At 43.1% G+C, this 1115327-nt stretch overlaps 104 protein-coding genes and 3 non-coding genes across 231 annotated transcripts in view; 52 read left to right on the top strand and 55 right to left on the bottom strand.

Moving 5' to 3' along the window:
• plekha7a (pleckstrin homology domain containing, family A member 7a) overlaps positions 1-16320 on the bottom strand; it is a 100272-nt gene extending 83952 nt beyond the window's left edge. For 3 of the 5 annotated variants that reach the window (XM_058076554.1, XM_058076555.1, XM_058076558.1), the window contains exons 1-3: positions 16156-16320; positions 15975-16051; positions 15807-15864 (exon numbers count right to left, since the gene is read on the bottom strand). In XM_058076554.1, coding sequence (XP_057932537.1) covers positions 15807-15864; positions 15975-16051; positions 16156-16238 — 218 coding nt within the window. In that variant the 5' untranslated portion in view covers positions 16239-16320. Of the gene's footprint in view, positions 1-3552; positions 7651-15144; positions 15215-15806; positions 15865-15974; positions 16052-16155 lie in introns of those variants that run through there. The other 2 variants (XM_058076563.1, XM_058076559.1) reach the window with 2 other exon arrangements.
• Positions 16321-25540: 9220 nt separating this feature from the next.
• ppp1r15b (protein phosphatase 1, regulatory subunit 15B) lies at positions 25541-28814 on the bottom strand. The gene is made up of 3 exons (XM_058075464.1): positions 28377-28814; positions 26616-27646; positions 25541-26072 (listed from the first exon to the last, which is right to left on the bottom strand). The coding sequence occupies exons 1-3, from the start codon at positions 28546-28548 to the stop codon at positions 25854-25856; spliced, it is 1422 nt and encodes a 473-aa protein (XP_057931447.1). The 5' UTR covers positions 28549-28814; the 3' UTR covers positions 25541-25853.
• A 1087-nt stretch (positions 28815-29901) lies between these two features.
• Positions 29902-32901, bottom strand: rps13 (ribosomal protein S13). The gene is made up of 6 exons (XM_058075469.1): positions 32792-32901; positions 32302-32350; positions 32152-32230; positions 30491-30660; positions 30311-30411; positions 29902-29973 (listed from the first exon to the last, which is right to left on the bottom strand). The coding sequence occupies exons 1-6, from the start codon at positions 32812-32814 to the stop codon at positions 29940-29942; spliced, it is 456 nt and encodes a 151-aa protein (XP_057931452.1). The 5' UTR covers positions 32815-32901; the 3' UTR covers positions 29902-29939.
• LOC131131745 (small nucleolar RNA SNORA19) lies at positions 30070-30200 on the bottom strand. The gene has a single exon (XR_009130249.1). It is a non-coding gene; the product is annotated as a small nucleolar RNA SNORA19 (small nucleolar RNA).
• Positions 32902-33785: 884 nt separating the features above from the next.
• On the bottom strand, positions 33786-67572 carry pik3c2a (phosphatidylinositol-4-phosphate 3-kinase, catalytic subunit type 2 alpha). The gene is made up of 33 exons (XM_058075559.1): positions 67407-67572; positions 62692-63916; positions 54060-54157; positions 53260-53420; positions 51326-51446; positions 51151-51262; positions 50927-51006; positions 50785-50848; positions 50110-50256; positions 49996-50029; positions 49000-49228; positions 46840-46962; positions 46594-46761; positions 46362-46479; positions 45385-45527; positions 44367-44558; positions 44204-44297; positions 44015-44109; positions 43031-43211; positions 42819-42923; positions 41953-42045; positions 41686-41815; positions 41467-41603; positions 40575-40744; positions 40351-40507; positions 38876-38985; positions 38343-38550; positions 38136-38260; positions 37304-37421; positions 37131-37212; positions 36909-37015; positions 36682-36807; positions 33786-35407 (listed from the first exon to the last, which is right to left on the bottom strand). The coding sequence occupies exons 2-33, from the start codon at positions 63844-63846 to the stop codon at positions 35225-35227; spliced, it is 5166 nt and encodes a 1721-aa protein (XP_057931542.1). The 5' UTR covers positions 63847-63916; positions 67407-67572; the 3' UTR covers positions 33786-35224.
• Positions 67573-68409: 837 nt separating this feature from the next.
• LOC131131502 (nucleobindin-2-like) lies at positions 68410-76808 on the top strand. The gene is made up of 13 exons (XM_058076253.1): positions 68410-68563; positions 68774-68925; positions 69715-69822; positions 69888-70020; positions 70954-71057; positions 71119-71304; positions 73575-73665; positions 73806-73864; positions 73947-74039; positions 75498-75587; positions 75671-75841; positions 75911-75956; positions 76097-76808. Exons 2-13 carry the CDS (start codon positions 68782-68784, stop codon positions 76099-76101), a joined length of 1230 nt encoding a protein of 409 aa, XP_057932236.1. The 5' UTR covers positions 68410-68563; positions 68774-68781; the 3' UTR covers positions 76102-76808.
• On the bottom strand, positions 76530-81505 carry LOC131131503 (uncharacterized). The gene is made up of 7 exons (XM_058076255.1): positions 81219-81505; positions 81025-81149; positions 80834-80900; positions 79826-79982; positions 79521-79663; positions 78520-78630; positions 76530-77057 (listed from the first exon to the last, which is right to left on the bottom strand). Exons 1-7 carry the CDS (start codon positions 81369-81371, stop codon positions 76878-76880), a joined length of 936 nt encoding a protein of 311 aa, XP_057932238.1. The 5' UTR covers positions 81372-81505; the 3' UTR covers positions 76530-76877.
• Positions 81506-82235: 730 nt separating this feature from the next.
• Positions 82236-88470, bottom strand: LOC131131235 (uncharacterized). The gene is made up of 7 exons (XM_058075732.1): positions 88174-88470; positions 87477-87601; positions 87151-87217; positions 86801-86957; positions 86585-86727; positions 86293-86403; positions 82236-86095 (listed from the first exon to the last, which is right to left on the bottom strand). The coding sequence occupies exons 1-7, from the start codon at positions 88324-88326 to the stop codon at positions 85916-85918; spliced, it is 936 nt and encodes a 311-aa protein (XP_057931715.1). The 5' UTR covers positions 88327-88470; the 3' UTR covers positions 82236-85915.
• Positions 87920-94168, top strand: LOC131131233 (patatin-like phospholipase domain-containing protein 2). Of its 2 annotated transcripts, none has more exons than XM_058075729.1 (9): positions 87920-89089; positions 90391-90623; positions 90825-90890; positions 91273-91482; positions 92963-93023; positions 93095-93241; positions 93311-93440; positions 93590-93694; positions 93754-94168. In XM_058075729.1, exons 1-9 carry the CDS (start codon positions 88879-88881, stop codon positions 93923-93925), a joined length of 1335 nt encoding a protein of 444 aa, XP_057931712.1. In that variant the 5' UTR covers positions 87920-88878; the 3' UTR covers positions 93926-94168. The 2 variants fall into 2 exon arrangements, with proteins under 2 accessions (XP_057931712.1, XP_057931713.1); XM_058075730.1 differs by lacking the exon at positions 87920-89089 and adding an exon at positions 90111-90311.
• A 1631-nt stretch (positions 94169-95799) lies between these two features.
• Positions 95800-100727, top strand: LOC131131234 (patatin-like phospholipase domain-containing protein 2). The gene is made up of 9 exons (XM_058075731.1): positions 95800-96093; positions 96530-96762; positions 96890-96955; positions 97478-97687; positions 97759-97819; positions 97888-98004; positions 98138-98264; positions 98476-98525; positions 99792-100727. The coding sequence occupies exons 1-8, from the start codon at positions 95898-95900 to the stop codon at positions 98519-98521; spliced, it is 1056 nt and encodes a 351-aa protein (XP_057931714.1). The 5' UTR covers positions 95800-95897; the 3' UTR covers positions 98522-98525; positions 99792-100727.
• LOC131131232 (G/T mismatch-specific thymine DNA glycosylase-like) lies at positions 98630-104157 on the bottom strand. 4 transcript variants are annotated; one of them, XM_058075724.1, is made up of 11 exons: positions 104023-104157; positions 103244-103311; positions 102869-103029; positions 102334-102662; positions 102189-102258; positions 101366-101501; positions 101204-101286; positions 101028-101122; positions 100351-100522; positions 100137-100283; positions 98630-99954 (listed from the first exon to the last, which is right to left on the bottom strand). In XM_058075724.1, the coding sequence occupies exons 2-11, from the start codon at positions 103300-103302 to the stop codon at positions 99827-99829; spliced, it is 1380 nt and encodes a 459-aa protein (XP_057931707.1). In that variant the 5' UTR covers positions 103303-103311; positions 104023-104157; the 3' UTR covers positions 98630-99826. The 4 variants fall into 4 exon arrangements, with proteins under 4 accessions (XP_057931707.1, XP_057931709.1, XP_057931710.1 ...); XM_058075726.1 differs by having other exon boundaries at positions 98630-99951; XM_058075727.1 differs by lacking the exon at positions 103244-103311 and having other exon boundaries at positions 104023-104146.
• A 485-nt stretch (positions 104158-104642) lies between these two features.
• Positions 104643-108204, bottom strand: tdg.2 (thymine DNA glycosylase, tandem duplicate 2). 2 transcript variants are annotated; one of them, XM_058075318.1, is made up of 9 exons: positions 108069-108204; positions 106953-107329; positions 106677-106879; positions 106073-106142; positions 105759-105894; positions 105561-105643; positions 105401-105495; positions 105148-105322; positions 104643-105040 (listed from the first exon to the last, which is right to left on the bottom strand). In XM_058075318.1, the coding sequence occupies exons 1-9, from the start codon at positions 108134-108136 to the stop codon at positions 104967-104969; spliced, it is 1281 nt and encodes a 426-aa protein (XP_057931301.1). In that variant the 5' UTR covers positions 108137-108204; the 3' UTR covers positions 104643-104966. The 2 variants fall into 2 exon arrangements, with proteins under 2 accessions (XP_057931301.1, XP_057931300.1); XM_058075317.1 differs by lacking the exon at positions 108069-108204 and adding an exon at positions 107801-108062.
• LOC131131037 (ubiquinol-cytochrome-c reductase complex assembly factor 6) lies at positions 107791-109688 on the top strand. Of its 2 annotated transcripts, none has more exons than XM_058075320.1 (3): positions 107791-108053; positions 108916-109067; positions 109204-109688. In XM_058075320.1, the coding sequence occupies exons 2-3, from the start codon at positions 108960-108962 to the stop codon at positions 109321-109323; spliced, it is 228 nt and encodes a 75-aa protein (XP_057931303.1). In that variant the 5' UTR covers positions 107791-108053; positions 108916-108959; the 3' UTR covers positions 109324-109688. The 2 variants fall into 2 exon arrangements, with proteins under 2 accessions (XP_057931303.1, XP_057931302.1); XM_058075319.1 differs by lacking the exon at positions 107791-108053 and adding an exon at positions 108516-108730.
• Positions 109689-110148: 460 nt separating this feature from the next.
• Positions 110149-112150, top strand: si:dkey-42p14.3 (EF-hand calcium-binding domain-containing protein 10). Its single transcript, XM_058075989.1, has 4 exons — positions 110149-110366; positions 111521-111691; positions 111754-111844; positions 111926-112150. The coding sequence occupies exons 1-4, from the start codon at positions 110264-110266 to the stop codon at positions 111969-111971; spliced, it is 411 nt and encodes a 136-aa protein (XP_057931972.1). The 5' UTR covers positions 110149-110263; the 3' UTR covers positions 111972-112150.
• Positions 112151-112443: 293 nt separating this feature from the next.
• On the top strand, positions 112444-122710 carry samm50 (SAMM50 sorting and assembly machinery component). Its single transcript, XM_058075308.1, has 15 exons — positions 112444-112606; positions 114323-114433; positions 114502-114603; positions 114686-114773; positions 115495-115601; positions 115710-115840; positions 115913-116000; positions 116074-116202; positions 118219-118290; positions 118370-118456; positions 118528-118598; positions 120121-120188; positions 120278-120424; positions 120652-120793; positions 122557-122710. Exons 1-15 carry the CDS (start codon positions 112586-112588, stop codon positions 122600-122602), a joined length of 1410 nt encoding a protein of 469 aa, XP_057931291.1. The 5' UTR covers positions 112444-112585; the 3' UTR covers positions 122603-122710.
• Positions 122711-123177: 467 nt separating this feature from the next.
• On the top strand, positions 123178-129990 carry api5 (apoptosis inhibitor 5). Its single transcript, XM_058075393.1, has 14 exons — positions 123178-123499; positions 123961-124122; positions 124508-124601; positions 124686-124751; positions 124870-125021; positions 125371-125577; positions 125854-125958; positions 126266-126355; positions 126448-126629; positions 127850-127943; positions 128032-128088; positions 128299-128378; positions 128452-128594; positions 129431-129990. The coding sequence occupies exons 1-14, from the start codon at positions 123428-123430 to the stop codon at positions 129508-129510; spliced, it is 1584 nt and encodes a 527-aa protein (XP_057931376.1). The 5' UTR covers positions 123178-123427; the 3' UTR covers positions 129511-129990.
• A 45738-nt stretch (positions 129991-175728) lies between these two features.
• Positions 175729-194336, top strand: hsd17b12a (hydroxysteroid (17-beta) dehydrogenase 12a). The gene is made up of 11 exons (XM_058076243.1): positions 175729-176058; positions 186616-186662; positions 187695-187770; positions 188170-188277; positions 188912-188976; positions 189055-189099; positions 189377-189411; positions 191031-191112; positions 191189-191254; positions 191819-191968; positions 193433-194336. The coding sequence occupies exons 1-11, from the start codon at positions 175881-175883 to the stop codon at positions 193571-193573; spliced, it is 993 nt and encodes a 330-aa protein (XP_057932226.1). The 5' UTR covers positions 175729-175880; the 3' UTR covers positions 193574-194336.
• A 555-nt stretch (positions 194337-194891) lies between these two features.
• On the top strand, positions 194892-220233 carry alkbh3 (alkB homolog 3, alpha-ketoglutarate dependent dioxygenase). Of its 4 annotated transcripts, none has more exons than XM_058075639.1 (11): positions 195309-195415; positions 195637-195717; positions 195867-195976; positions 196056-196090; positions 196170-196217; positions 197381-197484; positions 201234-201322; positions 202705-202914; positions 203208-203306; positions 204649-204789; positions 220086-220233. In XM_058075639.1, the coding sequence occupies exons 2-10, from the start codon at positions 195642-195644 to the stop codon at positions 204772-204774; spliced, it is 897 nt and encodes a 298-aa protein (XP_057931622.1). In that variant the 5' UTR covers positions 195309-195415; positions 195637-195641; the 3' UTR covers positions 204775-204789; positions 220086-220233. The 4 variants fall into 4 exon arrangements, with proteins under 4 accessions (XP_057931621.1, XP_057931622.1, XP_057931623.1 ...); XM_058075640.1 differs by lacking the exon at positions 220086-220233 and adding an exon at positions 204880-210055; XM_058075638.1 differs by lacking the exons at positions 195309-195415; positions 220086-220233 and adding an exon at positions 194892-195030 and having other exon boundaries at positions 204649-210054.
• A 67-nt stretch (positions 220234-220300) lies between these two features.
• c6h11orf96 (chromosome 6 C11orf96 homolog) lies at positions 220301-221375 on the top strand. Its single transcript, XM_058075641.1, has one exon. The coding sequence runs from the start codon at positions 220466-220468 to the stop codon at positions 220844-220846; it is 381 nt and encodes a 126-aa protein (XP_057931624.1). The 5' UTR covers positions 220301-220465; the 3' UTR covers positions 220847-221375.
• Positions 221376-225487: 4112 nt separating this feature from the next.
• Positions 225488-238951, top strand: ticrr (TopBP1-interacting, checkpoint, and replication regulator). Of its 3 annotated transcripts, none has more exons than XM_058075222.1 (21): positions 225488-226647; positions 228367-228604; positions 229268-229500; positions 229578-229818; positions 230989-231127; positions 231291-231415; positions 231516-231719; positions 231990-232135; positions 232593-232693; positions 232781-232874; positions 232985-233067; positions 233218-233448; positions 233585-233672; positions 233765-233837; positions 233967-234098; positions 234958-235048; positions 235144-235199; positions 235299-235576; positions 235706-237686; positions 237794-237922; positions 238560-238951. In XM_058075222.1, the coding sequence occupies exons 1-21, from the start codon at positions 225988-225990 to the stop codon at positions 238673-238675; spliced, it is 5439 nt and encodes a 1812-aa protein (XP_057931205.1). In that variant the 5' UTR covers positions 225488-225987; the 3' UTR covers positions 238676-238951. The 3 variants fall into 3 exon arrangements, with proteins under 3 accessions (XP_057931205.1, XP_057931204.1, XP_057931206.1); XM_058075221.1 differs by having other exon boundaries at positions 237791-237922; XM_058075223.1 differs by having other exon boundaries at positions 225490-226647; positions 233591-233672; positions 237791-237922.
• Positions 238952-242018: 3067 nt separating this feature from the next.
• On the top strand, positions 242019-250199 carry LOC131130987 (creatine kinase U-type, mitochondrial-like). Its single transcript, XM_058075225.1, has 9 exons — positions 242019-242284; positions 243496-243694; positions 244086-244181; positions 244286-244507; positions 246023-246108; positions 246605-246728; positions 249145-249279; positions 249360-249485; positions 249560-250199. The coding sequence occupies exons 1-9, from the start codon at positions 242139-242141 to the stop codon at positions 249671-249673; spliced, it is 1248 nt and encodes a 415-aa protein (XP_057931208.1). The 5' UTR covers positions 242019-242138; the 3' UTR covers positions 249674-250199.
• Positions 250200-253135: 2936 nt separating this feature from the next.
• pdia3 (protein disulfide isomerase family A, member 3) lies at positions 253136-257831 on the top strand. The gene is made up of 13 exons (XM_058075224.1): positions 253136-253447; positions 254190-254268; positions 254342-254459; positions 254541-254648; positions 255581-255710; positions 255797-255913; positions 256006-256131; positions 256204-256386; positions 256484-256592; positions 256674-256802; positions 256888-256967; positions 257128-257185; positions 257267-257831. Exons 1-13 carry the CDS (start codon positions 253305-253307, stop codon positions 257381-257383), a joined length of 1497 nt encoding a protein of 498 aa, XP_057931207.1. The 5' UTR covers positions 253136-253304; the 3' UTR covers positions 257384-257831.
• Positions 257832-260666: 2835 nt separating this feature from the next.
• ppib (peptidylprolyl isomerase B (cyclophilin B)) lies at positions 260667-263587 on the top strand. Its single transcript, XM_058075087.1, has 5 exons — positions 260667-260899; positions 261575-261688; positions 261833-261926; positions 262009-262193; positions 262357-263587. The coding sequence occupies exons 1-5, from the start codon at positions 260765-260767 to the stop codon at positions 262477-262479; spliced, it is 651 nt and encodes a 216-aa protein (XP_057931070.1). The 5' UTR covers positions 260667-260764; the 3' UTR covers positions 262480-263587.
• A 6718-nt stretch (positions 263588-270305) lies between these two features.
• On the top strand, positions 270306-284681 carry LOC131131388 (ornithine decarboxylase antizyme 2-like). The gene is given in 6 exon segments (XM_058076071.1): positions 270306-270508; positions 279873-279939; positions 279941-280021; positions 282206-282378; positions 282859-282944; positions 283684-284681. Coding segments are annotated over 6 exon segments (558 nt in total). The 5' UTR covers positions 270306-270488; the 3' UTR covers positions 283815-284681.
• On the bottom strand, positions 284511-286040 carry mblac1 (metallo-beta-lactamase domain containing 1). The gene is made up of 2 exons (XM_058076070.1): positions 285488-286040; positions 284511-285164 (listed from the first exon to the last, which is right to left on the bottom strand). The coding sequence occupies exons 1-2, from the start codon at positions 285893-285895 to the stop codon at positions 284925-284927; spliced, it is 648 nt and encodes a 215-aa protein (XP_057932053.1). The 5' UTR covers positions 285896-286040; the 3' UTR covers positions 284511-284924.
• A 10573-nt stretch (positions 286041-296613) lies between these two features.
• LOC131130787 (unconventional myosin-IXa-like) lies at positions 296614-384507 on the top strand. 6 transcript variants are annotated; one of them, XM_058074770.1, is made up of 43 exons: positions 296614-296873; positions 320600-321571; positions 344338-344432; positions 344557-344619; positions 344849-344948; positions 346766-346819; positions 347879-347976; positions 350042-350168; positions 354411-354500; positions 358964-359080; positions 359278-359412; positions 360139-360260; positions 360338-360479; positions 362826-363021; positions 363092-363211; positions 366135-366210; positions 366404-366535; positions 367710-367749; positions 367838-367960; positions 368052-368132; positions 368234-368344; positions 369170-369292; positions 369367-369516; positions 369817-370118; positions 370187-371290; positions 371378-371462; positions 372488-372585; positions 373176-373276; positions 374382-374602; positions 374795-374911; positions 375014-375202; positions 375351-375398; positions 375473-375584; positions 376396-376457; positions 376538-376730; positions 377612-377740; positions 377805-377910; positions 378003-378134; positions 378563-378686; positions 381281-381301; positions 381496-381698; positions 381798-381940; positions 383040-384507. In XM_058074770.1, exons 2-43 carry the CDS (start codon positions 320669-320671, stop codon positions 383405-383407), a joined length of 7056 nt encoding a protein of 2351 aa, XP_057930753.1. In that variant the 5' UTR covers positions 296614-296873; positions 320600-320668; the 3' UTR covers positions 383408-384507. The 6 variants fall into 6 exon arrangements, with proteins under 6 accessions (XP_057930753.1, XP_057930752.1, XP_057930756.1 ...); XM_058074769.1 differs by having other exon boundaries at positions 373173-373276; XM_058074773.1 differs by lacking the exon at positions 346766-346819 and having other exon boundaries at positions 373173-373276.
• Positions 384508-391091: 6584 nt separating this feature from the next.
• On the top strand, positions 391092-395229 carry LOC131131668 (DNA polymerase III subunit epsilon-like). Its single transcript, XM_058076570.1, has 3 exons — positions 391092-391538; positions 392080-392125; positions 394299-395229. Exons 2-3 carry the CDS (start codon positions 392080-392082, stop codon positions 394817-394819), a joined length of 567 nt encoding a protein of 188 aa, XP_057932553.1. The 5' UTR covers positions 391092-391538; the 3' UTR covers positions 394820-395229.
• A 159-nt stretch (positions 395230-395388) lies between these two features.
• On the top strand, positions 395389-396626 carry LOC131131667 (uncharacterized). Its single transcript, XM_058076569.1, has 2 exons — positions 395389-395687; positions 395801-396626. Exons 1-2 carry the CDS (start codon positions 395615-395617, stop codon positions 396457-396459), a joined length of 732 nt encoding a protein of 243 aa, XP_057932552.1. The 5' UTR covers positions 395389-395614; the 3' UTR covers positions 396460-396626.
• A 7790-nt stretch (positions 396627-404416) lies between these two features.
• Positions 404417-407493, top strand: LOC131131605 (uncharacterized). Of its 2 annotated transcripts, XM_058076451.1 has the most exons (4): positions 404417-404629; positions 405146-405229; positions 406143-406188; positions 406549-407493. In XM_058076451.1, the coding sequence occupies exons 3-4, from the start codon at positions 406143-406145 to the stop codon at positions 407070-407072; spliced, it is 570 nt and encodes a 189-aa protein (XP_057932434.1). In that variant the 5' UTR covers positions 404417-404629; positions 405146-405229; the 3' UTR covers positions 407073-407493. The 2 variants fall into 2 exon arrangements, with proteins under 2 accessions (XP_057932434.1, XP_057932433.1); XM_058076450.1 differs by lacking the exons at positions 404417-404629; positions 405146-405229 and adding an exon at positions 405246-406005.
• Positions 407494-408944: 1451 nt separating this feature from the next.
• On the bottom strand, positions 408945-416115 carry mpi (mannose phosphate isomerase). 3 transcript variants are annotated; one of them, XM_058076448.1, is made up of 9 exons: positions 416003-416115; positions 415492-415520; positions 414766-414893; positions 414048-414248; positions 413557-413698; positions 412558-412737; positions 412337-412369; positions 410788-410996; positions 408945-410449 (listed from the first exon to the last, which is right to left on the bottom strand). In XM_058076448.1, exons 2-9 carry the CDS (start codon positions 415505-415507, stop codon positions 410231-410233), a joined length of 1128 nt encoding a protein of 375 aa, XP_057932431.1. In that variant the 5' UTR covers positions 415508-415520; positions 416003-416115; the 3' UTR covers positions 408945-410230. The 3 variants fall into 3 exon arrangements, with proteins under 3 accessions (XP_057932431.1, XP_057932430.1, XP_057932432.1); XM_058076447.1 differs by having other exon boundaries at positions 412196-412369; positions 416003-416111; XM_058076449.1 differs by lacking the exon at positions 408945-410449 and having other exon boundaries at positions 410975-410996; positions 412150-412369; positions 416003-416111.
• Positions 416116-416451: 336 nt separating this feature from the next.
• scamp2 (secretory carrier membrane protein 2) lies at positions 416452-428531 on the top strand. Its single transcript, XM_058074983.1, has 9 exons — positions 416452-416614; positions 418985-419056; positions 419188-419274; positions 420295-420403; positions 422229-422357; positions 424170-424329; positions 424441-424542; positions 426394-426511; positions 427428-428531. The coding sequence occupies exons 1-9, from the start codon at positions 416558-416560 to the stop codon at positions 427575-427577; spliced, it is 984 nt and encodes a 327-aa protein (XP_057930966.1). The 5' UTR covers positions 416452-416557; the 3' UTR covers positions 427578-428531.
• A 2891-nt stretch (positions 428532-431422) lies between these two features.
• map1ab (microtubule-associated protein 1Ab) lies at positions 431423-472384 on the top strand. Its single transcript, XM_058074982.1, has 7 exons — positions 431423-431722; positions 436666-436767; positions 454960-455042; positions 456717-456854; positions 457106-466814; positions 466999-467231; positions 468041-472384. Exons 1-7 carry the CDS (start codon positions 431458-431460, stop codon positions 468194-468196), a joined length of 10686 nt encoding a protein of 3561 aa, XP_057930965.1. The 5' UTR covers positions 431423-431457; the 3' UTR covers positions 468197-472384.
• Positions 472385-475349: 2965 nt separating this feature from the next.
• On the bottom strand, positions 475350-479110 carry dus2 (dihydrouridine synthase 2). Its single transcript, XM_058075543.1, has 16 exons — positions 478977-479110; positions 478358-478493; positions 478236-478281; positions 478043-478134; positions 477939-477982; positions 477794-477854; positions 477675-477722; positions 477536-477601; positions 477398-477468; positions 477229-477315; positions 476979-477147; positions 476790-476911; positions 476559-476699; positions 476400-476487; positions 476259-476332; positions 475350-476175 (listed from the first exon to the last, which is right to left on the bottom strand). Exons 2-16 carry the CDS (start codon positions 478472-478474, stop codon positions 475917-475919), a joined length of 1485 nt encoding a protein of 494 aa, XP_057931526.1. The 5' UTR covers positions 478475-478493; positions 478977-479110; the 3' UTR covers positions 475350-475916.
• Positions 479111-479223: 113 nt separating this feature from the next.
• On the bottom strand, positions 479224-486853 carry slc7a10b (solute carrier family 7 member 10b). Of its 2 annotated transcripts, XM_058075285.1 has the most exons (11): positions 486690-486853; positions 484456-484660; positions 483284-483435; positions 482610-482735; positions 482381-482534; positions 481968-482091; positions 481796-481899; positions 481637-481733; positions 480149-480298; positions 479908-480085; positions 479224-479842 (listed from the first exon to the last, which is right to left on the bottom strand). In XM_058075285.1, exons 1-11 carry the CDS (start codon positions 486796-486798, stop codon positions 479718-479720), a joined length of 1524 nt encoding a protein of 507 aa, XP_057931268.1. In that variant the 5' UTR covers positions 486799-486853; the 3' UTR covers positions 479224-479717. The 2 variants fall into 2 exon arrangements, with proteins under 2 accessions (XP_057931268.1, XP_057931267.1); XM_058075284.1 differs by having other exon boundaries at positions 482381-482735.
• A 486-nt stretch (positions 486854-487339) lies between these two features.
• On the top strand, positions 487340-490265 carry faap24 (FA core complex associated protein 24). Its single transcript, XM_058075288.1, has 4 exons — positions 487340-487617; positions 488176-488318; positions 488391-488546; positions 489263-490265. The coding sequence occupies exons 1-4, from the start codon at positions 487497-487499 to the stop codon at positions 489512-489514; spliced, it is 672 nt and encodes a 223-aa protein (XP_057931271.1). The 5' UTR covers positions 487340-487496; the 3' UTR covers positions 489515-490265.
• Positions 490266-490372: 107 nt separating this feature from the next.
• tdrd12 (tudor domain containing 12) lies at positions 490373-509454 on the top strand. 4 transcript variants are annotated; one of them, XM_058075276.1, is made up of 35 exons: positions 490373-490474; positions 490712-490757; positions 491231-491395; positions 491470-491606; positions 491768-491884; positions 491965-492020; positions 492089-492174; positions 492889-493149; positions 493221-493300; positions 493375-493440; positions 493518-493569; positions 493645-493727; positions 495641-495697; positions 495821-495875; positions 496004-496132; positions 496272-496457; positions 496626-496779; positions 496855-496982; positions 497210-497401; positions 497511-497639; positions 497719-497836; positions 497955-498055; positions 498118-498335; positions 498465-498546; positions 498713-498894; positions 498972-499179; positions 500176-500268; positions 500360-500532; positions 500607-500750; positions 500835-500899; positions 502048-502120; positions 502204-502317; positions 503623-503776; positions 503856-503916; positions 505133-509454. In XM_058075276.1, exons 2-35 carry the CDS (start codon positions 490734-490736, stop codon positions 505204-505206), a joined length of 4017 nt encoding a protein of 1338 aa, XP_057931259.1. In that variant the 5' UTR covers positions 490373-490474; positions 490712-490733; the 3' UTR covers positions 505207-509454. The 4 variants fall into 4 exon arrangements, with proteins under 4 accessions (XP_057931259.1, XP_057931261.1, XP_057931260.1 ...); XM_058075275.1 differs by having other exon boundaries at positions 490374-490474; positions 497916-498055; XM_058075278.1 differs by lacking the exon at positions 497511-497639 and having other exon boundaries at positions 497797-497836.
• Positions 509455-509814: 360 nt separating this feature from the next.
• Positions 509815-516192, top strand: nfatc3b (nuclear factor of activated T cells 3b). 4 transcript variants are annotated; one of them, XM_058075281.1, is made up of 11 exons: positions 509846-509956; positions 510079-510483; positions 511403-511997; positions 512077-512475; positions 512547-512709; positions 513937-514133; positions 514220-514392; positions 514463-514603; positions 514675-514730; positions 514819-515320; positions 515832-516192. In XM_058075281.1, exons 2-11 carry the CDS (start codon positions 510411-510413, stop codon positions 515966-515968), a joined length of 2436 nt encoding a protein of 811 aa, XP_057931264.1. In that variant the 5' UTR covers positions 509846-509956; positions 510079-510410; the 3' UTR covers positions 515969-516192. The 4 variants fall into 4 exon arrangements, with proteins under 4 accessions (XP_057931265.1, XP_057931264.1, XP_057931266.1 ...); XM_058075283.1 differs by lacking the exon at positions 509846-509956 and having other exon boundaries at positions 510036-510483; positions 514819-514983; positions 515077-515320; XM_058075282.1 differs by lacking the exon at positions 510079-510483 and having other exon boundaries at positions 509815-509956.
• Positions 516058-517560, bottom strand: pdcd2l (programmed cell death 2-like). Of its 2 annotated transcripts, none has more exons than XM_058075286.1 (2): positions 517013-517560; positions 516058-516836 (listed from the first exon to the last, which is right to left on the bottom strand). In XM_058075286.1, the coding sequence occupies exons 1-2, from the start codon at positions 517473-517475 to the stop codon at positions 516238-516240; spliced, it is 1062 nt and encodes a 353-aa protein (XP_057931269.1). In that variant the 5' UTR covers positions 517476-517560; the 3' UTR covers positions 516058-516237. The 2 variants fall into 2 exon arrangements, with proteins under 2 accessions (XP_057931269.1, XP_057931270.1); XM_058075287.1 differs by having other exon boundaries at positions 516058-516779.
• Positions 517561-518040: 480 nt separating this feature from the next.
• On the bottom strand, positions 518041-519787 carry immp2l (inner mitochondrial membrane peptidase subunit 2). Its single transcript, XM_058075289.1, has 6 exons — positions 519645-519787; positions 519110-519250; positions 518941-519044; positions 518784-518849; positions 518618-518720; positions 518041-518545 (listed from the first exon to the last, which is right to left on the bottom strand). Exons 1-6 carry the CDS (start codon positions 519648-519650, stop codon positions 518420-518422), a joined length of 546 nt encoding a protein of 181 aa, XP_057931272.1. The 5' UTR covers positions 519651-519787; the 3' UTR covers positions 518041-518419.
• A 118-nt stretch (positions 519788-519905) lies between these two features.
• On the top strand, positions 519906-526023 carry znf277 (zinc finger protein 277). 2 transcript variants are annotated; one of them, XM_058075654.1, is made up of 12 exons: positions 519906-519995; positions 520272-520500; positions 520574-520662; positions 521874-521956; positions 522029-522120; positions 522181-522291; positions 522366-522498; positions 522623-522690; positions 524024-524120; positions 524204-524246; positions 524320-524494; positions 524613-526023. In XM_058075654.1, the coding sequence occupies exons 1-12, from the start codon at positions 519968-519970 to the stop codon at positions 524746-524748; spliced, it is 1284 nt and encodes a 427-aa protein (XP_057931637.1). In that variant the 5' UTR covers positions 519906-519967; the 3' UTR covers positions 524749-526023. The 2 variants fall into 2 exon arrangements, with proteins under 2 accessions (XP_057931637.1, XP_057931636.1); XM_058075653.1 differs by having other exon boundaries at positions 524559-526018.
• LOC131131188 (uncharacterized) lies at positions 524720-534036 on the bottom strand. Its single transcript, XM_058075652.1, has 15 exons — positions 533895-534036; positions 531728-531846; positions 531545-531664; positions 531363-531482; positions 531237-531299; positions 531061-531174; positions 530022-530135; positions 529716-529882; positions 528948-529608; positions 528741-528883; positions 528527-528587; positions 528218-528426; positions 527101-527287; positions 526937-527032; positions 524720-526857 (listed from the first exon to the last, which is right to left on the bottom strand). Exons 1-15 carry the CDS (start codon positions 533935-533937, stop codon positions 526696-526698), a joined length of 2379 nt encoding a protein of 792 aa, XP_057931635.1. The 5' UTR covers positions 533938-534036; the 3' UTR covers positions 524720-526695.
• Positions 534037-534170: 134 nt separating this feature from the next.
• spg11 (SPG11 vesicle trafficking associated, spatacsin) lies at positions 534171-548049 on the bottom strand. 3 transcript variants are annotated; one of them, XM_058075651.1, is made up of 40 exons: positions 547685-548049; positions 547242-547429; positions 546949-547170; positions 546682-546874; positions 546465-546602; positions 545572-545957; positions 545351-545496; positions 545181-545274; positions 544951-545106; positions 544719-544879; positions 544458-544634; positions 544295-544366; positions 544086-544213; positions 543831-544009; positions 543568-543763; positions 543288-543491; positions 543104-543210; positions 542887-543032; positions 542640-542804; positions 542506-542572; positions 542273-542435; positions 541982-542190; positions 541812-541920; positions 541575-541734; positions 540349-540579; positions 540073-540273; positions 539881-539988; positions 539650-539815; positions 539362-539576; positions 538536-539262; positions 538306-538451; positions 537323-537530; positions 537101-537235; positions 536899-537032; positions 535769-535888; positions 535514-535682; positions 535362-535438; positions 535132-535287; positions 534912-535063; positions 534171-534844 (listed from the first exon to the last, which is right to left on the bottom strand). In XM_058075651.1, the coding sequence occupies exons 1-40, from the start codon at positions 547879-547881 to the stop codon at positions 534673-534675; spliced, it is 7080 nt and encodes a 2359-aa protein (XP_057931634.1). In that variant the 5' UTR covers positions 547882-548049; the 3' UTR covers positions 534171-534672. The 3 variants fall into 3 exon arrangements, with proteins under 3 accessions (XP_057931634.1, XP_057931631.1, XP_057931633.1); XM_058075648.1 differs by having other exon boundaries at positions 538536-539271; positions 547685-548048; XM_058075650.1 differs by having other exon boundaries at positions 537326-537530; positions 538536-539271; positions 547685-548048.
• A 230-nt stretch (positions 548050-548279) lies between these two features.
• On the top strand, positions 548280-549803 carry ciao2a (cytosolic iron-sulfur assembly component 2A). Its single transcript, XM_058075655.1, has 5 exons — positions 548280-548493; positions 548787-548951; positions 549044-549093; positions 549164-549209; positions 549400-549803. Exons 1-5 carry the CDS (start codon positions 548466-548468, stop codon positions 549498-549500), a joined length of 390 nt encoding a protein of 129 aa, XP_057931638.1. The 5' UTR covers positions 548280-548465; the 3' UTR covers positions 549501-549803.
• A 7157-nt stretch (positions 549804-556960) lies between these two features.
• On the top strand, positions 556961-558542 carry rxfp3.3b (relaxin family peptide receptor 3.3b). The gene has a single exon (XM_058075718.1). The coding sequence runs from the start codon at positions 557035-557037 to the stop codon at positions 558301-558303; it is 1269 nt and encodes a 422-aa protein (XP_057931701.1). The 5' UTR covers positions 556961-557034; the 3' UTR covers positions 558304-558542.
• Positions 558543-560089: 1547 nt separating this feature from the next.
• Positions 560090-564709, top strand: fem1b (fem-1 homolog b). Its single transcript, XM_058075361.1, has 2 exons — positions 560090-560837; positions 562427-564709. The coding sequence occupies exons 1-2, from the start codon at positions 560590-560592 to the stop codon at positions 564060-564062; spliced, it is 1884 nt and encodes a 627-aa protein (XP_057931344.1). The 5' UTR covers positions 560090-560589; the 3' UTR covers positions 564063-564709.
• On the bottom strand, positions 564193-576976 carry itga11b (integrin, alpha 11b). 5 transcript variants are annotated; one of them, XM_058075357.1, is made up of 30 exons: positions 576844-576976; positions 576317-576428; positions 574548-574657; positions 574375-574466; positions 574183-574297; positions 573984-574111; positions 573762-573910; positions 572168-572312; positions 571923-572088; positions 571784-571854; positions 571048-571192; positions 570823-570971; positions 570594-570737; positions 568605-568805; positions 568405-568535; positions 568153-568316; positions 567884-568023; positions 567710-567820; positions 567492-567577; positions 567213-567417; positions 567036-567134; positions 566879-566955; positions 566600-566683; positions 566440-566518; positions 566257-566370; positions 566119-566199; positions 565939-566049; positions 565762-565857; positions 565555-565671; positions 564193-565474 (listed from the first exon to the last, which is right to left on the bottom strand). In XM_058075357.1, the coding sequence occupies exons 1-30, from the start codon at positions 576947-576949 to the stop codon at positions 565388-565390; spliced, it is 3615 nt and encodes a 1204-aa protein (XP_057931340.1). In that variant the 5' UTR covers positions 576950-576976; the 3' UTR covers positions 564193-565387. The 5 variants fall into 5 exon arrangements, with proteins under 5 accessions (XP_057931340.1, XP_057931341.1, XP_057931343.1 ...); XM_058075358.1 differs by having other exon boundaries at positions 574375-574462; XM_058075360.1 differs by having other exon boundaries at positions 573984-574038; positions 574375-574462.
• A 2756-nt stretch (positions 576977-579732) lies between these two features.
• si:ch211-284k5.2 (uncharacterized protein CFAP97D2) lies at positions 579733-584322 on the bottom strand. 8 transcript variants are annotated; one of them, XM_058075369.1, is made up of 6 exons: positions 583681-584322; positions 581429-581542; positions 581267-581347; positions 580550-580668; positions 580268-580444; positions 579733-580202 (listed from the first exon to the last, which is right to left on the bottom strand). In XM_058075369.1, exons 2-6 carry the CDS (start codon positions 581525-581527, stop codon positions 580187-580189), a joined length of 492 nt encoding a protein of 163 aa, XP_057931352.1. In that variant the 5' UTR covers positions 581528-581542; positions 583681-584322; the 3' UTR covers positions 579733-580186. The 8 variants fall into 8 exon arrangements, with proteins under 8 accessions (XP_057931352.1, XP_057931351.1, XP_057931348.1 ...); XM_058075368.1 differs by having other exon boundaries at positions 581429-581536; positions 583681-584320; XM_058075365.1 differs by having other exon boundaries at positions 581429-581625; positions 583681-584319.
• Positions 581979-589955, top strand: znf609a (zinc finger protein 609a). 2 transcript variants are annotated; one of them, XM_058075354.1, is made up of 9 exons: positions 581979-582347; positions 584445-585291; positions 585532-585757; positions 585846-585933; positions 586022-588095; positions 588174-588549; positions 588623-588928; positions 589013-589091; positions 589174-589955. In XM_058075354.1, the coding sequence occupies exons 2-8, from the start codon at positions 584572-584574 to the stop codon at positions 589084-589086; spliced, it is 3864 nt and encodes a 1287-aa protein (XP_057931337.1). In that variant the 5' UTR covers positions 581979-582347; positions 584445-584571; the 3' UTR covers positions 589087-589091; positions 589174-589955. The 2 variants fall into 2 exon arrangements, with proteins under 2 accessions (XP_057931337.1, XP_057931338.1); XM_058075355.1 differs by lacking the exon at positions 581979-582347 and adding an exon at positions 583340-583951.
• A 639-nt stretch (positions 589956-590594) lies between these two features.
• On the top strand, positions 590595-598656 carry LOC131131590 (GRAM domain-containing protein 2A). 4 transcript variants are annotated; one of them, XM_058076426.1, is made up of 12 exons: positions 590598-590719; positions 591115-591211; positions 591641-591698; positions 591766-591838; positions 591935-592038; positions 592109-592207; positions 592397-592468; positions 594574-594633; positions 594792-594927; positions 594998-595070; positions 595137-595220; positions 595304-598656. In XM_058076426.1, the coding sequence occupies exons 1-12, from the start codon at positions 590686-590688 to the stop codon at positions 595344-595346; spliced, it is 933 nt and encodes a 310-aa protein (XP_057932409.1). In that variant the 5' UTR covers positions 590598-590685; the 3' UTR covers positions 595347-598656. The 4 variants fall into 4 exon arrangements, with proteins under 4 accessions (XP_057932406.1, XP_057932409.1, XP_057932405.1 ...); XM_058076423.1 differs by having other exon boundaries at positions 590595-590679; positions 595137-598656; XM_058076422.1 differs by having other exon boundaries at positions 595137-598656.
• On the bottom strand, positions 596960-600715 carry LOC131131591 (proline-rich protein 5-like). 7 transcript variants are annotated; one of them, XM_058076430.1, is made up of 9 exons: positions 600503-600714; positions 600016-600176; positions 599601-599681; positions 599431-599479; positions 599304-599358; positions 599149-599243; positions 598947-599084; positions 598753-598867; positions 596964-597538 (listed from the first exon to the last, which is right to left on the bottom strand). In XM_058076430.1, exons 2-9 carry the CDS (start codon positions 600132-600134, stop codon positions 597243-597245), a joined length of 948 nt encoding a protein of 315 aa, XP_057932413.1. In that variant the 5' UTR covers positions 600135-600176; positions 600503-600714; the 3' UTR covers positions 596964-597242. The 7 variants fall into 7 exon arrangements, with proteins under 7 accessions (XP_057932412.1, XP_057932410.1, XP_057932411.1 ...); XM_058076429.1 differs by having other exon boundaries at positions 596960-597538; positions 599149-599358; positions 600016-600149; positions 600503-600715; XM_058076427.1 differs by having other exon boundaries at positions 596961-597538; positions 599149-599358; positions 600503-600715.
• A 355-nt stretch (positions 600716-601070) lies between these two features.
• Positions 601071-609764, bottom strand: glsl (glutaminase like). Of its 5 annotated transcripts, none has more exons than XM_058075873.1 (22): positions 609552-609764; positions 607379-607495; positions 607128-607228; positions 606859-606905; positions 605893-606013; positions 605700-605832; positions 605565-605631; positions 605393-605505; positions 603691-603820; positions 603548-603609; positions 603313-603476; positions 603182-603240; positions 603063-603107; positions 602942-603000; positions 602795-602861; positions 602651-602701; positions 602310-602486; positions 601968-602099; positions 601810-601902; positions 601675-601736; positions 601471-601611; positions 601153-601352 (listed from the first exon to the last, which is right to left on the bottom strand). In XM_058075873.1, the coding sequence occupies exons 1-22, from the start codon at positions 609569-609571 to the stop codon at positions 601274-601276; spliced, it is 2040 nt and encodes a 679-aa protein (XP_057931856.1). In that variant the 5' UTR covers positions 609572-609764; the 3' UTR covers positions 601153-601273. The 5 variants fall into 5 exon arrangements, with proteins under 5 accessions (XP_057931853.1, XP_057931854.1, XP_057931855.1 ...); XM_058075874.1 differs by having other exon boundaries at positions 605917-606013; XM_058075870.1 differs by having other exon boundaries at positions 601071-601352; positions 601810-602099.
• c6h15orf40 (chromosome 6 C15orf40 homolog) lies at positions 609137-610269 on the top strand. The gene is made up of 4 exons (XM_058075876.1): positions 609137-609399; positions 609592-609715; positions 609781-609908; positions 609984-610269. The coding sequence occupies exons 1-4, from the start codon at positions 609316-609318 to the stop codon at positions 610071-610073; spliced, it is 426 nt and encodes a 141-aa protein (XP_057931859.1). The 5' UTR covers positions 609137-609315; the 3' UTR covers positions 610074-610269.
• A 575-nt stretch (positions 610270-610844) lies between these two features.
• zgc:114188 (40S ribosomal protein S17-like) lies at positions 610845-613972 on the bottom strand. 2 transcript variants are annotated; one of them, XM_058075877.1, is made up of 5 exons: positions 613808-613972; positions 613103-613254; positions 612784-612889; positions 611131-611196; positions 610845-611021 (listed from the first exon to the last, which is right to left on the bottom strand). In XM_058075877.1, the coding sequence occupies exons 1-5, from the start codon at positions 613808-613810 to the stop codon at positions 610926-610928; spliced, it is 423 nt and encodes a 140-aa protein (XP_057931860.1). In that variant the 5' UTR covers positions 613811-613972; the 3' UTR covers positions 610845-610925. The 2 variants fall into 2 exon arrangements, with proteins under 2 accessions (XP_057931860.1, XP_057931862.1); XM_058075879.1 differs by having other exon boundaries at positions 610845-610956; positions 613808-613971.
• LOC131131750 (small nucleolar RNA SNORA71) lies at positions 611486-611613 on the bottom strand. The gene has a single exon (XR_009130254.1). It is a non-coding gene; the product is annotated as a small nucleolar RNA SNORA71 (small nucleolar RNA).
• On the bottom strand, positions 612943-613070 carry LOC131131738 (small nucleolar RNA SNORA71). Its single transcript, XR_009130242.1, has one exon. It is a non-coding gene; the product is annotated as a small nucleolar RNA SNORA71 (small nucleolar RNA).
• A 169-nt stretch (positions 613973-614141) lies between the features above and the next one.
• commd9 (COMM domain containing 9) lies at positions 614142-616506 on the top strand. The gene is made up of 6 exons (XM_058075875.1): positions 614142-614252; positions 614710-614826; positions 615043-615182; positions 615258-615292; positions 615356-615459; positions 615534-616506. Exons 1-6 carry the CDS (start codon positions 614199-614201, stop codon positions 615669-615671), a joined length of 588 nt encoding a protein of 195 aa, XP_057931858.1. The 5' UTR covers positions 614142-614198; the 3' UTR covers positions 615672-616506.
• Positions 615002-624350, bottom strand: LOC131131284 (L-fucose kinase). Of its 4 annotated transcripts, none has more exons than XM_058075868.1 (24): positions 624221-624350; positions 623994-624109; positions 623660-623811; positions 623532-623582; positions 622680-622805; positions 622525-622597; positions 622315-622412; positions 622156-622236; positions 621942-622061; positions 621709-621880; positions 621530-621636; positions 621365-621466; positions 621107-621280; positions 619323-619396; positions 618874-619229; positions 618579-618813; positions 618330-618496; positions 617994-618221; positions 617766-617909; positions 617581-617700; positions 617332-617519; positions 617139-617238; positions 616087-616310; positions 615002-616009 (listed from the first exon to the last, which is right to left on the bottom strand). In XM_058075868.1, exons 2-24 carry the CDS (start codon positions 624073-624075, stop codon positions 615938-615940), a joined length of 3246 nt encoding a protein of 1081 aa, XP_057931851.1. In that variant the 5' UTR covers positions 624076-624109; positions 624221-624350; the 3' UTR covers positions 615002-615937. The 4 variants fall into 4 exon arrangements, with proteins under 4 accessions (XP_057931851.1, XP_057931850.1, XP_057931852.1 ...); XM_058075867.1 differs by having other exon boundaries at positions 624227-624350; XM_058075869.1 differs by having other exon boundaries at positions 623994-624112; positions 624221-624338.
• A 393-nt stretch (positions 624351-624743) lies between these two features.
• On the bottom strand, positions 624744-626272 carry pclaf (PCNA clamp associated factor). Its single transcript, XM_058076484.1, has 4 exons — positions 626086-626272; positions 625442-625534; positions 625174-625360; positions 624744-624939 (listed from the first exon to the last, which is right to left on the bottom strand). The coding sequence occupies exons 1-4, from the start codon at positions 626129-626131 to the stop codon at positions 624897-624899; spliced, it is 369 nt and encodes a 122-aa protein (XP_057932467.1). The 5' UTR covers positions 626132-626272; the 3' UTR covers positions 624744-624896.
• Positions 626273-626772: 500 nt separating this feature from the next.
• On the top strand, positions 626773-630865 carry nedd1 (NEDD1 gamma-tubulin ring complex targeting factor). Of its 3 annotated transcripts, none has more exons than XM_058076481.1 (16): positions 626773-627023; positions 627525-627669; positions 628055-628149; positions 628216-628332; positions 628404-628544; positions 628607-628836; positions 628920-629121; positions 629196-629316; positions 629371-629508; positions 629572-629622; positions 629685-629765; positions 629843-629970; positions 630037-630220; positions 630288-630417; positions 630483-630549; positions 630612-630865. In XM_058076481.1, exons 2-16 carry the CDS (start codon positions 627534-627536, stop codon positions 630714-630716), a joined length of 1926 nt encoding a protein of 641 aa, XP_057932464.1. In that variant the 5' UTR covers positions 626773-627023; positions 627525-627533; the 3' UTR covers positions 630717-630865. The 3 variants fall into 3 exon arrangements, with proteins under 3 accessions (XP_057932464.1, XP_057932463.1, XP_057932465.1); XM_058076480.1 differs by having other exon boundaries at positions 626777-627023; positions 629831-629970; XM_058076482.1 differs by having other exon boundaries at positions 626782-627023; positions 629386-629508; positions 629831-629970.
• Positions 630866-630962: 97 nt separating this feature from the next.
• si:ch211-59o9.10 (uncharacterized protein LOC561841 homolog) lies at positions 630963-633231 on the bottom strand. The gene is made up of 11 exons (XM_058076483.1): positions 633096-633231; positions 632733-632866; positions 632561-632618; positions 632153-632498; positions 631988-632082; positions 631854-631910; positions 631705-631783; positions 631546-631634; positions 631369-631481; positions 631204-631303; positions 630963-631130 (listed from the first exon to the last, which is right to left on the bottom strand). Exons 2-11 carry the CDS (start codon positions 632846-632848, stop codon positions 631059-631061), a joined length of 1125 nt encoding a protein of 374 aa, XP_057932466.1. The 5' UTR covers positions 632849-632866; positions 633096-633231; the 3' UTR covers positions 630963-631058.
• Positions 633232-633784: 553 nt separating this feature from the next.
• Positions 633785-637238, bottom strand: sycp3 (synaptonemal complex protein 3). The gene is made up of 8 exons (XM_058076522.1): positions 636871-637238; positions 636716-636803; positions 636616-636650; positions 636267-636384; positions 636088-636187; positions 635912-636010; positions 635722-635826; positions 633785-634154 (listed from the first exon to the last, which is right to left on the bottom strand). Exons 1-8 carry the CDS (start codon positions 636989-636991, stop codon positions 634101-634103), a joined length of 720 nt encoding a protein of 239 aa, XP_057932505.1. The 5' UTR covers positions 636992-637238; the 3' UTR covers positions 633785-634100.
• A 138-nt stretch (positions 637239-637376) lies between these two features.
• actr6 (actin related protein 6) lies at positions 637377-641609 on the bottom strand. The gene is made up of 11 exons (XM_058075295.1): positions 641394-641609; positions 640986-641103; positions 640839-640907; positions 640649-640772; positions 640439-640574; positions 640316-640372; positions 640109-640207; positions 639859-639937; positions 638060-638231; positions 637792-637930; positions 637377-637721 (listed from the first exon to the last, which is right to left on the bottom strand). The coding sequence occupies exons 1-11, from the start codon at positions 641459-641461 to the stop codon at positions 637592-637594; spliced, it is 1191 nt and encodes a 396-aa protein (XP_057931278.1). The 5' UTR covers positions 641462-641609; the 3' UTR covers positions 637377-637591.
• Positions 641610-642051: 442 nt separating this feature from the next.
• Positions 642052-645103, bottom strand: zgc:101783 (uncharacterized protein LOC447883 homolog; the record flags this gene model as incomplete). The annotated part of the gene is made up of 10 exons (XM_058076136.1): positions 642052-642398; positions 642509-642632; positions 642806-642890; positions 642962-643012; positions 643078-643136; positions 643273-643381; positions 643461-643489; positions 644769-644852; positions 644946-644995; positions 645092-645103. Coding segments are annotated over 10 exons (693 nt in total), but the record flags the coding sequence as incomplete, so codon positions are not given.
• A 230-nt stretch (positions 645104-645333) lies between these two features.
• LOC131131588 (uncharacterized) lies at positions 645334-650813 on the bottom strand. 2 transcript variants are annotated; one of them, XM_058076419.1, is made up of 13 exons: positions 650369-650813; positions 650240-650302; positions 650033-650158; positions 649314-649605; positions 649153-649246; positions 648931-649018; positions 648545-648851; positions 648380-648473; positions 648236-648323; positions 647837-648149; positions 647666-647759; positions 647472-647559; positions 645334-646140 (listed from the first exon to the last, which is right to left on the bottom strand). In XM_058076419.1, the coding sequence occupies exons 4-13, from the start codon at positions 649534-649536 to the stop codon at positions 645616-645618; spliced, it is 1914 nt and encodes a 637-aa protein (XP_057932402.1). In that variant the 5' UTR covers positions 649537-649605; positions 650033-650158; positions 650240-650302; positions 650369-650813; the 3' UTR covers positions 645334-645615. The 2 variants fall into 2 exon arrangements, with proteins under 2 accessions (XP_057932402.1, XP_057932401.1); XM_058076418.1 differs by having other exon boundaries at positions 645335-646140; positions 650033-650120; positions 650209-650302.
• Positions 650814-650929: 116 nt separating this feature from the next.
• Positions 650930-653038, bottom strand: LOC131131589 (uncharacterized). Of its 2 annotated transcripts, none has more exons than XM_058076420.1 (4): positions 652654-652734; positions 652362-652455; positions 652204-652291; positions 650930-651823 (listed from the first exon to the last, which is right to left on the bottom strand). In XM_058076420.1, exons 1-4 carry the CDS (start codon positions 652682-652684, stop codon positions 650981-650983), a joined length of 1056 nt encoding a protein of 351 aa, XP_057932403.1. In that variant the 5' UTR covers positions 652685-652734; the 3' UTR covers positions 650930-650980. The 2 variants fall into 2 exon arrangements, with proteins under 2 accessions (XP_057932403.1, XP_057932404.1); XM_058076421.1 differs by lacking the exon at positions 652654-652734 and adding an exon at positions 652747-653038 and having other exon boundaries at positions 650932-651823.
• Positions 653039-653587: 549 nt separating this feature from the next.
• kcnj11l (potassium inwardly rectifying channel subfamily J member 11, like) lies at positions 653588-658633 on the top strand. Its single transcript, XM_058075485.1, has 6 exons — positions 653588-653720; positions 653983-654142; positions 654215-654454; positions 655770-656039; positions 656131-656338; positions 656420-658633. Exons 2-6 carry the CDS (start codon positions 653984-653986, stop codon positions 656830-656832), a joined length of 1290 nt encoding a protein of 429 aa, XP_057931468.1. The 5' UTR covers positions 653588-653720; position 653983; the 3' UTR covers positions 656833-658633.
• On the bottom strand, positions 656889-657515 carry cd59 (CD59 molecule (CD59 blood group)). The gene is made up of 3 exons (XM_058075489.1): positions 657365-657515; positions 657202-657303; positions 656889-657125 (listed from the first exon to the last, which is right to left on the bottom strand). The coding sequence occupies exons 1-3, from the start codon at positions 657429-657431 to the stop codon at positions 656926-656928; spliced, it is 369 nt and encodes a 122-aa protein (XP_057931472.1). The 5' UTR covers positions 657432-657515; the 3' UTR covers positions 656889-656925.
• A 200-nt stretch (positions 658634-658833) lies between the features above and the next one.
• snx20 (sorting nexin 20) lies at positions 658834-660154 on the top strand. The gene is made up of 3 exons (XM_058075486.1): positions 658834-658981; positions 659059-659201; positions 659287-660154. The coding sequence occupies exons 1-3, from the start codon at positions 658966-658968 to the stop codon at positions 659935-659937; spliced, it is 810 nt and encodes a 269-aa protein (XP_057931469.1). The 5' UTR covers positions 658834-658965; the 3' UTR covers positions 659938-660154.
• A 74-nt stretch (positions 660155-660228) lies between these two features.
• On the top strand, positions 660229-662270 carry mphosph6 (M-phase phosphoprotein 6). Its single transcript, XM_058075488.1, has 5 exons — positions 660229-660424; positions 660541-660653; positions 660733-660823; positions 661778-661884; positions 661959-662270. The coding sequence occupies exons 1-5, from the start codon at positions 660377-660379 to the stop codon at positions 662098-662100; spliced, it is 501 nt and encodes a 166-aa protein (XP_057931471.1). The 5' UTR covers positions 660229-660376; the 3' UTR covers positions 662101-662270.
• Positions 662271-662347: 77 nt separating this feature from the next.
• gpia (glucose-6-phosphate isomerase a) lies at positions 662348-668079 on the bottom strand. Its single transcript, XM_058075484.1, has 18 exons — positions 667735-668079; positions 667003-667093; positions 666712-666780; positions 666516-666635; positions 665828-665911; positions 665611-665757; positions 665472-665543; positions 665354-665398; positions 665225-665278; positions 665094-665154; positions 664991-665034; positions 664768-664920; positions 663977-664106; positions 663814-663890; positions 662987-663115; positions 662846-662921; positions 662705-662771; positions 662348-662617 (listed from the first exon to the last, which is right to left on the bottom strand). The coding sequence occupies exons 1-18, from the start codon at positions 667851-667853 to the stop codon at positions 662494-662496; spliced, it is 1662 nt and encodes a 553-aa protein (XP_057931467.1). The 5' UTR covers positions 667854-668079; the 3' UTR covers positions 662348-662493.
• Positions 668080-668231: 152 nt separating this feature from the next.
• Positions 668232-671913, bottom strand: lsm14aa (LSM14A mRNA processing body assembly factor a). Of its 2 annotated transcripts, none has more exons than XM_058076214.1 (9): positions 671629-671913; positions 670734-670897; positions 670487-670646; positions 670217-670420; positions 669973-670143; positions 669731-669893; positions 669604-669642; positions 669281-669518; positions 668232-669193 (listed from the first exon to the last, which is right to left on the bottom strand). In XM_058076214.1, exons 1-9 carry the CDS (start codon positions 671747-671749, stop codon positions 669173-669175), a joined length of 1281 nt encoding a protein of 426 aa, XP_057932197.1. In that variant the 5' UTR covers positions 671750-671913; the 3' UTR covers positions 668232-669172. The 2 variants fall into 2 exon arrangements, with proteins under 2 accessions (XP_057932197.1, XP_057932196.1); XM_058076213.1 differs by having other exon boundaries at positions 668232-669196; positions 671629-671912.
• A 74-nt stretch (positions 671914-671987) lies between these two features.
• Positions 671988-677437, top strand: LOC131131473 (transcription initiation factor TFIID subunit 4-like). Its single transcript, XM_058076212.1, has 15 exons — positions 671988-673418; positions 673620-673786; positions 673858-673965; positions 674041-674220; positions 674324-674446; positions 674526-674615; positions 674726-674911; positions 675009-675084; positions 675167-675272; positions 675459-675628; positions 675706-675836; positions 675920-676045; positions 676121-676177; positions 676296-676418; positions 676514-677437. Exons 1-15 carry the CDS (start codon positions 672374-672376, stop codon positions 676658-676660), a joined length of 2835 nt encoding a protein of 944 aa, XP_057932195.1. The 5' UTR covers positions 671988-672373; the 3' UTR covers positions 676661-677437.
• Positions 677438-677583: 146 nt separating this feature from the next.
• nup160 (nucleoporin 160) lies at positions 677584-688919 on the top strand. Its single transcript, XM_058076223.1, has 34 exons — positions 677584-677697; positions 677963-678071; positions 678151-678361; positions 678465-678687; positions 678754-678950; positions 679063-679299; positions 679847-679944; positions 682175-682259; positions 682346-682414; positions 682480-682563; positions 682647-682817; positions 682892-682991; positions 683056-683221; positions 683293-683423; positions 683536-683696; positions 683766-683902; positions 684747-684817; positions 684881-685043; positions 685135-685204; positions 685272-685370; positions 685459-685578; positions 685685-685780; positions 685902-685996; positions 686070-686166; positions 686248-686353; positions 686417-686577; positions 686649-686709; positions 686780-686890; positions 686967-687090; positions 687154-687255; positions 687333-687474; positions 688411-688536; positions 688597-688692; positions 688756-688919. Exons 1-34 carry the CDS (start codon positions 677607-677609, stop codon positions 688837-688839), a joined length of 4194 nt encoding a protein of 1397 aa, XP_057932206.1. The 5' UTR covers positions 677584-677606; the 3' UTR covers positions 688840-688919.
• Positions 688920-689276: 357 nt separating this feature from the next.
• Positions 689277-696940, bottom strand: frs2a (fibroblast growth factor receptor substrate 2a). 2 transcript variants are annotated; one of them, XM_058076225.1, is made up of 7 exons: positions 696559-696940; positions 693788-693896; positions 693621-693711; positions 691382-691568; positions 690787-690921; positions 690550-690713; positions 689277-690472 (listed from the first exon to the last, which is right to left on the bottom strand). In XM_058076225.1, the coding sequence occupies exons 3-7, from the start codon at positions 693684-693686 to the stop codon at positions 689483-689485; spliced, it is 1542 nt and encodes a 513-aa protein (XP_057932208.1). In that variant the 5' UTR covers positions 693687-693711; positions 693788-693896; positions 696559-696940; the 3' UTR covers positions 689277-689482. The 2 variants fall into 2 exon arrangements, with proteins under 2 accessions (XP_057932208.1, XP_057932207.1); XM_058076224.1 differs by having other exon boundaries at positions 693806-693896.
• A 65-nt stretch (positions 696941-697005) lies between these two features.
• LOC131131163 (receptor-type tyrosine-protein phosphatase beta-like) lies at positions 697006-712083 on the bottom strand. 2 transcript variants are annotated; one of them, XM_058075599.1, is made up of 31 exons: positions 711983-712083; positions 709131-710924; positions 708072-708347; positions 707743-708006; positions 707402-707677; positions 707046-707312; positions 706702-706968; positions 706361-706624; positions 705993-706256; positions 705626-705889; positions 705296-705559; positions 704950-705219; positions 703232-703495; positions 702880-703146; positions 702527-702817; positions 702184-702462; positions 701965-702114; positions 701616-701871; positions 701409-701503; positions 701224-701329; positions 701087-701164; positions 700390-700410; positions 700234-700315; positions 700063-700153; positions 699423-699499; positions 699217-699351; positions 698191-698313; positions 697945-698108; positions 697696-697831; positions 697508-697615; positions 697006-697426 (listed from the first exon to the last, which is right to left on the bottom strand). In XM_058075599.1, exons 1-31 carry the CDS (start codon positions 712032-712034, stop codon positions 697388-697390), a joined length of 7284 nt encoding a protein of 2427 aa, XP_057931582.1. In that variant the 5' UTR covers positions 712035-712083; the 3' UTR covers positions 697006-697387. The 2 variants fall into 2 exon arrangements, with proteins under 2 accessions (XP_057931582.1, XP_057931583.1); XM_058075600.1 differs by having other exon boundaries at positions 709131-710890; positions 711983-712069.
• Positions 712084-714153: 2070 nt separating this feature from the next.
• LOC131131164 (zinc finger C3H1 domain-containing protein-like) lies at positions 714154-727585 on the bottom strand. 3 transcript variants are annotated; one of them, XM_058075601.1, is made up of 35 exons: positions 726801-727585; positions 726093-726485; positions 725844-726001; positions 725388-725742; positions 725137-725312; positions 724031-724214; positions 723861-723901; positions 723605-723784; positions 723373-723531; positions 723161-723298; positions 722968-723086; positions 722809-722907; positions 722548-722722; positions 722353-722481; positions 721614-722234; positions 721434-721537; positions 721223-721354; positions 721031-721152; positions 720843-720944; positions 720650-720772; positions 720378-720558; positions 720125-720311; positions 719858-720046; positions 719555-719792; positions 719366-719471; positions 719107-719305; positions 718923-719017; positions 717447-717554; positions 717264-717368; positions 717036-717189; positions 715766-715866; positions 715590-715691; positions 715470-715509; positions 715082-715144; positions 714154-714925 (listed from the first exon to the last, which is right to left on the bottom strand). In XM_058075601.1, exons 1-35 carry the CDS (start codon positions 727261-727263, stop codon positions 714788-714790), a joined length of 5979 nt encoding a protein of 1992 aa, XP_057931584.1. In that variant the 5' UTR covers positions 727264-727585; the 3' UTR covers positions 714154-714787. The 3 variants fall into 3 exon arrangements, with proteins under 3 accessions (XP_057931584.1, XP_057931586.1, XP_057931585.1); XM_058075603.1 differs by having other exon boundaries at positions 714157-714925; positions 724091-724214; XM_058075602.1 differs by having other exon boundaries at positions 714158-714925; positions 723373-723528.
• A 2092-nt stretch (positions 727586-729677) lies between these two features.
• LOC131131157 (zinc finger protein 568-like) lies at positions 729678-733369 on the bottom strand. Its single transcript, XM_058075592.1, has 2 exons — positions 732504-733369; positions 729678-730833 (listed from the first exon to the last, which is right to left on the bottom strand). The coding sequence occupies exons 1-2, from the start codon at positions 732694-732696 to the stop codon at positions 729818-729820; spliced, it is 1209 nt and encodes a 402-aa protein (XP_057931575.1). The 5' UTR covers positions 732697-733369; the 3' UTR covers positions 729678-729817.
• A 350-nt stretch (positions 733370-733719) lies between these two features.
• LOC131131220 (zinc finger protein 664-like) lies at positions 733720-737337 on the bottom strand. The gene is made up of 2 exons (XM_058075708.1): positions 736568-737337; positions 733720-734821 (listed from the first exon to the last, which is right to left on the bottom strand). Exons 1-2 carry the CDS (start codon positions 736761-736763, stop codon positions 733914-733916), a joined length of 1104 nt encoding a protein of 367 aa, XP_057931691.1. The 5' UTR covers positions 736764-737337; the 3' UTR covers positions 733720-733913.
• Positions 737338-737396: 59 nt separating this feature from the next.
• Positions 737397-745062, top strand: tbc1d15 (TBC1 domain family, member 15). Of its 2 annotated transcripts, none has more exons than XM_058075705.1 (17): positions 737397-737515; positions 738740-738841; positions 738991-739065; positions 739787-739934; positions 739989-740196; positions 741934-742036; positions 742127-742321; positions 742390-742518; positions 742587-742690; positions 742778-742872; positions 742985-743101; positions 743188-743288; positions 743361-743460; positions 743541-743638; positions 743711-743827; positions 743916-744002; positions 744601-745062. In XM_058075705.1, exons 1-17 carry the CDS (start codon positions 737492-737494, stop codon positions 744790-744792), a joined length of 1995 nt encoding a protein of 664 aa, XP_057931688.1. In that variant the 5' UTR covers positions 737397-737491; the 3' UTR covers positions 744793-745062. The 2 variants fall into 2 exon arrangements, with proteins under 2 accessions (XP_057931688.1, XP_057931689.1); XM_058075706.1 differs by lacking the exon at positions 737397-737515 and adding an exon at positions 737580-738572.
• A 1215-nt stretch (positions 745063-746277) lies between these two features.
• tph2 (tryptophan hydroxylase 2 (tryptophan 5-monooxygenase)) lies at positions 746278-755358 on the top strand. Its single transcript, XM_058075707.1, has 11 exons — positions 746278-746799; positions 746892-747008; positions 747094-747277; positions 748182-748282; positions 748375-748442; positions 748516-748712; positions 749029-749164; positions 749263-749389; positions 749460-749555; positions 752602-752735; positions 754789-755358. Exons 1-11 carry the CDS (start codon positions 746638-746640, stop codon positions 754961-754963), a joined length of 1497 nt encoding a protein of 498 aa, XP_057931690.1. The 5' UTR covers positions 746278-746637; the 3' UTR covers positions 754964-755358.
• Positions 755359-755836: 478 nt separating this feature from the next.
• rpgrip1l (RPGRIP1 like) lies at positions 755837-765574 on the top strand. Its single transcript, XM_058075373.1, has 25 exons — positions 755837-755982; positions 756255-756338; positions 756406-756535; positions 756622-756932; positions 757124-757223; positions 759525-759617; positions 759709-759814; positions 760836-760982; positions 761054-761127; positions 761198-761337; positions 761419-761525; positions 761589-761639; positions 761715-761882; positions 761976-762093; positions 762185-762610; positions 762684-762808; positions 762898-763264; positions 763340-763572; positions 763647-763742; positions 763842-764040; positions 764141-764238; positions 764311-764497; positions 764565-764649; positions 764724-764860; positions 765056-765574. Exons 2-25 carry the CDS (start codon positions 756263-756265, stop codon positions 765175-765177), a joined length of 3696 nt encoding a protein of 1231 aa, XP_057931356.1. The 5' UTR covers positions 755837-755982; positions 756255-756262; the 3' UTR covers positions 765178-765574.
• An 81-nt stretch (positions 765575-765655) lies between these two features.
• nox5 (NADPH oxidase, EF-hand calcium binding domain 5) lies at positions 765656-771223 on the top strand. 10 transcript variants are annotated; one of them, XM_058075420.1, is made up of 16 exons: positions 765656-766564; positions 766638-766788; positions 766858-767068; positions 767146-767383; positions 767460-767613; positions 767686-767858; positions 767940-768122; positions 768204-768336; positions 768429-768568; positions 768638-768826; positions 768898-768942; positions 769010-769134; positions 769208-769292; positions 769362-769461; positions 769531-769697; positions 769791-771223. In XM_058075420.1, exons 1-16 carry the CDS (start codon positions 766445-766447, stop codon positions 769920-769922), a joined length of 2346 nt encoding a protein of 781 aa, XP_057931403.1. In that variant the 5' UTR covers positions 765656-766444; the 3' UTR covers positions 769923-771223. The 10 variants fall into 10 exon arrangements, with proteins under 10 accessions (XP_057931403.1, XP_057931399.1, XP_057931397.1 ...); XM_058075416.1 differs by having other exon boundaries at positions 768429-768826; XM_058075414.1 differs by having other exon boundaries at positions 767686-768122.
• A 1656-nt stretch (positions 771224-772879) lies between these two features.
• Positions 772880-784007, top strand: ambra1b (autophagy/beclin-1 regulator 1b). Its single transcript, XM_058076257.1, has 19 exons — positions 772880-773137; positions 774266-774514; positions 774582-774640; positions 775957-776140; positions 776277-776449; positions 776632-776698; positions 776768-778272; positions 778349-778429; positions 778497-778682; positions 778770-778850; positions 779141-779241; positions 779320-779430; positions 779815-780003; positions 780076-780230; positions 780351-780490; positions 780881-780985; positions 782111-782292; positions 782375-782467; positions 782544-784007. Exons 2-19 carry the CDS (start codon positions 774383-774385, stop codon positions 783008-783010), a joined length of 4011 nt encoding a protein of 1336 aa, XP_057932240.1. The 5' UTR covers positions 772880-773137; positions 774266-774382; the 3' UTR covers positions 783011-784007.
• Positions 784008-786841: 2834 nt separating this feature from the next.
• LOC131131426 (muscarinic acetylcholine receptor M4-like) lies at positions 786842-788071 on the top strand. The gene has a single exon (XM_058076135.1). It carries the CDS (start codon positions 786842-786844, stop codon positions 788069-788071), a length of 1230 nt encoding a protein of 409 aa, XP_057932118.1.
• Positions 788072-790233: 2162 nt separating this feature from the next.
• On the bottom strand, positions 790234-806266 carry LOC131131498 (diacylglycerol kinase zeta-like). Of its 4 annotated transcripts, none has more exons than XM_058076248.1 (27): positions 802537-803907; positions 800158-800224; positions 799987-800082; positions 799051-799128; positions 798927-798983; positions 798781-798849; positions 798630-798701; positions 796863-796979; positions 796723-796794; positions 796534-796635; positions 796372-796454; positions 796231-796291; positions 794545-794658; positions 794341-794475; positions 794196-794274; positions 794060-794115; positions 793167-793229; positions 793031-793104; positions 792847-792958; positions 791845-792044; positions 791660-791760; positions 791488-791579; positions 791365-791419; positions 791258-791298; positions 790998-791187; positions 790882-790925; positions 790271-790773 (listed from the first exon to the last, which is right to left on the bottom strand). In XM_058076248.1, exons 1-27 carry the CDS (start codon positions 802632-802634, stop codon positions 790753-790755), a joined length of 2349 nt encoding a protein of 782 aa, XP_057932231.1. In that variant the 5' UTR covers positions 802635-803907; the 3' UTR covers positions 790271-790752. The 4 variants fall into 4 exon arrangements, with proteins under 4 accessions (XP_057932227.1, XP_057932228.1, XP_057932231.1 ...); XM_058076247.1 differs by having other exon boundaries at positions 791660-791766; positions 802537-803906; XM_058076244.1 differs by having other exon boundaries at positions 790234-790773; positions 796534-796794; positions 802537-803910.
• Positions 806267-810424: 4158 nt separating this feature from the next.
• Positions 810425-831016, top strand: phf21ab (PHD finger protein 21Ab). Of its 9 annotated transcripts, XR_009130083.1 has the most exons (20): positions 810425-810892; positions 814001-814045; positions 816926-816977; positions 817156-817245; positions 817711-817743; positions 817851-817916; positions 818146-818298; positions 819122-819355; positions 819775-819858; positions 823141-823485; positions 823561-823674; positions 823751-823802; positions 823920-823999; positions 824115-824175; positions 826949-827154; positions 827371-827526; positions 827699-827774; positions 827844-827947; positions 828117-829523; positions 829585-831016. XR_009130083.1 is itself a non-coding variant. In XM_058074664.1 (19 exons), exons 3-19 carry the CDS (start codon positions 816936-816938, stop codon positions 828771-828773), a joined length of 2553 nt encoding a protein of 850 aa, XP_057930647.1. In that variant the 5' UTR covers positions 810425-810892; positions 814001-814045; positions 816926-816935; the 3' UTR covers positions 828774-831016. The 9 variants fall into 9 exon arrangements, 8 of the variants coding, with proteins under 8 accessions (XP_057930647.1, XP_057930650.1, XP_057930654.1 ...); XM_058074664.1 differs by having other exon boundaries at positions 828117-831016; XM_058074667.1 differs by having other exon boundaries at positions 810426-810892; positions 823144-823485; positions 828117-831016.
• Positions 830650-864062, bottom strand: ppip5k1b (diphosphoinositol pentakisphosphate kinase 1b). Of its 11 annotated transcripts, XM_058074655.1 has the most exons (31): positions 863917-864062; positions 857044-857475; positions 856612-856807; positions 855977-856003; positions 855770-855860; positions 854856-854941; positions 854613-854767; positions 853740-853841; positions 853502-853663; positions 853273-853394; positions 852676-852777; positions 850448-850534; positions 850270-850345; positions 849361-849470; positions 846208-846293; positions 845386-845511; positions 842112-842233; positions 841851-842033; positions 841629-841770; positions 840170-840393; positions 839735-839862; positions 839540-839654; positions 839266-839373; positions 838667-838783; positions 838375-838515; positions 838142-838250; positions 836776-836928; positions 834468-834530; positions 832989-833126; positions 832801-832914; positions 830650-832697 (listed from the first exon to the last, which is right to left on the bottom strand). In XM_058074655.1, exons 2-31 carry the CDS (start codon positions 857212-857214, stop codon positions 832606-832608), a joined length of 3648 nt encoding a protein of 1215 aa, XP_057930638.1. In that variant the 5' UTR covers positions 857215-857475; positions 863917-864062; the 3' UTR covers positions 830650-832605. The 11 variants fall into 11 exon arrangements, 8 of the variants coding, with proteins under 8 accessions (XP_057930638.1, XP_057930641.1, XP_057930642.1 ...); XM_058074658.1 differs by lacking the exon at positions 834468-834530; XM_058074659.1 differs by lacking the exon at positions 836776-836928.
• Positions 864063-864385: 323 nt separating this feature from the next.
• acanb (aggrecan b) lies at positions 864386-883518 on the top strand. 2 transcript variants are annotated; one of them, XM_058076454.1, is made up of 19 exons: positions 864386-864477; positions 869971-870026; positions 874886-874964; positions 875090-875473; positions 875579-875753; positions 876240-876367; positions 876457-876750; positions 876849-877043; positions 877127-877301; positions 877377-877504; positions 877588-877881; positions 877965-878072; positions 878164-878271; positions 878384-879649; positions 879732-879890; positions 880052-880134; positions 880226-880370; positions 880513-880695; positions 880875-883518. In XM_058076454.1, the coding sequence occupies exons 3-19, from the start codon at positions 874892-874894 to the stop codon at positions 880964-880966; spliced, it is 3990 nt and encodes a 1329-aa protein (XP_057932437.1). In that variant the 5' UTR covers positions 864386-864477; positions 869971-870026; positions 874886-874891; the 3' UTR covers positions 880967-883518. The 2 variants fall into 2 exon arrangements, with proteins under 2 accessions (XP_057932437.1, XP_057932436.1); XM_058076453.1 differs by lacking the exon at positions 864386-864477 and adding an exon at positions 864739-864776.
• A 686-nt stretch (positions 883519-884204) lies between these two features.
• Positions 884205-888551, bottom strand: hapln3 (hyaluronan and proteoglycan link protein 3). 2 transcript variants are annotated; one of them, XM_058075558.1, is made up of 5 exons: positions 887980-888424; positions 887389-887528; positions 886319-886738; positions 885560-885862; positions 884205-885288 (listed from the first exon to the last, which is right to left on the bottom strand). In XM_058075558.1, exons 2-5 carry the CDS (start codon positions 887522-887524, stop codon positions 885011-885013), a joined length of 1137 nt encoding a protein of 378 aa, XP_057931541.1. In that variant the 5' UTR covers positions 887525-887528; positions 887980-888424; the 3' UTR covers positions 884205-885010. The 2 variants fall into 2 exon arrangements, with proteins under 2 accessions (XP_057931541.1, XP_057931540.1); XM_058075557.1 differs by lacking the exon at positions 887980-888424 and adding an exon at positions 888431-888551 and having other exon boundaries at positions 884206-885288.
• Positions 888552-894494: 5943 nt separating this feature from the next.
• mfge8b (milk fat globule EGF and factor V/VIII domain containing b) lies at positions 894495-918136 on the bottom strand. 4 transcript variants are annotated; one of them, XM_058075553.1, is made up of 11 exons: positions 917962-918136; positions 906500-906622; positions 906200-906331; positions 904648-904680; positions 899744-899857; positions 899417-899598; positions 899167-899322; positions 897799-897943; positions 896827-897029; positions 896596-896751; positions 894495-895967 (listed from the first exon to the last, which is right to left on the bottom strand). In XM_058075553.1, exons 1-11 carry the CDS (start codon positions 918032-918034, stop codon positions 895824-895826), a joined length of 1461 nt encoding a protein of 486 aa, XP_057931536.1. In that variant the 5' UTR covers positions 918035-918136; the 3' UTR covers positions 894495-895823. The 4 variants fall into 4 exon arrangements, with proteins under 4 accessions (XP_057931536.1, XP_057931537.1, XP_057931538.1 ...); XM_058075554.1 differs by having other exon boundaries at positions 896827-897011; positions 917962-918135; XM_058075555.1 differs by lacking the exon at positions 904648-904680.
• A 4036-nt stretch (positions 918137-922172) lies between these two features.
• LOC131131483 (monoacylglycerol lipase ABHD2-like) lies at positions 922173-930473 on the top strand. Of its 2 annotated transcripts, XM_058076226.1 has the most exons (10): positions 922173-922466; positions 922866-923085; positions 924464-924639; positions 924728-924895; positions 926172-926355; positions 926431-926523; positions 927135-927236; positions 928213-928282; positions 928355-928439; positions 929826-930473. In XM_058076226.1, exons 2-10 carry the CDS (start codon positions 922874-922876, stop codon positions 930098-930100), a joined length of 1365 nt encoding a protein of 454 aa, XP_057932209.1. In that variant the 5' UTR covers positions 922173-922466; positions 922866-922873; the 3' UTR covers positions 930101-930473. The 2 variants fall into 2 exon arrangements, with proteins under 2 accessions (XP_057932209.1, XP_057932210.1); XM_058076227.1 differs by lacking the exon at positions 927135-927236.
• An 884-nt stretch (positions 930474-931357) lies between these two features.
• LOC131131485 (retinaldehyde-binding protein 1-like) lies at positions 931358-936902 on the bottom strand. 2 transcript variants are annotated; one of them, XM_058076228.1, is made up of 8 exons: positions 936793-936902; positions 935661-935705; positions 933927-934055; positions 933646-933850; positions 933029-933207; positions 932802-932960; positions 932073-932183; positions 931358-932004 (listed from the first exon to the last, which is right to left on the bottom strand). In XM_058076228.1, exons 2-8 carry the CDS (start codon positions 935670-935672, stop codon positions 931876-931878), a joined length of 924 nt encoding a protein of 307 aa, XP_057932211.1. In that variant the 5' UTR covers positions 935673-935705; positions 936793-936902; the 3' UTR covers positions 931358-931875. The 2 variants fall into 2 exon arrangements, with proteins under 2 accessions (XP_057932211.1, XP_057932212.1); XM_058076229.1 differs by lacking the exon at positions 936793-936902 and adding an exon at positions 935774-936179.
• Positions 936903-939352: 2450 nt separating this feature from the next.
• Positions 939353-943696, bottom strand: LOC131131584 (apoptosis-enhancing nuclease-like). Its single transcript, XM_058076413.1, has 4 exons — positions 943563-943696; positions 942167-942745; positions 941895-942095; positions 939353-939780 (listed from the first exon to the last, which is right to left on the bottom strand). Exons 2-4 carry the CDS (start codon positions 942710-942712, stop codon positions 939556-939558), a joined length of 972 nt encoding a protein of 323 aa, XP_057932396.1. The 5' UTR covers positions 942713-942745; positions 943563-943696; the 3' UTR covers positions 939353-939555.
• Positions 943697-943875: 179 nt separating this feature from the next.
• Positions 943876-951679, bottom strand: adpgk (ADP-dependent glucokinase). 2 transcript variants are annotated; one of them, XM_058076411.1, is made up of 8 exons: positions 951491-951679; positions 949052-949275; positions 948562-948787; positions 948419-948481; positions 948081-948201; positions 947794-947990; positions 947632-947730; positions 943876-946016 (listed from the first exon to the last, which is right to left on the bottom strand). In XM_058076411.1, exons 2-8 carry the CDS (start codon positions 949267-949269, stop codon positions 945453-945455), a joined length of 1488 nt encoding a protein of 495 aa, XP_057932394.1. In that variant the 5' UTR covers positions 949270-949275; positions 951491-951679; the 3' UTR covers positions 943876-945452. The 2 variants fall into 2 exon arrangements, with proteins under 2 accessions (XP_057932394.1, XP_057932395.1); XM_058076412.1 differs by having other exon boundaries at positions 943876-946013.
• Positions 951680-952539: 860 nt separating this feature from the next.
• On the bottom strand, positions 952540-958045 carry snx22 (sorting nexin 22). Of its 2 annotated transcripts, none has more exons than XM_058076574.1 (7): positions 957759-958045; positions 954984-955067; positions 954796-954895; positions 954534-954628; positions 954381-954413; positions 953083-953150; positions 952540-953015 (listed from the first exon to the last, which is right to left on the bottom strand). In XM_058076574.1, exons 2-7 carry the CDS (start codon positions 955040-955042, stop codon positions 952894-952896), a joined length of 477 nt encoding a protein of 158 aa, XP_057932557.1. In that variant the 5' UTR covers positions 955043-955067; positions 957759-958045; the 3' UTR covers positions 952540-952893. The 2 variants fall into 2 exon arrangements, with proteins under 2 accessions (XP_057932557.1, XP_057932556.1); XM_058076573.1 differs by having other exon boundaries at positions 954796-954900; positions 957759-958039.
• Positions 958046-959189: 1144 nt separating this feature from the next.
• dnai4 (dynein axonemal intermediate chain 4) lies at positions 959190-971744 on the bottom strand. Its single transcript, XM_058076572.1, has 17 exons — positions 971595-971744; positions 971339-971501; positions 969285-969442; positions 969082-969185; positions 968843-969002; positions 968463-968602; positions 968222-968380; positions 967096-967278; positions 966781-967022; positions 966584-966664; positions 966330-966484; positions 966089-966249; positions 964457-964578; positions 964281-964379; positions 963988-964214; positions 960605-960758; positions 959190-960454 (listed from the first exon to the last, which is right to left on the bottom strand). The coding sequence occupies exons 1-17, from the start codon at positions 971621-971623 to the stop codon at positions 960410-960412; spliced, it is 2382 nt and encodes a 793-aa protein (XP_057932555.1). The 5' UTR covers positions 971624-971744; the 3' UTR covers positions 959190-960409.
• Positions 971745-972959: 1215 nt separating this feature from the next.
• Positions 972960-991397, top strand: LOC131130800 (AP-3 complex subunit beta-2). Of its 11 annotated transcripts, none has more exons than XM_058074805.1 (29): positions 972960-973199; positions 978403-978478; positions 978757-978831; positions 979020-979115; positions 979179-979339; positions 979457-979523; positions 979667-979849; positions 979924-980115; positions 980414-980511; positions 980587-980641; positions 980722-980793; positions 981608-981670; positions 981734-981866; positions 981963-982072; positions 982135-982311; positions 983037-983223; positions 983301-983431; positions 985063-985101; positions 985694-985808; positions 985993-986158; positions 986228-986381; positions 986448-986526; positions 986658-986767; positions 986960-987188; positions 987260-987344; positions 988525-988622; positions 988770-988790; positions 989226-989364; positions 990577-991396. In XM_058074805.1, the coding sequence occupies exons 1-29, from the start codon at positions 973087-973089 to the stop codon at positions 990725-990727; spliced, it is 3375 nt and encodes a 1124-aa protein (XP_057930788.1). In that variant the 5' UTR covers positions 972960-973086; the 3' UTR covers positions 990728-991396. The 11 variants fall into 11 exon arrangements, with proteins under 11 accessions (XP_057930788.1, XP_057930790.1, XP_057930789.1 ...); XM_058074801.1 differs by lacking the exon at positions 972960-973199 and adding an exon at positions 973256-975835 and having other exon boundaries at positions 983301-983419; positions 990577-991397; XM_058074800.1 differs by lacking the exon at positions 972960-973199 and adding an exon at positions 973256-975835 and having other exon boundaries at positions 990577-991397.
• On the bottom strand, positions 991296-1000050 carry sv2 (synaptic vesicle glycoprotein 2). The gene is made up of 13 exons (XM_058074814.1): positions 998714-1000050; positions 998028-998114; positions 997786-997947; positions 997545-997707; positions 997332-997453; positions 997101-997264; positions 994622-994702; positions 994446-994538; positions 994278-994366; positions 994083-994210; positions 992708-992803; positions 992457-992616; positions 991296-992328 (listed from the first exon to the last, which is right to left on the bottom strand). The coding sequence occupies exons 1-13, from the start codon at positions 998796-998798 to the stop codon at positions 992145-992147; spliced, it is 1614 nt and encodes a 537-aa protein (XP_057930797.1). The 5' UTR covers positions 998799-1000050; the 3' UTR covers positions 991296-992144.
• On the top strand, positions 998740-1006724 carry snx1a (sorting nexin 1a). The gene is made up of 15 exons (XM_058074813.1): positions 998740-999386; positions 1000906-1001764; positions 1001901-1002046; positions 1002324-1002390; positions 1003411-1003454; positions 1003538-1003679; positions 1003750-1003828; positions 1003897-1003972; positions 1005256-1005369; positions 1005467-1005560; positions 1005640-1005845; positions 1005926-1006069; positions 1006135-1006215; positions 1006290-1006361; positions 1006626-1006724. Exons 1-15 carry the CDS (start codon positions 999258-999260, stop codon positions 1006674-1006676), a joined length of 2304 nt encoding a protein of 767 aa, XP_057930796.1. The 5' UTR covers positions 998740-999257; the 3' UTR covers positions 1006677-1006724.
• Positions 1006725-1007870: 1146 nt separating this feature from the next.
• Positions 1007871-1019278, bottom strand: ireb2 (iron-responsive element binding protein 2). 2 transcript variants are annotated; one of them, XR_009130088.1, is made up of 23 exons: positions 1019205-1019278; positions 1017944-1018030; positions 1017709-1017874; positions 1017492-1017629; positions 1017001-1017231; positions 1016855-1016924; positions 1016595-1016778; positions 1013943-1014082; positions 1013698-1013869; positions 1013521-1013621; positions 1013330-1013446; positions 1013093-1013252; positions 1011975-1012110; positions 1010743-1010827; positions 1010515-1010671; positions 1010320-1010444; positions 1010147-1010251; positions 1009870-1010012; positions 1009624-1009771; positions 1009410-1009532; positions 1009151-1009336; positions 1008804-1009070; positions 1007871-1008731 (listed from the first exon to the last, which is right to left on the bottom strand). XR_009130088.1 is itself a non-coding variant. In XM_058074812.1 (22 exons), exons 1-22 carry the CDS (start codon positions 1019227-1019229, stop codon positions 1008960-1008962), a joined length of 2910 nt encoding a protein of 969 aa, XP_057930795.1. In that variant the 5' UTR covers positions 1019230-1019278; the 3' UTR covers positions 1007874-1008959. The 2 variants fall into 2 exon arrangements, 1 of the variants encoding a protein (XP_057930795.1); XM_058074812.1 differs by having other exon boundaries at positions 1007874-1009070.
• A 650-nt stretch (positions 1019279-1019928) lies between these two features.
• slc25a44a (solute carrier family 25 member 44a) lies at positions 1019929-1023008 on the top strand. Its single transcript, XM_058076441.1, has 4 exons — positions 1019929-1020114; positions 1020553-1021272; positions 1021340-1021467; positions 1022054-1023008. Exons 2-4 carry the CDS (start codon positions 1020639-1020641, stop codon positions 1022243-1022245), a joined length of 954 nt encoding a protein of 317 aa, XP_057932424.1. The 5' UTR covers positions 1019929-1020114; positions 1020553-1020638; the 3' UTR covers positions 1022246-1023008.
• A 357-nt stretch (positions 1023009-1023365) lies between these two features.
• On the bottom strand, positions 1023366-1027815 carry skic8 (SKI8 subunit of superkiller complex). Of its 2 annotated transcripts, XM_058076442.1 has the most exons (11): positions 1027550-1027815; positions 1027176-1027233; positions 1027045-1027072; positions 1026054-1026159; positions 1025539-1025711; positions 1024911-1025059; positions 1024751-1024844; positions 1024589-1024682; positions 1024410-1024502; positions 1023704-1023782; positions 1023366-1023526 (listed from the first exon to the last, which is right to left on the bottom strand). In XM_058076442.1, the coding sequence occupies exons 2-11, from the start codon at positions 1027185-1027187 to the stop codon at positions 1023437-1023439; spliced, it is 918 nt and encodes a 305-aa protein (XP_057932425.1). In that variant the 5' UTR covers positions 1027188-1027233; positions 1027550-1027815; the 3' UTR covers positions 1023366-1023436. The 2 variants fall into 2 exon arrangements, with proteins under 2 accessions (XP_057932425.1, XP_057932426.1); XM_058076443.1 differs by lacking the exons at positions 1027176-1027233; positions 1027550-1027815 and having other exon boundaries at positions 1025539-1025776.
• Positions 1027816-1029404: 1589 nt separating this feature from the next.
• crabp1a (cellular retinoic acid binding protein 1a) lies at positions 1029405-1038823 on the top strand. The gene is made up of 4 exons (XM_058076576.1): positions 1029405-1029588; positions 1033305-1033483; positions 1035537-1035650; positions 1038589-1038823. The coding sequence occupies exons 1-4, from the start codon at positions 1029519-1029521 to the stop codon at positions 1038637-1038639; spliced, it is 414 nt and encodes a 137-aa protein (XP_057932559.1). The 5' UTR covers positions 1029405-1029518; the 3' UTR covers positions 1038640-1038823.
• Positions 1038824-1041612: 2789 nt separating this feature from the next.
• Positions 1041613-1057795, bottom strand: sin3aa (SIN3 transcription regulator family member Aa). Its single transcript, XM_058076094.1, has 21 exons — positions 1057296-1057795; positions 1056032-1056242; positions 1054600-1054794; positions 1054350-1054456; positions 1053333-1053657; positions 1052810-1053058; positions 1052573-1052725; positions 1050363-1050518; positions 1050188-1050277; positions 1049990-1050108; positions 1049694-1049904; positions 1049493-1049609; positions 1049177-1049415; positions 1048903-1049086; positions 1047609-1048176; positions 1046394-1046563; positions 1046133-1046306; positions 1045964-1046056; positions 1044553-1044647; positions 1043313-1043505; positions 1041613-1043233 (listed from the first exon to the last, which is right to left on the bottom strand). The coding sequence occupies exons 1-21, from the start codon at positions 1057322-1057324 to the stop codon at positions 1043003-1043005; spliced, it is 3909 nt and encodes a 1302-aa protein (XP_057932077.1). The 5' UTR covers positions 1057325-1057795; the 3' UTR covers positions 1041613-1043002.
• A 3672-nt stretch (positions 1057796-1061467) lies between these two features.
• Positions 1061468-1082421, bottom strand: ptpn9a (protein tyrosine phosphatase non-receptor type 9a). Its single transcript, XM_058075890.1, has 13 exons — positions 1081979-1082421; positions 1071782-1071925; positions 1070524-1070613; positions 1068080-1068204; positions 1067910-1068015; positions 1067720-1067830; positions 1067329-1067645; positions 1067158-1067245; positions 1066398-1066467; positions 1064887-1064965; positions 1064645-1064795; positions 1064364-1064571; positions 1061468-1063548 (listed from the first exon to the last, which is right to left on the bottom strand). Exons 1-13 carry the CDS (start codon positions 1082009-1082011, stop codon positions 1063358-1063360), a joined length of 1713 nt encoding a protein of 570 aa, XP_057931873.1. The 5' UTR covers positions 1082012-1082421; the 3' UTR covers positions 1061468-1063357.
• Positions 1082422-1084669: 2248 nt separating this feature from the next.
• On the bottom strand, positions 1084670-1089112 carry snupn (snurportin 1). The gene is made up of 9 exons (XM_058075548.1): positions 1088642-1089112; positions 1087703-1087867; positions 1087406-1087604; positions 1087134-1087238; positions 1086915-1087011; positions 1086573-1086670; positions 1086353-1086430; positions 1085347-1085427; positions 1084670-1085246 (listed from the first exon to the last, which is right to left on the bottom strand). Exons 2-9 carry the CDS (start codon positions 1087858-1087860, stop codon positions 1084926-1084928), a joined length of 1137 nt encoding a protein of 378 aa, XP_057931531.1. The 5' UTR covers positions 1087861-1087867; positions 1088642-1089112; the 3' UTR covers positions 1084670-1084925.
• On the top strand, positions 1089091-1111046 carry snx33 (sorting nexin 33). Its single transcript, XM_058075547.1, has 2 exons — positions 1089091-1091471; positions 1106040-1111046. The coding sequence occupies exons 1-2, from the start codon at positions 1090049-1090051 to the stop codon at positions 1106291-1106293; spliced, it is 1677 nt and encodes a 558-aa protein (XP_057931530.1). The 5' UTR covers positions 1089091-1090048; the 3' UTR covers positions 1106294-1111046.
• Positions 1111047-1115327: the final 4281 nt, after the last annotated feature.

Here is a 1115327-nt window from a genome sequence, read left to right as displayed (position 1 = left end):
TAAACAAGCAGGGTTGTGCGCTGTGGCGAACTTTGACACAAAGTGAATGAAAGACCATCATCGTGAGGTGAAGGAACGTTGTGTTGGGAAACATATGCTTGGCGGACCGTTCTCACTATAAACACTAAACCACCTCTGACTAAATTAAACAGGTTGAAATGGCAATAAACAAGATGAGACGCATGTTTATTCTTGTACCCAACTCGAGACATTCTCAACACACAGGGAACACACGACCAGCCTTCAAACTGAAAGTCCTGTTTGCCATCTAACTATGTAAACATGAGTGTCATTAAAAACATACTGCATATAGTTGGAATTTCATGGGTGACTACATCTTAATCACAAGCAGAGGAATTGGAGTTTGTTGAAGATTTAGTAGTAGCAACGTGTGCAGGGGCTGACATCCCATTAGAAAAGTTAGCCAGTTTGTTACCAATAAATACAATTTCATAATAAGGCTTGTAGCTTATTATACAAGACAGGCGAATTTAACCTTTTTTGAGCCACGGCACATTTTTTACATTGGAAAAATCTTGTGGCACACCACTAACCAAAAATGTTACAAAATGTCACCACGGCCTCACACGTGCATCAATAAGTCTATCGGAGGAACAAGGTAGGTGTTGCCACACGGACCAATATTACATTGCTCTGCCAGTCTTTATACCACAGACACTCGACAGTAGCCACGTTTACATGACGAGTTTTCTCTTTCCAAATGACCTTTCGGGAAACAATGGTATCCATCGAAAGGAATATTCCAATCTCTTGTCTCCATGCACCGTGAAAATCAAACAGAATAGTCAATAGGGCATGTGCAGTAAAACGTAAACATCAACATCACGGCTTATCACGGATACCGGCTTCCGCAAAGTTTTTCTTTCACTCGTTGGAATAACTGTCCGGTCTTGAAATTCAGTTCAAATCAAAAGCAAACTTTGCTTAGTTCAGTGCTGATTGCTCAACTCCATTTTTAAAACTGAAGAATGTCTGGATCTGCGTGTTACATCATATCTGAGCATGCGCTGAAAGAACGCACCCGGGATAAATTTAAACAGGAAAAGATCGAACTAAACTCGGGACATGTTTTATATAGATATATATTTTCCTTTTTAATAATTGTTTTTGGTCTTGTGAATAAAGTATAGAAGTGTGTAGATCAGGGGTGGGCAAACTACGGCCCGGGGGCCACATCCGGCCCGCCAAGTGTTTGAATATGGCCCGCCTGTTCTTTCCAAAATATTTCATTGAAACTCAACGTACAACCTGGCATCATGGCTTGAGCCAACCTTTTGATGGTCGAAGTAGCTGTTTTATCAATTTCGTTATTTGATGTGGTCTGATGTTTACAAAATGCTCCTGAAAAAGGGACACAAGCACATAATAATAATAATAAAAATAGTAATAATCCATTAATTTTCTACCACTTATCCTCACGAGGGTCGCAGGGGGTGCTGGAGCCTATCCCAGCTGTCTTGGGGCGAGAGGCGGGGTACACCCTGGACTGGTCGTAATAATAATAATAATAATAATAATAATAATACATTCATTTTCTACCGCTTATCCTCACGAGGGTCGCGGGGGTGCTGGAGCCTATGCCAGTTGTCTTGGGGCGAGAGGCGGGGTACACCCTGGACTGGTCGTAATAATAATAAATTTATAATGCACTTTACATCAAATAAATTATCTCAAAGTGCACATATAGCAGACTGCATGACACTTTTATGTGTAAAATATATGTGTACAAATGGACTGTCACGTGTAAAATACTATATATTCGCCCCCTCCCCCTCGTCAATTTTATTAAATCAATGCGGCCCGCGAGTCAAAAAGTTTGCCCACCCCTGGTGTAGATTCTGTTTCACAGATGGCGGTAATACACACGAAAGCTGCTTGCCAACCGCCAATAAACAACAGAAGAAGAAAAACACCACAAAGAAGAACGCACCCTGACAAATTTCCGTTTGAGCGGGTACAAGATACCTGAATTGGATTGGGGAAAGGAATATTCCATCCCTGTTCAATTCTTTCCGTTTGAGCAAATATACCAAATGCAATTGGAATATTTGGGTCCATATATTCATGGCTATTGATATAACATTTGCAAATGATGATTAATCAATGTTAACTATGAAAAGTGATATTGGATAATTCCTCACGGCACACCTGACGGTTTCTCAAGGTACACAAGTGTGCCGCGGCACAGTGGTTGAAAATCACTGTGCTAACTATCTCAAACTCAAAGTCAGTCCTCACAGCATGTTTGTTTCAAAGAGGAAATGCTGTCTCTGCCCTCTGGCCTTAACTTCCATGCAACATTGCTTCCAAAAACAAAACCACAAAGTGGATGAGCCAAATGTCAACATGTTTTTGATACAACAACTGCATCCCATTTGTCATGTGGATCTGCTGTGCTGCACTGAGGAGGCAATAGGAGTGATTGTGTTTGATGAGTGTGCTATCAGTATGATAGTCTGTGTGTATTTCAGTCCGGCTCTTAATGTAAAACAGGTGTGATTCAAATGGATGCAAACAGGTGCTTGGAATTTTAAATTCATTCTGCAGGCGTGTGTTTTGATATCCATTTTTAACATTCCATCTGGACCACATTTTTAAAAGGTTGCACAATGAGAGTGGAGAGACTTGAGTGGTAGCTATTTTTCATTCCTTTCATCACATCAGAAAAAAAAAAGTCCCCGGTCTAATTTCCTGAACCACAACAACAAAATTATTGATTATCTCACTTCGTCTCATGCTTGAAACAGGTTCATCTTTTGCATATTTGAATACATGCTGTACTACCTACTTTCTGGTGGTTATGCAGACACGTTCCAGGCACAGGCAACAAGTACAGATAATGGCTCCTTCTTGCTGCTTCCCACTGGTGACACCGTCACCTTTCTATCCAACCAGACCCATTGAAACTTATATTTCAGATCGGCATATCACTTTGGCTTTCTCTCGAGTCTTGATAACATTTGGCATTTTGATTGATACAAAACCACATACACGAGTATCGCTGCAGTACTCCACACATGCAGACACCTATCGTGTAGCGCAGGAAGCTGTTTTAAGAAGGGGAATACGAATTGGTTGTCATTGGGCAAATGCTGATACAGGGGCCAATCATAACACATGAACAATCAGTTATACGCCAAATACAAATGTCTTACGAGAAAGTATGTTATTCAAAATGGATGCCTACAGTTATGTGAATTGTAAATATAATGCGAGTCAGTCCGGTCGGCCAAAAATAGTACCAGACCCTACCCTCCTAAAAATTTTTCTACGGATTTCCAACAATATAAAAAAAGTAAATTTTGAATGAAAAAAGCATAATTCCGCCAAAAAACGGAAGGCTCTCATCCCTGATGCGTGTGCCTTACCAGTGACGTACCTCTGTTGTTGACCATATCATTTGAACACATACAAACAGCAATTACATAAAATGCGTTACATAAAATGCCCACTCAAAATAATTTCCCACCCATCGCTTTGGCATCCCTATGTGCCACTCGAGACTCACTCATACAGCAGGAAGGAGCATACCTCAAGTCACAGAGTTGATGGTCAAGGTTTGTCATAATCTCAGTCGCCCTGGGCAAGACAAGGTGTTCGACAGGAACAGACTGGACCCTGGCCTCCTGGTCTCTGCTACAGCAGCTCCCCATCCTCGACACCACGACTTTGCTATATTCCTAATTATTTAACTTGGCAAAACCTCAGTCCTAACCCTCCTAACGCTTGGTGACATTGCTTCCCAACCCAAAGCCACTGTGAATGTTTTGTTGGTCCATTCCTGGCAACCTCGCCCATGTCTTTACGCTGACAGAAGGGCAATTGTCTAAGACAAGCAGACTGACTTTGAGCGGCAACAATGTTTCAACAAACATGTTGTTTCTCCCTCGCACCGTGTGCATCAGCATCCCTCAATCTGACCATTGTGTCTGCCCTCCTTTGCTCCGGCTTGGACACAGATGGGCACCCCCGCAATTTCCAATCCCAGCAGCCACACAGAGCAGGACCTGATGTTTTGGCTTGCATGAGGCTCCAAAATGGTAACCTTGTTTCACTTGGCCGTTTCTGGACTTTGATGTTGTCTGCCCAGTTTGGTGCCATTGTGCTTTGAGTTCTATTCTGTTCAAACATGTCCCCAAAGTTAGCCACAAATAGCAGTAGACAGGGCCACGTCATGTGCTTTCAATGATTAGTGCAAACCAGACAACATATACAAATTTATCATACTCAATAAGCAATTTGACTCTTCACTGCTCTCCATTGTGTTCCATTTTCCTGGTTTAAGTTTCAAGTTCAGTCTGTACAGTACAGATAAATAGATAGTACAGATAAATCAGTTTCTCAATAATATCTCAAAATCGGGGGGGCAGGAGCAAAAACATTTTTATCCAGTGGGATGACAAATATAATTGAGAACCACTGTCTTAGAAGAATAGAATAGAATAGACTATTAGCTCATGCTCATAGACTAGATGGGATAGTTCTAGTCTAAGGGTATCGAGCAGGGCTGTCCAAACATTTTCTACTGAGGGCCACATACTGAACACCTTGATATCTCGTTGATATGCTATGAAGTTATATTTCACATTATGAATTTTTAATAGCTTTAAGTGTATCGTACTCTATGCTACTAAAATCACATTATTTTTAGTTTTTTCTTGTAAAATTACGACTTTTCTTGTTACATTTTTCTATTAGTAATTTGACTTTCATCTCTTAAAATTACAGCTCTTTTTTCTATTTCTTCTGTTGTTGTTTTTTATTGACTGTCAACAACAAAAAAATGTTTGAACTCCAAATGCATGCAGTACATATTCTATTAAAATTATTTTCAGGCTTTTGAGGGCCACAAAAAAGATGTAGCGGACACCTGTGTACTTCCTAAATGACATTCTTGGGCTAAAATGAACTGATCACGTAAAACCATTGTCATAAGAATTCAAGACAATCTTGGTTGTTGTTATCTGAAAAGATAGCATAACGCTACGAGGCAAAATAGCAGACATACTGTAGTTTTTTTTTTTCAGATAAGCAGACACAGATGTTGCCAGTATGCCATGCACACATATCTGTTGACATTTGACTTGAGCATGAAAGAGAAGTCTCTCGATGGATAGAAGTGCAGCAGTGACATTTATTTCCAGCCAAATGTGGCACAAAGGTCAGACATTCTCTAAGACTTCATGCGATTCATGAGCTTCTGCAAAGCCTAATGACGACCGCTCATCGCCACGCTTCCCAATGCAAGCAAGCGATAGAAGAAGGAGGACTAGTATTTTATTCCATGTTCCCCACATCCATGTTTGACAGTCAGATTGATTTTCACAATTTCTCTACCGCAAACGCAAGTGATAGTAACTAGATAAACAAAATAAATAGATAGCGGTGCCTCATTTTGGTGCTAAATATAGTCAAAAATGAGGTAGTTACCAACAAGTCAATGTGATGGTGAAATACTCACAAAATACTCACAGAAATGAGCGAAAGTAAGGTTATAAAACCTCAAAAGATGGAAACTCAACCACCTGCAATAAGTCATTAAAAGTGATATTGTGCAAGTAACATAATGTAATAAATAATTTTGCTCCACGCAACTCTTGCATGTAGGATTAAGTAGCAAACACTGATGTAAAAACAGTGTAACATCGCCACAATTGTGTATGAATTATCAATTTCTGCTTGAATTGTGTGGAATGTATGCAGTTAAATTACTGTTAAGTGTTGTGATTTCACATTTCCTGTGTTCTGTGTTAGAATTATGACAATTTTTTTGGAGCATCTCGCTTTCAGATATCTAAACAATGCATACAATTACACAGAATCCACTGGTCTTCCCTGGGTCAAATCCAACTTGTAATAGATGCCATCAAGGGGCAGCTTCACTTACTCGTGTTCTGGGCCCGTCCTGCCCTGTCCCCATTTCGGAACTCTGTGTTCTTTCCCTTGCAGCCATTACCTGAGTTCAAATCAGTTCCTCCTGTCCTGTGCAGGAATACAGCATACTTATTTTCCCCACTGTATTAGAACACAATTCAAAGCACTCATGGTGCTTTGAAGAGCCACAAGTCCTTCTTTCGGATGTGAGCTGAATTCAGATCCTCTGTGAGATTCTGACGATTGATTCTGTAGCCCGCGGGTGAGGTTAAATATGCAGGACAATATATTTGCAGGTAAACTTCAAAAGACACACACGGTGGGTATTGAAACACCTAAAAGAGTTGTCTTCATCGCGAGAAAAAGAAGCCTCTAAAAATAACATCCCCGTTATAGAGGATTGTTACTTCATTTCTCACTAATTAGCCTCGTTAAAACTGAAACCCAGAGCTCAGAACCCTGGAAAAGTAGACACCTTGGAGGTTTGACAGCTTGAAAAAGACTTGAGAGACTTCTCTCAGTCCAAAATGTCCATAAGGCATATTTTATGCGTGAATATCTGGATACTGCAATTCATTTCTTAGTAACCACAACGTATCTTTGTCTTTATTAGGTGTGAAACAAAAACAAACAAAATGCAGCACAATTTAACCAACGTACGCAGAGTAAGATGAACACAATAATAATTGCATCATCGGGTTAAATATGACAATAGCTTGCCATATTGATATTTTATCACACCAAGTGTCTACCCTAACTAATAACAGTAGTGAAAAAAACTGACTGAGTCTATTCTCTAGTATTTCACATTAATGAACTTTGGAATCTCAACATGGACAAATGAACACTGCAAAATACAAGTGAAATATAAAATCTTTCATTGGGATGTGGGTGTTAAAGAGGTGTTCAAAGACCTCTCCTTTCTAAGCTCAAGTTTACCAAGTGGCGAAATACATTAGAAGAGACCTTTTCAGTCGAGACAGTCTCTTTTATCTTGGTTCGTTCTGCATTATGAGCTGATGAAAAGTAATATTTCAAACACTACACCTCGCACACATACCCATGCGCACGCACACACACACACACACACACACACACTTGTCAATAAATCATTCGTCAGTGATGCTGCTGTGAGCTTTCAGCATGAAAACAGTGAGTCAGCCATAAACTGTGACTCATCGCTCATTGACTTTGCATGACGCTTTAACTCATATACTGTAAGTCTTAATAGGGTTACATATTATCAGAACAATGCCTTTTTATTTTTAACATAATGTTTTGACAGTCTGGGTCATTTATGTTGTTCAATAATATACAGAAAATGATAACTATGTAATACATACATGCCGCTCTGCTCCCCAACTCTGGAACTCATTGCCACCAGACCTCCGTAACTCTGCCACCCTTCCCATTTTCAAATCTCAACTCAAAACCCATCTGTTCAAACTTGCCTATTCCCTCTAACAGTTTCACATGGTCCCCCCTATCCCGATTTCTTGTATGCTTTTATTTATTGTTTGTTGTCTTTTATCTTGTATTTTATATTGGTGTTCTTATCTTCTGTACAGCGACCTTGGGTGTCCTGAAAGGCGCTTTTAAATAAAATGTATTATTATTATTATTATTACTACATTTAACAATATGACATAACATTTGCAACAATTGTCTTAATTATCACAATAAAACCAGCAGCAACACAGAAAAACAAATTCAAAAAGATTTTAAGTACAAGGCATCTGCACAAATTGTGTACAAATAAATAAGTAATAAAAAATCAAGGAACAGGTGGGATTCTAGTCACGGTGGAGCCTCGGTTCCCAAAGTGCAGTACGTGTACACGCAGGGGTACATCAGCTGTCATAGGGAGTACATGAATGGTAGTGATGTTACAAGAGGTGCCGGGGCTTCATAGGCTTGATTCATTAGGGGGAGGGGGCGGAATTGATGACGTTGGAGTCGGGAAATGGTTCAGATTTTACCGCGATGTTTGCCTGTCACTTAGCAATATAAACCCCTCAGGCTTATACATTAAAATGTGGGGTTATGTGGTGATAGTCAGTCAGTTGAGCGTGTGGATAGTGTTTGTCGATGGTTTGGAGGGTTTGGTTAGTACGGTTACGTTAGTTTGGAGCTCAGAGAGAGAAGAAATGGAGCCAGCTAGAAAGAGCAACATTTCTCCTGTGTGGGAACATTTTGACTTGATTAGTCCGAATAAATAAGCCAAATCCAACACTATTAAAGAGATGGGATGTTTGCATTTCAAAACCTGTATTTTCACTGTTTCTCAATGTTATTGAAAGGTGAAGTGCTTATTGTTATTGTTTCGAGGAGTTGGGGTACAATAACAACACCTCATCCATGTTAAGGCATTACCGTGCCTTTCATGAACATAAAGATGAAACTTGACCTTCACCCATCCATGGTAAGGTTAATATGACTACATTATAATATTAATATATAAGAGTATTACTAACAATTTTTTTTTAACTTGTGTTCATTGTGCAAATGAAAGATCACATGTTTTTATCATCCACAAGAAAACAAGAGTTGGATGAGGCCCTTGTTGATATGGTTGTCAAAGATACACAACCCTAAAGCATAGTGGAGATGTATCAAAAAAGGATAGTGGATATGTATCAAAAAAAGGATTCGCCTCAAACCAAAAATTGTTGAGAAAAAAAATGATTATTGAATAAAAATCAATTAAATCTCTCATGTTCTGTCCAAGTTACACAAGCATACATCTTCATACATCTTCCTAGTTACACAAGCACCTTTACTGAGACCATGCCAGGTGACGAAGCTAGCCATATCACGATACCGGAAGTATAGGGTGCCAACATCAGAGTGGAATAAAAGATATGCAGGTACATATCATCAGTGTCAAACTTTATCCTACAGTCACCATGCAAAATACACACACATCTGACATGGAAATATTATAAAATTAATGAAATAATGAATTCTGTTCAATATTTAAAGTTAATCAACGTTAAAAAGCATATGTTTTTTTATTATGCATGAGTGGGGGTATATGGTTACTGGTCAAATGTCTGAAGAGGTACGCCACTGTAAAAAGTCCGTGAATCACTGCGCTACAGAATGCCAGGAGACAGAAGGCTTTTCGCCAAGCCACATTTACATAATCCACGCTGCTTGCCTGTTGTAATTCCAGTAACAATTTACATTTATTTATTAATTTCACTTCACCTTGATGCAAGTTCTGAAGCTGTCCAAGATAGTTAGTGCTTCTGCAGACAGGCAAGCTGTTGCATCTCACAGCACAGAACTATGGTGCATTCAAAGATGCCCAAAGAAGTTGAAAATCGCAGTGCTTGGCAAAAGAAAATTAGTGAAGGATGTAAATTGTGGACTTTCTAGGACTGCAAAAATAATAACTTTGGGGCCAAAAATCCCTGATTGTTGAATTGCAAATGTGCAAGGATCCAAGGTATTTCTACTATTTCCAACATATTACTATATTCTATATAACTTCTATTAAGTTATAGAGGCATATTAAGCTATAGAGGCATTACAAAGACATTTCATCGTTTATCTTGCTCTCTGCTAAAATCTATTAATGATCTACATTGTTCATCCTGCTTAGAAAAGAGGTGGGCGGTTAGTTATTAATTTACTCCCACAGCTCAAAGTCTGCAGGACAAGTCAGAGGCCAAAGTGTGTGAAATTAAACTTCAACGCCAATTGAAAAGTGAAATACAGCAAATCCATACGTAAAACGTAACACGTTTGGCCAGTGTGACCTGTGACTGTTTTTTTGTTTTGTTTTTTTGATTCACCCGCAGCATATTCCGAAAATGGAAACCAAAAAAACTTTAAAAATTGAAGTAGTAATTTTACAAGTATAAAGACAAATTTATACAAATTTGTACACTGTGGTAATTTCACAAAAATGAAAAAAAAATACCAACGTATAAGCTACACCCAAAGCTACAAATACATTGCATAAGTTTTAAGTAAAACTTGTGGCATTGCTGGATACACACTATTTCTGCTTGAGTTATCGCTGTGGAGTCATTTGAGTCATCATAGTGTGTCCCTGCAGAAGCAGGTATGCGTAAACAAACGTGATCGCTGCAAAAATTCCAATATGTCCCCTCTTTTATATGTTACTATCCCTTTTTGTTTTCATTCAACATAGTAGGCTTTGCAATCTTGGCAAAATGTGTGCTCATTTGCAGCAGTGGCCACGCATGTCGCACGTGAAAGTGCCTCCTACACTATACAAGTGCTACATCGTGTCTGCGTGCGCCTAAATCCGCACCATACAGATCCCAAAATTTTGCCCATGTTTTTGCAGGGAGAGGGCATGCACTTGTAAGTACGGTGGTTTGGGGCCTCCGATTTAGCAAGCTTGAGCTACACCAGAATAAGTCAGAAGCAACTATGCCTTGCTTAAGGAAGTGCTCTTTATAGACAGCTACGTATCAGCTCAATTATACTGCACACAGGAACAGGAGGTCACCAACCCAAACACCCACGTGTTGCCAACATTTAGCAAGTAATCAGATATTATTTTTCAAAAAGGTGATTATATCTAGCAGATAGTTCCAGTCTTCTTGGACACTTTGGAGATTGACATGAAAGTGGTTCCATCTGAAAGTATGTAAAATCTAGAGCTCTATGATTTCCGCGGAATCCCAGAATTGCCCAATAATGGAATCTCTTGGAAACTGACATAATGTGAATCAAATGCTGCATCGTCAGGAGAAGGAACGTTCGTGTGGGGAAATATTTACTCGCCAGACAGCTCAATCGTGGCGGAATATCATTGCAAACACGAAACCGCCTCCGCCCAAACTAAACATGTTGAAATGGTCCCAATGAGTCCCCGCTTTGTGTTTTACCGCTTTAATGTAAGGAGCGTTTTACAATGCCCAATGTCAATGTCAGCTAACTGTAGAAACAAAATAAATGTTGGAATTTCATGGCAACAACATCTTCCTTAATCACAAGCACAGGTATGTATTACAGTAATACACACAGAGGCTGACATCCAATTAGAAAAGTTATCCAGGTTATCCATTTCTCAATTATTGGGCAAAATTGATCATTGATATAATACATCAATAAATGTAAACAATTAATGGTCATTTTATTTGCGAACCCATAAAGCACACACGTTATGTTCATTCATTCATTCATTCATTTTCTAACGCTTTTTCTCACGAGGGTCGCGGGGGTGCTGGAGCCTATCCCAGCTGTCTTTGGGCGAGAGGTTGGGTACACCCTGGACTGGTCACAGGGCACATATAGACAAACAACCATTCACACTCACATTCACCGACATTCAATTTGGAGTCACCAATTAACCTAGCATGTTTTTGGAATGTGGGAGGAAACCGGAGTACCCGGAGAAAACCCACGCATACACGGGGAGAACATGGAAACTCCACACAGAGATGGCAGAGGGTGGAATTGAACCCTGGTCTCCTAGCTGTGAGGTCTGTGCGCTAACCACTCGACCACCGTGCTGCCCCACGTTATGTTGGTCTAAAAAAAAAAAAAAAAAAAAGTGGAAAATGTAAAAATTTAATTCAATTCTAAAAAAATGAAAGGGAAAAAAATATATTTTTTTTAAATTAAAATGGAATTTGGGAAAACATAAAACGGATATCATAGGACCCTAAAAATCCCATAGATGCTAACATCTCTGTCAATGCTATGTCGACTACAGATGTATAATGTAGGTGGACCACCCTGGCTTTTGTACTTCTGTATTATATTTCTGCATATAAAACTAAATTAACTCAAGGGGGGGCACTGCAGTTACAGTTGACAATGTTTGTACAACAACACTAAAATGATCAGATAACAGTGTTTCACATGCACTTTCAGCACATTCTAGTGGCTTGACTACCTTCTGACCATGTCTTTGTCGCTGGCTGATGCATGTCTCATGCAGGAAGTAATAGTGCGTGGAGGGAGGTGATGAAGGCTGCTGGGACAGAAGCCCCTTTCACTCAGAGTATGATCGTGTTTCTTTCTGCCCGCTCTATCCCCTCAGTGACGCCGGTCATGCAGACCATCCAGCGGGAAGTTCATCCCTCCTCCTGCTGGAGCCAACACCCCTGCTGAGAGCGGGTGTGTGACAGTGGGCAATTGGCAGAGAGACCAACATACGTCACATACAGAATGTATGTGTGTATGCGTGCATGTGTGTGTAATAGAGCAGGAGTCTAAGACAAACATCCTCTATGCACCTGAACAATAACAGAGGGGGCTGTGTGAGAGGGAGTGGGGGTACACATGCATGGGGGGGGGGGGGGGGGGGGCAAGTCTAGGCAAAGAAAACATTACTAGGGGACAAGCATACCAGCAAATAGCCAGAGGCTAACAAACACCGTGTGTGCACACCTGCCAACCTAAAAAACATTTTTGTCAAAGCATCTTCCTGCAGGAAAATGTGAGCCAATTGACCTGTGACCTGTGCTGGATTCATGCAGTAGCTGTAGCACTCTTCACCACCCCCGGAAAACAGCGCCCTCAAAACACCTATTTAGATTACTATTGTTAAAAAATATTACAATTTAAAGCAGAGAAAATAAATCTGCAAATATGCGGGGGCGTGATTCAATTTTAATAAATTGAATATTTTCATAGTTAGAGCACAGAAAATCTGTTTATGACAATCTAAATACAGTTTTTACCATTTTTAGATCCACATGAAATAACATCCCCATAGTTACCACTTTCATGCATTCATTCATTTTCTACCGCTTATCCTCACGAGGGTTGCGGGTGTGCTGGAGCCTATCCCAGCTGCCTTCGGGCGAGAGGCGGGGTACACCCTGGACTGGTCGCCAGCCAATCACAGGGCACATATAGACAAACAACCATTCACACTCACATTCATACCTATGGACAATTTGGAGTCGCCAATTAACCTAGCATGTTTTTGGAATGTGGGAGGAAACCGGAGTACCTGGAGACATGAAAGCATGAGAACATGCAAACTCCATACAGAGATGGCCGAGGGTGGAATCGAACTCGGTTCTCCTAGATGTGTGGCCTGCACGCCAACCACTCATCTATCGCACATCCACATTAATACTTGTATTACTCAAAATAAAGACATAAATAAGGTAAGGCTCAGACATTAAAATTGACAGCATACTTCCTGGTGGCTATTGTCTCGTCAATGTAATGTTACTGAACAGTGAAGACCACTACTGTACTACCACTGGTTGTAGAAAGTCACACACTTGAATCTCTTTGTTAACCAGCAGAGGACACATGTAGGGAAGATTCACAGGCAATTTTAGCTAGCTAGCTGTGTTGTGTAATTGTGATTGTGTGCATGTTCAAGAAGAATTAAGCCATTACCATTAAAAGGTGCACACAAGTCACAGATACTGTATTACACTTCATATCGTGTCTTTCAACGCATTTTATTTTATTTTTATGCTTGTAAATGCTTAATTTCGGCCATGAATACCATACATACAACTGGCTTAGATGTGCATTTTTTTACTAATAGATCATATTCAGTAGCGTTGGACATCATTTTAATTTTAAAGGGGACCAATTGTGCTTTTTCCACTTTTACAACCTATAAATGTAGTTAGAATGTTGCATTCTCATGTTAAACGATGCCAAAGTTTCAGATAATGACGTTTACGCATTTGGAAGTGAGCCCTGAAAGATGTTTGGGATGGCCTCCCCCAAGCGCTACTTCCCCTTCCCTTCGCCAAGCTCTCCTTCTCTGTTTACTTCTGTTTTACTTCTGCTCAGGCAGAAGTTATTGTACTTGGTCATTCCCAGCATCTGTCAACTGCATTATTACACGGGACTGTTTTTGTGAACATGAACGTGAAATATCCACCAAATTGTTGCTGGAGTCAGAACCAGCGTGCTCTCGCTGGGAAATATGTATTAATTTTGGACATGAAATTCATTATTTTAGATGAAATGTCTGAACTTCTCTTTAAATGATATCAATCTTTTTATCAACGTAACTATGAATTTCTTGCAGGGCTATTTTCAACCAATATATAAATATCAAACCATTCAACTTACAAATATACAAACGTTATGAAGTTTCTTTTTACAGGAGAGCACTTTCACAAAATATACTTTGTTTGATGACTTAATGTTGCTGTAAGTCCTAAGTCACAGCCGGTTTGTGAATAAAAACAAAAAAACAATCAGCACCTAACGTTCACAACTGTGTGCCTGAACGCCTCACAGCACACGGAGACTGGAGCAGAAAGGATGCATGCATGAAGTTGTTCATTGCTCTGTGTGCATCATATTAACAAATAACTTCATTAAGAGCTTTATCTTGAATATTTCATTTGTATCGGTGAAAAATTGTTACTGTGAGTGGGAACATTGTGAGCATGAATGGTTGTTTCCCTATATGTGCCCTGCCATTGGCTAGTTGAACCCCACCTCTCGCCCAACATCAGCTGGGATCGGCTCAAGCATACCGACCGCAACCGTAAGCCACAAAATCATCAGATTTTTCTCAGAATCATGTATCGCTATACAAATGCCAAAAACCTCACAAAATGACGTTGGAAATAGAAGGCATTGGACAGAATGATGTACGAATGTGCATGAAATCACAAAGACTGTCAATAGCAACCTTAAATCCATTTAGTGGGTGCGTTGGAAGCATTTTGCTTGGACAGAACAAACTAGAAACAAAGCAGCATTTGAATATTGACACAATGCCTGCCAGGGAAAGACTTGTAGGCAAGCAAACATGGCTGCCATCACTACAACTGTGCTTGATGCTAAATGTTTGCATCATTTTATCATGGAGCTACATCTGCTGTTTTCAGGGAAATAGCCAACATGCTATCCTTACTTGGACTTGCTGACACTAATTACCAACTGTAGAAGTACATTCAAACAAATAGGTTTCTGTGCAAGTAGAATGATCGTCAGTTTAAGTCTTATTTACATTTTGGCAAATTAATCCAAACCCAAATCACAAGCTTAGCCGGGGGCGGGAGTGCAGTCTTAGATTAGACTAATTCCTTGTTTTACTGGATTAGCTAGGAACTACTAAAAGAAAAGTCATGATACTTATGATACTTTATAAATTTGTAACCAAAAGCTAAGAAGTCAACTCTGTGAGCAAACACAACTTATTAGTTTCTTAGCTTCCTTTGTTGCAAACAAACAACGGCAATTAAAGAGAGATGGTTATTGCAGCTGGAACTACTCCACGTGTTACAAAATTCGCCATGGTGGTCTCTGGACGATTGGTATACTCACAGGCTGTGGCCAATTATGCAAATTGGATGTAATTTCACAAATTCTGTAAATCGGTGCTGGGAGTAGCAGCCTGAAAACAACAACGGTGTTAGTGGCAATTAAATGAATGACTAATTCTAATGTTCGGTACAGACAGTGAAATGTGAGGTGAGGTTATTGTCACGTCCCGAAAGAGTCTGACGCTCTTTTGCAACTTTATTCTGGCCTTAACACATCAACAGCAGTGCTCAGTTCAAACATCTCCAACTTGCACATCAACTGTCTTCTCCACACCCATACAACACTTCCTCATTTACCACCAATCACAGGACGAGGTGCTTTCATGACATCGGAATACAGAAGAGCGACACAAAACACAAGCAGTTCCATATATTTTTCAAAACACGCCGATTATTTCTCCTTGCAACTAACTATATTTATCAAGGAGTGATTCCATTACCTTTATGGTAAAGTAAATAGTAGCTTTAACTAATTACTTCTTTATTAGCTTGCCCAACACTGTTTTTAGGACAGCCAATAGCTAGAAAAAACGTGCATAAAAAAACAGGCGGGGTGGCTAAGAGGGGGTCAGGTGAGCTGTGTCCTAATTAGCATCGCTCCTGGATGAGCGGCCGCCATGATGAAGCTAACTTTCAACTTTAGCAAACCTGTTGATGACTTACTTGATGAAGTAGCTTGCCCCTTCGTTCGTAAATCCTTCCTCCCAACCCCGCGGTAGGTCTGCAAAGAAAAGCAAAAGGAAACTTGAAAGTTTTGCCCTCTCGCCGTTCCGAGTCGAGCCGGACCAAACCGGGCCGGGCCGAGCCGAGCAATCTCACAAACTAGCTTACCTGAGCGGATCATGTGTCCTGAGTTGACCGGCTCGGAGGAGCGAGGATGCAGCCAGGAGGTATCCCGGGTCTGGTCGCTGTTGTCCGGTCACACAGGAGGGGGAGGAAGTCGTGGAGGAGGAGACAAACACCTGTTACACCAGCTCCGGGGAGCCCGCCAAAAGCAGCGACAAACACTCACTTGATGAAGAATACCCGTCCGTCGCTGCACACACCGTACGACCAGTGTTCCGGTAGGGAGTCCCGGCCCAGAGGCGCCGCCATGATCCGTTCCGGTGTCCTCCTGTCCTACTTCATCTCGACACACTGGCGCTGCTTTCACGGACGCCGCCGAGAGGCGGACATCTGACGACTGATGACTCACGGCTAACAAGTGACGTTTCTTCCACAGGTTTTTAATTATAGTGTTATTTTAGCTAAAGAAATGACAAACCAGGGAAACAAATCATTTGCACACAACACTTAAGTAATTATTGAATAAAATACAGTAATAACATATTTTAACTACCCTACATTTATAGGTTTTTATGAACTGATGTATATGTTTAAAATGCTGTGCTCTTGTTGTACATTATCTAAATGTTCTTATTTAATGTTTGCTGATAACTTTTAGCACATCACCTGTTGGGGTGCGGGTGGGGGGGCTTGACCCTCGACCAATCACAATACAGTACACATGGTCGGTTGAGGAGGGGAAGAATGCAGATTTTCCATGTACACAACTTAAGATTTATGGATTATTGTATTAAAATATTATTGGGCCCCTTCAATAAAAAAAGTAGTTGCATAGTACGTCATACATAAAACCACACTTGGAGGCTGTTCCTTGGCAACACAATGCAGAGAATGTTACAGCATCTGAGAAGAGTCAACACAAGTGTAAAATCCACTAGTCAACAACAACAAATGTCAGTTATTTAATGCAAATATGTAATAGTGTATGTTGTGTATGTATAATATATATCACTGAACGTACTCTGCGTGGAAGTAAAGTTAAAGTACGTCCGCACACAGCAAACATGTCATTGCTGCTTCTCTCCAGTCCCTCATTAAGACAAACACAGCTTACACACACACATACGTGAGGTGCATTTGCAGTCACTCGTCAGGAACGCTGAGCTCACTGGAATCTCATTTTCCAGCAAGTGTCCGTGTCTCCGGGAGGCATGTGTTGGCGTGCTCGTGCCATGTTTACGTGCCGTCCTGTCCTGTCCCCCGTCCTCACTTGGAAAAACACAAAACATACCTTAGCTGTTTGCTTTGTTTGAAGTACTAATCATGTCCTCATGACTAACTTCACGTTTCAGGCTCTCCAGAAGTGAGCATAGTTTTGGTCTGACAAATGAATAATGAAAAACAAGGTTTTCTTGTCTGTGATGATGTGTGAGCACTTGAATAAAATAACTCAAAGTTTGTCCACTTCACAGTATGAGAGTCAAGGCTAAGCGGGTCTCCACAAAGTGGGAAAAAGACAAATTCTACTTGTGGAACATGGAGCAGGATTCCGGAGATGAATTTCAGCCCCCCCCCCACTGCACTCACCGGAGGCCTCTTTGTGCTCATAACCAGCCAGGGGGCATAAGTGCAGTAATACGTCAAGGAAACATGTACAATGTTTAAATAAAGGAGTGTGAAGAATGACAAGGTTGTTATTTAAGTACAGTTGGGATCACACACAGTCTCCTGATATCATCCACACAATATGCGACATTATCATTGTCACACACTATCACACTATACAACATTCTCACTATCACACCATAACATGGGTGTCCATTTTTTTCCACCAAGGCCATCTTTTCCTACAGGGAACCTGAAAGAAGCAGGGCCAGCATACATCTTGTGCTGGAAGACACAGCCATCCCAGTGTTGTCGATGCTTCTATGGTGCTGTTGTTGACCAAAGTAACATAAGCTCCTGGGCTGAATCAAAGCGCCTACAAAATAAGTTTCGGTAATCGTTTAACTCATCAAAATACAGCAAGATACTGTAAGTATTACACATTATCATCGATGTACTTGTTAATGCATGGATCACTGCATGTAACTATAAAATGTTTCTATAGAGGCCTTAGTAGGCCATATACTGTCATCTTATTTTCAGTCAGCTGGGATTGGCGGCGGCACGGCAGACTAGTGGTTAGTGTGCAGACCTCACAGCTAGGAGACCAGGGTTCAATTCCACCCTCGGCCATCTCTGTGTGGAGTGTGCATGTTCTCCCCGTGCATTTGCTGATTTTTTTTTAAACTTGGCCCTAATACTTCATCATATTAAGTATTTAGGGCCGCGGTGGACGAGTGGTTAGCATGTAGTCAGGAGATTGGGAAGACCTGAGTTCAAATCTTAACTTGGGCATCGCTCTGTGGAGTTTGTATGTTCTCCCCGTGCATGCGTTGGTTTCCTCCCACATTCCAAAAACATGCTAGGTTAATTGGCGACTCCAAATTGTCCATAGGTATGAATGTGAGTGTGAATGGTTGTTTGTCTATATGTGCCCTGTGATTGGCTGACCAGTTCGCCCAAAGTCAGCTGGGATAGGCTCCAGTATACCCACGACCCTAGTGAAGATAAGAGGCACAGAAAATGGATGCATTAAATATTTCAATATGTCTCACACTTTGCAGCATGCAAATGTGGTGCGTTCAAGGTCCATGAACAAAGTGCAATATCTCAACATTTGGCAAAAAAAAAGACATAACATGTAAACATGTAAAAAAAAAACTGTCACAAATGCTAAATCACGACTATGCAGGCGTCCACGAGTGCCCTGTGATTGGCTGGCGACCAGTCCAGGGTGTACCCCGCCTCTCGCCTGAAGACAGTTGGGATAGGCTCCAGCACCCCGGCGACCCTCGTGAGGAAAAGCGGTAGAAAATGAATGAATGAATGAGCTGGGATAGGCTCCAGCATACCCACAACCCTAGTGAGAATAAGCTGTATAGAAGATAGATGGTTGGATGTTTTGGTGTCATATAGACCAATAAAAACTATAATCACTATACCATCATGGCTATGTCACAATATCATTTCCCAATATTACTGTAGTAGCACAAGTTCCTCCAGGATGGTGTTGTGCAGACTCCAGCTGTTGTGCAATCAGACATGTTGATATAAGATGGAACAACTTCAAGCAAAAGTCAATAAATCAAAGCTCAATAATGCTCTCAGTGTTGAACACAACAGGCATCCAGGAGGCTGCGGGGTGCGTGTCCATTGAGTTGTCCTTTTTTGGCAGAGCAGCACAACGACGGAGTGAAGAAGAAGCAAAAAACATCTCCCAACATTGTGTCTTATGCTAATGAGGGCTAAATAATGCATGGCTCTGCTCCATCATTCTGCATCTCACTGCTCAAGCCTGAGGCCTCACTTAGCCTTCCTTCATCCCTCCATTTAAACACACTGACTGTAACCTTTATGGTAAAGCTACAAATACATTCTAATAAGAGCTCTACAACCTTTGTTTAGGAATTTAGTTCATGCACTGCTGCATTATTTCTAATACTGTGACCAGAAATATTCAAAACACCACTGTATACCACAGTAACAAACACATTGTTCAATGATGTGTGTACAGGGACAGGGTATTTATAAATAAGTACACGTGCATTGATATATCTCTTAAATGGTTGTACATGTTGAGCCTCAAACTATTCTAAACATTTTTTCACCGTCACTTTATAATTGACATCATATGCTTCATTTTGAAATGCATTAAAAGCAATAATGGCAGACTGAACGTTTTTGTTTCTTTGGCGCCCTCGAGCGGTTGCTAGCAGAAGCATCAACTTGTTGTACTGCTTATTATACAGCAGGGGTGTCCAAACTTTTTCCATCGAGGGTCACATACTAAAAAAATGAAAGGATGCATGGTCCATTTGGACATTTAGTAAACCTTTTGACCTTTTTATACATTTGCACTGTTTTTTTTAATTTTCCAAATATCTCAACTTTCTTCATAAACAACAACAACACTGTTTTTATTGTAATATGATGATTTATTATCATAACATTATAACTCTAGAACTTTATTTTTATAAATAAACATATTTTCTTTAATATTTCAAATCTATGTTACTAAAATTACATTATTTTTACATTATTTATTTACATTATTACATTATGCAACACATTCTTTAACAGGGAAATGATCAGGTGCTCGTAAATTTTCACAACAACTTTGTCTTACAATACAATGGTTTAGTCACATGATACAACTGATTCTCAGAACAACTGTTAGTTTCGTAATACAATAGCAAAAAGCTTTAAATTTCTTTCACAATTCCCTCCTGTTTATTAAAATTAACATAATAAAACATCATCTTTAAATCATCAAACTGCAAAGCAAGTATTCTGGGGAGGTGTGGGTGAAAAACTACCTAAAACCCTGGGGGAGAAAAGGATAGAAACCCTGCGACAACTATCACTTTATTCCCATAATATTTTGACTTTATTCTTCTAACAATATAACTTCTTACACAATCAAATTTTCCCCCCAAAATGACAGCTTTTGTTTGTTTTTCAAATTACAACTTGAAAAAAATAACATGACGTCCTTATTTAACATCTAAACTTCACGCTACTAAAAATATGTTATTTTTCCTCACAATATTACATTACTCTCAAAAAATTGTGACTTTCTTGTCACATTACACTGTTTTTCTTCTAAAAATATGACACTATTGTTGTAAAATTACGGCTGTTTTTTCGGTTTTCCTGTTAAACTAAATAGTTAGAAAAGTGCCGGGGGCCAATAAAAATACAACCAAGGGGGCTGCTCTTTGGACACCCTTGGAGGTCAATTTCACTGTGTCTGGGGAATATGATTATGATATGCTGTGATATATGAATCAGTGTTAAATTAATTAATCTTTGGCACAATATACAGCACAGGTTAACAATATAATTTAACTGAATCAACAACAAATATAAACAATATCCCCACCATCATAATGTACACAAATACGCACACGCACTTTAATCCCAATTTGCACATCAAATCCAAGTTTTTCATTGTCAAACTGGATGAATAACAGGGCAGTTCACTTGTTGACCACAAGAGGGCAGTACAGTAACGGCCGTGTTCCATTATTTTTTCTACGTGATTTCGATCGGTGTCTTCAGACCCAAAACAGACATTTACTAAATAAATGAAATACATAAGAACTCCAGTGTACACTCGCAAACCACAACATTAGGTACATGAAGGTTCCAATAGCATTACAAAAGATGTTTCATTTGAATGTTGGGTCCAAAATTGGCGGAAGAGTACAATAATGAACATATTGTATTCTTAAATGGATAGCTCTGACACCAATGTGCCCCAATTTTTCCGTATTTTGGACCTTTTAAGCAAACATTTCACAGAGAAAGATTAAAAAGGAACACTACGCCTAACTTTTCCAAACCCCAAAACACGGAAGATTCAAAATGTAGCCTTACCTTTTGATAGGGGCATGACAGGCTGGGGCGGAGTGTGTGACGAAGCTAGCTCCTAGCCGGCTAGGTTAGCTAGTCGGTGTGATGTGACAAGGTGTCAATATTACTGTCGTTTGTTTTGCGTAACAATGTTAATAATAATAACAACATTGTTGCTATAGATTGGTTAATATGCATGTCACATTATAAATAGAGCAGTGCTGGCGCTTTTTTCGAGGCTTCAGAAGGTTTTATACGCAGGAAGTGTTTCCCTTCACGTGCAGTAATGAGCTGTCTCGTTTGTCTGTTTTTATAAATGTAGGCCCAAAAAAGGTGTACGTTTAGGAGACAAATAAGTTATTAATTTATTAGAATAAAATTGCAATTTGCGTCTCAGACAAGGCTTTATTTATAACGTTGTGCAGAAATAGATTAGCGTATCCAGCCCTTCTCACTTCCGCCTTCCTCTCCCCGCCCCTCCACATGTCCAAGGTCAAAGGTCACACATCCCTTTTCATGGTTGTCTCAGGCAATGCCTGTTAGATAAAGCTTGCAGCTTTTCTCTCGTAATTGTCAGACTTCATTATAGTGTATATTATATATTCTACTATAAATGCCACTTTCTTAGGCAGACCTTGAACACAACTAAAGAATCCATGTGTTCCATCCTCTTACGTCATCATTCATGAGCCAGTAGCTATGCAAAATCTTAAAATGTCAGAGTTTTTTTTTTAACTTGGCCCTAATACTTCATCATATTAAGTATTTAGGGCCGCGGTGGACGAGTGGTTAGCATGTAGTCAGGAGATTGGGAAGACCTGAGTTCAAATCTTAACCGGTTTCCTCCCACATTCCAAAAACATGCTAGTTGGCGACTCCAAATTGTCCATAGGTATGAATGTGAGTGTGAATGGTTGTTTGTCTATATGTGCCCTGTGATTGGCTGACCAGTTCGCCCAAAGTCAGCTGGGATAGGCTCCAGCATACCTACGACCCTAGTGAGGATAAGAGGCACAGAAAATGGATGCATTAAATATTTCAATATGTCTCACACTTTGCAGCATGCAAGTGTGGTGCGTTCAATGTCCATGAACAAAGTGCAATATCTCAAAATTTGGCAAAAAAGACATAACATGTAAACATGTAAAAAAAATTGTGCTACTTTACGGGGTCACAAATGCTAAATCCCGACTATGCAAGCATCCATGAGTGATGGCTAATGTTGTTCGCCCGAGTGGCATCAATATTTTTAAATAAAAGAGTGAGAATAAGCGGTATAGAAAATGGATGGATGGAGTTTTTACTGTATTATAGTTGAAGATGAAGTGTACATGGACGGGGTGCTTTTATGTGTCTAAAAGCTGTCCATTATGGGGTTTATTTTTTTACTTTACTTTATTATTATTTACCATTGATCCTGTGCGTCTTTGTGTGAGTCTGCATAAAGAGCTGCAGGCAGGTTGCATCATCAGCTAATTGCCACCCTGGAGATGTTGGCCGCCTGTGGCAGACGGAGCAGAGCATCCACATGTGAGAGCAATGCTGCTGCTGCTGCTCCTGCAATCATCTGCAATAATTTCCACGCTGGCAGACACGCCCTCACACCTTGCCTAGCGACCGGCACACTAACGAGGAAGCGTGCTGGAAGACCACAATACGAGATGATCTTTGTGTGTTTACCTGCATGGAGACTTCATAATACAGCTAAGGCAAGGGTGTCCAAAGTACGGCTCTGGGGCCGGTTTGCTGTATGTGCCTTGTTTTTTTTTTCATTGTAGAAATTTAATTATTATTATTATTATTATTTAGAAATTTAATTAAACAACAACAAAAATGGAAAAAAATGAAAAAAAGTAAAGAGAAAAAGCTAAAAGTTTTGACTTGAGAATTTTCCAAAATGAATATATAAACATGGGCGGCACGGCGATCGAGTGGTTAGCATGCAGACCTCACAGCTAGGAGACCAAGGTTCAATTCAACCCTCGGCCATCTCTGTGTGGAGTTTGCATGTTCCCTATATATATGTGTATATATGTGTGTATACGTATGTGTGTATATATATGCAGGCGTCCACGAGTGCCCTGTGATTGGCTGGCGACCAGTCCAGGGTGTACCCCGCCTCTCGCCGGAAGACAGCTGGGATAGGCTCCAGCACCCCCCGCGACCCTTGTGAGAAAAAGCGGTAGAAAATGAATGAATGAATGAATGAATATATAAACATATTAATTTTTCTGTTTGCAATGCAGCCCTCGCTGGAAAAACTACAGCATCTCATTAGAAGGGGTGGGCTGACTGATCCAATTCTAAATTGTATTGATACCAAGGGCGCTATCAGGATCAGGTGGATACTATAGACTGATTTTATTAATTATTTATTAATTTTATTTTTCAGTTCCCCTCTACAGTCATAAAAAAAATATTAGACCACTTTATTTCTTCAGTTTCATGTTCATTTTAATGCCTGGTACAACTAGAGGTACCTTTGAGTGGATACTTATTACAATGACAACAAAAATAGCTCATAACAGTTGAATTGTTTGGCAGTCCAATGTTATAGTTATTCATGGAAGAACATTAAACATTAAGATAACCATGGAAGTTGCTAGATATCAGCTCTTAAATTAAACTCTTGAGATATTTTTGTTGTTATCACTATATCTGTCCAAACAAATCAACCAGGCATTAAAATGGATCAATAAAATGAAGGTGGTCTAATCATTTTTAATCATTAATTGGTGACTCCAAATTGTCCATAGGTATGAATGTGAGCGTGAATGGTTGTTTGTCTATATGTGCCCTGTGATTGGCTGGTAACCAGTACTTTCACTTGCTGTCAGCTTTTATGAATTAATATAAACAAGCTGTGTGTGTTTGGACCACCAAGAGCTCAATTATTCATCACGGCATGTGGGCGTGGCCTCAGCTGTCTCCTGCAAATTGATTTCATCCCTCAGGGAGGTCATTTCATCATTCTGTGTTTTCAACTTACCACAGCCTTACAGCAGCCAGACCCATAGTCTTCTGGGAAATGTGTGTGTGTGTGTGTGTGTGTGTGTGTGTCACACACTAATAGGCATCAAGACTTGTTGATGGGGCTGTTCACTCATTACACCATGAATACCGGGAGATGAAGACTTGCATCTTCAAAGAAAGGCTGGTTGCAACATACAGTATTTATACATTATAAACTATGATATTTATACAAAACTAAATCCCAAATGTTGATTTTTTTTTTTATTAGACAATGGTTTCAGTCAGTGCTAAAATGCGTCTAAAGGTGTTTGGGCTGTATTGTGAAAATAGAAAAGGCATCAAGAAGAATATGTTAATAATAAACATAAATTAATTGCACCAGACCTAAAAGGAAAACTGCTCTTTTGGAATTTTGACCATCATCCACAACCAAGTGAAACACAAACACATCTTTCCCTTTTCTGTGCGTTCTAAGGAACAAAACAAGTTAGTATGAACTAGCTAACAATGCACCTCATTGGGACCCACTGTTTGGACTGCGAAGCCCTCTATAAACATATCTATAAAGTTTTATACATTTAGTGTATAAAAATGCTGTGCTCACACATTAACAAGTAATTGCCATATGTTGATGATTCCAAACATTACCGAAAACATTTTTTCCTCCATTTAGCCCATAAGTCTGCAATAGTGCTGTCAGCAGCAACAGCAGCATAGAAACATTCGACGGCAATTACTATGTTGGCTCTCCAAGAGATGGCTGTGTCTTCCAGCACAAGACGTGTGCTGCCTTCCTCAAGTGAAAAATGCTGACATCAAACCAGTATCTTGATATAGTATCTTTGTAGTGAAATTGAGAGCTAGGTATCCGCTCCTCGGTATGTGAATGCTGCTGAGACAAGCGGCTAGCGAGGTGTCGTGTTAGTACACCAGAAAATTGTTTTTTCGTGTTAGCTGCTACAATACCAATTTTGTTGTAGGTGGGTTAATATGGAAGTCTGTTATGTAAATGCAACACTCTTGGCGTTTCTTTTAGGGTTTTTCTTCAGGCTTTAGCACCTCCTGTGACATACTTTGTTAGCTAGCTCATACTAACTAATTTTCTCCTGCTAGAATACACAGAAAAGAGAAATAAATATGTGTTAAAGGATTGTAGATGATGACAAAATTCCAAATAATTGCATTTTTCCTTGAAGAAGTTCTTAAAAAAACACTAAAGCTCTTCTTTTCTTTGTGATCTAGCTGAGCAGCTACATTCATCGCCTAAAAACACAACATAAAATACAAGTAGGTCCAAAAGTAAGGCAAATAACAACATTGCATGTAAAACATTGAGGTGAAAACAAAGTGTCAGTCAGTGCAGCAGTCATGTGACAAAGAAAAAAAAAACATTTGTGGTACAAAGTCGCACTTCATCAAATCATCGTTGCATTGCAACCAATCAAACAATCACACGCCCGCCTCCATCCAAACAGGAAGTGACACTGTTCATCATTGTGAGGCGCTGGAGGCGGCGTCCACGTACGCGCGTAGTCTGTCCCTGTGGGCGGGGTTAAAGCAGTGCCCGATGGTGCGCTCTGTTTCGTCGATGCGTCTGCGGAAGCGCTCACGATCCCGCGCCATTTCCTCCCATGGTCCTTTGCGGGACGCCTGCATGGCAAACGCCCATGTGCGCATCACGTGCACCTCCACCACCGGGGAGAAATCCAACTGAAAAACACACAACGAAACAAACATGAACAACACCGAAGACAGCACTAACACTTTATGCAGGGGTGTCCAACGTGCGGCCCGGGAGACAATTACACAATTATGCAATTACACAAAAAGGGAGGGGGGGGATACCAAAAAGGTGTCATTGTTTACTACATTAAAAACATCGACATTCTTCCACATGTAGCCCTCACTGGACAAAATAGTCACTAAAGGCAACACACTCAACAATGTGTCTGCATTGTAAAGTCATGTGACCGTTGTTTGAAGACATTTAACCAATTTCCGCTGGTCTAATTAACACCTCGTTTCTAATAAAGCATGAAGAGGTTGGAGCAGACAAAATAAACGCCTTACCCCCAAATAAAACACTCAGTACTCTCTGCCGTTGAGTGCATGTATGATGAAATGTGATGTAAAGTGTTGTTTTTTTTTGTCTTGGTGTGAAGCAGAAGTGCAAACCACTCATCCACTGTGCTGCACAGTTGTAAAAATGGACGCTGAGGTCAAAAGTGTTGACGAGCACATGTGTGTGTATACCTTTTTCTGTGTGTTGTTGTGCTTCTCTGGAGTTGAGGGATGTTTGTGGGTGTGTCGTTTCCAAGGCACCCGCACGATGCCATCATGCTGCCTGACACGCCACTGAAACTTTCTGTGGTTACGCGCCATGATGGGTATGGCGCCCGGAGCCTGTTTGCTTTTTGCAGGTTTGGGTTTGTTTAGAGGGGCCTGAAAGTTCAAAGGGTGGTACGGGTCGTCTTTCCGGTTGAGGGCCTTCACAGGCTCTTCTTCATCTTCAGATGAGGAGACGAGGCAGCTTTCGCCTTCCTCGCTGTCTGGCTTGAAAGCGGGTGAGGTGGCGGACACTGAGACTGGCGGCGGCGGGGCTTTACTGATGGTGCATGCTGTGAAGCACATGGGATTGTACGGGTCATCGGGACTGGCAAAGAACTCCAGCAGCCTCTCGCTCTCCTCCAGGTCGCCGCCCGACACGTCAGAACTTGACCAGCTGGACCAGCTGCTGTCACTGTCAGAGCGGCTGACCCACATCTTCAGGCCTGACATCTCCTCCGCGGTTTTGCCTCTAGACGCGTCATCTCCCGGCTCGTTCAGGCTTTTTGTCACGTTTGAGGACAGGCATGTGGAGACGAACACGGGATTGTAGGGGTCCTTACACGTGGACAAAGACTCCCACGGCTCATCGCTCTCTTTGCTGTCCATAATGTCGTCGTCACCGCTCTCGTTTTCCGACGTGTCCTGTTGGAAGATGCTCTCCTTGGGAAAAGCACCCGTGAAGAACTTGTCCTCGTTGGAAGCCGTGCTGCCGGACACAAAGATGTTCCAGTCACTGCGGAAGCCCACATAGACGCCCTCGTCGGGCGCCAGGCCACAGCAGAGGTCATCCGTGGCCAGGCTGGATAGAAGCGTTTCGGCCGTGGTCTTGCCGTCTTCGTCGCCGTCGCCATCAAACAGCGAGGAGAAGAGGAAAGACTCGGCAGGGCTGTGCTGGATGTGCTGACCCATCTGGTCTGTTATTCGGAGATGGACCTCAAACCGAAACATCTGGAAGACTGGAAGGGAAACGGGATATAAAAACTGTAAAATAACTTTTGTATCACATAAATAGACATATCTTCATTTAAAAATAATCCATTCCAAGTTAATCATTACAACCAAATACAACATTATATTACATTATTATCTTATAGTTACTATATACTATACGATATCTTAAAGTTACACTGTATATGCTATAGTTTATCATATCAATAGTTTGTGAAATTGTACATTGTATCTATATGCCGCAAAGGCACCACAGCCAGCATAAGGCGTGAGTAATATGTCATGTGATGGTGTTACGACAGTCTATTTTAGCAGTAAATATGGCTGTTGAACAGTAACACGTGCGTAAATAATCTATTTTAAAAGTAAGACTAAAAGCGGTTAGTATGTTACCACAAATATTATATTTTAACAGTCATTGTGTTGTTACAATAGCAGTTAGCGTATTGATTTTGTGTGCAGACGAAGTACTCGTGTCTCCTAGCTACGGTAAACGCAATACAACGCAAGTCAACGGTCACCGGGAGATTTAAAACATAAGAAAAATAATTAACTTTTATAAGGATGTGGATTGACAGTTGACATTTAATATAATTATATCATTTTTTCAATTGAGTTACCAAGCAGTGAAGTGAAATGAATACAATAAACGCAATCGCTTTCTCTGAATACCCTGAACGCAGCACAAAGGTGAACGGTAAGGAGCGATGAAAGAGTGGAACTTTAGTGAGGTTTTACCTGACAGGAAAGAGCAATAGATGACATGAACCAGCAGCCATAGCTGTTCCCACAACACGGTCAACAACTGCTTGGTCCAAGGCAGAATCGCCATACCCCTGCAGCCGAAGCTCTCCAGAGTAGTGGTGATCGTCGTCGTCGTTGTCCTCGGTTGAGTGGCTAGCGTAGCCATTTTCCTCGCTGGTGTGACGATAAGAACGATTATGACATCAACAACTCTTATCACGTATTCTGGTATTCTTCGTCGAAGACCCACAGGCTTCGCGTCAAAGACTGATGAATGTCACTGAACTGCCGCTTCATTTTCTGGCAAATGTGTGCCATTTTCCCCTAAGTTTTCTATCAGGCTTGCTCCATGTTGTCGTTGTTGATTTCTTGTCTTGTTCTACGAGAATGACTCTTTGTCGTGACACCAACTACCCTTGTAGACAGGATGACGCAACGGTACATTTTGATTGGTTCCGAGAGTCTGTGTAGACCGCCCATTGGCCTTGTGTCATCGTGACGCAGGGAAAGTTGACGTAAATTCCCGAAGTAGCCCGAAAATCCCCGAGCATTAGAAACACAAATAGAAACCGTTAAGGATAACACAAACATTACGATGTAATAAGTACATTTTAAAAAGTAAACTAAAGTGCCGTTTCAATTCAGCTAAGTCACGTGCTGCATTTGATAAATGCTGTTAAAATTAGTGAAATGCATTCTATACCATGTTTTGTTTTTTTAAGAGAACAAATCAGTTTTGACCCTTGCAACTAGCAAACACATTAATCATAAATCACTTTTGTGTTAACATTTGGAATTTGCTTTTGTAGTTCAAAGATGTAAATCCCTATTACATCTAAATATCTAAAAGAATGCCACAATAGTTGTGTACATAACTTGAATACTACTATGTCAAATAGCTAGTGTTCATTTGACACACAATTAATGTATGACCAACTGGCATTTGACAAACACCTCAGACAATGCAGCTGAAGTAGAGTCAAAAGGTTTCAGCAATGGGCACCTTTTCCAATTCATCATGAAATCAGTTTAAGACATTGAAGTGTATAAAACCACCTCATACAAAACATTTTTTTCTAAAGTAGCACAAACACTTCAAAGACTTTTTTCCTAAATAATTACCCAATAAAAGTGGGATAACTTTTGCAATAGAGAAGGAATCTTACCACAGAATTAGCTCATCCCTAGTCAGAATAATAAAGATGAATGTTGCATCTCAGTATGTAGCTTGAAACGCCATGGGGGAAGAAGTAGTAAATGAGGGTAACTTAATGTCAGCTGACTGATGTCTATGACTTCTACAGTGATGCTAACGCAATCAACCCAAATTACCTTAGTGATCGACAGGTAGGTCGTGATCAATGTAATGGGCACCCGTTTTAGATGCTGTAACTGAAAAAGGAAAATCCCTTTTTAAATGAAAAAAAGAAACACTTCTACAAACCTGATGTTGCGTAAAACTACACAAATATAGATCAATACAAAGAAAGAATTTTAACAAAGTAAAATACAAGAAAACTTCCAATTGAATCTTTCATTTATTTGAAAAAAAGAAGTTTATGCCACCAGAGCAGAAGCTGTAGAGGATTCGCTGTGAATGGAAAGAGAAAATCATTAGAGCAGAAAGAGGGAATAGTATGGGAAACAGAAAGTTAAAAACTGTTGCACTGAAGCAATGAAATGTAAATTCTGTGTGAAGGGGACTGGCAGAGGCAGCACCAACGAGCCATTCTGCTAATTTACCTCCAATGTTGTTGTTGCACAACAGAAATATCACAACTCTCGGGAAGAGGGAGAGCAGGACAATGAATTGTGCCATTTGTAAAAAGTAATAATACAGTACAACTCTATGTTAAGACAATACATTCATCCTTAGATGCAAAGCGGAAGATATTTAGAGTTAGATTATACTATGAGTCTATACGTACTACTTCCAGTTGGGGGCCAGAACTCTCTTGGTCTTGTAGTAACGGGCCAGCCTGTGAATTCTGCTTTCGATGAGAATCAGACGGAACTTAGCATCCTTGTCCTACATGTGGAGAAGCACACGGTTTGAACTCCAGCCTGCTCTTCCAAAGAGAAATAAACTCAAATGGTGGACACTGCACCTTTCTGTTTCTCTCCAGATGCTTCCTGACAGCCACAGCCTTCTTGATGAGGTGATACAGGTCCTCAGGCAGGTCAGGGGCCAGGCCCTTGGACTTGAGGATCCTAAGGATCTTGTTGCCAGTGACAAAACGGACCTGGGCGACACCGTGCGAGTCCCTCAGAATGACACCTGCACAATGTGAGACACATGATTAGCAACAATGCAAAATGGACATGTCCTGACATCACTGCTTGAATGCTAGCAAAATTTCAACTCTTTCAACTCTTCATGTATCAAAATATAAGTGGCATTGCACATTTAAATGTCTCAGGAAACAATGGGCTTTGAAGTCATGCACAGAAAACATTAAAACTTCAGCTAAGGGGTGATGACAAGAATGTGAAATGTGAACCATGGAACGGAAATGTTAATTTCAACCCATGTAGTTTGCACTCACTGTGCAGTTTAATATGGTTTGTCATGTTTAATCGAAAATATTGAAAAGAACAGTAAGTAATATGTACAATTGTGGCCACTGCTAGGCATCAGTAATGTTACATTGATGAGACATTACTTGCATTAAATTAGCCATCAAATCTAATAAGCTTAAAATTTAAAAAATGGAGGCCAGCTGGTTAGCTCGGTAGATTGCTACAGTTTTGTTAAACCAGCAGCAGCCTCATCACTTCAGGGATCCCGTAGCCACCGTACAAGCAGTACAGAATACTCGATTAATCCCTTTGGGATGTGTAGCACTGTGTAAAGTAAAATAGAAGAACGTATAAGATAAATATAAAAACTCAAAAAGAGACAACATAGACAATATACATACTATTATATATAGCATACATACTATTATATATATTTTATTATTATTATGTCAACAAAGCTAGCAGTATCGTTGCAGTGTATGCAAGTATGGCAGATTATTAGACTCACTGTCCTGTACGTCAATCAAGTTTATAATGAAAACATATTATTCTTTTTACACTTTTCTGACCTACAAATGTATTCTCTTGTTTAAACACTTTTCTGACCTACAAATGTATTCTCTTGTTTAAACAATGCCAAAGTGTCATAAAATGAGACTTGCGCATTTGGAAGTGAGCCATGAAAGAAGTTTTGGATGCTCAGCATGCTGGGTTTTACAGTTTTTTTTTCCTAAACAGTGTGCTATTAATGTCAACAGGATCTGGACTGCCTTCCAGCTGGTCCTGATCCAGTCCAGCTTGCCACAAAGTGCCACTCACACCGACTCCTTGCTGCGGAAACCGTGCTCACGGGAGCAGATATTCACACGATAACTACCCTTATATAGAGGAAGTTCTTGTAAACTACATCTATACTTGCCTGCACAGTGTCTTTTATGTAAACTTAAAGGACACCGATCTGAACTTAAAAAAAACAGTAGTCCAATCTCAAATCAAAGCAACAAAATGATGATTCAATTTTTTTTGCAGAATTGTGTATCCCTAATATACACTATAAGCATCCATTTTCACATTTTCAATGTGGAACTCTCAACCAGGATAGGCTCCAGCATATCCACGACCCTTTGAGGATAAGCAGCATAGGATGAATGGATGTGGGGAGTCATCTCCCAAGCACTCAGTCACGTCCATAGCATGAGTGCTGTACATGTCATTACATACGTATGCACAGCCACATAGTTTGACTTACCAATCTGAGAAGGGGTCAGACCCTTTTTAGCCAGCTTGAAAATCTGCTCTTTGACGTCATCGGATGTCAGCTTCAGCCACTGGATGAGGAAAATAACAGTTTTAACTATATGACATGCGCATAGGTGCATAGTGAATGCTGCCTACTCACAGTTGGGACACTGCGCCTGTATGGCAGAGCAGACTGGGACAAGCCCTTTCTGTTGGGAGGAAGTAAACACATAGTTGTCAAAGCAAATACAAAATAAATGTGTAATAACATCGTGGATGGCTGCTGGCGGCGGCCATTTATAGTTGCTGTGCAAGTCCAGGTTAGCCTCAAAGTGACATTTAGCACATTTTGGTTTAATGCCACGACCAAATAAGACTGTGTATAGGCTACATTTGTGCTGTCTATTTACTATATATTAGTTATACTTTTAAAATGGAGCAGGGACGCAGTGTCGGCTAATGCTAGCTAACACGAGGCTAATAGAGTGGACACAGCGTCTTTTTTTCCACGGTTTTTGGGCTTCTTGGACGACGTTTAAAGGTTCGCCTCGGCCAGTTTCTACTCGTAAGCAGTTAAGAATGTCCACACTGGCGTTAGACCCAAGCTGCGTACAAAAGAGCGACTGTAAAAGCTAAAAAATCACGCTTACCCGGGAGCGTGCATGCGACCCATGATGGCGGTAGAGGAAGAGAGGCCGCACACACGAAACAAGATGGTGCTTTGCGCTTGCGCCGGAAGTGACGCAATTTGAGAGGCACGCGTTTGACGCGAGCGCGTGCCGTTTTATTCATGCTAATTTCTACAGCGCTGTTAACCATTTTGTCATTTATATTTTAAGTGAAGTATTATTGTATACAATTATGTGTAAATCAAAAATAAAATGAGGCACCACGGCTCAGTCTACAATCAATTACTTACGTCACACGGTACACATAAACGCTTGACTTCCTGAGTTTTGAAAGTGTTGCACTGTGCCAAGTCGATTACTTTGTTATGATTTTAATACTTCATTGCCTGGCAACCAGTTCGGGGTGTACCCCGCCTCTCGCCCAAAGGCAGCTGGGATAGGCTCCAGCATGCCCGCGACTCTCGTGAGGATAAGCGGCATAGAAAACGGATGGATTCCAATAAAGAGTGGTGTGTTAAGTGCAACATCCGGGTACTGGTAAGTGCACTGCATTCTGTCGTATTTCTCAGCAAAAATATGCTTCAGTGTGAACGCACTTAAAAGGTTCCAAGTGCGGAAGTGCGCCAATTTTACCACGATTAGCTTCACAGTTGACATTCTTTCTGCCCGTCATTATTCTGTAATAATCCTCTAAGAACATTGTACTCGTATGTAATCAGTATTTACTGATATTTATACAATTCATAATTAGTGGGACATATGGTATAGTTAAGATCAATGAACGTTGGTGCTATTATTACCCAACTAAACCATTGTTGTGGCATTACAGTAGATTAAAGCACATCATTATCCATTTTTTTTAAAAGTCAATAACGCCAACTATAGAAAACTCTATAAAATATTAATACATGTTATCTGTACAATATAAGATATAGAATAGGAACACATTTAATGTCATTCCCGTGTAATTTTTCACAATCGATTGATGCTATGTGCAGAAAAAGCAAAGGAGACACATGTTTGAAAAACATTTAATTTGCTTCAGGAAAGAGGGATTACAGTACACACACTGATCCGTTGGAGTTACTGGTCACCAATTAAGAATAAATAACTGGCCGTGTTAATACAAACTCACACACAAAAAAGTGGAGCAAGGTATATTAATATCAACGTGAGTGTCACTTTTGCATAAAACATCATTGTCTTGTAGATGTGCGAAGAACACACTTTATTAACAACTCTACTTTGAGTTAGCGACGAGGAGAGAAGTTCTTCTTGTTCCCTTTTTGTGTGTGAAAGTGTTTTGTTTTTTTTTTTAGCTAAAAATGCTCATCTGTGACACCCAGAAAGTTCATAGTGAAGCAGAAGGCACTTTAAGCCAGTGCTCTTCCTTTGCTGGAAAAGATGTGACTTCATTAGCAGAATGGGCCGACTATTGCGGTGATAATCCCCTTCCCCAGTGTGCTGTTGGGCTCTTTAATACCTGGTAGTGTGCACGTAGTTACATAATAGGAACTTTACAGAATATATATATATATATTTCTTTTGTGACATGAATAAAAATATATTTAGCAATAAGGCCAAGTTAAAAGAGATGAAACCCTTTTCTTATTCACCTGGAATTTGGAAAAACCTTGTTGCCTTTCCACCAAAGTTACCCAGGTAAAAAAAACAAAAACCCTCAGATCCCAATCATGCCCTGTAAAGTACCTAGTAGAGGGGTGGGTCTTTTCAGAATCCGAGGCACTTTTGAGTGGCCTGATTTCCAAATAGTCCAGAACTTTGAGGTTGCAAACCACACAGATGACCAGGAAGTATTTTACCCGGTAAATAAGCTCCTGGAAAAGTGGAGGTGGAGGTGAGTAAGGCGGCAAGGTTTTGCCGCACAAATAATCACCACATTTGGCACATTTATGAGGGAATCCTTTAGTTGATGATTGGAATCCAATATGTCCTACAATGACCTACAAGTGACTGCGGTAAAAGCAGCAAACTGAAAATAAACAAGGAAAATGTAAAAACCCAAAAAAAAAATGTAACCACCATTTGTTCTAGTTCTTAAAAAATAAACATGTCTAATCTATCTCTCTATATATTTATTTACTGTATATTTACTCTTGTGTAGGTGAGCAGTTTTGGTCCTCTAATATCAAAATGTACAAAATATTACAGCTTCTTTGTTAAGCTTCAGGAGAAGAGCAGCGATTGTTTGTCACAGAAACAATCTGCATGAGTGAGAGAAGAGCCTGTTCCTGCATGAGTGAGAGAAGAGCCTGTTCCCACTCTTTTTTTTCATGACTTCAGGTCACCGTCGTATCTAAAATCTTCTGATCAGCACATTGATTAGTCAAAAACGATCAGTTGGCTGGGTCTTAATGAAAGGTCTCTCTCCAAGTAGGCCTGCGTGTTTCGCCCTTAAAGTTTGGCGCCTTGACCGCATCAAATAAGGCAGGTTTAGAAGTACGGCACGGTGGTCAGCTTGTACCACTTGACTGTCTCCTTGCCGAGGTCAAAGTCTTTGAGGCGGAGCGTGATGCCGCCCAGGAAGTAGTTTTCACGCAGGGACTCTGCGCTGAGCACACTGAGCTGCAGCTCGCGAAGGCCCAGCGTCTCCTTGCTGTAGCCGCTGTACACCAGCTGAGGAGCAAGAAGAGGGGTTGCATTAACATAACTAACACAAGTCATTAGCAAAATTTGTAACATGCTTTCTAATAACTTACAATGGCGAGTCTGGCTTCTATTTTGACTCTAGAGCCACATTTGAGCATATTTATGCTGTTTGTAATGTCAATACTACTACTATATTCATTGTTATACATGGAACACATATCACATGATATCACAACACAGCCCATCTACCCGTGTATAAACAAAACATGGTATGAGGCAGGGGTCTCAAACACGTGGCCCGCAGGACACTAGTTTGAGGCCCCCGCCTTGATATGAAAGTTTAATGTTAGTGCGGCCCGCGCAAGTTTGATATGGATGCTGTATGGTATCATGTACCCAGAAAAAATTATTACGTTTGATAAATGTTCATGTTAAAGGTTAAATAACTGTTAATAGTTATCCTCTCTATCTGTGTGGAAGTCGTAAATTTTTGGCTTTTTAAGTTTAAAGGAAATAACTTGGAGGCTACCATTTAGGTCGCTAGCTCTCTAGTTTGCGAGTTAGCATGTGTCTCAAGACCCTGCAGTTGCGCAATATGTTATATTTATACATTTATAAGTATAAATGTAACTATAGTCGTGTTTTGTCATGTCTACAGGGCTCTAATAATGCTTTGTTCATTTTAATCTGAAAAAAATAATTTGTCTACCTACCAACTATATGTGGTTTCTTAATTTTTAATTATTTATTTATTACTGATTGATTGATTTTCTTTATTCTTGATCTTATTTGTGTAGAAAAATAAAAAGTAAGATATTTGAGAACAGTGGAATGTTTTATCAGAGCTTTTCTTGTAGAAAATCAGAACCAAAGCAAAGTTTATTCATTTTTCTATTTTTAATAGATGTGTTTTTTTGTTTTTTTTTTGGAAAACCTGATGCGGCCCAGCCTCGCCCAGACCCTAGCTCCAGTGGCCCCCAGGTAAATTGAGTTTGAGACCCCTGGTATAAGGGCTAATACTTTACAGACAATTTGGTTGTCTATTCATAGTTCCTCATTAGCTTGTTATTTTTTCTAGTCAGCACAGATGTTCTATTGCATTCTTTGGGAGTGGGCTCCTACCTCAGTAGTGGTGTGAGGTGCTGCATCTATGCCTTCATGTTAGCTGCTACAATAACAATGCCGCTAGCTTGTTTTATATACAGGTCAGTTATGTATATACAACATTGTTGCCGTTTTTGTTTTTTTTTAATAGATCTTTATAGTCGAAATGCGTGTAGCTCTGAGTGAAGTGCTCTCACCATCTCGTTGAAAGTAGGGTTCCTGGTCTTCCTGGAGATCTTGGTCTTCCGCTTGGAGGACTTGTGTGGATCAGGGAGCAGGTACGTTTTCACGTACGGGTTGGGATCAGTTCCTTCTTCAGATACCTGAAACAGAATGTGGTGAAGTAGTGGGGGACAGAAGGGAAGGGGACGTGTGCGAGAATGACACGGCAGTGGTGTGTGTGTGTGTGTGTGTGTGTGTGTACCAGGTCTCTGATGTGCATGACCATGATGAAGAGCGTGCTGTTCCTGTACGAGATGGACAGTTTGACCTCGCCTTCCACACGGCCTGATGTGGGACTCAGTGGGGGCTCTGCAACAGCCCAAAACCTTCTTTGTTATCTTGGGATTTAGTACATAAAACAGAACCAACAACCCCAACACCCAACTGCCAACTGAGGACCATGCAGCGTAGAACATGTGCTTACCAGGAGCTTTAGAGGCTGCTTCCAAGCCTTCTGTTTTGTCATCCCGTGCCACTGGATGAAAGAAGGTGTAGATCAGGTCACACTGAAAGAGAACAGCAGTAGAGGATGACAAATAAATAGACAACAGTTGATCTCATTTACTGATACTGGTGTGTGTGTGTGTGTGTGTGTACCTGAGTGACCTCAGAAGAGCTCCTCATCAGGTTGTGGATATAGTTGCTCAGCTCCAGCTTCCTCTTCACGGCCACCTCCTTGATGTGGGTGCGACCCAGCACCATTTTATTTGGGAAACTGAAGACAAATCAACCAAAACTGTTCACATGACGTTAGTGTGTTAAGTTGGAAGTACAAGTATTATTTTTTGCATTGCCGTGAAATGAAACTCAAATCTACAGGGTTCCCCTAAAGGCCTCTTTTAAAGGGGACCTATTATGTTGTTTACACTTTTCAGTTAGAATGTTGTATTCCCTTGTTAAACGATACCAATTATTGAATTTATTATACCACCCTCGGCCATCTCTGTGTGGAGTTTGCATGTTCTCCCCGTGCATGCGTGGGTTTTCTCCGGGTACTACGGTTTCCTCCCACATTCCAAAAACATGCTAGGTTAATTGGCCACTCCAAATTGTCCATAGGTATGAATGTGAGTGTGAATGGTTGTTTGTCTATATGTGCCCTGTGATTGGCTGGCGACCAGTCCAGAGTGTACCCCGCCTCTCGCCCGAAGACAGCTGGGATAGGCTCCAGCACCCCCGCGACCCTCGTGAGGAAAAGCGGTAGAAAAATGAATGAATGAATTATAGATTTTAAGTGAAACCTTATTTTTTGGTGTATTGTCCAGACTTTTAGGGACACCCTGTAGTCATCAAATAAATGTCAGAGTGGTACTGCATCAAAAACAGATGGCTTTTGTGTTTATTTCTATAAATGTGGGATGCGGGTTGGAGCTTCACTCGGCACTCCAGCTGAATGTCACGTGAAAGCGGGAGGGTTGCTGAGGACTACCTGGGCAGCTTCCATAGGGGGAACAGGATAGTCAGTTTGTTGTGAAGCTCCTGAAACTCATCAAAAGTGCGGAAGACAAACTGGGGCTCATTCTGGCCGTCCCTGAGCAGCCTCACCACGTATGTCTACGCACAGGGAACAACCAAGTTGACACTTGCAATCTAACAAGTACATTGTTTCACAAGCAAACCCAAAGCGGATACTCACATAGTGCTTGTCGGGGCTGTATCTCTTCTGAAAGGAGAAGATGGATGCATGGACGATGCGACCCTCCTGCTTCATGGTGTACGTCTTGGGCGAGAAGGACAGGATGGGCTCATCGTTGGCTGGCAGACCTGAGAAGCGAAGCTGAGCCAGGTTGTGGATGAAGAAGTTGAACTTGGTAGCCACGCTGCCCAGACTGGACTCGATAAGCCTGCAGAAATAGACAGGAAATGATGCAGGGTTGATTGTGTCACAAAACAAAAACCATACATGCTGTTTTCTGTTAGACTTAAGACAACCGCCATCCTGTCAACAATTTTGCCTCCGCATTAACAGACGTTAACAGACATTGTGACAGCAGCTGTTTTCTAAGGATTTGTCTCCACCTGGTGGATGTTTGATTTATAACAGCAGAGCACAAAATGTTTTATGTTGAGACATGAGGGAGGGAACATCACTGAGCTTGTTGATTGCTCTTTGAGTAAAACCTGACGGGATTAAAACAAAAGTGTTTTTGTGGGTATGGGGTGACATACCTGGTGAAGAAGATGGTGGCCTCCGCGTCAGAGTTGTGGGGCTGCAGAGCGTCATAAACATACTTCAGATCCTGTGAACCTGTCAGCTCTGGAAGGCCCGATGACATCATCTGGCACACACGGATAACACGGGAAGAAACGAAGGCATGGTCTTTGAAGTTGCCAAAATATTTTCAGAAAAATCATGCATTTATGTACCATTTTGTACAGTGACAATTATTACATTATAATTACTGACTCCTATTACTGTAGTGTGTCGTTGCATTACGAAGCAATCACTTCTATTTTATTTTATTTTATTATTGGTCGATGATGAAGTAGTCACGCATCGCCACATTGACAAAGGTATTCAATTTTGTTCCTTTTCCTTTCATTGTCACTTCTGATTGTAGTACATCAAAAAGGGAGAGTGTATAGTGAAATTAGACATAAAATGTAAAATGCTCAGAGACTGTGGAAATTGGATATAATGACTGCCTAGCAGGCTAGCTGCTTGAATGGTTGAGAGCATCATGATGGAGAACCGGGACCTATTATGAAATGGACAGTGATAACTGAACAGCATAATCGTCTCATTATGAAGATTGAAGGAATTGGTCTTTTTTTTTTAATTGCTCTTTCATTTACAGTAATTATTGTATGTAATCTTTTTATTGCATTTTTATTGTCTTTCATGTGTTCTGGGTATAGGGAGAGTTCATTTAGTCAATTAGGCGCAAGTGCAGAGTTACTATGCGTCTTACTATACTGGTATCACCATCATAGGAACAAAATTCCTATCTCCTCATAAGTAAAGCTGCAGCAGTCCCATTCTACAGTGTGTTCTAGAAATACTTTTTCCAGGGCTACTTACTGGAGGGGTGTTGATTTATTACTTAGGCTGAACGAGGATAGAAGAAGAGGTACTAAAAATGTAACAGTAACCCATGAGAAGTGCTAAAAATGCCAAGTCAGTAGAACAGAAAGTAGAACTTTTTGTGCAAGCATCAAGGGTATACAGTCATGAAAAAAATTATTAGACCAGCCTTGTTATTTCAGTTTACTGCATGGTACAACTAAAGGTATATTTGTTTGTACATAAAAAAATAGCCCGTAAGAGTGTAATTTCAGATACTTTATCTAGCCATTTTCATGGTTTCTTGATAATAACCAAAATCAGTTCTAACATCAATAGCTATGGCATTGTACTGCAAAAACATTGCTTTTAGGCATTCCACGTTGTTGTGTTCATTGTATTCTTCAGATAACAGACTGGTAGTGGTACCAGCCATTAAAATTAAGAAATTGAAGAAACAACACTGGTCTAATTATTTTTTCCATGACTGTACATAGACCCACAGCATTAGGTACACCATCACAATCTAATGCGATAGACAAACAATCAACACTGTCAGAGTGGTATTCATTTAACAATGTGGTGCGGCTGTGGCCAGTAAGAGTATTGTTCCTATGTGTGTGTGTGTGTGTGTAGTCACCAATGACAGGAGGTTGAGGAACAGCCCAGAGTGTTTGCGGATAAGGTTGTACGCCTGGCAGCACAAGTCGACAAACAGCTGGAAGCGACTGGTAGGACGCTCACCGCCGTTAATGACGTACGCCATGTCGGAGGTCAGCACAAACGGCGCCCGGTCCCTTGACAGCAGCAAAAGGTGTCAATACCGTGAATTAAGCGATCTTTTGAAGCGTTTTTGATTCTCACCTTTTGAAGCTGCCAAACATCTGGGCGTGTCCCAGGAACTTGCCAAAGTCGATATGGAACATGTGTCCCGTGGAGCGCAGCATGATGTTGTCGTTGTGACGGTCGCAGATACCCAGCACGTAGGTCGCCACGCAGCAGCCCGCACACGAATAGATGAAGTTCTCGGAAGCCTGCAGAAAGGAAGGGAGGATACAACATTAGGCACAACACAGGGCTTGATAATCTACAATAACAGGTCGAAAAACGATTAGTAAATTGTTGCATCCAGATGGGAACCAATCAGTGAAAACGATGTAATACACAAGCATACCTACAGTACATGTGGCGCTATGAACAAACATGCGGTTGGAAACACGTAACACGGCAAACCATAGAAGAAGAAAATACACATGCTCATAAGTCAGTCATCTTCCGCTTTTCAAGACTTATGAGAAGTCGACTGGAGTGAGTCATGTCCATAGAAATATTCTTATATTCTGTTGGTTTGTTGTCCAAGCACGGCCCTGGTCATGTGATGGTTATGAGTCGGTGAAGTCATAATTTTCCTATTACCTGTATGCACGGCAACAACAGGCCGGCCTTCTCAGATTTTCCCAACCTGGAAGCCATTTTCAAAAAATGCCGTTTCAGGTGCACACTTTTGAACGTGAAAGTAAACAGGCAATGAAGCATGACACCACCTTCCCAATAAGCGTGTCAAGCCATCAGAACATTTGGTTGCAGCGGGAAATGGGGTGCGTAAGCCCATAGTGCAATCAAGTGGCCAACTGATGCAAAGACGCACTTCATGGCTTTAAAATCCTGACACTTGAAGTTTCAGACAGCTTTCTTAAATTCTCTCTTGATGGAATACAATTTGGAATACAATAAGACAAAATGAAAGTGTACGCACCTTCTCGTACTCATCCTCAGCAGGGTTGTACTTTCGGAGCCATTCAGCCAGCGGTTTGTCTTTGAAGGAGCCAGTGACACCGTACTCCACCTGGATCTTCCTCAGAGTGTCTGAGGACGGCACCAGCTCCACCATGCCTGTGGCAACACCAAACAAGGCTTTCAGTCAAACATACTGCAAGGACCTTTCCTTGTCTCCAAATGCGGAAGTGTTCGCTACCTTTGTCCTTGCCCGTGGAGATGCATTTGAAGTTGACAATGCGAAGGTCCAGCCCCTCTTGTAGCCAAATGCGATCCATGATGCGGATCATCTGCAGAGCCAACATGTCCTGTCTCAGATCTTCTCCCACCTGATATGGTTTCGGTCAAACAAGGAGGCAAATTACATTAGGTATTCAACTTTAGGCCACCACGAGAAGAAATAATGATAAATAAGAGTAAGCATTACGAGCCATTTCAACAGTTTCAAAAATATGTGTGTGTGTACCTTGAACATAACATTGATCTCCTCTCCCAGTGGGTCAGCATTGACCAGCGTCAGTTTGAGAGGGACAGCGTTGGAGTTGAAGAAGGAGCAAGCCTGCCCACACAAACACAATCTTACTTCGTCTAAACCGCACTTTGATATTCTTTAGCTTTTGCTGACTTAACGTCATGCTTGCAATGTAGGTCAAACTATGCTACGTATTTAGGGCGATGGCTGACAAAGCAAATGGTTGAATGGTAACGGTTTAATTTATTTGAACACGCATACAAGTTACATTGAAATACATCACATATTAAAATTAACAGTTCCACATGTCCAAAAGGAGTAAGAAGAAGCAAAGCTTATTTAATCCTATCCCCATCTGTTGTATATCAATTGCAATAAAATATTTTGTTGAGTTCCTGTATTCCAAATATACTCTCTCCTAGTTGAATACATACAAAATTGATGAGATTATGTAGAACAGGGGTCTCAAACACGCGGCCTGCGGGCCACATTTGACACTAGTTTGAGGCCCCCGCCTTGATATGAAAGTTTAATGTTAGTGCGGCCCGCGCAAGTTTGATATGGATGCTGTATGGTATCATGTACCCAGAAAAAATTATTACGTTTGATTAATGTTCATGTTAAAGGTTAAATAACTGTTAATAGTTATCCTCCCTATCCGTGTGGAAGTGGTAAGTTTTTGGCTATTTAAGTTTAAATTGAGTTTGAGACCCCTGATGTAGAATGTAGAAAAAGTAGTAGTAGATCAAATAATAGTCAAGTTCCAAATTCAGTCAAAATGTCCCCCATGCAGGAGTTTGGAGTCTGCTCTAAATACGGCAAAAGCTAATCTTTACTGTGCATGTATGTGCGTGTTTTACCTTGATGTTCAGCTCTTTGGCCACTAAACTGGGGAAGAGGGGCAGACGACAACTATTCTTCTGGAAAAAGTTCTGAACACTTTCAAGGCCCTCCTGAAGAGCCACCTGAACACACACATTTATAAATATGCACAATCACATTACAAACTCAAAGTGTTCAAAGGCAACAGTACGTTGAAATACAGAGCTAACACCAGCCGACACACACTGACCTGTCTTGTGGACCCTCCAGCCTGTCTCACCCTTTCGGCCACAGCCCCGAGCAGTGTGACCAGCTGCGTTTGTTTCTCTAGCTCGGCCCTCAGTTTACCACCGCACAGACACAGCAGGGCACCCAGCACGCGCTCGTAACGGCGGCCTGACACGGCATCCTGTACGGCGTCTTTGAGCAGCCTGCAAACATTGCGCATACACATGAACTGAAACACGACTGAAGTGAAGTGCCAAACCACTAGGTACACAGCAAAGCTGAATAACATCGTTTGGAATTAATACAAGGGCGTAACATTACGCCATAATAATTATTACATAGGTCGGTTTTATTATTAGAGCCCCATAGACATGAAATAGCACCCCTATAGTCACCATTACACTCCCTATTTAATGTTTACAACGGATACTATTATGCTGCAGCTAGCCACTAGCTAGCAAGACAGCCAAACCCGTTAGCTTATCTTACCACTTCCACACAGAAATGGAGGGGGCTGGCTGGCGACTGGTAATGGATGGACGTCTCATCCATATAACATTACTGCTACCTCGTGGACAGAATACTACATACCATTTTGATTTTAATATGTTTTGACTAATAACAGACCACAAAACAGCGATAAATTATTAATTTCCTCACAATCGCAATATAGTTAGGGAGCAATAATTGAACCGCGATATTGTCAAGGGCGACTCTATAGCATACAACTAAGAATGCGCGGAGGCCCACTTTGATACATTATGTGCATTAAAGATGGTAAAACTAGTAGTAGTATCCGTATATGCGTGTAGAATATTCAATTCATTTGCACCTACTAGCTAGCAAATAGACATAATTATTTTTGCCATATTTTCTGTAGCTATACAATCAAGCATACTGTGTGTACCCGTGTTTTCATCTGTAGTTTTAATCTGTATTGTACGTATGTAGATGAGCTACATTTTTGATGTGTGAATGACAACAACAGGAATTTGTAGCTGCTCACCAGTAGAGGTAGTGGGCGATGTTGATGTTGCCGAGTGCTCGGGAGAGCAGGAGCAAGACCAGGGCGCTCTTGAGGTGACACTCAAACTTTAAAGCCTGTGAGGTCATGACAACAATGCAGCTAACGAGATGTAGAACTAGTAGTTGTGTTTGTATGTTGCTTGGTTTGCATGCCAGTCAGCAGCTGTACCTGCACCAACTGTGGCAGGTAGTCAGCCAGTTCATCATCGCTGCTATTCTCAATCCAGCTGACGGCCACCCGCCTCACCTCAGTATCTGCAAACCTGCACACACCCACACGTGAAGAACCAAACATAGTGTACCACACACATATGCAGGAATGAAGGCCATACTTGGAGTCAAGCAGCTCCAGCGCGGTTACAGTGGGCAACGGAGGCCAGTGGTGTAGCAGGGCGTGGATGTGAGCCATGCTGGCCCAGTCCCAGCTGGGCGCACTGGCCAGCACCTTAGGGAGGCTGCTGGGGTGATCCCTTCGACAGTGAAGGTGATGGTCCCAGAGGAGCTGGTGGTCTGCCCGCTTAAGCCTACAGAGGAAGGTGCATTAAATACATTTTTGAATCAATCTGGTTTCTGCACACATTTGGAAGAATCTCCAGGCTTGAGAAGTGAAGTTCCCTTGAATAACGAGGGATCAAGATTAAAATGATGGGTGTTCCAACAAATTCCACCAATACTAAATAACCAAAGAATATGGGGGCCATTTTGACATTTTCAATTTTCTAAAAAGGCTAATTCAATGTCGATATGGTAATAAGTTTTACACCAAACAGGCTGCATGTCATGTTAATATTATCAGGATACTGTATAACAACTGCGATATTGATATTTTGCCCGAACCCTAGTCAAAAAATGTGATACGTTTCATCTTTTAGTTTATCATCTGGTATGTGCCAATCACAAACCCAGTACAATAGTTTCACTTTCTTTTTCTTCTTTAGTGTCCTTTTTAGAGACATGATGTTGTACTTGTTCTCACTGTTTCTTTTAAAGTTGGCAGCTGACCTCCCTGTATAAATAATGTGCTTCTCTCCAGGGATCAGGCGAGCACCGAAACACAAAGGGGGCACACAAAAGCGTCTCCAAAAGCCTTGTGCCCACACAGGCCGAGACACGAATGGGAAAGGACAGGACGCGGGCGGTGAGGGCGCGATAAGAGACCGCTCTGTGCTCGAGTGCCAGTGGAGTGTCATGGTTTTTGGCAACAGGGAGGAGACTTGGCTGGCAGCACGGAGCTGGGCCTGGATAAGCTAATCAATACAAAACACATACTGTATGTGTGCATGACAGGTATACGCTGTCCAGGCTTTATGCTACAGTATATATTTTTTTGTGAACCAGTATTTCCTTTACCCAAAATTGGATGCACGGCTGCAGATTTTCTCCAGTTTGCGTCTTAGGTCTGGGTCCAGCTCCTCAAGTGTGTTTGGCTCTGGGCTGGGAGCTTCCTGAGGTCCCACATACAAAACATCAAGTGTCGACTCAGGAAAATCCACCTGTTGATGACGTGCAACAAACAAGCTGAATTCCAGCATGAGCCAGTTTATGCTCTATGCAAAAGCAGAAATGTGGGTTTCCCTTAAAAACAGCATTTGACAAGATTTTGTTAAACTACATTTAGTATAGTTCAGACATTTTTTTATGCAGTGGTGCCTCGTTTATCCCAGTTAATTGGTTCCAGACCCGACCATGATAAGTTAATCTCAGAGTGAGATTCCTTAATTAATTGATTGAATAGTTTCATAGTAAGAGCATGGAAAAACCGTTCCGTTTATGACTTAGTAAATACATGATTAGAGCTCTGCAGACATGACATAACACCCCTACAGTCACCTTTACACTCCCATACTCACATTGCACAACACTAAAGTGCATGCTACGGGATCAGTGCATGGGCGTAAGAGACAGCATATAGCAAGTTTACTAGTTAGCCTTCAATTTATTTATTCTAAACTTGAAGTGCTTAAAAGAAGAGTGGGAAAGCAGCACAAAGAAAGAAGCCAAACATTTACCACTTCCACATGGAATGGGAGGAGAACTTTTTTCACTCTGTCATGTCGGACATGCCATAGTTGACTCCAAGCAGTGTTAAGGTAACGTAATCTGAGCCAATGTCTCATCAATGTAACTTTACTGATGCTTAGCGAAGGACTAAAAATAGGCCATAGTCCACCATGAAACAGCAATCATTTTTAATTAATTAATAAAAAAAAGTTATTGAAAATGTTTACACTGGCTTTGAAATATTCTTGGTTGCTACGGATCACTAATGTACTGGCAGTCTAGAGCAGCTAGACAAAAAGCTAGCATCACTATAACGATTGTACTACCTGTAGCACAATTCTCTCTGCAGGCATCTTCTTGCGGCTGCCAGTGGAGCCAGCAGCAGTGGCAGCACCTTGAGCAGAAGTCCACAAACACAACAGCCTGGTGCCCCTGGCGAGAACCCTGTGAAGAACAGCCAGCAGAGAAAAGTTGTTTTTAAAACACAAGTTGTAGCCACAGTGTGGACTTGAAATGGGACACCAGCCTGAATTGTCATTCATGGCGTGTCTTCCTTACCGTCTGAAGTCAAAGAGTGGCATAGACACTTTTCCCAGCATCTCTGGGGCCTTTCTCTGTTTGTTGGAGTCTGGAGAGCTTCCAGCATTCTGGTTGAGCACGGCGTACAGAGTCAGGCTCAGGATGGACTCCAATGGGAGAACGGCCACTGCGATGGGGAAGTTGATGCTGGGTCAAAGTGACAAAAAGTGTGTCATTGAAAGGAACGTGGTGCAAAAAAAAGCAAGTGGATGGACTCATACTCACAGCTCATCCCATTTGATGTGGTAGAAGTAGCTCTTATATGTGCCCACTCTTTTGGACTGGACCGGCTTGAAGAGGTTCTTGCCATTGTGGGTGAGGGAACACACCAGGAAGTATTTCTCGTAACTGTGACAAAAACATCAAACCGTTAAAAAACTTCCCCAACTATAGCCACACATGCTTTCCAGCAGTGATTAAACTAAGTGATAGCATTGACGCCTACATGTTGGCATTAATAGACCTGAACATCCACATAATGACTTCTTCTATTCCTCTTAGACCTTCATGTTCACCCACACACACACACACACACACACACACACACACACCCCCCCCAAGAAGTAGTCTAATTTTAACGTGTGTGTGGGTGCAGGAGCTTTCAAGCCGTTCAATTCTTTCAGGGCAACCTTGTTCTCACAATGATGCTTCCTTCACTCTACTGCTGGATGCTGAGCAGCATCCTCTTACACACAACCATGCTGCAAGTTTTTCTATGGACAACAAGTCTAAAAAAAATACATTCAACAGAAAGTACAGCATACATCTTCTTGTGTGTATCTAAAATAGGGCAACATACACTCAGCTTTATTAGCCACACACAATCTAAGAGCACAAATACAGGCAGTCCTCAAGTTACGTTTCCAGGTTACAATGCACTCCTATAAATGATTAATACTGCACCAAAAAAAGCATATGTCGTCAAGTGTCGCTACACTGAAAAAAGAATGTCACTAATACAGTTTGTTACAATTTAGCCGTTCATTATGTCTCTCAAATGTAAGGCAGACTATGCTGATGTCAGTGTGTCAAAGAAAAGAAAAGTGAAAAGTTCTAAAATGCCAACCAACATTGTTTAAATGCCTGTTGAAGCTTCTCAAATGCCGTGACCATCATGAAGATAGTCTTTTTGAAGGTGCGAAATGACCCCATCTCCTATGCAATGCCCCTTCCAGAATGGAAGACAACCACAGGGATAAAAGTAAGGGATTGTTCTGTTTTTGTATATACAGTATCATTTGATGACTATATTACTATATGACTGTATGTCCTTCATGTGTTCTCTGAGAGTGACTTACGCTGCCACAATTACATTTGTAACTACCTGTTCAACCTCGCTCATAAATTTATTTTAAAAAGGGACTGTCTGTGAATGTAGCTTGTTGTTACATCTCACAATAGATGGTGGTATGCACTGGTAACTCGGATTCTTACCTACGCAACTAGTCTGTCAAAGAGTTAAAAAAAATAAGTATGCGGGATTAGTATTAGTATATACAACTATTTGCAAAAAATAATAGAGTGTAGAAATAGAGTGCAATTGTGTTACCACGTGGGCATTAGAGAGAAAGTATTTAACAACAACATACAGTTTATAAATATGTCCACTTCGAACAAAAAGACAACGTTCAGGTCCTACATTGAGAACTAACATTCTGTTACAAACCCAGTCTGTGAAAATTGGAGCTCGGTGCCATCTGTGTTGGCAGCTCCATCACTGGCCGGGGCCTTCCCTGCGGCCGCACCACATGATTGACATACGAGCCTCGCCTTAGCCAAACACAGTGCCACCTCAACAAGCAAGTATCACAACAACAATGTCTACACAGCCGGGCATGGGAAACACAGCGACAATGTTTGCTGTTGGCTTAAAATAAGAGTCAGCACTGGAGTACAGAAGCCGGTTATTAGGAAGAAAATTGCTACAGAGGACGGAACTGCAAAATCCATCCAGAGTGGGACAATTAGGGTTCAGCCTTTCCAAAGGTCTGATCTACCTACTGATCGCCATTCTGGTCACAGAAACAATTTCTGTGCTTTTATGGACTTCTGTATGTAAAGATTGTGGTTACGGTTGCATGGCAAGCGTTGGGAATGAAAAATTTGGCTCTATGTGTGCATGCACTCAAGATAAAGCCAGGTTGAAACTGGACACCGGCATGGAAAAACAAGCCATGGGGAGCAACACTGGAGCTGTTTGTTAATCAGAAGAAAACCAGACTGTCTGCTTTGACAGTTGAGAGCAGATGTCCTCACTTGCCATCAGCCAACAAACTATTTACCTCCACGCATAATGAACTTATACATAAAATACATGAGGATTGGTAGTGCATGGATTTTTTCTGCTCAATTGAATCCATACAGCACAAGTAGATATGCACTTACCTGCTGACCCAATTGGCTGGGATGCCGTGCAGGGCGAAGAGGGTGAACTGAAGATGGTCTGTGGTTCCGGAAGCTTCTTTGCTGCTACGCCGCTCAGCTGTTTTGCCGTTAAGCAAGGGCGAGGTAAAGGAAGTAGAGGGGGCACAGAAGGAGCGCAGGTAGAGCTTGGCCAAGTCATAGACGGCCTGAGTTAGCAGCGCCATGCTCTCATCCACGGGACTGCCGTGACCTGTGGGGACAAGGTAATGGAAGGTCAAAAATGAATGGGGGTGCAGATGCATTTATGGATAGAATTGAGTTCCTGTGAGTGGCGAAACCACTTCTAAAATTCTAAAAAGCTCTAAAATGCCTGTTTTTGATATTGTAAACCTTTAAATTCCATTTTAACCATCAACTCCTGTCAAAGCATCTTTTCTATCTATCTATTCAACTTAACGTTACGACACCTAATTATTTCCAATTTACTATAAAGGGAAAAATTCTCAACACGAGGGGGAAGGAATGCTGAACATAAATAGGTGGGAATCTACCGTACTTCTTGCTGGAACATGCATTGAACAACTGAATCTGGGAAACATGCAAAGGGAATCTGCTTGCTCCTGTTGGTCTTCACCATAAAGAGCTACAATAAAATATTACTGTATTTACTGTCTCTACCATGTGTGAAGGCACAAAAGGTGAGACGTATTGTTTTGTGCAAAAACGTCATACCTAATTTCCACTAAAAGCTGTAGAAGGTTGTCATACAGTATATGCCAAGAAAGAACCCAGCTAAATGCAAATAAAAGGGTTGTTTCTTTTTGTCATTTATTTTACCGTGGAATGTTTTTCGAGTCATATTTGAAATGTTCTGAACCAAAGAATCCAGTCATCCTCAACACAAACACCATGCTTGTTTTCACTTTGAACTTGGCAGAGGTCTGAGCTCAACTGAGTGTCCCTCTAGTTGTTACGGCAAAAACTACATTCATACATTAATCTGAGTGTGGTGGTTACCATTTGACGTCTGTCCAGATGATGGGGATCCCATCTATGAGGAAAGAAAAATTACATTTTAGGAGCCTATATATCAATAAATGAACCTGTTTAAAGTGTGCATTTAAAGCCAACCTTGGGCGAACGTGTCCTTGGTAAGTTGACAGAATGTCGCAACCTTTTGATGGCCTCAGTGACAGCCGGAGTCTCCACTTCATCCAGAGCGCAGCAGAAGTTCTTCACTGTCTGTACCACCCGGTCCACAGTTTTGTACTGGGTACTCTGATGCCATAGATACACATTTGTTGTTTTGGGGTGGGGATTTGCAGTTGTTCACATGCACATGGATATATACCTAATGCTGTGGTTCTATGTACAATCATGGAAAAAATGATTAGACCAGCCCCGTTTCTTAAATTTCTTAATGCCGGGTACCACTACAACTATGGCACCTGGAGAATACAATGAACACGACGTGGAATGCACATGTACATTCACTGTACATGCTTTTTGCATGTACGACATCACAGGGTTGAAGAAGGTGGCATAGTTTGCAGCTGTGCTTTTCACTCCTTCTACAATATGATGAAAATTGTATTCAAATCAGTTCCAAAACAAAAACCTTGTGTTCAGATGTGGTGACATGTGTGACTTCTTACTCTTGTCATTAAATTGACTATCAAAATAAGCCCACTGGCCACAAAAAAACAGAAACTGCAAACTGCCAACATTCATTTTTGTGCAACTTCTCAAATATTAAAAACATTTTCCATTCTTCAGTTCCCCAACTTGCAGAGAGAACACATGTACCTCATTTTGGAGGCAGATGCTGACTTGGTTGTGATAGCCTTCCAAGTAGTCAGTCAGGCCTTGTCTGGAGATGGAGGCAAAGACAGAGGTGAGTATAATATTCTGTTGTATTCTAAACCTTGTCAGTGTTGGGCCTTCTTACCTGGTGGCAGTCTCCTTAAACGGACGCTCCACGTAGCTAAGGTGCTTCTCCAAATTTATGGTGCTGTTGTCGTCATCCAGCTGAGGGAGGCAAAAAAACAGAAAAGATTAACAGCCAAGCATGTTAAAAACAGACACGAGCATGATCAGGTTTGCAAAGGAGGATGAATAGGGAGGTGGGGAGAGGTTAAAGAGGATATCTTGGAGGAAATGGAAATGGCTTACAGTGCGAGCCAAGTCTTGTCTCATGGTGGAATGAGAGAGAAGCTGTAACGTGATCTCATTCTCCCACTTTCTGCAGTTCTGGACGTACTCGTGGCTGCCCAGGCTGTGTTTACTGCAACAAGTAAATATATAAATATATAAGATATTAACTTTTACCCCCCCAAAAAAAACTTACTTCTGTAGCACTTCCTCCCGACCGCAGACTTTGAGCAGGTAGCTGGAGAAGTCCACCTGGTTGAGGTCATCGTGGACCCAGCAGAGAGTCTGACTGATAAGGAGTTCCACTGGAGAGTTCACTGGATAGGGAAAGAACAGTGAATGACGGCACAAAGATGAAAAGGGTGCTTTTTTTTTTATTGTGCTGTAAAGCACAATATTGGTGCTTACAGTGCAGGAGTGGAACAGTATCACCAAGCATAGTCATATTTTTCAGTTAGAGTTCACCAAAATGAGTTCCCTCATTTAAAGTGTGTGACTGTATTGTGTGAAATCTCTAATGATTTTTAAATTCAGTTTTAATGTATAGAGCCGCACGGTGGCCTCGTAGTTAGCTTGTTGGCCAAGCAGTCAGAACATCTGGAAGATCTGGGTTTGAATCTCCATTAAGCATCTTTGTATGGAGTTTACATGTTCTCCGCATGCATGGGTATTCTCCCGCGACTCCGTGGTAATGCTAATACCTTCCTTATATGGCTCATAGTTCCCCTTTAACATTCAACAGGTCCCAAAAATGTGATGGATATTTGGCTTTCAGGTAAAATTTCATGATGAACCGAAAGTGAATGCATGTAATTGATGTGAACTCTAAACTTCTGAATGCAAATTTCCAACAGTTCAGTGTTTCAGTACTTTCTGTCCAGTCTCTGTATCTCCCCTGCAACGTGCTGATGACACACTGACACTCAAACCTCAGTCACCACTTCTAAGAACATCCTGTTTGAGGCTTCACAATGGTGAGGTACTCTCAATTTTGTTAGGTGTCATGATGTCAAAATGTAAGTGGCATAATTCTTTAAAAATAGTAAGAGCATACATTGTGAGGGTGTGAATAGACACTCCAACCTGCTAATCGTCATGCTGCTTTGAATGGCTCATATTTCAAATCAAACCTGTTCTCGGTTCAGGCATACTACAGCAGCGTGTTGTTGAAGGGAATTAGTGGAGTGGCAGGGATAGGCCATCAGGGTGGTTGGCACAAAAGGAAGCTTATTTTTGTTCTTTCGCTGCCGTGAAAGCAGCTGCTACTGTACCAGCTAATCACTGGCAAATGGATGCAATGATAAGATACAGTATGTCTCCTCCCAATAAGGCACTGCGGTTGAAGCTGACAAGTGTGTTAGTGGCGAGACGTTTAAAGAGACACCCTGGGATCCAGTAATAACAGCCCTCCGCCCACCAGAGGAATGGTGGTTATTTCTTTTTCACTACCCCACTTGGGTAAGGTTGGACACTGTTTTTATGCCTTGTGAATGTAAAGTACTGGATCCACCATGCATGGTAACTGTTCAATACAAGGGACCAAAGAGCAATAAAAATGCTATTTTGTTCCGCCGTAGAAGGTGAACTAAGGTGGAAAGGAAGTTAGGAAAGCGGGGAAGGAAGGAAGCTTCTTCATGCAGAGTCAGTGCACAGTGGATCAAGTCAGCCAGATGTAAGATGTGACAGCGCTGAGGCCCATGACTGGAAACACATTCGGCGTCAGCAGATTTGACAATATGATACACACACCCAGAAAACACACACAGGAGAATTTACAAGGTATTAGTGACAAAAGGCCAAGGAGTGAGTGAGTGTGAAGGGTCAGTAACTATCAGCTCTCAAGGGAAGGAAACTGATATTGTTAGAAGTCCTTGAGCTGAGGAGGAAACATGGCTCCTCGCCACTACGGGGGCATTTGTGCACAAGAGGAACTTCCCCAGTAAAAATGAAGTGGGCAGTGGGTGAAGAGTTTGGTTGCTGCAATAGTCGTTTCCTCCTTTAGCAATTTCTTATCTGGAAGTAGTCGCTCTTAAATGCAGAAAGACTTTTAAAAATTACAGACAAAATATCTTCTTTATGGGCTTCTTGTGTTTGCTGTATTATATTCTTTCTTCCGAGGAAGTTTCTTACCGTCACAGGTGAAGGTTACAGGCTGCTGAGAGTCAGAGATTTCAATGGACACCTTCACGGAGCAGCTGGTGTCCCCTCCAGGATCCCTCTGGGGGATGACAGGACTGAGGATGTAGCCAGGGTTGGTGGCCATGTCGCCATGAGGAAATTTGGAACGCAGGCTGAAAAAAAAAAAAAAAGTCACACGGCAGTCAGGATGCCATTCATGTTTTATTGCCAACTGTAGATAATACAGTAGCTACCCACTAGTCGCTTTTATACGTTCCAAGACCCTGACAGAGTGGCAAAAAACACAAATCACGGACGTACCCTAAAATGCCTATTTTTTTATACGATAAGTAGGCATGTCCAACAATATTGGCTGACTGATATTTTCGGCTTATACTGGCATAAAATATAGAGATAACTATAGTACACCATCTAACTACTACTGTGCGAATTATTTGTCTATATGTGCACTGCGATGTGTACCCTGCCTCTTTCTCAAAGTCAACTGGGATTGGCTCCAGCATAGACCCTCAGCCATGTTGAGGACAAGCAGCATAAAAAATGGATGGATGAATGGAATTATTCCAGAGTTTCATACATTGTTTGCTCTTGTATAGATGTTTGTGACACATAGAAATGTGCACTAATCAGCATATTTGGATTTGATTCTTATTTGTGAATTTATTAAGACTACCCTGACTTACTTGTTGATAGTAAGAGGACATGTTATTTTAGTGAACTATTGTTTGTCAATAAAAACCCCTGAATTACTGTATTATCTGAGGGCCTGTGAGGCTAAAGGCCTATGTTACCTTGCTACATCTTTGCAGAAGGCAACCACTTCCAGGTTCTGAGCATCTTCTTCTTCCAGGGCGGCATTCCTGACCAGGCCTTTTCCTTTCCCCTTGTCCTACCAAAGCCAAACACACACAAACACACACGGTGAATAATTACTAAACACAGAAGTAATGTTCTCCAAACATGAAAACCCCAGATGAGAATAAGCACTTCAGCCAAACAAGTGCTTGTCAACCTTTTAATCATAACAATTGTATCTTCATTTCATTAGCAGGAAACAAAAAGGCCCCCAGGCACACAGGAAGAGTTAAACACATCTAGGAAGTGTGTGAAAAAGTCACACACACACACCACTTGGATAAGAGACCTGTTACCAGGAACTCACTGTAACACTTTGTGCTTTTTAGGGGACTGTCTGATTTGAGGAATGCGCTTCCCGTAGCACAGGAAATGCAGAACGAAGAGGCTACACCCCTTGTGCGCCCAGCTTCTGAGCACTCTGCAAAAGTGCTCAGTCACGGCATTGGGAGTATGTGACTCTGACATCACTCCCAGCAAGGGGAGGGGGATGTGGAAGAAGAAGAGGGAGGAAAGAGAGAGGTCTGGTGAAATGTTTGGAATGTCGATGTAATAGTCCTTTCCTCCCATCAGAGACGTGAGAGCGTTTGAACACAAACCTCTTGTTGGACCCACAATGTCACAATGAAACAGAACTATGACAACAAATAGGCTTCCTGAAACAGCTGAATGTCAGGTCACACAGTTCATCGTGGCCATTGATTGGTATGCACGTCTCAGGAAAAGATTCAATTGCAGTGTTTCCAACTAGTACAGTATTTTTGTTTAATTTTGGAAATGCTAATTAGTATCACATAGTATTATATTGTGCATTTATTTTTCCCATTTGTTCCCACTTTAAATGTTATTTATGCAACGTGCCACTTAATTAAAAAAAACAAGCCATGAGTGGCAAAAGTTTAGCATGTGAAGCCTACAAGGGCGCCTCAACGCAGGAGTAATGCAAATGGCTTTCCAGCAAGGTATGACCTCATTCACAACAATGACGGCATAGAAGGCGAGCTATTAGGCTATTCAGCACTACTCATCACAAAGAGAGAACCAGTAGTCCAAGCAATGGTCACCTGAGACATATACACTCACTAAATAAAGCTGCAGAATTGTGAATGCACAATACTGCAGCTTAAATGCATAGTTTTACTAACTGTTTATAAACTACATTTGTAGACAGCATTGGGAAACAAACACATGGCATCAGAATACTTGTTGTCTCACCTAATTGTTAAATGGTAACAAGGTTAGTCCTGCAGATGGCAGTAAGGCACATAAACTAAATGGCAAATGCTGGTGCTGGTTGGTCGCTATCCTACTTGGCCTCAATGCAAGTGGAATCTAACAGCATGAAGTGGGAAAAAAATCTAAATCATCCGTAATACAGCAGACCCTGTAAGGTTGAACGCAATCTGTTCATAACTGTTCAACACACACAGAACACAGTTTTAATGATGAATGCGTTATTCATCATTCAAAGGTGAATCCCACTGCAGATGCTCTGTCGCTTTTCTCACTTTTTGCATTGTTGCTAAGTTATTTGAGAAATCTCCACGCCACAAGGGGTCGTGAGCTGACCTGACGTAACACCAGGAGACAGCAGGAATCTCAAACTCAGCATGTTTCTCCTGGGTGAGGGGGGCGGAGTTTGACACCAAACCACCTGCGTCTCTCAGCGAGGGAGGCCGACAGATGACGGGCATGCTTTCTGTCAGCCTTTGTAATGCTGATGAGGCTCAAAGTCGACAATTTTCACTATTTTATAAGATTAGTCCATCCATTAGTTTAAGATGGGGGGGGGGGCTTAAGTGAATATTATCATTGCACAAAACACACACACACACACACAAACACAATACAGTGAGACAGGCCTATCATTGTTTGGAGGTCATGTGATTCCCATGTTGACTAAATCCTTCTCTCCGTTTCATCAGTGTGATGTTCCACAGGAGCAAACTGAAGACAACAATGATGAAGAATAAGCAAGTCCTACTGATTCAAAATTCTATTCATAGTAACACTGCACATTGTTAAAATGAGAAGGATTGTGGTTTGACACAGTACTAGACCAAAGTCAGCAGAGTCTTTGCAAACACACCAATCGACTGTGCTTGTGGCGAGCTCTGCAGCCCGCTCATATCAGAGGAAGCAGTGATGCCGACAACAAATCAAATTCCTCTTTCGATTGGGAAGTGACTCCAATCATTTCCTGCAATACACATGTTGTGACTCAGTTGGAGCCCTTCCGTACTTACACACATGTTTTTTGAGTGAATTAGTGCAATCACAATTAGAAGTAGGGCAAAATGTAGTAATTGTGACGCATGAACACTCACGTGTTTTCCTGAGGCCTGCGTCACATGTGATCACTTTATACCTGTAAGTGCACGTGAATTTTGAAACATCAAATTTATTTGCATGGAATGAACTGAATTTCAAAACATTTCAGCAAAATGAAATGACATTTTAAGCTTTGTCTTTTGGTGAAATTAATTTCAAAACGTGCATTTTGCTGACATTTTTTTATTAAATAAAAAAACTATGAATTCAGTGTATTAGTGATGCTCCGATCAATCCGTCACCGATCAGCATCGGCCAATTTCCATGAAAAATCACATGATCAGCATATGCCGATATTTCAACAGCCATCACAAACGCTTGTACTACCGCAGCCTGCAGCAATCGTGTCATGGGATCGTCCTGCTCACACTTTCGTTTGTCTGCTGTGACCTGACAACACACGCCACAAAAACTCCTGCGGGATAGACCGTTAAAAATCTTTTTTTTTTTTTAAATACAGCATTTGAACACACTTGACAGACTATGGTGAGTAGTTGAAGGTATTGGCCGATTTCACTCATGGATGCTCGCCATTGGAATCTGTAACATAAAACCCTGATTGGAGCGTCCCTAGTGTCCATAAGAAGCTTTGGTAATAAAGAAAGAAATTAACTTTCATCTAAAAGAACCCCTGTGATTGGTGAGCAACCAGTCCAGAGTGTACCCGACCTCTCACTCAAAGTCAGCTGGGATAGGCTCCAGCATACCAACAACACTGGTGCATTCAGGAGTACACAGTGTATACTTATAGAAGTGTCTTCCAAAACGGTTTGTAGATTTCCTGACAATGACCGTGATATCTTTTAGGAGTCTGGTTTGCTGTTCATCTGTCACAATTCCTTCCTGTTCTCTGCTGGTAAACAAGGTCAAAGGTCAGGATAATCATAGTTTTCTCACTCAGGTGACTGACTGGAATCTGTACCACATGGACTAACTACACAACTTGGTCTGCTAAGTGCACTGCAGCACACTAAAGGTGCAATTAGAGCATCAAATAAAACATCAGAAGAGTCAGACATGCCTTTGTGCGGGATTCAGATAGTGTGCTACTGACTTGTGTCAAGGTGCACAACACTCACTGAAGCACGAAGCACAAATTGCACTCTGCCCAAGCAGATAAAATTCAGCTTGCAAGGAGGAGAGAAAGGCAGGCACAGGCTTGTTCAGTTTGCCAAAGCAAAATGCTTCACTGTGTTTGTGGTATCTTGTTGACTAGCTTCATTGGTTCCACAGCTTTTTTACATAACTGGGATGATGATGATGTTGAAAAATGATCACATGTCACAGGTCACATATTCACTGACGTTCAATGGTTGTGTTTTTCATTGCTTGGACACATTTCCCATCCAGCAGGGACCACTTTACAGGGCTGTAAACTTACTAAGCAGACAAGTCAATGACAAATAATCTTAAAAAGGTCATTTTAAGATGAAATGGGTGTAATGCATGTCTACTGTAATCCCTTGCTTATTGTGGTTAACTGGTTCCAGACCCGACCGTGACCAGTGAATTTCCACAAAGTCTTTATTTATAAAGTAGTAGTTAAGCATTAAAAACCTGTTTCCGACCTTCGTTTAACATTACAGAGCCCTCTCGCTTTACGCTCGTATTACCCAAACAGCAGACGTTCATTCATTTTATATGACGCTCAAGCCTCACTCGGGTCAGAGGTTATGCTGGATCCTATCCTGGTTGACTTCAGGCGAGAGGGACGCTAGTCAATCAGAGGGCACATATAGGGAACATTCACACTCACATTCATACCTACGGACAATTTGGAGTGGCCTATTAACCTAACATGCATGTTTTTCAATGTGTTGGAAGAAGCAGAGCACCCGGAGAAAACATGCAAATCAAAAGGAGATTTGAACGCAGATCCCCTGACTGTGTGGCCAACATGCTAACCACTTGTAGTCATTGTAGGCCTTGGGGCTATTCGGTTCACTCAAAGACAATTTTACATTACTTTTAAAACAATTATAATAACATTGTAATAATTTTGGGCTGGACAAACAAACTTCCTGATATAACTGAGTCACAAATAAATCAGGTAGATTTTGAAATGTTTTATGCTTTTAACCGTTAAACTTTTCTCCCACAAATTGGCTGCTACGAGTTATCATTGATGTGTAGTTATGTAAAGACACATGTAAAATACATTGCAGATTGCAGTAGATTATCTTTATTTATGCTTACGCTAAAACAGGGGTCTCAAACACGCGGCCCGCAGGCCAAATGTGGCCCGAAGGACACTAGTTTGAGGACCCCGCCTTGATATGAAAGTTTAATGTTAGTGCGGCCCGCGCAAGTTTGATATGGATGCTGTATGGTATCATGTACCCAGAAAAAAATATTACGTTTGATTAATGTTCATGTTAAAGGTTAAATAACTTTTAATAGTTATCCTCCCTATCTGTGTGGAAGTGGTAAGTTTTTGGCTATTGAAGTTTAAAGGAAATAATTTGAAGGCTACTGTTTAGGTCGCTAGCTCTTATTTTGTGCAGAAAAATAAAAATTAAGATATTTGAGAACAGTGGAATGTTTTATCAGAGCTTTTATTGTAGAAAATCGGAACCAAAGCACTGAAAAAGTTTGTATATTTTTCTGTTTTTAATAAATGCGTTGTTTTTTTTTGGAAAACCTGATGCGGCCCAGCCTTGCCCAGACCCTAGCTCCACTGGCCCCCAGGTAAATTGAGTTTGAGACCCTTGCGCTAAAACATCTACAATTGCCATGATGCATAGAATGCCTTACCACAAAGTCGGTCCAAAGTAGACTATCATCACGTTCTGACAAAAGTTATATGTAGTGATGATGTTTTCATCTGTCAAGTCTTAAATAAGTTTGATCAAATGTAGAATTTGAAAAAAAAAAGTCTCGTCAACACTGGGATGATAATTCTTTTTATTATTATTAATTAAACTAATCACACAGCCAATTAAAATGAACGCAATAATTTTGCCTGTTTCAATATATTGCCACATGCATACGTGTCTGTTTTCCTCGTCTCTCACCTCCAAACAGACAGGAAGAGAGATCACTCTATGCATCAGTTTTAGCACCTTGGTGCAGGAACGGGGTGAGTGTCTCTGACTCGGGGCGGGGCTGCTAGTATACACACACACAGTGCAGAAGAGTGCGTTGGAGTAGAAATTAAATTAGTAGCTTGAAATAAATGATCTTTTTCTGTATTTCCTTGAAAAGTAATATTAAAATCTAATTTTATGTCATTGCCCTGTCAAGCACTTCGTGTGTGGCTCTAATCCTACCTCATGTACATGTAAGTGTATTACCATTCACAGTAACAATGCCATAGTTCACAGTCTGACAGACTTTTGGCTGCCCTCAACCCGCGAGACAGATTGCCTCTAAATGACATAGTCATTTTTTAATCATGCAAGATCTAGATCTCCTGACACGCCTATAAACGAGCCATTTAAGACTTGTGCTTGCTTGCAATAAACATGTTTCCTTGAGGAGCGGGGTGGCGGTTGGATGTCGGGTCTTTAGAGTTAGAGTTGTAGCTTGGCATGGGTTAAGGCCACAAGAGTAGCCTTTGTTTTTATTAGGGATTCTTTTTAGGGATTATTGTGAACATTAAAGTGGCATTACTGACACCTAGTGACCAATGTACAATACTACATATCATTCATAGCGTCTTTGAACGTGTCTCCTGAATGCCTTGTATTTGTATTTTAGTTCACTTCGCCGTTTCGGCTAATATGCTTAATTTATGCAAAAATATGTGGGGCTGCAGTTATCAAATATTTTAGTGATCGACTAGTCTACTAATCGATTCGATTAATTCCGATTAATCAGAAAAAACATATTTTTGCTTGGTGAAAGAAATAATTCACAAGAAACATTTCAATAAGCAATGAACGACCAATTGGTAAATTATTTAGACAATAAAGCCTTTTATTTCTTAAATTAACATTGTGCATACTGCAACTGGTGGTTATTTTTTAGGGCTATACACAGTATACTGTACATACACAATTTGATAGTCCTTGACGGAGTCTAAGTAGTGTGAATGAAGCAAAAATTAAGTTGAAATAAAATGGGATATTACAAATGTTTCGGAAACGGGGTAAGTAGAACAAAATATAACAAACAGTCAGTAAAAAAAAAAAAGATTTAACAAACAGGACCACACGGTGCTCAAGTGGTTAACGCACAGGCCACACAGTCAAGAGATGGGGAAGACCTGGGTTCAACCTGGGTTCTCTGTGTGCCGTTTGCATGGTCTCCCTGTGCGTGGCGTGGGTTTTCTCTGTGTACTCCAGTTTCATGCATGCTAGGTTAATTGGCGACTCCAAATTGTCCATAGGGATGAATGTGAGTGTGAATGGTTGTTTGTCTATTTGTGCTCTGTGATTGGCTGGCGACTAGTCCAGGGTGTACCCCGAAAACAGCTGGGATAGGCTCCAGCATAACCCTGCAACCCCAGTGATGTGGCACAGGCAACAACTCTGATTATGGGACAATGTATTTTATTAGTATTAGTTAAACAGCATTTAAAAGTCTTTAAATTCATTTTTGAAATGTATTTTGAGCTTTACCACCCCCAAAAGATGCCATACACACTCAAACGTGACATTTACATTGCTTCAGTCCAATGTATCAAAGAGTTAGTCGGCATGGACATTCCAGATTATGGTTGCATGGTGACCGTCTTAAATATTTCTCATTCAATGCCCATGAAGTATTTGCTTAGCGACTAAATCCCAACGATCTAGGTTGAGATAATACAATCTACGGCTCGTTCAAACATGTTTGTGAGCACTTTTGAAAAAGAGTGTGGTACAGTGCGGTCAAATTAACTTTCTGATAAGAAACACACAGCATGGGCCAATAGTTGACTCTTGAAATGACCAATGGGGCTGGAATCATCTTGTGCAAATCTTACAACACTCCGTTAACGCACTAAAAATAGTACAGCACTTAAAAGCAGTCATGGCGCTCAAATACTGAAGAGCATTCTGCAGACAAAGATGCAACCACAAAATAACTCCCATTGCCAGACAAATGGCATATGGCAATTTCATCTTAAGGGAGGGAGAATTTGCTGCCACTCGCCTACAGTCCCGTCCTGAGGGAGTGTTCTAAATATTCCTCACCAGACATCAGTTCCATTGTGCATTTCAGAGACGCTTCAGAGGGAATTGCGGGACGCAGCAGTCAGCATCAAACCACAAAAACAAAAAATTGGGAAATAAGTTAAGAGGATGTGAAGTTACAGATGTGACTGTTGGTGGTTGTAGAGCGTGACCAGTACTGGTTCTTCCCAGTGGCCAGCAGGATGTTCCGTAACTTACGCGGTAATATGCTCATCTATGCATCTTGCTATCATCTATCATATATCATCTATGCAACCAAAACTTTAAATTATTGCTATTTATTCTAAATTATTTACATTATTTGTACAAATTACTGTTTACACTGTACATTGTTGTTCATATTTGATGTAATCTATTTATTCTCCACATTATTATTTATTATGTATTATTTATTATTACACGGGAGCCAGGCAACGACATTTCGTTGGCAATTTCACTGCTGTGATATTGTGCAATGACAATAAAGAAAGTCTATGTCTAGCTGTTACAGGGGGTGGAGCCTATAGCAACTGTGTTTTCCCACTGCACAGTTGTGACTGTTTACCTCTACAAAATGAAAATGGAGCCTACTCAGTCAGCACTCCGTAAAAGAAACACTGTTCCTTCACAAGCAGGCGTAGGGCAGCAAGGCAATAGAGCGCTGCAGCCAAGTGGAGACTGTGGAGTATAATACTGCAGCGTCCATCACTAAACGTCTTTGATCACTGTTCTATACGTGTTTCCCACTGCACAGTTTTGACTGTTTTCCTTTACAAAATGGCTAAACTATGCATTGAACACCAAAGTCAGAAGGACTCATGCTGACAAACAAAAATGGAAACGGAGCCAACTCAGCCAGCACTCCATAACAGAAACATTGTTCCTTCACAAGCAGGCGTAGGGCAGCAAGGCAATAGAGCGCTGCAGCCGAGTGGAGACTGTGGAGTATAACACCGCAGCGTCCATCACTAATCATCTTTGATCACACATCCTTAAAAGCTACAATGAATGAAGTGGCAACAGCAAATCTTATGCACCAATAACAGAGCAGTAAGCCGACCAGGTACTATACATATATAGTACCTCATAGTACCTGCTTTTAGTCATGGAAGAATCAGGTGAGGAAATGTGTGCCTACCTGACAGTTTGGTTTGTGCTGCGAGGAGCTTCCTGGGATGTTGAGGGAGTGACTCCTCGTGACCGCGGCGCCCGTCGACGCCCTCCTCTGCTGCGAACGGCCCGAGCCAGTTGCCTTTCCCTCAAGCGGGGGGCTGCAGCTACTTTTGCCTTCAGTCTCCAGCACTGCGTCCCAGGGATCCCCCGCAGGAGGCCCCCGTGCGACAGGCACTTCGCTCCCCGCAGATGCACTCACTTCTTCGCTCTCGGCTTTTCGCTTTGTGAGCGGGTCCAGATCGAGCCAGTCGAAGCGGCTGATGCAAGTGGATTCCTTCACTGCTGGCTGATGAGCTGCCGGGTCAGGTGCCAGAGATGGAGAGCATGCCGGGGCGGAATCTGTGTCAGTGCTGGCCGATTTGCCATTCTTCAAGTATTCCGAGGTGCTGGCAATCTTATCAAAGAGTTTGGCCATCTCGGGATCCACGGTGGGCGGCGGGGGGAACACCATGGCGGTGGTGGCGGCAGCAGGCTGGATGGGAGTGAAGGCCAAGAATGATGGCTGCTGAGCTGGCAGTGCCATGTACGGTGAAATGGCTGGAGTGTAGCCATTCTGAAAAGTGCCTGGCTTGGGGAACGGCGCGGAGGGGAACAGCGGAGCGGGCTGATGGGTGGGAGTGGACACGCTGGAGCTTGTCGGGGTGGACAGAATAGGTGTCCACTGGGTGCTCTGGAAAGGAGAGGAGCTACAGGAATGGCCGCCGGGATAGGAGGCACTGAGGTTGAAGTTCAGCAGCGAAGATGGCCGTGATACGGTGCTGTTGGCTCCAAAGTTCTCATCCAGGAGAAGCTTCTCCAGCTCCTCATTGGTCAGCTTGTCTACGTCTATATTCCTGAACTTGTTGGGCTCTGGCTGCTTTTTGGTCTCAGGAAAGACAATGAGGTCCTTTTCTGGTCTGGCGGTGAAGGGTGAGGGATGAGGAGCAGCAGTAGTCGTAGTAGTAACGCTTCTGGACTTTAACAACTTTGATTTGGGGGAGGATGAAAGAGTGTGTCTCTTCTCCCGCTGCAGCTTTGCTAACGCCTCCTCCTCCATGCGGAGGGCTTCCTCTTTACCCACGGCCCCCTTTGGCTGGGGGACGTCCAGCTTAAAGCCATTACCACTTGATATCTGGGCCATTCTGTCAACTGGGAGGTGCCATGAGCGTGACGGCTTTTACATCAGGACAGCAGAGTAAAGCCTCACACACCTGGAAGGAGGAGAGGCGCCTTTGGATAAATGGATGGAAATGTCAGGATGAAACACGAGAGCAGACATTACACCAGGGGTCTCAAACACGCGGGCCAAATGTGGCCCGCATGACACTAGTTTGAGGCCCCCGCCTTGATATGAAAGTTTAATGTTAGTGCGGCCCGCGCAAGTTTGATATGGATGCTGTATGGTATCATGTACCCAGAAAAAATTATTACGTTTGATTAATGTTCATGTTAAAGGTTAAATAACTGTTAATAGTTATCCTCCCTATCCGTGTGGAAGTGGTAAGTTTTTGGCTATTTAAGTTTAAAGGAAATAACTTGAAGGCTACCGTTTAGGTCGCTAGCTCTCTAGTTTGCGAGTTAGCATGTGTCTCAAGACCCTGCGGTTGCGCAATATGTTGAAAATAAAAAAAGTATAAATGTGACTCTAGTCATGTTTTGTCATGTCTACAGGGCTCTAATAATGCTTTGTTCATTTTAATCTGAAAAAAATAATTTGTCTACCCACCAACTATATGTGGTTTCTTAAGTTTTTATTATTTGCCGTTTTATTATTATTATTATTATAATATTTATTTATTACTGATTGATTTTCTTTATTCTTGATTTGTTTATTTATTTTTCATCTTATTTTGTGTAGAAAAACAAAAAGTGAGATATTTGAGAACAGTGGAATGTTTTATCAGAGCTGTTATTGTAGAAAACTGGAACCAAAGCAAAGTTTTTTAAATTTTTTTGTTTTTAAAAAATGTGGGGTTTTTTTTGGAAAACCTGATGCGGCCCAGTCTCACCCAGATCCGAGCTCCAGTGGCCCCCAAGTAAATTGATTCAACCTAATGATATAACACTTCTGCATCATGTTGAAGAAGAATAAAACATTATAAACTTATACCCAAGTCTGAAAAGTTGGAAACGTTTAAGAGTTATGCCCATTAAACTCTTCATGGACTCTTTAGGAGGTTCTGATCTTGGGTCCAGACATGTGTCAAGCGAGACCGTAGCGGTGCTAAAAAGAACACTTGTCAAAGCAAGCATTCATGAAGGCATCACAGGGTTGAGCGAGTTCCTTCTCTCACCACTCCTGAGCTCCCCCTTGCCCCCCCCCTCCCATTGTGGTGGAGGAGGCTGGCTGGGGCTGGATCTGGCCTCATTGTGCAGCTGAAGAATTTGGCCTACTAAGCAACCTGAGGGGTCTCTCTCGCTCTTCCTCTGGCGAGCGACATGGCCCAAGATTGTGTTATCAGCTGTGCTAACACTGGAGGGCGGCGACAGCCTGGCTGCACTCACTAAAACACCACAAAGACATCCAGAAAACACTTGCAGAAAGTACACAGTCATCATCTTTACGCACCTAAAAAGATACTTCAAACTAGGGATGCACGGATCCACATTATTTCACGACAAATACAAATAAATTCAACCTCTTCAGTGCCAGCCATTTTAGACTAGTTTGACTGATTTTTACAATCATCAAAGTCTCTGCGTCCTTAATATTTCCTCTATGGACCTCTAGGACGTCCTTGCCCAATGAGAATATTTCCACGGATAGACCAATGTGTTCAACTTTAGATGTTCCTCAGTACAGAGTATTTTCAGATAATATACAAAAAAGATGGTCATGTCACTGACTAAATATCACACTTACAAAGCATCTGCCATCTTCTTCCTGCCCTGATGTGGCAAGTCAAACCCTAAGTAAGCATGTGCATTAGTTATGTCTGTTAATGATAGCTATTTGGCAAATTAGCTACTAACACCTCCATTGGATGTCCACTCTGTCGACCTCCTCGAAGAGGGTTATCAACCACTGTTTCTCCTCACAAGACTGGAGATGTCCTTCAACGAGGCAATTTGTGTACATGGTCAAGATAAAAGAAGTCCAAGTGGGACATTTGTCCTTCAACTAGACTACACTAGTATGAAAAAGTTGGAAGGAGGATCTACTAAATATTGATGTTATTTTTCTGTTGGGGTGCCCAAATTTAGGCACCTGCATGCTTTTTTTTTAAAGTAATTATTGCACACTTTCTGTAAATACTATAAACTTCATTTCACTTCTCATTTATCACTGTGTTTGTCTGCTATCGGATATATTTAACTGAAATTGTTGACCCCAACAACTAATTATTTATCATAAAAATCTTGATAATGACCAGGGGTGCCCAAACTTTTTCATACCACTGTATATACATGTGTGTGTGCTCAAAATAATAACACAGGTTGTGACATCCAAGTGATGTATTCAAACTGAGAAGAATAGAATGTACTGTACATCTATTCAGACATAACACACTACTCTAGTCAGGTGGGAAAATATTCCCTCTAATAATAGACTGCTTTACATTTTCTTGGGGATTTACTTTTTTTCAGCGTTTTAGCCCAAAAAATTTGTGGATTGAGAAAGGGTTAAGCCGTGAAAACAACATTGGTGGTGCTGAGGGCTGTTCTATATTCAGGAAAAATGCAGAGATCACCATAACCATAACGGGAATCTTGGAATTGGGAGGTCGCTCGCTTCCTTTCCTCAATGAATCGTCAACCACACAAAGTTGTTGTTTTTTTTCAACTTTACTGGCTTTAGTCATCATGAAAACTGCCAAAGTTAGCTCTCTGCTGGGTCGAAGTACACGACGATGTCTTTAAATGGAAAATATGTAACTGGGACATCTTTATAGACTGTTTTTTTCATCTCTGTGCCAAAGTATACAACTTTCAAAGAGCTTTGTGTGCTGAAGTGAATTTAAATGTAACATTAGATAGCACCCGTTTGTTGTTCTCTCGACTTCAACTCAAGTCTACAGCAGGACTGACTATCTCTAAATGGTGTTTACATATTTGCTGACTTATTTTTCACTGAGCTCCCGCAACAACAGTAGTGGCAAATAAGTCACAATTTAAGACACATGTCAGGCACTGAACACTTCAAAGTCAAAGCAAGCTAGCATGGCTGTCACTAGTATTTAATTCATCTTATGTGTAGCTTCACCGGGCTCAGATTCAAAGCTGGCTTTTTTTCGTTGACTTTTGCACGAATTCCACTCAGCTAGCTTGATGCTAAAGTAACATTAGCACTACTTTCTCAGCTAAGACAGCCTCCTAACCCGGCCGGCCAGCTGTACACATGTCAACACTGTGATTGGACTTGACGTCCAAGCGGGTTTAACTTATAAAAACTTTACTTGGCGGCTAAGTTAGCCGCTAAAGTGGAAGGATATAAGGTTCACAGAGAAAGCCTTTCGTACGCAGTTCAAGGTACGATTGGTTGGGTTTAGCTAAACATGGGCAGCGTTATGACGGCTCTGTGCTTGTTGGAAGTTGGGTTTAATGGTTTAAAAGTAGAATGTTTATCCAAGAAGCAACAACACGGAAGATAAGCAGGTTTTGTCAGACTGGAAGGTTTCAACGCGGAGCTTTTTTGGAAGCAACGACTCGGTCAAAGTTTCACACGCAGACATTTACGAAGAAAAGGTTACTTCTTTTTACCTTTTATCGCGGCGGTGAACCGTTTTTGTGCCGCAGCTGCATTTTTTTCCATCCACTTGCACCGTAGACGTCAGTTCCTGTAGTTTGTGTGCTGGTCTGCTCGGCTGATGAGGACTTTTTGGTCCCACTCGTCGGAGCCTCGCCGCGCCATGGCCAGCGACGCCCTCTGGCGGACAACAGTAAAAATGAACGCGTGACGTCATGATGACGTGTTTCAACCGACTTTCGCATTTCAGTCACACAGTTATGCAATAATATGGAAAATCGTAAGTTATGGTTATTATTTTCTATATTTTTTAAAGTCAGATTAGCCTTGTTTGAATTGTTCTTATTGTTTTGTTTGCTTTTTGTAATATATTTTGTAATCTCTTTTCACTGTTTTATGTGATTTTTTTTAACCATAGCCTGGATTCATGTATTGTAAATTATGTAAATTGATGGTCTTGTAATTTGTCAAATGTGTTGCATTCAAAGTGCCTGGCTGCACAGCCAGCAGGCAGCCAGGGAACTAGCGGCGCCCTCTGCTGGACAACTGTCGAAATGAAGGCTGACGTCGAGGAACATCATTGATATTACTTCCGTATTGTCAGTCTCGCCGTTACAATCAAAGACTAAGTTACAATAACGCCGCTGCTTAGAAAGTACGCAAACAAAACAAAGCAGCCACCTTATTATATAAAGATGTAATTTAGCACAGACGTATTTGTAACTACATATTTTTCACAGACACGTAACACACTTTCTTGTATCTCTTACATCATCACCATATAATCGTCATGCCAACTGAAGGTATCAAAATAGATTAAAGTTAATAAGACATGTATGTAAATGTAGTTGTGTGTAAAATGTAAAAGTGTCTTGATAGTCGTAAAGCGACTCCGCCTACTAGATTGTTGACTGAGCGCCACGTACTGGCTCTTTTTAAGCAGCTAGCGGGCATCCTGATTGACAGTGGAACAGCCCAATCTGCGGTCAACGCGACGTCCATGCCAAGACTGCATCCAATGGTGTTATAGTAGGCGGGGCGTAACCATAGTGACTGCTGCTAGCAAGGGGAGGCCACTAGCGGCTTGTATCGGAGGTAGCAGGTGTCAGCAGTAAACAAACTGGCAGCAGCTAGCAAGAAGGTCTCAGAACAATCAAAAGTGAGGCTCCAAGTAAGTGTCGGTTGTTATTCTGAACGTTCTTTTAGAGAAAATGTGCTTTGTCGTCACAAATGTCATGTTTTATGATTCTACGACGCTTGTTTTGTTGCTTAAACCTGTCGTCATTGGCAAACAGATGGAACATGTGTTAATACAGGTCAGCATTTTTACAAGTACTAACATGATATTTGTGCATTTATTGTTAACTACCTATCTGAATAGCAAACTAGATGGTGATGGTGAGAGGTAGAGCGCTGACCCATGGCACTCTGGTTCTGCTCAGTCTGTGGCTGTGCATACACTCAGTGCCCATCAATGTGGACAAGAGCAAAGAGAAGGTCCAACAGGAAGAGGTCGAGGCCCCAGAAGGCTTTGTGAGTCACAAACCTACCCGTGCAATCCAAAACTGATTCCTTTATGGCCTTAAAATACTGCGTCCGTGATGTAAAAAACTGTCTGTCAATCAATTTTCTCAATTTAAATGAAAAGTAGACTGAGGTTGTGATTTTTGGAGGACACCTCACTGGAGTCAACAGTGCTGTAGGTCCACTTTCATCTTACTTAAAAACCTTGACAACTAAATCAGTATAGATATTGTACCTCCCTTTACTTTGGCCTTGACCAGTCTTCCATTTGTAGACTTAAACTGGTCCAAAAATGCAGCTGCCCGGCTGCTCACATGGGGAAAAAACATGATGAACACATTAGCCCCCTGCTTGCTTCACTCTACTGGCTGCCTGTTGTTTTTGCGATTCATTTGAAGATTTTTTTCTTGTTTATAAATGCCCACTCTTACTAAACAGATTTGCTGACTTTGCATACTCCTACTAGAGCATTGAGGTTTTGCAGCCGGTCTGTCCTACATTGTCCCAGCAGGAATTAGCTCCCTTTGCAAATTAAAACTGCTCATTCTGTGGAGTGTTTTAAATCAGCACTAAAGATGCACACTGGCTTTCAAGAAAAGCTAATTTAGACATTTTTATCTATTCATTTTATTTATATCTATGTTGTTTTTTTTTTAAAGAATGATGATGTGTTATCTCAGCTGTTTACGCACTAGCTCGCCATACTGAGACCGCCTTACTGTGTCCGCTGTTCTTAAAACAACTTTGAAAAAGTGTCAATGGGAGATCAAAATCGTGACGCTTTGATTCATGTCTTAGAACTCAGGGCTGCATTATGACCGCTACCTCAGGGAGGTCATCGAGTACCTGGAGAAAGACCCTCACTTCAGGGAAAAGTTAAAAAACACCAACATGGATGATATCAAGGTCAGTCTAAAATGTGCACACACAAAAAAAAACCTTCTGTTGACTCACACACTGTACTGAACCAGCACGGCAAACTATCCAAAGAGCTGGACTTTGTCCACCACAGCCTGCGCACCAAACTGGACGAGCTGAAGAGGAAAGAGATGACCAGGCTGCGGATGCTCATTAAAGCCAAACACGACATGGCGGCAGGAGATGGTAAATATACACAACATCACGCCAAAGTGATTGTTGCACAAGACAAGATGTGGTAATGAGCCGCACACAGTGTTGAAATACAGGATGTGGCTCATAAGTACAAACTTACATTAAGACGATTAAAGGAAGACGTTACAATTACATGTTTCACATAAAAATAACGCTTACACTTGGCCTCTCCCAGCTGTATCACTTCGTCCCAAGTCAAGACAGGAAGAAAACGCTCCAAAAGTTTCCAGTTTCCCTGAAGTCTGGACATATAATACACATACATTCATTCATTTTCTACCGCGTGCTGGAGCCTATCCTAGCTGTAAAAAGGAGACAACAAAATGATTTATGTGGTTATTCTGTGTGGGAAGTAATTGATTATTAGACAAATTCATTCATTCATTTTCTACCGCTTATCCTCACAAGGGTCGCGGGGGGTGCTGCAGCCTATCCCAGCTCTCTTTGGGCGAGAGGCGGGGTACACCCTGGACTGGTCGCCAGCCAATCACAGGGCACATATAGACAAACAACCATTCACACTCAAATTCATACCTATGGACAATTTGGAGTCGCCGATTAACCTAGCATGTTTTTGGAATGTGGGAGGAAACCGGAGTACCCGGAGAAAACCCACGCATGCACGGGGAGAACATGCAAACTCCACACAGAGATGGCCGAGGTCTCCTAGCTGTGAGGTCTGCGCGCTAACCACTAGACCGCCGTGCCGCCCTATTAGACAAATAATATTTCTAATACTTCAGTATCTAAAATACACTAACAGGTGGTTTAAGAGATCTTTGCAAGCCCTATATTGACTATATTTACATAGGTGGCCTATGGTGGAAACAACACACCCGTGCTCGAGGCATCATTTTGGTTGACTGCTCATTCGATTATACAAGTGTGCCTAATGTTGTGGATAATGTACGATTGGCCTTGCAGGCTGGAAAGTGGATCACCAGGCCGTGTTGAAACAGTTTGAGCACCTCAACCACGACAACCCGCACTCGTTTGAGCCCGAGGACTTGAACCGCCTCATCCAATCGGTACCGTGCATGAGATAATGAGAGTATGAGACCAACTCTTTGACGTGCTGCTTCGTTGCAGGCTACAAAGGACCTGGAGAACTTTGACAAGGAGCGCCACGATGAGTTCAAGCGCTACGAGATGATGAAGGAGCATGAGAGGAGGGAGAAGCTGAAGATGATGAATGAGGAGGAGCGGAAGAAGGAAGAGCAGCATTTCAACGATATGAAGAAGAAACACGCCGATCACGTCAAAGTCAACCATCCTGTGAGTCACAAATAAAATAGATAATACTGTAATTTCATGTATTTTCATACATATTAATGTAATTGGGGCAGCACGGCGGTCGAGTGGTTAGCGCGCAGACCTCACAGCTAGGAGACCAGGGTTCAATTCCACCCTCGGCCATCTCTGTGTGGAGTTTGCATGTTCTCCCCGTGCATGCGTGGGTTTTCTCCAGGTACTCCGGTTTCCTCCCACATTCCAAAAACATGCTAGGTTAATTGGTGTCTCCAAATTGTCCATAGGTATGAATGTGAGTGTGAATGGTTGTTTGTCTATATGTGCCCTGTGATTGGCTGGCGACCAGTCCAGGGTGTACCCCGCCTCTCGCCCGAAGACAGCTGGGATAGGCTCCAGCACCCCCTGCGACCCTCGTGAGAAAAAAGTGGTAATGAATGAGTGAATGAATGTAATTGATATTTATTGTAAGGTTTATCTGTGTTTATATATGTATTACATTTATAGATAGTTAAGTCAGAATTATGTAGCTAATACATTATTTCATGAATTTTTTTTGTTTTAATTATTCAATCAAGCTTTGAATTTAAGCCTATATGACATCGCTATGTACTGTACATACAAACTCATGATGAAGTACAGTATATGTAGATGTACAGTGAAGAAAATAAGTATTTGAACACCCTGCTATTTTGCTATTTCTCCCACTTAGAAATCATGGAGGGGTCTGAAATTTTCATCGTAGGTGCATGTCCACTGTGAGAGAGATAAACTAAAAAGAAAAATCCAGAAATCACAATGCATGATTTTTTAACAATTTATTTGTGTGATACAGCTGCAAATAAGTATTTGAACACCTGTGTATCATCTAGAATTCTGACCCTGAAAGACCTGTTAGTCTGCCCATTAGAAGTCCACCTGCACTCCATGTATCATCCTGAATCAGATGCACCTGTTTGAGGTCGTTAGCTGCATAAAGACACCTGTCCACCCCATACAATCAGTAAGACTTTAACTTGTAACATGGCGAAGACCAAAGAGCTGTCCAAAGACACCAGAGACAAAATTGTACACCTCCACAAGGCTGGAAAGGGCTACGGAGCAATTACCAAGCAGCTTGGTGAAAAAAGGTCCACTGTTGGAGCTATCATTAGAAAATGGAAGAAGCTAAACATGACGGTCAATCTCAATCGGAGTGGAGCCCCATGCAAGATATCACCTCGTGGGGTCTCAATGATTCTAAGAAAGGTGAGGAATCAGCCCAGAACTACACGACAGGACTTGGTCAATGACCTGAAAAGAGCTGGGACCACCGTTTCCAAGGTTACTGTAGGTAATACACTAAGACGTCATGATGTGAAATCATGCATGGCACGAAAGGTTCCCCTGCTTAAACCAGCACATGTCAAGGCCCGTCTTAAGTTTGCATATGACCATTTGGATGATACAGAGGAGTCATGGGAGAAAGTTTTATGGTCAGATGAGACCAAAATAGAACTTTTTGGTCATAATTCCAATAAGCGTGTTTGGAGGAAGAAGAATGAAGAGTACAATCCGAAGAACACCATCCCTACTGTGAAGCATGGGGGTGGTAGCATCATGCTTTGGGGGTGTTTTTCTGCACATGGGACAGGACGAGTGCACTGCATTAAAGAGAGGATGACTGGGGCCGTGTATTGTGAGATTTTGGGGAACAACCTCCTTCCCTCTGTCAGAGCATTGAAGATGGGTCGTGGCTGGGTCTTCCAACACGACAACGACCCGAAGCACACAGCCAGGAAAACCAAGGAGTGGCTCCGTAAGAAGCATATCAAGGTTCTAGCATGGCCCAGCCAGTCTCCAGACCTGAACCCAATCGAAAATCTTTGGAGGGAGCTCAAACTCCGTGTTTCTCAGCGACAGCCCAGAAACCTGACTGATCTAGAGAAGATCTGTGTGGAGGAGTGGGCCAAGATCCCTCCTGCAGTGTGTGCAAACCTGGTGAAAAACTACAGGAAACGTTTGACCTCTGTAATAGCAAACAAAGGCTACTGTACCAAATATTAACATTCATTTTCTCAGGTGTTCAAATACTTATTTGCAGCTGTATCACACAAATAAATTGTTAAAAAAATCATGCATTGTGATTTCTGGATTTTTCTTTTTAGTTTATCTCTCTCACAGTGGACATGCACCTACGATGAAAATTTCAGACCCCTCCATGATTTCTAAGTGGGAGAAATAGCAAAATAGCAGGGTGTTCAAATACTTATTTTCTTCACTGTATGTACTTTATGTGTGTGGTTGTGTGAATGCAGGGAAGTGAGGACCAGCTGAAGGAGGTGTGGCAGGAGGCTGATGGTTTGGACCCGGATGACTTCAACCCAAAGACCTTCTTCAAAATGCACGGTAGCCTCAGAGGCAGTATTTGTCGACTGTTTGTAGATCACGTGACCGCCTTTTACCGCACATTTACCATGCAAACATGTTGTTGTTCTGGGAGGAAAACATACATAGATGTTTATATTTCCATTGCTGTCACTGCACAGACAGCAATGGGGATGGTTTCTTTGACGAGAACGAGCTGGAAGCCCTCTTCGCTAAAGAGGTGATCCTCTTTTACGTTTAACCATCTTGATTGGCTTTTAAAGCATTATCTTCATTTGTGTGTGTGTGTGTGTGTCTTCAAGCTGGAGAAGGTCTACAACCCGGACAATGAAGAAGACGACATGGTGGAGATGGAGGAGGAGAGACTGCGGATGAGAGAGCATGTGATGAACGAGGTAGAAACGCAGACATTTTTGTTGTAATTCTACAAGTTTACACATTTAAACTAGGGGTGGGCAATTTAACAAAATTGTCTGGGGGGCCAGAATATATATTTAACACACACACTATTTTATGCTTATAAATCTAACAGTCCGCGTTGATTTATTTGTCTAATTTTATGTGTAAAAGTGTCATACCATGAGCTGAATGTTCTCATGTCCCTTTTTCAGGAGCACTTTAAACATCAGACCACAGCAAACTACAAAATATATTTTTTTGAAATGCTTAGAAAGCAACAGGCAGGCCGGATTCAAACACTTGGTGGGCCGCATGTGGCCCCCGGGCTGTAGTTTGCCCACCCCTGATTTAAACCAAACCAGGACATTCATACGAACAATTTTCTACATTCCAAAAATTCTTACTCTCTGCACATTTTGGTGGCAAACTGTTTCCCAGGTATATTAGTACGTGTGTGAGGCATTGACTTCCATTTCTTTCAAAGTACATTTACTTCTATTCCCTTACAGCGCAGCCTTGCCACATCCAATATGGAGGCGACATTGACGTGCTTACACTAAGCACTCGATGTGGGCGGGCTCTACGTATATGGTTTTTACAACCATATACAAGCATGCGTTGCTGTACTGTTGTAAATGACTAATAATGTTTAGAGCTCACATCATGGTTGGTTATTCTACATTATGCGTTTGTAGTGTCTTGTCTGTTGTTGTCTACATTAAGGATCGACTGATACATCGGCCGGCCGATATATCGGGCCGATATTTGCGTTTTTCCTTGTATCGGTATTGGCCGATACGCGCGTGGGTTCACCGATGTATTTTTCCACCGCATGATTTACAGTCAGGCATCCGCCGGTGCAGCCTTGTGTTGCCCGCCCCGGGGGGGGCAGTCATCACATTGATGCTAGATAAATTTAAACTACGACAGAAATGTTTTGCACATGGTTGAATATTTATTCCTTTTAAAGTTGATAATGCCGTTTAAATGTGTGTTTAAGAAAGCTGAATCCTACTTTGTTCAGTGTTTACATTTCAATAAATATTTGTTTAAACATGAGACCTGTAATATTTGTTATCATGGTCATTTTTTCATGTAAATTGAGGGATCAAAAGCAGTATCTGCCACAAATATCGGCCCAAACAAAATCGTCCATCGGCTGAGGGTGATGGAAAAAAATCGGTATCGGCATCGGCCCCAAAAAAAAACATATCGCTTGATCCCTAGTCTACATATTACATTGCTGTGTGATGTTTTAGCACTTTCTATAAGACACAGACTTAGAATGGTATGTGGAATATTAACGCCCCTGGTGATTTCTCTGACGTTGGCACCTTTTATTATGAGCTTTGTTGTGACTCTGCTTGCTAAGTAAAGAGTTCCCTCTGTCCCAGTACTTGTGTATGTAATGTATATATACAGTATGAGAACAATGAAGAGTCCATTGTATACAGGTGGACACCAACAAAGACAGACTGGTATCACTGAGTGAGTTCCTGGCAGCCACAAATAAACAAGAGTTCCAAGAAAAGGAAGAGTGGGAGGTATGAGACACTTCTTTTTGAAAGTCAATCAGAAGTGTCATCGCATTTGTGATGTTGGATCAAACCTTCTCATGGATGGCCAGACGTTGGACCAAAACCCCTTATTCACCGAGGAGGAGCTGGCAGCATACGAGCAACAGCTGGTCAAAGAGGAGAAGATCATCATCGACAAAGCAGCCGACCTGCAGAAGCAGAGGGAGGAGCTCCAAAAGAAGCAGGAAGAACTCGACACTCAGAAGCACCAACTTCAACAGGTACTTAAAAGTCTCATCGTCATTCAGCTCATGTCTGAGGAGCTTCATTCGGCTTCTCTTTCTTTCAAGGCCGTGGACGATCTGCAGAGGAGGAAAGTCCAGGTTGAGGACAAAGGTCAGCATTACATCGCTCTGACAACTTTGTTACATAAAGTCATTTAGATTTTTGGAAAGAAGTGTACCACTTTTGAATGAGATGACAATGCCTGAGGTCAAGTGTCATACATTTCAACTATTCTTTTATGGTTTTTGTAGCATAAACCTGGATGAGGATCATCCAGCAACAAGACCCACCTGTGCCTGGACTGTCTCAACGGGCCTTAATAGCAGGGAGTGTGCATGTGTTTCTTACCTGCAACGTTATGTCCTCTCAATGTGTTTGAATCCCCACTGGATGAATATAGATGGGCCAAAATAAGCCTATATGGCAGGGGTGTCCACAATGCAGCCCGAGGGCAAATATCAGTGCTCTATCATTAGAAAATGTTCTATACATAAAAAAAATATGGGGAATAATTATTGAAATTTAATAGCCTGGCTTTTCTGGACCTACACTGGAGTGGTTTTAGTGCGTTTAATACAAAATACAATCTTAAGATTTGTATGCAGCCCTCAGTGGAAGGGGATTAAATCTGTTTTCTGTCTACTGCTGTCCGCACACTCAGAGGAATTTATTTGAGTCAGAGTATTTATTTTGTCAGGTTTATTTACTGTAAAAGTTCATTTGCATATGCCAAACTATACATCTTTTAATTCAGCTTCCATCTGGCTTTGGTCAGGCGTTTACGTTTCCCTAAAGTGGAATTAAAAATATTTCTACCGCTGTTGTCATGACAACCACATCACTCTTTATGTACTTTATTAACAATATTTGCGATGAGTGTGTATTTCTGATGTCTAAACTTGAATGTTGGCTTCCTGTCATACATTCCACCACATGATGTGAATAAAGTGAGTGAGCCTGCAAGTTGTAAGACGTGTGTTTGAATCATCTCCAAAATCATCACTTGGCAGTCCAATTTGAGAAGCGTTATCACTAATCGTCCGTGTAGATGTAGTTTAAACGCTCAGCCAGGTAGGCGCTAAGCTTCACTGGGGGGTACTTGTCCGATCCGTCAGTGCAGGTGATGACCGTCTCGTCATCAGGCATGACGAAGAAAGCCAGAGCCTGTCGTGTAGTGGAGTCACCAACAGGGGGCAGCAAGACTCTGTGGCGCTGATGGACATATTGAACAGCCAATGAGAAGCCTTGACTTTGTCAACTGTGTACTTAGTCTTATGAATGTAATGTATATGTGTGTTCACACTGAGAAGCACGGCAAAATGCAGTATACTGCACACACTGATTTTGTACTCAAAACACTGTACGGTATTGGACACTTAACCCTAAACCAGGGGTCTCAAACTCAATTTACTTCAGTAATAAATCAGTAATAAATAAATAAATACAATAATAATAATAAAACGGCAAATAATAAAAACTTAAGAAACCACATATAGTTGGTGGGTAGACAAATTATTTTTTTCAGATTAAAATTAACAAAGCATTATTAGAGCCCTGTAGACATGACAAAACACGACTATAGTCACATTTATACTCTTTTTATTTACAACATATTGCGCAACTGCAGGGTCTTGAGACACATGCTAACTCGCAAACTAGAGAGCTAGCGACCTAAATAGTAGCCTTCAAGTTATTTCCTTTAAACTTAAATAGCCAAAAACTTACCACTTCCACACAGATAGGGAGGATAACTATTAACAGTTATTTAACCTTTAACATGAACATTAATCAAACGTAATAATTTTTTCTGGGTACATTATACCATACAGCATCCATATCAAACTTGCGCGGGCCGCACTAACATTAAACTTTCATATCAAGGCAGGGGCCTCAAACTGTGTGTTTGAGACCCCTGCCCTAAACGGTCAGAATCTTGGCTACACTGAAAAAGGGGGGGTACTAAATTGAAATAATGGCTGCTGAGGAGCATCTTGTGAGTCGGGTAGAAAGTATGAAAAAATGCACAGTAAGATGTATTATTTGGAACTGATCATTGAACTAAAAGAAAAAAGCAAGAAAAATCAGGAAAACAGAAATAGAAAAATGAAGAAAACAAGAAGACAAAAGAATAAAAGGGGGAACATTAAAAAATGTGGTGTTTTCGTAGTTCGAACAAAGTAAACCTTCCTGTTTTGTACAGTGCTTCCTGTGGTTGCTAGTGTAGAATATTGACCAGTGTAGAATATTACGTATCACAATATCTTTGCGGCGGTCGAGTGGTTTGCGTGCAGATCTCACAGCTAGGAGACCAGGGTTCAATTCCACCCTGGCCATCTCTCTGTGGAGTTTGCATGTTCTCCCTGTGCATGCGTGGGTTTTCTCCGGGTACTCCGGTTTCCTCCCACATTCCAAAAAACATGCTAGGTTAATTGGCCACTCCAAATTGTCCATAGGTATGAATGTGAGTGTGAATAGTTGTTTGTCTATATGTACCCCGCCTCTCACCCAAAGACAGCTAGGATAGGCTCCAGCACCCCCGCGACACTCGTGAGGAAAAAGCTTTGCATACATGTTCTTTTTTTGCTTAAAAACAGATTGTAGAATTTTCTTCAATATGTATACTTCCATACTCCGTGTGCATGAAAAATAGGGACGTATTGCAGTTTTTGCTCACCACAGAGATAAATTTGTCACTGGTCCAACGTTGCATCATATCTGCAATGTTGACTAGAATGGCCCCGGGGATGCAGGGAGCAGAGATGAACTCACCAGAACGGTCAAGCACCTGAAATATCACAAATAAACACCACCATGAGAATATAGAAAAGAAATTATGTCCCAGCCACAGCAGTAAGACACCAGGGTTGGCATACATGTTCTCCCTTGGTAATCGTTTTTATAATACACATTTTTCAGTCCAACTTTCTGGATCTTCCAGAATCTGCACCTATTCCAACAGTATTTCCTTGGATTTTCAAAACGGTCCGTTTTAATTTATTCCACCCACTGCGCGCCTCCGAGCACACTCACTCCACTGTGATTGGTCACAGTCCCATGTACTTCCAGACTACTGCTGAACCCCATTTTGTAATTTTGTGGGTACAGGAGTTGATAAAATATGAATAAAGCCTTTGAAGAGTTAACTGAAAAGTGGTTAGGAGATGTTGGTAGCTCAAGAGCTAAGGGCTGGAGACCTCTGACTTACCATGTACGAACTCGGAGTGGTAACGTAGAGCCACGTTTACTGAGTCTGTGCGACATTAATGCACCTTTCCTGGCGAGAGAGGGCAGCTTCTCCTGGCCAACATTGTAGTTCTCTCTCCTTCATTCGTTTGGTGGATATTTCACGTTCATGTTCACAAAAACAGTCCCATGTGAAATGCCATTGACACATGAAAATATTTTTCTCTTGCTTGGTCTTCCTCTACGCCTCCTACCCAGCAGCTCTAAACGCAGCATCCTTCTACCAATATATTCACTATCTCTCCTCTGGACATGTCCCAAACATCTCAGTCTGGCCTCTCTGACTTTATCTCCAAGGCCTCTGACATGTAATGTCCCTTTGAAGTACTCGTTCCTGATCCTATCCATCCTGGTCACTCCCAATGAGAACCTCAGTAGCATCCTCATCTCTGCTACAGGCTACACTGTAGTTAAAAAAAAAAGTTTCCTTACCTGCAGACCTTCAGAGCTCTGGAACAACAAGGTGATGCTTCCATAATCAGAATGCTCTCCACATCTCAGCTGACCCTCCTTGGCCAGCTCTCTGTTGACCGGAGGGTAGTAAAGAGAACGCAGAGTTGTTTTGTTGTCATCAGCTGCAAGAGAAACCGACAAGTTTTCAGCCAACATGACCTCCAGACTCCAGGATCCCTCTCTCTTTTCCACCACAGCTCCCTCTGCTGGATGTGATGTGTCACTGCCATGATTGGCAGCAACACAAAACAAACAGACATGGCGACCTCAGGACCAGCACATACTTCCAATCAGGCGGTGAGTGCTCAGGAACACGTCTGGGTCCAGATCCAAACTGTGGGCCATCACCTTCAAAATGCGCAGGCTCAACTCTTTGCAGCGGTCAAAAAAAGCCATCTGGGTCTCCTGGAATCCCGCCACAATCTCAGGTGAAGGCCATTTCTACAAAAGAGACTCAAACTGGAACAATTCTGGAAAAATTGGGGCTGACTTTGGAAGGCCAAAGTTTGACAGTGATGGGATTAATGAGTAACATTTCATGGGTGGTTGTCTGTCTTTTAGTGGTGATGTTACAAAGCACCAAGTATCAGCAGTAATCAGCATGTGTCAGTATAAATAACAATATTTACTTTGACAACATTCAGTATTCTTACTATGCCAGGATGTTAAAAAGTACCACACATCAGTAGTAATAAGCATACTTAGTATATCAAGATTTTAAAAATTACAGTGTATCAGTAAGCATTAATAAGTATACTTACCTTGTTGGGATGTTAAAAAGTGCATTGTATTGGTAGTGATAAGTCTACTTAGTATATCAGGGAGTTATAAAGTACCACGTATGAGTATGGATTAGTATACTTACTTAGTCAGGATGTTTAAAAGAACCGTGTATCTATAAGTATTAAGTCAGAGGTGTGGAACAATTTTGATTGGACATTGGACATCTTATTGACTCTGATGACTGGAGAATACTCAAGATTTTCAGTGAATGTGTTGAGTAGTATGTGTCCCCGTTCAAAGCAATCAGCTAATCCCGCGTGTTTGAGACCCCTGAGCTAACGTGTTCCCAGCCAGACAACACATTTTCCCAGAGAATGGGCCTGACTGAATGCATCTATTCACATCCGATTAGCTTAAACAAACGAGTAACAAACTTTTTAAAAAATCACATTTATCAACACTAAGCATACATTTTGAAAAATTTTAATCCAACTTGACTGAGACTTAATTAATTAATAACGAGACTTACAAAACAAACTTTGTACCACCTATGTTAAAAGTATACTTACTATGTCAGGATGTAGTGAAGTCATGTTGAACGACTCTTTTAGATCTCCTGGTGTTTCTGGATTCACCCTGAAAAATGTAAATAAATACATAAAAACATAAAATCAACATCAACTATATCCAAAGTAAAATAGTAAATAATAATAATAATTTGGCATTTCCTGAAGGTATTGTATGCAATCGTGACTTCAACCTTTCAGTCTCTATGGGTAACCAGCCATGGATGGGACTGATAGGGAATGTTTTTCTGGTGAAGGCCTTTTTGAAGTTGTCCGGCTGTAGGAAGAACCGCCTGGAAGCGCCCATGACACGATCCACCTGGTTGGACAGAACTTCTTTTGTACACTTTTGCAACTTTACAATGTCAACTTGTATTCTTAGTCTGACCTCCGCCTGAGTGATGCCTGTGTTGTCCAGGAAGACGAAGCCCACTTCGGTAAAAGCTGCCCTTATGTCGCTGCTCAGCTGGTATAAATCTGCAGGAGAAATGTCCTCTACGTTGATGCTGAAAGCGCTGAAGTCCACCACTGGGATGCTCATTGTGTCAAATGAAGAAAAAAAGAACTAAAACAATAAACTGTGACGGAGTAGCAGGCTTAAAGAGTACTGTAAAGACCACTTTTAAAAAGACACTTTGGGGGATGAATCTGTCATTTGAGTCACTTCGCAGGAGTTTGGCAGTCACGTGACCACTCCTGACCAATCCGAGATGCGTCACTGTGACGTCAACAAAATCAGCTGGCCCCACCTTTTGGGTATCAGACGTGCTGACGTTTTAACGCTAGCTTGTGAACTTCGACATGGATTTACAAGATTATTGAATGGCTGATAAACATTGTGAATTATGCCTGTATCTTTTTTGTATGTCTTTTTTCAGTTAGCTTTGTTTTAGCATCAGGACGCTGAGTAAATATACTCGAGTGTGCAGATCGATCCAAATATCTATAATATGGGCGGTATCGGATTGATAGCGTGATAACATTTTTGTCAGTTATTTTCTGTTTTTCCACAAATATGTTCATATATTGTGTTCTTCATATTGTTGATTTTGTAAATTTTTTTTTAATTTGGCAAATATTGGTGATTATAAACCATAATGAACAAAGCAGATGCTAGCTACTGACACCTGGAGGACTCAAGTCGAACAGCATATTGCACGTGAGCAGTCAAACCGCTAACGTTTTCCCGCTGAAGCCTGTCTTCTTATTCTATAGTCAAAAATAACAATACTGTAATAATGCATTGGAGTTATGTTAAATGGAATCATGCTATTGTGTATTTTTCATGTCAATCAATATTAACTCTTGAGAGGGTTTTTGTGTGCACAATAATCAATAACATCAGTTGTGTAATATTGAGTGTATCCTAGGGGTATACAGTAAAAGTAGCTCAGCAAACCAGGGCTCTGTGCTCAAGATATGCCTTTATTCGTCCCTCAGTGGGGAAATTTGTATTGCACAGCAGCAAGAGTACAGAGTCAGTTAAGCAGCAAACAAACACTTACTTCGTCAAGTCCATTCTTCCTTGGGCTCGGTGTGTGTTTGACATCATGTTATCCTACCTCCTATTAACACTTGTGCATATCAAAGATAAATAAATTGGAGCAACTGTATTTTTTCATCTTTGAAATATCCCCATATTGATGTCATAAAATGCTGTACCTCGTGGAGACCACTAGGTGGCAGTGTTGACGTATCTGGTAATGGTAATGGTTTTATTTCATTTGAACATGCATCAGATTACAATTGAGTGCATCACATAATCAGTTCACAGTTCCACATGTCCAAAAGGAGTAGGAAGAAGCAAAGCTTATTAAATCCTACCCCTCCATCTGGTACTTACAATCAGTTTGTTTACTTCCTGCTTTTCTAATATAATATAATTTATATATTTTTTGTTAATTATTTTTTGTTTTTTTTGTCACATACCGAAGTACGATGTGATATGAGCATCCAATGCCATAATGGGTACCATAGTAAGTGTCAATATAGTGATATATATAGCACATCATGACTGGTTCAAGACTCTTCATCCTTGTATTTAGCAAACTGCTTATATTGTTTCTTGAATTGACTCATCGTTGTTTATTGTTTGAGGTCCTTACTCAATCCATTCCATAGTTTGATTCCACATAGTGAAATGCTATGGCTTTTTAACGTAGTCCTAGCATATAAGTGTTTCAAATGTAGTTCTTCCCTGAGATCATATTTCTCCTCTCTTGCAGAGATGACATTTTTAGGTAATTGGTTATTTTTAGCCTTGTGCATTATTTTAGCTGTTTGAAGATTAACTATATCAGCAAGTTTAAGTATTTGTGATTTTAGAAATAAGGAGTTAGTATGTTCTCTGTAGACGGCAATTGCAGCAACTTTTTCTGTGACAAATTTTTGATGCAGTTGATTGAGGCCTCGGAGTCCTTATTCCTTCAGAAAATATTGTCATATTAGGAAGACTAACGGGCTGAGTCCCAGTTAATATTTAATATTGCCGATATGCTCAGCTTAAAAAGTGAAGAAATGTAACCGAGCAGGTTACGATTGCCTCTCATGGTGAAGAAGCGGAGTGGGAACAAAAGCACTGAAGGAATGCAAGCTACCTCAACACACCCACTTCCGGCCTTCAAAATAACAGCACATCCTTTGGGGGGTACAAAAAACTCTTCCCCTCACCAGAGACTTTCTATTATGCCTTGACAGTTTTGGACTCCACCAATACATTGACTTCCCGACACATACCAAAGGACATACATTGGATCTACTCTGCTGCTCTGGCCTCACCCCCTCCAACTGCACCGCCGACGAACTTCCAATAACGGACCACTTCCTCCTCTCATTCAGCACTACACTCTGCCTCTCTTCAATCAAACCTCCACGTCTCATCTCCTTCAGGAACCTAAAGGACATTAATGTTGATACTCTCTGCTCCGAAATTTCCTGTATCCCAATCCCGGATTTTCCTTCCAACCCTGATGTTCTCACAGCTCTTTACAACACTGGCTTAAACAACACCCTCAACTCTATTGCCCCACTGAAAACTCGGACTGTTTCTTTTTCATCATCTGCACCTTGGTACACCCCTGAACTCCGGACAATTAAATCTAAAGGACGACAACTGGAACGGCTCTACAAAAAAACTGGACTCACAATACACAAAAACATTACAATATCCACATTCTCCAGTACAAAGACGCCATTGCACACCGTAAATCTGCTTATTACTCTGGTCTCATCACATCCAACAAAGGAAATACCAAATCACTTTTCTCATTACTCAACAAGATCCTCCAGCCTCCCCACTCTTGAACCCCCACTTTTACTCAATTGACACCTGTAACTCACTGATGGTATTCTTCAATGACAAAATTAACTCCATTCATCAGCACCTCTGCTCACAACCGCCTCCTCTCCCCACACCCGAACCCTTTCTCTAGAGTAAGCCTTTTTCCTCCTTTCAACTCCCCAATGCCTCTGAAATATCTGACCTCATCCACAAATCCAAGCCCTCCACATGCCAGCTGGACCCCATCCCCACAATCCTGGTCAAATCCTGCCTCTCCTCTCTGCTTCCTCTCATTTCTGCCATTGTCCACTCTTCACTGTCTACTGATATTGTCCCCCCAGCCTTCAAAACTGCTGCTGTCACCCCAATCCTGAAAAAACCTGGTTCAGATCCCAACAACTTCAATAACCTCCGCCCTATCTCCAACTTACCTTTCATTTCCAAAATTATTGAAAAAATAGTCTCCTCCAAACTTCACGCACATCCCACCCCTAACAATCTGAATGAACCCTTCCAGTCCGGCTTCCGTCCCCGTCACAGCACCGAAACTGCACTCATCAAAATCACAAACGATCTCCTCACTGCAGCTGACACCGGTTCACTTTCTATTCTCATCCTCCTCGACCTGAGTGCGGCCTTTGACACCATCTCACACCCCATCCTCCTCAGTAGACTCTCCTCAATGGGCATCACCCACACCCCCCTCCACTGGTTCCATTCCTATCTCACAGACCGCACTCAGTTCATACAGCTTAAGTCTTTCTCCTCCAACCCCTCCCCAGTCACCTCAGGTGTGCCCCAGGGCTCTGTCCTGGGGCCCCTTCTTTTCATAACCTACCTTCTCCCCCTCGGCCATATCTTCCGTAAATTTAACATTCACTTCCAGTGCTTCGCGGATGACACCCAGCTCTACCTTTCCTCCAAACCTAACTCTACACTCCCCCTCACTACACTCTCCCCTCAGGTCAAGAGTCTGGGTGTCATCCTCGACAGCACACTATCTTTCCAATCCCACATCAATACGTCACCAGGTCAGCTTACTTCCGTCTGCGCTCCATTAATCGTCTACGCCCCTCCCTCACCCCCCACACCACCGCCATCCTCGTCCATAGCCTTGTCACTTCCCGCATCGACTACTGTAACGCTCTCCTCTTCGGCCTCCCTCAAAAATCCCTCCATAAACTACAACTGGTTCAGAACTCTGCTGCCCGGATCATCACCAGAACCCCCTCATCCCACCACATAACCCCCATCCTGCAGCAACTCCACTGGCTCCCCGTGACTCAAAGAATCACCAACAAAATCCTTCTGTTCACCTACAAGTCTATCCATAACCTTGCCCCCCCTTACCTCATCCACATTCTCAAGCCATCCCGTTCCCTCAGATCTTCCACGTCCCTCCATCTCACTTTTCCCTCTGCACGTCTTAGCACTATGGGGAGCAGAGCGGCTGAAAGCTCTGCTCTGGAACTCTTTGCCACCAGACCTCCGTAACTCTGCCACCCTTCCCATCTTCAAATCCAAACTCAAAACTCATCTGTTCAAACGTGCCTATTCTCTTTAACTGCTTCACATGGTCCCCCCTCCCCCTATTTATTGTATGTTCTTATTTATTGTATGTTGTCTTTTATCTTGGTGTTTTTTATCTACTGTACAACGACCTTGGGTGTCCTGAAAGGCGCTTTTAAATAAAATGTATTATTATTATTATTATTATTATTATATACCCCAAGGTGAGGATGGGGGCTGGCTGTGGGTAGTGTGATGGGTAAGGTGGTGGTGGTGTGGGTGTGGGGGGGGGGTGTTCAGGCCTGGCCATAGGAGTCATTAAACCGCTCTGTGAGGTAGGTACCCCCTTGGACTGGGGGGTACTTGTTGGAGCCGTCGATGCAAGTGATGACGGCCTCGTCGTCTGGCTGGACAAAGAAAGCCAGAGACTGCCGTGTGCTAGAGTCGCCAGCAGGGGGCAGCAAAACTCTGTGGAGCTGATGGACAAATTGAACAGTGAATGAGGAATCTAGAGTTCTCTGCTAATATTGCCACGGTCCCCATTAACAGACTTTGTTTACATATTTTCAACTAAAGTAGGCATTTTGTGTTGTGCCCACATGTGTTTTGAGGCCACCAAGTCATTTTTGTAACAACATACACACATAAATATAGAAAAAAGCAGTGTGCTCACCACAGAGACAAAGCGGTCACTAGTCCAGCGCTGCATCAGGTCAGCGATGTTCACGAGAACCGCCCCGGGGACACAAGGGGCACAGATAAACTCGCCGGAACGTTGACGCACCTGAAGGTTGATGGTGCACATTAAAGATTTTCTCATTGGTGATCAGTGTTATTTGTCAAGTTTTTTATACACTTAAGAATGGCTTTCGGATTATACCATAGAACACATTATTTCAACTTCTGTTATTATGCTAACATAGTTTAAGGTCTGTGAGTGCATGTTTTCAGAGAGGTTTCCTTACCTGCAGACCTTCAGAGCTCTGGAACAACAAGGTGATGCTTCCATAATCAGAATGCTCTCCACATCTCAGCTGACCATCCTTGGCCAGCTCTCTGTTGACCGGAGGGTAGTACAGCGAACGGAGGGTTGTGCCGTTTTCATCAGCTACAATGAGACACATGCGATGTTTCAAGACTGCAGTTAACTTAAATTCCTGATAGAAAAGACCCACACATACTTCCAATGAGGCGGTGAGCACTCAGGAACACGTCAGGGTCTAGATCCAAACTGTGGGCCATCACCTTCAAAATGCGTAGGCTCAGCTCTTTGCAATGTTGAAAAAAAGCCATCTGGCTCTCCTGGAATCCCACCACAATCTCAGGTGAGGGCCACTTCTAAAAAACAGATAATCAAATTGGACATTTCTAGAACATTTGGCCTGATGGAGTTTTAAAAAAATGACATTGTGATCAATGAGGAACATTTTATTGAGTGGCTTTATTAGTGAAGTTGATGCATACAAAAGAAGCGTGTACTTTCAGCCAAAATAGATACAACATATAGTAGGGGTCTGTCTGTGGGACTTACTATATCAGGATGTAGTGAAGACATGTTAAATGCCTCTTTCAAGTCTCCTGGCTTTTGTGGATTCAATCTGAAACACAGGAGCAAGCTTATTGATCAATTAGGAGCACATTAATTATTGTCGATATGTAAAAAAAATAGTGTTAATTAAATATCAGAATGGACAAATGGTAGGATTAAATAAGCTGTCCTTCTTCGTACTCCTTTTCAGATTGTTGAATGGTGAAAATGTAGAAGTGATGTTCCTCAATGTAGACTAAATTAGTAAACATACAAAAAATAAATTACACCAAAGTTATTGGCTCAAGGAAAAAGGGGGGATAAATCACCTTTCAGTTTCCAGAGCTACCCATCCGTGGTTAGCACAGTTTGGGAAGGTTTTCCTACTCAATGGGCGCTTCATGTGGTCTGGCTGCAGGAAGAACCTCCTGGAAGCGTCCATGACAGCATCCACCTGCACAGATATCTTACTTCTATAACTACAACCTCAGAAAAAGGCATGCAGGTTTACATTTTCAATGTCACGCGTCAATAATTAGCAGTGGTCGCGCCAGAAAATATTCGTTGGAATGGCCAAGGTGAGACCGCTACTCACGTATCAGTTAATATCAATTAGTATTAGATAGTATCGATCAGTTAATACCTCTGAAATACACTATCTAGATGGCCAGTTGGCTACTTATAATTAGCGGACCTCAATGTGCCCATGCAAGAAACAATTAAGCCTTTTTTAACTTTCACAGCCACCGTAGTTCTCATTCGGTCGCCAACGCGGAAGTACATTATACATACATAAACATGTTTGTTTGTTTGTTTGTAGGTATTATGCTTCACGTTATAGCCAACTTTTCATACACAATGCTGACATTTACATGACATTAAGTGCGTTTTACTTCATGTAAACGTCAGCCAGAGAAGAAAATTATACCGACTGAACTTTAACAGCTGGACTAGAGAAAGAGGAGTGGCTTTAACTTTCCACCATTATTTCTGCGACATTGTTCTTTATCTTTATGTGAGTCTCACCTCCGCCTGAGTAATGCCAGTGTTTTCCAGGAAGACGAAGCCTACATCGGTAAAGGCTGTCCTTATGTCTCTGCTGAGGTGGCTCAAGTCTGCGCGGGAAATATCCTCAACTGTGAGGCTGCACGCGCTGAAGTCCACCACCGGAATGCTCATATTTTCGTTAAAAAAAAAACCTTTGTATTTGATCCCTGGACTGGAATTAGACTCGTATATTGTCCGAGTCTAACCGAATGCACTCGACGCGGAACTGGTTCGGCCAAGGGTCATATTGGTGGTTGGGTTCAACAGTCACATGACCGCTCTTGACTAATCAGTGGAGGTGGACTATTGATGTAAACATTGATATTATCATCATTACCAAGGATACTGTCAGTATCGAATCGATACTATTATCGATACTTTTATTTCATTCTTAATTTATTGTATTTGTATATGGTTAATTGTTTGAAAATATTTTTGTGTTTATTCTGATTATAATCACGATCAGAGGCAAAACCGCTCCAGTATAAAAAGTATTAGTATTGGCAATACCGAACCTGAATTTGATTGGTATCAAATCCATACCATAATATGCAGTATCGCCCACCCCTGCCAAACAGAGGAGCACCAGTGTGACGTCATCGTTATCCGCTCACCTTTGGATGCCAACACTCACACAGGTGATACGTGTAGCTCATGTTGCATGTTATATGCATGTAGTCTGACATGCATGAAGACAAGGCAAGGATGTTCAGCTTGAAGCAAAAGGAGTGGAGCATCTCGTTCGCAGGCTGTGGTTTTATGGGCATTTATTACGTGGGCGCCAGCAGTTGTCTTCGTCGTCGGTTCCCGGCTCTCATCCACAATGCTTCGAAAATTTACGGAGCCTCTGCAGGGGCCTTGATGGCTGCTGTCCTCACCACAGGAGTCCCTCTGGGTGAGACGGATTCAACTTCTAAACTCACTCCACCTGATCTCTGTCACTTCCACATTCATGAAGTTGTCAACATGGATAAAAATATACAAAATATAGTATCTACTGTGTGTATATAGATACAGTGTTCAGTGCCTGACAAAGGTCTTGTTGTTTATCTGGGTAATTGGAACAATAAATAATATCTGCACTTTTAGGTGCTCTTTTGGATTCGGGAATAGCTTATGCTTCATTCATTCATTCATTTTCTACCGCTTTTTCCTCACGAGGGTAGCGGGGGGTGCTGGAGCCTATCCCAGCTCTCTTTGGGTGAGAGGCGGGGTACACCCTGGACTGGTGGCCAGCCAATCACAGGGCACATATAGACAAACAACCATTCACACTCACATTCATACCTATGGACAATTTGGAGTCGCCAATTAACCTAGCATGTTTTTGGAATGTGGGAGGAAACTGTAGAAAACCCACGCGTGCACGGGGAGAACATGCAAACTCCACACAGAGATGTCCGAGGGTGGAATTGAACTCTGGTCTCCTAGCTGTGAGGCCTGTGCGCTAACCACTGAAAATACAAATATAATATAAATGAATGATTTAATGTAATTTATGATATATATGTATGTGTTATATTTGTATTTATTTTCATTACAAATGATCTTAAGGAGCGGCACGGCTGTCTAGTGGTTAGCGCGCAGACCTCACAGCTAGGAGACCAGGGTTCAATTCCACCCTCGGCCATCTCTGTGTGGAGTTTGCATGTTCTCCCCGTGCGTTTTCTCCGGTTTCCTCCCACATTCCAAAAACATGCTAGGTTAATTGGCGACTCCAAATTGTCCATAGGTATGAATGTGAGTGTGAATGGTTGTTTGTCTATATGTGCCCTGTGATTGGCTGGCGACCAGTCCAGGGTGTACCCCGCCTCTCGCCCGAAAACAGCTGGGATAGGCTCCAGCACCCCCGCAACCCTCGTGAGGAAAAAGCAGTAGAAAATGAATGAATGAATGATCTTAAGTCGAGCTTCAAAATGCAAAAAGAAGAAATGGAAGTGAGACCAAAGAAATGGAGGGAGTTGAGAGAGCAATTTATTGCAAATAAGCATTAAAGTGAAATAGGCTGTCTGTCAAAAGTTTAAAACCACAGCCTTAAAGAGCCAAAATCTTGGCAAAAATGTGTCATTTTCTTGCGCAGACTCATGGCCATGACCAGGGGTCTCGGTCTCAAAAAGGTTGGTGCCAACTGCTAGTGTGCAGTACTCTATATACTGTACTGTAGTGTGTAATGTGCTTTGTTTTTACTTCCTGTAGAGAAATGTTGTGCTGATCTGATGTTCATGGCAAAAGAGGCCAGGAAGCACAAGCTTGGTCCTCTGCATCCATCTTACAACCTGCTGCAGCTGGTCAAAGACTCCCTGCAGGCCGGCCTGCCTCAAGACGCTCACCTACGGGCTTCTGGGAAACTTTGCATCTCGCTGACACGAGTGCGAGATGGTAAGAATGTTCTGGTGTCTGACTTTGACAGTCGAGATGAGCTCATTCAGGTGAGAGGCTTTGCCGCCAACCAGTGCTTGTGTTGTCAAAGTGTACCTAATGCATATTATGTAAGGAGCTAGAAATGGTACGAATGGATTTTGTGTCATTTCCTGTCTTAATAGGAAGAACAGTGTATTTTTCCTAAGAACATCACGCCACCCGTTTTGATTCATAGCGTTACTTCATTTCACAATCTGACTCCTTCATAGGCGCTTCTATGCAGCTGCTTTGTTCCATTCTACTGTGGAGTCATTCCTCCCACTTTCCGTGGAGTGGTGAGTGTTCAGGACACTCCTGGCTCTTTTATTTGCATGCAGCACTCCAGAATTCAAGTCAAGAGTAGAAGAAATATATATATTTTTTAACCTACATGTGTCTGAATGGCTCAATTTGCACGCTTTTGTGCGATCCAAATGCTCTGTTGAGTGGTTGCAATTCAGCATTAAAAGGAGACAACACGTGAGTAAATATTGTAATCATCATTTATAGCACTACACTGTCAAATTCGGCACACTCAAAGAAGTGTACTGACAAAGGTATTCCATTAAAGACACACTGTCATTGTATACTTGTCATTCGCACACACCCGCATTATTTCTCATGGCCTGCAGGTGAGAGTAAGCAATAGATTGACTCAAATCCATTTGCATTATGCAGCATTATGTGGACGGCGCAGCCAGCGACAACCTCCCCCGCTGCCACTACAGGAACACCATCACCGTATCCGCATACGCCGGCGAGAGCGACATCTGCCCACGGGGGAGCACGCTCAACTTCCACGAGGTGCGCTTCAACAACGTCAGCATCCAGGTCACCTCCGAGAACGTGTACAGGGTCACCAGCACCTTCTTCCCGCCAGAGCCAGAGGTGAGAACCTAAACCTAAAGCATACAGCATACATACGTATTTATTGCTTACAGACAAATGTAAGAATGCAAGAGTCATATTTTTCACTTTTGTTTATTTCACGCACTAATATTTTTAGCGAATAAAAGTTTCGTGGACCGCTAATGGCCCCCTCGAGCTGGACTTTGGATACCCCTATTCAAAATGGGTTTAGATGATCGCAGCACTCTGTATTTGAATGCAATTTGAATTGTTGTATATATGTAAAACCATAATTGTCTTAACATTTTTGGCTTTCTGGAACGGATTCATTGGATTTACATCATTTCTTATTGGAAAAATTGATTCGGTTAGCATCTGAGTCAGATCTTCTGGAAGGGATAAATGACGCTACCAAGGTTCAAAATGGCAACAATAGTTGATGCAACATTCATTCATTCATTTTCTACCGCTTTTCCTCGCGAGGGTCGCGGGGGGGGCTGGAGCCTATCCCAGCTGTCCTCAGGCGAGAGGCGGGGTACACACTGGACTGTTGGCCAGCCAATCACAGGGCACATATAGACAAACAACCATTCACACTCACATTCATACCTATGGACAATTTGGAGTCAACAATTAACCTAGCATGTTTTTGGAATGTGGGAGGAAACCGGAGTACCCGGAGAAAACCCACGCATGCACGAGGAGAACATGCAAACTCCACACAGAGATGACCGAGGGTGGAATCGAACCCTGGTCTCCTAGCTGTGAGGTCTGCGCGCTAACCAGTCCACCACCGTGCCACCCCAGTTGATGCAACAAATTCAGCAAAATTTAAATGGAACATTTTTCATGTCCGATGTATTTTTGCGTTAAAGTTTTTGAGAGTCAATTGCTGATGACATCATCAATCGGTGACAAAGCTGACTTGCAGTTCCTGTTTTCATAGCTAGCTAATTGGATGCTAACAAGGACGTTTTTCATTAAAAATACACAAGAACACAGTTGGATGTATTAATAACACAACGACATTGACGCCATGTTGAATGCTAACCAGAAAATGGACCCAAACCAATACAAAATTTTAAAAAGTACACTCAGAAAATAAATGTTTAGCCTCAACAAAAAAAATCAATGCAACAATTTCCATTAGTCTTTCTTAGTTATGACAACTTAATTTGAAAATTGCTTTGAACCAACAAACAATAAGTCATGGCAACTTGAATTTTGTTTTAAGCTAACCACCAATAAAATTTTAGTGTATATGACATGCTAAAGTTCATGTAATAGCCAACATTATTATTTGAACATAACTTAAAAAATAAAGTTATAAACTTAGAAAATTTATCTAAATCAATTAATTACATTTTTTACATTGCATTTATGTATTAAATCAAGTGGTGTCAACAGATACTCTGAATTACTTTTTAGAGTGTATAAATATTTCAGTATTACTTCTTGGAAGACAGATGGTCTACTCATTTAAACATACTGTACATAAGTACATGTACATGTCTTGAAGGTGATGGCTGAGATCTGCCACAATGGCTGCATGGACGCTCTCCGCTTCCTACAAGACAACAGTAAGGGCAAAATGATCTTTAGTAGGATGGAAATCTGTTTTTTCGCATCTCCATTGTCACCCTCTGCACAGATCTGATCAACTGTGAATCCCCCGAAAGGAGTCTGGAGCCTCTTACACCTCCATCGTCACCCGTGGAAGGTCTGGAGACCCGTGAGGACCAGGACTGGTGGCAGAACCCTGACTTCATCGAGAACCTTCCTCTGAATCTTAGGAAAGGTAACAGGTACACTTTGATAGATTCCCCACGGGCCAGACTCGGTAAATATAAACATGTTGTCCCGTCAGTGTTGTGTGCCGCCTGCAGGGAAAGACACCCTGCTGGTGGGCTGCTGTCTCACGTGTCTGACAAGGTGACCTCCATCCTGTGGCTCCCCAGCACCAAGTCACTAGAACCCGCCTTCTCGCTGGCCCAAAGGTGGGACGATGTCCAAATCTCCAAAAACAATCTTGAGTCGAGATAGCGTGATCATTATGTGATTACGTAGTCGTACAAGCCGACTTTGTGTGTGCTTTCATAACGCCCCCGAAGGTTGGACTATACTGATCCAAATACCGATGTTGCAGACTTCTGCACTGGCTGCCTGACGTGCGCAAAGATGTGAGTTGGTTCTCCAGCCTGGCGGGAGGCTTCTACAAGAGAGCATGGCTGACGGATGATGAGGATGAAAGGTATGAAAGACAACGTGATGAAGGTGGCTTCAGTGTTTTAACACTCTGCGATGTCACAGCGCACCGCCGCTCATGCGCAGATGCTCCAGCCTGCCAGCGGGTCTCAACTTGTTCCACATCCCGGATGACGGCAAGACCACGCCCACGTGTGGCCTCTCAACCAGTGACACGGACCACATGCCCCTCACGCCCCCACCGACTCCTACCTCAGGAAGTGAGATGACATTATGATATTTGAAAGGAAGTTAATTCATGGATTCACTCATGAGAATAAATCAAAGTTAAACCATCAGTGGACGTTTTATTAGGTACACCAGCTAATGAGACAAAACGATAATCATGTTGACTTTTGATTGACACTTTAACACAGGGGTCTCAAACTCAATTCACCTGGGGGCCACTGGAGCTAGGGTCTGGGCGAGGCTGGGCCGCGTCAGTTTTTCCAAAAAAAAAAAAAAAAACGCATTTATTAAAAACAGAAAAATGAATAAACTTTGCTTTGGTTCCAATTTTCTACAATAAAAGCTCTGATAAAACATTCCACTGTTCTCAAATATCTTAATTTTTATTTTTCTACACAAAATAAGATGAAAAATAAATAAACAAATCAAGAATAAAGAAAATCAATCAATCAGGAATAAATAAATATAATAATAAAACAGCAAATAATAAAAACTTAAGAAACCACATATAGTTGGTGGGTAGACAAATTATTTTTTTCAGATTAAAATGAACAAAGCATTATTAGAGCCCTGTAGACATGACAAAACACGACTATAGTCACATTTATACTCTTTTTATTTACAACATATTGCGCAACTGCAGGGTCTTGAGACACATGCTAACTCGCAAACTAGAGAGCTAGTGACCTAAATGGTAGCCTCCAAGTTATTTCCTTTAACTTAAAAAGCCAAAAACTTACCACTTCCACACGGATAGGGTGGATAACTATTAACAGTTATTTAACCTTTAACATGAACATTAATCATTAAACGTAAACATGATACCATACAGCATCCATATCAAACTTGCGCGGGCCGCACTAACATTAAACTTTCATATCAAGGCGGGGGCCTCAAACTAGTGTCCTGCGGGCCACATTTGACCCGCGGGCCATGTGTTTGAGACCCCTGCTTTAACAGTTTTACTCAATAGGAAACATCCCGGAGTGGTTGTCAGGTGACAGTGGAAGAGGAAGAGGATTTTTTTCAGGCAGTGTGAACCCGACCCAACCTCTCACCCCCTCCCACCTGCAGTGGGTTGTAAGATAAACATGTTATGAAAGTGTCGTAAGGCAACTCTACCCTTTTAAACTTATAGCCCTCCACTAGTGCAGAGGAAAGGTCAACAATAATGAAAGAAAATGATATGGTACTGGAAAATAAAATCTTGTACTTATATTTTATTTTCTTCCATTTTTATTCATTCATTCATTCATTTTCTACCAGTTATCCTCACAAGGGTTGCGGGGGTGCTGGAGCCTATCCCAGCTGTCTTTGGGTGAGAGGACTGGACTGGACTGGTGGCCAGCCAATCACAGGGCACATATAGACAAACAACCATTCACACTCACATTCATACCTATGGACAATATGCAGTCTCCAATTAACCTAGCATGTTTTCTGAGAAAACCCACGCAGACCTCACAGCTAGGAGACCAGGGTTCAATTCCACTCTCGGCCATCTCTGTGTGGAGTTTGCATGTTCTCCCCGTGCATGCGTGGGTTTTCTCCGGGTACTCCGGTTTCCTCCCACATTCCAAAAACATGCTAGGTTAATTGGTGACTCCAAATCTCAATCCAAGTGGTCGAGACAGATGTCCGCCCCACAGACCTGGGTTCTGTACGATGTTTGCCTCCGTTGCAAAATGCTTGCTTATGTGGGGCTTCAGTTAGTTGTCTTTTTTTTATTTATGAGTGTGACCTTCATGTGTAAAGTGCCACGAGATTACTGTTGTGCTTTGGTGCTACATAAATAGATTGAATGGAATGAAATCTAAATCATAACATAAACAAAAAAAACACAGCATGTCAGTGGAAGTCCAGTGAAGGGTTAAACGAGATGAGTGTGTTATGAAAATAGTGGTAGTAAACTGACCTTGTAGGTTGCGCAACACCACACGGCGGCCTCAAAAGAGAACAGCAGATGTTAACCAAAGCCTGCGGAGAAGATCAGCCGTCATCATTGGTGCTTCTTCTTCTTGATGGCTCGTGAGAGCAGACGGGATGAAGAGTGGAACATCTCTTTGGCCGGCTGCGGCTTCAGGAGCGTCTACTACCTGGGAGCGTTGACTTGCATCCTGGAGCGAGCGCCCCATCTCGTTCACGGTGCTTCCAGAATCTGCGGTGCGTCGTCGGGATGCCTCGTGGCCGCGGCGCTGACCGTCGGGCTTCCCGTTGGTGAGGAGTGACCTTTAACCTCACTCAATAATAACTGTTGATTGTCAGGATGTTGTTATGAATGGAACATCTTTCATTTATTGTATGTGCTGTTGTGTCCTCTGTGGGAAAATAGGACAGTTTGAAATGTTCACTGCTGAGTTCATAACAAGGAAGACATTCCAGTGTGAGGTTCAAGTCCAAAGGAAGCGATATGGACCATGTCCTATTTCATAACACAAAGACATCAACAACACACCAGGGAAGGCAGTTTGTGTTGAAATGACATCTGAATGCGGAAATGCTGCATGGAAAGTTTGAAAAAAGGCGTAAATTCTTCAAAATGGAGAAAATTGTGATGTTAGAATTTTTATAATATCAAAAATAGATAACCTGAGTTGAATATTTTGATGTGTGAATGGCTTGATAAACTGTAAAACTCTCCATCCGTCCTCAGAACACTTGTGTGTGGACGTGTTGAGCGTGGCCAAGGAGGCCAGAAGACACCGTTTGAGCGTCTTCCACCCGACCTTCAGCCTCCTGCGGACACTGCGACACTCCCTGAGTGAGAAGCTTCCAGAAGACGCTCATCTGCGGGCCTCAGGGAGGCTCTGCGTGTCCCTCACCAGAATATCCGACGGGAAGAACGTCCTGGTGTCTCAGTTTGACAGCAGGGACGAGCTCATCCAGGTCCACTTCGCTCTCTCACTCCTTATGTTGCCACCTCTGACGTCCCTGTTTCTTAATGTCCATCTTTGTGTTCATCCTTGGCGCCATGCTTGTGTTGGATCCATCCTTGTGTGCTTCATGTTTGCAGGTGCTGATGTGCAGCTGCTTCTTCCCCATTTACTGTGGCTTCATCCCGCCTTCATATCGTGGAGAGGTGAGCTTACAGAGACATGGACATCCTGGAAAAAAATATACAAAATATAGTATATACTTTGTGTATATAGATACAGTATTCAGTGCCTGACAATGGTCTTGTTGTTTATCTAGGTAATAGGAACAATAAATAATACCTGATAATAGATAATACCTCTTTTGGATTCGGGAATAGCTTATGCTTCATTCATTCATTTTCTACCGCTTTTTCCTCACGAGGGTCGCAGGGTACACCCTGGACTGGTCGCCAGCCAATCACAGGGCACATATAGACAAACAACCATTCACACTCACATTGATACCTAAGTACAATTTGGAGTCGCCAATTAACCTAGCATGTTTTTGGAATGTGGGAGGAAACCGGAGTTAGCTTATGCTTTCATTCATTGAGTTTTATCATTTAATTGGGACAAAAGTCTTGACTCAGGCATTATATTATATATCATATATATGTATAATGTGTATGTAGGTGGTGGTGTTTAAGGAGACTTGAATTGTGACCTTTTATTGATGTGTGTGTCAGCTGTTCATGGATGGTGCCTTGAGTAACAACATGCCGCTGTTCGAGCAGCCTAACACCATCACCATGGCCCCCTTCTCCAGCGAGAGCGACATCTGCCCCAGAGACGCCGCCTTCACATTCGTGTCCGTGCACTATGCTAACCTCAGCATCCATGTGACCATGGACAACGTGCACCGCGTCTGCACATCCTTCCTTCCCCCTGCACTCGAGGTGGGTGTAGTTCTGGTATCATGGAGTCTTTCAGCTGTAGACAACCAACATAAACAAATGTCTACGGACAGGAGTTGGCTGACATCTGTCGCAGTGGCTATGTGGATGCTCTTCATTTCCTGAGACAAGAAGGTCATGAGCCTCATCAGCACTGACGACTTCCTTAAACAGTACTTGTCAACATTGTCTTTGTGTTCCAGGTCTGCCTGAAACATCTTCCTCACAGGCCAAGATGGACAGTCCAAAGACAGCTGATGGAAATCTCCAGGGGCTGGAGCAGAAACACAGAGAGAACCTTCCACTTAGCTTCAAAAGAGGTCTCACTTTATCTAACCAATAGTACATAAAACAAACAAATAGTTCTCTGGACTAGAAAGGGTTAAAACACATTATTTTAAATCCAATAAAATCAGTTGTCTAATTCAAATGTTTTCTTCTGTGTATTGGCAGTGCTGTGTGCAGCGTGCAGGGACACAGGTCACATCAGTGCTGGTAGAGCCCATCCACTCAGAACTTGGTTCTGCCTGCTGACTCCACTCATGTTGACTGCAGAGTTGATCTCCTTCTTCTTAAAGAGGTAATGACAAATATTGGCTTGATGATTTGTGCTGTTGTAACATTGTAACAGATGAAATACCAGGCTGTAGTCCAGGTATTTCATCTATCTATACACTAAAATACATTAAATACCGGGAAAGATTTCTGGTATTTAGTGATTGTTGCTAATAAAATCAATTATTTTCATATACATATGAAAAGAATCCACTAACTTGCGGTGTCATTGACAGCCTGCTGGTGACCACCACCAACCTCATTGCACAGTGGCGACCATGACAAGGTATGTGCATACCTTCATGTTGGTGTTTTTTTTTTGTTTTTTTTTTATAAAAACACACCCACGTGAGTGAAACCAGCTGAAAAATAATACAAACCACCATCATGTAGAAAAAGCACCATCAGGACATTTTAATAGACAAACTTCAAATTCCTTGTGTGTCATTTTCAAGGACATAAAAAAAAATTCTAAAATTGCTAAAAGAGTAAACTATATTTCATGACAAAAGGCTGCTGAGGTAATTCACGGTGGAATCCGTGATAGCGACACCAGGATAGTGATAGTCATAGTGGATGCACATTTTAAAAAGACCAGTCACATCAGGATTTAGTCCGTGTAACAGCATAGCTTCTTAAAAGTGCTCACTTTTAAGAAGCTCCACTCCTCGACACTCTTACTGCATCCATGTGCAGTATTTCTGTCAGTGGGAGATCACCGGTAGGATGAGGCCATTGAAAACAGCTTGTAATCAATGTCTCCCCCAGGAGACGTCACAAGTAGACACACGCCCAAATCTTGTAGAAAGTATTTCCAGACGAATAGCGGCTGTTTAAGCTGCACTTCCTGTAGGTCTCAAATGGTTTGTCCATGCAGTCGAGAGCTAAGGGTTTTAATTTGCACACTTCCGTACTTACACTTTACCACCTTAACTATACCGTGTACACTGCATACTTGGTTCCTATGTGCACCAATTTTGACAGTGTAGTACTGTGTAAATTAGAATACCTCCATCGGTACCCTTCCATAAGTATACCGTTTACACTGTGTACTTAGTTCCCAAGTGCGCCGTCCCACATAAGGACATGACCACTGCGATATTTATCCAATTGCAACCACTCAAGTCCCTCCCCTTCCAGTGGCTATGATGGAGGGTGGTTCGGGTCCATCGCTGCACACTCACCATCCAGGTACTGGGCAGAGCATTGCATTTTGCCGTACTTCTCAGCGTGAATCCACTTGTGTAATCAAAATGGTAGGTGTACGTACGGAAGAGTGTGAATTCAAACAATGATGAAAGGGAAGGTAGCCGTTTCAAGTAACGCGCTGCCCCCAACTGAATTAGTTTTCCTTTTCATCAGCAAATGAACAGTTTAAAAAGACAGTCAAAAAGTCATTGTCCCTGATTTGAGGTCGGTAAAAACGATGGCCGTGAAGATCATCGCACAAGAACAAAACAAAAATCTAAAATGAGTGCAGAAAGAAGATTCTGCAAAACACCTACAAAAGTCTAAGAGTGGAGCATGTCCGCTAATGATTATTATTTTCAAGATGGCAGGAGGACATCGTGGCCTCACGTCTCCTTCTCATGAGCCATCGCCTCCCGCTCCTCCGCTGACACCTGACCCATCTGCGAACGATTGCGACATCCATTGCCTATCTGGAAGTTGGCCTTCTGAACTTTGCGATGTGCTTGCCTCCTGTGCTCGCTCTGCTGGGTAGGGTCAGACGGGGACACACAAATGTGAGGTTACAATATAACCGCATCCTTACTTCTGCCAAGGATGATTCAGGTCAAAGTTAGAGTATCGTTTCTGTGTTTTTACTGCATTTAAATGGCTCAAACAAGATGTCAGATTGACGTGTGTGTGTATGTGTGTGTGTGTGTGTGCTTACCTGAGTTTTCACTTGGTGAGAAGGAACAGTGTCCGTTGGCCTGACTCTGGCCTCCTTCAGCTCCTGGCTCCACGTATGCTCCACCATATGCGTCCTCGTAGCCTGGATCGTACTGCTCCTCCTTGATGGCGAGCCTCTTGGCATCCTCTGTGGACACACACAGAAGTGTCAAGTAAACACAGCATCTCACCAGCATCATCATCATCATTCATACCTTTGGCCAGCTTCAAGTCAAAGGAGTAGTTGACCTCCTCGATCTCTCTGGGCCTGAGTGCGCCCCGTAGCTCATCTCTGAGCTCCCTCAGCTTGATGTAAAAGTGTACTTTGTCCTGAGCGCGAGGGAACTGAGCACAGCGAGCGCTGGATGAGGGCATCAGGTACAGAGCCTGCGAGCAATGGACAAGACATTTCAGGACTGCTTTCTTGACTTTACATTGAAATTTACAGGATTTTGCTGACTTTTGATTGATGCCGACACACAATGTCCCATTTCATTTGTCTTTAATGTACAATGATGTACTCCTTATTTGAATATTAATTGGTGTTTAACACCACCATAAATGTACTTTGAATTGAAATAAAATAACATGTTTTAAAGTAATGAAAGTGACATTATTGCATGACCGATTAGCATTTTGCTATTATGACAAAACACATCACAGTTTCCTTATCAATTTTAAGGCTAAAAGGCAGACTGCGGTACCTTCTAAGCTTGTTAGATATGAACTGACTGAAGGAATAAGAGTTGAATCTGTTGTACGCCTTAAAAATTATCGTCAACTGCAAAATAATGACACGCCATTTTGGAGAAGCCTTATCTGGTGAAAAGAGGAATATTGTGCACGTAATTGCAGTGAGTATCAAACTGATGGCTGAAAGACGTTTACTCACCACTTCACAGTCAGGGATCTTGTGTGGCTGCAAACCAAAGTCAAGTTTCTTTGGTTTTTTACCAAATAGTTCTCGACAAAACATTTCATATATGCCTGTTAGGAGGGAGGGGAAAAAAACCATGACATCTCAATGGAATGGAATGGTTTCTACAGCCATAGGTTAGCAATGCTTACATTTGCCATTGAAAACGGCAATGAGAGGTTTGTAGTTCTTTAGCTTCTCCACAAGAATTTTGCCTCCTTCACGCAGCTCTTTGCTGTAATGACAAATAAACATCTTGTCAACCAACATACTGTATAATAACATTTTCAATAAAACAAACAAGTAAGGACTACCTTGAGAGGTCTTTGCTCCCTGGCGTCGCCCTGGCAACCATGTTGGTGAAGCCCATTTTGTACTTGCCCGGCAAAGTGGTGTCATGCATGTGGTTGAGCTGCTCTTCTGTAAACCCGGACAGGAAGAGACACTTCCCTAAAAAAATAAGAGCAGGCAGTTGATCTTTTTGGCTAACAAAAGGAGCCTAAACATGCAAGTCTTCATTAGGGTCAACACCAAATCACACAAAATAATGAAAAAAACTTTGGCTATCAACTAAAACTAAATTGGCACATAAATAATTATGGGCGCAACGATTCCTCGAATAATTTGAGTACCTCGATTACAAAATTCCTTGAGGAATCGCTTATGTCAAATCGTCAAATCACCCACGCTGAGAACAAAGAAGGAAGTGAATGCTGTGGGAAGATTAAAGTGGTAAGAGAACGAGACAAGGCAATGAAAGAGAAGGAAAACAATATGTAAAAGACAGACAGAAAATGCGGCTAACCATATGTAATAATGTATCCGTTGTAATGCTGCACTTACAGTACATACCAAAATAACACATCTTATATGTTCTATCATCTCCTCCCCAATGGAGTGGAGGATCCGCGACAAGGTTAAATTAACCTAGCACAAATCGGTCAATTTAAGCTGAATGTACTTTACTAACATAACCTTAGCCATGTGGAGGGCCAGCTATCTCAGTGTGTGGCACGATGGTAACGTGACTTCATACTGCAATAACAGTGTTGTGACGGAAAATAAAAACAATTTACAGTAGCTGGCTAATCAATAGTGCGTGTTTCGGGCAGACCAACACCATCCTACAAAACTTACAAAAATGATTTCCAGGACCAGGAAACCAGCGTCCAATGTAAGCTGCCATCAACCCTGGATTGATGCCAATCTGTAAGGAAGTAAATGGACAATGTTATGTGCTGCTGGTCACCACTTTTAAAACACGTCAACACGAACTGCTTACGATGACATAGTCCAGATTGGGCTCCAACAGGTCGGGGAGGGTTTTTTTCATGACTTCCTCCTCAGACATTCCTTTGAAACGGTCCACTTTCCGCTTCACCTTCTTGAAGCTCTCATCAATCTTCTCCTGCTTTCCGTCAGACTGACCCTCAACGTTCTTCTTGGGCTTCGGGCCTGGTTTGGCCTTGGGAGCATTTGGGTCCTTTGGGGGCTTTGGTGCCTTAGGGGGCTTTGGTGCCTTAGGGGGCTTTGGTGCCTTTGGGACTTTTGGTGGTTTAGGTGCGCCTGGTTCCTTGGCCTGAGCTTGTCTGCCTCTCTTTTTGGCCGGGGCTGCAACAAAAATGTTATACAGTATGAACAAATTGGTTATAATGATCTTTTTGAATATATACTAAGCAGCAACATATTGGTATTTCTTTAAATGCAGAAGTACAGAAATAATTCAATAACATTCATTTCGGAAGTGAACTGAAGTGAGTTGTTGAACTTGGTGGAAATGCGCCTTTCGACAGATTACACTGTGAGGATAAAATTACGTTTGGTTAGGTTAGCAGGCTCTGGCTGCTCCATCATGGGTTGAGGGTTAACCATGGGAGGTGCAGATGTTGCTCCGTTCTGTGTCTCTGGGTAGTGAGACTGATGGTTGAAGGCGGAGTACTGGGCTTGGAGAGCTTGGAACTGCTGAGTAGACTGAATCCTGAGGCATGGCAAAAAAAAAATTGGAGGAGGGGGTATTGACACATTAGGCAACACATTTCCTGGTATTTATAATTGAACAAATCTTACAGTGCCAGTGAAACAAGGTTAAATCTCAAACTTAAATCTAAAAAAAAAAAAAATCACAAAAAATGTACATGGTGCACATGCTTTCAATGTTCATCACACTTGAAGGGTTGCATACATACACTCACCACTGCTGGAGATACTCCGAGGACCCGACAGGCAAGGAACCATTCAGCCTATCGTCCATCTTTTGGGCCTTTAATTTTGTTCAATAAATCAACATGCATTTTGACACATTCAGATTAATGGCAATGTAGGTGTGAAACAGAACTACGGTGGCCACCAGGGGCTTGCAGCATTTCTCTCATGCAGTTGTTTTTGGAGCTTGTGTATGGATTTTTGCAGCATTTTTTGATTGTGACTCGTGTATGTGACCCAACATTTTTAAGTTGTAGAATTTTCCAGTCGCATTTGTGTTATGGTGTTTTTGGTTTTAGACCTTGCTGCGCTTTTGCTCCTGCGGCCACCGCACTGAACGCAAAAAAAGCTAAAAAAAAAAAAAATTAACCAAGAACAAAAATAAGAAATGACAAGTTACGACAATGGTGAAACAATAAAACAAAATGTAAAGTTACTGCACATACCCTGATTTATAAACACACACTTCTTAAAAGTTAAACACACAATACTTCTATAATGGCTAACCTAACAATGTTGATCCACAATGTAAAGCTGGCGCTGTGGTGAACAACTGAATACAATATTCTACTTTCGAACCACGTAGGTTTACTAGTCGTCGATATAAACTGCATTTATTAGAAAAACTCTATAGAAGAGACACAACTATGGCTAATATTAGCCAACAGCTAGCTTGCTACTACAACTAAGCTAGCACGGATGAATGATTTCGCGTCTACAATAGAATTTAAAGGAAAAGCAGTCGAGTGGTAACATGTGGAATACATACCTACGCGGTGTGTTTTTACAGATTCTTCAACGGGGAAGATGTTATTTTCCCATATATACTGCTCTTTTACTCAGAACATTTAAAGAGCTACAGCGGCAACAAAGACGTGACAGCGCAGTCCCAGTCAACTTTGACACGAGGCGATTCCAAGTCTACGATTCAGAGTTCCATATAAAGGCACCGTGAAAACATAATTAACGACACAATATTGTTCGTTTTAAACAATTGTATGGTCCTAGTTAAATGATTTTGTCAGTATAACTTTGTCTGCTTATGTACCTTACATCGGGTGTATTTAGCATAATACAGTACAAATACAAAAAGATGCACCCCTATTTTAATATTGGTTTGAGCTTTTAGGGTTTTAAACACCTCGGCGAATTTCTATTGGCTGAAGGAGTATGACGTATAAAGTATGCGCCCAAGCCCTGTGATGAATTGGAAAATCGTGGTTTGCAAATATTTTCAAACAGTGAAGCGAATATTTAAAATGATGTGATAATTTGAACCTCAACCGTTTAAATGTTATCTGTCGTTCACATAGTTCCTTAAAGAAGCATCACAATACATTCTACACCAACGAAAAAAAACAGAAAATATATTTCCATTACGAACGATTTAATAGTTCTGTAAACAGATTAGAAATTGTAGAGTAGAATTACTTGTTTACACAGATGATCATACATAATTTCCATTATTTCAAAATACAGTAAAAAAATAAGTAACCAAATAAATGATACCAAATGCAATAAATAGGGAAAAATATTACACCTAGTAAAGTACATGCACGTGTGGGAGAAAAATCCAACAGTCGTGTGCAGTAAGTCCTTAGTGCACTACACTAAAGTCCCACAGTAAACCGTTTTATGATTCCTTTCTAGCTGCAAAGGTGGTGGCAAAACATGCTGACTTCAGGTGGAGAAGTTGCCACTTTGCCTCACATTCTAATGCACTCCACTACAGCTTTCATACTCGGGGTCCATCTGCTCCTCCTTGATGGCAATCCTCTTTGCATCTTCTGCAGAACAAACACAGTATCAAGGAATTCTGCATCCCAGAAATTCAAAAATCCCAATGAAATGGCCTTGAGTGTTTAGCTAAGAAGGTTCCGTAGGGCTTGTTTACCTTTAGCCTGCTGCAGGTCGAAGGAGTATTTGGTCTCCACCACATCTCGTCTGGTTGCTGCACCTCCCTTCATCTGGTCTCGCAGCTCCTTCAGCTTGATGTAGAAGTGCACCTTATCCTGTGCACGTGGGAACTGGGCACAGCGCGGGCTTGAGGACGGCATCAGGTAGCAAACCTAGGCAGGAAAGCATGGCAGAGTGATGGATTTCTACTATAGAAGAGTATTTCCGTGTGTATTTGATGTGTAAAATACCGTTTCAGTGTCTGGGATTTTGTAGGGCTGCAGACCAAACTCCAGATTCTTTGCCTTCACACCAAAGATTTCCTTGCAGAAGATTTCATAAATACCTAATCAAATACAATGGGAAATCTTTACTGACACACAGAGACAAATTGATCATCACTTGGTATACCTTTCCCATTAAAAGCGGCTATCCGTGGCTTATATCTTTGGAGCTTTTCAAGGAGCTGTCGGCCTCCTTCACGGATCTCCTTGCTGTGATGAGAAACGGATAAACCAAATAAACTTTTAATTGTTGACTGAACCACTTGTTCATTCAGGGCAAACACATCTTTGAAACTTGTCTCTGAAAGGGGATTGTCTATGTCACCTGGAGAGGTCCTTGCTGCCGGGTGTGGTCCTTTCCACCATGTTGGTAAATCCTATCCCGTATTTTTCTGGCAGGCTCTCATCGTGCATGTAGTTCAGCTGCTGCTCGGTGAAACCAGACAGAAACAGACATTTCCCTGCAGACAAATACATAGGAGACATTCATTCCTCATATAAATCATTTTAGAAATTTCCACAGCTTTTCCACGGAAATATGTATTTATTTACTAAAACGTATGTACTGTTTAGTTTAGTTATTAATCGCAGATTAAAGCAAATAATGAAGAATATTTCAGTCATTCCATTTTAACGTACAGAAATGGTTTCCAGGGTTCGGGTAGTGGTGTCCTTTGTAGGCCGACAGCAGTCCCGGATTGATTCCAATCTGAGGAGAAATATGAGGAGGTTACCATGGAAACATATCTAGAGAAAAACACATGCCGTGTCTCAATCGGCACACTTCAGTACATACACTATGTAAGTGCATTAGTGCGTTCACACTGAGAAGTATGGCAAAGTACCCGGATGTTACTCCAAACACCTTCAGTAGTGTGCGGTGATCGACCATAACAACTCCCAAATTATTTATCGTGACTATGTAGTGGAAGGAAAGTGATTAACTGGAATGGTTGCAGTTCACCAATAAAAAGGAGAGAAGAAAAAGTGGGTTAATATTGTGGTCATAGTTTACAGTATGGATTTGGGACAACTGTCAAAATGTGCACGCTCGGAAAATAAGTGCACAGTATACACTTATTATAAGTACACTTATTTAAGTGTCAGTATGGAAGTGTGTTAATTGAAACACAGCCACTGTGTAGACATATTGGATTTGAGACACAGACGAGCTCGTGGCAACACGGATGCATGACTCGTGCCCGCCTTCAAATTGTGACGTGATTTCTTCTTTACAACTCACGATCAAAATGTCAAGATTGCAGGTAATAACGTCAGGCAGCGTTTTGGCCATAACCTCAGCCACTGACATGCCGTTGAAGCGGTTGAGAATCCTTTTGGCCTTCTTCGCCTGCTCCCGCTCGTTGTCCTCTTCCTCCTTCACCCCTCCTCCGTCGCTCTGATTCTTGGGCGGACGGCCTCGCTTCTTCTTTACTGGTGTAACCACTGCCGCGGAGGGAAAATGTGATATTAGAACATACAGTAAACACTTTAGTACTCTTTCTTTTTCCTCATTTACCTTGAGGTGGAGCTGTGGCTGGAGTTTGTTGATAAACGCTTTGCTCCTGATGTTGTATCGTGCCTTGATAGTGAGGCTGATGTTGTTGCATTGCGTGTTCAAATGGAGGTTGTTGTTGTAGTGTGTGTTGTTGTGGAGGATTCTGTGGGTATGCAGGAGGCGGCGGAGGCTGATGCTGCTGCTGCTCTGTCGCGCTATGCAAATAGGCCGATTCCTGGTCGTGGTCTGTGAAGTAGTTGTGGTAAAACTGCTCCTGGCAAAGTGGAGTCTCCCTGTGGACGGAGAGCTCAGCCATCACAGGCTCGTCTCTCAGACCTTCACTGTAGTGGTAGGACATCACTTGCTGCACCTCAGGGTACTGCTGGCTAGACTGGTACCTGGAAGTGAGAGGGAGAGCCGAGTATGAAGACTTGAAGTGTTACCGCATAAGTGTGTATTCTTTATCTGGTGTGCATGAAGATGAATATAAAATAAATGACAAAAGAGTCGTGCTGTGGTTTGGTTTTGAGAGCAATGTGGGGGTCCCATTTTGCATTAATCACAGGACACTAGAACCCTCTATTGATTTAAATGCCACTTTGGTGGGATGAATAAACCTACAATATGTGGCACTGAAATGATCAAAACAATGGTGATGTTTTGACTATTTGCAGTCATGATACAACTGGTAACATGCCTTTTACTGCTGCAGCAAGTTGAAGTGCAATAATAAGTGCAGGTAGACTGTGTGGTGTAGTGAGATGTCCAACATGCACGATATGATCTTTGTGGTGAGATTAAAAATAGTGACAATGAAAATCAGGTGATGAAGTCCATCGGAGCGGTCACTTCCTGCAGCAACAAATCACCACTGCTGAAAATAATCCGTTGGTACCGTCAGTGGTGTAAACTCTTTGTCTTCCATATTAACTGGTGGCTTACTTAAGAAAAACATCAAGATTCATTTGGTCTTCACGTTAATTGTTAGAGGTGATGCCTCTTAGCAGCTAACACGGGCACAAAAACCATCGAAGGGCAATGGCAGTCTATTTTCAAAGTTGCGGCCTAGCAGACGATTTTAAACAAGAAAACATCTGGTAGCATCAAACGTCTGGACGTGAGGTGAATTTGACATACCTGTCATACATTTTACGGCTTCCAATTTTGAGATGGGGGCAGGGAAACGCGTCCAAAACAAAGACCATTTAAACTTTGCAAACTCTTTATTTACCGCCATCTAGTGCTTGGGAGGTGCCATGCAGGGGCGACACGCGATACAATAATGCAAGACAAAAACGGGCATAATACGCAAATTGATAAACACGAGTACCCTTTAAACATTTATATGTATCCAACAAGTTAAATTAAAAAACACATTTATTTTTGTCTGTTGTGCATATATTTTGTGAAAGCCCCACCGCCAGACGGCGACAAGCTTAAAAATTGCGCAGCCATCCATATTTATTTTATCCGTGGAAGAACATAGTGCCCAAAGATCGTTTATTTATAAGCGTACCACTCGATAGAAAAACATTCAAATTATGTAAATCATATCTCTTCAAACGATAATATATAGTATATGTGTGCATATATAGAACTATCATGCGACTGAATAATATACTTCAGTAATCTTATAATAATCCCAAATAACTATACGTTCAGGTACAGTTTAGAGTTTTCATAAAATAGCAACTAGTTGGTGTTCTGTCAAGTGAATCTTTACAGTAGGTGACCTGCGCTTGTCAGAAAATGACTTTCAAAATGCATTTTTTAAAACATACACTACTCAAATAAGTAAGGTAGGTATTTATTCTGGGGTTAGGTTCGTGTTATTGTGTGCTGTTCTGTTAATAGTGCTGTGTCTGATAACATATTAGCTTCGAGGTTACATCAGGGATAAAAACAGCTAGCGCTGAAGCTAGCATGTGGAGAGGTGTCGCGTTGAAAACAAGCAACCTCTGAATGTAATGTTTGTCTTTTCAAGTTTGTGGTGTTCCAGGCTGAAGCGCATCCCACCGAGTTGTGAACATGCCTGCCGGGGTATCATGGACTCGCTACCTGCGGATGTATGGAGCCAGTATCCTGGCAATGTTTGCTGGTGCACAGGTGGTCCACCAATACTACTTACCTGATCTGGTGAGAAGTCATTCAAAATGATATCATACAAGACTCACCGTAATTCACTTAATTTTACCTTCTCTAAACGGTATGTGTAAATACAATGATTACTTTAAGATGTATTCTGAGAGCATGTTTTTAACCCATCCATCAGAGTATACCAGAGATCCCACCAAAGCCCGGGGAGCTTCAGACTGAATTGCTTGGCTTCAAAGTCAGAGAAGACATCACCACAGCCATTAAACAGCAACAAGAGAACCAACAGAAGCACTGATATGGAGGCACATTGAAACAATGGACACTTCTTAAACATGACTAAGTTGTAGCTGGGACTTGTCATTGGCTGCAAGGAAGACATCTTGGTGCCTCAAAATAAATGTAAAATGTTTGGGCTGTCTGAGTACATTCAGGTAATGTCAGTGAACTACAGTACTTATCAGTGTGCCAGTTGAGACACAGCACAAGTGTTTATTTTTCTCATGCATGAGTGCAATATACAGTATATTACCATTTTCACTACAGCCTACCATTCATTTCTTTAAAATGAAGCAATATGACACAGCCCATCACAGTAAAGCCACTAAATTAATATATATGTGTTCAAAGATGTAGAGAATAAATAAAATTGCTATTTCAGTAGTCTGTTTCAAATGTCCTTGTTTAATAAAGACAATGTTGTGAATGCCAGGAGTGTCCACAGTACAGCCAGGGGGATTTTGTGACCTGTGACTCATTGCACAAATAAAACTTAACAAAAATAAGACCACACATGGGGGAAAGGCCATACAGGTGTAATTTAACGAGAAAAAAAATGAAATGTTGACTCTAATTACACCTTATGGCATTTGAGCAAAATTGATTGCACTTGTTTCCAACCAGCAGAGGCGCTGTGGAGTCAGTACCACAAAGTACAATACTGTATCAGTCAACTAGAAGAACATGCAGTTATTTTTCCTTAAACTAAAAAAAGTAGTTCATCCCCAAAATAGACTATAATAATGTACAGTGATTAACTTTTAGAGCATGTGATTTCATACAGTGTATTTTCGGATGAAAAGTGTAAAGATACTCTTTGATTGTGGTATTTATGTACAAAAAGATTGGTATTCTGTGGAACACAATAATACGACGCTACAAAGACTTGTGACCAAAGCTGTAAAGTCTTTGTTGGCGTCACCTAGCAACCAACAAAACGCCAAGGAGACGACGACAAAATGGCGACGGACAGAGAGAAGGAAGCCGCTGTTTATCTGGAAAAACACAAAATCTTCGACCTTATGAAAAACTTGACCAGCATGCTCTTCTTTTACAGACCCGGTGAGGCTTTTGTCTATGAAAAACGGCGTTATGGCTCGTTGAGCCAGCAAATTTATTTGCTAACGTTAATTTTCGGAAGAAAAGTAGAAAGTGGTTAAATGGCTTCATCTACAGGTGAAAGAGAGTACTGCAGCTATGAGTCCAGCAGAGGGCACCCTCTCCCAAGTCAATTCACTCAACATTTTCCAGCACGAGGAGATACTTTGTCAAGACGTGGGCTGTGTTCAATAAGTACAGTGTGCTGTACTATGTACACTGCACACTTTGTCCCAGAGGGTGCAGATTTTGGCTGTGTAGTTCTATCCCACGTATAGGCAAGCTAGCGATGATTTGCGGTCCATTGCTGCGCACACACCATTTAAGTGCGAACTGATGCACTTATGCATTCAAAATGCCACTGTAAGTATTTATGCCTGTTTTGTAAGTACAAATAGTATCTGTAGTAACTCAGATTTGCACATTTGAAATAAGCCTTAGTTTGTATGCTAACAAAAATAACAAAGCAAACAGCATTTGTCAAGTTTTCCCACGTAAAAAGATGAGGGAGGTCAGTAATTTTCATCATAGGTACACTTGTTATGTGAGAGACGAAATGTGAACATTTTTTTTTCTATAATGGTGCAGAAAAAAATATTTGGTCACCAACAAAAGTTAATTTAAATACTTTCTAATGTTTGCACACACAGCTAGTATTCTGGCGCATTCTTCCATGGTGATCCTCTCTAGATTTGTGATGTTTTGGGGCTGTCACTGGGCAACACAGACTTTAAACGAGTTCTAGAGACTGGCTAAGCCACTCCAGGATTCTGAGACTTGGATTGAGAGAGACAGAATTCTTGCTTGTTTATGCAAACTCTTACAATGCAGATTTCCTGTTTTTTCACATTCTGTCTCTCACATTGAAGTGTACCAGATGAAAATGACAGACCTCTCTTATCATTTTAAAAACTCATTTTTAAAAACTTTATCATTTTTAAAAACTTGGGAAAACTTGCACAATTTGTGGCTGCCAAGTACAATACAATTTTTTGCCCTGCTGTCAGTATTCTGATTATGTCAAATGTGAATAAATGCACACAAATGCTGTACTTAAGAGGTACTTTTCATGTAATATAAGTATAGAACCCAAATGTATTCTTTTTTTTGTCATTTAGAGGATCCCAAAGAGTTTCTTATTGAGAAACTGCAACAGCTGAAAGAATCCCGAGATGGTGGTTGTGGTGCAAAAGCGCCAAGTCTTCTTAGCCATGCTAATCTGGACGCAGCCTTCGGGATTGTGGACCCAGCTAATGAAAAATATGTCACTTTTGCACAATACAAGCAGGGTGAGTCCACTCACAATGCTACTGTATACTAATATACTCAGTAACGTGTATTTCCTGCACAGCTCTGATCTCATTGGGCATGAAAGACATCAATGAGTGCCCTGAAGGGGTAAATGAAGACAAAATATCCTATGATACTTTCATAGAAGAAGGGTAAGAGAACTTGTCAGCTACCTTGTTTGTTCAAATTCAACACTTTCAACCATACACGTTTTCATCACCTTATTGTTACAGGATGCAGAGCCTGGAGAGATGCTCAGCCACATATGCACAACGTTAAACTGTAATGCTGCGTGCACAATGAAATGTTTATATGCACATGGATGTTGGCAAAGTAGGCCTTTTGACTTGTGCTGTGCTTTTTAAAATATACAGATTTGTATTAATATACAATAGATACAATAGAATAAAACATTAAAACATGTCTGATTTGGAGGAAATGATGTAAACAAGTGTTTTCTGTGCATATTTAAAATAAAATTCAAATTTATTGAAAAAAGCTGTGATTTTTACTTACGCATTTACTTATTTTATCGTTAATACCAATGTATCTTATTATTTTCATGTATAGTTTTATATATGTTTGTTCTTATATCTTATTTACTGTGTGTCAGTGGGCATAAAGTATAAAATGTATGTACTGTAAGACTTTATTGTTATTTCCAGTGTTTTAGTTTGATATTATTTACTGTATACAACATTAACCATTGTTACTTTATTTTGATTTGCTGGCCTAGCAGTGGGCGTGGTCAAGTACCGGAAGTGACATGGCGGCCTCCTTGTGTGGCTCTCTGTCGCCTGTCTCTGCTTCGTCTTAGCTGTTCTTTTCTCTCTTTTTTTTGCCTCTCAAATTTTCTGTGTCGTTCACCGGGTCGGCGTCCTGTGGAGCTCAGCATGGGCACCGTCCACGCCAGGGTAAGACAAAACAAACTTGTCCGTTTGCAGTTTGACCTCTCGGCGTGTTGAGCTGCTAAGGAGAGGCCCTGTCTGACAGTCCACCCTTCAACGAGACTAAACACACCCTGCAGTTGCTACCTTTTAATATTAGGCATTTCATAATTAACTATTGGCTCCGCTGTTCAGTTTAGATTTTTGCCTCTCAGTGCCAGAAGGCTCGCCGTTTGTTTAACTATATGTCTAACTATAATTTGATGTCTTACTGGTGTCCCCATCACTGTTATTGTGCCCATATTTTACAATGTCGCTTAAAGAAATAGCATGAACATGACTTTTTTTTGCCATAGATAGTAAAAAGTGAGTTACAACAATAAATTAGTAATATATTACATGTACAAGAGATGAGAATTATTACATATTTTTTCAACCAAAAATATATATAAGAACACCACCACCATCTAACACAGGGGTGCTCCCAACTCTCCAGCCTGCAATGTATTTTAAAAAGACCATTTCCCAAAGTTTTACCTCCTATCATAAACACAGAAAACCTCCATAATATGTTTTTACTGACTGTTTCTTATATGTTGTTCCAGATACACCTTATCCTAAACATTTCGAATATAGCATTTTATTTCAACTACATCTTTGTTTGCCTGCTTCATTCACACCAGTTAGACTTTCTTGTGCAGTCATAAATTGCATATAGTATAAGTATATAGTATAGCACGGCAGAGGAGTGGTTAGTGCGCAGGCCACACAGCTAGGAGACCCAAGTTCAATTCCACCCATGGCCATCTCTGTGTGGAGTTTGCATGTTCTCCCCGTGCATGCATGGGTTTTCTCCGGGTACTCCGGTTTCCTCCCACATTCCAAAAACATGCTAGGTTAATTGGCGACTCCAAATTGTCCATAGGTATGAATGTGAGTGTGAATAAGATAAGATAAGATATGCCTTTATTCGTCCCTCAGTGGGGAAATTTGCATTGCACAGCAGCAAGAGTACAGAATCAGTTAAGCAGTACAAAAATACACAACATAGAAAAATAAACAATATAAACAACCCAAGTATTAACAAAATCAGCAGTTTTTCCCAGAGTTATATACAATACAGTATGTTGATAATATGAAATGAGATGAGATATATGACCAGTCTATACACTGAGATCTTGCTAGTGAGTTAATATGAGGCATTATGGAAATGCTTCACATGGAACTTAGTATATTGCATTTCGAGCCCTTAATATTGCACATGGAGGTTGATCAGATATTGCACAGAATGGTTGTTTGTCTATATGTGCCCTGTGATTGGCTGGCGACCAGTCCAGGGTGTACCCCGCCTCTTGCCCGAAGACAGCTGGGATAGGCTCCAGCACGCCCGCGACACTTGTGAGGATAAGCGGTAGAAAATGAATGAACACTTGATTATCATTCAACCAATTGGTCCTTCATTACTTAGTGAAATGTTTTATTTTTTCTTGTGAATTTGTTATTTCTCTTGAACCAAGCTAGAATTTGTTCTTTCCAATTACTCAATTAAACAGAAATACATTTGAAAGACATTTCAATACATTTTGTAATATCATTTGACAGCTGTAGTTTATTATTGTGCTAATAGATTGCCGTGGTGTTTCTACTATTTGAACCCTGTTTGACCAAATAAGGTCACCAAAGTAACGTTAAGGCTCCTAAGTAATAAGAGAAAAATGTAACAAACTGTAACTGATTCTGCAGAGCCTGGACCCTTTGCCCATGCATGGGCCTGAGCTGGGTGTTCATCCCGACGACATAGAGCCTCCAGAGATGGAGCAGGAGCCCAAGCAGGAAATTCTGGAAAACAAGGATGTAAGATCCAAGTTGTGCCTCACGACACAACACACTGCACAACCATGAATACTCTTCTGTGTCTGAAGGTGGTGGTCCAGCGAGTGCACATAGATGGGCTCGGGAGGACCAAGGAGGACCTGCTGTCCTATGAGATCGCTGATGTGTTCCGTGCCAGGAATCTAATTGATGTATGTTCACGTGCTCAAGATTTGCATACCCTCCTGTGTAAATTCCTCACTAACTCAAAAGTGTCTCACTGTGTTGTTTCAGGTGATGAAAAGGTCGCACGACGCCAGGCAGAAGCTGCTGCGTCTGGGAATATTCAGGAAAGTGGAGGTTGTTATCGACACCTCCAGAGGTACATAACCACAATAGACAACACTCTAGAAGCTCTTGTCCCTTTCAGGTCTTCTTTAGTGTGTACCCGTCATGGATGTCTGTTTGATTCCTCTTTCCTTTTCTGACCCCATTTGCCTGAGCAATCAAGCTATGACTCTTTTGCTTGAGTCAGATTCTATCTTCTATCTGAGAGGGGAATCTGAAGTGTGATTAGCTTAATGACAAAAAAACAGGCCCATTGCCAATAATGTTCATGTGACATCGACTAGCACTCCTGATTCTAAAGGCCCTTGTCAGAATAATTATTATCATGGCAACGCAAAAAATTTAATTGAACAAATAAATCAAACATACTGCAAATGCATTGTAGCCAAGAGACATGCTACTACATGAAAATAATTGATGGGATAAAGTTAATGGAACTGTTGTGGCCTCCTTTACCTTTACCGCTGAGCGGGTTGACATGGGTGCTCCGTCTTGATGATGCGCTTGAACACAGACTTGGCGTGATGCAGGTTTATTGTGATGCTGAGTCCAGGGTGTACCCTGCCTCTGGCCCGAAGACAGCTGGGATAGGCTCCAGCACCCCCGCGACCCTTGTGAGGATAAGCGGTTGAAAATGAATGAATGAATGAATGAGTGATGATGCAAGGGACAACTCTATAGGAATGGCTGAAATAAATTGCATGTAATAGACAGGTTATAAATTACGCCTTTATCTTCCTATTTATGCTCTGAAGGAGAGGATGCTCTTCCCAATGGTCTGGACGTGACCTTTGAAGTGGTGGAGCTAAGGCGGATGACGGGCAGTTACAACACAATGGTTGGCAACAATGAAGGAAGCATGGTGAGTTTTCTTTTAGGACTACTACCCGCTTATGTCAACTTAAATCGGTTTCACTCTATTACATTAGGCTGCTCCGTAAGGCTGGATGATGTCTCGTTGATTTTTTAGGTCCTTGGCATGAAGTTGCCCAATGTGTTTGGCCGTGCTGAGAAGCTGACCTTTCAGTTTTCCTACGGCACCAAAGAGACTTCCTACGGTCTGTCCTTCTTCAAACCTCAGCCAGGGAACTTTGAACGCAAGTAAGGTTTGGAGCAGAGGAGATGAATGTTTTTTTTTCTGCTGCAAGTCATTACTATGTTTTTACTGTCCAGCATCTCCCTCAACGCATACAAAGTAACTGGTCAGTTTCCATGGAGTTCACTGAGAGAGACGGATCGGGGTGTGTCTGCCGAGCTGAATGTAAGTAATTGAACACCTTATTTTGAAGGCTGAACTGAATGCATTAAGTTGCATGTCTGTACTCTGTCCGTAGTTTCCAGTGTGGAAGACCAACCAGACACTGAAGTGGGAAGGAGTGTGGAGAGATTTGGGGTGTCTGGCTCGCACCGCCTCTTTTGCTGTCCGGGAAGAGAGTGGGCATTCCCTCAAATCATCACTTGCGGTATTTGGTTTAAATCATGAAACTATTAACCAGTTAGGGTATTCACCATGTTTTGACCACCTGGTCTACAAGCACCGTACGACATCTTTTAGGGCAGGGGTCTCAAACTCAATTTACTTGGGGGTCACTGGAGCTAGGGTCTGGGCGAGAGTGGGCCGCAGCAGGTTTTCCAAAAAAAAAACAAAAAAAACGCATTTATTAAAAACAGAAAAATGAATAAACTTTGCTTTGGTTTCGATTTTCTACAAGAAAAGCTCTGATAAAACATTCCACTGTTCTCAAATATCTTAATTTTAATTTTTCTGCACAAAATAAGATGAAAAATAAATAAACACATCAAGAATAAAGAAAATAAATCAATCAATCAGTAATAAATAAATATAATAATAATAAAACTGCAAATAATAAAAACTTAAGAAACCACATATAGTTGGTGGGTAGACAAATTATTTTTTTCAGATTAAAATTAACAAAGCATTATTAGAGCCCTGTAGACATGACAAAACACGACTATAGTCACATTTATACTCTTTTTATTTACAACATATTGTGCAACTGCAGGGTCTTGAGACACATGCTAACTCGCAAACAAGAGAGCTATCGACCTAAACGGTAGCAACGGTAGCCTTCAAGTTATTTCCTTTAAACTTAAATAGCCAAAAACTTACCACTTCCACACAGATAGGGAGGATAACTATTAACAGTTATTTAACCTTTAACATGAACATTAATCAAACGTAATCATTTTTTCTGGGTACATGATACCATACAGCATCCATATCAAACTTGCGCGGGCCGCACTAACATTAAACTTTCATATCAAGGCGGGGGCCTCAAACTAGTGTCCTGCGGGCCACGTGTTTGAGACCCCTGTTTTAGGGAGAAACATGTGATTTTCCTTCTTGCGAACCAGAACATGGTGAAGCTCCAAAATGTGATGCTTTGAAGCCATGTACCCCCTACTCCTCTTTATCTTAATTAACTTTAAATATTGAATTTCCATTGTAATTCTGGGGCAAAATGTGTATTTTAAAGAGTAATCTAGCCTGTTACTATTTCAAAACTAGTAATCTGATTTAAGTGATTTATCCTCAGTCACTCTGCATAACGGTAGTCAGGATGGCTGTATTCAGTTGGCCGTTTATTTTCAAAAACAACATAAGACACTTATTGTCCTGCCGGCAGACCTAGCTACCCATGTAAACACACAGCAGTACTTCCTTAGAACTCTTGTTCTACTCCCTTTTCCTTCAAACGCCCGCTCCAACCCAGAGGCCTTGCAGTATCCACACACGAAACAGCAGCTTGGACAACACTCCCAACACTACATTATTTTTCAGCAAATAGAAAGCCAACTTTCAACTTTAAAAACATTGATGTTGCACCTATAAAAATAGTTATGCTTTTAATATAACTACTTTAAAAAAAAGACCGGTTGTAGTTCTGTGGGTAAAGGACGTTGCAGGCAGCCGCTGTTAAGCAACTGAAAAAGTAACTAGTAATGTAACTTTATTTTCAAAATAAAGTAATCTGTAAAGTAAGTTACTTTTTAATTTCGTAATCAGTAGTCAGTGGTCGGATTACTTTTTCTTATAGTAACTGTGACATCACTGACATATAACTAACTGCTGCACCGTGTGGGAATTGTAACACCAATATAAATGGAGTCTTCAAGATTAATCACTTTTAATGCATAAAATAATCATCAAATATGCTTATTTGTTCATGGGATGCACACGGAGCAATGAGCAACTTAATGCTCTGTCTCCTTTCTGTTCCTTTCTTGCGCAATTCAGGCACACTCGTAATTGTGAGTGTTAGGTGCTAATTGTTTTTCATTGTTATTCATGTACCCCCATGACAATTGGCATACACCTGGGGGGATGCGAACCCCACTTTGGGAGCCTAAGCTATCATATATCTTTACTGGCAATCAGGTTAACGAAGGTGATGACTCTATGACCTCTTGTGGCCAGTAAAAAGCTGACGCCACTCGAATTGTCGCCCTCTTCCCAGCACGCCATGGTCATCGACACCAGAAACTCCTCAATTCTGCCCAGGAGAGGCGGCCTGCTGAAGCTGCATCAGGTTGCTACGACAAACAAAGACTCAGACAGTAATCCAGCGAGTACACGCAACCCAACTTGTGGTTTTGTGTTGTGTTCAGGAGCTAGCTGGGTACACTGGTGGGGATGCCAGCTTCCTGAAGGAGGACTTTGAGATCCAGCTGAACAAAACTCTCTTCTGGGACTCGGTGAGATCCTATCAATTTGAAGTGAATGCCCTCCATATTTGTGTTTTAAGCTTGTTGGCTCGTCTGCTTAGGTTCTGTCTGCCTCCTTGTGGGGCGGTCTGCTCCTGCCTATTGGTGACAAGCCCACAAGCATAGCGGACAGGTAACTCCTCATTTTAAGACAGCCATATCCAAAATGGCATCCAAATAATATCCCTGACTTTTTGTGAGTCGTGTGTCCGGTGGAACCTTGGTTAACATCATTCATTCATTCCAGAAGGTCTGACTTTAACTGAAAGGGACACTAACTGAATTAATTTGTCTCATAAGAAACAATGTAAATCCAATTCATCCATTCCAGAATTTTTTTTTTAACACAAAACACGTTTTTATAATTTTATAATTATAGTTTAACATGGAGAAAACAATTAGAATTGTGTGCAAATGGCTGGATAAATAAATTCACATTTCCAGCAGTTCTGCAAAAAAAAGTCATAATAAATTTAAAGGGGACATATTGTGCTTTTTCCACTTTTCTGACATATACAGTAAATGTTGTTACAATATTGTATTCTCAACAACAATGCAAAAGCGTCAGATAATGAGGTTTGCGGATTTAGAAGTTTTGGATAGCTTTGCTTGCTCGGTTTTACAGGGTTTTTTCTTACACTGAGTTCTACTGACCTCAATGCGATCGGGACTTCCTTACAGTATTTGGGCTGCAGATTGCCTGCACTTAGTCAACGCAGACCTACGTATCCGGAAAACCTTGGGAGCATGTGGGAATTTGATGAATCACAGGGGAGAGGGCATACCTAGAGGAGGGCCGGGGGTAGTGTAAATTAAAACCTGTTTGGGTTGGAAACAGGAAGTCCATGGTAACACAGCAGAAAGACGTGCAGAATCTGCAAGATCTAGAAAGCTTTTATGTGCGGGTTATTGTGTGTAGCTGCGTTATAGGAGTCAACAACTCAATACAAAGTGCTGAAAATGAGCATAATAGATCCCCTTTAAACACTTAATCAAAGAAAATAGAATAAGAAAACATGAATAAATAGTGTACAAAACAGGTTTTTATCACTACCCCTCTGTTGTGTTGAAAAGCCACAAGGCGTGTGGGAGAAATGAATATTTAAGGTTACTTTTACCTTCATTGAAGACATGATTCTTGACAATTGTCCCCAAAGACAAAAAGTGGCAGTGAGATCAACCACCTTCCTGTTTTGACATGAGTGGTTTCTTGAATTCAGTAGTGTTTCTCACCTCAATACTGTAACCCAAAACACAGCCAAACAAAGTGCCAGCATTTTCATAAAGAAGGTGAGAAACACTATTAAATATGAGAAATAACTCATGACAAAACAAGAACATGGTATCCTTGTGCTGCCTTGCTGCTACATTGAGTGTTTGGCAACAGTAGTCTTCAGTGAAGGTAAAAGTAACCTTTCCTCATTCGTTCACAGACATCCCTCTCAGTACCGGACATTTTTCAAGGGACATAAATAGGCTCCAGCACCCCCTCGCGACCCTCATGAGGATAAGCAGCAGAAAATGAATGAATGAATGAATGAATAAATTCCACCGTCACCCAACTAGCAGTCAAGGCTAAACCAACTCATATCGGTTGTGATTTTTTCTTTTCCAAATTTTTTCATTTTTAACCCAACATGTTATAATCCCTCCAGGTTCTACCTAGGCGGCCCCACCAGTATTCGTGGTTTCAGCATGTACAGCATGGGCCCACAAAGTGAAGGTGAGATGTCACCTTGCACTGAACGCTTTGATAGTTTTTATTTTGCTGTATTCGTAACATGTAGTGCGCTGGTTTTTCTGGTACGGCAGGTGATTACCTCGGAGGAGAAGCTTACTGGGCGGGAGGCCTTCACCTCTACACCCCTCTACCTTTCCGGCCTGGCAGAGGGGGCTTTGGTGACCTCTTCCGAACACACTTCTTTCTCAATGCCGGAAACCTTTGTAACCTCAACTATGGTGAGTAGCCGAGTGGAACCTCCAAAGTTTGATGTCCCGAAGGTTGGACATGTCGTCATTTGAACAAAATGTATTCAAAAGGTTGACTCAAGAACAAATTATTTTATTTCCATTATTTCTTATGGAAATAGTTTGTTTGGTCTTCCTCTACATGTGTATCACGATTAATGGCCTTATTGTTTTCTTTGGGAAGCAATAATAAGTAGCTTTATCTTTCTAATACCCAGGGGAGGGTCCGCAAGCACATTTGAAGAAACTGGCAGAGTGCATTCGCTGGTCATATGGACTTGGCATTGTGCTGCGTTTGGGGAACATTGCCAGACTGGAGCTGAATTACTGCATTCCCATGGGAGTCCAGAGTGGAGACAGGTAAAAGACATGCAAAAAGACGGCATGGGCTGGTTGTCGGTTTCAAGGTATACCACTGTATGAAAAAAGTCACGGTTTCAAAACTGTTAAAATACCAGTCATAACGTCTTATGGTATGAGAGAAAATGGAGGTTGAGTGCTGCCACTATGTGAAAATACTTTGTCTTTGTTATTCCTCACAGTTGGAACTAGGCTCCGATGCGTTGAAACCACAGGCATGAGCTGTGTTGCCAAAGTCAGCAAACGGAATAGCAGGCAGTGGCATTAGCTGACTCGGCATCTAGCAGTGCCAGTGTGGCGAGACATGTGCCCTCGTAGAATTTTGTATGCTGTAGCTTAAGTATTTAGTTTGTATTTCACATGGCTTTGCAGCTATTGAATTAATATATAAGCAAATAACACTAATTAAGTAAATTTTTGACATGAATATTGTAGTGGAAAGAAACACATATTGACACTACATGTTGCACCTTAGAGCACATAGTAAATGACAAAATACACTAATATAGCATTAGTAATTGAAAATGTGAAAGATTCCTTCACAGGGATGTACATTAAGAAGATGTACCCTAACCCCCATACCCATTCTTCTGGCATGGTTTGTCGTACCTATGCTAGATAACTTCCTGACTGTGAGGTCAACCACTTGGTGGGTACCTCCTGATGTCCCCTGTCCCGTGAAGGGGGAGCTTTTATCAAAGAGTGACCCCCTCCGAAACTGTCCCTAACCCCAGGTTACAGATAGCCTCCTGCAGCAGGATGTGCTCGGATACAAAAGTTGAAGTTCTACAAAAGGCCATAAAGTAATTCACACATTGTGTAACCTATGTTATACCTGTGAAATGTAACTTTTTCCATCACACTATTCATTCATTCATTTTCTACTGCTTTTTCCTCACGAGGGTCGTGGGGGCTGCTGGAGCCTATCCCAGCTGTCTTTGGGCGAGAGGCAGGGCACATATAGACAAACAACCATTCACACTCACATTCATACCTATGGACAATTTGGAGTCACCAATTAACCTAGCATGTTTTTGGAATGTGGGAATTTTAGGAAACCGGAGTACCCGGAGAAAACCCACGCATGCACGGGGAGAACATGCAAACTCCACACAGAGATGGCCAGGGGTGCCCTGCGCGGTAACCACTCGTCCGCCGTGCAGCCCTATTAATAACTTGCTACCCAAAAATGTTAATACTAATAGCTAATGTGTTATTAGCTAATACTAATAATAAAACAAAGCTGACATGCAGGCTCTTTCTTCTGCTGAGCAGAATGAAAAATGACAAAAAATAAAACATTCAAGCTATTCCGATGTCCACCTGGCATGTTTTTGGAATGTGGGAGGAAACCGGAGTACCCGGAGAAAACCCACGCATGCACATGCAAACTCCACACAGAGATGGCCAAGGGTGGAATTGAACCCTGGTGTCCTAGCTGTGAGGTCTGCTCGCTAACCACTAGACCGCCGTGCCGCCCTCCATCACACTAATTTATAAATAATTCAGTTACTTTTTAAAATGTATTTTCTATTCAAATTTCACTGTGTTCTACTGCATAATGTAATCTGTTCAACGGAAACAAAATTATCTTCTTTTCAATAAAATATTTCAAATGAAGACATTTTACAGCTGTAATTATATTACAGTGAAACCATGGTAACCATCAGAATCTCATACCAGCCCATGCCTGAAGTCCCCTACTGGTAGACAGATGTGTTTTTATGTAATTGTTCATTTGGTTTGTTCTGAACACCTTTCAGGATATGCGATGGGGTCCAGTTTGGAGCAGGAATCCGGTTCCTCTGAAGCCACAGTAGCCCCACAGCACCACATGTAGTAGTTGTTGAAAGGGACGATTGCTTGTAGTGGATGTTTGTTGCAACTTATCACATCAATAAACGTGTTTGCACTGAAGTGCTGTGGTGTGGATTTCCCCCCCCCAAAACCCGCTTTGCTGAGCTCGATGCCTAAGAGCTGCAAAGTGACCACAAGGTGGAGACAAATGAATACCCATGGAAATGATTAAGTGTTCAAGGACTCCTGGCAAATCAGCAAAGTTGTGACCTAAAGAAAATAAGACTTTTTGTGCTGAAGCCGTATGTACTAGTTTGGCAAATATTTCTAACTTCCTCAAGTAATGCTTTCTTTCACTAATGACGAATTACATTAATAGAGCTGCGTTTGCAAATATGTGTATTGGAAAAACTGTGATTGTTTCGCATTTTTAATTACAAAATATTTCGTGCAGTTGAGCTAAATGGAATGAGAAAATGCTTTATGTTGTGTGTAGTTGGTACACTGCACTGCACTTTCGCGCATTTTTTGAGTCACGTGTGATGCAATCCAGCCGGCGGTTGGCTAAAACATACGCATGCCTTCTCTTCACTTCCGTAGCAATTTAGCTCTCGAAGCGGGGAACATTGCAAGGACTGCAGTCAGAGGAAGGCAGCGCATTATTCTCATGTTCCTCGAAATTGAACATTTTCCCATTTTCACAGTGCTAAGTTCTTGATGATGTGGTGTTAGTTGGTGCTGCGACCCCGCTTACACACCGAATCTATTGAGTATACCGGGGATTTGTTTCGCGTTTGAATTGGTTTTATCTGAGCGGAAAGCACCCGACCCACGCCGATGGCGGTCACTATAGAGGATCTCTATCGAAACTACGGCATCCTTGCCGATGCCAAGGACGATGTCAGTCAGGTAATGTATAGACTAGCCTGGAATTTCCCAACTATTCTAATCGTTGTATTTAACGCTCAGCTGTCGCGCAACATTTTCATTTTATGACTACTGTTGTCGGCGACTAAGTTACATAAGGTTGTTGTGTATGTGCGCTAAGCTAGCAGTTAGCTTAGCGAGGGCTAATGTTAACATCACAGCCCAGTCCAAGCTACTACCAGGCGGGATTTGCCCCGTTCAAAAGACTGTAATAATAGCAATCAAATGTGGTAATCACTTTATGATTAAACTATGTACTCATCGATAACTATGAAAATGCCAAACATACTCGTTAATATTACCACGTTAATATCGGCAATTCTTATGCTCTGCATTTCACCATTTAGTTGTTTGGAAATTCGATTTCACAAAAAATATGCTGTCGAAGTTACAACAATTTTGCTTCTTGACGTGCAGAGCCTTAACTTGTATTATTTCTGCAGCATAAAGATGCCTACCAAGTCATCCTGGATGGTGTGAAAGGTGGTCCCAAGGAGAAGCGCTTGGCAGCTCAATTCATCCCCAAATTCTTCAGCAGTTTCCCAGAGTTGGCGGATGCAGCCATCAACGCCCAGCTGGATCTTTGCGAAGATGATGACGTTTCTGTAAGTGTAGCAAATAATCACTTATTTGTGAAATGCATTATCTGTACACAAAGAATGGTAAAAGTCAGTTGGGAGTGAAGAGTATCTGGGGGGGCGCAGCATCTACAGCAATGCGGTTGCTGTTCCGGACCATCGTGCTGAAGAGAAAGCTGAGCCAGACGGCAAAGCTCTCGATTTACAGGTTGATCTAGGATCCTACCCTCACCTATGGTTCACAAGCTTTGCATGGTCACCGAAAGGGCAAGCATGCCTCCTTGGTGAGATATTACGGGCATGCCAAAGCAAGAGGAGGCCGTGGGGTAGACAAGCGAGACCCAGATAAGCGGGAGAAAATGTATGGATGGAATGCAAAAAGGTCAACTCTGGTTTATTGTCTTTGGTCCAGATTCGGCGGCAGGCCATTAAGGAGTTGCCACGCTTTGCAACCGGTGACAACATCCTAAAGGTTGCAGATATTCTCACACAGCTCCTCCAGACAGGTACTGCATGTTCATAATCACGCTCACACCCGTTTTTATAAATGAAATGTATTTAAAAGTGTAACCTCTGCATTGGTCTCCCAGATGACACGGCTGAATTCAACCAAGTGAATGTATCACTGATTTCTATCTTTAAGATTGATGCAAAAGGTGCGTATATGTTTATGTTCATGTTTTCCATCCAATGTATTGTCTGTAGCTTTGCGGTAATACCACAAACGAAATAGTGGTACTCGGTCAACTTGTAACAATGCCTTCTGTACCGCAGGGACCCTCGGGGGCCTCTTCTCACAGATCCTGCAGGGTGAAGACATAGTGCGCGAGAGGGCCATCAAGTTTCTGTCCACCAAACTGAAGACATTACCAGAGGACGTCATGACAAAAGAGGTGGAAGAGTACGTCTTTGCTGAAACAAAGAAGGTCGGTGGTGGTGTGTTTCTAACAGTGCTTTTCATCTCAACATTAATATAACGGCTATCCAGACTTCCCACATTCATTAATATGTATTGACTGTGGAACTAGTGGAAGCTTTGGGAACGAAAAGGCCAGCCCTGATTGTTCACTTATTAGAATTGCTGAACTCTGAACCCCAAGATGAGTTGAATCATTGGGTGTTTTTCGGCCTTGCAACACTAGACACCCTCATCAAAGGGCAGTCGACTACAGGTTGATCAAACCAAATCATATGAAAATTGTGGTTTGACTCTAGTTGGAAGTGTGAGTGGATTTTGTGTACTGAGGGTTTTTTTGACGTGTACGTCTTCCTTAGGTTCTTGAGGATGTGACTGGAGAAGAGTTTGTGCTGCTGATGCGTTTGGTATCGGGCCTTCGTGTGCTGCAGACGGTGAGCGGGCGTCAGCAGCTAGTGGAGCTTGTGGTGGAGCAGGCCTTCCTGGAGCAGGCGCTCAACCCAACTGACCCCGACACGGTGGACCGCCTGCTGCAGTGCACGCGCCAGGCACTGCCCCTCTTCTCTGTGAGTACAACACACTAGCGTTAGTCATTGTCAAGCCACTGAACCACTGCTTTTTGTCTTAATGATGTCAAAGATTTGTATACTTGTAGAAGGTATTTTGTCAATTTATTTTTGAAATGGTGTCTGTTTTATTGCATGATGATATTGAATCTGAAATTATCAATTTCTCCATCAGGGAGAGTAGCTTTTAGTTGTCTATTGGAACACTTCAGGTCTGGTAGGATATGTTGTGGTCAGTATTAGCTGTAATAAATGTGATTATTATTTTTCCTTCAGAAAAATGTCCATTCCACACGTTTTGTTACCTACTTTTGTGAGTACGTCCTGCCCAACCTCAGCATGCTGACGAGTCCTGTGGCCGAGCTGGACATCCAACTCGAGGTCAGGTTTGACTTTCACTTGGCATTTTAGCATTAGCGGTGACCGTCAATATATACTGTATAATGAGAAAATGACTTAAAAGTAGAGGATCTTCTGATATTCCACACCAGAGATTTGGTGTCCTGTTTGCACATCAATTCCTACTAGCTTGTTTTAGCATCACAGTGACGTGAAATCTCACAACATTGGCATTAAACAAAGAAGCTGCCCATCAGCCGTCTCATCATGATGTTGTTAGCTGCTCATTAGTGTCCACCTTGTTCCAGCACGCTACTCTTAACATTGTTAGTGTTGTATGCTTTTGCAGGTCCTCAAGCTGATGGCAGAGATGAGTCCTTTCTGTGGCGACATGGAGAAGCTGGAGGCCAACCTCAATATGCTTTTCACTAAGCTTCTGGTGAGCAAAAACACTTGGTCTTGCGCGATGCCAGTAATTAAACATTAAACAGCTACCGATGGACATAAGGCCTGTTTTTTCATGTTTTTTAGGAGTACATGCCTCTGCCGCCAGAAGAGGTGGAGAATGGTGAAAACTCTGCAAGCGAGGAGCCAAAGCTGCAGTTCAGCTATGTTGAATGTCTCCTGTTTAGTTTCCACCAGCTGGGCAAGAAGTTGCCGGACTTCCTCATTGACAAAGTGGACGCCGAGCGTCTCAAAGACTTCAAGATCAGGTAAGGCACTCATGCTCAGTTGGCAATGCACATTGGTTGCACACTGTGTGCTTGAGTGTGTGGTTGGCTTGTCCCTATGTTTACCTTACGTGCACAAATTAGTGTCAAATACATGTGCTAAAAGGAAAATTGCGCATTTTTTGGAATTTTGCCCATCATCCACAATCCATGTGAGACGTGAACACATATGTCTTTCTCTTTTCTGTGCGTTTTAAAGATAAGAAAACAGATAAAAGCTCAGTAGTGAATGTAATGGAATACAACAATGCCGTCTTTTAAAACACGCCCAACAAGGTTTTATATACAGTACATGCTGTGACCATGTAGTAACAGGTACTTTCATGAAGTATTTTGTGTATTTTGGCCTTTACTTACATTATTATTATTTATTTAAATTATGTGGGCAATTTACTGTTCACGCTGCACTTTACATTATGTTGTTCATATTTGGTGTCTATTCTATCTATTTATTCTCCACATTATTATTATTATTATTTATTATTACTTATCTTCTTTTGTGTCTGTTATTATATGGGAGCCAGGCAACGACATTTCGTTGGCAATTTCACTACTGTGTTTTTGTGCAATGACAATAAAGGGAGTCTATCTATTGTAAGCATTACGGCAGCTTCCTTTCTAGGTGCATTGATTTCACATAGCAACGTTGTAGAAATGAACGCCAACACTTGCCGTGATATTTTCCAAACTCAGAAATAACACAGCAGTAATAATGTAGTACAATTATTGTCACAATGTTTTTAATAACAATGTAGCGATAACAGGGTTAATATTAATATACATGCCACATATGTAACCATTGTTGCCGCTTTTTGGAGACTTTTTCAGACTACTTCATAGGAGGAATAAGTGCCTCATATGTACGCGTGGTCATGAGCTGGCTCCTCTTTATCTGTTTTTATATCTTTAAAACACAGGGAGAAGAGAACACATGTTAATGTCTCACATAAGATTTGTGGATGATGGGCAATGATAAATGTAAACAATCCGAGTTGATGACTGCATGCTGTGGCGGATATATAAGATGAATCTAACTCTGTTATCGTGAGAAGGAAGATTCGTGGATGGAAGTATTTTACACTGCAGACTGCAAATTCATGGGAAAGAATCATAGCTTAGATGTTAATTGGGTTCACGCACGATATGATTGGCTGAGTCTGAGTGTGCCTTTTAAACCTGACGTTGTTTTTATCTTCCATTAGGTTACAGTATTTCGCCAGAGGCCTGCAGGTTTACATCAGACAGCTGCGAGTGGCTCTGCAGGGCAAGACGGGAGACGCACTCAAGACGGACGAGGTGGACACACGACTCTTTCTATAAATGTCAAAACATGAGCTAAGATGTGTAGCATACTCGGTGCTGACAAGGATTTTATTTTCAACAGAACAAGATCAAGGTGGTGGCCCTGAAGATCACAAACAACATCAACGTCCTCATCAAGGTTGGTCACAGTCATCTCAAGCTCAGAGCTAAACCCTCCTTACCGTCTAATTTACTAACTGTGGCCACCAGTTCAGCCCATAAACTATTTTAGTTTAAATTGCTGCTTAATTACATCCATCTAGTGAGACCAGTACTATAGTCAATAATCCAACAGTTGGACCACACTGGACGGTGCCGTCTATAATGCTTGCTGTGAATTCTATCGCAGGATCTATTTCACAACCCTCCATCGTTCAAGAGCGCCATCACTCTATCCTGGAAGCCCGTCCAGAAGAGCGAGGCGGCAGCGTAAGTTAGAGACACGACTGATTATCTAGTGGCCCCACTGAAGCACCTGATCCTCATTCATACTTCTCTGCAGCCCCAAGCGTCCAGCAAGCGACGACGCGAGTTCGGGGGCAAACGTGAAGAAACACATCGCTCCGCAGCCTCGACGGGACGCTCGGCAAATCTACAACCCCCCAAGCGGCAAATACAGTGCCTCCCTCGGAAACTTTAACTACGGTCAGCATTTAATCGCAGTTGTATACATGTACACACACACATTTTAAGTTTACATTCAGGCTTTACTCTAAATAAACAAATAATCTACAGCAAACATGACATTTTCATAACTGTGCATACACCACTTCTTCAATCTTGGCTAGAATTTGACAAACACTTTTTACATGCTTCCTACTACAGAAGGTCACAGTTAACTAATGTGTATCACTAATTTTGTATTACCGTATTTGATGTCCTTCATTTGTTCTGTGTACAGTATGAGTGACTACATTTACCGCAATTCCCAGTAAGCCGCACCCAGTGAATTTAAAGAGACGCGCATATAGGCCGTCCCTGTCTGTTAGCCGCACGTGTCCATGCCGGATATTTAGTACACAGAAGGTTCTTTTAAAACTTTGGATTAAATCAACGGTTTTTCCAAACTGTGTGTGTAACACACTACCACAAGTCATTCCTCATCGTCTTCATCCTCCTCCTGGGAACTAAAACCACTAAAGTTGTCGTCTTCAACGTCAGAATTGACCAGCTTCATACATCAATCACTCTGACTTTCATCCCATTGGCAAATTAGACCTTTAGCTTGAGCTGCCCTCATCAGTCCAGCCTTTTGAGACCCACTGGTGATAGTGGATTTTTTGACACACTGTAAACTTTGCATTCCTACCTCCTGTCCGGTGTTCCCAGCGTCACTCGTTGGCTCTTATGATGAAACGTGATGTGCTTTTTTCCATCAGAGTGCAACATCTGCCATGGTCCAAACAGAGGCTTTAGTAATTTTGGGGAAAAAATGTGCAACCCCCCCCATGCTAACAATGCTAACTTTACTGTGACTGCAGAGCAGCGTGGTGGATTCAGAGGAGGACGGGGGCGGGGCTTCGGCACCAGAGGCAACAGAAGCCGAGGGCGGATCTACTGAGGCGGGCGTTCGGGCCAGGGATGCTTATCGCTCACCATAACGGACCACTTTGCCACCACTTCTCTCTCTCTTTTTTTTTTTTTTAAGAGTTAGTTTTTATATTATTCACACTCACATCCTCCTTTTTTTTTCTTGAACAAAGCGTCCTCTCACTCTATGATGAACTTCCCAAACTCCTCTAAGCCAAGGCCGTAGCTCCAGTCCCCCCTGTTTTTATCACTGATGTGTGTCTCTGTGGAGCAAAAGACTTGCTGACTTGTGACAAAGTTTTTGCTCTCTTGGTTGTTTTGAGAAAAGAAAAAAAAAACATTATTTTGGTTTGCAATGTTTGTTTGAAGGCATTTCTTTTGACCTTCTTTTAATTTAATCCTGCTTTTGTTTTTTTTCTATTAGTGCTTTAGGTGAATTGGCAGACGATGATGACTTTGTATGAACCGTTGGATTTTTTTATCATAAACTTGTATGGAAGTATGAACAGTTGTCATGGTCCTGGAGCTTCTCACTCAAGCGCGCGCACACACACACACACACACACTAGCTAAAATAGTCAATACTGCTTTCATTTTACCACAGTCTTCTGCATATATACAACAAACACGGCTACTTTCAAGTACAGGCACTGGCGCTCAATTATTGAATGGGCTAAAAATAGAGGGGTCCATGATTAGAACAGTGTGTGTACTTTGTCTTCACACTAATAATGTTTCATTCTGCAACTACTATACAAATTAATTAAAACTTGACTTAAGCCTGTTCAGATACATTTTATATTTATCTGCTATTTGGTTGATTTTAGTCGCTAGATGTATGTTTCCAAAAGATTCAAGCATAGAAGTAGGTTTAAAAACAAATGTCTGCATTCATATACCCGCTTTTGTTGTACTGTTTTTCCTTTACAGTAGTTCTATCAGTAGTAAAATAGTCACTTATACAGTAATGGACAATCCCATTGAATTCTGTGTATTTTACAAATGTTTCCCAAAGCAAAGAAAAGACATTGTAGACATTTTCTCTTTTTATTTTCAAGTCAACAACAATAATTATTTTAAATTGAAGCTTAGAGTCGCAGCGGACTCTCCCCTCTACGGGGCGCCCTAGAGACAAGGCACTTCTATTTTTATCTTCGTTGAATCGTTTAAAGCTTTCTGTGTGTTCTCTCTGTCCCCCCCACCCCACCCCCCACACACATTTTCTGCATTCATCGTTCAGCAAACAAAGACAACATTGCGGGTAAGTAACAAAGTGTATTATCCCAAATAGAGACACCTATTAGGGTACACGTCCACCATCTAATTAGAACCATCTCTATGTGGAGTTTACATGTTCTCTCCGGGTTCTCCGGTTTCCTCCCACATTCCATAACATGCATGTTAGGTACTTGGTGACTCCAAATTTTCCATAGGTATAGACAATGGCTGGCGACCAGTCCCAAAAACAGCTGGGATAGGCTCCAGCATACCCCGTGACCCTACTGAGGCTAAGCAGTATAGAAAATGGATGAATGTTGCCCTGTGTTACTTTCACGGAATGTGTTGAACTTATCAATTTCTACCAGCAGGGGGCGATAAGCGACCGTAGAAAAGGCCTTTGGTGATTGATCGTGACCAGGTATTTCCCAAAGCAGCCGCGCACACGCACACGCACACTGCAGAGCTGAAAATAATCAGGCGGTGGAGGAGGCGTGGGTGGCAAAAGGAAGCAAACGCCAATGAGCCACTGTGGAGTGAGTCTGTGCGGGCTTGAAGGTAAATCAATAAAAAGTAGCACCCCCCCACCACCCCACACCCACAGGAGGCCACGAAAGGACACATGCACTCTCCAAAATGCAACAAAGTGTTGTCATTGAAGTAGTAGTTGTGTTATAACGTGAGAGCGTCTGCTTTAACTTAAGACCACGACGATGCGTTCGCGGCAAGCAGCTTGTTGGAAAACAAACTTACTTCAGTCGCGGTAAAATGGATGACACTGCGCATGTTCAGAGTGGATGTTTTAGCGATGCTCCCAAATCGGGTTGCTACCTTAGCAAACCACGTTTGCTACTCTCGTGAGGATAAGCAGTAGAAAATGAATGAATGGAAGGATGAAAAAGTATAATTGTAAATGTAAACAATACATTGTAGGCACTGACCACCTCCTGTTAACACGTGACGTGGATCATGAGCTCATTTCCATCTCTTATGACGGATTGTATGAATGAATGAGTGAGTGTTTGCATGAATGACTGAGTCTTATGAATGAATGCGTTTATTGTGGGAATAGGCGAGTGATTACTAATGATTGAATGAACGAGTGAATCATCTTATTCAGGAGTGCTTAATCTTATGAATGAGTGAGTGGATCGTATGAATGGGCAATAATCGTATGAAAGTGATCTTATGAATGAGTGGATTGTATGAAGGAGTGATTGAATGCCTGCAATATGAATGAGTGAGTTAGTGGTGGTGTGTTAAGACAAATGAATACATGTTGATGTGATCTTTCTTCTCTTAAATTAAAGCTTCAGGACCTCAGACTGAACCACCACAGAACCCACCTAAGACAGGTAAGCAGCTCAGTCTCTTATGTCAATGTGAGAAGTTAGCTCAAGCGCTTCAATTCCCGCCATCTTTCACATTGCACTCAAATGTTTATAAGGGGCCACTCAGGTCACACGTTACCATAGCAACCACTCAAAGCATCCTGAAGTCAAGCATAAGCAACCAAAAATATGAAACTGCGGCATCTGCTTATAACTTCAAGGATTCAGATTGATTGTCGACGCTCGTCTGTTAGAAGCTTGTTGTCAGTTAAAAAAGGAATAAACTGCGTCAGCAATGTTTTTTTTTTTTGGCATTGATGAGAGCGGGAGTGATATTTTTACTTCTCACTAAATAGTCAATCAAGCCTTAGCTCCTTTCTTCACCTCGTCATGCTGTAAACTCAAGGCTGTAACAATGGAGCTCTCATTGGTGCTGAACCACCCAAAAGGAACTGTCTCTGGTACTGAAATTACACTAGTTACCTTAGTATCATTGCTGACTTTTAACAATATATTTGTTCATGATCATTTTTTCCCCAATATTTCCATCCTCATCTCTGTGTGGAGTTTGCATGTTCTCCCCGTGCATGCGTGGGTTTTCTCCCGGTACTCCGATTTCCTCCCACATTCCAAAAACAACATGCTAGGTTAATTGGCCACTCCAAATTGTCCGTAGGTATGAATGTGAGTGTGAATGGTTGTTTGTCTATATGTGCCCTGTGATTGGCTGGCGACCAGTCCAGGGTGTACCCTGCCTCTCGCCCGAAGACAGCTGGGATAGGCTCCAGCCCCCCCTGTAACCCTCGTGAGGATAAGCGGTAGAAAATGAATGAATGATTTCCATCCTCTGACGTATCACTACATACTGTCACCACAATATTAGGAACACTGCCCGTGAGCACTATTATCTTAGCAAAGACGGTGTACCTAATGAAGAGTTGTGGTGTGTGAGTGCGCACGTACGTATAAATATGCATAAGCATCCATGCATCCGCCCCCTCATCTCAATGCTGGGAATAGTAACAGCACTGCCAGGCTGCGCTAAATATAGCAGCCAGTGAGTGTTAACATGTCAACTTCAGCAGGAGTGCAGACGAGCGGCTGCTGCACGTGTGTGACCACGCGCACACAGCATGGCTATAAATACTAGCTGCTGTGCATCATCTGCTCGCCAAAACACACACTATATGATTCAAAGGGGCCATGCATGCGATACCCACTGTCAAAAAAATGACTTCATATTTGTAGTTAATGCAGAGCATACATTATATCAGACGATTCGATGTCATTCAGGGTGAAGTGCGCCTCATCATTTTCTGATCCTGATAGCCATCTGCAGTCTTCCAGTGATGAAGGACAGCCTTTGAAAGCAAGCTTTTCTCTAAATTGTTGGATGAAGGATCTTGGCAAGGTGGTGGTGGGGGGGGGTCTATTTTTATCACAGCTGCCTTTCAGAAATAGAACAACAGCTTAAAAAAACATCTTTTCCATTGAAGATGCCTGTGCAACAAAGCTTATTTGATTGAAGGAGACTTTAGACATGCTCCTAATAGATAACCCCCTCCCAAAGTGTTACGTAACGGAGCATGTGAAAGTCAGAAGGGAGGGCAGGAGAAAGACTGGGGGAGGTGGGTATCTTTTTTTTTTTTTTTTTGGATAGATCTCCCAAAACTCCTACAGGGAACACTGTGTACTCTCATGATGATGTCCACTCACTTGCTTAGGCCACACCCCCTCCTTCTCTCTCTCTCTCTCTCTCTCTCTCTCTCTCTCTCACTCTGACACACACACAGGGCAATTCCAGCGTATTTTGAAAAATGAAGAATTAGAAGGCAGAGTAGCAGATGGCTCCACACATTCACTCTTTGCGTTCATTCATTCCCACTTTCTGCTTCAAAAAGTGCTGTGTATGAATGAATGAGCGAGCGGAGTAAAGGGTATGGATGAGTGAGTTGATTGTATGAATGAATGATTTTATCAATGATTGAGTGAATAAGCGAGTACATGATATGAATTGGTGACTGCATTTATATGAATGATAGTGGATGGAGTGAGTGAGAGATGATATGTATAGGAGTGAGTGGATTGTGTGAATGGGTGAGCATGGAAGTGATGAATAAAGGGAGGCTTCTTTCCTTCTCAATGGGGCTTTTTTCTCCGCTGCCCTTTAGCTCTCCTGGGGAGGGAAGTAGTGTTGCCAAACCAGCACACACACATTAGGGGAGGTGGGCAGAGGGGGGAGGGGGCACACATGTGACAAAGATGCTCGGTTGTGTGCAGCAGCAGAGCTCCCAAGCAAGCATGCTGGCTGTGTGTCTATAAATAGCTCTGCTTCCATTGACATCATTTGGGCAGGAGATGGAAAAATAAATGGGGGGCGGGGGGTTAATCTGGGCTACAAATTCTAACAAAAACCTTCCATCCAAGACCTCCTTGCATGATTGAAAATATTTTAATAGACGATAATGTTTACATTAGCTACATATCATATACACAATTTCTGACATTGTTAGTATTAAAAAAGCCATACACTGGAACCTGCGTTAGCGCCAGCCCCATGTTTTATTTTAGCTAACATCAAAAATTTACATTGCAGTTTTGTCTCGGTTTGTGTGCATTTTACAGTCAGCGTACAATTTGACGCGTTGTTACACTGTATGAGTCCAACTTAATGTTTCTTTTAAATCACAAAACATCATTCCTGTTGCCTCATGAAACAAAATGCTAAGTGGGAGTTATGGCGCCTGTCTATGATGTCATCAGTGGTTGACTCTAAAAAATTTTTTCATCGATTTAAATAATATTTTTAATAAAAAATATTAATATATTATTAATATTAATACATATTAAAATAGTTTTATTTTATTAAAATAAAAATCTAATTTTATTTTAAAAATATTAATAAAATAAAAATATATTTTTAGACCTATAAAACAATTCTAAGCGTACGTAAATGATGAATGAAAGGGATAGAGACGGATAAGACGGGGAAGCCGTGCCGGAGCCCAATGCCGCGACAAGAGGAGGAGATACAGACCAGTTCTCCCGTCCATCATCATGGGGAACGTAAGATCTCTCCCCAATAAGATGGACGAACTAGCGGCGCTGACCCGGCATCAGAGGCAGTTCCGGGAGTGTAGCGTCATGTTGTTTACGGAAACGTGGCTGGATACACGGACCCCAGACACGATCGCTACACTACACGGATTCACACTACTGCGGGCGGACAGGACAAAGGAGAGCGGTAAGAGGAAAGGAGGCGGGCTGGCAGTGTTTGTGAATGATAGATGGTGTAACTCTGGGCACATCACTATTAAAGAGCAACTCTGCTGCAAAGACATTGAACTGTTAGCCGTTAGCATGAGACCGTACTATCTGCCGCGGGAATTCTCGCACGTTATCGCGATAGCGGCGTACATTCCCCCCTCTGCTAACGCCGACGCGGCCTGTGACGTCATCCACTCTGCCGTGGGCCGGCTACAGACACAACATCCGCAGGCTCTCCTTCTTCTCTCAGGTGATTTCAACCACGCTTCTCCATCCTCCACCCTGCCCACCTTCACCCAGTATGTCACCTGCTGCACTAGAGACAATAAAACACTGGACTTGTGTTATGCCAACACCAAGGAGGCATACAATTCAACAGCACTCCCTCCCCTGGGAAGATCAGACCACAACCTGGTACATCTCCAGCCTGTGTACAAACCTCTGGTACGCAGGCTGCCAGCTGTGTCCCGCACAGTGAAGAGATGGTCTGATGAAGCCGACGAGGCTCTGAAGGACTGTTTCAACACAACAGTGTGGGAGGAACTCTGCCATCCTCATGGGGACGATATAGACAGTCTCACTGACTGCATCACAGACTACATAAACTTCTGTGTGGAAAACACTGTACCCACCAGGACTGTACGGTGTTTCTCCAACAACAAACCGTGGATTAATCCGGACATAAAGGCTCTCCTAAAGGAGAAGAAGAGGGTCTTTAAGTCAGGAAATAGGGAAGAGCTGAAGGCTGTGCAGAAGGAGCTGAGGAGGAAAATCAGGGAGGGGAAGGACTGCTACAGGAAAAAGATGGAGGAACAGCTGCAGCAGAACAACGTCAGAGGAGTCTGGAGAGGCCTGAAAACCATCTCTGGCCACAAGGGGCCCGACTCCCAGGCTGCTGGGGACCAGGTAAAGGCTAACGATCTGAATCTATTTTTCAACAGGTTTGATCAACCATCTGCCCATCCCCCGGCCCAGCACCTCCTGCCGAAACTTCTGCCGAAACTCCCCCCATCGACACCTCGAGTGGACAGCCCTACCCCCACCTCCCCCTCCTGCACACAGCCATCCCCCACCACTTCTCACCTAATCAGCTCAACCTCCTCACTAACCTCCCCCCGCACACAGCCCCACTGCTCCAACCTGACCCTCACAACATCCCAGGTGAGAAACCAGCTCCGGAAAACCAAGGCGAGGAAGGCGGCGGGACCAGACGGCATCAGCTCCAGGCTCCTGAAGTCCTGCGCGGACGAGCTGTGCGGGATTGTTGAGCACATCTTCAACCTGAGCCTGAAGCTGGGGAGGGTGCCACAGCTGTGGAAGACATCCTGCGTGGTTCCTGTCCCCAAGACGCCGCACCCCAAGGACCTCAGCAGCTACAGGCCGGTGGCACTTACATCACACCTGATGAAGACCTTGGAGCGACTGATCCTTGACCATCTCCGCCCCCTGGTGGGTCCTTCGATGGACCCGCTCCAGTTCGCCTATCAACCTGGCACTGGGGTGGACGACGCTGTCATCTTCCTCCAGCACAGAGCGCTCTCTCACCTGGAGAAACCTGGGAGCACGGTGAGAATCATGTTCTTTGATTTTTCCAGTGCGTTCAACACCATCCAGCCAGCACTTCTGAGGGACAAGCTGGAGAACACAGGGGTGGACCTGCACCTCACATCGTGGATACTGGATTACCTCACCAACCGTCCACAGTATGTGAGGACACGGGACTGTGTGTCCGACACAGTTGTCTGCAGTACGGGGGCTCCGCAGGGAACGGTCCTGGCTCCGTTCCTTTTCACCCTCTACACAGCAGACTTCTCCTACAACACACCAACCTGCCACCTGCAGAAGTTCTCTGACGACTCTGCAATTGTTGGCCTCATCACAGATGGGGACGACTTGGAGTACAGAGGACTGACACAGGACTTTGTGGACTGGTGCCAGCGGAACTGCCTCCAGATCAACACGGGGAAAACCAGAGAGCTGGTGGTGGATTTCCGCAGGCGCATCCACTCTCCTCCAACACCAGTGAACATTCAGGGAATGGACATTGAGATGGTGACATCTTACAAGTACCTGGGTGTTCATCTCAACAATAGACTGGACTGGACTCATCACACAGAAGCACTTTACAGGAAGGGCATGAGCAGACTCTATCTGCTCAGGAGACTGAGGTCTTTTGGAGTGCAAGGGGCACTCCTCAAGACGTTCTATGACTCTGTTGTGGCTTCAGCCATTTTCCAGGGAGTGGTCTGCTGGGGCAGCAGCATTTCGGCTGCGGATAGGAAGAGACTGGATAAGATCATCAGGAAGGCCAGCTCTGCACTGGGTTGCCCCCTTGACCCAGTGGAGGTGGTGGGAGAGAGGAGGATGTTGGCTAAGCTATCATCCATGTTGGAGAACGACTCCCACCCCCTGCAGGACACCTTGACAGCACTTGAAAGCTCCTTCAGCGATAGACTGCTTCACCCCAAGTGTGTGAAGGAGCGATATCGCAGGTCTTTTCTTCCTGCAGCTGTCAGGCTGTACAACCAGCACTGCTCCCAATAGACTTCTACACTGCTATGTACATCTGTGTAATACTTTGCTTTTTACATTCAGTATAGTTACTCCAGACCCCATTCACTGTGCAATATCTGATCAACCTCCATGTGCAATATTAAGGCTCTAAATGCAACATATTAAGTTCTATGTGAAGTATTTCCATAATGCCTCATATTAACTCACTAGCAAGATCTCAGTGTATAGACTGGTCATATATATCATCTCGTCTCATATTATCTACATACTGTATTGTATATAACTCTGGGAAAAACTGTTGATTTTTGTTAATACTTGAGTCGTTATATTGTTTATTTTTCTATACTGTGTATTTTGTACTGCTTAACTGATTCTGTACTCTTGCTGCTGTGCAATACAAATTTCCCCACTGAGGGACGAATAAAGGCATATCTTAATCTTAATCTTAATAAATAAACATCTGAGCTTACTTTGACTTCATTGAAGGTCTGACTGTTCCCAAAGACACATTGTGACAGCGGAATCAACCGCCACCACTTACCTGTTTTTGATCATAAATCATTATAAATAACATCTTCAATGAAGGAAAAAGTAGCCACAAATGTTCATTTCTCCTTTTCATCCATCATTTCTATGTATTTAGATGCATTTTCTACATGTCAAACGTACAATAATTGAGAACATATCTCTAGCTATTAGGCTAATTGCTAATATGCTCTGTGATGGCGATATATGCAGTGTGAATGGTTGTTTGTCTATATGTGCCCTGTGATTGGCTGGCGACCAGTCCAGGGTGTACCCCGCCTCTCGCCCGAAGACAGCTGGGATAGGCTCCAGCACCCCCCGCGACCCTCGTGAGGAAAAAGCGGTAGAAAATGAATGAATGAATGAATGAATGGCGATATATGCAAGCTGTAGGCATGCACACTGTCAATCAAAGGTGCTGTCATTCATTACATTGTATACCTCATAAAGTGGGTGTATGATTCCAACCTTAAAGACGCTTCTCCAGAATCCCTCATCTGCTCTCAAGTTGTAAACATCAGATGCGAACGCCCACTCTTTCCCTGAAAGATACAGCCTACGAGTGTGAGTGGGAAGTCACCACCATGATGGGAGGGGACAATCAAATTAAAAGGGCGTGTGTGTGTACATAACAGACACACACACACACAAGCAGGAAGTGTCACAAAATGCTTGGGTAAACTTAATATCATTTTATTGACATGCTTGAAGGACAAGTAATCATAGGCCGCCGAGTGGGAGTCATGTGATCTCATGGAGTTAGCAACATTTCCGCTCAAAAACAGGTGTGGGTGGGAGGCGGGAAGGGTTAGCACGCACTTTTTTTCCATGACCCTAAAGTCTTAGTCACACCCAGCACCTCACTGCGTCGTCAGCCTTGGCAGCCACGCCTGAATGCAGCGTGACTTCCTCCACTGACGTCTTCTGTCGCACACGCCTTCCTCCACCATCTTCTCCTCCATCTTGTACTTTATAACATTACCTCTGCCATGCACAGACATTCTAGTTTTGGAAATATTCCTTTTCATAACAACCAGTTATGGAATGGCTTGAGGTGCTGTATTGTTGTATATCGATGATTAGCATTCTTAGCATTGTTAGCACCGTGAATCTTTACTACTTGTTTGCCCATTATGCCTTTACACTGTAGTACTTAGTGTATCTCACTTCAGTATCACTGTGATATCATAACACTGTGACATGATAGCATTTTTGACAGTGCTGAATGATTTCAGAACCATGGACAGCTCTCTAGTACATACTGTAATGGACAGAATAAGAATGTCTTTCCCTCTTTTACGTCACGCTAAGTGATAAAAGTAAAAGAGTGGAAGCTTGATTTTCAGCCTGGCTTACTTCCTGATGTCTCCCTCTTAAAACACTCCCTCTGCAACCTCTTCAAGTAGGAACCTTTTCATTCAAATCCTATTGTAACAGACACTGCTTTGCTATGACTTCTTTCTTGAATTCAAATGGGTTTCTTTTTCATTCTAGTTGTGGCACAAGCAAAGTGCTTTGGCATCATGGTGGCTTATTTTGCATCCAAGCACACACAACAGTGAAGCTAATCACGTCAACGTTCCATCACTCCATGCTCCTTGGAACAGACTTTGCAGCAAGTTCCTCACAAACTTACCCAAGCCAAAAGTCTTTCCCTCTTCCTTCTTCGCCATGAAATAATTTGGTTAGGGAAAGTGTTGTCGTCGGTGGCACAAAATCAATGAAAGTGCCATAAATGGCTGTAAACAGACAGCACGGCATGTGACGTTGTGTTTTGTGAGCGTCACATTCTGGATGCAGTGTATTCACAAGTCACATTTCTTTGATAATGTGGAAAAAATGATTAAACCACCCTTGTTTCTTCAGTTTATTGGTCTATTTTAATGCCCGGTACAACTAAAGGTACTAATTGACCAATAAAGTGAAGAAACAAGGGTGGTCTAATCATAAAAAGTTTGATTTTAACACAAAATCCCAATTGGGCAACATACTCCGCAGTGTGAATGTAGTAACAAATGCTTTGTTTAGGCCAGGGGTCTCAAACACGTGGTCCGCCTTGATATGAAAGTTTAATGTTAGTGCGGCCCGCGCAAGTTTGATATGGATGCTGTATGGTATCATGTACCCAGAAAAAATTATTACGTTTGATTAATGTTCATGTTAAAGGTTAAATAACTGTTAATAGTTATCCTCCCTATCCGTGTGGAAGTGGTAAGTTTTTGGCTATTTAAGTTTAAAGGAAATAACTTGAAGGCTACCGTTTAGGTCGCTAGCGCTCTAGTTTGCGAGTTAGCATGTGTCTCAAGACCCTGCAGTTGCGCAATATGTTGTCAATAAAAAAGTATAAATGTGACTATAGTCGTGTTTTGTCATGTCTACAGGGCTCTAATAGTGCTTTGTTCATTTTAATCTGAAAAAATAATTTGTCTACCCACCAACTATATGTGGTTTCTTAAGTTTTTATTATTTACCGTTTTATTATTATTATTATTATATTTATTTATTTATTACTGATTGATTGATTTTCTTTATTCCTGATTTGTTTATTTATTTTTCATCTTATTTTGTGTAGAAAAATAAAAAGTAAGACATTTGAGAACAGTGGAATGTTTTATCAGATCTTTTATTGTAGAAAATTGGAACCAAAGCGAAGTTTTTTAAATGTTTTTGTTTTTAATAAATGCGTTTTGTTTTTTTTTGGAAAACCTGATGCGGCCCAGTCTCACCCAGACCCTAGCTCCAGTGGCCCCCAAGTAAATTGAGTTTGAGGCAGTGATGGCCATACAAAAACCAAAACATATTGTTGAAAATCATTTTTATTGAAAACAGAGTCTGACAGGCGGCATGGCGGTCGAGTGGTTAGCACGCAGACCTCACAGCGAGGAGACCAGGGTTCAATTCCACCCTCGGCCATCTCTGTGTGGAGTTTGCATGTTCTCCGGGTACTTCGGTTTCCTCCACATTCCAAAAACATGCTAGGTTAATTGGTGACTCCAAATTGTCCATAGGTATGAATGTGAGTGTGAATGGTTGTTTGTCTATATGTGCCCTGTGATTGGCTGGCAACCAGTCCAGGGTGTACCCCGTGGTAGAAAATGAATGAATGAATGAATGACAAAAAAAATTAGTTTCCACTGTACTAGGAATACGGACCAATTTTCCTCTCTGTGTAATCTTAATAATAAATTGTATTTATAAGCGCATGTTCTTCTACGCTTACAGTATGTCATCTGCTTCTCTTGGCCTTGGGGTGCAAAGGTTAAATGGGGAAATGGTTCTTGAATGAAGGCTGGAGGATATTTTTAGATCTAGCAGGGAGAGCAAAGGAGGCGAGAGACATCATGGAGACAAGACATTTGGACTGTGACCTCTTGGACCTGATTACTAGACCATTGCAGCGCCTTGTTTGCTTTGTTTGGCTGAAGATGATGTCATTCTTTTCTCTTCTTTTCCTGGGATGGAGTGTGGAGTGTATATATGGGGCACTCACCCCTTAACAGCCTAACCCTCAACACCCCCCTCCCCCCGACCCCCACTTTCGAATTAACGTGATACTATTTTTGAAATCAGTGTTTCTAAGGGATACCTAATGACGCAGTGACGTCAATGCAGGTCAATAACACTGCTGGAGACACACGAACACACACACACACACACACCACAGTGAGGTGAGTTGTGGCCCCCCCTTGTTCTGATTTGCTCTTTCCATCAGCGGCATCACATTTGTAACCCCCCCCCCCCCCCCCCAACCTCTCCAAGCTTTTGGAGGAGCTGTCTCCCTCAGTCTTGAATGGTGACACCAGCCAAGAGAGGACGTACGATTCCACGGCGGACTGACCTGCTTTCAGCTTCCACATGACCCCCCCCCCTCCCACCCCGAGCTCCCTCCTTTCCCCTCACCCAAAACAAAGAGTTTGAATCAGAGAACGAAACTAAAAATCAAAGGTAAGTGATTCAGTTTGTAGTGTGGAAAGTTTGACCATGCTTATTTTCAGGAGGGGTCGGGGGACATTTTGGGGGACTGGAACCCCTCCTCCCCCACCATCTTCCACTTACATCCGGGCTTTTTGACATTAAACTTGATAGGTGGCTGCTGTGCTGAGTGTATGTACACGCATGTATTCCACCAGCAAGCCAGACGCCAATCAGAGAGGTTGTGGGAGGGGGGCGGGGGGTCTTTCGGAGTTTGCATGCCCGGATTCTTGCAGAGCTTCCAAAAAAGAGAGCTCGCGTGGGTCTGCAGTGATGCGTGGGAGTGTTGTTCACATGCCGGGGATCCTCCGCCGCTCAGCAACAAGCAGCAGGCAGGAAGACTCAGGACAGGTTAGGAAAACAACATCCTCCATTTGTCTTCTTTCTGTGTCTCTCTTGGCTCCTGGTGGACAACGTGCTTTACACATTTGGCAACCTTAGCTTTAATTTCTTCGTTTCTTATTTCAAAGACGTCATGTGTCAGAACAGAAGATGTGGGTGAGAAAGTCAAAAGAACGGAGTCAACATTAGAATACATTTTATAGACATTTTATATTTCTCACAATATTAACATCTCATTGGCTTTTCGTCTTTTCAAACAAGGAAGAACACATTTAAAACAAGTTCTAAGTTGGTGAAGTTAAGTTGACATTATTTCTTCTTTTGACGGACGGGGATGTGCTTGTGTCGCCTTTGTCGACACCATATGGCCAACTTGGAGTACTGCACCCTTTCCCCTCTTGGGCTGCAAGTCCCATTGATAACTGCGAGTGTCTTGTCTTTGATTGAGGAGGTTTTTTCCGAATTGGAGGGAAGGATGCTTGCTGTGTTTGACGAGTGTGCACGTGACTGCGTGTCCGAGATGACGTCACAGATTTGCCCCTTTGTCTCATTTTTTTTGTTGAGGGTGTGCATAAAGGGCACTGGCATTTCTTTTTGGTGCTATATTGCCACCCTTTATGCTGTTGTGCAGCGTCTTGGTGTGTGTGCGTGTGTGTGTGGACGTCGACAGTTGGCCCACAGGCAGGGCTAAAAATAGCACACACCGATGCGACGGGCGCAGCCCTTTTGCTCCCCCTTTCTCGGAACCACTGTTGCCGGGTCACTACGCCCCCCCCCCCCCCACTCCACTGCTCTTAAAGTGTCTCCACACCAGCACACTTTCAGAGTCGTGGACCACTTCGGCATTAAAAAAAAAAGACTAATTGGAATATTGGACATATTGAGACAACCAACCCGATAAACTGGCTTTAAGATGATGAAGATGATTAACATTTCACCCCCCCCCCAACCCCCCCACCACTCGTTTTCCTTTCTGCGCGAGGGGCAGCGGCATCTTTCCAGGGCGGGAAAAGTGAGAGAATCTGAACGTGACGTCAATGCCTAGTAACTGACGCAGACCCGCCACACACACAAAAAAAATGTTTTTTATTTATTTATTTTTCTGTTTTTTGGCTGCTTATTGCTCGTCAGCAAAGCATCGATAATGACAGCATTTGGTCGACTATGTGAGAGATTTCTTTTTTTAATGTCATTGCAACAACAATTCGTGTGCAGCAGAAGGTGGGAGCATCGTGACAGGTAATGTGCCTTCATCAGCATTTTGGATGTTTGCGGACATTTGCTGTTTGTTGTTTGCTGGACATTGGAGACACTTAGAGGAGACCAACATGACAACAACGACGCTCTTTTGCGGGACAGGCAACATGCACACGATCGTGACTTTTTTCCCCCTTCTAAAAATAGCCTGCCACCGTTTTGATGGTCCACAAATAGAAATGGGGGAGGGGGGTACATATACACTATATGTGTATTAAAATGGCGCGGGGGGGGGGGGGGGATAGGGGGGATTCCGGGGAGAACCTGCACACACACACACACTCGAGCATCATCACGTTTCCTTAAGCCTAACTAAACTAAATTCTGCCTTTTTCGTCTCTTTTATTTCTAGGAGGTGGACGTGAACGCATCACGGTGAGTGACATGTTGCATGTTCGCTCGTTTCCTTCGTGCAGGCTTCCTGCAGGGATGGAATCACCCTCTCCTTTTCTCTGCAAGAACTCCCCTTTGTCTGCTGGCGCTGCTGAGTCGCTTTTTTATTTGTTTGTTTGTTTGTGTGCGTGCGTGTGCGTGTGTGTGTGTGTGTATGTGAACGGGGGGGATTCCTTCCTTGCTGAAGGATGCTTTCCTCCTCCTGGAAGAGCAAGGAGGAACGAGGGGAACGGAGACCAGACCAGGAGCTGTCCACCACTAGTGGTTCTGAAAGTACACCAGGAAGTGGCGCTAGTGGACTTGTTTTCATGCTAGGTTTTTCCCGCCTGAATAGTTGGAACAGAAAGAGAGATGGAGGGCATAAGATCAAGACGACCAACTCTTCAATTGAAGACTCCCCTCCCCCCTTTCATCGATCTTGACATAGTCTCGTCCATGCAGTCGGCGGTGCCGAATCAGGTCCAATCTTCAGCTTCAGAACCCGGACGCCAGTGCCGAACTTAAGTTCTGGTCTCGGTGACGGAAACCTTGCGCGCAGGTGACCAGCTGAGGGCGCTAGAGATGGTGCTGAATGTTTGCTCCTTTTGCCAATGGAGTTCAGAATGAATCAATGAGTGAGTGAATGACGTGTGCAGCATCGAGACGTCCAAAAAACAAAAAGAAAAAAAAAACATAACAACCCACGATTGTCCATTCATAATCTTGTGACCCAAGTGCCCCCCCCCCACCAAATAAACACCCTTTGTCTATTTTTGCATGCATCCACATCCACGCTCTTTGTTTTGTTGCCAAAGTCAGTCTTCATCATGCAAAGCCGAGTGGATGGGAGGGGGAGCGGAGTGTGTGTGGGGGGGGGGGGGGGTCGTGACGTGGGTAGTGCGCGTGCTGGCTGCGTCAGGAGAGGCAGTCACTGTGCAGCCCAGACGGCAGGGGGAGAATCGTGACTGACTGGCTGGCTTGCAAATGACAAGAAGACCCCCCTCCCCCCATCATCATCATCATCTTCTTCATCATCATAGCCAGTAGAGGCAACTGGGGGGTGGTTTTGCCTCCCCTCCCCTCCAAAAAAAGCTTAAGGTTTTTTAAAAGCAGGTAAGTTGTTATTTTCAACTCCTTTTTTTGGCCAAATATGTCCCAAATTGTTGTTTAAAATGCCCCCCAAGTGAACTCGATGGAAGAGTTTCTGCATTGTTTTGATGCTCATGAACTCTTCATGTTTTGAATGGCGTGTCCCCCTCCCTCTTCCACCATCAACTCCTAAATTCCACGCAAAAAGCATATAAAATGCCAATCAAGCTCCAGCAAGTAGCCTGATCCCTTCATCCTTGCTATAGATGACAAAATGGTTAGCCCTCATTTCTCTTTTTTTCCCTTTTTTTTTCAAAAAGGGGGGTCCCTATGTGAGCGAAACTCTGATTGGTCGATGACGAGCTCAGCCCTGCACCAATCAGACGCCTCCCTGCTCTCTATTTATTGCCAGCAGTCTACAGCCTGGCTCCCTCCTCACACGGAGCTCTGGAGCGGCTGCAGCTCCTCACGGCCAGCAGACCCCCCCCTCTCCCCTCCCCACACAAGCCAGCAAGCAACAAGAGGGAGGATGGGGATGCTGGGGAAAGGAAGGAAGGAAAGGGAAGGCAGGGATGCATGCATTTATGCACCGTGCATGGAGTAATGGGTGATGGAACACACGGTGCACAGACTGCAGTGCCTGCATGGAGATGAGTAAAGACAGGACCATGGACAGCTCCGAACTGCAGCCTCCACTACTAGCATCACATTATTGCTGCTATTTGCCCACATCCAGCCGTCTGTGTGTGCATGCGTGTGCTTGCGTGTGTGTGTGTGTGTGTATGCGTGTGGAGTTCCAGTCATCCGAGGCAGAAAGGAAGATCCACGGACCAGAAGAAGTCCTCGTGTGTCAGGAGAAGCAGTGGTGGATGCAAAGAATGTCCTTCACGAATCTTTTTGCGGTCTGGGCTTGCTGTTGTGAACTGTTCATCTGGGAAGCCCTTACCCCAAAAAGCATTCGCGGGGGGCACAGTCGCCGCCGCCACCACGACACATCGACAATCGGATCCACTCGTGGAATTTCCGCGTGCGCTTGCCTTGTATCCCCCCCCCCCCCACCACCCATACTTTGCTGCTTTTCTCTTCTTCATTTATTCCTCTGCTTTCCTCCTTTTGGCTGCTCTTTATACTTTTTTTTTTATCACGTTTGTGTTTTTACTTATTTTGGGTTTACCACACACACACACACACTTTTTCTTTGATACAAAATGTTTTACTCCAACTCTTGCATGCTTGGTACTGCAGGAAAATGTACTTTTTATTTGTTTTGTTGATGTTTTTTTTATTGCAAAAAAACCTTGTGCACAAACTTTGAAACACACACGCATGCACAAGCCCCCTACGCTCCCCCCTCCCCCAGTAGACCTTCCACCAATCAAGTTGGAATAGAAGTTGAGGTTAGAACGTCCCTAAAAGGGTGTAAGCAAAGCGACACCTAACCCCCCACCCCTTCAGAAGGAGAGGGGGGCTCCACCATGCATAATGTGTGTGTGTATATTTTGTCTGTACAAGTTAAATCACTTCGAACATCAACCACACACACACACACACACACACACACACACACACTCCCATTCAGTCCTAAACACAAAAGAAGCAAAGACAAAAATGATTGAATAAAGATAATTAGTACATTTGCAAATAAACAACCGTTATAAAGTAAACTGAAATATGATCAAATGAATAGAAATGATAAAAAATAAAAAATACTACATTCAAATCCAAATTATGAAATTATAACATACAAATATCAAACTCTTTCATACAAATAATTACTGGACAAAGATAATGATTGAATAAAAATAATGATGAAATAGGCCATAATTACTGAATACAAATAATAAACAGGTTTCATGAAATGGAAAAATAACTCTTAAGCAACAATTGACTCAATGAGCTGCTTTGTCAACAATGTGCAGCGTCACATGACCACACAGCTGGAAAATAGTTCGATGACGTCAGCATGAAGAAAGATTCAGTCGCACGTTACAACATAAACGAAGAAGGCAACGTGCACCCGTTGACCTATGACACACACACACACACACACGTGTGTGTGTTGAGATGGTTTTGGCGAGCATCTGTCATTTAGTTTATGCTAAATCGCCCGCAGTGATCTATCAGTGACGTCAATGAAAAACAGAGGGTACCCCATCACATACACACACACTGTATAGAGAACTCACTGTGTGTGTTCTGTGTCTTGCAGGTTACAGAAGAAGGACCAGGATCAGGATCAGGAAATTCACCGTGGAACCCCCTGAGAGAGGTAATTGCACAACCTGGGAAAGGTTTGATTAGGGTAACGTGTGTGTGTGTGTGTGTGTGTGTGCATGCATAACTCCTTCTCATGTCATGCCGTGTGTATTGACAGATAGCTTGTGTCCGTCAGTCAGTGATGAATCTATAAAGTTTGAAGTTGTTATTGACAAGGACTAAAAATAAAATAAACATAAAATGTATATCAATTTTTTTTATAAGGAGAGACTCCCTCCCACACACTCCATCCCTAAAAATTCGACGTCATCAAGTCCAAAACACGCATCACTGCTCCCACCTTAAATAAAAGCCATTTAGTATTAGCAATTATTTATACTTATTCCTATTCATGATTTATTGCTCTTTTTAGACGCTAATTGTCATGTTGGACAGCTGCTTCACACAAAATGGACGCTGGAGAGAAGAAGTGTGTGTGTGTGTGTGTGTGTGTGTGTAATATACTAAATATAAATATCCCATCATACCACGTCATATCTTTTTAAGCATCCTAAAGAAATCATAAATATTCATGTGATGAATAAAATAGTTTATTTACTGACATTACACATAATGCTTGTCTTCAAAGAGTTTATTCATGGACATGAATTCTTTCTTACTTGACTTGCTATTTGTATACGCTCCTGTGGTGTTTCATTTATTTTTGTCTTACTGTAAAGAAGTACGAGTCTCAAGTGACGTCATGAGGTTCATTCAGCCCCCCCAGTCACTGTCACTGGATCTTAATTAATGAATTGTTCATTTAGTGTCCATATATCAAAAATCCAAGACAGCACTTGTTGAAAAAGTGAAATGTTAAATGTTAAACTATGTGTCAAATAGTGCACATTTATGGTGTGTGTATGTTCATAAGAATAAAATAACACTATAAATTAAGAGTAGTAAAAAATAAAAACCTCCCATGTATGTATTATTGATGCTTGTTCATATTGTGCAATCATAGCATAAACGTGCACTTCTTCTGCTTCTATTTATACACATGCACACCTTTATCATTTATACACATAGCACACAAATGTATGCCTAAAACATGGAAATACATAACACTTAAGTGTTATTTTAACACCTAAGTACAGCTATTAGGGTTGGTGATACTGCACATTTTAGTATTGATCTGATACCAAGTAATACAGGATACTGCTTTATGATTATAATCAAAATAAAACTGGACAAACCAGTTTTTTAAATTTTCGAGCAATTTATCCATCCATCCATTTTCAATGCCGCCTGTCCTCACTAGGGTTGAGTCTGTATGCTGGAGCCTATCCCAGCTGTCTTCGGGCAAGAGGCGGCGTACACCCTGGACTTGTCACCAGCCAATCACAGGGCACATATAGACAAACAACCATTCACACTCACATTCATACCTATGGACAATTTAGAGTCACCAATTAACCTAGCATGTTTTTGGAATGTGGGAGGAATTAACTTCATATAAAAACACAACAATATCAGACAATTGAACACAATATATATAAAAAAGTATTTGCTTGTAATAGATACAATTATTTCAGGTGCAAAATAAATACATAAATACATAAAAGTAAAGATATTATAATATTAATCTCGCATCAGAGACACCATCTTGTGTGTGCTACAAACATGGCTGACATGCTGTGCTGCTGACATGCTAGTTTCAACAACTCTGCTTGTTTTTGTTACAAATTGTTCTTCAAGGAAGAATTCAGTCACATATGAGCAAAATGAATTTGCACGTGTGTGTATGTGTGTGTGTGCTCCAGTGCTGGATTGCCCAAATGTTGTGTAGAATGTGGAGATGGCAGCTTGTTCATATCAAAATTTAGTGAGAAAATGCGACAAAAGCTGGAACCTGAATAAGCTACATTTGTGCATGTGATGTCGTCTTTGGCCCAATGGTCATATTCATGTTGTGTGTGTGTGTGTGTTTGTTGTCATTTTAGGTTACTTTACTTCCTATATCTGTATTTTCTCATTTTTCTACTCCAGTGGAACCCTGGTTAGCGGCAGTCTGTTAGCAGAAAAAGTGTTTTTATAAATGTATAGAGTATAAGACGTATGTATATGTATGTAAATGTGTATGTACAAGAGAGACTAATAGTTTAACATGTAGCAAACAATGCCAAATGCATATAAATAAAAGGAAAAAAAAACTTTTAAGGTTTTTTTTACTTTTGGTTGTTGACATGAGTGTTCCCAGAGACAGGATGTGGCAGCTAAGCACCCCACAGACCACCACTTTACAGTTTTGCCATGAGTTATTTCATGAATTGAATTGTGTTCCTCACCTCAATAACCCAGCAATTGAGCCAAAGAAAGTTTCCACCGTCAACATTTTGATAAAGAAAGAACTGAATTAACTCATGGCAGAACAGCAATATGATGTCCGTGTTGTGTCTCACTACCACATTGAGTCTTCGGGAACACTCCATCAAGAATCACTTCTTCACTGAAGGTAAGAGTAACATTAAATCTGGATGTATCCATTTCATTCAGCATTTAAATTATTTTATACCTGTAAAACCCTTTTTGAGCAGTAGCAAGCTAACATTTAACTGAAATGTACATAAACCAAGGCAACATTTTGGCATAAATTATCCATGTTAACTGAAAAACAAACTCACCAGGACGGATGCTAACTGAGGTTCCACTGTGTATTAGTACTATTATTATCATCTAGTTATGTTTCATCTATCAGTTTATATAATTGAGCAATCTATCCAGCGGATCTTTGCATCATTTTCATTCGTACATGTTCAACACAGGATGTGAACAAAAACAGAGTATGGGTCGGATTCAATAAGCTCTGCTTCTTCCTACTGCTTTCAGACACAGTATACACGAGATACTGTTTCATTCTGTTTTTCGCCAAACTTTTGTCCAATATTACACTTGATAAACGGCTCTATTTGCTCTCTACTGTATCGTTTTGCAAAATGGAGTGCCCAAACAAATCACTCTACGTGTTGCTGACTCAAACAGCATGCCTTTTTTATTCAGTGTGACTGCTAAATAACACACCATGGGGCCAAACAAAGTTGCTAGTGTGAGCAATTTGATAAAGAAGGTGACAAATAGAATTGAATTCCATCTTGCCAGGCAGGATGTATGGAAGAGGAAGTCCCATCCATTCATTCATCATTTATAATTATAATTATTAAGGTTTCCTCCCACATTCCAAAAACATGCTAGGTTAATTGTTGACTCCAAATTGTCCATAGGTATGAATGTGAGTGTGAATGGTTGTTTGTCTATATGTGCCCTGTGATTGGCTGGCCACCAGTCCAGGGTGTACTCCGCCTCTCACCCGAAGACAGCTGGGATAGGCTCCAGCATGCCCGCGACCCTGATGAGGATAAGCGGTATACAGAAAATGGATGGATGTTTTCTGCATGTGAAACATCATTATTCTCTATAAAATGTGTCTAGAATGTATTTCTATGGCTTTTTTTTATTATAAAAGTTTTTTTTAATTTAAAAATTATATATATATATATTTAAATTTGTGTATTTGTGTAAATCACCAAATCATGTCCTAACAAAGCTACCTGAAAATCCTGTACCCGTCAAAGATGAACCCATAGCGTAGACACGATCATATCAATACAAAACATCTGTCACGAGTACATGGAAATCATTTTTCATTTTTTTACTGCAGTTTCAGCAAAATTTCACACTAGCTGGTGTTTGAAGCTTTTTTTTTTAAACAGGACAAAGTTGTTGGACATTGGTGTCCAAAGCACAGCCCCAAGGGCCATTTTTGGCACACAGCTTTATTATGTATTGAATTCATCTTTATTGGGCCTCGGCATATTCAGAAAAATGTATTCATTCATTGTTAATATTAATAACACTCATTTGCTTTGTTGCTGACAACACACGACTTACATTGCTTATAAAACCGCTTATTGACCCTCATCGGATTGCTTTTAACATCTCTCATGTGCAAAATATGATCAAAGTGGCCTCCATCACGTCCTGCGTTTTTGACAAATGTTTGACACCCCTGTTATATGAAATTAGACACCTCATTTGTTGATGATATCTTTGATGATATCTTTGAAAAGTCAAATTGACTGCAATGAAAAAGTACAATTCTATTGATTCATGACACACAGAAACACTTTAAGAATGGATTTCCTCATAGCTTATATGGCTAATTCAATGAAATAAACACCCAAGTTCAATATCTCATAAAATGTGGAAAAATGTCCACTAGTTAATTTTTCTAAAGTAGTTAGTATATCTATAAATAAATGGTGGATATGATAATTCATTCTCACTATGTAATTTACATGTTGACACTTAAAATAAGTCATTTAAATGGTGTTCACTTCCTGTGTTGAATTGTCACCATTTTCTGATTAAAAATAATAGAATAGAGAACGTGTATACAGTGAAAGGATGTTGAGAAAATAAAACCATAAGAAAGTAATATTTTTTAAAAAACAAAAAGAACTGTGTACTAGCTTGTGCAAAGAAAAAAAGAAAAAGAAAAGAAAAAGCTTCAATAAAGATGCTAAAATACAGCTAAAAATGAAAATGCAATCATGAGAGTAAATAAAATAAGAATACTTTAGAGTAAAAGTAAGTGAACATCATATAAGATGTTAAAGATATGTGAATAAATACATATGTAGATAATATAAATGGTGGCTATGGAAAAAAAATTAAGGTAAGGTACTGAACAACAAAAAATATCAATGAGCAAATGGGAGTAGAAATAAATACAAAATTAACAAAAATGAACAACCATATGTGCAGTAGCTGGTGCAGTGACAAATGTCACAAAAAAATGTCACCAAAAAATGTCATAAAAAGAGCAATAATATAGGAATTGCTAATAATAGCGCTAAACAGAAAATAAACAAGTCAAGACAAAGCAACATGGTATCAGTGAGCTTGCGCCACCCCCCCCGCCCCCCCCAAAAAAAACAACAGTCTCCCAACATGGCTGACCTGAAAATATTGACCACAAAACAGCAATCATTTTTACCAATCATTATTAATACTAAATCCACCCTTTCTCAACTAAACAAAAAAATACATCAGCCTTCTACTTACAGTATGACATACTGTATACTTTTTCAGCCAATGCTACTAAATAGTGGTGAAAACGGGCTGCGAGAGTATGTAGGACAACGGAATCATCAGACAGTGTGTGTTACTTCCCTCCCTTTCATTGCTAAAACATCGGACTTCACGTATGGAAAGACGCTAACAATGCAAAGAACATTTCCAGCATCACTCATGTGCAGCATGCTAACTTTCATGCTTTCAAATGTTGGATTTTATGACAAGGATACACTCTTTTACTTTTAATAGTACATTTATATGGCTTTTAAACATATATACACATGTTTGCATATACATTTAATACATTTAAATTGTGTCTTTAGTGACAGCATGAATGCATTTGTATACTTGTGCATGCAAAGCTTATATTTGTTTTTGGTTCCTGTGCTACTGTAGGAAACAGGCTTGACGTGTGTGTGTGTGTGTGTGTGTGTGCACGTTACCTTAGAGCAGGGATGTCTAAAGCTTTTTCACAGAGGGGCTTCATACTGAAAAATCTAAGCAATTGGGCGCCATTTTGATATTTCATTTGCTATTAATGACAAAGCATATTGTTGGTATTATTAGTATTAATATGAACCCTTTTTGCTTCTTTCTTGCTTGATTATATTTTTAGAATGTGCCGTGGGCCAATAAAAAAGCCAGTCGCAACAGGTTTTGCTTCGGGTATGAGCATAAAAATAAAAATCCCGTTTCATATCAGTCTTTTATGCTGATAATGATATCAGTTGGTGAGTGACAACATCCTCCACACAGCAACAGGCTTGCTAGCTCCGTATGGCCACAGTGTAGGATTATTTTCCAGATTATTTTTCAAATGTGCAATTTGCAATGAAAATATTGGTTATGGGCAGTGCAGTGCTACTCAATTATTTTTTTGTCATTAAATACTTCTAATCTAATGTTTCATTCATGTGTGATGTGCTGAATGAGGCCAGATTATAATTTGACTAATTGTATTAATCCAGTGTTTCAATTCTGTTTTGCACCTTCTTAAACAGAAGTTTGTGCAACATAAAAATGAGCAGCTTTAAAAATGGTATCATTACCAGCATTATTTCATTGGATTCTTATTTGTGAACTTTGAAGAAGTCTAACCTGTTTCACTTCTTGACAGTAGTCATGATTAGTCAATGTGTTTAAAATCCATATGGCGCTTTCTCTTTAACTTGTATTCCATATTGCAGTATTTGTAAACAGTGTTTATGGGTGTAATGCATCCATTGGCATCACATTAAAAGGGGTTGATTATGTGATATTAGTTTGCTAATGAAGTGCTGGACAATATTGGTAAGAAAGTAAATATTAAGCATGTCTGGTTTTTGCTTAGAACAGGGGTGTCCAAACACGTTTGCATTTGGTGGACATCGGAATAGCTTGAATGTTTTATTTTTTGTCATTTTTCATTCTGCTCAGCAGAAGAAAGAGCCTGCATGTCAGCTTTGTTTTATTATTAGTATTAGCTAATAACACATTAGCTATTAGTATTAACATTTTTGGGTAGCAAGTTATTAATAGGGCTGCACGGTGGACGAGTGGTTACCGCGCAGGGCACCCTTGGCCATCTCTGTGTGGAGTTTGCATGTTCTCTCCGTGCATGCGTGGGTTTTCTCCGGGTACTCGGGTTTCCTCCCACATTCCAAAAACATGCTAGGTTAATTGGCGACTCCAAATTGTCCATAGGTATGAATGTGAGTGTGAATGGTTGTTTGTCTATATGTGCCCTGTGATTGGCTGGTGACCAGTCCAGGGTGTACCGCCCCTCTCGCCCAAAGACAGCTGGGATAGGCTCCAGCACTGCCAGCACTGCCCTTGTAAGGATAAGCGGTAGAAAATGAATGAATGAAATTATTCATGTGTTATCATGTTATTAATGGCTTGATGTATAATTGTAGCTGTTTGAAAATTTGTCAGATCAGCAAATTTTAATAATTTAAAAATAAAGGGTTTGTATGTTCTCTAAAAGCAACATTATGGATCAGCAGCTAAACGGTTAGCAAGTGAAAGACATGGAAATACCAGAGATCAATAGAGCGTATGAAGTGATCTTTGGTCCAGAGCAAATTTACCTTAATTCAATATTAAGGTATTTCTTTATTTTTATGCAGGATTCCCAGCTCATATTTTAATCTATTTTGACCCCTAGAAATGCATTTACCCTGTTAATGTCCACTCCATCTATTTGTATTAGTGCATAAGCAGCCTTTCTGCTATTAGCATTATTTACTTATGTTCAGGGTGGGTTTCTATCAAGCCATCTTTTTAGTGTGGTCAATTCAAACATTTTTATTTATTATTAGCGCTTGTGTGCTTTCTAGAGAACAAAAAGCAGTAGTATCATTTGTATTTGCATCATTTGCACTAGATTTAAGTCTTTTGTGACTTTACAGATTACATTAATGTAACAGTTATGGTCCCGGTATTGACTCATGGGGTACGCCACACGATATGTTTCCGCTCACAGACGTATATTATTTGAGCTTCATATTTTGCTTTCTGGGGCGGCACGGCGGTCGAGTGGTTAGTGCGCAGACCTCACAGCTACGAGACCAGGGTTCAATTCCACCCTCAGCCATCTCTGTATGGAGTTTGCATGTTCTCCCCGTGCATGCTTGGGTTTTCTCCGGGTACTCCGGTTTCCTCCCACATTCCAAAAACATGCTAGGTTAATTGGCGACTCCAAATTGTCCATAGGTATGAATGTGAGTGTGAATGGTTGTTTGTCTATATCAGGGGTCAGCAACCTACGGCTCCAGAGCCGCATGTGGCTCTTCAGCCTCTTTGTTGTGGCTCCCTTTGCAATGCTCAAATATTTGTTTTAACACCCAAATGAGGAAAATATGCATCTTTGTAATTACTTTTGAAAAAAATGGGACTTTCTGTGAGACCGTATACTAGCAAGAGTACTTGATCAACTCCGCTTTTTCTCCTCTGAACTACTTTGATACCCCAAAATTCCCTCCAAATCTGGCAGTCAATCAAAATCTTGGGAGACTCGCAATTTGCTCTGGATGTGAGCATGTTGCTACACATTTCTTGCACGGGGAGAACATGCAAACTCCACACAGAGATAGCCGAGGGTGGGATTGAACTCGGGTCTCCTAGCTGTGAGGTCTGCGCGCTAATCACTCGACCGCTATGCAGCCCCTATATTCTGCTGTTAAATTATGTTTTGCGGCTCCATTCTATTTTTCTTCAGTGAGCGAGGGGGTAAAATGGCTCTTTTGATAGTAAAGGTTGCCGACCCCTGGTCTATATATTGATAATTTCAGTTAGTACCATGGAAATTGAAATGCTACCTCTGTATCCGTATTGGCTGGTCTCGTATATAAATTTGTCTAACCTGTTGTTGAATAGCTTTTCAATGATTTTTGAAAATTGTGGTAATAAAGAAACTGGTCAGTAGTTTGTGGATTGATGTTTGTCTCTATTTTTTAACGTCATTCATAGTTTTTTTTAAACAAAAAAGAGATCTGCCTTCCTAGTACCGTTCTTGATGACACTGTTAAGGATGCCCCGTGTTGCTCTAATGTTGTTTTTATTCTTGTCTCGTGATTGACATCATCCACATCATTTTCAATGTACACACTCTCGTTCAGATTTTTCTTAAAAGCGTTGGTTCAATTTAGTAATACTTTTTTGCTTTTTTTTGCTTTACATATTTCAATGGTTATTCATTCTAAAATGTTATCATTAGCAAATAACATGTTCTTTACCACTTTGTAGTTCAGGTGTTTGTCCACATACACACCCACTCCTCCTCCACGTCTGCTCCTGTTGATGCAGTTCATTTCATAATCTTCCAACGAAAAAAAAAATGCCCTTGTCGGCATCAATCCACATTTCTGAGATTGCGATTACTGTGAAGGGTTCCTTGAATTGACTCAAATATTGTCTGATGTTGTTATAATTAGCGTACATGCTTCTGCTTTTTATGTGGATAAATGACAACTTATTGCCCGATATTAAGGTTATTATTGTATTGAATAATAGCTTGTTGTCTTGTAGATAGGATCTCTAATAGTTTTCCAGGTCCTTGATGTCTTTGACACCAAGCACATTGGCCTCTGGTCCTCCATTTAACTTGATATAAATGTATCAGTTGGCACCCCAAGTGCCTTGGATCTGTCCCTGCTTCCTCAAGTTGCATGCTTTTTGGGGCAATGTCAGTGTTGTGTTTTGTCAGATGCTCATTCATGTAGACATTAGTTCCTTTCAGCCTCTTTCCCTGTTTCAGCAGTGTTGTTGAACTTAACAACGATGATGGGTGTGGTGGTGTTTCTGTCATACAGTGGGATGGAAGTATGAATGGAGAAAGTTAGCGACTTGTTGTCGCTTCAACGAAGCGACATTCATTTCACTTGGTTCTTTCCTGGCATTTAATCCGGAGCCCCATTAAGATCACATCATCCATTTCCATCCATTGTGTTCAGTTGCTCAGTCATTTTAGATTCAGTGGTATGGAAAACATTTGTTTTTTGCATGTTGGTCACACTTAAATGTATCAGATCAGCAATGACAACACAACTGAACACAAAATACATTTTTTAATGACATTTTTTATTATTAAGAGAGAAAAACAATTCCAAACTGACACGGCCCTGTGTGAAAAAGCGATTGCCTCCCTTTTAAAACATAACTTAACTTAGATTAACTGAGATCTATCAGTGTAGGAAAGGTTATAAAGCCATTTCTAAAGCTTTGGGACTCCAGCAAACCACAGTGAGAGTCATTATCCACAAATGACAAAAACATGGAACAGTGGTGAACCCTCCTGTGAGTGGCTGACCAACCGAAATTACCCCAAGAGCGCAGCAACAACTCATTGGAGAGGTCACAAAAGACCCCACAACAACATCCAAAGATCTGCAGGCCTCACTTGCCTCCTTTAAGGTCAGTGTTCATGACTCCAACATAAGACACTGGACATGCATGACAAGAGTTCTAAGACAAAAACCACTGATGAACAAAAATAACATTAAGGCTGGTCTCAATGTTGCAACAAAACATATGGATGATCCCCAAGACCTTTGGGTCTGATTTGACAACATTTTTTGGAAGGTGTGTGTCCCATTACGTCTGGCCGAGAAGTAACGCTGCATTTCAGAAAAAGAAAATGATACCACCTGTCAAATATGGTGGTGGTAGTGTGATGGTCAGGGTCTGGAAGACTTGCTATGATAAATGGAAGCGTCAATTATGCTGTCTAACAAAAAATCCTGAAGTCTGTTGTAAAAGGAACTTGGCTTCACACCAGCAAGTCCACCTCTGAATGGCTGAAGAAAAACTAAACCAGGGGTCTCAAACTCAATTTACCTGGGGGCCACTGGAGCTAGGGTCTGGGTGAAAAAACGCATTTATTAAAAACAGAAAAATTAATAAACTTTGCTTTGGTTCCAATTTTCTACAAGAAAAGCTCTGATAAAACATTCCACTGTTCTCAAATATCTTAATTTTTATTTTTCTACACAAAATAAGATGAAAAATAAATAAACAAATCAAGAATAAAGAAAATCAATCAGTAATAAATAAATATAATAATAATAAAACGGCAAATAATAAAAACTTAAGAAACCACATATAGTTGGTGGGGAGACATTATTTTTTTCCAGATTAAAATGAACAAAGCATTATTAGAGCCCTGTAGACATGACAAAACACGACTATAGTCACATTTATACTCTTTTTATTTACAACGTATTGCGCAACTGCAGGATCTCGAGACACATGCTAACTCACAAACTAGAGAGCTAGCGACCTAAACGGTAGCCTTCAAGTTATTTCCTTTAAACTTAAATAGCCAAAAACTTACCACTTCCACACAGATAGGGAGGATAACTATTAACAGTTATTTAACCTTTAACATGAACATTAATCAAACGTAATAATTTTTTCTGGGTACATGATACCATACAGCATCCATATCAAACTTGCGCGGGCCGCACTAACATTAAACTTTCATATCAAGGCGGGGGCCTCAAACTAGTGTCCTGCGGGCCACATTTGACCCATGGGCCGCGTGTTTGAGACCCCTGAACTAAACGAAAACTTTGGAGTGGCTTAGTCAAAGTCCTGACCTGAATCCTACTGAGATGTTGGGGCATGACCATAAAAAGGCGCTTCCAATGTGGCCGAATGATAACAATTTAGCAAAGATTCATTCACAGTGCTGGAAGAGACTCATTGCAAGCTATCACAAACACTTGATTGCAATTGTTGCTCAACCAACCAGTTATTAGGTTTAGGGGGCAATCACTTTTTCACACAGGGCCATATTGTTTTGAATTTGTTGTCCCTTAATAATAAAAAGCTTCATTTAAAAACTGCATTTTATGTTCAGCTGTGTTGTCATTGACTCATATTTTAATTTGTTTGATGATCTGAAACACATATGACAAACAAAACAATAAGAATTCAGGAAGGAGACAAATACTTTTTCACACCACTTTATTCATCTCCAAAAGAAATTCACATTTCCAGCAGCTCTGCAAAAATGTCATAACAAACATAATAATTTTGCTTCATTATCTTTTTTGAGAGTGCCACTCAAGGCAGCATTATTATCCTGTAATACCTTGATTTCGTTGTGCTGCTCTGTTTTTCTTCCTCGGGTGTTTAACCTCTTCTTTGAATGTATTGTTTCAAGTTTTTCAGCCCCTTGTTGTACTTTTGCCGTATTGAATTCAATATTTTTCAAGATGTCTTGTTGTAGCATATTTATTTGCACGACCAATAGACTCTTCAAGACGTTAAATGCTGAGGGGCAATACAGCTGGGATGGCGTTGATATCTTCCTGCAGCTCTGTTGGTGGTGGTGTTCTTTCCAGGGGTGGCTTTTACGGGGTATCTGGACCCGAGGTCAACGCGCCTGGATCAATTTCCTTTGCATTGTTGCTAAGGAGATACCGTGGGTCAGTTAGCCAGTTAGTTTGCCAACGGCTGTCGGTTCTTATCATTTCTTTATTTCTAAAAGTTCGTACCTCTGGACTACTTAAACGTCCTTTCCTGCCAACAGGAAGTAATTGCATGGTTATGATATGTTACACATTCAATAATAGCTAACGTTAGTTGCTAAACCTTACCAAATTGCTATCATTAGCTGACAACAAATAACTAGTGTGCGTGTGACATTTACTGTATACCTTGGTGACCTCTATAGGCTGCATGCTGGCCCTTTAAAACTTGGTAATGGTAATGGTTTTATTTCATTTGAACATGCATCAAATTACAATTGAATGCATCACATAATCAGTTCCCAGTTCCACATGTCCAAAAGGAGTAGGAAGAAGCAAAGCTTATTAAATCCTACCCCTCCATCTGGTACTTTTCCAATCAGTAACTGTTACATTTGTTCACTTCCTGCTTTCCATAATACATTATTATTATTTTTTTTTAATAATGCACCTGGGCGGCATGGCGGTTGAGTGGTTAGCGCGCAGACATCACAGCTAAGAGACTAGGGTTCAATTCCACCCTCGGCCATCTCTGTGTGGAGTTTGCATGTTCTCACCGTGCATGCGTGGGTTTTCTCCAGGTACTCCGGTTTCCTCCCACATTCCAAAAACATGCTAGGTTAATTGGTGACTCCAAATTGTCCATAGGTATGAATGTGTGAATGTGTGAATGGTTGTCTATATGTGCCCTGTGATTGGCTGGCGACCAGTCCAGGGTGTACCCCGCCTCTCGCCCAAAGACAGCTGGGATAGGCTCCAACACCCCCGCGTCCCTCGTGAGGAAAAAGCGGTAGAAAATGAATGAATGAATGAATAATGCACCTCGTACCGAAGTACAAGGTGATATGAGCATCCAATGCCATAATGTGTACCATAGTAAGTGTCAATATAGTGATATATATAGCACATCATGACTGGTTCAAGACTCTTCATCCTTGTATTTAGCAAACATCAACTGCTTGTATTGTTTCTTGAATTGGCTCAATGTTGTGCATTGAGGCATTGTACTTTGCCTCATGTTTTTATGATGGCCACAATTTGACACCGACAGATCCTTTATTTGAATATGTTGACCCCCCGAAGAGCGTTGGTACATTTACTGTGCAGAAATCAAGTCAAACACCAACATGTGGATTTATTGCTTAATGTACAGGCTGCACGCCGGACAACTGGTTAGCATGCAGGCCACACAGCTAGGAGACCCGAGTTCGATTCCACCCTTGGCCATCTTTGTGTGGAGTTTGCATGTTCTCTCCGTGCATGCGTGGGTTTTCTTCGGGTACTCCGGTTTCCTCCCACATTCCAAAAACATGCTAGGTTAATTGGTGACTCCAAATTGTCCATAGGTATGAATGTGAGTGTGAATGGTGGTTTGTCTATATGTGAATGCCAGAGAATGCCAGCTGTCTTCAGGCGAGAGGAGGGGTACACCATGGACTGGTCGCCAATCACAGGGCACATATAAATGACGACACAATGTAAGACTTGGGCCACACACTGAAAATCTAAATTTATTAAAAAGACAAAGCTTTCTGTTATTATTTCTTATTTCGGCTTCTTCAGTCTACAGTTTCCCTTTTTGATGGGTTTTTGGTTTAATTGTATTTCTATATTGTGCAGCGGGCCGCAAATGATCCCCAGGCCACACTTTGGACACGTTTGCTGTCAGGTATTGGTCTTTTATTCTGAAGACTAAACAGGACACACAAGGATTCCATTAAAGAGTGAAACTAAAGTTTGTTTTAGAAGATCAGCGAGCAGGCTGGTCTGACCAGCTTTAATCCCATTTATCATGTATAATGGGTCTGTTTTGGGGTGTGACCCGGCACACCTTCACCTCTTCAAACCGCTTTAGACTGCTAGGACGCATACTAGTATGTACTATATGGACTAGCGCTTTACTGTGGGCTACAGTACTGCATCAAAGGTCCAACATGTTTAAAAAAAACCTTGGTTAGTGTCATTAATCCATTCCAGGAGGTCTGGTTCTATCCTAAATGTATTCTAACCAGGTACATTTTCCCCATAAAAATCATATAAATCAAATTATACACTTATAAATAGTTCTACAATCATATTTTACATGCAGAAAACACTTAAGCATGTAAATGGTGAATGAAATGGATAAATGAAGGCTAAAGTTGAACATGTGAGACAAAAGACTATATGGCAGTGAGATCAAATTTGTGTTGTGGAATTGTTGAGAGTATTATTTTATTAATTATTTCTTCAATTCAATAGTGTTTCTCACCTCGAGTCTCTGCTTTCTTTTGAGCAGGGCTGCAAAATAAACCAAAATGGAGCCAAAGAAAGTTGCAAAAGATAACACACGAAAGGGGTGTCCAAGTTGGTGACACTGCTATGCTATGTCCTAAACCTTCATGTATCGTTTTCATTCATCATTTCTATGTATTTTTATGAATGTAAAACTCATTTTAAAACGATAAAAATTATTTTTTTCAACATTGTGATCAGATGAATCAGTTTTTAAATGAATTCACAATTTGCAACTATGCCTGAATTACGTCCATTGCTGTATTTAATCAATATATATCTGTATGTATTAAGTGAATATGTCAATCAAGCTAAAAGATACCTTGCAAGTTGAAAAATCCACTTATAATTATTGCAGAACATTTGAATCACACTTTAAACCGTGTTATTATGAGCGATGAGCGGTTGCGTTCACACACATCACGTAATTTAAAATAATGTACTTGTTTTCTCTGTATTTTCCAGCATTCTTAAATGTTTTGTACATCCGAATTAAGAGTTATGAAGTGAGTGATAAGAATATGCACTTTTGTATTTTCTTTCTCTTCCTGTTTATTGAAAAACATGCACACACATTATAAAGACGTTTCTGTGATGTTCATAGTGTCCCTGAATGTATCTCGCGTTCTTGTAATGAGAATGAGGAAGTGTGTTTCCCAGGATGAACGGACGGGATGGGTGTGTGAGTTGGATGTACACACAATATAATGGTGTTGGAACTGTACTGCTGTTGATGTGATGACGATATTGTGTTGAAGATATAAAACAGTGTTGACAGTTAACGTGTAATTTTTCACAGCCTTAGTTTTTTGTTAACATTTTTTGAGACTTGTAACTGTGTTTCCTGTTGGCTACTAACAAGGACGTTTTGTGATGAAAAAAAAAATACATTATGAACACAGTTGCACAAACTGTGGTGTATTAATGAGAGCACCATATTGTACGCCAACTAAAAAAACGTTCAAAGTGAGGCGTAGATACAAGTTGACAAAGAAGTGAAACAGTATGATACTTTGCTAGCAAGCGATTCGGTGCATGGTTGTCTTACCGCTTTCAGTGTGACGTAACTTCCTGGTTGAGGCCGATTCCTCTTGCTGCTACAAAGCCAATGTAAAGGATGAGTTTTCATGCTGACGTCATGCATCATGCTGGCCTACACTTAGACTTACATATTGGAGTTTACTAATAATAGTTTTTCAACCAAGACTGGTATCATCAGAGCTTTTGTATCAGTATCACACATGTAATATATGTATATGTAATGAGTTCATTTAGCCATAAAAAGTATGATTGAAGGCTTGGCAGACACAAAAACACAACTTTAATCATCACATGACCACTGCTGTTTGTATTGAATTGTTTTATTTGTCATGCAGGAGTCAGTGAGAATAATGTGGGGGGCGCACGGTGGGGGGGCGAATGAAGAAGTGCGAGCTCTTTGTGGTTTTTATTAATCTACAAATTTGTCTTTGTTTCTTTGTTTGGTTGCACTTGACCTCTTTTGACGAGGCTGCATGAGGCCTTGATGACTAGAAAGAAGTGGTCTGAGTGTGTGTGTGTGTGTGTGTAGAAGAAATGTATCGTCACTCCTGGTCGTCACTTACAGCGTGTAATTCGTTGCGCTCCTTCCTTGAGCCCTTATTTATTTTTAGCCTTGCGAGATTGTCATACACCCAAGCTGGAGGCACACGGAGGATGTACATTTTGGTCTTTCTGATTCTTTGTCCCATAGGACATATTTCCATTGTGTGGTACTGTCATCACTTTGTAGGATTTAGTAGGAAATGGCATGAAAATAATGTAAAAAAAAACATGCATATATATATATGCAAAATATATATATTGTTTGCTCAAATATGTCACTTTTTAATTTACTGATTAAATTGTTTGGATAGAATCCTAAGTCTTTTGTCGTTTGGCCACTCTGGTGGAGGTCTGCACTTAAAAATAATTTTATGTAGTATTTTCTTTCACACACTAGAAGCTAAGACAGGTGGAAGAGGGGAAGGAAGAAAGGGGGCTTTGGCAGAGGTTTGGCTGGTTTCATGGCGCCTCGTTCTTTGTTCTCACTCTAGTTTCTGTCTCAAACCGGATCGGTCCGTGTCTGTCAGGGGGAAAGCGGGTGGAGGGCCATCGTGCTGGAGTGAAACCCACCTGATGACACCTTCTTTGTGACATCCTCCTTTCTGTGTCTTCTCACTGCCGTCCTCTCGCATATGTATATATCTTTAGATTTATATAGTATTTTATTCAGAAAAACTCACTTTTGTTCCCCACTGGGTTCCAATATTTTATCATTTTCGTCTTTTTTTTTTTTACCTCACCCAAACGCAGTTCAAATGGAATTTTCATAAATTGACGGAAATGGCATATGGAAGAATTTAATACATTTTTGGGGGTGATCTGGATCCGGGATTTTTTTAAAGGATTCTTTAACATTGCAAGATAGACCATTTTCGGCATTTGTGCATACAACTCCACAAAAAATGGTCGACTGAGCCAAAACATGTAGGGTTGTTATTTTGATGTCAATCATAATATGGGGTGTTTCTCTAGTTTCTTTATGTTCTGCCGATTTGCACTATTTTCCTTATTTTTGCTTGGGTTTTTTGTTTTGTTTTGTTTTACTTCTACAATAGCCAACAATAACAAATTTGGACACACACAAGCTCTAACTTTAACTAATCTTTTGAAAATAATATGACATAATATGAATGAATAAACATCTATTTTCTTTATTATAAAAAGTACAAAAAATATATAGTATAGTATACATATAAATATGGACCTAAAATTGGACCCTAACATAAATATGTTATATAAGTATAAATATTTTTGTAAGATAAAATAAAGTCACTTTTCCATCATTATTGCAAATTTTAAAAATATGATATTATTGACTTTAACCTTTTGGAGTTTAGGGTATAGCACGGTTTTAAATACGTACGTTTGTGTTTACCTTTAGCGTGTAATGTGTCCCAATTTATATTCAAAAATAAATGTTTTCATCCACTTCAAGAACGCTGACTATAACGTCATTGCTATGCCAGGCTTGTGTTTGGAATTTCAAAGCCAAGATGGCAGCAGTTGGATATGGGATGACTGTGTTGGCTTACCCTGGGCCTTTCTCCCTCTGCAACCAAACGGCCTTTGAATAATTGGAAGGTGATGTTGTGTTTCATTGCCTGGTTACTTGCGCTTCCAACACTGAAACATACACAATGACAAAATCATGGTGATTATTGATCACAAATCCGGTTTTACTTGACTGATTTGCACCTTATAAAAACTTGTATACAGTGTGAAGTCTGCATTCAGAATGGAATACCAACTACTCAAACATGTAGTATTAGCAAAACCTCCTCTGGAAATAAGATAAACCTGAGAATAAGATAATGGTGGCATAAACATATAAAAACAATTAAACACAACAAACTGAATGTTGCTGTTTTTGAGTTTTGACGGCAGAGCACTTTTTGCCTTATATAACCTGTTTTGAAAGCCTTTCATAAGCATAAAAAAGGGGTCGAATGAGTTGTTCAAAAAAAAAAAAGCAAAACAATCCAAGCCAGGAGAGTCAAATGACGACATGCTGTATCATCATAATCATGTGAATGGTCATGCTTGATGTCAAACATCTTTACATTGTCCATAGTATGAGTGTGAAGGCTTGGTTGTCTATAGATGCCCTGTGATTGGCTACCAACCAGTCCAGAGTGTAAGCCGCCTCTTGCCTGAAGTCCGCCGGGATAGGCTCCAGCTCAGGCATGACCCTAATGAGGACAAGCAGTATAGAAAATGAATGAATAATAGCTACATAAAGAGAGTGATGATGATTAAATGATAAATAAAGGAGTAAGGAACTGACAGAAACATTGTATCATTTTCAAAAAGAGTATGAAATAGCAGACTAGCCGCAAGTCCATGAATGCATCAAGTGAGATTGTGAGGGGAAAGCCGTTCACAGATGGAGAATACATGAAAGAATATACAGCATCTTTTCTCTGAATTAAAAAAATAAATAAATGAGAAATTATTAGGAAAATGAAAGAAATGTCACTCTCTGCAAAGACAGTCAAGGACAGGACCAATAGAACAACCAACATCGACAGCAGTCATATGCAGATACTGTATATGAACTCTGATGGGCTTTTTCATGTTAAAGTTTGCTACGTTTTCTTTTAATTGTACACAAATACGAAAAGAAGTATTCACAGTAAATCATTTCTAAGTAGGCACTCTGCACTTTAGTGATTTAATTGAATTATGTTGTCGAGTGGTTAGCGCCCAGACCTCACAGCTAGGAGACCAGGGTTCAATTCCACCCTCGGCCATCTCTGTGTGGAGTTTGCTTGTTCTCCCCGTGCATGGGTGGGTTTTCTCCGGGTACTCCGGTTTCCTCCCACATTCCAAAAACACTCTAAATTGTCCATAGGTATGAATGTGAGTGTGAATGGTTGTTTGTCTATATGTGCCCTGTGATTGGCTGGCAACCATTGCGAGGTGTACCCCGCCTCTCGCCCGAAGACAGCTAGGACCTCTCGACCCTCGTGAGGAAAAAGCGGTAGAAAATGAATGAATGAATTTTATAACAGGTGCAATTGGGAAAAAATGACAACTTGTAAAAGTTTATAAGCTGTGTCATGTCTTGCGGCTCCACACCATTTTTCCTGACTGGAAGAACCTGATGCTAATGTTTGCCGACCTCTGCAAAGTGAATGTGGTCTCACTATTTGGCAAGTGCTGACAAACCACTGACTCAGAAACATGTCCGCTATTGATAAAAACCCTCATTCGGCGCCATTGGGGGGATAAAAAAAAAAACAATATGCAAGCATTTGACAAGGTGTTGCTTTGAAAAGCGTCCCTCCACCATGCACTAAGATGTCCATGCATTGCCTACTACTGGCCTGGCATGCATGCTACAATAGATTGTATGACATTGTTGCATTTTTGAGCTTGTAAATGTTATATAGGACAGGGGTCTCAAACTCAATTTACCTGGGGGCCACTGGAGCTAGGGTCTGGGTGAGACTGGGCCGCATCAGGTTTTCAAAAAAAAAAAAAACGCATTTATTAAAAACAGAAAAATGAATAAACTTTGCTTTGGTTCCGATTTTCTACAAGAAAAGCTCTGATAAAACATTCCACTATATCTTAATTTTTATTTTTCTACACAAAATAAGATGAAAAATAAATAAACAAATCAAGAATAAAGAAAATCAATCAATCAGTAGTAAATAAATAAATAAATAAATATGATAATAATAAAATGGCAAATAATAAAAACTTAAGAAACCACATATATTTGGTGGGTAGACAAATTATTTTTTCAGATTAAAATGAACAAAGCATTATTAGAGCCCTGTAGACATGACAAAACACGACTATAGTCACATTTATACTTTTTTTTATTTACAACATATTGCGCAACTGCAGAATCTTGAGACACATGCTAACTAGAGAGCTAGCGACCTAAACGGTAGCCTTCAAGTTATTTCCTTTAAACTTAAATAGCCAAAAACTTACCACTTCCACACAGATAGGGAGGATTACAGTTATTTAACCTTTAACATGAACATTAATCAAACGTAATAATTTTTTCTGAGTACATGATACCATACAGCATCCATATCAAAGTTGCGCGGGCCGCACTAACATTAAACTTTCATATCAAGGCGGGGGCCTCAAACTAGTGTCCTGCGGGCCACATTTGGCCCGCGGGCCGCGTGTTTGAGACCCCTGTTCTATAGGATATAATTATGATGATAATTCATCATTATTTCTTCATGAAAATATCACATGCTTCTCTCGGACCACCTGCCTTCTTTCGTATGTCTCGTGGCTACAGCTAAACGTCCTAACGTTAATGGACCACTTTTTGAATGGTGGCCCGAACTGCACTTAGACACTTGAACTGTGTGCAGCTAAGTGCACCTCAGTACTTTGAGTGGGGGGAGGAGGGGTGCACGGCTTGTAAACAAAGTCTGTCACATGACCATGAATCTTTTTTTGGGGCGTAGGTGGGCGGAGGGTGGAAGTTTCACCTGATTGGGTAGTTTTGTTCCTGTTGCATGCAAAGTGTTGACCATTTCATGACGCCTGTCCTATAACGACACACAAAAGATGACGAAGAAGTAGACCGAAGGCTGGCAGCGAGAGTCTGACGGCAAGCGCAGGATGGCCATGTTGTTGTGCCGAGCCTCATGCAGGCTGAGTTGTGTGATGAATGAATGATGATTCATGGATTGCATCAACACTTCACTTGCCACGTGTGTGTTCCTCATGTGGCTGGCCTCCCCACAAAAATGTCCCACACACATCCCAAGTAAGCATCCCTTCATGTCAGGCAAGCCTCAGCAGGGAAAATGGCTGCTCGGGTAGAAAGAAAATGTGTCACATTTTATTGACATGTCATGGAATGCGGCACGTGGTGTCACAGGAAAAGTCATTTGATAAGGAAAAATGTCTTTGTAGCATTTTCTTTACATTTAATCATAACAAAAAAATGCTCCAATAAACAATGTCAGCTGGGGTAGGCTCGAGCACCCCTCTAACTGGCATGTTTGACACACAGTAAAAAGGCTGGTCTGTAATGTGACGTGTGTTGATCTCTACAGTACGATATAATATGGCAAATACAACGTTACTGTACTTAAATCATACTAACGCATTTGATAAATAGGTGTGTGTGACCATGTGACCGTGCGTGTACAGTCGGTTGCGGAGTGTGTGCGTGTGTGTTATTTCATGGCGTCTTTTTGAAGCATTAACAGTTATATAGTAGATAAATGCACATGTTGTCTGTGTGTCACAAAGTGAAGTCAAATTAAATGCACACACACACACACACACACACACTCAGTCAGACTGCTGATGTGCCTGTGTAAAGGCACAAACGGTGGATAAAAATAATGTATTTAAACCTGTCACTTCATTTCAAAGACTTTTATGTTTAACATGTTATTAACAAATACATTGAATGCATGGAGAAATCATCACACCACTCAAATGTGTGTGTGTGGTTGTGTGTTGAAAAAATATCATATTTAGCCCTCTAACTTTATCTCCGGATGGCTCATTTGTGTTAAATTATGGTTTTAATTTACTCATTTTACTCATTTATTCCTGTGTGTGAATCTAAAAATAGCAATGAGGAAATATACTTCGAGCAAAGTTCTTTCAAGAACTCGGACAAAATGACATATTCCATTTTTATGACATAAACAACATAGTTGGTCATTTGATGTGTTAGCCGTCAAAACATGACATACAGATGTAATTGTCTTTGATTTTATCAGGCTTCTTTTTGCCCACATTTCATGTAAAGCTTGAATTTTTTTTTTGCACTTTTGTACAATGTTGCTGTTATGTTGTTTTACCATGACGGTTACACAAAACTTTTTACATGGTGTTTGACATGGTTTCTTTGTGTGTGTTGTATCTTGCAGGCTGAACCGAACGTTGTGGCGCACCCCAACACACACACACACACACACACACACACACAGAGGTGAGTCAGTGTTTTATTATAGATGGATACTGTAGATCCTGAGGGACATTGGATGTTCCAGCTAAGTCAATTAGGAAACATAAAATAATAAAAAGTATTAAAAAGCAATATATAGCCTGATGATGATACACTGTAATATTCAAAGCTAGTATGACCATGATAAATAAGGCGTATGGACAAATTTGTTTTATTCATTTGTGTGCAAAATGGTGGCAATGCACATCTTTATGAAAGAGAATTAAGGATATGACTCGAAAGATTCAGTTGCTGTGATGCTACTCAACTCACAAGATAAATGCAGACACACTCACACACACACACACGCTCAAATTTGATACCGGACATAGAAATGTCGCTTATTCATATTCACTCCTTTTATTCATTTCACATTATTTGACTCATTATTATAAGAGTGGAATAAAGACAATGTATTATATTTTAAATAAGATATTTATAATCTGTCATTTTAAAATGCTTTTTAATTAAAAAAAAATAACATTTAGATTATTATTACTGACATGCTGTCTCTCTTTGTGTGTGTGGGGGGGGGCAGAGGCATAGATGTGACAACCTGATTCATAAAGGCAGTGTGAAGGTAAGCTATGCTACTATTATTATGATTATTATTATTATTGTTATGACAACTATGAGCAGATATTGTCAAACACAAGCGGGTCCATTTTTGTGTGTTTAGCAAAGTGGTAAAAGGATCTTGAGAAAAGGTGTAAAGTTGTTCACGATGCTGCTGCTGATGAAGCAGTTGTGTGTCGCTGTCCGCTCCGGTGGTGCTGAAATGAGTTGGGAATATATTTTTGAGCATTTTGAAAAGGCACAGGCACATCTTGTGTTAAAGTGACGAGCAGAGAAGAAAGTTGCTGCACCCTGCACAATGACACTTTTAACTTTACATTCTTAACAGTGAATTAGTTTAGTTTTGTTTTTTTTTTCATTGTTCCAGCAATGACAACACTTTCCTAGTCCTTCTTGCTCGAGAAGATAAGATCATTTTGCTTTTGTGGAAAAATGTGCATGTTGCTGTGGCAAAAGAGTAAATAAAAAACTGGGGTCTAATGAGAATAATAATAATAATATCATGAGTCTTTCTATTTTATTGTATATTTTATACATGCATAGTGTGTGTGTGTGTGTGTTTACCTAATGCTTATATATGTGTGTGTGTGTGCGTGTGTGTGTGTGTGTGCAATATGTTTGCCTAAAGCTTAGGTGTATATTCAGGTGGTCCTCGAGTTATGAACGAGTTCAGTTCCTATAGACTGTGAGGTGAAGTTGAGTGTTAGTGTAAGTCGGAACTTCTAAATAGCTAAATATCACCTTGTACTTCGGTGCGAGGTACATTATTAAAAAAAAAAACTTAAACTGTATTATGGAAAGCAGGATGTGAACAAATGTAACAGTTACTGTAAAAGTACCAGATGGAGGGGTAGGATTTAATAAGCTTTGCTTCTTCCTACTCCTTTTGGACATGTGGAACTGTGAACTGATTATGTGATGCATTCAATTGTAATCTGATGCATGTTCAAATGAAATAAAACCATTACCATTACCATAAATCGACTCCTATGTCACTCCCACTGCACACAGAACACACGAAGGACACATAAATACAATACAAATACAGTCAAAGCTGAAATACAAGAATGAAATGAAACCGTAGTAAAAATCGAAAACCTCTGTACTTCTATCTTTGTGGCTGTCAAGCAAAGCTATAGTCTCATTGTAACAGCGCATAGAATCCATGACCCCTTTAGCATTGAATAATGTATCCTTAATGATAGCCGAGCAGTTGCGACCAAAAGAGTGGCCAATATTGTTGGGAGTGTCTCCTTTCTCTGTAGTTTTTTATAGTGTTCATTTTCACTTTCATGGTGATGTCTTTCAGTCTCTTTGCCACACTTGCCACTTGGCAGATGTAATGAAATGTAAAAAAGTTCACTCATAAGCCACCTTATTCCTCCTCTGCGTGGTTGTACCGGCACACACAGTATTCTGTTGCCCAGCATGAGGCACACACTGCATTCAGTTTTTAGGAATTAATGGGAGCACTTTTGTGACCAAAACAACATATTACAGTGGACGAGTGGTTGGCACGCAGGCCTCACAGCTAGGAGACCGGGTTCGATTCCCCCCTTGGGCATCTCTGTGTGGAGTTTGCATGTTCTCCCCGTGCATGCGTGGGTTTTCTCCGGATACTCCGGTTTCTTCCCACATTCCAAAAACATGCTAGGTTAATTGGCGACTCCAAATTGTCCATAGTTATGAATGTGAGTGTGAATGGTTGTTTGTGTCTATTTGTGTCCTGTGATTGGCTGGCGACCAGTCCAGGGTGCCTCTTGCTCGAAGACAGCTGGAATAGGCTCCAGCATGCCTGCAACCCTTGTGAGGATAAGCGGTAGAAAATAAATGAATTAATGAATAACAACATATTACCTGTACTGGATTTGCTAGTGCATATACAGTACGTGTATATGTAGATATCACCCCTGGCCATCAGACTGCTGAATGCCAAATAAGCCCCTCTACCTGCCCACACGCACACACAAAACTTTAAATTATTATTATTTATTTTTAATTATTTGTAGAAATTACTGTTTACACTGTACATTGTTCATATTTGATGTCATCTATTTAAGTGTGATGGGGGAAAAGGAGACAAAAAGGGATTTTTCCTGCACTTTTCCAGCATTAAAATGCAACCTTCTATCCTCTTTTCAGATGGCAAGAATGAATGAAGGCGGACTCTCCGTGTCAGCTGTGGATAAAATGTCTTTTTTTAAGCTTGATTTACAAGTGTGGTGTTTTCATAACATGGAAGGAAAATGTTATTTGGAAACGGAATTTTCAAGTGGAGTGTAGATGCTGTGTTCAAAGTATGGAACCAAAATGTATTTTTTATTTTTACTTGACTTACAAGTGTAATGTATCCAGTTTCAAATGTGGAACTACAGTGTATTTTAAAACTTGACTTGCAAGTGTAATGTATCGGCTGTGTTGAAATTGTGGCTCTAAAATTAAGTTTTCAAAACTTAATTTAGAAATGTGTTCAGAGTGTGGACCTAAAATGCTTTTTTTTAAAACTTGATTGACAAGTGTAGTGTATCCACTTTGTTCAGAGTATGGAACTAAAATATTTTAAAATGTGATTGACAAGTGTGGCTGCACGGTGGTTCGTGTGCAGACCTCACAGCTAGGAGACCGGAGTTCGATTCCACCCTCGGCCATCTCTGTGTGAAGTTTGCATGTTCTCCCCCCGTGCATGCGTGAATTTTCTCCGGGTATTCCGGTTTCCTCCCACATTCCAAAAACATGCTAGGTTAATTGGTGACTCCAAATTGTCCATAGGTATGAATGTGAGTGTGAATGGTTGTTTGTCTATATGTGCCCTGTGATTGGCTGGCCACCAGTCCAGGGTGTACCCCGCCTCTCGTCCGAAGACAGCTGGGATAGGCTCCAGCACCCCGGTGACCCTCATGAGGCTAAGCAGTGTGTAGCATATGTGGGAAGTACTCTACATGTTGGTATGAATTTGATACTAAATAAATACAGGCCCCGAATTGATGCTGATACAGACACATTTTACTTGTTATTTTTCTATTATTTTGTGTTAACAAACGTATTTGTGAACAATGTAACAATTATATAAATACAACATGAAATCAACAAAATCACACATTTATTTCCTCAGTCCCTCGTCCTTGGTATCGACAAATTGATATTTGGATCGATTCGCTCAATGCCGAAAGATTGCCCCACTTGTGACAAAGATTGCGAGCAGTTCCGTGTCCACGCTGGTCGTGCACGAACATTTGCATACTCAGACAGTGATGCAAACTATGAGACTGTCATCACTTTGCTTCACACATTCTCCGTATGGACGCATTTTAGGTTAAGCTGCACGAGTGTGTGTGTGTAAGAGTGTTAGAGAGTGTGTGTGTGTGTGTGTGTTGTTTTAGGAGGAACAAGCGTGCATTAACGCAATGCAAGTCTTTGTAAGAATGTACAAATGGTGAAATAAAATCATGTCAACGAACGCGTGTCTTTGTTGTTTATGACAAAGTTACCACACTGAGAAGTGATGATGATGATGATGATGATGATGATGATGGGAGCATGGGAGGGATGCCTCGCGAGAGTGTGTCGAGTCGCCATGTTGTCTGGGAGTTGTAGTTCTTAAAACAACGAGCGGAAACTGACGTACTGCATCCGTTTATTAGTTATCAGTATGGACTACATCTGTTATTATTGTTATTTTATACATTGTAAGATTCATATATAGATACCCATTTAGTATAATATGTATATTTATTATAAGGTTAGCAATGTATCACAATATGATGATATAATTAAATTCAGCAGAGTCTTGTTTAAAAAGCTACAAACCTTAACCCATATAATGAAATTAAATGTAACCTTACCTATGGCACTGTGTAGCGTGTCCAAAGCAAGCCAATCTATTCCAGTTGTTGAGGACAGTTTCTTAGATTAGAAGTTTCTTTCATTAGATCGACTGCCAGTAGTTATAGACATATACAAACGCCCCATGGAGAGCTGACATGGTCCCAGCAATGCATTAGTCTGATTATCTTTAGTAAACTGTTTGCAGGTTTTCTTGTGCATCATCTGCAGAAGAGGCTTCCTTCTAAATGATTGACAGTCATGATGCAGAGTACAACGTATGGCCTGAGCACTGGCAGGCTGGCAGGCTGGCTGACAGGCTGGCAGGCTGACCCCACCACCCCATAACCTTTGCAGCAATGCTGGTAGCCCTCATACTGTACTTACAAAGTACAAACTTCCTTGGTGGACCGCTGCAAAGCCTGTTTTGAGTGGAAGATGTATGGGCCCATGCTGCTTATACAGTCATGGAAAAATGAGACCGGCCTTGTTTCTTCAATTTCTTGTTCATTTGAATGGCTGGTACTACTACTAGTATGTTACCTGAAGAATACAATGACAACAACCACATGGAATGCCTAAAAGTGCTGTTTTTGCAGTACAATGCCATAGCTATTGATGTAACAATTACAATGATTTGGGTTATCAAGAAGGTTTTTTATGCCGCTTATCCTCGCTAGGGTCACGGTTATGCTGGCGCCTATCCCAGCTGTCCCTGGACTGGTTGCCAGACATGAAGATAACTCCACACACAGATGCCCAAGCATAGATCGGAACCCAGATCGGAATCGGAATCCTACATGCTAACCACTCAGCTGTTGTCATCATTCATTCACCAGGGTTGTGGGGTGCTGGAGCCTATCCCAGCTGTCTTTGGGCGGGAGGCGGGGTACACCCTGGACTGGTGGCCAGCCAATCACAGGACACATATAGACAAACAACCATTCACACTCACATTCATACCTATGGACAATTCGGAGTCGCCAATTAAAAACCGGAAACCGGATTTCTCGAAGAAAACAGAGATGGCCGAGCGTGGAATCGAACTCTGGTCTAATAGATATGCGGCCTGCGCAATTCGCCGTGAAGCCCTCTTGTCATCATTACATTTGTAAAACCAATGTACCTTCAGCTGTGCCAGTGATTAAAGGGAAAAATATTTTTACATTTATAGTTGTGTGTATTATTTTAAGGGTGCAGCAAATTTACATGTTATCCAAGCTGTACACGGACGACTTTACATTGTGTGACTTAAGTGTCATTTATCATCAAAATACATAATTACAAATATTTGCTGAAATGTGAGGGGTGTACTCACATTTGCGACATACTGTAGATACTGAGAGATCTAGTCATTGACACATAGAGTGATGACACATTAAATGATTTCGTGTATCTATTGTCATCAATTGTACACCGTGTATCATGTGTTGTACAGTGTTGTACATACTGTTTCTTTCCAGACAGGATAGCTGAAATAACTAAGTAACTAACTAAGTGACTCATTTCTGAGGTGACAAGGTGGCGTCTTTGCTGAGTGACGTGACTTCAGTCAATCAGCCGGCACTCTGAGTGACTCAGGTGGGTTTCGTAACCCTCACTGAAACCGACTAACCTGTTCCTGCGTCAGCCAATGGCCTGCTCCGGATGAGAGGTGGCCCAATCGCGACGCTCCCGGCCTCTATTGGACCCGCCCTTCTCCGCGCACGAGCGCCTGTTAAGCGAGGAAAGCGACCCGCTCTTGATTGACTTACAAAAGAACCAAAAAGCAGCGTGAACCGCGCTTGAGAGGCGGCATGCTCAGCCAATGGACGAAGACGCGGCGCGGCCAAGCGAGGGCCGGTGGGCGGGGCATCGTCAAATCAGGCTCTGCAAGTGTTGGGAGGGGGGGAAGGTGGAGGAGTGTGATGCTACAACCTCCTTATAAAGCGACTCTCTCACGTCGTGGCTTGGAAATTACAGCACGTTGCCGAAAATTGACGTCCTTTGACGCACACACGCACTCTCACACAGACTCAGCACCGCAGCCATGACGTGGACCGACCTAGAGGACATGCTCCACTGGGCCGAGGTGCCTCTCTTTTGGGTAGGGACCTTCACGGTGGCCGCTCTACTACTGTGGCTCCTTTACCGGCTGCTCTCCGGCTTCAGGATCTGGGTGCTGGGCAACGGCCAGCTGCTCTCCCCCAAGCTGGGCAAGTGGGCAGGTGAGTCCTACACACAGATACACAGAGCAGTTAGGCCAGGTGCACCCTCATGTTCTCAAACTTGGGAGGTTGTGAAGATGATTGTTGGTTTGCTGTTGTTTCGTAACGCAGGTAAATTCGCTCATTCGGTGCAATTGTGTATTTTTTGACCCACATTGGGTTCTAATTTGCGCAGGCTATAGCGCACTTTTGATCCCTACGAAGTCCTCATGTTGGTCGACAGTCACATGCTGCTTTAAAAACGTGACCTACATTTGGATGTTAGGGTTTTTTTTAACTCTTTGACAAAATAAATCAAATTTTAATGCGCTACTTTTTGCAGTTTAAAGATGTTGGTGTTTCTGAGTGCCAGGGTTTGACCCACTTCTTCATGGGAGAAAATTGTGCGCAGTTTGACTCCACCATCCTCTTTATTGTATTAGTCTTTGAGGAAAAGCAAGCGACGCCATGCTACTTATGTTATCTTTTGAAAAATCCGTCCATCATTTCATTGCAGAGTTTGCATGAATGAGCTGAATGACGAATGCGCATTTTTAATGTCCCTGATGTTGCGCACATCGATGAGTCATGCACTTGCTCATCGCTTCGTCATCCATTGGCCTTATTGGGACACCGCACACATACTTATTCTTTCTCCTACTACACTTGAACTCATCATCGTCATTAAGTTTCTCATTATTGGACTACATTACTGAACTTTTTAGATTTATTTATCAAATGATATTTAATCCCCTCGGTTGTTTTCAGTATTTACTTGTCATCGGTTGGCCATGCAGGAAAGGTCACATGTTTAAGTATAGAACCCCACAATGGCGATAGAGTGCAAAATATATGCTTTAAAAACAAATATAAATATCAGTTATTATAATTAGGTCAACATAACAGTAAAACCTCTACATTCTACAGTATCAGATATAAAATACCGTCCACCATTCAAAGAAACACTTAAGTGATTAGTCAGCCTTTTACTAAACTCTGTTGTGATCTAATTTCACTTCACTTATGATGCCCAATGTGATCACTTTGCCTAGTATTGACCTGTGGACCAGAAAGAGAATTGGCTCCAGTTATAAATGAATTCACAATGGGAACAAATACAAACTGGCTTGTTGGTCCACTCTAAATGTGTGTTCACTTACAGTGCCTCTTCAGATGAGCTCAAAATGAGCACAAATGGCATTCACACTGTAATTTCATGAAACAGGATCCCTTTTACTGATCCCCTTAAGGCCTAAATGGAATACAGTGTGAACAGCAGCAATTCCCACCACTTGTGATGTCAAATGCTCATAAAAAATGTTGGATTCACTTTGCCTCGCATAGACTTTTGGACATGTGAACAAATATAAACAGCCTTTTCTGTCAGTTTGTTCCCTTTTAACCGAAAAAAATGGATGCTTTTTGCGTTCACATTATTCTATGTGAAACAGGACCCTGTTCTTTTTTCTGATCCACTTAATTAATAAGGCCTATTCTATTTGCAATACAGTGTGTATGGCAACAATTGACACCACTTAGGATGTCCAATGTGAATACCAAGCGCATTGGATTCACCTTCTTTTTCATTGACATGTGGACCAGAAAGGCAATTGGATCCAGTTACACATTAATTTACATGTGAACAAATTGAAATGTTATTCAGCATTTTATTCCCTTTTCAAAGTTTTGCAAATGGCCAAAACAGGCTTTTTTTTGCATTCTCATTATTTCATGTGAAAAGGGGTTCGCTTATTTTTGTGATCCACTTCAAATTGGAATTCAGTATGTACAGTGGAAATTCACACCGCTTTGTGGTTCACATTGTGTAAAAGAATACGCTGACTAATCACATTGAGTTGATTTGCATGTCTGAATGTGGGAAAATACCAGAACAGGATGGAATTTAGTTCATGTCACAATGTGAACAGCCCAATAGGTTAAAGTTTTTTAACCTAAGTTTTTGTCAGGCTTGTACGCCACTCCTTGAAACCGGTTTGGAGTCACCGGCTAAACCATAGCCGTTGAGACCCAGACAAGAAGCACGTCAAAGGCGGGGAAGTGTGATGCGCTGCAACGGGCTTTCTGGTCTCGGTTGGTCGGACCTGACACGCCGGTTTGTCCTGTCCAAATACTGACTGGTGTGACTTGTCACAGAGGTCAAGTGAAGCCCCTGCCCGCACCTTCTTTCACCACTACTTCCTGTTGATGAATTGTTAAGGCTTTTTCTTTCTAAGGTGTTGCACAACGGGCCGAAAAAAACAGAAAACCAAACCTAACTGGCCTCCACACTGTGTACTGTAGTGGGAATGTGGCTTTCAAACCGCATTCTCTGCATTGATGCCGGCAGACATTCTTAACGTGAAACACAGACCTGTCGCCGGTAACCTGCATCACTTACACAATTGCCTTCTGTCATTAGTAGCTGTTGAGTGCAAACGTCAGCAGCCTTTGAAGGCAACACACGCAAGTCAAACTGGTTTGTCAGCACGTCTTCTGTGCTTTTGTGTTCAAATGTGCTCAGTAAGACCTTTTGTAAGTGTTTGTTTCCGGTTAGTGAATCACTACACTTTGTTTACTGCCGTCAGTGAATCGCTACACTTGTTTGCTGCAGCTGAGCATTGAGCAGCAGGGATTTTCCCTCAACGTTCTCTTGTTGAGTACAGGCGACTCCTAGTGGTAGGACCGAGATACTGCATTAAGAGGCAAAGAGGCTTCCCCCAGCTGCGCGCGCACACACTCTTTCTCTAGCTCTCTCTCTCTCGCGCGCGCTTCCCCAGTGTGTGTCTATGTCTCTCTATCGCTGTCTGCACACATACTCCTGTTTTGTTGAAAAGCCGTATGTAACATTCTTGTAGATATTTACTTAATGTATTATAGTAACAGTAGATTAACCTTTAGTTATTATATTAATAGCAACTTAACTGTATGGATATTTATTTTAATCATAGTAATATTAATTTAAATACAGTAGTACAATAATGACTCAATGTTCAACATCATACATGTTATGTAAGGCTGTAATGTCTCTTCTTCTTCTGCTGTGTGTGTGTGTGTGTGTGTGTGTAAATGTCCATCATAGTAAATTAGACCAAAGGGGGGGGTTTCTGACAGGGGTGCAGGCCCCTCCTTCTCTTAAGTTTGGGCTCTATTGAGAAAACAGCAGCGTTACGTAAGACAGATGGAGCCATTCATCACTTGGAGGATGCCTGAGTAAATATTTAGTCTCTTGTTTGTCATAAGACGAGCTCTGCTTGTTCTTCATTTCTATTCTAGCATCAGGCTGCACTCTTTCACATGAGAGAAAGTCTGAATGAATGCACAAATGAATGAATGAATTTGTGTGTGTGTGTGTGTGTGGAGAGTGAGCGAGAACACCACTGTTCATGTGAGGAACACGCTCAGCGACACGTGCCAGCGCCGGGAATGCTGGGTAGAAGAAAAAAATCCGCTGCTGTATCTTCTTTCAACACGCACACCCGCCCACACACACACGCACACACACACACACACACACGCCCCTACATTATTGTGGTCTGTCTTCTTCATCTTCCTCACATTCTTTTACTCTTCTTGGTCATTTCCTCGGTCTAGTGGTTAGCGGGCAGACCTCACAGCTAGGAGACCAGGGTTCAATTCCACCCTCGGCCACCCTCGGAGTTTGCATGTTCTCCCCGTGCATGCGTGGGTTTTCTCTGGGTACTCCAGTTTCCTCCCACATTCCAAAAACATGCTAGGTTAATTGGCGACTCCAAATTGTCCATAGGTATGAATGTGAGTGTGAATGGTTGTTTGTCTCTATGTGCCCTGTGATTGGCTGGCGACCAGTCCAGGGTGTACCCCGCCTCTCGCCCAAAGACAGCTGGGATAGGCTCCAGCACCCCCCGCGACCCTCGTGAAGAAAAGCGGTAGAAAATGAATTAATTAGACTTTATCGATTTACTTAACTAGGCCCCTATGATTTGACAGACTCACGAAATTGGTAAAAATCAGAATTTACTGTTTAACGTGGAATCTCGTGGAAATTGACAAAATATTGACAAATGTAAATGAGTTGAAATGGCTTTAAACACCTGCTGAAGTTGGCGGAATTTCCTCTTACAGAGCGTGAATGGAAGCTAGCGGGGTTAGCTTAGTTTAGCACGTGCCTGTGGTTGTGTGTGTGTGTGTGTGTGTGTGTGTGTGTTTATGTGACTTGGGCTCTGTTGGTTTTAATGTGCAACCATGCTAAAAGAATATCTGCAAATGTCGTTCCAAGTATATCTGTGAATGTCCGACATCTCTACAGGTGGTATCAAAAACCTCCCATGTGTGAATTATGCTGGTATCAAAATCCGATACTGATATTTCGATTGGATTAGCCCCGGTGCTACAAGTTAGTTTGGCTAACTTTCCAGAACAGTAGTTGACTGCAGCAATGAGCTCGCTTTTGTCCTTGGTGTTGTCTACGTTGTCACCAGGTTACTGTAATTATCTCCTGACATGAACACATAATTTATGATCATTTGATCACTGCTTGTGCAACACTTGAGTTGTTGGCATTGTACCTCCATTTGTTATAGAAAGGAATCACAATAGAATAGAATCGCAATTTGACCAGAGTCAAATTCCTAGTGTGATAACTAACACGCATGGCCAATAAAGCTGATTCTGATTCCACGACGTAGCCAAGATGATGATTAATGACAGTGGCAAGTATCCATTACTGCAAATTCACCATTTTGAGCGTTTGGAGTACAACATTCGGGTACTGAAAGTGTACTGCATTTTGTCATACTGGCTGTAAATGCACTTATGCACTCAAAGTATTGAGACACAGCATTCATGGTGAAGTGAACGCGTTCTCCAACTTTCCTGAAGAATCATCAGCTCGTCTTCATGTGAGTGTAGTTGGAAAAGTAACTTTATTTGCTTTTAAAACAAGGCTGTGTGGGATGTGAGCGTGAGCTATTTTTTGCTGCATATCCAAATATAGACACCGATCTATGTATGGAAGCTCTGAAGTACAAGTTCTTGCTTCTTTGCAGCAGCCCCCCCCCCCCCCCCCCCACATACACACTTTCCTCCCCCATCAAGCTTTATTTTTGTCGACTTTTACATCACCCATGTGACTTTCTCTCTTGCTATTTAAAGTGTGTGTGTGGTTTTTTTTCTTCTGCCCCCCCCCTTCCCCCAAAATGTGGGAGTGTCTGCTCGGTGATAGGCGAGTTCGGGGTGCGACAGATTACATAAGAGTACATAAGAGTGGGGCATACAAGGACTGCAGTCTCTCCTCACTGAGAATCTTAATGGAGGATTTGGTGCGCTGTCTCTTTAAAAGTTGGATTTTTTTCCACAGCAAGAACACACCCATCTTTTCACTATGATATGGGGGGGGGGGTCATGTTTTTTAAATAAAAATAAAAACTGCTAGTGTTGCTTCTCAGCATGTATCGACTGAGGACGTTGCAGCCTGGTTGTCGTGGTGATGATGCTGATGATGATGATGCTGATGGGGGGGGGTCTTGTTGGTATTCAGGTGCTGCAGCAGGCAAGCATGCAAGGAGGCGAGGGGGGGGGTTGTGTCGGCTCCCAGACAAGGCAGTACAGGCTCGCTGCTATTTTTACTCCTCCTGCTGCTTTTTTTAGCGCGTGGCTGTAGTGAATGGGTGGGGTGGTGGTTTGGGGGTCTTGGGGGAGGGGGGGGGGGGTCGGGGGCACAAAAGACTGGGAGATATCAGTACCTCCGGACGTGATGTATGTCACCAAAACAGGGATACGTTTGCGGTGCGTACTGTTGCTGAATGACAGCCCCTTTTATTAGGCACACCTGCAGCATCTAACATTCCAAAGATGATTGACACTTTCAGAGAGACGTGCATATTTCTTCGAGTTGTTGTTTGCATGTAATCAAAGCGCTCCATTAAAAAAAAAAAAAAAACATTTTACTGCCCTTTAGCTGTGGTTTGGTTTATTTGTTATGGGCATGCATAACAAGTTACACGAAGGAACATCATGTGGTTACATTTGAAAATGTCCTAAAAGGAGTAGGAAGAAGACAAATGTTTAATCCTACCCTTGTCTCCATATGTATAATATACACTAAAAATAAGAAAATATATGAAAAATGTTGACAGAAATGCACAATTTCTAAAGAAATGTTAGCTATACAATAGTTGATGACATTATTCTTGTTGGGCGTTGGATTGCGCAGGTGTACTTAATGTTGTGGCTCAATATGAACGGATGCTTTCATGGTTGTCGGTATACGTGCACATGTGGTGCTCATGTGTAGCGCTGTGCTGGCAGCTTGCACACACACGCACACACATACACACACACACATACAGGGTTTATTGAAAGAATGGTGCTATTATGTAACGACTGGGAGGAGAGTTGTCATTCATAAGTACAGCAGGAGGATATGGAGATGAGTATGAAAGGGAGGGGAGGTTTGTGGGTGGACACCATCTTGCCTGGGAGCTGGGGAGGGAGCGGGGGGGGGGGGGGGCTTGGTAGCTGAATGCAAAGTGGAAAATCACCATTAAAAACAATAGTTCTTTTACTTACTGTGCATAATTTTGAATAATGGACTTTTCGTTTTAGGAGGTTAGTCTCGTCACCTTAAGACAGGGGTGTGGAAAGTCCAGCCTGGGGGTCTATACACAGATTGCAGCTTTTTTTATTGGCTGGCGGCTTATTCCAAAGAGAAAATGAATTATGGGGTAGAACATTAGGGCATTAAGACCACAATAAACATACAAAGATCATAAGATGATTGCGGTCTTGAATGTTATAAGGAGCCAGACATTATTCAATATGAGACATGGGGGTGGCAATAAATTGATACCTGAATTGTCTTGATGGTCTGTTACAGTTGTTACTAGCTGAGCAATGTGCCAATGACATGTTTTCAATGCATCGTTTCTGCATACTGCTCACCATCATGGTGGCCAAACCTGCACACAGAAATTGTACTCAAAGTCAACATAGTGGGAAAACTCAACCGTAATCATGGAAAAGTTACCTATGGCTTGCAGTTCATGCAAGGCACGGTTTTATTGGCAGCTCCTCCACAAAATAGGAAAAAGTTGTGTGCAACAGTGTAATGTGTCGAAGCAGAAACAGCGGTTAGGCTGAAGTAATGTTCTGCACCACAGAGCCGTTGAGGTTGAGTGACCAAGGGTGGCCATGGCCACCCCATAGCTCCGACCACTAGTCATCACCCCACTTCTGCTCCAACACTCATCACTGGTCCCCCTCATTGGTAGTGTGACAAAATCTACTCAAGAAAAAGCAAAGCACCAAGAGAGACTAAATTTGAATGCCTGTAGCAAGGTGAAGAAGGGACATGCTGGTTTTGCATGTCGTAAATATATCCTTCATCACCCCCCCCCCCCCCCCCAACTCTCACATACTTGTCATGCATTCATGCACGTGCTCTCAGGTTTGATGCTGCATACAACATGCTAGCTCACATGTGCAGGTGAAAGGTGAGGAAAAGATGCGCAATGCATATGGTGCATTAATTTAGATATCTGCTGATACCGATCCAATTCTGATAACAGACAGCTGTTAGCTTTCATATGGAGCCACGCCACAAGAATAAGATAAGATAAGATATGCCTTTATTCGTCCCTCAGTGGGGAAGCAGCAAGAGTACAGAATCAGTTAAGCATTACAAAATACACAATGTAGAAAAATAGACAATATAAACAACCCAAGTATTAACAAAATACCCAGAGTTATATACAAATACAGTATGCAGATAATATGAAACGAGATGAGATATATGACCAGTCTGTACACCGAGATCTTAGCTAGTGAGTTAATGTGAGGCATTATAGAAATACTTCACATAGAACTTAATACAGGGGTCTCAAACTCAATTTACCTGGGGGGCACTGGAGCTAGGGTCTGGGCAAGGCTGGGCTGCATCAGGTCCCCCCCCCCCCCCCCCAAAAAAAAAAACAAATTTATTAAAAACAGAAAAATATACAAACTTTTTCAGTGCTTTGGTTCCGATTTTCTACTGTTCCACTGTTTTCACTGCTTTCAAATATCTTAATTTTAATTTTTCTGCACAAAATAAGATGAAAAATAAACAAATCAAGAATAAAGAAAATCAATATTAAATAAATAAATATAATAATAATAATCATAAAACGGCAAATAATAAAAACTTAAGAAACCACATATAGTTGGTGGGGAGACAAATTATTTTTTTCAGATTAAAATGAACAAAGCATTATTAGAGCCCTGTAGACATGACAAAACACGACTATAGTCACATTTATACTCTTTTTATTTACAACATATTGCGCAACTGCAGGGTCTTGAGACACATGCTAACTCGCAAACTAGAGAGCTAGCGACCTAAACGGTAGCCTCCAAGTTATTTCCTTTGAACTTAAATAGCCAAAAACTTACCACTTCCACACGGATAGGGAGGATAACTATTAACAGTTATTTAACCTTTAACATGAACATTAATCAAACGTAATAATTTTTTCTGGGTACATGATACCATACAGCATCCATATCAAAGTTGCGCGGGCCGCACTAACATTAAACTTTCATATCAAGGCGGGGGCCTCAAACTAGTGTCCTGCGGGCCACGTGTTTGAGACCCCTGACTTAATATATTGCATTTAGAACAATGTAACAATGCATTTAGAGAATGTAACAAAAGTTGGGGCTGCAACTAATTTTGTCAGTTTTGATTTAATTGCGTAGTCGGCTAGGCGGTAGACTGACCAAATACAATAGGACTGCTTGTGGTTTGGTCTGCTGATGAATATGTAGTTATTTTAAAGCGTAAATATAATAGAGCTATTTCATTGTTGCAGCTGTAGTAATCATAATACATTTTGTCACATATAACACTCAGCTTTGTCCTCTAGAACCTTTTAGATTTTTGGCTACATGTTCTTTTTGTCCTGTGTAGCTTTCTTTGCCAATTGACTGGGTCAAAATGTGTCATCTTGTGTGCTTTTACTGTGCTTGCACTGCGTAACCACCTGACCCAAAGTATTAGATATGGCCATCATGAAAATATGCAACCTCAACTCCATATGTTGTTCTCTCACTTAGCATGATCTTTGTTGGATCGTGTCCCTCATAGTCTCCCCTCCAGCACGTTATTCCTCCACCTGTGTGAAGAATTGTACCGTCCTCGCCCATTGAGGCTTTTCTGTGTGGGAACCTTTCATTCTTAACATCACGGGGAGGTTTAAAAATAAATTCTACTTCTCCTTTTTCACTTTTTGACTTTGTGCTCCTTTCCTCTCCTCCATCCTTCTCCTCTTCCGTCCTTCCATCCCTATTCTGTTTCTCCTTCACACGCTCGTTCTCCTGCTTCGCTCCAGTTCTATTTTTAGCCACCCCAGGATCCCTCCCAACTCCACTTCTCCTCCCGCATGTTCGTCATCAGCCCCTCCCTCCCTCATCTTGTCTCCTCTCCTTGTGTCCTCTGCTTCTATTCATCGTTCATCAAGCCACCGACATTATATCGTGTTGGTTGGATTGCACGTATATATTTGCGCCATGCAGTATTCTCTTTGAGGAGCAACCCTGTAAGCTTGGCTTGATTTTAGCATTAGGGGCAGTGCCCCGCCAGATGATGACGCAGACGCAATAAAATACGAATTCATGTCACAGATGTGCGATGCTACATGTTTGTAGTAAATGTATTTACCATGCAAAGATGAAAATATTTCAACTTACACTTGTGTACCACAAAGAACATACAATAATAGACACGTTGTCCTGTTATTCAATGGGATTCAACCTTTGACTGGTACAGCATATTCACCCACAGTCATAGAAACATGTATTGGCTGAATTATTAGCATTTTTTGCTATATTCTGGAATAGTCAAATGACTCTCACGTGACCACCATGTTTCCTGTAAGGACTTCATGAGTTTAAGCCAAGCACAAAGTTTAGGACATTTCAAGTGTTCTGGCTTCTTATTGCTTTAAATGCGATGCCAGCTTCCCTGGCCAGAACTGCCATAAATCCTCTCGCCCCAACAATTCTGCCCCGCAACAAGCACCTAGTCGAGTTGGTCCTGCCCTATTGCTCCACCTCCCCTTTCAAATCCTGTCAGGGTTCATTTTGAGTCCACGCCGGGTATCGTTGACTTTACGAGAGCGAAGTGATCATCCTCCATCTCACCTCTTTTGTTCCCACTAAGCTTTGAAAAGCTCCACCCGTCCAATGTGATGATGCCAGTGCGTCTTATGTACACCATCTGGATGGTGTCATGGGGAACCTCGATCAGTGTTCCCATGGTCAGTCCTGTTTCTGGGTGTGGCCTCACACGTGGGACCTGCCGTGTGGGCTGGGTTTGACCTTTTTTTTTTTTACCTTTTTTGGGCAGCAGTAACAACCGATGGAAGTAGTCAAACCTGTGATACAAAAGTGTATCAAGCGTGTCATCTTTGCTCGATTGCAACACTAACAAACGTGGGAGCTGCAACAACCTGTCGGCCATCTTGCCGTGGCAGGGTTATGCAGAGTTTATAGCTCCAGAAGTGCATTAAAAAAGAAAAAGAAAAAGAAACACCTTGGCTGACCTTTTCCTCTTCTCCTCTCCAGTTGTGACGGGAGCCACTGATGGGATCGGGAAATCCTACGCAGAGGAGGTGAGTCTCTTGGAAGCATCTTTTTATAGTATAATATGATGTTTTCTTCTTGCAAAGAGAGCATGTGAGTCATGCATACAAAACTCAGCAGGGGAGAGAGGCACTCGTATAGGTGGAATAATGAGTCAGAAATTCACGTGTACTCGGTCTTATTCTTGCAACGCCGTATTTACAACCCGCTTAGTTTCCTCCCCGGGACTCCTACAAAGTCAAAGATATGTCATGGTTTGTCCCGAAACACCTTAAATGTGTGCAGCAGTGGACTTGATACCTTCCTAAATGCTACATGAGTAGTAGCACAACTTTCCGCCTTTTCTGGAGTCCAATTAGTTGTCCATTCAATTACTTCTTAAGCCCACAACTAAACTTTAGTTGGGTTTTTTTAAATTAAAATCATCGTTATATATTATTTTCATTATATTGTATTATACTGTAGGGCGGCACGGCGGTCGAGTGGTTAGCGCGCAGACCTCACAGCTAGGAAACCAGGGTTCAATTCCACCCTCGGCCATCTCTGTGTGGAGTTTGCATGTTCTCCCCGTGCATGCGTGGGTTTTCTCCGGGTACTCAGGTTTCCTCCCACATTCCAAAAACATGCTAGGTTAATTGGCGACTCCAAATTGTCCATAGGTATGAATGTGAGTGTGAATGGTTGTTTGTCTATATGTGCCCTGTGATTGGCTGGCGACCAGTCCAGGGTGTACCCCGCCTCTCGCCCAAAGGCAGGAAGACAGCTGGGACAGCTGGAACAATAATATTTAGTGTTTTAATATGTTAATACTATATGATTATGTTATCATTGTACTGTACATTATTAAATTTATTTTTAGTTATTTTATTCAATTATATTTTAAATATAAACACATTTTATGTACTTTCATAGTGATATTGATTTTTTTATTACTAATAAAATTTAATATTAAATCAGAAATTTTATTTAAAAAATATATTTTTGTATTAAAATTCATATTTATTTATTTATTCAATTTTAATGAGTGACAAGTGGCACTAATGTGATGGTTATACTTCCAGCTTGCTCATCGAGGGTTTGCTATAGCGTTGATCAGCCGCTCCCAGGACAAGCTTGACGACGTGGCCAGGTCACTTGGTAAGTGTGGTGGGTGGGGGGGCTGGGGACAACTACAAAAGAAATACAATTAGAGCAAAGCAACACAACCAGGAGTACCTGCTGTCCTCAAATGTCGTCTACCTGGCAACCCCGATTTATGTCTCCAATCTGGCAGCCACATCCTTGTTAATCACACTTCTTTTTGTTACCTTCTAATAATTAATGTCACACCATCAACTCATCCCCCCAACACGCACCTAAAAGCAGTCCTCCAGCTAATTTGTTGGTATGCAGCGCCCTCTACAGTTTAATTCTGAATTTGCAGTTAAATTTCAAACTCAGGGGTTGTTTTTATGGCGCTTGACTTGTTTCTTTTGTTACACATTACTCGATTCCACATGAAATACATTCTTTTTTTGGTCTTCTTTGTCCTCACAGAGAAGCACTTTGGAGTGGAGACCAAAACCATCGCGGTCGACTTTGGAAAGACCGACATCTATGCCACCATTGAGGCGGCCCTGGCAGGTCTGGAGATTGGTGTCTTGGGTAAGAATTGATTTCGAAACTTTGATGTTGGTTTGTGCGAGACCCACAAATGACATGTTGTGTGGATCCAAAGAAAATGTGGCGAGAATTTCGCAATTTTTGCATCACAGTTGATGGATTTTTTTGTGTGTTAATGTTCCAGTTGAATAAAATATTGACAACATGCATTTTTTGTGTCCTGGCTTTTGAGACAACTTGTACAGTAAGAGCAAATAATATGCAAGACGAGCAGATCAATGCTTTAGGTTTTTGTATAGATTTTTTTATTTGGTTTTGTTTGTTTTAATTTAATTTAATTTTTATTTTTTTATTTTATTTTTTGTTTTATTTTTAAGTAATATTATTAATTAAAAATTTCACTTTTCTTCTATTTCCATTGTGCCCCAATTTTTGATTAATTTTATTTCTACAACGTGCACCCCTGCTGTAGACCTTTCAAGATCTAAAAAAAAGTTAGTTTTTTCACATGCACTTCTTCTATTTTAAGGATCCCTGTGCATCTTTTTGCTCTCCTGGTTGCAAGGTGTGGCTGAATAGCCTCTGTCTTGTTTGCTTTTGCTGCCATCTTGTGGACATGTAATTTACTTGTAGCGCTTCTTAATAATAATGTTCATTTATTTCTTCTTGATTTCAGTCAACAACGTTGGAGTATCCTATCCCTACCCTGAGTACTACCTCCATATTCCAGATCTGGAAAATGTGAGTGTCACTACTTTCGTTTTTTTAGTTTTTTTTTTGTTTTTTTTTTTAAATGATTTTTTTGGTGGTGTGTTTCAGTTCATCACAAATATGATCAACGTCAACATGACATCGGTGTGCCAGGTAAGATGTTCACGGAGTGGCACGCAAACTTTGCAATCAATAAGGCGATGAAGGTAGCCCCTGCCGCTGCGCTACCTGCAGTGTCTCACTGGTTCCCAAAGCAACAGTGGACAACACCAACGCTGTCTGCACCCGCCACCCACGCAACGCTCCCTGCTTTGCCTCTCTGCCTCCTTCACTTTCCTACTTTTCATCATAACGCCTCTCCACCATTGCTGACTTTCAGTTGTGTGTTTGCGTCATGATGTTTAAGTGAGCTTTTTGTGCTTTCCATCAGATGACCCGGCTGGTGCTGCCCAGAATGGCTGAGAGGTGAGTTTGAGGGATTTTGTTTTCGTTTTTTTTGCCATCATGGATCAGATTATTGCAGTAAATAACTTAAATATGCGAGGGATGATGGAAACCCTCAGTGAGTCTTCCCCGCCATGGCAGCCTCCTCTCCTCCTGCTTTTTGTTCACAAACGCTGACAAGCTTTCAATTCACACAAAGTGCTCCCCCCTTCCCCCAACCCGATTGGCCCAGCCGCTCCCATGTGACCGCTGTCGGCCAATGGTGGGTCAGGCACATTTTGGAGCCGTGTGAGGCCGGAGCGTCTCTTGACTAAATCACTCCAGCAACAGGCTGCCATGGCAACGCACTCGCTGTTCTCTGTGTGCGTTATTTGTGTGTGTGTGTGTGTGTGTGTGTGTGTGTGTGTGTGTGTGTGTGTGTGTGTGTCTAGATGCAGGGTTCCCACACACAACTGTTGATGGGATTTGAACCAAAAATAGATCACACCTGAAACTGCATCCTGAGTATAAATTATTTACATTAATCATGATAATAAAACATTTTATTTACAATGCACTTTATATTAAACCAAATTAAAATGTGCTTCATAAAAGAGAATTTAAGGACCTTAATTTCTCTGAGTGCAAATGACAATTAAAAATGCACCACCAGGACAAATGCTTTGATGATATTCCTATTTTCAATGGTTGCTTTAGCAGCTTTTGTATTCCAATACATTTAATTTATTACACTATAATAATAATAATACACTTCTTGATGTCATTGTTTTCTTAGTAAAAATGACGTCAGCTTAAAAAAACATATATTTATTTATATTTACAATAACAATATTATTATACAAATTATAAATACTTACAAAATACATACAAATTATAAATACATACAAAATATGTATTTGTAAATACAGATTATTATATATTTTATATATAATGCCACCTTACATTTTTTGTGCACCAAAATGTTAACTATTTGAAATTTAATTGTCAAATGAAATACTTATTCATTAAATCAATTATTTATCCAATTAATTAAATCATGAATTCAAATTAACCCCGCCTCTTGCTCCAAGGTCAGCTGGGATAGGCTCCAGCATACTCCCATGATCCTAATGAGGATAAGCAACACAGGACGACAAATGTTATGATACCATTATTCTTTTCTTTTGCGCAGACTTCACAGCTAGGAGACCATGGTTCAATTGCACCCTTGGCCATCTCTGTGTGGAGTTTGCATGTTCTCCCCGTGCATGCGTGGGTTTTCTCCGGGTACTCCGGTTTCCTCCCACATTCCAAAAACATGCTAGGTTAATTGGTGACTCCAAATTGTCCATAGGTATGAATGTGAGTGTGAATGGTTGTTTGTCTATATGTGCCCTGTGATTGGCTGGCCACCAGTCCAGGGTGTACCCCGCCTCTCGCCCGAAGAGAGCTGGGATAGGCTCCAGCACCCCCGCGACCCTCGTAAGGATAAGCGGTAGAAAATGAATGAATGAATTCTTTTCTTTTCATTGTTCTCATCCAGTAGACACAGTCATGTGTTATTATTCATTATAAATCTCACCGTGATGTGTTTTTTTTGTATTTCTTTTCTTTTTTGTTATGACTAATCATCTCCCTAAATCCACTTCATGCTGTTTCAGATCCAAAGGTGTGATCTTGAACATCTCCTCAGCCAGTGGCATGTATCCCGTCCCTCTGCTCACTGTTTACTCCGCCACGAAGGTACGTGTCTCCAGGAACATGATTGTGTTGTTGTTCTTCTTCTACGGTTCTTTTATGTCTCCTTTTTTTCCACCAGGCCTTTGTGGATTTCTTCTCCCGCGGCCTCCAGGAGGAGTATAGGCGTCAGGGCATCATCATCCAGGTGAGTCTTTGCGTCAGTTGGTTGCTTGATGGCAGTGTTGGCTTTCCTTTTTTTGTTTTTGTTATTTATTTATTTATTTATTTTTTTACACCAATAGGAAGATAATGTCATATTTCATTGCCTGTTTATTTTCCACATTCGTTCTGCACCCAATGTTCCTACAAATGAGTACGTTACATGAAGACTCCATTACAAAATAATGGTGAATATTACTGATGTAAAGCTGGTTGTATTCGACCTGTATTCTTAATGTGAGTTGGGACGGAGAGTCTGTGTGTATGGGATAACCTGCAGATATGAGGTCATGGACTCCTGAGAGTTAATTTAAAAAAAATAAATATTTTTTTCCACACCCCTGTCATAAGTGATGCATCATATAGTGATGATGCACAATGTTAAGACATTAGTTCAGTTGTAATGATGACTTTCGTTGCTTTTACGCCACCTGGTGGTAGGCAAGAATACAACACTTTCACCTATCCTACAGAAATGATACTTAATGAGAATTAAATGAGCTGCAAGATGACGCCGACTTCCTTGCTGTTGCCCCCCCCCCCTCCACAGAGCGTGCTGCCCTTCTTTGTGGTCACTAAGATGACACGTATCAGGAAGCCCACCCTGGACAAGCCCACACCGGAGCGTTACGTGGCCGCCGAGCTCAACACTGTGGGCCTGCAGAGTCAGACTAACGGATACTTCCCTCACGCCGTCATGGTAAGACCTGTACACTGCCAAACGCTGGCATCAAACAGTAGTAACATCCAACCACTGTGCCGTACTGGAAATTATTGACTTCACTCAGTTGTTCGGAAAATGATCATTCATTTATTACAAATAACTAGGAGGTGTCACAAGATTAAAATGCGGCTCTAGGATCTAAATACATTAATCACACTGAATTTTTTTCCAGGCCTCAATAAATTTCCATGTGCATGTCTGTTTTCTTAACTCCCGCCTCCAAACTGGCAGGAAGTGGGTTCACAACAACAGCGTACACACAGGGTGCAGAAGAGTGTAGCTTTGTCAGGAACAATGCAAGGTAACATAGTTGAAATTGAAATAGTAGATGGCAATGTATTCTCAAATATATTTTATATTTTTTCATATACATTTCTTAAAAGTGATTTTGGCTCTGCTTATTCTTGTAGACCCAATTTCGTGTATCATGTCACCCCTATTAGCCCCTAATAACACGTTCATTCATTGATGCCTGCAATGTACATGCATTTTAAGATGTTTCTCGTATGCACAGTAAGGAAACGAGGAAATGATATCCCACAATGAATGCCAGTAAGCACGGCGATCGAGTGGTTAGCGCGCAGACCTCACAGCTAGGAGACCAGGGTTCAATTCCACCCTCGGCCATCTCTGTGTGGAGTTTGCATGTTCTCCCCGTGCATGCGTGGGTTTTCTCCGGGTACTCCGGTTTCCTCCCAGATTCCAAAAACATGCTAGGTTAATTGGCGACTCCAAATTGTCCATAGGTATGAATGTGAGTGTGAATGGTTGTCTATATGTGCCCTGTGATTGGCTGGCCACCAGTCCAGAGTGTTCCTCCCCGCCTGGTAATACAAGAAATAACATGAAAGATTTAAACTGGATAATACAAATTATTTGAAGCAGTACAGTAGATCCCTGCTATTGCAACAGTGGAAAAAAGTACTTGTAGTCTATATTTAACACTCTAATAACGCTTGGATTACCTCCCGCTACCTTGACGTTGACCTTCTCCAATTTTGGATCAGCATTTGCAATAAAAGTGACTATTATTTAGATTCAGCGACAGAGCCCTATCTGTCTGTTCAATTGCCATTGTTCACTGGTGACGATGGAATCCATAAAGGTATTTTAAATTCTAAAATGTAAAGTTACTTACTACTAATGAATGATGATGAAAGATGATTGATAGAACAGATAGAATGTGAGTCCGCAGCCCAGCCATTAGCCTGGTCATCAACTTGTGTTCACCTCGCTGAACAAGTTTTGAGTCTGAATTTTAAGAAAGCTGACTGTTGAAGCATGTGCTACTATACATGTAAGCTGTGCATTTTATACTTTATTATCATGTATTTACATTTTATGAGATATGTGTTCTTCATTGGAAAAATGCAAATGGGTGCTTTCCCCCTCCTCCACTAATGAAATTAATTAACGTCCTCCTTTTCATCATGGTGTTAGGGGTGGGTGACCACCAGGCTGGTGCCGATCAGCATCGTCATCTTCCTGGGTGCCAGAATGAACCGCCTCCAACGTACGGGATACCTGCACAGGAGGAAGCTGCGGGAGCAGAGGAACGGAGCCAGTTTGAAATTGGAATAAGAATATTGTGACCTAATGCAGTGTTTAAGGAAGCGAGTGAGGTGTGCTTGTGTGTGAGAACTGACCTGTGTGTGTGTGTGTGTGTGTGAGAGACGTGTGTTCAAAATGGAAACCTTTCGATTGGAAATGAAGCAGAGGACGGTGAGGGCTGAAGTTTGCTGCTCCTGCCAAAGGACCTGTTACTTGACACTGATGGTGGATATTAGTACAACCAAAAAGACAAAAAATAGAGTGGTTTAACCCTGCTGTTGTAAGCAGTGAAATGGTGGTGGGTTTTTATAAATATATATATATAGATAAGTATATGTAAAATTATTTATTTTATATTTGTATAAACACACAAGACACACCCTTACCTTTTAAGACTAGTCCTGTTTACACAACAATGAGCTTTATTTAGCTGCATCGGTCAAGACACAATTTCTGTAACAATGCTGCTGCAAGTATAAAGATTATGCAAGGTGAACAAGAGTGCCTTTTTGCAGAGATTGATGCTGGAATGGTCACACGGTTGCCTTTTTTGTTATTACACTTCACTTCAAGGTTCAAGTTATATACAATGTGTGAATATTGGCGTCAAAGTAATGGTGCCACTGATTGTCATGTTAATGATTGGCACATTCAAGTTCAACGTATGAAATGTACTGACCAGTGCCTTAAGTGTCAGCAGTCTTTTTCTTTTTTAAAATGTGTTATGCACTGTTGACTTAACATTCCAGGTTTTTTGCTATTGTTTGTTAATAAAAAAAAAATAAACCATCAACTATGTGGGTGTTTCATTCACTGACTAGTGTTTATATGGCAAATACTGGTTATTTTATTTTCAGGTAAAAGTAGAAACTATGTTGCCATTGGTGAACTTTGATCTAATCTTAAAAGAGATCTGAATGATTTTGCATTTAACGTGTTGCTCAAGATGGAACCTGCATCACACACAGGGCAAAGATTTTAGCCAAATAAAATTTATATCTTTATTTTTTTATTGTTTTTTTAATTATTATTTTTTGTAATTAAAATTTATATCTATATTATATCTATCTAATCATATTGGTATTGATAATATTCTGTACGGATACTACCCTTAATGTTAATAACAGATGTTTTGGATCGATTTGCCCAACGTGACCAAGTTTTGACCAACATTTTAGTTCACCTGGAATGACCACATCCTATATAGTGTCCCGTTGATTGAGATCGACTTGATGACTGCAGATGTCCATGAAAAGTTTCCACATTTGTTTTAGAACAGGTTTTGAATTGTTTTCTAAATTCTGTACACGTAAAGCCGGAACCGATCTATCCGGAACGCAACCGCATGACAGTTTTGGGTGGTGTTTATTTTGGTGTAACACAAGTTTGTGGCTGTGTGTCCCCACGTTCTGGAACCAAACTTACCTCATTCATTCATTTTCTACCACTTTTCCTCATTGAAGCAATATGTTTTATCGTGCAGACAGGTAAGTGATTTTAACATTTGTGTGACCATTTTATTACATTTGTTAAATGACGCGTCCGTTAACCAAGCTTAGTCATCGCCTAGCTAATAGTATTCGGTACTAGCTAGCAATGGTGTTAGCTAGCAATGGCCATAAACATGTCCATGTAGATAGCAAGATGACTGCAGATGTCCATGAAAAGTTTTCACATTTGTTTTAGAACCTGGTTCGAATTGTTTTCTAAATTCTGTAGACGTACAGCCGGAACCGATTTATCCGGATCTCAACCGCATGACAGTTTCGGGTGGTGTTTATTTTGGTGTAACACAAGATTGTGGGTGTGTGTCCCCACGTTCTGGAACCAAACTTACCTCCTTTGAAGCAATATGTTTTATCGTGTTGACAGGTAAGTGATTTTAACATTTGTGTGACCATTTTATTACGTTTGTTAAATGACGCGTCCGTTAACCAAGCTTAGTCATCGCCTAGCTAATAGTATTCGGTACTAGCTAGCAATGGTGTTAGCTAGCAATGGCCATAAACATGTCCATGTCGATAGCAACTTAACTCTTACTTCACTCCATGTGGGTGGAATTCTCAACCTTCTCAAAACCTCTACTCTTGCAGACGTGATGTCAGATAAACGTCAGCGTGCCAGAGTCCAGGGCTCCTGGGCCAAACCACTGCCCAAACAACCAAGATCAGCAGGTCACTGAAGGGTTTTAGATTTTGTCAATGCTGAATGTCAAAAATACTCCTCACCATGTTATCTCCTTCCTCAGTGCATCCAGCTGATCCAAATACGTCATTCACACTCTTTAACTACAATAATTAAAATAATGATCTTTGTAATGCAGGTGTTGTTCCGAAACCAGAGAGTTCCAAAGGTGCCATTCCGGCTCCTGCTTCTTGGGGAATTCGTCCGCAGACAACATCTGGAAATTTTGAGTTTCACCAGCCCAGTAAGGTAGTTGTTTACTATGAAACAGAAAACAACATTAGTCCTAACTTGGCATTGACAAGGAATTGCCTGTTGTTCTTCACAGCCAAATAGAGAAGTTCCACCTGAGAAAGTTATCGAGTAAGTATGTGATTGGACTGATCTCATCACTATCGTATGATACTGCTCTCACATTGAATATCATTTGTACTTCACACAGCCAGGCAGGAGATTATGAGATCAGCCATGGACCATCGGGAGTCTCCAGGTTAGTAGAAATGAAATTTTACTCAGGAAATGTTATTTTATTCAGATGTTCACAAACATATATAATGTATAATTAATAATAATTGTTTGTTTCTTTATTTCGTCTTTTTCCTGATTACGTAGTCGCCACAGCGGATAATTTTGATCCACATATTGATTATTGGCTTAAACCCATTATATTCCGGATGCCCTTCCTGACGAATACCGATGGTGCTTACTAGTGGAGATTTGAACCTGAGGCGTCTGCTCCAAAGTCCAGAACGGGGCGGGCTCAATAATTAATAACGATTAAATAAATAAATAATGAAATAATAATTAATATATACAGTATATAAATGTAATTGGAAGAATATCATATATTTTGACGAGATGTTGAACACAAAGGGAGAAAGCACTGCACTCCTACCTACGTATATCACACCTACGTTATCATTCTTTTATTTCATACACGGTAAGTCAGGGGTCTCCAGATAGTAGCTTGTGAGCTACCACTGGCTCCTAAGCACTTTTCAAGTAGCTCTCCAAAGGCTTTATTCATTTATTATCAACTGCTATATCAACAAAATTTGAAACTGGGTGGAATAAATCAAAACAGACCATTTTGGCTGGAAGCAGCAAATCCAAGGAATAGCTGGAATAGGTGCAAATTCTGGAAGATCTAGAAAGCTTTCTGTGTGGGGTATTGTGTGTAGCAGTTCTATAGGAGTCCACAACAAAAGGGTGAAAAACTAGCAGAATAGGGCCCCTTGAACTATACAACAGAAATACGTAATTGTGTTTTGTGGCCTCTAGATGGCAGTGTACACATATTGATAGTAGTTTGTGTAGGCCAAAACTGTCCAAGCATTTCACCCAGGGCCATTTGAGTTGACATTCATCACCTTTGTTTTACTTTGTTTTGCTTTTCAGGTATGCTGACACATTCTAATGTAATTATTTCCTGTAACATCTAAAGATCCTACCATGGCCGTGACCAATTTAAGCACAAATTTAAAGAAAGAAAACCATCTTTCATCTCGGCTTTGTGGTATAAATGTCAAAGCAAATAGGTTCTAATTTTTGTGACAGGAGGCAGTGTTTAATTTTGTGTTGAGAATATGTGTATAAATGATTCCCAGTTACAGTATATGTGTGTGCATGTGTGTTGTCTGTCCGTGCGTCCAGACTGCGACTACTGCCAGGTTTTCTTCCCGCCCAGGAGGCAGACTGGATGTTCAGTAAGCTGCTGGCAGAGCTTCCCTGGTCCCAGAAGACCAACATCAGACAAGGTGGGTGCTCAGGCCTCAGGAGTCGAGTCAAGGATTTGTTTTCAAGCGCGCGTTGCACACATGCACACACTGTACACTGGGCAGCCAATGAGTTCAGTCAAGAGAGTATATGTACTGATCTCTTTATTAATAGTTTAACCCTGTCATGTGACTGGATAAGGTGAACAAGAATATCAGAAAACTGCTAATTTTTTTGCAAAAAGTCATAGGGCTCTAAATGTGGCGCAGCCCATGCAGTGGTAATTTGGTCCAGTACATCACTGTGCGCAGCCAATTTGGTAGACTGGAATGCGGTGGCATGGCTGTGGCACCGCACCAGGGAAGGTGTGCACATTTTCAGCTTGGCACAGTGACAAGTTCGCAACAAAACAGCTTGCCAAAGGTGCCCTGAAAGCTCGCCAGCTCTGACCTGGTCTATACTTGCCGCAGGCCAAAGTGCACACTGTACAGTGGTAAATTGGCTGACGGGTGCATAGTGTAAACAAGTCACCAAAACATGTCGCGCACATTTCAGTGGAAAATACAATGACAGCAATGTAAACATCTGAACCAATGTGTACATTTTTGTATTAATTGTCCCATCACATCTGATGTCACATCAAATGGGAACATAATGGGAACTCAAACATAAATCAACATTTTAGAAGTGGAATTGCCACCAGAAAAAAAACACAAGACAGATCCACTCATCGCTCATCTCCGTGATTCTGTTTCTTCACATGCCAGATTGCCCCTCAGTAAACATCCAATCACAAATGAGGAGGAGATACTGCAAATATACCATCAAAGGTTGTCCTATTTGGTGATGTAGAGCAGGAATGTTGGAGAAAATAAGCAAGATACCTGGATTAGCCTGATGCTGTGTTTAATGTAAATGTAAGGAACAGATAACGTGTCCCACAAGGTGGTTTATATGGGGAATGATGCGCAAGGTGGCTTCTGATGCGCGGTCCAGTCCGGTGCATTTAAAGCAGGGGTCTCAAACTCAATTTGCTTGGGGGCCACTGGAGCTCGGGTCTGGGTGAGACTGGGCCGCATCAGGTTTTCCAAAAAAAAAAAAAAAAACGCATTTATTAAAAACAGAAAAATGAATAAACTTAGCTTTGGTTTCGATTTTCTACAAGAAAAGCTCTGATAAAACATTCCACTGTTCTCAAATATCTTAATTTTTATTTTTCTACACAAAATAAGATGAAAAATAAATAAACAAATCAAGAATAAAGAAAATCAATCAATCAGTAATAAATAAATATAATAATAATAATAAAACGGCAAATAATAAAAACTTAAGAAACCACATATAGTTGGTGGGTAGACAAATTATTTTTTTCAGATTAAAATGAACAAAGCATTATTAGAGCCCTGTAGACATGACAAAACACGACTATAGTCACATTTATACTCTTTTTATTTACAACATATTGCGCAACTGCAGGGTCTTGAGACACATGCTAACTCGCAAACTAGAGAGCAAGCGACCTAAACGGTAGCCTTCAAGTTATTTCCTTTAAACTTAAAAAAGCCAAAAACTTACCACTTCCACACGGATAGGGAGGATAACTATTAACAGTTATTTAACCTTTAACATGAACATTAATCAAACGTAATAATTTTTTCTGGGTACATGATACCATACAGCATCCATATCAAACTTGCGCGGGCCGCACTAACATTAAACTTTCATATCAAGGCGGGGGCCTCAAACTAGTGTCCTGCGGGCCACATTTGGCCCGCGGGCCGCATATTTGAGACCCCTGATTTAAAGGCAATGAGAGGCGTTCATTTGATTGATTAACCATCTCACGCCTTCTCTCCTCCCTCTTTGCTACTTGTGCTGGTGGGAGGGATGGAGGCGTGGGTGCGCCACGCCTGGTCTACGAAAGTAGAGCCCAAAATGACATTAAAGACATTAAAGCAGGGCTAAGAATTCAGAAAAATTGAAGTGGACATACCTTTGCGTTGGCTCCTTTGTGTCATGTGATTCAGTGTTTTCTTTTTCTTATATACCGTGCCTGGTAGCTTGTGGTGCACAGATTCCAGAATCATCTATGACTAAAACAATACAAAAGAAAGAACATTTAAATTGCATGCAAAACATATATCATCAACCAATCTTTTCTCCCAGTTGACTTAGTCAGCAACTGCATGCTTTAGTGTTTTATACCTGGATTATATGAAGTTTCATGGCTCTGATGTAAAAATGACCAATATCACATAATATAATATCTCTTTTCGTTAAGACACTTTGTTTTTTTTTCCCCTTTCATAGTTTTTAGTGGAAAAACACACTGTAATAAAGTTGACTTGTCAAAATGGCTTGCACTTTCCAGATTGCATAATGATGTGACTTTGTAATAAAAGAGGAAGTGAAGAGTTAAACATTGAACATTTCTTGTCCTTCGTCCTGCTCTAGCTCTTAGAGCCTCTCCAGCAGGCTGACTCACATTTTCCATCACAGCTCTAAATTGGAGTCCCGATTTTTTGTTTGTCTATTCCTTTCTGATAAGTGTGTTTTTATGGAAAGACTGGTGGCTTTTGCCCGCTGATAAATGGCCTCACATGTTTTTAAGTATTACCTCAAGAGGTCTGGAGTAGTAAAAAAACAGGACGGCTAACTGGAAGAGTTTGTTTGTGTTACTTCATGTTCTTATACATGTGGGCCGGCCAAAGTACACCAGGGATGGATACCGTCTTCCTGGAAGACATGTCAGTGGTGGGAGACATAGTGATTCTCTTCCTAAAATGGACACAAACTGTCTGAATTAGCTTGTTGGCATTGAGTGGCTTCTACATTCAGATGTGGATATAATTATTCAGGTCCTTCTGTGAAAGAAAAAGTACCAAAAAAATGACAGAAGTTATGCAGAGGATGTATGTATCCCTCTATTATTTTAGATTGCAAATGCTAACTGGACATGATGTAACTATTTTGACTGACATATTAGCAGTACTCGGGTTATGTACACAACTATTGAGAAATTATGTGTAATTATCTTTATTTCCATATTGAATATAATTATGATATCAACTGCTTTTGATTACCCGTGGACCTTGACAATGTGAAATACTAATAATGAATATTTAAAATAGCATTTCATAGTTTATTGGTTAGATTTAGTTATGTAGTTATGTTTTATAGAAAGAGGTAGATCATTGTGTGCTGAAAAAGTGCATGTACACCTGTTATACATTTATAACGTACATACATACTCATACTTACAATTATAAATATAGTAAATATATGTTTTCCAGATTTATAGTAGAAGGTGATCTTTCAGATTTGGTCATCAATAGTAAGAGCACCCCCGCCATACACAGATTCCAGACAGGGAATCCTTTAATTATCTTTACTATGTGTGTTAGGGTGGATTATTTGTTCATGAAAACACACTGAACAACTCTGCTTCCGTCTCCTTCCTTCCTCCTTTTAGCACGTTGTGTGGTAATGAGGCATTCAAGCGCACTTCTGAGGATAGGACGGTTGCAAAAAAAGTTGCAAGTACCAGAAAGTTTTGGTCAGAAACACAATTAAAAGAAAGAAAGAACTCATTGCAAGTATGACGTAGCATCTGTTACAATAGGATTGTACCAGTAAGGTTCCTATTTTCCTGGGTTTTTCCTTTCTTTGTCATAGGGGTACCAACAATTTCCACTAGATGCGTTAATGCTCACTGGATAGCGGTACAGTCCTATTGTTGTTGTATTGTGTCCTGCTCCCCCTGCAGTGTTTAATCATGCCTTTTTATCAGGTGAAGCCTACATGGAACCAAGGCTGACGTGTTGGTTTGGAGAGCTGCCATACACGTACGCTCGCTCCACCATGGCTGCCAACACAAAGGTATGACATTGTAAACAAGTAAACAAGACATTTGGCTCTTGCTGTGTTGTTCCGATGTTTAACCGCAGTGTTGCACACACTGAGCCGGGATTATCCAAAGTGTATCCCAAGGGCCATTTGTTTTTTTATGGCCCATCATATGTCATTGAAAATTAGCGTATTTCCATACTATGAATCATACTTTGTTCATAGTTTGACTGGTCCTGCAACTTTCATGCATTCATTCATTTTCTACGGCCTATCTTCACAAGGTTTGCGGGGGTGCTGGAGCCTATCCCAGCTGTCTTCGGGTGAGAGGCGGGGTACAACGTGGTCACCAGTCAATCACATGGCACATATAGACAAACAACCATTCACACTCACATTCATACCTATGGACAATTTGGAGTCGCCAATTAACCTAGCATGTTTTTGGAATGTTGGAGGAAACCGGAGTATCCGGAGAAAACCCACACATGCACGGGGAGAACATGCAAACTCCACACAGAGATGCCCAAGGGTGGAATCGAACGGGGTCTGAGGCCCATGTGAGGCCTTCGCGCTAACCACTCGTACATCGTGCAGCCCTGGTCCTGCAATTTATACATCAAAAATGTAAATTGAAATTTCCTCTTGTAGGGCAAATACATGGATATCTTAAAATATCATCTTAAAATATAGACAGTACAGTCATCCCTTGCCACATCGCGGTTCAAATTTCACAGCTTCACTTCATTTCATATCGTTTTTCAGAAATATATTAAATCCTAAATCATGCTGTTTCATGGCTTATTGTGCCCTATTAGCATAAAAGCATGCATATTTAAGCATGTCTTTTGCAGAAATGAAGCATTTTCAGGCATAAAAATTGCTAAATGAAGTAAAATACACATTAAGGCATTAAGAAGACGCAATCAAAGACGTTGTGATGTTATGTAATATTCTACACTGGGGTGTCAGTTGATGTAGCATGCAAGTGTCAGATTTAATCGCCGGAACACCAGGCTTTTATTGCAGGTCTGAAGGAGCTCACAAAAGGCACAATAACAAAACAAAAAACAGACTGTGTATATATAGACATATATTTATACTGTTATTCTGTATATTTTGTATTTTTCATTCTTTTTTAATAGATGTGTCTGCACCTACTATACCAAAACAAATTCCTAGTATGTGTTTGATCATACCTGGCAATAAACCTTTTCTGATTCTGATTCTGAAACCTTTTCTGATTCTGATAAAAATACATTACATTGGATTGGTATTATGTACAAAATGTATTGCAGAGCCCCCTTGCATCCTGCAATTTTTCTTTTCTTTACACAGCCCTTTGTGTAAAACACCCCTGCTCCAAGCAGACACATTAGGTACACAAGTTTATCATGCACTCTCCTTCCCCCTAGTGGCATCCATTGCTGTTAACCCTTTGTGAAGCCATCGCCAAGATAAGCGGCCACCACTTCAACTCACTGCTGTGCAACTTGTATCGTGACGGCCACGACAGCATCGGCTGGCACAGCGACAATGAGGCTTCGCTGGGTGCCAAGCCCACCATCGCCTCTCTGAGTCTGGGTGACACCAGAGTGTTCAGCCTCCGCAAGCAGCCGCCTCCGGTCAGACCCGCATCCGTTCCGTTTGTTTGACACCACCTCTTACTCTTACGCTTGCTGCACTTTGTTGACCATGTGAAGTTTGTTTTATTGTTTCCATTTGGTTCATAGTCAACTCCTGCCTCCTTTTTTATGCTGCTTTCCAAAGCTTAGGTACCATTTGTGGTGTTCACAATATGTCTTCACTCATCTCTCTAGTATCTTTTATTTTAAATTGGGCTTGTTTGTACGAATTTGCCGAAATGCCACCTCTGATGATCGTCCCAAAATAGCCTGTCCTGTTTGTCATGTTACAGGAAGAGAATGGTGACTACACCTATGTGGAGCGGATTAGGGTTCCTCTGGATCACGGCACACTGCTCTTGATGGAAGGAGCCACGCAGGATGATTGGCAGGTAGGCTCCACCCACCACACTGATGCAGTGTAGTAACTGACGCAGTAGAGTTCATGCCTCCACCGAGGCAAACAATTCTAAACAAGACTTGTTGTTGAAAATGTCTTAAAGGCCACATCAAGGATTGTTTTTCTTCTTGCGAGCGCCTGACCTGATTCTTCTGCTGGTCGTGCAGGACCACACACATGCAACAATGGCAGCCATGCTGTCTGAGCCACTGGGATTTACAGCACTGCTTGTCTTTAATATTAAAACAAGTGAGGAGGGAATAAAGAGGGTTGCACTTTGAGGGAGTCTAAATGAGAGAAAAGGAGAAGGTCACAGGTGTTTTATGGTGTACCTCCCTCCGCGTCCCAAGAAAAGTTTCATCTGTCCTTTAAGGGTCTCACCAAGAGGGAGAAGGTTCACACGGCCCATGAATTTCTACCTCACAAAGACACCTGCATCGCACGTTGACGTTTATTAGTTCCCGCTCAATATTTAACTCAGCCTGATGGGACTTCATTTGTTCCATCTTGTACGCCGCTTTGCTCTCTCTCTCTCCTCCTTCTGGACAAATGTTTTGGGACATAACTCTTAACTCAGGAACCCAGACCTAGAACGAGGGGTCCGATGATGGGGATATACCACAGGCCACAAAGAACACATCGAAGACCATTCATTCATTCATTCATTTTCTACCGCTTTTTCCTCACGAGGGTCGCGGTGGGTGCTGGAGCCTATCCCAGCTGTCTTCGGGCGAGAGGCGGGGTACACCCTGGACTGGTCGCCAGCCAATCACAGGGCACATATAGACAAACAACCATTCACACTCACATCATCGAAGACCAGTCATTCATTCATTTTCTACCGATTTTTCCTCACAAGGGTCGCGGGGGTGCTGGAGCCTATCCCAGCTGTCTTCAGGCGAGAGGCGGGGTACACCCTGGACTGGTCATCGAATACCATAATACTATTAATTCATGTTAAAGATGTGTGTATGAATGCTTTCTCTCAGGTAATATCCTGCCCCAATACTTTTGGGTATACAGTGTTGCTAAAGGCTGTGAGTGCATGAAGTTTGTGAACAAATGCAATCCAATCCTGGCAGTAACTGCATTTAATCGTCCGTTTAACCCCACGGCTTCTACTAGTGACAGCTATTAGCATGGAGCATTATCTTCTTTTACTTGCATAGACAGACAAGCTAATATGGCTACAATTGCCCCCAGTGGTTCGGAGGCACACAGCATCTGTCCAATAATGGAATTTATAAAATGGGACTTCACTACCTATCTATTCTACCTGTCCATTGTATCTAACTATTTTGGCACTTTGTATGTAAACGTACTGTGTGTCTCAGCATCAGGTGGCTAAAGAGTACCATGACCGAGGCCCTCGCATCAACTTGACCTTCAGAAGTATCCACCCTGAGCCAGAGGGCCAACGGCCGGGCACCAAGCTGCAATTCACCTCAAAGCTGCAATGAACTGCCAACCTTGAGGTAAACCTTATGATGACAGACGACAGATTTACTTTGCTCTGTTTCCTCACTGAACTGTGAACACAACACTGGCTGTTTTATAAACAACAGATGGCTGAAGACAAAGTTTTGGAGGTGGAATGCAGGTGTCATTTTGTGCCACGCGTTTACCTAAAACAATTTTGCTAATATTTGATAAGTCTTGAGTTTGTGTAAAAGTTCTACATGGTTAACAAAGTGGTAATGATATAAAATAGCAACTGTGTGTTGTGTTTGCACAATAGAGTTGCATTTGTTCCCGAAGAGCTGAGGTGTTAAGGAACCATTGTTGTAACTGTACACTAAGAAATGTGATAGCAATTGTTGTTTGATTGTAGAAGCCCTGTTTTCACCAAGCAATAAAGTTTGGTACATACTGTAAGCATTTTAGACCCGAGTTCAATTCCACCCTCGGCCATCTCTGTGTGGAGTTTGCATGTTCTCCCCATGCATGCGTGGGTTTTCTCCGGGTACTCCGGTTTCCTCCCACATTCCAAAAACATGCTAGGTTGGCTGAATTCTACAAATATTAAATTCCTCCACAGCGTTGTAAGAACTCATTGCACGTTATTGCAAACACTTGATTGTAGTTGTTGTTGGTTTGGATTTTTTTCATCCCTTAATATTTCAAAAATCTTTGCACTTAAAAAAAACATTTTGTGTTCAGTTGTATCTCTGTGTGGAGTTTGCAAGTTCTCCCCGTGCATGCGTGGGTTTTCTCCGGGTACTCCGGTTCCCTCCCACATTCCGAAAACATGCTAGGTTAATTGGTGACTCCAAATTGTCCATAGGTATGAATGTGAGTGTGAATGGTTGTTTGTCTATATGTGCCCTGTGATTGGCTGGCAACCAGTCCAGGGTGTACCCCGCCTCTTGCCTGAAGACATCTGGGATAGGCTCCAGCACCCCCGCGACCTTTTTGGAGTCGCCAATTAATCTAGCATGTTTTTGGAATGTGGGAAGAAACCAGAGTACCCGGAGAAAACCCACGCACAGGGAGAACATGCAAACACGAAAAGGTATACATCACCATATATTTTTTTGGAATATACGTATGTAGTAATTTAGAATAGACCCATATTACAGATTGATACAGAGATTACATAGGAAATCCAAACACAGGATTTCCATTGAGGTTACCTGACTTGAAAATAAGACTCTCCAGGGATATTTTGTGCAGCAGGTTGACTTTTTTTTGTGAAGTTTGAGGATTGTCAAGGTAATGAGTTAATGAGGAGGTGCACCAGCCTCTCTACAGTAATTGTTGCCACGCTTTTTGTCAGTGGAGGTAAAAGTGAAAAACCCTGCAGTTCCTCTAATGGCTCCTTCATGTCGGGGTCACCAGTGGTTGGGACATTTTGTGCTGAAAAAGAACACAACACAACCAATGAGTGTGAAATATTGAACACAGACAGAACCTTCTTGTTTTTAAGGCCAGTTCTTATACCTGCTTACATTAGGCTTCTGTTGTGATCCACAATAGCAGCTTCAAGAATCACTTATTGGAACTGAGGCCAAGTCATCAAGCAATGTCAGCTGCTCAAAACAGTGTACTGATTTTATTCTAGTAGGCATTTTTGTGATGCAAATATCTGATGCTTTTGAATGCATATTGTTTTCAGAAGCCAAACTCTTTACTTAACTGTCTCCAGCAACTTGCTGGAACTACTTTCCTCAGCACTGTAATCCAACCAGAACTTGGCTCAGGACTCAAAGTAGGGAGTGAGTCGCTGTTGACCGACTTCATTGCTTATGGGGGTGTCATGCAAGTTCATATCAAAAAATCCAACCAATCCTTTTAAAGCTTAACAAAGTGTTAACAAATCCCCCAGACAGTCAGGAAGTTTCCCCACAGACAAATAAATAGGTCGTCTTCCTTGGTGGAGGTAATAGACTCCCAGTATCAGCAGTACTTTACTGGAAAGAACCTGCTTCTGTTTTGGGCAAAGCAGCTCAGAGTGAAGCAAACAAGCTTCCCAGCCGCGAAGCACATCCCTCCATAAGCCATCAGCTGCTGCATGAGCTGGAAAAGCTTCCATTTACCGGAGTTCCTCCTGGCTCCCTCCAGGGCCAAATTAGTGTTTAATCCAGCCATGTTGCTGCCTGGAGGTGTCTCACTGAGCTGGGGCCAACCGTGGGAGTGCAGTTGTTACATAATGTTATCATTAGGTAGGAAGATTCAATACATTTGTTGAACTTTAATTGGGGAGTCATTGGTTAGGATAATGAGACGATCATGTAGAATACTATATCTCTTTTATGGGAGTTCCATGTAAACAGGCTGATATAATAGGTTGTAAACAAACCACATGCATGCACACAAACATAGTACAGACAGTAAATGTGTCTGAGTTATGTGCTGCGTGAAATCACGCTGTGATTTGCTGGGAAGTTGCTCTGAGAACGAGCTGACCGATTGGACTGGCCCAAACCCCAAACACCACCCCCGTCCCTTTTCATTCCCTATTTCTCCTCCTCCTGTTCTTGCCCCTCTGTGTCCCATCATCATCATCATCATCTTTTCTCCTCTTCTGTGCAGCTTGTTGGCCAAGTATACCGTGTAAACTGTGTACTTAGTTCCTGAGTGCACCAATTTTGACAGTGTGGTACTGTCCCAAATCTATTCCCGTTGTAGCGCATTTACCACAAATAACAATTGCTCTATACTATATACCAGGGGTCTCAAACTCAATTTATTTGGGGGCCACTGGAGCTCGGGTCTGGGTGAGACTGGGCCGCATCAGGTTTAAAAAAAAAAAAAAAAAAAAAAAAAAAAAAAAAAAAAAAAAAAAAAAAAAAAAAAAAAAAAACGCATTTATTAAAAACAATTTTTTTTTTTAAAACGTCGCTTTGGTTCCAATTTTATACAAGAAAAGCTCTGATAAAACATTCCACAGTTCTCAAATATCTTACTTTTTATTTTTCTACACAAAATAAGATGAAAAATAAATAAACAAATCAAGAATAAAGAAAATCAATCAATCAGTAATAAATAAATAAATATAATAATAATAATAATAAAACAGCAAATAATAAAAACTTAGGAAACCACATATAGTTGGTGAGTAGACAAATTATTTTTTTCAGATTAAAATTAACAAAGCATTATTAGAGCCCTGTAGACATGACAAAACACGACTATAGTCACATTTATACTCTTTTTATTTACAACATATTGCGCAACTGCACACATGCTAACTCGCAAACTAGAGAGCTAGCGACCTAAACGGTAGCCTTCAAGTTATTTCCTTTAAACTTAAATAGCCAAAAACTTACCACTTCCACACGGATAGGGAGGATAACTATTAACAGTTATTTAACCTTTAACATGAACATTAATCAAACGTAATAATTTTTTCTGGGTACATGATACCATACAGCATCCATATCAAACTTGCACGGGCCGCACTAACATTAAACTTTCATATCAAGACGGGGGCCTCAAACTAGTGTCCTGCGGGCCACATTTGGCCCACGGGCCGCGTGTTTGAGACCCCTGCTATATACCTTCATCTTCTCTCCTTTTAATAGTGAATTGCAACCACTCAAGGGAGCATTATCACCAATATATGGATCGGCCCATAGAATATTTTTCCCATTCTCCCTTGTACCACAATTAAACATGAATATTTTATTATATATTTAGCCAAGATGGCAACTATTGAGTGTGGTAAATATCCAGCACCGTTCTGAATGCAACATGACACAACCTAAACACACTTATGCCATCAAATAAGCACAGAAGTGTAGTAATTGAAACACAGCACCAGGGGTATCCTGGGCAGCTAAGATAGCCATCAGCTAAGCCAGGCATGTCCTCAATGCTTTGTTATGCTACAGTGCTGGCGCAAATGACGCTGGCTCGCTTCTCTGGCAGAGCTTGACGAGCACCTCCAAAAAAATTCAAACCTTGTCTACCTTGACAAACATCATATCCTCGGTTTTTGGTGCAACATTTACAATAAAAGTGGTGTGTTTTGCCACGGAATTGCTAGTCACTAACAAAGCTGACAAAGCAAAATATAGTAATGCCTTGTTTATTGCCCTGAATGGGTTCAGACCCGACCATGGCAAGTTTGTTTCCACAAGGGTTCCCGATCTATATATGCAATATTTTCATAGTTGCACCATAGAAAACATGTTTAAATATTGTTTGTAATATTATTAGAGCTATTACTAGACCTCTAGACATGAAATAACAACTTTACACTCATATTACCCAATATAGTAGACATAACAAGTGAAAGTAAGGCATTTTAGGCATAAATAAGACGTGTCAACATTGGGAGAGTTTCTTGTCCGTTTTATTTTGGGTTTCTGTACATTGTCTCATCAATGTAATGTTACTGACACCCATTCAATGTCTTTGAATGCGTCTTCTGAATGCCTTATATTTTTATTCATTTATTTATTTTTTGCTAAATATGCATATTTGTGACTAATCATAGGCCATATTAAGATATTTTGGAAAAACTGATGGTGAGGGATTATTGTAGTGTAATATCTAATAAAATATCTCATTGTGAATTAGTTTTATTAGTTTAGTATTAGTTTTCACTGCTGTTTCCCAGATTGTCAGGTCTTTGATGAAGATGAACGGGAAATGTTTTTTTTGCGGTGAGCTCAATGCAATGTAACTTCTGAATAACCTCAACCAATTTGTGTTTAAAAGCAGCATCACCCTGCATTGAATGTGTAAGTGTATTTTAAGGGTGCCCCTTTCTAATTTTGGAATAACGGACAAGATGACCTCAGTCAGTGTTTGTGACATCCACCCCCTGCCTGCCTTGGGAAAGCCAGCTGCCACTCATGTCATGTAACACGCCTTAAGGCATGTTGAGGACATTTAGCAGGGAAAGACTGGGTTGGATTTGTTACTCTTAAGAGTCAAGTCAACAAGCACAGCCTTCCTGCCTGTGCACACCTTGATATATTTTACAATTAAATTCAACTTAACACAGTGGAAAAATCAACATATGAAATACAGTAGTGTGCCTCCCTTATTTGCCCCCCTTCCTGATTTCTTGTTTGCATGTTTGTTGCACTGAAATGTTTCAAATGATCAAACAAATTTAAATATTAGTCAATGACAACACAACTGAACATTCATTCATTTTCTACCGCTTATCCTCACAAGGGTCGTGGGGGTGCTGGAGCCTATCCCAGCTGTCTTCGGGCGAGAGGCGGGGTACACCCTGGACTGGTGGCCAGCCAATCACAGGGCACATATAGACAAACAACCATTCACACTCACATTCATACCTGGACAATGGACAATTTGGAGTCGCCAATTAACCTAGCATGTTTTTGGAATGTTGGAGGAAACCGGAGTACCCGGAGAAAACCCACGCATGCACGGGGAGAACATGCAAACTCCACACAGAGATGGCCGAGGGTGGAATTGAACTCTGGTCCCCCTAGCTGTGAGGTCTGCGCAACATCATAGCAACAGTAAAATATGGTGGTGGTAGTGTGATGGTCTGAGGCTGTTTTGCTGCCTCAGGACCTGACAGACTTGCTGTGATAAATGGAACAATGAACACGAAAAAATCCATCCATCTGTTTGTGACCTCAATGTTACGTCGCGGGGTGAGTCTTGGTTCCGGACACGGAGACAGGAGTCAGGTAAGTGCGTCTCAAGGCTTTTATTCGGCCCAAAAGGAAGAAACAAAAAGCGATGGTGTCGGGAAAGAGCACCATGGAAACAAACACAAGATAGGCTGGCTGAAGGCGAGCGCTGCTGAACGCAAAACAACAGGTGTAACTAGGAAGAGCAGCGGCATGGGTATCGTAGCGTAGGTAGCACAATAATCCGGCGTTGGCCAGCTGTCTGCAGTCCGCTTAAGTGCCAGTGGGGTGATTGGCTTCAGGTGCGTTCAGCAGCTCCGCCTCCAGCCAGGAAACGAGGGTCTGAGGAGACAAAAAAGACAGGGAGGAGACTGGGGAACAGGGCAAGGGCCCCAGGATATGACAGTACCCCCCCCTTAAGGACGGGCGCCACCTGGCGGCCTACCTGGCTTCTCGGGGAAACGACGGTAAAAGTTAGCAAGCAAGTCCGGGTCAAGAATGAGCGCCCGAGAGACCCATGAACGGTCCTCGGGGCGGTACCCCTCCCAGTCGACCAGGTACTGGAAACCCCTGCCCCTTCTTCTCACGTCCAAAATGGCCTTGACCGAGAATGCGGGGTGGCCGTCGATAAGCCTGGGAGGAGGAGGAGGCACATCTGGAGGGCTGAGGTCGCTGACTCTGACGGGTTTGAGGAGGGAGACGTGAAACGTGGGGTGGATCCCCAGGGAGTCCGGGAGGCTAAGCAACACCGAGGTGGGGCTGATGACCCGTTCCACGGGATAAGGGCCAATGAACCTAGGCTGGAGCTTCTTGGAACTGGTGTGGAGGGGCAGGTCACGAGTGGACAACCAAACCCTCTGTCCCGGCTTGTACTCCGGAGCTGCCACACGGTGGCGGTTGGCCAGGCGCTGGTTGCGTTCCGCTGTGCGTGCCAGGGCCATCCGGGTGTTGCGCCAAGCCAGGCGGGCGCGGCGCAGGTGGGCGGACACCGAGGGGACAGCTGACTCTGCCTCTAGAGAAGGGAAGGCTGGGGGCTGGTAGCCATATGCCCCATGGAACGGAGAGAGACCTGTGGCGGAGCTGACCAGGGAGTTGCGGGCATACTCAATCCAGGGTAAGTTGATGGCCCATGAGGCAGGCTGCTGGTGGCATACGCAGCGGATGGCCGCCTCCAGGTCCTGGTTCGCTCTCTCGGACTGGCCATTTGTCTGAGGATGGTAGCCCGAGGACAGGCTGGCGGTCGCCCCCAACGCCTTGCAGAAAGCCTTCCATACAGCAGAGGAAAATTTTGGTCCCCTGTCGGAGACGACGTCGACAGGGATGCCGTGAAGCCGGAAAACGTGGGTGACCAGTAGCTGGGCGGTCTCCAGGGCTGAGGGGAGCTTGGGGAGGGCGACGAAGTGGGCCATCTTGGAGAAACGGTCCACAATGGTGAGGATGACCGTGTTCCCATTGGATGGGGGAAGGCCGGTGACAAAGTCTAAAGCCACGTGGGACCACGGCCGGGATGGGATGGGGAGGGGGCAAAGGAGGCCTGCCGGGGCCTGATGGGAGGACTTATTGCGGGCACAAGTTGAGCAAGCGGCCACAAACTCTGTGACGTCCGAGCGCAGGGAAGGCCACCAGAACCTCTGCGACAGGAGAAAGGTGGTGCGCGAAACTCCGGGATGGCACGCGAGCTTGGACTCATGCGCCCAGCGAAGAACCTCTGGGCGAAGGTCAGGGGCAACAAACAGGCGTCCAGCTGGGCAGCCCCCCGGAGGGGAAGAGTCCTTCAGGGCGTCCATCACCCGTTTCTCCACGTCCCACTGAAGGCCCCCAAGGATGCGGGACAGAGGGAGGATGGTCTCCTGAGGAGGTGTGTGCAAGGGCGGAGAGTACATCCGTGACAGGGCATCGGGCTTGCCATTCCGAGAACCGGGGCGGAAGGTCAGAGTGAAGTCAAATCTGGTGAGAAATAGGGCCCAGCGTGCCTGCCGTGGGTTAAGTCTGTGGGCGGAGCGGAGGTAAGCCAAGTTCTTGTGATCAGTGAGAACGACAAAGGGGACCGCCGAACCCTCCAGCCAGTGCCTCCACTCCTGTAGGGCCAAGACGACGGCCAGTAATTCCCTGTTGCCAATATCGTAGTTGCGTTCCGCCGGGGTCAGACGGCGAGAGAAGAAGGCACAGGGGTGCAGCTTCTGATCGGCGGTGGAGCGCTGGGAGAGGACCGCCCCCACGCCAGTGTCGGACGCGTCCACCTCGACAAAGAATTGAGAGAGAGGGTCAGGGTGGACAAGAACAGGAGCAGAGGTGAAGCACGACTTGAGACATTCAAAGGCAGAATTAGCGTCAGGGGACCACACAAAAGGAATCTTAGAGGATGTGAGCCTGTTCAAAGGTTCTGCGACCCGACTGAAATTCTGAATGAAGCGGCGGTAGAAATTAGCAAAGCCCAGAAACCTTTGAAGGTCCTTTCTTGATGTAGGAGAGGGCCAATCGACCACAGCCTGGATCTTGGCTGGGTCGGCTCGGAGTTGCCCCTTCTCCACCACAAATCCCAGAAAAGACACAGACGAAGCATGAAAAGTGCATTTCTCGGCCTTAACGAAAAGCTTGTTGTCGAGGAGCCTACGTAAGACCAGCCTCACTTGCTGGATATGCTCCTCGAGCGTGGCAGAAAAAATCAAGATGTCATCCAGATAGACAAAGACAAACCGACCCAGCATATCTCGAAGAACATCGTTAATGAGGCCCTGAAAGACGGCCGGAGCATTGGTGAGTCCAAACGGCATTACTAGGTATTCGAAGTGGCCTATGGGGGTGTTAAACGCAGTTTTCCACTCGTCCCCCTCACGGATGCGGACAAGGTGGTAAGCGTTGCGGAGGTCGAGCTTGGTGAAAAACTTCGCTGAGTAAAGGGAGGTAAACGCAGAGTCCAGCAAGGGAAGTGGGTATTTGTTCTTGACCGTGATATTATTGAGGGCGCGGAAATCCACACATGGGCGGAGTGACTTGTCCTTCTTCTCTACGAAGAAGAAGCCGGCAGCTAGAGGAGAGGAGGAGGGGCGAATGAGACCCGACGCGAGAGAGGAAGAAATATACTCTTCAAGTGCCTCTCTCTCCGGCTTAGACACATTATACAGGCGTGAGGTGGGGAGTGTGGCACCGGGGTGAAGATCTATACTGCAGTCGTACGGACGGTGAGGGGGGAGTGACATGGCCCTGCTCTTGCTGAACACGTCACGGAGATCGTGGTAGGCGGAGGGGACCGAGGAGAGATCGATGGGTTCGGGAGTAGCGGCGCGAGTGGTCGGCAGACGGGGACACGCCCCCCTAAGGCAATGTGTGTGGCAGAAAATGCTCCAGTTAGCTATGGCTGGCTTCGCCCAGTCAATGTGAGGGTTGTGTCTGTTTAGCCAATTAAGCCCTAAAACCACCGGAGCGGAGCGCGAGGGGATGACGAAAAAAGATAAATTTTCAACGTGGTTGCCAGATAGGCGGAGCACAAGAGAGCGGGTCTGATGAGTGACCTTAGCAAGGTGGCGCCCGTCCAATGAGCGTACAATCTTGGGCGTAGATAGCGGCACCACAGGGATAGACGAGCTAACCACAAATGCTTCGTCGAGGAAGCAGTCGTCCGAGCCAGAGTCGATAAAAGTCTTGATATCTACGCTGATATCAGACCAGGAAAGTGTACCTGGCAGCTGCAATCGGCTGACAGCAGACGTGGTCGAGACAGGAGGCGCGGCCAGAGAGATCACCGACGAACCAGGAGAGGGCGCGCCTGTAGCTTGTGAGCGTTGGCTGTCTGGGCGGAGTGGACAGCGAGAGATGTTGTGGTCGGGTTGTCCGCAGTAGATGCAGAGACGAAGCCGAAGGCGACGCCTCCTCTCGGCCGGCGTGAGGCGATGTCCGCCGAGCTGCATCGGTTCCTCCGGAGCCAGCGTAGGTGTTGTCCCCATGGAGGCGGACGGCCTGTCGTTGAGGTGCCGCTCATCGGGGAATCTCCGAACGACGGTCGGCGCGGCGCGACGGAGGAGCCGGTCCTGCTCGCGGAAGTTCAAGCGCTTTTCGATGCGGACGGCCAAGGCGATCAACTCGTCCAGGTCGCTCGGCGTCTCCAGAGGGATCATGTGGTCTCGGATTCGTTCCGCGAGCCCGTCGGAGAACACATCCAGGAGGGCTGAGGGGTTCCAGTCGCTCATGGCTGCGAGCGCGCGGAACTCGATCGCGTAGTCCGAGACGCTGAGCCTGTCTTGGCGAAGCCTCAGGAGGGTCCGCGCTGCCTCGCGGCCGGGGAGATTACGCTGGAACACCTGCTCCAAGGCCTTGGCAAACGAGGAGAATGAGGAGCAGATGGCCGAGCGCCGGCTCCATTCCGCTGTGGCCCAGGCGCCCGCCTTGCCCGTGAGGTGGGAGGTGGCAAAGGCAACTCGAGCGCGTTCCGTGGGGAAGGCGGCTGCTTGAAGCTCGAAGTGCAGCTCGCACTGTGTCAGGAAGGTGCGCACGTCACCTGAGTCCCCGGAGAATCGCTCCGGTTTCGAGAGCTGGGGGCAAACGGCGGCCGGGCTGGGCCCCATGGGCAGAGGGGAAGGGTCCGGAGGGACGTCCGCCACCGGAGGTGTGGCGAGAGCCGGGAGGACCTGCAGAGCTGAGAGCACCGTGTTGAGCTGAGCTTCGAGGGCGGCCATGCGTGCATCTTGCTGCTCGGCCAAGTTCTGCACGCTGGCACCGAGAGCGCCGAATAGTTCCTCTTGCTTGGAGAGGCGCATGGCTTGGAGACGGAGGGACTTTTTGACCGGGTCCGTGTCGCCGGGATCCATTCTTATGGCCGGATTATTCTGTTACGTCGCGGGGTGAGTCTTGGTTCCGGACACGGAGACAGGAGTCAGGTAAGTGCGTCTCAAGGCTTTTATTCGGCCCAAAAGGAAGAAACAAAAAGCGATGGTGTCGGGAAAGAGCACCATGGAAACAAACACAAGATAGGCTGGCTGAAGGCGAGCGCTGCTGAACGCAAAACAACAGGTGTAACTAGGAAGAGCAGCGGCATGGGTATCGTAGCGTAGGTAGCACAATAATCCGGCGTTGGCCAGCTGTCTGCAGTCCGCTTAAGTGCCAGTGGGGTGATTGGCTTCAGGTGCGTTCAGCAGCTCCGCCTCCAGCCAGGAAACGAGGGTCTGAGGAGACAAAAAAGACAGGGAGGAGACTGGGGAACAGGGCAAGGGCCCCAGGATATGACACTCAAGTTGAAACCAAAGTTGGTTCTGCAGACAATGATCCAAAACAGCAAGTCCACCTCTGAATGGCTGAAGAAAACCAAAATGAAGACTTTGGAGTGGTCAAAGCCCTGACCTGAATCCTATTGAGATGTTGTGGCATGACCTTAAAAAGACACTTCATGCTGGAAAAACCTCCAATGTGGCTGAATTCTGCAAAGATTAGTGGGCCAAAATCCCTCCACAGCATTGTAAGAACTCATTGCACGTTATCACAAACACTTCTATATAGTTGTTGTTGGTTTGGATTTTTTTTCATCCCTTAATAATATTTCAAAAATCTTTGAGCTTAAAAAAAAGCATTTTGTGTTCAGTTGTATCTCTGTGTGGAGTTTGCATGTTCTCCCCCCCTCCCATGCGTGGGTTTTCTCCGGCTACTCCGGTTTCCTCCCACATTCCAAAAACATGCTAGGTTAATTGGCGACTCCAAATTGTCCATAGGTATGAATGTGAGTGTGAATGGTTGTTTGTCTATATGTGCCCTGTGATTGGCTGGCGACCAGTCCAGGATGTGACAACTGGGATAGGCTCCAGCACCCCCGCGACCCTCGTGAGGAAAAAGCGGTAGAAAATGAATGAATGAATGAATGAATGATGTTCTTTTTCCAAAAGTTACTTTTATGCCAGATGCAGTAGGACACACAACTTCCAAAAAGTTAAACTTTTGTCTTGTCAGACCACAAGGTATTGTGTAAACGTTATGCTGGACCACTGTGTGTGTAAGTGTCTGTTGATGTTTGCAATACGGATAGTCCAGGAGACGCAGCTGTTTATCAGTCTGCAAGTGCGGGACTTGATCAACCTGAAGCGTCTTCCAGAGAGCAAGAGTTCAAACACTGAGTGTGCGGGGTCTGTGGGGTCTCCTGTGGGGTCTCCTGTGGGCTTTATTCTCCTGAGGCAGCAGGATGTGGACAGGTGTTCCAGGGTGGGCTAGAGGGCAGCCGATGATTTTCCGGACAGTTTTTATAACCCTGTGCACTGCGTTCTTGCCCTCTGCTATGAGTTAATTACAAAAACTTTTAACTTTAACTGCATTTTGTGTTAGTTGTGTTGTCATTGACGAATATTTACATTTATATGATGATCTGCAATTTTTAAGTGCGACACAAATGCAAAAAAATAAATAAATCAGGAAGGGGGTAAACACTTTTTCACACCGCTGTATATGCTTACCTAATGACTAATCATTGTCTGCACAGTGTGCAAGCACAATAATGTGTGTCAATCAAAAGTGACCATTATTGTCATAGTAAAGATATCTCATGAAATTGGTCTAATTGGTTCATGACAAGCATCAACAAGAGTTTTTTTTAACTTTTTGGCTGCCTTGCACAAACAGTGCATACTTCCCACTCTCCAAGTTTATAAATAACTTTTGTGTCCCTGCGGTGTCATACAGGTCTCAAGGGGGGTCTATTTGTTTACACCAGACGGGGGCAAACACCCTGCAATGACCAACCACAGAAATGATCCGAGACCAAAAACCAAAAACACACAATCATCATAAAACAAATGCAATGGGGAAATGCTGTAAATGGAAAAAAATGGGATCACAAGCGCTGCAGGATCAAAAACAAATGTTCATAAGCAATCAAATGAAGGTTTTGCTGGTCATATGTCATCATGGTAATATGTTAATGGTGTCAAATGCATACCTGTATGCATGATATGAGACTTCCCAATCCGAGTCTTCTCCGCCCTTGTCCTGACATTTGGGTTACCGTGGTGACAGAGGCATCCCTGCAGGAAGAAATGAGGCCTGTAGTGTGTTCTTCACCTCCATAGAAGCTTTGGCCAACACGGTCAAACCTTTACCGTCATGTTTGTCACAAGGCTGAAGAGAAGGTGATTTTTCAAAATGCCACATTCTCTTTGTGGATTTGCTTACCTTGTTTATCTTATTATGGTATTAATGTGGTAGTTTGTTAGTAAATTGAATGTCTTCCTGCACTGAAATTGACATTCTACACCAGAATGTCCAAAGTGCGGCCCATGGGCCATTTTCTGGCCGCAGCTCAATTTTTTTTTATTGACTCTCACTTGGCTCTACATTTTTAAAGACGTTAATTATAATTAAGATTAATGACCAATATTACCTATATCAACAGATATTACACAAATTATTTGCTTGGTCACCTAAACAGCAGATCCCCTCACATTTGCGATTTCCGACAAATTCACTGATTTTTGGTTAAACAAATGTACGTTAGGGCTGTTGATCAATTAAAATATTTAATTATGATAATCACATTTTGTCCATTGTTAACTTTGTATTAATCACATTTAATCACAGACAGAAATATGTTTTTATCTATAGTAAGCTAGGGAAATATTTTCAACACTTCAGTGAAACATACATACACTATAGCGATTATAGTATTGCATAAAACTATGGCAGGAGTAACATCAAATGAAAAGCACTAAATGAATACAGAACCATCATCCCGCTTGGTGGACTTTGTTCATCTGAGCAGTTGTGTACCACAATGATGCATATTAGCAGTCAATAGAGTAATCACATCTTACCTTTATGCATTCCCACATATTATCAGCATTTCGGAGCAAATATGAGGTGAAAAAAATACATCCATACATCCAAAATACATCCATCTGTGCATGGGACAACGGTGGATGGTGCGTTCAAGGACCGTCAAGCTAAGTAGGACTAATCAGTGCATTAAACATTCAAAAACTGGAGGAATTCTACCAAATAGTTATAGTATTGTAATGAAATACTATTTACTGTAATATAATTATCAATATCTATGTATTTAATGAGCTCGCAGACCTCACAGTTAGGAGACAAGGGTTCAATTCCACCCTCGGCCATCTCTGTGTGGAGTTTGCATGTTCTCCCCGTGCATGCGTGGGTTTTCTCCGGGTACTCCGGTTTCCTCCCACATTCCAAAAACATGCTAGGTTAATTGGTGACTCCAAATTGTCCATAGGTATGAATGTGAGTGTGAATGGTTGTTTGTCTATATGTGCCCTGTGATTGGCTGGCGACCAGTCCAGGGTGTACCCCGCCTCTCGCCCAAAGACAGCTGAGATAGGCTCCAGCACCCCCATGAGGAAAAGCGGTAGAAAATGAATGAATGAATGAATGTATTTAATGTGTTTTAAAAGAGCAATTAAATTGGATTGTTTTATGACTAGATAAAATGTGTTTTTGGTATTTTCATTTCCACATTTCATGAAGGAACGGTGCATTCTGGCAAATTGAATGATAATCGTTTCTGAACGTTCCTAAACGAGGCAGACACTGTAATCAGAACAACATGTTTGTGTCAGTGGAAGAGGTCTCACTCGCCCACATTTTGTATTTGCGGAACTTTTGTGGGCAGGTTTAAGAGCTAATATCCTCATAAAGAAAAATAGTAATAAAAATATGCCTTCTGACTATATATATTTTTTTAATAATGGCCCATATTTCTCTAAATTGGCCATCGGTATTAATGTGACTATGAATGGTTGTTTGTCTAAATGTGCCCCAGCACATCCCCGCGGCCCTAGTGAGGATAAGCGCCACAGAGAATGGATGGATGGGCCCATATTTCCAAAATGTATATCCCTTTATATAAAATGTACGTAGTTATCGTTGTAGTTGCACATCAAATCATTTACCACAAAGAAATTTCCCCTAGCTCGTTTGATGCTAATGTTAGCACAGCACTCGACTTCAGCATCAGTCATAAAATTGACAGACCATAAATGGCCGCTTGTAACTAAAATTTTAGCTCGCAGTTCAATCCAAAAATCAACGGAGAGACGTCTCGCATCCAAAAAAAACACTTGTTAGTTGGGACGCTCTTATACCACTGAATGTGACAATAAAAACAATACCTGTACTTTTCCATGTAATCCGTCATAAGTCAAACACAATGACATTAGATACAAATAACGTTGGTCTCACTACAAGAGCCATCTGCCTGGACTCTAACTTAACCAAACTAAATACTCTTTTCTTTCTCCATTTTCTGCTCAATAGAGCAGAAAATTTTGGTCTTGCAGAAAAATGACAGCCTTTAAAAGAAACTTCCATTAATGCATCATTAACGCTTAACATTGACAGCCCATATCTGTTGTATACCTTAAACAAAATTGTTATGAAAGGTCACATGACTGGGAAGCTGCTGTGACGTCAGATTTTCTTAAAATAGATGGAGGTGATATTAAAGTGTGCATCAATATGACTTACAGCTCAATGAGTGTGTGAGTGTGATGGCTATAGCCATCTTGTCATTCCGAAGGACGCCATTGCCGATGATGTCATCAGCTCAGATCAACTGAGTAACTCTGTGTGTGTGTGTGTGTGTGTGTGTGTGTGTGTGTGTGTGTGTGTGTGTGTGTGTGTGTGTGTGTGTGTGTGTGTGTGTGCGTGCATGCATGTGTGACACTGGTTGTCATTTTATTTCTGACACAAACTTTGTTGGGGGTTTTTTTCCTTCCTAGAAATCTGTCAAAGACGCCACATCCTGCTTGTACTTGATACCTATGTGTATATTTTGAGGGGGGTGACTGAATCCTATCGAGGCGGAACCACGACTGAGAAGGAAGAAGGGTGGTATTGGGTGGGATGGTGCAGAGGACATATATGGAGTGCGAGAGAGGAAGTAGGCGGGGTGACTTGTTATAAAAGACAGCGCTGGAGCTGAGGGCTGCATGATTTCAACAGTCGTCTGCACGGTTCTAACCAGAAGCATTAGACTCATTTGAGAGACCTTCTGTGTGCTGGACTTGACAGTTTTCTGCTGGATTGCCTGCCTGCTTTTTTTTTTTTGAGTGTCAAGCGCACTTAAGAAAGTTTGTCCCAAGTTGAGTCTTTTCAACCAATGGCTGCTGTGCGTCACATGATCATGGAGTCGTCCGGCTTCCATGTCCTTCCAGCCCACCTGATGGCCTCTGCCATGGAGGAGTTTCCCCAGCAGCTGCCCGTGCCCAAGTGCCCATCCAGGGGCAAGAGCCGCGTCCGCCGACCCCGCGAGGCCCGCTTCAAGACCCAACCGGTCACATTTGCCGAGATCGCTGAGGTGGAGGAGGAGGGCTCCTCGCCACTGGAGGAGGAGCGGGCCCGTCGCTCCTTCTTGCAGTCCTTGGAGAACCTAAGGAGGAGCACTCAGACCCTCCACTGCTCATCAGCTGCCCACCACCACTGCGCCCCGTCCCCCACACAGGCCAGCCTGGACTCCAGTGACTCCGACTCCACCCAGTGAGGGGGTCCGGTGACTTTCTTGAGGCAAACACCGACTAACATATGAACATGCAGTACATAGCTCGGACATGCATCAGTACTGCTGCGTAGACATGAGAAGTGTCTTAGCAACACGCTTTCCTAAATGTATTCCTACTCTAGAGGCCAATTTAAAAGTGGATGTTGTTGCCTTTTAAAGGCATTTTTGTATGGATCCAGATCTTTGATACATGGAATGCTGGTCGCCACTCCACTAAAGTTGTAAATAGCACCGTGCAGTGGCCTGGCAGTCACTCATGACAAAGCTCTGAGAAGAGTTCACGCTCTTGTTTTGTGACTTTAAATGTCTGAAGAAAGAATTCCTTTCTAAAAAAATATTTATTCTTTTGCTTTGTAACTAAATGGAATGTAGATTTTTATCATGCTCTTGACTCGTCGTCTCGGCTGTCACAGAAATTGTAGCATTTATACTGTACTTCATGTTAAATTGTTCAACTTTATATTCATTGCAATGTTTGTCATACGTATGTGAATAAATATTTTCAAATATTTTTACTTGTTTACGAGTCTTGCATTGGAGATGCTCAATCTGTCTATCGGCATTAGAGGAAATGAGGAAACAGATATGTTTGGATTTGTGTGAGCGGATGTGTGACGTGTATGTAAACATTCACTTGCTGACCTATAGGCCTCTCCCAAGGTTGCTGACGTACTCTCCTTATTTCAGCTATTGTTGTTCTCCGTAAAGTTCGACAAGTCTCACCACTCACTGTGTAAGGGATTTTTCGGGTGGCTTGCTTTTGGCCTGGTGTACTTCAAATAAAGCCAGTATCAACTTTCGCCAGTATCCAGGTTTCCCCAAGCCAACCCTCAAACTGTGGTTTTTATTAGCTGTACACTACAATCATCAAAATAGTTAAGAAATACATACAAAATAAAAAAATAACATAAACCTTTTGTTTTTGCTCCCATTTATCATGAGCTGAACTCAAAAGTATAAATGGTAATGGTTTTATTTCATTTTGAACATGCATCAGATTACAATTGAGTGCATCCCATAATCAGTTCCCAGTTCCACATGTCCAAAAGGAGTAGGAAGAAGCAAAGCTTATTAAATTCTACCCCTCCATCTAGTACTTTTACAATCAGTAACTGTTACATTTGTTCACTTCCTGCTTTCCATAATACAGTTTAAGTTTTTTTTTTTGTTTTTTGTTTTTAATAATGCACCTCGTACCGAAGTACGAGGTGATAGCATCCAATGCCATAATGGGTACCATAGTAAGTGTCAATATAATGATATATATAGCACATCATGACTGGTTCAAGACTCTTCATCCTTGTATTTAGCAAACATCAACTGCTTGTATTGTTTCTTGAATTCGCTCATCGTTGTGCATTGTTTGAGTTCCTTACTTATATGCAAGGACTACGGTAAAAAGCCATAGCATTTCAGTATGTGGAATCAAACTATGGAATGGATTGAGTAAGGACCTCAAACAATGCACAACGATGAGCCAATTCAAGAAACAATACAAGCAGTTGATGTTTGCTAAATACAAGGATGAAGAGTCTTGAACCAGTCATGATGTGCTATATACGTATATCACTACAGTAAACCTCGGATATATCGGATTCAATTGTTCCCACTGGTTTTGTCCGATATAAGCGAAATCCGTTATATGCGTATACCAGAAAATGTCCGTTTTACGCATATATCGGATTTATATCCGGTATATGCGTATTTTATCCGTTATAAAAAGGCACTTCCTTGACTATGTTTCCAATGTACCTGGACGCGCAGGCAACGCTGCAAACGCTGCAAATGACGTTGTATAGCGGCCTGTCACGATTCGGCGAATCGGAGCGCCACGATGCGCCCATCCGATATATGCGATGGAAATTTAATGGAAATGCATTGGAACGGCACTGGAGATTTTGTCCGAAATAGGCGAAATCCGTTATAAAAAATCTGATATATGCAATTAATTTTTATTGGAAATGCATTACAGAAAAATCTGTTCTTTTTTATCTGTCCGTTGTGAGCGAATTTCCGATATATCCGAGTCCGATATATCTGAGGTTTACTGTTTATTGACACTTACTATGGTACCCATTATGTCATTGGTGCTCATATCACCTCGTACTTCAGTATGGAACAAAAAATTACAAAAAAAAAAAAAAAGCCTTAAACCGTATTATGGAAAGCAGGAAATGAACAAATGTAACGGTTACTGATTGTAAAAGTACCAGATGGAGGGGTAGGATTTAATAAGCTTTGCTTCTTCCTACTCCTTTTGGACATGTGGAACTGTGAACTGATTATGTGATGCACTCAATTGTAATCTGATGTATGTTCAAATGAAATAAAACCATTACCATTACCATTACTCCACTTGTGTGCCCTAGGTTGGCCACAATAAAAGGCTACTCAAACAGGTGCAGTATAACTGTATTGCTGGTTTAGGTGGTTGAAAACCAGAGCATCCCCAACATGCTCGGTGTGGTTGACATGTCAAGTGAGAAAGCTGTCAATGCATTAGCTTGGATGTTTTCAGCTTCCAAGAATTGTGCACAGATCCTGACAACATGGGACCATACATTATCATGCTACAACATGAGATGATGGATGAGTTTGTGGATGAACGGCTCAACAGTGGGCTTCGGGATCTTGTCACGATACATCTTCACATTCAAAGTGCCATTAATAAAATGCACCTGTGTTTGTTGTCCATAATATATGCCTGTTCATACCATAACCCCACCGCCATCATCGGGTAATCCATCCACAACACAGGGTATGTCAGCCATTCATATTTTCATATTTAGGATGCTTTAGATCGTCATATACTGTATTTGAGGCAAATGGTGGTCACACCAGATACTGAGTGGTTTTCCAATCCCCCTCCAATATAGTTTATCTGCATATTTTGGACTGGCCTTTTATTTTGGCCAGCCTAAGACACACCTGTGTGGTCTCGGTGAGATTAATTATGGATGCTCACTAAACCAGATTTTTGAACAGTATTTGAGAGAGATTGGCCTTTTGTCTACATAGAAAAGGTTTTACATCTTTGACTTCAGCTTAGGAAAAATGGGAGCAAAAGAGCGTGTGGACACCCTTATCATACACTAAACAAACCATTTCCTATTTTGGATGTCAGAGGCCTCAATATTACCAAATGTAAAAACAGGAAGGAAGCAACGGTTAGTTACACATTTTAGAGATGTGCACTATTGAATGAGAGGTTATTATCTTTGGTGCATAATCATAACACACTTAATGTCATCTAACAACTGCATATGCAATTCTCTCTAATATAAAGAATAATGATGGCTTTGAAGGAGCTGCTTATTGATTCCACTCACAGAAGGAAGAACAAAAAGGTAACACTCTAACACCCTAATTGCATTTTAATGACAGACTCATTGACACTATAGAGGCCTATTTGTCGGATGTGCGTACAAAAACAATACAAATATAGGCTGACAAAATGGTGTGCATGGATGAAAATTTCCAAACTTCAAATGCAGTGACCATCTTTGACTGGTGAACTTTGAACCCCGTTAATAAGACTTTTTTGTTTGCTGCATTTAAAGCATCGCTGACCTACATCTTGTTGGCATGTTTTAATGCAAGGTGAGAGTCGGTTAAGTGAGACAACCATTTGAGACGCTCCCTCCGCATCCTTCTTCTCTCGCCTCATCATCCCCCTCTGGTGCTGAAGAAACAAAGTGACGAGGGATTCAAAACAAGGTGACCCACTTGCACCCACTCACCATTTCTTGTGTGGCTTATATTTTAGGCCAGAGATGTGATCGAGTGATCACCAAAAACACATGCAAAAGAATAAACTTAAAAATTCTGCAAACCCCATCAACTACATGAGAGACCCAAGCTTACGTAAAAAATGTAAGTTAGCCATGCCGCCAGGTGGACCACACTTTATGGAATTCATTCATTCATTTCATTCATTTTCTACCGCTTATCCTCACGAGGGTTGCGGGGGGTGCTGGAGCCTATCCCAGCTGTCTTCGGGCGAGAGGCGGGGTACACCCTGAACTGGTCGCCAGCCGATCACAGGGCACATATAGACAAACAACCATTCACACTCACATTTATACCTATGGACAATTTGGAGTCATCAATTAACCTAGCATGTTTTTGGAATGTGGGAGGAAACCGGAGTACCCGGAGAAAACCCACGCATGCACAGGGAGAACATGCAAACTCCACACAGAGATGGCCGAGGGTGGAATTGGACCCTGGTCTCTTAGCTGTGAGGTCCGCGCTAACCACTAGACCGCCGTGCCACCCCTACTTTATGGAATTAATATTTAATTTTTTTTCTTTGTGAAACACTTGGCAGTAAAGATCACTATACTGATACAATAACACTGTAAAGAATGGTCTAAAGGAAAACAATCCTACTGTGGTGTATCATTTATTTACTTACTTTCCCATTTTTTATTTTTTTTATTTTTTTTACTCTATTATACGTTTTTCATATTTTATCATGCAAATGTTGACAGATATTTCTTATAACATATTTTAACTTGCAGCATTGCTTTCGTGCAGTTATTGCTTTTCGTTTGTTTTTTAAAGTACTTGTGCAAGTGTTGCATAACTTATATTTAAAAGTTAAATAGGGGCGGTGCCTGTTGCCGTCGCCTTATGTTGTCGTTTGGTACGCCACATGTGACCGATGGCACATTAAGCCAATAGTGTTTGGGTTAGTGACAGTTCGGCTAATCGCTGTATAGCAACTGCACTTCACTGGACCAATGAGATTGTTATGAATTGAGTTGGCCAATCACGACAAAGGGGGTGGAATTTCGTTCAAGGAGCGCGAACGGTTCAGAATGTCTTGACGATGAGAAAATGGCGACCGCTTAGCAACTTAACAAAATGTTATGCTACATTTTGAGACGTTTTCATGGATGTAGTTATTTCATACGTATCGCGTTGTGTGTCAGACCGATACTGGAGTAAAATGTATCGCTACACGAGTCGCAGTAGCTTCTTCTGAGCCAACTTCGTGCTCGCTTGGTAGCTATATTGAAGTTGCTGTTGCTAATGGTGTTTGCTGAATGACGCATATTTTCGAACGTACATTGAATTGACATTTAGTGGACGGCAATAGGGAGGAACTGCTTGACAATATGGCTTTACAAAACCTCGTGTTTGTCGTCGATGTGGATTACAGAACCCGACTGGACGCCAGAAAACATCTATTGAAACGTGGAATTTTACAGATGTTACTTCACTACGGCTACAGGTATGGGTTTGATAAAGTACGCTGGGGATATAAATTCTTCCAGACGAAGACTGGACGAAGCGCCAGCCTCTTAACGAGGGGGTCTGACTTTAAGGAGCTTCGCTACAAAACATTCGATGACTTCGACGTAGAGTTTGATGCCAGGTTTGACGGCAAAGACAATGACTTCATCCCCCAACAGAAGCAGCCATGCAATCAGTCTGCTTCAGTGCAGACTGCACTCAAAGAAATCTTGCTGGACTTCCAATGGGACCGACCAGACATCACTTCTCCTACGAAGCTGTCCTTGAGGCCCAGAAAGGCGAGCCTATCTGGCAAGCCTTCTCATTCGCAGGAGGACGACCTTTCAAACCACGGGAGAAATGTAGTGTTTATTGTATCAGAGTGTCCACGAAGCTGGATTCAACTGGTTGACTATCTCTCTGCGGGAAACCTTGACATTCATTCAGACTTGTCCGAGAACATTCTATCCAAAGCTGTCCAGGACATGCTAGCCCAGAGGCAGGTCGTGCTGCAGTGGCTTGACAGCACTCCTCATGTTCAGGTAAGTTTTGCTGATATGAAAATATCCAGCCATCAATTTTCATATTGTGTTTGTTCTTGATTGAGCTGACTTTGGGAGAGAGGTTGTCTACAACCTGGAATGCACGCCAACCAATCACAACCATTCACACTTATGGACAATTTAGAGCAGGGGCCTCAAACTCAATTTACCTGGGGGCCACTGGAGCTAGGGTTTGGGTGAGGCTGGGCCGCATCATTCGTTCATTTTCTACTGCTTATCATCACGAGGGTTGCGGGGGTGCTGGAGCCTATGCCAGCTGTCTTCGGGCGGAAGGCGGGGTACACCCTGGACTGGTCGCCAGCCAATCACAGGGCACATATAGACAAACAACCATTCACACTCACATTCATACCTATGGACAATTTGGAGTCACCAATTAACCTAGCATGTTTTGGGGATGTGGGAGGAAACCGGAGTACCCGGAGAAAACCCACGCACACACGGGGAGAACATGCAAACTCCACACAGAGATGGCCGAGGGTGGGATTGAACTCAGGTCTCCTAGCTGTGTGGTCTGTGCACTAACCACTCAACTGCCGTACAGCCTGGGCCGCATCAGGTTTAAAAAAAAAACCCCGCATAAAAACAAACAAAAAAATTGTCTTCAATGCTTGTGCTTCTGCTATACCCTACACTTTTTCAGTGTTTTGGTTCTGTTTTTCCACAAGAAAAGCTCTGATATAACATTCCACTGTTCTCAAATATCTTAACATTTATTTTTCTACACAAAATAAGATGAAAAAACAAACAATTTAAGCTGTCATTTCTGGATACATGATACCTATACAGCATCCATATCAAACTCGTGCAGGCTGCGCTAACATTAAACTTTCATATCAAGGCGAGGGCCTCAAACTAGCGTCCTGTGGGGTGCATTTGGCCCACGGGCCGCGAGTTTGAGACCCCTGATTTAGAGTCTCCAATTAGGGATGCTGGAGAAAGCCGGGGCACCAAGAGAAAGCAAATGTGCACACTGGGAGAACACAAACACCACACATATGTCTAAACACATCGAACCCTCGATCTAGCTCTGAGGCCAAAATAACCACTCGTCCATCGTGTGGCCTGTTGTGCAAAAGTATGTCACCATAATTAATTTTAAAGACTTCTTGAAAGACCATAACACCTGACAGACATCCAGATCAAGTAAAGTTTAAGAGCTCCCCAATGTAAAATTGAAGGATTGAAGGATTGCACAAGAATCGTGAGCTAGAGTCATCCTAACATGCAATCTATCTGCTTTATAAATGATAGTTTTTATCTTTTCTTTCTTTATCTTTTAATTCATGAGCTGCATCAGAAAAAAAAAATCTTTTTGGTTATCCGCAATTGCCCTGGTTCTACCCACTGGCAGCCGACATCACCGGAGAGGCTCGCCGGCTGTCATTCATCAGCTCTCGATCGCAATAATTAATTGATTTTTGTTTTAACTTCTCTTTGTGACAACCATGAATGTACAGTCAATGTAGTGAGAGTTTTTGAGTTGGATTATTGTTGATCTTTTTTTGTCATTTCTGTTATCAAAAGCAGTAATAATGGTGTGCAACCTGTTTATTGTACATTTTCCCCGATGTAATTTTTTTGTTCATTTTGTATGGCTTATTCAACAAATGTATTTCATTATAGGTACACTCACTTGTCAATGAAATCAACTTTTTACTCAGTTCCTGATGGACATCTGTATTTGCCAAATTACAGAACATGCAACGTGAGGACCAGCTAGGCTTTGACAAAATCTCTCAGGTCCTGGCACAGGTTGGTGGCAAAGTGATCCCGTTGGTGGCACTGTTGAGCCCGTCCTCTGCTCAGAAGACAGACGCCGGCATTGGGATTGAGAGCTTCCCGTTCCGGTCCAGTCTAGGATACTTGCTGTGCTCTGAACACCAGCACTGCCTTGCTTTTCCTGCCACGGGGGGCATTCTCTGGCTCAACCAAGGTTGTTGTTTATATCATATGTACTCCATATAATGTTTGAATAACATACTGCAATCAATTTTTACAAAACAAAATACAAACTAGACTTGCACAACATCGAGTGCATAAACATTCCTAGCACCGAAATGTACGCCCACCACTGAATATCTTTAAATTTCCATTAAGGTCCATATAGTACTTACCGACTAGTAAAAAAAAAAAAAAGTCCTGAATTATCGATACTTTTATCCAAGTGATCACCTAATTAGTATTTTTAATCATCTCATTAATAAATAGCAACAAAAACATAATGTAACCATAGTTGGTTGTTTTTTTTTATAGAAAGACATTACCACCTGACCTTTCCTTTGGTGGTACTATAGATACATAGATAGATAGTTGCAGTACCGGGTGGTTATGTAATCCACCCGTTGCCATATCCGTCTGTCCATCCGTTTCCTATGCCGCTTATCGTCATTATGGTCGCGGGGGTGTGCTGGAACAGCAGCGGAACACCCTTTATTGGTTGCCAGCCAATCACAGGGCATGTAGAGTATATTCACATTCGCATTCATACCTATGGACAATTTTGAGTCACAAATTGTCATACACAAACTAAAGAAGATGCAGGATCTCCATGGTGGTATCACAATCATTCACCTGTGTCTATACCCCTCTTTCTCAGGTGGTGTTGCACAGAGCTGTGCTATTACTTTAGAGCCAGTGTCCTGCAGTCAGTGCCCTCTCCCTCAGGGTGTGGAAGTATGTCTGAAGAGTATGCTGCAGGGCTGGGATGCCTCTTCACTGTCACACACCAACACAGAGTCGTGGCTGCTTCAGTGCCCCAGCACAAGTGAGCCAGGAGCTGCTGCTTTCCTTCATATCCTGACGGAGATGTTTGCTCATTCTCTCTCCATGGTGAGAAATCTAAATAGAACTGTGTATAACTTGATGTCAGCTTTTATTGTCCAATTTTAAATTATCTTATCCCCCAGGTTGCTGAGGTGAGCGTTAGTGGCCTGTTGTCCTCGGCTGTCCTCGCTCCGTTGTCCCAATTTTCAGCTCTGCTCACCATCATCCAGCCTGTGATCACTCAGCCCCATCAGCCCATCAACACCCCTGAGCCTATATCCTCCACCACCACAGCAGCAATCTCTGCTGACCTTCCAGAAGTAGTGAGCAGTGTCTTAGGTGTCGTATATGACATGATGGAGCAGGATGGTGACAGTGCTGATGGTAAGGTCAAAGGAAAACCGCACCCTTTTTGGTATTTTGCCCATCATTCACAATTCCTTATGTGAGACATGAACACACATGTCTTTCTGTTTTCTGTGCATTCTAAAGATATAAAAACAGCTAAAAAAAAAAGAGGCAGCTAAGAATGTTAACTGTTCAGCCTCCAAAGCCTACAATTAAAACACCCAACTTCACTTAACTGTCAATGTTTTGTTATACATGCTGTGACCATGTAGTAACAAGCACATTCATGATAACATGTAATTCCTACAGTGTTTGGCTGTACTATAAGCATTAACAGAAAAACATAGAAACCAACACTACACCTACCGTTAACTTACTTTGACAGCTAACTAAAAAACAGAAACACAGCAGCAGTGGCATCAGCTCAAAAATGTACGTTTGGTAGTGGCCTGAGGCATTGTGAGCGTGTGTATGGTGAAGCTAGTCACCAGCTGGCTAGTAGCTTGCCGTTGTGGTGTGGCAAGGTGTCGCAATGCCAGTAAAGTAGCAGCTCTGTGTAACAGTGTTAGTAATAACCTAAATGTAGGTTTTTGCAGAAGCCATTTGGGCAGAATGGTGATGGTTTAATTTATTTTGAACATGTATACACCACATAATACAATTCACAGTTTTACATGTCCAAAAGGAGTCTTCTTTCTCTTTCGGCTTTTCCCTTCAGGGGTCGACACAGCAAATCAATTGCCTCCATCCAACCCTGTCTTCTGCATCTGTCTCATGTCCAAAAAGGAGTAGAAGCAGAAGTAGAAGAAAAGCCTATTTAATCCTACCCCCTATCCATTTTGCATCAATTGCAATACATTTATTCCCCCCCTGTATTCTAAATGTACTCTTTGCTAGTTTAAAATACATAGGAAAATAAGGCAATATAACAATGTTGTAATATAGTTGTCAAGATTCTTAAATTATATAACAGTCATGACAAATATTAATAAATATATAAGAGTTGAATAGTTGCTCCATTACGTGCATTTTTTTTAGTTGTCTCATTTCAGCCTTTTTATCATTTAGAACACACAAAAAAGACAGACGTGTGTTGTCTCACACAAGGATTGTGGATGATGGACAAAATTTCAAATTATTCTATATCTGCGCATATGTTAGTTACTGTTGTATTACTGTTTATATTTTTTTATGTGTCCTGTTTAGATCATCCAAATGATTATATTGTTCCCGAGTGGGCCCAGCAGGAGCTCAGTCATTGCCCACTGACAGCGGGATTGTTGGAGACATGGTTTCCTCATTCAGATCACTCCGGAGTCACTTCCCATTTGATGGAGTCATTGAGGTTATTTGATTTATTCATTTACTTATTATTATTATTATTATTATTATTATTATTGCATGGTTTTAAATGTCAGGATTTGTTTGCCAATGATACTTACACTCTCAGTGTGGTACATACAGTTAAGTATTGATCCTGATGCTGTACTACTTACATTCATTGGCAGGTTGCTCCATGCAGTACCTGACCAAAGAGAAGAAGACGAGTATCTCTCCCATAAAGAGCTGATCAATGACCTTGCAGAGCTGTATCAGACATCAAAGGCTTCTGACAACAAGAGGAGCAAGAAACGTAAGAAAGCTAATTGAACCAAAAAAAGAGAATCCGTTCAAGTATAAAACACAGAGCAGACACCAAATTTCAACCATTACATTTGTCATTTTCCCCGCAGGAGGCCCCCAGCGTACTCCTGTGAAGCAGAAGATGAAGACCATGAGTCGCTCCTTGCAGATGCTGAATGTGGCTCGGCTCAACTTAAAGGCCCAGAAGAGCCAGGCTGACGCAGAACCAGTGGGGTCAGAGGGCAAAGGGGCTGAGAGACAGACCAAGAAACTCTCCAACAACAAAACAAGAGCTGGAGGAGCCAACGTCATAGGTTAATATCCGTGTCACTCTGCAAACAGAGAAGACAATTTCCTATTCATTGTGTGTCCAAAGATGCAGACTGAAGATATTCTTTTTTTGGAAAAAAAATACATATGTATATACCGTATGCATATGAAGTGTCTGGATTCGAGTTTAATTCTGTGTTGGATATTATTACAGTTAAAAGAAAATATATCATCTACATTTCGTATTGGACACCTCACCTCATTGTGGATCACCAGCTAACTGGAGTAATCAAAGTATTTTCTTCCTGTCTCAGCCTTCACTAGTGAAGCCGAGTTGCTGTCTCATCTGAAATCCACTTATGAGAAGACCATTGCAGAACAAGACTCTTCTCTCCTCACTGGTGTTCAGCAGCTTCTGACTGCTGTGAAAACATTCCTCGTGGAAGGACCTGAGCTTCAGGTGAAACGTCTGTCCAGCTATTGCACACATTTAAAGGGGGCCTATAATGCTTTTTCCACTTTTCTGTCCTATAAATGTAGTTAGAATTTTGTATTCTTGTGTTAATCCGATGCCAAATTTTCAGATAATGAGTTTTGCGTATTTGGAAGTGAACCCTGAAAGAATTTTGGGATGGCTCTGAACATTTTCGTGAGAAGCACGAAATGCAGCTGGAATAGGTGCAGATTCGGGAAGATCTAGAAAACTTTCTGCACTGGTTATTGTGTGTAGCTGCTCAATGGGAGTCCACAACTCAATACAAAGGGCCAAAAAATGAGCATAATAGGTCACCTTTAACAATGGATGTGAACAGCATTTTGCTTGGTTGGTCGATAATGAGTGATTAAAGTAAAAAAAATAAAATAATTAAATGAAGCACATTGCTACTTGCATGTGTAAAATTCAGTTTCCCTCACAGGTCAAGACCCTTCAGTTTTCCCAGCAGCACCTTCTTAAGACCAGCAGATCTATCAGGCAGTCGTATGGCTCAGCAGCAAATTTGGAGAGCAAAGTCAGAGAGTGAGTGGCTGCTTAATCCTTATAACTCCCCCAGGATGTGTTAATAGGCTAGCTCTTACATATGGTAATGCGCATTGTGACCACTAGGTGCCAGCTCCAGGCATGGCTCAGGTTGGAGTTGTGCAGACATTTCTCCTCTGAACAGGCTGATTGTCTGGATGCTGAACAGATTGCTGAAGAGGTAGGATGCTCTCTATTATGTATAATATGTACTGTAGCTGCTATTTCATGATTATTAATGCATTTAATTGTTTTGTTTTATTTTTCTATTTAAACCATTGTGGTGTTAAGGTGGCTGAAATGATGAGAATTATATCCCTGACAAAAGACCCCGTGACTCTCACAAGGTTCCTTCAAGATGACGTCCTCCCAGTGTAAGTGTTCCAGTGCAAGGGTCATGTCATGACATGGAGCATTTTAGTCATTTAGCATTAAACCTCACAGCTGTTTTTCTTTAAAAAGACAAATGTTTATCAAGCAGTGCTTTTTCTGTTGTAATTATTTTAACAAAAGTCTCATGGCAGGTTTCTGACAACCATCCCAAGAGTTCTGGCAGACATTTACCACAGTCTGGGCACGCAACTCCCCGAGGCCTTGGTGGCCGTTCTTCCTACAGACTTCTTCAGTGACGAGTCAGTAGCCAAGGACAGTGTTTCTCCTTCAGCATCCTTGGCCTCTCTATCCACACACAGCCTGGCTTCGAACAGTAGCGATCGTCTGCAAGACCTGCGAAATCGCTCAGCTAAAAAACAGAGGTGAGAGGGGCAGGTGCTGCCTTTGTTATATGTTTTTTTTTCTTATGTTAGAATAAACTTATTCAGCAGGTGTTGAATAAGGTGACTTCTCTCTCAGATGAGTGCAGAATTTTAAGCATACATTTTTTTTTTTGAGGAGCAGAATGCTGACCCGTCATCGCAGTATGACTGAATCATCACAGAGTTTACGCCAAATAGAGATGCCCAAAAAGACGACACGAAGTGTAAGTGTAAGATAACTGCTACATGGCTGTTGAGTTACCAAACGTTCACATTTCTAATCGCCAGTGTTACCTTATTTATTTTGTTTGAGCAGTCTAAATCAAAAGCCTGTACTGCTCCGGAAAAAACAGTGGCAGTACCACAACCTCAGAAACAAGAAACACACGGTACAGTATATCCTCTTTGATGTGGGGTAGGAGTCAGTTTTACATTACTATACTGCAACTGTGAGAAACGTACACAAAAGTAAAGAAGGTACATTCCTCAGTAGAGACTTTGGTGTGATTTGTTGTCAGAAGTTACCAAGGTGAGAAGAAACTTGTTCAACCAAGAGATGCTTTCTCCATCCAAGAAGGCCAAACTCCCAAGGAGCCAATCTTTGTCTACTGTGGAAGGACTGAAGCGCAAACGATGTAATGGGTCTGAAGGTAAAATCTGGACCACGGAGCAATTCCTGCACTTTTTATACGCATTTATTTGTACTACATTTAAGTAAGGATGTCCTGATCAGCATTTTTGGCCTCCGATCCTGATGTGATTCTTTTGGCCACAGGTCCGATCAGATTTTGTGTCCCTATCTGATACTTTGACAATGTGTTTTTCAATTATGGAATTAATAATGTTTTTAACAAGTAACTAAAGCGTAAACACAATTACACGTTTTTATAAAACCAATTTCAGAAAAATTTAGAGTGTTTCTAGTAGGGATCGACCGATATGTTTTTTTTTGGGGCCGATACTGATTTTTTCCCTCAATTTATATGGAAAAAAGGTCTCAAGTTGAAACAAATATTTACTGACATGTAAACACTGAACACAGTAGGATTCAGCTCTCTTAAACACACATTTAAACAGCATTATCACTTTACAAAGGAGTAAATATTCAACAATGTGCAAAACATTTCTGTCATAGTTTAAGTTTTATCTAGCATCTACCCCCCTCCCCCCCTGCCTCCACACACAAACACATCACACTGACACAATTTTGTAAGATATATAAAACATTTTTCTCATCATTAAAGTTTGTGTTGTGTAGATATAGATAGATATACATATATATCTGTGTATATATGTATATGTACACACATCGGTGAACCCACACGTGTATCGGCCGATACCAATTCAAGTAAATAACGCAAATATCGGCCCGATCCTTAGTTTCTAGTATTTTTGTAAATACCATGACTAAAACTCTTACAGAGGAGGTTAGCTTACGGTCAGTTTTAAAAACAAAAAATCGGTCTGATACCAACATTTGTAGTCTAACTGTTTATTCTTCCTTTTCAGAGGGGCACAGACTCATAACAAAGAAAGTGTGTGAAACACCCCACCATAAGCAAGGATCCAACAGGCTCCTTTATCGACAAAAAATGGGACGGTAAGTAGCAGATTCTGACAGATTTTGTTCTTTGTGAGCGACGTGCGAAATTTTACTTGTACATTGTAATATATTGTTGCGTTCTGTATATAAAGAAGGTCTGTGCCAAGTGAGGAGTGCATTGTAGAAGAATCACCAGTAAAACCAGCAGGTCAGCAATTGCTTTTACCTTTTCAGTGGCACATATCAGACCAAATATGAACATTTATTATAATAATTATTATTATTTATAATTTTATGTTTGTGACAGAGGTCAGAAGGAGCCCGAGGATAAAGAAGTTTGCTAGGAGACACTCCAACACCTTTTATTCAAGTTCCCAGCCTCGTTCCCGCAACCTGGAGAGGGCGCTCTCTGCTTCCCAGCTTACACTCAGCGAAGGAAAAATTCAAAATGTTAATGTGAAAAAAGTACAGTCACCCATGAGGCTTCTTTTTGGGGCAGCTGAGTCTCCCTGTCGTCCTTCTACCTCTGCGGCAGCAACCAGGACCACCAGGTCTCGGCTCTCCACAGACTCCAGTGTTTTTGAGGTAAGTACAACATCAGACATTGTATCAAGCAAAAAGGGTCCTAGATTAAGTGCTTTCTTCATAAAAGCTATGGATAATAACATTTACACACTAAAATAACGGTGTACACTGATATCTTACCCTGTGTAGAGTCCAGACAAGACACCGGAAAAGAGATGTGAAAAATCCACAAGAGGCCTTTGTCTGAGCACAACCCCCAGAACTCCTCGCACACCTTCTTCCCGGGTGTGTGGTCTCTCTGTCAAGAGTCCTACTGGTCATCCTGATGTGGCTCTGAGAGGCAGTTGTTTCAGATCTCCTGCTAAAAAGACTTTTGTAGTAGAGACAACCTTGAAGCAAAGTCCTTTAAGGAGTCCACTAAAGGGCATTCTCAGAACTCCTGTCAAGACTTCGGAATGTGCCTCTCCCACTGGATTCCATCTATATTCCAAGACTCCAAAAAAGAGTGTTACTTGGTCTCCATCACCAAGAAAATGTGTTGTGCCAGAGGATGTGACATTCAAGATGCCTGAGTCTCCTCGCATGGTGTGTCCTGGTTCACCAAGATTGGTGAGGACACCTAACAAGTTCTACAGCCCTATAAAAAGCCACAGCAAAATAAAGGGGACCCTCAAGACCCCTGAGAAGACCTGTCAGGTAAGCTTACTCAGGATTTCACCGTATTCAAGAAGGGCCGATTTGCTACAGGACAACCCTCAATCCTCTGAAAAAGTAAACACTCAGCTGGAGGCGGTGCCTTTACAAGTGTTTCCAGAAGAAGAACACAGTCTCTTTCCTACAGCCAACACTAGAAGTCAAACCAAGATACTGAGCCCTACTCACCACATGGCTACTCGCTCTGGGCGAACACCAGGTAAAAGTCCAAGCACTGCATCCCAGTCTAAGCAAACAATGACAGCATTAGTAGCCAATTCAACCATGTCTCCAGGAAAGTCCCTGATAGTTGCTGAAACCACCAGTAATAAACCCCAGCCAAGTGACAGTATTACCTTAGCACTGGATACGGACTCTCCATCTACATCTACCGCAATTCTGGAATGCAACTTGCAGTCAGAAGAGAAAAGGGCTGAAAGTTTGCAAATGTCTCAATGTGAGACAAGTTCTCAGTCTGATTCACAAGTCAACACCACCAGTGACGACAGTATTGACATTGTGGATGCGTTAGTTGTAAAGACGCAGTTTAGCGGAGGCCTCAAAATGAAAATCAGCTTTTCCCGCAAACCGTCAAAGTCCAGTGAAGATTTTGCATCAGAAATGCCTTCCTCCAACCCGCACGTACATGGTACACCTGGTCGCAGCTATGGCTTCAGACAGACTCCCGACCGCCAGCAGCGGGAAGCGGCTGCTCGTTTGGGCTACTCGAATGAATTCCAAAGGTTTTCAACTCCCAGAGGGCTATCTAGGCAGCGGCAACAAAAAGGCACAGGTACACCAAAATCTACTTCCTATCAAGTAGAAATGGAAATGCAAACCTCTGGGCTTCCCAAACTTAAATTGAAATGCGACTCTACGAATGCAAGCAATTTGGTCACTGATGACGGACTTCGACTGGGAGCTCAGAGCCCTTCCGTCAGCATTAAACCTTCACCAATGGAGAGCCCATTGGCATTGTTCCCCAAACACAGAGATCCTGGTTGTGTTTCACCATCCTTCTGTACTCACATCACGCCTGCCAAAAGCACACCCAGAAAAGGTGGAGTGGTTCAGACCTACATATGCCAGTCCTACACCCCAACACACCATCCTGCGGGAACCACGTCACCAATTGCAGTTGCAGATGTTTTCCCCATGTCCCCATCCCCTCAGAGTGTCGGAAAGATGACGCCGGACAACCTGAACAGTTGGCCCCGGCGGAAGAGAGCCCACATCAGAGGGGTTGGAGGCAAAGAGCGTTGCCAGAAGGGTGAGCCACTGCTTGAGGAGATGCTGGAGGAAGCTGAGCTTGGCGTGAGCCGGTTGTCAGACATGGACGATACTGATGAGCCCAGCCACAAAGCTCCTCCAAAACACGCATCTCCTCGGTCTCCTGTGGGAGACTGCATGGCAGCTGATCCTATAAGGCCTGAAGAAGAAATTATGTGGACAGCTGGAAGTGGAGACGCCAAGTCCAGTAAGCTACACGTTTGCATATTTTTGGACAGTTCATTAGAGTGATTAACTATTTTCTTTCACAATCCATTGCAATGTAATGACGGCTGGTTGTTTACATTCCAGCAGCAGCGACCCCTCCCCATTCAAAGGTGAGAAAGCCAGTGACAGCGAGTGGGATTTTTGCCCTCACTCAGTCTCCACTGCTCTTCAAGGGCAAACCAGGATCCTCAAGCAAGAGAACACCTCGCCATCAAGGTACAGTTGGTAAAGTCCCGTGGGACTGTTAGGAGGGAGAGGAGCAAACCATGTCGCTGTAGCATAATGAAGCCTCTACTGTGCATTTCTGCCAACAGAGCAAAGTCTCCTTATAACTTAAAACAATTAGTAAATTGATGGGATTTTTTTGCAGTGCGCGTCACACTGCGGAGGAGCAGTCATCACATCGACGCTAGATAAAACTTAAACTACGACAGAAATGTTTTGCACATGGTTGAATAGTTACTCCTTTTAAAGTTGATAATGCCGTTTAAATGTGTGTTTAAGAAAGCTGAATCCTACTGTGTTCAATGTTTACATTTCAATATTTGTTTAAACTTGAGACCTGGAATATTTGTTATCATGGTCATTTTTTCATATAAATTGAGGGAGCAAAAGCAGTATTGGACACAAATATCGGCCAAAGCAAAATCGGCCATCGGCTAAGGGTGGTGGGAAAAAAAACGGTATCGGCATCGGCCCGAAAAAACCATATAGATCGATCCCTAATTTATAGGTCAGAAAAATGGAAAAAGCATAATAGGTCCCCTTTTTAAATGGCGTTCAACTTAATGTGTTGTCACTTTTTGACGTCAACTTGACTCTAACCCACAACTTTATACGCTGACCGTTGCAGACGAAGTGGCAGCCGAGAGGAGTGTGGAAGTCGAAGTGGCACACTCTACCTTCAACCAGCCTATAACACTCTCCTGCACAGGGCAACGTTACAGCAGGAAAAGACTGATTCACTGAGGCCCAACAGAGCACCAGAGGTGAAACATCTTTGTTAATTTGGATGCTTTGGGTTAAATTACGTTTCAAAAATGTTTTTATTGAATTTGTTTTCCTAAAGCTAAAAATGTTCTCATTTCTAATTAATTTCTCTCATTGAATCTGTCAGTTCTGAGCCTAAGTGTTTGAAATGTGTTTATTTATTAGTTGTTTTTTCAAATCACAAAAAGCAATTTTAAGTCAAAGGGAAAGGTTTTATTTGAATGTAAATAATTTGCAGAGTATTTTGTAAATAAATAGTTTTCAACTTTTTTTTCTATTTTTTTTCTTCTTTGATAAACATGTCTTATTTTGACAATCCCATCATTTACTTCGACTAAGACTGCGCGTCATTGGTTGCCATGCAACGATGACCTGAGTGAGTAAATCAGAGCAGTAGAAATTAGCTCAGACCACTGACATGCAATTTAGATACATTTCATAGAGTACAGTAGGATTACTTTTGCCGTTACTTTATATGTCCACAGTGTACATACGCGGATGAAGACATTATGACCGCACCACTGCAATGTGAGAACACATACACAACAACGAACCGGCGACTGCACACAGTGGTCTGACGTGAGAGAAACTAACACATAGCGATTGTGAGGTCTGTTTTTTGTCGAGGAGGCATTTTTGTGATGCAACTGCATTACTTTTTAGAAAGCATATTGTTTTGAGGATCCAAACTCTTTACTTAAGTGGCCCCACCAACCAACTGGAACTACATTCGTTATTGAAATTCAACCAGAACTCTGCTCACGGGATGAAGTAAGTTTACCGTTGATGCACTACACTGCTGATGGAGATGTCATACAACTTCATGTCAAAAATGTCAAAAAATATGAACTCTCCCTTTTAAGGTGAGTGAGTCTTCATGACTATACTTAAGACACTGGGCAAAAAACGGCTTGCATGGTAGAGTATCAAGACGGGAACCACTGCTGAACAGAACATTAAGGCTCATCTCAATTTTGCCAGAAAACATCTTGGTCTGACGAGACCAAATATTAACTTGTTGGAAGGTGTGTGTGTGTCCCATAACTTCTTGCATAAAAGTAACGCCACTTGTCAGAAAAAAAAACATACCCACAGTAAAATATGGTGGTGGTAGTGTCATGGTGTGGGACTGTTTTGCTGCTTCTGGACCTGGAAGACTTGCTGTGATAAATGGAACCCCCGAAGGACAATGTCAGCAATCTGTTTCAAACGGGTACTGCAGCTAGACAATGATCAAAAATCTCTGAAAGGCTGAAGAAAAACAAAATGAGGACTTTTGAGTGGGCTAGTCAAAGTTCTGATCTGAATCCTATTGGAATGCTGTGACATGACCTTAAAAAGGCGCTTCATGCTGGAAAACCTTCCAATGTGGCTCAAGTAAAACAATTATGAGTGGACCAAGATTCAAGATTCAAAGCACTGCAAGAGACTCATTGCAAGTTACTGCAAAGGGTGGCCTTACCAGTTATTAGGTTTAGGGGGTAATTTTTTCACACAGGGCTATGTAGGTTTGATTTCTTTTCTGCCTTAATAATAGATTTAATTTGGAAAAAATGCATTTTTTTGTTCAGCATTGACTATTTAAATTTGTTCGATCTGAAATTTAAGTGTGACATATATGAAAACAGGCAATGTTCATATTTCTCATGAACTGATTTTATTTCACACAGTATAAATGGGAATAATTCATGTTTATGGTTCAGCATTAACATTTTCAACTAGGTCAATTCAGTTAATTTAAATGTTTGAGGTGAAAAGTGAGAATGAAAGACTTGTAAAAGAAAACTGCCAAAATTGTTCACAAATTATGTAATTTCCTAGTGGGATGCTCTGCAAATGAAATCCACGACAAATTATAGCGTTGTTTCAGGCAATGAAATTAGTATTAATTACAATTAGTCAATGCAGACCTTATGTATCCAGAAGTCCTCTGGAGCATTTGGGAGTGACCAATTACAGCGGAGTGTGCGTACCTACAGGCCCGGGGCAGGAGAAAATTAAACAGACCATTTGGATTGGAAGCAGGAAGTCATGGAAATACTATAGAAATTGTAATAAAATTGACTCTTGAAGGCTCAGGCTGGCAAAGTGACACAGGGTGTGCCATCTTACACCTATCATGTCGTATACATATGTATATTCTATACATTTTATGCATTATCATGTACAATATATAACAAAATCAGCCTTTATTGGCCAAGTATGCTGAGACAACCAAGAAAAATTAAAGAGCAACGTGCATTTATATGTAATTACAAATTGTTGCTTGGTGTGAATAAGAAGTGTTTTTTGTGTGTGTGTGGGGGGGGGATCTTGTTTTTGGCATGAATGGGCAGGTTCTCTCACAAATAAACTTTTTGGGCGGATAAATGTGCAAATATACCTAATATACAACATAGCATTTTAAAATCTTGCCACTAATTATGGATTTTACAACACTTTACAGCACAAATATGTATCTATCCAATAGTACCACTGCTAATATTTCATGCTCATGTTGTAATCACTTTCACTGCAGAAATGTTGACCTTTGATCAGTCATTAATTGCTGGATAAGCAGCTCACGTACAGTGAATGTAAAGGAGTGGCCTGGCAATAGAGCGCAGATCCTCACATGTTTATTAAACACGGTTCTTATGGAAGTTTCCAAGATTGTTAGACCTGTTCTGTTTTCTGAAAGTTTATTAATACTTTTCAAGATGCGGAAATATGCAAGTGTAGAAAATGGATCGATAATAAAAGGTGGTCAACTCTTGTCGAAATAATAAGATGGTTGCAGATGGTCACTGCATTGTGAAGGAAGGTTACCTGCAGTGTTTTCTTTTTGTCCATAGGTGTCCATACATCGAATCAGCTATATGCTGCATTGCGATAGAGAAGTTTTAACAGTGCTAATTTCCTATACTAGCTTCGTGTTGCTGTTGGTGAAGGTAACTTGTATTTTTGGAATTATCTTTTTCTTAACATTGCCGTGTGAATCCTAGCCGTCGTGAAGACGTCGAAGCACACAATTGTGTAACCGTCACCACTGATGCCCTTCAGGATTCACACCACGTACTTCCATTGTCAAGCACCCCCATCCTCGGAAAAGCACTTCCTGTACTGAGAACGTACGACAATAAAAGCTTTTTTTAAACTACTTAAAGGAGAGTTTGCGTTGGTACTAACATTCACTTTGTATATTATATTTTTTTTTTTAAAAAAAGCAAAAACTGAGTTCATCTTTGTCATATTGTGTTGCCAAATTTATGTTGTATTTAGAATGTGTTCTTATTGTGAAGCACAACATCCTGTGATGCCGTGTGCTTCCTCGTTAATTTGACTACGCTGTCGTTCCATTAGAGGTTTCTCATCAGCACCATCTAGCTCATCCACCTGCCGCTCTCTCGCCTCCTTCGTTTTCTTCGGATTTTTAAATAACACTTAGAGACATTTTTCCAACATGGCCAGTAGCTTCTCGAAAATCCTCTCTTCTAAACGCCACATCGGGATTCTGTCGGTGGTCGGAGGCTCGCTAACGGCTGGCTTTCTACTGCACCGGCAGCACGTCAGCGCCGGAGCCCCGGGGCGCAGGCTGTACCCCGCCAGGTAAGTCCTTTAAGGTTCCACAAAACTGTACATATTGAACAAATCTTTGTTGTTTTACAATGTTTGTTTAAAAAAACAAAAAAACAAGACCGCATAGGGTCCTAAGAAGTCTGCTCACGTGCAGGTATGCATGAAAAGGCGCTAATATGGCTGAATGCGACCCAGCTTAGCTCTGTTTAACATGTGTTTGTCTCTAAAAGATTAGCATTTACTTACTGAATTCTACCTTCAAATCATTCATTTTTTTATATATTAATTCTGCAATTTTGTTTGTCCTTGGAGGACATACAGCACCAGAAATGAAAGGTACTGTTATGTCTTCGGTCTTAGGACGCTATAAAGATATCATTCACAATCTGAGGATTTTCTGTATGTTTATATGAATAAGTGGCATGGGGGTGTATTGATTTATGCATATGTGTCCCGAGGCACGCCTGCATGCATTACAAAGCCGCACGTATGAAGAGATTAGGCAAACATTATCTCTCAGCCAGATATTAGCAATACACAAACGTAGACTCCCATTGCGTTCATCATCACCACTAACTCCAAAGATAGTAACTAAAGCAGAAACTTCACTCTGCTCTTTTTTTTGTGTGTTTTGGATTGTTATTGATATTATTTGATAACACATTGCAGTGGAAACCACTTTGTACAGTTTTGAATGTCCCCTTCCTTCAAGGAAATGTTGGACACAAAAGAGTCATATACCTTGAATTAGCCTTTGAACATAGTGCTGGTTTTTATGTCAGCTAATCTTCAATCTTGCTTATCTTGGCAAGGAGGGTAACAAGTGGACTGCTTGGGCACGTCCCTCATTGAACAGCAAACTGTACCTTATACAGCAATACTGATATTAAATGCAAATGTATTTTCAGCAGTGTCCACCTCCTTCTGTTCCTTGTGGTTAAGCTATATGAAATGGATGGACTCATCGGCCCACCTTATCCTGACAATGGACAGGCAGCAGAGCTCCATAAGCCTCTCATTCAAAGCTGCTGCACTACATTCCATAAAGCCTCATTATTAATCGCCTATTTACTGAACTGCAGAGAGTACCTGGTCTTTATTATAAGTGTTTTTATTTGACCTATGCACAATATGAGATGATGCAGAAAGTGACCTTCTACCACTAACAGCCTCACCAATAGAACATTGTCAAAGATCAATGCGCAAAGCGTTATCTGCTTCCTTTTCGTTTGTTTGCTCAGCGCCGAGTACCCTGACCTGCGCAAACACAACAACTGCATGGCAAGCCACCTGACGCCCGCCGTCTATGCCAAGCTGTGCGATAAGGCCACTCCCAGTGGATACACCCTGGACCAGGCCATCCAGACGGGGGTGGACAACCCCGGGCACCCATTCATCAAGACTGTCGGCATGGTAGCGGGAGATGAGGAGTCCTACGAGGTCTGATGTTATTATAAGTGGGAATAACTTGTGCCAGGTTATATAGGGTTGTGGTTTGGCACGTATACTAAGGTTTTTAATGGTCTGGCTGTGGATAAATCTAGATAAAGGTACAGGTTTATGGATTTAATTTCACATTTTAACATTACAATCCAGTTAAATCGGGGCCAAATGAGTGCCAAATGCCGTGGTGTGGCATTAAGCAGCCATCGTTGCATGCCTTATTGCCACCTTTATAGGCCTGGAGTGGAACAGTATCACTCAACGTGTTTTTTGATAACACATTTGACGCAGCAATACGCTTCTTTTGCATTTTTACACTTAGCACTTGACTTGAGGGTTGGTTAGGTTCAATCCCTGCACACATTTCAGGCATGCTAATGCCTTGCAGGTGTTTGCAGACCTGCTCGATCCAATCATCAAAGAGAGGCACAACGGCTACGATCCCCATACCATGAAGCACCCCACTGATCTGGATGCCAGCAAGGTACCGTCAATCATTCACTCTGCCAACCGGATCTACTGTAAAAAACACTTCACAGGATTAATGCAGGAAAATGAAGTCATGTTCCCGCCTCGCCTTGGTTTCAGATCCACTCGGGCCACTTTGATGAGCGCTACGTGCTGTCATCTAGAGTGAGGACAGGCCGCAGCATCCGGGGACTGAGCCTACCCCCAGCATGCACCCGGGCAGAACGTCGGGAGGTGGAGCGTGTGGTGGTGGATGCCCTCGCCGGTCTTAAGGGTGATCTGGCAGGGAGGTACTACAGTCTGACCCAGATGACGGACCGGGAGCAGCAGCAACTCATTGATGTGAGCAAGAACAAATTCATGAGAATTATAACTACTGCATATTTGTGTAAAGTGATAACGATTATGGTACTGGTCTTTGAACATACAAGTGACACTGGAATACATCACATAGTACAATTCACAGTTCCACAGTAGGAAGAAGCAAAGCTTAGTTAATCTAACCCCCTTGCTGTTTCACATCAATTACAATACATTTGTTCACTTCCTGTATTCCAAATGTACTCTTTGCCAATTTTAAAATACATAGATAATGTAGTACAACAATGTAGTACAAAGGGAGTCAAGGTTTCTAACAACTATAAATATATATTAGTCATAAGAAAAAAAATTACAAGATATATAATAATAATAACTGTGGAAAAGGTTAATAGTTGACAGAAACATAATTGGATGATGAGTGAGTACAGACAAAGTATTCGCTAAGAAATGGAGTTAGTAGTAAACTCAAAAAAGAGTTAGTAGTAAGTATAGCTATAGTATGCTCTGGCATCTCTGTGTGAAGTGGGTGGGTTTTCTCCGGATACTCCGGTTTCCTCCCACATTCCAAAAACATGCTAGGTTAATAGACAACTTCAAATTGTCCATAGGTATGAATGTGAGTATGAATGGTTGTTTGTCTGTATGTGCCCTGTGATTGGCTGGCGACCAGTCCAGGGTGTACCCCGCCTCTCGCCCGAAGACAGCTGGGATAGGCTCCAGCATGCCCACGACCCTTGTGAGGATAATCGGTAGAAAATTGATAAATGAATGGAATAAAGGGTTTGTATGTTCTCTATAAGCGCTATTATGAATACTAACTGATCTTTTTTGTAGTACATTGTACTTGTACTTTTATAGGTATTTATGCATATCGCCACAACAAGTTAGATATGGTAAGACAAGAAAACAATAGAAAGTATGGAGTGATTTTTCTTCCAAAACAAATTTTGCTTTATTCAGTATTGCTTATTTCTTGCCACATTATGTTGTTTATTTATCTATCCATCCATCGATCATCCATTTTCTATGCCGCTTATCCTCACTAGGGTCGCGGGTATGCTGGAGCCTATCCCAGCTGCGAGAGGCGGGGTACACCCTGTATTTATTGTGGGATTGTCAGCTCAAATTATAATTTATTACGACTACCAGAAATATATTTTTGTTCACCATGTCCACCCCATCAATTTCCAGTTCCAGTTCCAGGAACTGCTAACATGTGAGCCTATGTGATCTTATTTATGTTTAATATGTTTCATTTCCTCTGATTATATTGACTATATAAGGTAATTTAAATGTAAAGGTGGTTATATGGGTGTTATATACTATATGGATGTCTAGAAGGCATAACACATATTCAGAAGATTATAAGTAGGTTTTCTATACCATAACCATAACTTATCCATTTATTAATATTGAATCCTACTTCACGGGAGTCCAATCAAACCAATTAGCCAACAACTGCATAACGCGTCCTATTTCTAGCCACAGTGTGGACACTGACATGAAAATATGACAATAACCACGTCTTCCCATCAGGACCACTTCCTGTTTGACAAGCCCGTCTCCCCCCTGCTGACGTGTGCAGGAATGGCGCGTGACTGGCCCGATGCCCGTGGAATTTGGTAAGTGGTCAGATTTATTTTTGATTAGCCGGCATTTTGCAGCACAAATCCAAAAGTGAGAATAAACGTGTACTAATAGTGGTGCTTTTGGACTGGTTGTCATGAAGTAGCTGCGTTCCTATTGCTGTGGCCACGGTATCATTCTGTTCATCACATCCAATAGGAAGGTTGATGTTTGTATTTTCTACTACGACACAGTTGCAACAGTCGTCCTTTTCTTTGTTGCTGATCTGGGCTATTGGAGGTGTTTTGGCGGACAAAGCTCCTTCAGTATTGAGTTTCAGCTCATATCCATGAATAGCTCCATGCAGTGGGACATCCAGCCCTAAACCCTCGCCAACCACCTCAGTCCCTCTCTCTATTTCTCTTGTGTACTCCAATGAAGAGTCAGCTTTGAAGTTGAAAAACGTTAACATGCAACAGTGCTGTGCAAAAACTGTCTTAATATGACATTGTGCTCCAGTACTTATCGCTCCATCTCTTTCCTCTCTTCAAGGCACAACAATGAGAAGACGTTCCTCATTTGGATCAATGAGGAGGATCACACCAGGGTCATCTCCATGGAGAAGGGCGGCAACATGAAGAGAGTATTTGAGAGGTTCTGCAGAGGCCTCAAAGAGGTCAGATTCTCCTTGTTATTGAGGGGGTTACCTTCCAAGACCCCTAGCTAATGGTGAAAAACTATCAATAATAGATGCTGCCCTGGTTGTACAAGGACCAAATGGCGCGTAGTAGCACGTCACCTAGCCTGTACTCCCAGAGCAACCCCCACAGGACACCACGAGTCCACAAAGCACATCTAGACCGGTTCGGCAAACCCCCATATACCCTCCAGCACCCTTGCAAGGGTGTAGAGCTGGTCCAATGTTCCGCAAGCAGGACAAAAAACACATTGCACCTCCTGTAGCTGGGGATCAGCTAACAGTCGTACTCTTCTTTCCAGCACCCTGGAATAGACTTTCTCAGGGAGGCTGAGGAGTGTGATCCCTGTGTGGTTGGAACACACCCTCCGGTCACCCTTCTTGAAAATGGGGACCAACACCCCAGTCTGCCAATACAGAGCTACAATTTCCGACTTCCACGCAATGTTGAAGAGATGTGTCAGCCAAGACAGTCCCTCAACATCCAGAGTCTGAGGAACAGTGTGGACCGGGCACTGGTTCCCCTTAGGCCGAGCTAAAGTTGTGTAAAGTTGTGGCCTCACCGAATTCCCACACCCAAGTTTTTGCCTGGGCCACCGCCATAGCTATGTGCTGCTTGGCCTGCCTGTACCTGTCAGCTTAATAATATTAATATTATTAATTCATTCATTTTCTACCGCTTTTTCCTCACGAGGGTCGCAGGGGTGCTGGAGCCTATCCCAGCTGTCTTCGGGCGAGAGGCGGGGTACACTCTGGACTGGTGGCCAGCCAATCACAGGGCACATATAGACAAACAACCATTCACACTCACATTCATACCTATGGACAATTTGGAGTCGACAATTAACCTAGCATGTTTTTGGAATGTGGGAGGAAACCGGAGTACCCGGAGAAAACCCACGCATGCACGGGGAGAACATGCAAACTCCACACAGAGATTGCCGAGGGTGGAATTGAACCCTGGTCTCCTAGCTGTGAGGTCTGCGCGCTAATCACTAGACTGCCGTGCCGCCCAAGATTAATATTATGAATAATATTCATTCATTCATTCATTTTCTACCGCTTTTTCCTCACGAGGGTCGCGGGGGGTGCTGGAGCCTATCCCAGCTGTCTTCGGGCGTAAGGCGGGGTACACCCTGGACTGGTCGCCAGCCAATCACAGGGCACATATAGACAAACAACCATTCACACTCACATTCATACCTATGGACAATTTGGAGTCGCCAATTAACCTAGCATGTTTTTGGAATGTGGGAGGAAACCGGAGTACCCGGAGAAAACCCACGCATGCACGGGGAGAACATGCAAACTCCACACAGAGATGCCCGAGGGTGGATGAATAATATTATTTATATTAATATTATTATTAATATTATTATTATTAATATGTGTTCATGTTTCACATAAAGATTGTGATTGATGGGCAAAATAAAAAAAGTGCAGTTCCTTGTTTTTTTAAACCAATTACAGTTTAAAGCAGAGAACAAAATTGTCAAATATGCAGGGATTCAATGTAGAACAGCAAATCGGCAGGGATCCACTGCACACTCATTAGTATTACTGTTATGTGGGACATAGACTAAATCAAACTGGAAGTCAGGAATAGACAGAGAGGGGGCGGGACACTCTAGCAGGCCAGCCATTTGTTACTACTCATGGTAGACATACTGTGCACTGTATCAACAAAAGTCTTGGGACACCTACAGGAAGTGTATAGTGTGCGGTCGAACGGATTCCATCCTTGTTGGAGTGTGTCCATTTGTGATGCAGAGGATACTGACGCTAGACCCGTTCTTCCACAACAAAGTCCTCCACACATGTCTTTATGGACCTTGCTTTTTGCACCGGGAACAGAAACGTGTCTTTTGTAGCCACATAATTTGGAAGCATACATTTGTCCAAAATGTCAACTGAAGATTGAGGGACAACTAAAGACTCTCATTGAATCATGCATTGATAAAGAGCTGTGTCTCAATGCTTTTCATATAGTGTATTGCCTATGTTTAAGAACTGTCCATCCCTCCATTTTCTATGCCGCTTATCCTCACGAGGTTAGCGTGTGTTTAAGAACTGTGAGACGCAAAATATATAGGCTTTACCGAGAGTCCAGTATTTGCATTTTATTAACCATTCGCTGGGGGCTGGGAATGAAACTGCTGCTGTACTTTGCTGTATAGATTGAATCACCCTAAAAACTGAAATAAATTCCTTGATTATTACTTGCATTATCTGAAGAAATGGAGGCACACAATCTCACACACAAGACATCCATGCAAGCACAGTTTTGTTGTTCACTAGGTCCAACTCTCCCATTATAGAGAAAGCAGAAAATGTCTGCACACCAGCATACATAACATGGATGTGCGGACTTGTTACTGATTGTTTCTCCCTTCAGGTGGAGCACCTGATCCAGGAACGAGGCTGGGAGTTCATGTGGAACGAGAGACTGGGCTACATCCTCACCTGCCCCTCCAACCTGGGCACTGGGCTCCGGGCAGGGGTCCATGTCAAGCTTCCCCTGCTGAGCAAGGTAACACTTCTTTTTCACTCTGACAGGAGGAGAAAGTGGGAAGAGTTAAGGGTATGTTGGTGTTATCATCAACCCTCCAGGATCCTCGCTTCAGCAAGATCCTGGACAACCTGCGTCTGCAGAAGAGAGGCACAGGCGGCGTGGACACCGCTGCTGTGGGCGGAACATTTGACATCTCTAACCTGGACCGCCTGGGACAGTCAGAGGTAGGAAAGAGAGATGACAAATGGGCTACTGCATCTCAGCTGCTGCTGAAGCTCACAGATGTTCTACTTCACAGGTGCAGTTGGTGCAGACGGTGGTGGATGGCGTCAACTACCTGGTGGAGTGTGAAAAGAGACTGGAGAAAGGCCAGGACATCAAGGTGCCCCCGCCCATCAAGCAGTTTAAGTAGATCTTGACACCATCACCTGCTCCCGCCACCGCCACCTCCTGGGCACACACCCATGCAACACCCCCAACCTGTGCCCATAGATATGGTAATTATCTATGTCGATGTTTCATTTATTATCTATACTATATCCTCCCTCAACACCATTTAAGCAACTTCTTCAATTCCCTGACACTCTGGAGTCCCGGAAGCCTTCAGTGGGATTTTAATGGAATCATTTGGAGAAACAAGCAGTACAGTAGAAAGCAGCCAACAAATATGGCCACTCCTGTGTCCAAACAGCTCCATATTGTTCCGCTGAACCCAACTTCATGGTTTGACTCTGGCTCCGCCCCTTCCCACTGCATGTCCTGTACTGAGCCCCGCCCACTCCCTCTGTGTTAAGTCGTGACATAGTTCTTGTGCTACTCGCCACTGTAATGTAGGCACTCAGTTGGGGGGTAAAAGCAATATCATAGCAGCTCATCATTGAATGTCTTTTTATTAAAGATAGCATCTATTTAACAGAAACAAGATGTTGTTCTTCTTCTGTCCATAACTTGATCAACCTGTGTTGACCTGTCAAAGTACTGTGGCTCATTTGGTGCATTGTATTTACATTTTGAAATTACATTGTGATACATTCACAGGTACGACATACTGTAATGCAGTACACGGACAGTACACGGACAGTATTTGAATGTTACACTCACTACACTACTTTGCGGATTGAGTCTGGAACCACTTAACCACAATGAACGAGGGATTACTGTATTCCATAAGAACTAGCACACAGGAACTATGTGGTTGGAAAAAAAAAGCTTGTTATGTGTTGCCCACATTGTAATATGCATCATCACCTACTGCTGGACTGGAGAGGAACAGTATTCCACTGCATCTCTGCATTTTTCAATGTAGACAGCAGACGACTTCTTCTCCTTCAGACGGCAGCCACTTTATAGAGTTCATTATCACCCCCTACAGCACTGGATGGGAACATTGTGGAAGGTTAAAAGTGTTTGCTGATTCAATGAAATGCAATATTAGACAAGGAGGGACAAATAACTCATCGTCTTGTCAGTTTATTTATGGTCTGCGCTGAACCGAGAGCTCTTGTGTCCACAATGACTTGTTGTCTCCACTTATGTGCTGGACAACATTTGTCCAGCACTATTGTCTGGATGTTTACAACAAAGCGTCCAGTGTTTCTGATAATGTGAAGTGTTGGTGTTTGGAGGATTTGCATCTGAGTGTGACATCAGCATCACGCTGCAGTCGTCTCTCCTCCTTCTTGTTCCATATAAGACTGAGGAGCAAGCGTGTTGCTGTGGCAACCACTTTGGAGAGGCCCAGATGGGGGAGGAAAGAGCCTTGATGTGCTGCAGAAAAGAGAGATTATTTGCACGGCGACAAAGAGGCATCTATTGAGCAAAATTCTCAAGGTCACACTTAGTGGGTAAATAAAAACTGCTGTGATTTTACAGCAAGTTCCTAATATTATTATTATTATTATAGTATTACTATTTAAAGTAGAGGGTCACACCATTGTGGTCTAGTGGAAACTACAAGCACAATAATAAACATCTGTGTAAAAGCAAATTTGTGTACTGGATACGTGTGTCCAGTGAATTGATGAATGGATGTTAATACCTAATAATTGTCTAATAACCAGCACTTAATGATGATTGGTGTATTAACCTCTTGAAAGTCGAAGCAAAGTACATTCGTACTTGTGCTGTGAGAGATCTCCCCCTGCTGGCTAGGTGCTTACTTGCAGGTCAGTCATGGGCACCCCTGCAGATCCATTAGATGGATGATGATGAAGAGCAGTTATTTTCAACCACTGTGCCGTGGCAGACTAGTGTACCGTGAGAAATGATTCAATATCACATTTTTATTAACATTTATTAATCATTTCCTGCTAATCTTATGCCATTGTCGAGTGTCCGTTGTGTAAAGACTGGCAGAGCAATGTAATATTCGTCCGGGTGGCAACATCTAGCCGATTGCCTCGTTCCTCCAATAGACTTAGACGTGAGAGGTCGTGGTGACATTTTGTAACAGTTTTGGTTAGTGGTGTGCGGCAAAATTTCTCCAATGTAAAAAACGTGCCATGGCTAAAAAAAAAAGGTTGAAAAACACTGATGTAGAGGACAGTGGAAACACGCGCTAGTCTGAACAACAGAGTACATTTGCAACATACATGTACTGAAATACAGGACATGTTTGTCACTGTATTTTCATTCATGTCTAAAATGTAGCACTTACTGCCATTTACTAAGCCTGTTATGAATGATTTAACTTTACACTGTACTCATATAGTAATAAGGAGTAAATCAATTGTAAATCAACATCCTCCATATACAGGAATATATTCCAGAGTCTTTGCAATTAATAGGGAAGATAAAAAGTAGCTTTAGCACAATATTTACAGGTAACTAAAAACATCATTTTGTTTGCCAAATTGTCATCTGATCTGATATATTGTTTTTATTGTGCATTTGATGTATGTGCTTATGTGAGCCCATGCATTGGCTCCCAGGCTGCTTTAATTCTAACAAACGTGATGTACAGTAGATCAGGGGTGGCCACATGTTTCCCAAGCTGCCGACTGAAAAATCAAAGCATGCGGGGTTCCGCCAGAAATATAGTATTTTGTGTTAGCTGCTACAATAACAATATCGCTTAGCTTGGTTAATAGTAGCTTGGTTAATATACGGGTCAGTTATGGAAATGGAACACTGTTGGCGTTTAAGTTATTTGTCAAAATAGCTGTTTGCCAATGATGTTATCATTGTTAGATACCTCATAGTATTAACTCATTTTCTCGTGTTATAATTCACCGAAAAGGGAAAGAAATATGTGTTCATGTTTCACATAAGGACCAGACCAGGGTGTACCCCACCTCTCGCCCAAAGACAGCTGTGAAGGACTCCAGCATACCTGCGACTCCAGTGAGGATGAGCGGCATAGAAAATTGATGGATGGAAGGTTTCACATAAGGATTGTGATTGATGGGCAAAATTCCCAAAACAGTGCAGTTCCCCGTTAAATGGTCTTTCACTTGTACAGTATAGCGCTTTCCCACCTCCAAGGCATTCAAAGTGCTTTGACACTGTTGCACATTTACCTACTGATGATGCAGCATCAGGAGCAACTGGGGCTTCATTCAAGCAGTGAACAGTACACCTGCCAAGCATTTTGACTTTATAAAGTAACATTTACATTTTTTTGGTTTGTTTCTTCTTATACCGAATTGTCGGCACACAGAGCCATGTATTTAATTACAAAGGTCAAATTTGCCATTTAGTGATGACATCGGATTTAAATGCCTTCAAGTGCATCATAATGACTTCGGCGTGCGGATTTAGTTGCGTTCTGATTGGCTGACAAAAGACGAACTCTAGTGTCCTGCGCTCTGATTGGCTGACTGGTAGAGATTGACGCTCACGGATGACCAATGGCAGGCTGCCACACTGCGGTAAGGAGCGGCAAAGGCGGTCGGTTCTAGCATCTCTTCCGCCTGCTCAGTCTTTTTCTTTCGATCCTCAGCGGCTTTCACTTCACCTCCGCCGAGGAACACCAAGTGCAAGACACCGGTCGCTTTCTCCACGGCGTTGTTTGCCCGCTACATCGGAGGACCTTGTTGCCAGCGATGAGTGCGATGCTGAGGCTGCTCTTCCTGGCCGTGCTCGCCGGCGTCGCCCGAGCTAGCGACGTGCTCGATTACACGGACGACGACTTCGAAAGCAAAATTGGCGATCATGACCTCGCCCTCGTCGAGTTTTTTGCGCCGTGGTGAGTTGTTATTCTCGTAATTAAAATACTAAGCAGCGTACTTTTAACCTGCTCCTCTTATTTTAAAGTCGCATACTGTCACATTGCAGTTATGTAGCTAGACCTGTTAGCTTGCTACTAGCTAGCACGACTACTAGATCTAATATTTTCTTTACAGATTAATACTCCCTGTAGATTAGGGCGAAAGGTGGTACATTTATACTAATAGTGTTCAGACGTCCGTCAAATTCCGCTTAATTTTGCACGCATTTAACTGCTCGTTTGAACACTGATTTCATTGAAACTTACCTGCGAACGAGGAAGTTGGGGGCGTGCCCATTCGCTGTTACAATGTCATTGGACGGGGAAGTTTGGGTGTCCACCTCTGATTGGCTGACGCGAAATGTTGGGTGTTTTATGTATCTATACTTTAATATGTCGTAAGTCAAACAAAAGGCGTTTCAAAAGCGCAACACTTCAGGAGCGCGCTTTAAAAAAACCTAAAAACTTACTTACTGTACTGGTCAGCGGATAAAAAAAAAAACAGGGTGTGCGCACATGTCATTTTTGGTCAGATAAATGAGAGACTGCACCAAAACATCTGATATGTCACAAAGGCAATGCATTGTAACACCAAACGGAGAATTGATTGGAAATCATCAATAAATATAAGCCCACAAGCTGTGCATTCACGCCTTATAGATGTCCAAATAAACCTACACTTGAGTTTATTTGTTCTTCTAAAGTATCCAGTCCTTCTTAGGTGTGGTCATTGTAAACGTCTGGCTCCAGAGTATGAGGCAGCAGCCACACGCCTAAAGGGCGTCGTCTCGCTGGTCAAGGTACTTGATGGGACACTTGCATGTTTAGCTCTTCTTGCTGCTCAGACCGTAAACGTTCTTCATCCCTTCCCAGGTTGACTGCACAGCCAACAGCAACACCTGCAGCAAATATGGAGTCAGCGGCTACCCCACCCTGAAGATATTCAGGGATGGAGAAGTCTCTGGTCCCTACGAGGGACCCAGAACTGCAGGTATGTGTTGTTTTTTAGCTTTTGAAATCAATTAATTTGAGTATGTTGGGGTTGATTGTAACTTACTGCTCTCTCTTGTAGATGGCATTGTAAGTTTTCTGAAGAAGCAGGCTGGCCCCGCCTCTGTGGAGATTAAGACCGAAGCAGAATTTGAGAAGTTTATTGCAGACAAAGATGCAAGTGTTGTCGGTGAGTGTACTTACTGCAGTGAAATGCGATCATTTTAAAGAATTAACTTCAAATTTTATTTCTCTTTCTGCTGCACAAACTGTGCTCGTAATTCGGTGCATAACAGGCAGTAGAAAAATTTGACATTTTAATCATTATTACTTAATAATGACAGTAATATTAAGTCTTTGGTTTGAAGCCAGCAGAAAATGTTCCCTTCACAGCAGAGGTGTCAGGCCTCACACAGGAAAATGAAAGTGCTGGGAATCACTTTGATGGTCATCTTTTCATTAATTTAAAACCCCAAAATCAACTCAAAAGTAGTTCAAGACACGTGAAACGGATAACAGTGCTGTGTGTGTTACAGCATTTACATGCACGGATGAAGACCACTGCGACTCTTCTCAGTGGTTTTCATCTGTGCATGTAAACACTGGAATGCATACATATCACTTTTTTTATAACAGACAAGTCTCTTAAACGCAATAGTAAACATGGCCGTCTCGCTATAGTAAGCGGCAACTACTGCTATACCTATGGAGCTTAATATCCAAAGTGAAAGTAACTTCACCATGGTCCACCAGACACATCTGCGCAGTGGTGTTGCGTTTTCTTCATGTGGGTGGCAACCAGCTTGAGACGCATTACTGCACCTACAAAGTTGCTATGTAGCCCTTTTGAGAAACATCAAATGGATCGGCCTGATCTAGTGGCGGAAGCCGATTTGATATCTTCAAAAATACAATAGACCGACTGCCACTCTCAAAGATCAGATCACGACATCCCTGCTTAAGAGAACACTGCCGATGGGAATGCCAACTATATGTAAAAAAAATCTAAATTATGCCGCTTAAGTAGAAAGATGTGTTTAATATTTTTCCATTACAAAAGGCTGAACGTGACTAGGTCTTGCTCCATCTTCCACTTCCTGATAAATTGCCTTTTCTTGACAGGGTTCTTTGCTGATGACAAGAACGCCGCAAACGGAGAGTTCCAGAAGGCCGCCAGCGCTTTGCGGGAGAACTACCGCTTTGCCCACACCTTCTCCGAGGCGCTCCTCAAGAGCCATGGCATCGATGAAGAGTGAGTGAGGCATTCTTGCCGCTCTTGAAGGTCTCAACACAACCTTCACTTACCTGTTCTTTTTTTTGTTTTTTTTAATCTGACAGGGGTGTCATCCTATTCCGGCCCCCAAGACTCAGCAACAAGTTTGAAGAGAGCACAGTCAAATTCAGCGAGGAGAAATTCACTAGCAACAAAATCAAGAGATTCATTCAGGACAACATGTACGTGTTTGTTCATTATGTAGAGCTTGTCCTGCCCCAGTACCTTTTGTGGGAACATTTTGAAGGCTTTTTTTACTCCTGTCTCCGCTCAGCTTTGGAATTTGCCCGCACATGACAGATGACAACAAAGACCAGTTCAGGGGGAAAGACCTGTTGGTGGCTTATTACGACGTTGACTATGACAAAAACCCCAAAGGCTCCAACTATTGGAGGAATAGGTACCAGAAATACTGGATCTTTCATGGCATCAAAGCAGACCCGCTTTGAGTCTCACGTACCTTCCTTCACAGGGTGATGAAGGTGGCCAAGAGCTTCCTGGACCAGGGCAAGCAGCTCAGCTTCGCCGTGGCCAACAAGCTTTCCTTCAGCCATGACCTGTCAGAGTTTGGCATGGAGAACACAGGAGGAGAGCTCCCCCTGGTGGCTGTCCGCACCACTAAAGGAGACAAATACGTCATGGCTGAGGAGTTCTCGTATGTTTGTTCATGCTTTTAAGGTCAAACCTGGCATGGGCCAAGTTAGACTGAGGAAATTTGTGGAATGTTTAACTCTTTCTATTTCTCAAAACAGTCGTGATGGAAAAGCTCTTGAGAGTTTCCTGCAGGGCTTCTTTGACGGCAAGTTGAAGCGGTACCTCAAGTCAGAGCCCATCCCGGAGGACAACAGCGGACCCGTCAAGGTGAGATCAATACAGACGCACGTTGATGATAAAAGCGCTGCATAGATGTAACCATCAATCCCTGCCTGCTCTCCTCTTCAGGTTTTGGTGGCAGAGAACTTTGACACCATCGTCAACGATGACAGCAAAGATGTGCTCATTGAGTTCTATGCTCCCTGGTGCGGACACTGCAAGAGTCTGGAGCCCAAATACAAGGAGCTTGGAGAAAAGGTGAGCCCATACTTGCATAGACAATCTATGTAAAGAGAATCTAAGCAAATGTTGACTGTTCTGCATGGTTTTTAACTGTCAAAAGCTCGCCAACGATCCTAACGTGGTCATTGCAAAGATGGACGCCACAGCCAATGACGTGCCGGCACCTTATGAAGTCTCTGGGTGAGTCAGAACTGCACCGCCTCTGGGCATTGGCTAAATGTGATTAACCAGAACTTTACTGACGACTGACCCATGTATTATTAATACAAAATATATTTTTAATATGCATTTGTTTTGCACTTGATTGTCTAACCTCAATGTCAACCTTTCCTCCACTCAGATTCCCAACAATCTACTTTTCGCCAGCCGGCCATAAGATGAAACCAAAGAAGTATGAAGTAAGTATTGCAGAGACCATGTGACTGCGCGCTCATGACCGCTCACGAGCCTGAGCCTGTTGTTGTCTCTCTGCCTTCCAGGGAGGTCGTGAGGTGAGCGACTTCATCTCCTACCTGAAGAGGGAGGCAACCAACCCCTTGGAGATGCAGGAGGAGGCGAAGAAGAAGAAGAAGAAAGCTGACAAGATTGACCTATAAAGAATCTTCACATGGGATCACGGCATCCCTGCCATGACTGGAGGAAGATGGTTTTGGGTAATCCACACGGAGATAAAAGAACTAATTCTATTCCACTGTCTTAGTGAACTACAGAATGCTCTGAAGCCAAGTTGAAAGTCGATTGGGCCCTCTGCTGCTTTGGGAATACCTTTTTGAAGAAGCAGGAGAGCGGCTGCAGGGCCTGACTGTACAAAACATTTTTTTAAGTGAGGAGGGAACAGAGTTTTTCCAAAATTTGAGATTATTTTTTTTTTCCATTCTGTCTACAACACACCTCTGGCCGATGCACTTGGAAGTCAGTCGACGTCTCTCACCAGTCTGTTTTAGTTGTCACATCGGGAGGGGGGGTTAATGGTGAACTGCTTTTTTCTTTTGTCTGTTTTTGTACATTTGGAAGGATTGTGAAATAAAAAGGCCCACAACTAAACTCTCAACTTTTTAAATGTCACATAGCTAGCTGGAAAGCTTCATTTGTTTGGAATGTTGCCCATCATCCACAACCCCTATGTGAAACATGAGCACACATTTCCCTTTTCGGTGTGTTGAAAGGTGGTTAGCATGAGGGAGGTAACAATGCAAGTCATGCAGAGCCATTTTGACTATAAAGCCCTCTAAAAAACCAACATGTAGTAACGGGTACATTGTGATAATATGCACTTAAGAGGATTTTGATCATTACCGGAACTTATTCCTTGTTGGCATTGATTTCACATCTGATTGTGGGATGTGTGTAGAATTTTTGAGGAAAAAAATTAATCATTTTGGAATGAGGCTTTGACAAAAGAAATGGGTGCGGGTGGTGAATACTTTTATGGATGCTCTAGAAGGAGGACATTGCTCCAAGAGATACATCACAACGAATGATTATTGTCCTTAGTCCAGGGCCCCGTTTCACAAAGCAGGTTTAGTGAAAACTCGGAGTATGTTAACCCTGAAATGAGGGAAACTCTGAGTTTTCCGTTTCAAAAAGGGAGGTAAGTCAAACCAGAGACAGAGGAGTAACTCCAGCCTGTTTCACAGAGAGAGGTAACTTAACCTCGGTGTCAGTTACTATGGCAACAGACTCTGTGAACATAACCTGGTCGGGACCAGGTTTTCTTCAATGAACCTCGAGTTTCTTTCTGTCTCCGGTGTGATTCATTCATTGTCGCGCGTGTTTAAAGCCAGTTTGGTCGTTTTTCATAATCACCATCACCAACAGCAGTAAAATAAACAGAAAGACAAAAAAAATTCATTTGGTCTTCTTTGTTTCCTACAAATAAGAAAAAAAATGGTTTCTTACTTTTTAATTGTTACAATCATCAACACAATTCACCTATGACCATGCACCCACCTCTAACTTGTGTTTTAATAATTCAATTTCCAGATCCGTTTTAGTTATCTGGCGGTCCAGCAGCACCATTTCTTTTTCTGTTTTTTGTACTGTTTTTAATAAACGCACTTTGTAGATTTCTTTTAGTGGTAGCTGGGAACACATAAGGATGACATTATACAGTTGCACATGAATTCCACTGGCTGAGTAGAAGTTAGATGTTGCTTTTCATATGTCTGATTTAACTGTATACAGGCGAGGACATGTATGTGTGTGAAAACAATATTATGTTGGAGATAATGCACACTGAAACAGCCGCTGAATGATATTTAGTGGTAAACATGATTAAAAAGAGGCACCCTGACTGTTATGCTGAGGGCTTACCTGTTTGAACAATGTTTTTATATTTCATCTTCAACTGCTTCCACGTTCTTTTTTCGCCGGTGGGATTACATCTAAGTGACATAAATTGTAGCTGTAACACCATTCTACTTGTTTGCATCTGTAGCCTAATATTATTGTGATTGCATAAATGTATATAATAAATGTAAACTTACGCATTGACTCGAGCATTAACTCTCCCACGCCGACTCGCGTTCTTTCGCTGCTGCAGCCGTGTTGCTTTTCTTTTTAAAAACGCTTTCAATGTTGCTTTTCTTTTTAAAAACGCTTTCAAATTCGCCGTATGACCGCATTAATATATCCAGTTCCAGAGGACTGAAATATGACGATCTTTTCTTATCACTCGTTACCATGGTGAATCGAGGGAACGGGGCTCCATTGATCAGGGCTTTTTAAAGTCGTGGTGCACGCGCTTAACTCAGAGTGAACAAACTCTGTGTTGATTGAACCAATTGAAATCACCTGTTCTGAAACCCGTAAGTCAGAGTTTCCTGTCTCAGAGTAGATCAACTCAGAGTTCAGGGTTAGACTCCAGAGTTGGTTGAACCTGCTTCGTGAAACGGGGCCCAGATTGGTTGGTGTCCATTTTGTAAAGGTTTGGGTTTTTTAGGGCTTTATCTTCACAATAGGTGTGTTCCGTTGCATGCATTTTTATCAAGAACCCACATGCTAATTGTTTTTCCTCTTTAGAATGTGCAGAAAGGGGAAAGACATGTGGGCATGTTTCACATTAGGATTCTGAATGATGGACAAAATTCCTCCCCAAAAGGATCGTTTTCCTTTTTAAGTTGTGTGCAACTGATCAAATCACATGCAATCAGAACTGCCTAGTTGGCTGAAGTATGGAAAACAATATAATATATACACATGTATATAATGTAATACAAAAATATAATAATCATATGATTTTATCTTATTGCAACAATAGGGTTTTATTCTTTGAAAACATCATGTGAAATTGCTGAAAGGACAAACTACAATGCAGCCTTTAAATCGAAGAGCTTGTTGCCGGTCTATAACAGGCCCTGAGTTGCCTATGTTGTCCTCTACTTGTGCAGTGGTGCAAAAAATACATCCATGGGGTGACAGTAATGTACATCAACAGTTTGTTTGAAACAAAAAGATGCATAAAATTATCAAGTTCATTATTGTGACTACTTTTGCAGTGGAAACATGTCGGAGCCAAAAAAAAAAACCCACAATGACAACTACAGTAACTTACAAAACAGTAAATTGAAACCCACAACCCAACTTTGTAAACTAAAACGAAAATGATTTTCTTTTTACAAAAACATGGTTATAGACAAATAGGACTTGTTAAATAAAAATTTGAAAAATAAATAAATGAACGTCCTTCAATTGCCCACTGAGAAAACTTCCAATGGCCAATTCACGCCTACATTTGAACGAAGGCCTAACAAAGAATGTCACACAAAAAAGTCTTTACGCGTCTGTATCTGATTGGCTCAGAAAAATCAACCAATCAAAGGGCTACGAGTCGCTGCATCATGACGTCATATCCTCGTGGACTTCACCCACAGCGGCAGGCAGACAAACTCCTCCCCGGAAGTAGCACACGGTTCCCCCATCCCCTATAAAGGTACCAACGCTGGCGTGTTGTCTCCTGGCCGCTCGTCTTTTCGTTGATGGTTAGACTCTGCGAGAGGAGGATGAAGTTCCTTGTAGCAGCCACGGTCATCGTGGGTTCCGTGATTTTCCTTGCCTTCCCCAGCGGCTCGTCCGCGGATGAGAAGAAGAAAGGCCCCAAAGTAACCGCTAAGGTGCGTTAGCCCGCTAGCTGACTCGACCTGATCTTACTGAGTACAGCTAATGCTAATGGAGCAGTAGCTTTTAAAAGCCACGTCACACCAACGATAGCTAGCCAGAAGATGCTAAATGTATGTACATCTAAGAATCATAACATCACTTGACTATTTAGCCAATATAAAAGATTTGCACACCAGTCAGACAGTTCTCATAAAGAGAAACATTTTACTGTACAAGGTTACTTTTCTTGCTAGTTAGCCGGACCTAGCAGTCACAGGGTTAGCCATTGTTTTGGCTTCCTGAATGAGTACTATTTCCGAATGGCTGTTGGGAATTTGGAAACAAATCCTCTTGGAGATGACTAGGTTCCACCGCAAAGCAGTTTGTCCAACGGAAATGAATACATCGCTCATTGCTGCTAAGATGGTATTTGTATACATACATTTTTATAAATAACGTCATGGAGAGAAACTCAACATATCCTAACTTTGTCTAATCGATATTACAATGGAGTAATGCATTAAATCTACATATATGACATGGTAGCGTGCCCTCTAGTGGTCCTTATGAGTAATATGACTGGATGCTTTGTGTGTTGATCTTTCAGTGAGTATATTACATTTTTATGATCCTAGTAAAGAAAAAAAGTACATGTTAATGACCTGATGTTGGCGCCTCCTTGCCAACAGGTCTACTTTGACATGAGGATCGGGGGCGAGGACATTGGAAGGATTGTCATTGGGGTGTTCGGAAAGACCGTTCCCAAAACGGTGGAGAACTTCGTCACCTTGGCAACCGGAGAGGTGAGAAATGTTTCCTTCTTTCATTTGACATAAAGTTGTTTCTAGATGGATGTGTAAATGTTGAAGCTCCTGTGTTCATATGCTGCACATTCTTGAAAAGCTAACATTTTAATGGTCAATAACGTGTTTTGTTTGCGCTCCCAGAAAGGATTTGGCTACAAAGGCAGCAAGTTCCATCGTGTCATCAAGCAGTTTATGATCCAGGGAGGAGACTTCACCAAAGGAGACGGAACTGGAGGTTTTTATAAATCCGTAATTGTGCTCATTGGTTGCAGGCACGCATGCTAATTCCCTGCGTGTGCGTGTGTGTGTGTGTGAAGGCAAGAGCATCTACGGCGACCGCTTTCCTGACGAGAACTTCAAGCTGAAGCATTACGGCCCCGGTTGGCTCAGCATGGCCAATGCTGGTAAAGACACCAATGGCTCACAGTTCTTCATCACCACGGTGCAGACCTCCTGGCTGGACGGCAGGCACGTGGTTTTTGGCAAAGTGCTGGAGGGAATGGTGAGTCTGAAAATGTCATCGATGTCGCCTCGCCTGTTCTGATATTGAATTTTTGATTTTAACAAATATGGAAGTGCAAATAGAAGTAGGCATTTACTTCCTTCAACATGGTATCCTGTGTTGTAAAGGATACAAATGCTAACATGCTCCTGCTGTGGTTTAGGATGTGGTGAAGAAGATTGAAGAAAACAAGACCGATGGACGCGACAAGCCTCTTCAAGACGTCGTCATCCACGACTGCGGCAAGATTGATGTGGACGAACCATTTGCCGTGCCCAAAGAGTAATCTGGACTGGTAACATGGGACTGCTTTTGGGGGGGTAAGGGAAGTGAACCACCATGTTTTGTGTCATTCTGTCCTGGAGACGATGCTTTGGATCAAATTGAACACACACACCATCAAGCATTCCGAGGTCATTGGTTTTTGTAAAGAAGTAATAAAGCTTCCAGGTTTTTCTTAAATCCTTGAGGTTATTTTATTTGGGAAATAGTTGTCCTCGTAACATTTTCCTTTTTTTTTTTTTTAAATCTTATTCTGCTACAACTAATGGGGACTTGGCGACCCAAGTATTGTAACAAAAAGTAGCATTACACAATTGGGGATGAATGTTAAAAGTAATGCCTAGTTTATCGTGGTTAATAGGTTCCGGACCTTCTTTAGAAATTGAACACACACACCATCAAACATTCCAAGGTCATTGTTTTTTGTAAAGAAGTAATAAAGCTTCCAGGTTTTTCTTAAATCCTTGGTTATTTTATTATGGAAATAGCTGTCCTTGTAACATTTTCCATTTTTTTTATCGCATTCTGCTACAACTAATGGGGACTTGGCGACCCAAGTATTGTAACAAAAAGTATCATTACACAATTGGGAATGAATGTTAATAGGTTCCGGACCTTGTTTAGAAATTGAACATTTTTGTAGTTGGAGCAAATATACATTTTATTTTTTTTTTTAGCATAATTAGAGCCCCCAAGACATGAAATAAAACTCCCGATATGCACTTGTATTACCCAATATAGTAGACATAATAGAAAATAAACACACTCGTTTTAGGCATACTGCCTAAATAAACTGCCATAAATGTAACATTATGGACTCCGAGTGACCATGCACTTGAATTGCTTTAACCATCAGAGAGCACATCAGTGACCATGAACACAGGAGCTGCTGTTAGCCACTGTGCTCCCATCACGGCTAACCAAAGATTCTGCTAACGCTCAGCTAAAGTCAACACTAGCTGATGTAATGTCACTTCCCAGGCTTCTCTCCTTTTAAGGCCCACACAAGTCGATTTTCCACTCACGAGACACACATGAGTCTGGGTCTTAATTTATGTCTTACATGGCTTGATGCTTTGTTTACTATAGTGGGTAATAAATGTTTACATCCACCATTCTAATTCATTGAGACAAAAGCCACCGCAGGAAGTGGAAAAAAACACAGGAATTTAACATGTGAGTCTGTTACCTCATGTCATATTTTCTCTAGTGTATGTAAGCTTGATGATAAACAGGGAACATTAAATGACAAAACGATGTAGTACGTCAGGGTCAACGGCAGATGGCGGCATTACACCGCACACTTGTGATGTCACTAAAGTTTAAACATGTTTGTCGGTTTTACATGACACTGAAGCGCGTTGTTGTTGTCTTGCAAGTGAACATGATGTGTTGATTTGCAACACGCTTTCCTCTTATTGTCTGTTCTTCTTGGTTCTGGAAATAGGAGAATTTTCAAACATGATTTCAAATTGTTTTGCGGGGAGGAGGGGTATATAAACATGACTGTATAACTACCAACTTAACTAGTAACTGTAACAAATTTTATAAGCAGGAAAAAGGTGGCTGAAATTACATATTATAAAAACTACACAAAAAAAAAACTGTTTAGGCCCCAATGACTAGGTTTGCATTGGCCCCCCAAATGACTCAATACGCCCCTGCCTGGAAGGTGGCTTTACTTTGACTGAGATATTGCAGTTCATGAATACCATAATCACTCTATATCATAATGACTCTATCATAATCACTAAATTTAAATAAAACTTAGTTATACACTCACAATGCTAAGTGTATGCCGTACAGTCTTAACTGTTCATGTTGGTCTTCTATGGACGTGCTGCAGTTCTTATGCTGCTGATAAGGATGGACAAAGACATTGTGACAAGAAAACAGAAACAGAGGGCAGCAGCGTGGGAAAGGTCACCGTGGGAACTGGGCCTTTTTTTTTCGGCTTAAGGCTCGGCCACAACAAACGTGTCACATCCACGTCTCCATTGTTCTCGTGCTTCCCCTCTGCTTTCTTTTCCGTTCTACCCGCGCACTTTGTCACGTTGTTCCCTACGAGAACACAGCACGAGTTCCCACGCTCTTGTTGAGGTCTTCATTCGTCATCATAGCCCTTGTACATGGGAATTATGATGTCTCCACTTGTGTGAAGGTCAAAGGCAAGGTTAGGATTTTCCATTCAAGGGTTGGTATTGAAGGTCAAGACTTCCGCTGTTAGAGTCGAAATACTTTTTTTCCATGTCATTTTTGGTTTTTGCTCTACTTCCCATTCAGGAAGCAACCGTTCCCTGTCCACCAATCAAGACACCACACCATGTCTAGCACCGCCCCTTTTGGTGTCACACAACAGTGACTGCTACCAGAAAGCATGTCTCTCTTATTTGGAAGCCTTTTGACCATCACTTTTGTACCAAAGTGAAAACAGCCGGTTAGCAGGATAATTCAAAAGTATGTTATGTTCCCTTTAGAAAAAGTGCATACAATTGTAATTTTTGTTTGAATTTTTGCTAAAAACAGCTAGCATGTGGGCACTAATAATGCACATAACGGTACACACCTATTTCGACTATTAAGCCCTAAAAAAAACATCAACAATGTTGTATTTACATAACTGACCAGCATATAAACCAAACTCCAACGACATTGTTATTGTAGCAGCGACCGCGAAGAACTATTTTTCTGGTGTAGTGAAGCCACTACCAACAGGTAGCTGGCCCACTCTAAAACAATATGATAGAACACCAATCTGACTGGGAAACAAAACAAACAATGCATCTAAATTATTGAAATATTGAACTATTGATTAAATATTAGAGAAATATTCATTAATTCATTCATTTTCTATCGCTTTTTCCTCAGCAGGGTCGCAGGGGGTGCTGGAGCCTATCCCGCAGGGTACACCCTGGACTGGTCACCAGCCAATCACTGGGCACATATAGACAAACAACCATTCACACTCACATTCATACCTATGGACAATTTGGAGTCGCCAATTAACCTAGCATGTTTTTGGAATGTGGGAGGAAACCGGAGTACCCGGAGAGTGGAGGGTGGAATTGAACCCTGGTCTCTTAGCTATGAGATCTACCACTCGACCACTGTGCCGCCCTATTATAGAAATATTAAATCTATAATTAGGGATGGACAATAATGTCGGGCCATCAATAATATCGGGCCAAGGATAGTATCGGCCCGATATGAGCTTAAAAATATTTTCAGATTTTTTCCTGATAATGAAAATCTATATTTAAAAAATGCTGCATAGATGAACATTTTAATGTTCTCATGGCTCGGATGACATCAACAACTTGTGAAGCACTGATTTGAAGGTCTTGATGTTCTTGCCACATATAGTCCATTTTTCTTTGATAGTGAATTTACGTTTCCTGTGATAATACAGAGTACCGAATCTCCACTTCCTTTCTTTTCATCGTACAATGTCATAGCTGTTGATGTAAGAACTGAAGTGATTTGGGTTATTATTAAGACAGGCGGGGCGGCACGGCGGTCGAGTGGTTAGCGTGCAGACTGCACAGCTAGGAAACCAGGGTTCAATTCCAACCTCGGCCATCTCTGTGTGGAGTTTGCATGTTCTCCCCGTGCATGCGTGGGTTTTCTCCGGGTACCCCGGTTTCCTCCCACATTCCAAAAACATGCTAGGTTAATTGGTGACTCCAAATTGTATGAATGTGAGTGTGAATGGTTGTTTGTCTATATGTGCCCTGTGATTGGCTGGCGACCAGTCCAGGGTGTACCCCGCCTCTCGCCCGAAGACAGCTGGGATAGGCTCCAGCACCCCCTGCAACCCTCGTGAGGAAAAGCGGTAGAAAATGAATGAATGAATTAAGACAGGAATGGTACTGAACATTGAAACATTGAAAGACCCCCCATCTCTCACCTCCCCTGATAGTTCACCACAACCCTCCCGAGGGAACCACCCCACTATTTGAAAACCACTGTCTTAATATGATGACTAATTCTTTGCCACGTCTTGACTATTTAGCAGTCGCCTTTAGGCTCACCTCACTTACATCACTCAGCAACACTTGTTCTTCAAGAGAAAGCATTAAAAGGATAACATGTACTTAATGAGTCCAACCACAGGGGAGGACAGAAGCTAATTGGAGTCACTTCCTGCAGAAACCTCATTTATAGAAAACATAAAAAGTCACCTATGCGCACAAGGCTTCCTTTATTTATTCCTATCCAATATTACAGATTCCGCTATTTATTGGACCATGACATACTTGTTAAAAGTAGAAATGGGACATTTGTGGTGACGTAACAAGGTGTTGGGCAGGAGGACAAGGTCAACTACTTTTAGAAACACTGCTTGCCTCTTAAATGTGCACCGCACAGATTAGCTGCTAGATTATTTCTATTTCCATTTCCTTCTGGGAAACTTGCTTTTAAATCATAGGAGGCCTTTAGCACTAAAATGCTAGGGAATATACCACACTGCAAATGGAACACATAGAAGACTTTTATGATGTGTGTGTGTGTGTGTGTGTGTGTGAAGTTTATAGCCCAAGAACACAATATTTTTTGTGCCTTGAAATATCATAATCATCAAAAATGTCCTGTAGTGAGAGGGATGGCTTTTGGAAAATGGCTCATCTACACGCCACCGTACTCGATGCCGACTCGCTCCTCTCCAAACCGTCTTGCTTGCTTGAGGTTGACATTTTCCTGTGATTTCGAATCAACATTTACAGTAGCTGTTAGAATAGCCTCATTTTCACTGCGATTGTTTTTCTTGCTACAAAGGAAGCTAAATGCATAATAAATGCCTTATACATTTATTAAACACATTTTATTAAGAAAGATGATCAATAAATTAAACAAAATGGGAGTCACCATCTCGCTTTTGGCCTGGTCGTCACGCTTGAGCCTCCACCTCTCTTGTTAAAGAGGCAAACAGTGTTACTTTTTTGGTTCATTTTTTTACAATATAATAATAATAATAATAATAAAAATAATAATAATAATAATTAATAAATACATTCATTTTCTACCGCTTAACCTTACAAGGATCGCAGGGGTGCTGGAGCCTATCCCAGCTGTCTTCAGAGGCGGGGTGCACCCTGGACTGGTGGCCAGCCAATCACAGGGCACATATAGACAAACAACCATTCACACTCACATTCATACCTATGGACAATTTGGAGTCACCAATTAACATGAACATGCAAACTCCACACAGAGATGGCCAAGGGTATCGAACCTCCGGTCTCCGAGCTGTGAGGCCTGTGCACTAACCACTTGACCACCGTTCAGCCATAATCATGATGTTAAAAAGATATTTTCATATTTGAAATGGATGATCTGGCTGTGAATATTTAATCATCAAGAGGATAGCAGCATTCCATGATGCTCACTCAACTTGTGTGCGTATGTGTGTGTGTGTATGTGTGTGTGTGTAGATGTGCACACAAGAGTGGGTCAGTGGTGTCGGTCTCAACACGAAGACGACAGCTTGAAACACAAGAGAGAAGCTTTTGTGGTTGTTTGTCTCGTGAGCAGGGGCACTTTGCCCCGCCCAGGTCACATGAGCTCAGGTGACCTTCATATCATATCGTCTTCATGCGTATGCGCTTTCACACGGCTGACATTTAAGCCAGCTAGAAGTGGCAGCAACAGAATTGCCCATATACGTTTTCCTGGTCACGTTTGTGAGAGCTTGCAGGCTGTTTTTACGTTGTTGTTTGTTGGAGAACAAAAATACAAGCAGCCGCACACTTCCAGTATAGTACATACAACAGTATAATACATACTACAGTATAGTATGGCCCCCCGAGTCTGACTTTGAAATCGTCATTTTATTTTTTACAATTGAATCTCTACCCTGAATCACAAAGTGCAAGATGAGCAAAAAAAATCCAGTACCATTTTCTGGTCGCTGTGGGGCTCTTCCTCCTCTGCCCCGAATACCGAGTTGCCACAGTTGGTGGTGCTTTGAAGCACAAGGAAACAGCAGTAATCTGCAGCATTTGTGATGTAATCCATTAGAAATTAGGGCACTGGAGCAACTTTGTATTACAAATAATGAGGACAAACATTTGAGCTGTCAGTGGGACTCAATTACATGGTAATGGTAATGGTTTTATTTCATTTCAACATGCATCAGATTACAATTGAATGCATCACATAATCAGTTCACAGTTCCACATGTCCAAAAGGAGTAGGAAGCAGCAAAGCTTATTAAATCCTACCCCTCCATCTGGTACTTTTACAATCAGTAACTGTTACATTTGTTCACTTCCTGCTTTCCATAATACAGTTTAAGGGTTTTTTTTATTTTATTTTTTTAATAATGCACCTCGTACCGAAGTACAAGGTGATATGAGCATCCAATGCCATAATGGATACCATAGTAAGTGTCAATATAGTGATATATATAGCACATCATGACTGGTTCAAGACTCTTCATCCTTGTATTTAGCAAACATCAACTGCTTGTATTGTTTCTTGAATTGGCTCATCGTTGTGCATTGTTTGAGGTCCTTACTCAATCCATTCCATAGTTTGATTCCACATACTGAAATGCTATGGCTAGCATAACGTAGTCCTAGCATAGAAGTGTTTCAAATGTACTTCTTCCCTGAGATCATATTTCTCCTCTCTTGTAGAGAAGTATTAGCCTAATGCATTATTTTAGCTGTTTGAAAATTAACTATATCAGCAAGTTGAAGTATTTGTGATTTTAGAAATAAGGAGTTAGTATGTTCTCTCTAGGCGGCATTATGAATTATCCTTACTGACCTTTTTTGCAGTACATTTAGCGAGTGAAGATTGCTTTTGTAGTTATTAGCCCATATTAATGAAAGAACCCACATAGAACCCACATAGAAATGAAAGAAAACATTGGACTGTTGCAACATTTTGAGAACTACAGGTGTTCTTTTTGGCAACAAAATTGAGCACATACTTTCATAAGACTAGATATGTTGCCGCAATGTTGCTAAGTCTGCTGTCATTTTATGCAATTTATATTCCAGAGCGTCTAATAGTCTGAAAAAGACTATCTATCCTATCATTTTGACTCTCTCTTGTTGACATGACTCTGACCTGAGCTGGTCCACCACAATGCTTTAGATGTGCCATCATGCCCCCAGCAGGGTGCCATGAATACAGTAATGTGCCAGCATCAGGTAGTCGTGACACTATCTTGTTACTAGCTGTGTAATCTGCTTGGCACCATGACTCTTTTCCATTCCATCTTACGTAACAGGGGTCTATGTTCCAGTTCCCTTGTGCTCTCACTTGGGGGTAATATTTCATATTGTGGCTCATCAAATGTCATCTCAAGGGAGGTGATAGGCGGGGGTGGCCAAAGTGCAGGCCGGGGGCCATATGCAGCCTTGTTGTAAAAATATAATTTAACAGGAAACACAAAAAAACAATTAGGTTGAAAAAATGAGACAAAAGTCAAAATATTGAGAAAAAAGTGTTGGGAAATTGGGGAAAAATCTAGCATAGAGTTAAAATATAAATTAAAAATATGTTATTTGAAATATTATGATATTATAGTAATTATTATGAGACACAAAACAAAATAAGGTTGTCATTTTTGGAACATTTTGTTGGGGAAGAAGTTATAATTTTATGGGAATAAGCTAAAAATATTATGTCATAATAATACGAGAATAAAATATACAAAAAATATTTTAGAAGAAAGTTGAAATATTTGGGAAATTCAAAAAACTTCAACAAAAATGAAAAAAAGACCGAGGTTCATACTGAGTGAATGGGGAGGGGGAGGACTGCCCACAATGCACCGCGGCGGCTCCGAGCCTATAAATAGTGCGGTTTGTTGTTGGGTTCAGCAGAAAAGCAGCTGCAGCAAAGCGATGATACGCTGTAACTAACAGCTTGTTAAAAACACAAGAGAAACTACAGACTCTGCTTCGAGGGTCAAGCTCGATTCACCGGATGGTGAACTTTTCTGAGCCCATTTTTTGTTAAAAATAATAAACATTTTGAAAGGACGTGAAAAGGCTTGTCATGTTGAACACAGAGGAAAGGTAAGCGTTATGTTTTCATGCTAACTTCAGCATTCTTTGGCTAATCACCGCTCACTTTTACTAGTAAAAAGTTACTTTTACATGTCACTTGTCATGTCGCCAAATACGCAACAAGAATGATGTCTTTTGAAAAAGTAACGCAGTCAAAAATGTTGAATCTTTGCAAACATTTGGACACAGTACTTCCGGTTTATGTCTCTTTCACTCCTGTGTTTAAACCATCATCCTATCTGGCAACTTTGAAAGAGAACAGACTATCGTTGGTTATATGTTTTTTTTTCTACAGCAGATATAGTTTCATCATGATAGTTAGACATTCCCTTTCGATTTGGTATTGAATTAATATGCAAATTTAAATCATAACCATCATGAATGGACAAAGAAGTGATGCTCAAAATCAAGCCAATCAATGTGAAGGATGCCAACATAAGACTGGAATAAAACATATGTAGCATGGTACTTATTTATTTATCAGTGCTCATGTCCAACGTTTTCGTTTTAAATTAAACATGCAAAATACAAAATTTTGAACCGGAATTACAATACAAATATTACAATATTCTGAGAGATGTCTAATGTTTACTTATCTATTTATCAGGGCTAACGTGAAACCTTATCAAAATGTGACCATGCAAAATACACATTTTTGGCACGGAATCAATGCAAAATTAATTATGTTTAATATATCAAGTTAAGATGAAAAGGTGCATAGCTTTAGGTTAAATGTCTGAAGGTATATGGGACTGTAAAAAGTTTGGAACCACTCCCTTTTAATTCTGCAGCAGTTATGTCATTATCACATTTTTAATTGGCAGCATTTTGTAGTTTTGTGGTGTTTGTCTGGGTTTTTCCTCCCTGTTGGCCAAAGTTGAGCAACAACACTAATTATCATGAATTTATTTACTCATGGAAACTGTGTGTTGTTGTGCTTGAAAAGCTGCTCTGCATGAACTCAGTAATATTAAACATAGTGTTGCTATTATGGGTGAATTTTATTTGTAAACACATGTCTAATGTTTGGCCTGCGAGTGTGTTTACAGGAGGTCTTTGGATTACAACTGGGTCGTGACAAAAAGTCGGAATTAACACTTAAGTCACTGTACACAGAATACATGGACTTATAACGTACAGTCATTTAAAAAGTAAATACTAAATTACAGGAAAGCGCAATAAAACAAAGTTTCAAGTTATCACAGTATTTTATAAGAGCGGATCCTTGAATATGTTCAAGGATACAATCCTTATGCTTTGATTACCGCTTTCTGAGCATTTTTACTATATCGGCGTTCACTTCCATGGTGGTGGCTTTCCTTTTCTTTGATGCATGGCCTTCAGGGAGACTTGATGAAGGGCGGGAGGTTGGCAAGGCAGAGCGAGGGCGGTGATATCCTTCCTCAGTGTGGCTACGCACGACCATGCATTTTTCCTCATTCTCATTCTTTAATGAGTCTCTTGTAACCACAAAATGTTGTAAACCAAGGTTTGCGTGTATTGTGGTAGCAGCAGTGTGAGCAACATTGCATTAGTTTGTATTGATATTGTGAGGCATGGTGATGGTTATTCTGTGTCAGTGTGGTTACATCATGGCTCCCTGATATCAGCACTGATAGTGTTAAATGTTCTTTCTGAGCATAGTGAGTAACCTATTTTATTCATCTCCAAGAGAAATTGACCTTAAAAGGAGAAAAAAACATCTAATGTAGTATAATGCAGCATGGTAAAGATGTACACTTCCAGAGATGTGAGAGGCTTGTTTTAGCCCTCTGTTGCTTTGTCATGACATTCGATGGTTATATTGGCTGTAAGAGTGTTGCAGTGGCCATGTCAGCAAAAAGGCATCAGCTGGCCTACATCTGGCCCGCTTACATAACCACTTCTACATATGCATGTGAACAATACCAGAGACTTTATTATCTAATCTCCTTGACTGTAACCAAAGCACTCCCTTGCTGTGGCTTCTGGAAGGTTCCGGCTCTGAGTGGCAGCAAGATTTTCCGTCACACAAGCCAAACGTCTAAATGCGTGCCAGTGTTCATCAACTCTTGTGAGGCCTCATTTTGGCTCCAGGCAAACGATTATCTACGAGGCGCAAACACGCTTGAACATATCACACTGTCTGTTGGCTTGAAATGCTGCTTTTAGCTGAACGTCAGCACGCCAAAATGCTTGCACTGTTGATTGGCGAGTTTCCCCAGAGGACGGACAGTTTATCCTTTGTCTCATGACGTATGCTGACGTTTTGCTCAACCCGTGCATGTTGTCTGGTCAAATTCTGTTTAATGCTACTTCTTTTTCCTGAAAACTTTGACACTACTTCTACTACTGCTGCTACTATTACTACTACTAAATAGCCAACTGTAATCTGATTGCTTCTCACATGCGTTTGTAGTTTGCAGTGGATTGGGCAGCATATTTGACTGTATAGCAATAGCTCCTCCACATGACGCAGGTACATTAAAACCTCTTTTACCGCCTGAGCTCATGTCCGTGCAGGCACACAGGAGCGGCATGCTGAAAAATCAACTGATAGCTGTGTCGCAAGTCGCATACGTGCATACTTTACACTTTACAATGTATGGCATTTGCCAAATGCATCGTTTGCATAATTGGCCATGATGCATGTGCAGTCCCATAATAATGTGTTTATGAGGAGTGTAGGTATTGGGTGGTTAGACGTTGGTGTGTGCGGAATTATCGACCACTCTGGGATGCAACACAGTCAGCAGGTGGATTCATCAACTTTAGTGGTGGACTTTGAAGTGTACATGCTAGGGAGTGTGCATTAATCAGTTAAATCAATTCAAAATAGGGACTGATTTTCAGTGCTTAGTACTAAACACTTATTCTTTTGTGTTGGCTGCTTTACATTCAGGCAAGCTTAGCATGGCTTCTCTGTCTTAAATTAACAAGTCCTTGTCCTTGTTTATTGACATTGATGCACCTCGGGTTTGAATCTCCACTAGTAAGCATCATCGCTATTCGTCAGGAAGGTCACACGCAATGTAAAGGGCTCAAGCCAACAATCAGTATGCGGATCAAAAAAAATCCGCTGTGGTGACTCCGTAATCAGGAAAAAGCTGAAAGAAAGAAACAAACCTTGCAAGCAATGTAGGTTGCCATCTTTGAAGACCTTTATACCGTCTTTTTCGTCGTTCACTCCCACTGTGCAGCCTCTCCACCGCCATATTTCCGCAATGATATCCCATTGATTGGACGCCGCGAAGGGATGCTAACAGCTTCTAATAGCTGCTCCCGAGTGTCAACAATGGCGCAAGCGGCAAGGTACAAACGTAATAAGATGAACATCTATAGCTGCACACTTGCTTAAACACATTAAGGAAGTAATAAATAAAGGACTATTAAACGCTAAAAATGCTGCAGGAGACACAGAGCTATCGTAACCAGCTTGCACTCCATGGCGCCATCTTGAAACATGAGACCTCCGCATCAAATCCAGTCTATATCGAGATGAACGATAAGCTTGTTTTTGATATCGTGCTTAACAGATATATTGATATACCGATCAGCCCTAGGATAGCATGACCAAGTCCGGGTGTGTCCAGTAAATCTGTGGCACTCACAATGAAATAGTGGTGGACCCCCACTAATAAATAAACTAATGAATGTACGGTAAACATTGTCGAGGCTCCATCTTGTGCTGTCATTTCCCACTGGTGACAAGCCTGATAATAAACGGCCATGTTAATTTGGGCGCGGCTATCATGTGCCTGAAGATGTGCTTTCACAAGCTTGTCTGCTGTCCTGTTGTGTCTTCTACTTTTGAGGCTTGTTTACTCGCACTGTTGGCTCATGATGATCCAGTGTGTGCGGTCTGCGCTCGCATAACAGCATTAATTTTCAGCATGTTTCTTCCTGAAAGACTACTGCAAATGTCTGTTATGTCATTCTTGGCAAAACTTGGCCCAATGGTAAAAAGTCAACGTTTGAACTGGTGTTGTTGTTTTGTCGCAGTCGTGGTTTGGTGTCAAGGTTCAGGACCACTTGTTTTCACGCATTTGTCTCTCGGGTTTCGTGGCACGTGACCTTTTCATGTTTCTGTCGTGAAATCCACCCTGCCAAACTGCCAGGGGTTGGTGTTGGAGTTTTTTGGCTGCAGCAATATAACATTCACTCATCAATCATTGTAATCGTAATCCTGGGCACAATCCTACATGCTTAGAAAGCCCAATCTGATGATCTGTTGATCAAAGTGTATATGATCCCTTGTTTATCACGGCTAATTTGTTCCAGTTTCTACTGTCATGAGTGAATTTCTGCATAGTACAATTCCTTATTTATAAACTGAATATTTTCACGATACCGATTATTAGTTGTTAAAGAGGCCCATAACCGAATTAGAATTTGAATAAAAAACTTAAATAGAAAGCGTAAATGTTTTCATAATAAATAAAGTAACATTTATATATAACTTATCTTTCTTCAAACACAACCAAAGTACAGGAAGTAAACAAGCTCAGCAGCAACTCTTGTAAATTGAAATAAAAACTGATGTAATAGCTCCCTGAATGTTTTCATCCTTCATCTTAGTGTACTTTCCTGCAACAAAATAACCTCAATTTAATTACTTACTCGCTCTCCCAATCACACACAGTCACAGACTCTTTCCACATTGATATTACCAACAATATTGTTTCAAGTGATTGTTTACACCGTTCTTAACGTTACGTTGTTGTAGTAGTCGTGAGCTGTCGAGTTTTTCATGTGACTTTAACACAGAGACACTATTCTCCACATGACATACATTCGTCCCATTGCTTCTCTCCAATACAACAAGTGTACAGAGTTTTTAGTCGGCGGGTCCGATGATTGGTCGAGCAGTACTATAAATCTGTCGCCTCGGGGAGATGATTGGTGGGCGGACAGGAAGTGACGTTGGGGGTTCAGAGTTAAGTGTTAGCTTTTTACTTTTTATGAGGTATTATTGTGACATAATTCTAACCTCCAACTAGAAAAGCACTCTGAGGGAGCAGACCTTTTTATCTACATATTTAGATTCCTTGACCATACAAACATAACATTAGCAAATTAATTGATAATGATACCAGTATTAGTTCAGTAGTTTTTTTTTTTTTTTTTTTTTTTTTTACAAAAATCGCATTTTTCATAATGGCTGTTTTCGTCTGTATCTAGCGCCATAGCTTTTGAAGATGCAACAAATCAGTTTCCACACTCCAGTGTCTTGGCTATATATAATTTAGGTATATATAATTTAGTTTGTTGTTTACAGCTTCATTTGTTGTTGTTCTATGATAAATTCCAAACGTCCCCTATTTTTTTCATCTTCTGGATCATGGTAACCTGGTCAGGATCAGTCTTTGATATTTTGTATAACCTGTTGGAAGTTTGTCCAAATTAGTCTTACTGGTTTTTGTGGAGTTATATGGACATCCTGAAAAATGTTGAAGAATGATCTATTTAAGGAGTTTATGTTCATTTTAAGAAGCTGCTTTCAACCCAAGTTGTAGATTAGATTTTTGTTCAACGTTCTTCAGCTGTTCGAATTCTTTCTGGTCTTCTTAGAGTATCAGAAGTGGTCCTTCCTGTTTAGATCTGTGTGTGTGTCTCTTGGCTGTCTTCCAAACTCCATGTTTTAAACAATCCATCCGATTCACTTCTTGTCTGACGCCAGGAAGGACTGCGTTCCCTGTCATATTCACGCTTGACCTTTGTCCTCCCAGCTGAAATGGACCATTGGAGCGCCAACCTCACACAATCTTCATAAAACTAAACCTTGCATGTGTACTAACCTATATTCTGTTTTTAGTATGACCCGGTCACCTTTTCTGTTTGGGGTTGGGGGTGTACTGGCAGCATGGCGCGGGGCGGGTCTAAATGTCAAAGGACGAGAGTGTTGCCTTTCAAAACAAGCTGGCACGTCTGTCCGGTTCAGGCTCTTGCGAGGAAAAATGAGAAGTACAGTAGCTCTTGGTCTGTTGGCGAGCGTCTTTATCGCTTCCTCCATCTGTGTCCTGCCCGTCTCTCCTCAACGCCCTTATCTGATTTGTTGGCTTCTTTCAACATTCATCACACTGCGTGTCGTTTGTTTCTATTTTTTTGTGTACATCACGAGAGAAACATCAGAGTGCAAATGGAATGCTGGTATTCACTTTTGAAGTTTTTTGTCGGTAGGGAGGTGTACACACCTCAGTAGAATGTTTCCACCTCCATATTTGACAGTAGAGATGGTGTTGTTGGACTCGGATTCACTAATTCTCTCTTGAGTTGATGCCAAAGAATAAACCTTTTTAGTCCCATGTAACCACATCACATTCTCCCTGGGTCATTTAGTCAAACTTCAGACTGGTCTGTACATGTCTTCTTGACTGCACTGCAGGATCTCAAAGTGTGTTACTAATGCCGGTGGCCCTCACCTTTTTAAATAACCATCCTTGCACACTGGGTAAAGCTCTGAAGTTGAACACGGTCGATTCTGAAACTCATGATGGTAAGTTGTGGAGTTGATCCCGATTCACACTCAAGTGTCTGATAATATGAAGACACTGTTTTTGAACCAAGTCAATTAACACCAGGATTACGCTTTAAAGACTGTATTCCAAGGAGTGTCTTATCAATTAAAAAGGAACTACTTTGTGTCAACACAAACAGTGATGCTAGCTAGTCCTGCTCCAAGCACTGGAGAACTTTTTTAGTTGTACCAAAACTTCCAATTTTGTTTGCTTTTCAGTTTGACCGCAGCACGTTTGGGTGACAAATGAGTGTAGAAGAAATCATTTGCACCGCCTCTAAAATAAAAAACAAACAAACAAAATGTGTTTTATACCGGGTACATGCTGACAGAACTGAGGATGCCCAAACTTTTTCCAGTGAGGGGCGCATTCAGTAACATTTAAGAATGCAGGGGCCACTCTGATGTACACTGATGTAATCCAATGGAAGTCCATATGCTAAGTCTGGGGTGGGCGACTATCTGGCCCCCCCAGTAGCTTCCAAAGTATTTCATTTAAACTTTTAAGATGGCAACAAGTCCTCCATCAATCTGAGATAAGCTTTTGATGGTTTAAGTGGTTAAGTTTTTCACATGCGGCGATCCAGACAGCTACCTCACCCATGGTGCCAAAAAAAAAACACAAGTTGACAAATAGTCAAAAACAAACTTAATCTACCCACTGCAATAAAAAAAGGACAGACTCTTTAAGAGTCAATGTTTTATCACTCATAGTTCATACTGTATATCACACATCCTTCATTCATGTACGTTATATTACATGTCATCAGTAAAAAAAACTGTAAAATTCAGTTTTGTTATTAGATATGGTCTGATGTTGTGCTACTAAAAAAAGACACAAACACATACAGATTATATGACACTAAAACACATAAACACATAAAATAAGACATAATTCCGGGTGGACTGCTGCCCACTCCTGTTCTGAGCTGTTAAATATATTGAAATAAAAACAGTGGAACCTGCTTATGTCGACAGCCCTGTCATAGTTGACCATGTCATCAAGTCCTGGTGAACTTGTTGTTATTAAAAAGTGCCCGTTTAAGCCGATGTCAACATATGTAGTAGACCGCTTTCAGCGACATAAAAGTGGTCATTCCTATGGAAAATGTGTTAGTTGATGTTTGTGTTGTATTAACTTCATCACTATCACTAAGTAGCGGGTTACAATGTACATACACACAGTGACTTCCTGTTCAGTGCAAAATAAGCTTTGAAATAAAAGCATTTCAATATTAACCTGGATTCTACCATAGCTACTAACAAAACTATTTGTTTTTTCTTTTGATAGTTGACCAGAAGAGAGATAAGCACATGTATGAAAGTGTTGTCATTGTACTCGTGACATACAAGGAAATTAGCACAGCAGCTGTGTTAGATCACAGCACAAAATATCACATGAAACACAAGAATACAATTTTATTCATTTTCTACCGCTTATCCTCACTAGGGTTGCTGGAACCTATCCCAGCTGTCATCGGGCAAGAGGCGGGGTACACCGTGGACTGGTGGCCAGCCAATCACAGGGCACATATAGACAAACAACCATTCACACTCACATTCATACCTATGGACAATTTGGAGTCGCCAATTAACCTAGCATGTTTTTGGAATGTGGGAGGAAACCGGAGTACCCGGCGAAAACACACACGGGAGAATTTCAAACACCTCACAGTCCAGGTGGAATCAAACTCAGGTCTCCTAGCTGTGTGGCCTGCGAGCTAACCACTTGTCCACCGTGAAGCCGAATCCAAATATGTACAAATGGAGGAAAACAATGTAAACGAACTGCTGCAGGTTAAAATATTTCGAATGCCTCTGAACAAATTCACAAGTCAATTTGCGAGCAATGTTTGGTTATATCGTAGACCGTTTATGTCAGTCCGACAGGCGTCGACATAAACGGGCTCCACTGTCGTGTGACAACATTTCAACTTGTGTGGTCCTAATCCTCTGGTTATGTTTTGGTGTGGGCCACAACAAATACTTTTTGGCCCCCGAGCTGCACGTTGGACACGCCAGCTTCTAAAAGTAGTGAAAACACAGGCCATAGTTGCCTCTCTCTTTTGCATGGCAGAGGAAACACGTTGACACTCCTATGTTTTCCACCGCTGGCACTCCTGGCTTGTATCTCAGCAGCGCACGTCGTCAGGGGTGACCTGCCAGGTCATCCGGGACAAGCAAATGTTCATGCGGTGCTGATGATCCAGACATGCCAATATTCCAGAGCAAACAAGTCTGTCAACCAGCTGTTGGATGGCTTATATTTCAGCGGCTTGTTCACCCGCCAGGCCAACTCAGACTCAATGACAGCGTGTAAGACTGCGCCACACGCCGCCGCCATCCTGTGTCGCTAACGCGACTGCAATTCAAGACGTGTGCTCCCAAAAGCCTGGCGGGCTATTTGCAGAGGTGTTAGCCCATCATGTGCTTGCTTGGGATGCTTCATGTCTGACATGTCAGGAGCTTCCTCAAGATAGCCACCAACCACAGATGTGATGTTTGATGCTACTCAACTTGACGTACAGAAATCTGCAAGAATTTATGTCAAGCAAAGCCTAACTGGCCTGACCAGACCAGAGTTTCGGGTTCAGTACAAATTGGGATTGGTTTTGCTTTGTGTAGAAAATGAACAGAAGGTTTATTTTTAACTTTACATGAAGAATGCAAGTCATGAGTTGACTGACGAGTCAGTCTGGATTGACATGCTGAAAGATCAAAGATGATAAATGGCATGTTTGCCCATGACATGACACCGGTCTATCTCTGATTTGTTCAGATTCAGAAACAATGTTTCCAGTTTCAGCCTTGTAACAATGCTATTTATTTAGTTGAGACTCAACCATGTCTCCTTGTGGTCTGTCCTTGTCTCTGCAGTTCATGGCTGGCGGGGTCACGGTTGCCCAGCTCCATCCCTCAGCCTCCAGGGCCTCTGTGGTGCTCCTGATGCCCCTCACCCACAGCTGAAGATCCCGGGTGGGCGAGGGACGGTCAGGGATCACTCTCTCGGCGTGCTGCTACACAAGGTGACTCGTCAATTTTTTAAATATGATTCAGTTCACCCCGAGTCAAGTTTGCTGCTCAGCTTTATCGAATGATTAGGTGTAATGATTCGATGTAATGACAATTCAGTTCACGAGTCGTGCTTGGCGGTACAATTCAAGGGTTCATTTAGAACAGGGGTCTCAAACACGCGGCCCGGGGGCCAAATGTGGCCCGCAGGACACTAGTTTGAGGCCCCCGCCTTGAAAGTTTAATGTTAGTGCGGCCCGCGCAAGTTTGATATGTATGCTGTATGGTATCATGTACCCAGAAAAAATTATTACGTTTGATTAATGTTCATGTTAAAGGTTAAATAACTGTTAATAGTTATCCTCCCTATCCGTGTGGAAGTGGTAAGTTTTTGGCTTTTTAAGTTTAAAGGAAATAACTTTGAGGCTACCGTTTAGGTCGCTAGCTCTCTAGTTTGCGAGTTAGCATGTGTCTCAAGACCCTGCAGTTGCACAATATGTTGTAAATACAAAGAGTATAAATGTGACTATAGTCGTGTTTTGTCATGTCTACACGGCTCTAATAATGCTTTGTTCATTTTAATCTGAAAAAAATAATTTGTCTACCCACCAACTATATGTGGTTTCTTAAGTTTTTATTATTTGCCGTTTTATTATTATATTTATTTATTTATTACTGATTGATTGATTTTCTTTATTCTTGATTTGTTTATTTACTTTCCATCTTATTTTGTGTAGAAAAATAAAAAGTAAGAAAATTGGAACCAAAGCGAAGTTTTAAAAAATTTTTTTTTTTGAAAACCTGATACGGCCCAGTCTCACCCAGACCCGAGCTCCAGTGGCCCCCAAGTAAATTGAGTTTGAGACCCCTGCTTTAGAATATTTGTTGAGGAGTGATCATTTTAGAGGCTTAGTTTAAGAAGGAAGTGCAGTGTTCTCAAGGGATTTTGTGTATCTCCATCCATCCATTTTTCCGAATAAAACCTTTTATTGTGCTGAAAATATTTAACATTTACTTTTCAACTCTTTCCTGAATTTTAACTGATTAATAATCCAAACGGCAAATCACAAAAAAAGTTCATAATTCAATCAGATTTAGGTTGATGATACGTCAAACTTAATTCTTATGAGTATCTGTATGGATATCGGCGATACTGGCCCTGTTTTTACTTGGTACGATCGATCGTAGGATCGATACCAAATCTAGCAGTATCGCACACCACCACCTTTTGCCGCTGAGTGGGTCGGGATAGGTACGCCATCTTGATGACATGCTTAACAGAGACACTGAATAGGATACTACCTTGGTGTGGTGGGTTTATGATACGTTTTGATAATGATGTTATCAATGCAAAAGAAAAATACATAAGAAATGCAAGTGTAAATTTGTGACGGTCAGCCGCTCTTCTCCTTCCTGCCCTGGCACACACGTAGGCGTATGGATAAGTCATCTATGTAGTGAAAGAATTGTTCCACCTCGAATAATAATGTTATAATACAGCAGGGGATTGTGTCTAAACTAACGCTTGTGGAGCGATGGAGTGATACTGCGGACATGTGACTGTCCCCGGGGATTAGCGTTAGTGGGATCAGACAGATAAGCAAGTCATTGTTCTCCTTGTGAAGCTTTGCAGCTTCATCAGATGTGAAATAGGAAAGTCACTTGAAGAAAACGCCGTCAGGTTGAAGGAGGACAAACGCGGCAATTTGTTGAGCTGTAAAGCCCCTTTAGTCACGCGAGAACGTTTTGTCAAAATAACAGGAAATGAGTTGCTTTGTTTGTTCGTAACCCAACATTCATCATGATACAAAAGACTCCAAGCTTACTTTGCACTGAGCAGGAAGTCTATTTGTACACATTTTTCACTTGCACTAGAAATGTATCTTTTCACAAAAATCCTTTTTTTCTTCCAGTTTTTGTTGCGAACTAATATTTTGGTGAAACCTGTGTTCTGCTGATGAGAAAAGTTAGAAACTTTTTTTAGATGAGTCCATTCTTTCTTTTGGTATATTTCATGTCTATATAATATATAAGAACACAATATTCTCTGTGTCAAAATCATCAAAAATGGCCGGTACCGAGAGGGTATCTTCCAACCCGGAGCCAGTCTCCCAATGGCAGCCTGTCTCGCTGTCACTGCCCAGTCAGTAGACTCAAAGCTCTGCGGTGACTCACCTGACTAAGTCTGTTTCCATCAGGATGAGAAGTTGACCGTGACACAGACCACGGAGGTGAACGGGAACCCCACACTCCTCCACTTCCACTACCAGCTGAGCGAGCGCCGCTCGGCCTTCTGGAACAGCGCTTTGTCTGAGGACAGCCTTTTCCTGGAGATTCCTGCTGGACCGCTGGTGGAGGGAAGCAAAGAGGGGTAAATGTTGGCTTCTCAACTCCAATATTGCTGCATGATGAAGCGACAATAGCCAGGCTGGGAAAAGAAAGGCTGATGATTATTTGTAAGACGGGCATTACTTTTTTTTTTCTGAAAGCAAGTAGGGCGGAAACAGCCATTTTTGTAACCGATTAATGGGTCGATTATTATTATTTTCATCTAAGCTCTAATTGAATGAATGAAGAACCTTTGTTCTTACTGCTGGTCAGGTTTAATTGTCCCCTCGGGAAAATTCAAAAATTAAACATGAAACAAATGGAGGGGGATTAGGACCACATTGAAAAGAGAACGGGTTGAACAAGATAGCACACAAAGGAATGTTGAAATGCATTTTTACAGCTTAGCATATCTTGGAAAGTGGCCTCCAGTCTTGTATGTATGTACAGTAAGTCTAGAAGATCTATAACAAAAGTGTTATGAGCACATCCCCGCCCACTGACACCCCCGGTCCTCTTGTAGGCTCACTGCCCTGCTGGAATTTGCAGAGGAGCAGCTGAAGGTCAACTTAGTCTTCCTGTGGTTCCTCAAAGGCCGAGAGGATCGACGTAAGTGCGCTTTCTTTCTCAACCTCTGTAGCTGTCATGTAAGTGTATAAAGAAGTTAACCACGGTTAATTAATTCATTCACTCACTTTCTACCGCTTATCCTCACGATGGTCGCTGGAGCCTATCCCAACTCTCTTCGGGCGAGAGGCGGGGTACATCCTGGACTGGTCGCCAGCCAATCACAGGGCACATATAGACAAACAACCATTCACACTCACATTCATACCTATGGACAATTTGGAGTCACCAATTAACCTAGCATGTTTTTGGAATGTGGGAGGAAACGGGAGTACCCGGAGAAAACCCACGCATGCACGGGGAGAACATGCAAACTCCACACAGAGATGGCCAAGGGTGGAATTGAACACCACGGTTAATATTATTGTTAAAATATTTTAATGATGAACGAAAGGGATGTAGTGCATTCATTTTTTAACCGTAGCTAGCATGGAAGTGTAAAACGTTCACCACTTGTTAAAACATTACAAACATTAAAGCTTTTAGCTGTATTTAAGTTTAAAAATAAGTTGCTGCTATTGCTACTAACAGTAACACAACAGTACCCACCAACTAGCTAGATAGCGCGACACACGAATCGTCCAACAGAAATGTTCCCAAACCATATGATGTGGATGGATGGATTCTGTTGCTCACCACTTGTTGGGGGCAGCATCAGTTTTGCCCCACTAGCTTGCTGGAATCACACACCCAGCACTTACTGTTTGTTTACCTCCACCAGAGTCCATCATCAAGACGTTCCACTACATGGGCTTTGAGATGGTGAAACCGGGCGACCCCTCGGTACCAGCCCGGCCCGACTTGGCCTTCATGGTTTACTCTCTGGACAACAGCAGCTCGGACGAGGAGTGACCCCGAAACCTCGCCCTGCCGACCTCTTCTTGCTTTGGGTAGTGCCCCTACTCCCCCCGGATGAGACTGTGGGACAATAACTTGGACAATATCTTGACGACCTTTGCAAGGCGACCATGTCTTCCCTTTATCAATAAAATGTTACCATGTCCATTTTAAAAGATAAACTTTATGTTGTCCATTCCAGCACATGTCTCTCAGAAGTCATGGATCAGCTCGGTCCAGTCCACTAAACCAAAGCCTCTGAATCACAAAACGACAACAAAATGACAAACTTTTGTCATTCCTGCACTGTAACGAGGCTTCTTGTGCCTAACCAGGAGAGTTGTTACTCTTCAGTCTTATGGAGGAATGTGTGGTGTGTGTGTTTGTGTGTCCAGAAAGACCACATCAGGGTATGACCATATATGCAACTTGATGAAACATGCAGGAGGTGTCCTGCAGATGTGTAATTGAACACTTTGATCACAACGCCAAAGAACCCAGTGTACCCCTGCTTGTCGGTGGTGTTGGAGCCCCATCTTCATCCAAAATGTCCACTGCTATTTTTAGCTCCATGTTTGCTTGGGGGGGTGTTCTTAGTTTCGACATGTCTTCCAGGTGTGATTGAGCCTTCACTACACAGTAGAAGCTTATAATATTGTTTAGTGTACAGTATATTTGTCTTTTTTGTGACAGGTGAGGTATTTATTGTGTTAGCCACCGGTTGAGGACAATCCACGCTTGTACACTGTGGACATGTGCCTCCCTCTGGGCAGGGGAAAATAATTATCACAGAAATAAAAATAAAAACATGGAAAAACTGAAGTTGTTGTCTACAGTAAAGACTACTAGCTGAGCACACAAAAATAAAGAGTATGACAATTTTTTGAATGTATTTTTTTGTACATGTGGAAGAAGTCATAACAATGAGCGACTCTAAAATTGGTAATTTAGGGAGACAAAGTCCTAATACAGGAAAAAGATTTTAAAACTTGTAACTCAAGTTTTAATATTGCAGGAAAAAAATAGTCACATAGTTGTAATATGCAATTTTACAAAGTTTACATACCATATTTCCTCAAATAACTTCCTATGTAAACAGGGTGTCAATAAATAATATAAAAACTATTAATTCCTAAGGACTTTAAATGGGACGCCATGTCCTGGTATGATGACATCAGCTGTTCGCAGCGCCCTCTGGCGGCTCACTTCCTGCATTTCGGTGTTGACACTCAACTCCCGCCAACTGTCCTCGTCAAAGCAGCTGTCAAATAGGTCCCCCGCAACAAGCACCGTACCCACTGACGTCCCTGTCACCTGCACACTCACGTCCTGCCCCGTGTGGCCGGGAGTGGGAACTACACATACCTGAAACGACACAAGCAACATTGGGACATTACCTAAATACGCTAACTTGAGTTGTAAAATCGCAAGAAACGATGCAGAATACGCAAATAAAGTCGTAAGATTTGGAGATAAAACAATGATTAGTTGAATTAATGACAAGTCAGTGATGATGATGATTTAGATTATAGTCTAACAAATTAGCAATGCCATTACTAAAATAAATGCTGCCTTTTGTAAATACAGTTAATAAGTCATACTAGAAAAGCACTTGGTAAAAGTAGAGTGAGTGTGTATGGACGCAAACCACAATTATTTACACAGTAGAAGAAGAAAATGGCTCTTACGTGCTCGTCCACGATGTGCGCGCCGCCCTGCGCTAACATGTTGGGTGTATAAATGTCCCCTTGGCTCATGTCATGTCCAACTATCATAGGCGACGACGGGAAAAGACTCAAGTTGCCCACGTGGTCTGAGTGTCCATGAGTCCCCACCACCAAGCGGATGTCTCCTGGCTCCAAACCCCGTTCTTTAAGCGCCTTGATGAGGAAGTCTCTGTCCCATGGCCCCCCTGTGTCCACCAGGATGTTGTTACCGTTGTGTCCCGTTATTAATGTAATGCTTCCGTCTGCTTTAAATGTCCCGTCCTGTTGGGGGTGACAGTAACCTACTTTGAGGACAGACACCGAGTATGGACAACCTGGAAAGTCCAGTTCAGATAGAGGACTTAGTTGGAATGGACCGCTTGAAGCCATTTGGACATCTTAGCCGTTTCCAAATTCAGAGTTTACAGCCTCCGAAGGACCAGCAACTAGCGGTGTGGGCCTATGGCTGGAGCCTTAGCGTTGCCCACACTTCCGGGTTATGTCATGTGACCTCGTGTTTACGCTGACGTGTATGGGGAAGCCGACCCGGACCGACAAAGAGGAAAAGAAGAACGTAAATTATAGTATAGAGGCAAAGTTATTATTTTTTGTCTTTTAATTTTTACAGGCGACATGTCATGTGACCTCGTGTTTACGCTGACGTGATATTGACCGCTTGAAGCCATTTGGACATCTTAGCCGTTTCCAAATTCAGAGTTTACAGCCTCTGAAGGACCAGCAACTAGCGTTGTGGGCCTATGGCTGGAGCCTTAGCGTTGCCCACACGTCTGGGTTATGTCATGTGACCTCGTGTTTACGCTGACGTCGTATGGGGAAGCCGACCCGGACCGACAAAGAGAGAAAAAAAGAACGTAAAATATAGTATAGAGGCAAAGTTATTATTTTTTTGTCTTTTAATTTTTACAGGCGACAGACGAGGGGCTCTGAATTGGGAGAAAGCTATTTAAAAAAATAGTAATTTTAACAGCTACTTTTTATTGTATGCTAACCGGCCATTAAGTACATTTGGACAATCCGATTGAATGGGACAAGATAACGCAGAATGTATATTATATGGTATTACCGTTAGATTGGGGTTACCTAATGTAATGTCCTGAGCCTCAATCTTTTTCTGTGTTTTCCAGCCATCAGGTCTTCGGTTGGTGCTACACTAATCCCTACGTGTGCGAGGCGAGGGGTCGCCGTCCTCCTCTGCCCTTAATCCCATGAAGACTTTTTACATAAAGAGGCCAAAATGTGCAAACGTTAGCAGCTCAAAACTAAGTAGTTTTTTCCATTAGTCACCATCTCCGTTTATAAAGATAAATGCACGAACAGAGACACATGGATGGACACTTTGGAATGGCCCACACACTTTGTCAATAACATGGAGTGTTTAAGTGTCTCTAAACTTTTGATGACTACTGTACGTTATTTATGTTCTTAGTCACTAGGGTCACTGAGTTATGCTGGAGCCTATCCAGCATAACTCAGTGACCCTAGTGAATGAAAGTTGTTAAATATTTTTTTTTCATGAATCAGCAATAAGAAATGATCAATTGTATAGAAAATGTAATTATGATTTACTGTCGTCATAAATCATGATGTTTTTTTCTATAGATTCTCAAATGATCGACCAGTCAATGTCGGCCAATTTCCTTAACAAAAATCAATCTCGTATATCTATCTAAATGAGCTGAAATAAAACAGCAAAATGTGATGTTGTAACCGTGTTACACAATCTGTGCAGGATGCATCAACACCAGCTGCTTCACTGTGGAGCTGCCACACATAGCTCTAATCTAATCTTTTAATGCTGCTTTAAAGTACAAAAAGTCTGACATTTTGGTGCCCTGTGTATTCTGATATAGGAGCAGTTGTTCTTCAAAATAGTACAGTAGAAACACATTGTGGAAACGACAACAACAACAAATGGAAACATCCTGAATCACAGCAGTCATACTAAAACTGTTCAGACAGACAACTATTGAGCAGCGGCTCCCTCTAGTGGCACATTCTTGAATGGCACCTTGGGCTGTGTGTTAAGAACTGTATGTACACTATCGCACTGTGTTGCTAAGTTCATTAATCTCGACAGCATAGTTCGGTCTCAAATCTGTTGCTGTTGTCAAGAGGTGTTAATGTTCTCAGTAACAGGGTCGTATTGGTGTTGGATCGATACATCCGTGTGGTTTGTGTTTCCATTGCACCTCAAAGATAAAAGTTGATGAAGTATGAGGAGTGGTATGTATTCAAAATTATACCATGTAAATAAACATACAGTATGTTGTAATGTGGTGTCCGAAGGCCAAAACAATTCAGGAGGCAGACTTGCAGTTCGCCCAGTCTAGGCACATTTAGTATTTAGCTTGGCAGAGAAACTTATGGAAAACACTAAAAATACAAAAAAAATTGGAAAAAAATGATTTGACTTCCCAAAACAACAAGAAGAAAAAAAGCTATTCGCTCACATCACTGAAACTGCATAAAACTCCATAAAACATTAACCCATACACATATTTCCCTACCCGAACCCAAGATTAAATACCCATCCAACCTTACAACCCCCCATCCCCACTACATGGTATGGTCTGATGATGTCACTAATGACATCACCAAACCTATCAAACCCAGAGACTCATGGCGGCTCCTCCCCAAACATTCCTGCAGATGACTCCCCTGGTAAGTATCCACAGGTAAGACCAACTCTATACGCCTGTTCGAATCCCAATTTAGCCTGGATTAACGCAGCGCTATTATCAATGACATAACTCCACAAACAATGACATCCTGAATACAACAACACAAGGGACAAGTGATGAGTTCTAACTCATTCACTTTGTCACACAGTACAAAATTAGATCACATTTATATTTGAAAAAAGTGCAAGTAAGTAAAAAAAAAAAACAGCAAGATGATTGGACCTTGAGTATTGCCCCACAAATGTTCCTGGGCTTCTGGGAACGGATCCTCGTCAATTCACAGAACTTTCCCAAAATGCCAGAGAAAGGTTTTGTCTGTGTGATTTCGGTGGAAATGCAGTAGGATTTTTCAACATCTCAGGGAATTGGAGAAGTTACTGAAATGGTTCCTGCGGTGGAAAACCCTACGAAAGCCATCAAAACATGAGCTTTCATGTTTCTCATACATTCATCTATTTGTGGCAACCTGCTACAAATCCATTTGGATTCCTACGAATACAATTTGACACTACCTGTTCACCCTAGCTTATAAATACATTATAATTAATGTAGCTAGTCATTCAACTACTGACAAATCAGAAACTTTTTCTGGTCTTATCGGACACCTTTGGAAAGTAACATAACAACCTGTATTGCATTTTGTTTATAAATATGTATAAATGACAATTGGATTACTAATATAGTAATCCCCCTGCACTGGATATGTGCTGTATATGATAGATTATTCACATCTTGTTGATGATGGAGCACTCATTCTGTTTTTAGATTTTTAAAAGGCCTTTGACTCTGTGGAACATGAGTTCATATACAGTGAAGAAAATAAGTATTTGAACACCCTGCTATTTTGCTATTTCTCCCACTTAGAAATCATGGAGGGGTCTGAAATTTTCATCGTAGGTGCATGTCCACTGTGAGAGAGATAAACTAAAAAGAAAAATCCAGAAATCACAATGCATGATTTTTTAACAATTTATTTGTGTGATACAGCTGCAAATAAGTATTTGAACACCTGTGTATCATCTAGAATTCTGACCCTGAAAGACCTGTTAGTCTGCCCATTAGAAGTCCACCTGCACTCCATGTATCATCCTGAATCAGATGCACCTGTTTGAGGTCGTTAGCTGCATAAAGACACCTGTCCACCCCATACAATCAGTAAGACTTTAACTTGTAACATGGCGAAGACCAAAGAGCTGTCCAAAGACACCAGAGACAAAATTGTACACCTCCACAAGGCTGGAAAGGGCTACGGAGCAATTACCAAGCAGCTTGGTGAAAAAAGGTCCACTGTTGGAGCTATCATTAGAAAATGGAAGAAGCTAAACATGACGGTCAATCTCAATCGGAGTGGAGCCCCATGCAAGATATCACCTCGTGGGGTCTCAATGATTCTAAGAAAGGTGAGGAATCAGCCCAGAACTACACGACAGGACTTGGTCAATGACCTGAAAAGAGCTGGGACCACCGTTTCCAAGGTTACTGTAGGTAATACACTAAGACGTCATGATGTGAAATCATGCATGGCACGAAAGGTTCCCCTGCTTAAACCAGCACATGTCAAGGCCCGTCTTAAGTTTGCATATGACCATTTGGATGATACAGAGGAGTCATGGGAGAAAGTTTTATGGTCAGATGAGACCAAAATAGAACTTTTTGGTCATAATTCCAATAAGCGTGTTTGGAGGAAGAAGAATGAAGAGTACAATCCGAAGAACACCATCCCTACTGTGAAGCATGGGGGTGGTAGCATCATGCTTTGGGGGTGTTTTTCTGCACATGGGACAGGACGAGTGCACTGCATTAAAGAGAGGATGACTGGGGCCGTGTATTGTGAGATTTTGGGGAACAACCTCCTTCCCTCTGTCAGAGCATTGAAGATGGGTCGTGGCTGGGTCTTCCAACACGACAACGACCCGAAGCACACAGCCAGGAAAACCAAGGAGTGGCTCCGTAAGAAGCATATCAAGGTTCTAGCATGGCCCAGCCAGTCTCCAGACCTGAACCCAATCGAAAATCTTTGGAGGGAGCTCAAACTCCGTGTTTCTCAGCGACAGCCCAGAAACCTGACTGATCTAGAGAAGATCTGTGTGGAGGAGTGGGCCAAGATCCCTCCTGCAGTGTGTGCAAACCTGGTGAAAAACTACAGGAAACGTTTGACCTCTGTAATAGCAAACAAAGGCTACTGTACCAAATATTAACATTCATTTTCTCAGGTGTTCAAATACTTATTTGCAGCTGTATCACACAAATAAATTGTTAAAAAATCATGCATTGTGATTTCTGGATTTTTCTTTTTAGTTTATCTCTCTCACAGTGGACATGCACCTACGATGAAAATTTCAGACCCCTCCATGATTTCTAAGTGGGAGAAATAGCAAAATAGCAGGGTGTTCAAATACTTATTTTCTTCACTGTATACAGCTCTGGGCCACCTGGGCTTTGGAGGTGGCTTTAAAAAAAAATGGTCCAGACTATATATAAAGGTATTAATAGTAGCGTTGCTTTATCTGAAGGTTCCTCCCAAAGATTTGTACTTGATAGAGGTATAAGACAAGGTTGCCCAATTTCTCCTTTTTTGTTTTTAATTGCAGCTGAGATGTTGAACCTACACATTGTAAACTGTATTCACGTGCAAGGAATCAGTATTGTAGAGCACTCATTAGTAATTAGTCAACTAGCAGATGATACGTGTATATTTCTAAGAAATGATTAGCAGATCCCATCAGCCTTGGAGGGTTTGGAGGCTTTTTCCAAGGCTTCTGGTTTAGTCATCAATAGAAAGAAATGTGAAATTCTTTTCATTCATGAGACAGACAAGCAATCGGTCTGCGGAATTACTGTTAAAAACTCTCTTCAGTACCTTGGGGTTGCAATCCATGGATCTACATGTGAGCAGCTAACTGAGAACTTCTCTCCAAAAGTGGAAAAGGCTAAATCTATATTCAACTGTTAACTCCAAGGCTGATGGGATTTCTAGAATGGTTTATCCTGCCCTATCACTATATGTTGACAGAAAAACATCCTCCGCCATCAACACTACATTATTCAAATTCTTATGGAGAAATAAAACAGTATATTAAGAGGAACACAATAGAAATTATTCTGAAGGAGGATTCAATGCCATTGACTTTGAAACTCTCAACCATATGTTCAAAATCAAATGGGTCAAAAAATGTCTGATGTGTGACAAAAGTCCTTGGTTTGTTTTTCCCAACCTTTTGTTTGAAAAATGTGGTGGCCTCAAGTTCCTGCTGACTTGTAACTTTAAATGTTCCAAGTTAAGTTATCCCTAAGTTTTCACAAGCAAGCACTGGATTCATGGAAATTGGCCTTCAAACACAACTTCTCTCCTCACAAATGGATGATGTGGAATAACCAATACATTTTGCACAGAAACAAGTCCATGTTCCACAAACAATGCCTGGAAAGAAACATCATTTTTTTTCTCTGATTTCTTTGATAGAAATGGAACATCATAAAACAATAACATGTTTGTTCAAAAACATAATATCGACATGGATCCTGTTGATTATGAACGAGTGATTAAGGGAATCTCAGCCCAGCTTTTGCAACTGTTTGAATCATCTCTCCGGAGTGGGCTGGTGGAAGGAGTTTCTCCAGGTTTGATGATTGGTGGAAGGAGCATTCTTGACAGTAAATGTGATAACAAACGCACAAGGAACACACTTAGTTTAGATAGAGGTTGCCCTCCTACAGCTCTTGTATTTTGGAGGAACTCCTTCCCTCACATCCCCTTTGAAAAGATATGGAATGAACACAATCAGTTTTTTTATTCCAAACAAAGTGAAAGAACTTCACATTAAAACAATCCACAATTTTTACCCTTGCAACTCACGTTGAGCCAAATTCATGGAGGGGGTCTTGTCACAATGCTCATTTTGCAAAATAGAAGAGGAATCAATAAGGCACTTGTTCTACGAATGTCCCATTTCTCAAACATTTTGGACCGAAGTTTCTTTTTTACTTTTTATGTATTTTAATACACTCATTGACATCAACATGGAAATGGTCTTGTTTGTACAATGCAACCTTTGTAAAGATCTGCAGAATGCTGTGAAATGTCTTTGTTTATTAGAAAAATTCAATTTTCACAAATCCAGAGTCATGTTATGCAAGCCAAATATTAATAATAATAATACATTTTATTTCAAAAAAAATTCAAAAAAAAAAAACCCAAGGTCGCTGTACAGAAGATAAGAAACACCAATATAAAATACAAGATAAAAGAGAACATACAATAAATAAGAACATACAATAAATAGGGGGAGGGGGGACCATGTGAAGCAGTTAAAGACAATAGGCACGTTTGAACAGATGAGTTTTGAGTTTAGATTTGAAGATGGGAAGGGTGGCAGAGTTATGGAGGTCTGGTGGCAATGAGTTCCAGAGCTGGGGAGCAGAGCGGCTGAAAGCTCTGCTCCCCATAGTGCTAAGACGTGCAGAGGGAACAGTGAGATGGAGGGACGTGGAAGATCTGAGGGAACGGGATGGCTTGAGAATGTGGATGAGGTCAGATAGGTAAGGGGGGGCAAGGTTATGGATAGACTTGTAGGTGAACAGAAGGATTTTGTTGGTGATTCTTTGAGTCACGGGGAGCCAGTGGAGTTGCTGCAGGATGGGGGTGATGTGGTGGAATGAGGGTTCTGGTGATGATCCGGGCAGCAGAGTTCTGAACCAGTTGTAGTTTATGGAGGGATTTTTTAGGGAGGCCGAAGAGGAGAGCGTTACAGTAGTCGATGCGGGAAGTGACAGGGCTATAGACGTGGATGGCGGTGGTGTGGGGAGTGAGGGAGGGGCGTAGACGATTAATAGAGCGCAGATGGAAGTAAGCTGACCTGGTGACGTAATTAATTCACCGGTTTTCTTCTGAACTGAAAATATTATATGAATCACTGAAGCTGATATTCAAAAACAGAAAAGCAGTGAAAACCTTTCAAATATTGGAGAACGTTTTAAAAACAATTCATATGAAGAACAGGCTTAAGTGACATGTTTTCTATTGTTTTTATTTTGTTGTTCTTATTTTCAAGTAATATCCCTCGCACATTCCCTTCTTTGTTATTTATTTTTTCATTTATGTTGATATTGTTCTGTAGAATTGTACTTTCATGTTGCTGTAATTCTGTAATTGAAGATTGTAATAAAATATATATTTAAAAAAAAGAGTGGTTTTGTCTCCTGCTGTAATACGTCAATGTTGCCGCCATATTGGATGTGTCAAGGAGGCGCTGTAAGTGAATAAAAGTTAATGTACTCACGTTCTGACTGTTTCCCAAGTATATTAGGGCGTGTGTACTTAAACTTTTAATCAGCTGATGAACAGCCTATTTCAGTCCACTGCTCATTCCATTTTTTTGGCTCACTCCCATTCCTCGCTCGACACGAGAGCGAGTTTGTAGTATTGTAATACATGTTCTTACCACACGGGGTCAGCATTGTCTTACCTACAGTATGTGGTGATGAAGACAGGCTGCTTAATTGGATGTAACTGACATTTGAAGAGAACTATAGCAGTCCATTCATTCATTTTCTACCACTTATCCTCGCTGGAGCCTATCCCAGCTGTCTTCGGGCGAGAGGCGGGGTACACCCTGGACTGGTCGCCAGCCAATCACAGGGCACATATGGGATGGAATGTGGGAGGAAACCGGAGTACACGCAAACTCCACAGGGTGGAATCGAACTCGCAGACCATATCGTAGAAACTTTTTTAGGAAACTAATACGTTAATTGAAACAATTTGCATAAAAATGAATTGACCAAATGTCTGTCATTGTGCTAATATCTTAAATATGAAATATTGCTTCAATATTAAACAAACTTGTTGACAGCTGATGAAGAAAAAGGTCCCCTTTGTGCTTTTTTCTTCGTGATTATGTGGCTCACTTTTCAATCCACCTAGAGCATTCTTATGCACCTCTTCTCCTGTGTAGTCTCCTATGCACACAGTCACTGTATTCTGTGGCATGGCCTTGACCCCACCCCTTCACCCCTTCACCCCCCACCACTGCATGACACCCAGCCTTTCTAGACCGACGGGAGGATTTCCTTTTCAAAATGTCTGGCTGGTAAATATGTCACCATGCAAGCTGGAAAGTGATCCTGTGAAAAACAGGTGAGGTTTGTGTGTGTGTGTGTGTGTGTGCCAATCAAAGATATGCATTCTGACAAGAAATGTCATCTAAATGAGAGCAGCAAAGCAACAATATGTAACAGTTGCAGATCAAGACAATACAGGTGGACCAGCCAGGACACTTCGTTACTCTTTGTTTATTTTACTGATAACATTTAGTTGTCGCAGTTATGTGCAGTATTTGTTTTTTTAAGCATATCCTGTTTTATAAGACCAGGGGTGTCGAAAGTGCAGCCCGGGAGCCATTTGCGGCAAAAATGTGGGGGAAAACCCACAGAAAAAATGGTCAAAAGAAAATGTTGCGTTGATACTAATAATACATAATAAGACATACAGTGAAGAAAATAAGTATTTGAACACCCTGCTATTTTGCTATTTCTCCCACTTAGAAATCATGGAGGGGTCTGAAATTTTCATCGTAGGTGCATGTCCACTGTGAGAGAGATAAACTAAAAAGAAAAATCCAGAAATCACAATGCATGATTTTTTAACAATTTATTTGTGTGATACAGCTGCAAATAAGTATTTGAACACCTGAGAAAATGAATGTTAATATTTGGTACAGTAGCCTTTGTTTGCTATTACAGAGGTCAAACGTTTCCTGTAGTTTTTCACCAGGTTTGCACACACTGCAGGAGGGATCTTGGCCCACTCCTCCACACAGATCTTCTCTAGATCAGTCAGGTTTCTGGGCTGTCGCTGAGAAACACGGAGTTTGAGCTCCCTCCAAAGATTTTCGATTGGGTTCAGGTCTGGAGACTGGCTGGGCCATGCTAGAACCTTGATATGCTTCTTACGGAGCCACTCCTTGGTTTTCCTGGCTGTGTGCTTCGGGTCGTTGTCGTGTTGGAAGACCCAGCCACGACCCATCTTCAATGCTCTGACAGAGGGAAGGAGGTTGTTCCCCAAAATCTCACAATACACGGCCCCAGTCATCCTCTCTTTAATGCAGTGCACTCGTCCTGTCCCATGTGCAGAAAAACACCCCCAAAGCATGATGCTACCACCCCCATGCTTCACAGTAGGGATGGTGTTCTTCGGATTGTACTCTTCATTCTTCTTCCTCCAAACACGCTTATTGGAATTATGACCAAAAAGTTCTATTTTGGTCTCATCTGACCATAAAACTTTCTCCCATGACTCCTCTGTATCATCCAAATGGTCATATGCAAACTTAAGACGGGCCTTGACATGTGCTGGTTTAAGCAGGGGAACCTTTCGTGCCATGCATGATTTCACATCATGACGTCTTAGTGTATTACCTACAGTAACCTTGGAAACGGTGGTCCCAGCTCTTTTCAGGTCATTGACCAAGTCCTGTCGTGTAGTTCTGGGCTGATTCCTCACCTTTCTTAGAATCATTGAGACCCCACGAGGTGATATCTTGCATGGGGCTCCACTCCGATTGAGATTGACCGTCATGTTTAGCTTCTTCCATTTTCTAATGATAGCTCCAACAGTGGACCTTTTTTCACCAAGCTGCTTGGTAATTGCTCCGTAGCCCTTTCCAGCCTTGTGGAGGTGTACAATTTTGTCTCTGGTGTCTTTGGACAGCTCTTTGGTCTTCGCCATGTTACAAGTTAAAGTCTTACTGATTGTATGGGGTGGACAGGTGTCTTTATGCAGCTAACGACCTCAAACAGGTGCATCTGATTCAGGATGATACATGGAGTGCAGGTGGACTTCTAATGGGCAGACTAACAGGTCTTTCAGGGTCAGAATTCTAGATGATACACAGGTGTTCAAATACTTATTTGCAGCTGTATCACACAAATAAATTGTTAAAAAATCATGCATTGTGATTTCTGGATTTTTCTTTTTAGTTTATCTCTCTCACAGTGGACATGCACCTACGATGAAAATTTCAGACCCCTCCATGATTTCTAAGTGGGAGAAATAGCAAAATAGCAGGGTGTTCAAATACTTATTTTCTTCACTGTATATCCGTCTTAAAAATATATAAAATATCTATAGATAATCTACATAGCTACAGCTTTAGGCAAGCCACCATGTTGGCCCCGCCTACAAGATGTCATCAAGTCACTTTCATGTTTCTTACAGTATTTATTGCATTCGTTGTCATTATGAATTATTAATTGTTCTGTTGATAATGTGCCAGTCTGAGTAGTAATGAATGCATCAGTTATTATTAGTTATTGTGGTACATTTGTACCCCTCCGCCCCTCCCACTTTTTTCCCACTGCATCCCATCCTGCTTGGCGTGGACGCGCAGCGCGGGCACGCAAGAGGAAGCTGCTCCGCGGCGTAGAGAGGAGGCCGACGTGACGTGACGTGATACGAAACGACGTGACGTGACGACAGGACTGCAGACAGAAGCGGTCTCCCCCCCCAGGAGAGGGAACGCTACACACACATGATCGGGACGTTGGGGCGGTTGATTGTGGATCTCGTGTCCGGACGCGCGACGCTGGTCTCGGACTGACTTGTTGGCTCTGGCCGCTCTTCCTCGTCGGAGGGCAGCCGCGGACTGGAGGCGGCTCGGTTGGAGAAGGTAAGACGACTTCGTGTTCTTTTCGGACGTGACGACGCCACACTACACGCTGTCATGAAGGTCAGCCTGATGTTGTCCTTCACAATCCTGTGTAAGAACCAATGACATGGAATGGTCTAGATAGCTGCCAGCAGCCTTGCAGGCACCCTGAGGCTCCAGAAGGAACCCCCCCACCCCAACCCCCCGCCTCCCTGTCGTATGAATGTCACTCTGTTCTCTTACATAACGCCTAAATGTGCCTTTGCAGATGTTAGTGAGCATTGTGTAGTCGTGTTCTTTTTATGGATGCTTGATGCTCATTGCTAGTGATGCTAGTGATGCTGCACTCTATGATGGCTCAGAGCAGTGTGAGTCAACAGTTATAGTATCATGGAAAAAAAGACATGTTTCATTGTGAGGGTTAGCTCTCCAATAGTAAGTTAGCTTTCCTGTACTGACGGACATGGGTCAAAATGTATCGGGTATTTATTGTGAGTCGTTTTCTTGAGGAGCACTAGGCCTTTCTGCTTCATGATGGTTGTAGTGTTCCTTTTTGTACGGTGGCCGACAGGGGCTAACGCGCAGCAATGTCAAGTCAAGTCAAAGGGAAAGTCAATTCATGAATGCGATTGTTCCTCGCTAGCCAGGGAGAGTTCACTCTACCGACTGGCTGGCGAGGCTCACTGAGGGACGGGAAGGAGAGGAGGAAGTGTGGAAAATGGCAGTGTTTGTTTATGATGCAGCATATTAAGTAAAAAAAAAATGTAGTCATTTGGAAATTAGATGCGAGTGAGCGATGCAAGTGTGAATCGAGATTGTGACTTTTTAAAAATTTGAACACTTGTTTGTTAACCTTGTCATCTGTAGAGCAGGGGTCTCAAACACGTGGCCCGCAGGACACTAGTTTGAGCCCCCCGCCTTGATATGAAAGTTTAATGTTAGTGCAGCTCGCGCAAGTTTGATATGGATGCTGTATGGTATCATGTACCCAGAAAAAATTATTACGTTTGATTAATGTTCATGTTAAAGGTTAAATAACTGTTAATAGTTATCCTCCCTATCCGTGTGGAAGTGGTAAGTTTTTGGCTATTTAAGTTTAAAGGAAATAACTTGAAGGCTACCGTTTAGGTCGCTAGCTCTCTAGTTTGCGAGTTAGCATGTGTCTCAAGACCCTGCAGTTGCGCAATATGTTGTAAATAAACAAAGTATAAATGTGACTATAGTCGTGTTTTGTCATGTCTACAGGGCTCTAATAATGCTTTGTTCATTTTAATCTGAAAAAAATAATTTGTCTACCCACCAACTATATATTATTATTTGCCGTTTTATTATTATTATTATATTTATTTATTACTGATTGATTGATTTTCTTTATTCTTGATTTGTTTATTTATTTTTCATCTTATTTTGGGTAGAAAAATAAAAATTAAGATATTTGAGAACAGTGGACTGTTTTATCAGAGCTTTTCTTGTAGAAAATTGGAACCAAAGCGAAGTTTTAAAAAAAAAATTGTTTTTAATAAATGTGTTTTTTTTTTTTTTTTTTGAAAACCTGATGCGGCCCAGTCTCACCCAGACCCGAGCTCCAGTGGCCTCCAAGTAAATTGAGTTTGAGACCCTTGCTGTAGAGCTTTCATGCCTCTGAGTAGTTGGCCAATGTTGACAAGTTCAAACAGGCCCGGCGTGGTCCCGTCCAGACGGACCCCAGTCAGCACTCAGGTCATTTAGCCAACAGATGAGATGAGATGTCCCGAAGGGTTGAGGGGGGAGAGCCTCCTCCTCCTTCAACCTCCTTCCCTTCTTCCTCCTGTCCCAGCCTGTGGCCTTTTGCGGCAAAAACACATCACTTTCTAAACACCTTTTGCTGCTTTGCTCAGCAGTCGGGTTTGACCCTAAAGGACAATGATAAACGTGGGTGTACTTTAGTAACAGCATGTCAGGTGATCAAGAACCCCTCATTTATTTGCTACTGAGCAATACATTTAGTTAAGTCATCTGCAAAAGCTGATTTGTTCTCAGTGGGCAACCATGACTATTTAGCTTGTTAGCTTCCATTGACGCAAGTGAACAATGGCAATTAAAGAGAAATGGAGAATGTTATTGGAGCGGGAAATAATCAATGTGTTGCTCCAGGTATTGTATTGGAACTATACATTCAAAATGGAAAATAAGTTGTTGGAAAAGTTAGCTCAGAGCCGACCAATAGCGGCCTAGATTTTTTTTTAGAGGTGTACGTCAAAGGACGAAGGAAGGTTTGGATGGGGAAAGAGCGAGCTGGTGTAGCGTACGCTGTTGCCTCGTACAGCAGCATAATCCAGGTGTAATTCATTCAATGCCAAATACGTATTAATATGTTTTATTAACCCGAACGCTCGATCCCAAAGACGTCTTTTATGTTTTTTGCGCGAGAGGCAAAAAGAGGCGATTATGCAAAGGTTTGGCTAGTTTTCTCATAGGCAAGTCCTACTGTCTGTGAGACATTAGCAGCATTTCATACATACAGTATATTTAAAGCTAAATATTTGTTTTTATTTGTTATTGGTATCAACATTGCAGTGTTTTTTTAGTTACGTCATGCCTTTTTGCTTTGTATTTTATTTCTGCAATGAGCCACATTTTGCCTCACGTTGGACACCCATGTAGGCAATCGCAGGGTGTTGCCAGGTGACGAAGGAGTGTATCTGAGCTCTGTCGCTGTTTCAGGGGTTGGGTTGCATTGTGGTGGGGTTTTTGCTGCTTTCAGAACCGCATTGCTTTGAATGGTGGCATGGAGGTGCTGTTCAACCTGCGTGGCAGATACTTTCCCCTGGTTGACCTCTTTTATTGAACTAAACAATACATTAAGGGTGCAGACAAGTCCAAACATGCGTGTTTTGAGCTGATGGTGGTCAAGTGGAGAATTACTACAGCTTCTGCTGGGACATTTAGACGTCGACAGCTGTTCAACTCGAACTCGCTGACACTGATAATGGGATCACCAAGGTAGATTGGTTAATAGTGTGGGTCAAACACTTCCACTTCCATATTACTGTATTATCATTCATAGTAGCGATGCCATTGTTCAGTCTGATTAGCTTCTTGATTCTTGCTTCCTGATTCCTCCTCTTGTTCACGAGTGAGGATAAGGTCGGAGCTTGAGGTCGATAGGCAGATCGGTGCAACGTCTGCAAAAATTGCCGTCGAACAGCAGAATAGAAGTGAGAGTTCAAGTGTGAGAAGACATGAATATTTCACATGTGTTCTTATGTAAGGATGAAAGAGCATCGCTCTGATGGCTCCAGCTGCTAATTTGCCGTGAAAGCAACTCCTGTCGACACATGACGGGACGTCAGAGCGTGTTTGATACACGCTAAAGGACGTGGAAATGGGAATGATGGTGGTGTTGAATAATTCACGTCGGCTTAATGACACATTGTCGACATTTGCCACGTCTGTAACAGTGTGTTACCGTTACCGTTGCGTCATTAGTCATTCGATTGTGAGTGCTGCCATCCCGATGCAGGTGAACACAGCCTCCTCTGAGATGTAGCTGAATATTTAGAGAACAACGCTACATCTCGACTCCACTCAGAAAAGTAGGCTGCCATCTTGTCCATGACCTTCTGGTCTTCTTGTGCTCCTTGTCGTTGTAAGCACCCTTTCACTGTACATATGCTCACAATTGAAACACTGTACAGCAGGGGTCTCAAACTCAATTTACGCATCAGGTTTTCCCCAAACACCCCCCCCCCCCCCCCCAAAAAAAAAAACGCATTTATTAAAAACAAAAACATTTAAAAAACTTTGCTTTGGTTCCAATTTTCTACAAGAAAAGCTCTGATAAAACATTCCACTGTTCTCAAATATCTTACTTTTTATTTTTCTACACAAAATAAGATGAAAAATAAATAAACAAATCAAGAATAAAGAAAATCAATCAGTAATAAATAAATATAATAATAATAATAAAACTTAAGAAACCATATATAGTTGGTGGGTAGACAAATTATTTTTTTCAGATTAAAATGAACAAAGCATTATTAGAGCCCTGTAGACATGACAAAACACGACTATAGTCACATTTATACTCTTTTTATTTACAACATATTGCGCAACTGCAGGGTCTTGAGACACATGCTAACTCGCAAACTAGAGAGCTAGCGACCTAAACGGTAGCCTTCAAGTTATTTTCTTTAAACCTAAATAGCCAAAAACTTACCACTTCCACACAGATTTTTTCTGGGTACATGATACCATACAGCAGGGGTGCTCATTAAGTCGATCGCGATCTACCGGTCGATCGCGGAGGTGGTACTGGTCGATCGCTGGTCGATCGCGGCGTGACATTAAAAAAATATCATCCTCACATCAATGCCGTCATTTGATTGATATACAGGGTAGCCATTCAGATGACAACTGAATGTTGCCCTTCGGGCGACCAATCAAATCAAACAACGTCTCTAAGTGCAGCAGAACTTACGATGTCAGCCTATCATCCATCCCCGTTACTTGATTGACATACAGGACAACCAGTCAGATGACAACTGAATTTTGACCTTTAGGTCACCGCTCATGCGTAAACAGCGATGCAAAGTGCTAAGCTAGTCGGCGAATTGCGTTAGATTTTAAGCCCTCGCTAAAGTTTATGGTCACTAAAATGAGTGAAGGAGCTGGACCAAGTAAAAAGGCAAAAACATATCACTTCCATACGGAATGGGAGGTGGACTTTTTTTCCACAATGTCTTTTTCGAAGTGCGTTTGCCTCATATGCCATTCTACCATCGCAGTACCAAAGAAGGGAAATGGGGAGTAATGTGGAGGTAATTACAAAAAATGTTAATAGTTAATTATGTGTGTTTTGCAATATTGGCTCATTTGGTTATGTAAGGTACATCAACATACATTGTACGTACAAATAATCCTCAATACATTTGAAAATAAATAGATGTTTTGCATTTTTGTAGTGGGTAGATCATTTTGACTCGGTCATTTTAAAAGTAGCTCGCATGCTGAAAAAGTGTGAGCACCCCTGCCATACAGCATCCATCATATGGATGCTGTATGGTAACTTGCGTGGGCCGCACTAACCTTAAACTTTCATATCAAGGCGGGGGCCTCAAACTAGTGTCCTGCGGGCCACATTTGGCCCACGGGCTGCGTGTTTGAGACCCCTGCTGTACAGTATATACTGCGTATACTATGCTAAATGCACAACATTTTCATTGCACCATGTGGCAAATATTTGTGTATCTTTGCTTGGTCAAATTTGTGCCTCTTCTGAAGGCATTTGTCATTATTTGAGGGGCCTTTAACTATTTATAATTTCTTATTGGAATGAAGTCTAAGACGACTTTTATTGATATATTTCTATATTGGTCGTATCAAACAAACAGATGCTCACTCAGCAAGTCTTTTTTTGGTCCGTATATCTAAAAAAAAATACTTCTGACATACGATTCTGTTGTTGTTTGTCTTTCAACTTAATTTTTGCCAGTGCCTTACAACAGGCTTAAGGATATGATGTGGTCTTTTACACATTTGAAAAGTACATTACATTTAGAAAGTAATGTGAGACTTTTACTTTGGTGTCTTTATTTTAGTGTGTAAGATTAATGTCTACATCAACAAATGTTAACTGTAGAAGCATACTGTATCAAATTGAATCATATGGCTGGAATCATTCTGTTACTAAAGGGGGCCTATTATGCTCATTTTTTGGCACTTTGTATTGAGTTGTGGACTCCTATAGAGCAGCTACACACAATAACCATCTGTAGTTCTGGATCGGTCTGTTTTTAATCAGTTCCACCCACGGCCCGCCTCCAGGCACGCCCACTCTGCTGTGTTTTGTCACACGCCCAAGTGCTCAAGAGGACTTCCGGATAGCTGCCGAACCCAACTTTGTAGGAGTTGATAATAAACAGCGATTTATCTTTTTTAAATGTCCGCTTTTAACATACAGCTAAAATGTGTTGGATCCTGAATCTGATCCGAAAACAGAGACTGGACAGATCCCTCAGATCTTCTCAACGAGTAGCGTGTGTTGCTATGGGTCCTTCTCCTGTCTAAAAGTACTCACAGGTGGCGCCGTTTTGTTTGTGACATTAACAAAAATGACAAAACAACGTAACTGTATAAAGTTAGAAAAAATGATTTTGTTTTCATGGTTGGTGCAAGAGTTTAAAAAGTAGTAAAAAAAATGTAGGATTGTAGTTTAAAGGTTAAACTCGTCCTTGTCTTTGTCTACAACTTTGATGAAGACCCCAGAAGAGCCCACCTGAGAACAACCTGACCAAACGCTGGAGGCTTGTTGGTGTAAGACAAAACCAGGATGAGGTCAATGCCTCGCATAGCATAGCAGCCCTGATATATGAATCTATTTATAGAGTGGGGGGGGGGGGATCTTCAATAACGTCTGTCATTGTCCCCACAGACCACAAAGATCCTGCAGTCCGGTGATCAGGTTTCCATTGTCAACTTTGACGTTAGAAAACCTTGAAGCGCTTGCTCTCGCACTTTCTGATAACAAAAGCCGACCTCTCTCAAACCATCTTACATTATATTTAGTGCACTTATATTTGCAATAAGTCATTTTTTACAGAATAAAAGTTGTATACGTTTTTTTGTGCTACTGAGCTGGATGGAGCGAGTTTTCCTTTTGAGCAGAAGTGGAGGAAAAAAAGGAGTACATTTGGCTACAGGACATTTTGGAGTAGTTATTGTGGCTTCTGACAGTGGTGCAACTTTTAACACAATTTTTGCAGTTTCTCCACCATGGAATCATATTATTCAAATACAGACCTGATCAAAATCATAAGACCTGTTGAAAAATTGCTACAATATGCATTTTGCACATTTGGACCTTAATGAGGTTTTAAGTAGAGCTACAATATGCAAAAGCAAGAAGGGGGAGTGTGACAAAAACATTTGGAACTTGAAATTGTTGTGTTTCACCTGATCAAAAGTTCAAGACCACACGCTATAAAAGCTGCTCAAAATTCTCATTTTTCCCTTACTGGTGTCGACTTTGCCAGTGAGCATCAAACATGGGACATTGAAAAGAGGATGAAAAAAATGTAACCTTGACGATCCAGATGGCTTCCAACGTTACTGGCATGACAAGGAGATCCACCTGAGATGTTTTCTACCCGGCACAGTGGAGGAGGGTTCCATCATGATCTGGGGTGCTTTTTCATTCAGTGGAACACTGGAGCTTCATGGGGTTCAGGGTCGTCAAACAACGGATGGTTACATGCAGATGTTGCAGCAGGCATCCTTCATGATTCACTCTAAACACATGTTTAGAATAAGCAACAACTTACCACTTCCACATTGAATGGGAGGAGAACCATGGCTAACGACTTGCAGTGTGAAGGTCATCTAACGTAATGTCATGTCTCAATCATTACTAACATTATTGACGTCTAGTGACTGGAATACTACAGCGTCAGGCAAAATGATCAAACACATTTGTAGGTTAAATAAAAGGCAAATAAAGTAAAGAAACAAAAAAGTGTTTTTATTTTCGAAAAGTACATATAATGCCATTCTGTTTCATTAAGTTTTAAAAATTAAATCAGTTCTGGCGGTGCGAGGTCGGCCGGTTGATTTCTGTTTCAATGCAGATAACAAGATGGCGTTTGGAGCTGCTATGGGATCATGTCTACCAAAATTAAAGTGCAAACGGAACACTCGTTGTGTTGCAGTTACAGATTCTTTTGTTTTGATAAACCTTTCCACAATAAAAGCGTGATGCTCACCAGTCCAATTCATGGCAGCAACTGAAAAAGAAACCAAAAACAATGGCCTTATAAATCCATATTATATGGAAAAAAATTGCATTATATGGACTTTTTGAAAATAAAAACACTTTTTTTGTTTCATTATTTTATTTGCCTTTTATTTAATCTACAAATGTGTCACATCATTTTGCCTGACCCTGTACATATGACTAGTCTTTCAATAGTTTTTGACTTATAATAAGCCATAGTTTACCACCAAACAACCATAATTATGATGCCAAAAAAACAATGTAGCAAGGGATGACTGTATATGCTAAGCTATCTGAGCAAAACATCTTAGCCTTATATTAAATAGGTAACAAAGTAAATTAGCATAATAGCTAATAACATATCTAATTAATAATGAATTCATTACATTCGTTAGGACGGATAAAAAAATGACAAGTTGACTGGTGAATTGTTACTTTCTGGATGACGCTAAGGAAGTTAGCATTCACTTGGATTGTACGTATGTGTTTCTGCTTATATGCTGCCCCCTATTGGTGTGTTGCTTGCAAATTATGTTTTAACGCTATAATTATAATTGATTTGCTTAGTTTACCACACAGACTTAATATGGATCAATATTGGGTAGTATTGTGTATTTGGATCATGTTAGGAAAGTAAAAAAAGTACTACTCTTGTCAGTCTATTTAGTGAGAAGTCTGTGTATGTATATGTAGATCCAGTGTGTTTGTGGTGTGAGAAAATTGTGTTGCAGATGCTGATTAGAGTGAGTGTGTCCAGAGACAATCAGAAGCTTTGTAGTGCCTCAGGCAGCTGCAGTCCCGTGATAGACATCTCAGTGTCTACTGACACTCTTTGACTAATCACATTCATTGTAAATAATGTGCAACTAATGAAGCTTCATTCACAAACACTGCCATGCTGCTTTCTACCCTATACACATCCTATAGGGGTGTCACGAGATAAGAAAAGTACAATGAAAAAAACATGAAACATACAGTATATGACAGGGGTCTCAAACTCAATTTACTTTGGGGCCACTGGAGCTAGGGTCTGGGCGAGGCTGGGCCGCATCAAGTTTTCCAAAAAAAAAAACGCATTTATTAAAAACAAAAAAATAAACTAACTTTTTCAGTGCTTTGGTTCCGATTTTCTACAAGAAAAGCTCTGATAAAACATTCCACTGTTCTCAAATATCTTAATTTTTATTTTTCTACACAAAATAAGATGAAAAATAAATGAACAAATCAAGAATAAAGAAAATCAATCAATCAGTAATAAGTAAATATAATAATAATAATAATTATTTTTACTTTTATATTTACTATTTCTTTTAATAATAATACACATGTTGGCTCATCCACACCTGCTTAACCTACTGATGCTAAATCCACAAACAATAAAACCTTAAGAAACCATATATAGTTGGTGGGTAGACAAATTATTTTTTTCAGATTAAAATTAACAGTATTAACAGTTATTTAACCTTTAACATGAACATTAATCAAATGTAATAATTTTTTCTGGGTACATGATACCATACAGCATCCATATCAAACTTGCGCGGGCCGCACTAACATTAAACTTTCATATCCAGTCGGGGGCCTACACTAGCGTCCCGCGGGCCGCGTGTTTGAGACCCCTGGTATATGACAATATATATTACAGTCTACTAATTTAATTTCTACTATGTTACACTCTTCTGCATTTTGTGTGTATGCCACCGGCCCCACCTCCACCCACCGAGACGAAGACACTGTGTGACTGACGAAAAAGCTCACTCCATTCATGCCGTTGTTCAAAGGATCCTCTTTCTGCCTGTTTGGAGGCGAGAAACAAGGAAAACAGCCTGTGCACATGGCAATATATTGAGGCTGGCTAAATATCATCATCATATTCATTTGTATTGTGATGAAATCATTAATTTATTATCGTCCCACGCCTAGTCCCCACGAGACTTGAAGTCTTATCATGTTTTGATTTTGCAAGATTTAGACGCGGCCCTGCATCCTACTTTACATTCATTGTTGCTTTCATGCACAATACCACACATTTTGGTGTTGATACTACACCAAGTAAATACAGGGCCATTATTGCCGATACAAATCATAGAATTATTTTATGATTTTTGCTTGAATGTGTTGATTATAGTCAGAATAAAACAGGACAAATATTGTATAATGTAGAGGTCTACACCGCTGTGCTTTTCTTTGGCCGCCCCGCCCCACAGCCGTGGCACGACAGCCACAGCCGTCCACAGCCGTGGTGAGATTTGAGCGGCCAGCCGTCAGCCGGCCGAGCAAGCGCAAAAATTAAATTACCTCTTTTCAGCTCAAGATAGTATAAATTGTGTGAAAAAGATGATATAAGGAAGGATTATGGACAATATAGGTGACCTGTCAAGAAACCAATGAGGCTATCAATATTGTTTTATATTAGTTTTCCATAGCCGTGGCCACAGCCGTGGCCATGTTCTTGAGATTTCTTCGCCCCGCCCCGTTAGCCGAGGAGTCCGGCCAGCCGCTCCGTGTAGACCTCTAGTATAATGTATCAACATAGCATATTTATCAACATATTACTGCCAACTTATTTGTTAACAAATGGTAAGCAAATGTACCACTAACAACAAATAATACCATTATTGTCCTTTATTACAGACAATTGTTTGAGTAAAATACATCAGTAGGGCAAAATATGTTAACAAAAGCCAAAACTACTTTTAAATCTTGTGGTTTTGTCTTGTCATGCTCCTGTGTCTAAAATCGTATTCCATGACTTTGTAACAATATAACGATATACAGTGTATTTGAACAACACAACAAAAACACAGAGACACGTAGACACTCGATTCCGAGAATCAGGGTGCACCGTATCAGGGGAAAATGTTAGGGCAAGGTCTGAAAAATTGTTAACTACTGTAAAAATAAAAAAAATCTAATTAAATGTCAATGTTAGCTTAGTAACATAACAAGTAACGATGGAATATAGAAAATAGTAGTGGTGGCTAAAGAAGAATCCCCTCTTTGTTTCTTACTCTGTACGTGACCAGAGAAGCCATCCACATGATCCCCCTCGTCCACATGACCTTCAGTATGAGCACGAATGTAGCAGTCCTTCCGGACTCGTCTTTGATCGGCGTCTGGGCTCCGGGATGACCTAAGGGCTGATTGCGCTGCAGTAAACGATACGGAGTTAGCATTGTTAGTAGCAGATTGATGGAGCTGTGGCTCACTTTGACACACAGACTGGATACCAGTGGCAAGTCTTGCAGTCAGCAAAGTCTTTGCCACATCTTGTTGATCTTATCTATCTTATCACTCACACGGTCATGCCGTCCTGATGGCTGAAGCTGGGAAGCTTTCTCTTCGTGGACGTGGTCGGATGGTGAAGCTGCATAAGCAAGGCTTCTCGCAGCATTCTACATTTTTTTGAAAAATCCTGAGAATTATGTAACAAAAAACTTAGGTAGACCCACAAAAATGACACCTGCACTGAGCCGGAGGATCCGATTGGCTGTTCATCAAGACACAGGGTGGTCCTCGACCCAAATAAAGGCCCTTACTGGTACCAACGGCAGCGCAATAACCATCAGATGTTATCTGCGAGAAAAGCGTTTCAAAAACAAAAATGCCCGGAGCATCAAACATGGGACAATGAAAGGTGGAAAAAAGTTGTATTCTCTTATGAGAAAAATCTAACCTTGATGGTCCAGATGGCTTCCAACGTTACTGGCATGACAAGGAGATCCACCTGTGATGTTTTCTACCCGGCACAGTGGAATGGGTTCCATCATGATCTGGGGTGCTTTTTCATTCAGTGGAACACCGGAGCTTCAGGTGGAGCTTCAAACGGTGAACGGTTATGTGCAGATCTTGCAGCGGACATCCCTCATGACTGATGTCCCTCGTCTGTGTGGTGACAGCTGGGTTTTTCAACAGGACAACGCTTTAGGGCCATCCCACATGTTCCCCTGATTTAAATCCCATAGAGAACATTTGGGGATGGATGGCAAGGGAGGTTTCTAAAAATGGCCATCAGTTCCAGACAGTTAATGCTCTTTGTGAAGACATCTTCATCCCTTGGAGCAATGTTCCCAACAGCCTCCTGGAATATCGTATCAAGCAAACCCAAATTGGCGACTCCAAATTGTCCATAGGTATGAATGTGAGTGTGAATGGTTGTTTGTCTATATGTGCCCTGTGATTGGCTGGCAACCAGTCCAGGGTGTACCCTGCCTCTAGCCCGAAGACAGCTGGGATAGGCTCCAGCACCCCCGCGACCCTCGTAAGGAAAAAGCAGTAGAAAATGAATGAAAAAAGTGCTTTTTGTCATAATCTCCCTTCTTTTTTTGCATATTGTAGCTCTACTTAAAACCTCATTAAGATCCAAATGTGCAAAAGGTTTATTTTTCTGCTGGTCTTAATATTTTGATCAGGTCCCTTTTTGGCTTTTTAATTTTCAAGCTTTTACAAATTACATTATATATTTGTATCTATTATAATATTGAATTATTTATTTATTTATGTATTGACCTGCGTTTGGCTGGCAACCAGTCCAGGCTGTACCCCACCTTGCGCTCAAAGTTAGCTGCAAAAGGCCCCAGCATACCCCCACGAACCTAATGAAGACCTGTGGTAATAAAAATGAATTGATGAATGGATTAAAATGTATTTTATTCATATTTTATAGATTTTATTACTTTACTGTAATTTTAATTAAACATAAAAAAATAGCAGCACACGGCATAAGCAGAACCAGTGTAAGCGGTATCTGGGTTCTTTCACTATCAGTCCAATGTCGTATTAGCATGTTCCTCTAATTATGCATGGGTGCCTCCAAAGAGGAAGGGCGGTACTGTTTGCTGCTTATCATCCATTTTCTATGCTGCTTATTCTCACTAGGGTAATAGGTATGATGGAGCCTATCCCAGCTGACTTCTGGTGAGAGGTGGGGTACACCGTGGACTGATGTTGCATTTTTATTATCTCACGGCTTAAATTTCTTGATCAGTTTTGGTTTTGTTCTTCTTTTTGGGCGGCCATTACTGGAATGATCCATGAAACAACGGCACACTCATATTGAGCTGCCTAGGTGGAGATGAGCACTGCCACTAACTAGCATGAAACGTGCATGCGATGGCCATTAATAACGTTCTTGTCTAGCTTGTCTGTTAATTAAGTGCTTCCTCAGGCGGCACGAGCTGCACATAATCATAAACGCTTGGGCTCTCTCTGTTGCGTTTGCCCAAGATGGAGCGCGCTGATTGGCCGGCCACAATGAAGGCATGAGTGCCATTGGCTCCTGGTGTGAGATCAGCCATAATGGTGTTTGCTGTTGCCATAGCGCTGAAAAGTCTCATTGGAAAAACTGCGCGTGTGTGGTCAAGGTGAGCACAATGGAGTTGAGTTAATTAATTTAAATTAATGCAGAACAGCAGGTTACACACACACACACACACACACACACACACACACACACACACACACACACACACACACACACACACACACACACACACACACACGTATGTCCATGTTTATGATTACTCCAATTATAATCCAAACTCATCATACTGTACATACAGTGTATTGTGACAGCAGGTACACAGTGTAATCTGTGTTGATTGCATCATAACGATCATTTAATAATCAGCGTGTGCGCTAACCTGCATCAAAATGGAAGCCTTTGCCTGAATTCTCATGTTTGTGTCCCACATTTGGACAAACGGCGGCATTTGAAGCAGCTTGGAAGTGTGATTGACTGTCAGTTGATGAAAGGGAATAGAAAGAAGAAGAGGCGGGATAGGGAGGAGGGAGGAAGGAAAGAAGGAGGACAGGGAGGAGGGAGGAAGGAAAAAAGGAGGAGGATGGAGAGGAGGGAGGAAGGAGAGCAGCAGCTGCTTCTGGAGGGAAAACAATCACACACGCTGGCCACTAAGTGGATTTGGTGGCTGGAAGAAGGAGGGGGGAGGGGATGCGGCATCTGTACGACGACTCTCCATTGCCATCATACACTCTGTGTGTGTGTGTGTGTGGGATGAAATTTTAATGATGCGTTTGAGGACAATGGGGTGTTCCACATGTGGAGTTTTCAGTATTGAAAATCAAAATAGGGTATTGTTTTATTTTATTTTAAAATTGTGCTGCAGCTCATCTCTTTGTTTATCTGTGCTTATTTGTGCTGAAAAGCTTTTATTCTGTTTGCCTTTGTGACTGCTGTATGCTCATATGCTCTACAGGGGCTGGAATCCAGTATTCTGATGAAAATTCTTTCAATGAATTGACTAATCGAATAAAACTAATTTTAGCTTGTTTAAAAAGCATTTAGAGACAATAAGATATTGTTCTTAATAATGGACCATCAATTGCTTTCATTTCACAGTTTTATTTCCTAAATTCATATTTTACATGGCTGCTTGGCTGCTTTCTTAGGACTAGCGAAATGTCCCGATCTACATTTGTTGGCTTCCGATTCGATTTTTTTTGTAGTCTTGCCAGTCTGATACGATTCGGTATCAACCAAAGTATTGATGAAATGACTTTTTTTGGTCCAGCCAATGTGGCAGCTAGTATTACTGATTTAAATGCCCTTACATGCTAAACAGATTTGTTATGTGGATTTTTATTTGGACCGGAGCAGGAGGGGATAGAAAAGAAAACATAGAGGGCAGTGTGGGGACAATATAATCTTATTGGTGACATCACCTTGACAGCAATAAAACCAAAAGCATAATAACATCTTGGATAAGAGTTATGTTGGGAAGTACTTATGTACTGTGAGTGTGTATACTGTATGTATGCGTGTACAGGTATCTCTGTAGGTGTGTATGCGTGCAAACACCACCCCACACACCTAGGCCGAGCCCCCACCATGGAATGCTCCCACACTTTCACCTGCTGTTGTGAATTTTCCACCTACTAGCAACATTGTCCTACAAGTGTAAAAAGAAGTGAGAGGTTAGCGTTGCAATGCAAAACTCCATAGAGTGATGTTCCTCACGCTCCCTACACCAGAACTTAGTTCATGTTGTTTGGTGGGTTTGTGCATTTTGTTCCAGGTGGCGCTGTGCGTGCGCCATGAGACGATTTAGCACATGCACCGTAAGGACCCTCGTGGACGAGCACACATGCTTGAAATGAATGACTTATTGATGAAGAGGCTGCACATTATTCATGCTAGCGTGTTGTTACATTACATTTGAGCAGTGACACGTTGAAGAGATGGATACGTGTTCCCGACATGATGATCTATCTACACACAGCTTGAAGTTGATGATGGTTACGATGGTGTGTGTGCATGCGTGCGCCTGCATTGTGTGTATGTGTGGGTCTTTCGAAACGTGTTTGCCCTGAGGCTCATTGTTGTACGAGATGCGCTTAATGGATGCATTCTTGGAACTAAATGGAGTGTACCTAACTCATGTCATTGATACTCTTTCTCTCTCTATTCCTCTTTCACACACACACACACACACACACACACACACACACACATACAGGGCACGGTGGGCGTCATGTTTAAATACATAGTGATCATGTCATAGAGCTGTTGGTGCTTTAGCTGGGAGGTGCATGTCGTCATGAAAGACATTGATGGTGTGTGACATCTTCCCAGTAGGGAAGCACGGTTGTGGAACCTGACACCAATGTCTTAAAAAAAAAAAAACAAAAACAATTTTACTCAACCCAAAACATGAATAGGATTTACGATGCTCATGTGTGCTGATGCTCATCAGTACAGCAATTGCCATAGGGGACCAGAAGCGGGTCTAGGACCGGGTCTGTTGCCATGGCAACCTGCAGGGTACTGGTTGGGCCAGATGTCTGCTTTGAGGAATTAAAAATAGTAATAAAACATGACTATTTTCAGCAGTGTGACAACTTCCTGGTGGCTCTTGAGGCTTTTGAAGATAGGAACCTCGAGTGACATCATTAGACCTGCCATCATGGACCTACTATGTAGAGTCACAGCAATTTGCACGAGGGTGGAGTGAAACACTTTCAGCCAATTAGAGAGCTGCATGTTCATTACCGCATTCTCCTGCTCTTCCTAGCAAGCACTTTGGCTGTTTAGTTCAGTCAGTCGGTGCCTTGAAGCATGCTGGGTAACCGAGCTTTCATGTGTCTGCTTGTTGTCATCACTGCTGTACAATTTCCATTCCTACGGCAGCATTATGAACTTCTCAGTCAGCTATATTGTACAGTACGCAGAACACGTGAGCAAAAAATAGAGTAAAGTGAGTAAAATACAAACCACTACACTACTTAGTTATCACTTTCCATGTCATAGGTGCAGATAGATGGATAGATAGACTTTCTTTAATGTCATTGCACAATATCACAGCAGTGAAATTTCCAACGAAATGTCGTTGCCTGGCTCCCATATAATAATAAACAATAATGTGGAGAATAAATAGATGACATCAAACATGAACAATGTACAGCGTAAACAGTAATTTGTACAAATAATTTAAATAATTTAGAATAAATAATAATAATTTAAAGTTTTGTGTGTGCGTGTGGGCAGGTAGAGGGGCTTATTTGGCGTTCTGTCCGATGGCCAGGGCGAAGTAGCTGTCTCTAAACTTGGTTGTTCTACAGCGGATGCTGCATAGCCTTCAACATGTTCAATATCGCCCACTAGGGTGTATGTGGATGGAGGGGAGGGGGTGCTCAGAAAATGTTCAAAATGTTGCGTGCCTGCATTATGAGTAATTGTATTGATTTATTTATTATTGTCCATCATCCACCCATCCCACTGAGTGTGACCACTTGAGGTTAGGTCAAAGTTAGTCTGCTGGTTCCGCTTACGCTGGGCCTGAAGTGAAGAAGGCAAAGAGGAAGTGTATGATGACCCACGCAGGAAGCGATGCAGGATGGGGTGACCTCTGAGATGGAAGTGAAAGCAATGACAGTGTTTCTTTCCGGTATCCACATGTGTAGGGGTTCATCACGGCAGAAGGAAAGGACCTTGACTCTTTGAACGTATCCAAAGAACTGCAACAACATGACTTCATGCTGTCGTTACAACAAGCTCAGCAGTTTCACACAAGAGCGGTGTTTTTTCCTGGAACTCGACAGGCCCTCTGAAGCCTTGAGGCTTTATGATTATGCAAACCTTCTTAATTTTGTCTGTCCATCTTCTATCTTTCCTCTCCTGGACCGTGTTGGACTGCTGCCTGGACAACAATCCTGCTAAACACAGACCTTGCAGATTCTTCTGGTCTGTCAGTGAATGTTTTGGACGCACCAAACTAATCTCATGTTTCCAAGTTGTGCTGTAAAACACGTCATAATTGAAAGTGCCAAGACGTTGCAGTGGCCGTTTGATGGAAGTCAGCGGTTTTGCTAAGTGGCCTGAGCTGGGAAGTCCCAGACCTCCAGCAGATTGGGATCTTTTCCCGCCTTGTGTCTTGAGTCGTCACTCTGCTGCTTTCATGTTAAATCTGACTCTAGTCTGTTTGCTCTGCTAGCATGGTTTGTTTTGGTGTGTTGGGTGTGAATGCAGTCCAGGACTAAACGATGGGTGTCAGTCCCCTGTCAGCGGATTCTAGTCTGGTGGCCGCACCAGCCCACCAAAACCAAATCCAGGCAATCGATGCACAGCAAGACCCAACAGAAAGCTGAGGGAAAATCATCCATTGTAGTTCCATTGCTGTTCCAGCCGCCGGAAGCATTGAAATCCCTGTTGTAGGCCCACATTAGCTACGTTTGATACAGCTCCGGTTCCAGCCGGAGCCGGTTCCGTACAGCGGAAATAATCCGTTTGGGGTCAATCTTTTTTTTTTTCAGACACCACAGACGCCGGGGATTTCAACATTGCACACAAAGAACAAACAACAATATAAAGTCATTAAATGCTATTTAATAACAATAAACATGGAAAAATACAGTTATGTACTTACTCATTGTATGAAGTCAAAACACACCAATCCTGGAAATCTATGACACCATGGCTGTGCAGGCAAATACGGCTATTGTTTACCAGAACTTCTCAATACAAAGCTTGTTATTGTGTATTAGTGTATTTTTCGGTTTCCGGTTAGCATACAATATTGACATGTTTTTTTGTCATGTTATTAACTCATTTCATACCAAAGACGTATTTATACTTTTCTTAAATTTTTTTTTTGCGACAAGCAAAAAGAGGTGATGGCGCAACGTCACACAACTAGATGTCACTTTTTTACAGCAGCCAGGTGGCAGAAGTGCATTTGATAAGCGCACAAAACACACTCGACAGCAAGGAGGAAGTGGAAAAGCATGGAGGAAAGAGTGTGGAGGAGTTTAGCAAGCAGAAGGTTACGCAGTGTAGGAAAAATTTAAAGCATATGCACGCGCACATGCAAAAAAAGGTATATCAATGTAAAACCATCCTTTTTTTGTGTGTGTGTAGTTGTTTACATACAAAAGCCAAAAATTGTGTCAAAGTGAAAGTTATGCTTCAAATGTTTCTTTTTACGAAAATATGTTTTTCTCCCTCTTTTTGTTGGGAACTGATATTTTCCTGAAACTTACCTATGTCTGCTGATTACGAAAGAAGGGAAAAAGGTAGAAACAGTGATGAAAGATGAGAGTCAAATCTTTCTTTTGGTAGGTTCCCTGTTTATTTAGCCATGGAACACAATATTGTGGGGGTTGTCTTTGGAAAATGGCTGGAATTAAATGATTTAATAGACTGCGTCACTCCAACTGCTTTTACTGTTTTTATCACAAACCGTCCCTGCTGTTAGCATGGAACCGGGAACCGGAACTTATTGTCCGCCAGCTCTGTCGCCTGTTTGACATCATCGGTGGTTGAGTGTGTAGTTCTTTGCTAACTAACACGAGTCTCTGCTTTTCTTATCGATCTTATTGCTCATGGCTGCAAAATAAGTCAAAATGAAAAAATGAAGCCAAAGACAGTTGCAAGTGCCACATTGTTGTCCCAAACCAGAGTACCAGACTACAAGTGTGAACACACCCTGAGATTTTTATGACTCATTATGACCCACGATCATTTTCCCAGTGTGCCACACCCTGCTTGACACCACTTCCCAAGATATTTTTATGTTTGTGTCGTCACGGCAAGGAGTCCAAATGTAGACCTCACGTGTGGCAACAGCGAGGTCATCCAAATATTTACCTGCAGCTGTTCCCTTATCTAACTAATTAGAAACTTGGAACCCATCAAAATGTTTAATGCTTCATAATCCAAACTTTGAAAAAAACCCGAAATACGGAGTGAAAGAAAAGTCGGGGAAGCCAGTATCACATGATGTTGATGTTTACGTTTACTGCGCATGACCCATTGACTATTCAGTTTGATTATAGCAGTGCATGTACACCAGAGATTGGAATATTCATTTCCATGTATACCATTTTTTTGTCATTCAGAAGTCATTCGGAAAGATTCCATTCGGAAAGACGAATAAATCCTCAAATAAACGTGGCTAGAGTCACCCTTGAGGACAGTGCTAACACAAAAAGAAACAAATGTGCTTACTAGTGATGCAATAATACGTGTATCTGTATCGAACCGTGTGATACAGGGGTCATGGTTCGTTACGCATGTGTATCGAACAATATGCAACACAGCTGCACACTTCCGGTCGCCGTCTTGTCATTCCTCCTCCTGTACATTAGGGTTGGGCGATATTTTTTATGTACCGGTATACCGGTATAGATGCTTCCAATGATAAGAAAAGGACTTATACCAGTAGAAATGATAAAGGGTAAACAATATATATAAGATGAATGGAATGCCGTCATCGTGAGGAGAAGGGACGTTGGTAAGTGGAAGTAAATTATTATACGTAAACACTGAACAATTCCCTCCCGACCTACACAGGTTTCGGCAGTAGTCCAATCACTGCGGAATGGGCATGCTCAGAGGCGGGCCGTGGGTGGAATAAAGTAAAACACACCATTTTGAAAATCCAAGGTCCACTGGAATAGGTGCAGATTCTGGAAGCTCTGGAAATCTCTCTGTGTGGGTTAACGTGTGTAGCTGCTCTATGGGAGTCCACAACTCAATACAAAGGGCTGAAAAATTGGCATAATAGGTCCCCTTTAACAACAGAAAAATATTATACAATGTTAATATGTAAAAGAAAAACATACCAAATGGAAAATATAATACAATCATATCAGTAAATAAATGATACAGTATGTATCCATGTTCAGTAGCCACAAGTGAGTATGGCTTTTAAAGGACCAGTGCCTCAAATAGATTTAAATCAAGCAATAACCATGGAAACAGATGCTCCCTGGGTGGCTGATTGCAGCAGGGTGCGGCTCTTAAATCAATAGCTTGACGGTGATGTCATTGCACAATATTTGTAACACAAGTGCACAAGTAGATTGCACAAGTATATTTGCACAGTGTGTGTTACAGAATGGCTTTGGTCCACCGGCCATAAGAGCTTTTTAATCCATCTTGCAGAATGTTTTTTACGTTTTTTAAAAACCTTGAAAACATTGAGGCCATTGCCATTGCAAAGCTAAATTGCTGTAAATCTTCTACTTATCCTGACTATGGTCGCGGGTATGCTGGAGCCTATCCCAGCTGACCTTGGGCGCGTTGAGAAGGTGGTCTGGGAAGTAAGGAAAGACATTCACATACTCTTAATATTCAATGTTACGTAGTTCATAGTTGATATTTTAAATTCCAAATCTCAAAAGATAAACTGTCCTGCTCTTTTTGATTCTAGTTTACATAATCAGCCTGGGGTAGGGGTCAACGGTCAAGTCTCCAAAGGCAACTGTCTATTGTTTTTATTTTCTGGTCATTCTGTGGATTTTAGGATGTGACTTTTAACTCATGTAACCCCCCCTTCACCCTCCCCTGGACCCCAACAATCTGCCATTACTGGAAGTAGGGATTTATCCTGATCAATTTATAATCCGTAATATCCTTTTTTTCATAACAGTCGTCTGTACGTTGAGTGTTTGATCTTTTATAACACTTTTATTATCAGCATTAAAGTTAAAAGCGCTTTTATTTTGCAGCGTCTATGCAAGGCTGGTGCATGTTCAGACTTGCAAGGCTGACCTTTAACCTTATGGAACAACTTGTTGATGCTCTGTGATCAACTTCCATTTTTTTTCTTCGGGTTGGTATGAAGTGCGAGTTGTTGCAGTTCTCAGTAGCTCTCTGTTTTATTGTGGACTTGGGCTCTCGTCGGGCACAGTTGACTTCTTTGTTTGTGACACACACGTGGCTGTCTGTTTCCACTCAGCAACACTGGGATGGATGCTGGGCGCTCCCAGGAAGTATCCTCAAAAGATGCATTTTAAGGATGCAACCTCACGGAATACTGCAGCGAGCGTGCCAGATAGGGCGATACTGCTTTTTTATTCTATGCCCTACGCTATGACTGTAAGGGGGCCTTAGAGCAAAGCATTGTTTTCCTGAGTATTTTCATTTCTGATCTATTTTCAGTCTTAAGAATGATGTTATATTGGATAACTTGTCTATTTGTGCTTTTTAGCTTTAAAAATAGTCTGTCCTTTCACAGAAAGGTGGTATTCAGCCTAAGGTGGTATTAATTGATAAAATCACAATAATGAAGCATAAAATGTACAGCATCATAATACAGCATAAACGTATGTAACAATGTGGCTGGGACCTGAGTGACTGTGACAGTGGCGACACTAAGCAGGCGACATTCAGATCTACGTTATGGTTTTGCAGATTTACTTAGTCACTGCATCAAATAGATCGGTGTGTGGATGCAAAACAACTCTCTCCAGTCAAACTCAGACAAAACTGGCCCACAGAAACAATGACAAAGTGTTATCAGTCACCTTGAGTCACCGAAAACCTCATCATCGAGTTATTAGGGGCAGGGGTAATAATGGACTCGGATCTGACCTTTAACAGCCACATTAAATCAGTAATATCATCAGCTTTTTACCACTTAAAAACATTGCCAAAATCAAGGGAATAGTGTCTAAACCAGATTTAAGGAGACTGATTCATGCCTTTGTCTCCAGCAGGCTAGACTACTGTCATAGACTTCTCACTGGGCTCACTAAACGAGCTGTAAAACAGCTGCAGTCCATTCAGAATGCTGCTGCTCGAGTCCTGACTAGAACCAGAAAAATGAGTCCAGTACTCAGGTCCCTGCACTGACTTCCTGTCGTTCAGAGAACAGACTTTAAAAGAGCTCTGCCCTGCCATTGGCTGGCAACCAGTCCAGGATGTACCCCGCCTCTTGCCCGAAGGCAGCTGGGATAGGCTCCAGCATACCCCCATCCTCCTACTCAATATGCAGTTTGACTTTTAAATACGCTCGTATGCTTCGCAGCTCTCCATTTTGTTGCATTTTCCTGGTTTCAGTTTCAAGTTCAGCCTGTACAGTACTGATAAAAAATAGATATGATCAGTTTCTCTATAGTTTTTAAAATCGTAGTGGCATATCTGTCCCCTGGGAGCCCCTGGGATGCCGTAGCCTGACAACCAGGTCGGAACTCAGATTGCATCTGTGGTTGTGGAGAATACGTACATATACTGTACATTTTGCAGTTTAAAATGTCTTTAATAAGTGTGTGTGAGTCATATATGTCTTGTCAGAATTATTAGTAGTGTAGTTTAGACTGGTCATGCTGAGCTTTGTTTTTGACTGACTGATTTGATGAGTGGCAGTTTGCTGTTGATGTTGATAGACAGGAGAGTGGAGTGATTTTGTTACTTGTTGTCTCCGCAGGCATGATTGTTTTATTTTTTTTTTGTGCATTGAAAAGAAAGTGGCAAAGAGGAATTCCTCTTTGCCACTTTCTTTTCAATTCAATTCAATTTCAAAAAACAGGAAGTCCAAATGTGAAAGGAGAAATTATTGTATGTCAACTTTGTTTTGTTTTTTTTTATTTAGTTTTGAGAGTCAGCTATATACCTTTACAATCCATGTGTTTTTTCATTTGCTTTCAAATCAAAGTAAAAACAACCCTGTACATTTTCCATCACGGCCTGTACAGGATGACTGGGATCACTAGTCAAATCCTTGTGACGTCATCCTCAAACTTTCAGTTGTAGTCAATGGATGAATGCTATTGACTTTGAAAGGATGTTCTAACCAGCATGACTCGGACAGCTGAGGTCATAGGTCAGATCAGTTTTATCTTTCTGTTTCACACTTACTGTGTGTACTTACACTTCATTTGTGTGTAAGCACAGTGAAATTCAGTGAACTTCAGTACCAGGATGTTGCACGGTCTAAATGATGAGTGTGCACTGCCGTACATTTACCACTCTCAGAAGTGTCCTGCGTGGCTAGGTCATGCAATGGGAGGGACTAACATGAAATAATAGTCACTGTAGCGGTGAAGGTTTGGGAACAGAAGAAGATGTGGGTAAATATTGCGTTCATCATTTCCTGTAATTGCACAATAACAGTAATGGCTTTGGGACAGCACTTTGCTGGCCTAATAACTAAGTACACAGTGTACCACCCTTAATAGTCATCATCATGACTACATAGCTGAAGAGAACGGACTGACTTGAAATTATTGGGGGCTAGTAGTGAAAGGAAGAAGAATATTTGAGTAAATATTGCAGTCGTCATTTTTGGTAAGTGCGTAATGATGCTCACAGGGCCAGCACGGCACTGTGTGCACTTAGGAGCTAAGTACATAGTGTACATGGTATACATATTGAAGTGTACTGACAGGCTGATTCCATTTGAGACACAGCCAGTATGTGATTGAGTGTGAGTGTACAAGTTTTTGTGAGCCGGTGTGTGTGAGAGTGATACCTGGTTGCTCTGGACAGGAAGTAGTGAATTAGTCCTTTATTTCACTCACGACAGCCATTTTTGAACAGAAGATGGCAGCTGTTAACATACATATTTGTATATATCGTATTATATACTGCAATATATACGGTATCTAAAATACATCAAGCTGTATGCTTGAGCTGTACATCCCAACAGAAAGGCTATTGAGTGTCATGTGACAAATGACACCGCCATTACCTGTTATTACCATTACCTTTTCCACCTCCAAGGCCCTCAAAGCGCTTTGTCTCTTCCTTCTCTACCAGGTTGGGATGTCCTGAGTTCCTACCGGTGGGCCCAGAGAGCGGCGTACTGATGGGACCGGCTGTGCCACCATGAGCTTACAAGATGGCAGCTGCAGTTACGCCAGCAGCGCCAACATGGCCGCCGCCAGCGGCAGCATGCGGCGGCGCCTGGAGGACCAGGAGTTCTCCCTGCGCGTCTACCCGGGCTCCCTGGCGGAGGGCACCATCTACTGCCCTGTCAGTGCCCGCAAGAACACCACAGCGGCTGAGGCCATCGAAAGCCTCATTGAGCGGTTACACCTGGAGCGGACCAAGTGCTACGTGCTCGCCGAGGTCAAGGAGTTTGGCGGCGAGGAGTGGATTCTTAATCCTAGTGACTGCCCCGTACAGCGCATGATGCTGTGGCCCAGGAGCGCCTTGGAGAACCGTGGTGGCCTGGGAAGCGGCGACGATTACCGCTTCCTGCTGCGAGAGAAGAACCTAGACGGATCTATCCACTATGGCGGCAGCCTTCAGATGTGGCTGAGGGTGACTGAGGAGCGTCGCCGCATGGTGGAACGGGGTTTCCTCCCACAACCTGCAGGGAGCGACCCCCCTGCCGATCTATGCGCTCTCCCAGAACTCACGGAGCGCGCCCTTTTGGAGAGCCTGCGTGCACGTTTCCGCCAAGAGAAGATCTACACGTACATCGGGAGTATTCTCATCGTGGTCAACCCCTTCCAGTTCCTTCCCATATACAACCCCAAGTACGTCAAACTGTATGACAACCATGCGCTGGGCAAGCTGGAGCCGCACATCTACGCTGTGGCCGACGTGGCCTATCACGCCATGCTACAGCGCCGCAAGAACCAGTGCATCGTTATCTCGGGCGAGAGCGGATCTGGGAAAACACAGAGCACCAACTTCCTCATTCATCATCTAACCGCCCTCAGCCAGAAGGGCTTTGCCAGCGGGGTGGAGCAAATCATCCTGGGGGCGGGGCCTGTGCTGGAGGTAAGGAGCTGCTTTTTTGGATGTGTTGCAACGCTAACAAAGCAAATCCCATCTCTGTAAAAAAAACTTTGTAGACGGTCTGGTGCAAGCATACATTACATTTTGGTGAGAATCTGATATTGTGTATAGTTCTTAGCTGTGATTCAGGTATTGGGCTACAGGGGGCAGTGGCATTTGCCTGCTAATTAGAGCCAGTCCAACAAAGAATAAGAGTTGGCGAGCCGCTTTAGCTGCATTGCAGTGTGGAGTGCTATTTTTTTTTTTTAGAGATTTGTGCACCGTTATCCTACGCCATTGACATTCCACCAACGTTAAAATATTTTATACTCTTATATAACAGAACTGATGCTAATTCAGATAATAAAGATAACATATCCTTCTGAAAAATATTTATTTTGAAGCTTATTTTGCTCTGAACAAGAAGTCACTCTAAGTTATAATGCTGTATAATTAGACAGTAGTTTCTACCTGGTTAAATAAAGGTTAAATCAAGTAGTTTTGTTGTGGCTTGGCGATGATGAATTTAACAATACTACAACACATGTTGACATTAACCTAAGTTAGTTTTCATATTAAGGCCCCATTTGGTTTTCAATTTCGATGTTGACATAGAGGGCGACCATGTATGGTAACGTCAACTTAAGTGGGCACTTTTTAATAATAATAACAACATACACAGTGGACCGGGACTTGATGATTTGCTCAACATAGACGGGTTGACAACATAATTGGGATGACTTAAGTGCATTCAACTGTATAGAAATCGACTGACTCACTGATGGATTTGTGGTGGACTTGCATGACTTTTTTTTGTAGTTAGAATGGGTTCGGCCCCCACTCAGTGACATGAAGTTTGTTTGTCTACCGTGTATCTATTCTGTAGTTGACTATTGCCTGAAGTCAGCTGGTATAGACTCCAGCCTCCTGAACAAGATTGTAGACCAGAGGTCTCAAACTCAATTTATCTTTCTTGTACTTTCTACAAGAAAGCTCTGATAAAACATTCCACTGTTCCACTCAAATATCTTACTTTTTATTTTTCTACACAAAATAAGATGACAAATAAATAAACAAATCAAGAATAAAGAAAATCAATCAATCAGTAATAAATAAATATAATAATAATAATAATAAAACGGCAAATAATAAAAACTTAAGAAACCACATATAGTTGGTGAGTAGACAAATTATTTTTTTCAGATTAAAATGAACAAAGCATTATTAGAGCCCTGTAGACATGACAAAACACGACTATAGTCACATTTATACTCTTTTTATTTACAACATATTGCGCAACTGCAGGGTCTTGAGACACATGCTAACTCGCAAACTAGAGAGCTAGCGACCTAAACGGTAGCCTTCAAGTTATTTCCTTTAAACTTAAATAGCAAAAAACTTACCACTTCCGCACGGATAGCGAGGATAACTATTAAAAGTTATTTAACCTTTAACATGAACATTAATCAAACATAATAATTTTTTCTGGGTACATGATACCATACAGCATCCATATCAAACTTACGCGGGCCGCACTAACATTAAACTTTCATATCAAGGCGGGGGCCTCAAACTAGTGTCCTGCGGGACACATTTGGCCTGCGGGCCGCATGTTTGACCCCTGTTGTAGACGGTCATGGTGACAGGCATGCTTTACTTACTGTAACTGACAGCATGTACGGGGGAGAAATTGATCTAGAAATTGAGAAAACGCCTTCAACTAGCCTTTCACAGGACTGTACCTCAGGAAAAATGTCCATCAGCTCAATTGTTCTGTTTGTGATTTCCGATGCATTCCTTCAGAGTCCTAGAAAACATCCTAAAATGTCACCGGGAATGAAGTCTCTGCTTCCTTCACTCTATTTTTCTCAATTTAGCCAGGAATTCCCTGCACCGCTCCAGTGTGGTGCAGCTGCCTCCCGATCACTTCCACTTCATATGTTCTAAATTAGACGGGGAAGCGTCAAAAGCCTGATGAAATTCGAAGAGAAGTCAGCAGGTTATTTCTTTGCCCTCGGAATGTCAGCTCACGAGATGAGGCATGAAACGGATTACAAATGGGCGACCTATGTTTAGCACATATGACTTTCACATAGACATCCTATGGCCCAGAAAGCCATTTTTCCACTGTTTCCAATTTCTGCATTGATGGAAACATCTCAGGGAATGCTGCTTAATCCTCCCTGGATTATGAATCAATGATGGATTATGGATTAGGGAATTTCATTGGGATTTCCATGTTTTTGGGGGGGGGGGGGGGGGGGCAGTGGAGTCGTTGACTTCTCGACGTCATTGCCTATAAACTGCTTAAAGTTATATTTATGTCATTTGCATTCGGATAGACGTGACCCAGTGAACTCTTTCTTTTTCCACTATGGCGGCCATGTTGTGTAGCATGCGGCTTTCCATCAGGACGTGTGGGGAGGGATTGTCATGCAGTCAAGTCGGCATGCAGCTGTGCAGTTGGGTCACTCTGTGGTACGCTTCATCATCTGGAAAACATAAATTCCCTTTTGGAATGGCTTCAAGCGCGCGTGTATTGTGCTCATGAATGCATGTACAAGTTGATGCTAATAGTATTTGGATGTAGTGCATGTGCTAGAAACGAGTGTGGGGCTTATGATCGGACACAGCATCTTTAGCTCTTTTAAAATGTGACCAACTGATGCAAGTCAATAAATTAAAATATCTTTGTATTTTTGACACTGTAAGCCAGGAGTCTCAAACTTTTCCAGCCATTCCATTGTCCTCACACACTTATTAAATTTTAAATTGTAAAATGAATACAACGATGATTGATTAGAGAACAGATTGAATCCTTTAGCCTGGTCATCAGGCTCCCGTGATACTTGTTGCATATGACCAACCTACGTGTTTGAAACTCTGCTTCACATTCACAATATGGGACACTGGTGACTGGACGTCTGCCAGAGCGTGGGAATGCCGCAGGCGAGGACAGAGTTGATAATAACAGATAGCGGAACATGAGTCTGAGAGGAAGTTGATGCCACTGGCTGCTGGCTGTTGTGCTGTGTTTGAGGGCGAGACTGCGGTCCGTGTAATCACTCGCCGATCAAGCAGCTGTCTGAGCGAGTGGTAAAAAAAACAGGTGCACACTTGAAAAATCTCGACTTGAAGCAAGCAGAGGGCAGTGAAGGCCCATACCACTGGATGCCTCAGGACATGAGGCATCCTGAGGCATCAGGTGTTTGCGCCGGTCCTCTCCTATTACCGTAATAACGTGCCCTGAGAACAAATTAGATATAGACAGTCAAAGGTCAGTGTCATTGTAGGGTCAAAGTCTGCGTGTGAGCTGCTAATGCTTTTTTTCTGCCTGATTCTATTCAGTCTTAATGGCGCATTGAGGGATTTTACTTTTGCACAAATGTCCATAAGGACTTAGGATCAGGGAAAAAAACTTTGGCCCTCTAAGTTCACTGCGAGTTCAACAGACAAGGTCAAGTACCGGACACACGAACAGGAGTCAAAGCTCAGTCCTGTAATAATAGCATCCAAGTTAGCAGACATCTTTATACACGCTGCAATGAAGGTTTCGTTTCAGCTGAATCTTTTATTAAATGAAATAGATTGGGGCGGTCAGGAGGGATTTATCTTTTTTAACTACTTAATGTACAATTGGCAAATACCTTCATTTCCTTGTTAGCTTGCAAGTGTTCCCCGAATCTGCTGACTAAAAACCAGGCAAGGGAGTCAAAATTTAAAGTTGAGGTATTTATGCTGTGTTCAAACATCACCACATTATTAAACAACATGTAAAAGCTTCAACAATTAATTGATTATACAATAAATTGACAACTATTTTTGTAATGGATTAATCATGTCTGGGCTTCATAGTGGGCAAGTGGTTAACATGTTGGCCAAACAGTCAGGGGATCAGGAAGACCTGGTTTTGATTCTCCACTTGGCCATCTCTGTGTGGAGTTTGCATGTTCTCCCCGTGCATGCGTGGGTTTTCTCCGGGTACTCCGGTTTCCTCCCACATTCCAAAAACATGCTAGGTTAATTGATGACTCCAAATTGTCCATAGGTATGAATGTGAGTGTGAATGGTTGTTTGTCTATATGTGCCCTGTGATTGGCTGGCCACCAGTCCATTGTGTGCCACGCCGCTTGCTCGAAGACAGCTGGGATAGGCTCCAGGACGCCTGCGGCGAATTTCTGCAAAGAGGCGGATATTAAAAACATGTTGTTTTTTTCATCCGATTAATTGATTAAAAAAAGGACAGATTAGTCTGTTATTAATATAATCACCAGTTGCAACCCTAATTAAGTTCAGGAAAAATAATAGCAAATAAAACTTTGCACGAGTAATTTGGCCTCATAACTGCAGCCTAGCTTCCTGCTGTGCAGCTGTTTTTTGTTAGAATCATTAACACAAAAGATTGTTAATGGATTTCTACAGTTCGTGTACTTTGTCAGTATTATCGATGTCACAGAAATTGTGTGCATTTAGTCGTTCCACGCTACGTCACGGTTTACAGTGTACAGTGTACATCACTGTTGGAACATTGCTCCCTCACTTGACTATGACCCATAATTAGTAAATAAATATAATATATAAATAATATATAATTATAATAATATAAATATTGAAAAACAAGTTATGTGTAGTATTCTTCTCGCTATATTAATAATGACACAACACATTGATCTGACATGACATACATTACCATGACACTGCATGTCCGACATGAGTTCTCCTCCCTTTTCGTGTGGAAGTGGTATTTTTTGCCTTCATACTTTGTCCTTCTTCCTCTAATAATAGTAAAAAAATGCTCAAACTACAAAAATATTCCAAGTATTAATATTGAATATATTATAGTTGCATATCATTACATATCATGTATAATACAGTGTTTGAAATTGAAGTTGAATCCTACTTCATAGAATTCAGCTATCGCAGTCTGGTTTGGAACCAATTAACCACAATAAACAATGACTATGGAATTTCCATTTCACCTCTAAATATACTGTACATAATATCTAAGATCCTTAAACATCTCTGAAGGTCAGGAGAACATGTCATATACAGTAAAAGTAAATAGTATGTTTGTGTACACTTTTTGAACCCTAAAAAAGTGTCAGACCAGGAATTGATTGTCTTCCATGATTTCATGACCAATGGTTGTTTGTCTATATGTGCCCTGCGACTGGTTGGCAACCAGTGTGCCCCGCCTGTCGCCCCCCAAAAACAGCTGCTACGGTCTTGAGCATACCCCCACAACCATAGTGATGACAAGCGGTCTAGAAAATGGATGGATGGATTTCAGGATGTCAGTCAGCATGCGTTCTGCCATTGCGCTGTAACTGGTATTTCTGCTTAAGTCCTGACTTGTTGCAGTTGTTTGACGGTAGTGTCACTTATTTTTACCGTTTGATACGGTCAAAAGTACAATTGAAAGTAGGTATTTTGAGCTCATTTGCATTTTTTTAAACAATGTTTTAATGTTTGCAGTCAACTCGCGTACATTGTGCAGCGTGAACCTTTGCTGTCAATCTCAACAGTTTGCTGAGCCTTGTTCTAATTGATGGGAATCCTTAACAGAAGTCAAGGGGCCGAGCATTATCACGTTGCATGGTGATATCACCTAACAATGTGCAGCGCTTCTTTGATTTCTTGTCAAATAAAAGTCTTTGGTAATGGAGTACAGATGGACAATAACTGCGTTGGTGGGTAATCTGAGATCACAGAGACAGTGGAGATATGTTGATGATGGCGCTGTCGGGAAGACAGCTGGGAAGCCTGATGGGAAGGACTTGGCTTTTGTGGCTATTTGTGCTCATCTGGTCTTTGCACTGCAGTCAGCTGATCAACCACATAGACATTCAGACTCATACGTCTTACATTTCCATTTTGGGTTTGTTACTTTAACCGAAAAACCCACTGACCCTGAAAATCAACTGAAATGATACAAAATAGTTTTGGTGGTGCTCAATCTCAACTCAATATCTTGTAGTTTCAGGATTTTGAAAGGAAGATAAGAATCGCCCAGAGGGTCACAGTTTTAGTTCTAGTTGTAGTGTTAAACACCCTCAAATGGACAGAGAATAGGATACGTTAATAGGGCCTATGAAACTCCTCCCCCCAAATTCTATTTTTTTTTAAATAGTTTTTTCTGTTTTAATATTTCAAATTAAAATTTTAAGATTAATTATATAATTTTATGGGCTGCATGAGAAAGTTATCCGTCCACATGGAGGACGAGTGGTTAGCACGTAGGCCACACAGCTAGGAGACCCGAGTTTGATTCCACTCTCGGCAGTTTGCATGTTCTCCCCGTGCATGCGTGGGTTTTCTCCGGGTACTCCGGTTTCCTCCCACATTCCAAAAACATGCTAGGTTAATTGGCGACTCCAAATTGTCCATAGGTATGAATGTGAGTGTGAATGGTTGTTTGTCTATATGTGCCCTGTGATTGGCTGCCGACCAGTCCAGGCTGTACACCACCTCTTGCCTGAAGACAGCTGGGATAGGCTCCAGCAACCCCTGCGACCCTTGTGAGGAAAAGCGGTAGAAAATGAGACAATGCTAACCCCAGCTAGCTTCCTTTCACGCTCTGTAAGAGGAGATTGCGCCAACTCTCTGCGATGTTTATTGCCATTTCAACCTGTGTCAGTCGGGACAGGGCTGTTTGGTATTTGTATCTGTCAAGATTGAGCCATCCGCTGGGGAAATTCCCCCCCACATTCCCTTCCTCCTCCTCACATTATGTCAATTTCTGCGAGATTCCGTGTTAAACAGTAAATTCCATTTTATCGGCCAATTCACTGAACACAGAAATCATAGGGCCCTATGTTAATATGTTTTATACTTCTGTAAGGACGTTCAGTAAGACAACATGGACTTTTACTTCTTGAAGACATCATTGGTGATTGGCTGGTGACCAGTCCAGGGTGTACCCCACCTCTCGCCCAGAGTCAGCTGGAATAGGCTCCAGCATACCCCCAGGCGATCCTAGTGAGGATAAGTGGAATATAAAATGGATTCTTTTGTTGGAGTAGTCTAAGGGCAAATCCCAGTTGTACCCCTTAGCCGTTCCCCTTTGTCTGACCGCTACTCCTTCCCCTTAAAACAAGGCAAAGGGGTGAAAACAAGCTACTAACAAACTAAACCATGAGGTTAGTCCCAATTTTTCCTGAGTATGTTTGAAACTTTAGTCCTGAGAAATGTGACAGGAGTCCAAAGTGTTTATGATTTAAATTCCATTTAAATCATAAAGCAGGAAGTCGTCTGCTAACTAAAAACCTGAGGTCAGTTTATGAACGTAATAATAAAAAGATCTTTTTAAAGTGAAAATGTTATGGCGCAAAAACAGCCACCGTTGACCCAAAGCAAACATGCTATCCTGGCTTTGAGCTGAATGATATGGATGATATGATATGTGATGATATGTGCTATTGTTTTAGGCCTGTTCCTTTGCTAAAGCACAATGAGGTAACTTAAGGAGGAGCAGGTACGGCAAGTCATCTTAATTGTGTGGCTTCGCTCCAGAGTTTAGACGGGTCCAGATTACAGCCTTCGTTTGCTGCCCCCCTTCTCCCCCTCCACCAGATGGTTCCCATCCAGATGTCCTCAGCACACTAAAGCAGGCCCTGAGGGATGCGACCTGTCTCCTGTGGCTGATGGATGGTTCCAGGTAGTGCCTTGGCCCCCTTGCCGTTTTAAAGACTTGTATCTTTAGTGTGTTAGGACTGAAAGGTTATCCCATTTTCTTTTATATACATACTGGGGACGTGTAGAGTAACTCTCCACATGTATGTAAACAGGTTCCAAAATATTACACAGCATGGGGTACTTGAAAGGAAATGAAAGGTATACAAAACTGTGGTGAGACCAGCCATGTTGTTTGGTCTAGAGACAGTGCCACTGAGAAAAAGACAGAAAGCAGAACTGGAGGTAGCACAGATGAGGATGCTTAGGTTCTCATTGGGAGTGACCAGGATGGATAGGATCAGGAACGAGTACATCAGAGGGACATTACATGTTAGAGGCCTTGGAGATAAAGTCAGAGAGGCCAGACTGAGATGGTTGGGACATGTCCAGAGGAGAGATAGTGAATATATTGGTAGAAGGATGCTGCCAGGTAGGAGGCGTGGAGGAAGACCAAAGAGGAGGTTTATGGATGTAGTGAAGGAGGACACGAGGGTAGTTGGTGTGAGAGAGACAGATGTAGACGACAGGGTTGGATGGAGGAGGTTGATTTGCTGTGGGGACCCCTGAAGGGGAAAGCCCAAAAAGAAAGAAAGAAGAAGAAGATGGGGTACTTGAGTCATTTAATATAGAAGTTGTGGTAGGTCTGTAGAGTCAATTTGGTGAGTAGCGAGTCAATTTGAAAATTGTAGCAAATGGTAATGTAATTGTTTCCATACAGTTACATCTTCACATAAGAAAAGTCAATTTTGTTTGTTTTAATACAGTAGAAGAACAATGTATGGACTATATAAAAGGTATCCTTTTATATAGTCCATACAGGGCAGGGCGCACCCACCTTAATATAATGGCAGTGGAAACCCTGGATTTTCATCATATAACCCTTTTGGCTAATGTCTAGTCCAAAAAGATTGGTTCTTTCGAGTTAAGAATACAGCACCCTTTATTTGATGGCCCTATGTGTTGAATAGCTGCGATGATGACAACCCAACGACTTCCTGTTAGCGCGTCCATGACGGTAATCCATGTCCTCTGGCAGCCAGCATTCTTCCATGATCTCCCAAACATCTGTTTGCTGGATTATCTTCCTTGCATTCTGTCCTACTCGGGAGCATTCCTGCTTTCCATTTTCAGGGAACTGAGAACAGTTTGCAGTTTTGTTGCCCTGTCCACAGAACTACAAATCAAATCCCAAATTTTAATTAATTTTTTTGTTTCGTCCCTCTTGACAACACAGTGACGTTATAAGATGATTGTGTATAGTTGACGTTATTAAATGATGGTACATGAGTTTGTGACAAATGTTTTGTTCATTCATTCATTCATTTTCTACCGCTTTTTCCTCACAAGCTGTCTTCGGGCGATAGGCGGGGTACACCCTGGACTGGTCGCCAGCCAATCATAGGGCACATATAGACAAACAACCATTCACACTCACATTCATACCTATGGACAATTTGGAGTCGCCAATTAACCTAGCATGTTTTTGGAATGTGGGAGGAAACCGTAGTACCTGGAGAAAACCCACGCATGCACGGGGAGAACATGCAAACTCCACACAGAGATGGCCGAGGGTGGAATTGAACCCTGGTCTCCTAGCTGTGAGGTCTGCGCGCTAACCAGTCGACTGCCGTGCCGCCCATGATCATGATTATTATTGATTATCATAACTTCCTCAGAAGGGCAGTTGATGGGAGACTTTTCAAAATAGAAATAAAGAGACTGAAAATAATCCACATTTAAAAAAAATACATTACAAAAAATATTACATCACACATGTAATAGATACATAAGTCAAAAGAGAAGCTAATTAATTCATGCAAGAATTATTAATCCTGTGTGGAGGGTCACTGAGGTACGGGGTCAGTGGAAAAGTTGGTTGTCACGTTAATGTCAATGGTGCATGAGTCCTTGAGTGAGTTTGTAATTGTGCATGAGTTGAGTTTGTAATTCATCAATATTTTACTTTTATATATCACCTAATATAATGTATTTATATTTTTTTGCCTTTTGGTGTGAATGGCGATTGCAATTTTTGTTTCCTCCAATTGTTTTTTCTGTGCAGCCCTACTGAATATAATCTGAATTAATGTAATACATTTAGCAATTTTGTGAAATGCTATGCAAGCAGTAAAGATAGCAAGCACTAGACTCATTGATGGAGGCATGAAAGTGATCCACGTGTGGTCCTGGTGTGATGCTTGTGCTGGTGGTGATGCTACACAGCCTCACTGAGCAGATGAAAGCGTTCTTCTTCACCCTCCCCACTACATCACCTCAGCCTTTGGGGAAGCGAGAAGGGGGAGGGTGCAAAAACGACGTAAGGACATAATCCTTAATGGAGAGAGAGAGAGAGAGAGAGAGAGAGAGAGAGAGTCATTTTCACAAACCCGCTGGCCCACTTTTGTGGGGGTTAGTGAGATGGATACAGAACTGCTATGAGAAGTGACGCCGCGCCGCAGGAACACTTCCTCCACAATAAAAGCCTGAAAGTCTTTTAGGTTACCTTGTAAACAAACGTGTTTGTTCCCTCAGAGTTCCTTTTATGGTCACTTCCTTGTAAAGGCCGATCAAAGCTATGCCAATTTCTGTCATGGAGCATACAGACCTGATCAAAATCTTCAGACCAGTTAAAAAATGCTAGATTATGTATTTGGCACATTTGTACCTTCATGAGTTTTTAAGTAGAGCTACAATATGCAGAAGCAAGAAGGGGGAGTGAGTCAAAAAACATTTGGAACTTGTAATTAAAAAAAAAACACATGAAATTGGTTGGACCACGGGCTATGAAAGCCAAAATCTGCTAAAAATTAAAAATTTCTGTCAGGCATTCACACGGTTATGCCCTCCTGATGGCTAAAGCTAAGAAGCTTTCTCCTCTTGAACATGGTCAGATCGTCGAGCTGCATAAGAAAAGCCTCTTGCAGCGTGTCATTGCTGCTTGGGTTCGACTCATTAAGACAGCCATTCTACATTTTTGGAAAGATCTTGAGCATTTCGGAACAACAAAGTCAAGTAGTAGACCCAAAAAAATGACACCTGAGCCGAGCTGTAGGATCCGATTGGCTGTCCGTCAAGATACGGAGCGGTCCTCGACCCAAATGAATGCCCCTACTGGTGTCGACTGCAGTGCAATAACCATTGGACGGCATCGCGAGAAAAGGGTTTCAAAAACGAATTCAAAGACCTTGTGTCATTCAACGCCACAAAACTACCCATTAAGACTTTGCCAGGGAAGCATCAAACATGGGACATTGAAAGGTGGGAAAAAGTTTTATTCTCTGATGAGAAAAATCTAACCTTGACAGTCCAGATAGCTTCCAACGTCATGCCAGTATCCTATTTCGGTTTAATTGTTGTTTTCAATAAATGATTCCCTTCCTGCTTATGTATATTGTAGCTCTTCTTAAAACATCATTAATATCCAAATGTGCAAAAGGTCAATTCTAGCTCTTTTTCAACTGGTCTTAAGAGCATTTGTCCTGGGTGAACCCTACTCGTTGCACTGTGAATTTTAAGTGTGTGTGTGTGCGTGTGGGTGCATGTGTGTGTGTCCCGCATCAGGAGATGGATGGCATACTTCCAGTATTTGGCATGGCTGCACTGTATGTCTCTGCTGCAACGAGTGAAGTCATCCACATGTAAAAATAGATCATTGTTGTTATTTTTTGGTCCAAAGAGGAAAGTGAGATAAAACAATGGCGAGACAGGGCATCGTAAAAATGTCAAGAAGACATCATCTTGCGGAAATGTCCCCAGGGGCCACAAAGGAGGAAATAGTGGATGTATGCCGCACCTGTTTCAATGTTGCTGTGATATGAAACGACTTATATTGCCAAGCCACAGTGATTCACCTTCATTTTACCCTATGGTGAGATAGTATTATGTTCATGCAACCATGGAACCATAATTCTACAAGTCCTTCTATTTTTGGCTCCCGACCAGCGTTCGCTGAGTTATGAACCTATGCTGATTCTCCAAGCAAACCACACTAAGCTATGTATTTTGGACACAGATGGTCAAATTGGAAAGTGGACTCGTTGGCCAAAATGTCAGCATGCCCACCCCATTTACATGAGCAATTCTTGAGCTGTATTTTGGAGAACATGCGTCTTTCATGACTGTGTGATAGAGTCGCTTACAGTATGTCGACATCGGTCAGCCAATCCAAAGGGTGTGAAGATAAGCTCTGTTCCACTGTATATCTTCTTCTTTCTCTTTGGGCTTTCCCCTTCAGGGGTCCCCACAGCAAATCAATCTCCTCCATCCAACCTGTCTTCTACATCTGTCTCTCTTACACCAACTACCCTCATCATGTCCTCCTTCACTATAAACCTCCTCTTTGGTCTTCCTCTACGCCTCCTACCTGGCAGCATCCTTCTACCAATATATTCACTATCTCTCCTCTGGACATGTCCCAACCATCTCAGTCTGGCCTCTAAGACTTTATCTCCAAGGCCTCTAACATGTAATGACCCTCTGATGTACTCGTTCCTGATCCTATCCATCCTGGTCACTCCCAATGAGAACCTCAGCATCCTCATCTGTGGTACCTCCAGTTCTGCTTCCTGTCTTTTTCTCAGTGGCACTGTCTCTAGACCAAACAACATGGCTGGTCTCACCACAGTTTTGTATACCTTTCATTTCCTTTCAAGTACCCCATGCTGTGTAATATTTTGGAACCTGTTTACATACATGTGGAGAGTTACTCTACACGTCCCCAGTATGTATATAAAAGAAAATGGGATAACCTTTCAGTCCTAACACACTAAAGATACAAGTCTTTAAAACGATAAGGGGGCCAAGGCACTACCTGGAACCATCCATCCGCCACAGGAGACAGTGTCCCTCTGATGTACTCCTTCCTGATCCTATCCATCCTGGTCACTCCCAATGAGAATCTCAGCATCCTCATCCCTGCTACCTTCAGTTCTGATACCTGTCTTTTCCTCAGTGGCACTGTCTGTAGGAAGCAAGTTCCACTGTATGTAAAAATCTAAATCTTTGGAGACATACCTATTGGGATGACTTTTGTGTGGAAGAAGTCGAACAGTGATTAGTGGTCAGGTCCAACATTAATTGCCTCTGACCTCGCAGAGTCTTCCCAGAATAGTAAAAGCTGTTCTAACTTTAAAGACGCCCCAGCTTCTTCACTTTTTACTATGCCTGAAGGTGGAATGTGTCCCAATATTTTGTGCAACACATGCAGCATTACATTCCCTGCCCAACACCCACACACAGTCAGGCAAATCCCTAAATGGATCATCTGTCCCTGCAGTGTGTACACTTGTACACGGCGTCATGTAAGAGTTGAGCTGTCAAGGGATTAGCACTTTATCGCACTCGGCCGTGGGATTTTCCCACATCGCCTCGCGTGATGTCTTACATTTGCTGTCAGTATGCTGCGTACACCTTTATATACCTTCACATCCCTCATCGGCAATGTCCCCCGTGCTGCCGTTTCTCTCTCTCGCTTCACACTCCACCCCCCTCTTCCGGCACCGCCCCCTCGCCCTGAGTCGTACAGAAGTTGACGTTTTCAGTGGAGAAGACTTTTATTGCGAGTTGAGTTGAGTCCTTCCAGAGACCAATGAGATCCAGATGTGCTCCAACATGGTGACAGCAACCATTTATGGAGAGAGAGAGAGCGAGAGAGAGGCTGTGTGTGTGTGTGTGTGTGAGAGATGTATGTCAGCGAGTGGATATACAGAAGAAGTAGGCTGAAAATGATGCTAAACATCTTACTGCCGTTTAACTGTTGATGATGTCTTATCCGTTAGGCGAGGGGTGGGCAAACTTTTTGACTCGCGGGCCGCATTAGTTTAACAAAATTGACGAGGGGCCAGACTATTGTGTTTTTTACACGTAACTGTCCGCAAACTAGAGAGCTAGCGACCTAAACGGTAGCCTTCAAGTTATTTCCTTTAAACTTAAATAGCCAAAAACTTAAAAAGCCACTTCCACACGGATAGGGAGGATAATTATTAACAGTTATTTAACCTTTAACATGAACATTAATCAAACGTAATAATTTTTTCTGGGTACATGATACCATACAGCATCCATATCAAACATTAAACTTTCATATCAAGGCGGGGGCTCAAACTAGTGTCCTGCGGGCCATATTTGGCCCACGGGCCGCGTGTTTGAGACCCCTGTTATAACATGTCATTTATTTACAGCATTAAGCATTACCAGAGCTTATTTCCTGGGCACATTGATTTCACAGAGCCCATAGCAGCTTCTATTTTGTCGACGTCTGTCAACGGCTACAGACGGCATAGAGGCAGTGTTTGCTAATCATGGCGGACCGCTGCCAACTACTTTTGCTTTTACTCCCCCCAGGCAGAGAATAGTGTTGCTGGGTGCTCGGCAGATCTAGCTATGGTGCAACACAAAGCCGTTCTTGTAACGGTATTATGTAGCACTAGCGCTAAAAGTTTAATGGAAAAAATAATAACATACAAACAGTCACTTACAATGTCCGCTCTCACTGGGATGTCGACTGATGGGATGGTTGTATCCTTCATCACAAGACATGTGTTCCATTCAGGTAAAAAATATGCTCAGAGCTAACGAGGATCTAGCTGAGTCTACCTAGTTGTTAGCGTGTAGAATCTCAACCTCTCGGTTTTTTTTTACCACAATCTTCTATGATACACATGCAGGGTTTGTTGTATAAACTCAAAGGCAATGCAGCAGCAGCTCCAGTGGCTAGCCTTATCTCTTGGTAGAGGCCAGATGCGCTGTGTCACTATGCCAGAAAAGTAGTTCCTCTGTGTTAGCCCCTACAATACGAACATTGCTATAGCTTGATTAATATGTAGTTCATGTGTTGTTGTGTTGTTGGCTTTGCCGCTTGCACCGGTGGGAGGGAAGAGGGCGTGGGTGCGCCAAGCTACGCTGGACTGCGCCGCTCACAAAAATTGGAAAGTGCTGTGGCCACACCCCATTGGCGCGCTGTATTTCTACGAAATTAGATGTTGTTATGCTACTAATTTACTGTTCTGAACAATGTAAACAGTAGGGTTTGGCATCGAGCATCGATGGGAACCGGGACTAACATTTCAATTCTCCAATAGAGATCAATAGAACTTTAAAATTTCCATTCCTAGTTTCGATGCCCGACTGGAAGAAATAACAAACACCAACAAATAAGCCAGTGAGCACCTACAAAGAAGAAGTGGCTCAAAAGTTTTGCTTAACTTTGGCTCAATGCAACATTTGCACCCATGCATCCATTTTCTATACCACTTATCCTCACTAGGCTCGCGGGCATGCTGGAGCCTATCCCAGCTGTCTTCGGGCGAGAGGCGAGGTACACCCTGGACTGGTGGCCAGCCAATCACAGGGCACATACAGACAAACAACCATTCACACTCACATTCATACCTATGGACAATTTGGAGTCACCAATTAACCTAGCATGTTTTTGGAATGTGGGAGGAAACCGAAGAAAACCTGTGCATGGGTTTTCCCCATGTATGGGGAGAACATGTAAACTCTACACAGAGATGCCTGAGCAGGGAATTGAACCGCGGTAATGCAGTTATTGGATGTTTTTTTGAAGGCTTTATAGGCAATTTCTAAGTGATTCTGCATCACGTACAGTACATTGTTAGTGGAAAAACTGCTAGCACGATATAGCTATGTAGAACTCACACAAAAATGGAAAGATGTGGGTTCTTGTCTCACAATGGCATGGTGTATGATGGGGGGAGGAAATAACATGTAGTTTTCTTTTTGAAGACCTAGCTATGTGCCCTGGGAAGAGAAAAGGACCTTTCCCAAAGTGATTCCCACAAAGCTGGAAGTGTTTAATTGTCATTGATTGGGGCAATGTGTTTTTGATCGTGTATTGTGGCCTGCAGCTCGTAAACGGTAGACAGAGTGCATGGAAAAAGATATGCTAGCTGTACTCGGTGTTCAGCCAGTAAATGAGGTCAATGGCACACTCACTTTTCATGGGGAAAATAAAGGAGTGGTCTTTCATAAACATGAAGGAAGTGCACATTTTATGAAATGGTTACATTCAGGCCACATCCAAGTACTTTATGACATTATTTCTTTGTTGTGTTGTTCAAATCTACATTCCAAAGCAGGGGTGTCCAAACTTTTTCCACCGGGAGCCACATACTGAAAAATGATGAAAAGCCTCTTACATTTTTCTATACCAAACCACATAAATTTGCAGATTTTTTTTTATTTTAGTGCTATTGATGACAATGTGTTTTATTTAAGATAAGATAAGATAAGATATGCCTTTATTTGTCCCTCAGTGGGGAAATTTGCATTGCACAGCAGCAAGAGTACAGAATCAGTTTAGCAGTACAAAATACACAATATAGAAAAATAAACAATATAAACAACCCAAGTATTAACAAAATCAACAGTTTTTCCCAAAGTTATATACAATACATTATGTTGATAATATGAAACGAGATGAGATATATGACTTAGTATATTGCATTTAGAGCCCTTAATATTGCACATGTAGGTTGATCAGATATTGCACAGTGAATGGGGTCTGGAATAACTATACTGACTATAAAACCTTTTTATTTTACGTAACACCTTTTTGCATGTTTTAACTTTTTGATTTTTGTAACAAATATTGAAACTTTCCTCTCATACATTTTTGTCATAATTTGACTTTATTTTACATTTACTTTTTTACATGTTTTAGTCTTTAGCCTTTCAACTCTATGCTATTTTCTTTAATATTATGGCTTTATCCCCCTAATGTTTAGTTTTTATTCTTGTTAAACTACTAATATGTTCTTATTTTTACACACTTTGGAAAGTGCAAACGCAATCTGTTACCGATCTTAATTCTTTAATTTTTGTTGTTTAGCTGATTTGTGGGGGGAGAGGTACAGTAAAAAGCATTGCAGTTCTATTTGTTACAAAGCTCGTAGAAGGCCTTGTTTTCAATATGTGGGTCACTTACTCTGTGTTGGTTGTTTTTGTAATGTACACAAGTACCAAGGAGCTGTTTTTACCCCCCGCTTTGCTTTTATTGTTTTATTTTAAAAAATTGTTTTAGCGCTCCATGACACAGCGCTAACAAAGCTAAACTAACAGTGGCCTACTTGGCAGTCTTCCACCTGTGTTTCCAAATGTAGGTCATCTTAAGGTTTATGATAGCTGGTGGCAAAATACTGCTGCTATACTGCAGAGGAAACAAGCATGAATGTTTTGGCATTTGTGCTGATTTTACCCCTGCTAACAGGAAGATCCTGACATGCTAATTAACAGACTAGCTCCCATTTTGCTCCTCTCCTCCGCTTTCCGCTTAACAAGCTCAATCGTGTTCGGAAATAGCTACATGGCTTGTTTCCTCAGCGGCGGAGGGAAGAGATCAGGCTTCATTTTTTTAAGTAGCGGGAGAGGACCTGCTAATGTATTATGACGGCGTGGAAGAACCTGGGGGTGTGAGGCATGCATTAGCATGGTGTTATTTTAGGCTGACGTGCACAGCCCGCAGGGGCAACACATTTGCTTGGACATGGAATCAGACGTGCAGTATGTGCAGCTACGTGTTGCATCTCTGACTTGACCCGTTTAGCACAAATGAGCTATTATCGCCTCCATATGGCACCATGGGCTATGCCAGGGGTGGGCAATTAATTTTTATCAGGGGCCGCATGAGAAGCCTGAATTGTGTCAGAGGGCCACCAACTTTCTTTCATTGTAAAATACTTAAATTAAATATTTTGAATAGCTCTAAGTTCCCCGCGATGTCCTCAATCCGCCTCGTTACAGTGCGTCGGGAGAGTGAAACGTTCTCAAATGCGCCTTTTTTCTCTGGGCACATCAGCGCAGCAGAGTCCAATAAACACTCCTTAATAAACTCTCCGTCGGAAAACGCCTTACTTTTTCTGCCGATTTTGTGAGAAATGACATAACTTGTCCTGACGGCTGCATCTCTGGGAGTGTGAAGTTTAGTGAAAAATCCTTGTTGGGTTTGTAGTTTTGCAAGCAATGCATCAGACTCCCTTGCACGCTCTTCACCAGACAGATTTCTGTATTTATCTTCATGCTTGGTGGTGTAGTGGCGATTCAAATTATATTCTTTAAACACAGCAACCTGTGTACCACAGACTAAGCACACTGCTTTGCCTTTACTTTCTGTAAAGAAATATTTGGAAGTCCATGTTTTGTTGAAAATACGGCATTCGTTATCAACTTTTCTTTTCTTGGGGTGTGCCGACATCTTGGGGATAACCTCGCGAACAGCATCACCTTCACTCACACACGTGTATACGCGAGTGAAGGTGCTACGTCTACGACGTGCATACGTAGCGACGTAACGCTTTTCAAAATAAAATTTCAAAATAAAAGTTAAAAAAAAAGTTTAATTTATGGTGTTTATGATTGGCCTCACGCGGGCCGGACAGGGACGTACAAAGGGCCGGATGTGGCCCGCGGGCCTTAATTTGCCCAGGTCTGGGCTATGCAAAACATTTAAAGCCACACAAATACAGAAGCCGTTTGTGTTGACGCCCCAGGGACTGGATCACTGACATCAACGCAAGCGGTAGTTGCTATGGGTTTCTTCTGCATATTTTTATTTGAATTCTTTAGTTTTTTTGTAGAGACTGGAGTATTGTTTATGGTTTTGAGCTGTGATTCAGGGGATGGGCTATAGGGGGTAGTGGCATTTGCCTGGTATTTAGAGCCAGTCAAAGATAGAAGAAGAGCCCCTCAGTAAACACTCCTAGTATGCAAATAAGCCAGCATGCAATGCAGCGATTTATATAAAAATCCGAGTGTGTGTGTGGGGGGGGACTTAAATCGTTAATAACTCAAAAACGAAAGCAGCACAAACATCCATTTTACTTGCACAAAACGAGCACAAAAAATGCTTCGGAACCACTTTGGTTCAATTCACATTTGGACCGACTTAAGCTATCCCCACTGTCTTTACACTTTAATTTTCCATGTGTGATAGCAGTGATAGCAGGGAAGTAAACAATAATGAATCGATAATACAAATATAAAACATTAGATTATGTGCAACTGGTTGGGCATCGAGCATTCGATTTCCTCTAAACTGGTAGAATCAGACATCAAACAATAAATTACATCTGCCAATGTAACCGAGGGTTTGAGCCGAGGGATGATGTGGTTTGGACCGGAGCCACGACTGCAAGCAGATTCATGGTCAACCCATACAACATGCTTTTGCCTTCAAAATAAGAGTGCTGTACACCAAATCCTGTTTACTTGCAAAGGTGGCATAAAAATAGCTTCACCAACACTGATTATCCTTATGCTAATATTGTAGCCTGTGTAATTTTCATAGACAAACTTATTAAATGTTGCTTGTTTGACATTCTGCACCCAGGGTAGTGCATGTGCATGAAAACGTCTTTTCCTGAGCTTTCAAGAGTAAACATCTGTAGTGACAATTTACGCCTTTGGGAATAAACTTCAGAACATTTATATCGATGAAAAATCACTCCACACTCTTTATTGTTCTCTGGTTCTACCATATCTTACTTATTGTGTGGAGATTTGGGCTAATAACTATAAAAGCATTCTTCACTCGCGAAATGTACTGCAGAAAAGATCAGTGAGGATAATCCATAAAGCCGCGAACATACAAATTCTTTATTTCTAAAATCACAAATATTGAAACTTGCTGATATAGTTCATTTTCAAACAGCTAAAATAATGCATAAAGCTAACAATAACCAATTACCTAAAAATGTCATCCAATACTTCTCTACAAGAGAGGAGAAATATGATCTTAGGGATGTACTAAATTTGAAACTGCGAGGTCAACGTTAAAAAGCCATAGCATTTCAGTATGTGGAATCAAACTATGGAACGGGTTGAGAAACTCACACTGGACATAGAAGTAACATTGGCAACTACTGGTCTGGCATGCATACTACAATATCACAATATTGTAAACATTTTCCAAACCACTTAACAAAAGAATGTTTTTTTCCTTCTCTCACCTCAAGTACACACACACACACACATTGTTTTATTTCTCTCACCTCAAGTACACACACAAACACACACACGTACACACATGGTAATCCATGTGTGTTTTCCTATGCTGTGGTCACAGCAGGCGCTGACCACAAAGTAGCGTTCACCACTAAATCACCCAGATTTTGTGGGCCTGCTCATTAATCTCATGTTCATAGAAAGCACACACACACACACACACACAGAAGGGACACCATCCGCTGCCAGATGCTGGTCCATCAAATAGAAATAATCTGTTGCAGTGTGAAACAGTGGCCACCAAAAAAGCTTTAAGTATAGTAGTAGTATAGTAGTAGACACTGTCACATAGTCTTGCTGCTTTGAATGTGACAGAACTTCATGTTGATATTCTTCTTCTCATCTTCCTTTCTTAACACTCTTTGTTGTGCGTCAATCTTCTCGCTTCCAGATAGAAAGATCACTACTTTATTAATCGCCAAGATCTTCCAGACTCGACTTTGTAATGAGACCAGCCATGTTGTTTGAGACAGTACCACTGAGGAAAAGACAGGAAGCAGAGGCTTCTGGAGGTAGCAGAGATGAAGATGCTGAGGTTCTCATTGGGAGTGACCAGGATGGATAGGATCAGGAAGGAGTACATCAGAGGGACATTACATGATAGAGGCCTTGGAGATAAAGTCAGGGAGGCCAGACTGAGATGGTTGGGACATGTCCAGAGGAGAGATAGTGAATATATTGGTAGAAGGATGCTGCCAGGTAGGCGTAGAGGAAGACCAAAGAGGAGGTTTATGGATGTAGTGAAGGAGGACATGAAGGTAGTTGTGAGAGACACAGATGCAGAAGACACGGTTGGATGGAGATTGATTTGCTGTGGCGACAAGAAGAAGATCTTCTCAACTTTGTGAAGAAGTTGTCCAAGAAGCCGTAAAATTGCATTCCAGTGTATTGCGCAATCTGTACTACAGCGAAACCCACTTAAGTGTGCTCCACTGATGTTGCCAACCGGGTCTATGTGGATCAACTCATCAAGTCCCGGTCCACAGTGTTATTATTAGTGTCAGCTTAAGTGCACATGATGAAGCACTTTTGTCGACATCAAATTTCAAGCCAAAGCTCACTAAAAAGGTGTTTGTATATGTCATGTGTTGTACAATTGTTTATGTCGTCATTATTGCAGTGTACCACAACATAACTACTGTGTAGTTACACAGCATTAAAATATTGTTCAGTGCAAAATAAGCTTTAAAATACAGTTCTTACCTGGGTTCTATTTTATCTTATTTTAATTTTATGGTTTTAGATCATTAGCCTGAAGTGGAAGCTTGTGCATCCTGTCCTTTGGACATTTGTGAAGGGGAAGGTGGAAGTGAAGGGGAAAAATAGGCATGAGTGGTGGATATGCTAAAAAATAAGAGTAGAAGCTAAGTGTGTCTTTGACAGAACCCGAGGAGAGGGATAGAACTTTTATGATATTCCCTTTTGTGATATAATCATCCTTTATTGATTGCATGAATAATCCTCTTAATCGTGTGCTCACCTCCATTTCTCACTTCATATGATTTCACTTCCTACTCTCTGTTGTCGTTCTCCTCACTCTGGCTCTCGTCATCTCCTCCATCCTGTCATCTTTCATCTCATCTCACCCCCGACCTCACTCTTTATGTTCATCTCCTTTTCTTCATATCTTCGTTTCTTCTTTCATCCCCTTTGCCGTAAGCAGACACGGTGGGGCCCAACATGTCCCTAATGAGAACCTGAATGTTTCCTGTAATGATGGATGTGTAGCTGTGTGTGTGTGTGTGTGTGTGTGTGTGTGTGTGTGTGTGTGTGTGTGTGTGTGTGTGTGTGTGTGTGTGTGTGTGTGTGTGTGAATAGTGGCTGTGGTGTGTTAGGAATTTGTCAGTGTGGTGCATGGTGGCATGTGGGCCCCCCTGGTGAGCCTCCATGCAACATGCAAACTCTGCAGAGATGCCCAAGTGAGGTTCGAACCAGGCCTTCCCGATCTCCTGACTGTGTGGCCTACATGCTACCACATGCCACCGTGCGGCCCCTTACTATAATTACTGTATTGTTATTTTATCATGACATTATTTATTAGTGTTGAGATTGATGTAATATTGGGTGTCTTGAGTTTGTATTTTGGCATCTGTCTTTAATAATGTGACAATAAAATAGCACGTTTCTCGTTTTCTTCTGGTCCTCCGACTTGATCCCATACCCCGAAAAAACATGCATGTTAGTTTAATTGGACACCCTAGAACAGGGGTCTCAAACTCAATTTACTTGGGGGTCACTGGAGCTAGCGTCTGGGCGAGACTGGGCCCCATCATGTTTTCCAAAAAAAAACCCTAAAGAAAACGCGTTTATTAAAAACAGAAAAATTAATAAACTTTGCTTTGGTTTTGATTTTCTACAAGAAAAGCTCTGATAAAACATTCCACTGTTCTGAAATGTCTTAATTTTTATTTTTCTGGACAAAATAAGATGAAAAATAAATAAACAAATCAAGAATAAAGAAAATCAATCAATCAGTAATAAATAAATATAATAATAATAATAAGACGGCAAATAATAAAAACTTAAGAAACCACATATAGTTGGTGGGTAGACAAATTTTTTTTTCAGATTAAAATGAACAAAGCATTATTAGAGCCCTGTAGACATGACAAAACACGACTATAGTCACATTTATACTTTTTTTATTTACAACATATTGCGCAACTGCAGGGCCTTGAGACCCATGCTAACTCGCAAACTAGAGAGCTAGCGACCTAAACGGTAGCCTTCAAGTTATTTCCTTTAAACTTAAATAGCCAAAAACTTACCACTTCCACATGGATAGGGAGGTTAACTATTAAGTTATTTAACCTTTAACATGAACATTAATCAAACGTAATAATTTTTTCTGGGTACATGATACCATACAGCATCCATATCAAACTTGTGCGGGCCGCACTAACATTAAACTTTCATATCAAGGCGGGGGCCTCAAACCAGCCACGTGTTTGAGACCCCTGCCCTAGAAATTTGATGGATGACGATTCTGGGCTTCTGATTTCAACCTCAGAAAGCTGTTTCTGCTGCCAATCATCATTAACCTGACGGTGGCGCTCTCTCTGTTCTCTCCTCAGGCTTTTGGGAACGCCAAGACAGCCCACAACAACAACTCCAGTCGCTTTGGCAAGTTCATTCAGGTCAACTACCAAGCCAGTGGCACTGTCAGAGGGTGAGACACACGTACACATAACACTCGATGTGACAAATCATTCATTACTAATAAAGGTACTAAGAATACATGATTGATAGTTAGCTATACACACAATTGATTGTTGGCTTTTATGTGGTTTCAGGGCCTATGTGGAGAAGTACCTGTTGGAGAAATCCCGGTTGGTCTACCAGGAGCACAATGAAAGGTGATAGCTCCAATGCTAAGTGTATTTTTCTCACTTTATTCACACTCAAATCAACCGGTGGGACAAACCACAAACCACGTGTCATCACTTTCTAGCCAGTAATGGACCATCTTCTTTCAAATAGACAAGCTGTGACTGGTTATTGAAACTGTAACTGCATTTAACTGACTTCGTTGTAGTGACTATTTGACATGCGGGGTTAACTGGTTGGTTGGTTGTGCACTCATAGGAACTACCACGTCTTCTACTACCTGCTAGCTGGAGCCAGCGAGGAGGAAAGGACATCCTTCCACATGCTCAAACCTGAGGAATACCACTACCTCAACCAGGTGAGTGCACGCACACACACACACACAGTACCTATAAAAACACAAGAAGGAAGTGAGATGCAAGTGAAGCCTTTATTTCTTATTCCTATGTTCCTTGCTTCCTTACCTCCTTGCGTTGTAGTTGACTTGTAATTAAGTGGAACCTATTTAAGGTGTTGCCACTTATATTGCCAAACCGTCTCAGTTGAAAATATTACTAAAAAGTGCCTGCTTCAGTCAACATACATAGCCAAACTATAGAAAATGATTTTGTATATGTCGAAGTATGTGGTATTATTGTCAACTAGCGTCCTCATTATCACAGTCACAACTTAACTACTGTCCAGTTACACAGCATTAACACATGCACATACTGACTTTTTGTTCAGTGCAAAATAAGCCGGTCTAAGGGGCATTCAAATAACTGTATTTCTACTGTATCTACTGTCACAGTCACACAACTGGAGTAATCTTTGGTGTCCATTGCACCAGCTGAAACCTTTCAACCCCTCACTGGCGCATGTGTGTATCTGTTTACGTGTGTGCGTTAAATTCCATCTTAGCATGGACACACTCTGGGAGAGTAGAAGAAACACAAACGTCTGTTTATCTTTTTGGGCTTCCACCAAAAAAATAAAAATAAAAAAATCAATTTTGTTTCCTCCGTGAATGCCCACAACAAACCCCTCCTTCCTCCCAGCTGCCCCTGTTGCTAGACACCTCTGTTTCCATGGCAACAGTAGGACTAGAGTTAATCTGGCAGTGCCTTGCGTGCCGAGACCACTGGCAGTCGTGCGTCTGTGTGTATGTTTGTCTCGTGTACACACACAAATACACAAACAGTTCATCCATATTTATTTTTTTTCCTCCAGATTTCCCCTCTGTTGTATCCTAAATAACTGTTAACTGTTAATATATTTTTGTGCTGTGGAAATAAAATTGTCTGCAAGTGTCGGAACCTCTAAAGTTGACGTTGGACGTCCTCTGCAAACCTCCTGAGCCGTTTGCTTTTTCTTTGGATTTTTTTGTGTGCCACTTCTTCCAAAAGGATTAGTGTCCACAAGGGGTAAGAGAAGAATATTGACAGGAAGTTACATCACATGGAAAGTAGCAAACTTAAGCCAGCAACATCTTGTTCAGTGCAAAGTAAGCTTAAAAATCATAGCATGGCAGTATTAACCTGAATTCTACTTTTTAGTTTATTTTCTTTTCTTTCTTTTTAGGATCTTTTTAGTTCCATAGCATTAAAACATGTCCACAGTGACTTCCTGTTCAGTGCAAAATATATGTTTCCCATGTTAACCACCAAATGAAAGTTTTGCCTATGTGTGAAAGCTTGCACTCAAGACATACTGTACAGGGACATTGGTGCAGCAGCTCTGTTAGTATAAAACATATGAAAGACTCCAAACAATAATATGCACAAATAGGTTCAAAAATTGTGTCTTCTCCAATATGTCCCTGACTAAAGTCACATGTTTCAGTTATGTTAACAACCCCTTATGCAGCCTTATAGGGTCTGTATTAAAACTGCTTCACTTCTCTTTACACTAGTATGACACCTAATTATGCTAAAATGTGACTTTGTACAGATAATAAAGGATTTATGATGGCAACAGTTTGACCCTGGAACAGATTTCTATTTCCATGATTTCCTATGGGAAATATTGTTTTCGAAATCCAAACACAAAAGGTTGACCTGCGTCCCTGAACAGACTGTGTTCAGCTTTAGAGGTTCCACTGTATTTATGTTAGATGAATGTCCAACGTCGAGGTCACATGATGGCTTCCATTAATGGGTGGGTCGAAGCCACTAACACACTGTGCCTCACTTGCAGATGACAAAGAAATCACACAAACGCCACTGGGACAATTACTATGAGAGCGAGCTGGTCAGTATCACGTTTGTGTGCACGTGGGTGTATGTGCGCACCGTGATGTTTGTTTCCGACTAAAGATGGATGGAGGGTTAGGCTTAGTGCGACCGAGCTCTGCACACTGCTGTTTCACAAGCGCTTAAAGGGATGTCTTATTGTCTCCTGACAATATACTACATTGTATTTGTTTGGTTTTTTAAATAAATGCTTTGTTTTATTCAACCTGGAACACACACAAATTAGCAAAAGCATTGAGAATCCCTTTAAAGTGATATTTGGCTTTGAAATAATGTGATGTCAGGTGACGGCTGGAAAACACTATCTTCAAGGGGAAAGTTTAGTTCTAGTATTAATAATGATGTAAGAGTCCCTTTTATTCGTATGCCGTGTTTTTCAAGTCAAGAGTAAAAGCAAGCAATAGTGATTTAAATCATTTTTATGTCTTTATAAAGATGATAATAAAGATAATGAAGGAAAGATCCCCTTTGTCGTGTTGATAAGCTGTAATGTACGCAATGTGCTCAGTGAGTGCATTATCATTAGGTTTGGGTGTCATGTAAATGTAAATCATGTAAACTACCCGAATCGGGATCTATATATTTTTTTTTTTTAAAAAGGAAAACACTTTTGTAGATTTGTGGATTGATACGCAACCCAAATGATCATTCTCAGCTCAAACTTGAATGCTACCATTTTGCTAACAGCAAACCTCTCCTTGAATGTGTGTTCTCCAGTGCTGAAAGTGCCGCCATTTTTTTATTCATGGTTGGTCACTGGGACTTTAAACTCCTTGTAACTTATGTTTTTTCTGAGCCAATCAGAGCCCAGAAAATCAGCAGTCATCTTGGTCATGCTTTGTCAGAGATGATGTCACCGTCTTTCCACACCCACAGTCTACCAATCTTTGACATTGGTCGTCCTAACAACAAACAAACCTTTGGTGTCCAAAAAAAGAGCATATATACATAAGATGTTGGTTTTATTTATTAAAGATCCCAAAGACCAAGCTTGTAGTTGCATGTGGACAAGGTCGTGTGCTTTTTCTTCAAATTAAATGGTGTGCTTGACCAGCAGGACTGCTTCAGAGTGGAGGGCGAGGACCTGAAACACGACTTTGAGCGTCTGCAACTCGCCATGGAGATGGTCGGCTTCCTTCCTGCCACGCGCAAACAGTAAGTGTAGCATGGGGATGAAATAGTACTTTTGAACCACAATATTATTGTGTGCTGCAGTGATTGTGCAGCTATTTATCCTAAAAAGCATTCTTGTGGTAGCTTTTTACCAGCTCGGCATATGTGGTTTGCTGCTATGGTGACTGTATGGAGGATGGAAACAATCAATCACTGCTCGTCTTCACACTCCCATCTCTAGCTCTCTAGTCTTTAGTCAACGTGTATGACATTCAGTTTTCATGAAAACATTCCAGTTAAGCCATGCTTATTCTTTTCCTGCAAATAAAACATACAAAAAATCAACAGGCAAGGTTTAGTTTTCACTGTCTCTTTCATAGAGACAGTGAAATACCATCTCTATCCTTGATGATAGTTGTAGATGATAGTTGTGGCCCGATTTCACTTCCCAACTGATACATATTTTGTAACCTTAAATATCAACTGATACTGTTATCTATCTGATATCAGCATGAATCATACACACTTTTATTATGTATTTTGTAGTGTGGAATGTTGGAAAAAGCTTGGTCAAGAGATTGCTTAAAAAGACAACAATGGGCAGTAACAGTAGGTGTGAGAAAAACGCACCCATTTACTTCTTTATGCATCTGGGATAAAGTTTTATTTGGAGTGTCCCAAACTCTTATCTGGCCATAGCTGGATAGATCAAATCAAATCAACTTTATTTGTATAGCACTTTTCCCGCAAAGACATGCAACACAAAGTGCTTTACAGAATTAAAAACAATTACCACAATTAAAAGGAAAAACAAATAGTAAGAAAGCCCCTCCCTCCCACCCTCCATACTAGACACACACACACACACACACAATCACAATCACACACAGTAGGGAGACATGGCATGGCACTGAGGATCAAGGAAACGCCACCTTTGGGGCCGTCCACACTGGGAGGAGCCGCAGGCCGTGCCATCAGGGGACCAGCACCCGGGCCCCCCGACTCCGATAGACGGGCGGACCCCCACATTAAAGGGAGGAACCCCCAGCTGGCCGGGTCGAAGGGACCCAAGGATGGCACCCCCTCAGCAGACCCGACACATCCCCCAGTGTGGAGGACCCCCCCTGAGGAAATACTGGAGTTAAAAGCTAAAAACTAAAAGCATAAAATAGGGCTAAAACGATAAAAACAGTTTAAAAATATTATTTAAAAGCCTGATTAAAAAGGTGTGTCTTTAATCTTTTTTTTTATATATATATATATATCAACAGTCTCCGCAGTCCTGAGGCTCTCCGGCAGGCTGTTCCACAGGTGGGGGCCATAGTGGCTAAATGCTGCCTCAGCATGGGTTTTGGTCCTGGGTTTTGGTATTGTTAAAAGGCCAGTGCCGGAGGACCGCAGGGTCCGCGGGGGTTGATATGGTAAAAGCAGATCAGATAAATAAGAAGGTGCAAGGCCGTTAAGACATTTAAAAACCAGTAAGAGAATCTTAAAATCGATCCTGAAGCGGACGGGGAGCCAATGTAGCGACTTTAAAACTGGTGTAATGTGCTCCCGCCCTCTGGTCCTCGTCAGCACACGTGCGGCTGAGTTCTGGAATAATTGGAGATTTAAAATATTTTTTTTTGGGCGGGAGATGTGCTGAGGCGGAGTCTGGAATGGACGGTTTGTCACCGGCCCAATATCAATATCAATAGCAGTTTGGGACACCCCTAGTTGCTGCATTTGAGTGGCTTAGACCAGCCATGCTGCCTGTGTTGATTGGCGGTTTTTCAACTTTTTGTGTTCAAATGTCTAATTTCACTTTCCTTTTCTTTGATGCAATACCCACAGAAGAGTCAGCTCCATATAGCTACACATTTCAAGTAGGTGGCGGGAATGGTTTGCCTGCTGCCAAACTGCCAAAAAACAGCAAAAATAATTGGACATACTCTAATACTTAAGTTAGTGCTTTTGTCTGCATAAAATTTCACATCATAATTATGATGAATATACGGTTTAATTACTTATTAAAGTCATCATTATCTTTGGAGGTTTTCATTTAATGGGATTTGAATTCTGTTAAACCAAACATCCCTAACATAAGTATGTGTTTCCTCCCGGTCAGGATTTTCAGTTTGTTGTCGGCCATTCTCCACCTGGGCAACATCCGCTACAAGAAGAAGACATACAGAGATGACTCCATCGACATCTGCAACCCAGAAGTCCTTCCCATCGTCTCGGAGCTGCTGGAGGTGAGCATGTTTGAATTTTTTTCCCTTTCCCTCCCAAAAACAGCACACACAGTTGCAGCTTTTAGTCTTTTCAAGGTCATTTCCTTCCCAAAAAACAGCACATACTGTACAGTGAGTGACATTTCTGAGTGCAGCATGCGGCGCCGCCTCCATGCTGAGCTAAATGCTGAATACTTTGAAGGATAATAAAAATGAAAAACTGGAGCGGGACGTTACCACAGGGCTTGTTTATTCTTCCTAAATACTCTCTTTGCTTTTGGCTGATTTTTTCCTCCAGCAAACTTATTCCATGACTTACCCACCAGAGAAGCCTCGTCATTATCTCAAGCAATCTTTACATTTTTGGAGAAAGCAGGCTGTGACCGTGGATGTGAAAAGGTGCTTCATGCTAATGTCATTTATTTTTACTCCTGGGCTTCTTTTTTGGCTTTTTTTAAGTCACCCACCTGATGGCATAGCTCAACACATAGGAAGCATTAACTGTTTAAACTTTAACTTTAAATGTCTTCAAATAGGGCTGCATGGCGGATGAGTGGTTAGCGTGCAGGCCACACAGCTAAGAGACACAAGTTCGATTCCACCCGTTCGATTCTGTGCTGAGTTTGCATGTTCTCTCCCTGTGCATGCGTGGGTTTTCTCCGGGTACTCCGGTTTCCTCCCACATTCCAAAAACATGCTAGGTTAATTGGCCACTCCAAATTGTCCATAGGTATGAATGTGAGTGTGAATGGTTGTTTGCCCTGGGATTGGCTGGCCACCAGCCCAGGGTGTACCCTGACTCCCACCTGCCCGGATAGGCTCCCGGATGCCCGCGACCCTCGTGAGGATAAGCGGTAGAAAATGAATGAATGAATAGTGCATTCTACAGTCCAAACTTTTTCCAGAAAAATCAGAGGATTTTGATATATTTTTGTAAAAAGGATCAAAGGAAAAAATATATATGTGTATATATGTAGTAGTAGTAGTAAGCCCTTTATTCTTGTCACTTATACAGGAGTACAAGCGAAATTGTGCAATCATCCGTCCATACATATACAACATACTATGCAGTGAGACAAGGGGTGACAGGACGGGACGATTGGGCGATGAAGGGGGGGAAGAAGGGGGGGGGGACAACACTAGGAGAGGGGAGGGGAAAAACAACTCCAAACTAGACTCTTAATGAAGGAGTACAGTGTGGGACTGTTAAAAAAAACCTCGGCATACAGGTAAAAGACATTGTTCACACACATAGACACAAGACCAGCGCCACAAAGGGAAAATAGCCAATACGAGCAGCGGCCAGCCCGGCTACCTGCAGCCACTTACGATATATTTGGGTCTTTTTTATTTTGTCGCTAAATCTGCCAACTTTCCCAAAGGCAACGAGCAACAAATCTAAGGCAAATCTTTGGGCATCACTTTAAAAAGTGAAAGAATATATTGTTCTGCAGTTACTGCGAAGAGGTCCGCCCCGGCCCAAAGTAGTCACAAGCGGTCAGCTGTCGTGGGCACACTGAGGGCATAGTGGGAATCCAAAGTGCAAATGAAAAAACATAAATGTTTCTTAATCTTCATGAAATTACTACTCATTACACTCAGACCTCATTTGGACTCGGTCACTTACCTGTCAGTGTCTCAGAATGTGTGGTGGAAGAACATTGTGTGATAAGTTACAATTGTCCTAACAACAAGATAAAGCGTGGAGGCGAGTCTCTGGCTGAGATAAAATGTATTTTATTTTGATGAAATTATGTCCAATTTTAAACCAAGAATCAAGTATGTTAGTTGTAAACATAATTAAGGTGTTTTTACTCACTCCTAAGCGGTTATGCTATGTTTTTCTACACAAGATTCGGTCACGGCTGCATTGCACGCAAGTGAGCTAAATAAAAATTGCCTCCAATTTATTTGTTTGAAACTTAATAAAGGGGAAGAAAGACAAAATAAAAAGCCAAAAACGTCCAAACAGAATAGGAGAATTTCTTTTTGCTCATTTTCGGACATGCCATAACTGTAATGTCATTTCTCAGCAATGTTTTATCTCATTATTGATGCCTAGTGCCCAGAATACCAAATATAACTAGTCTTTCAATATTTTTTGACTAATAATAGCCACGAAATGGTGCTAATTAATTAATTCATAAAAAAAAAAAAACGAGCCAATCAATGTAGAGAGGGACGACTGTGCAAAAGTAGTTCAGGGAAAGGCACACAGCTTGAGAAGAAAAGACCCATACACACACAACACACAATCACACAATCACACAATCACACATGCACACGCTTGTCGAGATGAGTGTTGCCTCATGTCCTGGTCAATTGACTGTCTGAAGTGTTCCCTAGACTTCTGTCAACAATCCAGCGGGGATGTTTTGACTGTTGAGGCGCCCCAGTTCCCGCTTGACTTGTTCTTAGCATGTAAGCCAATACAACACTATTACAGTGCACAATACTGGTTTATTATCTTTCCTCGTGATTTACTCAACTGCAGAGAGTAAGAGGCGTGACTTTGTTATGGTAGTGGTAATGGTTTAGTTTATTTCAAACATGCATATAAGGTTACATTCACATGCCTGGCCGATGTGTAGTAGTAGAGTTAATAATGAAGTAAGAAGTAGGGATGGTCTGATGTTTACCCACAGATACAACACTATTTTCGGATATGAAATTTGTGAATAAGCAGGGTCGAAACTCCAGAATCAAGACTAGGTGGGGATCTAGTGTATGTTGACTCACTAGCCAGTTCATTAGTTACACCTTCAGAGTCGAATACAGGTGTGTAGAGGTTTGTTTTTGCACAGAGGGCCACATACTTTAAAAATGAAAGGATACTGGGGTCACGTTTGTATTCTTTAAAAACCAACACATGTAAATGTTTTTTTTATATTCTTACACATATTTAAGCTTTCGTGCTGCACGGTGGACGAGTGGTTAGGATGCTTGGAGACCCGAGTTCAATTCCACCCTCGGCCATCTCTGTGTGGAGTTTGCATGTTCTCCCTGTGCATGTGTGGCTTTTCTCCGGGTACTCCGGTTTCCTCCCACAGTCCAAAAACATGCTAGGTTAATTGGCCACTCCAAATTGTCCATAGGTATGAATGTGAGTGTGAATGGTTGTTTGCCTATATGTGCCCTGTGATTGGCTGGCGACCAGTCCAGGATGTACCCCGCCTCTCGCCCGAAGTCAGCTGGGATAGGCTCCAGCACCCCCGCGACCCTCGTGAGGATAAGCAGTAGGAAATGAATATTTAAGCTTTATTTTTCATAATATCATGACTTTGTTCAAATAATAATATAACTTTTTCCCAACTTCATTTTCCATAAAATGTCTTTTTTGTTTTGTTTCTTTCTTATATTATGACTTTTTTTTTTCCTTTTTCAACATAAATGTTTCTTCTATTAATATTATGACTTTACTTCAAATTTTTTTTTTTCTTGTAACATTAGTGCTTTAGTTACTGCTTTTTTGGACACCTATGATCTAATGCAAACTGTTGTTACCAATATTAGAATGCTTACTATGTTTTGTATTATTTCCGTATGTCATACACATCTTATTTGGAGTTACCACTCAGAAAAAGTGTTTCTTTAGCAAATATTCAATACTGGAACAAACTTGTTTATGATGGGATTAGGCTGTGATCATAGCTGAAAGCTCTGTGCTACCAAGCAACTAATGCATGCAAATATCCACCAATCAACGCCATCCAGAATGGGCTTTGCTCCTTGTACAGGGCTTAGCGCACAGTGTGAAGTCTGATTATGCCACACATACGCACACACAGATGTTTCTCCACCCCCTCTGTTTGTGTTCAATCAGGATGCAACTGGCCAAAAAGGACCCATGTTTTTACATCAAACATAAACATCCTTACATTTTGCACATGACATGACACAAATTATTCACACAAACGTGAGCTCAGCAGCTGTTGTGCCCGCTCACGTAATCCCTGTTTATAGAGGAGATGTGTTACATCTGCTTTTCCCGCTGCGGCCCTGTCATCAACGGTTGGTGCGGGGCCAGGTTAAGGCTCCGCGAGCGTGCACATGGAAATCTGTGGTTACGTCTGGGAAGACAGGAATACGGAAAGCAGGAAACAGTTTACTTGTGAGCGCCAGGTCTATGAGGATCATGTTGTGTGTATAACAGAACAGTTTAACTTTTCATAACCTCATGAAAGTGTTTGCTTTCTTTCTTGAACTCTATGTAGGAGAGCATTGTCTATTTGTCACATTTCTGCATCTTGTCCCCTTTTCCAGGTGAAAGAGGAGATGCTGCTAGAAGCTCTGACCACCAGGAAGACGGTGACAGTCGGCGAGAGGCTCATTGTGCCCTACAAACTTGCAGAGGTGATCATGTCACATGTGACTCCTGCTTTCACTTTTTGAGCTCTTAAGTTAGCCAAGCTGTTTGTCTGTCAACTAGCAAGTACTGTATACAGTATATAGCAGGGGTTACAGTATGAGATCCACCCACGACATACTGTGGCCTATTGTGACAATAGTGATGTATTTTCATGTCGACAGGGCTCAAATAATGGTCCGAAATTATTCACTTTATTAATATTAAATCATATTTTGCAGAAATTCACTTATCGCGGTCGGGTCAGGAATTAACAGCAGTTAATGATGGATGACTGTACTGAGCTAGGAAGCCTGTTGCGGTGTGGCACAGAACATCACCACTCGTGGGCCGATATCATAATTGGCAGAAAAATATACTTATATAAACAACTTTTTATGTGCCAATATTTAACATCCCTAATAATGGAATGGAATGGCCTTTATTGTCATTATACAAGATGTACAACGAGATTGGAGAGCTTCTCCTTTCAGTGCAGTAGTCAAGTAAAAAAAAAGTATATAAAAGTAGAGTAAAAAAAGACAATTTAACAAGATATCCAAAATATACACATAGTATTGCACAGGAGCATATGCAGGAGCAGACATATTGCAGATATATTAATTTTAGTGCAATGGTCAATGGGTCATAGTGCAAATAATGACTGGTGTATACAGATGAGTAAAGTCACATATTAGTGTATTGTATTGGGTTGTTAAATAAAATAAATATAAGCTAGCCTTTAGCCTGCTCATTAATTCATTTTATTTTCGTGTAAATCCAAATAAAGTGTGTGGTAATGTATATTCTTCATTCAATACAAATGCTTAACGCCTTATGTTATTCTTCCGAACCAGGAAGTAGCTTGCTAACTAAAAAAAAATAAATACGATGCTCCACCATCTTTGTTTGTTCAACTTGTGAAACTGGAAACTACATGGGAAACTACATTTAAACCTGCAAAGCTTCTCTAGTGTGCCACTAATGATGATAAATCCTGCATACATTTAATGCAATGTATCCATGTAGAATACATGAATAGATTCCTAATCCTCATCTTAATCTTACAGACTGCAGGACAAACCTCTAAGGAGGCCAATCAGAGCCTGTTGTTTTGTCTCTCAGTACATCATCATAGTTAGTATTTCTACGCTTCCTCAAACTTGTCTGGGGAGTTTTCATTGTCCTTCTGTCCCGGCCCACATGTGCAAACCTTTTTTTTTTTTTAAACTTCCCGTGCAACTTCCTGTTTCCTGTCGTGCCAAGTGGCCATAAACTGTCCATGCAAGCGCTGCAGGAGTGAGACGTCTGTCACAATCCCCTCTCCGATGAAGACTGCCGGTCAATAGCATGATTTCATTTACACGGCCATCAATGTCTTCAATTAGTGGATGCCATTTCATTTGCGTCCCACCTTCAGGGCGGAAGGAAATGCTAAACACACACACACACACACAGTATGCTTTCCCCTGCACCACCCACAGACACATCTGATGTGTGCACTAACAATAGTTGCTCACATACTGACCCCACCGCCCCCGCCTCATCCCTGCAGTCATGTGCTGTTGTCTGAGGAATGTGCAGCCTCCACTGGAATATACAGTACCAGGGCCAAGAACCAGACCTTGCAGGGTCCGGCTGTTTGTCTCACTCTTGCCCCTCACACATCATTTCCTCTCGGCTGCGCACCTAATCTTAATCCTAAAATAGTCAACCCTGGTGCGCTACATGGGCTATTTCCTACAAGAAGCAGATATATGAGGTTTTGCAGAGAGTCATGATCAGGTCCAGTACAAGAACTACTAATACATCCTGCCTTTACAAAGACGACAGTTTTATTAGCTTTAAAGCATCCGGTAAATAAAACTTTTATTTGAAATCATTACAAAAAATGCCCTGCACACAGTAGCTTGTTTGCTGCTGCCATCAGTCCATAACACAGCACTGCATTACCTTGGCTTTCCTGTTTAGTGGATAATTATTTGCCAGTTTGTCAGTCTGGTTGTTTCTATTGTCCAAAGTACCCAGTTATCACAGGTAACTGGCGGGAGGAATATGTCTATGTTGTGCATCCGTGTATATGCTCATGCATGAACAAGTACACGTGAGTAAATTGGCATTGTCCTAACTATGAACATCACCACAAAGTTGGGCAATCTTGCAAAAGATGTTAATTGATTGTTAACTGAGAAAAATCTATGTTTGTTTTTTTTAAATGTCTGTAGACAAAGTGGCAACAGTACTTAGTTTCCATTTCAATAACCGTTTATGTCAGTCAGCACGGCGGGGAGTGGTTAGTGTGCAGGCCACGCAGCTAGGAGACCCAGGTTCGATTCCACCCTCGGGCATCTCTGTGCGGAGTTTGCATGTTCTCCCTGTGCATGCGTGGGTTTTCTCCGGGTACTCTGGGTACTTAACATGCTAGGTTAATTGTCGGCTCCAAATTGTCCATAGGTATGAATGTGAGTGTGAATGGTTGTTTGTCTATATGTGCCCTGTGATTGGCTGGTGTACCCCACCTCTCGCCCGAAGACAGCTGGGATAGGCTCCAGCACCCTCGTGAGGATAAAAGGTAGAAAATGTAATATAATATAATATAATATAATATAATATAATATAATAATATTCATTCATTCATTTTCTACCGCTTTTCCTCACGAGGGTCGCGGGGGTGCTGGAGCCTATCCCAGCTGTCTTTGGGCGAGAGGCGGGGTACACCCTGGACTGGTGGCCAGCCAATCACAGGGCACATATAGACAAACAACCATTCACACTCACATACATACCTATGGACAATTTGGAGTGGCCAATTAACTTGTATTTGGATTGTGGGAGGAAACCCGGAGAAAACCCACGCATGCAAACTCCACACAGAGATGGCCGAGGGTGGAATTGAACCCTGGTCTCCTAGCTGTGAGGTCTGCGCACTAACCAATGCATAGCATAATATAATCTAATATAATCAAATACAATATAATATAATATAATATCTAATCTAAAATCTAATATAATATAATATAATATATCAAAAGGTTCCTAATGAAGCGGATGGTCAGTATTTGTGACACCAGGCAGCATTTGGAAACTAGCGAAAGATAAGAAGTAAGAAAAACTTGTTGTACTGTTGTGTCAGCAGTACAGCTGCTGCTTCACAGTAGTTGATTCTTATTTTGTTGGCATGTATGTGACTTGACATGAGTTCTCATGGGGCGCAGTCAACACAACTGCGGCGCTGTTGGGCCAGAAACATCTGCACTGGCACGCCAACTGTGTCCGTGGACGATCCCCATTTAAATACCTTTTCTTTTCCCACAACGGCATTTGTGAGAGAGAATGTAGCTTCAGCCTCTCATAAAAACAACCAGCATTTGTATTTGTGTGTTGCTCGGTTGAATTGTTCTGCTTGCCAAGGAGCTTAGGTGTTTATTATCATCTGTTTGGTTGTTTGCTAGCTGGACTAGGGGAAAAAAAGAAACATTTAGGGGTTGGTACAACCTATATTATATATGGCCAGACATTTAAGATTTAGTAATTGGTAGTGGTTTATGACAAATTTCACACATGCATACAAGATTACACTGAAGTATGTTAGTAATGTGCTTGTAGCTAACTTTGTGGTCAAACATGTATAAAGCAAACAAAGCACACACGTGTTGTCTAAGGTTTACACATCAATTTTGAGTCCCATGAGTCTCCTTTTTCAACCACAACTCATCAGGATTCTTCTTCTGAATTATTCACCACCCTTTTGCATAAGTTGTCCACGGCTGTAGCATCACAGGCTAAGCAGCTAAAAATAGCCAGAATCAATAATGCAGGAGACGTCTTCTTGAAATGCATCTTTTCGCTGGCAGACCAAGGCCTCAGCAGCCTCGGTCATCACTACCCGGCAAACACCAGAATTGATCAAATCAAACTTTAATCACACTTTTATAGAGGGTTCCAGGCTGCGTCTAAATGCTAAATGCATTTTGCAACAATATTAACATATAATTTCCGATATAATGCCATCCTTCCATCATTTTGCTTCTTTAAAGGGGACCTATTGTGCTCATTTTCCGTCCCTTTGTATTGAGTTGTGGACTCCTATAGAGCAGCTACACACCAGTATAAAAAAGCGTTCTAGTTCTTCCAGTATCTGCACCTATTCAGCTGTATTTCTTTGGATTTTGTTGTTCTTGTGAAAATGGTCTGTTTTAATGTATTCCACCCACCGACCGCCTCCAGGCACGCCCACTCCCGAGCACGTAGTAAGATTTCCGGTTTGTGCTGCCAACTTCATAAGAGTTGAGATGATAATAAACGAAAATGGAAACTTTTCAGTGCAGCTTCACAACAAACAAAAAAGTTCTTACTCACGTAAGACTGTAGCGGGTGCATGTTAAGACTCCATTACAAATAGCAGGATTGATTCATTAGTATTGTTATTTTGTGTGGGCCAAAATATAAGCTATTTTTTTTGTGTGTGTAGGCAGGCACGGTGAGGGACTCCATGGCCAAATCATTGTATAGCGCCCTCTTTGACTGGATTGTGTTCAGAACCAATCACGCTCTGCTCAATAACAAGGACCTGGAGGACAACTCAAAGGTAAGTGTGTGTGTGTGTTGTGTGTGTTTTAGTTTTTGCACACAAGTCTCTCACAATATAATAAATATCCTTGTTCAATTAGAATGAGTATTTAATTTGTATCCAAGCAGTTTCATTTTTTTTTTCTTTTTTTGACATCCCTACATTGTAAAGTTTTGTCGGTGAGACAGCTAACAATGATTGGGTTTTCTTGCCAGGTCCTTTCCATCGGCGTGTTGGACATCTTTGGCTTTGAGGATTACGAAAACAACAGCTTTGAACAGTTCTGCATCAACTTTGCCAATGAGCGACTGCAGCATTACTTCAACCAGCACATCTTCAAACTGGAGCAGGTGCGCACTCGCTGTTATTCTTGGACCTTTTTTCACTTTTTGGCCAATGCACGTCACCTTGGGATGGCCATTTTACTTTGGTGTCAGCTGTGTTTTGTCCCTGATAAGTTGCGGCGACGCTGCACGCCGGCCAATGGCTACAGGCCAAACGAGAAGGAAAAGGTAGTGAACGGGTATTAATCGGAGTATGGTGCAAGGCTATTATTTTCTCTTCCATTTCTCTAGTGTGTGTGTTAACCTGAAGTAGCCAAAGCTAAGAACACTCACAGAGAGCAGATCTCAGCTGTAAGAAGGAGCACCCTGTGTGTGTGTGTGTGTGTGTGTGTTTGTATAGTGTGTTTTGGCCACTCTCGCAAAGTAAGTCAACATACAAGAGCCACGCCTTTGACAAAATTAACACTTCTAACATGTTCTCCTGACTCAGTGTAGGAAAGAAACAACATTAGGTTAGATTTCATCCGCTAGCACCTTTGGTTTATTGTGACGTGTAAGAGGAGGCGTGTAACAGCGACTATCATAAGATATTGGTGGGAAATGTTCTCTTGCAAACATTAAATTGTGGTATTGGTTGTGTTGTATCAAACATGCTTAACAATGTATATTAATGACCCATTTACACAGATTGCTTATTTACTGAGTATTATCATGTTTGAAAGGAGTAGGAAGAGCCTCCCTTACTTGTTTTTGCTTTGTTGACATATTGCAATGATGTCTTTGTTGGTGCAGGAGGAATACAGAGCAGAGGGCATCACGTGGCACACCATTGACTACATCGACAACAGCGGCTGCATCAATCTCATCAGCAAAAAACCCACTGCACTCTTCCACCTCCTGGACGAGGAGTGCAAGTATGACACCTGCTGGCTGCTTTGTTTTTGTGCCAGGTCACCAGTGGTGTTGTTTTTCACTGTGACTTTGTGTGCAGCTTCCCTCAGGCCTCCAATCAGACCTTGCTGGACAAGTTCAAGCGTCAGCATGAGGGAAACACCTACATCGAGTTCCCGGCCGTCATGGAACCCGCCTTCATCATCAGACACTACGCTGGGAAAGTCAAATATGGCGTCAAGGTGAGGCGTGTCAATGAATTTGTACTTGGATATTTATATTTTTATGTTATTTTTACGTTATTTTGTTGCAGTGGAACATAGGCAAGTTTCAGAAAAATATCAGTTGCCAGCCAGAAAAGGGACAAAATAAGCTTTTTGTGAAAAGATGCATTTCAAGCATAACTTGAAAACTGGCAACATGCTGCCAAACTGGCAAGCGCCATGATCCCACTCAGTGCACTCTTAGGTTTCTGACGAGTATTCATTCATTTTGTACTGCTTTTTCCTCACGAGGGTCGCGGGGGTGCTGGAGCCTATCCTAGCTGTCTTTGGGTGAGAGGCGGGGTACACACTGGACTGGTCGCCAGCCAATCACAGGGCACATATAGACAAACAACCATTCACACTCACATTCATACCTATGGACAATTTGGAGTCACCAATTAACCTAGCATGTTTTTGGAATGTGGGAGGAAACCGGAGTACCCGGAGAAAACCCACACAGAGATGGCCGAGGGTGGAATTGAACACTGGTCTCCTAGCTGTGAGGTCTGCACGCTAACCACTCGACCACCATGCCGCCCATAACTTTCACATTGACACAAATATATTTCACTTTTTATGACAGCTCAAATATCTAAACATCTTTACCATAATATAAACAACCCAAAAAGTCTTTTTAAACATCAAAATAACATTTTTTTTTCAAATATTTACAATTTTCTTTTTTTTCCATGTGATACACAATATGATGGGCTTCCTCTTCATGTCATGTATGTTTCTCCTTCCTCTCATGATGCCCTTCTACCACCGAGTGGCGGTTTTTATGCATTAAAATTGCTCTCCAGCTAATCCATTGGTAAGGAGTTGCATCATCACCTCCTTTAGCCTCTTGCATGAAAAAAATGTAAAAGATGTATGAATACCTTGTTGGGATTGGGTGTTGGGTTTCGCAAAAACCTATAACTACGTCTTTGGTATTGAATGAATTAATAATTTATGGGAATATGCCCATAATAAATGGTATTCATGAGAAGCAATTACTTTATTTTGTATGTACTTAGGTGGTTTTACTTAATATTGTGTGGTGGACATTTTTAGGGGCACAGTTAGCTTATAGACATAATCTATGTCCTAACATATCGATATAATTATAAGATATAATATATATCTATATCAGTATATATCACATATGAGCAGTTTTGTATAAGTATATTAAGTATATTGTCCCTTTTTTTCCATTTCTCCGAAGCCTTTGTAAAGCTCTGGTGGTGCAGTCGACCTACTTTTTCAGCCCCTCCGCTCAATCTAATTCTCCCCCCTCGCCTCCCAGCTGCGCTCTGATAAGAAGCACATGTGCTGGAATGGCTGGACCGTTTTGTGGCGGGACTCCATGTTATTCATCTGTAGCAGTTGGTTATCCTGTGTGCTGGAGAGGTGTTGGTATGACTCACAAGATGCGAGAAGAAACTTAGAGGGTTTTGTGCTTTACTTAACACCCTGGAGACACATAAGAGATGAAGCGTCAACAGCCAAGTATACATGGACCCGAATAGTCCGCTTGCATTTAGTTTATTTGCTCAAACGGAAAGAATTTAACTTTTGTATACACCTCGAAAGATAACTGCCAATCCAAGTGAATATATAATCCGATTCAGGGGTGGAATATTCCGTTCCCCAAACTGATTGAGGTATCATGTACACACTCAAATGGAAAGTTGTCAGGGTTCTTCTTCTGTTGTCTATTGGCAGTTGGTAAGCAGCTCTTGGTGTGCATTACCGCCACCTTCTGAACAGGAGTGTGGAACAGAAGCTAAACACTTCTATAATCTATTCATAAGTCCATCCATCCATTTTCTGTTCCGCTAATCCTATCATGGACATGCTGGAGCCTATCCCGGCCGTCTTCGGGCGAGAGGCGGGGTACACCCTGGACTGGTCGCCAGCCAATCACAGGGCACATACAGACAAACAACCATTCACACTCACATTCATACCTATGGACAATTTGGAGTCACCAATTAGCCTAGCATGTTTTTGGAATGTGGGAGGAAACCGGAGTAGCCGGAGAAAACCCATGCCTGCACGGGAAGAACATGCAAACTCCACACAGATATGCCCCAGCGGGGAATCGAACCCCGGTCTCTGTGCAGTAGCTGTGTGGCCTATCGCTGGTTGAGGAGACCTTATGTATAAAAATTATTTCTGAGTAGCTAATGACACCAAGTACTCTAATATAATTGATAATACATTTTATTGATGCTTGTTGAAGTGTTTCTTCCATTTAATTTTTTAATTTTTCCAGCATTAATTTTGTGTATCATGCTGCTTTGGCCTGACAAAATCCTGGTTCTTTCTTGGGTTCAGGACTTCCGGGAGAAAAACACGGACCACATGCGTCCTGATGTGGTGGCTTTGCTGAAGAGCAGCAAGAACGCCTTTATCTGCGGCCTGATGGGAATCGACCCTGTGGCAACATTCCGCTGGGCTGTGTTGCGCGCCTACTTCAGGGCCCTGGTGGCTTTCAGGGAGGCTGGTCGCAGACACACACACAAGAAGACGGGTAAGTCGACATATTCTCTCCAAACAGTTGAGCGTGATGGTATAGTGAAGATGCTGGTGGTGGTTGTTAGGGAACGATGCTGCCATCCCCTGTGCCGTTGTGAAAACCGTCGACAGCTTCAGTTTCCTTCATCACCCAGTTCACCAGAGGAGCCTTGAAATCCTTCAGAGGTGCAAAGATGAGAAATACAGTAAGTTGGTCCACAATGTATAAAGACTATGGTGACACACTATTAGATTATTACACAGTTTGATTTGATTGAAAAGAATACTTTTGTACAGCTCCTTACTCCTTGCGTTTTTTTCAAATACTGCCCATGTGTAAAAGTGAGATCTCTTTAGTGGTTTTTGGAAGCCAGAGCCTAGTTAATGGGCTTTATAATGGGATGAAAGTCTGAGGTGTGCTCAAGTGAAAAAGTAACAATCCACTCCAACAAATCAATTCCAGCTCTGAGGCGGATGAGCTGACATGGTTTTATTACAGCGGCAGACGTAAGAAATAGAACCTCAGGCATGTGGGTCGTTCCGCGCACACAATTTCCTTTGTGACTGATCGGAAAAAATCAATGGAATTTTCTTCTGTGTAGACTAGCGGGAGCCTGCAGATACGGTATTATCATGATTCTTTATTTGTCACAAGGGTAGGTATCTTTTAACAACCTTGTCGTTCCACATTTGCAATGTGGGAGTAAAAAGAAAAATACGTGTTTGTATGGAAAATGCTAGTTAGTCTAAATCCGCCCGATGATTGGCAACCAGTCCAGGGTGCACCCTGCCTCTCGCACGAAGACGGCTTGTATATCGGCATACCTGTGACCCTGGAGAGGACAAACTTCAGAAAATAGATGGATGAATGAAGTGTGAGTGAGTGTGTCGACTTTTCTTTGACATTTTGGAGAAAACCTCTCATGATTCCTGTTATGATTCCTGTTATGATGTAGGGCTTTGGTTCCCAAAGTGTGCTCTGCGTACACCCAGGGGTATGCAAATTGTCATTGACTACATTGGTGTCTGAAAGGCTAACACTCAAAAGTTACGCAGTGCCCTTGAACGCCTCATCATATGAACAGCGCCCACACAGTGCAGAAGAAAGGAGACAGACAAGAAGTTTGTAGTGTGTTCTCTGAAAAATATAAGTGTGTTCAAATCTAACAATTCTGAAATAATTACATTAATAAAATAAAAATACTATATTTTAAAAATATACAAAATTATCTCTAAAATTCTAGTTAATAATTCAGTTAGATGTTTTATTGTGTGCTTAATGTGGTTTGTTTAATTGCGCTAGAGTAGGGTTTACATGACTTCGGTCAAATGTCTGAGGGGTGCAGGACTATGAAAAGTATAGGAACTAGTTATTTTAGCCTATATTTTAGCCTATTTTAGGCCCCCTAAATAATTTGATACTTTTATTGATTTTTTTTTTTTTACAAAAAATCTCTGACAAATTTTATGTAATAGGGCAAAAGCAAGCTAATACTAGCCTACTACTACTAGTAGTAGTACTTCTACTACTAGTAGTAGTAGTAGTAGTAATAATCAGAAGAAGAATAATGATGATAGTAATAATAATGGGCTAATTAATAATATAATAATGATTATTATATAATTGATCACTGTTCACTGGACAGAATGGTTGCACAGCTTGAGCAGCGGTTTTGCAGTGTAGATTGTGTGTACTTGTGGGAATTTAAAGGTGGCCTAAAACAATTGAGTATCTCTACTAAATCTGTCCAAAAGTGGGAATGTTCGTTATTTGTTTTTTTGAATTTTCATTATTTTTTGGGATTTTTTTAATGTCTACTACATTCATTCATATCCTGTGCATCTCCAGGGGGCTAAGCCCCCCCCCCGTCCTCAGAACCTAGTGACGCCCCTGATAGGAACCACTGATGTAGGGCAAACATAAAACAAAAAATCTTGATTTCGATTCTGCGGTGGCCAACAGGGTCAAACATGCAGCAACTTCCTAACACAGGAATGATCCATGGGAAAAACACATGAACGCCATAAAACCAATCTTCTCTCTCTTTCGGCCTTTCCCTTCAGAGGTTGCCACATCAAATCAATTGTCTCCATCCACACCATAAAACCAATGCAATGCTGCATCCCCGTGCGGGCATTTGTTTTCTTCAAGTACTCCGGTTTCCTCCCACATTCCAAAAACATGCTAGGTTAATTGGCGACTCCAAATTGTCCATAGGTATGAATGTGAGTGTGAACGGTTGTTTGTCTGTATGTGCCCTGTGATTGGCTGGCGACCAGTCCAGGGCGTACCCCACCTCTCCCCCGAAGACACCTGGGATAGGCGTACCCACGACCCTACCGAGGATAAGCGGTATAGAAAATAACTGGATGAATGGATAAAAATGCTGCAATCACATAAACGGTGTAGGTTGAAAAACAAATGCTCAGAAAATGTTTTCCAAATGCCAAAAACACACATACAAAAGATGCATGAAGAGAAACTCTGGAAGTTCACAGAACAAAATGCAAGTTCGCCAGCTATCGGAGGGCCAGACCTGAGAGATAGCCATCTTGACAGACTTAAGATGTACTATTTTAAGTATTTAACAAAGACAAATATGACTTTTCATTTCCATTTCTTCTGGGCATTGCACTGTTGTCTGTCTTTAAGATGCACTCACATAGAGGCCGCAGGTGAGAATTGGCACCCATGTTTCAGTCAGTCTACCCCAGAGTCGCTGTTGCCACAGATGTAGATTACCACCACCAGTGTGTGACTGAGGAGTGAATGGATAATGGCTTGACTTCACTGTGATGTGTTTTGGGTACCTGTGAAAAGGCATTATCCATCCAGCCATTCTTTTTCTATACCGCTTATTCTCACGATGGTCGCGGGGGTATGCTGGAACCTATCCCAGCTGACTTTGTGCGAGAGGCGGGGTACACCCCGGACTGGTCGAAAAGGCACTATATAAAATCAATTATTGTTGTTGTTATTGCTATTATTACTCATCAGGAAAAAGCAGCAAGATGAAAGTAGAAGCATGTGAAAGTAGCCAAGTGGCCAAATGCGATTAAGCGTAAAACTGATATAATTTACAGTACTATAGAATCTCTAATATTATTTCCTTGTTCCTTTCCATGCAGGCATCACCAGGAAGAATCCCCGCACTCCCTTGTCAGATCTTCACGGCGCCAACACCTTGAATGAGAAAGCCAGCTGGTGCGTCCCCAAAAGTCTAAACATAAATAATTTCCCTTTCTAAGAAGCAACAATCTCTTGTATAATAAATCGCAAAGTAGTTAGTTGCAGGTGTGCAAAAAAAATCCCATTGGCCATTTAGCATTCCCTTCCATCAGCAAATAAAAAGCTTGAATTGGACATTGAGAGCAGACGTAATGTTCCTTCTCTGCAGGGATGGCTTCAACGGTCGCAGTCCGAGATCGGGTCGCCTGCCCTCAGCAGCAAGTCCCACCTTGGGAGAGGACGGCATCTTTGTCAACTCGTCCAACAGCAAACTTCTGGAGCGAGCTCAGGGCATTTTACTGTGAGTCACCTGGAGAACAGCACCACCACTTTTTATGCATTTTAAAAATACACATACTATCGCATTGTTCTTGTATTCTTTTATTTGTCTACAATGTTAATCTACATAATATCAAACTTTTTATGATTCTTATATGTCACGTGAAAGTGACACCATACACCAAAGGTTTTAGTGCATCTGTAGTGAATAAAGGCCAAACATTATTTTGTTATTAAGTTGTTATGAAAATTTAATCAACTCTGTCACATATTATCCCATTAAGGGTTAAAAAAAAAAATTGGAATGTGGTCCTGCATATGGAGACAATTTCAACTGAAAATGGAAAAGTTGTGTTGAAATGATTGTATCAAGTAGGGCTGCACAGAAAGTAAACAAACATTGCAATCTTGATTCACACTAACTTGTGATATCATTTCTGAATATCCATGATTTCAAAATGGGTTTTACATAACAAGCTTCATTACAAACAAACAAAGTCATGCTTCGGCCGCACTCTCCCGATCCTCCAGTAAGCCTCGCCAGCTAAGGCGAATTGGCTGTCATTCATCAGCTTGTGGTAGATTCATGTAATTACTTTTTTTTACTTTCTATTGGGCATGATTGTATTGTGGAGTAAGTGGAGTAGTATTTTCAGGCTTTTTATTCATTAGAAATACGTTATCAAGTGGCCCTTCAGGACCTCCCATGAAGAACATCAAAAAGGCCATTGGAAGCTTTTTTAATGCAGAACAAGTCAACAAGTAGTGTAATAATAGCAGGTTAATTGGAAACCCTAAATTGTCCATAGCTATGATTGGGAATGTGAATGGTTGTCTCTTTATATGTGCCCTGCAATTGGCTGGCAACCAGTCTAGCCTGAAGTCGGCTACGCTGGAGCCTATACCACGAAAAGTTGTGTGCTGCAGTGAAATAAATCCAAGCCTAAACGGCCCGCACCACAGAGCCACATTTGTCAAAATTGTGGTCCAGTTGTGGGGGTGGCTGGAGAGTTACCAAGGGTGGCCACGGCCACTCCTGGCCACCCCGTACCGCCATCGCTTTTTGCAGGCACTCATAAAAATGCTTCAACCCTAGAATATGATCTGCATTAAAATATAATTCTGATTATAATATACTTAATTTGGAAAAGTTGCATTGGGTATCTGGTAAGAAAATGATGATTCATATCTTTTAGGAGAAACAAAAACTGCAAGCTGAAGCCCACCCTGCCCAAGGTAGGATGACATCAGCACGATCCTGTCTTTAAAGATGACGCTGTGCAAATTATATTAAACCGTTTTCTTTTTTTTTTATTATTGGTAGCACTTGTTAGATGTGAAGTCTCTGCGCCACCTGAGCAGCGTGACGCTCCACGACCGCATCACAAAATCGCTGCTTCACCTGCACAAGAAGAAGAAACCGCCCAGCATCAGTGCACAGTTTCAGGTCAATGAGTGGATCTTTGGGGCCCCCTGCTGGAAGCCTCTGGCAATTTATTTTAATACACTAAACATTTCCACTGTGTGTGCATGTGCAGGCTTCTCTCAATAAACTAATGGAGACTCTCAATCAATCGGAGCCGTACTTTGTTAAGTGCATTCGCTCCAATGCTGAGAAGGTAAAAACTCTTATTTGCTGCGACCTCATTTTTATTCTTGACTTTTATACTTTCTGTAGCAATTAAACAAAAAAAATGCTTTATGTCTCTGTTTTTGTCAGCTGCCGTTACGTTTTAATGACAGCTTGGTACTCAGACAGCTTCGCTACACAGGCATGCTGGAAACTGTCCGTATCAGACAATCAGGATACAGCATCAAGTACACCTTTCAGGTAAGTTCTGCCTGGGTCTTTGCTCATGACCACTCCTAAGACTTACTTGGTTTTGTTTGGTTATGACTTGTTTTGTTTGCACGGCGGTCAAGTGGTTAGCGTGCAGACCTCACAGCTAGGAGACCAGGGTTCAATTCCACCTTCGGTCATCTCTGTGTGGAGTTTGCATGTTCGCCCTGTGCATGCGTTTTCCTCCCACATTCCAAAAACATGCTAGGTTAATTGGCGATTTCAAATTGTCCATAGGTATGAATGTGAGTGTGAATGGTTGTTTGTCTATATGTGCCCTGTGATTGGCTGGCGACCAGTCCAGGGTGTACCCCGCCTCTATCCCAAAGACAGCTGGGATAGGCTCCAGTGACCCTCGTGAGGAAAAAGCGGTAGAAAATGAATGAATGAATGTATGGGTTTTTGATAGGTAGGATGATAAACTTGAGTTTAATGTTATAGAAATGTCAAAAACTGCCATTTATACTTTGGGTGAGTTCACACTTGTCATTTTTGATCCGGTTAAAATTATGTTTCGTCTGTTTGTTCTGCAAGTATGATTGTTTGGTCCATCGAACACAGGACACGCTCAAGACAGCTTCAACGTGCCTTCACACCAAATAATTTTTTTTAAAGACACTTTGTGGTCGCTTTAGTGTGGTTCATGTAGCGTTCACACTAGTTCACACTTTTGTCAGTGAAATCAAATAATGCTTTGAGTTTGGCATTGTGCATACTTGTAGTCCATACCAGAATGCCAGACGACAAGCGTGAACGCACCCTTATCTCAAACAATAATTCAACATCTTATCAGATACCATTTCTGCTTCTTTCCAGGATTTTGTTCGCCACTTTCATGTGCTGCTGCCACGAGGCACCAGTTCCACCAAATCAGGCATCAGGGAGTTCTTCAGGCAGATCCACCTCCTGCCCGCTGGGTACCAAGTAGGCAACACAACGGTATGCAGCCTCTGCTAACTCCTTATTGTGTCGTTTTCTATTCTATCTATTCAACCTTCTATCAACTGGTCCAGGTGTTCCTGCGGGAGGCGGAGCGTCAGCGTCTTCAGACCCTCCTCCACCAGGAAGTGCTGCGACGTATTGTCACGTTGCAGCGCCGCTTCAGGGCGGTTTTGGAGAGGAAGCACTTTGTCAGATTGAGAGTGGCTGCTTGCGTCATCCAGGTGAGCATTTGATAAGAAAATGATGTATGTTGGCAGAAGAAGAAAATATATTAAGGATAAATGAATACATAAATATATACAGGAGTAAACATTTTGACAGAAATGCACAATTCCTAAATAAATGGTGGATATAGATTGAGCAGTTATGAAGGAAAGAAAAGGAAGCCAAGGGTGTTTAAAATACTCTAACCCTAAATGAGCAAGATGGGGCCTTCCTAGGTCTTCAAAACGCCAGAGACACAAGCCACATATTCTGGTGATTTCGGTACTTTTGGTTCATTCTTGTTTCCTGTTCCGCAGCGATGGTGGCGCCGCTGCCTTCTCAGGCAGTCCGCTATAGACCTGAGGTTGGAGGAGCAAGCGGTCGTATGTCTACAGGCGGCCTGGAGGTGCTGCAGGCAGCGCCGGAGGTTCTTGCGGTGCAGGCATTCGGCGGTTGTGATTCAGCGGAGCTGGAGGATTTGCTGCCATCGAAAGACCATGGCCGTCATCACGGTCCAGGCGGCATGGAGGGGATTCATGGCGAGGAGACGCTACTGTGCGGTACACAGGACTGTGACGCAGCTGCAGGTGGTGGCAAGGGGATACCTGGCCCGGCTCAGGTACGGAGAGCGAAGATGGTATGATGTCAAGTGGAAGTTAAGTGCGTAATCATCTCTCTCATATTTAGGTTCCACGAACTGAAGCAGCAGCTTCAAGCCTCCATCATTCATGACCTCACCACATCGGAACAGGAAAGAGAGCAGAACCTCTCAGGACCTGCTGAATGTTCTGCTGTGGTTGGGGTCGATGTTGCCAAGGATGTTGACTCTGATTCAAGTTGGTGTGTCGATGAAGCAAGTCTCAAGACCCGATCCAAGAGAGAAAGCAGGCGGATGAGAGAACTGGAGCAGGCTCAGTTCAGCTTGGAACTTCTCAAAGTCCGCGCCACCAGCGTAGGAACGCCTCCTCAAGAAGAGGCGAGATCAGACAGCAATGACTGTTCTGTAGAGGACCATCACAGACCTTCCCCTCTTGAGTGTCTTACTACTCATGACAGCTTTAGGCAGCTGACTGTTGAGAATATGGAGACAGGGGGTTCTGGAAGCGTTGTACTTGAGGAACGTTCCTCGATGCTCGATAGTCAAGAGCCAGTGAGAGATTCAAACCATAACGAAAAGCCCATGGTGGAGTCACCTCACAGGACAGAAGCTCCAAGAGCAACTTTTTACATCGCTTCTGATCGAAGTCCAGTTCGAGAAGCAAAATTTGAAAGCTCCAGTAAATCTTACAAGGAGAGAAGGGAGTCTGCATCTAGAAGACCTGTTGTGGTCTTGATCAGTATGCAAAAAGAGAGCCCTGTAGAAGAAGGAGTACCCCAAACTCCAGAAAGCGGTTCTCAACTTGGGGGTACACCACTAATTTCAGGTTTGGATGTAGACTCTGCGGTTGAACCACCTCAGTCTTCAAGGACTACACCGTCCAAGAGGGGCAGCTTTGAAGAAGGGAAGTCTTCAACCCCTCGTGAAGCAAGTCCAGAAATACCTGGTCTATGCTCTAAAGAGGTGGACATTAACATCATTCTGGAGACAAATCCCAGTCTCGCTCCAGTTCTCCCAAGTCAACAAGAAAGGAATGCAGGAGCATGTGGGCAGGGGGGTCCGAGCCCAGTCCTGGACACCAAACCACCCAAAGCCCAAAAGAAGAGTTCGGCTCAGACTGTCATCGTAAACATGACAGAGAAACCAACAACCACCATGTTCTCACCACCCAGACGCAAGCTGCCCTTTTCCAAGTAAGTCGAAACCACCAGGACTAAACCCGGTCTTATTTTATGAAGGTTAACACACAATAGAAGGTTTTAATTAAGCGTTTCCTCCAGGTCAGACAAGGATTTGGTCAACCAGGAAAGATCCTTGTCCATGTTCAGAGATGATTCCCAGTCTGCTGGATCCAGAACCAGAGAGGTAAATCTCTTTCACTCAAGAAACGCAACAGCGCCAGAGCTGACTTTGGTTCTTTCACACAGAACCCAGCAAAGCTAGAGTCTTAGCCGTGTCTGTACACTTTCAAACAGCAACCTCCTGCAGTCAGATCATTAGAGGTGTGGCAATGTCAGCGCCATTGTTTGACTGAATGGAATATTTTCATTGGCTAGTTCACTGTCTGTTTGAACTGACTTGAACTTATCAAATAAGGTTCCAGTGCTAAGAAGATGAGCTTAGGCTTGCAGCAGTTCTCTGGATCCGCATTTAGAGTTGAGGTCTTATGTTCCTGTGGTTGCTCGGCAGCAGGTGGGCCGCCCGGGCCCCAAAAAGAAAGCGCGCATGTCCCGGACGCGCTCCGACTTCCTCACGCGCTGTAACTCTGAGGGAGCAACCCAGTCAGACGACGACGACCACGATGAATACTACATCCCCGCCCATTCCCGCACGCTGCCCCCCTGCCTGTCCCCCTCACGCGCCCACACCCCAGAGGTGGACTATCACAGTGACTCAGAGACGGTAAATGGCCGCAGGTCCTGCTGTGGTCCTGAGCCGTTTTCCACCACTTCTGCCAACTTCTCAGTCATGTCGCTGGAAGTGGAGCCTTTTTAATTTTAACTCCACTATCCTCACTCCTACTCCACCAACACTCTGCTTGTAAACGGACTCTAACCACGGTGAGGGTGCGGTGAATTGCTGCACATTTTCTCTGCGCACCCTCAGGAAACATATTTAACACGATGCGTTTGCTGACGTTTTGCTCCTGCATGCTGGAATGGTCCAAGTTTGAAACTAACCACACTTTAAAGCAGGAGCTTCACTTCCTGTATTCCTTCTTTGTGACTAATTCAACATCCAATACAAAGACTGCAGCATGACAAGAGACTATTCAATCTGTTCTTATTTGAATGTTTTAACTACAGTTGTCAGAGGCATGTTAGAAGAAGAACGCCGTCAACCAACAGTTTATCGATTATGGACTATAACTGTTCTTCTTGTCTCATCAGGATTCCCACAAAGATCAAAAGAAGATCCATAAAACATTGTCATCAGGAGACCTAGGCAAAGTGGAAGTTCTTAGGAAAACCTCCAGTCAGGATGGAAGGTGTGCAAGTTATATTCCAAATACAGTGAACACTGAAAACTATCGATATTCTGTAATGCAATACTACAGTAAACCTCGGATATATCGGAAATTCGCTCACAACGGACAGATAAAAAAAGAACCGATTTTTCTGTGATGCATTTCCAATAAAAATTCATTGCATATATCGGATTTTTTATAACGGATTTCGCCTATTTGGGACAAAATCTCCATTCCTGTTCCAATGCATTTCCATTAAATTTCCCTCGCATATATCGGATGGCCGCATCGTGGCGCTCCGATTTGCAGCGTTTGCGTTGCCTGCGCGTCCAGGTACATTGGAAACATAGTCAAGGAAGTGCCTTTTTATAACGGATAAAATCCGATTTACGCATATACCGGATATAAATCCGATATATGCGTAAAACGGACATTTTCCGGTATACGCATATAACAGATTTCGCTTATATCGGACAAAACCAGTGGGAACAATTGAATCCGATATATCCGAGGTTTACTGTAATAATTCACTGCAACTTGGAGAGGCATTTAGCTGTTGTTTAGATTACTTTTCTGTCACGTAAATCTTATTTTATTTTGATCTTCAGCAGGATGAGAGGGAAGATGCGATTCTGGAGTAAAACAAAACACAGCGAGAAAAAAGTCTTCCTGGAGAAGCCGACCAGCAGTAGCGAGGCCACAGAGACACATGGTGAGAGATGTCCTACTTATGTTATGTTCTGCATATGTTTTTAAGTTTTGCTGTGATGACCACATTACATGTTTTTTGCGGGACTACCAGTGTTTAATACAGGGGTCTCAAACACGCGGCCCTCGGGCCAAATGTGACACTAGTTTGAGGCCCCCGCCTTGATATGAAAGTTTAATATTAGTGCGGCCCGCGCAAGTTTGATACGGATGCTGTATGGTATCATGTACCCAGAAAAAAATATTACGTTTGATTAATGTTCATGTTAAAGGTTAAATAACTGTTAATAGTTATCCTCCCTATCCGTGTGGAAGTGGTAAGTTTTTGGTTTTTTTAAGTTTAAAGGAAATAACTTGGAGGCTACCGTTTAGGTCGCTAGCTCTCTAGTTTGCGAGTTAGCATGTGTCTCAAGACCCTGCAGTTGCGCAATATGTTGTAAATAAAAAAAGTATAAATGTGACTATAGTCGTGTTTTGTCATGTCTACAGGGCTCTAATAATGCTTTGTTCATTTTAATCTTAAAAAAAATATTTGTCTACCCACCAACTATATGTGGTTTCTTAAGTTTTTATTATTTGCTGTTTTATTATTATTATTATTATTACATTTATTTATTACTGATTGATTGATTTTCTTTATTCTTGATTTGTTTATTTATTTTTCATCTTATTTTGTGTAGAAAAATCAAAATTAAGATATTTGAGAACAGTGGAATGTTTTATCAGAGCTTTTATTGTAGAAAATCGAGAGAGAAAAGAGAGAGAGAGAAAAGTGGAAATTGCATAAAAGGTCCCTTTACGTTCTCCCTGGGTTCTGCTTATGTTCTTATTGTGTTGTTATTTGCTATGTTCTTTTTATGTTGTGCTTATACTCTTGTGTTCTTTTTGTATTGTGCTTGTGTTTTGCATATGTTCTGCTTCACAAGCTGCATCAAGACCACGGGACACCCTGCTGATATTTTAAATTAGGCCTTTGTGATTTATGTCGCTGGATTAGAGAACAGAATTTCTGTTGTCAACCAAACTTCCTGCCCCCAAAAGGCCACAAAATGTTACTTGATTTGCATGATTGCCACTATTGAATGTATTTCTCTGTTTCTGTGCGTCAGAGGGCCAGTCTCCACCTCACAGTCCAGATCCAGAGGCCATTCCGCAGGGGGGTGTGCGTGACAGTAAGGAGAACAAGGAACCGTCTCCCAAGATGAAACGACGGCGCAGTGTGAAGATCAGCAGCATCGCTCTGGAACCCGCTCAGTGGCAGAACGATGCACTGCATATCCTCACGTCCGCCCACGACTATCGCACCATGAATGACTTCCTTTTGAAGAAGGTCACAATGATATGTTTGTAAAATCATTACCATTAATGTTCTTGTCATTTGCAGCTGGACAACTGCTTTATACTATCTAATATTGTAATATTTTTGAATGTATATTAAAACTTTACTTCTTTGAATTAGTCATTATTTTAAGCATGGACCTTTCTGTGAAGCTGTTGACCGGAAACCTACTACTCCCTGCAGATCGCTGACCTGGAGAGTGAAAACGGTAAGAAGGACACCATGGTGGACGTGGTCTTCAAGAAAGCGCTCAAGGAGTTCAGGATCAACATCTTCAACTCCTACTCCACCGCTCTAGCTGTGAGTCCTCCATTTGTTCAGCTGTCTAGCCCAGACATGTAACAAGACCACGGTGATGTCGTCTTGAAAAAAAAAAACACTCATCTCGTTCAAACCATCCAGATGGACGACGGGAAGAGTATTCGTTACAAGGACCTCTATGCTCTGTTTGAGCACATCCTGGAAAAGACGATGCGACTGGAGCAGCGTGACTGGAGTGAGTCACCCGTGAAGGTGTGGGTGAACACCTTCAAAGTCTTCCTGGATGAGTTCATGACCGAGTACAAGCCCATGGAGGGAACCATCGGCAGGGTAAGAAGCTCAACAGCTGAATGAACTAATGTATCATATAATAGTGTCGTTATTCATTTGTACTGTACACTTGTTCCAGAGATGCTATTATTACCCACTAGCCTTTCCGATGTGGTTTTACTTATTACTGAAGTCTGTTTTTTTCCAGGCTGCCAAGAGAGAGCGAAAAAAGTCTCGCAAGAAGGAAACTGACATTGTAAGATAAGACAACTGGAATTATTGTAACTCATTTCAGGTGTAATTTGATTCCCTCTGTGCTGCCCCCTGCAGGTGGAGGAGCATCATGGGCACATATTCAAGTCGACCCAGTATAGCATCCCGACCTACTGCGAGTACTGCTCCTCCCTCATCTGGATGATGGACCGGGCTTGTGTCTGCAAATGTGAGTGCCAAAGCTGAGATTTAAATTATACTTGGACCTCTAAAGTCAAACACCGCTGAGGGATGCAGGTCCACCTCCACTTTTTAGATTTAGACTCCTTTTTCACTTGGAAATATCCGCTTCATTGTGAAACATTTACTCTCAGAAAAGCTTTATTGCTGTACAGGTAATGTTTTCATACATGTTTAATAATAATGCCAATACAATCAAATAAAGCTAGGATACAGGTGTAACGTAACAGGAAGTGGAGAGAGTGTCAATGCTAACATTCATTCATTCATTTTCTACCGCTTTTTCCTCACAAGTGTCGCGGGGGTGCTGGAGCCTATCCCAGCTGTGTTTGGGCGAGAGGCGGGGTACACCCTGGACTGGTGGCCAGCCAATCACAGGGCACATATAGACAAACAACCATTCACACTCACATTCATACCTATGGACAATTTGGAATTGCCAATTAACCTAGCATGTTTTTGGAATGTGCAAACTCCACACAGAGATGGCCGAGGGTGGATTTGAACCCTGGTCTCCTAGCTGTGAGGTCTGCGCGCTAACCACTCGACCGCCGTGCTTATTGTCACTTTAGTTGTATTGTGTTGAGCTACGCTACCGTTACAGACTTCCACTTCCTGTTCTGTGGTTATCAGCACACTTTTTCCAATTTGTCACAACTGGTCCACACTTGAAGACATTCCCAGAAAAACACATCAAGGCAAAGAAAAAGCAAAACACTTCACATCCTTCTCTCACAATGTTTCATGTGATCTTGGGCTTTACAGTTGCCACCTCTCACTATAATGTGTGTATGTTGTAGTGTGCCGGTACGCCTGCCACAGGAAGTGCTGCTCCAAGATGGCCACCAACTGTAGTAAAAAGGTACATGCCTGTGTGACAACACCACAATTAGCCGTGCAACTTTTGCAGGCCGTAACGCTTTTGTTGTGTTTCTCAACAAGTATGATCCAGAGCTGTCGCCTCGTCAGTTCGGCGTGGAGCTTTCGAGGCTGACTAGCGAAGAGCGTGCCGTGCCCCAATTAGTGGAGAAGCTCATCAACTACATCGAGATGCACGGCCTCTACACGGAGGGCATCTACAGGAAGTCGGGCTCCACCAATAAGATCAAAGAACTTCGTCAGGGGCTAGACACAGGTGAGCCACAAACCAGTCATCAATTTTTCATTAGGTTGTGTCAAACAAAACAACGATTTGGGATTTGTGAAGAGCCATGCAGCACAGCCACAGAAATGAGCGATGAGTGGAGCTGGCTTGTGCTTTTCTGGCTGAGGTTTCACTTCTAATTCACTGATTCTGGGAGGCCAAGCCATTTATTTAATGTAGAGCCGGTCTTGGTTGGCGTCATACTTTCAGGTAGAGTTCCCATTATGCGTGACGTCTTTGATCTGACATCAGATGTGATGGGACAATTAATACAAAAATGTACATGCTGGTTCAGACGCTTACATTAAATTGAGGTTGCTGTGATTATTTATTTCATTGAAATGTGCCTGACACTCTGAAAAACCTGCCTGGGAGGTTTTGGTGACGTGTCTGCACTGTGCGCCCATCTGCCAATTTACCACTGCGCAGGGTGCGCTTCACCTGGCCAAGAATAGACCAGGTTGGAGCTGCCGATCTTTCAGAGCATCTTTGCTGCACTGTTTTGTCGAAAAATTTTCACTGCGCCAAGCTGAAAATGTGGACACCTCCCCCGGGTGCACCACTACACGCATCTCGGCGCAGCTCAAATTACCAAACTGGCTGCACATAGTGGTCCGCTGGACAAAATTACCACTGTGTGGGGTGCGCCACGCTCCACCACCCAGCACCACTTTGCGCTGCGCTATGAAATTAGAGCCCCAAGAGTGCAACAACTGCATCGGGAGATTTTTTTTTCTACAGCCCTAGCACCAATTAAACCTATTAAACTAAACCTTGCTTTAGTTTGTACAAAGAAATACAAATAAAGTTTTCATGTCAAACAGGATGCGTTTGGGTCATGAATTGACTTTAATAACTTTGTTGTCTTTCAGATGTGGGCAGTGTGAACTTGGACGATTACAACATCCATGTCATCGCCAGTGTGCTCAAGCAGTGGCTCCGTGACCTGCCCAGCCCACTTATGACCTTTGAACTCTACAAAGAGTTCCTCAGAGCCATGGGTAAGTCAGTCACATGAATGCTTTGTTGTTCGTGAATTACATTTTTTTTTCATTTTGTTTCCAGGTCAAGCGGACAAGCGAGAGGTGATTCGAGGAGTGTATTCGGTCATCGACCAGCTGAGCCGCACGCACCTCAGCACGTTGGAGCGCCTCATCTTCCACCTGGTCAGGTGAGTCATCACCAACTTCAATTGACACCATGGTGGTTATTTGTGGTATAATGGATGCTTTCATTTACGGTGCTCGTATATTTTTGTCTCAGGATTGCACTGCAGGAAGAGACCAACAGAATGTCAGCCAATGCCCTCGCCATCGTCTTCGCTCCCTGTGTCCTTCGCTGCCCTGACACCATCGACCCCATGCAGAGTGTCCAAGACATCAGCAAGACGACGGCGTACGTCTTACCACTATTAAATCCAGCACTTTAAGAAAACTACAGATGGTCTATGTTTGGTTTCTAGGGGTGACAAAGTGACAACCTCTGCAAGTAAACTGTACTACAAAATATATAGTAATATTAGTTGTAAAAGTCAAAAGAGTAGCCATTTGTTTATCATTGAAAATTCCAGGGAAGAAAATCAAGTGTCATTCCATGCAGGCCTCACTCTGCACACGGCACACTATAACTTGGAGGTAAAAAGTAATTCCGGGGCAAAATAAACATATTTCACAAATTTCATCTGCAGATAGATTTATTACATACCTGAAGCTCCAATCCATGAGTTTTAAAGGCGTAAAGTTCCACTTAACTGTACCCGATGTGGTCCAACATGATAGAATAAAATAAAATGTCTGTGTGTTCATCAACATTGCCTTCCTCAGGTGCGTGGAGTTGATCATCAACGAGCAGATGAGCAAGTACAAAGCTCGACTTAAGGACATCAACAGTCTGGAGTTTGCAGAGAGCAAAGCTAAGAGTCGATTGACACACATCAGGAGGTCCATGGTAAGACTACCATCCCACCACAGAGGGCAGATGTCTTCTTTCTTGTCATTGACATTTTTCAGCTTCATCAAGCAGCTGGCACGGTGTTGCATTCATGCCAGGACCTCATTCTCCTTGACATTGTTCTTCATGCGCAGTACAGTCAATTTCACACGATAAAACTTGCAGTCCAACCTACACTGAGACATGAGATGCTTGTCTTGAACAGCTAATGAAGTCCAATCAGAAGCTGTAGTGATTCCACCCTCGGCCATCTCTGTGTGGAGTTTGCATGTTCTCCCCATGCATACGTCGGTTTTCTCCGGGTACTCCGGTTTCTTCCCACATTCCAAAAACATGCTAGGTTAATTGGCCACTCCAAATTGTCCATAGGTAAGAATGTGCCTATACGTGCCCTGTGATTGGCTGGTGACCAGTCCAGGGTGTACCCCGCCTCTCACCCGAAGACAGCTGGGATAGGCTCCAGCACCCCCGCAGGATAAGCGGTAGAAAATGAATGAATGAAAACACATTCGCTGCTAAGGCTTCAAAACAGGATAGTCGCATCTAATTCACAACTTCCTGAATCTACATACATATCATACATGTAAATCATTTGTAGTGTATAAATAAAAGTCATCTACATACATAAAGGTCCTCCACATGCAGCTGGATGGAACAAAAAAAGTCGAATTCTTGACAGATTTGAATGAAGTGGCAGGAAGTGGGAAAGCAGTCGGTGGATTTGTAATGTGAGCGCTCTCATTCTTGTACTTTTACACTGGCTCATGCCATCAAATGTTCTGTTGTACTTTAAAAGTATTAGCCCCCAAATGCTGGTGCAATGCTGTGTGTACTTCAATCAAGGATTTAAGAAAGCACATCAGTCCATAAAGTCAGCCAGCTTCTTCATCCTCAGTCCAGCTACAGTCTTACTTTTCCCAAACGATTCCCTAACCCAAACTTATCCTTCCCCCCACCCCCAACCCCTCCTTTCAGAAACCTGTACTAATTGCTGTTAGGTTTATGAGCATAACCCGCACTGCCATCCCGGTAGGTATGCCCCCCACCCACCACCACCTGTCGTCACCCTCAACTATCATCAGTGCTGTCCTGTCCTGCCACTCCATTCACTCGTATTGTTTGTCCCGTCCTGTTTGTACCTTTATGAACTTTTTGTTACAGTGGCCGACACACACAAAAAAACGTGTAGATGCTCCAAACACAGAAATGATCAAAACCACACACCATAAATAAAAAGCACTTCATTACCGGTACCTAAATTGGCAGCGGCTGTTCCCTCGTGCCCATTTTGTTGTCTAATAGTTATTTATTAGTTTGTTAGTAATTCGTGAATAGTTCTCCCACTATAAGGAGTAAACATACAATTCGGAAATCTACACATTGTTATGTGGGGACTTGGGCCTGCTGACCTCAAATGAAAATATAGTCAGGCGTTGGAAGGAATACTTCAAGGCACTTCTCAATCTCACTGACATACCTTTTGTAGAGGAAGCAGAGTAGGGGTGGGTTTTTTTCAGTCTCACTGGCCACAGTAAATTTTCAGGGTAACGTCTGAAGTCTCTGCAGCATAGGAATTGTGTAACGTGGTGTAAACAATAAATCGGAGTGTAAATGTGACTATAGGGGTGCTATGTTGAGAGGGCTCTAATAATGTTAAAAGATGCATTTAGAAAATTCTAAACAGGTTGTCTATATTTGAAGTATGAAAATATTTTATTTATTAACATTCAATCCGGGCGGCACGGCGGTCAAGTGGTTAGCACGCAGACCTCACAGCTAGGACACCAGGGTCCAATTCCACCCTCAGCCATCTCTGTGTGGAGTTTGCATGTTCTCCCTGTGCATGCGTGGGTTTTCTCCGGGTACTCCGGTTTCCTCCCACATTCCAAAAACATGCTAGGTTAATTGGCGACTCCAAATTGTCCATAGGTATGAATGTGAGTGTGAATGGTTGTTTGTCTATATGTGCCCTGTGATTGGCCGGCGACCAGTCCAGGGTGTACCCCGCCTCTCGCCCGAAGACAGCTGGGATAGGCTCCTGCATCCCGTTGTGAGGGAACATTCAATCCAATATCATGGAAATTTGCTTGCTCCCCCTTTGCATACATAGCACTTCAGTCATTGCAAACTAAATCTTCACAATCCAAAGACAATCCGATATCTGATTTTTATGCCAATATTGGTCAACAATGTTATCAGAAATGATACAAATTTGTTCTGTTCTGATCTGGCACTTCCCTGTTTCGTTTGTTTGATAGTGTTAATGTGTTTTTGGTTGTGGATCATTTGTGTTTGGAGCTTTTGGACATTCCTTTGTGCGCTTGTCCTAGTGGTCCACTGTACTTTTTAGTGTGTAGTGATCGCGACAACCTCCCAGTACACACATGGATAAAGCCCTCAACTAACTTTTATTATCAGGTAGCTCACTAGCTCACTAAATCCGATGAGACATTCCCAATTTTAACATTAGCTCTCAGGGCTCTCAGTGACTGTTTTCATCAATGTTTTTTAGTGTTTAGCAAGAATCAGACTTTATAGCAACTCTGACCACGCTGATGCATTTTTCTTCCCGCTAACTTGCTAACATGCAGCCTGGCTCCGCCAGACTGAAGGTAACGCTGTTCTGCAACTGTGTGAGTGTCTTCCTAACCTCCTTCGTAGTGAAGTGTTGTTCCGTGGTGGTTAGCACGTGTGTGCATTCTAAACATCTCTGTACTCCCATCAAGATCTGCTAGCAAAACCTCCAGCAAGCAATTTATCCCTCACACAGCCGCTTTTATTTTATTTGTGTGCTGTCGACTTGCAGGGCAAAAGCCGGGTTCGCCAAAGCGGCATCCACACGCAATCTCCGCCACTGAGCCCAAGGGCGCCCCCCGTGCCCGATGCAGAGATTACAGATGCAGGAGGCGAGGATTCCGCTGAGGCAGGACCGAGCGAGCAGCAGCAGCTTGCCATGCAGCAAGAGGAACGGATCCTCGCAGAACAGATCGAGAGCTTGCAAAAAGAAAAGTACGACAGACATCTTTTGGAAGTTTATTATCTCTGACGGACTGTTCGCTACGTGGAAGGATGGTGGTTGTTTAGTTGAACGTTGTGGTCTTTTCGCAGGGAGGAGCTCACTTATGAGATGTTGATCTTGGAGCCGCGCATGTCAGATGACGACAATCCTGAATCTGAAGCCTCCATCGGCACGGCGGACAGCTCAGAGAACATCACCATGGAAACAGAGGGCGCCACCTCAGAGCCTTCTGGTGAGATAGTTATAGGTTATCACATGGTTTGTCTGGTATCAGGCCAGGTATCATGCCCCCAACGGTCTCGGGCTGATATTGGCACGCGGAGGCATGATACTAATTATCACATACTATTTAATCATGAGCTTATTATCACGTACTATTTAATCAAAAGACCATTTTGTTTCCAGAAAATTTTCAGTTTATTACATGTATTATATCTAAACAGTGTAAACTGTGTGTTCACGCTTGTGCGCTGTTCTCTGATTGGTTGTTTCACGGGCACGATACCAGAGCAGCGCACTCTGAGTGGACAGCTACGGGGGCTGATACTGGACATGGTTAAACTCTATATTTTATCAGTATCACTGCCCTGGGCTTTGACACAGTATCATTTCGGCCTTTTCCCGTATCATTCATGGGCGGTTTCTAGGGTACAGGGCCAATTAATACTGTAGTATGTGATAATTTGTATTTATCACATATGAGCAATAACTTGATATTTGATACGCCACTGCTGGCTCCGACATCCACCCATGCCAAAATTCTTGCCCTTTTTTTCTTAATCTCCTACGTCGAATCATTTGGTTAAAAAATAGTGATTCCTGTTGCACAAACACACACTGCAGCAATCTTTACTTCCATAAACATACAGAAATGGAATGTGACGTCGTGCTGTTGCACATGCACGTCACTTCCTGGACACTTTGCATTCACATTAACAAGTCAAAACTCTAAATTCTGCATCATACCCTGCAGTGTGGTTGTCGCCTGTGTGTGTTTGCACCTCCCACGGTGAGTTCTAGTATATCTTAGCCTTTCCTGTATCTTTGTGGTACTTTGCATGTTTGTGTATCCTTTCACTTTCTGAGCTTTAGTAAACATATCAATCCAGCCTAACGCCATGTGCTGCACCGCGGAATAATCATTTGAAGTTTACTTTGCACTGAACAGGAAGTCAGTGTGTGCACGTTTTATTGCAACCAGACAGTAGTCACGCTGCTGTTGACATCACAGTAGATCACATTTGAATATGCAAATAGCAAAACCACATGAATAATGCATTTTGATTCAGTATATCCTGTAACGTTCTAAATTCTGTTTTACTCATCCACAGAGTTCGGCACGTCTCGCTCTAGAAAGTCGGAGGCAAAGAGCAGACGAGCTCTTCGCCGTCAGGCCGACTCCCAGGACTCCACAGACTCCGCTTCCACTGTGTCGTCCTCCTATCAGCCCTCGTCCAGCGCCTCGCTGTCCCCTCACTACCGCTTCCGCTCCTCCTCATCAGGACCGCTGTTCGCCTCCTACGGCCTGGGTGCAGCAGGAGAGTCTGAGACCGAGCAGAAGGCCTGCAAGAGTCGCCTCCGACTCAGACTGAGCCGTAGCTCACCACGAGAGCCCTCAGGCGGCCACCGGAAGGAGCCGGAGTTTGGCTCGGCGCCCCAGCAGCTGGTTCTGTACGGCAGCAACGAGTTTATGGTGTGATGCGGGGACGCCGCTGTCGTGAGGAAGCTGGACATCACCGGGCTGGGAGGAGGGCACGTCCTCGGGGTTTGGTTGAGGCTGGTCACAGGGTCGCAGGCACCCCCTCCTCCACGCAAGCACTGAGCCAGCGCGTTGCTTGACCCTCCCTCCCCGAAAGACAAAGAAAGAGGTGACGTGTAGTGGGCCGTCTTTCCTCTTCAGCTTCTGGGTGGGCTCATGAAAAAATGTAGCCATAACGTCTCCACTGGTCTGCAACCAGCGCTAAGCTATGCTAAGCTAAGCTAAGCTTGTCCGCTTGTCACGTTTACACACCAGCCAAGATGCTGCATGCTCATCCATGACACTTTCTTGTCCAGACATGGTGATGGTGATGATTATTATTATTATTATTATGTTCCAGAGGAATATCATGTACATAGAAAGTCTGTGTGTGTATGAGGGATGGTTGTGCCTTCCCTCTTTCCGAAGTGTGTCAAAGTCAGGTTTCACTTTTCTTTCCTTTCCTTTCCTTTACTACCTCTCCTGTTTTTTGTTTTGTTTCCTCGTCCCTCCTCCTCTCCTGTTTTTCTTTTCCTTTTCCCTCCTCCTTCCAGAGAAAAATTGACACGTCCTCTCGTGCACTCTGGAATAACCATGGGGGGAGTAAAAAGCATTTTGGCTTGATTGATCAGTGTTATGACATCAGGACTTGAATTTTTATATTTGCGTTTTTGCTGTAAAGTATGTGTTTGGTGTATTATTGATGTTGGACAACACGGTATATGTGTGCAAGTTCCGTTCTTCTATGTTTGACTGCGTGAATGAAGTATCAGCTCACATACACACACACACACACACACACACACTCTTCCAGTGCGGTCCAATGACAAGGTGTCATGATGTCGTGTTTACACACAAAAAGATGTGAAATAAAGCAATCCAGATGTGAAGTGTAGGCTTTAATCTTTAATTTAAGACAATAAAATATTTATAAGGGATGTCCAAACTTTTTCCAAGAATCAAATGAATACGGGGAGGGTTTTTTAAATATTTTTTTTTTTAGTTGGAAAAAGGAAATTAAAAAAAGCTATATATTTAAAGAAAAAAGTTTACGTTATTATTATCACTACCGTCATTTCAGCTTTTTCTCTTTACATTGTGCCTTTTTGGTCTATTTTTGCAGATTTGTTTTGTTTATTTACGCAACTGAAGTAAAAATTTTAGATTAGGCTCAGAAGTACTTTTGTCTTCATGAGCCGATGCTTGTGTTTCTTTCACATCTGATGAATTTCCATCATAAAGCTGGAAGTCTTCACATCTCGATTGTGTTATTTCAAATCCACCCATTTGCTGCCTAAGGACAGAATCGTCTTTTTCCTCTCCTTTGATCATTTAAGTTACACTAAAAGCTTCTGGGTCAAAGTTCAAAGCATACATCTTGTCCAAAATGATGTTTTTCTTCTTATTTGAGCAGACCATGCAAACTCTTTGTAGCATGTAAACAGAACCAAAATACGTGAAATCACGTCCCATCCAAATAGCTTTTTTGTCCCGGTGTGTCCTGGTAATCCGTATGGAATCAGTCGAAAACCCAACAATGTCTTTCTTCGTCTTTTGCCGCCATTATATGAGCTGAACGGACAACAACGTGCAACTGATATTCACATTGTGCAAAGGAGAAAGACAAAAAAAAAGTGAATGTCACTGGAAGGCATGCTCTGCTTTCTCCTTTTGTTTCATTTTTTTTTACACAGTGTATGTATGGAAGTACTACTTTATTTATGGACATGTATACTGCAGTTTATGGCTTATGAAGGATACATTATCCTGTGTACGGCTCATGACCTTGTATGATGAATCATGGCGATGGTGAGGCAAGAAAAGAAAGAAAGAAAATACAAATTTAAAAAAATTAAAATGTGTCTCTCATCTGTGCCACACAGTTGTGTTTAAGGTGCAATTTGTCTTGATAAAAACATGATTGGGGACATTCATCATGGTTGTTTGGATACATTCGCTGCCTGGAACGCCTCCACGGTCTCCCTGTACATCTCCGAATGTACTTAGATCACACCGTTACCTACAAATCCTCTTAATTCTGCCAAATCCACCTATGAAGCCAACATTTTCCACCGTGACGGAAATAATACAAGAACCTTACTCTCCAAACTACTGAATCCTCAACCTCACATTTTTCATCCCTATCACAATGTCAACAATATCTTCATTTTTTGCATCATAAGGTAATTTGAATACTTGTGCACTCCTCCACTCCACTTAGCTCCCACAGCTATTGTGTCAACAGATGATTGACCTGATCCGGTCCTCCAAGTCATCCACTTAGACACCAATTAGACCCCTTGCCAACCGCCTTAGTTAAGGAGTGTTTACCAACACTCTCCCCTCTTATCACCCAAATTGTTCACACCTTGTCTACCGGCCTCAGTCACTCCAAAAGAAACCCGGTCTTGATCTGCATGTTCTAAATAACTATCGACCAATACCAAACCTTCCGTTTATCTCCAAGCAACTAGAGCAAATTGTCCATATATATGAATGTGAGTGTGAATGGTTGTTTGTCTATATGTGCCCTGTGGTTGGCTGGCCACCAGTCCAGGGTGTACCCCGCCTCTTGCCCGAAGACAGCTGGGATAAACTCCGGTATACCTGCGACCCTAGTGAGATGTTAGATACTATGTTAGATACTACTAAGTATTAAAAGTTACCATTAATGTACTTGTTGATGTGTGATCACGCCATGTACAGTATATCAAAGAATAAACCTTGTTAGAGGTTAGCATTGTCAGCTAGCTCATATTAAACTATTTTTTTTCATTATAATGCACAGAAAAAGGAAATAAATACAGTACATCTATAAAACATTACAATATCATGAAAGTATGTTAATTTCCATGTGCTCCATATTTGTTTGGGCCTCCTTTTGGCACAGGCAATCTTCCTGCGGCACTGCTCAGGTGTAATGGAAGGCCAGGTTGCTTTGATAGCAGCCTTCAGGTAATCTATCAGTGTATTTTTTTAGCCACGGCACGTTTTTTACATTGGAAAAATGTTGCGGCACACAACGAACCAAAAATGTTACAAAATGTCACCACGACCTCTCACGTGCATCACAAAGTCTATTGGAGGAACATGGCAATCAGGTACGTGTTGCCACACGGACGAATATTAACATTGCTCTGCCACCACGGACACTCGACAATGACGTAATATTTCCAGAAAATGATTAATAAATGTAAATTCTTTAAAAAGTGATATTGGATAATTCCTTACGGCAGGTGAGTTGCTGGCCAATGTATTTGTGTTTGTTTGTTTTTTAATTGAAAACCGGTGTAGTGGGGTGTTTTCACAGCATATGCTAGTCAGTCAAAATACGTTTTATGTAAGCGTCATTGGATTGTATCAGTGTACCTAATGTTTTGTTCGGGGTCGTGGCTAAAATGCATATACGCCAACGGCAGTATATGATTTCATTTCCCATCGGTCACCGCGACAAAGACAAATAAAGTGAATATCGTAAAAAAGTCCAGTTGAAAGAGGAAAACAGGCGTGTAACTGGATGTGTCGCCAAACATTCTGACACCAAAGTTGATTTGTCAGCAGGTGGAGTGTTGGCTTATCAAAGTTAGGATTTGCTAGCGTCACTGCAAAGACGGTGAGTACACGTTACGTCTACGTAATATATATATTACGTCATTAGCATTATCATGTAGGACAGCAACACCTTTTAGTGGCTCAACCAAGCCAGCATTTGTGCTGGAAAATGAATTTACTTTGTCATATTATTTCACTTCCGCTGAAAAGTAAAACTATCCCACCCAGTGTATTTTATAAAAGATGAGCTGCGAATTATTATGGAGCGTTAAGGAGTTCCCAAAAGCTTACGACTGCTAAAAGCAACACTGTCGCCACCAATACAGTGAGAAATGATTATTGTAAATCAAATATCCTACCAGTCTTTTCATTTGTCAACGCTCAACATTGTATAACTTTGACATTTTAACAGTTAGCCACACATTAGAGGTAGAACTTTTGTTTTTGATGTAATAGTTTCATGAAAACTGCTGTATTCGTTGTGACCACTAGATGGCAGTGTTTTGCGTCTGATATGTTTTGTGGCGACTTCATTTATTGTAATAAAAATAATAATGCAGTTTAATGCAGTTGATTGATCCATTAGAGTGTTTATTCCTTTTTTTATTTTATTTTATTTTTTCACGCCACGTCCCCTCGGGAACCTTGGAGAATCTAAAATAGTGACGCCATATCCAAATTAGTTCAACAGTGAAACAGTGGCACTTTTCAGATGAAAGGCTGGACATAAGCCGGTCCCTTCTTAGCCTAAGTTACCATGGTGATACATCTCTTTTAAAAGACAGCTACCTTCGCTGAACACACAAGTCCGGCTTTTCACTCAACACAGCTCACTAGCCAGAAACTGGCTGTGCAGAATACCTCCTTTGTCTCCTAACACAGTGTTTTTAATTTGGGGTTTTTATTTTGTTGTGCTGTCGTGTTTGTGCAGATGTCTGTTTTTTATTGTATTTGAGCCAGCGCCTTTGATTTTTATTTGTACTTTTTCGTTTTGAGTTTGTGCAAATGTTTTGTCATTTGTGTGTGTAAATGTCATCTTTCAAAAGGTTATTTGTGCATGTTCAAGTGTCTTGTTAGTGTATTTTTGTGTTTATTACTAATTTTGTATTTGTGTAAATGTCTTCTTCCAGAGTTGTTTGTATTATTTCTGTTTCTTACTGTGTTTTTTTTGTGTATTTCAATGTGTGTGTTTGTGCAGATGTCTTACACTATGGTTTTCTTTGATTTGGAGACAACTGGATTGGGTAAGAGAATTTGGTGTATCATCATAATATATCCCCCCCCCCCTCCCTTTTTTGCCTTGTATTTAATATATAAATTGGAAAAAATGTAGATGTGTATATATACATATACATGCAATTAATGCAATTATACATATACATAATTGCATTAAATGACATCATTTAATTTGGAAATTGAAAACGTTTTAACACATTTTTGCTGATGCATGATAACATGCAGTATTTTGCAGTATCTTGCCGTGTTTTGATGATTTAAAATACTACCGAAACTTCTTTCCTACGGCGCATTGATATTAACCAACTAACACGACACCTCGCTGATTGGATACGTACCTTTCAACTTTGCTACAAAGACTCAACAAGATGCTCGTTTGGCGTCATCATTTTTTACCTGAGGACTGGAGCACACGTCTTGTGCTGGAAGACACAGCCATCCCAAGGAGAGCGGCCATCTTAAGTGTCGTCGCTGCTGTTGTTGTTGACAGAACTAGCATAAGTATGTGTATCAATGCGCAGAGAAAAGAAGTTTGGGTATTACATGTTATCATCAGCATCTACGTCAAACCATGCAACGTTGTTAGAGGTTATATTTTACATTGTGTTTGTTTTATACACAACACATATTGGAAATAAATAGCACCCGACAAAAAGCAACGCCGGCATCTCTACGAAAGCACGCAACTTAAGGAAACAAGGGGAAATTCAAGGCAATTGGAGCGCCAACTTCAAAATCGACCTCAAGTTAAATGAATGTCAAAGACATGAACTGGACAAATGTTACAGATGACATCATCGCGACTGAAATGAAAGCCACAACTCACACAGACTTGATGCAGGCGTAGGATTAAATAAGATTTGCTTCTTCCTACTCCTTTTCAGGTACAACAACTTGTGCTATTGTACCCATGTGATGTTCCTTCATGTAACTTGACAAGTAATAAACCATGACAAAACAACACAACGTGATACAATCAGATGATAGTGAAGCTAACAGGCGTGTCTTTTGTCTACCGGCAGACACCCAAGCGTGTGACATCATCCAGGTATCAGCCGTCTGTGGCCAGAGGGTCTTCAACGCCTACACCATACCCCGCTGCGACATCACTGAGGCGGCCAGCAAGATCACAGGGTTCGCCATGGTGGACGGCGCTCTCTTCCACCGTGGGCATGTTATGCCCACTGTACCACTCGGCAACGCTCTCGCCTCTTTAATCCACTTCCTGCGTTCTTTCTGTGGGCCCGTGTACCTGGCGGCCCACAACACTGACCGCTTTGACACCCCCGTGCTCATCAGGGTGCTGCGGGAGTTCTCCCTCCTGGAGGAGTTCCAGAGGGTGGTCTCCGGTTTTGTGGACACCTTGTTGCTGAGTAAGAAACTCTTCCCAGACATCGACAGCTACTCCCTCAAGAACTTGGTGCACTTCTTCCTGAAGAGGAACTTCGATGCCCACAACGCCCAGGAAGACGCCATCATGCTGCAGGATCTCTTTAACAAATGGCAGCCTGACAGGAACGCCGTGTGGTGTTCCATGATATAGAGAAAAGATTTTTTCCCCATTTATTGCACTATAGAAGGGTATTTTTAACAATGTCAAATGATAAACATTTTAATCAGATTAATCTGTTTTCATATGAATTGATTAATCACAATTTCCTACTGTCTGTAATATATGGCAATTTTTAACTGTATTTTATTAACAACATTGTATATATTTGTATGAATTAACAGCTCCAAAGGACCCGAACGTCTCTTTAATGGCAGTAGAGCATTTGAATCACACTTGTGTCAAGTGTCTAATTATGAGCAATGAAGGGTTGCAGTCCAAGAAGCCGTAAGTTGAATTCACGCTTTGAGTGGCTTTTCTGGGATTTCCAAGCATACATAAATGCTGATAAGAATACTCTTGTATTACTTTTTTGTTTATTTATATCACACACATAATAAAGATGATGTCATGATAGTTGGAGGTCGGCGTGTCCATGAATGCATCTCGAGAATAAAGAAATAATAGTCCCCCCCAGAATGGTATGGAGACATGGTTTGAGTTGGAGAGAAGTTCAGTGTGACTGTGGAGACCATACTGTGCCTATATACTATACAGTAGCCAAGATGCACAAGATTAATTACGACAAAATAACAGTGAAACCGCTGTTAAGGTGTTATTTTGACAGCCTTGGTAATTTAATAATAGATGGAGCTATTTCGGTAGCAATTCCAAAAACATACTAGGTTAATTGGCGACTCCAAATTGTCCATAGGTATGAATATGAGTGTGAATGGTTCTTTCATCAGCTGCTTCCAACATCAAAATACTCCACTCCATCACGACACATGAGCTATCTAGCAGAACATTTTTTTAAATCTCCACATTTGTTTGTAATTCCATATTTATTTTTCTCGCTTGAAAATGAATGTTTTTTTTTACCATTTGCATAATGCTTATTTGTCGCCCTCTTCTGGCGAAACACTATACTAGCACAGCAATTCTTGTATGATTGGACCCACCCCTTGCTTTTCTATGTGTCCAAATAAGCCTTCACATTTCTTTCTGCGCCTCCAGGTTTTCCTTTCATTTACTCGCCTCCTCCCGTTTTTTTGTCTTCTTTCATTTTCCCTCCTTCCAAGAAAAATATCCAAGTCCTTGCACTCTGTGCACTCTGGACTAACAATGGGAGGACAAAAAATGTTACCACATGATCAGTGTTACGACATCAAGACATTCATTTTATATTGTTGTTGATGCTGTAATGTGTGTATTATTTTGTATGTGTGTATGTTAGCTGGCACGGTATATGTGTGCAGGTTCCTTTTTTCATGCTAATCACACTTGGGTCGATCCTGTACTGAGTATGCCTTTATTATCGATGATATCGATATTTGAATAGACCCCTTCTTCCGCTCATAGTATGAGTAAATGCTGTTTCTTCGTGTTATTTTATAATAAATCGGTGTAATATGTTGTGTTTATTAGATAAGTGAAGGTTACGTAAACGTCAGCCGTTGTTGCCGGTGTACCCTAATGCTAGCCGTGTCCAGGGTGGTGGCTAAAATGCAGCTGCGACACAGCAGCGAATGACTTCATTTCCCATCGGTCACCGCGACAAAGCGAAACGAACCACCGAATAACGGAGAAGAGTCCTGTGGAAAGAGAAAACAACAGGCGAGTGCGGATGTGTAGCCAAACATTCGGAAACATTCTGTTCCACATAAGTGAAAGTAGACTTATGAGCAGGGCGACTGTTGGCGTATAAAAGTTCGGACTTCACGTCGACTTCAGTGTCAGTGCAAAGACTTGACGGTGAGTACACACTTTAATTTACTTTTATCTATTGTAGATTTTTTGTCATTTATTGTCTTCATACACGGTGTGTTTTTTTATTCACATTTGTCTCGTTTTATTATTGTGTGTTTGTGTAGATGTCTTTCAGGGATTTTTATTTGGGTGTTGGATACGTGTATTTTTAAAAAATTATTATTTATGTGTTTGCTAAAATGTCCTCTCGCACTGTGTTATTTTTTAAACAAGTTATTGTTTATTTGTGTTTTTTAGTGTTTATTGGAGTTTGTGAAGTTTGTTTAATTACTTTTTTTAATTTGCGCATTTTTCAAAATAATTTCAGCTTTGTGTACATATGTCATGTTGCAGATGCTTTGTTTTAAATTAGTTTTTTCATTATTTTTTATTATATATTTTTATTAATTGTGTTTTATTAGTGTTATTTTTGAATGTATTTATTTTATTTGTTTTTTTTTATTTTTTATAATTTGTGAGTGCGATATTTACTAAATGATTTGTGTGTTTGTGCAAATATATTTTGACTGATGCTGTGTTTGTGCAGATGTCTTACACGGTGGTTTTCTTTGATCTGGAGACAACTGGATTGGGTAAGAAGCTTAAAATCATCATTCTATTCAATACACATTAGTAAATTAAATATACACATTAGAAAACATAAATATATATATTCAACATAAATGTATATGAAAATGATTACAATTTTTTTTTGCATTGAGTTTAATAGTTCTGTTTTAATTTAGTTAAATTGTCATGGCTCAAAATATGTAAATGTTTTTAAAATGAGTAATATTCCATTTGTATAAATAATTCTAATTGAACATGAATTATTGTTTATAATATTATATTATTTTGAATGTCTTCTTTAAACGAACTCATGAATTATGATTGTAGTGATGGAATAATTGGAAACTACCTTATTTGTACCTAAGTAACCTTTCTCTAGTTGTTGCGTTTACTTTAACCATCTGCATGAAACGTTAACGTCTTCCCACTGAGGTCACATTAAGGGAAATAACAAAATGGCAGGGTTTTTTTTATTTCCTGTCTGTCAAAGTGTGGCTAATAACACACATTCTAGTTGTTGCTGAAGGTTGATATGGAATTGGACAAATTGTGTTTTGTATTGTTTTGCTGTTTTGTTCATGTTTTTTTTTCACCAGTCCACTCTAGCGGGGATGCACAAATGTGTTTGTTCCACTTTCATTTCCTGTCAGGAGTCAAAAAGTCCAGAGTGGCATCTATCCAAGTGTGAGCCAGTCACATGACATCCGGAATATTAGCCAATCCCATTTAGTCAGGACCAATCAGACAGCAGCACAATCAGATGAAACTCCATACTAGGTATAAAACCATGATGGCTACTGTTATGTCATGTTATGTTATATCAGTTGGTTTTGTTGAATTGGCCACTAAAATGAATGAAATATCTACAAAGTCATCATTGTACTCTAGAAACTATAAAATAGAGCCATTATACGGACATCTAGGTCATATTCCTTTTTTATTAACTGATTGTGATCTTAAATTGTATTTGTATATGAATTAGTCTTTATCCATGGAAGGTTCTCATACTTGTTGTAAAAGTCTGATCACCTTCTGGTGAGCTTGGATATATAATCCTCCATCCACCCTGCATTGGAATTGCTGCTCTCCAGCTGGTGCTGCTGTAAAAAAAAAAAAAGAGCCTTCCCACCCCCTTCAGGATGAGGCTTGTGCTGCAGTGCCACCGCATGATATTTCTGTGCATTTTATTGTCTGATTTTGAAAAATAATATTAGTCTGGAGTTAATGACACAATCTACACAATCTGTAAACAGCCATGGTATCGAATAAATGATTCTTCAGCATTGTATTATTGGCAACATGCTGGCAAACTGGCAGGCACCATGATCCTACTCAGTGCACTCTTAGGTTTCTGATGAGTATTCATTCATTCATTCATTTTCTACCGCTTATCCTCACGAGGGTTGCGGGGGGTGCTGGAGCCTAGGCGAGAGGCGGGGTACACCCTGGACTGGTCGCCAGCCAATCACAGGGCACATATAGACAAACAACCATTCACACTCACATTCATACCTATGGACAATTTGGAGTCGCCAATTAACCTAGCATGTTTTTGGAATGTGGGAGGAAACAGGAGTACCCGGACAGGGAGCACGGGGAGAACATGCAAACTCCACACAGAGATGGCCGAGGGTGGAATTAAACCCTGGTCTCCTAGCTGTGAGGTCTGCGCGCTAACCACGGCCGTGCAGCCTCTGACAAGTATTTGATCAGGAAATTCACATGTTCATGAACATGAACATTCACATGTTCTCATATATCTTTCCATAATAGGTTTTGTATGTTTATCTTACATCACGCATTCTTTTCACTGTTGACCTTTTGTGCTGGTGACAAAGTGGCTGCACGTGGTGTTCAACCCTGTTGTTGTTTAGACTTCTGCTTTGAAACAACCTTGATGTGCTCGCCAATGTTTTGGTTTGGACTTCATAGAAGCTCAGTCAGTGAGCTTTGTCTTTGCCTGCAGCTTGTGTGATCGCCGTAAATACAATAATTCATCAACAAAATGAAATAACATGTCATTTTTTGCCACTTCCTGTTGATGAAAGGATGTTCACTACTACAAATTCAAGTCAACTGAATTAAAGAGAGTTAAAGAGAAAAGCTGAAAACAACCTTCTGTATCAATGTAGTCTTTTTGAATTGTGTTTCAAGTCATAAATGAAGCTAACAGGCGTGTTTTTGGCCTCCCGCTAGACACCCAGGTGTGTGACATCATCCAGATATCAGCCGTTTGTGGCGAGAGAGACTTCAACGCCTACACCGTTCCCCGCCGCGCCATCACCAAGGAGGCCAGCAGGATCACAGGGTTTTCCGTGGTGGATGGCGCTCTGTTCCTCCGTGGGGAATTCGTGCGCACCGTCCCACTCCGCAACGCTCTCACCTCTCTTATCGACTTTCTGCGCTCCTTCTCTGGGACTGTGTACCTGGCGGCCCACAACGCTGATCGCTTTGATGCCCCTGTGATCAACAGGGTGCTGCGGGAGTTCTCCCTTCTGGAGGAGTTCCAGAAGGTGGTCTCCAATTTTCTGGACACCTTCCTGCTGAGCAAGAGGCTCTTCCCGAGATTTTACAGCTACTCCCAGAAGTACCTGGTGGAGCGCTTCCTGGAGAAGACCTACAACGCCCACAATGCCCTGGAAGATGCCAAAATGCTGCAGGAGCTCTTTCACAAATGGCAGCCAGGCAGGAATGCGGTGTGGAAGTCCTTGATATAGACAAAAAGACAGGAAGCCATATCGCTGACCTGTGAAACATTTTAATCACTTCTATTATCAGATTTATTGCAGTATGGAAAGTCACTTTCATATCCATCATGGTATTTTAATAACCACTTCTAACACCTTTTCTACTCATATGTTTTGTTACCTCCACCAAGGAGCCAATGTTTTTAATCGAGAGTGCTGCTGTGGTAGAGAAGCCACTACATTTTGGTGCAGACTTGGGTAATAAAAAAGAAAAACAAACAAACTTGTGTCTGTGACCTAATGTGATGCTGAAATTCTAAAAATATATATATATGTACACCTCAACTTTGCTAAAATAATTGTCAATTTTTTTAACATATGTACACAAATAATATCATGCAGTCATTATCACAACAAACTTTCTTTCTACCAGCAGTCCAATTGTGATTCATTTAAAATTGTCATTTTAAAAATATATATTTTCATTAAAATGTAATAATTTTTAGTCTATGAGCGTCTGTCTTTTGTATTTTAGCAATCAAAATATGCAAGGACGGTAAGTTTATAAGTTGCTGTGTGAACTTCATTCGGCTACCGCTAGAGGGCGAACCATTTGTAGTTAAGTTCAACACCCACGAAGAAGAACCTTTTCCGGTGTTTTAAATGGTGGCGGCAGTTTGTTTTTGTTAGATTTTAATGCTGTTATGCTCTCAACTACTACCAAGTACAAGGTGCGTTTCTCGAATTGGCTTTTACTTTCTTGTTTATTCGACGTACAAGTTTTAAACGTTTAGGTTTAAGGCTTGGGGACGAGTATAAAGCGAGATGCAAACGTCGGAAGCAGAGGACCTGTCTCAGTTGGCGTTGGTTTTCTTCGACTTGGAGACAAATGGACTCAGTAAGTTTTATATTTACTTTTGTTGTTAATGTTAAATATATTTGAACCGCACAACAACAAAAAGAAACAAGAGAACTGGTTACACCTGCTAAGTTGTGTGTGTTTGTCACCAGGCCAGAGATGCGAGATGGTCCAGTTGGCTGCGGTGAGCGGCGTTCGCTGTCTGAACCTGTACACCGTCCCCCGCTGTCCAATGGAGCCAGGCGCCGCAAGGGTGACGGGCTTCAGGGTGCGCCGACAGAAACTCTACCTCCACCGACGGCCCGTCCTCACCAAGACCTTGCGGGAGGTGCTGGTGTCCTTCATCACATTCCTCCAAGCGCTCGGACGCCCTCTCCTGGTGGGACACAACATCCGCCGCTTCGACTGCCGCCCGCTGGCCCGAGCGCTCGATGAGACGGGCCTCAGAGCTTCGTTCGAGTCGTCCATCTCGGGATGTGTGGACACCCTGCCGCTGGCCCGGGAGGTGCTGAAGGAGTGTGGCCTGCGGAGCTTCAAACAGGAGCACCTGGTCAGGGAGATCCTGGGCATGGACTACAAGGCCCATGATGCTTTGGAGGACGTTCGGGCCTTACAGAGGCTCTACCATGTGCTCCATCCCTCACCTGAGGTGGTCAGCCGCCATTTATTCAGTCTGAGTGTCACACAGGAGACCACCCCAGAGGTGGCCACCGCTCACAAAGGGTCCGGTCTACTGCCTGGACAGCGCCTCCTGTGGCAGCATGTGAAACAGCCAGTGGAGGACAGAGTTGTGGCACAAGACACACCTTAATATTTGAATTATTTACATTTTTTTAAAACCGTTTTGTCTCTAGCTTGCTCACTGTCCACCACATGTTTTTATTTCAACTTCTGAACTCTCATATTCAGAAGTACCTACATTGTTCAATTAACTTTTTATTACCAAATAAATATTTAAAGGCTTTACTATTGAACGCATTATGCACTTTTGTTATTAGCAGATTCTAAGCTTGGTGGTACCATCAAATAGATGAAAAGGGACCTTTTGATTTAATATATAAATACCTACATGACAAAAGACAAGCTGTATTTCATACTTTACTAAGACTAAATGACAACTTCTCTTATGGAACACATTACTCTCAATAAACCCTTTATGAAGTCGCATTACCATCGTAACAAACTGACACACATTCAACAGTAGTCATAATTAAAGGGAAATCCTACAGAGCAACTACACATGACAACCCACACAGAAAGCTTTCTAGATCTTCCAGAATCAGCACCTATTCCAGCTGAATTTCCTTGAATTTCCAAAACGGTCTGTTTAAATTTATTCCACCCACACCCTCGCCTCTGGGCACACCCACTCCGCTGTGATTGGTCATACTCAGCTTGTACAGCTGATAGCTTGTACCCAGGAAAGACCATATAAGGAACCTGTGATGTCACAGGGAGCCTTCTTACGTCATACCCGTCATACTCAGCTTGTACAGCTGATAGCTTGTACCCAGGAAAGACCATATAAAGAACCTATGATGTCACAGGAAGCCTTCTTTTAGCTCACTTCCAAATACGCAAACCTCATTATCTGAAACGTTCTCATCGTTTAACAATACAACATTTTAACTACATTTATAGGTCAGAAAAGTCTACTTTAAGAAAAAGTTATCCGTCCACATGGAGGGCAAGTGGTTAGCACACAGGCCTCACAGCTAGGAGACCCGAGTTCAATTCCACCCTCGGCCATCTCTGTGTGGAGTTTGCATGTTCTCCCCGTGCATGCATGGGTTTTCCCCGGGTACTCCGGTTTCCTCCCACATTCCAAAAACATGCTAGGTTAATTGGCGACTCCAAATTGTCCATAGGTATGAATGTGAGTGTGAATGGTTGTTTGTCTATATGTGCCCTGTGATTCGCTGGCGACCAGTCCAGGGTGTACCCCACCTCTCGCCCGAAGACAGCTGGGATAGGCTCCAGCACCCCCCGTGACCCTCGTGAGGATAAGCAATTGAAAATGAATGAATACATATCCATCCACACAGTTAAAGTTATGTTACTAACGTACATTAACATTAATTTCACTGGTTTTTGCTACTTTAAGTTGACCTTGTCATGGATCTTCCACTCCATCCGGGAGTAGATGATGCTACTCAAAGCATGTGTTGTTGCATTGCGCAATAAGTGCCGCGTTACAACCGATACACCTCATGGTGTTCAACTCCCTAAAAACAGTGACATCCCCTCTGCTCCTGGTTCCTCTGGAAAATGTCTGCCCTCTTCCTATTATGAATCGTCCTTATACTCCCATACCCCTCAGGTCAAGGGAAGGGGAGTTTTCGATATCTCAACGAGTCCTCTTTGCTTCTCCAGGTAGAACATCCTGACTCGGTTGACTGTGATGTATTGCGCTCGTAAAGGTCATGTTATCACTGCAATCTTGTTTATTTGAAATAGACAGACGTAAGGGAGACTTGCATTCTTTACCTTTTGGGTTCTGTATAACAATATTCAAATAAAAACAGTCAAGAGGACATAATAGTACATGTTGGCTCTTGGAAAAATATATACATGTTTACATATGTTATACATGCTTCCAATTATTCAACATCGTGAGGGAATATAGTCGATGTGAAGAATAGTATCCCTTGCAAAACACTGATATTCATCTGTATTGTAAGAAAATGAAACAGGAAGTTGCAGCGACTCACTGAGAAAGGAAGTTTAGCAAAAAGACAAAACCCACCATATACGAAGGAGCTGTAGGCTGTTTTTTTTTTATTTTCACAATTTTTACACAAGCAGCATTTTATTATTTTATTATTTACTGAGAAGAGTTCACTTGAGGGCGGGATGAGGTAATTCAACGTGAGGTGGAGAGATGACGTTAGAGAAGCAACGTGAGCGCCCACGATTGGATGAAGCAGGTTTTGAGACACTCCCCTGGGTCCAAACAGCATAATAGAAAACTTTTGACTGTCAAGGCCTTCTGGACTTACACAACGACATTGTCTGCTGAGCAGAAAAGAAAAGAACTTTCTTTCTGTCAGAAGAGCGTAGACTATATATTTGTTACAACCTCAAACGGCGTAAACGAACAGGAAGGAAAGGAATCCAAATGAACTGAAGTTTGCCATTGATGCAGTTTTCACTCTGATCTGAGGTGCAACTTTAAAGGACATTCAGAGGGGGTTGTTGACCAGCGTGCAATCACGATCATCCTTCCTGGATTAGGATCATCAGTTTTTACGTGGAACTGCTTTAAATCTCCAGCATATTTATCGGGGTAAGATTACGACACTTGCATTATGCATTCATTCACTTTCTACCACTTATCCTCATGAGGGTCACGTGGGGTGTTGGAGCCTATCCCAGCTGTCTTTACACTCTGGACTGGTCGCCAGCCAATCACAGGGCACATATAGACAAACAACCATTCACACTCACATTCATACCTATGGACAATTTGGAGTCACCAATTAACCTAGCATGTTTTTGATTGGCTGGCGACCAGTCCAGGGTGTACCCCGCCTCTCGCCCGAAGACAGCTGGGTAGGCTCCAGCACCCCCCGTGACCCTCGTGAAGATAAGTGGTAGAAAAGGAATGAATGAATGAAAGTTACATTTGAAACAATAAAGTTTTAACATGTGTTAATGTTGCTACAAATGGAAGTGGAGCCACCAAAGTATGTTTCGTTGTATACTGTGTGCAAGGACAATAAACATCCATATATCTATCTATACCAGGGGTCGGGAACCTTTTTGGCTAAGAGAGCCATGAAGGCCAGATATTTTAAAATGTGTATCTGTGAGAGCCATATACATTTTGAATGCAATAAAATGTGTGCATTTTTATGTAAGACCAACAGTTTTAGATATAATGGACTCTAATTATGTAGACCAGGCACACGACCCCACGCCAATGGGGTGTGGCCAGCATACTTTCGTGAGCAGCGCAGTGTCTAATAATAAATCAAATACTTGCTGCCATTAATGCAACTTCTGCTGCTGCATGGTTTTGAACCGTATTCAGTACACGTATTTCATTCTTTTGGCCATCTTCACCAGAAGGCTTGGTTCTGCAGCTTTAGCTATTTGACTAAAGGAGGAAAGTTTATATTTACATGTTGACATCTCAATGACCGAGGTAGACTACCGCATTACCCAGTAATAATCGAGTTTTGGTGTTTGACCTGGAAAATATCATCAAGAAAGATGGATATGGTCGGCCGTATTGCAGTAGAAAATAGATGGACGGATTAAAATGCATAAGAAAGTTTTGATTTTGAATATTATTTTTAACAGTCATTTCTGTGATGTTTACTTTAAAATGTTAGCAAAAATGCATTTTTATTGTGGTAAGAAATGCTTGAGAGCCAGATACAGTCATCAAAAGAGCCCTACCTGGCTCCCGAGCCATAGGTTCCCTACCTCTGATCTATACAAACAGAACAATGAAAAAACAGAAGTCTTAGCCTTCAGTCCAGTCAATAATAAATAAATAGAAATAGTGCAAAGCCCCTTAAATAATGACATATGTTCCAAGTAAATGGAACTATTTGTCACATGGTTGCAATGAAAAGGCTGTGTCCCATACTCGAAATGTGATATTAATAATGATAGTGTAATCATAGTGTCAACATTTCAGACTGAACATAGGGTTTTCAACATTCCAGTTAGGTAACAAACATTTGGAAGTAAACAAGCTACAAAGCTAACTATGTAGCATTCTCACCTCTGTTGGTATGGCTGCTCATTTGGGTGTGCAGATGTCTTCTTACAGTGTGTTATTTTTTGTATTATTGTTTTTTTTTTCATATGCTTTTTTAAATTTGTGTGTTTGTGCAGCTGCCTCCTTACAGTTTTTCCTTTTGTAAAAATCCTTTGTGTTCTGAAACTGTTTTTTGGTTGTGTGTGTTTGTGCAGATGTCTTACCCGGTGGTTTTCTTTGATCTGGAGACAACTGGACTAAGTATGAGATTTTTGTCATCATAATCTCCTAAATATTTCTAACTATATATTTTAAATGTTTTACTACATATTTAAGCATCAGATAATGATGTTTGCACATTTGGAAGTGAGCCCTGAAAGAAGTTTGGCATGGCTGTGCAGGCTCGGTTTTACAGAGTTTTTTTTCTACCGACGTCAATGCGATCGGGACTTCCTTATATGGGCTGCAGATTGCCTGCACTCACTAAACGTGGACCTGTACGTATCCGGAAGTACTCAGGAATCCTGTTGGGAAACATAAAACGCTTACAGCTTTCATGGAAGTGCAAGTCAGTTTTCTGAGTGAAGAGTGTTTAACCATGCATGTTGTTATGTTGATGGCTAAACTTACCGGATACAGGAAGCGCTGCGCCGAGTTTGCCCAAGTGTTGCCGTAAGGACTGGAAGGTGGACGTTTTTGCTGTTGATATTTCTTTTTTAATTTTTTTTATTTAAACATTTTTTATTTTATTATTTTTTATTTAAAGTATACATATATATATATGTATATATATATGGTTAGCGCGCAGACCTCACAGCTAGGAGTATGAATGGGGTATGAATGTGAGTGTGAATGGTTGTTTGTCTATATGTGCCCTGTGATTGGCTGGACACCAGTCCAGGGTGTACCCTGCCTCTCGCCCGAAGACAGCTGGGATAGGCTCCAGCACCCCCGCGACCCTCGTGAGGAAAAGCGGTAGAAAATGAATGAATGAATGAATGAATATAGTACAGCAAATGCAGGGTTGTGGGTCTTCAGAAAGGAAAAAAGTATAAATAAAAGTATATTAATAATCATAAACCCACCCTCGGCCATCTCTGTGTGGAGTTTGCATGTTCTCCCCGTGCATGCGTGGGTTCTCTCCGGGTACTCCGGTTTCCTCCCACATTCCAAAAACATGCTAGGTTAATTGGCGACTCCAAATTGTCCATAGGTATGAATGTGAGTGTGAATGGTTGTTTGTCTATATGTGCCCTGTGATTGGCTGGCGACCAGTCCAGGGTCCAGTCCTCTCGCCCGAAGACAGCTGGGATAGGCTCCAGCACACCCGCAACCCTTGTGAGGATACGCGGTAGAAAATGAATGAATATTGTCAAACAATCAGAAAAGCACACACCCCACAGTGCATTGCATGTCTGGAGGACAACCTTGATGTGCTTACTGATGTTTTGGTGAGCTTTGTCTTTGCCTGCAGCATGTGTTGATCGTCTTAACACAGTGCTTCTCAATATAGTGGGGCGCGCCCCCTGGGGAATAGTTGGGGGGGAAGGTACAGGAGGCTTTCATTGGGGAAATTGAGGAAATGTTTGGGGAGTAGATGGGACCAAGATGTAGCCACAGGTGATGCTAACATCTACACATGTGATGAAGTATTAAAACAAGGACATCATGACCTGGCTTAGATAATCCTTCTAGTCACAACACACACACACACAAACACACTGTTTATCATAACACTGGGCCATAATCAGTATGGTTTTTATGACATTGACATACATAAATACATTGTGTAAACCTTGTCATCACCTCACTGCCTGTGTCTCTGAGCTGTTCAATCAAAAGTAACAAAGCTAAACAGGCATGTGTTTGAACTCCCCACAGTCGAACAACATCATTATCCAGACATCATCCAGATATCAGCCGTCTGTGGCGAGAGGGTCTTCAACGCCTACACTGTCCCCCGTTGCCGAATCACTCGGGTGGCCAGCAGCATCACTGGATTTACCGTGATAAACGGCACCCTGTTTTGCCACGGGCAGTTTGTGCAAACCGCCCCACTCGTCACTGTTCTCAACTCATTCATCAACTTCCTGTATTCCCTCCCTGGGCCCGTGTACCTGGCGGCCCACAATGCCTGTGGCTTGGACGCTCCTGTGCTAATCAGGGCGCTGCAGGAATTCAACCTCTTGGGGAAGTTCCGGGGGGTGGTCGACAGGTTTCTGGACACCCTGCTGCTGAGTAAGAGGCTCTTCTCACAACTTCAGAGCCACTCACTGAAGTTCTTGGTGTCCCGCTTCCTGCGTAAGACCTACAATTCCCACAATGCCCTGGAAGACGCCACTGTATTGCAGGAGCTGTTTTACAAGTGGCAGCCGGGAAGGAAAGCCGTGCGGAAGTCCTTGATATAAAGAAAAGACGGGAAGCCATTCAGCCTAAATGTGAAAAAATGTCTTTATTACTTCTATGATGACATTTATAAGTAATTTTCATATTCATCAGAAAATATTTCTTGGTGTACAATTGATTCATATCAAATTGTAATTTTGAAAATACATTTGCATTAAAATGTATTGAGGTTATGCTATGAGCACATGTGTTTTGTATCGTAGCAGGCAAACACACAAAAACTTGATGCTCATGTCAGAAGAATGAACTTCACTTATGGCCAAGAGGGGAATCGAACCCCGGTCTCCTAGCTGGGTGCCCTGTACGCTAACCACTCGTCCAGCAGCCCGGAAAGAGTACATAAAATCGTGAAAATCGCTTAGCCAAACAGTGCAGCGAAAAAGTCATGACAATCATATCAGCTCAGTGATCAAAGCTAGCTTCCCCTGTCCACACGGGAATGTTCCCGGGATTCATTTTTGGTGGGTTGAAAAAAAGCATAGGTGCTAAGGTGAAGCCATATCTATGCCCATAACAATCAACTTGAAAGCGTCTTATATATGCTCATTTCCTCACGGCCTGTGCTTGCTTCACTCCACTGCGCTGCCTGTTGTTTTTAGGATGCATGCAAGATTTTGAAATGCCTGAGTGGGCTAGCCTCCATCATATTTAACTGTTTTGCTGACTTTGCACACTCCTACTTAGAGCGCTGAGGTCTTGAAACCAGTCTCTCTTATATATGGTCCCATGACTCGACTAAACATAAGCCAGATGGAGCCTTTGCAGAAACTGTCACTTTGCAAATGAAAACTGCTCCATCTGTGGGGTGTTTTAAATCAGCACACACCTTGATGCATTGGCTTTTAACGCAGAAATTCAGATATTTGTGTTTATTTTATTGTATCAAATGTGCTGCACACAGGGCTCACAGCTAGGAGACCCGAGTTCAATTCCACTCTCGGACATCTCTGTGTGGAATTTGCATGTTCGCCCCGTCCCGCCCCTCCCACATTCCAAAAACATGCTAGATTAATTGGTGACTCCAAATTGTCCATAGGTATGAATGTGAGTGTGAATGGTTGTTTGTCTATATACGCAAACCTCATTATTTGAAACGTTCGCATCGTTTAACAATACAACATTCTAACTACATTTATAGGTCGGAAAAGTTCCACCCTCGGCCATCTCTGTGTGATGGTTGCATGTTTTCCCCGGGTACTCCGGTTTCCTCCCACATTCCAAAAACATGCTAGGTTATTTGGCGACTCCAAATTGTCCATAGGTATGAATGTGAGTGTGAATGGTTGTTTGTCTATATGTGCCCTGTGATTGGCTGGCCACCAGTCCAGGGTGTACCCCACCTCTCGCCCCAAACACAGCTGGGATAGGCTCCAGCACCCCCGCGACCCTTGTGAGGATAAGTGGTAGAAAATGAATGAATGAATGAACGCATCAAATGTTTTATTTGTTCTGAAGGAATAAAGGGGCTTTTATCCTTTGTTACAATAATGAATAACTATTCATATTCATACTATTCATAATCATACTATTCATATTCATATACTTGTTTAGCCGTTATCTAAACTTAAAAGGCAGTTACACCCACACATAGTGCTTTGCGTGATTTGCAGCATCTTAATACACCCACACATACGACTCGCCATGGCAAAAAAGGATCAAAGGAGCACACAAGCAGCAAATCTCTAGACACCTAGGGTGAAGGACACGCCACAGATAGGCCGGCACCACCAGGCACCACCAGCTCCGGGCTCTCCTCACCTTACTGACCCTTCGCGGATTGGTCCACATCTGCCTGCCATGGAAGGGTGCTGGAAGGTCTTCACCAATTGGCCGCCAGTGTGATGGGAAAATTTATATTTCACAGGTATAACATAGGTTACACATTGTGTGAATTATATTATTGAATTTTTATTATTTTAAATCATCTTACATGTTTATTACTGTGGCTATTTTATTTACATTTGTTTATCTTTATGTACAGCACGTTTTAACAAATAGACCATGACCTTACATCTCGCATTTTTGTGCTGTGCTGTGTTAAATACAGTAGCACAGAAAGAAGCAGCCATTTTCATTCATGACGTCGCGTTAGTTAGCATAAACACCATAACCATGTAGCATTTCACTAAGCATTGCTAAGACTAATGAAGCCGTTCCATGATGGTTAAGAGGAACGGCGGCTGACTCAGGAAGGTGTCCTTGACTTAGAAGCCCAGGCTTTCTGAGAAGTGTGCAATTCAGGGACTTTCGATCGTACCGTTGTACCTAATGTTGTGTCCAGTACGGTGGCAAAATGCGCCACAGTGGAAAAAAGACTTCATTTCCCATCAGCAACCGCGACATGGCAAAACTTACCGACTGACACTTTCATCTTCCACAGAAACGAAAGTTTTTGACTTGAGAGCAACTTTGGTGTTGGCTTCTAAGAGTTCGGACTTCAGCGTGTCAGTGCAAATACTTCACGGTGAGTAAACACCTTTACGCGTTTCACTTTTACTTATAAATACAGATATTGGTCATTTAATGTCTGACAGCAACGCTTTATATTGTCTTCGAGTTTTTGTAAGCAGTGTGCGTTCGTCGGGGTGATTTCTAGCTTTGTGGGGGCAATTTTTTGTTTGTCAATCTACGATGACAATTTGTCCCTAACCTTTATCAGGGGTTCAAAACTCAAAACATACTTTAGGTTGTGGGCCTAACTGTACATTACAACCCCACCCCCTATTATTTATCCTAAACTTTTTAACACGTCTGTAAATACAAGCGTCACGTTTGAATACAACTTCTAAATGAAATATTTATAAATAAATGACTCAACATCAACTGGTTAGCTACCTGTTTGAGACCACTGTGATAGCATCACTGTACAACTTGACATCATCAATTGACTAATCATTTTATGGGCTATTGTTCATTTTCCCGATAGTTTAGAAACAAAAGTGAAAGTCAAGACGAGATGTGTCGCATATTTGGTCACACAAGTGCCAGCAAGGCACTCATATAGTATTCATATAGTATTACTTACAGAGGCCCTATTATACTCATTTTCACACTTCTGTACCCCTATAGAGTAGCTACACATGATACATTAGAACTCTTTCTAGAGCTTCCAGGCTTTGCACCTCTTCCTGCAGATGCATTGTTTCCTTGGGTTTCCTGCCTTTCATACCTGCCTACTCTGCTGTGATTGGTCACATGCAGTCTGCTTGCTGTATGCACACTCTACGTCTTGTTGCCGGGGCAAGTGTTATTTTTGTGTTTGTGGTTTTTTAATTTGTGTGTTTATGCAGATGTCTGTGTAGTGTTTTTTTTTTTTTTTTTTTACATTTTGTGTGTTTTTGTCAAGATGTTCTGACACTGATGTTCTGTTTGTGCAGATGTCTTACACGGTGGTTTTCTTTGATCTGGTGACAACCGGGCTGAGTATGAGAATTTTTGTCATAATATCCTTATAAGCTTTTTCTTTTTTTCCTTTGGTGACTTAAAATCATCATTCTATTTCATACATTTCTGTAAACATTTTCAACCGTCTGACTATGCAAACAGGATTGGCTAATATTTGAGATGTCATGTGACTGGCTCGCACTTGAATGAAAATCCATGTGGAATATCTAATTTCTAACAGGAAATGAAAGTTAATTGGATCTTAACCTAAATTCCTCAACCTTGTCTGTTCTGATTAGTGTTTGTCCCACCTAATCATTGAACATGAACTGATGAGGCCTGCTCGGACAACTTGAATACAATAAGATGATACAAGAAGTGTTTTTGGACTTCCCACAGACACCCGTGGGTGTGACATCATCCAGATAGGAGCCATCAATGGTGACCACACCTTCAATGCCTACACTGTCCCCCGTTGCAATATCAGCAAGAAGGCCAGAAAGGTTCACGGGTTTTCGGTGTATGATGACGCTCTGTACCAACACAGGTTCTTTAAGCCCACCTTCGATCTCTACTACGCTCTCGACTCTTTCATCAACTTCCTGGGCTGCTTCCAAGGGCCTGTGTACCTGGCTGCCCACAACGCCGATCGCTTTGACGTCCCCGTGCTCATCAGGGCGCTGGAGGAGTTTTCCCTCCTGGATAATTTCTGGGGGGTGGTGGACAATATTTTGGACACCTTATGGCTGAGTGAGATGCTCTACCCAAAAGGCTCTATCGACAGTGACTCCCAAGAGCACTTGGTGAAGTACTACCTGAACCAGACATACAACGCCCTGGAAGATGCCAGGATGCTACAGGAGCTCTTTGACTATTGGCAGCCAAACCCACATTGCGTTCAGAATTCCTTGATATTCCAGTAGAGAATTTTAATGACTTCTTTTAGTTATTCCACTGTGGAAAATAATTTTCATTCATTCATTCATTCATTCATTTTCTACCGCTTTTTCCTCACAAGGGTTGCGGGGTGTGCTGGAGCCTATCCCAGCTGTCTTCGGGCGAGAGGCGGGGTACACCCTGGACTGGTTGCCAGCCAATCACAGGGCACATATAGACAAACAACCATTCACACTCACATTCATACCTATGGGCAATTTTCTATGAATAAAGATCATGGCCTTATTTTGTAACCACTTCCTTTGTCGGTCCCTAATTTAATGATCCCTATTTAGTTCAGGTGCGTGCTCTTTCTGTCGTGGCTTCATTGTGAATTGTCGTTGGTTTGGTTCGTTTGGTGGGTTTTGTATCCTGCTGCTGCCATTCGCAATAAAAGATTCATTTTTATCCACATGTTTGGTCCTGCTCTCTGCATCCTGGGGTCACATCGCAAAGCCACCAAGACCGCTCATGACAATGACCATACAATGACATAATGAGTATAGTAACTGTCAATATAGTGATTTATAAATTATTTGATTTTAAGTTTTAAAATGTCTTAAATGTTTTAAAATGTTGCTAGAAATGGAAGTGAAGACACCAAACTTTGTTTTGTTGTATACTGTGTGCAATGACAAACCACATTACATCTATATACGTAAAATATAACAATGAAAAAACACACATCTTGACCTTTAGACCAATCAATAATGCACAATAAATAGTACATCCATCCATTTTCTATACCGCGTATCCTCAGGATGGTCGCGGGCATGCTGGAGCCTATCCCAGCTGACTTGGCGTGAGAGGCAGGGTACACACTGGACTGGTCGCCAGCCAATCACAGGACACATATAGACAAACAACCATTCACACTCACATTCATACCTATGGACAAAGCTCTTTAAATAATGACACATCTCTTCAAAGCATGACGGAAGCGACGACGTCTGCCATGGAAGAACTGAGCAGTAAGAAAAAAAGCGGTCACTCACTAATTTTGAGGTACCTAATGACCTAATAAAATGACTAATAAAAAGTTTATGTTAAGTGCAGAAGCACTGAATAACATAATTGTTAGGTTAATTGGCGACTCCATGAATGTGAGTGTGAATGGTTGTCTATGGTGGTCTATGTTTCCTGTGATTGGCTGGTGACCAGTCCAGGGTGTACCCTGACAAGTGGTATAGAAAATGAATGAATGAATGTAATAATTACATCACCAAAATTACAACAAAATAAAAGATGGAGATATTTTATTTTGTTTTAAGTTTTAGATCCCACTCTGTAAAACAGGGCAAGATCCACCCCAGCAGTATCACTACCACGCCCACCACACCTCTGCAGACAGCGATCTAAACCTGTCTCCTAAAATGGAGATGGGCGATACTGCACGATTTGGTATCCGAAAGCAAGTAAATGCACAGTCAATATCGCCATTTTGTAAAGATCATTGAACGATGTTTTAATTTTTGCATTGGATTTTTAAAAATCAACAAACATATTTGTGAATGCAATCAGACAATGTAAATATCAACACAATAAAATTACTGTATTTCCTTTTATGACTTACAGTTGTAAACTAAAACATCATTAAATTCCTCGCATTTTGTGCCCCAAACCCTTTCTTGTCTAACATTTGCCCTGAATGTGTATACAATATATAGATACAGTCAAACCTGTTTTCATACACAATAAGTTGTAAAAAAATAAAACAAAAAATGTAATTTTGTACATTTAAAAATGTGCAAAAACATAATGAATGTATACTTTGAAATTATACTTTTTTATTTAATTTTAGGAAAACTAATATAGGAAAAAAGTTCCAGTGTGACAGACAAAATAAGATGTACAGGTAGCAAAGTTACAGCACAAATCTTTTATTACACCGCAGTTTGTCCATGTTCTCTGCGTTTCCATGCTACAGCATTCCCAAAATGCTAAAAAACGTGCTTTTGTGGGAGGAATACAGTAGGAAGTACAGACATGAGTGTCAACAACAACACTGGTAAAACAAAGCATCAACTTGTCTCTGTGTGCCTTTGAAAGACGCAAGACACAAGTTAGGGTATCAGACATGATTGGAGGAAAAGCGAAAAACGGTAAAAATACGTCTGACACCTTGCAGTAACTTTCAGCGACAACCCATAAACGCTACAGTATTAGTTGAAGGGGAGACATCACTGCGTTCAGATTGGTGACAATATGCAACACAATAACACAATATTCGATACGTCATAGCATTTGCTTGGAACAAAGTGCACTTCTTGGCCATAGTTAACATGACAAATTATTCAGTAATTGAATAATTATTATCATAATGGTGAGGGGTGCAGTGGTCATCCCTGGTATGTATACATACGCCATGTTTTCAGGAGATGGTACAAAGGAGAAAACATACAAAATGTAGCTTCAAATACTGTAAATTCCTTTTTTTCATCATTTTGTCGGCATTTCTTGTTTGCTTGTTAGTCATGCTTTGTTGTACAGTAGTCTCCACCACTTCACTGCAGCATGCTGGCAACGGGCAGTACCACGCCACAGTCATTCTGCGTACATTTAAACATGCCACGGGCATCCCCTCAGCTCCACAACATCCAATTGTTGATGCTCAACTGGAAACACGTGCAGCTTATATAATTTCGTCACGCCACATAAACGTAAACGCTTTCTGCACCGGTGCAAATATGCTTCAGCATTCGTCATCAGTGTATATTTCCACATTTTCACAGTTTAAAATGTGTTTGCATTATTCCATTATTCACTGCATTCATAAGGAAAAGTGAAGCTTCATATTAAGAAATTAAAAACATACAAATTAATCGATTATCACTGTTTAACTTGTAAAAATGTTGAGGTGCAGAAGACTCTTGTGCTTTTAACCACACTGTGTTGAAGGATGGTGAGGACATCAACTCACCAGCAGGTGCTTCAAGTGGAATCCTAGATCATGTGATCATCAGTTCCAAGTGGAATCATTTGCTAATTTTAATCACTTAAACAAAAAGGTCGCCAATGACTGGGACCGCCGCTCAGCTGAAGGTAGCGTGGGCCCCAGATGTTGGTCCTGTCTGATGAGTTTAAAAGTTCACACCCTCAAAAATACATGGGGACCATCACACTTCATCACACACATGACTCACACCTACAGGAGGCAGCAGGCCCTGAACATGGTCACACCCGCGTGGGAGCTCACATGCAGAAGCACACTCTCGTTGGCGGACACAAACAAGACGGTGCCCCGCCGCAGGCTGACATCAGCAAGCGCGCCCGCCGATGTGGCAGTGGCGTCTCCTTCGATGACCAGGAGGATGCTGGCACTGTCGACCGGCGCCACAGTGTACTGCTTCACAGAGGCCGGGACCTGGGGGGGGGGGGGGGACCATTGCGTTATCTCAGGGTTGTTTGCATCGTCTGGATTTCAACAAACTGGCAAAGCAACAATGGTGGACGTCAGGTCAACATCTGAAGCAGGGGTGTTGACAAAAAATACATTTTCTTGACTGTAGGCCCAGGTCCGTATAGGACGGCATGTGGGTCCAGACTGGAACCGCAGTCTGCCAGTGAGTTTAGCCCACAAGTTTTGCTTGTAAGTTGTTGTGCTGCCACAACAGAACGGTACCCGTCATAGTAGCATAGAACCCTGAACTGCCAACATTGGGAAGGATCTGCAAAGACTAACCTTGTCAGCTGGTCTCTCACCTGTATCCTCATGACAGTGAAGTCTGGCACAGGGGGGTCATAGATGGTGACGCATGGGTCCGAGCCTTCCTGGACTGACGGGAAAATTTTGGCAGCAGAAGGGGCCGGGATGTAGCTGAGCATCTCACACAGTGTGTTGACGTCGATGTATTTCGGGGTCAGGCCAGCCCTCACCGTGTTGTCGGAGCACGCCATACACTCGATGCAATCTGACATCAAACAGTTCAACTTGCATTTATGACTCAACACTGAATCCAAATGTTTACTACAATTGTACAGTATTAGCGTTACCGGGAGTCCAAGTTCCTTGCTACAGTGCATGCGAAAAGTATTCACAGCACTTTTTCCACATTGTATGTTGGTCTCACTCATTTGACACAACACCTTACAATGACAACAAAGTTATTTTTTTTAAATGTCTGGAAAAAAAAACAAAACAGAAATCACATGTACTGTCCATATGTATTCACAACTTTCCACTGTTTCCACTGCTCTTCTTTGAGATGTTTCTATGTCATTTTCAGTCACAAATTGCGTTATATGTAAACATAATGCAAACAGTGCACAAACTAGTTTTCATGCTTTTTCGGCGTGCCATAAATAAATGACACACATTGCCACAGCCAAGTGTAAACACTGCTATCGTCAGACAGGTGACCAAGTAGTTTATGGTCAGTGATGGCGCTTCAACATCCCTCTTCCTTCGTGAGTGACTCAGCCAGAACTGGCTGTGCAAATACTTCCCATCCAATCTGATGGAGCTTAAGGTACTGCAAAGGGGAATGGGTGAAACTGCCCAAAGTGAAGTACGCCAAGCATGTGGTATCATATTAAAAAATACTTCAGCAAAGTATTACTGAGTAAAGGCCGTGAATACCTATGTACTTGTGATTTATTTCTTTTTTTTAATAAATTTCCAAACATTTCAAAAAAACATTTTTCATGTTGGCAATATGGGGTGTTGCATGTAGAATTCCAGGGAAACAATAATTATTGATTCAATTTTGGAATAAGGCTGTCACATAAATCTGTTTTTAATGTCTAACTTTTTATACCTGACTGCTGTGACCCGCTTTTACTCATGTTTTAACTGTGTATTAACAAATGAATGTAGTATTTTAATGTATCATTTACGGTGTTTACTTGATTTTATTCAACTCCATTCTTCTGTAAAGTGTCTTTGAGTATTTTGAAAAGCGCTATACAAATAAAATGTATTATTATTATTATATTGTTATTATAAAATGTGGAAAAAGTGAAGCACTGTGAATACAATGCACAGACCAATAACATATTGGGACATCTGGTCATCTGACAGACAGGAAAACCGTTCCATTTCCAATTCAGACTAACTTAATTTACCAGATAGAAGGCCTGAAGTCATTCAGTCCAGCGTAACGTGACTGACCTCCGTACAGGTAAGCGTGAGGCTCACTGGCTCCAAGGAACATGGCTTGGTTTGGTTCCAATACCACATGATTGAGGAAGTAGATGGAGAAGCAGCCAATGTCTCCAGGATATTGGGAATGGAGGCGGAGCAGCAGCTCACCATTGCTGCTGGATGTATCCTTGGCTGCTGCGCCTAAACAGACGCACAAGAAGAAATTACATTTTAACAAGTAGTCGTACCTTCAATGCTCTCCTGGTTGCTGCCAATTTGAATTAATTGCACTTACCAAACACAATCACAATTATAGCAGGAATGACCATTTATGGTTGGTCTTAAATGCTGTTTAAAGCTTTTTAAATGTCATAAGTGACTGTACTCACCGTCTTCAGTGACTCTCTTCACCAGCATGTTCAGCTGATCCACAAACACTTTCTTCTCACAGTTCATCATCCTGGTGAAGCACTTCTTCAAGGCCTGCCTGGTTCGGACTGCATCTCCCAGGCTGCACCGCAGCTCCTCGGCAGCCTCGTTGCCCACCAGAGCGTGGAACTCTGGGACAGCTGATGTATGAGTTTGTAGGTTGTATTATACATAAATACCTTGGTTTTAATGTTTCCTTCAGTTCATTGTGGGTATATATTGTAAAACATAAAAATGTTTACAGATTTATGATTTTTCAAATGAAACAAGTATATATACATAGCATAAAAATTAAAGGATGTGGGAGGCATTTTCATCAATTTTGCACATTAAAGAAGCTAAACCTCATATTATTGGAAACCTCATATTACAAATATAAAACATAAGGTGGCCAGAAATATTTCAATATTGAATAAAGCAAAATTTGTTCTCAATCAGAAATCACTTATTGTGAGGAAATATGGGCTAATAACTATAAAAGCAATCTTCACTTGCTAAATGTACTGCAAAAAAGGTCAGTAAGGATAATTCATAATGCCGCGTACAGAGTGTACAAATGCTCCTGGTTATTTAATCCAATAATAAAACAAATGTAACAGTTACTGATTGTAAAAGTACCAGATGGCGGTAGGAATTAATAAGCTTTGCTTCTTCCTACTCCTTTTGGACATGTGGAACTGTGAACTGATTATGTGATGCACTCAATTGTAATCTGATGCATGTTCAAATGAAATAAAACCATTACCATTACCAAACCAATGCCTGGACTGCACAGATTTTGGCAGCTTTTAGGCACCCTCCCTGGGCTCGTGGAGGTGCATTGCAGCGCTAAATGTACACTACCTGCCCCTCACAAGGTGTACTTTGTGGGATACACACCTAGTTTTTATCATTTCATGATTCCGCTTCACCGAAAAACCTGTCTGAGACCTCATTAAAAGTTGCCCTAAGAGACTTACATTTGAGGAATCCAAGGATCTCCTCCACTGGCCTGAAGCCACAGAGGCCCTGGAAATGGGTAAGAGCGATGGCCATTTCTGGCTTGTGGTTATCGTCTGGGTAGTGCTCCGGAAACTGAGTGTGGAGACGAGCCGCTAACTCCTAAATAGAACACACAGTGCCACAGAAAGAAACATATATTCATAAACATTTCATTTGGCATTGCAAAGATGACGGCGAGACATGGGCCGTTATGAGATTTTGATAACCTTGAACAAAAATATCACAATATGACGGTTTCATGGTGTTATAAAAACTTTCAAATATCTTTATTGAAAAGAAAAAATGTCAAGTCAAAACTATTTGAAACCATATGATATAAAACAATGACTGTGGAACATCTATCATCCATCCAATAAGACCAATATGAAGCTGGTGAGCACCTTCAAAGTGGAAGCGGCCCAATCCTAGCTGCGTGTGTGTCGTGTGTGTGGTGTGTGTGTGTACTCACTCTATTTGGATGAGCCTGTATGGACAAAGCTGTGTTGACTGAGAGAACTTTGAAGAGGAACGGCAGCTGACCCTGGAAGGTGTCCTTGACTTTGGAGCCCAGGCATGCTGGGAAGTGTGCGATCCACTGACCCAGCGTGGTCTGTGCTATCCTGTTGTCTTTAATCTGGGAGTCTCCCTTTGGGTGGGCACCCATCCACAGCTGTTGGGGGAGGGAGGGACATTTGCATTTGACTCGTTCTCTTTAAAATCAATCACCTCTGATTGGAGTTTGTGGCATCGGTCAAGGAAGCAGTTCCTCCTGCTTGACAAAGTTTGACAATTATTCTGTACATGCTATGCTTATTAGAAATTATTACCGGCTTTATTACTTCTTGAGAAGAAATTCCAGAGTAATATGTGGTAACCTACTGCATTCACTTTTGCAAAAACACTGCAGCATAGGTCAAGATATGCTCAGCTGTTTAAATATTGCAGTAAATCCTATAGTTGGTATTGACCAGGGTGACATTCATGTTGTGCTGCGTGGAAGTGTCACCACGGTGGTAAACTGAACGGATGACCTTCGAGACAAACACGGCTGGGTTCCCAAGTGCCAAATAAAGACCATCCATAAATAAAACCACCCAGGCTAAAACTAGCAACACCTCATTTTATGCAGTGTTGTTTTATCTGCTTGTGCTTATAAAGGTAGCCATGAGCAACATTATTCCATGTACCTCTGCGTAAGGTTTGCCTTCCTCGATGATAGCCAGCGGGTCTCCACCAACCACCAGTTTGGCCACCTCGCTGTCCAGCCCCACCTTTCCCCACGCGTAATTCTGCACAGCACAGGTCAGGGGAAACACTGCATGGGAGTCAAAGGCAGTAACAAGTGTTATGTTATACACAAAAACGAAATAGGAGCCAGATACTGTATGTGCAAGAATGGTGAAGTAACCCACAATATAATACTATCGCGAGAGTTTCTGCTGAATAACAATAGTGTCTCAGTGCAACACAAAAGCTACTATGCACTATATCAGCGTGAACAAGAAGAACGAAAAAGCCATGAATGATAATATTATATACGCCAGTGTAGTGTATGAGAGCGTGCATGATTTTGGGTACCATTGCTGCAGTGACAGGTAACATTACACTTTTCCCCCAACAAAAATAGCCGTTATTTGGTGTCCTTGTGGCAGAAGAGCGCCTGATGCGGGGGGGCTGCGGTCATTGGATGAATCGCTGACAGAACACTAAAGATAAAGCCTCATTGCCAGGTCCACCTGACAAGTTAGCTAGCATGCATGCAAAGCTAACTTCGCTCTTGTTAAACGTGTCTGATCATTAAATAACAATGACACAGAGAGTGTTTTTGTTCATTAAATCTAAACGGCCAAACAACGAAACCTCAGCAGATTGAAAGGTATATAAATGAGTTGCACAGGAGAAAATCGCCTCACCTCTTACTTCCTCCATGACGGTGACGTAGCTGGAAGTCAGATGGTGACGTCACGAATATTGTTAAAGAGGAAAGGCTACGGTGGCCGACAGGGCACATGTACGGCCAAAACAGAAAAGATGCACACAAAAAGAACCACAACCACTATACACGTATATGCAAAGGGGAAATGCTTTAAACCTCTGCAGTCACATGAACTCAGCAGAATCACAAATGCTAAAAACACTGCATAAGAGAATGACTGTGATCATGCGATCACAGACCAAAATCTACAAATCTATTTAAAAGAAAAGTGAAATGCAGTGAAGCACTTATTATAATACAGGTAATTCATTTACCCTAGAGGGCTCATGACACTAAAACATACGTTGATCTTATTATTTCTGCCATTGAAAGGTACAATTTCTGTTCTATTTTTTTTAGGCTTTGCATCACTCCTGCATTGTACATCCTGTATCTGAGGTTCGATCAAATTTCCTGCCCTTCTCCCCAGCACTCTGGAATAGACTTACTGAGGAGTATGATCCCTCTATAGTTGGAACTAGGGATGTCCCGATCCACATGTTGTGTCTTCCTATCCAATCCAATTAGATTTATAGTCTTGCAATCCGATCCAGTACCAACCTTTTTCAAAGCATTATAATAATGCAACCAAAGTATTGCTGAATTTACTTTTTTATTACACAGTATGACCGACAATGTATTTTTTTTAACAAAGCTTTGTGAGTCAGGTCGCTCATCCAATAAAAGTCCATCTAATAAAAATATGTACCCTACGTCTAAAAAAAATATGTACCCTGCCTCTCGTTCTATAGAAAATGGATGGAAATTACGGAAACTACAGTAAATGTATCAAATGTTTTTTTTTAATGTATCAAATGTACTTTTCGGGTTACACGCATCCTGGATTTGTGCGTGGCGCGGTGACGTCATTGCCTGTCTGACTACGCCTGCGCAGGAAACTTCACTCGAGGAAGTGAGTTGAAGAGGAAACTTCAGCGGTGGAGAGGAGTTCGATGTTTATTCCTCGCTCACAAAGGATTAAATAACCAGGAGCATTTTTAAACATGTCGCATTTTGATGACAACCCATTTGCCGAGCCCGCTGGTGTCAACCCTTTCAACGTAAGTTCTTTATTTTGTGCTAAAGTGAGGCTAAACAGACGAGCTTGGTGGCCGTCATTCGTGAGACGGTAGCCACTAGCCAGCACGTCAGGAAACTTGTTGGGTGGATGGTGGTAGGCAGTGCGTAGGATACAAACTTCTCTCCTATTGGATGAAATACTCAGAACTGACAGAACTGCAACCAATCGGATGTCTTGAATCGGAAAGCGGGTGGAGTATCATCTGGCCTAAGTTGCAGGGAAGTTAAACTGTAGCAAAAGAGGAATGTGTGGCAAACCCTTTTAACCGCCTTGCTATATACTAAGTTTAGAAACATTTATTTATTTATTAATGCATGCATGCATGCATTCATTTATGTATTTATTTTTTCCCCAAATGAATTTGCGTTGTTTTAGGCATGAAACATGGCAACCCTCAAATGTTGTACTGATCCTTGTACCTGACGGATGGTCACTGGGTTATTGTGCATTTAGGGATTAGTACAGTAAAGATACAGTATACAACAGTAAACGGGGATACAGTAAAGAAGAGTGTGTTTGAATGTAGTTTTCAGTGCACATGAAGCCAACAACATCACAGTGTCTTGTATTGACCCTGTCATGTTTGTGTCTGGGTGTTTTGGATTATTACATAGTAAAACACACATCAACAGTCTAAGGGAAAATAAAATCTTCCACGGTGATTTGTGCAGCAATGCAGTTAACTGTACTTTGTCACAGATCAGAGCTCTGCATGTCTGTTTGATTCTTGGGTGGGGAGATTATGTTAAATAAATAACCTGTCAGCAGCTGGTATATGGTTCCTGGCCTCTTACTTCCTGTCCGGCAAGCAGGAATCTCATTTGTTGGACTAAACACTTGCATGATTGTATGAGCACATAAGCATCAATAACTACGCTGATAATATTCTATATCCTGTGCTGTTGATTTGTACTGTGGTCGCTAACATCCTGTTACTTGTTTTCTTCCTTCTCTGTGGTGTCAGCAAAAAACATACATTGAAGGCAGGAGAAGATTTTTTTGTAGTCTCGCACAAATCTTTTGGCTTGGGAAAGGCTTGAACAATGGAGTGGCTTTCTGTGTTTCTTTGTGGTTGGGAACACCTGGGAATAATACAGTGCAACATCTTAGGCTGGACTTTCTGCTCAGCAGCAATGATTGATTGACCTCTAATTTGATTGGATCTAAATAAAACAAAAATACATAGAAAATAATGTAATTAGTGATGAATTAAATTATAAGGCTTGCGGTTTGTTACAACTCAGTAAAATGAACACATCTTGTAGCTTCATTTGCATTTTTATTAAAATGCCAGAGTCAAATGACTTGGCTGTAACTGTTGATTGTAGTGCATAATGGCTATGTCCCAAAGTGCAATGCACTCTCATCGAGCTCCATCTCAATAACGAGTTTTATGAAAACAAGCCTCGCTTAAGTCTTCGGAAAGACAGCCATGCCAATGGAAGTGTTCATCCTGTTCAAGCTTAGACAGGAACCTTACCTGGTGACCGAAGTAATACTGTCTGAGGCATGGTTTTGAGAGATACAATCAATCATGGACATGCAGGCATATCTGTGTTAAAATCACACTTACAGCTGTATTTTCTTCCATGATAAGTCCATCGTTAAAAGATCCAGTACATCAATGCGTAAAAAAGGAGCATAATAGGCCCCCTTTAATTTATGACCCCCAACTTAGCACCCTCTACTGATCATACCAAGTAATGTACATAAAAGCACGGACAAAAACATAATTTTGACTCTCAACAGGAAGCATAACAGGAACAAGTGGGACTGCTCAGATTTCCCAGTGAGTCCGGCAGGGAATGTTTACAGGTGTGTCTCGAGCTGATAAGTGGCAATCAGTCCAGTCACCTGTTTGGTCACATTACCAGAGCTCAGGGGCCTTTAGTACTACACACAGGGTTGCATTATAGCTGGCAGGGTGCGGATGTCATAATCTAATGTGCATTATTAATTAGCCATGACAAAATTAATTGGTGGCATGCCGCATCAAATAAATGATTTTATGGGACACAGTGAGTGAAATATGAAGAAAATCCACTTCCACTTTCATGGGAGGAGTGAGATTTGGAGTGACCTTTTCTGGTTATTCCATACCAAACCCACCTAAACTTTGTGCACTATGAATAGACAAGGGTTCCCAAAAATGTAGCATATAACTGTCCAAAGAGTCTAAGATGAAGAATTCCGATTCAGGGAGAATTAAGGACTCCACAGTTGATGCCTTTGTTGATTAATTAATTTGTTGATTAACATTCAGGTCTTCAAAATGTTGCAGCCTAATCTGTTTAGTGGGATTTGTTGAGATAAGTTGAATAATATAGTAAATGCTTTGATTTGATTCCAGGACCCAGCTGTCACCCAGGTGACAAACTCCAGCATAGAACCAATTGATCAGTACAACCCTTTCCCTGCCACAGTAAGACCACTGCCTCCTCTTCTTCTATTATATCCCCATCTCTTCATTCTGCTTTAAAGAATTAGTGTGCTTTGCTATTCGCCTTGTATTTCTTTAACTTTGTCATTTGTCACTGTCTTTGTTTTTTGGAGACCCTGGCAAGTCAGACCACTCCAGCCTCCACCCAGCCCTACCAGCCGGCAGTGTTGCAGCCTTCTTCTTCAGAGCTCAGTCCACAGGTGAGCCACACAATGTACATCAACACATTTTGTTTCGTATGCTCGTCAAACCTTTGTAACTCATCAAATACAGCTGTCCCTGTTGCAACCCAGAGGAACAGAACATGCATAAAGAGGACACAAGGGGCTTGAAAAGCAAGTCGCCATATTTTATTGATGAATAATCTAAGAAAAAATCCCTCCTGTGCCCAAATAAAAAGTCCTGATGCCCCGGCCCAAACAAACAAAAGGCCGGCAAGATGATCAGGTCAACCCTATACAATGACTGTCATCCTACTATAACTAATTCCCTAAACAAAACCAAAACTGAAAACAAGTCAGCCGGTCACACCAGGACAAACCATTCCGTTCCATTGTCTTCCACTTATTTGGGTCCGGGTCGCGGGGGCAGCAGCCTCAGTAGGGAAGCCCAGACTTCTCGGTACTCTGCTACCTCCTCCTGCTCCACTGGGAGGACACCGGAAACAGGCTCCACTGCTCCAGTTGTAAAGGACCGAACCACCAATCCCGTACTCACAGGGCACCCCCACAGGACGCCGTGAGGGACACTGTTGAATGCCTTTTTCAAGTGCACAAAGCACATGTAGACCAGTTGGGACCCTCCAGCACCCTCCCAAGGGTGTACAGCTGGTCCAGTCTTTTGCGACTGGGACTAAAATCACATTCTCTCCAGCACCCTGAGAGGCTGAGGAGTGTGATCCCCCATAGTTGGAACACACCCTCCCACTAGAACACACCCAATAGAAAAACACAAAACCCACCCTCAACGGTATTGAGGACAATGCTGCCATTTTCTTGTGTACACAATAAATTGGCCATTGTGTAGTGCGTATGCTGTTTTTATAAGGTGCCAAAGATCTGCAGTATGTTAAATGTGAAGAGGTCTCACTGTTGCAAGTCACATGCAATACGTCAGTGACTTTGCTCAAGAGATGTTCCTACCTTCATCTGCAAACTTAAATGGAGCTTGAATTTTCCAATAAAACCTTTTTCTACCTCCTTCCTTCCTCCTTTTTCCAGGCGGCTGCCACTGCAGCACAGACCAACCTGCTGAGGCAGCAGGAGGAGCTGGAGAGAAAAGCTGCTGAGCTGGACCGCAGAGAGCAGGCACTCCAGAATCGAGGCTCAGGTTCAGAGAGACAAGCACAGCCCACTCTTGTCTTCCCCTCTGCACCACCCACACTCTCAACATAATTCATCATTACAGTATTTACTTTAAATAACAGTTGAGTAGGGCTAGGCGATATGGACCAAAACTCGTATCCCGATATATTTGAATATCAATATACGATACATAGCCCAATATTTTTTTTCCACAAAGTGAGTATATGCGTGCAAAGTTTTATTAAATGGAAAAAATCGTATAGAACAATAACCGCTGAAATAAAATACTATATTATCTTTAAATAAATATAAAAAAGTTCAATCTAATTTTCAATCTTCAGTGCAATCATGCTGCACTGAGGGAGAGAGGGAGTACTTGTTTTAATGGTAAACAAAACACAGATTTTATATTTACAATGTTTCACAACACTGCCTACTAGTGGCCAACATAAGTAACAGAGTGGGGGCGAGAAGGGGAAGGAGTGATTAATGACACGTGGAAAAGTATTATGATTACAAACATGAAAAACACATACCTGAAGGACAAAAGAATGAAAATAAAGTTCTTTTCTCTCCACTTCTGCATCCTACACAGACGGAACATAAATTACACAATGTAACAAAAACCACGACGGGCCTAGTGTAACGCAAATCCCGCCAGAAGTGTAAATGAAAAGAAGCCCCTTTAACTAAAACCAACGATCAAAATAACATAAAACCACTTGAAATGACAAATATATCGACATAAAAACAATACACACAACACAGATGACCAAATCTTAAACTAAACAACACATTTTGTCCGCAGCTCTTTAACTGAACTTACCCTCATCATTGCCAACCACGCTGTGTGGCAAAGAGAGGGAGTGCCACCAGATCTGGGGGCAACTACGGAAGCCCGGGAGGAGCAGAAGTGAAAGGATAAAATAAAGCACAAACAAGGAAAGCGATGAAAATAGAGTCAACAAGATAAGAAAAATAAATAACTCATTGAGATAAAATTCACACAATTACTAAATAATAATAAATTCACACATTTAGAAAATAAATGATAGAGTGCATTTTTAACTCAGCAAGCTATAAACCAGGGGTCTCAAACTCAATTTACCTGGGGGCCACTGGAGCTAGGGTCTGGGCAAGGCTGGGCCGCATCAGGTTTTCCAAAAAAAAAAAAAAACGCATTTATTAAAAACAGAAAAATATACAAACTTTTTCTGTGCTTTGGTTCCGATTTTCCAACTAGAGAGCTAGCGACCTAAACAGTAGCCTTCAAGTTATTTCCTTTAAACTTAAATAGCCAAAAACTTACCACTTCCACACGGATAGGGAGGATAACTATTAACAGTTATTTAACCTTTAACATGAACATTAATCAAACGTAATAATTTTTTCTGGGTACATGATACCATACAGCATCCATATCAAACTTGCGCGGGCCGCACTAACATTAAACTTTCATATCAAGGCGGGGGCCTCAAACTAGTGGGCCCGCGGGCTGCGTGTTTGAGACCCCTGCTATAAACGTAACAAGATCCATAGCTACACATTTGCTGAAGGGGTTGGTATGGCACAAAAAACAACAAGAAAGTAATAAATAAAGCACAATAAACACTAAAAACGCTGCCGATACAGAGCTGCCGTAACTAGCTTACACTTGAAACATGAGACCTCCGCATCAAATCCAGTCTATATCGATATGAACGATATGCTTGTTTTTCATATCACGCTTGAAAGAAATATTGCCCAGCCCTATAGTCGAGTAAACAAAGAAAAAAATACATACACAACTGCCTCCATATAGAGTGCATTTTGCTTTTATTGTAACTTTACTTTTGTTCTCGCCTTGTCAGGGAAAGAAAACAACTGGCCTCCGCTTCCGAAAAGTTTTCCCATTAAGCCGTGTTTTTATCAAGACTTCTCAGAGGAAATCCCGACTGAGTACCAGAGAGTGTGCAAGATGATGTACTACCTTTGGATGTGTGAGTGCTCTCACATAATGAATAATATTAAACAACATTAGGTGTGGTAAAAGAAAAGTGTTCTTCAATGTTACATCTAGGATTGACACAGTCGGAAATGGACAACAGTAAATGTACTGTACGTTTGTTAAAGGGGCCCTAAGTTTAAGACTTAATATGTACAATACAGCCCAAAAGTTTGGTCACACACAACACAACTGATTAATTAACCCATTAAAAAGGCAGTATAAATATAAAATTACTTACACCGATATAAATGATAAATGGACACAAGCCGAGTTGATGACTGTGCACCATTGCGCACTGTATCGACACGTCGGCGCCTCACATATGCCACAGCATGTAGGGCCCTATGATTTCCACATCAACAGAATTGCAGAATTGGCTAATATTTATTTCTTGTTCAACTGACACACATACATTATTTTTACAATGAATTTTATGAAGCTCATGGTGAGAACAGCAAGGGTTTACAGTGCTAATATGACATAAAATACAAATCTAAAATACTGTATAAGACATATTTAGAGTTATTTCACACTTTTTTCTGAAATACATTATTCGACATGTTTTCATTCATAGTTTTGAGACTTTAGATTGCAAATAGACATGAAAATAAAGAAAAGGCTGTGAATGAGAAGTGTCCAAACTTTTGGCCTGTACTGTATATGTTTGAAATGTACTCTTGTTCTGCATGATACGGAAGTGCCATATCGTGAAGTTGGTGTGTTTTTAAACTTTCCCCGTTTTAATTTTATACCACTACTAAACTGAACTGAATGGCCGCGGCAACCACTGCTCATTACTGTTGGTAGCTTTGTCTTGAAAATGGCAGCCCAAAAGTTTTGGGCTGCTCAAAAGTTGAATTGTGTATCTAGACTGGAGTACACCAGAAATGGAAAGCAGTATTTCCCACAGTACTGAAGTCTATCGGTGGCATTAGCTGTATTACATAATAGCCCATGATGCAAATACGGGTGTTGGTTAAATTCCCTTGCAGTGTTCGATGCACATGCATGTGCCTTTATAGCACATGTACAGAGGATTTTAAAACATTGCTGATGTTGCCTGGACTCCATGTGCCCTAACTTAAAAGATGAGTGGTGGTGTGTGCCTATGACCTGTGTTTAAGAAGCATTTACGATGGCATTTACTACACAGACCGTTCCATTATAATATGCTTGTGAGTGAGGGTGAACAAGTAGTTCCAAATTGAATAAATATATATATTTTTGATTTTATAGATATATATATATTTTCATTTATTTGTGGCATTTCAAGGGCGGCACAGCAGTCGTGTGGTTAGCCCCGTGCATGTGTGGGTTTTCTCCGGGTACTCCGGTTTCCTCCCACATTCCAAAAACATGCTAGGTTAATTGGCGACTCCAAATTGTTCATAGGTATGAATGTGAGTGTGAATGGTTGTTTGTCTATATGTGCCCTGTGATTGACTTGCGACCAGTCCAGGGTGTACCCCGCCTCTTGCCCAAAGACAACTGGGATAGGCTCCAGCACCCCCGCGACCCTCGTGAGGAAAAGCAGTAGAAAATGATTGAATGACTGTTGCATTTCAACTTTATTAGTGGTAACTGACCTACTCCTATGTTCCAATAACATGCATGTCAGGTTAATTGGAGACTCTAAATTGTCCATAGGTATGCATATGAATGTGAATGGTTGTTTGTCTACATGTGCCCTGCAACCAGTCTGGAGTGTAGCCCACCTCTCGCAGATGTGCAGAACGCAGATTTACCCTGTACAGACCTGCAGATTCATGGAATATGTTATTGACTCCTGCTTGACCCCCTGCAGTCAACTGTGTGGCGCTGTTCCTCAACATGCTGGCTTGTCTAGCCATGTTCATCGCGGCTCTTTCTAACGGCACGGATTTTGGCCTCTCCATCCTCTGGCTCATCCTCTTCGCTCCCTGCTCCTTCCTCTGCTGGTACCGGCCCGTCTACAAGGCCTTCAAGTGAGTTTGTGGGGAGTAGGAATCATTTTTGTGTCATCGTAATTATGTCTGTGTACTGTGTTGGCATGCACTCAAAGATTGTGACACATTCTTGTTTTCTTCTCTGTTTAGGACTGACAGCTCCTTCAGCTTCTTCTTCTTCTTCTTTGTCTTTTTCTGCCAAGTGGTTATCTTCATCATCCAGGCTGTGGGAATCCCCAAGTGGGGAAACAGGTGAGTCTTAAAACTAATGTGTTCATTTTTAAGCCAAACAAGAAACTTTTAGTTTGACTGGAAAGCCCGGTTTATACTTCTGTGATACTTCTCCCACTTCTCCTCCAAACGCTTGAAGTGCACCGCCAACAAAATTTAACCTCACGTCAGGATAATCAAGGTGGCCATCAAGGTGGTGATTGGTCAGCATTTAGTACATTATTTCCTGTGTGTGTGTGTATACTACTCGTTCAGTGGGCATACAGACCACTTTCACGAACGCCTTCTCTAAATTTGGATCAACAAGGCTCTCCCGTTCGAAGAACATTAACAAGCTAAATACTCAATCAGTGCCATGGTGTCACATTGAGTTGACTCACTGGAAAACACTGATCATAGCATTTGGTGGAGAATTGCACGGCATGCTCTCAACCCTGACACAGAACTTCAAAACCAAAAGTTTTAAGGTGCAGTGACTACACAGAAGTGTAAAACAGGCTCAAATGACTAGGAGCTTTCTAGTTATTGTTTTTATTATTTCTGCATTCATTTATCTTTGTCATTTTCCTCTCTGTTTGAAAGAAATACTAAACCAATGCACCTGGCCAACTTTGTTACTGGGCCATAGGTGGAGCACATGAGTCCAAAGTCCAAAGGTCTATTTTCCAAGATGAAAATGACTTCAGGCTATGGGGGTTTGATAGTTAGTTAGTCCTTCTGTAGTCTGGAGAATAAGTATTTGATCCCAGGCTGAAGTTTACCACCTTACAAATATATGAACAGTCTACTACCATGGGCAACACCAAAAAGCTGAGTGAGGAAGGGACCAACCGAGAATTAGAGGGGAGGAGCAGTCTAATGATGTCAAAGTAACCCTCAAGAAAAGCATTAAGCCACCTTCACCCATGGATTCATTTTGTTTGTGCCTCTTGCATGAAGTATTTGTGAACGTAGCACAACCTATTCCCAAACAATGAGGGCGGTGTGCATCAAAGCGTGTCACTTTCTGACCCTGCACTTGGCAGTGTGTCAAAGCTTGTCTAGTCCTTGCATTTCCCAAGTCGCCAGCAAACAATACTGTTACAAGAGGCCACAAAAAAATAGCAGTCACAGGGAGAGCAAGGCCAGCAATGCATATGCGTGCTGGAACAATGCATGTCGTAATGTGCGTATTAGTTCATACGCTGAATGCAAATAGTACTTGACTTTGGTGCAAATTAGTGCATAAATAATGTACACCACAACACATTGTGGGACAATGCAAAGGCAAAATTGGTGTCAAGGTGGCTTTAGTAATACACTTTGTTGTAGATTGAGATCTCGGGCCTTCTAGCAATCAATAACTAAATGACTCAGACAAATCTTGGGAGAATGTGATGTGGTCACATGAGACCACATTTAAGCTCTGAGGTATGAAGTGGACTGGACCTGTTTGGAGGCAGTGAAATGGTGAATATGAAGCCAACAACACCATCTTGACTGCAAAACATATGGGTATTGGGTATGTTTCTCTGACCAAAATCCCTCCTGAGAGTTGTGCAACCCTGGTGACCAACTCCAAGTTTGCCCACAAGTGTTTATCCACAAGTACTATGTTATGTGTTGCTTTGGGATGAAATACTTACTTCCCTCAATCTTAATTAATGTATAACCTTTATTGAAACTTACAAGAATAAAATATAGGCTGTTTATTTTGAGCAGAGCAGGCTCAAGTAATCACTACACTCGAGTCTGTGATTATATGCTGTCACTTTTCATGGAACACTTCAGCATTGATTATTTTGCTAGCATCTATCCCCTTGACATGATTAGAAAAAACATATTTACTGACTATTTTCTAAACCTCAAATGTCAACCATGTTTTGACCACAGTGGTTGGATCGCCGCCTTCTCAGTCATCAGCAGCAACAAGGCAGTGGGTGCCATCATGATTATTGTGGCCATCCTCTTCACCTTCTGTGCTGTGATATCTGTCATCCTCCTCAAGATGGTAAGACTGCAAGAAGACATTTCACACCAATATTCTAAATATTCCACTTCGAAAAACATATTCATACATCAATCGGAACTTGGGAGTCAGTATTAGTACTCAATGATTCCAATCTGTGTTTATGTGGTATGAAACGTTAATTTTGTTAAAACCTCAACATTTTTTATCCATCCATCCATATTCTATGCTAGGGCCTATCCTCACTAGGGCTGCAGGGTATGCTAGGGCCTATCCCAGCTGACTTCGGGCGAGAGGTGGGGTACACCCTGGACTGTTCGCCAGCCAATCACAGGGCACATATAGACAAACAACCATTCACACTGACATTCATGCCTATGGACAATTTGGAGTCGCCAATTAACCTAGCATGTGGGAGGAAACCGGAGTACCTGGAGAAAACACACGCATGCACGAGGAGAACAAGCAAACTACACATAGTGATGCCCGAGCGGGGAATCGAACCCGAATCTCCTATGTAATTTAGATTTTGATTGTTGTTGGTCCCTGCCAACTTGAGCTTGTTCAGGCTTGGCTATATACGGTGAGTCACGAGAGTGACAGGTTATCAGCCCGATATTGTGCACGATGATGCATATGATTCTAAGTCTTTCCTGTAATTACACAGGCAAGCAGTGGGGTGAAGTAGACATGGCATTGGAGGCAGCGACACAGGAGATGGAAGTATATTATAGCAGTCGCCTGACGACCAGGCTAAATGCTGATTGTGACTCAGGTTCTGCTCTATGGGTGCGTCCATTATTCGTGGGGTTTTGCCGTTGAAAGTAAACCCTGTGTATTACAGGGGTCTACTGCAGACTTTGCTGAGACAGGCAAGAAAGTCTGAAAGGTCGATTCATCTTGAATGTAGTACAAGGAAGCTGACAGAGCTTTTAGCTAATGTTGTGTTCTTGTGCAGGTTCACAGCATGTACCGCCGGACTGGGGCTAGCTTCCAGAAAGCCCAGCAGGAGTTCTCCCAGGGCATCTTCACCAACAAAACATTCCAAACTGCAGCTGCCGGTGCAGCATCCTCCGCGGCCCAGGGAGCCTTCCAGGGAAACAACTAGGCGTTTCCTTGCTAAGCTAATAGAACAGGGCAAGGTCTGCAAATCATCAGGTGAGGGTTGATTAAGTGAGAAACATATAGAAGTCAGGAGATATTCTGACTTCAGTTAGAAATCCAACCTTATAATATGTCGACCTTGAGCAAGATGGGGCTGCACTCATAGACCTCAATCCCTCCGCCTGCACCCCCACCATTATTTTGAAGTGAAAACCACACTAGGTGCATTGTGGGTGGAGCATGTGAGAGACGTTGACTGATGATTTCACTTCGTCTTGGCTTTGTATATTTTGTGTGCACTTTTTGGCGATGCTATCTTCAGTGTAACGAACTGAGTACATCCATGCAACCACATGCAACTATGCATGTGTGTGGCGTGTTTTTTTTTCCTTTTTCTTCGTGTCATTGATTGGCCATTTGAAAAGTCTTCATTGCTTCACATATTTCATGTCTAATGGAGAAGAACTACTGCGTACTTTAGAAATTCTAATACTGTCATTTCAAGTTGGCCTTGCCTTATGAGTTGTACAAAACAGTAAACGTCATATTTAAATAATAAATATCCCTCAAACTCGGCAAAAACATGAAATGTTAATGCTTAAACACACTGCATCAATTTCAAATCGCTTGCTACCATATGAGGTTGTTGGCTTAAAATCATGACAAAGAAAACTTTCAATATTAGTTGTGGAAACTCAGTTTGATGTACCTTTTGCATTTTTACTCTCCATTTACAATTCAAAAATAACACTTTGTCTATGGATGTATATTTTCTATTCGGTTTCTCACTGAATAAATGGTTAATATGAGATGTATCACATTACAAAATTGCTCCAGCTTCCAGAATGTTTTGCCTTAATTTTTACTGCTTCAAAGAACAGACATCAGTGCCTTTGTTGTTAAAGATGTACAGTAGCGTCTTATAATAAAATGCTTGCCTTTCAATACTCGATGGAGCTTTGCTTTTCCTCCATTTCAACTTCTCTCATTCGTAATAGAATTGGCAAACACTGCAAATGATAGTCCAGTACCAAGTCCATATAGGGCTGCTATTGTGATACAAATACAGTGATACTTTTTTACTTGATATTATTCCTGATTTGAAGGATTTAGTGATTTTGCCTTGAATTTGTTTTCGTGAAATAATCAGAATAAAATACAGGACAACAATTTTGTGTAAAAAAAATATATATATATATCATATTTCCGATAAATTTAAAGGGGACCTCTTTTTCCACTTTTCTGACTCATAAATGTTAGTAGAATGTAGTTTCAGATAATGAGGTTTGAGGGAAAGCTAACTTGCCTAAATCGGGAAACGTTAGCAGAAGTGGTTGGAGTTGCAGATTCCAGCCCCAAAAGAGAAAAATATGGGCCTGTGAACATGGGCAAAATTGGACTATACGAAGCTGGACTATACAAAGTTTGATGCCTTTCCAATGTTACTTGGTCATGTTGTAGAGTCAGAAGAGCAAACTGTAAGTAACAATTAATCAGTGTCCTAAATGTTTATTTTGTGCAAGTAAGCGGTTGTCTGTGTGGCATTATAGAGTGCGCATAATGGAAAATGGATAATACAATCATCCCGTTTATTATATTCATATTCAGCAAAATAAAATCAGTTGTGCAAAATAAGTAAAGAAAAGTAAACTGCTATCAGTCAATGAAATCCAAGCCCTCCAATGTGTCAAACAGTATAACAGTATGCCAGTACAGCGGTGCCTTAGTTAATGTCATTATTCAGTTCCAGAAGGCCTGATTCAAACCAAAACGGACTCTAACCAAATCAAATATTCCCATAGAAATTAATGTAAATCCAATGAATCCATTCCAGACACCCAAAAATGTTCACACAAAGCACATTCTATTCTATAGACAATAAGTCTTGTTTTACATGCAGAAAATGATGCAAAAATAATTACAAATGACAAATGAATGGAAACTGAACATTCAACATGACTTTGTTATGTTGTGTATCTCTCTGGCAGCAGAAAACTCAGATATAAACAAACGCTGTTGCTCTATAAGGGTGCCTGCGGCCCACAATGCCTTGCATTGCACGAGATGGCAGCGTAAACAAACCGAACGCTAAACTTCACCGAAGTGGGTGAACGCAAACCAAAGGAACATTTTAGAAAATATTTTGGACAGTTAATCAAGGTATCATTGTATAACAGTGTCACAAAATGAAACACATTTTGTTACATATTGTTACATGTAACAAAAAAACACATTTGCGTGTGCTAATCATGCTAGTGTTGATCCGATACTGATTTTCAACAGGTAGATATACAATACAGGTTAATGATGTACCTCTGAACATTTAATGGTTCTGCCTGTCAGTATAGAGGACTATGCTGCCATTTTCGAACCAAAATGTGATCGTTTGTTGCATCAAATCTGATGACCTTTCATTACCCACTAATGTTCAGCAGCACAGTGGTTAGAATCACCACAATAGAGGATAGGTGGAACAATGCACAGAAATGAATAGAAAGGCCACTATTTGCGGAAATATGATAATATAATCTTATTTTACGCCGGCACGGCGGTCTGGTGGTTAGTGCGCAGACCTCACAGCTAGGAGACCAGGGTTCGGTCCCCGCCCTCGGCCATCTCGGTGTGGAGTTTGCATGTTCTCCCCGTGCATGCGTGGGTTTTCTCCGGGTACTCCGGTTTCCTCCCACATTCCAAAAACATGCTAGGTTAATTGGCCACTCCAAATTGTCCATAGGTATGAATGCGAGTGTGAATGGTTGTTTGTCTATATGTGCCCTGTGATTGGCTGGCGACCAGTCCAGGGTGTACCCCGCCTCTCGCCCGAAGACAGCTGGGATAGGCTCTAGCACTCCCCGCGACCCTCGTGAGGAAAAAGCGGTAGAAAATGAATGAATGAATGAATCTTATTTTACCTTGACACACTCATTTTACTAATTGTTTAGTTGCCCTTGCACCAGCAGATGTCACATGATGACTTTAATTATGCAGGAGCTTGGTGTGAACATTATGTAGTTACATGGGTTGTCCAGCAGATGACAGCATCGCTTAGAAGGCATCAATGAGGTGACTCAGCCCATCTGCATGTATGTTGCATATTGGAGAAAAACATACGAGTCACATTGCACTGACTAACTGCCAAATGTGATGGAGGGATGAGGCTATAAATCATAATTCCACAGTGACGTCCTCGCTTTTCCTTAGTCACTACGCCGTCGTGGTTAAGTTTTGCGTTGGGAATGAGCTCGTGCTTTGCAATTTCTCACCTAAACACTAGGAGGCAGTGTTGGCCAGTAAGTCAACTAAGTGAGCAACCGAGACACACCTCGACTATTTAGGTAGCTGTTAGCTTGCTAACTCACTCGTGAACAAAAGCTGGACTGTTATTGGGGCAAGGACTAAGATTTTTATTTCAAACGTTGATCTGAACTCTAAGGATAAGGCGATCATGTAGGTCTGCATTACCCAACCAATCACAACAACAAAAACCCAACATCCTTAAAACTGCTTTGTCAGCACCCTTAGCCTGCCACTGCTAACCCAGCCCACTCCACCGCCTCCACGATAGTGTGGGCGATACTGCAATTATTGGTATCGAGTCAATACCATATCAATATCAAGTGAATACAGGGCCAGTATTGCTGATACGGATACCGTTTTTTACGTGACATTTCAAACGAATATTGGCTCTCATTCAAATCGTTTTGGCCAATATTTGAAAAATTAAACCTAAGAGAACTGACAAAAATCAATCTCATTGCAACATTATCGATACGATACCGTCCATACCCTTGGTATCAGTACTATCGATATTTGAATCGACCCACCTCCTCTCCAGCCTCCGCCCTGTCCGCCATCACCCGCCTTCACACGGTGCGCTTGTTGTCATGGCGATGGAGTCATCCCCGGGACGTGTTGCCATGGAGATGCCGGTGAGAGGTGCGCTCCCGGTGGTGGAGGAGGATGAGGGCTCGTGCTTCCCGCCACTTCCCGGGTTCGAGGAGCGGCTACGGTACAGAGCTGGTGGCGGCGGATGGAGACGGCGACGACGCGGGGTGCCGTTCAACCGAGCCGGCTATTACATGCTGGTTGTGATCGGCGAGATCGGTACCGAGTACCAGCTGGATGCCGTCAGAGCTCACATAGAGTCCGGTGAGTGCAGTCCGTTGTTCGGTGTTGAAAGTGGAGTGTTTGGTAATTGTTTTGACGTCATCACTAACAGTGCAGCATTGCACCATTGGACCCACGCAGTATGATAGCAATATAATGAAGTTGTGCTAAGACGACAACTAAAGTAAAAATGTGGTTATAAAATGTACGTTTGATTTGGGACACCTGCAAAATATGCAAGTGCAGGAGATGAATCACATATTCACTAAGCTAATAATGCTCACTTTATTTAACAATATGTTTAATAAGTCAAATCTACAGCTGCACTGCAGCATACTGTGGTGGTGCTTCTCATATTTTGGGGAAATGATTGAGCAATATATTTGAGATCTTCTGAAACCTTGAAAGCTGAACACAGTTCCTTCTGGAATGCTGGTCAACCTGTAATGTTCATTTAGAGAGTTTTTCCCTTATTAAAATTATTATTTGAACTGAGCTCTATTGAGGTGCACTCACATCTGGTCAAAGTCATATTCATATGCAGTGTATGCTTTATATTTTTACCAAAGATTTTGGTGAAATTTCTACTAGTGCAACATGAGGGGATTACAGTACACAAATAGTACGTATATATATATTTGGTTTGCAGGTGAAATTTAATTTAACGAAAACACCTTTAAATTAATTTGACCTTATGAATGCACATTGCCAACACTACTTTTTGCAACACTACTTTTGAACTTTATGTTCTCCAAAAAAAAAAAGCTCAATGGCAAAATTCACAATTGTCTGGACCATTAATGGATCAATAAATGTCTTTGTCATGCTGTTTCTTGACAGCATGCATCTTAGCTTTATGTTCAAATTTCACCCAATAGTTGAATATCTCTAACTTTTTGTTGTGTATATGCAATGGATCTGAAAAGTATTCACAACCTAAATATATTTTTTCCTCGTAAATCTGGGCACAACAACGTTATTTTTTAAACTTTAGACAATAACATTTGAAACATTAAGAAATCACATGCAAAAAAGTAAGGCTGCACGGCGACCAAGTGGTTAGCATGTTGGCCACAGTCAAGAAATCTGGAAGATCTGAGTTTGAACCTCCGCTGGATATTTGTTATTTTATATTTCGTTCTTCTACCACTTACCTGAGGTTGGTTGGCAGCAACCTAAGCAGGGAACCCAGACTTCCTTCTCCCCAGCAACGTCGTTCAGCTACTCCCGGTGGATCCCAAGGCATTCCCAGGCCTATTGAGCAACATTGGGCTGTAATAATTGTGCGGAAGGTGCACAAGGTGCCGCACCACACACAGCACCACTGTGCGCAGGCAATTTGAAAACTTGGTAGATTGGGCTGCGCCGAGATGAACATAGCGGCGCACAAGGGGACGTACCCACTTGCAGTGCTTTGTGCAGTGACAATTTTGTGACAAAACAGCGTGCCAAAGGTGCGCTGAAAGCTCGCCAGCTCCAACCTGGTGTATTATTGGCGCAGGCGAAGTGCACCCTGTGCAGTGGTAAACTCAGAAAAAGCACAAGACTGATCCACTCATCGCTTATTTCTGTGGCTGTGCTGGATGCTTTTTCATAGCCCAGATCGCCCCTCCCCTCGGTAACTATCCAAACACAAATGAGCCAACACGGAGCGTGGACTTCGTGGAAACAGAGCAAGTGACCCATTAGACAACTAATAATTAACAACAAATAAAAACAATGATTAATATATAAGTTGGTTGTTAAAATCTAGTTGTAGTATATATTTTTTACTGTACATTTTTTTCAAGGGCAGATGAGGAGGAGATACTGCGAATATACAATCAAAGGTTCTCCTATTTGGCGATGTAGAGCAGGAATGTTGGGGGAAAACAAACAAGATGCCTGGATTAGCCTGATGCTGTGTTTCATGTCACTGTTAGGAACAGATTAGATATGTCCCGCGAGGTGGTGTACGTGGTGACACACATTGTGGTGTACATTTAAAGGCAATAACAGGCTTTCATTTGATTGGCTCAAGGCTTCTCCTGCTCCCTCTTTGCTACTTGCGTCGGTGGCAGGGATGGGGGCGTGGGTGCGCTGTGCCTGACTGCACTGCTCACAAAAATTGCACAGTGCGTTGGCCACACCCTGGGCCACGCCTGCGCCTGGTCTATGAAATTAGAGCCCTGCAAAGTGTCCTGGGTGTTCCCGGAGGCTTCCTGCCAGTGGGGCGTGCCCTTAACACCTCCCCAGGGAGGGGTCCTGGAGGTATCTCGACCAGATACCCGAGCAGCTTCATCTGGATCATCTCAATCCCGAGAAACTCATTTCGGAGTCATGTCCATAGATGAGAGTAGGAATGTAGATCGACCGGTAAATTGAGAGCTTTGCCTTTCAGCTCAGTACCCTCTGCACCACAACAGACCGATTCAGAGTCCGCATTACTGCAGATGCCGCACCAATCCGCCTGTCGAGCTTGCGTTAAAAAAAAAAATGTCATTATGGGATGTGGTGTGTTGAATTTTGAGGAGTAAAAGGAATTGATTCCATTTTGGAATAAGACTGTAACAATACAAAGTGACACACTGTGAATACTTTCCCAATATATCATGTACACTGTACAGAATACACATATACAGTATACAGGCAGGATGGACGTGTTTATGATGGAGTCCAAATGAGGAATTTTCCTTGTGGTTTCTGTGTGTGTTTTTCTGTAGCGTCTGTATACACAAGTGTAAACAGAATACTACATAGTAACCCAACACTTCAAAGTGCACTGCGAAGAAGAGCCATAAGAGACCAGATCAGTCACGCTTTTGCACGTCAGCATAGCACCATAGCAACTGCATCTGTCACCTTTAACCTGCTCAGTTTCTGGCTGCCAGTGACCCAAAGGCTCTCCCGCTCGTTGGTACAGCAGTCGCTCAGCTCATTAGAGCTTTCGGTCTGTGATCTGCGTGGGTGGACCTGTCCCGACTCTCATTATGTGTTAAGTGCAGCGCAGTCGTCATCACTGCAGCACTGTTTGCACCCAAAGCTGCTTTATTAGTCAGACACGTCACTGAAACAGTTATTGAGTTTATTGACAATATTAATATTGCAAATGCTAAAATGTTAATCAAATGAATTTAACCCTCCTCTTGTGTTAGGGTCGGCACCAACCCGTTTTACATTTTAATGCATAAAAAGAATCACATAACATTTGTTTATTGCATCAAGGCTTTTTGACTTTGTCAGGAAACTCTATTTCAACAAAATAAAAACAAAAAAATATTTTTTACTACATTTTAAAATGGTCTGGTTGAAATTATGACCACTGTATTGTTAGGTTTCGACCCAGTTATAATAATATGACTATAAAGCAATATTTTGAGCTACAACTGAAATCATAAGTGTACAATTAGCCAACACAATGACAACCAGATCCTCTTCTCATCATGTAAGCTTCAGGGGATTCTCATTTTTACTGGTTTTCCAGTATACCAGCAGAAAAACAAGGTCCAGACATGTGAGGTGAATTCACTCATTTGATTGGCTGATTTCACATTTACAATTTGGATCATGGAAATAATGGCAAGAACTACAGTGAACCAAGATCTGGACCTGTTCTGCTTTTTTTATTTCAGTTTATACTAAAGTTCTGTTGCTGAAAACAATAACTTTTTCTACCTTTTCTTGACATTAATATATATGAGTAAAAATTGACCCGAACACCATAGATGTTTCTTTAGTGATTAATACTAAAATGAGAAAATAAATAAAACTAATCGATTTAAGACATATGTTCTATAGCTCTCAGTAATAGCCAGGTAGCAAAAGAACCTTCAATGTATTAATATGATTCTTTTGAGGTTCATTTTAACATTTTTGGAAATTGAAATCGACGGGTATAGTGACAAAAAAAGGCCTACATGCCCACACCAAAAGTATTAAAACCAACATTTTCATGGATGAGGAAGCCTAAGAAGGTAACCAAAACATGAGAAGCAAATTTGATGGTAACTTATTGTTTTTAGTGTATTTTATAGCTGATTTAATACATGGGTCAAAACCGACCCGCTAACATAAGAGATGATACCGGAAAGCTAACACAAGAGGAAGGTTAAGAAAGATAGTTATAAATGGAGTGTGAATGGTTGTTTGTCTAGATGTGCCCTGTGATTGGCTGGCGACCAGTCCAGGGTGTACCTTGCCTCTCGCTTGAAGACAGCTGGGATAGGCTAATAGTAATAAATAATATTTAATGAGAATATTCGGGTGTACAGGGAATGATGGGCGCACCCATAAGAAGCCCTAAAAATGCCTATTATTGACTATTATTACTCTAAACCTTATAATATACCTTTCAGAGTCATTGTAAGACATTTTAAATTCACTCTCTCACATTAAGAAACAATTACAGGCATACTGTATCCACAACAATATGACTTGTCAAGGCGTCTTCCTGCTGGAAAATGGTGAGTGAATTGACGTGTTAGAGAGCAGCCTCAGCTGCACATAGCATCATGAAACCACTTCCTGTTTAAGTTACAATTAAAAAACTAATAATAATTTAAAGCAGTCAAAAGATCTATAAATAGGCGGGAATTCACTGTATTCCACTTTTTATCCTGGTCATGTGATGGTTCCAGCATTGAGAAGGGGCCAGCAGTGACTCAGCACTTGTGGGAACAGACTGTGCTCAACTGTGATTTTTACAAAACAAAAGCTCACAGTAAAAGAAGGCTTCAAACATAATCTCACTTCCTGCTCTCACTTGAAGGAATGAAAGTGTAGAAGACAAGAAAAACTTTATACGAACCCAGACATTGGCAAACCACGGCTCGTTTTTAATCCAGCCTGCCAAGGGTAATCTTAATTTAACTGTGGCCGGTAATCAGTAGCACCGCAGCCAATTCATTGAACCCAATGTGGCCCGTGAGTCCAAATATTTGCCTACCCTTGTACTAATGTGATGACACAGCAGGAATCAAATATTCTTCTTTCCTGTTCCCGTCTAGGAATCCGATCTTGGGATGTGGACTTCAACTGCTGCGACCTTGAGCAGCAACTGCAGTTGTTTATAACGCGCCACTCCGCCCATTTCTCCTCGGACGTCAAAGGTCAGTGCAGAGTGGTGCTCTTTGTTTTCCGGTGAATCTTTGTACCATGAGCAGACATGGGTCACATGTTACTCTGTACTGTTAGATATTTTTCAATAATGAATCCGTCAGTGAATAACCATTTCACACTGTGGCAGTATTCCGGTCAATCTGCAATCTGATCAAATAAACCATTGAAGACTTTTCCCTTTAAGAGCTAATGAGAGCAAGTATTGATTACTAACAATTCAATGGCGGCTGGGCATAAATAGACCAGAAAGAGGATCGCATTGCACAAACATTGCCATTGTGGGAAAGTCTGTGCTCTCCAGCAGGTGGATTTGGGCTGAGAGGGAAGAGGAGGAGGGTTCATCAGTTTACCTTTAATCTTGTTCAAAGGCCGTATTGATTGAAGTTCTTCTCTAAGGAAAACACTTCACTGATGCCTCCACAACAATTCTCAACTCTCACTAGTCATAATGATTTAGAAGTGAAATAAACACTAGCGCGCAGGCCTCACAGCTAGTAGACCCCAATTCCACCCTCGGCCATCTCTGTGTGGAGTTTGCATCTTCTCTCCCTTGCATGTGTGGGTTCTCTCCGGGTAGTTTATTAATTTATATTCATATTTCATAAAACGTTCAAATTTAACAGGGTAAAATACTTTTTTAAGATGTAATATTAGAAAAAACAAACAGTGGCAGTTTTGGAAAAATTAAGTTGGGTAAAATTGTAACATGATAATAAAGTCAAAATATTATGACAATTATCCAATATTACAGGAAAAATATACTGGGACAAAGTTAAAATATTTGATTAAAAAAAAAAGAGTAAATAAAAAAGTGTAATATCCAGAGAAAAAGTTGATAATAATAATAATATGCTTTGTCACCAATAACACAAAAATGAGATGTAAACTGTTTTTTTTTTCTTCAAATATACAAAGGGTGGCACGGTGGTGTAGTGGTTAGCGCGCAGACCTCACAGCTAGGTTCAATTCCACCCTCGGCTCAATTCCACCCACATCTCTGTGCGAAGTTTGCATGTTCTCCCGGTGCATGCGTGGGTTTTCTCCGGGTACTCCGGTTTCCTCCCACATTCCAAAAACATGCTAGGTTAATTAGCGACTCCAAATTGTCCATAGGTATGAATGTGAGTGTGAATGGTTGTTTGTCTATATGTGCCCTGTGATTGGCTGGCCACCAGTCCAGGGTGTACCCTGCCTCTTGCCACAGCTGGGATAGGCTCCAGCACACCAGAGACCCTTGTGAGGATAAGCGGTAGAAAATGAATGAATGAAACAATGTTGTAAATTCACGACCATTTATAGTAAGGCATCCGGACTCAGAGACAAACGTTTTAAAAATGGAGCCGTACATAACTACAAACGTCAACTTTAACAATTATACCCTCTCTGTACAAAATAATTTGATCATTTTTATGACAGCAAAGCATGCTGGGAAGTGCATAATGAGCCCTTCCACATCTGCAAACTCTTCCGGTTACACTTGTCAGGGATTGGGATGTTTTTATATTGATATAACGGGGATGTCCCGAGCGGGGTTTTTTTGCCTCAGACTCATTTGAGTACTGGCCGATACTGAGTCCCGATCTGATACTTTTATGATACATTAAAAAAATTAAGAACAAAGAAACACATTCAAGATGCCCTTATTTTTTTATTTTATTCGCATTATTTTAACATTTAACACTTTAACGGAGCATTGTATGGTAGCTTGAAAAATCAAGTAATTAAATACATTATTTGGAGTTTGACACCCCTGATTTAGAGTCTTCAATTACCCTAGAATAGCATGCATATTTTTCATAAAAGCCCTCGTACCTGGAGACACATACAAACTCCACACAGATATGTTCCAACAGCGATCATTACTCATAATTTATTTATTGTTTACTTTATACTCACTGAAAATACTTACTTATGTAAGTACTCACTGAAAAGATACCAAATATTGGACCTTTATAGTTTAAATGTAATTTAACATTTAGATTAGCACAATACTCATAGCATTAGTCACTATAAGAGAAAACGAATGTTGTTCTTTCTAATGCTAATTAACTTGTCAACTTTTATCAAGCTGGGAAAAGTCGAGAAAGTTGCCAGTCTACCTTAAAGTTTATCTTTAAAAGAATATAGTATATGCAACTAGAAGTCTTAGAACAGGCGGCATTAAATTACGTTTCCCCTTCCTGGAATATACGCTTATCAGGATTTAAAGAGGAAAAGTACTTCTGCGCTTCATTGCTGATATATTTTTTTTACATCTTTGCTTGCTTATAAAGGAACATTTTTACTGCGGAAATGTGAACAATGGATGGTTTTACTCTTACCTAATGTCGCTTATCTTTACTTTGCCTAATGCTGCATTAACACCATTCCTCCCAGCTTTGGGACTTTGCTTGTGACCTTTTAGACTGAAAAGTTTTTTGCAAGGTTGGACTGGAGGACGGCACTCCATTGATACTTCATGGAGATAAATCTGATTTCATCCGCTCTGATTAAGCGGACTGAGGTCGTCATGAGTTCATTTCCCTTTTCCCGTTTCAACAAAACTCTCATTCAAAACTATTGGGACATATTGTCTCGCCACCTCCAGCATTGGTGTGCCAACCTTTTTCCAGCAAGCGTTCTAATTCTTTTCACTGCTTTAAATTGTAAATAATAAATTTTTTAATTGTATCTTATAGAACCGTGGTTCTCAGCTGGTGTGGCTGTGGGACCCAGTACTACCCCTTCATGACAAGCAGCAACCCAAAATGGCCATCACTACACACAGAGTCAAATTACAGGCAGAGGCTAATTAAAAAAAAACATTTAGAAATGTTACTGGTTTATGCTAAAATCCAAAAATAAATCATAACCTGCCTGAGCCTTTAAGTGGTCTCAAAAAGAGTTTGCACGATATTCCGATTTATTGACATGCACAAGTAAGAACTGCTCACAAACTAACGACTTTGAACTGCAAATCGGTTCTCATCTTTCACTTCAAAGAGTCGTTCAGAAGACACAGATTCATTCATGAACGTCACATCAATACGAGGCAAAGCCCCAAGACCACCCACTAACCCACTAGTTGAGAATCACTGACTTATAAAGTGGTATGACTTAAAATAGAGAGCAGTTTGATGGCACTATCTACAGGGGGAAAGTGTACTCACTCAGACATACACAGTATGACCATTTAGGAACAATAATGAATGGGAAAAAGCATTTGTGGCAGCATCTTTCTCTCAGAGCATACGACAGTACTGTGGTGCGTTCAAGGACCGCTGGGGATAAATGCTTGGTGAAACAATACAAGATAAATATGCAGAAACTATAGGCTTTCTAACTATATTATTTCTAGAGATGCTCTGATCAGGGTTCTATGCTGCCGATACTGATACCAATACTGATAATGATACCGATACCAATACCGATACTGATCTTGAGCACATAGCTTAAGTATAAATTTTATGAATTTTAAACCATAAAATCACTTTCATTCATATAGTCTGATCAATTCAAGGATTTTTTTCGGTTATTTATGATTGTCACGTACATACGGTTGAGTGTCCATTATTGGCTACAATAATTGCCGTTTGACTGATGATCACATTGTGAGCCTTAAAAACTCACCGTACTCGGTCAAGTGTTTGTTTTTCAAATATTGTATAAAGTTAAAGGTTTTTAAAGTGCTACCCCAGCGAGATATTTTTTGTGGCCTGTTTTGCAGGGTGCAAAATTCATATCACTGTGAATCCCACATGGCAGACGTGATTGTTTTGGGTTTGGCACGCCTGAGCAGTGTGAAGGAAAGGAAAATGGGCAGAAGGCGCTCGCTATAGGCAACATTCTGCAATAGTGCGAGCCACAGGTGATCGAGTGGCTTTAGCAATCGCCGTTGAAAGGCATTTATCGGCATATGCTGAGCACATGTTTTTTCACAGGAATGGTCTGATTTTGATCGGTGGCCAATCGATCGGAGCATCCCTAATTATTTACCTATAAATAATAGTCATTCATTCATTCATTTTCTACCGCTTATCCTCACAAGGGTCACGTGGGGTGCTGGAGCCTATCCCAGCTGTCTTCGGGCGAGAGGCGGGGTACACCCTGGACTGGTGGCCAGCCAATCACAGGGCACATATAGACAAACAACCATTCACACTCACATTCATACCTATGGACAATTTGGAGTGGCCAATTAACCTAGCATGTTTTTGGAATGTGGGAGGAAACCGGAGTACCCGGAGAAAACCCACGCATGCACGGGGAGAACATGCAAACTCCACACAGAGATGGCCGAGGGTGGAATTTAACTCGGGTCTCCGAGCTGTGAGGCCTGCACGCTAACCACTCATCCACCGTGCAGCCTCATATTATCATTGATCACTCTGAGTTGATCTAGAGTGTGCAATCCAAGATGACTGGAAGTATTATCCATCTAAATCTCTAATCATACAAGATTCAATGGACTGTACCAAAGAGTAACATCCATCCGTTTGCTAGGCGTAATATCTCAATAACCAAGACAGTGTAAGTGAAATGTAGGTGAAAAAACAAAAACTTGGGCATTCGGAAACTGATGTGCATCAGATCGCTGACTTATTTTTTGTGGTAACTTCAAAAGAAAGTAGTTTGTGCTATTTGCAGGGTGAAAAGGAGCACTGATATGAATCAAGCAGAAGGTTAATTCACTAAACATTTTCCAGCAGGAAGATGTTTTGGCAACACGTTGTTGTGTACCTGCATGTCTTTTAAGTACACTAATGTATAATACTGTATTCTGTAGGGCTGTAATTGTTTTTGAATTTATAAAACTTTATTTCAAATGTGTTATATACAAATTTTAGAGGCTTAGAGGTGAGGTTCTAAATTATTTTCTCCCAATAGGTGGGAGTATATTTATTAAGATGAAGAGCACCTGTATGATGCTTTGTCATTGTGATAATATGTGGCTCATGCAGCAGTAAAGCAAGACTCATCATTTGAATTATGCTGTGTAACACTTTGTCCTGACCTCCACTGGTGTGTAACACAGCAGGTCTTTTGTGTCACCTTGTCGCAGCACAATCTGGAAGCGGTGTAGTTGTGTGTGCATGTATGTGTGTGTCCCTGCCCTCTGAGACGCTGTTGGAAAAGGCTTCACCACTCCCTGGGGATTTAGTAAGGCATTAAATCTCACCAAGGTTGCAGAGATTCATTTTAACCTTCTAAACAGACGCACTGCAATCACTCTGGGGTGTTTCCTACCACACACACAGGGGTGACGACACACGGACACGGCAGTGTACACATATGAGAAGTGTCAACCACTAGTGGTATGATGCCTCGAGATTGGCTGTCCAGTTTGATGGCCGCGAGAGCACCTATGTGTGTGTGCGTGCCTTTTACGCTGAGTCGATTTCTTTTGATTTCACCTCTTTGTATGTTGTCTTGTCTCTTGCTTTCGAGTCAAACACCCAAATTGCTGGATCCGTGGTTGTTTACTTCCAAAGTTACCTTTGTTTGTGTGCAGTGGTAGAATTAATAAGCTGATGTATTTTTACATGTTGACAATTAACCTCTATGGGCAAAAATATCGTAACACATGACTGGTCCATCAACAGGAAGTGAAAGGTGAGTGTTTGCAGCTAGAACAGCTTCCTTTGTTCTGGTAATTGTTGTCATTGTAGTCAAGACATACAGTGAAATTAGCGCAGCAGCTCCGTTAGATAAGAGTATCAAATATTGTAATGTCAGCGGAATGAGGATGAGGTGGAATGACTGTGCACAAATCAGCCTTTTATTGGTGTCTGCAAAACGGCAGTACCTTACAGCAAGACACGTCTGAAGTGTGGAGTGGCTCTAATTAGCAGTGACCCCTGAACCACGGCTCAGAATCATAAACAATACTCTGGTTGTTTCAATATCATATGAAAATAGCTTTGACCCCAACACTTTTTCCAGAGATTATTCTTCAACTCGGCACCCGGTGGAATGGAGAGCTGCGCCATGTACACCTTAAAATCACAGCATGGAATAATTCTGTCTCTCAGGAGCAAATTGACCGTATATTTAGCTTGCCACAATTTGTGGGGGCCTCCCTTCAAAGCGGCTGATTGTGTCATGTATTATTGAGACACTTGATGAATTATGCAAAGCACTATTATTGATCCCAAGATTTGCCTTCGGTGCAGAATGGTGTAGAGAGACAAGAGTGAAGGAGAGGGAAGGAACCGTGAAGGCTGCGATTGGTCAGCTTCTAGTACAGTGGAATCTTTGTTAGCTCATGAAGTAGTTCCAGCAGGTCCGGCACTAAACAAAACGAATGTAAACTGAAAATTTTATCCTGTAAGAAATAATGTAAATCGGGCGGCACGGCGGTCTAGTGGTTAGTGCACAGACCTCACAGCTAGGAGACCAGGTTCAATTCCACCTTCAGCCATCTCTGTGTGGAGTTTGCATGTTCTCCCCGTGCATGCGTGGGTTTTCTCCGGGTACTCCGGTTTCCTCCCACATTCCAAAAACATGCTAGGTTAATTGGCAACTCCAAATTGTCCATAGGTATGAATGTGAGTGAATGGTTGTTTGTCTATATGTGCCCTGTGATTGGCTGGCGATCAGTCCAGGGTGTACCCCGCCTCTCGCCCGAAGACAGCTGGGATAGGCTCCAGCACCCCCAGCAACCCTTGTGAGGAAAAAGCGGTAGAAAATGAATGAATGAATGAAATAATGTAAATCCAATTCATCCATTCCAGAAAGCCAAACATGTTAGTCGTTTTACTATTTTAGACATGCAGAAAACTATTTTAAATGCAAATCAGTACATGTAAATGATGAATGAATTTCATTTACATTTACCTTATTTACCTACATGATTTTTGACATGATTGTTCCCAAAGACAAGATGTGGAAGAGAGATCAACCACTACCATCTTCCTGTTTTGTCATGAGTTATTTCTTGAATTCAATAGTTTTTTTCACGAGGGTTGCGGGTATCCCAGCTGTCTTCGGGCGAGAGGCGGGGTACACCCTGGACTGGTCGCCAGCCAATCATCCTATCACCCCATCAAATCAACCTATGGGCAATTTGGAGTCGCCAATTAACCTAGCATGTTTTTGAAATCTGGGAGGAAACCGGAGTACCCGGAGAAAACCCACGCATGCACGGGGAAAACATGCAAACTCCACACAGAGATGGCCGACACCGAAATAGTCGGACACCGTGCAGCCGCAACATCTTCAATGAAGGTAAAAGTAACCTTAAATGTTCTTTTATCCCTTTAGTTCTATAATTCATATGCATTTATAATTGTTTTTTACATGTGAAACTATAACATTATAACATAACATAACGCCGATGACAGACGGATGACATAACATAGCTGACTTCTGGTTGCGGTGCCGTTTTGTAGTAACAAGGAAAGATATTTTATGCAAAAACGCACAGTGGAACTCATTAATGATGTGACAAAACGCACGCAATACTGTACGCTAACTGGAAAATGAACACAAACAAAGGTAAAATTGTGGCATTAATGTTCAACGTTAACCGAAAAACATGCTAAGCAGGGTAGACACTAACCGAGCTTCCGCTGTACATTATGTCATTCGGGAGCGTACAGCCCACCTTTGCGGACCCAGTCTTCTCTGATTTTCGATCAACATTTGCAATAAAAGTTATTGTTTATATTAAAACAGTGACTATTTCCAGCTCCAATGACACTCTCATTCATTCTTTAAATGCCATTGTTCACTCCCGACGAATAGAACAACAAGGTAATAAGAAAACCCTGCCCCTTAGCCCCTATAGGAGATAACCTGGTGTTTGTTCATGACAGGTACAACAAGAGGAATAGTGTCTGCCAGCTCAGCCACACTACACTGAAAAAGAACATCACATAGTCGTTACATTTTTACACATAATTATGTCTGTGCGGCAAGGAAAAGGAAAGCCATTCAATGAATACAAAAAGCTCACAGAAAGGAGAAACACCCACCAATATTGGCCAATCTTTTGCTCCCACTTGACTGTTATGACATTGAAGAGAAAAATGATCAAATGCTAATGAATGCTAAAGCGGTCATGGATTCTGTGCGCTGTTAGGAGATTTGGAAGGAGAAGAGGCTATCCATCCGGACTATTTTAAGAATGTAGAAAGTCCTGCAAGGAGTGTTTATTTTTTGTTACTATTGCATTTAATTCCTGTATTTCATTTTTTTTAATTACTGAATTTCACATGTCCTTTGTGTGAGTGACTTGGGAGTTCATTTAGGTGGAATTTAGGCATACATTCTACTTGTGACGCCTCTATAACACAAATCATAGCGATAAGTAGTATCCTGACTGATTTCAGGTGCCGTGAAATTTGTTCTTGCCAGTAAACATTAATGCAGTCCATTGTTGTAATTGACCGGTTATGAGCTGAGAAGAAAAGGTTAATTGAGTCTTATTAAATGGTCATTACACTCACAGAATAAGTTGGCAGTTGATGTATATCATGGGTCGCCTGGCCTGCAGGGTGAATGATATTTGATTGAAGTTTCCCATAGAAAATGGAAAAAAACAGACCTCGTAACGTCCATTTCAGGGCCCTCCACTTACTTATGTGTCGTTAATAAGCAAAGCATGCTTGCAAACTGTAAATACGGAGTCAGGCGCCCTCTTGCGGAGACATCTTGCAATTACAAGTACAACTCTGAATTCACCGGAAAAAGCCAACCATGTTTGAGTTGGAAATCGCTGCCCCTTGTGACATCATCACAGGTGACTTGACGAGAATTGCGAGATGTGCGGTATGGAACGCGCTCCCCCCCACTTCCGCTTCCGCAACAAATGAGCCCCCCCCTCACCCTCCCGCACGCTGCACTGCGCGTGCACGCGGCTGTCTGGAGACGGCCGTTGCCGCATCCTGGCGCACTCCGCACCGCCACTGAGCCGCATATGCCAAGTCTCCTCCTCCGTCTGCACACACACACAAACACACACACACACACACACACACACACTCTTCCTCTTCTAGTCGCTCAACTCTCCCGCAAAGTGTGACATCATCCGCAAAGGTACGTGTCAAGTGTTTCTGCTTCTGATTGTTGCGTCACATTTTTATGTGCTGTGCTGCGGCTGGTTGTTGTTTTTTTTTGTCTGTCCATTGCACAAATATGAGGCTTCCCTGCAAATTGCCTGCTCCTCCCTTGAGTTTATGTGAACATTCTTTGATTTTAGTGTACAGTGGCTTCCTCTGGTCATGTGACAGGATCACGTCAGTTAAATGTAGTTGACATAAGAGGAGGCATGCAAGGTTCAGTGCAGGCTTGATCCAAACTAACTGGATTAATGCATCTGATTGGACATGTCCCGACTCTCTTTGGTTTGTATGTGAAATGTCCTGCAACGAAAAGGACATTTCACATATGACGTAGGTAGATTCTGGATGTGAACCCAGTGACCCTAGCATCAGGCGGGATAATCACTGCTAGAATTGTCTACCGGCTGGCTGTGTCATCGCCATAGTTACCAGTGGACATTTTGGAGTCAGTCAGTCCCATCAGTAGGTGGAATGCTTGACCACGCAGATTGTGGATGGAGTGATTCTGATGATTCATTCATGCCTTCTATGATGACACCACCGCAGTCAAACCACTTCCATTGCTGGATGAGTGTGTGTGTGTGTGTGTGTGTGTTTACATGTGTTCATTTGCATAGAAAAACGCCATTTATAATGACTCAGCAAATCTGTTTTGTGGTCAGATATGCATATGTTTGATTATTTGATTAATGTAAGGTCAACATTTGCACACACACATGTGGATCTCTCCAATGACTCAGCAAAGTATGTGTGTGTGTGTGTGTGTGTGGTGGTAGGAGAGAAGGAAATTATGGACAGGAAGTATGTGAAGTATTGGCATTTTGGGGGGGGTTAAATGTTATGTAGTTATTATTTAATGCTGATATAAAACAAAGAGAAGCCTATACAATAAAAGCACTGCACGCTAACTACATCCATGCATATGTCGTCTCGACAGTGTCTCAGGCAAGTAGCGTCCAACAACATCAAATTAAAAGCACAAAACAAATACAGACATTTGTGGAGAGAATATGATAACATGATAGCTGAATATGATAGCTGTTCGATGCGTGCGTGACAGGCAGTGCGCTAGCATGAATTAACGTAACAATGAACAAAATACAAACACTCAACACACACATAATAAAGTCACCAAAGCTCAGCAAAGCATGCAGTCAAATTGCATATAGTGTATATATAGCCGTAAAAATAACCACCAGTTATACGATGAACAATTTCCATTTAAGAATGGACGAGCAAAAATTTTTTTTTTGCTCGTTTTTCCGATTGCTCAATTAATCGACAAAATTTGAAGTGGAATACTCGGTGACTAAAATATTCTATCGCTGCAGCCCTACTGCAGATGAATCACAAACAAGTTAATTCACTCAACATTTTCCAGCAGGAAGATGGTTTGAAAAGACATGATGTGTAAATGCGTTTTGTATGCCTCTTCTTGGTGTGGAAAACTGAATTTAAAACATGTTTGAGAGGCATATTGTAGGGTTTATTCATCTATCCATATTCTATACCATTTTCTTCACGAGGGTCGCGGATATGCTGGAGCCTATCCCAGCTGTCTTCAGGCGAGAAGCGGGGTACAACCTGGACTGGTCGCCAGCCAATCACAGGGCACATATATATACAAACAACCATTCACACTCACATTCATACCTATGTGGCATACCTGAGTTTTAACCACTCGGTCACCGTGCACCCATTCTAGTCTTTAGATGATCAAAAATGGTCATTTTTAAGGCTTCTTGGCATTTATTTAGCATTTTTCTAGCATAGGTCTTAGAAGTACACACATATTTGTTTCCCAGTTGTCATTATCTCCCCATTGCAGGTGTTAGTGGGAGCAGACTTCCACAAGCAAACTTTCTTTTTGATGGCAACTTCCACCAGCAGCATCACTTTCTACAATGGAGGAGAGTGGGGGTGGGAGGGAGGGGGTGACAATTTGCATATACCTGCACAGTTCAGATAAGACGTAATGTTGAAATGTCACACTGTGTGACGGCCTTACGCTGGAGTGTACATAAACACACAAGCCTCACTGCTGTTTGTTGGAAGTTTATTTACAAAATGGCTGCGGTTGAAATAGCAGCAAGTTAAAAGTGCTTCTTTTGGCAGCCCAGTCATTGGCATACAACATTCCTGTCCTGGTTTTCCTCCTTTGGCGGGGGGTGGGATTATACTAATGGCATGAGCATTGTCAAAATGACCTTCATTCAGGGAAGTTAGCTAACAGTTAATTGTTAGAAATTGTTATTAAAATATTAAAAGAGCCTGTCTTAAAAACATGGATCTCTAGCATGTTTATTTTTTACATTGTCAATAAAAAAAATAATGTTTAGTTAAAAGTCTAAACACAATTTCAATAAAAAATATTTCTTAAATACAATAAAAATAAATACTATAAATATTATAATAGGATGAGCCAAGACAAAACACAAATGTTGCCTCATTTGCATCAAGATATGATTAAACAGAATTGGTGACAACCTAGTGGTTCACTTCTTGGGAATTATTTTTACGATGTGTGACATATTAGTGTGTTAAAAAGTCAGATGTGTATGTGTGTTTGACCTTAATGGGACAAAAAAAACAACTTGTCCTTGCCTTTCGGCAAACTGCATAGTGAATGCTGCAGAATATAACATGATCATATGTGAAAAGGATATACATAGGATATATATACGTATATATATACGTATGTCCAGTGAAAGGGAATAGCAACAACAATGGATGTGGTGGTCTGGTACAATGCAGTCCCGGAGTGCGACATCTACAATGTTATCATAATGAAAGACAATCCGCCATGCACCCTTCCACCCCTGCTGAGATGAGACTCCCTTGTTTTCTGCAGGATTTTCAACATAGCATCATGTAACTCGTAGGCCAAACGTTAGTGGCTCTGAGCCTGGGCCTGCAAGGCGATATCATTATGCAGCTTTTTTCAGAGCAGTATGGCTAGACCACAAAGCAAGAAGGCGAGAGCCTACGCAAGTGAGAGACCGATACATGGATATGCAGCAGATGGGTAACAGCGTATGGAGGCAATATCCGTTTTGATTCATTGACAAGCTGGTCCCACTGGGGCAACACTTGGACGCCGCAACACGAGGGGAGGGAGAGGAAACAGGAAGTTGTTTGCAGAGTGATGCTGCCAGCTAGGGAAGTTGTATGTGCATCGTTGGAATGAAATGTTGTTTTTCCGTTGGCAGGCAGAATGAAAACACATCTTTTTGCCGGGCTTTGCTCACAAGTTTTGGGTCAGTGCTGTTCGTGGTCATTCATTGATTATTACGAAATCTATAACCGAGGCTGTTGTTCACAACCACCTTTAGGTTCAGTGGCAACAAAATGACGTGTTGCTGTTGCAGTGCAATTAGAGCTGCGCTCTAAATAAAGGGATTGAGGATAATCCGAGTCCTTTGTCCTCTTTTCACTTTGTCTCAATTGACTCCATGTTGACTCCCATCGAAGCAGTTTGTTTTTAGTAGGACCATGGAGGGTTATAGGTGTTAGGGGGTTTAGGGAAGCTCTACTGTGTAGTAATATGATGCTAGGGGAACCATTGGTATGGGAATATTATGTGTATTTACTTACTGTGTGTACATAGAATGACAAAAAAATTAAATACATGTACATGGAATGAGTGTTTGAACAGCAGTAGCGCAAAAAAATGATGGGACATCACACCAGACTTATTTGGCACACCCTACTGCTACCCAAATTTTAACAAAGTAGTAAAAGTTGTATAGCGCAGCTGCAACCATGCTTGGATCCAGACCCCGAGATGGTTGGTTCAATTCCTGATTTGATCTCAAACTACCGTTTTACTCCTACTTTCACTTTAATTCTACATTTTAGCGTATACTTTCACTATATGCATTACATTAACGCCCAGTTTGGACTCTTAGGAAAACAATCAGACTGCACTTCCGGAATAACAAACAAAAAACAGACTGTGTACATATATTTATACTGTATATTCTGTATATTTTGTATTTTTCATTCTTTTTTAATAGATGTGTCTGCACCTACTCACCAAAACAAATTCCTAGTATGTGTTTGATTATACCTGGCAATAAAACCTTTTCTTATTCTGATTCCCACAGTGTTTCAGTCCAGTTTCCGCTTCCGAATATGTGTAGGGCATTAAGATACGATTTTTTGTACATACTGAATTTGGGCCGAAATCAAAGCCAAATATGTGTGCAACGTTTTATTAAAATGTAAAGAATCTTTGATAAAAATAGCCTGATGGTAACTGATGGTAGCACTCATGGTAGTCTCTGCAGCTGGGTTAGCGCCATTGACGTTCCCCATGATGATAGATGGTAAACATGGTTGATACTGTCTTTCTATAGCAACCTTTATATCGTCTTTTTCGCAGTTCACTCCTGCTATGCAGCCTCTCCACCTCGATATCTCCGCGGAGATATCTGATTATTCACCGTAGCAAAGGGGTGCGCAAAGCTAACAGTGCTCCTGAGTGTCAACAATGACGCAAGCGACAAGCTACAAACATAACAAGATGAACATCCATAGCTGCACACTTGCTTAAGGGGTCGGTATGGCACAAAAACTATAATATTATATTTATAAAATATCGGTCTTTCGCCCAACCCTACTCCTGTGTTTCGTTAAAAATTTTGATTTTTGCACCTTTTCAAAGCGTTTCACGTTAGTTTTTCAGAATTCACACGCAATGTCTGCTGACATTGCATCATCTAGTTATTAAGTAATTTATCTGCACTCTCCATTTTATTAATTTTTTTTGGTTTTACCGAATGTTTCATGGAATTTTATGGAATTATTTTTATGGAATGATTTTCAGAAGTGATTTTAGTATTCTTTTCTGTAAAGCACTTTGAATTATCTTGTGTACAATTTGTGCTCTACAAATAAACTTGCCTTGCCTTGTACAGTAGTAAACACTGCGTCTAATAATCCTGCATCCGTGTGTGTAAGTGAGAGTGGCTCATTCTGCAGACTGGCCCATCAGTTTGTTGTCTTTTGCAGCACTTTGAAAAGAGTCAATCCCTGAGGGCCTCTCACCTCAGGGAGCTCCAAACAAGTTGCCTACTAATCGCTCTGTAGCCAATTTGACAGCCTACCATGTCTCCATGGATTTTTTAAAATTTCTTTTCAGCTGTCCCCCACTATGGCGGAACAGGACTTTTTCTTCTGTTTTTCCAACCTTGACATATTGAATGAATCATTGTGAGAGGGAAGGTCAGGATGACTGCTCTTTTAATAAATGCACGTGTCCGACCCCCTCTTCCTGTCTGGACTGTGTCACTGTGATGAATGAGAGGTCGCCAGTGTGTTGCTGACATCCACCATATGAAAATGTGCCACCCCCTCAGAAAATATGCAGACGTTCAGTACTCCTTCTTATCAAGATATACCACTACAGTTTAGCATGCGAGATTGCTTATGTACACCTCCAATACCTAGGGCCTGTTCAAGGAAAATTTTGTCTGAAATACAAACAAATGCAAAAGAAAATGCTCCAATTGCAAAAAACACTTATGCAAATGTCCAAAACACATACATGAGAGGAATGCTGCGTGTTCGCGGGACAATACAGAAGTTAGTCAGGATACCAGGGGCCCAAGACTTGATGGATATCTGTCTTTAAAGACCAGAAGCATGGGGGAATGAAAAGGTACTTTTTTCCATAGGTGTGTCACAATTTTGATGACTTTGGACTGCTGCCAAATACAGACCTGATCAAAATCTTGAAGTTGAAGTTCTGTGTGGAGTATGTGGCATAGAAAATGGATGAATGGACTTTTTCAATGTGCTTTTTGTCACCCCCCCCCCCCCCCCCTTGCTTTTGCATAATGTAGCTCTACTTAAAATCTCATTAAGATCCAAATGTGCAAAAGGTCAAGTCTAGCAATCTTTCAACTGGTCTTAAGATTTTGATCAGGTCATGTATGACTGCAGCAAAACGAGTGTGTTGTCGTCAATACACATTTTGTGTATTTGTGCTGCTGGGAAACCGTGTGGGGAATGTTTGCCTGAAAGAGTTGCAATCACACATTGTGATGCGGATGTTTTGGCAGCTTGTACACTGTGTGTGTGTGCGTGTGTGCGCATTCAGCTCCTCCTTCAGGACTTTTTAGGAGCTAAATGATGTCATAGTTGGCATGTTGTGCACCCCTCACACTTGGCCAACATCCTGCTGCTGGCCGGAGTGACAATGGCGGCCTTTTCTCGCGCATGATTCTTTTACAAACTTTCAGGGGTAATTGTGTTCACGATCAAAGAAATAACTTTTTTTTCTAAATATTATATTGCTTTGTGCTCATTGACAACCATTAGTTTGGAAGGCTTCAGGTTCCCTTTTAATTTTCCAGCCCACTTACGCATTACTTTCTCTCCTTTGTGTGTGCTCAGAAAATCTAGGGAATCAATGAGCTCACATCAATGAAATGAGATTAAGACCAAGCTAATAATGTTTGCCTCCATTAAGATGACGCGTTTATAAAGGTGAGCTTCATTACCTTGCCGCCTAATTAACTAACTTCAGTTCAGTTGATTTAAACACAATCCCTGATTGATGGATGGATGGATGACAAAATCAAAACAATGATCAATGTTTGTTTTATATACATGCTGTGACCATGCACACACCATTAGGTATATTCATTATAACATGCAATACTTCATCATTTTTAACATTACCAGAACTTCTTTCCATGCCACTTCCATCAACAACAGCAGCGTGTCGAGTGTTTCTGCAAACCCTGCAGGGATGCAAATTTCAAAATAGTCCATACAGATTAATGTCCTACATTGAATTGTTTTAGAGTGAGCCCACTACATCTTGGTAGTGGCGTGGGGCGGTGCGTCACTACACCGGAAATATTGTTCTTTGTGTTAGCTGCTAGAACAACAAGGTTACTGTATGTTACGGTTGGTTTATATACAGGTCAGTTATGTAAATAGTAAAAAGTAAAACGTTTTTTGAAGGGTTTTTTTAAGAGCTTTATAGTGGATATAGGTGTGTCCCATTATGTGCATTGATTAGCTCACACATGTTATTTGTCTATATGTGCCTTGGCGACCACTCCAGGGTGTACCCCGCCTCTGGTTCGAAGATAGCTGGGATAGGCTCCAGCACGCCTGCGACCCTCATGAGGATAAGCGGTAGAAAATGAATGAATGAATGAATGTTAGCTGTTTTTCTCATACATGCACAAAAGAAAAAGACATGTGGTCTTGTTTCGCTTAAGGAAAATTCCACGAAACTGCAGTTTTCCTTTAGTCTCCACTACAAAATGCATGAAAGTATGGAATGTTTTGACATTTTTCACCTGTTGTCTTCCCATTCTGCCCCCGTCATGGTCATCTAAATGTGGAACACGCTATCTGGAACAGAGCAATGTTAGTCTCCTTGAACCAGAGCGCTCTCATTTAGGGAGTTCACGTGTGGATATTTATAAGAAGCAGGTCAGCTGTGGAATAAAGAGCAGAAACAGTGAGTTCTTCCTGGTGGCCGCATTGACAGTGGGAGGTAGTGATGGGAACTGCTTTTTTTGGCTTCCTAAAAAGAGCTGACTCTTTCGGCTCCCAAATGACTCCTCAGATTTGAGGAGTCATTATAAAATAAATCATCAACTGATTTATTGCCAATGTTGGCTTTAAACACATTTCTAATGTAAAAATATAATATATGTGCTCAACATGCAACAGTTTACCAAAGACTTTACCAAAGACCTATTTAAAAAGAGCTGGAATTTACATTTTGCACTGTTCTAAGGAGGTTCTAAGTAAAGTTTCAAAATGCAAAAGGAACAAACTCGAACTTTTTGGGTGAGCAATTTATTGTGTATGTGAAATATCCATCAAATCCATCCAAATGCTATCCATCAAATGTTTACAACCCTGAGTCTTGTTACTGGCATGACAAGGAAATCCCACCTGAGATGTTTTCCACATGGCACAATGGCGGGGGCGCCAAACAGCAGCATGTAGAGATGTTTCAGGGGGCCTTCAGTTTTCACTCGAAAACTGAAGGCCGTGTTCGGTGTGGTAATGATGGCATTTTCAATAGAACAACACTGCAGTTCCAAATGCCCGCCTGACAAGGACTTCTTCCATAGGAACAACCTCACCCTTTAGGACCATCCTGTGTGTTCCCTTGATCTAAATCCAATTGAGAACATTTGGGGATGGATGGCAAAGGACGTTTACAAAAAAATGAACATTTTTGAATTTTGCCCATCATTCAAGATATTTATATGAAACATGATAAAGATGTTTGTCTATATGTGCCCTGTGATTGGCTGGCGACCAGTCCAGGGTGTACCCCGCCTTACGCCCGAAGACAGCTGGGATAGGCTCCAGCACCCCCCGCGACCCTCATGAGGAAAAGTGGTAGAAAATGAATGAATGATAAAGATGTTTGTCTATATGTGCCCTGTGATTGGCTGGCGACCAGTCCAGGGTGTACCCCGCCTCTCGCCCGAAGACAGCTGGGATAGGCTCCAGCACCACTGCGACCCTTGTGAGGAAAAGCGGTAGAAAATGAATGAATTAATGAATGATGATGATATAAACATGTAAAAATGTTGGGGGGGGTTTCAACAGTGGTACATTAAAGCGCCATTTAGAGGCAATAAAACAAATGAGCTCATAAAAGGGCAAGTGCTGATGAATACGATGGTGCTCCTAATTTTAGAGACCTCTCTAATAATAGGAACTCCATCTGTGCTGACACAAAGATGATTTGGAAGCTTGTCATCACCTCTGTGTGGAATGAGGGAATTTTGGACTTGTGTACTCACCTTTTTTTGTAGATGTACAGTACATGGAACGAATGTTGATGCTTACCTTAAGTTATCGTTGGGCAGGAGTTGATGATGTTAGGAAGATCATGGTTGAGATATTTAGGTTTCAATACCCAACAGACTCCAGTGACCTATTTCCAACTTCTATTTGTGCGTTGCTGCAAGATGAAGTGGGTTGCTTGTCTCTAGTTAGTGATTGGCCTGAATAAAGAAACACAAAGCCGCAGGTTTGAGGTTCGGATGACATTATGTGGTCCGAAAATGCTGAGCGATTCCTCGAGCAGCCTGGAGTCAGATGTGATGATGTTTTTTTATGTTTAAATGTTTTTTTTTGTGTGTGTAGGACAAAGGACTCTTTACTACAGAAGTGATGTGCTAGAGACGGTGGTGCTTGTCAACCCTTCACAAGACACCGTCACATCAGAGGTAAGCGTCATTCAGTCACAGAATCAGGACATTCATTCATTTTCTACCACTTAACGAGGGTCGTTGGGGTGCTGGAGCCTATACCAGCTGTCTTCGGGCGAGAGGTGGGGTACACCCTGGACTGGTGCCCAGCCAATCACAGGGCACATATAGACAAACAACCATTCACACTCACATTCATACCTATGGACAATTTGGAGTCGCCAATTAACCTAGCATGTTTTTGGAATGTGGGAGGAAACCGGAGTACCTGGAGAAAACCCACGCATGCACGGGGAGAATATGCAAACTCCACACAGAGATGACCAAGGGTGGAATTGAACCCTGGTCTCCTAGCTGTGAGGTCTGCGCTCAAACCACTCTGTCACCGTGCACCCATTCTAGTCTTCAGATTATCAAAAATACATGCAAACTCCATACAGAGATGGCTGAAAGTGGAATGGAACTGGGGTCTCCTAGCTGTGGGGCCTGCGCACTAACCACTCAGAACAAAAATAATTCATTTAATCAAAAGTTCAAAAAAATCTTTCTGTTTACTAAATATCTCATGTTACGACGTAGAAATCTGGGGTTTATCGACCCATATATGTACATTCATTCATTCATTCATTTTTTACCGCTTTTTCCTCACGAGGGTCGCAGGGGTTGCTGGAGCCTATCCCAGCTGTCTTGGGGCGAGAGGCGGGGTACACCCTGGACTGGTCGCCAGCCAATCACAGGGCACATATAGACAAACAACCATTCACACTCACATTCATATATATGGACAATTTGGAGTACATGCAAACTCCACACAGAGATGGCCGAAAGTGGAATTGAACTGGGGTCTCCTAGCTGTGGGGCCTGCGCACTAACCACTCAGAACAAAAATGATTCATTTAATCAAAAGTTCGAAAAAATCTTTCTGTTTACTAAATATCTCATGTTACGATGTAGAAATCTGGGGTTTATCGACCCATATATGTACAAATCTTTAAATTTAGTAGGCGCAGCTTATATATTGGCACGATCTACAGTCTGGAAATTACTGTAAATAACGACCTATTTTGTTTTGATGACGTTATGACGTCTGTGTTGAGTGCAAGTGTTGGATGGCTGCCACCATCTCCCCAACCAGGTGGATGTAAGTAGTCTCAGGGAGTCTAAATTTGAATATTGAAATTTGAAACTTTGAAATTTGAGTACCAAATACCTATGTGAGTTAATAGCTCACTGACTATATATGCAATATGCAGGAAATCATTTTCTAAATCATGTCAATTTTGAGGGCGGCACAGCGGTTGAGTGATTACAGCTAGGAGACCAGGGTTCAATTCCACCCTCGGCCATCTCTGTGTGGAGTTTGCATGTTCTCCCCGTGCATGCGTGGGTTTTCTCCGGGTACTCCGGTTTCCTCCCACATTCCAAAAACATGCTAGGTTAATTGGTGACTCCAAATTGTCCATAGGTATGAATGTGAGTGTGAATGGTTGTTTGTCTATATGTGATTGGCTGGTGACCAGTCCAAGGTGTACCCCGCCTCTCGCCCGAATACAGCTGGGATAGGCTCCAGCACCCCCCACGACCCTCGTGAGGAAAAAGCGGTAGAAAATGAAATGATGACTGAATTTTGACACAATGGACGTGCATTCGCCTGAATGGTGCTCTGTCTGTGTGTGTTTGTGTGTCTCTCAGATCCAATATCTCATCACTGATTCGGCGGGACACAAGCTTCTGATCTTGAGTGGTCATAGCTCGGATCACGGTGGCCTTCTTCTTCAAACAGGGGTGTTCACCTACAAGACCTTTGCGAGTATTATTGCTGATCCTGGGGTGAGTCACATCTTTCCTGTCCCACTGTTCCACACATTAATGTGATGGATCCATGCATCCTAAAACCAACCCATGAGCTGCTTTAAGTAAGAGAATTGTGACCAGTATAGTGCTTATTGGAAGTCCTTATAGACGTAATCAACACCAAAACCCGACATGGTTCTGTTGCTTCATGGTCTGCCTGAGAGTCAACATGCTTTTTGTATGGCTGCTTATGGAAGCTTACAGTTCTTGGTTTGTTCTTGGTGCAGGTCAGTGAACTACTTGGCCCATCAATCCCCAAGCAGCAGGCTACACTTACTGTGTCCTGCCAGGGGGAGGTGGGCTGGAGCTCCTTGGGACAGCAGCAGCAGATCCTGCGAGAGTTCCTCCATTACAAACTAAACCCTGAGATTGTCGTCCCCAAGATGGAGGGGGTCACTGAGTTCACGGAGTACATCTCTGCAACGGTTGATGTTCCTTCACCTTTCGACCTACTGGAGCCACCAACATCGGGCGGCTTCCTGAAACTGTCCAAACCATGCTGCTACATCTTTCCCGGCGGACGTGGAGACTCTGCGCTCTTTGCCGTAAACGGCTTCAACATCTTAGTGGACGGAGGCTCCGAGCGGAAATCCTGCTTCTGGAAGCTCGTCCGTCACCTGGACCGCATCGACTCCATTTTGCTCACACACATTGGTGCCGACAATCTCCCAGGGATCAACGGTATCCTGCAGAGGAAGATAGCGGAACAGGACGAGGAGAAATCTCAAGGTTCTACCAACTATGGTGCTTGGATCAAGAACCTGATCTCACCAGAACTCGGAGTGGTGTTTTTCAACGTACCAGAGAAGTTACGCATGCCCGAATCCAACCTTAAAGTGAAACGAAGCATCGAAGAGGCCTCTTTGACGTTGCAGTATCTTAACAAACTGGGACTGAAGCCAGAGCCTCTCTTTCGAGTCGTCAGCAACACCATTGAACCCATTACCCTGTTCCACAAGATGGGAGTGGGCAGGCTGGATATGTACGTTCTCAACCCTGTCAAGGAAAGCAAAGAGATGCAGTTCCTCATGCAAAGGTGGGCTGGCAACAGCAAGGCCAAAACTGGAATTGTGTTGCCAAGTGGAAAAGAAGGAGAAATATCTGTGCCCTACCTGACATCCGTTACTGCCTTAGTTGTCTGGCTTCCGGCAAACCCGACAGAAAAGATTGTCAGAGTTCTCTTTCCAGGAAACGCACCCCAAAACAAGATCCTGGAAGGCCTGGAAAGGTTAAAGCACCTTGACTTTTTGCGTTATCCTGTAGCTACACAAAAAGACATTGCTTCAGGAGCTCCTCCATCCATTGTAAAACAGAGCAAGTTAAAACAAAGGACCGACAGCAAAGAGAGCCTTAAATCTTCCCCAAAGACCACCGCAAAGTTCAATAAGGAAAAACCAGAAGGACAAGATGATGTGGTCGTCGGTACAGAGACAAAGAGTCTACCGGTGAAAGAAAGCGTATCTGTGAAAAAAGATCCCAAAAAGCCTATCAAAACCATCAAATCTAAAACGGACATGCCAGAGAAGAAGAAACTTCTGAAAGAAAAATCCTTGAAAAAACACTCCAAGGAAAGGGTGTCAAAGATGGATGAGAAAAAAGACAAGGAGAAAAAGGAGATCAAGAAAATAAAGAAAGATGAGTCTTCCAAAAAAGACGAAAAGAAAGATGGGAGGTCCAAAGAGGACAAAAAGAAAGAGACATCAAAACCTGAACTGAGAAAAATAGCAAAGCCTGACCTCAAACCTCTCACGCCAGAAGTCCGAAAGACATTACACAAAGCTAAAGTGTCAAGTAAAACAAAGACTGTAAAAACAAAAGCAGTGAAGGCTGAAGCATCTGAACCAAAGCCAGAGGAACCAAAGACTGAAGGAAAAGAAAACAGAACCGAAAGCATTCAACTGGAGCCAGAATGTAACACAGGCACATTTCTTCCCTCTGCACCTGAAGATCTCACAGAGGACTTTGACCTGACCAAAACTGAAGCTGTAGCTGATCTCGGTGATGGCGTGACTTTGCAGAAGCCTGCTCAAAGCCTTACCCAAGAGGAGCCAGAGGCACCAGACACTGAACGCCTAACGGTAGAGTCTCCTGATGAGGATCTACCGGTTCCACTGAAGGATGGTGGAGATGCCAAATATGATGATAGCAAAGACACAGAAGAGACAGAACAGTTTGAAGATGAGGGAGCTGCATCCCAGGATGAGGAGGATGACGAAGAAGAGGCCGCAACTGCCGAGGCAAAGAGTGAGGAAGAGGAGGATATGGGTATTGGAGAAGAAGAAGATGAATTCCAAATGAAGGAGCACGATGGTATGGACTTAAAAGATGAAACTGAAGAAGTAGAGAAAAGAGTACCGCTCTCAGCAAAAGAGGAGGAAGAGGACGAAGAGCCAGTAGAAAAGGCTGAACTGGAGGAGGTGGAAGATCTTGACGTGATAGCAGATGAAGAGCTCAGCAGCGAAGGCGTGGCAGAAGAGCCAGTGGTCGGTGAGAGCCAAATGGACACCTTGACCACAGCCAAACATGAAGAAGAGGAGGAAGAAGATGGCTACCTTTCACACATGGGAGGGGAAACAGCTCCCATAACCACAGTTGCTCAGGGGGTCGTAGAGCCCATCTCCTATATCCAAGACGAGACCATTCCAGGCTACTCTGAGACAGAACAAACCATTTCTGATGAGGAAATTCACGAGGAAGCCGAGGAGAAGATACCACACCTTCAGTATGACGTCTGCATGTATGACGTCTCGGTTCCGGAGCAAACTGGCTCATTTGTAAACATTCCGGGCGTGAGGGAGATGCAAGCTACAGCCATGACTGGGAAAGCTTCCATCCCGGGTGTGCAGGAGCAACTATCAATGTTCACCAACATCTTCACTGCCCCTCTCGCGGAAGAAGAGCATGTGTCCTCTGCAACGTCCATCACAGAGTATGACAAACTGTCCTCGCTCCCCACTTCTATTGCCGAAGACCAGTCCGTTGCATCCACCGTCGCACCTGAAGAACCGCTCAAAATCAGATCGACTGATGCCACCCGAGAGAAAGAGCTTCTCTCATCTGGAACGCTTTCACCGTCGTCTCTTGAAGAGAAGTCCCCTTCTGCTGACTTACAGCTTCCTCTTGAAGAAACAAAGATGGCTGTCAAGGTTCCTGTTTGCCATGATGACGACGACGAGGAAGAAGAGGAAGATCAAACACCTAATGTAGATATCTCACTAGAAAAACTTCAAGAAGGCTATGCTTCATCACAGACAACGACGGGACAAGACAAAGATGCTGAAAAGCATTCCGACTCTTCATCTCTTCTTTCCAAATCTCTTGAGGAGGACAAACCAATCCACTTCCAAACTGAGGAGGAGAGTGGAGATGTGGTGGCCCCGATCGGTGTTTCATCAGTTATTCCTACCAGGCCGTTTGGTTCGGACTCTGTAACATCAGAGAGTGAGGAACGTTGTTTCAGTCCTGATGACATCACTGTGAAAATGGCCTCCCCGACACAATCCGGCCCACCTAGCGCCACTCATTCTCCTCTTCGTCATTCATCAGTTGGAGCATTCGCAGATTTGGAACTCCCGATGCCTGAAGACCAAACCCTCAAGCACAAAGAAGTAGTTCAAAAAGACTCAAAGCAGGATGAAACATTTGGCGAGGACTTGAAGGAGGTTCTACCTGTCGAGGAGCCCGATTTTCTTGATGATGATGAAGATAAGAAGAAAGATGATCAAGGTGAAGATAGTGCTGAAGTTACAACCACTCTTGCAGTTGAACCAAAAGACAAAGAGGACAATAAACATGGTGCGTCTGTATTGCAAGAACTGAAAGATGACCAGAAATCTGAATCTGCACTCCAGGAAGATGTTTGCGCTGTGAAAGCCGTCACAGATCAAGAGTGCGATGAAGATGCTAAGACTTCCAATGTTAAACCACCTGATGGTGCCATGAAAGGTGATGTTAAAGAACAGGCAAAGGATACAAGCCTTGTAGCTGAACTTGTGAAAGAAGAAATCATTCCTTCTGAGGAAAAGCACGTCAGAGATGAAGACTCTGACCTCAAAGACACAAGTGAAGCTACGAAGACAGAAACTGGGAGTAAAATAATGACACGGGAGGAGAAAGACGAGGAGGGAACGTTTGACTTCATGGCGGCAAAACCTGAAGAAAAGCAGATTGAAAGTGTCCACAGCACATTTCTGGAGAAAGAGCCAGAAGAGCATACATCTCTCACGGACCCTTGTGAGGATGAAAAACAGGACAGCATCGTAAAGTTTACTCAACTCACCAAAGAAGACAGCGTTTGCACGGCCGCATCATCGCCCGTTGACCACATTACTGCCAAAGCAAAAGATAAGGAGACGGAGGAAGACATTCAGTTGAAAGGTGATCAATTGTCAGCCGTACTAGCAAAGTCACAACAATCGTTATTAGAAAAGGATATCAAAGAGACAGAAGAGGCCCTTTATGAAGATAAAGTCTGCATGGCCGACACCGTGCAAGATACTGTTCAAGTCATGGAAAAGGCTGACGATAAGGTGGACACCTTCACTGTCCAGCCATCCAGGGAGAAAGAAGTGACACCTTTGGATCAAAGGGTTGCCATCGGATCTATGGTAGAAGAAAGAGAGGGAATATGTACCAAATCCACTGCAGAGGAGGAATGCAAAGATTCTTTTGATGTAAAACAAACCATAGTGGACAAGAGCGTTGATTTGGAAGAAAAGGTCACAGAGGAACAAGCTAAAGAGACACAGAAGGATGGAACTAAACAGATGAAGCTTGAAGGTGAAGAAACTGAAGAAAAGACTGATGGCTCTGGTGTTGTGTGTGATGTACCAGAGAAAGAGGAAGAGGAGATGCAAAAGGACGTTGATGTTACCTGTGTCCAAACTACGGAGGATGAAAAGCGGGAAAAGAGTGCTGTTAGTGGCTTAGAGGTTAAAATCCCAGCGACTAAAACGTTAAGTGAAGTTGACACCAAAACCGAAAAGGACAACGTTGTAGAGCATATGGAGAATGTAAAAGAGATAAAGGTGCAAGCTGATGACCTTAATGAGAAAGTGAAGGATGTAGTCATTGAAGGTGATAACAAGGGAGAGTCTGGACTGTGTCCGAGTGGAGACAAACATGATTCGAAGAAGGAATCCGATTCCCCATGTAGCACCCAACAGGTTATAGTGAAGCATGATTCTACTTTGGAGGCTGATGTTAAGACAGATGATAAGGTTGTTCATTCCGTAGCCCAAACCATGGAAGGAGACATGGATACAAAGAAGATGCTTGAAGAAACCTCTCACAAACTGACTGCATCTCCCAGAGAGGAGGATGCCCTGGTGGAAAAACTGCAAGAATTAACAGAAGTCAAATCAAGTAAAGACCAACAAGAAACTCATCCTGACATTTGTCAGTCCCTCCAGTTTGACGACGGAGCTAAAACCGTTATCAGCACAAGTGAGAAAAAGGAGAAAGAAAAAGATGATTCTTGTATTGCCGAACTGAATAAGGAAAAGAAGATGGAGAAGGAACAAGAGAAAGAGATGACTTGTGAGGCAGAAGAGACAGAAAAGATGAAGGAAAGTTCTTTGTCTGACATGAAGGTTGAAGACGTCAGTGAGAAAGAACAATCTGAAGCCAAAGTAGAGAAATGGGAGCGAGAGGAGTTACAAGAGAAGGACCTTGACAAAACCTCCAAACAATCTCCACAAACCGCATTCACAGAAGCCGTGTTGGGTTCAAAGTCCGACTTCCAGGTTCAGTCCTCAGAAGAAGACAGGGAAGATGAAGAGGAGGAGTATATTTGTATGGGCTCTAGACCTTTGTCAGTGGAGCCGAGAAAACCAGAAACATTCCAGTCAAGTGATGAAATTAAAGAGACCACACCCAAACAAACCATAATAGTCATACCGACACTTACAATGCAAGAGCCTTCATTGGACGAAGACATTAAAGATATTTTAACCGAAGAATTAATTCCTTCTGCAGATGCTGCGGAAACTGTATCCACGCCTGCACCAATGGCCCCCCCAGAGCCATCTTTTACTAGTGACACAACTTGTACTCCAAAACAAGAGCCATCCTTCCATGTATCCGACTCAAAGACACAACAGGACTCCAGCTTGACTGAGGTAAAACCTGTATTGTCAGCAATATCCAGCACTGAAATAAAAAGCACCGAGAGCCCAGCCACAGTCCAGCCTCAAAGAAGTTCAGAGTCCATTGTTAAGCCGGTGCAAGAGGATAAACCCGTTAAAGAGGCAGAGCGGGAGATGGAAGGAGAACGGGAGGTGGCTTCCCCAGGCTTTTCCCAGCCTTGTTCATACTTCCTGCTGGATAAAGACTCCGATGACAGCGGCCCCACTGAAAAAGGTGCCAACAAGGACACCACTGATGAAACTGAACTTCAAGATGAAAACAAATCATTTGCTGCATCCAAGTATGAACCGTATGAGAAGCCCATCTCTACAGATCCTGACACCAGAGAGGAGACTGATGTGTTTCCAGGTCATACCTCCGAGATCAGCATGGATGATAACAGGAGAGCGAGTCAAACAGAGGCAGCCATGTTCGTGCCAGAAAATCATTTCAAAAAAGAACCTGTGTATTTAAGTGGCGTTGACGACAGCCCCCAGACTGAAAGCCACCGATGTGCCTCCCCAAACCGTGAAGACAGAGAGAAAGGGCAAGAAGAAGAGAGCGTAAGAGAGGAAAAACCAGACATGTCTCCTGCTGGAAATAACGTTTCAGCCATAAGCATACAAGACAATAAAATCACCCAAGAGTCTTATAGTCCCAAAGCGGACAAACCAGAAAAATCAGAGAAAGAGAAGGAGGATGTGAAGGAAGGAGCTTCTGGAGCTTTTCAAATAGGTGAAAGGGATGAGACCCTATTTGGTGCTGCTACTCATTCCACGGGGGCGCCGTCAAGAATAGAATTCTCACTTGTTGGTGATGATGCCTCTGCTGCTCCGACAGGACAAGAAAAGGACATTGAAAAAAAAGAGAAAGAAAAATCTGCTGAGTTCCTGAAAGACAGGATGGAGTTCTCTGACCAGGAAGACTCTCCATCGGATCGACAGTCACCAGCCGAAAAAGACTCTTTGCTTCAAGGTGCTTCATGCTCCGCTAGAGAAGACCAAGCAAACAGATCAAGCACAGGCTCAGCTTCCTCTTGTATGGGACAACCGATAGATGACAACATTCGTGCTTCAGACATTAGTCAATCTGTGTTAGAGTTTCCCAAAGGCAAAGAAAGCCTTATAGGTACAAGATTACTTGTAGAGGGTGAAGATTTCAACGTTGATGATGATGATGAAGATGAGGATGACGAGGAAGATGATTCGAGCGATGTTGATATGGAAAAGGGAGCCAGAGAACAGTCTGAAAAGGAAACCTGCAGGAGTAGGCCGGATGATAACGTGACTGTAACTTTGTCTGAGGACTCAAACAAAATGTCGCCTGAAGCGAGCTTCCTTAAAGAAGAGATTCCGTCCAAAGTTTCACCCGATGGTGCCTCAGATAATGAAGCCTCTGGGATGTCAAAGCAGGACACAAGTAAAAAACCAGCATCTGGTGACACCACAGCAACCCCTGCTGATATGAGTACACTTTCTGACACCAAGAGTGAAGGTGAAGTTACAAGCTTTTGTTTGGTTACCCAAACAATGGAAGTTAAAGACAACAATCTTCTTCCTCCTCAGCCAACAACACAGAGAAGGTTGTCATTTGCTGAGGACGTTTCTTCATCTGAGTTGCAGCAGTCAAAGAAAAAGGATGAGGACAAATCATCTCTAGCTTCACAATCAAGCGTTCTGACAAAAGATCCTTGTCCATCATCACCCACAAGCAATCTCATTAGCAGCTCAGCACCATCTGACCCACCAACATCCACAGCCATGCCCGCATTTGATCCATTGGCTCTGCAAACTGAAAGCTATGCTGATATCGGACAGAGCGGACCTACAGGTCACTCTGAGTTTCTTCAAGCAGGTCAAAAGGACCAGCACTTTATCATCCAACCAGTTAGGCTAAGCAGTGAGGAATATTACCAAAGAGACACCCAAGAAAAAAGTTCAGATCTGACTACAAAAAAGGAGGATGAGGTTCTCACATCCACCACTTTGGCACCTCCATCTTCAACCACTGATACAGCCCCCTTCTCAAGTTCTCACCCTTTGGGTCAACAGCTTGAGGACAAACCTTTTGTCAGCGAATCAAGCAGGTCAACCCAAAAGGTGCCATCATTTGATAGCGGGTTTTTAAGCTCAGCCTCTGGTGGCCTTCAGACAGATGAGTACATGGAGGTGATGTCTAAACATACAGATGAGTATTTGCAATCTGAGGAGACCAAAATGTCACCTCTGCAACATACTGACGCCTCAAAACTGGCAGAGATGTTTTACACATCCCAAACTTGTTTCGATGTCTCTCCACAAAGGGCTGAAGCCACTGACAAAGACCTTTGTCCCTTACAGTATGACCCTGAATGTCAAAAAATGGAAGTAGTGATGAAAACAGCTCAACGTGGATCTTCAGATAGTGGTGCTTTGAATACCTCATGTGCCATCGCCGACCTGCCCACAGCAGAAGAAGGAAAAGAGAAAAGTGTGAAGACATCTGGGGCTGAAATGGAGGATACAAAAATTGACAGTGAAGTGGAAAAGGAAATAAGTGAAGCAGCAGGACAGCAAGAAGCCAAGACTCTTTGCAAAGAGAAGCTGTGCAAAGACAGTGCTGAACTGATAAAACCTTCAGAGACCAAGACCAGTGAAAAAGAAGACTCCACGAAGGAGGAAGGAGAATCCAAAAGTCCAGAAGAAAAAGAAGGCTTTTTGGAAAAACTACAAGAGAGGTTCGAGGCAAGACGAAAGAGCAGTATTTCTGATTGGGAGCTGCTACAGAAGCCTGATGATTTCCCAAGTGCCCCTCCACCAGGTTACGGTGACCAAGAGGAGAAAGCAATGGAAGCCTTTGAATTGATGGCGAGCATCCACGGTGCCTCTCTGTTCTCCTCAAAAGCAACCTCTTCCACAGAAGCATCGAGCAAAGCAAAAACTGATCGTCCATCCGATTTGAGTACCAGTGCCACCTCTCCCTCCCCTCTGGTGGACTCCTCCTATGAGTATAAACAGCGTAAAGGAGAACTCTCTCCCTCCTTCATCAATCCTAGTCCACATCAGTTCTCTGGTGATGAGCACGAAGAGGACGACCCAAGTGACCACAACCAGGAAGGAAGAGATGCAGATCACGAACAAAGATCAGTGAAAAGGAAGACACACAAGCAGAAGCGTCACGCTCACGGAGATGCTGGTCATCCGTTTTCTTGTGCTGCGTCACATGGGCTGACTGGAACATTAGCTGGAGAGGAAACCCCGCCTACGTCGGTGAGCGAGTCACTGCCTTCACAATCGGATTCCGATGTTCCACCGGGAACAGAGGAGTGTCCATCCATCACCGCAGAAGGTAACCTGGACTCAGACGAAGAGGCTGAACATCTGCCTGTGGACAAATTGTCAGCTTCCAGCGGCCAACGTGCCTCCATCACCGGGGCAGCTCAGAAGACGCATGATCCTCTTCCCACCTCCATGAAAGACCCATCTCCAAAACCTCCCCATCCAGATGTGTGCATGGTGGATCCAGAGGCTTTTCTTCTTGATGCCAGTAGCACAGAAAAACTTCCCAGGAAAGACCACAAGACCACCAGGAGCCTCAGAAAAGCCAAACCCAAATCGTCTTCCCCTGCTCGGAAGGGAGAAGTCAGGAAGAGGTCCTCCACTCCAGTGAAGCAAGCCCACAAGGACTCGGCCTCCCCCCGATCAACCTCCCTCAGGAGGAAGGACCCAGAGAGGAGCTCCAAGCTGGTCAAGATGTCTGAGAACCAAGGTTCACGCAGTGATATCCTAAATCCTGGGAAGGGCCTTGTCAATGGAGTGAAGAGCAGTGCAGGTGTGTTTGATTTTTTGACCCACAGACATTATTCTGTAATAATTGTCATACACTGGGAGGCACTTATTATTGATTTTTAATAAACTAGTGAGTTCAGGGAGTTTTGTGTTCTTGCACTGCAGTTTAAGGAAAATGTCTAACTATTGTAAAAAAAAACACAAGCTGACCAGGCGCATCTGTTCAGGAAACAACTCTCAGAAAGCCACTTCGGCTGTTCCTCCTGGACCGCCAGTCTACGTGGACCTGGCCTACGTGCCCAACCACTGCAGTGCCAAGAATGTGGACCAAGAGTTTTTCAAGAGAGTGCGGGCGGCGTACTATGTGGTGAGCGGGAATGACCCGAGTGGCGGGGAACCCAGTCGCACAGTCCTGGACGCCCTGCTGGAGGGTAAATCTCAGTGGGGCTCCAACCTGCAGGTATTCAGTTATCTATATACATAATTACGGCCATATATTTATTGTGTATGTCTTTCCTATCCATTCAATTCTGATAAAAACAAACACCGCGACCCACAGTACATTGCGCCAACACGACATTTCATATTTGCCACGTGATTCAAGATGGCGGCGTGAACAAACCAGACTGTATTTTGGTCGCTAAACAAGCGGGTGAATGCAAGCTAAGGCAATATTTTTGAAAAAAATGTGGATGTTGACCCAATAACATGTTAACCAGAACGGACCTTAACCGAGGTACCACTGTAACCAACACCAAGGCCAAAAGTAACCATTTCTTGCATATTTACTTGTAATTTCGGCCATAAGGAGAATAGGCAATAATAACATGTTTTTAACCTACAGCATTAATAAATACAGCAATGAATGTAATTATTTAGTAATGAGTATATTTGGGATTATTAAGACACCCCTAGAAAACACATTTCTACGTGGAGCAGATCATTCCATTATTCATTATTCCAAATCATTTCCTGCATTTATTTGTACCCAGCGTCATAAGCCTTTAGCTTCATTGCTAATCCAAAGCAAAACAGGGCGGGGTAACAGGGTAGGGTAACAGTATGGGCGGGGCAAAAATCATGTTAATTGTGTCCGGTGTGCACACAGCTTTAAGCTGTCATTTCAACATTAAACTTTGGTATCAAGGTGGGGGCCTCAAACTAGCGTCTCGCGGGCCGCATTTGGCCCGTGGGCCGCGAGTTTGAGACCCCTGATGTAGATGTTTTGTTTACAAACATTCTTCCTCTTCCTCATCTTGTGCCCGAAAGGTCACTCTGATCCCAACTCATGACACAGAGGTGACCAGAGACTGGTACCAGCAGACCCACGAGAGGCAGCAGGACCTGAACATCATGGTCCTGGCCTCCAGCAGCACCGTTGTCATGCAGGACGAGTCTTTCCCGGCCTGCAAGATAGAGTTTTGAGTCTGGCATCTAACTCTCACCCATCTGGACCCTCCGAACTCTCTTCCTCTCTTCGTCATCATCGAGTCTGACCAGCTGCTCCTTGCTCCTTCACAGCGGTACCAACTCATATGCTCAGTCATGCCTAGCTCTCATGCTGATACAAGTGCTAATATTTGGATGAAAGTTAAGTTATTAAAGAAAAAAAAAATCTCTTAGGCAGAATATTTGACCAAATTAGTGAATACGCATCATTAAATACAATAGGATTCATCAAGAAAAAATGATTACATGGATGAATACGCTATTATCTCAAAGAAAACAATTAACCGAGCTTGACTTTCCTGAGTGATACCTAAGCACTATTCACTTTATTAGGTATACCTGCTTATATACCTGCTTAATCAAATCTTTGTTATTATATCACAGTTATTACTTTTACAGTGGAACCCGCTTAAGTTGGTCTCGCTTATGCTGCCAATCCTTCTATGGTGACCAACCATCAAATCCCAAACTGCTGTGTACTAAAAACGCTTAAGTCGACATACACTCCGGTCCAAAAGTCCAAACCTACAAACTTTTGGAGGGCAGTGTACGTTGCCTGACTGTTTTTGTCAACATAAAAATTGCGTCCGTTTATGTCGACATGTGTTGCAGTATTGTTAACTAGCGATCGCCAAGCAGCTTGAAGAGTCAGCAGTAACATAACAAGTTACAAGTTACACAGCATGATGAAACCTTACAGTGACTTCCTGTTCTGTACACTTCAACATAAAAGCATAGCACTGTAAAGTGGTGGGTATATTCAAAGGCGCTATTTCATTGTTATTATTATAATTAATAATAGTAAGGGGCAGGTGTTCCTGATAAAGTGTCGTCTGAGTGAAATCCTGAAGACGTTTCAGCACTGATGACCTCTCTGCTGCTGGATGCATGGCTTCTTTTTGATGAGCAGTCCCGATGAATAATTGTTGGTGGAGACGTTGGAACACAACACAAATGTTGTTTGATGTCATTTGTGCAGCAAATGTAGCAACCTGTGTTTCAAAGCTCATCTTTACTTGTTTCCCAGTGAACAAAATGTGCAAAATGAGAATGAAACAGAAACGAAAGAAAAGAAAAATATATATGGTACTATGATAAAGTGGTATGGTTTGAGGAAAAAAAGTTGTATATTGTACTTTCAAGTTTGTTTTTTATTTTTGAGAACATTTTTTCTTCACAAAAAAGCTTGTATATTTTGGAGAAAATTTGCTTTTTGGGGGGGACAGAACGAGATTACCGTAATTTCGGCAAATGTGACATCCACGTATTTTATATTTTTCAAAATATATGTCAAAAATCTACATTTCCCAATATGCTTAGAGTGCAGCTCCAGAAAGTAGTGATGTGGACGAGTGAAGTGGAAGCGAATATCACGGTTTAAAGTCTTATGCAGCGACTTCCGACGCATGTTTGACCAAGTGTAGAATCACTAAAGCCTTTGTTAGGACAGCTAACGTGTTTCGAAAGGCTGGAGTACTGCGTGATGAAGAGGATAGGTTAAGCTAAATGGCTAATTTAGTGACAGTATTCTGGTGGGCTACTTTTTAACTAGCCATATTACACACACTGTTCTCTTTATTTAATCAAAAGTTCAAAAAAAGTACCGTCTTTCTGTGTACTAAATATTTCATGATGTAAATACTTATACAGTAGAAGCCTGTATATGTATTGGTACATATTGGTGCGCTCTATAATCTGGAAATTATGATAAAGAGACTTCTTTCTCTAAAAAAAATGTTTCCTTTAAAATATACAAGTTCTTTCATGTATTTTTTTCTCAAAACACCATCGGCTTTTTTATATATGCAACTTTATTCTTAACCATTGTATCTTTTTGTCATTTCAGCAATGTACAGACAGTAGAGTCCATTCATAGACATGGACTCGTGTGGCCTGATGAATAGTTTGATTCTTGTATGAAGCTAATAGAAGAAACTAGAATGCACTTTTTGAGAAATGGAGCATGGGATGTTTAATTGTATTGAAGCACAGTGATGACCTCAACAATGTACCCCACTGCACATGTGACATTGCAATGTAAATAATCATATTAATAACTGAGCTTGCTAGCAACAGATGGTATAATTAATATTGACATGAGTATGAATGTTCCAGACAACGCTTGTTGGAATGTGTGTGTGTGTGTGTGTGTGTATAGGACATATGTACACTGAGGAGTTTAGTTTTTTAATACCGCATGCTTGACATGGGTTGCTGGGAATGTCTTAAAGCTAATTTATTTTATTTACTGTTAAATTAACACTGAAATGACAACTCACTGAATATGATTCACACATCCGATGACAACATCAACCCCATTTTTCTGCTTTCCAGAAAAATCCAGCAAGGAGATATCTCAATCAAAATAAATATAAACACAAAACAAGGTTGTCAAACGTGATAAGCACTGACGCTAACATCAAACGTTTTTACCGAAGGGTGTTGCAGCCACAAGGGGGTCCCTAAACCACCATCAGTTGTTTACTGCTTATGGCCCCCAGATGTCCACACCCACTACTGCTTAGACAGTGGAAACCGCTTAAGTTGACAACCCGTGTATGTCGAACAGTCAATCAAGTCCCGGTCCGTGTTCATCAAACATGCCCGCTTAATCGGACTTCAAAATACATTGTCAGTAGCTTTTGTCAAAATAAAATTTGGATTGTAATTCTATGATTCTATGAAAAAAAATCTGTTTATGTCAACATGTGTGGTAGTCCTTCGTATTGCTAAGCCACAACATTTCTATGTCTTGTTATACAGCATTAAAACATACACACACAGTGACTTCCTGTTCAGTGCAAAATAAGCTTGAAAATGAAGCATTTTGGTTTCAACCTGATTCTTTAGCCAATTTCATTTTTTTAAGAGGTTAGCCACTGAACGAGAGATTTGTTATATAAGATAAGTGAAAATATTGTAACGTGGGTGGAATGAGGATGAGGCAGGAACACCTTGCACACATCAGCCTTTTATTGGAGTCACCGCAGCGCATACTGATAAGTCGTACTCCACATGTCAATGTGACAAAGGTGGCACTCCGACTCTTCTTCTCTCTTGCACTGGCTCCAACTAGCAAGCAAACGCCACAGCTTAGACACAATACTCATACTCAGACTACAATATCATATGAGAAGGTGAAGAATCGAAATAAAAATATGCACAAACTGCCGTAGGTTTAAAAAAAATGCCCATTCTCCTTATGTCTCCGGACAAACACAAGTAAATGGTTAGTTTTGGGTGGGAGTGCCACCCACTATGTCAATAACTGCTTATGTCAACGTCAGTCAGCCAGTCCGAGAGGCGTCGAGATGAGCAGGTTCCACTGTAGTATTTTAGCGCGTGACCTCCGCCATTGGAGTGTGATGGAAGCCTCTCAGTGCCTGGATTTCACAAGGAGGCATTTCATCTCCCTTTACCTTATCAGTGGTCTGAAATCTCCCAAATTTTCTGGAATGCAGTAAACAACGTTCTTGAAAGTTTGTCAACGTTTCAAGTTGACTGAGAAAATAGTTCTGTGAGTGAAGAGTCAGGCTGAGATGTAAAGTATTTTTATGAATGTAAACATTGAAAGCATGGACACAAAAGATCCATCGAAGCAGACTTAGTGGAACTGTTCTAACGAGCCAAGTTGGGTTTTCGGCGGACAGGACCATTGCTTGACTTTGGCTGCAACCTTTCCTGAATATGACTTGAACACACATGCAGAGTCCAAACACGTACATGAATGTACCGTGCACACACCTGTACATATCAACAACAACAACAACACCTGCAGTTCTACATGCACAAAAAACATCTAATCCTTCTGCATGTTACTTATTTAGTTAGAATCCTGAATGTAATTGTTTAACATGGGAGTACTACTACGCAACTTTAATGCTATTTTAAAGGTCTGACAAACGCTTAGTTGTGGAAAAAAAAAAAAAGCCAACCTTCTCTTCTTCTGGGCTGTGCTTCTGTTTGTTTACGTCGTTACCAAGATGACGCTGTATAACTGACTTAACTTTGTTTAACGTTTGTTTGGCAACTTATATCAGCCGTCTTCTTCCGATATTTCAACTTGTCTCTTTCTCTCTGGTACAAGTAGAAGTGCTGCAGATTCCGTTATTGTAAAAGGAAACCAGCCTGGTGGTCATCCATTAAAGTACCCTCAACTCTAAAGGTGTTTTTGTGTCATTTGTTTTTACATGATATTTCATATATTATTAAAATTAAGGGTCATATTTACTATTCAGTTATTATGTTTTTTCTATTAGCACAGTGTATTCAAAATATATATAAATATGCACACTTTTGGGCAGTGAAACTTGAATGTGATCTTGAATACTGTTTACAGTATATTTTTTGTACTTTATACTGTAATTATATATAATTGCAAAAATCCTGCATCTTCTCGATTATATTTTTATTACTTCACATTTTTTGTAATTTTTTTTATAATGGTAACTTGTATAGGCACTATCTGAAGGCGGATAAAGTTCTACAAACAAAAACCAGCAGAGGGCACTGCCTCACAATTCACATTTTGTAAGCACAATACTGAATACTGGATGCATTTAGTTTTTACTACGTAAAAAAGATTTTAAAATATGTTTCATAAAGGTGAGCGGCATGTCAAAAGGTTTAAAGTGTGAAAAATTGGCCCTTTTAGGGAGTACATCCATTATTCGCGGTACAGCATTCAACATTTTAATAGCACATGGCGCTACTGGGTGTGCAGAGCAAAAGGAGTGCTGCTACAGTGAATCCAGCAGAGGGCGCTGCCGCACAAGTCAATTTGATTGAACATTTTCGAGCAGAAAGATGCTTTCAACTTTCCACTCTCGGCCATCTCTGTGTGGAGTTTGCATGTTCTCCCCGTGTATGCGTGGGTTTTCTCCGGGTACTCCGGTTTCCTCCCACATTCCAAAAACATGCTAGGTTAATTGGCGACTCCAAATTGTCCATAGGTATGAATGTGAGTATGAATGGTTGTTTGTCTATACCAGGGGTCAGCAACCTACTGCTCCAGAGCCGCATGTGGCTCTTCAGCCTCTTTGTTGTGGCTCCCTTTGCAATGCTCAAATATTTGTTTTAACACCCAAATGAGGAAAATATGCATCTTTGTAATTACTTTTGAAAAAAATGGGACTTTCTGTGAGACCGTATACTAGCAAGAGTACTTGATCAACTCCGCTTTTTCTCCTCTGAACTACTTTGATACCCCAAAATTCCCTCCAAATCTGGCAGTCAATCAAAATCTTGGGAGACTCGCAATTTGCTCTGGATGTGAGCATGTTGCTACACATTTCTTGCACGGGGAGAACATGCAAACTCCACACAGAGATAGCCGAGGGTGGGATTGAACTCGGGTCTCCTAGCTGTGAGGTCTGCGCGCTAATCACTCGACCGCTATGCAGCCCCTATATTCTGCTGTTAAATTATGTTTCGCGGCTCCATTCTATTTTTCTTCAGTGAGCGAGGGGGTAAAATGGCTCTTTTGATAGTAAAGGTTGCCGACCCCTGGTCTATACTATGTGCCCGGTCCTCTCGCCCGAAGATAGCTGGGATAGGCTCCAGCGACCCTCGTGGGGAGAAGCGGTAGAAAATGAATGAATGAATGAATGAATGAAAAGATGCTTTCAAACAAATCTGAGAAGCATATTATGAAGTTGACAGGATCAAAAATATGATTTTGAATTTTATTGCATATCATGGGTGCATCCATTATTCGTGGGTTGTTTTCTTTTTTTGCTATTTCTTCTAAGACCGCGAATGGCGAAAACAACGGATGTCTGAAAATTATCGTTAGTGGAGGAAACACCACAAGTTCATGTGTGATCATTTCTCCTCATATCAGGGGCGTAACATTACACATATGGGTATCGGAAATTGAGAGTTGAGCAATGTCGGCATATCGGTTTTGGGGGGGAAAAAACAATGTTGGACATTCCTAGAAAACGCATACTGTACGCCAGGGGTGCTCATTAAGTCGATCGCGAGCTACCGGTCGATCGCGGAGGTGGTACTGGTCGATCGCTGGTCGATCGCGGCGTGACATTAAAAAAATATCATCCCCCATCACTTGATTGATATACAGGGCAGCCATTCAGATGACAACTGAATGTTGCCCTTCGGGCGACCAATTAAATCAAACAACGTCTCTAAGTGCAGCAGAACTTACGATGTCAGCCTATCATCCATCGCCGTTACTTGATTGACATACAGGACAACCAGTCAGATGACAACTGAATTTTGACCTTTAGGTCACCGCTCATGCGTAAACAACGATGCAAAGTGCTAAGCTAGTCGGCGAATTGCGAGATTTTAAGCCCTCGCTAAAGTTTATGGTCACTAAAATGAGTGAAGGAGCTGGACCAAGTAAAAAGGCAAAAACTGGACCAAGTAAAAAGGCAAAAAACATATCACTTCCATACGGATATGGAATATTATACGGATATTATGATACGGATATTATCCATGACTGATAAACATTTGGAAGTGTGCTTGAGGCTGGCTATCAGCAGCTACTGTCCGGACCATGCATCCCTGGCTGGTTCAATTCAGTGCAAGTCATCAAAGTAAACTCAGGTAATTACAAAAAAATGTAATAGTTAATTATGTGTGTTTTGCAATATTGGCTCATTTGGTTATGTAAGGTACATCAACATACATTGTACGTACAAATAATCCTCAATACATTTGAAAATAAATAGATGTTTTGCATTTTTGTAGTGGGTAGATCATTTTGACTCGGTCATTTTAAAAGTAGCTCGCATGCTGAAAAAGTGTGAGCACCCCTGCTGTACGCAGACTGTAGAAAGTTTGTGCAATACCACCTGTGACCATGCAGCGGTGCTAATGAGTCACATTTCAGGAGCAGGTCCCCGTGCAGATTATGACATGAAAAATCAACTGTGTAGCTGGCCATTAGGAGGTATTCACCGTGGTAATTTAGGCTAAAAATAATTTTGTTTATAATTTCTCATAACATGCATGTTAGGTTAATTGTCCATAGGTATGAATGTGAGTGTGAATGGTTGTTTGTCTATATGTGCCCTGTGATTGGCTCTCCTAAGCGGTATAGAAACTTGATGGATGGTTGATGTTGATGTATATTCAACTCCAAGTGTCCTTTAATTTGCAGCATCATAGCCTAACTTTAACGAATTGGTTTGTGTGTTAAGCACGTACATTTACACTCAGTACAAGCAAAAATATGAAAGTCCTTAGTGCATGTTGGCATGAAGACAAGTTGCTTGATTTAGTGATTAAGCTTTCATGTCTGTGGAGATAGTGGGCCATCATTTATTGTACATATCAGCCACTTGTGTTAATCGCTGCATTGAAATAAAAAATAAAGAGCAAGGCCTGCATTTCAAACTACAAACCAAAAACACAATCAGAGGAATTAAAAGTATGAACATGCACCCTGAAAATAATTTTGGGAAAAATAAAATCCATTCATGATTTGGTTTCGGTCTCCTCTTGTTAACAAGTCACTGCTCTGACAAACGGATGCATGCACGAAACAAATGACTGTTGAATGAGAACAGAACGGAAGTGACTCCATTAGGCACCATCATGTCAAATGTCTTAAATAAGTAAATCGTCCTGACAGTGAAATCCTGCCCCCTGTTGGCCACAAAGCCACATCTCAGCAGTAAGTGTTCACCATGCTGAAAGTAAACGATACGTTTTTCAAAACAAAAGTTCATTTGCTCCTTCTTCTGTCAGTAATGTCTTCACAAACTTGACCATTTGCCCCCATGGCCTCCAGCACCTTGCTCCCTCCATGTTCCACTTGTTGTTTCTTCCTCCGCTCGTCCTCTTCGCTGCCATGCACCTTCGCCTCCCGCTTCCTCTTGCACACCAGTCCACCGTTTCCCTCGCCGATGCGGCCTTCTGGAATCCCGAGAGCTCTCAGACAAACAATGGCGGCCGCCTGCTCTGCAAACTTCTTTGACTTCTCCCTAAGAGAGGACGGAAACGACGACACACAAGGATATGAAAATGATGTAAACTAACTTTTTTTTGTACTTTTAACCTGACTGACCAAAGAGAAGGTCGGTACGTCTTGTTGTCTACGGTGACAGTGGACTGGAAGGATCGATCCTGCGGACGCTGCACCTGGAGGCGCACAAACACTTTCAGTGACAAAACGGAGACATTTTGGTCTTCTTTAGCTTCTTCTTACCGTCTGATACCGTGGCTGGTCCACCTTCTCCCGTCGGCTCCACTCCAAAAGGAGCATCTTGGGTGTAATCTGAGGCAAATATTCCCGCCTGCCACAAACAAGCACCGACAAGACATCAGAGATTTCACCGCGGACAAACGAGGAGGATCCCAAATGTACCGTTCAAACTTGATTGCCATGGTGGTGACGTCTCCGTCCATGATGAGGCGCTGCGGATGGGCGCCACCCTGTTTGGCATCCCGCCTCGCCTGCAGCTCCTCCTGCGTCTGTTTGTAGAAGTCATGCAGGCCATACGCCTCGCTGCAGTGCAACACATACAAAAACACTGCCAAAGAAGCCATCTCGGTTCCATGTCGCAGATACTGTGTCTGTGTCACCTGAGCGTCTTACCTGAGCTCAGCGTTGGTTTGGGCGGCATGCACCTTCTTGCCCAAGACAGACTCCACCTTGTCCCGTAGCATCTGGCACAGACAGTACTTGGTGTTGAAGGCATGGTTGTCGTAGCGGATGGCCTGCAACCACACATACGTTGTCATAATGACGGACATCACGTTATCTTTAGCATGGCTGTTAGCGCACATATTTGAGGTATTCATCCATGACTTCCTCCACAGGACGCAGTCCCCCGCCGCTAAACACAGACGGGTTCCACATGGCTGCACGAGCCAACATGACCGACGAGGCCCCTGTCGCTTCCCTGAAGGCCTCGATATCGGCGTGGGTTTTGACCAGGTCCAGAGAACCCCCGCTGCATGAGACCGCCATCATGCCGTCATTATCAAATAGGTGTAGTGAGAAGACGGAAGTAGGGCGTGGCGGTTTGGCTTACTTGGCGATGACGGGGATAGAAACGGCTTGAGTCACGGCGTGGATGTAGTCGCAGTGGACCGGGTGTCTGGGGCGCTCCTCCTTAAACCTGACAATCACACGCAGATGGTTGGCTCAAAAATCCTCTATGAGTGCAATCTGTGTTGCCATGGCAAACAGGCACAACGCACCTGCCATGGACGGCGATTGCAGCGACACCGGTCTTCTCGATTCGCCGCACCAGAGAAAGTGTATCCTCCAGCTGAAAGCGCACACACACGACACGTGAAGACGATAACAACAGGTATCACCGAGGCTTTTTGTCTTACCGAAGGCAGGATTCGGATCTTACACGTCACAGGCACAGAAACTCCCGAGACAAGCTTCCCGAGGATCTACAAGGAATGTTGTTGCACATGCAATTTAGACATTGAAAGCCATCGAGACGTTTATTTGATATCCACTCACAGCCTTGATCTTGTCAGGATCGGACAGAAGAGCAGCACCCATCCCGCCCTGCAGTACGGGTCACAGGTTAACTTGAGATCAAATGTCAGTGACAGGCACGCCACAGAGAGGAGACTGACCTTTGTGGAGTATTCCTTAGGACAACCCATGTTGACATCAATGCCGGCGACATCTTTTTCCCTGCAACACAAGTTTACTTCAAGTTGACTGACTTGCTCTATGAGCAGTGTAGTACAGTGTAGTAAACTATTTAATAAAACTCACACAAGTCGGGCCACAGTGAGCGCTCGGTCCGGGTCCGCCGTCCCCTGTAACAACCAAAAGATGATGCAGCTGAATGTAGAATACACACACGCGTCCCATCTCACCATCTGGAAGATCACTCGATGCTTCTCCTTCTCACAAGTCCGGAACATCACGCGGTCATCCGGAGCCACGAAATCCACCGTCTGCAAGACATCTGACGAGCAAGCATGCAAACATCATGCACGCCTTCTTCTGCAATGCCCCACCATTTGCTGTTATTGTTAGTATTTGTATTGTCGTCGTGAGTGCCCTCACCGTTTTCCACCCTCTGACACTGAGCCATCTTGATGTCAATCAGCTCCTGGAAGACAGAGTCAAGGTCATTGCTTATGGACTTCTCAACTTTGACCTCTCAACTCCGTCGTCTCCATCCTGACCTCGCTGTAGACCAAATCGGCTCCATAGTCCAGCGCCAACAACCTCATGGGCAGCGTGCCCACCCGGACCATAGGGGCCAAGGCGATGATATTTCTGAAGCTCAGCCTGTCCGCCATCAGGGCGAGTTAATTCATCCTATTACAGCAACACATCATCTCCTGTTCAGACCTCCAATACAAAACCCAAGTCATTCAATGTCAAGCATACAGTGCAGCTCAACAGTGAGAAATTCACAAAAACATGAAATCAAACAATAACAACAGTAAACAAAACTATAAAACATATGTATGTCATCTACAGAGCAATACAGATCATTGAATTATACCTAAAACTAATTATACAGAATTAACTTCCATGAAACTAACCCAAATGAACACCGAAGTAACTGCATTATTTTAGAAAAAAGATTCAATGTCAATGCGCTTGTCGGTCTGTTGACACCGGAAGAAGACGAAAACATGAACTTTTCTCAGCGGAGTTTGGCAGCACAGGGGGTTTGATGCTAACATTTTAGCTGCTCTACTAGCAAAAATATCGATACGTGGTGAATCAACATACAAACAAATTATATAAAACTGGGTACTTTCAGAGTGTTACATTTAATCCATGTCAACTCACCGACATACAAAAATGTCAAAGTACCGCCGAAGGCGGCTAAAAATGCGCCCATGCACTCGTCATGCAATGTGCAGCTCGCTGGTGTACTTCCTGTTTTGGTGACGTCATCGAGCGACTGTAGAGCTACACTACATAGACACGACAAACGGCCGAGACGCAGATCAGCAAAAACACATGCTCTTATATCTGATCAATTGTAGTCTTTACGACTTTAAAAACATGAATGAAATACCATTAGGTTGCACTTTATTTATTGTGCTGCTACTGTTATTTACAGCAAAGATCCTCTGTCAAAACTTTACAAATAATTTACAGTGAAAAAGGAAACATGATGACACCAAAAAAAACGGCCATCTTTAGCTCTTTAGATGAAGAAATTATTTTTAAAACACACTTCTACTTATTTCTGACAGGTGAGGAGTTGGATCACAGACGACCAAAGTGCTTGTGAAATATTTTCAGGTTGCATACAATAGAAAATATCCTACAGTCTAAACTAGTTAGTCAGTTAGTGAGCAACATTTCAAGTACATTTTGCCTAACTTAGCAGGCTAACTGAGTCTACAAAATGTGTAGAAAGCAAAGACTACTGGCTTAAGAGGATTTTTTTATGCTTGTTGGATGTTGCAAAGGAAACTGTGGTGACACTAACTAGTTGAAGTCAAGCACTTTTGAGAGGGAAAGAAAAGTCAATGCGTACTGTTGACAAGTCCAATAATGTCAAAAACACACAGGATGCTTTTAGGAGCGAGCAGACAAACTGTCAGACGATAGCTCGGTCCACTCTGAAGGGTCGACCACCTCGATGGGGTCAAACTGAGGAAAGACCACGAAACACAGCCTCTGGCCCACGTAGGTCACAGTCTCTGCACGACAACAGCAGCGGTAAGGATAATGTTTTCACGGCAATGCAGAAAATGTGAAGACTCACCAATTAGCTTATCGACACACTTTGGTTTCTTTTTCCAATAGACACCCAATAAGTAGACGGGCACGCCAGTTAGCATGATGACCAGGCCCACGCCACACACCAGCGGTTCCGAGTAGAGACTGAAACCCAGCAGCAGCGCCCAAAACATCAGGTAGCATACGGGCACCAACAGCCTGACCTGCAACAAAGCACAAGTCACATGATGAAACCCATGTGATGCAAATGACTGGGAAGGCTGTACCTTGATGGGTCGATACAGAGCGGGTTTCCTCCAGCGGTAGAAGAGCAGGCCCGCGATAGTGACGCCATATGACAGGTAGTTGATGAAGGACACATAGTTGATGAGGTTGTGCGTCTCGCCAATGCAGAGGATCACAGTGGCTGCCGTGCACTGCAACATGCACTCGTTTAGTATCATTAAAGGTCTTCTATTCCACAAAAGTAAGAAGAGTTGCTGGAGCCTGTTTTCTGGATACAAAAGTGTGGTGAGACCAGCCATGTTGTTTGGTCTAGAGCAGTGGTCTCAAACACGCGGCCCACTAGTTTGAGGCCCCCGCCTAGATATGAAAGTTTAATGTTAGTGCGTCCCGCGCAAGTTTGATATGGATGCTGTATGGTATCATGTACCCAGAAAAAATTATTACGTTTGATTAATGTTCATGTTAAAGGTTAAATAACTGTTAATAGTTATCCTCCCTATCTGTGTGGAAGTGGTAAGTTTTTGGCTATTTAAGGTTAAAGGAAATAACTTGAAGGCTACCGTTTAGGTCGCTAGCTCTCTAGTTTGCGAGTTAGCATGTGTCTCAAGACCCTGCAGTTGCACAATATGTTGTAAATAAAAAGAGTTTAATGTGACTATAGTCATGTTTTGTCATGTCTACAGGGCTCTAATAATGCTTTGTTCATTTTAATCTGAAAAAAATAATTTGTCTACCCACCAACTATATGTGGTTTCTTAAGTTTTTATTATTTGCCGTCTTATTATTATTATTATATTTATTTATTACTGATTTATTGATTTTCTTTATTCTTGATTTGTTTATTTATTTTTCATCTTATTTTGTGCAGAAAAATAAAAATTAAGATATTTGAGAGCAGTGGAATGTTTTATCAGAGCTTTTATTGTCGAAAATCGGAACCAAAGCACTGAAAAAGTTTGTATATTTTTCTGTTTTTAATAAATGCGTTTTTTTGGTTTTTTTTTGGAAAACCTGATGCGGCCCAGCCTTGCCCAGACCCTAGCTCCAGTGGCCCCCAGGTAAATTGAGTTTGAGACCCCTGGTCTAGAGACAGTGCCACTGAGGAAAAGACAAAAAGCAGTGAATATATTGGTAGAAGGATGCTGCGTTTAGAGCCGCCAGGTAGGAGGCGTAGAGGAAGACCAAAGAGGAGGTTCATGGATGTAGTGAAGGAGGACATGAGGGTAGTTGGTGTGAGAGAGACAGATGCAGAAGACAGGGTTGGATGGAGGAGGTTGATTTGCTGTGGCGACCTCTGAAGGTGAAAGCCCAAAGAGAAAGAAGAAGAGCCTGTTTTCGAAGACCAAATGTGAGAAAAATCACATTGAAATTTCTCACTCATCTCAAAGACAGGCGTCTTTTCATGAAAACCTCCTTCCTCATGGACATGAACCACCTTGTGTATACGCTTTCTAATAGCATGTAGTAATAGCATGTAATATCATGTAATAGCATGTAATAGCATGTAATAGCGACAAGCTTGAACATACGCAGACCAACAGGGCGGGGATGGGCGTGCACTTTTTGACGTGGATCATGGCCAGGAGGCTAGGAAGGTGACCCTCCCTGGCCCCGGAGAAACACAACCTGTAGGGCAGAAAGGGCATCAGCAAACACATGAGAAAGCAGATGGAAGAAGAGGCGCTCACCTGGAGGAAGTGAACAGGTAGCCGTTGATGCCTCCGAAGGTGGACAGAGCCACGGAGATGGGCATGACGATTGAGAACATTCCCAGCAGCTTCTCGCCAAATGTCTGAATGAAAGAGTCAAAAAGTCAGTGACTTAGTGACCCTTGGTTGCTTGTCCGCCGAGAAGACTCACCACAGCCACAGCATTGGAGGAGAGCAGCTCCTCAGGAGACATGGATGAGAAGTAGGCCAGGTTGGTCAACGTGTACACCAAAGTCACCAGAGGGATGGAGATGTAGATGGCGCGAGGTAGATTCCTGAAGGCGGGAGGACAATGAAACATGAACTTTGATGATGGAATTGGAATGATGGAGGAGTGAAGGCCGAGATGAAGATGCTTACATGTAGGATTAGAAACGAAAACATCAGAGGAACAGTCCAAGTTTGACGTCTGTGAGACTGAGATGAGAAGCTCTCTAAATATGGTTAGAAAGAGCTGACAGAGGAAGAGGCAAAGAAGATGGAAAGAAGATGGTGACCCCTAACGGAACAAGTCCAAAGCAGAAGAAGAATGATGGAGGAGTTGTTGGCAATACCAGTAGTCACCTTCTAGGCTCCACCACTTCCTCTGTCACATAGTTGAGGAAGTTCCAGCCGCTGAAGGCAAAGGAGGCCTGCAGGAAGGCCAGAGCCATCTGACCCACGGAGGGTGTCCTGTCCAAGGAGAAAACCACCTGTGGGTTCAGTGCCTCAAAGTTCCCTGCAAAGGCGGAGAAGAAAAACGACAATATGAGCTCCCAATTTAGCCTCAAGTAGGCAGAATAGGACGTTTTACCTTTGAAGATCTGGACCAGGCCCACCACAATGATGAGGCCGAGAGCCATCAGCTTGCCCACGGTGAAGATATCCTGGATCCGGGTGGCCATGCGCACGCTGGAGCAGTTCACCCATGTCAACAGCACTAGATGCAGCATTCGACAACATGTTAGCATCATCATTATCATCGTCGGCATACTTCCTCCATCTCTCCATACTACAGTTGTTCCTCCTCTCCACCACCGTTCTTCTCGTCTATCCTTCCTTTTTCTCCATTGCACCATCCTTTACTTGGGGAGTGGGTTGCCATGGTTTCAAGAATGCAGGCTAGTTTGGGCTCATCCATCAATGTCATGTGCTCTCATGGTGGCCTGGCTCTCTAGCACAAAGACGACTTGTTAAGCAGACTAAACAAATTGTTTCCGTTGCGAAGGGGCAAACAAAACGTGACAACGCTTCCTACTTCTTTTATCACCCCCCCCCCCCCTTCCCCCACCCCAATCCACTGAGGAAGCCAACCTCACCTTTCAGCGGTCAATGCCACAAAGAAACGTGAGCGACATTGATGGAGGTAGAAGTTTTTTTTGGTTGGTAGGTTTTCAGGTAACTAACTAAGGTACTGTGGCACTGTAACAAGATGATGTGAAAAAGAATGATAACTTGACATGTGTCTGCGTGTGTGTCATCACTCACAGAGGCAGGTGGCTGACAGCATGCGCGTGGCCACGTAAGGAGGCGCACACTCGGGAAAGACGGGCTGCAGGACATAGCTGGAAAAGGTGAGTGCGATGACGGCCAGCGTGGTGGGGTACATGATGAGCACGGCACTCCAAAGCAGCAGGAACCTGCCACATGTGCAGAGTCAGCACTCTGTGTCACTCAGCAGCGGCAACAATAATAATGACATGAGGTTGTGGCCACATCATTAGGTACACCATCTAATGCGTTCCAATGCAAGAGTTGCATTCACAAACTATGAGAGGGGCAAAATAGTAGAAGCGGTTGATCACACAGAAGTGACTTTTTAAAGATGTTCTAACCCTAAAAGGAGTCCCTGGATCAGGGGTGGGCAAACTACCACATCAAGCAACGTGACTTGCAGTGCTGTTGTGTCACGCTCGAGTCACCAAAATAGTCAGATTTTGCAATCTGTTGTTGTACAAAACAAACAAAACAACACAACACGTCAACAGGCACAACATGCAAAGTAACCGACCAACTTCATCATGTGGGCATACAAACAAATATCTACACGTAATACCCATGCCAAAACAAACACCCATATTTTCCTGTTGCAAGGTATGCTGGGTAGCAGGTAAAAAATCCTTCCTTGTGGACATGATACCAGAGCTAGATGAGCTTTCCCGTGTACAAGTCCACCACTTAAAATCTTAAAATGCAGCCTGTAGCTCTGCCAACTATACATCAGTCATGTTGAGTTGTGAGGTTATGGGTTTCATCATTTTGTTGGTCTTCAGCATCTAATATAGCCTAGCATGATGTTGCTGTTAATATGTATGTGTTTGCACTGTACAGCTCACATAGTTATGCTAGTGTTGCTAATGTTGTCCTTCTGCCCCGCTCATTTGTGTTATGTTGTTGTATTTGATAAATGGCGTCTATTATGTTGGATAAGTACAGAGTTACAGCGTATATGTAAAAACACAATAAAACTTCTTGGAGACAGGTGTGGACAAACACAGCTCATTAGCATTAATGAGACACATCAAAGGGCGTGCTTCCTGTTGGGCCTTTTTAAACTGTCTAAATTCTAGCATCAATGCACGATGTTGGCATAAGACGCAACAATATGGGACCTTTAAGTAAAGACATGTCAGAAGAGTAGCCATAACCTTCTGACTCACCCCATGAGACCACCAAATATTTCGGTCACGTAGGCGTAGTCGCCGCCTGATTTGGGGATGGTGACGCCCAGTTCGGCGTAACATAAGGAACCCAGGGCAGCGATGCATCCTCCTAGCAGCCAGACCAGGAGTGCTAGGCCCACTGAGCCCGAATGCTCCAAGACACCTTTGGGAGAGATGAAGATGCCTGAGCCAATGATGTTCCCTGAGGAGGAAGAAGAGGAAGGATGGTTGTCTTACGTTTTATTGATTTTCAAAGATACCACAACTAGAATGGTAAAACTGTATAATAATTAGACGGATCATCTGCTGGAGTGCCCCCTAACCACACACGCACACTGACAAAGAACTCCCTGTATGAGCTAATGAGTTACAGCACCATCAGTCAGGGCAGGCCCCTCCCACTAGCCGCTCCAGTATACGTTAAACGTACAAGAATTCAGGACGCGGCGCAGACAGTCGTGAGGCAGGAGGCAGCCAAGTGGCACAGACAGCCATTACATAAGCGGACATCAGTGATCCACTCTGAACCATCGGGACATGACCCCCTCACCTCGTTTGGCCCCACCTCTCGCGTATGATGCGCAGGAAGCGGAGTGAAGTGAACAAAAACAAAAGATTCTCGGAGCAGAACGGTGGCGGCATGTACAAAGAACCCTACTGATCTTCTTCACATTCTCAGCTGTAAGAACCCTGTTTATTTGGACTGTTGACAGACACTGTAAAGCCAGTGGAATTGAGTTCATAGGTCAAATGTTCTTTGTAGCTTATATATGTATGTCAGAGCAGCAAACACTGTATACTCCACTCCGGCCTCAGGCATCAAGTCATTTATTTATTTTTTTAATGTTTATTTTCAGTATTTTCAAGTCAAGAATACACAACAATGCAACATTTTGACATTGACGTTATCGTCAATCCACATTACCATACACAATATTATCATAACTCTACATTGTTAATAAAATGCTTAAGTGTTATCCTAAGCATCATTATCATTGTTAGATTATTTTTTTATACTGTACATCAGGGGTCTCAAACTCAATTTACTTGAGGGCCACTGGAGCTAGGGTCTGGGCGAGGCTGGGCCGCATCAGGTTTTCAAAAAAAACAAAAAAACAACGCATTTATTAAAAACAGAAAAATGAATAAACTTTGCTTTTGTTACGATTTTCTACAAGAAAAGCTCTGATAAAACATTCCACTGTTCTCAAATATCTTCATTTTTATTTTTCTGCACAAAATAAGATGAAAAATAAATAAACAAGAATAAAGAAAATCAATCAATCAGTAATAAATAAATATAATAATAATAATAATAAAACGGCAAATAATAAAAACTTAAGAAACCACATATAGTTGGTGGGTAGACAAATTATTTTTTTCAGATTAAAATGAACAAAGAATTATTAGAGCCCTGTAGACATGACAAAACACGACTATAGTCACATTTATTCTCTTTTTATTTACAGCATATTGCGCAACTGCAGGGTCTTGAGACACATGCTAACTCGCAAACTAGAGCGCTAGCGACCTAAACGGTAGCCTTCAAGTTATTTCCTTTAAACTTAAATAGTCAAACACTTACCACTTCCACACGGATAGGGAGGATAACTATTAACAGTTATTTAACCTTTAACATGAACATTAATCAAACGTAATAATTTTTTCTGGGTACATGATACCATACAGCATCCATATCAAACTTGCGTGGGACGCACTAACATTAAACTTTCATATCAAGGCGGGGGCCTCAAACTAGTGTCCTGCGGGCCGCGTGTTTGAGACCTCTGCTGTACATTGTTATAATGCTACATTTTTATCATATTTGTCAGAGTGCAGTCTGGACGCCGTTTGCAAGCATCAGCTTATTTTTTTATTGACCCGGGGCACATCTTTTTTTAAAACACAACCAAACAAGAAAACTAACAACAACAGTTGAAAAAAAGAGCAAACAGGCATAATAGTTGCTATTAATAACATTGATTATATTACTACATTTAACACGTTAACTGATTGAACTGTTTTGATCTGTTGTTTATGTACATAGATTAGTTTGATTTTGTTTACAAAATTAAAAATATTAAAAATGATTAGATTTTTCGGTATGTGGCACTCAGTGGAAAATATTTGGACACTCACAACTGTACTTTGCTTAATTACTCCACAGTGCTGTGACAAGCCTCCATTGTTAGCAATACATGAAGTAAGGCTACATTCTACAAGTTGTTCACCTATTATGATGGTGCAAGCGCTCAGCAGCCCAATCTCCTTCTTCAGGGTCACTCGGTCCGGGACCTTGTTCTTCTCCTGGCGCGGCCCGGAACACTTCTGACCGTCCATGTCCGCCTTCCCGGGTCCGCACAGTCCCAATCCTCCTTCCAATCCTCCCAGTGCTCTCCCCTCTCCGCATTCATTCACTCTCAATGGGCTGCGCTTGCGCAACAACCTGCGGCTGTTCAGGCTTGAATGTTAAATAGCCGCATCTCACCGTGAGACGTTCAGGGACGCCCCGGGGAGACGACATTGAAAAAAAAGATAAATTAAGAAAATAAACATCGGTCGTGTCCAAAAATTCAAAGACGTCGTGAAAGTGCTATGTCAAGTGCATGCATGCAGTTGAAAGAGCACACTTTAGTGAAAACTTTAGTTCATCAAAGTTAAATACAAAAATATTTAAAATACAAACGAATATGAACCAAAATGTTTATTTCTTGAACTATATTCTAAGACTCCAAGTATTAATATACAAGTTAAATATGTATTGAAAATGTGCATTAATTTAATGTGGTTTTTATAATAACTTGTGTACATATTGAGAAGTTTGATCGTCGAATATCAATGGAGCTGGGTGGTGTTGTACTCCGGTCCTCAAGGGGGCGACATGGGGCGCGTGGTTCATTTAAAACACAATCTAAAGGCATGGCGCCACATAACAAACATTTAGCTTTGCCTTTGCAATTCAACTTTATTTATGGAATTGATTTTCGCTTTTCATCTTCTTGAAACAAGTCACTTAGTCGGCGTTTGGGTGGAGCGGGATGCTGGCACACTTTGGCGGCACTATGGAAGACAAAAAAGCGACTTTGAGTGTACCTTCCTACGGGCATGTCATTGCCAGCGAGAAATGGAGAGACTCGTCCCTCATTCAAAACTTGAAGGGTAAATAAATGGAAGGTTTACAACGACACGAACTCTGTGTATTTACATATATAGTTTATGTTGTTTGCCGCCGTATGTTTTACATCTTGTGACGTGATGATTAGATGATTAGTCTGTTGGTGTGTCTCTTCTAATATGTCTTTCCTGTTCGCTTGTCTTGACGTTAATATTGACCAAACCCTCCAAACTAAAAGCACACAAACAGCTTAAAACGCAGGCAAATATGCTGCAAGATAAAAACCAGACACAAACACCATAAACAACTTCACGTAAGAAATGCTGCAAGTTGACACAGCATAACTGAAGTTTGCTAGGCTACCATGGGAGTCTATTGCTATGTCTGTGTTTGCAGAATTTTTCTTATACATTTTTATTGTCTTATTTATGTGATTGCATTATTTTTGTTTTGTCATTTCCATATTGCATTTGTTTTATGATGTTTGTGCATGTTTGGTTTTGGGGCAATTGAACATTGCTTTTTTGTTTGCCCCCTGTCGGCCACAGCATAAAATGGGTCATTCTCTCAATGTTGGCATTCCAACTTGATATCTTCTGAAGGTGGAGGTTTGAAAGTCCTTTTCGAGAATGAGCTCGGCGTGGCAGATTTCCTCCTTCCAAACAAGAGCTGCATCCTTTACCTGTCCGAGTGTGACATCATAGCAGGCTCCACCTACAGGAGGAAGTTGGTCCGCTACAGGAATGTGAGTTTAATAAACAAGTAGCTTCTCGTATTTTTCCCCGATGTAATGTGTCTCTCTTTGGTGTTTGTGAAGGCCTGCAGCAACTTCCAGGAGCTTGTCCTTGTGGAAATCACTCGCCTGGGAGAGCAATACTTCTCCTCTGTTCAGAAGTTTGTTGTCTTTGAGCTGGGACTGATGCTGCTGCCAGTCAGTGGCCAGACTGAGGCCTCTCAGTTGATCGTTCAAATGGTAACAACAAAGTCATGTTGATGCTGTTCAAGCTTCTGGTCCATCTTGAAGGAAACTCACAGCCTCCCTGTACTTCGAGGCGAGTTCCTGGTGGGTGTCGAGTGGAGGGTGGGAGAGATCAATACACAAACCAAGATGGAATATGTCCAAAATTTATTCCTGACACCACAAACCTAATACAGACGTCCGGGCTTATCACAGTCCCTGTCGGCCTATACCATCTAAGTCGGTCTTAGAACAGCACAGCTGCAAAAAAGCCCCTTCTCTCCCTGCCCGGCTGTTTTTACATATTTCAGATTGTGCAGATGCATCGACTGGCCAATAAAAAGTTGCCACCGCCCTCCTGGACAGCGGTAGATGTTGTCCAGATGCAGAAGGGCCCCCAAATCCTCCTGTAGGTGGATGCCGCTGGTGTCCTCCTGACCTGTAAACAAACTGCAAGAGATATCCTCCCCTATCCCGTAACTCATGGGGGTGCGTGTCTGCTTTGCACAGACACTCTTTGTTCCATATCTGTGTGAAACTAAACCAGTAAACAGGTTATAATAAAGTAGTCAGTCTGATGTGTTCCGCGACTAAGTGTTGTCTATGTCTGAGCATGTGGGTGTATCAAGCCAAACTGTGAGATGAGTATAATAAACTAAAACAATATAATGAAATAATCACCTTCAATCTTTGTCCTTTGGAGGTCACAGAAAATGTTCTTTCTAATGCAGGTTCACGGAGATGGCAGGGACAACCCGTTCAGGAGGAGAACTTCGTCTCGACTTTTGGACCCGCTGGTTCTGGCATTGGTGCAGCAGGTTCCTGGGGTGGGCCGGGTCAAAGCTCTGGCTTTGCTTGAGCGCTTCTCCAGCATCCATCAGCTCTGTAACGCAGCGGTCTCTGACCTGGAGACGATCGTGGGCCAGGCCACCGCTCAGAACATCCACAACTTCTTCCACAAGTCCAAGGGAGCTGGAAGCTGACACTGGTTAAAATTCTGGGTTCAGTTCAAGAACCGAGGAGCTAATTAATATTTTCAGTTTCAGTCCTTCAGTCCCATTTCTTCCAGCTCATTTCTTCTTCAATGTCTTCAAACACACTTTTTCTGACTTCCCATAGGAGTGGCACAGCAGTTACTGGTTCATAACATTTTTGCTCTACAAGTCAAGTTATTTAGTGTTTAAAGACCCCACCATTTGGTTAAGAGCACTAGGACCCCCGGCCCACCATCAGACAATAGATTAGGGGTATTTTGTTACCTGACAGGGCTAAAAGTATGAGCTCTATGCATCCATGAATCACATTTGTGTGGCACACAATGCCACCAGGGTGCATGTAAAACTGATTTTTTTTGTTTTTACTACTATTACTACTCAATACCCTCCACTCAAGCCTCATTCGGACTCCGTCACTCACCCATCAGTGTGTCAGATCATGTGATGGGAGAACGATGTGTGATGTGTAAAGTGGAGCCTGTGGGCGAGTTTGCATGTAATTATTACAGTGCCTAGGCTTGGAGAGGTGCTGACTGAGATAAAATATTGAAATTGTATTTTTATGAAGTGATCGCCATTTAACATCTTATGTCATATGCAATTAATGTGCAGATTTACAAATGATGTTAACTAGAGAGTTCTACGACATCCAATAGCTACTTTTCTTACTGAAGAACAGAAATGTTTTCACCCCTAATACCTCTTTTTTAATGAAATCAAATGGGCAAACGTTTACGAAAAATTGGTAAGCACGAATATTGAAAGTCCCTGCCTCTCACTTTCCCCTGAAAGTTCAACTTCAAATTTGAGAAGCACTGATGTGATTCATTGTTTGTGTAAGCAAATAAAGTTGATTCTGATTCAACAGTGTCCCTAGTGGTCACCTGCGCAATTACAACTGCTTGTCCTCAGCGTGGCGCACGTTTCTCTCAGTCTGGAGCTGCTACGGTACTTTTTGTCAAAATTAGAAATGAAACAGAGAAGGTGGATCAGACTACAACAGCAGTTAATGCTAGTGAATTGATTACTCGTCGAAGTAACAGAACGTTAAGGTTACTGGTTTAATTGTTGGCTAATGGCTAATGGCTAACCTAGCAGCCATTTTGTGAAATTGTAGCACTTAGCTACTAGCTCGGTCATTAATGTGTTATTTGTCGATATTGTCTTTTCCCCACATTTTTCAAGGCCAAACCAGGATCTACAGATCATGTCGAAACTGCTAAATTTGAAGGTAAGCAAAGGCTTGGTCCATCAAGGTTATGAGGATACAGTCATGCTAATTAGTCACCTTGCTGTGTTACCTTCTGCACTTATTGACCAAATGGGTTAAAACAAACGAGAAAATCGTTTCTGGTGTGTTTTTAAGCATTTCAAAAGTCTTTAATGGCTACCTATAATGTTAAACATATAAAGCAACAATGAGTCACAATTGAATTGACAATAATTCAGTTTTACTTACAACATCCACAATATTTACTCTGCAGTAAATGTTTTGCTACTTCATCAGTTATCTACTGTAACTTTTCATAAGTTGATATAACTTCAATATAATCAAGACAGTGGATGCACTTTTAATAACTGTGTGTAATGTGTTAGAATCAGACATAATGGATGATTTTTTTCAACTTCCAATTTCTGTGCAAATGTAATGGTTTTCTTATATGGTAGTTTGTGCTTTTTCAGCATTACATTTGACCCCCGCAGGTTGTGGACCCATCATGCCTCTGGGCTCAGCTGGTGGGGGGCAGTGGTGTGGGAGCTGTTGGCAAAGAGCAGTACGACAAGCTATTTGCTCAGATGAATCTCTTCTATAACGACGTCACCAGGGAGGTGTGTATGGTGACGCCCTCCTCCTTGGGCGTGGGACAGGTAAGTGTCATTCATCCAGCGAAGACAAGCCCCATGCTTGTGTGTTACTGAGGGGCTGTGTGTTCTCCTCTAAGATGTGCGTGGTGTATTCGTCCCAGATGAAGATGTGGTGTCGGGCCATGCTGGAGGCCATCATCTTTGACTCGGTGACTTGTCATGCTCGTTGTTACCTGGTAGACCACGGAGAGCTGCTTGTTGTCGTCTTCAGGCAGTAAGACTGGGGTGTTCATTTAGTGGAATAATAATACAGGTCTCACACAAATAACTAGCTGAGGTTCTGTGAGCAAAGAAGAAATGTCCTTCAGGGTCTTCATGGAGAGCGATTCCTCTCTTTGAGTAGAGTGTATGTCCAACTTTGTGTTCTTGTTTGAGGATTCGGTTGGTAGAAGAGCGCTTCCTCCAACTGCCTTTCTGGATGAGAAGATTCCACCTGGCCCGGGTCACACCAACAACGCTGCATGTGTCCTTCTGCGAGAAGGCAAAGCTGGTGTAAGACACTTGGGGCCCCACAAGTACACAGCTCTACATTTTGTCCTTGTGATGGATGTGCCATTTGTTTTCTTGTGCAGAACGGCCAGTAGGTGGGACAGCTCAGCGACGTGCTACATGTGCAACCTGATCAAAGGTGAGCAATGTTTGTCAGTGTCGATCTGTGATGTGTTCTTCTTTAACCTCAATGCAACCATTTTAAAGCGTCCAGTCTGACGGAGGCCATGTTGCTGGAGCCCGAGTCTGATTCGACCGCCATTGAGCTCTATGTGACCATCAATGATGTCAAGGTTTAGTAAATTACATCTAATTTAGTATACACTTGCAAACATGAAGAGCATCGTGTACTCTTATTTAAAGGAGAACTGCAGTTTTTTTGGAATTTTGCCCATCTACAATCCTTACAAGAAACATAAACACACGTCTTTCTCTCTCGAAAGACCACTATTAACTCATTGGTTACCAAAGATGTTATTTCCCAAACACGTATTTTAGGGTTTTTTGTTTTTTTGTTGTTTTTTTTTGTGCGACAGGCACAAAGAGGTGATGAGGCAACTCTAAAATAGAAGAGAGCATGTGTGATGCAGTTTTAAGCAAAAAGCAACCTCAGGGTGGCAGAAGTGCATTTTATAAGAACTCTGCTTACATCTCCCCTATTGAAATACAGGCTGTGCAGCAACCAGGATTTGAAAAGGCAAATTCAAAGACTTTGTCTCCTTCAATGCCACAAAAATAAAACTTAGACTTTGCAGAGGAGCATCAAACATGGGACATTGAAAGGTGGAAAAAAACGTTTTATTCTCTGATGAGAAAAATGTAACCTTCACGGTCCAGATGGCTTCCAACGTGACTGGCATGACATGGAGATCCCACCTGACATGTTTTCTACCCGGCACAGCAGCGTGCATCCCTCATGACTGAGGGCCCTCGTCTGTGTGTAACAGCTGGGTTTTTCAACAGGATAACAATTAGTTTCACATAATTATTTTGTTTCTTTATTTCAGATTTGTGTCAATGATGAACTTGTGGCCAGGAGGTTTGCTGTTTACAACCATGAGTCAGCTGACAGCAGAAAGCTGGACCAGCAATCTTTCAGGTTTTCAAGTGGCATCTTAACTGCGCCAGCTTACACGCTTGCGATCAACCCTCCAGCACAGACCTCGCTTCCTCCAGCTACTTACACGGATGCAGAAACTACATCTCCTTCTTGTTACACTGATGTGGGAATTGCATCCTCTCAACCTGCTACCACCAATGAGTCTCAGGTATTGAGTGTTTAATAGAACAATTGCCAAAATTGGTTTCTCATTCTTATCCACGCTCACTGCTGCTTCAGGGTCAAGACTCTGAGCTTAAGACCTCAGAGGGAATCGGCATGTTAAAGAATGGACAGTTCCTTTGTAGCCAATCAGACAGGTGAAAGCAGTGACGTGTGAATAAAGTTAGACAAAAAAAACGACTGGTTGTGTTATCTCAGCTTGTTGTTTCAGTGATTCGACAGAGGGCTCAGATGCCTCTCTGGCTGCTGCTCTTAACACAAACCTCAGTCTCTTCAGGTGAGAAGTGAAATTATTCTTATTATAAATCTCTCATCTGATTGGCTGGCTAATAATGACAGCGTATGTCTCCACAGGTTCATGAAGTTTCTCAATCCTGGCTGCAGCTTCAAAGAGGCAGAGCCAACTGTTGGTTTGATTAAAATGATAAATGAAAGTGAAAGTAATGACATGCATTGAAATCTCTGTTTGCCCTTTTTGCAGTTGATTCCCAGTCAGGACATGACAGGGTGTTCACCTGAAGAAGACTCCAGCAGCTTCACAAGGAACCGCACGGGAGAGGAAATGTAAGCTACCAGCGCACCACAAGCATTACCTCCACTCTCAGCATAACAGTACAGACATTTGGCACAAAAATTAGCCCACTTGATGTGGAGAAACGACATTCAGTGGTATGAAAAAGTTTTTAAATCACTGGTTGTTGGGATTCAGCCACTTCAGTTAAATATATCCTATAGCAGACGTACATAGTGATATTTGAGAAGTAAAATGAAGTTTATAGGATTTACAGAAAATGTGCAATAATTACTTGAAAGTAGGCACGTGCATAAATTTATCCACCTCAACAGAAAAATGACATATTTAGTAGCAAAAATAATTTAGTTTGCAAAAATAAAACATGCTTCCAATGAGGGTCTGGATTCTGGTTGAAGGTATTTTTGACCATTCTTCTTTCCAAAACATCTCTGGTTGAGTCAGGTTTCCAAGCATGAGATAGTGTCCAAGCATGGAAAGCCCGCTTTAAATCACACCACAGATTTTCAATGATATTAAGGTCTGGGGATTGAGATGGCCATGAAACGTTGTACTTGTTCCTCTGCATAAAAGCCTTAGTAGAATTTGAACAGTGTTTTAGGGTCATTGTCTTGTTGGAAGTATCCAGTATTTGTCACTGATTCTTGAACGCTGTTAGCAAGAATCTGCTGATACTGACTGGAATCCATGCCACCTTCAACTTGAAAAAGATTGCCCCACAGCATGATGGAACCACCACCAAATGTTACTGTGGGTAGGTAGCAAGTATAGTCTTGGAATGCTGTGTTCTTCGCCCGCCACAACTCCATTTTAGTTTCATCAGTCCACAGCATCTTTTTTCATGAAGCTGGCTTGTTCAAATGTGCTTTAGCACACGTCAAGCATGTGTGCACAAAAGGCTTCTTCCACCTGACTCTCCCAGAATAACTGAATAATTGAACGATGCACAGTGACACCCTCTGCACCAAGATCATGTTGTAGGTCTTTGGAGCTGGTCTGTGGGTTGAGTTTTACTGTTCGCACCATCCTTTGCCTCTGCTGCTTATGATATTTTTCTTGGCCTGCCACTCCGGGCCTTAACTAGAACTGTGCCCGTGGTCTTCTATTTCCTCGCTATGTTCCTCAGAGTGCAACCTGACAGCTGAAATCTCTGAGCTACCTTGCCCCTAAACCATGATGTTGAACAATCTACTCTGAGGTGGTTTGACAGTTGTTTAGAGGCTACCATGGTACTACTCTTCAAAGAAAACTTGCAATTGGCCACCTTAACTACCCTTTGTCATGATTGGCTTCTCTTGTGTATGTAGGTCAAGGGTCAGTGTGCTTACCAAACAAATTTTGTATTCCAATAATTAGTGCTAAAGTTATTCAAGTCAATAAAACAAGGGTCCCCAAATTTATGCACCAGCCTACTTTTTGTTTGAATAATTATTGCACACTTTCTGTAAATCCTATAAACTTAATTTCACATTTTCTATTGCGTTGTTCGTCTGCTATATGATATATTTAACTGAAATTGCTGATCCCAACAACCAGTGATTTATAAAGGGAAATATTGAGAATTATCAGGGGTACCCAAACCTTTTCATAGCACTGTATACATAAAGCCGCACGGTGGGCCAGTGGATCAGGAAGACCTGGGTTCGATTTTTCAATGCTAGGCGTCAGGTAAGATCTTGTGTGTGGAGTTTGCATGTTCTCCCCGTGCTGTCTCCCACATTCCAAAAACATGCATGTTAGATTCATTGGCGACTCCAAATTGTCCATAGGTATGAATGCGAGTGTGAATGGTTGTTTGTCTAGCTGGGATAGTCTCCAACATACCCGCCACCCTAGTCAGGATAAGCGGCGTAGAAAATATATAGATTGATGTATGCATGTACACATTCTGACATGTATACATAAAATTGTGCAATAACACTGAGGAAGTGTGTGTGTGTTTCAGCGAGCCACTTCCAGACCAGTCAGACATGATGAAGACCAGCAACTGGGCATGCTCTAGGTGTGACCATCCTCCATAATCTGTTCAGCTTATGCAGTATCTCTACTGATTTATATGAAATGTCACCTTCCTGGAAGTCAATTTATGTGTTCCTGTCACTTCATCTCTGACTGTTAAATGTAGACTTTTGGAGTGGTTGAATCCACAGCCTTTCAAGCTCCATTCCGACGATGACCAGGTAGGCCTTTTTTATTTTGAGACTCACAAGCACAAGTTTTACTGTTTTTTTATGTAAATATTAAACTCCACAAGGATTTTTAATTGTGTGCTCTACATGGAAGTTAAATGCTTTTGGGGGGTGTTTAGGTTGGTCATGGCTGTCCTCAGATACTTTCTCATGCTCCCAAGAGAAGTGACATGCTGGTACACTCAGGCATCCCGGTAGAGCCCTGTTCAGGCCTGGATGACGCCCCCATCACTGACAGCCTGCGCAAGGTAGTCAAGGACCTGCCATTTGTTTTTACTCTAATTCATCTCCATTACTGCTGATGACTGACATTTATACATACTACATGTAACTACAGGTGTGTGTTTTTGTGTGTGGGTCCACTCAGTTTCACACTTGTTTCTCCAGGTGTTGCAGAGGAAGCAGTTTTGCATGCTTCCCGCTGACCACCTCAGCTGGCCTGCTGTGGCTCAAGGAAACAACACGGTCATTATCTCCAATGCTGGAGACCAGCCCCAAAGCTACTTGGCCCCACTCCTCACTCACATGCTGCTCAGCAGCTGCATCTTCACCACCTCGTCCTCCAGAGCAGGAGTGAGCGCATCATCACAGACACACCACAAAACTCATTTTTGTGGAAACATTCAAGCTTCACAAGATGAGACCGCAAGCTTATTGTGTGTGTGTGTGTGTGTGTGTGTGTGTGTGCATGTACTTCACATCTGTCATGTTTTTCTAAGCTGTTATTGTTTGCACATGTAGCCAGTAGGAGTTCTCCTATGTCCTGGATGGGAGAAAGTCCAGTTGGTGTGTGACCTCCTAGAGGAGAGCAAGGTTTCCCAGAGTCTTAATCCAATCAGCATACTGCTGGGCACTGGCAAAAACGAAGCTAAAGATGTCAAGATTCCAAAAAACTGTAAGATAGTTGAAGATGGTGATTGAAACAGCACGATAAAGGTCGACTGGAGTACCCAGGTTTGTTTATTTACAGGCCTGCTGTTAGTGACCACTCCCTTCAGCCTTGTTCGTCTGCTGTCATGTCATTGCTTTCTGTTCCTGCGTATGAGCCACTTGGTGCTGGATGAGGCAGACAGGCTTTTCACTCTCGCTCCAGAACAGGTGACACAATGAGCTATTGTATTTTACTAGCATGGTGCTGCTCCGTTTTTCTTTGACACACTGAAACAAGCTTATAAATGGAATTGAAGGTGTTCTTGTTTTAGTCAACCTTACACAAACACCTTTGTACAAGTAATACAGCAAGTCGAATACCATGGAAATGCTGCTTTGCTCAGTGTGCTGTGTTGAAACCCATGTTAATATAAACACGCCTGCCCTCCTGTCAGATGGAGACCATTTTGCAGCATTTTCAGATGGTAAACTCCCGCCAGGAAATGGCCTTGCGTCCGCAGCAGCTTGTCGCCGTGGCGAAGCGTTGGACGAGTCACATGGAGGATATGTTAGCAAACCACATGCCCTACCCCTGCCTCAACATAACCATTCCCGAAGAAGCAGCTCTTTACGGCGATGTACAACAGGTTGGTTGTCTACATGTCCAACTTTCTTCATAGACAGGAATTACTCACAGGAGTACAGTAATGGCTTGCCCTTTAATGCAGTGTCATCACAATGTGTGGCTTGTCACAGGCTGTCCTCATGACATTAGAGAGCAGCAAGATCTCTGCACTGTTGGGTGCATTAGATTTTAGCCCTGACATCGGTCAGAAGACTCTCATCGTCACCAACTCCGCTGAGGAGGTTGAAAGCGTTTTTAAGGTGACCAGTAATACCGCAGTGCAAGTTTTCATCAGCACTCATGGTCAGGTGGCAGTACCAAATTTTTTTTATCCACCAGGCTGTGAGCAGTAAATCAGCGTTCTGTCTAATGTCTCACAAGGGTTTAACGCACAAATTTGACTTTGTGGTCCAACAGTGGAGCAAAACCATTGGGCCTGGCACTCAAGTCATTCTAGGTGAATCACACAGCATTCACAGCAATGTTGCTTTTTCAATTTGTCATACTTTGTTATGCTGTTTCTCTTTGACCTGTAGTCACCACCAATGACTGTTTGAGGTGTTTTGGGGTCACAGATGCCACTTGTGTCATCCACTTTGGCTTCCCAAGTTCACCCAAACTGTTTGGATGCCGACTCCTCTGTATGAGCAGCAACTTCAGGAACCTCGCAGAACCAGTAAGACTAAGATATGCTGTGGGTCTACTAGGTCTGGATCAAATTAGATGTCTTGCTCCCAGGACTCAACACTGGCAGGCCCCAAAGTCACCAGGTCCTTGCTGCTGGTCTCTGAGAGGAACGCTCACCATGTTAGCGGTCTTGTGCGCTATCTCAGGCGAACAAATGCTCTTTTGCCCTCTGAGCTGCTGTCCTTTGCAGAGAGTGCAGATGTGGCAAAGGAGGAGCAGAAGACTGAGCAGCCACTTTGTCACTACTTGAAGACCTTTGGAGTGTGCAGGTTCAAGTCTTTCTGCTTTCTTGGAATCATGATTCTGTTGTCATATGATGTCAGTGTATTGTCTGAACCACCATGTGACAGCATGTGGGAACATACCTGTAGATATGAAGCGTGTGTTTTCCAATGTAGGGCCAGCACTGTTTGTCCAGACCGCCACAGGTTTCTTCGTCAACTGGATAAATCTGAGCTTCCTGCCTCTGGTGTCATAGAGGTTATATCATCACTCTTCACACCAACATTTATTACAATTCAGTTGTTTTTTTTATCCACAAGTCTCAACTATTCCATTATTTAAAGACCATTAGCTGCTGACCTTCATCTTTCTGATATGATTGATGACCAGATGACTACCTTTGTGCTTTTTCTGACACCGGCAGGTGTTGCCTCTCTATGTCAAGACGGCATCAGTCTTCTATGGACGTATAATTAGGAAAGAAGATGGTGCTTTTGACAGCATGGCGTCTCACATGGCCTCTTACTATGCTGACAAGGAACCTTGTCCTCAGGAGGTTCTGGAAGGAGGCTTGTATGCGGTGCAGGAGAATGACATTTACCACAGGTCAGGAAAGCTTATTCCAGATCTCCTACATGATTGGACTCTTCATCGTGATAGTAAGTAGAAGCCTCCTCCTGCAGGGTGAAGGTCCTAGCTGTTCCAGACACGAATGGCCGGCTGTTTTATAGAGTCCTTGTTCGCTTTATTGATGTTGGTAAAGAGGAAGAAGTTAAATCCCACCAGATTCTACAGCTACCAGAGGAGTTCCACTCTCTCCCCAGCCAGGCAGTGGAGATGATTGTCTGCCAGGTGAAGCCAGTCGACGCAGAAACTGACTGGCATCCCAAGGTACCTGTCCTTTCACTCTCTTTAACCTCAATTGATCTTCTCCCCCCCCCCCCCCCCCCCCTTGAGTATAAAGGTGCCCAAGCTTTTTCCAGCTAGGGGCCCATACAGAAAAATTAAATGATGCTCGTGTCTCACTTCGATACATTTGAATATGTAAGATGCTAAAACTTATGCAATATACTGTAGGTTGGCTATACTCTACTTTCATAAAGATATGGAGCTGAGCATAGGGCACCCCTGCTCTTGTAATTTCCAAGTTTCCCTGCCAGCAGCACTGACTGGCATTTTCACTTTAAAGCTTTAAAGTACATGTAGGAGTACAGTTGTTTGCATTATTAACATGCAAACATGTCTTGATTTTTTTCAACCTTTTGTATTGAGTTGTGGACTCCTGTAGAGCAGCTATACACAATAACCTGCCCAGAATACTTATTCTAGCTGTATATCCTTGGATTTGTGCTCCCCCCCCAAATCCGCTGTTTGAATTTATTCCACCCATGGCCTGCACGCCGCTGTGATTGCTCACACGCCCAAAAGTCTTCCTGGCTACGAAGGAACCCCACTTTGTAATATATCGTTTTACACAAGAACTCAACATTCTAACTACATTTATAAGTCAAAGTGGAAAAAGTATAGTAGGTACCCTTTAAAACAAACACACACAGAAACAATGAGTGTTGACACTATAAAACAAATACCAAAAAACAAAATGAAAGTACTCAACAAAATATTTGATCATACTGCTGTCAGATAAATAACTATGAAATAGGAGTGAAATGTGAAAGTGGTAGCTTGGGGTGGGAACTTCTGGTGTAAACGTAACTTGGAATAAGTGGTGAAAATTGTATTATGTTAGTGTTTCAACATTCAAACACACGTTAACACAGGAAAAATGCCTTTCAATGATTTCACAGCAGAAGAAAGAAGATTAACATGTGTTTTGGTGTCATGAGCATTTAAAGTAAAGCTGTCTTTATTGATTTTGAACATTTGTAGGTGACAAGAGCCATCAGCCAGAAGATCCAAGGTGTCCAGCACCGGGCCAGAGCGGTCTTCAGTGTGGGAAACACTGTCTTTGTTGATCTTATGGTAGGTTTACCCCACACACCTCTTTTACTGACTGAATGTACCTCATTTGAACAGGGAGACGCACATAAAATCATTTTGTTTTTTTCTTGAGGTTCGGGAGACCCGCGTACCCGGAATGAAAACAGTGATAATTGAGTATAATGTTCCTACGCTGATTTTGAACACGGGCATGGGAGAACGAAACACAGATCATCTCAGACTTTTGGAGGAGATGTGTCAGGGAAGAGGTACCCCCTGCAGCAGCGAGGCAGATCACACGTCCTGGTAAGGGACCTTGTAAGTATCAGGATCCTCCAGCTTGACTGTATGGCCGTTCATGTTTTTTCGGTTCACATTAGGAACAAAGCCTTGGAGAGAGTTCTCGTGGGCAAGAACCTTGATTGTGCAGCATCACCACAGCCTCCTGAGTCCATCCTGCAGCCTTCAGTTTGTGATATTTGTGATGCAGACAAGACGGACAGCAACACCTATGATCTGAAGTTGCTTGACTCACTTTCTTTCAAAGTATAAAAATGCACATGAAATCAAGTAAGCTAAACTGATACTTTTTGACTTTGACTCCGTAGTGGAACAGAAAGTGGACCTGACTCCAGAACACTCCAAGTACCTCACCATAACAACTACAGAGATGGCAAGTCTTTCATGTTGACCTTTTGGATGTGGGAGAAAGTGTGGCAGTAGGCTAGGCTTATACTAACTTAGGCTACGTTCACACTGCAGTGTATGATGCACAATTGGGATTTTTTGTTTAAATACGATCTTTTTTTATGTTGTAGTTCACATTACCACACAAATGAGACATGTTAATATGAACGCAAAGTATCTGAAAAGTGACATGCATACGCAAGAGCACAACAGCGCTCGCATTTCCTTGTGTTTACAGAAGTAAACATTGCTGCAGTGTGAGCGCGAATGATGTGCAATGCAATTAATTTCATTTGCAACCACATACTGGGTAATTCTATGTGCAAATTCAACAAATGTGTTTAGTAAAAGTAAAAAGTAGCATACAGTATTTTCAATCGTAGCATAAAGAATTCAAGACATCATAGTCATTTATTGACAGATTTTAAACCCTGAAATATGTTGAGGTTGTGGTGTGATTTACAGTATAACCAAGCTAAGAAAAAAACAAGGACACAATCATGTAGCCCACTTGTCACTATATTGATTTCAGAATCGACTTTGGAGCATGAAGGAGCTTGCATCAAAGTATCAATATTACAGTATCGATCAACTCATTACTAGCCCGCTCTCCTTAACGCATTTGCGCAATAGCACTGTTTAAAAATAATGATCGGATGAAAAGAACAACTTTGCCTACATTGGTGAGTACCTTTAACCAAGTTTTGCATGATAAACCACACCTTTTTCATGACTGCCTACATCAGTGAGTACCTTTTAACATCTCTGTAAGCACAGCAATACATGCCTGAAGTACGGGTCGGATATATGCAACCTGACCATTCATACTTTGGGTGCATTGCTTACATGTCAAATTTAGTGTATCCACATACGAATGAGGCCTGAGTCGCATTTGGAAAAAATCTTAATTGTGCTGTTCACACTGACATAAAAAAATTAAATACCTGTCTGGTATGAGCAAAGAAATCGGAATTGACCTGCAATGTGAACATACCCTAAGACGTTATAGTGTCATGTCAAGTTCTGTGTCCGCTCTGGCAAATAAAAGAAATTATGTAACCTTACACTTGATGTTCAAGTCAAACATGTTGGTGGTCTGTGTCTGAGAATGATGTTTGGTTCTAACGTCTTCAGGTGTTCCTTCTTGTGATGACCAAAACAATCAACAGATCTTCGGTTGTCATGAAGATAACTACGCTACAAAAAAGTACACTGCCCCTACACGTCACTTGTCCATATTTGTTGTCACAGATGAGATTTGATGCATCCCTGTTTGCCACTTTGTCTCAGTCTGCACCCTCAGGTTCTTTGGTACCAGACGTCTGACCTGGTAACCGTGACACTGAAGCTGAGGAACCCGCAGAGTCAGCGCTGTGATTTCCACACCGACTGTGTCATGTACAGGTCTGTCAGGACGTCGCCGGTCTTTGCTGGCTTATTTCATACATCACTCAGCAGTCAATGCAGCTTTTTGGGCAGAGCACTGTACACTGGAGGCAGCAGCTACATGTTTAGCAGGGCTAACTTTTGTCTCAAAGGAGAGCCAGTACTGGGCACACATGCTTCTCTTTACTAAATTAGTACCCCAAAGGGGCAGGGGTGTCCAAACATTTTTCACAGAGGGCCACATACAGAAAAATTAGACTTTGATCAACTTCATGTTTTACCTGGTTATTAAACATGGCAAACCCAATCCACAGTAATTTCACTGGACAAACTGATGATGACTTTTGCATCTGCAAAGGGTGCGGTCATTTTCATCAAACACTATCATGATCATATTGACAATGGTGAAAATTTTTGTCACAATCATCTACTATGTTCATAACATTTCATCTAGGATGTAGGTCAAGTTATGCAAAGCTTAATATATTTTCAGCTTTGTGTCAAAGTAAAACCGATATTACTGTTGCTTTAATATCTTGTAACATTGCAACTTTTTTCATGAAGCCCTTTGTTTTGTCTTATCAGTGTGGCTGTAGCCCTAATTTAAATTTCATCTTCGGAATATGAAGAGACCATTAAAAAAAAACCAGGTGTAGGCCACAAATGGTGTTCATGTCACACTTTGGACACCCTTGCCATACAATGGATACATTTGATTACTTTGAGCAGATAATAGGTTCCAGTTTAATTTTGATTACATTGAAAAGACAGCTAAGTCTCCTTTTGAGATGTTGCGATTGGAATGTGAACATTTTTCCTGCATGAACCATTGTGGTTGTCTACAACCATGCATTTGTAGTTAAGGTAAAATTTACAACATACCAGACCATCTTTGATCTTTGTTGTACCTCCAAGTGACTGTTTAGCCTCTCTACATATCAACCCTGTAATAAAATGTTTGTTCAAATATTTTTTAGCATCCCATGATTACTGTGCTGGCTTGCAGCATGTAACAATTTCATTGTTGGACAGTGTGGACCATGACTTTTGACTGTTGTATAAATGGCAAGAGGTGGATACACAGGTTAATTATATACCTGCTAGTGGAAGAGCATTTCATTTTTCTGCTTGTTACTGGCATAGTAGATAGAAAATTAAGTGAAATTGGAACATTTCCTGCAGCGTTCTGTCCTGATGTTCTGTCACGGCACAGTGGTTGGGAATCACTACACTACATGTCACAACAGTGACAACTTTGTTTAGTCCAAACAAATCCAAGGTGTGATTATTATGGAAATGTTTGTAAGGTGTCTGTGTGTTCAGTGGCAGTGTGAACGGTCGCAGCTACAGAACCTATCTGGACCTGCACGCCAACGTGGTGGCCGAGCGTTGCTGCTGGGAGCTCAAGTCTAACGAACCCGTCCTTAAACTGGTCAAACAAGACCAGAGCTACTGGCCAACGCTGGTCAAGAACAAGGTGACAGTATATTCTTAACTGTCTCAATGCTTTCAAAGCATCACAAGCTTTAAATTTTTTCTTGTTTTTTTCGCCACAGAACATTTTTGTGAGTTACGACATGGAGCACTTGGAGGAGGAAGACGATGAGTCGCCACATAGTAAGAACCAGAAAGCTTTAGATTTCCAAAAGGGGTGTAACAATTTGTTTTAATAACGATTCAATATATGGTCGCTGGTATGATTCAAGAACGATTTTGGGTCATTTAGAACAACACAACTTTAAACTTAAAGGAAAGCAGATGGACAGATGGTGGTTTACTTTGCCAAAAGGATGGAAATGGCTGCAGTGAATACTTTCTTCCAGAAGAGAGAGGAACATAGGGTGGCCTATAAGAGTAGAGGTAGGCGTACACAGGTAGACTACGTCTTGTTTAATCTGAAGGAGATCAGTGACTACAAAATAGTGGTAGGTGAAAGTGTAGCCAGACAGCGTAGGATGGTGGTGTGTAGAATGACCGTCAAAGATTAGCCGCAACAAGATGGAGTATACGTATGTGTGAATGAGAGTGACCCAAGTGGAAGAGTGACGAGAGGGAGGGAGAAGAGTTACAGAAGGTGGAGAATTTTAAATACCTGGGGTTGTGCTAAAATGAAAGGAAAGGTATACAAAACTGTGCTGAGACCAGCCAAGTTGTTTGGTCTACAGACAGGAAGGTACTGGAGGTAACAGAGATGAGGATGCTGAAGTTCTCATTGGGAGTGACCAGGATGGATAGGATCAGGAACGAGTACATCAGAGGGACATTACAAGTCAGAGAGGCCAGACTGAGATGGTTCGGACATGTCCAGAGGAGAGATGTTGGATATGTTGGTAGTAGGATGCTGCGTTTCAAGCTGCCAGGTAGGAGGCGTAGACCAAAGAGGAGGTTTATGGATGTAGTGAAGGAGGACATTAGAGTAGTTGGTGTAAGAGACAGATGCAGAAGACAGGATTGGATGCAGGAGAGTGATTTGTTGTGGCGACAAAGAAATAGAAAGTGGGACGACGCGTTGACGTCAGCGATGTCTTACCAGCCCAAATCACTTGAATCTCAACATGTATTGACTAATAATTGACCACAGTCTACCATGAAACAACAATCATTAATTAATTAATTTCTGAAAAACCTCAGTATAGCGACAGAGTGGTAATGGAACCGCAATATTGTGAGGGACGACTGTATAGACTACAGTTAGCCTGACGTCACACTGCTTAAACCATCAGTTCTAAGGTTACAAGGAGTACAAGGAGTATGCTGATTCCCCAGCTGTGATTGCCCTGTGACCAGATGTCAGAATTAGTGCTTTTTTTCATTTGATCACTTTGTGCGTCAGGTGATTTCTTTGTTGGGGAAACGGGAGAAGACGTCTACTCTGTCAGCTTGGACAGCAGCACTGACTCTGACTGAATCTATGCTCTTTGTCACATGTCACTGCTCATAACGGAATACTCCTCATGGACTTACATATGTAACACACTCATGACAGATACATTTATTGCTACAGTGTGTGAAATAATGATTTCATCTTGTATATTTGAAGTCTCCCTTACAATGACATGACAGTCCAGATTTTTTAATGCTAGGTTTGTTTAAATATAATAGAGTAGGTGAAATAAGTTCTTGAGTCCCTGCTGATCTTGTTAGTTTACCACCTCATAAAGACATGTACAGTCCAGAATTGCTATAGAAGTTTTAGTGTAATTGGAGGGATGAGGTTTAAAAAAATCCAGAATAAATAAACTTGTAGATCGTATAGTACCTCACAAAAGTGACTTTACTGTCCCCTTTCATGGGACAACATTGACATTGACACTGTGATACAGTGTAAAGTAGTCAGTGTATACCTTGTAGAGACCGTATACCTGCGTTCCCCACAAAATAACTCAAACACATTAACTTGCAGTGGTTCTCAACTGGTGGGAAAATTTTTGCAAACATTTGGTTGTTAACTGAAAAACACCCTAGCCCGGATGGATGTTAACCAAGGCATGACTGTATTTAAATATTTTTGAATTGTACTCTGTTTATCTGAGGAGTTGAATGAGATCAACTGGACTAGTTTGATTTTCCTGAAGATGTTTCACATATCATCAGGGTCCAAGTCCAGTTGCTATCATTCAACTCCTTAGCTAAAACATCTTTGCACAAACTCTTTGTTCAAAGAATTATTTCATTTGTGGATAAAAATGTATTATTATTATTATTATTATCCAGGAAGAGGACACAATGCAATGCTTGCAGCAGGTTAGAAAGTTAGCGCCCTCGAGGCAGTCATGTAATTCAGTCATGTAAAAGTAGTTCTGGTGCTACCCGTTTTGCCTTTGTTCATATACTGTACATAAGATGCATTTCTGCCAAAGAATAAGACTGGGCAGGAGGGTCTTGCCTGTATGTGACATTAATAAAAACAGAAAACAAAATAAAAAAATTTATAAAAAATTAATTAAAAAAAAGTGACAGTCACAAGTAGGCCTGGCACGATATTACATTTTGCGATATTATTGTCAATATTATTTTGAGACCTTAGTTTTTCATTAATGTGATGATAATATACAGCATAATATGAGTACACATATCAAAAACGCTAAACTTTAATTTCTTTAACATTGTAATTGGAAGGTCAAGAGCTTGCAATAAACAAAAAGGTAACCCCAATGAAAATAAAATGGCGTTTCTCTCCAAGCAGAAATAGCATTAAAAAAATCACAATTGCATTTTGTATATTAATTTTGAATCGGTGTCACTTCGTCATTGTCTGAAAGTTGACCAAAAAAAACAAGAAATCACCTTTAAATACTCTCAAGTTCACATTAACATCAGCTAATTTGAATATGCAAAGGCATGAAAGTGTTTGCCCCCTTCCTGATTTATTTATTTTGTGTCGCACTTAAATGGTTCAGATCATCAAACAAATTAAAATATTAGTCACAACAACACAACTGAAACCAACCCGTTTTTAAATGGAGCTTTTTGTTATTGGGGAGAAAAAAAACAATCGGAACCTACATGGCCCTGTGTGAGTAAGTGGTTGCAACCCTAAACCTAACAACTGGTTGGGTCTCTTACAGCGCTGTGGAGGAATTTTGCAGAGCTGTTGTATTCAGCCACATTGGAGGGTTGTTATAAACCAAAGTTAGATTTTTTTAAACTTTCACACAGGACCATGTAGGATTGGATATTTTTTTCCTCCTTTAGTAATAGTTTCAATTTAATAACTGTGTTGTCATTGGCTAATATTTAAATTAGTATGACGATCTGAAACATTATGCTCATTTTTCGGCCCTTTGTATTGAATCGTTGACTCCTATAGAGCAGCTACACACGATAACTCACACGTGGAGCTCAGAAGCTGGAAGTGTGGGCGCTGTGTTTACGAAGTGCGAACAATCCTGGTATTAGTCGTGGAAATGTGGTCATTAAACGTTTTTTGCGGGGCTACTGTGTTCCAGACATCAGTGAGCTTGTAATTTGCATGCATGCAAGTAAGCCGGTGTTCATACAAACAAGTGTTCAGAGTAGGGTTGGGCAATATGGACCTTGGCATATAAAGGATATTTTTGGGATGTATCATGATATGACGGTATAAAACTTAAATTCAGCATAGTCTTTTAGAAAAACAAGCTACAAACATGAAGCCATATAATTACATACAGCACATTTACTTATTTCCGTTGGGTACTCCGGTTTCCTCCCACATTCTAAAAACATGCTAGATTAATTGGTGACTCCAAATTGTCCATAGGTATCAATGTGAGTGTGAATGGTTGTTTGTCTATATGTGCCCTGTGATTGGCTGGCGACCCCGCCTCTCGCTTGGTTATTGAGGCCTGTTCCTCACCTCTCTCACAATCATCCTTACCCCACCAGGCGAAAACTTGCATGGAATTCCAGAGCGAGGGTGATGGATTGTTTTCTTCGACCATTCGTGAATTATTGCACCAATAGTGATTTAAAGGTTCCTGTTGATGGTGTTGTAGTCCATTGTAGTCTTGTGAAGGCCTACAATATTGTCCGTCAGGTCCTTTGAATGGAAGAGTGTGTTTCTGTGACAGGGGTCTGATATATATCCACTTGATAATTTGACATTCGGAGTACTTTACTAAATATACAGGAGTAATTTGTTTGTTTAACGGGCATTTTATTGATCTCTGAGGTACAAAATGCTTGCTCATTGATCAGTTACTTATTTACCTCGCTCTAATTAAAGTTTGAACATTAGTCATATGGTAAACTTACAAAATCAGCAGGAGGTCAAATATTTCTTTCCCCACCGTATGTATCATCTGTGGAAGGAGCTGAAATATAAAGTTGGATGGAGTGGACCAAAATCCCTCCCAAGATGTGTGCAACAAACTACATGAAAAGTCTGACTTCTGAGCAAAACAAACCTACCATAAAGGTTATGGACTGTTGATGTATAATTAAAACGTAAAAGTTGGACATTTTTTCTCATTTTAAGTCTATATTATTTGACATGACAAGACATTTCAAGCAAATGTTTTCTTTTTTGTTACCATTAACGTTTATGCCACATATAAATCAAAAGATAGTTATTGGAATGTGTTTGAGAGGCAGTGATTTAGTATGTTTGCATGATGCCTCCCAGGTGGTCCGGGCTTGCCCGGCCTGAAGGCCTCCGGGGCAGACCTAGGGAGGGGTTATGTCTCACACTGGGGGGGGTCCTCCCGGTGGAGCTTGAGGAGGTGGCCAGGGGCCGATAAGTCTGGACTTCCCTACTGAGGCTGCTGCCACTGCGACTTGGGGAAGAAAATGGCATTGAATGATTTAGCTATGTATTCCAGTCGCTGGTTTAAAACACAATTTTTTGTCAATTAATGTCGTTATTAGATGATGTTTTTGTTCACGTGGCTGTCTTGTTGAGTTCATTATTTGCCATTTGTTCTTTTGTCGAATAAATGTGAAAGAATCTTCATCTTAATAGTACATTTGCTTAAGTGCATGGACCTGTCCAGGATGTAGACGGCCACACCACTACGTCCGCTACGGGGCACCGTGGAGTTGCTCTGAGTGGGTGACATGGATTTAACAGTGGTCTGGTTACATCTCTCTCTGTGTGCGTAAAAACAGCACAGCTGCTCTCCTGCAAAGGATCGTTGGTTAGCATATTTGCAGTAGGTCCTTAAATGTGTTCTTACAAGTACAGCCAGGGATGCTAGTAGTCCCAACTAGGGTGACCATATGTCCCGATTTACGCTGGACTGTCCCACATTTTAATGATTTTAATGCATCCCGCAAATTGACTCGCTGTCCCACATTTCTGATTGACAGGCACCAATTTCTAAAATATTGTTTTTTATCAAACGCCAAACTCCGAGAGCAGACAACATACTGGAGGCTATCGTGGGGGCGGGTCGTGGGCTGTGTGCATGACTGTGACAGGCAAGGGTTGCTGTCAATCAAACAACCGGGCGCACATGCAGGAAAGTCAATTCAACACAGAGATTTGAGATGATGAATGAAAATGGAGGAATCTGACAAAGTCAGAAGACTGAAGAAAAGGAAATGCAGTTCCAACAATGTTACCTCAATATACGATGAGACTGACTAATTACAGCCTTTATTGTGAGCTCCTATTTGTAATTAATGTCTCCAGGATTGACCTATTTGCTAGCAGTTTGTTGTTTTCTTAATGCAGATAATTTCAACTGCAATTCCATGTCCTGTGTTTTTGTTTGTTTTATATTTTGTAACAATCGTATATATAATTATATATTATATTTATGCTTATATTATATTGTGTGTGTGTGTGTGTGTATATATATATATATACCACCATTTGAGAACTAGTGATAAAGAGGATAGTTGGCTTCAGTTAATAAATGAAACATAAAAAGATATTTGGCATAATTCATGTTTTCTGATTGAAGGTAAGGTTTTTTTTGTTTTTTTTTTTAAGTTTATCCAAGTCTTGAGCAGCGGGAACGCCCACTTGCTTGCGTCACTGTTGGGCTTTTTTACGGTGCTTTCATGCACATCGGGAATCTAGGAAGAACATTCGCTGTCAACGTGAGACGCCGTCTTCTTGAATTGGAAGATGATGAAACCCAGTAGTTGGTGGGAATTCAACAAATGTAAGCAAATCCCTTTTTAGTGTAAGTTGGACTAAACACGTGGAGAATGCTGGCTGACCCAAGAAGTAAGTAAACTCGTCACGCAATATGCAAATATCAATGGTATAAATTGGATATAGAGAGGAGGTAATCCAACGAAATACTATCAACTTTTAAGCGTACCGTTGCTATTTTGTGTGACTCGCAGCTCGTGTTTGGAAGCAACCACAGAAATGTTACAATACCGTGGTGCCCCTGAACGCATCAGCAAAGGATCAACCTGAGGAGTCCAACTCGCTGCGGCCGAACACAAACTAGCGGCAAGTTAGCACAACAATAACACTTTCTCGGTACCACAAGTTGGTTCACACATGCGTCGTGTGTATGGACGACTTGTAAGCTTGGGACCGATCAACGTGCTTCCGCCACAGTTGCGAGTTGTCAGTCGGATGGAAGTGAGTGAGACAGGTCGACTTTGAAGACAGACAGGTCGCTTTCGCGTCATTCGGAGAACACTTTTTGTTGCACTTTTCGGTTCCGATGTCCAACGGAAACTGTGCGGAGGAGCTGGACTTTGGACTCATCTTCGAGGAGGAGGGGAGACAAAATGCAGGTTGGTGGTGCTTTTGGCGACGATTGTTAGCGATTTGTCTTCCCACGTCAAGCTAGCAGGAACTTCCGCAAGTTACACCGGATATCCAACGAATGCGTCTTAAAAATAAACCACCATGGTCTTTACACTTGCTGTACGCGGAAGTAAGAAACTCAAAGAGTGGACTATCACCTCTTAAAGAACCGGTTTTACATTTGGAATTATGATAATTAAATACCAGTAAAAGTGCTGACTGAGCAATTAAGATTTCTTTGGGTTTTGTAGTTTATTTCCTGTGTTTGTAGATTACAGTGCATTTCTCCCTCATCGTTTGGTCAGCTGAAATCCCGAACAGGAAGTGTGTATGTCTCGTGCTGTGGATGTGACACGTCCAGCTGTCAGCTGTTGTAATTCAAGTCCATTTTTAAATGTGGACTTAACAAAAGGAATGAAGTCAATTTATTATAGTCTTGTAGTTGGACTGAGTTGATTTACTTTACTTACTTAGTTCATAATGGAAAGTGTTCTAAACGATTCTGTTCTTCAGCACATTATGAAATGTATTCAATTTAGAACAACTATTTCATAAGTTTCAAAGAATACATTGGCTTTGTAAGTCCACCTATTTCAAGTTGATTTGAACAGCTTTGACAAATCAGGAAGTAGAAAGTTGGAGGCACTCGAAGTGGGGGGGGGGGTTACTGTTGACAACATCATGTATCTGTATGAAACTACTTGTAACGTGTGTGCCGTTACAAGAGCGCCAGTGTAGCTATTATTACTCTGGTGTTAGCATCATCATCCATGATGCCTGCTGTTTACTTGTATTTGACAGTGATGTAATGTTAACGATATGTAAACAGGTATGCAAATGTCACTACATGCTAACCTTTGCAATGCAAATGTTGACAAGGTTGTGTTTTGCATCATCACCTCACAGGTCCTCACCTGCCCGTGAGGACGCAGCAGCAGGCTGACAGCCAGCAGCCTCTGGCCCCGCCTCTCCACCAACATGGCAGCTACCCCTCGCAGGTGTCTGCGTACGGGGCCCAGCGGAACCTCAGAGCCTTTGACTGTCCCAGCATCCAGATCACCTCCATTGCAGCAAACAACAATGTGGAGTACAGCGATAGCCAGCACGCAGAGGCAGTGGGCGGGGCAGAGGGCGGCTACCTGGAAGCGTCCTGGTCCAGAGACCAGCTGTTCCTCTCCCTGGACCCGTGTTACCGTGACCCAGCATTCTGCTCGAGCCCATGCAGCAGCCTATCATCCCGGAGCTGGATGTCAGACGTTTCCTCCTGTGAGTCGTTCTCACAAGTCAACGACGATGTGGACAGCGAGCTGCGGGATGCAGCACTGCTTGCTTTGGGTTCACCGGGCTGCGGGGGTGGAGCCTTTGGCGTAGAGCTGTGGCAGCAGAAGTACCAGAATCCCGCCGCCTTCAGCCCAGCACTGTCGCCGCACCAGTCACCAAGTCATTCACCTCGTGCCAGTGTCACCGAGGACAACTGGCTAAGCCGGCGACCCGCCTCCAGGTCGCCATGGCTACTGCTTAGTCATTGGTTAATTCACATGCAGTATTAACCTGCCCCCCCCCCCCATGCTTCTCTGCAGGCCCTCATCCAGACCGACGTCCCCGTGCGGGAAGAGACGCCATGCCAGCGCTGAACCCTTGGCCCGCTCCCCCTCCCCTCAGCACTCCCCCAGTGTCGCATCCGGCACCTCCCCACGTGGCAGCGTGACAGATGACATCTGGGCGGGAAGCCCAGCCCTCGGACTCTCGCTCATGTGCGGCTTCCAGGACATGGATGTCCCGTCCAAGACGAGGAGAACGTCTGGGACTCAGCTGACCCTCCTGGCGAGTCCGGCAGATCCAGTTATGGAGGAGTTAAGAGCCGTGGTGCCCACTGGTGAAGAGTCACGTGATTGCGACGGCCTGGCGGAGCTTTTCCTACAGGTGCCCTCCCACTTCAGTTGGGCCACACCCAAACCTGGAGCCCCTCCCCTTTTTAGGTACCAAAGTTTTTAAGGTAATTCAGACACAAATATCTGCTCGGATTTGTTCTAAGCCCTGCATCCATCAGAACTACATCACCACCACCACTCGATTCGCCGCTGCCAAGCCACTTTGAGCACAATGAGTTGAAGCTGGAGGTGCAACCCCGCCCCTACCACAGGGCGCACTATGAGACGGAGGGCAGCCGCGGTGCCATCAAAGCGGCAAACGGAGGACACCCCGTGGTCAAGGTGAGCGAACACCCATGCCACATTCACCTAATCTGAGGTCAAAGGCGGTGTTTGACATCCTTCACTTCCTGTCAGGGATGTCCCCTGTGTTAGACCTCACATTCATTCTCACATTCAGTGTGGTGGGTGGACTGAGGGTGATGTGGTGGGGGGTGGGGGGGCGTTAACGTGTAACCGATACCGGCCGCTCTATTCTGGGCGTGACTTTGTTGCAACAAACGTTTACTGAGCACACAAGGACACATGGAGAATGCACAGCAGCTGGATGCACACAACCATGTCCTATTTGATAAATATATAAACACACACAGTATCTACTGCATACATAACACTGGTCTTTTTAAGACCAGTTGGAAAATTGCAAGAATATCCATTTTGCATCGTTGGATCTTAAAGAGGTTCTAAGTCTAGGAATGAAACAAAAACAATTGAGTAACCAATTTACCAATTTACCAATTGAGTAAGCAGCTGGATGCTGACTGCTTGTGTTACTTTACACCAGGGGGTCTCAAACTCAATTTACCTGGGGGCCACTGGAGCTAGGGTCTGGGCAAGGCTGGGCCGCGTCAGGTTTTCCAAAAAAAAAAAACGCATTTATTAAAAACGGAAAAATATACAAACTTTTTCAGTGATTTGGTTCCGATTTTCTACAAGAAAAGCTCTGATAAAACATTCCACTGTTCTCAGATATCTTAATTTTGATTTTTCTGCACAAAATAAGATGAAAAATAAATAAACAAATCAAGAATAAAGAAAATCAATCAATCAGTAATAAATAAATAAAATAAATAAACAATAAAACGGCAAATACTAAAAACTTAAGAAACCACATATAGTTGGTGGGTAGACAAATTATTTTTTTCAGATTAAAATGAACAAAGCATTATTAGAGCCCTGTAGACATGACAAAACACGACTATAGTCACATTTATACTCTTTTTATTTACAACATATTGCGCAACTGCAGGGTCTTGAGACACATGCTAACTCGCAAACTAGAGAGCTAGCGACCTAAACGGTAGCCTTCAAGTTATTTCCTTTAAACTTAAATAGCCAAAAACTTACCACTTCCACACAGATAGGGAGGATAATTAATAACAGTTATTTAACCTGTGTTTAACCGTGTGTTTGAGACATCTTGTGGGGTTAATAAAAAGGACCCAGACACTATTGGAGACTACGCTAATAGTACAATAGTAGTACAAAAGTGTGTGTGTGTGTGTACAGTTAAACGGTCCCTGTGAACGTCCCGCCTCCTTGATGCTCTTCATTGGCACGGCGGATGAGCGCCACCTTCGTCCTCACTCCTTCTATCAGGTCCACCGTGTGACAGGCAAGACGGTGACCACCACCTGCCAGGAGAAACTGGTGGACAGCACCAAGGTCCTGGAGATTCCGCTGCTTCCGGGGAATATGTCTGCCAGGTAATGGTGGCGAGGACCATCCTGTTAGTTCAAAGTGTGTAAAGAAATGATACGCTATATGTCGTGTTTTTGTTTCTTGTCATCAGCATCGACTGCGCTGGAATACTCAAATTGCGGAACGCCGACATCGAGCTGAAGAAAGGCGAGACGGACATCGGGAGGAAGAACACCAGGGTGCGTGTTGTGTTCAGGGTTGCCATTCAGCAGTCGGACGGATGGACGCTGTGGCTGCAGACGGCATCGGTTCCCGTCGAGTGCTGTGAGTGTACCTCTGACCGAAACGTTCCTCATCAAGATCTTCATCGTCATGCTGTGTTTGAATGCTTCAGCCCAGCGTTCAGGTCAGGAGCTTCCTCATGTAGAGAGCTTCAGTCCAAGCAGCTGTGTCCTGGGAGGAGGAGAAGAGCTACTCATCATTGGCTCCAACTTGTCGTCTCAGTCCAGAGTGGTCTTCTTGGAGAAAAGTCCTGGTGAGCTTACATGGACTTAACTCTTGAAATCAAGAAGTCAATAACGTCAATGATTTTTGATGTCTTCTCAGATGGACGAATCCTGTGGGAGACGGACGCCAAAGTCTTGCCTGCCCGAAGCTGCACTGTAAGTTGGAATGGATATGAACAAGGTGAACACTACTTCCTGGAGGGAACTTGTCCTCATGTGACCACTGTTGTCCTGTCTCTGTCAGTCCAGCATCACGGTGGACATCCCGGCGTACAACAGGACTGCCAGCAGTCCCGTCCAAGTCCTCTTCTATGTTTCTAACGGCAAGAGGAGAAGAAGTCCGAGTCAGAGCTTCACCTACCTGCCGGGACCCTCAAAGCTACTCCCTCTTGCCCCCGCTGGCCGCCAGGTAGTCAAACAGGAGTGCTGGGAGGCGAACGTGGTGCCCCTCAATGCACCTGGCCCTCGTGACGTAGAGGCTGTCTGTTTCACCCCCTGTGAGGTGGCGGTGCCTTGCAGGCCGTTGACTCATAGCGGTGCTCGGCTACATCATTCTTCTCCTCCTCTCTCGCACGCTGCCGTCAACATCACCGCCACAATGCCACCCGTCGTTCCTGGGAGGGAACAGGCCCACAAGGAAACCTGGTTATTGGGGCCGGGCGGCGGCGGGTTCAGCATCAAACAGGAACCAGAAGACACACCCCCTGCGGACTCTCTGGGCCTCCAGGAGATCACGCTGGATGACGGTAAGACTATCCATGTTGAGATTTTGGCCATTATCTGCTGCAGGGTCTGAGCAAGCAATATAGAAACGTGACCCCCCCAGTGCGTTAATAATAACTGTGTGTGTGTGTGTGTGTGTTGATGGGCAGCACCTGTCATTGGGCTGATGACACCCCCACCCCCATTTTCCCAGCACACCTTCCTCTGTTGGTAACTGATACATTTTGAAAAAAGTGAAATGTGCTACATCAAGTCATTGCTAATGTGACATGCAGCAGCAATGGCATCATGTGACATGTGATAGGGCTGGGGGGGGGGGGGTAGTTTGCAGGCGGGGCTAAACCTAATTTGGCGGAATGTCACATGAAAGGATCAATCTCGATCCAAATTATGCGACTTGTTCGTGCTTAACAAGGAACGAGTGCACCCTCTGCTGGACACACGTGTTACTGCACTTAAAGTGACTGGATAGGTTTATTGAGTGGCTCTCATGAAGTCGCATTTACTAGAGTCTTTCGTTTGCTACCATTGCAGTCAATGAGATCATCGACAGAGATATCAGCAGCCTGAGCGGTGCCACTCGCCACGACCCGTTGGACCAGTACCACCAGTGCAACTGGGAGTACAAGTCGAGCGACGCCTCCTTGTCATTCTGTGATGGGCCACCATAGTTTGGCGGTAAAAACTCAATCTGACCTGCAAGTGCCTCTGGGGGAGAGAGAGACGGGGCTCCTCTTTTGACAATGGACGGAGCCAAACAATGTTTTAAAAACTTTTTATTGGCCAGTTAGAAATTTATTTTTGATACTTTCTTATGCTTCCTCTGCTGGATCATGTGAATGCTGTGTTGCTGTGAGGCTGAATTAGACAAGTCCAACAAAAAGTGGCTTTGTGTTTTCTTAATTCATGCATGAATATTGATGAATATTCATGCAAATATTCATTTGAAAAGCTGCTGGTCCGGGTCCATCTGAACAAAGCAGAACTCGTCCACCAATTGTTGGGACTCGGACATCCTGCAGCTCTCGGTGCAAGTATAAACTAGAACCGTCCCAAATTCCAGCTCGGTCACACCCCCACCATCCTTCCAGCGCAGCAGGCTGACAAGAGCAGGCATCAGCTGCAGCTCCAATATCCGTGGGCCTCCGCAAGATCCGCACAGCGTCACCAGCTTGCCCATGTTGGCTGGCGGCTCGGAGATAAAGAGAGGTTCTCCTCCACGGCAGTAACGCAGGACCTGCTGCGGACATGGCGAGATCCTTTTCATGAACCTGGAGAAGGCAGCATCACCGTGGTGGGCTCGGCTCTTCTCGTACTTCTCTTCGACGCCATCCAGTGTCCCCACAGCCACGCCCTCTCTCCTCTCGTAGTCCCTCAGCAGCTCGTGGGCATGCGCCAGGTCGTCTTCCTCTGCAGCCACATCCAGCTCGTCCACCACGCTGATGAAGAATGGACATAGGACGGGAATATCTGTCTGCTGCTCTACAAGATGGAGACAGTCGAGTCTGTTGACAACATCCTCATCCACAGTGTGAACATCTGCAAAACAAAACACAAACACTTATTTGTGTTCATGATCCATACCACAAAATCAAATCAAATACACACAATGATTTAACTAATTTTCATCAGTCAACTGAATTGACTAATTGTTTTTGCATTTTGGGCGCCCTCTAGTGGTCTTCATTAATTACTGCAGCAGAAACATGACTTACCTGGTTCCTCTTCCAGGACCTGCTTGTCCATCTTAAAAGTTCCACCATCCTCCTCGTCTATGCCCCAGTCATCGGCGGAGTCACACCAGTCTGTAGATGACAGAAGAGCCTCCTGTGCCGGCTCGGGCTTTCTGGAAATCCGGGCTGCTTTCACTTCCGCCTCCAGGCTCTGAGAGCGCAGCGCCGTCCAGTTATCTGACCGCCCCTTACACTCCTCAGCTGGGCAGGCGAACACGTGGATGGTTCTGTGGTAGGGGGACCCCTCCAGGGGACAGTACACCTGTACCACATGTGCTAGCAGGGATGAGCACCTCCTACAGCGGGGAGACATGCGGGGAAGGGACGGTAACCAGTCCGGAAGTCCTCCGATTTTGTTGGTGAGGAAAGACGATTGGTACTTCTTGTCATCAAACGCTCCATCGCACAAGCCGAGAAGCGTCGGCTCATGACGCGAAGAGGCCATCACACGTTTCAAGCAGCCATTTGCGGAAGTGACCTATCAAAATAAGGCTTCTTCATTTGGTGGTGAACTGTGACTGGCAGATCGTCACCGTCTACAGGACCGGAGTGGAACAGCAAGAAAAAACATCACGGAGAAACAATCGCAAAACTACTATCAGGTAGCATTTTGCTGTAATACGAGTGTTGTACAAGTTTATAGTTATCATTAACTCATTCAAAGTTATCGTCACAAAGTATAAATAGTTCACATTCATAGTTTGCCATGTCAGTTTTGAACTTGTCAAAGTTCAGCTAATTAATTTTTTTTTTGGTGAAAAGTGACAATGAAAGATTGACTTTGTTTTTAATAGAAAACTATAACATTCATCAGCACTTCAAACTATGTATCATCCTCCTGGAATTGTAGAACAATATTGAATATAAACTGTTTTTCTTTAGCCCATGTATGTTTATTACTTCATGCCCTGCAAACAAAAGCCACAAATACATATATATATATATATGCAAATATCTCTCACCAGGTAATAACTGGACCTAAACAGTGGTGCTGATACAATCTGAACAAGTTCACGTTCAAGTCCTTTATTTACAACTATGTTGCGCTCAGTTCAACGTTCAACACTGAGTAATACTGATAATAAAATATAAGATACACTTATGATTTTATATGGTAGGCTCCAGCATACCCCCGCTACTCTAGTGAGAACAAGCGGCATAGAAAATGGATGGATGGATTTTTTATGGTCTAAAATCGCACACTGACGGGGCTCGATCCCGCGACCTCACATCCATTCCGATTGGATCGCATCTACCTCACTGACCAGCTCTTAAAGCATCGAGGAGTACATTTACTTAACGTATTATTGTACAGCTACTCGTTGGCATCTGTTCCACTAGCAGGGGGCAGTCATAGTAATTATGACTAAATATCTATAACCGTCTTGTTCACTCCACGTCTTCATCAGTGTACAGTGGTCCCCGGTTTGGTGGGAGGTCTGCTTGGATGCGCTGCCAGCGGCGAGGAGGCCAGATGATATGAGACGCCCGACCATGAAGCAACCCCAGTGACACCTGGCAAAAATGCAAAAGCATGATTTTATTCACTGGTTTTGGTTGTATTTATGATTGTGTGTGTGTGGTTACCGGGCCAAAAGTGTTGCTGTCCATACTGTGACCGTGATGGTCCCCCTCAATCCAGAGGTGTCCATCAGGAACCCGCACGTATCGCTTCTTGTAACCCAGTGTCCTACAGGAAAGAAGATGTCACAAGAGCTCATGACGGATAGAACAGCGTTTTTATAATAACCACCTGATGAAGTCTCCCTCCAGACCAATGACCCGCTTGATGATCTTTTGTTGAGGGTTCCTAGGTGACCTGAAGTGATACAAGAAGTACACTTTTACATTAGCATCCATGAAAGGGCTGGTTTCTTGTGTGTGAACAACTAACAAGTGATTCCACTCACATGACGGACACAATGTCACCTCTCTGCACCTCATAGTTCCTTACACTCCAGCGGTTCAGGAGGACCACGTCGCCCTCTGATGTTCCTTCAGGGTTCAAAAAAGGCTACACATGCATAGATATGTTTTATTTTTTCACCCCAGCTTCCTGTAAGTCAGTGAAGGTCTCACCTGCATGGACGCCCCCTCCACCCTAGCCACATAGGCCAAGCGGTCCAGAAAGGTCACTGTGACGGGGACAGCTACAAAGAAGCCACTCACAAAGAAACGCAGGTAGCGGCGCCCAGCTGTGGCCTGCTTGGCCATGCTCACCTGGACGGGAAGTGACAAGGAACCTGAGACTAGCACGTAAAGGAAAACACAAGAAAACGATAGATATTAGCTGCATCACATTAAATGACAACGTGCAGGCACTGACATGCCCATACGCTATTTGAAAACCCGAAAACCAATTCCTAATTCAAGTTCAAATTGCTTTGCACAAAACACTCAGAAGTGTCAAAGGTCACTAGCGTCCATTCACCGCTCACTACTAGCGACAAGTTAACGAAACACATTAACTAACAAAAGCGAAACAAACACCAAATAATCCAGCGACACATTCTGAATTGCCTATTAGTAATTTTATTTCATTATTATTTTACCCAATAATGTTAATTTGGAACAAACTCGGAGAGCTAGCATAAACTGCTATGGTAACACCTACCACCATATGCGCTCAACTTCCTTTTGCTCTCTACGTCACTCCCCGATCCTCGTGGTTAGTTTTATGCAACTAGGAAATCAGATATTTCTCACAGCCGACGTTCATACGTATTTTGGAACATGACTCTAAAATCGTGAAATGGGGCACATAGCTAGACCATACTACAAAATCTACGTCAGCGATTAGATTACTTAAACTCTATTTATATTTTGGTTACACCACCTGCCACGCAGTGATGCATCATGAAGTACACACGAGTGTCGTATGCTGTTTGCTGCGTCTGATTGGCCAATTCGGAGCTGTTGTGATCACGTGACGCCAAAATGGCTACCAGCGACGATGCTGAAGATGGTATGCTGAAGTGTTTTTTTTCGAAGATTTAACGAAGTTATTTTGTTTGTTTGAAATGGTTTGATCACAAATGATAATGATAATAATAGTGACCGTATAAAACGCTTCGGAGTCTCCTGCTGGAACTGTTACGTCTACTGCTAATGTTGACAAGCTAGCTATTTAGAGTGTAAACATGTGTAAAGAGACACGTGTCTCCATCAGTTTAAATATATGTTGTATGACTGTAAGATTTAGTGTGCAAATATGGGTGTTCACACTTCAGTTGTTGCTCAGGTCTGGACCACATTCTGGAGCCGCTATGTTTCCCAGAGCGACCGGAGGCTGGTCCTGATGTCCCCAGTCCACATTGTCCTGGTCCACAGTGGCCTAGCAGAGAGATGCTGGTGTGTCTCTTCTGCTCAGAGTCTCTTCCTGTGGCGAAGAAGGACGCCTTTCTCAAACACCTTTTGCTGGAGCACAAGTTGGTCATTGCTGACGTCAAACTCATTGCCGACCTCCCAAAGTAACTAACATATTGTGACATATTTGATTTTAACATAGCATATTTAGTTGTTCTTGTTGTTTACTGTCTGCAGGTACCTGGTGTACTGGAAAGGTAGATTTTTGGAGCAGCCCATCACCGATTTCTGTAGCGTGATCAAGACCAATTCCACCGGGCCTGTCGGTGAGTTTGATTGTTACGTTTGATCTTCTGCTTTTATAGTCAGCGTCGTCACTGACTAATATTTACATTTCTTTGGTGATCTGAAACATTTCATTCATTCATTCATTTTCTACTGCTTTTTCCTTACGAGGAAAATTCAATTACAGCTTTTTTATCTTGATATTTAGACTTAATTCTTGTGAAATTACAACTGTTTTTCCCCCCAACTATCAACTTTCTTCTTGTACATTTTCTTCTCGTAATTATGACTTATATTGTGACTTTCTTCTCATAGTATAACTTTTTCCAGAACAAAATTTTCCAAAACTGCCAACTTTATGTATTGCAAATTTCCCCACTGAGGGACGAATAAAGGCATATCTTATCTTATCTTTAATTGCGATTCAAACATGGCACCCATGCTGTTTTTCCAAAAATGTCTTTTTGTGGTTTTGGGTCGTGGGGGGTGCTGGAGCCTATGCCAGCTGTCTTTGGGCGAGAGGCGGGGTACACCCTGGACTGGTCGCCAGCCAATCACAGGGCACATATAGACAAACAACCATTCACACTCACATTCATACCTATGGACAATTTGGAGTTGCCAATTAACCTAGCATGTTTTTGGAATGTGGGAGGAAACCGGAGTACCCGGAGAAAACCCACGCATGCACGGGGAGAACATGCAAACTCCACATAGAGGGTGTGGAGGCCGAGGGTGGAATTGAACCCGGGTCTCCGAGCTGTGAGGTTTGCGCACTAACCACTCGACCGCCGTGAAACATTTAAGTGTGACAAACATGCCAAACAAATAAGAGGACATTTTTTCACGCCACTGTTTGTGCAGAGAAAATTATATAAATACAATATGTATTGAAATGTATTCTATTTTATTCTATTCATGAGCTTTTTTTTAACACAGGTAACCCCGCAAAAAACTACCAGTAGCTCCTGACCACATTTTCATGTATTATCAACTCCTATACCATCAACAATTAAAACGGGGGCATAGTCCGGAAGTCTTTGGCAACGCAGTGAGCGGGCTGTCGAAAGAATAAATTAAAATAGACCGCTTTGGAAATCCACAGAAATGCTTGATTCTGGAAGATCTAGAAAGCTGTCTGTGTGGGTTATCATGTGTAGCATCATAGGTCCCCTTTAAGCTAGAGAGTATTTCAACATGTGTGTGTGTGTGTGCGCATCCTCCTCTAAATGTTCGATGACCTGACCTCCAGAGCAACAGGAGCACTACTTCCTGCTGTGCGACGTCCTTCCAGAGGACCGAGCCCTTCGAGAGAAGCTCCAACAGAAACGACTGGTAAGAATTATGAAGTTATATATTTTTTTTAGGCTTCTGTGGTATTTCTCTGAGGGTGTGATCGATCCACAGGAGGAGGTGCTGGAACAGCAGCAGAAGGAGCGAGAAGACTGCAGCTTCCATCGCATCTGCATGTTCTGCAACGACGAGTTCACCGGAAACAGGTTGGACAGCGGAAGTAGGGAATTGTCTTATCAAAGTCTGACACAGTGTGACAATCTCAGGTCATCTCTGCTCAACCACATGGCCAGAGAACATTCATTCAGCATCGGTCTGCCCGACAACATCGTCTACTGCGATGAACTGCTGGACACGCTGCAGAGCAAAGTGGACAAGTCCGTTTCCACGCCATCGGCTTCTTACATTTATGGCTCTCTATTCATCTGAAACATCTTGCTTGTGTGTCAAGTCTACAGTGTTTGTACTGCGAGAAAACCTTCAGGGACAAAACCACGCTGAAGGATCACATGAGGAAAAAAGCTCACCGCCGCATCAACGCCAACAACCAGCAGTACGACCGCTTCTATGTCATCAACTATCTGGTGAGTGAACTGCTTCATCATTTCTATTTTTTATTTACTTTTTTGTTGTTTTTTACAGTAAAAAGACTGATGATATTGTCTGCCATAACGTTGAGACACTGATCATGTGACCTCCTCCAATCAGGAGCTGGGGAAGACCTGGGCAGAAGTACAAAGCGAGGACGACCGCGAGCTGGTGGATGATGAAGACGAGTGAGTCCATGTCCCAAGAGCTCATTTTACGTGTCTCGGGATGTAAAATCCTTTTTGGTCCTGTCTTAGTTTTACACAATGCATAAAAAATATGATCAATTAGATTGCTACAATGTCGCTAAACTTGCTGATATAGTTCATCTTCAAACAGCTAAAATAATGCATAAGGCTAAAAACAACCAATTATCTAAAAATGTCATCCAATACTTCTCTACAAGAGAGGAGAAATATGATCTCAGGGAAGAATTACATTTGAAACACTTCTATGCTAGGACTACGTTATGCTAGCCATAGCATTTCAATATGTGGAATCAAACTATGGAATGGATTGAGTAAGGAACTCAAACAATGACGAGCCAATTCAAGAAACAATACAAGCAGTTGATGTTTGCTAAATACAAGGATGAAGAGTCTTGAACCAGTCATGATGTGCTATATCAGGGGTCTCAAACTCAATTTACTTGGGGGCCACTGGAGCTCGGGTCTGGGTGAGACTGGGCCGCATCAGGTTTTCAAAAAAAAAAAACATTTAAAAAACATCGCTTTGGTTCCAATTTTCTACAAGAAAAGCTCTGATAAAACATTCCACTGTTCTCAAATATCTTAATTTTTATTTTTCTACACAAAATAAGATGAAAAATAAATAAACAAATCAAGAATAAAGAAAATCAATCAATCAGTAATAAATAAATAAATATAATAATAATAATAAAACAGCAAATAATAAAAACTTAAGAAACCACATATAGTTGGTGGGTAGACAAATTATTTTTTTCAGATTAAAATGAACAAAGCATTATTAGAGCCCTGTAGACATGACAAAACACGACTATAGTCACATTTATACTCTTTTTATTTACAACATATTGCGCAACTGCAGGGTCTTGAGACACATGCTAACTCGCAAACTAGAGAGCTAGCCACCTAAACGATAGCCTTCAAGTTATTTCCTTTAAACTTAAATAGCCAAAAACTTACCACTTCCACACGGATAGGGAGGATAACTATTAACAGTTATTTAACCTTTAACATGAACATTAATCAAACGTAATAATTTTTTCTGGGTACATGATACCATACAGCATCCATATCAAACTTGCGCGGGCCGCACTAACATTAAACTTTCATATCAAGGCGGGGGCCTCAAACTAGTGTCCTGCGGGCCACATTTGGTGATATGTGGCAATCTCAGGATTTATGGCTAATTCTTATCGATCCAGGAGGCTTCTACCGATGTGGCCGCATCTCCGGCTTGTCAAAGCGGATATCCAGCCCCATCGGTTTATCATTCCCAATCCTAATGTCGTCTAAACCGTGTTCACATGTCTCGCAGTGACTGGTCCGACTGGCAGTCTCATCCGGTCTTGGCCGTGTGTTTGTTCTGCGATCACCAGTCTGAGACCATGGAGCAGATCTATGCTCATATGAAGGTACCCATCAGGAAATTCCTCACATGTCCGCCTAAAGAGCATAGAACTCATCAGAATGTTCTTCACGGCCCGTTTTCTTTCAGGAAGTTCACAGCTTTGATCTCCATCAGCTGAGGACTCAGCTCAGTAAGTAGGACTTCAGCAAGTACCCACAATGCACTTGTCTTCCACCAGTCAACACAGTGCCTGTCCTCCTCAGACCTCAAGTTCTACCAGCAGGTCAAACTGGTCAACTTCATCCGCCGCCAGATCCACCAGAACCGCTGCTACGCCTGCCAGGACAAGTTCCGGTCCAGAGGCGAGGTGCTGCGTCACATCGTGGATAACGGTCACGTGATGACGCTCCCGCCCGTGTCCGTGTGGAACCAACCACAGTGAGTCCAATGCATGCTGATTCCTTTGAATGTCTCTATGTATGATGTCCTCCAACCTCCTTAGGTACTACTTCCCCACCTATGAGAATGACGCCCTCCTGTGCACGCTATCTGACAGCGACGGCGATCACAGTGATGAAACAAATCAAGAAGAGGACGTTCCCGTCATCGCTGAGGACATTTTGGACCTGAGACTTGTGAAACAAAAGAGCATCCTCAATCAGCTCCTCAAGAACCCAACTGCCTCACACTAGAACCTTCTTCTTTCTTGGTGTGGACCACAATGTTGGACATTTTGGATCTTTGACCTTCACTTTACTGAACTTGAATATTGGAATTTCATTTCCTATGACGTCATCTTGCTGAAACAGCCTGACCTTAAAGCCATACTAATAATATACAAATATAATAAATATAAGTACATGTATAAATAAATATCTCCTAATTGGATGTCTTTGTCAGATCATATTTTGCCTTTTTTAATAGATTACTTGTTGTTTCATGAAAAAACATAATACATTGGCATAATACATCCTGTAACTCAGTGGTGTCCTAACATTTTCCAGCGAATGAAAGGGCCACTTTCATATTTTGTCATATGCTAAGATGTATATATTTCAAGAAAAAAACAGCATTTCAACTTGTTAAATGATGCTAAAAATATTATTTTTGCCTTAATATTAGTTTATTTTCATCTAACAACAATTTTCATTCAATTACAGCTTTTTTATCTTGATATTTAGACTATCAACTTTGTTCTTGTGCATTTTCTTCTTACAATTATGACTTATATTGTGACTTTCTTCTCATAGTACAACTTTTTCCAGAACAAAACTTTCCAAAACTGACAACTTTAATTGCAATTCAAACATGGCACCCATGCTGTTTTTCCAAAAATAATAAATGTTTTTTTTGTGGTTAAATAGAGCCTTTTTAATGCATATTTAAACAAATGTACATATATATATTTTTTTTTAGAAATTAAGCATTTTCAAACATATATGGTAAAATGAACAAAAATGTAAAGCATTTAGAAGATGTGATATGAAGTGTAATACAGCAACTGCGACTTGTGTGTGTGTGTGTGTGCCTTTAAGAAGTGGGGCCTGAGACGTGACGTTAGCAGCGTAAAGAGTAGCCAACAGCAGCTTGTGTGGGAATGTTAGTAGCATGCAAAAAGCAATTGAAATGCATCATGAGTCGCTCCTTAACAAAAAACAGTGGCAATATAGTAATATTCTACACTGGTCCCTAGGTGTCAGTAACATTGTATTGATCTATTGACTATTGACTATCACCACCATCTTATATTGTTATGGCTAAGATGGCTTATTGCCCATTATTATGTCTACTATATTGGGTAATAAGTGTCAAGATAAATATAGGGGTGTTGTTTCATGTCTGCAGGGCTCTACTAATGGTAGAAACAGAGCTCAAGCGGAGATAGTGACGACTGTATTCTTCATATTTTTATTTTTTTTTCAATTTCTGCTGTTGCTTTTTTAAAATAAAACTTTACAACTACATCCACTTTCAGCCTCCATCATAATTCCCCCGCTACCCCAGTGAGGACAAACGCCACAAAAAATAGGTGGATTATTTTACCTTATAATATAATATTATTATTATAATATATTATTTATAATATTTTTTTATGTTTTGTCCTATTAATTATAGTTTAAAGGGGACCTGTTATGCTGTTTCCACTTCTGATCTATAAATGTAGTTAGACTGTTGTATTCTCACCAAAATGAACACTTAAATCATTCACACTGTACACACAAAGGAAATAAAAACACTCAATCCCATCATTAAATGACACTTTTTTTCTTTTGTTTTGTTTCAAACTGTCTGCTAGGTCATAAACATGAAGAGCAAAAAGTGAATTAATAAGTGGTTATCTTTCCTGTAGCTCCTCATGAGACGCAAACAGTGTATTGTTCTGCTGCACACACTGCAACTAGTGCTCAAGCAAATTTTGTGTTTATGGGGAAAAATTACATTTTTAGTCAATTTATGGGCGTGCCTAACCACAAAACTTTGCAACACAGAACGTTACTATTATTATAATCAAATATCATCGTGAAAACTATGATGAAATATCTCCCATACAGTACTTGATGATGAAATACATGATAAACCAATGCAGTCACACCACAAGAACATCACCGCGGAGGAGTTAGCAGAACATAAACCTTCTCCTATTGCGTCGCTAACTTTGCTGTCTTGCTGCCTTTGGCCGATACTAAGTTCTGCGTTGCTTTACCCAAGGAGACGTGACGGATGGCGGCACCAAAGTGGAGCGTGCTCAGCGTCTCCACCACATCCTTTGCGTCCGGACTCACGTTGACAAACACGCAGCACTGCACACGGAACCACAATGCTCACATCACAAAACATGAGAAGAAACATAGTGGGGATGAACCAGGAGGTGGAGCTGACCTTGGCGTCTCCACTGAGGCTGGGCTGCAGCAGGTGGGTGAGTTTGCAGTTCCTGAAGGGCACGTGAAGGGCGTTACACTTGAGGGCGGCAAACACCTGGAAGACAGACCACAGTCACCTTTAACCAGGCAAGAACATCAACGCTGTGTGTGTGAGACCATCACCTGTCCCAGTGCCGTCAAAGACTTGTTGATGGCAGCCGCCTCCACCAGCCTCTGACCCTCAGCCTCGGTTCTGGAGATGCGCTCGGATCCGGCCAGGTCACCCAAGGTTAGCGTCCCTCGAGTGGTCAGGCCTGACACCTCATCCGAACCCTCCACCTCCAGAGCCACCAGCAGGTGAGAGCGGGAACTGTGGAGAAAGACGGAATAAAGAGCACTGAAGTCCCAGTTCTTGTTTGGAGAGTTTACTCTTGGCCACTTGAGGGCAGCAAACACAAACAGAATCAAGCAGAGGATGATAAAGCAGGGGTCTCAAACTAGCGGTCCGCGGGCCAAATGCGGCCCGCGAGACACTAGTTTGAGGCCCCCACCTTGATACCAAAAGTTTAATGTTGAAATGACAGCTTAAAGCTGTGTGCACACCGGACACAATTAACATGATTTTGCCCCGCCCATACTGTTACCCTTACCCCGCCCTGTTTTGCTTTAGATTAGCAATGAAGCTAAAGGCTTATGACGCTGGGTACAAATAAATGCAGGAAATGATTTGGAATAAAAAGGGAAAATACACGTCAAGATAAAGCATCTCATCAAACATGTTGTTAAAGTTACGACGATGCTAACTTGCTAATTGGGTCAAATGATTAAGTTTCATTAATGTTCATGTTAAAGGTTAAATAACTGTTAATACTGTACATTTGAATCTGAAAAAAAAAATTCTCTACCAACTGTATGTGGTTTCTTATGTTTTTCTTATTTGCTGTTTTATTATTATTTGACTTATTTATTACTGATTGATTGATTTATTGTCTTTATTCTTAATTTGTTTATTTATTTTTTTTATCTTATTTTGTGTATAGAAAAATAAAAATTAAGATATTTGAGAACAGTGGAATGTTTTATCAGATATTTTGGTGTGGAAAAGCGGAACCAAAGTACTGAAAAAGTGTAGGGTATAGCAGAAGCAAAAGCATGGAAGATAGTTTTTTTATTGATTTTTTTTCCCAGTTTTTAATAAATGCGTTTTGTTGGTTTTTTTAAAACCTGATGCGGCCCGGCTTCACCCAGAACCTAGCTCCGGTGGCCCCCAGGTAAACTGAGTTGTGATAAAGTGAATAACCTGTGTATGTTCATCTTGGTGGAGGCCATCTTTCTGTTCTTCTCTCCCGTCTCCATGACGCTGAGTATATCCGCCTCAGTCCGCACCTGCACCTGGGTCAGTCCTGGGACAGAAACAGACTTCCCCTGGACTCGGATGTCCAAGACGGCGCCAGGACTTTTGGCCAGAAGGTCGTTGAGAGTGTCATTGTAAATCTCCAGCATGGAAATCTGAGCAAATTTGAGTGATTTGCAATGGGGTGTAATGCCTCATAATACCACAAGAGGGAGACAGAGCCAAAATATAATAATAATGACGGGGAAGTGGTACCTTCAGAACGTAGGACACTTTATCTTTCTCTGCACAGACACGTAGAAGTTCCCTTATAGACCTGAAAGGGACAGCACAGACATCAGAACCGCCTCGTAACATGAGAACGTTGCGGGAAACTGGACCTGACTGCAAGATCAAGTATTGATGAAAACCACCAGCACACCCTCCTTATTTGAACATGAACAGTGATGGAGTCTGGTTTTGAAGGGACCTGATGTTGACTCCAGGGTTCTGCTTGGTGCCCATCATGGTGAAGGTCTTGCCTGAGCCAGTCTGACCGTACGCCAGGATGCACACATTGTATCCATCTGCGCAGGAAGTGATAAGTGGAACAGTTCCTGCAAACACTTCCTCCTGCAGGAAGCAGGAAGTGAGTCATAATATCACTCATCAATAAATTGGTCATGTGACTTCTTACCTGGGTGCTGCTGGGGGCGTAGACCTTGTCAAAGTGGAACTTTTTCTTGTTGGACTTCTGGACCACCACCACTTCCTGTTCATCGGTTTTGTCCAGACATGAGCTGGAGGAGGAGCCTTTCCTGCAGCGGCAAAACACTCGAATGTTTCCTTGCAGCTCCAACAGCTTGTTGTACAAGCTCCGTCGCTCCACCGCCTCCTTCCTGTAGAGAGAACGCAGCTCCTCCACCTCCAAGGCCGCTTCCTGCTCCACCTGAGCCAGCTTGCCGAGAACATCCTTCAGCTGCTGAACGTGGTTCTTCATGTCGCTCAGCGCCTGACGGACTGTGGAGCCTAGCTGCTTATTGGACACGTTCAGCTCTCGGGTCAGTCGGCTAACCTGCCGCAGTCGCTCAGGATCCACCACTGGTTTGCTGATGGTTCTAGCGGGCGGGGCCGCGGGCGCTCGGCGGCTCTGAAGGGAGCGGATCTTCTCCCGTGCTTCCTGCTGATCAGCCTCCAGCTCGGCTACCTTGTGATTGAGGTGCTGGACCACGTCACTGAGGTAGTGGGCTTCTCTCGCCAGGTAGCTGTTCCTCTGGAATAGGTTGTCCATGTCCTTGTCCTTGGCCTGGAGCTGCTGCTTCAGGTCCTCAATGACCCGATCCCTCTCCAGGAGAGCTCTGAGGGAGCAACGTGCTACTCTCAGATGTTTGGATGGCATTCAGCTCATAGACCAGCATGGAGGATTTATGCAACATAACAACATAAGGACCTCATACTCTCTGACCTGAAGGAGTTGAGGTCGCTGTAACCGCGATCTCCTCCAGCTGAAGGCTGCAGGAGGATCTCTCCAAACATAGTGAGGTACACGGAGACCACCTCCTCTGCGTCGTAGTTACACTGACGCAGTGCTGCCGTGATTTCTTTCTGGTCTACCAAACCTGGCAGGGTGGACTGAGACGACAAACACTTTCAGGCACATCCAGAATCTTCTACTGGCTTTTATCAGTGGAGTTCCTTAAAATCCACACAAAGACCACAGCTTTTCTGCACTTTTATGGAAAATAGCAAGACTCACTGGCGTCATCCTCACCATGACTCGTTGAATTCTGTTCTGGACAAAGTCCACGTTCATCTCCCACTGCAGCGGCAGGAGAAGCCAGATGCCTGACTGAGGATCCCAGAACCTGCACACGTTGACTTTCTCCTGGGAGGCGACATAAGCGACGTTTTAATGACGTTCTAACAGTAATATGTGTCCCGGGAGCTTGTTTATGAGCCCCAAACATGAGAAGAATCTATCATCTTCCTCGCTTGTTTGCTTCATTTCGTCTTTTCGTGACGGCATGAAAGAAAAGCCTCCCACCTGACGCGTATGAAGTTTGAAACCCACCCACTTTTCACTGTCAATCAAAAAGACATTCATCGAATATGCAAAGCTAGTATGATGTTGATGTTGAAATGGGAGTGTAACGTTACAAGTGTATGCACACAAAGCTATCCTCCTCTCCTTATAATAATAATAATAATAATAATAATAATAATAATAATAATAATAATAATAATAATAATAATAATAATAATAATAATACAGGGCGGCACGGCGGTCGAGGGGTTAGCGCACAGACCTCACAGCTAGGAGACCAGGGTTCAATTCCACCCTCGGCCATTTCTGTGTGGAGTTTGCATGTTCTCCCCGTGCATGCGTGGGTTTTCTCCGGGTACTCCAGTTTCCTCCCACATTCCAAAAACATGCTAGGTTAATTGGTGACTCTAAATTATCCATAGGTATGAATGTGAGTGTGAATGGTTGTTTGTCTATATGTGCCCTGTGATTAGCTGGCAACCAGTCCAGGGTGTACCCCGCCTCTTGCCCGAAGACAGCTGGGATAGGCTCCAGCACCCCCCCCCGCGACCCTCGTGAGGAAAAAGCGGTAGAAAATGAATGAATGAATGAATGTTTTAATAACTGTAAAGCACTTTGTGTTGCATGTCTTTGCAGGAAAAGTGCCATACAAATAAAGTTGATTTGATTTGAACATAGTAACATAAACCATCCACTAAGTTGGACAAGTGAATATGTAAAAAAAATAAAATTTAAAATAAAAATTAAAAAAAAAGTGACCTCTCACCTCAAACATGTATGTCATGACGCTTCCTTTGCCTTGGATGAAGATGCTTCCCGTGCGGTCGTCCTCAGCCACAGCCGGCTGGCTGTTGGAGAGAGGCGGCGGCTGGGCGGCAACCTGATGAGGGTACTGTATTGGTTAGCGATACAGTTATAACTAGTGATGCTAAACATGCACACCTCATGGTTGGCAGTGATGAAGCGTCCCAGGTTGTACCAGTCGTTGGGAAACGGCTGCAGGTTCTGTCAAAATAAGCGTCAACACAAGACACCTTCCGCCATGATGTCAGCCTGTCACTCCCTCACCTGGGCCTCGTCCACGTATACTCTGTTCCCATGATGGTTGAAGCAGCTGTATAGAGTTCCGTTGTTGTGAAGAAAACTCTCAAAGTTCACAGAGACTTCCTCTCCCTCTGCCGCCACTTCCTGTTTGGAAACTCGCCGTCAATCACCGCTTTGGCTGCTCTTTCAAAATAAACGTTACCCACCGTCACAATTGGCTGCATGACGCTTTGTGGCGCCTCGTCTTCCTGCTCGTCTTCCTTAGTGTGAGTGTCTTCGGTGGTGACAGACAGGATGTCCACAGCGTCCGGAGCTCCTTCATCAGCCTGTCAACACATCACGATCACCCTGTCATCAATCCATCAATCAATCAGTCCTCTTGTTGCTACCTGCAGGGTGTCGGGACTCTCGTTTACAGGTGTGAAGGCCCGGACTGGCTCAGGCTGCACGGCCTCCGCTCGCTCCACACGGGATCCATCAACCGTTGACGCGCCGCTTCCCATCTCACCTGCCAAACAAGACATAGGAAAGGGGCGCACAGGTGAGAACAGATGAGCAGAAACCTGACACACTTGACACCTGAGCTGAAATCCAAGTGTAATCTTTCCGCTTTGAGAACACACCAACAGCCTGACTCAGTGCTTTCAACCATTTGCAACTTTATTACTCCTTTAAATACCACACTGTTTGTTTTTCAATTCCTGCAAATGTTCTGGAAAAATCTGCCTCAAAAGACAAATCATAATTACAAGAGTCTTCAGAAAATCTTGTGAGATGTCAGTTCAGCGGCTTTGGTGCTTTCACCACAAAATGACGGTAAAGAGATGTTCGATGATGGTAAAATGACATCGCCATCATAGTCCAAAGTCTTCATTTTGGTTTTCTTGTTTTCTTGTTTCTTGTGTTTTGTTGTCCTGCAGAAGAACCCAAGTTGGTTTCAGCTTGAGCTCACAAACGGACGGACGGACATTCAGAATTTGTTGGTTAGACAGCAGAATTCATGATTCCATTTATTACAACCCCTGACCATCACACTACCACCACCATATTTTACTGTTATGATGTTCTTTTTCTGAAATGTGGCATTACTTTTACAACAGATGTTATGGGACACACCTTCCAAAAGTTACAATTTTGTCCTGTCAGACCAAAGGGTATTTTATATATATATATATATATATATATATATATATATATATATATATATATATATATATATATATATATATATATCATCAAGATGGTTTCTGGCAAAACTGAGATTCTCCTTCAGGATGTTGTGGTAGACGGCAAAATTCATGGTTCCGGACCATTAGTATTTTCTCAAAGGTCTTGGGGGGGTGGGTGTGTGGGGGGGGGGGGGGGCATCAAAATTGGCAAAATTGAGACTAAAGTTGAGATGTTCTTTTTGATGAGCAGTGTTTTTTGGTCTGGGCCTTTTTTGATCAGTGTCTTTCTTATGGTGGAGTCATGAACACTGACCTTAACTAAGGCAAGTGAAGCCTGCAGTCCTTTGGATGATGTTGTTGTGGGGTCTTTTGTGACCTTCTTAAAAGAGTTGTTGCTGCACTCTTGGGGTCATTTTGGTTGGTTGGCTACTCCTGGGAAGGATCACCACTGTTTGTGCGTGGAGTCCCAAAGCTTGAGAAATGGCTTTTTAACCTTTTGCATACTGATAGAGCTGCATTTACAGTATGTTTTACCAAGGGGGCAATCATTTATTCACAAAGGGCCATGCTTTGGATTTTTTTTGTCTCCCATAATCATAAAAAACTTCATTTAAAAACTGTATTTTGTGACAAATATTTACATTTGTTTGATGATTTGAAACATTTACGTGACAAACCTGCAAAAAATACAGTGTACATACTGTATGTATAAGTAGGTGTGTGTGTGTGTGTGTAGCAGAGTTCTCCACCCCCCTCATAAACACCCACAGTCCCAGCGGATCTTTCAGATGCTCTTTTGATGAAGTGCCAAAAGATTTTCATACCTCATAACTACTGGAGCATAAACGCTTCAGTCAGAAGTAGGGCTGTCAAATGATTTACATTTTTTAATCAGATTAATCGCCAATTTTTAACGCATTAATCATGATTAATCACCATTAACAACTAATTCTGAAATATGCCCATTTTTTTATTGTATTTAATGTAGAAAGATAAATGCTGATATATATCATCATGTATTAAGAGCTCCAAATGAATTGACTATGTCAATGAAGCAAAAAATCTATTTGTCTGATACTCTCTTGAATAGTAGTAGAACATTTGAATCCCACTTTAAACTGTGTTATTATGAGCCATGAGGAATTATGTTCACAGACATTACATAGTTTAACTTAAATGCCATTTTTTTCAGTGTAGTTTCAGCATACTAAAAATGTAGCAAACACTACGTCTGAATGAACCCAGATGATTTTTAAAAGAAAATATTCAGTTTTGCTAATAGTATTTGAAATGGTTGTATGTTGAAAATGGTGAGAGATGAAGGCATACTGTAAAGTAGAGAAAATCATCAGTTGGACCCAAAGTTAGTAATAGTATATTCACTCACCTGATGTCCATACTATTACATCACCAGTGTCAGAAATCATCATTATTTATAGTGGGTCTTGAACACTACTCCGCCTTCACCTTCATGAGAAGAGCTACCGTAAGCACCGTACGTTGTCTTTTAGGAGAAACATGAATCCTCTGGGTTGTCCCCTCCTGCAATCCAGAGCACGGTGAAGTTTTTCAGTGAATCTCATTAAACTGCTTAAGATTTAGGGAGTGAGTGATAAAATATCCAATTCATGTTTTCTTGACCTTCCTGTTTATTTACACACACACACACACACACACACACGTGCATTACGCCGTTTTTGTGATGTTCGGAGTGTGCCTGAATGCATCTTGCGTTCTTGTACTGAGAATGTGAAAGAAATAAGGAAGTACAGACATATACGTGGGATGGAGATACATACAGTATATATCTAATTGTACTGTGATGTGTGTTCATATCAGAATGAAGTTCTAAAACAGTGTCAGGCTCTGTGTGACTGTGAGGATGCTCCATTGTGCTACACTGTGCTATGACGGCACACCCATTGGACCCGAGGCGTGCTTGCTTTGGTGCGCATTCGTTATTTACGCTAAAAAAATTAACATAATTAATGAAAGAAATTAGTCACCGTCGTTAACGCGTTATTTTTGACAGCACTGGTCATAGTATTATTGGGGCTGTCCAAGCATGTACCGCGTGTACTAGTAAGGCCATCCTGGTCAATATGACACTAAAATATTTCATGATGACGCTGTCACCAAGTCAACCTATGCTGTAAAAGCGAGTTTCAGCTGATTTTGTCATTGAGGTAGCTGGATGTCATGGCGTCCTGCAGCAGGGTTTTGGTGACATCGTGGAGGTTGCGCTGGTACGCCAGCCGGTAACGTACGTATACGTCATCACAGTATGCCAGCAAGCGTCGCACATTTACCGTGACACCGCTAGGGGCGCCCTCCAGCCTGAAACGCACATGAGTCACGTCAGAAAGATGGTGGCGAGGAGGGTAGTCCCACAGTGGAAACTCACTTATTGAAAACGTCTTGGAAGAAGCTGGAAGTCAGGGGGCGATGGCGTTTGAGTTCCTCCAAGTAGGCAAAGTCTCCGTTGAGAAGCACTTTGTTGTATACTAGCTCCACCCAATCCGGGCTGTAGTTGTACGCCTCCGACACCACCAGCACCTGAAGTAATCTTCACCATTATTATATTTATCGGCATCAACATCGTCAGCTGTTCTGCAGAAACCCACGTGATAGCATCGGGGCAGCGTCATGAGGGCATGGTGCATGTCAGCTGGACGCAGATTGACCACACGGAGGTCGGAGCCTTGATTAAGGAAGTGGAGCTGGAGAGTGACCAGCTTGGCCGTGCGCACGCAGCGACTCGCCTGGTGCACGCACGCATCCTGATTGTAGATACACACACACTTGCACAGTCAGGAAGCGCACAAGGATGATGATGATAATGATGGATGGTTACCTTGGAGAAGCTCTCTGCAGCGTCCTTCAAGAGAGCCAAGACTTTGAGCAGAGAGCTTTTCAGCTCAGGAGACACCACTGGTGACAACAATAACAACTTTGTCGGGAAAAATGCCACCTATAAGACACGACAAGACAGGAAGCGTTCCTCACCCCATGGCTGAGACTCGATGATCTTCAGCTGCGTCCGGGCTGCCATCTCATGGTTCTCACCGATCTCCCTCCTCATGCTGAAACACAGCGCCACCATGTTGTGCTTCTCGCTGTCTGCAGGCAGGCAGCGTTTGATGTAGTCCAGCAGTGCCGTCTTCAGGCTGGAGCTCTGCAGGGAGGCGGGAAGGCCAAAATGGCAAATGTGAGTTCATGTGTGTGTGTTTATAAGAGAGAGAGAGAGGAAGAAACTCTCACCTGTCCTCTGTCTGTGTCTATCTTCTTCCTCAGCAGCATCTCAAAGCGATGGTTCTGATGCAGCAGGTCAAACACGTACGTCATCTCGTTGTATCTGCCCATTCCGGTCAGCAGGCGCACCTGCACACACCAATGTCTACTTCACTGTCTACACAACAGTGGGAAAGTCTAATGTCTGTGTTTGTCTGCATTGGGAGTATCCATCAAGCATGCTTAGTACAATGTCAGTAGTCCATTTAAGCTTCTGCGCTTAGTTCAGTGTCTACAACAGGGGTCTCAAACATGCGGCCGGACACTAGTTTGAGGCCCCCGCCTTGATATGAAAGTTTAATGTTAGTGCGGCCCGCGCAAGTTTGATATGGATGCTGTATGGTATCATGTACCCAGAAAAAAATATTACGTTTGATTAATGTTCATGTTAAAGGTTAAATAACTGTTAATAGTTATCCCCCCATCCGTGTGGAAGTGGTAAGTTTTTGTTTTTTTAAGTTTAAAGGAAATAACTTAGAAGCTACCGTTTAGGTCGCTAGCTCTCTAGTTTGCGAGTTAGCATGTGTCTCAAGACCCTGCAGTTGCGCAATATGCTGTAAATAAAAAGAGTATAAATGTGACTATAGTCGTGTTTTGTCATGTCTACAGGGCCCTAATAATGCTTTGTTCATTTTAATGTGAAAAAAATAATTTGTCTACCCACCAACTATATGTGGTTTCTTAATTTTTTATTATTTGCTTTTAATTATTAATTAATATTTTTTTTATATTTTATTATTATTATATTTATTTATTACTGATTGATTTTCTTTATTCTTGATCTTATTTTGTGTAGAAAAATAAAAATGAAGATATGAGAACAGTGGAATGTTTTATCAGAGCTTTTCTCGTAGAAAATCGGAACAGAAGCAAAGTTTATTAATGTTTCTGTTTTTAATAAATGCGTTTTTTTTTTTTTTGGAAAACCTGATGCGGCCCAGCCTTGCCCAGACCCTAGCTCCAGTGGCCCCCAGGTAAATTGAGTTTGAGACCCCTGGTCTACAACAAAAGTTGGATAATAAAGCTTCTGCGCTTAGTTCAGTGTCTACAACAAAAGTGTTTAGTTGGTAGATATTTTGAAAAAGGTCATGAATGCTTACCAGCAGGCCGTAGTGCTCACTGGGCGCCAAGTAGGCGTGGCTTACGTGCCGGGCAGCTTGAAGCACTCTGACGATTCCCTCCATGTTGCAGGTCAGACTGAAGCAGTCGTGGGCCACAATCAGCAATTCCACAACTACGCACAACAAAAACAAGTGAGCATCAGCCTGTGTATGTGTGTGTGTGTGTGCGCATGTGCCTTACTGCAGCTCAAGTCCCTCAGTGGGACACTTTTGAGTTTTTCCAGAACTTTCATTCCCACCAGATTTGGGTCTTCACACAATGTGATCAGCTGGATCAAAGGTTCCCGCCCCTCTGATGGTCTGAACGCTTGCCTCTCTGCAGCAAAAAAAACCACACACACATGTGCAAATGTGCATTAGAGTGGACCCCTGTGACATGTGCGTATCAATCGGCATCCTCTACCACCAGGTTGCAGCTCCTGGGTGGCTGCCAGCAGCGCGTGAACCAACGAGGACGCCACCAACTCGGCCACAACTTCAGCAGAGAAGCTCCGAGCTTTGATGAAGACCTGAGCATTCCGGAAGCGCTCCGGCTGCTCAGACAGCAGTAGCTTCTCCAAAACACAGCGTGGGTCCTCCCTTGTCATGTGACTGAAGGAACACTGCAGCTCCTGTCAACACACACAGCTTAAAAATCACCTTTTATACAAAATAGAGCTCCTTCTTCATGGACATGATACTGTACTATCAGCTGAACTAAGGCCGCACGGTGTTGAGTGTTTAGCACACACTGTCAGGAGATCGTGGGAAAAAGGGTTTGAATCTCCGCTTGGGCATCACTGTGTGGAGTTTTTGCATTTTCTGCGTGTGTGTGGTTTTTTCCCCACATTCCAGAAAGCATGCATGTTAGGTTAATTTGTTGACTCTAAATTGTCCATAGGTATGAATGGTTGGTTGTCTTCTATGTCATTGGCTGGCAACCAGTCCAGGGTGTACCCAGCCAGTTGGTCAGCTGGGATAGCCTCCAGCATACCCCCGCAACTCTGGGAGGAGGATAAGCGGCATATAAAATGTATGGAAAAACTGAACTATTAATATTAAATTCAAGCATCAATGCTAGATTCTGGACAATATACTAGAATAGAACCTCTAACAATTATTTACAATGAGTGAAAGATAATAAAGTATGATATGACAACTTTAAATTGCACTGACAGCCCATGGCTGCGATGTTCCTAATCACCACACATCCAAAGCAGGAAGCTTTGGGGCTGTTGAGTGATTGACAGGTCACAACTAAGACTATGAGATTAGATGTGCCCGTGAGTGGACAAGTAGCTCAGCAGAAGGCATCCTCATCTTCGACAAGATGGCACGGTCTCAAAGTTCTGTAATATCATAAGTTATGTTGCTGGTGTAAGTGATCCATAGTGGAAGAGTTGCAACCTTGGACAGCTGGTAGAGGCTGAGGACTTGTTTGCAGTAGTTGTTGCCATGGCTACACTGATCCACAAGCTTCTGGAGCTGCGCTGCCAGCTTGTCTTCAGGAAGAGGAAGCATCACAAAGGATGACAAGCTGCTCAGCGACGGTGCTATGGCAGAAACAGGAGAGCTGTTAGGAGAGCTAACACCGTTTCACACCTCAATTGTCATATGTGACTAGCTGTGTTTCTTACAGGTGTGTAGGAGCCTCATTGGCGGACCCTCAGGCACGTCTTGAGTTTCGGAGCTGAGTTCTCCGGACGCCAAGCCTCTGCAGCGTAGAACCAGCCAGACATCTGGATGATACAGGGAGAAGTATCGGCACACGCGGCTTGCTTCATGGATGCTTCCTTTGTCTAATAAGCCATCAACCAGCACAGCCAGAGTGTTCTTCTCTGCTGGATTCAGAACTGGATCCACATCCAGATGCTCCTCAGCTGGGCCAGGAAGCCCTTCCAGACTAAGGAGCGTGTCAGTGTTGAGCTCTGATATGTTGGAGAAGGAAAACTCCTTCATGAGGACTTCATACGTGTTCATGTCAGACGTGACAGCAGGCGACGGCAGGTTAAAAACGCTCTCCCTCTCCATGGCAGCTACCAGGGCATGCTGCCGGACCAAACTGATCCACAGTTTCTTCTCTAGGATCTCCAGCTGGTCCGCCGGAGGTGGGTTGCACTGGGAGAGCCAATGAGCGGCCATCCCGAGTAGCAGGCAGCGCTCTCGGGCTGCCAACAACTCGGACTGAGCCTCCGGTACCGCAGAAGGGTCCGACTTCAAAGATTCCGCCTGTGACAGGAGGAACTGGGAAGCCGATTCAGGATTAGCGCTCTCAGCCTGCAGCTGCTGGTGACACCTTTTCCAAAAGGTCACACGGGTCTCCAGTCTGGACCACTGACGTTTGGACCGCTGACACTGGACTTCCTGGAGCAGCTTCATTTAGAGCAATGATATAAAGAGCATGAAAACGGTGCACAAAATTAGTACAAGTACATTCGAGTGCACATTATCTAAATTTCAGACCTGACACAGCAGGAGACGGTGGACGGGAAGGTCAGCCAGCATCGCCACCTGTCGGGCTTGTGAATAGAACCCCCGCGACTGTAGATCATCCACTGTGGCTTGGAACTCCAACTGCTGAACAGAGGAGGAATTGCACTGGAGCAACCTGGGAGAGACGCTGACATCTGACCCCTGCAGGAGCTGACTCAGTTGACTCAGCTTTCTGAAATCCGGACCTACGCACACATACACACACAATACTATGATGATGGCAGTTGCAGACAGGAAGTTGCCAGGAGGTCCCCTCACCGTCAGTTTTGAGGAGTTTGTCAACGTCGGCGAGGAGAAGCAGGAGGCGGTGGAGGTGGTATTGGGAGGAGCAGCGCTGCAACATGATGAGGAGCAAAGTGGACGCCTGACTTTCCAGCCATTGCAGAGGGAGTCCAGCTGGGGGTGCCTGGTTGCTACTCTTCAGCTGGAGAGGAGAAAATCATTAATGAAGATGGTGGTGGTTTGAGTGTGAGTGGTCTAGATCCTCACGGTGACGAGCGTCCTTTGGAAGTCAAGAAGCTTCACTTTGGCCTCAGAAAAGTTCTTGAAGTCGCAGCACAACTCAAACATGCTGAGCACCGCAAGCAGGGGACAGTCCTGAAACCAACCCCCCCCAAAAAAAAATCACACCTGCTGGATCAGTACTGGAGTGAAAGCTTCTAGAAAAAAAAAAGTCTTTACCCTCTGGAAGAGTTGGAAGCCTCGTAGAAGTGGCCTGACAAGGCCCCGCCCCAGCAGCGTCCTCCAGATGATTGATAGGTCGTGCAGGGTCCACTGAGGGTGCTGAGGCATGTCAGCCAGGTGCGAGGTGGCTTCTTCAGCAGTCACATTATCGATGGAGGAGAGAAGCCACACACACAGGCACTGGAGCAGCTCCACCTCCTGTCAATCAAATACTATTAGCATTGTGGGGAGTGTGCACGGCTCTGCTTTGGTAGTGGGTGGGACTAAGGTCACCTTTGTACAAGAGGCCAGCACAGCTAAGGTCGGACAGTGTTGCCCCAGCGCCTCGTGCAGCAGGTACCTGGTAGGCTCTGGTCTCTCCTGGCTCCTCAGGAGCACCTGAAACAACTCACGGGGGGACTCCTGCCCCTCCGAGGAGCCCTGACTGAAAACATGCAGGTTTTGAAAGGCGAGCCTCAGGTGATCCTGGAGAGCAGGCCCAAACTGTGCTAGCAGTGACTGAACCTGGTGAGACAGGAAGTAGAAAAATATGGTGACTGGAGGGATGAGGAAACATGTGTATCATACAAATATGTGTGTTTCCTCTCCATTTGTATCGAACCGTTCGATACAGGGGTCACAGTTTAGTACATATATATACACATATTGAACAATACGTAACACAGTGACACACTTCTGGTTGCCACATTGGCACGGCCGCATATTACGGGGCTTTATACAGCATTTTAAAGTGAAATAAAAATGTATGGAAATATACAGTGTCCCATTTTACTTCATACTTCCATGCAGGATTTCCGGGGCTTTACAGTTCATACGACATTTACAAGTTCATGTCTTCATTCTAATAATTTGAAAATGTTCCAAGTCATGTATTTAGTTGTCATTTTATCTATTGCATGTTTTGAAAGTGCGGCATTTGGGGGGGGCAAACAATTGGCTTTGAGGCTCGCAGTGTTATCGCAGCGGCTAACGCCCCGGTTCCAACCCGCTGTACTTGCAAGTGTGGGCAAATTTTGGTGATGAGAAAATCAGCCTCAGCCTGGAATTGGGAGCATGCAGACACTTTGTAGCACTTTTAGTGTGGGAGGGCCTTTCGCATCAGGCAACTTATGACACGTGACGCGCGTGCCCTTTGCAACCACTTCTGACTCCGTGAGCACGCATGTGGTGGGTGCAAGTCAGTTTCGGCATTTCCTGAAATTCAGCTTTACAATGAGGGTGCAATGCTCGCGTGGACCGTGACGAGTGAGCGCGTGTGCGCCACCGTTGAAACGCTTGTTGTGCGCACTGATTTTGAAATGTTCTGTTCTGATGTTAATGTTCTGGTAAAACAAGCACGTTTGGCTTGAAATGAAAATAAATGTTACAAAAATAAGCAGATTAAAATTTAAAAAGGAAAGGTAATTTTTTTGTATCAAAAAAGTATTGAACCAAACCGTGAATTTTGTGTATCGTTGCACACCCAGGAAATCACCCTCGGTGTCAGCGACATGACTCACCTGCGATGGCGGGAAGTGATGCAGTTGGACAAACAACAGGAAGTGCATGTATTGTCCGTCACGTGCACAGTGGGCAGGGTAAGCAGAGCTGAGAGTCAGAGCGTGGAGATGACAGAACTGGACGGGCAATGCCCACTCCTGAGCCGCCTCCCACGATGACCTGCAGGAAACAAAACTTTATGACGGAGAAGAAGAGGAAAGGATGATCATGATAATGATAATAATAATCAAGCTCACCTGCTCACAGTCTTCTCGTCCAGACTGTCCATCACTGCAGCTTCCAAGTAGCCAAGCAGCTCTTCTGCTGCTCCTGGCTCTGCTTCCACCAACTTGATACCTTTAGACACTGACAGGCAAGCGTGTGTTTACCACCTGTATGTGCGTGTGTGCACATATTGTGTGTTTACCCAGTGTGTGTAGAGGCTGTGTGTAGCCACAGTGTGTGGTGTGTTGTGTCCAGTGTGTCAAGATGGCATTCATGACCTTGACATCCACTCTCAGCCGGAGGCTACTGACTCCCAGAAGCTCACAGAAACAGACGGCAGCTGCCACCACAGACGCCATGTTGAAACTCTGCACAGCCAGTCTGTGTACATTCTGCAGAACCTGCTGCAGACTAATACACACACACACACACACACAACATGACTACCTGGACTTGGCAGTAATTTGGCCACATAGCACAGCGCCAGACTCACAGTAGGCTGACATCGTCACAGCCAATCAGCTCCTGGAGCAGGAAGGTGGCGAAGGCGAAGGAGGGACGGCCATGTTGCACATAATACAAATAGTCCAAATTGTCCACCAGAGCAAAGCTGTCCACCAGCTGTGGGCTGGAGAAGTGAGGCAGCTCTGTGGTTTCTAAGGAGATACAGCAAACGTGAAGACCGCTCTTGGGTTCTACAGAAGCACGCGTGTGGATGCCCCCTACCGTTGGAGTTGAGGGAGTTTGCCGCCTGCCAACCGAAAAGTCTACAGGGGTCCAGTGGATGCAACGACTGGAAGAGACGCTGTGTAAAAGGACTGGACTGAATTTGTTTGTCTTTGAGTGAAGTGTCAACAGACCTGCAGCAGATGGTAGATGGAGATGTCAGAGAATGGACCGGGCCCTCTTGGTCCTGCAGGGAACAAGGCGGCTCTCAGTTTGGGATACGCTGTCAGTGCCATCTTCATCAGCTGAGGATCCACCGAGCACTCCGAGCTGGTCGACCTTTCGGCCTGAAGTACTACCTGACAACCAGCAAGTAGACCAGACTGATGAGTGAACAGGAAGCGTTTAGATTTTTTACATTTAGTCTTTTGCAATGGTTACTTGGTCAATGCCGCCAGGGGCGAACATAATGGTGGCGAGGGCAAGCAGACTGTGACCCTCCAGAAGAAGGCTGCTCAAGGATGGTGGACTGCCTGGTAACAGAACCTGAGCACTGGTTAGACTGGCCTGGAAAACCTTTGCCGGGTCTGGTGGAACACACAGGAAAAAGAACCGAATGAGACTGAGGATGACGGCACCATGTGCATGCATGGTCTACCTGTGAGATCTCTGCTGATCTCCTGGATCTTCACCAGCATGTCAAACCAAGGTTGAGTCTGCATGGAGCCACCACCAGCAAGGAGAGGACAGTTCCTGGGAGTCAATCTGTAGAGGATCAACACAACATTCCAGGAACAGCTACCTTAACATAAACACGCCACAGGAGCATTTTCGACGCGCACCTGTAGTGCTCCAGGTAGGCGTACAGGAGGTACTGTAGACCATGCTCCAGACACCAGCTAATGACTAGAGAGTGGAGGTCCAGACCATGTGGAGAGCGGTGCTGAGGGAGCGGTGGAGAACATGCCATCAGTCCTTCCCCCTGAGCTAGCCGCCATAGTAGCAGCTCTAAGTCGGCGAGCTCATCAGGGATGAACATTCCTCTCCTGCAGGAAGAACACAGGAAGACTTTAACATGTCAGTGGGTCGTCTACATGGTCGAGGTCAAAATGGCTGCCCTACCTGGCCAGTAGGTCCAGGATGTCCTCCCTCAGGAAGAAGCTGCATAACATGTTGTTGTTGACCACCTCTGGGCTTAACTGCGGCCACCCTGAGGTGCTAGAGTCATCACTACTCTTGATCCAGTCAACAACGCCATGCTGGTTGTGGAGAGTGGTCATGTGACGCCATAACATGCCGGCATCACACATGCGGAAATCTAGAAAACAGAGGAGGCATCCTGAATTTTTGCCGACAAATCCAAACATTCCAAAGTCTTCTTCTACCCGAGGGCTGGCGTCTGGACAGCAGGATGGCAGTTCTGCTGCTCTGGTTCCAGTTCTTCACCCAGTCTAGTCTCACATTCTTCCAAAGTTCTGCGTCCTCATTCTCAAACCTCTTCTCTGCCAAGACCTTATCTAGAACCTCTCCGCCTCCTGCCTCCCTGAGGAACACCTCCACCACCCTGGAAAGGAAGAGGATGTCATGATTGTGTTGCTGTTGGTTTCTATAACGAATAGAGATGAAGGCAGGATGGTCACCTGCTGGAAGAGTGGACGTGCGGGTGGCGGGAAGCAGGAAGAGCAAACAAATGCTCCACCTCCTTGATGAACGCAACGCTTTGACTCTCATCCTCAGAAAAGTAGGCCTGTCTGGAGAGCTCCTCCCCCTGAAGAGACGGCCAATCAGAGACTCAGAGACTCATCTAGGGGGACATAGAGGAAGTGATGACAGCAAATAGATGCCTGACCACAAACTCCCGCAGGTCCTTGTCATCTGTGTAGATGCAGATCTGATGAAGCTCCTTCTTCACGTTGAATCCCTGACAAACAAGAGAGCTGATGAGTTTCTTCAAAGCTGGACATGATGGAGGTAGAGCCAAATCATTTGGAAGTGAGTGTAACGACACTCACCATGTTGGTAAGGAGCACTTTGGCGGTCTGCAAGTCTCGCCGCTGCAGGCAGGAGAAGACCTGACGCAGGCCAACTGCCCTAATGGCCGATAGACGCCACTCTGGATCGCCTCGCCTCCTCAAAGCTGCTTGTGCTCTAGGAATGTCATTAGTCAGGACAGACAGGTGGACCAATTCCTGCCACACACACACACACACATATTCACTTTCTGGTGGTCCAGCTTATCATGCATGAACTTTGTAATGTGGACGAGGAGTCACCTCGATTGGCAGCAGCTCCCACTCGTCTTCCTCCTCAGCAGATGCATCGTTTTTGAGGGTGTCTCCCCCTACAGGCCAAGGGTATTTCTTCATGAAGGTTCTAAGTTTTGCGAGGTATTCATTCAGGACATCCACGCAGCTCTGCACATCTTCATCCTCATCTGCACACACCAATGCACAGTTGAATGCTAACATCGCATTGAATACACTCAAGGATCTAATTATGTCTTACAGTGCATGTGAGTGAGGACATAGCGTATCTGCGCGTTGACAAAGTTGAGTGTGATGTGGAGCAGCTGCTCTGAGAACTGGCGGCTCTGAGCATCACTGTTTGATTCCTTGATGGTGGTACACAGCAGGTCCAAAGCGGGACACAGTGTCTGGACACCTTTGTGGAGGAAAACACAGCAACAACGTTTGGTGTAGTGAAACGCACGTAATTATAATGATCGCATGTCGTACGTTCTTTCAGGCTGGAGGAGCTCAATGTCAGGAGGTTTTCTTTGCTCTTCAGGTAGAAATCCACCGTGTCCAGCTGACGGTTCTTCACTCCCGCCTGCAACGCAACAACACAACACGGATCACGATGTGAGCTTGCCACGGATTCAATCAACCAGAGCTCCGCCTCCTACCTTCAGTGAGTGGATGGGGATGGAGCAGCGCCCCCAGCTATTCAGGTGACAAACTGCGTCTACAGTGGCCGCACTGCCGAACAACATCAGCCTGGTGAGCAAGTCCTGCTGGGAAACTGAGAACAAGACCTGGAACATTCCCGCTTCTGCAGAGGAAGACGATAAAGAGAAACTCAGAAATCCAAGCTGGACAGAACTCTGATATTTTCTCAAAGACTTACTCTTGAGGAGCAGAGTATGATGTCTCTCTCCACAGACTTCCACTGGTACCGCTTGGCCGTCTGTCTCGTGGTACCTTGCATTCCTGGACTGCAAGTCCCACAAGACGCCAACAGTGCGCATGTTGCCGGGGGAGAGAAAGGTTAACATGGCAGAGAACTCCGAGACAGAGAGCAGGGATGGGACGGAAGATTCTGGGATGGCAAAAGTCACAGCTGTCCCGCCGGGGGGGACTCTACAATGGGCAGAGGGCAGAGGCTGGTGGGACTCCCGGCTGGAGAGTGAGGAGGACCAGGTCGTGGCTGCTGAGCAGGCAGAGGAGAAGGAGGAGGAGGAAGGAGGCTGCTGGACTGTGTTGTACATGGTGGTCAGACGAGACCCCCAGGAGCTGTACAGGAAGTAACATGGGACCATTTAAACTCTCCACAGCCTGGTATTTGCAGTTTACACAAAAAACACAGACCACCAAAATCAGACATATAATCAATATGTTCACCATTTTGTCAGTGATCAGTTGTATTCTGAGTATGAGAAGAAAGTAAACAGGCAATGAAACATGACTTCCACTTCCTATTGGTGCCAATCTAATTATTAGTCTAGCAACCAATCAAAGCATTTGCATCAGTTTGGCTGCAGATAAAGATGGAGAAAGGTGAGCCAACACTGCCATCACTCACCAACTGATGTGACATATGTCTTTCTTACACATTCTTGACACTGCAATGCTATAGTTTGCTTTCTTGTGGTGGGCAGAAATATTTTGGGGGAAATGTGAAATTCTATTTATTGTCTACAGAGTAAATTGCAACTTTCAGTTTTTGTGGTGATATCTAAATAAATGTAAAACTCCTAAATCCTACCCTAGACTCCTAATGGTTGATGTGCATGACTTTACCGGTCAGTGTTGAAGCTCCATCCCAGCGTGGAAAGGTTGCAGCTGGAGCTGGCCAAGCTGTCCTCGTCATTGGGTTGCTGGGGTCGGAGCAGAGGGTGAGTAGTTGTCGCCTCACACAGCAGGTGGCCTGGGTTCCTCCTGGAGGAAGAAGAAAATTATTGTGATGAGGATGAAAGGTTCATTATTGTGAACATCCGGATGGGTGAGGCTCAAGCACTTGAAATAGTCATTGAGGTCAATGGCGACGGCAAGGTGAGTGTGAGTGATGGCCACGGCTGTGCTCAGGTCAGCCGACACCTCCAGGAGGCAAAAGGGAGGGAAGACAAGCTCCTCCTCCATCAAGGCTGGGCTCAGGGAGGCGGGAAGGTCGATGGTGGCCAGAAGGACGCCATTTCTGATATTATACACAGCTGGCGTCAGAGTTAAAGAAGCTATCATTAAAATGTGTTAATTCTTGTGCACTGTGTCAGCGTGTTAAGGATACAGACAAGTCCACTCTCGCTCAGGGCGAATGCTGTGTTGTCACATACGCAGCAATGGGCCACAGTTGCGCCCTCCGTTGGAGTGAGTCGGCAGCAGGTCAGAGTCTGCGGCAATTTCTGTGTGGGCGACCACGTGATCTCCAGTAGCCAGGTGGCATTCATAAGCAGGCAACAGCGGCCCGATATGCACGAGACCACACGCGCTACCTTCAGGCTGCACAAACCTGCACGTAGAGACACAATCTGTCACCCCAGTGCACTGGACCAGCCTGATGTAGTCCTTCCAAGTACTCACACTGGTCCAACTCTGATACAGCCTGTTGGAGGTGCTGTGCAGGACATTCATGGACGCTGTGCATGGAAAGGAATGGTATTCTCTCTGTGTCCACCTCCAGCATGGCCAGTGTGCAACAAGAGCCGACAGCCAGCAGACGCAGGGATCCACCCACTCCATGGTGGCCATTCGCCTCCTCCCAGGAGAAGCTATAGGAGAAACAACATAGTAGACGATAGAAATTATTGTACATTATTTGTAACTTGTAAACAAGCAGCTCAAATACATTGTATTGATTCCCTCTGTGAACTATTAAGTATGTGCCCAGCCCAAATGTAAAATAGTTTAGGCCAGAATATCCATTAACGTAAAAGTAAAGCAATAAAATGTTCTTATAAGTGAAAATGTAGCAGAGGTGTCTTCAATTTGAATTCTGAATAAGGCAAAAGAGAATTCCAACTCACTCCTGGTAGCAGCCGTCTATCGTGACCGGAGCAACCTCCCTGTTGGCCGGGTCCCACACCACCAGCGTACCACTAAGCTCCAGGCTCCCGAGCAAAGCTTCACCTGGCGCCAGTTGAGCTTTGAGTACGTCCGCCACCTCCCGGCAGTGCTGGTTCTCCGGGATGAGCGCCACCTCGATAGAGGAACAGTCCTCCATCTTATTATGAGAAAAGGGCTACTTCCTCCACGGCACACAAATGTTTCTGAAAGGGTCCGAGTTGTCAAATATGGCTCTTGAAAACTCCGACATTTTTACGTCGGTTTTGTACACAGACAGTCACGTGAGTGTCACGTGACAGCTGACTGTCTTCGACCAATGAGAAGGACCAATGAGAAGGAAAGCCTACTTAATCAAACATCGTCACTTTGAGTTGATATTTCGTTTGGTTTCTAATAATTCTGTGAATGCCTGACAGTCTTGGTAGAAAATAAACCACATCACATCACACAATTATCGCCTATAGTATTATTGGCTTGAATGACAATGTTTCATTGTGATTTCCACACGATCGCTCTGGTATTGATTGCTTTTGCCTGAAACAAAATGTCAACCAATGTGATTGATAAGTTGAGCTGATCTCAGAACGGTGGATGTGTTTCTTCCGCTGACATACTATTCCTTTTCATAGAAGTGCATTTTCTTGCTTCTTATCATGAGAGTTGCACACGGTGCCCGGCCAACCCAAGTCATCGGGACAAATTTCATATTTTCACCCCAGTAATGATCCGAGGAACACGAAGATGGAAGAGAAAGCTTTAGAAGTGTATGGTGAGTGACTGTGAAATGCAAACAACCTCCGTTGACAAACTTCTAGTTTTAAGAAGTCAAGTAGTGGCGGTTGGAGGCGCGATGACAGATTGAATCAACATAAAGTCGTTGTAGAGTTGTTTGCCACCAGGAAGAGGAAGGACGTATTTTGACTGATCTTAGCGAAATGGACGAATTAATTAACTAGTAATTGCACTCTGTTGTGGTGCATCAACGTTGTGTTCGTTAAATATTTGAACAGTGAAAACAAATAACTGCATCAACGACGTGATCTTCTATATGTCTGTTGGCAGATGTGATCCGATCCATCCGAGACCCAGAGAAGCCCAACACCCTGGAGGAGCTGGAGGTAGTGACAGAGCAATGCGTGGAGGTCCAAGAGCTCGGCGAGGACGAGTATCTCATTATTATCAAGTTCTCCCCAACCGTCCCTCACTGCTCCCTAGCTACTCTCATCGGTCAGTCGCTTGCCCTTCAAACACAAAGTCCACTTCCTGTTTGTGGGACGTTGTCCTGAGCCTGTGTTGTTTTTTGTTGTTGTTGTGTGCAGGTTTGTGTTTACAAGTGAAGCTGCAGAGATGCTTGCCCTTCAAACACAAAGTGAGTACTGTATACAAATCGCATATTAGCATATCTAATGTTGCCGAGACTTAAATGTGTTTCTTCTCAGCTGGAAATCTACATTAGTGAAGGAACCCACACCACAGAGGAGGACAGTAAGTGTTTTGCCACAATAAAAGATGTATTAACTGTATAGGTATGTTTTAAGTCATGTTGTAACAATCTTAACACAAGTATAAAAAGAAGTGAATGAATGTTAGCAGTAGTATATGTTAACTGTAGTCTTGCATGTAAAGGTGGTTATGGTCACATGGTGCTCATGGTGGTCATGGTGTTTTTCTGCAGTCAACAAGCAGATCAACGACAAAGAACGAGTGGCAGCCGCCATGGAGAACCCCAACCTGAGGGACATCGTAGAGCAGTGTGTCATCGAGCCTGACGACTGATGATGTTATTGTGTCACCACCAGGTGTGTGTGTGTGTGTATGTATGTGTGAAGTACGCACGCTGGACTGCAGGCAGCAGCCACTTTGACCTTCCTGTCATTCCTTGTTGGTGCATGATGGCATCTGTTGCCAGGAAACAGGAAGTGAGGCCTGTTACCATGGAAGCAGAGTGATGGTTTTCGCATAAGATGATGGAAGGAATTCCACTTGATTGTTTAGTATACAACTGTTTGAAATTTACAGTACACATACAATTTCCTGTTGTGTTTTGTAAAGAATAAGACGTTTTATTAAAGCATATAAAACAACAAATTGCGTTACCTGTAATGACTTCACCTTGGTTGACGTCACTTGTGTGTAATGATGGTGCTTTACCTACTTGGGGCGCTGTTGGTCTGCCTGGACATCCTACAAAATACTGCATGCTTTTTTATGAATAAATCCATGTCCAGGGTGACCAATGACAGTAGGGAATGTTGTCATCAATTACCAAGAAAGACCTCCTCTCATGTCTCATGTCTTTTAGCACCTTTAGAGATTCTTGTTTGCCGCAATGCTGAAAAGTTGAAGACATGTCTGGTGCTCTTCCGTCTCCACAGATGAGGTCTGAGCGCCAAAGATTAAAAAGATGCTAGCATGCTAAGCTTACCGGCTGTTCACAAGGGGAGTCATCCATTGTGTATGCGACCCGGCTTGTGACCCGGTGTTCAAGTACTGTTACCATCTGGAGGCTGATGTGTTGCTAAATCTGCTTGAATTTCTTCCACTTCTTCACCTCTTACAAACAAAACGAAAATGATAGGTCCTACACCGAGTAATGTCGGCCATGCTTCAGATGAGTCTTCATTTACGTTAACCAAGCAAGTCTGTTTTCATCATCGCATCGGTCTTGGTTAGCTCCAAGATGGCTTAGACTCATGTCAGTCAGTGCAGCAGCCTCATTACTATGGCAATATATCATCCATTTGTCATGATTGAACAGGGAGGTCTAATCAAAGTGTATGCTTTAAGAGGTCAATGATTGAGGTCAACATTTGTTATCAATATTCAAATGAACCCATTTAACACTTAATACAGTAGATAAAAACGAAAAGGCGTTTATATTGACCCTCAACAGGTGACCTCACACTAACATTTTTTCCTGCATGTTATAATCATGCAAAAATTGGACATGTAGTCACTTTTTGTTTCAGATTCTAATGAGCTGTGCTTCCTGCTGACAGAGCACAAACATGAAGAGCGCTAACGAGCCAGCGATTCAGGGGCGTCAATCAAGTCGGCATTGAAACGGCGACACAACTACAAACACAGTCATCAGTGTGCAAGGTGCATCTCCATCGAGAGAAACTCGTCGCATGAAGACTGCGACCTTTGGGTAGCTGACAAGCAAATGTCGGAAGTGTCAGATAAAAGAGTAAACAAATGCATACAATAATGAGCACATGCAGACGGACGCGACCATGTGATCTGTAGCACCTTCTACATGTACAGTATCTCGCAAAAGTGAGCACAGGCATCACATTTCAGAAAGCATTTTATTAAATCTTTTAAGGGACAATACTATAAAAAGTCATAGCTTGTATGGGCCTGCCGTGGTGTAGTGATTACCGTTCTGGACTTTTGGTTCGAATCTCCACTAGTAAGCATAATCGGTATTTGTCAGGAAGGGCATCCGGAATATAAAGCCAAAAAAGATCCGCTGTGGCGACTCTGTAATCAGAAAAAAGCTGAAAGACAAACAAACAGTATATAGCAGTATAGATTTACTATCCACTGAAAATGAGTCAACACCCAGCAGTTATTGTCTATACAAGCAAGTCCTAAACAAGTAAGTCCACCATCAGCACCATCAGTGCATCGACACAAATAACATCATGGATGTAATTTGCTTGCTAACACCTGTGGAATTAAATTCCACCAAGGCAACTGGAAACTGTGTGTGCAGGTGTGCACGTGTGTGCATGTGATGGTAGTCCAGCTGCGAGCAAACAGAACACGTGAGCCCTTCAAATCATTTTTCCATTCTCTATCATGGGAATTGATGATTCAATTATCCCTCTCTTGCTCTCTCTCCAAGCTGCTCTTCTTCTAACACAGAACACAAAAGCACTCCAGGAATCCTTTTTTCCAGCAGCTCCGTGTTTATTTCGATCAACAGAAGCTGTGAGTGCTTGTGGGTGGGGCCACCTTGTGATTGACATGTTCACATGCACATGATGAATCTACTGTACATCATACAATTAGAAATTACACTAATTGGTGCAAAAGACAACAATTATGAAGAGAATTATGTGTATGTCACCAAGCTCCTCATTGGTGGGAGGTCAGAGGTCAGAGGTGGGCAGGACTTTCTCCACCAATAAGTTTTTATCTCAAATTTAAAAGAGAACAAAGAACATAATTAATTTCCTGCATGAGGAGAAGAGAAACACAATCATGTAATGTCCCAGTTTCCCCACTACCACTACCTGCACGGCTCTCTCCCCCCCTTCATTTATCACACGTTTGTTTTGGCCGTCGCCACCGCCGCTTAATGAGCAAACACCGATAAGGACGCGGCTAACACCTGCCTGCGGAAAAATTGGACTTGTGTGAGTGTGCATGTGTACGATAAGCCGACTTCCTCTTCAACATCCTATAAACAGAGAGATTTAATAATACTAAAGGGGGGAAATTCCCCTCCTATCATTTATTGTGACTGACAGGTCATTTTTGACAGTCACATAATGGGAACCTTGGTCCGATAAGTGTGACAGCAAAGGCACGAAGTGGGTCAAGACCATAAGGGCACTGGCATTAGCATGAGGTGAGATGTCTTCTTCAGGAGGACACGTGATCTTGTGCCAGGTTTCCAAGGTGCAGCCTGGCGGCCATTTTCGGACTACAGCTCATTTTTTATTGGCCCTTTGGCATAGTCTGAACATGAAATGAATGCATTGTTAAGGAGTTATATTATTCAATATTACAGTAATTAGCTTTCTCATCTGTCAAGGGAAAAATATTCACCCCATGGAAGACAACAGACAGGATAAGCACTTTAAGAATAATGGGATATACATTACAATTCAGAAACACCCTGTTAGATGGAAGTGTCTTAGTTATTCTACGTCAGGGGTCTCAAACTCAATTTACCTGGGGGCCACTGGAGCTCGGGTCTGGGTGAGACTGGGCCGCATCAGGTTTTCCAAAAAAAAAAAAAATTCATTTATTAAAAACAAAAAAATGTAAAAAACTTCGCTTTGGTTCCAATTTTCTACAAGAAAAGCTCTGGGAAAACATTCCACTGTTCTCAAATATCTTACTTTTTATTTTTCTACACAAAATAAGATGAAAAATAAATAAACAAATCAAGAATAAATAAACTCAATCAATCAGTGATAAATAAATATAATAATAATAATAATAATAATAATAAAACGGCAAATAATAAAAACTTAAGAAACCACATATAGTTGGTGGGTAGACAAATTATTTTTTTCAGATTAAAATGAACAAAGCATTATTAGAGCCCTGTAGACATGACAAAACACGACTATAGTCACATTTATACTCTTTTTATTTACAACATATTGCGCAACTGCGGGTCTTGAGACACATGCTAACTCGCAAACTAGAGAGCTAGCGACCTAAACGGTAGCCTTCAAGTTATTTCCTTTAAATTTAAATAGCCAAAAACTTACCACTTCCACACGGATAGGGAGGATAACTATTATTATTATTATTTAACCTTTAACATGAACATTAATCAAACGTAATAATTTTTTCTGGGTACATGATACCATACAGCATCCATATCAAACTTGCGCGGGCCGCACTAACATTAAACTTTCATATCAAGGCAGGGGCCTCAAACTAGTGTCCTGCGGGCCACATTTGGCCCACGGGCCGCATGTTTGAGACCCCTGGTGTAAACAAAGATGTCAGAAAAGTCAAACAGCAATGACACTGAAATGAAAGGCATCACGCCTCTGACAAGTTGTCGTCAGACACCAACAGAACCTCTTTGAGAACTCACCTGAGAACCCACAGAGATGGTGAGTGAGTCAGTCACATGACCAGCCTGATGGCTTCAAATCAAACAGTCACACGCACTTGGCCATCAGACAAGATAGACGATGACATCAGTCATCATCGCGATCATGAGGACAGATGTTCTGGTCGGCTTCTTATCTCCGCCCATATATCTTTGTTTAATGAAGACGCTCAGCTAAGTGCTAATATTTAAACAAGAAGTATGAATGATGTCATCAACACTGACAGCAAACACAAACCAGTCATGTTAGTGAGTGAACCTTTCACGTAATTGGCGGCGATAACAAGGATGCAGCGATGTGGTTAGATTTAAAAGAAGCCGCTCCATGGTCACATATATAACAACGTCCCCCGGGGGGTCATGGATCAATCTTTTGAATTTACATCAGGAGGGTCACAGTAGTAGACGGTAGCTGTGTTACCATGACAATCAACATCTTTAGCGTCAGCATTACAGAAATAGAGAGAATAGCTGATATTTACAATAGAGAGATTATAATAGTTGAATGTTTTTTTGAACATGAAAACAGATTACATTGGAATACATCATGTTACAATCCACAGTTCCACATGGCCAAAAAGGAGTAGGATCAGGAGTAGGAGTAGGACCATACACTTAAACATTTTTAGGATGACCATAGTTTGACACTGGAATTGAAGAACTTGATAGTCAACTGGATTATGTTCCATTTTGGAGTTTCCACTGTTGCTACACTTATGAATCTGTAAAGTGTGGTTGTTGACCCCATGCCCAACCCCCAACCTGGAGGACCAGGTTCTTTGTCTTTCATCTTCCCTCAGCCACATTCTGTCCAGATAAAATCAATCGCAGGGCACATATACAAACAAAACCTTTGACACTCACATTCACACCAATGGACAATTTAGAGTCTCCAATAAACCTTGCATGCATACTTTTTGAATGCAGGAAGAAGGCAGAATACCCGTGGAGAGAACGTGCGCATGCACAGAGAGTACATGCAAACTCCACACAGAGATGTTCCAACGGACATGAACCCACCATCTCCTGAATCTGAGGCCAACATGTTAACCACTATAGACAACCGTGCAGTCCATTATTAGGAACTCATATGACCTAAAAGTCACTAATTAACCTAGCATGTTTTTGGAATGTGGGAGGAAACCGGAGTACCCGGAGAAAACCCACGCATGCACGGGGAGAACATGCAAACTCCACACAGAGATGGCCGAGGGTGGAATCGAACTCAGGTCTCCTAGCTGTGAGGCCTGCATGTTAACCACTTGTCCCACCGTGGGGCGTAAAAAGTTAAATGATAAAATCTTAATGTTTGTCCAATAGCTTCATTAAAACAATAACACAATCATGATCATTTTCTTAGTCCATTAATCTGAAGCTCAATTAACGGAGTCATCAGTTAGGACATAGAGAGACCAAATTAATAATAGATAATAGGTCTGCTTTCATGCAGTAAAATAACAAATATTTATATTTGACAGGCCAAAGTCAGAGGATATTTACATATTTAAATAAAAAAAAAAACAATTAATCGGGGTGGCATGGCGGTCGAGTGGTTAGCGCGCAGACCTCACAGCTAGAAGACCTGGGTTCAATTCCACCCTCGGCCATCTCTGTGTGGAGTTTGCATGTTCTCCCCGTGCATGCGTGGGTTTTCTCCGGGTACTCCGGTTTCCTCCCACATTCCAAAAACATGCTAGGTTAATTGGCAACTCCAAATTGTCCATAGGTACGAATGTGAGTGTGAATGGTTGTTTGTCTATATGTGCCCTGTGATTGGCTGGCGACCAGTCCAGGGTGTACCCCGTCTCTCGCCCCAAGGCAGCTGGGATAGGCTCCAGCACCCCCGCGACCCTTGTGAGGAAAAAGCGGTAGAAAATGAATGAATGAATGAACAATTAATCGATTACCATTAATTGGGTAATGGATTAACCAACGATTAATTTTTGCAGCTGCCACAGTTAGATGTTTAGCATGAATATAGTTGTTTATTATCCTCCGCTATACAGTAATTGCCTTGTTATCTACCTGTTGTGTGTTAAGTTGCTGCATGGTGGTTGTAGCATTGTTTATTTGATGACACCATGAGTCAGACTGTTACATGGAGTCATGTTTTATATTTATTACCACTTACGGGCTATGTGTCATGAGCTCCATGTCACCGTTTGGTGCATGGTGTTTGTTGCCAAGTCCAACCCAGCCTGACCCAGACTTCTACCCCCAGGGGTCCCTAGGTAGATTGAATTTGAGACCCATGCTGTATTAGATCCAAAGTCAAATTGTGTGGGACAATAATTTTCCTAACAATACAATAATTGTAAGCTTCTGGTATATAATAATTTGTCATGACTTATCTGGTAACACTGACTCTGAGGAATAATAATAAATATGTAAAGTGGAGCCCATAAAACATGTGTAAAGGTCAATAGTTCGGTGATAAATTACCTTGACGAGTAATAAGACAAGAAAAGGACAACAAATAAATGGACTTGTGAGCGTGTGAACGCTGTGTGAGTCCCTAACAGCTGGAGAGGCACACAGGAGGGTGAGAAAAAGAGCACTTGGCCGCTGGACCAACATTGAATTCAACAAACCGCATTAGCAATGCACCTGCTTGCCTGCTTACTACAAATGAGTACAATTACATGCAATCCTGCACAGCTGTATGCTGACATTCTGAGCATGCAAATAATTCTAATAATAATGATGATGATAATATTTGCACTGGGGCATCGTGGTAATGTAAGCTTGGGTGGCGAATCCACTGTTTTTTTCTTTTTAGCAAAACATTTTGTTTTAAACCTATTTGTAATTTTGTTTTTAAACAAAGCTGCTTGTTTTGTTTTATTTCCCCAAATTAGATGTTTTTCCTTCAACTAGCCTTTTTATTCATTCATTCATTTTCTACCGCTTTTTCCTCACGAGGGTCGCGGGGGTGCTGGAGCCTATCCCAGCTGTCTTTGGGGCAGGAGGCGGGGTACACCCTGGACTGGTGGCCAGCCAATCACAGGGCACATATAGACAAACAACCATTCACACTCACATTCATACCTATGGACAATTTGGCGTGGCCAATTAACCTAGCATGTTTTTGGAATGTGGGAGGAAACCGGAGTACCCGGAGAAAACCCACGCATGCACGGGGAGAACATGCAAACTCCACACAGAGATGGCCGAGAGTGGAATTGAACCCTGCTCTCCTAGCCTTTTTAGATGTTAGTAAATGTCCTCATAAACAAACAGCTTTGCCAGCAAAGCCTTACTAGCAGTCATGTATCATGTTTCTGCCGTTTGTGTAGTTCCAGTTTCGTCCGTACTGCTACGTCCCCTCTCGGCCACGCGCTTTTTCGTCGTGCACCCGTAGCGGTATAAAATGAGTCGGCAGTGGCGGGAAGAGCGCAGAACACTTTGCAGCGCGTAGGAGGTGAAAGTCGGCAACGCTGTTCCGGTCCCGGACATGATCGGACCCAACTCTGCGGACGACTTGATTCGGCCGCTGTGCCCATGGAGGAGCTGTGGAGCGTCAACGCGAGCGCGCATTGGAACGCGTCCGTGGCGGGCAAGGAGCGCGTGAGCGGCGCGGACGTACCCGTGGACGGCTCGCCAGCGCTGCGCATACTCGTCTCAGTGGTGTACTCGCTGGTGTGCGCAGCCGGTCTGCTGGGGAACCTGCTGGTGCTCGTCCTGGTCAAGGTGCGCGGCGGCGGGGGCGGCGGTGCAGGTAAAAGGCGCGCCACCATCAACCTGTTCATCGTCAACTTGGCAGTGACTGACCTTCAGTTTGTGCTGACTCTGCCCTTCTGGGCAGCGGACACACTGCTGGACTTCAGCTGGCCCTTTGGCCACGCCATGTGCAAGGTGGTGCTCAGCGTGACCGTCATGAACATGTACGCCAGCGTTTTCTTCCTCACCGCCATGAGTGTCACAAGGTACTGCTCCGTGGCATCTGCGTTGCCAGAGCATGCATCTGGGCAGGGGCGTGCCTGTTCTGCACTCTGGGCAGTGGGCGCATTATGGGCGGCGGCCACCTTGGCCACAGCACCCACCGCCATTTTTTCTACGGTGAGGCGGGTGGCAGGGGACCGCCTGTGCCTGCTGGACTTCCCGGAAGGGGGGGCATGGCTCGCTCTCTACCATGTACAGAAGATCCTTGTGGCTTTTGTGCTCCCTGCGCTGGTGGTGTGTGCCTGCTACCTGTTGTTGCTGCGCTTGCTCCGGGCACGCACCTTCAGTGCCAAGCAGGTGAGGCGGCGGGCACGCATCACCCGCTCAGTGACCCTGGTAGTCGTGTCCTTCTTTGTGTGCTGGATGCCCAACCACGCCATCACGCTGTGGGGGGTTCTGGTCAAGTTCAACGTGCTGCACTGGGACCGTGCCTACTACCTGGCACATACCTACGTGCACCCCCTCAGTGTGTGCCTAGCGCACACCAACAGCTGCCTCAACCCGGTTCTCTACTGCCTCATGCGCCCGGAGTTCCGTGCCAGGCTAAAGAACATGTTCTGGAGGGTGTCATCCCCTGCTGCCCCCCGATCTGCTACCACTGTGCGCACGCGGCCTGGTGACGTCGTCATCCCGCTCAACAACGTGGACACAGAGCATTGCCGTCTGTCAGTTCTGACAGATCAGTGTGACCCAGTTCTGACTCTGGAGCCACACGCCAGTGACACTGGAGTGGAAGATCAGGACGCTCACATGGATGCTTTCATGAGGAACGTTGAAATGTTTGGACAGGAAGTGACGCATCCTAACAAGGACCTACATCACAGCTGAACTGACAACTGGGAAGTCGGACATTGTGTATTGTGCATAGCAACGGCACTCAAAGACGGAATTCCTACTCACAAAATCACCGAGCAGAAGAAATGTAATGTTACACGTTAACGGCAGCGTCTGTGTTCTATTGATGTAATGTGCATTTATGTGTATTCACCGGGTCAAACTAACCACAGGCTGTTGTAAACATATATGTCCTCTCATCATGTGCAAAGTTATTTCATGCGGTGAAGGAGGCTGCCAATAAAAACTTCATTTCACACTTGTGTGGCATATATTTGTTTAGCTTATGTTTCATGTCACTCATGGTTATTTGGTGACATGATACGTTCAGGTGCCAAGGTGTGCCCATAAAAAACATTCAACGTTCATTCATTAATTTTCTACCGCTTTTTCCTCACGAGGGTCGCGGGGGTGCTGGAGCCTATCCCAGCTGTCTTCGGGCGAGAGGCGGGGCAGCCAAACACAGGGCACATATAGACAAACAACCATTCACACTCACATTCATACCTATGGACAATTTGGAGTCGCCAATTAACCTAGCATGTTTTTGGAATGTGGGAGGAAACCGGAGTACCCGGAGAAAACCCACGCATGCACGGGGAGAACATGCAAACTCCACACAGAGATGGCCGAGGGTGGAATTGAACCCTGGTCTCCTAGCTGTGAGGTCTGCGCGCTAACCACTCGTCCGCCGTGCCGCCCGTATAAAAACTTATAGTGTTGAATTACTTAATATTGTTGTTTGTTCTTTGAGTGTACAATATCTTGTTAGCATTTGCATACCAACACTTACCATGCTAGCATTGCTCTCTCATGTCTCTGCTAACTTTATTTAGGAAAAATTGCAGGGAAAGAGGCCGCCCATTGGACGAGTGGTTAGCATTTTGGCCACACATTCAAGAGCTCGAAAGACCTGGGTTTGAATCTTCGTTGGACATCTCTGTGTGCCGTTTGCATGTTCTCCCCGTGCATCAGTACTCCGGTTTCCTCCCACATTCCAAAAACATGCTAGGTTAATTGGCGACTCCAAATTGTCCATAGGTATGAATGTGAGTGTGAATGGTTGTTTGTCTATATGTGCCCTGTGATTGGCTGGCGACCAGTCCAGGGTGTACCCCACCTGTCGCCTGAAGTCACCTGGGATAGGCTCCAGCATACCCACAACCCCAGTGAGAATAAGCGGCATAGAAAACCTTTGGAGGAAAAGAGCATTACTTCTGCTCCTTGTGTGCCATCTTTGTTTCCTCTTGAATGTCCGGCGCCGCCTGCTCGGGCTTGTTTCTGTTGTGTGTTGGTTGGTGAACCAATATCGCCACCTCCCGGAATCAAGTGTAGCTCGCACAAGTATTTAATGTTAGTGCATTCCCATTGCAGTCTTTTTGTTGTTGATTATTTTTTGGAATGTCTTCAGAATTTTCTGTTTGCCAATGTTTGCAAGTGTATTTAGTAAAAGGTAACGTTATGAGAGACAAATGAGGTCACAGTAGCAGGAAAAAAATCGTTGAGCAAACAGCAGTAAATGTCGATGTCATGACAAACATTGCAAAGATAACATAAAGATGGCAAACGTATGCTGACACGGTTAATTTGCTGTACTTTATTACATTTGAGGAACATAAATCATGGTAACACTGCACCAGTTTAAATAACAGACAATCACAATGTACAGTTTGATTATTTTTAAATCAAAATTAATATAAACCCAAATGTACGTTTTACTTTCGTAAACTGAAGTGGAAGTCACATACCGGAAGTGCATGTGTAATTATGGAACATTTATACCTTGAAGAAAGTTCCAGACGGAGGTATTTTTACGTTGTACTTCACTTCCGGCAACTTGATAGTTAGCCTAAGGTTATAGTGGCTGTTCCTTTTTTCAATGTTTTACTTGTCTTTTATTTTTTAATTACAACAGAGAAGTTATCATAAAATGCGATTAATTGAGAATAGTGAGATTAACGTTTTATTTGCGTTTTAAAAGTGGTATTTATTCTATTTAGCGGCTCTCTCGCTAACGTTAGCAGAGGAGCCTGTAGGCTAACCAGTTAGCTCAGCTGACGTTTGCTAAGCCAGAAACTGGACAACCGGTACCGGTTCGGAGAAACATCTCCACTTCTGCCCCATTTCTTCCCTCTGACTCTAACAACGGAGACCTTACGTTTTTCATGCGAGCACCGGAGTCTGTTCGGACATTTTAATGGGAGGCGGCTGGCTCCGGGGTGGACATTGCGGGCAGCAGTCTCCAGTAAAGCGGAGCTTGTGGCGACGCGTCGGGCTCACATGGAGTCCCTGGCCGGCTACGTGTACAAGGCAGCTAGTGAGGGTCGAGTCCTGACCCTGGCCGCGCTGCTGCTCAACCACACCGAGGCGGAGACCCGCTTCCTGCTCGGCTATGTGACCCAGCTGGCCGGCCAGAGGTTCACTCCGCTCATCATAGCCGCACGCAACGGACACGACAAGGTAGTCCGGCTGCTCTTGGACCATTACAGAGTGGACACCGAGCAGACGGGAACCGTAAGGTTTGACAGGTACGTCTCAAGTGGACCTTTTATTTCTTGATGACGATATTCTGACCTTTGACCTAATAACTGCGCAAGCCAGCAAGAGGTGGGCGATACTACAAATTTGGGTGTGTATCCAATACCAAGGAAATACTAGGCCAGTATCGTTGATACTGCTACCTTGTTACTTAAAGATAATTGAATTATTATTTGAGTTGAAGCAGAACAAAACATAGAACAAAGCCATCCTGTGAACAATAATGGGGGGTAAAAGATGAAACAAAATAAAATTGTAATGGAGGTTGAGAGTTCCTTGAGTCTCATTCATTCATTCATTCATTCAGTTGAGGGATTAGCAACCATTAAAGATACAACCGTCTTTGTCCTCTGTGGGGGTGACGTAATTATCCAAATAATCGTTGCAGCCCTACACTTAATTGTCAATTCATCAAGGGCTGAATGATGATCTTAATGATAATTGTTTTTGGGGGGTTTTAAGTCAAAATGATCAAATATTGGTTCATAAGTAATAGCACAATTATTGGCCACAACTTGCTGAAGCTGTGAACACCAGGTTAGTTTGGATTGCAAGGTGTACTTAAAGCACTCAGTGTGCGCTTCCAATAATGCATTGCACACTGCCACTTTCCTTTCTTATATTGGCGATCACGCAGCTTTTCAAACGAGAAAACTCGCCATATTTAGTCTTCATATAGCAGGGGTCTCAAACTCAATTTACTTGGGGGCCACTGGAGCTCGGGTCTGGGTGAGACTGGGCCGCATCAGGTTTTCAAAAAAAAACACATTTATAAAAAACAAAAAAAATTAAAAAACTTTGCTTTGGTTCCAATTTTCTACAAGAAAAACATTCCACTGTTCTCAAATATCTTAATTTTTATTTTTCTACACAAAATAAGATGACAAATAAATAAACAAATCAAGAATAAAGAAAATCAATCAATCAGTAATGAATAAATATAATAATAATAATAATAATAAAACGGCAAATAATAAAAACTTAAGAAACCACATATAGTTGGTGGGTAGGCAAATGATTTTTTTCAGATTAAAATGAACAAAGCATTATTAGAGCCCTGTAGACATGACAAAACACGACTATAGTCACATTTATACTTTTTTTATTTACAACATATTGCGCAACTGCAGGGTCTTGAGACACATGCTAACTCGCAAACTAGAGAGCTAGCGACCTAAACGGTAGCCTTCAAGTTATTTCCTTTAAACTTAAATAGCCAAAAACTTACCACTTCTACACAGATAGGGAGGATAACTATTAACAGTTCTTTAACTTTTAACATGAACATTAATCAAACGTAATAATTTTTTCTGGGTACATGATACCATACAGCATCCATATCAAACTTGCGCGGGCCGCACTAACATTAAACTTTCATATCAAGGCGGGGGCCTCAAACTAGTGTCCTGCGGGCCACATTTGGCCCGCGGGCCACGTGTTTGAGACCCCTGTCATATAGCTTTATACTGCTAAATGCTTTGACCTGCTACCAGAAACTGGTCTGTCTGGTTGACGTCACCCGCTGTGACGTCACCGCAGAATGATGACAGATAGTGACCCTGTGACCTTTCACCCACAGCTATGTGATTGACGGGGCCACCGCACTGTGGTGCGCAGCAGGGGCGGGGCACTTTGAGGCGGTGCGCCTGCTGGTGAGCCACGGTGCCAACGTCAACCACACCACCATCACCAATTCCACACCACTGCGGGCAGCCTGCTTTGACGGGCGCCTGGACATTGTGCGCTTCTTGGTGGAGCATGATGCTGACATCAGCATCACCAACAAGTACAACAACACCTGCCTCATGATCGCCGCCTACAAAGGCCACGCCGACGTAGTGGGCTTCCTGCTGGAGCGCGGAGCAAACCCCGATGCCAAGGCCCACTGCGGCGCCACCGCCCTGCACTTTGCCGCGGAGGCAGGCCACCTGTGCATCGTGGCGGAGCTGGTGAGGCGGCGGGCAGTCATGGCTGTAAACGGGCATGGTATGACGCCACTGAAGGTGGCGGCAGAGAGCTGCAAGGCGGATGTGGTAGAGCTGCTGCTGGCGCATGCCAACTGTGAGCCACAGCGGCGCATTGAAGCGCTGGAGCTCCTGGGTGCCTCCTTTGCCAACGACCGTGAGAACTACGACATTAACAAGACCTACCAATACCTCCATACCGCCATGGAGGAGCGCTATCGCGACCCGTGCAACATCATCGCCAAGGAGCCACTTCCGCCCATCGAGGCTTACGGGGGGCGGCATGAGTGCCAGACACTGGTGGAGCTGGAGTCAATCCAAACAGACCGCGATGCTTTGCACATGGAAGGACTGATGATCCGTGAGCGCATACTGGGCTCTGACAGCATAGACGTGTCCCATCCCATCATTTACCGCGGCGCCGTCTATGCTGACAACATGGAGTTCGAGCAGTGCATCAAGCTGTGGCTGCACGCGCTGCACCTCCGCCAGCGAGGAAATCGTAATACACACAAGGACCTGCTGCGCTTCGCCCAGGTCTTCTCGCAGATGCTCCACTTGAAGGAGCGCTTGGGGGCAGCGGCAGTGGAGCAGGTGCTGGGCTGTAGCGCGCTGGAGATTCGCCGCAGCATGGCACGCATGGACACCGCCGTTGAGAGCGAGCTGCCACAAGCAGCGGACAACTACGAGTCCAACGTATTCACCTTTCTCTACCTCGCCTGCATCACCACCAAGACGCCATGTGGCGACGAGGAGCGCATCTGCATCAACAAGCACGTGTACGACGTGATCCAGCTGGACCCACGTTCCCGCGAGGGTGCCTCACTGCTCCACCTGGCCATCAGCTCCAGCACGCCCGTGGACGACTTCCATACCAATGACGTGTGCAGTTTCCCAAATGCGCAGGTCACCAAGCTGCTGCTGGACTGCGGTGCACGTGTCAATGCTGTCGACCACGAGGGCAACACACCGCTGCACGTCATCGTGCAATACAACCGGCCCATCAGCGACTTCCTCACGCTGCACGCCATCATCATCAGCCTGGTGGAGGCGGGCGCTCACACCGACAGGACCAACAAACAGAAGAAGACGCCGCTGGACAAGAGCACCACGGGCGTGTCCGAGATCCTCCTTAAGACACAGATGAAGATGAGCCTCAAGTGCCTGGCAGCGCGCGCTGTGCGACGCCACCACATCACCTACCGCAACCAGATCCCCAAAAGCCTTGAGGAGTTTGTAGAGTTCCACTGATTGCCATCTTGTTTTATTTTTGCTTTGAAATGTTTGCTTCTTGACTTTTTTCCCTTGCGTCACATTTTTAATGAAGCTTTTTTTGGACAAAATACACACAAAAAGTATTTATTTTTTATCAACACGCTAATTAAAGTGTCTTTGCTGCACTGTCATTCAGAAACAGTTCATGGTCACGTGCTATGTTAGCGCTGATGCTAGCATTCACTTTGGCATGCATCACTTTAGCATTATTTATCATGTTTAATTTGTTGTTTGGGTTTTTTTTTTCTTTAAAGTGAACGTTCGCTAGGAAGCTAGCGTTGCCTGTGACGATGCTACGCACTGACCAAACCATCACTCAATAACTCCGCCCACAAGTTAAGTTAACTCACATGTGTGGAAGAGTTGCAGATTCTTTTTCGTATTGATTTTTAATCCTCGTGACAAGCTGATTGTGTACCATTTAATTTGTGGAGTAGATTGCATCACATCCAGCCCTGCGAAGTGCCTCGAACCTGCTTTTTGTTGTGTTGTCCAGCAGGGGGCAGTGTTTAATATTAACATTGTAACTCCCAATGAGATGTGTGAAACATGTTGTATTCACAAACTGTAAAAATAATCTACACGCAAGAAAACTGAAAACTCATTAAAAGAGTGAGAATTTTTTTAAATGGTATTTTGCTTACTTCTTAAGTATGACTGGCGTTAAGGGGTAGAATTTGGATTAAAATGTACCTAGCAATGACTAACAAGGAATTGTTCCCAGGCAGGACTACCATTTGATTGACAAGTACGCCACCTTGTATAACTTCCTTAAAGGGGACCTATTATACAAATGTTTTGAGTTGTGCACTCCTATAGAGCAGCAAGACACGATAACCTGCACAGAAAGCTTTCCAGATCTTCCAGAATCTGCACCTATTGCAACTGTATTTCCTTGGATATCCAAAATGGTATGTTTTAATTTATTCCCTGCATGGCCGGCCTCCAGGCATGCCACTGTGATTTTCCCATATAAGGAAGTCTGTGTCACAGTGAGCTCTCTGAAACCGAGCGTTCACAGCCATCCCAAACTTCTAAATGTGCAAACCTCATTGTTTAACATGAGAATAGAACATTTATAGGTCAGGAAAGTGGAAAAAGCATAATAGGTCCCTTTTAATGTGGCCGGGCCTGCAGTGCAAGCAGCCAGCCACCAAGGGGCCTTGGTGAGTGACTTGACTTGAGTGTCGCCAGGAAGGGATGGTCAGCCTGTCCTTTAAAGATGCAAGGTCCGCCACCTCACAAAGAATATGAACATCAGCAATGACAGTAAGCCTGTCACCGAGCAGCCACACACGTTATCACAACCCCTCTGCCTGCTTCCCGTTGGCTGCCGGCACCTTCGACTCCTCCCGCTGACTCTTTCTATTCCTGTTAAAGAAGCCGAGCTGCACACACACAGAGGCAACATGATGAAAATAAAGAAATCGCCATAACTTCACATTGTGTGTGTGTAACGTGCATGTACCTTCCACAGAGCCAGCACTAGCAACGCCAGCAGAAGCAGACCTCCCACTGAGCTTCCCAGGACTAGTCTGGCCGGAAGGGCATCAGCATCCTGGTTCTTCCTCAGCTCCATAATCATCTGTACAGAGAAGAACTTCTTCACTGATTTCAATCATTGTGAAAAGTGTTATTTTGACATCAAGGACAAGGGGGGCACTTGTCTGACAACCTGTCGGACAGGCTGCTCTTCACGCAGGAAGTATGAAGCAGAAGGTTCTAAACGGATGCTTGCACTGACCAGCACCTCCAGTGACTTGAAGATGACCTAGAATGAGTTGGAGCAGAGAGATGGACTAAAGTTCTACAAGAACTGTGTGGACCACCAATGTGCGTGTTGATGACTCACCGCCTGGAGGACAGGTCTGTGGAGTGTACCTGTGAGGGTGGCTTTAACCTGTTTGGAGGCAGGAATATCCAGTCTGCACTGGACTGTCATGTTGCCACTGTTACTCTGGTTCTGCACACACCCAAATACACACCTACAGTGTTTGACTGTGTCTGATTGTCCTCCGCTAAGTGGGCTCACCATCTGAGTCAGGTGACTCAGGTCCTCTGCTGTCACCTGATTGGCGGCCGCGGCTGGTGGCAGGACACACGCGGCAACGGCCTGCAGAGACGAGAGGCTAGAGTCCAGCATCAAGGCGGAGCTACCGCTGTTTCTCACCTGTTCGACGCTGCACTCGCTGATGCTCAGCAGACGGTTGCCTTGGAGACTCGTGGCCCAGGTGTCCGCAGTGAAGAGGATGTCCCGCACGGGGAACCAGGCCGTGTTCTGGATCTGCAAGGAGCATCTTGCTTGTTGATCATGTATTCACTCCTATATGAAAGTAAATATGGCATGACTTACGTAGAAGGACATGTTGAAGGAGGGAAGAGTGTCCTCGTCCTGGGTGGAGTGGATTTCAAAGCGGATGGGACTTTGATCTCTGATGACACACAAACACATTATTTGATTGATTCCCATACCAAGCTAATAAGGTACAGATATTAATAGACGTATGACTGACGTGGTAAAGAGAAGGTCTGTTTGGTATTTTAGAGGGAGGATGATGTCATTGTCATTGTCTTTTGGAAACGCATCTTCTCCTTCACTGGAACACATGTTAAAGGTATACAAAAATGACTTTTTAATGACGTTCTAACAGTAAAATGTATCCCTAGAGCGTGTCCATGAGCAACAAATCTAACATCCCTCCCACTTGTTCTATCCCCTTTTGGAAAAAGTGGTGGAATGCTCAAAAACCTGACACACACTACTAGTACAATATGTGGCAATTAACGCTAACCTGCTGGTTACCACGATGATGCGAAGGTGGTCCAGAAAAACAAAATGACTGAACTCAAACTCCACACGGAAAGACACCTGAATGGAACAAGAATGGATTCCTTTTACAAAATAAAACTCCATCTTAAATGTTGTTGTTTTTTCTATGGAAGTCTTACCTGAGAAGAGGACTTCATGAATGGAGCGTTGACGTTACATTTCCTCTGATTGGTCAGCGGGTCCACAGCCAAGCACTCAATCTGAATATCTGATTGATCCTGCAGGAGAAGGAGGTTGTTTGCATTTGTTGTCATTTATACTCCTAAACGTCCCACGAGAAGGTTCCACTTGCAGACCTTGACTAAGAGGCTGGAGAAGACGAGGTTCTCAGAGGAGGTGACGTTGATGGAGGTTCTGTAGGCGCTCTCCCCTGTGTTCTGCATCTGGGCAGACAGCAGCACTCTCCTCCGCCTGGACTCCACGACAAAGACATGTTCCTTCATCGTCACCTGCTGGTTGCACAGCGACCAGCTGGCACCCTCTTTTGACCTGCAGAACTGTCTTCATAGGAAGACACGCACACGCTATGGTTACCACGGATACATCCTATGTGTGTCTGAGTGTGTGACCCTCACTTTGCATCCATGAGGTCAGTGCTACTCCTAATGTTTAGGTCGGGGACGCAGGCGTCTTCCTGCACACATCCGTTCCAGAATGGAAGCTGCACTCAAGAAATGTATTTCTGTTAGCTAAATGCTACAGTCAACAGGTTAATCTAATCTGGTTATGATAATATTAGCATGCTAAGTTTAACTGATAAACTGCCCCCTGCTGGTTATGCATAGACTGTCACCTCAGTCTTGAGAATGTTGGGTGAGTCTGGGTCAAGCACCGGCCCGTCATCTGACTTCCAAAGCCCCGACTCCAAGGTCACTGGGATTGGACGTCCGTAATCCATCGTGTCCTGTTCACAGGAGACAGCTTGTCAACCTGTGTGTGTGTGTGTGTGTGTGTGTGTATGCGTCACCTGCACAGTGAAGCCCAGACGTTGGCACTGAGAACTTCCTGTTCTTACGAACAACGTTTTAGGCTGATGCCGATCCACAGGATCCAGAAGTGCTCGGGGAGGGAAACGATTTTCATACAGCGTCAGAGTGAACCACACGGCTGCAGCGAGGGGTGGAGTCACAAACACTTTTAAATAGATAGTGGTGTACTGCAGACTCACTAACCATTTCAAAGATGATGATTGATCAATGATTGGTCACATGGCATTGTGTTTGTGATGCCACCTACCGACCTCATCGATCCTGGATGAGGTGGTGGAGTTAAGATGCAGACAGATGATGGCTGACATGCACGAGACCAGCTTGTTTCCTCGCCAACAATGCTTATCGAAGACATTGACCTTCTCAGGCTCAAAGGTCAATGTGGCCTGAAGTCGCACCACCTCTTGTGACCTACCAGGGGAGAGCGGTGGCAGCAAGGATACGTCACACTCGAAGGTGATCAGGTCCGATCAGGAGAAGTAGGCTCTAAAAGACTGACCACATGACAACGGCGGCTCCCAGCGCTCCCACCGCCAGGTCCACTAGGCCGTCATCGTTGGCGTCCAGAACTGCGTGAATACTTCGCCCAAAGTAGTTCAGACCTGCAGAGATGCTGGCTGCCGATAGGCGCTGAGGCGGGACACAGAAATGTTCACATCGCACTTTTTCCCAACCACGTTCCTGTCGGGCTCGACACACCTGCTTGTACCGCTGCCTGATGCCTTTCTTGTGGCCGGAGTAAATGTACACCGCCCCTTGGTGGTCATCCTCCAGCGGTGCGCCCACCGCCAGCTCATTGAAGCCGTCTGCGTTCATGTCGGAAATCTGGGCCAGCGCCGAGCCCAGGCGGGAGTTGTCAGAGACGTCGGGCAACAGTACCCCCTGCAGGACTAGTGGAGCCTGGAGACACAACATTCCCCTTCCCTTTACTATGGCACTTAGTAAGTCCGTTAGTCACTCAATTAGTTTGTTAGTGCTCTCTGTTTAACTCATTAACAAGCATTAAGTAGTTAGGTATTCAAATAGCTAGTCAGTCATTGAGTCTGTTAGTCATTACAATAAGGTACACAACAATACAGTAGTTGGTAATGGTAATGGTTGTATTTCATTTGAACATGCATCAGATTACAATTGAATGCATCACATAATCAGTTCCCAGTTCCACATGTCCAAAATGAGTAGGAAGAAGCAAAGCTTATTAAATCCTACCCCTCCATCTGGTACTTTTACTCTTCACTTCCTGCTTTCCATAATCCAGTTTAAGGTTTTTTTTTCATTTTTTTTTAATAATGCACCTCATACCGAAGTAGGAGGTGATATGACCATCCAATGACATAATGGTTACCATAGTAAGTGTCAATATAGTGATATATAGCACATCAACTGCTTGTATTGTTTCTTGAATTGGCTCATCAATTCACGACTCAATGAGTAAGGGCTAGGTTCAGGTAGGTTAGTTCCTCATCGAAGGGGACCTATTATGCTCATTTTTCGACCCTTTGTATTGAGTTGCGGTCCCCTATAGAGCAGCTACACACAAAACCAGCACCGACAACCTTTTAGATTTTACAGAATCGGCACTCATTCCAGCTGTATTTCCTTTGATTTGTGCTTCCTGTCAAAATGGTCTGTTTTAATTTATTCCACTCACGGCCCATCTCCGGGCATACCCACTCCGCTGTGGTTGATCGCCTAAAGTGCTTGCTAACCATGAACCATATAAAGGAAGTCCACCCCTCTGTGACATCACAAAGGGGCAGTTTTACCACGCCTTTTGAAACGGAGCGTTTTGAGCCTCCCAAACGTCTTTCAGGGCTCACTTCCAAATGCGCAAACCTCATTATCTGAAACTTTGGCATCGTTTAACTCGAGAATACAACATTCTAACTACATTTATAGGTCAGAAAAGGGGAAAAGCAAAACATGTCCCCTTTAACTACTGTAATTTTGTGTACCTTAGCGTAACCGGTTACCATAGTGAGTAGTTAGTTAGTTAGTCAGTCAGGTAATATGATAGTAGTTGCTCAGTTAGTTAGTGAGTCAGTTTGGTAGTGAGTTATTAGTCTGTAGGTTTGCTATGTAGTTAAAGTATTGAGAAAGTAAGTCCGTTCGGCGTTAGCAATCCCAAATATTCAATTTAGTCTGCTCTTTCATTAACTTGTTAGTAGTCGTTCACACTTAGTCGGCAAGCTAGTTAATCAGTAAGTTAGCTAGTAGTGAGTCGGTCAGTAGGGTAGTAGGTGCTCAGTTCGTCAGTGAGTACGGCTGTTTGTTAGTTATTAAGTCGATTATTTCGTAGCTTATTATTCAGTTTGTTAGTTGGTACCTTGCTTAGTTTGTAGTTTTTTTTCAGTTATAAAGTAAGTCGGTTAGCAGTTAACAATCACAAACATTAGTCAATAGTCTGATCATTAGGTCGTTTGTGGTAGTTTATTGGTTAATTAGTTGATAAGCTTGTCAGCCGTAAGTTAGTTGTTATTCAGTCAGACAGTAGAGCTGTTAGTTTGTTGTTAAGTGGGTTAAGTTTGTTAAGTCAATTGGTAAGTTGCTTTGTTAGTTAATGAGTTAGCAGTTACAAATCCGAAACATTCTGTCGGTTCTTTAGTTCATGAGTTAGTTATAGTTAGTCAGTTAGGTCAGTTAGTAGCGTAATGCCCATGTAACTCCTTTGAACAGGTGTGTGCGTACCTGAGGTGTAGCGGTGTAGATGTAAACTTTTCCTCCCTCCCAGCCATGACTGCAGTACATGGGTGCTGCCACCAGGAGGATATCACTTTGGCCATCTCTGTCAACGTCCATCGTTAACAACACGCTGCCGAAATACGAGCCAATCTGACACACGCACACACGTGTAGATGTTTAGAGCATGTTTTAAAGCATGTTCAAAGACGTAAAGCAAATTAATGAAATTTCGGACCTGTTCTCCCAGCAGCGCCTGCAGAATGGTCATGTTACCGTTGTTGTCCAAGGTGAATGTGATAACCTTCCCACTGTGGTTGAACCTTGGAGCTCCAGCCACAAACACTTGAGATCCACCGGAGGAAAGCAGCGACCCCAATGAGTAACCTGGGGGAGACCATTCCAGACTGGCATTCATTTCCTTGTCACAGCTTAATGGCGATACTGTGAGAAGGTAGAATACCAAGATAGGCTCCGTGGTTCTGCAGCTCCTCTGGAAATTCATTGCTGTACGCGGATTTGGGAGGAACCACCTTCTGATGTTTGGCCTGCTTCAGCACGGCACCATTCCAGTTGTAAGCGCCAACGGCTCCGAGCAGAATTCCATCCTGAGGAAGACACGTGGACTGATGAGGTGACCGGTCCTGATGGTTCTAATCAAGCACACACGACACACGACAAAGTTTGTTTGTTGATGCAGTTGCTAGGGAACTCAAATTGCATCATTAGAACTTCGTTTTGAAAGGAATGCTGTAGAGCTAGAAATGACGTTCCTGGCCCGCTGGTTCAGTCCATAGAAGTCCAAAAGTTGCACATGCTTGGCAGAACCTCTCAATGTGAGCAGCATCTGTTTTCCACATCAGACCCCTCGACCCACTTCCACATTTCTGCCTCTGATACCTGAAACTGACACAGCGGGAAACTGTGGAATGTGGAATCTGCTCTGCGAAGAGCATTTCCATGGTGACCCCTGCATTCCAACATCAGAACTTTGTAGAGTTTTATCTGGAATGGACCAACAGAAGCTTTTCCAGAAGCTTCTCAGAAATAATTCCATCACAGTACCAGAGAGGACGTGACAGAGCAATGTTGTCCTTCTTCTGGTGTTCTGTTCATCCCACTACATGTACAAACAGCCGGCAGAAATGAGCATTACCTGGCTGGGCCTTCGAGCACATCACATGACCTGGTGGACTCACCTGGACCACGTGTGAGGAGAATCCCGCCTGTGCCATCTGCAGGCCAAAACCTTGACCCAGACTGCTGGTTCCTACCCGACAAAACACTTCAAAGGTCACATCCTGTCTATGAGAGCTTCTGAGCAGAATATGCACTGACCCTCCAGAGAGAAGATCCTCTCTCCAAGAGCGTCCACGATGTCCTTCAACGCCGCCTCATCCGTCACGTTGAAGAAGTGTGACTCGTCCGGGTCGCTGGCGATGAACTTGATCTCATTGAGAAACGCCTCCGGGTTGATCCCCCGCCGGTTGTAGTACCCCAGAACCTAAAATGCACTCATGTGAGGAACCACACAGAAATTGGATTTGTGGTTTTTACACGGTGGTCCAAAGGGAGGGACTCACCGCAATAGCATACAAGGTGATGTTGTCCCGCTCGCTGGCGGTGACGGCGTCCACAAGCTGAGGGCTGTCATGAGATTCTCCATCTGTGATTACAATCATCACCTTATGAGCACCAGGGCGGCCTCCACTTTGGAACGCCTGTGACCTGTAGAGACAAAAACAACACTTAGTATGTGACTTAGGGCTGTCTATCAGTTTAAATATTTTATCCTGATTGATTGCACGCTGTCCACAGTTGACTTTTAATTAATCACATTTAGTTACAGATTTTAAAAAGGTAAACAAATGGTAAACACATTCATACGTAACTACAACGATAAGTACATCAACTCTATAGAGAGATATTCATTCATTTTCTACCGCTTTTTCCTCACAAAGGTCGCGGGGGTGCTGGAGCCTATCCCAGCTGTCTTTGGGCAAGAGGCGAGGTACACCCTGGACTGGTCGCCAGCCAATCACAGGGCACATATAGACAAACAACCATTCACACTCACATTCATACCTATGGACAATTTGGAGTCACCAATTAACCTAGCATGTTTTCGGGATGTGGGAGGAAACCGGAGTACCCGGAGAAAACCCATGCATGCACGGGGAGAACATGGCCGAGGGTGGAATTGAACCCTGGTCTCCTAGCTGTGAGGTCTGCGCACTAACCACTCTATCGCCGTGTCGCCCTATAGAGGGATATCATTTTTAGAAATATCATATAATAATTACTTTATTCAAAAATATTATACAATTAGAAATCACAGTTTTTGTATGTTTAATGTGAGTAATATTTTGATCCACTGTGTTTGACAGTACTTGAACGCACCTTCTAATGTTGTCCCATGCTGCACAATACACAGAACTACTCCTACTACTATACTGTATTTTAATCTATTTCTTTCACCTCACATTTGATTCCAAATGCTAAAATGCTGTGCATGTTTGTGGTACACAACCTTGCTATAGTTTTACACAATACATAATAAATAAAATTGCCTGCTTGGGCATCTCTGTGTGGAGTTTGTGTGTTGTCCCTATGCATGCGTGGGTTTTCTCCGGGTACTCCGGTTTCCTCCCACATTCCAAAAACATGCTAGGTTAATTGGTGACTCTAAATTGTCCATAGGTATGAATGTGAGTATGAATGGTTGTTTGTCTATATGTGCCCTGTGATTGGCTGCCGACCAGGGTGTACCCCGCCTCTCGCTCAAAGACAGCTGGGATAGGCTCAAGCATACCGGCAACGCTAATGAAGATAAGATCATGGATAATAACTAAGATGAATTAGATTGCTATTATGTACTGTGACCTATGTACTTTTACTGATGTGTCTAGCTAGTGCACAACTAATTCTAGTTAGTTACAAATAACTCTTGTCGCAAGAGCCTTCTGCCAAGGCTGTCCTTCTCTTTTTCTGCACAATAGTTGCCACTGCTTGTAGCTACATGGTGACAACTAAGCCATCGGCTGAGGGTCGCGCATACATCCCAAAAAAATTATGCTGTGAAAGGAAATTTCCATTAAGGCATTAATAATGCATAACTTTGACAGCCTTAATGTGACCTAAAAATTGCTGGTCCGCTGGCGCCCACTTTGGTCACACCTTGCCACGTCGATGGCCAATGCCGTCCTGGTCTCCTCACCGCCCCTCTGCTGGATGCTCCTGGCAGCCTCCAGCACCTCTTCTGATGTTTGGTACTCGCCCAGTCGGAACTCATGAACCACCTTGGACCCGTACTGCACTACGCCCACCTATGGAGCCACCAGCATATTGCCATGATGACCATCGACTATGCACTGTTGGACATGTTAAATGGGAACCGACCTGTGTCTGCTGTGGGCTGATGTTGAACTTGTTGAGGATGTTTGTGACAAAGTCCCTGACATCAGACCATGGATAGATGGAGTTAGAGCCATCCACAACAATCACCAAGTCCATGAAGGTCTCGCATCCTGCAGGACGCAAGTGGTCACCATGGACATTTGGAAAGACGGACAGACTGACAGATGGGAAGCAGAGTTACTTTGGAAGGCAGGAGCAATGGTGTCTGACATTTGGAAGTTTTGTTCGACGCGGATACAGATCCCGGTGCTGTATAAGAAGCTTCCACACTCGTGAGACCAGAGTGGCCCGCATGTCTGAAATGGGAAGCACAAAGATGACGTGCTACTGTATGTTGATTGGTGTGTCGCTCGTGTGCCATTATGTGTCTCACCACAAAGCTGCTGTCTTGGGGATCAGAGCTCAGCGTGATTCCCAGACGCATCCCATCTTTCTTCTCCGACACATTTTCCAGGGACAGTCTTCCTGATCCGGGAACAGCACATCAGTTCACATTAGGAGTTAGTATAGTTACTTCAAACTCAGAGGGGATGCCATGTGTCTCACCCAAGTTGAGTGGGCTGCAGTTAGTGGAGTTTCCCTTATCCAACGGACACCTGAACACATCGCCCGTCTGCTGCTTGCCCGTGTACTCGAGGGGGGCACCAACAAGCAGCCTGGGAAGTAAAGACAATTAAAAGTGGGTGGCCAATAGTGGGGGCCGTGTTGTGTCTCTTTGATGATCATTCATGCCACATGTCAGAAGAGAGGCAGAGCCATGGGAGAACACTGAGTCACCTGCCAATCAAAGCCGCTTCTGTTTAGCGACGTATGCACATGACACCCTGCTGGCCGCTACAAAGGTATGTATGTGCGGCTTCTGGGAAGATGAGTGAGTCACAACACCGCGTATCATTAACGACTATTAAACTTCAACATGTCCACACGGTTTCCTGTTTACTCATTAAAAAACATCTCCTCCTGTCTCACTATGCACTGAACCGCTCATGTCCTTCTCCTCCCATCCACAGGAAAATAATGCAAATCACACAAGTACCAGAAATGGTTGTTTGACTCCCATGAAGGTCATGAAGATGAGGTAGCAACACTGAGGATGAAGACACTGAGGATGTGAAACACATGAAAGTGACTTATGGTGTGCAGCTGCTTCTAAGGAATGTTCCTTGGATGGAGGAACTACATTCTCAGCTCACATATAGAATTTTAAAAATGTGAAATCATCTGACAGCGAGTGAAGGAAATATGAGATCACGTGACCATAAGAGGAAGATTCATGAGATGGTGTGATCATGAGAAATGAGGCACTATGGGCTCGTGTCACCACCATGAGAATGGAAGCGATATGAGCACATGTGAGCACCATAGGACGGGAGGAGTTATAAGATAATGCTACCTTTAGAAGAAGCAATATGGCATCACATGACCATGAGAGGAACCATGAGGAACCACCATAATTGATGAAGCAATATGAACTCATGTGACCATGACAGAAGGAAATATGAGATGATATGACCAATAGAAAAATATGAAAACCACCATGAGCAAAGTGGAAATACAAGATTGCGTCATCAAGAAAGGGAGGCGATAATATGAGATTATGTGACCATGAGAGGGGAAATATTGACAATGAAAGGTGGAAATGAAATCATGTGACAATGAGAGAAAGGAATATGAGATCACTTGACCATGACGAATTAACGATGACAAGTGGAAATTAGATCATGTGACTATGCAGAGGAGATATGACATGTGACCATGCGAGAGGAAATAGATCATGAGAGGACATATGAGATCATTTGACCATTTGAAATATGATGTAACTATCCTGAGAAAGGAGGAAGTATTGGATCATGTGACCACCATGAGAGGAAGGAATATGAGATTATGAGATTATTTGAGCATGACATGAGGACAACTGTATCGTGACCAGAAGAGGCGGGACTATGATCAGGAAAAGAAACATTAAACAATGTGACCATGATGGAAATAAGATGCTGTGTGACCATAAGAGGACAGAATATGAGGTCACATGGCCATGAATGAGGAGGAAGTATGAGATCATGTGACCAACATAGAAGAAATATGACAGCATTTGACAATGAGAGGTGGAAATGAGATCATGATGCCCATGATGGAGGAAATGCCCATGATGATATCATGTGACTATGGGAACTACATTATTGTATGTAAGGAGACAAGGTGTAAACAGAAAGTCACAAATGATTGACACAGGCACGGACCACTAACAGACAGATCAGGAACGAGACAAAAAGGGGCAGAGGCACATATAGAAGGTGCTTCCAGAATCTTCTCACCATTGTTGTCCTCCTGCCTGGTGCTGCTGGACTGTGTAGCCAAACTGGGAATTCTCTGAACCGGAGAAGATCTTCAAGTGCTTTGTGTTGAAGTTGAAGCAAATGTCTACATCTGGAAAACAAGAAAAAAAAACACTAGGGTCACTGCAGTAGTTGTTAAACACTTCATCATCATCATCATCCAAGCTTGATGACCTCCTTTAGAACCCATCTGGGACTTTCCTTGTTAGTGTGTTTGTCTCCAAGTTGGTAGCAGAGCAAAATGCAGACATAGATGCATTGAATCAGGTTAAAATGGGTAGGATGAACGTTTGCTAGCCTTCTTCTGTCCTTTCAGGATGTGATGTGACCTTTCACCTTGCTGGGGTAAGAGCTTACAGTCCTGAGCTGTCCTGACTTCTGAATTCACTTTTATCAATAAGTAATAATTTATGAAAGAATTCAGGATACAGTAAGAGGATGAGCCTGCAGGTGGTCACCATGGCAACACGGTGTGGCATGCAGTCACATGACAAAGGTTGTCTCACCTGGCAGGACGCAGCAGGTCCACATCAGCAGCAGGAGGCGGGACGTGGCCATGAGTGTGTCCACAGAGACACAGCACACAACTCTGACAGATGAGTGCTCTCTCATTGTTTTTATTCAGAAGGGGCGGGGCTTAGTCTATGCATGCACATACACGACAAATCCACCTATCACGCTGAAGCTCAAAAAAGGAAACGCCTCCAATTTACAGGTGTTGAAGATCATATGTGAAGGTGTCAGAGACCTGCAGCCAGGTGACCAGTGCTTAACGAGAAGCACATGCTGCATCCTCTTAAAGAGACAGTAAGCAACAACACCTCCTTCAATGCTTACCTTCGGAAAACCCTGCGATGCACTCTGCTGGACCAACCAGAAGAAGCACTTCCTGTTTGACTGTAACAAACAGGAAGTTGGTTGTTATTGTTCACTTTAACAGAAAAAATGATGGATCATTCATGGTGTTGCTAGTCCAAGTTTAAATTATGTAGGTAAGTGCAATGCTCCCTGTGGGTCAGAGCATGCAACGACACAGTCATATTTTTCATGCAACTTTACAAAAGAATGTTAAACAGAATTCAAGCGACCACTTTTTAAAAAGAATGTTACTCTTGGAAATGAACGTCTAATGAAAACACACAGCGTGTCTATCACACACACACACACACACACACACACACAGAGTGCTTCTGTTGGAAATAACAAGTGGAAAGAGCGAGTCACTGTTAACACAAAGCAGACTCGGAGTCCTCCTGAGGGTGTCAGTGAACGCAGCATGCCACCAGACGTTCACACAGGTGTCCTCCCACCTGCTCTAACATCTTTAAGAGACTGTTTTTGTTTTTTTGTGCACATTGACTGATCCCAGTCATCCAGGTCATGGTAATCCGCAAAGGAAACATGACTCTTGTCTGTCCAAATGACTTCTATGGGAAATTCTGGGTGTGAAGTTTCCCTTGTGGATGTGTCCACTGGGGGTGGTACCAATAGCGTTGAAGAAATGTCTATATATTGTTAATGGGTACCTGTTATGCTTTTTCCATCTATAAATGCTGTTGTATGTTGTAATGTTGTATTATTGTTATAAAAAGATACCAAAGTTTCAGATCATGAGGCTTGCACCTTTGGAAATGAGTCCTGAAAGAAGTTTGGGATGGTTGTGAACTCTCGGTTTCAGAGAGTTTTTTTTCTAACACCGGCTGACTGTGACTTCACAGTGAGCCTTGTGAAAAGTCACAGACTTCCTGATGTGTCCCCCCCAACCCCCTGCTGCACTGTTTTGTTGAAGATTTCACTGTGTTAGCGTGAAGCAATGACTTCTAGGTTTGTTCATGTTTGAAGGAAAGCTAACTTGCCTAAAGAGGCAAGCATCAAACAGAAGTGGTTGGAGTTTCAGATTCCAGGTGATGGGAAAAAATATGGGACTGTTTTGTGAGCATGAGCGAAGCTGGATTATACAAAACTGGACCAATCTGCCAAACTGTTTCTGAGGTCCGATGCCTTTCCAACGTTATTTGGTCCTGTTGAAGAGTCAGAAGTGCAAGCTGTCAGTAACAACATCAGTGTCCTAACCGTGTGCGTGTGTCGGTGTATTATTATAGGGTGTGTATACAGGGAGCGTCTTACCTGCATGCATGCAAATTACAAGTTCACCGATGTCTGAGGTTGTTAATAGCCCAATTCACCCAATTCAGTGGATCTTCCCAAGTTTTTTTAAACAGGGATAATAAAAAATACATGTAAAGATTGTCTGCACACTGTAAACGTGGCCCTATGTTACCTTTGAGTTAATACAGAGAAAGTCAGTGGTCTCCAACCAGTAGCTCATGAGCTATCAGTAGTTATTAACCACTTTCAAGTAGCTCGCCGAAGACTATTTATTTATTATCAACTCCGATACCGAAAAAATTAGAAAGTGGGGTTCGGCTGTAGTTTGGAAGTCCTTGGGGGTGCGACCAATCACAGCAGAGTAGGTGTCATAAATTAAAACAGACTTTTTGGAAATCCAAGGTAATACAGCTGGAATAGGTGCAGACTCTGGAAGATCTAGAAAGCTTTCTGTGCGGGTTATCGTGCAGAGTTGCGCTATAGGAGTCCACAACTCAATAGACAATAGCCGAAAATTAGCATAGTTGGTCCCTTTTAAGCAGACAATGGCGCAAACTTCCAACTCTGTTTTGGGAGTTTGACATTAATGGCTTTCTTTCATACTTTTCACACTTCTCTGCTCCGTCCTCCGGTTCAGATAACCCTGAGCTTTTGTTCCAGTCGGTGATGGGAGTCAAAGAGCAGGTACTGGTCTGTGTGTCCATTCTCTGCGCAACATTCAGAAGTTCATTTGCATCTCAAAGAGAAGAGCCATTCCTTGGAGAAAAATAGTCACATTTTAGATAGAGAGGACAGCTGTGAAAGAAGGCATATATGTCAAACTAAACAGAGAGGTTTGCGCGATTACATACCATTTGTTTACAGCAGTGGTTTCCAAAGTGGGGTATGCATACCCCCAAGGGTACGTCAATTGCCATAGGCAGTAAGTGAATAAAAATGAAAAATTATTTTGTTGAAGTGTCCATGTCCAAACAAGAGATTAAGCACCACTCAGCCATTGGGATTTCAAAATAAGAGGTGTTGCAGTTAAAAAGGAGCGCATGCTGCTTCTGGAATGTTCATTAAGTCAACTTAAAAATAAAAAAAAAAAGACCAGCTGCTCCGCCTTTGAAGGTCAGCGTTGCTTCTGGCGCTAGAGCGTTCCAGACAGCCATTTCTTAAGTGCTTCCAGGTGTTGACATCATTAATTCAGGGACTACTTCCACTGCAGGGCAAAGGTCAGCTATGATGTTTTCTTTGGGCGCCCCCTAGTGACCAAACATTGGAACACTTACTGTGGGAAGAAATGTGATGTCACAGTTTAGTTTATTCAGACATGCTTAACAGAGTTAATATATAGAACAAAGAGTGTATGACAGATAATAATACCATATAAATAAGTCAGGAATAAATCAAGAGACACCGGTTCTCAACATTCTTTCATTTACCTTGTAAGCACCATCTTCATGTACTGTTTCTTACCTACATTGTTTGACTCGCTTACCTAATTCACTCCATAATTTTACTGCACATATACAGTATGTGTATGTGCTAAAATATTTTAGTGTTGTGTGGGCATAAGGGTCATAGGTCACATATGTATTATTCTTCTTCTGTAAATCCTGTAGGTCATTGTTATGTCAAAAAGTGTAGAATAAAGTGAAATATTTCTAGTTGATTTAATTGGTGAAAAGAATAAATGAGCGTTGCATCATAAATGACTTGATGAGTCATTCTTGTTTTCTTCTGAACTTGCAACCTTCAACTTCTTTGACTTCTGAAATCAGAAAAAACAATATAGGACATTGCGCTCATTAAGCAAAGTTTGGATGACGCAAGCACCTGTTAGGGCCCTGAGGGTAACGGGATATATTGTTCCGCCTTTGCTGCACCTTCGCCCAGTCATCCATCCAGAGCTGCTGGCGGTACTCGGACTGACGCGCTATGATTCGCTGGTAGATGTTCAGATTCTGCTGACTGACCAACAGAAGCTCCGCCCGCCGCTTGTCAGCATTCAGACTGAAGACGCAACGTCAGTTTCCGCCAATCACAAATATAGTCATCAGTCATCAAATAAAATGGTGCAACAAAACATACAGTCTGTGTTTGTGTGCACACTCTAACCTTCTGGGCTGGTACTGGTTTTTATGGTCCACCAGACCCCTAGAGTCTTCTATGCGGGCCAAGCTGGAAGCCAGTAGGCGGTTGTCTCGCTCGATGGTGGCCCGACGCTCATCCTGCAGCTGAGAACATACTAGCGTTTATCTTAGCTTTGTTATCTTAGCTTGACGTGTTTACAAGTTCTTGTTTACAAGAAATGGAGGACGAGTGGTTAGCGCGCAGGCCTCACAGCTAGGAGACCCGAGTTCAATTCCACCCTCGGCCATCTCTGTGTGGAGTTTGCATGTTCTCCCTGTGTGTGCGTGGGTTTTCTCCGGGGACTCTGGTTTCCTCCCACATTCCAAAAACATGCTAGGTTAATTGGTGACTCCAAATTGTCCATAGGTATGAATGTGAGTGTGAATGGTTGTTTGTCTATATGTGCCCTGTGATTGGCTGGCCACCAGTCCAGGGTGTACCCCGCCTCTCGCACGAAGACAGCTGGGATAGGCTCCAGCACCCCCCACAACCCTTGTGAGGATAAGCGGTAGAAAATGAATGAATGAATGAATGTTTACAAGAACTAAGCCACTTGTGTGATACCAGAATCCAATCAACCAACAGCCCGTTAACGTTAACGTTAACAGGTCATTCATTCTCATTGTGACAGAACCATTTTTCTTCTTTTGGCTACTGCAGATACAAAAAAGCGTCTGTAGTAGAATAAGGGTCTGTTGTCACCTGCAATTTTTTCAGGTTGCGTTGCATATGAGCGGGTGTGCTCATTCCCTTAGTGTTGACCACAGGGATGGCGGAACTGACCTGGACAGGTGGACACGTTAATGTTGACACTTTTTCAGCTGACATGATGCTACCATAACACACACAAACAGACACACGTACCCTAGTGCGGTGCAGCTGGTAATTGCGCTGGTGGTCCCAGGCATCATGCTGGTGGCATTTTTTGATAGGAGGTAGAGGCTGCTTGTTGCTGGGGTACATGTCTCCTCACTGTAACTTTAGTTTAGTTTGTATGTTGCCATGGAAACATCATTCCTAATTCATCATCCATTATCTGCTCTCTGGTACAATGCTGCCCCCTAATGGATTCAACACGTCTATAATGAAGGTAATCAAATATTTGAAGTTATTCATCAATCTATTTTCTCTTGCGTTATTAAGGTGAGCAGGAGCCTTGTGTGTAGACTTGTGAGAACCAGGATGTAGCCAGTCACGGGATACATAGTGAAACAACCATTCACATTCACACGTAGATAATTAAAAGTCTCCAATTAACCAAATATGTATGTTTTGGAGATGTGAGAGAAAGCCGGGGTACCTGGAGAAAATCCGACCAAAGTCCCACCAGACCGGACTCCATTCCAGTTCCCACAGGTCCAGTGTTCCGTGTTTTTTTCTCACTCCATTCCAGTGAGATGCCGATCTAGTACTCCGTGTTTTGCTAGCTTCGTACCAATCAGCCATTTAGCTCCTGTGCTGTTTGTCTCGTGCAGTCTGGCTAGCTTTAAATCGGAATAACGCTCTTTTGGGGGGACATCTGGACTATCACGACCACTAATGGGACACCCAGGATTAATCCCCTGTACCCCCCGGGTGGAGTATTGAACCGCAGGATGAGGCAGTGTGCCGCGGCGGTGCAGTCGAGCGCAGGACGGGGGGCCGTGTGATGGCTGCGGTCCAGTGAGCCGGGAGCACGTTGACTGTTACGACTGCTCGGTGCTTGCTCTTCGCACTTTTTTCTGTCTCGGTTCGGATTTATGGAGTGCACATGAACGGCGTGTGGATTGGGATTATGAACGGGGTAAGTGGACGTGCTCAGGCCGTGTCTCCTGGTGGGATTAAACGCGGGCCAGCTAGCTATCTGAGGCTTGCTAGCTCAGCGGGCTAGCTGCAGTCTTTGTCTGAAGACACCGGGGAGCTAAGCTATGCTTCCATCGTCGGACACGTCCTCGCCTGACCTGCAAGTTTAGTCTTTTAGTTGGCACTTTAGTGCGTGTACTTTCTTATCCAACACACTATTTAGTCTCAATTTGTTTACTGTATGTGTGTGTTTAGAACCGCAAATCCGCACTTGGGATGTTTTCAGGCTGTTGCATATAGCAAATAATGCCTGCGGTCCAAAGGCTGCACATCATGTGACTAAAGTACACAGTTTAAAGTGTGCACATTCATTTAACAACACAAGTGGTGCATTTTAATACAAACAAGCTTACAAACATTCATTTTAAGTCTCTCGCACGACAAATACGGGCTGCATACTGGGTCACTGGGTATTGCATAAACCATCTAGATGAATACAGACAGTCTGACGCCACTTCTTCGAAAGCTATATTTCGTAAGGGTAAAGGGGGTTATTAATTATTACTACTGCATTGCAGTGTCAATATATGTTCACAGCGCTAAACAGAACCGTCCGATAATGGATCTCCTTAGCCATGTAGCGGGCCACCGAGGGCCTCTGTCTGGTTGCATAAATAAAGCTCAATACGAGAACGATCTTCGATGCTGACCTCAGATTAGCCGTGTTATGAGTGTTTATAGAAGACAGTTTCTCCCAAATGGACCTGTAAGGTTTTTTTGTATGTAGATTCGCTTCACCTAAATGACAGCGAGACACAGGCCGACGGCTCGTCTATGCTAACAAGCTAGTAGCTAGCTACCGAGGTAGCTTAAATCGAGAATTAGCATCTGCGTTAGCTACGTATGCTAGCTGCGGGTAAATTCTCTTTAAAAGGCTGATTTCTTTTACACTTAGATGGTGAACACTTAAAATAGGTGGTGTTTTTAATAATTGCGCCTGTTCATTTGTGACCAAAAACACGAACCCTTTCGAAATGTGGCCAGTGCAAGCTAGTAGCGCGATACACTGTATTCAGTCCAGTTATTCTTAGATCCTTAACATGACGTTTTAAATGTTTGTACATGAAACCAAATTATCTAATATGAGCTAGACTAAAACGGTTACTCACGTTTTTCTACGTTTGTAGGACTATCAAGTTTCTTGTCATCACGGTAGACCATGCTAAGTATGAAGAGTAATGCATGCTAACTGACTAACTGTTAACCTAACTAACATAACTAGCTAACTGTTGCCTGCACTCTAATGGCGGAGCCAATGACATAGTCTTCTTCACCTGTTCAAGCAGTTCCACCAACCGCTCCCTGGCAGCCCATGTGTTATTGTTTTCACTGTGATAGAAGATGTCTATACACAGGTTCTGCCCTGGGTCATCCTGCAATCCTCATCTTCTGGTGTGATGTCTTTGGTCATGTATTAGCACCACTCATTTTTGACCATCTGGCTAGTCATCCTTTGGGAGCAGAATCAGGAGTCTGCATCTGATTGGCTCAGAGTAACATTCTTTCCACTCCAGGTCACAGGTCAATTGGGCCAAACGTTGAAAGGTGATTTGCTTTAAGAAAAAAAGTGTTTAAAAAGGAACGTTTGATATCAGACAAGAGGCTTTCTTGCGAGTTGTTGGCTGTGACAGCCAGAAAAAAGCAGTTGAACAGCAATAGGTTTGATAAGGGAGTGATCAAACGCATTGGTGTCGATTTGGCGTAGCCTGTGTCAAGCTGTCAAACTGAAATATTCACGTTTTATACAATAGTGTTGATTATCGTGGCAATACGGACAAAGCATGGTCCTTTTAAATGGTCAGTTAAATACGGGTGTTGGCAACCCTATGACAAACCCACACGCCGGAATTTATCTTCATGCGCCAATCGTGTCTCTTGAGGAAATCGCCCCAATATTAATCGGTGGCCGATCGATTAGAGCATCCCTATTGAGAATACTGTTGGCTCATTTGTCTTCATGCATTTAACAGGCGTCGGATGAAAACATTGGAATTTTCCCCCCAGAATTCACTGACCACATGTTTTGCCCCATGCACAGGAGGCCATGCGGGCAGCAGGGAGGCGGCGCCGGGTCCATCCCTGAGGAGGCGTCCTGCGGCTGGGAGGAGCGCCCCCGGCAGCGGCCCCCCACCCCCCTGCAGTGCTCCGGGGACGCCCCTACTAAGATGTCCCTCAGCGGCGGCCCTGCAGGCGGGAAAGGTGTGGACTCCAACGCGGTGGACACGTACGACAGCGGCGATGAGTGGGACATCGGTGTTGGCAATCTGATCATTGACCTGGACGCCGACTTGGAGAAAGACAAACTGGAGATGTCGAGTAGCAAGGAGGGCGGGGGCATGGCCGCCCCCCCTAGTGCCGTGGCCGCTTTGCCCGACAACATCAAGTTTGTTAGTCCCGTGAGTGGCGGGAAAGACAGCAAATCCAAATCCAAACGTACTAAGAACTCCAAAGAAGGTGTTAAGACAGCTGTGGTGGACACAGTCAAGAAGGAGGTTCCGGGTCGGTCCCCCGGCGACTCTCCTGCACAAAACCTCAACTCTACCCTGACTAAGGGAAGCGACAAGTCAGGCAAAGCCTCCCGTGTCCTTGCAGCTGTCAAGAAGGACAAGGACGGCGTGTCTGCAAAGAGCAAGAAGGACAAAATGGAGACAAACCCTGACAAGGAGCCAGGAACCCCGCTCCTGCCTCCAGGGGGCCTCCGTGCCAGCCCCTTTGAGGGCCTACAGAACTCTGAAATGGCTGAGCACATGGGTCACGTAGCGTTGGACTCTGCAGGGATTGGGCAGCCAGTCGCCATGACGACAGAGGAGGAGGAAGATGACGAGGAGGACGTCATGGACAACGGTGAATGCAGGAAGCTAAAGAAGATGCTATGTGCCGACAAGGTAAGACTACTCTCCTCTGGTTCTGTCACATTGAAGAACACCAAGTGAAGGCCATACGGGGGGCAAGGAAATCCTCTGATGAAGGAAGCTTAGACAGAACCCAGACTCTACATAGCTAAGATGTTTGGAATGAGGCCACCGTTTGTGTATAAAACTTAGTGGATGTCTGCATCTTCCTGGTTGACCTTTGACTTTGAGAGCTAAATGTTTGGACTCTCACCTGTCTCTTGCACCCCCCAGATGGAATCTCCCTCTTCCACTCCAGCTCCTCCCCCACTTCACCTCCTCGCCCCCGTGGCCCACAGCGACATCTCTTCTTCCTGCGAACAGATCATGGTGCGTACGCGCTCTGTGGCGGTCAACACAGCGGACGCTGCACTGGCCACTGAGCCCGAATGCCTGGGACCCTGTGAGCCCGGAACTAGCGTCAACCTGGAGGGCATCGTGTGGCAGGAGACTGAGGATGGTGAGGATGCGCCTGATACTCATTTATACACATATATGTCATTATGTCATGGTCAGCCACTTCATGTGTCTTCATGGATCATCCGCAGGCATGCTGGTGGTCAACGTGACCTGGAGAAATAAGACATATGTTGGGACCCTGCTGGACTGCACCCGGCATGACTGGGCCCCACCAAGGTTTGTTCATGTGTTTGCTGACAGCTGTCGTCCATATACAAACGCTTGTGCACGCAGCTTCCTGTCAACAGCGCTGCATCTTTTTCAGGTTCTGCGATTCTCCCACGAGTGATGTTGATATGCGAAGCGGGCGTGGTCGAGGGAAGCGCATGAGGCCCGGCGGCAATGCGCCTGTGAACGACAACAGCACGTCCTCTGACAACAAAGGCAGCAGCAAGACGCGTGGGGCCGCCGCCAGCAACAAAGGTCGTCGAGGCAGCCAGACGGCGGGTGGCGTGGAGGACGCCAAGGCCAGCCCCTCCTCTGCCAAGAGGAAGACCAAGCCTGCCTCTGACATGGAGCCCACCTCCAGCTCTGAGGACACCAAGGTGTCCAAGCGCATGAGAACCAACTCGACTGGCACTGCGGCTCCCCTCCATGGAGGTAAATCAGACCCCCCAGCTCCTCCCCCGCTGGACCGGACATGCCCCTCGCCAGTGCTCATCGACTGCCCTCATCCCAACTGTAACAAGAAATATAAACACATCAATGGTCTGAAGTACCATCAGGCGCGTGCTCACAATGAGCATGATGTCCGACTGGACCAGGATGCGGACAGCGAATACGGTGAAGAGCCTGCCCTCCATCCTGACTCCGCATCCTGCAACGGCGCTGCCATCTCCCCAGCTCGCTCCACTACGCCCAAAGGCAGAGGCTTCGATGCTCCCTCCCCTTCATCGGCGAAGCAGACATCAAAGAGTAAGAAGAAGGGGTGTGAGGCTGAGCCTGAGGGGGCAGATGGTGGCGAGGAGGCGGCGTGTTTGACCGACGAGGCGAGTAACGATTGCATGGACGACAGGAAAGCCAAGAAGATGGCGGCGGGCGCCAAAGTTGACAAAATGACTCCGAAGGGTGTGAAGCCCAATCGCCCCGTGGCGCCCACTGGCCCGAGCCCAGCCCCTTACAGCCTGCAGGCATCATCCCCTGCCATGGGCTCTGTTGTACAGTCTATCCCCAAGAGTCCCCAGATGAAAAACATCCAACCAAAACCTCCCTCACTAGCTGACCCCGCCTCAAGCCCCGCCCTCGCCAAGGACAAGAAGAAGAAGGATAAGAAGAAGAGGGAAGGCGGTAAGGAGTGTGACAGTCCAAAGGGGGCTGGGAAAGAGGCAAGGCCAGAGGACGTGTACGGCGAGGGCTCTGACGCCTTGCTCAACGGCTCCTCTGAAGCTCAGCAGAGTAGACTGGCAAGCATCAAGGCTGAGGCGGACAAAGTCTACAGTTTTACAGACAATGCGCCCAGCCCGTCCATCGGCGGGGCCAGCAGAGCGGAGGGTGCCCCCCCACACCACCTCAACCAAAACGGGGCTGACAGTGCCTCTGTCAAAACCGGCAGCCCCGCCTACTCGGACATTTCTGATGCCGGAGAGGACGGTGAAGGCAAGGTAGAAGGAGTCAAGGTCAAGTCGGAGCCCGACCAGGGGCCACGAGAGGGGGCCAAGAAGGCACTATTTCCACCTCAAGCGCCCAACAAGGAGTCTCCATATTACCACAACTATGACTCGTACTACTCCCCTGGCTACACTAACCCCAGCCCAGCTGCCGCCCCGCCTCATGTGGAGGGAAGGGTTAAAAAGGAGGAGGAACCAGATGTAGTGGAGGAGAGTAAAGTGAAGGTGGAGCCCCAAGAGGAAAGGAAGGTGGATCCGGGAGCACAGCAGCCATCAGTTATCCAGCAGCGGTCTAACATGTACGCCCAGCCCCTCTACTACAACCAGTACTATGTCCCCCCTTACTCCTACTCCCCTGACCAGGCTTACCACGCTCACCTGCTGGCCTCTAACCCTGCCTACCGCCAGCAGTACGAGGAGAGGCAGCGGCTGGCTGACAAGAAGGCAGAAGGGAAAGACGAATGGAAGCAGAAGGCTTCTGTCCCGCCCACCCTGACTCGAGCCCCCAGCCTCACTGACCTGGCCGCCAAAGGCAAAGCCAAGGACACTGGGCCAGAGCTGGCCAAGTCTGTCATCATGGTTAAGAGTGAGGAACCCAAGACTTCTACGGCTCAGCCCGAGGGGCTGAAGATGAAGCTGAGCGAAGCAGGGCATCATGGGAAGGACGAGGCCAAGATAGGGGCAGAGTCTGCTCGGCCTTCAGGCGTGGAATCCGCTATGTGGTACAGACAGGTATGACACCATTGTTATTTCTGCTAATTGTGATGGCACCAGTGGACCCCGCTAACTGCTGCTCTTTTCTCTGTACAGGAGCCCGACTCACGCTTGTGGCCTTACGTGTACCCCAACAAATACTCTGAGGCCCCTAAGGCCCAGGAGGACGAGCGCTGGAAGGAAGAGAGGGAGCGCGAGAAGAAGGCCAAGGAGGAGCGTCTGCGTCCCAAAGAGGGGCCACATAAGGAGGAGGCCAAGGAGGGGGCGGAGGGACGGGCACAAGTGCCCCCAGAGGAGCAGCGGGCCGCTGGGAAGGAGATGCGGCCATCCCATGTGCAGTTTTCGGCCCCTCTGGCCCAGCACCAGGGCTACATGCCCTACATGCATGGACCTTATGCCTATGGCCAGGCTTATGAGCCCGGACACCCTGGGTACAGGGGGGTGCCCTCAGTTATGATGCAAAACTACCCTGGTAAGACCACCGTCTGTCCTGCTTGTCACCATAACCACCTTCCTCGCCACATGAACGTCTTTGTCTGCCTTAGGCTACCTGCCTGCCGGGTACTCCTTCTCGGCGTATGGGGCAAAGGCAGCGGCAAGTGAGGAAGGTGAGAAAGCGTCCCGTTCCAGTCCCACAGTTAAGCCGGCAGGCGAGTCCAAGGCTCTAGACCTCCTGCAGCAGCACGCCAGCCAGTACAAGAGCAAATCGCCATCCGTCCCCGACAAAACACCGCACGAGCGTGACAGGGAAAGCGAGCGCCCACGCTCCTCGCCATCCCAACGCATCCTGCCCTCCCATCACCTGGGATACCCGCTGCTGTCAGGACAGTACGACCTGCCCTACGCCTCAGGTGAGACATCCTGCTGGCTGCACTTCGTTAGTCGGCTAGCGCAGTCATGTGACCTGAACTCTTTTTTTTTTTTTTTCTTCCTAGGCCTGTCATCCTCCGCCATCGTCGCCAGTCAGCAGGCATCCGCCCCATCCATGTACCCTCCCGCACGGAGGTGAGAAAGGTAAGACGTCAATCTGTCACCGGCCACTACGACTGCATTGAAGATGCCGCATGTCAAAAGTCAGCTATTCTGTCGTCTGCAGGTGCACCTGATTAGCTGTCCCCGCAACCATCCTCCCGCCTGAAGTCATGTGACTGGATCACACGAGGAAGCGTTGACCCCACCCAGGTACCGCCATGCGCTGTTTGGCTCGGCCCTCCCTAATGGATGCTTGAGGAGGACGTGCGGTCTACCTGATCCACTGGTGTTCATTCATTTGGGCTGCCAGTGTGGTACTGAGTGGGCGCGGGGATCAGACTGTTGTGGGGGAGGAAGAACAGGATGATCACTTCCTGTCTCAGAGCCACACCTAGTTTTAACAGCGCTGTTTTTTTTTGTTTTTTTTTGTTTTTATCCTTTGACGACCTCTGACCTCCAGACTCGATCAACCTCTTGCCCCCATCATCATCATCATCATCAGCGCAGCTCTGAGCGCCAAAACAAACACTTGGACAGGCGAAATCAGGCTCCTCCCACAGTGTGTAGCTGTACTGTAGTGTGCGTGTATGTGCGTGTGTGTGTGTGTGTAAATAGTGTACAGAGGAATTATTTTAAAGAGCCTGTTGGATGCAGTTGCTTTCCTACTCTTCTTTTTGTCTGTTGCCTCTGTTTTTCTACTCTTGTTGATCTCATTAAACATGTAGCTGGCCCAGTGGCGCCTCGGTTACTTCTCACACACACACACACACACACTGTAAATGAATGTTTTTAATTTTAATAAAAGATGATTATATTATGTGCTGTAAGACCAAGCGTGAGCCCTCAGTGGTATTTGCTATCATAATGCATTTTATTAAAATTTGATTTTCTCAGCCTACATAGGAATTGTTTTTGTTGCCCAAAGTCAAAAGTCTTACACAATTGGATGTAATATATTTAATCCCAAATCACCTAAAATGTATAAAACAATATTTCCAACATTTTAATTACAAATATGAATACAATGTAAAAAAGTCTTGACATTTCGGAGGTCAAGGACCGTCAGTAATCCGATACAGTAATTACGGACTGACGTATAAAACAGTACACAGTACACCATCAAATTAAAAACAAAGTTATTGACTCACCATCCGGACGACAATAGCGTGGTTTGCTAAGCGTGGGTGACATGAGCAGTGTGTTTTTTTTGTCCCGGACCGGAATGGCAACGTCTTCAGTTCTATTGTAGTACATTGCGAGTACTTTACTCCGAAAAGACGAAACAATGAACTTTTCCAACGAACACACTGGTAGTTCGGCTTACTAAAAAAAACTTTGAGCAGCGGTGGTTAGTGAACCCTTACGGTTGCAGTTTCGCCATGTTCCCTCCTGTAATTTCCTTTAATGGCCACATAGTGACGCTGCTGCTCATTTGAGTGTCGGGTGTTTGAGGGAAAAACATTATGAAATACGTACAGCACAGTGCTCGTGTTGGCTTCCTGTTCGTAGTTTTATTTTGAAGTCATCTTCATTGCACTTCCTGTGTATTGACCAAGAAGGACTGGAAGAGTAGCCGCAGCACTCGGAGAATCCCAAGCGAATCTGCGTGAAGACTGCAGAAAAAGTTAAGGTACGCATGAGGACGACGACGATGACATCACTGTTAACCGGCAAGTGTCACGTGACTAAAAAGCCATCAGTAAATTCTAAATATGCATTCAACTAGATTTAAACTAAAGTTCTTGTTGACTTTTGTAATTTTTTAAAAATGACAAAAACCACACTGTTTAAACATTTTTGATTGGTGTAAAGAAAAGTTTTGCTTCGATGTGCATGCCTGTGTGTGGCAGGATGGCGTCTGATTCCTGCTGTCTTCGTTATTATGCTGCCATATTTACACCGGTCCCATTAGTCCTCAGCGGTCCATGATGGTGCATGTCAATGGTACTAGCTTGGAATGTGCCCTCTGCCGTATCCAAAAGCGTTGCCATGGCAACAGATGTCTCGCTTCACTGACTGGCCAATCACAGCGTACTGCCTAAAATGAAGTGTTGTGACTTTACAGGCCCGGCGATGGCGAACATTTCGGAACAAAGTGATGAAGTCATGGTCCCCCATGTGTTGGACCCCCCCAGGGAGGACGACCTCTCCTTACCTTTCAGGCATGTGACCGCATCAAAAAATACTTTTATTTTGAAAAGACACTTGGCTGCATTTTACTTCCTTGACAAGTCTTCAAAGGCATCCTGTCCCTGGCTTTGAGCCCGCCCCCTCATTAGCGTGACAAAGACGTGTGTTATTGGGACATTCCTGTCACGTCCAACACACACTAATTCCATTTGCAGACACTGAACTAAGCACACAGATGTCCCACTGTTGAAGCAGGCATTGAACTAAGCACGGTTGCCTGTGTCCGACTTGGACCGCTTGCATAATTACGGCTTTGTGCACGTACGTGTGCATACGTGCTTTGTGCGTCTGTGGTGACACAATGGTGTCTTTCACACGCTGCCCATCAGTGCACCAAACAACAACACACAAGTTATTTTGTATGAAGATTGTTTTTGAAGAGTGTGTATTGTGTGTTGCAGGCTGCATGTGGTTGATAACATGTCGTATGAGGATGTGAAGAAGTGTTACAGAGGATCAGTAAGTCAACAATCAAACAATCAATATGAGTCTTGTAGCGTATATTGACGTGTGTATGTGTACTCAGACAGTGAACAAGTACAACAGTCAATACCACAAACTTTTCCAGACAGTCCCTAAAGATGAGCTCTTAATGAAAGGTACTGTTAAAGTTCTGGTTCTGGGTCGGCTTGGGGTATCACACACTGACCCAAATGCATGTGTGTGTGTGTGTGTGTGTGTGTGTGTGCGCGCAGTGTACTCGTGCGCGCTACTGCGTGACATCCTACTTCAAGGTCGTCTTTACATATCCAGAAACTGGTTGTGTTTCTACGCCAACCTTTTTGGAAAGGACATCAAGGTGGGAGGAGTCAGACTAAGCCACTTGACCAACACACAACCTGTTGACCTCTGACCTTGTATGTCTGCAGGTGTGTATTCCTGTGGTTTCAGTGCGACTGGTGAAAAAACACAAGACGGCCGGCCTGGTACCAAACGGCCTGGCTATCACCATGGATACGGGACAGAAGGTGACTTGACTCCCAAGTTTTTCTCTTTTTCCAAAGTCTGTTCCCAGAAGCTGATGTCTCATGTGATGTTTTGAACTTGTTCCACAGTGGGACACTGAACAAAAATGTTGTAGAAAAGTTGTAGAATGCCTGATGTTTAAACGCCGGTGTCGTGTCTCATGTTTGTTGTTGTTGACTTTGTGCGTCCAGTACGTGTTTGTGTCGTTACTTTCCAGAGACAATGTGTACGACGTCCTCAGGAGGATCTGCACTCACCTGCAGGCTAGTGCGCCGCCATCACTTCTCACCAAGCCACGTGACACACGCGTGTTCCATCCTCATGTTCTCATCTTTCATTTGTATGTATGTTTTCATCCTCATTTCAGCCCAGTACACGTTCCAGTCCCGTGTTTTAATATTTCATCCTGGTGTTTCATCCATTTTTCATGTTCCATCTGCATCCTCACATTCTCATACATAATCTTCATGTCTCGTCCTCACATTCTCATACTTCATCCTCACGATGGAATATCTATCCTCACACATTTCATCATATTAGAGCCTTAGATTTTCATGCTCCATCCTGATGCTATCATGTCTCAAATTTCATTCTCATGTGTCATCCTCATGGCCTCATATTTCATCCTCATGTTCTCATGTTTCATTTTTATGTTTTAATTCTCATTTCATCCTCGTACTCATGTTCCATCCCCATGTTTTAATATCTTATCCTGGTGTTTTGTCCGTTTTTCATGTTCCATTCACATGCTCTCATGTCTCATCCTCACATTCTCATATTGCATCGTCAGATGGAATATCTATCCTCACACATACTGATGTTTATCATATTACAGCCTTAAGTGTTCATCTTCATGTCTCAAATTTCATTCTCATGGTTCATCCTCATGACCTCAGATTTCATCTTCATTTTCTCATGTTTCATCCCCATTTCAGTCTACTCAAATTCTGATATTTTATCCTCAAGTTAGCATGTTTCATTTTTATGTTTTAATCCTAATTTTATCCTCATAGTCTCATGTTCCATCCCCATGTTCTAATATTTCAATCTGGTGTTTCATCCATTTTTCATGTTCTATCCGCAAAATCTCATGTCTCATCCTCACATTCTCATATTGCATTATCACAATGGATTATCTATCCTCACTCATCCTGATGTTTCATCACATTACAGCCTTAGGTTTTCATGCTCTACATCCTGATGCTATCATGTCTCAAATTTCATTCTCATGTTTTATCCTCATGCCCTCATATTTTATCTTAATTTTCTCATGTTTCTTTCCTATTTTCTTCTTCTCACATTCTGATATTTTATTCTCATGTTCCATCCCCATTCCATTATCATTCTCAGATATTATCCTCATAGTCCAGCCTTGTGTTTACTGTATTTCATCCTGATGTTTCATCATCATATTCTCAAATTCCATCCCCACATTTTCATGTTCCATCCTGATATCGTGTCTCCTCACTCATCCTGATGTTTCATCACATTACAGCCTTAGGTTTTCATGCTCTACATCCTGATGCTATCATGTCTCAAATTTCATTCTCATGTTTTATCCTCATGCCCTCATATTTTATCTTAATTTTCTCATGTTTCTTTCCTATTTTCTTCTTCTCACATTCTGATATTTTATTCTCATGTTCCATCCCCATTCCATTATCATTCTCAGATATTATCCTCATAGTCCAGCCTTGTGTTTACTGTATTTCATCCTGATGTTTCATCATCATATTCTCAAATTCCATCCCCACATTTTCATGTTCCATCCTGATATCGTGTCTCCTCACTCATCCTGATGTTTCATCACATTACAGCCTTAGGTTTTCATGCTCTACATCCTGATGCTATCATGTCTCAAATTTCATTCTCATGTTTTATCCTCATGCCCTCATATTTTATCTTAATTTTCTCATGTTTCTTTCCTATTTTCTTCTTCTCACATTCTGATATTTTATTCTCATGTTCCATCCCCATTCCATTATCATTCTCAGATATTATCCTCATAGTCCAGCCTTGTGTTTACTGTATTTCATCCTGATGTTTCATCATCATATTCTCAAATTCCATCCCCACATTTTCATGTTCCATCCTGATATCGTGTCTCAAATGTCATTCTCAAGTTCCATTCTCATGTTCTTATGTTTTATGGTCACATTCTCATATTTCATATTCATGTTCTCATATTTCATCGCCATTTCGTCATGTTCACATTCTCATATTTCATCCTCCAGCCTCACATTTCATTACTTTATTTATCATGTCTCAAATTTCATTCTCATCTTCCATCCTCATGTGGTCATGTGTAATATTCATGCTGGACCTTCATGTTCTCATGTGTCAAGCCTCATGTTATGTGCATTTCCAGGTGAATGGGAAGAGTCTGAGTGTGAAAGAGTTCCTGGAGGAACCCAGCTCGTTGTCCATGGTAACATCTTCCTCTTTGTGACGTCAAAAACTGATGTTGAGCTTAATAGCTGTCAGAGGTCAAAGGGTGTTTTCCTCCATGTTGGAGGCTCACTTCTTGATAATGTTGTGTGATGGCTGTCTTGTGACACGTTGAATGATGCCAAACGTGTGTGTCAGGATGAGTTTCCTGAAGTTGAGCCGTGGACAAGGACGGCGTCGCTTCCCACCGTCTCCTCTTCCCTTCCTGACCTGTTAGGAGACTCCCCTGCTGGCCACGCCCCCGACACGCCCTTCATAGTGCACACCCTAACTGGTAGACCCATCCACCTGTCAGTCAAAAATGAGAGGAAACTCTCTCCATAATTTTGTGTGTGTGCATGTAGAAACAGAACATCTAGAAGTTCTTCCATGCGTGAGTGACGAGGAGAAGCAGCTGCTCAAAGTCTTCATTCTGCTGTGAGTAGCAATCGCAATTGAATATTGCACGTGAAGCTCCACCCACCTAAAGCCACGTGTGTGTAGCGTGACGGTGTTGGTGTTGTCGTCGTCTTACCTCGCCTACCGAGTGTGTCGTCTGGAGCAGCAGCTCAGCTTCCTCACACGCAGGTACACCTTGTTTTCATCTTGGGTTCCAAAAGTCCTTTTGATGAATCCTCCAGAAGCAGGTGTTCACGTGTCATCCCGTGCAGATGTGGGGAGGTGCCTTGCTGGACGACCAATCAGAGAACTTAACCAGCGAGCCAATCAGGGAGCGATTGACCGGCACTTCACACTTCACACTTCAGACTGATTAGCATAGCAACGTCACCATAGTTAGCTGAGATTATTTACCAATGTATGTTATTCAAAGTGAACATGCAAGATTGTGTCACCAAAACAACAAATTACCGTGGCAAATAGTGAATTCGGAGCTAATTCAATTCCGCATCTGCATCCTCACATTCTCATACATAATCTTCATGTCTCGTCCTCACATTCTCATACTTCATCCTCACGATGGAATATCTATCCTCACACATCCTGATGTTTCATCATATTAGAGCCTTAGGTTTTCATGCTCCATCCTGATGCTATCATGTCTCAAATTTCATTCTCATGTGTCATCCTCATGGCCTTATATTTCATCCTCGTACTCTCATGTTCCATCCCCATGTTTTAATATCTTATCCTGGTGTTTTGTCCATTTTTCATGTTCCATCCACGTGTTCTCATGTCTCATCCTCACATTCTCATATTGCATCGTCAGATGGAACATCTATCCTCACACATACTGATGTTTATCATATTAGAGCCTTAGGTTTTCATCTTCATGTCTCAAATTTCATTCTCATGCGTCATCCTCATGGCCTCATATTGCGTCCTCATGTTCTCATGTTTCATTTTTATGTTTTAATTCTCATTTCATTCTCGTACTCTCATGTTCCATCCCCATGTTTTAATATCTTATCCTGGCGTTTTGTCCATTTTTCATGTTCCATCCACGTGTTCTCATGTCTCATCTTCACATTCTCATATTGCATCGTCAGATGGAATATCTATCCTCACACATACTGATGTTTGTCATATTACAGCCTTAAGTTTTCATCTTCATGTCTCACATTTCATTCTCATGTGTCATCCCCATGTCCTCATATTTCATCCTCATGTTCTCATGTTTCATTTTTATGTTTTAATTCTCATTTCATCCTCGTACTTTCATGTTCCATCCCCATGTTTTAATATCTTATCCTGGCGTTTTGTCCATCTTTCATGTTCCATCCAAGTGTTCTCATGTCTCATCCTCACATTCTCATATTGCATCGTCAGATGGAATATCTATCCTCACACATACTGATGTTTATCATATTACAGCCTTAAGTTTTCATCTTCATGTCTAAAATTTCATTCTCATGGTTCATCCTCATGACCTCAGATTTCATCTTCATTTTCTCATTTTTCATCCCCATTTCAGTCTACTAAAATTCTGATCTTTTATCCTCAAGTTATCATTTCCATTAGCGTTAGCGTTTCCATTTTTATGTTTTAATCCTCATTTTAATTAAATTCCGCAACTAACCACACGGGGGCGCCAGATTTCATTTGACCAGCTGATCCCGTCTGAGCTTCATGTTGTAGTCGTGGATCTAATCTGATTACAAGACGGGGTCAGCGCCAGGCTCGCTAAACTCACTTTGGAAGTCGAAGGTCATGTGCTGGCTAATTAGCTACAAACATGTCCATTCGTTCAACGGAGATAGGCTCCTGGGTGAGCTGGAGCCTATGCCAGCTGACTTGACTGCTCGCCAGTCAATCACAGGAGATGCCAAATGTCAAGCCCCCCCGCCCCCTGCTACTGCTAATCAAACATTGTTACACACCCCTTGTGAAGCTGTCAAATCAAACTTGTTTTCACAATAAAATATCTGCTTTGTTGTTAGTATCAAGAATTTATTATCCCAAAACAAAATTTCTAAAAGACAAAGGCGATAGAAAACATCCTGTTCTTTCCCTGATTGGCTTGTAGCTAATTAGTCCATACATGCTATGCTACATGCACCAGCTTAGCAGCAAGTGTACAATTTCATTTCCCGTTTCCTGTCCAAACTCAGTCTATTTCCTCTCTGAGCTGCTAAGACTGCTACTCTGCAACTAGTTCATATCAGGTTGGCTGGAGAACCGTCTGGCCTTGACGGCCTTGTCCGAGAAGGCCACAGTTACGACATCTGGGCAGTTTGCCTCAGTTCCATGATGCATCCTGCTAGACAGTAGCCGTACGTCTGCGTGGATGTTGGCGACAGTGTGGCGTCGCATTCCGCCAGACTTCTCCAAGTAGGCCTCCCCTTCTTGTTCCACCAGCGGCGCCAGAGAGGCGCACTCGCACATTGACGGCTGGGTCACGTCGGGCTGTAATCCATCGCCAAGCAACCACCGCAGATGCCGACACTCTGTGAAAAAAAAAAACACAAAACATCTTTTTGGGGAAGGCAGACAAACTTTTGAAAATGACAGACTGCTAAGCGAGCTGCCTGCTTCAAGCATTTAAGACTTTAATCACATGCGACTTTTCAAAGTTGTGATCCTCTTGACCAAAGCTGATGTGTTTATTTGTGGCGTGTGCTTCCTGGAATTCCTGGAACTTTCCTGTGACCCTAGCACGTTAGCACACCCCTTAGCCACATTGCTAACAGGCATCCAAACAAGCACCAGCAAATACAAATAGACGGTGTGGACACAATAGATGAAAATATGAGCTGGAAACCTTATATTACAAATATACAACATAAGGTGGACAGAAATATTTCAGTATTGAACAAAGCAAAACTTCTCAATTCAATCAGAAATCAATCATCACTCTTAATTGCTCTCTGGTTCTACCATATCTTACTTATTGTGTGGAAATATGGACTAATAACTATAAAAGCAATCTTCACTCGCTAAATGTACTGCAAAAAAGGTCAGTAAGGATAATTCATAATGCCGCCTACATCTTCAAACAGCTAAAATAATGCATAAGGCTAAAAACAACCAATTACCTAAAGATGTCATCCAATTCTTCTCTACAAGAGAGGAGAAATATGATCTCAGGGAAGAAGTACATTTGAAACACTTCTATGCTAGGACTACGTTATGCTAGCCATAGCATTTCAGTATGTGGAATCAAACTATGGAATGGACTGAGTAAGGAAATCAAACAATGCACAACGATGAGCCAATTCAAGAAACAATACAAGCAGTTGATGTTTGCTAAATACAAGGATGAAGAGTCTTGAACCAGTCATGATGTGCTATATATATCACTATATTGACACTTACCATGGTACACATTATGGCATTGGATGGTCACATCACCTTGTACTTCGGTACGAGGTGCATTATTAAAAAAAAACCTTAAACTGTATTATGGAAAGCAGGAAGTGAACAAATGTAACAGTTACTGATTGTAAAAGTACCAGATGGAGGGGTAGGATTTAATAAGCTTTGCTTCTTCCTACTCCTTTTGGACATGTGGAACTGTGAACTGATTATGTGATGCACTCAATTGTAATCTGATGTTCAAATGAAATAAAACCATTACCATTAACAAAGAAACTATATAATGGATGCTAACAGACCAGCTGCTCTGTATGTTCTTGATTCCAGATCGTTCTGTTACACTCACCTGAGGGCTGGCGCTCTCTTGCAAGGACGTTGCTGAGGTACGGCGAAACCACCATGGCCACTAGGTGCTCCAGTTGCTGGTACCGCTCGCTTATACCGCCGGAATCATGAATGCCCTGCAGGACACACACATACACGGGATGTTCTGAAGAATGTTAACTAACACTTACATCCAAATAGAAGGTTCTTGAATACCTGCAGAACCAGCAGCATGTGCGTGACGCTTGAGGGGACGGAGGTGGCACTTGCCAAGATGTCCTCTAGGTGGAGCCTCAACAGCACCAAGTCCCTGAAGGCCAACAGTGCCATCTGTCTAACAGACAGTTCCTGACCCTACACACACACACACACACATTATCAGCAGACAAGTCCTGTCATAACAGGAAGTGGACCTCACCTGTACAGGGTAAAAGATGGCCTGCAGGGTAGGCAGCGTCTCCATGAAGAAGCGGTCCCATGCCTCTGCCAGGACCACTAGCTGTTCTTTGCCTCCTGCAAGAAGGTAACAGGGAGTTACCATGGCAACAAACCTGTTGACATCACACTCCTCACCAGAGATAAAGATCCGATCCAGAACGTCAGCCAGGCCTCCAGTCAGCAGCTGGTTCTGAAATGACAAAAAATTCTACTTCCTGTTTCCTTCTACAAGAATCAGGAAGTACAATGGGAGTGAAAGCACCTGGAAGTAATCTGCAATGAAGGAGCCCATCTCTGTTTTAAGGAGCCACCTGAAACATGGCGGCCGTCAGATGACATGTAATGTACTTCGGTATGTTTATGAACAACACCTTAGGATGCTAGCACATTGCAATTTTTCAAAAGTAGGTGAGAAGAAGAGGATGAGGTCACCTGATGCTCTCGTTAAGCGTGTACAGCTCATTAGCCTGCAGAGTGCCACCCTGGAACACCTTCATCACTGCTGATTGGACACTGCAGGACCAGAGGACAAAGGTCACCACACAGTAGAAGAACCATTACGAGCGCTGCTGGTCAAAAGTAATTGAAAAGGAGCCGTACACTTAAGCTAAACCAATTTACTACCGTTAGCATGTGTGACAGGAAGTGACCTGGCTGTCATAGCCACTTCCTGCCAAACATCCTTCTCATTGCCGCAGCAGAGCAGGAAACATCCACCAGGCCAACCTTCTCACCAGGAAATCCTACTTTGACAGCATGATGGGACTTTTCATTGAATTACAGCACAAAAACACACACAAGGACACAACAGTCAACACATTTCAAAATAAAAGTACAAAATTGTCACCTGTTCCACACACTGCTGTTGGCCACATGCGGAGCAGTCGAGCTGGCGTGAAAGCGGGCCAGGTCTGACAGAACCGGGGAGCTCATGAACCGAGGCCTGGAGCGTCGGAACGATCCCATCGTGGACGTCCAAACCTTCAAAAGTAGTATACCACAAACTAACTAGAAGAAGAAACAGGAAGTCAGACAGGTGGATGCTCCTGAAACTGAAACTACAACCACAACTTCCTGTCAGTGAGAGGTCTCACTTTTTTTACTTTTGCATACAGTCCATCAGGTCTCAGTATATCTTCTATTACTTTAAATCTCTGATTGGTGGTGATGGTGTTTTTTTATGACGTCATATGACGTCGGGGTCATGACACGTGAACAACACAAACTCTCATTAACATTGTTTTCCGGGAGGCTTCCATCTCTTAAACACTTTGCATCTAATTTGGCGTGCGCACATCAATCTCCAGCAGCAGCACGTGAATGTTTAAACTCACCTTTTCCCCTCCCCTCCTCTTCTATCGCATGACGTCACAAACCGAAATCATGACCCTCCGCTACTGCCGCCAACTGTCACGTGACCAGCTTCATTAAGTTGTTGGTGACTTTTTCCGGGGGACAAAAGAACAAGAGTCGCTTTTCTTGTCGCTTCCTTCAAGCTTTAGTCCAAGTGGCGGGAGGCCGGTGGCTAACAAGTTGCATATGCTCTACAATAACACTTCCGCTACAGATCTTCATTATAAAACTAGCACTGGTGAAATAGCCTGAAATAGTAAATAGTAACCTGAAATAGTAACTTTATTTTACTGATGCGAGGTAGCTTTAAGTGTCGCTCGTGTTTTAATCGTGACGTTAGACTCAACAATCAGTCGTTCCGTGTGATGAAATGATTGTGCCTTTATTGTGAAATGTTTTTAAAACTTCCGGTATGATTCTGCTCACACACGTCTCAAGAGAAAATCAACAAGACGTTGATTTCAAATCCTGTTTACTCCTAATTAGATTGTAGACAACACAAACACACTTTGTTGTTGACGCACAGACTAATTCAATCTTTTCCTTCAGTGACGTGCTCTTAAAAAAAAAAGATGTCATGGAAACCGGACAATGTGCTTGTCTAAAACCCCAAATCCACGTGTTAATGTCTTGTTCCTTGTATGACACTGCCCCCTGCTGATGACTAAGTAGAAGGTTAAAAATGACAGTTACACGGAATATGTTCTGTTTTCTGTTGATCCCAACGAGTTGGTATTAGTTTATTGGAAGCATCACATGGTTGCTTGCAGCAGCTGGACCGCCCCCTCTCGGTTGTGTCTTCTTGCCTCTTGTAGAGGTGAGCTCCCCCACCTGGTGGCAAACGGGACTGCATCACACTCATCTCACTGAGGGCGACTTGTTGTTTAGGTAAAGGTGTCGTGTTATACTAGTTTTCACCAATAGTCTCAGAGGCAACATTAGTGTTCACCTGTCCTTGAGGGCGGGATTGGCTCCTGTGTTCTCCAATAGGAAGCGGATGACCTCTGTGTGACCTTCAGCAGCAGCCAAGTGCAGCGCTGACCTGCCATCGTAGTCGACAGCGTTGACGTCCACTCCAGACAGGAAGTAGCTGAAAGAAGCACAGGAAGAAGTTGACAGTGTGAAGATGAAGTACAGAGAAGCTAAAATTTACCGTCGCAGCGCCCGAACATCTCCTTTGAAGGCAGCCAACAGGACGTTGATGATGTGGTAACCCTGCATGAACACCAATGGATGTCTTTAAGGACCTCATGGGCTCGTCCGGAGACACCGGAGACACAGCACTCACCTCAGATTCTGTTTTCCACTGCCTGTAGGCCAGAACCTGCCGGAAAGGCGTCCTGATGTCAAAGGCATGGAGCTGAAAGGTGGACACCAGCTCCTGAGGGCACACGGTAAAAGCTCAAAGAAAGTACAAAATGTCTGGAATGAACGTGTGATCACCACCTGGCAGAAGTGGACCGCCCTCCATGGGTTTCCGTAGGAGTCCAACTCTGGAGAGAATGCCATCAGACCCAGGACGCCTGGAATGATGGCGAGCAGGCCGCCATGGCTGCTGGACACGGCTGGTATGGACGCCTGCAAAAACATGCAAACATTAGCATTAAGTCACTAATATGCTATTATAGACACGCTATTATTATTTTCACTTCATTTTTTCTTTGTTTTGTGACGCTATTGAGAATGATACTTTTGAACGTTCACATTTTACACAACGCTAATGTACTGTGTCGAGTAGCACTGCTAGCTGATAACCAAAACACTCCCTTTGACCACCGGAGGCAGGACCTTATAGAGGAAGTCAACGGAGTAGTCCTTCATCCCGGCCACCTGCATCACGGACAGAACGCTCCGGGTGGTCGTTGGTGACAGAACCTGGTCTCCTGAGAGCGGGCAGAGGCCGCCGTTAGCCAGCGACGCTGCCATGGCCGCACCCGACTCGCATGTCACCTCCGTGGAGGAACACTGCCAACATAACAGGAAATACTGTTAACGCTCCAAATTAACACCTGTATTCAATTAAACACTATGTGGTTCATATAGCGCTATGTTGTCCTTTCCACTTTCTCATGCACTCCAAATCATTAATTATGGTTGATAAATTGTTTTTTGACTATCCGACATCCTACCTGCAACAGCAGGTCCAAGGCGGCGTTGACGTCTGTCTTCTCTGGCAAGCACTGACACACAGGACAGGATGTGCCGGCCATGATGGTTAGCATAATGGCGGTCATAAACCATGGCCGTCTTCATGGTGCATACAGGATGCTTACCTGCTTCTCCTGCAGGTAGAAGCCAAGTGCGTGAAGCTGCGCTTTGGTGTTCTTACTACTCTGCAAACTGAACATCAAACACAGACATGCTGTGTCAGCCAGTTTCGATACAATTTTTTTTTTACTTGAGTGTTGGCCTGTACGCACCTGGTGCAGTTGATGCCGGCGTATTCTTTGTTACACAACCTCTGGATGATGTTCAGCACCTGCAATCAGCCATCAGTCAGTCAGTCAGTCAATCAGCCAGTCTATCAGTCAGTCAACTCACCACGTCGTACTTCTCCTCTTCATCAGCGCACAGACGCCCCGGCAGCTGCACATGAAGTGACATCACACTGAAGTTGGAATGATGGCGTACATGAAAGCATGTGGGCGGAGTTTAGGTACCTGCAGCAAGGAGGCAGTGACGATGGCGCCGGTCTCCGTCAGCGGACTGTGAGGGGTTCCTGATGTGAGGTTATAGATCATCAGAGGTTCACATGGAGCAATGTTAAAATGCCGTTCAGGTGCATCCTCACCTGCTTTGCTGAGCGAGAAGGGAGACTCCCGCAAGGAATACGGCCCCATGCCCACGTACCTGTGGACCAGCTGGGAGCCCAGCAGCTCCACCGCCACGCCGTACACCAGCGGCCATGACAGTTCGCCCAGTGGAAGGGATGTCGCCCAGTCGCCTAGCGACAATCTGACACACATGTGCACACGAAATGAACACTGAAGTCATGTGACATGCGTGTGAGCATGCGTGTGTGTTACCTCTGACCATCCACCGTGCACATGGACACGCCCCATTTGACAGTGTCCATGTTGTCTTTGTCCTGAAAACATAGACAATCTTTGACTTCATGCTCTGCCCTGCGCTGTGCTGCCCCCCCCCCCCCTTCAAGTGTGTAAGTGACCTGAATACACGACAGCTGTCGACATCGCGAAAACAACTTCTGAGTTTCCTCAGTGAAGCTGGAAAAGTCTGGAATCACCAGTCTTCCCTGGAGCGCTTTCATCAGGAGAGAAACCACACCTGTCACGCACCTGCACACACACACACACACACACACACACACAGACAAGGATGGTAGAGGAAGTAAACTGAATTTGCAGGGAGCACATAGGAAGTTAATATGAAGATAGATGGTGTGTAGAGGAAGTGGAAAAGAAGCAAGAAGTAGACAGGAAATGTAAAGGAAATAAACTGAAAGTGTAAAGGACGTGTGCAGGAAGTAAATAAGAAGTGGACATGTATTGTACTAGACAGGAAGTGTATAGGTATTATAGCAGAAAAGGACAGGAAGTATACAGGGACTGTTCAGGAAGTAAAAGTTGACAGGAAGTGGACAAGAGTTTTTTTAGTGGAGAAGAAATAGACAGGAAGTGTAAAGGGAATATACAGAAAGGGGACAGAAAGTGTAGTGTAAGTGTACATACATGAAGTAGACAAAGCATGGACAGGAAGTGGACATAGCATACAGTAGACTAAGTAGACTGGGTGTATTGAAGATTTAGAGGAAGTGTTGACGATTTGTAGGAGAAGTGGACAGGAAGTAGATAGAAAGTGGCCAGAAATTGTACAAGAAGTAAACAGGAAGTTTACATGAAGTATGGCGAGTGTGCACAGTAAGTATAGACACAAAGGCGTTTAAGAAATAGACAGGAATTGCAGAGGTCATGGACTATATAGGAAATGGACATGGACAGGAAGTGGATATTGTGTACAGCAAGTACATACATTGGGAGTATTCAGGGAGTATAGTGGAAGTTTACAGGAAGTGTTGAGGATGTCCACAGGAAGTGGACAGAAAGTTTACAGCAGGGGTCTCAAACACGCGGCCCGCGGGCCAAATGTGGCCCGCAGGACACTAGTTTGAGGCCCCCGCCTTGATATGAAAGTTTAATGTTAGTGCGGCCCGCGCAAGTTTGATATGGATGCTGTATGGTATCATGTACCCAGAAATTTTTTTTACGTTTGATTAATGTTCATGTTAAAGGTTAAATAACTGTTCATACTTATCCTCCCTATCCGTGTGGAAGTGGTAAGTTTTTGGCTATTTAAGTTTAAAGGAAATAACTTGAAGGCTACCGTTTAGGTCGCTAGCTCTCTAGTTTGCGAGTTAGCATGTGTCCCTGCAGTGACCCTGCAGTTGCACAATATGTTGTAAATAAAAAGAGTATAAATGTGACTATAGTCGTGTTTTGTCATGTCTACAGGGCTCTAATAATGCTTTGTTCATTTTAATCTGAAAAAAATAATTTGTCTACCCACCAACTATATGTGGTTTCTTAAGTTTTTATTATTATTATTATATTTGTTTATTTATTACTGATTGATTTTCTTTATACTTGATTTGTTTATTTATTTTTCATCTTATTTTGTGTAGAAAAATAAAAATGAAGATATTTGAGAACAGTGGAATGTTTTATCAGAGCTTTTCTTGTAAAAAATTGAAACCGAAGCAAAGTTTATTCATTTTTCTGTTTTTAATAAATGCGTCTTTTGTTTTGTTTTTTTTTTTGGAAAACCTGATGCGGCCCAGTCTCGCTCAAACCCTAGCTCCAGTGGCCCCCAAGTAAATTGAGTTTGAGACCCCTGGTTTACAGGAAGCATACCTGTGAAAGGTGCTTCTGTCAACACAAGCATCAGCGTCCTGAAGCTTCCTGAGAAGGGACAAGCAGTCCTGGAGCCGCGAGTCGGATCGGTGAAGACCAGAACCCCAGACAGCCTGACAGATGATGATGAAGATAATGTTCTAGCAGACAGATAGGGGTCACGTGACTGTACCTCAAAGAAATGATTGGTGTTGATTCTTCCATCGCAGGCGAATGTGTCGAAGAGAACGTCAGCGGCGCTGAAACCACACACTCATCAGTCAGAGCAGTTCTGTTGGAAGTTCTTGTCATCTATAAGAGAACTTACGCCTTGCGTTTGGCTGGCGTCTGCTGGGGAGGGCACCAGGATTGGGCCGCCTGCTGGCACCTGTCCTCTGGTTGGACCACGGCTTGAGGGGGGAGGGGCTTCTGGCAGCCACCCCTGGCAGACACTGGAACCACTACCGGGATACCAAAATGTCTTAACCAGAATCTGCACAACCTGGTGGTGTTCTTTTTACCTGGACATGGCGCTCCAGACGCACCTGCAGCTTCGGGACTGACCAGACTGACGGGCTTCTGGACTGGACTCTGAAGTTGGTTCTGGATCAGAATCCGGGAAGCTGGCTGTGGTGCTGAAAGCTTGGAAACGACAGCAACACCTCTTAAGTATACTACTGTTAGCATAGCATTATGTAAATAAATACTAATTATATTGAATATAAGTGAATAAAATAACAGTGAGAGAATGCTTGTGGTGGCGGCACGGTGGTCAAGTGGTTAGCGCGCAGACCTCACAGGAGACCTAGGAGACCAGGGTTCAATTCCACCCTGGCCATGTTCTCCCCGTGCATGCGTGGGTTTTCTCCGGGTAGTCCGTTTTCCTCCCGACTCCAAATTGTCCATAGGTATGAATGCGAGTGTGAATGGTTGTTTGTCTATATGTGCCATGTGATTGGCTGGCAACCAGTCCAGAGTGTAGCACGCCTCTCGCCCGAAGACAGCTGGGATAGGCTCCAGCACCACCCGCGACCCTCGTGAGGATAAGCGGTAGAAAATGAATGAATGAATGAAAATAACAGTGAGAGAATGCTTGTGGTGGCGGCACGGCGGTCGACTGATTAGCGCGCAGGTTCAATTCCACCCTCGGCCATCTCTGTGTGGAGTTTGCATGTTCTCTCCGTGCATGCGTGGGTTTTCTCCGGGTACTCCGGTTTCCTCCCACATTCCAAAAACATGCTAGGTTAATTGGCGACTCCAAATTGTCCATAGGTATGAATGTGAGTGTGAATGGTTGTTTGTCTATATGTGCCCTGTGATTGGCTGGCGACCAGTCCAGGGTGAAGAAAAGCGGTAGAAAATGAATGAATTAATGAATACTTGTGGTATTTTGGGCCAAAAAGCGTAGCAAACAATCATGTTTAAAAGTGCAGTGAAGTTATGCTTTGATCACGCTAACGTGCGTGTATGTGTTGAGACAGGTCTACCTGGTTGTTAGCGCTATTCAGCTTGTCATCCTTCTTATGTGCCTCTTCTGCAGAAAACAAAAAAACAATGAAATGAAAAGAACACACACATAGAATATGTGAGCAAGAATATGTGATGCGGCAGGATCATACATTCCTGCAGCCAATCAGCAGCTTAGCGGTGATTCAGATTTAGAAACAGACTCCACCCACTGTAACTGCTTCACTCTCCGCTAATTGTAGGGTCCAAACACACACACACACACACACACATTCATGCATGCACATACCTGTGGTGTGTAAGTCTTGTTCAGGTTCTAGAAGTTTGTTTCCATCCAGACCTCCATAACGTTTCCTCCATTTACGTCTGAGAGAGGAACTTCTCTGTAAACTACAACACAACACAGCATGTGTCAACTCCATTTATGTGTATGTGTGTGGTCTTTATGTTACTGCCACGTACTACCTCATATCCTGAAACTGCGTACATATATGGTAAAAGGCTTAAAGACACAAAGGACAACAAAAGTAGATGTCTCACCACATGCAGGCCGTGTCCTCTGTGTGTGTCTCCGCATTTGGACTCTTCTCCATGACTCCAACTTTGTTGAAGCTGTTGTTGTGTAGACAGCTCGGGTTTGTATTCCTGCAGTCTGCACTTTTTTTTTTTTGCGTAATGAATGACAAGCATGGAGGAGACAAGACACTCCCAGTTCAACATGCACGAACACACACATACACACACACTTTAAAATAACCAATATGTTTGACATGAACTCACATTTTATTGTATTGATTATATTAAACAGTATTTGCACAAAAACAACTTGTACTTTTAGGACATTGAAGACATATATTTTTTTGTTATCTAAAGAATCATTTAAGTCACAGGTCCAAGTCAACGCCTACTGTTTGGAAAATAGACTTAAGTTGACCCGTATTGTGGACCACATTTATTAATAGCTTTACAATGATCTACCTAATGAAGTACATTTATCATGTTATGTGGCGATGGTACTATGTATATATATTTGTTTTATTTGGGCAAATATATGAAACATTACAGTGCATTTCTTACATCAGTCAAAACTTTCCATTACTTACATTTGTATTCAGCTATATAGCAGTAATCGCAGAAAAGGTACCACATTTGGACTCAATGTAATAATAGTTTAAATGCACTTGACTATCAACAACGCCACCTTAAAACTATTACAAAACTATTACAAAACTACAAAATACTAGTAGCAACCTAAAAAGCCATCTCCAGCCCCCTTGGCTCATCCAATCAGAAATCAGGACACTTTAATTTGCCCTGGAAACTACCAACTCTACATTCTCGGCAGGGTCCCTTAGAATGCGTGGGAGTTTGCTGAACCAGTCTACATGAGTTTTGTGGCCTTGCAGAATGCATTCGACCATGTTCCTTGAGGAATTATGTGGGGAGTACAGTACAGGAATATGAAGGGAAACTTGCAGAAATAGGAAAGAAGAAGATATTATTACTAGAATGAGGTCTGGACATAAATATCTAAATAGCTCCCTACAACTGATTGTAATGAAATAGAGAATGTAGAGCATTTATTAATTCATTGTCGGAAATATAATAATGAAAGAGAAAAAATGAAAAATAAATTGGAAAAAGAAAATGTTAAATTTAGAGTTGAGGATAATCTGGGGCTTAGGGAAATATAGAATTTCATGAGGAAAACAGGTTTAGATAAAAGGATTTCAATGTTGCCACTGTTAGTGTTAGTATTATGTTGTGATTTTTTTTGTTTAATTTTTTAAATTTGTTATCTTTTTTTTGGGGGGGGGGGGGGTTAACCCTTAGATGCACGAGTGACTGGACCCTACACTCTTCCATAAGTGGGTCAAAAATGACCCATACTAGAATCAATGCGTTTTTATGTCAATTTTGCCATTTTGCCATCCACTTCTGATATAGTCTGTGTGGTCTACAGTTAATTTATTCCTGACAGCCAAAGTTGATAAGAATAAAAGGTTCCTATTGGATTCCATAGAAAATGCATGTGGGTCATTTTTGACCCACTTATGGAAGGTTGGGGTAGTAACACAAAAACAAAAATTTCTTAAAATGTATAAAAGGTAAGTTAAAAATGTGAATGGTATGATAGCAAAAACATGTTTTTTGAGGAATACCTGGAATATGAAATGATGAAACATTTTCATTACGAAGACATTTCAAGAAAACAACCTGACCGTGTCATTTTTGACCCACTTATGCATCTAAGGGTTAAGCGTCATGATCCACACTCTTTACCAGAAGGTGGCGGTAATGCACACCAACCGTTGAAAACGGTTGCCATTGAAAACCAAGGAAGAAAAAAAAACAAGAAGCTACTGATGCTATATGCGTTATTTGCTTGTTTACGTGGGAGCCAAAAATGACCGATCAATTTCAACTTGTGTAGATGCTAAATGACATGCTAATTGTCATTCGGGTGTTTCGTTTCCATGTTTAATCGATCGTTTGTATGGAGACTTAAATGTAACAGCGTTCGACTCACGTTCTCCTCCACAAACATGCCCCAAAAAAAGGTGAGTTGTGACAACTCTAAACTTTAGATGTGCTGATTATCTCGTTGATAAAGTAACAAATACATTAATATTACTCAGGAGCAACACTGCATTCGTTGCGTCTTTAAGAAACATGAAATACAGATGACAATTATTAGATTGGTGTATCCTACTTCAGCGGTTGTGACGTCATCGTGGCGCTTTGTCGTGCAGGTCAAAGGTCATCTCGCTGGCGAGGACCCCACACATGAACAAGGTCCAGTGGTCCGTAACACAAGTGGGGCTGTTAACATAACAGTGCACGTGAAGCCTGGGTCCAAACACAACAACGTCACAGGTCATATACCGTCACATGTAATATGTAACATCACGACGTCATAATATAATGCATATGTTCTGCAGATGTTTCCACAGAGGCGGTGGGCGTGGCCATCGCAGCGCCACCTACAGACGGGGAGGCCAACGCCGAGCTGTTGCGTTACATGGCAGAGGTTCTGGATGTGAAGAAGAGTCGCGTTTCTCTCGAGAAGGTTCCTAGAAGTTATTTCGCTGCATTGACGTTAACACACACAAAACTTAACATGGATGACTGCCTCCTGTCTCAGGGTTCCAGGTCGCGAGACAAAGTGATCTCTGTGGACTCTACCCTCGACCCGGAGGAAATTCTGTTGCGGCTCAAAAAGGCATTAGGATAACGCCAGTGTGACCGTTGTAGTAATTACTGCTAAATAAAGAATTTGTATGTTCTCTTCTAACTGAATGGCTATTCAATCAGGTACCACCTTGAGCACTTAAACTTCGAACCGTAATTGTCACTGTATACCTTGTATTTTCTTTTTTGTTAGATTTTGGGGTTTATGCTTGTAAATATCAATACACTACCAAAAGCAAACTCAGATTTGTGTATCCGGGTCATTTTTCCTCTCTCCCAGAGTCTTACCTACCTTCTGATCATAGTCATATATTCCCAACAGTCAACTAATTACCACTAACTACAACTAATTAAACACTGGTTACAGTACACACTCCCATTTACGTTCTCCTAGATCACATGTCGACAGAGGGCCGAAGCACTGCAGGTTTTCTTTCCAACCAGTTTCTCCAGCAGGTGATTTAATTGACGAGCTCCTTCCCTCAAACCAAAGGAGGGGTAATCATTAAAATCACCTGCTTCAGTGACCGGCTGGAAAGAAAACCTGAAGTGTCTCAGCCCTCCATGGCACGAGTTTGACACCCATGTCCTAGATCCTTCTTGTGAGCGTTGACTCTGTCCTCTGAACGTAGTCTTTGGAACCTCCATCTCCAGTCTTTGAAATTGTGAACACTGGAAGACGAGGGAATGTTTGCATTTCACAGAATGAAATGTTCCATTAGCCACGGTAGTAATTCAATGAATTCAAAACAGCAGTGAGTGCGGTCAAACGTTTAACATGAAAGTTGTCGAAGAAAAAAAGTCCAAACATATGTTGTGTTTCCACAGGGTTTTTATTAGAAGAATATTTAAACTCCTCGAGGCTGCTTGAAGTTCATGCCGACCGTTTGCTGAGTCACCTGCAGATTGGACAGACCGCCAAAGTCCTGGTGGCAAACAAACATGAGCGAGTCTGTTTGATGAGTGCGATCAAACAGGAAATGGTAGAGTCCTGCAGACATGGGAAAGGCTGGCGACTTTCTCTTCCTGTACTATCAATGACCTGGCGACGCAACACGCCATGATAATTTTCGATACAGGAAATGTGATGGTAGACTCACCAGCAGCTTGAGCATCTCCTTGGTGTCAGGATCAACTTCAATCAGCTCCTGATCCAAAGCTGACACCTACAGGCACAAACAGCACTTTGTTAAAGGGGACCTATTATGCTTTTTCCACTTTTCTGACCTATAAAATATTGGTTTATCGGCCAAAGTGTGATATAATGAGGTTTGCCCCCCTCCCCCCAAACACACACAACAAGACACCCCTTGGTATGTTTGTTGCTGTTGACGTGCATTTATGAACGAGATACCAAGTCTGCAAGCTCCAGGGTCAAACAGGAAGGAAGTGGTGGTCCTGTATACACGGGGAACGCTGGTATATTTCCGCTTCATTCAAACATTTTAGGACAAGTGTCTGAGAGCATCAGGGTCTGATAGGAAGCAACAATTCCTCCAGACACGGGAAAGGCTCTCAACTTGATCTTCCTGTAATATCGATGACCTGGCGATGTGTACACCATGATCACTTTCGATACAGGAATGGACAGGCAACACCAACATGCCCCAGTTTGGGAATATAAGAACGTGGAAGTGCCTGAGTAGTAATGACAGTCACTACTGCTAAGGGAGCAAACCCTTAAGAGGTTTGCATGTTGCTTTATGGTTACCTTGTTTTTAATCATTAAAGATTTCTTTTGACAATGCAGTTTGAAAACAATGGCTTCCCACACACTACATATAAGTGACACCTGAATAATCCCAGAGCTGCCAGATAGAATGAAATAATGGGCGTGCAAAACACTTGGGGTTGGAGTAATCATTTGACAAGGTCATACATCAATTTGTGTTGTGATTTTGTGGTGGCACTTCCCTTGCGAGATCCCCGCAACAATAACTGTAGTCCAGGCCTAGTGAGGGAACGACTTCTGTAGATAATATTACCCGGTCTTCAAAATACAGCGGCCCAGCAGCCAATCCAGATGACACCACACTACGCAGAGACTGAGGGCTCGTTATGTTCCAGCATCATCATTCTGGCTTTAGTGATGCTGGCTGGCTAAACAAGGAGACTGAAACTACCAAAATGCAAACAAATGCACTGCCGCTATTAGCAGCGCATTTTCTGCCACAATTTACTGTGGATTCTACCACTATTTCCACTTTTTTGTATTTGTATTTTTTTGTATTTTTTGTATTTGTATTTATTTTTTTGCATTTCTCCTGGCCCTCTCACCATTCGCTGTGTTTTGACCACCCAACATGTCGCCCTCCTGCCACCTCGTACACAATGAATCAAAGCAAGGCCTGTCATGGCTAGTGACTTGCCATGACAGGAAAAAAAGGCCTCACTCATTTGGAACAAATGCTCCAAGGTGCTGAAATCAATGCACAGAGTGAATCCTCTTCCTGCCTGTTTAGGGTCAATGGACAAAGAAAACAAACATGCATACATATGGCCAGGCCTAGTGCCCACAAGACATTTAGTTTCTTAATGAGAATTCAATTATTGTCATTAAACTGAGAATTTTGCTCGTTAGCACCCTTCATCCTTGTTATTGGGATGAACTAATCAATGTGTTGCACACCGATTCTACATCAGCGGTGTAAATAAATGCCTGATATACCAGTGCGGTGCTGATCCACCCATTTTGCAGGTGTTTAAGCAGCAACAGGCTGCCATTATCAGCACAAGATGATGCATTCACTGACCTCAGGAACATAGTTGTCCCTCCTCTCTCGCTCCTCCTCCTGCAGTTTGATGGAGATTCCTCTGACGGGGCCTCTCTGGATGCGCTTCATCAGATGTGTGACATAGCTGCAAGGATTGATTGTACACGTCAGCGCTTCATTCAAACATTTTAGGACAAGTGTCTGAGAGCATCAGGGTCTGATAGGAACTAACAATTCCTCCAAACACGGGAAAGGCTCTCAACTTGATCTTCCTGTAGTATCAATGACCTGACAACAAAGATGCCATGATCATTTTCGATACAGGGTGGCACCACACATATAAACCCATGAAACTCACCCGGCTATCTTGTTGCGGAGCTTCTTGCTGGGAATAATGGCGATCTCCTCACACACCCTCTTGTTGGCATGAAAGTCATTTCCCAGTCGTGTATAATATTTCTCGATGATGACCCTTGCGGCCTTTTTCACCGTCTTGGTCCTGACACGTCCCTACAGACAAACAAAAACTCAAATTACATCCATCTTATGTTTGTTGGAGACTACATAAAACCATGATAATGAATATGAGTTTTCAAAAGATGCAGCAGTTCAATTGTACACATTTACAAATTTCAATAAGAGTAAACACGTTTTCATAAGCAGCCCCACTCATTCGCCAGTGGGCTGTGGTATTAGCTAGCTAGCATTAGCTGCTAGCTCATCTTCCGTTTATCCTCAAATAATACGTCCTGGCACTTCATTGAAAATACACACATGCTCTTAATGTAACCGTGCGTGTTGTTCACTTGCATTTCAGTACGTCAAACTACAAACACATTAAACGCAGCAGTTCATTGACTGTCACTTCGCCTCCATTAGCGGCGACTGACCTAAACAAAGTCATACATTACAAACTTTGGGGACGTCATCTTCCGCCAATAAAGCAAAGATTGAGTCGAGTAAATTCTAACGCCACCACCATTGATAAAACCGGGTGGTATGACCCTGTCTGATGGCAGGATTAGGTCGGATAGCTTTGGAAAGCACGTCTAGAAATACCCACCATGTTGGCTCAGCCTGGTAAAAGAGGACCAGTGCACTTCCGGTGGAAGTTTTAATGCTCAGGCGGAACTTGAGGCTAGGACGAGCCATTTGTTTTACGCCATCTTTTGGTTGGAGGTCGTAATGACAAATGTAAATATAAATTACTATATGTCTTACGTTTAAAGTTTAAATCAACAAAATGCCATAACTACAATCAAAACACAACAAATACAGAGTTAGTACAAAAATTCCGCAGAGAATTTGAAATGTAACTGTTATTGCTGGCACTTTACGCTCAACCGTGTTATGACACTAAAACGTCTAAAGAGGGCAGTATTGTGCAACCGTGGTCTGTCTAGCGGAAATGAATCCCCCCCAAACAACCGTCAAGTTGTCATGTGACTACCAACATGGCTGCCACGCTAACAAGCGAACATTTCGACAACTTGCAGCTTCTTCTTAAGGTTTTGATATGACTTAAAATGAAACTACTATATTTCTTAATGCACAATGCTTGGAGGTTGTTTTGTGCCACTGTTTTCTGTGTTTCGTTCACGTGATTAGCCCTCTAGCAGCCGTGAAACAGGCTATAACACAAGCTGTAAACTTGGATTTAGATTTTGATCAATTTTCAAGTCATTTTTATTTGATTCTTAATTTATGGGCGATTATTATCTAATTATTATTGTTTTCAATTATGTCCCTGAAATATTGTTTATACTGGTGAACGAGTGTCTTTGCATTGTATTAACCTGTCAGGCCTAACCTTGTCAAATGTGTTCATTAAGGCTCTTTCTCCATTATCAGCTCATCTAGTAAGAGTAATTGAACATATTAGCATAGTAACATGGAATTATCATGCTGTCAGCAATGTAACAAAATCTTAACGTTAAAAACAAACTACTGTGTGTATGCGTTTAGGCCCCTTCCAAAGATGCCGTAAAGGATGTTTGTATGGCAAGTCATCGAGGTCTTAATCGCCCACTGACTCAGAGCACAGCCAACACACTCTCCATTCCTGAAGCTCAGGCTGCACAGGTGATTACACACCTGCAACTTTCACGCACATGTACAGTGGATCCTTCACATACACACATTCACAGCCGGCAAATAGTTTTGGCAGAAAAAATTTTCTCCATATATTGGTAGCCAGTAATTTATAAATAAGTGACATTGCAGATACTTTACATGGACCACTTTTTGTGAGATGCAAAAGTGAAAGTTATATAGTCAGTGTGTGTGTCTGTCATCCAGTTGGTCCAGTCCCTCCACGTCCTCTCGCAACACGTGGTCTTCCACAACCTGAGCTCCCCCGAACAGATCCTCCATCTTTTCCCTGAGTCATTCCACTCCAGCCTGAAGAACCTGCTTACAAAGATCCTTCTGGAGAACAGGTCAGCGCCGTCAGGCTCCTCTTCTTTTCTTTTGACCTGAAGTGATGTCACGCATGTCTATGTGATGCGTTTCAGTGCGGCATGGAAAACAGAAGCTGTCAGCAATCAGAGTGAGTTGGCTTTGTCATCATCATCATCATGAACTGTTGTGCACTTCAATTGTGTGTGTATAGTCTCACTCCCTCAGCTCAAACAACTGGACTGGAGGGTCGACATGGTGACAAGCTCGGATTCTGTCAGCCGCATGTGCATCCCGACTTGCCTGGTCCAGTTCAAGGTGTCTGCAAATGTGCCCTCCACATTGGTCATGTGAACGACGCATGCTTCATGATTTGGTGTGCTGTTTCACAGACAGAGAATCCGTGTTCTTCCGAGGGAAGTCAGTCTGTTACCGTGGAAACAGTGGAGCTGAGCAGAGAGACCGTGGACACCATGCTGGATGGACTAGGACGTATCCGGGACCAACTGTCTGTGGTCGCTGGCAAATGAAAGCTTCTTGAGAGACTGGCCACCCTAGGTGGTTACATCATCACCATGGTCCAGCCTCATGTTGACTAACGCAAAATAACCACATTATTGTCACATTTTTTATTATTACAATTCCATTACTAATTATATAACAAAATTACTGTATATAACAAAATTACTAGATTACATTGTCATTAGATTACATTAACTCTGCCCACAAACCAAAAAAAAAACAGCCTATAACTGCTTCGCCCCACTTAACTGTGTGTCAAGATGTGTGTGAGTGTTCAGGAGGATGTTAGTACTGTGATACCATCCATGTCCAGCTCCACTGTATGAACACTGAAGTTTCCCAGACCCTGTGAAGCATGCAACAAAGCAACAAATTTAATTTTTTTTATAATTCCAATTGTAACGACTTGGCTTTTGTCCTTACCGGTGTGTTGTTGAGGACCTGAAGCACTGCCTGCTGTTGTCTAGGCTGGCGGGTCAACAGGCAGAGGAAGCCGCCACCCCCTGCGCCAACCAGGCTCTGACCCATGACCAACGGGCGCAGGGCGTCCATCATGACACGAACTGATGCCGGTTCACAGCCAGGCGCCATCAGCTTTTTGTGGTGCCATGAACGGTCCAAGCAGCAACCCAGTTTTGACAAGGAACCTAGCGGGAGCATGCGTGACATCTACATATGATACACTGTATAGCAGGGGTCTCAAACTCAATTTACTTGAGGGCCACTGGAGCTCGGGTCTGGGTGAGACTGGGCCGCATCAGGTTTTCCAAAAAAAAATTAAAAAAAACTTCGCTTTGGTTCCAATTTTCTACAAGAAAAGCTCTGATAAAACATTCCACTGTTCTCAAATATCTTAATTTTTATTTTTCTACACAAAATAAGATGAGAAATAAATAAATCAAGAATAAAGAAAATCAATCAATCAGTACTAAATATAATAATAATAATAAAATGGCAAATAATAAAAACTTAAGAAACCACATATAGTTGCTGGGTAGACAAATTATTTTTTTTCAGATTAAAATGAACAAAGCATTATTAGAGCCCTGTAGACATGACAAAACACGACTATAGTCACATTTATACTCTTCTTGAGACACATGCTAACTCGCAAACTAGAGAGCTAGCGACCTAAACGGTAGCCTTCAAGTTATTTCCTTTAAACTTAAATAGCCAAAAACTTACCACTTCCACATGGATGGGGAGGATAACTATTAACAGTTATTTAATTTTTAACATGAACATTAATCAAACGTAATATTTTTTTCTGGGTACATGATACCATACAGCATCCATATCAAACTTGCGCGGGCCACACTAACATTAAACTTTCATATCAAGGCAGGGGCCTCAAACTAGTGTCCTGCGTTGGCCCACGGGCCACGTGTTTGAGACCCCTGCTGTATAGTCATGGTGACATGCATGCACCCACACATCTGTTTCTTGACAATATAGAATACACACACACTGCTCACCATCTAAGCAAGCTTGGGCACATTCCTCTGAGTTGGACACCAGCTGCTGAGCGTTGTGGACCATCGCAGGAAGACGACTGTACCAGCTGCGCACCACGTCCTATACTCACACAAACACAGGACAGACATTTTAGTGTACTTTACATTAGACAATCTCCAGCTCAATGTGCACATTATGTCGGGAGTGCAGTACCTGCAGCAGGTTGCGAGCCAGCCTAGTTTTTCCAGTGTACACCAGCAGGAGCCGCTGCTCCAGAGACAGCAGGAAGTCTTCTGGGGGGCATAGACTCTCAACGTGCACATGAAGTGGCAGATTGGGTTTGGACCGGCCGACTTTCAGTCCTCCTACAAGACCTCCCACCTGGTCCTGCCAGCCCCCGCCTCCACAGGACAAAGTTGAATCAAGCGGAACAAGCACGAGTGTGCAAATGCACAAACCTACCTGTAGTGAGGACTTGCTCCAGGTGCAAGACGCCATGGATGAGCGCATCGCTGTCATATGTTTGACCTGTGCATCTGTATATGGCGGCCAACAGTGCCCCTGCCAGGATGCTGCTGGTACCTACAAGTTGAATGAGTCATCAGCTAACTTGCTGCCTCTCATCCTCATGGTGCTCGTGGTCTCACCGAGTCCCGAACCGGTGGGCAGCGCTGACCAGCTGTGAAGCTCCACCCCTCCACCCCACCGCTGAAGCAGCTGATGCCCCAGAGGATGCTGGGAGGGTAGCGACACCAGACGGCTGCACACGCACACGGCCTTCAGCAGCGCTCCTGCCACACAAAGGAACGCAATCACATTACCTGTCTGAGTTCTGATTAGTCGATTGTGTTCCTGCACATATGTGAATGGTGTACCGGGTGCATGCGGCTGACAGTAGTCCTTCAGGTCATCAAGGCTTGCGCACACAGTCTCAGTGGAAACACCAGAGTCCCGCCCCCCAGTGTGGCTGACCAGCAGGAGGCGAGGTTCTCTGATGCGACGCGCCCGGGCTCCAATCGGACGCCTGCCATCAACCTTCACAGCCACATTGGTCACCGAACCACCATGCTCAAAAGCGATGGGGGGAGTGTCGCTCCAGCCGCCTGGAGCACAAACAGATTATCAGTGTTTGGCTTTCATTCCTGATGATCAACTATTTTATGATCTGCTTATGGAGCTTCCTTCAAAAGTAAATAATCAATTGAGCTCACCAGCAAGGTCCAGTCGGGCTGGACACTCCACTTCGTGCCACAGATCAATAGGTAGGACTTCACTCTGGCCAATGGAGATGAACTTCTGTGATGACATCACAGCCTGACGCAGCAGCACCTGGGCTGCACCTTCATAGTGACGTGCGGCCCGCACCAGCAGGTCCGGCCTGTAGGGGGGGGGGGCACGTCAGACAATGGCTGTTTAACACCATTATTTACAGCAGACCTACCGCTGCTACTGATGCGCACCTGCTGAGCCACTGAGCTCTCTGTGCAGCCAGAGCCTTAACGCCGCCCCTTAGATCACCGTTTTCCAGCAGGAAGTAGGCGGAGCTCCAGGCCTTATTAGCCGCTGGCCCGCTCCTGAGCCCCGCTGTACCTTCGGCCATGCACACCAGCACATCAGCAATGCAGGAGAGGCAACGAGCTGCCACACCCAGCTGGGCCCCTGCGTCCGCGCCCTGTTCAGTTCTTCCTGCTGCAACTGACAGATTTTATCATGAATGACAACGCTTTCATCATCATCATCATCATCATGACTCACTGTTGTCCAGCGTGTCCAACAGCGCCCCCTGCTGCCCACCCAGCACGGCCGCCCTGAAGCAAGGCAGCAGGCAGGCGTCACTGCGACTGGTCAGGGCGTCCGTCACCTGCCTCCTTCCCGCCAGGAAGAGCAATTGCTCCCTCCACTGGAGCTCCGCCTCCTGGTGGGTGAGTGACAGCACCTCCTTCAATGAAAGCCTCCACGCCTCCCTCCACCTGTGCACGCAGCCCTCTCCGCCCAGGAGCCAGGCCACGCCACCCGCCATGTCGACAAGCCCTCCTCGAGGGTGCAGAACCGGGAAGAGGCGAGCCTCGAGGAGGGAGCGCGGGTTTCCTGGGAACCACAAGTCCTCTGGCCTGAGACAAAATGACATCACTTTCTGTATGGGCGTGTTGGCTTTAGATGGCACTCAATACATTTTACATGGGAAACAAAGGTCGAGGTCCTACTGTACGCTTGTCCTGTTGAAGAAAACACTCCATTTCACATTGAGGAAGGAGGAACCATCATCATTGCAGCACAGCTGACAAGCAAAACAGGGACCAAGATCAGTGCAGTCCAAAATGCAGGAGAAGCAAGGAGCTCTGTCTTATTATGTCATGAGACATAATAGGACATGATGAAACGTGGTGGTACATAGTAGGAAATTATCTGGTATGACAAAATAGGACATGAAAGAACATGTTGACTTGAGACATGATGCGATATTAGAAGTGAGCGGACCTGAGACATAATGGTAATGGTTTTATTTCATTTGAACATGCATCAGATTACAATTGAGTGCATCCCATAATCAGTTCACAGTTCCACATGTCCAAAAGGAGTAGGAAGAAGCAAAGCTAATTAAATCCTACCCCTCCATCTGGTACTTTTACAATCAGTAACTGTTACATTTGTTCACTTCCTGCTTTCCATAATATAGTTTAAGGTTTTTTTTTGTTTTGTTTTTTTAATAATGCACCTCGTACCGAAGTACAAGGTGATATGAGCATCCAATGCCATAATGGGTACCATAGTAAGTGTCAATATAGTGATATATATAGCACATCATGACTGGTTCAAGACTCTTCATCCTTGTATTTAGCAAACATCAACTGCTTGTATTGTTTCTTGAATTGGCTCATCGTTGTGCATTGTTTTATTTCCTTACTCAATCCATTCCATAGTTTGATTCCACATACTGAAATGCTATGGCTTTTTAACATAGTCCTAGCATAGAAGTGTTTCATTTAGTTCTTCCCTGAGATCATATTTCTCCTCTCTTGTAGAGAAGTATTGGATGACATTTTTAGGTAATTGGTTGTTTTTAGCCTTATGCATTATTTTAGCTGTTTGAAGATGAACTATATCAGCAAGTTGAAGTATTTGTGATTTTAGAAATAAGGAGTTAGTATGTTCTCTGTAGGCGGCATTATGAATTATCCTTACTGACCTTTTTTGCAGTACATTTCGCGAGTGAAGATTGCTTTTATAGTTATTAGCCCATATTTCCACACAGTAAGTAAGATATGGTAGAACCAGAGAGCAATAAAGAGTGTGGAGTGATTTCTGATTGAGAACAAATTTTGCTTTGTTCAATACTGAAATATTTCTGGCCACCTTATGTTGCATATTTGTAATATGAGGTTTCCGGCTCATATTTTCATCTATTGTGATCCCCAGAAATGTATTTTCTTTCACCCTTTCAATGTCCACACCATCTATTTGTATTTGTTGGTGTGTGTCCTTTCTGCTGTTACAAAACAGCATGATTTTAGTTTTACTTAGGTTCAAGGACAATCTATTATCATCAAACCATCTTTTTAGTGTGACCATTTCTTCTCTAATTTCTAATCTAATTTCTAATCTTCTCTAATTTTCTAATGATGTTGTCTGTACTCCCTACAGAACAAAAAGCAGTGGTATCATCCGCACATAATACCAGCTTTAAGTCTTTCGTTACTTTGGAGATATCATTGATGTACAAGTTGAACAATTTTGGCCCCAGTATTGACTCCTGGGGAACTCCGCACGTAATATATGAACTTGCGGGACATAATGAGATGTGATGGCACATGACAAAACTTGACAGAACTAGGAAATGTTGGGACGAGATGAGACATAATAGGACACATTGGGACATGATGGAAAGGAAATGATAAAAGGAAATGATAGGATATGATGAGACATAATGGGGCATGACAGGTGGTGATGAAACGTAATAGGACATCTGATTGACATGTGTGATTAGTACCTCCAGGTCGTCCAGTCCTCCCATCACTGTGTAGACCTTCAACTTCAAGTCCCCGAGTTCAATGCGATGTCCCTGAATGATGATGTCATTGACTGGCATCAGTTGTCTAATCCAAGTGGACGTGGACTCCTCAAGACCTGATAATAAACAACCAGACAGGATGCGCAGAGGACCCTGGTGGTATCAGGAGTGAAATATGACATACATGAATTTATCTATGTAATGTTCGCTTATTTCATTAATATGTGACCTCCTCACCTGCAGATGGCAGTGTTGCACCACTGCCCCTGTCTCCAGGGCAACATCTCCCTCCAAAACACTGTTGATTACTCGCCCTCCCTTGCTCACGCTACTGTCCAACTGAAAGGATGAGGAGAAAGGCGTTAAGAGGCCGAGGACCTGATTGGCGGACATGTAGATCACCTGGATGTGGGAGAGGGCGTGTCCATGTGTCCAGTCACAGGTCAGCCGGTTGACATGTCGTTTCCCGGACAGACACATGTAATCATAGCGACCACCTGGAACGTACACTGACAGGAAGCCGAGACATGAGGACCTCAAAGAAGACATCATGTGTCATGAGTGGGCGTGATCGTGCTCACCCATGCTGAGCGGCGTCCCTCTCAGGATCCTCCACAGCTCAAGCCTGCCGCTCCTCACCGCAACTCCCTGTGGCTCGCCAGCAGAAGTGCAGACCTTCTTGTTCTGGCCCACAAACTGCTCCTCAGTCTGATCCGAGCAAAGACACTTCAACACGTCCAGGAAGAGCGAGATCTGAAGAACCAACACTGCAAATGAGCCACCTATATGAAGACCGAGCAAGAGGAGAGACTACCTGGAGGGGTGGAGCGCCTGAGTCCAGGCCCAAGTAGGTGCAGCCGTTCAGAGGAGGCGTGACGTGAGCTTGTAGAAGTTTCTCTGCGACCATTCTGCTGAAGAAGACTGGACCTGACACCTAATCTCTCACACACACATACACGCACACACAGTCTTTAAAAAGTGTCTCTGATGTTACGTGACACTTGACACTGTGAGGAGAAGCTTGTCACCAGAGGCACGTTTCCATCATGCATTACTGCTTGCTGGATCTGCTCCTTGCTTCCCTTGTAAATGATGTCCCTGATGTGACCCTGAATACATAAACAAGCTGATGCAGCCTTTAAATCATCTATCAGAAGGAACCACACATCTAGAAATGTTTGTGTTACCTGCTGGTCACACAAGTAGACTCCATGATTGACAGCATAGGACACATTGCCAGGGAGCGCCAGAGCACGGACACCAGAAAAGCTGTCCCAGGACAACTCTAACACACACATTGAAACATATGCAATGTAATAATAGGGATTACAGTATCTGCCTCCTGCTGGTTTTGAGGGTGAGCGTGTATGCGGCAGCAGTGGTGGTGGTCCACTCACTAAAGTCTGGGGGGATGCTGAGAATCATGTCGGTGCTGCAAACCCAAACGCCAGGAGGAGAACCAGGACACACCTGCCCAAAGAAGAGTTAATGTCCCCTCAGTGTGACACACAAGTTATTCAATGTAACAATCCAGACCAGGACCAAGCAGAACCTGGTTTGTGAGGCAGTCAAGCAGCAGGTCCAGACAGCAGACCGGCGCCTGGACCTTCTGAGCAGATTTCTCCAGCGGCAGCCAGGAGAAGGCTCGGCTGCATGAACTCCAAGGAAAATCCCGACCCTGGACAGAGAAAACTATTAGGACAGTGATTCAACTAGTGGCCCGTGGACCAAATCTGGCCCAAGAATGCCATCCGACCAGCCGGCAAGCTCATTTCACAGCCTGTGAGAAAACAACATTTTTGCCATTGTGCACCGATTCCAAAAAAATTGGTGCAGAAGCTGCAACGGCGATTCCAAACAAGTGTGACAAACATGCAACAACAACAAAATAAGGAAGGCGGAAGACACTTATCTCGATATATCTTTTCTAACAGATTATGAGCCCAAAATGACATGGAGATTGTCGTTATGTTGCCACCGAATAGCTTTTGTGTTGAGAGCAAACAAAATGAGTGGGTGAAATGCTGGGTCAACCAGCTTTTGGTCAAGATGACCTCTGGCTATATTGAGAGAATTGGGACTGTGTGGAAATGGCTACTAGCACACAGAAATGCAGTATATAGCAATTTGGAGGTCAACATTTTCAGATGAAAAGGTCAGTCTATGCTACTGCCTGACTGATTAGGTGCCTGCTGATTTCATGACGAGTAGTCCTTTATTAAGAATAAATAAGTGTTTCGTCTCAGACTGCGTATTTCCCCGTCAAATGTTGTAATATAAGAAGACCAAGAGGCCACGTGCTAATGCCAAGACTGCTACGAAATTGCCTCTTCTAAGAATGCTCTTAAGAACACCAGAGCGCTCCAGTCAAAGAGAAGATCTTTGTCTTCATTTTTGGACTCACAGTGTGGAGGATGAGGATGTGAGATTCATCCAGCACGTCAGCTGTCACCACCTGGAGGAGGAAGTGGAGTAGGATCACATGGACAGACAGTAGTGCAGTATTCTACAACTACAACGTGTCGCTCCTACAGTGTGTCCTGCTCGGCTGCTCAGGTGTTCGGCCGCCACCAGCAGGGCGTTAAGCGTCGCTCCCCCACTGCCCAAGGGCTCTTGATGGTCCTGCACAGTGAGAACCAAGGTACTGTGACACAAGGAACCACGCTGCTGCCTTAGCTCCAGCTCTGACAACAAACAGTTATTCATATTAGTATGCATCGCTTTTTCTGAACACAAATCTTCAATTATGTAAAATGTTAAACTTTTTATTTTTTTAAGGATTCAAGCAAGTTGGTGTCATAGCGCCACCGGTAGGCAGCCTGGTGTAAGTGCAGGTATTAAGAGGCCACTAGAGAGGTGAGTTTACCTCTCTGGAAGGCGTACACGCTGTCTTTGTGTTGACAGGTGAGGACCACCACAGACCAGGTGAAGCCAGACATCTTCTTCATTCAGCTAAGAAGGCGCCGAGACCTCCGCTAGCAGCTGCTGCGAACCAACCACAACCCTTAGCAAGCTAGCATGGCTCATTCCGAACAGCATATCCATTGGGCTAAGACTTTATAATTGACATTTGAAAGTATTATACTATACAACATTTGCCTCTTCATATTTAGTCGTTGGCCCCTCTTTCAGGTAAAAGACGACAAAATCCCGGGGGCTTCTTGTCCCTTTGAAACTCTCGCTAGGTGATTTTGGACTGCTCAGACTTCCGTACTTCTTCCAGTGGAGCTTGTTTGTGGTTGTCAGCACGTCTCCACCGGGCGGTGCCTACCTGGGAAAAGACAAAACCGCTCCACAGGACTTAAAGACCAAATAGGTTTTGTTTTAAAGAGACTTTTATTTCTGAAAAGGGTTAATTGATTTATATTTTGTCCGGACTAAGTCAAATTACTTCAATTCAATGTAGAACACTTACTGTATCCTGGGTGTATTGTAATATTATATAAACTGCTGCAACAAAGAAAATTTAAGTTTTGCGGCGCTTTGGAAATAGTGAGAAACAGTTGTCTGAATATGTTAAAAAGTAATTACTTCCATATGAAAGTTACTGATTACATACATGTCAAAGAAATTACAAAGTAAAATTCATTTAAATTTTTATTGACATCAACAAGATGCAAATGATCACGTGAAAAGGCAAACATCTCACTGCTAAATCACACCAAAATTAAAATAAAAAAAAAAAGTTGTAGCAATGAACTATACATGTAATTCAGTAATGTATATACACATTTACAGTTATTTTAAAAAAAGCAGAATTTAGTTATCCTTAATCTTCTTCCTCCTCTTCTTCAGCAGGCAGCGGCCTGGACCTGCACATACAAAAATACATTGGTTACACACAAAACTTTCCAGAGCAAACTCAGTCCATGACTCCTGTTCTGATTAAACCGAACCTTTTATTTTCCTCCCTGTCAACACATCAAACAGATGCATCTCCGGTTAAACAAATGGCAGCTTTACATTTACAACACGAAATAACATGATCATTTTAGAGAAATAAATGATTCAAACTAGTAAACACACACACACGCTAACAAACATACTTCCTGCTGGCTTTGGACATTCCGCTGCCTCCGGCCTCTTCATCGTCATCCTCATTAGATGGCTGGGGTCTCTGGTTCTCCTTCTCAGGCTTCCTTCCTGGACCACCAAAAAAGTCCCCGATGCCCTTCTGCCATGTGGGAGTGGGTCGTGGGCACACAGGGTTCCCTCCAGCATACTTGTTTTTTACTGTGGGACAAAATAATAATTAAAAAAACAATCTGAGTATGTGACACCTTGCATCAGTGTGCTGTGTGAACAGAGGCTGACCAGGAGTGGACGACTGGCTGGAGGAGGAGGCGGCGGAGGACGCGTTGGCTGAACTGGCGCCCAGTGACTTCCTGGGTGCAGAAGCTGCAACCGCTACAAGCATAATGACATGTTAGACAATGTCTGTGCACTTTCTTCACTTTCTTTACCACATACTGAAACACCCTTTTCAGTTCGAAAAGGCTTAGCCATTTGTACGCATAACTAACTTGAGGACGGACAGGGTATTTTGTTTAAGAGTGACGATTAAATCAAGTAGTTTGGTGCTCTTCAGCCATGTCAAAAAATGGCGCCAGATCACATAGACAACAATTCCAACAAACTCCTCACACTAGCGTATTGATATAACGATCCGTATACATTACTATAACAACATAATTTATGATCCTGTTCAGAATTTGTTGAAGGCGCGGTTTTGGCGGGAGGCTATTGTTCCAAAAGTCGGGAGATTTCAAAAAGAATTCTTTCCATTTAAATCGATCGCGTAATTACATTAGTTTGGAAATCAACACAATTAATTCCCGCTGTTACACAAACAAACTACTGACGCATCTATAGTCTGAATCAACAAACAACGTCACTACTACTGCTGCTGCTGTTCCCACTACTTTAAATACGTCCGTATTTAAAATACTGCTCTTTACCTTTCCTGTACGATGCGGGCACACTGTCAGCTTTGGTGCGCACCATTTTTAATCCAGATGTGAAACTTTTTGAGCAGAAAAAAGCCAATGAGTACGTCCAAGTAAAAGTTATCGGGCAGATGGACTCTCCCGCCTCTCTTTAACAAGAAGAGCGGATGGGGAGGGAGATTTCTTCTTTGTTGGTGTCTTTCAATGCAGACTGGCCCTGTGCTGCCCTCTAACTGTCAAAACGGGTAACACCGTAAACCTGCACGCTTTCGTCAAGGCCACAAGGATATTACTTTGTATAAATAATAAGTTGTTATAGATCACCGTGTTCCTTATATTGAATACATTCGCATCAGACCAAGCTGTACTGTATCGGTGTACCTAATTAAGTGTCTACTTTGCGTACAATGATTAGTCAAATATATTATTCCAGCACAGAATAATTTTTTTCTACATTTTCTAACTTTAAGCTGTATGATATTGAATGCCTATTTGATGTAGGTGCCGAGCGATATACAATATTAAAATACCGATATTTATTTTAAGCAAGATACCAAAACAAGCATGCCGTTCATATCAATATACACTGGATGTGCGGCGCAACTGTTGTTGTTGGATTTGGCCGCCATGATGGTGAGCAAAAATTACATTTATCAGAGCTCAGGAATCCATTGTACACAATTGTACGCCTAGCCCTGCCACCTTTCTTGCGCACCATCTTGGCGGACTTTATGATCAATACCATACTACACTCCGTGACATTCATTTGCGGTCATTTTAGTACTTCCATATGAACTGTAGTGTCCTTGGTTCAAACGCTATAAAAGGCTGTCTATGGGTGTGTTGCACGAATTAAGTTTGTCCCTCCTGCCTGCCCGTATTGGCGGCAGCTGCACTCCGCATATTTGACAACAAATTGTCAACTAGTTGTTGCCTTAAACTCTTCAAAGGTAGGTTTTATACTTTTAAACTCATCTGTATGGAACTTTGGGGATTGATTGATCACTCGGTCTGCATTGTGTGTTGTTTAAGTGGTATATGCGATTGATGGGTAACTTTTAACATTCGCCGATTTGTCTACTGTTGTTGCTAGTAGTTAGCTAAATTAGCCGATACTGTGTTAGCATAGTTCCCGTTAGCTTTGAGTTTGTAAGTTAGTTGTCTTTTTGTCTTCCCTAAAGTGTTTACTATCGCCAGTTTAGTGGTGAAATGATATTGTTTAAGTTTATGATGACATTAGTCTAAGACGTACAATTAAATCGGATACTTAAGTCTAACTTTTTTCTTACTATCTTAACTTGTCAAGGTCGAGCATATCTTTTCACTCATGACAATATTTGACCTATTATGATTTGAGATATAATGTCCCCAGCTAGTAAAATCTTTTACATGTGAGACTCTGTTGTACTTACAATGTTCAAGCAAGTTGGGTTCATCAAGTTTATGTGCAGGTGGTTGTCATGGACGACATCACCCGCCTGGTGTCCACAGGGGACTCTGTCAAGATCTGGGATGCAGCTTCCATGGCGCCACTGGAGCACTTCAACCCGCACAGCAACAGCCACCCGGTGGCCCAAGCTTGTTGGACCACCAACAGTATCCTTAGATCAACTCCTTTTATGTATATCCATCCATTTTGTCTGTTGCTTATCCTCACTAGGGTTGCGGGAGCCTATCCCAGCTATCTTTGTGTGAGCGGCGGGGTACACCCTGGACTGATCACAGAGCACATTTAGACAAACCATTCACACTCACTTTCATACCTATGGACAATTAACCCAATATACATGTTTTTGGAATGTGGGAGCAAGCCAGAGTACCCAAAGAAAACACACATGAACGGGTAAACTGCAAATTCCACACAGAGATGCCCAAGCGGATATTCAAACCCAGGTCTTCATGATCTCCTGAGTGGCCAACCACTGAAGTGCCATGTGGATTATTTTGTCTCTTTTCTTTGAACCTTGACATTGTGATCTAGACCAGTATTTAGTCAGTGCCAGCAGCAGTGGTGACAAAGTGGTCCTTTCCAGCCTGAAGTCGTCACCTGTTCCACTGGTGGAACTGGCCGAGGGGGTGAGGATGACACAATAAGACACTACCATTTGTTGACTTTATTTTATACATATGATGTCCTTTCAGAAAAGACAAACACGTGTGTGTCTCAGCACGTCTTCACAGTTTGTGGTCAGTGGAGGTCTGGACCACTGTGTCCACATCTGGGACCTGAAGACCAAGAGACTGCAGCGTTCCCTCAAGGTAGCACATGACTTCCATCTATGTCAGCTGACACCGTCACATGACATCATTGTGTGTGTGTGTTTATACAGGAGCACAAAGAGGAGGTGACGTGTGTGTCCTTTAATGCCAATGACAGCTGTATTGTGTCAGGATCTACGAGTGGAGATCTTGTCCTCCACAGTCTCACAACCAACATGTCCACCAAAGCCTTTGGGCATGGCAGCCAGCAGGTTTGTCACAAAGCAAAACCACCTTCTTCTTCATGTCCTGTGAACGGATGTTTGGTCCTCAGCCCATCCACGACCTGCGTCTGTCCACACTGAAACGCTCCCTGCTAGGCAGCGTCTCAGACAGCGGCACAGTGGTCCTGTGGGATGCAAACACGCAGAAGGAGCTGCACGTCTTTGACACTGCACATAAAGCGCCGGGCTCGGGAATTGCCTTTTCTCCGACTGCTGAGTTGCTGGTTGTCAGTGTGGGTCTGGACAAAAAAATTATATGCTACGACACAGCCAGCAAGATGTGAGAACTCTTGGTATCCTTGTGGAAGAAATTGGTACAGCGTCATGAGAAAGCTCATACTTAACATGTTTTTGTGGGTGCAGTTTGCTGCGGTCCATACGTGTGGAGAGTCCGCTGACTTCGGTGGACTTCACTCCTGACGGTTCTGGTTTGGTTGTTGGGTCCACTCATGGTAAAATTTTCCAGTATGACCTGAGGAACATCAGCGCCCCCAACAGGATCACCATTGCACACAAGACTTCTGTCACCTCTCTGCGTTTCCAGAATAACAGCAGCAGACATAAGGTAGGTGCCAGCTCACACGTGACACCATGACAAGTCAAAAGTAAATTCAACATGTATCGTCCTCCTCCTCTCAGTCCAGCAAAATGACATCATCCAGGGTCTCCAACACAAAGAGATCCTCCTCCAAAGTGACCGCCAGCCATATTGCCTCTGCCCCCACCATTAACTTCTCCCCTCAAATGCAGACTAGTGCAGGTCAGTCCTAATTGGTCCACAAGATACTTTGAGGTGGAGCTAATCTACAAACAGCTTTTTTCCCAACAGGGGGCACTGATGAAGAGGCTGCCAATCAAGAGCCGGACGGGCAGAAAGGGGCAGAGCCTGCTCCTGTGAAGTTCAGCGGGATTGGACAAAACAGTCTGGACCTGTTCTCCCCTGCCCGAGAAGGTCTGATCCCTGCTCTACACTTTTTTGAAGTGATGTTTTTAATCGCGTGTCAATTCGGTGCAGATGCAGGCACCCAGCTGGCCAATGCTGAGGAGACATTTGGACCGGCTCACAGTACGTCCATCCTCATGACAAGGCCTTGTGCTGCTGTGTTGCTAATGCTGCTGTTTCCATAGTAACAATGTCAATCAGAGAAGGAGAAGGGCCCAAGGCGTCAGGCCGCGTCAGTCTGGACATCTTCTCTCCCGTCAGAGAAGGTCAGACAGAAAGGAAAACTTGTGTTGTTTATGGGATGGAACATGTTGTCATGGAAACAAGACAGCTTGTGTTTCAGAATCTGGTCCCAGCTCACTCCGGAAAACACCGCTGTTGTCAACGGATCGATGTTACAGTCCACTGTCCATCTCACAGACGCCCACCATCAAGGAGGAGGAGCCCGCTGAAGCGTGTGACCTCAGAAAGGTTCTGACATCTGACCTTGGCTTACTATGAATGAGGTGAAATAACAGAACGCTTCTCTACTGACAGACCAGTAACTCCAGTCTGGAGGCAGATGATCAGACTCCGCCCACCTCATCACAGCAGACCAATCTCAGCCAGCCGGCTCCACCTTTCTTCACTCCAGAGCCAAGCCTCAGGAGAGCCAATTGCATTCAAGCGCAGCTCGATTATGACTCGCCTTTCCACAGCGTTCCGCCTACCCTTGCTGCAGGTAAGGCATGGCAGTGGACGAAGCATCATTGCGGCATCTGATGTGATGTTCTACCCGGTGTCTTCAGGTGCGTCCGCAGCAGCGTCTCTCACTGCCAACATTGCTCAGGTGGCAGTGCAAGGCGGAGCCCCTCCCCTCACCTCCCTGCAGATCCACTTCATCCAGAACATGATCCACGAGACCTTGGAGGACTTCAGGTCAGTCAATGAACTTTGACCTTGTGCTTCATGCATCATGTGACCATGTCCTGCCTTCTCCACAGAGATGCATGCCACCAAGATATTGTCAACTTGCAGGTGGAGATGATTCGCCAGTTTTACATCCAGCTGGTAAGGAGTTGTCATGATTAAATTATCACGGGTGGAGTCACATTGACATTGCATCTTTTCAGAATGAGATCCACGGCCTGATCGAAAAGTACTCGCTGAATGAGTCTCTGGTGGAGGAGATCGAGCGCCTGAAAGAGGAAAACCGCCGCCTCAGGACCAACTTCTGATGGGCAGGTCAGCGTGGCTACAAGGGAAACCTGGTGGACCTGTTGAAGCTGGACATTGATGTGGAAAGACTGGAAACTTTGAGAGATAACCGTGATGAGTCATGACAAAATCTATGTTTGTTACCTGAAATAAAAGTGATGCAGCCTCATATTTTCATCATGTGATCGTCAGCTGTAACACAATAAAGTGGGCTGGAGAGGGTCTTCAAGTTCATTGAAATTAGGCAGTCTTACCAAGCTGATGAGTTGAGGTCAAGTAGTTTCAGTTTTATTGAAGCACCATAAAAGAGACGAGTCACAAACAAAAATACATCCATTTAAATGGAAGCTGGAGTTCAGCGGTCAGAGGTGTTGTGGGTGCATTGCGTCGCCGTCCGCCAGGTTCACCCTGCATATGGGGCATGTGGTGTTGTCCTGCCAGCAAACAGGAAACGGCATCTTAGCGTCAGTCATCTTGCCTGGCAAAAAGTAGATCATCATGCGTTACCTTGAGCCATCGGTCGATACAGGGGACGTGGTAGTCATGGAAACAAGGCAGCATCCTCAACTTGTCACCCTGCTCGTAGTCGCAGAAGCAGATCTGACACCTGTCAAAACAGTACCGTGAAAGTTACGCTACTGGTAGGCAGTAGCGACTCGCTACTACACTTACTGTGTGTTCCCGCCTCCGCCCTGGAACGTTTTAACAGGGAATCTTTGAATCTCAGCGCGGGACAGCTTTTTGGACACAATGACACCTTGAAGCTCCTCAAACGCCAGCAAGGCCTGAGGATGCCAAGATGGTGGGGTGAGTGACACCAGTGGCTTTAAGAAAACTCACTAAACTCACCTCATAGTCATCCCCTGTGGGGTTGTCTGACAGGAGTGGCTGGGCCCTCCGTCTGCTTCGTCCCCGCCTGCGCTGGTGGCCGAGCAAGCCTGCACACAGATTTATCACTTGGACGTTTAGTGCCATTTGCGGGCATTGTGTCGCCATAATGGGTCCCACCTTGTTCCAGTTGCGCTAGCGGGGATATGGCGGCCGCCAGCAGCTGTGGTGTCCAGCTGGTGTCGACATGCGTGTGATGCTGTAATGAGCACAGCGAGCAGGTCAGGCACACTAGTGTAAATGTGACTTGGAGGATGATGCGGCCTCACCCTGTGATGGCGATGATGATGATGTTCTGACTCGGCCTCCTCGTGGTCAAACTGTGCCTGTGTGTTCAAACATGAAATTGTGGAAATTGTTGTGAAAAAAAAATGAGATATCATGCTTAAAGTGCTCCGCCCACCTGCAGGCTTCGGGCAAAAGCTTCATCTTCCTCCATCTGCGCCATGCGGACTGGTAGATCGTCCTCATCGCTGCTGACCACGTGGAGTGCCGCCTCTGCACAGCAAACAAACTCTTCCTATAGCAAACTCCATCTTCTTCATCCTCCTTCATCCAGTCCGCTTACCAATTGTGGTGTTGGCCTGCTCGCCGCTCAGCCACTTCCTTTCCTCTGCTGTCAGAAAAGACAACGAGTCGTGATCACTTGAAGGCCGTGTTGTCGTCCCTGCCGCCACCACCGTCAGTCCCACCTCTTCCTCCTCTGGGGCTATCGTGAGTAACGAAAATGGTGATGATGAGGAAGAGGAAGAGGATGTGGAGGAGGTGTCCAACCAGCCGCCTGCAGGAAATAGTCTCAGAGAGGATGCGGGCACAAATCCAAGATTCTGCTCTGTCACTGCTGCAGCCAGCTTCCTGCGCTTGGACGGCCCGACGGAACGTTCAGCTCGGTCCACCGAGTGCCGTGTCATGACCTGCGCACATAGGGATAAAAGGTCAAAGGTCAGGCAGCAAGACAATGTCATGTTGGACTTACCGGACTAAAGGCTTCCTCTGCACGTCGTGTGCGTCTCCTGCGTTTGGCGAGCTGTGAACTGACACAAACAACACAGACAATGTGACTAGTTGGAATATCTTGTGATGATCCAGACATAGTCCATTTTGAAATTGTCACCACAACTTTTATGAGTCCAGATGATTTTCTGTACCTGGGAGTCTCTGGGACCAGCACGGAGAGGTCATACTGGTCGACGGGGAGATCAAAGAGACGAGCTCGGTTGAAATCATCAGGACTGTTGGGTTCCGACGGGAAGGAAGAATCCATTGTGGTGACTGCACATTCCTGCACAACAACGACAAAAGCTTACATTAAATATGTGACTACTATTTGACTTTTTTATACGTGATATGACCATTAAATTAGACTATGCTCGCATATCCTGAACACAAATAGTGTTAGCAGCTATTAGCATAGACCGAGAAATCTACCGACACGACACAAAGAGTTTAAAATCAACAAAATATACGCTACAATAAATATACAATAAATATATTTAACGTGAGGACTGTACCAAAAGCAGCAGTAGCTTATTTCCTCCTTTCTTGTTCTTGTTCAGAAAAACGTTTTTTAAAATTCAAACCGTCTCTCGCTCAGGTCCTAACAGGAAGTGAAGTTGGTAACTTCCCGTGTTCGCCTGGGAATAACCGGTATCTCGAAAATGTTGACAAAGCAAACGTTGATTACAGTTTTAGGGTTTGATTCCAGACGAACACTGGAATAATTAAAATAATAATAATTATTATTATATATATTATATTTAATATATATATACACAATGGTTTAATTTTATTTGAACATGCATCAGGTTATAATGGAATGCATCACATAATCAATTCACAGTGCCACACAAAAGGAGTAGGATGAAGCAAAGCTTATTGAATCATGCATCATTTTAGCTGTCTGCGAATTACTTTTAGTATATGTTCTATACGTGACATTATGGATTATCCTTACTGATTTTTTTGCAGTACAGGCATTAAACAAAAAATAGGAATTCAGTTTAAAAATATGAAAGCGTGCAACATCTACATGTGTTTTTTATTATGAAGCACTTTAGTCACCAACGTTTCATCCAGAGATATATTGAATTAAATGATCTAACATATGAATATATAATAGCCAATGTATATAGTTTATTATACATGACAAATATATTTAAATGTTGGCCAAAGAAGGCATATCATAAATAATAAGAAAAGAAAAAAAAACACAGTCAGGTCTGTCAGCAGGATTGGATTAAAAAAAGCAATTGAGGATGTAGACAAACATTTTATTGTTGTTTTCATTCACATTTTTTATCTCCCAACGTTTTTCGACTTTGAACAAAGCACCCCTAGAGGCCGCTCTAACACTTTCTATTCAAAGTGGATAAAACCTATATACAGTATATGATGTCGTTTATAACATGCTGAACAGGTTCACAAGAAGAAGTCAAACATACAAAACCTTATATCATCATTGCCAAAATAGCAGCAGGCTAGAACAGCAGGCTAGAACAGCAGGCTAGAACAGCAGGCTAGAACAGCATGCTCTGCAGCGACTTGCGCACGGAGGCCATTTCCTGCTGTTGCTGTCAAAACAACACACAACATGATTGCCACTTCCCTCATCGCATTTCCCTAATCGATAGCTGTTGTGCTAGACTAATAGTTGTGCACTTGATATTGGGTGTTGATCTCATTAGGCCACATTCTCCATCATTACACAAACACACTTCATCCAATTGGGGCTGAGTGATATGGACCAAGATTCATAACCTAATATATATAGGTGGAATTATCGATATAAGATATATATCACAATATTTTTTTCCACAGGCTGCACATTTTTTCTACAAAGTGAGTTTAGATGAAGTCAAAGCCAAATATGTGTGCAAAGTGTTTTTGTTTTAAAATAAAAAATAGACCATTCTCTTTTCAAAATATATAAAAAAAAATGGTATTTAACCTTCTTTATAAGAAACCTTTCACCATGCTGAAATAAGCTAACACCAAAAGAATAAAATATGCAATCAAGTGTAGCACTTAAGATAACATTTTTCAGTGTCAGCAGCAACTGTTATTACTAAATTACAACTCTTATTACTATTACTAAATATTTTACTTTGAGCATGTCCTTATTCCTTTGAGGATTTTGTGCCAGGAAACACCAATCTATCAACAGCATGAGGCTTAGCAACTGTCGGAGTTCCTTGTACATTTGTGCTCGAGCTTGTCAGGCTAAATAATTGTGGTTTGTTGATTTGTTGAGTCCTTGGTCTTCAGTAGGTTTTTTAATCTGTTTTTTTTCCCACCATTGCAACGGAGACCATATTTTTAGTAATGTGATAGGACACAGCTTTAGTAAAAGCATACAGTAAAAGCTTTTTGTGGTGTTATTTCAGCCCACACCTTAATATATTCGTACCTGCGTTTATGCCGAGTTTTAAGGTGGTGAAAAAGACTGGGGTGCTTCTGCGCTTCATTCATTCATTCATTTTCAACCATTTATCCGCACGAGGGTCGCCGGGGGTGCTGGAGCCTATCCCAGCTGTCTTCAGGCGAGAGTCATGGTACACCCTGGACTGGTGGCCAGCCAAACACAGGGCACATACAGACAAACAACCATTCACACTCACATTCATACCTATGGACAATTTGGAGTCACCAATTAACCTAGCATGTTTTTGGAATGTGGGAGGAAACCGGAGTACCCGGAGAAAATCCACGCATGCACGGGGAGAACATGCAAACTCCACACAGAGATGAGCGAGGGTGGAATTGAACTCGGGTCTCCTAGCTGTGAGGCCTGCGCGCTAACCACTTGTCCGCTCCATGCACCGAGGCGGAAGCCCGGCTCAGTGGCGCGCTCACATACACAGTGCAGTGATGAATGAGACACCCCTCAACAGTTGCGCCGCACATCCAGTGTATATTGATATGAACGGCACGCTTGTTTTGGTATCTTGCTTAAAATAAATATTGGTATTTTAATATTGTATATCGCCCAGCACCTACATCAAATAGGCATTCAACATCATACAGATTAAAGTTAGAAAATGTAGAAAAAAATCATTCTGTGCTGGAATAATATATTTGACTAATCATTGTACGCAGAGTGTATATATTGTTACTCTTGTAGCGTGGCTGGTAGCTCACCGTGTCCATGAGGATCTTCTTCTGCAAGGTAGCCATCTCCTTCCTCAGCACCTGTTGCGCACCCTGCAGGAAGCCCTCTTGGCTCTTCTCCACATCCTCCATGTTCTGTGTACACATACAAATAAACGTACAAACATTTCCTCTCACAAACAAACATGACTTTTTGTTTGTAATCCTTTAATGCTTTTACCTTGACAAACTGATCATAGAGCTCACGGACTGCCACCAGTTTCTTATTCTGAAGGACTTTGGTCTGCTGGAGGATTTTCTGCTGCTGTCTGAGCAGGTCCTGAAAATAGATAAATGAGACGGAGTCATGTCATAATTGACAATGTGGAGTAGTGTGTGATTAGCATATCGACCCACGTTGAGTTTCTCCTCCTGCTCGTCCACTCGCTTAGCTTCAGTTTCCCACTGCTGAAGCATTGTCGACACCTGCTGAGAGTACTCCTGAGTCATCTTCTGCCTGCACATATACATACAAGTGTGAAGCTAAGTATGTGCACACATTTCCACTGGATCTTACGTGAGTGTGGGGTCCATACCTCTTGCTGTGATAGGTGTTCCAAAGTTGCTCCAGTTTCTGCTGACTTCCATTCACATAAGTTTTGGTCAAACTTTCCAGACGTTTCCTCTTGGCCTGCATCACCTTGCTGATGTCAGCTGGACAAACATGTGTATAGGTGTTCTACATGCCTGTATTATTCATCAATGTCCGCGATTGGGTATCACACCAATTACAAAAACAAATCACTTTCAACTAATTTCATCCAATAAATTCCTCCTGTGTTTTATGAGTTGTATACATTTTACATATTGTCTTAGTTTTCAGGTATGCTCTGGAATAGTCAGTATTGATTAACTGTCATTACAGCGATTAACATTAATGCATACCTCCAAAGCGCTCCAGCATGGAATGCACTTCATTCCTGAAGATACAATGAAATTATTTTGGAAATTATGAAACATAAAAAAAGAGATGCTTTGACAATACCCAACAGCAGCACAGGCTGCATTGTCCTCTGAAAACTCAGCAGATTGTCTTTTCTTTGTGGATTTGTCCACACTTTCAGCTTCGTTGCCTTTGTGGAAAAAAAGCATTTTTAGTTAGCAGTATTTTACAGTAGCTAAAACTAACTGTACATTAACCTTCTCTCAGATCGTCTTCAGAGCCAGTCAGACTGTTCTTTTCATCCAGAGAAAATTCAAAAACTTTGTCAACATTTTTGTCGGAGAGCTTCCTCTTTCTCATTTTTTTGCCAGTTGACATCTTTCCAGTGTGGTTAGCTAGGCGGCTAATGTTAGCGGTGGCTAATGCAGTCTTGGTACACGCAGCGAATGGTGCTATGAACTCTTAAAACTCACACCAAAAAAATCTTGTTCGCGTTAGGATGTCTACGCGTAATATCTTCGTGAAGGTAAACTTCTCGTTTCGATGCTCTAAGCGGACATATACATTATTAGTTTCAGCAACAGAACAATCAGAGCTAGGCTAGTTAGCAGCCTTTCCCGCCGCCAGAAGGACCCCGGAAGCAAGCTTTCTTACCAAACGTTGCCTCATCCATCCTTCTATATCTGCATATAGTTTTCTCCAGTGACCTCAATGAAGTGTGTTGGCTGTTTATAATTCACAATTTTAATTGTTTGGTTGTGTCAATATGTCAATATATTTCAGTCAGGCAGTGAACATGTCCTAACACTGACACAATACTGATGTCTACATTGTGTAATTAAACTATAAAGTTGTAAAACAAAGTACAAAACAAACCATATTTCAATTTTCTTGTGTCTGTTACAATGACAATGAAGACAATGTGATTCTGAAAAGCTATACAACAAGTTAAATCCAAAGCTCTTTAGTCCTGGTTGTTCAGATGTCAAACTTTTCTTCACAGATAAAATGTCCGTTCTCCTCATAGTCATCCCGTGTGACCACCATCCGGTAAAAGTCAGGATATTGAGCCAGTAACTTCCCTCCTTCCCACGAGTATGTTATGGGACTGTGGCACAAGAGAGCAGACGTCATTGCGAACAGAGAAGACACAAAGTAAGGAGGACAGTAACACTCACTTGTCGGGAAGCATGACCGACACAGGCATGTGGGTGGGAACCAGAGAGCGAAGTTCTGTTTCCAGGCGCTCTCTGAAGCCCGGGAATAAAGTGTTGCCTCCGGTCAGGAGGATGTTGTCATACATGTGAGGCTGCATGTCTGCACAGGAGCACACGCGTTAACACCTGCAAACATGCTAGCAGTCCACTGAAGCAGGCTTGTTTGACATTTGCCTTGATATAAAAAAAGACAAAAGAAGGTTTTTCCAATTTAAACTGAACTCAAGACCTTCCGGCAAGGACTGGACAGAGTGCACGATGGCTTCTGGAATGCCCATCTCCTGGAGACCAATGTCTGAAGGATGGAACAGCATCTCGGGAACGGCAAACCGCTCGTTGGCGAGCCTGAGGATCTGCTCTCCCGTCTTGTACTTCCCACTCAGGACCACTTGTTCAGCTGGCTGGTGGAAGAGAACATGCAGTATCTCATGAACGTGAGTACACACTTTGAGCGGAGTTTCAACCAAGGAAAGACTGTAAAGCAGAGCATGATTCCCTCCCTTGTGATAAATTATATCCAAAATGATTTTCTACAGTCTTTTCCCTTGACTGAAATGTGAGGGGTCTACAAGTCAAAAAATTTGGAGACACTTTCTCATTCAATTAAATGAGAAGCTGTCAATCAAACAGCCAGGCGCACGTGCAGGAAAGTCAATGCCGTTTAAAGAAACGCCCACCAAAAACAGTCAGCGAAACACACGGCGACAGCAAACCTTTTGGTGACGCGTTACATTGGAAAAGAAATTTGAGATGAATGAATGAAAATGGAGGACTCTGACGAAAGTAGAAGACTCTGAAAAAAGGGAAATGCAGTTCCAACAATGTTACCTCAAGATACGATGAGACTGACTAATTACAGCCTTTATTGTGAGCTCCTATTGGTAATTCATGTCTACAAGATTGACCTCTTTACTAGCACTTTGTGTTGTGTTTTTGCAAATGCAGATAATTTTAACTTCAATTCTGTGTTTTTGTTTGTAGATCTATAGTTGTTATTTTATTACTACTACTACTTACAGTAGTTATACAGTAGTAGTTATATAATGTTACTGAACAGTTAACTAGCTGTGCTATATGCATTTTTGGTGTCATCTACGTCCCGCATTGTCCCCCACAAGCATGCTCCCTGTCCCACATCTGGTGAGTTTGGATCTGGTCACCCTACCCTAAGTGTTCGTTCTATAGAGAAATTAATGGAGCGAGTCAACCCTCCTGTCAGTCATTCAGTCTCTTTGTCTCTATAGTGGCGGGAGGCGGGGCGATGGGCCAGTGCTATTGGTTGGCCAGTCACTCCTGGGAAGGTTCACCGCTGTTCCATTCATTCATTCATTTTCTACCGCTTATCCTCACAAGGGTCGTGGGTGTGCTAGAGCCTATCCCAGCTGTCTTCGGGTGAGAGGCGGGGTACACCCTGGACTGGTGGCCAGCCAATCAAAGGGCACATATAGACAAACAACCATTCACACTCACATTCATACCTATGGACAATTTGGAGTCGCCAATTAACCTAGCATGTTTTTGGAATGTGGGAGGAAACCGGAGTACCCAGAAAAAACCCATGCATGCACGGGGAGAACATGCAAACTCCACACAGAGATGGCCGAGGGTGGAATCGAACGCGGGTCTCCTAGTTGTGTGGCCTGCGCACTAACCACTAGGTCGCCATGTATCCCCACTGTTCCATGTTTTCGCCATTTGTGAGTAATGGCTCTCACTGTGGTTCACTGGAGTCCCAATGTTCAAAAATGGCTTTATAACCTTTCCAAGACTGATCTAAATTAAGCTCAATCACGCAATCATTTTCACACAGAGCTATGTAGGTTTCGATTTTTTTCTCCTTTAATTAAAAGTTGAATTTAAAAACTGCATTTTGTGTTCAGTTGTATATATTAATAAAATCTGCTCCAAGCACATGTCATTTCTATATTCTATAACTGTAGTATTCATGCTAAAATGCAAGGGCAGTGCTCATTTTTGTAAGATACTGTACATGGAGGAAGAGAAGATAAGCTGGAGGACACAACTAACCTTGCAGAATCCTTTCTTGATGGTGCTGAAGTCAGGAAGAACGTAATCCCTCATGACAGTGTTATCATGTCCCTTCAACCTGGAAAGACACACCAATACCGAATTGTATTCTCCCATCATTCATTGTCAGGCTTTCACACTACGAAAGTGTCTCCCACATGACAAAAATGAGTACAAATTGCACCCAAACGCCTCTGAAGAGTGCTTATCGACATGTAGGATGCAGGTCAGCTGAGCTAAAAGGTCTTACTGTGCGATGGACATGTCCTTGTAGAAGTCTTGGGACACATAGCATACGTCCTCCTTCACCTGGTTGATCACATGCGTTTCATCCATCACATGCAGCTGCCTGTCCACGCACGCATACACACACAGAATGATGTAAGTTTGTTGAACTTTTTGACAGAGCAATGACTCTTGACAATCTTTGGTCATGTGAGCAAGGAGGCAGGCCCACCGATAGGAAATTATCTCTTTCAGGTGATTGGTCAGTAGTTTTCCTCCTATGCTGATCCTACACAAGAGAACACCATCAGCATCAATATCAGAAAGAAGCGATGAGGTCAGTGCAGTCTCTGACCTGCGAATGGCGTCCTTCATTTTGTTGCTGCGGCAGTAGGGGGCGATGTGCGTGAAGGAAAAGCCGCTATCAACGAGTAGGCAGCATACTCGAGAGGGTTTGTTGTGGAAGTAGTATCGCGCGCTCAGAGAACCCGCTGAAGAACGTAGCCAGAGTGAGAATGTGCTACATGCTAGGCTTGGCTAGCTAGTGTCCATGGTAGCAACTCACCATTGATTCTGACTGCTGACTGGAACTGGTACTCCTCAAAGAGGATTTCATTCATAGATTCCTGGATGGAGGTGAAGTTGAAGTATGGCTCGGTGATGACCACGCTTGTGTCAGCAAACTCCACCTGCAATCACAATTGGGAAGATGAGCAGCAGCAGCAAGAGAGAAAAGGGCCTTTGTCTTTGTCCACCTTGAACATCTCCTTTCCAAACAGATGATCCCAAACTTTCCTCTGGACGTCCCAGTTGACCAGGTAGCCCTGAGCAGGAGAGATGCGTGTCAAAAATCAACCACTCCAATTTATAAGTGTGGCAGGGTTTTAGAGTGACGTGGTCACCTTCTGGAAGGGCAGGATGTAGAAGAGACCTGAAGGATCTTTGATCTCATCCAGCTGACTGGCAGTGAAGGTCTTCATTCGAGACGTCTTGGAGCGAAACTGACAGTTGGGAATGACGCTAGCAGTGAAGAAGACATATTTTGGATTCATGTTAACATCTGTGGACATTAAAGTCACTGTGGTTTTGGTGGCAACCGCGCAATCTGCCGGACAGTTCACACATTGCGCTTCTAAATTCAAATCCCATGTTATTTTATCTTTTTACACACATGCATTATGCTGTCCAGCACGATTTTTCTGTTAATATTTGGCTGTTTGTGTATTTTGTTTAGCTTGTTTGATTTCTGCTTACATAGGAAAGCAAAGAAAAATAAACGCAATCGATAGCAAAGGAGGCACCTCACCCACCTAACGTTCTCCATACTGTATCCTATTTTTGCCGTGTAGGCTCCGTTGTCCAGTACTAAAGTAGGCATCGTTTAAGTCCAAAGTAAGCTCCTAAAACAAACAAGTCAACTTTTAGGTTTCACAAACAACACGGGCACTTCCATTATTGTCGCGTTTGGTTCATTTCCGCTTTGCCGCTCGTTGTTTGTGTTCATTGGTGGATGAGTCAGCCAATCACAAGCTCCATTAACAGTCCTTCAAAAAGTGGTCCGGGTGGAAACACACATCACACTAAAATACTTACAGCGGTACTTGGGTCATACACTTTCAATAAGTAACCTAATGTAATAAGCAAAAGTAAACTGTCATTTGTGAATTTTCCAGGCGTCCATTAATTTTATTTTCGTTTATGGACAATGAGTAAACACAGCAATGGAAAAAATATGCAAATAGTACTCTTTTCACATTCAAAAACATTGCTTCCTGCTTTTCATAATTTTTCAGTAAAACTCGGGGGACCTTTTCTCAGGACATGTTCTGTTATGTTCTCTTGAGTATCACATAGGAGTATATATATATATATATATATATATATATATATATATATATATATATATATATATATATATATATATATGTGTGTGTGTGTGTGTGTATATATACGTATATGTGTGTGAGTATATATACATATATATATACACACACACACATATATATATATATACACACACATATATATATATATACACACACACACACACACATATACACACACACACACACACACACACACATACATATATATATATATATATACGTACATATATACATATTGCCAGGCCTAGTTTCCAGTCATATAAATATTGTCACCTAGTAAAACCATGAAAATAAAAACATCACTTTGTAGTAGATTCAGCATTCCAAGGTCAAAGGTGGTCAGCCTAAATTTTTTGGGATGCATCCTTCCAGCTGTATGAGCTCCGGCCAGTTGTTGTATTTGTTCTTTTCTTTGTCGTTCTTCAGCAGCTGACACAGCACACACACACAAACTCTGTTAGACTGTAACTCATCTTTTAAATTGAACAATTTGAAACATGAAAGTAATCAAATATGTAGAGCAACGTTGGTATGTCTACCTTCTCAAAGTTGCTGGTGACAACTCCTTTGCCGCCAACAAAGACCCAATTATCTCTGAAGGACAGTGATTGGACAACAGAACTCCCCAGTTCACCAATCAGCTTCTTAGCTTCACCCGAGAGCCTACACACACACACACAAAAAGAGTTTTTTTATTAGTTGATAATTAGTTGATTCTGTCACATGCCAACACAAGAATAACATGCAACTTGCTGTTTACTCTTCAAGCTCCTCCCCCAGCAGACAAACCCTTAAAAGCTTATTTGTTATTATATAGGAGGGTGGTGATGGTTTACTTTGTGGACGGGTCGTCGTAGGATGCCATGAGGACAACAGAACCTTGCTGGATGTTCTTCAGGAAGTCAATGAGAGGTTTGTCATCTGCACGGCGACAACATGACAATTGAACAATATCACAGTGGCGTGATGAAGCTGATGAAGCTGTTGCTCACCGTCGCTGTACATGTTGAAGTGATCACTCTGCAACACGGCCCCCGTTTTACCTGAGGGAACACACATAACATCTCAGCTAAAATGTTTTCACTAATTAGCCACTTGGCTCACTTACCATTTAGAACAACAACATTTATTCCCAGCCCGGCGTTGTTCAACACTGTTCCCAGAACCCTGTTAAAAACATCATCATGACTCTGGACAATGACTCAGTATTGTCTCTGCTGGTAAAAAATTGGTACTGCACAGACTGGTGCCTGTTAGTAACTTCTAAATCTGTGTGATCCTAACCAAATGTGTTTTTTATTACAGTTTGCTTTGGACGCAGATCTTTGGCGCCACCACGTTAGCAGCACCACTCTGCATGTAGAAGCTGAAGTGATCTTCTGGACAACGCGAGTTCGAAACACAAGGTCCAGCTGAGGAGGCCACGGGGAATGTTCAGTCATGGGCGCTAGTTAAACAGAAACACTCGAGAAGGTGTGAATGACCTCTGACCTGTTAGTTTGGGGGTGCTCTTGCTCTGCCTGGACCAGAACACATGCAGCCAATCAGCTGCCAAAGAGATATGTGACATGTTCACTTAAAAAAAAATAAATCCCACCCTAATCTCTCAACAAAATCTGCTTTCTTGTTTTTTCCTACTTTCCTTTCAATAATATCTCAAGAATTTACTGATATTTACACATTTAACAGTGTTTTCAATACTAACTATGGTAATGAGAGTAGCACAAGGGTATAGGCAATATTGGGCAAAAATACCGGCAATGATAAACCCAATACCACACAACATGAACACAGTTAAACCTCTGTGTCTCTGAGAATCCAATCATACTTTTTTAGAATACAACTTCTTGGCCATTCTCATAATTACTGTCAACTTACATCAATCCTCCGCTTCCTGAGGTTTCTGTAAGGTTGAGTGTCTCACCGTAAAACCGGGGTCTCAAACATGCGGCCCGTGGGCCAAATGTGGCCCGCAGGACACTAGTTTGAGGCCCCCGCCTTGATATGAAAGTTAAATGTTAGTGCGGCCCGCGCAAGTTTGATATGGATGCTGTATGGTATCATGTACCCAGAAAAAATTATTACGTTTGATTAATGTTCATGTTAAAGGTTAAATAACTGTTAATAGTTATCCTCCCTATCCGTGTGGAAGTGGTAAGTTTTTGGCTATTTAAGTTTAAAGGAAATAACTTGAAGGCTACCGTTTAGGTCGCTAGCTCTCTAGTTTGCGAGTTAGCATGTGTCTCAAGACCCTGCAGTTGCGCAATATGTTGTAAATAAAAAGAGTATAAATAAATAATAAATGTGACTATAGTCGTGTTTTGTCATGTCTACAGGGCTCTAATAATGCTTTGTTCATTTTAATCTGAAAAAATAATTTGTCTACCCACCAACTATATGTGGTTTCTTAAGTTTTTATTATTTGCCGTATTATTATATTTATTTATTACTGACTGATTGATATTCTTTAATCTTGATTTGTTCATTTTTCATCTTATTTTGTGTAGAAAAATAAAAAGATATCTGAGAACAGTGGAATGTTTTATCAGAGCTTTTCTTGTAGAAAATTGGAACCAAGCGAAGTTTTAAAAAAAAAATTGTTTTTAATAAATGCTTTTTTTTGGGGGGGGGGGACCGGATGCGGCCCAGTCTCACCCAGACCCGAGCTCCAGTGGCCCCCCCAAGTAAATTGAGTTTGAGACCCCTGCCGTAAAACCCACTTAAGCAAAGTGCGTTATCAATACCAAATCTGTACTGTTAAGTGTGCTCATACATGAAAGGTGTCATGGTGGGGTCTACCTGTGGTGGTGTTGCCGAGCTTGAGGAGAACAACACTGATGAAGAACCCAGCTGGTAACAGAATCAACGTCCACATCACAACCTCTGAGAGACGGAGTTGCATAGAAAGATATTGTAAGACACCACGCTACGCTATCCTTTGTCAACAGTACACACAAACACACAATGAAAACATACTTGTCGGGTTGTGTCGTCTTGCCATTGCGTGTTTTTTTAAAGATAAGACGCTGCAAAGAGATGTCTATAATGTCTACTAGTACAGTCATGTGGTGTTAGTATTTAACAGCATATTTTCAAATAAGCCAAATTTGACCGAACAGTACCTGAGCACAGGGCCAAGTTCAAGTCCAGGTGACACGTCGGCATGTGACTTGTGTCCCAAGTGTGCGTAATGATGGCATCCGACCAAACAAGTCCTTCCTGTTGTAACAGAGTCTGACCATCGGCTTTCAACCACGATAGCACACAAGTCATCACCTTTTGTTGACACAGGGCAGGTGCAGAACAAACAAGACGCCTTCTCGGCCGAGTCAAAGGTCACATGAGATCACTGACTTATAGCAAAAGCAAACAGGAAGTGAATTTATGGCATCACACTTTTATTTTCAGAACAAAAGGCTTTAGAACTTCAATAATTTCTATTAATGAGGCACAAAGTGAAGTCCCGCCTCCCTCATTATCATTCTTTTCTCCAATAAATAGAAACTGCTATCAAATACCTACAAAGGCAACACACAGGAAACTGCATCAGCTCACCAAAATAAAATCTACAAAGGTGTCTGTGAAGTCGCAACAATGAGGAGCCCAGTGTCCTCCAACAAAGGTAGCAGAGGTGTGGGTGGGAAGTCTACATGAGGGCATTGAGGTGTCCTGAGTGGACGACGGGCGTCAGCATCAGTGCTCGCTGGTCAAGCATCTCCCTCTCTCTGCTCAGCCCTGCCCTCTCCTGCTCCAACATGGCACGGTCCCTCTCGACCGCGGCACGCTCCCGCTCTAGCCACAGCCTTTCCGCCTGCACCGCCGCTCGCTCCTGCTCCACCGCCACCCGTTCTCCCTCCAGAATCTCACGTTGACGCTCCATAGCAGCCTGCTCCCGCTGCACCGCCTCCCACTGCCGTTCCAAACCGACCAAGCGGGCCTGCTCGCCGCCGCCAAACGACTCCTGGGCATAGTCAGTGGGGGTTGGGGCGGAGCGGGCCCGTTGCCTGGGGGCAGGATCGGTGTGCTGCTCGCCGCCCTGGGTGACAGGAGTCAGGAGGGGGGCGCTACTCACCAGGCGACCCTCCATGGCATCATTCATCAGGTGGAACCATGGCCAGGAGGCGGCACCATCACTGATGCTCTCCATGCCTGCTGGGGGGTACTTAAGATCCTGAGGGAAGTGACATGACAACATCAAGAAGAATATATGTCAATATATGAGATATGAGAAAACGGCATGATGGCACAGTGAGAATGTGAGGTCATGACAACATGGGGACAAAATGGGAAGAACATAAGTAAGAACACAACATGGGGAGGAAGAAAATAGATGAAATAATGAGAGAGTGGCAATGACAACATGACATGATGAAAACATGAGAATATGTGAGAACATAGCATGGTGAAAACTGGTTTCACTCACTCTTTCAATTCCCACCTCTCCACCGTAACCAGTGTGCCTCAGGGCTCTGTCGTTGCGCCCCTTCTGTTTATCAACTACCTTCTCCCCCTTGGTAATATCGTCTACACCCAGCTCTACCTCTCCACTAAACCAACCTCCATTCGCCGGGGGTGGCCAAACAGGCAGAGATCAATTTTTTTACTGCGTTTTAATGCGATAAGGACACAAAAGGCAGAGTGGCTCACTGTTGTGCTCAACAAAAAAATATGAGCTCTCCCATTCTGGTAAAAAAACATCCTGTGTTCATCCATATGTTTTGGATTTAATTTATCAAAAAAATAATAAACTCTTGATCGATTATTAAAATAATTGTTACTTGCAGCCCTATTTATTATTATCCATCCATTTTCTACACCGCTTATCCTAACTAGGGTCGCGGGTATGCCAGAGCCTATCCCAGCTGTATTCGGGCGAGAGGCGGGGTACACCCTGGACTGGTCGCCAGCCAATCACAGGGCACATATAGACAAACAACCATTCACACTCACATTCATACCTATGGACAATTTGGAATCGCCAATTAACCTAACATGTATGTTTTAGGAATATTATCATTATAATTATAATTATTCATTCATTCATTCATTCATTTTCTACCGCTTTTTCCTCACGAGGGTTGCGGGGGTGCTGGAGCCTATCCCAGCTGTCTTCGAGCGAGAGGCGGGGTACACCCTGGACTGGTGGCCAGCCAATCACAGGGCACATATAGACAAACAACCATTCACACTCACATTCATACCTATGGACAATTTGGAATCGGCAATTAACCTAACATGTATGTTTTAGGAATATTATCATTATAACTATAATCAATATAAAAACATGACAATAACAATGAGAGCATGTTAATATATAAGAACATGACATGTTGAAAACATGACAACCGCATCAATAGACATTAACCTACATTAATGGTGAAATATAATTGTTGAAAATATGAGGCTAGGATGCCACCAAGAGAACACGATGTGATGAAACGATGGGAATATGACACCATGAGAGCATGAGGATATGACATAATGAGAACATACAGTATTTACCTTGAACCTTCGCTTGAGATTGTCCCATTTTTTAGACATCTGGTATGTGGAAACTTTTCCCTGAAGACCGAGCTGCTGGATGATGGCTCTGACACAGCATGGGCACACACACACACACAAATTAAACAATACACAAATTAAACAATACGGTGGGTGATGCAGGTGCTAAAAAGTCAAAGAGTAGAGCATCTCACTTCCACGCAGCTTTGGCAGCATTTCTTCTTCCGGTAAACAAGGCCTCGTTAGCAGCTCGCAGTTGAATCATGCGGCGAGTATCCAGGTCGGTCACTATGGAGACAGACAAACCAATACCAAAAAATGATGTCGACTGTCAATTTTCTACATTTTGGTGGCTGCCATCTTACTTTTATAAGACAAGTCAGACGGCGTGGAACACTCCTCCCCGCTGGCGTCGATGTAAGTGACATTACAGTCGGGCTCGCTGCTGTCTACGCCCACTACAGAGTCCAACTCACACACGGTCCTCTCTGCTATCAAACTGTCAGCCGGTGGGGGGGAGGAGACAAAGACAGCATCCTCCTCATTGGTCCAAATAGGCGTGATCCGGGGTGCTTTTCCTGCCAATCTTCCCTCCAGGGCGTCACTAATCAGTTGGAACCACGGCCAGGACGCTGGGCTGGTGTGAACTTCCATTCCTTGAGGAGGAAACTTTAAGTCCTGCAGAGCACACATTTTTACTTCCTGTTTACTCTGTGCTCAAGAAGTCAAACAGGAAGTAGCTCAGTCATGTGATTGAAGCTCACTTTGAACTTGGTCTTCAGGTTGTCCCACTTCTTGGCAACCTGGTCCGGTGTGATTTTTCCCGTCAAGCCCAGTTCCTTTACGATGCCCCTGCAGAAACAACGTCAGTGCAGCCGTGCATCAGGTTACGGTATGCGTGCATTTACCTCCAGGCCGGCTTGGCACTGTTCCTGCGGCCGGTAAACAAAGACTCGTTAGCAGCTCTCAGCTCCACCAGTCGCCTAATGTCTTCTTCTGTCACTGTCCATAAGACACACTCATCTGTCATAGGTCGATATAGCGGAGACAAGGAGTGCAAGGAGTCTTCTTACATTTATAGCTGAAATCGGACATTCGATGCAAATCTCCCAACGCAGAAGAAGCATTTTTTTCCTCTGCGTCGACCAGCAGGTCCATCTCCGACTCGTTCAGAAACTCTGCCATACCGCCACGACTTCGTCTTGCTCGCTTTTTGGGCGTTGGCGACATCAACTCACAGTCATCGTCTTCGTCATCCACTATGGGCGTGAGAACGGGCGCAGCGTTGACCAAGCGGCCCTCCATGGCATCGTTCATCCGGTAGAACCACGGCCACGAGCTCGGGTTGGATTCCATGCCTCGCGCCGGAAACTTTAGCTCCTGGTGGAAAAACGGGAAGACATAGTGGCGTGACGAGACATTGCGGTGCCACCGAGACTCTTGTGGAGGGAGTCTTCACCTTATACCTCCTCTTCAAGTTGTCCCACTTCTTGGCCAGCTGATCTGTGGTCAGCTTTCCCTGAAGACCCAATTCATGAAGGACAGCCCTATGACGAGACATACCCCCATGACATCACTTGATCACATGGGATTTATTCACTCTGCACTGACACGCAAATGCGTTGCTATGGTAACAATATGCACACTGATGACATCCTGTGAGACTAGTCATGTGACTCACCTCCATGCCGGCCTGGCCGTGTGCTTCCTGCCAGTGAAGATGGCCTCGTTGGCGGCTCGAACTTTGATCAAACGGTCTGTCTCTGTCTCGGACACTGTGTGGAAAGAAGACATGATGATATCAACGCAGGGCACATGACCGCTTGTGACATCACCGCCTACTTTTATATGAACACTCGTTCATCCTCCTCCAGCCCATGGGAACACGCTCGGCGGGTGGAGCCTCAGCGACAGTCACATCGTCCTTGACTCTTTCTGTTGTCGCCCCAGAGTCCTCCATCTCGGTTTTGATGAGGAACTCCAGGATGTCCTGGTTGTCCTGGTTCTGGTTGCTCAGCACCAGTTGGCTGTTGTACAGTCGACCCTGCATGGCTTCATCCATCATGTGAAACCAAGGCCACGACTCAGTCACGCCCCCCGGGGGCTCCTGACCCTGATAGGGCTGTTTCAAGTCCTGGATCACCAAACACATGCATACAAATATGAATATTACAACAGTACAGCATTAAAACATAAAAGTATGAGAAAGTATGAGAACATTATGTTAATTATTCCCCCACTGGAGGCCCAGGTACCAAGCATATGAGGCCCAGCGTTTACTAGTGGGTATGCTCTTCAACAAGCAGCATTTTAAAGCAGGACTTGAAGCAGCTGGGTCTTGTTTGGGACATTTAAAAAAAAAAAAACGCTACAGTAGAATACAACTTTTGGATTTTTCCCCCAAACAAGTACAGTTTCCCACAACTTTTAAGAAGTGTTATCTTCTCACAAACTACTTTATCTTCTGGTGGAAACATGAGAATTACACTTTGAGAGCAGGAGAATACGAGAACCTGACGCTGGTTCTGGTCCTGTTCAATGTGAGCCAGGTGAAGTCATACCTTGTACTTGGTGCGCAGATTGTCCCACTTTTTTGCGATCTGTTCAGCCGTCAGCTTCCCTTCAAGGCCCAGACCCCTCAGGATGATGCTGGACCAGAACCATAAGATCCAAACTCTTAGCTGGAGCTTCAGTGAATGGAATAGATGAATATTTGGACTAACAGCACGTGCTGTACCTCCAGGCTATCTTGGCAGAATTCCTTTTACCGGTAAACAGAATCTCGTTGGACGCTCTGAAGTGGATCAGCCTCCTCACGTCATCCTCGCTCACTGGAGAGGGTAAAGGTCAAAGGTGAACAGCGGCCCAAAAATGAATCAGGTGGAAGGTGGACTTACTTTTATAGGAGTTTTCCGGCAAGTGGGCCAGTGGGCTCGGGCTTCTGTTCATTGTGAGCACGGAAGCGGCGGTTCTGTTGTTTTGGATTGCTGCGGACTAGCTACACACATACACCAGTGTGAACAGAACGTCGACCCGCTGTGGTTTGGCGGATCCGCTCCGTCCATCACCAGGCAGGCCCGGACCAGACTGAGCGTCTTTGCGGAGCTCCTTACGCGATGCTAGCTGGCTAAATAGCTAACACAAACAACGAGCTTGAACTCGTAACGGAGGCAAAATCCTGAGCACACTTAACTGTGACACCGGCTCCCACACGTTCTTGCAATCCATGTCTGCGTACAGGAACTAATAAGTGAACCGTACAGTTAGACCCGAGCAAACCTGTGTCCAGTTTGCGCTCCAAGGAGCGCTCGATTTTCTGCCAAGGCCTGCCCGCAATCACGTGATCTAAACTTCAGCGGGGCGGAGTCTGGTAGAGGATTTTACAGATGACGCCACCGAAATGAACATAAACGACTTCACCATACAGAGTTGACGGTCACCTAATAAATGTCTTTATTGAAAAAAATAGAAAAATAGAAATATTTATCATTGGTGACATCACAGGAAATTCAAAGTTTATCCACAAGCTTCTGGAACAAAGAAACCAGCCTCTGTGTGCTCTCCAGCTGTTCTGGGTCCACATCCACAGCTAACACGTGCTGGTAAAGCCCTTCCACTTCCCCTGGAGATGCTTGCTCAATCTCCCGAATCTCCCCCGGGCTCTTCAGCAGCGCGTTGGCTTGCTCCAGAAGCGCTCTGTCCCTTTCTAGAAAAGCTCTATCTCTGTCCAGAAAGGCCCTGTCTCGATCCAGACACACTCTGTCTCGTTCTATGGCAGCCCGGTCCCGTTGTATGGAAACACGGTCCCGTTCCAATGCCGCCCGGTCCCGCTGCAATGCCGCCCGGTCCCGTTGCACATCCACACGATCGCGTTCTACCTCTATTAAGCGTTTCTCCAGATCCTGCCGCTCATCCAGCAGTCTTCCATCGGCACAGCTCGGGGAGGACATTGGCACCATGCTGTTGTTGTCGTCACTGTGTGCCATGATGCCCTCTGACAGCAAGGTAGCGTACAGCACACCATTCTGACAAAGCGGCTCAGTGCTGGCATCCCCGGGGGACTCTGTTTTACTGATGACATTGTCTCGGCGCACCTCAGTGACGCCCACGGTGAACACATCCTGCAGGACTTGGACTCCTTCGACCCTCTCATTCACCTTCAATTCAGGCGGGTGTGTCACCATATGGGCAAAAGAGAAGTGAGGCACAGCGTCCTCGTCGTCATCCAGCAACGACGGCTCCACCACCTTGGCGGTCCCGGCCAGCCGGCCGCTCATGGCCTCATCCATCAGATGGAACCAACGCCAAGAATTGGTTCGGTTCTGTAAACCTTCTGGAGAGTTCTTGAGAGCCTAGGCAGTAAATGACAAATTAACAGATTACACACAAGGTTCTGACAGGCGGTTAGCGTGTTTATGCATTTAAATGTGTGTGCAGGTAGCTTTTATTTAGTTAGCGTTAGTTAACATATGCAGTCAGTGTGTACGAGGTAAGGTATTGCGTATGCAAGTAGCTCTTACACAATTACCGGTAGTATGTATGCAGTTAACGTAGCTGTAGTTAGCATGTAGCTTGTATGCAGGTAGCTTTTATGGAGTTAGTGAGAATGCAGATGACACGAACAGGATTGGAAGCATATGTGCAGGTACCTTATATGCATGGTATGGTTATATGTATGGTAGTATGTATACAGTTAAAATGTGTGCGGGTTATGTATGGTCTAGCCACGGACCCGGTACTTCTCCTTCATGTTGTCCCATTTCTTTTTTAGCTGACGAGCGGACAGCATTCCCTGGAGGCCCATCTCTCTCCGGATCGCCCTGTAGGAGTAGAGGAGCAGCAGTGGAACACACCCCCAATGGGTGATTACCTAGGGAGCAGCGAACTGACCTCCAACCCTGCATGGCCGAGTTCCTTTGACCTGTGAAGATGGCATGATTGGTGGCCCGCAGGTGAATGAGCTGCTGGATGTCTCTGTCTGTCACTGTGGAAGGACACATTGATATGAAGTTATGGTTGATAATATTTTCACCACAATACCAAACAAGACTGCAATGTCACAAAAGCATCGTTATGACAACCAGTCACAACAACAGAAACATTAAATTGCTTTAAGTTGTGGTAGAAAGTAACGACGACAACAATAATAATGATTATAATTCTAGCCACAAGTTAAACTTACTTAAATACTGGCTTATGTTGTATGACCACATTAAATGTTACAACATGCGAAATCACAAGGCAAAAACCAGCAGTGAAATTAAAAAAATCTTACTTCGATAGGAGAACGCCATGATCAATACCGGAAAAATGAAACCCTTCTTCTTCTTCTTGTGTATGGCGGATCGCTACCAACATTTTAGGTGCATACCGCCACCTACTGTACCGGACTGTGTATCACCAGAGTGTACTTCGGTTACAGACTCACAGAAAAGTGAAAATCAAAACAACACGAAATACACATACACACACACACAATGAACAAAATAAACAACTCTACACTTTAGTTTAGTTAGTGTCTGATAGCTTCAAACCATCCGTTAATCATAATTCTATGCCGCTTATCCTCAGTAGGCTTGTGGGGTTATGCCGGAGCCTATCTATCCGAGCTCTCTTCTGGCGAGAGGCGGGTTACACCCAGGAATGGTCGCCAGCCAATCATAGGGCACATCATGGAGTTTGGGGCGGGGACGTACAAAACAGCTGAATTACGCTCTGCTGCCACCTGCAGGCGGATGGGATGTACTGCTCATTAAATAATTAACAAATACCAACTAAAATACCGATATTGAAAAGATTTAACATGTTATATTTAACATTTTATAAAGAAAGCTAAAGTAGTGTTACGTTGACGTTTTTGTAAAGAGAAGATGCTCAGCGTTGTAGCACTATCAATTAATGTCGACTAAAAACCAGAAACCCATAGCGCCAACTTTCAAAATAAACTACGTGTGCAGACTTTAAAGTACATTAAAAGCACCACAGTTGCCCTTATGTGATCTTATTATATTAATTTATTGTCTAACATGTTATTTCTAATATTAAATATATGACTTAGTCCTATAGAAACTGCAGGCAGTGCAGAAGAAATTTTATTTTGAAACACTTAAGCGGATGTTCAGTTGAAGTGCACTATCATTTGACAGTCGTCCTCCAAGCATCACAATGACAAAAAAAATGATGGATGTATCTATTTTAAATCGTCGTCATTAATCATACGCATCACATAAGCGATCGACAAATCGTCAGGTAAGGTGGACTGAGGGTTGTCATGCTGTATTTTTCAAATTGGTTTTACAGGCCGTGATCAGTACGCTCATCCTATCGATCACACGTAATCCAAGTACACTGTTGTCTTTTATTTGTTTATATTAATGATCAGTTCAGTACTATGTATTATGTTCTGAACACTGGGTTAATTAACGATTTTTGTTGTGTAGTCAACCATTACCAATCAAATAATTAGTTCCTGAATCAGTGGACTAACATGTTGTACTTGTGTTTGTGTCAGCATGCTGGCCAGGAAAGGTCTCCTTCCAGACGGCTTCCTGCTGACCCGCCTGGCCGAAGACCACAACCAGCCCAACCGCAGCCGCTTTAGGACTCAGAGGGCCCGCTTCATCACCAAGACGGGCTCGTGTAATGTGGCTCATAAGAACATCAGAGAGCAGGTGAGAGAAGAGGAAGCTGTGGTCACCAATGTGATTACCGCCAGGATTACAAGCTGTGTTGCGGTGTTGTAGGGTCGCTTCCTGCAAGATGTCTTCACCACCATGGTGGACCTCAAGTGGCAGCACTCCCTCCTCATCTTCACGTCGGCATTCCTCTGCTCCTGGATGCTCTTTGCTATGGTCTGGTGGCTCCTCGCCTTTGCGCACGGAGATCTGCAGCCTCGGAATCCCGACAGAGAACCGGGGCCCATTCCCTGCGTCACTGCCATCAATTCGTTTACTTCGGCCTTCCTGTTCTCCATCGAGGTCCAGGTTGGAACCTTTTCCATTTTCTCTATTACCAGAAATGATTTAGCACATTTAGCACTTCCAACATACTTGTACTTACCATACATTATAGCCACACAGTCAGGATATCGGGAAGACCTGGGTTCGATTCTCCTTGGTAGTTTGAATGTTCTCCCCGTGAGTGCGTGGGTTTTCTCCAGGTACTCCGGTTTCCTCCCACATTCCAAAAACATGCTAGGTCAGGGGTCTCAAACTCAATTTACTTGGGGGCCACTGGAGCTAGGGTCTGGGCGAGAGGTTTTCCAAAAAAAAACAAAACAAAAAAAAAGCATTTATTAAAAACAGAAAAATGAATAAACTTTGCTTTGGTTTCGATTTTCTACAATAAAAGCTCTGATAAAACATTCCACTGTTCTCAAATATCTTAATTTTTATTTTTCTGCACAAAATAAGATTAAAAATAAATAAACAAATCAAGAATAAAGAAAATCAATCAATCAGTAGTAAATAAATATAATAATAATAATAAAACGTCAAATAATAAAAACTTAAGAAACCACATATAGTTGGTGGGTAGACAAATTATTTTTTTCTGATTAAAATGAACAAAGCATTATTAGAGCCCTGTAGACATGACAAAACACGACTATAGTCACATTTATACTCTTTTTATTTACAACATATTGCGCAACTGCAGGGTCTTGAGACACATGCTAACTCGCAAACTAGAGAGCTAGCGACCTAAACGGTAGCCTTCAAGTTATTTCCTTTAAACTTAAATAGCCAAAAACTTACCACTTCCACACGGATAGGGAGGATAACTATTAACAGTTATTTAACCTTTAACATGAACATTAATCAAACGTAATCATTTTTTCTGGGTACATGATACCATACAGCATCCATATCAAACTTGCACGGGCCGCACTAACATTAAACTTTCATATCAAGGCGGGGGCCTCAAACTAGTGTCCTGCGGGCCACATTTGGCCCGCGGGCCGCGTGTTTGAGACCCCTGTGCTAGGTTAATTGGCGACTCCATATTGTCCATAGGTATGAATGTGTGTGAATGTCTATATGTGCCCTGTGATTGGCTGGCGAAGTCAGCTGGGATAGACTCCAGCACACCCTAGTGAGGATAAGCGGCATAGAAAATGGATGGATGGATTATTCAGTGAGCCATGCAATCGTTCCATAGTAGTTCCCCCATCTGGATTCTAATGACTAGCCTACTAGCCTAAGCCATCGCTAATTGGTGAATTAGCTCTTGGCTGCCAACACATAGCTTAGCGATGCTAAATTACCTCATAGGATGCTCACAGTGAGCTCTGTGTTTCAGGTGACCATCGGTTTTGGTGGCAGGATGGTGACAGAGGAGTGTCCAGTGGCCATCATCATGCTCATCATCCAAAACATACTGGGCCTGATCATCAACGCCGTCATGCTGGGCTGCGTTTTCATGAAGACTGCACAGGCCAACCGCCGGGCCGAAACGCTCATCTTCTCCAGAAACGCCGTCATCGCCCCACGAAACGGTCGGCCCACACTCATGTTTCGAGTAGGTGACTTGAGGAAAAGCATGATCATCTCCGCCACCGTTCAGCTGCAGGTGAAAGCTACTCGCCACTCACAGCAGAGGGATCACGTACTTATCTTGTTCTCGGCGCCCACGCTATGTGCTTTGTTTTTGACTCCTCCAGGTCATCCGGCGGACCGTGACGGCGGAGGGTGAGGTGATCCCAGTGAGCCAACTGGATATTCAAGTGGAGAACCCACTGAGGAGCAACGGCGTCTTCTTGGTGTCACCACTCATCATCAGCCACACGTTGGAGAGAGGAAGCCCACTCTACGAACTGTCGGCCCAGTCGTTGACTTCCGCTGACATCGAGATCATCGTTATCCTGGAAGGTGTGGTTTGTCCTCACATCATTCTGAGCATACTTGTTAGCACGTCATTAGCATAAAAGTGGATGTGGTATTCCCATACAGGCGTAGTGGAGACGACTGGCATCAGCATGCAGGCTCGGACCTCATACATCCCTGAGGAGATCCTGTGGGGGAGGCGTTTTGTGTCCATCGTGAGCGAGGAAGATGGCCGCTATTGCGTAGACTACTCCAAGTTCGGCAACACGGTCCCCGTTCGGATGTCGTCCCTGAGCGCGAAAGAGCTGGACCAGACGCGGGGGATCCAGGAAGGCACGCCTGACATGCAGCTGCAGGGCTGGGGGCTGGTCCGAGCCGGGAGGGGCGGCTTCCGCAGGGGGGGGCGTGCCTGCGACGACGCCCCTGCCGCCGCCGCCGCCTCCCAACCCTGGTACGCTCCATCGGGGACAGAAGTGGAGCAAGTAGGGCAGAAAAAGAGTGTGCAACTTGAAGTGATCGGACGGCAGACGGAGGAATGATAAGCAATCGCCAAGTAACCTTTGTGCTGACAGGAAGTGAAAGAACAACAACAACATTAACTTTCCTTGTTTATTTGTGGTCATGTGACATTTTCACAGCCAGCACACAAGGACACTGAGCAGTGATCCAACCAGTAGTGTGACGGGTGTCGCCACGGTGACGACGTTGCCGGAGTTGCATAGGTTGCTGGTACAGCAGCGGTACGTGAACTCCGACATAGCAGGGAACATCTGGGAGAGGCGGGAATTGTCACAGTCGGTATACCTGATGCATTGACGGATGGTCTTCCCTCCTAGATGTACACACACACACACACACAGTGTTTAGTCCAGAAGAGTCCAAACAGCAACGGTCACATGACCTACTACCTCTCTCGCTCAGAGACAAGCAGGCATCCTCGTACGTGCACTCCTGCACGTTGTGACAGCGGCCCGTGTAGTCAGCACACTTGTAACAGCGAAGAGCGTCCCCTAGAGAGACACATTTGTGCTTATATGTAAAACATATTCAAATGCAACAAATATGACTCACCTTCACGTATCATCATCGTCACGGTGGCGGCGCACAGCACCAGGACGAGTTGGCTCCAGCGTGACATGTCGAATTCCTCCAGCTGGACTGAACTGGGCAACAGCCTGGCAGCACGATGAGGACCGCTTTGTGGTCCACGCCCAAAAGTCACACAAAGACTCATTATGTGGTGTTATCGATGTGACCTTTGCCTCGACCCGGCCCTTGGATACCACGTCAATGATGCCACTGTCCGCGCTTATCTGTGCGGTACTTGTTCATCAACACACTCGAGGACGGGAAAAAGACTTGTTTTCAACTTGTACACATCATCCTTTCTTATATTTGTTCACAAATACGTGTTAGCCAGCGTGCCCCGCAACATTGCCAACGGACTTTAGTCGCTTTGTGTTGTTATGGTGCGGGTGTGTGTACCAGGCACCAACAAACAGAGACTCGTTAATTTATACCATCCAGCTGCATTCAATATTAATAATGTGCACACTAAGTCATCTGTGTATTTCATTGTTGGATATGAATGTATTATATTCACTGTATCGGCAACAAAAATATTCAAAAATATTACTAAAATGTAAAAGTGGTTAACATGTTGGCCACACAGTCAGGAGATCGGGATCGATTCTCCAGTTGGGCATTTCTGTGTCTCTCCCATCTTTTCTCCGGATACTCCGGTTTCACATTCCAAAAACATGCATGTTAGGTTATTTGGCGATTCTAAATGGTTGTTTGTTTATATATGTACCTTGCGATTGAGGATAAGCGGCATAGAAAACGAATGGATGGATGTCAAGAGGCGAAGCATTGGCATCGAAGCATCATTGGCTTCTTAATTGTCAATCAGAGCGACTACACACAATGTGGACACAAGGGGGCAGTGTAAACTATTGAAAGTCATACCTAAATATGTTACGAGATAAGTAACATGTTAGGTGTCGAAATGAAAAAGGCAAATGAAAGCAGTGGATTTGATTACAGTCCGTACGTACATGATCGCTATTGTATATTTTTGGTATTTGTTATCCTAATCGATCAACCAATACCAAATTGACTCAAAGTAACACTATATGTGTTTATTTTTCATTGCTGCAGCTTCTTCTTTCTTTTGTTCCTGGTCTTTTTCCGCCATCTAGCGGTGGCATCCTGTAATACACGCAGTGCATGCAAACTTTAAAACACCACAGAATGTTAGACTGACTTTGTATTCATTAAAATAGGATATTCGATGAAAAATATATGCATTGTTTATTTTAAAAAATGTTTTCATACAAGATAAATCAATGGTGTTCGACTACTTCATGGCATCCACAAATACTGTACAAATGACTACTGTTCCTGTACTACATTTGCTTTGCATTACTGACTTCAAGGCCAAACCCAATGGATGGAAAATTATTATAAGCTTAATTCATATTCATAATCACATAGAAAAAACTTGACAGGAAAGAGGAAGTCACAGAGTTGCAGTTTCATTGGGTATTATTTCATGAGCTTGTGTTGTCTATCAAGCACTGTTTCACTTCCTGGTGCACAGTAACAGAAAGTGAAGACGTTTCTGGAAGTTTTTCTCCAGTTTTAGTCGTCGACGAGCAGCAGGTGACACCATGAGCGAGCCTACGGGTGATTTGATGCTTCTTCTCTTTCTTCTTCTCCTCCTGCTGATCCCTTGACTCTCACTTATGTGTGTGTTTGTGTAGAGGTTAGCGGTTCCGGTTTGACCACAAAGGAGCTGCAGCAGAGGTGGAGAGAAGTGAAAGGGACGCAGCGACCACATAAAGTGCTTTTCGACATCCCGGCTAGTCGAGTTGTCGAGGAGCAGGACCCCCCCTGCAAATATGTGGTGAGACACAGCAACGTGACTATACACTCATGACGACATTAAACGCAACACGGATCATCTTTGTCTCTATGGCAACGCCGTGCAGGTGTACCAGGTGGCAGTGATGGTCTGTGGAAGTTTCAGCGCCCAACGTATGTGCGTGGAGCGACGCTACAGCGACTTCTTCAGCTTCCATCAAAAGCTCCTGGAGGAGTTCAGCGAGGAGCTAGAGGAGCTGGTGCTTCCCTGCAAATTTATGACGGGCACCGTATGGGGGCGGGGCTTAGCCCTGCGGGACTACCTGAACCAGGTGTTTGCCGTGCGCTGCGTGCGACACTCGCCTCTCTTCCACGAATTTCTCACCGGCAAGGAGCAGAGGCGGGCCAGGGCCCTGCTACGAGGCGGTCAGTTCAAGGCGGCGCTGGAGCAGCTACAGATAGTTCTGCGGATCCAAGAGAATCTGACGCCATGGCAGAGGCCCACCCTGTTGGTCCCCACTCTTGCCGCAATTGCCGTATGTCACCGGGACCTGGAGGAGCATCGGGAGGCGGTGGCCGCAGCTCACCGAGCTCTGCCCACCGTCAGACGCTGGGGAATGAGCGAGTACCGAGGAGGTCTTCTGGAAGTGCTGGTGGATTTGAGCTACCGTCTGCAGCTGCCCGTTGCCCGACTCCAGCGAGAGCTGACGGCACTACGGGATGACCAAGCAGTCTCCTGGTGCTCCTTGAAGGAGGTGGTCGTGCGAGATGTCACGTGATTGACGCTAAGCAATTCATTGGCTTAAACGAGTGTGGCTTGTCTTGGTAGTCAATAGGAACCGGAAATTAGCCATAATTGGAAGTTTTTTGCAACTTATACTTTTTATTGTTTGACATTCATTGTGGACAACAAAGAAGGAATGGTGTGGCAATCACAATAAAACTGTTTTTATTTGATTTTCGCGTTTGTCAAATTTGCTGAACTTACTGTATCAACAGGTTGCAATATTAAAATGAACACAAGAGGGCAGTAATACGCCATGGCTGCGTCTTGGCGATTGTCACTTGATTGTCCCACAGAAGAAGAATAAGCCCTATCTGCGCAGCTGTGGCGGCCATGTGACGTTTGAAGACTTTTGAAGAAAGAAAAACGAGTTTTTTTTATTTTAATCAGGAGTTTTGAGGTTCTTCAGTTAGTTAGTAATCTACGTGTTAACAATGGCGGCAGACTCTGTGAAACTCTCCAAAAATGTGCTACGCATGAAGGTAGGTAACCGCTACCTGTTAACTTGCTAGCTGTTTACAAACGTAATGAATCAGAATAGACGTTTAACTTAAAGATAACGCTACGGTTTTGACTGACCCTCAAAGCGTATTTGTAGTTCATGCAGAGAGGTTTGGATGCTGAGACGAAGAAGCAGCTGCAAGAAGACGAGAAAAGAATAATCAGTGATGAACATTGGTACCTGGACCTGCCGGAGCAGCAAACCAAAGAGTAACTTAATGCTTTATTTCATCTTAAATTTAAGATCATTTAATGTTAGTGATGGCTGACACCTGCATTCCCTTTTTAGGAGCTGCCTAGTGGAAGAGAAGAGTTTTGTTCCGTTTGAAGAGCTTCTGTTTGGCCGAATGTCCTTCAAAGGCTTCAATCCAGAAGTGGAGGTTGGGGAAAACTTTAAAGGGATAATTCAGATTTTTTTTTTTTGTTTTAGTTGTATGACATCCCCATTAGCATTGCACACCCTGGACTGGTGGCCAGCCAATCACAGGGCACATATAGACAAACAACCATTCACACTCGCATTCATACCTATGGACAATTTGGAGTCACCAATTAACCTAGCATGTTTTTGGAATGTGGGAGGAAACCGGAGTACCCGGAGAAAACCCATGCATGCACGGGGAGAACATGCAAACTCCACAGAGATGGCCGAGGGTTGAATCGAACTTGGGTCTCCTAGCTGTGAGGCCTGCGCACGAACCACCGCCGTGCAGGCACCATTAAACATTCATTCATTCATTCATTCATTTTCTACCGCATTTCCTCACGAGGGTCGCGGGGGTGCTGGAGCCTATCCCAGCTGTCTTCGGGCGAGAGGCGGGGTACACCCTGGACTGGTTGCCAGCCAATCACAGGGCACATATAGACAAACAACCATTCACACTCACATTCATACCTATGGACAATTTGGAGTGGCTAATTAACCTAGCATGTTTTTGGAATGTGGGAGGAAACCGGAGTACCCGGAGAAAACCCACGCATGCACAGGGAGAACATGCAAACTCCACACAGAGATGGCCGAGGATGGAATTGAACTTCTGTGCTGTGAGGCCTGCGTGCGAACCACGCGTCCGCCTGACTATACTCATTGTATAATATTGTTTATGTTGCAGCTTCACTGGTAATGGGACATTTGATGATTAGCCATACAAAATGCTACTAGTCCAAGTACTGATGGTTTATAAACAAGACTGCTGGTGATGGGGATGTCATAAAACGTCATATTTAAAAAAAAAATCCAAACTATCCTTTTAATGCTCCAATGCATTTTTCCTAAATGTCCTGATGTATTTATAAACTGGTGACCATATTTTTGTCTTTAATTGTGGTTGCAGAAACTGATGACGGTCATGAACCCACGCGGCACCGCGGCTAAACAGGAGGCAGACGCCAATGCCGGCCGGATGCAGACAGATGTGACGGATGAAGAGATGGCTCTCAGGTCTGTTGGCATCTCTTTTCTGCCTATCAAATGAAGTGTATGAAGACAAGCGATCACTCTCTGTGTGTTTTCAGGTACGAGAGTTTAGTGGAAAGCATGAAGAAGAAATTTACCCGGAAACGGGAACGAGTTGCTACAGAAGAAGATGTCAATCAAAATGTTTTGAAAACAAATAAGACAAAGAACAAAAAGTTCCTGAAGCCAAGTCTTGACTAACACCCTTTTGGTGTTTTTTTTTTTAATATATATTTTTGTATAATGGACTGCTGCTGACACTAGAGGTTCAACTTCCTGTGTCAAAGGTTTTAATTTTATTGTATACATTTGCTAGTGTGACTACCAAGAAAAACTTGGGAAGTGGTGTCTTATTAAACACCCAGGAAGTGGTCATGTGTGTTCCTGTTTCCCCTCCACGTAAACATCCGAGTATTCCATAAAGGATTTATCATGGAACTCCAGCATGTCACAGACAGCCAACTTTTATTGTGGAAAGTGGACTACAGTAACGTGTGCACATGAAAGTGGACTACACAAAGGAAGATGGCAGGGGACAATGATTCAGACAAGGACGCAGCAGGGAATGTCGAGAAATGTTTTCCATGGAAGGACTTAAGCAAAGTTCTTCTTGAGGAAGTTGATGAGGCCGTTGGTGGAGGAGTCGTGAGAGTGGACTTCAGAGTCGTCTTTGAGCTCTGGTTCGATCTTCTTGGCCAGCTGTTTCCCCAGCTCCACACTAAGGGGGCGGGGGGGCATGACACCACACATCACAGGTTAGTAGTGCTACATAAGCCAAGATGGCGGCAGATAAACTTGCACTTACCCCCATTGGTCGTAGCTGTTGATGCCCCACATGACGCCCTGCACAAAGATTTTGTGCTCGTACATGGCTGGGAGGACAGTTCTGTCAATAACCAGCGTGAAGGATTGGCGCAAATGTTCATTCAAGGCGGACGCCACTCACCGATGAGCGCTCCCAGCATGAACGGAGTCAACTTCTTGAACACGATAGAGTTGCTCGGCTTGTTCCCTTCAAACACCTTAGAAATAAAGATGTCGTGACGCTCGCCAGTCAAGGGAAACATTTATCGACTTGTGGTCTTACTTTGTGAGGAAGAAGACTGTCCAGAGCGGTGCCTGACAAACCAGCGGTCTCCAGCTCCTTCCGAGCCTCCTCTGATGTTTTCCCCTTCATCAGAGCCTCCGTTTGGGCCAGGAAGTTGGCCGCAAGGATCTGCAACATTCCAGGATTCATGGTAACAAATGAGTGCGTGAAAGTGGAATTGAAATGCAGCTGCTCAGTGGAGGAATCAGTATTGGTTCTCTGCTCGGTCCAAACTTCTGAAACATGGCGACCATCATGAAGATTATAGTTGGTATTCTTCAGCATGTGAAAGAATCTGCTTCTATGAAATTGACAGCGTATCGTGATCGCAGTAGTGAGACTTCCTCCTCTCCTTTTCTTGCAACGCCCCTTTTCCACTGTCGAGTACAAATTGTTCTCCGTTTCATTCAGCTTTTGTATGTAAACTTTATGTATTTTGTGTGACATAGGTGTTCTATGAGACCCCACTTACATCACAGCTATAACTCGTACTGAACAGACGACTACCTGTAGTCTGTCACAAATTTAACTTTAAAAAGCGGACATTTTAGGAGCTCAAACAGGTGCTATGGGCACATAAAACTTCATTAAAAAAATGACTTTTGCATAACAGGGCACCCGAGTGTTCCAAAAGTGAGATTACATTTTGTGAACTGGTGTACCAATGTGTTTAAAAAAAAAAAAAGATTGTATTGATTTCACTTGGTGTAACGCAACTTGCAACTGATAAGTCAAGATCATGGTTTGTTCTGCGTGCTTGTTGGGAGGTTCAAAGACACACACACACACACATTGCGCAAAGTGTTGAACGCATTGAGACGTGTTACCTTGTGGTGAAGATTGTTCCTGATTGGATTCTGAGACTGAGCAGGAATGAGGAAGTCAGCAGGAATCATACGAGTACCTGGGAATGAGGGAATTTTTAAATGTTCTTTAGCCTGCAAAATAAGTGAATTTTAAATGGTGGTATGTAATATATATGTTTGAAACCTTGGTGAATGAGCTGGTAAAAGGCATGCTGGCCATTGGTCCCGGGCTCGCCCCAAACGATGGGTCCAGTGTGGTAGTTGACCCGTGTTCCCTCTTTGTTGATGTACTTCCCGTTGGACTCCATGTCTCCCTGTGGACACATCCCCACACGTTGAGTAGTGATTAATCCTAGCACCAAACAAAAAGCAGCTTATCTTCATCCATTACAGTCAGCTTCTATATACAAGCATCACTGTAAAGAATACAATAGAAATGTACAGTAGTACTTGTATAACAGTACAGATTTACCATCCAATAAGGCAGGGGTGGCCAAACCTTTTGACTCACAGGCCACATTGGCTTAAAAAAAAATTGGCAATGGGGCTGTCTATTTGAAAAATGTATTTTTAAAATGTGTATTTTTAAAAAAATGTGTTCATTCAGTACCTTTGTTTGGACAAATATAACAGTGACACAAATGGCTCACGAGTTACATTTTTTGGCAGTACAATGCTATAATTATTCATGTAAGAACTTGATTTTGGTTCTTATCAAGCAAACAATGGAATTTGGTCGATATCATCTCTAAATTAAAACTCTGAGGAGTATGCAACTCCTGCTTGTTTACTTTTCTGAAGAGATCCTCAACATATTTTGCATCTGCTGTGTTGTGGATCCCTTTATGCACAAGCTACAGATTGGTCAGAACAAGTCATGTTGCCGGCTTTCACTGTTAAAAGATTTTAAAAAAAGAAACAAACTATAAAAACTAGTACTCTAACAGTACTCTACACGTATGCGATGGCTCTAACCTGCTGGAAGTAGGCAGCAAAGCGGTGCATGTACTGATCGTAGGGTAGCATAGCGTGTGTCTCGGCCTGGAAGAAGTTGATGTACCAGATTCCCAGAAGTGCCAGCACGACGGGCAGGTTCTTATCCAAAGGAGTGCTGCGGAAGTGGTTGTCCTGCATGATGTGAAAAAGGTGATGAATCATTTGTAAATACTACAGAGAATGATGATGATGATGATAGTACCATCCAGTGAGCGCCACTCAGCAGCTGCTCGAAGCCTTCAAAGCCTGAGAAAAAAAAAAAATTAATAAAGTGATCAAAGATTAATACATGATAAATGACATACCGATGTGCAGTGCAATGGAAAGGCCGATTGCTGACCACAGAGAGTAACGACCTCCGACCCACTGAGGACGACATCAACAAATAAGTCAAACCGTCCCCACATACGCAAACACCCAAGCAGGCCATACTTACGTCCCAGAACTCAAACATGTTTTCCGTGTCGATCCCAAAGTCTTTGACTTTGGCCTGTGGACAATACCAGACCACACAGCCATCACACACTGACGACAAAAAAGGCGTCATTAAAAAAAAAAAACTTACCGCATTGGTGGAAAGCGCCACAAAGTGTTTCGCGACAGCACTTTTCTGAAAAACACCAAAACGAGTCAACACGGCACGGCAGTCATATATGACACGAAGTCACATGTCACGGCCTTACATTGTTGGCGGCTTGGAGGAACCATTCTCTGGCCGATTCGGCGTTGGTGATGGTCTCTTGCGTGGTGAAGGTCTAACGGGAATCACACAAGTTACCGGATCACACGTGAGCAAATAAAAAAAAGCAACAAAACGCTTACCTTGGAAGCAACGATAAAGAGCGTTGTCTCTGCGTTAAGCTGAGCCAGCGTTTTAGCCAGGTGAGTTCCGTCGATGTTCGAGACGAACCACACGTTTGGTCCGCCCGCTGAGTACGGCTTCAGGGCTTCCGTCACCATCAGCGGACCCTAAAAGCAGCACCAACCAGTCAGCGCCACTGTTGTTTTTACTCACCATATGACCAAGAAGTCCACTGACCAGGTCGGACCCTCCAATGCCGATGTTGACCACGTCTGTGATGCTCTTCCCAGTGAAGCCCTTCCATTCACCACTGCGGACTTTCTATAAGCATCAAACACACAGCATCAAATCATCACTTTGTGACACGACATTTCGTTGGCAATTTCACTACTGTGTTTTTGTGCAATGACAATAAAGGGAGTCTATCTATCAAGGGGCCCCAAGTACCGGGCTGTGCCCCAATACCGGTCCATAGGTGGGGCTAAACTGGGCCATAATTCATTCATTTTCTACTGCTTTTTCCTCACGAGGGTCGCGGGGGTGCTGGAGCCTATCCCAGCTGTCTTTGGGCGAGAGGCAGGGTACACCCTGGACTGGTGGCCAGCCAATCACAGGGCACATATAGACAAACAACCATTCACACTTACATTCATACCTATGGACAATTTGGAGTGGCCAATTAACCTAGCATGTTTTTGGAATGTGGGAGGAAACCGGAGTACCCGGAGAAAACCCACGCATGCACAAGGAGAACATGCAAACTCCACACAGAGATCTGGGCCATAATAAAAAACTTAATTATGAGAGCAGTGTTTTCTGTGTGTGTGTGTGTGGGGGGGGGGGGGGGGGGGGGTCGGGGTCTTTGTTCCTTCATTATGGGGGTTAAAGTTAAGAGAGGTGCACACACATGGGTGTGAACACACACCTGCGAGAAGGCTTTCATCTTGTCCAGCACACGGTTGACTTCCGGCATGACGTCCTTGCCGTCGACTTGGACAGGAATGTTGGAACGATTACGCAGCGCCACGTGGAGCACAGCACGACCCTACGTGGATGGACAGGCACAGAATGAAGTGAAGCAGTCACAAGCAACCTGTGCCTTGTGAAGCTGACCAGCACACCTCGGTGAAGTTGATCTTGTCTCCAGAGAACATCTTCTCCCGGGCCTCCTCCACCCCTCTGGACTCTGCCTGGACTCACAAAAACACACAGGTCACATAAAAAATCTAATCTGAAGACACATGACCAAGAAGTGTTGCAGTGCTATTGTGGGAACACGTTCCTACAGAGTTTCCACATTCCCGCTCGTGTCAACACTGTAGTGCAGCCGCAAGGGGCCCTTTCACAATAAGTGTTGCCAACTTCCTGTTTGTCCACATTTGTAAGACATGAGAGGAAACGATGGAGGTTACCATGGCAATCAGCATATCCATGACTTCCTGGGTGATGAGGTTTTTGGAATAGTCGAGCAGAATGTCACCATCGCTTGTCTCCACCTTCACGCTAACACACACACACACACACACAATAAGGATTAATTTGTAATGGAAAATGTGACACATTATTTTATAGTTCACTAAAAGCCTGACCAGTAATAGTTTGACATCAATAAGACGAACATTTTCCTGTATTATTACGTAAACATGTTCGCGCGTGCAGCTCTGCACGTCTCCAAGTACATTAGCGCATGCGCATAAGTTACGTCAACCTGGTTACTAACAGGTTGATGCAAAAATAAATCCCAATCTTGTCAGAAGATTGACGTAAAAAAACTATTCTTAATACTTTTAAGTGTTGCATATTATCAAAAGGTAAAGGGTGCTTCTTCTCCTGCTGGTGTCCGATAATGGAATCTTGGCAGCTACGTGACTTTAGCCATCAAGCTAACGTTAGCTCCGTCTCGTTCACCAAGCCGCCCGGCAGCTTGTAAAAACTCATGTTATGACGTCACACGTTAAATTCTGACATACAATGTCCCAAGGGTAATAAAATCACTCCAGGAGAAATAAATGTTAACTAATTAGGGAGAGTGGCCATAATGACCTTGTGGCGCACACAGAACATGAAGCGAGAGGAAAAAGCATCACATAAATGAACCATGTTTGACATTTGATGTAATCATTGTTTTCGCCTGTCGTGCCTACCTGAACTTGCGAAACCTCTCCGGGTCTGCATCGAACATCTCCCTCATGTTCAGACTTCCGGACTGGTTTCGGTACCACTCCTCCAGCCGCTTGTAGTTGGGATCGTTGGACAGAGACATGACGGTGCTGCTCGGCAAACGCTGGGGCCCAAACAAACGTGCGACGAAGACGACGTGCGGGTGTGTCGTTCGGGTCTGGTTCTGAGAGTCCCAGTGAGGAAAGGTGACAGCGACAAGCTAGACGTCCGAACCAATGAGCAGCCCAGGCTACGCCTCCAAATAACCAGACCAATGTCTAACCGAGACAGATAGAGCACACTCCTATTGAATCCATACCAATGAGCAGCTGGGAAACACGCCCCCTATTGAGTCCAAAATGAGCAAGGTGATCCCGCCCCCATTGCGGCCAAACCAATAAGGAGACGAGTCCCACGTGACAACACCTCCGTTGTAATAATGTGTCAAATAAGCCCGAATAAAAGACAAGAGGCGTTTAAATAGTGTTGATATTGTTTTATTGTGGCTAAGGAGGCGTGTACACGCCATGCTGGTTCAGAAAGTTCTCACTTATTGCATCAAACACGAGGTTCGCTTGTGTTTTTGGATGACTTGTCAATGACTAAGAGAAACTAATCATGCCAACAATGTTCTTAAAAGGTATTGAGAGTGAAAGCGCCGATGCCCACACCTACACTGGAAGCGGCTCAAATCAATTCTCGAACCTTCCATGACAAATGTGTCTGTAAATATTACAGGCGGCGTCTCATTGGTCACTGAAGCAGACCCTGTTACCAACAAAACAAGTCAATCATAATATCAATCTCCTCATCACACCGACCTGGCATTGTTGTGTCAATACACACAAACAATAACAGCTGTTGCTATATTCTTGAACAATTTGTATACAGTGACCAAAATGTCCCCTGGCAATCTGATACTTGCTGCCACTTAATGTTACTTTATTGACGCTTTATTTTACTAATTAAGGGACGTTGTAGTAACGTCAACGTCAAGACAGTTGAAGCTAATTGAAGCGTGATTATGCCAGGGAGCAAGCACATGATCATGAGAAGCAGACAATCCAACAACACTGCTGCCCCCTGTTGTTAAACTTTAGTTATGTGTGTGTCATTTTCTTGCCCCTTAAGCGCTCTAAATTGTAATTTGGGTTCAAAATATGTTGCGATTACACGGTAAATAAAAAGAGAGCACACATTTGTGTGAGAACTGTAACGACATGAAGATGAGGACAAGTGCAGACGCCAAACACGGGTTGAGTGCGAGGCTACGTGACATCTAGTAGAAAAAATACCACGTCCCGCAAATAAAGCACGAGCCTGGGCAGCTAAGAAAATCTTATCAAAGTTAAGCTCAGAAAATGCCACATTGGAAGTGAACCAGTGCTGGTGACAAAAACGTGACATCTTTCTTCCTCATTGCTACGCCGCCACCTTGTTGTCCTTCTGAAACAAAAAGAAAAGCACATTAAACATTAAATTCAAAACATGGTGACAATATTCCTGTGGATCACATGCGGCACACATCACCCTGTATGCTGATAAGTCGGCAAACTCCCGCCCAGCTTGGTTTCCACGGTATCCACCCCTGAATCCACCCCCTTGTGGTGGAGCGAAGGAGCCACGGCTAGACGAACGAGGGCGACCTCCCCGAAAGCCTGAGGAGCCATGACCGCGATAGCCTCCACGACCCCGACTGTGACGCATGGAGATGCCAAAGGTCTCCGCATTCATCCGCCTCTCCTCTGCCCAGGTCTGCCGGCGCTCTCTGCAGGCGGTATGGAGAAGAGCGAGGCACTCATTAGAAGCACATATGATATGTCTGTGGGTCACATAACCACAAAGACGCCTACCTTGGGAACCCGCCACCGCCACACTTGTCATTGGCTTTCCTGGTGGAGGAAGATCGAAGGCAAAGTGAAGTAGCGGACAAAGACGGTCATTCCTAATAAACACATGCGTGCGTGCATGTGTGCGTACCTGCTGTCATCACACGAAATGTTGTCAAAGAACGACTTGGACTTGTCGTAGTAGCAGTTCGGCCCGAGTGGGTCACCCTCATCTGCATTGCTTGTGTTGTTCTGCGTGTCAACAGCAGAATCACCTTTCTCCTCGCCGTTCACCGCCGACTCTGACTTGTCATCTGCCAGCAGACAAAGATCATCATCATCATAATGATGTGCCGTTTTGGCCTTTTAGGTTCCACTTGGACTTGTGATGACCTTTCAGCTTCAGCTTGCTTTGAAACTCGCGCTCAATTTCCTCCTTGTTGAACTGGGCGTTGGCGCTCTCAAAATCAAAGTCCTTCTCAAACTTGACGGTGCCGTCGCGTCGCACGTTGAAGCGGCCCTGGCCTCGGTGCCCGCCCCCTCTGCCTCGCCGGTTAGCATGTGCTGATGGAAAAAATATACAAATACTGAGGACAATGCATGTGGGGCCTCTGTGAGTGGCGCTGACTAGTCTCACCCCTCCTTGTGTCCACGGCATCGTGCTGTTGACTCCTTCCTGAGGTGTGAGCCAAAGTGGGAGGGGCTGTGCGAGTCTGGGCTGGGCTCCGGCGACCCAGGCTTGGGATAATACCGGTGGCCCTGGTAGTGCTCGGAGATTTTATCACCTGCTCCACACTCTGGGGACTCTTCTTCAAAGGATCTGGAGGTGGGCTGCTGCGTCCTGGAATGAAGACAAGGATGTTGAGGTGTTCTTCGTGTTTCCACTGCCACAAATGTTTGTACTTACCAACTCCAACACCTCCAAACTGGGGGGAGACCAGAGTGCCGGTGTTGAACTGGTTATAGGAAGAAAGCGGGGCACGGTTGAAGAGCCCATAGGAAGTGGCAGATGGGAAGGCGCTGGGAAGCGCAGTGGCCGAGGATGAGGAAGTGGAGCTTATAGAAGACTTGTGGAGCGAGAGAGAGAGAGAGTGCAAGCTTATGATAATTGCAATTTAAATGGTCTTCTGACCGAACCAGAGTAGAACATGCACCTGAACGATCGCCGGGTCCTGGGGGAGGGAGCTTGTGGGCTTGGGAGGCTCACACACTGTCAGGTCCTTGATGTCACTTCCTCGGAAGATGATGTATTCAAAGGTGTCATCACGAGGTGGGATGGGCCTGTCAGTGGGCCGGTCCTCGGTACCGAAGGAACGCACTGAGACAAAACACTCATTTAGCCTTACAGGCACACACGATATAATGTCATATCTTTATACAAGATGTCTTATATCTTGTTTAAAGCAGGCTCGATAACGTCAAATGTATCGCTGCCATAATAATAATAATGTGATCGTTCATATTCTACTACAGTCTACTAAACACTAGACTAGTTTGTCAATCAGTATTTACAAATCAGCAAATTTAATTGTCAAATAGAGTTGCCGACTGTTGAATGTAATGTGAACATTCATAAGATTCATCAAACAACGAGAAAGTACATTGGGGTGAATCGTTTACACTTGTGACGTCATCATGACGCACAAATTATAAAGCTTGCATGTGCGCAAACTTCACTCGAACTTTCACTTTGACTAATGCAACTTCATGCTAACCTAGTTGCTAAGGCAAACTCGTTTAGTATCGAATGTGAGCGTAACGTGTGTTCAGAACATCCCAAATGAATGTCGGGTTCTTCTCACAGGAGTTAGCATGACAGCTTACAGGTACAGAGCGAAAACAGCGGCTTCTACTTTAACAAAGTGGATTCAAGTGGACTGAATACCTACTTTGAATAGCCATGAATGATAAATTAATGACTTAAATACATTATTGCAATTATGTGTCGATTGTAATCATAAAAAGCTCGTCCATATAGCATTAGCCGACTAGCTCTCTGCTCCCAATAGTTACAACTTTAGCCGCCTTGCTAGTTTAGCTAGCTGCTACCTTTAGCTAAAGCCACAGTGGAGTTCTCGGTGTCGATGGTGTACAAGATCCCTTCGTAACGAATCTCAGCTTTGGAGATGAGGCTGATTTTACTGCCAATGTACGGTGTGCCGCCACTCATGGTGTCCCCCACAAGACGACGATTGAGATGAGAAGAAAAATGGACGAGCACTCCAAACCGGTAGATGTGCACAACTCACTCAACGGCGACCTAATTCGTCTCCGGTTGAGCTACAATAACATGGCTACCTCATCCGCCATTGAGGGGGAGGGAGGGGGAGGGGCGTTGCACGCGCAAGGGTTGATGGGAAATTGTAGTCTTTCGTGAATACATAGAGCTACAGTGGGTAGAAGAGGAAGTGCAACATGACGCGTATCATTTGTGACAGTCAAGCTGACTAATGTTTGAAAAGAGAATCAATAGAGAGACGGTTATGATAATATTAGAGTTAATGATAATACAATAATACACAAACACTTAACGGCTAACGTGCTCTGGACACCGAATCCACTTCACTCTATTTATGTAATTGAAAATACTTTCAGAAATAATTGTGTCACAACTTTGTGATGTGCTAGTTCTGAATTATTAATAATTTGATTTTAAAAAGCGTATCAACTGATTTACTCCATACACGTTCTTTACAAGCATTTTTTTCTCTATTTCTATGGTCGAAACCGCCGCTGATCCTCCGCGCATGCGTACATTCTAAAATACGATTTGCACAACGGTCCACCATCAAAGATGGCGGGAGCCTCCGACCCACTGGAGGACATGCTCTTCAATGAAGTGGACGAGAAGGCAGTCAGCGACTTAGTTGGCTCTTTGGAATCACAACTGGGGCAACCAAACGCAACCGCCGCGTCTTATTCCGCCGGCAAAAGAGACGGAGCTCCGGCCGCCGCGAGTCACTTCTCAGGGAAAGTGCGCGACCAAGAGCCGCAACAAGGACATCTACAGGCAGCCTTAAAGCTGCAATCTTCCGCCGGAGAGCTTCTTCCTTCTTCTACCTCCTCTGGCGGGAGCGTGGCCGTAGTCAGTGGGGGGAGCAGTGTGCCAACATTCGGGCCGGCTCATTCGAGCTCCACCGTCCTCGCACCGGGAGTCCAAACTTTGAGCACCCAGCCTGCTGCCGCTAGCTTCCAGCGGGCTGCCGAACCCAGCAGGACTGCTTCTCCGGGCTTGCAAAGTTTAAACGGCAACACAGCAGCTGTCAAGTTGCAGAACTCTACTGGTGTAGCCCCCCAGGCAGCAGCGGGCGGCTCTCTTGTCATGGCTGCCAACTTCCACCCCGGATCCCAGTCCACGTCCCCCGCCACCCCCCTGCAGAGACTCCCCGGCCCGACTGTCAACATCGCTCAGAATGGACTGGATCCTAAAGGCGGGCAGCTGGTGTCTCCTGGTGGCCCCTCGCCATCTCCAGTGTTGAACCATAGCAAGATTCTGGTACCAGGTCAGCCTGCGGCTGGGAACTCTGTAATCCTGGCCAGCACTCCGCCGCCCACCCTGACCCAGTCGCCCGTCACAGCCCAGTCGCCCATCACCCAGCCCCAGAGCGTTGCTGGTGCGTCCACTGCTGCGGCCAAGCTGGCCGTTAACGGGCTGGGCCAGGCCGGATTGACAGTGGTGAGACCTGCAGGTGCCCCCGCGATTGCCGGGGCCGTCCAGCCGCAAAGACCCGGACTGGTGGCTGGGACAACCCGACTGGCCACCCCACAGCCCCCGTTGGCTGTACGGCCTCAGCAGCAGGCCACCATCCAGCTGCCTCCTGGGTTCACCATGCCTGCAGGTCAGCCAGAGCCAGACATTTTTCTTATTTACTTAACCTTATTTTTATTTCAATTGACTTCACCATTTGTAAAAACAACTTTTACTATAATTTGGTTTTGCAGAGGTTTAATTCTTCAACAGTGAATGACACAACAGACTCTGAAGTTTGATGTACCTAAACATTGGACTGTGTGTATATGTGTGTTATTGTCTATGTCAGGTATGGTTCTGGTCCGCATTGAGACGGGTCAACTGGTCATGGTTCCGCAGCAAGTTCTGGCCCAGGCGCAGGCCAAGACGCAGCAGAGTCCCACGGTGACCAACATTGCTCAGAGGCCTGCTACTCCAACCGCAACTGCCGCCATACGGGTCAGCACTGCCCCTCCGGTGAGTGGTCCACTGGAGGACTTGACTTGTGCACACACAGACTTGTTAGTATATGATGTTGTTTCGTGCAGACGCCAGGTACACCGCAAAACATCCGTCTGGCCACACCCACTCAGACCAGACTTGTTCCGTCTCCTTCGTCCTCATCCACCTCGACCTCCACCTCCCCTGCTACACAGGTATGACTTGTTATTTGTTAGACATGTGTCGTTGCTTGTGGTGGCCATGTTGACCTTGTCGTTTTGGGTCACAAGGCCATCACAGTCGGTCCTGGTGCTCCCGCCGTGTCTGTGATGATGACCACACCTCCGAAGGCCCCAACAGTGATAGCAGCAGAGACGGCGCCTGTTGTCAAGTCATCCACACCTCCTGTGACCGTCGCCACGCCTGCTCAGAGTGCCACACCCACCACCAGGGTGACTGTGGTGTCCCAGGTCTGTCTATTCATCATGGTTTTGCTTGATGGACTGCAGTTATAAATTTGTCACAATGTCAGCTGTCATCGTTGTAGTCCAAAGACTTTTACTGCATCAACAGGAAATGCAAGAAAATGTGAAGAAATGCAAGAACTTCCTGGCTATGCTCATCAAGTTGGCATCCAACAACTCACCCTCCCCCGACACGTCCAAGAATGTCAAAGCTTTGGTCCAGGATCTCCTTGTAAGTTGAGCGCATTCTGGAACTCTTCTCATTGTGTGGGTGTCTCGGTTCATGGTTGTGATTGGGGGTATTTGTTCAGGATGCAAAGATCGAGCCTGAGGAGTTCACCAGTCGTTTGCAGGCGGAGCTCAAGTCCTCACCACAGCCCTACCTCATCCCCTTCCTCAAGGTACCACCTGGCGTCCAATGCCCTTGTTTGGTTTTTCTTGACTGGGGTTGTCAACGCTAATCCATCAATATCTATCCGTGCTGTAATCCCGAAATGTCTTTGGTCCTCAGAAAACACTTCCCGCTTTACGTCAGTCATTACTCAGCAGTCAGCAGTCTCTGACCACGCCCGCAGCCTGTGTCCCGCCCCCTGTTGCCCCTGTCGCCGGGACTACTGCCACCATCCGGCCACGGTTACCCATCAGCCCCACTGCTGGCACCATCCGAATGAATACCCCGCTCACTAGCACAACTCTGGTACCAAGACAATTTTATGAACACTACTTAGGACCTCTCCTTGCATCCTTGTTAATACTGTACCTCTAAGCCACACTGTCCACTTCTTGTTTTTCAGGCTGCGGGCCGAGCGGGCGTCCAGACGCTCCAGGCTCGTCCGTCGATGGTGGTAGGTCAGACCATCAGACCTCAAGGTGAGTCCTGCCGGGCCCTCCTCCGACCACCAGGTATGTCTAGAACCTGAAACCTCTGGTATGACATTTGGCTTCTCCGCAGGCACAATCATCCGAGGGCCTGCCGGCATCGTTGGCAAGAATGTTGTAAACTTGGCAGCGCAAGCCAATCAGAAGAAAGTGGGCGACCCGGGGGGTGGGACTTTCAGGTGAAATACTCTTAACTATTAACCTCATTAGTCTGCTTTTCACAGTAGGGTTAAAAGAGAATGCATTCACGCCACACCACATGATTTGAGCAGAATGAGTTGTTCCTGGGTCACCATGGCAACGATATAGTTTGGCATCCAACTAGTTTTTAAGTTAACATGTCTACCAACCTTGGACTTATGCAGGGATGATGACGACATTAATGACGTAGCATCGATGGCCGGCGTCAACCTCAGCGAGGAGAACGCTCGTATCCTTGCCACCAGCTCAGAACTCGTCGGCACCAAAATCCGCTCCTGTAAGGACGAGTCCTTTCTGCCTGCCGGCCTCCTGCACCGCCGCATCTTGGACACAGGTAACGGGTCAAGAGTCACATGAGTGCACACACTCATCAGGTGAACTGTTCTGGAAGCTTCTGTTGTGCTTCCACAGCCAGGAAGCTGGGTGTGAGTGAGGTGCCGCTGGAAGTGGTCAACTTGGTGTCGCATGCCACACAGTCCCGACTGCGCTCGGTTCTGGAGAAGGTCTCCATGGTAGCTCAGCACCGAGCAGACGGGATCAAGGTAAGAGCAGAAGGGATTCTAAGGTGGCCTGTGTTTATTAGACTGGTATACTTCAACATCACATTTTTGTTTTTTGTCATCAGGACGAAGATCATCACGAACAAACATCAGATGTTCGTTCTCAGCTTCGTTTCTTTGAGCAATTGGAGCGTCTCGAGAAGCAGAGAAAGGACGAGCAAGAGCGGGAAATTCTGCTGAAGGCTGCCAAGGTACTAATCTGATTGACCAATCTGTGTTTGAAACACTTGTCAGCACAAAAGTGACCGTTTGTGTTTCTCTTTCAGAGTCGTGCCAGACAAGAAGATCCTGAGCAGGCTCGCCTGAAGCAGAAGGCCAAAGAGGTTTGTATTCATGTGGTTCATCCGCACAAAGTTTTAAACAAGCGGCATGAATTAAAGCTAGCTGATCAGCAGGGATTCTGTATCCACCCAGAACCTCACTTTTGTTGTCCTGTAACAGATGCAGCAACAAGAATTGGCTCAGATGCGACAACGAGATGCCAACCTTACGGCGTTGGCCGCTATCGGACCTCGGAAGAAGCGCAAGCTGGACTCGCCCGGCCGCACCGCGGCCAGCACAGAGGTAGTGCTCATCTGTGTTGTCTAAGAGGAAAGCATGCCTCCTGGGTGGTGTGTTTGAACCTACTAATGAGTTAATATTTTATCGTATCGATTCAGGTGGCCTCAGGTGGAAGCCCTGCCTCATCCCGCCAGCAGCTGCGTCAGCGCATCACCAGAGTCAACCTCAGGGACTTGATCGTGTGTCTCGAGCAGGACGGAAGCACGGCGCGCTCGCTGATGCTTTACAAGGCACTGCTCAAGTGAGGTGTACTTCTTGGCCCCTCCCCACATGGGGCCCATGCTCCATAAAGAACCTTCCCGCTCCACATGTCACGCCACCAAAAGTGACAGCGGCAACGTGTGTTCACTTTGGGACATGGTAACGTGAGGTCACCATGTGACCACGTCTGATGAGGATTGCGACACATCTCATCAGCTCAACATCAAGCTAACATCAGCTTTATTTTTTTGAAGCTGCACAAATACAGCAAACAGCTCTGATTGTTGTCGTCTTGGACCCTGTGGCAGCCATCTTGGGAACACTTCTACTAAACATAGTTTCATAACACTAACATGCAGTGGATTTGCTCCGACATTGTTTGCTGATGAACTCATTGATCATGAATTAATTCATATTTCGCATCCATATGCTAAGCTAAGATGCTATAGTGGAGACACTTGTATTGGGACCCTATTCAGCAAGGATTCTGATTCGAGTTGAAGTGATTCTTAAAGTGGACGTCAATGCCCCATTCCGGAAGCTACCTGCCTGCTCTCCCCTCAATGATGCAACATGTCACAGTGCAAAGACTTTGTGACTTTTTCTCGTAGTGCAAAATGCAGTTTTTCTTCACTTTTTAATACTTTTTGGAGGTTTTTAATGCTTTAAATGTTTGTTTTTGACGAGCGCACCGGTCGGTCCACGTGAACTTTTACGATTATTTATATTTCCTACATTCTGTACTCAATCATGGAATTTTACACGTTTGTACCTTTACTAAAATGAAATAAAGATATGTCAAACGAGCGCTGATGGTAAGTGACTAACATGGTGAGATTTCATCCCTTTTTGTGGTGAAATGTAAAGCATAATCATAAAATAAACGATTTTTATTTTCTTATCCAAGATGCCAGGGTGGACTGTCTCTTTAAATCTTTGAAAAGGCCAGAGCGCGCCGCCACTCTGACGTCACACTTCCATGAGGCAACTATGGCGGCGGCGCTCGAAAGAAGCTTCATTGAAATCTGTGGATTTGAGAGGGAAACCGTTCAGAGGTTCCGCGAAGTCCACATTAAGCCTGGTAAACTTTCACATCGGACCGTCGTCTTGTCGGAACTCTACAGGTTCTGGGTGCATTGTAGAACGTTGTCTTGTCATGCTAACAGCAGCTAGCAGCGCTAGCATGCTAACTGACGTCAACGACGTGACTTTTCTGTCCTAAAAGGTTGGGTCTGTGTGCGTACTTGTGGTTTGTAATTACATGGTTTACAGACAATGAACATAGAAATAAGGAAAAGATAGTGAAGTAGATGTGAAATACATTAACTTATGTGTTGTTTGTACAGCGTCAACACCTGCTCCCGGAGCTCTCAAGTTTCCAGACACAGCTGGAGCTTTTCACTATGAAGACGGAGGGAAAGCGCACTCAGTCACCAGCAACAGATTCATCTCTTGGTGAGGACACCTCTGCTACTCAAAATCATCAGTTTACGTACCTTCAGGAAGAACAGGTTTGTTTGGACTTTTCTTACAGGTCCACATCAGGTGACACTGTGGAACTGCTGGAGCAATCTCTGGACATCAACCTTCTTAACAGCGCCATCAGGCTGCGCTTCACTCACTGCAATGTGGTGCCAGGGGGTGTCACCATCCTGGAGACCCTCAACAACGTAGTCATACTCATAACCACCAATCGGAGTGTTCACCGAATGCTGCTGCCCCATCCGAAGCGCATGTATCGCAGTGTGAGTAACGGGGAGCACACGCACGCTCAAGCTAATTAGTTCTATAGGATTTGTTGATGTTCATGTAGATGCTGGCTAAAGTTCTATTGTGTAACGTGCCCAGGAGCTGGTGACAGAGCTTCACATGCAGTCCATCTTCACTGACCTAGCCAAGCTGAACCTGCAAGATGGTTGTCATAGTGCCCCCATCCCAAGCGCGCTGACCCCTGCTGGCTGCGTGGGCGCCGCCACAGCATGGCTCACACACCAGGGAGATGCTAACTATGCTTTAGCGTCACCCTCTGGCGGCATCATGGTTGTCACGCTTCCCGCTCCCGCTGTGCAAGGTGGATTGCAATGATGGCATCATAGGAACGTGCAACATGGTCAAAGCGTGACAATGTGTTTTACAGGTACAGGTGGCGTGACCGTAGTAGAGCTGAAGAGGAGTTCCATGAAGCAGCGCTTGTCCGTTTGGATGCCGAGCGTCATTTGGGGCGAGAACACTCCAGACGACTTAGTGGTCAGTCTGGCGGTCAGAGAGCTGGAAGACGACTCCATCATCTTTGCACTATGTCAGGATCACAAGCTGCGCATTTGGTCTGTCAGGGTGAGCGGCTTCCTTTGCATCATCAGCCAATCTGGGTGCCAGACCCCACAGAGGACATACAGTATAGTCCGGAATATTCAAATAATGTTTTATGGTGTGGGCGTGTCTTCAGGATCAGGCGTGTCTGCTGGAGGCGGACATTTTTGACTACATGCCGGCCTTAAAGGGGGGCAAGCGACTGGCCAGTGTGGGCCACCGGTTGCGGCTGACCTCGTGCGCTGCTTCTGGCCTGTGTCTGGCTATCTACGTTGCAGCGCCCGACAGAGGGCAGTTCATCGTTCTGCAAGTTCTTGCCACCGACAACAACCGCTGCAGCCTGGACCACATCTCCTCGCTCTTCTCCACTCAGGTGCTCTACCACCGTAATCATCTGTTAGTTCTATTGGACAAAGTAAATCTGGGTATACTTGAGTAGTCGGTGTGCAGCTGGAAAATAATTGTACCGACATTATGGTCTAAATAGCTGGCAGCATAAGTGAATAGCAAGATAATAGCCTCTAAGATAAGATGCCTCTATTTGAGAAGGATGGTGGTTGAGTCATGGTCTGAGGCTGCAACAGAGCTGCAGTTCATTGGAGGAAAGCTGTAACATTTTGACACTGGGCTGCGTTAAAAGTATGGCAAGTATGTCTCCTTCAGACACGAACCCAGTTGTGGGCCATCCTCAAGTGGAAGATGCTGTTTGTGTTTTTCAGTGAACAGAAATCTCTAAAAGCTGTACACTGACTACTCTTAGTTATATCAGTTGACTTTCTACAGTAGTGTCCCTAAAGGACATGATTAAGAAATAAAACGCTTGCTGAAATGTGACGGCTGCACTCTTGTGAGACACTGTATGACATGTTTTGTCATATCACGCCGCACGTTGCAATGAAACATCCAATATTTGTTCATAGGAGACGCTGGTGGACTTCACTCTGACCTCCACTGACATTTGGGCTCTGTGGCTGGACGACTTCAACTGCGGCGTCATCAGATACGTCAACTATGAGCAGTAAGTCCCTTGAAAACTTTACATGCCCATATCCTTCTTTTCTACAGATGCAGTTTAACTCTGTACCATAATGGCACCAGTGCCTATGTCAGTGATTTTCAACCACTGTGCCGCGGCACACTAGTGTACCTTGAGAAACCGTCAGGTGTGCCGTGAGGAATTATCCAATATCACTTTTTATAATTAACATTTATTAATCATTATTTGCAAATATTATGTCAATAGTATACATAGTATATACAATAGTATACCCAAATATTCCAATTGCATTTGGTTTATTTGCTCAAACGGAAAGAATTGAACAGGGATGGAATATTCCTATAACCAATCCGATTGAGGTATCTTGTACCCGCTCAAACGCAAAGTTGTCAGATTGCGTTCTTCTTCGTGGTGTTTTTCTTCTTCTGTTGTTTATTGGCGGTTAGCAAGCAGCTTTCATATGCATTACCGCCATCTGTGAAACGGAATCTAAACCCTTCTATACTTGTGCAGTTTTATTAAAAAAGAAAATATATATCTATATAAAACATGTCCTGAGTTTAATTATAAAATATTAGCAAGATTGAACGTGATCTTTTCCTGTTTAAATTTATCCCGGGTGCGTTCTTTCAGCGCATGCTCAGATATGACGTAACACGCAGATCCAGACGTTCTTCACTTTTAAAAATGGAGGCCAGCAATCGGCACTGGACTAAGCAAAGTTTGTTTTTGATTCAAACTAAATTTCAAGACTGGACAGACGAAAAACTGGCAATACGGAGTTATTCCAACAAGTGAAAGAAAAACTCGGGGAAGCCGGTATCACGTGATGTTGATGTTTACGTTTTACTGGGCATGCCCTATTGACTATTCTGGTTGATTTTCAGGGCGCATGTAGACAAGAGATTGGAATATTCCTTTCCATGGATACCATTGTTTCCCGAAAGGTCATTCGGAAAGAGCAAAAGTGGTGATGTAAAAACGTGGCTACTGTGGAGTGTCTGTGGTATAAAGACTGGCAGAGCAATGTAATATTGGTCCGTGTGGCAACACCTACCTTGTTCCTCCCATAGACTTATTGATGCACGTGTGAGGTCGTGGTGACATTTTGGAACATTTTTGGTTAGTGGTGTGCCACAAGATTTTTCCAATGTAAAAAAACGTGCCGTGGCTCAAAAAAGGTTGAAAAACACTGGCCTATGTAAATGGTTCAGACCAGAAAACTAAGTAGATATCAGTGTTTAAAATGAGATATAGTTATTGGCAAGCCAATAGTCATTACGGTGTTAAAAGGGACCTATTTTGCTCATTTACGGCCCTTTGTATTGAGATGTGGACTCCTATAGAGCAGCTACACACGATAACCCACACAGGAAGCTTTCAACATCTTCCACCCATTCCACCCACGGCCTTCCTCCGGGCACGCCCAGTGCGCTGTGACTTGTCACTCCCAAGCGCTCCGGAGTACTTCCCGACTGTTGCCGAACCTCACTTTCTAATTTTGTCGGTATAGGAGTTGATGATAAATTAATAAAGCCTTCGGAGAGCTACCTGAAAAGTGGTCAGGAGCTACTGTTTGAAACCCCTTACTTACCATGTATAAACTCAAAGAGTGGTAACTCGGCACCGCTGGTGCGGTGGAGCTCGGGAAAAGCCAGACATGAGGGCGTTGCCTCCACCTCACCTGCCTGAGGTTGAGCACTCATTGTCGGACGCACTTTGTCAGAAGCACCGCTGTTGCCGTGGGGCTCAGGAGAACCGTGACGCAAAGGCGAACGTTCAGAGCCATCCCAAACTTCTTTCAGGGCTCACTACAATACAACTAACAACATTTATAGGTCAGATAAGTGGGGAAAACTCTTTTTTGGATATTATTCCTCATGTTTTCTCTATTGCTGCTAGTGTTGCCAGATTATGACATGATTTCACAGTGGTGAATTTATTTACTTAATTAGTTTATATTAAAATATTAGAATTACTATTGTAAAAAATAAAAAGGCATTGTTTTTTTGTTTTTTTTTTACAAAATTTCAGTGTACTTATTTGGGCACCATTTAATCACAGACAACGGTTCAAGTACTGATTTGGCACTGATATCGGATAATATGTAAATGATACACAGCTCTGTCTTACAACCTTCTTTTCCATTTCCTCGTTTTTAGCCTTCTTATCATCAAAGTGTTAAAAAGTCTTGTTCTCCTGTTGATTTTCTTGTGGTTAAACAATGACCTCAGTTTTGATGTTTTGTCAGTAACACAGCAGGCCAGTGGAATCAGGTGTTTGTTCAACCTCCCCCAGAAGATGAAGTCTATGTTGGAGTGGACCAGGATCCCAGGGTAAGTCCACCGTCAATCCGCTTCTTTTAGCCCGCTGCTCAGATCTTACTTGGCTAATGAGATAAAAATATGGTGATGATTGACAGGAGACCTACTTAGACATGCTCTTCTCTCCTCTTGGCTTCACGGCAGCAGCCATCTTCAAAGCTCTACAGGTAAGTGCGCGAGTAGATGTCCCAAAGGGTCACCATGTGACGGTCTCGTGTTTGTCTTCAATCAGATCTTCCGGCGAGGCTCGGACACCATTGCCGACTTGTCATGGGAGGGTCTAAAGAAGGAAGTGACATTGGCCGTGGAGAGTGAGGTGATGATGGTGGCGAGGGTGGGTCAGGTTTCCTGTAATTTTTCAGGAGAACAGGAATGACTTGGTGCGTCTCTGTCCTTCAGCTACAGAGTAGCGTGACAGAGTTTGAGTTTTCCCATGAGGAATACCGACAGCTCCAGGTGGAATTTTGGTCCAAGTTCTACGCTTGCTGCCTACAGTACCAGGAGGTTCTGTCCACGCCGCTGGCTCTGAGTGTCAGTCCACACAGTCACATGGTCTGCCTCCTGAAGAAGGTAAATACAAAAAAAGGTGTTGAACTGATTTCAACTGTTAAGCGATGGTGATGAGGATGACGTTGTCTTTTCAGGGGTTTGTTTCCTTCTTGCTTCCATGTTCTGCTGTTGACCACCTCTACCTGTCTTCTGACGACTACTTTCTCTCAGACGATGACACGCTTTTCACTGAAGGTAAACACCTTGCGTATGGAGGTGTGTGTGTGTGTGGTCTTAACATGTCTGCCGTGTCCTCCAGAGGCTGAAGTGGGGCGAGATGTTATGACGCTGGTTGCGTGTCTGCGGCTGCTAAGCGACCACGTGTCAGCAGATATGACATACGAGATGGAGAAAGCTCTGGAACAGGCCAGGTCACCTGAGAGAACAGCCGAGAGCATCCTTGAGAACCTATTGTCTCATGACAAGTCAGCACCCACACACACACACACGCGTGTTGCGGTGTTGCACTCACTTTTGCCATCTTTGTTGTGTGCAGTAAAAATGTGAAGGAGGACATTCAGAACAAACTGCAGGACATACGCAACCCCATGGCAGCCATGTTGGTTCTGCTGAGGGAGCTGGACTTGGAGACCGACCTTGACTTTGGAGATGTTCCACTCTTGCCTGGTAACACCTAAACTTGATTGACAGAAAATAAACACAGCAGACACATACAGACTTCCTATCCGTCAGTGGTTATGATGACTGACGCTTGTGGACCATTCTGGGTGTCTTGCAGGTCAGACCGTGAGCATGCGCCTCAGCCTGTCTCAGCTCTATGGCAGCACCACCGCTGTCTCACTTGTCTGCCAGGCCCTCAGTCACATGACTATGACACGGGCACGCCTTTGTCGTGACTTTCTCCTCCTCCTTAAATTCTGCCTATGCCTTGGAGACCACGTACGTACACAGGCACACCTTCAGGTGGTGCTATAAGCAGCAGTTAAGTCTCTTGCATGCGTGTTTCAGGCGCTAGCAGGTGGGGGTGCGCAAATCCTTCAGATCCAGCAGGAAGTGATCCCACGTGCATCCCACCTCCTGTCCTCGTACTTCCTGCTCAAGCACGTCAGTCAAAGTTTAAGCTGTCCTGTTGCCGATGACACCCTGTGAGTCCTCTTTTGCCTCTTTAAACCTGCTCTGCTTACACCAGGGGTCTCAAACTCAATTTACTTGGGGGCCACCGGAGCTAGACTCTGGGTGAGACTGGGCCGCATCAGGTTTTCCAAAAAAAAAACAACAAAAAAACACATCTATTAAAAACAGAAAAATGAATAAACTTTGCTTTGGTTTCGATTTTCTACAAGAAAAGCTCTGATAAAACATTCCACTGTTCTCAAATATCTTACTTTTTCATCTTATTTTGTGCAGAAAAATAAAAATAAACAAATAAAGAAAATCAATCAGTAATAAATAAATATAATAATAATAATAAAACAGCAAATAATAAAAACTTAAGAAACCACATATAGTTGGTGGGTAGACAAATTATTTTTTTCAGATTAAAATGAACAAAGCATTATTAGAGCCCTGTAGACATGACAAAACACGACTATAGTCACATTTATACTCTTTTTATTTACAACATATTGCGCAACTGCAGGGTCTGGAGACACATGCTAACTCGCAAACTAGAGAGCTAGCGACCTAAACGGTAGCCTTCAAGTTATTTCCTTTAAACTTAAATAGCCAAAAACGTACCACTTCCACACGGATAGGGAGGATAACTATGAACAGTTATTTAACCTTTAACATGAACATTAATCAAACGTAATAATTTTTTCTGGGTACATGATACCATACAGCATCCATATCAAACTTGCGTGGGCCGCACTAACATTAAACTTTCATATCAAGGCGGGGGCCTCAAACTAGTGTCCGGCCCGCGTGTTTGAGACCCCTGGCTTACACATTCTGGTTGTCAACTTTTCATGTCCCATCTCTCTCCTCTAGAGACGCTAACCTGCAACACCTGACGGTCTTGGACTTGTCCGACTCACCGTGTCTGGCCTCCAAGTCGACGGGTCAGTAAAGCATGTTTCCACGCACGTTTCCACATGTCCAGATGTGTGTTTTGTGCGTTGCAGCACTCAGTCCTCAGACGCTAGTGGAGCTTTTCTACCAGACAGCCGCCCGCAAGAAGATTCTATCCCAGATCTTCGCCCAGAGCCACGACCCATCAGCAAGCGACCCAGTCCTCATGTGGACCGATATGATGTCAAATGTGGTCCAGCTGCTTGCTCAGCTGCTGTATCCTCACTCGGGACAAACATGGCAGCAGAGGGCCCTAGTTTCACTATTCTTGTCATAATCCAATGTTTTCTTAATTGGCGCGTACCAGCTGGCCCAGTAATCCCAGTTTCCACTTCCCAGAATGCCTCATGGCCAACTGTCAGTACACACAGTTGCAGGTGAGTCCAGACCTCGGCGACACCTGAAGGCTGACCATGTACTGACCAAGTACTTTCTTCTGCACAGGAGTACGTGCGTCTGGTTGGTCCTTGGTGTCAGGTGAACATCGGGTCCTGTCGCTTCATGTTAGCTCAGTGCTACTTGGCTAACGGCGAGGGTCACAAGGTGATATACACCCCTTCTCCGCCTCAAAGGCTTTTTCCACTTCCCATGCCACCTTCAAGTCAACCTCCTTCCTCTTAACCCGTGTCAGGCCTTGCGGTGTTTCCAAGAGGCCGAGGCTGAGGTGGAGAAGGAGGAGTTTCTCATCAAACTGACAGGCAGTGACGGCGATGAAGTCGCTTCCACACCCATTCTGCACTACTACAACAAGGTGCGCTTAAGTCCTGTGCTAATGCTACATGCTAACAGACTGCACTAATACACAAGTCACACAGCTGAGAGTGCTTTTGTGTGTGTGTGTGCGTGTGTGTGTGGAGGTACTTTGTCTTCTGGAGGATGTGGGTCTACCGGAGCTGGTGATTGAATTGGCGATGTCGGCGCTCCCTGAGGCGATCAGTGATGTCAGCAGTCAGGTGATGAAAGTCAAACAGCACCCTCACACGGGCCATATTGTGGTGGTCCAGATTACGTTTCCTGCTCCTCACCTTGGGGGTCAAAATTCCCAGCTCTTGTCACACAGTGCTTCTTTTGTAGGCCGCCTTGTGGACGCGGATTTTCAAACACCATTTGGACCTGGGACACAACAGTGAAGCTTACGAGGCGTTGGTCCAGAATCCAGACTCTAGCATGTGCGTACGCACACACATGCACACACTCACTTTAGTATGTAGTGTAGTGATGGTATGTCTATTCCACTGACAGGCAGCTGGACTGTCTGCGTCAGCTGGTGGTGGTCCTGTGTGAACGGGCCCAGCTTCATGATCTGGTCCACTTCTCCTACGGCAACCTGCATGATGAGGTGATGCGTCCTGTGACCTCCTCCTCCTTCCTCGACCCACTCTCCCCACCCTCTTGGTCAATAGTGCGTGTGCCCCAACAGGTGGTGTCCATTATGGAGTCTCGGGCGCGAGGTTTGGACCTACTGAGCCACAACTACTACGAGCTGCTCTACGCCTTCCACGTCAACAGACACAACTACAGGAAAGGTCTCCATCCTACATTCACAATGTCTCTTTTTTTGTGGCGCTAAATGTGTGTACCTTTTGCAGCGGGCTCGGCCATGTTGGAGCTGGGAATGCGTTTGGGTCGTGAGGTTCCGTCTGTGGTGGGCCTCAGGAAGCAGGTCAACTGTTTCCTGGCCGCCATCAACTGCCTGCGCCTCATTCGGCCGCAGTATGCCTGGCTGCTGCAGCCCGCCTGGGCGCCACTGGTGCGCACGTTCGCAGTGCTGACTTTCACCCGACTCTCAGCCGTTTGTTTACGTTTATGTGCACTCTGCAGGGAGATCGTCCAGGAGCGTCGCCCAAGCGCAACTCTGATGGAGACTTTGTGTCGCAGCCAGGTGAGAGCGTCGTCCATCACAACTCATTTGTGAGTGATCCTGTGGTCACATGATGTCATCGCTGTCTCAGTCAAACGTCAGGTGGACATCCTGGAGATCAAAGATGTGGAGAAGGAGTACGCGTTAGCCCGATGTCGCCTCACGCTGGCAGAGCACCACCCGCCGTCAGCTGCCATTGCCGGTAAGCTCCGCCCACCCACGGTGTTTTCAGGCCTTGCCCGGGTCAACTAAGAGCTGTTCCTCTCCACCCGCCCCAGGCACGGCGTCCGCGGCCGAGTTGGTGCGCCTCCTGCTGGACTGTGGCCTGTTTACATGTGCCCTGCGCCTGTGCCATACCTTCAATGTGCCACTCAGTTCGTTGTTCGAAGCACTGACCTTCAGGTGAGCTGGAATGTCACCTGATTGATTGTCCAGCATGATTGATGCATCGCTACGTGCTGACAGGTGCATCAAGCTGCAGTTCGGGGGAGAGGAGTCTCAGAACGAGGCGTGGCTGTGGTTGTCGGCCAATCAGCTATCCTCTGTGGTTAACACCAAAGAGTCAAGGTTTGATGATGTCATACATGCCGCCACCACCAACTCTTTTTCTTCTTCTAAACACTTCCTTGCTTGTCTCTTTCCAGCGCCGCAGACGAAGCATGGCGTCTGTTGGCCTCATTTCTTGAGCGTTTTCCCTCCGCCAACGGCATCCATCATCGCTGCGTCCTCACCAAGCTGCTGTCGCATGGTGTGCCTCCACCCGATTGGCTCGTAAAGTCCTTCAAGGTGCACTCCGCAAAAAGTCTATATATACAGTAGAACCTTGGTTAGAGTTTTTGAGTCGTTCCAGAAAGTTTGGACACTAATAGACGTTAACATAATACATTTTTTTCTTATAACAAAGTGATATAAAGTTAATCAATTCCAGAAAGCCAAAGTGTTTTATAGTGCTACATGCAGAGAACCATTTGAAATGCATATAAGTACTGTACATATGAATTAAAGGGATGAATGAACATTTAAGGTTACTTTTACCTTTGGGAACATTCACATCCTAAGTGAAGGTAAAAGTAACCTTAAATGTTCACTTATACCTTTCATTCGTCGTTTACATGCATTCAAAATTTCGTCATGCGATGTCAGTTAGGTAGCTAATTTGATGCTAACAAGGAAGGACGTGTTGTGCTGTAAGAAAATGGGTAAAGAATACAGTTAACAACTCAACCAGATACATGCCATATTTCACGCTAACCGGAAAATGTATGCAAACAAAGGCAAAAAACATGCTAACTGGGGCAGACACTAACCCAGAATCCACTGTATACCACTGTAAAGCTTAGTTTATGACGTAAATTGGATTCCTTATTTATAAATCAAATATTTTGATAGTTACAGCATAGAAAACGAGGGACATCCTGATCCGATATTGATATTGGCCCCTATAGGCACAAGGGACAAGCAGTCGGCTCCAGACTCCACCCAATCCCGTCTTATCAAGCAGCGGCCAGATAGGGCCCATGTGATCACAACAACAGTGTTTGCTAATGTGCTAACAAAGTAGCAAACACTGAGAAAATGTCAGAAACATCAGAGAAAATGAGCCATTTCACATAATTCATTGAAAAAACATAATAGAGGGTGCGTTGTTAACCACTGAGTGGCGAGGGATGACGTGTATTTTGTTTTAAAACAATAAAAAAAAAATCAATTTGCATTGCGCAGGAAATGGATGCAGCAAGTTTGCTTCGTCTCTACCTGAACTTTGACCTGCTTGATGCCGCTGCAGAGCTGGTGATAGAGTATGTGGATGCTGTACTGGGCAAGGGACACTACTATTTTGGCATCAAGGTAATACGCATACACCCCCCCCCATCCGATTACCTCTTGACTGGATGTGATGTTGAACAGGCGCCGCTGTCAGCAACTGCACCGTGCGTGTGGCTGCCGTACACGTCCATTGACCAGCTGATGGTGGCTCTAAAAGAGACGCAGACCACTGCCAAAGTGAGTCCTTCTCACTTATTGAGCGGAAAACCATATTTGATTAAACAAACCTTGTCTTTTCAGGTTTACAACAAACTTCGAGACAAACTTGATGATTACCACAAGTTGGTGGAACAGACGACAAAAATGAGACTTGCCAATCGTTGAACTTTTTTAAAAGTTAAAATTTGGTGTCAATATGTTGTAAATAATGTTTTTGTTACCACTGCAAATAAAGTTAGACAGGAGCATTTGTTTTATTAATACAGAGCACCCAATAATTTCATCTAATTTTTTTGCATTTGGCACAACCATTCCAGGTTTTCAGACTGGGGAGGATGTGGGTATTGAGCTAAAAGGTTTGGTGAACACTGTTACACAGGTATAGTAAAAAAAAAAAATACCAGTACATAAAGACTGGTAATTCAATTAGACTAAGGTAGCTCCTTAGCGCCATCTAGTGAGCAATGAGGTAAGGCATTGTTTGGATATGACATCAAGATGTCATTTCCAAGCACTAAAGACTATTCTGCCATTAGGTTGAAATTGTTAGTCACATGACCTTGTCATGGGCACATACAAAAACAAACGCACACTGGCAGGTGTCCAAATACAAAGAAGATACTTTTATTGTGGCGGAATCAAAACAGGAAGTTGTGTACCAGGAAGTTACAGCAGCGTGAGTCGCTCATTGGAATGCTTGCTTCAGTAATACTGATTTGTACCATAGAAGAAGAGGAATGCTCTCATCAAGTGGGTCACATGACCACAACTGTGTCAGTGACTCAGGAAGTCCCATGAGGGGGCGCAATCACGCTGCGCTCTTAGTGGGCAGCTCGGTGCTGTTGTGCCGCGTCTTGCGCGACGTGCCGTCATCTCGTGGCCGCGCTTTCTGTAGATTGGACATGGCAGCCGTACGCTCAATGTCAATAAGGGCGTATAGCTCCGTGCGGCGTGTTGGGGTAGTGGGGGGCATTGGCGAGGTGGGAGTGCGTGGCGTGTGGGGGTTGCTGCCGTCTGAGGCGCCTCTGTTCCCACCCCCGTTGTCCATCTCCACCTCGATGTAGTTGAGTGTCTTGGGTGGCTCGGTGTGACCAGGCAGCCGGCGGAAGTCAAAGTTGAAGATTGTTGGTCCGTCAGTGCGGCGGCGAGCCGTGTCGGGCCGGTGCGCGCTCAGCGGTGCCGTCACATTCTCCGTGTTCACGTAGTTATGTGAAGGCTCCAAGGCTGCGGAAAGCGGGAGGGGGCAGCAGTGATGCGAATGGTTGAAGCCGTTGAGCGATGGTGTTTTGAGGCCGCCACCCTCCTCGTCCTCCCAGCTTGGCTTCCTGGCCTCCCACACAGGCGGGAGTGCCGGAAGGTTCTCATAGTCCAGCAGGGCTGTGCGGCGCTGCGCCGAGTTGTTGACATTCTGCAGGTCAGGGGTCAGCGGGGGCGGGCGGTGGCGGCGAGGAGCTGCAGCTGGATTGGTCGACGAACCATTTGACTGGGCGGCGGACGGCATGGCAGGCAGCTCATCGGGAGCGGCGTGACCATTGGTCTCTTGAGCCTCCTGAGTCTCACTGGCCTCCTGCTGCCGTCTCTGAACAGGGGTGGGGCCCAGCACAAAACGCACACCCTGGGGCTCCAGCAGTACCTGGGGTTCTGGGGGAGGTCGTACGTCGATGCTGACCCGAGGAGGGGGTGGAGGAGTGGGCGGGCAGCGGGCCTGGGGGGAGGTGGGACTCTCCAGCGGTGTGGTGACTGTTAGCGGGCTGGGCTGCTCCTCCAGAAGACCTGTCGTGTTGACATACGTGTGGACCTGAAACAAGTCACACAACACTCGTCACATACGTGTTGACCCCTGTAGTTGGCCAACTGGCCACGCTGCACGCTTACATTGTCGTCAGCCACCAGTAGGGGGTGTGTGGACTCTTCTCCCACCGACGGAAGACGCGTGCTGGCCACAGATGGATGTCGGCTGGAGGGGTGAGACGGCACATCACCAACTGACGGGATCCTGGACACTCCGTTTGGGACCGTCGGAACAGAGTATCCCAGAGCTGACAACCAGAACACACAAACTTGAATAAACTTCCAAAAAATGTGCAGTTTTTTTCCTTTTACTGTGTGTACCTGCAGGAGATAGTGCCCCCTGGTGGTTGGGTTCTAGAACTGCCTCCTCCACCACGCTGATGCTGTGACTGTGCATTACTTCCTGCAGCATGTTGAAGATTTCTTCAGCTCGCGAACATTTGAAAGCAAAAATGCCTGAGAGCAACAAAAGGGACATGAAGGACACATTTTTTTCCTACATCTTTTGTATTCACAGCCCACACGTTCTCACACATTCAATCTGAAATCTCAGAAGCTCCTCCCACAATGGCTCCTAGATTCCTGCCATGTATGCAGTGTGTTCTTAACATGGGACATTTCTATCCAAACAAATGTCAACATCAACAGACACATGGTGGCAAAGCCAGTCACATGGGGAAGGAAAATCAACATTACAAAGAACTACACTACATAGTAAACATGTCGTCTACTATACAAAGGTACAACTCACACACACACACACACACACTTACAAAAGCAGCAATCGGGCAGCAGCAGAAAGAAAAAAATCATCGTTAATGACACATTTTACTGATGCAATGATAGGACAAGCTAAAATCGGGGGAGGTCGGACAGGAAATGGATGAACTGTAAAACTGAGGTTTTCTGGGCATACCTTGGCCTGTCTGGCAGCGCCGCCCACTCTCAAAGGAGAAGAGGTTGGAGTCGTAACCATAGCGACGCAGGCACAGGTAGGGCCACTTGACGTCGTCACGGCGATGCGTGTGGAGGACCAGCTCGGCGTCAGTCAGCTCCATCACACCAGAGCCCAGCTCGTTCCCATCGTCGTCCACGTTGATCACCTTAGGGCAAAGTGGGGTCAAAGTTGACAGGAAATTAGTTGAGTGTCAAAGTTTGTGGCTTGCATTGTGAATTTCAATTTATGTCGCTCCTTTTTGTTATTTTTAATGTCAGAAACAAGCCGGAGGAACCTGTGAGTGCTTTGAGATGGAAGAGCGTTCATGTCAAGAGTCTCTGTTAGAAAGCTCACAATTCTTACATCCATGTCCTTTTTTCACTCATTATGTTTGTCTTCCAAGAATTGGTTCAGTGGTCCCTAAACACTCCACGGTTATGTGCTTTGGGAAGCAAAAGTGAAACCTACACAGTAACTTTCCCACACGCTACCATAACTTCATAAATCCATCAAATAGAAAACAAACTGCCGTGTTTTTAACTTGAACAAACATCTATACCTTTGCCGCCCTAAACCACTAAATTCCTGCAGATATTGCACCTTTCCGAGAGCCTCTCAGTATTGGCGGGATCCCAATTCAACCCCTTACCCCTAGGTTTTGCGTGTTCATGAGAATCAAGGGGTAAAAGGGTGCTCAGGGGTGTGCGGTCCTAGAAACCACGTTTTGAAACAGAGGTAGAAGTTTGCTCGAGCTGACAAGATGGCAGAGTGGACACCGAAAGGGTATAAATGTAAGTAATTACGCAAAATTATTGATTTTCAGAGTAACACTACTGATGCTGCGATAGGCTCCAGCATACCCCTGCGACTGGAGTGAGGATAAGAGTCAGAGAAAATGGATGAATGGATTCCAAGTTGTATTTTGAAATCGCTCGTGAAGTCAGCCCACTGCTACACCACACGGCGCTCCAAGATGATACCAAAACTGCAATTCCAGTATGGGAAAAGTCGAATGCAAATAAAATACTTTCTTACAAAAGAATTAGAGAGAGAACATCGACAGGAGACCAAGGCCAAAATAGTGAGGTTTTTAAACCTCAAAATTTTGATCAGGTTTATATTTGTGTTGATGTTCATAAAGTTTGCTATTTCAAATGTACAGTGGTACCTGATTTCTTATTTTCTGCATGTTTGTCACACTTAAATGTTTCAAAATAAAACAAATTTGATTAGTCATTGACAACACAACTGGACAGTTTTGAAATGAAACTTTCAATTATTAAAAGGAGAAAAAAAGTCCAAACCTCCATGGCCCTGTGTGAATAAGTGGTTGCAACCCTAAACCTAACAAGTGGTTGGGTCACCCTTAGCAGCAACAACTGCAATAAAGAATTTGTGATAACTTTCAATGAGTCTCTTACAGCACTGTGGAGAAATTCTGGCCCACTCATCTTTGCAGAATTGTTGTCATTCAGCCACTGGAGGGATTTTAAGGTCATGCCACAGCATCTCAATAGGATTGAGGTGATTGAGATCAAGACTTTGACTAGGCTACTCCAAACTTTTCATTTTGGTTTTCTTCAGCCATTCAGAGGTGGACTTGCTGGTATGTTTTGGATCATTGTTCTGCTGCAGAACCCAAGTTGGTTTCAGCTTGAGGTCAACAACCGATGGCCGGTCTTTGTCGGTAGACTGCAGAATTCATGATTGTATTTATCGCAGCCACATCCTGAAGCAGCAAAAGAGCTACTTTTCCAAACTAAAAATGTCCGAGAGCTACTCGCTTATTTCCATAACTTATTTGAACCCAAACAAACTGAATGTGCTTCTTCTCCAATGACATTACACAAACAAAATGTTGGTGTCCATAACTCACACTTTGTATTTCAGAATCCATTTATTTTCCGTGTTCTCAAATTATTCACCGAAAGCCTGAATGAAAATCATGTGGTCGTCTTGGGGGGCTACCTGGTGCCCGTGGACACCGTGTTTTTGACCCCTGTGTATGTGTAGTGCATAACCTGGATTTGTTTGGCAAAACTGATGTGTATTTGAGGTTTCCGTAGTCAATATATGTTCTGCATCTCCTGTTCTATGGTTATCACGCTCACTTTTTCCGTTATCCCACCCAGTGCTGCCATAAATCAACAGTGATGTCCCACATTGAGATGGTGTGAACATTTATACTTGCAAAGTAGCCAGGAAAGAGTTTTGTTACCTTGAATTTACTTTGATGATTATCTGGGATCAACTCTTTCTCTGGACAGCTTGAGCAGCTACCCATGGTTCCTCACTGCACCTTTGCACGTCTGCACAAGCACACACATAAAAGGGAGAGAGGGAGACGTCAGGACAAGAAGAGTGCAACGAGCCGAATGACATTACTTTGGATGATGACAGAACCTAAGATCTTCCTCCATGGTCAGAGGTCCAATGACGGTCATCAGCACGCTATCTTCGTCACGCCTCACAGCAATGATGTTGGTCAGACCAGCTGTGGATGATTACAATTAAACACAATGTTAAAAAAAAAACAAAATCAATCAGTGCATGAATGGAATGCATGTGGTAATATTGTAATTACCCTGATCATAGAAGTGTATAAAAAATTTGCACGCTAAAAAACATTAGTCTATGCTATGGATGTCCGAATCAGATCTTCAGGATGACCCCTATCCTGAAGGCTGATCCAGTGTAGTATGGGTAATATCGGCTTCAGCCACGATATCGGGTGGATTCGTTTGCCATATCATGCTTGTAGCGAAGGGCTACACACCAACGTGCACCTCAAAGCTGGTTTCCACTCGACTCTTGCCACAAGCATGAACAAGAAAATGCTACATTGCCACGCAGACATGTCGCGGTGTGGTGAACTTAGTTTCACTTTGGACGTTGGCTATTAGGCTCCGTAGGTACAACGCGATTTCTCCCTCATTGTGCCTGGATGGGTCATGTTGCGTCGAGCTCGCATGAGAAGTGCCGCTCTAACCACAAGTTAATACTATGGACTAGGGCTGGGCCATATGGGTCAAAACTCATATCCTGACTGCATCGGAAAACTGTATTTAGGTTGAATATCAATATATGATATATGCCCATATTTTCTACACAAAGTTGGTTAATACAAAAGTGAAAGCCAAGTATGCATGCAAAGTTATTAAAATGGACACAATAGCCACTGAAATAAAATAGTATATCATCTTTAAATAAATATAGAAAAATTTTAATATAATCTTAAATCTTCAGTGCAATCATGCTGCCCTCACGGTAGTCTCTCTGCAGCCGGGTTAGCGCCGTTAGTGCTTCCATCTCACATTCCCCATGACGACAGACTGTAAACATGGTTGATGCCGTCTTTACAGCAACCTTTACACTGTCTTGTCCCTCCTGCAATGCAGCCTCTCCACCTCCATATCTCCGCAGGGATATCTGATCATTTGGCATAGCGAAGGGATGCTCAAAGCTAACAGCTGCACCAGGGTGTCAACAATGGCGCATGCGGCAAGCTACAAACATAACAAGATAAACATCCATACCTGTGCACTTGCTTAAGGGGTCGGTATGGCAAAAAACAAAAACAAAAAAAAAACAATAAGGAAGTAATAAATAAAGCAGGATATTTTAACTTTTTGTATATTTATTTAAAAAAGAGAATATACTATTTTATTTCAGTGGCTTTTTTTCTATAAGATTGTTTACATTTAAATAGAACTTTGCACACATATTGAGCTTTCACTTTTGTCTAAATTCAGTTTATGGAAAAAATATCGAGACATATATATTGTATATCAATATTCTATCTAGATATATCGGGATGTGAGTTTTGGTCTATATCGCCCAGCCCGAGGTGACTACATCTTCCTGAAATCACAAGCACAGGCATTACAGTTTGTGGAAGATTTTGTAGCAATGTGTGCTGAGGCTGACATCTCATTAGAAAAGTTTCTTAACAATGAATAAATGTGAATACATGTGCTTTACAAATTGAGACAAGTGCATTTCATTATATGGCTTAAGGTTTGTAGCTTTTTATACAAGACTCTGAATTTAAATGTTCTATCGTTTTGTATCATCATATCGTGATACATCCCAAAAATATTGTGATATATGCTATGGTCCATATCACACAACCCTACTTCTCATAAAAAAGGATCAGTACCGGATTGGATGAGCAAGACTACCAAAAAAAATTATATGGGCTTGGAAGTCCAAAAATGTGTATCAGGACGCCCCGAGTCTATGCTGTCAACATAGTCAACTTGTGAGCTCACGACACATCACTGTGTGTGTTTTTTAAGACTCACCTCCTCACTCGCTTTTGAAACCCAGTGTTTAACCCAGACATTAATACTATTTTGATTTTATCATTTGCTTGATTGGATTGTTTTCACGAATACAGTGTCTTCTACTTACCTCTGTTTCTATTTTTACAGTTCAGTCCATCTTAATTATGTTTTTAAAAGCAAGTCACGCATCGTGTTGCATGACTTTACCCAATTTTACTGCGTTTCAGCACTAGATGATGACTGTTAAACAAATCAGGTTGCTTTTTGGTTTAAAAAAATGTCATTGAAGTGTGCAGGCATGATAGCAACCTCTAATGGTGCATTTTCATGTATTTCGATGCAAGCTTTAAAATGCTGATGTTAGAAAGTGACGTTTCCAACATTCAACATTCCATCGGTGCACGGATTTTTATCATTATCACTGTTGTGGACGATTAAAAACTCATCAGAAAAGTATGGTGGACAGTTTGAGCACAACAAAACAATAAAAGTGAAGATAATAACAAATGACTTCCCAAAGAGAATTTGGTGCTATGTGCGACTGGCAGAGTAACAAATCCAATCCTGAAAAACTAGTTTGAAAAAGTAAAAAAAAAAAAACGACCACGCAAAACGAACACAAACAGACGTTGAACAAGCAGAAATAAAGTCATTTCCACATCCAATAATTGTAAGAGTAGCGAGCGTAAGAAGAAATTTATTCAATAACTTAGCCAGTTCTGTTGTGATGGCAGCTACTTAGGTAGCAGACGTTAGCTTCCAGCGGGCGAGCTAGCCCACATCTATGCTAACAGTCTAGCTTCCAGAAGGCTAGTTAAGCGAACACAGCTTAGCAGTACACTCAAGGGAAAAACGAAAGTGAATACTCACCACATACACGCACACAAAGTGGTCAAAGTAGCGTCCAAATGTGTCGGAAATTCACACCGAGCAATTCCGACTGACGCCCGGACGATTCCAGCTAGCATTAGCGTTAGCCTGCTGCTACACGAGCAGAGCCTCCATCTTTCCTCGAGCGCCAAAAAAAAACAATCACAACTTCTTCCAAAGTCTCCTAACGCTCCGGTTAGGGCGAATGCAGCGACAAAAAACGCATTAAATCCATTGGGAGTTGTTTGCACTTCACTGTGGGGTATGAGGTTCCGTCTAAATGTAACTTCTACGCCACAAAAAAGAAGTTTTGCTTGAGGTCTCGCCGTCTTTTCTGCTTGCTAGCTTGTTGGGCTAAAGTTGACCAAACTTCCCAGAGTTCAGCCAGTTGCCGAGCAGCAACGCGCATGCGCAGCTGTCTGCTTTCACCACATGAAGACAAAAACACACATTAGCTGATTTATTAAAAGAGACTACCAAATGTCACATTTACATCTATTGAAAATACAAAACATAATACATCTCTTTATAATATCAAAATAATGATTATACCTTGTCTGATAAATAAAATATATAAAACTATATATAAAGAGGTGAATCTTTTATAAATCTGAACAGTAAGCAATGTGCCAAAAAATGCATTACAATCAACCACAATATGTACACACAGGCATCATTATCCGTCCATCCATTTTCTATAGGCTTCCTCATTAGGGTCACTAATTAGGATCCTAGCGAGTGATATGCTGGGTACATCCTGACTGGAGGCAAACATGGTAACTGCAACATCACCGTAAGGCCCCATGCACAATTAATGGAACATACAGTATCAGATGATGAAATTGTCTGAATGTCTCACATGCAGCCTCTGAGGACACACAAACGCAACATTTGCAGTCGTTGACACGCCATGTTGGGAAAGAAAAAGAAAGCAAAAAAAAAACCTCACCTCACTCAAGTTGACGTTTTCATACACAACCATGTCATCCTGCTCGTGACACAACTTCCTGGCTCGCAACACGTCACGGATGCACTGGTGAAGGAACGCGTACTGACGCTGCAACGTATGTCAGCAGGGAACATGAAGAATAATGAATAAATCATTTTTTCATGAATACTGGGTATTTGTCCACACACCTCTGTCTGCACCATGTGTGAGCGGTGAAGACGGAGTTCAAAAACGCATCCAAAAATGTCCAACATGTCTGAGTTGTCCGACTGCTGCAGAACACGATCCAGAACAATGAAGGTTCCTGTACGACCCACACCGGCGCTGACGCACAACACAACATCAACATGAATCATTATACAACACATCTTTTACACTAAACGTTTGGATACACTTTCTCATACAATAAGTGTCTCCAAACTTTTAACTGGTCCTACCTGCAGTGAACCACAGTGGGTCCAGAACCAGGACTCCTGTTGACGTAGTCTCGAACAGTTCTGACAAACTGCACCAGGGATTGGGTCGTGTCTGGGACCCCATGATCGGGCCACACGGTGAAGTGGAAGTGCCGAATGAGTCGGATAGACCTCAGATCATCCTCCTGTAACACACACACACAAACAATAAATTACCCATAATGACCTCGAACTGCCGAGTCATGTAAACAACGATTGATTGTTTACGCTGCAGATGTTGAACTCTCGGATGGTCCACTCAGGAAGAACGGACTCAGACAGCATCTGGACAATCAGGTCTCCATAGTAAAGAGGCTCATGGTCCTGCGGCCAGTAGTGATCACATTTGACCTGCACACACACACTTATTATTAGCATAAATGCTCTAATGCAGGGGTCTCAAACACGCGGACACTAGTTTGAGGCCCCCGCTTTGATATGAAAGTTTAATGTTAGTGCGGCCCGCGCAAGTTTGATATGGATGCTGTATGGTATCATGTACCCAGAAAAAATTATTACGTTTGATTAATGTTCATGTTAAAGGTTAAATAACTGTTAATAGTTATCCTCCCTATCCCTGTGGAAGTGGTAAGTTTTTGGCTATTTAAGTTTAAAGGAAATAACTTGAAGGCTACCGTTTAGGTCGCTAGCTCTCTAGTTTGCGAGTTAACATGTGTCTCAAGACCCTGCAGTTGCGCAATATGTTGTAAATAAAAAAAGTATAAATGTGACTATAGTCGTGTTTTGTCATGTCTACAGGGCTCTAGTAATGCTTTGTTCATTTTAATCTGAAAAAAAAAATTGTCTACCCACCAACTATATGTGGTTTGTTAAGTTTTTATTATTTGCCGTTTTATTATTATTATTATATTTATTTATTACTGATTGATTGATTTTCTTTATTCTTGACTTGTTTATTTATTTTTCATCTTATTTTGAGTAGAAAAATAAAAAGTAAGATATTTGAGAACAGTGGAATGTTTTATCAGAGCTTTTCTTGTAGAACATTGGAACCAAAGCAAAGTGTTTTCATTTTTCAGTTTTTAATAAATGCGTTTTTTTTTTTTTTTTTGGAAAATATGATGTGGCCCAGTCTCGCCCAGACCCTAGCTCCAGTGGCCCCCAGGTAAATTGAGTTTGAGACCCCTGCTCTAATGTGTCTTAAGTGCAAAGACGGCAGAATGTTTTGATTTGGAAGGTGAAATGTTATATATATTACAGACTATATGTTGACTTTATAGAGGACTTAGTTACCCGGCCTTTCTCAACACACTGGGTGACCATCACCACGTTGTGCACGTTTTGCTCCCACACCATCTTCCAGAAGTCATCTTTGGTTCCTGGCAGCGGCCCCTGGGTGGCAATGTACTCCCGACGGAAGTTATTTCCCTGAAACACAATATGTGAGTTTGTGAGGAAGAGTCAGCTTCATGATGTGTGTGTGTGTTTGTGTGTCTCACAGGGATGTAACTGGCATTGATATAGTCTGAGCAGGGGTCATCATCCACGTATGACAGCTTCACTCTTGTTGAGTCGTCTGCAAACAAATGCACTCAGTGACCAGCCCCCTGATGTGTAGACATAGACATAGACATAGACATAGACATAGACATAGACATAGACATAGACATAGACATAGACATAGACATAGACATAGACATAGACATAGACATAGACATAGACATAGACATAGACATAGACATAGACATAGACATAGACATAGACATAGGCTTTCTTTATTGTCATTGCACAATAACACGGCAGTGAAATTGCCAACGAAATGTCGTTGCCTGGCTCCTGTGTAATAATTAATAATTAATAATTGATAATTGATAATTGATAATTGATAATTGATAATTGATAATTGATAATTGATAATTGATAATTGATAATTGATAATTGATAATTGATAATTAATAATTAATAATTAACAATAATTTAAAGTTTTGGTTGTGTGTGTGGGCAGGTAGAGGGGAGCAGTCTGATGGCCAGGGGGAAGTAGCTGTCTCTAAACCTGGAATCCACGAGGGGTTTCACTTCCTCCCTGTAAGCCAGTTCGTTGTTGTCGTTCGTGTCTGTGCGTGTGTGTGACAGACTCACAAGGCAGGATGTTGTTGTATCGGTTCTTGCCACGGTTCTCTGGCAGCAGAGCTGAGTCCAACGCTTGGTTTCGACCGACATCTTTCAGGTTCTGACATAAAAGCGTAGATATAGTATCAAAGTAGGGCTAACAATGTGAAGCACTTGTAGCAAAACAGACACAAGCATCACCTCGTACTCGCCCGAAAGCAGGAAGCGGGCGTCAGCTTGAAGTTTGTTGTAGTGACGCTCAAAGTCAGCTGCGCTGATGGGACTGATGGAGCACAGTTGGACGTGAGCAACTACCAAGGAAGTATGACTCAAAGAAACATTCACTTTTTCTTTTACCTGATCATGTGACGACGCTTCCTATGAAGAAAAAAAATAACCTTTAGTCCTTTCTTATAACATCATTAGTGCATGCTTACTTGAGACATTTAGAGTAGTCAGTGTATAGCAGATTTTGAAAAGATGAATTCCAACATCCATCAATCCATTTTCTATGCCGCTTGGACTCACTGACTGACCACAAACTGGGCTACACCTTGATAGTTGGAATACTGTAATATACTGTGTATTCAATGCTGCTATACAAACTGTACACTGACAACTCTAAATGTAATGTATGTAAATATATTCTTTTGTTGTTTTGTCTTATGTAAGATTATGTGATTATATGTGTGGAAAAAATCACTTATTGAATTGGTAACTGTTATGGCGTGGAGAAGGGGTAGGATTTAATAAGCTTTGCTTCTTCCTGCTCCTTTTCAGACATGTGTAGTAATGAGGTGTTGTGTGTGTGCATGTATGTGTGTGTGTATATATATATATATATATATGTATTTATGTGTGTATGTATATGTGTATATATATATATATACGTATATATAGATATTGTAAGTGTATTGTATTGTAAGTGTATATGTGAGAAAGAATAATGTAACATAGTATGCATGTCTGAAATAAATTAAGAAAAGAAATAAAGAAAGTATGTAGCTTCTTTCAGGGTCGGTAGCGTGCATTAGGACAAGTCACATGATCTCACCCTCTAACTCCCAGGTGACCCCGTGGTGACGGTCGCTCTCTTCTCACACACATATCGACTGCTGCTCTCTCCTGCACACTTTGAACCACAATATTTATTACACTAATCTACACACACACACAGTGACGGAAACTCACACTTTGCGTTTGTTGCGCCTGTAGATGAGGAGCGTTGCAACTATTGCAATGACAGCCATCAGGATGACAGCGGCACTGATACCTTCTATGATGCCGCTTAGAGGGTCTGAAAGGCGACACAGGTGAAGCCATGGGTTATTTGGGCACACACACACACACACACGCGCATGTGTTGTAGAGCTTACCTGCTGCCGTCACGACAGGTAGCGACAGGAAGGTGTCGGCGTACAATGGCGGAGAAGAGTCGTCAAAGAGTTGTGTGAATGCCCGAATGCTGAGCCTAAATGAGAATCATGTGTGTGTTTCAATGCCAATATATCCTTGCCATTGGAATGCTATTGCCACAATGTTATTGTAATGCTGTAATATGTATGAAGTGTATGTGTGAGCACCTGTAAGAGGTTTTGGGTTTGAGCGGTCCATCACAGAAGTGCCTTATACCGGTCCGTAGATCAGAACGCAGGTCTGGGCGGTCACAGGATCCCCCTAGCGAGTCCATTCCTGTTCCCAAAGTTATATCAAAGCTGCAAGTGTCACTGGAGCTGCTGGCAAAGACGGCCGTCTGGTAGGACTTGATGGAACTGTTGGAGCTGTAGTCCACATAGGAGGGCAGTGGATGGCGCCGGTCTAGATGCTCGCCATCCACACCTTCACAGGATCAAGTAGAGTAGTGTAAGAAAAACAGCTTAGCAACTCGAACTTGCAGATGCCAGAAGGTAAAATGTTGAAGTGCTCTTTTGCCTTCTGACTCTGTCACAAGCACGGTGAAGAACTTGACGGCGCCGTTGACATCGCTGAACCAGCTACAATTGAACGTGAAGAAGATTGACGACTTGGTGACCAGCACTGATGTGAAGTCTACTCGAGTGCTGAGGGGCGGCACTGGAGGACCTGCGGACAGTTTCATTAAGTTATTCCGCCGGGAGCAGCTCCACCATTTTGGACCTGTACATGACTTACGGTCGATCATGGTGACCGCACTGTCATGCGCCGCTTCACTAGTGGTGGCGTCAGAGATGACCTTGACCCAAACAGTGTAGTGTTTGTGGGGCTCCAATTGACTGATAACATAGGTGGTGGATAGGCGGCGTGTGCGGCGTGAGTAGACCAAACTCTGCGAGCCCTTGTGCACGCACTCAATGGTGTAGGAGTCAAACTCGGCCTCCGGGGGCACCCAGGAACAGGAAATGGAAGTAGAGCTCTGAGGGCGGCAGTGCAGGCCATGTACAGGCGAAGGTTCTGCAGCAAAAGCAAAGTTTATGTCGAGCATGAATTCACTCCTGATGTACGGGGGGTCACCTACTGGTGCGAATGCTGCTTTGGACAGGTACGCTGTAGGAAGGCGGCACCCCGAGTTGTGTACCCCCACTGACGGAACGCAGGGTAAAGTTGTAAAGGCGTCCCGGGAACATTCCTCTCAGGATCCGACTGCCGGATGTGCGACTCTCGTACGGGTTGATGATGGTCACCATGTCCTGCGGCGTCCACTGCAGGTCAAAGTCATCATAGTCGGAGTCAATGGGGGCCGTCCAGGTGACCTCCAACGAGGTGTTTGTCACTCCTCCAAACAGCAATGAGCTTGGCTGTCTGGGAGCTGAGAAGATAGAAGATGTCCTTTTACTGCTTAGGTGATTTTCCAATGTCTTCTTATCTCACCTGTTCGGCCCTGGATGCTGGCGCCATTTGTTAGCTCGCCGCTACGACTCAGCACCTCAGCGCGATACAGTTGGCCGGGTTTGAGGTGGCTGAAAACAAACTCCGTGACCTCCGGCGGTAGCTGTTTCTGCGCCTGCTGTGAGCCATCAGGAGCGTAGAGCGTCAGGAGGTAACTGCTCACTTCACCTTCACCCTGTCTCCAGTTGACCTGCAGGAGGTCCGACTGGTTCCTGCTCTGAACCTGCAGTGACGTAACAGCTGGCGGGACTGAGGAGAGGGGATATATTAGTGTTGGGTCCCACAAGTTGACCCAAGTCATTAACCCTGATTTTGCCGGTCTCAGTGTCCTCACCTGTTCTGACCCACACGCTAGAGTCATTGCTTTGCTCTCCACTTCGCGCCACAACCACCATTTTATATGCGGAACCAGGACGGAGGCCCTGGAAAAAGCAGTCCTGGCTGGAAGGTGGAACACGACGTCGCTCGTGCAAGGTGTTGTCATGATTGTACAGTAATATGTCGTACGAATCAAAGTGACCCACTGGCCGACTCCAGTGGAAGGATAAGCTGGTGGTGGTGTTGCTCTTGAGTGATAGATGAGTTGCGGCCGCAGGGCCTAATAGGAAGAGGAAGCAGGTTACACCCTAAAGCTGCATGCTCACACTGTAAAACTGGGAGCGGCATATCACCACCCCCCATTTATGCTAACTTCCTAAGCTCAAGTTCTGCATTGACTGTCCCCTCTTAACCCTTGTATTATGTTACGGGTCAATTTGACCCATTTCAGTTTTTGTGTTGACCAAAGTACTTGTTATCCTTTCTTTTTCTTTATGAAATTTTGTGACTTTTCCTCATCTAGGGTCATGAACTGGTGTGTAAAATTTGGACATTTTGATGTGTCGTGCTGAGTTTGTATACAAAGATGATTATACCCACTTTAATGTGGGTATATAGCTGTTCAGATCCAGAAAAAACATGTCTCTTTGATTGACTGTCCAATTATTTGTCTTTTGATTGCCTTTGAAGAGCCATTCAGACCCCAGGTGTGTGTAGAGGAGGAGTCATCTCTTTGAGATGCACACCAAAAATGAGCTCCAGAAGGTTTACAGCTGAAGCTGAAGAAACTTGTGATGCAGACGAAGAGATTTCAGAGACAGAGCATCTTTCAGAAACCGAGGACAATCCAGATTGTACAAAATCTAGCTATGCATGGAATATGCAAGTATTACACAGGAAAGCTACCTGGAGGAGCATCTGAGAAGAATCAGAAGATGCCATGTCTGTCCCTTCCGAGAGGACAGTAAAACAAGTACCTCTTGTGTGAAATGCAAGAATTGCATCTGCAGAAAGCATACAGTTACATTCTGTCCATCATGTGGAGAACACTGAAACTGTTGAACATTGAAAATCTGAGAAAATGGATAAAAAAAGTGTTTGTGAAGAGGGAAAAACTTAAACATAGTGTTGGTATTAAAATGTATTGTATGTCTCTTTTCTAAATGCTTATATAATCTAAAATAAAGTTGTTATTGGTTAACCTGATTTTTTGACTGCTTTGAGTGGATTTACACAGTAACATTCATTCATTCATTCATTTTCTACCGCTTTTCCTCACAAGGGTCACGGGGGTGCTGGAGCCTATCCCAGCTGTCTTTGGGCGAGGGGTGGGGTACACCCTGGACCGGTCGCCAGCCAATCCCAGGGCACATATAGACAAACAACCATTCACACTCACATTCATACCTATGGACAATTTGGAGTCGCTAATTAACCTAGCATGTTTTTCGAATGTGGGAGGAAACCGGAGTACCCGGAGAAAACCCATGCATGCACGGGGGGGAGAACATGCAAACTCCACACACAGATGGCCGCGGGTGGAATTGAACCCTGGTCTCCCAGCTGTGAGGTCTGCGCGCTAACCACTAGACCGCCGTGCAGCCCGACCCGCAACATAATCAATGTAATTTTTTTTCAACATAATACAAGGGTTAAGGAACTCAGCAGAGTTAAAACAGTTGGACATGTGAAGTAGTCATGGCTTAGCTGCACAAACAGAACGTCTGTACATACGTGTGCAAGCTTGGGCACTGACCCCAGTGCTTTGGAGTTCCCCGCTGATGGTCTGTACCAGAAGGCGGTACTTCCTTCCTGGGGTGAGACTGTTGAAAATGTGCTTGGTGCACGTAGGGGGCAGCGTGGCGTTTACTAAGACACCACCTTGTTCATCAAGTAACTGCAGGAAGTAGCCGTCCGAGACACCTGCAGCTACCTGCCAGCTCGCCTGCAGGCTGCCGGTACCGGTAGGGTTCTCCACCTGCAGCGCTGTCACAGCTGACGGGACTGAGCACAGGACATGACATGCCTTCAGAGTCTGACCAAAAAAAAAAAAAAAGGTTGCACAAGACCTGAGCCTCACCTGTGCGCCCGTACGCTGTGTCATTGTTATACAGCTCGCCACTGATGGCCTGCACTGTCACTCCGTACAGCTGACCGGGCTGCAGCGAGCCAAACACCACCTGGTTTTGATGTTTGAGGACGGGGCGTATGTCTAGTTGACGGTTCTGTCTGTACAGAACCACAACATACCGGTCCACATCTCCTTGACCCGCCGTCCAGCTCACCTTCAGACTGCCGCTGTCTCCGCCATTACTCACAAGGATGTTCTTTACTTGACTGGGTACTTAACAGAAGACAAATGAGGTGTGAATATTTGTACACTTCTATGTACGCCCTCAGTATGCCTGACCTGTGCGGCCCTCTATGAACTGCGTCCTCTGGTTGGGGCCACTGAAAGTGGATACCAGGATCTTGTAGAGACGTCCAGGTGTGAGCGAAGACACCACGCACTCTCCCACGCTGCTACCAAGAGTGATCGGAGGGAACACTTTCATGTCGTTAAAAAGCAGCTGCACCTCGTAGTGATCCACATCACCCAGGGCTGCCAACCACACCACCCGAAGGTCCTCCGAGGTCTGCTTGGCGATGTACAAGGAGCGCACGGCCGCTGGGACTGGAGGATTAATAAGAAGTGCATTGCTAATTTATCAGTGTCAATAAAGTTGTGTAGGAATCATGACAGATGATGTCACCAAACAAAGACATCAAGCACTCACAGGTGCGACCATGAGTGGAGGTGCTGGTCTCGTAGGTCCCGCTCCAGGTGCTCACTACAACCGTGTAGAGTCGCCCTGGTACCAAATTGTGAAAGACGCACTCATTCTGCATCTTTGGCACCGTCTGGTTCTGCAACTTAACATTGTTGTGCTTGATGGACACTTGATATAAGTCAAAGTCTCCAGACGCAGGATGCCAGTACACCTTCAGGAAGTCGTCACGGGCCCCATGTATCGCTGTAGGGTTCTGGACTTTTGAGGGTTCTGGTAACGACAAGCATTGAAAGAACTTTTCACCTCTACGTTTTAAGCCTTTATTTTGGCAGTAGCGCCAAATTACCGAAAGCAATATCCTGTATGACACTCACGTGTTCTCTGTAGAACAGAGGTGAAGTTCTGGAAGGTTCCGCTGCGAGTGCAGATGGAGATGTTGTAGAGGCGACCGGACACAAGCGAGTTAAAAACACACTCGTGACTTGATTTGGAGACGACAAGCGTGTGAAGCGTCTTGTCTCGGTCCTTCAGGGTCACCAGGTAACTGTCCACCTCACCTGGAGCAGCACCCCATGACACGCTAAGGAAGTCTGTGCGGCCGTTGTTACTGACCGTTACCTCGCCGACGGCAGCGGGGACTAAGAAGACAAGAAGAACCACAAGAAGTTGAAAAAAAAGTCTGCTTCGGTTTGTTCGATGGTCCTGCTGGCCTTACCCGTGCGTCCCTCAGCCACAGACTGCCTGGATATACGTCCTGCTCGGACAGTGGTCACCACCACTTTGTAAAGGGCGCCAGGCTTCAGGTCATGGAAGCTGAGACTGGTGGCGTCCGCTGCCACACTCTCGTTCTTGATGACGCTGCCTTTGTGGACCAGCAGCACCAGGTACATGTCTAGGTCCCCGCTAGTTTGATCCCACTGAGCTAGGAGGCTCTCAGTGCTTCCCAAGTTAGAAACCTGCAGCCTGTTGACCTGAAATGGAGCTAAAAGGACACCACAACCATGAGGTACACATTTTTAGTTGTTCGGCATAAAAAACTAAATGGTTCAAAAATCATACTGGTCCATGTGTTGATAGAAGCAGAGCTACTCAGGTTGCTGCTACTGGTTGTCACGCTTATGGTGTACAGACGTCCTGATGAGAGCTTGCTAAAGGTGCAACCTTTGGCCTCCTGGGGGAGAAGCTTCTGAGCTATGATTGAGTCTGTATTGGCTAGTTGGAGAACCACCATGATGCCATCCCACTCGCCGAGGGGACTATGCCACTGGACGCTGATGGTGGACTCGTCGGCATGACTGACGAGAAGCTGCTGAACCGGCTGAGGAGCTAAGAAAGGGGTACAGAGTATCTGTCAATAAACTTATCTTCAATGATTTCTTAACAGGAAGTAAAAGTATACAACCAATAGAACAAACCTAGTCGTCCTTGACACCGCGCCGTGTTACTCATAGTCCCACTGTGAACCGTGACTGCCACGCCATAGGCCCGGCCTGGTATCAGACCCAGGCTGGGGACAAAGAATACATAGTGCCTGCTTAGCTTGCTGACAGTTTCGTTACGCAGAACCATGGAGCCGTTCCACAGCCACACACTGTAGTTGTCCCAGTCGCCATCGGGGGGCATCCAAGTGAGACTCAAGGCAGTGCCATCAGACAAAGAACGAGCAGACAACACCGACACTGCGTCAGGAACTGCCACATAAAAAGCACTATTTGGAATTGAATCATTATTATATTGATTGAGAATTGCATGGTACCTGTTGTCATGCTAGTCTTAGCTTCCGCGGTGCCTCCTTCTGTTTGAGTGCGCAGTGACAGCTGGTAGTGGCGCCCTGGAGTCAGGTCCTGGAAAACCGCCTCGGTTATATTTGGACTCAGGTGCAGTTGTAAGGGGGTAGCGCCATTGGCTGACAGGGTCGCATGGTAAAAGTTGACGCCCCCTACAGGTGGGTGCCAGGAGGCACGCAGTTGGTTGGTGCGGCCGTTGTTCTCCAGCTTCAAGTTGGACACCGAGGCGGGAGCTGAGGTGGACCGGAGAGACAATGATATTTGGAGTCCATGTGAACAAATACGGCTTTGACCTCACCTGTATATGCTAACACGTGCACAGGTGCCGTGCTCTTCTCCCCAGATGTCACGATTACCCCCACCTTGTACCGAGTGCCAGGGACTAGAGACCCAAAAACCAACTGGGAGGGCGCGCTTCCCAATACACGCACCCTGCGGATAGATTCGGATCCAGAGTCCTCTAGAATTACATCATACCAATCCACGTGACCCTTGGAAGGAGACCAGGATACCAGCAGGCTTGAGGAATCATTCTGATTCTTGTGGACTTCCAGCTGGGTCGGACCAAGCGGGTCTGCCAAACGACACAGAAACGCAACTCAATGCAACTTCACTTTCACTAAAATCTTTCATAGGTCACTAAAGATATCCATTGATCAGATCCTAGTGGTGTTTGATCTGTTCCTTGGTGGCTTCATTGTCTTGGTTAAGTCGGTGACTTGAACATTCATTCATTCATTTTCTACCACTTTTTCCTCACGAGGGTCGCAGGGGTGCTGGAGCCTATCCCAGCTGTCTTTGGGCGAGAGGCGGGGTACACCCTGGACTGGTCGCCAGCCAATCACAGGGCACATACAGACAAACAACCATTCACACTCACATTCATACCTATGGATAATTTGGAGTCGCCAATTAACCCACGCATGCACGGGGAGAACATGCAAACTCCACACAGAGATGGCCGAGGGTGGAATTGAACCCTGGTCTCCTAGCTGTGAGGTCTGCGCGCTAACCACTAATCCGCCATGCATTTCGGGCTAATCACAATCAGTAAAAGAGAGTGCTGCTTCACCGCACGTCAGCAACAATGGAACAATGCGAGACAGGAAGTCTGCGTCTGCTATAAACACACTTACTTCATGACCACAGGAAGTTGAGACAGGACACTTTCAATAATACAGTACATCTTTTCTGGAAGGACAAAGTATCTAAAGTTGGAAAGACATTCATCCCCCGGGGTACTACTCTTGAGGCATAATGAAACATGCGAACTGAGACATGTCAACAACAAGCAGAGGTTCCACTCACACATCGCCACCTAATGGTGAGACACGACAAGACAACCTTGGACTCTTACCTGTGCGCACTGACACGTTGCCTCCCCCTCCGTTCACAGCAGAGGTGACGCTCAGGTGGTACAAAGTCCCCGCCTCGAGTGAGGCCATTTCACATGTGAAGGCATCACTGAGTTGCCCCGCTGGCTCACAGTCGCCAACGCTGTTGTGCACCATCACTGAGAAGCTCGAGCACAAATGTGGCGTGCTGAAGGTCAGCATGATTGAATCCGCTGTGGCCTTCACTAGCGTGAAATTAGCGGAACAGCTCAGTGCCGTGCTCAGAGGCGGTGTTGAAGGTGCGGTTACAGGTACAGATGAAGTTGAAGGCGTGGTTGCGGGTGTTGTTGAAGTCATGGCTTCAGGTGAAGTTGACAGTGTTGCTACAGGTGTTGGTAAAGGTTTGGTTACAGGTTTGGGTGAGGTTGAAGGTGTGGTTATAGGTGTTGTTGAAGGCATGGTTACAGGCAAAGTCGACAGTGTTGTTATAGGTGCTGTTAAAGGTTTGGTTACAGGTTTGGTTACAGGTTTGGGTGAGGTTGAAGGTGTAGTTATAGGTGTTGTTGAAGGCATGGTTACAGGCAAAGTCGACAGTGTTGTTATCGGTGTTGGTAAAAGTTTGGTTACAGGTTTGGGTGAGGTCGAGGACAGGGTTATAGGTGTTGTTGAAGGCATGGTTACAGGCGAAGTCGACAGTGTTGTTATAGGTGTTGTTAAAGGTTTGGTTACAGGTTTGAGTGAGGTTGAAGGTGTGGTTATAGGTGTTGTTGAAGGCATCGTTACGGGTGAAGTTGACTGTGTTGTTATAGGTGTTGGTAAAGGTTTGTTTACAGGTTTGGGTGAGGTTGAAGGAATACTTCCAGGTGAGTTTGACAGTGTTGCTATAGGTGTTGTTAAAAGTTTAGTTACAGGTAAAGGTGAGGTTGAAGGCGTGATTCTAGCCAGAGTTGCTACAGGTCTTGAAGGGACATTTACAGGTGAATTTGAATCTGTGATTGAGGGTTTGGTCACAGGTCCATTTGACGCCATGCTTATAGTTGCGGTCGAAGGCATGGTCACAGGTGAGTTTGAAACCATGGTTACATTTGAAGTTGCAGGTGTTGTTGAAGGCATGCTCACAGGTAAGTTTGAAGATCGGTTTATGGTCGCGGTTGAAGGCATGGTTACGGGTGAGGTTGAAGATGTGATCAGAGGCACAGGTGAGATTGAAGCCATGATTACAGTTGGGCTTGAAGGTGTGGTCACAGGTGAAGTTGAAGACACGTTCACAGGTGAGGTTGAGGGTGTGGTTTCAGTTCCAGGTGAGGTCGATGCTGTGCTTTCAGGTGAGGTTGAAGGTGTACTCACAGGCGTTGTTAAAAGCGGTCCACTGAGTTCAGTGGCTATTGCGGGTTTCACGGTTGTGGGCGGGGCTAACGTGGCCTTGACACTTGTTGACCATGATCGCCGACCTGCTGATGTCGGTGGTAATGGTGACCTGTGTGACAAGTCAGGTGGCTTTCTAGACCTCATTGACGGTAGAGGCTGAGTCTCTGATGTGCGCAGCGAAAGACGTGCGGTGGTAGGCGGCGTCTTAGCGGTGAATGTGTTGCCCAGAGAAACGGTCACTGCGTTGTCAGATGACCTTTGAATTTGCTTCGGCAATGACAATGAGGGGGTAGCATGTTGCCATCCTGATGAGACGTTCGTGGACTGGTTGCTTGTAATAGAAGTTGAAGGGTCGCTAGTTTGCGTTGATGATAGCAAAGGGCCGCTGGCTGTGACATTTGACCCTTCTGGCTTCCTGGAGGAGACGAGAATGGAGGTGCGGCTTTTGTCTGGAAAGTAATGAGAAAAATCATTGTGCCGCTAGAGGGCGCCACTTTTGAAAGTACAGTATATGCCACATATTATAAAAACAATTTGCTACAATAAAGTGTTCATATATTAATAACAATGAGAAGAATATCATATCACATGGAAAACATTTTTCATGTATTTGACTAAAAAAAAAAGCTAAATCCTGAAAACAGCGTATTTCAGGGGTCTCAAACACGCGGCACGTGGGCCAAATGTGGCCCGCAGGACACTAGTTTGAGGCCCCCGCCTTGATATGAAAGTTTAATGTTAGTGCGGCCCGCGCAAGTTTGATATGGATGCTGTATGGTATCATGTACCCAGAAAAAATTATTACGTTTGATTAATGTTCATGTTAAAGGTTAAATAACTGTTAATAGTTATCCTCCCTATCCATGTGGAAGTGGTAAGTTTTTGGCTATTTAAGTTTAAAGGAAATAACTTGAAGGCTATCTTTTAGGTCGCTAGCTCTCTAGTTTGCGAGTTAGCATGTGTCTCAAGACCCTGCAGTTGCGCAATATGTTGTAAATAAAAAGAGTATAAATGTGACTATAGTCGTGTTTTGTCATGTCTCCAGGGCTCTAATAATGCTTTGTTCATTTTAATCTGAAAAAAATAATTTGTCTACCCACCAACTATATGTGGTTTATTAAGTTTTTATTATTTGCCGTTTTATTATTATTATTATATTTATTTATTACTGATTGATTTTCTTTATTCTTGATTTGTTTATTTATTTTTCATCTTATTTTGTGTAGAAAAATAAAAATTAAGATATTTGAGAACAGTGGAATGTTTTATCAGAGCTTTTCTGGTAGAAAATCGAAACCAAAGCAAAGTTTATTCATTTTTCTGTTTTTAATAAATGCGTTTTTTTGTTGTTTTTTTTTTAAACCTGACGCGGCCCAGTCTCACCCAGACCCTAGCTCCAGTGGCCCCCAAGTAAATTGAGTTTGAGACCCCTGGTGTAATTGGTTACGCAGATCATTCTTTACTTATATAATCTTAAGTCACAATTAATATAAATAAGTGTACTCACCAGCAGTGGTGACATTGAGCAGCAGAAATAAAACCAAAAGACCAGCGTCCATGTCTCCAGTCCACTCACACTTCACACTGACTACACTTCTCACACCAGTGAACAGGCGGTAACTTTGTCACAGGAAAAAGTCAACCGCCACGTTTCCTTCCATTCAATTCTTCGACGCATTTTACACGACAGGAAATACCACTGAACATCATGCGCACACACAAGCATGGACACTCAAGGACAATTTAGAGCTTCCAATGGAGCTGACATGAAAGTTTTTTGGGGAGGGAAGTGAGGTGTGGTCAGAGTGGAACACGGACAACATGTCTAGCCATACATCTTCTATACTGCTTATCCCGTTCGGGGTCATGATGGGTGAGATGGAGCCTATCCCAGCTGACATCCTGTCTTCCTGCATGGCCGGGAGGAAGAGGCGGAACATCCTGACCTTCACACTGGAAAAACAAGTTAGCCTTTTTCTATTAATATCATGACATATTAATTCCTAAAAAATATAAATAAAGGCAAAAATGTTTGGAAAGATCATCCATCCATAGATGTTCTCTATGGGATTTAAATCAGGGAATACGTGGGAAGGTGCAAAAGAGTGATGTTATTCTCCCTGGTCAAGAGAGCATTGTGAACTGCAGCGTTGTCCTGTTGAAAAACTCAGCTGTCACTACACAGACGAGGGTCATGAGGGATGTACCCGGCCACCGTTTGACGACCCTGGACCACCTGTAGCTCCAGTGTTCTACTGAATGAAAAGCACCCCAGATCATGATGGACGCCCCTCCACTGTGCCAGGTAGAAAACATCTCAGGTGGATCTCCTTGTCATACCAGTAATGTTGGAAGCCATCTGGACAGTCAAGGTAAAAAATTTTCCACATTTCAACATCCCGTGTTTGATGCTTCCCTGGCAAAGTCTAAACGGGCAGTTTTATGACGTTGAAGGAGACGAGGTCTTTGAATTGCTTTTTCGGTTTTGAAACCCTTTTCCCGCAGATGCCGTCGGATGGCTATTGCACGGCATTGTAAGGGTCTGAATTTGGGAGGACCGCCAATCGGATCCAGCTCAGCTGTCATTTCTTGGGTCTATCATGCTCAGGATCTTAAGATTTTCATCCGGCCTGGAGGTTCCTGATATTGAGCTTTTGCCCTCTCCAGTAACTGTTACATTTGTTCACTTCCTGCTTTCCATAATACAGTTTAAGGTTGTTGTTGTTGTTTTTTTTTTAATAATGCACCTCGTACCGAAGTACAAGTTGATATGAGCATCCAATGACATAATGTGTACCATGGTGTGTCAATAAGTGTCAATATAGTGATATATATAGCACATCATGACTGGTTCAAGACTCTTCATCCTTGTATTTAGCAAACATCAACTGCTTGTATTGTTTCTTGAATTGGCTCATCGTTGTGCATTGTTTGATTTCCTTACTCAATCCATTCCATAGTTTGATTCCACATACTGAAATGCTATGGCTAGCATAACGTAGTCCTAGCATAGAAGTGTTTCAAATGTACTTCTTCCCTGATGTCATATTTCTCCTCTCTTGTAGAGAAGTATTGGATGACATTTTAAAGTAATTGGTTGTTTTTAGCCTTATGCATTATTTTAGCTGTTTGAAGATGAACTATATCAGCAAGTTGAAGTATTTGTGATTTTAGAAATAAGGAGTTAGTATGTTCTCTGTAGGCGGCATTATGAATTATCCTTACTGACCTTTTTTTGCAGTACATTTAGCGAGTGAAGATTGCTTTTATAGTTATTAGCCCATATTTCCACACAATAAGTAAGATATGGTAGAATCAGAGAGCAATAAAGAGTGTGGAGTGATTTCTGATTGAGAACAAGTTTTGCTTTGTTCAATACTGAAATATTTCTGGCCACCTTATGTTGTATATTTGTAATATGAGGTTTCCGGCTCATATTTTCATCTATTGTGATCCCCAGAAATGTATTTTCGTTCACCCTTTCAATGTCCACACCGTCTATTTGTATTGTTCATGGACAATCTATTATCATCAAACCATCTTTTTAGTGTGACCATTTCTTCTCTGACCTTTCTAATAATTTTGTCTGTACTCCCGCCAGAACAAAAAGTAGTGGTATCATCCGCAATTAATACCAGCTTTTAGTCTTTCATAACTTTGGATATCATTGATTTACAAGTTGAACAGTTTTGTCCCCAGTATTGACCCCTGGGGAACTCCGGACGTAACATATAAACTTGCAGATGTGTATTCTCCTAGTTGTACGTATTTCTTCCTGTCAGCTAAGTAGCTTTTGTAGCAATTGTGTCAATTGAATAAGACAAGTGAGTCGTCTTTATGTCAAGAAAATAATTTAATAGCATTTTCATGTTAAAAAAACATGTCCTGATCCGTTAATACTTTTAATGACAAAAAAAAACAAAACAAATGGCAGAGGTCTTCTTGTCCTAGCGTCCTTCAGTTCCCGCTAAAATGGCCACCACAAGATGGCCACCAGATGGCAGTGTGTCTTTGTTTCCGAGCAGTTTAACAAAATAAAAGTCTTGCTTGCTTTCTTCCTCAACAACAAAAAGTTGGCAGCCTTCAGGCCACGCCCCCTCACCCAACAAACCCCCTATCCCTTCCCCCCCAAGGGAAAAGAAAAACTAAAAAAGGGGATGAAAAGTGAGAGACACAAAGACAAACGTCACTCAGCAGCTCGATACTTACGTACACGAGGAGGCGGCAGAGATTTTGATGTCTCGGGGGTTGGGTTCCTCCCCCCCTCGGTTGTCATTGCCTGCTATTTTCCTGACTCAAAGTGTCGCCGCCTTCAGACATCGCCCGTCTGCGCGGCTCTGCCGTCAACTAAACTCACGCCGACCTCTTGAGCCCTCGACAGCAGCCGTTGTAGACGCTCGGAAACGCCGCCGCTGCTGCTGCTAGCTCCCGCCGCCTCCAACTGCAACAGCTGGGATGGGTAGGGAGGACACACAAGGAAGGAATGTGTCTACTTCCTGTTAGCATGTAGCCTAGCGCTGCTATAACGTTTTCAGCATGCTGATGACATAATGCGGGTGGGGCTGTGTGACATTTTTGAGGGTAGTAGGGGGGGGGGCTCATTTACATCTTTCCAAAGTTCAGCACACAGTGGAAGGTTCTGCAGCGCTTGCTGATGAAGACGTCTCACCTGCGAAGACAAAAACAAAAAGGAGGAAGACAAGAAAAGGCAGATGGCGACAAAAAGGTGGACTCAAAATTAAGTCCTCACTTGTGACCCACTCCTGCAGGGACAAACGTGATTTAGTAGCAGGAATAAATCCATGCAGGGGGCACACAAATTCTAATAAATGTTAATAATGGTTTCATGATGCCATATTTGGTATGAAGATGGAGAGTGCCCCTTGCTATTTTCCATCTCCATGGAGATGAATATTCTGACACATGGTCCTCAGACATCAAGCATTAACGTCGTTAGCTTGAATGATCGTTAGCTCGTTTCCACGGCGCCTCACCTCTGACGGGTGCCTAAGCTCTGTTTCCACGGCAATGGCTCTGCAGAGAAATATCATCAGCATCAGTGTGTGTGTGTGTGTGTGTGTGTGTGTGTGTGTGTCAAAAAAAAAAATCCTTACATTTTCCAAGAGGCCAAAGACTTCGGAGCACTGCCGGTCAACATCCTAGCCTGGAAGCCCATGTGTTCCAAATTTCCTTCAGTCCACTCTTGGTGCAGCAACCTGTTGCGCAACAACACATCATCTACGCAACATTCTTGTCCCGTCTAGAAGCGGACCATGTCCCCTGGATGTACCTGAGTGCCAGTGCGATGTTTGTGGGCATCATGTAGTGAAGTCTCTCCAGCACCAGTGCATGTTGAGACGTGTCCACACAGCCGAGGTAGAGAGACACCACCTGAGGAAAAACAGATTACACTACAATGAACTGTACTTAATAAATGGAATAAATTAAAACAGACCATTTTGGAAATAAAGCTGGAATAGGTGCAGATTCCGGCAGATCTAGAAAGCTTTTTGTGCGGGTTATTGTGTATAGCTGCTCTATAGGAATCCACAATTCAATACAAAGGGCTGAAAAACTAGCATAATAGGCCCCCTTTTTACTGTAAACCAGGGGTCTCAAACTCAATTTACTTGGGGGCCACTGGAGCTAGGGTCTGGGCGAGACTGGGCCGCATCAGGTTTTCCAAAAACAAAAAACAAAAAAAAACGCATTTATTAAAAACAGAAAAATGCCTTGGTTTTGATTTTCTACAAGAAAAGCTCTGATAAAACATTCCACTGTTCTCAAATATCTTACTTTTTATTTTTCTACACAAAATAAGATGAAAACTAAATAAACAAATCAAGAATAAAGAAAATCAATCAAACAGTAATACATAAATAAATAAATACAATAATAACAATAAAACGGCAAGTAATAAAAACTTAAGAAACCACATATAGTTGGTGGGTAGACAAATTATTTTTTTCAGACTAAAATGAACAAAGCATTATTAGAGCCCTGTAGACATGACAAAACACGACTATAGTCACATTTATACTCTTTTTATTTACAACATATTGCAGGGGTCTTGAGACACATGCTAACTCGCAAACTAGAGAGCTAGCGACCTAAACGGTAGCCTTCAAGTTATTTCCTTTTTTCCTTTAAACTTAAATAGCCAAAAACTTACCACTTCCACACGGATAGGGAGGATAACTATTAACAGTTATTTAACCTTTAACATGAACATTAATCAAATGTAATAATTTTTTCTGGGTACATGATACCATACAGCATCCATATCAAACTTGCGCGGGCCGCACTAACATTAAACTTTCATATCAAGGCGGGGGCCTCAAACTAGTGTCCTGCGGGCCACATTTGGCCCGCGGGCCGCAAGTTTGAGACCCCTGCTGTAAATGCTCCAACTGACGCTTCTATTCAAATAACAGTCGCCAGGTGTGAAAATAACAGCCAAGGGCTGTAATGAGCACACTTGAATTAGCTCCTCTCTATAAGTGCAGACAGTATGTCCATGTACTGGAAATGATGAGCAGCAGTGTTGTGACACTTCTTACCTTGTTGTGGAAGCGATAACATGTCCAGAAGTGAGCTGGGTCAAAGGGCACCTCGAGACGGGACGGGACTGTACTAAGGCAGCGCAGGACAAGCTCTGACAAATGCCCGGCGGCCTGAGATTGGACGCGTGGGCTGCCGCAGAACATCAGGTAGCTGCAAAAAAAAAAGAAGCACACGCTGTGCGTCAATACTCTGCCATGATGGCGACGCCCACGGGTCGCGCTCACTCTGTCCACAGGCGGTGAAGCTCCTCAATCCGCATGGCCGAGCCCAGCGCTCGCTCAAAAGCGTCCAGCGTGTCGTCCACGGAGCCGTGCAACCAAAGCCAGCGACTGGAAGCAGCCAATACGCCATCATGTCAACACGTCATGTGCTATACCAAGGTTACATGACGTGGATGTGGGCGATACCAGTGTAGCAGGTGCAGGTAGGGCATCTGCTTGTTGATCTGCTCTTCCAGATCCTTCTTGACGATGGGAGCAGGGCACATGTGGTCTGTCGGAAGGCCAAGGATGTTCCTGATAGGAGACGATAGTGCAACGTTAGCGTCCGAGCCTTAACTCCTGAATGATTTAAGGCAGGGGTCTCAAACACGCTTTAGAAACATATTCTAAGGATCCCATCAGTCACTATGGTGACATTTACTCTTGGCCAGGTCATGTTTGTAAATGAGAAATACCCGAAAATGGAAACTATAGACCAGGGGTCTCAAACACGCGGTCCGCGGGCCAAATGTGGCCCGCAGGACACTAGTTTGAGGCCCCCGCCTTCATATGAAAGTTTAATGTTAGTGCGGCCCACGCAAGTTTGATATGGATGCTGTATGGTATCATGTACCCGGAAAAAATTATTACGTTTGATTAATGTTCATGTTAAAGGTTAAATAACTGTTAATAGTTATCCTCCCTATCCGTGTGGAAGTGGTAAGTTTTTGGCTATTTAAGTTTAAAGGAAATAACTTGAAGGCTACCGTTTAGGTCGCTAGCTCTCTAGTTTGCGAGTTAGCATGTGTCTCAAGACCCTGCAGTTGCGCAATATGTTGTAAATAAAAAGAGTATAAATGTGACTATAGTCGTGTTTTGTCATGTCTACAGGGCTCTAATAATGCTTTGTTCATTTTAATCTGAAAAAAATAATTTGTTTACCCACCAACTATATGTGGTTTCTTAAGTTTTTATTATTTGCCATTTTATTGTTATTATTATATTTATTTATTACTGATTGATTGATTTTCTTTATTTTGATTTTCTTTCTTTTATTGCAGAAAATTGGAACCAAAGCACTGAAAAAGTTAGTATATTTTTCTGTTTTTAATAAATGCGTTTTTTTTTTGGAAAAAGGCCCAGCCTTGCCCAGACCCTAGCTCAGGGGTCGGCAACCTTTACTATGAAAAGAGCCATTTCACCCACTTGCCCACTAAAGAAAAATAGCCTGGAGCCGCAAAACGTTGTATGTTTAAAACAACATTGGAGGGGAAAAAAAAGACGAGTTGGAGTACTCTTGCTAGTACTGGAGATAAACTTTTGTTTTTAAATGAGCTCTAATTTATTTTTTAGAATCGTCAAATAACTCATAAATAATAATTAATAACTCAAATAACTCAAAGTATTTCTCATTTCCCTTCATGTTAACCTGTCAGAGAGAACTGGATAGCATCCTGTCTGCTCATTCAGTCACCAGTCAGAACTCAGTCAGGATGCATTCATGGTCTCACACAAAGTTGGATTTTTGTAAACTCATAACAAAGACGTGCATTTTCACCACACGGGTGCTAAAAAATATTAAAGCATTGCAAAGGGAGCCGCAACAAAGAGGCTGGAGAGCCACATGCGGCTCTGGAGCCGCGGGTTGCTGACCCCTGCCCTAGCTGATTTAAGGTGACGCACCGCAAGATGTCCACAGGCATCATGTGACTGCTCTCGTCCTCGCACAGAGACAAGACAAACCCCCGGAAAAGCGGCGTGACAGCACTCGCTTTGTCCTGTCAAAGCATATTCCACTTGCTGTTAAAGACGCCACCAACAACAAGTCAGGTGCATAATACAGGAAGTAGTGGAGGCCCTCTCCCACCTGAGTCATGAGGAAACGACAGCAATAGTAGAAGACCTCCGCATTGTTGGGACACTCGGCTAGCGCGTGTAGCCACGAGCTGACGGCACGCTCGCCATTCCCCGAGCGCAAGTGGAGGTCGGCCAGAGCATCCCGCAGGCTGCACGACTCGGGACATGCCTCCAGCAGCGTCTCGCACGTGGACACGCCGTCTTCCAACCTTCATAAATGCATGAAGGTCACAGCAACCACTTACATCTTGACCTCCAACTCGCCTCACCTGTCCAATAGCCTGTACAGGAGCAGGAAGTTGGTATATAGTGGCAGGCACGCAGACGTCCTCTCGCTTTGCGTCGACGACTTGTCACTGCATTGACTGATGGCGTCTTCCAAACCGACAGACACACACGCGTGCATTAGCGGGCTCATCATGACAGTCACCTGACAGACCCACCCTCAGGGTGTTTACCTTGGAAGAGGTTCATTATGTCATCATGTGGTGTGCTGATGTCCTGTGCTGTCCGCCAGGGCAACAGGAAGTGCTCGGTGCTGACAAGCCTGGACGGGCCAGACTCTAACGGGTCGTAGAGACTTGATGGAAGACGCCGAAACTCCTTCAGGTGGATATAACACAGCCACGCCATTGCAAGGTCGCTTGCCATCAGGTGATTGGCGACACTCTGGCTGTTACCCGACTTCAAGGCCGTCTGAAAAGCGCACGACGATTCAGAATCTGACCTTCAACCTGTGCGCGTTGGGAGAGTGGGAATACCTGGAAGATGTCAAGGGCAGCATCCAGCCGCCCCGTGAAGACGTTCAAATGGACTCGATGGAATAGAGCCTCCAACAGGTGGAAGGAACGCTCCTTCGACACGCCCCCCGACGCTTCAGCAAGGAGGAAATTCAGCAGACGCTCGCACACGTAGTCCTTCCCCTCGAACGAGCTCTCTAAAGTCAAATACTGCAACAAAAAAACACGCCTATGTCACACAAAAGCGACCGAGCATCCTGTCCCGTATCAGGTCACAGAGCAACTTACGTTCCACCACACGCGGCGGTCGGGGGCATGTTCCACAGCCATCTCGCACATCTCCTGCACTTCCTCGCGGCTACCTCGCCGGGAGAAGAGCGTCAGGTAGTGCGCCCACACTTCGGGGTCGTCGCAGTTGTTCTCCAGAGCACGAGACAGTGTGTTCAAGGCGGCCTCCAAACACTCTGCTGGTGGCCTGCAAACGAAGGCACCATTAGTGACAGGAGTGGCGAGGACGTGAGTGCAGCGCACGCGCACGTACGTGTCGCCTTGGTGGAGGTATCTGAAAGTGAGTTTGATCCAAAGCTGAGTGTCTCCGGGGTTGTCCAACACGCTGCTCTCCAGCTTGGAGATGTCGTCAATGTCACTGATGAAGTAACGCTTGTCTTCGGACGTCACGCATGTATCCAACGTGCTCATGCCGCCAGGCAGCCCGCCGAAGTCTGAAACAACAGTTTAGTTTAGTCACGTGTACTGTAAATGGCGAAGCTAATTTTTGCTAGTGCACACTTGTGATTGGGTAACATGACCAACCAGATGTTAGGGACGTCTGATTCCCTGCTGCGGCGTCATCTTCCCCGTCAGGGTCTGTGCGCCGCTCGCTTTGACCAGATGGCCTCCATTTCCTCTTGTCCTTCCAGGTAGTAAAGGGCGGCACTAAAGGACAGAAATTACACATGTCAGCACTTTACCCTGCCTCCTTGTCTGAGGCGTGTGCATCACTCACCGTGACGGCGGCTCTCGTTGACTTTGCTGACCAGGAAGACAGCCTTCTGGTCCACACCCATTCCATCCTTGTTCGGACCAAACAGTTTGGTCAGGTACTTTTCTAGCAGGCGGAACACAAGAACGGATCAGAACCAGCTGATATGACACTAAAACATGCATCAATGTGTCCCGAGCAGTCCCGCCCACCTGTCGCGGCGCTGACTTGACTGTCAGTGGAGCTCTCGGTGCAGCCGATCAGAGACAAGTTGTAGGAGAGAACATCCTGGAAGAGCAGACTTCCTGTCAGAGTACAGCTCCTCGTGTGCTGCCTGGAGGAGCACAAGTGGAAACACGTCAACCCCAACTTAATCATCAACACCAGAGATAATCTCTCCTCACCATGGACAGTCGTCATCGTTACAGGTTCCGGTTAGGTCAAAGCGACAGAAACACTTTTTAGGCTGGATGGCGTTGCTGTAGGTGGGTGAGCTCAGAGACAACTTCTCCTTTGTCCTGTAGTATGGACTGAACCTGAGGGTGACAAAAACATTCCCACGTCTGTCCATTGTAGACACAATAGGACAATGACACATCACAGTACAAACGTCACCTGTAAGACCTGAAGACCAGCAGAGGGCTATGGTAAGGTCCAAAAGGGACCGGTCTTGGAAACCCACTGGGTTGTTTGGTTGCTTCTACATCCACCGTGAGAACCTGCACGCACACTTAATATCACTGGCATGTCACCATAAATGGCATCCTGTGCGTGTACGGGTGTCGTCCGGTGTACCTTTGCAGTTTCTGGCCTGTCCGCATTGTCGTCTACTTTGTGCAGTTCTTTCAGGAGTAACTCACCCAGGCCGCCGTGCTGTTGGTACCGGTGCCTCAGTGCGTCCAGGTCCAGACCCATGTATGCATCGATGGGCCCGGCTGTGCCGCTCTTGGCGGGCTTGGAGGTGCTGCAGTCTTTGGCAGGTGTTGGGGTCAACTGCTCCAAGTTAGGTTTAGTGGAGGAGATGGACTGACGCAAAGAGCGGCGGCGGGGGAGAGCGGCCACGGCGCAAGGCGTAGGCACTGACTCGGAATCCTCCGCTTCCGGGCTGTCCTCACTGTCTAGAACCAGCTTGTCCTGGGTGAGGTCATGCAGGGAAGGCTGGGGTGGCGGGGGTGGGCTGGAGGCAGCTGGTGCACACGTTTTTGGGTTGGGGAGGGCGGCGGGTTTGGGCCGCTGTTCGGCCGGAGGTTCCGATGCCGCTACTTTGTTGCGCAGGGCCTGGGCCTCCTTCAGCTTCTGGATCTTGAGGGCATATTCGGACTCCAGCTGTTGCAGCAGCTGCTTCTGAGCCATGAGATCTGCAAAGTGACGTTCCAGGCCGATACTGGTGGCGCCGACACGCTGCAGTTTCCTGGGCTGAAACATCAAGAGGAAGGATTTAGGAGAACCTTCTGGTCAGACAATTTACATTTAATGGTTCCATATGTCTACATCAGAGCACGTGGACTACATATGACCAGGAAGTCATGCTCACCGGCTTGTGCATAGTTTCGGCTTTGCGTTTGGGTTCTCTTCCCGCGACCTGCTGAGCCCGAAGTAGGTCTTGCTCCAAGCGGGCTGCTACTGTCTTTTTGATGGACACACGGTGCTCCACACGCCGCACCTGCAGACCAAAACAATTCAATGTGAGGACTGGGACACGGAAGAAGAGATCCAGCATTTTTGTCACCTGCTCCTGAAGCTTCTTGAGCAGTGTCTTGTTGGCAAGCACAATCTTCTCGGATGCTTGGACCTGCTCCTTGAGTCGCACCACCTTGGACTCGGCCGCCTTCAGGGACTCGGTCTTCTTGAGCTCCTGCTGCAGGAGGTTCTTCAGCAATGTCTCATCTCGAAGGAGCAACTCTCTGAGCGAAGGGGAAGTTTGGCTTTGTGTTGTGATCATAGTTGGTGACATCATCAACATGGTCAAGTTGCCCACTTCCTGTCTCACCTTTGCTTTTGCAGCTTCTGCTCGAGTAAGTCGACAGTGGCAGCTGCAGCAGCAGGCGTTGCACCAGCTTCTTTATTTGATGCCTTCTGCTTCTCCCTGCTGCAAGACGTGACAAAATGAGATAGGGGTCGATGGCAGACGCTGTTGTGTTGCTCATACTTGGCGAGTTCCTCCCTGAGGAGGCGATACTCCGCCTTTTTGGCATCAGGTAAGGCTTCTGGTGTTCGTAATGGGTTGTTCTCCTTCTCCGATCCAGACGCACCTTTGGGTTTTGTTGCCTAGGAAGATCAATCATGACATGGTAACGACCTTGGCAGGGGTGTGTTTGTGTGTCCTGATAGTTCACACTCACCTCCACGGTCCTGCGTGCCTCTTTGATCATGAACTCCAGACCTCCAATCACACCCTGTGTGGAGCTGCAAGCATCCAAGTCCGAATCGCTGTCATCTGATTCGTGGAGTGATACCACCACAGATTTGTGTCGGGGGAGCTGTGCACACACATGCCATATTCATGCTAAACCTGCACCATCATCGTACTGTGATCATGTGACCTGCTTCGTACCACCAGAGGTGTTCTGGGAACTCCTCGAGTGAACTTGTTCCCATGAGATGCCGCCATTGTGTTGAGGCTGACGGCACTCAGGTTCCCTCTGCTGGGCTGCTCGGTACTTGCTGGGGGCGCCACACTCGGGGAAGGAGGACCACTCCAGACCTTCTCCTGCTGACGAGCGACATTCGTGACATTTCTACACCTCCACCAAAAACTCTTGAGAAGCGTGAGGTTATGTACTCGCCTCTACTGCCGGCACCCGTTTGGTGGCCATGGACATTAGACAGGTCTCTCTAAGCAGCATCTCCTCCTCCTCTTCCTCATCAGCGAACGGAGGCTTTGGAGGGGGTGCCTGCTCGTGAGCAGGAGGGGGTAGGGGCGGTGGCGGGGGAAGGCCGGCGGCCATGGGGGTGGAGGTAAAGTGCTGCAAGAGCATCACAGTGGACCTTTAAGCATCACCAATGATGAACAAAAGATAATTGTGAGAGGAGGAACCATACCATCCCAAAGGCAGGCTCTTCAACAGGAAACGGGGTGCGTGCTGATTAAGAAACACAATAAAAATAAGTGAAATAGTTAAGGTTTTTAAATCTCTTAAATTCTTACATTTCCAGACACATTTTACATGAGTCCGTACTCATCAGAATTAGGTTAGTATCTGTAAAAGTACCGTTACTGGTACTGGTGCGTAGATGGGTGGTGGTATTGCAGCTAAGATGTGACAACACACCCGGGGATCCCGCCTCGCTGTCCGTGTCCATTGCAACCTCGTCATAGTTGTCATACTGGTAGAGATTTCCTGTGGCATCCAGACCAGCTTTGCCAGTAGACTTCCTGAGTTCTCCATCCCTGACCTGAAAGATAAAAACATAACTGCTGATTGGCAATTGAACAATGGTCAGCTTAAGGTAAAGTGGGACTTATAGGTTATGTGATGATCTTATTATCACATACTATTTAATCAAAAGACCATTTTGTTTCCAGAAAATGTTCAGTTTATTACATGTATTATTTCTAAACAGTGTAAACACAACAATTGCAAAAATATTTCAACAATAATATTTTATCAACAGTCTTATCTTATCAATGTCTGACAATTAAAGTTCCATTAATCAAGTTTGGGTTTTTTGGTGACTGGAGAAGCACTAGGCACTAAGCACTCGTGTGCTGTTCTGTGATTGGTTGTTTCACAGGCATGATACCAGAGCACCGCGCTCTGAGTGGACAGCTACGGGGGGCTGATACTGGACATGGTTAAACTCTATATTTTATCAGTATCACTGCCCTGGGCTTTGACACAGTATCATTCATGGGCGGTTTCTAGGGTACAGGGACAATTAATACTGTAGTATGTGATAATTATAGGTTATCCCATGGTTTGTCTGGTATCAGGCCAGGTATCATGCCCCCAAGTGTCAGTATCACGCGGGGGCATAATACTGGGCCTGATACCAGACAAACCATGTGATGATCTTATTATCACATACTATTTAATCATGAGCTTATTATCACGTACTATTTAATCAAAAGACCATTTTGTTTCCAGAAAATTTTCTGTTCTCTGATTGGTTGTTTCACGGGCACGATACCAGAGCAGCGCGCTCTGAGTGGACAGCTACGGGGGCTGATACTGGACATGGTTAAACGCTATATTTTATCAGTATCACTGCCCTGGGCTTTGACACAGTATCATTTTGGCCTTTTCCCGTATCATTCATGGGCGGTTTCTAGGGTACAGGGGCAATTAATACTGTAGTATGTGATAAATTGTTGTACCTTGGCACTGTTGTGCATCTTCCCGCCCACCAGCTTCATGAAACGCTTGTATTGCTCGTCCTGGTTGGACAGGTCCCGGATTTTGCGGATTTCATCCTCTCGTTTGTAACGTTCATCGTCCTCCTGCATCTCCCACAACTGTTGCTGCTTCCTGAAGGGTGGTTTGACCATCGAGCCTAATAATGGACAAGAGACCCGTAAAAACACATGAAATGGTATCAGCATCATAACAAGGACCAAAACCTTCTCACCTGGGCCTGCAGACTTCTTGGATGTGGGTGGTTTAGCAGCAGCTCTGCCTCGTTCCAGAGTTTTGGCTCCAGGTTTGGGACTCTGCTTTGGCCGGTCTCTCTCGGGGGGCCTCGTCACAGCCTTGCCTTTGTCCCGCTCCCTATCCTGAGGCTTGGACCTGGATCTGCTCCTGTCAGTGGTCGCAGACCTGGTCGTGACCCTCAGCCTGTTGGGTGTAGTCGCTTGAGCCACGGGCTCTCTGGTCCTCTTCATCATCTGCTGCTCCTTCTGCTGCCACTTCCTGCTGGCTGACTGCAGGGCGAGGAGACGTAGCTGGAGCTCTGATAGGTCCTCCTCCTCCACCTGATCCCCCAGCTGCAACATGCCACAACGGAATTTCATAAATGGAGAATTTTGGGATGAATAGAACTATAAACATGGCCATATAGCGGTCAGTCAAGAAAGATGGGCTCTACCTCATCCAGGCAGATGTAGACGTCTTCGCTAGAAGCAGGCGACTCTCTGCCAGAGCTTTGTTCATCATGCTTTGCTTCCTCATTACAGCACACGCACGACACCACCACCTCTGCTTCAGACTGTTTATCCGTCTTCTTCTCCGAGTCCGCCTTTGTTGCTGTTCCAACAAGCCAAGACGACAACAGACATCAGTTCACACTTTCAAAGTTCAAGTGAGTCTCCTCACGTCCGGTGTCTTGATTGCTCACCTGCCTCCCCCTCTTGAACGCTCGTGTCCAGACTGACGGCCGTGGACAGTTTCGCTCGCAGCGGCTTGATGTTGAAAGCCTGAAAGCTTTTCTTATTTTCCGATGGGCCCTCACCTGACGCTTGAGGAGGAATTTCGGATTTTGCAGGATGACAGCAGTCTGCGCCTTTGGTCTCCGAGGTTAGACTTTTAGCCAGCACAACCTGACCTTTGCCCCCCGCATCCTGACCTTTTGCCTCCAGTGCCATGCTCTCCTCCTTGCGGATGCACTCTAGCTCCAGTTGAATCTGCTTATACTTGGACAGCAAGTCCTCAAAGGTCTCTTCAAAGCCACTATCCCCTTTGGTGGCACCGGGTGGCGCTCTTCGGGTCATGTTTCGCCCAAACTGCTTTTCTGTATTATATGTTAAGGACAGGCTCAGTTACATAAAAAAGTCACATTTATGTATTTGTAAAAGAGGAACACTGACTTCCGGTTACAGGAAATGATGTTCATTCTCAAAGGAGTCCACTGTCTTAATGATTTATCAAGCATACTTTGTAATATGACAAAAAGCAGCACAGCCAGATGGGGCTAAACGTCACACATGCATTACAATAAACTAGCTAAAATTATTCGAACAATAATAGTAGCGATTGTTTCTTCCTGAGTTGAATATGATACTGTAGACATATGTAGACGTTTAAGAACAAAAACAGTCAAGGATACGTTTCCAGTTATTCTCTCCACAACCGTACCGACCCAGCTGGGGTCTCGCGCCGCAACCCGCCCAGCCTCCTCGGTGCCAGGCCCCACGACCTCCATTGGGCATGGCTCGGTGTCTGAACCTTCCCAGGGCGTCGTGGCTCCGCTCCCAGAAGCTGGGCCGTGGGCCGGGCCCACACATAGGAGGCGGCTGTGTGGGAGCGTGAGGCCGGTCTGGCCCGCTAGGCCCGCATTGCTGCCTGTGGTTCAGCGGTCCGTGGACGTCGTAAGGTATCATGCGGCGGTAGTCCGGCGCCGGGTTTCCCATGTAAGGTTGCATCGGCATCCTGACAGGGCCGCCGCCGGGCCTGCTGTTCCCTTCCCCCCGTCGGACCGCGGCGGTGTCCTCGCCGTCGTCGTCGCAGATTTCTCCGTCTTCGAGCTCGATCTCGTCCCTCGAAACTATAGCCACCGAGTCCTGACTCATGTTGACGTCCACGGTAAAAGTGGCAAGTATATGAACGTCGAATTCAGCTCGTAAAACCCATTTTGTGTCACTGTCCAAAACACTCACAACCTCGGCAAATCTCACTTGATCAAGTCTCGGCAAGTATCGCGACACTACAGTGTGTTGCCAAATAGTCGTAAGTAGAAGAACATTATCTCACATACCCGATTTGACGTTTTTCGGGACCGTTTGCTACAGTAAAAACGTTATCAAAATACAACTTGTAATGCAGTTTTATGAACATTTAAATCAACTAAATGCTATGAAGACTGCCGCCGTCAGAACAGGAGTGCATTTGGTTATGTCATCAATGAGGAAGCTGGAGGAAGACCCATAATGAAAGTACACTGAGTAGTGTTAGTAGTTGCCACACTCATCTAGAAAGTGAAACTTAAGTCCCTTTGCCTGGAAAGTGAAAGTTAAGTTTATGTGAAAGTGAGAGTTAAGCTCAGTGGCTGTTCTAAAAAATATATATATATATATATATATATAAAATATAAATGAAAAAATCTCTATATATATAAATAAATAATAAATATATATTTTTTTTAATTGAAAAATTATATATATATATATATATAATATTGGTCAGTGCTCATTTCCTATGTGTGGCAGATGGGCGTCATCTACAGGCAGGATACTTGCGGCCTCATGTTGCTCAAAGGAAACGTCCACCAGGTTAATTAAAGTTTAAAAAAGTTAATTTCAGTAATTGCTCAAAAAGAATGTAATTCTTTTGAGGCAATGTTTAACTTAACATTGTTTTCTTTGTAAAAAAAAAAAGTAGTGTAAATTTTACACGTGGGGATTACAGGGTGGAACATACCCAGTGACATGCCGCTTGTTAGAATAAAATGTAGATAGAATGAATATAGTGTTAGTTATTGCCCTTATATCCATTTGCTTATACAATACAAAGTGTTTGTGCTGAAGAGGGACGGTTCTCGTGACCCTGATCAGAGACCCCCAGCGACCCCCAGGTCCTGAAGGTGCCTGGATGCGCCAACAGCAACCCTGGAGATGCTCATGTTAATCCTGCAAGAATGTGTCAAGATAAGAACTCATAAAACAATAAAAGTAATTACTCTCACATATACACACACACATAGACAAACAAACACAGCTCGTGCAACTGCCTTCTCTACCCCCCCGCCCCCACCCCTTAGAGTTGCACGACCATGTAGTAGGGACCCCCGAAAAGAGAATAAAAAGAGAGGAGTGTGAACTGCATATTCAGAGTGGAGTGGCATGTCACTGGGTATGTGGTATGTATGTGGTATGTGGTTTCACAGCGACTTTGAATATTGTTGTCTGTCTCTTCTGTATTTCTGTATTTGTAATATTTATTCTGTATTTATAAGTGTTTTTACAAGTCTCACAGTGGTTTGAACCTGACACCGCTCCACTCTTTTTATTTTCTTTAGGCGGTCTCTAATACATTGTCGTGCAACTCTAAGAGGAGGAGGAAGCACGCAGTTGCACAAGCTGTACTTGTTGTCTATGTGTGTGTGTGTATGTGAGAGTAATTACTTTGTGCGCATGTGTTCTTATCTTGGCACATATTTGCATGATGAACAAGAACATCTTCAAGGTCACTGCTGGCGCTCCCAGGCACTTCCAAGACCAGTGGCGCTGAGAGTAGCTGGTCAGGGTCACAGAATGTTCCTGCTTCAAAACACTCAAAACTCTCTTTCTATTGTCTAAGCAAACGGATATAAGGGTGATAACTAACACTGTAATAATTGTATTTAATTAAATATTATTATAATTGTATTTTATTCTAATATACGCACACTTCAATTTACATTTCATTCATTCATTTTCTACCGCTTTTTCCTCACAAGGGTCGCGAGGGTGCTGGAGCCTATCCAAGCTGTCTTTTGGGTACACTCTGGTCACCAGCCAATCACAGGGCACATATACTCAAACTCAACAGAGATGGCCGAGGGTTAAATCAAACTTGGGTCTCCTAGCTGTGAGGCCTGCGCACGAACCACCGCCATGCAGGCACCATTAAACATTCATTCATTTTCTACCGCATTTCCTCACGAGGGTCGCGGGGGTGCTGGAGCCTATCCCAGCTGTCTTTTGGGCGAGAGGCGGGGTACACTCTAGACTGGTTGCCAGCGAATCACAGGGCACATATAGACAAACAACCATTCACACTCACATTCATACCTATGGACAATTTGGAGTCACCAATTAACCTAGCATGTTTTTGGAATGTGGGAGGAAACCGGAGTACCCGGAGAAAACCCACGCATGCACGGGGAGAATGCAAACTCCACATAGAGGTGGCCGAGGGTGCAATTGAACCCTGGTCTCCTAGCTGTGAGGTCTTTGCGCTAACCACTCGACCGCCCGCTTCAATTAACAAATTAATAAAAATAAAACTGACATTGTCACAACTTTTCTTTCCTGTTTTTATTGCATTTAAATGGTGGAAGCAGCATATCACTGAAATACCTTACGCACACAATGATGCTGTTAGAAAGACAGGTATCAAAGTCTGACAGTTTATTTAACTGCAACTTCATGTCCCGCTGCTATTCTCACCAGCACACTTGTGATTGTTAACCTGGTACTTATAAGAGAATCTTTCGCCACACACACTGCAGCTGAACACTTTTTCGCCGGTGTGTATTCTCATGTGTCTTACAAGCGGTGTTCGATCGCAAAAGCTTTTGTTACAGAAGGAACAGGAAAAAGGGTTTTCTCCAGTGTGTATTCTCATGTGTCTTTTTAAATCTTGAGTTCGTACAAAATTTATACCACACACTGAGCAGGAAAAAGGTTTCTCTCCTGTGTGTATTCTGGTGTGTCTTTTTAAATCCTGATTTCGTGCAAAACCTGTACCACACACTGAACAGGAAAAAGGTTTCTCTCCGGTGTGTATTCTTGAGTGTGTTTTCAACTTATCTCTTCGTTCAAAGCCGATACCACAAACTGAACAGGAAAAAGGTTTCTCTCCGGTGTGTGTTCTTGTGTGTATCGTTAAATGTATCTTCTGAGAGTAACTTTTACCACAAACTGAACAAATGTATGGTTTCTCTCCTGTGTGGGTTCTCATGTGTATTTTCAGATTACTACGGCATTTAAAGGTTTTGTTACATTGAGAGCACTTCCTGTGTGTGTTGTCAGTGTGACATGTCCTATCAACTTTAGCGTCGTCGTCGTCGTCATCGTCATCATCAGTGTTAGGAGAGTGTGACGTTGTGTCGTCACTATCTGATAGTGGACCTAAAGTATTGTCCGCTTGTGGTCTTGAACAGTGGTCTCCATCAACTTCCGCTGTCATGTGATGTGCTGAACTGCTGCATGGAGGCTCCGCTTCTCTCATCTCCTGACTATGACCTTCATCTTCATCATCTTCACTCTTTACAGGGACACGAATCACTAGAAACTCCTCCAGCTCTTCTAAATGTTCTCCCTCCTGACTGATGCTGTGATCCTCCTCTTCCTCTTTAATGTGGGGGGACTGGTGCTCCTTCTGTGCCATCCAGGTGCTCCAATCCTGCTTCTCAGCGGGAGGATCTCCTTCAATGACGTCTGCAGGACACAAGAAAACAAACACGTGCTTTGGAAAAGTAAAGGTTCTGACAACATCTGAAAGGATCCATCAGTCAATAGGTGGACATTCACTGTTAGCCAGCTCATGTTTGGAAATAAGAACCGGTTGTCAAACATATGACCTGATGAAGGCTGTTAAATTTATCCAGGATTTTTGTTTTCTGACTTAACCAAGCAAACATTGAAGATACGGGAAGTGGAACGACGAGTAACAACTTGATGAGTCAAATCGATATTTTCTAGCCTTGTTATGAGTGCATTCACATACAAGGGGTGGTGATAGCAGGTGACAAAGTAGCAAAGCGGAGCGCACAGTATCCAAAGCCCGAAGACATTTACTGCATGTGAAGACATGTACTGCAAAAAAGGTCAGTAAGGATAATTCATAATGCCGCCTACAGAGAACATACTAACTCCTTATTTCTAAAATCACAAATACTTCAACTTGCTGATATAGTTCATCTTCAAACAGCTAAAATAATGCATAAGGCTAAAAACAACCAATTAGCTAAAAATGTCATCTGATACTTCTCTACAAGAGAGGAGAAATATGATCTCATTGAAGAAGTACATTTGAAACACTTCTATGCTAGGACTACGTTAAAAAGCCATAGCATTTCAGTATGTGGAATCAAACTATGGAATGGATTGAGTAAGGAAATCAAACAATGCACAACGATGTTTGCTAAATACAAGGATGAAGAGTCTTGAACCAGTCATGATGTGCTATATATATCACTATATTGACACTTACTATGGTACCCATTATGTCATTGGATGCTCATATCACCTCACATTATTAAAAAAAAACAAAAAAAACTTAAACTGTATTATGGAAAGCAGGAAGTGAAGAAATGTAACAGTTACTGATTGTAAAAGTACCAGATGGAGGGGTAGGATTTAATAAGCTTTGCTTCTTCCTACTCCTTTTGGACATGTGGAACTGTGAACTGATTATGTGATGCATTCAATTGTAATCTGATGCATGTTCAAATGAAATTAAACCATTACCATTACCGTTACATTTTTAATGAGGCACTCTTATACAGAACATCACCATAATCAATCAGCGACAAAAAAGTTGTTAGAGATATTTCCAAGCTCTGAGGGAGAAACAGGATTTATTCCTATAATTAACATAACGTTTCGCAACATAAGCCTGGGAGGAGAGTTCTTGATCGAGCAGAAAGCCGAGATACTAATAACTATAGCCATCTCTATCTGTTTGCCATTTTTATTGGTAACAGTCTTGACAGGCTCTGTAATTTCAACTTTATGAGAATAACATTACTTTTGTTTTCTCTGCATTTAAAACCAAAATTCTATGATTCTAAACAAGTCTGAATTGTATTGAAAGCTATCTGTAAAACTTAAGAAGAGCAACAATAAATGACAAAAATGAAAATAATGGCATTAGCTAAATTGTCCCACACACTATTGATATACATAGGAAATAAAATTGGTCCCAATACTGAACTTTGAGGAACTCCTTTCGGGATATTCAGAAAACATGAAGAGGAGCCAGCCAGTTGTACACATACTTTACATTCTGTTCCATGCAAGCAGCATTATCACTTTTTTACGTCATTTATTTATTCATAGCGATCAAATATAACGCTCGTAAACATGAGAATAAGACTGAAACAAACCTGCTCTGTGCACCACAACTTGCGTCTTGTAAAAGGCATCCAGTAGTTGACGTTGTCGCTCGTTCTCGACTTTTGTTCGAGAAAGTTCCTCCTCGTACTCCGCTATGGTTTTTTCAAACACTACAAATATTTCTTCAACAGCAGCGGTCAGACGCTGATTCACCAACGATTTCAGCATTTGTACTTTAAACATGTTCACACAATCACAACACTCACATTTGATCTCTGTTTGGCGACGTGTGAACGTCTGCGTCTCTTTTGAGCAGCTAGCATGCTAAGCTCCCCGAGGAGCTTCAAAGTTCACGAAAACGAGTTTATTGTGAAATAATTAAGGCGGATTTACAGACAGTGTCAGCTAACCTGCTATCCTTTTTCCTTTCCTTGTTTACGACTTCCGGTATGCATAGCCAGCACATTCTGGTGCAGTTCTGCCTCCCTCAGGTGTGGAGTTGTAATTAAAGCCTATTTTTTATTCTTTTTACATTTTTTTTAAGTCTCTTCCTGTAATTTTGTCCAGTGTATTCAAAAACAGCCACCATTATCCTCAAATGCATTTAACAATTAAACGTTCATTCATTTTCAACCGCTTATCCTCACAAGGTCACGTTTTGGGAATGTGGGAGGAAACCGGAATCCCTGGAGAAAACCCACGCATGCATGGGGAGAACATGCAAACTCCAGAGATGACCGAGGGGTGACTCAAACTTGGGTCTCCTAGCTGTGAGGACTGCGCACAAACCACTGCTGTGCAAGCACCATTAAACATTCATTCACTTTCAAACATTTTCATTTTCATTCATCGCTTTTTCCTCACGAGGGTCGCTGGGGATGCTGGAGCCTATCCCAGCTGTCTTCAAGCGAGAGGTGGGGTACACCGCGGACTGGTGGCCAGCCAATCACAGGGCACATATAGACAAACAACCATTCACACTCACATTCATACCTATGGACAATTTGGAGTCGCCAATTAACCTAGCATGTTTTTGGAATGTGGGAGGAAACCGGAATCCCTGGAGAAAACCCACACATGCACGGGGAGAACATGCAAACTCCACAGAGATGACCGAGGGGTGAATCGAACGTGGTTCTCCTAGCTGTGAGGCCTGCGCACGAACCACCGCCGTGCAGGCACAATTAAACATATCTTTAACTTAATTATATATTCAAAAATGTACTTGTACTTGAATACATTTCAATAAAAATAATTTAATACAGTATTTGAACACTCTTGCTACATGAATATACTAACTAGGAAGGCTAAGGTCTAAGAGCAGCTGTTCCCTCACCTCAAGTTCAAATTCAATGAAATAAAACTGACAGTTTTTGTATTTTTACTGCAATGAAATAATTGCAGAAGCACATAAACGTGTATGTGTCTTAGACACACGACAACGCAATCACACCGCAGCGTCATTTCCTGCTACTGCTCTCACCAGCACACTGGTGATTGTTAACCTGGTACTTATAAGAGAATCTTTCGCCACACACGCTGCAGCTGAACACTTTTTCGCCGGTGTGTATTCTCATGTGTCTTACAAGCGGTGTTCGATCACAAAAGCTTTTGTTACACATTGAACAAGAAAAAGGTTTTTCTCCAGTGTGTATTCTCATGTGTCTTTTTAAATCTTGATTTCGTACAAAATTTATACCACACACTGAGCAGGAAAAAGGTTTCTCTCCGGTGTGTATTCTGGTGTGTATTTTCAACTCATCCCTACGTACAAAGCCTATGCCACAAACTGAACAGGAAAAGGGTTTCTCTCCGGTGTGTGTTCTTGTGTGTATTGTCAAATGTACTTTCTGAGAGTAACTTTTACCACAAATTGAGCAGATGTATGGTTTCTCTCCTGTATGGGTCCTCATGTGTATTTTCAGATTACTATGGTAATTAAAGGTTTTGCTACATTGAGGGCATTTCCAATGTGTGTTGTCAGTGTGACATGTCCTATCAGCTTTAGAGTCTTCATCAGTGTCAGGAAAGTGTGACATTGTGTTGTCACTATCGGATAATGGAGCTACGATGTCCGCTTGTGGTCTTCCACAGTGGTCTCCATCAGCTTCTGTTATGTGTTGAGTTGAGGTGTTGCTCGGAGGCGCCACCCCTCTATTCTCCTCACTACCAACTTTGTCTTCTTCGTCTTCACTCTTTACAGGGACACGAATCACTAGAAACTCTTCCAGTTCTTCAAAATGTTCTCCTTCCTGACTGATGCTGTGAGCCTCCTCTTCCTCTTTAATGTGTGGGGGCCAAGCCTCCTTCTGTGCCATCCAGGAACTCCACTCCTGCTTCTCGGAGGAAAGAGCTTCTTCACTGATGTCTGCAAGATATAAGAAGACAAAAACCCGCTTTAGAAACATATTCTAAGGATCCCATCAGTCACTATGGTGACATTTACTCTTGGCCAGGTCATGTTTGTAAATGAGAAATACCCGAAAATGGAAACTATAGACCAGGGGTCTCAAACACGCGGTCTGCGGGCCAAATGTGGCCCACAGGACACTAGTTTGAGGCCCCCGCCTTGATATGAAAGTTTAATGTTAGTGCGGCCGACGCAAGTTTGATATGGATGCTGTATGGTATCATGTACCCAGAAAAAATTATTACGTTTGATTAATGTTCATGTTAAAGGTTAAATAACTGTTAATAGTTATCCTACCTATCCGTGTGGAAGTGGTAAGTTTTTGGCTATTTAAGTTTAAAGGAAATAACTTGAAGGCTACTGTTTAGGTCGCTAGCTCTCTAGTCTCAAGACCCTGCAGTTGCGCAATATGTTGTAAATAAAAAAAAAGTATAAATGTGACTATAGTCGTGTTTTGTCATGTCTACAGGGCTCTAATAATGCTTTGTTCATTTTAATCTGAAAAAAATAATTTGTCTACCCACCAACTATATGTGGTTTCTTAAGTTTTTATTATTTGCCGTTTTATTATTATTACATTTATTTATTACTGACTGATTGATTTTCTTTATTCTTGATTTGTTTATTTATTTTTCATCTTATTTGGTGCAGAAAAATAAAAATTAAGACATTTGAGAACAGTGGAATGTTTTATCAGAGTGTAGAAAATCGGAACTAAAGCACTGAAAAAGTTTGTATATTTTTCTGTTTTTAATAAATGCGTTTTTTTGGGGGGGAAACCTTGCCTAGTGGCCCCCAGGTAAATTGAGTTTGAGACCCCTGCTATAGACTGTCCTTTATGGACACTATAACCACATTGTTTCGCTTTGTAAATATACAACCCCGGAAGCTGGCAGCGATAACCCAGTCCGTCTAACGACGTTCTAGAGCAGGGGTGTCAAACTCATGCAATAAAGCGCTGAGATGCTGCAGGTTTTCTGTCCAACCAGTTTCTCCAGCAGGTGATTTAAAGGATGAGATCCTTCCCTCAAATTAAGAGGTGTTGATCATAAAAATCACCAGTTTTAGTGTCTCGGCCCTCCTTGGCACGAGTTTGACAGACCTGTTCTATAGTTGTTCTCACAAAAATAACACAGAAAATGAAAAGTGTTTTGCCTGAACGCCACAAATCAATGATTAGCCATTTTCATAGTAATGCATAGGCAGAGTTAAATCCTGCTTTGTAATAAACAGCTAAATAAAAGTTAAAAAATGGTTTGGTCCGAATGCAGCCTTTTGAAGGCATGTAAACACCTTCATTCGATGGTGTTTTGGCCGAGTGGTTAGCATGTTGGCCACACAGTCAGGAGATCCGGAAGACCTGTGTGGAGTTTGCATGTTCTCCCCGTGCATGTGTGGGTTTTCTCCAGGGAACGCCGGTTTGCTCCCACATTCCAAAAACATGCAAGGTTAATTGGCCACTCCAAATTGTCCATTGGTATGAATGTGAGTATGAATAGTCGTCTATATGGGTCCTGTGATTGGCTGGCAACCAGTAAAGGGTGTACACCGCCTCGCACCCGAAGACACATGGGATAGGCTCCAGTATACCCGCGACCCTAGTGAGAATTAGCGGCATAGAAAATAATGGATGTTCTACAAGCAGCACATACAAAGAAAAGCGAACGAGAGTTCATCAAGTGCGTGAGAAAGAATGAAACAAACCTGGTCTGTGAAACAGAACGCCTTGTTTCTTGAAAAAGGCGTCCAGTAGTTGACGCTGTCGCTCGTTCTCGCCTTTTGTTCGAGAAAGTTCCTCCTCGTACTCCGCTATCGTCTTTTCGAACACTACAAATATTTCTTCAACCGCCGCAGTTAGCCGCTGGTTCACCAACGCTCTCAGCATCTGTACTTTACACATGTTCACACAATCTCAACACTCACACTTGAGTCGGCGCGCTTCGCTCTGCTTCCGCGTCTCTTTTGAGCAGCGAGCAAGCTAAGATAGCCAGAGAAGCTTCAAAGTTAACTGAGACGAATTTATCCTAACATACACAACGAATAATGTGCAGTCTGTTACAAGACAGACAGAAATACAAACGTAGAAATGAAGCAAATAACGATACTGCCCGCTATCCTACCAACCATTTCCCTTGCCTTGTTTACTTCTTCCGGTAATACACAACCAGTAAATTATAGCGCAGTCGCCTCTCTCAGGCGTGGAGTGTCATTACACTATTTATACTTTGAATTTGTTTTCAAAATCTGTCCCGGTTTTTGTTTATATTTTTCAACCACCGTATCCTATTCTCTCCTTAAACGGAATCGTTACTCTATGTACATTTTAAACATGAAACGTTTAAGTAAAATAAATAAAATGTCAGTAAAGATAGGAATAAACTGTCTACATCTTTCTTTCAATTAATATACATGTTTTTACACACACGTGCGCACACACTAACAACAGCATCAAGGAGTTAATCTGAGTTAATTCGAAAGGTGGCAGCACTGCAACATCAACCCTACACTCGGACAGCTGTCGAACACTGCGCATGTGTCAGCAACCTTGCTGGCCGGAAGCTGACGTCAGTGTTGTTTTGGCGTTTGACAGCCACGTGATCCTGTCGTCATAGCTGAAGAGCTGGCAACATGGCGGCGAATTTTGCTCCAAAGGTAAAAACAAACCCAGGTTCATATCGTAGTAACTTTTTCCCAGGTAGATGTTTTCGTTGGGCGTTTATTCGCTGGAAAGGGGCCGTCGTTATAGCTCTGAGGGCCGCCTCACAGCATCTTCCGCGGGGTACAGGAGTGTGCTGTTAGCAGTTTGCTAGCTGGCTAACTTGAAGCTTGGAAGATTCATGTTATGTTAAAAAAGCTAAACTCCTAGCGATGACCAAGTGAATCTTCATTAAAACGGTCAAATCAAATATGGCTGAAAATATGACATGACAATTAATTTTTATATTATGATAATGTAAAAAAACCATTATTTGAGTCACAAAATGCATGCTAGAGACGCCTGTTGTGTTCTGTGACGCCACACAGAAGTTTGTTTATATCAAAGTTGCTGTGTTAAATATTGCATGCAGCTGCTAGATGTTTGTGTAGCAGAGTTCAAGGAAAGTGCTTTGAATTTCGTTCTTTTATTGAACAGGAATAATTTGTCGGGGTCTATAGATTTAATGTCACTGTGGGATGGGGGGTGGAATTACCTGTTCCAATTGCTTTTATTATTGATGCCATCTACAGTACATTGACGGATGTAGGACCTTGACATGTCCTATTGTAGTGTACCTTCAGCTGCACGACAATAACACCTTATGGGATGTGTTTGGAGGACCCTGGGAGTATATTGGGAAGCAAGCGAGTTTATTGAGTTAGCAAGGTGTGTTGAGTCTAAAGCTGGGCTTGCCTGTACAACGAAGGTAGCCCTCTTTAAAAGTGCCAGCATCACCATTCTAACTTAGGCTAAAGTCATAAGTGCTATATTTGCTCACTTTTTGAGCTGAGTATCTGGAATAATATGCAACATCAAATGATAATATTGTTGCTTTTGGCAGTGATAAGTATTTTGGGAACTCCTCATAATGCAACATAATAATTACGTGGCTCATTTTTTGTAAACTACACCAGTTGGGATGGTTACATTTTTAAGTTGAAGTAGAATAATATGACATCCAACACACCCCCTCTTATATGAAGCCCAAAGCCAAAAACCAGACTTAACAAGGTAAGTTGATAATGACCGTTGAACTTTGGGGAATTCAGGTTTTGTTGAGCTGCAGTACAAAGCATGGGTTTGTTGTTCCATCTTCGCCGTAGCACCCCATCCCCCAGCAACTATCATCATCATCTTTTATTTAAGTGATATTTGTTAACATCAAGATGTTGTGTCAGGTTCTCTTTGAGCACGAAGGGGTTTTCATCCATCCAAGCGGTGATGAAATCGGCGTGGAGCATGATGTTCTCGTTTGTGGCTCACTTCAACTTGTCGAAAAGGTAAAACACAAAGTCAAATGATTGCTGGTTGGTGTACTGCGATTTGTCTTTCATGTTTCAGACAAAGATTAAGGCTTTAGAGTTAGCCGATTAGGTGCTTTCTTGAAACTTTGTAAGGTCACTGACAGTACCTGTGTCCTCCTTGTCAGGATGGGGATGTCATGATGGAGTTCACACCTCTGGAAGATTCGGTGGACCCCTCACATATGTTGTGTGCTGCTAAGGTGTGTGTGTGCGCCGTCAAAATAACACAATGTATTTTATCGTTCACAATATCAGTACACTGACATCATTGACACTTTTGTGATCTTTTTGGGGAACAAAGTGTCCTTTACTTTCATATTAGTTTAAATAATAGTTTAAAACTTAGAAAAAGCACATAAAAAATTAAACATTGACATACAATATGACAGCGGAAAAGAAAGATTTCCATTTTGTCATACTCAGCGGACTATTTTTTATTTGTTTGCTTATATGGATACATGGTTTCACCAGACTATCATATAATATACTGTATATGTTATGTTTTGTAGCTGACTCTCTTCAAAGACTAACTGTGTTGACTCGCTAAAAAAACTGCCTCATCTGATTCTGTACAATGGTCGAACAGAGTCCCCCTAAAGATTTGTTCAGCAGACTGAATACAAACACTCATTCAGCCGACTCTTGATTTTTCATGAAGACCCGTTCCTCGGGATCCTCCCGTTCCAGCTGACTCAGAGTAGCTGTTGAAGGGATTCACCATGAAGAGTAATTCAACAGACTCAATACAAAGACTTGTTGTTTTGACTCTGTGTAAAGGTTCGACCGTGACGGTAGGGACTCATTGAACAGTCTCTACCTGCCATAGACTTTAAATGACTTCCTGTAACATGTGAGTCAACACAAAGGATGCCAGGGGGTGTCAAAGTGAGCCAATCAGGACGTGTATCTTCATCCTGGCAGGACTCCAGTTCAGTCATGGAATGGGTTCAGTGTGGCGGCCAGCATCAAGGAGAGCGAGGACAGCAGCTGTTGGAGAGTCAGCTGAGCTATGAGACCGATTGGGACTTGGTCAACTCTGCGTCCTTCAAGAAGAAGTCCTGCACCAATGGTAAGGATGTGTGTTTGTTGTCAATGCACCACAGCTGAATTGTTTTTCCTCCAGGCTCTGTGATGGGCGGAAATGAGCGGAGCAGGTGGTTCTTCTCAGTCAGCCTGAGTCAGTTGGGTACCGTCACGATCCAGGAGGATCACGCCGGTCCTGCTCTGATCTTCACACGAAAGGAGTCTTCCTCGCTGCCGCCTTTGCACTTCCATCAGGGCGGAAGTAGAGAGCTTCTGGACAGCCTGAGGAGAATCGCCACCCTCAGCGAGTGAGTACAAACCGGAACCACCTCTGTGATTTGAACAAGAAGATGCTAGCAGTGGTAACCAGGCAACATCCACCCTCAGTGATCCGGATGGCCCACCGAAACCTCCTCAGCCACATTGAAACGCATCATTTATATGCTAATTGTGTTCCTTTTGAAGCAAATATCAGCCGAGCCAGGTCTTATTAAACTTCTTATCTTCCGCCACAACAGGAAATTGTCACCGGCCTTATGTCTGAGCTCCAAACCAAGATTGATTAACCCTTTCTGCCATCAGGTGACCTTCAGCATCTCAGAAAAAGTCACTGCTGTGACGACTATCGCGTGCACAGATGTGGAAAACATCTTCTGCTGGATTAATTTTTTTGTTTTGAAAGTCAGCATGGATACAGTTAGCATGCTTGTCAAACTTACTGGCGGGGCAAACATAATCTTTGACAGCATGGCCATTTACTAACAACAAGTTCCTTGCACAACACAACAGCAACATAACCAGTGGTGTAACTGCCATTGAAAGCAAACTGCTCAGTCAGTTTTTCAAGTACAGTAAAATAGTAGATATACAGAATATAAGCTGCTGGCCATCAATTAAAGGGGACCTATTATGCTAATTTTTTCGTCCCTTTGTATTGAGTTGTGGACTCCTATAAAGCAGCTACCCACGATAACCAGCACAGAAAGCTTTCTAGTTCTTCCAGAATCTGAACCTATTCAACTGTATTTCTTTGGATTCCCCGCTTCCCTCGAAAACGGTCTGTTTTAATGTATTCCACCCACTGCCCGCACTAGGCGAGCCCACCCCACTGTGGTTGGTCGCACTCCCGAGTGTTTATAAGGACTTCAGTTTTTTGCAGCTACCTGCGAACCCAACTTTGTAGGAGTTAATAATAATCGTGATTTATCTTTTTTAAATGTCTGCTTTTAGTTTCTCAAGAAAAGAGGTTTCTTCCAAGACGTCTCTCAATGTTAAGTAGCTTTCGCATTTTCTACAGCATCAGTAATGTGTAATGTTTTTTGCGGGACTACCAGTGTTTAAAAAACTTTGATAGAGGCACAAATTGGTGTGGGAAACTGCTAATAGCAACCCCGCTATCTGTATGAAAACTCTACAATACTACACAACTTTTGCTCCATGACTGACACAAAATAAACACAAGTTAGGACACTGATAAACTGTTCTTCTCTTCTTACTCTTCCACACGACCAAGTAACGTTGGAAAGGCATCGGGCTTCAGCAAGTTTGTCGGCTAGTCCAGCTGCATACTGACCCATGTTCCCAAAACAGTCCAGATCTTCATATAAGGCCCATATAAGGAAATCCGCTCTCTGTGACATCACAAAGGGAAGTTTTACCACGCCTTCTGAAATTGAGGGTTTGATCTGAAATCGTTTTAACACAGGGACACAACGTTTATAGGTCATAAAAGTGGAAAAAAGCACAATATGTCCCCTTTTAAATCATAGCAAATGCAGGTACTGCTATCTTGTGGAGTTAATAAAAAGGACATCAGGAGGTTGCCTACAACCACGGCTGTGCCCCGCCCCGCTTTTACTCATGTTTTAACTTTGTATAAACGAATGAATGTTGTATTTTAACGTATCTTTTACTCTGTTTACTTGTTTTTATTCAACTCCATTTTTCTGTAAAGTGTCAGAGTATTTTGAAAAGCGCTATACAAATAAAATGTATTATTATTATTATTATTATTATTATTAATACCACTCCTGCTGCTCATCCAGGTCTCCAGAGGATGAGTCGCGTCTGCTCATCAGCACTCCAAACAAGATTCTGTCGCAGTCCTTCGAAAACCTCCTGGATGACAACAACTATGGCCTGGTCCATGTAAGAGTTTGCACGGTCACGTGATGGGAGGCATGCGGGGAGCAGAGGTCACGTGCACTAAACTGACCTTGGTTGCCCTGTATGTAACAGAAGTTCCGCAAGGACCCGTATGTGACCACGCTGGACCGCTTCTCCAAGGTCACCAACTACATTTTTGATGCCTTCCGAGGGACAGAGGAGCAGCATCAGCGGCCCCCAGAGGAAGTGGCCCACCTCCTGGGAGAAGTCATCCCGGGACTGGAGATCAACCAGCAGGAGGAGCCAGGTTTCGAGGTCATCACCAGGGTAAGCACACGGCAGAACCACTACACTCCCTCTGAACTGGGTCAATCACCGTATGTGTGGACTTGTAGGTGGACTTGGGGACGAGGCCACAGGTAACAAGGAGTGATCCGCTATCGCCAGACTCTTGGAGTCAACATCAGGACCAGGAGGGTCGCATGATCCACATCAGCAGGCTGAAAGAGTCCATCTTCAGGGGGGCAAGTTGGATTTCTTTGTTCTTTGTTCAGCTGTGATTCCTCTTCTCAAGTGTGTTGCCTCTTTGCAGGGACTGTGTCATGCCACCAGGAAAGAAGCCTGGAAGTTTCTCTTGGGATACTTTCCCTGGAACAGCACATTGGAGCAAAGGAAAAGTCTGCAGAGAAGCAAAACGTAAAACACTAATGAATCCTAAGAACCATTATAGCAAATAGTCATATTGCAGCATTTGTCCTAAAAGTGTGAGCTCTGTCCTCACAGGGATGAATATTTCCGTATGAAGCTGCAGTGGAAGTCCGTCAGCGAGGAACAAGAAAAGAGGAATTCACGACTTCGAGACTACAAGAGTCTGATCGGTTAGGAGCATGCTACTCTCGCTAGCTAGCTGCCTTATCAGCAGCTAGTATGTATGTAAAAAAATATATGTATTACTGCTAGCATTAGCTTCATGGTCTGTGCTGCTTGCAGAGAAAGACGTCAACCGAACCGACCGAACCAATCGATTCTTCGAGGGTATGGATACCCCTGGCTTGGTTCTCTTGCACGACATCCTGATGACGTACTGCATGTATGACTTCGACTTGGGTGAGACTCCATCTTATTGTCCTTCACGGCTCTTTCCTCATGAGCATGCTGCGTGACATGTGTTGTTCATGTGTACACGCATGTAGGTTATGTGCAGGGCATGAGCGATCTGCTGTCGCCAATCGTTTTTGTCATGGAGAACGAGGTGGATGCCTTCTGGTGTTTTGTCTCTTTCATGGACCAAATGGTGAGCTGGGTCTCGTTATTAGTGACTTTGGTCTCAGGTCCGGTTCTGATCTGTGTTCTTCATCCCATGAAGCACCAGAACTTTGAGGAGCAGATGCAGGGAATGAAGACTCAGCTGATCCAGCTCAGTACTCTACTCAGACTGCTGGACCCATCCTTCTGGAGCTACCTTGGTACCAGCGACTTCTCATGATGTTCTGGCAGCCATCTTGTGGTCCTGGACTTTGACATTTGCGTGCGCTCTGCCTTACAGAGTCTCAGGATTCTGGTTATCTTTACTTCTGCTTCCGCTGGCTGTTGATCCGCTTCAAGAGAGAGTTCAGCTTCCAGGATATTCTCCGACTGTGGGAGGTTAGTCCAGGCCTGAAACTGGTTTACGAGAACTAGGTGGACCCACGTGATGCATATTTATGTGGTCTGCAGGTGATGTGGACTGGATTGCCTTGTCAGAACTTCCACCTTCTGCTCTGCTGTGCCATCTTGGACTCGGAGAAGGCGAAAATAATGGAAGAGAACTACGGCTTCAATGAGATCCTCAAAGTGAACTCCTTTTTTTTTTTTTCTTTGTTCTGCCGCCCGTCCCCCACACTGCAGATAGCTGACTGTTTGTTTGATGTCATCATGGCAGCACATCAACGAACTCTCTATGAAGCTGGATGTAGAAGAAATCCTCCAGAAGGCAGAAAGCATCTGTCTGCAGATCAACAAGTGTCAGGTAGTAGGATGTCTTTGTCCCTGACACTTGTGGCGCCCCCTGCGGGTTGTGGTCAAAAAGTATATGTCAAAATCTTTGGCGTGCTACTTTATGGTTCTTTGTAAGCAAATGAGTGCATGTTACTCAATTGTTTGTGACTTGCCTGTTGGACTACTGCAATTCCTTGTATTGTGGTATGGACCAGTCGTTGATATATCTCTGGCTGTCTGTTAACTGGTACTTAAAGACAGGAACATATAACGCCAGTCCAGTTTATTATGCCTCTTTTGGTTTTTAAATCACTGAATGGTCTTGCTCCTTTATATTTATCTGACTTGTTTATGTTCTTGCTACAACAATGAGGTCCAGCTCAAAGTTGCTTTTAACCCATCCAAGAGCTAAACTTAAAACTTGGTTTGATAATACAGGTGCTATATAAATACATTTGACCTTGACCTTGACTCAGCTATGTGGTCTGCGTGGCTGTAAAAGGAAGCAGCACCGTGATGTAGTGGCATATTAAAACCCAGTAGGGATACGTCTCTTGACAAAGGCGCTTGACAGCGCTTCAGGACCAGAGAACATTTTTTCATGTGACTGTATCTGTGTGTGTCCTCAGGGCCTTCCTCAATCTGTGGTCACCATTTTGTCATTGGACACGGAAACCCGCGGCATCTCTGATTCAAATGACTTTGAGTCGGCGGCGGCAGCCATCGTCAGAACACCGCATCGAGACGACCACACCTGCGCCACCAACGGACATTTGAGATCGATGGACTCTCAGCATCGCAAAGTTGCCTTCATGTCGTAGCGAGCGTATCCTTGAAAATTATTTTTCTACCACGTAAACTTTTATCCTCTGCGTGCCGCCGGATGGGAAGAAGTAGGCGGGGCTAGGAAGTAGGCGGACTGCAGCACCACCAATACCATACACACTCACACACACACGTGTTGACATCATGGATACGTTGGTTGTGACATCAGAAGAGGAACTTTTTTTGTAAGCACGCCGGTCGTCATGGCTAAAACGTATCAGATGTAAACATCTATCTTCAACAGCATTAAAGCATTTTGCTCTACAGTCCTCTGCTCCTCTTGTTTTCTTCTTGCTATTAGCGTGATGTATCATTTTTATTCCTATCCTATACATGTGTATCCAGATACATGTGATGAATGTAAGTTTGAAGAACAATGGTTAGCATGTTGCTAACGTGTTCCATTTTCTTATTCATGCCACATTGGCTGTGAGGACAATCAAAAAGCTGTTTGAAGTAAAACTGATTTATTCATTCATTCATTTTCTACCGCTTTTCCTCACAAGGGTCGCGGGGGGTGCTGGAGCCTATCCTAGCTGTCTTCGGGCGAGAGGCGGGGGACTCTGATTTAATGCTTCTATTATTTATGTCAGCATGGCCATCCAGAGGATGCTGGATGCAGCTGGTAATCAGTACATCGCTTCATAAGGAGTCCGCAGGAGCAGATCAGAGAAGACTCTCTTTCATTTCCTGACTGACAGGAAATTGCAGCAAGCGAGCATTCGCCAGCGTTATCACCAGAGTTTGTGGCACGCACAAGCACACAAAAGGTGGAAAAACCGAGACAACATTCAAACTTTCACAACGTTATGTCATAACATAGCAAAATGTAATCAACAATTTACTATTATGTCATAACCACATCTGGTTATAAAGCAGGGGTCTCAAACTCAATTTACCTGGGGGCCACTGGAGCTAGGGTCTGGGCGTGGCGGGGCCGCATCAGGTTTTCCAAAAAATTTTTTTTATTAAAAACAGAAAAATGAATAAACTTTGCTTTGGTTCCGATTTTCTACAAGAAAAGCTCTGATAAAACATTCCACTGTTCTCAAATATCTTAATTTTTATTTTTCTGTACAAAATAAGAAATAAATAAACAAATGAAGAATAAAGAAAATCAATCAGTAATAACTAAATATAATAATAATAATAAAACGGCAAATAAAAACTTAAGAAACCACATATAGTTGGTGGGTAGACAAATTATTTTTTTTTCAGATTAAAATGAACAAAGCATTATTAGAGCCCTGTAGACATGACAAAACACGACTATAGTCACATTTATACTCTTTTTATTTACAACATATTGCGCAACTGCAGGGTCTTGAGACACATGCTAACTCGCAAACTAGAGAGCTAGCGACCTAAACGGTTGCCTCCAAGTTATTTCCTTTAAACTTAAAAAGCCAAAAACTTACCACTTCCACACGGATAGGGAGGATAACTATTAACAGTTATTTAACCTTTAACATGAACATTAATCAAACATAATATTTTTTTCTGGGTACATGATACCATACAGCATCCATATCAAACTTGCGCGGGCCGCACTAACATTAAACTTTCATATCAAGGCAGGGGCCTCAAATTAGTGTCGCGTGTTTGAGACCCCTGTTATAAAGGAAGATGTTATCCAACTGAAGTTTTGTTATCCAATTGATTTTTTTCCACCTCCTCCCTTAGGCCCTCCCCCTCCTGTGTCCCCTCCTATTTAAGCTCATGCAGGCAGTACTGGCAAGCCGATAGCAGCGAGACATCGGAGCCGTGTATTTGGCAAGCAAGGTGTCACCAGAGTTGTCATACTGGACCAGTCCTGGTACTCGTACACCCACTGGTTCCCCATGGCGTCCTCTCACGTGATGAAGGACGACCAGGAGCCACTTCCCAGGATGCAGCCCGCCATGATGATGTTCTCCAGCAAGTACTGGAGCCGCCGCGGCCTCTCCTTTGATTCGGCCATGCTGGACCAACGGCCACCTCTGCGCCACACAGGCGGACAGATGGTGACCTCCATCTTCATCCATCACTGTCATCTTTTTTGTCTTGTGACTCATTGAAGTTCATGTGACATGAGTATTTCTTCACGTGTGTGCAGTCGCGGCGCCCATCCTTCAGTCCCATCAGTGAGACTTGTGCAGGGCCGAGTCAGGCAGTGGTATTCTCTTTGAAGAATGAGGTCGGTTGTCTGGTCCGAGCTCTGCGACTCTTCCAGGTGAAACCTCGCCGTCATTGTTGAGGTCAGCTGGTGTGTGTCACATGACTCTCCTACTCCTAAGTTTTTTTCCCCTCCTTTGTAGGAGAAGCGGGTCAACCTGAACCATATCGAGTCACGTGCGTCCAAACGTGTGACCAACGAAGTGGAGATCTTTGCTGATTGCAGCTGCAGCAAGAAGGACTTCAACGAGCTGCTGGAGCTTCTCAAAGATCATGTCAACATCCTGTCCTTCAACACACCTGCTCATGTATGGGCCGCACAGGCAGGTGAGCTCACCTCCCGACATCAGGCGTCCCCAATTAGACAACATCTCCATCCTCATTTAGGTTATCATCCTCAGGTTATGTTGTCAGCTGCATGTTGTCATGTCATGTTATCATCATGTTCCCCTAGTGTAATTTCATCAAGTTATAATATCATCTTCATGTTATCATGCCATCGTTGTGTGTCATCTCATCTTGTTATCTTCATGTTTTCACCACATTAAGTTAATCATCCTATCCTTATGTTATCATCATGCCATTCTTATTTGCCATCCTGGTGTCATCCCTGTTATCATCTCATACTCGTGTTGTCATCAGCATGTTGTTGATGATGTCGTCATTTTGTATCTTCTCATCTTGCTCTCCGTATGTCATCTTGCCCTCATCCTCGTCTCATTCCTGTTATCCGATTCTCATGTTATGAGCATGTCATTGATCGTGTCATCTCATCTTGTTATCTTCATGTTTTCACCACATTAAGTTAATCATCCTATCCTTATGTTATCATCATGTCACCCTTTGTTCTTAGTGCGTCATCATTCTCATTTGCCGTCCTGGTGTCATCCCTGTTATCATCTCATACTCGTGTTGTCATCAGCATGTTGTTGATGATGTCGTCATTTTGTATCTTCTCATCTTGCTCTCCGTATGTCATCTTGCCCTCATCATCATCTCATTCCTGTTATCCGATTCTCATGTTATCAGCATCATTGTGATGTTCTCATCCTAATGCAATCGTCTCTTCCTCATGTTATTATATGATCATCCCATGTTAGTGTGTCATCTCCATGTTGTGTCATCCCATTCTCACATTATCATGTCCTCATTATCATATTATTGTCCTTGTGTACCATGTCATCCTCATGCAGTCAGAGAGACAAAGGTGGCGTGTTTGTGTTCATGCTAGATGATGAAGAAGTTCCATGGTTCCCCATGAAGATCTCTGAGCTGGATCAGTGTTCCCACAGAGTTTTGATGTATGGATCTGAGTTGGATGCTGACCACCCGGTAGGTTGTGTGTTGTGTTTCTATGTGAGGAAAATGGTGGACCGACAATGCCCACTGTGTGTGTTTAACGTTCTTCTGCTTTGTGCTCTTAGGGCTTTAGAGATGAACTTTACCGCCAGCGAAGGAAGTATTTTGTGGAGGTGGCCATGAAGTACAAGTTGTAAGCTCTCCTTTTCCACATCCATCCAGCATGGAAAAGCTCTCTTCTTCTAAAGTGGGCTAATTATTTGTAGCGGTCAGCCCATCCCTCGCATCGAGTACACTGCAGAGGAGGTGCGCACGTGGGGTGTGGTCTTCAGGGAGCTCAACAAGCTGTACCCGACTCACGCCTGCCAAGAGTACCTGAAGAACCTCCCCTTACTCAGTCAGCACTGCGGCTACCGTGAGGACAACATTCCTCAGCTGGAAGACGTCTCACTCTTCCTCAGAGGTCACAATCATGTCACTTCCTGTTTCACCCCCAGTCACATGACTTCTCCCAGTTACATCATGTTCTATCCAGGCACACGACTCCTAGATGTGAGACCACGACTCACATCATCCCCGGTCACATGACCTTGCAGTTGTCACCCCAAATCATATCATGTGTCTGAGTTATTTCACCTCGTCACCCCTCCATGGTGTCCCTCATTCACAACCCCCCAGCTACATCCCCAATTCATTTAACCTCCAGTTATGTCACCCCGGTCCCATGACCTCCAGTGTCACCTTGAGTAAAAAGGTCCACCATATTTGTTGTGTTCCAGAGAGGTCCGGCTTCACTGTGCGACCCGTTGCCGGCTACCTGTCACCTCGGGACTTCCTTGCGGGTTTGGCCTATCGAGTCTTCAACTGTACCCAGTATGTCCGTCACAGCACCGACCCGCTATACACCCCTGAACCGTGAGCCTGATACGCAAACGTCTTTATGATCCTGAACCACTTTGCAAATGATCCAGGATCCAGCAGAGTTTTTTTTTCTTGATGCTTTCGTCTTTCAGGGACACGTGTCACGAGCTCCTGGGTCATGTTCCTCTTCTGGCTGATCCCAAGTTTGCTCAGTTCTCCCAGGAGATCGGTTTGGCATCTCTCGGAGCTACTGATGAGGACGTGCAGAAGCTGGCCACGGTGAGTGTGGATGCTCAACAAGAGTCCAGAGTGTGTCTTTGTGGTGACATGGGTGTGTGTGCCTTGTTAGTGTTACTTCTTCACCATCGAGTTTGGCCTCTGCAAACAAGAAGGTCGACTGAGAGCGTACGGTGCCGGATTGCTATCATCTATTGGAGAACTAAGGGTAATACACACACACATATACACAGGCACAGAGTATAAAAGCTGTATTCTACTGGTGACGTGCAGCCAGGCACATGTCATGATGAAAAATACAAAAATTATTAATATAAATATTATATTTGTCAACTGAACAGCTGGGATAGGTTCCAGCACCCCCCGCGACCCTCGTGAGGAAAAGCGGTAGAAAATGAATGAATGAATTAACTCTATTAGAAATATTTGTTTATTCATCCCCACCTACGGGGGCAAGAATTTTGTGCATTGTGTGTTGGCGGTCAAGGGCGGGTGCCTGGTAGACCTGGTCTTTGGCGGCCAAATCTGGATCTAGGGACATGGAATGTCACTTCTCTGGTGGGGAAAGAGCTTGAAATTGTGTGAGAGGTTGAGACATTCCGACTAGATATAGTTGGACTCACCTCGACCCACTGTCTGGGTTCTGGAACCAAACTCCTCAAGATGGGCTGGACCTTGTTCTACTCTGGAGTTGCTGCAGGGGAAAATGTCAGGCGGCGAGCTCATCCCCGGGCTGGGGAAAGGGTCCTGACTGTCATTTGTGCGTACACGCCAAACGGCAGCTCAGAGTACCCGGCCTTCTTGGAGTCCATCAGGGGGGTGCTGGAGAGCACCTCAGCTGGTAACTCCGTCGTTCTACTGGGAGACTTCAACTGCCAGGTGGGCAATGACAGTGTGACCTGGAGGGGCCTCCCTGATCTGAACCCGTGCGGTGTGATGTTACTGAATGCGAGCTACGGTTTGTCCATAACTAACACCGTGTCCGATGTCCATAAGTGCACTCTGCACCAGGACACCCAAGACCGCAGGTCTATGATCGACTTTGTAGTCGTATTATCAGACCTGCGTCCGCAGTGAGAACGGGGTCCTGCTGACCTCAACTGGGGATGTAGTCGGACGGTGGAAGGAATACTTTGAGGCTCTTCTCAATCCCACTGACATACCTTCCTTAGAGGAAGCAGAGTCTGAGGACACATATGTGGACAGTGCCCTCATCGTGGCTGAGGTATCTGGGGTGGCAAAGCTCTGCGGACGAGTTCCGCCCAGAATTCCTCAAGGCTCTGGATGTTAAGGGACTGTTTTCGCTGACACATCTCTTGCATGGAAATCGGGAACAGTACCTTTGGATTGGCAGACTGGGTGGTGGTCCTCCTCTTTAAGAAGGGTGACCGGAGGATGTGTTCCAACTATAGGGGGGATCACACTCCTCAGCCTCCCTGGGAAAGTCTATTCCATGGTGCTGTAGAGAAGGGTACGACGGTTGGTCAAACCTTTGCTACAAGAGGTCCAATGCGGTTTTCGTCCAGGTCGCGGAACACTGGACCAGCTCTACACCCTTACGAGGGTGCTGGAGGGTGTATGGGAGTTTTCCCAACCGGTCTACTTGTACTTTGTGGACTTGGGAAAGGCATTCAACTGTGTCCCTTGCGGTGTCCTTTGGGGGGTGCTCCGGGAGTATGGAATTGGGGGGCGCGCTACTACGTGCCACCCGGTCCTTGTACAACTGGGGCAGGAGATTGGTTCGCATTGCCAGTAGTAGTTGGTCCAGTTCTCCTTCACATCGAGAGGAGCCAGTTGAAGTGGCTCCAGCATCTAGTCCGGATATCTCCCATACACCTCCCTGATGAGGTGTTCCGGGCATTCCCAGCCAGGAAAAGGCCCCGGGGCAGACCTAGGACACGCTGGATGGATTATGTCTCACAGCTGGCCTGGGAACGCCCTGGAGTCCTCCCGGTGGAGCTGGAGGAGGTGGCCGGGGACTGGGAAGTCTGTGCTTCCCTACTGAGACTGGATGGATGAATGTTTAGCATAATTCCAATCATTTTTTAAACATTGACTGAGTGGGTTCATGGCACCTGCTAGTGTGTCTGCATGGTGCCAATAATATAATGTTGCAGAGAATATTATACACCATGACTTTCTAGAGCCATTATTCTTGCAAATTGGACAATACATAGAAATGTCATACGGGAGTCACTTGTAGTTCCGTTGCATCCTGTAGCGGTGGTGGCGTGTGAGAGCTTTAAGGTGGTGCTTCCACAGAGGAAAAACATCAAATGCATTAAATATATTTTATGCTCGGCTGAATGAATGAGTGAAATTGACTGCTAAGATGGAGGATTATATACCTAAACTCACCAGGTGTTGATCAGACGTTTACAACAATGTCAGGACTTCTCCTGGAGAAAGAAATGCTGCATGTACATTATATACAAATAAAAGGTATGAACACAAATGGGTCTAACAAGTATGTGAAACATTTTTAACCAAAATGAATTATTCTCCTCTTTCTTATGTTATCCTCTTAATGAGGAACCTGTATTAACACAAAAAGTCAGTGCCTGACTTTTTTTTCAGCCCACAGACCGACCGAATTTGTTAGCATTTACTATATAAATCAATAAATTCAATTATTTACATTATTTACATTATTATTATTAATTACCATTCACCATATTTACCATTTTTTAATTTTTTAAAAACTGTACCTATTATGCTTTTTCCACTTTTTTTTACCTTTAAATGTAGTTAGAATGTTATAATATCGTGTTAAAAAATACCAAAGTTTCAGATAATGAGGTTTGCGCATTTGAAAGTGAGTTCTGAAAAAACTTTGGGATGGCTCTGAGAGTTTTTTTTTCTCACACCAGATCACTGACTTCACAGTGTGCCTTGTGAAGTCACCTGCTGGATGGAGCATTATATGGGCATGCCCGAGTACAAGCTGTTAGCTGTACAAGCTAAGTGGAGCAATCACAGCAGGTTGGACCTGCCTGGAAGTGGGCTGTGGGTGGAATAAATTAAAACAGACCATTTTGGAAATTCAATGAAATAAAGCTGATGAATAGGTGCAGATTTTGGAAGATCAAGAAAGCTTGAGTCCTCAACTCAATACAAAGAACCAAAAATGAGCATAATAGTGCCCTATTCAAATCTTATTTTAATAATTGTTGAAAGTTTTCCCCCTGGTAGTTGGGTACCTTTGTTCGACATATGTTCTGGTTCTTCTTCATGTGTTGTTTTTTCTCCCCCAGCATGCTTTGTCAGAGCAGGCCTGTGTGAAGACCTTTGACCCCAAGACCACATGCAGCCAGGAATGTCTCATCACAACCTTCCAGGAAGTTTACTTTGTCTCCGAAAGCTTTGAGGAGGCAAAACAGAAGATGCGGTAAACTTCTAGCTAAACTTGCTCATTACTTACTTTTGCACATACACACATATTGAGGGGTGAGATTAAAAGGTGACAATATTAATCGTTAAATATTGAAAGCTGTCTCGCAGGAACAAGGCGAATGATAATACCACACAATAAGTGTGTTGCACACAATATAAACCTTGCAATCAATCCAAGCTGCACTTGGCTTTTTTTGTGAGATGCTTTTTTTTCAATCTGAGTGGTCCAAGCAGAAGCTGTAGTAATTGCACACTTAATAATTGCTGCGTAAGACTTAAAAACGTGTGATATTAGCTTCTGTTTTAGAAATGCGCTGCGTCCTGATTTGGCATGCTCAGCATCATGGGAATGGTAGTTATTTTAGAGTAAACATACAGCTACTGCAACGTCTACAACAGGGGTCTCAAACTCAATTTACCTGGGGGCCGCTAGGGTCTGGGCAAGGCTGGGCTGCATCAGGTTTTCAAAAAAAAAAAAACGCATTTATTAAAAACAGAAAAATATACAAACTTATTCAGTGCTTTGGTTCCGATTTTCTGATCAAACATTCCACTGTTCTCAAATATCTTAATTTTTATTTTTCTGCACAAAATAAGATGAAAAATAAATAAACAAATCAAGAATAAAGAAAATCAATCAATCAGTAATAAATAAATATAATAATAATAATAATAAAACGGCAAATAATAAAAACTTAAGAAACCACATATAGATGGTGGATAGACAAATTATTTTTTTCAGATTAAAATGAACAAAGCATTATTAGAGCCCTGTAGACATGACAAAACACGACTATAGTCACATTTATACTTTTTTTTTATTTACAACATATTGCGCAACTGCAGGGTCTTGAGACACATGCTAACTCGCAAACTAGAGAGCTAGCGACCTAAACGGTAGCCTTCAAGTTATTTCCTTTAAACTTAAATAGCCAAAAACTTACCACTTCCACACGGATAGGGAGGATAACTATTAACAGTTATTTAACCTTTAACATGAACATTAATCAAACGTAATCATTTTTTCTGGGTACATGATACCATACAGCATCCATATCAAATTTGCGCGGGCCGCACTAACATTAAACTTTCATATCAAGGCGGGGGCCTCAAATTAGTGTCCTGCGTGTTTGAGACCCCTGGTCCACAATCTATTTGTTTTCTTTATGTAACCACACATCACCATAAATAATTCATAGTAGCAGCGACAACTGCCATCATTATTTAAACTTTCATAAATTTTAGTTTTTGTTTCAATTTGTGGAAAAATATCAAACAATAATGCATCATGCTTAGTCCATGCATGCAAAGGTATAAAATATTTCATTATGCATTGTTTTGTGACTCAGTTAAAATAAAAAAAAGTGTATTTGTCCAGTTGAGTTGTTTTCTTAAAATTAAAAGTAATATTAAAATATTGTCTTGTCCCATTCTCGTCAACTTAATATTGTATATCGTCTCGTGAGATGCATGTATTATGATACCTCAAGTCAGTATTACCACTACTCATGCTGATTAGTATACTTACTTATCTTCTACTACTAATACTACTACGGTGCTGCTTCTACTGCTACCCATGCTTACTACTACTTACTTACCGACTAATACTATGACAACACATGCTTGTTTATACTTATTTACCTGGTACTACTAACTGCCCATTCATATTACTACTTTACTACTATTTACTACTCATTTACATACCAATAGTACTGCTAAAACACGACTATTACTACTTATTTAACACATGCTTATTACTTCCTACCTCAAACTACTCCACATGCGTATTACTACAATTTATTTACTACTAATTTAGCTACTAGTACTACTACTATACAACACAGGCTTACTACTACTTTTACTCTTACTACAACCGATTGCTACTTATTTACCTGCTAGTATCACAACACATGCTTAGAACCACTTACCTACCTACACTAGTACTACTACTAGTAAGTACTAGTCCTGTTAAGTACTTATTACTAGTAGTACCACATACTCACCAAAAATGGCCATGCCCTATGGTTGCACTGCTTTTTTTTGCGCAGGGAGTTTGCAAAGACCATCAAGCGTCCATTCTCGGTGTACTACAACCCGTACACTCAGAGCGTGGACCTCCTCAAAGACACCAGGAGCATCGAGAACGTGGTGCAGGACCTTCGCAGCGACCTCACCACCGTGTGTGACGCTCTGGGCAAGATGAACACCTACATGGGCATCTGAATTGATGCCACTGCTTCTTGACGTCATCCCTTACATGATAATGGTCATGTCCAAAGCCTTGACAACAGCGACGTACATACATGTTCATGAACATCCATTAAATGTGTCAGTCTTTAAGCAACAGTGTTTTCTTGACACCCGCCACATTCGAGAACACTCCACATCGAGCCCGCCAAGTGTTTGAATCCGGACCACCAGTTGATTCCAAATGATTGTAATTAAACCAGGTGGACTGTTAAAATGATAAGCTTAAACTAATGTGTGTATCAACTGGGCAATTTAGTTCAAGTCAAAATCTTAAGACCACTTGGAAAATAACTAGAATTGACCTTTTGGAGATTTGGATCTTAGTGAAGTTTTGAATAGAGCTCCAATATGCCAAAGCAAGACGGGAGTGTGACGTTTTTTCTCATAAGAGAATAAAACTTTTTTCCATCTTTCAATGTGTCATTGAAGGAGTTATTGCACTGTAGTCAGCACCAGTAAGCACCTTCATTTGGGTCAAGGACAGACAGCCAATCAGATCCTCGGTACAGTTGTAAATTTTTTGGGTCTACTACTTGACTTTTTTGTTCCGAACTTAAACTTTTGATCAGATGAAAAACAACCTATTTCATTTTTTTCCAATTAAAAGTTCCAAATGCTTTTTTGTCCCCTCTCCCCCTTGCTTTTACATATTGTAGCTCTACTTAAAACCTCATTAAGGTCCAAATTTGCTAAATGCATATTCGAGCAATTTTTCTACATAAAAGCTGCTGTGAAATTAGGATCAAATTCGAAATATGTTTTTAAATAGAGATTATGTTGTCCTGAGATACAGGAAAATGCATATCACCTGTAACACTGATGGCGTAATGGACACAATCACCGAAGGGTGGCAGTAATGAGCGTCTCGAGTCTACCACACGAGCGTACAAGGATCAGCGGGACGAAGAAGAAAATTGTTTTCATTAGCAACAAACTTACAGCTGAATGAAATAATTGTCCGAAGACGGACTAACCAAATCAAAAGAAATCAGGTACATTATTTTTACATTTTCGATTGCTGAGAAATACAAGAAACACTCAATTAGTGTGTTCGTTGTAAAGTTTAACGTTTAAACGCAGGAGCTAGCTGCTAGCTTTTCAATGCTAACAGTGTAGGTTTGGTTGAGAGTCAACACCCCCTTTTTCTTGTATTTCTTTCATTGCAACAAATTTTGGTACACTATTTAGCAGCAACGTTTAAGCATTTGTTTACTCAAAATGTGCACAACAGTCTTTTCATTGAAACTATTTCTTGTTTTTTTAGTGTAAAAGATGTCTTTTCTAATGGATGACGCCGCAGCAGATGAGCCTGTCAAATACATCACGAACCCCTTGAGAACTACACAAGGTGTGTGTGTCTGTGTAACTCTGTAGTGTGTGAAATAGCTATTGGCCTTTGCTCTCCCCCCAATCAGAACATATGAGAGTGCGTCTGGACCTGTCGCGGGTGTCCAGGAAGGAGCTGGAGGACAACTTCCTGCAGCTGCACGATGACTCGCTGGTTCTCAAGCAACACATCCACCAACAGGAGGACAAGATCAAGAAGTGATTGGCCGGCTGACATCAACGGGTCTGTCTATTTTGGGCCTCTTTTTAACTTTCAATGTTGTCTCCATCACCTCAACACATAGATTGGGCACCAAGCTTTTGAGGCTTGTCAAGGACCGTCGTCGGATGGAGCAGCTTGCCAGTGGGGTTGGTCCACCAGTATCGGGGAGGCTGGATGCTGAGAAGGAGGATATGATGGATGAGTTCCAGGAGAAGGTCCGAGCACTTGAAGCAGAGAATGAGAGGCTGAAGCAGCGTTTGTTTGTAGCCAAGCAGCAGCTGCTAGGATCCCCCAATGGAGCTCGCTCGCCTTACCAACGTGTCCAGTCCCGCATCACCCCTGGCCCCAGAAAACAGGATGATGTCTCGTCTCCTTTGCTGACTCCTCCCAGGCGTAGGTCACATGCTTATTTTGTTCTCTGTTGTGGTGGGATGCTGATGATGATGATGGCAGACAGTTCAACAATATTTGTGTTGCTGTGGTGACAACACAGCTTCATTGCTTGTTGACAAATGTTTTTTTCTTGTGTTGACAATTTTAGAATAAGTCAGTAATCATGGTCTTCGTTCATTTTCTCCATAAAGGTGCCAGAAGTTTGGCAGGTGATGACAGACCTCCAACCGGCCAGGCTTCACCATACATACAGAGCCTGCTGGAAGAGGCCCGCGAAAAGACCCGAAATCTGTGAGCACCATGTCCATTTAACTTAACAGGCATTTGTCACCTTACACATGTTAAGAACACTGGTAGACAAAATCATCGCCACAATTAGAAGACAGTGTGGAAATAATTTTAGGAGGCTATCGCCCCCCATCCTCAACTCTATGCTCTATGTCAGGGGTCTCATACTCAATTTACCTGGGGGCCACTGGAGCTAGGGTCTGGGCAAGGCTGGGCCGCATCAGGTTTTCCAAAAAAAAAACAACGCATTTATTAAAAACAGAAAAATATACAAACTTTTTTAGTGCTTTGGTTCCGATTTTCTACAATAAAAGCTCTGATAAAACATTCCACTGTTCTCAAATATCTTAATTTTTATTTTTCTGCACAAAATGAAAAATAAATAAACAAATCAAGAATAAAGAAAATCAATCAATCAGTAATAAATAAATATAATAATAATAATAATAAAACTGCAAATAATAAAAACTTAAGAAACCACATATAGTTGGTGGGTAGACAAATTATTTTTTCAGATTAAAATGAACAAAGCATTATTAGAGCCCTGTAGACATGACAAAACACAACTATAGTCACATTTATACTTTATTTATTTACAACATATTGCACAACTGTAGGGTCTTGAGACACATGCTAACTCGCAAACTAGAGAGCTAGCGACCTAAACGGTAGCCTTCAAGTTATTTCCTTTAAACTTAAATAGCCAAAGATTTACCACTTCCACACGGATAGGGAGGATAACTTAACAGTTATTTAACCTTTAACATGATCATTAATCAAACGTAATAATTTTTTCTGTGTACATGATACCATACAGCATCCATATCAAACTTGCGCGGGCCGCACTAACATTAAACTTTCATATCAAGGCGGGGGCCTCAAACGAGTGTCCTGCGGGCCGCATTTGGCCCGCGGGCCGCATGTTTGAGACCCCTGCTCTATGTTATTTCAGCAAACAGTTCCAATTCTAGTCCAACTCAAATTACTGATTGTTGCAACTTTTTTCTGGGAGGGAGGACTCTAGGCCTTCTTGAACGGACCATTACCGCTGTTGCTGTCATTATGGGACCATGACTGTTGTTGATAAAACTGTCGTTGCACCCATTGTTTTCTCCACCCTCAACCCGTCTATGCTGTATTTGTTGTCTCTTTTGACCACTCTATCTCAAACCCAGCGGTTTGAACCCAGACCATCTTCCCACAGAACCTGAGGTTTTTATCATAGAGGGAGTTTTTGCTTGCTTCCGTCACCAAGTGCTTGTTCAGGTGCTTAACCCTCCTCTTGTGTCAGGGTCGACACCGACCCGTTTTACTTTTTAATGCATAAAAAGAATCACATAACATTTGTTTATTGCATCAAGGCTTTTTGACTTTGTCAGGAAACTCTATTTCAACAAAATAAAACCAAAAATAGAATTTTTACAACATTTTAAAATGGTCTGGTTGAAATTATGACCACTGTACGGCTATAATAATATGACTATAAAGCAATATTTTGAGCCACAACTGAAATCATAAGTGTACAATTAGCCAACACAATGACAACCAGATCCTCTTCTCATCATGTAAGCTTCAGGGGATTCTCATTTTTACTGGTTTTCCAATATACCAGCAGAAAAACAAAGTCCAGACATGTGAGGTGAATTCACTCATTTGATTGGCTGATTTCACATTTACAATTTGGATCATGGAAAGAATGGCAAGAAGTACAGTGAACCAAGATCTGGACCTAACTTTTTCTACCTTTTCTTAACATTAATATATATGGGTCAAAATTGACCCGAACACCATAGATGTTTCTTTAGTGATTAATACTAAAATGAGAAAATAAATAAAACTAATTGATTTAAGACATACTATGTTCCATAGCTCTCAGTAATAGCCAGGTAGCAAAAGAACCTTCAATGTATTAATATGATTCTTTTGAGGTTCATTTTAACATTTTTGGAAATTGAAATCGACGGGTATAGTGACAAAAAAAGGCCTACATGCCCACACCAAAAGTATTAAAACCAACATTTTCATGGATGAGGAAGTCTAAGAAGGTAACCAAGACATGAGAAGCAAATTTGATGGTAACTTATTGTTTTTAGTGTATTTTATAGCTGATTTAATACATGGGTCAAAACCGACCCGCTAACATAAGAGATGATACCAAAAAGCTAACACAAGAGGAAGGTTAATGACTGAGGAGCATGGTTGGAGACCTGCTCCATGTGTACAGTACCTTTGTATAACTTCTGCTGTGAATTGGCACTACATTGGTAAAATGATATGATGATGGTTGTTTCTTTCGTGCGGCAGAGAGAACGTGATTGAGTCGCAACTGAGGCGCATTGCGCAGCTGGAGGAGGAGAAGCAGGTGGCTCTTCAGCAACAAAACAAGTCAGAACTCAGGTGAAACCCGCTTTCTACACCTGTGGTGGTGGTGGTGGCGATGATGATGGTGTTGCCAATGATTACGTGATACTTGGCTGTTGGCTGGCAGGTCGCAGATCAACAGCAACGTCACCATGATCAAATTGCAGAAGCAGCTATCAGAAAGATCCAATGCCATCGTGGAGCTACAGGGCCGTTTCCTGCACCTGCAAGAGGTGACTCTTTAAAGCAGAGCACTGTCATATAGAGTTGACAAAAACAACTTGTTTTGCAATATGTCCTTTTAAAAAGGTGCTCCTGTTAAATAGAAGATCTTTGAATAGTGGTCTTGCAATAGAGCCGCAGAGAAGCACTATTATAGAGATATTGAACCAGTGTAAACACATTGATTGTGACGTCATTTCATTGATTCATTCATTTTCTACCACGGGGGTGCTGGAGCCTATCCCCGCTGTCTTCGGGCGAAAGGCGGGGTACACCCTGGACTGATTGCCAGCCAATCACAGGGCACACATAGATAAACAACCATTCACACTCACATTCATACCTATGGACAATTTGGAGTCACCAATTAACCTAGCATGTTTTTGGAATGTTGGAGGAAACCGGAGTACCCGGAGAAAACCCGGGAGAACATGCAAATTCCACACAGAGATGGTGGAATTCAAATCTCCTAGCTGTGTGGCCTACGCGCTAACCGCTTGGACGCCATGCAGCCTGTGATGTCATTAGATTTTTTTTAGGGTATCTTTGTTGTATTATAAATTTAGTAAGAATAATAGTGAAGGTAGTAGTCGGGCCTCACCGATTCTTAATTCTGAAAATGTGTCAATTTTATTTAATTTACTTGAATAGCTCTGCTTCAACCAGGGTTCAATTCCACCCTCGGCCATCTCTGTGTGGAGTTTGCATGTTCTCCCCATGCGTGGGTTTTCTCCGGGTACTCCGGTTTCCTCCCACATTCCAAAAACATGCTAGGTTAATTGGCGACTCCAAATTATCCATAGATATGAATGTGAGTGTGAATGGTTGTTTGTCTGTATGTGCCCTGTGATTGGCTGGCGACCAGTCCAGGGTGTACCCCGCCTCTCGCCCGAAGACAGCTGGGATAGGCTCCAGCACCCCCGCGACCCTTGTGAGGAAAAGCAGTAGAAAATGAATGAGCTCTGCTTTAAAGTGGCTATGTGTATTTTGGAGGCTGACAAGATGGAGTAGCGTATGGACCATGTTTTGCAGAGTCAGCGCACACAGAAAGCGTGCTATGACGCAGCCACTTCCAAGGTGGCCGAGCTGTCATCTCAGCTGAAGGATGAACATCTGAAGAGCGTGGAGCTGAGGACGCAGCTACAGAGCTCGCAGGTGTCACAAGCCAAGTTACAGCAGGTACTTGTGCTTCTTCGCTTTCCTTTGAACCCGCCCCTGCCACCGCCGCTGATCACTTTATCCACCATCAGTTACAGGAGCAACTCAGCGAGGCGGAGCAGGAAAAGGAGCTGCTAAAGGAGCAAAACGAGAAACTGGTCAACAGGTGAGGCGCTGTGCTGAAGGCTCCTCCCACGCTGACAGAGCATGCTATGACAATATGTATCTTGTTGCAGCATGTTTGACGTGTCTCAGCAGCAGAAGTGGAGCGTTCAAGAGCAACAACTCAAGCAGCACATCGTGCAGCTGGAGACAGCATTGCAGGCTGACCTTCATGACAAGAACCAAATTCTGGACAAGGTCAAGGCTGAGAGGGGTGCGTGACTTCCATATTTGACATGACTTTGCTGCGCCCCCATATGACTTGATGGATAACATTGGGTTTAATTCGGATTAGACGCTAGTGAGAAGCTGACAGAAGAAAACCAGAAACTTCTTGTTGAGCTTGCAGAGCAGAAGCAGCAGCTGAAGGAGCTCCAATGCCGCGTGGACGTCTACAGCAGGGTGAGAAGGGTTGCCATATTACGGTCCTATCTTGTGTTACACGCTTGTCTACTTTTTTTGTAGACCAAGGAGTACGATGTGGCTGAACTAACGGAAGCTCTGCTGCTCATCAAGGTGAGGTGTAGCCGTGCCGACCTTCTAACCATAAAAGAAGGGTACCACTATCATTCTCATCATGTCGCCCTACAGGAACGTAAATCTCAACGTGGCGGGGAGTTGAGCTTCCTCCAGGAAGGCCAGAACGGTCCAAGTGGTGGCAGCATCAGCGAACAAGATGCTCATGCTGAAACCATCCAGGAGTTGGAGAAGGTCAGACAGCTGCTGACCATGGAAAGCAAAATCAGTAGTGACCTCAAGGTACCAACAGATCTTTCAAAAGATCCTCACCACTTTGGGTTCCACTGGCAAGCTGAGACCCAAATGCTAAAGCTAACTGTGCCATATTTGCAGGCGGAGCTAGACATCGTCCAGAAGAAGGTGGAGCGTGACAAAAGCACTTATACGCAGCAGCTGGAACATCACACGCAGATGGCAGCCGCCAAGGATGCCAAGCTCCACAAACTGCAGGGTACTCATCTTCAACAACATTCCCTGTGGTTACTATGGCAACACCAGGTGGCGTTGCAAGGTTCTTAAGTTCATGTGACTTCCTGTGACAGCTCAGCTGCGAGATGTTGCCTACGGCTCCGTCTTCAAAGCCAATATTCCAGATGAAGACGCAATGCTCCATCTAGAAGAGGAAGAGAACCTTGTGGAGCTTCAGATAGTTGGTGCCACTCTGACGCCAGATGCCCTGGAGACTCTGGGCGACCCTGCCCCCGCCACCTTTTGCACTTATGCCTTCTACCTCTTTGACCTGCATGCCACTCCGGTGGTGACGGGCCCGGCTCCCAAATACGGCTTCACGTCAAAATACGTGGTGAGCCCGGATGACAACTTCCTGGAATACCTCCATAGGCACTCTGTGAGGGTGGAGCTGCACCAGGCTCTTGGACTCAAGTGGAGGACGGTGGCCAGCGCGCAGCTTCACCTGCACCGACTCCTCCAGAAGGACGGGATGGTGGCCGGGAGCCTTCCGCTGGTTGGTGAGTACTTCCTTTGCCCTGATGTGATGTCCTTTCCATGAAGTGCGACGTCATAATCATTGGTCACATTCAGGAAGTTCTGGTGAGGAGGGCTTGTTCGGGTCTCTGGACTACTGGATCAAGCTGCGTGTTCCCATCACAGAAAGTGGACGTCTGTACAAAGACAGACTGATGGCGGCTGGAAGCCATGATGGGCAGGTACCTGTATCCGCCTAGACAACATGAGGTCCTTTTTCAATCATGATCTGTTTCATTTAGTTTACATCATAAGCATGTTCCATATTCAGTCCAGATTGAAGACACAAGAGACATCTCCGGTTCCATCAGGAACCAGCAGCCGGAATGAACTGGACATCAGTGTGCGCAGCTGCAAAAAGCTCCAGTCCAGATCCTTCATTCAGCCCAGCCCCTATGTGGTCTACAAGTTCTTCCACTTCCCAGACTACCCCACCTCCACCGTGCACGACTGCTATGACCCTCACTTCAGTGACATCAAGTCCTACTCTGTTGCGATGGATGCCTGTCTGGATAAGTACCTGCGGTCCGAGGCACTTAACCTTTACGTGTTTGACTACAAGGAGGAGCAGAAGGACGTCTATCTGGGCAAAGCCGGTATTCCTTTGGAGTTGCTGGTCCAGGACAAGGAGATCTCAGGTGAGTCTTCACGTGTCTGCTGTTCTTTTTTTCCTTTGGAGCACCTCCTGATGGTATTCCCGGTTTCGTTTTTAGGTGAGTTTGACCTCTACGACTTTTCTGGACGCCACGTGGGCCACATTGATGTTGCACTCAAGTGGAAGTTTCCCTACGTCACTCCACCGGGCCTGCTCCAGACCACTATAAAGTCTGCAGTCTTCCCAGTGGAAAAGCCAGTGGAGGAAGTGCGAGGCAGCAAGAAGGAGACCAAGGAAAGCCGAGGCCACTTTGATTCCTCTCCGTCTCATTCTGACACCATTGCCTCAAAGGTCAGGACACAAGGTCAACTATGGGCACTTATTTGTTTGTAAATGTCCTAATGTCTTCTGTCCGCCCTGCCTAGGAAGCGCTACTAAAGTCCACAAAGAAAAATCTGGGTAAAGAGCCACAGGCTGCCAGAAGAGTCACCTTCCTGGAAGACATGCCTCTTGTCCAGCAGGTGGCGGTCTCTTAAAAACGGCACACAAAGATTATATGTAGCATGTCTATTGATGCCACAATTAATCATGAAAATCATGAATTGATCTTCCTCTTTTAGGCGTCGTCCAGGACGGTTCCCAGCCCAGCAGACGAAGAAGAAGAGGAAGACGAAGAGGAAGACGAAGACGAAGAAGAAGAGGAAGAAGAAGAAGAAGAAGAGGAGGATGAATCTTCTGTGCTCTCTGAAGGGCAGCTGGTGCCTTCAAGCTCCCAAGGCACCTCGGAACTGTGCGATATCAACCAAGACGTTCTTCAAGGTGAATCTTCTTCACCGCGCCCAACTATAAGTCCTCAGCCAAGCTCCTGGTTCTGGTTTTACACCGTCTCACACTGCTGACTCACACATCTTCTCCACAGATGGTGAGATGGCGCCGGGGTGCAGACGAAATCGGAGAGACTCGACTCAGTCTGACAGCGATGACTGCATTGTCCACTGCCTGGCCAGCAGCACGAAGGTCAGTGAACATCTCACCGTGATGGCTCATTATGTCAGGTGGAGACAACATGTTAGTGGTGATCCTTCTCAGGTGTCGGAGCGAGTGCGGGTGGAGGTCATGTCTCTCAGCCTGCCGGCAGAGTCTCGGGTGTCAAAGGACAGCAGCATAGTGCGTTTCTTTGTGGAGTACTCCTTTCTGGACATGCCCACAGAAGAGACCCCCCTGTCGTTGCCCAAACCCCCCCCAGGAAAAAGTGTCAGCTTCAACTATAGCAAAGGTGTGAGCTTTTAATATGATGTTTCCTTACTTACATCTTTCTTCTAAAAGCTAAGTTCCTTCCACAGTCATTCCCGTGGACGCTGACACCAACAAGCCAAGACGCCGGCTGCTGAGGGATGTCCTGCAAGGAAAGAACCCACACATGGAGAGGTGAGACCACCCCATGTCTTCCTCCTGGTTCTTCTCGCCGCCCTCCCTTCCTAAAGTTTGTTGTCGTCGGACAGAATTCGGTTCACAGTGGTGAGCGAGCCTCCGGAGGAGGAGGAGCAGGAGAGGGAATGTGAAGATGTGGGCGTGGCCTTCCTGAACATTCCAGACCTGCTGCACAAACAAGGCAACGTGATGGAGACAAACCTCAATGGTCTGATAATCACCAACTTTCTCATCGCCAAGCAATATTACTTTATTGTACTTGTATTTTTTATGTGTGATCAATATGGTATCCCACAAGGCTCTATGCTTTGCCTACTAGTATTACTATTCATCCCATTTATACTTGTATACTGTATATATAATTTAAAAAATACTACATAAATCTATATTTTGTGTGTTGCAGTTATGGACGGAGGAGAGCTGGTGGGAACTCTGAGCGTGTCTTTTGAGGGATTGGAGACTCTGCGCGCCATCATCGATGAGCCGAATGCCGAGCAAAGTTTCCTCTGCTCGCTGTTGCGGTGACATCATCGTTGTCAGTCAGTTGAACGTCAAGACTGACAGTGATCATATGACACAAAATCAGCTAGTTGTGAGATGACACAACAAGATTTGAAGTGACATTTGACCCAAGATGAGGCTGTAGTCGACTGTCAGAATGTAATCCGTGTGACTGAAGACGGTTAGTGGAGTGAAGGAGTACTGTAACTCATCAAACTCTCTTTACTGTCAAGTGGTCACATGATGGACCACACACGTTTTTAGTAGGTTAAAATATAAATATTACAAAATCAGCTGCTAACCAGCTGCTCCAGTCCAGTCCTGGGCCTGGTCTTGGTCCCATGACCAAGGTAAAGAGGACCCTTCAAGTTTGAGTGAAGTTGCTTTTAAACAAATAAATGTTTTCTATGTGAAAATGAAATCCATGTTGGGAGTGGCTAGGGTGGAGGGTGGCGGGGGGGGCAGGAGGGGGTGCTTGTCACCTCCAGCTGACAAAGACGATTCCGTGGCAGCTGAGGACGGAGACTCACAACAGCAGCAGGTAAAAAAACGTGTTTTACATCATTTTCTGTCTGTTTTAGGTACGGTACAGGCTTACTTGTTCTAGATTGACATGGTCAAGAGTCATGTATTCTAGAATGACATGATTGGCACCTTGTAGACTGACACAGTTCACATTCATCTCTTCTAGACTGACAGGATCCAGACTTGTGTTTTCTTAATGGACATGATCCAAGTCAAATTGATGTCTTCCAGGCTAACATGGTTCAGACTTCTGGGCATATCTTCATTGTCAAGAATCTTCCAGACTGACCTGGAACAGGCTCATGACTGATATGACTTTCTGCAAACATATCTGCAACATTTCTGCAATCGTATTTCATCCTCCTGTGGTCTAGACTTAATTATTCTAGATTGACATGCTCCAGATCTATGTCATCTAGACTAACATGGACCAGACTTGGTTTCTGCATCGAGGCAAAACTGAGCAGTCTTCTAGGTTGACATGTTTTTCTGATGAGCGAGATGTTCGTCATGTAGTTTAGACAAACTTGGTCCAGACTTGTCTTGTCAGGTGCATGTCCTCTAGATTAACTTCATCCACACTCATGTCTACTAGACGAACATGATCTAGACTTTGTGTCTGCTAACAAGTTCTTGGTGTGTTTTATTCTCATGGTCACAGCCTCGTGATGTAGACTCCTGTCCATAATATCGTTGTAATCTTTCAATCCACCTGCAGCCAGCAGCGTGTGCCAGCAGGACACTGCGGTTGAGTGGGCTTATTGTCATGAGTTCGGACGAGGACGCGCGCTGGTTGGAGTGGGTTACCAAACAGTTTGAGAGCATCGCAGGAGATGACAAAGAGATTGACCTGGACGAGTTTAAGACCGCTCTCAAGGTCAAAGAGGTCAGTCCTGTGGTATGTGGCTGTCTTGTCATTGAACTGTGGTGTGACACTCCATGTGACATGCGTGTCGTAGTCTTTCTTCGCTGAGCGTTTCTTTGCGCTCTTTGACTCGGACGGGAGCAGCTCCATCAGCCTGGACGAGCTTCTGGAGGCTCTAGACCTGCTCATCCATGGCAGCGAGACTGACAAGCTCAAGTTCCTCTTCCAGGTCTACGACGTGGATGGTGAGAACTGCAAGAACCTGCAAGTACATGGCCTACTAACAATACTAAGAAGGAGGGGGTGTCACCTAGGAAGTGGTTCAATTGATCCCGACGAGTTGCGCACAGTTCTGAAGTCGTGTCTGCGTGAGAGTGCCATCTCGCTCCCGGAGGAGAAACTGGATGACCTGACCCTGGCGCTCTTTGAGTCGGCTGACAAAGACAACAGCGGCGCCATCACCTTTGAGGAGCTCAAGGCCGAGCTGGAGAACTTTCCAGAGGTGATGGAGAACCTAACCATCAGGTGGGAAAGTTCTCTCAATGATGGAATGGTTGCCAAGGGGACGGCAGGTCAATAACCATTGCCATCGACCTCGTCAGTGCTGCCAACTGGCTCAAGCCTCCAGAAGTTGACCAGAAGAAGCGCCAGACTCCTCGCTACTTGACCCGAGCCTACTGGCACAATAACAGTCGCAAGCTCCTCTTCCTGTGCGGCTACGCCTGCCTCAGCCTCGTGCTCTTCATCGGCGCTGTCCTGCAGCATCGTCACGGCAGCGCCTGCTACATGCTGGCTAAAGGCTGCGGACAGTGTCTCAACTTCAACTGCACCTTTGTCATGGTAACGCACGATGGGAAGTGTGCTCGGCCATACAGGAAGTGGTGTTTTTTCTATCATAATAGCCTTTCTTTTGCAGGTGCTGATGCTGCGTCGCTGTCTGACATGGTTGCGGGCCACATGGGTGGTGAGGGTCTTTCCTCTGGACCAAAACATCTTGTTACATCAGATTGTGGGCTATGCCATCCTGGGCTACACTCTCGTACACACCACCGCACACGTCCTCAACTTTGGTAAGTACAGGCTAACTACACTACATAAGAACAAACGCAGAAACAGAAACTGCGTGTGTTTGCGTGCTTCAGCCCAGCTGTCGAATCACAGCGGCTTCAGTCTTTGGGAATACTTGCTCACCACACGGCCCGGGATCGGCTGGGTCAAGGGAACGGCTTCGCTGACAGGAGTGGTTCTTCAAGTGGTGATCTGCCTCATGGTGCTGTGCTCCAGCACCTTCGTACGACGCAGTGGCCATTTTGAAGTAAGATGCCATCGCGATGCTGTAGCAGTGATCGCCTTGCTGTCGTCTACGCCATCAAGTGTTTCTATCTTAACCTGTCAGGTGTTCTACTGGTCTCATCTGTCCTACGTGTGGGTGTGGTCACTGCTCATGGTCCACTGTGCCAACTTCTGGAAGTGGTTTGTGGTTCCGGGACTGCTCTTCCTGCTGGAGAAGATCATTGGAATTGCTGTGTCCCGCATCGGAGGTCTGTACATAGTTGAGGTCAACCTGCTGCCATCCAAGGTGATGACCTCTGTGACATCATTGCATTAGCAGCTTTGTGCTAAAAAGTCAACGCTAACGTGTCGTGTCGCCGCCATGCAGGTTACTCATCTGGTCATCAAGCGCCCTCAGTTTTTCCACTTCAAGCCAGGAGATTATGTCTACATCAACATTCCGGTCATCGCCAAGTACGAGTGGCACCCGTTCACCATCAGCAGCGCTCCGGAACAATCGGGTATGTCTTTCGGGACAACCTCATGTGTTTCTTGCAGTCTATGAGTTTTTTTGTTTTTTGAGCTTGTTTACATGATGACCTTTGAACTGCAGATAGTCTGTGGCTGCACATCCGCTCGATGGGTCAGTGGACCAACCGCCTGTACGAGTACTTCAGGCAGCCTCAGAGTCCAGCGCCAAGTCAGAGGAGGCTGGCAGCGAGCCTGCGTAGCAGACAGCTGACAAAGACTCCGGTACAAAAACACTCAGGGAAAAACACTCCACCACTTCTTCTTCATGACGGTCTTCCTGTCCCCCTCCAGGATGACTTGTTCAACTCACCGCAATTTAACGACGTCGTGGCGTCCAATGACGACGACACTGTCGAGCTGACCATGTATCGTCAGAACGGTTCCCGGACCAGCGCCTCCCCTGTGACCTTGGTGCAAGATCCTCTTTCTTCAGATGAACTGGGGCCTGCAGAAAGAGGCGAGGCCCCGCCCATTAGAGAGGTAGATCACGTGACCGATCAGAGCCAGTCAACCTGCTGGACCTGCTGATGCTGCTTTGTGTGCTTCTGAAGGTTTCTGCAAAGTTTGGCGAGAATCACCGCTTCTGCAACATCAAGGTGAGCAAAATATTTCATTTGACCACTTTGACCCTGAACATGTGACTTCCTTCATGTCACGCATCAGTGTTATGTGGATGGACCCTACGGAACCCCGACCAGACAGATCTTTGCATCGGAGCACGCCGTCCTGATTGGGGCAGGCATTGGCATCACACCCTTTGCCTCCATCCTGCAAAGCATCATGTACAGGTGAGGACTTCTCCCGCCCACCATCAGCTCACCATCAGCTCACCATCAGGACACACTGTGCCTGTGGGTGCAGGTACCGCCGCAGGAAGCAGAACTGTCCCAACTGTAACTACTCGTGGTGCGAGAACATCAAGGACAGCGAAATGAAGCTCCGCAAAGTAAGTCACGCCGCCGCCGTCGCCTCAGCACCCACCAAGTATGACTCTGTATATTTGCTTGTCCCTCAGGTGGACTTCATCTGGATCAACCGTGACCAGAAGTCCTTTGAATGGTTTGTCAGCCTCCTGACCAAACTGGAGCTGGACCAGGCTGATGAGGAACCCGAAGGTGACAAGTGATGATGCCGTGCCGTGATGCGGATCACATGACCGCAACCCTTTTTCTATTGTGCGGCAGGTCGCTTCCTGGAGATGCACATGTACATGACGTCCGCCTTATGTAAGAACGACATGAAGGCCATCGGCCTGCAAATGGCGCTGGACCTGCTGGCCAAGAAGGAGAAGCGTGACTCCATTACCGGCCTGAGGACCAGAACTCAACCTGGACGTCCTGAGTGGGGGAAGGTGGGAACACACACAGCTCTTGCTAGTTGTGAGGATAGCAATTTAAGGGGCGGAGCTAGACCCATGACCTCTTCTTTCTCATGTTGTACACAGGTATTCCAAAAGGTGTCGGAGGAGAACAAAGGCAAAGTTCATGTGTTCTACTGTGGTTCTCCTGCGCTGGCCAAAGTCATCAAAGCTCAGTGTGAAAACTTTAGCTTCAATTTCTACAAGGAAAATTTCTGAGGAAAGACTCGTTCATGGGGCAACAAACAGTAGGGGGCACCACTTGACTGGTCTAAGCAATGTGGACGTCCAACATTTCAGTGCCTTGCTCAGAGGATGCCAATTACATGGGTCTTTTCACATTGAATGAATGAACTACTGCCAACTTGACTCGCTTCCCTGGACTGGCTGCTTTTTGACAGCACTACCACTAATAGTTAGCCTAAATTAGTCTGCTTTATTTACTCATATAGTCCATTTCAACAATTAACAATTAGCGACATCACAGTTAGCAACATTAGCAAGTTTACATTACATACAATTAACTTTGAATACATGACAGATTGAAGGGGAAAAAGCCGAAAGAGAAAGAAGAAAACATTTTTTTGTCAAAAATGAGCAATGGAGATGTTTTCTACCCCATTTTCCTCTGTCACATTCAACATCAATGTACATAAGCATAATTGTAAAATATCTTTAACGTACAATCTATACGAACTAAAGTACTTTTTTTTCAAGTAGGCACTATATGTTAGAATAAAATGTAGATACAAGTATTATTTTGTTAGTTATCACCCTTATATCCATTTGCTTAGATAATAGAGTGTTTGAATGTGCTGAAGAGAGAATGTTCCCGTGACCCTGATCAGAGACCCCCAGCGACCCCCGGGTCCTGGAGGTGCCTGGAAGTGCCAGCAACGAGCCTGCAAATGTTCATGTTAATCCTGCACGAATATGTCAAGATAAGAACTCGTAAAACAATAAAAGTAATTACTCTCACATATACACACACACATAGACAAATAAATACAGCTCGTGCAACTGACCCCCCCAGAGTTGCACGACCATGTAGTAGGGACCCCCGAAAGAGAATAAAAAGAGAGGAGTGTGAACTGGAGCGGCATGTCACTGGGTATGTGGTTTCACTCTCCTCGCTGCGAGTAACTTTGAATATTGTTGTCTGTCTCTTCTGTATTTCTGTATTTAAGTGTTTTTAAAAGTGTCACAGGAGTTTGAACCTGACACTATACAGAGAAGTTTAGTGTAATAAAGGTTTCCTTCTGCTTTCTTTGCAACTTTGCTGCAATAATACATTATTGAAATTAATCCAAAACTGATTAATTATGAAATTGTACATTTAAAGATAGCAAAACGATGTATAATATTCTTTGTATGTTTATATTGTTTGTACTTTTGATCAAAATGTTAAGAATTGACATTTTGCACTGTTGGATCTTAAGGAGGTTGTTAGTAGAGCTTAAAAATACAAAAAGAAGAAACGGGAGTGAGACATAAAACATATGAGTAAGCAATTTATTGTAAACAAGCATTAAAGTGAAACAGACTGTTCACCTGATCAAACGTTGAAGACCACAGCCTTTTTAAAAAGCCAAAGTTTTGGCAAAAAGTGGATTCAGTGTGATTTTTTTGTCAGGTATTCACGCTGTCATGATATCTTGATGGCAAAGGCAAAAACGTTGGATTGTTTAGCTCAGAGCAAAGCCTCTCACAGCGCGCCATTGCTGCTGATCAAGCTGGTCACTTCAAGAACAAGAACAAGAACGTCTGAATTTTATTTTTTGTACGAGAACAATAAACATGGGACATGAGGTCCTCATGACTTCCAATGTTACTGGCAGGGAGATCCCATCTGAGATGTTATCCAGTGGAGGGAGCGCCATCATGATCTGGGGTGCTTTTTCTCCAACAGAACAATAGAGCTTCAGGTTTGTGCAGGGGTGGTGTCAAACTGGCTATGTGGAGATGTTGCAGGGGGCATCGCTCGTGACTGAAGGCCCTTGTCTGTGTGGTAATGACTGCCTTGTTCAACAATGCTGCAGGTCACAATGGCTGCCTGACAAAGGTCTTCTACCAGAGGAATATCATCACTCTTTTGACCCATTCTGCATGTTCCCCGGATCTGAATCCAATTGGCAACATTTGGGGATGGATGGGAAGGGACGTTTACAAAAACACACATCCGTTCCAGACAGTGGATACTCTCTGTGAAGCATCTTCAGCACCTGGAAACACTGGCATCGAGGATGCTCAAACCAATTTTCGAGGTGATTCAAAAATAATGGTGCAGTTACTTTTTACTGAGTCCTTTTTTGAACATTTGATTTATATTTTGAGCAGCTGATGGTTGTTGGCAATAAATTGCTCACTCAAAAATGGCCCATGCCTTCTTTTTGCATTTTGTTTAGAAACTTAAGATCCAACAATGCAAAATGGAAATGTTTTCTATTTTTCAACTGGTCTTTACGTTAGCGCGCAGACCTCACAGCTAGGAGACCAGGGTTCAATCCCCACCCTCGGCCATCTCTGTGTGGAGTTTGCATGTTCTCCCTGTGCATGCGTGGGTTTTCTCCGGGTACTCCGGTTTCCTCCCACATTCCAAAAGGTTAATTGGCGACTCCAAATTGTCCGTAGGTATGAATGTGAGTGTGAATGGTTGTTTGTCTATATGTGCCCTGTGATTGGCTGGCGACCAGTCCAGGGTGTACCCCGCCTCTCGCCCGAAGACAGCTGGGATAGGCTCCAGCACCCCCCGCGACCCTCGTGAGGAAAAAGCGGTAGAAAATGAATGAATGAATGAATAAAAAATAGGGAAATTGTGATGATGATAAATAACAATAACACAGGTTATATACATGGATATAGTGGTAAATGTTTGGAGCCTCCTCTCCTAATTTCCTTGAAAATTTAAAATATTTTCTTAAAATCCAATAAATCAATTATTCGGGTAGTTTTTGACTTTGTAGATTTCTAGTCCAAGTAGTCAAATGAAGAGTTGTGTAATTCCTCTCTCCTTCTGCCGTTTTGTCTGTAAGTCCGTTTCCTTTAATATTTGAATAGTTATTTAAACACATAAAAAAATTACTTTGTTTTTCATTAGTGTTTGAAATAGGCATTTTTTTTGAATGAAACTCGGGTTTACGTTGCGTTCGATGAGTAGTAATCGGTGCTCTGTTGGTCGGCCTGCGTGCGGCTAGCAGCTAGCTAGCTACGCAGTAGCAATTCGGCTTCGAGCAGCTAGTTTAAACAGTAGACCAATGCCTTAACAACAGATTCTAATTGGCCTCTCCAAAATACGAATGCTGTCCGTTAGCACAAGTGGACATCGTTCTTCACCAAACAACTAAATCGCCGACCTCAAATTTCCATTTTTTATGTCCGTTTCGGTCGAAGCCAGCTAAGTGGCTAACGACCGCAGCCCCCAAATATGAAGAAAGGTAGGCCTCTGCTTTAAACATCATCTTCATCAAGACTGCTCTCATCACATCGTACACTTTTAGCGATGCTTCTCAAACTTTCAATGCCGAAACTCGTGTTTTAAAGAGAAAACTGTTGAGTTTAACGTTAAGAAGTCAAGTAATGTAGCTGCTTGAAAGCCAGTGGGTTTTTTTTCTTTCGAGCGGGTTTCAATCGACGAATATTTATTGTTGTTTTTTATGGCGAATAATGTGATGTTTACATTGAAATTATATGTTTGCTTATCGCATCAATGTGAAAATGTGACACCTGTGTTTTTTTGGCTTGATCTGTGATGAAGTGCATCACTATTGGATGGAAAGAAGAATCGCATAAAATTAGTCTGGATTAAACGTATGTAACATATGAATCAACAATCAGTCTCAATTAGCCATGAAAGTACACTACAGTCTTTTTAGTCAATCAAAAGGTAATACTATTAATAACTAGGAATTTTTACATTATGCTCTTTTCCAAAACATTGACGTTGACTTGACTGCATACCTTTTCTTGCTTATATATTTCTAGTCATTGATTTTGTTGAAGAGGAGGCGTTCTCGTTTGTCTGTCCTGTGTCCCACATTTCATGGACTCCAATAAGGACTGTCCTCTGACAGTCAAAGACCACGCAACATATGTCCATGACTGCCTAACTTGATTCATTGGGTGAAATCCAGCTTTTTTTGTCACTTTGTGTCCATCACTGAACATTTTATTTCTCTAGCGCCAATTGAAGACACAAGTTCTGTCGTCATGGTGTGTGGAGCAGGTTGTCACAAGACAGAAAAGCTAGTGAAGACCGCATGAGCAAGAACTTTTTTGTGACGGAGCCGAGTAAATATCCCTCCAAGCCTAGAAGTGCCCCTGCAGCACAAAAGCAATAACAGTGATCCCGTCCCACTCCTTCCTGTTTAGACAATATGGCGGCCTGAGGAGCGCTTCAGGATAGTTCCAAATTTAAAAGGCGCCAGCTTGATGACTTTTGGTTCTGGCAAGTAGCAAATGTCATTAAAGGTCATCTTTTAATTTTAAATAAGATGCCCCACAATAGTGTAATGGAAGTGTATGGTACCTTTTAAAAGCGCCTCATTGTGTGTTTGTGTGTCCAGTAGAAACTGGGTCCGATCAGATCGCCGCAGAGCTTCCAGTCGTGTAACGGCACCCTGTACTCCCCCCGCCCCCCGACTTGTCCAGCCTAGACACGGTCGACAACTCCTATCCCGATCATGGCCTCTTGTCCCAGGAACTCAGTGCGCATCCTGTCCAGGCGGGAGCGTGGCTGGCAGACCTGCGGCTCACAGCGCCTCCTCCAGCTGCTGGTGGAGGAGAAGGTGCGCGGGAGGAAGTGGCAGAGTCAGGTGAGGATGCCGTCGTCTATATCTTTTGGCCTCCTGCTGTGCTAATCAGCTTCCTATTTGGGCACAGAAAGTGGAGCTACCCGACAGCCCGAGATCCACCTTCCTGTTGGCCTTCAGCCCTGACCGGTGAGGACAACACACAAGGAAAACAATCTTTATGCGAGGCATGAACACACATGTCTTTCGCTTTTCTGGGTGTTTTAAAGATATAAAAACAGATAGAAAGCGACAGCTCAGCTACACCCATGTTGTCTGCTGAGACCGCTATTAAAACACCCACAAATACCTGTAACATGTTTTATATACATCCTTTGACCATGTAATAACAGCTACATTAATGATAACATGTAATACTTGCAGCCTAGCTTCCCAAAGTGGGGTATGCCAATTGTAATAAAAATAAAAACAATTAGTGCCAAACACTCAAAATTACGAGTGTGCCTGAATGCCTCAGGCACAATGGGAACAGAGCAGAAAGCAGTTGTTTTGTTTATACTGGTGTTCCAATCACAGCATGGTGCAGTGGTGAAATTAAATGAAATATGCAGAAAACCATTAAACCATAGCCATCGTGCAAAGCTCCCATACAAATGGAAAAATGCCAACATCAAACTGAAATAATATATATGATATGTAGGATGATTACTTATCTATTTATCAGGGGAAAATGGGAAAATATCAAAATGTATCCATGCAAAATATACATGTTTGACCTGGAATTACTATAAACATAATTAACCAATTCATTATGTTCAATATTTCAAGTTCATTCATTCATTCTGGACTGGTCACCAGCCAGTCACAGGGCACATATTGACAAACAACCATTCACACTCACATTCATACCTGTGGCCAATTAACCTAGCATGTTTTTGGAATATGGGAGGAAACCGGAGTACCCGGAGAAAACCCACGCATGCACGGGGAGAACATGCAAACTCCACACAGAGATGGCCGAGGTTGGAATATTCTAAGTTAATTAAGATAAATGGTATATGTTTTATAAGTGTGCAGGAGTACGTGGTTCATGGCTTCAGGTCAAATGTCTTTTTTTTGCCATGTGGTGGGAAGAATAAGGAAGTACGATTGTAGCCCTCCTCCTATTCAAAGGAAGAGTGTACCACCTTTTCTTCCTTTTGTGTCGCAGCAAATAATACAACACAATTCCTCTTCTTCAAGAAGTAGACGGCAAGTGTCACTATGTTGGAAGTTGAGTAAACAATGGCAAACCTCTTCCGCTCTAGTTTGGTATCGTGATAGATACGTGTTTTTGATACACTGCCTCGTGCATTTTGGGAGAAATACGAGTATAAAATCACACATGGTCTCTCGAGCAGATCTCTATGCCAATTGTTTGTGCGGAAAGTATAACACAGCCTTAAGACAGTTACAAACGTAGAAAATGGGATATGTTGATGCTATGTAATTTGTTGCTCCTGAAGGACCCTCATGGCCTCCACGCATGTTAACCACAACATCTACATCACGGAAGTCAAGACTGGAAAGTGCCTCCATTCTCTGGTGGGCCACCGTAGAACCCCCTGGTGTGTGACCTTTCATCCCACCATTCCTGGACTGGTGGCCTCCGGGTGCCTTGATGGTGAAGTTCGCATCTGGGACTTGCATGTGAGTAGCCGAGGCGGAAACTCCATCCGTGTATGTCGCCTGTCATTTACAAAAAAATGTAGTTTTTTTTGTAGTTTTACGGTGTAACGTTGCCTAGTGTGCTATAGATGTGAACATCAAGATTGTGTGTGTGTAGGGCGGTAGTGAGAGCTGGTACACTGATGGCAACATAGCTATTGCCTCGCTGGCCTTCCACCCGACCGCTCAGCTCCTTCTCATCGCCACCAACAACGAGCTGCACTTTTGGGATTGGAGCCGACCGGAACCGTTTGCCGTCGTCAAAACAGGCAGTGACGCTGAGCGAGTGAGGTGGGTGTGACGTGACTAGTGCCCCCTTGTGGACCTGATTGTTTAACACACACACAGGAGAGGGCGAGGACATCATGCTTATTCACAGCATGTGCATGGAAACAAACACGCTGGTTTTACAGATGACATGTAAATGATTGTTGTTTTATGACAAAGTTTTGTAAATGTGTTTGCCACATCAGGTTGGTGAGGTTTGACCCGCTAGGTCACAATCTGTTGACGGCCATCGTCAATCCGTCCAATCAACAGGTGAGCCCCTCTTGGTGGTGGTATTTGACTGGTAGCATGCAGCGTGCTCCAACTTGTGGTGTCTTCCAGAATGAGGACGAAGCTGACGTTCCCATGGATAGTGTGGAGATGCCCCACTTCCGCCAGCGTTCCTTCTTACCTCAACCCGTTCGCCGCACTCCCATCCTCCACAACTTCCTGCACATACTCTCTTCCCGCTCCTCTGGAACGCAGGGCCCGGGGGAGTCGCCCCGCCCACTCGGCGACAATGTGGCTCATTCAGGGGAGTCTCCTGGCACCCCACTTGCCCCGTTCCCCAACACGGAGCGCGGGCCTTCCTTCCTCGGTTGCACCCGCTTCCTGGGCATGGTGTGCATGTGCAGTCAGTGCTCGATCAATCCCGGCCCTTTGCTGACTGGTACCGCTACTACCGGGGCGACTTCGTCCGACCCTCCCCAGCCCCCCACTTCATCATCCTTCTCATCAGCGCGCACAGAGCCCAGGCAGCCCTCAGAACGCCCCTCGGCCTTTACCTCGGTCTACTACAGTGCCGCCACTTCTCTCAATGCTCCGCCTCCTAGTGGCATGGAGCCGAACTCCGCCACCAGACAAGGACCAGACTGGACTCACGATTTGCTAAGCATGAGGGACGGAGGAGTCGGCCCAGGGATGCTGCCCCCCAGAACCTCCTCCTCTTCCTCGGTCAGCCTCTTATCGGTTCTGCGTCGGCAGGATGGCTCCTCCCACTCCCCAGTGTACACCTCCGCTAGCGATGGGCGGGGCTTCCCCCAACAGGGAGATGCAGGGTCTCGAGACGGAGCCAACACCAGCAGCGGTCACCACCCCTTTTGGGATGGCACCCGGAGCAACCCCGCCTCCTTTCGCAACGTGCTGCGGTGCAACCTGAGCCGCTACTTTCTGGAGTTTGACCGCATGCAGGACCTGGAGCCACCACTAGGGGGCGTGGTCAGCATGGGGGAGGGAACCCAGGAGCAGAGCCAGGAGTTGTTGAATAACAATGTAGACGCAGACCGTGCCGGACCCTCGGCATCCTCGTCATCCCCCACTATCATCCATTACCAGCCTCCTCTCCCTCCTCCTCCCTCTACACCCCAACCCATGGAGAACAACGCCACCTCCAGCTCCCACGGCCACCTGAACCGTTGCCGGGCGTGTCACAACCTGCTGACCTTTAACCACGACTCTCAGCGCTGGGAGCGCACGAACCAGACGTCCTCCATTTCCTCCTCCAATGTCCAGCAGCCCTCCTCATCCTCTCCCTCTTCGTCCTCTCCAGCCTGGCAAGAAGATGCTGGCAGGGGCCCTTTGGACGGGCAAATGCAAGCCATAAGGGGACCTCTGGAGAGTGGACAGCGTCCTCTACCTGCTGGTGGAGCAGTACCAGCAGTGGCCTTCCCTCTGGTCTCGTCCTCCAGCCAGCCCGCAGAGCAGACCGTGGGTCTGATGTACAACCAAGACACGGCCCAGTGGGAAAGGGTGTATCGACAGGCATCTCAGGCCAGACCCCCTGATCCCCCAGAGGCCTTAAACCAAGAAATGCCTGTGGACCCCCCAGACGAAGACTCCCTCCGGAGGTACCCTTTCTTTTCAAAGTAATTCTCGTGTTTTTAGCCGCATATGAACACAACCCCTTTTCTGTCTGTCATTCAGGAGACTTTTAGAATCTTCCCTTATGTCTCGCTATGACATGACCGGATCTAGAGACCACCCAATCTACCCTGACCCAGCCAGGTATGCTAACACACATGCTAATAGATATTTTCTTGTTTGAAGCACACTTGTCCTCTGTGCTATACAGGCTCTCCCCTGCAGCGTACTATGCCCAGAGAATGATCCAGTATTTGTCCAGGCGGGATAGCATTCGTCAGCGCTCTCCTCGGTACCAACAGAACCGTCTGCGAGCCATGTCTTCATCTTCTGATGGACCGGCCAGTAATGCCTCCAACTCCATGGACAACACTGACGTTGACTTTGATGAGCTGGAGTGAGTCCAGTCTTGTTGTTGGCTGTGGTTTGTGTATTTGTGTGTGTGGGAGAGACTTGTTTTAATTTGACTGCTCTTGTGTTTCAGTGATAACGGCGTGCGAGCACGACACAGTACTCCCCGAAATGCCAGAATGTCAGCGCCGTCATTGGGTCGCTTTGTTCCAAGGTGAGTTTGTGCTCATTGTGCTTGCTAAGGTGTGTTTCAGTTCTCACAGTTCTGTACCAACAGTACACGTCAATTTAATATGTACACATAATTTCTCAAGGTCCTAAATCCATTACTGTCATTGCTCATTTACTGGAAATCACAATTGCAGTTATCCACTTCTTCTTCTCCTCCTTTTTAATGATGATTGAGGGTCAAACGCATTTATGTGCTTAAAATGCTAAGCATAAGCGTGGAAGTCCTTGAAACACAGTCCCAAGCTTTCATCAGTGATTCTTGTCCTCCTCCAGGCGTTTCCATCTTCCCGAGTACCTGCCCTATGCCGGAATATTCAATGAGAGAGGCCAGTCGGGCCTGGCCACACACACGTCTGTCAACAGGGTGTTTGCCAGTAAATAAGCACTCTGCCGTTCAATTTAAATTGCTGATCACATGACCTATTGGAAGTCATGATTTCATTTGGTCACAGGCGCGTCCATCGGTGATGGGCAGTCTGCGGTGGCCAGCAACATCGCCAGCACCACCTACCGCCTGCAGTGGTGGGACTTCACCAAGTTTGACCTGCCGGAGATCAGCAACGGTATTGAACCTGACATTCATTCATGAGCCTTATTACCAATGGCAACAAACGTACAGCATTTGTTAAGTGGACTGGATGTCTTCCATCTTAGTTTGTTTGACTCCAGCATTCATTCATTCATTCATTTTCTACCACTTATCCTCACGAGGGTCGCGGGGGGTGCAGGAACCTATCCAAGCTGTCTTCGGGCGAGAGGCGGGGTACACCCTGGACTGGTCGCCAGCCAATCACAGGGCACATATAGACAAACAACCATTCACACTCAGATTCATACCTATGGACAATTTGGAGTCGCCAATGAACCTAGCACCCGGCCACCGTGCATAATTGTTTCGCCATATTGGCAAACCCATGTTATATATGAGTGGATTTGTTTATTTGCAGCCTCTGTGAATGTTCTGGTGCCAAACTGTAAGATCTACAACGATGCTAGCTGCGACATCTCCGCCGATGGCCAGCTGCTGGCTGTTTTCATCCCTAGCAGTCAGCGGGGTTTTCCCGACGAGGGCATCCTGGCCATCTACTCTCTGGCCCCACACAACCTGGGGGAGATGCTCTACACCAAACGATTTGGTAGCCATCACACTTTGCATCCTCTTTATCTTCAACGTCAGCGCTTACTCCATGTTTGCTCTTCTCCCGTAGGTCCTAATGCTATTTCTGTTAGCTTGTCACCGCTGGGCTGCTATGTGATGGTGGGCCTAGCCTCTCGCAGGATCCTGCTGCATCCCACCACCGACCACATGGTGGCGCAAGTCTTCCGTCTGCAGCAGCCGCATGGAGGAGAGACATCCATCAGGGTGAGTGCGGACAACGATCATGATTTCACCAAAAGGCAGTCATGACGTTTGCAACGCAAACGCTTCCTGTTTGGATGCGCTGGCGCCACCGTTAATGCGGCTACTGCTGCTGTCATTCAGATGGTCTTCAACGTTGTTTACCCTATGGCTCCAGACCAGCGGCGCCATGTCAGCATCAATTCTGCTCGCTGGCTTCCTGACCCCGGGATGGGTCTGGCGTACGGAACCAACAAAGGAGACCTGGTCATTTGCCGTCCTGTGTGAGTCTCACTAACTTTAGAAGTCATGAAGGACTTCCTGTTCACAGGGCCACATGTTTATCGCCGTTGTCAATGACATTGGTTGTACAGTTAAAGGTTTGATTATGGCCACAGTTTGACCCTAGAACAGATAACTTCATTTTAACCATGATATGTTTTGAAAGTGGACAACTTAGTTGTAAGTTTTTTTTTGTTGGGTTGGTTTTTGCCTAATAAAGTGGCCACCTAGTGGAGATGTTTCCACATCACAAGTGATTGATGTAATTATCTTAATGGTCAACAGGAAGTCTGGTGGTGGTTGAAAAGATATTCAATTAACAGGGTTCAAATAAACCTCCTTCCTGTGTGAATGGCTTTTAACATACTTGTTCACTGTGTATGTGTGTTCAGATTTTACCGCAGTGATGGCGAGAGTCCTGCTGAGTCAAGCGCAGAACCTTTATTCTCTGTCAACAATGGTGGCAGTAGCCGGACCCGCGGTTCTGAACGACCCGGGTGAGTAGTACTGAAAAACACCAGCTTGTTTCTGACATGAAAGATCTTCGACCCACGGCTTGCAATCGCTTCTTAAAGGGGGACGTATTATGCTCATTTTTGCCACTTTGTATTGAGTTGTGGGCTCCTCTAGAGCAGCTACACACAATAACAAGCACATAAAGCTTTCTAGTTCATCCAGAATCTGCATCCTATTCCGGAGAAATGGAAGCGCTAGATTTTGTAGCTTGTGCAAAATCAGCACTTGGTATTGGATCTAATCGGTGGTGTTTCATTGTGACCACTTCAAATTGTCACAGCAATGTGATTCACTCACCTGTGCCATCATTTGATTTGCTGCCGCTAATAAAATACTTGTTTAGGAGGCACTGGTTCATCACTTTTTGCTGTTTTCCTTCACAAGTTGTTGAAGAATTAGACCATGTTGGCAGGGACGCCATGATAGATGTTTTCCTAGTCAAACCATCGCGGAACGATCGGGTTGATCGCTAACCAGAACGGGTGTGGGTAAAACGTGGACTGCGGACCCCGGTCTAAATAAACGATTCTGATTGGTCCATTTCAAGATTTGCAAGGATTGGTTTGCAAATTACCACCGGAATTACGCAGTCCGTGTTTTACCAACACCCAACAAGAACCGCTTTAAAAAAAACTCTTGGCAGTATGGCATGCCAAAGTACACTTGCCCGATGGGAATATCACTGATTGGATTTACTTTTTACCCAATTTTGTTTTAACTTAGCCCGGGCCATCGGTACATCGTTATTGTCGAGCCCTGGTCTCTCAATGATTAGTGTTTTCTATGGCATCTGAGACCGAGCATTTTGAGCCATCCCAAATGTCTTTGAGGGGTCACTTCCAAATACCCAAACCTCATTATCTGAAACTTTGGCATTGTTTAACATGAGAATACAACATTCTAACTACATTTACAGGTCAGAAAAGTGGAAAAACATAATAGGTCTCCTTTAGAAGCAGTAATACGTATGCTCCTGTTATGTCATCTTTGACTGGCGTTAGACTTTGACTTCAATAGATTCTCCAAAAACAGCAGTACCCTCCCATCATATACAAGATCAGTGTTTTTGCAGTAGCGAGTTAACTGTGTTCCTCATTCTTGTTTAGGCCCAGTCGAACAGGATGGCGATTGGACCGGGACATGGGATTGATGAATGCCATAGGTCTTCAGCCCAGAAACCCCGCCCCTTCTGTGACATCACAAGGGACACAGACGCCTGTGGTCCAGCTTCAGAATGCTGAGACTCAAACAGACGTTGCGGAGCCTGGACCCTCGCAGCTACAACCTGGTACCAGAATGTCTTGTGTTGAGTGTTGGCACCTCCTTTGACTTTTTCACTGACCTCCTCTTCGTTTTGTCCTTTTGAACAGCACCGCCTCCGCTTAGTGGTCAAGCGGCAGATTGTCAAATTGAGTCTCAGACCATCCGAAGTGCGGATGGAACAGAAGTTCCAACAAGCACAGGTACACCCTCAGGAGGGAAGTGGCGTTTGTACTTTAGTGACTGGACGTTCTCTGTTACGTGTTGTCGTGTGTCTAGGTGAGCTTCCAGAGGGGGGAAGTTCAGGTGAAGATGCCATGGCTCGAATCCGCAGGCTGATGGCAGAAGGTGGCATGACGGCGGTGGTGCAGCGTGAGCAGAGCACCACCATGGCATCCATGGGCGGTTTCGGGAACAACATCATCGTCAGCCATCGAATCCACCGTGGATCACAGACCAGCACAAGGACCTCCAGGCCCGCTTCTAACCCCACTTCCTCCTCCTTAGGGTCAGTCCTTGTCAACCACCTGCAGACCGAGCCCCCTACCGCGGCCCTCCTGTGGGGCCCCCAACCGCCCTCTGGCCTTGTCCTCCCCGATGACGCGGATGACGTTTTTGAAGGAGCGAGAGCGGATGATGACTCTCGACCAGGCCCCTCCTCATCCTCCCCACTCATGTCTTCCCCCTCCCCTCACAGCAGTGGTGCTGGCCCCAACAGTTACCACGGCGGCCCCTACAGCAGGTAGTCGTCCCGTTGGACGAGAAGAGATGTGAGTGAACGGTGCTGCTCGGACTTCAGTGGCGTCGGCGTTGCACTGAAGCGCCAACATTCCTCGCCACAAAAGGGCTCCCGCTCGAACGAGTGCCGACTCGGACCCGGACTCCTATATTAAAGTGCCATGTCGCCAGCTGTTTGGTGTCATGTGACCTCGCTGCCGTGTGACGTGAATCAGCACTTGTGTGTGTGTGTGTGTGTGGGTGAGTTTTTGTACCATGTGATCTTTGATACCTGCGGGAGAAGACGGGATTCCACCGCTGTCAATCGCGACGACTGAAGCTCCTCCTAATGCTGCAGTTCATCAAACTGAACACCCCCCCTGCATCCTGTATGTATGTATATGTATGCGTGGGTGCGTGTGTGTGTGTGTGAGTGCGCGCGTGCGCATGCTTGTGGCAGCTGCTTGTTGACTTAATTTATTCGAGCAAATGAAGACAAAAATAGAAGCCGACCACGCGATCGCTTTATTACTAATTTTTATTTGTAGTACTCGCTCCGTGGTTGCCACCAGTCACGTGGAAACATTGCTGGTACTGGGAATGTTGTGATAGGTTACATGGTCACCATTTAAACAGTTCAGCACCAATTAGAGTGACGTGAGTGTAAGACCTTGCCCCTTTCTTCCCCACGACTGGACTCCTTCAAAATAAAACTTGAACTGTTTCCTGTTGACTGCACAGGCACCGCTTTTACGTTTCCTCTTTTTAAGTGAGTGCGTGTTGCCGTGCTTGCACGCGTACACTGATTGTGTGTGTGTGTGTGTGTGTGTGTGTAATGGACCTCTAGAAGTGCAGTGACTTGTGATTGTGCAGGTCACAAGTGTCATTTTCATGGCGACTTGGCCAAGCTCCTCCTGGCTTTACTTGATTCGTCAACACTGAACGCTCTCCTCACGGCACCGGCGCCCGCCATCATTCTTTGCTTTGACTTTTAGATGTGATGTCATTAAAGAACATTCAGAGTTAGTCTGTGCCTATGTTTTGGTTTGTTTTTTGCTTATTCTTATTTATACACAAGTTGACAGATAAGTTGTTGACATGCATGTTTTTTTTTATTTAAGAAGAACATGTTTCCTCCTTCATGAACATTGATGTCACAACATGAGGAGGAGGAGGAGAAGGAAGGACTAGCACTACATGAATCGAGTTTTATGAGGACGAGTCCACATTGAGAGCAGTCTTTCTACTTCTGCACGTAAGTTAAGACTTTCTTTCCAGCTCCTTTTCACTCATGAAATTTTTAAATGAAATGAAATGAAAAATTAGTAGAGTTATAATTTAGTCAAAAAGTAATTAATCATACAATAAAAACGAGCATGCTGCTGTTTTTAAGAACATACTGCAAAAACACAAGTCAAAGATCTATGTGATGGGACCACTGTCAAAGATCCTCTAAAACTGGAGATTCGCAAGTGGTAAATCAGATTGCATTCAAGTTTTGCAAATACATTTATCATAAAAATAAGGAATACATAAAATGACTTAATTATATAAATTCAAATGTAAAAAGTAACACAAAATAAAAATACGTCAGGTTCAATCAATGTTTCACTTTTCTTTTGTTTGAAATAAAATTAACATTTTAGTCATCATTCTCCTTGCTATATACTCATTGCACATACTGTATATGAATGAAAAATCTGATTTTGTGATCTTATTTACTGCAATTTTGATATTAGCAATAGCAATTTTTTTAACATTCGTTTGGGTTGACTTAAAAGTGGGTGACTAAATGACTGTTGGAAACTGTGGTGCCCTGGTTGAGACCATTTGAGAAGCCCTGTGCGAGATGACGGGGGCCACTATGCTGTTTTATATACTGCAAAAACTCTCGTCAGAGATCCTCTTTACATAAGACTGGGACCTTCTGTTATTTTAAAGACCCTGCCAAAACGCTAAAGATCTTCTACATGATAGAAACTCTGCTGTTTTTAAGGACCTGCTGCAAAAACCCCACCCAGAGATCTTCTATAACAGAGATTCTGAACTCTTGGTGAGTCACCGGTGTCTTGCCAAAAAAAAAAAGATATTAAATAATCCGATTTCTCTACATGGTCGTTGTTTGCTAAGCCACCGCGATATGCGGGACATATTTATGGGGGACCTGGCCAAGTTAAAAAGGAGGGGAAGGACATCGAGTGCAAACTTAACTTAACTTAGCTAGGTAGCCTTTATAACTTAACTTAGCTAGGTGACCTTTATATCTGCCGGAGAAGACCGCTCTGTAAAGAGAGTGTCTAGCGCAGGGGTCTCAAACTCAATTTACTTGGGGGGCCACGGGAGCTTGGGTCTGGGAGAGGCTGGGCCGCATCAGGTTTCCCCCCCAAAAAACAAAAAAAAAAAACGCATTTATTAAAAACAAAAAAAAATTTGGTTCCATTTTACTACAAGAAATCTCTGATAAAACTTTCCACTGTTCTCAAATATCTTACTTTTTATTTTTCTACACAAAATAAGATGAAAAATAAACAAACAAATCAAGAATAAAGAAAATCAATCAATCAGAAATAAATAAATAAATAAATATAATAATAATAATAAAACGGCAAATAATAAAAACTTAAGAAACCACATATAGTTGGTGGGTAGACAAATTATTTTTTCAGATTAAAATGAAAAAAGCATTATTAGAGCCCTGTAGACATGACAAAACACGACTATAGTCACATTTATACTCTTTTTATTTACAACATATTGCGCAACTGCAGGGTCTTGAGACACATGCTAACTCGCAAACTAGAGAGCTAGCGACCTAAACGGTAGCCTTCAAGTTATTTCCTTTAAACTTAAATAGCCAAGAACTTACCACTTCCACACGGATAGGGAGGATAACTATTAACAGTTATTTAACCTTTAACATGAACATTAATCATTCATTCATTCATTCATTTTCTACCGCTTTTTCCTCACGAGGGTCGCGGGGGGTGCTGGAGCCTATCCCAGCTGTCTTCGGGCGAGAGTCGGGGTACACCCTGGACTGGTCGCCAGCCAATCACAGGGCACATATAGACAAACAACCATTCACACTCGCATTCATACCTATGGACAATTTGGAGTGGCCAATTAACCTAGCATGTATTTGGAATGTGGGAGGAAACCGGAGTACCCGGAGAAAACCCACGCATGCACGGGGAGAACATGCAAACTCCACACAGAGATGGCCCGAGGGCGGGGACCGAACCCTGGTCTCCTAGCTGTGAGGTCTGCGCACTAACCACCAGACCGCCGTGCCGCCCCGAACATTAATCAAACGTAATAATTTTTTCTGGGTACATGATACCATACAGCATCCATATCAAACATTAAACTTTCATATCAAGGCGGGGGCCTCAAACTAGTGTCCTGCTGGCCACATTTGGCCCGCGGGCCGCGTGTTTGAGACCCTCCAGCTCACGTTGTGTCCCAAGGGGAATACCGCCCACAATGTGGACTCGCAGGTACAGTTTTGTGCCCAATTTGATCTCTTCAAGGCCAGTTAGATCTTTTGTCCCAGGCAGAGGGGTGGTCTACAGAACAAATAAACCTTTTATTATTAAACCTGCTGCGTTAATGATGTACTGATGTGTCTGACCTCTCATCTGGGTCCAAGTCCAGGTGCTGTCATTCAACACCTCAGATACACCATGTACTTAAAACCATTAAACACACTTTTTCTATACATTTTAAATTTGTGGATAAAAATGCAAGAAGCGCGGGCAGAAATTAATGCTTACTACTACTAACTACTAACTGTACTACTAACAGCCACCAGGTGGCATGTATTCCCGCATTAACATAATTCACTTTACTTTCAAGGAAACATGGAACCAGACCTAGAGTTCAACACTTCTGCTTGGCCCCACCCCACCGTCAATGCCTCTTGTGAGCCAGCCCAGGTTGGGGCGTGGCAGCACCGCCTCCTTCACCTGGTTCTGGTCATCATGATAACCACCTCGCTGAGCATCGTCACCTTGCTGGGGAACTCGCTGGTGCTCTTGTCCGTCAAAGTCAACCACCGCCTGCGGACCGTCAACAATTACTTCCTGCTGAGCCTGGCGGTGGCTGACCTACTGGTGGGCGTGGTCTCCATGAACGTGTATGTGCTGTACGCAGCATGCGGCTACTGGCCCCTTGGGGTCACACTCTGCGACCTGTGGCTGGTGGTCGACCACGGCGTGAGTGCAGCAGCTGTCTTGAACCTGCTCATCATCAGTTTGGACCGCTTTTTATGTCTGACCCATCCGCTCAGCTACCCAGCTCGGCGGACAGGTAAGATGGCTGTCCTGATGATTGCAGCCGCTTGGCTGCTGTCCTTTGCCCTGTGGACGCCCGCCATCTTGTGCTGGCAGACGTCCGGAGGCGAACGCCTTGTCCCTGAAGATGAATGTTACCCTCGTCTGCTTGCCAGCCCAGTCATCACCCTTGGCACCACCCTACCTGCCTTCTTTCTGCCCGCCCTCGCCATGGTGGGCCTCTATGGGCACCTGTCTGCCGCCAGCTGTCGTCGCCTCAGTGCACTCCGCCGCCCACAAGAGGGTGATGTCAGTATGTCCACCACGTCCCCGCAGCACTTTCTCTCAAAATGTCGAGGCAAGCCCACCGGTGACCTCTTGTCAGAATCTCAGCACCAGTGGTGGTCCAACGATTTCAAACTCAGGACACACAAAGCGGCGTCCACAGGAAGTGACATGTCAGAGAGGACCGGCGTCTCTCCGCGACCATCCAGCAAAGACGGCGACTCCACTTGTTCCCAACAGCGCAGGGCAATCTCCTCCTCGACGCGTCGCAGGATCGTGGTCCGGGAGAGAAGAGTCACGTGGACCATCCTGACCATCCTGCTGACCTTCATCATCACCCGAGCGCCGCATAACGCCATGGCGTTAGTGGCCGCCTTCTGCCATGTGCGCATCCCACACTTCCTGTGGCAGGCAGGACGCTGGATGGCCTACCTCAACAGTGCCCTTGACCCAGCCTGCTATGCCCTCTGCAGCGCCACCTTTAGGACCACTTTCGGTAACCTGCTGCGGTGCCGCCGCCACCGAGCACCGTGATGAGTGCATCGCCATCTAAAGGTCAATTAGTTCATTGTGTGTTCATTACTTGTCAATCAATATGTCATGTGAATGAATAAATGATCTATTAAAGGGGACCTATTATGCTTTTTCCACTTTTCTGATCTATAAATGTAGTTAGAATGTTGTATTGTCATCCCTTTGTATTGCGCTGTGGACTCCTATAGAGCAGCTAACAGCACAGAAAGCCAGAATATGCACATTTACAACATTCTGACTACATTTATAGGTTAAAAAAGTGGAAAAAGCATAATAGATCTCCTTTTAACGCTGCCCAAGTTACACATAAGTGAGCCCTGGCAGAAGTTTGACATGGTTCAAAATGCTCGGTTTCAGAAGGCGGGGTAAAACTGCCCCTTTGTGATGTCACAGAGGAGACTTCCTTATATAGGTGTGGCTGTAAGCCAGATAAACTTTGTTTACGCTGCTAGCAATGGCCCGTAAGGCAAAGCCACATTTGTTTACAATTCCTAAAGACGCCACCATCAGACATGAGTGGTTGGAGTTCCTGATCCCCTACCAGCAAAAGAAATGCATTTTAAAGCTGTAATCAACCAATCAGGAACTCCAACCATTTGTGCCTGATGGTGGCGTCTTTAGGAATTGTAAACAAATGTTACTTTGCCTTACATCCAAAGAAACACTTATTGTGAGCCATTGCTCGCAATCTAAACAGAGGAACAGAACTTGGGGGGAGGGCAGAGAATGTATCTGGCTTACAGACACGGCCATATTAGGAAGTGACATCACAAAGGGGGCAGTTTTACCGCATCTTTTGAAACCGAGCGTTTTGAGCCATCCCAGACTTCTTTCAAGGCTCACTTCCAAATGTGTAAACCTCATTATCTGACATCGTTTAACACGGGAAAAATGGAAAAAAGCATAATAGGTCCCCTTTAAGGTATGTTGTGTTACAAATGAATTGAGTATTAATTCGTGTTTGTGAACAAGTGAACTGTAATGGTAATGGTAATGGTTTTATTTCATTTGAACATGCATCAGATTACAATTGAGTGCATCCCATAATCAGTTCACAGTTCCACATGTCCAAAAGGAGTAGGAAGAAGCAAAGCTTATTAAATCCTACCCCTCCATCTGGTACTTTTCCAATTAGTAACTGTTACATTGGTTCACTTCCTGCTTTCCTAATATAGTTTAAGGTTGTTTTTTTTTTAAATAATGCACCTCGTACCGAAGTACAAGGTGATATGAGCATCCAATGCCATAATGGGTACCATAGTAAGTGTCAATATAGTGATATATATAGCACATCATGACTGGTTCAAGACTCTTCATCCTTGTATTTAGCAAACATCAACTGCTTGTATTGTTTCTTGAATTGGCTCATCATTGTGCATTGTTTGAGGTCCTTACTCAATCCATTCCATAGTTTGATTCCACATACTGAAATGCTATGGCTTTTTAACGTAGTCCTAGCATAGAAGTGTTTCAAATGTACTTCTTCCCTGAGATCATATTTCTCCTCTCTTGTAGAGAAGTATTGGATGACATTTTTAGCTAATTGGTTGTTTTTAGCCTTATGCATTATTTTAGCTGTTTGAAGATGAACTATATCAGCAAGTTGAAGTATTTGTGATTTTAGAAATAAGGAGTTAGTATGTTCTCTGTAGGCGGCATTATGAATTATCCTTACTGACCTTTTTTGCAGTACATTTAGCGAGTGACAATTGCTTTTATAGTTATTAGCCCATATTTCCACACAATAAGTAAGATATGGTAGAACCAGAGAGCAATAAAGAGTGTGGAGTGATTTCTGATTGAGAACAAGTTTTGCTTTGTTCAATACTGAAATATTTCTGGCCACCTTATGTTGTATATTTGTAATATGAGGTTTCCAGCTCATATTTTCATCTATTGTGATCCCCAGAAATGTATTTTCGTTCACCCTTTCAATGTCCACACCATCTATTTGTATTTGCTGGTGCGTGTCCTTTCTGCTGTTACAAAACAGCATGATTTTAGTTTTACTTAGGTTCAAGGACAATCTATTATCACCAAACCATCTTTTTAGTGTGACCATTTCTTCTCTGACCTTTCTAATTATTTCGTCTGTACTCCCTCCAGAACAAAAAGCAGTGGTATCATCCGCAAATAATACCAGCTTTAAGTCTTTCGTTACTGTGGAGATATCATTGATGTACAAGTTGAACAGTTTTGGCCCCAGTAGTGACCCCTGGTGGAACTCTGGGGAACTGTGGTAATTCATGTGTGTGAACAAGTGAATCATGTCTTAATATAGTTTAGTAAAATGAATGCCTACTTTGTGAATTAGGTTTTATCAATTTGTGTGTGTGTGTGTGTGTTTGATTTGATGAATGACTGAATCATCATTTGTGTTTGATTACATTTCATCTTTATTGACTTGATTTGATCATTCAATGGTTAAATCATTTACAAGAAGAAGAAAACACACTTTAAAATTGTCCTTAATAACCTAATGTTTAATAGCGCTTAATAACTTAATCTTAAATACAGTATGTTTAGAAATCATATTCAATGTTAAGATATGTTTAAAATCATCAGTATTTCTTATTAAATATAATGTTTAATATTACATGTTTAAACTCTTGTTTAGTATTAAATATCGCAATTAAAATCACGTTCAACAATGTGAGCTTGAGTTCACGTGCGTGGCTTCCTCACTTCCTGCTGGCAGCCATCTTGTTTGTTTTTCATGCGGGACAGGTGGGAAGCACAAAGAAGAGAGAGAAGAGAAGGGACATTCAAGACTACAACATCCAAAAGGTTGTCCACTGACCGTCACTTACATTGTCCCGGTCTCGGGGGTGGACGCACGCCATCACGTCTACTTCTTGAAACCAGAAACAACAAGATCAGACACCATCGGGAAAGAGAATGAGGAGTTAGGGCTTAGAGCTGTTACCTTCATGATCAGTGTGATGTGAGGCGGCGCCGCTGGAAGAGCTGCAGACGAGGCCCAGCTGGTCCTGACGCTCGTCGGGGTGCACCAGGTCAGGCATAGCCGGTGGGGCCAATGTCTCCTTGGCAACGATTTCCGGGTCCAGGATGTAGAGCTCATCCTGGCAAATGTCGCTCACCAAGTTGAGGTGCTCCTGGAAGACACTTCCTGTTAGCGTTCGCACAGGGGGGGCGGGGCCGTCCACGCCACCAGCAATGTCATACCTGAGCTCTGTCGATGCGGTAGAAGCGGTCGGCAGTGGTACCTGAAAAACAAACATGGCCGTCAGTCGCTGGTGAGCAACACAAAGGCGAAGCTACAACTGGCGTACAGTCCAGGAAGCACCAGTTGATGGACAGCATGTCGGCTGCTGCGGCCGCACCGTCCTGAGGAGACAGAAGGACAACATTGACGCTTTACATTGGCGTGCAAAGCAAACGTGTCAAAGTCACACCTGGTCCAAGTTGTTGTGAAGACGCTGGATGAGGAGGCGACACATTTCCAGGTCGCTGTCCCCGGGTACGCTCACCACGCCCAGAGGCACAGCTGTACAAACAGAGTGACACCTCATTCTTTTTGAAGATCTTTGCCATTGTCAATGGCAATTGATGAATTAGCAGACTCACATGAGTCCTTCAGGAGGTCTTTGTCGTAATGAAGAGCTTGATAGGCGGCCATGTTAATCTTGTTCACTTGGACGTCGAGCCTCTCAGGGACCAGTTGCTGACTACACCTCACACACACAAACACACACATGCACACATTGACTTCCATGATGACGTAAAGATCAAGGCTAATGTTCAATGCCTACTTGTTGAGGTGTGCCATGGAGAACCTTCTCTTCGACTTCTGGACCATGTTGGCCCGATTTTTCAGGCTGATGTTGATGATGGAGGGCGCCAGCTTGCACGGCTCACCATCCACCTGCACGGGGATGACCTTGTTGGTGGTCAGGGTCACCTCCTTGCACTGCTGGAGCCTCTCACCGTGACCTCCGACCTGCAGCGTAGCCTAAACGCACACACATGATTGGACTGAAGAGTCAAATGCTATACAGCTATGCTACACTGCTATGCTACACTGCTATGCTACATGGCTAATTTCCACTACGTTCCACTTCTATGCTACAATACTCTGTGACACTGCTATTTTATGTGTCCACAGGATCGCCATTGCTATGTAACACTAAGTTACACTGTTTTGAGACATTGCTATGTAACACTAAGTTACACTGTTTTGATACATTGCTATGTAATACTTAGTTACACTGTTGATACATTGCTATGTAACACTAAGTTACACTGTTTTGATACATTGCCATGTAACACCAAGTTACACTGTTTTGATACATTGCCATGTAACACTAAGTTACACTGTTTTGATACATTACCATGTAACACCAAGTTACACTGTTTTGATACATTACCATGTAACACTAAGTTACACTGTTTTGATACATTACCATGTAACACTAAGTTACACTGTTTTGATACATTACCATGTAACACTAAGTTACACTGTTTTGATACATTACCATGTAACACCAAGTTACACTGTTTTGATACATTACCATGTAACACTAAGTTACACTGTTTTGATACATTACCATGTAACACTAAGTTACACTGTTTTGATACATTGCTATGCTACACCGCTAAGTTACATTGCTATACAACACACCTAGCTTATATACCCCTGTAGTAACTAAATTACTTTTCCCACAATGCCACACAGGCATCTAGCCTGGTCACGTAGCTCCACTAAGGGGGTAGTTTCCCCCTGCCTCCACCCCTACAACGACATCAACACTCACCAAAGAGGTCATAGTGAAACCGATGACCTCGATGCAGCCATCGTCAAGGCGCTGCGGCTCAAAGTCGTACTGTTCGCCAGGGTGACCCCAGGGTGTTGTCCCAGCGCAGTACCTGCATACCGGTTTACGACACATTAGCAACATGCTAGCAAAGAGTCACGTGATTGATAGACAGGTGAGGTACCTTGGGATGTTAAGGAAGAGGAGACACTGGAGCTTCAGCTCCTGGACTTTGGTTGTCAGGTCCACGCCATCACACTGGGGACGCGTAAGAGCAGTCAGTTGTAAACAAAGATGGCGGCCTGCTTCGTTCTACTCACCACAACTGTGATGTGCTTGGACAAATCTTTGGAATTCCCACTGAGGAAGTCTGAAAACGCTGTCTGAAACATACATAGATGTTTATATAGATCAGGGGTCTCAAACTCAATTTACTTGGGGGCCACTGGAGCTAGGGTCTGGGTGAGGTCCCCCCGCCCCCAAAAAACGCATTTATTAAAAACAGAAAAATATACAAACTTTTTCAGTGCTTTGGTTCCGATTTTCTACAAGAAAAGCTCTGATAAAACATTCCACTGTTCTCAAATATCTTAATTGTTATTTTTCTGTACAAAATAAGATGAAAAATAAATAAACAAATCAAGAATGAAGAAAATCAATCAATCAGTAATAAATAAATATAATAATAATAATAATAATAAAACGGCAAATAATAAAAACTTAAGAAACCACATATAGTTGGTGGGTAGACAAATTATTTTTTCTGATTAAAATGAACAAAGCATTATTAGAGCCCTGTAGACATGACAAAACACGACTATAGTCACATTTATACTTTTTTTATTTACAACATATTGCGCAACTGCAGGGTCTGGAGACACATGCTAACTCGCAAACTAGAGACCTAGCGACCTAAACGGTAGCCTTCAAGTTATTTCCTTAAATAGCCAAAAACTTACCACTTCCACACGGATAGGGAGGATAACTATTAACAGTTATTTAACCTTTAACATGAACATTAATCAAACGTAATAATTTTTTCTGGGTACATGATACCATACAGCATCCATATCAAACTTGCGCGGGCCGCACTAACATTAAACTTTCGTATCAAGGCGGGGGCCTCAAACTAGTGTCTGGGCCGCGTGTTTGAGACCCCTGATATAGATGGATGTATAGATAGATAGATGATGGAAAACATGAGCACTCGCACCCCAGCGTAGAATATTTTGTTTCTGAAGCGACTGTTGAACCGCTCTGGGTTGGCCTCTGAAAGAAACAGGAAATGGGAAACAACGCGTCACATGGAGGAACTCAGTCAGGGTCCTGTGGTGAAAAATTGCCATCACCTCGGGACTCGTGAAAGCCGAGTGTGACGTGAGCGTCGAAGCCCAGACTGAAGTAGTTGTTGAACACATCCATGGGGAGCTCCAAGGACAATATGTCACCGGTGTTAACATCACGGTCGTTATTGGATATGTGACCTTGACTGACCTTGTTGGCCTGATGCTCCTCGCTTTCCTCACAAAGTTTGTTGACCTCCACACGTACGTTCCAGCGGTCCAGCTGCACGACGTTACCGTCCTCCACGTGCGACAGGATTTTGGTGAGAGGCTCATCTGTGTAACCCTGCGAGGGCGAGCACGTGCTTCAACATCATCGCCGTGACGACCGCGCCGGGAGGTCAAGACAACTTACCCCTCCCCAATTGAGCGTCCTCGCCAAGTCATTTCCTGTTCCCAGAGGAAGGACAGCCACAGGTGGCTGGGGGTGGAGCTTCAGCTGATCTAACACGGACAAAATCCATCCCACCTGCACACACACACACACACATATGGAATCTATCTTTGCAGTACTCTCCACTAGGGGTGTACTTCATTCATTCATTTTCTACTGCATATCCTCGCGGGGTGGTGCTGGAGCCTATCCCAGCACATATAGACAAACAACCATTCACACTCACATTCATACCTATGGACAATTTGGAGTCGCCAATTAACCTAGCATGTTTTTGGAATGTGGGAGGAAACCGGAGTACCTGGAGAAAACCCACGCATGCACGGGGAGAACATGCAAACTCCACACAGAGATATCCCAGGATGGAATTGAACTTGGGTCTCCTAGCTGTGAGTCCAACCACTCGGTCACCGTGCAGGACTCGCTACTGTGAATGTTATTACAAGTAATAAGGCAGCATCTTCCTTATGACATCAATCTTGCAATACAACCTACCATGGTGATGCAATGTCTGAGCCATGGCGCTAACATCCCAGTCAACGTGTCCAGCGCTACTCTTTAGGCATCAGGGAGTGGGGTTTACCAGCTGGCACTCTTATATAAATATGTACTACAGTGTACTACAGTGTACTGCAATACTATGTTACAGCACTACTCTACAGGGCTACGTATATTACACAGATATACTGCTGTACAACTGTAATCTGTACATTGCTTTACTGCAGTGCTATGCTACTATATTTCTGTTTACACTACTATACTGCAGTACTAGGTTACAGTACTAGACTTTTGTGACATATTGCACTGATATACTAGTCCAGGGGTCAGCAACCCGCGGCTCCAGAGCCGCATGTGGCTCTCCAGCCTCTTTGTTGCGGCTCCCTTTGCAATGCTTGAATATTTTTTAGCACCCGTGTGGTGAAAATGCACGTCTTTGTTATGAGTTTACAAAAATCCAACTTTGTGTGAGACCATGAATGCATCCTGACTGAGTTCTGACTGGTGACTGAATGAGCATGAAGCGAAATGAGAAGGGAAATGAGTAATACTTTGAGTTATTAATTATTATTAATGAGTTATTTGACGATTCTAAAAAATAAATTAGAGCTCATTTAAAAACAAAAGTTTATCTCCAGTACTAGTAAGAGTACTCCAACTCGTCTTTTTTTCCCCCTCCAATGTTGTTTTAAACATACAACGTTTTGCGGCTCCAGGCTATTTTTCTTTAGTGGGCAAGTGGGTGAAATGGCTCTTTTCATAGTAAAGGTTGCCGACCCCTGTACTAGTCTGTAACACTGCTATACTGCAGTATTGTGTTACACTTCCATGCTGATATACTAGTACACTTTAGTCATATGGTACACTCCTGTGCGACAGATATATTACACTGATACACTTACAGTATATACTACAGTGCATGTTACACCGCTATGTAATATTTCGATGTTATAATACCATCCTACAATGCTGTTAAATACTTTGTTATGCTATGTTATGATACTTTACTCATCTGCAAGAGAAATTCACTGCCATGACATACTTGCCTTCTACACTGCTACACTACATCGCTATGTTACACTACACGATTACACTATTATGTTACACCGCTTTACTACACTGTTAGATTACACTTGTAACACTGCCCACCGTCCCGTCGCCGCCGCACACCAGGATCCTCAAGTTGGGAACTTTGGCAAAAAGTTCTAATCTGCAGGGGAAAGAAAAATGCTGCTTCAGGGAAAAGGTCATCATGTGACCTTTCATCATGTAGGTCATCATGTGTCTCACCCCTCCTCAGGTCCTCCTCTGGTCAGGTCAAACACCTGTCGAGGGTTCAAGTACCACATGAACGACTTGATGATTTTGGTGCCCTGGTGGCCACAGACACTGCTTTAGGATGGGGGGCACGAGTCATGTGACACATCATGTGATGCACACGTCACGTTCAACCTGATTTCCGCCGCTCTTGGGGTTGACAAACACCAGCAAGGGCTTCATGAGGTGAGAGGGGCGGGGCTTGACCAGGAAGGGTTTCCAGTAGCCATCTTGGAGCTGAGGTACAAATACAGCATCAGGTATGCGAAATGCTGACACAGCGAAGCTAAACACCAATAAGACCAGCCGACGCCACATCCTGACCTCTGCTGCCTTCTTGTTAGTCTTGTTTACTTTTAACGACGTCTTTTTCTTCTTGCTCGACTTCAGCGACGTCTGCGAAACACGCAACACGTCATTCTTCCTGTTTCTACACTCGTGTGTGTGAGGGTGTCTCCACCCACCTGAGGTCGCCTCACTCGCAGGATCCACGTGGGTGGGATGATGACGGCGGCGTGGGCGCCAAGCGAGCAGAACTCTTGGATGTGCTGCAGCATGAAACACGTCACCTTGTTGTGGTACTGAAACACACACATACACATAAACACACACACGCACACAAAACGCTGAATCAACATCACTAGGCTGCTAATGCTAGCGAACTAAATGTAGCTCTACGCCATTATCCGAGCTGTGGCAACACTTGTATTTGGTATTAGTATTTCACTTTTTAAAAAGTAAAAGAAATGCATTCCTTAAATTATCTTGAATATTTAACCTAAATTAACACATTTGTTCCTTGTGACCAAAAAATGTCCCATTGGAAACAATTGAAAACATGCAGTTTTTAATCCCCCAGTTTATTAAAAAAGGACCTATTATACTAATATTTTTGGCTCATTTCCAAATACGTAAACCTCATTATCTGAAATTTTGGCATCGTTTAACACGAGAATACAACAGTTTTTCTGTAAGGGTGCATTGCTTGCAATTGAAATGATAAGTACGTGTCATTTTTGATGATTAATAATGGTCTTTTTTTTACGTTTTTGTTTTTTTAATTAAATAAAACAGTTGAGTAATGTAAGCATACTAACCATACTGCTGAAGTATAATTAATATTTGATATGTATATGTCAGAAGCTGACATTTGAGGTAAAAAAAAATGAATTCATAATATTTTTTCATTTTTTGACGTAATGACATCCATCTGAAAACATGCTAGGTTAATTGGCGACTCCAAATTGTCCATGGGTATGAATGTGAGTGTGAATGGTTGTTTGTCTATATGTGCCCTGTGATTGGCTGGCCACCAGTCCAGGGTGTACCCCGCCTCTCTCCCCAAGACAGCTGGGATAGGCTCCAGCACCCCCCGCGACCCTCATGAGGAAAAGCGGCAGAAAATGAATGAATGAATGAATGACATCCATCTGTCCATCCACCCATCCAGTCATTTTGTTCCGCTTATCCGGGTCTGGGTCGCAGGGGAAACAGTCTCAGTGGGGAAGCCCAGACTGAATACCTCACCAGGGTTTAGAACCAGATTTGACCCGCCCCCAAACCCCCTAAAAAAGCACATTGCATTGGGCCCTTATGCTCGCCCCTGCTATATATATATATATATATATATATATATATATATATATATATATATATATATATATATATATATATATATATATATATATATATATATATATATATATGGATGTTATTTTAGTATTTACTTTTTTCAATACATAAACAGTGGAGATATGTATTAATAATGATTAAAAATAAAAATAAAAATAAAAATAAAAATAAAAATAAAAATAAAAATAAAAATAAAAATAAAAATAAAAATAAAAATAAAAATAAAAATAAAAATAAAAATAAAAATAAAAATAAAAATAAAAATAAAAATAAAAATAAAAATAAAAATAAAAATAAAAATAAAAATAAAAATAAAAATAAAAATAATTATTATGCAATCAATACACAGGATAGTATGTATATTTCAGGCTGAAGTAGGATTGACTTGTTAAAGTGGGGAAAAATATTCATATTTATTTTACAGCAGTTTTTGCAAAGCTTATTTAAAGGATCCCTTAAGAACTACGGAGGGTAAATAGAAGAAAATGGATGTTGACTAAGTGATATGACCATGACAGTAAAGCAACTTGTGTCCTGCATTTAAACGCACACATGAGTAGCGCTAGCTCGATGTGCCAGATGAGCGCGATGAGACGTACCGCCTGTTTGCACCACGAGCAGCTGATGGCGATGATCTCTTTGCTGTGAAAAGAAAACTTGGCTTGGAATCCCTGCCGGACAAAAACGAGGCTAGTGAGTTGTGAATAAAGCTATCATGCTAGCATGCTGTGTCAATGGGCGGAGGTCAACCTTCCCGCACTGGCGGCATTTTCCTGTCTGGCGCCGTCGATGAACCCAGTGGTGGCGCATGGCATTGCCCTGCAATACAATGTCAACGTGAAGGTCGAGTGTCAAATATAACTACGTTATGTCACATGTTCCTGTGGTCAGCTGACCTCTCGAGCCATGCGTGACCCCGCCTCCCTGAATGACGGCTTGCACTTGAAGTTGATCTGATGACAAAGACACCGGCGACAACATGACCCTGAGGTACTCCACTGATACCGAGACCCATCTCACCTTGTCCAGCTCCTCCATGCACGTCACGTGCACCGAGATCTTACAAGCCGCACATTTCTTCCTGGCTGCTGACTTTTGCTGTGGGACGTTGAAAATAAATTTGATCATAAATCAAATCAAATCAACTTTATTTGTATAGCACTTTTCCTGCAAAGACATGCAACACAAAGTGCTTTACAGAATTAAAACAATTACCACAATTAAAAGGAAAAACAAAGAAACAAAAGAAAGCCCCTCCCTCCCACCCTACATACTAGACACACACACACAATCACACACATACACACACACAATCACACACAGAAGGGAGACATGGCATGGCACTGAGGATCAAGGAAACGCCACCTTTGGGGCCGTCCACACTGGGAGGAGCCGCAGGCCGTGCCATCAGGGGACCAGCACCTGACAGACGGGCGGACCCCCACATTAAAGGGAGGAACCCCCAGCCGGCCGGGTCGAAGGGACCCAAGGATGGCACCCCCTCAGCAGACCTGACACAGCCCCAAGTGTGGAGGACCCCCCCTCTGAGGAAATACTGGAGTTAAAAGCTAAAGACTAAAAGCATAAAATAGGACTAAAAAGATAAAAACATAAGAAAAGTTTAAAAATATGAGTTAAAAGCCTGATTAAAAAGGTGTGTCTTTAATCTTTTTTAGAAAATATCAACAGTCTCCGCAGTCCTGAAGCTCTCCGGCAGGCTGTTCCACAGGTGGGGGCCATAGTGGCTAAATGCTGCCTCACCGTGGGTTTTTGTCCTGGGTTTTGGTATTGTTAAAAGGCCAGTGCCGGAGGACCGCAGGGTCCGCGGGGGGTTGATATGGTAAAAGCAGATCAGATAAATAAGAAGGTGCAAGGCCGTTAAGACATTTAAAAACCAGTAAGAGAATCTTCAAATCCTCATCAAGATCATAACCACAGAGGGGCGCTCGAACTCACCAAAGACTTGACCAAACAGCGTTGCTCGCCCACGTAGCAAACGTCTCCTGAAGCGCTCGCTTCGAACCACACGTGATCTCCACACTGGGCGCTCTCCTGTAACAAGTCACACGTCACATGACATGCTAACATGCTAACAACTCGCACGCCAACTGCAGTGATGTGACTCACGCTCCAGTCAGCTCCGCCGCTGGACTCCAACGCCTGCTTCTGCACGACCGACTTGGTGATGACTCTCCTGGAAGGACAGGAGGACACATGCGGTGTGGTTTTGGTTGTGGTCTGAAAAACAAGATTTGTCGCCTCAATGTGTCCTTAACAGATCGAAACGGGGACGCCAGTTTCCTCTCAGGTCCGAGAATGTTGACACTGAAACTAATGTGTTAAGTGAGCAAGCTAATTTTTAAGCTAAGAGTTTGCGGACTACATACGACAGAAGGGTGCTCCAATCCTCCAGGCACTCATCATTGATGTGGGGGCCCCCGCACATGGCCAAGTGGTTGATGTAATATATGGAAGTCTTGCGACCGGGCTTAGAAACGGTGGAAACCTTCCTTTTCCTTCTTGCAGCAAAGTGGCGTGAATAGGGGGCGGAGTCTCCAGCAAGAATCTGAGACGAGTTCCTGCGTAGGCAACGAGGGGCCCAAATCTGCGCCCGTGGTGTCTCCAAGTCGGGGGGTGAAGAAGACAAGGAGGTGATGTTCAACTCCGGTTGACTGCTGTCGTCGGTCCCGCTCTTCTGTTCCACCAACGCCGCCCCCGCCGCCGTATCGTCTTCATCCTCCTCGGCCATCTGGATGAGACCAGCCAGCAGTATGGAGGGGCCAAGCAGGGGCGTGTCAATGGTACGCAGCTTGCGGCTCACGACAAAACGGGGGTTGTGGTTGGGGGTGGTGGTGCTAGAGCGCCTGCGCCCCTTCACTGTGCCCGGGGTCTTCGCGGCGCTCTTGCCACCCAGCAGCAACCCTTGCTGGTGGACACTGGAGCGACGCCGCTGCGTCAAAGTGGAGGAGGGAAAACCGACACTGGACCTCCGACGGGCTTTGCCGGTCTGAACGACCACGCTGGGTCTTCGCTGGCGGGCGGCTTCGGGCGCCGTGTCCCCATGCGGGACTCCTGGCTTTTTCTTAAAGTGACGGCGGAAAAAAGTGTCCATGATGGACGGATGCTGCAAAGAGATGTTCCTCACCAGCTGCTGAGGTAAAATACAATCAGTCTCGCTGTGCACAAAGGACACGCTCACATGATCACATGATCACATGACCACACGTCAACATCATCATTTGCTCGCTAGTTGACTCCAATCAATACACCAATCAATCCAACTAATAAACACGTCCACATGCGGCGTCATACAACCTGAGAGGAAGTGTTCCGACCCGCAGACTCCACCGCTCTGGTCTGGGATCATCCGGACCTGAAATCACCCTTGCCCGCCCCTCCCCGCCCCGCCCCAACGCCTTTGTCAGGGGTCTCACTTCATTGCAGCCGGTGTGCACATGAAGGGGGCCGCCGTGCACTCCAACATCCCAGAATACTCCTCATTAACACTTCAAGGCCCGTGCTGCTGCATTATGGATCCAATTAATCACCCAAACTGAGGCGGATCCACATGCTCGTTAAGTAGACATTCGTTGTGTTGGTTGCCACGGTGACGAAGCAGCCGCAGTCATAGCAACCTTCTCACTGGGTCCCAATCATTCCGACTTATTACTGAATGACACGAGAAGCTTGAGAGTCAACTTGGGCATGAGAATCCTTGAGAGTCAAGTACTGAATGAGAGCTTTGAAAGACAACTACAAAAAAGTCAACTGCAGCTTCAGAGTAGGTTATGTCATGAGAACTCAGAAAATCAAGTACAACATGAGAACCTTAAGAGTCAATTAGACTATGAGAGTTGAGCAGGCCATGAGAGAGCATAGAATGACATGAGGGCCTTGGCAGTCAACGAGGGCATGAGAGCTCAGAAAGTCAACTACAGCATGAGAACCTTGAGGATCAACCTCGCGAATCGACTAAAACAAGAGAGCCTTGAGAGTCAGCCATTGCGTAATAGACATGAGAGCCTTGAGTCACCTCCAAAATGAAAACCGTGAGAGTTGACTCCAAAATGAGAGCCTGGAAAGTCAACTACCAATTGAGCCTATAAGACTCAGTTATAACATGAGAAACTTGAGAGTCAATAATGACACGAGAGTCTCGAGAGTCAATTATGACATGAGACCCTTGAGAGCTCAGAAAGGCAGCTACATTATGAGAACCTTGAGAGTCAACAACCAAATTAGAGACTCAAAATTCAATCCAATTGAAGTGGACATGAATCTCAGAAGGTCAACTACAGCATGAGTGACATATGACCCTTGAGAGTCAGCTATGGCATGAGAGTTCAGAAAGACATCTACAGCACGAGAATGTTGAGTCAACCATGAGAACTTGACATCAGATCCTTCAGAGTCAACTACAACATGAGAACCTGTAGAACCATGAGCGTCCTTAGACCCTAAAGAGTCCTTAGAGACCTTAGAGCAGGGGTCTCAAACTCAATTTACCTGGGGGCCACTGGAGCTAGGGTCTGGACAAGGCTGGGCCGCATCAGGTTTTCAAAAAAAAAAAACGCATTTACTGGGTACATGATACCATACAGCATCCATATCAAACTTGCGTGGGCTGCACTAACGTTAAACTTTCATATCAAGGCGGGGGGCCTCAAACTAGTGTCCTGCGGGCCACATTTGAGACCCCTGCCTTAGAGAGTCCACTACAAATTGAGCACAAGAGTCAAATACAACATGAGAACTACGGGTCGGGCGACATAGACCTTAGTATATATCACAATATTTGGGGGGTGTATCACAAAAGCCAAAATCTAATTTAAATTCCGTTAGTCTTGTATAAAAAGCTACAAACCTTAAGCCATATAACGAAATACACTTGTTCCGAATTGTAAAGCATATGTATGTTTTTATTGGTAATGTTACGTTGGGAGTGTCGTTCCAAGCTGCTGTTTTGTGTGTGGACACTAGAGGGCAGTCGAGTTCAGCTTGCGGGTTTGGGGCGGGCGGTTGGAAGAAAAGGGAGTAGAAGAAGAGTTCTAAGGAACTACTGCTGCTTGTTGACATGTGTAGCTAGGTCTGCCGGCAGGACAGGACAGTAAGTAAGTGCCTTACGTTGCTTTTCAAAATAAACGGCCAACTGAATACAGCCATCCTTGACTACCGTTATTCAGCTGCCGCTACAGTAATACAGTCGCTAGCTTTCTAATGGGATGTCAGCCTCATCACATATTGCTACGGCTAAATATTCAACAAACTGTAATGTCTGAGCTTGTGATGACGACGTAGTCACCCGTGCGATTCCAACTGCATATGGCGCTCTTATTTTGAAGTACAGTCACGGAAGTGTCTTCCGTGTGTGTGAAGAATATGATAACGGCTAAAACGAGCTACATTAAAAAGATAAACACATCCTAGTAAAAAAAATGCTAATCGACCCAACTTTCGCCAGTGTTTTATCGTCGTGTCAACCTGTTTAGGTCGGGAAGGGTTTGATGTTTATAACGATTTTAGAGTCTATACCAGTATGTACAAATATCGCCCAACCCCAACTAATTACAACACGAGAACCTTGAGAATGATCAATGACATGAGAAGCTTGAGAGTCAACCATTACATGAGAGATATGTGAGCCTTTAGAGTCAATTATGACACTAGTCCAGAAAGTCATCTACAACGTGTGCGTGTGTTTGTTTCAGTTTTAGCCATCTATCTATCCAGCATAACGATGCTGCCCTCTGGTGGTTGAACCAGTCATTTTTTTCTCTGTTCTATCCTTTCTTCACGCCTTTTCTTTTTTTTCTCCCTCTTCCTTGACCTCCTCCTCTAGCTCCTCCCCTTGAGAGAACATTTATAGAAAGAGGGCCAATGAGTGACAAATATAGTCCAGAAAATGGGTCTGTGTATGCATCACACACACATGAGAAAGTAACTAGTAAATACATGTGCTTGAGTAACAAGCAGCGAAGGAATGTAGTCAAACAGATAACTGTTATTTTCTTGTCAATATTTTGGTGTCCACACAAGATGCTTGCAAAGCATTCTGGGAGTGATTAATGGCAACTCTTATGTGCATTTTGAGTTGCCATTGAGATGTATGACACCCCCCCCCCCCCCCCCCCCCCCCCCATATGCAATGAAGTCCGTCAACAGCAACACTGTTCTGGGTGGATTACGGTGCTGGGGAAAGTAGTTCCAGCTAGTTGCTGGGGACAGTTAAGTAAAGAGTTTGGCTTCTGAAAACAATATGCGTTCAAAAGCATTATACAGTTGCATCACAAAAATAGAAAAATCAGACCTCACTAATCGCTCGGTGTTATTTTCTCTGTCGTCGTATCACTTTGCGCGCCCACCTGTCCATTGTTGTTTTTCACAGTGTTTACATGCGCAGATCGCGATCACTGCAACACAAGAGCTATCTTGGATTAAAAAGTGACAACAAGTTAAGACCCATAAATTTCATCGTTTTCCTGTCACTTAATTTGCAATTAGACAACTTTGGCAACAATGTGGCAACCAGAGTGGCTCGGATGAAGCAGCTTTGTGTGTGCAATGCACACTTTTGAGGAGGATTACGTTCCTACACGCCCAAGACAGAGGATGAGACGTGTTTTGAAAAGTCAGATGTAAAAACTAGCTAATTTGTGCTGCCCATTTCCACTTTTGTTGTCACTGAACTCCATCTGACAAAGTTCGGCATCTGCGTATTTTCCGGTTCATAAATGAAGGAATGTTGTCTACACTTGTTTCATAGTCAGACATGTTTACTTTCACTATCCCAGCAGTAAACAATGTGAAACCGATGAAGCAAATGTGCTTAACAATGGACATGCGAGAGCACAAAGTGATACGACGGTAGAGAAAATAACGCCAAGCAATTTGTGAGGTAAGATTTTTTTCGAGGAGGCATTTTCTGTGAAAGCATATTGTTTTGTCCTGTTCCCAGCAACTAGCTGGAACTACTTTTCTCCGCACCGTAATCTGACCAGAACTGGGCTCAGGATACGAAATGAGGATTGAGTTGACGGACTTCACCGCTTATGGGGGTGTCATGCAAGTTCATGTCAAAAAATCCAAACTATCCCTTTAAATTCTCATGAGCTATTTTTGTTATTGTCATTATATTTGTATTATACATACCTTTAGTTGTACCAGGCATTTGAATGGATCAATTAACTGAAGAAACAATGGTGGTCTAATCATTTTTTTCATGACTGTAGATGCAACTAACTAGTTAAGGATCATTCAAGTGTAAAAGAAAGTTGACTGCTATTAAATGACCATAATAATGAAAGAACTTTCTGCTCTACTCACGTTCTTCCTTGCAAAAAAGACACAAAGATGAAGGAAAAAATGCCAACCTGCAGACCGCAAATCCTCGAAAGTTAATCTTTTCCAGGCTGGACCTAAAAATGACCGATTAAAATTCCGCATGGTGCCAATCCATTAATGGAAGCTATAATTAGACAAGGCTGGGATCACTGCCACCTCAACAGACTTCAATGTGCACCTTTTTTTTATTCCTGCCGTGGGAGGGACGCTTGTCACATATCAGCGTACTATTGTGAGATTTATGTGGTCATTTTCAATATTTCTCTTGTGATGTCACACCTGTTATTCTGCACACACACACACACTCTCACAGTGATGATATTGCCATGGAAACGGTGCAGCATCAGGACCATGTGTGACTCCCTTTTAAAAGAGGGTAACGTGGTCTTTGGACCACCTTGTGCTTCTCTCTAACCGCCAAGCAACCTTTCGCTCACCTTGTCAGCATCCTCAGGCCGCTCAGACTTCGTCTGGCATCGGCGGTGGGGGCGGGACTTAGTCGCTGCTCCTCTTGCTGCTCCTGCATGATATGCTGCCCCCGAGGTCAGCCGGCGGTCATCGCTGGACAGGAAGCAGCCTCAGGTGGCGCTGTGGTGTGTGTTCGTGGATGTAGGAGGGGGAGTCCACGTTCTCAGGTGCCGCACTAACCACTCGCTTCAGCGTGCGCTCACTTTTATTTCCAACTCAGATGAAGCTCCTCCTCTTTGTGCTGGACCCCACCCATCACAGATCTCTGCGCTTTCATTGGTCCGCATTGGGACATTGAGTGGAATCTAAAAATGAGATGTGAGATTATGAGCGCATATCACCATCGCCACATTCACATGGCGGCTTCACCGGGACGCCATGCCTGGTTGACCTCAGACACTACTTCGAACTCGGTCGCTTTTCCATGTACACGCTGCTATGCTTGCTGGGTTACCGTGGCAACCATGTGACATCATGACAAACTTCAAACTACTGCAATATGATCACTGTGATTGTTCCTGACATGCTTGATGCTGGTCAAAGGTTGTGTGTGTGTGTGTGTGTGTGTGTGTTGGTGTGCAGGAAGTGATGCAGGATATCCAAGATGATGATGATGATGATGCTGATGAAGGAGTGTTAGTAGGAGGATGTAGTCAGGCCAAAGCGGTGTTACATCAACAATGTTACCAAAGCTGATGTGAGTCACTTCCACAATGTAGGCCTTTGCTGCACACACACACACACACACACACACACACACACACACACACACATCTTATTATAGCTTATCTTATTGCGTTTAATGCTGCCTGGGAGGTGACCTCAGTCATGTGATGACCCTGATGTCTTTGAAGATATAAACCTTTAAGAACGCCATCCCCAAGTCTGGCTTCTGAGCATCAAAGCGAGTGCTCAGCTTTGAAGCTCTCTGATTGGTTAATTGTGTTGAAGCTCGGAGTGGATCTGGAAGGACAAGTCACTCGCAGCTAAGCAGGTCATGTGACCGGAGGACGTGATCATATACGTCGCGGGGTTACTTCCATGGCGCCCCCGTTCGAAACATTGGAGCAATCAATGTGTTTGTAAACACAGCTGCTGTTGTTGCTAACTGTTATTGCTAACTGCTAACGGGCTGCGGCCCGGAAGCTTTCAGGTGCAATGATAAAAAAGTACACATGTAAATACTGGAACTGTATTGAACTTTATGTAAATGCATATCAATTTGTAAACATGGGCCATAATTTTTGCATGTCGTTTGTTGCGAGTAAGCGACCCCACCCACTATGTTCAACTGTGTCCCCCACTCCACAGATAGACTACTGTGGTGTATTTTTACTGTTTTTCTCTCACCTTGTATTTGTTCTCAAATGTTGATACTATGTGAACGCATGAGATAAGTTTTGATGACATTATTGCGTGCTTAGATAGATAGAGAGCGAGAGAGATTGATAGAGAGACATAGATAGAGAGATACAGAGATAGATATAGATAGAGATAGAAAGAGAGAGGGAGATAGATAGATAGATAGATAGATAGATAGAGATAGAAAGAGAGAGAGAGAAATAGACATATAGAGAGAGAGAGAGATAGAGAGAGCGAGAGATAGATAGATAGATAGATAGAGAGAGAGAGAGAGAGAGAGAGAGAGAAATAGACATATAGAGAGAGAGAGAGATAGAGAGAGCGAGAGATAGATAGATAGATAGATAGAAAGAGAGGGATAGATAGAAAGAGAGGGATAGATAGATAGATAGATAGATAGATAGATAGATAGATAGATAGATAGATAGATAGATAGATAGATAGATAGATAGATAGACAGCGAGAGAGAGAGAGAGAGAGATAGAGATATATAAAGATAGAGATAAAAAGAGAGAGCGATAGAGATATATATAGAGATAGAAAGAGAGAGAGAGATAGATAGAGATAGAGATAGATAGATAGAGCGAGAGAGAGAGAGATAGATATAGAGAGATATATAGAGATAGATAGACTTCCTTTATTGTCATTGCACAATAACAGCAGTGAAATAATGTGGAGAATAAATAGATGACATCAAATATGAACAACAATGTACAGCGTAAACAGTCATTTGTACAAATAATTTTGAATAAATAATAATAATAATAATAATGTGCTTATTTGTTGGTGCACAACCTCAAGTTAATTCATGCTAGCCTTTTACCAGCCACATCATACTGTGACATAATAATCTATGAAAAACTCCAGACTCGTACTGGTGGATGGTGGATCTGGATTTATTTTGAGCTTTTAATTTGATGTTGTTACTGTCTCACTTTTACACAATACTTAAATAAGACACATTAGATTACCCTGCTATTTTGTTTGCGGTACGTCCTTAAAAAGAGCAATCTGCTCCTGGATTGTGTTCCATCAAACCGGATAGGAGGATCAACAACAGAAAAACTTTTGTTGTGTTTTTGAGCATTTCACTATGGTGCATTCAAGTACCTTTGGGAATAAATGCTGAAGAACATTAAATAATGAGCGTTCGAAGAGTGGCCAATATTATTTTTCCAATAAAATAATAGCTTTTATTTTACATCAAATTTTATGTAGTTAAAAACATGCCTTTAAAAAAAATCAATGCTCATTTAATGCCGTGGAAAACTTGGTCTGGGACCCGTACTTTAGAGGAGCTACAGCATGACTAGCATTTTTGCAGTCATCCTTAAAAACAGCACTCTTGCCGTGTATAAGATCTTTGGCTTGTGTTTTTGCCGCAGGAAAAAGACGAAAGAAACAAACAAACTTGTTCTCTTTAGGGTTCTTCTCCACAGCTTGGATGACAGCCAATCGCAGGGCACATGTAAACGACCATTCACAAATTTGAATTTTCAATTAGCCTAACATGCATGTTTTCTGAATGTGGGAGGAAGCAGGAATACTTCGAGAAAACCCACGCATGCACAGGGAGAACATGCAAACTCCACATAAAGATTCAAAACCTCAGTCCCAGCCAACATGCTAACCACTAGGCCCCAATGTGGCTCTCCCACATATTTATTTATTTATGTATTTATTTATTTAGCCCTAATTTACATATAGGCACAGGTTGTGTGGCTTGCAAAGACATTCGACGTCACTAAAATATGTTAAAATATATTTGAAGTTACACACGACAGCAGTGGCACACACACACATTTAACATACACACGTATGAACTAAGCTCCGCCCACTACTCACCAATCATAGTTGTAGAAGTCAAAGTGCATGTACGCATGCGTGCATAAAAGGCTCTTGATGCTGTAATAAATGCAGGGTTGATAACTACTAACATTTGTGGAGGAAATATCAATCATATTTCATCTTTTAGTAAATAATAAAAAGCCACCCATCCATTCTAAATAGCATTTGTCTTCATTAGAGTTACAGGTGAGCTGGAGCCTATGCCAACTGACTTTAGGCCTGGACTGGTCACCTGTCAATCCCACGACAGATACTCTATAGCAGCGGTCTCAAACTCGTGGCCCGCGGGCCGCATTTGGCCCGCAAGACGCAAGTTTGAGGCCCTCACCTTGATACCAAAGTTTAATGTTGAAATGACAGCTTAAAGCTGTGTGCACACCGGACACAATTAACATGATTTTGCCCCGCCCATACTGTTACCCTACCCTGTTACCCCGCCCTGTTTTGCTTTGGATTAGCAATGAAGCTAAAGGCTTATGACGCTGGGTACAAATAAATGCAGGAAATGATTTAGAATAAAACGGAAAATACACGTCAAGATAAAGCATCTCATCAAACATGTTGTTAAAGTTACGATGCTGCTCCCAGATGGAACTGAGTACGATGCTAACATGCTAATTGGGTAAAATTATTAAGTTTCATTAATGTTCATGTTAAAGGTTAAATAACTGTTAATACTGTACATTTGAATCTGAAAAAAATAATTTCTCTACCAACTGTATGTGGTTTCTTATGTTTATTACATTATTTGCTGTTTTATTATTATTTTATATCTTATTTATTACTGATTGATTGATTTATTGTCTTTATTCTTAATTTGTTTATTTATTTATTTTTATCTTATTTTGTGTATAGAAAAATAAAAATGAAGATATTTGAGAACAGTGGAATGTTTTATCAGATATTTTGGTGTGAAAAAAAACCGGAACCAAAGTACTGAAAAAGTGTAGGGTATAGCAGAAGCAAAAGCATTGAAGATAGTTTTTTTTTTTTCCAGTTTTTAATAAATGCGTTTTGGTTTTTTTTTAAAACCTGATGCGGCCCGGCTTCACCCAGAACCTAGCTCCGGTGGCCCCCAGGTAAATTGAGTTTGAGACCCCTGCTGTATAGACAACCATTCACGTTCAATTAACCCAACATACATGTTTTTGGGTAGTACACAAATAAAACACAAAGAAGGCGGGGTGCAAAACCCACACAGAGATTAAAATGCACTAGTCCTCCGTGCGGCCTATCTGAAAAATATATATGAGGAAAAGGAGAGGAACCAAACTGACTTAACCAGACCCCGTTCGGTTCCAACGTGTGTGCATGTGTGTGTACTTTCTCTCGGTAGAGTTTCACTGAGTTTACATCCGGGTCCTTTCCTTAGGCAATGGGAGTCGCAACACCGCCGTTCCTTAGGCAAAGTGAAATAAATTCGCCGCACCGACACAAAAACTAGTCCGCTTTTGGAAGACATGTTTTTGCGGGGCTCCGATGCCTAAAGACCATGCCTGATGAACTTTTCGAAGGAGTGTCACCAACATCGAAGCATCGGCTGCAGTCAAAGCAGCTTTAGTACGACGGGGAAGTAGTTTTTTGGGGGGCTTCGTGCAGCTCCGCGGCGGAGGGATCTGTGTTGTGCTCAGGCCGAGCTGAATGAGATTGAACAAGAGTTCTTGTTTTGTAGCTTCAGTTTGTGTCTTTTTACACTAATTTGCTTAAACTACGCACAAAATTGCACAACTAAGTGAAGGTACTTGGGAAGGAGCGTGTGGGAGTCTTTATGAGCTCTTCTTCCATCGTGGATCGTCTTCTTGGAGATATATATTTAATTAATCTGGAGGAGGACTGCTGCTGAGTAAGTGTACATTGGGCTTTTTTTTAATTTGCTAACTTTAATGTCGTCCTCGCTCCAACTTGACGAGTGTCCCGCCGCTCCGTGGGTGATTGTGTGCGGCCTCTCGGCTCCTTTTTGGGGGCCTCCGGTGAGCTCTTTGCTGCCTCTTTGATTCTTCTTCTTGTCGGGAGTTGGTGCCGTGAGGACGAGGAAGGGGCCGACACAAGTTGGACAGCCAAAGGCGGCTCTTAGCCCTCCTAGTCCCCTCTTTTTTAGCTACATTAGCTTTATTAGCTGTCGTTGTTGTGGAACATGGCGTCTCATCTGACCGCCCCTCTGCCGTGTTGGCCGGCCTCCTTCTCTCCTGTCCTGCCGCCGCCGCTTGGAAGCATCTTTGTGGGGAACTTAGCCGTGTTAGCTCGATAGGCTAGCAGGAGGGGAGGGGAGCGGAGCGGGGGGAAACTAGCGTTAGCGGCTAGCTTACGGTATCCACTTGTTCTCCAACATTAGCAACCTCTCGTGTCGCCCAAACACACCTCTGTCGCTATGGATTTTTTTCACCGAGCCGGAGAGTACCCCGGAACTGACACCGACCCGGGGCTGCTTTGGTTGCTTCGTAAGGGAAAGCTGGAACAATCTAGCGGGCGGCCATGAAATAAGACGCTTATCAAACATTTATTGGAGCACTTGACTCGAGTGTTGGTGCACACAAAGTGAAACCTCCATTTTAGTGTCGTTGGTTACTGGCGGCCCGCAGCGGCTTCTTGAACACTTCACAGCCCAGAACTTGACGTTCCAGCTCGGCTGCAATTACTTCCAATTAGCCGTAGGGAAGCGCGCGCGACCGCCGCCTACCTGCACTCACCTGCGTGCGCGTGGAACTTTTCAGTGCTGTGCTTTGTGCTAATGAGTGTATTTGAGTAAGTAAAAACAACGGGCTTTTCTTGCTGGTCTCTAAAGAGACCTGTAAAAACGTGTTTTAAACTTTTAAACTTTACAAAGGGACCAGAAGGCTTTCTGCTTCGTATGTTTGTTACTTTGTAGTGTACGTCGTGAACGTAGGAAATAAGTGCTTCATAGATCAGACCCTTCCATTTGGAAGTAAACAAATACTTTGCTGCTTGCCCATAGACGTGAATGCTTGTGTAATGACTTTCCTTTTTACAAATGATGAATTAAATAGTAACTCATATTTGATTGATCACCTCACTTTATTCGTTGACTATTGATACAGTTTTATTGGTCAGTGACTGACTGCTAAATTGGTTGTTGGTTACTTAACAGTACTCGTCTTACTCTGATTATCCTGCATTCTGTAACGTAGGCTATAGGAGACCTCAAAGATGCCAGTCAAAAATGCTGCTTGTCAATATATGCGAGCGTGAATGATTTGTTTGTTGTTGTTGTGTAAAGTACCTTCCTTACTTTCTGGACCGCATGAACAAGAAGGAATAAAATGATTCATATTTTGCTTGTCCACCTCACTTATGTAGTGACTATAATAATGGTCAGTGACTGATTGATGACTCATTGATATTAGGACTCCTTGTTGGATTCTTAGAAATATTTTGCCTGGTGCTTTCTTTGATTGGCTGTGTTACTGCTGTGTTCTGTAACGTAGGAAAAAAGAGCTTCCAAGGTCATACCCCAAAGAGTTTTAGTTGGAAGTAAGGAAAAGCTCACGTATTATTCGACTAATATTGATCCAGACTTATTGGTCAGCAGTGTTTCCCGCAGGACCGCTAATTATTTGTGGCAATGTTATAATTGTCTAATTTGCATAATTTACTTTGAAGTATTTGCACGTCATTGAAATTGATGCTGAAGAGAGATGAATAGCATTGTGGGAGACAAAGTGAGTAAAAACATGAAACGTAGAACAAATACATTACTACAAAAATCTTACTTCTCTTGCTTCTTTTTGTCATTTTTTTAATGTCACAAAGGACGGAGCTCCCTGTAAGTGCTCTAAGATGGGGGGAGGGCCCACAGCAAGACCTGCTGAGCAATACATGCCTGCATGTCATTTTTATGCCCTAGTTACATTGGTTTTTGTCTGTATTTTTTAAGATTTTGCACTTTGTTCGGTGGTTCTTAGGTCGATACCGCAGTTATGTGCAATGAGATGCAAAAGGGAAACTTATACATCGTAACTTTCTCTGAAGCTGACACAGCCTAATAAATCCACCAAATCGAAGACAAACTGCTGTGTTCTTTAACGTGAACCTTTGGCACTCACCCTTGACATCCCACCCTTTTGAGGGACTCAGTTTTAGTCCCAGTTAAGTCTCTTCACTAGATTTGTTGCTTAAAAAACAAAACAAAAAAAACCCTCTATCTTTAGGAAACTGATTACTTTCTAAGGTGGAAACACTGAACCCTCCTGCTACACCTTCTTATTTCCTTGAAGACCAGAAGCGTATGATGTGTGTTTTAGTTTTTCTTTCTTTTGGCTTTTTTCCTGATTACGGAGTCACCACAGTGGATCTTTCATCTGCATACTGATTGAACGAGCAAATTACACAAACTGTCCATTTCTAATGTTTTTGAGCAAGGGCAGACAGGTAGGGCCAAATCTGTTTGTGGTGGGCTACTGCAAATAAATGTATGGGAAACACCGGGTCAGTTACTGATTGGCTGACAAATCAACTGACTGTTATAATATTTGGACTCAATGATGATGGTTTCCTAGAAAGTCATCTGCATCAATGGTTTATTGATCATACATTGATAAGACATCACTGTAACGTGTCTGATGACATCTTTATGTTTGCCAGTTATATTGTAAATTCATGTCTTAATGCCGCATTCTAGAAAGTTGGGAATAAGAGCTTCCTAAGTCTGATGTCAAAGAGTGAGTTAGAAGTAAACATAAAATCATGGCTGCTTGTAGTGAGTGCTTGTTTTTTTCCTTCACAATGAGTTGAGTGACCCATTAACTGGCTCACTTATTAATTGATAAATATTGGTCATTCACTCATTGGTTGACTGATCAAACGGGTGATAAATATTAGAACCTCATTAATGGATTTCTGGAAAAGGTTTGTCTACTGCATTGATGACTTGCTATGATACATTGATGAGAATCGTTGTAATGTTGTCTGTGCTATGTGTGTGTTTGTTGTGCAGGGCAGGGCAGCACAGAGGGGTGGAGTCCAGTCCCACAGCCGGGTGGTAGGTTCTCATTTTAGTCTCTCAGAATGAATATAAAGACAGTTAATTAGGTCACATTTATTTTGCATCACAGAGGTTATTTGTTGTTACACACATGTAACACTGTCATCAAATAAATAGGATCACACTGTTAGTATTATTTCCTAAATTTCTGGTGATCAGCTGATCCTTACATATGAAACCAATCTTATGTACCTCTGCATAGCTCTGAAAGTTAGCCACCGTTCCATTTTGCGCTGCCAGGTTGATAGCTAGCAATTTGTTTTTTATTTAAATTTACTGTAGGTAATAATGTCAACATTCCGGTTGTTTCCATAGGCTTGAACAATCAATACATTAATTAACTCTAAATCCCTTGCTCTCTGCCTTTTCTTCCAGTCCTTATTTGTCAAATGCCAACAGGGCATACAGGTGATTCCGGTACATATTTTTCAAAATAAATGTAGTGAAAAGCTTTTTTTAATTTATTTATTCAATTTATTGAAAAAGCTTTCCTCAATGGGGACATTTTCCAATTCAAAATGGTAGTTGAACAAATGAACTTGGAGAAAACACATTTCTTTAATAGAGTTCATGATGCGAGTGGCCTGTGATTGGCTGGCGACCAGTCCAGGGCGTACCTCGCCTCTTGCCCGAATACAGCTGGGATATGCTCCAGCATGCCCTCAACCCTAGTGAGAATAAGCAGTATAGAAGATGTATGGATGGAGTTCATGATGCAATGCGCAGCCATGAAACAATTGACTGTTTTCTACACAATTAGCCGCTACAAGTGAACGGATAACTTTTGTTATACAAACCTTACAGTTGAGTTAGTTTTTCCCTAATGTGAATATTCATTCCTTAATTTTCTACCGCTTATCCTCACAAGGGTCGCAAGGGTGCTGGAGGCTATCCCAGCTGCCGACATCGACATCATCCACTTTTTTATGCTGTCGCTGCGGTACAACAAGAGCTTGCTAATGTCGTATGACATCTATACCGTGACAGTCATGATGTAGGTGACACACGTTCAACACTATCAATCGCCACAATGGGCAGGCAGGTACACTATATTACTTAACATTGTTTTCACGAAAAAAAAAAAAAAACAGAACCCTTATTTCCGAGGTGTGGCAGCTTTTATTGAGCCATAGCGCCCTGACACAATCCAATACATGTAGCATACACCCTGGAGTTCATTGCATTGGAAGACCATCCATTTTTCTTCAAATGTACAATTCATTTTAACCATTTGATTTGTGGTTGCCGATACGATTCAAAGACGATATTGGTTCATTTAGAATGATCTGAAACAATGCAGTAACTTTTTGATCCAAAAATTCAACCAATGTGATTGTGAAATACCTGGATACTGGACAGTGCAGGTGAAGTTTCCTAGATTCAAGAGTTTTTTTGGAATCTGGTATAAATACATTATGGGTATAAGGAAAAAAGTAAACAACAATTGATGGCAAATGCATTCACATTCTATTTGAATAAAGTACAACCAACACTTTAGGTAGAATTTTAATAGGAGGTCAAACTTTTTTGCTCTCATTTTCAATATTCAATATATTTTCAATAAATTACAGTAAATGCAACCCAACATTTCAGTAGGTTTACCTTCTACTTCTGCCTTTGTTTTTCCAACATAGAAATAATACAAATACAATCGAAAATCAAAAATAAAGTGTAGCCAACATCTTTTCAGGTTGAGTTAACAGGAGGTTTACTTGCTACTGGAAGAGCTGTTTGGACAGTCAGCATTGTGTGAAATCCCATGGCGCCTTAAGGTGTTTGGAGAGATTTCTCGTGTTGCCATGGTATTTTAGTTGACCTTTTATATATCCTACAAACAGCCAGTGACTTATTTAGAACATGTCCGTCTTTGCAAAAAGTGTTTCCACTTAATTATTTCTTGTGAGCCGGCTTGTCCTCTGCCATTCGCCATGCTACATTTTGTTATCAGCTATTGGACGGCGATAATGTCACAGAGAGTCAGACTGAATTGAGGGACATTTAACATCTTTATCATTAAAAGTGCTTAAAAAAAGTGCATCCTTATGAAGCTGCCTTGCTTTAATCCTTTAAACGTTTTATTTCCTATCAATTATTACTGTTTAAAGTCCCGCACCCCAGCCATTTGGCTTTTTTTTAATTAGCTGAATTAACATTCGAATATATTCAGAGAATCAGTCATCATTTGTGAACCGCTAATCTGGCAGGTAATGGCTGCGTTTACAAAACAAAGGTGGGTAATTGTAGGCCATTGAGTTATCAATTTTAAACCACAAAGCCTTTCAGCTGTCCTCTGGGCATGGGAACCAGGAGTAAGAAAACGTGGTACTTCTTGTGTTCAACAATGTTAGATCAATATGTTGTCTGGAATGGTTGCCAAACACAAATCAATAAAGTTGGATCATAAATCATATATCGATACATCAATGTAATAGTTGAATGATAACACACCCCGAGTCCGCAGTGTATCCTGTTAGGCAAGTTTTGTTTCTAAAGTTTCTAAAATGTGAATAAATAAAAGACGGAAATGATCTAATTTAATAGTTTGGACAGCATTTGTGTATTTATAACAAAATGTTATTGTTTAATGGGTATTGTTCTTTCAATGTTTTTCAACACAATAAAAAAATCTTGTATCAGCCAAAATTGGAGTTGGCAGGTCAGACTTGATCAGCGATTTTCTGGCAATCGGCCAGAAAATTGTCAAATGTGCACCCCTACTTAGTATGTAGTAGTAGTGTACAGCGTGTATAATACATCTTAGCATAGCACAGTATAATGTACTTATATAAAATGGGGAAGGGTCAACGGAAAGTGTTTAATTTTTAAATACAGTGCCACATTAATTCATGTGTGCAAATGTCATTGTCTTCCTCACAGCGGCACGTTCATGCTTCAGTTGGATGGTTTTCCCACCGGAGACGGCGTTCAGGTACCGTTGACCCAATCAGCCCGTGCCCTCATTTGACCTTTGTTAGCTTTATGATAAGGAAAACATCATATGCACTTTGTCACGTTGCTACAGCAACCAACACACATAATGGCGGCTCTCTAAAACTGCTAATTTCTGCTGTGTTTGTGTGTGTGTGTGTATGTTTGTGTGTCTCCAGGCTGATCGATCAGCTGAAAGACTGACTGCATCCATGATGGAATTACAGACATTACAGGAGGCGCTGAAGGTGGAGATCCAGATCCATCAGGTATGATCCTACTGGGACATTCTACTACATCAGGGGTACTTGGTTCTCTAGGAACAGTATTGTACTGTGGTGTATTGTGTATTGTCGTGTCATTGTGGGTTTAGTCAACCACACCAAGTACTGTAAATTGGGTCTTGGTTCTCTAGAATAGGGGTCCCCAACCACAGGTCCGTACCCTCGTACTGGTTCGTATTTCTATAGACCCAGTTGTGAAGTTGGATGATTCTGCCAGAATCAGGTTTAATAGTGGATTAGTCACCCAGAACATGTATTGGGGTTAGTTTTATAGACCGAGTGCCTTGTTGGACATGTCAGCCAGAACCAGGTCTGGTGTTGGATAAGTCCACTTGAACCTGGTGTATCAAGGGGGTTAGTTACCTGGGCTAGTGGTATTGTGGATTGAGTCCCTCAGAACCAGGTATGCTGTCAGTAGTTCTTCTTCTCACCATGACTTATTGTCCACAGAAACTGGTGGCCCAGATGAAGCAGGACCCTCAGGTAAACTCACCTGCAGCTTCACAGCTTTACTCACGTGATCGAGTAGTCACATGACTCACGGTGGTGACTGACTTCCCCCCCCCCCACTTCTCCTTTCTTCTTCCCAGAACGCAGATCTGAAGAAGCAACTTCACGAGCTTCAAGCAAAGATCACTGCACTGAGTGAGAAGCAGGTACACACACACACACACACACACACACACACACACACACACACACACACACACACAATTCAATTCTTTTGATTTTTTTGGTGTGTTTTTATTTTTATCCACATGCTATTTTTACTATGGTTTGTGCGTGCCATTAAACCACAACAATGCCACAATCAAAATGCTCTTTAAAATTTCTATGTAACATTCTTAGTCAAGAATGTTAAGAATTTTTTTTTTGCATTGACAGAAAAAGGTGGTCGAGCAGTTGAGGAAGGAGCTGCTGGTCAAGCAGGAACCAGAAGCCAAAGTGCAGCTGCAGGTTCACACACCTCCTGTAGGGGGTGATGTGAAGCCCACCAACCTGCTACAGACCCAGCAGATTCCTGGAGGAATACAGCAGGTAGGAAGCACCTGTATTCGCACATACATGTACCAAGACACAGATACGGTAATCTGGAGAATGTCATAGGCCAGCGAGCAATAGTGGCCCCAAATTATTGTGTTTGAAATTTTTATTTAGGTGTCAAAAGATCCTACAGTAGTTTATTGGGAGTGTGTTATACTACCGGTCTTCAAAATAAAAGCTCTGTTTACCATCTAACTATTCTGTTTACTCTCTGCATTGGTTACAGCACCTTTGTGTGTTTGTTCCGAAGTACGGCATGAACATACTGAACCCTTTTGTCAGTCATACATTCTTTTGTCTTGGTGGGTAGAGGAGGGGCCGGCAGCATGCACACACAGTGCATAAACGTGTAGCCTCGTGAAGAGCAATAGCAATCCAAGATAATGTAGTACAAATTAAATTGGTAAATTGCAATATATTGTCAATTTTCTCATTGTACTTGTTTGAAATTTACTTGTTTAAAAACTCTCGTCTCGTTCGCGCAGGCCCAATCTCATGTATTGTCTCGTCTCATTAGTTGTCTTATGACACCCCTAATACATACACTGTGATTGCACTTGTCCCATGTAATGGATGCACATCAGATACAATGTAACATTAAGGAGTGGGACAGGAGGACACAAATGTTAGCTAGAATAGCAATGTGAGCTTGTTACACTCACATTTTAACAGCAAGATCATGCTAGGTTAGCCTATTCACTGAAGAACAACAAAATGATAAAACATACAGCTGCCATGGTTATGACTGACGGATAAGATGGGTTTTTTTATGTGTAGTGAAGCCTACTGAATGAATCTGGTTTCACCTCCTCCTCAGACACTGACAGTCACCCCGGTCCTCACCGCCAAGACGCTACCTCTCGTGCTAAAAGCAGCGGCCACGCCAACCCTGCCTGGCTCAGTCTTGCCGCAACGCCCGGCCACCGTCATGGTAACCACCGCCATCTCCAAACCGGACTCCCACAACGCCCCCATCAATCTACAGGTGGCGGGCAAGCTAAGCGCTCACACCTCAGAACCTGTGAGGCTCGTGTCCAAGAATGCCATGCTGGTACGTACACGCGTGTGTTTGTGTTTATGCTTGTGTTGAGGCTTGGGTCATCTCCCGAAACCGCTTAGGTCTGTGTGAAGAGGTCATGTGGGCATTGCTGTGTAAACAAAGCTAGAGTGGGCGTTTCTAAAGCGAAACAATCTTTTGTTCAGACTATATCATGACCACGGCGTCTGTTGTGTGTGTTTGAGGTTATGGACCATCTAGATTTGTTTCCTTTTGTGGGATCGAAGGCTTAGACATGCAGCAACAACCTTTAAGATCATTGATAAGATTTCTCCTGTAGCTCTTGAATATTGCTCAGAACCCTCTTCTGACTTCATATTGGGATAGTACGGGACCTGGAAATTTGAAGCCAGAAGTTAGGCGGTGCCCGGTTGGATGCTGCAGACAAACAGCCTGCTGTGGTTTTGTCTCAGCTGCAGGCCGCCAACGCCCAGACAATCAAAGTCCCCCAGTTTGTCACTCCTAGACTGATGACGCCACCCGCCTTTCAGCTGCAGGTGCGTCGCCTAAAGACCCACCTTCATACTTGCACAACCTGAGACTTGTGTGTGTTTGTGCGTGCCCTTGTGCCACTCAAGGTGACTCGGTCGTTCCAGGAGAGGACAGAAAACACACAAGCCTGGCTTCATGGCACTAATCATGGCTTTTTTTAAAAAGAAAAAATAAATTACCCACTCACACATGAGTCGGGTTGGGGATGTGGTGCTTTGTAATGTCGCCTCCTTTTTAATATTTTGTGTAATTGTTTTCCTGCGGATTCATGGTGTTGTGTGTTTGTGGCTGTTGGTGTGTTCTAACCACTTGAATTGAACGTCACGTAACCCTGCTGAGTAATGCAGTCAATGAGTATTACCAGAAATGCTTCAATTAACACTTCTACTCAATTAACTCATTGACTGCCAGCCATTTTCAGAGAGGAGAGCTCCTTACGTAACTTTCAAGACCCACAGAATATTGACTTTTCTGACTACATAATCATTAAAACTATGTAAAGACTAGGGATCGACCAATATGTTTTTTTTCTCGGACCAATACCAATACCGATTTTGTTTTTCCATCACTCTTAGCCAATGGTAGCTGGTATTTGTGGCCGATACTGCTTTTGCTCCCTCAATTTACATGAAAAAATAACAATGACAAATATTCCAGGTCTCAAGTTTAAACAAATATTTATTGAAATGTAAACACTGAACACAATAGGATTCAGCTTTCTTAAACACACATTTAAACGGCATTATCAACTTTAAAAGGAACAATATTCAACTATGTGCAAAAGAATTTGTGGTAGTTTAAGTTTTATCTAGCATTGATGTGATTACTGCTCCTTCGCAGTGACGCACACCCCCGCCTCCACAAACACATCACACTGACACAATTTAGCACGATATATACAACATTTTTCTCATCATTAAAGTTTGTGTTGTGCTCGCTAAAGACCTCTGATTAGCAGACACGGCTGCTCCAATTCATTCTGTGTGTGTGTGTGTGCGTGCGTATCCGTGCGTGCTTGGAGAGAGCGCACACACATAATATGACATGCATTTAACCTCAGCCTGGTGTTCGCTGAATGAAACTCCTACAAACACCACGGGACTGAATTGCCAAAGTTGACATTAAAGCGGTGTTGGTAACAGCTGTACTTATTAGCCTCCAACTACATCAACAGCTCCCTAATTCCAACGGTAGGCACTTTTAAAGATGAAGCATTCAGCAGCATTCCTGGTTTTCAGACCCGCAAACTAAACTATATTTTCAAGCACGTATATTGCATGCACTTGGCGTTCATGTTTCCTATTTCCAAGTAGGTGGCAATATTTCAACTAAGTTTAACTATTAGAGGCTAATTAAAAGTTGGAAACGTACCCTTGTTGTGATTCACCACTGTTGCAGTGTGGGAGGGGTACCGCGACTGCGTGTGTTGCAGGGTACTCCGGCAAAACAAAGCTGCCCGGCGGATGCCTGTCTGTAAATCATGCGGAGGAAAAATACATCGGTGAACCCGCGCGCTTATCGGCCGATACCGATTCAAGTAAAGAACGCAAATATCGGCCCGATATATCTATCCTTAGTAAAGGCACTCACGGTACTCCGATCAATCAGCCACCCATCTGTATCGGCCAATATCAGTGAAAATGATGGTATTCATATCGGCTGATACTTGCTTTAAAACGCCGATCAGCTCCGCCCCTGCTGCAGCATTCAGAACAAGCATGTCTGCCGTGTGTGGGACTTCCTGCCTTTGTGAGAGTGATATAAGCTTTGCACAGGCAAAACTTGCCTCCAAAAATGTCTCGCTCGCAATGTGCACACTGATATTTCATCTTCTCTCCGGGCACAGAAGACTGGAGTCGGCTGCATCTGCACTTCATAAGGCAGCGGATGTGGCTGGGAAGCCCAGCAGAGATGGATAAACCTGCTTTTCATTCAGGTTTTCAGTCAATAATGTGAGAAGACTAGAAGTGAATGTGAAATTTGAAACACAAAATGCTAGTTGTGAATACCAGCATTTTGTTCAATGTTTTGGTAAAACAAACATATTGGCTTTGTTTGGCTTGAAATAAGCTATGAAAGTATGTTACCAAAATGAGTAGCTCTTGGCCATTTTCATTTTGTAAAAGTAGCTGTCACAAGAAAAAACCTTGGTGACCCCTAATATGGCCAGTAGTACATGTAAACATTTACACTACATGTATCGGTATCGGACGATTTCACTCATGAATTATTGGTATCGGCAGCATACAATCTTGATCTTAGCATCCCTAAAAGAAACTTTAGACTCTGTTCTTTCATGAAAAAAAGTTTTGTTTCTTGTCTTTTTGGATCTCTATAAATTGGCTGTAGAACATGGGGTGGTTTCAGCGAAACACCTGATTTTGATAAAAAAAACAGAGAAAATTAGCTTTCATGCATTCATTTTCTACAGTCGCGGGGGTGCTGGAGCCTATCCCAGCTGTGTTCGAGAGGTGGGGTACACCCTGGACTGGTTGCCAGCTAATCACAAGGCACATATAGACAAACAACCATTCACACTCACATTCATACCTATAGGGAGTCACCAATTAACTTAGCATGCATGTTTTTGGAATGTGGGAGGAAGCTGGAGTCCGCAGTGCAGTGTCCTGCTGCAGAGCCGAGAAAATTTGCTTTTTCTGCAAATTCAAGCAGAACGGTAACAAAATAATCATCACATGTATTTGAACTATTTACAGGTGTGTGTGTGTGTGTGTGTGTGTGTGTGTAAACAATAGACGTTTACAGACAAACAACTACAGCGTCTTCCCCTACGTCTTCCCCTATCCTTCATGATCTTCTTTGGCAGTGAATGAGTTCATCAGTTTCCTAAAGGTGCCGGGTGTGTGGCCTACAAAAGCAAGTGCCGGGTTGACAAACATTGCCATTAACAGCTGTGCCTGTAGGCAACCTTTTGGTATAGTTTTTATTAAGTCCACAAGATGGCGGTGGCTGCATTTTGAAGTAATCATAACATTTATCTACCTCTACATGTGCTTTAAAGTGGTGTTTGTGCTACTGAGCTGTTCGTCTGAAAGTTGTGTGTGTTACTCTTTTCATACTGTTTACATTTAACTCATCTGTGCTATTAACGCTAGCAGAGCAGGTTGCTAGTACTGCTACGACAACATTGGTTCTGTTGCTGCCGTGTTGTACAATACATGGTTAAAAATGAACACAGGTTTTCAGATTTTAGAGGTCACACAGTGGCATTACCCCATTTGTTGTGTTGCTTTGCTGCTGTGTTTTGATTGGCCGTCGTCCCTCAGCAGGTCAGGCCAAAGTCCGCCTTGCCTGCCAACGTCCCCATTGCTCCAGCTCCTCCGCCGCCCATGATGGCGGCCCCCCAGCTGCTCCAGAGACCAGTCATGTTAGCCACCAAGCTGTCGCCTTCCTTGTCGTCCGTGGCTCCCATTCACCAGGTCCGCATCGTGAATGGGCAGCCGTGCGTCAAGACGGGCACCACCCCTCTGACGGGCATCGTCATCACCACGCCAGTGTCCACGACGGCTGCCTGCCTCGCCAGCCCGGCCCAGGCACCGGACCCTGCTTCGGTCCCAACCCTGACCCCAAGCCAGCCCATCCAGATCAGCAGTGTGGCCTCTGATCTCAAGGTAGAAAAAACAGTGGGTTGATGGCAACGCATCTCACTACTGATCACTGATGACCTCGTCATCTTTTTCCTGCAGACTGTTAAATCAGGGGGCGGTGCCGAGCACAAGATGCCAGTCACCCTCCCCTCATTTTCTACTCCTCCCTTGTCTCCTCCGCCTCCCAGACCCAGGAAGGAGGAGAGTCCAGAGGTAGGCGGTGGCCTCAGCATGGTTGTCACTGTGTGCAACAGTGGTGGCATCATTGATTTGTATGTCTTTCCTCCAGAAACTGGCCTTCATGGTCTCCTTGGGCCTTGTAACATACGACCACTTGGAAGGTAAGTTTCCATCATCTACCACAATGGTGGGGGTGTAGGCTAGGCAAACACTAGCCCACATTTATTAGTTTTGTTGGTTAATATTTGTGAGCTACAACACAATCAAACTGTTGGCAGAAATTCAGAGCAAAAGGCAGGAGAGGAAGAGGAGAACGACTGCTAACCCGGTCTACAGTGGCGCCGTGTTTGAGCCGGAGGTAATTAGACACGAGTATAACAGTGTTGTGACTTGATTTAGCGACCCTATTGTAAATAAGACAACTTGTTCAACTTGTTTACATTTCTCCTCTTTATCCCCGATTTATTTTCCAGAGGAAAAAGAGCGCTGTGAGTTACCTGAACAGCCCTCTGCACCAGGGGACACGAAAGAGAGGTCTGTATACCGTAGTAATGATCGCGGACAAGCTCCACAGCAACAAACTGTTTTGATGAACATTGCGACCTTCCAGCTGGCCATAGCAGCAAAACTATCTAGCCTTAACTACAAGTCCTGACTAACGAGACTCAAGACTGACTAACTATGAGCTCAAGACTAACTGTGAGCCCAGACTGAATATGAGTCGGGGCTTGTGTCCACATTGACTTGAGTCCCGATTAACTAGTGACTTATGCGTCCAATCCACGTGTCTCTCCATGTTGGTATTAACACGCTCCCTGTCCTTGTTGCCGTTACCGCTGACTCCCTTCCACCACTAAACCACTTTGATGTGAGATTGGTGCTTACTACTGCTTGAACGACTCATAGTTTGCTCTTAATGGCACCTCCATCAGTGCTGCGGGTCATCTCACTTTTGTGTTCTTGTGTAATGCTCCACTCAACCCTGACCAAATGAACTATTCGGTGCTGTACATGTTAACAGAGTATATATTTTTGGGGAAAAGTTTTGGGACACATGCAAGAAGGAGTAGTTTCGTCCTTTGCAGCTTTAACAGCTTCTAGTTTTCTAGAAGGACTTTCCACAAGATTGTTTGTGGGGAAGTTCATACACTGATTCATGAATCAATTGCATACTCACACTAGGCTGTTGTACTTTGATGGACTAGTCGTATTTCGAGTCATATTTCTAACCGATCACATGAATGAATTAATGTAGCAGCGAGTGGGCCGTGTGTTGGACTTTTGGATTATTTCAAGCCTTTGTTGTATTTCTATTATGAAATGTGTCGGTTATCACTAAGAACATTCAAGGGGAGATCATATTACCAGTGGTCACCAAACTAAGGCCCGCGGGCCGGTCACAGCCCACTTCCACATTTGACCCGGCCCCCTGAACAATAAAGCATGTACATTTTTCTGTCATAGAACTGGAAATGGTAACCTATTGTGAGCAACGTTACTACAAACACACTTTGCCCCAGTCATAGAACATAAACAAACAAACAAACTACCCTGGCCCCCCTTCTGAGGAGGGAAAAGTCATGTGGACCTCACTGGAAAAAGTTGGGGGACCCCTGATATTACAGTCATTTTGATATCTCCCCTACATGCGTTTGTAGCTGTATCTGCAGCCCTGCACATGCCCAGGCTTGTACTCGCAACCACACAACCCCTGTGGCAGAGAGTCGAGCACACGAGTCGGTACCGTTTGGAAATGAGGCCACGGCTAAGCTAGCCAGCAACTGTTACATGCGCTACGTGTGAATGCAATCATATTGTGCCTTTTCCCGCCTCTTCCAATTGTTCTAGGGGACAGGAAGTGTGCTGAACTTGAGCAGAAATTAAGAGCGTTCACCCAAGCCAAATATGTCATAGTTTAGATGTGATGTTGGTCCAAGCTTGGTATGCCCTAAGAGGCGTGTCCCAGTACTTCTGTCCATGCATTATAGTTTTAAGCCGTGTTTACACTTGCACGCATTTTGCCTCCACATTGTCCTGCAATTGTCCGTGGCATTGTGTTAAAGGAAAACATCGACGACGCTTACTATGTCCGCTCTCATTGGGATGTCTGTGTCTTCCAGCACAAGACTTGTGCTCCAGTCCTCCGGTAAATAATGCTAATAGGATATGAGCATTTAAGTCTTCATAGCGACATTGAGAGCTAGCGGTGTCCACTCTTCCTAACACTGAGACAAGCAGCGAGCGAGGCATCGTGTTATCATGCCAGATAAATATAGTTTTTCATGTTAGCTGCTACAATAACAATATCACTGTAGCTTGGTCAATATACAAGTCAGTTATGTAAATGGAACACTTGGGCTTTGTTAGCTAGTTCAAACTAACTTGTTTTCTCTCTCTAGAATGCACAGAAAAGGGAAAGAAATATGTGGTTCGAATCTCCTCTAGTAATCATTATCGGTATTCGTCAGGATATTTAATTGTACTTTTTAATTGTATTTTAATTTAAAGGGCTCAGCCAAAAATCAGTATGCGGCTCAAAATCCGCAGTGGCGATTGCGTAATCAGGAAAAAGCCGAAAGAAAACAAACTTTTTCTGTATAGTGTACGACATAGAACGCGTGACATGCATTGTTCCTGCGTGGGTATTCATCGTCATCACCACTTCCACGTCTGTGAAGCAGTCGTGGCATTATCAAGTCCGCTCTATCCTGCGTGCAACAGCAGGCATCACCCTGAGCTTCCTCTGTAAGGGACCTACCTACAAGATGTTTAACTCCACAGAAGAAGCTCTCATTGCAGACAAGAAAGGTAAGTCTATATAATCTCGCATCTGCAGAAAAGATGCGGAAAGAACAGGAAGAAGGCGTCAACTAGGAAAAAGAAGGCTGCCCGCATGGGTTGTGCATCGGTTGCTGTGCGTCACGGGTTTTGAACATTAAAAAAAACAAACATTTGGGCCTACACATACGTACATCACTCCTCTTTATGACCAATTTGCTAAGAAGTATGCAAATTTGCATTCCACCGCGGGGACCAAAATACGTGCAAGTGTAAACTGGGCTTTATTCTTGATGGACAGTGATACTTTTACATTTTATGTGGAGAAACAAGTCACAGGTTTGATTCCCGCCACTGACATTAACAAAGAGTAACTTCAAGTGCGACGCAAGCTTCCTGTGTGGCGCGCCTCAGCTAGCATGATGGCGGCGTGCGCACTAACACTGTCTGTGCTTCTGACTCCCTTTCCCTGTTCCCCCCCTTCCCGCTCCCCCGCCTCACGCTAGCCAACGATGACTCCCTTTCCAAGGTATGTCACGCAGACTGTTGTTGTTCTTCCCCCCTCTCCATCTTTTTCTTTTTTTTTTCTTTGTTTTCCGTCTTTTGTCGTCTGTCTCATTTCACCCAGGTCGCCCACCCAAATACGGCGGCGTCCCGGAGCTGGGCTGCCTCACCCCGACCTCCCCCATCAGCCCCGTACACCCCCTCCCTCTGCCCAGCCCCAGCTCTGGGGATGTAAGTAACGACGGGGGGGTGGGGGCGTGGAAAGGCCATTGGCTCTGTACTCTGTCAATCATCCACCCATATGTCATCAGTCTTACAAAGTGAACAGCCTCACGGCCCAATTAACACGCATCACCATGAGACTCCGCCCCCGCCTTCCCACCTGACTAAAGCCGGTCTGCTGCCTCGGTGGGCGGGGCGACTGATTGGTCCAATTCTTCCTCGCAGGGAGACATCCATGAGGACTTCTGCACTGTGTGCAGACGCAGTGGCCAGTTGCTCATGTGCGACACGTGTTCTCGTGTCTATCACCTGGACTGCCTGGACCCACCCCTGAAAAGCATTCCTAAAGGCATGTGGATCTGTCCAAAATGCCAAGACCAGGTAACGGCCCGCTTTAGGACTGTTCAATCCTTTGTAAGCATCCACACTGCACACTTGTGTCCCATTCATTGTGTCACGCATCCATTCGCTCCATGCTCGTGCACGCCGCTCCTGGCATCCTCCGTTCTCGTTGCGTCTTCCATGCCTGACGAGTGCCAGCTTCTCTCTATAGATCCTCAAGAAAGAAGAAGCCATTCCCTGGCCTGGAACGCTGGCCATTGTCCACTCTTACATTGCCTACAAAGAAGGTGAGTCTGTACGCTTTGTCATCGGGGGAGGCGGGGCTTGAAGCTAAGGCGCTTGTCGTGTGTGTGCAGCGAAAGAAGAAGAGAAGCAGAAGCTCATCAAGTGGAGCGCCGAGCTGAGGCTGGAGCGCGAGCAGTTAGAGCAGCGAGTCAAGCAGCTCAGCAACTCCATCACGGTAATAAGCTAACATGTTAGCGATGTCAAAAATGGTCTCATCACCATGGCGACTATGAAGATCACATGCTAGTCTGTCACACATGTTGGAGCCGTCCTTGCTCGCTTTGACCGTAAACACGAGTTAGTTGTTGCGATGGTGTCTAATGCTTGTCTCCTTCCTCCGTCAGAAATGCATGGACACCAAGAACAGCATCCTGGCTCGCCAGAAGGAGATGCAGCTGTCTCTGGACAAGGTCAAACATCTGGTCCGCCTCATCCAGGCCTTCGACTTCAACCAGACTGTGGCCGAAGGCAGGGACTTCAGAGTCCAGGACGCCGCAGCGCCGCCCAAAGCCAACTTGGAGGCGAAGGTTGAGGGCGTCGACAAGAGCGAGAGCAACACGGCTGAAGAGCAGGCAGCGGCGGCAGGGAACAAGATGACCACAGGAGACGCCGACCATCAGGGCTCCGTTGCGCGCCCTGCAGATAACATTCCTGCTGAAGGTGCAGGGGGAGGGGCTGATACAGAGACGGGCGTCCAGGCTGAAGGCGGGACCAAGGCTGAGACCAAAGTGTCTCCACAGCCTGACTTCGCCCCTTCTTCCGAGGCGCCGCCGCCCGCCGCCACTGCTACCACCACCGCCACCAACACCACCAATGGTATGACCGTGCTGCCGTGCCCCGCCCCCACTGCAGACGCAAAAGCCAACTCTGAGAACAAGATGACCGCCGTCAGCTCTCCGGAGGCGGCAGCAGCGCAGGACAAACAGGACATCAGCGACAGCAACAACATCAAAACCTCAGAACCCTCCCAGCATTCTGTGCCAGCGCTTGGCGGCGAGTAACCCCCGCTCGCCGCCATTTACAACTTGGAGTACGATTTGAAAAAACAAAGAAAAAAAAAAGTTGCCAATCTGTGTTAATGTCGTTTGTTTGCGTCGTATTGTCAGACTGTGTCAATGGTAGATAGCGGCCTGGTCACATGACGACCGCCGTGGTGGCCAGTTAGCGATAGACGTCGTCATGGGAACGCTCGAGGGAGACCGAATCCATCTCACCAGTGTGTGCCTGTCCCAGTGGTCCCGGTGGGTAGGGCGGGGCCACGCATTGCTCCTCCCAACCCACCGAATATTTGGCTTGCGCCTACACTGAAGACTGTACTGTTGCCTAGCAACCAATAGCAGTAGGCAACCCCCACCCGTCTGTCCAGCAAAAAGCCCCCGTGACCTTTAAACCCCACGGTTAAAGTTCTTCAAACAAAGAATTCAACGAGTCACAGTTGTGGGACAAGTTGACCACACAGCAGGGGGCGTGTCCTCAGTGCCATCATCAAAATAATCATGTGAATTCAACATGGAACTTCTTTACATCTTGTCAGAGCTCCGCCCCCTGCTACAGCCATGCCCCTTCCACCCTGCCGTGGACAGTAGATGCCAACGCGTGTCCGCTATTGATCAACTTCTCTGTTTGAAGCATCTTAACCACTGGGGAGAGGGCGGCCCCTCCCTCGCCCGCTCGGGTTAACCGAGTCCAGACTGTAGCCCCGCCCACCAAGGCAGGCGTGGAGGAGACGGAGCCAGAGCGCCGTTGTTGTTGTGAGTCTTCATTTTGTGTGTCCGTGTGAGCACTAAATGTGACGTGCTTTGTTTTTTCTAGGACAACATATTCAGGTCTTCCTGGTGTTGGGAGTAAGTGCTTTGTGTTCCTGTCCACCGCCATCGTCAACTGCCAAAAGCATCCAAACACGCTAGGGGGCGGAGCCAAAATTCCACAAGTGGTAACAAAACAAACAAAAAAAGCACAAGTTAGTGGAGGAGATTTTTTTTTTGTATGTTCTTTGATGTGACATGACTCCTCCCACATTTGGAGGAACCACTAGCCTCCAGCCCAGTAGGTGGCGACGCTCACTTTCTGCTCCTTCATTCATGGTGCCTATTTTTTTTTTAATTTTATTTTTTTTTAGTCTTGGGGTGGGGGGTTCAAAACGGAGCCGTCAGCAGCTGGAGGCGGGAGCGTCTGTTTCCGTTAATGAGGACTGGGTGGCGCTCTTGAGGTCAATGTCGGCGTTCATATCACATGACTCGTGTCAGCCAATTAGCATATCCTGCCTTTCGCTTGCCATGTGGTCACACCTTTCCCCCAGTAGGTACCTCGAGTGCCTTCTACCTATCTGTTGACTTGCACTGTGACTAATAGGCCCCGCCCCTCCATATTTGTCCTCCTCTTCCATCTCATTTGCCAGTCAGTGTTTAGCAGCTGCCTTAAATGGTTTTTTTTTGTTGTGTTTTTTTTACCTGATCATCTTGTGTGAGGTCGTCCATGACAACGATGAGGCGGCCTCTGGTTTTACGATGCACTTTTTTTAATTTAAGCAGTATTATAAGGAAACAAACATCACCGCCGGGGGGGTCCACTCGTTAACAGGTCACATTGCAACAAGTCATGGCATGCCTTCTTATGCAAATTTTATACACAAGTTAGTTATGCATTCACTTTTTTTTCTAAAGTCATTTTTGGTTTCAAGTGGGCGGAGCCAGTGTATTTGATTGACATCTTAGTGGGCGGAGTGAAAAAGGGTACATTTTATCCAAAGAACATGTGGAAGGATCATTGGAGGGAATTGTTGTGTGTCCGTTTGCAAGCATCCAGTCATGATTGTGGCCTTCTAGTGTTGTCCTTACATCAAAGTCCCGTCCCCCGATGCCCCCCCATCCCATTTACTTGTTTTTTTTTTTTAACTCTTCCATGTGCTCAGAAGCATTGTAGCGCTCCGGATAAAGAACAAAGTGTACATTGGGTAATCTTTGTATAATTGTTTGTATTTTTTCATAATAATTTTTGGAAAGGAATGTGTTTATTTTTTTGGACTTGTGTTCCACATGTGTCTTCTGTTGGCCATGTTGGTGGGATTCTTATACCTCTGTATTGAGCCTCCCCCTCCTCCTCCTCCTCCTCGTGATGATGACGATGATGCAGTGTTTCACTAAATACTGTTGCTCGGTAAAGGATGGCACCAGCCGCCACTAGGAGCATTTGATCAATTTCTATTTATTTATTTTATCAGTTTGCTAATAAATCCTCAAAAGCACCGCTCTCTTCATTTTTAGTTTTTTGGGACCAGAAAGGACGGAAATGATCGAAGAGTACACATGAAGCACACTCGGATATCATTGGGAGGGGTAAGGTTAGGCTTTTCATTGTATTTTAAGAGGGTAGGGGGGTGGGAGCAAATGCAAAAGGAGTTATATTGCTGATGTGAGTCATAGAGCGGTCCCTGGTGGTGTAATGGTACAGCTGCTGCTGCGGAAATGACAACTTTTTTTTTTTACTCTTAATTTCCACAAAAAGCAATTTCCCATGTATTCATATGAATCCAAAACAAAATTCAGGTTCAAGCCAACTAGTATAAAATGGGTCGGTTAAGGAAAAGAGATGTGGAGACCACAGCTGCTCATGGACCCAAATGTTTTTTTTTCCATGAAGCATAGAATTCCTTACAGTGCCCTGGTCAGTGATAACTTTGTTTCTGGTTTAGGGCCCTGGTCCCCGGTTTCTCCACATTGACGACAATGGTTTTAAGTGTCATTAGCCAAAACCTTCCTCCAGGAGGGTGCGCTTGCACCTTTTAGGCTCCCACTTTGGTACATTATTGCTTGTGAGCATCTGTGGTTTTCCTCCCACGTGTACAGCTTTAGTTCCTGAATTTCACAATACGCTCTGTGACCACACGATCTGTTAAAGGTGAGCATCTGTTAGTGGGTTTAGGTTTAGATTAGGCATACCCTTATAGCTGATCTTGGGGGAAACATGAGTCTGGTGGTGAACTAGAAATTAGAGATTGATCTGTCTGTATCGCTGTGTATGCATTTATATCAAGTATATAACTACATACTCAAGCAATGCACACCCATCACATTAAATTAATTGCTATTCAGGAACAGTCATTAAAAAGAAGTTAAAAAACAGCAAAAACTAAAATGGTAAGGTTGTTCGCTCAAAAGACAACCTGCACTCTGTTGACAGTTTTTAATCTCCACATTTGGCTGTTGCAGTTCAACTGGAGGTCTATCAAACAGATGGAGGTCTTCATCAACCAAAAGAAACACTTTGGCTTACTTACATTTGGATGTCTATTAAATTAAACACAAACCAGTCATAAATATTACACTAAAACTGCCTACAGTAATGAGTCATATACAAATACAAGGCCAGTCATAGTTGTACAGGAGTTTGCTGATGTGCTCCAGCCTCCAAGTCATTGTTTTATGATGAGAAGTTCAATCAACGCTTGGCACAAATCTACCTTTTAACACAGATATTTACCATTAGTAGTCTTTTGTTTGTTTTTAAACTGGAGCTCAGTGCAGAGTGCACACATTCGGTGGAGTGGTGCCGCCCTAAAAAGTTACACGTCCTAACTAATAACACTTTCTGAGACAATTATATCGAATAGCATTAATGTGGTCTTGTTGGACGTAAACTAGGAACTATTAGAACAACGTTTGGGTGAGAACATTTCCAAATAAAACAGCAGTAAAAGCAAAAAGGCACAGCTGGTGTTTGTGTAAAAAGTCCAGTGTTTAGTCCAGGCCCGGGTGCAGTCTAAAGGCTGGGAGTCAACTTCAAACAAACCGGAAGTGACGATGCAGACATAGAAGGTGTCGACATGTCAAACGTCTACTCAATGAAGCTGAAGTTGAGAGATGAGCTCTCCGTCATGGGGGAAGACGGCCCGGCGCTGGACACGGCACTGGACGGGATGCTGCCATCTTGTCCCCGCAAACACACAAAAGGGACAGAATTACTTACCTTGGAAGGTGCGTTCATGTACACTAGCATGTGATGGCAACCACAAACACATGAAACACTCACGCCAAAGGGGCTGGCTGGGCGGCCGCAGAGACGCCTCTGACCCCGAGGAGGAGAGCGGCTGTTGAGGACTGTAGAGCGATGTCTGGCTCTGAGAGTCGAACAGGCCGGACAGCGCTGTGTGGGACAGATAAAGATAAAGCATTTTTTAAACAGCGGGTCCTTAACAGCGGTGGCATTTTTGGACCTACCCTTCATGGTCTTGGCGTGGGCCTCGCTGCTGCTCTCGCACACGGTGTTGAGGAACCCGTCCACCTGCTTCAGCGAGAGAGAATTGTGCAGTGTCTCCAGCGGGTAGATAGAGGGCACCATTGAGCAGCCTTCAAAGCCTACAGGCAAAAGGAAGAGGACAGGAACACCATGAGGCCTTCAGACTTGTCTACAAGGACATGAAGCAGGCATGTGGAACACATGGAACCTCTAAAGACGAGAATGCACATTTGATGGTGTGAATCGTTTTGAAACCCAATTAAAAATGATCTGTTCCAGGGTAAAGCTGTGGCCATCACAACAACAGACTGTTCATATGTTGGCATTTAGAGGTTCCACAGGTGCCATCCGCAGCCAAGTCAAGGTCACATGAAGGACTATTGTATATAGAGTTGGACTTTGGCGGTTTCATTGCTAGCATGGCTAATGTTATAACGCCAAGGCCCACATGAGAGACTGAAATTGATTAGGTACGCCTCCTATACAATTTGATTACAACATTTGATTGACACCGCCAGGGTGGGTTTTTATTCAAGAATGGTGGATTTTTGCCTTTTAACATCGTAGATGATGATAGTGTGCAAAACAAAAATCAGTTAATATGAAAACTAGAGCATTTCCACCAAACCTCCATTGAACCAACACCCTCACGCCAAACCGCACACACACACACACACACTGGGACGCAAACTACAGTATCAGCGCGCTCTCCCTGCGTCCAGCGCCAGAGAGCTAACAGGCCGGCCAAGCAGGGCTGACCGTGGCACCACCGAGGCAGCTCGTCGTCGCACACCAGCGACGCCCCGAGGAGGCGAAGGTGGTAGGGGCAGTGTTGCAGGTGGTGGGCTGCAGCCACCGCCCCCTCCTCCCAGGCTGGGCGAGGCACCTCGGCGGGCCGCCCCGGCTCTAGTTGGGCTACGTGACGCTCGTCTGTGGCATCTGAGGGGACGGAGCGAGAGAGGAGAATGAGGAGCAGGAGGGAAAGGGCGGGTGGGGGCAGTGGCCCCGGGGGTCAGCCATGTCGATTTGGATTTTTTCTCCCTTAATAATGAAAAAGTTTAATTGAACAACTGCATCAAAATAATATAATCAAGAACACGGTGAGATCATCACACTCACCACATCTTCATCTTGGTCTGCTGTTGCTACAAAGAACCTGACAGAAGGTTCTAGAGGAACCCATTGAAAGCCGAGGTGTTTCACCATTTATAAGAGATATCACCAAAAAAAAAAAAAGTTGGATGAGTTAAGATCAGTCAGACACCCGATCATGTGCTTGGTGAGAGAAGTGAAGCCAAACAAAAAGAATACCAATAAAAAAGAGGTGATGTTAGACTTGAAAGGAGCAAACCAAAACACAGCTTGTCCCACGTCCCAAAAAAAAAAAAAAAAATCATGCAAGACCAAAAAGTGTCAGGACCGCCCCCCACCCCCACCCTACCCAAAAAAAGCAGACATACCATTAGTCGGATGCCTGGCAAACGACACAGAAAATCTCTTTACTGGTGGCATAGACAACAGCTCTGAGGAGATAAGACAGGTAACGTGGAGTTACTGCAGGCTCCGCCCCTTTTGGACATGACAGGAGAGAGAGGAGACGCACAGGAAGAAGAAGAACCAGGAAAAAAAAAAGATCAGGAGGAGATTGATGAGCATGCAGTAGGACTTCTTGCTTGGATGCGCTGGTGTTACCAACAGGAGGCAACAGAGGGCGCTCTCACATACGGCGGGTCACCTTAGCTTAGCTACGTTAGCGCAGACTTTAGATACTAAATACAAATATTACACCCGTATGCTTTTAGTTTTAGTTCTGAGATTCATTTTAGCGTCTTTGAATGCAAGCACAGAAACACAACTGCAACTTGTACGCACGTCATGTCATGGCTGCTCAGTACAATATGGCTACAGCGACCATACGTCAACACTGGCAGTAGAAGAACAACTGTCGGGGGCGGGGGGACACAGCTGACAGTTGAGAACGTGTCAAAGTGAAAGAAAAGCTCCTCCTCCGTATTCGACTTTAGCACCATCATAGACGGGTTAGCTTCTTAGCATCCTAACACTTGAATTGTTTTAAAACAGGGGTCTCAAACTCAATTTAACTGGGGGCCACCGGAGCTAGGTTCTGGGTGAAGCCGGGCCACATCAGGTTTAAAAAACAAAAAACGCATTTATTAAAAACTGAAAAAAAAAAAAAAAAAAAAAACTATCTTCCATGCTTTTGCTTCTGCTATACCCTACACTTTTTCAGTACTTTGGTTCCAGTTTTCCACTCCAAAATATCTGATAAAACATTCCACTGTTGTCAAATATCTTATTTTTTATTTTTCTATACACAAAATAAGATTAAAAAAAATAAACAAATTAAGAATAAAGACAATAAATCAATCAATCAGTAATAAATAAGTCAAATAATAATAAAACAGCAAATAAGAAAAACGTAAGAAACCACATACAGTTGGTAGAGAAATTATTTTTTTCAGATTGAAATGTACAGTATTAACAGTTATTTAACCTTTAACATGAACATTAATGAAACTTAATCATTTGACCCAATTAGCAAGTTAGCATCGTACTCAGTTCCATCTGGGAGCAGCGTGGTAACTTTAACAACATGTTTGATGAGATGCTTTATCTTGACGTGTATTTTCCCTTTTATTCCAAATCATTTCCTGCTTTTATTTGTACCCAGCGTCATAAGCCTTTAGCTTCATTGCTAATCCAAAGCCAAACAGGGCGGGGTAACAGGGTAGGGTAACAGTATGAGCGGGGCATAATCATGTTAATTGTGTCCGGTGTGCACACAGCTTTAAGCTGTCATTTCAACATTAAACTTGGGTATCAAGGTGGTGGGCCTCAAATTAGCATCTCAAGGGCCGCATTTGGCCCGCCGGCCGCGAGTTTGAGACCCCTGTTTTAAAAGGTTAAAGGTTAGCTGGTGGCCACAGCTTGAATCTGGAACACATCGGAAAAAAACTTAATAAACTTAACTACATATTAATATTTTATTTGAAATACATTTTTACAAATAGAATTACATTTAATTAACTTGTATTGTATTAATTATAGTGTATGAATATATGAGTATATTGATTCTATAACAAACTCCCCTCTTTCCAAACAACTAGTTGTGGGCCCAGAAAATTCCAAACGTCACCTGCTGAGGGCAGCATCACAGGTTGGAGATGTAATCCCAAGGGACATAAAGTCCTACAGAGGGAACAGCTCCTTCCTCCATCCAGTAGGAATGAAGTTGATCCATGACATTAGTGTGTTGGCCCAGACAATACACAATACACACACCTTGCCCTGCTAGTGTATAACGCCCCCTGCTGGTGGTGGCAGGTGAAAGCTGCAGGATTGTACTCCCAAATAGAAGCAAGAATGTGATTTCCTTAAGTAACAATTATATAATTATATATATAATATAATATATATAATTATATTAATTAAAATATATAATTATATAGTCCCCAAAGAAGCAAAATTGTGCAATCAAGGCTTTCCTGATCCAGAAATCCACTTGGATGAGGATTAGTTGCTGGTTGTTCACTCAACAACGTGCACACAAACAAAGACTCATGCGGAATCAGAACACCCTGAGCTGATCTGGCACCGGGTCAGCACCATCACCATGACAACGGCCAAAACCAGGCGGTGGTTTTGATTGTGTGCAAATAGCGTGGATGGTATGGATTGTATGGATAGTATGGATGGAGACGATCAAGTGTGGTCTTTCCCAGGCATGTGAAAGCAGCGTGAACATACCGAACATGCCAATCTGGCAGGGCAGGCTGCCTGGGGACAGGGGCGGTTTTCGGTGGTGGTGATGGTGGTGCGTGCGTACGTAGTCCCGCAGGTTGGGGGCGCTAGAGGACACCCCCAGCATGGAGGCACTGAAGAGGCCAGAGCAGAGCGAGCCTGTGTGACATAAGCCGGGTGGGAGGGGAAGGAGAGGGGGGGTGTGTGTGTGTGTGTGTGTGTGTTGAAGGGTGAGCATTAGTGCATCACACACACACAAACAAACACACACATGGTGGTGTTATTCATAACAAAATGTTGCTATAAATAACAAGTTCACGAAGAACCCTGAAAGAGAACATGTGTTGGTGTTTGGTAAGGCAAACAACATGCAAACATACGTGTGCACGTGGAAACACACACCAAGCAAGAGGAAGACGGAGGAAGGAAAGAAGAAAAAAGCAACACAAAAACAAAATAAAACAGGAAGAAGAAAGAATAAGGAGGTCCTGTCATGCTCCGCTTGAATCATCGCCAGCTTTCAGTCACTTTGAACGTCTGGCTGCTATAAAAAGTCGGAGATCTGCTGGCCGAGGTCGTGGTGCGGACGGACACCTGCTGCTCATGTGACCTCTGCGGCAAGCGGCGAGATCCCTCGGCGGCCTTGCTAGCTATACATAACCCTCATCTATACAATTTAAGCCTCATGTAACCCTGTTCATGCAACCTAGGCTCCACGTACAGTAACCCTATATGTAGCTTAGAACCTTGTACTGTATATACTACTGACTACACATTCTAGACCTCATCTTGTGACTTACATCCCAAGCCATACATAAAGTCCCCCACACATGGGAAGATGCATGCTATGTATGCTACTGGATGGAGATATGGATTTTTGTCATGAAAAAACTGCATTTTGTGTTCAGTTGTATTGTCATACATGCAATATTTCCATTGGTTTGATGACCTGAACCATTTAAACACGCCCCCCCCCCCCACCCCTAATGTACGCATAAAGCTACATGCAGCCTTGTTTACACAACCTATTACATCACACCCTGACAATACAACCAAATATGGTATTAGTCAAGTATGAGCAAGTATTAAGTATCAAGTATTAGCTCCTGGAGAGAGCAAAGGAACAACATGTTGCCTTTGATGCCTCCTGGGAATTACGGCACCATGCTGGACCCGATGTGTAGGGATGCCCAGACCCCGTCCACCCGCTGCTTGGACACAATGGGAAGGACACTAGACTGTGGAGAGCGACGGACGGCGACAGTTACCAGAAAGAAAGGTGAAAAGGGGGGAAGGTCATAGAAGAAGAGGAAGTTTTTGGGATCACCCCCCCCAACCACACACACACACACAAGGCAGAGGAGGCGCCCACCTAGGCCGCTGGCTGGTTTGATCTCAGGCGACTGGCGCGAGCCCATAGGGAAGAGTCGGTGCGATGTGCAGCCTTTGGACAACTGGGTGGGGGAGGTCTCAGAGAGGACCTGAGCGGCGTTAAGACCCACACAGTTGCACCGTGACTCCAGAACCCAACTTGACATACTTGACATGCAGGTACAACTTGAAGAAGGGGGGGGGGGACAAATAAATATGAATCCTAAGAGTTACCTCCATGGAGCCCGTCTTGCGGTTGCGAATCATGGGGGACCTTCGCTGGATGTTGATGGGATCAGATACAGGAAGCGCCTGGTCGGGTTGGTCCTGGGAGAGATCCTCCAGGCTGCCCTGGTTGGGCTTTTTGTCCTGATTCTGATTGAGAAGACAATAAAGTCATTACTGCGATTTTTACTTCACCCTGACCTTCTGCAATAAGTACAACAAATGATGATGACACTACTTTTCAATAGAAATATTGTCTTATGTGAAGTCCTAAAGTGTCAGTAACTGCACATGAACGCACCTCTGAAGAGGCCGGACGGAAACCAAATCCAAGAGGAATGTTTTCCTCATCCTCGCAACCTTTGACCCCCGGACTGAAGTGCAGTTCCACGTGGAAACGTTCCTCGGAGGATGGGTCCTGCTTGCATACACGAAAATCCACGCTAAACTTAGGCAAAAGTTGTCATATACAGTAGATTCATTCATTCATTTTGTACCGCTTTTCCTCACAAGGGTCGCGGGGGTGCTGGAGCCTATCCCAGCTGTCTTCGGGCGAGAGGCAGGGTACACCCTGGACTGGTGGCCAGCCAATCACAGGACACATATAGACAAACAACCATTCACACTCACATTCATACCTATGGACAATTTGGAGTCACCAATTAACCTAGCATGTTTTTGGAATGTGGGAGGAAACCGGAGTACCCGGAGAAAACCCACGCATGCACGGAGAGAACATGCAAACTCCACACAGAGCGCGCTAACCACTAGACCGCCGTGCCGCCCATACAGTGATTATTTTAGGAATTTTGGCCATTGGCCGTTGGTCTTGGTACGCCAATCCAGCAAATAGCAGGGATCTACTCGCTGTACTTAGCATTACTATTAGCTAATACTGACCTTGTTGTTGTCTTCATACAGCATGATGACTATCTGGGTCATGTAGTTCAGCTCAGTCACGGCACTCAGGTAGTCCATGGCCTGGTTCCACTGCTGGTCTTTGTCTTCCTGGACACACACATACACAGTGTAGGACCATCATGAATTAAAACAATAGGTAAAACTGTTGGTAGGTACTTTCATTTTGTCCAAATGTGTATCTTCCAGCAGTAGTGTAGTTGATGGCCAATATCAGCTTATGACCACATGGCAAACCTAAAGAAAGAGTGCGTACATCCAGCAGGCCTCCATAGCGGAAGATGCTGAGCAGCGAGTGGACATGACTTTCGCTGGTGAAGTAGAGGCGAGTTCGGACATGGCGACCCGGGGACATCACCCCTCGAGAATACCTGAAGAATGATTAGACATCGTTAGTCATCCACTCGAGCTGTGAATGAATGAATGAATGCTATATTTGGGGCTTTCTCACAAGGGGTGGAGCTTGTTGACGGCCTCATCCTCATGCGTCCTCTGCAGGTCCAACTGGATCTTCTTCATGAGGGGGACGCAGTACGCCTGAGCAATGTCCAGCTTCTCCACTTTGCTGATGCCGTATTCCTGAGAGAAGGTCAAACACCAATATTAGTTTACTTGTACTTTTACTTTACTCTACTACCTGAAGAAACCTATATTTAATAAATGATTAATATGCAAAAGTGACCTTTTAATGATATTCAAAACCAAAGTCTATCATCTCCCTCACTCCTTGCCTCCACGTATGAGAGGAAAAGAGCTTAAATGTACGTAAAAGATGGATAAGCGACACGCTGCCAGAGACAGCTCATTAGCATTAAAGCAACAGACACATGAAATGACGACAGGATAAGGTGTAACCTGCACACAGTCTCTTAGCGGACCCTTTCACCTGCGGTATGACAATGTCAGCCAGAGCGCGGGAGAGGCGAAAGAGCTCCAGCGTGTCCTCCAGTCCCAGCAAGCCATTGTGCTGCGTGTCATACTTGATGCAGTCGTAGATGTCCGGGATCTTGCTGATGTCGTAGCGCCCGCTCTTCATTCGAAAGTCCCTTTCCAGTTTGGACCAACGCTGCAGCATCAGCTCCAGGGTCTCACTGTGGTACAGCTGCAGATCTAGAGGGGTGAAAAGGGAATACTCTTTTAGGGCGGTACCGTCATGGACTTCCTCCACTCGCTCCTGCACTCTTAAAAATGCTGGGTTATTTTTTTGACCCAACCGCTGGGTTGAGCCTGTTGGGTCATTTAATTGGGTAATTTTTATTGAATTGGGTATTCTGAGAACCCAATTCGCTGGGTTATCTCCGTTGTTGTGATTTCCATTATTTTGTGCTGGGTTATTTTGGACAACCCAAAGCGTTGGGGTAGAATTTTGGACATGCGCAACAAAGCACTGCCCACAAACTTACTTCATTCGGACCGCACATTTCATCTGAGGAGACCAATTTCAGCACGGAGCAAAGTTTGTTACATTCCCACTATTGTTTTAACGTAGAATTGACTTTATATTATTATATACAGCTTCATAAAGTTGTTAAAATGTAAGTTTGTGAAAGCACCGTTGAGTACTAGCTTCAGGAATCGATCGGTAACCTTAGCAAACTTCCATTAGTTATGCGGACAACGTCAGTTATCTCGTCAATTTGCCATTTTATGTGATATCAAGTTATAGAATCTTGTGAATTAATACGAGCGTGCTGGTTTTTTTAAGCAAGACCGCTGCATGCTAGCGGGCTTCCGTTAGCCACCGATAGTCCACTGTATACACATATACTGTATGTTGTGAGTCGTTATATAGCAAATATAACAAATATATATATATATATATGGTATATTGGCAACCCAACTTGCTGGGTTGACATAACCCAGCCGTGTAGTAGTAAATATGAACCCAACGTTGGGTCATATGCACAACCCAATTGTTGGGTTAAGAGAACCAACCCAACTTGTTGGGTTAAAATAACCCAACGCGAGGTTGGTCCAATATTTAACCAGCGTTGGGTTGGAAAACAACCCAGATTGGGTTGTTTTTAACCCAGTATTTTTAAGAGTGTGGCCCCCATCAATGAATTTCCCTTACTTTGTGGATTATTTCCAGGCTTATTCAATTATTTCTACTGTACGAAGTGGCGGCTGTCATTAATTATTTGGAAGCACTTAGTAAAGGACGCATCTTTTTTCCCATGTGCACGAATGTAGCCGTGCATGTTTTCACTTTTGGATTCTCTAGCGATTCTCTAGCGATTGCATTACAATGAAGATGTGCATGTGCCCTGACACGCCTCTTCCTGTGTGACGTGGGTTCAGTGTGCGTAGAGCCAAATGTACTTCAGTTTCAAGCGCTAACATGCCTGAAGACTTGGGGTCCTCCAGTCGTTTCCGAATTTGTGAGTTGAGGCTCTGGATGAGGGCGTACACCTTGTCACAGGTGACGACTGGGTTCTGTATGACTTTCATGGAGTTGACCAATGATGGGCTTCCAGTTGGGGCAAGCTGAAATCCAGCATAAGATAAACATGAATGGGTTACTGTCACATCCAGGAATAGCGAGACCAATAAAAGCCACAATTCACCTTGTGATAGTCGTCCTGTGAGAACTCCTGGTCCTTCTGCATGATCTCATGCAGTCGGGCCTTCACCTTCTGCTGGCAGTCAGTCAGTGAGTCACTATCGCTGTCCAGCAGACCGTTCATGTTGGCGCTCTTGACCATCTGCACCAGAATGGGAGTCAACTCGCCCTCCAGAGCGAGGAGGCCCTGCATGGATAGAAGCACCACGTGCCGTTCAGGTGTCACTGTTCAAAGAGGCACGATTCGCCCACCATGTTTAATGACCTTAGCGAAAGCCGCCGCCGTCATCTGCACCCGGCCTTCATCAGAAGCGTAGATCTTCAGATCGTGGCGGTAAGTGCTGTGCAGGCGGAGGAGGCCGCAGCCGGGAAAACCAGCATAGTCACCTGAGGGGAAAAGTCACACAATGCAATGAATGGACCAACTAAGCTGCTCTGATTGCACCCGAAGGCAGCATAACAAAGAACACATGAGGTGCAGCACCACTTTCAGCTCAAATGCCTCATGATGGATGGGTTAGAATGCTTGCTAAAAAGCACATTTCACAGTGAAAGTACCCGTGGAGATTACAAACAACTTCATTGCCTGCCCAAGCGATACAAGATGCTAAACGTTTGCATGTTAAGGGTAGCGATGAAAGCGTCTGTACCGCAAACACATCAAATCACTCTGCCTCATGCGTTGGCTTTCAGACGGATGACAACATGAACTATCTTGAGGCTTCTTTGACTACAGCACGAGCGACTCGCTTACACCCGATATGGGCTCAAAATAGATATACACTGCATGTGGCATGGTGGCATTGTTTGGTTAAAAGTGATTGCAGAGGAAGTGGAGTAGAGGTGCAGTGGGAGTGAGGCATTAGATTACATTTGAAGTGCAGTGAGAGCGCAATGCGATTCAGATGAAGCCCGAGTATAGCTGAATTTAGTATGAATATGCAGTGCGGTTTGCACGGTAGGTGCTCTGCAAGTCATAATCACACACCACTCTTTTATTCCTGAACCGCTGCACACAAAAGGGGTGAACATTTGTCAAAATGTGCACCCCTTATGCGTCGCCCGTGCCATTTGTTTTCTGACAAACTGCAATAAAACCCTCAAGTTTGACCTCCATAAGTAGCTTTCCAATGTTACACAAAAACTGGCACACACCTTTTAGGGACTGGCAAGCACATAAAATCTGAGTAAGACTGATATATAGTACTGCATTAAAAGTGCTGAAAGCACTTTGGCATTGATGGCATAGTATCAGGAGCAACTGTGGGCTCACTGCCCCACTCACTTGCCCTTCAACATGGCCATGGGAGGGAGGATAGAGGATCGAACCGGACACCTTAAGATTGGGAGATGACCTCTCAAGATTGAGAGATGACCCCCTCTGGTGGGACTATTTGTTCATACTTGAAGTCAATGACCATTGGTCTAAGGCAGGGGTGTTCAAAGTACACGGTCAAAACTACATTTTGATTGTAGTCCTTTTTACTGTTAAAAAAAAAAATAGTCCCCTATTTTTTGAGTAAAAATGTCAACACCTCTGGTCAAATGGTTAGAAAAATATCTGATATCTGTATTACATGCATGCTAGCGTGTCTTCCAAAACATTTTTTGCATAAAAAATGAGACAACCATGAGATGCCCTCATTTTTTGACATGACTTGTGCAAAGTAACTTCAGTTTCAGTGGTGCATGCCGTGCAGTGAGTGGTGGTGCAATGGAGTACAGGTACCGTATGCTAAAAGAGGTGGTGCAATGGGGGTGTGATTAGTGTCAGCTCATCAGTGACACAATAACCCGTCTCACAGCAACACCAACGATCCACAGCAGAGTGAAATGGAGTCAAACTCATGACAGGGACCCGGTTAGTGGAGAGATGATGAGCGTGGAGGACAAGTAGGAGGAGCAGTGCAACCTGAGGTCACCCTTACCAAAATCAATAGGGGACTCGCAGCCAAGGGCCCGGTGGCTACCGGCTAGTAGTTTACACAGCGCAAAGAGACCGGTGAGAAAAAGAACAGCAAGTTAATAGGCAACACTTGTGGTGAATGAAAGGGGGACAGAAGAGGACAGATTGTGTGGACTTTGTGCGTTTGAGTTGGACATGCACTGATACACAAAGATTTACGGTTTGAGAGAGCCTATGGAGAAGATAACAATAGAAAACATGGATAAGCTAAATGATAACCTAGCATGCTTGATGGTGGTGGAGAGAAACTATTTGGAAAAAGGCAGGACCTTTTCCAAAAGAAATATTTGGATGGTGATTGAAGGAAATGTTGGACATGCGCTGGAGTGCAATACGGTGGTAGCGGGTGGTGGTATTGCACATTGGCAGTGGGTTGGGTGGGGCACTGCACCCTTTTGTAACAGCAAAAAGCTATTTAATGACATTGTCTGATCCACATTTTATCAAAACCTGCACTGAGATGTAATCAAATGTCATAAAAACAAAGAAAATCACGTAGTTCTTACCTATAAACATTATACTCCACTCCAACAAATCACACAAAATGATGGGAACCATCAGTCAAAAACAGACATTTTTATGGGCGTCTGAATTGTTCTCGGTTTATCGTCATTTGCAGTTGGTTTTGCAACATGACCCCCCGATTTAATGTCTTGTTTTGATTTAATGTCTCAATGTTATTGATTATTTTCAGACATTCAGCTCAATGACGGGACATGACTGGGATGGACACACCTCTCAAAATTTGGACTCCCTCATTGCTTTTCATACCGATTCTGTTGATTCTACTCACATCACCCAAATACCGTAGTACTAGTGTAGTACAAAAGCATATTCATTAATAATCGCTGTGATTGACTATGGCCTATTATTAATCAAAACATTTTCAATGACAAGTTACATGTAGTATTCTGCTTTCCTAAGCGTCAGTCATGTTAAATTGATGAGATATTACCTTACATTAGATTACCTTAACAGTCAGCCATGGCACGTCTAATATGATGAAGGGAATATTTTCATAGAGCATAGAAAACCTGTTTCTAAATACATTTTTTTTTACCATTATTAGAGCCATGTAGACATGAAAGAACACCCCTAAAGTCACCTTTACACTGCCGTTATTGTTTGTTTACACCACCTGCAACCCTAATGTGCAGACTACCCAAGACGTCCGTCACTCGTAGCACATAGAAAGCTACCGAGCTAACAAGTTAGCCCACAATTTAATTGTGGTTTAGTGTTAATTAAGAACGTTTTTAAAAGAAGTGGGGAAGAAGGATAAACTAAGAAACCAAAAACCTACCACTTCCACATGAAATGGGAGATTTTTTTCCCCCCATTCTATTAATATTGAATCCTGTAACCAATTAACCATGACAAAACAAGGGACAACTGTACTCATTCATGAGAGGTCTGAAAAACTGGTTTATCATCTCAAAAAAAGTACTTCTTTAGCAGCTCTGTGTGTTACCTACAATTATTGAGTGATACATGTTATACTGTACAGATTGGTACAAGAAAATATTGAGTGTTCCGATGTGCAGATTCTATGACTACGGTTCTTTTCATGTACCTTGACCTCCAGGGTACATGCAGCGAAAGGCCCGACCCAGCTCCTCAGCCTGAACCCGGCCAGCAGGCGTTAGCTCCCCGCCCCACTTGAGGACGAGCAGCAGGGATGGACCCTCCCTCTTGGAGTCTGAACAACAAACAAGCATTACTAAGTTTTGGGCTGATTCTTATTTACACTTGTTTCAACATTTGCTAAGATGCATTGTGTCATATGTCCACCGACTTGCAATTAACAATAAAGTGAACGAGACAAAAATAGTTGACAAAACCTCATAAAAGAGTCTCAATTTATGCGTGGACTCATAAAGTTCCCTTTATGTTGTACTTGCAGTTCCTTACTCAAAGGCTGTGAAGTGTGCATGACAGATGTGATAATACCAGATACAGCTCTCCATATGACCACATATTATTTATTTCACATTATCATTATTATTATTTACTGGACGCCAGAATATTTCATTTTATTTCTTTAAATGTAATACATTTTTCATATGTTCTTAGTCCATGACTGGGAGCATTTCCTTTGCATTTCAACTGCAGAGAGTAACAGGTGTATTTACGGTAAATAGTGGATTAAGAGGGGAGGGCCTTTCCATCAATAAAATACCTTAATAACACTAATAAATAACATGAATAAAAATGCTGATAAATGTAGGGGGAAAGAGTTTTTTATGTATATTTTTTAATTTGAACATTTGGCCACAAGGAGTATATAGTACGTGATGTATACCATAGTATACATGTTCAAATCAAACCATTACCATTACCAAAACAAAGGCCAACAAATTAGAGAAACATTGAACCAGTATATGTTACGAGTTACCTTCCTCTTCGCTGGAGGCTTTAGGCTGTCCGTTACGCAAGTACGTCAACTGGACTTTCCTGTTGATACCTGAGAAGTGACCGTACCTGGTGGGAACACACCCGCACGCACATACATACGTACACACACATACACACACACATGCGCACATACACAAGCAGAGAGAGGCAGGCAACAGACAACATGACACACACAGGCAGACACACATACACAATAAATGTAGTTAAAACTAATGAAGAAGCATTCCAGTCACCCTCGATAATGCACCAGCAGTGTAGTGTGCACAGTAATGTAGTGTAAAGTATAGCATAGTGAAAAATATTGTAAAGTGTTGGGCTGTGCAGTGCAGTCGTATTACAAGATCTCGCGAGATTAAAATGCGATGAATCTCGCAAAAAAAAAAAATCTATCACATAAATGAAAATTCGGTGCATCAGTTCAGCACCTCCACGCTTCATATACGTAATAACACCCAACAAAGTGACAACGCTCATACAGTCGTTTTTTTTCTCTGTAGAGGAGGCGGTGCCACTAGCATACGCACACAGTAAAGAGTGGCTCCTCGTGAGGAGCAATGCAAAGTAACATTGTAGAAATCAGGAGGGAAAAATATGCTTGCAATATGCTTGTGTGGGAATATTGATAAGGAAGGTGAGGCCAGTAAGGTCCAGTATGCCGAATGTATTTGAAAGTGCTAGCAAAATAAAAGGCATGCCCACATCAAACACATCCACCCGACCAGGTTTTCTCATCTAGGGAAAAATACTACACATCGAGATGCAGAGCCTTCGTTCTGAGAGTCAACACCCACTGAGACGTTGGCAAAAATACAAACTAAACAATGCAAAATGGTGTACATTTACAGAAAGTAATGGCAAAAGAAATGCTGCTCTTAAATGCAGCTGAAAAATCAACATTTCAAGAAATGCTTCAAAAGTTAGATAGTAGGAATTGAAACATTTAAAAACAACAAAGCGTTAGTATTAACATTTCAGCTTTTTCTCCTTACATTGTGCCTTTTTGCCCTATTTTTCCCCAAAAAAACTTTATTGGGGGACCACAGGGTTCCAGCTATCATGGGATCACACTCCTCAGCCTTCCTGTAGCTCTCTATTCAGTGCTTCTGGAGAGGAGGATCCAACGTGTTCCTTGAGAAATTCTGTGGAGAGTACTCCGGGAATACTATAGAGTACCAGGGATTCACCTCATTCAGGCTGTTTGTTCCCCCATTGAGCAGTTCGCAGCCAAGTGTGAAGCGGCTGGGATGAGAATCAGCACCTCCAATTGAGAACACATGGTTCTTGCTTGGAAAAGTGTGCCATCTCCAGGTCAGGGATGAGGTCCTGCCCCAAGCGGAGGAGTTTAAGTACCCCGGGATCTTGTTCACAAGGATGGAACACAAGAACGACAGGAGGATTGGTGCAACATCTGCAGTAATGCAGCCGAAGCAGTGCAGTAATGCAGCCTGCTGTCCCCGTGACCCATAAACAGAACGATGGATTTTATTTCTACTTTGGACACCCCTACTTTTATAGGTCTTAGTCAGGGTTGGGCTGAGAGCAAGTGATACCAAGGGTCAAAATATATGCGTCCGAAAAACATGATGATACCTGTGAGCAGGTCTGGGTCACATAATAGCTTTAATAAACTGTTCTCATTAACTGCAATTGAAACGTGTAAACCAGGAGTTCTCAAACACGCGGCCCGCGGGCCAAATGTGGCCCGCAGGACACTAGTTTGAGGCCCCCGCCTTGATATGAAAGTTTAATGTCAGTGCGGCCCACGCAAGTTTGATATGGATGCTGTATGGTATCATGTACGCAGAAAAAATTATTATGTTTGATTAATGTTCATGTTAAAGGTTAAATAACTGTTAATAGTTATCCTCCCTATCCGTGTGGAAGTGGTAAGTTTTTGCCTATTTAAGTTTAAAGGAAATAACTTGAAGGCTACCGTTTAGGTTGCTAGCTCTCTAGTTTGCGAGTTAGCATGTGTCTCAAGACCCTGCAGTTGCGCAATATGTTGTAAATAAAGAAAGTATAAATGTGACTATAGTCGTGTTTTGTCATGTCTACAGGGCTCTAATAATGCTTTGTTCATTTTAATCTGAAAAAAATAATTTGTCTACCCACCAACTATATGTGGTTTCTTAAGTTTTTATTATTTGCCGTTTTATTATTATTATTATTATATTTATTTATTACTGATTGATTTTCTTTATTCTTGATTTGTTTATTTATTTTTCATCTTATTTTGTGCAGAAAAATTAAAATTAAGATATTTGAGAACAGTGGAATGTTTTATCAGAGCTTTTCTTGTAGAAAATCGGAACCAAAGCACTGAAAAAGTTTGTATATTTTTCTGTTTTTAATAAATGCGTTTTTTTTTTTTTGAAAACCTGATGCGGCCCAGCCTTGCCCAGACCCTAGCTCCAGTGGCCCCCAGGTAAATTGAGTTTGAGACCCCTGGTGTAAACGCTTCATTAGATGTGCACACAGATGCCGTGTATCCCGCCACACCCCAGTTCATACAGTAGACTCTTGTACTGCATCATTAACTTGTTATCTTGTGCACTTTTTACCCAACTGATAATGACCTGGATAAATGTGAAGGTTGCTGGATGACTACACTAAATATGACATATTAGCTGATTTAGAGTCCGCATCACACGTGATGAGGGCCACATGCAGCAGCACTGCACACACGCCATTGAGTTTACACACATGAACATGTGACTGTGCACCATCAACACTGTGTGTGTACCGTGTTAACACCACAATGAATAAGAGTTAATGGAGCTGGTGCAAAATATTATGGAAGTAATCCAGAGTGTGCTTCTAGGAGAGAACAATGTTCAAGGAGGAACTGGGTGAACATCAGAGGGAACATGCAGACGTGTTCCTAATATTTTGCACGCTAAATGTGGGCTAAAGAATGAAAAGGGAGATGGTGCGTACTGAGTGTCAATCAAGCTGGATTCCCTTGTGGAGAAAAAGAAGGAGGGATGGGAGGGCGGACACAGGGAGGAAGAGAAGATGATTAGCGACAAATGAGGATGGAAGATGGAGAACATTGGACGGACCCAAGTGAATGGATGATGGCATGTATGATAAAAGGCGCATGCATTTTTGTCGGGGAGGCGGGGCTTCTCACATCTCCAGAACGGTCTTGAGTTGCTCCAATTTGGACTTCTTCTCCTCAATCTCGCAGTCGTTGTGTTGGACGAGTTCGAGCAGCAGCAAGCGAGCGATGTCCAGCACCTCCTGAAAAACGTTTGCAAGGTTTATAGCAGGGGTCTCAAACTCAATTTACTTGGGGGCCACAGGTTTTACAAAAAAAAAGCATTTATTAAAACCAGAAAAATGAATAAACTTTGCTGTGGTTTCGATTTTCTACAAGAAAAGCTCTGATAAAACATTCCACTGTTCTCAAATATCTTAATTTTTATTTTTCTACACAAAATAAGATGAAAAATAAATAAACAAATCAAGAATAAAGAAAATCAATCAATCAGTAATAAATAAATAAAATAAATAAACAATATTATTATTATTAAATTATTTTTTTTCAGATTAAAATGAACAAAGCATTATTAGAGCCCTGTAGACATGACAAAACACGACTATAGTCACATTTATACTCTTTTTATTTACAACATATTGCGCAACTGCAGGGTCTTGAGACACATGCTAACTCGCAAACTAGAGAGCTAGCGACCTAAACGGTAGCCTTCAAGTTATTTCCTTTGAACTTAAATAGCCAAAAACTTACCACTTCCACACAGATTGGGAGGATAACTATTAACAGTTATTTAACCTTTAACATGAACATTAATCAAACGTAATAATTTTTTCTGGGTACATGATACCATACAGCATCCATATCAAACTTGCGCGGGCCGCACTAACATTAAACTTTCATATCAAGGCGGGGGCCTCAAACTAGCGTCTTGCGGGCCACATTTGGCCCGCGGGCCGCATGTTCGTCTCTCTTACATGTTTACTTGAGTTAACCACAATATTAGAAACAGCTGTCAAGTTACGAGTGCGATGTGCAGCTCACCTGCAGCTGTTTTGGTTTTTTCAGCTTGAGCTTCCCCGACTTGTAACCGCCGCACTTCTCAAACAGCTCAAAGAATCTAAGAGGGTTGGGCAAACACATGAAAAACAACCTAAATTGGACACGGACATCATTCTTTTTTACTGTGGACATAAACAATCTTTGAACTATAAATACGTACAGAGGATGTCGGACCTCCATTTTCATTTTTTGCTTTGGTGTGCGGTCTCCATGGCGAATGATGGCAATAACGCAGCGCAGCTCCATCCTGCATTATCAGGAAATGAGATTAAATGAGGTGGAATAACTCAATTACTTTTGCAATTTGACAGCGGACAACACGCACACACAGCTCATCGTGGCATGTGTGTGCACACTGCTTGTGTGCTTACTCGTGTTGTGTTGTTGTTTTTGAGCAAAGAACAAAGAACCTATTAGGTACTATATGCAGTATATTCACACAGTCTGAATTTAGCTCAAGAATTTCATGGCAATAAAGGGTGTGATGTGGAAAAATTCACATGGGATTTACTGATCAATAATAACAATAACATTAAAAATAACAATAATATATAATTTCTACAGAACACGTATGCACACACCAGATCAAGATTGTAAGACCAGTTGAAAAATTGCAAGACTTGACATTGTGCACTGTTGGACCTTAAGGAGGTTCTAAGAAATTGTTCATCAAAATCAGTTCATTAAAAAAAAACTCCAACCAAGAAGAACCCCTTAAATAGATAAATGTTTTTACAAAAAAGCACTCTGTAATGAGTAGCTGTGCCATCCACCTCAAATATTGGTTTGGGAAAGTGGGAATGTTGCTTCAGGTGGTTAAGATGGCTTCATGCAGGGCATCCACTGACTGGAACTGCTTCTGCTTAAATACTTATGTGAGACATCAACACAAGTATCTCTTTACTGTGCATTCTAAAGATATAAAGACAGCTAAAAGGGGACTGCTAATTAATTGCTGCCTAAAAAAGCTCAAATTTTTGATGCTTTTATATACATGCTGTGACCAGGCGCATTCATGATAACATGTAATACTTTCAGTACTATGTTGCCATAATTTGGCGATTTTAAGGCTAACCTAAACTTTCATGGGCATCTTTATTATACACAGCAACTTAGAAACTAACACTAACTAACGCTGCCGGTAACTTTTCTGCTTTTAAAACTGCTTTGCTGGCATTGTGACAATTAATGTTAATAACAATATCGCTGTCGTGTGGTTACATGCAGGTGGAGCAGTTTTTGGAGTTTTTTGCCGAAGGCTTTATAGGCCGAATACTTGCATCCCACTGTGTGCATTCTTAGCTGCCTGTTGTTAAATGTTTTTATATCTTTAGAAGACACAGAGACGATAAAGATGTGTTCATGTCTCACAAAACAATTGTGGATGATGAGCAATATTTTCCTTTAAAACCCTTTTTTCACAAATGCAGTCTGATGCACTCGGCGCCACTAACAGCCTTCACTTTGTGATTGTATTATGTCTTCATGGACTTCTTTGTTCCATCACCCTCAGGATCTTTCAAGACGTTTCAAATGACTGTCTTACTGCATCCAACCTTAGCAGCACGACGGGCGCTGAGCAGGCTCCTGTCAATCATGGACAATCCACTGCACAGCACTATAGACAGGCGGAAAAGCAGTTTCAGCGACAGGCTGCTGTCGCTGTCCTGCTCTACCGACAGACTGAGGAAATCGTTGCTCCCCCATGCCATGCGACTCTACAACCTTACAAAGAACAAACACTAACATGGACATTGTGCTTTACATATGAACACTGCACCTCTGTGGGTACTTACTAAGTACTTGCTGCACCTTAAAGTCGGTTTACTGTGTCTTTTAATCATGTTGTGCCTTTTTAAAGATATTCTACTTCTATGAAGTATGCTGGAACATCAAAATTTCCCCATGGGGATGGATAAAGTATCTACCTACCTACCTACCTACCAATGGCATGCTGGACACAATTAAGCAATCATGACAGTGTGAATACATGACACTAAATCACATTGAATCCACATTTTTGCCATGATTTTGTCTTTTAAAGGCTGTAGTCCTAAACTTTTCCTTCTTTTTGCATTTTGAAGCTCTATTTAGAACCTTCCTAAGATCCAACAGTGAAATATTTAAATTAGGTACAGGTATATAGTTCAAAATAAACTCAGGGGATAAAATAATTGGAAATATATTCTAAATACACAGTATTTCATATCCATTATTTTGAAATATACACACAAATATAACAAAAAAGTTTAATGAAAAAAATATTATTAGTCATAACTCTTTCATTCCTTCTGTATTTAACATCCTATATTTCTCATCCAAATAAAAACATTTGAATTAATAACACATGAGAATATTTTCCTATCATCTGTGCGTGTTTCTACATACATAGTTCCTGAGGTTGTCGGCACGATGGGAATGTCCTCAGCCTCCATTGGGATGGACCAGGGGATGTGGAACTGGGGGGCCAACTCTCTCATCACCATGTTCCTGGACAGATAAAGAAAAAAAAGATCACAACAAGTCACTCATGGAGTCTTCAGTGGGTTATTTAAACGCTAATTCAATTTGATTCCATTTGTTGCCTGTAAGAAAATCCATCCAAAGACTCATGGGATTGTTAAGCACCAAAGGAATTCTCTTAACACGCATGCCAGCTCCCATTTCCAGCACAGCACATGTTCCGGCAGTCAAATTTACAAGTGTGCCTAGAAGGACGGCGTGATAAATCAAAAGCCAGCTAAAGCCGCAAAGCTGTCAGCAGGATCCGAACGAGCTGTCCTGACATCTGAATGAATTACACGTGGTTGCTTGAAGACAGAAAAAAAACCCAGCTAAGCCTCTTTGATGTAAGGTATTGTAAGCCTGGGGGGGTGATTGAAGTTGCTAATTTTTAGGTTTTGGGAGGACGCTGTGGTAGGTTGCACACCAACTGAGTGCTCCCCCTCCTGTATGTTTTAAAGCAGCCGGCTAAAAGACGCTTACCCCAGCACCTTGGCACAGTCATCGTAGTACTTCATGGAGTTCTTGACAAAGCTGAAGCCATTGACGTCACAGACAAATGAGTGGCCATTAGCTCGGAGCAGGTCAAAGCCGCACACTGTTTGCTTGGGTCCCACAGCAGCAAAGAGTAAAAGTACACAGTAAAATGGATTACAATCTCTCAGTGCTACTTGGTGGAAGCATGGCTATTACATGGATGTTTAGTGTTTACCTTGAAGGCCACGCAGACCTTGCGTGCCACTAGCTTCTCCATTGCAGTCAGCATGACTGGGTATCGGATTTCCTTCCCTTCGCTGTCTCGCTCCACCTTCCCATCCAGGGCAGGTGACTTCCGGGCTTCGGCATGAGCATAGTCTGGACCCACTGTGTACACCTGTGGAACAAAGATTCATCTCCGGACGTCTAAATCCTTCGAAATTTACCAACATTTGACTTCAAATTATCAGTACCTTCACATCGGTGCCATCTGTGGGCATAAATTCCTCATAGATGTAAGACCCTGTTTTCCGGACGCTGCTCTCCGGAGAGTACACGCTGCTTCGACTCCCGATCTTCAAGTAGCGAGGAAACAAACAAAAAAGAAGATAAACAATTTCATTGCGTTCCATCAGCGTACTTCCTGTCATTATGGGAGTGATTTGGTGTTCTGTCTGGTATCAGTGGCCTCTATCACACAGATCAGAGACGCAACAATAGATTGTAACAAGACAGCGACAAATTCTTTCAACAGGAAGCCTGAGTCTGTCCTGGCATAATGGAAGACCCTACACTGCCACCATCTTGCGTCGGCGACTATGTCCAAAGACGTCAAATTCAGGATATGATATCGACCTCCATTGCGAAAAAGGTTGGAAAATTCCTGGCTTTAATAGGCTTTGTCAGTGCTTCTTAACCAGTGGGCCACATGCCACCTCAGGGGTGGGGTCCGCTGTCAGGGGGGAGCAAGGGCAGGCGGGACTGTCTGTATTAGTGTTGTACTGTTTGGTCTCTACTTGCTAGTTCAGCAGGCAGATTAGAGGTTCTCAATAAAGACTCCAGTTGAGTGCGCAACATTCAGCATAAAACAAAATGCATTTAAACAAATGCACTAGCACAATGCTAATATACATTGGAAATCCCATATATGCGCTAGTGACTAGCATTAGTGATTGACATGGCGATTTCGAACATCTCCAAATATGGCAACTAAATTTAGGGAAAAAATTCTGTCCTGCAGACAGAAAACAATTGAGAACCACTGGGCTGTATGAAAGGGGCTACTGATTTCTTGAACCAAAGAACCAGGTGACCAGGGAACAACCAAAAATGGAGAGTTTCATTACCTTTCTAAAGAGCCTCTGGCTGCCGCCGCCTGCAGACGTCGGATAGTAGATGTAGACATTGTGGTCCTCGGCACACACAGGCTTCTCCACAAAGGGTTTGGGGAACACCTCACCGTTCACCTCCACGTGGTCCTCCCCTTCCACCAGACTACACTCTGAAACAAGGCCATGCTATGGTAATATCTGCGGGATAGGCTCCAAAGTAGTTCCAATTTGTCAAGAAAGATCTAACCCAAGTCTTACCCTCGGGATTGTCAGGGTCTCGGTTCAGCACACCATAGCGAGGTAGGTCGATGCCCTCTTCTTGGAGGATGCGGTACACTTCCCTCCTGAGGCAACAATCACAGTGACAATGTAAATTAGTGTAGCATAGTCTAGCTCAGTGTGGACATCCTTAAAAAAGCTATGCTGGAGCCTATCCCAGCTGACTTCGGGCGAGAGGAAGGGTACAACCTGGTTTGTTTGCTTTGTTTTTCACATCATTCACAATCCTTATGTGAAACATGAACATATATTTCTTTCCCTTTTCTGGTCACATGGGGCATTGAGTGGAAATGTATCCCAATCTTATCATAACCAGCTACTATGTGAACCACTATGCTTCCAATGCCCCCAGTATAGTTCACATGCTTGTTTTTGTATAGCTTTACCTTTTTGGTACACCACCACTTTCACAATTTGATGATGGAATAAAAATACATAATATCTGATGGGGCTGCACGGTACAGAGTGGTTAGCGTGCAGGCCACACATCGGAGCGCCGCGTTCGATTCCACCCTCGGGCATCTCTGTATGGAGTTTGCATGTTCTCCCTGTGCATGCGTGGGTTTTCTCCGGTTTCCTCCCACATTCCAAAAACATGCTAGGTTAATTGGAGACTCCAAATTGTCCATAGGTATGAATGTGAGTGTGAATGGTTGTTTGTCTACATGTGCCCTGTGATTGGCTGGCGACCAGTCCAGGGTGTACCCCGCCTCTCGCCCCAAGACAGCTGGGATAGGCCCTAGCACGGCCGCGGTAGAGAATGAATCAATGAATATCCATTGGATCCTGAAAAACTCCATCCCATCCATTTTCTATGCCGCTTGTCAGGGTTCTATAGACAATGTGTGGTTGACTTGGTGCATGCGTGTGTGTGTGTGTGTGTGTGTGTGTACCTGTCCTGTATGAAATACTGCATGTTGAGGTCGTTGAGGAGCAGTGGATTCCTGAGCTTGGCATATTCCACAGCTTTGTCCAGAGGAAAACCTGGACAGACGGCACATTACATTTGAAAGACCAACATGCCTTATAGTCATGTATGTACATAGCATGACAACATTGGTACAGTATATTTCAATCTGATGGAATAAATAGCATAATACCTGTTCGGAATGCATTTTTCCATGATTCTATTATGAGAATAGAAAAGGTCTCATATGAATATAAATCACATATTGATGACTTCGTAACTGTAGCTGGTGACATTATAGTTTAGAAATTAATCAAAACAACGATTTACTATGTTTTTACAGTTTTATCAGATGTTTTATGCGGATGAAAAAAGATCCACTGGGGCGACTCTGTAAGGAAAAAGCCGAAAAAACAACATTCAATTTTAACTGAATTCAAATAAAAGAAAGGGTAACCTGCCACCATTAACAAATAATGATTTCCATTTAATTGATAGGGTAATATTTTTAAAAAATCAGTTCTTACATTTTTTATTATAATAGATACTACACATTATTCTAATTAAAAATTATTATTGTTAAAAATATTAAATACATTTTACATTTTAATTAAATGTTACTATTCTGCGAATTTGAATGTTTTTGAGTTGTTAAATCTTTAAAAAAGATATTATCAATACAATGGATACTTTTTATCATTCACATATAAACTCTTGATACTAAGCCTTGAGATCCACAGAGTAGTACTCTTAGTAGTACTGTTTTTTGAGATGGATCAAAGACTTAGCAGTAACAATTCTGATGTGGATAAGACGGTAAATGGTTACCTTTGGAGTGGAAGGAGATGAGGCAGTCACACAGCGGCCATTTGTCCACAGGCTCCTCCAGGATGACGTCCTCGGGGAAAATGACCACTTCGATGTAGTCAAACTTGCAGAGGCGCTCCAGGATCTGCGTCATGGGCTTGGACTTGGACTTCTTCATCATGCAGCAGATGCCGACTACTATCTGTCGCTCAGACGGCTAGTAAAGGTGAAGGACGAAGCACTTATTATGCAACCTACTGAACAAATTTACTTATAGTTGTACAATCATTTCATATGTATTTTTAATTTCTGGTGTTTCTGAGTAGCAACAGATGGTGCCTGCGTACCACCAGTGCTTCTCATACCACAGTTTGAAAATCTATGACACAGTAGGCTAACTAGTACCAACCGAGCTCACACTGAATAAGTTGCAGACTTCTACCAACAACTTACTGAGTCGTCGTCCTCATCCTCCATGTCTTCTTCTCGGAACATATCAATCTTCATGTCCGACTCCATGTGGCGCACGTCTGACTGGTCATCTTCCACCGAGGCAGAGTCTGTGCTGCTCCGCCTCTGACCTTCTCCGGCTCCTGGTCCAAGGCCGTCACAGGGCTGGGACATCACATGTGTAACATGGCCATGTTGGGATTAAGTGGCGGATTACGAGAAGTTCCCCAGTGCTTGGGTACCAAAGAGACGTGTCCTGCTTTTTGGAAGAACTTAGTGGTCTGAGTTTCAACCATGTGACCAATATCCAGAGCGGTAGAACTAATGATACTGGCTTTAAAACGACACAGCCTGTGTCAGGACAGCAAAGTTCTTGCTCTGAAGGCTAACATGTCCAAGTCTGGAGGTGAGGTAAACTTCACATTGAAGCATTCCCTGGTGACACAAAGATAAAAAAAAAAAAAAAAAAAAACTGTGAAAGTTGAGCAACACTTGAGCAACTGTGCAAAACGCAGGTCGGCGTAGCATTTCCACATCCATCATTTGTGAAAAGCAACCTAGGTTACACAAGAGAAGAAAATAAGCTCTGCTGACTCCTGAAGGAGCCTGGGTCACTTCGCCATTGTAAAGATAACTAAAGATAAGAGAAACCAAAGAGTTCAGGCTTTGTCTGAGGAAGTCTTGCTCTGTAAGACAAATATTTGCAGATGATGACAGATGAATACACAAAGAGAAGGACTACATACTGACAAATAAAAAATGAGGACACCCCATAACCGTGAATGACCTTTGGTGCCCGCTATAGGTGTTGATAAAATAATGTTTGGAAGCCATACTACATGTAATACAGAAATCCTCAAAGTTGCATCATCATGAGCCATATCATCATATTGTCTATGACTTAGAAACAATTAATTGTCGAGTCTTGACCATAAGCAACCAATCCTGCTCACTGAATGTGTGAACCATTTGACTTAACACCATGAAGTTACAGTGGGTATTTTATAGGGGTGTCCTAATTCCACAGATATCGGTCTGATATCTCATGACCGCATGTGCTAACGTGTTTAGCAAGGAATAGGAGTGATGTCAGCTGTATGGCTGTGTCTTTTGTTTGTCTGAAAAGGACATTACAGCTGAGTGCAACACTTGCCCTGCATAAATTTCCTTTTGTGGCACAGAGGCAGGGCTCGACAATAACGATGTACCGATGGCCCGGGGCAAAATTCGGGAAAGTAAATCCAATCAGTGATATTCCCGTTGGACAAATGCACTTTGGCATGCCATACTGCCAAGAGTTTTTTTAAAAGCGGTTCTTGTTGTGTTGGTAAAAAACGGACTGTGTAATTCCGGTGGTCATTTGCAAACCAATCCTTGCAAATCTTGAAATGGACCAATCAGAATCGTTTATTTTGACCACGGTCGGCAGTCCGCGTTTTACCCACACCCGTTCTTGTTGGCGATCAACCAATCAGCGATGGTTTGACTAGGAAAACATCTATCATGGCGTCCCTGCCAACATGGTCTAATTCTTCAACAACTTGTGAAGGAAAACACCAAAAAGTGATGAACCAGTGCCTCCTAAACAAGTATTTTATTAGCGGCAGCAAATCAAATGATGGCACAGGTGAGTGAATCACATTGCTGTGACAATTTGAAGTGGTCACAATGAAACACCACCGATTCGTTCCAATACCAAGTGCTGATTTTGCACAAGCTACAAAATCTAGCGCTTCCATTTCTCTGTGGATTTTTCTCACCTTTGCTTCACAAATTATTGTTTGACCATTGAGCATTTTTTTCTGGATATAAAAACACTTTACTAGTACACAAATGTGTCTATTCAATAATGTTTCATTGTGATGCACAACTTATAAATATCACTGCTTACTATGACTACCATCTGTAAGGTAGTATGGCATGCCATGTTAACATACATCTCCACTATTTTTCAGACATTCCTCCGAATACAATGCGTCAGGACTATTATCTGATGAATTATCAGCATATATTGATGCTAAATATATTTAACACTGATAAATGATAATTAATTTAATATCAGCCTGGGCTTATAGCAAAGTGCCTAGAAGTCTCTTGACAATCCAGATTTCCATGCAACGTCATGATCTATGTAGGAAAACAATCACAAGAAATGATAATCATTTCATCTTTATTTGAGAATCTCATGTGATGCCACAAAAATTAGATGATATCATTATGGCAGTCTTTTCATTTTACATGGGGCAAGTTCGGGCAAGTAGTTCTCACCTCCATTCAAAGTCATTTTTGTTTTTAATGTAGAGCCCTGAGAGGTTTAATATGATCAGCCTCATCTTGCATATTAGAAGAAAGACATCTACATCTAGCGCTGTTTGGCACATGTGCAAAGCATGACAGTCGTTGGCTATCACAGGAAAGAGCACCTGTGCTGAACTCAGGTCTCGCAGTCTTGGTTTGAGCCCCGAGGTTGTGAATGACTTCCAAAATGTACACATACCCCTTAAAACCAAGCGCCAGGACGAAGAAGCCACTAAGAAACAGGACGCCACTTGATTCTCATTCCATCATCACCCTTCACCGCTTGCTGGCTGTGATGACGGCAGATTAGATTCAGCATAAGTGCCCCTGCCAAGATTTGATGCTTGATGGCTGACATGTTTTTCAGTAAATCTTGCTTAAATTTTATACGTGTGTGCTTATCAGTATCAGAAAGGTGTGTAGCAAATTTTCTGCTTATTCAGCAACACACACTAAAGTTACAGTTAGGGCAATGTAATATATGTATATAATACAATTATAATGTAAAATGTAACAATTAGTTTTAATAACGGTTCGTATAATGATTCGTGGTTGCCAAAATGATTCAAGGGCGATATTGGTTCATTTAAAACGATGTGATCCGAAACGATTCAGTAACTTTAAATCAGGGGTCTCAAACACGCGGCCCGTGGGCCAAATGTGGCCCATCGGACACTAGTTTGAGGTCCCCGCCTTGAAAGTTTAATATTAGTGCGGCCCGCGCAAGTTTGATATGGATGCTGTATGGTATCATGTACCCAGAAAAAATTATTACATTTGATTAATGTTCATGTTAAAGGTTAAAGAACTGTAAAGACTGTTAATTTTAATCTGAAAAAAATAATTTGTCTACCCACCAACTATATATGGTTTCTTAAGTTTTTATTATTTGCAATTTTATTATTATTATTATATTTACTTATTACTGATTGATTGATTTTCTTTATTCTTGATTTGTTTATTTATTTTTCATCTTATTTTGTGTAGAAAAATAAGATATTTGACAACAGTGGAATGTTTTATCAGAGCTTTTCTTGTAGAAAATCGGAACCAAAGCAAAGTTTATTCATTTTTCCGTTTTTTGTTGTTTTTTTTGGAAAACCTGATGCGGCCCAGTCTCGCCCAGACCCTAGCTCCAGTGGCCCCCACGTAAATTGAGTTTGAGACCCCTGCTTTAAATCGATTGAGTAACTCTGTAGCCAAAAATTCTACCAGTCTTACCGTGAAATAAATATGTGGATACGGGACAGTGCAGGTGAAGTTTCCTAGATTCCCGTTGTTTTTGAAAGGCTTAGAGTTTGATGTTTTTTTTCCTCTCATTGCTGAATGTTCGCGCGCAGACCTCACCGCTAGGAGGACCAGGGTTCTATTCCACCCTCGGCCATCTCTGTGTGGAGTTTGCATGTTCTCCCCGTGCATGCGTGGGTTTTCTCCGGGTACTCCGGTTTCCTCCCACATTCCAAAAACATGCTAGGTTAATTGGCGATTCCAAATTGTCCATAGGTATGAATGTGAGTATGAATGGGTGTACCCGGCCTCTCGCCCGAAGACAGCTGGGATAGGCTCCAGCATGACCGCGACCCTCGTGAAGAAAAAGCGGTAGAAATGAATGAATGAATGGATATTATTGGGGTTACAAATTATAGTATCACAAGCATAAAATGAGAAATAACTATAAATGACTAATCATATTAATACTTCCTACACATCCTGGCGAGATTGAATTCAATAGTTTCTCACCTTCTATCAAATTGCTGGCAGTTCCAAATTTCTTTGGCCCCATGGTGGGTTATTTGCAGTCAAAAGTGAGTCAGCAACATGTAGGGTGCTTTGGTTGGGCACTCTATTTCAATCCATCAATACAGTATATTGTAAATGGACTATTTACATGCAATTTTACACTTTAAAACTGGGACAGCTGGGATAGTCTCCAGCAGTGAGGAAAAAGCAGTAGAAAATGAATGAATGATGAATGTTTGCAGTGCTTTTGAAGCACCTGAAGCAACCACGTGAAAGAAAGGATGTACCGTTATTTTCCGCTAGTGAGGTGTAGAATTATTGCAACGACAAGCCGGCATTTTCAGATTTTCCCACTCTTGATGCTGCTTTTCGAAAAATACGGTTTCAGGTCACCCAGAACGAAGGCTGAAATGATATAATTTGCCGTCTGGATCGCCCATATGTCATCCTCTGATACAGTGAGAAGTCCCACACGATCAACACCGTGTTTGTTTACAAGTAAGCTAAGGGGAGGTTAAGACAGGCCATTTGCAGCACATCACAGAAAAGGAGTGCTTGATTTGCTCACCCTAACCCATGTACAGTACAGTATGAATAATCTTGCCCATTTTCCTTCTTTTAATTGGTTGTGAGATATATCTATCAGTATGACATCAGCCTATATCACCCCTAATAAAAAAGGTTCATTTCATTTCCAACATCAGCCCCATTCTCGTCAGAGTGCATGCTGTTAATTGCGTAAACTGCTCCACTTGTGCCAGCGCTTCATCCTTGGTCAAGGGCTGTCTGCTGCGTACAAGCACATTTTCTGCAGTGACATATCTCAAATAATCTCCCCATGACCTTGGCACCTATAAATAACGGTGAGACAGAACCTGAGGGGCTGAGCCAAGGCCCGGCGAGGATAAGGGGGGTGAAGGGGTGGGATTCCTGGTGGTAAGCTGAAGCTATGCTAACCAAAGATAAGCCATACTGATTTACCATTGGGGTGCAGACAAATGGCTATCCAACTAAGAGGAGCAAACGTGGATATAAATACCTACCAGTAATTCAGAAGACACCACGGACGTCATCTCCACACAACACCGTGTCATACATCTTACACATACTTTTGCACGTGATTATATCTTCCCAGTGTCCCGAGCTTCAAATAGAACTTCCTGTCTGGCATCAGCCTGATGTACAAAACAGCTGAAATTAGCATTACCCCACGTGTTGGTGTGATCCGACGGCAAAGCTTCAATAAAACAAGTGCTTAACCTTTGAGACCGTCTAGCCACAGGAAGCATTTATGGGTTGAAAGTTCCGGCTCGCTATCGCCACTTGTGCTGACTAGATGAGGCAGAACTGAAATTCCAAATGATATCACTAAAAATGCTAATGATTAGCTTCTATTTGCTATATCACCTACGTATGTTCACTTTCACGCAGAAGTGCTCATCATGCCAGTGTAAAAAAAATGCCGTGTTATCTATGTATTAACAACATTGTTAATTCCAGCCTCTTTTACACAGAATGCAGCATTTCAATACTATCTGTAAAAAGTGTACCTCTCCTGTATGAAAGGCACCATCACAGAAAAATGACAAAATACACCCCAAAATGTTCAGTTTACAAAAGGTAGCATCAGGAGAAACAGAAGTGGGATGACAACTATGGGAAAAGGGTATTCCACATTGCCAGGACAGGCCTGACCTAACACTCAAATGTCATCCTGAATCTAATTATCTGATTATGGGATGTTGGGTGAAAGCGCACACATTTGGTTCTGTGTATAAGTCTCTCTGTTAAAGAGGCTAGCAACAAAGCATTGTGCAGTCACATAATCAGACACCTGACAGCACCAGCGTCCGGTACAATATATAGAGCACTATAATTGCTTCCAACGCAACGAAAATGAGTGATGGGTGTTGAATTTATGTCAAACCCTTGTGTGTTACGTCTTTGACACATCTAATCTCGAAAAATTGTCAGCAGGGGGTGACTTCATATCTTATTCTACAATTATCTTATTCTCAGCTTTGGGTGCAAAAAAGGGACAATCTAATGAGATCTGATTTATGAAGCGGCATAAAAAAATCAGCATCTTCCATCACCGTTAGATGACAATGGTGATTGTTTATGGTCATCTGTACTGCTTTGTTTGAAACATTTGGGAATAAATACAATAACAAAGTAATTCACTTCATTATGGAAAATGTTTTGTGCACATAAAATATCAATCAACTGCATTCTCTATACTAATTCATTTACAGTATGCACTTTATTCTATTTTTCTTTTAATTCTATCTCTCTCAGTTATAATAAACATAACACAGAGGAAGTAAACTTTTAAAATCAGCAACCAACCAACGTTATTTCCCTCCACTGTATATGTATTTTAAATAAATCCTAAGTACAGCAACACTTAGTGGTACTCGTACTCCCATTTGACAAGCAATGCTGAAGTACAATACAAATACAACCACAAGAATATATATTAAGTCATGTGGCAAATCTTGTATTAATGCCTCATTCACTTGTTTAAGCCCGCCTTATATAAAATAAACTTCGCTAGCGGTGCTTGACCATACAAATAATCGGTTTAGCACACGATTCAGTAAAAGTAGAATAAAACTGCGCTGATATAAGTAAAGTTAAACTATGCAAGAGTTGTGCAGAGTAGCTTCTAATCATGAATGAACGTAAGAACTAAAACAACACAACTTCCTGAATTCACTTCGCTTCGTGGAGCTTTCCACCTACACATTAACAAAAATAAAACTAATTTCCTCAAGCGGGTACTAACTTTGGAAGACTTTGGCGGCTACAATGGCTAATCAAAACAGCGGCACTTACCGGGTACAAAAAGGTCGTAAAGTGTGTCCGCCGTGGTGTCCACTTCCTTGTTCCCCCACACACAGCTAGAGAGAAGTGGACTGAAGGGTAGCTCACGCGGAGTTCACGTCCGGTCAACCGCTGTGGAGCGAATACCACCGCAGCTTCTCCTCCCGCACTCTTCTGCTGCCTCCAGCCGGAGGTTGCACGGTCGTCTGCCCGCGACGGTGCTGCCACCCAGCGGTGAATCTCGGTATATCGTAAAGCACACAAACTGCCAGTATAACCGTAAAAAAAAGGATTAACAAAAAAATACATTTTTAAATGATTTTTTTATCACGTAAAATATGCAAATATTTGTAGTATGATTTTATGATTTCCTAAAAGTTATAAATAGTTATAATAGTAAATAAAAGTTATGAATAACAATTATGCATTATACATTGTATGTCGTCCATTCATTCGTTTTCTACCGCTTATCCTCACGAGGGTCGTGGGGGTGCTGGAGCCTATCCCAGCTGTCTTCGAGCGAGAGGCGGGGTACACCCTGGACTGGTTGCCAGCCAATCACAGGGCACCATTGTATGTCATAGAATTATATTCATTCATTTTCTACCGCTTTTTCCTCACGAGGGTCGCGGGGGGTGCTGGAGCCTACCCCAGCTGTCTTTGGGCGAGAGGTGGGGTACACCTTGGACTGGTCGCCAGCCAATCACAGGGCACCATTGTATGTCATAGAATTATATATTCATTCATTCATTCATTTTCTATCGCTTTTTCATCACAAGGGTCACGGGGGTGCTGGAGCCTACCCCAGCTGTCTTCTGGCAAGAGGCGGGTTACACCTTGGACTGGTCACCAGCCAATCACAGGGCACCATTGTATGTCATAGCATTATATATTTATCGGAATTTTATATTATCAGTACCTAGTAGCTAGCACTATCGCTAGTAGCTATCTAGCGCTATTGCTAGCTAGCTGGTCAATTGAAACTGAATGTTATCTTTACAAAGGCAATTTTCAAACAGCTTTCATATGAGATGTACTGTTGAGTGAGGTGTTTTACATGTAAAATACACATTTTAATTGGTGAACCTCTTCATTTTAGCCGTTAGCCAGACAGCTAGCAGTTACCAGTGGGAATGGCACAACAAGCCTTGCATTGATCTCTTTCCTTGGCTTCCCTTTGAGTGACATATCCGGATGGCAGCCAGACTACCTGGTATGGTTGATGGCAGCCTGGCGTGTCGTCAAGAAATCTATCCCATAATGCAACAGGGGGCATGAGAAGCCTGGTTTGTGTCGTACATAAGGAAGTAGTGTTCTCAGCAAAAACAAGCCCAGCAACTTAAAATCTCCCTCCTTCAAAATCTTAGTCTATCAGGATCTATGCTGCATTCAAAATTTCACTTGATATTACGTAATATGTCTTAAAAAAGAGTACATTGAATGAAGGCCGCAGTGTTTTGCTTGTAACGTATTGCAGTGGCTTGTCACGTGCCTCCGGACAAACAAGTCTTTGTTGTCGTTTGGCTTCTACGGGACAGGAAAAATGAGGTGGAAAGGTCTATTGGACACACTCACAACTTCTAGTCATCCATCCTTTTTCTATGCCGCTTATCCTCACTAGTGTCGCAGGGTATGCTGGAGCCTATCCCAGCTGACTTCAGGCCTGAGGCGGAGTACACCCTGTACTGGTGGCCAGCCAATCACAGGGCACATATAGACAAACAACCATTCACAGTCATGGACAATTTGGCGTCTCCAATTAACCTAGCATGTTTTTGGAATGTGGGAGGAAACCGGAGTACCCGGAGAAAACCCACGCATGCACGGGGAGAACATGCAAACTCCACACAGAGATGCCAAGCAGAGAAAGTAATTAACAATATACCTCTGCCAAAAGTGACAAAACAATTGTGTTTGTAGGCTACTTCCTGGTTCCTGGAGGATGGTAAACAAATGGGCGGAACCATTACGATTCTATAGGGGTGGTTGTACGGAAACGAATGAGAATGGGCCCTCCAAAACAGGACTCAGTCAGACTCCTTTTTATTGCAAAATCATGGACTTCAATTAAAAAAAAACAAAAAAAAAACAGAACAAATAAAGTCACATTATTTTTAGGGATATTTTTCCAGAAAATGTAGGTTCAACACCAACATTTAATTTTATTTACAAAAGATTTTACTGTATTATTCTTACTATAAATATAATGTGGCATGATGAAGCATTTTATCTAAAGTCAACATGGAATGAGACATTTTTTCAGGACTCCTCCTACCCTTCAGCGAAATATTTCGTGGGTTGATCCAGACATTTTTGGGGGTAAATGGAGGACCTCCTCCATTTGTGAACAGACATGGTCACCATAGCTGTCAGCGTGTCTCACACATACTCATGTATACATTTAAATTTAGTGAGCACAGCAGCCATAAAGCCGCCATTCACGTCCGCGGGGAAGGCTGTGAAAAAAAAAACGTCCCTCCCACTTGATGGACTGCAAGAGACTGTGTCAACACAGACGCACACACAGGTCAGGAGGAGATGCTCGGCCAGGACTGAGTGAAAGAAGGTCTTATGTCGGCACACTAACACACTAACACTGTACGTAGCCGTCCTTTTATATCCATGTAATGACACTAAAATGATAAAAATGAATCTAATAATTATAAATCATGTTGTAAAAATCTCCATTCAATGTATTAGAACATACAGGAACATGTTTGTGGTCATGTGATACGCAACCACCCACAAATGGGAGGGCCCCTCCAGAAATGTTCTATTAAAAACAGCCAATTGTACAAAAATATGATACCTGACATTTGAATATTTGCTGTAGAGAACGAGGTGGTCCCTGTATATGAAGCACACGTGTAAGACACAGGACAGTAGTACATTCATCGGTCTATATCTGTGTGTGTAAATATATATTTGCGTGTACTTTCTATTTCCTGAGCCGTCAGTGTTGTCAGGGTGTTTCTGCACACATTCATAAGAGGGAATCCTATTGGAGTACTCACAAGTCAGTCTTGTCGCAAAAATGAGGTGTGGCAGATGGTTAGGTTAGGTGAAAAAAACCACACACACGTTCATAAAGAAGCTTTATATGTAAAACCTTACAAGGTCACCAGAGCAGAGCTGACATATTTCAGTGTGGAAAAGCCATCTACTAGAACAGACAAAGATGGAAGTGAAGCAGGCCACTCCAGGAAAAACAGGAAGACTATCTTAACAGATACACGTACAACGCATCGACTGTACATTAACAGGAGGACATCAGCTAAAACAAAAAACACATCACCTGAAACAGGTGGACTAAATCACCCGAATCAGTCAAAATTCACCAATCATAAGTTGAGGAATGCATCAGCCCAAAATAGGCCAACATACACACTTAAATGTTTCAGATCATCAAACAAATGTAAATATTAGCCAGTGACAACACATGTGAACACAAAATTCCGTTTTTAAAAGAAAAGGCAAAAAAAAAAAAATCCTAACAGCCCCAGACCATCACACTACTACCACTATGTTTTACTGTTGGTATGATGGAGACCGGAGTTCGATTCTACGCTCGGTCATCTCTGTGTGGAGTTTGCATGTTCTCCCCGTGCATGCGTGGGTTTTCTCCGGGTACTCCGGTTTCCTCCCACATTCCAAAAACAAGCGAGGTTAATTGGCGACTCCAAATTATCCATAGGTATGAATGTGAGTGTGAATGGTTGTTTGTCTATATGTGCCCTGGGATTGGCTGGCCACCCCGCCTCTCGCTCGAAGACAGCTGGGATAGGCTCCAGCATACCCCACGACCCTTGTGAGGATAAGCGGTATATAAAATTGATGGAATAACCGTAATTACGTATTTGCTATTTCTGACATCCCTTATAATAACATGACATTATAACAAGAGAGAAACAGGCTGAAAGCTAAATGATAACAGGCAGAGTGTATCATATTGAGGATTGAGTGACACAGGCAGAGGGGGGGATAGAGGGGGGTGGTCACAACAGCAAAAAAGTGCAACAAAATCAGGAGGGACTGCTTGACAGAAACAGAAAATGCATTAGCTGACAGGTGGAGTGCATTCAGGTGTTTCTCATAAAGGGAACAAAGCACATCAACTGAACCATAGGTAAAAGTGTGTGTGTGTGTGTGTGTGTGTGTACCTCCACAGTCACCCCTGAGAAGAACCTGTGTTGTGTGTCATGATGCCAGCTTCTGGTCATGTTTGCCCTCGGAGCTCGTAAAAGGAATGTGAGTCATACATTAACGTGTACATACAGTAAGATCAGTTTAATGGACACGATGATGGTCTTATTTTAAATGTCATGACAGCGTCAGCATACTGTAGCTGTACATACAGTTTTACATACATTTTAGAGTACATTAAAGCAAAAAAAAAAAGCCACTTGTCGCCATGTTTTCGTTTGAACCTCTGGCCTCAAAGTGTGCGTCACGAGTGTGGCGAGCACAGAGGTCGCATTGACACATCTGAATGGCGTTTTGGTGGGAGACACGCCTCTTTTAACGCTCGCGTACACAAGAGGTGGAACACATGCTCGTACAAACACCAACAACTGTTTTCGTTACAGTCATGCTGGAAACTTAAGCAGAGCAACGTTTGGTTTCCAGCAGCCAAATATGGACGTAAGGAAGACTTCAAAAACGTGACAATGATGAAACACCTCATCCACCATTGCACTCGTAGCCAAAACGGGTCACATTGGATTCGAACAGGAATATTTATCAGCACTGCCTGTTTAGCATGACAAAAATATATGATCTCCCGCACTTTTTTATGTTTTTTAGGTGTATTTTTTTTAAGGAAGCCATGAAAATGTCCCGGTTTTCATTGGGTTCTTAAACTAACCCTGAGAGGCTGCTGCCGTGTTTGAATTAGTGTTGCCAATAACCTGCAAAAAGCCAAAGAAAAAGCAAGACCTAGGCAGAGAGTTAATTCTCAGACACTTGCCCAGTTGAAGACTCTTAAGAAAAGGCAACGACAGTTGAATTTCTTTTATGAAATTATTGGTTACGTTCCAAAACTTTACAAGCATTTATCCCAAGCAGTCTTTAGTATTAGTATTAGTATTAGAATTAGCATTAGCATTAGCATTAATATTAGTATTATCATTATCATTATCATTAGCATTAGCATTAGCATTAGCATTAGCATTAGCATTAGCATTAGCATTAGCATTAGCAGTAGCATTAACATTTGCATTAGTATTAGTATTCGAATATCACTATCTAACTATATCACAGTTTCCATACATCCATCCATTTTCTGTACCACGGGTATGCTGGAGCCTATCCCAGCTGTCTTCGGGCAAGAGGCGGGGTACACCCTGGACTGGTGGCCAGCCAATCACAGGGCACATATAGACAAACAACCATTCACACTCACATTCATACCTATGGACAATTTGGAGTCACCAATTAACCTAGCATGTTTTTGGAATGTGGGAGGAAACCGGAGTACCTGGAGAAAACGGGGAGAACATATACACTCCACACAGAGATGCCGGAGCGGGGAATCGAACCTTAGTCTCCCAGCCTACGCGCTAACCACTCGAATCATAATTAAATCATAACTTATCACAGTTTTGTGGTTGACTATGGCTTATTATTAGTTCAAAAATATTGAAAGAGAAGTAATATGTAGTATTGTGGTCACTAGGTATCTTTAATGTCATGACACATGAGGTTCAAGTCCATTACCTAGCTCCAGTGGCCCCCAGGTAAATTGAGTTTGAGACCCCTGTGTTAATCATTATACCTGTAGCACTTTTAAACTTCATCAAGTCCAGCATCCAGGCTAGATTTTGGAGAAACCACTTCCACACCACTATTGTGAGACTGCAACTGATTAAAACATTTATCATGATTGCATGTCCGCATCAGTTTGTACACAGCTTGACCTCAGACATGGCAACATGGCAAGGAAGGAGCATCTCCCTCACCCTCGTCCTTTCCTCCATCCCTCCCTCCTTCCCTTCCCTCCCTCCTCTTTTCCAGCATCTAAATGTGTGGTAGCGTTTGAATAAAGCTTCTTTCTGCTCTCCTACACAGGCAGGAGCCAGAGGCCCCCACAGTTACTGGCACCGGGAGCTTGCAGAGCATCAACGGTACGTTTGCCGCTCAATACCGGGAATTAGGTTTTTTTTGGGGGAATGGTAACGGATCACTAACTTGTTGATTGTCATTTATTCGAATGAGCAGATATGTGTTAAGATGTGAGTACATTGATGGTGCTGGCTTGTAGGATTTGGACTTTTGAGCTCTTTTTTTGCATGAAAATGTTATTAATTATAATTTAAAGACATGCAAAGGTGGTGAAACGGTGCTGCGTCATGTGATGATGGTTTGATTGTTTTGATGCCAAATTCTTATAATAGCTAAAACTGTTTCATGAATCAATAGCTGGTTTCTTTGACATGAATATTTCATACAAATATTCATCATGGTTCCACTTTTTTTTTCCATATCTGACTGAAAACTAAAAACTTTCTGTGTGAAGCACCTTAGCAGTCTTGCAATGTTTCTCCATGGAGGCGAGGTCCCGTTGCTATGGTGACATCGGGCTCCTCGGCTTCCTTTTGTGAATTACAATTTGGGGATTTGAGGACTGAAAAGGACTTTCCGGGGCAAATGGCTACTAAATGGACACCGATATTGCTAACTAATACTGCATAGTACCTGTGCCGTGTTTTGTGTACATTACATTACAGTACAGTATATGTGACCATGTGACCACCTTTAACCACCTGTGTTTTTCTCCTACACGCCTGTTCCACTGTACAAGAGTGTGTGTGTTCTCAAGTATAAGACTTACAGTATGTCACATACACACACACACACACACACATGCATTTCCTATAGCATCATACGTGCGCTGCCACACATCACCTGGCTGATCTGTGAGTGTTGCTCTATGTGTGTTCATATCAATGTCCGCTCTGTTCTGTCGCCCTCGAGGGTTTGTTTGGGGGGGGGCAAGGGGGGGTTTGTGGCGGTGGGGGTGCATCCCCTCTCTGGATTCCCGCCCTGTGTTTACCTTGGCAGGCTTGCACCTCTCCCAAAAAGCCCTGCCCCTGTCCGTAAGCTGGAACAAACCAAGGCCTCATTGGCCATCACCTCGGCCGAGAGCGGAACATACCACAGTGACCGGAGAGGAGAGCCGCCCCCGCCCCCCGCCCCACCCCTCAATGAATGAACGCACTGTAGGGAGAAGGCTCATAGTTAGTATACTTCTAAAGCAATATTCCTCATAAAGAGCTTACATGGTTTCAACTACGTATTTTGGCCTCCTTTGTGGAAGATTTGTCTTTGGTTAGACGGGTTTCTGCCACACGAGAGTGTGAGGATTCTCGTTAGTTTCATGTTACTTTTGGCAATCACCGTCCCAAAGAATGGAGAATATAGTGGAAATTTTGTGAGGAAAAAACAGACGCAAAGGTACCAGAATAAAGTTGAAATAGTGCAAAAACACAATTTCGTGAGGAAAAGGTCTAAATCTTATGAGAGTAAAATTGTAATGTGACAAAAATAATTTTTTTTCATTTTGTCGGGAAAAGAGTTAATTACAAGACTAAGGCAACGTTACAAGACTAAAGTCGGAATCACAAGCAAAAAAGAAACCATAGAACAATAAAGTTTCCATTTTGTGGGAAACAGCAATGTAAAGTTATGAGAATAATGTTGCAAAAAAAACACAAAGTTACCAGAAATAAGTTGTAATTACAAAAATGGAGTCATAATTGTCCAGTTACAAAATTCAAGAATAAAGTCAAAATGTTACAAGAATGCAAATGCAAATTTGAAGAACAAGCAGTCATAATTTTGCAATAATAAAGTGGGGAACAGGTCGGCATGGCGGTCTAGTGGTTAGCGCGCAGACCTCACAGCTAAGAGACCAGGGTTCAATTCCACCCTCGGATATCTCTGTGTGGATTTTGCATGTTCTCCCCGTGCATGCGTGGGTTTCCTCCCACATTTCCAAAAACATTGGCCACTCCAAATTGTCCATAGGTATGAATGTGAGTGTGAATGGTTGTTTGTCTATATGTGCCCTGTGATTGGCTGGCCACCAGTCCAGGGTGTACCCCGCCTCTCGCTCGAAGACAGCTGGGATAGGCTCCAGCACCCCTGCGACCCTCGTGAGGAAAAGCGGTAGAAAATGAATGAATGAATGAATGAAAGTGGGGAACATTTTCTAAGGAAAAAAGTGGCAAAATCAGGCAAGTGTTAACGTTCCATGAATAAAGTCTGAATTTGAACGAATAAAGACCCAACGTTATGAGAATAAAGTCACGTTATTAGAAGTTCTAAGTTGTAATTTTGTGGGAAAAAAAAGAATAGAGTCTGAATTCCATGAGAAATACGTTGTAATGTAACATTTGTATAAAAACAGTTTTAGCAACAGTTTAGTTGTCAAAAGGTTCAAATGACAAACATTGACATTGCTCATATGAGTAATTATTATTGTTATGTTGTTACTTGGTTTAAGTGAACCCAGTTTGGATTCCATAATGTTTAAAAGGCGTCCATTTCCATTTTAACCTAATGAGCCATTTAGACCAAATAGCTAGAAGAGGCTTGACTTTGTGTTTATTATTGGAGAGCCCTTTGCTTTTCTTGTGTACTCCTCACCGTTTCCATCTCCAACTCGGAAAAACTTTCACTGTTCCTTGTTGGAATGTATTTTTAGTAAAGGCTGTAAAAGGTTTTTTTAAAAGCAGTCAAAGAAAGAAAAATACATTTGGTGGAAAGTTGTCCCTAAAAATAAGAGGACAACATGGAGTCAGCTGTTGCACACGACGTCATTGGTCAACAAGGCTGTCTGTGTGGCGTTCCCGAGCTAACGTTGCCTCCCTGATGGCAAATATTGCTCCTACTTGTGTTCCCACTTCCACGCTCGCACAACTTCATCCTCTTTTTGCTGTGTCACTTCCACTCCTTTTCCAGCAGACTGCCCTCCTGTGGTCACAATCTGTCAGTGCGTGTTCTGCGAGTAGGCGTGTCCTCCAGCACAAGGAGACTACAGTAGTGAACTATTCAGAGTACACGTCAGCCTTGTGGAACCATGAGATCAAATAAGCCATGCGGTAATCACCGACTCCCCTGATGTGGTTTGGAGTCAGTGAATGCAGCATTGAATGATGACTACGGATGTTTGTATACGTTTGGCTAAATGGTTATTCAGAGAAGGAACATATACATCGGGGGTCTCAAACACGCGGCACGCGGGCCAAATGTGGCCCGCAGGACACTAGTTTGAGGCCCCCGCCTTGATATGAAAGTTTAATGTTAGTGCGGCCCATGCAAATTTGATATGGATGCTGTATGGTATCATGTACCCAGAAAAAATTATTACGTTTGATTAATGTTCATGTTAAAGGTTAAATAACTGTTAATAGTTATCCTCCCTATCCGTGTGGAAGTGGTAAGTTTTTGCCTATTTAAGTTTAAAGGAAATAACTTGAAGGCTACCGTTTAGGACGCTAGTTCCAGGGTTTTTTTTTGGAAAACCTGATGCGGCCCAGCCTTGCCCAGACCCTAGCTCCAGTGGCCCGCAGGTAAATTGAGTTTGAGACCCCTGATATATATACCTTACATACATGCAGTACTAATACACACAAAATCACAGAAGAAAATAATTTTTTTTAAATGCCATTGGATAAATAATATAGTCATGGGAGAACATAAGTCAAGTCAAGTTTGTTGATATATAGCAAAATCACAAAAGAGTCTCAAAGGACTTAAAGCTGGCAATAATCGACGACACTCCCTGATGTGAACCCCCATATGGGCAAGAAAAAACTCCAAACCCCATTTGGGGGAAAAAGAAACCTTAACAAAATTCAACAGTACGTGTTCCTCATTACTGTGTAAATGACTATTGCTGACATTGAGTAACACATGTTTCTGTACTTAGTTTAATGCAGACACAATTCAGCCAAACATCCAAAGACCTTTTGACCAGTTTCCCTTTTAAAAGTGGGACAAAAATCTGCAAATCTATTCAAGCTCACTGAATCATTCGTCGCCCTCTTATTTGGGACACTGAAAAAAATTCCTGTGCTCGGCGACAGAGTGACTGAAATGATATTAGAGACGTCATAAAACTTACTGAGTGGATGTGAAGTCCATCCAGAATAACAGGAAGGTAAATGTATTATGTAAATGTAAATAATTATGAAAGGTTTTATCTTGATCAGGGGTCTCAAAAATGCGGCCCGCGGGGACACTAGTTTGAGGCCCCCGCCCCCATCCTGATATGGATGCTGTATGGTATCATGTACCCAGAAAAAATTATTACGTTTGATTAATGTTCATGTTAAAGGTTAAATAACTGTTAATAGTTATCCTCCCTATCCCTGTGGAAGTGGTAAGTTTTTGGCTATTTAAGTTTAAAGGAAATAACTTGAAGGCTACCGTTTAGGTCGCTAGCTCTCTGGTTTGCGAGTTAGCATGTGTCTCAAGACCCTGAAGTTGCGCAATATGTTGTAAATAAAGAGTATAAATGTGACTATAGTCATGTTTTGTCATGTCTACAGGGCTCTAATAATGCTTTGTTCATTTTAATCTGAAAAAAATAATTTGTCTACCCACCAACTATATGTGGTTTGTTAAGTTTTTATTATTTGCCGTTTTATTATTATATTTATTTATTTATTTATTACTGATTGATTGATTTTCTTTTTTTCATTTTATTTTGTGTAGAAAAATAAAAAGTAAGATATTTGAGAACAGTGGAATGTTTTATCAGAGCTTTTCTTGTAGAAAACCAGAACCAAAGCAAAGTTTATTCATTTTTCTGTTTTTAATAAATGCGTTTTTGGGGTTTTTTTTTTGGAAAACCTGATGCGGCCCAGTCTCACCCAGACTCTAGCTCCAGTGGCCCCCAAGTAAATTGAGTTTGAGACCCCTGATCTTGATGAATGTTTTAATACGGGTTTTATCAAGCGCTTTTCATTTCTTTTAGGTAAAGATGAACTCCCTGCTTCTGCTGTGTACGTCTTTGCCCTTCATCTTGGCAACAACATCATTTCAACATCAGGATGGTACAACAGATATACACTTACTGACAAAAATAATATCACGTTCAATAATAACTAGTAAAAGATGTTTAATGCCATATAACTCACAGAATCCTCAAACAAATGAAAGTGATCTTTTTTTCCGTCAGAAAAAGATGGCACATTGCGTGTCAGCATCCCACTGGAGATGCCACTCCGCCCCCTACTGGGCGGCAAAGCAGTGGTGCCCTGCTACTTCCAGGACAACACTGTGAGCGACCCCGGCGCCCCGACGATCGCCCCACTCTCCCACCGCATCAAATGGACCTTTGTCACCAAGGAGAAAGTCAGCACCATTCTGGTGGCGTCGGAGGGCAAAGTTCACGTGGAGATGGAGTATCTGGACAGAGTCACAATGGTCAACTACCCACTTGTGCCCACTGACGCCAGCTTGGAGGTAACGGAGCTGAGGTCCAGAGACTCAGGAACCTACCGCTGCGAGGTGATGCAAGGGATCCATGACAACTCTGACACGGTGGACATACAGGTTCAGGGTATGCCATCCAAGCTTGTAGATTTCCGTTTTATTTAGGAATCAAGGTCCAAACTGTACCAAACAGAACGTATTCCTTCTCAAGTTTTGTCTGTTTGACTCCCAGGTATTGTGTTCCACTACCGCGCCATCACCACTCGGTACACTCTCACTTTTGAGAAGGCCAAGGCTGCTTGTATCCAAAACAGCGCCACCATCGCCACCCCGGCCCAACTGCAGGCAGCCTACGATGATGGATACCACCAGTGTGATGCCGGATGGCTGTCGGATCAGACTGTCCGGTAGTATTCATGGACTTCTTCTAGTCTACCAAGGAATTGTGGCTTCTTAAATTCCTTTTTCCTCACGAGGGTCGCGGGGGTGCTGGAGCCTATCCCAGCTGTCTTGGGCGAGAGGCGGGGTACACCCTGGACTGGTGGCCAGCCAACCACAGGGCACATATAGAACAACCATTTCAACAACCATTCAAACTCATTCATACCTTTTGACAATTTGGAGTCGCTAATTAACCTAGCATGTTTTTGGAATGTGGGAGGAAACCGGAGTACCCAGAGAAAACCCACGCATGTACGGGGAGAACATGCAAACTCTACACAGAGATGGTCGAGGGTGGAATCGAACCCTGGTCCTCCTAGCTGTGAGGTCTGCGCGCTAATCACTCGACCGCCGTGCCGCCGGCTTCTTAAATACCCAGGAAAAAACAGCAATAGGATTGGATGATTTTCTTTAGTCCAGGTACTGATTCCCCTGTGTCTTGTCCTTTTGAGATACCCCATCCATGAGCCTCGGGAGGAATGCTACGGAGACAAGGAAAACTTCCCCGGCGTGAGAACCTATGGCGTGAGAGACATCAATGAGACTTATGATGTCTACTGTTTTGCAGAAAAGATGGCAGGTACATTTATTGACAGGATGCGCACCACCTAACCCTGCAGAATACTATGGTTTCCACCGGTTTAACACCGACTGTGTTTCTCCTCCCAGGCAGAGTCTTCTACTCGATGTCCGTAGAGAAGTTCACCTTCGATGAAGCCAGCGACCAGTGCACCAAACTGGGCGCCAGGCTTGCCACCACCGGCGAGCTTTACCTGGCCTGGAAGGGCGGCATGGATGTGTGCAACGCCGGTTGGCTGGGTGACAGAAGCGTACGCTACCCCATCAACATCGCTAGGCCTCAGTGTGGAGGTGGACTTCTGGGAGTCAGAACGGTGTACCTGTTCTCCAACCAGACAGGATACCCCTTCCCGGATTCTCGTTACGATGCTATCTGCTTCCAAGGTACATGCTTAACATTTGATGGGGGTGTGACAGGTACAGTGTGGAAATCTCCGTGGGAAAGGAACATGGAAACAAATGGGATATTGTCACATCAACAGGTAGCGATGACGAAGGTGCGGTTCCTGGTAGAACCACTCTTTTCCCTGAGATCATCAGCATAACCCCAGCACCTGGACTTTATCCAGGCTTCACACCCATTCCTGATGGTCAGGAGATCAAGCATGGAGGTGTGGATATTCTCACCCCGAAGTCCGTCACTCCTACATTCACAGACGCTGCAATGGCACCCACTGGTAAAACCCCGGAGGACCATCAACCATAACCATAATATTCCAGAGAGTCCTTAAACCAAAATTTTTCCTTTCTTCACACATAGGCGTCGTGTTCCACTACCGCTCAATTACTGGTCGGTATACTTTGACCTTTTTTGAGGCCCAGCAAGCCTGCAAGAGCATTGGAGCGGTCATTGCCAGCCCCCAGCAGCTGCAGGCAGCCTTTGAGAAAGGCCTTCATCAATGTGACGCTGGATGGCTCGGTGACCAGACTGTCAGGTAATTTCAGGACAGGTTTACTACTCGGAATTCAACAGAAGGGGTGTTATTAAAAACCTACAAATCCTCTGTTAGGTATCCCATCGTATCACCTCGAGATAACTGTGCCGGTAACCTGCTGCACCTTCCAGGAGTCAGATCATACGGTCTGAGGCCAGACTCGGAGCGCTATGATGTGTTTTGCTATGTGGAACGTCTCCAAGGTGAGACCCATTCACGTCTGTGTTGTCAACACCAAATGTATATTTTAGTCCTGCATTTGAACTCTTCAATGCTCTCAACCAAGGTGAGGTCTTCTTCACCAGCGACTATGACAGCTTCTCCTACGAGGAAGCCGTGCAGCACTGTGAGAACCTCAACACCACACTGGCCACGACTGGACAGTTGTTTGCCGCCTGGAACCAAGGTCTTGATAAGTGCCGCCCAGGCTGGCTGATGGACCGCAGCGTCCGCTATCCCATCACAAGTCCCAGATCTCACTGCGGGGGCGGCCAGGTGGGCGTGCACATCATCTACGCTTTCCCCAACCAGACAGGTTTTCCTGATGAGCATTCCCGCTATGATGCCTACTGTTTCAAAGGTAGGAAGTACTTAGTTGTGTGGTCAGGTTAACAGGACTTACCCCAACTTCACTATCATGTTCTTTGATTCTGTGTTGTACAGCTGAAAAACCTGCAGTTGACAGCAACAATGAAACCATTTACGACCTGTTACTGACGACGGATGTTATCAACAAGACAACAGTCGCAGTTGATCACTCCACTCCGACTAGTAAGATACTTGTAGACCTTGGGTCTGAACTTATTGTTGTTTTAGTCAGTTAAGGTTGTTGATGTGGCCCTTTGTGGTTTTTGTCCTCTAGTTGAACCTACCATGGGCTACAATGACACTGAACCAAGTCTAAATGTTACTGACATAGAAGAGATGATTCAGAAGACCAACACCACGACACATCTAACTGTTCCTACTGGTAAGATAGATGGAATGGACAGCGTGGATATAAACAGGGTCTAGAATGTGTATTTACCGTAATTTCCAATTAAAAGTCATGAATGTATCTGTGTCTGCATCTTGACCTGCAGTTCCTGTTGATGGTTCTGGCTCTGGTTCTGGCCTCGGATCAGGCGATCATTCAGCCAGTGGTGATATCTCAGGGGAGTCTAGCACCACCAGTGGGAGCGGAACCTCCGGTTCAGGAGTGGATGTCACCTTCAGTGGGCACACGGACATCTTGTCTGGAGATCATTCTGCTTCTGGTGATCCACATGAAGCAGAGGGTGGAAGTACAATTATCTTCACATCAGGGGAACCGTCCAGTGCATCGGGATCTGGATCTCGCTTTGTTACATTTGGATCTGGATCCGGCTTTGTTGCATCAGGATCTGGATCGGGCTTAATTACATCAGGAGATGGTTCTGGCTTTGTTGCATCAGGAGCTGGATCTGGTTTCATTGCATCAGGAGGTGGATCTGGCTTTGTTGCATCGGGAGCTGGATCTGGCTTCATCCCATCAGGATCAGGTTCAGCCAGTGGCAGTGGAGACATGAGTGGCAGTGGCGGTGACATACTGATCAACACACTGGACGGAAAGGAGGAAGAGCTGTTGAACCCGACTCTCACTGAGCAAGAGCTGGGTAGCGGTGTCTTGTGGACTTCGGGAATGTCTGGATCAGGAAGTATGTCTGGATCAGGAAGTTTGTCTGGATCAGGAGACATTTATGGATCTGCTGATCTGTATGGATCAGGAGTTATGTCTGGATCGGGAGGGATGTCCGGATCAGGAGGCATGTCTGGGTCGGACATCAGTGGATTCTCCAGTATCTCCTTCATAGACAGCAGTGGCATTGACCTAACAGTCCTGCCATCAGGAGAGCAGGAGTTGTCTGGATATCATCCCTTTGCATCAGGCTTCCCCAGTGGCTTTCCAAGTGGTTTTCCAGCTAGCGCTTCCGGCAGTGGTTCTGCCTCTGGCCAACCTTTTCAGACGGATGGTGACATCATCTTTTTAACAGAAGATGGGATAAAGGAGGTTACTATTTCTGCACCAACACACCATCCAGAAGAAGGACGGGGCGTAGTAGAAATAAGTGGCCAGGGAAGTGGTTCTGGAATCCACCTTCAAAGCTCAGGCAATGAGATGCCGACAACTGCAGGGCTTTCCATAGCTCTCCCTCCTGGATCGACCATGACCTACCCAGACTATACTGGTCAATCAGGGCAAGTTGCAGAGGCAGAGGAGCCAACAATCATCATTGTAACCCCAGAGCCTACTAACATCAGTCCAACAACAGTGCCATCAGTTTCACTGGCAACCCCTGCTGTGGTGGAGCAGCCAGAAGTTGAAGAGGGTATGTGCATTGAGGCTAGTTTAAGCATACCCCCCCCTCTTATTTTCAATGTTTTCAAGGCCAAAATGATTCTTTTGTGCAGCTGTACATGGTTGTCCCGAGGGCTGGTTGGACTTCATGGGAAGCTGTTACCTCCACTTTGCGGACAGACACACCTGGTCAGAAGCTGAGCAGCGTTGCCAGGAGATCAATGCCCACCTGGTCAGCGTTACATCTGAGGAGGAGCAGAAGTTTCTCAACTGTGAGTTATACCATTTGGTAGGACGATTGGGGGTCAGGGGGGCAGAATGGTTGGCATAAGGGCCTCCTAGAGAATGAGATTCAAAGCTTGATCAAACAACACGTGTTATCAGAACAAACGCCTCATAAACTAAACAAACGTTGTCGCTCTGTGGTCCACAGCCAAAGGTCAGGACTACGAGTGGATCGGTCTCAATGACAAAGATGTTCAGAATGAGTTCCGCTGGACCGACGGCAGTCCCCTGGTCAGTCGGATAGACTGATGCATGTTTTATGAGTTTTACTGAATGTTAACGTTATTCAATTGTACAATTTTACAATTTGCAACCTCCCTAGACGTACGAGAACTGGAGGCCCAACCAACCTGATAACTACTTCAACTCCGGAGAGGACTGCGTCGTCATGATCGGACATGAGGGAGGCCAGTGGAATGACGTGCCCTGCAACTATTACCTTCCCTTCTCCTGCAAGACTCAGCCTGGTAGGAACCAACCCCAATCAGCACAACTCCGTTGTCAGTTGCAAAACTTGCAAAACTAGTAAAAACTAGCAAAAACTACTTAGCAAAACTACTTTCTGAACGAAGAGGTCTTGTTCTCATCTTATTTTATCCTTCTTCCCAGTGAGCTGTGGGGCACCCCCAGAGGTGGAACACGGCGCACCGTTGGGTGTCACACGAGAGCGCTACCCAGTCAACTCAAAAGTGCGCTATCAGTGTCAGGCAGGCTACACGCAGCGCCACCTGCCTGTCATACGCTGCATGGAGAACGGGGAGTGGGAGAAGCCGCAAGTCAAATGTACAGAAAGTGAGTTTTGCAAATTTCTATGAGTGAAACATCACAATGTAATATTTTTAAGTGTACTTAAGTGTACGGTCAAATTACCTTTGACTTATGAACGATTTGTTAGAATTATAATCTTTTTTGTTACATTGGTACTGTGCGTATGACATCATCAGCGTGTTCTTCCCTCCTCCCTCCAACAGGTGGCGCCAACAGCAACAGGCTACACAAAAGGTCCGTGAGGAGCAGCAGAAGTAAAGCAGTGATCCGACAGCAGCACAGGAAGACGCTCTGAGCAGGACTGTAAAGCGCACAAGTGAGAGTCACAAAAAGGATCCCTGAATGGACACCTATGCTAATGCCCAACCAAAAATAATCGCATCTCCCTGTCCCTTTTCCTCCAGTGTAAATACAAACAGGAAAGCACATTTAGATGTTATTTATAGAGTCTAATTTATAGCTGTGATCCATGCACAACTACTACAGGAGAAATAGGATTTATTTTTAAAAAAGCAAGAAGCCAATATGAAAGTGTTATTGATAGCAGGTGAATCCTCTCATTGCGTCAACCTACTTTATTTCCAGATCTTTGTTTGTGTTTGCTCTCAAGTGACGACTGTGATTCTCAAGTTCAATTCTCTCTTCTAGCACAGGATTTTATTACATAATAATAAGACGGTTGTTTTTCTTTCCATTGCTTTTGCGAATACAAATTAGGATTCATTTTGAACAAACAACCCTAGGGTAGACACCGAATATTGACATTAGAGCATTGTATTTTAGGCTGATTGAAAGCTCTAAATTGTTGTCAATGTTTACAAAAAAAAGTACCCTTCGAAAACACAAAATTTTCATTGATGTTTAGGAAAACAATTTGCGTTATTACTGTATTTTCTGACTATAAGTCGCTCCGGAGTAAGGGCAAAAATGTCGTGCAAGGCCAAAAATGCATAATTAGGTCAAAAAAAACATACATAAGTTATGTGGAGTTATGTGGAGTTATATGGAGTATAAGTCGCATTTTTTGCAGGTAATTTTATTTTATAAACTACTTGACCAAAACAGACATTACATCATCTTGGAAGGCAAGTTCTAACAATAAACAAATGGAGCACAACTATGAACAGAAAAGGTGTCCAATTTTTATGTAATGTAAACAGTTTTTTCATTTATAAGTCGCTCTGGAGTATAAGTCGCAGGAACAGCCAACCTATGAAAAAAAGTGTAACTTATAGTCCAGAAAATATGGTAATTAAATACTAAATTGGCTTAATTGTTTTTGTATGTTAGTGTCACAGTAAACTTGAGATTGTGTATGATGGTCCCAAAAAATGTACGTTAGGTTCATAAAGACTCAAAATTGACTCAAAAACTTTTCTGAATAAATGTACGCTAGTTTAGCTGAAGAATCAAAATTGTCTTCAGAGTTTACATACATTGGTTCACTAAATAAATGTATGCTAGTTTAACTGATGACTCTCAATTGACTTTACTGTTTACATACCTTAGGTTTATCGGAAACTCAAAATTGTGTTCAATGTTTACCGTAAATTCCAGTGTAAAAGCCGCATCCGCTACATTTACACCTGTGCATATATAAGCTGCACATGTCTAAGTCATAAAATGTCATATTGCGGGGTCGGTCGATGAGTCCATGAGGATCAGGCAGCTCTTTATTTTACAGGAGCCGATCATGAGCTATGTAAGAACTCACAAGCTTATCAACCCATTGGAAATTGCAAGAGGTCATTACTCAATATAAGGATCAGGTTCACAGTGTCATCTTACAAGAAAACACCAAACTCATCACACAGCAACTTAACAGTCAAAAGGTATAACTAAGAAAAAAGTACCAATATGAGTTTAAATGGGGAAAAATATATTTTTTAAGTTTTCCCATAAGTCATTTTGCATAAAACTCATATTGGTACATGTTTGTATATTACATTATATATTCCCTTTAAGTTGTTATGTGTTCTTTGTAAGATGACACCATGAATCAGACTGTTATATTGAGCAGCACGGTATTTAAACAACTAGTAGTAGTACTAGTAGTCGTAGTAGTAGTGGTAGTAGTAAAGCAGATGTCCCAACATTTGAATTTAGTGATAAATTCGCCGCACCGCTGTATAAGCTGAAAGGGTTCAAAGTTTAAGAAAAGAGCAGTGGCTTATACACCAGAAATTACGGTACTAGGTTCAATAAATACTGTAAATTGTCTTTGACATTTCTGAATAAATGTACGCTAGTTTAGCCAAGGACTCAAATTGTCTTTACTGTTTATGGTCATTGGTTCATGAAACAATTGTTATGTGCATCAAAGACTCCAAATTGCCTTGGACATTTCTGAATAAACGTACGCTAGTTTAACTGACGACTCTAAATTGACTTTATTGTTTAAGTACCTTAAGTTACACATACGTTTGTTTAGTCTCAGACTCAAAGTGGTGTCCATACACAAATTGTTTATGAAAAGACATACTTCTTTGATGCAAAATTTCTGCTTTGTTGACGACTTCAATGTTGACTTCACTCTCATTTAGTTCAGGATCATGTTTTGTTACTGCAATTTGCACCTCAGCAAACTCTGAAGGGCACACACCGCAATAATCGCGTTAGTCTGTGAATAAAAAGAAGACATACATTAAAATAGTTACTGTTAGCTGAGACCCGTCGCTGGCTCCACGCATGGGACTCACTGTAAATATTTGACACTACAAAATTGTGTGAACAGCAGGATCTGTCAGTAACTTTCATCAAGCATACCGTTTATTTAATCCTGAACTATCCTGTGTAGTTTAGTTAAACAGAGTAGAACAAAAAAAAAAGATGTTTTTAGTTGACAAAGCCAGTTACGGGGGAGCGGGGGGGGGGGGGGGGGGGTGAATTTGAGAAAACGAAGTGGTCAACAATGTTGGTTTTTGGTGTTTTAAAATGTGTCCTTTTGTGTCATTTGCATGAGAGAGCAAAAATATCACACCCGACGTAAGCACCCCTCCACAAAGCAGGCAAAATATTGTACATGTAAACAGATGAAATGAACTTTTGCTTGGTTTATGTTGTCACACTGTAAAGACAAAGTAAAAATTTATTTAAAGTGTTTTATGGAGAAAGAAACAGAATGTGAAGTTGTATGAGACTTAAAGGAAGAAGTAATACATCAAGTAAATACAGGTGATAAAAATGAAATGTGAGGAGAAACTGTTGTTTCTGTTTCTCATGACCCTGACTCGAGCCAACAATGTACTGTACTGTGCTGCACCAAATAAAACCTGGAATCAACCATGTGTTTGTGTCCAGTCATTGTCCAAATTGTGCTACAAGTCAACAAAGAGGAAGCTGACTTTTTGTACCAACAAGTTGTATATGTTCATGAAAGGCTGGTATGTTTATCAGAAAAACAGTCAAAAAGTTTGAAAGAACCTATTTTTTGTCTGGAGAGTATACACTTACATATTTTATATTTATATATCATTTGTTTGAAAAAAAAAATCTCAAAAAATATTTTCTAATATATATATATATACGTATATATACATATATATATATAAGCCTGAGTGTTCTTTTTGTACCAACTTCTTGCCGACTCTCACTTTTCGTTCTCTGGCATCAGCGGCATTATGAGCTTTAAATTTTCATTGGAAAAAAAACAAATGTACATGAACAGCAGCAATTTTATTGACTTGTATAAAATGATTTTAAAAAATGCACAGACATACATTTACTGTATAGTGTATAAAAAAACATGCGTGGTCTCGCATTGGACACATAAACAAGGACAATGGCATACATTGTTGGTAGGAGCCCTTTATAGACGTACACTTCCAATATGTACTTTTCATGTACTTCTGTCATACTGGCATAAATCCTTAGCTTGTAGTACAGCACTACTGTAATGTCCCTTCTCACTTCAGGAAGTGAAAGTTCATTTTGCCCTATGGTGGTCTAATACCCTTTTCCAGCGCATGGCACCCGGCTCTACTCACTACTGGTACTACTACTAGTACTATTTCTTGTACTTGCAAACATTTGAGGACAGAAACACATGCTAACATTAGCTTACTCCACAGTCTCCACTCAGCTGCAGCGCTCCACTTTGGTGCTGTCTCCTCGTGGATAAAATGTCCTCTTCCGTTGTTATTTGTTAGCATGCCTCCTTTTTTTCACAGCTTCGAGTGGCTATTTCAGCCCAAACTGAGGTGAATCATGTCAAACTGGTACCGTGCACTGGAAAAGGGTGGTTACTGAATGGTCACAGAAAGTTGTAGGTGGATGAGGAGAGCAATGGAGCCAATAAAGCCCATTTGACAGCAGGCTAAAGCTAACGCTAACAGAGCCTCTACCGATAACAGTAGACACCAAACTTCTGGTGCCGTGGGGGGAACCCAAAGCTCCGCACCCCAGGTTCAGGTGGTCCGCAGTTAGCCCGCGGCTTGGTGATGGGGTAGCGCACGCTGCCATCAGCCAACCACCCGGCGTCGCAGCGGTCCATTCCCGTGAGCCTCCAGGCGGCGTACAGTTGGCCCACTTTGGCCATGTGACTGGAGGCTTTGGTGCAAGCCTGGACCGCCTCTGTAAAGTTGAGCTTGGATGGGTTCTGCAGGAAGTAGACCGTCCCTGTAGCAGGAGAACATCAACTTTACCATCCATTGTTTAAAACAAATGTAATCATTCATTCATTGTACACAATACACAATAAAATAAAAAAATAATGTTCATATACAGTAATATACAATTGTGTATTGTTCTGAATACATTTTAAAAATACATGTCGTCATTAACTAAAATATATATTTGTAAATATTTATGAGGCAAAAATAAATATTTTGACATTAAAAATACTTGGATATAAAAAAAACAATACATGTTTTAGAATATAAATAAAGACCTTTGACAGAGGCGGAGAAACAGAAGGCATCAAAGCGGTGCAGGAGGCGGTGGCGTGGACCGTAGCTGCGCACACCGGGCTCCAGGTCCGAGCCCCCGCAACCGTCGCGTGGCGTAGTGATGGGATACTGCACGGTGCCGTCGGCCAACCAGCCGGCGTTGCACCAGTCCAGGCCCTCGTCCCACGCTGTGAACAGCTGCTCAAAGGTGGCCAACGTGGCGTCCTGGTCCTGGCATGCCTGCTGTGCCTCCAGGAAGTTGAACTGGTAGCGTCCTTTGTCTGAGAAGTAGGGAAACACCACTCCTATGCAGGAAAACAGATAATTGGCATTATTGGCTTGTGTTAATGTGGGGTAAGACCCACCCCAGTTGTGAGCACTTTGATGTTACAGTAGGTAACCTGTTTTTGGTTACTAGGTCAGCATATTAAAAGCTAACGCAAAACTAAACACAGTTCTGGAAAGCCATTCATTTGACATATGACTCAATGTACTTTGTTGCAATTAAATGTTTCACCTCGTTACTTGTTAGAACTTTGACCTACATCATCTCCTCACTGCCAAATTTGAATCAGCTGAGCAGCTACCTATCTTCTTCATATCCAATTAGTTTGGAGACAATTGGATGAAAACTGCTAAATAAATAATTTTTTTTGCGTTTGCTGCATTTCATATTGCAGTGACTTTGACCTTTGACCCAGGCTTTTATGCTTTCATCTGTGAAACCCTCTGAAATAGAATAAATAGTTACGTCATCGAACCAATCGTCAACCTTCCTCGCAGCTCCAGCTCCACGGTGACGCTCTCATCCTCCAATCCGTCAATCACCTCACATCGGTACCGTCCCGTGTCGTTGAGGCGCAGCTCATTGATGACAAGTGACATGTCGCCTGGCGCCGAGCGTCGCAGCCGCACGCGGCCGCGGAAGCTGCCGTAGCTGCGGTGACGGTTGCCCATGGCAACCATCACCTCCGTCTCCATGGCGAAGGCGGCGGCAATAGCCGGGGAAGCGATGGAGGCGCCATGGGCGGGCAACCATGACCACTTGACCCGTGTCCTGCGGGGGGCGCTGAGCTCAGGCACGTAGTGGAAGTGGCACGGGAGCGTGACGCTGCTCCCTCTGGTGGCTGACACTGACGGCTGCGGGGACTCCACGTGCAGACGCACCCCGTTGAAGTAGACTTGAACACATCGGAGAATGGTTTATTTTAATGAGCCCCTCTATTGCAAAGTGTATAAAAAGTTCATTTTAAAGAAGTGTATAAAAGGTCTGCATGTATGCCTACACATTTTGCCAATTTTGTCCCATTTGACGCTCAGATTTTTTTATATACTGTAAATTTACTTCGTCATGAATACCTGTACAAGATCCAAGACTACTGTGAAAAAACACTTGGCAGACGACCGGAGCTCTGCCAACTAGCTGTGTGATCATTTTGTTTTCAGTAAATAAGCTGTTCTAGAAGGATGTTGCCAATGAAAAGGGACTGTTGTGTTAGCATTAGCTCACATAGCTATGTTACTGCTGCTAACGTCTTCTATTGTACGCGATTTAAGGCATCTATTAAGTTAGACTGGACAAGTCCAAAAGTGTGTAAAAAGTGGATATACTACATAATAGTGCTTCTTGGAAACCCACACTATCTGAGACAGGTGTGGACCACATAGCCCATTAGCATTAAAGCTACACACTCTGGGCTTCCGGCATCAAAGCTAAATTTTGTAAAAAACACACTTTCAATACATGTTTGTGGGACACTTATTCATTCAATTTTGGTGAAAAATACAATATGGAACCTTTAAAAAAATTGAATATAAGAAGAGGACCCACTCTCTCCATTGCCGTTGCCATTGGTGACGTCATGGTAGTAGAATCCATTGTTGTATTCAGGCATCCTGCACCACGAGGCAGGTAGTAGTTGTACTAGCAGGCAGGCGGCCAACAGGGGGCGCAAGAGACCGGGCATGACGCTTTAAGAAAAGCATTCAAGAACTAAAAGGCTTATTTTGTATTCTTGTGTTCTTCAAAAATATACACATTGTTTATAGCACTATACATCAATTAAATAATTAAAATGATTGTCCACGCACACGCGAGCATAAATTAAACACTATCAAACATCAAACTTGTGAAGAAAATGTGAGGAAATGTCTGATATATCAAAATGTAAAATAAAGAACACCAAAGTAATGCTTTTACTTAGTCCACTGGTGTTACGTCATATTATTTTCTTCTTGAAAAGTTCCCGAAAGAAAACATCTCTTCAACGATGTCGTATTGGCAACTTTAACACAAGCATCTGTGCACAAATCTGCTGCTATTCAGATTAAAATGTCTTTTTTTCCTTCACTTCAACTTTTCAATTCAAGCTACTCCCAATTTAAAATATACATATATAAGCAATTACAGTAATGGACTCACCAGTTTAAGAGGAGAATGTGGGAAGACTCGCTGACAGCCACTTTGTGTGTGTGTGAGTCTGTGTGTGTGTGTGTGTTTGTGTGTTGAATTCATTTCCTCCTCCTCCTCCTCCTCCTCCTCCTTCACTTGGCGGTGACGTCACCACGACAGGCTCCTCATTGTGACGTCACTCATTTAGGAATTTACGAATAGTAGTATTGTTTAAGCGTTTAGATTCAATGAACGCCTTTAGATTCAAAGAATGAAGAACAACATCTAAGGTCCAATCTTAGGTCCAATTTCGGACAACGCCGCCCCTTAAAAAGCTAACTGTTTTTAGCATTTAGCTTCAAAGCTAGCGCTAACGCAACACATCAAATTAAACAAGACAAACTACTCCTTGAGCTTATATGGAAGTCAAACAATTGTATCCACAACACAATGGACACTATGTAAATTTTGTAGTTCTTACCTGAAATTGTGTTTTTTTTGGCTCCAGAACAGACCGTTTTCAACAGGCGTGAGGCTTCATCAGTGAGCTCAATTTGTACACGGGCATATTGATGACGTCACCACAGCTAGTTCCTGATTGGTCAAACAGAGAGGGTTTCAACGATCCCTTTGTTGCAACCATCCCCAGTTTTTAAAAAAAAGAATTTTAATGGTTTGAAAACAAACTGTACCCATAAAAAAAATTACTTGGTAAATAAAGTAGTTTCCCAAACATAATAAATACAAAAAATGACTTTTGTTGGTAATTTTGACAGTAAATAATTGAATACTTTTAGTAAATTTTATGTTTTCCTTAAAACTAAATAATGTAATAAATAATTTCATATCTTATTAAAACATGCGTTTCTGTTGCTTATTTTAAAAACAGTACACTCATGAAAAACAATGTCATTTTTGCATTAATATCACAGAAATATGTATTTTCTTAGTTATTTATGTGATTTTTTGTAATTGATGCTCATTTACGGGAGCTGTGGCTTACATTTTACATTGTCTGGATGTCATTACATTTTTGTATTTGTGTTCATGCATTTGTGATCAAATCTATGGATGAATGAAATATATTATAATTGTTTTAAAAGCAGATTAGACAGTGCAGGTGTACATAATGTTGTGTCCAGTGAGTGTATATTACAACATGCAGTCAGTCTAAGAGCCATTTATGGAGGGTGTCGACAGGGTAACAAAGGGGGTCAACTAGTGGACACGGTATTAAAAGACACCTGTACCTCTCAAAAAGAAAGTACAATTGTTGGACTTGTAACTAGTTTGATGCCAGTAAATTCATTTGAAATGACAATGGGATGACAAATGTAAACACTGCGTACCAACTTGCATTTCAACCGTCCGAAGTGAAAAACAAGAGCAGCAGTCCCTCAGAGGACGAGGAGGACAATGCTGCTGCTGAGCAAACACTGACATAACTGAGTGAAGGCTCGTTGTCACAGCGCAGATGTTGGAAGCCCTCATGACACCGACGCACGAACCCTCGCCACTGTCAACAACCAGCACCCCAAATCTTTCAACGGCATGCTTTGCCGGCATATTTTTCACCCTCACGCTCAAAAATTGGATACTTTGATATGAACCATCATCTGATAATACTAATGTGTGCCAACATAAACACACCATAGGGACAGCTCAGGACTTTAACTCAATTATTATAGGTGCTTTTTTTAATGCTAATATTATGGTGAGCACGAGTCAAAGATTCTGTTTTCAAAGGAACAACTGCAAAAACACACTATATGACATGAACACGCTGCTGTCTTAAACACCCACTGCCAAAAATACTAGACCAGGGGTCTCAAACACGCGGCCCGCGGGCCAAATGTGGCCCGCAGGACACCAGTTTGAGGCCCCCGCCTTGATATGAAAGTTTAATGTTAGTGCGGCCCGCGCAAGTTTGATATGGATGCTGTATGGTATCATGTACCCAGAAAAAATTATCACGTTTGATTAATGTTCATGTTAAAGGTTAAATAACTGTTAATAGTTATCCTCCCTATCCGTGTGGAAGTGGTAAATTGGCTATTTAAGTTGAAAGGAAATAACATGAAGGCTACCGTTGAGGTCGCTACCTCTCTAGTTTGCGAGTTAGCATGTGTCTCAAGACCCTGCAGTTGCGCAATATGTTGTAAATAAAAAGAGTATAAATGTGACTATAGTCGTGTTTTGTCATGTCTACAGGGCTCTAATAATGCTTTGTTAATTTTAATCTGAAAAAATAATTTGTCTACCCACCAACTATATGTGGTTTCTTAAGTTTTTATTATTTGCCGTTTTATTATTATTATTATTATTATATTTATTTATTACTGATTGATTGATTTTCTTTATTCTTGATTTGTTTATTTATTTTTCATCTTATTTTGTGCAGAAAAATAAAAATTAAGATATTTGAGAACAGTGGAATGTTTTATCAGAGCTTTTATTGTAGAAAATCGGAACTAAAGCACTGAAAAAGTTTGTATATTTTTCTGTTTTAATAAATGCGTTTTTTGGGGGGGGAAACCTGATGTGGCCCAGTCTCACCCAGACCCTAGCTCCAGTGGCCCCCAGGTAAATTGAGTTTGAGACCACTGCACTAGACAAAGATCCTTTCTATGACAGAAGTCTGCCTAGTGAGACAACACGTCTTGCTGCTCTTCCACCTCTAACGAGTCCATGTGAACGAGTACTCTATGTAGATGAGATAAATGTCATGGTACGAGAGACAGATGCATCCCACAGGAATGTTTGGTCAGGAGAAGGAAAGGTCACATCATTATCATCATCGCCGCCTCCCTCCTCATTCTCATCCTCTGGGGAAGTATGATGGACGTCTCTTGCACCAGTCTGATCCACACTCTTGTCATTGAGACAAGATAGTCTCAAGTCTTCGTCTTGATCATATGAAGCACCAGCAACATGAGAATGACCGTAGGACAGGAGGATGAATTGGAGCAGGATAAGTTCAAATGAGAATGAATATGAGAATAAATGTAGGAATCAATATTGGAATGAACGATACTCAGAACCGCCATGAAGGCAATGGATATGACAATGAGGATGGACATCAGAATGAGAATTCAAATGAACATCAATATTATACCAGAATTAGAATGAATTATAAGAATGACTAAGAAATTCTGAGAAGAAGAACAAGAAGAATTATGAGAATAGACATAAATGGTGGCTTGAATAATCAAGTTCAAATGAGAATGAATATGAGAATAAATGCAGGAATCAACATTGGAATGAACGATGCTCAGAACCGCCATGAAGGCAATGGATTTGACAATAAGGATGGACATCAGAATGAGAATTCAAATGAACATCAATATCATACCAGAATTAGAATGAATTATGAGAATGACTAAGGAATTCTGAGAACAAGAACAAGAATAATTATGAGAATAGACATAAATGGTGGCTTGAATAATCAAGTTCAAATGAGAATGAATATGAGAATAAATGCAGGAATCGATATTGGAATGAACCGCCATGAAGGCAATGGATATGACAATGAGGATGGACTTCAGAATGAGAATTCAAATGAACATCAATATTATACCAGAATTAGAATGAATTTTGAGAATGACTAAGGAATTCTGAGAACAAGAACTATGAGAATTATGAGAATAGACATAAACGGTGGCTTGAATAATCAGAATGAGAACAATGTGAGAATGAATACGACCAATTTGTAAAAGAATGAGTATCAGAAAAAGTCTGAATCAGCAGAATGAGAACGAATGTGAGAATAAAGGTGCAAATTAGAACAGATGTTGGAATGAACGATACTTAGAGCAAGAATGAGCTATGGGAGAGCTATGAATATGACAATGAGGATGAATGTCAGAATGAGGATATGATAGGGTTGACTATGATTATGAGAATGAACAACAACAACAATGAAGGGAACAGAGCTGCATAAATATGAGAATGAATGAGTATACATGTGGTAGAATGAGACTGAGAGAAAAGAATACACTGGACTGACAACATACAGCATATGAGAATGAATGAGAAGGAAAGTGTGAATAAGGGTAGGAATGAAAATGACGATGAGAATACCAATGAAAATGAGAACGTGAATATGTGAACGATTACATAGATAGGAAAATGGGATTGGAAATGAGTGATGAATACATTAGAATGGACATGAGTGGACATGAGAACGGATGAAGATTTGGCAACAATGAGACACTCATGTCCAACGCAGGTGTGTGTTTTGTTGTGTGCTCCATTCATGCAATAAATGAATGGTCTTTGACACAGGCTCATCACCGTGTGTGTGTGTAAGCCCTTATCTTCCCAGGGCCTCACATGAAAGCTTTCTGCCTGGGGCCCCAAATACCAGTGCCCTCCCCAACACCCCCCAGTCAGCTGCAGGCTGAGTGTGGCACGGTGAAGGTTGTAATTTAGGTAAGGACCAGAGGAGGGACGAGTCACTTGGGAACCCAACAGGAAAGAAGAGATGAGGTGTGTGTGGAGTCTGGACAACCATTGTGTAACAATGCGACAACACACTGTCATTAACACACACCTCTGAAGATGTGTGTGTGTGTGTGTGTACACAGATTAAAGAGCCCAGCAGTAAAAATGAGCTTTAAGAAGAAGCAATCACTACAATTTCTCATCATTTTTGTTGGTCACAAAGGCAGCAGTGATCCAATTATAGCACAGCAGACATTGTGGATTTAAACGCTCTTCATCAGCCGTCACATGACAAGCAGCTCCGGGCTGATGTGAGCCGAAATAGTCCAGCCCCCCCCCCATCCTCTCCAGGGAAACCAGCATGTAAAATAGCAGCTGACTTATCCAGGATGATTCTCTCATCAGAAGGAGCATCCAGCTTCCTGCTGCAGGAAGAGTAGCTGCTGCCACCTGATTTAAAACATCAGGATTTACTTTGGATCGCATGGACTTTGCATACCTCACACGTCAACTTCAATTTCAGCGTTTGCTGTCACGGAATGTGAATTTCTTTGTGTTTGGAGGGAGTTATTTTGGGACGACGAATACCATGGGTCATTTCAATCACGCAATACATGAGAGAAACTGTATCAAAGTGATAGCATGGTACCATTCTGGCATTGAAAATTGTTTTTTATGAATTAAATATGGTATTATTCCAATAGTACAATGACAGCTTGTTTTGATTTCTTTATACAATTTGACTTCTGTTGTCATTATTCATTAATCGAGGGAATTTTTCCCCCTAGGAAATAATCCAAATCCAATTAGTCCATTCCAGACACTCAAAAATATTAACAAAAATAGATATTATTGGACTCCGGTTTCCTCCCACATTCCAAAAAACATGCTAGGTTAATTGGTGACTCCAAATTGTCCATAGGTATGAATGTGAGTGTGAATGGTTGTTTGTCTATATGTGCCCTGTGATTGGCTGGCCACCAGTCCAGGGGTGTACCCTGCCTCTCGCCCGAAGACAGCTGGGATAGGCTCCAGCATGCCCGCGACCCTCGCGAAAATGAATGAATGAATGGATATTATTGGGGTTACTAATTATAGTATCAGAAGCATAAAATGAGAAATAACTTAACTTAGAAATAAAAATTGTTGGCAGTTCCAAATTTCTTTGGCCCCATGGTGGGTTATTTGCAGTCAAAAGTGAGTCAGCAACATGTAGGGTGCTTTGTTTGGGTACTCTATTTCAATCTATCAATATAGTATAGTGTAAATGGGCTATTTACATGCAATTTTACACTTGCATGTAACAATCACAAAACTGAGGCAATTAGTTGGCAAAAATTTCAGACGTCTGAAAAACAAAGTTTCACTACAACGCATGGAAGGGTGAAAATATTTGACATGCATTTTGGTAAGGTGCAATTGAACATATTCCATTAACCATCAATCAAATGTGAGCAGTATTATGCTTGCAGTGTTGAAATGAAATGTTGATTTGACAGTTTTTTTGCAACTACTTAACTAGGTTAAGACAACAGTTGTGGGAGCATGGGATTGACTTTTACAGCCACACGGGTCTCGAACAGTTCATCTGCCCTGCAGGGGGCTGCTGGGTAATAAATAGTCAATAAAAAGGTGGCCTAGAGGTTAAAATATGAGGTTGTAACACAACTAGCATGGCACAAAGGACTTTGTTCATTTATAAAAGAAGTTATGTTCTCCCCAAAGTTGTGTTCATCATCCCCCATCTCCAAAAAGTAGCTAACAAACAAACATTTTGAGCAGAGCATTTTGTGAACAATACATGCCTTGGCGGAGGTCTGCGATTGGCGTTATGTGAATGTATTTACATACTTACCAGTATGTGACCTTCACATCGTAATGAGGCAGAGAAGATTCCTTCAGGAGTGTGTGATGGTGGAAAGGCAGATTAGACCTTTGGCCCCTGGGGGAGGCGGTGGGGTTGGGGGGGGGTGTTGGTTAAATGCTAAACAGCTAAAACGGCCCTTGGTGCTTTCCGGCATGTTTGATCTTGCACCTTTTTAAAACAGAAAACGCTGCAGTCATCAGATTTGCATTAGAATAAAAAGAACAACTGAATCAACTGCAAGTTTGAAACATTTATTTTCATATATTTGTTGAAACAATACAAAGGGCTTTGCCTCAGAAACACGCGACTCGGATCAATGAGAGTCGGTCCATATTGACAGCATAGCAGGAAAGAGGACAAAAACACCATCAAATGACATCAATATCAAGTAGAATGATAGAAAAAGGAAGGGAAATATCAGAATATCAATATTTACATGTGTGTTGCTGAATTGTCTCAGTGGACGCACCTTGCCGCGTCTTTCAGTGTTTGACATTGGCGACCTTCCCCCTTCATGCATTTTTTAAGCCATCTCGTCTGCACGCCGCATTAATACGCATCGTTATCCAAAGCAAACGCGGCATAATATTGCACGAGCCCATAATTCATAATTCATGGGGTGGAAAAGACGAGGTGATGGAGGAAGGTGGGGGGTAGGTGGATGTTCAGGAGGTGCGAGCGTAAAAAAAATCTGCTTTGATTTGCTATCCTGGCTCTTCTCAGCAGGGAGTCTTGCTTGCTAGCTTGCGGAGGACAGAGTGAATAAAAGCAATTAAGTTCTAAATGGAAAAAGAAGCCATCTTGGTTTACCTCCATAATGTTCTCATATATGCAAACATCAAAAGTGCCATAACAGTGGTGAAATGTGAAATGTTTCAGTAGCATTCACGGCGCCTTTGCTGCTGCTTGAATACTTTGTCAGTGCTGACGTGACAGCTGTGTCAGGGTTTTTTTTTTTGGGGGGGGGGGTGTCTTCAGAGAGTAACAATGTCCGTGTGCTTCAAACAGCCCGTCCAAGACGAGACAAATGAACAAACAGGAGTTAAACATCAAATCATCAACAACAGTCAGCTGCTCAACTAACTGCGACGCCAATCAGCTCAAGCATGTGACCAAATAACTTTTTTTTTTTTGGTGGAGTCAGCAAAATTTTCATTTTGGCCACCGCTTTGACAGCTGACACAATTTATTGTGTCTGCAATGTGATGAACCGCACGATAACAATTTGCAAGCTCTCCGAAAATGTTGTGGTTGAACAAATATTTACTCAAACACAAGTGTAGAAGAAGAAGAAAAAGAAGAAGAGTAGGAGTGGAAACTTTGTATACATCACCGGCTGGGGGTCCTGTTAGGGGTTCTAAGTCCAGGCAGCTACTGTTGGGTGGCCTGATGTTGAAGTGGTTAATCACTAAATCGCCCCTCTCGCCGAACGCCGGTGTTTGCTGCCCTCTAGGGCCAAGAGCGAGACAGTGCGGAAGGAGGAGGGAGAAGAAGTGGAGGACTTGGCGCATTGTGATGGAGGTAGAGAAAAGACGGCGGATGGGAAGGTAGGCAGGCGGGTCGGCTACTCGTCACACCCCAGGAGCTCCATCCGTAGGGTGATGCGCTCGTGCCATTCCCACGGCAGGATGCGCACAAATCGGGCATAGAACGCTGGCTCAAAGAGGTTCTTCATGTGCACGTTGTTGTCGCTGTTGCCAGGGAAGATCTAAACGGGGCAGAAGGCATGGCAACTTAAAACGCGCAGATTTTGGTTAGGGAATTTGTAGTAATTATATTGCGAACGGTCCCCGAGCATTATTATGTTATTCATTTCCCATTCACATTAATTGGCTACCGGTCCAGAAAGGTCCATCACTGAGTCCGAGGTCCGCAAATTGGTGATAGCTGAATGAATGATGATCATTGTTTTGTTTTGTTCCTGTTAGTCAAAAAATATTGAAAGACAAGTCATAAAATATGGGCTGCACAGTGACCGAGTGGTTAGCGCGCAGGCCTCACAGCTGGGAAATCCGAGTTCAATTCCACCCTCTGACATCTTTGCTTGGAGTTTGCATGTTCTCCCCGTGCATGCGTGGGTTTTCTCCTGGTACTCCGGTTTCCTCCCACATTCCAAAAACATGCTAGGTTAATTGGCCACTCCAAATTGTCCATAGGTATGAATGTGAGTGTGAATGGTTGTTTGTCTGACTGATTCTAACTTTGTTGACTTCAAGCTGATGTAAGACAGCAGCAGCTGTTGCTATCCTGCCTACACACTGGAACCCTGGGCACCTTTCTATCATGATGAACTGAAGTGGGCTGGACCGAAGGTACAAAAAACACTTTGGACTGACCTTGTCCATCTTTGTGGTCTCGTCCTTCAGTACGATCCAGGACCGCCCGTCATCGCTGTGAGCCACTTTGAATGCAGAGACAAACTGGACATTGCCAAAGTCTTTGGCTCCCTGCGTGATGATTCCTGTGATCTTCTTGGGGGACAGCAGGTCCACCTGAGGACACAAAGTCCTCCATTTTAAAAACACAGTAGCCCAGCAGGAAAACAACAATCTGTCCAAAGAACCTACCTGCAGCCACTCTGATCTGTTATTGGTGTCGGCGGTCCAGGCATTGGTCTTGCCCTGCTTGTCCAGTCGGGCGTAGTGGGGGTACCAGCTGAAAGCATCGATGTTCCACGTACGGAATGTGCTGGAGGCTGTGATCTGGTCATCGGATACCAGCCGGGACTTCATGCCCATCGGCTCTGAGCAACCTGAAGCGTTTGAGTACACTGTGAATGTGAGAGCAGGCAAAGGGAGAGACGGAGAAGAGGAAAGATGGAGAGAGGAAAAAAAAACAGGATCATAGACAAGAGAAGGACAGGAAGCGACGCAAGCCAGCCAACCAGTGATTAAAAACAGCAGCAAACATGATGATGATGGTGATGATGATGATGCATGGACAGCGAGAATTGCAAGACATGAAAAAAGCAACAGCATTAGGTCACCCATTTTGTAGCAGGCGCATTCTTTCACCATTTTAATCAACTGTCCAAAGATCCCCAAGAGTGTTGGAAGAAAGGCTGGAATCAATAACAGTTTAAAAGTGCTTTTAGTAAGCCCGACTGTGTTAGTGGGAGAGTTTCTTGGTCACACAATTAAAAAAAAACTGAACTGAAGTTGTGCTGATTAAGGGGATGCTTCTACTCCACCCATAGACACGGACATGCGAGTTGAGCAGTGACATGTGGAATGTGAAGACTACACGTTCACAGGCAACACAAGCGGCGGTGAAACGATGAACATATAACGCACACAAAAAAGGAACATTGCATATTCAGACAGGCTGTTCCTGCTGGGAAGATCTGGGAAGCATCACCATCTTTATGTCATTTATGCTGTAACGTCTGATCATGTGTGTTTGATTCATACCATTTTGAAACAGACTCCCTAATTACGGAGTGATGTCATCTTCAAGCAAAAAGCACTAAATAATGATCCACTTGATGTTGAATAGCAAACAAGCATCAGTTGACTGTGTGTGTGTGTGTGTGTGTTTACCATTGAGCTCACAGCCCACCAGCTCCAGGCGAAGGGTGCAGGCCTTACGACACACCACTGGGATGATGCGAATGTACTGAGCGATGATGGGCGGGTCGAACACGTTTGTTTTTGTGCCGTCATTGTCGATGTTTCCAACAAATATCTATAGGAGGACAGCAGGGAAGGATGTTAAACTGTATCCACTGGTGGGTAATGTGCATCTTTTGGGTCTATTACCAAATTGGTAACAGCAGAAAGGACATGCACCAGAAAACACAAATTATACAAAGATGGTGTGGACATTGAAAGGGTGAACAAAAATAAATTTCTGGGGATCACAATAGATGAAAATATGAGCTGGAAACCTCATATTCCAAATATACAACATAAGGTAGCCAGAAATATTTCAGCATTGAACAAAGCAAAACTTGTTCTCAATCAGAAATCACTCCACACTCTTTATTGCTCTCTGGTTCTACCATATCTTACTTATTGTGTGGAAATATGGGCTAATAACTATAAAAGCAATCTTCACTCGCTAAATGTACTGCAAAAAAGGTCAGTAAGGATAATTCATAATGCCGCCTACAGAGAACATACGAACTCATTATTTCTAAAATCACAAATACTTCAACTTGCTGATATAGTTCATCTTCAAACAGCTAAAATAATGCATAAGGCTAAAAACAACCAATTAGCTAAAAATGTCATCCAATACTTCTCTACAAGAGAGGAGAAATATGATCTCAGGGAAGAAGTACATTTGAAACACTTCTATGCTAGGACTACGTTATGCTAGCCATAGCATTTCAGTATGTGGAATCAAACTATGGAATGGATTGAGTAAGGACCTCAAACAATGCACAACGATGAGCCAATTCAAGAAACAATACAAGCAGTTGATGTTTGCTAAATACAAGGATGAAGAGTCTTGAACCAGTCATGATGTGCTATATATATCACAATATTGACACTTACTATAGTACCCATTGGATGCTCATATCACCTCCTACTTCGGTACGACGTGCATTATTAAAAACCAAAAAAACAAAACAAAAAAAAAACTGTATTATGGAAAGCAGGAAGTGAACAAGTGTAACAGTTACTGATTGTAAAAGTACCAGATGGAGGGGTAGGATTTAATAAGCTTTGCTTCTTCCTACTCCTTTTGGACATGTGGAACTGGGAACTGATTATGGGATGCTCTCAATTGTAATTTGATGCATGGCCAAATGAAATACAACCATTACCATTACCAAACAAACAAACTTAGAACGAGAACAGTCCTTTTCAAAGAGGACAGCCCCCCCCCCAACAACCATTGGACATTCTTTCATGTTCATACATCAGTATGGGCGTATCACATCACAACACAAGAGCTCTCACTTGGTCCTTCCTCTGTCCTTCGGTCCTGTACACTGTGTACGTCTTGCCGTCCAGGCTGGAGGCCACTTTAAAGGCTTTGATGAACTCAGACGTTCCCACGCGACTGGCGCCCTGCGTCACAATACCCGTGAGGCGCATCTTCCGCTGCAAGTTGACCTGAAAAGTGCACACAAGTTTGTCCGTTCCAAGCATCCTCAAGAAAGACAGTTCAGGGCACCAAGCGGGCTTGCTGCACTTAAAGGGGTCTGACCTCCAACCAGGGGTTCCTGTCATGCGTGGCGGGGCTCCAGGCGTTCACCAGCCCCTTGTTGTTGAGACGGGCCAGCTCGGAGCCCCAGCGTTGCAGGCCCAAGAAGGTGTAGCGGACCGACGAGGCAGAGATCTGGGACTCACCCACACCTCCTCCCTCCATACCAAGCAAGGAAATGCAGCCTGTTTGGGTGGGGTGATCAGAGTAAGGTGGCGATTTTAAAATGCTTTGCTATATTTTGCATAGAACTTATAAAGGGTGCATGACAAAAGCATAGTTTGATTTCCTAGCTGTGATTTCTGGAAGCCGTTGAGTGGGCGCACTTACGCAGCTGGCAGTGTTTGCCCACATAAGGCGACGGGCATTGGCATTTAAAATCCCCCTCCAGGTCCCTGCAGGTGCCGCCGTTCTGGCACGGCTGGCCGGCACAGTCATTGACATCTAGGAATATATGACATGTGTATACATCATCACCACATAAACAATAACAGAACGTTGCTTAGATGTTGTCTGCAGGCCATGAAAGTAGATTAGAAGTTAGAAGTGGGAGTGAATGAAACAGATGTTAGTCAGTTGATGCCATGCCAACCAGGCTGCAGCTGAGGGAAATAATAAGCAGGGTGGCGGTTTATATTTATAATATGACTCAAATCAAAAGTACAGTATGTGGCTTCTAAGAGGAGAACACGTCAATAAATTGTAGAGGGACTGAATGGTTTTGTCATTAGCACACACCCTAAATGTGGCAAAAACCTTGACACATGCACATTCACTGTAAATGAGTCAAGTCTGAGACTCAATACCAGGGGGAGAAGACCTACCCCCTACCACCACAAGGTGGCGCCATTGCCAAAACAGACACAAGCAGAGCACAACAATGGCCACTCATCTCAATTCCCCACCCTTGTCAGTACAGTAAAGTAGTACTTAAGATGACTACACTCTTTTCATGTGCACAAAAAAGCGTCGTAAACACTATCCACACTGGTTAAAATAGTCATTATGGGAAAGAGAAGCCATAAAATGTGGACAGCAAATCCACAGTTTGTCACTTGTACTAAAGACTTCATCACACTAAAAGTTATTAAAAGTTACTGGCTGTTACTATTGCTGTTTAATCAACTCCACTGTATGTTTTTGCAGTAATGGACCATAATACAGACCTGCCAACCTATCCTGCTCATTTAAAGGAGACTTTTAAAAATGACATTGTATTCCAGTCAGGCACTAAGTTTCTTTATAATAAAAACACTCCATAAATCTTGTGTACAAGGTAAATCTGCATTTTTCTCCTCTTGGCTGTCAACAGCCTGCAAATGTAAGATACGGGCCCTTTAAAGATGCTATAGACCAGGGGGCTCAAACTCAATTTAACTGGGAGCCACTGGAGCTAGGGTCTGGGCAAGGCATTTAATGCATTTATTAAAAACAGAAAAATATACAAACTTTTTCAGTGTTTTGGTTCCGATTTTCTACAATAAAAGCTCTGATAAAACATTCCACTGTTCTCAAATATCTTAATGTTTATGTTTCTGCATAAAATAAGATGAAAATAAATAAACAAATCAAGAATAAAGAAAATCAATCAATCAGTAATAAATAAATAAAATAAATAAACAATAAAACGGCAAATAATAAAAACTTAAGAAACCACATATAGTTGGTGGGTAGACAAATTATTTTTTTCAGATTAAAATGAACAAAGCATTATTAGAGCCCTGTAGACATGACAAAACACGACTATAGTCACATTTATACTCTTTTTATTTACAACATATTGCGCAACTGCAGGGTCTTGAGACGCATGCTAACTCGCAAACTAGATAGCTAGCGACCTAAACGGTAGCCTTCAAGTTATTTCCTTTAAACTTAAATAGCCAAAAACTTACCACTTCCACACGGATAGGGAGGATAACTATTAACAGTTATTTAACCTTTAACATGAACATTAATCAAACGTAATAATTTTTTCTGGGTACATGATACCATACAGCATCCATATCAAACTTGCGCGGGCCACACAAACATTAAACTTTCATATCAAGGCGGGGGCCTCAAACTAGTGTCCTGCGGTAGACATCACGTAGCTGCTGAGTACAACTATTGGCCATTTTTAGACAATCCTAGTTTGGGACCAGTCCCCTCACCAGTAATTAAAAAGGAAGCTGGTCCATCTGTACACTAAAGAGGATTGGCCCACACACTCTAATCCATTTATCTGGCAACCAGAGGAGGGGTCAGCACAAAACAAGGCACCCCAGTGTAGGTAATAAAAGAACGTGCATGCAGTGACACTTTGGTTCCACTTGGTAAAACCGAGCTGCAAGCGCACATACTTTCTGAATGGACGCCACAATATGCTATGGGCCAACATCATTGATGAAGGATTAGGCCTTTGATTTTTCTTGTGAAAAATGTTGTAAATATCATATGTTCAATATTTCCAAGCCTGATGTGCTCATGTTAAACTAGCGCAACGTTGCTCTGCGATGCGGGGATTCAACCAGATTTCAGCAAAACAACCAAAACTCTGATAGCTAGAGGGTCGAGCAACTGTCTGGCTCAGCAGTACAGTTGTAATGTAACAAACTGATGCAAAGTTATTCCTGGTTCTTCCTCCCGCAAACAGCATAAAAATAAGAAAATTATACATCTCTAATCAACACACCCACTGTTGCTATGGTAAAGTGGGGGTGTACTCCAGGCTTTATGGGTAGAAGATTAGACCACGCTGGCTCCAGACGTGAAATGCATAGTAGTTTGCACCACGCATCCATCCTACATATATCTCTGTTAAAGAGCTTGCCAAGACATAAATAGCTTCTATAAGAACAACTCAAGAGTCAAAAACGGAGTCCTGCAAGTGTGATTGACAGCTCACAGCTTGTTTTAAAAATCTGAATTATGGTGGTGTGTTGTGAAAGTACTAACAAGCATGATAGTAAATGCCAAAGGACAAGAATGGTGCGGAAAGCAGAAACCGTTTCCATCAAAGTGATTAGCACTTTGGGACTAAGTAGCACAAATGAATGATAGACCAGTTGAGGATGTGATGTCATCAGGTTTTATGGCGCATGCTTAGGGAAGGTCACCGTGTGGCCATTTGGCGAGGTTTTACGTCTTGACTTGTAAGTCTTCGGATATGCTTAACAGAGCACAAAAAATGTAGGGAGTGATGTCTCTGTTCCAAATCAGGCACCCTAATGGCAGGGGCCTCAAACTCCGCCGCTGGAGGTACAGTGTGCTTGATGTTGTATCACATTAAGTATTTGTTCATGTTTCTACTAAGTAATTTGTGAACGAAATTCCACTGGAAGCTGTCATGAACCTGAGCGTAGAAAGTAGTAGCCAAAACCCAACTTGCATTGAGTTTGTTCATCAGAAACGGCAGGATGTCATTACTCAACTTAAGTCAGTCCCCTGTGTCAAAAGAAATAATGCACTTTCATTATTACAAAAAGGTGTCGCAAGGCATTCTGGGAGTGCTCCCATCTTCCCAGCATGATTAGCAACACTTTGTAATACTTTACTGAAGTTACGTGTTTAGAGTTTATGAAGTTGTTTATTATCCTCCCTGCACTCCACGTCTACGGCTCTACTGTACTTATAGGTTATCAAATATATAGGTCAAGGGTTGATACTGGCACGCAGGGGCATGATACTGGGCCTGATACCAGACAAACCATGTGATGATCTTATTATCACATAGTATTTAATCATGAGCTTATTACCACGTACTATTATTGATAAAATAAACATAGACACGTATTTGTCTAACGCAGGCAGGGGAATACTTTCTACCAGTCTTCGTTCATTCTTGCAGTTGATGAGCCATTCAGAAAAAAGCTGAGTGGACAGCTACGGGGGCTGATCCTGGACATGGTTAAACTCTATATTTTATCAATATCACTGCCCTGGGCTTTGACACAGTATCATTTCGGCCTTTTCCCGTATCATTCATGGGCGGTTTCTAGGGTACAGGGGCAATTAATACTGTAGTATGTGATAATATAACATCCCAAGACAACTAAGAGGGAAGCACAAAATCTTGCATTGAGAGGTCAAGAAAGTGAAATGGAAGCTTCTGACATTTTTACGCACACATCTGTATTCCGGGATTGCCATAAAAATGAGCTTTTAGGGACATTTGGCAGCCAGGCCCTTGAAAGCAAGTGTGACATTGTCAGGACTTAACTGGCAACTTCCACTCGGCAATAGGAGCGGGCGCTGACGTGGGGAGGAGCGCTCAGCAGCGACCACCACTTCCTGTGTATGCTGAACACACATACTACAGGAGGCTACGTGTGCTATCAGTTCTCATCAATACATGACAGACATGTCTATCCAATGTTTTTCTGCCCACCCCCCAAAAAAACTAGCTGATCACATTTCATCTGTATTGTCCATATACGCTTGTCGTGTGGTGTATATTAAATAAAAAACTACAAGTCAACAAGTCACACCACCCCCAGCTTGTGTGTGTGCGTGCATGTGAGACGGCGAGCGAGACAAAGCAGGAGCTGTCTGCCAGGAGCCCACGCACCAGCACGAATGAGACGGCACTTAAACTGTCACAACACAATGAGGACATGAGAAGAATGGATGGGGGGGGGGGGCACCAGGGGTGCCCTGGGCTGTGCACACAAGGATGTAGTCAAATTAATGACATTAATGGCTCCCTATTCAACAACCTGAGGATACCAACAAGATGAAATATGTTTTATATTTTTTTTTTTTGAGGAGGTTTTTCCTCAATGCTGCAGGAGATGTACACACAAAAAAGCAAAAAAATTGTACTGGGCAATTATACTCTGACTTTGTAGCACTGTAGAGCAAGACAGATAGGTATAAAAATATGTCAGTGCTTAAATATTTGATGAAATTCCTGGAGTTACTAATGCATAAATGATTAAAATCCAGGCATACACAGGAGGTGGCCACCTATGAAAGTATACATTTTGGTGCTTGGAAGGTTTGGCCTTAGTGGAGGTGCCTCTGTAGTCGTAAACAAGGTAGTGGAGATAGCGAAGCAGTCTTCGACTGCTTTTTTTTGTCTTAAAGCAAAGCACACTGCATGTGTGAAAGCAAGAGAGCAGATCTAGATATCAAAGACTGAAGATGCAACTGGACACACTCACTGTCACACACACACACACACACACACACACACACACACACACACACACACACACACACACACTCACGCTCTTCCGGTTCATTGCTACGGTTACCTTTTCTTGAGCTTAAATCTGCCCCATAGACACCTATAGGATGAAAAAGGGCAAAAGATGATCAAAGACAAGTCCCATTTGGTTCCCTGTATTCCTTTGCTGTTATTCTGCAGCCTGTCAAGAAAACAGTGGCCATCTGCCTCTGTGTCTGTGTGTCTGTGTATATGACTTAGAGACAATCAGAGGGAGTGTAGCGCATGTTGCATAGAATGCTCTCTCTGTGTCAGGCTGACCCTGAATCAACCAACCTTGTGACGTGTGAAAGCAGCGCCCATAAGGATGACAAGCTGTGCATGTGGACAACAAGATAAGCAGAACTCTTATTTTGAAATGCTATGCATAAGAATGGATAAAGACACTTGCATCCTTTATTTGCTGTGCTGACTGGTTCGTTACAGTGTAGTTGTAACCAACAATGATGCTACAATCATGCAACCCTTCCGATTTTCAGGAAGGTCCATGGGGCGGGAAATCGGTACAACAGAAACTCACACAGATAATGAAGCATGAAGGCCGCGTTGGTTTTTGGAATCAGTAATGAAGGCGGCATTGTTAGTTTGCAAGGGAATAGATAACGAATGCCACATTGTTTTTGTTGGAAGCCAATGCATGATGAAGACTGCATTGGTTTTTGGAAGCCAATAACAGGGGCCAAATTGTTCATTTGTAAGCATTTAACACAGGGGTCTCAAACACGCGGCACTAGTTTGAGCCCCCCTTGATATGAAAGTTTAATGTTAGTGCAGCCCGCGCAAGTTTGATATGGATGCTGTATGGTATCATGTACCCAGAAAAAATTATTAAGTTTGATTAATGTTCATGTTAAAGGTTAAATAACTGTTAATAGTTATCCTCCCTATCCGTGTGGAAGTGGTAAGTTTTTGGCTATTTAAGTTTAAAGGAAATAACTTGAAGGCTACCGTTTAGGTCGCTAGCTCTCTAGTTTGCGAGTTAGCATGTGTCTCAAGACCCTGCAGTTGCGCAATATGTTGTAAATAAAAAGAGTATAAATGTGAGTATAGTCTACAGGGCTCTAATAATGCTTTGTTCATTTTAATCTGAAAAAAATAATTTGTCTACCCACCAACTATATGTGGTTTCTTAAGTTTTTATCATTTGCCGTTTTATTATTATATTTATTTATTGATTTTCTTTATTCTTGATTTGTTTATTTTTCATCTTATTTTGTGGAGCAAAATAAAAAGTAAAATATTTGGGAACAGTGGAATGTTTTATCAGAGCTTTTCTTGTAGAAAAGAAAATTGGAACCGAAGCAAAGTTTTTTTTAATTTTTTTGTTTTTAATAAATGCGTTTTTAGTTTTTTTTTTCTCACCCAGACCCTAGCTCCAGTGGCCCCCAAGTAAATTGAGTTTGAGACCCCTGATTTAACAAATTCTGCATTAGAAGCAAAAGCTCTATATGAAGTGTCTGAGATGTCAGAAGTTGTACTGATTTCCAACTCCTGGGTGGGTGTGGGGGGGGGGGGGGGGGGGGCAAAACTTTAACAAAATGTTCTGAGGAGTCTCTGATGATTAGGAAGCACAAACTCACCGTTCTGGCAGTGGACTCCCTCAAATCCTGGCTGGCACTTGCAGACGTACTCGCTGAAGACGTCACCGCGGCGCGAGTGGCCCGTCACGCTGCACACGGCGCCATTCTTGCATGGGTTGGGTTTGCAGGGGCCTTTTGGGAGAGGAGAAAGTTGGTTTTAACAACGTAATTACCAAATATATAAACATTTGTACTTGTTTTGTCAATAAATGGGTCACAGATTGAACAACATGTCATTAGATTGTGCAGGTGAACCTGATGTTATCGGATAATGAATTTGGGATCCGTTATTTGGCTCACCTGTCTCGGTCTCATTGCATGTCTCTCCAGTGAAGCCGTCAGGGCAGATGCAAATGAATGGATCTCCTTCTCTGGTCACACAAGTTCCACCATTAGAGCAAACATTCACCTTACAGATATCACCTGCAGGGAAAGAGTGAAGCGTGGTGATTCAAGGTGACTCTTGAATTGGGAACTGCCTAGCTCAAATAATATTAAAAAATGCATTTTCTTCCTCTCTCTCTTTTTTTTTTTTTTAAACAAATTCTTTTAGTAGGCAGCTGGTCAGAATACTAAATCAGCCTGCTGTAGCTTGCACTGTTAAATGCACATTCTTTATAAAAAAACTAAACCTGATAAACCTGATAATTAAACTGCAGTCAACCTGTTTTACTGTCTGGCAGGAACCTCATTAATGAAGGCCCAAGCTCGCTAAAACTAAAACTAGCCATCCATTGTCTAGCGCTTATTCTCACGAGGGTCGCAAGGCTGCTTGGAGCCTATCCCAGCTGTCTTCGGGCGAGATGCGGGGTACACCGTGGACTGGTGGGGCCAGCCAATCACAGGGCACATATACAGGGCTCGACAATAACGATGTACCGATGGCCCGGGGCAAGTTAAAACAAAATTCGGGCAAGGAAATCCAATCATTAATATTCCCGTGGGGCAAGTGCACTTTAGCGTGCCGTACTGCCAAGAGTTTTTTTAAAAGCGGTTCTTGTTGGGTGTTGGTAAAACACGGACTGCGTAATTCCGGTGGTAATTTGCAAACCAATCCTTGCAAATCTTGAAATGGACCAATCAGAATCGTTTATTTAGACCGCGGTCCGTAATCCACAATCCGCGTTTTACCCACACCCGTTCTTGTTCGCGATCAACCAATCAGCGATCGTTTTACTAGGAAAACATCTATCATGGCGTCCCTGCCAACATGGTCTAATTCTTCAACAACTTGTGAAGGAAAACACCAAAAAATGATGAACCAGTGCCAAAGTATTTTATTAGCGGCAGCAAATCAAATGATGGCACAGGTGAGTGAATCACATTGCTGTGACAATTTGAAGTGGTCACAATGAAACACCACCGATTAGATCCAATACCAAGTGCTGATTTTGCACAAGCTACAAAATCTAGCGCTTGCATTTCTCTGTGGATTTTTCTCACCTTTGCTTCACAAATTATTGTTTGACCATTGAGCATTTTTTTCGGGATTAAAAACACTTTACTAGTACACAAATGTGTCTATTCAATAATGTTTCATTGTGGTGCACAACTTATAAATATCACTGCTTACTATGACTACGATGTGTAAGGTAGCATGGCTTGCCATGTTAACATACATCTCCACAAATTTTTAGACATTCCTCCAAATACAATGCATCAGTACTATTATCTGATGAATTATCAGCATATATTGATATATGATATCATTATGGCAGTCTTTTCATTTTACATGGGGCAAGTTCGGGCAAGTAGTTCTCACCTGAAGGATTCCCCATGGGCAAGTCATTTTTGTTTTTAACGTAGAGCCCTGATATAGACAAACAACCATTCACACTCACATTCATACCTATGGACAATTTGGAATCACCAATTAACCTAACATGCATGTTTTGGGAATTTTGAAAACCCACGCATGCAGGTGGAAAACATGCAAACTCCACACAGAGATGCCCAAGAGTGGGATTGAACTTGGGTCTCGTAGCTGTGAGGCCTGCGTGCTAACCACTCAACCGCCGTGCAGCCCTTGGTCTAAACTAGGGGTCTCAAACACGCGGCCCACGGGCCAAATGTGGCCCGCAGGACACTAGTTTGAGGCCCCCGCCTTGATATGAAAGTTTAATGTTAGTGCGGCCCGCGCAAGTTTGATATGGATGCTGTATGGTATCATGTACCCAGAAAAAATTATTACGTTTGATTAATGTTCATGTTAAAGGTTAAATAACTGTTAATAGTTATCCTCCCTATCCGTGTGGAGGTGGTAAGTTTTTGGCTATTTGGGTTTAAAGGAAATAACTTGAAGGCTACCGTTTAGGTCGCTAGTTCTCTAGTTTGCGAGTTAGCATGTGTCTCAAGACCCTGCAGTTGCGCAATATGTTGTAAATAAAAAGAGTATAATAATGCTCTAATAATGCTTTGTTAATTTTGATCTGAAAAAAATAATTTGTCTACCCACCAACTATATGTGGTTTTTTAAGTTTTTATTATTTGCCGTTTTATTAATTATTATTATATTTATTTATTACTAATTGATTTCCTTTATTCTTGATTTGTTTATTTATTTTTCATCTTATTTTGTATAGAAAAATAAAAAGTAAGATATTTGAGAACAGTGGAATGTTTTATCAGAGCTTTTATTGTAGAAAATTGGAACCAAAGCGAAGTTTAATTTTTTTTTTTTTTAATAAATGCGTTTTTGGGTTTTTTTTTTTTTTTTGAAAACCTGATGCGGCCCAGTCTCACCCAGACCCGCGCTCCAGTGGCCCCCCAGTAAATTGAGTTTGAGACCCCTGGTCTAAACTAAATGAACAGATATAAAATGTTGATGCAGGAACAAAGATGAAAACCTGATTGCAACTAGGAGTGTAACAGTAAGCGATGACCAGGGTTCGGTCATACCTGTTTTAAGGTTACTTTCTGTTCAGTTTCAGTACCACCGGAGAACGAAATGCAAACTATAAATAGAACACGGTTTTCAAGCTCTGGCTTCCCCTCAGCACAAATCACTGACTCCGACTCCCGCTAGGCAAAGGCTGGCCTGCACTGTATTTGTTCACAGAGTAGTTATACTTGTACCTCACTTAATGTGTACTTTGCGGGAAACCCTGTACTGTACACCTCTGAACAGTACCGCAAAATCCAATTACAAATACATGAACCCGTACCCCTCTATTACTGAACTGTTGCAATACTGCATATGAATGATGTGAGGCACTTTGGGGCAGATGTTTCTAGCAGCTGGATTTGTGCTCACTAAAATGCTTTTTAGCTCTTGTGGTGTTTTAAAAAATATTTTTCCTCCACTATTGGATCATCTGGTAGAAGAGCCGAGTAAATCCAGCAGTCCCTGTCAGTATGCATACAACAAAAGGACTGCATGCTTCCAGGGTATTCAATGCTGCTAAACGTGACCATTTGGCAGCAAGCTGCCCAAATGGTACTCAACAGGCGGCGTGTGACTTGGCAACCAGGAGGTGCCTTTCAAAATGAATGAATTTGGAAACGGGTAGAATTCAGTCTACAGTCAGTCATACTCATCTTTTCATTTCATCTGGCGAGACTGGAAATATACAGCTACAGGAAGTGGGAGCTTCATCCACGCAGGCTCATGCCAAGTTAACAATTACAATTTAGATAATTGTTATTGGGGTTTGGACCACAAGCATCAAATTGATGGTTTGAGCTGCAGTGTCTCCAAAACATGCTAAAATCAGCCACGGCCTCGTTTTCTCACAGCTTTAGCTTCCACACCTCAAAGAAAACACTGAAGAAGTACGCATTTATTTATAGAAACTATGCTAAAAAGGTTTCACAGACATGTTGTTCTCGAGCCAGCTCCTGAATATTGTTGTGTTTTCTCCCAAACCACACACAACCTTGTGTGTGGATAAAATTTCGGAATGAACCTAAAATGCTTGAAAACTTTACAGGTGGCAGAGGCTTCAATCAGGATGGATCAGAGGGAAGTAGCCACTCAGCTTTAAGTGTCATTACCAGTTTGCAACAGCAATACAAAATAAAATATTCATTCATTTTCTACCACTTTTCCTCACAAGGGTGGCAGGGGGTGCTGGAGCCTATCCTAGCTGTCTTTGGACGAGATGCGGGGTACACCCTGGACTGGTGGCCAGCCAATCACAGGGCACATATAGACAAACAACCATTCACACTCACATTCATACCTATGGACAATTTGGAGTGGCCAATTAACCTAGCATGTTTTTGGAATGTGGGAGGAAACCGGAGTACCCAGAGAAAACCCACGCATGCACGGTGAGAACATGCAAATTCCACACAGAGACAGCCGAGGGTGGAATTGAACTCGGGTCTCCTAGCCGTGAGTCCTGCGCGCTAACCACTCCCACACCGTGCAGAACTCGCTACTGTGAATGTTAATACAAGTAAAAAGGAAGGCAGCCTTGGAACCACACTTTAAATGCTTTTCCCACACTATAAATCTTGCAATCCAACCTACCATGGTGATGTGATGTTAATGACTGGTCGCCCTGCACTGGCGCCCTGCGCGCTAACCACTCTGTTGCTGTGCAGCCCCATTTTTTTAAATATTTTAAATATTTTTTAAATAAATAAAACAATATTTTAATATTTATTTTAATATATATTTATTTTAATATTCAGGCACGTCGGTCGAGTGGTTAGCGCGCAGGCCTCACAGCTAGGAGACCCGAGTTCAATTCCACTCTCGGCCATCTCTGTGTGGAGTTTGCATGTTCTCCCCGTGCATGTGTGCGTTTTCTCCGGTTTCATCCCACATTCCAAAAACATGCTAGGTTAATTAGCGACTCCAAATTGTCCATAGGTATGAATGTGAGTGTGAATGGTTGTTTGTCTATATGTGCCTTGTGATTGGCTGGCCAACAGTCCAGGGTGTACCCCGCCTCTCGCTTGAAGACAGCTAGGATAGGCTCCAGCACCCCCACGACCCTCATGAGGACAAGCGGTAAAAAAATGAATGAATGAATAGACAAAAATGTCCCTGTTAATTTTGCTGTTGAAATGTTATATAAGTTCAGAATAAAGGTAGAGGTTATTGTGCATTTTAGGTTCATGCTGTCATTTCACTCAAAATGCCAAAAATCCAGAACCTTTTGAGAGTAGTGTCATGCCAGTGCACAGCACAGCATTGTGGTAGTAGTGAAGGAGATAATCGAATTACAAATGGACATGCTGTAATTAGCAGGTGTCACTTAGCAGTTCTATTTAAATCTGACGTGTAAAATAAGGCACAGTTACAAACAGGGGTAGCTTTAATGAATAATCCAAATAATAATCCAATCTAAATGGTAATCCATTTAGAGACACAGCCAGACAAGGCTATTTAAGGCAATAGACTGCGCCTCCAAGTAGATATTTTGTCTTATTCGTGCTGCAACCTTCAAGCTGTTTCTCTCCTAACTGTTGCTGGCACCACAAGGACACCTTTATCCCAATGTCTTGTTTATCTCCAGGAAGGAACAAACCCTCCCTTCCTGCTGAAGAGGCAATATTGAAGAAAAAAAATGAACAAAGCCAGTCATAAAAGCCCATATGGATTTCATGAAAGATTCATGATGAGTCAGTCAAGGCGGTTGAACTGCTGAAGTCGGCTGGAAAATCCCAGTTAGGATGCCAGTGTTGGTTTAAAGGAAGTAGAGAAGATAACTCAGATAGGAAAAGTATTTCATGTACTATCATACTATATTCTTTTTTTTTTTTTTACTGAGTTCCACATGAAAAAGTAAAAAAGTCATGCCCGATGCATGGAGCGTTGAATATTGTGGTTAAAGCAACAACCTCACCCAGCGCCTGGGTTGATTCTAATCGCAGTGACAGATCGGGAAGTTATGAGAGGTTGTGTTTGGCAGAACAAGTCATTCCCACGGGCCATTGTGCTCTCCTCGCTCACACTGAGTCACGGTCTAGGTCTTGGCCCGATGCAAGATTCTGCACAACTTAATCCTGAAGGCATGAGAAGCGAAACGGGAAATCATATGATGCGGAGGTACCGGTGGGACATTGTGTCCATTTGTGCTGTCAGGGGGAAGAATATAACAAACTTCAGTGTCAATTAAATTTGGTATTTAAACGGTCCTCTTCAACACCCAACAATTCATCGAGGGTACCTTGCTGTTGCGAGGCTTCGAACAGGATGTTCTCAGAGAGAATCTTAAAGAGTCATCAGTAGGTTGGAACAAAAAAGATGCGGAAAGGCTGAAGCATCACAGTTAAGCATACTCTGCGCTTTTCTGTGAAAATGCACAGACGATCCTAAACCTTGGATCAGGGGTCTCAAACACACTGCCCGCGGGCCAAATGTGGCCCGCAGGACACTAGTTTGAGGCCCCCGCCTTGATATGAAAGTTTAATGTTAGTGCGGCCCGCACAAGTTTGATATGGATGCTGTATGGTATCATGTACCCAGAAAAAATTATTACGTTTGATTAATGTTCATGTTAAAGGTTAAATAACTGTTAATAGTTATCCTCCCTATCTGTGTGGAAGTGGTAAGTTTTTGGCTATTTAAGTTTAAAGGAAATAACTTGAAGGCTACCGTTTAGGTCGCTAGCTCTCTAGTTTACTATATGTGGTTTCTTAAGTTTTTATTATTTGCCGTTTTATTATTATTATTACATTTATTTATTACTGATTGATTGATTTTCTTTATTCTTGATTTGTTTATTTATTTTTCATCTTATTTTGTGGAGAAAAATAAAAAGTAAGATATTTGAGAACAGTGGAATGTTTTATCAGAGCTTTTCTTGTAGAAAATTGGAAGCAAAGCAAGTTTTTAAATTTTTTTTGTTTTTAATAAAAGAATTTTTGGAAAACCTGATGCAGCCCAGTCTCACCCAGACCCGAGCTCCAGTGGCCCCCCAAGTAAATTGAGTTTGAGACCCCTGCCTTGGATGCATAAGTGGGTCAAAAATTACCAGGTCGGGTTGTTTTCTTCAAATATCTTTGTAATGAAATTTTTTCATCATTTCATATTCCAGGTATTCCTCAAAAAACATGTTTTTGCTATCATATCACATTTTTAACTTACCTTTTATACATTTTAAGAAATTTTAGTTTTTATGTTACTACCCCAACCTTCCATAAGTGGGTCAAAAATGACCCGCATGCATTTTCTATGGAATCCAATAGGAACCTTTGATTCTTATCAACTTTGGCTGTCAGGAATAAATTAATTGTAGACCACACAGACTATATCAGAAATGTCACCCCTCAGGAAGATTATTTTACACATGAAGTGCTAATACAACAAGAATTATCGTCATATAATATTGTGTATGTGTCTTTCATGACTGTTAGTATTATTAACAAATGAGCCTTGGCTGCTAGATACACAGCTGAAATTGTCCTACAGATGCTGGATGAAATCATTCTTGTGTGGTCCTAAATATAATACTAAATATCATACAAGTGATTATTCCTAACCAAAATGGCAAAATTGGCATAAAAACGCATTGATTCTAGTATGGGTCATTTTTGACCCACTTATGGAAGAGTGTGGGGTCCACTCACTCGTGCATCTAAGGGTTACCAAGGTATCGTGCTACAAAGGAGTTCCTATAAATTAATTTCTTGAAAAGTTAACTTCTTGAATATAATATAAAGCCCAGAGAGAGGAAAGGAGCCCACCCACCATATTGACCATTTATTTGGTCTCAAACCAGTCGGCTGTCACGACCCCCATTAAGGATAAAGATAAGTAAATACCAGTGAAGGCTACAGGGGTCATGAAATTTGGGAGGACATGGGAAGGTTACCCTTGCAGACTAGCATGGGACAATATTTTCATACAGTAGGACACACTGGAATAAAGGTAAAGTTAATTATTGTATGAAATGTTTTATGGTTTTGCATATCGTTCCCATGCTGTACACAACGGACTGAACTGTGACCTTAAAACCGACCATGAATATGGCGTGCTGTTATGTACCACTAAAAGATCAAATAAATCAACAAACTTCCACGAGAGAAAGGAGGTTACGTCACAACTTCTTCTATGTGATGTGTCCTGAGGCGTGAACACAGTGGAGGCTATGCCCTCTGCTCCTTCATGCACACACTTGCATGCTGGAGAGCCTGGCAGGGACTGTGGGAACGCTGCTCTTCTTCCAAAAAGGTGAGAATGTGTCTCACACAAACACAAACAAGTCCCGAGAGCTGCGAGGTGCTTGGCGATCCACTCTGGTGGCATGCCTTTTATCAGAACAGCACATGTCAATGAGGATACGAGGAGAGCCTCAAGTAACCTCAGCCTGGCCATTAGCAGGCTCAGCGGGGCTCCAGCTGCAGGTGAGCTTTGTGTAATCTGTAAGAGCTACTGCACAGCCATCTGCTGCAGCACGAAAAAAAACACAACATGAGACCCAGCTGCTAAAAATACACACGGGCGTCACGCATCATCAACAAAACAAGCTTTGCTGTGAAGCGACGTCACTGAATGCAAACAGAGGCCGGAATGGTGCCACAACATCTTTACCGTTTCATCCGTTCTGACACTGCACTTGGTGAGGAGGGTAAATTATTCAGGTTGGAGTCATTAAGATTCCTAAATTAGATGATATTCTGGTGAACACTTGAAAGGACTCATGTAGGCCATATCCATATAAATCCATCCAACCATTCTCAATGCCGAATGTGAATATCTAAAAAATAATGTATGATTTCTACTATTATAGGAAAACTGTTTGATGCGGAATCTCACGTGAGCCTAAACAGGTTGAAATCGGAACGTATGAAGCCTGAATGGAAGCTAGTGGGGATGAGTATATTTTCACTGCTTCATGTAAGCATTGTTTTACAATGCTTGATGACAACGTGCTGGTTACTTTTGCACCCAGCACAGAGACATTCTGTACACGCGTGTAACACAAGAATACACTTCTATTACCTTCTATTATTATTATATGTCTGTGTAAACAATCAAACAGATTTCATAAGTCCCAACAATTAAACATTACTGCAGCAAAAACGATGTAGAGCACCAACCTCGACCAGTGATTTTCAACTTTTTTGTCTCAACCCTCAAAGACAAGCGGCAACATTTTTCAACAAAAACTTCCCAATAGCGCATATGTGTGGTGCATTCAAAGATGTCGCTTCATTACACATTTGCCTTTTAGCGAGACTGGCAACGCACTGAAAACGGCTCCACGACCCACCATTATGAGAATCACTGATCTAGACCAGTGATTTTCAACAACAGTGCCGCGGCACACAAGTGTGCCGTGAGAAATCGTCAGGTGTGCCGTGAGGAATTATTCAACATCACTTTTTTTAATTAACATGTATTAATAATTTTCTGCAAATATTATGTCATTGTCGCGTGTCATTGGTGTAAAGACTGGCAGAGCAATGTAATATTTGTCCGTGTGGCAACACGTAGCTGATTGCCTCGTTCCTCTAATAGACTTAGAATTGCACGTGAGCGGTAGTGGTGACATTTTGTAACATCTGCTGTGGCGAGTCCGTAATCAGGAAAAAGCTGAAAGAAGCAAATAATGTTGGTTATTGGTGTGCCGTAAAATTTTTTCCAACGTAAAAACATGCCGTGGCTCAAAAAAGGTTGAAAAACACTGATCTAGATGACCACACCAACAAAAGGAAAGCTGTACATCAGTCAGACAAACAGGATGGTAGAATGTAAACACACCACATCCACTGTAGCGCTCATTAATACCAACTGAGGTGCGTACACGTTTTAGTCCAAGAAGTCACGGATGACCACCAGCCAGGCGTCTTGCTATATTTAGCCTGGGTTCACTTCAACTGCCTTATGTGGTGTTGTTGGGTGAAAAAAACAACCCAACAAGAACACCATTTCCCACCTGAGTTAGATAACCTACTGCCTCTCCACCCAGTCCACGGCAATTACACTTTGTAAACATTTAGCACAACATAGCCACACCGAGGTTCTCTCTAATAGAGTTGAAAACACTCCAATGAGCTGTGGGAGGTTCGCTGACATGTCTGTGTTGGCTAGAGCCTGAAAGTGACTCATCGCTGAGGTCAGTCGGTTTGGGTGCACCTAGTCTACATGTCCCGGTGCATGCATGTAGGGATTAGTGTACTCATTAAAATAGACAAATGGTCCAACACCAATACTCAAATACAGTATCCTTGTGTAAGCATGCTTGTCGTTAAAAGCCAAAAAGGTTGAATCACATTTTCCTTCACACTTTTTTTTGCTAAATTCAGTCAGGCTGGGATGTTTTTGCTTCGCAGGAATACGCTTACAAGGCATCAACATATCAACACCATACCCACAGTGACTCATAGTGGTGGCATCATCATTCTTTGGGCTTGTTTTTCTCCAGTTGGAACTTCAGCTTTAAATCAAGGTCCAAATATCGCTCAAATTTGCTCTAAAAACATTTAGAACAAGATTTTCCACCTTTCTTGTATGACAGCGAGCCCATTCAATTGCACAAAAGAATGGATTTGACGAGAAGATAATCAAGTTTTGGAGCACTTATGTACATCTAGATGTCATGGTAATAAGGGTCCGACTACCTAAAGCAAAATGTGCATCAAGGAGGTATTACTTTTTGGTTGTGCAGCACCTATTTAAGAGTTTGTTTTTTATTTCAATGGAATTCTACAAGCAATAAGTCATATAATTGTGTTATATTGTGTTCCCATTGTTTTGCATAATAAAAGTCTGGTATTTTGCCAGGGTGCGTTTACTTTCTATGTCCACTGCTTAGAAAATCACTAACTAATCTACAAAAGAGGCGACAATAGTACCTAGTGTACAATAGTACAAGTGGAAGCTGCTGCTCCCAAAATGGAACCAATCTGCTTGTGTACACATTCGGCAAGCCCATCGCTTCACCACTGATTTTATTTCTTTTACAATTTTATTTTAGAGTGAGGCAGAAAAATTAAGAAAAGCATTTTTCAAACCTGCCAAGCTAATTCAAGTTATGCCAATGACTAAATTTATTTTTAGCTCCTCCAGCAAGCAAAAAACTCCAAAAAATGCTCCAAAAAATCAGTTTTTCCTGGCAATAGTGTCTTGTCAACCATATTATTATCTAAGGGCACACTTTGATTTTGTAATGTTCAACACTTTCATTTGTGCATTTTGTTAGTGTTTTCTTTATGAATAAAGGTGCTCTTCCTGAGCACATTCTGGAACAGGAAAATGTCACCTGACTTTCAATTTGGAAAAGTGTTTCATTCAGCACAGTGTTTTTTGATTACATGTGTTGGGTTGTGTGAGTAGAGGAAAAGGAAGTCGGGAGAGCGAGAGAGAGAAAAATCAGGCCATTTTTCCCTTCTATGGTCCAGCGTCCTACATGTGTTGATGCATTCAGGGCACAACAAAGCCAAAACGCCAATGGCATGACGTTAACACTAGACAAGCATAATGACCGGTCATGTGACCCAAAAGGGCCCACTATCGAAGACTTTTGCCCTTAGCTTTACACTCCAGCGATGTACTACGAAAGACTTATATTCCGACTGCTTCTTAAAAATTGCTTTTTCCGAGCCAAGCAATGACCCTCCAACCTATCATCCACAAGCGACCGGAAGCTTACAATTTTGAATCAGCAGTGGCAAAATGAAACTTATCACTTGACTTTGGACAACACCGTTAACAAGAAGGAATGGACAACGACTGAGGAAAATAGCAGCAGTAGCAACAAAAACAACCCACCTTCACGATACATTTAAATAGCTACCATTTAAACAGCCATCGAACCACAACAAACAAAAAAAGGTGTGTGAGTGCTCGAGTGGATACTTACCGTTCACCCCCAGCAAGAGTCCAACCGTGCAAAGTTGCAGCAAAAAGAACAAAAAATGTATCTTTTCCGTCATCTTTTGCTACAGTGTAATCGATAATAATTGAAGTAACAACAACACTACACTGTTCTTCTTCGCCAGACTGAAGCTCGCGCCTGTGAACTCAAGGGGTAGCAGGCATACATATACAGCAAGGCACGTGCGTATCAGCAGCCAGCCAATGACAGGCCGTCTTTACATTCTAGCCACGCCCCCGGACGCCTCTCCACTGTTGATGGGGAAACTACCCAAAGCAGCAACAGATGTACTGTATTGTATTCTATAACTGCTTTGGGTGGTTTTAATGTGATATATTATCTGGATACTGTAATATACGTTTATTTTAAAGATTGATAGCAATATATCAGCTTTTATGGATCAATTTAAATTAATAAATGCAGCTGCAATATAGAGGTCACATGGTTGCCTTGTTTTTTGTGGGGTTCATGTTTTGACACATTTTCACCCCTTTGGGTATAAATTCAGGAGTAGAGAGAAATGTTACAGTATCTTATGCAAACAGGTGGTGTGGTTTAAATATGCAGATTATGCAGTTATTTACAAAATTACCCAGGACGATGTGTGCTTCATGATGCAGAATGTGGATCAGAATTTGTCTTCTAATGTACTGGGAACGTCCCGCCACAGACCAAGCGTGAAATCCTCCCCTGAATTGCGGAGGAGGGCGTGAAGGCCAGAGTGTGTCTTCTGTGAGGGCAGAACCAGCAGTGGGTCAGAGTTGATTACTTCTCCCTACAGAGCGAGTGGGTGTGGGACAAAGACTTGGCTTTTTCATGTGTGCAAGCCTTTCATCTCACTTTTTTGCACGCGTGAATCCATCAAGGAATTGAAAACATAACATCATGATTCAGTGAAGTTGTGAAGTATTATATTATGATACAACTAAGGCTGTCAAATGATTGCAATTTTTAATTAGATTGATCAGATGTTTAACTAATTAATCATGATATTTATCATTATCATGATTGTTCCCCATTTGCAACTATGTCTGAAATATACAAATATGTCTGACCACACTGTGGTCGAGTGGTTAGCATGTTGACCACACAGTCAGGAGATCGGGAAGACCTGGGTCCGATTTGCATGTTCTCCCCGTGTGTGCGTGGGTTTTTTCCGGGTACTACGGTTTCCATGATTACGGAGTCGCCACAGCTGATCTTTTTTTGATCCGCATACAGATTTCACTTTATATTCAGGATGACGAATACCAATGATGCTTACCAGTGGAGATTCAAACCCTTTGCTCCGTTTGCTCCGATATCCAGAACGCTAACCACTACGGGTCAACTACTATACCCACTAAATCAGAAAGTGTTGTTCGCAGTAGTCAGTAAGCAGTTTGGGAGTATGACCAATCACAACAGAGTTGGTATGCCCAGAGCCTAATAAGTTATGTCGGGAAGCACAAATCCAAGGAAATACAATTGGAATAGATGCAAATTCTGGAAGATCTAGAAAGTTTTCTATGCGGGTTATTATGTGTAGCTGCTCTATAGGAGCTCCAAAGGAACTGAATGTCACTATTTCAAAAGGTTGTATCTTGAAAATACTTAGCAGTAAAGGCATACTGAAAATGAGAAAAAAAATGATCAGTATGATCCAAAGTTTGCTACATGGACTGAACGTTGTCCTTTAGGAAAATCATATGAATCGGATGACCCAGAACACACTGAAGCTCCAATAGCAGCCACTAATAGCACAATGGCATTTGAAAGTGAGTGATAAGAACATCAAATGTTTTTCTTTATCTTCCTGTTTATTTACACGTACGCACATGCACACACATTAGTAAGCCATTTTTGTTATGTTCGGGGTGTTTCTGAACGCATCTCGCGTGCTGGTACTGAGAATGAGAAGGACAGGATGAAGGAACTAGAGACGTTTTGGTTGCCGATACATACAGTATATGGTAGAGGAGTTGTACTGCTGTGTGTGTTCAGGTCAGATGGAAGTTATAAAACAGTGTCAGGCTCTGTGTGACTGTGTGAGGATGCTCCACATATACTATGTGTGTACTACGCACTGTGTGTATAATGTATAATAATAATCTTATTTTGGGGAGTTTTGGACATTCTGTACATTACGGCACAACCACGGTCCAGTGTGTGGAAACACGTTGGCTTTTGCAAAGAGGGAAAAGCTTGTTGTTTGTAGTAAAAATAAACATAGCTACATGACAAATCTCTCCAACCACCTATGAAGGCACCACTTTTTATCTTTTTTTTTTTTTTTACCAACATTGTTCTTGAATGGTATCGGCAACCACAAATCAAATCGTTATCGAAACAAAACGTTACACACCTATATTGTGTGTAACAAACTAGTGTTTTTGTATCGTTCCGCAAAATCAAGTGCCCAAACAAAGCACTCGATATTTTGCTGATTTTCTGTCAGTGCGACTGCTACATAACACACCATGGGGCCGAAGAGAGTTGAGGGTGCCAGCACACATCCGATCTCGCCAGGATGTACAGAAAGTCCGGATTAACAATAACTCTCATCCATTCATCAGTTCAATTTATTTCATTTTCATCATTTTCTGCTTGTACATCCCAAATTATTATCTATAAACTATATTTTTCAATTATTTTTGGGTGCCTGCAATGGATGAACTGCATTTCCTATGGGAGTAGATCCCATTTGGGTTTTTGTTAGATCTTTTGGAACAAACAGAAACCGGCATTCCACTTGAATCAGATTTTTTATATCTTATATATTTAAAAAACAGTGACAGGGTGAAAAATGACTTCATCTGAAAACATCTGCATGCTAGCACAATGCTAGAAACATTTAGCATATCAATGTGTGAAATAAAATGATTGAGGACAATAATAATGTACTACTATAAGCCATTTAAGAAATAGTATCTTTGGTAAACGTCAGCTACCTGAAGGACCATAAATGGACAAAAAGTTTCTCAGCACAAGAACTGTGTGTGTTCATCAAAAATGATGACAGGAGAGGCAAGTAGGAGACTTTACAAGGGGTGTAAAGGTACAGTACGTGTATCCATGCTCAGATTTTTCAGTACAGAACATTCTGGACGGTACAGAGCCATACTGAGTTCCCAGGTGGAACACATGGAGTGACGGACAGGAAGTGTAACTGCCCATCATCACCTATCAACTCCATAAAGCGGGGGTGTCCAAAGTGTGGCCAGGGGTCCATTCATGGTCCGTTTTTTTTTTAGAACATTACAAAGGACTATTTAGTTGGGCTGTGAATGATAAAACGATGCAACTGGATATCTGGTTTGCATAAGTAGCAGCTTCCTGGATCGATAAGAATCATCCATAAATGATGATGAAATACGTTTGAAAAAAAATTTTTTTGCTAACGAATGAGTTGACCAACATGAGAGCCTGGGTCGCTGGTGATACACATAACATTAAAAAGTACAAACAAAAATACATTAATAGACACTTATATTGTAATACTAACACTTATACTTGAGTATACATTTAACGTCTTTCTCCCACAAAGTACTAATATTTACTATATCTATCTACATTCTATGGCCGGCATGCTGGAGCCTATCCCAGATGTCTTCGGGCGAGAGGCTGTACTGGTCGCCAGCCAATCACCAGGCACATAAAGACAAACAACCATTCTCACTCAATTATGTAGGGAGCATAAGCTGAATGAATGAATGAATGTTTTAACGCTAGGGAATGGCTCCCCCTAGTGGTTGAATTGCTTCCGAGAAAGTCTGTATGCATCACTGCCAACTGAAAGATATACAGTATACACAATACAGTACAGTACAAATGCAATGCAAAACTCCTCTTAGACGTTCATATATCATAATATAACTTTTTTTTTTTACTAATTATGGCATCCGTGTAAATGTGTGCCTTTGCCGTTCAAAGTGGAACTTTAATTCATTTTTAAAAAGCCAAGTAAGAAGTACATGTTCACTGTGGTGTCTTAAGTAGGAAGTGAAACTGTTGCGTTGAAATACAGTAGGATATTATGGAAATGTAAAATTAAAGTTGTAAACCTGCCAAGAGAAATGTACTTTTTACGGGTTGTATGGATTGTGAGTCATTGGGGTGGAGTGTTGATGGTAAGTCACGTAAATGTGTACATATTTTGCCCTTTAGCGATGAGCGCGCGCGGTGACGCCCTGAAATCTGAGCTTTTGTGTGGGCGTGAACGCACCGGGAACTGGTCACTCCGACAGGGGCTGTAAACACAAGAAACAAGTCTGGGTGGAACCGAGCGGAATCGGTACAGACAGTTACGAAACTCCACCGACCTGGACCGGAAACCACCTTTTAAATTGTACTTTTTTTGCTAAAAGCCAAGTGTTGCTGAAGCCACGTGTATCTCCTGGCAAGTTTGAGAAAGAAAAGGACAAGAAAGAGGACAAGAAGCCGAGACCTGAGGACTCTTGATGTAACTGAAGTGCCGACTGAAGAACCAAGCCAACTGGAGGCCACATCAGGTATTTTTAAATATTCATGACACTTTTTTAATGGTTCACCGGTTGACCACTTGTTGCTGTGCATTTTAGTCATCCAGCCAAACATGATCTGAAAACGCTAGGGTTCTCCATGATGTCATAGGTCATGAGTTTTTGGCCACATTGAAGCCATTTTGTACCAGGAGTCACTTGTTCCACAAGTTGTGCAGACAAACATCTAAAAAGTCACGTTGGAGGCCACTGACAGGAAAGCTTCCCAAGCATGTCCTTACTTTATGCATAAATTATGTTCTTTACTGCTCAGTCTTTGGTCACATGACAGATACACCAGTGCCAATACTTCAAACAAAGTACACCTCAAATATTTCCTCCGATTATAGCATCCCGTTACATTTCTAATCTGTACTGTTATGTCTCAAGTGTCTGCGATGGCCACACTGATGGACGGCGAGGTCCACACCTTGACCACGGAGCTGCCGGCCATGTTTGATGGCGTGAAGCTAGCAGCGGTGGCCACTGTCCTCTACGTCATCGTACGCTGTCTCAACCTCAAGAGCCACCCCTCACCGCCTGAGGTGACTAACCAGGACACGCCACTCATGCGCTACCTGCTCGAGTGCTGCCCTTTGCTGACCAAAGAGTGAGTAAACAATTTGTGCCAGGGTGAAAACTGATATTCTGTATAATCATCAGTTACCTGTATTTGTACAATTTTAGGACTTTCTATTAACAATAAGACAAAAGACTGAAGTGAAGCAAATGCACGACTTTATCCAGATCTGCACCAAAATGTAATCCTGTTAGTCCATAAAAAGTTTAGTGGTTAAAAGTAACAACAAGACTGATTACTGTTATTATTTCATAACGGTGATATGAATACGATTGTTGAAAACTTCAGCAACTACTTAGTAAATATTGGTCCAAAACAGGAAGAAGGAAATTTATAGAAAAGGGAGGAAAGGAATGAAACAATAAAAATGAATCCTAATCCTTTGTTTCTCACACAAATAAGGAAATTATTGATGTTTTCAATAACTGCACAGCAAAAACATTGACTGATTGTCATGGAATCGACATGGAAACTATTAAAAGGGTAATCAATGAAACTGTAGAACTGCTGACGTATGTCAGTAATTTATAATTTCAGACTGAAAACAGCTATAGTAGTTCCTTTTTGTTTTTAAAAAAAAAGACAAACAACAATTTTATTACTTCTCTAAAATTATGGAGAAGCTATTCAATAACAGTTTGGACAAATTTATTAATATGAATGCATTACTTGCATAAAGAGCTAACATTTCAACCTCCATTCCACTGATATCTAAACCTGCTTGAACGGGTCATGTTGTGTTTATTTTGTTTTTATTTATGACTATTTTGCTGGTCATATCTATGATTATTATCTATTATGGTTGTAAAAAAATCCTCATTATATCACTATATGGTTACATTACCTTACATTTATTTATGTATATTTAAAATAAGCTTTGCTTCTTCCTACTCCTTTTGGACATGTGGAACTGTCAATTGATTTATGTGATGTATTTCATTGTAACCTGATGCATGTTCAAATAAAATTAAACCGTTACCATAGATTACCAAACAACCAAAATGGTAGTAAACTGCATTTGCACCAAACTGTAATTTCTTTATGATAAAGTTTTTGTGCACCTTTATCCAGATCTGCACCACAACTGAATGAGCTATCTTTAACGACTGGACCCACCCGCATTCATGCGTAATCTGGCTCATGGGCAAAAATGTACTAAAAAAAAAGATTTCCGACATTTATCCAGATTTTCACCAAAATTAGCCCATGCCTTTCAAAATCCTCTCCAAAAGTGGAATTAAGGGTTGTTTTGGTAATCCTGCTAAGAATGAAGCAATGCCAAAATGAAAGTGAAATCCTGGCTGGTGCACTAAAACTGAATGAGCTGTTCTATTTGTGGGCCCCTCCCTTGCGTCGGACGGGCTAAAAGTGCTTAGTCATGCTGTGCTTATGTCATGTGACTCTGCAGTTACATTCCTCCCCTGCTGTGGGGGAAGAGCGGCCACATCCAGACGGCCCTCTACGGCAAGATGGGACGCGTCAGCACTCCGTCGCCAAGCGGCGTCCGCAAGTTCCTCCCGATGCAGGACGGGGCCACAGCGACCTTTGACCTGTTTGAGGCATTGGGGGACCACAGCACGGGAGGTCAGAGGCGTGGTATTAAACTGCAAATGTTGTGTCAACATTCATAAAGACGCAGTCGGTATGTGTGACTCTGCTGTTTGTGTGTCAGGTGACATCACCATGGTAATCTGCCCTGGGATTGGCAACCATAGCGAGAAGAACTACATACGGACCTTTGTGGATCATTCCCAGCGGCAAGGCTACAGATGTGCCGTACTCAACCATCTGGGAGCTTTGCCCGACATGAAGCTCACGGCCCCGCGTGTGTTCACCTACGGTACTGAAGACATTGTAACATAACATAACTATTCAGCCACAATGTTCTGAGGGTCAAAGATCCTCAATATGACGGGAGCGATCTACTGTTTTTGAGGACCTACTGCAAAAACACTAGTCCCAAGATCCATTATATGTCTAGAACACTCTGCTGGATTTAATGATGTGCAAAAATACAAGTAAAAGATTGTCTGTTGGACAGAAACACTATGAGAAGTTCATCAATATGACAAGAGCACTCTGCTGTTTTTAGGGATCAACTGCAAAAATGTCAAGTCAAAGATCTTTTATATGACAGGGTGTTGTTTTTAGGATTATTTTGCAAAAACAGTCTCCTATACAACAGGAGGTCTCTACTCTTTTTAAGGCTCTACTGGAAAACCACTAGACAATGATCATTTATATTACAGGAGCCCTCGACTATTTTTTGGCAATTTCTGCATAAACATGAGTCAAAGATCCTCTATATAACAGGAGTCCTGTGCTGTTTTTCAAAACTTACTGCAAAAACACCAGTCAAAGCTCCTTCATATATCAGGAGCACGCTGCTATTTTGGAATCTTTTGCATAAACAAGACAGCTGGGATAGGCTCCAGCACCCTCCGCGACTCTCGTGAGGATAAGCGGTAGAAAATGAATGAATGAATGACTCAAAGATTGCCTATACGACTGGATGCTCTGCTGTTTTTAAAACGTATGTTTTAAAATAATAACAGAATATGTTTTTTGGAATTCATTCATTCATTTTCTACCGCTTTTTCCTCACGAGGGTCGCGGGGGTGCTGGAGCCTATCCCAGCTGTCTTCGGGCGAGAGGCGGGGTACACCCTGGACTGGCCGCCAGCCAATCACAGGGCACATGTAGACAAACAACCATTCACACTCACATTCATACCTATGGACAATTTGGAGTCGCCAATTAACCTAGCATGTTTTTGGAATGTGGGAGGAAACCCGGAGAAAACCCACGCACGCACGGGGAGAACATGCAAACTCCACACAGAGATGGCCGAGGGTGGAATTGAACCCTGGTCTCCTCGCTGTGAGGTCTGTGCGCTAACCACTAGACCGCCGTGCCGCCTTGTTTTTTGGAATGTGCTACAAAATGTGCTACAAAAATCTTAGTGGCTTCTATTTTTGAACCTGTGGGCAGGTGTAATGTTATTGATGTGCCAGATTTGGCCCACGGGCCGCCAGTTGGCTAACAATGTACTATGGTTTTATTTTGTCCTATTAGCATGCTTACGTGTCTTATATGTCTTCTTCATCCATGTTCAGGTTGCACGTGGGAGTTTGCGGCCATGGTGAATGCCGTCAAGCAAGCGTTCCCTAACACGCTGCTGGTGGTGGTGGGCTTCAGCCTGGGGGGCAACATTGTGTGTAAATTCCTGGGGGAGAACCCATCCAACCAGGACCGAGTGCTGTGCTGCGTCAGCGTCTGCCAGGGTTACAACGTCCTCAGGTGGGTGGAAAGAATATGTTTACGTTTAAACAAACAAAACATCTTGGTGGTACAAATGTGTCTATTAATGTTTAGAGCGCAGGAAACCTTCCTCCAGTGGGACCAGTGGCGAAGACTCTACAACTTTGTACTGGCGGACAACATGAAGAAGCTTATCCTGTCACACAGGTGCACTAACAGCAGTATGGTCGTGACTGTCGAGCACAGGGGTCGGCAACCTTTACTATCAAAAGAGCCATTTTACCCCCTCGCTCACTGAAGAAAAATAGAATGGAGCCGCGAAACATAATTTAACAGCAGAATATAGGGGCTGCATAGCGGTCGAGTGATTAGCGCGCAGACCTCACAGCTAGGAGACCCGAGTTCAATCCCACCCTCGGCTATCTCTGTGTGGAGTTTGCATGTTCTCCCCGTGCAAGAAATGTGTAGCAACATGCTCACATCCAGAGCAAATTGCGAGTCTCCCAAGATTTTGATTGACTGCCAGATTTGGAGGGAATTTTGGGGTATCAAAGTAGTTCAGAGGAGAAAAAGCGGAGTTGATCAAGTACTCTTGCTAGTATACGGTCTCAAAGAAAGTCCCATTTTTTTCAAAAGTAATTACAAAGATGCATATTTTCCTCATTTGGGTGTTAAAACAAATATTTGAGCATTGCAAAGGGAGCCACAACAAAGAGGCTGAAGAGCCACATGCGGCTCTGGAGCCGTAGGTTGCTGACCCCTGGTCTAGCACGTCTGTACCAAACTCAACACCTTTGTTTTGTCCCGGTGATCAACAGGAACAGCTTGCTCAGCATGAACTCCTGCAACATTAGTGACGCTGACATGAGCAGATTGTATGCGGCCACGTCTCTCATGCAGATTGACGACAGCATCATGAGGTAACATCTCACCAAGGACCTACTGCAAAAACATGAGCCGAAGATCCTCTATATGACAGAACCACGCTGCTGTTTTTTTAAAGGACGTACTGCAAAAATGCTTGTCAAAGATCCAATATAACAGGGGTTCCCGACTAAAAACAGTTCTTGCTTATAAATTTTGGAAATATTTTTCCAATAAAATAATACGCCACAAGCTTTTACTTAAACGCTAGTCGAAAATTCTCCATGTGAGATGAATGCTTTGCTGTTTTTAAAAACCGACTACACAAATGCTAGTCAAGATTCTGTGTTTGACAAGAGTGCTCTGCTGTTTTTAAGAACCTGCCGCAAAAACACCAGTCAACGGTTAATAAAACAATGGCCCATATTTCCAAAAATGATACGCATTAACATGCAATTCATTCATTAATTTTCTACCGCTTTTTCCTCACGAGGGGTGCTGGAACCTATCCCAGCTGTCTTTGGGCGAGAGGCGGGGTACACCCTGGACTGGTCGCCAGCCAATCACATGGCACATATACACAAACAACCATTCACACTCACATTCATACCTATGGACAATTTAGAGTCGCCAATTAACCTGGCATGTTTTTGGAATGTGGGAGGAAACCGGACTACCCGGAGAAAACCCGGAACATGCAAACTCCACACAGAGATGACCTAGGGTGGAATTGAACCCTGGTCTCCTAGCTGTGAGGTCTGCGCGCTAACCACTAGCCACCATGCCGCCTACATGCAATTCAATGTAGTAATTTACAAATGTATTTAGTGGGGTTTTTTTTTTAAGTGTTTTTGTTTTCCGTGGCCTGGTTCGGCCCCACCTACAGACCGGTACAAAGCTGCAGCCCGGTAGTTGGGGACCCCTGCTCAGGATTACTAAAGGACTACTGCCTAAAAACTAGTTGTGAACTGAATTCATGGAGTTTGAATATCAGTGCTGTAACGTGCTGTAATGGTGCATCATTGTGTACAGAAAGTTCCATGGCTACAGCTCCTTGGAAGAGTACTACCAGCAGGAGAGTTGTGTCCACTACATGCACAGGGTGAGCAGAGACTACTGTGTCCTATTAAAGATTATATCAACATCTACAAGAACATCATGTGACGTCTTCCAGGTGACCGTTCCTCTCCTCCTGATGAACTCCATAGACGACCCTCTAGTGCATCCCTCTCTGCTCGCCATCCCGCGCACGCTGTCAGGTTTGTGGCATTAAATATTGGCAACAACAACACATTGTGTTGTCTTAAAGCGTGGCTCAACTCCCACAGCTTAACCCCGCCCCAGCCCGCACTGGCTTGTTGAATTTTTCAGGGTCATGTGATCTGCTGGATGATCACATGACCCCCACCCCTCACCTGACTTACACACACACACCATGAACAGTCAATCCACATCAACAAATTATACAAGGAGTACTTGCTGAGGCTACTGTTTTAGCTAAGGTATAATGACCACACAGTATTGCGTTTTATTTGAAAACGTTAATGTACTGCTTGGGTTCGGGAAGAGTTGGGGTTAGCATCAATTTAGTTTTAATCATAAATCTCGGGTTGAAGGGGATTGAGTTGGGGTAGAGTTAGCTGTAAAGTTTGCAAGTTTGTTAGCGGTCAACGGTTGGCACGGTGTTGGGTTACGGTTAGAAATTAGCAGTTGAACGTAGCGTGGGAATAGGGGCTATGGTTTGGTGATGGCGATTTGGGTTGTGTTAGGATTTGGCAATATGGGGGCGCATGACAAACAATTGAGAACCACTGGGATAGGCTACGGGTTGTGGTTAGGTGTTAGCATAATGAAGTTAAGGGGCATGTTTAGAAGTTAGCCGTTCAGGGTTGGGATAGGGGTTATGGTCAGGTGTTAGCGTTTCAGATTAGGTTTGAGTTAGCTGTTTTGGGTTAGCATTGGGCTTGGTTGTTAGGTTGTGGTTAAGGTTAGCTTAGGGTTAGGGTTAAGGGTTACGATAGCTTCAGCCTAGGCTCATGGTTAGTGTTATTCTATGTCCAGTTGTTATGTATAGCATACTGCTCTATATTAGTTATGGTGCATTTATATAGTACATTTAAGAGTGGTGCTTTTAGTCAGAGGTGGGTATTGAAATGGTGCTAAAATGTCCTAATGAATGGCTAAGGTGGAGGTGCAACATTTCTCTTCCCAACTTCACTAAGACCTTTCTTTGCATTAAAGATGAAGCTTGACGATCAAGTTCCCTTTGTCACTCTTGAGTTTCCACGCTTAGAGGTGAAAATAAATACAAGTTGACCACTTGAGGTCAGTTTAAAAAGCCACAGTCATCCTTGAGCATTAGAGTAAATGCATTAATGATGATTGCTTTTGTAAAAATAGCCGACAAACGATGCCTTAAGGTTGTTGTATTGTTGACACAAACCAGGCAGACAGCTTTTTGCTAACAAGTCCTAATGTTTTTGTCATTTGGGGAGTCACCATTTGACCTCTTGTGTGTCATGAAACATAATACCTAGATTCGCCCATGCTTGGGGTTTACTTCCTTCTCTTTTCAAGCTAAACAAACACGTAAAAGGATGTGAGGACATTATAAACCATTCATCGTGTGTGTCTCTCCCCTTTAGAGAAGTTGCCCAACGTGATCTTCGCCCTGACTCAACATGGCGGCCACTTGGGCTTCTTCGAGGGGGCCGTGCTGTTTCCTCAGCCACTCACGTGGATGGACAAGGTTATCGTGGAGTTCGCTGACGCCGTCTGCCACTGGGAGATGAAGACGTCCGCCTGCCTTGAGAGACGCTTCCAGAAGTTCAGCTCCCAATGTGCCGAGCTAGCGACCAAACAACCGCAGGCATGGTCATCTGTGTCTGCGTTATTTCAGTGCGAGTGGCCGTACAGTTAGCGTGGTGACAGACCAGCTTTAAAAAAAACAAAAGTAGAACCACTTCACGTTACTTCCTGTGCATATGCTGCTTTTTCTTAAACACTCCTTCTTGGGTTTGCTCATTCTGTTGGTACGTGTATATTTTTAAAAAGCCAAAGAAAAGACAAAACACAGGCAGAATTGGCTCTTTTGATGCTTGCCGAGTGGTGGTCTGGCGCTGTGTGCTAAAGGATGAAATAAAAATGTCAAGTGGCCTTTATATAATTTATTGCGATTGATGAATTTTGATTATAATATGCACTTTATGCTGTTGTGACAACTGTTTTCAAGCCCTTTGCTAAATAATTGTTTGTTGGTTATGATCTTCAGAATAAACTATGGGATAGATTAATCTCTTGCATTTTAATGTTGTTGCTTCCAAGATAAGTGTATCTCACAAATTATTTGGAGTTTTTAATTTAAATTTATTAAAAGGCTGTCTTTAAATGACGTTTAGACAGTGGATAAACGCTGTACACGTAAAACAAACATAAACGCATTGAAACTACAGACATTGTTTCATCATTCAGGATAGATTTTGGTCATCACACTTTGAGAAAAGGGGTGCAAAGGACAGGCAGAGGATGATTGACGTTTAGGTAAGACACGCCCCCTTAGTTATGATTGCTACGGCTGTCAAGCCTACTGCACAAACATGGCGCTTCCGCACAAACAATACTTCCAATTTCAGGCAGAAGCACACATAGCAAAAGTATTTTTTTTTACTAAAAGGGAAACAGGAATAGGCCAAAATGCTACAGTCAAGCGTTAGAAAGTTCGTTAGCTGTGAAGTCCTCCTGCTTAATATCAACGATATGTCATTATTTAACATCTAAAAAACCCATGACTTACCTTGGAGCCGACAAAGTTTGATCTCTGAAGAGTTCGTTTTGTACTCCTCCGCATTTTGGAAAAGTTCCCTCCAACCAAAGGTCAGTCTTACGGGCTACAATTTGACCATTATAATCTTTTTAAATTACAAAAATATTCGTTTTCAGGTCTCTAAAAATCGTTGAATTGAATAGAGCCGCCATGAAAATACGGGCGGGACTTGTAATGTACTGCTATATGATTGGCCAATCTGGACCTGTAATGTACTGCTATGTGATTGGCCAATCTGGACCTGTTATGTACTGCTATCTGATTGGTCAATCTGCGTTTCCCGGGTCTGCTAAGGATTTGAGTAGGTGGGCGCGGCCGGCCAGCCCAATGACGTAAAGACTGTGTAACTGTTAACTTTATATATACAGTTTATTGTACATCAACTGGTACAGCAGGTAATGCAATGGGCAACATTGTTAGTGATAGTATTGTAGTAAATAGACAATAAGAGACAAACAGGCACTTATTGAAAACAATATGTATAATAATCTGTTCAGAGGGTGTGGGCTCCCTACAGGGGTCCAGAAAAAGCCCAAGACCAAGTTTGAAGAAATAGCCGATGATTAAAAATGATTGACAATGGCAATGGCATTGGTATATCTAGTCCGAGTACCGAGTACCACTGGTGGTGGTAACCAATCAATTTGTATCAGGAAATAGATCCCCGCCTACTGGTGGTTTTACATTCCATTCATGGGAGGTATTGGAAGAAAAAAAACCTGAAAAAGTGACGTCAATGCAGCATTAGCGCAATTAGTTAAAAGGCTGTTTAGGCTTTAATTGGACCCCAAAAGGAACAGGAAGAAAAGGTGACCCTTGCTCATACAAGTCTCAGCAGTCTATCCAGTGTAAATATGATTCAAAAACAGCTTTTAGTCAAACAACTTGGCAGCCGTGGCTTTGCCGTCGTATTTGGAGGCCTTCCCATCAAACTCTGCGGGAAGGATGTCAGCGTCAAACTCCTTGTAATAGTTTTCCAACTCGTCCCCATGCACGAAGACCTGCAATAGAGAGGACGGGGCCGGTTAGTGTGGGGACTCTGATGGTGGACCTGATCAGGTGACTTTACCCTCTCAAGCAGCTTGCTCTTCATGAGGGGTTTGACCACATTGTAAGTGGTGGTGAAGTACCACGGCTGGTGGATGAAGTGCACCGCTTTGAAACGAGCCGGGAACGAGTCCTGGTGGGACAAAAGGTCAGGGGAACAATTATTTTCATTATTGTGCTTGTAGTAACAAAATATTGGAAACACTTCTCATTATGCACCACCGCAAACTATAATCAACATACTTCAATAGAAATTTTAGGTTTATTAGTCACAAAATAATAACTTTTTCATAGTAATTAATTTGAATGATAATTTATAGTAATTTTAATAATAATTTTAATTAATTTAATTAGTTTTTAATTTACTAATTAAATTTAGAATATTTTTGGAATATTTTCACATTTTGTTGGCAGTTTGTTTTAGTGAAAACTAATACATAATTAATATTTTCTTTTCATGTAAAAAAAAATCCATGTAATTTTATTTAATTTTACATCATTTAAAATTGTTGCAAATGCAAATTTGTCCTCTACATTTTCAATATATTTAATTCTAATTTTATTTTTAGCTGAAAATGTTACTTATACTGTACATATATAGCTATTGCTATAGCCATAACCGCATAATTTAGACAATTATTACATGTTTAATTGTTCTTATGAGCCCACACAAATGCAAACATACATTTTAAAAAATTTACCAAGTTTTCATTAAATATGAAACAAATGATTCTTTAAATTTCAGGCCTACCTGCAGCATGTCCACCATCTTCTTGAGCTCTGTGGGTTTGATGCCAGACGCCTGCTGCATGGTGAAGCCTTTGAAGTTTTCGATGATGCAGAAGCCGTTGATCTGAGTCTCCTCGTTCTCCAGAAGCTTCTCCAGGATGACACAGTAGGCCCGCAGGATCTAAAAAAAAAGGGTCAGAAAGGTCAGAAAGAAGATTCTCATGGGAACTCACATATGCGTTCTGACACCTCGTCGAAGGTGATCTCCTCATAGTCCCAGTTCTCGATGTTGAAGAGCAGAACCACGCGGCCATATTTGTCTCGACTCTGCAGGATGCCGGGGTAGCCGGCCTCGATGGTGCTGCGCACAGCCTCTGGAGTCAGGTTCTCAAAGAGCTCGGGGTACTCCTTCCTGAAGCGGACGTAACCTTTGGAAGGAAGCATTGGGAGGTCTATGTAAAATTGTCTTGGATTTTACGTAAACAAATATGTTAAATTGTCTTAGATGCTATAATCTGAAGGTGTTTCTAAAGACACACTATAAACCTTGCAACCCTACCTACACTCGGTGTTGCTAGCATCACCTGTTAGCTCTATGTGACATGAGATGCTTTTTTAAAATTTTCAACAGCTGCTATGGTCTCAGCAGCCCGAGCAGAAGCGTAATTCTGGGCTTGATTAATTTACTTACGATTTGTCAGATCAAAACACAATCACTGCATAAGACACGTACAGAAAGTACGAAAGTACGAAAGAAACACGTAGTTTCTGTTGCAGAAATGCATTATTTTCTGTTTGGGTACTGTCACCTGGAACCCTTCCATGACTCATCATAAATGTCATATAAAAGCGATACAACCACATACCCTTCATGAGCTCGAAGGCTCTGGGCACGTCGTACTTCCTGGCCCGGATGAAGCGTACCAGCATGCTGTCGGGTTTCTCCCCAAAAGTGTCCTGCACCCCCTTGGCCAGCTCATCCCCCGCATCTGCCTTCTCCTTGATAATACCTCGAAGCTCCTTCACCGCTGACACACGTTTCTCCTCTGTCTCGTTCAGCTCGTCTTTGGCCTGCATGGGTCAGACATTTGAAATCTGTGATCGTTGCTTGGAAGTTGCAGTAGGGGCGTGGCTATCTGGACTCTACCTTCTGCCGGGTGTGATCTGGCAGGTTGGGGGAGGGTCCAAACACGGGACCATGATCCTTGACGGTGAGGTGCTCCAGTTTGGCCCGGAGAGCCTGCTCCTCCTCCGACACCATGCGGTAAGTTCCACTCTGAGGATTAGCATATTAGCACTTTTTTTAAATTTATTTTTTATTTTACCTTTATTTACCCAGGCAAGCAATTTAAGAACAAATTCTTATTTACAAATGCAGCCTGAACAAAGAGCAAAAGCACTTTGATGGGAGAGGAGAGTGCTGAAAATAAGTTATATAAAATGATAAATCTCAATACATTAAATAAGTAATACAAAAGCATCAAACAACAACATTAAAGCAATGGTATATGGCAATAGGCCTAATCAAGTTTTGTTTAAAGACAGAGAAAGATGTGAAGGCTGAAAGTTTTGTGACCAGTTTTGTAGGGTGTTCCAGTCATTAGCTGCAGCAAACCGGAAAGCGCTGCATCCAAAGACGGTACAAACTTTGAGGATGGAGAGTTTGATGTGATTACTGCACCTTTCTTCTTATTCATTTCTGGTTCTATGGTTATCATCACATTTGTCCTTGTTATGAAATTAAGTGCATTCGGTACTCTGATGTTTACTTTAATTCATTCATTCATTTTCTACCGCTTATCCTCACAAGGGTCGCGGGGGTGCTGGAGCCTATCCCAGCTGTCTTCGGGTGAGAGGCGGGGTAAACCCTGGACTGGTCGCCAGCCAATCACAGGGCACATATAGACAAACCACCATTCACACTCACATTCATACCTATGGACAATTTGGAGTGGCCAATTAACCTAGCAAGTTTTTGGAATGTGGGAGGAAACCGGAGTACCCGGAGAAAACCCACGCATGCACAGGGAGAACATGCAAACTCCACACAGAGATGGCCGAGGGTGGAATTTAACCCTGGTCTCCTAGCTGTGAGGTCTGCGCGCTAATCACTAGACCGCCGTGCAGCCCTGATGTTTACTTAAAGAAGTATATTAAATTGTCCTCTATGGTTATCATCACATTGGTCATCTTAGCTATTATTGGTAGGGTGAGGAGCTCAGTCATCCGGGGAGGGGATCAGAGTAGAGCCGCTTCTCCTTCACATCGAGAGGAGTCAGTTGAGGTGGCTCCGGGCATCTAGTCCGGATGCCTCCCGGATGCCTCCCTGGTGAGGTATTCCGGGCATTCCCAGCCAGGAAAAGGCCACGGGGCAGACCTAGGACACGCTGGAGGGATTATGTCTCACAGCTGGCCTGGGAACGCCTTGGTGTCCTCCCGGTGGAGCTGGAGGAGGTGGCCGGGGACCGGGAAGTCTGGGCTTCCCTACTAAGACTGCCGGACCCGGACCCGGATAAGCGGAGGGAAATGGATGGAGCGATTATTGGTAAAAAAAAAAAAAAAACACAAAAAGCCAAATTGTACAGATGCTTATCTGTTTTGTAATGAGGCGATGCTAATAATGAACATAAATACCAGTGCTGCAAGTACACTACTTTAAAGGGGTTGAACTACACAAAAGCCCTGGTGTGTCCATATACTATAAGTCTCTCACAAGACTTGATTGTGTTTCTTGCTTTAAAAAAGAAGCCTAATCCGCATGAATCAATAAGGCCTCAGTATTGCAGTAATCTGCCTCACATGAGTCCAGTAAAGCCCACAACAAATGCACAGCGAGGACTCCAAACAATGACGCTTTGTGGTGGGAGATGCCAACACTTACAACGACAGCCATGTCTGGTGCTCTTCACGCTGGGACCAGTACAATCTGTAAAACAAAGCAAAAGTTGTCCTGAGGTTTGATACCAAAAATTGGACACGATGTTATAATCCCACCTCATCCTGCCGTGACCGGGGTGCCTCCATGGTGACGCTAAATTTAGCTCTGGATTGCTCCTGCATCATTTATCAGGAGATTTGAGCTCAACCCTTTCATAAACGGCGTGATGTAAACCAGATTAACCCCCTAAACAACAACAGATAACCTGAATATTCTCAAAACTGAATTCATACCCAATCCAGTCTAATGAAGGAGCACTTTATTAATAAGGAACCATTTTTGGTAACTTCATTATCTCTTCAAAACTGACCAAATGCTGTAAAAATGTAAAGCATAGCAGTAATGTTTTAAAACTACATACTGTACATAGATTTTTTTTATTTATATATTACACAACATTTTTTAAATAACAACCAAATTCTAAATATTGCATGCATTAAATTGTATATCAAAAAAATAATTTGACTATAAAGCAAATTAGATTTGTAGTTTAAAAAAATCTGATTTTACTTTTTAAAATCAAAACAATTGATGAAACTGGTTTTAGTAATTACTAATTATTTATAAAAATAAATAAAAACCTAAATATGTAATTGAAAAACACACCAAGTACAAATGATTAAGCAGATTTGAAAAAAATACAACCAAATCATATATACAGTACATATCCATCCATCCGTTTTTTTACCGCTTATCCTCACTAGGATCGCGGAGATATGCTGGAGCCTACCCCAGCTGACTTCATACGAGAGGCGGGGAACACCCTGGACTGGTGGCCAGCCAATCACAGGGCACATATAGACAAACAACCATTCACACTCACATTCATACCTATGGACAATTTGGAGTCGCCAATTAACCTAGCATGCTTTTGGAATGTGGAGAAAACTCACGCACGGGGATGCAAACTCCACATAGAGATGCCCAAGCGGATATTCGAACCCACCTGACTGTGTGGCCAACCTGCTAACCACTCACCACCGTGCGGCCCTACACTATGTATTACATTCACAAATGTATTTTTAAATGTGTCTCATTAAGGAGCCCTTGTAGCTCCTCATCCGAGGAGGCCTACCTGTGTGAGGCGGGAAGTCGCTGGGGAGGAAGTGTCGGGCGTCCGTGTGCAGAAACAACGACGCCAAGCTTTTGTAGCCTAGGGATTAATGTCGTCACAAGAGATTATTGCATTTTTTTTCCTGCTTTCTGTCTACATGTGAGATTGTGATGGAGGAGGTGGGGCTAAAGCAGAAGGTGCGATGTAATGATGTAGGTGGCTGAGGGGGTACCCTTAGGTAAGAGCTGCTTTGGCGTGTTTGGGATTTGATGGCATTTCTCAAAGACTTATCATTGTGATGCTCGACGTGCACACGTGCTCAGGGCTCATAGTGACCATGCACGTTTCAGTGCCTTAAAAAACTAAATGGTAATGGTAATGGTAATGGTTTTATTTCATTTGAACATGCATCAGATTACAATTGAATGCATCCCATAATCAGTTCACAGTTCCACATGTCCAAAAGGAGTAGGAAGAAGCAAAGCTTATTAAATCCTACCCCTCCATCTGGTACTTTTACAATCAGTAACTGTTACATTTGTTCACTTCCCGCTTTCTATAATACAGTTTAAGGTTTTTGGGTTTTTTTTTTGTTTTTGTTTAATAATGCACCTCGTACCGAAGTAGTAACTGTAGTAAATAGTAACTGTCAATATAGTTATATATACAATGACATAATGGGTACCATAGTAAGTGTCAATATAGCGATATATACAATGACATAATGGGTACCACAGTAACTGTCTATATAGAGATATATACTATGACACAATGGGTACCATAGTAACTGTCAATATAGTGATATATACAATGACACAATGGGTACCATAGTAACTGTCAATATAGTGATATATACAATGACACAATGGGTACCATAGTAAGTGTCAATATAGTGATATATACAATGCCATAATGGGTACCATAGTAAGTGTCAATGTAGTGATATATAAAGCACATCATGACATTATGGGTACCATAGTAAGTGTCAATATAGTGATATATACAATGCCATAATGGGTACCATAGTAACTGTCAATGTAGTGATATATAAAGCACATCATGACTGGTTCCAGACTCTCTAAATAGGTGCACTAAGGTGAGATATCAATACTACCAATAATTATAATAAAGTAGTAGTAATAATGCTCCTCCTCATAGTATTATAAATAGAGAACAGCCCATATGGTGACTCTGTTGTTCTACTGGGAGACTTCACCACTCATGTGGGAAATGACAGTGTGACCTGGAAGGGCATGATTGGAAGAAACGGCCTCCTCGATCCGAACCCGTGCAGTGTGATGTTATTGGACTTTTTTTGTGAACCAGTTTGTCCATAACTAACACCATGTTTGAACATAGGGTCCCTAGGGTCCCCTGAACTCTGGTGTCCAGAAACTGAAGAAGGAGTCCTATCAAGCATGGATGTCTTGTGGGACTCCTGATGCAGCTGATGGGTACCAGTCAGGCCAATCGGCTTCGGCGGTGGTCGAGGCAAAAACCCGGGTGTGAGAGGAGTTTGGTGACCACAGCATCCAAATCAAATTTTTATATCTGTTAGCTTTTTGAAATAATGATCTACTAATGCGCAATTCGACCGTAAGATGAACATAGATGAGACATTTCCTCAACTGCTAGAGAAAAGCTAGTCGGTATTTTAGCTTAGCATCTACCTTCTACTGCCGCCCCACCCCCTCACGGTACCATGCACGTTTTCCTCCTGACGGATGGCGAGCACGCAGGCAGGCAGCGCAGCAGTAATCTGATAAATCTGCTCAAGAAAGAAAGAGTTATGCGGTTCATTTATGCGGATCCAAGAAACAATGTCGCCGTTGTACTCTGGCTCAAGGGTCAAAGGGTGGTCCAAGACCCTCCCCTCCTTAAACCGTGGTCGATGATAAAACCTCCATTTGACATGAATGTATACTGACTATACTATACAAGGGGTAGGCAAACAGCAGCAAGCAGGCCACATCCTGTCTATCAAGCATCTTAATCCGGCCCAACGGGCATTTCCACATTTCTTTTATTAAACCTTTAACATGGAAAGTGTAGCTCGGAACATGACTACAAATAAATATCCATGTGCAATACCCACATCCCCACCGCAAAGCATGCTGGGTAGTTTGTGGTAGTTTTTCACCCAACATTTGTGTCACGTTTTTGGTTGATTGCAAAATATTTCGAGGTCATTAGAAAAGTAATGGAAAGTAACAAAAGCTTAACAGTCCTGATAACCAATGTTTGACTTCAGTTCATATGGTTGCCGCTGGATTACCCAGCATGCCTTGCGGGCATTTGGATAAAACAGTTTTATGTCATGTTTGGCGCATTTTTGTTTAGAACTCATTTATGTGATGTATTAACTTGCTGCGGATGTGTTGTTTGTTTTGTTGCACCGTGATAAAATATGTCATTTATATAGAGGGCCCCCCTGCCAATTTTTAACTTTTTAACTTTTTTTGGCCTACGAGTCAAAAAGTTTGCCCACGCCTGTACTAAACCCTCACTGGACATATAACAGTCGGTACACCCAAATCTCACCAGGACTTAGAAATAACTTTCACAGTATCTCTTCTATTTTAGCGTGTATACAATAAAATACACATTTTACTGTCTTTTTTTTTATTGGAGGCAATTTAGATGAGCAGCACAGCAAACAAGACAATATCAGCTGTGTGGACAAACACGCCAACTTCCCGTTGTCTCGTCCCAATGAGGTCCAAAGGTAACTTCACAAACACGTCCAAGTCAAGTAGTAAGTTGTTTTCCTTCAAGCATCAAAAGTCAGTCAGCATCTCCAACATGCTCTGCTTCCTGGGAGTCAGATATCAGGTGGTCAGGCCAGTACTGGTCCTGCATGAAATCCTCTGTGGAGGCGGCCTTGATGGGCTGGTCGTGGTCCACCCTCAGCATGCTCTGCAGCTCCCCCTCCCATTGGTCCTCCACTAGCTTGTAAAGGTCCAAGGTGGCCCGGGCATCCTCCACTGAGCAGTGGCCGCTGTTCCCCACCTGGACGCCATAATGCCGACCATTTTATGGTCAAATCGTTTGAAAAACTATCAGGCTGAGAAATATGTGTCGAAGCAAAAAGGTGGTGCTGTCACCACTTAGTTCTTTTCAAAAACTGATGATAATCCTGAATGTAACACATTTTAACTTAAAAATATGACATGAAAAATCCTTTAAGGAAGGAAAGTCATGTTGGCAACTAAAAGGCATGTTAGGCATTTAAGCTGGAAGATGTTTTTATTTTTAAGAAAATTATTTTTAATTTTACAGAAAGAAAGTCTTCCCATTATAATAATAGGTCCCCTAGTCCCAGCGGTCCCACGCCATGATACAGTGGGGGGGGGGGGGGGGGGGGGGGCTACCGCTAAAGTTGATCATAAATGAATGAAACCTCTGGAGAGCTACTTGAAAAGAGCGGTAATGTAGGCAGTGGAGCTCAGTACAACCAGGATGTGATGGTGCTGCCGCCACCTCGCCTGCTGGAGCAGGAGCACTCATTGTCGGACACACTTTGTCAGCAGCACCTGTGGTGCTGTGGAGCTCAGAAGCATGGACGTGAGGGCACCGTGTTTACCACGTTTAGTCTTGGCACACATTAGTAGTGGAAATGTGGTCATTACAGGTTTTTTGCAGGACTACTCGTGTTTAAAAATGGGTTTTTGTTTGTTTCTTTCATTATTTGCTGATCAATTGTGGTTAAAAAGGCTTTCAGCAACTCTAGACTTGAGCTTGTAATTTGCATACATGCATTAAAGACACTCATTTAACACGAGAATACAACATTTATAGGTCAGAAAAGTGGAAAAAGCATCATAGGTCCCTCTAAGGGTCGATATTGGCTGCTGATCCGCTGTATTTTGAAGACCGGACATCACCATTCATATACGTATAGTAAAAATGCATAATCACGTGAAAAAAACCCACTTCAGTTGGAAGAATAGTGTCGTGTTATTACAATAAAACCTTTCAATATTATGACAGTGTTTGATTCTCCATTGCATGCATTATTTAGTGAAGTAAGTCAAGCGGGGGGGCAAAAAATTGTAGTGGCGAGCGTTCTGGACTTTGGAGCGGACACCTCAGGTTCGAATATCCACTAGTAAGCATGACCGGTATTTGTCAGGAAAGGCATCCGGAATATAAAAAGGACTCAAGCCAAAAATCAGCAAGCGGATCAAAACGATCCACTGTGGTGATTCTATAATCAGGAAAAAGCCGAAACAAACAAAAAAAATACATTTGAGGCACCACTTCAGAACCGGAATCTACTGAAAAGTATTGATATGACACCAGTATCGGAGAACATGTAAACCAGTGGTCTCAAACACGCGGCCCGTGGGCCAGATGTGGCCCGCAGGACACTAGTTTGAGGCCCCCGCCTTGATATGAAAGTTTAATGTTAGTGCGGCCCGCGCAAGTTTGGTATGGATGCTGTATGGTATCATGTACCCAGAAAAAATTATTACGTTTGATTAATGTTCATGTTAAAGGTTAAATAACTGTTAATAGTTATCCTCCCTATCCGTGTGGAAGTGGTAAGTTTTTGGCTATTTAAGTTTAAAGGAAATAACTTGAAGGCTACCGTTTAGGTCGCTAGCTCTCTAGTTTGTGAGTTAGCATGTGTCTCAAGACCCTGCAGTTGCGCAATATGTTGTAAATAAAAAGAGTATAAATGTGACTATAGTCGTGTTTTGTCATGTCTACAGGGCTCTAATAATGCTTTGTTCATTTTAATCTGAAAAAAATAATTTGTCTACCCACCAACTATATGTGGTTTCTTAAGTTTTTATTATATTTATTTATTTATTTATTACTGATTGATTGATTTTCTTTATTCTTGATTTGTTTATTTATTTTTCATCTTATTTTGTGCAGAAAATAAAAATTAAGATATTTGAGAACAGTGGAATGTTTTATCAGAGCTTTTATTGTAGAAAATCGGAACCAAAGCAAAGTTTATTCATTTTTCTGTTTTTAATAAATGCGTTTTTTGGTTTTTTTTTGAAAACCTGATGAGGCCCAGTCTCACCCAGACCCTAGCTCCAGTGGCCCCCAAGTAAATTAAGTTTGAGACCCCTGATGTAAACAATACCCAACCTTGTGTGTGTGCTCACCTGAATGCGTCTGTTTAGGAGCTTTCTGGCCAAGATCTTAAGGGAGACACGGCGTTGGCGAGGAAAGCCGGCTAAACAGGTGAGGTGATGCGAGGTCACTGTGTCCCTGACCATGTGAGCTGGATGGTCCATGTCCAACACGTTAAAGTCGTTGTAGACTGAGTGTCCTACCACCACTTTGTCCTCAAGAATGCGAAGGATCTGGAGAACAGAAGCAGAGATCAGGGAAGGTTCTGAGATGTTTAGTCTAACAAGATGGCGGTCGGCCTCACCTCCTCTGTGGCCTGAGCAAAGGGCATAGCGTGTCGGAGGTGGTGTGGCCGGATGCCGCTCCAGCGTGTTTTGTAGTCTGTGACGGGGTGACACGGCTTCACGTACTTATCATAGAGGACATCGCCATGGTAATCCACGATGCTGCAGCGGGCCAGCGCGTTGCAGCGCCCGCCAGGTCCCGTGCCCACCATCTCGCAGTCCAACGCAACCACGGCGGGCGGGCTCGGCGAGCTTCTGCCGATGTTTAGCGAGCTCGCCTCAGAAAAGCCGCTGTCCACATCCCACGTGTCTCTTTGTGACGACACCTCCTGTGGAAACCTCTGAATGTTGGCCCCTATGGTCGGCTCGTTGACATCCGGTGGCTCATTATGGGTATCTATCCTTTTCCTCTTCACATCGTCATTTCTCTGCTTCCGCTGACGTTTCTTACATGCTCTTGCACTCTCCATGGCGCGAAACATCATTGTCTTTTTGCACAAATATCTGCGATTGTTCAGAAGACCCCAAGAGGATGTCTTAGCCTGTTTTTTCCACACGCCCGCCATCCTCCGCTGTAGAAAGTATTCCCTCTCTCATTGCTGTGGGGAAGAACAGTGAATGCGTCAGAGAAATTGCCTTAATTTCATAAACTAGAAGCCTTCAAAAATAACAATACTCAACACGGTCATTTAATACGGCATCATACTGAGAGTCGTTTGGAACATTTTTATTCATTTGGAGGTGCATCATGACACTCATCCACTTAAATTTTTTTTATTTGTAATGTATTATTTTATATCTTTAAATGTATATTCATATAAATGAGTATATTTTATATTACAATTATTTTGTCTTCATAATGTAGATTACATGACATGTGTTACTAATATTTACACAGGCAATTATGTCTTACTGGGTTTTTCCAAATTAATATTTATATTCAAATCGTTGTCTGGCTAAGCGAGTTGGGTCTTTACAGAATTTCTCTTATATATCTTAGTAATTGTCCATTGTCCATTTTTCCATGAACGTTACACCAATCCTAACCGTATTTTGGCTTCAAAGTCGGGTCCAAAAGGGCCTCCCACACTTTTTTGACTGTCACTGGATTTACCAGTTTGTAAACACAATCCACACTCAGTATAATAGATAAGTTACACATATTGACATGAGGAACATACTCTCTGAAACAGAGACGTTGTCATAACGTATCATTTAGGAAACATTGGGCAAAATGTCCGGTTTTTCAGCAATAGCTGAAGACCACGTAGAGTACATCAGAAAGGTAGATACCGTTCCTATTAAACAAAAGATGACTAAATACGGAGGCAGAATCGACACTTGATTTATTACAAAAATACCAAACATATATAAATGAAGAAGACAATATAAACAAGATTAGTTACGTCGTTTTACCTTGACCGGTTGCAGCACGTGGACAGAAAGAACATATCCGGACACTTCACAAAGGTTTAACCTTATTGGCTCTCTGGCTTCCTCGCCGTTTCCTAACAGGAAGTGCTCAACAAATACATATCACGACGCCACCTGCTGGCTCGGAGAGAAGCTACAATACATTAGGATAAATATACGTACAGTTCTGTTCGATAACACTCGCTTATGAGTGAATGTTAAACATGAGACAAATATTAAAACTTAATTGTATGCTAACACTGAATTAATAAATTCAATTTTGGCAGGAAAAGAACCCTCTAAAATTACGAAGTAAGACAAACTGGTAGAGACATGAACATTTTAATGACATATTTAAGGTAAATGACAGAAATGTTAACATAAGCTACCAACACCATAGACTGTACTTCATATGAGGGGGCGGGGTTACATTCACCTTCCCGCCTTCTTTCCACTAGTGCAAACAATCCAATGTGTTGAGCAAAATGCCTCTGTCATATGTTGCATTAAGACTGCTTCATTAAATGCCTTCATCGGCTGTATGAGGTACTGGGGAAAACATGGACCACACACAGGACAAAGGAACATGATTCCAGCCTTTCCAAACATGAGCAAATAATGAAAAAAATGCACAATGTAACATGTGAATCATAGACGATGTTCTTGCAGTTTTCCATTTTACTACAAGAATATGTTAAAAATAATTTCCGTCAGACGCAGTTGGTATGCAAATCATTGTCAAATGTCAATCGTAATACAATGACAATGATGTGAAAAACAAAAACAAACAATGACGCTTTGTGATTTGCATCTTTACCTTTAAAGTGGGGAAAATGATCGTCTAAAAAATGTCACATCTTTATAAGAAGTTAAGGAGTTGGAAAAAAGTCCTGCCATGACTTTTTTTTTACTACATAAACGCAACAAACAAAAGCAAGACATTCAACAAGTAAAAACGATGTTCAGTCCATGTAGATGTGAATATTTGCAGGCAATGTCCTCATGTATGGCAGGTACAGTATTGTTATGTGCATGCCAAAGCACCAGGTGGCGCTGTGTAATCTGCTGGGTGCTGTTATCCAATTGGAAAGATTTGCATAGTGCAAACGCAGTGGCAGTGGCAAATGGTTAATTATTTTCTGCAAATCACCACTGTTCAATTTAAAAAGCAGGTTCCTTGGAACCTCAAACGTCCCAAAAGATGTTTTAATTTAGGGTTCAACCAAAAATGTCTTTGCAATCTGCAATGCTGTTCCTTATCCCAGGCCATTATCATCAAAAGTGGTCTTATTTGTGTGTGTGTGTGTGTTTTTTATTAAGATGAACAGTGGTTAATTTGTACACTCATAATGTTAAGAATGTGACTTAAAACTATAAAGGCTAATGAAGGTTTATGAATGATGATTTATGAACTGATTATTTCTATTATATCCTATGGGACGTTTTGCTTTGGAGGGGCCACTGTATCTCAAAATGACCTAGTTTTCTGATTTTGGTTGGTTTTTCAGACCCATTATGAAAAAAACATATACTTGCTTTTTGTAGGACGGAGGTGATATGAAACAAAAACAGAAAATGAAATAAAAATATTTTTAAATGTGTGTGTTTGTGCGGACAAAGCCTTCATTTGGCCCTGAAATGTGAATATATTGACTTATGTGAAGGCACACCATACTCAGCTAAAATTGGTGAGCCACTTCAACTAAAGATGTCCTGTTGGCGCCCATCATATGCATAGAATTCACCCACCATCGTGGAACATGCTCAGTTTGTGTCAACGCGCGGACACCTGGCAGACGACGGAGGCAGGCGGGACGTGTCCACAGGCAGGATTGGAACCGCAGAGGAAGACGCGGAAGTGAGCTCACGTGGATAGTCCGACTGCAAACAACCTCAGAAGGGCTGCTGGCTCTTGAGTTCCGAGTAAACCAGTCCCTCTGCTGAGATGGCGTCACCGAGTCCCACTGTCCGAAGCGGCTGCTTGCAGACCAACACTGGCGTCAGGTGGAATGTGATGTTTCCCCGACGCCACGCCGTTACCGGAGCCGCCGGGTCAAGGGACAGCGACTCCCGAGGCTCAAAGTGTGAGCTGTGAAAGTGGAGTGGCGCCTTCAGCTCCACCTTGCTGACGTCCACCGCCTGCACACCGCATGCCTGACTGCTGGCCACCCGAGCTCCCGCCATCACCGCTGCCGCCTGGTTGCCCCAGTAGCCGTCCACCGTGGCCAGGATGTGGTAGGCCAGCGTGTGAAAGTGGACACGAGTCAGCTCGGCCTCCGATGAGGGGTCGCTACGGCCGTGGCGCTCCAGAATCCACAGGAGGATGTCGCTGACCTGGCCCACATCGGGGACGCCCTTCCAGGCGCTCAGTTGAGCGTGGGGCCCGCCGCCGGCCTGCGACAGGAACAGCAGCTCTTGCTCATTCAGCCCGATGGAGCTGACAATGGGCATGAACTGCTAACAAGAACACACAATCACGTCATCAAATACACCACAAAAGCTCAGTTCAGCAAATAATATACCCTTGAATATTTCATCATTGTATTTTAGAATCATGATACAATGTCTTCTATTAACATTAATTATAACCATTTCTGAATTAAATAGTTCTATAGGGATTAAGTGTACAAGACAGAGCTAAAATGTCCTCATTGTGCCGTTTTGCACTTTTCTTTGGACAATTTATTACAAAAAATTGTTGCATATGTCAAGTATGTCATCAATAGCAACATGTCTATACCATGGCCTTTATTACTCATTCATTCATTCATTCATTTTCTACCGCATTTCCTCACAAGGGTCGCGGGGGGTGCTGGAGCCTATCCCAGCTGTCTTCGGGCGAGAGGCGGGGTACACCCTGGACTGGTCGCCAGCCAATCACAGGGCACATATAGACAAACAACCATTCACACTCACATTCATACCTATGGACAATTTGGAGTCGCCAATTAACCTAGCATGTTTTTGGAATGTGGGAGGAAACCGGAGTACCCGGAGAAAACCCACGCATGCACGGGGAGAACATGCAAACTCCACACAGAGATGGCCGAGGGGGAATCGAACCCCGGTCTCCTAGCTGTGAGGTCTGCGCGCTAACCACTGAACAGCCACGCCGCCCTCCTTTATCACTCAATATTATATAATTTTATAAATTTTTTGCTGTGCTTTGAACTAACACAACATTAGTTCCTCATAAAATAATTATTCATTATTATGGCGTATCTTTCCATTTAACTTTGCCGGCCAAGTCCAGCATTATGTGCTATATGTTTTTTTTTTCTTTGTTTTATTTTTTCTATAGCTTCCCCTATAAAACAGCGGCTATATTTTAATAATAACAATAATAGTTTAAAAACTGATGCACAGTGGAAGGTATCAATAATGCATAGTATGGTTTAATATTGTGATTTTGTCACACCCCTAATTGGGAGTGATGCTTGCTCCCAGCATGCATTGCGATTCTTTATATGGGTTATGTGTATCGAGTTAACATAGTTGCCCTCTGTGTGTTTACTTGTTACATTGTTGTGCTGTCATTTTTTTGTGTTGCCACCGCAACTCTCGTTAGTGTTTGGTGTAGTGAGCCCCGCCCTGTTCATTTATCTACGTGACACACACATATTGTTGATATATATATATATATATATATATATATATATGCATATATATATATATATATATATATATATGCATATATATATATATATATATATATATATATATATGCATATATATATATATATATATATATATATGCATATATATATATATATATATATATATATATATATATATGCATATATATGTATGTTGATTTATACTGGCCCCCTACATCGTGAGCTGCATTGACACTAATCTTTAACGTCAAGTCACAAGCCGCAAATCATGACTTGGCGGGCCACAACTGGGCCGCAGGTTTGAGACCCCTTGTTTAGCATATATAAAATAGAAATGTTTAAAGGCATTTAGAGTTTGAGGGTTAAGAATGTTACTGAGTGCATTGCCTGCATAGTTCAAATAAGGGCTTATGTGGTTCTTTTCACTGTGGAAGATGTTCCCAACATGTATGTACCTCCTGCATGATGCTGTTCATGTAGTCTTTGTCCGTCATGCTGGCCAGCTCCAAGTGGATGGGAATGTCCTTACGAATGTCTGATATGGCCGCCACTGCCTGCCAAGAAAAGACACGCTAGACTAACTTCATGTGAAGGTGGCGTGTTACATTGTTATGAACCTCTTTGAGACGCTCCTCCCACAACTCTCTGCCTTGGCCTTCCATCATGTGGAGCCCAGACAGGACCACCAGGTCTGGCTGAAACTCCTCCAGGCTCGCCACAAATGTCTCCAGCGAGCTCATCTCACCGTTGGACACGTCGTGCGAGAAGATAAAGCGGTTAGCTTGAGGTGCTCGAGTTGAACCCCACTGCTCACCTGGAAATGAGCAAAAACAGGATCATTTGTGCTTGTCTTCATCATGGATGAGGAGTGTTACGTTCAACATGTGACCTCTGTGTGAGTTACCCGCTTTGTACTCCAGGATGAGATGATATTCATCCGTCTCCTGGAGGGAACCGGGCGGAACAACAATCTGCTCATCCAGCATCTCATGGAGTCTAGGTCCAACTGGCCCACATAACAGAACCTGCGGAATTGAAAAAAAGACACATAATAGTTAGGCGTTTAAGAACAGGAACCATTTAACAAATGGACCATGTAAAGTGCTGCAAACTACTGAATAAGTAATCATGTTTCAATTATCTATTGAATGGGCTTTGTGTTTATAATAATAAAACAAAATAACACTTCTAAGAATGCACACTCTCTCTACTCTACCGAGGGCCCTGAGCACAATTCCTTACCACGAGATCTGGATAGGTCGCAAGCTTCTGACCAATGAGGGCGGCGTTCCCTCCAACATACAGCTGGACAACAGACAAAGAGTCAAAGGTCAAGCACGGAAGACATTGCAAGTAGAACAACAGGGAGGTCAAGGTGGTCGGACCTTGGCGCTGGGATACTCTGCAGCTGCTCGGGCGATCCTCTGGAACAAGTCCTTGTCGCTGAAGAAACGCTCGGCGGCTGCCCCGCGCTCCATGTAGTGGATGAAGGCTTCCTTCAGGTCTTCTTTGGAGTGCAGGACTTCGTGATCCAGGCCGCTGCCGGGATCCACGGCCAGCGCCTGTAGAAGGCCCACGCCTGACACCACCACGTCCACACAGGCGTTCACACTGGAGGGAGGGAGTCAGAGCACATGTTGCATGACTCTTCCAATTTGGACGCCTCTGCCACGTGTCCTCAAGGGGCGATCGTTTTTATCTGCCTTCAGTTTTCATGAATGTACCTTAACAGTGGCTAATTTCTTTTTACACTTCAAAAGACAGTTAGGTGTGTTAAAAAGCACAACACAGCACAGTGGTCGTTAAAACATAGCTAACAAAACATACCTAATGGTGGCTTAATGCATTAGCAAAGTACTGCAACATCCAACTCACCCGACAGCCACTCGGCCCCACTGCCGCCTGGGCAATGCGATCAGCGAGTCCCAGGCATCGGAAATGACCCGCTCCAGTTGCCGCTGGCTCTGTGGGGATGATTGGAAGCTGGGCAGGCTGACGTACTGGAGTAGCTGCTCAGGCAAGTCAGGGCCGCCGTGGTAGAGGTAGCCAACCGCCAGCGCCAAGAGGGCCGCCACTGAAGCCTTCCTCCACATGATGCACTGCAGACACAAACACTTTTAAAAGGGGATGCTAATTTCTGGCTTTGTATTGAGTTGTGGACTCCTGTAGAGCAGCTACACACAATAACCCACACAGAAGGCTTTATAGATCTTGCAGAATTTGCACCTATTCGAGCTTTATTTCATCAGATTTTTTTGGTTTTCATTTATACCACTCATGGCCTGCTTCCAGGCGCATTCACGCCGCTGTGATTGGTCCCACTCAGCTTGTACAGCTAACATACAGCTAAGCTTAACACTGTGACTTCACAGTGAACCGGTGTTAGGAAAAACTCTCTGAAACAGAGCGTTCAGAGCCATCCCAAACTTCTTTCAGGGCCCACTTCCAAATGTCTAAACCACAATATCTGAAACTTTGCCACCGTTTAACACAAGAATACAACATTGTAACATTTATAGTTCAGAAAAGTGGAAAATGCATGGTAGGTCCCTTTTAAATAAATCATATCGACATATGGATGCACTCCTGCTTGTTTTCACACATTCAGCATTTTCAACAACGCCACATCTATATAGTAGCAGTCCTGTGGGAAAAACCAAAGACATAATAGTTGCTGTATTTGAAGTATTATAGCATGATCCCTTTTCATGAAGTATTTAACAAAAACAACTTGGCTAATTGTTTGTGTGTGCTTTGGCTAATTGCAGCATTTTTCTGTTGCATTTGTTAGAAGGTATTTGCATCATTTCGTTTGGAGCATTTAGACCAGCCATCACCAAATGGCGGACTTCAGTCTGGATCCGGACCCAGTAATGGGTAATGTACCACCTACTTCTGAACATTAAAAAAAACATAAACCGTATTAGGTTAATTAACTTGAATTATTGAAGGTAATTCATTAATGTTATAGTAATTGTGGGTGACATTCGGATTAAGTTTGACATGAGCACTGATAGATAGATAAATTATCATCCCCCATATCTTTTATTCCAAACTGAAGTTGGCATCCTTTGCTTTGTATGGATTTAATTTGAATGGACTTAATTTAAACTTCTCTTTTTTGTCCACACAGGATGGTTTAAGTCTGCATATTTATTTATTAGCAAGTAGAAGGGGAAAGTCTGTTAGAAGTACAACATTTTGTAACATTGTCTTTTTTTCAATTATTTATCCATCCATCCATTTTCGATACCGCTTATCCTTGTTAGGGTCGTGGGGGTAAGCTGGAGCCTATCTCAGCTGACTTCGGGCGAGAGGCGGGGTACACCCTGGACTGGTGGCCAGCCAATCACAGGGCACATATAGGCAAACAACCATTCACACTCACATTCATACCTATGGACAATTTGGAGTCGCTAATTAATCCAACATGCATGTGAGATGCCTAACTGAGATTCGAAACCAGATCTTCCTGAACTCCTGACTGTGTGGCCAACATGCCACTCCGCCACAGCGTTATAAATGAACTTGATGATCTATCTGTACTGTAAAACAGCAAAATGCAGCAAGATTGAAAGTGTGAGTGACGCATACAAGCTATTCAATTTGCATGTAAGACAAATTCAGATATGTAGGCAGGTCTGCACTAATATTCAAAGTCCTCTCTGCATCATGCCCCCGGCCCTACTATATCAGAAGAACTGGTTTAGGGTGTTGTGCAGGTTTTCGTTGCCTTTATATTCCTAGAGATAGTCTGTTCCGCACAATTTAAGGCAAAATAAGGTTGGGACCTTCGCTGAGAAAATAATGGCATTAAATCGATTTTCATTAGAGACCTCTAACTTAGACGTTGCTTCCTGTTTGGCTCTGTCGGCCACCGAAGAAAATTAATACATAATTTATTATTAATTTCCCTCTGAATGTTACCAACTATTGAACTATTGAAGTTCACCTCGTCAATTTATTTCACCCGTGTGTGTTTCTGCCACACTACAGTCAATTAAAATTCGGCGATGATAAACATTAAACATAAATGACTGTCCATAAGTTAGCAGGATAGTATTATGTTTCAGCTAACCGCTAGCAGTTAGCAGCCGGTGTCTTTCGAGCCAAGTTAGCCTCAAACTAATCTGACAATAAGCAGTAAGTAGCTTTATACGGCTCAGATAAGCGACTAATACAATTAGGATGCAGACATTGCCATGTATTTCCCAACGTTACATCTCACTGTCAAATAAGTTTTGTATTGTTATTTTAACGCTCAGGACCTAAACGCTCGGTGTATGACACACAGTATACCACAGTAGAACGTACCAGCGGTAGACGAGCAGGCTTCAAACTTGTCGTTAAGGGAGTGTTTGTTGTTTCCTAGTCGACAGCATCAAGATCGTTAAACTTGCTTGAGGATGGAGACAGTGGCGAAGGTCGGCGTCACTGAAGGAAGGAACAGCTCCGGTGGCGGTCGTTGATGCCGAAGTCAGCACACTGCTAGCTACACTTCCGCATCCCGATTGGCGCATGCGCACAACAACAGCGCCCTCTAATGCAGCAACTCGCTTTAACAGTACAGTAAAGGCCGATTTTAAATTATTTATTCATTCATTCATTCATTCATAGTCTACAGCTTATCCGAGGGTTGCAGGGGTGCTGGAGCCTATCCCACCTGTCTTCTTATACACATTTCAAATTCATTCAAAATTACATGTACACTGAACTGTTTGGACTCTGAACTCAACTCTTAGTTTAAACATAATGCTGGTATTTTATTACATTACTACATTAGCCACTGAGTTAAGTCTCCAGTGCCACCTCATGTTTTTGTGACCGTTAAGAAAACCTGATATTGGTCCCCTCCTCTATTAATAGTGCTTTGAGGTACCCTGACATCCACATTCCTATAGTGACTGCTGCATAAATCAACAAGAATCTCCAAACTTGAGTACATATAGAAATAGAATGACATGACACAGGCAGCTTGTGTAATTTGCAGCATACTCTACTGTACATTGTTGCTAATAATAAAGTGAAAGTAAATCAGCTGTGTTTTGTCAAATATATGCAAATAAGAGAGTGGAGGTTTTTGTTCTCCCTCATGTAAAAAGTTCCTCTAAACTACTACTACTACTACTTGTTGCTGCATGAAGACTATTTGACCCCGGGGGTGCAGTGTCGGGTTACACCACATTGTGAGAAAGACTTTTGCTGTGCTGGCAAATTACTGCTTCAAGTGCTGTTCAGCACCATTTGAAACCAGCTTCCCAGAGTTTATGGGAAAAAATACGTCTCAATAATGACAAACAAAAAACAAGTCTCACTGCCTTTTTCGGTGTAAACGCACAAATCAGATTTGGAAAACCAAAGAGTGCACTAGGTGATACAAATTCATTTTTATTTATAAATCAACACCAAGTCTATGGAGTGTAAAAAAAAGTATAATTTAAACAAAATGACCAGTATTCAGGATTCATCCTAGTACTCAGTGAGTATTTCCATTTAGGTGGGTCCTGTTTGCCTGCATTAGAGACTTTCAACATGAAGATCTGTTCAAAGTACTTTGCTAAAAGATGTTGCAGACTCATTAAAACAACTAAAAAGTAATCCATGAGGTCAAAGCGTGAAAGATTTATGGAAGACTTTTATAAAGTCCTCGGTCCTTTGTCTTCTTCTCCCTTCCGTGGATTGTGATGGCTTTCAGGTCCATTGGTGGTTCTTCTCAGTCATCGACCTCCAGCCTTCCCAGCGGGGTCAGGCTTGGCAAGGGCGGGGGCTGTGAAACTGACGCGGACGCCCCGTGGATAGAACCCTTGCAGGACTCCTGCTGCGACCACATCAGGGAGACCTGCAACAGACAGGTGCCGCTAGATGCCTGCTGCATGGACATGGACAGCCTGGCACCGGGGACCTACCTGATGTGCGATTGGCCACGTACGGATCCTGGAAGAATGCCATCACTCGCTGATGCGGCAACTGAAAACTGTGGAGACACTGACATTATTCACCTTATCAACACTGAAGTAAATCAGGAATATATATTAGTAACTTTTATATCAGCAACAGATCATGAACTTTAAAGGGGACCCATTATGTTTTTCACACTTTTCTGACCTTTAAATGTAGTTAGAATGTAGTATCCTCGTGTTAAACGATGCCAAAGTTTTAGATAATGAGGCTTGCGCATTTGGAAGTGAACCCTAAAAGTAGTTTGGGATGCTCAAAACGCTCAGTTTCAAAAGGCGTGGTAAAACTGTTCCTCTGTGACATCACAGAAGAGCTTCCTTTTATGTAAATTCTGTGCCCTCCCCCAAGCTCTGCTTCCCCCGCCCTACCCCAAGCGTTGTTCCACTGTTTACTTGCAAGCAATGCCTCGAAAGGGGACGGCGCATTTCTTTACAATTGGTGTGGTAAAACTGCCCCTTTGTGATGTCATAGACGGGTGGACTTTCTTATATGGGCGTGTCTGTAAGCAGATAAGCGCTCTGCCCTCCCCCAAGCTCTGCTCCTCTGTTTACTTGATAGCAAAAGCCACATTTGTTTACAATTCCTAAAGACGCCACCATCAGGCACAAGTGGTTGGAGTTCCTGATTCCCTGCTAGCAAAAGAAATGCATTTTAATCTGTCAATGACCAGCATGCAGCTGGATTAGCTGGCAAACTTGCTGAAGCCCTACGCCTTTCCAACGTTACTTGGTCCTGTGGCAAGGGCGAGAAGTAGGTAACAATGTATCAGTGTGCTAACTGTGTTTATATTCTAAGTCACAGAGCAAAAGCGCTTTTTTTTTTTACACACTGGTAGTCCCGCAAAACACAGTACATGTTACTGATGCTATTAAAAATAATTTAGTAATAGTAATTTACCTGAAACCAAGTAAATATGGAATACATAATTTACTGTAACTAAGTAAATAATTGATAATTCAGTTATAAATAAGTAATAAGATTCTTTTACTGGTTTTTAAATTGTCTTAACTGTCTTAATTGTCTTAAGCCTTGCACCTTCTTATTTATCTGATCTGCTTTTACCATATCAACCCCCGCGGACCCTGCGGTCCTCCGGCACTGGCCTTTTAACAATACCAAAACCCAGAACAAAAACCCACGGTGAGGCAGCAGGAATAGATTACTTAGTTAAGTAAATAAGTATTACATCATTAACTTGTATGGAAGAGAGACTTATAACAAAGTAAATAAGTCATAGATTACTTACCTGTTGTCCTGACTGTCCAGATCATCAAGTGATCTGAAATCAAAGCAATTAATTCATAAATAAATTATTGAAAATGTAACGATAGCATGTCAAATGCCTTATAACCATGTTATGTCGTCAAAAAAATCAATAGGATTGATTGATTGGTCTTACTCCATGCTGCTGATCTTGTTGCCTGGGTGATAATGTTTGACATGGAGGAAGTCTAACAGCTCCTGCGGCACGTCCTCATAAGCGTAGATGATGTCCTGCACACATCATGTAACATCAGCTACAATGCAACAAATGCATTGTTGTTGAAGACCACATTATGGTCCACCAAGCATCCTCACATTGCTCATATGCTGTATATTCACGTGACATTTTTCCCATTTAGTTTTGAAATTAAAGTAAAACATGCACTCTCCGTGTTTACCTGGATGTAATCCTCCAGCTCCTGCCTCCTCTGCTCCAGAGGTTTGGTCCTCAGATGAGGATTTCTTTTACTGGGGAAATCAGGGGTCTGGATGATCTTCCTGAGCTGAAGACAACAATACAATTATTAGATTCTGTTTAAAATGTATCATATTTAATTTTTTTTTCTTCATGGTTTCAGGAACACACTTTTCTGTGCAGAGTGTGGAATTCGCTGCTTCTTCTGAGCACAAAATGTTTCCTCTCATTGAACAACACTTCAACTCGGAACACCTGAAAAAAAAGGAAGAGAAGCGATCATATTGTCAGGAAAAAAAAGCCAAGTAGGAAAAACCCAAGTCTGAATATAACAAACTTCTCAAAGTTAGGAAGAGTCAGGAAAACCTTGCTACAAAGTTGTAAATAAAATATTCCATGAATATTCCATCCCACCATTATTCCAACTAATCCTCGCGGGGGTATGAATTCAGGTGAGAGGCGGGGTACACCCTGGACTGGTCGCCAGCCAATCACAGGGCACATATAGACAAACAACCATTCACACTCACATTCATACCTATGGACAATTGTCTCTTTTTATCGCCATAAGGTACACTCATCCAGCCCGAGTCACGCGCGCACACACACACACACACAACTGCACTAGCATGATAAACTAATTTAACCCTGTCAGCTTCCAGTCACACTTCTTTTGCTGATATTTATCGCCATTTCAACCTGGTTAGTTCACGAGGAGGCGTTTTCATGTTTGTAATGATTGTGCCATGATTGAGTGTTGTGCCAAGTAAATACGTTCCCACACGAATATTGCTTCTCTTCACGATGACACCAATTCATTCACACTATTTCAGTTTCCACAAGATTCCGCATTTAACAGTAAATTCAGTTTTTATTGGCCAGTTCCGCGATTCCGCTCTACATGCTGCGGTATGCACGTGAGGTGCCAATGCATCAACAGGTGCCATGGCGCACAGTCATCAATACTGGTATAAATCATTCTCTTATCATTGAAAGAATTGAAAGAAGGTGTTTATTTAGGTGTCATAAGAGCTGTCAATAAAAACAGTTTTTTAGGTTTTAAAGGGGACCTATTATGCACATTGTCATTGTAATTAATGAAGAGAAAAAAAGAGAGGACAGGATGATATATATTTGTATGTATTAAAGGGGGCCGATTATGCTCATTTTAGGCCCTTTGTATTGAGTTGTGGACTCCTATAGAGCAGCTACACACAATAACCCGCACACAAAGCTTTCTAGTTCTACCAGTATTTCTTTGGATATCGTGCTTTGTGCGAAAACGGTCTGTTTTAATGTATTCCACCCACGGCCCACCTCCAGACTCGCCCACTCTGCTGTGGTTGGTCATACTCTAAGTGCTTCTTAGGTAGGAGTTGATAATGAACAGCGATGTATCTTTTTAAAATGTCCACTTTTAACATACAGCCATATGTGTTGGATCCCGAATCCGATCTGGAAGTAGAGACTGGACAGTCTGAAGTTTCTCAAGAAAAGAGGTTACTTCAAGACGTCTCTCATTTGGGAATTAGCTTCATATTAGCGGCCACTAATTGTGTTGGGAAACAGCTATTATGAATGTTATGACTATTATGACTTACACAAAATGAAAACAATTAGGTCACTGATAAATTGTTATTTACTGCTTGCTCCACACGAGAACAGTCACAAAACAGTCCAGTGTGAAAAATTTACAAATTAAATTAATTTAATGAATTGACAAATTAAAATGTATTTCTTTTGCTGGTAGGGAATCAGGAACTCCAACCACTTGTGCCTGATGGTGCCATCTTTAGGAATTGTAAACAAATGTGGCTTTCTGTTGCAAGTAAACGGACGAGCAGAGCTTGGGGGAGGGCAGAGCGCTTATCTGCTTACAGACACGCCCATATAAGGAAGTCCACCCCTCTATCATCACAAAAGGGCAGTTTTACCACGCCTTTTGAAACAGAGCGTTTTCAGGGCTCAATTCCAAATGCGCAAACCTCATTATGTCAAACGTTGTCATCATTTAACACAAGAATAAAACATTCTAACTACATTTATAGGTCATAAAAAATATATAGGTACAAAGCATAAGAGGTACCCTTTAACACAGAGGTGTCAATATGATCATAAGGGCACTCTTGACATCATTGATGTCACAAAAAAAATCACAATCTGGTTTAAATCAGAAAATGTATTGATCGCCAGGTTTTTATGTAAAATTATTAAATTAAATGATAAAATTATAGGTGTATTTGGACATCAACTGCAAAGTAATAAAAGGACCGCTGTATTTTTTAAAAATTGAACCTAGTGGCAACAAGTACAATATAAACAAAACAGCGACTGCGACAGAGACTGCTTATGTGACATTGAAGGAATCAACAAGTCCTTGACCAGGGGCTTAGAGGAGCAAGATTAATTAATATTAAAATCACCAATAACTAAAAAACGGTCAAAGTTAAGAGCAATGTCGGCCACAAAATCCGCAAAGTCCTGAATTAAGTAATTTTTTTACTTTGCATCCACGCCTTACTACATCGAGTGCAAGGTCGAGTAATATAATAAGGACGGACATCTCATCCATGTAAGATTACTGCTACCTAGTGGCCAGAATACTACTTATCACTTAAAATTCTATGTATTTTGACTAATAATAAACCACAGTCTACCACGAAAATTCAATCATTCATTAATTTCTGAACAGCGGCAAAATTAACTGCGATATTTTGCCAGGGGCGACTGTATTTTCAAACGCTCCATGTTTTGCTGAGGTTCTTTGAACGCACCTCATGCCATGACACAACCTGAGAACACGCGCTGGCCTCGCCCCCACCACCAGGTGCTTACTTTCCCTTTCCGTCTAATCCAAACAACAACAAAAGTAAGGAAACAAAACAAATTTGGACTTAACAAATTAAGTCCAAGGCGACAAAAACAGGAGTAAGAAATTATTATTACCTTTTTGGACTTTCCTGCCTCGTCTACTTCCCTCTCCGTGGATGGAATTGTCACTTGGATCATTGGCATTCCTGTCGTCAGTCACCAGCATTAAAGCAGATGTTCCACTGTTCTAAAAACGACTTTTAACGGTTTGGTGAGACTTTTTGGAAGAGCCGCAGCAGGTTGTCAATGTGTATCCAGGAAGTCACAGCTCAACATGGAGGGTGTGACTGCAGCAGTCTGGACGCTTGGAGCTCAACCTTCACGCTAATTGGACAGCGAGAAACATCCGGGACATTCCAGGTTTGAATGGACGTTCTTTAAATTAGAGGACGAATACTAAAGTATGTGGAACCACTCAAGAGTAGTGATGGTATCCCTGTTAACCAGGTCACAGTTGTGTATTTACTGAAGATTGTCACCTGCTGCTGCTCAGTAAGAACAGAAGCTCTGAACGATATGTTTTCACTTTTTAGTCACCAAATACCGAGAAACTCTCCTATGACACCAGAGAAATTGTTAGATTTGACGGTATTTTGCTTTTGAGAAAATCAGCTCCAAATTGGCTCCCAACGACACGAGCCAGTTGTTCATTTCCAAGAGCCGACTCTTAGAACCGATTCGTCCACGACTAACACATCACTGCTCAATAGAGGTTTTCACTTCCCAATGAAAAGACAATAACATTTGGCTCTGAAACGGGATGTATGTAGACACGACACTTGACAATGTGCACACACACTATTTCAAACCTGCGTTTATATAACCAACAGGACAATTCATTTCACTTAGAAACGTTGAAACACTAGTTAAAGACTCTCAACTTTAATAAATGTCTGGAAAACATGTCATTCTCAACATTAACTGATGCACAAGTGGAAATTTAAAATAATCACTAAGGCAATGTGAAACATAAACTAATAAACATTTTTTAACCCAATGTGGTCTGCAAGTCAAAATATTTACTATAATCCTATAAAGCAGGGGTCTCAAACTCAATTTACTTGGGGGCCACTGGAGCTAGGGTCTGGGCGAGACTGGGCCACATCAGGTTTTCAAAAAAAAAAAACAACCAAAAAACGCATTTATTAAAAACAGAAAAATGAATAAACTCTGCTTTGGTTTCGATTTTCTACAAGAAAAGCACTGATAAAACATTGTTTTATTGTTTTCATTGTTCTCAAATATCTTAATTTTTATTTTTCTACACAAAATAAGATGAAAAATAAATAAACAAATCAAAAATAAAGAAAATCAATCAATCAGTAATAAATTAATATAATAATAATAATAAAACGGCAAATAATAAAAACTTAAGAAACCACATATAGTTGGTGGGTAGACAAATTATTTTTTTTCATATTAAAATGAACAAAGCATTATTAGAGCCCTGTAGACATGACAAAACACGACTATAGTCACATTTATACTCTTTTTATTTACAACATATTGCGCAACTGCAAGGTCTTGAGACACATGCTAACTCGCAAACTAGAGAGCTAGCGACCTAAACGGTAGCCTTCAAGTTATTTCCTTTAAACTTAAATAGCCACAAACTTACCACTTCCACACGGATAGGGAGGATAACTATTAACAGTTATTTAACCTTTAACATGAACATTAATCAAACGTAATAATTCTTTCTGGGTACATGATACCATACAGCATCCATATCAAACTTGTGCGGGCCGCACTAACATTAAACTTTCATATCAAGGCGGGGGCCTCAAACTAGTGTCCTGCAGGCCACATTTGGCCCGCGGGCCGCATGTTTGAGACCCCTGCTATAAAGGTAGCTGCTCGCACAATCAGCTAACATTAACACTGTTGTCAACCAACAGATGGACTCCATGTCCATTTCAGACAGTTATCCTGAAAATTGTTGGTCCAACTAAAATTTGACAAGCTTTAAGTTGAAATTGAAGTGTAAAGTTTGGTTTATTTGCCATGCGTCAGCATGTGAAATAGTTTTGCAGAGGAATGCCAGGGTAAGTGTGCACACATAAACAAGTTTGTGATGAGTAGACATAGCAGCTGCCTTGGTCCCGAATGAAAGGAAGCGCTGTCATCCATGAATAATCACGTTAGCCTGCACATTCCTGTGCTGTGCACATGTTGGTTTCTCTCTTGTTTACCACCACAAACGTTTGCATTATGATACAGTAGCACAATAATAAACATGTTGTTAAAGTAGTACCTCAAAAAGTGAGCGTATGAATTTATGTTCCGGATCTCAACAGACTAAAAGTGTGACTCTTGGTAATATTAAATACTTTATTATTATTCCCAATACTAAAACACATTCATTCATTTTCTACCGCTTTTCCTCACAAGGGTCACGGGGGTGCTGGAGCCTATCCCAGCTGTCTTCGGGCGAGAGGCGGGGTACACTCTGGACTGGTCGCCAGCCAATCACAGGGCACATATAGACAAACAACCATTCACACTCACATTCATACCTATGGACAGTTTGGAGTGGCCAATTAACCTAGCATGTTTTTGGAATGTGGGAGGAAACCGGAGTACCCGGAGAAAACCCACATGCAAACTCCACACAGAGATGGTTGAGGGTGGAATTGAACCCTGCTCTCCTAGCTGTGAGGTCTGCGCACTAACCACTCGATCGCCGTGCCGCCCCCAATACTAAAATTAAAAATGTAAAACAATAACTAGGTGGAGTCACCAAAGTGAATGAAGTCTTCCAAATTTGGCACCTAGATGTAGGAAAAATGGGGAAAATTATTTAAATTCATAATTTCATAATTCATCGTTTATAAATACTGTAATTAAAAATAATCTGTTCAAGGGTCAAACTGTGGTTATACAGTTAGAACTACAATGCAGGCAATGCTGTTGGTGTTTACCTTCTTGCCCGGCCCGACACTGAGGTTGTTCATCTTGTAGAACGTCACTTGTCCACTCGTGTCTCCGACCACGATGCAGTCTGTCAACCTGGCGAAAAGGATGGCGGTGATGCGGACGCCCTGTTCTGCCACTTGCACGATGATTGGGTCCAGCCTGAAGGGAGACAACGAGTCATATTTGTACTCAGGATTTTTACTCCAAACAATTGTAACTGTATAAAAAGTTTCATTCAAGTTTCACAATCATTGTTATTGTATCTTCTCAAGGGACAATACTACATCAAATCAAATCAACTTTATTTGTATAGCACTTTTCCTGCAAAGACATGCAACACAAAGTGCTTTACAGAATTAAAACAATTACCACAATTAAAAGGAAAAAACAAAGAAACAAAAGAAAGCCCCTCCTTCCCACCCTCCATATTAGACCCACACACACACACACACACAGTAGGGAGACATGGCATGGCAGTGAGGATCAAGGAAACGCCACCTTTGGGGCCGTCCACACTGGGAGGAGCCGCAGGCCGTGCCATCGGGGGACCAGCACCCGGGCCCCCTGACTCCGACAGACGGGCGGACCCCCACATTAAAGGGAGGAACCCCCAGCCGGCCGGGTCGAAGGGACCAAAGGATGGCACCCCCTCAGCAGACCCGACACAGCCCCCACTGTGGAGGACCCCCCCTGAGGAAACACTGGAGTTAAAAGCTAAAGACTAAAAGCATAAAATAGGACTAAAAAGATAAACACATAAGAAAGGTTTAGAAATATGAGTTAAAAGCCTGATTAAAAAGGTGTGTCTTTAATCTTTTTTTTAAATATCAACAGTCTCTGCAGTCCTGAGGCTCTCAGGCAGGCTGTTCCACAGGTGGGGGCCATAGTGGCTAAATGCTGCCTCACCGTGGGTTTTTGTTCTACATAAATGAAACTTGGTTATTCTTTAGAGTAGTCTGTGTATAGCTTGTATAAAATGAGTCCACACAGTCATTATTGTTACATTATGTTGGAATACATGTTCTCTCTCAATGAGCTCCCCAGTGCAGGCAGCAGGAAAATGGATGGTTGGATGGATAGAAATCAGTTGTTGCCATTAGAGCTCAAAGGCGAATAGGTGCTAAAGGATTGAACATTCATTCATTCATTCATTTTCTACCGCTTTTTCCTCACAAGGGTCGCGGGGGTGCTGGAGCCTATCCCAGCTGTCTTCGGGCGAGAGGCGGGGTACACCCTGGACTGGTGGCCAGCCAATCACAGGGCACATATAGACAAACAACCATTCACACTCACATTCATACCTATGGACAATTTGGAGATTGATTAACTTTAAAGTGCTAGGGGGTGCTGGAGCCTATCCCAGCTGTCTTTGGGTGAGAGGCGGGGTATAGACAAACAACCATTCACACTCACATTCATACAAATTTCCCCACTGAGGGACGAATAAAGGCATATCTTAATCTTAATCTTCATACCTATGGACAATTTGGAGTCGCCAATTAGCCTAGCATGTTTTTGGAATGTGGGAGGAAACCGGAGTACCCGGAGAAAACCCACGCATGCACGGGGAGAACATGCAAACTCCACACAGAGATGGCCGAGAGTGGAATTGAACCCTGGTCTACCGAGCTGTGAGGTCTCTATAATTCCCTCCTAAGGCATGTGTAGGTACAGCCATTAAGGTACAGTATATGTGTTTTGTATTGTTTTCTTTTCAGTCTCTTAGTGTCTTAGTTTAGTTATTAGCCTTATTAGTCTTATGAGTTATTAGTCTTAGTTATTGTATATTTGTATTATATGACCTGTAATTTATTGTATTTTGTATCTTTTGTACCCTTTTAGTTCTCACGTTGGTTTTGTAATAACTCCATCAGTAAAAGACAAGAACTAGTAGCTGTCTGATGGTTGCACATCTGAGGGAGTTACAAGCTGCTCATCATGATTGATATGATGGACTGTGAATCACAACAAGGAAAACATCTTGGAGAAGCTTTTGGCTTCTGGTTGGATTGAGAGACCAGAACGGGCAAACAGAACAGTCTATTTGAGTCTATTTGAATACGACTATTCGCACAAACTCAAACAATCTAATCTGCATTTCGGCTCCCCCCCTTGGCGCCGACCTAGCCGACCTAGCCAAGGTCAACAACAACTCCTCCAAGAGATTGCTGCAGTGGGGCGCTCTTACCCTCCTTGTCATTCTCTCTGTGATACCTGTTGTTTGTTGTCTCTGTCTGGGCTCGCTCGCGGACGTTTCTACGGAAACGGCTGTGTTATTGCAACGACACCCTGCAGACTAAGACTCCACGATTGGGCAATCGTGGGGGCGAACTTCTTCAGGCCTACACATACATGCATCCAAGAACACTCATAGGTGCACATAGGCACACACATCCCCATGACTTCCTGTCACCACTCTTAGTGTTATTATACAGTGGTTAACTTCTTTTTACACTTGTAAGACCGTTAAGAATGTTCTAATGAATCACAGCTTCAAAGTGCTGACAACACGAGCACACGGCAAGAAGAGCTGCAAATTGATTCCACTAAAGCAGGGGTCTCAAACACGCGGCCCGTGGGCCAAATGTGGCCCGCAGGACACTAGTTTGAGGCCCCCGCCTTGATATGAAAGTTTAATGTTAGTGCGGCCAGAAAAAATTATTATTATGTTTGATTAATGTTCATGTTAAAGGTTAAATAACTGTTAATAGTTATCCTCCCTATCCGTGTGGAAGTGGTAAGTTTTTGGCTATTTAAGTTTAAAGGAAATAACTTGAAGGCTACCGTTTAGGTCGCTAGCTCTCTAGTTTGCAAGTCAGCATGTGTCTCAAGACCCTGCAGTTGCGCAATATGTTGTAAATAAAAAGAGTATAAATGTGACTATAGTCGTGTTTTGTCATGTCTACAGGGCTCTAATAATGCTTTGTTCATTTTAATCTGAAAAAAACAATTTGTCTACCCACCAACTATATGTGGTTTGTTAAGTTTTTATTATTTGCCGTTTTATTATTATTATTATTATATTTATTCATTACTGATTGATTGATTTTCTTTATTTTTGATTTGTTTATTTATTTTCCATCTTATTTTGTGTAGAAAAATAAAAAGTAAGATATTTGAGAACAGTGGAATGTTTTATCAGAGCTTTTCTTGTAGAAAATCGGAACCAAAGCGCTGAAAAAGTTTGTATATTTTTCTGTTTTTAATAAATGCGTTTTTTTTTTTTTTGGAAAACCTGATGCGGCCCAGCCTTGCCCAGACCCTAGCTCCAGTGGCCCCCAGGTAAATTGAGTTTGAGACCCCTGCTCTAAAGTATGTCCAAGTGTACTTTCTACAGTATTGTCACTTGACAAGATGTACTGCTCTAAACATGCTTGCTGAGACTCACAGAGATTCATTCAGGTCCCAGATCTCCAGCTGTTCCTCGCTGATGGAAGCAAACACTGAGGGCCAAAGAGGGGACCACTTGACAGACAAGACAGGAGTCTGGATGGAGCTGAAGCTCTTCACGGGGGTCGGATAGCCCTCCTTCCACAGGTGGATGGTCCAGTCCGAGGAGCAGCTCAAGAACAAGTCAGGACTATACGGGGACCATTCGATGTGGTTTACATGGCACTGGGGGTGATGAGGAGGAGGCGTCAACATTCACATAGTCAACATAGTCCTGGATGCTGGACTTACCAGGTGCTTCTGATAAAGGGTCAGATAGTGATGATGGTTGGAGACGGAGCACTTGTGAATGACGCCCTCAGACGTGCCGGCCAAGTAGATACTAGGATCCTGACAGATATCATGACATGTTTTTATTCTACATAAAATTATTAACAACATTCCTGTGTGTTGCAGCTTTAACTTACCGTGGGCTGAAAAGCCACACAAAGACCAGGCGTTGCTGTGGAAACCAGAATATCCTCTTTCTTTGTTTTGCTCGTGTCTGCCTTTTTGAAGCCATCTTGGATTCTCCTCAGCTCCAGCATATCTGGGATGATTGACACAACACAACATTGCAATATACTTGTTAATACATAAACATATGGTCAAAGAGAGCTGAGTTTTTTTCGCCACTTTCTCATTCACTCCAAAGCAGGGGTCTCAAACACGCGGCCCTCGGGCCAAATGTGGCCCGCAGGACACTAGTTTGAGGCCCCCACCTTGATATGAAAGTTTAATGTCAGTGCGGCCCGCGCAAGTTTGATATGGATGCTGTATGGTATCATGTACCCAAAAAAAATTATTACGTTTGATTAATGTTCATGTTAAGGGTTAAATAACTGTTAATAGTTATCCTCCCTATCTGTGTGGAAGTGGTAAGTTTTTGGCTTTTTAAGTTTAAAGGAAATAACTTGGAGGTTACCGTTTAGGTCGCTAGCTCTCTAGTTTGCGAGTTAGCATGTGTCTCAAGACCCTGCAGTTGCGCAATATGTTGTAAATAAAAAGAGTATAAATGTGACTATAGTCGTGTTTTGTCATGTCTACAGGGCTCTAATAATGCTTTGTTCATTTTAATCTGAAAAAAATAATTTGTCTACCCACCAACTATATGTAGTTTCTTAAGTTTTTATTATTTGCCGTTTTATTATTATTATTATTATATTTATTTATTACTGATTGGTTGATTTTCTTTATTGTTTAATTTGTTTATTTATTTTTCATCTTATTTTGTGTAGAAAAATGAAAATTAAGATATTTGAGAACAGTGGAATGTTTTATCAGAGCTTTTCTTGTAGAAAATCGGAACCAAAGCAAAGTTTATTCATTTTTCTGTTTTTAATAAATGCGTTGTTTTTGTTTTTTTGGAAAACCTGATGTGGCCCAGTCTCACCCAGACCCTAGCTCCAGTGGCCCCCACGTAAATTGAGTTTGAGACCCCTGCTCCAAAGCATTGTTAAAGTTGAAAAAAACATTTTATAAAGTACCCTGCCTCTCGCTAAAAGTCATCTGGGATAGGCTCCAGCATACCCCTTTGAGCCTAATGAGGATAAGCGGCATAAAAAAAAAAACAGAAACAGATAATGCGTTTTCACATTTAGAAAATAACAGCCGGGCTGCACGGCAGACGAGTGGTTAGCGCACGGACTTCACAGCTAGGAGACCAGGGTTCAATTCCACCCTCGGCCATCTCTGTGTGGAGTTTGCATGTTCTCCCTGTGCATGCGTGGGTTTTCTCCGGGTACTCCGGTTTCCTCCCACATTCCAAAAACATGCTAGGTTAATTGGTGACTCCAAATTGTCCATAGGTATGAATGTGAGTGTGAATGGTTGTTTGTCTATATGTGCCCTGTGATTGGCTGGCCACCAGTCCAGGGTGTACCCCGCGTCTCGCCTGAAGACAGCTGGGATAGGCTCCAGCATCCCCTGCGACCCTCGTGAGGAAAAGCAGTAGAAAATGAATGAATGAATGAAAATAACAGCGCCCTAATTTACAGCCATTTTGGATGTACACACATAACAATAATTTTTTACATATGTAAGTATATATTTCACTGTACCTATGCCCTCCAGGCCACTGCTCATCAGGAGCCACTTGATGATGTGACCGTCCTCCGACACAGACACCATGGACTCCACTGTGTCCTCTTCAGACAATCTCATCTCCTGTCGGGCCCAGGTGATGTACCACACGGGGTGGACGTGCTTTTTGTTGCAGTCCCTTCAAAACAGGACATAATATGCTAATATATCTCTGATTCTTCTCCAAGTGCACGTCTCTTCTGATGGACGCAGCCTCACCTGCTGCTAGCAAGGTAGGTGTACTGGTCTTTACTGCGCACGCTGAGGATGGCGACGGTTCCGTCGTGCATCCCCACTGCCAGCTTGTCAGGATTGCCAGTAGAGAAGTCCAATGCCGTGACGCTACTGTGAGTGTGGTAAAGACGCTCCGGCCACTGCACACAACACAGTTTTTTTTTTACTGCTAAATTACCTACCATGGGTTCAAAGTTGCAAGTGCCAGCAATTTGATATAGAATAAACTATACTAATACCACAAGGTTCTTTATGGACCAGCAGCAGATCAGGCCTGTTTTCCAGTAGTTGAAGTCACCATAGCCCACTGCCAACAGGTCCTGACAAGGTGATAACGCACATACATCCCTTTATATGGAGACAACATCTCAGTGGCCACTATATTAGGTACACAACAAGAAGTAGGTCTAAGACTTCTCAATGGTTTTCTACTTACAGGGTTGTGCTTGTTCCAAGCCATGCTGGTAATGTTCCGTCCTTTGGTGAGCTCACAGCAAAAAGTCCATAGATGTTCCAGAGCTGGTCCTTTCGGCTCTTCCTCCTTTTCCTCCTTCTCCTCCTCTTCCTTCTCAATCACCACCTCCTCCTGTTCCTCCTCCAACTGTTTTTCCTCTCTGTCCTCGTCCTCGTCCTCCTCTGGGTTCTCCTTACAGTCAGGTTGTGTCACGAAGTAGGGATCTTAACACAATTTGCTGGTCATTACACTGAATTGTATGAAAAGCATTCATTCACGTGTGCTGCTGGGTGTCACTTTGTATGTCGTCCAGTTGTCTGTAAGCTGCCAGTTTGGACTGAAAGATGTTGGCCGCAATGCACCGCTCCATGACGAACAGTTTGCGCTGGAAGGTCTCGGACTGCAGGATCACCTGAGGGTCCAGATCCTCGCTCAAAGCGTTGCCTTGTGTTATGGCAAATAGGGAGCTTCTGGTGCTGGCTGAGCGGGAACAGGATGAACAAAACGGTAAAACACAAGACGGATATTTCTCAGTCGCTTAATGTACTCCATTTCCTCAAATAATGGCTTTCATGCTAGTAGATGCCATACCTCAATAACAGTATGAGGTGGCTGTAATGTCATATAATATGACTGATACCGTCATGTGTCATGGTGGTCATCTATAGCGCAGGTATTATGGAAATGTTATATACTAATAATGAGTATTTTGGAGATTAACTTTAAAGTGCTAGGGGGTGCTGGAGCCTATCCCAGCTGTCTTTGGGTGAGAGGCGGGGTATAGACAAACAACCATTCACACTCACATTGATACCTATGGACAATTTGGAGTCGCCAATTAACCTAGCATGTTTTTGGAATGTGGGAGGAAACCGGAGTACCCGGAGAAAACCCATGCATGCACGGGGAGAACATGCAAACTCCACACAGAGATGGCCGAGGGTGGAACTGAACCCTGGTCTCCTAGCTGTGAGGTCTGCACGCTAACCACTTGACCGCCGTGCCGCCGCTTATTTTATTATATATATATATAATACAATTGTACAAATAAAGGTCTCTCAACCAATATATACCCCACCCCTAATTAGAGATGACAATAATAATCAATTACTTTGTTCATTAAGAATTCAATGGAACTGCAATAATCCCTCATTTATCGAGGCTAATTTATTCTAGACCCGACCGTAATAAGTACATTTCTACATGGAATATTTAGGTAGTTAGAGCATAGAAAATTTGTTTAAGACCTTCTGGATATAGATGTGTTTTAACATTATGAGAGTCCTCTACACATGGAATAGCACCCCTACAGTCACCTTTACACTCTATTACCCAACAGTAAGTAAGAAATAATAATAGAAAATAAGCCATTTATATGTGGTCTACAGAACAGATACATAGCCTATGTCGCTATCATTATTACCGGTGCATGCTGTGCTGACGCTGCTGTAGCTCTCCCCTGCCCGACCTTCTTGACCTTTTCTGACCCCTATGGTACTGTTAGCAGCATCAGCGGCCTTTTCCATTTTAGGAACATCGCATTGGAATGAGTCAAAGATCTCCCAAATGGTGGCCATGGTACCTGCCAAAGAATTGGACTTAAATACACCGAGTGGACAGAAAGCATGGATTTAACCATGTGGCTGCTGCAAATATTTATTTACCTTCATCATGCATAATAATCTTTTCACTTTGGATTTTTTTGTGTTTAGACGCTCCTACAAATGTCTGCACAGCTCGATCGACGTATTTGTCGTTGCCCATTTTGTTTTTGCACAGCTCGGCATATAGAATGTTACTCTCCCTGGATGATACACAGTTTGTTAGAGGGTTAGTGTGTGTTAGGATTCTATTATCATGAAATTATATGTTGTTTCTTGTAATATTGTCACATTTTTCTAATCATAGTACTCATTATTACAACTTATTGTCCTCACACTCCATTGTAGAACACACTCTATATCATGTATGACAATAGTGGCAGACAGGCGTATGACTGGTATAACATATATTATAATTAAATAATTGAAGCATAATTACTGACTTAATAGCCTGTGCGTTGTCAGCCTCCTCTGACACACAGGTGCTGGGCAGATCCAGAAGTGTAATGGTGCCTGTCTCAGCCAGGTAGATGTTTACCATCTCATCCGAAGCTATCTCCTCTGGCACATGTTGACTGACAGTGACCGCTTGCCTCTTTGCCTCTGGAAGCGAGACAAAAAAAATATAACAATATATAGTACTTTCGATAGCGGTCGATGATCATTTTGAAGAAACAACAACCAGGAAGCGGGATGTTGTTCAACTTAAAAGCGCCCTCTTCACTGTGGGTGGTCAGTGTGGTCCTGGTGGACACGCTAGGGGGTCTGCTGCTCCACATAAATGACCTGGAAAACATAAACAACTTTTATATAGCTTTTATGGGATACTTATGATAGGAAAAGAAAGGCTAATTATCAAATTATTTTTGTTTTTGTTTTTATTACCCAGAGGAGGGCACATTGGAGAATGAGGACGATTTTGACGCATCCCATTTGGAGAAGACGTCATCGAAAATGAATCTGGTTGGTTTGGCATGTGGGTCCTTGGGCTCAGGCTGGTGGAGAGGCCGAGGTGTGACATCGTGACCATCCTCATCCAGCACCTGCCAAGAGGAGAAAAAACACACAAAATCAACCCTGACAGTAGTTGGTGTATTCTTACACTTGTATGATTGTTATTTAACCTCTTATGGAGGAAACTATGTTGTTTTATTGATTCTAGCAATTACCAAATGCGATATATCTATCTATAGGTATAGCCTAAGCGAAACACATCCATTTTCAATGCCGCTTATCCTCACCAGGTTGCATGCTGGAGCCCATCCCAGCTGACACCCCGGACTGGTCGCCAGCCAATCACAGGGCACATATAGACAAACAATCAAAATACACTTCTGCTTATAGCCTCTGGATTGTGTTTTGGCCTTAAATGTTCTAACTGTATGACATTCATATTCATTAAGTATGAACATTCATTCATTTTCTACCACTTATTCTCACGAGGGTCGCGGGGGTGCTGGATCCTATCCCAGCTGTCTTAGGGCGAGAGGCGGGGTACACCCTGGACTGGTGGCCAGCCAATCACAGGGCACATATAGACAAACAACCATTCACACTCACATTCATACCTATGGACAATTTGGAGTCACCAATTCATCTAACATGTTTTTGGAATGTGGGAGGAAACCGGGAGTACCCGGGGAAAAACATGCTGGAATCGAACTCGGGTCTCCTAGCTGTGAGGCCTGAACATAAACATTCATTCATTCATTCGTTTTCTACTGCTTTTTCCTCACGAGGGCCGCGGGGGTGCTGGAGCCTATCCCAGCTGTCTTCAGGTCAGAGGTGGGGTACACCCTGGACTGGATGCCAGCCAATCACAGGGCTCATATTCATACCTATGGACAATTTGGAGTCACCAATTAATCTATCTTGTTTTTGGAATGTGGAAGAAAACCAAGTGTATCCGGGGAAAAACATGCTGGAATCGAACTCAGGTCTCCTAGCTGTGAGGCCTGAACATAAACAGTCATTCATTAATTTTCTACCGCTTTTTCATCACAAGGGTCACAGGGGTGCTGGAGCCTATCCCAGTTGTCTTCAGGTCAGAAGTGGGGTACACCCTGGACTGGACGCCAGCCAATCACAGGGCACATATAGACAAACAACCATTCACACTCACATTCATACCTATGGACAATTTGGAGTCACCAATTAATCTATCTTGTTTTTGGAATGTGGAAGGAAACCGGGAGTACCCGGGGAAAAACATGCTGGAATCGAACTCGGGTCTCCTAGCTGCGAGGCCTGAACATAAACATGAAACATTCATTCATTCATGCATTCATTTTCTACCGCTTTTCCTCACGACGGTCGCGGGGGGTGCTGGAGCCTATCCCAGCTGTCTTCGGGCGAGAGGCGGGGTACACCCTGGACTGGTCGCCAGCCAATCGCAGGGCACATACAGACAAACAACCATTCACACTCACGTTCATACCTATGGACAATTTGGAGTGGCCAATTAACCTAGCATGTTTTTGGAATGTGGGAGGAAACCGAGAGTATCCGGGGAAAAACATGCTGGAATCGAACTCGGGTCTCCTAGCTGTGAGGCCTGAACATAAACATGAAACATGAAAACTATTCATTTGCAGGCGCCTTGCCGTGTACTGAAGTGTAAAACAGCGACACTTGCTGGTCACTTCATTATGTACACTTGCACAGGCTGGTAACATCCAATTTTAATATTGTACCCGTTTTAAGTAAATATATTATTGATGCAAAATATGAGCAACGGTTTTTGGTGTGATCCAGATTTTCCGCACTGCAAACTATTAATAATATTGTTAAATTCAAATGCCAGTATGACAGTTTTAAGGAATTCTACATTATTATCTTTAGAAAAGCCAAACTATTAATACAGACCTTGCATTGGCTACCATGAGACGCATGAGTGCACGTGACCCTATTGTTATGCCCAGTTAGTTGTTTGAAGTTACCCGGATGGCTTTCTTTTGAATGGCGCTCCTGCCCATATTTCTACTGTCCGTCATCATCAGGGAAGCTTTTCGGCTTTGGAACCCCGTGAAGCTCCCTGTGTATCTGGAACTCTGGAAGACTCGGTGCATGCCTGAAGTTGACTTCTTCATCGCTCGGGAGGAGCTACCAGACAAACAACATAGCATTAGAGTCAGGTTAGCATAGCATTAGCCGTAAGTTCGTTTAGTATTGTCAAGACATAAATTCACGACATACGCGGTTAGTGTAGAGCTGTTTTTCCTCATCTTTCCTCTCTTTCTCTATTTTAAATAAAAATATAATACAGCTTTTAACCGGTTGGTCCTGGAAATTGACTGCCCTGTGTATTTTATATGGATAGAACACGTTTGTTACTCTTGTTGCCACGGCAACAGACACTTGAAAGGACATCAGGAAGTAGAAGCTACACATGTAGCTTTTCACGTTTTTTCTAAATGATTAGCCAGCCACAAAAGTTTAGTATGAAATATGAGCAATTGCATAAATTCATATTGAATTGACTTTATTCATATCAATCCACAAGGAAGCGCATTGACCAATTGTCCTGCTTTTATAGGCAATGTTATCCCAGCCGACTCTACAAATAAATGGCTACCCCCCCAAATCAAAAAGCATGTGCTTGTAATTCAGGAAGATCTAGTCACCAATGCAATTCCAACTGCATATGTAAGATATTTTTTATGACACTCTTGTTTCCACAGTTAGATGACAAACAGTGCTTTTTATTTTGAAGGCCGGTAGTGTGTCTTGTGTGTGTTGAGAAGGTCTGTACGGGGTTGGGTACAAGAATAAACTCAGAACCTGCATGTCATCATTGGGCATTGTAAAACGCTCCTTGTATTAAAGCGGTGAAGATATCCAGCCTGAGTCACGCACGCAACCACACTAGCATGCTAAACTAAACCAACCCTGCTTGCTTCCATTCACACTTATTGGTTATAGGGGAGGGTATTAAGTGCCATTGGACTGCAGTGTTGTGCATGTTCATAGTTCTCAGTTCAAAGTTGCGTCAATTTACACAGTACAAATATGAATAGTTCACATATAACATTCAACATTTAAAAGCCCCCCCCGCGGGTGAAATGTGGGCATTGAACAATAACATGCTGTTGCAGCAGGAGTGCAAATATTTCTCATCAGGTAATAACTGGTCCTAAACAGTGTCGCTGATTCTCACATAATAATCTAAACAAGTTCACGTTCAAGTTCTTTATTTACAAATACATTGCGTTCAGTTCAACGTTCTCAGAAAAATGACCATGTACAATCTGTACGATCTGTTACTTATTTTATCTTTAGTTCTGAGTTTGGCTACAAAGGGGAAAATGTGTTGAATGGAGGAAAACAAAAAATAGAATAATACAAATTATTCTATATAAATAAATAATTAATAAATTAAACATGAAAGACGAATGACAATATTGTTAGAATTGGCATACATGCCATTTGTAAGTGTTAAAGTAACAAAGCTAAGACAATCGCTTAGTACACAAATGTACTAAACATTTCCGGGTTCCTGACCTTTCCCCATCACGTGATAAGTGCGTCAGTGTCCTCGCCCCGCCTCTTCCTCTTTTCAATCATTGTCCCCCTCCTCCCAGGGATAACACACTGGCTGTGCATCTTTAGCCGTGAAATAACCGCTGCCTTCGCTCCCAAATCTCGGTCGCCTCAGGGTGGTGAGGTGCAAGCACAAAAAGCCACAACCATGTCTGCCAGCTCGGCCTTCAACGACGAGAAAGGGGGTTCCTCCAGCGTCGGGGAGCCCGAATATGGCCACGACCCGGCAAGCGGAGGGATCTTCTCTTCGGACTATAAAAGGTATGTGCCCACTAGTGTCGGTGCTGATATGTAGTGGACGAATACATACTTTTTTCCATTTCCAAAATACATGTTTAATGTATTTTAATGTTAACAGCTAGCCAGAATCTAGCTATCTTTAAATGGTTGTCTTTCCCGTCGGATGGAATCTGAGGTCGTGATTTGGTTTGCAGGAGTGCGCGAGCACTGATAGTGTTCCTTGTGCTGTTGTGACCTTCTCGAAGATTCGAGAAAAGGATAACACGGATCGTGTCACGCATTGTCATATTTGTGATGTGAGGCGCAGAAGGCCCCTTTTACTGGCAGGATAAGCTCTAATAAGGCCTCGGCTCCATCTTTTTTTCAGCACCACCCCTGCTGGACAGCGCGAGAGAGATGATGTCACGTGATGGCCCCTCTTTTCAAAAAACACTGAAGTTATTATGTACACTCAGGGTTGCAAACCCTTGGAAACTTTGCGTGGAAAATAGCGCCAATAAACTGAAGATGTATTAAAGTGCGGGTTACTACGTACAGGTAAAAGAGAACTAGAACGTGTGTACTCTACCTAACCGCTAGAGGGCGCTTATTCCTTGTTGATGTCAGAACTCCATGCTGGAAGTGGAGTGTTTCTGGATAGTATTTGTCATTGGCTTACATGGAGGCTGCAGTGGTTCTGTCACTTCCTTCTTTTGGGAGTCTCTCTCACTGTTTTGATGTGGTTGGACTATTGACTGATAACTGTCATCTCACTTCCATCCATTTTGAATTCCTTGAGGCACAACCAGTCACTTATGGACAATTTAGAGTCTCCAGTTAGCCTATTATCCCCTTTTGGCCAAATTTACATAGAGATGTTTCAACAGAGATTCTAACCCGGATCTAAAGGCTGTGAAGCTGGTGTTTTGGCTTTGTGTATCTATGACCAGGGATGTGAAAAACTTGTGTATGTCCTGTACCATCAAAAAGAAAAAGTATTTTGTCATTGTTTGTGGTATTTAAAAAAACAACTTCAGGGATGTTTGACTTTAGAAGCCCCACTTTGTATGGAGTATTTGTGTGTATTTATGCTCATTTAAAGGGTTTTATTTTGAAATGTGTGGGTCAGGAGTGTCTAAACTTTTATCCACCAAGTGTCACGTACAGAAACATTTGAGTATGTCGAGCGGGCAATTTTGTGGTCAATATTATTTTTTAGAATATGTCAATAAAAACGGCACGGCGATCGAGTGGTTAGCGTGCAGACCTCACAGCTAGGGGACTAGGGTTCAATTCCCACCCTCGGCCATCTCTGTGTGGAGTTTGCATGTTCTCCCTGTGCTTGTGTGGGTTTTCTCCGAGTACTCCTGTTTCCTCCCACATTCCAAAAACATGCTAGGTTAATTGGCCACTCCAAATTGTCCATAGGCATGAATGTGAGTGTGAATGGTTGTTTGTCTATATGTGCCCCGCCTCTCGCCCGAAGACAGCTGGGATAGGCTTCAGCACCCCCCGCGACCCTCGTGAGGAAAAGCGGTAGAAAATGAATGAATGAATGTCAATAAAAACGTACCACAAAAGGACCTTGAGCCAGAGTTTGGGCACTCCTGGTATAAGCGACATGACTCAACTCTTCACCACTAAACATGAAGGATTGTATTCAGCCAGCAGCAAACAAGACCAAATCTGTCGGAGCTGTGTCACATCATCATCGTCATTTTCATCCCATTGGGCGAGAGCGAGTGAAAGAGAGAGAGAGAGGCAGGGTGTTCCTCATCACGACAGTGCCGAGAACGCTGAGTCATGTAAGATGATGCAAACGGAGGCTGAATGTTGAAAAGCTGCGACCGTCGTAATGAGCGAGAGGATTTAGGGCTGCCTTGAGAGCCTCTGCTGGCTGGACGCAAAGCCTCGTGAGGAGAAAGAAAAAAAAAGGCTAAAATGAGTGAGGTGAACTGATGAGGCGGTGGAGTGATGACAGAGAGGGGGGGTAGTGCTAAGTGGCAACGTGTCATTATGCGAGGGCTTCTCGGTGTGTGTGTGTCAGTGACTGAGCGACAGGGAGAGGCTAGCGCCGCAACAGTGAGCATGTGAGCAGCAGGAGGGTTCGCCATCGCCGACTCCACCCCCCTTCTGTAGCCAGCATCTCTTTACCAGAGCAGCTGATGGAAAGAACACAGATTCTGATTACCGTTCCCCGTCGCCACAGAGACGTCTCTTTTTGCTGAGAACTGGAGCGCTTTTGGAGAAGCTTGTTGCGTCATCGTCCACGTTGGATACATTGTATTTGTTATATTGTAGCTGTTGGGAAATAGGACAAGAGGAGCTGCAGTTCTGTGTGCACTCCAACAGGATTCTACAAGTTGCATCAGTTCTTATTGGCAAAGTTTCCACAAGATGACCGCCATGCAGAAGCTGCTGCAGCTGCCCGTGAACGCGGTGAACATGGTGAAGACTGTGCAGAGTCAAGTGCAGGGCCTGGAGGAGGACAAGAGCCCCGTGCTGACCCCCGACGGCGGTCAACAGGCCTGGTACAGTGCCCTGAGGCCCGATGAGCTGCGCCACCTGCGCTCTGGGGGCATCGCAGGAAGTGGGGGTGGAGACGGAGGAAGAGATCAGGAAGAACGTGCACCGCTGGAAGATGGTGGCGGCAGTAGTGGGAGTTCCCAACCTTTGCGGTAGGATGGAAATGTGCTGCGGTTTTGAGAAATGTATACAATGAGTCAGTGGTTCCCTGCAATGTTGGCAAGCCTCAGGACATAAGTTTATACAATGGCGTGTGTTCGAGTCCCCATTACGGGGATCAGATTCTCACCTACATTAGTTTGCTGATTAAGTATGTCTCTTGCTCATTTAAGTATAAAATGTTTTTGAGAGGTGCATTGAGCTGGCTTTTTTTCTCTGTCAGGTCACCTGAGCCCTGGGGTGCTCCTGTGGTTAAATAATTCAAAACTGCTTGTAGATCCAAAATTAAAGAAGGAAGAGTTGGTGTTGAATTACTCGTGGGTCTTTGGCCAGAAACTTAATCTGAGTCTCATTTTCCATGAGGTATATCTTTTCTTTCTTTATTGTATTTATTTTATTTACTAGCTATTATTGTTCACGATGAACAAACAACTCATGGTGCTGTGCTCACCTTCTTTGAATTCGACATCCAGAACCTAGTCATCTTCAAACAGTCCATGCAGATCATTGCAGAGGAAGTTTGATCATGGCGGTAAATAATTGAGAAGGGTTATTAAATAAATAAGCATTGGTTTGGTGCCCTGGTTGTTTGCTGTTTTGGAGACGAAAAAACATTTTAAAAGTGCAGATTGGACTACAGGACGACTGTGGAAGCCATGGTCTGCAGGAAATGATTTCTTTGCACCTTTTAGTTGCCGTGGAAACTGGTTTGTGGAAATCTTTTCAATTATCGGTGTACACGCGCCGTTGTATGAGGATGGACTAGAATGAGGCTTGGGGTGATTATTTCCAGGGGCTAACCTTGCTAACACTATTCTGGCTTGTCCTGTTAGGGATGGCCACAGCGGATCACATGTTTCCATCTTGCCCTGTCCTTTACATCTTCTTCTGCCAGTCTGCATGTCCTCTTCGAACCGCGTTTAGAAACTCCGTCCTGTGGAAATCGAAGCGTCGTCTCCAGACCGTACATCAGGGCTGGTCTCAATACTCTACTGTAAATCTTTCCCTTCACTGCTGAGTTATTCAGGACTCCTGATACTCTTCTCCGCCCTGCCTGCCCTCAGTCTGACCAACTGACACAAAGAACTTCCTTTAAACTCCTCCACCTTCCTCACCTCTTGCTACGACTGACTCCTATCCAGCTCATTCCTCCACGTTCTTCCACATGTCCTTGATCACCCTAACCTGCTGCACATCCTTCCCATCACGCTCTCTCCGCCTTGCCAATTTGTGCACATCCTTTTCTCCTTATTCTCTAGTCTCTCAAACAACCCATGAAAAGGCTGTCTTTTAGTCTTTGCCACTGCAATCTCCGCTGCACGTTTCATATCTTTGCACTGCTGTCTACTTTCCTCATCGAGGATTGAGTAAGGACCTCAAACAATGCACAACGATGAGCCAATTCAAGAAACAATACAAGCAGTTGATGTTTGCTAAATACAAGGATGAAGAGTCTTGAACCAGTCGTGATGTGCTATATATATCACTATATTGACACTTACTATGGTACCCATTATGGCATTGGATGCTCATATCATTATTACAAAAACAAACAATCAAAAAACTGTATTATGGAAAGCAGGAAGTGAACAAATGTAACAGTTACTGATTGTAAAAGTATCAGATGGAGGGGTAGGATTTAATAAGCTTTGCTTCTTCCTACTCCTTTTGGAGATGTGGAACTGGGAACTGATTATGGGATGCATTCAATTGTAATCTGATGTTCAAATGAAATTAAACCATTACCATTACCATGCCTCTTGCTATCCTAATTCTTCTTTGCTGGTCTTTTTGGAGCTAAACGTTCTTGGACCTTTTTGTTTCACCACCAAGTCTCCTTATCATTTTGCCTCTGTCTGGATGACGCACCTAGCACCTTCCGGCCTGTTTTCCTCATCGCTTTTGCTGTATTTCAGATCTCGCTACCACAAAGAGCCTCTCTCACCGTATTTCTGAAGTCCTCACAGCAAGTGTCATTCCTCAACTTTCACCATTCACTATTACGTCCTGGTTCCTTTCCTCTTTTAAACAACAGAAGTCATCCTACGCACCATCACTCTATGGAGTACGGCCATGCTCTCACCATATCTCACTAAATAAATCAAAGTTTACCACAGCCATTTCTGTTCTTCCATGTTCCTGTCCTTAACATTATGCCTTCCCATCACCTCCTCATCTTTTCTACCTCCTTACTCGCTCCTTTCATTCTGCTCAAGTTTAGATTGGCTACTCTCGCTGCTACACTGCTGCCGTTCCTCATCTTTCACACTTCTTCCCCATCTCTTCTCTTTGTTGTCGACCAACAGGAGCATAGTCACAAGGCTGGCGTGTGACTTCTTCATGGCAGGTTTGCAATCGGCTGCATAGAATTGTCCAAGATGTCTCACGAAAAATGTAAAAATTTGGATTTAGGTCTGACAAAGGGGTCGGTCCACCTTAATACTGTCCACATCTTCCACGATGGACGCTTTTACCAGTTAAACCATAAACATACCGTCTATCCAACATGTCTATTTCTGTTTCATTTTTGTGGATCATTTTGTGTCTTTTTCTTTGTTAGACATGATGACCTGAAGGAGATGCTGGACAGCAACAAAGACTCGCTGAAGCTGGAGGCGATGAAACGCATCGTGGCCGTGAGTAGTCATCATCTTCATGTTAGAGTTGCTCCAAAGCTTTACAGCATCTAAAATCCTGAAACTTCACTGTCAGAGGCTTACATAAAGTGGGGATAAACTGCCACGAGAAGGACGCTGTGAGCTGTGAAATATTCATAATGCTGCAACTCCTTGCTCAGTCAGTATTCCTGCAGGAGCACAAGTAGAAAAGATATGAAAGTCCAAATCCTGTGTGCCGTGATGTCACCTTGTGAAATCCTGAGTTTGTGCTTTTGTGTTTCGTTTCCTCTCCACAGATGATTGCTCGAGGTAAAAACGCATCAGACCTTTTCCCCGCTGTGGTGAAAAATGTGGCGTGTAAAAATATTGAGGTATGCATAATTCCTCCCTCCTCTCAGTGTAATGTATGCACTCGCTTATCACAGTTTTACAGCCTCATGTGGTTTGGCTTTATCTTACTCGAATGAAATAGCAATTTCCTCCCACCGCGCTTTATCGGCTCACTTCACTGTTTTGTCGGGTGAAAGTAATCTTTTTTCCCCTTCTGTGCTCCATCCAGGTGAAGAAGCTGGTTTACGTTTACTTGGTGCGGTACGCCGAGGAGCAGCAAGACCTTGCGCTGCTCTCCATCTCCACCTTTCAGCGAGGCTTGAAGGTAGAGCACAAAAGCACAAAGCCTTAAGCCGGGGCCGGGTTAAGAATTTTCTTGCTTCTGCAGGATCCCAACCAGCTGATCAGAGCTAGTGCCTTGCGGGTCCTCTCTAGCATCCGAGTCACCATCATCGTTCCCATAATGATGCTGGCCATTAAAGAGGCCGCGTCCGATATGTCCCCGTACGTCAGGAAGACGGCTGCCCACGCCATCCCCAAACTCTACAGGTACACTTCTAAGCAGGCCACAGCTACAAAGTTCACAGAACATTGGAGAATGGAATTTGGGGGAAAATGACGTCTCCACAACAAATAAATCCGCTATTGATTCTTGTGTGTCCTCAGTCTGGATCCAGAACAGAAAGACCAGCTGATTGAAGTCATTGAGAAACTCCTTGCTGACAAAACCACTGTGAGTTTTTCCTTGATTCATCCTAAAAAACAAACAACCAGACAGTCAAATGTTACGTGCGTCATTAACCCAACATGTAGTAAATATCTGCAAGAAGGACTAACCCGAGTGCTTATCTACACACCGAACATCTACTGTCCCAGTTGGTGGCGGGCAGCGTGGTCATGGCCTTTGAGGAGGTGTGCCCTGAGCGGATTGACCTGATCCACAAGAACTACAGGAAGCTGTGTAACCTCCTGATCGATGTGGAAGAATGGGGTCAGGTGGTCATCATCAACATGCTGACCCGCTACGCTAGAACCCAATTCCTCAACCCAAACATCAACGTGAGTTTGATGTCATTTTATATCCTGTAGTCAGTTGACCTTTTAACCTTCTAGTTATTAATTCTTTCATGTAGGAGTCCCTGCTGGAGGAGGGCGGTGAGAAGACCTTCTACGGCTCTGATGACGATGAGGACGAAGATGAGGAGGAGAAGGAGAAGAAGGCCGAGGCCGCCGCCATGGCCAAGAGGAAGCCGTACGTGATGGATCCCGACCACAGGCTGCTGCTGAGGAACACCAAGCCGCTTCTGCAGAGCCGCAATGCAGCTGTAAGCCCCCCAACCCCCAGAGGCTTGACCTTGCTCCATGTCAACAAACTGCTGGAGTGTCGTCAAGTATCACCAGAATGAACCACTCACTCTGAGATGAGGACACTTTCTTGAAGGAAATGACTAAAAACCTCAATGCTCTCCTTCCATAACGAGCTCTTATGACGTTGTGAACCATATTTGGCAATTTCAGGGCTTGTTCAAAATGAGCAAAATGAGGTAGCAGCTTTCTGTGATTACTCCCGACCAATCCAGTTGAATTGATTAGTTTTTGTTTGTCCCCTTTTCTCTGCTGTAGGTGGTGATGGCTGTGGCTCAGCTCTACTTCCATCTTGCCCCCAAAGCAGAAGTCGGGGTGATCGCCAAGGCTCTGGTGCGTCTTCTGCGGAGTCACAGGTGGGCTTAAAGTTCATAATTAATTGCCAACTGATGCATCGTCTACACCTTTAAAGTGTGCTGCTTTTGTTCCAGTGAAGTCCAGTATGTGGTTCTTCAGAATGTGGCCACTATGACCATCAAGAGAAGGGTGAGAGGCGCTTTATGTGTGTGTGTGTGTCATTGTGTGTTTGTGTTACTTAAAATCTCTCCTCCTTGTGTTTGTCCCAGGGGATGTTTGAACCATACCTGAAGAGCTTCTACATACGCTCCACAGACCCGACCCAGATTAAAATCCTCAAGGTTGGTACTTTCAATATGACACTCAAAAACGGCAAGATGAATCAAGGAGGCAGGAACCCCCAAAGCGGGAAAATCAAAGGAGCATGAAATGTACAGGAAAAGATAGCTGACATGGTGAAATGACAGGGAAGGATTAGTAAACAGTTGGAGACACAAACCTGCCAACATTTGTTGCATTTCGCTGTTTTTAGCTCTCTGAAACGTGCATAATGCTCCGCCCCCTGCACACCATCCTTAGAACTTAGAGGCGTGATGTGCACTTGATGATATCGAGATCATTGATATTTCCTGTGTGTATTTGACTCCCACATTCGTGAAACACCATCTCCATCCATCCATCCATCCATCCACCGCTTATCCTTGCGGGCATGCTGGAGCTGTCTTCGGGCAAGAGGCGGGGTACACCCTGGACTGGTTGCCAGACAAACAACCATTCACACCACACTCACATTCATACCTATGGATAGTTTGGAGTCACCAATTAACCTAGCATGTTGTTGGAATTCATTAATTGATAAGTGAATTTGGAATATTTTCATAATTAGAGCATAGAAAACCTGCTTACAGCCTTCTAAATACTGTTGAACATCATTAGAGCCCTCTAGACATGAAATAACACCCCTATAGTCCACTTGAAATTGAGCCTATCCCAGCTGTCTTCGGGCGAGAGGCGGGGTACACCCTGGACTGGTCGCCAGCCAATCACAGAGCACATATAGACAAACAACCATTCACACTCACATTCATACCTATGGACAATTTGGAGTCGCTAATTAACCTAGCATGCATGGATGTTTTGTTTTGTCTTTTGCAGCTGGAGGTTCTCACCAATCTGGCTAACGAAACCAACATCTCCACCATTCTCAGAGAGTTCCAGGTACATTCTAGTCCTGACATCAACAAGGAGCCGTGTACTGATTGAGTTATCTGTCTTGGGCAGACGTACATCAAAAGCATGGATAAGGACTTTGTCGCCGCCACCATCCAAGCCATTGGCCGCTGTGCCACCAACATAGGGGAAGTGAGGGACACGTGTCTGAACGGCCTGGTGCAGCTGCTGTCCAACAGAGACGGTGAGTATGTTAAAGCCTGAGAGGCGCATGACTGCCGGGTCTCCCTGTTCTTTCTTTAAGTGGAATATCAACACGTATCTATGTCCTGTTCCACAGAGTTAGTGGTGGCCGAGTCTGTGGTGGTCATCAAAAAGCTGCTGCAGATGCAGCCCGAGAAGCACAGCGACATCATCAAGCACATGGCCAAGCTGACGGACAACATCCAGGTGAGTGTATAGTAGATCACCAGCTCATGTCTTGTAGTAATTGTCATGGACGCCAACGATAGGTGCCGATGGCGCGAGCCAGCATTCTGTGGCTGATTGGAGAATACTGTGAGCATGTACCAAAGATAGCCCCAGACGTCCTGAGGAAGATGGCAAAGTCCTTCACCAACGAGGAGGACATTGTCAAGCTGCAGATACTCAACCTGGCCGCCAAGCTCTATCTCACCAACTCCAAGCAGGTACATGGTCATGTCCACAACTCGTCAATGTGCTCTTCCACTGTGTCCTTATTGCTAAATTTAAAACTCAAAAAATTCATAACAGGGCGGCACGGCGGTCGAGTGGTTAGCGCGCAGACCTCACAGCTAGAAGACCAGGGTTCAATTCCACCCTCAGCCATCTCTGTGTGGAGTTTGCATGTTCTCCCCGTGCATGTGTGGGTTTTCTCCGGGTACTCCGGTTTCCTCCCACATTCCAAAAACATGCTAGGTTAATTGGCCACTCCAAATTGTCCATAGGTATGAATGTGAGTGTGAATGGTTGTTTGTCTATATGTGCCCTGTGATTGGCTGGCAACCAGTCCAGGGTGTACCCCGCCTCTCGCCCGAAGACAGCTGAGATAGGCTCCAGCACCCCCCGCGAGCCTCGTGAGGAAAAAGCGGTAGAAAATGAATGAATGAATGCTCTGTTTTGGGCTGCACAGCGGGTGAGTGGTTAGCACGCTGGTCTCACTGTTACGAGACCCAAGTTCAATTCCACCCTCAGCCATCTTTGTGTGGAGTTTGCATGTTCTCCCCGTGCATGGATGGGTTTTCATGCGTGGGGTTTCTCCGGGTACTCCGGTTTCCTCCCACATTCCAAAAACATGCTAGGTTAATTGACGACTCCAAATTGTCCATAGGTATGAATGTTTCCTTCCCGCCTTCCAATTAAAATAACCTCCCCTCATTCGTTCCACCTACAGACCAAACTTCTGACCCAGTACGTCCTCAACCTGGCCAAATACGACCAGAACTACGACATTCGTGATCGGGCGCGCTTCATTCGCCAGCTCATTGTGCCCACTGAGAAGAGCGGTGCTCTCAGCAAGTACGCCAAGAAACTGTTCCTCGCCCTCAAGCCTGCGCCCGTCCTGGAGTCTCCATTTAAAGGTACAGAGGCCATCTAAGATGCCAAGCTGTATTTTTGTCACTTGTCCGACTCTTAAGCGCCATCCGTCCCTCTCCAGATCGAGACCACTTCCAGTTGGGTTCATTGTCCCACCTGCTGAACGCCAAAGCCGGGGGCTACCAGGAGTTGCCTGATTGGCCTGAAGCTGCCCCAGACCCCTCCGTGCGCAACGTGGAGGTGAAGGAGTCTGTGCGTGCAGTGGCAACAGTAACATACAGAGTCACACTGACGGTCGGAGGGGAGCGAGTGTAGCTCCTGCTCCAGATGGCTCAAACAGCAGGCCTTTACGTTCGAAATCATCCACTCACTCACCGCTCATGTGTACCCTCTTTACTTTGCTCCCATCTGCTGATCCATGGAGGAGGAGGCCTCACAAAGCAGATGTTGTCTATTTTTTGGGGGGAGTGATAACCAGACAAAGAAAGTCCTCTCTGCTGCAATTACTTCTGTTGTGCAGCAGCTCACTCGCCTCTCCCCACCACCCCCTGCTGTCTTGTCACCCATATTTGAGCCAGTAGCACATCGGAGAGGACATGGAGTCAGGCACCGTCTATAAAGTATGCTGAAGATGACCCGAGGGTTGTTTTTCTAGAAATAGTCAAACCTTCAAAATCCAACACAACCTGTTCATGACGCTGGTTTACTTCTTTGTTTGACTTCTCGTGTACATTTTTCAAGAAAAGTAGGTTCCATTGAACTTATTATATTCTTTGTAGATGACGGAGATTAGTGTCCATGATCAGACTCCTGACTGTCCATGTGCCATTGGTTCCTCATAATTGATGATGTGTTGTTTTTTTTTACTCAAATCAAAACTTGAGCAGAACTTCCTATGTCAAAATCAAGACTTGATTTTGAATTTAGGGGACAAGGTCAAACTTTGATTTGTGTAGTTATGTTTCTTTTAACCATGCAGAATATAAGACATGAATCTCAAGAGAAGGTTGTTGTTGGGAAACCTTTGAACCTATCAAAGAAATCTGGCTAGCGGGATTTTCTGACAGGATGTCTTAACCTCCCACGCAGACAGAGGAAATCATATCTACCGGCGAGGGGCGAATCGGATTGCTGGGAGACTGGCGAGAGGTGCTCTCCCTTAGGTTTGGGAGTGTGGTGGTTGTTTGCTCTGTCTTTCCTTTCACAGTCTTTCACTGACAGGCTTATGATAGTTATGTTGCATATGATAGAACACCACCAAGGAACCGTACGGACATAAGGAAATGCCCATCAAAATACGACAGGAAGTAAAATCATTATGTTTGGCTAAAGATCACAACCAATGTTATGGGACTTTCTACACAGAAACCATGCTCCTCACATGTCAGAGTAGTTACAGAAACCTTACATGAGCCAGCACCTTGGCGACAGAGGCGAGGAAAAACGACAAGATTAGAGAGCAGCGGAGTCAACAAAGAACCTCCAATATTTTCCTCATTTGCATCAAATTAATTTTGCATGAAATTTGCATTTGTGAAACCGTCACAAATGTGGTGGGAATTGAGTTATTTTTGTGTCTGCATGTGTAGTTCCAAAGTTCCGACCCCGTTGGTAAAGATTGCTGTGGTGCCTTTTTAAAATAACCACTTTTCCACTGTGCTTTTGTTGTGAAATGGAGGGGAAATAGTTAATCATTTGCAGCTCTTGTCTCTGTATCTGAACTGTTGTCACGATCCCCCCCCCCCCTTTCTAGACCCAGAAACCTTCCTTTGCTTGTCTCGTTACATCTCCTGATGTTTTTCTTTTTTTGTTTTCTTCTCTTGAATCTTCCCTCCATCTCACCTCCATCCCCATCTTTCTTTTCTTCCCCCCACGTCCGCCAGGTATTTACGCTGCTTGAACGAGTCACAACATTGACCAGCGTGAGTCAGTTAGCGCCACAGCCAACCATTTTAGCGGCAACCCCACCCCAGTGCTTCTGAAGCCCCCACCCCCCACACACACACACCCACCCACCCGCTCCCCCGTCCTGCTCCACCTTGGCCTGATCTAGTCGCTGTTCTGTGCTTAGCTCAGCTGAACGCCACCTCCAACACAACGCCCTCCTCCCGCCTCCCTCATTCTCCTCTGCCATTAAAGAAGTGATTCTTTTGTAGAAGGCCCTCTTAGGGAGACGCTTTAATGTGTTTTGTCCGCTCTCATTAGCTGACTGTAGTGTGATCGCACAAAGAGGGTCTCTTTAAGTAAAGACATCACTTCTCTTAATGGAATGTAAAAACACCCATCTCCGCAACTGGCCATGAAGCCATCACCTGGTGCTTGCATCCATCTTGACCGACATTTGTTATCAGGGCCGTCTTTGTTGCCCGACTAGACTTCGCTGCAGCAGGCGGGACAGCTGGCTTCATCTGTCTGCCCTCCATGGCCGTGCTGCTGCTGTTGCCAGCCCACGTTTGCTGCTCCTGTCTCGGAGCTTTGTCGCCCTGGCCTGATGCTCACCTTTCGGCCCTCCAGGTGCCCGAGTGGACCAAGTGCAGCAGCCGGGAGAAGAGGAAGGAGAAGAAAGTGGAGAAGCCGTTCTACTCGGACTCCGAGGGCGAATCTGGCCCGACCGAGTCTGCCGACAGTGGTGAGTTTGGGGAAAGGTTTGTGAGAATTTGTGCGTCGTGTCTCAGTGTAGAAGCACAGTACATCATTTCAGCCAGACTTAGGCGACATTCCCAAGCTTGCAGTGGTGTTTCGCTTTAGCCACTTCCAAGCCACACCACCTAGCTGTTTAGCCTCTTCTGATTGGTCCTTTCTCTACTGTCCAGAGTCGTACTCCTCCAGTGGCTCAGAGAGCGGCAGCAGGAGTGGAGAAAGTGGCTCAGGATCAGAGAGTGAGGAGAGCGAAGAAGCTTCCGAGTCTGAGGAAGAAGAAGACAACAAAGAGAAGAAGAAGAAAATAGAATTCAAGAAGCCGGTGCAAGAAAGTGAAAGGTAGACGCTTTAATGTTTCATCATCACCCACCCAAATTCTAATGACATGAACGTGAACATTATGAGCAGTGAGGAGGAAGAGAGGACACGTGTGAGGAAGAGCAAGCAACGCAAAAGCGATTCCGAGTCGGAATCGGACGAAGATGATGAAAGTGATTCTGAGAGCAGCCAATCGGAATCTGAAGACTCAGAGTCAGAGGTGGAGGCCAGAAAGAAGAAAAAGGTATGGACTCGGCTCTTGTGGGATATGTCCTGGACTGTGACGGAGTCATCTTTGCTCTTCATGCAGACGGCCGAGTCCAAAGCTCCTCCCAAGCCCGTCAAAAAAGACAGCAAGAAAGAAATGTCGCTACTCGACCTTGACGATTGTAAGCTTCTCCTTTTTTTTTTCCCATCCACCACACTTGTTTATTGAATGTACTCTACTGGTTGCCATGGCAGCAACAAGGCAGGGAATAAGTTTGACTTCTGCTCACATGACAAGTCTGTCTCTTCTCAGTTGAACCTGCGCCTTCGCCTCAAGTGACACCCGTCAGCTCCTTTCTATCCAACAGCCTGGTGACCGACCTGGAGGGCTTGTCTTTGTCCGACAGCGTTCTCTCGCCCATGGTAATACAGTGTATCAAGGAAGAATATGTATACTTAGAGGAGTTAATGTACAGCTTGTATAGCAGTGTAGATTTACTATGGACTGAAAAAGGTCAGCACACCCATTGAGGATGAATTCCAGTCAGTGTACACACTTTTGTTATTGTATTGTTATTGATGGAAGGAAGTAGTTGATGACTCCTCCTCTCGCAGGCCATCTCACCCTGCAGCGCCCAGAAGAGCTACGAGCTGCTGCACCGCATCACGGGGGAGGGACTGTCGGTGGAGTACTGCTTCAGCCGGCAGCCCTTCGGCGCCGACGCCAACATGGTGGCGGTGCAGATGCAGTTCAGCAACAGCGCCACCGCCGATGCCAAGAACCTGCACATCGAGGACGTGAAACTGCAGTCCGGGATGAGGGTCAAAGAGTTCCCAGAGATCGGTGAGTGGAGACAAAACGTTGGGCTGTTTTTTCGATTCCCTTTTTAAACATCCTTCCGTGCTTGCCCACAGACCTGCTGCCTCCGGGGGAGTCGGCGACAGCCGTGATGGGCATCGACTTCTGCGACTCCACACAAGCGGCAAACTTCCAGCTGTGGTAAGACTCTTGGCAGTTGAGTTATGCTCCTGGCTACTCCGTAAGGCAATACAGTAATCCCTCGCTACTTTGTCATTACAATTTTGCAGCTTCATGCTATCACAGTTTTACAAAAAAAGACAGCTGGGATAGGCTCCAGCATGCCGGTGACCCTAGTGGTGATAGGCGGTATAGAAAATAAATGCATGGATGCTGTTTCATGATTGAATACAACCTAGTATTTGGCCAAAAATATCAGTATTTAAACACATTTTACATACTTTTGGCTTAATTAAGCATTTTGAAGCATAAAGATGGCGAAATGAAGTAAATTACCAATATAAGACATTCAGAAAACACATTAAAAGATGATATGTAAGATTATACACTGGCCATATACTGGATTATACACTGTTACATTGATGAGACAATAGCCACTGCAGGAAGTGCTGTAAAGAACAGGAAGTCAATGAAACAGCAAGCAATTCCTCTAATGCTGTATGTGAGTCTAGACTATGTCTATTTATTATTATTATGTCATTATTATATCATTTTCAGGCTGCATGTTAGTCGAGTGGTTAGCACGCAGGCCACACAGCCAGGAGACCCGAGTTCGATTCCACCCTCGGCTAGAGTTAGCATGTTCTCCCCGCGAATGCGTGGGTTTTCTCCAGGTACTCCGGTTTCCTCCCACATTCCAAAAACATGCTAGGTTAATTGGCGACTCCGAATTGTCCATAGGTATGAATGTGAGTGTGAATGGTTGTTTGTCTATATGTGCCCTGTGATTGGCCGGCGACCAGTCCAGGGTGTAACACGCCTCTCACCCAAAGACAGCTGGCATTGACTCCAGCACCCCTCGTGAGGATAAGCGATAGAAAATGAATGTCTACTATATTGGGTAATAGGAGTTTCCATTGGACTATAGGGGTGCTATTTCATGTCTAGAGGGCTCTGATGATGTTAAACAGTATTTAGAAGGCTGTAAGCAGATTTTCTATGCTCTAATTATGAAAATATTCCAAAGTCACTTATCACGCTAGGTCTGGAACCAATTAACAGCAATAAACGAGGGATTACCGTATAGTTAAAGGTGCTTTATTAAACAAAATTGACTTTTTAATGATGTTCTAACAGTATTATATGTCCTGGTTTATGAGAAATAAACCAAATAATACCCCCCGGCTGTTTACTTTTGCAGCACTCACACCAGGAAGTTCTTTGTGTCCATTCAGCCGCCCATTGGAGAGCTGATGAAACCAGTTTTTATGACAGAGAACGAGTTTAAAAAGGAGCAAGGTGAGTGTGCTGACAATGATGATGGGTCATAGGAGTAATGGAAATGTGTGTTAGTGGTATTTAGTGCTCCAGCATGCTGCACCCTGACTAACTAAAGTGTGTGAGTGACTTTACAAACATGTGTCCCCTCTGCACTGTCCCCAATAGAGACGCTTTTACAGCGTCTAGGTAAGTGGACTACTATGTCTTTTACTTGTTGCCCCCCCCCCCACCTCTACCTACAAGAGCCTCACGCTATTACCCCCCCACCCTTCCTATCGTCAAGCCACATCAGCACAAGTTGCTATAAAGTGCAAAAGTGTAAATATAAATTCTTTCATTACTACCATTGTTAAAAACCATTGTAAAATTTCAATCTTAAATCCACTGTTAAGTGACAAATTAGCATCTTGCAACTTCTTCTGATGTGTAGTCACTCACACATTCTCCACTGAGAGGGGCACGCCCTTACCTGCCAAGCACCTCCTGCATCCACCACTGCAGCGGAAGACCATGACAGCAGACACTTCCTGTGCGCTCACCCACCTTTGCTCATCCTGCGTTTGTCTGATTGTCTCTCATCAAGCGCTGGTTGATGACCCGCTACTCCACTTCCTCCTCCAGGTCAGCTGATGGGCATGAATGAAATCACGGAGAAGCTAACTCTGGACGGAAAATGCCGGAACGAGCACACCATCGTCCAGAGAGTGACGGCCGCCGCCAACCTCAGCAGAGTCCCCTGTGGGTCGGACAAAGAGTGCAGGTAAAAACACACAGTAGAACCTCCTAAGTGGAACATCATCAGTTCCCAAGTTGACTTTCAATATTTGCCTCATTTTAAAGCCTTTCTCCTCGTAGGAAGTACAAATATAAAAGCGTTTATACACCATGAATAGTTGGTGTTTTGTACAGCATGTGTTAGAAATGTCAGGGGAGCAATACTGACACCTCGTGGAATTATGTTGTCATTGCGCTAAATTTAGCTATCTAGCTAACATTACAGTAATAACACGTTGAGATATCATGCTAAAATTAGCCTTGTAGCTAAAATGACAGTAATAAAACGTTGAGATCACGCAGTCATTTCTGTCATTCATGCAGTATTTTTTATCAATAAAGTTAATTAGCTATCTAGCTAAAATTACAGTAATAACACGTTGAGATATCATGCTAAAATTAGCTATGTAGCTAAAATGACAGTAATAACACGTTGAGATATCATGCAGTCATTTCTGTCATTCATGCAGTATTTTTTATCAATAAAGTTAATTAGCTATATAGCTAAATTTACAGTAATAACACGTTGAGATATCATGCTAAAATTAGCTAAAATTAGTCATGTAGCTAAAATGACAGTAATAACACGTTGAGATATCGTGCAGTCATTTCTGTCATTCATACAGTATTTTTTATCAATAAAGTTAATTAGCTATCTAGCTAAATTTACAGTAATAACACGTTGAGATATCATGCTAAAATTAGTCATGTAGCTAAAATGACAGTAATAACACGTTGAGATATCATGCAGTCATTTCTGTCATTCATGCAGTATTTTTATCAACAAAGTTAATTGGCTATCTAGCTAAAATGACAGTAATAACACGTTGAGATATCATGCTAAAATTAGCTAAAATTAGCCATGTAGCTAAAATGACAGTAATAACACGTTGAGATATCGTGCAGTCATTTCTGTCATTCATACAGTATTTTTTATCAATAAAGTTAATTAGCTATCTAGCTAAAATTACAGTAATAACACGTTGAGATATCATGCTAAAATTAGCTATGTAGCTAAAATTACAGTAATAACACGTTGAGATATCATGCAGTCATTTCTGTCATTCATGCAGTATTTTTTTATCAATAAAGTTAATTTTTAACACCTGTCACCTTCTTTCACTCTGCTGCTTTCGTCTTCACTCCTCGAATGCTTTGACTTCAGTCCTCTTCCTCTTCCTCCTCCACCTGTACACAGGTTTGCTGGCAGGGCGGTGACCAGCGGCAGCCTGGTGCTGGTCACCGTGGCGACCAAGGAAGAGGGCGGCGCCCAGCTGACTGTCAACTGCGAGAAAATGGTCATCGGCACCATGCTGGTCAAGGACATCCTGCTGGCGTTGACGCAGTGACGCGCTGTAGCAAACCCACGCTGATCCCAACCACTCTTTTCCACTCTCTATCCACCTGCAAGGAATTTTCTGAAATGGTTGAAAGTGTTTTTATGGTGACAATCAGACAGAACGTCTCATCTTTTGTGAAGTAAGACTGACTACAACTTTGTCGCCCCCTGGAGCCAGCCTTCAGAACGACACCTCGTGTAAGTATCGTATTTATTTTTACGTTCTAGATGTTTATAAAAAGGTAGCTAATAGAATGTAGCATGACAATTTCATCCCAAACATTAAATGTTTGTGTGACAGTGCTACTGTTTGGGTGTGGTGTGTATATATAGAATATAACCAGTTATGTGATCCTTTTTTAAACACAAACTTTTACTTTGGGCCTTAAAATGTAAGAAGCTATATACATCTAACTTATTTATTAACATTTAAATATTTAGTTAATAAAAGCTAGCTATTATTGTTTTGTAGTTTCTACAAATTAGTAATTTTCTTTTTACAATTTCCATTCAATTTAATGAGTACAGTATGTTATGATGTAATCCATTTCCTGTTTTTTCTGACGCTTCACATGGCAAGGAGTATATTTATTTGCTTATAATGTTGGTGAATGTCACAGAGGTTTTTACCAAAGCAGATAAAAACGAAGAAACAACTTTGGCTCAACTGTATTGTCATTTTTTGCATGTATTAGAACAGTATTTCAGTGGTGATCATGGGAACTGTGTGCTGCTTGTTGAGGTATTGAGAGGTTTTCTTTGTAATAGCACAAACAAAAGCATATGCAATTCTACAAACAATTTACTACAAAAAACATCTTGCCAATCAATCCTTAGCACAAATAATTTTAATGACAAGATCAGAAAAGCCATATAAATGAATCTAAAAGGAATTATGAAAATGCGCCCTCTTGTGACCGTAAAGGGTATACACGTGACGTCAAAGCGTCCTCCCCTAAGAAACGAGATGGCCAATCAGGAAGCGAACTGCTTGAAGAAAGCGGAAGTAAAACAAACGATAATAGCGACTTGCTATTGCTACACAGAGTGACGGACTTCATTAATAGAAGACCAACTTCTTTTATGAGTGACAAAGAAACGATTGTTTATGTAATGTGTCCAACTAAGCTGAACACGATAGAAACCGTCACCGCGAAGGAGATAGCAGAGAAGCTAACAGAGCTTTTACTTTGCAGCTTTGTGCAGAACAGTGCCACTCACAGGTCATTCCTGGTGTTACGTCAGGATTGTCAGCATAATATAACATTCCATAATTCTTATTGGTTGTACTAAATGTTGCAAATAAAACAATAATATAAAATCTGTATAGATACCATTAATAAAAATCACTAGCTGTTGGGTTTTCGTCTGAAGACAAAAGGCACTGGTTTTTCCCGTTGAGGAGAGTTCCCGGGAGGGGTTAAAGGTTAGGTGAGTGCTGTCTGCTTGCTGTGCGGCAGGAAAAATGCTGTCAGACCGCCGCACAGCAGCATCGCTGACACCAGCAGAATGGGCACAGCGCACTCGCTGTCCACCAACCTGCCGAAGACCATGTTGGCCGTGATGGCCGCCACACGGCCAACCCCTGTGAAGACGCCGAGCGCAGACGAGCTGTGTGGGGGGGGCACAAAACCATATTGTGGGAAAATGATGAGGGTTCTTGCACAGACATGCTTAATTGACCCTTCCTGAAGTGAATACATAGAACTTACTCTTAACATAAAAAGCATTTTTTTTACCGTAGTTGTGTAGGGTAGAGCTCGGTCCCCAACACGTCCAGAGCGTTCCAAGCGATGACTGACACGCCGCTGAACAAGCAGGACAGAAACAGACTTTGGACTTTGGTGTGGACGATGTAGATGAAGAAGACACTGAGACTGGACGCCAGCAGGCTGCCAGCTGCAAAGACACGCACCACCACAACGTAACAAAGCATCTCATGATGAGGAGGATGATGATTATGATGATGATGAAGGTTGGTTTTACTCACAGAGCAGCACCTTCCCTCCGATGCTGTCCATCACCAAGATTGTGAAGATGTTGCCTGGAAGGTTGGATGCCGCGATGAAGAAGCCCTCCTCGTATACTGTCGAAACATAAAAGCACACACAAGTGAGCATTGTATGCGGAGAACATCTTTGATAGGCATGAGGAAACACTAATATTAGAATAAAATATAGCATTCTACACACAAGAATAAAGGCTTTCTAGTCAACAAAAATGGTAATTAATATTACATTTTTTTTTTTAAATAAATCTACATATCTAAAGTTTTGTATTTAAACACAATCTTTTTTTTAGCTTGTCCTGCAATTAATTTTTTTACTGGCTATTGGCACATTCTAAAAATAAAATTACACTAAAATAGCAGGAAAATAGGAGCAACATGGCGTACTGTAAGAAGAAAAAATAAAAATGATAGGAAAAGTATGCTCAAACACGCTTTGCCAGCTATGTCACAACAAGTACGGTATGTTTTTTAGCCATCTCCCACATCCTCACATTTGTCAGTCTGGCGCCTTTGGTTGAATAAGCTTGGATACTGGTCAAGAGAGCGTGTGCTTCCATGTGCTTTGTCTAGATCAGGGGTCTCAAACACGCGGCCCGTGGGCCAAATGTGGCCCGCAGGACACTAGTTTGAGGCCCCCGCCTTGATATGAAAGTTTAATGTTAGTTCGGCCCACGCAAATTTGATATGGATGCTGTATGGTATCATGTACCCAGAAAAAATTATTACGTTTGATTAATGTTCATGTTAAATAAATAACTAATAGTTATTCTCCCTATCCGTGTGGAAGTGGTACATTTTTGGCTATTTAAGTTTAAAGGAAATAACTTAAGGCTACCGTTTAGGTCGCTAGCTCTCTAGTTTGCGAGTTAGCATGTGTCTCAAGACCCTGCAGTTGCGCAATATGTTGTAAATAAAAAGAGTATAAATGTGACTATAGTCGTGTTTTGTCATGTCTACAGGGCTCTAATAATGCTTTGTTCATTTTAATCTGAAAAAAAAAATTGTCTACCCACCAACTATATGTGGTTTCTTAAGTTTTTATTATTATTATTATTATATTTATTTATTACTGATTGATTTTCTTTATTCTTGATTTGTTTATTTATTTTTCATCTTATTTTGTGTAGAAAAATAAAAAGATATTTGAGAACAGTGGAATGTTTTATCAGAGCTTTTCGTGTAGAAAATTGGAAGCAAAGTTTTTTAATTGTTTTTGTTTTTAATAAATGTGTTTTTTTTTTTTTTTTGGAAAACCTGATGCGGCCAGTCTCACCCAGACTTGAGCTCCAGTGGCCCCCAAGTAAATTGAGTTTGAGACCCCTGGTCTAGATGGAGGACATGAAATGTTACGCACCGACGGTCTTGACAGGATAGCAGCTTTGGTTCTTGTGCTCAGATGGGGAGGACATGTTGGCGCAAGGCGATCCGCCGGCTTCCAGTCTGGCGAAGAGCTCTGGGAACCACATCCACAGCCCGTAGAAGCTACAAACACAGACTTGAAATCTCCTCTCCATTCCAGCGCACGGCAGCTTCATGAAGGCCTTCTTACCCAAAGGAGATGCAGTAGAAGATGACGAGCAGGGCCAAGCTTCTGCACTTGAGCGTGCCTTCAAACATCTGCTTGAGCGGCATCAGACCCTGTGACAGCACGACATCCAATGACATGGAAATCATGGCTGTTTAGCGCAGGAGAGGGATGATGTTGCTTCTCGCTCACCTTTTTCACAACGCTGACGAGTCGACCTCCGCGTGATAGTCCAGTCTGGGTCTGATACGCTCTTTGCGGGACGCTCACGTGCAAACTAACATCCTTCAAAACGGCAACGCAAAAGTGTCTCAAACACACACATCACATCCACTTACTTCCTGTACAACACCATGAACGTTTCTTACCGGGTAAGACGCTCCTTTGCCACGAGTGTTCAGCTCAAACATCAAGCGGAAGACGTGGATTGCCTCGCTCTCTCGGCCAGCCTGCCGAGACACACACAAAATAGGGACATTTTATGCCATTTTCCGGCCTCCCATCAGACAAAGTGCTGTGGCCAGAAAAAAAAACAGTATGCTGTAAAAAGTAGATTTTATCTCATCTAAAAAATTACATCACAAAGGGTAAAGGTATTTCACAACATGTCCTTCATTACTAGACGTGTATTCATAACAACGCATTAAAATACAGGGGTCACGGTTTGGAACACATGCGTAGGGAACAATAATGTACGTAACACGGTGACACACTCGTGTCATTCCTCCTCCTTTCCTGCAGCACATCACCATTGCTGGCATGCTCCTGCTATCATACTGTATATACCAGGGGTCAGCAATGCACAGCTCCAGAGCTGCAAATGGGTCTTCAGCATCTTTTTTGTGGCTCCTTTTGCAATGCTCAAATATTTTTTTAATACCAAGTGGGGAAAATGCACATACTTGTAATGAGTATAAAAAAAATCCAACTTTATGTGAGACCATGAATGCATCCTGGCTGAGTTCTGTCAATTGGCTGTGCTGCACATTCGTTCAGGCGTCAGGTAGTGAGGTTTAACCAAGATATTTACTCATCCGTTACACATGCATACTCACTGCACTTCTATTTGTTGTTTTCTATTGTTAGAGTTTATAAGACATTGTTTTATACGTATGTTTTGCGGCTCCAGACTATTTTTCTTTAGTGGGCAAGGTGGTAAAATGACTCTTTTCATCGTAAAGGTTGCCAACCCCTGGTTCAACACTAGTTTTTAATCGTAACAGAAAAAAAAAATCAAAATCAACTTTATTTGTATAGCACTTTTCCTGGAAAGACATGCAACACAAAGTGCTTTACAGAATTAAAAACAATTACCACAATTAAAAGGAAAAACAAAGAAACAAAAGGAACCGCCAGGAAACGCCACCTTTGGGGCCGTCCACACTGGGAGGAGCTGCAGGCCGTGCCATCGGGGGACCAGCACTTGGACCCCCCGACTCCGACAGACGGGCGGACCCCCACATTAAAGGGAGGAACCCCCAGCCGGCCGGGTCGAAGGGACCCAAGGATGGCACCCCCTCAGCAGACCAGACACAGCCCCCAGCCCCCCCCCCGAGGAAATACTGGAGTTAAAAGCTAAAGACTAAAAGCATAAAATAGGACTAAAAAGATAAAAACATAAGAAAAGTTTAAAAATATGAGTTAAAAGCCTGATTAAAAAGGTGTGTCTTTAATCTTTTTTTAAAATATCAACAGTCTCCGCAGTCCTGAAGCTCTCCGGCAGGCTGTTCCACAGGTGGGGGCCATAGTGGCTAAATGCTGCCTCACCGTGGGTTTTTTTTTGGTATTGTTAAAAGGCCAGTGCCGGAGGACCGCAGGGTCCGCGGGGGTTGATATGGTAAAAGCAGATCAGATAAATAAGAAGGTGCAAGGCCGTTAAGACATTTAAAAACCAGTAAAAGAATCTTAAAATCGATCCTGAAGCAGACGGGGAGCCAATGTAGCGTAGAACATGTGAGCCACACTTTAAAGCATGTTATTAAAAGCAATGAGGGGTTGCTTTCAAAGACATCACATAATTTAAGACTTAGACAGACTTGATTGATCCACTAGGTGTATTTTCTTAAATGTAGCAAATTGGACATCCCAACAGGGCTGGTTCAAGGCATGCAGATATGGGAGGGCAGTCAGAAATTTGAATGGGGCATTATGCATCCACATCATGTGCCAACATATGTTTTTTCTTACGAGAGTGTCTTCCACATGGCATGTGTTGTTAGGCGTGTGTCCAGCCCTCGACCTGGAGAAGTGGATTGTAATTTGTCAGGCTTCTACCCTGAGACCTGGCCAACTTGGGTGTCCCACCTGAGGACTCAACTCCTGGCAGTCTGTTTACATGCAGTCTCCCCTCTGTGCTCCCACTGTGGAAAAACAGCTATTTCCAGTCTTATATTAAACTCTGTTTTATCCATCCATCTAGTTGTTGATTATTCCCAGTAGTTGTCCAACGGGTCGCTTTCTCTATTCCTTCAGTATCTTCACAGCTGGGATCGCCCCTCCCTCCGCTCAGTAAACATCCAATCACTGTTAATATGCTAATGAACCATGACGCAGCACTGTGGTGTCAGCATATAATATTTTTTTTTGGGGGGGGGGGGGGGGGGGGGGGGGGCAAGCCACTGTCTGACTGTGTGGGGACATGCTTGCTCTGGTACGCATGTGTTAATTACACTAACATTTTAAAGTAATTAATTAAATAAATTACCTCCGTTAACACATTATTTTTGACAGCCTTAACATATACATATATATATATTTCTATGTAAATAGAAATGTGATCTGACTTTTAAATAGCCTCAAACAGCATCTTAGTGGACAAAACGTGCCACAGCCGCACTTTGCCGATACCTCCATGAGGAACTTGGGGCTTTCGGGCATGAGAAGCCTGAAGATGAGCGCTGATGTGAGGCTTGGGATGGAGCACAACACCACAAACACCCGCCAGCTCTTGAAGTCCAGTTGGCCCATGACAAAATGTGCCCAGGTTCTGGGGATTACCAACCAGGCCAGGCCTGTGCACAAAAAAAATGCAAATGTTGACTTGACTTGATTTCAAAAAGTAGTGTGGTTTGCCGTCACCTGCAGCTAGAATGTTCCCTGCCATCCAGAAGGTGGCCAGCGCACTGATCATGGCACCTCGTCTCAGTCGAGGCATGAACTCAGAGAAGTAGGAGAAGATGACTGGAATTGACCCGCCCACTCTGAAGAAGGGCAGTGAAATCACTTTTATTACAAAGTGTATCGTAATCCTCCAAGCGCAGTAACAGCACACATCACAACAAATGTCCTCACCCCACACCGCTGATGAACCTAAGCAGCAGGAAGAGCCAGAACCAGGGCGCCGCGCTGGCCAGAGCTCCAAACACACCATTCACGCCCAGGGACACCACCAGGACACTACGACGCCCCTTCTGGTCGGCCAGGTAGCCCCACATGTAGCCGCCCACCATCATGCCTGTTAAATAAGGTCATGTTGTGTTTGTTGAATGCGCTTCGTTGAGACAAGTGGGAGAGGTGAAAGCACGCGACTGACCGAGGAAAATGCTGGCAGTGAGCAGGCCCATGTCGGAGGAGCTGAGCAGGAGATCGCAACGTGCGGTGGGTAGCAGGAAGGACACGCAGACAATCTCCACGGCATCACTGGCGTTGGCCCAGCCGCACACCAAGAGCAGCAGCCAGTGGAACAAACCAAAGCCTGGAAACCAAACATTATTATTATTATTAGTATTATTATTACTACTACAACATCATTTCACGTGTGGGGCTTTCAAAGACCTGCTGCATCGACCGCCTCTTCATATGTTATTCTTGTCCGTGTGTCCTCCGCCTCTTTTGATGCACTCCTCTCATATAAAGTCTCCCCTAAAAGAAAAGAATTACAAATAAAATTACAATTAAAAAAACACCTTAATAAAAAAAATGAACAAATAAATTATGTTTTAAAAATTGGTTTTAAATGACCGACCACACCAGTGGTTTTTTTTTTGGGCATCAGAAGAACCCTGATATTGTTATCTATACTAAACAGTCACTGATAAGAACGCTTCTGTAGCCTTCAGTCTTTCTAGATCATTCCATCGTTATTCAATGGTAAATATCTCTAATGACCTGACACTAATTGCTCTATGTAGGGTTATCACGAGATACTAAGTTCACCAGACGATACATGAGACAAAAACGAGATTTTAACATTGCTTTTAAGAAAATTACAATTGAAGAAAATATTTATTTTTCAATTCTCAAATACGAGTTGCTAATATTAGTAAAGACAGCCAGTCAACATCATTGAACGCTAAGTTAACTTGTTCTTTTGTTGACACTGTGTTTGAACAGCCTTAAAATAAAAGGTAAATGAACTAAAACCTGCGTTAGATAGTGTTTAATTAGATAAAGTGTGCGTGGTTGGAAATAAAGTACAAAATGAGATAATGAAAACCAAGTATGAGGGAGCTCAGCTTTACCTTCATCCGAGTCGATGTCGTTGGGAAGTCGGTTTCCCCCCTTGAGAAGAGGCTCTTCATCTCCAGTAGATTTTAAACCACGCATCCCCCCACAGAAACGCTCCACTCATGCGGTCAGATAAGTTGCTCTTATGTATCCCTTTCCGGGCTTCATTCTGACAGTCGAACCGCTAAGCGAACTAGCTAGATGGTTGTTGCGCTAACACGCTCAATGCTAGGTGACGTTACTTATAGGCTAACGAGCGAGGTGGCTAACAGGCTAACACGGGTGAGCTAAGCTAACCAGGAAGTGAAAAGTGACAGCAGCGTTTTCTTGCGTTGCGCCCCCCTCCTCCGCCTCCTCTCATCCACAGCCGACTTCCCTGTCACTTTAGGAGCACTTCCACCGTCCCGAGGCGAGTTCACTGACTTTACTCAGCCGTGTTGTGTCCTCGCATGGGCAGCGGAGGAAACATTAGCAGCCACAAAAGCAGAGGGACTCTGTCTGTCTGAAGCCATCCGCCAGCTTCTCTGCTCTTTCAAGTTTTTTAAAGCCAATTTGAAGATGGCGACCAGCTCGGAGCGCAGTCCTCCTCCGTTCCCCGACTCGGAGGACCAAGACGTGCTGGATTCTGGAGACGTCGAAGGCCGAGGCAGCGATGAAGACGACGGGGATGACCTCTTCATGAGTATGGTGGGTCCCAAACTTCTTATCGCCCGCTTCTGTGGTCGTCCTCCCTTGGCTAACTCTCACTGACAGCTAGCTATAGCATTCACTTGGCTGCAGTCGCCTGATGTTGTACTCATGTTTTTTTGTTTTTTTTTAAAGTTTACCCAAACACCCCAATCGTTAAAAGTTTATCTAAGAAGTGCCGAATGTTAGATAGTACTTTGTGCTGACATTTACTTCCATTTTAGGGCAACAATGTGCTTCTTTTCCATGCAAACTAACTGACGCTTTTTAACTGCCTGCAAATGATCTTTTGACAGGCTTGCAAACAAACTGGTTTGTCTTTAAAGTAAACAAGCTGCGATTTAATCGGCAAACATACGAAAACACGGTTGTTTGTTAATGGGGGTTAAAAATACACTCTTTGTAAACTGTTGTAATTGAATGAGGATTAAAAAAAAGTGGCCTCCTGTCATGTGAGTGGGACTCGGGTCACGTGGTTAGAACCCGGATGTTTTCCCCGTAGTCAAAGTTCAAAAGGGAAAAAAAAGTTGCTGTCTTTTGCATTTATGGGAAGAAATCTCCACACAGGAAACGCAGACTCAGCAGGTTTTACTCTTAAATGTGCCAGCCTGCCTTTATTTAAAACTCAAGAGCAGGAGGAGACCTGCTTTGCTTTTATCATTGACCGCAACCCAATAAGTACAAGTAATTATTTAGGTTTACAGACGTATAACAAAGCTCATCTCCCATAACTGACGTCACGTCGTCCTTCTTTAGACAGCAAACTGGTTGAGACTGCTCCTCTAGTGGTTTCAGCCATGTAGTGCACCCTACTGTGCCTCAATAGACTTGATTAAAGTCCCCTTATTATGCACAACTGACACAAATGCTAAAACAGTAAGTGTCCCGAGAGCCCCAAACATGACAAAAGTATCATATTAAGAAATGCTTTTGAAGTTGTGGCTTTTTGTGACATCATAAAAACACCTTCCTCATGCCATGATGCTGCTCTGAGCTATGAGTATGTCCTGTGGTTACACCCATCACATTGTTAAAAAGCAGGGCTGGCTGCACATCTTGAAATGATACTGTGAGTGTAATGTTAGTACTGTAGCTCAAATGGCAGTCCTTTATGTTATTGCATGTGATATATGGCATTTATTACATTGGACTAGTGCAAGGGAATGTGTAAAAAGTTGATGAAGGGCATACTCTGCCAGAGACAGGCGTGAACAAACACTGATCGTTAGTACGAAAGCTAAAAGAGTGTAAAAGGTGCACTGATCCTTAGTAGAAAAGCTAAAAGAGTGTGAAAGGTGCACTGATCCTTAGTACGAGAGCTAAAAGAGTGTAAAAGGTGCACTGATCCTTAGTACGAAAGCTAAAAGAGTGTAAAAGGTGCACTGATCCTTAGTAGAAAAGCTAAAAGAGTGTAAAAGGTGCACTAATCCTTAGCAGAAAAGCTAAAAGAGTGTAAAAGGTGCAATAAAAAATGAATATTCCACCTGAGCACATGCTCATGTCTCTTCCTTCATTCCAGAGCAACGCCTCACTCGGTGAGATAGATGTTACGCTGCCATCTGGCACCCAGCTCGGTGATGACATGCTGACACCTCCCAGCGACATCGTCACCAGTGATCCCATCAGCAGCCAATCGGGATCCAAAACGGCGAGCGAGCCCTCTGACGAGTTTGTGGATCTCACCAGCAACCTGCTGAGTCCGGGCGACTCTGCCGGTTCTGGCAGCATGGCAACGGATGATGAGGAAACCGCCTGTGAAATCCCTCTCAACGATGACTTTGTTGACATACTGGGAAGTGAAAATGAAGCGCCGCAGCAGGAAGTAGCAGAAGAGGAAGTGGAGGCCATGGCAGGTGAAAGTGAGTTGATATTGGATCTAGCTGGTGACACAAAACAGAAAGTTGAAGAAACGGCGCCGCTTTTAGACATCAGCGGGAATTCATCAGCGAATGCCACATCACAGTCACCTGGCAAAATAGTGGACCCTTTGCTAGAATTCCTCGGAGACCCGATGCCCGCTGTGGGCCAGAAGCAAAGCACCCCTGCCACCGCCGACCTGTTTGACGATGAGGGCAGCGACCTGTTCGCCGAGCCGCGGCAGACGAAACCCGCCAAGCAGCCGCAGAAGAGCCTTTTTAGTGAGCCGGATGACGATTTGTTTGCAGAGCCGCTCGGTGCCAAGATTCCCACGAGGGACAAACCTCTCACTCCCAAGGCTGTAAGCAGGGGAGACGGCAAAGTGGATGGGCCGCTGCTGCAGAGCAGCCACGGCGACATCTTCACAGAAGAAGCTGTAGCCAAGACCCCCAGCAACACCTCCCTCGTAAACACCACGACTAATGGAGTCTATGCAGAAGAAAACGCAGACATATTTGCAGGTGAGTCCTCCACTTTTCAAGTGTAAAAGAAGCAAAGCAGCTTTCATAGTCATTCAGAACCTGCAAAGTTGTACATGGAGGAAATGTCATTTTGATAAAAAATACTACAATTAGTGCTGTCGATTGTCTCGTCCAGACGCCACAGTAGAGCTCTCCCTTGACAGCCCACGCAGTGAGAGAAAGAAGGATGCCACCCCCGCTGCCAAACCTTCAACGTCTGCTGCTTCCGTCGTGTCCATCGCTGCCAGTGTGGCCAAGCCACAGGCTGCCGCCATAGAGGAGGTTCGTTCAAGCTCAAGACTCTGTGAACTAGGACACCTAGAAGTGTTAGAGTCTACAAATGCATTTACTTCTTCAAATATCTGCTTGCTAAGCACCATTAAATGTTCTGGTGTCACATTCTGTCCACAACTTGTTGTGCTGCCCCCTCGTGGCTGAAATATGTTAGGCACAGGATTTTTTGTTGTTGTTGTTGCAATGAAGGCAAAATAGAAGACCAGACAAAACTTGGTGATGCGTAATGTCACTTTCACCACTTTCTCCTCATTCTTTATTTCAGTTGGAAGAAGAAGAAAATGAAGACAAATTCGACATTGCCATCTCTGTTACCGACCCAGAAAAAATAGGTATGTTTTTTTTTCTCTGATAGTCCGTCTCCAAGAAGAGTTTGTACTTAATCCACACTGCAACTCTACACTTTTTCAATGTAATGGATGCCATGTATCACATACAATGTTAGATTACATTAAAAGGAGTTTCAGGCTGCATTTTAAGATGTGTAGCGAAGCCTCCTTTTATTTTACCAATGGGGTGGGTCACTTCATGTCCGGGAGGAAGGAAGTCATCACCACGATGCCTTCAATATGAACCAAGATGCTAACCGCCTTTTTTTACCAAGTCATCCTTCATTTTTTTAAATGTCTTATCACCAAATCGTTGCATATCGCTCATTACTGACTGTTGATATTTTTTAAAAAAAGGATTAAAGACACACCTTTTTAATCAGGCTTTTAACTAATATTTTTAAACTTTTCTTATGTTTTTATCTTTTTAGTACTATTTTATGCTCTTAGTCTTCAGCTTTTAACTCCAGTGTTTTGTTTTTATCTTTTTAGTCCTATTTTATGCTTTTAGTCTTTAGCTTTTAACTCCAGTGTTTCCTCAGGGGGGGGGTCCTCCACACTGGGGGCTGTGTGGGGTCTGCTGAGGGGGTGCCATCCTTGGGTCCCTTCGACCGGCCGGCTGGGGGTTCCTCCCTTTTAATGTGGGGGTCCGCCCGTCTGTCGGAGTCGGGGGGTCCAAGTGCTGGTCCCCCGATGGCACGGCCTGCAGCTCCTCCCAGTGTGGACGGCCCCAAAGGTGGCGTTTCCTTGATCCTCAGTGCCATGCCATGTCTCCCTACTGTGTGTGTGTGTGTGTGTGTGTGTGTGTAGTATGTAGGGTAGGAAGGAGGGGCTTTCTTTTGTTTCTTTGGTTTTTTCCTTTTAATTGTAGTAATTGTTTTAATTCTGTAAAGCACTTTGTGTTGCATGTCTTTGCAGGAAAAGTGCTATACAAATAAAGTTGATTTGATTTGATTACTGTGATGACCACAAAGCTTTTGAGGTACATCGCTTTTTGACATTGATGACCTCTGTTGTTTCAAGGTGATGGGATGAACGCTTACATGGCCTACAAAGTGTGCACTAAGGTAACACTCTCTTCAGTGTTGGAATGTGACACAGATGTTCTTCTGGAATGCATACATAATAAATAGGTTTACCATCATTTCAGACCTCCATGTCCATGTTCCGCAACAAGAACTTTACGGTGAGGCGGCGCTTCAGCGACTTCCTGGGCCTGTATGAGAAGCTCTCAGAGAAACACGGACCGAATGGCTTCATCGTGCCTCCCCCGCCCGAGAAGAGCATCCTGGGTAGGCCAGCTTTGACAAATCATCACCATTACTTGTGTTAGCGTATCTGATGACCGTGTTGCGTTGGCAGGTATGACCAAGGTGAAGGTGGGGAAGGAAGACTCGTCATCGGCAGACTTTGTGGAGAGAAGAAGAGGTGCCTTGGAAAGGTAATGACATGGTATTTGAATTACCGGACTAATTGTCCTTCATAATGTCCTCCTCGTGTTACCTACAGGTACCTTCAGAGGGTGGTGACCCATCCTTCACTTCTCCAAGATCCTGATGTCAGAGAGTTCCTGGAAAGAGACGAGGTAAGACAAACATTTCTTGTTTTTGCTTAGTAAAGCCGATACTGTTTTTACAGTTGCAGCCAACACTTGCAGTGAAATCTCAGTTTTATTTTGAATCCGTTCCAAACGGGGATTTCAGTCCAATTCATTTGTGCCAGACAGCCCCATATATTTCATATATATATATATATATATATATATATATATATATATATATATATATATATATATATATATGTGTGTGTGTGTGTGTGAATTAGAATTTGACATACAGGAAACAGTGACAACATTTGACACGTGGTGGCTTATGTAAGACTGGAGGAGACCTCATCTCTGCTGTTTACACTAAAGCCGCTCTAGCATCTTCTCAATATTTTCCTTTTGTGATCTTGATCCTTGATTTTTTAGTCTTTGGAACGTATGCTTGGGTGGCCTCTTGGTGGTTTCGGCCACTACGCCACTTTCGTATGTTGCTATGTTCTTTCTTGAATTCAATCGTGTTTCTAAACAAAACTAAAAAATGCTACTTGTTATTGTTCATTCCTTCATTTTCTACCACTTATCGTCACAAGGGTTGCAGGGGTGCTGGAGCCTATCATAGCTGTCTTCGGGCGAGAGGTGGGGTACACCCTGGACTGGTGGCCAGCCAATCACAGGGCACATATAGACAAACAACCATTCACACTCACATTCATACCTATGGACAATTTGGAGTGGCCAATTAACCTTGCATGTTTTTGGAATGTGGGAGGAAACCGGAGTACCCGGAGAAAACCCACACATGCACGGGGAGAACATGCAAACTCCACACAGAGATGGCCGAGGGTGGAATTGTACTCGGGTCTTCTAGCTGTGAGGCCTGCGCACTAACCACTCACGCCATGCAGCACCACTTGTTATTGTGGTATTGCTAAATGTGCTATTTAGCAGTAAAAAAAATTAATTGTGCGATGCCAGTTTTTGGCTAGCTTGTTCTGTGTAACAGGCTAGCTTGTTCTGTGTAACAGGCTAGCTTGTCCTGTACAATGTTTTGCATGAAAACTGGGACGAAATGTCATCAAATTGACATTGAAAACGCAATCATCAATCATACGAAAACCAGGGTTTGACAGCATTTACTTGGTGGTGGTAGCGTTTTGATCAGGGACTGCACGAGTGCTGCAGGCACTGGGGAGCTGCCGTTCGTTGAGATGATTTTCAGCATGTCCAGTGACAGAGAGCCTGCCCCCCCTCCCAATCACATGGAGTAAAAGTGGAATCTTGGGAGTTGCATTTGAACGTACCCGTTTGCGTGTCTTCTTCAGTTGCCCAGAGCAGTGAGCACGCAGGCTCTCAGCGGCGCCGGCTTCCTGAAAATGATCAACAAAGCCACGGACGCCGTCAGCAAGATGACCATCAAGATGAACGAGTCGGACGTGGTGAGTTTGATGTTTGAAGATCGAGTGAAAACTGGTCTCTGTTATAATGGAAAGTGTGGAAAACGAGGCATAAGAACATCGACGTGTTCTGCTGCAGTGGTTCGAGGAGAAGCTGCAGGAGGTCGAGTCTGCAGACCAGCAGTTCCGGAAGCTCCACGCGCTGATGGAGTCTCTAGTCATCCACAGGAAAGGTACGCACATGGAGACACGGCGACGAAACCAGACAGGCCGACTCTTGTCATGACGCGTCTGTTCGTCTGTTCGCTGCAGAGCTCTCCACGAACACGGCCGGCTTCGCCAAAAGCACCGCCATGCTGGGCAGCGCCGAGGACAACACGGCGCTCTCCCGCGCTCTCTCGCAATTGGCTGAGGTGGAGGACAAGATGGAGCAGCTGCACCTCGACCAGGCGGCCAATGACACGTTCTGTTTCGCCGAGCTCATCGCTGATTTCATACGGCTGCTGGGCGCCGTCCGGGTACAACAGAACCGACCTTTAGCAGCAATTCAGAGTCAGTCTGTGATGAAGTGTATCTGAAACCTGGACTGTGGGCGTAGGGCTCGTTCGACCACCGCATGAAGGCGTGGCAGCGCTGGCAGGACGCTCAGACCATGCTGCAGAAGAAGCGCGAGACCGAGGCCAAACTCCAGTGGGCCAACAAGCCTGACAAGCTGCAACTGGCCAAAGAGGAGATCTCTGAGGTAACCTTTGACCTTCTCCTCCATTTTTAGCCACACAGCCAACCTTGGTCTTTTGTGGTCCACAGTGGGAGGCCAAAGTGATGCAGTACGAGCAAGACTTTGACAGAGTTTCCGCCACCGTGCGCAAGGAAGTGGTCCGCTTTGAGGTGCGCCATGTTTGACACCTGAAAAGTCAAGTCAGTGAGAGTCACAATTAAAGGTTTTTCACAATTTTTAACAGAAAGAAAAGGCGAAGAATTTCAAAAGACAAATCATCAAATATCTGGAGAGTCTGCTAAAGTCCCAGCAGCAGGTGAGTGATCACCTGACATGATGTCTAAAGCGCCCACGCCGTCAATGCTACAATGAATGCTTCTATTCCATCAACTGTGTAAATAACTGTGAGGGTCTCGAATTGGTGGCAAAAACTTTATAGCGGAACTTCCCCATGTGTTTTTTTTTTTTTTAAATAACCCTGTAGCTGCTGTGTTGTGCATCAAACGAGCCGATCTCCAAGCCTGCCTTTTGCTTCCTACTTAATATAATTCAATATTCATGTAATGTTTTCTCTCTGCAGCTGATCAAGTACTGGGAGGCCTTTTTACCCGAAGCGAAAGCTATCGCCTGAGGAGGCCGCAACACTCGATGCCTTTTTTTTTTTTTTTTTCCACTCACACTTCACCTCCTGCCTTCGAAATCAAGGACGAATGTGTGCTTTTTAAAGGGAGACACAATCAACCGGTTTCTTTCTCAATTTCCGTATAGCTCTCTTATATGAACCAAGTGTATATTTACCATGTAAGCTTCCACACATATTTTCGTAGTAGAGTTATAAGACTATGTGGGTGCAAAAAGATATGGGTGCGTGGGGTAGGGAAAAATGTCTGGAAGTGTCGCTTGTCGCACACTTTCATTGTTTACGTCTCCGGGGGACCCACACGATGACGGTAGCCCAGCTTTCGCTAGATGACTCAAAAGGGACAAAAGCCAAAATATATATATATATATTTCCGAGCACTTCCTCTGCTGGATAAAATACTGAAATAGCAGCTTCTTTTCTTTCTTTACTGCCAGTAGAACGTTACTGAGGCATTACATCACGGCGGCGTGGGTCAAGTTTGTGGATTTAGTGACTACGTAGATGTTAAACTCTTCACATATCTGTGCCTTCTCGTGGCCGCTTGCCACCTTAGAGACACTTTGGGCTCACTAGCAGTGAAAGAAGCATGTTATGTTTTTTTTACTGCATATTGTCTTTCAACTTTTTTTTATGTTTTTCCTTTCATCTACTGTACGAAGGAGTATTGGATCAGAGTAAAAAAAAAAAAAGTGTCGTAATTCCACAAGGAATAAGCTACGTCTTGGATATAATTAGCATGCAATATTGTCAAATAGAGATTGTTTTGGACAATGTGACTTATGTCATTTCTTGTAAAAGTTGATTTTTAAAAAAAATGCTTTTTAAGTCCTATTGTTTTTTTTTCTTGTAAAATTACAACATTGTTTTGATAACATTAGGTCTTGTAAAAAAAAAAAAAAGAAAAAACTTACATTTTGTGTAAAATGACAACTTTGGTTCATTTTTTTCTCCTTTTTTATGAAAGAATTCTTGTCTTCTATAATTAAGTCTTGTAGAAAAACAAAAAAAGGCACATTTAATAGTCTTGTAACGTTACGACTTTTTGTTTTTGTAAAATCTGAATTGTTTTTTTTCTATAAAATTTTTCTTGTCTCATAGAAGCTTACTTGGTGTTGTAAAATGACATCTAAATTCTTCTATAATTACAACTTTAACATTTCATCTTGTAAAAACTATAAATAAAATCTTACATTTGCAATCTTTATTCCACATTTAGTTTTATGATGTAAAATTACGACTTAACAAAACATGAATTTGTCTTGTAAAATTCAACTCATTTTGCCCAAAGCTACAACTTAAAACTCCATGCCCCAAATATTCCTTCGTACTTGTGGATGACTAAAACAAGCATCAGTGTCAAACAAGCATTGAAAAAAAAAAAGGTTAGCAAGTCTGTACACGTTTAGTGTGACATACTTGAGAGAAGCTCGAAAATCCTGCTCTAAAATACACTAAACATGAACGAGAGTAAAGAAAGAAATCTGGTTGGTCATGAAATGAAAGTGTTTCTGATTATGGTTGAATCTCTTGATTGCAACTTTAATGTCACATTCACACTAAGAAAAAAAAAAAAGTCACTCACAGTTCTTTTCACTGGAGATGTTAAATTCCTGCCAATGTTTTCTGGCCGTGTTACTGAATGGAATCCGCTCTGTCAGGATGGAACTGCGTACGAAGAAATGTCACCAATGTGCACTGTCATGCAAAATCAAATCAATAAATGTTGCACTGTTTACACTTGGGATACTTGAATCTCCTGCGTATTTATTTCACATCCTCTCTTCAGGTGATAGTAAAGGTGGGTGGGATTACACAGGTGCTGCCAACGATAACATTAATATCATTTAAACTGTTGCTAACATGTTTTTTTATGTTGATAACAACAAGGCCAATCAGCAGCAGTGTTCATTTTATTTCCAATTCCTCCAAAAAAAGCAACCTTTGACCTCAGTGCCAGTCTGCCACGTAGTTCATAATGTTGCATTTTGTACAAATGTCTTAAGTGCATGAAGACTCTTGTGTTGACTAACGCAGGACGCTCAGCTGGGAATAAGACACTTTTGCATAACAGCCAGATAATCACTTGTTTACATACACAAATATGGACAAACGTACCTAAGCACCATCTTAGCTTTTTCTTGGCAGGACTTGACACCTTGCCTGTAAGGGGGTGAAACAAAGACCAAAGGTAGAGTCTCCTGGTCCCCCATGAAGATGTCCCAGTTAAACGACGAAAAACGGGGGATTGTGGGTGTCAAGAGTCATGTGAGTTCACAGCATTGTCCGTGCAACATATTTCAGGAGGCCTCCGTGTTGGAAAATAATGATTTCCAAGTCGCTGTCAAACTGTGCAGTGACCTCAAATGACTTTCCTTGACCGGTCTGAAAGACAGAGTGAAGATGTGTTTTAGTGATGAGTGTGTGTGTGTGTGTGTGTGTGTGTGTGTGTGTGTGTGTCCTGCCTTGACGACGAGCCGCTGCCCGGGACAAATACGCTCGGGCAGGCTGATGCTGAACCTCTCCTTGCCACTCAGCTCTAGCGTGTCGGCATTGTGCTCGGGTGCGAACTGCAGCGGCATGATGCCCATTCCAACCAGCTGGTTCTTGTGGAGCTTCTCGAAGCTCTCTGCAATAACCGCACGGACCCCCTGTTGGCCCACAGAGACAATTTTTGCCGCCTGATGTCACAGTACTTTGGTCCACATAACAGCGTATCGTTACCAGGAAGTAAGGTCCTTTAGCCACCCAGTCCCTGGAGCTTCCAGAGCCGTAGTCTTTGCCTGCGAGGATGATGAGGGGAACGCCGTCTCTCTGGTAGCGCTCGGCGGCCTCGAAGACGTCCAGCTTCGTGAACAAGAACAGGACATACCAAGTCAGACCGCATGACGGATTGTCGCTTTTCCAGTTGTTCCCGAGTGACCGTGTGTGCGCTCACTGTCTGGCCTGAAGGAATGTGGAGCGTCTTGGGACCTGCTTTGCCAACCAGTCTGTTTTGGAGCTTGATGCTGGCGAACGTCCCCCTGGTCATCACGGCGTCGTTCCCTCGCCGAGCGCCATACGAGTTGAACTCCCGAGGAGTCAGGCTGTGTGCAAATATTCGGCACGAGCATGTTGGTTACTGAACTCTATCTTCATGTATGTACCCCTGTACTTCGGAAAAAATACAACTAAATAAACGCACCGTTTGCTGAGCAGGTACTTGGCAGCGGCGCTGACCCTTGCGATGCTGCCTGCCGGCGAGATGTGGTCCGTGGTCACTTTGTCGCCGAGGAAGAGTAGGACGTGAGCATTGTCAATGGACTGAGGGGGCGGGACTTCTTTGCTCTTCAGACAAACACAGACGAGTACCACCAATTGTGAATTTTGAAGTACATATATATATATACACATATACAGTATATATACACACACACATATATTTTCCCTGTTTTCTTGTGATGGAAAAAGCGTCCACATACTAGTTTGCTGAAGAAAGATGGCGACCGGATGTATGTGGATTTAGCGTCCCAGGGAAAGACGACCGACTCAGGACATTCAATGTTATTCCAAAATGTGTTTTCTTTCTGTAAAAAGGCAAGAAGCTCTTCAGAGTTGGATTGTTTTACTTTAAAAGTTTTACCCCCCCACTCACCTCCATCCTTGCCCTGAGCTCCTTAAACATGGTGGAAATGACTGTGTCCTCTTCCGTCTCTCTGACCTCCTCCCTGGACGGCCAGATGTCACGAAGGTACAGCTCCTTCCCATCTGACGTCACGCCTGAGGCCGACGAGAAGAGTGTGAAAAAAAAAATATGCCGTACAAAATGTTTAACAAAACTCTCACCCACCTAGAGGCTCTTTCTCAAAGTCGATGCTCACAGTGCCCGCAATAGCATACGCCACCACTAGGGGTGGAGATGCCAGGTAGTTGGCTCGTACGCAGTCGCACAAGCGGCCCTCAAAGTGTCTGTTGCCAGATAGGATGCCGCAGGCCACCAAGTTCCCCTGGAGCGCAACGCACAATTTCACTCTTGAAGAAATGCTACTTTAAAAAAAAAAAACGTAATCAAACATACCTGTTTGATGGCGTCCACTACCGGTTCTGGTAACGGCGCGATGTTCCCTACACAGGTGGCACAACCGTAGCCGATCACCTCAAAGCTGAGGGGGAAATAGACGAGTTGGAGAAGTGATGGTCATGCTAGCAAATGATCACCTTAAGCCTGATTCATACTTCTATGCTGAAGTATAATACACCAGCATGCACCTCTAAAAACAACTTTTAGTACATTATATCCTCTACATCAGGGGTCTCAAACACGCAGACACTAGTTTGAGGCCCCCGCCTTGATATGAAAGTTTAATGTTTGTGCGGCCCGCGCAAGTTTGATATGGATGCTGTATGGTATCATGTACCCAGAAAAAATTATCACGTTTGATTAATGTTCATGTTAAAGGTTAAATAACTGTTAATAGTTATCCTCCCTATCCGTGTGGAAGTGGTAAGTTTTTGGCTATTTAAGTTTAAAGGAAATAACTTGAAGGCTATCGTTTAGGTCGCTAGCTCTCTAGTTTGCGAGTTAGCATGTGTCTCAAGACCCTGCAGTTGCGCAATATGTTGTAAATAAAAAAGTAAATGTGACTATAGTTGTGTTTTGTCATGTCTACAGGGCTCTAATAATGCTTTGTAATTTTAATCTGAAAAAAATAAATTGTCTACCTACCAACTATATGTGGTTTCTTAAGTTTTTATTTTTTGACATTTTATTATTATTATTATATTTATTTATTACTGATTGATTGATTTTCTTTATTCTTGATTTGTTTATTTATTTTTCCTCTTATGTTGTGCAGAAAAATAAAAATTAAGATATTTGAGAACAGTGGAATGTTTTATCAGAGCTTTTATTGTAGAAAATTGGAACCAAAGCACTGAAAAAGTTTGTATATTTTTCTGTTTTTAATAAATGTGTTTTTTTTTTTGAAAACCTGATGCGGCCCAGCCTTGCCCAGACCCTAGCTCCAGTGGCCCCCAGGTAAAATTGAGTTTGAGACCCCTGCTCTACATCAATGACTTGTTCAGATGGCGTACAGACCCCCTTCGTGTGTGCCTTCTCCATCAACATTTGCAATAAAAATGACTATTGATTAGTCCAAACAAGATAAATAGTCGATGAGTGTCATGGTGGCGTACTGAACAGAAAAGACTCAAAACAGCATCAGCAGGGGTGAAACAGTGACTATGCAGAAGCACAATCCAGGGTTAACATTTACATACTACACACATGATATTTTTGATGACTCCTACCCCAGCTGGTTGAAGTACGGCAGGACCCCGCTGGCGTTGAGGTAGTGCGTGACCATGCCACTTCCTGGCGCCAGGCTGGTGCGAATGTACGGCTTAACCATAAGACCCGCCTCCACAGCCTTCTTGGCCAGCAGACCTGTCATCCGTGTAGCCAACATTAGCTTATGTCCACAAACAGGATGATGAAAACACAACGGCAGGGTGTAAAACGCACACTCAGGTAACAGCTATGGAAAAACCATCTGTGAATTATTTTTCTTTTTTCAGAAATTTGTTACAATTGTTTGTTACTTTTGCACGATTTTTACCGCCATACAGGGTGTGCTCTTTGTGTTAGTATATAAAATGTCTGTTAATTAAATGCCAAAATCTTTAGAAAAGGATGTTGTTTGGCTAACTTTTCCAATGGGGTGTTAGCCTCTGCACACACTGATACAAAATCCTCAAGAAAAGCCGTGCTTGTGGTTAAGGAAGTCATTGTCACCGATGCAATTGCATCATTCATGTAAGATATTTTTTATGAGACCCTTTAGGGCTGCAACCATTATTTGAATAATTTGAGGGTTTTTTTTTTTTATATTTTATGTTTTTTTTGGCTATTTCGAGGAATCCTTACATCACCAACGCATGTACGTCACCCACACAGGGGATGAAGAAGCGGTGTGTGTTAAGATGTGGGGAGATTGAAGAAGAGGCGAGAGAAAGCAACAAGGCAATGAAAAAGAAGGAAAACAAAGATTTTTGTTAGTTTCACCCAAAGGGAGAATTATATTGTCTTTTTTTTTTTTACATAAAACCCTAGAATATACCTAGAAACTTAAGTAAAAGCTGTGGCTTGCTGTTTATTCTTCAATTCATCGATTGGCCCTTTTCCAAAACATTTATAATATACCATTTCCTCCAAATGTAATCTTTATTTACCTGCTTCATTCACACCAGTTAGTGTGAATTATTAATTATTTAGTGAAATCTTTTATTTTTTTCTTGTAAATTTATTATTGCTCTTAAAATGTTTTTTCCGATTACTCGATTAATCGACAAAAATGTCTACTGTATGACTAAAATATTGGTTAGCTGCAGCCCTAGGGTAAATGGAATATTGTGGAACATCTTCTCACCTGCTGTCAGCATTACAGAGGGATTGCAGTTGTTGGTGCAGCTGATCACAGCGGCGATGACCACCGAGCCATGGACCAGCTGGTACTCCTGGCCCCCGTGCAGAAAGGGAACCTGTATGTGCTGCTTGTCCTTGGAGATATTGAAGGCTTTGGGCCCCACCTAAAAGCAGAGGCCTGAGGTCGTGTTCCGCTCTAATTACACCATGTAAGAGGATGGGAGGATGGGATGAGGTGTACCTTTTCATCCAGGCAACTCTGAAATCCTTCCTTCATGCTGCAGACAGCCACGCGGTCCTGCGGCCTCTTGGGCCCGCTGACGTATGGCACCACGGAGCTCAGGTTGATTTCAATCACCTGTGAGGAAAAAAAAACACCAGCGTGATTGCTCTTGTCTCTTAAGCCCATCCTCAAATGTATGCTTTAATTACCTCAGAATACTGGGGGTCTTCTACAGAGTTCTCGTAGGTTCTGAAGAGCTTTACAGACTTCAGATAGGACTCCACTAACTTGAGTTTTTCCTGGGAAAAGTCTGGAACAAAATGACAATGTTCAGGACAGGACAGAACGGAAGAGTATAAACAATAAAAGAACAAATGAGCGCTTACGCGTCTTTTTAAAGTGCTGCATGGTGACCCTGTCGATTGGGAAGAAGCTCACGGTGGCGTTGTACTCAGGGCACATGTTGGCGATGGTGGTTCGGTCCGGGGCCGAGAGTTGCGACACACCGGGACCGAAAAACTCCACAAATTTCCCAGCGATGCCGGCTTGACGCAAGTGCTGCAAACGAGACAAGATGTGAAGATACGATACGCGAGGCGAACAACCAGGAGAGCAGAGCAGCTGTGGTCACCTTGGTGATGCCCAGCACCACGTCTATGGAGGTGGTCAGAGGGTTGATGGAGCCCACCAGTTTGCAGCCCACTACCCGGGGAAGGGTCAGAGACACCGGCTGGCCCAACATCACCGCTTCAGATTCGATTCCACCCACACCTGGCACATTCATGGTAAAAAAAACTTGATATATGTCTCATATTTTAGATTCCTCAAAGTATATTTTTGATAGCTCAGCAAACCCTTAGTGTGTCAATGAGCTTCATGAAATAGTTTTCACTTCAAAGGTGTACCTTGTTAGGGTTACCTGCCTTATTATTTGGGTCATGGCAAAGGGGTGTCCAAACTTTTGGCGTGTACTGTATATAACAATAAAATACTGTAATGTAGAAATGTATGCACTGTACTTTATGTCCACACGCATTTCTTATGAACAATTTAATTGTCTATCTTCCTACGTCACAGCCAGCAATTGGTGAATGCAAACATTTCAAGAAATATTAGTGTGAGGGAGTTGCCAATCGTCCCTCACTGATCAGGTGTATGCCCCACTTAGACACTGTCTTGTTTCTATTTGTGTATATTGGGGGTGTTGAACTGGGTAGTTGTTGGGTAATCTAAGTCGTTAAATGTAATCTAGTGTTTAAAATGTATATAAAAAGTGAAAGTTCAGTGTGGTACTATTGAAAGACTTTTGTGACATAAAAGAAGGGTGTTATGAATGTAAATATGGTACCTTTTAGACATACAGTGAAGAAAATAAGTATTTGAACACCCTGCTATTTTGCTATTTCTCCCACTTAGAAATCATGGAGGGGTCTGAAATTTTCATCGTAGGTGCATGTCCACTGTGAGAGAGATAAACTAAAAAGAAAAATCCAGAAATCACAATGCATGATTTTTTAACAATTTATTTGTGTGATACAGCTGCAAATAAGTATTTGAACACCTGAGAAAATGAATGTTAATATTTGGTACAGTAGCCTTTGTTTGCTATTACAGAGGTCAAACGTTTCCTGTAGTTTTTCACCAGGTTTGCACACACTGCAGGAGGGATCTTGGCCCACTCCTCCACACAGATCTTCTCTAGATCAGTCAGGTTTCTGGGCTGTCGCTGAGAAACACGGAGTTTGAGCTCCCTCCAAAGATTTTCGATTGGGTTCAGGTCTGGAGACTGGCTGGGCCATGCTAGAACCTTGATATGCTTCTTACGGAGCCACTCCTTGGTTTTCCTGGCTGTGTGCTTCGGGTCGTTGTCGTGTTGGAAGACCCAGCCACGACCCATCTTCAATGCTCTGACAGAGGGAAGGAGGTTGTTCCCCAAAATCTCACAATACACGGCCCCAGTCATCCTCTCTTTAATGCAGTGCACTCGTCCTGTCCCATGTGCAGAAAAACACCCCCAAAGCATGATGCTACCACCCCCATGCTTCACAGTAGGGATGGTGTTCTTCGGATTGTACTCTTCATTCTTCTTCCTCCAAACACGCTTATTGGAATTATGACCAAAAAGTTCTATTTTGGTCTCATCTGACCATAAAACTTTCTCCCATGACTCCTCTGTATCATCCAAATGGTCATATGCAAACTTAAGACGGGCCTTGACATGTGCTGGTTTAAGCAGGGGAACCTTTCGTGCCATGCATGATTTCACATCATGACGTCTTAGTGTATTACCTACAGTAACCTTGGAAACGGTGGTCCCAGCTCTTTTCAGGTCATTGACCAAGTCCTGTCGTGTAGTTCTGGGCTGATTCCTCACCTTTCTTAGAATCATTGAGACCCCACGAGGTGATATCTTGCATGGGGCTCCACTCCGATTGAGATTGACCGTCATGTTTAGCTTCTTCCATTTTCTAATGATAGCTCCAACAGTGGACCTTTTTTCACCAAGCTGCTTGGTAATTGCTCCGTAGCCCTTTCCAGCCTTGTGGAGGTGTACAATTTTGTCTCTGGTGTCTTTGGACAGCTCTTTGGTCTTCGCCATGTTACAAGTTAAAGTCTTACTGATTGTATGGGGTGGACAGGTGTCTTTATGCAGCTAACGACCTCAAACAGGTGCATCTGATTCAGGATGATACATGGAGTGCAGGTGGACTTCTAATGGGCAGACTAACAGGTCTTTCAGGGTCAGAATTCTAGATGATACACAGGTGTTCAAATACTTATTTGCAGCTGTATCACACAAATAAATTGTTAAAAAATCATGCATTGTGATTTCTGGATTTTTCTTTTTAGTTTATCTCTCTCACAGTGGACATGCACCTACGATGACCAGTCCGGGGTAACCCGGACTGGTCGCCAGCCAATCACAGTGGGATGTATATCGTACATCAACTTAAATATATCAAAATATGACTTTTTGGTCCATATCACCCAGCTGTAATATAGTGTAGTTAAAATACAGTATATTAGTAAATAAATCACAATATATTTATACAAATGAATGTGTCCTGGCGCGTTTATTTGAGGTGTGGTATTTTTCTATAGTGGAAATTATAATAAAATATTAAATTCAATCACTGGATTTAAATTGTTACCATGAAGCTTGTTGAGTGTTCTCAACATATTTGATGTTATTCCGGTTGGCTCAGTCTCAGCTATCTCATGTGCTCATCTCAACTCTTTCAAACAGAAAATGATGAGTTAAGTTTTTTTTTTGTTTTTTTACCCCAGCCGAGGATGCCCAAGCCGTTGATCATGGTGGTGTGGGAGTCTGTGCCCACCACGCTGTCGGGGTAGATGAAACCTCCACGGACCTGGACCACTTTTGACAGATATTCCAAATTGACTTGATGGACGGCGCCGACGTCGGGAGGAACAACGTTGACATTCTTGAAGGCTTTAGAGCACCACTGCAGAAAAAGTACCAAGGACAGTTGTTGTGTAAGAGGAATATATTCTTCTAAAAGATCATATTTGAAGTTTCACCTTAAAGAACTGAAGTCTTTCTTTATTTCTTATCAGCTCCATTTCCTGATTCTTCACAGCTGTTTCGGCTCTGTGGAAGAACAAAAGATACATTTCATTAAGTAAGCCAAGACAGGAGACAGGATGCCACAGCCCTGCACACTCACTCAGAAACTGGTTTCAGGTGGAAGGGGCAAAGGAGAGGCGTGTTCTCAATCTGCTGGACCGAGGTGTGAGCTGGCCCCGCCGCAGACGATGGGGGTTCGCTGCAGGCAGCTTTGCTACAGGAGCCTTGCCTGCCACCACAGTGTGAAGCTCCTCTGGGAAGAGGCTTGGATGAAGGGGGCGGCCGGGAAGGACCTTCCCCTCCACCGGGGTTGGGAGCGTTCTGTATGGCACTGTGGGCGGAATGAACAAAATCAAATCAAATACAATAAATACAAATACAAACAAATACATCTCGGGAGCTAAAATCAGAGAGTTTCATCCACATGAATGGCGTTTTCTATTGCACGTTTAAATTCATTGTCTGTTTTTGTTGCAGTTTTAACACATTTCAGATGATTTCAGCTGACTCTTGCTTTCCCGTACTCAGTGTGAAGGAACTAAATGATCATGTCAACCTCAGCTTTTATGGCCATTAGCAAGGCACACTCACCATTTGCTGAAGTCTTTCTGCAGACAGTGGTCCACGATGAGGTCTGTGGGGCATTTGGGGTTGACCAGGCTGGGATCCACCCCATGTTTGATCATGGCATCCCTCATGGCAGCAAGGTCCACCATGGCGGGGATACCACTAGGAGGTGAGGAAAACGGCATTGAACCTGAAACTATCTGCATGGGGAATATTTGATTTTGACAGGAAAACGACTCACGTGAAGTCTTGCAGGAGGACCCGCGCTGGTGAGAAGGGCACCTCGGCATTAGCTTGCTGCTGTTCCCAGTCCAAGATGTTCTCCACGTCTTCCTCTTTGATGTATAATCCATCGCAACTTCGGATGGCAGCCTCCAGCAAGATGCGGATGGACAGAGGCAGCTTGACTTGGGGGAGAAAGGCAGAACCATTAAACCCCCAACAGTGAAATAATACACCACATGGTCTTCACTCACCATATCTTGGATCGTTTAATTTGTGTGGATTGAAGAACTTGGGGCTTCCGTCAGGCAGTGCGTCAATGAGATGGCAATATGGGTGCTCTGCAGAGATAGAGTAAATTTGAGCAATGGCCTACAAGAACAGTACAATAATGGCCTGAGCTCTAAAGTGAAGTGGAACAACACTGATGCACAAAAGAACAAAATATCAAACAGGCCTGGTACTCTCTGCAGTAGAGTAACATAAGGAAATACACAAATAACAACTTTTCAAGATTATTAACAAGTAATTTGCATCAAATGCCAATGTGACAGTGCATTCCCTATGGAATGATAGGCAGCAGATTCATATGGATGATTTTCTACAGGACAATTCGGCAAATCTGACTCATGTCTCAGCAAGACATCACACTGGCAGGTTTGAGTGCAGTTTACAATGAAACAGAACCTGTACAGGGAAATAGTCACAATGTATAAACAGTGCAACTCCACACTTGAAGAAAAAAAAATGAGTGCACACTGCACAGCATAGAACTGGTTTAGTTGATTTGCAGATAAAGCTATGCAAACGCTGGGGTTGGACGTTTTATCAGCGGCAATTCGGGATACAAATATGTAATAAAACAACCGCGCATAATAGAACGTAAACTCGTCAGTTGAGTTGAATGAGAAGCGAATACACTGTAATATTTCATACCATGAGTGCTTATAAAAGGGGGTAAAGTTGCCACTCTACGTATCTTGTAGCTTCAACTTACATTTATAAGAAGCTATAAATTATTGTCACAATGGTACTTTAATTTGTGTTTATAACACCAGTGGACATGAAAAGAGCCCCCCGTTGACAGAACACAGTCGGCGGCTACACTAGCTAGCGTGAGGGTGCTAACCTTATCATGAAGCCCATTCGCTAACTACTTATCACTCTGCTGCTGCTTGAACGACTGACGGTGATGATAAAAACACATTACAAACCACCAACCAAACGCTGATAAATGAAAATTACCACAACAATTAACAGAGAGGTTGTTGGTTAGCGGCAATAGCTAATTTGAACGCTTGCTCTTTGAAGAGCAACCAAGCGGGCTTGTAGTGTTAGCTTCTGTATATGTCCCGCTTGTTTGACATCGGAACGCTTTGAATAACATAAACCAAACGCGGGCGTTCGTTTTAAACAGAAGAGTGGATGTGGACCGGAACCGTGTGGCTGACAGTAAACTGTCGGGAGACATGACACCAAGCAAGAAGGTGGAAGAAGGAGAAGACTCCTCTTTACCTTTGCCTGAAGAAGTGAGCGCCATGATGACTTATGGAATCAACACGACTCATCTTCGTGAGCATAGTGGCAACACCAGACAGACCAATCAGAGGGGAGAGCGCTGCGGCCACGCCCACCCGGCAGTCAACGACTCTTTCGGTGTAAGAGCACCAGGAAGAGGCGCCTTATTAAAATAAAAGCATAATACTTTATTTTATATTTACACTTTTTAATAAGACATTTTTGCCTCAAACATTAGAACACTATTGACAGGGTGTGGGCTAAACATGTAAAATATAGCTTATAGTGTGAATCAAAAGTGTTCCAAATTAATTCTTAATTACCCTTATATGATATGTTTAATCACGATTTCGGTGACTTTAAAAACTGATATTGTCATGTGGCCAAACTTGGTGTTGTATTCAAGGTCACTCCTCCGTCTTCTCTCGAGCCCCATTGTATAATTTCCAGTTTATGTAATTTACAATTTACGGTTCATCCTGAATATATATATATATATAAGTCACCTCTATACAATGATTTTAAAAACAACAAGTTTTAATTAATCTATATTTTACAAGGTAACAATTGACATAGTTCAAAAGCTATACAGTTTTGTCAATTACGAGTTAAACGCGAATGCATCCGATAAAACAATCCGTCGGCCAAGTGATTAAATAATCACCTTAAATTAAATCATTTTGTGACAACAGATTGTCTGTATTTTTTGCCCGCAACAAAAAAATATGAATAATGATTTAACAAAAACAACACAAAGACAGCGGCTAATAGATGACCTTTCACCTTTAGCTAGCATTGAGGCAGCAGTCATGGACGGAAGAAGACACGATACACCACGGTGCAGGAGAGCAGGTCGAACGAAAGAGTGAGAAGCAGGGGAGAATCGACATACTAGGCCTTCCAAAAGGTAGATCGAAGTCGTGTTTTTAGGTGTAGTTTATAATCATAAGTAAACAACGTTATGTTGTTACCAGCTAGCTTACAGTGCACTGTGACTTTGCACGTGCCCCGCCTCCAGCTGATCTATTGTAACAAACATGACGATATTCTTTTTATTTAGTTACTGTAGCTACCGCTTGCTTGATTTTAAAGCATAAAGTAATAATATGCTGACATGCTGAATATGTGACATCGTTTGCAACTTGCTCACGTTGGCGCATTTGTGCGCCCGCACATGTACGCGGACGTTCCCCTTTTTGAGTGTTGCTTAATCACTGCACAACATACTCATAGACGAGGCAGATTTTGTTTAAATGCAAAGTATTAGAAACCTGTAAGTTGAATCCTGCCTTTGCACATTCAAGAGATCAAAACAATGTTATTTTGGATCTTTGGTCTCAAACAGTTGCGGTGGTGCTCAGATGGTCGATGACCTCAAACGCAAGGCTTTAGGGGTGCAGCAGTGCGGCCCCGGCCCGGCCCGACGGCACCATGCATCAAAAAGGAGCCATCCAGATTATTGAATGGGAGGACCTGGACAAGAGGAAGTTCTACTCCTTGGGCGTGCTCATGACCTTGACCACGCGGGCCACGGTGTACCCGGCCAGCCTCATCCGCACCCGCCTGCAAGTGCAGAAGGGCAAGACGCTGTACTCGGGCACGGTGGATGCCTTCTGCAAGATTCTGCGAGCGGAGGGCGTGCAGGGCCTTTACCGCGGCTTCATGGTCAACACCTTCACGTTGCTGTCGGGCCAGGCGTACATCACCACCTATGAGCTGGTGCGCAAGTATGTGTCCCAGTATTCGACCAGCAACACGATCAAGTCGGTGGTGGCCGGAGGGGCAGCGTCCCTGGTGGCGCAGACCATTACGGTGCCCATAGACGTGGTGTCGCAGCATCTGATGATGCAAGGCCAGAGCGAACACTTGACTCGTTTCAAGGCTAAACCCAAAATGATGCTGGTGGCTACCAAACGCAGACTTACCTTTGGGCAAACCAGGGAGATTTCAGTGCAGATCTTTGCAGCAGATGGCTTGAGGGGCTTCTACAGGGGGTACTTGGCATCGCTGCTCACCTACATCCCCAACAGTGCCCTCTGGTGGCCTTTTTATCACTTTTACGCAGGTAAAACCAATCTACAGCATTGCTATTTTTTTTTGTTTACACTGACATTTGTTTATGTCTTTTATAGAAAAGCTCTCCTTGATTGCACCCACTGAGTGCCCCCACCTCATTCTGCAGGGGTTGGCCGGTCCGATGGCTGCCGCCACCGCCTCCACCATCACCAACCCCATGGACGTTGTCCGAGCTAGGGTGCAGGTACGCTAACAGGGAAGGGTCAAGTCGGGCATGATGATTTTTACTACAAGAAGGCGTAAAGACAGTAAGCTAACCTTAGTAACCCTTTTCCCATAGGAAATAATTAGGGATAATTCAGATAATTATTGCTCTGATATTAGCATAAAAATGCAATATCTGTATCGGATATTTTTCAAAATTTTCCCAAATGTTAAACTTTGGAAACACAGCTGCAATAGGGGCAGATTCTGGAAGATGTATTATGTCACAGCAGTCCTTGCATGAGTACTCAGCCTGTTAGTCTTCTCACATTGCAATACTTCCTGGAGGAATAAGCAATGCCAGGCATCAATCAACTGGAAGGAAACAAGGAAAACATTAAAAAGGTAGCCTCAAAACACGGTAACATTGCATCTGGTGGTCACAAGCATTTTCACATGAACGCCCAATGAGAATAAAGCCGAGAACCGGTAGTTCTGTTTGGGGAATTTAGGGTTTTTTAGCTGCATCTTGAGCACAAAGCCTGTGTTGGTTGAGCCACCATTCGTCTCTGACTTGATATACACAATACATTTTAAATGAGCACCCCTTGGCCTTGTCCTTCCAGTTGGAGGGCCGCTCGTCCGTAGTGGAGACCTTCAAGCAGCTGCTGGCCGAGGAGGGCGTGGGGGCCATGACCAAAGGACTGTCGGCCCGCATCATCTCCTCTACACCCACATCAGTGCTCATCGTAGTGGGCTACGAGACTCTCAAGAGGCTGAGCCTGCGAGCCGACCTGGTTGAGTCCAGACATTGGTGAGGGAGGGAGGAAGAGGAGCCGCCTCACGCCACAGTTTACCTCATCGCAGCGTCACCATTAGGTCAAATCACTGCCAAAAATGTACACATTTTATTTTTAAATGTCACCCAGAAAATGAAAGTTTCTCTTTAAGGGACTGTAGCGGGACTTTAAAACTGCCGTACTTTGTATTTTAGCGACAATTTGTGTGTGTCACACTCTGAACCACCTTTTTATACAGTAGAACATCCACATGGATCATATGATCTTTTTTTGTGTGCCAAAAAACTGCTTTGAGAAAGCACAGCCAATATCTGATTGCATTCCAGTGATCACACTTGACAAAACGTGCTCTAATTTAAAGAGAGAATGAACAATTCATGACAATAACGGCCAGTCAGTGATTAATGTTTCAGGACACCTAAATAGCTAAATTTTGGTTACTAGGAACTTTTTTTCTTTTTAGACCTTTATATTTTCTTTGTGTGTCATTTTGAATACAACACAAACAGAATGAACAAGCCAAACAATCCAGGATAAGATACACACCAGCACAACAAAGTCAACAAACTGCCTTCCACTAAATGCGAGGACGTTTTTCCTGTTTGGAAAAACTGGAACTGATGAGCATGGATGGATGGACTGATGTTGAACTACACACTTAAATCTACCTACTGTCTAGTGTACTTTACGTTTCTGGGAATTGTTGCTGTAACGGGGAGCGCTTGTGGGTCAATGAAATTAATAAAAAACAGTACAGTGGATGACACTTTGAAATGGTTTTCCTTTGTGCTACAAAATTACACCTGGGGGAAAAGTGAAGAAGTAAAAAAAAAATTCAACTATTTCATTTGTTCTAATATGTCTTTACTCAATTTTTAGTGTGGCCCTACTACTGGCTTCATTCATTCCAACAGCCACCCAGGTACCACGATCGACCACTAGGGTGAGCTCAAATATCTTTGGACATGCTCAAGGAACTTCACTTGGTATTTCAAATATTGACAAACTAAACTTGCTTTGCCGAAGAGTTGTTTATACTGTCATTTTCCAAATTGCACATATGACCTGTATTTCACTATTTTCTTAACAAAGCCTATAAAACACCAGCCAAGGTCAAAGTGTATGCCAAACAAAAGATAAAAAAAACACATTTTATTGTAATACCATAAGCCAGCGCAAAATCGTTCAAAACAAGTGGTTTGTCCCGGGTCACATGGGACAGTCATAGATGTGAATGGTGCGGTCATCGCCAGCCGAGATGATCTTTGAGCCATTGCCGTTGTACTTGACACTCCACACCTGAAGAAATACCAATACACGCACGTCACTGCACAGTTGAATTAAATATATGAAAATACATCAGAATATACTCTTTATATGCTGAATGTGAGGGGGGGAAGCTGAGCTGGTAAAATTGACAAAACAAGGCCAAACAAGTAGTAAACCCTACAAAAAAATAAAGATGCGAGGTCTCACCTGGTCTTGGTGGTCAAAAAACGTGTTAATGCACGCTCTGGAGCTGGCGTCCCAAACCTTCACGCTCTTGTCCGAGGAGCTGAGGTCGGGACGTGGAGATGGGAAGGTAGATAAGTGAAAGGGAATAGTAGATATAATTTTCCAAATTTTCTCAAACTAGAATACAATTAATATAACAATTAAAAAAAATTCTTCTGTCCCTCATTGATCGCAGTTAATTTGTTCCAAACCAGGCGTGGATAAATTAATTTGCGAAAAGTTGGATCCAACATTAATAAATGGAATATTTTCATATTTAGAGGATACAAAAAAATAGTTAAATATGGTATTAGTTACTACAAACCTCTGGACATGAAATAACACCCCATAGTCATCTTAATACTTACCCAATATAGCAGACATATTAATGGAAAATAAACCATCTTAGACATAAATGAGGTAAGAAACTCATTAGCATTGACTGTACTTCCTGGTGGCTATTGTCTCATCAATGTAACATTACTGACACCTATCTTTATCATAATTTTAATTAATTTTATTCTTTGCGTGGCCCCTAATAGTATGTGTATATTTCTTATCTATATTCACTGGCTGACAACTGCCTATTGGGGAAAAATTATCTCTAAAAATCTCTCTATTTTATATGCCCAAGCTTTCACAGAAGACTGATGTTAAAGCCTTGACAGATGCTTTAATGAAATATTACCTTGAGACAAAGTGTGTGTTGTCCGGGGAGAAGGCCACATTGAGCACCCAGGATCCGTGTCCACTCAGCGTCCCTGCCAGACTAGCGTGTTGCCTGCAGAACAACATGGGGATGCTCTTAATCCACTTCCAGAAGAAGCAAAACAGAAGGTGCGAGTGGCGGTGTGGTGGGGTGCTCACACGTCATAAATCTTGATGTAACCGTCGTCAGACGCCGTGACCAGCAGCTGAGAGTCAGGAGAAAACGTGAGCGACCGGATGGGCATGGCGTGACCTAAGCAGGAAATAAAGTTTCAACTTCATGTTCGTCATTAGTACAAGTAGTTGACACGTCAAACGCACCTTCCAGCGTGTGGAGGAGCTTCCCGGTGGCGATGTCAAAGATGTTGATGATCCCGTCAATTGCGCCGCTGGCCAAATATTTACCATCAGGACTCTGAGGAGCAAAAAAAAAAAAAAGGATATTATAATGCTAATTATAGTCACTGTCTTCTTTCCTTACATAAGCGATGCTCAGGATGAATTTCCCCCGAGTGTCCAAAGAGTATTCCTTCTTGCCGCTTTCCACACCGAAGATGTTGACCTTGCCCAGGTGGCTTCCAGTGGCGATGTACTTGGAGTCCGGGGAGAAGGCCACCGTCCAGGCATCGACTAGACCAGAGAAACAACAAGACATGCATTTTTAAGTACAGTAACCCTGCAATTGTACAGAAACAACTGGCCATAGACAAAGAGAAAGGGTGGCATTAAAAGATTCTTTAACCTAAGGCAGTTTGTTAACATGATTTTCCTTCATTTTTGTTTAAATCTTATGCTTTCATAATTTCCTTATATGGCACAGCTTTCTTCAAGTGGCTAACATTCTAGCAAAATCATGGAATGGGTGCACTTTGGTAGCTGCTGTGGTAAAATCAAGTTTAACACTGCTATTATTCATCAGTGGGCAAGAGAAGTCTTAAACATTTCTTTTGACTTGTCTTTATTACATGTATGAATGTATTGGAGTAAGCAATTTTAAAAAAATTGATTATTTTGATTTCTTTTTTTAAGCCCCACCGCTGAGTAAAATGAGAAGGCACAAATGGAAGCTGACAGGGCAACATTTCTCATTCCACACCCATACATCTCACCTGGCCCGGCGTCCATAGACTTGATCTGTTTCCCAGACTCCAGGTCCCACAGGCGGATGTGCGCGTCGAGGGAGCTGGAAGCGGCAATGGCGCCGTTATGGCTGATGTCCACAGACACAATGCCCAGCTGGTGGCCCTCCAGTGTCCACTGCAGCTCCAGCTTCTCGTCTGACCTGTTCGGGAGCGTGTGTTGTGTCCATTTGTCCAAGATACTCATCCCTCTCATTGTTTACTTGTACTGCTCACACATATAATGAAATGCATCATGCAGAATTATTGCATTAAAAAAATAAACAAGTGAATGATTATCTGGCAAAGCTGCTGCAGAACTTGGCTGTTCTGCACATTGCATCTGTAAAGCTGACATTTACAGTGGAACTTACACAAAGTCAACAACAGGGAAAATTCCAACACAAAATCTGCTTACCAATTCATACTGACCTGATAGGATTAAAGAAAAAAAAACACACACACAAAAGAACGATCTGACATACTCGCCCTACCAAAAAACTCACCACTTCCACACTTTGACCATGTCGTCTAGCGAGCCGGTAATGATCGTTTCTGATCCATCCGCCTCGCTTTTACCCCAGGCTGCCGTCCAGATGGCATCGTCATGTGCTGTGGGACCAATAAATTGTAAAATCAAGGTGAGGAATGATTCAAATAGACTTACTGGTCACAACATTAGGTACTTGGTGTAAAGCGATCCAATACAAAATACGTATACGGGGGTTCTCCATTTACGACATACTACCATAAGTGACATAAAAACACAGCAGTTTGGGTCGTATACAAGACTCACTCGAGAAAAAGTTACGCATGTGTGTGCAAAGAATGCATATCCGCATGTAGCAACACCAAGGGCAACATCCTGCCCTTCATCATGTCTTCCAGGTGCAAGAAAAGGAAAGGAACCTGCATGGAACTAAAAACCAGACAATGCAAAAATGCACAGGAAGTGGACAAATGCAGATGTTTTTATATGTCCGTGTGTTCAATATACAGTGTGAGTGACTATGGTGCTATTTTAGGTATTATTTCCGACTTATGTTACCACATTGGAGCGGAACCCCATCATAATTGTAGAACCCCTGTAAAGCTAATTTTTGATTGACACTGTCTGACAAGTATTCATTCATGAACATGTGTACTATTACAATTAGTAAGTAGAGTACTCTGGAATGGTTAGCGTGCAGACCTCACAGCTAGGAGGACCAGGGTTCGATTCCACCCTCGGCCATCTCATGTTCTCCCCGTGCATGCGTGGGATTTCTCCAGGTACTCCGGTTTCCTCCCACATTCCAAAAACATGCTAGGTTAATTGGCCACTCCAAATTGTCCATAGGTATGAATGTGAGTGTGAATGGTTGTTTGTCTATATGTGCCCTGTGATTGGCTGACAACCAGTCCAGGGTGTACCCCGCCTCTCGCCCGAAGACAGCTGGGATAGGCTCCAGCATCAGCACAATGAATGAATGAATGAGTACTCTGGAGATTACTCACCGTGTTCTTGCTTAAAAAGAATGTTGTACTGAAATGAAAAGGTAGATATTTTTACAATTCAGCATGATTTTCTGTCATTTTAGGGTTCAGACTGAGTGAAAAAAATGGTAGTATTTCAATTTATTGCTTACTTGACTGCTCATTTTTGGGTTGTGATGATCGTTGAAGAGCCACCTTAACCACTGTACCCTACACACAAACATACAGAGAAGAATACTGACTTGTTGTTATACCAATGTTCATAATAATTTTTATTTCGAGCATGTATAAGATACACAAGTATACAACAATTTCACAATTCACAACGTCCGAAAAGGAGTATGACGAATCAGAGGTATTGTGTCTTACAGAGTACGAGTAGTTATACGGTATCAGTTTATCGCTAGCTTGATGCTAGCTTAAAAATAACAACGTTAGCTTGCAGGCTGTTAGCACACGTTGCTTACAGGTGCGATAACAAGTAGAGAAACTTTGCCAATCTACGACTAAAAGTGAATCCTCTGACCTTTGTAATCCTCGAAACCTGTGTGAATGGAAGTGCCTGCTAGACTTCCTTGGTTTACATGTGAAGCGCCATCACAACACTCGGAGCTACTTCCGCTTTGGCGTCTTCTTCTTAGCGTGTTGGCGCCATTCGAGTCCAGTCTGTCGCCACTACCGGCAGGGTGGAGAAACATCCACGTTTTTCTATGCCGCTTAACCCTCACTGGGATAGTCTGGGTATGCTGGAGCCAATCCGCTGACTTCAGGCGAGAGGCTGGTCGCCAGCCAATCACAGGGCACATATAGACAAACAACCATTCACACTCACATTCATGCTAATGACCAATTTGGAGTTGCCAATTAACCTAACATGCATGTTTTGGCAGAGACGGCCCTGCGTAGGGCCTCGTGACCACTAGGGGGCCCCCAAGAGCAATTAACTTACAAAAAGAAAAAAGTTCAGATTTTTTCCGTCTTTTCATACATACTTAAAAGTACGTTCATGCTCAAAAAAGACAATATTATGTTAACAGAGTGTAGTCTCCTCCTGCCTCTCTGCTTTAAGTGTCAGAGCTTCGCTATAGTAGGTATGTGAATGATCACTATTGGCAGTAATAGAAGGCCCCAAAATCACATTTTGCTTAGGGTTCCATGGAGCCTTCTGTGGTTTTAAGAAAAACAAAAACTACTGATAACTTTTTGCCACTTAAGCCCTCCTATGTATGTCCAAGAACATACTCTTTGATTTTAGAATTAAGTATAACATACAAAAAAGTAATATAGCAATATTATATAGCATCAGAACAAAAAAAAACTCTGTTATTTGTGAAAATAAACTAAATCTAATTATGCTTGTATCGACCTAATACCTCCCTTGGTATGAATACTATCGATATTTTGATCAAACTGTCCATCTCATAAATAAAAAAAAACAAATTCAGTGTCTAACAAAAAAGGAAACTACTGTCTGTAAAGCAGGGGCCTCAAACTAGTGTCCTGCGGGCCACATTTGGCCCGCGGGCCGCGTGTTATGAAAGTTTAATGTTAGTGCGGCCCGCGCAAGTTTGATATGGATGCTGTATGGTATGTACCCAGAAAAAAATATTACGTTTGATTAATGTTCATGTTAAAGGTTAAATAACTGTTAATAGTTATCCTCCCTATCCGTGTGGAAGTGGTAAGTTTTTGGCTATTTAAGTTTAAAGGAAATAACTTGAAGGCTACCGTTTAGGTCGCTAGCTCTCTAGTTTGCGAGTTAGCATGTGTCTCAAGACCCTGCAGTTGCGCAATATGTTGTAAATAAAAAGAGTATAAATGTGACTATAGTCGTGTTTTGTCATGTCTACAGGGCTCTAATAATGCTTTGTTCATTTTAATCTGAAAAAAATAATTTGTCTACCCACCAACTATATGTGGTTTCTTAAGTTTTTATTATTTGCCGTTTTATTATTATTATTATATTTATTTAGTACTGATTGATTGATTTTCTTTATTCTTTATTTTTCCAAGATATTTGAGAACAGTGGAATGTTTTATCAGAGCTTTTATTGTAGAAAATTGGAACCAAAGCACTGAAAAAGTTTGTATATTTTTCTGTTTTTAATAAATGCATTTTTGTTTTTGTTTTTTTTTGGGGGGGGGGGGGGGGGGGGGGACCTGATGCGGCCCAGCCTTGCCCAGACCCTAGCTCCAGTGGCCCCCAGGTAAATTGAGTTTGAGACCCCTGTTCTAATCAGAAGATGAAATGCAAAAACCTGATCCTTGAATAATGAAGTTTCTGTACAACTGAACTCCTGAGAGCAGAGCATGTGTGAAGGGAAAAAAAATTGGTGGAGGCAAGCCCCTGCAGAGAAGACAGGAGGAGGAGGAGGAGGCAGAGGAAGAGGAGGGTGAGAGAGTCAAAAAGAGAGAGAAGAGAGCGAGGAAGTACGGCAGACGTCCGAGCGTGGAACAGGTTCTCCCTGGCACTGACTCGGTCTCACTCAGCAGACATGTCCAACTTTGCCGGCACCTGGAAGATGAAGAGGAGCGAGAATTTTGATGAACTTCTGAAAGCTTTAGGTGAGTAAGCCTTCCTCTTCCTTCATTGCAACATCGCAGCCTGGGCCTCTCATCCACCACCAACAATGTGTTGTTCTTTTGGGAATGGCATGCATGACCTCCAACAACATGGCATTGTTTGGAGCGGCTCCCTCATGGGAACCCAGGCTGATCAGCTTGACATGGGAGATGATGATGATGATGATAATGATAATGATGATGCTTAGGGTGGGGTGGGGGATATAAAACAGTGGATGCTGAATTCCAGCCTGAACACAAGTGGCATTGTTGTTAACATGAAGTGACGCTGGGGGGGGGGTCGGGGGCGGGGGGGCACAGGGATATTATCCACATTTAAGCCTTTTAAGTAGGCCACGCATGCTTTTTTTTCCACTTTTGTGTCTTCTTCTTAACTGACGTCGGCTTTGCTTTGGGACACATAAAGTGGGTCATTCATTTGTGTTTGTGTTGCGGCAGAGAGGGAACGTGAAAAGGGAGGCGGGTGGGCGTTTGGAACGGATGAGGGGGGAACCTATATGGTGGGTACCCTTTAAGTCGGGCACAAATCCTCACCAAAAACGTCGGACGACCTCTTTTAAATGTATCTCCCATAGGGAATCATGTAAATAAGAAATAATCTGTTCCAGTGTCAAGTTGTGCCCACACACTGTAGCAATATACTATAAGCTAATTGCTGCATCATGGCCAAGCGGTCTAAATGTGCTTTGTGGACTTGGAAAAGGCATTCAAACGTGTCCTGTGGGGGGGTGCTCCGGGAGTACGGAATTGGTGGACCATTCGGTCCTTGTACAACCGGAGCAGGCGCTTGGTTTGCAAGTGGAGCCTGTTTCCGTTAAACGTTGGCCTCCACCAAGGCTGCCCTTCAGGGACCTTATAGGATCTTCATTCATTCATTCATTTTTTACCACTTTTCCTCACGAGGGGGCGGGGGTGCTGGAGCCTATCCCAGTTGTCTTTGGGCGAGAGGCGGGGTACACCCTGGACTGGTGGCCAGCCAATCACAGGGCACATATAGACAAACAACCATTCACACTCACATTCATACCTATGGACAATTTGGAGTGGCCAATTAACCTAGCATGTTTTTGGAATGTTTTTGGAAAACCCACGCATGCAAACTCCACACAGAGATGGCCGAGGGTGGAATTGAACCCTGGTCTCCTAGCTGTGAGGTCGGCGCACTAACCACTCGACCGCCATGCCGCCCCTTATAGGATCTTGTCTCCGCTATTTCCAGACGATGTGGTCCTGATGCCCTCATCATACTGTGACCTACAACGTTTACCGAGACTCAGCACCTCCAAGTCTGAGGCCATGGTTCTCAGTTGGAAAAGGGTGGATTGCTCCCTTTGGGTTGGGAATGAAGTCCTGCCCCAGTTCATTTATCGCTAGGTCTTGTTTATGAATGAGGGAAGTTTGGAGCTTGAGGTCGACAGATGGACCAGCACAGTATGGTCAGTAATGTGGTCTTTGTACTGGAACATCGTGGTGATGGTCCAGAGAGCTCAGCCAGAAGGCAAAGCTTATCCTCATTAGTGTCGCAGGGGCATGCTGGAGCCTATCCCAGCTGACTTTGGGCAAGAGGTGACTGGTCGTATTATCACTTATGGACTCGTCATTGCATACTGTATTACCATCCATCCATTGTTTTTCTATGCGGCTTGTCCTCAATAGGTATGCTGGAGCCTATCCCAGCTGTATTTGGGCAAGATGGTGTACATCCTGGACTGGTTGCCAGCCAATCACAGGGCACATATAAACACTATTCACACTCACATTCACACCTACAGATTATTTGAGTCTTCAATTAACCTAGCATGTTTTTGGAATGTGGGAGGAAGCCAAAGTACACGGAATCAAACCGCACACGCAACTCGCAAATTCCACTCTGAGATGTTCCATCAAGTCACGTGCCTGTGAGTCATAACCATCTCATGTTCCGCTTTAATGGACCACCTCAAGTGGTGTCGACAGGTTTGTGGATGTAGCAGATACGTATATAGACCTGCGTCATCCACCAACATCTGCTGGTGTGGCTCACTCACTACTTCTTATGTTGAAAATAAAAAAAGATGGCGCCGTCCAGGGAGGACGAGGGGCAGAGCGGTCTCTAATGTGGATTCCAGTCCTGCCGGGCCGCCACTTCCCATCAGCATCTTCTTAATGATGTCGCCACTGAGAGGTTACCCAGGGACCAATACAGCAGGGGAACAAGGGGGGGTGCAAGATGAGTGACCAAGACCAGCCATGTGTTTCGGGGCATGACTTCTTCAAAGGGTCCGGTCTTGGATTGGACTGAATTTTAATGGCTAGTGGACTTTGTAACAGTCTTTCCTCATGAAACTGCTCATAAGGCACAACACACATTCATAACACACATTGGAACACTCATAAACCACAATACGCAACCTCATACACAAATCATGATAAACTATACAGACTAAAAATTCAAAAACTTAAGACCAGTTGAAAAATTGCTAGATTATGCATTTTGCACATTTGCACTTTAATGAGGTTTTAAGTAGAGCTACAATATGCTAACATAGGTTAAAACAAAGCCAAAATTTGCTCATTTTCAGGGTGGTCCTTGACCCAAATGAAGGACGACAGTACAATAACCATCAGACTGCGTTTGCGGGAAAAGGGTTTAAAAAAAAAAAATCAAAAACTGCTCGTTTTAATTTCGCCAAGGAGCATCGAACATGGGACATCGGGTACAGAAAATGGATGGATGGGGTTTGGAGAGTTTTTTTTGTCATTTGTGAGCAATGGTTTAAACCAGGGGTCTCAAACACGCGGCCCGTGGGCCAAATGTGGCCCGCAGGACACCAGTTTGAGGCCCTCGCCTTGATATGAAAGTTTAATGTCAGTGCGGCCCGCGCAAGTTTGATATGGATGCTGTATGGTATCATGTACCCAGAAAAAATTATTACGTTTGATTAATGTTCATGTTAAAGGTTAAATAACTGTTAATAGTTATCCTCCCTATCCGTGTGGAAGTGGTAAGTTTTTGGCTATTTAAGTTTAAAGGAAATAACTTGAAGGCTACCGTTTAGGTCGCTAGCTCTCTAGTTTGCGAGTTAGCATGTGTCTCAAGACCCTGCAGTTGCGCAATATGTTGTAAATAAAAAGAGTATAAATGTGACTATAGTCGTGTTTTGTCATGTCTACAGGGCTCTAATAATGCTTTGTTCATTTTAATCTGAATAAAATAATTTGTCTACCCACCAACTATATGTGGCTTCTTAAGTTTTTATTATTTGCCGTTTTATTATTATTATTATATTTATTTATTACTGATTGATTTTCTTTATTCTTGATTTGTTTATTTTTCATCTTATTTTGTGCAGAAAAATAAAAATTAAGATATTTGAGAATAGTGGAATGTTTTAGAAAATCGGAACCAAAGCACTGAAAAAGTTTGTATATTTTTCTGTTTTTAATAAATGCGTTTTTTTTTTTCAATAAATTACTTTTCTGCATGCCCACAATGCGCAACCTGATAAACACAAGACGATAAACCTCATAACCCATATTCATAACACAAATTCTCATACACACATCAAAACACTCCCTATAACCCTGATATGAAACCCTGATGTCATGCCCATTATGTATCATCATAACTGATAATAATAATGCACATCCTCATGCACACGTTATAATCCATAATGATAAACATCTTACTGACCTTCCCCACAACCTGCTTGCCTCAGGCGTGAACGCCATGCTGAGGAAAGTGGCGGTGGCGGCGGCCTCCAGTCCCCACGTGGAGATCCGTCAGGACGGCGAGCAGTTCTACATCAAAACGTCCACCAGCGTGCGCACCACAGAGATCAACTTCCACATCGGGGAGGAGTTTGACGAGGAGACGGTGGACGGGCGAAAGTGCAAGGTAAAGCGTTTTAAAAATAGCGTTTATTCCAAATGTGTCGTACATTCATAAGAGAGAGGTGGTCACCTTCTTGCTGTCTCATCCATTGGTATCACCCTCACGTCTGATCCTTGAGATAGATGAGAAGTTCTCCTTAGAAGGTCTCCAGGGCAGATTATGATGAGCTCCTCTACTGTTTTTTTTCTATTCCATGAATAAACCCACTGCATGAGGAATTTAAAGTGACTCCATGCTACCACATTAGCATTATATTCAAATTATTCCTATAACTGTCTATGAAAATGGAGATATTTACATTCCAGTAAGTATTATTTAAATTATTATTTACTTATTTCACTTTCAATTCTTTTTAACATGTCGTGTTTGTGTTCATTGAGCTATGGAGGGCAGATATGACCTATTTTGGAGACAGCGTGGCTCCCTTGCTAGGCGCCCTGCGGCATGCTGGGTAAGCGGGCCGGCTTTCAAACGGCGTGACGTCTGTTTGCAATGTGTCATCACACATCATCATGCTGTTGTGGTGTTTGGGTGTGAGCAGAAGCAGCAGTACCGTCACCGTCACCTCACATTAACAAGCCGGGCTGGTGGTCGGTGGCCATATTTGCTCTGTTGCTACACGCAAACGAGATGAATATTTGATATTTTATGCCATTACATATCAGATATCATGTTTGTAGCTGCTGAACCCAATCTATTTTGTTATGACACTGCAAAAAGAAGCAAAAAGTCATTCAATTTGAGATCTACTCCCTTCCAGTCAGGCAGGATTACTTCACAGCAGGGGTCTCAAACTCAATTTACCTGGGGGCCACTGGAGCTAGGGTCTGGTCAAGGCTGGGCCGCATCAGGTTTTCCCAAAAAATAATAAATAATAAATAAAATAAAAAAATAAATAACGCATTTATTAAAAACAGAAAAATATACAAACTTTTTCAGTGCTTTGGTTCCGATTTTCTACAATAAAAGCTCTGATAAAACATTCCACTGTTCTCAAATATCTTAATTTTTATTTTTCTACACAAAATAAGATGAAAAATAAATAAACAAATCAAGAATAAAGAAAATCAATCAATCAGCAATAAATAAATATAATAATAATAATAATAATAAAACACCAAATAATAAAAACTTAAGAAACCATAATATAGTTGGTGGGTAGACAAATTATTTTTTTTCAGATTAAAATGAACAAAGCATTATTAGAGCCCTGTAGACATGACAAAACATGACTATAGTCACATTTATACTCTTTTTATTTACAACATATTGCGCAACTGCAGGGTCTTGAGACACATGCTAACTCGCAAACTAGAGCGCTAGCGACCTAAACGGTAGCCTTCAAGTTATTTCCTTTAAACTTAAATAGCCAAAAACTTACCACTTCCACACGGATAGGGAGGATAACTATGAACAGTTATTTAACCTTTAACATGAACATTAATCAAACGTAATAATTTTTTCTGGGTACATGATACCATACAGCATCCATATCAAACTTGCGCGGGACACACTAACATTAAACTTTCATAACACGCGGCCCGCGGGCCAAATGTGGCCCGCAGGACACTAGTTTGAGGCCCCTGCTTTACAGACTTCTACAAGCAGAAGCTAACATTTGTCGAGCCATGGCAAGGAATGACAAGATGTCCCAATATTTTTGTATCATATATCTTTTGGAAGCCCTGAGTCGTCAAGGCCAGATGCGGTTGAGTTTAATGGGATTAACGCGGTGATCCTTTGCAAAGGGTTCAAAAGCCTTATTTAATCTACTGGAGCCCTTTAGCTTTCATTTTCAAGACACGAGCAAACTGTGGGAAGCGTTTGAAAGGCGTGTGAGAAAGTATGACATAAGGCTTCGAGGTAAATGTTGTCAAATCCAACATAAGCAAGCAGGAAATGAGAAGCAAAGTAAAAACTACAGCAAAAGCAGTAAAGGTTGGGCCAAAAGACAAGCATGGCGAATTGAACTTGGCACAGCTTGCCTCTATTTTTAGATGGTGTGGTTCTTGGTGCACCGTGATGATGACCACTATCTCCTCTCTCTGCCTTGCAGAGCCTCGCCACCTGGGAGTCGGAGAACAAGATCTACTGCAAGCAGACTCTGGTGGACGGCGATGGACCAAAAACCTTCTGGACCCGCCAACTGAATGGCGACGAACTCACACTGGTGAGTTGACGGTCCCTTAAAAACGTGTATATTGTATAAATATCTACACATATACATTTTCATAAATTTTATCTACTATATTTGTAATTCTTAATTTAACTTAATTTAATTGAAATGTATTTTTATGCATTTTAAAGCATTTTAATTTAATTGTAATGTATTTTAATTTAATTTAATGTATTTGTAATTATTTATTTATTTATTTAATGTATTTTTACGTATTTTAATTTAATGTACTTATTTATTTAATTTAATTTATTTGTGTTTATTTATTTAATTAATTTAATGTATTTTGACATATTTTAATTTAATGTATTTATTTATTAATTTAATTTAATTTATTTGTATTTATTTATTTATTTATTAAATTTAATTGTACCGTATTTTAATTTAATTGTAAAGTATTTTAATTTAATTGTAACGTATTTTAATTTAATGTATTTATTAATTTAATTTAATTGTATTTAATTTCATTGTATTTAATTTTATTTTACTACCAATGCTAAATAGTGCCCCTAAATACCCCTTTCACACAGCCTATGAAAATCTTCCTGCCTCACCCCCCACCCCCCCGCTCCCGTGTGGCTGTTCTGTATGAACAGCAAGTAATGTAAGGATGATATCCAGACGCTTTGCTGTGTTTTGCTGTGTGAAAGTCACTGGGTTCGGTGTAAAAGGCAAAGTGGTATCTTCTGTAATGGCTATGATGCAGCAATTTTGACGGATCTCTGTGAAAAGGGGCCAAAAACTGTTGACAGGAAGTTGCACATAAATCAATACAACATCCCTGGCAGAAGTAAATCATCTGCTTTCTAGAGCATCAAAAATCTCAAAGATCTCTGTCGATTGCTTTGGTCCAATGGGATTTCTCCAGCAGAGATTCCCTGGAGATCTTCACATAGAAGGAAACGATTCCCAAGGTTTTCTCCTGCTTTCATCCAAGCTGTGAAAGCTGAAGGAAGTGGAGCTTCTTCACTGACATCACGGTCACGTTCTTTCAGTCAGATTAAATCCAAAGCTTCTCAGAAGAAAATCAGGAGGGGAGGAATGTGTTCCAAGATCCACAGACGAAGACGCTTTCTTCTCAACGTTCCCACACTTTGGAATTGTTATTACTCGCTTGAAGCAACAAGAAAAGTTTGCTCAACTTTAGGGATGAGCTTTTGTGACTTTGTGAAAATTCCAGAACTCTTCTTTCACCCGGAAGAAGATCTTCTGCAGCTTTTGAGTGACAAAAGCAATGATGTGTCACTCTTAGTGACCTCCCTTAGGGAAAAACAATCTTCCACTCTAATTGACATCAATCATTCCAGTCAAGGCTCTTCTCACCTTGTTCCTTCCTCACAGATCACCCTCACTCTGTTGAAAGGGAAAAGTGTCTCTTGTGTGACGGACCCCCACAGCAAATCAATCTCCTCCATCCAACCTGTCATCTCTCACACCAACGACCCTCATGTCCTCCTTCACTACATCCATAATCCTCCTCTTTGGTCTTCCTCCTTCTACCAATATATTCACTATCTCTCCTCTGGACATGTCCCAACCATCTCAGTCTGGCCCATAACTGACTTTATCTCCAAGGCCTCTAACATGTAATGTCCCTCTGATCCTATCCATCCTGGTCACTCCCAATGAGAACCTCAGCATCCTCGTCTCTGCTACCTCCAGTTCTGCTTCCTTTCTCTAGACCAGGGGTCTCAAACACGCAGCCCCGCAGGCCAAATGTGGCCCGCAGGACACCAGTTTGAGTCCCCCTGCCTTGATATGAAAGTTTAATGTTAGTGCGGCCCGCGCAAGTTTGATATGGATGCTGTATGGTATCATGTACCCAGAAAAAATTATTACGTTTGATTAATGTTCATGTTAAAGGTTAAATAACTGTTAATAGTTATCCTCCCTATCCGTGTGGAAGTGGTAAGTTTTTGGCTTTTTTTAAGTTTAAAGGAAATAACTTGAAGGCTACCGTTTAGGTCGCTAGCTCTCTAGTTTGCGAGTTAGCATGTGTCTCAAGACCCTGCAGTTGCGCAATATGTTGTAAATAAAAAGAGTATAAATGTGACTATAGTCGTGTTTTGTCATGTCTACAGGGCTCTAATAATGCTTTGTTCATTTTAATCTGTGAAAATTAATTTGTCTTAAGTTTTTATTATTTGCCGTTTTATTATTATTATTATATTTATTTATTACTGATTGATTGATTTTCATTTTTCATCTTATTTTGTGCAGAAAAATAAAATTAAGTTTGAGACCCCTGTCTCTAGAACAAACAACATGGCTGGTCTCACCACAGTTTTGTATACCTTTCCTTTCATTTTAGCTGAAACTCTTCTATCACACCTGACACTTTTCTCCACCCGTTCCATCCTGCCTGCACAAGCTTCTTCACCTCCTTTTCACAATCTCCATTGTTCTGAACTGTTGACCCCAAGTACTTAATATTCTCCACCTTCTGTATCTCTTCTCCTTGTAACCTCATTCTTCTACTTGGGTCCCTCTCATTCACACACGTATACTCCGTCTTGCTGGTTAATCTTCAGTCCTCTCCTTTCCAGGGCAAATCTCCACTCTTCTAGCATCTCCTCCACCTGTTCCCTACTCTCACTACAAATCACAATGTCATTTGCAAACAGCATATAGATTCTTGTCTAAGCTCATCTGTCAGCCTGTCCATCACCATAGCAAACAAGAAGGGGCTCAGAGCTAATAAATGTGTTCCCCAAAGCAAAAAGCGAGACAATAGCCCTGGTGCAACATCGCTAACACAACAGGCTGATTGTGTGCAGCAGTGAAATGGGACATTTAATTGCTTTTAAACTTTTAGGGCTTCTCTGCCTTCCAAAATGGAAAAGAACAGACAAGACATTTCTAGATTTCTGTCATTTCTTCACACGTTTATATTTTAAATGTGATCATAAACAAATCTATTTGTTTGTTGCAGATTTTCGGGGCAGACGACGTGCTGTGCACTCGCATTTATGTGCGGGAATGACGCTTCCAAGGGGGAAGGGACTCATCTGGGACCACAACTCAATAGCTAACATGCTAACACCTACAGTTATTACAGTATAGTCTCCAAACAAACGCTAGTGATACATCTGTAGTCAACTCTCTCTTCTTTATTGCAACGATATTCGACGACAGAAACCAATAAAACTTATAAAAAATATAAAACAGACAAGCGTCTTTCTTGCGTTGCTTCTATGCTAACGATGTAGACATGGCGCATAAAAAAAAGTCTGGGTGAAGAATTAAGATGTAAGGGTAATGAAGAGGCGACTAACAAAACTACAGTACCTGATTATAGACAACCACAATGTATCCCATTGTTCCATTGTTTAGAGTGGCAAGCATGCCACTCTAAAACCTAAGAACATAAAAATAAGTTTAAACCGCTGTTAATATTGAGACAATATCCAATCTAATTCTAGGTTTATGCTGTAATATGAGATTTCTCATAAATATACAAATATTATAAAAGTATAACGCATTCATTCAGTATCATTTTCTACCGCTTATCCTCACAAATATAAATAAAATTTTACAAAAAAAATTTAATGGGCAGTATATGGCTATGATAATAAACAAATTAGCAGAATTAATAATATTAATGAATATTATTATTGTGTTCAACTATCAAAATAATAGTACGGATATAGTGTCAATATCTTCATTAATTTCATTTTATTTTCATTCATTCATTTTCTACCACTTTTCCTCACAAATATAAATAAAATGTTATATAAATTTTAATGGGCAGTATATGCCTATAATAATAAACATACTAGCAGAATTAATAATATTAATAAATATTATTATTGTGTTCAACTATCAAAATAATAGTACGGATATAGTGTCAACATCTTCATTAATTTCATTTTATTTTCATTCATTCATTCATTTTCTACCACTTTTCCTCACAAATATAAATAAAATTTTATATAAATTTTAATGGGCAGTATATGCCTATAATAATAAACATACTAGCAGAATTAATAATATTAATAAATATTATTATTGTGTTCAACTATCAAAATAATAGTACGGATATAGTGTCAACACCTTCATTAATTTCATTTTATTTTATGTATTTTAATTAGTAATTTATATTTTTTAAATTTTGTATAAAAATTTTGGCATTGTTATTTTACCACTAATATTACCATTATATTTCTATTTTACTTCTATGTTAATATGCTCAATGAATACAATACTGGTGGAATTGTTTTTGCTGATAAAATGAATTTAAAAAAAACAATTATATCCAAACTTGGCAAATGTAACAAAAAAGGTAATAATGTAATAAAATAATAAAACCTATTTAAAAAATTGACTCTCATTATGAGAAGAATTTGACAGCAGAAAGTGGGCTGCTGGGTGTTGTTAGCATCACCATGCTGCACTGTACCCACAGAGCATTCACTGTTTGATGCCCCGCACTCGCATGGCAAGATGGGGGGCCCCTTCCCCTGCAGAATGGGGGAGCGGACAAACAAAACAAAAGCAAACAATTCCCTCATTGAGCCATTTGCTCATTAATTTAACATCTCAGTGGGCGCACGCCTCTGCTTCTTCGTCGCTTCCCACAAGCTTTGAGAAGGAAACTGTGCACGGGGTAGCGAGTCAAACAGCAACCGTGGTACCCATTTGTCCAGGAGGGGGGGTGAGTATTAGCCTCTCTGCTAGGCCAAACTTTTGAAAAGACAACCTTTGAATGGCTGGCAGCCGTGGAGCAAAGAGACGGATTTCCTCTTTGACACTTTCTTACTGTGGAGGCCGCAGACTTCCAAGTGTGCTGCCTGCACCTGCTCGGATGGACGGCTTCCAAAAGAAACTTTTATTTGGTGCACACAGAGGGGGGGGACGTGGAACTATTTGTCAAGAAGCTGCAAGCTTACTTGGTGGTCCAAAAGAACCTCCTGGTTCACAGACAATGATGTAAAGCTACGGGACGCTGACATTTTTGGTAGGGGGAGAATTTTTTTCACAAAAAAAGGTTGCTTGCTAAATAGAATGCTGCTTCCTGGTTGAGGAAGGATGGGTGGAGGAGAACAAAAAAGGAAAGAAAACCTTCAGTTAAACAGACAGGAATCTAACATTAGTTTGCTGAGAGATGTGCTGTGAAGACACCGACTGTGGCGCTGACACAGATGATGGAAGACGTGCAGACTTTAATCCTTTTTTGGGAGAGGCGCCTGCAGCCTGGGAGTCTCTCATCATCACCAAGACTAACTAGATTATCTTCCAGCGCCAAGAAGAAGAAAGTGTGCAAAGAGAGAAGCATCCTGAGGATAAAGTGAAAGACTATTTTCCATGATATATGCATTTCAGATTAAAAGCGACACATTCATGTGTGTTAAACTCATTGAAGACTAAATGTGAATACATTTCTTTAAAATACATTCAATGCTTTTCTTAATGTAGAATCAATGAATGTGTTGTAGTGGAGAGAAGGAGGTCCTACCACTACATGACGTCATCGTCTAATTTGCATAACTGACCACGAGGCAACACTGAAGTGTGAACAGGTAGTAAAAGTTTACGTTATCTCATGTTTTAAATTTTATTTAACATGGAGTTACTGGCGTACGACGGTTGGTTTTGTGGCGTAACCATCTTATTTTATTGCCATGCTCTTATTATGAAGGCGCTACTTTACCGGCTACAGGATATGGTGCGCCGAGTTTGCCCGAGTAATGCCGAGAGGTCTGGGAAGTCACGATTGCTCGAGGATGTCAATACAAACTTGCGTTGTGGAATACTTTACTCCTTCGTGTCGTTTTCCTAAAGAACACTTACAGTTAGCGCTTCGTCGTCACTACCCGCATACACTCCTAGTTAATTGATGTTGTGTGTCAACTTACCTGTCACGTTTTTTTTAGTTCGCACGGCGACCATTTGGTGGGCCATGATTTGCTAATGGCAGAATGCCTTATGTAAGCTGTAGTGCCACAGAAAATGTACAGATACGCTGCCATCTACTGGACGAAGTTGTAATGACAAGCCATTCATTCACAACACAATGCGAATCCATTCATCTATCTTCTATGCCGCTTATCCTTACGTATAAGGGGTAGGACACATATAGACAAAACAATTATTCAAACCTATATACAATAATGTGAATATGAGCACCACGTCTTTTTAAAGGATATATAAATTATAGACAGCTAAATTAATGTATGATAAACCCTATTAAATAAACTCCACACATTTGTACATAGGCTACAAAGTTATTTTATTATTACTTTAAATAATGACTAAACGGATGAAAGACATGCTGGCGTGACTTTTTCCAATATCAAAAATACAAGGTGGTAAGGAGAGGAGTAGAAATCTATCCAGGTGAGGGCTGATGTGGGCGAGGCTTACATCACAAGGTGATTATGTCGCTTGTTATTTTTTTTTTGTACCAGGAACCAAAAGGTCACACTGAGAGGAAAATAAAATTATTTATATATATATATATATATAAAAAAAACAAACAAAAAAAACAAACCTGGATACATTTCTACTTTCCCACTTGTGTTTTTGTTTTCTCTACAGAAATAAAAAAAAGACATAGAAGAAGACCGAAAGAAGAGGGCATGGACAAATAACAGCTAAGTTTGTATCATCAACTCCCTTTGGTAAAAAGTGTAATAATAAATGTTTTTTTTTGTATGTTCTAAATGGTTAGCTTGGAAAGTTCTACTAGCACAACATCATAAAAAGTCTCAGACTATGTACAGTGTATTTACAAGTTGTGTGTGAGAGAGCGCTGGTGCATTGGCGGAGGGCTTTTCTTTTCTTTTTTTTCTTTTAAAAGGTTGACTTCCAGGGCGGCGATGATCTGTTAATAGTATATATATAATATATATATGTACTGTATATACACAAGACATGACAAGCTTTACAATGAGTCCAAACAACGTTGTGAGGCAAGTGTGTGTCCATCAAGAGGTGAAACGATATTTTGTAAGGGTTCACCTGACTGTTTGGGGAGGGGGTGCTCAGTGAATAGTGATTTTGGCCTCAACGCGGGAACGTCTCACTCCAAAACCTCCAATCTGGGAACTTAACAGTTTTTCCCTGAATAAGTGCACTTTGTATCATCTTTCCGACAGAAATCCCATTAGGATGGATTCTGCAGACACTCCAATGGTGAACGGATGTGAAAAAAAAACAAAGCACCGGGCTGCCAATAGCTGAAGTTAGGCAGCAGGACGAGACCATTCCTAAGTTTTGGCACCCCTTGTGGACAAAAGTGGTCCCAGCTAAAAACGCTGGTAAAAATGGTAATCCTGCCTCCACTGGAGCAACACAACACATACCTTAAAAACATCGCTGCATTGCCTCCGCCTGACCTGGATACTTTATGATGCCTTGCCGGAGGCACCGTACTTGACTCTGTATCTGTGGATGTCCCTGAAGTGAAGAACCTCGGGTTGCCGTGAGGTGGTGCATGGCAGCAGTCCGTCGCGCCCTTCGCCCATCAGCCACTTGTCGGTGTCGGCCCTCATGTCAGCGGTGACGTGTTCCTGGGCCCACGCCTCCACCCACGCGTGGAAGCGCTCGTGCAGCCGTGTGCTCACTCTCTCGTGGGACTGTGTGGAGACATACAATCCGATCAGACCACACGGCAGGACCATGCAAGATGGTTTTCAGGCAGACGGGAAGGTCTACCTGGTGCGCTCGCATCAGCGCCGTGCGTCTGTACATGTAGTCCTCCGACTTGAAGACGTACACCATCTTGTAAGAGTTGAGCTTGAACATGCACTCCATTTTTTCCTTGTCTAGCGGCTTCTTGCCTCCCTCGCCCGTCTCTTTGTCCAGCTGCTCTCGTCCCTTCTGGTACTTCCTGATCCGCCTCAAGTTCCTGGGTGGGGGGGTGGGGAAAGACCCTTGAAGTTTTAAAAAACCTCACTGCATGTTGTGTGTTTCATCCACATCTGCTAGTCTTTTTCAGCCTTTAAAATGTCCTTCTAAACCAGCGGTCTCAAACACGCGGCCCGTAGGACACTAGTTTGAGGCCCCCGCCTTGATATGAAAGTTTAATGTTAGTGCGGCCCGCGCAAGTTTGATATGGATGCTGTATGGTATCATGTACCCAGAAAAAATTATTACGTTTGATTAATGTTCATGTTAAAGGTTAAATAACTGTTAATAGTTATCCTCCCTATCCGTGTGGAAGTGGTAAGTTTTTGGCTATTTAAGTTTAAAGGAAATAACTTGACCGTTTAGGTCGCTAGCTTTCTAGTTTGCGAGTTAGCATGTGTCTCAAGACCCTGCAGTTGCGCAATATGTTGTAAATAAAAAGAGTATAAATGTGACTATAGTCGTGTTTTGTCATGTCTACAGGGCTCTAATAATGCTTTGTTCATTTTAATCTGAAAATAATAATTTGTCTACCCACCAACTATATGTGGTTTCTTCAGTTTTTATTATTTGGTGTTTTATTATTATTATTATTATTATATTTATTTATTACTGATTGATTGATTTTCTTTATTCTTGATTTGTTTATTTATTTTTCATCTTATTCTGTGCAGAAACATAAAAATTAAGATATTTGAGAACAGTGGAATGTTTTATCAGAGCTTTTATTGTAGAAAATCGGAACCAAAGCACTGAAAAAGTTTGTATATTTTTCTGTTTTTAATAAATGCGTTTTGTTTTTTTTTGGAAAACCTGATGCGGCCCAGCCTTGCCCAGACCCTAGCTCCAGTGGCCCACAGGTAAATTGAGTTTGAGACCCCTGCTCTAAACTAATGTGCTGTTAAAATCAATGCTTGAGATGTAGAGGTGTCACGGTGATTAGAAATGTATGGACTTAGAAAACCACAATGTATCCCTCTGGATATCTCGTATCATAATGTCGGTACACTTGGTATCAGTTTAGTGTCTTAAATAAAATAAAACTCACCTGGGAAGGAAAACGGGCTTCTGAGCAAGATGCTCCCTCAGCTCTGGAGTGGTGGAGTCCGGGTTCAAGTAACGCCCCACGTAATCGGACCAACGCTGTAGAGACAAAATACACATGAAAAAAATAAATAAATGTGTTCTTACTTGAAGCTTACGTAAAAAAAAAACCTTAAACTGTATTAGGGAAAGCAGGAAGTGAACAAATGTAACAGTTACTGATTGTAAAAGTACCAGATGGAGGGGTAGGATTTAATAAGCTTTGCTTCTTCCTACTCCTTTTGGACATGTGGAACTGTGAACTGATTATGTGATGCATTCAATTGTAATCTGATGCATGTTCAAATGAAATTAAACTTTTACCATTACGTTGCTCTGAACAGGAAGTCATTTCATGCATATTTTAATGTTGTGTAATGGACACTGCTTAAGCAAGGCCAGGAAAGTTTATTCATGGAGCACCAGTTGTACACAAGGTAATTCAGGGTGCTTTATAGAAAATAATTCTAAACTCATTGCATAAAATATAAGTAGTGTTGCTGTGAGTACATGTCTCTTCCTTACAACTACAACGAGTGGTACAATATGTTTTTTTCATGTTTTTGATACAAAATGGAAATAAGCTGGTCTAAACTGAATCAGAACTGTATTAGCTGTGTTTTTGTCCATCCATCCAAATTAGACGATGATTGAGTCCAGCAAGTTTCAGATGAAATGGCCACTGTGTTCTTGCAAGGGATATTCCATCCATCCATTTTCAATGCAGCTTTTTTTCACTCGGGTCGCTGGGGTATGCTGGAGCCTATCCCAGCTAACTTCAAGCGAGAGGCGGGGTACACCCCGGACTGGTGGCCAGCCAATCACAGGGCACATATAGACAAACAACCATTCACACTCACATTCATACCTATGGACAATTTGGAGTGGCCAATTAACCTAGCATGTTTTTGGAACGTGGGAGGAAACCGGAGTACCCGAAGAAAACCCACACACGCACGGGGAGGTGCCAGGTCCAGGTCCCAGGTCCCGATCTCCTGACCCTGTGGCCAACATGCTAACCACTCGTACACCGTGCAGCCTCTTCATGATGTTATTGCAATATAATTTGTAGTATTAATGGTGGACCCCAGGAAGCCTAGCAACCGCTGGAGAGGACACTAATGGGTATCTAAATAAATAAACAAAGCCATGTGGCAAAGCGCCAAAAGATATAGTGCAGAATCTTTAAAAATATATATATATATTCGGAGCTCAATGAGCTGAAGTTGTTGCTATGACAACATTGATGTGTTTTCACCAACAGCAGTACCACTTTTAGTATTATATCATAATGAATTTTGGCAAATGAGCTACAGTACATGCAGGACATGATGCAATACTAGCAGTGGTCAATGGCTGCCGGGTGCGTTTCTCACCTCCGCCTCCAGCGGTTCATCTGAGTTCTCCTCCTCGGTGTCAAGCAACTCCACCGTCAGCTGCACCAGGCCCCTGTTTCTCACAAACATCACCTGTGAGGATGAAAATGTGATGTAGACACTCTTTCATGAGCCATGAGACTGTCTTTATTTTTTGTATTTTTTGTACCTTGAAGCAGTTCTCGTCCGACATGAGCTGCTCAGCCTTGCGTTGATAGGCCGCCTCAGCGGCACTTCTGGTGGACAGCGTAGACATGGAACCCCCGCAAGCGTTATTAGCACTCTCTGCCAAGTAGAGGTCCGTCACCTGCACACAGATCTCGTCGCTTACGATGTGCTGGAGCTGCGAGGAGTTGACATGAAATAAAGAAGCTTTAACGAGATGGCACAGTGACTGACACTCGCAGGCGGGCGAGGAGAAGACGCTCACCTGACGGACAATGCTTTGTATGAGCTTGTCCATGGTGAAGGCGATGTAGGCGTGAATGGTGAACATCTCCCTCAGCGAGTCTTCGTACTGCGACGCCTCCATGTTTCCATCCAACAAGTTGCGAATCATCTCCAAGAAGGCAGAGTAGTAAACCTCGACATCGATGTCCACTGTAGGGAGGACAATATGGATATTTTCAATCAGACCTTACACATGGTGGGTAAACTAGTTGATCTGTAAATGCATCATTACGTTTTTCCAACTATTTTTGATTATGCATCATTATGATTGGCAAGGATCGACGTCCATGCCAAAAAAAACCTACAAGTAATTAGAACAAAATATCTATAAATCTGCTTAATATGCAATTTTGAGGGTAAAAATGAATTAAAATGTAATATATTTTGTTGGTGTCACATAAATTCATGTTGAAATTGGAAGTAGGGGTAGGAAATAGGGTTTTTGGCACCCAAGAATCCTAATAGGGAACCGACAGCAGGGCAGCAATGGTGGTTGATGGACAGCCCTTTGTTTACTATGGTACCACCATATGACTATAAAACTATTTACTGTATTTTCTGGACTATAAGTTGAGAGAAAAACATATGTAAGTCGCACTGGAGTATAAGTCACATTTTTTGCGGGTCATTTATTTTAAAAACTACTTGACCAAAACAGACATTACGTCCTCTTGGAAGGCAAGTTCTAACAATAAAAGAATAGAGAACAGGCTGAATAGGTGTAAGATATGCTAACACAATGGTTATTCAGCTACACAAAAAACAAACATGAACAGAAACGGTGTCCAGTGTTTATGTAACATACATATTTTTTTTCATTTATAAGTCACAGGAACAGCCAACCTATGAAAAAAAGTGTGACTTATAGTCCGGAAAATGCAGTATATATCTGATGTAGCAGATGATGAGCTGGACTGGAATGGTTGGCGGAAAAATTGGCGTTATGGCTAGATGACGACGTGAATGTTTGCGAAGGAATGAAAACACGCTAAAGTCTGTTTTATACCCGCCAAGGCACCTGCAGTACACAGTGTTTCCTCGTTTATCGAAGGAGATACTTTCCAAAAAAAGGTGAACCGCAGTGTGGTGCTGCAGACCATAAAGGCTGTGATTGGTCGGCTTGTAATACATTATTTCCAGTGAGAACGCCTTGTTCGACAATTTGAAATCAATATCTGCAATATCTGTTACTCACTGGGCTCCTTCAGTCTCAGCTGGATGGCGGGGTTGTCGTTCTTCTCCTTCTTGAGCCCCAGCACCTCTCTCTCCCACTCGCGCTCCCGCACATCCTCCTCGATCTGCCTCTCGGCCTGCCAGTAGAGGCGGAGCAGCCGCGAGCACAGCGTGTGGTGCAGCCGCAGGAAGATGTACCAGTTGTTGTTGACGTGGAAGAGGTTGTAGGCGTCGTCACAGCCGCGCAGCTTCTGCGCCGCCGTGTTGCTGAAAAGCAGCTTGGACTTGGGAGGGCTCCCGCCGCCGGGGATGCCGTTGTGCTTTTTCTCCTCCATGTCCATTTCCTCTTCCTCCTCCTCCTCCTCCACGTCAGAGAGCTCACCACGCTGCGCGAAGAGCAGGTCGGGGACAAAGTGGTACATGATCTGCTTGATCTTGTACTTGTCCTCTTTTTGGATGCTGGTCTGACGCTTGACGTGGTGGATGATGAGGGCTGCTGCGTCCTCCAGGATCTGGCGGTCCTCGTATGCTAGAGTCTGGTGAGGGCCCGTGGGCAGGCTGGCGTTGTCTTCTGATGCCTGTTCCTGGCGCTGCAAGGAGAAAAATATTTTTTAAATATTATCTAAAATACACATCGGTCCTTTCATGACTAATTTAAAAGCATGGTCGTAGATAAACACAATGCATTGCATGCATGCATTCCTCTGAGAATCATCCAAATGATGATATGCTATTGATAAATTTGCTGTTGCAAAATAAATAAATCAGATGAAATAATAGCCCTTTAAACACCAAAGTTGCAAACTTTCTCCAAGTAATATAATAATAACTAATCTATAAGGGAAAAAAGAACGATATCTGAGCATCGACAACCAACATGCACTGGCTTAATGTTGGTAAAAAAACGAAATTTTAGACTGGATATTATTTCAAACAAGTAATTTAATTCCTTCCTTCCTAGATATTTCTTCATTTCCACACAAAACTACGACTAGCCATCTCTGTGTGGAGTTTGCATGTTCTCCCCGTGCATGCGTGGGTTTTCTCCGGGTACTCCGGTTTCCTCCCACATTCCAAAAACATGCTAGGTTAATTGGCGACTCCAAATTGTCCATAGGTATGAATGTGAGTGTGAATGGTTGTTTGTCTATATGTGCCCTGTGATTGGCTGGCGACCGGTCCAGGGTGTACCCCGCCTCTCGCCTGAAGACAGCTGGGATAGGCTCCAGCACCCCCACCACCCTCAGTAGAAAACGAATGAATGAAAATCATATGTGGTAGATCCAAGGATGATAAAAAAAGGGGCAGGCGCTCACTTCGTCGTAGATGCTTTCTATTTCGTTGAGTAGGGACTTGGAGCGCAGCACTTTGGTGTCGTTCTGTTTGAAGTTGATGCCTTGATGGTCCAGAGACTTGAGGTAATACTTCTCGTTCTGCTCTCGCCAGATTTTGTTGAAGCCTCGCTGGGCTTCCCGCCACTCCTCCTCCTTGGTCTTTAGCCTGAGTTGACATGTAATGGGATGAAAATTCACTGAAAATCACTGATGATTCTTTTTTCTTCTCTCTCTCTTATCCCTGTTGGACACCTACCTCTTCAGCACGATGGGGACGGAGATGGCAGGGTTTTTCTTCAGCCCGTCGATGATGTCCGGAGCTTTATCACCATATATCCTCTGAATGGCTTTTCGATGAACCACCTCGGACGAACCGCCCAGCGTGTTGTCCAAACGAAACTTGGCCTGCTCCTCTGCTGACATCCTGGAGAGCTTGCGTTGGACGGTCTCCAGAACTCGGATGGTGGCCAGGTTGGTTTCCAGCACCACATCCAACTGTGCGGAGAAAAACAACCATTTTTATTTTGTCCTTGTTCATCCTTTCTTAAATCTTTGCATTTGTGATGACTTACCTCAAAGCGTTCATCTTCACACCTGTAGATGTGCTCCTCGTACTGCGTCTTCTTGGAACTAACAAAAGTGGAGTCCTCAGACCACGAGGGCAAGGACACCCAGGTATCATTCAGGACCTGAATCGAGACATAAAACACAGAAAGTCGTTAATCAGATCCTTGATCCTCCTCATGGTTTTACTTTTCTGGTTCTGCGCTCACCTCTTTACATAGCGGAGTTCTGCCGGTGCATTTAGGCTGCTGATAGCTTTTAGGCAGCGCTCTGTAACTGGAGCCCAGCCTCTTGCAGGAAGCATAGTCAATCTCCATGGCGATACCCTCGGTGGCCCGTTCCTTGGGGTACGTCTCCAAGTGGGCCATTTCTCGAAAGCACAGAAAGTTTTTGAACCAGGTAAACAGCTCTGGGAATTTCCTGGTGCGAGAGCGGGAAAGAACAGATGTTGGACGATGGGACACAATGTAAAAAAAGAGGAGGAGTCAAAGAGCCGGGTGCTCACCCTAAGAAGGGCAGCACCAGCTGCACTAGTTCACTCCGGGAGATCACCTCCTGATTGAAAATGACCAAACATCGCAGGAAGTTGTCGTAGGCCTCCGCACTCCGCAAGGCTTTGCGAACCTTTCAAACATGTGCAAAGTCACGATCAGCGCAAACAGATGGCATCCATTTTGGCAAAGAAAAAAACAAGTAAACGCACCTTTTCAAAAAAAAGAGATTCCGTTCCGCTTCCATGCTTGCTGGCCTCCGCCAATGAAGAATCTTTCAAATTCAGAAACTTGGGCTTCTTCTGTGGCAATGTTGCAGAGAGGTACGTGAGTTGCAAAGCAGTCCCCGTCAGTGGGAGTAACAGGAGCAAGTTCAAGTATGTGTACCTTCATGGGGGGCGGGGCCCCCGGAGTGGGATGCCGGCGGATCTGGCAGCCATTCTGATTCGGCCTTTGCTTGTTATTGAGTTGCAGCTTCTTTGCGGTGCCGCCGTGATCGTTACGAACGGACTCGGCCTTCTCGGCTGTCGTCTTGTTCAACAGCTGAGGGTCAAATATTTAAACAGTTAGCGCATGATACACAGCACTTCTCTCACGTCTCTCAGCTAGGTTTGGAATTATCTTATTCTTCCTGCTCCTTTTTGGACATGTGGAATTGTAATATATGACATATTAACTTGTATGCATGTTTAAAACTAGTTCACCATTACCATAATCAAATATCTAGCAATGTTATTAAAAGCAATGTTTCCACTATTTCATGTGTGTTATTTATTGATCCCACATTCCAAAAACATGCTAGGTTAATTGGCCACTCCAAATTGTCCATAGGTATGAATGTGAGTGTGAATGGTTGTTTGTCTATATGTGCCCTGTGATTGGCTGGCCACCAGTCCAGGGTGTACCCCGCCTCTCGCCCAAAGACAGCTGGGATAGGCTCCAGCAACCCCCGCGAGGAAAAGCGCTAGAAAATGAATGAATGAATGAATATTGACTACTGGGGTACTCAACACATAATATATGTATATGTAATCATCTGATTCCATACATTTCTAATTTCATAATTGCGACGGCTTTTGTCAGATCCATAAATACTGCAGCTACGCACTTACTGTGCCATGGAGGTTGAAATATTAGCTCTGCCAATATTAGCTCTATATACATATTTACTATCTACATTGGCCGCCGCCCCGACTGATGAACACATCACGAGCCTCAAAACTCACCACAACCTGGCAAGTGCTCGCCTACCAAATGCCACGCAAAGCGCCACCCCGGCGAGACATTTGCATGGCACGTTTTGCAGGGTGCAAACATAATATCACTCTCACAACGTAAGCCCCACACGGGAGACAGGCTTGTTTTCACTTCTGCTCCTGTGTGTCACAGTAAACGTGTTACCTCGGGTACCGTAGTGGAGGACAGGAAGTGGTGTCGGGGGTTCAGAGTTGAGTTTTAGCTTGTTGTGGGTTATGGTCCCAACAGTAGCCCATGTCATTGTTGTGATTATTGTGACTGTGCTTGTTGTAAGATCATTTAAACCTGAAATAAATGCCTGTTCTGGAGATCCCGTCAGGTGCTTGTCTCACCAAACAATTACTGACACCTAGTGGCGATATGTAGAATACTACATTCATGATCAGAATATTTCTTCTGCCAAGTATTTGTATTTTGGTTAATTTAGCCATTTTTGAAAGAATACAATTTGTTTAAATGTGCATTTTACTTATAATAGGCAGTATTCAACCAAGAAGTATTAATCTTTTTTTTAATGTGAGAGTTTTTTTAGTGAAGGAGGGACTGTATAAGGCATTCAAGAGAGACCTTCAAAGCTGTTCTGATATGTAGTACCCTACTCTGGTCACTAGGTGTCAGTCATGTTACTTTAATGTTTGGTAAGAGACAGACGCACCAGACTATCATTGGAACAACAGTCTTTTATTGCAGGTTCAAAGATAGGCAACTGTTAGGGCTTTAACAATCTCCAAGCTAACCCCCAACATCACTTCCTGTCTGCCCGCCACGTAGCTCCCCTTGCACCTGAACACATCAACAGCAACACACACAAGCACAAGGCATACTTAGTTATATCCAAAAATATTCACATGAAAGATGGCAACAGGCCAATATTTTTGGCTCTGGTCGGGTCTGTAACCAATTAACTGTGGTAAAAGAGGGATTAGTGTATTAGTGTATTCTTTTATGAAACTAAGTAAAGAGCCTTATGTGTGCATTCCTCCCCTAAGTGGAGGAACAATTGCCAAAGACTACTACACTGAACGTGCGAGTCCCTTTGTTGATGGCCCTCAACAGTCATCCCAAAGCTGACAAAGTGGCAAATAAACTGGACCAAACCAAAGCCCTTTTCAAACTGCCTGTAAAAGCCAGCATGTTTCCACCTTCTTTGTAGCAATATGGAATATGGCAACGAAAACAACCTGACAATTTTAATAAATACTAGATCTACAGCAAGTGCTCTATTTTGTGGGATATCTGTGTGAAATGGGTTCAATAACAGAACAATTTCCTAGGTGGAAGCAAAAAATAATACTGTATATGCTAACACATACAGTGTGCACTGTATCAGCGCCACTCACCACTGAACTGTTGGCATCTGGAAGAAACTGTCCAAACTCTGAAAGCAGGTCCTCCTGGTTCTTGAAGAGCCGAGCCACCTGAGCATACACCTCCTGCTCCGTCAGGGCCGGGGTGTAGTTGCCGCCAGCCTCCTTCGCATTCCGTTGCTCCTTCTGGAGCGGATTAATATCATAACATAATGACAAAATCACTGCATGATTTGTTCCTCTGAATCGTCATCAGGAGCTTCAGCTGACCTGGTACGTGTGCAGGATCTCCAGGAAGGCTTTGTAGATGTTGGGTTGACCCTGGAAGCGGTTCTTAATCTTGTTGACGTAGTTGATGGCGTGGTTGAACTCCACTGGCTGGTTGTTCTGTGCCAGTGGACCAGCAGGGGTCCCACTGAGCGGTGGGGGGAGCTGCATGGGCGGGGAGCGCGGGGCGGTGTACGTAGGGATGGACGGATTGGTCTGGCTGCCTGGCGTTAGCGCCTGAGGCTGGGCAGGCTGCAGATGGTGTAACACATATGACACGGAGGTTGTATGACTTTGACCAAGGTCAAATTCATGCAATCACGATTAACCTGAAAGCTCTTCCAGCAGGTACATTTGTGCTAAAATCTCTTTATAAGAATAAAAGGCATAAAAGTCATGTGACTGCTACTGACCAATCAACAAAACTGATGATATCGATGAGCAAATATTGCTTCATTTAAATGACTAAACTATATTTTACCAGTATATCGTTGATAGTGCAGGTTTTAAAATGGTCCAAACTCACTTTGCTCATTTTGGCAGGGGAAGGCTGCGTGAGAAGGACTGCAGCACTGGTCGTGGTGGTGGTGGCGGCAGCGGCAGCGGAGGAAGTCATGGGGGGGATCTGGACCTGGTGCTGGGCGCCTGCTCCTGTGATGGGGATGTTCTGCACGGAAATGCCGTGTGGGGTGATGTGGTGGATCTGACCGGGCGTTGTCACGTTGACCAGGTCGTTGGTCTGGACCTCTATCTTGTAACCGGGCGGCAGGAAAGTGTTGAAGCCCATGATGAGGTCGGGGTGACCCTTGAAAAGCTGCGACACCCTGCTGATGACCCCGGGGGTGTCGATACTGGCCCAAAACAAAAACAAACAGGATTTAAATGTCGCTCTGTATGCATGTTACACAACTTGCAGTATTTCACAAAAGTGTAAGTCACGTCGATACTATAGATCAGGGGTCTCAAACATGCGGCCCGTGGGCCAAATGTGGCCCGCAGGACACTAGTTTGAGGCCCCCGCCTTGATATGAAAGTTTAATGTTAGTGCGGCCCGCGCAAGTTTGATATGGATGCTGTATGGTATCATGTACCCAGAAAAAATTATTACGTTTGATTAATGTTCATGTTAAAGGTTAAATAACTGTTAATAGTTATCCTCCCTATCCTTGTGGAAGTGGTAAGTTTTTGGCTATTTAAGTTTAAAGGGAATAACTTGCAGGCTACCATTTTCGGTCGCTAATATGTTGTAAATAAAAAAAAAAGTATAAATGTGACTATAGTCAGTGCTAGCTCTCTAGCACTGAAAACGTTTGTATATTTTTCTGTTTTTAATAAATACGTTTTTTTTTTTTGGAAAACCTGATGCGGCCCAGCCTTGCCCAGACCCTAGCTCCAGTGGCCCCCAGGTAAATTGAGTTTGAGACCCCTGCTCTAGAATATATCCACAACAAAAAATCTTGCTGAAATGTTAGGGGCTTAAACACTGGAACTATGCATAGGGATTACTATTTGTCATTCTGTAAGAACCAAAAGAGGGGTTCACCTTTGTGACTTGAACTCTTTCATTATGTCCAGAAAGTCGTTATAAACCTGAGGCTGGTTGCCAAACTGCAGCTTGACTTGGTCCAAGTACGACAAGGCATCCTCCACCTGCGGAGAAAAGTACATCACATTCTCAAATCATTTCGTCGGGAACCTTTCATGTTACAATGTCTCAACTGGTGAAGATGTGTGTCGCAATACTTTTGAGTAAAAGTAACACTTCCTCTCTGGCGGCAAAGTTGCACACTCACCTTGAGCCGCTGGAACTGCTGCTGGCCTTGTGTCGAGGCCTGAGGTGCAGCCGTGTGAGTGTGTGCTGGCATCACAGAGGGCCCGTGGGATTGGACGGCGGCCACTGAGGCAGGGCTGTGATGGTGAGAGCCCCCGTGGACGGCCGGGCTTGGAGCGTGCCCATGATTGCCACTGTTCTGTGTCGCTGTGGGAACCTGTGAAAGCCCATGTGATGGCACGCAGATGAGTAAATTACATCTTCCTTCCATGTGTTCACTGATGATGTACACAGATGGTTATTCTCAGGCCCTTTCTCGTCATTTCTTGGAACCAAAACAATTTTCGGTCTCATTCATTACTTTCTTTTCCTTCCTTAGCATGCATGTATCAAACCGTAACACAAACATATCGAACCGGATTACAAATGTTCTGTGACTGTCCTTAAAAATAAGAGCTCCGTTTGCCCAACGTCAACATAAACATAACAAGTGTGTTATTCAAAATATCTTACATATGCAGTTGGAATTGCATGGGTGACTACATCTTCCTTCATCACAAGCACAGGCATTAGTTTGTTGAAGACTTAGTTGCAATGTGTGCGGAGGCTGTAATCCCATTAGAAAAGTTTGTTACCAATAAATAAATGTTCTTTACAATTTGAGACAAGAGTATGTCATTAAATGACTTAAGGTTTGTAGCTTTATATACAAGACAGCTGAATTTAAATTTTATATTGTCATATCGTGATACATCCCAAAAATATTGTGATCTGCTAAAGTTTATATCTTCCAACCCTAATACACACTATAACTTATAAAGATCTTTTGATATTCATTTTCACTATTTCATTTTACTTAGTTTTGATTTTTTTGTACGGTACTGCAATTTACTGCGAAGTGCTGTACTGAGTGCTCTGTAAAAAATGGCCACAGTACGTTGTAATTTTAATAATAATAAGTATAATGATAATAAAATAATAAGTTATGTTTCAGTATTAACAATGATTAACTTCTTTTACACTTGTATGACTGTAAAGAATGTTAAAATGTGACTTAAAGGGATAGTTTTTTGACATAAAGTTCCATGACATCCCCATCAGCAGTGTAGGCCATCAACAGTGACTGACCCTCTACTTGGTCCCGTAAGCCCAGTTCTGGTCCGAACACACTGCTGATGGGGATGTCATGCAACTTTATGATGGCGACAATTTTACTTTAGAAGAGATAATCTCTATTTTTATGATTTCCTATGAGGAATTTTGGCCAGCTTTCCAGATTGGCTTTAACGGTCCAACTTTGCTGCTTTTCCAGCATGGGAGCATCCCCACAGTACAACTGTGGTGCCCAGTGGTTATCCTCATTTTTAGTGTGGAACTGCGTTGACAGTGTTTGTACATTCATGGAGCATATCAGAAATGAAAGCAGACTCCCTAGTGGACATGTGATTGCGTACCTGGTATCCCTGCGGGACAGAGTACTGCACAGCCGCGGTGGGCTGCATGCTGTCCGACACGGCCTCGTACACAGCTGGTGCCGGGGCCAGGAGGCGATGCTGGAAGGTGTCCGCGCTTCCCGGGAGGCGCCGCTGCTGGGACGCAAAAACGGTTTCCTGATCCTCCAGTCGCCGCTTCATTATGAACTCATATTTGAGGGAGCTGAGAGACCTGGGAAGGCAAAGAGAAACCTGCATTAGTGGAGTGGTCCTCATTTTTTCGTATGACTGTAAATGACATTTGACAACGACACAGATATACAACATATTTGGATGGATCCGCCATATTTTACACCATGGATGAATTCCATTTTGGAGTGCTTCAGGATCTTCTCCCCAAAAATAAATGAAAGTCACCATGTATTTACTAGAAGTGGGCTGATCAATACATATACCAATATTATCGACACTTGGACAGTATTGCATCAGATTAAATCTGATATTTTTGACAAATGTATTAAATACTTATTTGTTTCCATAAACTTTTGTGGTTTTGGTAGTGTTGTTCGAATATATTGTTTACAAACTCAGCGAATACGGTCTTGGACACAGCATGGGCTTTCGGAGGAAAAAGTCAAAAAGATATGAGAGCCTATAGCTTATATGGTTTTGTTTACTAATTTCGCACTATTAACTTTTCTAAAGAATATGTAGCGAAAGGGGATAATTTATTTTGTCTTTGTCTTATATTGTTGTGTTAAATATTGCTAAATTATTCACAGAAAAGTTTGTTTATGTAAGGCAAAAATAACAAAATGATGCAATGATGTTGAAAAACGCCCAAATAAAGAGTATGATCGATACTTGTCCTCTGTTTACTTGGTATCGGCTTGTTACCAAAATGTGTAGTTTTTCATCCAACTGTAGTATTTACCTGTTTTATCGCCTATAAAACGGCATGGTAAATAATTAACAAAATGATAAAATAGTACAAATCTCAGTAGCCAATCAAACGTCCTGGACTGTTGGTGTTGCTACGTCACGTAAGCAACAAACAGGTGCTATGTACGGGACGTAGAATCTATTTACATTTTGCCAATAAAACACAACTCTCTCCCTTTATAAAGCAAGAAGCCTCGACATTACTTGTTTAAAGCGTAAACTCAATTTAAAGTATACACAATTTTCTGTCAACTTGTTAGCAACGCCGCTAGTTAGCTTGGTTGCTCCGGGGAGGGGTGGTGGATAACTTCACTCAAATAAGGCCACAAAATCAAAATATCACCTCGCACATGTTTGCCTGGAAGCCGACATCCCGGCGTCCCGTCCGTTCGTCCGCCGCCCATTTCACGGCCTAGCAACACACAAGCACCGAGCTCCATTCCAGCGCCCGCCATTTGGAGCTTGTGGCGCAGGAGGGGCTCCGACGAGACGCTCCACGTCAATGGGAGGTAAGCAAGTAAAAGTAATACGGATGCTCACCGCCTCGTCGCTACATAAATCGGGATGTTTTCTTTTTTTAATCACATTTATTTCGCATTGAAGCTTTATCGTGATGGTGTTTCGCGGTGCCTTGCTGGTAAGCTACTAGCTAATGTAAACAACATGAGGTGCCCGACGTCCTGTGGCGACCAAAAAGGAAGCACATGCGACTAAAAGCATTAGCATTGTGTTGCTAAAGCTAGCGATTCGTTTTGAGTTCATCCTGTAAATGTTATGACATATTTCTGGCAAGTAACGGACATTTAATATCTGTTTAGTGTGCTCTTAAGGGCAGTCTTGTGATGGAAGGATCAATGCTAGCTAGTTGTTAGCTTGCTGAATGAACCTCAACTCACCCCTCTCCTTAAGTTCGCCGATGGTGCTACGGTAATCCGTTTTTGGTGGGGGATAACTGGGATGCTTCAGGGCCTGGGTATGCAGTCTGCATGGAACGTTGTGTCAAACGCGACTTGTAAATGTGTAAATAAAACGAAAAGTGGAAGCTGCAAAGTGGAACAAAAATCTCCCCGGAGAGAGGAAAACAATCTCCCGTTAGGTTAGCTTGTGGGTTGGGGCTATTGTGGCCACGCCCCTTTAGGGTTTTCTATTGGTTCATTTAGAGAGAGGGCGTGATTCGGAGAGATGGCGACGCTTCCGGATTGGTCAGTATGCGCTGTGTCAATCATGATATGACGCTCCTTTTGCCCCGGAGCTGTCCCATTTTGACTTGAAGCGCGACAATGGCTGATGTGAGAAACCATAGAAGTACACAACATTGGAAGGAAATGTATAAAGATAAACATCACATTTAGGTTTGCTTGAACACACCGGCTTTTGAGTGTGTGCGGCTTAAGCAAACACGCAATGTGATCGATGAGTGCTCGTGAGTGGCTATCTCGCCTTTCGTTTGAAATTTAAGAACAAAAGCATATGTTTTAGATTGTTTGTTTATGGTTATTAACACACTTAGAGTCATATGTAACACTTTCCATTTAATTTGAAACAATGAAATTACAAATAGTCCACGCTGTTTTAAAATGTTTCGCCAAACACTTCCTGGTTTTAAACGTGACACTGGACGCTCTTGGGTTTTGTCCCGCCCACTTTTTTGTGGCGCTACAACCAATCGTGACTCTTTGAGGCATTTGCAGCCTCCCGCCCCTTCGTTGAAAAGAGAGGCGGAGCCTCGCCAAAATAAGATGGTGGGCGATACTGCAAATTTTGGTATCAACATGATACCATGTATATACCCGGAGAAAACCCACGCATGCACGGGAAGAACATGGAGTTTATATATATATATATATATATATATATATATATATATATATATATATATATATATATATATATATATATATATATATATATATATATATATATATATATATATATATATATATATATATATATATATATATACTGTAAATAATCTGCATGAACAACACAACAAATCCCCTAGATATTTAAATAATCCTAGAACTGAAACTATAACTATCACGCTAGTATCGATCTGATACTAATATTACCCTTGGTATCGATACAAGCGACATATGGCTCGATATATCCGTCCATATAAAGTGTCGCCCACGATAGGCGGAGCTGCAAAACGCCAGCCTGGGATTCCTCCGCTTTGCTCCTCACACACACACACACACACACACACACACACACACACACACACACACACACACACACACACACACACACACACACACACACACACACACACACACACACACACACACACACACACACACACACACACACACAACAAAAACGAGGACGCGGCAATGTCCATACTCTCACACACAGATTTGCACAATCGATAGAGCCCAGCAACATTCCCTTGCACACAACGCGTGTTTTTTCGTATATCACGTTTGGCGGAAGAGGACCAAATAAAGGATTTTGCATCGGAATAATGACACACGGCTCGGTCCAGTTGTCCTTTAGAGAACAATGACAAAGTCAAACGACGATTGACGGCCATTCCAAACAACAGCAACCTCGTTTAGGACTAGTCTTTGTTTGCATGGAGTAAATAAAATGTCTCGGCACCACCATAACAACACACACACTTCTCCTCCTCCCCCCTTTTCTCCGTCCTATATCCATTTCCAAACAAGCCGATCAAATGCTGCACACAGCGTGTATGATAATGACAATTTCATAATTATAATAACAATGATCATCATAATAATCCTCATTGCATTGCCCCTTATCTTGTCTACGATGTGCACAAAAGCATTGTCAAATGTATCCGAGCATGCAACCGTCTCAACAATACAACGATCTCAACTAAACGACGTATTTACAATCCGTTTGTCTTGCACTACATACATGTATATATTATTGTTGTTAAAATCGATGACTTTTTTTGTTTACATACCCAGGGAAAGAAAAAGAGACTCTCCAATCTTACTCCGGATTCGTGTTTGGAACAAAATAGTTGGGAGACGCCCCCTCCTTGTGTTGGCATTGGCAGACGTCACAGCCTACGTCACTGAGTTTAAACATCACCCGCTAAAACGTAGTAGTCTCACGCGCACTACAACAGTAACAGTAACACACAGGAAGTGTTTTTTTGGAATATGAAATTAGTTGAAAGGTTGGGTAATGCTGCAAATTTAGGTAAATACAAGGGTGCTAGTATTGTGATATTTAACCTTAAGATAGATTATTGATACGCTCTGGCAAAATATAAACCGTGATATGTATTTATTTGTTTGTTATTGTGAGCAGGGGTGTATTTAGTCAATTTGGGGCCAAACCTAAGTCAAACCTATTGGGGCCCTCCACATCCACAATCCATGGTCAGAGCATGGATATAAAGCAGGGGTCTCAAACACGCGGCCCGCGGGCCAAATATGGCCCGCATGACACCAGTTTGAGGCCCCCGCCTTGATATGAAAGTTTAATGTTAGTGCAGCCCGCGCAAGTTTGATATGGATGCTGTATGGTATCATGTACCCAGAAAAAATGATTACGTTTGATTAATCTTTATGTTAAAGGTTAAATAACTGTTAAGTTATCCTCCCTATCCTTGTGGAAGTGGTACGTTTTTGGCTATTTAAGTTTAAAGGAAATAACTTGAAGGCTACCGTTTAGGTCGCTAGCTCTCTAGTTTGCGAGTTAGCATGTGTCTCAAGACCCTGCAGTTGCGCAATATGTTGTAAATAAAAAGAGTATAAATGTGACTATAGTCGTGTTTTGTCATGTCTACAGGGCTCTAATAATGCTTTGTTCATTTTAATCTGGAAAAAATAATTTGTCTACCCACCAACTATATGTGGTTTCTTAAGTTTTTATTATTTGCTGTTGTATTATTATTATTATTATATTTATTTATTACTGATTGATTGATTTTCTTTATTCTTGATTTGTTTGTTTATTTTTCATCTTATTTTGTGTAGAAAAATAAAAAGTAAGATATTTGACAACAGTGGAATGTTTTATCAGAGCTTTTCTTGTAGAAAATCGGAACAAAAGCAAAGTTTATTCATTTTTCTGTTTTTAATAAATGCGTTTTTTTTTTTTGAAAACCTGATGCGGCCCAGCCTCGCCCAGACCCTAGCTCCAGTGGCCCCCAAGTAAATTGAGTTTGAGACCCCTGATATAAAGCAATAAAACCTTGTTGGGGGTGTTTTTGTGGGCGACATAGATGTGTCCCATTACATGCATTAATGAGCTGTCTCTTTTTATGTATTTTTATATCTTTAGAATGCATAGAAAAGAGTCTTATCATGTCTCATAAGTATTGTGGATGATGGGCAAAAAAAACCAAAACATGGCAGCCAACAGGCGATGCATTTGTATGTTCGTATATATTTAAGCCAGTAACATAATAATAATTAATGCATATTTTTTTTCTCTATTCCACTCAGTAGTTCACAGTTCAACAGATGTATTTATTATCTTTACTAGAACTAATGAGTAATGACACATTGGTACAAAATAACAAACACACAAGTAGACGTTGACAATAGTTTATATTTATTACAGTATAGCTTGGTACAATAAATCTTACAAATAATGCAGTAACAGGTTATAATAAACAGAAATATATATATATATATAAAATTAATGCAGATAACTGTATATCCCGTATGAAAACAGCGGTTGAATAGCATAGAAAAATAAAAAGAGGCCACATTTCGGCAAAGTAAATTCATGGAAGGCTTCACTACAAGTAAATTCAATATGAATTCTGTAGTTAAGGAAAAAAAAAACACACAAAAAACAAGTCTCGACCTGACAACAAGATGGTGAATGACACAGTATACTCTGATATTGTACATACATTTAACTTTATAACAACCACAGTCTGGAACACACACACACACAGAAAATAGATCTCAGACATCATTTGGGACCCTCGACAAAGACGTTAGTAGGGGGTATAGGCACAAGTGTGCATTCTTAAGCCATCTCCTTTTATTAAGTCAGCGTCCACTCTTTTCTATGTACACTTGTATGATGCAGAAACCTACATTAGGAATGATGAACCATGGTCTCATCCCATACAATCACTGTTGTACAAGCATATCTGGGTTATTATTCAAAGTGCCAAGATGTCAAATAGTTACAGTCTACCACAACAATAGAAAAAAATATTGCAAGGATAAGGTTGTCATTTTGTGGGAATGTTGAATTTTTACCCCCGAGAAAGTGGTGGCTGGGGGTGGGTGGGAGAATAGAGATTATATGCAATTAAAGTTGTATAATGACAAAAAACACCATCATTTTAAAATAAATTTTCATGATGAGAAGGTGAACTTAATGAGAAAAAGTTGCAACATTCTGTGTGTGTAAGGAGAAAATATTGCACCACTCATTAGGTCTGAACTGGTGATTTTTCCACAGCTTCAATGGTCTCTGTAGCACAAAAGCCCTCAAAACAAACCTGTGTGTGTTACTGCTATCTGAGCTTGGGACCAACTCTTTCTGGATCAACCTACTAAATCTAATATGAGAGTAAACTGGTCGTCGGCTCGCTTTTTTCCCCAGGCAGGGGTCGAGGCACTCCTGCTGTGTGGTTCGTCACGACCCCAACTTTTGGAAGCGTATATTGTGCGGCGAGCAATCAAGTCATTTCGTACCAGCGACTTGACATCTTAACTTGTGCTAAATACTGACTTGGACCCGACGAGGATAAGAATTGTGCATCTGTTTAAAGGAATATTGTGTACCTTACCCTTTTGACGCTCATTTTAAGTCATTTAAAAGCCTGTGTTTGTCAATATAGTAGATTATATGCGCATGTCATGAAGCAATATTCAAATCCACAAGTTGTCTCTGAACAGGTTTTGTCTGTTTTTAAAAAGAACTGCACATTTGCAATGGAAAAAAAAGTTGGTGTTTTTTCTAAATATTTTTTCTAAATACCCGCGCTCGCATAGACATTAGGCTGAAGGTGTCGTGATATACAATGCATAAAATAAACAATAACAAGCTATTTTTTGATAATTATTTTAAATAGGATTTCTCTGTAAATGTTGTGAACTCCTGTTTCAATTATTGAGCAAAATAAGGAGTTATGCCATAGCAACAGTGCCTCTGCTGGTTGCAGCCAAGTAGTGCACTTTATTTGTTGGCCATTATGCCCATACCTACTAAGGCGTGTTTTTTTGCTGTGAAGTGCGTAAAACTGCCCGCCACCACTACGGCGGCACGTCCTCTCATCCACGTGTTGGGTGTACACGTCAAAACGAGGACGAACGTCAGCCATGTTCGCTGTGTCGTCACACTTGACAGCCCACCAGGAAGTAAAAGCACAGCATTTGTGTTCCAGAGCACACTAATTGGTCACACGAGTATGTCTTGGGGGTGAACAGTAGAATTGGTTCAGGTCAGGATGGGAGCTCACTGATTGGCTGGAAGCAGACCTTGCCTTTGGGCGTGCTCCAAAATGGCATTGTAGCAGAAGTAGTACTGGTCCGGGGTTTGGATGCTGAAGGCCCTCTGTGTTCTCATGCGTCGAACCGTCTGGCAGACATTTAGAGAACCCACGTCTTGGAGCTGGGACAGACTGATGTCCAGCGCACAGAAGGTACCTGGAGATGTTAAAAAAAATAAAAAAAAGACATGTATTCTTACTATACAACTCATGCTAGCTGAAACCAATGTTAGGCTGTGTATGACTTTGTCAATTAAATCTAAATGGTGCAACTCGCTTATATTGCTTTCTACAAAATTTAAGCCATTGCTTGGACATTTACTCACGACTTTCACCTAAAAAAAGAGGCTATAAAGCAGGGGTCTCAAACACGCGGCCCGCGGGCCAAATGTGGCCCGCAGGACACCAGTTTGAGGCCCCCACCTTGATATGAAAGTTTAATGTTAGTGCGGCCCGCGCAAGTTTGATATGGATGCTGTATGGTATCATGTACCCAGAAAAAATTATTACGTTTGATTAATGTTCATGTTAAAGGTTAAATAACTGTTAATAGTTATCCTCCCTATCCGTGTGGAAGTGGTAAGTTTTTGGCTATTTAAGTAGAAAGGAAATAACTTGAAGGCTACCGTTTACGTCGCTAGCTCTCTAGTTTGCGAGTTAGCATGTGTCTCAAGACCCTGCAGTTGCGCAATATGTTGTAAATAAAAAGAGTATAAATGTGACTATAGTCGTGTTTTGTCATGTCTACAGGGCTCTAATAAGGCTTTGTTCATTTTAATCTGAACCTGAAACTTTTTTAAAAACTAAAAAGAGAAAAGAATTCTTCTTATAGCCCCCAATAACACTGAGAGGTTGAATTTTTAAATTTCCAAGTATTTCAGTGAGTGCACTATAAAGGGTTAAGGAGTTTGTCAACATAGACGGGTTGGCGACAAAAGCTGAACCCTAATTCTGTGATTAGAACATCCTCACCTGTTCTACCAATCCCTGCGCTACAGTGGACTACCATGGGGGGTCCCTGCGGGTGGCCTGTCCACTGAGGCCCCAAAGCTTTGATCATCTTCCTCTGCTGTCTCTTCACGGCTGCCAGGAAGTCAATGAGCGTTACCGCTGAGGTCGGGACACCGTAGTCAGGCCAGCTGAGGTACTGGAAGTGACTGACTTGCTTCTGTTCACACGTCTGGCGTGATGATAAGGACATTTTTTTAAGGAGTGACTGGACTGGATACGGTCTTGAGATACCGAGGCCTTACCTCAGTGTTGTGCAGTTCTAGGGTGGTATGGTTGTAGTGGGTGTGATTGTCCACCCTTTGATTCACCACCGCTATGTAGCCGTAGACCTCCTGCCCGCCTTCCTCCAGAGGCCAGTACTGTCCGCACTTCCTCCGACTGCCCTCCTCTGTCCTTCAACACGCAGACATGACGTACTTCATATCAAAAATTACTTGTATGTAACATTGAAAATAATTGTCAATTGTCATTTCAATCGGTTTACCTGGTTGTCATGACGATAACAAGCACATTTTGTTCCCAAACCATTCTCCAGAAGTCACCGTAGGTCTTTTCCAGTGGGCCTAGTATGACAAGTAAATTGAAATTTGCAAGTCAACCCATGTTTCAAATTCTGCACCCTGGTTGCATCTTGTAACCAAATATGAAGAACATCAGGACTGCAGTACCACAGGGTTCGATGCTAGAGCTACATTCATTTTATATGCGTAGCATGTATACACAGGGGATAGTATCACAGAGTCTTAATCCTTGAACCAAAATTTTAATTGTATATATTTAAATTATTCTAGGGTGGCATGGCGGACGAGTGGTTAGCGCGCAGACCTCACAGCTAGGAGACCAGGGTTCAATTCCACCCTCGGCCATCTCTGTGTGGAGTTTGCATGTTCATGCGTGGGTTTTCTCCAGGTACTCCGGTTTCCTCCCACATTCTAAAAACATGCTAATATAGCGACTCCAAATTGTCCATAGGTATGAATGTGAGTGTGAATGGTTGTTTGTCTATATGTGCCCTGTGATTGGCTGGCGACCAGTCCAGGGTGTACCCCGCCTCTTGCCCAAAGACAGCTGGGATAGGCTCCAGCACCCCCGCGACCCTTGTGAGGAAAAAGCGGTAGAAAATGAATGAATGAGTGAATGAATAAATTATTCTATATATTAAAACACAACACTACCTTAGTGATGACAGATGTCGAAACAATAATTGACAGTAAAATGGCCCCTGAGCGACCCTGGCCCTACTTTTGGCTCTGTGAGCAAAGCACAACTCAATCTGGCTTGATGGCTTACAGTCGTGGCGGAGCAATGGAGGTGCACATCTATGTAGTTATATTTGAGTCTTAATTTTGCGGCAGCAAATGCAGATTCTGAGCCATATTATCATGCAATAATTACTGTTGCCCTGCTCTCCCTCACTGATGTGTTAATAAGTTTATTTTTCTAAAATTGTATTTTTTCCTATACAATTTAAATACAAGGATGAAGAGTCTTGAACCAGTCATGATGTGCTTTATATATCACTATATTAACACTTACTATGGTACCCATTATGGCATTGGATGGTCATATCACCTCGTACTTTGGTACGTGATAAAAAAAAACTTAAACTATATTAGAAAAGCAGGAAGTGAACAAATGTAACATTTACTGATTGTAAAAGTACCAGATGGAGGGGTAGGATTTAATAAGCTTTGCTTCTTCCTACTCCTTTTGGACATGTGGAACTGGGAACTGATGATGGGATGCACTCAATTGTAATCTGATGCATGTTCAAATGAAATAAAACCATTACCATTTCACTGTAGCTTGGTTAATATCCAGGATACTTTATGTAAATGGAATATCCTTGCCGCTTTTTTTTTTTTTTTTACTTTTTTCAGAGTGCAAGTAGAATGCACCGAAAACGGAAATACATGTGTTCATGTCTCACATCAGGACTGTGGACGATGGGCAACATTCCAAAAAAAGTGCAGTTTTCCTTTAAGGCCACCATACCTTGAGTACCGATGTATGCATTCTTCTGTTTGTAGCCATCCATGAAGCTTGCATTGATGTAGTCAGACCTCTGTTGGAGATATTTGTCACATTAATTAGACCAAAGAGCACACCATAATCAACAAATCAATAAACTGCACGATAAATAAAAACAAACTTAGTAATTTCACAACTAAACATATAGATACCGCGGCCTGAAACATTGTAAAAATGCTCCGAAAGAGGGAAAAACTCCTCTTATGAAGCATGAATGGAAGCTAGCAGGATTAGCTTAGTTTACCAGAGCATGTTAGTGTGACTGTGTGTGTGCGACACAGGCTGTACGAGTGTGTTTACACCGTGTTCCCTTTTACCATTGTCAGTGTTCCAGAGCATTTTACAATTCCTACAGACGTGCTGATTTTCAGTGAAATAAGACGAGAGGGGCGGCATGGCGGTCTAGTGGTTAGCACGCAGACCTCACAGCTAGGAGACCAGGGTTCAATTCCACCCTCGGCCATCTCTGTGTGGAGTTTGCATGTTCTCCCCGTGCATGCATGGGTTTTCTCTGGGTACTCCGGTTTCCTCCCACATTCCAAAAACATGTTAGGCTAATTGGCGACTCCAAATTGTCCATAGGTATGAATGTGAGTGTGAATGGTTGTTTGTCTATATGTGCCCTGTGATTGGCTGGCGACCAGTCCAGGGTGTACCCCGCCTCTCGCCCAAAGACTGCTATTGTGACTGACCTAATATTATGCATGTTTTGAAAAGCACCAACCTCGTTCCTTCTGGGTTTCAGACGGACCCTTGTTTGATCAAGGCACAGTACATCGCCATAGCGATTCCTCTCCAGATTGTAGACTGCTCTGTAAACACAACTCATTATTAGCGACACGTTCAATTAAAAACATAAATGCACCAAAAATATCTATCAAGATCTATTCCTCACTGTGCGCAGTGGAAGGTTCCAGGCGGCACTTCTTTTCGGAGCTCCTCATACTCCTGATGGATTCCAGAGCGTTGAAGCTTGCCGAGATGTGTCAGCAACTCCTGCGGGCGCATGGATTCTGGTCCCGGGACGTGAATGGAAGCGTCCTCCAGGGGAATCCCCACCAGCTCGTCCACGGGGTCCACGTGGCCGTTCTGGCCTGCCAGCAGCTGCTGGTTCCAGCTGTAGGCGTCCAGGGGAAGCAGGCCACCCAGATGCTGAGGTAGGCAATCTCTGGGGAGGTGCTGGCGCAGCTCGGCCATCTTTACCATCTGGACCTGGAGTAAGGAGAGATGAAAATGTCAAAAGGATCTGCAGGAAGTAGTAAATGAGGCTTTTTCCTGTTGCTTACTCGCTCCCGAAGTTTCTCTTTCAGCAGCAAGCTGAGCAGGTTGTAGGGCACCCGAAACCAAACCGGGGCACCAACAATCAACACCTTCTTCAACCTAGCAGGGAATGCCCCCTAGTGGTGAGAGACAACAAAGGCTGTTTGGTTTTGACACAAAGTTCATTAAATCTACTAGAGTCCCACTGAGTCCAACCTTCAGTAAGTTGAGGATCTTCTTGCTCAGGTCCAGCTCAAAGTTTGTGTAGTTGGATCCCGCCATGTCGTAGATGAACACCAAGCCATTTCTCTGGGTCTCAAAGCTGCAGATGAAATAAATCAGACGAGTCCTGCGTTCCTATTAACAGAATAAATGGGGCTGCTTACCTCTCCACAGCACGATCCAGGAGGTAGAAGAGTGCCTGCAGAACCACATGGTTGCCTGTTTTGTTGGGGTGATGGAGTTTGGCGGTGTACAAGGCAATGGAGGCTCCCGAAGGATCCCGTGCGCTCTTGGAGGGGGGAGAAAAAAAAATCAGTATCAACAGATTGATAAGCCTGATCATTGCAGCGCTTTAAAAATGATTTTTTCATTTATAGCAGGGGTCTCAAACACGCGGCCCGCGGGCCACTAGTTTGAGGCCCCCGCCTTGATATGAAAGTTTAATGTTAGTGCGGCCCGCGCAAGTTTGATATGGATGCTGTATGGTATCATGTACCCAGAAAAAATTATTACGTTTGAGTCATGTTCATGTTAAAGGTTAAATAACTGTTAATAGTTATCCTCCCTATCCGTGTGGAAGTGGTCAGTTTTTGGCTATTTAAGTTGAAAGGAAATAACTTGAAGGCTACCGTTTAGGTCGCTAGCTCTCTAGTTTGCGAGTTAGCATGTGTCTCAAGACCCTGCAGTTGCGCAATATGTTGTAAATAAAAAGAGTATAAATGTGACTATAGTCGTGTTTTGTCATGTCTACAGGGCTCTAATAATGCTTTGTTCATTTTAATCTGAAAAAAAAATTATTTGTCTACCCACCAACTATATGTTGTTTCTTAAGTTTTTATTATTTGCCGTTTTATTATTATTATTATTATTTTATTTATTTATTTATTACTGATTGATTGATTTTCTTTATTCTTGATTTGTTTATTTATTTTTCATCTTATTTTGTGCAGAAAAATAAAAATTAAGATATTTGAGAACAGTGGAATGTTTTATCAGAGCTTTTATTGTAGAAAATCGTAACCAAAGCACTGAAAAAGTTTGTCTATTTTTCTGTTTTTAATAAATGCGTTTTTGGTTTGGTTTTTTTTTGAAAACCTGATGCGGCCCAGTCTTGCCCAGACCCTAGCTTCAGTGGCCCCCAGGTAAATTGAGTTTGAGACCCCTGATTTATAGCATAGTTCACTTCCAAGTATATTGTGCAAGGTTGTAAGGAAGCACAACCACCACAAGGGGGCGCATGAGTTCAAAGCACCAAACGCCATCAGCAGCAGGAGGAGTCAAGACTCTTGGCAGTCAATGACTCCATCTTTTAAAGGGCTCTATGAGCCAGGGAGAGAGAGAGAGACAGCTGAACATCAGCCATGCTACCTCCTTGAAGGGAATCCAGCTAAAAATACACCAGACATTATATGAATAAAGTATGCGCCGTCGGTGGTGCTCGTCAGCAGGGAAGGACGACGGGAAACGGGAAGGGGGGCATCTTTTATAGCAGGGGATTTGGCTAACAAAAGGCTAAATATATTTTTTACATGGGACTGACATGTCCTTCCAAAAATTATTAGCACAGAACGTCAGTTGGCCTCATGGAGGTAGAATTACAAAATGTAATTTTGCACCGAAATCTTGCTCCCTAACTAAAGATGTCAAAATGGCGGCCTAAAACAGGTGAAATTTGGCGTAAAAATGTCGAAACTCCCCTCTTCACAAGCATGGGCATTACAGCCTGTTGGCCATTTTGTAGCAATGTGTGCAGATGTGTGCTGATATAAGGACTTTTGTACTGAATTTATTTGATTTTATTCTCAAACCTCAAAAAGTAGACCGTCTATATCAGGGGTCTCAAACTCAATTTACTTGGGGGCCCTGGAGCTAGGGTCTGGGTGAGACTGGGCCGCATCAGGTCCCCCCCCCCAAAAAAACGAATTTATTAAAAACAGAAAAATATACAAACTTTTTCAGTGCTTTGGTTCCAATTTTCTACAATAAAAGCTCTGATAAAACATTCCACTGTTCTCAAATATCTTAATTTTTATTTTTCTGCACAAAATAAGATGAAAAATCAATAAACAAATCAAGAATAAAGAAAATCAATCAATCAGTAATAAATAAATATAATAATAATAATAAAACAGCAAATAATAAAAACTTAAGAAACCACATATAGTTGGTGGGTAGACAAAATATTTTTTTCAGATTAAAATGAACAAAGCATTATTAGAGCCCTGTAGACATGACAAACCACGACTATAGTCACATTTATACTCTTTTTATTTACAACATATTGCGCAACTGCAGGGTCTTGAGACACATGCTAACTCGCAAACTAGAGAGCTAGCGACCTAAACGGTAGCCTCCAAGTTATTTCCTTTAAACCTAAAAAAGCCAAAAACTTACCACTTCCACACGGATAGGGAGGATAACTATTTACAGTTATTTAACCTTTAACATGTACATTAATCAAACGTAATCATTTTTTCTGGGTACATGATACCATACAGCATCCATCCAGCAGCCACATTTGGCCCGCGGGCCGCGTGTTTGAGACCCGTGGGTCTACATGCTGGTGAAAATGGAATGAAAATTCAAAAAAAATGAAGGTCAACCCTACCAGCACTGTGAACTTTCCACTGAGCAGCTCTGAACGTAGAGGTTCTTCCTGCGGCTGAAGTCTGACTATTCCTTCTTTCAGACGCGTTTCCTGGAGGCATCAACAGGTCATGGTTTCATTTACTTTCAACACGCATAGAAGTTACATTGGAATACATCACATAGAACAATTCACCGTTTGACATGTTCCACAATTTTAAATACATTGGAAAATGATAAGGCAGTATAACAATGTGGTAAAATAGTAGTAGTAGTAGTGATTAGACACAACATTATATGAACACAGTGGTTCAGGACTCTTCATCCTTGTACTTTGTAAATATCAAGCGCTTGTAAGGTTTCCTGAAATGGCTCATTTTAGTGCACCGCTCGACTTCCTGACTGATTCCGCATACAAAAATGCTTAAGGTTTTTAGCGCTGTTCTCACGTATATAAGAGTCAAGTCAGGTTTATTTATATCGCCCTTAATCACAAAAGAGTCTCAAAGCTGACAACAATCGACGACATTCCCTGATCTGAGGTTTAATTTTTCTCTAAGGTCATATCTCTTGGTGAGAGGAATTCTATGATGTTTTTGGGTTGCTTTATGCACAATTTAGCGCATTTTATAGATCAGCAAATATTAACAGTTGTGATATTAGGAATAAAAGATTGGTATGTTCTCTATAAGCGGCTTTATTCATTATTGAGGTGTTTATTGCCACTTTGTTGTATATTGTTAATGTGAGATTTCCTGCTCATATTTTCATCTATTATGACCCCCAGAAATGTATTTTCATTCACCCTTCCAATGTCCGTAGTAGTATTCTTTCTGCTATTACCAAATAGCACTATTATAGTTTTATCAAACTATTTTTTAGTGTAGTCAATTCATCTGTGACCTTTTTGCATTAGCTCTTGTGTACTTTCCCTTGAATAAAATGCAGAAATATCATCAGCAAATAACACTAGCTTTAGCCTGGAGCCTGGTTTCCTCCCAAATTCCAACAACATGCATGTTAGGTTAATTGGGGATTCTAAATTTTGTGAATGATTGTCTGTCTATATGTGCCCTATGATTGGCTGGCGACCAGTCCAGAGTGTACCCAGCCACACTCCCAAAGTCAACTGGGATAGGCTCCAGCTTGTCCCTGTGACCCTAGTGAGGATGAGCGGCATAGAAAATGTATGGATGGACGACAGGCGGTGTCAGTTTTTGACAGAGATGGCTGCAGAATCAAACAAAAAGAGTCAAATATTTTCTATTTAACCTTCCTACCCTGTAGCTGTGGAACAGCTCGATGGCTCGGTGGACGTCAAACTTGCGCGCCATCAAGAATTTGACGGCCAACTCCCTGGACAGCGGCGACACTCCGTGCTGACTGGTCCACTTGTTGATTTCCTCCAGGAACTGTCTGGTGGCCTGGAAGAGACGCGTCACTAATCATGAGCCTCCTTCATGGGCATTTATCCTTTGTCCTTTCACACAGAACCCTTTCATACTTGTTGCTAGGTAGAATTTGTGACACTATACAAAATATATACGCAATCATTTACAAAAATATGCCAGGAAGGTCGAAGACTGTGACTGTTGAAGTAACACGGGTGTGCTGTGCTGCCATACTTCGGGTTTACAATAGATAGAACAGGCATTGTTGCCATTGTCAGTTGACGTATTACTCACGTCGAGGGTCACCAAATGTGGAAATGTGATTGAGGAGGACATAGTAGTGGAGGACAAATGGTATAAAGCATTTACCCCAGCATCTGGATGCATTTTTCAGATGCCGCAAACTCACGCTAGGGTTTCTGCATCCGGAGTGGAGCTGGAGTCTACCGGAGTCAATGTGAGTGGCACTCGACACTCCGGCAATCTGGACTGGATCAGGACCAGAGCTGTACCGTTGTCAGTGGGGGCCTTTACACTGACCAACAAGCCACCACATCATACAGTATCTCTGATGTGGATATCGCACATGACCCGGAAAACATTTGATTTGTCGTTTTTTTGTTTAAATATATATGCTCCACTTTAGGGGCGGCACGGCGGTCTAGTGGTTAGCGCGCAGACCTCACAGCTAGGAGACCAGGGTTCAATTCCACCCTCGGCCATCTCTGTGTGGAGTTTGCATGTTCTCCCCGTGTATGCGTGGGTTTTCTACGGGTACTCCGGTTTCCTCCCACATTCCAAAAACATGCTAGGTTAATTGGCGACTCCAAATTGTCCATAGGTATGAATGTGAGTGTGAATGGTTGTTTGTCTATATGTGCCCTGTGATTGGCTGGCCACCAGTCCAGGGTGCACTCCGCCTCTCGCCCGAAGACAGCTGGGATAGGCTCCAGCACCCCCGCGACCCTCGTGAGGAAAATGCGGTAGAAAATGAATGAATGAATGAATGCTCCACTTTACTGGTGTTATATGTAGGGTTGTCCCATAATATCAGCCACAGAAGATTATCAGCCCGATATCAAAATATATATAAAAGTATATATTCCAAAAGGATGGAAATGGCTATAGTGAATACTATAGAAGTGTACTGACAGACGCCAGTAGTGTGATGGGAAGATGGAAAGAGTATTTTAAAGAGTCAATGAATGAGGAAAACAAGAAAGGTTAAAGAGGAAGTGAGAAGAGCACTGAAAAATATGAAGAGTAGGAAGGCACTTGGTCCTGATGGTATATACCTGTGGAAGTATGGAAGCGTCTAGGAGAGGTAGCAGTAGAGTTCCTGACTGGGTTGTTCAAAAGGATATTAGGTGGTGAGAAGATGCCTCAGGAATGGAGGAGAAGTGTGTGGGTGGCCATTTTTAAGAAGAAGGGTGATGTGTAGAGCTGTGGCAACTACAGAGGTATAAAGCTAATGAGCCATACTATGAAGTTCTGGGAAAGAGTAGTTGAAGCTAGACTAAGGGCAGAAGTCAGCATCTGTTAGCAGCAGTATGGTTTCATGTAAAAAAACAAACAGTACTACAGATGCAGTATTTGCTTTAAGAATGTTAATAGAGAGGTACAGAGAAGGTCAGAGGGAGCTGCATTGTGTCTTTGTAGATCTGGAGAAAGCCTATGACAGGGTGCCTAGAGAGGAACTGTGGTATTGTATGAGGAGGTCTGGAATGACAGAGAAGTATGTTCAAGTGGTGCAGGACATGTATGAGGACTGTAAGACAGTGGTAAGATGTGCTGTAGGTGTGACAGAAGAGTTCAAGATGGAGGTGGGACTTCATCAGGGATCAGCTCTGAGCCCCTTCTTGTTTACTATGGTGATGGACGGGCTGACAGATGAGCTTAGACAAGAATCTCCATGGACTATGATGTTTGCAGATGACATTGTGATTTGTAGTGAGAGTAGGCAACAGGTGGAGGAGATGCTAGAAGAGTGGAGATTTTGCCCTGGAAAGGAGAGGAATGAAGATTAGCCAGCAAGACGGAGTATACATGTGTGAATGAGAGGGACCCATGTGGAAGAGTGAGGTTACGGGGAGAAGAGATACAGAAGGTGGAGAATATTAAGTACTTGGGGTCAACAGTTCAGAACAATGGAGATTGTGAAAAGGAGGTGAAGAAGCAGCGTGTGCAGGCAGGATGGAATGGGTGGAGAAAAGTGTCAGGTGGGATAGAAGAGTTTCAGCTAAAATGAAAGGAAAGGTATACAAAACTGTGGTGAGACCAGCCATGATGTTTGGTCTCGAGACAGGAAGCAGAACTGGAGGTAGCAGAGATGAGGATGCTGAGGTTCTCATTGGGAGTGACCAGGATGGATAGGATCAGGAAGGAGTACATCAGAGGGACATTACGTGTTAGAGGCCTTGGAGATAAAGTCAGTTATCGGCCAGACTGAGATGGTTGGGACATGTCCAGAGGAGAGATAGTGAATATATTGGTAGAAGGATGCTGCCAGGTAGGAGGCCAAAGACCAAAGAGGAGGTTTATGGATGTAGTGAAGGAGGACATGGGGGTACTTGGTGTGAGAGAGACAAAAGACAAGGTTGGATGGAGGAAATTGATTTGCTGTGGCGACCCCTGAACGGAAAAGCCGAAAGAGAAAGAAGAAGAATCAGCATATAAATGTGATATCAACATTGAGACCTTCCCTTTAATAAAAAGGCCATGCAGTGCAAATATTGCAAAGTTGCAATTCTGCTGAAATTGTAGCACAACACAGTAAATACACTGCCTCAAAAGTTCTGTAGGGAAAAGGTAATAAAGCTCATATTGAACTGACCGACTCCATAGAAATTGTGTGCGGGTTAATATTCCACAGACCTTTCTTACTGATGGTGAAGTGCTAAAGCAGACAAGACACTACCAACTAATAATGCAGAATAACCAACAGCAATGTCAGCTCTAAACATGTAACTTAGCAGCCATTTACAACAGCACAGCAAAGCATGCTGGGAAACAGGAAGCGGTGTTGTAAAAAAACATATGGTCCGTGATCGAAACCGCATACTTACTACTACATACTTCCATGCCCATACTATGCACACTCCATACCCAATCCATCAGACAGTATACAAAGCGTTTACACTACAGCGTACTACATGATAACCCACAATGCATTGCGCTCCTACCCGAGCTGAAATCGACAAGCTGAAGCTGATTTCACTTTAGCTCTAAACTCTTTAAATACATTACTTTATTGAGATTTTTTTTAATCAGGTGAGAAAGTGGCCATTTAGATCCCGAGTGTGCCATTAATTTGTCCAAATACCAACTGTTTACAATTTCTTACGGACGAATTCGGCAAAATTTAAGCTAGCCGAAGTGAGCAACGCACTTTCGGTTATTTTCACAAAATAAAACACCCCCTTATTTTCTCATACAAAAAAAAAACATAGTGATACATCAATGCTTTTACTTTGAAAACAAGAAACGAACCAACTCACAATATATCCTGCTCAGTGTTCAGCTAATGTTTTTTGGGGGTTTTTTTTCTCGTGTTGACGTCACATCGCGTTGCATCCTGGGTAATTTGAGTGTGAGTAGTAAGCTGATGATACATACTCAACATTTCTGGTGGATGCAGTATGCACCCGGGAACTTCTCGCATACTCAAAAATCGCATACTGCCAGTGTAGACACACTGCATGCTCAAAGAGTTAGTATGAGTAGTAGGTTAGTATGCGGTTCCAGGAGAGCCCGCCCACATCGAGCGCATGTACGTCAACATCGACGCCATATTGGATGTGGCAAGGCTGCGCTGCAAGTGAATAGAATCATAGGAACTTACTTTCTTTATGTGCCTTTCTACAAAGAAATCAGATCACACACACGTAGAATATCCTTGGGAAACAGCTGGGCACCAATGTATTTTATCTTCTCAGATGGTTAAGATAAGAACTTTATTGATCCCACGCAGTGGTAATTCACATTACATCAGCTATATAGCACAAAGTAGTGGCTTCCATGAAAAATAAATTAAACTTTCAAAAATTAATAAATCAAGGCTAAAGAAACACTCACTCTGATATAAAATATGCAATACATTCATTATCTTCTCAAAAACGGGTGGAGAATCCAACAAAACAACTGTACTCATTTAAGAGTATTGTTACTTTACAACAATTTGACCCGAGAAAAAATACATGTGATGTCACACATATCAGAATCGGAAATAGAGAGTTGGACAATATCGGCGTATCTGTCATCTGCAAAAAAGCCAATATCAGACATCCCTAGTTATACGGTTTAAAGGACCCCCCCCCCTTTGCAATAAATATATTTCATTCATTCATTCATTCATTCATTTCTACCGCTGTTCCTCACGAGGGTCGAGGGCGTTCTGGAGCCTATCCCAGCTGTCTTGGGGCGAGAGGCGGGGTACACCCTGGACTGGTGGCCAGCCAATCACAGGGCACATATAGACAAACAACCATTCACACTCACATTCATACCTATGGACAATTTGGAGTCGCCAATTAACCTAGCATGTTTTTGGAATGTGGGAGGAAACCGGAGTAAAACCCACGCATGCACGGAAAGAACATGCAAACTCCACACAGAGATGGCCGAGGGTGGAATTGAACCCTGGTCTCCTAGCTGTGAGGTCTGTGCGCTAACCACTCAACCGCCATGCAGTCCTGATTCAAATAATAATTAATGCAAAATAACACATATTTGAGCTGCAATTATGATAATGTGAAACTGGGATTGCCCAAGGTTATCATAGCGTATAAGCATCTCATACCGGCCCAAGCCTAATCTACATTAACAAGACCACCATTTTGAAGTGACAACACAAAAAGGTCAGATGGACTTGTAAAGCCTTGCACTTAACAATAAGTCAAGTATTTAGACAGCAGTCTTATGGGACACGTGTGCTGGGGTGGGGGGGAGACAGGAAGCCCACTTCTGGGATTCTCTTTAGGAGCACAAAACGCTCAGTGAGGGGCGGCGGGGCCCAAAGACAGGATGCCACTGTCTCTCTCGCTCTCTCTCTCTCTCTTAAAAGACGACAAGGTCTAAAAGGCTTCCGCTCTCTTAATATGCACGACGTGGGGGATGAGTGCACCTGACACTCGCATCTAACAGATTCTAATACATAGGCTACTTCATGAGGTACTCCTAATGGCATCCAATGCAAGAGCTGCATCAGAAATTCTGCAATCTATTATTGCGGTTGTAGTTTGCTGTGGTGGATATATCTCAATTTATGGGACATTAATAAAAATTTAAAAAAAAACAGATTGTAATTATGGTCCCTCTAGAAATTGAATATGCTCTGCATGTTTCTGTGTGCATTGGCTCTATATGAAATGAAGACTATTAAGCCTCTTTGTGCCAGTCGTGGGGCTACACGGGTGCTAGCAGTTAGCAAGCAGATGTGAATATGAACGTAGGCACAAAGGCAAAGGCAGGTAGTTTGAGGCAAATGCCACGGATCTTCCTCCCGACAGCCATCACTGATTGAGGTTTGATCAAACATTGGTTGATATTAATTAAGAGCACAATTATCAACCAGCAACATTTTTTTTTATTGTGAAAAAAAACAATACACACACACACATACGCACACAGCGGGACATTTTTATATTGGTAGGTGTCTACTTCCTGTTTTTGACCCCATTGCAGGACAATACATGACAGGATTGGCAGTTGGTATTGAGGAGGTTTTTGTGAACAAAAGGACTTTCTTTTGGTTACACTGTTACTATTTCAGGTCCATCTATTTGTTGACAATGTAGATGTCTTCCGCAAGCTAGCTAGCTAGCTAGGTAGCTTCATAGCCGCCACTACTATACTACTACCAGTTAGAAGTCACAGTCGGTATGCAACAGTTTTTGTAAACATTTTGAAGGTTTTGTGAATATTTCAATTCCAGTTTGTTGACATGAAGCAGCACTGAGGTGAGACGCCGAAAGCAGGAAGTTTACAAAGAAATATAAATACATAAAAGTCAAGTTAAACCTAATTGATCTTTGTACCAGAGACAACTTCCTGTCAGGTACACGTCTTTAGTTCCACTCTCCCTTTGACGCCCCCCCCCCCCAAAACAACCACACACACACACACACACACACACACACACACACACTCACTCACTGACCCCGACTTCCTGGAGGCGACACTCTTGTTTGGTTTCTCTGGACGTTGCAAAGGGGGATTGGTGGTGTGATGGTCTTATATTCTCATGAGTGGAATCTGAGAACAACTTTCTTTTTGTTTGGAGGACTCCCTTATTTGTTTCCTTGAGTATGCATAAATATTTCCCTGACTCACTCCGAATTGCAACAGATGTTTCCCGCAAGTTGCCCCCACTATTAAGGACACTTATAGCAGTGCTTTTCAAATAGTGGGGTGGTTGCACGGTCAACGTGTGTGTGACACTTAATACACGTAAAGGGGACCCATTATGCTAATTTTTCAACCCTGTGTACGGAGTTGTGGACTCCTATAGAACAGCTACACACAATAAACCGCACAGAAGATTTTGATCTTCTAGAATCTGCACCTATTCCAGCTGTATTTCCTTTGATTTTGGGTCTGTTTTAATTTATTCCACCCACAGCCCACCTCCGGCATGCCCACTCCGCTGTGATTGGTCACACACCCAAAGTGCTTCCTAACTATGGGCCAAATATGGAAGTCTGACATCACAAAAGGGCAGTTTTTACCACGCCTTCTGAAACAGAGCGTTTTGAGCCATACCAAACTTCTTTCAGGGCTCACTTCCAAATGCGCAAACCTCATTATCTGAAACTTTGGTATCGTTTAACACGAGAATACAACATTCTAACAACATTTATACGTCAAGAAAAGTGGGAAAAAACATAATAGGTCCTTAATCTAAATGAGTGGTGTCAAAACAACTACACACACCAACTCAATAGGTGGATAAACCAGACAAGACACTATCAACATATAATGCAGAATATTAACCAACTACTATGTGTATGTGAGCTCTAACCATGTGCTTTCTACACATCAACAAAAAAATGAAAAAAATACCAAAGCACACTGGGAAACGGAAAGTATGCCCCAGCAACGCTACACTATATAGATCAGGGGTCTCAAACACGCGGCCCCTGCTTGTTTGTGGGGCATGGCTGCAACAGTAACCCGTGTTATTATCCAGATGTTATTATTGTGCCTATTGTGAGAGCATTTAGGCCTGGCATAAAAGCCTGTTGATCAAGTCTGGTGCTTCCGTGGTCGTTGGTGGCTTAGTATATGGGATGTGTATTTTCGTGCATTTTGTCATTTTTATTCTTGAAAATGCTTAATTTGGCCAAAAAAATATATTAAATTTGCTTAAATGTGCATATACTTTGAATCATAATTGGCTGTAGTCAACCACTAGGTGGCAAATATCTATGACTTAGGCTCTGACACCCCCCCAAAATAGAATAGATCACCATTGACAAGCAAATGAGTGTTTTTGTTTGTGAAATCGTATGCCCAAGAGCGGCTTCTGCTAGCTTCCATTTGGAAGTGTTGGTCGATGCCAAAAACAGGAAGTCGATAGAGTCACTCTCGGTCTCTTCCCACTTTCTCCGCTTCCTGGGAGCAAATACAACGCAAGCACACACACGCACAAACACAAGCACATTATTGACACACATGCACTCTGAAACTATCCACCCCCTACCCCCCCCAAGAGTCTTGTGGAAATGCTTTTAACAGCTGCCTGAATGAAGTTCCGTTACACGCATACATCCATATGTGTCTTGCCTAGAGACCTTAGAGGCTGTGGATGTAATAATGGCGCCCACTGCCCCGGCGAGGGCCGGAGTTCATGCAGGAAATGAAGTAGCCAGATAAGGTGCCGTACGAGCCAGATGATGGCGACATTATCTTTAGTTTGGTTCATGTATCCAGGGGTGCGTACTACATAAACAGCGTGACATCTCAGCATGGCGACAAAACGTAAGAACACCAAAGACGAGGAGGGCGAAAAAACCCCCCAGAAAGTACAATGGAAGACATTTTCCACGACAACAAAATCAATTTCTCTCATAGTAAATAATCAATTAGATGTAATCTGTTCCAGGGTCAAACTATGGCCACCTTTATTGTCAGGCAATGTTTTGTTAGTTCGAAACCTGCACACAACCACCAGAAGTAATTCAAATTCCGACAACGTTGACACAGTTCTTCCATAATAGAAATAACTTGGTTTAATTCCTCTTAAGTACTGCATTTCATGGAGCAAAAGTTTTCTTCATTTTATATGAGTGAGTCAGATCAGTGAATGTGTCAGATCCGACCCAATTCATTCATTCTCAGTAGACGATGTCACTGCGAACTACAAGCACAATAATATACTGTTTTTATACACATCAACACTGTCGATCAGAAATGAGAATCATTATCTTTGTAATACTGACTTCCCGTCAAGTAGTCCTTATTTATAAATATAGTTTCCGAATTGCAGCATAGCAAACCTGTTTGTAACCTACTAAATACATTTTTAACATCATTAGACACCTCTACACATGAAATAACACCCCTATAATCACCCTTACACTCATATTACCCAGTATAGTAGAGATAATAACAGAAAATAAGCCACTTCAGACATAAAAAAAGCCCTGTGCGTGTTGCTATAATAATGTTTTGGGGGGAGCCGAGAGAAGGGTGTACAGGAAGTGACATCAAGATTCAGAGTTATATATATATATATATATATATATATATATATATATATATAAAAACAGAAAAAGTAAAAATATAATAAAATATTAATTATGTTAAATATATATATATATATATATATATATATATATATATATATATATATAATAGTCTTCAATGCTTCTGCTATACCCTCCACAAAACATTAAATTATTATAAATCATTATAAATTAATTTGTATTCATTATTAAATTATTAAATAAATGTTTAATGTTAATTTGTATTTTTCGCCACAAAATAAGATGGAAAAATAAATAAGCAAATCAAAAAACAAATAAAACAAGTGAAACAAATTATTTTTTATTTATTATTAAATTATTAAATAAATGTTTAATGTTAATTTTTATTTTTTGACAAAATAAGATGGAAAAATAAATAAGCAAATCAAAAAACAAATTAAACAAATTATTTTTTATTTATTATTAAATAAATGTTTAATGTTCATTTCTATTTTTCCACACAAAATAAGATGGAAAAATAAATAAATAAAAAAACAAATGAAACAAATTAACAAATTCAATTTTCATATCAAGGCGGGGGCCTCAAACTCATGTCCCGCGGGCCGCATTTGGCCTGCGGTCCGTGAGTTTGAGACCCCTGCTTTACATTGTCTTTTACTTAATTTAGATCAATCTCCATGTGTGAAAATGCTTAATTCAGGCAAAAATAAGCAATATTTGCTTAAGTATATAAATGTTTTGACTAATGATAGGCCATATTCAACCATAAAACAGCATGATTTATTAATTTATCCATTTATGAATAACTGAGTGAAGCTTTAAAATTCAGCCTCGTCTCTCACCTAAAGTAGGATGGGATAGGCTCCAGCTCACCTTATTCAGTTTTGTACAAGTGAAGTGTATTTTTTCATGAAAATTCACAATATTTACGATACTTTGTATTAGTCAGTGTTTTTCTCGTTCTTTTTAAAGGGCTGTTTTAGTACAATAATGACAATGAGTGATGCGTCATAAAAATTAGATTATTTGCTTTTTGGAACATGCACATTCTCCACTGATGTCCACCACCCATACCCATACCTACACCCACTGTATGGCTTTCACACGTGGATGTGGATGCTGGGTGGTGGTGGTGGTGGGGGGCTGATCATTATTGCACAACTACACAGGAACTGGCGGTGATGCAACCGGAGCAATAATGCGCCACAAATCAATAACTCGCAGTTCTGCTCGGCTTTCGGCAACAATGAGTCCGCAGTCGAGCACTGCAACACGGTCACATTCCTAGCTGTTAAATCGAGAGGAGTGGGGGGGCCCTCCAACTCCACCGTCAGGCATAACCCAGACCCCCACCAACAGACACACACACACAAAGGCCTACCTGTTCTTCCTCCGCGGATAAAGTAGCTGCCATGGTTCCGATCCAATCACCTTTTCCAACCTCAGACACCGGAAGACCAAGCAGGCTTGTGGGTCCTTCAAGTATTCGGTTCTGTCGTTGTTTTCTTCAAGACTAATTAGCCTGAATGTGGCATCACAAAAACAAACCAAAAACGTCAAGACAAGATGGCTCTAATGTCAGATTTCTTCCAACACACGGAAACATCGAAAAGGGTGGGAAAAATCAGAAAGGTTCGGCTTCGTTCGGTCTGGGTGAGAGCCTCCTTTGGAACTGTCCCCGCCGCCCAGCCCAGCCTCGCCTAGCCTAGCCTAGCCTCGGTTCACTGTTGACTTCTTCTTCCAGCCATGAATTGCAAGTTGGGACGTGAACGTCTCCTTTATGCTGCAACCAGGCCACTTCCTTCGTTATACTCTGACCCCTGGTGGTTCATAACGGCACTGCAACCCGAAGCCCCTACCCGCCGAAAGCACCGATTTCCCATCCGTGTACTGGACTGGTGGCCTGTCAATCACAGCACACCTATATGGGCAATTTAGAGCAGGGGTCTCAAACTCAATTTACCTGGGGGCCACTGGAGCTGGGGTCTGGGCAAGGCTGAGCCGCATCAGGTTTTCCAAAAAAAAACAAAAAACGCATTTATTAAAAACAGAAAAATATACAAACTTTTTCAGTGTTTTGGTTCCGATTTTCTTCAATAAAAGCTCTGATAAAACATTCCACTGTTCTCAAATATCTTAATTTTTTATTTTTCTGCACAAAATAAGATGAAAAATAAATAAATAAATCAAGACTAAAGATAATCAATCAATCAGTAATAAATAAATATAATAATAATAATAAAACGGCAAATAATAAAAACTGAAGAAACCACATATAGTTGGTGGGTAGACAAATTATTTTTTTCAGATTAAAATGAACAAAGCATTATTAGAGCCCTGTAGACATGACAAACCACGACTATAGTCACATTTATACTCTTTTTATTTACAATATTGCGCAACTGCAGGGTCTTGAGACACATGCTAACTCGCAAACTAGAAAGCTAGCGACCTAAACGGTAGCCTTCAAGTTATTTCCTTTAAACTTAAATAGCCAAACACTTACCACTTCCACACGGATAGGGAGGATAACTATTAACAGTTATTTAACCTTGAACATTAATCAAACGTAATAATTTTTTCTGGGTACATGATGCCATACAGCATCCATATCAAACTTGCGCGGGCCGCACTAACATTAAACTTTCATATCAAGGCGGGGGCCTCAAACTAGTGTCCTGCGGGCCACATTTGGCCCGCGGGCTGCGTGTTTGAGACCCCTGATTTAGAGCCTAACATGCGTATTTTGGGGATGTTGGAGGAAGAGTAACCCTGTAAACTCCTCTCAGAGATTCGAACCTGGGCCTAAAAAGTCCAAATATTGCGACGCCTCCGTGAAGTGAAAATGTATGAAATTAACAGAATAGATGGCGTTTTTCGCCTACTTTTTTGTGACTTATGTCAGAGACATAGAACACCTTTTACAAAATTTGGTAGCATACAATCTTCAACTGTCTTGCTAAAGTTAAAAAAAGGGGCGTCATCCAACATGTGATTGACTCCTTGATTAAGATGCATAATATGAGCAACACTTACTAATGTATGAAATCATCTGAAGGAAAATAACTACTACTATTAGTAGAGCAATAGAGCACAATACAGGAAAATATGTTGATATGATAAACCACTGTCACAAAGCATCTGGACTAGGGACTAGGGACTAGGGACTGGGAGGTTGGTTTTTAAGATGTTTTGAAAAGAAACAGATGCCAACCAGTTGGCAGTTCGGTGAGACCATAAAATGACAAGCCACATATAAATATACACACGTGCTGTATGTATATGTATACTTTGTTCCCACCAAAACAAGAGCCCACAATAGTCCGAGGGTAAATAATCAGGCGTGAGAAAGTCAGAAGAAAAGGGAGTGGGCAACAATGGGCTTCCTGTCAAGGCTGCTGACGTCATCATCATCATCATTTGCTTGTTTTTTTTTTTGGAGTCGGGGCGGAGGTCAAAAGGCAAGCAAGCAGAAATAGTTTTAGTTGGATTTTTGGATAATCATGATTAAAAACAGCAATAAAAGCAGTTCTATATACAATTAACTTTTTAAAATACTTTTTAATATGAGTAACAATTGTATTTAATTATTGTTTTAAAATATCTTTCTTCTGTTTTATAGTTTTCCATGTAATTTTTTAAATGTAATCTTAATGAAACATATTTCATGTAACATTTTTTACATCACCTAAAAAGACAAAGGTTGTTTTATTTATATATAAATAAAAACATCATTGATCTACAAATGAACATGCAACAAGAATTGTTACAATTTAAAGGTTCTACTACCTGTTTGTTGTGCACAAATCCACTTCCTTTGTAGTCTCATGACCAAACTTTCTCATACATCTGTGTGTGTGTGAGTGTGAAAATGTGTGCAACAAGGAGGCACTCAGTTCCTGGAAAGCGACGTGTGCTGCTGACTAATACCTGGATTCCTGCTAGAGAGACACATGCCGAGCTGTTCAAGCTTCTAACATTTTTTTGTTTCAGTGAGTTTGGAATGCTATCATGCTGCTTTGGTGAATAACCTGCTCTCTCTCTCTCACACATACACACACACACACGGAAATCATTAAAAAAAAACATTTATTAATACACAGTTAAAAAAGGTTTCATTATAAAAGTCCACATCCAAATTCATGAATGACTTGTATTAGCTTTTTGCTTACAAGATAAACAATGTGGTTTAAGTAATATTCTACTTGATGCATCTGTTGTATAATTCATATAAGTATATGACAGAAGATATAATTATGACTATGCACTCAGATGCTGTCCTGGGTGGTGCCTGATTAAAATGCTAAAAGGTGGACACGGGCTGCATCTCAGCTCTCCATGTGTGCTTCCTGGATGGGCCTGTGGTTGAAGCAATCAGGGGCATGGCCGCCGTCCTGGTCAGGCGTGGACAGGTGCTCCAGCTCGTAGCCCCCGTCCCGGCTGGCTGGCCGCACCTGGCTGGAGGGCTTCTTGTGCTCTATGATCTGCTGCAACTGGTGGGCCGCGTACTCCGGCTTGGCGGTAAGAGGTCTGCTGGGAACCTCCACACCCAGGATGTCGCTGACCATGTAGGGGCGGAGCCAGCCCACCAGGGGGGTGCTGCCGGGGGTGTAGTGAGTCTGGCGGTGGTAGAAGAGAAGCCCGTCCACCTGGCGGAGAGCGGACGTTCACAATAAATCCAAAAGCCTTTCATCTTCAATCCAAACATTGCTGCAGTTAGACAACACAGGAAGGACTCAAAGTTCTCACACTGAAGCTGTAGTCGGCTGCCAAAGCTTTGTGGATGGATGAGGCCGTGCAGTCTGTGCTCTGGAGGCTCACGAAGCGGAACTGTAGAAGCAAACAAATCACTGTTACATAGCTAGCAGGCTACTTCCTGGTACTTGGAGGACGAGGCAAGACCTTATGACCAGACAGATTTCAATTCTGGGGAAAGGGAACGAGTCCATTGTGACAACAACCACAAAAAGACCCCCCCCCCTCAAAAAAAGTTCCTGTACTGATTTTTGTTTTTATCTTGATGAGCTCAACACATGTATAACAAACAAACAAGAAACAAAAAGCCTGGAGCGCTATCAAACTATTTTTCCCACGACAACAGTCGGAAAACAATGAGTCATCTTACATTCGCGGTCTGGAGATTTATACCTACAAAGAAATAGAAAAAAAAATCCTATGTCATCCACACACACGCACCAGTGACTAGGCGAGACGAAATTAATGTAACGATCCATCTACACCTGCATAGTACGAAAGCTTGGCTTTGCTACACATCTTAAAATGCAGCCTGCAGCTGTGCCAACTGTCAGTCAGCTACATACACAAAGGCTGCATTTTGTTTCCCTTCAGCAAATAGGCTGAGCTAGCATGATGTCACTGTTAAAATGTGAGCGTAACGTTAGCACTGTAGCTTTTGTGTCCTCCTGTTTGAATCTGTGTTTGGGCATCTCGTGTGGAGTTTGCATATTCACGAGTTCCTCCCACATTCCAAATATATGCATGTTAGCTTAAATGCGGACTCTGTACTGCCCATTGGTATGAATGCGAGTGTGAATGATTGTTTATCTATCTATGGATAGGCTCCCGCATATGGCTGCGACCCTAGTGAGGACAAGCGTCATAGAAAATGAATGGGACCTTTAAGGTTGACTTTATTTATCCCATATGGACTCTGGTGACTTGTATCAGCACAAAGTACTGAAGACTTGGCAGGCAACGAAGACGAAGAAAACAAGTTCCTGATGTTGTCACTCACAGGGTTGCGTTTGGCGATCTCTGACAGACCTTCTGTCTCCTGGACTTTGGACTGCAGCCAGTAGAAGCGGAAATCGGTCTGTTGATGAGAAAGCAGGCGGTGTAAATACTTGAAAAGAGAAGACGATGGCAACATGGCAGAAGAGAACATCTGTGGTCCAGACTTTGCTACTTAAGCCAATAGACAAACATTCCTGCAGGATCTGGGTAGGCGGTCTCACCGGGCAGTCGTAGACCGGGTGGCCTCTCCAGCACATGACGTCCAGGATGTAGAAGGTCCTGTCCACCTCGCTGTAAATACAGTCCAGGATGGTGTAATCTACATGGATGACATCGTTCACAGCAAGTCAACATCCATCAAGTGACTTTTTGTTCTTTGTTTGATTTCGGTCGAGATCAGAGGCAAGAAGATTGCAAGTTGTGGTATTTCTGGTGCTCTGCGAGCCATTTATTCTAAAAAAGGGGGAATTTCCACACACCTGCACCGTCTGAGAAAAACGGAAATGGCATATTTTGGTGTATTTCTTCATTTTGAGCGGCTGATTGACAGATAAGTCGGGTACCTTTTCCCATGGCCGAGTTGTGTCGGTTCCCACCAGGCAGCAGGGAGGGGAAACGGTTCACACAGTAGCCGCTTTTTGTGTACGCCGCAGTGGAACCCTGCAGACACACTTGATGACATCACTTTCCTGAGTGGCCACTTATCTTTCCCAGGTGATCATCTTGCTGTGGCTTCATCCACATCCTGATTGGTTGAGAGGAAAGCAACACAAGTTTCCCACCTTGGAGGCAACGATGAGAGATCTTTTCCCCACGGGACACACCACCATCAGCCAATCAGAGTCCAGCTCTGCCGGGACATCCACCAGCCACTCTGACAGCATGAGCTGAGAACACAAGTTTACAGTTTCAGGCCTGCACTCCCTCTGCTGGACCACACTGAGCACTGCAGCTGACATGCACAATTGAGGCATCATGATGTTATAGCTCCCCCTGTTGCACGGGCATGCAAATACATACCGGTGTGGACATTTTTTTTCCTCTTAACACTGACCTGGTTAGCATAATGCTTCGGCAGCTTCCGTCTCTCAATCTCCATCTCATCGTCCTCTGGTTTGACGTCTCGCTTCTGTTTTGACTTCTCCACCTCTTGCTGCTGCTGGCTCTCCATGTCCTGTTCCCCATCACTGTCTGACCCCGTCCAGTCGCCATTGGCCAGTCGACGCACATGATCAATGTAGTTTAACCTTTTGCTGAGATTTAGAGAAAAAAAAGAAAAATCCTCACTTGGCGTTTAGTTGACATGTTCACATAGACATAAAATACTAAATTGAGCTTATTCATGGTTTACATTTTCTGCAGTTCAAGGAAGCGCCGGCGCCGCTCGCTCTGTTCCAGCACGCTGTACTTGCACTTGTACTGGGACAGCCGAGGGTGGGGGGCGGCCGTGCTGTTGGGCTCCTTGGACACAGCAAAGCTGGTCGAGAGGGCTCGGGTCAGATCATCCATGGGGACTCTGGCAGGAAGAACACAAGGAATTAACGGTAAATTGGACTGCGTCGTAGTAGAATTTGAAATAAAACACCCCTCTGTGTCCACACATAGCTCACACCTGGCTGCCCAGTACAATATGCACTTATGTATTTTTGTTTTTTCCTTTTAATTGTGGAAATTGTTTAAATTCTGTAAAGCACTTTGTGTTGCATTTCTTTGCAGGAAAAGTGCTATACAAATAAAGTTGATTTGATTTGATTATGCAGTGGCGGTTCTGGCTTGATGATGCCCTGGGCAATTGCCAATATGGCCCATAGCTAGAACTGCTACTGCATGTATGCATGCGAAGAGAGGACAAATTGATGTTTGCCAGGCTCATTTTTAAGTTTTGGATCATTTCTGTGTCTGAAGGGTTTGGATTTGTTTAACGTCAACGTACTTAACTTCTTGTTACACTTGTACACTTATTTGCCACTTAACTTCTAAACAATTTGCCATAATGCTAATGATGCTGCAATAATAGCAAAACAACAAACATGGCAAAATAGCAAGATAAAACTAAACACGAGGCATTCACTAGCTGTCGTTAGGCTCGCTACTTTATTGTGTTAGCTGCGGTTGTGTTCGCAGTGCGGCTAACGCAGCTAGCACGCTGTGGGCCAAACAGTCGCTAACCACGGCTACCATTCCACTTCTGTGCCACGATTCAGACCAATTAAACGCCATTATATGTAACAAACCGATAACCACATACGCAACCATGCCGTGATAAATAGCGATAAAATAAAACAGTTACCTTGGACATAGATGGAGACTGCTGCTGCTCCGACGTCACACACACGCCCCCACTTCCCTATCCCAACATGGCTTTACGTTGTTGGCCGACCAACACGAAACTTTCCCGGTGTTTAAATTTGTTAATTGTGTTGTTGTGAATAGTGAAGGGACAATACATAATTATAAAAAAACAACATCAGGTAGCCATGGCAGCCCGTTTTCAAGTCATAATTATGTTATGAGATAAAACGTCGAAATTATGAGATAAAAAGTCCAAATTATGAGATAGAAACTGCGCATGTGCTGCCTTCCTCACTTGGCAAAAATGACGACACAATTGTAAGCAAGGTGGATATCCTACTGAACAGGAACAACTCATGACACATTTAGCAAACGTTGAACATTAACAAAAGGCACATTGTATACCCGCCCACAATTGTGTCGCAATTTTTGCCAAGTGAAGAAGGCGGCACCTGTGGCACATGCGCAGTTCGTATCTCATAATTTCGACTTTTTATCTCGTAATTTCGACTTTTTATCTCAAAATGATGACTTTTCTATGTCATAATTTTGACTTTCTTATCTCATAAATTCGACTTTTTATTTATTTAATTATTTTTTTCTCAAGCTCTTTGTTGTTGCAATGGCTCGGTATGTTTAGCTAGGGAGCGGTGTTGAGCCACAAGTGCCTTCGGAGAACAGGCGATCTTGCCTCCAATTGTCTCAGCCTAACGTCATGGAAAGAGTTACTTTGTGTCGAGGCTCTGAGGAATAAAGCTGTAGGAACAATACCGGCTCGCTTCACAGGATGGTACGAAGCAGGAGAAGGTTGTTTTTCACGGTGCACGCGTGGTATTCTTTTAACAGGACCGAGTGAAGATGCGCAGGAGACCTGTTTTATGAGGAAGTTTGTATGTGAGCTCTGAAGGAAGGAAAGAAGGGAATGCGAAGCTGCCTTCTCCACCATGCACACGGATACCAGGACACCACTTGGGATTATTGGCACCCGGGACCATTTCCAGGATCTCTAATATGACCAAAGAGGGCCAGGTTTTGGTACACTTTTTTTTTGTGGAGTATTCAAAATCCTCCTCCGTCGCTGAAACCGGTTTTGAAACTGGCTTGGAAAGGATTGAAACCTCTCCATCGGGCTTCTGTGTAGTGCATGTTGTGCAAAGTTGTCTTAAAAACTCAACTGTCGAGTAAAGATTGTTGAGTGTTTGCATCAATGGGCTATGAGTTTTTTTAGGTCTATTTTGAGCACACTTAAAAGTAAAAACTGTTCCAGACTGATGATGCTGCTGCACACCTGATCCATGTAACGTGAGATGAGTTGAAATATGAACTAACAGATGTTTCCAACACAGCTGCTAGGCACCATGTGCATGTAGATAGATTGTTGTTATTATTTAACTGGAGAGTCAACATGTCTGTGAAAGCCAAAGCCCTCTACACGTTCCAAAGTGAAAACAAGGAGGAGATCAGCATCCAGGAGAACGAGGAGCTTGTCATCTTTGATGAGAACTCTGTGGATGGCTGGTTCCAAGGCGAGAACAGCCGAGGAGAGCGGGGCCTCTTCCCGGCGTCCTATGTGGAAATCATCCGCACGCGCTCCAACTCCAACGTGACCGACTGTTCCATCAGTCCGGCCGGTTCCTTGGGGAATGACTCCTTTTACCTGCCATCTTCAACCAACACCACGCAGCAGAGTTTCTACGATGACGACGATGATGACTGGGACGACTGGGACGATAGGTCCACTGTGGTGGACGATGCAGATAATGCCCGGAGCCCCGGCGCCAATGGGCATGCCCACCAGAGCCCGCTGTCCAACAACCCCAATGTGCACTACCGGGCCAAGCCGCCCATGGAGAGGCAAGACAGCATCTCCAGTGCCAGGAAGGGCAGCATGGTGGGCCGCAACTTGAATCGCTTCTCCAGCTTTGTGCGCTCTGGAGTGGAGGCGTTTGTTCTCGGGGATGTGCCCATGATGGCCAAGATAGCTGAGGCGTACACCATCGAGATGGCACCCCCGGGACCCTGCTGGAAGGACAGCCCACAGCCTTTCACCTGCTCCATCGAAGACCCCACAAAGCAAACCAAGTTTAAAGGCATCAAAACGTATATTTCCTACCGAGTGACGCCCAGCCACACGGGGCATCCGGTGTACCGGCGCTACAAGCACTTTGACTGGCTCTACAACCGCCTGCTGCACAAGTTCACCGTCATCTCGGTGCCTCACCTGCCGGAGAAGCAGGCCACGGGGCGATTTGAGGAAGACTTCATCGAGAAGCGCAAGAGGCGGTTGATCCTGTGGATGAACCACATGACCAGCCACCCGGTCCTCTCCCAATACGAAGGCTTCGAGCACTTCCTCATGTGTGGCGACGACAAGCAGTGGAAGCTGGGGAAGAGGCGCGCCGAGAAGGACGAGATGGTGGGAGCGCACTTCATGCTCACCCTGCAGATCCCCAATGAGCACCAGGACCTCCAGGATGTAGAGGAGCGTGTGGACACCTTCAAGGCCTTCACCAAGAAGATGGATGACAGCGTCATGCAGCTCACGCACGTTGCCTCAGAACTGGTCCGCAAGCACCTGGGGGGCTTCAGGAAGGAGTTCCAACGGCTTGGCAACGCCTTCCAGTCCATCAGCCAGTCTTTCATGCTGGACCCACCACACAGCTCCGAGGCGCTTAACAATGCCATCTCCCACACAGGACGCACCTACGAGAACATTGGGGAGCTCTTCGCAGAGCAGCCGAAGTTCGACCTCTTCCACATGCTGGACACGCTGTCGCTCTACCAAGGCCTGCTGGCCAACTTCCCTGACATTATCCATCTACAGAAAGGTAATTTCATTTTTAGGACAACAGCTTTTAGTCTAGAGCAGTGGTTTTCAACCACTGTGCCGCGGCACACACTAGTGTACCTTGAGAAACCGTCAGGTGTGCCGTGAGGAACTATCCAATATCACTTTTTATAATTAACATTTATTAATCATTCATTCATTTTCTACCGCTTTTCCTCACGAGGGTCGCGGGGGGTGCTGGAGCCTATCCCAGCTGTCTTCGGGCGAGAGGCGGGGTACACCCTGGACTGGTCGCCAGCCAATCACAGGGCACATATAGACAAACAACCATTCACACTCACATTCATACCTATGGACAATTTGGAGTGGCCAATTAACCTAGCATGTTTTTGGAATGTGGGAGGAAACTGGAGTACCCGGAGAAAACCCACGCATGCACGGGGAGAACATGCAAACTCCACGCAGAGATGGCCGAGGGTGGGAATTGAACTCTGGTCTCCTAGCTGTGAGGTCTGCGCACTAACCACCAGACTGCCGTGCCGCCCATTTATTAATCATCATTTACAAATATTATGTCAATAGCCATTATGTCAATAGTATACATGGACCCAAATATTCCAATTGCATTTGGTTTATTTGCTCAAACGGAAAGAATTGAACAGGGATGGAATATTCCTTTAACCAATCCGATTGAGGTATCTTGTGCCCGCTCAAACCGAAAGTTGTCAGACTGCGTTCTTCTTTGTGGTGTTTTTCTTCTTCTGTTGTTTATTGGCGGTTGGCAAGCAGCTTTCGTGTGCATTATCGCCATCTGTGAAACAGAATCTAAACCCTTCTATACTTTATTCACAAGTCCAGTTTTATTAAAAAAGAAAATATATATCTATATAAAACATGTCCTGAGTTTAATTATAAAATATTAGCAAGATTGAATTTGATCTTTTCCTGTTTAAATTCATTCTAAATTCTAAATTTCAAGACTGGACAGACGAAAAACTGACAATGCGGAGTTATTCCAACAAGTGAAAGAATAACTTGATGAAGCCGGTATAACGTGATGTTGTTGTTTACGTTTTACTGGGCATGCCCTATTGACTATTCTGGTTGATTTTCACGGCGCATGTAGACAAGAGATTGGAATATTACTTTCCATGGAAACCATTGTTTCCCGAAAGGTCATTCGGAAAGAGAAAAAGTGGTGATGTAAAAACGTGGCGACTGTGGAGTGTCTGTGGTGTAAAGACTGGCAGAGCAATGTAATATTGGTCCGTGTGGCAACACCTACCTTGTTCCTCCCATAGACTTATTGATGCACGTGTGAGGTCGTGGTGACATTTTGTAACATTTTTGGTTAGTGGTGTGCCACAAGATTTTTCCAATGTAAAAAACGTGCCGTGGCTCAAAAAAGGTTGAAAATCACTCGTCTAGAGAATAAGAAAGTTAGCCTATTCAAGGACTTCTCTGATAAGTAGGGTTGGGTGATATTTGTTATGTACTGGTATAGATTCTTCCCATGATAAGAAAATGACATATACTGGTAGAATTGATAAACGTAAACAAGCCCACCACATTGTATTTTACGGCTTTAATGTAAGTAACATTTCACAGTAACGGCGATGACGTGGAAGTTCTGAGTGGAAATAAATACAAGAAGCACGATTATTTTTGAACGTAGCTCATCCCATTCTCCACACGTGGAACAGACTTCTGTGGCCGTCCTTCAAAATAAGTTCGCCCCATGTCTGTGTAAACAAAACGAAACAAGTTTTGTTTGGACTTTTTTCATTCATTCATTCATTCATTTTCTACCGCTTTTTCCTCACGAGGGTCACGGGGGTGCTGGAGCCTATCCCAGCTGTCTTCGGGCGAGAGGCGGGGTACACCCTGGACTGGTCGCCAGCCAATCACAGGGACAAGTTTTGTTTTTAGACTAATAAACCAATAATGCCCTTTACAACCTAAGACTCCAGAGGTTAAGATAAGATAATTAATAATATAATAAGATAATAATATTCGTCCCTCAGTGGGGAAATTTGCATTGCACAGCAGCAAGAGTACAGAATCATTAAAGCAGTACAAAATACACAATATAGAAAAATAAACAATATAAACAACCCAAGTATTAACAAAATCAACAGTTTTTCCCAGTGTTATATACAAATACAGTATGTAGATAATATGAAACTAGATATATGACCAGTCTATACACTGAGATCTTGCTAGTGAGTTAATATGAGGCATTATGAAAATACTTAGTATATTGCATTTTAGAGCCCTTAATATTGCACATGGAGGTTGATCAGATATTGCACAGTGAATGGGTTTTGGAGTAACTATACTGAATATAAAAACAAGTATTACACAGATGTATGTGTCATTGAGCATTTTTATAATGCTGATAAAACTTGAAGATATCATGCCAAAGCATTTTGACCACAACCCATAGGGGGTGCCTCAACTGGGTAGCGAACCAGCTGGAGTCTCCCGATAGGAGCCATGAGTATTTGTGTGTACGGTTTCCTTATGAATGACAGATGAAGCCCCCCCCCCTTCCTCTCCCCATCTGGAAAAAAACAACCTTTCGAAATCAAGGCAAAAAAAAAAAGTATGGCCGTTCTGTCAGTCTCACCCGATACAGGCGTGACATGCCACCACATTGTCTCGCTCGGACAAAAGGCAGATGCCAATGGCAACCTTTCCTCAGTTTTATAACCCTACCATATTGCTCCAAATAAAAACACTGTTTGCAAACCAAGTGTGAATTGTTCTTTGTCTATATGTGACCTGTGATTGGCTGGCGACCAGTCCAGGGTGTACCCCGCCCTCGCCCGTAGACAGCTGGGATAGGCTCCATCACCGCGACCCTCGTGAGGAAAAAGCGGTAGAAAATGAATGAATGAATGAATGAAAGACTATACTGGACCAAAAGTTGTTGGTGGTTTGTTGGGTTTCCCTAAATGTTAATTCTTCATCTTAGCAAGACATGTTAGACAATTGCATGCTTCCAACTTTGTGGCAACAGTTTGGGGAAGACCCTTTCCAGATCCAACATGAATGTGCCCGGTCCATAAAAGAAATTTGGCGTGCAAGAACTTGAGAATCCTGATCGTTAGTGGTGAAAGTATGGATGTAAACAACATCTTTCTTTCACATTGTTCTTTTTTCGTCCTTTCCTGGGTGTTAGCATTGTTATGCTGGAATGTGAAACGTTTTAAAGATGCGGCATGTGGTCTTGATTTAGATGGATCTAGGGAGGGGACGCTTCCAGGTTATGTCAGAACCGTGGCGTGCGCCTTAGACATTTATCTGCTGCTCTGTTTTGGTTTGAACTCATGACGTGTTTTCCACTCGGTTGTTCTGCCGTCCTGTTTCTCCCAAAGTACTTCACCTTCCCTTCCTGTGTGTGAGACCGGAGGAGCAAAGTAGTCTGGAGTGTGTTGCCGCACTTGAATCCGACAATGCTGATAGCGAGGGCTAATTGCATCACATTGTTCCAGTATAAAGGCCCTGTGTGGCTTTTGTTTGTGCAGATGTGAGCGCTTGCTGGCCGCCATCGCACCTCCTGTCACACTCGCTTCTTTGTTGGTGATTCTGCTCCCACCATGCATTGTGTTTCCTCCAGATACATCATCTCAATGCATCTTCCAAGGAGTCATATTGGGAATGATAACAGAGGGTGGTTTCATGCACCGGCCACTCGGGATGTACGGTACTATAGATCCTGTTCTGCACAAATCCGACAAAAGAGTTGTTGAAGTTTTGATTACGTGACACAAAGGAGTGAAGGAAACCGATCCACCCCCAGCGTGATTAGATCTCCTTGTTATGTAAGACTGCATTAGAGGCCCTTCATCACCTATGGGGTGTCACATGACATGATTTGTCTCGCCCATTATGGGTTGTGGTCCCATGGAAGCGTAATCTTCGTAATCTTAGACAATGACTTGCGGACAGTTAGTTGTCACGTCCAAAGACGTTTTGCTTGATGGCGACCATATTTTACGCACACCCTTGCTTGTTGGCAAATTACCTTAAATCACAACAGGTGTTTTTGTGTGGTAGATGTTATATTTCAGGTCAGTCCACCTTATGGGGTTTAAAAACATGGCCACCATGCGGTGTATTTGTCAGAAGCATACAGGAAACTAGAGGTCTACACGGCTGTGCTTTTCGTTGGCCGCCCCGCCCCACACAGCCGTGGCGCGACAGCCACAGCCGTCCACATCCGTGGTGAGATTTGAGCAAGCGCAAAAATTAAATGACCTCTTTTCAGCTCAAGATAGGATAAATTGTGTGAAAAAGATGATATAAGGTATGATTATGGACAATATAGGTGACCTTTCAAGAAACAAATGAGGCTATCAATATATTTTTATATTAGTTTTCCATAGGGTCTTGAGATTTCTTTAGCCCGCCCCGCCCCGTTAGCGAGGAGTCCGGCCTCTACAGGAAACACAGTGGGGGTGCATGTTTTGACATCTTTTTGTCCAGGAGTAAACACAAACACATGACTATAAATGACAACAACTAACACTGTGGAAACTTCTAAGGTTTTTTTTCTAAGATTTTTTTTTTCTTGGGGGGGGTTTGAAACCAATTTTCTTATAGGATATGACAGACATAGAAGTAATCCTTTCCATGTTGCCGTGATGACACATACATATGTGTGAGGTCTTACTGATGTCTGCTTACTTTCTGTATGTGACTTCTTCTCTTAACACCCCCCAAAAAAAATCCACAAAAGTTTGGGTTCTGTTCAAGGTTTCGATTAAAACCTTTGCTTTTTCATGAATTGAATGTTTGGACGATATTTTGACATCCTCGGATAGAGTCATGTCAGCTGATGTTGTGTGCCACTTTTGTGTATTTTTTGGTGAAAACATTGAATGACTGTGGTTGAATGAGACCAGATCTGTTCATAGATTGAACGTAGGAGTTGGACGAGCAGATGTTTGTTGGCAAAATGTTAAAGAAGTAGGGTAAAGTGTCGGTATGCAAGAGCTAAGGTACAGAACAATTGAGACCAGCATTCTTCACAGGAAACATTTTGGTGTTTAGCAAAACACAAGACTGCTGAGTGGGCGTCCACCGCTCACCATCAGTTCCCGTCATTACTGGAAGTATCCACGACAACCGCAGTGTTTCCCGAACGAAGCATCCTTCAGAACAAATAGTGGGATTTTCTTTTATTCCTAATTGTCAGAAAAAGCCTCAACACTTGGTGTTATTTACGACGACGCCTTGCTAATGCTGTAAGGCTTAGAAAAGACCAGCGAGTGTCTTGATTTTCCCCCCACTACCCCCCCTCCAATCCCTGCTGACTTCAGCTGTTGCTGATCGTGGGATAAAAGCAGTTGTGATGCACACCAGAGCTGAGCATTTAAACGTCACGGAACGCGCTAGCTCCCCCGGGATGCCTGCAGCAGGCCTGTTTAATCTGAACAAGAGGTTACTTGTCCTCCATATGGCAACACCGTAAAAAAACAGAAAAGCTGTTTTGTTGTGAGGTTTGGGCAATTAAATGTCAACCTAAATGGTTGTGATTGTGTATGAAATACACATTTTTGTTTTAAAGGGTCCCATTTACTATAAATTTGACATTTACTCCTAAGTGCCTTTCATACAGAACCCTATCCCAATGCTTGTCGGCCCACAACTTAATAGGCTGGCAGAGACTTGGGTGGTCAACTTCGCTCCCCAGCCCAAAGGGGCTATTCATCCGGAAACGTTTTCAGGGCATAGTGGCTAAGTATTTTATCGTTTCAGCCTCTCATTCAACATGGGAACACCGTTCTTAGTGACCTGAAACTTAATTATCTGAAAACGGCTTCCAGTGTTCTGGATGTTGAGGGACTGTCTTGGCTGGCACGTCTCTTCAACATTGCGTGGAAGTCGGGAACAGTACCTTTTGGATTGGCAGACCGGGGTGGTGGTCCCCCTTTTCAAGAAGGGTGACCGGAGGGTGTGTTCCAACTACAGAGGGATCACACTCCTCAGCCTCCCTGGGAAAGTCTATTCCAGGGTGCTGGAGAGAAGGGTACGACCGTTGGTTGAACCTCGGATACAAGAGGTCCAATGCGGTTTTCGTCCTGGTCGTGGAACACTGGACCAGCTCTACACCCTCACGAGGGTGCTTGAGGGTGCATGGGAGTTTGCCCAACCAGTCTACATGTGCTTTGTGGATCTGGAAAAGGCATTCGACCGTGTCCCTGGCCCCGGGGCAGACCTAGGACACGCTGGATGGATTATGTCTCACAGCTGGCCTGGGAATGCCTTGGTGTCCTCCCGGTGGACACCAGGAGGAGGTGGCCGGGGACCGGGAAGTCTGGGCTTCCCTACCAAGACTGCTGCCCACGCGACCCGGACCTGGATATGCGGAGGAAAATGGATAGATGGATGGGCTTCCAGTGTGTGAAAAACTGAAAATGTTGACTTGTTGTTGCCGTGTAAGATTGATGACCCACCCCGCCTCTTTGCTGTCACATGACCACAAGACAAAATTGGAACTAACTGTATGTATGGCTGGAACATATTGTTGATGCAGATGTCCTGTACATCCTGTTGAGATTGAATTCAATAGCGTTTTTCACCTTCTTTCGCAAATCATTGGCATTGGCAACTTTCTTTTGGCCCCGTGACAGGTTATTTAGCAGTTGCTCTCAGTTGAGAAAAAAATGCATGGACAGTGACAGCAACGTGTAGGGTGCTTTATGTTACAGTATCGGACAAACAGACTAGTTTGTTGCATGCAATACTGTGTGAAAATCAAGGCAAGCGTTTGACGCGCAAGTTTGAATGAAAACTCGGACCAGTTTTTGTCTCAGTGTTGTGTCCACTAGGTGAATTTAAATGGCCCAATGTGCCTTCAACAACACACAATAGCACATAGGGATGAACTAAAGCAACTTTTAGAATCATCGGTTGGACTTTCCACTGTGATGACTATGGTGAGCACAATGTTTTCCCAAGTCTTGCTTGCTTACTCATAAATCTAATCCCAGACCAGGCTCCAGTCTTCACACGAACTGTCCGTCCATCCACACGTTACAACATTCCTGCGCTTGTTGCTGAGTCACCCCAACAGAGACACATGCACGTCTCCAAGAACTCTTGTTTGTTTTGCCCTTGCTAAATACCTCCTGCTGCACAAGAGGGTGCAGCCTCTTCGCCTTAGATCAGGGGTCTCAAACTCAATTTATCTGGGGGCCACTGGAGCTAGGGTCTGGGCAAGGCTGGGCCATCAGGTCCCCCCCCCCCAAAAAAAACCCATTTATTAAAAACAGAAAAATATACAAACTTTTTCAGTGCTTTGGTTCCGATTTTCTACAATAAAAGCTCTGATAAAACATTCCACTGTTCTCAAATATCTTATTTTTTACTGCACAAAATAAGATGAAAAATAAATAAACAAATCAAGAATAAAGAAAATCAATCAATCAGTAATAAATAAATATAATAATAATAATAAAACGGCAAATGATAAAAACTTAAGAAACCACATATAGTTGGTGGGTAGACAAATAATTTTTTTCAGATTAAAATGTACAAAGCATTATTAGAGCCCTGTAGACATGACAAAACACGACTATAGTCACATTTATACTTTTTTTATTTACAACATATTGCGCAACTGCAGGGTCTTGAGACACATGCTAACTCGCAAACTAGAGAGCTAGCGACCTAAACGGTAGCCTCCAAGTTATTTCCTTTAAACTTAAATAGCCAAAAACTTACCACTTCCACACGGATAGGGAGGATAACTATTAACAGTTATTTAACCGTTAACATGAACATTAATCAAACGTAATAATTTTTTCTGGGTACATGATACCATACAGCATCCATATCTAATTTGCTCGGGCCGCACTAACATTAAACTTTCATATCAAGGCGGGGGCCTCAAACTAGTGTCCTGCGGGCCACATCTGGCCTGCGGGCCGCGGGTTTGAGACACCTGCCTTAGATAATTTACAGAATTGTCAATCTATGCATCATGTATTTATTCATATAGAGTAGACTAATGCTAATCTTTTGTGGTCAATGTCAGTGCTTTATCAGATGAGCAAGAACCGTATGAATATCTGTAAAATTCCATTGCAAGGATCTGATGCTGTTTGTTCACGACACGCCTCTTAATCGTCTTTGTTTGGCTGACTGATAGAGGACAGTAACAGGAAGTGAGTCACAGCCGACGCCGGCATAAAACTAAATAAGTGACACTTGGTCTTTATAGGTATTCAATGTGTAGCAATGCAGGTTGGTAATGTACACTCTAATACTCACATATACTCTTCTTAACCTTTCAAGTTTTGAGTGTCCCTCCTTTATTTGCCCACCACACCCTCTGCAGCCATTATTCCTGACCTGGCTTTTATTTGACTGCTGGCTGGCTTTCATTTCAGTGTTTTTTTTTCTTCATGTGCCCTTCAATGACTTGAAAGTGGAAATTGTCTGGAAGTTTTGCCTTAAATGCATTAAGCTATTGATTGTGTTTTTGCGACAAAATGCAAAAGGTTTGCTTTCTTCTGAAACGGCTGGAGGCATGGCTTCAAATGTAAACCATCATTTGGGACCCCAAATGAGTTTGGTATGTGTCCCCTTCTGCACCTTTCTGCTTCTCCTGTGAAGTGGATGAGGTTTTTTTTTCATTTTTTGATTGGAAAAAGTCGGCTGAATTGCTGATTTGACTGTAAAATACTCGCCGGGGTCACGAAACACGTGGAAACTACCAGTCAGGACCATCTGTATTTGTTTGGATCACTTGTTGGCTGCAGTCATGTACAAATTAAGACTTATTCTGCTTCACTGTCTTGTGTGTAGTTGAATGTACAGCATTACAGTGGTAGAAAACCCAACATATATATATTATACTACTAATAATATTTTGGACTGTTTTCAGAACCAAAAAGTTACAGGATCACATTGTATCTGAAAAGTGGGTACCTGGCAAGCATTTTGATTACAGCATATTTTGAAAGAAAGTAAACTTGGATATACAGTAGTTTGTATAGGATTATACATGTACTGTCCACTGACAATGAGTCAACGCACAACCATTATTGTCTAAATAGCTGGCAACAACAAGGTAATTGTGTCCTGCCAACAGTTAAGCATGGTGGTGGTTACTTTATGGTCTTGGGCTGCATGAGTGCTACTGGCACTGGGGGAGCTGCAGTTCATTCAGGGGAATTATTGTCTAAATAGTTGGCATCACAAGTGAGTAGCAAGATAATCATGTCTTGCTTACAGTCAGACATTGTGGTGGTTGTGTCATGGTCCGGGGCTGCATGAGTGCTGCCGGCACTGGTTATGGTCCGAGACCCCTAGCAAAAACATGAATAATGGCTGCACCAAAACCCCTAAACCCTGCAATATGTCTCTCGAAGTTATTAAATAAATTTTTATCTCCAGCATCCATAGGTTATGTACGTATTTTGCTAGCCTTTATCTGCTGGTTTGTCCGTTTGTGTTCAAAATAACTTGAAAAGTTCTAAATGAATTTGAATGAAATTTTCAGGAAAAGGTGGGAATGGGATATGGAAGAACTGATTAAATTTTGGGGGTGATCCGGATCAAACAGTATGGGGCGAACTATGGTGCTTTAGCGGAGGTGTGTGCTCTCTGAGTGCTTCTCTACTTCGGTTCATTGAGTTCAGTTTTACACACCAAGACACAATTACAGGCATACGGTACACAGTATGGTTCAGTTACACATCAAATCTCATCAAAGCGTTGTGGTGGTTGCGTCACGGTTTGGGTCCACATGATTGCTACAAGCACTGGGGGTGCTGCAGTTCATTCAGGCATAATTGTGTCTAAATAGTTGAAACAGACGTGGGTACCAAGTAGGCAACACAAGTGAGTAGCACAATAAATGTCTTGCTAACAATTAAGCATAATGGTGGAAGCTTGATGGGCCTGGGCCTGCACGAGTGCTACCATCCGAGATGTTTATCAATATGCACTATGATATTGTGAAGCAGAGTGTACTTTCTGTATTATTTTCTCTTAAGATATAATAGAATTCTTTCCAAAATTGTGAGCTACTGTATCGCATAATGGTGGTCCTCTACTCTATGATAAGCTTTAACCTTAGAATAAATAGCGCAAGCGGATGTGCCTGTTGCCATGGTAACTGAGCGCTTTGATGCTTGCAGTTGGCATGGAGAAGTCACTCCTTTAGTGATATGCATGCAGTGGATTGTCACGTTTATGTGATTTAGTGAGTCAGTCATCCTGTCATTTTTAATACGCTGTGATCTGAAATGACATAATTGTTTGTTTCATTTCCAGAACTTTGTGAGGTTAGCTTGCAAATTCCGTCCTGTTGTGTTCGTTCCAGATGGCCGCTGGAAATCCAAAATATTTTTCTGCTAAGTCAACTTTTGATTATTAGCAGATATTTCCTCGGAGCCAAGCATGACCAAAACAAGAATGAAGTAGCTGTCATTCACTTTTTTTCATCGCGGCTGCGATGACTTCTACTTCCCTTCAAAGATTGAACTGTGTCATCAGAAAGTTTACAACATGTCCTGCTCATGAAGACTGTCGTACATCGACATGACGCTATCCGTCAACATGATGAGAGCCAGCTTTTTATGTGTGTGTGTGTGGGGGGGGGGGGGGCTGTTTTTAAGCATTCCTCCTTTCTTTCTGAGGCCATGAAAAAAACAAAATATTCGAAACTATTTTTGAGCAGTGGTCCATAAAAGAACCTTAGATTTTAAAATGTAAAAACACATTCAGTGATCTTCATGTTGTGGAACAATGGCTGCTGATAACATGGCGGCTGTTAGTTTACTGAGCCCTCTCTCTGGTGTGTTTATGTACTCTCAAAGCTTTTAAGACCCACTTGGAGGGATGCTGCTGGATCCTTTTGACCCGTTCATGCATTCTTCAATGTCTTGTGTCTTCTCTCTTCCCCTTTCTCTTTTATTCTGGTTGTTACTGGTCTCTACTTCCACTCCTCCATAGTACCATCCATCTTCTCCATCTTCCTCCCTTCTACTTGAGGGTCACCTCACAAAGGCACTTGTCATCTTGGAGGTGTGTTTGGGTTCTTTTTCATATTGGGGATACTGCCATGAGGCCGAGTTTCTGCTTCACAGTGTCACAGTACATGATGGAACTGCAGTTCCACCAGTGCCAGCAGCACTCATGCACCTCAAGACTATGACACTACCACCACCAGCCAAGCAAGTCTTTCAGAATTTTGCAGTACATGTTAGAATTTGTGTCTTCCCTCAGTGAACCATAGCTCCCCCAGTTCTGGCAGCACTCATGTGGCCCCAGAATGTGATGCTCACACCACCAAGGGAAGGGATCTTCTTCCAACATATCCTGTATATGTCGAAAGTCATGTTTTGCCCTCAATGAACCACAGCTCCCCCAGTTCTGGCAGCACTCATTTGGCCCCAGAATGTGATGCTTGCACCACCAAGGGAGGGGATCTTCTTCCAACATACACTGTATATGTTGGACGTCTTGTTTTGACATCAATGAACCACAGCTCCCCCAGTTCTGGCAGCACTCATGTGACCCCAGAATGTGATGCTCCCACCACCAAGGGCGGGGATCTTCTTCCAACATATACTGTATGTGTTGAAAGTCATGTTTTGCCCTCAATGAACCACAGCTCCCCCAGTTCCGGCAACAAAGTAGACACAGAATGTGTTGCCAGCTAGTTAGACAACAATGGTTGTGTGATGACTAATTTTCAGTGGACAGTGCATCTATATTTCTATACAAGCTGTACACTGACTACTTTAAAGTACATCCACTATCCTCTATGCCAGAGGTAGGGAACCTATGGCTCGGGAGCCAGGTAGGGCTCTTTTGATGACTGTATCTGGCTCTCAAGCATTTCTTACCACAATAAAAATGCATTTTTGCTAACATTTTAAAGTAAACCATCACAGAAATGACTGTTAAAAATAATATTCAAAATCAACAACTTTCTTATGCATTTTATTTCGTCCATCTATATTCTGCTGCAATACGGCCAACCATAATCTATCTTTCCTGATGATATTTTCCAGGTCAAACACCAAAACTTGATTATTACTGGGTAATGCTGTAGTCTACCTTGGTCATTGAGATGTCAAAAAAACATGTAAATGTAAACTTTCCTCCTTTAGTCAAATAGCTAAAGCTGCAGAACCAAGCCTTCTGACGAAGATGGCCAAAAGAATGAAATACGTGTACTGAATACGGTTCAAAACTATGCAGCAGCAGAAGTTGCATTAATGGCAGCAAGTATTTGATTTATTATTGGACACTGCGCTGCTCACGAAAGTGTGCTGGCCACACCCCATTGCCGTGGGGTAGTGTGCCTGGTCTACATAATTAGAGCCCATTATATCTAAAACTTTTGGTCTTACATAAAAATGCACACATTTTATTGCATTCAAAATGTATATGGCTCTCACAGATACACATTTTAAAATATCTGGCCTTCATGGCTCTCTTAGCCAAAAAGGTTCCCGACCCCTGCTCTATGCTATTGACTGACAAGGCTGTAAAGTGCATGTCAGGCCAGTAGTTGGAAATGTCTTGTATGTAATGATCTAGTAAATGTGCACTTTGTTGGAGGCTGAACTCAATAGATGTGCCTTGTTTGGGATGTGTTGTCCCATATCAGCACCATACTGACACTACAGAACTGAGCTCAATAAGATAAACAAGCAGCCTACGCTCACGTACAGTAAACACTGATGTTTACTCACACACAGTAAACACGAATGACTCGTATTGTAGACGCGACATACAAAAAAGATCGGTGGGAGGAAATTACGCTCTTGTAGGTTGTGCGTTGTGACCCCTCGGGGGCTGGCGAGGCTTGTGGGAAAAGAACATTTAGCAGATGCCAGCGTCCAGCCGCCCGGAGGATTGTGGTCATAGTTAATCTGGCCGTCCTCATTCTTCTTTTTCTACAGGCTGGTGCGCATGCGTAACTGTACCAGCCTGGAACGCTCATAGCTGATGCCTAGGCACTGTCGGCAATGTTTAGACTACACCCCCCCACTTCCCACCCTCCTAATCCCTGACAGAGCGTCTAACCAGCACAGGCTCATTAAGCTGGCACACTCCTGCTTTGACTGCAGCCATACAACATCCAGGCCGTGTTTTTTGTCAAAGTCCGGCTCATTTGACTTGTGTGAACGTTCTGATGTGGGCCCGGGCCTGCCGCAGTTCCTTATGCCAATGTCCAACCTTGATTTACTTAATAATCAGTTGATCGCCATATTGTATGATACAGTGGAAACCGATTTGATGATTAACTCAACATATTTTAAATATTAAGTACTTCCTGGAGTGCCTTCAAGGACCTTCAGGAGTTTCTCATTTGAGAGCCAGTGGTCAGAGAGCTGAGATTTTGTGGCGGTTTGATCAAAAATGTTGATTCAGCCCTCATTACGTCCCCTTTTCTCCCTCTTCCACACACACACACACACACACACACACACACAGTTACGTGGTGATGCACATTCTCCTCTCATGTGGAAAAGGCAGTCCATGAATGTATGTAGGTCATCTCCACAGTCTGCCTCCTCGCTGCAGCAGACTCCTCTCCCAGCTTTCCCACACTCCTGCCAGGAATTTTGTGCAAATTCCACACCCGCGTCGACTCCGGATACATGTCGACCCGCAATGATGTTGCCATGACGACAGCGGGCCTGTCCCATCTCGGCCCCCGGGACGAGATGGGACAAAGTAATGTGGCAAAGTAATGTGGAGTAATGTGAGGGTGGTGGGGGGCAGTGCGAGGTGCGACGTGCCCCTGGAAAGTGACATCATAGCCGTCTGGGCCAATGTGGTTTCAACTTGTCCGCAGATGGTATGCAGCGAGACGAAAAGTAGCAGTGTGTCATCAGGTTCACACCAGGTTTACCAAATTGTGCAACAGTGTAAACACAAAGACCTTTTATCGTGCTAACATTTTGTTTTTTTTTCTTTTTCACTGCTGATTACATCATCATAAATATAAAAAAAAAAATTATTTACAATTTAAAGCAGAGAAAAGAAATTGGGGGAGAGGCGGGGGTACACCCTGGACTGGTGGCCAGCCAATCACAGGGCACATATAGACAAACAACCATTCACTCACATGCATACCTATGGACAATTTGAAGTCGCCAATTAACCTAGCATGTTTTTGGAATGTGGGAGGAAACCGGAGTACCCGGAGAAAACCCATGCATGCACAGGGAGAACATGCAAACTCCACACAGAGATGGCCGACGGTGGAATTGAACCCTGGTCTCCTAGCTGTGAGGTCTGCGCGCTAACCACTAGACCGCCGTGCCGCCCTCTTTTGATCAGATACAATAAAAGATACAAATAAAATGAATGTTTGCCCTCAATGAACCACAGCTCCCCCAGTTCTGGCAGCACTCATGTGGCCCCAGAATGTGATGCCCCCACCACCAAGGGAGGGGATCTTCTTCCAACATATACTGTATATGTTGAAAGTCATGTTTTGCCCTCAATGAACCATAACTCCCCCAGTTCTGGCAGCACTCATGTGGCCCCAGAATGTGATGCTCCCACCACCATCCTTGAATGTGAGAACTGAAGAGTAACAAAACTTGTGTTTGTCGCCCCCAAGGTGCCTTTGCGAAGGTGAAGGAGAGCCAGCGGATGACGGACGAGGGCAAGATGGACCAGGACGAGGCGGACGGCATCCGTAAGCGCTGCCGGACTGTGGGCTTCGCCCTGCAGGCGGAAATGAGCCACTTCCACAAGCGGCGTGAGGTGGACTTTAAGGACATGATGCAGGCGTACCTCAGGGAGCAAATCGCCTTCTACCAGCGTGTGACGCAACAACTGGAGCGCACGCTGCGCATGTACGAATGTCTTTAAAGACGGCAGGAAGCTCGTTTTGCAGCACGTACTGTTAAATGTCTGCAATACACGTCACGTAACAGGCGCCGTCACATCATAATTTAAAGTATTACAACATTAAGGTATTGATTTTTTAATTCTTACTGTTCCTGTAGTGGATTGTTCACATGAAAGAAACGGGTTCAGTCCCCTTCTCTCCAGCGTCATGCACTTTGATTATACTTCTTTAAAAACATTCCCAACACCGTACATGGTAACACTTCTCTCCTGTTTGTTTAGACTCCACCCCTCTCCTTGTGGACCGCCTGTTGATTACATCATCACATTGTCACTCATGTGCCTTCATGTTGCCACCAAGCTGTCCGCTTCTGTTATTATTATTTTCATTCATCTTTGTTATTTCAACACCCGAATCGACACAAACCTTAGCATTATATATTTTTTCTGGCACTTTATTCATCTTTTGACAATGGAAGCCGTTATGTACTGTAGGTATCCCGATTATAGGTTCTTTGGCACCCTTCCGTCAACTTGGAATGATTGGGCGAAAAAATGAAAGTACTCAACAAAGAGTGACAAAAAGTGGTATTTGGATTCATGATTTTGGTACTCTACTCCAGTGATTTTCAACCTTTTTTGAGCCACGGCACGTTTTTTTTAAATTGGAAAAATCTTGTGGGATGCCACTAACCAAAAATGTTCCAAAATGTCACCACGACCTCACACGTGCATCAATAAGTCGATGGGAGGAACAAGGTAGGTGTTGCCACACGGACCAATATTACATTGCTCTGCCAGTCTTTACACCACAGACACTCCACAGTAGCCACGTTTTTACATCACCACTTTTTCTCTTTCCCAATGACCTTTCGGGAAACAATGGTATCCATAGAAAGGAATATTCCAATCTCTTGTCTACATGCGCCGTGAAAATCAAACAGAATAGTCAATAGGGCATGCCCAGTAAAACGTAAACATCAACATCACGTGATACCGGCTTCCCCAAGTTTTTCTTTCACTTGTTGGAATAACTCCGTATTGCCAGTTTTTCGTCTGTCCAGTCTTGAAATTTAGTTTGAATCAAAAACAAACTTTGCTTAGTCCAGTGCCGATTGCTGGCCTCCATTTTTAAAAGTGAAGAACGTCTGGATCTGCGTGTTACGTCATATCTGAGCATGCGCTGAAAGAACGCACCCGGGATAAATTTAAACAGGAAAAGATCAAATTCAATCTTTCTAATATTTTATAATTAAACTCAGGACATGTTTTATATAGATATGTATTTTCTTTTTTAATAAAACCGCACTTGTGCTGCTTGCCAACCGCCAATAAACAACAGAAGAAGAAAAACACCATGAAGAAGAACGCAATCTGACAACTTTCCGTTTGAGCGGGTACAAGATACCTCAATCGGATTGGTTAAAGGAATATTCCATCCCTGTTCAATTCTTTCCGTTTGAGCAAATAAACCAAATGCAATTGGAATATTTGGGTCCATGTATACTATTGACATAATGGCTATTGACATAATATTTGCAAATGATGATTAATGTTAATTATAAAAAGTGATATTGGATAATTCCTCACGGCACACCTGACGGTTTCTCAAGGTACACTAGTGTGCCGTGGAATAGTGGTTGAAAATCACTGGTGTATCCCAATGGCAGGTGCTAAAAACAGCTACTTTGGTTCCACTCTCAATTAAAGGGTGCTAAAAAAAGTGGTATTTTATGAATACATCAACTATTCAGGTACTCATTATTGATAGTTTGTGGTACCCTAACACTGTGCTTGGTGTACCAGTGACAGGGTGCCAAAAAGTATGGTTCACTCACCAAACTGGAGGGTGTCAAGTAGTTATTTTCAACTTGTGAGGATGGGAAGTCAAACTGTGGAAGGGTGCCAAAATGTGGTATCATGCGGATCCATTATCTTGGTACTTTTCTCAGCTTTATAATAGCAACGCAAACGTTTTGGTCTCATTTCAAAGGTGGAGTGCCAAAAAATGCTACATGGTTCCTCCGTACCTCAGTAAAGGATGCCAACAAGTATACAGATAAACTATTTTGGTCCTTTCATCTTATAATAATGGCAATGCAAAGTTTTTTTGCTGTGCTTGATGTACCCAGTGAGAGGTTCCCGAAAACCAGTACATCTAAAACCAGTTCTTTTGGATCCCCTCTCAACGAAAGTGTGCCAAAAAGTGGTATCGTTTAGGTGAACTATTTTGGTACTCTCCTCTTTAGTGGTACCCTTCGTACTGTGCTTGATGCAAAGGTGCCAAAAAGTGATACATCGCAGAGTAGTTTTTTTGATTCCCTCGCTCAATGGGATGGTGCTAAAAAGTGGTATCATATGGGAAGACTACTTTGGTGCTCTAATGCAGATGCAAACCTTTGGTAACCTGCCACAGTGCTCGGTATACTAATGGAAGGGTGCTACAGTAAACCTTGGATATATCGGACTCGGATATATCGGAAATTCGCTCACAACGGACAGATAAAAAAGAACCAATTTTTCTGTAATGCATTTCCAATAAAAATTCATTGCATATATCGGATTTTTTATAACGGATTTCGCCTATTTTGGACAAAATCTCCAGTCCCGTTCCAATGCATTTCCATTAAATTTCCCTTGCATATATCGGATGGCTGCATCATGGCGCTACGATTTGCCGAATCGTGACAGGCCGCTATACGACGTCATTTGCAGCGTTTGCAGCGTTGCCTGCGTGTCCAGGTACATTGGAAACATAGTCAAGGAAGTGCCTTTTTATAACGGATAAAATCCGATTTACGCATATACCGGATATAAATCCGATATATGCGTAAAACGGACATTTTCCGGTATACGCATATAACAGATTTCGCTTATATCGGACAAAACCAGTGGGAACAATTGAATCTGATATATCCGAGGTTTACTGTATATCACAGACAGTTTTTTCACAGACAAAAATTCGTATCGTATGATTTAACTATTTTTGTATACAAACTATTTGGTACACAGCCTCTGTGTTTGGTGTACCAATAGTAGGGCTCTAAGAAGTGATACTGCAATAATAAGATGGCTGCAATAACGCTAGCCACATGTGATCGGTGTTGAAAAGCATTTATCGCCATGTGCCGATCATGTGACTTTTAATACTAATTGGTGGCCGATTGATTGGAGCATCCCTAGCATCTCTTTACTTTGGCACTGTGCTTAAGTGTACCAATGGAAGGGTGCCAAAAAGTGATTTAAGTACATCTTGCACCAGTTATTTTGCTTCTCTCACTCAACTGAAGGCTGCCAAAAAGTGGCATCATGGATACGCTATTTTGGTTCTCTTCTCAAGTTGTGATGATAGAAACACAAACTGTGGTATCATGCCGCTGTGTTAGTTTGGTACTGTTGTCAACTTTTGGTAGAAACTCAAACTTTTAGGTATCCCTTCCATCAACTGGAGGGTGCAAAATGTAGCAGTAGCGCAGTAACGTGCTATGGTACCCAACAACGTGCCGCTTGGTGGAAACAATAATAGTAATAATGGTGTCTTATGGGTAAAGTTAGCACTTTTGCAACACTGGTGTGTCATTGTGTGACTAAGGGTGCTCTCATGGCATTAATTAGAAAAAACGTTGTGCTTATGCATGATTCATTTCCCCAATCTAAGCAAGAATCAGTCTTGTTACATTCCATCTTCCGTGTCTACGTGCAGACTTGTTGGAAAAAATGCTGAGTGGTGTGAAAGATGTGGTGTGTGTGTGTGTGTGTGTGTTGGATGGTCAATGTGCTGCGGTTCTTTTGAAGTCTTGTCTCGGCATTTCCCAAAAAGCGCTGATTTGCGTTCCTCGAGTGAACACATGTGTCAGTGGGTACTCTTCAGTGTGGGGCACTTTGTGTACTCTTCCACTATTTCTACTCCTGTCTTTCTATCTCACATTTTCTACCATGAATCGCCATTTTCCTACATGAGGCTTCTTTTTCTGTGCTGCTGTCTTATTTCACTCTCTGCTTTTGTAATTGAATCTGTCCTCTTCATGTGAGGGAAAAAGTGCAGGCAGGCGAGTGAAAGAAAGTGAAAACAAAAGGAAAAGGTGGAAAGCCATTCAAATAAAATGCACACGTGTTAGTGAACATTCCAAAAGCTGCACTGAAGCTGACATGGTTGAAAAGCTCATTTTATCACTCGATTCAAGGGAAGGGGACATACAAGTTTTTAATAAAAAAAAAAAAAAATGGTGGTCTGAATGTGTCATCCTTGCATCAATTGCACCTACATAACCTAATGACCTTTTTCCAGTCTTGCTATTGTATTCCATCCAAAACTCAAATGATCACAGCCAACGACTGGTCATGTTTGAGTCTCTGTCAGGTTGTGGAATGCAACTTGTGGAGTGGCGTGACGTCATTTCGCTGGCAGCAGGAAATGTCATCAAGTTCAAAAAGGCAGAACTGACTGGAGGAAATTTGATAAATGTTTGCGTTCTTGTAGTCTCATTACCGGCTGGATTTTTTTCTCATCATTTGTAGCAAAGCGAAGGCTGTAACGTGACGCCTTGAGAATGAGCCACACGATGTTGAGGCGCTCTGGTAATGCCAGATTTATTTTGGTGGGGCGGGGCATAGCACACACACACACACAGCGAAAATAAAAAATATCAAATCAACTTTATTTGTATAGCACTTTTCCTGCAAAGATGTGCAATACAAGGTGCTTTACAGAATTAAAAACAATTACCACAATTAAAAGGAAAAACAAAGAAACAAAAGACTATAGGACTATAAGGACTATATTTTTACATATATAAAATTGCATATAATTTGGGATATATAAACTCATATATTATATATTTGGATTTAATACATTTCAATATATTGAAAGCGGCAATCATTTGTATATTCTGCAATATATTGCCATATATTACATGAATATATAATATATTGTATAATATATGTACAAAAATATATTATTCCATGTATTTATAATATATAATGTATTGGAAAATATAATGGAAAAATAATCTATTATAATATAATACAATATATTTAAAGTAAATATATTTTCTTTTTGTAAGGGAGACCAAGAGTGATTCATAAGACCCATATGAACAAAAGCAAGAGGAGGAACCGTACCTCTCCCGGATGTGGGATACCGGAGCCTGGAGCCAGGCCCGGGGTCGGGCCTTCACTCATGGGGCCCGGCCGGGCCCAGCCTGAAGAATCTCCCCCTCGTAGACCCACCACCTAGCATAAGGGTCCAGTGCATTGTGTGTTGGGTGGCGGTCAAGGGCGGGTGCCTGGGCGACCTGGTCTTCGGCGGCCAAATCTGGTTCAGACAAACAAAAATTTATGGTATTTGATGAAATATTAAACATTGTGTGTTTGTAATGTAAAGACAACACTCAATCTTAACTTAAAAAATGTAAGTGAAAAGATGCGCCTTAAAACATTGCAATTTTTTAAGCATTTTTAATTGTCATGCAAGTGTAAAAAGAGGTTTTAACCCTTATCCTCACAAGGGTCGCGGGTATGCTGGAGCTTATCCCAACTGACTTCGCGTGAGAGGTGGGGTACACCCCGGAGTGGTGGCCAGCCAATCACAGGGCACATATAGACAAACAACCATTCACACTCACATTCATACCTATGGACAATTTGGAGTCACTAATTAACCTAGCATGTTTTTTGAATGTGGGAGTTAACAGAGTACCTGGAGAAAACCCACGCATGCACGGGGAGAACATGCAAACTCCACACAGAGACGTCAATCTCCTGATTGTGTCGCCTACGTGCGAACCACTCAGTCCACCGTGTGGCTCGTTGACATTTCATGGTTGCAAAAAAGAGTGCAAGTACCATGCCATGAATTAATTAAATTAATTAAATGACAAAGTAATGTGTTATTTGGACAGTAGATTTGTAATATTCTGCTGCAGTGGGTGTATGGTTTGTGCGTATGTGCCGGTTTGTCACACGGTGAAGCCGTCTCTGGTCTGACAAACTGCTCTAAAAGGAAAAGTGTTGAATCACGTCACAGCAGGGAGGCCACCTGGTAAAATCATTACAAAAACACACAAAAACTACCCCCCAAAAAAAAAAAATCCTGGGCAAAAAGGCAGTCTGCATAGTTTTGGAAGATGGAAACTTGCTGAGACTCTTCCTCGGTTTTCTTCTTCCTGAAAGTCCAAAGTGCAGCAACATGTGTTGGAAAGAGTGGAAAGATCAAGAAGTCTTCTGTTCAAGTATTGGGCAAAAATACACGTTATTCTCTCATTCCTGAAAATCTCTGACATCCACCTCTCATTTTCTCATTTGCCTCCTCCTCAAAGACACAAAGACAGCAGATGTTCACATCTTATCAAAATCAAATCAAATCAACTTTATTTGTAGGGCACTTTTCCTGCAAGGACATGCAACACAAAGTGCTTACACTCATGGAGCTTATCCATCCATCCATCTTGCTGCCAGGTAGAATCCATTGGCATCGCCTAATTCAGAGACTCATTATGTCGTGTCCTTGAGCAGAGGAAGGATGTCAGACAAACACAATAAGAGAAAATAGAACAAGGAAAAGAACACTTTTTGGAAGAAGTCTGGAATAAGTTTATTTCTTTTCACAGCAATACGGTTCCATTTAATAAGAAGTAAATGTGGCTTTTGCATCTCACAAAAAAAAAAAAAAAAATTACAGGGGACCTATTATGCTATTTTTTTCTGCCCTATTGAGTTGTGGACTCCTATGGAGCGGCTACACACAGTAACCAGCACAAAAAGCTTTCTAGATCTTCCAGAATCTGCACCTATGCAGCTGTATTTCTTTGAATTCTGAGCTTCCCGCCGCCAAAACGGTTTTAATGTATTCCACCTCCACGTACGGCCACTCTGCTATGGTTGGTCACACACCCAAGTGCTTAGGACAGGGGTCTCAAACTCAATTTACCTGGGGGCCACTGGAGCTAGGATCTGGGCAGGGCTGGGCTGCATCAGGTTTTACAAAAAAAAACAAAAACGCATTTATTAAAAACAGAAAAATATACAAACTTTTTCAGTGCTTTGGTTCTGATTTTCTACAATAAAAGCTCTGATAAAACATTCCACTGTTCTCAAATATCTTAATTGTTATTTTTCTGCACAAAATAAGATGAAAAATAAATAAACAAATCAAGAATAAAGACAATCAATCAATCAATCAGTAATAAATAAATAAATATAATAATAATAATAATAAAACGGCAAATAATAAAAACTTAAGAAACCACATATAGTTGGTGGGTAGACAAATTATTTTTTCAGATTAAAATGAACAAAGCATTATTAGAGCCCTGTAGACATGACAAAACACGACTATAGTCACATTTATACTCTTTTTATTTACAACATATTGCACAACTGCAGGGTCTTGAGACACATGCTAACTCGCAAACTAGAGAGCTAGCGACCTAAACGGTAGCCTTCAAGTTATTTCCTTTAAACTTAAATAGCCAAAAACGTACCACTTCCACACGGATAGGGAGGATAACTATTAACAGTTATTTAACCTTTAACATGAACATTAATCAAACGTAATAATTTTTTCTGGGTACATGATACCATACAGCATCCATATCAAACTTGCGCGGGCCGCACTAACCCCTGGCTTAGGAGGACTTCCTGTGTAGCTGCGAACCCAACTTTATCGGATTATTTTTCTTTTTCATTTAATTCCTTACAAAACCTGATCTTGTAATTGATAACGTTCACATTATTGAGCCAAACATCCAATGCTAGCGTTATAACTAACAGCAGTACGACAATGTAAAACGCATATTTCCATTGACAGCTGCAACAAGGAGCTACTGTGGATGTGATGAATGATTCTATTCAGCTTGTGAAGACACTTGAAATTATTTTCTTTGCACCAGCAAATGTCAACACCCAACTTTAAACTGCTGTTGTTCTCCAGCCATAGCAATCGAGTCATGCTTATTTTTCCTATGACACACGGACAAGAGGCTAGAAATGATCTTACTGGGTCACATTTGGCAAAGTAAGCTGACACATGGAATGAAATATTCTCCTTTGGCTTGGCTGGTTTGAGCATTAAGCTCTGCAAAACGTAAGACGTGTAAAGGCGGCCTTGGTGACCTCCGTGGACTCGCCGCCCTCCGCTGTGATAACAAAGATCACAAGCAGACTTCACTTTTTACTCGTTCCAGATGCTCTTAAATGGCCACAACAACAAAAATGGCTTTTTCTGCTAACCAACACTTCAGTTGTGAACTCTTCTGGCGTATTCTTGTGTGACGCAAACAACAAACCAGTCACAACTCGCTTTGGTGCTTTAATGGCCTTTTTCACATTTTCTGATTTCTTATTTTTTTGCGTGTTTTGTCTCAGATCATTAAACAAATTTAGTCAGTAACAACACGACTGAAAACACGATGCAGTTTTTAAATGAAACTTTCTATTATTAAAGGAGAAAAAAAGTCCAAGGCGGCACGGTGGACGAGTGGTTAGCGCGCAGACCTCACAGCTAGGAGGACCAGGGTTCGATTCCACCCTCGGCCATCTCTGTGTGGAGTTTGCATGTTCTCCCCGTGCATGCGTGGGTTTTCTCCGGGTACTCCGGTTTCCTCCCATATTCCAAAAACATGCTAGGTTGATTGGTGACTCCAAATTGTCCGTAGGTATGAATGTGAGTGTGAATGGTTGTTTGTCTATATGTGCCCTGTGATTGGCTGGCCACCAGTACCCTGCCTCTCACCCAAAGACAGCTGGGATACATGCTAGGCTAAATGAATGAATGAAAAAAGTCCAAGGCGGCACGGGGGTTCGAGTGGTTAGCGCGCAGACCTCACAGCTAGGAGGACCAGGGTTCGATTCCATCCTTGGCCATCTCTGTGTGGAGTTTGCCCAAAGACAGCTGGGATACATGCTAGGCTAAATGAATGAATGAATGAATGAAAAAAGTCCAAAGCGGCACGGGGGTCGAGTGGTTAGCGCGCAGACCTCACAGCTAGGAGGACCAGGGTTCGATTCCACCCTCGGCCATCTCTGTGCGGAGTTTGCATGTTCTCCCCGTGCATGC

This window comes from Doryrhamphus excisus, chromosome 6 (assembly GCF_030265055.1).
Source record: "Doryrhamphus excisus isolate RoL2022-K1 chromosome 6, RoL_Dexc_1.0, whole genome shotgun sequence".
NCBI lineage: Eukaryota > Metazoa > Chordata > Actinopteri > Syngnathiformes > Syngnathidae > Doryrhamphus > Doryrhamphus excisus.
The sequence above is the reverse complement of the archived record's forward strand: the minus strand, read 5'-3'. Positions and strand labels throughout refer to the sequence as shown.

Excerpts from the sequence above, each read along its gene's own strand:
- snupn (XM_058075548.1), bottom strand. The coding sequence starts at position 1,087,860 with ATGGATGATCTGACCCGAGCCCTCTCGACCAGCTTTGCTGTGTCCAAG. Across the intron at positions 1,087,239-1,087,405 it reads CGAAGCATTATGCTAACCAG|CTCATGCTGTCAGAGTGGCT; the intron begins GTCAGTGTTAAG and ends TTGTGTTCTCAG. Across the intron at positions 1,087,012-1,087,133 it reads CTCTCATCGTTGCCTCCAAG|GGTTCCACTGCGGCGTACAC; the intron begins GTGGGAAACTTG and ends GTGTGTCTGCAG.
- LOC131131591 (XM_058076429.1), bottom strand. The coding sequence starts at position 600,134 with ATGGGATCGTTCCGACGCTCCAGGCCTCGGTTCATGAGCTCCCCGGTT. Across the intron at positions 599,480-599,600 it reads ACGCTTAACGAGAGCATCAG|GTGGCTCCTTAAAACAGAGA; the intron begins GTGACCTCATCC and ends GCCATGTTTCAG. Across the intron at positions 599,359-599,430 it reads TCATTGCAGATTACTTCCAG|AACCAGCTGCTGACTGGAGG; the intron begins GTGCTTTCACTC and ends TTGTCATTTCAG.
- nup160 (XM_058076223.1), top strand. The coding sequence starts at position 677,607 with ATGGCGGCGGCGCTCGAAAGAAGCTTCATTGAAATCTGTGGATTTGAG. Across the intron at positions 683,222-683,292 it reads AACCTATTGTCTCATGACAA|TAAAAATGTGAAGGAGGACA; the intron begins GTCAGCACCCAC and ends TGTTGTGTGCAG. Across the intron at positions 686,354-686,416 it reads CAGACACAACTACAGGAAAG|CGGGCTCGGCCATGTTGGAG; the intron begins GTCTCCATCCTA and ends TACCTTTTGCAG.
- LOC131131668 (XM_058076570.1), top strand. The coding sequence starts at position 392,080 with ATGTCTTACACGGTGGTTTTCTTTGATCTGGAGACAACTGGATTGG. Across the intron at positions 392,126-394,298 it reads TCTGGAGACAACTGGATTGG|ACACCCAGGTGTGTGACATC; the intron begins GTAAGAAGCTTA and ends GCCTCCCGCTAG.
- LOC131131164 (XM_058075601.1), bottom strand. The coding sequence starts at position 727,263 with ATGAGTCAGGACTCGGTGGCTATAGTTTCGAGGGACGAGATCGAGCTC. Across the intron at positions 721,355-721,433 it reads CTGGTCTTCAGGTCTTACAG|GTTCAGTCCATACTACAGGA; the intron begins GTGACGTTTGTA and ends TGTCACCCTCAG. Across the intron at positions 715,145-715,469 it reads AGCTTAGGCACCCGTCAGAG|GTGAGACGTCTTCATCAGCA; the intron begins GTGAGGCGCCGT and ends TTGTCTTCGCAG.
- LOC131131157 (XM_058075592.1), bottom strand. The coding sequence starts at position 732,696 with ATGTTTAAAGTACAAATGCTGAAATCGTTGGTGAATCAGCGTCTGACC. Across the intron at positions 730,834-732,503 it reads AGTTGTGGTGCACAGAGCAG|ACGTCATTGAAGGAGATCCT; the intron begins GTTTGTTTCAGT and ends TGTGTCCTGCAG.
- c6h15orf40 (XM_058075876.1), top strand. The coding sequence starts at position 609,316 with ATGTTTAATCGATCGTTTGTATGGAGACTTAAATGTAACAGCGTTCGA. Across the intron at positions 609,400-609,591 it reads CAAACATGCCCCAAAAAAAG|GTCAAAGGTCATCTCGCTGG; the intron begins GTGAGTTGTGAC and ends TTTGTCGTGCAG. Across the intron at positions 609,909-609,983 it reads GTCGCGTTTCTCTCGAGAAG|GGTTCCAGGTCGCGAGACAA; the intron begins GTTCCTAGAAGT and ends CTCCTGTCTCAG.
- phf21ab (XM_058074664.1), top strand. The coding sequence starts at position 816,936 with ATGCTTCAGTTGGATGGTTTTCCCACCGGAGACGGCGTTCAG. Across the intron at positions 823,803-823,919 it reads AACATACGACCACTTGGAAG|AAATTCAGAGCAAAAGGCAG; the intron begins GTAAGTTTCCAT and ends AACTGTTGGCAG. Across the intron at positions 824,000-824,114 it reads GCGCCGTGTTTGAGCCGGAG|AGGAAAAAGAGCGCTGTGAG; the intron begins GTAATTAGACAC and ends TTTATTTTCCAG.
- nox5 (XM_058075412.1), top strand. The coding sequence starts at position 766,445 with ATGAGTTCGGACGAGGACGCGCGCTGGTTGGAGTGGGTTACCAAACAG. Across the intron at positions 768,827-768,897 it reads AGGCCCCGCCCATTAGAGAG|GTTTCTGCAAAGTTTGGCGA; the intron begins GTAGATCACGTG and ends GTGCTTCTGAAG. Across the intron at positions 768,943-769,009 it reads ACCGCTTCTGCAACATCAAG|TGTTATGTGGATGGACCCTA; the intron begins GTGAGCAAAATA and ends GTCACGCATCAG.
- LOC131131234 (XM_058075731.1), top strand. The coding sequence starts at position 95,898 with ATGGCTCGTGAGAGCAGACGGGATGAAGAGTGGAACATCTCTTTGGCC. Across the intron at positions 96,094-96,529 it reads GACCGTCGGGCTTCCCGTTG|AACACTTGTGTGTGGACGTG; the intron begins GTGAGGAGTGAC and ends ATCCGTCCTCAG. Across the intron at positions 97,688-97,758 it reads TCCTTCCCCCTGCACTCGAG|GAGTTGGCTGACATCTGTCG; the intron begins GTGGGTGTAGTT and ends GTCTACGGACAG.
- mpi (XM_058076447.1), bottom strand. Across the intron at positions 412,370-412,557 it reads GAAGAGAGTCACTGAAGACG|GCGCAGCAGCCAAGGATACA; the intron begins GTGAGTACAGTC and ends GCGTCTGTTTAG. Across the intron at positions 410,450-410,787 it reads TCACTGTCATGAGGATACAG|GTCCCGGCCTCTGTGAAGCA; the intron begins GTGAGAGACCAG and ends CCCCCCCCCCAG.
- dus2 (XM_058075543.1), bottom strand. The coding sequence starts at position 478,474 with ATGGCGGACAGGCTGAGCTTCAGAAATATCATCGCCTTGGCCCCTATG. Across the intron at positions 478,135-478,235 it reads GTGTCAGAGGGTGGAAAACG|ATGTCTTGCAGACGGTGGAT; the intron begins GTGAGGGCACTC and ends CTTGCTCGTCAG. Across the intron at positions 476,488-476,558 it reads ATGGCAATCAAGTTTGAACG|GCGGGAATATTTGCCTCAGA; the intron begins GTACATTTGGGA and ends TGTTTGTGGCAG.
- tdg.2 (XM_058075317.1), bottom strand. The coding sequence starts at position 107,886 with ATGTTTTTCTTAAGTAAGCCACCAGTTAATATGGAAGACAAAGAGTTT. Across the intron at positions 106,880-106,952 it reads AGCCACAGCTCCACCTCAAG|TGGTTACACCAGTAAAGAAG; the intron begins GTAAATGAGGAA and ends CCTCCGCGGCAG. Across the intron at positions 105,323-105,400 it reads AAATCCCAGACACTGAAACG|GTTTGCTACCTGATGCCGTC; the intron begins GTATTTTACACA and ends TTTCCTGCCTAG.
- pclaf (XM_058076484.1), bottom strand. The coding sequence starts at position 626,131 with ATGGTGCGCACCAAAGCTGACAGTGTGCCCGCATCGTACAGGAAAG. Across the intron at positions 625,535-626,085 it reads GCCCGCATCGTACAGGAAAG|CGGTTGCAGCTTCTGCACCC; the intron begins GTAAAGAGCAGT and ends TTATGCTTGTAG. Across the intron at positions 624,940-625,173 it reads ATGTCCAAAGCCAGCAGGAA|GTCCAGGCCGCTGCCTGCTG; the intron begins GTATGTTTGTTA and ends TTGTATGTGCAG.
- rps13 (XM_058075469.1), bottom strand. The coding sequence starts at position 32,814 with ATGGGTCGCATGCACGCTCCCGG. Across the intron at positions 30,661-32,151 it reads TCTGACCCCTTCTCAGATTG|GTGTCATTCTGAGGGACTCG; the intron begins GTAAGTCAAACT and ends CACATTGTGCAG. Across the intron at positions 30,412-30,490 it reads ATCTGGAGAGAAACAGAAAG|GACAAGGATGCTAAGTTCCG; the intron begins GTGCAGTGTCCA and ends CTCCACATGTAG.
- snx20 (XM_058075486.1), top strand. Across the intron at positions 659,202-659,286 it reads ACCCCCCCTGCAAATATGTG|GTGTACCAGGTGGCAGTGAT; the intron begins GTGAGACACAGC and ends AACGCCGTGCAG.
- ppp1r15b (XM_058075464.1), bottom strand. The coding sequence starts at position 28,548 with ATGGCTACGCTAGCCACTCAACCGAGGACAACGACGACGACGATCACC. Across the intron at positions 27,647-28,376 it reads CTATTGCTCTTTCCTGTCAG|TCTTCCAGATGTTTCGGTTT; the intron begins GTAAAACCTCAC and ends TTTCCCTTCCAG. Across the intron at positions 26,073-26,615 it reads ACAACAACACACAGAAAAAG|TTGGATTTCTCCCCGGTGGT; the intron begins GTATACACACAC and ends TGTGTTTTTCAG.
- si:ch211-284k5.2 (XM_058075369.1), bottom strand. The coding sequence starts at position 581,527 with ATGTACCCCAGCAACAAGCAGCCTCTACCTCCTATCAAAAAATGCCAC. Across the intron at positions 580,669-581,266 it reads GCAACCTGAAAAAATTGCAG|CTGCAGGATGAGCGTCGGGC; the intron begins GTGACAACAGAC and ends GTATGTTCTCAG. Across the intron at positions 580,445-580,549 it reads AACCAGTACCAGCCCAGAAG|TCTGAATGCTGACAAGCGGC; the intron begins GTTAGAGTGTGC and ends TTGCGTCTTCAG.
- sin3aa (XM_058076094.1), bottom strand. The coding sequence starts at position 1,057,324 with ATGTCGGCTTCCAGGCAAACATGTGCGAG. Across the intron at positions 1,049,905-1,049,989 it reads CTGGTGCTGCCCTTCTTAGG|GAAATTCCCAGAGCTGTTTA; the intron begins GTGAGCACCCGG and ends CTCTCGCACCAG. Across the intron at positions 1,049,610-1,049,693 it reads GAACTCCGCTATGTAAAGAG|GTCCTGAATGATACCTGGGT; the intron begins GTGAGCGCAGAA and ends GTCTCGATTCAG.
- sv2 (XM_058074814.1), bottom strand. The coding sequence starts at position 998,798 with ATGCGTGGTTTAAAATCTACTGGAGATGAAGAGCCTCTTCTCAAGGGG. Across the intron at positions 997,708-997,785 it reads CACTGCCAGCATTTTCCTCG|GCATGATGGTGGGCGGCTAC; the intron begins GTCAGTCGCGTG and ends CTTATTTAACAG. Across the intron at positions 994,367-994,445 it reads TCGTCAGCGTTGTGAAAAAG|GGTCTGATGCCGCTCAAGCA; the intron begins GTGAGCGAGAAG and ends GTGCTGTCACAG.
- itga11b (XM_058075356.1), bottom strand. The coding sequence starts at position 576,949 with ATGAGAGAGCACTCATCTGTCAGAGTTGTGTGCTGTGTCTCTGTGGAC. Across the intron at positions 567,418-567,491 it reads ACTGACCTCATGGATGCAAA|ACAGTTCTGCAGGTCAAAAG; the intron begins GTGAGGGTCACA and ends CTTCCTATGAAG. Across the intron at positions 566,684-566,878 it reads ATCATCGTGGTAACCAGCAG|TGAAGGAGAAGATGCGTTTC; the intron begins GTTAGCGTTAAT and ends CATGTGTTCCAG.
- LOC131131498 (XM_058076244.1), bottom strand. The coding sequence starts at position 802,634 with ATGCTGTATGGTATCATGTACCCAGTAAATGCGTTTTTTTTTTTTGAA. Across the intron at positions 800,083-800,157 it reads GCGGCGGAGCTGACTGGAGC|GAGAGCGCCCAGTGTGGAGA; the intron begins GTGAGTCACATC and ends GACTTGTTACAG. Across the intron at positions 796,795-796,862 it reads TGCGAGTGAGGCGACCTCAG|ACGTCGCTGAAGTCGAGCAA; the intron begins GTGGGTGGAGAC and ends CGTGTTTCGCAG.
- ppip5k1b (XM_058074655.1), bottom strand. The coding sequence starts at position 857,214 with ATGTCCCAGCCCTGTGACGGCCTTGGACCAGGAGCCGGAGAAGGTCAG. Across the intron at positions 856,808-857,043 it reads AGGATGAGGACGACGACTCA|CCGTCTGAGCGACAGATAGT; the intron begins GTAAGTTGTTGG and ends CACCTTTACTAG. Across the intron at positions 832,698-832,800 it reads GCCCAGCCAGCCCCTTTGGC|ATGGCAGCATCCCGTCCAGT; the intron begins GTGAGTGTTTCA and ends TGCGGGGACAAG.
- ticrr (XM_058075221.1), top strand. The coding sequence starts at position 225,988 with ATGGCTTTACAAAACCTCGTGTTTGTCGTCGATGTGGATTACAGAACC. Across the intron at positions 229,501-229,577 it reads TTGCTCATTCTCTCTCCATG|GTTGCTGAGGTGAGCGTTAG; the intron begins GTGAGAAATCTA and ends CTTATCCCCCAG. Across the intron at positions 237,687-237,790 it reads AAGTGGAGACGCCAAGTCCA|CAGCAGCGACCCCTCCCCAT; the intron begins GTAAGCTACACG and ends TTTACATTCCAG.
- pik3c2a (XM_058075559.1), bottom strand. The coding sequence starts at position 63,846 with ATGGCCCAGATATCAAGTGGTAATGGCTTTAAGCTGGACGTCCCCCAG. Across the intron at positions 50,849-50,926 it reads TTTAAGGAGACTGCCACCAG|ACAAGGCCTGACTGACTACT; the intron begins GTAAGAAGGCCC and ends CTCCATCTCCAG. Across the intron at positions 46,762-46,839 it reads CACATCAAATGGGATGAGCT|CATCAACTTCCCCATCGCAG; the intron begins GTGAGTATGAGT and ends ACTTTGACCCAG.
- LOC131131426 (XM_058076135.1), top strand. The coding sequence starts at position 786,842 with ATGGAACCAGACCTAGAGTTCAACACTTCTGCTTGGCCCCACCCCACC.
- pdia3 (XM_058075224.1), top strand. The coding sequence starts at position 253,305 with ATGAGTGCGATGCTGAGGCTGCTCTTCCTGGCCGTGCTCGCCGGCGTC. Across the intron at positions 255,914-256,005 it reads AGATTCATTCAGGACAACAT|CTTTGGAATTTGCCCGCACA; the intron begins GTACGTGTTTGT and ends GTCTCCGCTCAG. Across the intron at positions 256,387-256,483 it reads GTCATGGCTGAGGAGTTCTC|TCGTGATGGAAAAGCTCTTG; the intron begins GTATGTTTGTTC and ends TTCTCAAAACAG.
- snx33 (XM_058075547.1), top strand. The coding sequence starts at position 1,090,049 with ATGTCTGTGAAAGCCAAAGCCCTCTACACGTTCCAAAGTGAAAACAAG. Across the intron at positions 1,091,472-1,106,039 it reads CATTATCCATCTACAGAAAG|GTGCCTTTGCGAAGGTGAAG; the intron begins GTAATTTCATTT and ends GTCGCCCCCAAG.
- adpgk (XM_058076411.1), bottom strand. The coding sequence starts at position 949,269 with ATGTGGAGGAAGGCTTCAGTGGCGGCCCTCTTGGCGCTGGCGGTTGGC. Across the intron at positions 948,482-948,561 it reads CAGAGTATCCCAGCGCCAAG|CTGTATGTTGGAGGGAACGC; the intron begins GTCCGACCACCT and ends TCTGTTGTCCAG. Across the intron at positions 947,991-948,080 it reads CATCCTGGAGTACAAAGCGG|GTGAGCAGTGGGGTTCAACT; the intron begins GTAACTCACACA and ends GCTCATTTCCAG.
- ciao2a (XM_058075655.1), top strand. The coding sequence starts at position 548,466 with ATGGAAGAGAAAGCTTTAGAAGTGTATG. Across the intron at positions 549,094-549,163 it reads GCTTGCCCTTCAAACACAAA|CTGGAAATCTACATTAGTGA; the intron begins GTGAGTACTGTA and ends GTTTCTTCTCAG. Across the intron at positions 549,210-549,399 it reads CCACACCACAGAGGAGGACA|TCAACAAGCAGATCAACGAC; the intron begins GTAAGTGTTTTG and ends GTTTTTCTGCAG.
- LOC131130987 (XM_058075225.1), top strand. The coding sequence starts at position 242,139 with ATGGCCAGTAGCTTCTCGAAAATCCTCTCTTCTAAACGCCACATCGGG. Across the intron at positions 242,285-243,495 it reads CGCAGGCTGTACCCCGCCAG|CGCCGAGTACCCTGACCTGC; the intron begins GTAAGTCCTTTA and ends TTGTTTGCTCAG. Across the intron at positions 249,486-249,559 it reads ACCGCCTGGGACAGTCAGAG|GTGCAGTTGGTGCAGACGGT; the intron begins GTAGGAAAGAGA and ends TCTACTTCACAG.
- ptpn9a (XM_058075890.1), bottom strand. The coding sequence starts at position 1,082,011 with ATGGCAGCTACTTTATCCGCGGAGGAAGAACAG. Across the intron at positions 1,070,614-1,071,781 it reads AGCTGTTCCACAGCTACAGG|GAAACGCGTCTGAAAGAAGG; the intron begins GTAGGAAGGTTA and ends TGATGCCTCCAG. Across the intron at positions 1,067,831-1,067,909 it reads AGATCCTCAACTTACTGAAG|GGGGCATTCCCTGCTAGGTT; the intron begins GTTGGACTCAGT and ends TCTCACCACTAG.
- api5 (XM_058075393.1), top strand. The coding sequence starts at position 123,428 with ATGGCGGTCACTATAGAGGATCTCTATCGAAACTACGGCATCCTTGCC. Across the intron at positions 123,500-123,960 it reads CCAAGGACGATGTCAGTCAG|CATAAAGATGCCTACCAAGT; the intron begins GTAATGTATAGA and ends TTATTTCTGCAG. Across the intron at positions 124,752-124,869 it reads CTTTAAGATTGATGCAAAAG|GGACCCTCGGGGGCCTCTTC; the intron begins GTGCGTATATGT and ends TCTGTACCGCAG.
- nedd1 (XM_058076480.1), top strand. The coding sequence starts at position 627,534 with ATGGACGACATCACCCGCCTGGTGTCCACAGGGGACTCTGTCAAGATC. Across the intron at positions 627,670-628,054 it reads AGCTTGTTGGACCACCAACA|ACCAGTATTTAGTCAGTGCC; the intron begins GTATCCTTAGAT and ends ATTGTGATCTAG. Across the intron at positions 630,221-630,287 it reads TCCGCCTACCCTTGCTGCAG|GTGCGTCCGCAGCAGCGTCT; the intron begins GTAAGGCATGGC and ends CGGTGTCTTCAG.
- lsm14aa (XM_058076213.1), bottom strand. The coding sequence starts at position 671,749 with ATGAGTGGCGGCACACCGTACATTGGCAGTAAAATCAGCCTCATCTCC. Across the intron at positions 669,519-669,603 it reads GGCGGTGGCGGGTTCCCAAG|AGAGCGCCGGCAGACCTGGG; the intron begins GTAGGCGTCTTT and ends TACCGCCTGCAG. Across the intron at positions 669,197-669,280 it reads CCGACTTATCAGCATACAGG|AAGGACAACAAGGTGGCGGC; the intron begins GTGATGTGTGCC and ends TTTTTGTTTCAG.
- ireb2 (XM_058074812.1), bottom strand. The coding sequence starts at position 1,019,229 with ATGGCGCTCACTTCTTCAGGCAAAG. Across the intron at positions 1,018,031-1,019,204 it reads GCTCACTTCTTCAGGCAAAG|AGCACCCATATTGCCATCTC; the intron begins GTAAAGAGGAGT and ends CTATCTCTGCAG. Across the intron at positions 1,013,447-1,013,520 it reads AAGACCCCCAGTATTCTGAG|GTGATTGAAATCAACCTGAG; the intron begins GTAATTAAAGCA and ends TTTTCCTCACAG.
- ambra1b (XM_058076257.1), top strand. The coding sequence starts at position 774,383 with ATGGCCTCTTGTCCCAGGAACTCAGTGCGCATCCTGTCCAGGCGGGAG. Across the intron at positions 774,515-774,581 it reads GGAGGAAGTGGCAGAGTCAG|AAAGTGGAGCTACCCGACAG; the intron begins GTGAGGATGCCG and ends ATTTGGGCACAG. Across the intron at positions 774,641-775,956 it reads TTGGCCTTCAGCCCTGACCG|GACCCTCATGGCCTCCACGC; the intron begins GTGAGGACAACA and ends TTGCTCCTGAAG.
- rpgrip1l (XM_058075373.1), top strand. The coding sequence starts at position 756,263 with ATGTCTTTTCTAATGGATGACGCCGCAGCAGATGAGCCTGTCAAATAC. Across the intron at positions 756,339-756,405 it reads CCCCTTGAGAACTACACAAG|AACATATGAGAGTGCGTCTG; the intron begins GTGTGTGTGTCT and ends CCCCCCAATCAG. Across the intron at positions 756,536-756,621 it reads CAGGAGGACAAGATCAAGAA|ATTGGGCACCAAGCTTTTGA; the intron begins GTGATTGGCCGG and ends CTCAACACATAG.
- dnai4 (XM_058076572.1), bottom strand. The coding sequence starts at position 971,623 with ATGAGGAAAAACAGCTCTACACTAACCGC. Across the intron at positions 971,502-971,594 it reads AACAGCTCTACACTAACCGC|CTCCTCCCGAGCGATGAAGA; the intron begins GTATGTCGTGAA and ends TTTGTCTGGTAG. Across the intron at positions 966,665-966,780 it reads CTTGGAACAAGCACAACCCT|GACCTGTTGGCAGTGGGCTA; the intron begins GTAAGTAGAAAA and ends TCACCTTGTCAG.
- snx22 (XM_058076573.1), bottom strand. The coding sequence starts at position 957,827 with ATGCCAATGATCCAAGTGACAATTCCATCCACGGAGAGGGAAGTAGAC. Across the intron at positions 955,068-957,758 it reads AGGCAGGAAAGTCCAAAAAG|GTGTTCCGAGTTGAAGTGTT; the intron begins GTAATAATAATT and ends CTTTTTTTTCAG. Across the intron at positions 954,629-954,795 it reads AGCTGGAGGATTACATCCAG|GACATCATCTACGCTTATGA; the intron begins GTAAACACGGAG and ends TGATGTGTGCAG.
- tbc1d15 (XM_058075705.1), top strand. The coding sequence starts at position 737,492 with ATGGCGGCGAATTTTGCTCCAAAG. Across the intron at positions 739,066-739,786 it reads ATATGTTGTGTGCTGCTAAG|GACTCCAGTTCAGTCATGGA; the intron begins GTGTGTGTGTGC and ends TCATCCTGGCAG. Across the intron at positions 743,102-743,187 it reads CATGTATGACTTCGACTTGG|GTTATGTGCAGGGCATGAGC; the intron begins GTGAGACTCCAT and ends ACACGCATGTAG.
- LOC131131503 (XM_058076255.1), bottom strand. The coding sequence starts at position 81,371 with ATGAGCATCCCAGTGGTGGACTTCAGCGCTTTCAGCATCAACGTAGAG. Across the intron at positions 79,983-80,833 it reads CTTCACTACATCCTGACATA|AAATGGCCTTCACCTGAGAT; the intron begins GTAAGTATACTT and ends TCTCTTTTGTAG. Across the intron at positions 77,058-78,519 it reads GTGACAAATTTATCTCTGTG|CGCCACAGAGTCTTGCTGCC; the intron begins GTGAGCAAAAAC and ends TATGTCCATCAG.
- skic8 (XM_058076442.1), bottom strand. Across the intron at positions 1,024,683-1,024,750 it reads GCTCCTCCACACGCTGGAAG|GTCACGCCATGCCCATCCGG; the intron begins GTGCGTTTGACG and ends TTTCCTGCTTAG. Across the intron at positions 1,023,527-1,023,703 it reads TTTTTGACCACCAAGACCAG|GTGTGGAGTGTCAAGTACAA; the intron begins GTGAGACCTCGC and ends GTATTTCTTCAG.
- nfatc3b (XM_058075281.1), top strand. The coding sequence starts at position 510,411 with ATGTCCAACGGAAACTGTGCGGAGGAGCTGGACTTTGGACTCATCTTC. Across the intron at positions 512,476-512,546 it reads GGAGCCCCTCCCCTTTTTAG|AACTACATCACCACCACCAC; the intron begins GTACCAAAGTTT and ends TGCATCCATCAG. Across the intron at positions 512,710-513,936 it reads GAGGACACCCCGTGGTCAAG|TTAAACGGTCCCTGTGAACG; the intron begins GTGAGCGAACAC and ends GTGTGTGTACAG.
- LOC131131220 (XM_058075708.1), bottom strand. The coding sequence starts at position 736,763 with ATGTGTAAAGTACAGATGCTGAGAGCGTTGGTGAACCAGCGGCTAACT. Across the intron at positions 734,822-736,567 it reads CGTTCTGTTTCACAGACCAG|ACATCAGTGAAGAAGCTCTT; the intron begins GTTTGTTTCATT and ends TATATCTTGCAG.
- snx1a (XM_058074813.1), top strand. The coding sequence starts at position 999,258 with ATGGCGACCAGCTCGGAGCGCAGTCCTCCTCCGTTCCCCGACTCGGAG. Across the intron at positions 1,006,216-1,006,289 it reads AGGAAGTGGTCCGCTTTGAG|AAAGAAAAGGCGAAGAATTT; the intron begins GTGCGCCATGTT and ends AATTTTTAACAG. Across the intron at positions 1,006,362-1,006,625 it reads TGCTAAAGTCCCAGCAGCAG|CTGATCAAGTACTGGGAGGC; the intron begins GTGAGTGATCAC and ends TTCTCTCTGCAG.
- gpia (XM_058075484.1), bottom strand. The coding sequence starts at position 667,853 with ATGTCTCTGTCCAACGATCCCAACTACAAGCGGCTGGAGGAGTGGTAC. Across the intron at positions 665,912-666,515 it reads AGATGAAAGCCTTCTCGCAG|AAAGTCCGCAGTGGTGAATG; the intron begins GTGTGTGTTCAC and ends TGATGCTTATAG. Across the intron at positions 664,107-664,767 it reads TTGCTGCCTACTTCCAGCAG|GGAGACATGGAGTCCAACGG; the intron begins GTTAGAGCCATC and ends ATGTGTCCACAG.
- cd59 (XM_058075489.1), bottom strand. The coding sequence starts at position 657,431 with ATGTCACGCTGGAGCCAACTCGTCCTGGTGCTGTGCGCCGCCACCGTG. Across the intron at positions 657,304-657,364 it reads GACGATGATGATACGTGAAG|GGGACGCTCTTCGCTGTTAC; the intron begins GTGAGTCATATT and ends GTGTCTCTCTAG. Across the intron at positions 657,126-657,201 it reads CTTGTCTCTGAGCGAGAGAG|GAGGGAAGACCATCCGTCAA; the intron begins GTAGTAGGTCAT and ends GTGTACATCTAG.
- zgc:114188 (XM_058075877.1), bottom strand. Across the intron at positions 612,890-613,102 it reads CTCCGCAACAAGATAGCCGG|CTATGTCACACATCTGATGA; the intron begins GTGAGTTTCATG and ends CAATCCTTGCAG. Across the intron at positions 611,022-611,130 it reads AGGAGATGCTCAAGCTGCTG|GACTCTACCATTTCCTGTTT; the intron begins GTGAGTCTACCA and ends CCATGTCTGCAG.
- alkbh3 (XM_058075639.1), top strand. The coding sequence starts at position 195,642 with ATGTCAGATAAACGTCAGCGTGCCAGAGTCCAGGGCTCCTGGGCCAAA. Across the intron at positions 197,485-201,233 it reads GAAGACCAACATCAGACAAG|GTGAAGCCTACATGGAACCA; the intron begins GTGGGTGCTCAG and ends CCTTTTTATCAG. Across the intron at positions 202,915-203,207 it reads TCCGCAAGCAGCCGCCTCCG|GAAGAGAATGGTGACTACAC; the intron begins GTCAGACCCGCA and ends GTCATGTTACAG.
- LOC131131473 (XM_058076212.1), top strand. The coding sequence starts at position 672,374 with ATGGCGGGAGCCTCCGACCCACTGGAGGACATGCTCTTCAATGAAGTG. Across the intron at positions 674,616-674,725 it reads ACCTCATCCCCTTCCTCAAG|AAAACACTTCCCGCTTTACG; the intron begins GTACCACCTGGC and ends TTTGGTCCTCAG. Across the intron at positions 675,837-675,919 it reads ACCGAGCAGACGGGATCAAG|GACGAAGATCATCACGAACA; the intron begins GTAAGAGCAGAA and ends TTTTGTCATCAG.
- LOC131131037 (XM_058075320.1), top strand. The coding sequence starts at position 108,960 with ATGCCTGCCGGGGTATCATGGACTCGCTACCTGCGGATGTATGGAGCC. Across the intron at positions 109,068-109,203 it reads AATACTACTTACCTGATCTG|AGTATACCAGAGATCCCACC; the intron begins GTGAGAAGTCAT and ends CCCATCCATCAG.
- mfge8b (XM_058075553.1), bottom strand. The coding sequence starts at position 918,034 with ATGACGGAAAAGATACATTTTTTGTTCTTTTTGCTGCAACTTTGCACG. Across the intron at positions 906,332-906,499 it reads ATGCAATGAGACCGAGACAG|GCCCCTGCAAACCCAACCCA; the intron begins GTGAGCCAAATA and ends CTCTCCCAAAAG. Across the intron at positions 899,323-899,416 it reads ACAGGAACCCCTGGTTGGAG|GTCAACTTGCAGCGGAAGAT; the intron begins GTCAGACCCCTT and ends TGCACTTTTCAG.
- glsl (XM_058075870.1), bottom strand. The coding sequence starts at position 609,571 with ATGACGTCACAACCGCTGAA. Across the intron at positions 606,906-607,127 it reads ACAAGACTTACACACCACAG|AAGAGGCACATAAGAAGGAT; the intron begins GTATGTGCATGC and ends TGTTTTCTGCAG. Across the intron at positions 602,487-602,650 it reads CCTTGGACCTGCTGTTGCAG|TGTTCCTCCACGGAGGTGAC; the intron begins GTAGGATGTCGG and ends TTATGTTGGCAG.
- commd9 (XM_058075875.1), top strand. The coding sequence starts at position 614,199 with ATGGCTGCCACGCTAACAAGCGAACATTTCGACAACTTGCAGCTTCTT. Across the intron at positions 614,827-615,042 it reads CTGAAGCTCAGGCTGCACAG|TTGGTCCAGTCCCTCCACGT; the intron begins GTGATTACACAC and ends TCTGTCATCCAG. Across the intron at positions 615,460-615,533 it reads CTTGCCTGGTCCAGTTCAAG|ACAGAGAATCCGTGTTCTTC; the intron begins GTGTCTGCAAAT and ends GCTGTTTCACAG.
- znf277 (XM_058075653.1), top strand. The coding sequence starts at position 519,968 with ATGGCTACCAGCGACGATGCTGAAGATG. Across the intron at positions 520,501-520,573 it reads CTCATTGCCGACCTCCCAAA|GTACCTGGTGTACTGGAAAG; the intron begins GTAACTAACATA and ends TACTGTCTGCAG. Across the intron at positions 522,499-522,622 it reads TCTATGTCATCAACTATCTG|GAGCTGGGGAAGACCTGGGC; the intron begins GTGAGTGAACTG and ends TCCTCCAATCAG.
- LOC131131584 (XM_058076413.1), bottom strand. The coding sequence starts at position 942,712 with ATGGCGGGCGTGTGGAAAAAACAGGCTAAGACATCCTCTTGGGGTCTT. Across the intron at positions 942,096-942,166 it reads TTGCTCAGGCCACAGAGGAG|ATCCTTCGCATTCTTGAGGA; the intron begins GTGAGGCCGACC and ends TCTGTTCTCCAG. Across the intron at positions 939,781-941,894 it reads TCCTAAACAGACGCATTCAG|GTGGGGAACAGCGGCCACTG; the intron begins GTGAGCACACAC and ends TATGGCGTCCAG.
- LOC131131232 (XM_058075724.1), bottom strand. The coding sequence starts at position 103,302 with ATGGACGATAGGCTGAATGGTTCCTTGCCTGTCGGGTCCTCGGAGTAT. Across the intron at positions 102,663-102,868 it reads GCCTGCTAACCTAACCAAAC|CCCCGGCCAAAAAGAGAGGC; the intron begins GTAATTTTATCC and ends TTTTTGTTGCAG. Across the intron at positions 102,259-102,333 it reads CCAATCTGGACTATGTCATC|ATTGGCATCAATCCAGGGTT; the intron begins GTAAGCAGTTCG and ends ACTTCCTTACAG.
- LOC131131605 (XM_058076450.1), top strand. The coding sequence starts at position 405,961 with ATGCAGTCTGCTTGCTGTATGCACACTCTACGTCTTGTTGCCGGG. Across the intron at positions 406,006-406,142 it reads CTCTACGTCTTGTTGCCGGG|ATGTCTTACACGGTGGTTTT; the intron begins GCAAGTGTTATT and ends CTGTTTGTGCAG. Across the intron at positions 406,189-406,548 it reads TCTGGTGACAACCGGGCTGA|ACACCCGTGGGTGTGACATC; the intron begins GTATGAGAATTT and ends GACTTCCCACAG.
- fem1b (XM_058075361.1), top strand. The coding sequence starts at position 560,590 with ATGGAGTCCCTGGCCGGCTACGTGTACAAGGCAGCTAGTGAGGGTCGA. Across the intron at positions 560,838-562,426 it reads GGAACCGTAAGGTTTGACAG|CTATGTGATTGACGGGGCCA; the intron begins GTACGTCTCAAG and ends TTTCACCCACAG.
- pdcd2l (XM_058075286.1), bottom strand. The coding sequence starts at position 517,475 with ATGGCCTCTTCGCGTCATGAGCCGACGCTTCTCGGCTTGTGCGATGGA. Across the intron at positions 516,837-517,012 it reads GGTCCTGGAAGAGGAACCAG|ATGTTCACACTGTGGATGAG; the intron begins GTAAGTCATGTT and ends TTTGTTTTGCAG.
- tph2 (XM_058075707.1), top strand. The coding sequence starts at position 746,638 with ATGGCGTCCTCTCACGTGATGAAGGACGACCAGGAGCCACTTCCCAGG. Across the intron at positions 747,278-748,181 it reads TGTATGGGCCGCACAGGCAG|ATGATGAAGAAGTTCCATGG; the intron begins GTGAGCTCACCT and ends TGTTCATGCTAG. Across the intron at positions 748,713-749,028 it reads CGTCTCACTCTTCCTCAGAG|AGAGGTCCGGCTTCACTGTG; the intron begins GTCACAATCATG and ends GTTGTGTTCCAG.
- faap24 (XM_058075288.1), top strand. The coding sequence starts at position 487,497 with ATGCTGGCACACTTTGGCGGCACTATGGAAGACAAAAAAGCGACTTTG. Across the intron at positions 487,618-488,175 it reads CCTCATTCAAAACTTGAAGG|GTGGAGGTTTGAAAGTCCTT; the intron begins GTAAATAAATGG and ends TATCTTCTGAAG. Across the intron at positions 488,547-489,262 it reads CTCAGTTGATCGTTCAAATG|GTTCACGGAGATGGCAGGGA; the intron begins GTAACAACAAAG and ends TTTCTAATGCAG.
- LOC131131502 (XM_058076253.1), top strand. The coding sequence starts at position 68,782 with ATGGTGATGGTGAGAGGTAGAGCGCTGACCCATGGCACTCTGGTTCTG. Across the intron at positions 71,305-73,574 it reads ACGTCAAAGTCAACCATCCT|GGAAGTGAGGACCAGCTGAA; the intron begins GTGAGTCACAAA and ends GTGTGAATGCAG. Across the intron at positions 73,666-73,805 it reads GACCTTCTTCAAAATGCACG|ACAGCAATGGGGATGGTTTC; the intron begins GTAGCCTCAGAG and ends GTCACTGCACAG.
- map1ab (XM_058074982.1), top strand. The coding sequence starts at position 431,458 with ATGGCGATGGAGTCATCCCCGGGACGTGTTGCCATGGAGATGCCGGTG. Across the intron at positions 436,768-454,959 it reads TTTCTCCTCGGACGTCAAAG|GACAAAGGACTCTTTACTAC; the intron begins GTCAGTGCAGAG and ends TTGTGTGTGTAG. Across the intron at positions 455,043-456,716 it reads AAGACACCGTCACATCAGAG|ATCCAATATCTCATCACTGA; the intron begins GTAAGCGTCATT and ends TGTGTCTCTCAG.
- scamp2 (XM_058074983.1), top strand. The coding sequence starts at position 416,558 with ATGTCGCATTTTGATGACAACCCATTTGCCGAGCCCGCTGGTGTCAAC. Across the intron at positions 419,275-420,294 it reads CTTCAGAGCTCAGTCCACAG|GCGGCTGCCACTGCAGCACA; the intron begins GTGAGCCACACA and ends TCCTTTTTCCAG. Across the intron at positions 426,512-427,427 it reads CTGTCATCCTCCTCAAGATG|GTTCACAGCATGTACCGCCG; the intron begins GTAAGACTGCAA and ends GTTCTTGTGCAG.
- si:ch211-59o9.10 (XM_058076483.1), bottom strand. The coding sequence starts at position 632,848 with ATGGATTCTTCCTTCCCGTCGGAACCCAACAGTCCTGATGATTTCAAC. Across the intron at positions 631,784-631,853 it reads ATCATCATCGCCATCACAGG|CATCACACGCATGTCGACAC; the intron begins GTGAGGCCGCAT and ends TGCTCATTACAG. Across the intron at positions 631,635-631,704 it reads GCTAGCGCAACTGGAACAAG|GCTTGCTCGGCCACCAGCGC; the intron begins GTGGGACCCATT and ends ATCTGTGTGCAG.
- immp2l (XM_058075289.1), bottom strand. Across the intron at positions 519,045-519,109 it reads TGGAGGGGGCGTCCATGCAG|CCTTTTTTGAACCCTGAAGG; the intron begins GTGAGACCTTCA and ends ATGCATGTGTAG. Across the intron at positions 518,721-518,783 it reads CTGGAGGGAGACTTCATCAG|GACACTGGGTTACAAGAAGC; the intron begins GTGGTTATTATA and ends TCTTTCCTGTAG.
- mblac1 (XM_058076070.1), bottom strand. The coding sequence starts at position 285,895 with ATGGCTTCAAGCGGTCCATTCCAACTAAGTCCTCTATCTGAACTGGAC. Across the intron at positions 285,165-285,487 it reads CGCACATCGTGGACGAGCAC|GTATGTGTAGTTCCCACTCC; the intron begins GTAAGAGCCATT and ends GTGTCGTTTCAG.
- spg11 (XM_058075648.1), bottom strand. The coding sequence starts at position 547,881 with ATGGAGGACTGTTCCTCTATCGAGGTGGCGCTCATCCCGGAGAACCAG. Across the intron at positions 547,171-547,241 it reads TGTATCAGAGTTGGACCAGT|GTTTGTGCAGCCTGAAGGTA; the intron begins GTGAGTACTTGG and ends CTCTACGTGCAG. Across the intron at positions 546,603-546,681 it reads GACCTCAATGACTATTTCAA|GAGGAACCCAGGCCACCTGC; the intron begins GTGCTTGAGCCT and ends TTCTTCCTCCAG.
- rxfp3.3b (XM_058075718.1), top strand. The coding sequence starts at position 557,035 with ATGGAGGAGCTGTGGAGCGTCAACGCGAGCGCGCATTGGAACGCGTCC.
- acanb (XM_058076454.1), top strand. The coding sequence starts at position 874,892 with ATGAACTCCCTGCTTCTGCTGTGTACGTCTTTGCCCTTCATCTTGGCA. Across the intron at positions 875,474-875,578 it reads GGTGGACATACAGGTTCAGG|GTATTGTGTTCCACTACCGC; the intron begins GTATGCCATCCA and ends TTTGACTCCCAG. Across the intron at positions 877,044-877,126 it reads CGCTGCAATGGCACCCACTG|GCGTCGTGTTCCACTACCGC; the intron begins GTAAAACCCCGG and ends CTTCACACATAG.
- LOC131131483 (XM_058076226.1), top strand. The coding sequence starts at position 922,874 with ATGGCCACACTGATGGACGGCGAGGTCCACACCTTGACCACGGAGCTG. Across the intron at positions 924,896-926,171 it reads CCCGCGTGTGTTCACCTACG|GTTGCACGTGGGAGTTTGCG; the intron begins GTACTGAAGACA and ends ATCCATGTTCAG. Across the intron at positions 926,356-926,430 it reads CAGGGTTACAACGTCCTCAG|AGCGCAGGAAACCTTCCTCC; the intron begins GTGGGTGGAAAG and ends ATTAATGTTTAG.
- LOC131131284 (XM_058075868.1), bottom strand. The coding sequence starts at position 624,075 with ATGAAGAAGATGTCTGGCTTCACCTGGTCTGTGGTGGTCCTCACCTGT. Across the intron at positions 623,812-623,993 it reads CGTGTACGCCTTCCAGAGAG|AGCTGGAGCTAAGGCAGCAG; the intron begins GTAAACTCACCT and ends GTTTGTTGTCAG. Across the intron at positions 622,062-622,155 it reads ATGATGGAAACGTGCCTCTG|GTGTCAGGTCCAGTCTTCTT; the intron begins GTGACAAGCTTC and ends GTGAGAGATTAG.
- LOC131130800 (XM_058074800.1), top strand. The coding sequence starts at position 975,555 with ATGACCGCCATGCAGAAGCTGCTGCAGCTGCCCGTGAACGCGGTGAAC. Across the intron at positions 986,382-986,447 it reads AGGCCAGAAAGAAGAAAAAG|ACGGCCGAGTCCAAAGCTCC; the intron begins GTATGGACTCGG and ends CTCTTCATGCAG. Across the intron at positions 986,768-986,959 it reads ACAGCGTTCTCTCGCCCATG|GCCATCTCACCCTGCAGCGC; the intron begins GTAATACAGTGT and ends CTCCTCTCGCAG.
- mphosph6 (XM_058075488.1), top strand. The coding sequence starts at position 660,377 with ATGGCGGCAGACTCTGTGAAACTCTCCAAAAATGTGCTACGCATGAAG. Across the intron at positions 660,425-660,540 it reads AAAATGTGCTACGCATGAAG|TTCATGCAGAGAGGTTTGGA; the intron begins GTAGGTAACCGC and ends GCGTATTTGTAG. Across the intron at positions 660,824-661,777 it reads GCTTCAATCCAGAAGTGGAG|AAACTGATGACGGTCATGAA; the intron begins GTTGGGGAAAAC and ends TTGTGGTTGCAG.
- LOC131131589 (XM_058076420.1), bottom strand. The coding sequence starts at position 652,684 with ATGTGGTCATACAACATAAGCCAGTATTTAA. Across the intron at positions 652,292-652,361 it reads TCGGCCATGCAGGGTTGGAG|GGCGATCCGGAGAGAGATGG; the intron begins GTCAGTTCGCTG and ends CTACTCCTACAG. Across the intron at positions 651,824-652,203 it reads ACATGAAGGAGAAGTACCGG|GCTCTCAAGAACTCTCCAGA; the intron begins GTCCGTGGCTAG and ends TTTACTGCCTAG.
- LOC131131485 (XM_058076228.1), bottom strand. Across the intron at positions 932,184-932,801 it reads AGATGGTGGACATGCTGCAG|GACTCGTTCCCGGCTCGTTT; the intron begins GTAGGCCTGAAA and ends TTGTCCCACCAG. Across the intron at positions 932,005-932,072 it reads AGAGCAAGCTGCTTGAGAGG|GTCTTCGTGCATGGGGACGA; the intron begins GTAAAGTCACCT and ends TCTCTATTGCAG.
- kcnj11l (XM_058075485.1), top strand. The coding sequence starts at position 653,984 with ATGCTGGCCAGGAAAGGTCTCCTTCCAGACGGCTTCCTGCTGACCCGC. Across the intron at positions 654,455-655,769 it reads TGTTCTCCATCGAGGTCCAG|GTGACCATCGGTTTTGGTGG; the intron begins GTTGGAACCTTT and ends TCTGTGTTTCAG. Across the intron at positions 656,040-656,130 it reads CCGCCACCGTTCAGCTGCAG|GTCATCCGGCGGACCGTGAC; the intron begins GTGAAAGCTACT and ends TGACTCCTCCAG.
- ppib (XM_058075087.1), top strand. The coding sequence starts at position 260,765 with ATGGTTAGACTCTGCGAGAGGAGGATGAAGTTCCTTGTAGCAGCCACG. Across the intron at positions 260,900-261,574 it reads GCCCCAAAGTAACCGCTAAG|GTCTACTTTGACATGAGGAT; the intron begins GTGCGTTAGCCC and ends CCTTGCCAACAG. Across the intron at positions 262,194-262,356 it reads GCAAAGTGCTGGAGGGAATG|GATGTGGTGAAGAAGATTGA; the intron begins GTGAGTCTGAAA and ends GCTGTGGTTTAG.
- sycp3 (XM_058076522.1), bottom strand. The coding sequence starts at position 636,991 with ATGTCAACTGGCAAAAAAATGAGAAAGAGGAAGCTCTCCGACAAAAAT. Across the intron at positions 636,651-636,715 it reads GCAGCCTGTGCTGCTGTTGG|GAATGAAGTGCATTCCATGC; the intron begins GTATTGTCAAAG and ends TTGTATCTTCAG. Across the intron at positions 634,155-635,721 it reads AGAAGATCCTCATGGACACG|CAACAGCAGGAAATGGCCTC; the intron begins GTGAGCTACCAG and ends TTGTTTTGACAG.
- LOC131131667 (XM_058076569.1), top strand. The coding sequence starts at position 395,615 with ATGCAAACGTCGGAAGCAGAGGACCTGTCTCAGTTGGCGTTGGTTTTC. Across the intron at positions 395,688-395,800 it reads CTTGGAGACAAATGGACTCA|GCCAGAGATGCGAGATGGTC; the intron begins GTAAGTTTTATA and ends GTTTGTCACCAG.
- LOC131130787 (XM_058074769.1), top strand. The coding sequence starts at position 320,669 with ATGAGCTTACAAGATGGCAGCTGCAGTTACGCCAGCAGCGCCAACATG. Across the intron at positions 346,820-347,878 it reads ATTACTATGAGAGCGAGCTG|GACTGCTTCAGAGTGGAGGG; the intron begins GTCAGTATCACG and ends CTTGACCAGCAG. Across the intron at positions 360,261-360,337 it reads CTCCTGGACGAGGAGTGCAA|CTTCCCTCAGGCCTCCAATC; the intron begins GTATGACACCTG and ends CTTTGTGTGCAG.
- LOC131131188 (XM_058075652.1), bottom strand. The coding sequence starts at position 533,937 with ATGATGATTTCTGACACTGGTGATGTAATAGTATGGACATCAG. Across the intron at positions 531,847-533,894 it reads TGTAATAGTATGGACATCAG|GTGAGATGGGAAGCGGCGCG; the intron begins GTGAGTGAATAT and ends CTTGTTTGGCAG. Across the intron at positions 529,609-529,715 it reads AGCGACCTCAACTCCTTCAG|AGCTCTCCTGGAGAGGGATC; the intron begins GTCAGAGAGTAT and ends TTGCTCCCTCAG.
- LOC131131588 (XM_058076418.1), bottom strand. The coding sequence starts at position 650,420 with ATGAACAGAAGCCCGAGCCCACTGGCCCACTTGCCGGAAAACTCCTAT. Across the intron at positions 650,303-650,368 it reads GCCGGAAAACTCCTATAAAA|TGAGCGAGGATGACGTGAGG; the intron begins GTAAGTCCACCT and ends TACCCTCTCCAG. Across the intron at positions 650,121-650,208 it reads TCTGCCAAGATAGCCTGGAG|CATCATCCTGAGGGGTCTGG; the intron begins GTACAGCACGTG and ends GTTCTGGTCCAG.
- LOC131131163 (XM_058075599.1), bottom strand. The coding sequence starts at position 712,034 with ATGGACGCTGGTCTTTTGGTTTTATTTCTGCTGCTCAATGTCACCACT. Across the intron at positions 707,313-707,401 it reads GCGGTGTCAAGGACGACTAG|CTCCTCAGCCGGTTCAGCAG; the intron begins GTTTGTTCTATT and ends CCCCTTTCTTAG. Across the intron at positions 700,316-700,389 it reads AAGCGTCGTCACATGATCAG|TCCCATCAGCGCAGCTGACT; the intron begins GTAAAAGAAAAA and ends GTGCTCCATCAG.
- si:dkey-42p14.3 (XM_058075989.1), top strand. The coding sequence starts at position 110,264 with ATGGCGACGGACAGAGAGAAGGAAGCCGCTGTTTATCTGGAAAAACAC. Across the intron at positions 110,367-111,520 it reads GCTCTTCTTTTACAGACCCG|AGGATCCCAAAGAGTTTCTT; the intron begins GTGAGGCTTTTG and ends TTTGTCATTTAG. Across the intron at positions 111,845-111,925 it reads GATACTTTCATAGAAGAAGG|GATGCAGAGCCTGGAGAGAT; the intron begins GTAAGAGAACTT and ends TTATTGTTACAG.
- tdrd12 (XM_058075275.1), top strand. The coding sequence starts at position 490,734 with ATGTCGAAACTGCTAAATTTGAAG. Across the intron at positions 492,021-492,088 it reads CATGTGCAACCTGATCAAAG|CGTCCAGTCTGACGGAGGCC; the intron begins GTGAGCAATGTT and ends ACCATTTTAAAG. Across the intron at positions 497,837-497,915 it reads TGGCACTCAAGTCATTCTAG|TCACCACCAATGACTGTTTG; the intron begins GTGAATCACACA and ends TTTGACCTGTAG.
- LOC131131235 (XM_058075732.1), bottom strand. The coding sequence starts at position 88,326 with ATGAGCATTCCGGTGGTGGACTTCAGCGCGTGCAGCCTCACAGTTGAG. Across the intron at positions 86,404-86,584 it reads AGAGCTCTGAAGGTCTGCAG|GTGCGTCAACGTTCCGGCGA; the intron begins GTAAGGAAACCT and ends ATCAACCTTCAG. Across the intron at positions 86,096-86,292 it reads GTGACCGCTTTGTCTCTGTG|CTCCACAGAGTTTTGCTGCC; the intron begins GTGAGCACACTG and ends TTTGTCCATCAG.
- crabp1a (XM_058076576.1), top strand. The coding sequence starts at position 1,029,519 with ATGTCCAACTTTGCCGGCACCTGGAAGATGAAGAGGAGCGAGAATTTT. Across the intron at positions 1,029,589-1,033,304 it reads TGAACTTCTGAAAGCTTTAG|GCGTGAACGCCATGCTGAGG; the intron begins GTGAGTAAGCCT and ends TGCTTGCCTCAG. Across the intron at positions 1,033,484-1,035,536 it reads TGGACGGGCGAAAGTGCAAG|AGCCTCGCCACCTGGGAGTC; the intron begins GTAAAGCGTTTT and ends TCTGCCTTGCAG.
- frs2a (XM_058076225.1), bottom strand. The coding sequence starts at position 693,686 with ATGGGTAGCTGCTCAAGCTGTCCAGAGAAAGAGTTGATCCCAGATAAT. Across the intron at positions 690,922-691,381 it reads GCGCTGCCAGACAGGCCAAG|GCATTTTTGCTTTCAAATGT; the intron begins GTATGCCCAGAA and ends TGTTGCTCTCAG. Across the intron at positions 690,473-690,549 it reads TACTGGTGGCTGACGACAAT|GTCCACACGTATGTCAACAC; the intron begins GTAAGCGTGCAG and ends GACTTGTTTCAG.
- znf609a (XM_058075354.1), top strand. The coding sequence starts at position 584,572 with ATGTCCCTCAGCGGCGGCCCTGCAGGCGGGAAAGGTGTGGACTCCAAC. Across the intron at positions 585,292-585,531 it reads AGATGCTATGTGCCGACAAG|ATGGAATCTCCCTCTTCCAC; the intron begins GTAAGACTACTC and ends TGCACCCCCCAG. Across the intron at positions 588,096-588,173 it reads CCGCTATGTGGTACAGACAG|GAGCCCGACTCACGCTTGTG; the intron begins GTATGACACCAT and ends TTCTCTGTACAG.
- hsd17b12a (XM_058076243.1), top strand. The coding sequence starts at position 175,881 with ATGACGTGGACCGACCTAGAGGACATGCTCCACTGGGCCGAGGTGCCT. Across the intron at positions 186,663-187,694 it reads GGAAATCCTACGCAGAGGAG|CTTGCTCATCGAGGGTTTGC; the intron begins GTGAGTCTCTTG and ends TTATACTTCCAG. Across the intron at positions 188,278-188,911 it reads TCTGGAGATTGGTGTCTTGG|TCAACAACGTTGGAGTATCC; the intron begins GTAAGAATTGAT and ends TCTTGATTTCAG.
- actr6 (XM_058075295.1), bottom strand. The coding sequence starts at position 641,461 with ATGCCTACTTTAGTACTGGACAACGGAGCCTACACGGCAAAAATAGGA. Across the intron at positions 640,908-640,985 it reads ACATCCTGCCCTTCCAGAAG|GGCTACCTGGTCAACTGGGA; the intron begins GTGACCACGTCA and ends TCTCCTGCTCAG. Across the intron at positions 640,208-640,315 it reads AAAGAGATAATTTCCTATCG|GCAGCTGCATGTGATGGATG; the intron begins GTGGGCCTGCCT and ends GTGCGTGGACAG.
- LOC131131590 (XM_058076422.1), top strand. The coding sequence starts at position 590,686 with ATGAGGACGACGACGATGACATCACTGTTAACCG. Across the intron at positions 591,699-591,765 it reads AGAAGTGTTACAGAGGATCA|ACAGTGAACAAGTACAACAG; the intron begins GTAAGTCAACAA and ends ATGTGTACTCAG. Across the intron at positions 591,839-591,934 it reads AGATGAGCTCTTAATGAAAG|TGTACTCGTGCGCGCTACTG; the intron begins GTACTGTTAAAG and ends GTGTGCGCGCAG.
- c6h11orf96 (XM_058075641.1), top strand. The coding sequence starts at position 220,466 with ATGGCTGCTGTGCGTCACATGATCATGGAGTCGTCCGGCTTCCATGTC.
- slc25a44a (XM_058076441.1), top strand. The coding sequence starts at position 1,020,639 with ATGCATCAAAAAGGAGCCATCCAGATTATTGAATGGGAGGACCTGGAC. Across the intron at positions 1,021,273-1,021,339 it reads TTTTTATCACTTTTACGCAG|AAAAGCTCTCCTTGATTGCA; the intron begins GTAAAACCAATC and ends TGTCTTTTATAG. Across the intron at positions 1,021,468-1,022,053 it reads TTGTCCGAGCTAGGGTGCAG|TTGGAGGGCCGCTCGTCCGT; the intron begins GTACGCTAACAG and ends TTGTCCTTCCAG.
- hapln3 (XM_058075557.1), bottom strand. The coding sequence starts at position 887,524 with ATGCCCGGTCTCTTGCGCCCCCTGTTGGCCGCCTGCCTGCTAGTACAA. Across the intron at positions 886,739-887,388 it reads TGGCAACGGCAATGGAGAGA|TCTACTTCAACGGGGTGCGT; the intron begins GTGGGTCCTCTT and ends GATGTGTTCAAG. Across the intron at positions 885,863-886,318 it reads GCGAGGAAGGTTGACGATTG|GAGTGGTGTTTCCCTACTTC; the intron begins GTTCGATGACGT and ends TTTCCTGCATAG.
- samm50 (XM_058075308.1), top strand. The coding sequence starts at position 112,586 with ATGGGCACCGTCCACGCCAGG. Across the intron at positions 116,001-116,073 it reads GTGTGTCTGCCGAGCTGAAT|TTTCCAGTGTGGAAGACCAA; the intron begins GTAAGTAATTGA and ends CTCTGTCCGTAG. Across the intron at positions 120,189-120,277 it reads CATGGGCCCACAAAGTGAAG|GTGATTACCTCGGAGGAGAA; the intron begins GTGAGATGTCAC and ends CTGGTACGGCAG.
- slc7a10b (XM_058075284.1), bottom strand. The coding sequence starts at position 486,798 with ATGGACGGTCAGAAGTGTTCCGGGCCGCGCCAGGAGAAGAACAAGGTC. Across the intron at positions 484,661-486,689 it reads CGCTTGCACCATCATAATAG|GGAACATCATTGGCTCAGGC; the intron begins GTGAACAACTTG and ends CTTCCTCCTCAG. Across the intron at positions 483,436-484,455 it reads ATATTTGGTGGTCTCATGGG|GTTCCTGCTGCTTTGGAGTG; the intron begins GTGAGTCAGAAG and ends CACATGTGGCAG.
- LOC131131233 (XM_058075729.1), top strand. The coding sequence starts at position 88,879 with ATGCATGAAGACAAGGCAAGGATGTTCAGCTTGAAGCAAAAGGAGTGG. Across the intron at positions 91,483-92,962 it reads TCTTCCCGCCAGAGCCAGAG|GTGATGGCTGAGATCTGCCA; the intron begins GTGAGAACCTAA and ends CATGTCTTGAAG. Across the intron at positions 93,441-93,589 it reads GCCTTCTCGCTGGCCCAAAG|ACTTCTGCACTGGCTGCCTG; the intron begins GTGGGACGATGT and ends CCGATGTTGCAG.